Source organism: Ovis aries, chromosome 1 (assembly GCF_016772045.2).
Source record: "Ovis aries strain OAR_USU_Benz2616 breed Rambouillet chromosome 1, ARS-UI_Ramb_v3.0, whole genome shotgun sequence".
NCBI classification, from domain to species: domain Eukaryota; kingdom Metazoa; phylum Chordata; class Mammalia; order Artiodactyla; family Bovidae; genus Ovis; species Ovis aries.
This window is the reverse complement of record NC_056054.1, coordinates 245,459,172-246,570,019: the sequence shown is the minus strand read 5'-3', so window position 1 is coordinate 246,570,019 and position 1,110,848 is coordinate 245,459,172. Positions and strand designations below refer to the sequence as shown.

The following is a 1,110,848-nucleotide window of genomic DNA, read 5'->3' as shown; positions in this document are numbered from 1 at the left end:
AGGATGAGCCTCCCTGGTACCCATCAGTCTGCAGATAATCCACTTACTAGTCTCTAAATGACATAAGACATAACCATAGTATCATCATCACATTAAAAATAATTCACTGGTTCCTTTAAATTTTTTAAATTGTGATAAAATACTCATAACAAAAATCACGAGAAACAAAAAAATGCTAACCATTTTTGTGTAGTAGTGTTTGTATATTCACATTGTTGTATAACCTGTCTTCAGAACTTTTCATCTTACAAACTTAAAACTCTGTATGTATTAAACAACTTTACTCCCTTCTCCCCACACTTGGCAACCACCATTTTGCTTTCTGTTTCTGTGAGTTTGACTACTCCAGATACTGCAAATAAGTAGTCATACAGAGCTTGTCATTTTGTGCTGGCGTATTTCACTTAGCATAGTGTTCTTTCAGGTTCATCCATGTGGTAGCATGTGAGTTGGTTTTTTCAAGCCTACTTTTTCTTGAAAGTTTCTGTATTCCTTTTAAAATTAGAAAAGTTTTTTTCCCAAATGGCACATTAGCATTTTATATTTCGAGTAAAAATTGTAAAAAAGAAAGTAATACCAAGTAGATATGCTAACTACCACTTTTTTAGACATTTTTTGTGCTGTGTTCTCTTTACATGATTGATTATATGTGATATGACTTCACTTCATAATTTGGGATACAAAATACACTTTCAAAGCATATGTGAGTTTTGAGGGACTTCAGGTGGTCCATTGGTTAAGAATCCGCACTTCATTGGAGGGGGCACAGGTTCACTCCCTGGTCCGGGAGCTTAAGTTGTGTATGCTAGGCAGTGTGGTCAAAACATAAATAAAAACACATTTTAGCGTCTTAAAATGTGTGATTTTGAAGCTGTTAATGTAAATGACTATATTTGAATGCTTTTTTAGTTTCATTGCCTGGTGAAAAGGAAACTAAAATTTTGCCATTTAGTATACTCAGTGTTTAGATGTTAATTTTGCCACAAAGAGGGGAAAAAGCATTTGTTTTATCTATATATTTTTATAGTTTTTTCCCTATCCTTAGAAAACAGAGCATGAAACTTTAGAATAAAGATTTATTTTCTGACTTTTGAATGAGATGTGGCATAGCATAATCTTGGGGGAAGATGAAGAAGCTGGGCTGTGGCTTCATACTTGAATAACAGCTCTTTCCTACTACTAGCTGTGTGATCATTTGGAATCTATTTTCATCTATAAAATGGCAGTAATCTTGTCTGTTTATTGTAAGGATGAAATGACATGTAAGTCACTGGTGTGTAGTTATTATGCAGTGGTAGTTAAACTTTTAGTGTTCCTGAAAACTAATGATGGGAACATCTTTTAACTAAAACAGTAAAACTACAGTTCTATAGTGCTGGTACCTTGAAAAGACACATTCTTGTACTTGATTTGCATTTGTGCCGTGCTTAGTCACTCAGTCCTGTCTGACTCTGCCACTCCACAGACTGTAGCCCGCCAGGCTCTTCTGTCCATGGAATTTCCCAGGCGAGAATATTGGAGTGGGTTGCTATTTCCTTCTTCAGGGGAAGCTTCCCCACCCAGGGATTGAACCCGTATCCTACATTGGCAGGTGGATTCTTTACTACTACAGATGACATTTAATTCTTAATCTCCTTTGAGAAGGACATTTTCATTAAGTAGATTTTTTAAAATACTTTAAAACCTGTCATTTATTATAGAATTCCATTGACCCAAGATTTCTGAAAGGAAACTCATAATGCAAAATCCAAATGTAAACAGTTGAAATAGGGTGTATGTGAAAAGAGCCTGGGAAATAGTACAAAATAGGATGAGGTGCTGGATTCTTTGCCCAAATGCAAAGTAAAAAAAAAAATTACCAGAGCTGAGCAGCAGTGTGCAGTATTCACAGGAGTGGCCAGGGAATAGGACGAGGGAAGACTGAAAAGGTTGGTGATGTGAGGGTAATTGGACTCCTGTATTTTGTGTATGTTTGCAAGTTACAGTTTGTATTTTCAGATTATGCCAAAACAAGAAATGTACCCTAAAACTCCTTTTAGAATGGCGAGCTCAAACTATATAGAACTTGAAAAGGAAATTATACTTTAAATTCTACTCAGAATGGTACATCCTTTAATCAAATGCACCACCTCAGTTCCAGTGCACACTGGAGGGAAAAATGAGTGCAGTGAACGTAGAAAATCTTTCACTGCCAGCTCTGGCCTTCAGTATCTTCAGAGATGGACAGTGGAGAAAGGGTTTATGAGTGGAGTGAATGCAGGAAATCTTTTCTTGATAAATCCAGTCTCTGAACATTGGAGAGTTCACACTGGAGAAAGCGCCTTATGAGTGCAGTGAATGAGTTTGGCAGAGCTTGGGGTGGCAACAGTGTGGGAGGACACTGCAGTTATCAGGCATAAATGGACTATTTCTAGGAGGAATCTGAGGCGCAGAGAGGGTGTGTCTTCTAACCAGTATCTCCCAGCAATGGACGGGTATTTGGGATTCAGTGTCGGGTTGCCTGTTTCAGGACAGGGGGAGTCTGGTCCCTGTAATCCTCTTTCCCTTCCATCACAGCTTTGGGAACTCTGAGAACACCTAGTCCACCCTCTGTCTCTGCCCCGACTCCTCAAGAGCCCTGCTCATACACTGAGCTCCATGTCAATGATCATGACTATCCACTGGGAAGAAATGCTGATGGCTTTCCTGTGAATGATCCCATTATCTACCTGGTAATGCTCCGTTCCCACCACCTCTGCCACAGCATTGCACTGGATTTAGGGCAGCCAAGAGTGGAGGATACTTGTATGATGCTGTGTGATATCACTTAGGTGCAATTTAAAAACAATACAAATGAATACACATGCAAAATAGAAACAAACTCATAGATTCAGGGGCTTCACTGGTGGCTCACTGATGAAGAACCTGCCTGCCAGTGCAGGGGATGCGGGTTCAATCCCTGTGTCAGGATGATGATCTGGAGGAGGAAATGGCAACTCACTCTAATATTCTTGCCTGGAGAATCTCATGGACAGGGAAACCTGGCAGGTTACAGTTCATGGGATCGCAAAGAGTCGGACCAACTTAACAACTACACAGTAATATGTCTTCAGAACATTTGTAACAAGCTTTGGAGTTCTCAGCAGCTGCACTAACAGAGTCTAGAAGAGCAAAACTTTGATTAAAAACACTATTTGGTCCTCCTTATCACTGAAACATTGAAATCGAAAAGAGTAAGTACCTCACTATCCATTGGCTAGCTTGGTAACTAAATAGTTCTATTGAATGAGGGGCTATTAGATCATTTTTCTTCTTTCAGCATATTTTGTTTTATTGGCTGCAATAGCTATTGGGAGTGAGCAGATTGTTAAGAACATTAAGGAAGATGCTTTTCAGTTGGCTAGCCATGCTAAGGTTTTAATGGCTCAAGGGTGAAGAATCTGCCGGCCAATGCAGGTGACTTGGGTTTGATCCCTGAGTTAGGAAGATCCCCTGAAGAAGGAAATGGCAACCTGCTCCAGTATTCTTGCCTGGGAAATCCCACAGACAGAGGAAACTTTTGGGCTACAGTCCATGAGGTCTCAAAAGAGTCGAACAGGACTTAGCAACTGCTGCTGCTGCTGCTGCTGCTGCTACTGCTGCTGTTAAGTCACCTCAGTCGTGTCTGACTCTGCGACCCCATAGACAGCAGCCCACCAGGCTCTCCCGTCCCTGGGATTCTCCAGGCAAGAACACTGGAGTGGGTTGCCATTTCTTTCTCCAATGCATGAAAGTGAAGTCGTTCAGTCATATCCGACTCTGACCCCATGGACTGCAGCCTACCAGGCTCCTCCGTCCATGGGATTTTCCAGGCAAGAGTACTGGATTGGAGTGCCATTGCCTTCTCCATCTTAGCAACTGAACAACAACAAAACATTTTAATATAGGCTCTGTCAAGCTCTTCACTCACTCCTGGGAAACTTAGCTATCTGGGCCTATTATAGGCCTCCCTCACAGGGTGCAGTGCTGTGTCAAAAAACAAAAAGTGTTCTAAGGTTTTTTTAAATCTTTATAGTCTCCAATCACTATAACATTTTGCTAATGTGACTTTCAACTCTAAATTCCAAGATCACATATGTACCTTACATATTTCATAGGGTGCTTATCCTCAACTTCCCCTGATATATCCATCTTATTTTAAGAATGTATGCTCTCCAGAAAAATCTGCAGCCTGAGCCTGTCGAGGTCTGTGCCAAATACTATATATGTGTGCCACAAAACAGAAATACCACTCGAGTACTTCTCAAGAGGTTTCAACATATAAAAATACTGGTTGAATTCTGAATTGATTGCCCTAAAAGCATGCTTGCTAACATGCTAGTGAGTGAAGTCGCTCAGTCGTGTCTGACTCTTGGCGACCCCATGGACTGTAGCCTACCAGGCTCCTCTGTCCATGGGATTTTCCAGGCAAGAGTACTGGAGTCCTGACCCAGGGATTGAACCCGGGTCTCTCACATTGTAGGCAGATGCTTTACCATCTGAGCCACCAGGGAAGTCCCTGCTAACATGCTAAGTGGCTTGGTAAGTGGCTTTCAAACTGAAGCCACTCAGACCCCATGGACTGTGGCCCGCCAGGCTCCTCTGTCCATGGGAATTCCCAGGCAAGAATACCAGAGTGGTTGCTCTGCCCTCCTCCAGGGGATCTTCCTGACCCAGGGATTGAACCCATGTCTCTTATATCTCCTGCATTGGCAGGCAGGTTCTTTACCACTAGCGCCACTTAAGAAGCCCAAATACTAGGCATTTGTTAGAAAAAGTCTTTAAGCCAGGAACTATCTTTTTACCTGTTTGTTCTCTTGATTGGAACTTGTCGAAACCTCTCAGAATATTCTTTACTTGCATGTATTATGAAGTCTAATGTATTCTTTTTTCTAGTGCGTAACAGAACCATGACTAACAATGTGTGAAGAATGAGAGAAAGTTTTGGCGCTAAGATAAAGCATTACTCTGCCTGCTCATATTTTAAAACTTACAGTACCATTCACAAGTTGCAGAATTCTAGATCTGTTTCTGAGTATTTCTAGAACAGCTTCTCTTGTAATAGTCTCATGATTAACATGATTACCAATCACAGCACATACACTGATAGTGTCCTTCCGAGTGAAAAGTAGGACCTTTGCTGACATCTGTATAGTCAAAGCTATGGTTTTTCAAGTAATCATGTATGGATATGAGAGCTGGACCATAAAGAAGACTGAGTGCCAAAAAGTTGATGTCCTTGAACTGTGGTGCTGGAAAAGACTCTTGAGAGTCCCTTGGACTGCAAGGAGATCAAACCAGTCAATCCTAAAGGAAATCAGTCCTGAATATTCATTGGAAGGACTGATGCTGAAGATCAAGCTCCAATACTTTGGCCACCTGATGCAAAGAGCTGACTCACTGGAAAAGACCCTGATGCTGGGAAAGATTGAGGGCAAGAGGAGAAGAAGGTGGCAGAGGATGAGATGGTTGGATGGCATCACTGACTCAATGGACATGAGTCTGAGCAAACTCCAGGAGACAGTGAAGGACAGGGAAGCCTGGTGTGCTGCAGTCCATGGGGGTCACAAAGAGTCAGACATGACTTAGCAACTGAGCCACAACAAGTGTGAAGAGTTAAGATGATTCTCTTAGGTACCATAGCTTATCACAAAGTTCAAAGTTCTCAGCTACTCAGATTACCATAAGTGTGGCTTTCCTTGTGCTTCATATATTCTTATAAAACTTGGATTATATGGGAAAAGCCTTCAAGTTATTTTTAGTGCCTGAGTATACCAATACCTACCCACCTATCTTCGTCCTAGATTTCAGCCTTTTGTCAGTTCACCTTGATGTCCTTACATGCACCCGCTGAGAAGCCAAAAGTCCTTGAAGACCTTGCGAAGCTCCTTCTATCTACGTGGGAGATGGTGCACCTCTTCCAACAGACCCTTCTGTGGAATATAGAGGAGGATATAATGTGCTTTCAGAGAAAACAGAGGACTTGCCTGCCTGCCTTCCCTCTTCTGATTGCCTTCTAGGGCTTTTATTTCTCCCCACTTTCTCTGAAGCTTTCAGCTCTTGCAGAATGTGTTGAAGACAAGGTAAATATGTTAAAATATCTGATCTTGCCTAAAATGATATTTCTCTCTGATTAATTTGTACAGATGCTTACCTCTGACCCAAATACTGCGCAGAGCAATAAGCAAGACTGGGTGGGGGCAAAGACACAAAGTGTTAGATATAATCACTTCCATCATCTCATGTCTGAATGAGTCTAGTTGTCAGACACCTCAAGACCTTAAAGCTCTTTGGTTATTTCGGGTGGAATGTGATTTCTAAAGATGAATTTCTGACCTTGAGCATCTTCAACAAGGGCTTGACAGAAACTTCACAAAAGCTGAGTACCTCCTTGAGAACCCAGCTCTTTGTATTTTGTAGCCCAGCAGGATTTGGCCAAACCATACAACATAATCCCCGGACTGCAAAGACTTCTTTCAGCTTTGTCCTGAAGCAAACAGTCACTTCCCGGCTGTGTGGTCATGGTCACGATTTCGTTATCAGCATCAACAAATTGAGTATTTACTTTGCACCTGGCACTGTTCTAGGCACAGGGGGTGTAGGGTGATGTTAGAATAAGGTCTTTTTTATGGAATTTATATCCTAATGGGAAGAGCCAGAAAGTAAATCAAGTAAGATCATTTCCAATGGTAAAAGGTACTGAAAGACAAAAAGCAGGGAGGCGAGACAGGAAGTGGGTGAGGGGTGCTTTTAGATGCATGGTAGGTAGCCAGAAGTGGCTCAGTGGTAAAGAATCCACCTGCCAAACAGGAGACATGGATTCCATACCTGGGTCAGGGAGGAAATGGCTACCCACTCTGGTATTTTTGCATGTCAAACTCCATGAATGGAAGAGCCTAGTGGGCTACAGTCCATGGGGTTGCAAAGAGTCAGAAATGTCTTAATGACTTAACAGCGACAGCAGCAGTCAAAGAGGGCTTTGCAGAGCTGGTAAATTTGATCTGAGACCTGAGTAAGAAGGTAGCGCTGGCTAAGTGAAAATAGGGCACCAGGTGCTCCAGGCTGAGGAAGCTGCAGGAATGACTGTGTTAAGGAGGAAGCAATGTTGATCTGGTGAGGAAGGGAAAGCCGTCAACGTGGCTCCAGTGCAGTGAGGAAAGGAAGGCATGACATGAGGTGAGGTTAGGAAGAACTTGACAGTTTTAAGCAAGGGAGTGGTGTAGCTATAGAAGATCACTGGCCACTGTGCACAGCAGCAAGAGAAGAAACAGGTAACCTAGTTAGGAAGCTCTTGGCTGTGAAGATTAAATGATATCGTGTAAGTGAAGTGTCTAGCATTGCCCTGAGCACATAGCAGTTCTCTGATAAATAATTCAGCCTCTCCTCTTATCATTTTCTTGGATCTTGTGATTCCTTTCTTCCCCACAGAGGCTAAGCATTCACTTTAAGGTTAACTTCACTTGACCTCTCTTAGACAAATTGAGCCAGATCAGGATATAGCACCCCTGTTGCTTTCAGGCTGGTATATATTGTTCAGTCGCTAGGTTGTGTCTGATTCTTTGCAACCCCATGAACTGCAGCACGCCAGGCTCCTTTGTCTTCAACTGTCTCCTGGAGTTTGCTCAAATTCATGCGTTTGAGTATTGGTGATACTATAACCGTCTCATCCTCTGCCAACCCCTTCTCCTTTTGTCTTCGATCTTTCCCAGCATTGGGGTCTTTTCCAATGAGTTGGCTCTTCAAATCAGGTGGCCAAAGTAATGGAGCTTCAGTATGAGTCCTTCTGCTGAATATTCAGGGTTGATTTCCTTAAGAATTGACTGGTTTGATCCCCTTGTGGTTCAAGGAACTCAAAAGTCTTCTACAGCACCACAACTCAAAAGCATCAGTTCTTTGGTACTCAGCCTTTTTTGTGACCCAGCTCTCACAAATGTACATGACTATTAGAAAAACGGTAGCTTTGACTATACAGACTTTGCCGGCAAAGTGGCATCTCTGCTTTTTCATACTCTTTCTAGGTTTGTCATAGCTTTCCTTCTAAGGAGCAAGGGTCTTTTAATTTCATGGCTGCAGTCACCGTCTGCAGTGATTTTGGAGGCCAAAAAAATAAAATTTGTCTGTCTGGTATTTGAGGAAATTATAAGTTGAGTAGACTACACAAGCATTCCTTCATATCTGCAGTCCACTACCACCCACTGCTACTACTGCCTGACACACTTTTGGGTGTTAATGGATGCTACCTGGAGAAAGGAGTTGTGTGGTCAAAGCAGTTGAGAAACATCGGGCTACATAGGCTTCTTTACAGCAGTCCTTCTCAGAACCTTGACTATGGACTATGTATCCCCAGACAGGAGATTGACATCCTATTTCCCAAACTTATCTGATCTCCAAGGGCTAAAATTCCACTGAACAGACTTTGGAAAACACTTTCAAACTGATTGGGCAACTAAATGTTTTGGGATCTGATGATTTTATTGATGGGTTGAGTCAGAGTCCTTAGGCACAAATCATAGAGAACATCTCTTGCTAAATTAAGCCAAAAGGGATTCAGTGGAAAGCTGTGTAGACTCAGAGAGCTAACAGGGCCAGATGGAAAGCTGGATGTGGGAGTCAGGAGGCCGAGGAGGGCAGCAGGCGAGAGAGCTGAGATCACAGTGGTGGGCAGTCTGGCCAGGCCCCCCCAGGAAGGATCACAGCTCTAGCCTTGCTCAGTCTCTGTGTTCTTCTACCTGAAGTTTGGATTCCAGGAAGGGGTGGACCTTGCTTTCCAGTAATTAGTGTTTAAAAAACAAATAACTTGAATGGCTACAAACAATCATTTAGTGTGGTTTACCAAGACTCTATTATTAGAAACTTTGGTTATTTCCACTTTTTTCTAAATAATGCTGTGATGAACATCACCATGCATAACATTTTTGTTTTTATTCTTTAAAAAGAACTTTTAGATTCTTCCCAGATATGAAAAAATTGGGTCAAAGAATATAAATATCTTAATGTTCATGTGATGTCTGTTGTCAACTTTCTTTCCAAAAATGTACCACTTTAGACTTTCTCTAATGTTGAGCAGTGGATATTTCACCACATCTTTGCCAGCACTGGGAATTTGTGGCATACTATTAAAAAAATAATTCAAATTGGAAGATACTACATGCCCCCAGCTGGGAGATTTCTGGAATCTATAAAACAGACGGTGATTTTGGCAAGCTGCATAGATGAGTGAGGTAACTGGTTCAGTCATCTGAAAAAGTGTGTAGGTCTAAAGCAATTCCACTTGCAGGAGCCATACTGAGTGGCAGCCATATTACTAGGGCTGCACTAATTTTCTCTGACATCTGAGGCAAAAGGCCAAAGATGCCCGATATGAATCTCTTGTAACTCAGTTTAAAAAAAAATCACTATTTTACATTATTTTTAGAAGACAGAAATTATATAATAACTTAAGTGTAAGTCTTTGGCTTCAGCTGCTTTCAATTTTTTGTTCAGTTTTGGCAAGTGAGTTTTCCACGTGTGTATGTGTCTGAGTAGAGTTGTTATAGAAGAGAGATCAGGGGAGATAGAAAGGAAGAAATCTTTGGTAGGTACATGAGAAAAATCAAGCCAAGCAATGTTATATGTCCTGTTTTCCAGACCAGGGGCCACTTAGGCAGGTTTCCATTTTTCTACTATATCCTGGAGTGTGTTAGGAGGAAATTTCCGTTTCTCCCAGATGACTTGTGAAATACTGCAAGACCCTCCTGCACTTTGTTGTTGTGCAGCAGCTAAGTCGTGTCCGACTATTTTTGACCCCATAGACTGCAGCACGCCAGGCTTCCCTGTCCTCCACTGTCTCCCAGAATTTGCTCAAACTTGTGTCCATTGAGTCAGTGATGCCATCCAACCATCTCATCCTCTGCCACCCCCTTCTCCTCTTGCCCTCAATCTTCCCCAACATTAGGGTCTTTTCCAGTGAGTCAGCTCTTAGAATCAGGTGGCCAAAGTATTGGAGCTTGATCTTCAGCATCAGTCCTTCCAATGAATATTCAGGACTGATTTCCTTTGGGATGGACTGGTTGGGTCTCCTTGCAGTCCAAGGGACTCTCAAGAGTCTTCTACAGCACCACAGTTCAAAAGTATCAGTTTTCCAGGGCTCAGCCTTCTTTATGGTCCAACTCTCACATTTGTACCTGACTGAAAGTCAAAGTAAAGTCACTCAGTCTCCATCCATGGGATTTTTCAGGCAAGAGTACTGGAATGGGTTGCCATTTCCTTCTCCAGGGGATCTTCCTGACCCAGGGATTGAACCCAGGTCTCCCACTTTATAGGCAGACTCTTTACCATCTGAGCCACACTCATGCATGACTACTAGAATAAAAAATTGAACTTTAAGGTTATCTTCCTAATCTTGTGTTTGATTAATCTAAAGAGAAGCAATATTGAACATCAAGCATGGTAGGGAGCAAGGCGGAAGGGTGAACCATACCTCTGAAGCTTCCTACCCTGCTTGCCATTAGCGAAAATACATCCCCAGCTTCTGGGCCAGGGAGGAGCCAGTGCTTGTGATGTGGCTTTGTCTCTTTAACAACAGGGGTCAGATAGCAGTGAACTCTGCTTTAGCCTCTACCCTCATTACCAAAGGTCTAGAAGAAGTCCTCACATCTCCTGTAATCAGGAGAAAACCACACAGGCCCCTCTCTCTTTCTCTCTTCACAGCTTTTCACAACCAATTTGACCATTATTATCATTATTATTTTGATTAAAATTTTTTATTTTTGCTTGCCTTGAGTCTTCATAGCTGCATGCAGTCTTCCTCTGGTTGCACAAACAAGGGGTACTCTTCATTGTAGTGCACGGTCTTCTTGCATTGGCTTTTCTCTTATTGCAGAGCAGAGGCTGTAGGAGCTTGAGCTCTAGTAGCTATAGCCCATGGGCTCAGTAGTTGTGGCTCCCAGGGTCCAGAGTGCAGGCTCAGTAGTTGTGGTGCAGGGGCTTAGTTGCCCCAAGGCATGTGGGATCTTCCGGGATCAGGGATAGAATCTGTGTCCCCTGCACTGGTTTCTTACCCACTGTACCACCAGGGAAGTCCTTGACCATCATCATCATTATTATTCTTTTCATCCACCAAGACTGAATTTACCCAACTCTTTAGCTCAGCTTATGTTCAGTTACCATGAAGTCCCCCAGACTCCCGTGTTGCCCTTTACCTCCAACCTTCTAATTCATCTCATGATGAATATTCCCTGTTCTGTTCAGGATTCTCAGGCCAACAGAAACAAAATCCTCTACATCTTATTGCCTTTTGGTTTTCATTCAGAGAAGATGTTGCAGACACAGGAAATGTTGCTACTGTTAGACTGTAAACGCAGGAAGACAGCTGGGGAAGTTCTGAAATGTGAGTTCCTGTGCAAAATGTGGCTCAAAAGTCCCTCTCTTTTCTCATGAAGACACAGAGGTCCTTGTGGATCAGGTAGCTCCTTGAGATGATCACAAGTGCTGAAAAGTCTTAGACAACTTCTGGGGTGCCTTCTGACCACATGCATTTGGACCGGGTCAAAGCATCCTGCTGCCTAAGAGGGGAAGAATTGAGGAGCGAGGGCATTTGCATTCAAGAGGCTGCCTATTATTCTGAAAAGGATCCTGGACTGGAGTCAGGCATCTTGGGTTCTCCCATGAACTGGCTGTGTGAGCTTAGGCAAGAAATGTCCTGTCAAACCACTGTTTCCCAAACACCAGTCCTCAGACTAGCCCATCAGAATCACTGGAGAGCTCTCAGAATTCAGATTCCAGGTCCCAGCACTGAGACGCTGGTTCGGCAGGTCTGGGGTCTTTACTTTTAACGTGGAAAATTAAAATATACACAAAAGTCGAGAAAATAGTATAGTGAATCCCCTCGACTACATCACTTGATGTCAACAATTATCATTTCACAGCCTGTTTAATCTGTATAAATCCCAGATGTCATTTCAATCATACATATTTTAGTATGTTTTTTAAAAAGATACAGACTTTAAAATACCCACAGTGCATTATACACAAGAAAAGAATAAACAGTTATCCCTTAATATCATAAAAAATCCTGTCAGTGTTCACAAATCCATAATTGTCTTATTAAAAAAAAAAGTTTCCCCCTGTTTGTTTGAATTGAAATCCAAGAAAACGTCCTGTATTATGACTGGCTATTGATCTCTCGTTGTTATTTAGTCACTAAGTGTCTGACTCTTGGTGACCCCATGGAGTGTAGCCTGTCAGGCTCCTCCATCCTTGGGATTTCCCAGGCAAGAATACTGGAGTGGGCTGCCATTTTCCTTCTCCAGGGTATCTTCTTGACCCAGGGATCGAACCCACATTTCCTGCATTAGGCAGGTGGATCCCTTACCACTGAGCCACCTGGGAAGTCAATGTAACTCTTAAGTAACTTTTCATCCATTGGTGTCCTTTTTAACTTTTTTTTCCCACTTTAAAGCTTTTGTCAAAAAGCTAGGTGTGTGTCCTGAAGATTTTCCCATAGTTTGGATTTTGCTGAGTGCACCTCTTCCTTCCACCATGTTTATTTTTGGTGAAGCAATAATTTGATCTAGAGGTTTGCTTTGATGTAAGTTCAAAAGTTTTGACAATTGATGGGAGGGGAGTTAGGGGAGAATGGATACATGTAAACATATGGCTGAGTCCCTTCACTGTTCACCTGAAACTATCACATCATTGTTAATCAGCTACACCTCAACAGAAAATAAAAAGTTTAAATTAAAAAAAAAAGTTTTGGCAAGGAAATTTCATAAGAGACGGTGTGGACTTTCATTAGGGTCTGCTTGTGTCTATTTTTGTGGCATTAGCAGCTGTCGCGGAGAAGGCAATGGCAACCCACTCCAGTACTCTGGCCTGGAAAATCCCATGGATGGAGGAGCCTGGTAGGCTGCAATCCATGGGGTCGTGAAGTCGGACACGACTGAGCGACTTCACTTACTTTTCACTTTCATGCATTGGAGAAGGAAATGGCAACCCACTCCAGTACTCTTGCCTGGAAAATCCCAGGGATGGAGGAGCCTGATGGCCTGCTGTCTATGGGGTCACACAGAGTCGGACACGACTGAAGCGACTTAGCAGCAGCAGCAGCAGCAGCAGCAGCAGCAGTTGATGGTCATTGCCTGTGTCCATTAATTCATTATAGTAGTATATGGTGATCCAATCCAGTGTTCTTGCTTGGAGAATCCCAGGGATGGGGGAGCCTGGTGGGCTGCCATCTATGGGGTCCCACAGAGTCAGACACGACTGAAGTGACTTAGCAGCAGCAGCAGTATATGGTGACATCCTAAGTTTATCATTCCTTTTTCATTTGTTAGCTGGGATGATGCAAAAAACTTCCCCTCATCTATTATTTGCTTAGTCTACAGTTCAGATAGGAAAGGCAGCCTAAATGCTGGATTCTTTCCCTTTATTTTCCAGTTTTCAAAATCTTTTTTTTTTTTTTCTGGTGTTGCTACATAGCATGCAGGATCTTAGTTCCCTGACCAGGGATCAAACCCATGCCCCATACATTGGGAGCATGGAGTCTTAACCACTGGACCTCCAGGAAAGTCCCTCAAAATCGTTTTTGATGTATTACATCCTTCAAAGTGACCATTAAAGTTTTATGATTATTATTAACATTATAACCTCATAGATTTAAGATATTTGATGTGCTTTAATCCTGAGACTTTTTGACACAAGACATTGGTTTTTTCATAGCTTCCTTATTTTCTGAAATGACAAACTCTCCAGACTCATCTTATACATTTTTTTACCCTCAGACCTAAAATAGCCATTTCTCAAGCTTTCTCAACAATATGGAACTCATATTATTAAGAGACTCCTCAGGTAATTCAGTTATGAAGCCAAGTTTGGAAACCACTGGATTGGAAATGAGGTTCATTCTAACTCCAAAATGCTATTTTTTTCCTCTTGCCAATTAAAATAGCAAAAATATATTTGAAATTATTTTAAAATGTTTATAAGAAATACAAATATCTCCATGTCTGATATTCTCTTTCTTTGCTCACTGGACTTGAAATTGGGGCAACTTTTAAAAATGCGGTCTGACCACACCCTGAATATTTTCATACTCTTTGACCCAGAAATCCTGCTTTTAGAAATCTGGTTTAAGGAAATAAAAAAATGGAAACGACAGGGCCTGGGGAAAGGGGGCACCGAGCATAAGGCACAGCCTAGAGCTGGGGCAGGGACGCTACCAGGAAGTGATGGGGGAGGGGACACAAACCCCAGGCTGAAGAGAGTCAGTGGGGCGACAGTGGACGCGATGGTGCCTCCCCTTCATCTTACCTGAGCTTTGTCCATCGTGCTCACAAACAGTCCAGCTACAAGTGTGGGCCTGGGATCTTTCGAAACTTCTAGTCTCCTTGGTGGACCCTCAGGCGTTTCATCACGGGGAGGACTGCAGTTCAGCTTTCACATGAAGGACGTCACTGAATGGGGCTTGATGGCAGGGATGACTGTGCAGCCTTGCAGGCTAAAGAACTGGCTTCCCGGTAACCACGGAGGTCAATGAAAGTATGTCTAAAGTTTGCCCTTTCAATTATTTAGACTCAGAACAAGCGCCTTTGGGTTGTATTATTTATCGGTATGTGAAGCATCTTTTCTCAAACTGCTCCTCACATCCGGAAAGCACACCCCTGGCTTTCTGTCTGTCTTGTTCGGTGATGGAGCCTGAAGGGGAGGAAGCGGGTAAGCCCAGGCCAACTGCCAGCACCTGACTGTCCCGTTGACTCTGTCCCTTGACCTCTAGTCATGGGTTCTCACAGCCCCAGGTTTTCTCCCTCAATTGTGGGACTGGTTAGAAAAGCAGTTAGGAGCCACATCATAAGACTTGGAATGAGGCTGAGAATTTTGGACTTTCTTCTATAGGAAATGCAGGCGTTTTTGAGCAAAAGGGATTCTCTGACCTATAATTTAGGAAAACCTTTCGGGTAGCTGAGGAGGAAAGACTTTGGCATAAAGTAGAGTCAGGGGGAGGCCAGCCAGAGCTGGAGGCTAGGTGAGAAAGCAGCAGAAGGGGTAGCCTGGATCTCCTGCTGGAGGAAAGGCAGCTGTTATTTTCCAAATGTGATTGCCTTTTCCTCCTTTGGACCATGTGTATCAGTCCCACCGCTGCTATAACAAATGACCACAAACTTGGTGGCTTAACTCAACACAAAGGTTTTCGCTTACAGTTCTGGAATTCAGAAGCCTAAAATCCTGGTGTTGGCAGAGCTTCGTTCTTCTGGAAGCTTGTCTTTGCCTTTTCTAGCTTCTGGAGGAGCCGTCTTGGTTTGGGCTTCTTCCTGCACCTTCGAGTATGAGACTCCAACCTCTGCTTTCATCTTCATATCGCCTTTTTTTTTTTTTTCCTTTTCTTTCTTTCTTTTTTAAGTTGATTTCTTTCTTTCTCTTTTAAGTTTTTTTTTTAATGTGGACCATTTTAAAGTCTTTATTGGATCTGTTACAATATTGCCTCTGTTTTATGTTTCGGTTGTTTCTCTGAGAGGCATGTGGGCTCCCAACTCCCCAGCCAGGGATTGAACCCCTTGCCTAGGAAGGTGAGGTCTTAATCACTAGACTACAAGGTAAGTCCCTCAGATCTCCTTTTGCTGACTTTGCCTCTCTTGCCTGTCTCTTCTTAGGACACTGTAATCCATTGGGCCCACCCATATAATCCGAGACAGTCTCTCCCTCACAAGATTTTAAACTTAATCACATCTGCAAAGTCCTTTTGGCATGTCACATCCCAGGTGGTTCTAGTGGTAAAGAATCCGCCTGCCAATGCAGGAGATGAAAGAGACACAAGTTCAACCTCTGGGTCAGGAAGATCCCCTGGAGTAGGAAATGGCAACCCATTCCAGTATTCTTGCCTGGAAAATTCCCTGGACAGACTAGCCTGGTGAGCTTCAGTCCATGTGATTGCAAAGTCAGACACAACTGAGCACACACTCACACACGCATAGAACACAGGTTCTGGGGACATCTCTGGGCCCATATTGTGTCTACTGTACCACTCACCCCAGGCTCCCACATAGTTAGGTGGGGTTATGAGGTTAAATTGTGGCTACTGGGATGTGACTAGAGGAACGTGATTTCTACTTGTCCCTTCCAGGCCTGGCCCATAAAGTCTCCCTTGTAGCCCTCTACACTCTCTATCTCTGTGCTGAGAACACAAAGGAAGGAAGGGCTAGAAGATGGAGGGACCTGGGGCCCAGGATGGCCAAGGAGAAAGCCATCCACCACCGAGGAACATCCACATTAGACCTCGTTGAGTGAAAGATAAACCTCTGTGTTAAGCCATTGAGATGTGGGAGTTTGTTGTTAGCATTACTTACCCTAATACCTTTTCATACTGTTCATGGGGTTCTTGAGGCAAGAATATTGAAGTGGTTTGCCCTTTTCCAGTGGACCATGTTTTGTCAGAACTCTCCACCATGACCCGTCTGTCTTGGGTGGCCCTACACGGCATGGCTCATAGTTTCATTGAATTAGACAAGGCTGTGGTCCATGTGATCAGACTGGTTAGTTTTCTGTGATTGTGGTTTTCATTCTGTCTGCCCTCTGGTGGAGAAGGATGAGAGGCTCATGGAAGCTTCCTCATGGGAGAGACTGACTGAGGGGGAAACTGGGTCTTGTTCTGATGGGAGGGGCCATGCTCAGTACAGTTCAGTTCAGTTCAGTTGCTCAGTTGTGTCCAACTCTTTGTGACCCCATGAATCGTAGCATGCCAGACTTCCCTGTCCATCACCAACTCCCAGAGTTCACCCAAACTCATGTCCATTGAGTCAGTGATGCCATCCAGCCATCTCATCCTCTGTCTTCCCCTTGTCCTCCCGCCTTCTATCTTTTCCAGTATCAGGGTCTTTCCCAATGAGTCAGTTCTTTGCATCAGGCAGCCAAGGTATTGGAGTTTCAGCTTCAGTTCTTCCAATGAATATTCAGGACTGATCTCCTTTAGGATGGACTGGTTGGATCTCCTTGCAGTCCAAGGAACTTTCAAGAATCTTCTCCAACACCACAGTTCAAAAGCATCAATTCTTTGGTGCTCAGGTTTCTTTATAGTCCAAGTCGCACATCCATACATGACTACTGGAAAAACCATAGCTTTGGCAAGCCGACCTTTGTTGGTAAAGTAAAATTTCAGGTTTTTAATATGCTGTCTAGGTTGCTCATAACTTTTCTCCCAAGGAGCAAGCGTCTTTTAATTTCATGGCTGGAGTCACCATCTGCAGTGATTTTGGAGAGACACTTTATAATTTGCCCAGGTATTTAAGTTTTCCTCCGGAAATATATCAATACCCCTTTTTTGAGGGCAGAGTGTGGAGTCAAGGAGGTGGGACGTGGTATGGAAGGAGGGTGGGTTCTTGTGTGGAGACTTGAGATGGAGGGATGGGCAGAGAAAGAATTAGGACTCGCTGTGTGGAGGCCTGAAGACCAAGCCCTGAGAAGAAGTGCGCATGCTCGGCTTAATGCTCTATAGTCACTGAAACTGAAACCCCCCGAATAAGGGGCCCCCGTTTTAATTTTGCACTGGGCTCCACTGGGGCTTCTCTGGTGGCTCAGATGGTAAAGAATCTGCCTTCAGGGCAGGAGCCTGGGGTTTGATCCCTGGGTTGGGAAGATCCCCTGGAGAAGGGAGTGGCTATCTGTTCCAGTATGCTTGCCTGGGAAATCCCATGGACAAAGGAGCCTGGCAGGCTCCAATCCACGGAGTCTCAAAGAGTTGGACACGACTGAGCAACTAACACACACACTGGGCCCCATACATTATGTGGCTGGTCCTGGCAGAGGGGAAAACAGGGGCAGAGCCAGTGAGCACTTGTTCTCGTGGGGTCGGGGTTGCTGCATGGACATCCCTGGCCCTGAGGTCAATGTGAATAGGACTAGGGCCTGTCTGGGGATGACTGGACTCCTGAAGTGGGGGCTCGCAGTGGGCAGTGGGGACCTTAGGAGCAGCTGGATGCCTAGGAGCAGCCTAGGGGCGCCTCTCAGAGTGTGTACTCATTGGCCCCCTTCAGTTCAGTTCAGTCGCTCAGTCATGTCCGACTCTTTGTGACCCCATGAATCGCAGCACGCCAGACCTCCCTGTCCATCACCAGCTCCCGGAGTTCACTCAGACTCATGCCCATCGAGTCAGTGACGCCATCCAGCCATCTCATCCTCTGTCATCACCTTCTCCTCCTGCCCCCAATCCCTCCCAGCATCAGAGTTTTTTCCAATGAGTCAGCTCTTTGCATCAGGTGGCCAAAGTACTGGAGTTTCAGCTTTAGCATCATTCCTTCCAAAGAAATCCCAGGGCTGATCTTCTTCAGAATGGACTGGTTGGATCTCCTTGCAGTCCAAGGGACTCTCAGGAGTCTTCTCCAACACCACAGTTCAAAAGCATCAATTCTTTGGCGCTCAGCTTTCTTCACAGTCCAACTCTCACATCCATACATGACCACTGGAAAACCATAGCCTTGACCAGACGGACCTTTATTGGCTCCCTTTGAGTGTCCTAAAACAGTGAGCCATCTTGGAACCCCACTGGTTCTAGAGTGTGGTTCCCAGACCAGCAGAGGCAGCATCCTTGGTGACTGGTTAAAAATACAAACTCTCAGACTCCACCCCAGACTAACAGAACCAGAAACTCTGCTGGAGCCCAGCAATCTGTGCTCCCACCAGCCATCCTGGGTGTTCTGATGGGTGTTCAAGTATGAAAACCCCCATCTAGACCAATTCTGATCCTCAGGACGCCTGTCAGAGCCAGTTTCCAGAACAACATAAACCTTTGGGCCTATGAAAGGCTGAAGTGACCCCCAAGGAGAGAAGACGCAGGAGCCTGACTTTTTTCTCACCCAGGCTGAGGTTTCTCCCTCTTACTTCAGCCTAAAGGAAAAGCTTTGCACCATTAGAAGTCTCCTGGGGGTATTAACATGTTTTTTTCTCCCTCCCCATCGTGAACATAATATATTGGGCTAATAAAATGCTAGGCAGACTTCATTTCTGTGGTCCCCTGGTGGATCCAAAATATAATAAGTCCTCCTCACATAGGGGGATAGAGGAAAGCTAAGCGGAGGTGAATATACTAAAAGACTTATTAATGATGAGAGTTCTGCTTTGGAGAAGCTAAAAAACACGGCATTAGCTAAGAGCTTTATGATCATATTTTAGACTCCTGGAAGTTACACATATCAAAGGTAAATATCTTTGTCAGGAAAAGGACCTCTTGGGATGCACAGAATACGAGAATATTAGAATTGGAAAGGGCAGCTAGAGATGGTAATAAAGTTGTGTCTCATCTAGGAATAATGTTGGAAAATGCTAACACAAATGGTTTAAACTCTCTGAAGAGTCAGGACGGACCATATAGGATGGAAATTACAGGGATGTGTTGGGCCTAGTGTTGAATCCAAGTGGTCTGCAGGGCCCCCTCCACACCCCCATGGGCAAGGGAGAGCTGAAAGCCTTTGAACTTGTAGTGGCTGAAGCTCAGGCTGCACACATTTTGAATGTACGCAAGGGAAATGCCAATCTTTGCACTGTGCCTGAGTGAGGGGCACCACTGGCTTAGGGCAACCTGGGGTGCCCAGTATCCCCTACTCTGGGAACCAGAGCACCCCAGGCCCCTTGCACAGGCCTGGGGCTGACCTGGGGGCACCATGTTTGGCTAGTGACTTCAGAACTGCAGGGAGAGATGGGAACTGGACTTCCTCACCACGCTGTCTTCCTTTCACCTAATCCTACGCATGCCTGTGAATCTGTCTGTCTGCTGGGCATTCCTTCCAAGAGTGTGAGCCAGTGGCAAAGAATCTACCTGCGAATGCAGGGGACACGGGTTTGAGCCCTGGTCCAGGAAGATCCCACATGCCGCGGGGTAACTAAGCCGGTGAGCCACAACTATTGAGCCTGTGCTCGACAGCCCGGAAGCCACAACTATGGAAGCCGTGAGCTGCCGCTTCTAAAGCCCGTGCGCCCTACAGCCTGTGCCCTGCAACAGGAGAAGCCGCCTCAATGAGAAGCCCACGCACTACAACAAAGAGTAAGGAACCTCTGCTCTTTGTAACTAAAGAAAACCCCTCCCGAAGAAATGAAGACCCAGCACAGCCAAAAATAAATAGACAGATAAATAACATTATTAAAAAACCAACAGACTATGCTTAAATGAAGTGTGGAGGGATGAACAGCCCAGGGGTCCTCTCTCTGCCCCACCTAGGGCCCTGTTCTTTGCAGACAGCTGCAGTTCTGCGGGTCTCCCTTCTGGGGGCCCAGACCTTGACAATCTTCTGGTAGCACCTTCTAAAAGGGATCTCTGGGTTTGCCTCTGGCCAGGTGCTGCAGCAACAGGTGTGCCTTTTGCTGATGAATAGAGGGCAGACTGGTGACAGACTGATGCACAGAATTGCCCTCAGGCTGCAGGTGTGAAAAGAAGATGAGGTCAGAGCATCGTAACTCAGGGAAAAGGCTCAGTGGAATGGAGTTGACTTTCCAAGTCACTGACGCCAGCAGAAAATGTTACCTCCATTTCCCAACAGCTTGTTCTGGTCTGATGCCTCGTACTCCCTAGGGCTCCCTTTTCCCGGTGGGGTCACTGAGGGCCATCTCTTATTCCTCATCAACAACATATTTGCAGTGAGAGGGGACACGATGCCCTTGGATGGATTTGCAAATGAAAGCGTGTGATATTCTCTAAAGGTGGATACCTCGACCTTACGGGCTTTAAAAGAATGTCTTAATGAAGGAGTCTCCCAATGATCATTTCCTTTTCAATTTTCCTGGTAAGTGACCTTTTCTTTTAAGAATGGGCTTCTGACGTGAAGGGTTTCCTCACGTGTGCTGCTTTCTCTTTTCCTTCTGGGCTCGTTCTTTGTGACTTGATTACCATGTCCCCAGCCTCTACCATGGATGTGACAATTGGAGGTTACAGCTGGTGAGAGGAAAAAAGGCTTCAACAGATGAATTCTTAAGAGACTTAGTTTCCGTATTTATCTCAGCCGCTTAAAAAAGATACAGAGAAGGGAAACACAGAGATGCTGTGACATGCGGGTAGAGTTATGGCTGTGTGGGATGCTTTTCAAAGTCTTAGATGGCATCATTGGGTCTGTGAAAAAACTCTTTTTTTTTTTTTCTCCTAGGTGGCTCCATAAATTCTGAGGTGGCAGCGCAGGCTGGATTTCCACTTACGGCCTGAAGAAACTAGTGCAGCATTTCTGCACTGAGCCTTTTGCTTTCCTCTGGCTTTGAAATTTGCATTCCTTTTATTTTAGTGTTTTAAAAATTAATATATTTATTTTTGGTTGCACTGGGTCATCGTTGCTGCGTGGTCTTTCTGCAGCTGTGTGCACAGGCTTCTCACTGCGGTATTTTCTCTCATTGCGGAGCACAAACTCTAGGTGTGTCAGCTTCAGTAGTTGTGGACTACAGGCTTAAGTTGCTCCTTGGCATGTGAGATCCTCCTGGACCAGGGATCGAACCTGTGTCCCTCCCCTGAATTGGCAGGCAAATTCTTATCCACTGTACCACCAGGGAATTCTTTCATTTCTTTTAATACAATGTGCTGGTTCAAAAAACACATGTGTGTTTTGTCCATGTTACTTAATTCCAAAAATGTTTACATTTTTAAAGTTATTCTTTTCGCAAATTCAGTGAAACAAGCTGGTGTGGGTAGCTCCAAGTTTCAGGTGGGAAGTGGAGGCACATTTGTAGTCTGGCATCTTGTATGAACATAGTGTTCTCACATTCCTGATTCAAAATGAATAGCTCAGTTTTTTTTTTAATTTTAATTTTTTATTGAAATAACATTTGTTTATAATGTTACATAAGTTTCATGTGTATAACTTTATATTTCTATTTCATTATACTCTACAGCATACTCACTGCCAGAAATTTAGCTTCCATCCACGATTATACAGTCAATCCCCTTTATCCATTTCACTCTCCTCCCACTGTTCCCTCCTCTCTGGAAACCACTGCTCTGTTCTCTGTGTCTACATATTTGTTTTTGTTTGGTTTGATTTCTTCACTTATTTTGTTTGTTTTTAAGATCCCACATATGAGTGAAATCGTACAAAATTTATCTTTCTCCTTCTGACTTATTTCACTTAACATCGCACTTTCAAAGTCCATCCATATGTTGCAGATGGTAAGGTTTCGTGGTTTTTACGGCCAAGTAGTATTCCATTGTATATATGTATCACGTCTTTTTTCTCCGTTCATCTGTTAATGGGCACTTAGGTTGTTTCCACCTCTTGGCTATTGTTAATAATGCTGCGATGAACGTTGGAGTGTGTATATAATTTTTTTTAAAATTTCTTGGCTGCATTGGGTCTTTATTGATGTGCGATGGCTTTCTCTAATTGTGTCATTTGGGGACTACTCTTCACTGTGGTGCTTACGCCTCTCTTTGTGGTGGCTTCTCTCATTGCAGAGCATGGGCTCTAGGTGAGCAGGTTTCAATAGTTGCAGCTTGAGAGCTCTAGAATGCAGGCTCAGTAGTTGGGGCACACAGGCCTAGTTACACCAAAGCATGTGGAATCTTCCTGGACCAGGGACTGAACTCACGTCTCCTGAATTGGCAGGCAGATTCTTAACCACTGACCCATCAGGGAAGTCCTATCATTTTGGATTAGTGCTTTTGTGTTCTTCAGATAAATACCCAAAGTGGAATAGCTGGATCATATGGTAATTCTGTTTTGTAAGTTTTTGAGGAACCACTACACTGTTCTCTAGTGGCTGCACTAATTTGCCTTCCTACCAACAGTGTAGGGAGGGTTCCCTTTTCTCTACAACTTTGTCAAATAAGCCAAGGTGTTTAGCTGAAGGCAACAGAAACCAACTAGTGGTGACTGGGGAGACAAAGAGTTACTGAGCAGCACCTGGAATCACCAGAAAGGCGGTGAGCCAGACTCAGAGAATGGGTGGGCAAAGAGGTGCTAAGGGCACCGTCCTCTTGTCGGGCTGGAATGTCCTCTGTTCTGTGTCTGCAAGGCTACTTAGTGGAGCTGAGGTCACAGTGCTGGGCCCTCCATGCGGAGCCAGGGAGCAGGAATTTCAGCCCCCTTCTGGCTTCTCAATGGAATGGACTCATGTTGGGGAAGTTTCCAAATACGGGAGATGGATCTGGTTGCTGGCAAAGTGCCTCTTCATATCTTTTGCCCATTTCTTTAACGAGTTGATAATTCACCAAAAAATATCTTATTGAAAAGTCCTTCTTCAGCATCTGTCTTTGGGAAATTTCTGGGAAACAAGAAAAAGTTTAAGAAGCTGAGAGTGAGCTTATCTCTAAATCACACATTTATAATTAAATATATTTATTTCTCAGATTAAATTATTTATGGTTAGCAGTTTATTATAGAGGGTTATTTGGGAATGTTTGGTGTGTAGCATTGATAAGAAGCCCTGGGATGTCCTGATCTCTCATTTTTCTAGCTGTTGGGCCAAGTCTCAGAGAAGAACAAAAGAATAATTAAACAATTAGAGGACAAAAAATAATCTCATTTGCTGTGGTTTTGATTTTTAGAAAAGATAATGTTCTCAAGCCATAAACTCAGAAAGCTAAGAAAGAGTTTATTTGGAGCCTCTTCTTTGAATCTCTTAGTTTTTCTGTAATTGTAATAAAACACTTAACCTGGAGTGAATTGATCTGCTGGAATTTCATACCACTTGTTTTCAACCCCATAGTCCATTCTTCCTACCATATCTACACATATTGAACATTCAGTACAACGTATCATTAAGGAGACGTAGAAACACCAAATTTTGAAGCATTTACCAATTAGGTGAAGTGCATCCATCCCCCGAGTGAACCCTGTATTTAGCTACTACAGTTCTTGAAGGAGCAAGGCTGCTGAACCTCTCAGCCTACAGAGAAGTCAGGCAAGGACCTCACCATATGATTTATGGCTTGAGAATTTGATCAATATATTTCAGAGGCTTTTCTAAGGGTTACAACTTGGGATTTCCCTGCTTCCTGGTCCCACTTTTTCCCTCCTCCATTCCCTCCTCAGACTCTGAACACACCAGACAGCCACAGGGCAGTGACCTCTGTCAGCGTCTTGTGAGAAAAGGAAAGGAGTTTTCCAGTCCTTAGTCTCAAAAGAGCTGTCCAGCCCTAGCCCAATGCAAACAAAGGAAAGCTCGAAAAGCTCCCAGATCAAGAAACAAAATCCAAAGGTCCCCTGGGGGACTTTAGGCATCTTGATGGAGTGGCATTTTACTAGATTTAGACCAATTCTAGGGTCCAGTCTCAAGTAAGAGTTTTCACTTATTTCCATGATAGACTTTCTCATGGATATCATGTACACTTGTATCCAGGGACCCTGGGACCAATGCTGGGTGAAGAATTGATATCTATGCTCTCAAAGTCTGTGAGTTTTCAGGAACTTTCCTGATGGTCTAGTGGTTTGGGCTCTGTACTTTAATTGCAGAGGATACAAGTTCAATCCCTGGTTGGGGAACTAAGATCTTGCATGCTGTGTAGCGTGGCCAAAAAATGGAGGGAAAAAAAAGATTGTGAGTTTGCAGAACTGGTGTGTTGAAAGTGTAGAAGTCATGAGGACTCATAAGAAACCGCTTGTTCTCTCATCTTCTCCCCTACAAGCCTCTCACTTCTCCCCATAGGAGGAGAGAGAGAAATATTTCCTCATCTCTCTCATAAATTTTTTCATCTCTTAGCTTCACCCCTTTAGTACCCTCCAGGTGGCACTGAGCTAAGGATTGCAAATTTTGAGCCCCTCTTTGGCAAGACTTGTACAGGGGGAGGGGGTCGTCGAGTACCAACTTGTGAAATTCAGGCAGTATTTGACACCTATTGATTTGTTCTTTTTAAAAATTTTGTAAATTTCAGTTTTATTTGACATTTAAAAGAGCTATGTTGGGATGTCCCTGGTGGTTCAGTGGTTAGACTCTGTGCTTTCGCTGCAGGGGTTCAGGGTTTGAACTTTGGTCAGGGAACTAGGATCCCATATACTATGCAGCCAAAATTTTTTTTTAATAAATAAAAGCGCTATATTTACAAATATTACAGTTATAAATAAGCCTTCCGGTTGCAGCTGTGTCTGATGGTGTGAGTAAAGTCAGATGTTGTAAAGAACAATATTGCATACGAACCTGGCATGTTAGGTCCATGAATCAAGGTGAATTGGATGTGGTGTAACAGGAGATGGCAAGCATGAACACCAACATTTTATGAATCAGTGAACTAAAATGGACCAGAATGGACGAATTGAATTCAGATGACCATTCTACGACTGTGGGCAAGAATCCCTTAGAAGAAATGATGTAGCCCACACAGTCAACAAAAGAGTCCAAAGTGCAGTCTTCAGATATGTTTATATGATGGACCATATCAGTATAGGGTTAGTTGCTCAGTTGTGTCAGACTCTTTGCAACTGCAAGGACTGTAGCCCACCAGGCACCTCTATCTAAGGAATTCTCCAGGCAAGAATACTGGAGTGGGTTGCCATTTCCTTCTCCAAGGGATCTTCCCAACCCAGGGACTGAATCCAGGGCTCCCACATTGCAGGCAGACTCTTTACTGACTGAGTCTCCAAAATTCAGACTTGGATGCAATCTCAAAAACAACAGAATGATCTCAATTCGCTTCCAAGGCAAACCATTCACATCACAGTAATCCAAGCCTATGCCCCAAAGACTAATGCTGAAGAAGCTGAAGTTGAATTTTTCTATGAAGACCAACAAGACCTTCTAGAACTAACACTGAAAAGATGTCCTTTTCATCATAGGGGACTTAGGAATGCAAAAATACGAAGTCAAGAGATACCTGGAATAACAGGCAAGTTTGGCCTTGGAGTACAAAGTGAAGGAGGGCAAAGGCTAACAGAGTTTTGCTAAGAGAATGCACTGGTCATAGCAAACACCCTCTTTCAACAACATAAAAGATGACTCTATACATTGACATCACCAATGTTCGATACTGAAATCAAATTGATTATATTCTTTGCAGCCAAATATGGAGAAGCTCTATACAGTCAACAAAAACAAGACTGGAAGCTGACTGTGGTTCAGATTATGAACTCTTTATTGCCAAATTCAGACTTAAATTGAAGAAAGTAAAGAAAACCACATGACCATGCAGGTATGACCTAAATCAAATCCCTTACAGTGGAAGATAGATTATTCAAGGGATTAGATCTGATAGAGTGCCTGAAGAACTATTGATGGAGGTTCGTAACATTGTACAGGAGGCAGTAATCAAGACCATCTCCAAGAAAAAGAAATGCAAAAGGGCAAAATGGTTGTCTGAGGAGGCCTTACAAATAGCTGAGAAAAGAAGAGAAATGAAAGGCAAAGGAGAAAAGGAAAGATAACCCATATGAATGCAGAGTTCCAAAGAATAGCAAGGAGAGATAAGAAAGCCTTCCTAAGTGAATAATGTAAAGAAATAGAGGAAAACAACAGAATGGGAAAGACTAGAGATCTCTTGAAGAAAATCAGAGATACCAAGGGAACATTTCATGCAAAGATGGGCTCAATAAAGGACAGAAACAGTGTGGACTTAACAGAAGCAGAAGATATTAAGAAGAGGTGGCAAGAATACACAGAAGAACTGTAGAAAAAAGCTCTTAATGACCCAGATAATCACAGTGGTTGGTCACTTACCTCAAGCCAGACATTCTGGAGTGCAAAGTCAAGTGGGCCTTAGGAAGCATACGGCGAACAACACTAGTGGAGGTGATGGAATTCATGCTGAGCTATTTCAAATTCTAAAAGATGATGCTGTGAAAGTGCTGCACTCAATATGCCAGCAAATTTGGAAAACTCAGCAGTGGCCATAGGACTGGAAAAGGCCAGTTTTCATTCCAATCCCAAAGAAAGGCAATGCCAAAAAATGTTCAAACTATTGCATAATTGCACTCTTTTTACATGCTAGCAAGATAATGCTCAAAATTCTTCAAGCTAAGCTTTAATAGTATGTGAACTGAGAACTTCCAGATGTACAGCTGGATTTAGAAAAAGCAGAGGAATCAGAGGTCAAATTGCCATCTGTTGGGTCATAGAGAAAGCTAGAGAATTTCAGAAAAACATCTACTTCTGCTTCACTGACTATGCTAAATAAAGTCTTTGACTGTGTGGATCACACCAAACTGTGGAAAATTCTTAAAGAGATGGGAATACCAGACCTTACCTGTCTCATGAGAAACTTGTATGCAGGTCAAGAAGCAATAGTTAGAACCAGACATGGAACAATGGACTGGTTCAAAACTGGGAAAGGAATATGTCAAGGCTGAATATTGTCACTCACCTTGTTTATTTAACTTATATGCAGAGTACATCATGCGAAATGCCAGGCTGGATGAATCATAAACTGGAATTAAGATTGCCAGGAGAAAGATTATATACCTCGGATATGCAGATGATACCACCCTAATGGCAGAAAATAAAGACGAACTAAAGAGCCTCTTGATGAAGGTGAAAGAGGAGAGTGAAAAGGTTGGCTTAAAACTCAGCATTCAAAAAACTAAGATCATGGCATCGGGTCCCATCACTTCATGGCAAATAGATGGGGGAAAATGGCACCAGTGACAGATTTTATTTTCTTGGGCTCAAAAATCATTTTGGCTGGTGACTGCAGCCATGAAATTAAAATATGATTACTCCTTGGAAGAAAAGATACGACAAACCTAAACAGCATATTAAAAAGCAAAGATTTCACTTTGCAAACAAAAGTCTAGTCAAAGCTATGGTTTTTCCAGTAGTCATATATGGATGTGAGAGATGGACCATTAGGAAGGCTGAGCGGTGAAGAATCGATGCTTTCAGACTGTGGTTGGAGAAGACTCTTGAGAGTCCCTTGGACAGCAAGGAGATCAAACCAGTCAATCCTAAAGAAAATCAACCCTGAATATTCATTGGAAGGACTGATGATGAAGCTGAAGCTGAAGCTCCAATATTTTGGCCACCTGATGGGAAGAGCTGACTCTTTGGAAGAAGATTGGGAAAGACTGAAGGCAAAAGGAGGAGAAGGCGGCAGAAGATGCGATGTTTAGGTAGCATCACTGACTCAATGGACAAGAGTTTCAGCAAACCCAGGGAGACAGTGGACAGGAAAGCCTGGTGTGCTGCAGTTCATGGGGTTGCAAAGAGTAGGACACAACTTAGTGACTGAACAACAACGAATAAGTCTTTGGTATCTTAAGGTGTACTGTGTTCTTCAACCCGTTAATTTGTCCTTGATCTTATGGAACTTTGGGCAAAACTGAGACCAAGAGAAGCCCATCTTAACATTCTGTCATGTGTGTGTATTCCTTTTGCATCTTCATCATCACCTCCCAGCTTGTTATATACCCTCTTTATGTATCTTTACTTTTGAAGGAAGCAAGCAACATGGCATAAAAAGAAGTAGGTAGAATTTAGGAGGGAGTGATGGAAAGAAGAAAAACAAGTATGAATATATAAAAAAAGGAGTGAGGCTAAATACCAACACAGTTCCCATCAGTGGACCAAAATTTGGCTCTGAGCTTTCCCGTTAAATGAGGAGAAGCAGCTGGTCTTCAAATGTGAGACAGAAGGGATTTCTTTTGGGTCCAGGTGATCAGTAGATTGTGATGATGAGAGTACTTTTAATCTATTTAAATTGGATTTATTTAAAAAAAAAAAAACTGGACAATTGTAGTGTTGTTAATGTCCTCTCTGACCCAATCTTCCTTCTAAAAGACTCTAACATCAAACTAATTAACATAAAAATTCCCCCAAAGAACCAAGTCTGAGGAAAAGACACATAACTATTTCCATCTTTCGTGTAAAGTTGGTGAAATATTCTACCCATGCATATTTCTGCAGAGGTTATTTTAAGAGGGAAACAAGAGGGGATGGCGGTTTTTTTGGATGGTGCAACGTCCATTTTATAATTGCAACAGCTAAGAGGTGTTGAAGAACACCTCAATTTTATAATTGAACAACAGCTAAGAGGTGAGCAACGGCCCCAGGTAGGACGAATGAATTCACTCCCTGGAATTTGAACACTTTTTGATTTGACTAGAGACAGAAAATGCTTGGGGCCATTCACTCCAGCGGGGGTGTGGTTAGGTGGGGCTGGAACTCAGTTTCCTGGGCACCCTGTCTCTGACCAGACTGGCTCTGTCCTTTGGGGTCTGGGACCTCCTTCTGCCTTCCTCTCTCCTGTGACACTGCCTTCCCCCTCCCCCCAACCACCCCTATATACAGCTTTCTGATAAAATCTCCTTTCGCTGCTGATAGACTCCATTCCTATTTCTTGCATCCCAAGTATTGTGACACAGTTCTCAGTGTGGCTTCAGAGTGTGATGGAGTCAGTGGGACGATCTGAGGTGGCACACAAACAACATTTACATTTTTCAGTTACGTAATTATTTTAATGTATATTGGGGAAAACTATATATAAACAGCACATCAAGCCCACAGTGTCATGGGTATTATTGCTTAGAACAAGGATACATTTATTTAAGTCAGAAAGTGAGTCATTTTTTAAAAGAAAGCGCGAAGTGATAGTACAGGTGTCTGTGGCTATGGGAAAAGAAATCTCATGGGTGGGGGAGCGGTTTTATTTTTGCTGATACGAGTTGGAGAGTTCCCTCTGTGCCACTGGGGAGGCAGGCTGGAGAGAGGAGAGGCTGGATGTGGTCAACACGGGAAAGAAGCTTTCAGGGAGACAGCGCCAGGACCCTGCAGGAGAGATGGGGCTGAACCCCTCTGAGACCCCCACATGATCCACCATCTTCCTCTTCTTGGTGGGCAGGTGGAGAGGTCAGCTGACGTGGGTGGGAGAAAGGGTGCTTCTGGAGCCCTCCCTGGGCTTCTTGTCTCTCTCTCCTTCTCCCTGCCCCCCTTCCCTTCCTGTCTCATTCAGGGTCCCCTGACCCCCACCCCCAGCTCAGGCCTGTCTGGCTTTGCTGGCCAAGCAGCTCAGGGCAGCGGCTGTGGCAGGTCTGGGGCTCCTCAGGCCGCCTTGCCCCCAAGAAGAGGATGGATAGGGAGGATCACCCCAATTCCGCAGCCTCTCAGCTCAGCCTCAGGTCATCGAGAGGGGATCCCTTTCATGATTGCTGATGTTTCTCCCATTTGCCAAGCTCTGAGCTCAGGCTCCACGGATACAGTGGGGATTCCGCCAGCATCTGCAGACTGGCCCCTTCCCGCCCCTCACCGGCAACCCTCCCACACTAAGCTTGAGGATTCAGGGGCTTTGCCAAGTCAGAGGAGGGGAGGGGAGGGGAGGGTGAGTGTGCTGCAGTCTGCAGCTGGGACTCTGCTCCACTCGCACCTCCACCTGCACCCAGCTGGCCGCTCGCCTTCTAGGGCAGCGTGGATGCAAACCCCGCGGTGCTAGCACGGGCATTATTCTCTGCCTGGGTCAGTCGGCAAGTCACAATGGCTCTATGTTAATTTCATCTTTAAGGACATGGTGAATCACTTTACCTCTAGTTCCTTAGCTGTAAAATTAGTGGGCTGTGCTCTCTGAGCTCTGTCCCGGTTATTTATGGCTGCTGACAAACGACCCCGCACCGTAGTGGCCTCCAAGGACCGTTTCCAGTGCTGCGGGCTGACCCGGCTGTGGGCTGCAGGTCTGGCGCATGCGCACCACTCACCCGGGGCATCATTCAGGGGCTGGGCTCAGCCGGGACACCTGTGACGCTGGCCCGTCTTTCCTCGTGAGCTTTCATCCTGGAGTTCTTCTTGCCATGCGGGTCACAGGACTTGAGAGAGGAGGAGGCTGGAAATTGCATGACCTCTTAAGGCCTAGGCTCAAAGCGGCACAAGCTGCATTCTCTTGGTCAAAGCAACAGAGAAGGTCAGCCCAGACACAGAGTGGGGAGATGGAGGCCTAGATGATGGGGAGTGTCAAAGTGACACTGCAAAAAGATGTGGGCCCAGGGGATGTGAATCAGGGGACAGGGCGGGCATGGTTGTGACAGTCTACCTAAATCTTTAAAATCCCTTTTGGCACAAGCTATGATTCTCAAAACCAATTGCACTTAAAAATATTGGAGGAATAAAAGCATTGCTTTTGTAGGAAGCATAGCTTACTTGGGAAGGCAATTGCCTGGTTCAAATCTCAACTCCCTTTCTTTCTTAGCTGTGTAACTTCAAGTAACTTACTTTACCTCTCTCAGTTTTCTCATCTAAAAGATGGGGACACTAATAATGACATCAACTTTTATGAAATCATATTCAGTGGTTGTCCGTTACCTGATGTAGATTTGTTTTATTTCGTTTAATTTTGCTTCTTTCATTCTTTCCTATAAAGTTGTGCATGGTAAATCTTTCGGTACTTGTTAGACTAGAAATATTTTATTTTACTCTAATATTTAACTCAATTTGCCAGGGCATAAAATTCTCCAAAAAGTTTATTTTTCATTAGACTATAAAATATGCTTCATGATTGTCTTTTAGAATCCAGTGTTGCTTAAAGAAGCCTGATTTTTTTTCCTTTTTGGTAGTCTGATTTTTTCCTTTTTTTTTTTCCTGAAAGCTTTTAGAATTTTCTCTATCTCTGGAGTGAGAAATGTTGGTAAAGTGTCTCCAGGTTAGGGTCTTTAGGGTCTTTTTCCTTAATCTTGTTTGGTGAGAGCTTTTGATATGAAAAGTCACATCTTTCTGTTCAGTGGATCTTTTATTATTGTTTCTGATTATTTCTCTCTTCAGTAATGACCGTACACTCCTACTGGAATTACTATCAGATACACGCCAAACTGCATGAATATTGTCCTTCTCTACTTTCCTGTCCTATTTTTTAAATTTCTTTTTCTTTTTATTCTATATACTCTGGGAGATTTTGACTCTACCTCTAAAATCATCAACTTGTTCTTCAGTCTTTCCCACCATCCCTTCTGTTTTCTGTTTTTTTAATACTGGTGATCATAGATTTAATTAATCTCTCTTCTTTTGTTCTGATTGACCATTTCCCACAGCTCTCAAGAGTGGATATGAGAGATATGAGTTGGCTTTGCCGATGGGTGGCTTTGTTTTCCAGAAACAAGAGGCTGGTGCTTTCATAATAAGTGGGTGGGGCTCTTTACCAACTGAGCCACCAGGGAAGCCTGGCCATCAGGAGATCTGCATCCTGGGTGAGAGCTTCACTCTGGTCGGTTGGCCTTGGCTCTGTTTCAGTGGGCACTGCCTGTAGCCCTGACTGTCCTCAATGCTTTCTCTGCCATCCAGTGATTCACCTTGAGACAGCCCTTTGTCTTTGGCACAACTTCCCCAGGGATCCCTTAGGCAGACCTGCATCCTACACGTCTGTCTACTCTCTGGCACTGCCTTCTGCCCTGCTCTTTTTTCCTGCAGTCAAACGCTTTCCCAGGGATTCCACAAAATTTCTGCCCATTGATGCTGCCTTTCCTGGTAGCTGAGGAAGGGATGGGCGGGACCATTGTCCTTAGTCCAACATTAGGAGCCAAAAGGTTAGAAAGTTTTTATCTTGAGTTGTTCAAAATTCTGCTATTAAATGCCCCCTGCACTGAAACTTTCCCCAGAAAGAATCTATCAAGTGTATCTGTATGCTGAATTTCTAAGGTAGCTAATATGCCTTGTGTCTAAATGCCCAATTATCAGGAAGAAGATGCAGCCTCTGCACATTCTTTGGTTAATTAGATCTGCTATGAAATCATTCATTTGATGTCCACCTAATGAAGCTAATAAAAGCCTCCTCGGAAACGGGCTATTCTTCGTATCTTAAATACTGTACCTTCGCTCAGAGACGGTTGCAGCCAGGCTAACAGACTCATTATCTTCCAAATTCTGATTCTATTTTCATGCTCCGTTGATTTCATTAGATACAAACTAAAATCACTACCTATTAAAGTTGCATCAGAGTCCTAACTTAAACTGATGAAAGCTTAGAAACTTAGAGCCCAGGCTGTTGTTCAGCCTCCAGTAGATGAAAAATTCCTGCATTTTGCAGACTGAGTGGATTGGGCCTGGCTCGTACTTTATGGCCTGAATAGTCGGTGTTTCCCAAGGCTGGGTGGGGAGCCAGCAGTGCGAGCTGCCAATGAAATTACTTGGTTTTTCATCAGTCAGTGCTTCAACCATATTTTAAGGGTTTGGCGTTTTTTTCCTGGTTTCCTGAATCAAATGAGGCAAATGTGAGGATGGGAAGAGAGAAAATTTTTACATGGCCAACATGGTGCCTTCAGAAAAGATTACCCATAGAGATATTTCCACTGTTGATACTTTGGGGCCTCTCAGGTGGCTCAGTGGTAGGGAATCCGTCTGCCAATGTAGGATATGCAACAGACACAGGTTCGATCCCTGGGTCAGGAAGATCCCCTGGAGAAGGAAGTGGCGACTCACTCCAGTATTCTTGCTTGAGAAATCCCATGGACAGAGGAGCCTGGCAGGTACAATCCATGGGGTCACTCGGGATACAATCCATGGGGTCACAAAGAGTTGGAGGCACGGAAAAGCTGGTAGATTGGTTTTACTTCTACATCAATGTTACTTTTCCCAGAAATTTAAAAACAAAAATTAACCAAAACCAGCTCGGGTTCTTACAAAAATTTTGGAACGGAAGGTTAAACGGCCGCAACTTCCCAGTGTGTAACCTGACTGTATCAGGGGAGAGAGGTAGTGTGGCATCTGAATGAAGCTTGAAAGCATGCAGCTAGCTGGTGCTTGCACAGGGGAAAAGGTGTTGGCTGAGAAAAGAACCCTGTCCCTGGCTCAAATTCGGGTGAGCATGTGACCTTCAGTCAGTTACTCTGTGGACTTTAGCTTCCTCATCTGTAAAATGGGGTTGTTGCACCATATTATGCTGTTACTCTCACCAGATGACTCAGTGTGTGCATATGTAGGTATGTGCACATATCCACGTGTCTATGCGTGTAATGTTTAAAAGCTGCCTTTGGACTTCCCTGGTGGTCCAGTGGTTAGGATTCCACACTTCCAATGCAGGGTGCATGGGTTCGATCCCTGGCTGGGGAACTAAGATCCCACATGCCATAGGATGGCCAAAAAAAAAAAAGCTGCTTTCCCCAAAATTGCCCTTCCTCAAATTGAGGAACTGTTCTAACCCATCCTTCCTGCCGCTGCTAGGCAATGTCCCCTTTGGGCCCTACATGAGGAATTTTTTTCTGGTCACCTTGAAGATGCTTTGCAGTACTGCCAGCCTCTAAATCAATGTTTGGGAGGATGGGTGGCTCCTGATCACAGGTAGAAGAGGAAACTCTGCCCCTCCCCTCCCTTCTTCCTACATTTCCTCCTTCTCATCTCCATCTGGACTCTCCCAGCTGATTCCTAAAGCTGGGACTTAAAGGCAAAGACAAAAGAGATGACAGGACACTATCCTTGAGGTGCTTACTGAGATCCTAGCAGGTATAAAGCAACTCTCAGGGTACCATGATATCTGATGAAAACTGCCATGCGTTTGAGGAATATGATACAAAAACCACAAAGAAAAACTGACGACAAAGCCACTGTTTATAGACCACTTGTTATACATGAGGCGCTGTGATCAAATACTTGTATACATTGTCTTGACTCCTTACAACTCAGTGAACATTATTATCCCATCTTACAGGTGAGAACACAGAGACTCAAAGAAGTCAGGCAATTTTCCCAAGGCCTCAGAGTGCCCTAAGGGACTGGTCAAAGATTGGAGACAAGCACAGCTCCTTGCCACCTGGCCAAGGAGGAATCACGGAGCAGACTGGTTTTTTTCACACTGTGGGTTGTAAACAATTTATGGGTCATAAAGAGTATTCAGAGGTTAAGAACAGTATTAAAAAGTAGAATAGACTAGAAAATATCAAGTACTGCTTATGTTTTATGAATGGTGTACTTGTGCGCATGAGAGGGTGTGTGTGTGTGTGTGTGTGTGTGTGTGTGTGTACAGGGTTGTAAGGTAAAATTGGTTTCCTACTGTGCCTTATGATTTAAAAAAAATGCATGTGAAGCTCTGGCTTGGAGACGTTAATGAATGAGATGGAGTGAAAAGGGCTAAGTATTGGGGAGTCTAGGTTTTTCCATCCAGAAATTGACCGTTAATTAGTTGTGTCATTTCAAACACTCTCATTACAACTCTTTCTCTCCTTTTCTTATGGTTCTTTCTGCCTCTGACATTCTATGGTCTTTTGAGAAGCACAGACAATTAACTTGTGTCCTAGCAGTTCAGAGCATGGCAGGTCACTGGGCCCTGAGGAGCTATGTGTGTGTGTGTGTGTTTGGTTGCCTGAGCAGAGAGGAGGAGGAGGCTGGCTTCCCTGGGCAAGGGGAAACAAGTAGAGCCAGGGCCTGGAAGTGGGCTCCGGGAGTACATGAGTGCAGGGATGAGAATCCAGTGCTAGAATGAGGAGCTTGGGGGCAGGGAGCGAATGAAATCTGTGGAAGAGAACAGATTGATAAAAGCGCATTTAATAGGACTTTCCTGGGCGTCTAGTGGTTAAGACACTGTACTTCCACTGCAGGAGGCCTAGGTTTGACCCCTGGTTGGGGAGGTAAGATCCCCAACCAAAAAATAGAAGGGTGGGGGGGGGGAAATGCATTTAATGCTGAGACTGCAAATTTCTCAGAAGCTAGGCAGGTACCATAAATGAATAAAGTACACCAGGTGGGGGCTCTGGTGAGCTGTCCATCACTACTCGGCCCCTCTGAGGGGACAGCCACCATTCGGCTGGGTCTGGAAGATTATCTTAGGAGAATACAGTCCAAGGTCTCAAGAGCTTTTGATTTTTCAATGGAAATCTGAATTTTTATGTGAAATCTCCTGATTTGGAGATAGACAGCTGTATTAGTTATGGTAGGAAGGTAATGCTGGCGTAACAAACACATTTCGCAACATAGTGGATTTAAGAAGATGGACATTTATTTCTCTGAGATCAGGGCCCAGGCTGGAGGCCAGCTGAGCTCCGTGTGGTCATTCAGGGACCAAGGCTCCCCTCCCTCTTGTTCTGCCATCCCCTAGGGGATCGTCTTCAACTGCATGATCAAAGCTGAGTCACCAGCCTGTCTGTGGTCAGGCGGCTCTGCAGCTGCGGTGTTTCTGCCTCTGATCACTCTCATTTTCTGCCTTCCTCACTCCTTTCCTTCTCTTTCCCTCCCTCCCATCTTTTCTTCCTTCCTTCTTTCCCTTTTTTTTCTTGTCTACTTTCTTTTCTTCTCCTTTCTTTGCTGTTATCGTACAAAATACACTACATGTAAGAAAGACACATAAAATATACATTATAATGAATACTGATACAGGTAAACGCTTCTGCACCACCATCTAAGTTAAGAAATGTATTTGGTCTTTTGTTTAGCCATGTGGCATGTGGGATGTCAATTGCCCAACCAAGGATTGAACCTGAGCCCCCTGCAGTGGACGGCTAGGGAAGTCCCTAAGTTGAGAGATGTAATACCATGAGTTCCCTGAAAGCACCCCCACATGCTTCCTCAATCAACATTTGATTTCTTCTCCACAGAGGTAACCACTGCTGACTTATGCGGACAGCACATTCTTGATTAAAATGATATAATTTTGACATATACATGTCATATATACATATATATTGAATATAGTGTATAATTTTGCCTGGTCATGAATTTCATAAGAATGAGATAATACAGTGTGCTTGTTTTTCACTGAGCAATGTAAGATTCATATTTTTGCTTATACTCTAGTTCATTTCTTTTCATTTTTTATTTATTGTTTGTATAATTTGTTGGTCTATTTTGATGATTTGGATGTTATAAACAACACTGTTTTGAAGATTCTGGTCTATCTCCTGAAAAAATGCCCAGGTCCACAGATTGTCTTGCAAATATGCCCTTTGAGTAGAATTGCTGGGTCATAGGGATGAAATTTTTCAAGTTGACTAGATAATGTCAAACTCTTTTTTTTCCAAAATAGCAATAGTTTTTGATTCCCACCAGCAGTGAATGAGAGTTCCCATCCTCACCAACAGTTGGCACTGCCAGATTTTTTATGTTTTTAACAATTTGGTGGTATGTAGTAATTCACATTGTGGTCTTTAATCACATCTCCTTGATTACTAATAAGATTGAACATCTTTTTGTGTACGTAGGCAATTTCAGTTTATTCCTTTGTGAAGAGCCTGTTCAAATCTTTCGTAGTTTTTTTCTATTAGGTTACCTGCCTTTCTCTTACCAAGCTGTGGGAGTTCTTTGTGTAACATGGAATGAAGTCCTTTGAAACTTACATGTATTGCAGCACCTTCTCTCACTCCATGATTTGTATTTTCATTTCCTTTATGCTATTTTCTGATGAACAGAAGCTCTTATTTTTAGTGTAGTTAAATACATGTTTTTTTTTATGGTTAGTGCTTTAGTATGTTCAAAATGTTTTTCTCTATTGAGATCATTAAGCTATTCTCCATTGTCTTCTAAAAGCATCCGTGTTTTACCTTTCACATTGAGGTCTGTAATTTAGTTGGGATTGAGCCTTATGTATAGTATGAGATAGGTGTCCAATGTCGTCTTTTCCATATGGGCATTTAATTGTCCAAGCATCATTTATTGAGAGGTTGTCTCTGTTCTACCCTTTTGCGTTAGCTAGCAGCTTTGTCACAGCTCAGATCCGTATATGCATGAGTCTGTGATGGAACTTCCTGGTCTATATTCCAGGCCATGGCCTATTTTACCCTGCATCAGTATCACAGTTTCTTCATAATAAGAGATTTGTACTATGTCTTGATAACTACAATAGCAAGTCTTCCTGGAGCTTCCCAGGTGGCACTAGTGGTAAAGAACCCACTGCCAGTGCTGGAGAGACATAAGGGATCCAGGTTTGATCCCGGGGTTGGGAAGATCCTCTGGAAGAGGGCATGGCAACCCACTCCAGTGTTCTTGCCTGGAGAATCCCATGGACAGTAGAGCCCAGTGGGCTGCAGTCCATAGGGTTGAAGAGTCGGACACAACTGAGCATGCACGCAAATCTTCCTACTTGTTCTTCTTCGAGCTTTGCTTGGCTTTTCTTGCCTCTCTTCATTATATATCCACTGTGAATGAAACAAATCAGTAAACAAAGGGTGCTGCAGCCATCAAGCCACTACAGCCTCCCTGATGGTGAACCTTGAGGGACCTCAGGATAGTGACAAGAAGGCTGCCCACTGCCAAGCCTGGAGCCACTGAAACCACCCTCTACGGTTCATCCCCCTAGGGAAAGCACAGGATACCAGCCCCAGACAGCTAAGGTATATATTAAAGAAATGATTTCAATGATCCCAGACTCTTTGTATCTTCCCATATGCAGGCTAGTGGTAAATTCATTAACTTGAGATATCTGATTTTGTCTAAATAACAGTAATTTTTTGATGTTCAGACTACCTAGTCTTTCATTGCGAAATGCCCTACATATCCTGGCTCCTCCCTTACCTCTCCCAGACTTGAAAAGCTGTGTCCTGGGTTTAAGTCCCCAGTTTTTGTCTGCCAAATAAAACACTAATTCTCAGTTTTTAGGTTGTGCTTTTTTCAGTTGACACCATCAAATTTTATAGTAAGTGGCTACGCTGATCTGAATAACTGAGTTTGTCATTAGTGGAAGCAGTGCCTTCTGAGTAGAACACTTTTTAAGGATATGGGTATGTCACCCCATATGGCACTCGGGAAAACGTGATATCAATGTGCAACCCCAAAGTGGGTCAGAACAAGATTTAGCATGGAAAAGGGCTATTTATATTGTTTGTTATTTAATTTAGATGGTGATATCATGTTGACTTCATGTTTCTAGTAGCTGCTCAAAAATACATGCTGAATATATGAGTCTTTTGCATGAATAAAAATGCCAAGTGCAATGGCAAGCAGAATGTGTTTTCTCTTCTCCCTGTAACTGCATGCGTGGTACCCATGTGGCTCTGATGTTTGAACATAATTGATTATATACTATTTTGAAAGGAGGCCTAGATACGCTTAAAAATGAACTGAGTGTTTTTAAAAGCACTTTAAAAACTCTAAATCTTAACAACGAAAGCAAATTGTATATATAGTTCACAGAAGTGTTTCAAAGGAATTATCAGATTTGGGGTGCATGGAATTTGCTAGCATCTTTTGCAATGCTCATGAGCCTGGAATGGAAATATTCACTATGTTAATAAGGAAATAGCATGAAGAAGCTGTTCAGTGAGCTGTAGCCAGGGCTGCAGGTTGAGTGAAACTGCTTTGACCTGCACAGGCATAAACACAAACCTTCAGAAACAGAGAAGCTAGAGACTGGAGGCTTAATATGACACGTGCAATCCTAAACCAGAACCTGAACCAAAAAACCAACCAGTGGCTCCAATAATCTGTGTGGTTCATGACCTAACATAAATGAATGGGGTGATCCGGCATGCAAGATGGAAGGTGCAATAAACAAACAAACAAACAAAAAACCCACTTTGGCCTCCGTTAATGAACATTCTGGCCCTAACCAAATCACATGCAAATCAAGTGCTGTCTACTTGAATTGTGTAATTGGATCTCACCACACAGGGGAAGGAATTCATGGGGTAGAATTTGTATTATACCAGGAAGATCCTGAATTGAACTGCTAAAGGTTAATGGAGCGGTTAAATGGAGGAAAGTTACAAAATCAATTTTACAGCCAAGATGTTTGTACATTTCCTCATTCATTCACTCAAAGAATATCTGTTCAGTACCTCCATATGCAAAACACTTGTGCTAAGTCTTAAGGCAGTTTTAAAGATGTGCATGATGGTATTATAAAATGTTCAGACTGATTTCTTAAGTGGCAATCTGTCTAGTTTTGAATTGTTACATTTCCCATGAAATACAGCTCTTGTCTTTGAGAAACTTTCCATTTCTGGTGCAGTGTTTCTTAAAGACTAGGAACCCTAGCATTCGTGGCATGTCATATTGTTTGCAGGAAAATAAGGAGAAATTTTCAGTTTTAGTCTGCAGCTGGTCTGTCTTTAATATCTGCTAATATTCCCCTCCTCTTAAAAACAAAAGAGAGAGCATGTCTAAATCTTTTACAGGCTATAATCTAACTAGAATGTAATAACTTCCTTTTTTGGTTACATTTATATTTGGTTACTTTCATTTGTAAAAAATGATAATGGTTTTCCATTGTGGTAGTGATAATAAAATTTCTACTTAAATAAATATAGGTTAGCTCTGAACAGTGATTCAGATAAAAAAAATATTAAGTAAACAATAAAGCAGGTGGTCTCTGGACACGACAAGAAGGAATGAAAGTAGAAGGGGAATGAATGAAGTTTGGGAAATTGCCCAAAGAGAAGTAAGACTTGCACATATATCTTTGATAAGATAACTCAGTGGTTCAAACATGAGCCACAGACAGAGTTCTGGGCTATGGTTGTGCTTCTTCCTGTAGTAATCGTAGAAGTCTCCCTGGAAGAGCCTTTTCTGCCTGTCTATCTGTGGATGGAGACTAGCATTGGAGCCAAGAGCCTCGAAAAATGGGGAAATGACTGCGAAAGCCTGAGTGTCAAGGTATGTGCTACAGTTGACAGCAACCCCTCCACCCCCATTTAAGTGCATCAGAATCAGCTGGAGGGTTTTCCGGGACCCTGCCCTTGGAGATAATGACTGTGTGAGTTTGGGGAGAGGAGTGTTTAAACCTCACTTTGAGCAGGTACCTGGACCATTTGAGAGAGCCTGTAATCTAGAGGTTAGAACCCTGTGAGCACGGAATCAGCATCCCTCTTGCGGTCATAGACTTGCCACACCATTAGGCTGCTTCCCCTTTCCTTATCTCCACTGCAATCCCAGCTAAGGGCAGGTCCAGCACATGTATGTTTCTTTCACGTGGCCCATGAGGCTTACATGCATATTTGCTACCAGTTCAGTGGTGTTTTTGTGGGAGAGATTGAGAGGAGACTGCTTGGATGTGAGAAGATGGAGAGAGAGCTTTTCTCAGTTCTCTGTTCATGCTTTCTATATAAACCTCATGCAGGGCCAGGCATCCTTGGAGGACACCATGAAATAAGGATGCTAAAATTCTATTGGACCTAGCTATTCATGGGAGAAATTAGTGCCTCATCTCCAGTCTTCTTGAAATTTCTATCCTTCTCTGGTGGGAGGTTTTAAGGACAAGCACCTGTAAATTGCTTTGAAAGTGAACCATGATTATGAAAACAAATGGCATTATCTACCTTTTACTGACAGCAAGAATTGGTGATGTGGGGAGTCTGGTAGGTAAGTAAAGACTTTTTGAATCGGGAGGAACCATGGGAGTAGACTAAATGTGAGCCCCCAAAGCACACAGTGCATATTCAGCACTTCGACTTGAACTACCAGATGGATAATAATCAGTTAGGGGATAGTCCGAGTGGGTTATTTAAAAGGATGTAAAAGATTGCTGACCCAGGCTGGGACTGTGGGCAAGCTGTGGGCACATCTGCAGCGATTGAGCACGTATTTCTAGGGGTTTCCAGCAGAACGTAAGTAAACAATTGCCTGCCTGAGTGAGATGGGAATTTCAAAAGAGCCATAAACACCCAAGTTGATGGCCAACAGAGTTGGCCAGATCCAGCTATGTGCAGAAACAATGCCTTTCAGCCAAAACATACCAAATGGCACTCTCTCTCTTGGGTTCTTCTTCAACACAGCACAGCACACAGAAGGGCAAAACTTGAAAGATGGGTACCCAAGTGCTCTGAGGTGGTGACCCTGACAAAAATGATGCAAATTGGGCTAGTTAATGATGTGCTGGGACTTTCACGCATTATGGACCACATTCAACAGGTCAGGGATCCGCAAGCTGCCAGAACAGCACCGTGAGTGTTAATGGAGAAAAATTAACTTAGACCAGAGGGAGAGGGCTTCCTCCTGCCATTAGTGACCATTATTCCCACTTTGTTGGCACTGCCATTCTGTCTAGTGCAATGTTGTGTGCTGTGATGCTGCCTGTCAAATCTTCATTCTCCGAGTATAGAATCCAGGTGGTGGCGATGGCTGAACATTGCTTCTCTGTAATGAATATAAAGCAGTGACCCCCAGTCTCCTATGCTCTGAGCAGAGGAGATTTGGTGGGGCAAAGAAACAAAACATCCATCATTAAAATGATAATGGAAAAATAAATCTGGATGAACCCAGATGTTAGTCATAAAAATAAAAACTCATGGTACAATAAATTCCTAATTTCTTATGTTGTACTGAAATTTCATCGAGTCAATTAGATTCTGAAATAAATGACAAATGGGGCATTGGCTGGAGATGAAGAGAATGATATATTTTTGTTTGAAGACTAGGAGTTTAGACATTTATTGGATTGGAATTTGACCTGTGGCATTAAAATGTAGATTGTCTCCCAAAACTGTAAGTGGAGCATGGATTTTCAGAAGAAAATTTTCTGCATAATAAGTTGTGTCCTAACAATGAAATCTTGCATAAAAATAGACAGCTAACAAGGTGAAGGGAACGAAACAGCTCAACAAATCAACAAACAGTTTGTGCTTTTGAAATGGATGTGGCAGAAACTGAGTTTTAGCTGAAAGGTTGCTCCTTTGAAGTAAATAAAACCACATGTTATGTCGTGACTGAGAAAGAAATCTGTCGGGGGACAAGGATATATCATCTGAAAACTAATGAGACGTTACATTCTGAGACAAAAATTGCATCCAACTTTTCAGCATGTAACTAAGCAAGATCTGAGCCAGAGTATAAAGAGTTGACATAAAACTTTGGGAATTCAGAACTCAAATGCTGCCACAGAAGTTGGAGGGGGGTGGAAGACCAACTGTAGACTGACTGAGGAGACGCAAAATGAAACTATCTAGGTTGAGACCTACTTTCTTCCAATTTTTTTCCCCAGTTGGATTTTCTATCTTGTGACTGCCCAAACAATATATGCATGAAATTCTACATTCCGCTTCATTCACCCGACACACCATAGAAATTACACACTTAAGCACAGAGGTCACCTGTGGAAAATCGCTGTTTCTGCATAATAGTTTGTCTGTAAGTTACAAGAGATAACATCCCTCAGAATGGAATTTGCTTTTGTACCATGAGACTCAGGACGTGTCTGAGAAAAAACTGAGGTCACGATGTGCTGCTACCAAGGGTGTTAGTCACTCAGTTGTGTCTGACTCTTTGCGACCCTACGGACTATAGCCTGCCAGGCTCCTCTGTCCAGGCAAAAATACTGGAGTGGGTAGCCATTCCCTCCTCCAGGGGAATCTTCGCTATCCAGGGATCGAACCTGGGTCTCTGCAGGCAGGTTCTTTACCATCTGAGCCAACAAGCAAGCCTTAAGTGCAGCCATAATATCTTTTTCTTCCTAGGTAATACCAGCAAAGCAGCTATCCATGGCTTTGGTCAATACGGAAGTTGAGAGTGATGGACAAGTTCTGGAAATTTGTATTATTTTTCTTATTTTTGTGCCAAGAACAGGCCTTCATGTGGTTGTGAATGGTTGTATTCTTCACAAAGACTCTGCTCACTGCCTGCACACCCTGGCCTGGGGCTGTACCTGGAATGTGGGGAGGAACTGGTTTCTTATTAATATGTTGCTAGCAACTGATCCAGAAGGAGCTTATCCTAGCCACCTGATAATCTTATGTAATGGAAAAGGAAGTGAAACACCAGTCCATCCATCTTTAAGACCCTAAGTTCCTTATTCAGGTGTTTATGCCCATTAATACCAGAATGGCTGCTGGGCGACCCAAACTCTCCTGTGCGGACCGGTCACTCTTGGATTTGTTAAAATGCAGATTCTGATGGGAGCCCTCTGGCGCCTGAGATTCTGCATTTCTAACAAGCTCTCAGCTGACCTTGATTCAGCCCATCCACTGATCTTATTTTAAGCAGCAAAGCCTAGGGGATGTCAAGACCAATGAACTCCAAGGTCAACTCCAAGTCGTGATGGCCTCATCCTCTCTGTTAATCACTGAATCATTTTCCATTTTTCTGCCCCTACAAACCTCAACCAGAACACTTCCCACCCTGAAAAAAAGCCCTCACCAAACCAGTTCCCCAAATGTCTTTACCAAAAAGGGGCTAGGAAAGTGATATGGGGACTTCCCTGGTGGTCCAGTGGCTAAGACCTGCATTCCCAATGCAGGAGGGCTGGGTTTGATCCCTGGTCAGGGAACTAGATCCAGAATGCCACAGCTAAAAATCCCACATGCCACAACTAAGATCTCATGTGCTGCAACTAAGATCTGGTGTAACCAAATAAATAAAATAAATATTTTTCAAAAAAGTGATATGGCATGCTTCTTTCTTGCAGACTTCTGAGGTTAATTCCTCCCCTAAGAAGAAGATGCCTTCTCCCTGGGGTGTGGGCAGGAGCTTTCATGTCCTAGCCACTCTGAGGCACGCAGCGCACCTTTCTTCTGCACTCACTCTGGCTTTTTCTAGTCATTCAAGGAGATGGCTATTATGACCCCAGTATCACAGATGGGAAACTGAGGCCCAGGGAGATGACATGTCTTATCTGAGAACATGGAAACAGTAAGTAAACTTGAAGGGAACTGAATCCAGGGCCAATTTCAAATTCTGTACATGAGCTGTATATCTGGTTGCTACATCTCAAGGAACTTAATTTCTTCTGTCAATAAAGAGGTTTTCCAATTGACAGCCTTTTATCAGAGACTGTGGTACCCAAGGTAGAAGTCACATTGAAGGCATGGGGGTAGTACACTAGACAGCCCTTTATTTGTTTTAAGCAGAATTCTATAATTGCATAGCCCTGTGGATGTCCCATGGAGTTTCTACCTGTGTGATGTTATCTCTGCTTCCATGTGACAGTTGATTTTGGTGACTGGTTGATGATTCTTAAAGTACTTCTGATCATACACTAAAATGTCAATGGCAAAGCTTCTTTAAATGTTGTGTTTTTCATATAAGCAGCGAAAGTCATTGCTCCTGACTGGCTGAGACCAGGTAAGAGATGGGTCTAGAAGATCCACAGTGAGCAGATTGGCCATCTCTCAGGGGATACAGGGAGGACTAATCTCCAGGCCAACTGTCAGAGGGATGGGTAGGCTCTCCATGGATGGAACAAGTTTGCTCCAAGGAGCAATTCCTGTAAGCTGGAGCTCCAGCCTGGAGACAAACGCCAGTGGTCAGAGTAAGGTACGTTGCAAGCTCCCAGTTCTACTCCATTAGGTGTGTTCATAAACTGCAAGTTCTGGGAACCTGAAGGGGACAGCAAGGGGAAATTGAATGATTTTCCAAATGCTTCCAGACTACTTTCTAGCTGATGGCACAAGACACAGCTTTTCCTGTTGTGGGGAGATGTTTGGCATAGAGATGTGGAAACAGTTGACAGAAGCTGAGTCCCTTGTTTCCAGGCAGTCATTTCTCCAAGAAGGCTCTTTCTAGAAGGGGTTCACCCCCTGCACACATGGGCATGATACGTAGCTCCATGCAGTCTGCTGAGATGAAGCAGGAGGCCAGACACTACATGAGAGTGGTAGATGTGGTCCACACTAAACCACCTTTCCTGAGCTGAGTACTGATGTTATGACATTAGATTGCATTGACTGGGCTAATAAGAACTGGTACCTTCTGCCCCTACTCTTTACTTGTTATTATTGTAGATCATAGAGACATATTTAAGGATATAGTACACTTTCCATACTGCATAATTCCTTTTTAAGGACCCATAGTAATCACCCAACAGGTTTTTATTGAACACATATGCCAGATATGGTACTAGTATTAGGAATAAAGCAGTGAACAAGGAAATCACATGAATCAAGCTTACAATACAAAGAAGAGAAACTATTACCTTAGTTCTCTATGTTAGGCAAAGCTGTCAATCTCCTGAGCAACTTTCCTTCTTTACAATGCCTACTAGGAAGCTCAGAGTCAATTTTTGGACTTACTGCCCACAACTACATAAACTGAAAGAAAAGTGAAGTCGCTTAGTTGTGTCTGACTCTTCACGATCACATGGACTGTAGCCTTTGAGGCTCTTCCGTCCATGGGATTTTCCAGGCAAGAGTACTGGAGTGGGTTGCCATTTCCTTCTCCAGGGCATCTTCCCAACCCAGGGATCGAACCCAGGTCTCCCACATTGAAGGCAGATGCTTTTACTTTTCTGAGCTGCCAGGGAACTACATAGGACCTCATGAAATGAACTGTCGTGCAGACCATATGCCTGGCTTCATGTTATTTTCCCTTTTGATCAATTTTCTTGTGTTTATCTTTGTGAGCTACCTCACATTTCTGCTATTTTTTGAATGGGGCATTATAATTAAATAATCATAAAAGAGATCAGTGGTTATGAGTGAGTAGCCCATTCAGCGTTCAGTTCAGTTGCTCAGTCATGTCCGACTCTTTGAGACCCCATGAATCGCAGCATGCCAAGCCTCCCTGTCCATCACTAACTCCTGGAGTTCACTCAGACTCACGTCCATCGAGTCAGTGATGCCATCCAGCCATCTCATTCTCTGTTGTCCCCTTTTCCTCCTGCCCCCAATCCCTCCCAGCATCAGAGTCTTTTCCAATGAGTCAACTCTTCACATGAGGTGGCCAAAGTACTGGAGTTTCAGCTTTAGCATCAGTTCTTCCAAAGAAATCCCAGGGCTGACCTCCTTCAGAATGGACTGGTTGGATCTCCTTGCAGTCCAAGGGACTCTCAAGAGTCTTCTCCACCACCACAGTTCAAAAGCATCAATTCTTCGGTGCTCAGCCTCCTTCACAGTCCAACTCTCACATCCATACATGACCAAAGGAAAAACCGTAGCCTTGACTAGACGGACCTTAGTCGGCAAAGTTAATGTCTCTGCTTTTGAATATGCTGTCTAGGTTGGTCATAACTTTTCTTCCAAGGAGTAAGCGTCTTTTAATTTCATGGCTTCAATCACCATCTGCAGTGATTTTGGAGCCCAAAAAAATAAAGTCTGACACTGTCTCCCCATCTATTTCCCATGAAGTAATGGGACCAGATGCCATGATCTTCGTTTTCTGAATGTTGAGCTTTAAGCCAACTTTTTCACTCTCCTCTTTCACTTTCATCAAGAGGCTTTTTAGTTCCTCTTCACTTTCTGCCATAAGGGTGGTGTCGTCTGCATATCTGAGGTTATTGATATTTCTCCCAACAATCTTGATTCCAGCTTGTGCTTCTTCCAGCCCAGCGTTTCTCATGATGTACTCTGCATATAAGTTAAATAAGCAGGGTGACAATATACAGCCTTGACGTACTCCTTTTCCTATTTGAAACCAGTCTGTTGTTCCATGTCCAGTTCTAACTGCTGCTTCCTGACCTGCATACAGATTTCTCAAGAGGCAGGTCAGGTGCTCTGGGATTCCCATCTCTCTCAGAATTTAACACAGTTTATTGTGATCCACACAGTCAAAGGCTTTGGCATAGTCAGTGAAGCAGAAATAGATGTTTTTCTGGAATTCTCTTGCTTTTTCCATGATTCAGCGGATGTTGGCAATTTGATCTCTGGTTCCTCTGCCTTTTCTAAAACCAGCTTGAACGTCAGGAAGTTCACGGTTCATGTATTGCTGAAACCTGGTTTGGAGAATTTTGAGCATTACTTTACTAGCATGTGAGATGAGTGCAATTGTGCGGTAGTTTGAACATTCTTTGGCATTGCCTTTCTTTGGGATTGGAATGAAAACTGACCTTTACAGTCCTGTGGCCACTGCTGAGTTTTCCAAATTTGCTGGCATATTGAGTGCAGCACTTTCACAGCATCATCTTTCAGGATTTGAAATAGCTCAACTGGAATTCCATCACCTCCACTAGCTTTGTTCACAGTGATGCTTTCTAAGGCCCACTTGACTTTGCATTACAGGATGTCTGGCTCTAGATGAGTGATCACACCATCATGATTATCCGGGTCGTGAAGATCTTTTTTGTACAGTTTTTCTGTGTATTCTTGCCACCTCTTAATATCTTCTGCTTCTGTTAGGTCCAGACCATTTCTATCCTTTATCGAGCCCATCTTTCCATGAAATGTTCCCTTGGTATCTCTAATTTTCTTGAAGAGATCTCTAGTCTTTCCCATTCTGTTCTTTTCCTCTATTTCTTTGCATTGATCACTGAGGAAGGCTTTCTTATCTCTTCTTGCTATTCTCTGGAACTCTACATTCAGATGCTTATCTTTCCTTTTCTCCTGTTTTTCACCTCTCTTCTTTTCACAGCTATTTGTAAGGCCTCCCCAGACAGCCATTTTGCTTTTTTGCATTTCTTTCCCATGGGGATGGTCTTGATCCCCGTTTCCTGTACAATGTCACGAACCTCATTCCATAGTTCATCAGGCACTCTATCTATCAGATCTAGGCCCTTAATTCTATTTCTCCCTTCTACTGTATAATCATAAGGGAATAATAATCATATACCAATGGTGTATAATCATAACCAATCAGTGTTAGCGTGAGATAATAAGAAATATACATATATTGGCCGATGTCTCTGATTCCAGGTACAAGACTCCTGAAACCCTTGTAATTTCCTAAGTGATAAGAGTACTAGGGACTTCTCTGGTGGTCCAGTGGCTAACACTTCACCTTCCAATGCCGGGAGTGAGGGTTCCACCCCTGGTGGGGGACCTAAGATCCCACATGCCTCTGGGCCAAAAAACCAAAACATAAAAGAGAAGCAATATTGTAACAAATTTCATACAGAGTTTAAAATGGTCCAAACCAAAATTTTTAAAAAAAGTACTAGGAGCATCTTTTGTTCTGTTGAAGTGACTCTGGGTGGGCTCCTGGATGGGGGCTGGTCACCAGAAAAACCAAGTCACATTAGAAAGAATGAATTTCCCCACTAGCCTCCATCTTCCAGTGAGGCAAGAAGGGCTAGAAATGGAGTTAATTATTGGTCATGACTATCTGAGAGGCCTCCATACTTTCCAACAGTAAGGGTTTCAAAGAACCTCATGCTGGTGAACATGTGTTGGTGCTGGGAGAGGGGTGAGCCTAGAAGGGGCGTGCAAGCTCCACGCCCCTTCCCACATACCTTGCCTAGTGCATCGCTTCCATCTGGCTCTTCATCAGTATTCTTTATTGTATCCTTTTACAATAAATCAATAAAAGTAAATAAACTTTTCCAGAGTCCTGCGATCCAGTCTAGCACATTAACTGAATCCAAGAGGTCGTGGGAACCTCTTACTTGTGACCGACTGGTCAGACCCCAGGTGATAACCTGGATTGTGATTGCACATGGGGAGCAGTCTAGTGGCCCTGAGCTGTAAACCTCTGGGATCTGACACTCTCTCCAGGTAGACAGTGTCTGCATTGAGCTAATTTGCTGGACATCCAGTTGGTGTCACAGAATCCACACATTTGGTGAGCTGCAATGTCAGAAGGGAAATGAGTAGTAAAGTATTTTGCAGAGAAGAAAGACCCAGGGTGGTGGGGGAACTGTGGGCTGTTCTCATCCAGCTGGTGATAAATAAGGCTTGGTGGGGATGGGGGGTGGGACATAGGGGGTGGGAGTGGAGGTGCGTGAGTGGTGAGGTCACTGGTGTTGATGAAGAGCTAGAGTTCCTCAGGATGACTAGGGGCTACACACTAGAATTTAAAGGTGGAAACTCAAAAGAATTCCTTCATGATCATAACACTATTTAGGCTATTTCCTTTTTTGACAGATAAGGCAACCCGCCCTCCCCAACCCCCAACCTCCACTCTGGTCCCCTGCACCTTGAATTTGACCATTTTGTTTCAATTTTTAAACTAAATTAAGCAGAGCTGTTTACCTCTGGAGGCTCTTGGGCTCTATAATGGGTTCATGAGTATTCATTATACTAATTGTAAGTGAAAGAGAAGTCACTCAGTCGTGTCTGATTCTTTGCGACCCCATGGACTCCGTAGCCTACCAGGCTCCTCCATCCATGGAATTTTCTAGGCTGGAATACTGGAGTGGGTTGCCATTTCCTTCTCCAGGAGATATTCCCGACCCAGGGATTGAACCTGGGTCTCCTGCATTATAGGCAGATGCTTTACCGTCTGAGCCGCTAGGGGAGTCATTCATTTAATAGTCATACTATTTAAAACCATACAAAAAAAGAAAAGGGCGACCCTTGAACTAATGATGTCAACATGTTTTAAATCAAGGATTATGATGAATCCAACTCTGTGCACTCAAGTTCCACTGGAAATATGTATCTGCTGAAACGATGAGTGACTGAATGGATCTTGGTGCCCAGTGGTAGGTGTTCCCCAGAGGTGAAGCTGTGGGACCACAGGGACACAGACAGGCCTGGCCAGATACTGGCCAGGACCAGCCTTATGCTGTCTCCCAATTCAGACTATAGAGGAAGGTCTGGGAAGACCTCTCTGCCACATTCCACAGACTGGGCACTGGGCCTATAGCACCCCAGAATGTTAGACCTCCTCTCTGTCCAGGATTAGGTAAATGCTACAGCAAGTTTCCACAGCAGTTTCCTTTCCACATCCCAGACAGCAGAGAGTAGACTGAGGAGCTTCATGGAAAAGACTCAATTGCAGTAAATTCAACAGTGAGCTGAAATTAAGGCTAGCCCTGAAATTAAGGCTAGCCCTGACTGGCTCCTCTGGCAATGGACTTACGTGACTTCTAATTTGTCTCGGTCATTACTTTTTAAAGGGATATGTGGATTTAAAAAATTGAAAGGACTTCCTGAACCAATGTGGGAAGGGAAGGCATTATCATGTTTTTGGATATCATTAGTCCTGACAAAGTTTGGCATTAATCATGACATGGTGCAAAATGGTAAATTATTTGCAAGCAAGGAGAGGGTGGAGTTGCTGGAACCTGTAAATTGATGTCAGCTGAGCATTCCCTGTGGGGCTGTCGGCAAACTGATTTACTATTTTGCCAACTTTGGGAAAGTGTTACAGAATTGCAGACAAAATAGTTTCTATGCAAACAATGGTTTTTAAAAGGGTCCTTACATCAAATAACTGCAATTCACTGAGCTTTCTGAGTAACCACAAAGCCAGGGACAAAATTTTAAATATTAGAAATTATTTTTCTCAGAACCAAGTTGAATACTAACCTCGAAATTTCCTTGCCTTCCAACTCCCTCTCTTCCACTCTTTCCTGTGTCAGTATCATGTCAGTTTTGTGGGGAAAGAGCAGAGGGAAGAAGGGAGAGGGGTAGAGACAGCAGGGGAAGGAAGTGGGTGGGCCCAGAAATGGAGAGATGGGAAGTCATTCCATGAAACTCTCACAGTCTGTAAACAGGGCTTAAAAACCTCTGTCTAGCCTGACGTGCTCCCAGGGGAAATGCTACTCTGCTTGAGAAGGCTATGTATAAAATTCCACCTTCATGCTTCCTCCCTTCATTTCTAAAAAATCTGTCTTAGAAATGGCTCATCCTTACTCTTCATCAGAACCACGGGGAAAAAATTCTGAACTCTACCCATGGCTTTCTGGATATTTCTGTAAACGAGGCTAAATCAAATTCTTGGAACATTTTTCTACTCTGAAAATTCCTATGAATTAAGTCACTTTCTAAGACTCTTGCACTTCAGCAAGTACTAAAGTACTGATTCGTACTTCAGTAAGACTCACTGAAGAATAACGGCGCAAACAACATTTTAAATTTAGAAGTATCCTCTGGCCGAGAAAGGCTGCCCCACATAGTATAAAGATAAACGTGCAGCAATTTTGTTAAACTTATAAAAACTCCCATCAGGACAGGAAGCAGCAAAATGCCTCCAGGAGATCAGTTACCAGCGGACTTAGCCTCAAGAACCTTCGGGATTCGGAGCGATTCAGCCCAGGGCTCTCATGTGGGGATTAATCATTTGGGCATCTAACTCATCACCATTCAAATACAGGAGGCTATTATAAGTGTCCCCATTTTGTGGCTGAAAGTCAGCTATGGCTTAGCCTCTGTTGGTAAGAGAAGAGAGGGGGAAGGAGGCTGTTCCTCATTATCTTAAAAATAAAAAAGTACTTAAAGCTAAAATGATCTACTTTCAACAACTGCGTTTCTTTTAGGGTCAAATCTTTTGATCGCATCTCTAAAACCAAGAAGCAAAACAAGAATTTTTGTAAACTAAAACAAATAGTCACCCCCGACCCCCTATCACCCCAATTCCCGAGGACATCAGTCACAGCGGGCGCGTCATTAGCAGCAGAGATGCCGAGGGCGTCTGCTGGGGGCGTAATAAAACCAGAGAGGCCCTCTCCATAGTTAGAGGAAAGCGGGGAGAAGACGCCCCGCTGGCACACTCCTCAGAAAAACCGAAGTTTCTTCTTTGACCCTGGGGCCAGAAAGATTTATTACTTCCTTGGTGAGGGGGAAGCCTCAGGCCAGATGAAACGGGCGCGCCGGGAGTGGGAAGCCCGAGACCGGTGCTCGGTGTCCTCTGTGCGCTCCGAGGCGCGGGTGCGTCCTGGGTTCCTACCGGGAGCCGGCGGCGCCGACCCAGGCGGGGCAGAGCGGAGTGGGAAGCCACTGGGGGATTTCTGCCCAAACTTTGTCACCAACTCTTTCCGAGAGCAAAAATGTGCGGTTGAGCCCGGCAGCAGCACACACAAGAATCCAAGTTTTCCAGAGGTCGGGGCGCCCAAGCGCTCCGAACCCCGCACCCATACCCTGGCGCGTGGAGCTGGGATGGCTACGGCCTCAGCCGAGCGGATGGAGGCCCAAGCGACGCCGCTGTAAACCGGGCCCCGCATCTTCAACCCTCAAGGCGGCGGCGGGAGCGGGGCGCTGCGAGGGGGCGGGCGGCGCGGCGAAGGGGAGGAGCCGCAGCGACAGACGGCGGCGCGCACCAACCCGGCGCGGGCTGGCAGGAGCCGCGCAGAGGCTGGCCCGAGCGCGTTGCAGCCGCTCGGCGTAGGGAGAGGCGCGTAGCTGCATCCTCCTGGGCGCAGCTTTCGCTCGGCGGCGGCTGCGGCGGCGGGGGTTTTCTCTGCCTGGATTCCTCGTTGGCCAGAAGAGCCTGGTGCCGGGGGCGGGACGGGCAAGAGAGCGCTGCAGACCCCAGCTCCTTTGCCTAGAGCTGTGTGTATGTAAGGGGTTTCCGGGCCAGTCGGAGGCTGAGAAGCGGCGGGGGCTGCCGGCAGTGCCCTCCCGGAGGGCATCCTTCTGGTGATGGAAGAAGCGGCTCCTGCCGCCGCGGCTGCAGGGTCGCTCTGCGCCCCATCTACCACCGCCAAAGAGATGGGAGGATTCGGGGCGCGCAGACTGAGAGCAAGAGAGGCGGAGCTGCTTTGCCGGGAACCGGGTCCAGTATAAGCGCCCCCCCCCCCCATCTCCCTCGGCCAGCTTCACTCCCCAGAGCGAGGAAGGAAGCTACAGTCCCGAGAGGGCGGCGGAGACGCCGCTGGAGCCGGGCGCAGTGAACTCGGCAGAGCACAGAGCAGGGCTCCGGGCCCGGTGAAAGTTTCCCTTCCCCAGCCGCAGGGCGCCCGCTGCCCAGAAACTCTGCCCAGGGCTTGGGCTGCCAATTCGCGCGGCCCCCTCGGAGGCGCGGGGACCCCAGGCGGAAAACAGCTCTCGAGAAATCGAGGGACGAGTGAGAGCAGGACTGAACGCCGGGCCGTGCTCCTGGGCCGCCCCGGGGCGCGCCCGCGGCGCCAGGTGAGCTGGGGAGCCGGGCAGACCGGAGGGTGGGCGTTACTTAGCGGGAGGCGGCGGCTGGGGGGAGGATTGGGGCGCCCCGGCTTACTCCGCTTCCCCTCGCAGGTCCTTCTCGGAGCCGCTGCCATGGGAGAGCCAGTCTTGGGCGCCGGGGACCAGCCGCCGCTGCTGCCGCGCCCGCCTCGGAGCCGCGGCCCAAGTCCCAGCGCCCGAAGCGGGGCCGCTGAGTCCCCCTCCCGGGTTGCAGGGCCGCCTCCGCCGCGCTGCCGGCCCGGGTTGTGCCTGTGATGAGCCGCAGCCCGCCACGAGCCCTACCCGCGGGCGCGCCCCTCGGGTTGCTCCCAGCCGCGCCCGCCGCCGGGCCGCGCGCCCTGCTCCCGCCGTGGCCCCGGCGCCTGGGTCGCCGCTGGCCTGCGTCCCCACTCGGAATGAAGGTGTTCCGCAGGAAGGCGCTGGTGCTCTGCGCGGGCTACGCGCTGCTGCTGGTGCTCACCATGCTCAACCTCCTGGACTACAAGTGGCACAAGGAGCCGTTGCAGCAGTGCAGCCCCGACGGGTCGCTGGGTGCCGGGGCGGGGGCGGCTTCGGGAGGCTGGGGGCGCCCAGGACCTCCTCCAGCCGTGCCGCCCCGCGCACACACCCGCTTGGATCCCCGGACCCCGTACCGCCCGCCCGTCGCCGCAGTCCAGGCAGCTCCGGCAGTCGCGGCCGGGGCGGCGCGGGCCGCAGCCCCTCCAGGTAATGGCAGTCGGGGCGGCGGGGACAAGAGGCAGTTGGTGTACGTGTTCACCACGTGGCGCTCAGGCTCGTCCTTCTTCGGCGAGCTCTTCAACCAGAACCCCGAAGTGTTCTTCCTCTACGAGCCGGTGTGGCACGTGTGGCAGAAACTGTACCCGGGGGACGCCGTCTCCCTGCAAGGGGCGGCGCGGGACATGCTGAGCGCTCTCTACCGCTGCGACCTCTCGGTCTTCCAGCTGTACAGCCCCGCCGGCAGTGGGGGGCGCAACCTCACTACGCTGGGCATCTTCGGTGCGGCCACCAATAAGGTGGTGTGCTCCTCGCCGCTGTGCCCCGCCTACCGCAAGGAGGTTGTGGGACTGGTGGACGACCGCGTGTGCAAGAAGTGCCCGCCGCAGCGCCTGGCGCGCTTCGAGGAGGAGTGCCGCAAGTACCGCACGCTGGTTATCAAGGGCGTTCGGGTCTTCGACGTGGCGGTATTGGCGCCACTGTTGCGAGACCCGGCCCTGGACCTCAAGGTCATTCATCTGGTGCGGGACCCCCGCGCTGTGGCCAGCTCACGCATTCGCTCGCGCCACGGTCTCATCCGTGAAAGCCTGCAGGTGGTGCGCAGCCGGGACCCCCGAGCCCACCGCATGCCCTTTCTGGAGGCCCCCGGCCACAAACTGGGCGTCAAGAAGGAGAGCATGGGAGGGCCGGCAGACTACCACGCGCTTGGCGCCATGGAGGTCATCTGCAACAGCATGGCCAAGACGCTGCAGACGGCCCTGCAGCCCCCTGACTGGCTGCAGGGCCACTACCTGGTGGTGCGGTACGAGGACTTGGTGGGAGACCCCGTCAAAACCCTACGGAGGGTGTACGACTTTGTGGGGCTGTTGGTGAGCCCCGAAATGGAGCAGTTTGCACTCAACATGACTAGTGGCTCAGGCTCCTCCTCCAAGCCTTTTGTGGTGTCAGCCCGCAACGCCACACAGGCCGCCAACGCCTGGCGGACCGCCCTCACCTTCCAGCAGATTAAACAGGTGGAGGAGTTTTGCTACCAGCCCATGGCCGTGTTGGGCTACGAGCGCGTCAATAGCCCTGAGGAGGTCAAAGACCTCAGCAAGACCCTGCTCCGGAAACCCCGACTCTGAGAGGGGTTCCGGGGAGACCTGACGCCCTGTGGAGACACCCACGGAAGGATTGTGGTGTGTTTCAACGAAAACAGCCCAGATCCAAACTGAGGAAGCCCACATATTCTGTTATAGATACATAATATAAATACACAGGCACTTGCTGTCAATGTTTTGAGTCATGGAATTTCAAGAAAGAGCCACAATGCACACACATCTCAGAAAAGGCGACTTGAAAGTTCTGACCGCAGCTGCCCTTCTCTCTCTCCTCTACCTTTTCTTCCCTTTTCTTCCCCTCTTCCCTACTTGCCTTCCATTTTGAAGTGGGATGTTGATTAAATCAAGATCGGGTAACTGCAAGTCTTGTTTACAAAGTTTTCGTGGTATCTGTGAATGTGTAGAAGAGTCTTTGGATGTGGGGGGAGGGGTGGGTGGAGAAAGGGGAAGTGGTCCTGGAGTGAAAGCCCCATTGGGCATGCTAAACCAAGGAGGCATTCTTATAAAGTAGACTTTTATGTAAAAAGCAAAGGTCATACATGAGTATTAATAAAGAAGAGAATAAATAATATTCTTTTTAAAAAATATTTGCCTCCATTACTCTGGATTTACCTGTGTTCCTTGTCCTGTGCAGCTTCAGACAGAATCTGCTTCCCTTATTCCCACCCTCTTTCCCCCCATCTGCTTCCTAGAAAACAGTTAAGATGGGTGGGACTTTCCTGTCAGAGACAGCCTCTGACTCCTTGATCCCTACCTTGGAGTTGTTTTCTCCCAGGTAAATCATAGCCTGTCCAGTGCCCAGGAATGGGAACACATCTTCAGATTCTAAAGGCAAAAAACCAAGCAGGGCAGTGGAGGAAAAAGCATGGCACTGCTTTCCACTTGGGGCACAGAAAGGAAGAAGTAACCCCTTGAGGGTTTGAAGGCATTCGGTTTTGATTACCCTGGAGTTACACTGAGAAACCTTGAACCAGAGACTGATGTTTTGGTCCTAAGTTTAGTTCAGAAACAGGATTTTTTCTTAGAAGATAAGTAGATAGTTCAAAAACCGTCTGATGATGTGAACACAAACCTTAAAAATTAGTGTGAACGTTTTGTTGGCAATGGTAGTCAACAAGTTCTTTGGTTAGAAAAGTGACACAAGTATCTGAGTTTGGAATGTTTCTGCCTCTGACACAGTCCACGGAGGCATATGAAAAGGGAAGTTTTTGACCTGAGAACTGTAAGGGCGCCCATAGGCTATCCCCCTTATTCCCGGCTTCCTAGCCAAATTAATGAAAAGAGAATGTGAATTAATAATGGTTTACTGAGGATGCCTGTGGGGTACATTGCTTTTCTTTATCATGTTTCCTAAAAGTAAAATTGTGAAGTAGCTACATGTTCTGACAATATAAGGCTTCAACCAAGAGCTTCTTTTAGATGTGAAAATAAATTATGGGGAAGAGGAAATGAAAGTGAATTATGAGTTAGTAGCTGGATTTTGGGATTTGGTATTTTCTAGGGGAAAAAAACCATTGCAGTTTTCCTGTAATGGTAATGGTGTTGCTGCCGTCCTGAGCCCATTTGTACTGAAGCATTCTGCAGAATGTTGTATTATGATATAAAGTTATGAAGCTTAAATAGGAATGAGAGTGTAGTTATATATTACATTAAATACGGTACAAGTTCAAGTTCATCGTAGCTGTTTTACTGTAATTTATTGTGAGATTTGTGCAAGCCAATCTGTATAGGTTAAATGCTGAGGGTTTTATTTTAAGGAAAATAGAATGGAAAGGAATATGTACATGGGAAATACTTTAACCCAAGATGATTCTTAAGTATAATTTTCATTACAATGTGAAATCTAACTACGATGTTAATTCCGGGATGAAGCACAGAGGTTAAAAAAAGGATGTATTTAGCAGTTGATTTTATAACACATTCTAGAATGGATATTTCTTAATTTACTAAAATTGTTTATAGTGTTGTGTTTATTAAGCCAGATTACAGCTATAACACATTGATCATGGTTTCTATGATATTTTCATGGTAGCGCCTATGCTGAATTATCTTCAGCAGCAGTAGAATATTTGTAACAGCTTTAAGAATATTTTAAAAGTAAATGAACAAAATAAATATTAATGTTGGATGACTAGAGATGAAACAGGTTTAGCAGAAAATTAAAACAACATCATTAAAAAGCAACCGCTCTGAATAAAAGAACCATTTAAAAACAAATTTCATGTGGCATTAGAATCAACTCTTTTCACTTAATCACAGTAAAATTCACGCTTAGTTTTCGAGTGAAGCATTTTTAAGCAGTGGAATTCATTCTTCTCTCTGGACTTCTATTGCGTTACAGTGGAATTGCGATGTTTTTGGATCTTGCGTTTAAAAAATAAGAGATGTCACGTAGAGGCTTGGCAGCCTGCAGCACATTCGTGGTCTCTGCTCAGATGAAATTCTGAGCTGAACACCAACAGTTCTCCCCTTGCTGTGCTTGAACAGAGCTTCTGCCTGTAATTTTCTTGTTTTGTAGCAGCTGCTTTGCTCCACTCTGCCACTCCTGGCTCTGTAATTTGACAGGGTGAATTGTTGCTCCTGGAGAATTTATACCTTGCTGCATTCTAGGAAAGTGAGACAGGTGTTGTTCCCACTAACAGCCGAGATCATCGTATTAGTGACATTCACCTTCCACAGGTCTGAGAAGGAGGGAAGCAGTTTGGGGTGTTAATCAGCCTTGGTCAGTCCCTGGTGCTCGCAGACTCATGTCGCAACAGATTGCAACTAAGCCTGGGACCATTTCTGAAGCAGCAAACGTGAAAGAGGTTCTTTTCACTGTTCTCAGCTTGGCAATAAGTCCATCAGCAGGAGGAGGTATTCTTCAGAGCAGGTTATCAGAGTGATTTTTATTTTCAAATTCTGTTCAACCCATAGCACGCCTGACTTACCCCTTTGACTCTGGAATGCCTTTGCTAATGAGAAAGCTCTATTTGTAGAACGAAGTCTCCTTAGCACATTTAGCCAACAAATGTGAGTTTGGAAAAAGGCAGCAGCCCAGTCTGGGTGCTTGAGTTTCAGGGAGCTCAGAGGCACTCAAAGGCCTCATTCAGACTGACCCGTGGGTACCTTATGGGTGGGGACTGGGGCAAATCCTGTTCCCTTCAATGTCTACTATGCAGTGGGTACTTGATAGGTACTTACTGAGTGAAATATGTTACTATCCAATTTTGAAAGTGCTCAGAAGGGGAAGAATGGGAAAATGAGTTACCTGGAGAAAGTGCCAGGCTGTTCACCAAAGTTTGCTCAAGAGAGTGGATCTTAGGTTCTATTTAAATGTGAGGCATAGGTGCTAGGAACACTTGTAAGATTTCCTGGTGGTTAAGGGGCTGTAGGGGGTGGGGGAGTGTTGCTGTGTGTAGAGCAACATTTCCCTTTGATGAATTAGAATTTCTGAATGGGGAGAGATAAAAGTTTCCAAATGAGGAATTCAACTTTTATTCTTTGTTTTTCCAATGAACAAGATAAAAGGCAGGGATTAGAACATACCTGCAGAATATTTAATGCTGCCCTGATACCTTAAGGGAGGGCTGGGATGTTGTTCATGATTGCGGAAGCCTGTGGTTTTTCTTTTTTTCTTTTTAATTGGAGTATAATTGCTCGACAATGTTGTGTTAGTTTCTGCTGTACAACAATGTGAATCAGCTATCTGTATACATATATCCTCTCCCTCTTGAGGCTCCCTCCCACCACTGCCATTGCACCTCTCTAGGTCATCATAGAGCCCCGAGCTGAGCTTCCTGTGCTATTCACCAGCAAGAAGCCTGTGACATTTATTTCCGGCCTTCAGTGCTGTGAATTTCACCCAGGCAGAGAATAGTTACTTGCAGGAATTGGGTCCTATTGTAGATGCTGGATGAGACAAAGGATGCCTGTCCCCATGCAGGCCATGGCCAGTTCTGTCTAGGATTTCTGTTGTACACAGGAGAGTTGTGGCTGAATTTCCCTGTCTGAAATGAATGTAAAGCTAAGTGAGGCCATTAAGTAAATATACGCTGGGTCTGAGCAATGAAATAAAAATCATGTTTGAAACCCAGTCTCTAGAGATGACTTCAGAAAGACTAAGAGGGAAGTAAGAAGGCGTGTCTTATCTGTAGTTGTGAATAAGGACAAGGTGTCACTGTCCAGCCTCCCCTGACCTCCTTCATCTCCCTCCCAACTCATAGCACACATACCCTCCTGCACATACAAGTGTGTTTCTGCACAGTCTCAAGGTCCGGAAGAGAGCATGCTTTTATTAACATACCAGCAAATGGGCGTGTCGGGAGGGACAATTTTCTCAGGCCTCTGAGAGCGTGTGGGCGACGAATCTATCAGAGCTGGTGACAGTTCTGTGTCAGGATCCAAGGTGGACATGTAGAAAACAACAGTTGCAATCTGAGGAATGACTTGAGCTGTGTAATGGGATGTCCTGAGGTAAATGTACAGTCTATAGACCCCTTTGGTCACTCATCTTGAGAAGGACCCTTACAAATCTGTCATGGCTGAGAACACAGGCTGGTTTTCTGCACCTTCCCTTCTTTCTGGCAACCCAGCTGCTACTTTGGCAGTTCAAGTATGAGCCACCGAGCTGCTTGGGTACAGGCTCTAGTACAAGTGTTTAATAATTGAAATTACAGGGCTTGACTTTTATTACATCTGATGCAGTTCTGCACACCCTTCGTCAAATTGTGCTAAGGAAATCATTCGGTTCTGAATAACACATTAAGTTTGTAGAATGGGAAACTTTATGAACCAGTGTCGAGGGGGTGGGGTTGTTTATAAACTTGAAAGGAGCCTTAAAGAAACAGGGCCTGTCTGTGTACCTGGGAGGATGATAGAGGATGGCCAACGTCAAAGCTTAACTTTTGACCAAACCAGTTATTTGTAATCGGACGTCAGAAGTGTCTGGGGGCTGTTTGAACTTTCAGGTTGATGACAGTCACCCTGCCAAGTAAATGAGGGTGAAAGCGATCATTGTAACCAAAAGCTATACTCAGAGCCATTTGGTAATGGCTCCCATCCCGAGTGTGTAGACAAGTCTTGATAGAAACGCACCTTGAGGCAGTGAGCCCTCCAGACAGGGCCAGCCTCATAATTTGTGAGGCTCCATGCAAAATGAAAATGTGGGGTCTCTTGTTAAAAAAGGATGAAGCATTTCAGCTCTGCAGCAGCAGAGAATTAAACCAAGCCTGGGCAGTTCTGAGCATGGGGCCCACAAACTACACAGGTGGTTTGCCATGAAGTGAGTCCTGCATCCAGAGACCAAGATGAAATGTTTAATTATAGGAGGGAATTAACATTGGTGGCCTACAAGTTCCTGGAAAGTGAGTGCAGGGTATTGTGTGTAACTGTCATTAAAGCACAGACATCCTGGGGAGACAAGTGTACTCTGTATGATGAATTCAAAGGAGGCAAGTGCACACAGGACAAATAATCCTCCATGATTGCTGCCAGTGATTGACAAGGTCCTCCAAGTCATCAGTTGGACTTGAGACCACTTGGGACCAATCCTGCTCAGGATGGATGTTGCTTTATTAACTTCTGGTCTAGATTTTTCTTGCCTTGTAGCTAATTTGTTCATTCTTTTGGTTTGTTTTACTCTCTCCCCCCTACCCTCATCTTGCAGAATTCTTTCTATGAAAACTAAAATGTCAAGCTTCCGTAGGAACTGGTCCCTTTCTATTAGTTTTGTCTAGTATTCATCAAGCCCATTTGATCTGAATATTTACTTCTTTCTTAAGTTCAGGAAGTTATTTTCTATAACTTTATGTATACTTAGCCTGTGCTATTGGAGGAACCCTTCCCATAAGAACAGGTCAGACAGTCTTGCGTGAGGATGGAGAGCTTGACCTTGTCCTCAGCAGGAGGATGCTGGCAAATTCTGCTGATGACAATGTTCCCTTCCTTCTGAAACTACCATGGGACTCTCTGCATTTGCTTTGTGTATAATAGAGAGGGAGAGTCTATGTGTAGAAAAGCAGGAGGTCAAGTTACAATCAACTCAAGGAGTAAGGTGCGGGGTGTGCTGAGCCAACTGCTCTGCTTTCTCAGTGTGCCAGGTGCGGTGGCTAGGTTTATTTCCTTGTAGGTATAGTATGTGCTGCTGTCCTCTGGGGAAAGTTCTCCTTACTCTGTCCCCCTCCTGCCTCCTGTGTCTTCTCTATTTTGTGAATTCCTGCTTATTATTAAAGAGCCTGGGTCTCTTTGAAGTTTTTATTTATCAGCTGATGCAGAAGTGTCTTTCTATCCCCTATTCACTCTGGCTGCATAGATCTGTGCATAGATCTATTGGTATGTGTCCTTGCAGGTTGGTATTTTTTTTTTTTTTGTTGTTGTTGTTAATAATCTACTTCCTCTCTTAGTCATGGTCCTTTAAGAGAAAAGAAACTGGATCCTGTTTGTGTGTGTATGTCTTCCTGACATCGAAGCAGCATCTTGCATGGATGTCTTTAAAAAGTGAGTGCTGGATTTCCCTGGTGGTCCAGTGGTAAAGAATGCAGGGGACTTGGGTTTGATCCCTGGTCTGGGAAGATCACATATGCAGCAGGGCAACTAAGCCTCTGTGCCGCAACTGCTGAGCTCAGGCCTGTAGAGCCTGTGTGCCACAAGAGCAGCCACTGCAAGGAGAAACCCAGGCATTGTTACTAGAAAGTAGCCCCTGCTCGCCGCTAGAGAAAAGCCTTCATACAGCCACGAAGACCCAGCACAGCCAAAAAAATTAAAGAAATAATAAAGTGAATTAAAAAACACTAATTTAGAAGTGAGTGCTATATAAAAGGGGTCACCCAAGAAGCCAGACAGATAGTGACCAAGGGGCTTTTGAGTTAAGATGTGACATTTCCCCATGGGCTGAGCTTCATGTGTATGCTAGACAGAAGCAGAAAAAGCAAGACAAATGAATATGGACAAAAAGGAATTCCAAAAAAGATCTGTGGAAAGCCTCAAATAGGGTCCTTCATGTTAAATGTTTGAAACAGAGAAACAACAATAATTTGGAGCCCCCCTAGAAGAAAGGTAACAGCTAAATTACAGTCAAACAAAATGATACAGTTTTATTATGAGCATACTGTATATGCATTTTTTTACATATTTAAATTTTTTATACAATTTTTAAAGGTTGCTTTCCATTTACAGTTATTATAAAATATTGGCTGTGTTCCCTGTGTTGGGCAGTGCATCCTGAGGCCAGTTGACATCTGATATTTTGTTTCCCGCTTCCCCACCTCACATTCCCCTTGCCCATTCCCACTGGTTACCACTATTTCATTCTCTATATCTGTGAGTCCACTTCTTTTTTGTTATATCCACTGGTTTATTGTATTTTTTAGATTCCACGTAGAAGTGAGCTCATACACTATTTGTCTTTCTCTGTCTGACTTATTTCACTGTGTATAATGCTCACCAAGTCCATTTACAGGTTGCTGCAAATGGCAAAATTACATTCTTTTTTTTTTAATGGCTGAGTAGGTTTTCCTTGTATGTTTCCACATCTTTGCTATCCATTCATCTGTTGATTGTCACTTAGGTTTCATCCATATCTCAGCTATTGTAAATTGTGCTTCTATGAACCCTGGGGTGCATGTAGAAATGATACAATTTTAAGGGCCCACTAGGAAAACGTATTGCTATAATGTAGGCTGGGCCTGTGTATTTATTTTGACATGCATTTCTCACCACTGGTATGATTCTTTTAACTTTTTCAGGGGACTGGAAAATTTTCAAGGTACGATACGGAGGTCTGAATATTACATTTCCATTTTCAGATGTCCCAGTTACTCTGGAAAAACCTTCCTTATTCTCTCTAGGATTGAACTAGCTCCTGGGAGGAATTAAGATATTTGATGTTCTTGTATTGGTGCTCAGCATCTTTAGATGAAGGAGGGTATTATGTTATTTCTTTCTAAAAGCAAAATAGAAGTGAAACACATTTTTTTCTTTGAAAGAATGGGCATTCACATTTATAGTTTTTAGCTCTGTTTTTGAGCTGAAATAACCTTGCTGGTGAGATGAGTGTCCTTCCAGAATGTGAGCTCTGAGTGCACTTTTTTAGGTTAAGTCTTCATTTATAGTTTTACATTTCCCCAGTGACTTCGCCATGTGCTGTACTCGTTATAACTTTCTATCACCACTTTAATTTCACTTTCAAGTGTCCTAATGATGATGGTGAAAACAATATCATCATTTACCCTTTGTAGAGCATTTGGTTTTGGGCTGGCCACTATGCAAAATTCTTTGTAAGTATGATTCTGTCTGACTCTTATAACGATCCTATGGAGTAACTATTATTATTGTGCCCATTTTTCCTTCCAATTTTATTGAGGTATAATTGCAGTTGTTAAAGAATCTGCCTGCAATGCAGGAGACCCCAGTTTGATTCCTGGGTTGGGAAGATCCTCTGGAAAAGGGATAGGCTACCCACTCCAGTATTCTTGGGCTTCCCTGGTAGCTCAGCTGGTAAAGAATCTGCCTGCAATGTGGGAGACCGAGGTTTAATCTCTGGGATGGGAAGATCCCCTGGAGAAGGGAACAGCCACCCACTCCAGTACTCTGGCTTGGAGAATTCCATGGACTGTGTAGTCCACAGGGTCACAAAGAGTCGGGTGCGACTGAGTGACTTCAGAAGAAAAAAAAGTGACTTTATGTCTCAAGCACTTAAAAAAATTTGTTCATTTAGGGGTCATTACAGACATGAGCGACTTTCACTTCACTTCACTTAACAATTAACATACATCATTGTGTAAGTTTCAGGCACACAGCATAATGATTTGACTTACATATATCACTAAAGGATTGTCACATTAAGCTTAGTGAACATCCATTGTCTCATAAAGACACAAAATTAGAGAAACAGAAAATATTCTTTTGCTTGTGATGAGATGATGGAATGTCCCACTTTACACAAGGGAAATAGAGGTTTAGATGGATAATTTTCCTAAGGTCACACAGCTAGTAAATGACAAAGCCTCTTTCTTTTTGCTTGGTACAGGAGAGTTCACATGGTTTCCATAAAAAGGATACTAGCCAAATAGCAAAGCTTTTTGTTCCAGTCAAATGCTTTCTGAGAAATGCTTCCTAAATGCCGGAAGCATTATGCCTTCAGCCAGGGAACAGGTGTTATCAGTATCATTAGAGATACTTTTTTTTTTTTTAGCAGAAAGAATTTTTGGCTTAAGTGCTGTTGGTTAAAATTCCTCTTAGAATGACCTTTGTTTAGCAAAACATGTAAAAGGCCATTTTGATGGTGGGAAGAAGCTATATAAAATCTGAACAGGAAATTTGGGGATTGAGAGAGTTTGAAAGGAGAGGTGATGAGTTTCAGTTCAGTTCAGTTCAGTCGCTCAGTCGTGTCCCGACTCTTTGCGACCCCATGAATCGCAGCATGCCAGGCCTCCCTGTCCATCACCATCTCCTGGAGTTCACTGAGACTCACGTCCATCGAGTCTGTGATGCCATCCAGCCATCTCATCCTCTGACATCCCCTTCTCCTCCTGCCCCCAATCCTTCCCAGCATCAGAGTCTTTTCCAGTGAGTCAACTCTTCGCATGAGGTGGCCAAAGTACTGGAGTTTCAGCTTTAGCATCATTCCTTGCAAAGAAATCCCAGGGCTGATCTCCTTCAGAATGGACTGGTTGGATCTCCTTGCAGTCCAAGGGACTCTCAAGAGTCTTCTCCAACACCACAGTTCAAAAGCATCAATTCTTCGGGACTGAGCCTTCTTCACAGTCCAACTCTCACATCCATACATGACCACTGGAAAAACCATAGCCTTGGCTAGACGGACCTTAGTTGGCAAAGTAATGTCTCTGCTTTTGAATATAGTATCTAGGTTGGTCATAACTTTTCTTCCAAGGAGTAAGCGTCTTTTAATTTCATGGCTGCAGTCACCATCTGCAGTGATTTTGGAGCCCCCCAAAATAAAGTCTGACACTGTTTCCACTGTTTCCCCATCTATTTCCCATGAGGTGATGGGACCAGATGCTATGATCTTTGTTTTCTGAATGTTGAGTTTAAGCCAACTTTGAAGAGTTTAAGGAGGAATAATAGGAGACAAGCAACGTGAAGGGATGCTGGAGACCAAGGAGGGACCCTGGAGTGATGCTCCCTGAAGAGAAGGGATTGGCCCCGGAAGAGAAGGGAATGGCTAGCGACAGGAAGAGTCTTGTTCAGCATGGAGGTGTTTGCCCTCCTCAGCTGCAGGATGGTTACCTCTGTTACCCTAAAGTTGAAAGTGTCAGTAGCTCAGTCGTGTCTGACTCTTTGCGACCCCATGGACTGCAGTCAGGCTTCTCTTCATGGAATTCTCCAGGCAAGAATACTGCCATTTCCTTCTCCAGGGGATCTTCTCAGGGATCAAACCCAGGTCTCCCACATTGCAGGCAGATTCTTTACCATCTGAGCCACCAGGGAAGCCTCCAGTACTCCTGAACCTCTAGCAAAGGCTGCTACAGGCTCTTCATGACTGCGTGGTGATTTAAAGAGATGAGAGTAGTGCCACCCAGAATGACATGGGATGAAAAACACCAGGAGGTGAAAGGCAGGGAGGCGATTGCAAATTCAGAGGAAGCAGAACTTGAGCTAGAATTGATCTGCAGAAGTGTGGGCTTACCACAGCTGTCCCTGGAGACACTCGGCGGGGAGGAAAATTTCTCTCCAGCTGTGACACAGGGCTTCTAGGCTATCTTATTTAAAATCTCAAGGATGAGGTGGCATGAGTGCTGCTCAAGGGGTGTCTAGGAGGTGGATATATGGCTTGTACTCTATGGGCTTTGCAGGTAGGAACTTGGTGGGCAGGTGGAGACCTAGCAAAATTAGGAAATACTGGCATGTTATAAAAGCTGTGATGTGATAGACACAGCTCTGGCATCTACAAGTGTGTAAACTGAGATGTACAGAGGCTGAAAGACATTCTCTGTGTCTACAGTCAGAGAAATTACACAAACTAGAAATCATGGCTCCTGATTCCCAACCAAGGGCTCTCTGACACATCCTCACCCTAAGAATTTTTAATTTCCTTGGCTCCCACCATCTTTTGGCCACTCCAGTATTTCACAATAATGCTATAGAATGTCTGGGAATCAGAGAAGTGTCCTTTGGGATTCTGGTCAAGCTTTAGTAAGAGATGAGGTTGAAACTGAAGCATACAGCTGAGTTTTCGGGTGGTCTGCCAGTGTTATTCTCATAGGTCCCAGTTAAGGATCTTTGGTTGAAAACCTGACTCCATTACATTAAGCAAAGCAGGACATTAACTGAAAAAGATATGGGGAGGCCATGGACCTGAGGAACAGCTCAAAAACAAGACTGGATACCCTACTTTTCTCTTTTCCCCTAACCTTCCTTTCTCCCTTCCTCCCTCCTTCCCTCTCTCTCCCTTCAGTTCAGTTCAGTCACTCAGTCATGTCCAACTCTTTGCAACCCCATGAATTGCAGCACGCCAGGCCTCCCTATCCATCACCAACTCCCGGAGTTCACTCAGACTCATGTTCATCAAGTCGGTGATGCCATCCAGCCATCTCATCCTCTATCATCCCCTTCTCCTCCTGCCCCCAATCCCTCCCAGCATCAGAGTCTTTTCCAATGAGTCAACTCTTTGTATGAGGTGGCCAAAGTATTGGAGTTTCAGCTTTAGCATCAGTCCTTCCAAAGAACATCCAAGACTGATCTCCTTTAGAATGGACTGGTTGGATCTCCCTGCAGTCCAAGGGACTCTCAAGAGTCTTCTCCAACACCACAGTTCCAAAGCATCAATTTTTTGGCACTCAGCTTTCTTCACAGTCCAACTCTCACATCCATACATGACCTCTGGAAAACCATAGCCTTGACTAGATGGACCTTTGTTGGCAAAGTAATGTCTCTGCTTTTCAATATGCTATCTAGGTTGGTCATAACTTTCCTTCCAAGGAGTAAGCATCTTTTAATTTCATGGCTGCAGTCACCATCTGCAGTGATTCTAAAGCCTGAAAAAATAAAGTCTGATACTGTTTCCACTGTTTCCCCATCTATTTCCCATGAAATGATGGGACCAGATGCCATGATCTTCGTTTTCTGAATGTTGAGCTTTAAGCCAACTTTCTCACTCTCCTCTTTCACTTTCATCAAGAGGCTTTTTAGTTCCTCTTCACTTTCTGCCATAAGGGTGGTGCCATCTGCATATCTGAGGTTATTGATATTTCTCCCAACAATCTTGATTCCAGCTTGTGCTTCTTCCAGCCCAGTGTTTCTCATGATGTGTTCTGCATATAAGTTAAATAAGCAGGGTGACAATATACAGCCTTGACGTACTCCTTTTCCTATTTGGAACCAGTCTGTTGTTCCATGTCCAGTTCTAACTGTTGCTTCCTGACCTGCATATAGGTTTCTCAAGAGGCAGGTCAGGTGGTCTGTATTCCCATCTCTTTCAGAATTTTCCACAGGTTATTGTGATCCACACAGTCAAAGGCTTTGGCATAGTCAATAAAGCAGAAATAGATGTTTTTCTGGAACTCTCTTGCTTTCCCGATGATCCAGCGGATTTTGGCAATTTGATCTCTTGTTCCTCTGCCTTTTCTAAAACCAGCTTGAACATCTGGAAGTTCATGGTTCACATATTGCTGAAGCCTGGCTTGGAGAATTTTGAGCATTACTTTGGTAGCCTGTGAGATGAGTGCAATTGTGTGGTAGTTTGAATATTCTTTGGCATTGCCTTTCTTTGGGATTGGAATGAAAACTGACCTTTACAGTCCTGTGGCCACTGCTGAGTTTTCCAAATTTGCTGGCTTATTTCCCTTTCTCTTGCTTTTGTTTGCTTTGCTTCATACATTCAGAATTCAGTGTCTTGGAAGAGAGAGTTGTATTGGCTGACTTTGGAGCAGGTGTCTGTTCCTTGGCACCTGATCAGGGAACCTTGACTGACAGTCCCACTGAGGCAGGAGATGTATGGACCCCAGAATTCTGTCAGGGGCAGACAGGAGCTGAGTCCTGCCCAGATAAAAGATAAAGAGACCACAGATTTCTCATTTTTGAGGTCAAGGACACCTGCTGACTACAGAAAGTCTTGGGGGTCCAAAAGGGAAGGGCACCACTCCATAATAGGTGGTGTCAACCTTGCCACAGGCCTCTGTGCTGGAATCCATCTTGGCTAAGAGATGCACGCACACAGGGGAGGATGCTGTCATACCAAACAGGGACTCAGAACCAGGCAAACAAGAGGACTGGCCTCCGGAAACCTGGAGGAACTGCCCCGTGTAAGTGACCTAAACTGCCGCAGGTGTGCCCTCTCTCTCTGCCCTCTTGTGTCTGTCTATTCACACTTGCTCTTTCCTCCTAAGGAACACGGCACTTATTTTACCACTCCCTCTCTCTTTTTTGTTTAAATTTTGGCTGTGCTGGGTCTTCACTGCGGCACTCAGGCTCGGTTGCTCTATGGCATGTGGGATCTTAGCTCCCTGGCCAGGGATCGAACTCAAGTCCCCTTCGTTGGAAGGTGGGTTCTTAACCACTGGACCACCAGGAAATCCCCTGTATCCTTATTGAAATTTATTTCTCCAAAGCAGACAAGCCAGGGCCTTGTCACTGGCCCCTGGCCCTTGTGGTCTAGTGGTTAGGATTCAGTGCTGTCTCTGCTGCAGCCTGGATTCAGGCTCTGGTTAGGGAACTGAGATCCTGCTTCGAGCCACTGCAGGCCAAGGTCACCCAAGATCACTTGCACACATCGTGGGAAAGTAGTTTTTCACAAGAAAATCAGGGTGCAATGATCACAAGTGGGGGAATAAATGCCAGGTGGCCTTAAACCAATAAATGTTCTGCTATATTCATTTATATACTTTATTATTAACTCCTGCTACCTTGGGCTTCCCTGGTGGCGCAGATGGTAAAGAATCTGCCTGCAATACAGGAGACCTGGGTTCAATCCCTGGGTCTGGAAGATCCCCTGGAATCTCTACCTACTCCAGCATTCTTGCCTGGAAAACCCCACAGACAAAGGAGCCTGGAGGACTAGTCCATTGGGTCGAAAAGAATAAGACATTAGAGCAGCTAACACTTCCACATTTTCCTGTTACTTTGAATAACCAGGGCCCAATTTTCTTTAGGGCATACTGAAGATGTTCTGCTTTGCATTACTAGGTTAAAATACGGGCAGCCATGGACCTTATTAGTAAACTGGGCTGCCATGCTTTTTGGATGTAAATAAGAATACTCATTTATTTAAGTGATGGGAATTAATTCAAGTAATGAAATTCATAGAGATAGCATGTTTTGTGATGTACTTTTATTCAGGCTTTAATAATAATGCCATCTTACATATCTATTAATATAATACTTTATAGTTTACTAAGTATGGCAAATATTACTGTTTTCCTACCCACTATCCATTCTCTTCTTTTTTCTTACTCACAGAATCTTAATTTTGTTCAAGGAGGAAAAATGCTCAGCTAAAAATACTTCCCAGTCTCCCTCGTAGGTAGGAATGATCCTGCAACAGCCAATGAGATGCGAATGGAAATTTGCTGGGGAATTTTAGGTGTTACGTTTTTCTTCGATCGAGCTTTTTCTTGCCTGTTTCATCTTCATACCTTTCTTCTTTCCTTCCTCCCTCCTTTCTGTTGGACTGTTTGGAGTCTGGAAGGGAGGTCTCTCTGTTGTGACTGAGAGACGGTCATGAACGTAAAAGCCACTTGCAGAAAGACAGAACACAGGTATGTTGATGGGATCATGAAGTCACCATACCAGTCATGGGTCACTAGCCTTCAGAATGCCTGTGGTGTGGAAAAATAAACACCTGATTGTTTAAACTGTTGTTGTCAATTTTTTTTTTACAGTCACATAAAATCCTAATGAATACACTAAATATTCTCACTAATATTTTATTAAATCTTTGGAAACTTGCTAGCACTGGGCAGCAGTAGAATTATAATCCATCTTTTATAGATGAAGAAACTGATTCTCAGAGAGGCTCAGTGGCCCTTTCAAGATCAAAGTACAATACATGGCAGTTTGATGTCCAAATCGGTACTCTTTCCATTTAGCCATTGGTTTGCAACAGTCCCTGAAATCTACTTGGGGGCAAAATTGAGGATCAGCCTTTGGAAAACGGTGTGTGTGTATATATGAGTTTTGCCATGACATTGGCATTAGTGGGGAGCAGTGGTACTGAATGTTCTGTTGTGCATAAGACTGTCTCTGGTAATGAAGAGCTGTCCTGCTCCAAATGCCAATAGTGGTTCCGTTGAGAAATACTGAACTAAATTAAGCCAAAGAGAATTATGTGTTCACTGACTCAGAACTGACAATAAGGCTGCCTCATAATGATACTTCATAAATGTTAGGTGCTAATGATATCACCACCATCATCAACATCATCATCCTCATAACTGTTCTGGGCATTTGAGACTACAATGAATTTAAAGGTTGCCTGTTTCTCTAGCTACATTCTGCTGCTCCACACCTAAACTGTTAAGCTTAGGTGTAGAGAAGATGGCAGATTGGGTGATGGGTAATGGATAGGCAACAAGTAGGAGAGGCACTGGGTTGAAGCTTTCAACGATGACAAAGATTTGAGATCATATATATTATATAATATACATACACTATATATATATACACACACATACAGTTCTATATATACATTTCTATATATACTCTCTCTATATAGAGTGTGTATATATATGTATACACACACAGTTCTGGAAGGATAGAATGTATAACAAATGGTCAGGAATTCTTGAGACCTACATTTCTGTGATGGTGCAATTCTCAGCCAAGGGTTGGATTGAAGGTGAAGATGTTAAGAAGCTGAAATAGGCCAGGATGTCAGATGGGTTTTCACCATGGCATGGTGGTCTGGGCCACGGTGGAGGGAAGGCCATTGGCCTGAGAGTTCAAATCTTGCATTTGTCCCTGGTGTTTGAAGTTGACCCTGTTTTCTTCTACAGCTAGTTTGGTCTTTTCATGTCCCAATGCACGAGCTGGCTCATTATTTCCATCTGTGTGTTCATGTCTGTGGAAGCTTCTATCCCAGCTTACACCAATGCCTCCTTTCTTTGAGGACAAATTGGTACTCAGCTACACAGTATTTTGTACTGGCTTTAAAATATTTGATGTGTGTCATTCTGGTCTATATTCCAACTTCACTAAATTCTAACTGTAATCTTGGAAACAATTAAACCATACTTTTCATGTCTCATCTCCTGCTCTGAAGCAGTGAATGAAATATTACTAGAGGGCCTGAACCACAACATGGCTGGAGTGGAGGTAGGAGAATGTCATGTTAAAGGCCTCCAAGAAACCAATCAGTAGTCCTTTCTAGACACTGTGCACTTTGCCTATGGCTGGCGACGCACGCACACACCTGCATGTTGTCGACAGTACTTATCAGGTACCAGTGTTTTTCTCTATGCACTTTCTTCTATCACACCTCTGTATGGTGACTGTGGGCTTTTGGCTGCTCAGCATCCAACCCCCTGATTTTCTTTTGGGAATCCATGCCTCCTGCTCTCTTGGTACACGTGGTTCTGCTGGAGCTAGTTCTGTTCAGTTCAGGTCAGTCGCTCAGTCGTGTCCGACTCTTTGCGACCCCATGAATCGCAGCACGCCAGGCCCCCCTGTCCATCACCAACTCCCAGAGTTCACTCAGACTCATGTCCATCGAGTCAGTGATGCCATCCAGCCATCTCATCCTCGGTCGTCCCCTTCTCCTCCTGCCCCCAGTCCCTCCCAGCATCAGAGTCTTTTCCAATGAGTCAACTCTTTGCATGAGGTGGCCAAAGTATTGGAGTTTCAGCTTTAGCATCATTCCTTCCAAAGAAATTCCAGGGCTGATCTCCTTTAGAATGGACTAGTTGGATCTCCTTGAAGTCCAAGGGACTCTCAAGAGTCTTCTCCAACACCACAGTTCAAAAGCATCAATTCTTCAGCGCTCAGCCTTCACTCCACCCTAGATGCTAGGGTTTGCATGGTGGAAGTCTGACTTCCCCAGACACAGTGATTGGGTAAGGGGTGAACACATGACCCAGTTAGAGCCAATGAGATACCTTGAGATTTTTGCCGAGATTTCTGGGATAAGCAGGCAGTCTCCTTAAGAGGAGAAGAAATATGGACGGGTATCCATGTTACCTTCAGGAGAAGGAACCAAACCACAGGAAGCAGAGCTGAAAGAGAGAGAAACGGGGTATTGGTGGAGAAAGAGAAACTAGGTATTCGTGACATCATTTAGCCCTGAATCAGACCGGACCTGGTCGCCTTCCCTGGGCTCTGCAATTACAGGAGCCAGTTGCATTCCCTTTTCACTTGAACTGCTTTGGATGGGTTTTCTTTTTCTGTAATGCAAAGAATTCAAATGAATTCCCAGAGTGTTGTAAGCAGTCTCTCCTACGACACAAGCGTCTCTAAGTCAGTGTGCCCTGTCTTATCTTTGTGTTTCCAGCAGAAGGCACCATGCCTGGCACCTGAGATGCCTCCAAACCATGCTTATTTAATGGCAAATGTAAATGGGGTCCTCAGGTCCGCAGCATTAGCCTCTCCCTATCCTGCCGGATTGGAATCTGCATTTTAACAGGATCCCAGGTGATTGATGTTCACATTCAAGTTTGAGGCAGACCTACAGGCAATTTCATTGCGCCAACATTTAGCCTGGAGTGGTTTTGCACAAGCAGTACCCCATCAGTTAAGTGATTTTGGGTGTATGTCAGGCTTCTTTCCATGGGCATCTTGCTCACTTCTATAAATGTATAGATAAAGGTGCTCAGAAAGACAGGAGCAGCATCCACAGCTAGTCAAGGCCCACGGAGTGAGGGATGTGAAAGCTCCCCGTGGTTGCCCTATGGATGCCTGGACCCCTCCCTGGCACCACATCCTGGCCACCTGCCAAAGGACCAAACATTTGTTTGCTTATGAATATGTTAACAGCCCACCAGATTCTTCTTGATTTGGGGAGCCTGAAGAAAGCTAATTGAAACCTGAAATCTGTCACAGTCAGGGGAATACTACATGTCAAAACGAACTCTGGGCTCCCATCCTGCAGCATCCTAGCCACATGGCTGGGTCCAGAGTTTGATGTTCAGTCTTTGTGAGTGTGCATTTTTTGGATGGCCAAAAGCAAACAAGCATTGTATAAATGACAGAAAAAAAAATGACAAATTCTCTCATTTCTTAGCTTGCTTTCAGGTGATAAGAAAACTTGTCTCACCAAACCCTCTAGAGATTAGATGTTAGTTACACATGGCAATGCTCATCTTTTCTTTTTTTCCTGGCTTCTGTTCACCTCATTTAATAAAAATATAGTTCTACCATAAGAGTTTTTCACGCAATCATAACACGAATTTTGAGTAAATCTATAGCGTCTCATCTAAGGATCACATATGCATGTTCTATATGTAAGTATATGTGACAAATTATTTGCATAACTTCGTATAAGACAGGGCAGAAAGAATGAGTCATTTCTTTTCTGTAATTTGAGAGTTTGTTTAAAAACAGCTGGTTGAAGACTTCAAGCTGGGGATAGGCAAGGAACACAGTCCTGTTCTTCCTAGCTGCGGTTTGCTCTCCAGGACGAGGGAGTGATGACTGAGTCAGCATTGTCCCCAGGGGGATGTGGTCCTGGCATTGCCATTGGCAGTTGCTCTTCCAGGCTTTGTGAACCACGTGGGATAACTTCAGACCTTTGGCCTTGATTTCTTCCAGCTTCCAGGATAGAGTTGAGAGTCAGTTGTGGATCAGTCTTCTGGGTTGCAGTGATGATGCCTGATGATAATATCTAAGGACTTCCAGGAGTTCCTCCTGGCTTTGAGATGATTACCTAACTACTCTGATGAACGTGTCCCAGTGGACACCCAAGCGGTAACTTGCATTTTAATATCCAACATGTTACTCATCCTTTGCTTCTCTGTGGCAGGTTAAATGCCTGCATTTCCATAATGTTTGCCAGCCAACGTGGCTTACAGCTCCAATAAATGGCACAGAGCAAAGGCATCACAGCCTAAATGCAACATATGGTGGAACACGCTCAGCTGGCTGTAGCCTGGAAAAACACTTATGGGGCAAGACTTGACACAGCTGGTAACACAGACTCTCACTGCTGAAGGCTGAGGCCAGTCCTCAGACTGGGGGGGAAATCAAGAGCATGACAATAGATGGCTATCTATATCTCATATCCATTCATCTATCTGGATATGTACATATATGTCCTTGAGCATGTAGATGTAGTTTTAAGGAAGCTACTAACGTATTAGAACTGAGCAAAGTGGGACTAAACGATCACATTAGGCTTGAATGGACCTACCTGGTGGTACCTGGGCTTCTCAGTGGTGCCAGTGGTGAAGAATCAGCCTGGGAATGCAGGAGACATAAGAGACCCAAGTTCAATCCCTGGGTTGGGAAGATCCCCCAGAGGAGGGCATGGCAACCTACTCCAGTATTCTTGCCTGGAGAATCCCATGGACAGAGGAGACTGGCAGGCTACAATCCATGGGGTCACAAATCGCTGGACATGACTAAAGTGACTTAGTATGGACACATGTACTCGGTGGTACCTAGCCTAAGAGGTTAGGGCTTGAGTACACTATCAGCTGGCTGGCATAGACAATGCCTTCCTGGAGAAGGAAATGGCAACCCACTTCAGTATTCTTGCCTGGAAAATCCCATGGATGGAGGAACCTGGTGGGCTACAGTCCAAGGGGTCGCCAAGAGTCAGACACGACTGAGTGACTTCACTTTCACCTCCTTTGGTCCAGGAGAGGTACCAGCTCTTTTAGATTTGTCAAACTGTTGGTTGGTTCACTTTTTTATTTTTTTTAAAGAAAATCTTATGTCTTTTATTTATTTTAAACAATGTTTATTTATGTGTGTATTTGGCTACACTGGGTCTTGGTTGGAACATGTGGTGTGATCCTGACCAGGGAGAGAAACCAACCCCTTCTGCCCCTAGCCCCCTGCCCTGGCACTGCAAGTGTGAAGTTCTAGCCACTAGACCACCAGGGAAGTCCCTGGTTCACTTTTCAAATGCAACTTTGTATTGGCAGTGAATGGGCAGAAAATAGCCTCCTTCGTTTGACCTTCAGAGGATGATAATAATTTGCTGACCTTGATTGAGTGTACTCATCTGGCAACTGGGCTGTGTCTATATGTCATCCAGCCAGTGGGCCTCTTAGGATAGCCGCTTTTCTTAGCCCCATTCACAGATGAGGCTCAGAGAAGTGGAGTAACACGGCCAATAGCCAAGAGAAACAGCAGTCTCTCAGCCCACAGCCCAAGGTGTTCCCATGCAACGCTTTTTCCCAGTTAAAGAGGTTGTAGTTCTTATTTCAGATCAATTTAATGACCTTCTAAGTTGAAAACCTAGAATAGAATAAATGATTTGCTAAGAAGAGGAAAACATCACACAACTCCTTCCTTACCTGTGGGTAATTATAGAGGAATCTTTGTTTTTGGCTTTTTTTTTTTTTTTAAATAAAAGAAAACTCTGTTTCATCCAGAGACCCAATTAAGATCTAATTTCTGAACTGAATCATCATCACGTATCATCCCTCTTTTGAATCAAATGAACAGTTTCATGGAAATGTCCTATTTGGGTGCAAGAAGAAAGCAATTATTTCTATTTTGGTGCCATTTAGAATCAGCTGATGTGGAATGATTTAGGAGGACTTATTTAAGTGTTTTCTTAATCTGACATGTGAGCAGGGGACCTCAGTGACCCCCTTATTAATAAAGATGCATGTTGAAAACTTAGTCACATGTGGATGTTGGTTTTTAGAGATTGAGTCCTCAGGACATTACAAAAATATCCTGTGATGTTCATAGCAGGTTGAAAAAAACCCGCCAAACCTGTCATCTTCCACAGTATTATGTACTTAAAAATAAGGATAAAGACATTGCCTGTGCATGACAAGCGTTACTGTCTCATATCATAGCTCTGTGCTCACTGACCGGAGATGGCTGCAGAGCACAGATTTGGTTAGCCAGGGACTACACAGAAATCTCTCTGGCCTATTGGATGACTTTCCAGGTAGCTCAGTGGGTAAAGAATCCACCTGCAATGCAGGAGGCACAGGAGATGAGGGTTTGATCCCTGGGTTGGGAAGATCCCCTGGAGAAGGGAATGACAACCCATTCCAGTATTCTTGCCTGGAGAATCTCAGGGACAGAGGAGCCTGGCAGGCTTACACTCCATGGGGTCAAAAAGAGTCAGACATGACTGAGGCAACTGAGCACATCGAATGACTAGTAAGAGGCAAGAAGTTAGGTAGATTTTGATTAACAGTAGTGTTATAGGCTGGTGACATCATAGACTAGTAGCAGTCAAGGACCCAGAATGATCCATGGGCTTAACTTCCTCAAGAAAGAATTCCAGGGTTTCCCTTAACTTTCCCTGAGTATTGAAAGAAAACATTGTATCTTAGGTTTCTTTTCTAGGTGGAGGTATCAGATGAGATGACATTGTCATTTACCAGCTGAGGACTGTTCTGAACCCTGTGTTGTTATTGACTTCATAACATTGGCAAGGAAATTAAATGAGATGAAATTCTTGGTGCAGCTCAATACTTAGAGTGCTCTTTCTAATACTGAAAGAACTATTTTTCAAACGAACAAAAGCAAGTCTTCCATCAACAGTCTTGTTTAAACCTCTGATTCGGAAATAAGGGAAACGGTACTCAGTGAGGAAAGGAAAATGAACAGGGGTTGTAAGCCTGGTAGTAAAGAAAGAGGATTATTATTATTTTTTCTTTTTTTGACTGTGTTATATCTTCGCTGTGAATTGCAGGCTCAGTTGCTCGGCAGCATGTGGGATCTTCCTTCCGCTACCAGGGATCAAACCTGTGTCCACCACGTTGGAAGGTAGATTCTTAACTATTGGACCACCAGGGAAGTCCTTGAATTAGGTTTAAGGTCAGGTTTCCTTCAATAAAACATCCTCTGCAAATGACAACCTTTTTTTTTTTTTTTTTTAATTGCTCCGTGGAGGAGATAGAGCAGAGGCGTGTCGTTTCTATGCCCAAAGCAAAAGCTACAAACAGAAAGCGTGTTGAACCTGCAATCCAACGTTTTGACTGGAGGATGTCACTAGCTGTGTTCTTCTAGGACTTTCCTTTTGTTGTGCAGAAACTCACAGTCCCTATTCTGTTCAGAGAGATGCTCCAGACTGAGGAATGACCAGGCTTCCAATTTCCTTCTCCATCTTGCTTTCAAAGTATTGATTAAAGGCTGGGAGGAGTGAATGAGGAACCCTCCAGTGAAACCTTTAAGACATTTGCAAATGTTAACTTCTTATTCTTCCATCTGAGCTTAATATTTTCTCATTCCCTTTGTTGACACTTGGACAAGCAAAGCAGCCTAAAGCTGTATCCTTCACTCCCCTACCTCAAACAAACCAAAACAAACAGTGAATCCACAAACATGTATTTAAGACCCTGATTTGGAACTCACAGAAATGATACCAAGCAAGGATGTTTAGAGTTTCAGTTGAAATGCCCTTTCTCTTTGGCTCATAGTTTTGGGTACAGCTTGCAGGCACTGAAGGAATTAATCTGGAAAAAAAAATCAAAGGCTTTTTAACATTAAACAGCCTTTTCATGTTCATAAGCCATCTGTGCTGTGACTTCAACCAGCAGAGTCCTGGTATCGCCACCTGATCGCTCCTTGACCGGGAAATAAGCCTATGCTGTCCTGAGTTAGGCGTGCCCCCCAGTCTTACTGATTTCATAGAGGGAGGTGTTGATGATGGGGCTCTGTTGTGCTCTAGGTCAGCCGGATGTAAACAGGAGTTGGGAGCAGACAAACATTCCCAGGATCCTGTGGGGGCTCACGGCATCTGGATTCCTTCCTCTCTTAAGTAGCAGGTCTAATTTCACTAGTCTTTTCTCTCCTAACTGCCTGGGTCCAGCGTGGTTGTGTTTATGCCAAGAATATTCTTCCACTGGGGACAAAGCAGCAGTAGCTTGGAAATTCAAACGCAGATTCTCAAAAGTATATAAAAATAATTCAGCAGAAATTTAAAGTACTGTAATGTGCAAGGGACATAGACAGAAGTGTTCTTTGCACTCTTGGACTGTACATTGTAGTAGGAAAGACAGATTAACACTTTAGGTACAGCACCAAGTGCCATGGTGGGACAAGTTCGGGGGCAGAGACAGACTTGCATGGAGGGAGGAGGACCTAATCCCTACTGGATTGTGCTGGGGTGCTAGAAGGCTTTCAAGAGGAAGTGATGTCTCTTTAAGGGTCTGAAAAGTGAAATAGGCTTTTCTGAAAAGAGTGGAATTGAGATCAGGCTAGGGGCACCAAGGTGAAACAGTGGGTGCAAAGGCCTAGGAGAAGAGTAGTGGGGCTGGTGTCTAGAGTGGGAGAGATTGGCAGGACTGCTGGTGGCTTCCCAATAGCATCATCCTCTTCAACCTACAGTAATTGTTGTTGTTGTCAGTCACTAAGTCGTGTCTGACTCTTTGTGACCCCATGGACCGCCCTGCACCAGGCTTTCCTGTGCTTCACCATCTTCCAGAGTTTGCTTAAACTCATGTCCATTGAGTTGGTGATACCATCCAACCATCTCATCCTCTGTCACCCCCTTCTCCTCTTGCCCTCAATCTTTCCCAGCATCAGGGTCTTTTCTAGTGAGATGGCTCTTTGTATCAGGTGGCCAAAGTATTGGAGCATCAGCTTCAGCATCAGTCCTTCTGGTGAATATTCAGGGTTGATTTCCTTTAAGACTGACTGGTTTGATCATCTATAGTAATAGAACCACCAGATGCTAGCCAGGCACATGGCTTCCCAGAATGAAGACTACATGTTCCAGCTTCCCTTGCAACTGGATATTGGCCATACCTAAGTCGTGGCCAGTGAGAAGGAAACAGAAGTGAGTGTATATCCTGTTGGCTGTGCGCTTAAAGAGTGTGTCCTTCCTCCTGCCCTTTCCTGCCTGCTTCCTGTGGGCAGGAATGTGGATGAGGTCATGAGCTTTCTGGGAATGGCCCTGCCCCAACAGAAGACTAAGTCCTGTTCCTGGAAACATCTTGTAGCCATGGGCTGCTTATGCTCAGATGGATCTGTGGAAGAAAAATAAACTTCTCTTTTTATTTAAGTTACTGATAATCTGAGTGTCTTTGAAAGTAGCTATGTTTCTGTTCAAAATAATTCAAGAGGGGAAGCTGGGCCAGATGTTTCTTTCTTCCTTTTGAGTAGCATGCTAACTGAATATCTCCTCTGTGAAGGGATTGTGTGAAACTGGGGTTACTGAGGTCACCATACTGGACAGAGTACCTGCTCCCATGGAACTAGACTCCAGTGAGGCTGTTTGTAAGTCTTCACAAGCAGAATAATAATAATGATGATAATGATAGAAAAAAATATGGCAGAGCAGCCAGCATACATCGAGAACTTTCTCAGTGTCAGACTCCATGCTAAGTACTTTTCATGTTATCCTCGCAATGGGCCTAAGACTGACTTAATATTATGGCCCCATTTTATAGATGGAGAGTGAAGAGGTTAAGTACCTTGTTCAAAGCACCATTAAGGAGTTTGTTCTCCATTTGGAGAGCAGTAGGAAGCAAGGAGAGGTCTGAAGCATCTGTGGGTATATATATGTATGGTCAGAGGTGTCGGTTGGGTTAATAGGTTAGTGTAAAGTTTAAGCTTAATCCAGACCCTGCACTCAGCTCACTGCTGCCTCTTGTTGGTGGCTGGATCCTTGGCTTTCTGACAGACTACACAGTTTGGTCTCTACAAAGCTGGCTGTCCCCAGCTTGCCAACAGCAACCACAGCTGCAATGGTAGCGATTCTAAACATTTTCTTTATTTTTTGCTGATTAATTTTGAAATAATTTCAGACTTACAAAATGTTGTGAGAATACTGCAAAGACGTTTCTTATCTCCTTCACCCAGATTCACCAAATGTTAACATTTCGTATAGCCACAGTAAAATGATAAAACCCAGGAAATCTACATTAATGTCCTATTGTTATATAAGCTAGAGACCATTATCATATTTCTCCAGGTGTCCATCACATGTCTCTTTTCTGGTCCAGGCTCCAATCTGGGATAGCCTGTTGTACTTAGCTGTCATGCCTACTAGTTACCTTTAATCTGTGACAACTTGCTCCTTAGTCTTTGTCATTCATGACCTTGATGCTTTGAGAAGAGTACTGGCCAGCTATTCTGTGCAATATTCCTTAACTGGATTTGTCCAGGTTTCAAGATGGTTGAATTCAGGTTATACATTTATTTTATTCAAGTATAATTGCTTTATATGCTGTTTGTTTCTGCTATACAATGAAGTGAATCAGCGTTGTTGTTGTTCAGCTGCTAAGTCATGTCCAGCTCTTTGCGACCCCATGAATGCTAGGCTTCTCTTTCCTCCATGACTTCCTGGAGTTTGCTTAAATTCATGTCCGCTGAGTCAGTGATGCCATCTAACCATCTCATCCTCTGCCGCCTCCTTTTCCTTTTACCTTCAGTCTTTTCCAGCATCAGCATCTTTCTCCAGTCAGCTGTTCAAATCAGGTGGCCAAAGTATTAGAGCTTCAGCTTTAGCATCAGTCCTTCCAAATAATCAGGGTCGATTTCATTTAGGATTGACTGGTATGATCTCCTTGCCATCCAAGGAACTTTCAAGAGTCTTCTCCAGCCCCACAATTCAAAAGCATCAATTCTTCAGCACTCAGCCTTCTTTATGGTCCATCTTTCACATCCCTACATGACTACTGGAAAACCATAGTCTGAGTATATGGACCTTTGTTGGCAAAGTAATGTTTCTGCTTTTGAATATGCTGTCTAGGTTTGTCATAGCTTTTCTTCCAAAGAGCAAGCATCTTTTAATTCTATGGCTGCAGTCACCATCCACAGAGATTTTGGAGCACAAGAAAATAAAATCTATTACTGCTTTCACATTCCCCCCTTCTATTTGCCATGAAGTGATGGGACTGGATGCCATGATCTCAGTATTTTGAATGTTGAGTTTCAAGCCAACTTTTTCACTTGCCTCTTTCATTTTCATCAAGAGGCTTTTAAGTTCCTGCTCAATTTCTGTCACTGGAGTGGTATTATCTGGATATCTGTGGTTGTTGATATTTCCCCCAGCAATCTTGCTTCCAGCTTGTGATTCATCCAGTCTGGTGTTTCTCATGATGTCTTCTGCATATAAGTTAAATAAGCAAGGTGACAATATACAGCCTTGACGTACTGCTTTTCCTATTTGGAACCAGTCTGTTGTTCCATGTCCAGTTCTAACTGTTGCTTCCTGACCTGCATACAGGTTTCTCAGGAGGCAGGTCAGGTGGTCTGGTACTCCCATCTCTTTCAGAATTTCCAAAGTTTGTTGTGATCCACACAGTCAAAGGCTTTAAATAGTCAATGAAGCAGAAGAAGATGTTTTTCTGGAACTCCCTTGCTTTCTCCATGATCCAGCTAATCAGCTATATGTATACATATATTCCCCCTCTCTTGAGCCTCCCTGCCCCCCATCCTATCCCTCTAGGTCATCAGAGAGCACCAAATTGAGCTCCCTCTGCTATATAGCAGCTTTCCACTAGCTATCTATTTTACATATGGTAGTGCAAATATGCAGCTTCCTTGTAGCTCAGCTGGTAAAGAATCTGCCTGCAATGTGTTAGACCCTGTTTCGATTCTTGGCTTGGTAAGATCCCCTGGAGAAGGGTTAGGCTACCCACTCCAGTATTCTTGGGCTTCCCTGGTGGCTCAGATGGTAAAGAATCCATCTGCAGTGCGGGAAACCTGGGTTCCTTCCTCAGGTTGGGAAGGTTCCCTGGAGAAGGGCATGGCAATCCACTCCAATATTCTTATCTGGAGAATCCCCATGGACAGAGGAGCCCGGTGGGCTGCAGTCCATGGGTCTCAAGAGTCAGACAGGATCTAGCGACTAAACCACCACCATATCTGGAGACATTAACTTTGAAAACGTGGTTGAGGTAGTGTCTGAGACGTTTCTCCATTGTGAAATTATTTTTTTCTTCTCTGTAACTAGTCGGTTTTTAAGGGGATATGCTGAGATCATATAAACATCTTGTATCTCATACTCGTGCCTATTAATTTTAGGCATCAATAACCTATGGGTTATCCCTTTGATAACCCTTGCTGGGAACAATTATTACTGTGGTATTTGCCAAATACCACACCACCCTTATTTGACACCACCCTTATGGCAGAAAGCGAAGAACTAAAGAGCCTCTTGATGAAAGTGAAAGAGGAGAGTGAAAAAGCTGGTTTAAAGCTCAACATTCAGAAAACTAAGATCATGGCATCCGGTCCCATCACTTCATGGCATTCAGTCCCATCACTTCATGGCAAATAGATGGGGAAACAGGGGAAACAGTGGAAACAGTGGCTGACTTTATTTTGGGGGGCTCCAAAATCACTGCAGATGGTGGCTGCAGCCATGAAATTAAAAGACGCTTGCTCCTTGGAAGGAAAGTTATGACCAACCTAGACAGCATATTCAAAAGCAGAGACATTACTTTGCCAACAAAGGTCCATCTAGTTAAGGCTATGGTTTTTCCAGTGGCCATGTATGGATGTGAGAGTTGGACTATAAAGAAAGCTGAGCACCGAAGAATTGATGCTTTTGAACTGTGGTGCTGGAGAAGACTCTTGGACTGCAAGGAGATCCAACCAGTCCATTCTAAAGGAGACCAGTCCTGAATATTCATTGGAAGGACTGATGCTGAAGCTGAAACCCCAATACTTTGGCCACCTGATGTGAAGAGATGACTCATTTGAAAAGACCCTGATGCTGGGAAAGATTGAAGGCAGGAGGGGAAGGGGATGACAGAGGATGAGATGGTTGGATTGCATCACTGACTCAATGGACATGAGTTTGAGCAAGCTCCGAGAGTTGGTGATGGACAGGGAAGCCTGGCATGCTGCAGTCCATGGGGTTGCAAAGAGTCGGACATGACCGAGGGATTGAACTGAGCTGAACTGATTTGCCAAATTCTCTATTTCCATCACTCCTTCTATATTTAATTAGAATTTTACTAGAAGAAAGAGCTCTTCCTTCATTCTCATTTATTTGGTTATTCAATTTACTTATATCAGCACAGATTAGTAGCTTTTATTTTACTCTATTATTATCATTGTTTAATTTATTGCTGAAATAATCTCAGATTAAGCTACTTGTTTCCTGTGTCATTCCAATATATTTGTATCATTTTTTGAGCATTTCTTACTCTTTTTTGACACCAAAAGGTGGTCCAGGTTCATCTTTGGCTTTTCTTTCCCTGTCCTGGAATCAGCCTTTTCTCCAAGAAACCATGATTTCTTTTATTAGAGAATGTTATTTAAAAATTAAGATCTGAGGGCTAGATCTGGTAATCACTCAGAACAAAATGTAAGCCTCTCTTAAAAGCAGACTTGGTTGCACATTGCCACTTTTCATTTTTTTCTGCTCAGTTACTTCTTTATTATCAATTTAGTTTTATGCCCTATGTGATGTGGAGATATAAGTTACTGTTCTAACAGTTACAGAAATATCAGTGTGCATATTTATGCTTACTTCCTACATTTCAACAAATATTTATTGAAGATTTGCTGTTCTAATAATTCATCTTTTTATCTGTGAGCATCAAAATTTATTGCTACTAGAGCTGAAAAGAAAATAGATTATGGAAAATCTAACTCTGATGATATACATGTACGTGCTGGTGTGAATAGACTAGATCTACTTAATGCCTTATCACCTGGATGACTCAGCCCATTTGCTCAAGCTACAGGTCAATTTAGTAAAGCAAAAATCAGCTTGGCTAGTTGTTTGGCATAGTTAGATCCTGATCAACTAACTACATTTTTCATTTTTTTAGTCAGTTGTGCTGTTGTGTAGATACAGCTTTAGTCAGAAATTCAATTTCCCAGTTTGTAATACATTTGCCAAGATGGTTGAGTCATATCAAATCAGCATAGCTAATACTCCTTCCTCCAAAGTATATCATAGTTACAGGCATAGTCAACAGGTAATTTATGAACTTTAAGGCCAAATCTCCCAGTGCAAAAGCTAATCTCTTCTGTTTTGGTGAAGGATGTCTCTATTTCATTTTCTATGGGTTCTTCATCAAATTCACTCTATAGATCAAACAGGAGTGCAGTGAGGAAACCGGAAACCCCTGGAACACAATTCAATCATGCTGACTTAGCCAACAATTTTCCACATGGGTAATGCAGTTAGAGCAATCATATAGATCAAAACACCTAATTCTTCTTATCTAGAAAGTCAAAGACCTTTCTACATTGTACTTGATGCATTTGGTGACAAAAGATAAGAAGGAAAAATGAAAGATTTCAAAAGAGAAGTTTGGAGGAATTATATTCTTTAAAAAAAAGGAAAATTTTCTGTTGCTATTGTCTAGAGCCAGTTCCCCCAAAGATGAGCAGTTCCTGATATGATCAAACCTGGGCTGTGATTATAAAAGTCATTGCTGTTCAAGAGAGACATCTGTACAGGATGTATACCATACTCAACCATGTTACCCAGCTTCAAAGAGAAGGACATCCCTAACAGGCTTGGAAAAGACATCCAGGTATGTTTATTACTTCCTGTGTGCCTCACAGGACCTTTTCAGTGGAAGAGTGCTTATTATGAGTAGTTCTTCCTTTAAAATTATACTTTGAAAAAATAAGGTCCATTCAAGTTTTCCATTTTAGCCTTTTGAGACACAGTAAAATAGTTTTTTAAAAAACCTTTCTTGTTTTCTTTTTTATGGCCACACTGTGCAGCATTTGGATCTTAGTTCCCCAACCAGGGATTGAACCTGTGTCCCCTGCAATGGAAGTATGGAGTCTTAACCACTGGATTACCAGGGAAGTTGCTATGATACCTTTTTGAAGCCACTTGGGCACTTCGTTTCTTCATCCAGAGCTCCTGATGAAGGAAGTCATTTCTCACACCAGCACACAGAGACTCCTCTTCCTGTTGGCTCCTACTTCTCCAGTGGATAATCCTCAACATCAATTCTACCATGTAGATTACACTCAAGAGTGGTATTATTGCCATCATGGGAACTGCGGGGCCAGGAAAACTCGTGACTGACCCAGATCAGCCAATTTGGCAGCAGAATATGCTGTCCTTTGATAATCCGCTAAAAACTTAACAAATAATCTGGTGTTTGCCAAACATCTTCTCAGGACCACCCCCAACCCCACCTACATTTTGAGTTCATATGTTGTTTCTATTGGTAATTGCCCTAGAGGGTTCAGAGGGGGTTCTGCAAACCAGTTTTGCACCTTGAAAACAGCACTTATGTTTTCCTACTCTCCTAGGATCCTGTGCCCTTATGCTTCTTTAGCACTCCATTTACTTCTTCCAAAAGATGCTCATTTTCCGTGTTAGAAACATGCTCATATTCCACCCCAGAGAGCTAGACCATCTGCTCAAGAAATGCTGCAATGAGAAGATCTGACATGACATGGACCTGCTTTGATGGTGAAAGGAAGGGAACAAGACACATACTCACCCCAGGGCCTTTGCACTTATGGTAACTTCTTCCTGAATGCTGTTTCCTGAGTTCTCCGAGTGGCTGTTCCCTTCTGGCCATTCACGTCTCAGCTTAAATATGCCCTCCCTGGAAAGGCTTCCCTGACTGCATAGGCACTCTTCCCTGCCCAACTTTTATTTTCTTTGTAGCATTTATCATGACCTGATGAATGAATTATTTTACTGGTTGATTTGTCTACTTGACACTTCAGTTCCGTTCAGTCGCTCATTTGTGTCCAACTCTTTGCGACGCCATGGACTGCAGCATGCAAGGCCTCCCCGTCCGTCACCAACTCCCGGAGTTTACTCAAACTCATGTCCATTGAATCCGTGATGCCATCCAACCATCTCATCCTCTGTCGTCCCCTTCTCCTCCCACCTTCAATCTTTCCCAGCATCAAGGTCTTTTCAAATAAGTCAGTTCTTTGCATCAGGTGGCCAAAGTATTGGAGTTTCAGTTTCAGCATCAGTCCTTCCAGTGAAAATTCAGGACTGATTTCCTTTGGGATGGACTGGTTGGATCTCTTTGCAGTCCGAGGGACTCTCAAGAATATTCTCCAACACCACAGTTCAAAAGCATCAATTCTTCGGCACTCAGCTTTCTTTATAGTCCAACTCTCACATCCATAAATGACTACTGGAAAAACCATAGCCTTAACGAGACGGACCTTTGTTAAGGGTGGTACACTTAAGGGTGGTACACTTGACACTTGGGCAGATAGAATAGGAAGCCCTTGGGAGCAGGAGCAGGGACCTTGTCTGTTTTGGTTATAAGCACATCCCCAGGGTTTAGAACAGGAATGCTGAAATCTTAAAATGGATTCCTGACGCTTGTGTCAATTTGTACATGGACCCATCAACTTTACCTGGAAGAAACAGGTCTGTGCCTCCTACATTCGAATGCTATGGTCTTAGGTACCTCCCAAATTGTAAACCCACATGTACCTGGAATCCCCACATGGCCCTGGAACTCATTGGAAAAGACCCTGATGCTGAAAAGGTTGAAGGCAGAAGGAGAAGGGGGCAGCAGAGGATGAGATGGTCGGATGGCATCACCGAGTCAATAGACATGAACTTGGGCCAGCTCCAGGAGACAGTAAGGGACAGGGAGGCTAGGCGTGCTGCAGTCCATGGGGTTGCAAAGAGGTGGACACAACTCAGTGACTCAGTGACTGAGTTGTCAACAGCAACAAACGTCCCTGGAGCTGTCTGTCTTTTGGAATTTTATGATCATGATTATCCTCTTTGTAGAAATTAGAAAAGATAGATTTCGGTGGTAAGAGAAGAGTCATTTTCCTCTTACTTCCAAGTTTCCTTCCCTAGCTGAATATTACATAAATTAAGCAGTTGCAGTGTCCAGGCCAGCAAGCTCTCAACCGCTTGTGGAGTGCATTTCATGCTGCAAGTCAGTTCATAATTCGGGGGTGCTGATAGCATTTGCTTTACTCTGGTATCCAGGTCTGGCTGTAGCTTCTCAGGAGCCGAGGAGGGTCTGTGCCATCGGCCACCTCCCAGTGGAGCCCGCCCTGAGTTCTGCCATCTGACGTCTCTCTCCTAGCTCGTCTCACCTCACCCCAATTAATATCTCGAAAGGGCAATGTTTATGCAAAACCGCATGCAGAGTGGCCTTTCGCTCCTAATTTAAACTATTAAAATGCCATTAAGAATGGCACAGCACATTTCAGCACTGTTTTCCTTCATTATTTCTTGTTGAAGAACAGCCATGTGGAAAGGAATGCGTTTCGTTCTCTGCAAAGTGGAGCTCGGTTGTTTTTTTTTTTTTTTTCTTTTTCAGGATGGTTTATGGTGGCCATTGTTAGAATTTATAGCCCCAAATCTAGACTCCTCTACCCAGAGATGGAGTTAGTAGACACAATTTCTGTCAGTGAAAACTAAGGACAATCAATACAAACATATCGAGGCATTTATTTTAAACATTTGGCTGGATAAATCATCGCAGCCATCATGCTGGAGACAGCCTTCATTTCAACTGTGGCGTGTTTTGGAGCCTGTGATATTTCTATTCTGTTTGCTTGTTTCTTTTCAATAAAGCATCAGCCTTTACCGCACCACGGCAAATACCTCATCAGAGATGACATCTGCTTCTCTGACGCAAAGCCTGTTTTCCAAGGATCAGTTCAGATGTCATGGGAAACTCTTCACGAATATATAGTCTACCCGCCGTGCTTGTTGTTTTTGAAATTTTGGCCCACTTTACATTTTTTGGAGATTAAAACGCAGGCAGTTTGATCTCAGCTTTGACCTTTTAAGTTGCTACAAGTTAAACTTCTGCTAAAAGCCTGGAGAGCGGGAATAATTATATTTTGTGAAAGAAGCAGGTTCTGTGCACAGAGGGTGACTGCAGTTATGGTAATGTGTCTCTTAGACAACGTTTCAATGCTAGAAACGGTATCAACAAAGAAAAACAGTGTTTTTGGTGCATTTTTATTGAAAATGTGTACTTAAATTCTGGATGGCTGCTTTGCAAACAAGCTGCTTTTGGGTGTTTTCTTTGCCTCCCTTGTCTTCCTGGGAGGGACAGTGTCCCTCAGCAAACACCACCCACGCTGGCTATGGCTGGAGGCAGGGGTGCTCATCCACCCCGAGTGATTCATTCAGGGACCTCACATGGTTCGATCTGAAGTCAGGGTCCCTCTAGGCAATGTATTCCTGACCTTTGAAGGAAGAGCAATTTTTGCCTCCTCTGCCCTGTTAAGGCCCCGCAGCTGGGTGGAAGTGGCTCCCCTGGGATCCTCTGTTTCCAGCTGAAATACTGGCGAGCTTGCTCAGTGCCTATGGGGCGCTCAAGGCTCTGCATCATGAGCACATCCAACCCTCACATCCGCTCTCAGAGAGTGCACCAGTTCCCCACCTTACTGGTGGGACAGACTGAAGTTATCCACCTGGTGGGGAGCAGAGATGGGAACTGAATGCAGGGCTGTCTGACTCCAGAGCCCATGGAGAGCTCCAAGCCATTGTGACAGGTGGCCCGTCACCCATGGGATTCAGGAGGTTCTTCAATCCCACCACTTGCTAGACTGAGGAGATGAGCAGAAATCCTATTAATAGAAATCTCTAAACCCCAGTGTCCAGGGGGAATGCATTCTACCAGAGAGGACCTACTATTTTCCCCCTGTGAACAAGAACCACCAAGTCTTCATGTAATGACATCTCAGGAGTTGTCACTATATGTGACTATAATGACATCTCAGGAATTGTGAAGTAAATCAACAGCTTTTTAACACACATCTGCGTGGCATCTCCCACAGTCAAAGCCTGAGCTAGGGTGGGCTGATTCCAATGACGACACCAATGCCTGTCACATATTCCCTCTTCCTCTGTCTTCTCGACTCTATATCCCGCCCTAGACAATGAAGCGCCCCTTGGAAATGGAGAAAGAGCATGGGTTCAGTGTCCTAAGATGAGGGGTCAAGCTTGGGTTCCCCTGATGACAAAATGAATGACCTCAGGCAATGGAGTTCGCACTTCCTCCCTTGTAAATTGGAGATAATTACAACCTCGTCCTCATCTCCAGTGATGGGCCAATCTCTCCCTTTTCCTGGCTGTGTCATCTTTGGCCTGTGAGATCTTAGTTCTTTGACCAGGGATGGAACCCACAGAGTCCTAACCGTTGGACCACCAGGGAAGTCCCAACAGGCCAATCTTTATCCTTTGAAAGTGGGTTTGATTTTTGGATTAGAGCTAAAAGTCCTTTGCAGAAAGGGGCTGTGAATAAGGAGAGCTTTCTCCCCAGCAGAAGCCGGGCATATACGATGAGACCGTCGAGTCATAATGCTCCTTTCCTTGCATGATTTGTGAACTGGCTCTGTAGTTGTTTCAGAAATGTTTGCCTCTCAGCACAACCCTTGGAAGGAGAATAATACCTTTTCATTAGGGGGAAAGAGTTCTGTCTGTTAAACTCTCTTATGGATCTTGATTTCCTTTGAGTCCATGGTTGAAAGTTTACCGCCTCTCACATTTCCCTGGTGAGGCGCTCAGACTTGGGAAGGCATTTAATTCTTTCACAAGATGGTGAAACTTGCTGAATCAGAATACTGCTTCTCCACCTGCTCCTTATGACAGAACTTTAGACAATTCACTGAAACTCCTGAAGGCTCTGTTTCTCATCTCAAAAATGGAAGAATGTTGCTTTCTTTACAGGATAGTTGAAAGGATGAGAACATACAGACAGCATCCAGCACAATGTTAGCATGAAGTAGGTATTCAATAAATTACATCTGCCCTTCTTGAAACTTCCTTGAACAGAAAAGTATAACTATTTTACAGTTGGCTTTAAAAATGTAGGTTATTTCCAACAAATGATGATTCTTCCAAGCATTTAAGGACAATAATAAGTGGTTAATAAGTGTTTACTAGTGCCTATTTTGTGCCCAATTCATGAAGCATTAAAGGAGGCCTGGGGTCACGTCTAGCCATGGAGAGAAGGGAGAAAAAGATTGAGAAATAAGGATAGGGACTTCTCCGGTAGTCCAGTGGTTAAGACTTCACCTTCCAATGTGGAAGCAATACGGTTACAAATTCAATAAAGACTTTAAAAATGGTTCACATTAAAAAAAGAATTAAAAAAAAGAAGTAGGGATAACTACTGAGTTGAATGAAATCTTACGATAATATGTCGGGAAGAGTAGACGGGTACTGCTACAACACACCTAACTGTTGTGAAAACTTCTACAAGGTGGAGGCAGAATAAAGCAGTGGCTAACACCTTTGCTCTGGAGCCAGTGTCTGCCTTTGAGTCCCAGCTCTGTGTTTATTGTTCAGTTTTAATCTCTCTGAGCCTCAGTTTTCTCATCTGAAAAATGGGATGACAGCATTTACCTACAGGGTTGCTGTAAAGTTTAAGTGAATTAATATACGTAAAACATTGAGAATCATACCTGGTGATATTTGATAAATGTTTGCTTAAAAGTTATAGGGCTGACATTTATCGAACATCTTCTCTATGCCAAGCACTGGTCCAGGCACAGGAGATAGTATTGGCAGAATACTTGCTCTCAAGGAGCTTTGAGACATTTAACAGAAGCACCAGGCAGAAAAATAGAGAACAAGGAAAAACTAAACAGGTTAAGGAAGGTGGCCAGGAAAGCCTCCCTGAGCAAGAGACGTTTGATGTGACATGAATCCCAGATGGCGCTAGTGGTAAAGAACCTGCCTGCCAGTGCAGGAAACATAAGAGACACGGGTTCCATCCCTGGGTTGGAAAGATCCCCTGGAAGAGGGCATGGCAACCCACTCCAGTATTCTTGCCTGGAGAATCCCATGAACAGAGGAGCCTGGCAGGCTACAGTCCACAGGGTCTCAAAGAGTTGGACATGACTGAAGCGACTTAGCATGTATGAAGGATGCAGGGTGGGGTCTAGATCAAGGATTGGAGGTAGAGAAAGACTAACTTTTTTTGGCAGGGGAAGTATAGTTGTTTTACAATGTTGCGTTAGTTTCTGCTGCACGACGAAGTAGATCAGCTGTAAGTCTACATATATCCCCTCCCTCACATGCCCCAACCCTACCCCTCTAGATCAGAGCACTTGAGCTGAGCCCCCTGGGCTACACAGCAGCTTCCCACTGCTGCTGCTGCTGCTGCTGTGTCGCGTCAGTCGTGTCTGACCCTGTGCGACCCCATAGATGGCCGCCCACCAGGCTCCCCCGTCCCTGGGATTCTCCAGGCAAGAACACTGGAGTGGGTTGCCATTTCCTTCTCCAATGCATGAAAATGAAAAGTGAAAGTGAAGTCGCTCAGTCGTGTCCGACTCTAACTGTCCATTTTATACATGGTAGTGTATATGTGTTAATGCTACTCTTCCAATTTTTCTCAACCTCCTCTTCCCCTGCCCCATGTCCACATGCCTGTTCTCAACATCTGCACCTCTATCACTGCCCTGCAAACAGACTCATCTGTACCACCTTTCTAGATCCCATGCACGTGCATTAATATATGATATTTTTTTTTTCCTCTGAGAAAGGCTGATTTTCACGAGGGTTTCAACTGTGATGGTGACCTGTGGTCAGGAGCTCACTGAGATATTCTGGTGTTCCACAGTCACTCCTTTCACTAAAAATGCCCACCTCTCAGACTCCCTTGCAGCTAAGAGTGGCCATGGGACACCATTCTGGTTACCAAGTTGTAAGCAGAATGCTGCTAAAGGAGTTTTGGAAAAACATTCCCCTTCTGGACACAATGCTTCCTCTTTCTGTTTCTTTCTTTGCTTCCTGCCTGGAATTATATGTGATGATTTAAGATGCAGCAGCTATTTTGGAGCCCTGTGGCAACAAGCATGAGAACAGAAGCTTAAGATACAAGGCTTGCGGAACACGAAGAAGAGAAGAACCTGGAATCTGGATGCCGGTGTTGAGTTTCCAAGCTATTGTGAGACTGCAAAGCCCCAGACTGCTTCTCGCATAAAACAAATAAATCTCTACCTATTTAAGTCCCTGATAGTCAAGTTTTATTTGCATCTGCAGATATTTCTAACTGATACAAATAGCTTCCATAACAATGGGCTTGTAGACAGCAGTAAATTTCCCCTTTTGGAAATGGGCACTAGGTTTTATGTGAAAGCAGAGGGCATATGAGTGGATAATGAAAACAATATACAGTCTAGTTCTCTGCAGGAGAATTGGCCTTTCTAGCTACTGCTTTGTCTGAAATTATGGCATCTGGCCTCCTATGTCTTTCGTTCCTTAAAAAAATGTAAATTGAAGCAATCCTTTGTGAGGACGCCGACAGGCCGCTTATGTCTCCAGGACTGGCAGGGTTCTTTCTGCTCCTGCTTAGCCTGATTTCTTGCCTTGGCTCTTTTGCTCTTTGGTAACATCCCCCAGCATCTTCTTGGCTCCGTCTGCCACACAAATATTGCTCTCTCTGCATTTAATGATTTCAGAGGCAGTTCCTGTCCCTTCATTTTGACAGGGAGTGATGGCCTAAAGCCATGAGAATGGCCTGAGAGAGAGCAGCATAGTCCTGTTTATTTTTCTTGGCCCCTTAAAAAAGAAATTCAGTAACCAATACATTCCAAGGTAATTATATTATCTCAATTAGCCCCCTTGCCTTAGCTGCTGGTTTACTGGATGAGAAAGAGAAAAGTGGTTTCAGGCAAGAGGCTCCTGGGGTGTAGCTACCAGGAGCTGCACCCACTCTTCCCTGTGGCTTGATAAAAGTGAGAAAGTGCTGGAAACAGCTTATGCCTGCTCCTTCAGCTGCCAGCAAGCGAGGACTCTGATGTCTGCCAAGATGTGACCAAACCTTCAGATTTCTCTTCGCTTGTGTCCACATCTGCCCAGAGATGTCCTGGATTAAAGGAATTCACAAATTTCCTTTCCTGAATTGATGAGGATCACATGGAGAGCCTGGGGTGAAATGTGGAAATGAATATGGTTATTTACAAATTGCTCTTACACATGGGAAATAATCATCCTCCTGGCCCCTCCTTTTCCAATAAACATATAATTGTGTTCTAAATCAAGAAGTGCCAATACCTCATACCTGCAAAGGCCAAAAGTGGTAAAAAAAAAAAAAAAATTCAAATGGAATGGGCCTCTCCAAAGACATTTTGCCATCCTATGTGCTCTATTGCCCGCTGGAGGAGCATGCCTCATCTAAACTCCTGGGTGTGTGAAAGAGATTTTTTTCCTAGTCTCCAATTTCATTTTCCTTCTCCCTTTGTCCTTGTGTTATTTATGGGACAAGCCTGAGAGTGAGTTGCTGAGGCACTTCTCAGCATATGCTTCATAAGTTTTATGAACCTCAATTGAATTTGCTCTTTTGTCTCCCTAGTCTAGGCTGAATAACTCTTTTCTGGAGTATAACCCATCAGTCTGCTGAAGGCGTGGCTACAACCTGCTGGCCCCCACAGCCAGGCAGCCTATACACTTCCCAATCATCTGCTTCATTTCCTGATGCAATGGGGATCCTGACATGGGGCACATTGCTTCAACCGAATGCTGCGGGACAGGGCATCAGTCATCACTTCCGTCTCTCAGCTCCATAAATACCTGTCTCATGGATGCTGCCACCGATGCCGTCTTCAGAAGTGAGGCCACCTCCTCTCTAGGAGCCTCCTTCCCTCAAACGGTTTGTGAAGTGCTAAGCTGACTTGAAATAAACGAAAATCCAAAGCAAATGAAATCGTTCAGTTCAGTTCAGTTCAGTTCAGTTCAGTTCAGTTGCTCAGTTGTGTCTGACTCTTTGCGACCCCATGAATCGCAGCACGCCAGGCCTCCCTGTCCATCACCAACTCCCAGAGTTCACTCAGACTCACGTCCATCGAGTCCGTGATGCCATCCAGCCATCTCATCCTCGGTCATCCCCTTCTCCTCCTGCCCCCAATCCCTCCCAGCATCAGAGTCTTTTCCAATGAGTCAATTCTTCGCATGAGGTGGCCAAAGTACTGGAGTTTCAGCTTTAGCATCATTCCTTCCAAAGAAATCCCAGGGCTGATCTCCTTCAGAATGGACCAGTTGGATCTCCTTGCAGTCCAAGGGACTCTCAAGAGTCTTCTCCAACACTACAGTTCAAAAGCATCAGTTCTTCGGTGCTCAGCCTTCTTCACAGTCCAACTCTCACATTCATACATGACTACTGGAAAAACCACAGCCTTGACTACCATACCATCGGTCGCTCTTTGTGACCCCAGGGACTGTAGCCTGTCAGGTTCCTCCGTCCATGGGATTTTCCAGGCAAGAATGCTGGAATGGATTGCCATTTCCTTCTCCAGGGGATCTTCCCAACCCAGGAATCAAACTCCAGTCTCCCGCATTGCAGGCAGACACTTTACCGTCTGAGCCACCGTAGACGGACCTTAGCTGGCAAAGTAATATCTCTGCTTTTGAATATGCTATCTAGGTTGGTCATAACTTTTCTTTCAAAGAGTAAGCGTCTTTTAATTTCATGGCTGCAATCACCATCTGCAGTGATTTTGGAGCCAAAAAAAATAAAGTCTGACACTGTTTCCACTGTTTCCCCATCTATTTCCCATGAAGTGATGGGACTGGATGCCATGATCTTCGTTTTCTGAATGTTGAGCTTTAAGCCAACTTTTTCACTCTCCTCTTTCATTCATCAAGAGGATTTTTAGTTCCTCTTCACTTTCTGCCATAAGGGTGGTGTCATCTTCATATCTGAGGTTATTGATATTTCTCCCAGCAATCTTGATTCCAGCTTGAGTTTCTTCCAGTCCAGTGTTTCTCATGATGCACTCTGCATATAAGTTAAATAAGCAGGGTGACAATATGAAATCGTTAGACCAAGGCAAATGGACAGGCCAATGGGGCATCTCTTCAACAATCAAGCAAAATCTGAGTTGAACTCCCCAAATGTGGTTGACATTTGTCATTGTTTGTTTTCTCAGCACCAAAGTACCCTTCTTACTGGAGACATGTCTCTGCTTGTTGGCGCCTTGGGGATGGGCAAGGCCCGTGACTAAATCAAGGAGAGGAACAGATACCCTTCCTTACTCTTTGTTTGGTTGGTCAATAAGATGTTTCCATCAGGGCTTGAAATTTTCAGGGAGTGATGCAAGGATGCAGGGTCCATTGGAGATATGTTGTGGCAGGCAGAGGTGGGTAGTGTTGGTCCTGGTGGGGGTGACCTGACCACACTCTGCCCAGATGGGAACTTGTGTATGTTGTTGGGCTGTCTGGTTTGCCCTCTTCTGCTTTCTAAACTTACAATCTTCAGTCTTCCAATGGATTCAGAGCTCTGCTGCCAGTCATTCAAAGCATCCCTTATGCTAAAATCATATGTATTTGGCACATAAGGAAAAATGAAATCTCCATTCCTCCCTCCTCTTCCCAACTCACCAGGACAAAAGGAGAAACTGACTTGCTGCTGACTTGCAGTAATCATTTCTGCTTGAGATGGATAACAGTCCATTTCTTATATGAGAAGAATGGTACTTCTCATCTATCTCTATCATGATTCAACTTAGGATCAGCACTGTTTTCCTTATTGTATTTTAACAAGAGGTTTGGAGGAGGGGACCAATTCCTCATGTTTTTACCACACTAGTAGTATATGAATGCATGAATATTCATATATTAAACAATGCAGGAATATTCAGAGGGAAACATGACAGCAGCTCCATAGCATGCTCCCAACTATCTTTCTTTCTGAGAGACACATACTGCGAACACTGCTCTCCATTCGTTCAGTCCAAGTACTTTAAAAACACAATCATGGGATATACTGTGGGTTTTGCTTTGTGACTTGGTTTTCAATTTACAGTATGTCTGAGAGATTTTCCCATGAAGGCTCAATGTATTCTTTTAATGATTGCACAGTATTCCATATCATGCTTTATTTAACCTCTTCCACTTAGGAAGTAGACACAGTTTTTTTCACTGGTAGAAAAAATGCTCCCATGAACAATCTTGTAAATCTGTTTGTGTTTATACATAATTTTTTTTCTAGAACTGAGTTTTTCTATTTATTTATTTCCTAAATAAAATATTATATATATAATATATGTGTGTATATATATATATATATTCAACAAGGACCTAATGGTTCCAAATAGGAAAAGGAGCACGTCAAGGCTGTATATTGTCACCCTGCTTATTTAACTTATATGCAGAGTACATCATGAGAAACACTGGACTGGAAGAAACTCAAGCTGGAATCAAGACTGCCAGGAGAAATATCAATAACCTCATACATGCAGATGACACCACCCTTATGGCAAAAAGTGAAGAGGAACTAAAACGCCTCTTGATGAAAGTAAAAGAGGAGAGTGAAAAAGTTGGCTTAAAGCTCAACATTCAGAAAACGAAGATCATGGCATCCGGTCCCATCACTTCATGGGAAATAGATGGGGAAACAGTGGAAACAGTGTCAGACTTTATTTTGCTCCAAAATCACTGCAGATGGTGATTGCAGCCATGAAATTAAAAGATGCTTACTCCTTGGAAGAAAAGTTATGACCAACCTAGATAGCATATTCAAAAGCAGAGACATTACTTTGCTGACTAAGCTCCATCTAGTCAAGGCTATGGTTTTCCAGTAGTCATGTATGAATGTGAGAGTTGGACTGTGAAGAAGGCTGAGCGCTGAAGAATTGATGCTTTTGAACCGTGGTGTTGGAGAAGACTCTTGAGAGTCCCTTGGACTGCAAGGAGATCCAACCAGTCCATTCTGAAGGAGATCAGCCCTGGGATTTCTTTGGAAGGAATGATGCTAAAGCTGAAACTCCAGTACTTTGGCCACCTCATGAGAAGAGTTGACTCATTGGAAAAGACTCTGATGCTGGGAGGGATTGAGGGCAGGAGGAGAAGGGGACGACAGAGGATGAGATGGCTGGATGGCATCACGGACTCTATGGACGTGAGTCTGAGTGAACTCTGGGAGTTGGTGATGGACAGGGAGGCCTGGCGTGCTGCGATTCATGGGGTCGCAAAGAGTCAGACACAACTGAGCGACTGAACTGAACTGAACTGAATATACAGGACAGGAAACTCAACTCAGTATTCTGAAATAACCTATACAGGAAAAGAATCTGAAAAATAATTAATATATGTTTATGTATAACTGAATCACTTTGCTGTACATCTGAAGCTAACACAACACTGTAAATCAATGATATGCTAATACACAATGAAAATTTTAAAAATATATATGTACAATTTAATAGGTGCCATTCAACAGCTTTTGACAAAGATTTTACCAGTTTACATTCCTTCTAATAGGACAGCCTAGAGACCAAGTCTCCAGCCTTTTCAATGATTTTATAGACACTTAATTTTCTTTCCACTTAAAATTGCTGAATTGGTTTTTATTTCCCTGCAACAGAATCCTGCCTAATATTCCATGCTATGATCATAGGACTCCTCTGCTTAAACCACTTCTGTGGAAAAAAAAAAAAAAAGGAAACAAATCCATCAAAAAATGGGCAGAAGATCTAAATAGACATTTCTCCAAAGAAAATGTACAGATGGCCAACAGGCACATGAAGAAATGCTCTTGGGAATGATTATTAGAGAAATGCAAATCAAAACTACAATGAGGTATCACCTCAACCTGGTCAGAATGACCATCATCAAAAAGTTTACATATAATAAATGCTGTGGTGTGGAGAAAAGGAAACCTTCCTATACTGCTGGTATGTGAATTGGTACAGCCACTATGGAGAACAGTATGGATTCATTAGAAAAATAGAGCTACTGTACGATGGAGAAGACTCTTGAGATTCCCTTGGACTGCAAGGAGATCAAACCAGTCAATCCTAAAGGAAATCAATTCTGAATATTCATTGGAAGAACTGATGCTGAAGCTGAAGCTCCATTGCTTTGGCCACCTGATGCAAAGAGCCGACTCACTACAAAAGACCCTGACGCTGGGTGGATTGAAGGCAGGAGGAGAAGGGGATGACAGAGGATGAGATGGTTGGATGGCATCACTGTCTCAATGGACATGAGTTTGAGCAAGCTCCAGGAGACAGTGAAGGACAGGGAAGCCTGGCGCGCTGCTGTCCGTGGGGCCACAAAGAGTCAGACAGGACTGAGAGACTGAACACCACCAACAACAGTGTACGATGCAGTAATCCAGCTCCTGGGCACAGATCTGGAGAAAACTAATTTAAAAAATACAGGCATTCCAGTGTTCATTGCAACACTATTTCTAATAGCCAAGACATGGAAACAACTTAAATTTCCATCGACAGAAGAATGGATAAAGAAGATGTGGTACTTAGACACAATGCAGTATTACTCAGCCATAAGAAAGAATGAAATAATGCCATTTGCAGCAACACAGATTGACCTAGAGATGATCACACTAAGTGAAGTAAGCCAGACAAAGACAAATCTCATATGATGTCACCTATACGTGGTATCTAAAAAAAATAGGATACAAGTAAACTTATTTACAAAACAGAAAGAGACTCACAGACATAGAAATCAAACTGTGGTTACCATAAGGAGAAGGAGAGGGGAGGGATAAATTAGGAGTTTGGGATTAACATATGCACACTACTATATTTCAGTTCAGTTCAGTTCATTTCAGTCTCTCAGTCGTGTCCGACTCTTTTCGACCCCATGAACCGCAGCATGCCAGGCCTCCCTGTCCATCACCAACTCCCAGAGTCCACCCAAACCCATGTCCACTGAGTCGATGATGCCATCCAACCATCTCATCCTCTGTCGTCCCCTTCTCCTCCTGCCCCCGATCCCTCCCAGCATCAGGGTCTTTTCCAATGAGCTAACTCTTTGCATCAGGTGGCCAAAGTATTGGAGTTTCAGCTTCAGCATCAGTCCTTCCAATGAACACCCAGGACTGATCTCCTTTAGAATGGACTGGTTGGATCTCCTTGCAGTCCAAGGAGTCTTCTGACTCCAAGGAGTCAGTCTTGGACTGACTCTCAAGAGTCTTCTCCAACACCACAGTTCAAAAGCATCAATTCTTCGGCGCTTATTTAAAGTAAGTAAATAACAAGGATGTACTGTATAGTTCAGTTGGTAAAGAATCTGCCTGCAATGCAGGAGACCCGGGTTTGATTCCTGGATTGGGAAGAGAAGGGATAGGCTGCCTACTCCAGTGTTCTTGGCCTTCCCTTGTGGCTCAGCTGGTAAAGAATTCACCCGCAATGTGGGAGACCCAGCTTCGATCCCTGGGTCTGGAAGATCTCCTGGAGAAGGAAATGGCAACCTGCTCCAGTATTCTTGCCTGGGAAATCCCATGGACAGAGGAGCATAGCAGGCTATAGTCCTTGGGCTGCAAAACAGTTGGACACGACTTAGCAACAACAACAACAACCGCATAACACCGGGAATTATATCCAATATCTTGTAATAACCCATATGGGAAATGAGTCCGAAAAAAGAATAGATATACATATATAATTAATTTTTATTGGAGTATAGTTGCTTTAGAATATTGTGTTAGTTTCTACTGTATAGCAAAGTGAATCAGCTATGTGTGTAAATTCATCTCTTCTATTTTGAATTTTCTTCCCATTTAGGTCATCACAGAGCATTGCATAGAGTTCCCTGTGCTATACAGTAGGTTCTCATTAGTTATCTACTTTATACACAGTATCAGGTCTTAGATAGACATATATTCACTAAGAACACACACACACACACACACACAAATCACTTGGCTGTACACGTAAAACTACCATGGCATTGTAAATCAATTATATTTCGATTAAAACAAACACAATAAAACAAAAGAAACTCACTTCCATGTATCAAATACAGTTCAAATTAAACCATGCTTCCCTTGAGCCCTGCATTTCCTCACTAACCGGCCATAGTCTCTCCTGCCTCCAGCATCCAGAACAACTTGGGCTGCTTTTCAGCTCTCCAGAATTCTGCTTCCTCCTAAATTAGTCAAGAGGGTTTGTTGTTTCCTCACATTCATCCTGTGCTCCAAATGAACATCTCCCACTGGTCTTCTCGCCTTTGCCGCTTTCCCTCTCCAGAAGGGGGCTCAGTTTCACCCCAGCCCCACCCAGTCCTCGCGCTCGGACGCTAGGCTCAGGGCAGTCCCGCTGCTCTCGAAGGCGTCCGGGGGATGCTGGCTCATGGTTCTGTCTTCTCTCCTTTTGTGTGGACTGTGCTCTGGTACACACACACGGTCCTACTCTCAGGTAAATGCAGCATCTGACGGTATCAGAGTATGAAGCCATTCTTTGGTCAATATTTCACACCCGTGTACATTTTGTCCCAATCTAGATTATAAAGCCCGGACATAACAGGGAACACGTCTTGTTTTCTTTTCATATTCTAACTCGCTTAAAGCGGAAGCAAAGGAAAGGATTTTCACTATCCATTTGGCTGCGCTGGGTCTTAGTCGCATCATTCAGGGCCTTTGCTGTGGTGTCCTGACTCTCTAGCTGTGGTGCACAGGCCTAGTTTCTCCCAGGCATGAGGGATCCTGGTTTCCCCACCAGGGATTGAACCTACTTCCCCTGCACTGCAGGGCAGACTCTTAACCACTGGGCCCCCAGGGAAGTCGCTAAAATGATATTCAGAGAATACCTACTGTGGAAAAGTGCGTTCTGAAGTATTCACAGCAAATCTGGAAATGTTACATTTCAGAGATGTGGAACAACTTTTCCCTGACAAATTCCCCAGATTCAAACTCAGATCTGCCTCAGGCCAACGCCACAGTGCTTCCTAAATCCGTTGCCTCATCAACAGACCCTGAGGGCTTTAGGCTTCTGGTGGGGAAAAACGGTGAACTACTGTGAGTTCCTAATTCATGAAAAACGGGTGTTCTGTTGTTGCCTAGAAAGATCATGTCTCAGGACTCTCATAATTTTCATTCTGTGTTAATTTTGAGATAATTTTAGACTTTCAGGGAAGTTGCAGATGTAGAACAGAGAGCTTCTATAGATCCTTTATCAGGCTATCTCGAATGTTAAAATCTTACAGAAGTGTAGTATAATTATGAAAACTCAGACGTTAACATTGGCCAACTAAACCACAGACAGTTGTAGAATTTCCTGTTTTTTCTAACATCTTTTGTCTGTTCCAGAATTCAGTCCAGGATGCACTTAGGGACAATGCCTCTTTAGTCTCCTGGATCTGTGACAATCTTTCAGTCTCTCCTGTTTTTCATGACTTTGATATTTTTGAAAAATACAAGTCAGAGATTTTGTAGAAGATAACTGTGTTTGAGTTTGTCTGACATTTTCTTCTGATTAGACTGGAGTTATGGATTATTGGGATGAATACCACTGAGGTGACGTGCCCTTGTCCGTGGGTCATATTGGAGAGTGCATGATGTCATAATGACATCACTACTGATGTTAGCCTTTATCATTTGGCTTAGGTGGTTTCTCTGCTTTAAAATGACTGGATTTAACTTTGAAATGAATAAATATTCATTGGGGGAGATACTTTGAGGGAGATACTTTGGGGGAGATAGTTTGAGATTATCGAAATATCCTGTTTCTCCTTAAATTTTAACTCACTAACTTTAATAACCATCAGTGGGTTTTGCCTCCAGTGGGTACTACAGTGGAGTTCTGATAGTGATTTACTATTTCTCTAACTCCTCTTACACTTATTTATTGGAATTCTTCTGTAAGGAAGTATTGTCTTTCCTATCTATTTATTACTTATTCATTCAACCATTTATTTATTACACTATGGACTCAGAGAATATTTAATTTAATTGTTCAGTTATGATCCAATACTATTGTTATTTATCTTGTTGCACAAATTGTTCCAGCTTTTGCTCTTTCAGGTTGGCGCCTGTGCTTTTTAATATGCCCTTACAGTCTTCTTATTTTTTTGGTAAAAAACTCACTTTTTAACTTTCTGCCATTGTGAAATGCTCCAGGTTCGTTTTATATTTTTCCTGCCCCAGTCCTGGAATCAACCACTTCTCCAAGGGGCGAGAGTTCCTTTTATGGTAGCATGGTATTTGAGACCAAGAACAGGGTAGCAGTTGTGCTCACTGCTACTAGTTATTACTCTTTCTAGGATCTCTCAGAAGATAGTCTGAGCTAGGACACACGTGTGTATATTCTAACCTGTGCACACAGATGTATCTATATTTCTTTCTGTATTTTTGTAGCTGTATATGTATTACAATTAACCATGAGCCGTGCAGCAAAACCAAAGACACTACAAAACAATGAGACCCTGAGAAGTTAGAGTTTCAGTTTGGGATGATATTAAGCTCTGGAGATGGATAACGCTGATGGTTGCAAAACAACGTGAATGTAGTTAATGCCACTGAATTGTCTGTTGTGTATATTTTAACCACAAAAATTTAGCAATAAATTCATGTTGCTACCTCCCACGGTCATCTAGCATGACAGATTATTCTCACCTCCTTCTTTCCTTATTTGTAACTTCTTCCTCCAGCAGTAGGAAATTTGGTTCTTATTATTGGCAATATAATTTCTTATGGGTTCACCAACATGCACACAAAGTGGTTTTGGAATTGCTAACCCAGTACTCCTGTGAGAAGCAGAGTTACCAGCTAGAGAAACTTCTTTATGTCTTTACCCTTGTAGTATCCAGTTAAGACACTGTTTTCCAAAGTTGCTTAGCTCAGTTCCTTCCTTCCTCACTGGTCTTCAACATGGTTATGTCATTCATTTGTAATCCACTTGGATTCATTTGTTACGAGTGCCTGCTTGACGGTCAATGAGATAATGCCTGTGAAGTGCCTAATGCACTACCTGGCATGGCTCAGAGTTTTAAGAAATATGAGCTGAACCTGAATTTGTGACAGCGATTAGTGTTGTCCATCAACTTCATTACTCCAGCCTCATGAAATGTTAAAAGAACTTTGATTTGGTTTCAAGTGCCATTCTTGTCTGTGACTCAGAACTAAGGTAACCAGCCCACAAAAGTCAAGTCAGAAGTGTGGCCCTCATTAGCATCATGCTCAAGATAGCTGAGTTACTTCTCACAGGATGAAAAATATATGGGCTTAAGTGATGAGTGACCATAGAAGGTGTGAATCACACAAGGGACAGAGAATTCCAGGGGGTGAAAAACTCTGTGATTAGCAACCAAGAAAATTAGAGCCTATTCTTTCATCTTCTTGTTTCTGGAAACAGCCCCCTTTCTCCATTCATTTTTCCTATACCAGTCAGTCAGTCACTTTCTGATCTCTGCTCTAGATTTTGTTGCTGAGATTCACCATGTCAAGGGATGCCTCCTCTTGGCCAACTTGAGATTCAGTTAAGGGTTTTTGGTTGCAGGCAACAGAACAGAACCCTAGCTACCTTAGCTGAAAAGGACTGTGTTGGAGGCTGCTAACAGAATGGAAGAGAAAGCTGCTGGACCCTGATACAGAGGAATAGGAACTTAGAAGCTCTGGGAGGCCTCACAGTAGGAACCAGTGGTCACTCTATCCAGTGTGAATCAGTTCAAAAAAGAAACCTCTCTTTGCATCTCTCCAGTTCAAACTGAATTTCTGGGATTGATCTATTGGTCTAACTTGAGTCACATGCCATCACTGGGTGGTGGAAAGGCAGAACACTTTGAATAAAAACCCACAAATGGAGAGGAGGTAAACTGCCAACAGCTGGTTCCACTACTCTCTTTCATTACTCAGCTTTCTTCCATCTGCTGTGAGCTTTAAGTTAATTTATTGTTAAATTTCTTTCCCTATGTTCCCTACATGCATTCACTGTAAGTCCTAAATAGTTCTCCTCTCCCTGCCAGGGTAAGTGGGAGTCAAATGATGATACATGGTTGACATTGTTGGCCATCCTCAGGATGGTGTGTAGGTCGGGGTGCATCACTCGGATACCCATCCGGCTTCTCTTGAGATGGTCCTTTACCATGGAGCTTGGGTGTTGGTTTGAAGCCCTGGGATTTCCTGTTTTATGAAATCCTCAAAAAAATGCAAATAGAAGTTAGGCTGGGTGTGAAAATCCATTTGAGCATGGAGGCTTGAAATTAGGAGGACCAGAGCTCTATCTTCTCTAGGGCTCAGACACCTCATTTGTTAAATGTGGGGAATGTCTTGTAGTTCAAGATACAGATAACAGGATCAGACACTTGGATTGATTCCATGGTCCACACTCCCTAGCTACATGACCACAGGAACTATATTTAGTGTCTTTACATTTATTTTGTGTATTTAAATTCTTTCCTTATCTATAAAATGGGATAATAATAGTGTCTCCCTCCCACGCTTGGTCTGAGAAACAAACGAAATAATATTTGTATCAGTTACCATTGTTATTATTATCACAGGATTTTTCTTTTTTTGTCCTTGCTGTGTGGCATGTGGGATCTTAGTTTCCCGACCAGGAATTGAACCTGGGCCCCCTGCAGTGAAAGCGCGGACTCCTAGCCACTGGACTGCCAGGGAAGTCCCAATCACAGAATTTCCCGAGGTTTAAATTCCTGTATGTGAGGTGCTGAGCATAGGGCCTGCCCTACCACATTAAACCTTTAATAAAGGGTGGCTGTTGATACTACCTGACTTAATGGCTATTTGTGAATTACCTGTCCTTCTGTTCATTTGTCCGGGTAATTGAGTTCCTGTGTTTGCACATATATTTTAGCCAAATTGCCTTGTATCTGGTGAGAAAATCCATGTTGTTTCTATTTTCTTCAGAGAATAATAAAAGATTACAAAGACCTGAAGAGACATTTAGAAAAAAATGTTTAATACACTGATTTGATTCACCAATCTAACTTTCTCATGAGCTACTGAAATGGTGAGCCTTGTTGTTAACTGCAAGGTTGTATTTATAGAACTCTAAGGTAGGACTGAAGATATATTCTAATAACTTAGAGGACTAGAGCAACAGACAGTTCTTTCTTAGAAAGCCCAAATCCTTTGTTCTCTGTTTCCCAGAGATGTGCTGAATTCTCCACTTTGATTGTGGAGATAAGAATGTTTGACTGTGTCCTGATAGGAAGGGTGGTTCCTCAGACCCCTCCAAAGTGATTTTAAAGTGAAACTCCTCATTGGCTTCTATATCTGGAGTTTCTCTTCCTACTGCTTATATTTCACTTTTCGTCATGAGCTCTGCCCTTTTATTTTTAACCCCTTCTGAATTTGTGGACACTGACCTTCTGTCTTCATGATGGATCATGTCTGTGTTTCTTTAGAGATTGCCTTCCCTCTTCCCTGGAGACCTTAGCCTCTAGCTTGTGTCACCCCATGATTTCCTGCTGACAGTGTTTTGAGATGGAAATTGCTCCATCATCTCTTCTGAGGGGCAGGCCCTTTTGAAGAATTAACTTAGTAACCACATCACCCTCTGGGTGGGCTGTGGCTTCTCTGACCCCCAGACAACCTGCCCTACAAGGGTGCCACTTCTTAGCTGCTTTTCTTGGTGCCCTTTGAGCTTCCACTGTGGGCATCTGTGGCCAGCAGCTCGGCTCAATAACCTTACATCTCACAGCAGCTCAATAACCTTGGAAGTCTCCTTTCCTGACAGTGCCCCATAATTCAGGCTTCAGTCTCTTTTGTAATCTCTCTGTGTCCTAGCAGAACATACATGTTTTGTATTTATGACAGAACTACAGTTTTCTGGAGACAACTGTGTTTGAAGGGAGTTTATTACTTTCTTTTTCTTATTGAAGCATAATTGATTTACAAGAGTATATTAGCTTTAGGTGTATAACATAGTGATTCAATACTTTTACAGATTACACTCTAGTCAAAGTTATTATAAAATCTATCTTTTCCTGTGCAATGCAATATATCCTTGTTGCTTATCTATTTTATACATAGCAGTCTGTATCTCTTAATTCTCTACCCCCATATTACCCCTCTCCCCAGTGGTGATTACCAGTTTGTTATCTATATCCGTGGGTCTGTTTCTGTTTCATTATATTCACTAGCTTGTTTTATTTACAAACTCCACATATAAGCGAAAACAGAATATTTGTCTTTCTTGATCTGATATTTCACTAATCGTAATACTCTGCAGGTCCATCCATGTTGTTGCAAATGGCAGAATTTCATTCCTTTTTAACGTCTGAATAGTATTCCATTTTCCTAATCTGTAAAATGGGGAAAATACACCACAGGCTGGTGAAGATTAAATATGTAACATGGTAATTGACAGGGGTGCCAAGTTATTTCAATACTAGACAAGAAAACCTTTTCAACAAAGTATTCTGGAACAGCTGGATAGCCCTACAAGGGGAAATGAGCCTCGATTCCTACAAGTTCACATTCAAAACTAATTTGAGATGGATTTTAGACATAATATAAAATCAGAGCCATAAATCTTCTAAAAGAAACCATAGGAGAATATCTTAGTTATGCTGGGATAGGAAAGCACTAACCATAAAATTTTCTGCTCATCCAAAGATACTGTTAAGAAAATAAAAAGATTGGACATAGACTAGGAGAAAATAAGAAAATATCTGTGATACATATTTGCATGGTGTGTGTATATTAGTTGCTCAGTTGTGTCCTACTCTTTGAGACCTCATGTAGTACGCCAAGCTTCTGTGTCCATGGAATACTCCAAGCAAGAATACTGGAGTGGGTTGCCATCTCCTCGTCTGGGAACCCAGGGATCCTGGATTGCAGGCAAATTCTTTACCATCTGAGCAACCAGGGAAGCATAGATCTCACAAAGAATTTGTATCCAAAAGATACCAAGAACTCTCAAAACTCACCAATAAGAAGACAAACAGCCCCATAAAAACACGGACAAAAGATCTGAGAAGAGAAACTCATAAAGGAAGATATATTAATGAACAATAAATAGGTGAAAAGATATTCAATATCTTTGCTTATCAGGGAAAGGCAAACTAAAACCATAATGAAATACCACTGCTAAGTTACTGCTAAGTTGCTTCAGTTGTGTCCGACTCTGTGTGACCCCATAGACGGCAGCCCACCAGGCTCTGCCGTCCCTGGGATTCTCCAAGCAAGAACACTGGAGTGGGTTACCATTTCCTTCTCCAATGCGTGAAAGTGAAGTCACTGAGTTGCGTCCAACTCTCAGCTACCCCATGGATTGCAGCCTACCAGGCTCCTCTGTCCATGAGATTTTCCAGGCAAGAGTACTGGAATGGGGTGCCATTGCCTTCCCCATGAAATACCACTAGACATACATTATAATGACTAAAATTAAAACAACAGATAACAGCAAGTTGTAGAACATCTGAAACATTCATATGCTGCTGGTCGACATTTAAATGTACAATCATTATGGAGAATCGTTTTTCAATTTCTTAGGAAGTCAAGCATAATCTACCCTATAACTCTATAATTAAACTTATAGATATTTATCCAAGAGATATGAAAACCTATCCAAGAGCTATGTTCCTGAAAGATTTGTGCAACAACGTTCATGGCAGTCTCATTCTTAATAGCTAGAAACCAGAAACAATCTGCATGTCCATCAACAGGTGAGAAGATAAGCAAATCATGGTATATCCCTGTAATTGAATACAGTGCAGCAATGTGTTCAGTCCCTCAGTTGTGTCTGACTCTTTTTGATGCCATGGACTGTAGCCTGCCAGGCTCCTCTGTCTGTGGAATTTTCCAGGCAAGAATATTGGAGTAGGTTGGTATATCCATGTAATTGAATACTATAGAGCAATACAAAAGAACAAATTACTGATACGTAACATGGGTGACTGCAGCCATGAAATTAAAAGACACGTACTCCTTGGAAGAAAAGTTATGACCAAACTAGATAGCATATTGAAAAGCAGAGACATTACTTTGCTGACAAAGGTCCATCTAGTCAAGGCTATGGTTTTTCCAGTGGTCATGTATGGATGTGAGAGTTGGACTGTGAAGAAAGCTGAGCACTGAAGAATTGATGCTTTCAAACTGTGGTGTTGGCAAAGACTCTTGAGAGTCCCTTGGACTGCAAGAAGATCCAACCAGTCCATTCTAAAGGAGACCAGTCCTGAATATTCATTGGAAGGACTGATGCTGAAGCTGAAACTCCAGTACTTTGCCCACTTCATGCGAAGAGTTGACTCATTGGAAAAGACTCTGATGCTGGGAGGGATTGGGGGCAGGAGGAAGAGGGGACAACAGAGGATGAGATGGCTGGATGGCATCACTGACTCGATGGACGTGAGTCTGAGTGAACTCTGGGAGATGGTGATGGACAGGGAGGCCTGGCGTGCTGCGATTCATGGGGTCGCAAAGAGTCGGACATGACTGAGCGACTGAACTGAACATGCTGCTGCTGCTGCTAAGTCGCTTCAGTCGTGTCTGACTCTGCGGGACCCCATAGATGGCAGCCCACCAGGCTCCCCCATCCTTGGGATTCTCCAGGCAAGAACACTGGAGTGGGTTGCCATTTCCTTCTCCAATGCATGAAAGTGAAAAGTGAAAGTGAAGTTGCTCAGTTGTGTCCGACTCTTAGCGACCCCATGGACTGCAGTCCACCAGGCTCCTCCGTCCATGGGATTCTCCAGGCAAGAGTACTGCAGTGGGTTGCCATTTCCTTCTCCGAACTGAACATGAGTGAACTTCATTATGTTGAGTGAAAGAAAGCAGAGGAACAAACAGCATGATTCCATTTGTGCTAAATTCTAGGACAGAACAAAATGAATCTATAGCAATAGAAATCAAATGTTGGTTGTCTTCCTGGGAAGGAACTGACTTAAAAGTGACACAAAGTAACAAGCAACACTGGGGAGGGGAGCTCATTTCTATCTTTACAGGACTGGTGGTTACAAGAGTATGGAATTGTCAGAACTTGAGCGGAACACTTAGAACCTGTGCATTTTACTGTATGTAAATTATTCCTAAATAAAAAAGGACAGTGTGGCAAAGGGCTCAGTACAGGGTAACTTCTCAGGAATGGTGGCTGTGGGTATTACAGGCATGGACAACAATATCAGTAGTTTAAGTTTTGATCTGCTTCCTCAATAAGTTGGTAGCTCTGTTAACCATCTCTACCTAGAGGCTCCTATGGACTCATGGGGGACTTTCAGGAGAGGTTTTGATTTTATTATCGTTACTCACAATGATGCACTTGAACTCTATATGTACATATATATATTTATTAAGGCATGGTTTTTTATTAAGGTATAGTTCCAGGAGAAACTCTGGGAGATGGAAGAGGACAGAGAAGCCTGGCATGCTGTCGTTCATGGGGTCACAAAGAGTCAGATACGACAACAACAATAGTTAATTTACAATGTTGTGTTAGTTTCAAGTGTATGGCAAAGTGATTCAGATGTGTGTAAAATCTGCCTTTTTTCAGATTCTTTTCCATTATAAGTTGTTACAAGATATCGTGTATAATTCCCTGTGCTATAATAGTCTTCCTGTTTTATACATAGCAGTGTGTAGACTGAGCGACTGAACTGAACTGAACTGATACGTTAACAAAATTTTTTTTCAGTATCTGGGTTTTTTTTTTTAATTGAATTATAGTTGATTTACAATGTTGTGTTAGTCTCAGATGTGCAACAAAGTGATTCAATTATACATATATATATTGTTTTTCATTATAGATTATTATAAGATATTGAGTCTAGTTGCCTATGCTATACAGTGGGTCTTTGTTGGTTATCTATTTTATAGTAGTAGTGTGTATATTTTAATCCTAAACTCCTAATTTATTCCCCCTTCCCCCTTGGTAACCATAAATTTGTTTTCTATGTCTATGAGTCTATTTCTGTTTTGTATATAAATTCATTTGTATCATTTTTTAAGGTACATTGCCTCTGCAAGAAGGCTTGTGCACTGGCAAATCAGCAGATCAGGACTGGGGAGGGAAAGAGAATTCTGATGTCTTTGTTTCCATTTTGGTCCATTCAGCCAAGTTGAAGCAGACTCCTTTTCATTTGTCTTAAATCCAAATAAATAAATAAACCTCTCAAACCAAACACTGTGATATATTACTCCTAAGGAATAATGAATTACCTTTTTAGGTAAAGGAAAGAAAGGCCCAGAGTATCCTAGCCAAGCCTGGGGTGAGTAGAAGGAGGCAGGGAATAAATTTTGTTGACTGGGGAAATGTCTGGGTCTTGAGTTCATAAGCCAGGGTAGGGGCACTGAGCTCTGGGTGCCCAGGTTTGTGCTGTCCCCAGCAGTGGGTACATGTTAATCCCAGACTCTTAATTTTATCTCCCTCCCACCCTGCTATTCCCTCTGGTAGCCATCAGTTTGTTTTCTATGTCTGTGAGTCTCTGTTTTGCAAGTTCATTTATATATAATTTTTTAGATTCCACATAATATGTGATATGATATGATATTGGTTTTTGACTTACTTCACTTAATATGATAACCTCTAGGTTAATCATTGTTGCTGAAAATGACATTATTTCGTTATTTTTTGTGGCTAATATTCCATTGTGTGTGTGTATATATATATTATCTATATCTATATCTATATACATATCTTCTTTATCCATTCATCTGTTGGTGGACATTTAAGTTGCTTCCATGTCTTCATTATTGTAAATAGCGCTGCTATGAACATTGGGGTGCATGTATCCTTTTGAATTCAAGGTTTCTCTGGATATATGCCCAGGAGTGGGATTGCAAGAATATATTTTTAGTTTTTTAAGGATTCTCCATTCTGTTCTCCCCAGTGGCTGTACCAATTTAATTCTCACCAACTGTGAAGGAGGGTTCCCTTGTCTCCACACTCTCTCTGGCACTTCTTATTTGTAGACTTTTTAATGATGGCCATTCTGACTAGTGTGAGGTGATACCTCATTGTAGTTTGGGTTTGCATTTCTCTAATAATTAATGATATTGAGCATCTTTTAATGTGCCTGTTCACCACCTGCGAATCTTCTTTGGAGAAATGTCTATTTAGGTCTTCTGCCCATTTTTTCCGGAGAAGGCAGTGGCACCCCACTTCAGTACTCTTGCCTGGAAAATCCCATGGACGGAGGAGCCTGGTGGGCTGCAGTCCATGGGGTCGCGAAGAGTCGGACATGACTGAGCGAATTCACTTTCACTTTTAACTTTCATGCATTGGGGAAGGAGATGGCAGCTCATTCCAGTGTTCTTGCCTGGAGAATCCCAGGGACGGGGGAGCCTGGTGGGCTGCCGTCTCTGGGGTCGCACAGAGTCGGACACGACTGAAGTGACTTAGCAGCAGTAGCAGCAGCTCATTTTTTCACTGGTATTAAGCTGTATGAACTGTTTGTATATTTTGGAAATTAATCCCTTGTCAGCAGCATGGTTTGCAAATATTTTCTCCCAGTCCATAGGTTGTCTTTTCGCTTTGTTTATGGTTTCCTTTGCTATGTAAAAGCTTTTAAGTTTAATTAGGTCCCATTTGTTTATTTGCACCTGAATTCTTAACTCATACTTATCCTCTCTCTCCTCTTCTCTCTCTCCCCTGCCCTCACTCTCTCCCTCACACACACACACACACACACACACACACACACACACACTCTTTTCTTCCTTCCTTCCTATTCATTTCTCATCTTTATCCCACCTCATTCCAAAGTAAATTTAACACAGTTATAAAAATGGTCACCTACTAGATAAAGGAGAGGAGAAGGGGACGACAGAGGATGAGATGGCTGGATGGAATCACCGACTCAATGGACAGGAGTTTGAGTAAACTCCGGGAGTTGGTGATGGACAGAGAGGCCTGGTGTGCTGTGGTTCATGGGGTTGCAAAGAGTCAGACACGACTGAGCGACTGAATTGAACCAGGTAAAATGGTGTAGGAAATGAGTGTAAATTCAAAGTCACAAAGAAATAGACACCATTTGCTCCTGAACCTCAGGCAGGCTCTGAGCTTCCTAGCCACAGCAACAAAAAGGGAAACATGATTAGTCACCAAACAGCCCCTGGGGTAAATTCACAGATGCACTCAAGCAGCATCATGAGCTGGTATCTGTTATTCGGAGCCCCAGGTGTCCAATTTGTTTGCCTGAGTGGTGGATTAGTGGTGTAGAGAGAAGGAACTAAAGATGTTTTTGCTCTTGGCTTGGTTTTCCTGGCAAGGAGGCTCTGAAGGCTTCCTCCTGGAGTGGTGCCGGGCTCCCCCTGCAGTGGATATCACATTATTTGTATTCTGAATCTCTGCGGTCATCCTCTCTATGACCAGCCTGCCCTACTGCTCAGTTCATCCACAAGCTGTTTTTCTGCAGTTTCAGTTTTGATGTGGACACCTTTTCTTGAGTTATATTCTGGCAGAACCAGCTTGTTGCTGAATGGCCCACCCTAGCAGACATCTCTTTCACAGGCTGTGTTTAATTATGGTGGATTTACTTTTCCCTTCCTCTAGCAGTTATTTTTAGACTTTAAAACCTCCTCTTAGGGTTTCAGCTGAGCTATCAAGTGCATGAATGCAGGAATGTTTTAGCTGGAGAGCCCTCTCCCATTGACCCTTTTAAGAAAGAGCTTCCTAAGTGCAGGAAGTCACTGGCCTTGCAATATATTACAGATCTATCTTCCTCTTGTCCTTCCCTGAAGAATATGCTGTTTGGTAGTTGGAAATGATTTTGGGGCTGCTCACTGGAATTAAATCTTGACTTCCAAGAATAGGCAACTTGTAGAGTCAAGTACACCAGACTGGATGTTGGCAGATGCAGATTTCAGATTAACTTCCAGGGCTGACCCACCATGTCATGTTAGGCAAGTGCTGTGAAGTTCCTGGGTCTGCTTTCTTCAAAAGAGGAAGTAATCTCAGAAGGTTGTGAAAGTCAAATAAGACGTAACACTTGAAAAAGTTTGGAAAGTCTCAGTGATTTAAATTCTCAGTCTGTAATGGAGAGGGAATGAAGGAAATATATTTTCACTAGTATTGAATTTGCAGGTTGTATTCAGTACCTCAGTAGGGGGACAAAAGTGTTAGGAAACATATTTCTTATCCTGAAGAGTTTTAGGCAGAGTTTGCAGGATGCACATAAAATATAAAACATTTACTCTTGACATCCATCTGAAGTCCTTTTGTCTAAAGATTTTGGAGTCAGACTTGTGTCTTTAATCTCTCTTTTTTTACATGTTTAACTTCTTCCTCCTAACACTGATCTCTCAAAAATATCTCTTACCTCCCTTGGGTAGTAATTTTCAGATAATGATAGTTTCAGAACTCATCATGTTTCTCCTTTTGCTTTGGCTACCAGCAACCTCAAACTATAACTACTGCTTTGTTTAAATAATCATGATATTCAAGGTGCTTGAAGCATTTCCTTTTGCTTCTTCTTCCTGTCTAATGTCTGATTTTTCTTTGTATTTGAATAGCCTTATTGAATATATAAGTTGTTACAGATAATTTTTGAAAGTAGAAATTCTTTATATAAGTTAATTGAGAAGTATAAATCGTGTCAACATATAAGAACAAGGAACAAGCACTGTCCAACAGGGAAAGTGCATTCTGAGTTCTCATTTAGCATTTCTTCTGCTGTCCCAGTGGTTGAAAAGGGGGCTCTTCTGAATTATAAAGCAGCCATAGCAGTCTCCCCCTGAAGGAATTAGGTAACAGATGGGAGGCACCAGCAGCTTGAGAATTCTCTAGATTTATAGAGGAGGACAAGCTTAGGACTTGTTCTTTCTCAGTAGCTCAGAATGATCTGTTGAAACAGATTTCCTGGCCTCCATTTGTAGATACATGTATAGCCAATGCTTGGCACTCAGACCAGAATTCCTCAAACTGTAACAAGCCTGTGAGTCACCTGTGGATCTTACTAAAGTGTGGGTTTGGATTCACTGTTTGTGGGATGGGAGCTGAGAGCCTGCATTTCTAACAAGTTCCTAGGTGATGCTGCTGCTGCCGGCCTAGGACCATGCTTTCAATAATGAGGACTTAGAAGTCACTCAACCCAGTCTACTGAATGGACGAATCTGATTTGTGCATGAGTCATACTTTATGATTTTAGAACTGACTTTATCACTTGACCTATCTTTTCTTAAGAACCCTAATCCTTCATCATCTTTACTTTCTAACCATCAATTGAACATTTTTCTATGAGAAATTTATGATCTCTTCTACCTCTTGATGAGCTTTCTCTTTTCTTTCCTTCCCTCCCGACCCACATCAAATCCTGAAGTTCATTCCTAAAGGGAATATACTGTTAGCTAAAGTATCATTGGATGAATCCTGTCTGCCTAGTCTTAGAGGTAGGCTAGCTTATACTTTTCCTTAGGACCGGGAGGATTGGGGTAGGGGGAGGACGGCCCTACAGGGCTTTGTGCCTAGTGGGTACTTCTTAGATATTTGTTGCTTGATTGATTTGCCAGTGACTGTAAATTTTTTTGATAACAGACAAGAAGCTGAGAAATTAAGGAAAATTGGCCATCCTTTACCAACCTCTGCCTGCTCACAGAAGCAGAGGTTAATGGATGCAGTAGGGATGCAGTAAATCTCTGTGATGCTTAAGGCCCTAATCAGGAAAAGGACCAAAGTGTGAGAATGGGTACCGGGGTCTAAGCACTGGTGCATTTGGGTCTTTCAGGCAGTTCCTATAATGCCAGTTCACCACACATTAGACCACAGAGACCAAAGGAGTTTATAAATCAGTGGCTGGAAAATGCTACCAAGTGGACTGTGGAGGCTGCATATTTAAAACCATCAGTACTGCTTCTACGCCACATGCTTTCTGTTGTTGCTGTTCAGTTGCTCAGTCGTGTCCAACTCTGTTACACCATGGGCTGTAGTACACCAGGCTTCCCTGTCCTTCACTGTCTCTCAAATCACGTTTGCTCAAATCACGTCTGTTGAGTTGGTGATGTCATCTAACCGTCTCATTCTCTGTTGCCCACTTCTCCTCCTGCTCTCAATCTTTCCCAGCTTCAGGATCTTTTCCAGTGCTTTCTGCCATGGTCCTTTTCCACTCGTGTGATTCTCTATCACTTTCCTCCCCATCTCAGTCAGAGAGGTGAATCAGAAATGCAAGGTACAGAACTTCCCTGGTGGTCCAGTGGTTAAGACTCTGCTTCCAACACAGGGTATATGGGTTTGATCCCTACTCAGGGAACTAAGATCCCACATGCCTCAGTTTGGTAAAAATAAATACATAAATAAATGCAAGGTACAATCCTTTACCTGCCCACATGACATGTGAGTTAGCAATACCAAGGAATACCTAACACTGGCATCTTAGAACTTACGTGTCTGCCTAAATGAGCCTCTCTCTATTGAGTCCCTCACTTGAAATAAATTTATAGTTGTCCCCAGCAAGGAAAGTTTCCATTTATGTTGCAAAACATCAGTCATGAGGTGTGTCAAAACAAACTTATTAGTCATGCTTACAGCATCCAAGTTTGCTAGCAATATATTTAAAAAAATAAATTAGAGTAGATTCAGGAGTTTCTGTCTAATTATTTCATTCTCACTGACTTACATTTGGTATGGTCTCATGAATGAGTGGGAGGGAAAATTTTTTAACAATTAGTGAGTGGTAACTTGAGTACCCATCAGATGCTAAATGACTCTTCTGCTGTCTTGAAAAATTCACCTAAAGGCCCAGAGCCAATAATGAATGGGTGATAAATTCCTAGGGAGTTGCTGCTAGCAAGGTCCCTGCAGCACCTACTAAGAGGGGCCAAACCAGCCTTGTGAGCTTCAACCAACAACCACTTCCAGTCTCTACGAGGAGAAGAGAATTTCAAAGGGATCATCAATGAAATGAGCGATGTGGCTTTGGCTTTTCCTTCCAACCTGGGATGGGGGCTCCCCGGAGGCATCAACACTGCATCACAAAAGCACAGATCTGGTAGCACCTTTGTCCACTTCGCACCATCCCCCTTTCCCTGCTCTCACCCCAGAAGAGGACTGCTGGAGGTGGAGGAGGTGTGAAAGGGCAGTGGATGGCATGGGGCTGATATTTCAGCTTTGACTGGACTGGGCTTGAGAGTGAGTCTTGATGACCAAATGAGGCTCTTTCTTAGAACTGGCAATGACGGGAAAGATATAGCATCATTCAAGTATGTCAAGGGGTAGAGGAGGGCGGTCTGATCAGGCAGATCTGAGTGCAGTGGCTGGAGGAAAAAACAAAGCTGCTTTCTGTTTGAACCCTGCTTGCTTCAGGCTGTTTGATGAGCTGGTTTCTCACGTGAGCCTAGATGCACCCACGGGAGTAGGCTGTCTATGACTGTCACCTGACCTGGGTGTCTCAGGGGAAAAAAAGGTAGGGAGACTCACAGATAGACCATCTTTATCTCACAGCCTCAAGAAGACCATCTTGGTGTGGAAGCAGTGACTTGAGGACCACTTGGGGACCCTGTCCCAAGCTACATACTTTGGGGATATTCTCTCACTTGACATCTATATTTTTTGATAAGTGAACACATTTTTTTTTCCTTTAGAGAGTTTATTTAAAATTTTTTAAATTTTATTTTATGTGGAGTTTAGCTGGTTAACAATGTTGTTTTAATTTCAGGTATGTAGCAACGTGATTCAGTTTCACATGTACGTGTACCTATTCTTTTTAAAATTCTTTTCTTATTTAGGTTATTATAGAATATTAAACAGAGCTTTCTGTGCTATACAGGAGATCCAGGAAGTTTTAAACTGAAATATAAATATTTCTAGGAGGGCAGGACCTGAGGCAGTATTTATCAGTAGCTTTGGGGAATTTTTGGTGGCATCAAGTCCCCATTCCTGCTCAGATACCTTCAGCGACCCCCCAGTGCCCATGTGAACAGTCTAGGCTGGTACACAGAGGCTCCTGGAACTAGTGCCAGGCTAGTCTTCCAGACTGGAATCCTGAATTTTCCCATCCTACCCTTCACGTGGATATTATAGCTCTTCCGGAGTCCATGCATCTTCTTGAATGTGCTACTCACCTTTTCCATGGATTCCTCTCTGGCTGTCCTCCCATCACTATCTTTTTTTTTTTCCCATCACTATCTTTTAAAAGTCGATCCACTGGGCTCGGTTGGGATGCTGCCTTCTGCATAAAGTCTTCCTTGAGCCTCCCAATTCATCCCTCTCTCCCTTGGGGATTGTTCACATAGAAACCAGTCCCTACTTTGACAACAACAGACATCAGGAGTTAGAGGAAGAGAGGTAAAGTTTCAGCAGAATGAAAGCTCGTAAAAATTTTATTGGACAAACACTGAATTTTTTCCAAGTGTATCATCAGTGGCTCCCCTTCCTCCTTCCCCACCATCTCCACCTTTTTTTTTTTTTTAACAGTTCTAAGCTTTACCTTTCTCTCTCGTATGCAGTCTGATGAGATCTCCTCTCCCCTGAGTATCATCTGGGTGCCCTCCCCCTGCTGACCACAAGGCAGTTCTCAAAGTGGTTCTCTTGCAAATTCTGTGTTAACAGGCTGATGAGCACTCCCCTCCTCCCTTCCCTGCAGATCTGAGTACCTCAAGGCTTTGCAAAATTCCTGTACCTGTAGTCCCCATGTCAACATCACCTTATAACTGGTTCTGCACACAATTCTATTACCCGGTACTCCCTGCCAGCCTTAGAATTTTTTGTCTGCTCCCCTTACAAATGGTATACTTCTTGGCAGTCCCTTCATCCATCATGGGGTACACACATTCCATCCACTTCATGTGGAAGATTTTATAGGTGCTTAGTAAATATTTGGTGAATGACAACTCATGAGATCTGAATCTGCAGGGGGAAAATTCCAGAGAGAAGCTAAAAGAGGATGAGAGGAGAGCTGGTGGAGGAGGTATAGAACGAGGTTTTAGACAGCTCCATCCTGCCACCATCTTGTCTGAGATTGTCTGGAATCCGACTGCAACCTCCCTGTTAATGTAAAAGGCTGCAGATATCCCGCCTACAAGAAACTGTACACCTTTCTCCTGGCTTCACCTCTTTATGCCTTCTCAGGCACTCATGTTGGGGTACGTGTGTGTGTGTGTGTGTGAAGGGGGGTGGTCAGCTCACATGCGGGCTTGGGAATGAGGGAAGTAAGAGTTTCAACCATTTACTTCAACATGTGAGGCAGAGGGTTTGAATTTTCAGCCTGCTCTAAACACCAGGTCTGTGACACTTCCTTCTCCCCTGGCTGGTTGGCAAGGATGGAGCACACATATTATACCCAGACCAAAGAGTATGCAAGAGACACACGAGTGTTTCCAGGGTTAAATTTGCTCTTCTCCATGAAGCCTTCAGGTTTTTGCAGTCCACACACATTACTCCTTTACAGATGATCCTACAGCATTTAATACTTGATGCTTCTCCAGCCCTTGATTATAGCTATTTTTAGTTCATTTCTTTAATAACGTCTGTCTTTCATTTGCTTCAAAGCTCATTTCTTCCACTGCTCCCTCACTTCCTGTCACATGAAGCAATGTCGAGCATGTCAGTAACTACTAATTGTTTTTACTCTCTAATTAGACTCGCTATGGGGCACTTACCAGAGAGTGCTGGGTTTTAGGGGTGTAGGCAAGTAATTTGGGGGAATCATCTCCAAAGACCAAATGTGTGAATATTAACTGAGTTTGCTTCTCTGTAGTCCTCAGGGGACTTAAAGCAGATCAACAGACTTTTCAAGAAATAAACCACAAGTAGCTGAAAAATGCAAAAGTTCAAGTTGCATCCGGTGTAACCCTGTGAGAGAATTTCTACAGCAGAGGAAGTCTGTTATTCTTGACCTGAACTTCAATCTTTTGCAATAATGTGGAGGCTGCAAAAATCTTTCTAATCTCACTGACAAAGTTATATTCTTATCCACAAATCATATCTGAAATGAGAGAAACCAAATGACCGATAGCAGAGAAAAAAATATCCCCAGTGTCTGTAAACAGTATAGGTATATGTGTGTATATATTGAAATCAAAGTAGTTGGTTAATATTATGAAAACTTTATCTCGATTTTAAGTGGTGTTTTTCTTAATTTGATGTGCATTATTTTTAAAACGTGGCAGAAATGTAGTTTTTAAATCCCTAGTGCCTCTGGCATTATTCATACCGAAGCTTTCAACCAGCCGACTTGGAAAGCACTTTTAAGTACAGTTCACATCATTAGTGTTTCTGCTATGTAAGCAGAAAAAACTGGGATGCGGTGTAGCAAAAGGCTGTGGAAAACAAAATCGGAAGGGTAATAGATTTGTTTCTCAAAGTGTTTTCCTATGTAATGAGCATATTAATGATTTTCTTTCTCTTAACATAGTTTCACATATTTCAGAATGAGAAACCCAAGAATATATTGTTAGGATCACCTGTATTTCAGTGTTTGGTTTGGAGTTACTGGTCTTTATACAGCTCTTGCTCTGCCATCTTCCTCTTCTGGTCTCTCAGAGCTTGGTGTCAGCTCCTGATCTTGCTTCTGGACTCTGGACTGAACTTTTTACCTTCCTAATAAATATTTCAGAAAAGTCTTGTTGCAATTTCCAACTCAATATGCTAACAGTGACGTCATGGTATTATCCCCAAGCAACCCTTGTGTGATGTCCTCCACATGCCTGAATCAACTTTGTCTTATTTTTCTGTCTCTTACTCTCCATGGTGGCTGAGTCTTATTGATTCGGACTTTGAAGTGTCTACAGAAGATGCTCTTAGGTTTCCATTTCTACTTCCACTGCCATAGTTCTCGCTTGCCTGGGTCATGACAACAAAGAATTGTCCTAACTGGTCCCATAGGCTGTCATTGATTTCCTCTCAAAAGCACCCTCATAATGTTCCCAAGACTCTCTTCCTAAAGAATGTCTCAGATGATGCCTTACTCCTGCTGAAAACTTGTGGTGGGTCCCCCCACTTCCTATTGAATCTGTTGCCAGCAAAATTTTCCAGCCTCATTTTCTGCAACTCCCCACCACCTCCCCACACTGAAAGCCCAAAGGCAACCCACTTTGCTCAAAGAGACGCTCACTGTGCCCTTGCTTCGGTTGTTTTCACCTTTAGAGTCTCCATGAAAGCAGCTTGCAAATGTCCTGCACTTTCCCCTAGCCCCTCACGCCTACCTGCCCCAAACATTTGCCTTCTTTTTTAAAAACAACCCTTTTTGGCAGGCTTTCTGGAGATTCTGTTTTCCATTTCTGTCTCTTCTGTATGCTAGACCTGATCTCCAAGAGACAAAGGACTGTCATTTTTATTTTTCATTTTTTTCAAGATTCAACTTAGTGATAGATATATACAAATGACTCGATGAATTCTTTTGTTGGATTAATTAATAAATCAATTGTTACCTCCTTTGTGAATATCTGATCCTCTGAAGCAAAATCATTTTTTTCCTTTTATGTAATATAATATAACATAATATTTTGCATATTCCTCCAAGTTTTTTCCCTTTGAATTTGGTTTTCACAGTGTATTTTTCTTGTATTTATCCTCCTTGAAATTTGAAGGGCTACTTGAATCTGTGGCTTGATGTCTTTTGGAAAATTCTTGATTATTTTTTGTTCAAATATTGCTCTGCCTTCTTCTCACTGAGACTCTAATTCCTTATATTAGATTTTTCCTACTAGGTCCCCTATATCTCTTTCAATATTTTGCATCTTTTTTTTCCCTCTCTGTACTTCATTCTGGGTAATTTCCATTGTCCTATATTCCAAATTATTAGTGCCTTTTGCAGCTGTGTCTAATCTACTAAGTCTATTTATTGAGTTCTCAATTTCTGATATCAGTTTCAGAACTTCCATTTGATTATTTTTGTATGTTCTAATTAAAAAGCAGAGACATTACTTTGCCAACAAATGTCCATCTAGTCAAGGCTATGGTTTTTCCAGTGGTCATATACGGATGTGAGAGTTGGAGTGTGAAGAAGGCTGAGTGCCGAAGAATTGATGCTTTTGAACTGTGGTGTTGGAGAAGACTCTTGAGAGTCCCTTGGACTGCAAGGAGATCCAACCAGTCCATCCTAAAGGAGATCAGTCTTGGATGTTCTTTGGAAGGACTGATGCTAAAGCTGAAACTCCAATACTTTGGCCATCTCATGCGAAGAGTTGACTCGTTGGAAAAGACTCTGATGCTGGGAGGGATTGGGGGTAGGAGGAGAAGGTGATGACAGAGGGTGAGATGGTTGGATGGCATCACTGACTCGATGGACATGAGCTTGAGTAAACACTGGGAGTTGGCGATGAACAGGGAGGCCTGGAGTGCTGCGGTTCATGGCATGCCAAAGAGTCAGACACGACTGAGTGACTGAACTCGACTGAACTGAACTGAATTCTCTGGTGAATTTCTCAATCTTGCCATCTATTTTTATTAACCTATAAATCACAGGAATTTTTAAAGTATTCAAATAAGTCCTTGGATCGTTGAGGGGAGGGTGTCTTTTTCTGTCGTCTTTTCTGCCTCTTGGTTATCTCTCTTGGATGTCTGGTAACATTTTATTGAATGCTAGATATGTGTGTAAACAATGCAGAGATTACAAATGAATTGGCATTTTATAAAAGATAAGTGAAAGAAAATACTGTTCCTGCTAAATAATACTTTCTTCCTCCAGAGATAATTTAAAAACTCTTCCAGCACTCTGGGACCACTGAGAGCTCTGTCCAGCTTCCTATAGTCTTGGAAGCCACTACCTGCCACTCGGTAGATGCTTTGTATGAATCAGTAAATGCCTCCAGGGGAAATGCGGCTCAGATTGTTGGGTTCACCTTTTGGCTTCCCTTCTCTCCTGAATCTTGGCCCCTTAAGTCCTGGCTGTCTCGCTGGCTCTGAATTCCAATTTTTGTCTTCCCATTTCTGTGAGATGATAAAAGCGCTGCTCAGCTTCTTTGTCTCTCAACAGTTGTTTTCTGCTTGGCTTCTTAGCCCTTACACACAATGTGTATGTACCAGAAAATACCCTAAGGAGAAAAGTGGTATGGAATGTTGGGCCCATCTCAGTGAGTTTCTCCTCTTTCTGGGCTCCTGCAAATCCTGGCTTAAGAGTTTCCAATGTCTTCAAACAGGCTTTTTTTTTTCCTTCTCATTTTATCACACGTTTGTAGTTTGTTCAGTGGGCTGATTGCTCTGCTATGAGATAGTCTGCAGTAGCTGGCGGTGGGACTCTGTGTGTTCTGTTATTGCAGCATGTTCTCCTGTATAAATCTCCAGATGTGTTTCTTTGTCCCATTTATGACTTCCTTGAGAGCAGGAACAGTATTTTCTTTCACTTATCTTTTATAAGATGCCATTTCATTCATTAATTCATTTAACAATTTTGTTTTTGAGCATCTACTATAGGACGAATGTTGAGGATCTATTAGTGAATAAAATAGATAAGGTCTCAGCTGTTAGGGAGCTCATGTTCTAGGGGGGAGAAGGTACACAAACAAATAAATAACAAAAACATTACTTGCTTCTCCCAAAACCAGTGAATGATGTGCAGGATTAAATTAGAATGCTGAGGTGGCATGTGGTGGTGGTAGTCCCTTAAGTCATGTCTTACTCTTGCAACCCCATGGACTGTAGCCTTCCAGGCTCCTCTGTCCATAGAATTCTCCAAGCAAGAATTCTGGGGTGGGTATTGGTGGGAATGCAAACTAGTACAGCCACTATGGAGAACAGTGTGGAGATTCCTTAAAAACCTGAAAATACAACTCCCATATGACCCAGCAATCTCACTGCTCAGCATACACACTGAGGAAACCAGAATTGAAAGAGATATGTGTACCCCAATGTTCATCGCAACACTGGTTGTAATAGCCAGGACATGGAAGCAGCCTAGATGTCCATTGGCAGATGAATGGATAAGAAAGTTGTGGTACATATACACAATGGGATATTACTCAGCCATTAAAAATGACACATTTGAGTCAGTTCTGTTGAAGTGGATGAAACTGCAGCCTATTATGCAGAGCAAAGTAAGTCAGAAAGAAAAACATCAATACAGTGTATTAATGCATATATATGGAATTTAGAAAGATGGTAATGATGCCCCTATATGTGAGACAGCAAGGGAGACACAGATATAAAGAACAGACTTTTGAACTCTGTGGGAGAAGGCAAGGGTGGGATGATTTGAGAGAATAGCATGGAAACATACATATTACCATATGTGAAATAGATCACCAGTCCAAGTTTGGTGCATGAAATAGGGCATTCAAAGCTGGTGCACTGGGACAACCTAGAGGGAAGGGATGGGGAGGGAAGTGGGAGGGGGGTTTGGGATGGGGGGACACATGTACATCCATGGCTGACTTATATCAATGTATGGCAAAAGCTACCACAATACTGTAAAGTAATTATCCTCCAATTAAAATGAATTGACTCATTTGAAAAGACCCGGATGTTGGGAAAGATTGAAGGCAGGAGGAGAAGGGGATGACAGAGGATGAGATGGTTAGATGGCATCACTGACTCAATGGACATGAGTTTGGGTAAACTCTGGGAGGTGGTGATGGACAGGGAGGCCTGGCATGCTGCGGTTCATGAGGTCGCAAAGAGTCGGACACAAGTGAGAGACTGAACAGAATTGAAAATTAATTAATTAATTAAAAAAAAAAAAGAATACTGGAGTGGGTTACATTCCACTCTTCCTAACCCAGGGATCAAACCCAGGTCTCCTGCATTGCAGGTGGCTTCTTTACCAACTGAGCTACTGAGGCAGAAGGTGGGTCACTATCAAGTTGAGATCTAAATGATAAGTAGAAGCCAGCCATAAAGAGATCTGGAGAACTGCAGGTAGAGAGAGAAAGCAGGGGTGAGGGAGGGACCCATGTTGTTTCCTAAAGATGATAAATTTTGTGTGATTTTAAGTTAAAAGTTTCAAACTGAGCTTTTTATTTATTTTTGGAGGACATTGTACATTTTGAAACATTTTTAATTTTTGCTAAAAAACTGTCTCTGAGTTGTAAGTATATGCTATTTATGAGGTATCTTTAACTCATTTAGGAGTCAGGAATGTTACTTGAGTTTTTAAAAGTTAAGTAAATAAGTAAGTAAAGTCACTCAGTCGTGTCTGACTCTTTTGTGACCCTGTGGACTGCAGCCCACCAGGCTCCTCAGTCCATGGGATTCTCCAGGCAAGAATACTGGAGTGGGTTGCCATTTCTTTCTCCAGGGGATCTTCCTGACCCAGGGATTGAGCCCGGGTCTCCCACATTGGTGGCAGACGCTTTAACCTCTGAGCCACCAGGGAAGCCCGGTATAACTCCCTGTAGGAGGGACTCTTGCTCACCAGGGTGATAGAGCTTAATAGAAACAATAATTGTTTTTTTCTTACCTTTGAGGCTGTATGTATAAGCAAAGATACTATTTTTGTTTAATAATCACATTAAAAATTATAATTTGCAAAAAATATTATAATTTTAGTAAGACTCTGTATCAGTCAGGATCCCAGCAATAAACAGAATTCCATTCATGTAGTTCAAGAGACTTCAAAGAGGCTGCTTATAATGAAAAGGAATGAAATGATGCCATTTGCAGCAACATGGATGGGCCTAGAGATTATCATACTAAGTGAAATAAGTTAGAGAAAGACAAATATCATATAATATCACTTGTTTGTGGAACCTAAAAAATAATACAAATGAACATATTTATAAAACAGGAACAGACTCACAGTCTTAGAAAACAAACTTAAAGTTACCAAAAGGGAAAGAGGGGAGTAAGTTAGGAAGTTGGGATTATTGTACACACACTACTATTTTCAAAACAGATAACCAACAAGGACTTACTGTATACCACAGGGAACTCTACTCAATATTCTGTAACAACCTAGATGGGAAAAAAATCTGAAAAAGAAAAAAAAAAATGTATATATAAAATTGAGTCCCCTTGGTATATGCCTGAAATTAACGCAAAGCTGTAAATCAACTGTCACCTGCATACTCACTCAGTCACATCTGACTCTTCGTGACCCCATGGACTGTAGCCTGCCAGGCTCCTCTGTCCATGGAATTCTCCAGGCAAGAATGCTGGAGTGGGTTACCATTTCCTTCTCCATGGGATCTTCCCAGCCCAGGAACTGAACTCCTGTCTCCTGAATCAGCAGGCAGATTCTTTACCACTGTGCCACCTGGAAAGCCTCTGTAAATCAAATATACCTCAAAAATTTTATAACCTCGATAAACAGACAAACAAAAAAAAGATGCTGCCTACAGGGTGTGAACAGGGCTAAGGGAACAAGCACGGATGGTGAGACCCCCAGAGACAAACAGCAGAGCCATTGCTGCCCCGGGGACACAGAGCATCATGGAGTGCGTTGTCATTCCAGTGCATGTTGGGGTCAGGGAGGGCCTGGCCTTCTTTCAAGTTGCCTCTCTTGGCCAAACCCACCCAGGAGCCTGCTGGCAGCGAAGCCTGGTTGATGCAGCCCTGGGTGTTGGTCCCCAGGGCTCAGAGCTGTAACCACTGCAGACAGAAGGGTCAGGACGGACCTGGGGAAGGCAGGCAACCAACCACAACACACACAACAAGCACACGCTCACTTTTGCAAGCAATAATGAATTTAAAGGAAATTTATAGGCTCCATTTGGCGCTTCAGCCTACTAGATTTGCATAATATAAAGTGGTTATATTTGTACAATGGAATACTACTCAGCTGTAAAAAATAACTAAATAATGTAATGTGCAGACAAATAGGTGCAACTAGAGATTATCATACAAAGTGAAGTAAGTTGGAAAGAGAAGGACAAATATCACAGGATATCACTTATATGTGGTATCTGAAATATGACACAAATGAGCCCATCTACAGAACAGAAATAGACTCACAGACACAGAGAACAGACTGGTGTCTGCCAAGGGGGAGAGGGCTGGGGAGGGGCGGAGTGGGAGGCTCGGTCAGCAGATGTAAGCTTTTGTATATACAATGGATAAGAAACAAGGCCCTACCATATAGCACATGGAGCTATATTCAATATCCTGTGATAAACCACAATGGAAAAGAAAGTAAGAAAAGAATGTCCATATGTGTATCACTGAGTCACTTTGCTATACAGCAGAGGTTGGCTCAACATCGTAAAACAACTCTACTTCAATGAAAAAAAAATTTTTTTAAATACCTTTCCCAAATCAAGGATAGAGAGCCCAAAAAAGCTTTCAGTCATGTCTTTAAAAACAGAAAATTATTCTGAAGAAAGTTGAAATCAGCTTGGGAGAATATGAGTCTATGAGATTGGAGTGCTCTGTGGCATTTTGAAGGATTATTTTAATGCAGAGTCTTGCATTTGTGCTGGTGAGGGACAAGATAGGCGAGGGTAGAGAGGGCACAAAGGTTTAGACCTAAGTGAGGGAAGAAGGGGCTGGTGGTGGGACATGGATTTCTCAATGTATAATCATCAACATGCCAAGGAAACTGAGGCTAGTCATGTCCTGAAAATCTGCTTGCTCATGAAGCGTTCATGACATTGATATGACTATGGTTTCATGGCACAGTAGTTAATTTTTCAGTTCAGCAATTTAGCAGTTTCAAATACCAGAATCTTAAAAACGTTATTGCCCGGTGTATACAAAAGCACCCATACAAACTTGTCTGCACACCCGATTCCACAAAATCTCAATGGTTCCAGGCCCAAAGATCAGGTAGTAGGCTAAGTTGTGTTTAATTCAAATTTGGTATTTTTCTCTAAAATATCTCAAACTGAACAGTCTCTTATTCTACAGCTGAATACTGAATAGCTTTCCAGGCAACATTTTTTAGATGTCTAACTTCAATTTCCATTGTTTCTTGTTCATGTTGAAAATAGAATAGTTCTGGGAATTTTCTGGTGGTCCAGTGGTTAAGACTCTGAGCTTCCAGTGCAGTGGGACCCACTGCAGTTTGATCCTTCTTCATGGAACTGAGATCCTACATGCCACAACTAAGATCCAGCGCAGGCAAATAAGTAAATAAAAATAAACATATATAAGACAAGAAAATGGGACAGTTCTTAGGTGGAGAGGGGAAATGGATAAGTCTTACTGTCTCAAAGGGTACGTGTACCATTTTGTTCCTGAGAGTTTGAAATGACTGATATCACATATTACTTTTCAAAAACTTGCTGTTTACCATTCTAAGTACTCTATAAAATTTTTAACTCATTAAATTTCAAGCAGCACTGTCGGTAGATACTATTATTAGCATTGTCTTCATTATACACTTGGGGCAGGTGTGGACTGTGGCACAGAGGAGTACCTAACATGAGGCTGCACAGTTAATAAATGAGATTAAAACTGGAATTCTAATCCAGGAACTCTGCCTGCAGAGTCTGTGGCCTGAACCACTAGGCCAGGCTGTGTGTGTTCGATGGAGGCTTGAGTTTACAATAATTTCACTGCTGTGGGGTTCATATTTCCATATTCATGAATTGAAATGTTTACCAAACAATTAAAGTAAGATTTTTCAAAAGTGCCCAGTAGTTAAGTGTTCAACTCTCAAAAGACTGTTGATTAGAATTTTGCCACGAGAGAATCCATTAATGCTTCTCTGAGCCAATAAAAGGAAAAGATCGAACTAGCATTTCTTAGAATGTGTTCCTTGCATGTACGCCCTTACAGGATGTTCCCTGTAAAGAGGCTTCTGTCATCAAGTAAGTTTGGAGAACTTCACGTGCTATATCCATTATTTGAGATTCACAGAACACATATTAAAAGTACCAAAAATATGCAGGGAAGACATATTCTTAACCTTTTTCAACCTAGAATTTACAAAGTTAAATTGACCAAAGGATAATTTTTTTTTTCCACAAAATACTTAGTAACATCCTGTAAAAGCAGTGTTGTATAATTTTAATTGGGCTCCTTAAAATCAAAGCGTTGACTGAGATTTCTAGAAGGCAAGCAAATAGCGGCTGAAAAAAATGACTGAGAAATAAAACAATGATACAGAGGATTGTCTTTTAGCTTGCACTGTATAAAGTCTCCTTCTAAGGTCTCTAATAATCTCCTAAACTGACATTTCCCTTTGTGGATAACACTGTTGGATTTCTTCCCGATCTTAGTCAGCTCTAGATGTGAGCCTGGGAAGCGTGTGATGAAGCTCACTTGCCCTCCCCTAGTGTGCTGCTGATGTCTCCTCAAATGCCTCCTTTGTTTGACATTTTAGAGTGATTTCTAAATGCTCAAAAAGGGCAGATTCTAAATCCAGATCTGGTGAGAAACTCTGTTACTTATCTGAGAAGAACAGCTATGAAGTGTGCACCCGTATGTGAAAAGGAGATCTTTTTAAAACACAGACATATGAGAGAAGTGGAGGGGTACTTGATATAGAGATTTGTTATTTATTGAAGGCTCTGTAGTCATTGTATCACTTCATCCTCTAATTTGTCTGCATCTGGGGGCTGGAATTCCCAACCCCGTTGTAAGAATGCAGTTAAGAACACTGTATTCACTCTCTCTTTCATACACACACACTCTCTCTCTCTCAATACAGTCAGGTTTAAGTTCACTGCATTTTGGACACCTGGTTCTGACTATGGAATTATTGCACCCCTGGCTTTGTCTTCTCTTCTTACCCCGTCCTGGTGGTAGTCACGCCACCCCTAGTCTTTTGGTCCCAGCAGTCTCAAGAGCAGCACAGAGAACAACTCCACTTTCTCAGGGTCATTATTGCTCCTGTCTCTCTCCCTCAGCTGGGCTCCCAAAGCCCAGGACGGTGGGGACCGCTGTCTGCAGGCACTCTCAGTGATGCCTTTCCATTTTTCATTAGACTTGGCTCTGCCCAGGCAGGGAAGAAACTGCTCTCTGGAAGTGAACTTGTGACCCGTGCAAAATGAATTCACTTTTCCACGGCACCAGAGGACTATTTAGTAAATGGCTTTCATTGCACAGAATACCACCCTCTGTCCTAGAAGATGGAACTGGTGTCATAGAGGTGAGTTATTTTCTCTCTGAGCTGAAGTATTTCTACACAATGAGCTCTAGGGGACTCATGAGCCTGAGCCTTTTTTCCCCCCTTGTATGTGAGATCTTAGTTCCCTGACCAGGGATGGAACCTGAGCCCTCTGCATTGGAAGCACAGAGTCCTAACCACTGGACTTCCGGGGAAGTCCCACGCCTGTGTTTTGTAGGTGGACTAAAGGACATTTGTCTGAGGGTTGGCTGGGAAAGGGCACAGATGGGGATTGTGTTTGGCCCCCGAAGTTTCTAGAACTGGTCAGGAGGGTTTTCTGGAGACTCTCAAAATGAAATTCTTTTTAAAAACGATTTATTTTTAATTGGAGGATAAGTGCTTTGCAACATCGTGTTGGCTTCCGCCATGCATCAACATGAATCAGTCGTCGGTACACGTCTGTCCTCCTCTTGAACCTCCCTCCCACCTCACAGCCCATCCCCCACCTCTAGGTGGTCACAGAGCACCAGCTTTGAATTCCTTGCATCATACAGCAAATTCCCACTGGCTATCCATTTTATATACCATAATGTGTATGTTTCAAGACTACTCTCTGTATTCGCCCCACCCTCTGCCCCACCACCATGCCCACAATTCTGTTCTCAATGTCTGCATCTCCACTGCTGCCCTGCAAATAGGTTCATCAGTACCATCTTTCTAGATTCCACACATGTGCATTTATATATATTTAAAATGGAATTCTTGACCACAGATTGCTGTAGCAACATCACTTAGGATGACCACAATGATGGTAAAAACTCCTCATGTGACTCCTATTAAATACTGGCTCAACAGAGGATGTTTCAAGTGCATTACATCAGTCACTTTAGCAACACCAGTGTGAGATAAGTTTTGATTTCATTTTATGGATAAAGAGATTAAACTTTAGAGGGTTAAGCCACATACTTAAGTTCATGCACATAGAATACAATGGAGTGAGGGTTCAAATGTATTCATTTATTTAACAAATATTGATGTTCTAGGAATTGGTCTAAATGCCAGGAATATGGAAGGAATATAGCAGGTCTAAATGCCTGCTATAGCAGGGAACAAAATCCAAAAAGGGAATATATCTATTAGGTGACAAAAAGAGGAACGGAGAAAAACAGCAGGATGAGCATGTCGAAAGCAGTTGGGTGGATGACTGTTCTATTTCACGTGGCAAGGCATCAGGGACACTCTTTCCAACAAGGAGACATTAAGGACAAATAAAGGAAATGTGGAAGCAAGTCAGGTACATGTTTCAGAGACAAAGAGACAGTAGGTGCAAGAGGCCTGTGGTGGACGTGTGCTTGGCCTGGTCAAGGACAGAGAAGAGTAGTGTGATGGGAGCAGAAAGAGCGAGGCGGGTATGGGTCAGACAAGTTGCCAGGTCACGTAAGGGCATGTAGGACACTGTTAGGGCTTCGGTATGCACTCTGAAAGCCACTGGAGAGGTCTAGCAGAGATGATATTGAGGCCTTACATTTTATTTATTTTCATGATAGAATAAAAGTCAGTTTAGCCCAACAGTCATTTATTTCTACATTACACACTTTGAACATTTCTTTAGTTTTATAAATGTAATTTATCAATTAGCCATCAGAGATTCCCAAAAATGTAGCAGAGGAAGATAATTCATAAATTTCTGTTTCAAAACTGTGAAAAATTACTAAAACATACCAAATATATTTTGCCTAATTCTTCATATGTTTTCTTTTTCACAATAGTTGATAGTTATTATAAAACATCATAAAAGTCCTTCAGGAAAGAAATCAAAGTTACAAAGGGACTATTATATTTCTTTACAAATCGAGGATAGTATTGTCTCTGGGGTCAGAGGCCTTACATTTTAAAGAGCTGCTGTGTTGGGTATAGCCTGTAAGGAGGCAAGGACAGAAGGTGAAAGTACCACTGTGAGTTATTGTAACAATCCAAGCATTAGATGATGGTGGATGAGGCTGGACTGTGGCAATGGAGGTAAGAAGTGTTTGAAGGTTACGGGATTTGTTGGCGGCTTGGATACAGAACGTGGGAAAATCTTGGAGTCAAGGACGATGCTGAGGTGTTTGTGCTGGGAAACCAAGAGGATGCGATTGTCATATACTGAGATAGGAAGGCTGTAGGAGGAGAAGGTTGGGGAGGGTTTGGGGAGGGCAGATCAAGAACTTGGTTTGGGACAAGTTAAGTTGGAGACACCTAGCAGACATTCAAGTGGTGAGACTGAGTAGGTTGGTGTGCATGTAAATCGGGAGTTCAGGGCAGAGATATGAGTTGGAGATCACAAATCTGAGATTCTTCAGTTCAGTTCAGTTCAGTTGCTCAGTTGTGTCCAACTCTTTGCAACCCCATGAATCACAGCATGCCAGGCCTCCCTGTCCATCACCAGCTCCCGGAGTTCACTCAGACTCATGTCCATCAAGTCGGTGATGCCATCCAGCCATCTCATCCTCTATCGTCCCCTTCTCCTCCTGCCCCCCATCCCTCCCAGCATCAGAGTCTTTTCCAATGAGTCAACTCTTCACATGAGGTGGCCAAAGTACTGGAGTTTCAGCTTTAGCATCATTCCTTCCAAAGAACACCCAGGACTGATCTCCTTTAGAATGGACTGGTTGGATCTCCTTGCAGTCCAAGGGACTCTCGAGAGTCTTTGCCAACACCACAGTTCAAAAGCATCAATTCTTTGGTGCTCAGCTTTCTTCACAGTCCAACTGTCGCATCCATACATGACCACTGGAAAAACCACAGCCTTTACTATATTTTAAACCGTGAATCAGTTGAGATCACAAGGGGCTGAGTGTAAAGAGAGGAGAAAAGAGGTCTCAGGTCTGAGCCCCAAGCTAGGGACACGAGATGATCGTGAATGCAGGAGAAAGAGGAGAGCCAAGGGAGGGTGGTATGCTGGAAACCAAGGACAAACACGTGTCAAGGAAGAGACTGTGACCATCTGTGAAAAAATGCTGCTGACAGTTGTGTTAAGATGAGAACTAGGAATTGACCACTGGACTCATTCATTCAGCAACAGTCGATGTATAACTTCAGAAAAGAGGGCCTGTTTTGGTGAAGTAGAGAGGCTGAAAGTTTGGAGGAGGCTCAAGGCCATAGTCCATGGGGTTACAAAGAGTTGGACACAACTGCAGTGATTTAGCATGCCCACGAGAGGTGGCAACAAGAGGAGCTGGAGGCAGTGGCTATAAAAACAAACAATGCTTCACCCCCAAAGCCCCTAAAACTCCTTTAAGAAATTCTGCTGTGAAGCAGAGTGCTGGGATGGCATGGGGAGTTGAGTTGAAGGATTTATTATTTATTTTTAATTGGAGGGTAATTGCTTTATAATATTGTGTTGGTTTCTGCCACACATCAACATGAATTAGCCATAGCTATACATATGTCCCCTCTATCTTGACCCTTCCTCCCATCTCCCACCCCTTCCCACCCCCTCAGTTGTCACAGAGCTCTGGTTTGAGTTTTCTGAGTCATACAGCAAGTTCTCACTGGCTATTTTACAGCTGATGATGTGTATGTTTCCATGCTACTACTCTCTCAGTTAGCCCCACTGTCTCCTTCCTAAGCTGTGTCCACAAGTCTGTTCCCTATGTCTGCGTCTCCATTGCTGCCCTGCAAATACGTTCATCAGCACCATCTTTCTAGAGTCCATGTATAGGTGTTGGATTTATCTTTATGTGCTTATTTTTTTGGCTGCACCGTGCACCTTGCAGGATCTTAGATCCCTGGTCCTCAGCAGTGAGAGCACAGAGTCCTATTAAGGATTTGTTTTAAAAGATGCTTAGTATTAGGGCAAGTGTATATGCGGATACGAACACTCTAGCAAAGAAAGGGAAAAAAAAAGATGCAGAAAAGATGGAGTAAATCTTGGAGTGATATCTTTGGGAGGGCCTTAAGAAGGGAGGGGGAAGAAATCGGTTGTAGAAGCATGGATGGTTTATGCACTATGGGAGAAAAGAGGCACGAAATATTGGATCACGTGGGGTATGGTAGGAGCATGTGAAAATTCTTCCAATTGATTCTATATTCTCAGAGAAATTGGAAGTCAAGTCATTAACCAAGAGGGAGGATGGGGAGGAGATACTGGAAGTTGTAAGAGAGGAGACAGGAGAAATCTAGGAGCATGAAGGGCTGTAGATAATGATCTTGAACTTAAGATGGGACCTGAAAGCCTGGTTGCATGCTTTTGTCCAATCACATCCAGTCTTTATCCATGAGGGTGTGGGGTTTAATTGAGGCTGTGGTTTCCCTAGATGAATGAGAAGAAACAAAGAAAAGGTAAGGAAAGGTTTACAGTGGTGACTCATAGCTTCTAAGCTTTGTAGAGAGGGAAGCAAGAAAATAAGCAACGAAAATAGTAGGATCGATAGCTTTTATCCTGGTGGATCAAGGAGTTGTGGAAGTTGGGGTACCAGAGGGAGTGTATAATTGGTGGATGGGCAGCAGGAGATTTAAACTAAGATTACAAAGAGCATGTAGTTATCGACACTGACAAGATTTAGGGGGTGACTATGTGACTGGGCAGTTGAAGTAAGTCAGCAGTGGCAGAGAAGGAAAAGACCATGGGAAGAAGGGTCGGTCTAGGAATTGGGAAGCCAGAATATTGAAGGGTTCATTTACACGGATCTTGAAATCAACAAGTATTAAGATGGCCAGGTTGCTTGTGAACTTGCAGCTAAGAGTACTAAAGAATGAGGGAGGGTGATAAGGGTCTGGAGAATACCTCAACAGGAGAAGTAGTGGACATCTAGGCTGAAGGCTGGTCATGCAAAAATGGAAGATTTTTAGAAGTGAGATGTCAGTGGGGAGCAAGCAGGTCACCCAGTCCACCTCCAGGCCCTGTGACTATGACAGCCCAGGACTGTGAGAAAGAAAACAACCCACGTGCATGAGGGTTGAAGTGGGGGCAGTGTCTTCAGATGACAGGTGGTTTCAGCTGGAGCAAGGGAGGTGATAGAAATGTTCAGAAAAGATGTTGCGATGTGGGATTTTGTTGATGTGTAGTGAGTTTCAGAGGACACAGTGTGGAAGCTGCAGGAGTTAGGCAAGGGTGGGAGGGAGAATTTGAGTAGAGGATTCCTGAGATGAGGGCCGGGGTATAAGGGGTGGTCTGGAGTTACACATCTGTAGAGGCTGTTAGACGGGGATGAGAGGTATGATGGAATTAAACCAGATGGTCTTTACAGCAGATAGTGATATTGAAGCTGTGAGTGTTGGTGGTGGGAGTGGACAGGGAAGATGTATGGGGTCTTCCCAGGAGCACGCAGAGCTTTGGAGCCCTCTCTTGTCTCCTGCCAAATGAGATTAGGGGAGGGTGGACACATCCAGGGCACATGAGCTTCTGGCCTCATTTCTGTTCTTGAGGATGCAGGTGAGGAAGTCCGTGCCAGAGTTTGTGCTTAGCGTCAAGGATTGTAAGCTGGGGTTGGTGGCTCCTGTGCTAAGACTGGACTATCACATGTGGGTGTCTTGGCACGAGAAACAGTATCAGTTAGCCACTGTCTCTCTTCATTTCTGACTCTGCTCTCCTCTGAGTTGTCTTCATTTTGAGGAAGATTCTCCCCATGCCATGATAAAGTCAGTCTAACAGTTCCAGCCTTATACCCATTCATGTAACCACCCCTTAGGAAAGAAATCATTTCCTCTGGTGGTTCTCCAGACAGATACCTTGGGTTCCTCTCTATGGCCTGGATAGATTCATATGCCCATTGTGGCCAAGAAGATGTGGGACCACAGCTGGCCAGGTATACCCCCCGTCCTGGAGTTAGTTCACAAGAACAGGGAGTGTGGGAGGACAGGTCCCCAGTGGAAAAAAATTAAATATTTTGTACTACATTTATTTGGAGGAGATCTGAGTGACGAGATTGCGGGGTATAGGGACAGTGTGTCCAGCCATCCTCTGTTTTCCTGAATAATTCAACATTGGTTGAATAGTTTTGCATAGATGTTCAGCTGAACAAAAGCCCAGCAGTTCATCAGACCCATCCATCTTGGAAAGCAATTTAGGCATCATCCATTGTTAATTACCTCTTTCCAACATCAGTCAGGATAGTCTAGATTTTGTCATTGTTACAAATAACCACCCAAATCTCAATGGATTAAGCTTAATGATTGCTTGTACAAAGTCCATTGTGTGTACCAGGCAGCCATCTGTCATGTGGTTTCTCAGGGATCCAGGATGTCTTGGTCTTATGCGGTTCCACCATCTCAACAAGAGGCCTCCCCAGGAGCATTGTACCAGGATAGAAGGAGACTGGAGAATTGGTGAGAGTGGGCATGGGGGCAGATTTTTACCACCTTCGCTTGAAGTGATTTCATTTCTACTCATATTTCAGTGGCCATGACTTGTCACATATCTGACAGGAGACACAGGGACTCCTCTTTGCTTCCATAGATACCCGTGCACACTTTTGTCATAGCACCTGAATTGCAGTGTGAAACTAGATGTTTGTGTGTCTGTTCTCCCCCAAAGACCGTGGGCATCTAATTCATCTTGGCATCTTTGGTGCCTGGTACAAGCCAAATACATTATACCATTTAAAAATGTGTGAATTGAATTAGTCCACTATTCATTTGTCATAGGAGCCAAATAAGATCCCTAACTGTGCCTGGAAAAGGACAGTGATTGGCTCAAGTTTGTATAATTAGAAACAACACAGGAACCCTGTGTAGTTGACATTTAGTCAGACTCCCACCAGTGTCACAAAATATTATGTGCAGGTTGTACATTATAAAGGGGATGCCTGGCCAAGCCTGTATTAGGTTTGATGTCCTTGCCATAGGCTGTGCCTACTTGCAGGAAGCAGTGGCTTTTTCTTCCTATAAAGTACTGTGTACTGGTCAAGCCATGTACCTTGGAGGCTGCGTCTGCCAGGGGAGAATATCTTTCCCTGATTTGCATTAAGATACTGAATCGTCTATTAGTGTGGTACATGGGACTACCCTGGAGCTCAGACTGTAAAGAATCTGCCTGCAGTGCAGAGACCTGGATTCGATCCCTGGGTCAGGAAGATTCCCTTGGAGAAGTGAATGGCAACCCGCTCCAGTATTCTTGCCTGGAGAATGCCATGGACAGAGGAGCCTGGCAGGCTATAGTCCATGGGGTTGCAAAGAGTTGGACATGACCGAGTGATTAACACTTTCACTTTTCACTTGAACTAGATGCTGATGAACCTATCTGCAAGGGAGCAGTGGAGAAACAGACATAGAGAATAGACTTGTGGGCACTGTGGGGGAAGGACAAGGTGGGATGAATTGAGAGAGTGGCATGGAAACATGCGCATTACTGTATGTAAAATAGATAGCAGGAATTTGCTGTGTGACTCAGGGAGCTCAAAGCAGTGCTCTTTGACAGCCTAGAGGGGTGGGATGGGTGGGAGGTGGGGGAGGGGTTCTAGAGGATGGATACGTAAGTATATGCAGCTGATTCGTGTTGATGTATGACAGACACTAACACATTATTGTAAAACAATTATCCTCCAATTAAAAATAAATACATTTAAAAAAAGAAAGAATAAAAAAACAGATCCTGAACCATGGACAATGTCTGTGTGCCCCTAACATTCATATGTTGAAACCTAATTTCCTAATCTCTGGTTTTAGGAGGGGGCACTTTGGGAGGTGAATAGATCATGAGGGTAGAGCTCTCATGAGTGGAATTGGTGGCCTTATGGAAGAGACCTCTGAGAGCTTCCTGTGTGTTTTTTTTTGGCTATGTGAGGACATAGTGAAAAGACAGCTGGAAGTGAGCCCTCATCAGACTCTGATACTGTTGGTGCCTTGACCTTGGACTTCCCAGCCTCTAGAACTGCAAGAAATAAATTTCTGTTGTTTATAAGCCACCCAAATTATAGTATTTTGTTTTAGCAGCCCAGACAGACTGAGACATACAGTAAAGACATTAGTTCCTCTTTTGCCACAGGACATGTTAAACACCTGATACCGTTCAACCATCCAGGATCATGTGGCCTAGCCTCTATGGCCAGGAAGAGAATAATAACCCTTTGGGCTTCCAAGAATGGATCACAGATGGATGCTCTGATTGTTTGCTCTTCCCACCCGGGAGAGATGGGAAGAACACTCTCTTCACTGCCCCTCCCCCAACCCCATACCTTTAAAATCTTGCATAGAAATTGAATTGCCCAGCAGAACAGCTCTGAGGAGCCCTCGTATCCCCTAGACCCACACACCACTTTGAGCCACAAGGATGGCCAGCTGGTTCTGGATCTTTCCATACTTCTTTTTGAGAGACTTCTTGGATCAGTTCCCTGTGGGTTACAAATCTTTTTCCTTACTCCTTACTTCCCATATGATAACCCTTCACTTGCCTGCATGTTCCCTTATCCCCACACTATTCCACACATTCTAAAATCTGACCCTTCTTCCATGCCTTGGTGTCTGTCCCAATCCTTCCACCATGCCCTTTGGAGCTCTGTCTTTACCAGACATAAATTCTCATCTTTTCCCCTGAATGTTCCCTTTACCTTCTCATTCTAACTAGAACCTGGCTCCCCCTGGGGACTCTGTCTCCTTTGCAGTCCTCTCAAGGAGACACTTTGATTTCATACCCCGCGAATCTGAAAGCCTGGAAAAAGGGTAAGTCTCTTCCTTACCCCCCTTTACTGCCTCTAATTAATCATGGCTCTTGCTTCCAACTTCAAAGATCCGAGCCCCTTTGAAGCGCAGCATCAGATGTTACCACCTGCTACCCCACCTTGCTGCTGTCATTCACTGACCTCAGTCCTCGGTGCCTCCAGCACCTGCTCCGCTGTCTTTATCTCTCCTGCTGATGATAACGACAGTGACAGTATTTATCCAGGGCTCTTTTTTTCTCTTGGAACTCTTTTAAGCTCTCTGAAAGTATTCTTTTATTTAAATCCTGTAAAACTATGAGAGGAATACTATCATCATCTTCATTCTATAGATGAGTAAGCTGGGACCCAGAGAGAAATCTATTTTGCCTAAGATCACACGCAGTTAGTGACAGAGTCAGGGCTGGAAGGACAGCTGGGCTCCAGAGCAAATACCCTTACACAGTGTAGTAAGCTGTTTCCCTGTTAACATTCCCGGCAACCTTAATGTCTCTGCAGACACTCAACACTCTGGCCCTTCTGATCCTTTATCTCCTTGGTTCCCCTGTCCTACCACAGGTCCTCACTCCTGAGGTCTTTGCTGCGGTTACAACACCATTATCTCCAAATGTGGATTTCAAGTTCTTCCCTCTCTGGTGTCACCTCCTGGTTTTCCAATCCTCTATTGCATTTTTAAACATTTTCTTTCTTTATTTGGTTGCACCAGGCCTTAGTCCCAGCACTTGGAATCTTTAGTTACATCATGTGAGCTATTAGTTGTGGCTTGTGGGATCTAGTTCTCCAACCAGGGATAGAACCTGGGGCCCCTGCACCGGGAGCTTGGAGTCTTAGCTACTGGACCACCAGGGAAGTCCCTCCAACTCTCTATTGTAGTAATCCCACTTCACAAATTCCTCTGACTCATGGAAGCCTCAAATCCAACAACTTTATAGACCCTATTATTCCACTTACAGTAACATCCCTTGAAATCCTCCTTTCCTTTCAGTGGAGTTGGCAGCAAACTGGGGGAATACTTTCTGATTCTGTTAGGTAATGCCATGTAACAAATCACCCCAGAGCTTAGTGGTTCAAAACAAGCGTTTTATTTGCTCACAATCCTGAGGGTCAGAAATTTGAGCAGGGCTTGACTGAATGGTTCTTGTGCTCACTGTGGCATCAGCTGGAGTCTCTCATGAGGTTGTAGTCAAATGGTAAGTGAGATTGGAGTGTCCCTAATGGCTTCCGTCTCAAGTCTGGAACCTTGGTGGTGATGGTAGGATCATTCTCTCTGTCTCTCTCAATTCATGCTGCACTGCAGGAGTCCACCTTGGACTTCTTTACACAGCAGTTGGAATCCAAAGAGTGAATATCCTGATTAGCAAAGCTAGAAGCTGCAGAAGTCACACAGCGTCAGAAGTTACACAGCATCACTTCTGCTGCTTTCCATTACTTGAAACAAAACATACGGTGAACCCAGATCCAAAGGGAGCAGAAATAGATTGGATCTCTGAGGGGCAAGATTACACTGCAAAAGAGCAAGTGGAAAGGGCGGGGGAGGGTTGTTGAGCCATCTTTGGAAACAATTTCATTATGACACAGCATTACAGTTTCTCCTTTGAGTGGGTTTATATTGATACTTCCTGTGTCCTCTTTCCCTTTCTTCTTGCATGGTAATATTCCTGAGCTGGTCAAGCCCACCCATCAACTGACTCCATGTCTGCACCTGAGTATCTGAGTGTTTCTGAAGAAAGGTCACACAACCTTCTAACTATTCTCACTTTTTATTATTACCATGAGTTTCAAATCATCTTTGAAGACTTCTAGACATTCTCAACAGTTTCCTGATATTCACCCAAGACCATTTCACACCTCTTCTCCTTCCTTAAATCTCCAACATCATTCTATTCCTCTAGCCCATCCTGCGGTTAGCATCACCTTACAATTTTTATGTGTAATTAGATGACAAATACCTCATTTTCCTACCATCACATCCATCAGTTTATAAGAATTAGAACTCATACTCCTTGCTTTCCATTCTGTTGAAGTGGAGACAGAATCCCTGATCCCATCCAAGGCAAAGCCTTCCACTTGTGCCTCGTCCATCCTTTTTCACCTCGTTACATACTTCTTTCCTGCGTCTCTCTTTCCTCTCTCTAACATCATCAACTTCTTGATCTCTGGGGATGCCTTCTTGTCTCTATTTGTACTCTCTTTTTGGCGATCACAAATAATCTCTTGGTCTTACTACAGTCCATCCTCTGATGACTCCTAAATTCTATCTCTAGCTAGGGCTTATATATCCTGCTGCCTACTTGAGTGTCTAATAGGGGTTTCAAAATTAGCTGTACAGAACAATGGGTTTAACCCCTTCCTCCCAGTCTCATCTGCTGTTCCTCAGCTTCCCACTGGAGCAAAGGCCATCACCATTCATTCTATTTCTCATGATAAACATCCCACAGTCCTAATAGATTCCTTAATTTTCTCCATCCATTCATCTATCCATCAATCCATCCATGAGTCCTTCCACTGTACTTTCAAATATTTTGAATTTGCCTGCTTTACCATTTCCACTGCTATCACCTCAGCCGAAGCCACAACAACATCTTGTAGTTGCCCACCTTGCCTTCATTTTTCAACTTACTTTATTACTAGTTGAGTACAGGCATCACTGTGTGGTTAAAATAAAAATTTATGGCATCAGACTGCCTGGTTCAAATGACAACTTAAATAAAATGACAGGCAACTTATTAAGGAGCTTTCTGGGTGGCTCAGTGGTAAAGAATCTGCCTGCCAATGCAGGAGACGCAAGAGACACGGATTCCATCCCTGGGTGAGGAAGATGCCCTGTAGAAGGAAATGGTGATCAGCTCCAGTATTCTTGCCTGGATAAAGAATCCCGCGGACAGAGGAGCCTCGTGGGCTACAGTGCATGGGGGTCACAAAGAGTCAGACACGAATGACTGAGCAACTTATTAAGGTGAATATCAGGCCATTTCACTCTTTTTCTTAAATCCCTTTAATGACTTTGCATTGTGGTGGAACAAAATCAAATGGTTGATCATGGCTGAAAAGGCTCCTGCCAAATTTCTAAACTCAACTCCTATACTCAGCCTCCCCTTTACCCACTCATTCCAACTGGCCTTTCTAGCCTGAGAACATGCTCTTTCCAGTCCCAGCCCTTGGAATGTGATACTTCTTCAGACATCTGTGTGGCTGCTCTGAGGGCATCATTCACAACTCAGTTCAAGTCACCTCCTCCCAGAGATCTTTTTTGTTTACAGTAAATAAAGGAGATTTCACGTGGCCCCTTGTAGACTCTGTATCACATTACTCCATTTTCTTCTTAGCATCACTGTCTAAAATGTGCATATTCATCAAACTCCATGTTCACTGTTACTCTTCCTCATCAGAGTGTTAGCTTTTTGAGAGCAAGGACTTTCTCTTGTGATTATAGACAAGGCCTGACACAGAGGATGCATCTGTAAATATTTCTTAACTAACTGGAAAAAAAGTGAAAAGTGAAAGTGTTAGTTGCTCAGTTGTGTCTGACTCTTTGTGACCCCATGGATGCAGCCTGCCAGGCTCCTCTGTCCATGGAATTCTTCAAGCAAGAATACTGGAGTGGGTTCCCTTCTCCAGGGGGACCTTCCTGACCCAAGTATTGAACCCAGGTCTTCCACATTGCAGGCAGACTTTTCACGGTCTGAGCCAGCCACCAGAGCAATGGACTAGTTCTTTTTCACTTATTGAATCATACAAGTAATTCAAGCACATGAGAAAATTTTAAAATAACATCAAGGCATAAAACAAGTACAATTATCCTGCCTGCGCTCAGGACCTCCTTCCCTCTCCCCATTCCCTGTTTCTCTCACCTCTGCCCGCTCCCCATCTGGGTCTCACTCCCAAGAAGTAAGTTGGTTTTGAAGTTTGTTGTTATTGTTCAGTAGTTCAGTCATATTCAACTCTTTGCAACCCCACAGACTGCAGAATGCCAGGCTTCCCTGTCCTTCACTGTCTTCCAGAGTTGGCTTAAACTCGTGTCCATTGAATTGGTGATGCCATCCAACCATCTCATCCTCTGTCATCCTCTCCTGCCTTCAATCTTTCCTAGCATCAGGGTCTTTACAATGAGTTGGCTCTTTGCATCAGGTGTACGTAGAGTTTATCATATTACCATCACTTCTCTCCTCTTGGTCCGTTTTTAAAAGTTGCATTATTGTTTAAAATGTCTTCCTTTGGTTACCTTTTAAACCATAAATAGTGCATGTAAACTGCTACTTCTTGACTCCTCATTATGGAAGAAGAGGAATAGACACCAACACTTCCTTCCTCTTTTATCTGGCCCCTCCCCTCTCAGCTTCAGTCATTACTTTTACATGATCAAGGTTTATTACATTTATATTCTGATCTGCAGCTATAATTAAGTCTTCTGTGCTTTGACGATAGGTTAGTTTCTTAAAATCGAATACTATTAAATGGCAATTGCAAATGATGATTATGTAAATATTATTCAGTGTAGAACCAAGTAGTTTGATTAGACTTGTAGAGAAGGAAAAATAATCCCAAATCACCAAACCCGTGGCACTCAAAGGAGAAAAATCCAGTCTTCAAGGTCAAATTAATTCTGTTTTCCACTCCATACTCCTTTACTTGCTAAAGTCACCCTGTGGTTTAATTTGCATTGACATATGATTTTTTTTGACCAGTTTGTTTTTTCCTTCCCCAAATCTCTAATTGCCTCTCTTTTTTTTCTTGTTGATATGCAAATTATAACAATAAAATAAAATCTTTTTAGTGAACTTACTGAGGGCTCATGCACTAAATATTTTGCATGTATTATTTCATTAAATACCCACAACAGTCCTATGAAGTAGAAATTATTTTTATACTCATTTTTGAAGCAAAAAAACTGAACCAAAGGGAATTTAAGTAACTTCTCAAGGTCACACACATAGTTTGTAATTTGAACCAAGCAGTCTAATTTTGGAAACTGAGACTTTAATCACTTTGTGATGTCTTTGCCTGATTAGTAAGCATATGAAATTTTTTAATTGCACTGTTATTGAAGTAAATCTATTTTTTTTCTAAATTGAGGATGTTTTGTGTGAGGGTTTATGACTTCCTGATTCAATTTAAACTTTCAAGTTTATTATTGCTGCATAGCTGTCATCTTGACATTGTACTGAAATTCTGGTTTGGTCCATGTCTTCCTTTTTTATAAGTTTTTGCTGGTATTCAACCACAAGTAAGTTTTTCAGAATGGGTAACTGGAAAGCAAAATTTCTGAGTCTTTGTATATTTGAGTTCTTGCATTATATTGCCCTCACACTTGATTTTGAGTGGCTGTAAATTTAGGTTGGAAATAGCCTATGAGAACTTTGCCAGGGTTACTCTGCTATCTTCCGGCATCTAGTAGAGTTGGTGATGCCAATTCTTTTGTAGATATTTTCTCCCCTCTGGAAGTTTTTATCTTTGATGTTTCAAAATTTCCCAAGAATATGTTTAAGTGTGGGTATTTTTCCTCAGTAATTGGTTTATCCCAGACCTGTGTTTGTATACCAGGAAATTTTCTTCTATGATTTATTTGATGACTTCCTTCCTTCCTGTTTTCTTTTTCTCCCCTTTCCTTCTGGAGTTCCTGTTGGACTGGTGGTGTATTGCTTTAGTTTTTCTCTTTCTTTCCTTTATAAACCTCTCCTTCTTTCTTTCTAATCTACAGTGTAGCTTGACTTTGTCTTCTAGTCCTTCTGTGATTTTTCTTTTGACAATTATATGATTCCTTAAAGGTTGTAGCTGTCTCTGCAAGTGTTCAAGTGTCCTTTCTGATTTTGATAGATATGGTGTCTTTTTTAATCTGTCCATGCATCCTTGATAATCAGTCGCTCTGTTTGCCATAGAATTCCTCTCATGTTGTTTATTTCCTCAACTGTTTGTTGAGCTTTGACTGCTTGTTCCTATTTGTAATAAAAGGACTAGATTTTCTACTATGGGACACCAGTGCCAGTTTCTTCTGGAGCTGAGTAAATCTGTTCCTACAGCAGATCCCACCACCCTTCCCTTTCAAAAAGATGTCTGAGCTACTCATACTCCGGGGGCAGCTCACACTGCTTGCTCTTCTTATATAACCCTTTGTATTTTTATCCAAGTGAAGCCAGAATAAAGTGAGTCTTGTGGGAAGGCTTAAGGGAAAAAGACATTATAAAAAGTCAATGTGTGGCTTGCAGGATAGATGTGAAGAAGGGAAGTCTGCCTTTAAGTCGTGGTTCTGGCATGGGTTAGTATTTAATGTGGTTGATTGTGTACAAGGCCACCCTAAAGGGTTTTTGTTGTTGTTGTTGTTTCTAAAGAAAAATTTTTAGAGCAGTTCAAGGTTCATAGCAAAATCGAAGGGAAGTTACAGAGGTTTCCCATATGTCCTCTTTCTCCTTATATATGTAGCAGCCCTCCAGCCCCCACTATCCACATCTCCCACCAGACTGGTGCATTTTTTACAACTGATGAACTTACATTGACACATCATTATCACCTGAAGTCCATAGTTTACATTATGGTTTGCTCTTTGTGGTGTACAGTCTGTGGGGCTGGATAAATGTCTGGATTATTCTAACATCACATAGAGTGTTTTCTCGGCCCTAAAAACCTTCTGAGCTCCACACATTCATCTCTCCCTCTTCTCAACCTCTGGCAATGTGTGTGCACACTCAGCCGTGTCCTATTCCTTTTGACTGCATGGACGGCATCATGCCAGGCTCCTCTGTCCATGGAATTTTCCAGGTAAGAATACTGGTGTGGGTTGCCATTTCCTCCTCCAGGGGATCTTCCCAACCCACGTCTGCTGAGTCCCTGCATTGGCAAGTAGATTCTTTACCACTGAGCCCCCTGGGAAAGCTCTGGCAAGTACTGATCTTTTTATTGTGTCTGTAGGTTTGCATTTCCCAGAATGTTATATTATTGGAATCATATATCGTGGAGCCATTCCAGATTGGCTTCTTTTACTTAGTAATATACATTGAAGCTTCCATAGCTCTTCATGGCTTGACAGCCCATTCCTTTTTACGGCTGAATAATATTCCTTGTCTGCATGTACTGCAGTTTATTTATACATTCACCTATTGAAGGACATCTTGCTTTCTTCCATTTATAGGATTTTTGATGGTGGTGAGTTTTTTCTTGTCCTCTTAAAACTCAGCGGTCAGGAGAGTGGTCAGGAGATTAAAACCATCTCCTCCAATCCCTGGACATCTACAAAGTCACTGCCCAGCCACAATCATTAGCAGCACGGCAGACCTCCTGGACTCAGAATAGACAGCAATGTTTAAATCTATATTGTCTAGAGAAGGGGCTGGGTGTGCTACCTGAGACCAGCTCTGGTCTCTTCCTAACTTGGTATTTTGTATTATTTTACTAATAACATTTTTAATCTTGGGATATAAGATCACTGTGAAAAACTTGAAAAATTCAGAATTTAAAATATTAAATTATCACACAATATTTTGTCAACTCGAGAAAAGGTTACAATTTCAATGTATATCTTTCCAGTTTTTCGAGAAGAAATAGGTAGCATGCAGTGTGTATAGTTTTTATTTGTCTTTAGAAAAATTTATGGCTCATGTCTTTAAATATTCTTTAAAATATGATTCTTGATGTAGCATCATATTTATTATATGGCTACAGTACCATTTATTTGACTATTTTATACTTTTGATTTTTGGAACATTTCTAGTTTTTGTATTATAAATCATACTATGAGAAACATCCTCATTCATAAAGCTCCCCCCCCTCCTGCCCCCCATCTCTTATTCCTGGATTAATTCTTAGAAAGGCAGATAAGACCAAAGCGTTTCAATACACTTTATTTTTTATTTTTTTTTAATTTTAAAATTTTTAATTCTTACATGCGTTCCCAAATACACTTTAAAGTTTATGATACATGCTGCCAAATTGTCCATCTGTTGAGGTTGTATCAAGGAATACATTTTTTTTTTTGTTATTGTGTAAGAATTCCCTTTTGACTGAACTAACATCTGCACTTGATATTATCTTTAAAAAAAAGAGTAGGAGAAGATTTTCTATCCACGTGACAAGAGAACATGCTTTTCAATGTTTATCTTTTGCGTTTTTTATTCTTTATTCTTATGGAGACTAAGTGAAGTTGCTCAGTCATGTCTGACTCTTTGCGACCCCCTGGGCTGCAGCATACAAAGCTTCCCTATCCACCACCAACGCCCAGAGCTTGCACAAACTCATGTCCATTGAGTTGGTGATGCCATCCAACCATCTCATCCTCTGTCATTCCCTTCTCCTGCCTTCAATCTTTCCCAGCATCAGGATCTTTTCCAATGAGTCAGTTCTTCACATCAGGTAGCCAAAGTATTGGAGCTTCAGCTTTAGCATCAGTCCTTCCAATGAACATTCAGGGTTGATTTTCTCTAGGATTGAATGGTTTGATTTCCTTGCAGTCCAAGGGACTCTCAACAGTCTTCTCCAACACCACAGTTCAAAAGCATCAATTCTTTGGCGCTCAGCTTTTTTTATGGTCCAACTCTCATATCCATACATGACTACTGGAAAACCTATAGCTTTGACTAGATGGACCTTTGTCAGCAAAGTAATGTCTCTGCTTTTTAATATGCTGTCTAGGTTGGTCATAAGTTTTCTTCCAAGGAGTGCTGCTGCTGCTGCTAAGTCGCTTCAGTCGTGTCCGACACTGTGTGACCCTATAGATGGCAGCCCACCAGGCTCCCACATCCCTGGGATTCTCCAGGCAAGAACACTGGAGTGGGTTGCCATTTCCTTCTCCAATGCATGAAAGTGAAAAGTGAAAGTGAAGTTGCTCAGTCATGTCCGACTCTTAGCAACCCCATGGACTGCAGCCTACCAGGCTCCTCTGTCCATGGGATTTTCCAGTACTGAAGTGGGTCGTCATTGCCTTCTCTGCTTTCAAGGAGTAAGTGTTTTTTAATTTCATGGCTGCAGTCACCATCTGCAGTGATTTTGGAGCCCAAGAAAATAAAGTCTGTCACTGTTTCCACTGTTTCCCCATCCATTTGCCATGAAGTGATGGGACTGGATGCTATGATCTTAATTTTTTGAATGTTGAGTTTTAAGCCAGCTTTTTCACTTTCATCTAGAAGCTCTTCAGTTCCCTTTCTGCATCTGCATATCCAAGGTTATTGCTATGGAGATACGGATATTATCTGAGGTTATTGATATTAAGACTAAATATTTGTCTATCTATCCTATTTGCATGTCTTCTTTTGTAATTTTTCCTGCTCATGTCTTTTTGCCCATTTTTCTGTTGATATGTCTCTCTTTTATTATATGTGACTTTTACAATTAAGAATTCTCCTCCACGGCTTCCCTGGTAGCTAAGTGGTTAAGAATGTGCCTGCTAATGCAGGAGATACGAGTGTGACCCCTGGTCATGGAGCAGCTAAGCCCATGTGCCGAAAATATTGAGCCTGTGCTCTAGAGCTCAGGAAGCACAACTGTTGAACCCACGTTCTGCAACTGCTGAAGCCTGCACACTTCTAAGCCCCTAATATATTAAGCCTGAAAATTGATTTCAAGACAAGTAGCATCTTTTCAGGCTTCCCAGGTGGTTCAGTGGTTAAAGAATCTGCCTGCAATGCAGGAGGCACCAGTTGGATCCTTGGGTTAGGAAGATCCCCTGGAGAAGGGCGTGGCAACCCACTCCAGTATTCTTGCCTGGAGAATTCCAGGGACAGAGGAGCCTGGCAGTTTACAATCTATAGGGTCACGAAGAGTCAGACATGACTGAAAGCGATTGACTACACATACATAGCATCTTTTCACTATCCAGGCTTCTTTTTCCAACATGATTTATTTTCCTGTGTACTCAAATGGCTAACTTGCTATATATTCAGTAAAATATCTACGACATAATATCTTTGATAAACCTATAAAATCATGCAGAAGTGTGATTCGACCCAAGCAGTCCTGAACCAGCAATCAGGAAATGGATCCTTGCTCCAGCCCTGTCATCAATTGACTATATGAACTTGAATGATGAGCATTTTTAGGTCTCAGTGTTTTCACCTGTAAAGTGAGGAAGCTTTGATGAAGACTTCTCTAAGATCTCTTCAGCAACAGCAGTCTGTAACTGCATGAATCATGTTGCAAAATTTGTACAGTAAGTGGTCCCTTCCAGGAAGAGAATGTTAACTCTAGCTCCCAGCACTGGCGTCCACGGGCATGCACAGAACTGTGATTGAACGCATCCACCTACTGCTCCTTAGATGAAAGTCAGTAAGAAACAGAAGAACTGTGCACACTATGGAATTAGTTTCATTTCTTACCTTTTCTAGCTCTTAGTGCTGTGATAAAGACAAATTTAAAACCACCCCATCATGCCATTGTTGCCGTTCTGAAGCAGGGGTGAGATGTGAGCTTTCAGTGGGAGGAGGTGGGCCTTATGTTGGAGGCATGGAGCCGTGGGCACTGTTACCATTTTGCAAAGCTCCAGGGAAGCGAAACAAAAGAAACGGAGCTGCTTTGAAGGTCCCTGCCAAACTTTTCTTAAGAGCAACAGGATTAGAAGGAAAATGAGGCTTCTAAGAGCATGACCAAGCATTTAATACCTCCTTGGAACTCACAAAACAAAAACACAATCATCTTCACCTCACCATTAAAAAAAAAACACGAAGGACAGTGGCTCTGCTTGATCTCATTAATTGGATTGTAAAGCTTCGATGGAAATTCTGTTGCAAAGAAGTGACCAAAGCTTTATGGCCAGGACAAAATAAGTCAGAGCAAAGCATCGGGTCCACTCAAGACCTTTCATCCCTGGAAAAATGGGGCTTAATTTCTACATCATAAATGGTTTGAATCTGCACAACTTTTCTTATTGCTTTTGAAAGCAATTCAGTTTTAAGAACAAAGGAAGCTTGAACAGCAGTTTGGTGATGGCCATTAATAGCTCTCATTTAGATGGATATTTTGGCAAGCTTTTTTTTTTTTCCCATTGTCACACAAAAAAATGAACCGGTGATGCCTAAGCAAGCAGGAGAAGAGTTTAATATACTGGCAGATAAAAACACAGCACATACTGAAGGAATGTATTATGGACATAAGCCATAAAAATGTTTTCAATTTCTTTTGGTGCTAAGCTACATCATAAGAAACTAGTCAATTTCTGGAGAGTCACTTGAGGCAATTTGCATATAGAATGTTTATTGCAGGATGGCAGCTGTGGCTGAATAAACGCTGCCAGTCCTTGTGAATGTTGCCTCTCATCTCTGTCCAGCCTACCAGCATCTGGAAGTTGTGGCCATGCTGCATTAAGAAAAATGATTCAAGGGATTAAGATACATTGTTAAATCTTTCCCACAAAGTTTATATCATTTTGACTTAATTTGCAGCTAATTGATATAGTCCTGTTTGAGGTTTCTCTGAGTCCTCTTAAGGGACTCTTTCAACATTAAGAGAAATAAATGCTTTCTCCTAACTCCAGAACCTTCCATTTCTTTTCCTTTGTTCTGTTTTTAAAAGAATAAATTCACCCCATCTGTACACACCGAGATCCTGTCCCCTTTCATTGTGCAAAACAGCTTACTGTGAAGCCTTCTTTACAACTGGATTCTGGGGAAGCTTTTAATTAAGCACTAAGGGGAGGGGGGTTCATGTGGATGAAAGAATGATGAAAATGCTATGAAAAGTGACAAGGAGTAAAAGAGAGGATAATATGTCAAATTAGAAAAGCAAACAGACACATTTCTTTGACTTCATTCTAGATGGAAAAAAGAGGGAGTATTTACAAACCACCCTGCAAACAGAAGGCTTCTTTTCCCTGGGAGCCCTGGGAAAGGATGGGGAGGGAGAGGGCAGAGCCAGCCCACAGGTTGCAGCTCCTGTGAATCTCCTGGTCCAGATAGAGTGAGAGCAGTGGAGCAGCTCTGCTTTTGCTTCCGGTTGCCTTTGAGGTCTGGTCCTGATGCTGAGCAGCCTGAGAGCTCCGGCCTCTTTTCTGGCTGCCTTCCACAGGCCCCCAGTGTTTCTCAAGAGCAAATGTCACCAACTGAGGTTGGTCTTCCACTTCTTGCCAGTCTAAATCAGTTCTCCCAGCTGTATTTGCTCAGGGCATCCTGGGGGTGTCCTTGCTGGCTCCCATGCCGTCTATAAATATGCATTGACTTGCGTGCTTACTGGTTTTCCTGTCCTGACTGTACCTCCTTGCCAGGGCTCTGCTGTGGCTCCCCAGCACCTGGAACAAGTGCCCAGTACATCCTTGGTGACGGATTAGCGAACTTCTTGGTTTTCTGAGGAAGAATCATCGCCACTCCCATCTCTGCCTTGTCCCGGCAGAATTCTACAACAGCTTGATTTCCATCTGTCTCCATTTTACTTTCTCACTCCCTTCCTCTGTCCTTCCCTCCTTCCCCTATTCATTTGTAACAACTTTATTGGTTTCCTTGTTTTTTTCTCCCATGTTGCTCTAGAAGGAAACAGATGGGTAGAGGATTTCAGATGAATACTGAATATCACATCCCCATTGATGAGATCATTTCAGACTTTTCTAAAATTACTCTTCACGGTTGCATGGCCAGGGAGAAAATATCCCTGGGTTTTTGAGAGTGGGGGGTGCTGCTGCCAGATTTAAATTGTTATTAAAGAGACAAAGACTCACCAGGGTAAAGCTTCTGGAAAGTTTTCTTTAGCAATAGAGTATATTCAGTAAATAGCATTTACCTAGAGGTATGCTGGGTGAGAACTCCTTCTGTGTGTGTGTGTGTAATTACTTGTCATTGTGTCTAAATGTCATATCTGGGAGAAATTATCTTCCTTTAGGCATTTCCAATAGCATCTGCCTTGGGACTGCCAATAGAAGATTACTCAGCCCCAGAAAGAATATTTTAATGGCTCATATAAATAGAATTAATGGGGCTTTCTTGATGGCTCAGTGGTAAAGAACTCACCTGCCAATGCAGGAGATATGGGTTTGAGCCCTGGGTCAGGAGGATCCCCTGGAGAAGGAAAGGGCAACCCACTCCAGCATTCTTGCTTGAGAAATCCCATGCACAGAGGAGCCTGGTGGGCTACAGTCCATGGGGTTGGAAAAGAATCAGACATGATGTAGTGACTAAACAATAATTAATAGCATACGATTGTTTTCTCCTCCCTTTAAAAAATGTGGTCAAGTGTATCAGAACGGCAGTGCCATGCCTTGTGTATATGAAAGACATTCCAGGTATTATTGCCTGCCTTTTACATTTGATTATCACAATCCTTACTCTCCAGAAAATGAAGTGGATGTGGGCTTGGCTCCTTCAGAGAAGCAACCTCAACTTTGTCAGCACTAAGCCCATCTCATTGTTGAGCCCATCTCTAGCATTGATACTATGAGCTGAGTTGTTAGATTCAAAGATCAAGTGGAGCCTGCCACGGTACTTGGGAGCTAAATCCCCTCTCTTCCCAGTGATGTCTGTAGCAATTTGACTCTAGGTCAGCCATCTCTCTCTCTCACCTTCATCTCCGATTAAGAAGGGCTGCCCTGGTGCAAAACTGCAGTGAGTCTCGACATTTAAGTGCAGACAGGGAGATCTGTTGGTTACCTAGCAACGCGGCAACAGAAGCATCCTCTGCTGTTTAGTTTTTCAAGTAATGAAATGATAGTCGCAACATTTTGCATTTAAACAGCACAGTCTCCACGGATCTGACAGTCTGTTGTAAATAGAGAAAAGGAGCCACAAGAACCTGCTCTCCAGGGATGGCTAGCTCCATTTTACAGGTGGCTAGGCTAGAGCAAACACAGTAAAATGAAGTTGAGCTCATTTTACATGAGTGCAGAGCTAGCTAGGAAGCATGCAGAACTTCCAGCCAATGGAAAAGGCTAAAGAAAAGAATCTGTAAGCCAGCTCATTTTTTGTCATTAAACTTTTCAACTCCTAGGGAGTAGAGAATGTGTTCTTCACATATTTTGAAAAGTACTTGCCTGACTGATTGCTAAATTATAGATGAAGTCGGTGGGTAGGTGGTCTGTCTTGCAACCTCAAGGCTGAAAAGAAAATCCACACTAGGAGGGTTTGCAAGATGTTGTTAGTTTTCTAAAATTGCAGTTATTCTGGGATTGTTTTCTGAAAATGAAATTCATTTCTGATCCGAAGGTAGTTACTGTTACTTGTCTATGTCTTTTTTTTTTTTTTTTTTTTTTTTTTTTGCTAACAGTACTGGCTTTAAAAAATTGCCCACCATCCCCCCCCGCCCCGCTTTTTTTTTGATACTCTTTCCATTCAGAGATAGAATTTTTTTAATCTCTCCTTGAGTCTGGGTGGGCTTATTCAACCCATAGACTATCGTGGAAATTATGCTAGATGGCTTCCTAGGCTGATTCATAAAAGGTGATACAGCCTCTCCCCTGTTCATTGAAACATTCACATTGGGAGCCCAATGAAAGAAGTCCAGCTACCATGAACCCACCATGCTGTGAGGAAACCCAAGTCACCCTGTGGGGCTATGCATAGGCATTTTGGTTAACCATCCCAGCTGAGCTCAGCCTTTGAGTCATTCCCATTCAGGAACCAGATTATTTGAGTGAAGAAAACTCCAGATAATTATGCTGCTTCCCCCACCCCACTACCCCACGCATTCCCATGGTCCCATCAGAAACCCCAGACATTGCAAAACATAATAGTCATTCTTTCTGTACCTTTCTACATTATCTGTAAGAATGATGAGCAGTTTTGATACCTACCCACACCTTCAGCTGAGAGCCTTGGCTGAAGGGGTCTTTGCTTGTGTGTTTCAAAGCATTGTTGATGGCATGTGCTGCCTTGATCCTGGTTATCCCAAAGAATGCCCACTTCTCACATTTCAGCTGGCTGAGCTGGGTTGGAATTCAATCTGGCTGGCTTGCCAGGTAGCCCTTCAGTCCTGACTGAGGTCTTTGGGATGCTGCTGTCAAGTGTAGAGGAGAAAAACAAGTCACGTCTACCCAGCTGTGACTGACGGACTCCTGAGAACGGCGGTTGTGTAGACCCTGTGTCCTGAGTGATGGGCCGTGGCCACTCAGCTGTGTAGTCTCACGTCCAAAAAGGCACAGTTCAGTCCCCTCTTTGTGTGTGTGCATTTGCATCTGCTCACTGAGGCATTTCCGTGGTGCTCAGGATAGTGCATTATTTTTAAAGGGGAATTTCTGATTTCAACGCTTCTTGCAGACGTGCAGAGGAAACCTGCTGAGTCACCACAGGTGGCCAAATGCTGTGGCCAGAGCTGCCGTCTGATGGGCTTTCTGATGGAGGGGCCATTGCCAGTGGCCCCTGTGGGCATCTATGAAGGGGTGAGGAGGTCTTAGTCGGAAGGAGTGCTGCCTTCTGGGACCCTACTTGTCATCCTGGAGGTGGTTGTTTAGCCACTAACTGGCATCTGACTCTTCTGTGACCCCATGGACTATAGCCCTCCAAGTTCCTCTGTCCATGGGATTTCCCAGGCAAGACCACTGGAGTGGGTTGCCATTTCCTCCTCCAGAGGATCTTTCTGACCCGAGGATCGAACCCGAGTCTCCTGCATTGAAGGTGGATTCTGTACTGTCTGAGTCACCTTTTTTGGTTACAGAGAAAATACCTGGGCTCTTAGATAGACCTAGGTTTGAAAGCCAAACTTGCCATCTAGATACCATTTGATCTTGGGTCCCTGAGTCTGCTCTTCCCCATCCCCCCCATGGAAATGAAAATAATGCTTAAATCAGGGCTGCTGGAAGGATTAAATGAGCTCATTGCATGGCACAGGGCTCAATAAAATGTCCTCTCTGAAAATACAAGTGCCACATCAAGGATTTCTGTAATACAGTGAGTGCTTATCAGTGAGTGCTCACTCATCACTAAATGATAATTAAAGCAACGATTGGCAGGAACTAAGTGGAGAGGGTCAAAGGGGAGAGAGAGAATTTGGTAGAAAATGGGAAAGAACACCAAAGACACTGATTTTCTCACCTCACAGCTTACCCAGATGTCTGGCCTTTTATGGAAAACTAGTATATATAGAGTTGGCTAAAAAGTTTTTTTTTTTTGGTTTTTCTAGAAGATCTTAAGGAAAAATCCTAATGAAAGTTTTGACCAACCATATATGTGTGTATATATATACATGTAATATATAGAATGTGTATATCTTAAATATATATTTTAATCACTTCTAAGGTATATATACATAATATGTATAGTATATAAGTATATATACACACATATCTATAATATATACTTATATACTATACATATTGTGTATATATGTATGTATTATGTATATACATTTAATATATATTTTAAAATCAATTCTAAGGTACACTTTAAATTTAGTATCTCTGAATTTTGAATTCATTTGACAATTTATGGCCTTATAATTACAATTTTATGTGACATATGAATATGAACATATATCATAATTGTGGCATCTTAGTTCTGATGAATATAGTAATACTTTTATTAACAACAATGGTTCATTAGTATCTCTTAGAACTGTACCATCCAAAACTACAGCCAAAAATGAATTTTGAGCCTTAAAGTGTGGCTGGTACAAATGATGGTGTGCTATAGCACGAAATAATCACCAGAAGCTGGAAACTTCTTTATGAAAATAAATAATGCTAAAATATCTGCTTAATACTTTTTTGTTGATCATGTGTTGAAATGCTAATACTTTGGCTATATTGGATTAAATAGACTGTATTATTAAAGTTGATTTCATCTTTTTATTTTTCAAGGTCACTAGAAACTGTTAATTTCCACATGCAGATCACTTTTCTTTTCTCCTGGAAGTGTTGCTTTAGAACAAAGGTCTTGGAGGCCATCTGCTGTGACCACCCTGTAGAAGCTGGATACACTTCAACCCTAAATTTGGTTCAACTGTTGAGACTGATTAAGCCACATCTCAAGAGAGGATGAAAAACTTTGCTAGTCACATAATAAGGCACTCTGGGGAGAGCAGCCTTAAGTCCTGGGCGGTTCCAAAAATAGCCTGAGAGCTGAGGGATGGGAGACTCATTGCAGTTTTTATAGCCATTTGGGGGTAGAACTGGGTTCCCATGTGCTGGCAGAAGCTTGAGTGACTTGAAAGTCCTTGGAGGGAACATCTGGGATTTCTTTTCAGCTTTTCCAGATGTGGACCAGAAGTGGAAGAGGGAAAGGGAAAGTTAAAAGCTGTCAATTCCAGGACTTCCCTGGTAGCGCCGTGGGTAAGAATCCACCTGCCAATGTAGGGGACGTGAGTTCAATCCCTGATCCGGGAAGATCCCACATGCTGAGGAGCAACTAACCCCGTGTGCCGGTTACCGAAGCCTGTGCCCTAGAGCCCACATACTGCAACTACGGAGGCCCACGGGCCTATAGCCTGTGCTCCATGACAAGGGAAGCCGCCGCCGTGAGAAGCCCACGTGCCACTGTGAAGAGGAGCCCCCACGAACCACAGTGAGAGAAGCCCAGCACAGCCAAAAATAAATAAATGAATTAAAAAGATATAACGCTAAAAAAAAAAAAAAAACAACCACACCTGTCAATTCCAACTGCTGATCATAAAATAGCCGGACTTCTTATTATGTGATCTAATCTCGTGCCTTCATTTTGCCAACGAGCACCCAGACACAGAAAGGGGAGGTGACTTGCCTAAGGTCTTCAGGCAGCTAGTGGCAGTGCTAGGGCTGGGATCCAGGCCCCTGGAGGTCAGAGATTTTTCCTCTCCTTCACAGCCCTTTGGGGAAAGTTTCCTTGGAGGACAAGGAAATTCTTTCTCCAGGGGACAATAGTCTCCATGCTTTGTGGATCTGTTGGGAAGGAGTGCTGAAGGATGGAAGTCAGGCTTAGCATCAAGCACACATCCTGTGCACCACCCCCCGACTAGGGCAACTCCAGGCCAACTTGGCTGATATTTGATGACGAGCTGGTTCAGGAAAGTGACTTAAAAAGTAAATAAAACTCAACATAAAATCTAAAGGAAATCAAGAGTTGGAAACAAAACAAAAAACCCCAAAACACAAACAAATCCGTGAGAACAGAGTGGGCACTGTGTGCTCACTTGTTTGGATGTCAAAGTGGCTTTGAGTCAGGTCAGGAAGCTCTCACACCTACATGCTACATGAGGATTAAAAGCTTCCGTGAGAAGTTATGAGTCCAAGGACAGGGAGTTCCCATTGCAGGTGCAGAGCTGAAGTGCTTTACAGAGGAAAGGGAATAAGCTCATCGGGGTTTGCTTGAATACATCCAAGAGACTCATTTTAAGTACACAATGTGCATTTTGGAAACCTGAGTATTTAAGAAGACTTAGTACTTTTAAGCCAGAGTACTTAAAAACGGGGAACCGGTTTTAAAATCTGAATCTTTGCCTGGATCTTGGCTTCTCTGAAGTGTCAGTAGTTTTGGATTTTCTATTTATTGTATCATACAAAAATCATTCTGAATTTGTCTTGATTTTTCTGGGTTTCTTCCACCCTGGGGAGTCAGGCAAGCTTATCAGTGGAAATGACTTTGGATAGAGCCACCAACAGTAACCAGTTCCAGCTGACATTTTCTACGATGCTGGCACACTCTCTGCTGCCTTCCAGGAAGAGCAAAGGATGGAAGGGGTTGATTGAGAAGCAGATAAAGAGCTCCTCCTGTATCACAGCCAACCAAGAGAACTCCATCAGTGTTTGCATGTAAAGTCAGCCCACAATTGTCTGGCAAAAGGGGATGACAGACAGAAAGAGGTAGAAGTCGTGGATGATATCCAGTTACTTATATTTAGCTTTGAACTGTCTTTTGTTGGGTTGTGCTTTCTAAAATTTATTATTTTATTTATTTATTTGGCTGTGGCAGGTCTTAGTTGCAGCAAGCAGGATTTCCACTGTGGCAAGTGGTCTTAGTTGCCCCATGGCATGTGGGATCTTAGTCCCCGAACAGGGATCAATCTTGTGTTCCCTGCACTGCAAGATGGACTCAACCACTGGTTTACCAGGCATGTCCCTTGAGTGGTGTCTTTTAAATATAGAGAATGAATTTTGTGGTTACAGCAAAACCAATATGTATCAAATTATACATTCTATGGCAACCCTGGGGACGCGACTCGTTATATTGTCTCTATTGACTTTATTATTTACTATCTGAAGGGCTTTTTATGTTTGGAGAGGAATACTTGCTACTACCTATCTTTCCTTTCATGCTCAATTTATTAACTTGTTGGATTTTATAAAACAATAAGCATTATAGGTGATTAAATAATTAATATTCTAAATACGTGTGTGTGTGCATGCTTCAGTCATGTTTGACTCTTTTGTGACCCCATGGACTATAGCTCACCAGGCTCCTCTTTCCATGGAATTTTCCAGGCAAGAATCCTGGAGTGGTTTGCCATTTCCTCCTGATTCTAAACAGTTGCATGCTATTTAACATAACTAATACGTCAAAATTGATGAATTTGAGAAGATATCCCCCCTGAAACTAAGAAATTTCTTTGATTAAATGCTTTCACACAGTAAATCTTCACAGGTCCTTGTATTAGGATTCTCCTAAATGCTCTAAACATCCCAAGAGGGAGATAAAACACACAGAATATCACAATGATCGCAGTCCTATTTTTCTACTTACAGTATTGATTTCAGTGTTTTATTGATTTCAGTGTTTTCTACCCAAATCTGTATCCTCATTCTCACTTGTGTTCTTATACCTTCCCAAGGTAACAATAACTTCATCAGACCAACTTAGAGGGCAGGCTCTGGGATGCACCGTTGGTTCTTGGTCTGGATACAGGACCTGTTTTTTAGGTTCAAGATGATTTAAACCAGAATCCTGGTCAATGGCTCTGGCTGGTCCACTTTTTAATTGTTAATCTTGCTAGTCATGAGATTTCAGGTTCATGATGCTTTTAGGCTTCTGATATTTGTTGTCTTTCTCGCTGCCCTGCCATCATTGTATATTGACCAGATCTTTAAGTCTTATTAAAACATAGTTATGCTTTCCTAGAATCCCATTTTTATTAATAAGTGCATTTACAAGGTCAGGTTTGTGTAGTGAGTTCTCTTTAGGCTGTGTGGTGGATGCTTTGATATGCTTTCCAGCTTCTCCCTTAGGAACTGGGGTACACATTCCCCAGCGGGTAGGTGTGTTGCCTGTGGATGGCTCAGCAGAAACTGTCCTTGGACAAAGGGAGCTGTCCTGCCCCAATGACAGGTCGGTGCAGAGGTGCAAAGGTTGACCGCCTTGCTTCAATATTGAAAATCTTCGATATAGGAGCTATTCTAGTTCCACAGCTCCCCATGGATTGGTTTAGGTCTTCCTGCCTTGCATCACAATTCAAATACCGATCCCACCCCACCCCCTCTCTCACCCCGCACCATTCTGCTTTCCTTACTTGTTTATAGGAGTTGTTTCCAGCAAGACACCGTAATCAACCTCAATTTCAGAGTCTTTTTACAGGAAGCTCACCTACAAAGGTTGGTATCAGACATAGTCCTAGCAAGTGGAATCCAAAAGAAAGGATTCTGGGGACTTCCCTGTGGTCTAGTGGTTAAGAATCTACCTTCCGATGCAGGGGTCATGGGTTCAATCCCTGGTTGGGGAACTAAGATCCTACATGTCCTGGGGCAACAAAGCCTGTGCCCTGCAATTTCTGAGCCTGCGTGCTGGAGCCCCCATGCTCTCTGGCACTGCTGCAACAAAAGATCCCAGATGCCACAACTAAGATCAGAAATGACTAAATAAAGCTTTTAAAAAAGAACTCCCCAAAAGAAAAACATGAGTTTGAAGCTGGATCACTTGCTAGGTAGCAAGGAGGACCCCATCACTGGTAGCAGACCCCTAATATGTGGTGCAGTTGCTGGTGGGGAACTGGGATGGGATACCGGTGGAAGGGACTTCACTAGCAGTTGCAATAGCTCAGCAGTCAAGCAGTTCAGGGAAAGCAAATATTCTTTTAGGATTATGGAATTGAATGGTGGGTGGTTGGAGATATCAAGGCACTGAGAGCAGGAAAGGCTTAGGATGATTCATCACCCATTTCAAATGAAGGGTGAAAAGCAGAAGGCCTCCTTGGCAGCATATGGAAAGATTCTCACTTCCTGTAGCCAAAGGGCAGAAAGCACTCAGCATCATCAAATCTAAGACCTAATTTTAAGAGTGATGGTGAAAAAAAAAAAAAAAAAAGAGTGATGGTGATCCAGAAGAGGTTGAATTCTTAAACATGGAAGACAGTTACCTCGGGGTTCTGATGAGAAAGGTGGGACTCTGCGACTTGGAATGGGGTCACCTGGGTTGATGTAATTAAACTCTTACTCTCCAGAATCTCCTGAGTCTCTGAGCCTATAGACTCAGAGTCCTCACTATTAAAGGCTAGTGTGCCCCCTTTCTTGAAGACAAGGAGGAAGTCTCTGCCTTGAAAAGCGGCATACCCCAGCCACTCCCAGGATCTATTTCTACCTCTTCTTTAGACCAATAGCTAGTTAGGTCACAGAATCACCTGGCCAAAGAAGAGATGTGCTTGCTGGGGGAAGAGAGGGAGCGGCTGTACCTGGTCAGCACGTGGTACCCAGAGTTGGAAGAGTACGCATGGGAGGCTGAATCAAGTGGGGATGAAGGTGAGGAGGAAGTACAAGGTTGGTTAAAGGGGAGTTTATAGGTAGGGAAACACCTCACAGGATTCATGATTTAACACCTTGGCAAGGACCCTGGGGAGTGAGGCTGATGAGCCCTTAGAATGCTCTTAGAAGCTTGGAGAAAGTGATGGTCTAACGAACATGGAGTAGAAATTCCAGAACTCTGTGGCAGATGGTGGAAGGGATCAAAGGCTCAGAGAATTGAGCATGCTAGAGAGCATAAACTAAGTAAGGATTTTAAAAAAGTGCTAATGGACTACATCCCATGAGAAAGCCAGAAGAATAAAGGTTGAGCTGGTCAGAAGGACATGAACATCACTGAGAAGTTCAGTGGTGGCTGTATTCTGAAGGCCAGTGCTGATGTTAATAGAAGGTGATGCTGTTGGAGCACCTAGTTCAGCGCTAACAATGGGGCTGATGGGATCCACAGTACTTCACCATCAGAAATGCGTGCATGCTAAGTTGCTTCAGTTGCATCCGACTCTGCGATCCTGTGGACTGGACTGTAGCCCACCAGGATTCTCTGTCCATGGGATTCTCCAGGCAAGAATATTGGAGTGGGTTAGTATGCCCTCCTCCATAGGATATTCCTGACCCAGGGATCAAACCTGCCTCTCCTGCAGCTCCTGCATTGCAGGCAGATTTTTTACCTCTGAGCCACTGGGGAAGCTGGGAGAAGGGCACAAAAATCATAATTAATGGTAAGATAAAAATGGCAGTCAGAAGCCCTGACCTACTGAGAGCGATGGAGATAGTAACTTGTAGCAGAAAGTGAAGAGGAACTAAAAAGCGTCTTGGTGAAAGTGAAAGAGGAGAGTGAAAAAGTTGGCTTAAAGCTCAACATTCAGAAAACAAAGATCATGGCATCTGGTCCCATCATTTCATGGGAAATAGATGGGGAAACAGTGGAAACAGTATCAGACTTTATTTTTTGGGGCTCCAAAATTACTGCAGATGGTGATTGTAGCCACGAAATTAAAAGACGCTTACTCCTTGGAAGGAAAGTTATGACCAACCTAGACAGCATATTCAAAAGCAGAGACATTACTTTGCCAACAAAGGTCCATCTAGTCAAGGCTATGGTTTTTCCAGTGGTCATGTATGGATGTGAGAGTTGGACTGTGAAGAAAGCTGAGAGCCGAAGAACTGATGGTTTTGAACTGTGGTGTTGGAGAAGACTCTTGAGAGTCCCTTGGACTACAAGGAGATCCAACCAGTCCATCCTAAAGGAAATCAGTCCTGGGTGTTCACTGGAAGGACTGATGCTGAAGCTGCAACTCTATTACTTTTGCCACCTCATGCGAAAAGTTGACTCATTGGAAAAGAGTCTGATGCTGGGAGGGATTGGGGGCAGGAGGAAAAGGGGATGACAGAGGATGAGATGGCTGGATGGCATCACCGACTTGATGGACGTGAGTTTGGGTAAACTCTGGGAGTTGGTGATGGACAGAGAGGCCTGGCATGCTGCGATTCATGGGGTCACGAAGAGTCGGACATGACTGAGCAACTGAACTGAACTGAACTGAACTTGTAGCAACCTTGCAGGTGAAATAGATGGGCAGCCACAAAGGATTGCTCAATCCATAGGATCAAAAGAAATCAAGGCTAGATTATCAGGAGGTTGAGGGAACTAATTTAATAAAAGTTCACAATATCCCTTGTCTAGTTTCCAGGCCTGAGTCAGTTTTTTGTTTTAAAAGATATTTGTTTATTCTGCTGCTCTGGGTCTTAGTTGTGGCAAGCAAGATCTTTTGGTTTTGTCATGTGGGATCTAGTTTTCCGACCAGGGTTTGAACCAGGGCCTTCTGCATTGGGAGTGTGGTGTCTTAGCCACTGGACTTCCAGGGAAGCCCCCGAGTCAGTTTTTGGACTTGGAATTTGTCAAATGCAGGATAGACAAAGTTCCTAGGAGGAATGACCCTGCAATACCACAGCAGGGAAATATGATATAATTCCTCTGGGTAATGATTCCCCAGAGAGCCTCTAATTGTTTACTCAGTTAACTGTACACAGGATAAAGGGGAATACTCAAACATTTCTAAGACTGTTGGCACCAGAGTTGATATTAATACCTGAGGTCCCTTCCTCTTTGATAGTGTAGGTCTAACTCATAGAGTACATTGAGTTCATGGACTCATTCAGAAGTCATTTTCCTGGAACTAACACACTTGGTAGTTTGCAGAACCACCATATTTACTACTTGGCTCTAAGTTTAGAGCTCTTGTAGTGGAAAAGGCAAAGTGGAAGCCTTTGGGGCAGCTGCTGTACTCCTAATGGTCAATTGAGCAGTAGCTTTGGTGGCCCTGAATGCACCACACCTCCCAGTATTCACAGCTTTGAGTTAGTTGTCTTCTCCAACACTGAATCTGAGCTTGGGAAAATGGTGATGAGTAGGCATGATGAATGCAAAGGCTTGATATGAGTTTGCACATAGGGACTTGTCTTCTTGAAATGCTTGCTCTTGGGATCAGCTGCCATATAAAGAAGCTACATGAAGAGGAAACATGGAATGAGGGGGTCCCAGCCTGGCAGCCCTCTCTGCTAAGAAGCCAGCCGCATGAATGAAGCCATCCTGGAGATTCCAACCCCAGCTGCCATCTGGCTGCATCTGTATGAGAGAGTCCAAGCAAGATCAGCAGAGGAATGATCCAGTTAGGCCCATGTTAACTCACAGAGTTGTGCTAAGTAATAAACTAGTTGCTGTTTTAAATCCCATATTTCATGGCAACATTATTCAACAACAGATAACTTAAACATCAGTTCAGTCACTCAGTCATGTCCGACTCTTTGTGACCCCATGGACTGCAGCACGCCAGGCCTCCCTGTCCTTCACCAACTCCTGGAGCTTACTGAAACTCGTGTCCATCGACTCAGTGATTGCCATCCAACCATCTCATTCTTTGTCTTAACTTAAACATGCGTGCGTGCCAGTCGCTTCAGTCATGTCCAGCTCTTTGCAACCCCATGGACTGTAGTCTGCCAGGGTCCTCTTGTCCATGGGATTCTCCAGGCAAGAATAATGGAGTGGGTTGCCATGCACTCCTCCAGGGGATCATCCTTACTCAGGCATCATACCCATGTCTCCTGCATCTCCTGCACTGCAGATGAATTCTTTACTCACTGAGCCACCTGAAAGTGAAAAAGTATTAGTTGCTTCGGTCATATCCAACTCTTTGCGACCCCATAGACTGCAGCCTGCCAGGCCCCTCTGTCCATGGGATTCTCCAGGCAAAAATAATGGAGTGGGTTGCCATGCCCTCCTCCAGGGGATCTTCCCAACCCAAGGATCAAACCCACGTCTCTTACATCTCCTGCATTGCAAGCAGATTCTTTACCATCTGAGCCCCAAGGCTAGCCCAAATACCTTAAATACCTTAAATAACTGTAAATGAAAACTATAACATCTTGGGAGGAATGGCAGAAATCAGAATAATTGGTAAAGACTCAAACCCCTTCAAAGGCCAGAATTTTGAGTGATGCATCCGGTCTGTACTTTTATAGAAGGAGAAATGGTTCAAGGTCAGAATATGAATGGACTCCTGGGCAGTGGCAAACCACCTGACTGATTGGTCGGAGGCCCGGCAGGAGAAAGATTAGCAGACTTGGGACAAAGAAGTCTAAGAAAGAGATGCCAACTAAAAATTGGCAGCTACCATCTGTCTCTATAAGGATTAAGCCAGTGCAACCGCAGACCTTCAACACCCACTGAAAAAGAGTTTAGGGTGGAGATCAGGAATGAAGCACTCTGTGTGCTCTGGGAAAAACTGGTAGAACAAGCCAACAGAGAGTTATATATTTTCAGGAGCAGATTTTATGAGCCCAATTTTTGCATCTCCTTATATCTAGAAAAGCAAAAATGTGTGCTTGACTGCTTGTACCCCATTTCACCAAAATTACATGTATATTGACCTTTCTCCCTACCTCTTGGGAGCAGTTTCTCAAAGGCTGTCTCCTGGGCTATAGTCCTCATTTTGCCCCCAGTAAAACTTAACTCACAACTCTCACATTGTGATTTTTTCCCCAGCTGACAGAGGTATATGGATGGACCTACAGGAATGGCCACAAGGGATAGCTTATGGGTCCTAGAGAACCGTTCATTTCCCTGGTCCAGGCAGCTCCCCTCCATGCTCTGGGTGGGAAGGATCGTTCCTAAATTGGATGTCTCTGTCCTTTCTGTACTGGCTTATACCTTCCTAGAAGAAGTAGGTCATTATATGTTTAAGGTTGAAATGACTTTCCTGATGGTTGGTCTGAGTGTGGTGAGAAAACAGCAAGCCTGCCTTCCTGGAGAATGGACTAGTGTTCAGGTGATTGTGCCATCACTAATGACCTTTTTCTGATCTATAGATTTGAATGCTAAGGTTTGCACAGATTGTGGACAAGAACAAATGCATCAGTTTTATTTCGTCCTAACCATGTCATCTGACCTTTGAATCCAAGAAAGATCCAGAGATGGCCTGGATCACACTGAATTTATAGTTGTTTAAGGTAGAATATCTTGGGCTTTCCAGGCAGCGCTAGTGGTAAAGAACCTGCCTGCCATTGCAGAAGACAAAGAGATGTGGGTTCAGTTCCTGGGTTGGGAAGATCCCCTGGGGAAGGAAATGGGAACCCACTCCAGTGTTCTTTCCTGGGAAATCCCATGGACAGAGGAGCCTGACGGGCTATTGTCCGTAGGGTTGCAAAGAGTTGAACACGACGGAAGCGAGTTAGCATGCATGCACACAGAATATTTTATCTTTCCCTTACTGAAACAGCTGAATAAGTGGTTGGCTTGACCTTTAATTTGAGTCGCTACCTGGTCACCTTTCCAGCTCATGCTTCATGGAGAAGGACTCCTATCCTCACAGGGGTCTCATCCTGCCTGCCAGGTTTATTCTCCCGATGCTGCATTTCTGACCGTGGTTGACTGGAGCTAGGGTGGGCACCTGACCCACACCGCATCAACCGTATTCTTTCTCCTGGGAACTTTGAATTGAGACTCTGACCTCATCAATTTTTTCTGGTCTTTTGAAGCTAGAGGACAGAGTCTCAGAAGTTGGGGCACATTCCCCCTCTGCTCACTTAATCACAGAAAAGCATCAAAGGCTGGTCTTCAGTGGGAAAAGAGAAGCAGATTCCATAGAGCTGTCCTCTTTTTGGCTTCCAGAACCATCTTCCTTTTGCTTCCTGAATATTCTTGTATCTTTATAAGAATTCTTATATCTTATATCCTTATTCCCATGTCTTAAAAGATGAGTTAATTAATTTATTGGTTAATTGAATTAACTGCTTTGGGTCTTCATTGCTGTGCGAGGGCCTCCTCTCGCTGCAGTGAGCGGGGACCTTCTCACTGTGGTGGCTTCTCTTGTTGCAGAGCCTGAGCTTTAGGCATGTGGGCTCAGTGGTTGTGGTGCATGGGCTCAGCTGCTCCATGGCACGTGGGATCGTCCTGTACCAGGGGTTGAACTCTTGCTCCCTGTATTGGCAGATGGACTCCCAACCAATGGTCCACCAAGGAAGTCTCCTATATCTTATATCCTTACATTGACTTGAGTTATTGTCTGTGACTTAAAACCAAAAAGATTTGACTAGCAGATACCCATTTTCCCGAATGGACTTCTGGTGCCTGGATGTTGCTCCTTGATTTTTTTCCCTTCCTCCTTTCTCTCCCTCTCTTTCGTTTCCTTTTTTGTTTTTAATTTATCCCCCAAGACTGCTTTATGACCGTGTATTCAGGTTACAAAGAATCCCTGTTCTAACCTAAAGCTGTTTTCTTGCCAGGAATCCCAAAGCTACAAACTCTCAGCTTTGAAGGCTAAATTAAGTTGAAGGGTATACCTTCCAGAGTATAGCGCACAACATATTATCTGAAGAAACTAAGCAAAATCATTGTTCTTCCCTAAAGGCAGTCTCGTCTTAGTTAAGGACGTATGTCTAGTTCCATTGGCGTGATCTTCAACAGCCCTTTCCACTGAGAAGGGAATAACAAACACCTAGAGACACAGGACAACAAGAGGGCCTCTCACACGAGTTACTTCATCTTTTCTCAAGGTTCTTTAATAGAGAAGAAGAGAGACTTGACAGTCCCTCCACCTGTCAGTCCAGGAGAGGTAAGAATGAGACACGTTTGTTTAAATATATTTGATAAATTTCCACTCAAATTCAATAGTCTTGCCTGTTATGGCCAAGAGAAAACAAAAGCCTGGAAATAGGGCACATTTTCAGAAATAGGAAGATCGTTGGATAAAGTATGATCACCCACACTTTACAGAATTGAATGATTATTGAAAAGAATAGTTATTAAAAGAATGGTTAGGGACTTTCCTGGTGGTTCAGTGGCTAAGACTCTGAGCTCCTAATGCAGGTTCCATATCTGGTCAGGGAACTAGATCCCACGTGTGGCAACTAAGGCATGGCATTGCCAAAAGAAAAAAAAAAAGGTAAAAACATTGATTTTTGATATGGTTAGTGATATGCATTATAGGAAGAACAAAGGCTATGCATTACCCCACCCCTATTCCTCTGGTAAGTCTAACCCTTTCCACAATTTTTAGCTGGCCACATTGCTGCCAGGGGAAAAGACTACATTTCCCAGCTTTCCTTGCAGCAAAGTGTAGTCAACGTGACCAGATCCTAGTTAATGAAATACGAGGAAGTGAGATGGGCAACTTCTGTGCTGTGTTCTGAAATTAGAGGGGTGGGGGCATATCTTTTCTGCCTTCTTTCCTCCATCTTCTTCCTTGAACATGGCCGTGATGGCAAACTGAAGCCATGTGGAATAGCAATACTATTGCTATAGTGGACAGGATGGGTAACAAGATAGAAAACCTTGGCTGCCTGGCCAATAGTTTGGAGCAGAGGTCCACAAGGCCCCTTGACCCTCTACCCAGAAATTGTTAAATCAGACAGGAACTTCTGTCTGCTTAACATGGATCTGTGTTATCTGCAGCCAGGCTTATTAATACCTTATATAAGTAGAAAAAAATTTCGGTTGTAATGCATATAGGATGGTATGATTTTAAAGTATATGTGAAAGAATATCTGTTCTTATAAGATGGTGGAGTAGAAGGACTTGTGCTCATCTTCTCTTGTGAGAACTCCAGAACTGTGACTAACTCCTGGACAGCCATCGACAGGAGAATACTACTGGAGCCGAAGCTTTAATACTTTGGCCACCTGATGCAAAGAACTGACTCACTGGAAAAGACCCTGATGCTGGGGAAGATTGAAGGCAGGAGGAGAAGGGTAACGACAGGATGAGACGGTGGGATGGCATCACTAACTCGATGGACATGAGTTTGAGCAAGCTCTGGGAGTTGGTGATGGACAGGGAAGCCTGGAGTGCTGCAGTCCATGGGGTCAGAAATGGACATGACTGAGCGACTAAACTGACTGTGAAAGAATCTGATCTGCCTTGATAACGTTTAAATGATCATGAAGAAAGATACGAAAGTATATGGCCAAACTTCTAACTTTGATTTCTTAAGAGGTGGGGTGGAGAGGAAGTGTTCACACTTTTTAACTTATTATAACAATCAGTATTTTTTTTAATTTACAGAAAATATTACTTGAAGCTTTTCTGTAATAGGAGTAGCTAACATGAAGGTTTTACTTAAACAATGCAGTTGAAGGCTTTTAGGGTGAAAGCTCAGGAGCAGAAGCCCAGCCTGTTATTTTGCCATGGCAGGATGCTTTATCTGCCTGAGAGATTGACGTTTTGGGGCTATTCTTTTTTTTTTTTAAATCTAACTTCTTTTAAAAAAAATTATTTATGCTATTTTTTCTTCTGGCTGTACTGGGTCTTTGTTACTGCGCATGGGCTTTCTCTAGCTGAGGTGAGCAGGGGCTACTCTCGTTGCAGTGCGCGGGTTTCTTATTGCGGTGGCTTTTCTTGTTGCGGAGCACAGGCTCTAGGCACATGGGTCTCAGAAGTTGCAGCAGGTGGGCTCAGTAGTTGTGGCTCATGGGCTTAGGTGCTCTGAGGCCTGTTGGATCTTCCTGGACCAGGAATGGAACCCATGTCTCCTGCACCACAAGGCAGACTCAACCTCTGGGCTCCCAAGGAAGCCCTAACTGCCTTCTTTAGGCCCAAAGAGATCTGTTTACCACAGAGCTTTTTCTTTCTTAAAAAATACACTTTTATTTTGTTTTCTGGTTGGCTATGCAGCATGCGGAATCTTAGTTCCCCAACCAGGGATCGAACCCATGCCCCCTGCAATGGAAGCATGAGTCTCAACCACTGACCACCACAAAAGATCTTGTGGGGCTATCCTTACAAACTTGTTTCTGGATAGAACCCCTGATGTTTCTTTTATGTCATTGCATAAAGACTACTGGGAAGACTGATTATTTTGTATTGAAAAAAGAGGAAGTGTTGTGTTTTGCACAATATTATCTCTCTATTTGGGGCTTCCCAGGTGGCTCAGTGGTAAAGCATCTGTCTGCTAATGCAGGAGATGAAGGAGACTTGGGTTCCATCCTTGGGTTGGGAAGATCCCCTGGAGGAAGAAATGTCAACTCACTGGTATTCTTGTCTGGAGAATCCCATGGACAGAGGAGCCTGGTGGGCTACAGTCCATAGGGTCGCCAAGAGTTGGATACGACTAAGTAGGAACACGCATGCATCTCTCTATTTACTTCTATTATGAAGCAACTGTGGGATGAGCTGGGCAGAATGGGTTGGGGAAATAATTAAATGTGGAAAGATGCCTCCCTAGTGACTTCTGACCGGCCGACCACATGGCCAATACTCAGGGTGAGAAGAGGGGCCAGAGAGCCTTGAGTTTACTGTCCACAATGAATAGAGCAATATCAACCATGAGACACAGGGAGATGAGCACATTTGTTGATATGACCCCAACTGGAAATGAAAATTTGGGAATCTTAGACTTTAGAGTCAGTAACCAGTGGCAAACACTTTCAAATGCTTTTTTTAAGCATTCGTTGAGAAAGTATTTTTTTTAATTTTTTATTTTTTTGCTCCACTCTACCTCACTATTTCTCTAAGGAAGGATTCATACCACAAAACTATGTTTGACAACAGCTAAACACACTATTCATTGAACAGAGGAGCTAATCAAATGTTTCCACTTGACCAAGGAAAGGAAACATAAAAACTTTCTTTGGTTTTCCATCTCTGAATAAAGTAGACAAAATTCACTGAGAAAGGAAGGATGTGGCACAGACACATTTGAAAGGACATCTTTTCCAAGACCAAAATGAAGACAATCCAAAAGGTTCTAAGTAGATTCTAAACAGCATCCTTAAATTGACTTAAATGTCTGGCCCAGTACAAAGAATAAGGCACTTGGAATCAACTAACTGTGGGTTCAAATCTTGATTTTCCACTTATAGTAGTGTCATAGTATGTGGAAATAAAACATTTTTTTTATGGCTATCAGATCTGGCCTGGACTTCAAGACTTGAAATTAATACACATTACAAAATGGGGTATGACACCACCATGCAGGACTTGCAGGAAGTTTCCAGTACTATTTAGAAACCTGTATCCTCTCAGCATCAAGAATATAGAAGGGTTGAATAGAGATTAGAAGAAGTTTTTATTTGGAAAGGTGGGACATTTTTCTTTGATCTCAAGCTCAGAGAGAAGGTCTTCCAAAGGACCACCAGTGAATTTGACAATGCGTCCTGATGGATTGATGTGTGAGTCATCAAAGGGTAAGAGACCATTGTTGCTTTGCTTTATTGAGAGAGGAGTGAAAAGAAGTTGCTGCAGATGGAATGATTTCCACTCCCCAAGCTGACTGGAGCAAAGAAAGTATGTATCCTTCTGACCAGATGTTGCCCGGGAGGGCTGACTTAGATGTCAACCAGGAAGGTTGCCTGGAAGGGCAAGGTGAAGACCAGAGAGGGTGCTGTTGGCCCTGCTGGGTGAGGCTTGTGGAAGAAACCCAGTCTTGGGAGTACCCTGTGAAATACCCACAAAAGCACTCCTCAAAACAAAGTGTCAGTTGCATTGAGCTGCACATTCTAGGAAGCACTGGTGTCAACTGCATTAATGGTGGCAGTAGGGGTTGTTGTTCAGCCGATAAGTTGTGTCCTACTCTTGGTGACCCCATGGATTGCAGCATGCCAGGCTTCCCTGTCCCTCACTATCTCCTAGAGTTTGCTCAAATTTATGTCCATTGAGTTGGTGATGCTATCTATTCATCTCATCCTCTGTTGTCCCCTTCTCCTTTTGCCTTCATCCTTTGCCAACATCAAGGTCTTTTCCAATAAGTTGGCTCTTTGCGTTAGGTGGCCAAAGCACTGGAGCTTCAGCTTCAGCATCGGTCCTTCTAATAAGTATTTAGGGTTGATTTCCTTGGGATTGCTAAAGACTTGCAGGACTCACATGGTCAGCACTTAACAATCTACAGCTCACTCAGGAGAAGGATGAAACAGAACATCAGCTCTGTTTTATCCCCCACCCCCGTCCGAGCTCAGGAACCACTGATGTGTGTGCAGAATACTGCGGAACCATGGACCCCAGAGGAGAGTCTGAACCATTTCTCATACTCTGCTGGGCACATGGATATATTTTTGCTATGTAATCAGCCCTGATGGGTGAGACTTTTGGGGGCTTTCACCAAGACCAGGTGCAACTCACCAACCTCACTGTTATCAATAAACAATGCTGACAAGCTGGTACAAAACACCCTGAACTCCTCAGACACACGGTTGTGAAGTGACATTATTAATCACGCCATGGCATGTCAGTGCCATGCTGATGCATTTTGTTTTTGAGTAAAATAGTTCAGGTTTATTCCAGACTTGCTGTATGCTCCCCATGCAGCAGCTCATGATAGTATCTGTCTAGTAACATTTCTGCCCTGGCTTTTCCCTGCACTCTAAGCCTAGAAGAGGTGAACACAACCAAGAGAGTGGTGGGGAACAGAAACTCAAGATGAAACAGAAAGGAATTGACCACACCTATTTCCTTCTCAAAGCATGTCTATCAGGAAAATGATGTCATTATAAATAGAACTGAATCTTGTGACTATTCTGTAAGACTAGATATTTTAATTACTGAACTGAGACTATTTTCATGAACTATATGTAGCTGGAAAACTTTTTTAAAAAAATTGGTGATGATTGAACATAAAACCATGAGACTTGTCTTAAATTTCATCTAGTGAATGGGGAAAAATTAAGCCCCACAGGATGGGTTTGAATAGAAAATGATCAAGCCACTGATGAGTCTGATATTTTTCTTTTTTTTAAATTTTATTATTATTATTATTTTTTACTTTACAATGTTGTATTGGTTTTGCCATACATCTGTTTATAGTAGCCAGGAAATGGAATCAACCTAGATGTCCATCAGCAGATGAATGGATAAGAAAGCTGTGGTACAGATACACAATGGAGTATTTCTCAGCCATTAAAAAGAGTACATTGGAATCAGTTCTAAGGAGGTGATTCTTTTCTTAAATGGATTCCATGAGAATATCAGAGGTATAATTGGACAAGTGTTGAGAAATGTCAAAGAAAAATGAGAGATGTTAAATAAGTAAGCACAGGTGATTGAAACACTCTCTTTCCCACTTCAAACCTAACCAGAAACAAGCACCGGAATCTTTTCGCCTTCTTTTTAATTTAAAATTTAAAATTTTTATTCAAGTATAGTTGATTTATAGCATCTCAGGTGTAAAGCAGAGTGACTCAGCTATATGCTATGCGTGCGTGTGTGATAAGCTGCTTTAGTCATGTCCAACTCTTTGTGACCCCATGGACATATAGCCCACCAGGCTCCTCTGTCCAGGAGATTCTCAGGGCAAGAGTACAGGCCATTTCCTTCTTCAGGGGACCTTCCCTACTCAGGAATCAAACCCATATATCCTGCACTGGCAGGTGAATTCTTTTCTGCTGAGCCACCAGGGAAGCCCTTATGTATATTTAGCTATTCTTTTTCAGATTCTTTTCCATTATAAGTTATTACAGGATATTGAGTATAGTTCCCTGTGCTATGCAGCAGATCCTTGTTGTTTATCTATTTTCTACATATTAGCATGTATCTGTTAATCCTAAATCCCATTTTTATCCCTCCCCTTCTTTTCTCCTTTGGTAACCACAAGTCTTTTCTTAACAAAGCAAAATGTTTACTTACATCGTTTGGTTTTATGATGAAGGGAAAAGGATTAAGATACCAGTTTCATGAGTTTAAGAGCTGGTTTGCAGGATTAAGAAAGATTTTTGAACAGCTGGGAAGACTGCAGGGTTGACACATGAAACATGCTCTTCCAGTTCATTAAGGCGTGTCACCAGGCGTGGAGTGATAGCTCCTTTCCTCTGGGCCCCTTATGGCTGTTAGGTTCAGGACACCCAATGAGGGTGGAAGTGGCTTAAAAGCCAGGTGGACTCTCGGCATTACTCTTTCTCTGCTACTCTGAAGTTTACGTGAAGACAAGATGGAGAAAGTTCTCCTGACCTGTATAAGGCTTTGTGTGAGCGAGTTCAGTCAGAGAAATAGTGCATTAACTGTAGATTAAACTGTCTTCACTGATACATGGGAAAAGACCTAGGGAAAAAGGAAGGAGCAAAAACACAAAGCAGTTTTCCCCAAACAGGTCTAAACGTGAAATTAATATTTCTCTTTCATTGATATTTGTTTAAGAGAATGGGGAATAGGGAAAGAAAGAAGAAATGGCATTAAATAATTTTGCCTTGTGGTGCTATATTAAAAAAAAACTTCTAAAAAAGAATAACATAGAAATAAATTTATAAAAATGATAGAATTTTGATAGATTGAAAATATCCATGCAACTGGCACATAAATAATAATAATAAAAACTGACTCGGAGTATTACTAGGATCCTAGAAGCTCTTTTCAGGAACCTGTCAGTCCGGAGCTCAGAGAAATAGTTCTGTTCTGACTTCTAATATTGTGGCTGAACCTGTGTGGTTAAAAAAGAACCTTACTCCCAGACACCCTTAAGTTTCCTATTACCGAGAAGCTCCAAACTTCTCCAGATTTCTTAATTATTTGTTTTCATAACTAGTAGGAAAAAAAAAAAGTTAAGACAATGAGGAATTGAATGAAAATTATCTAACTGACTCTAATTCTTAGTGGATTTTATTTTAATTAACTTTAATTTTATTTCTTTGGGGTAAAATCATAAGTGTATATGCCCATAAAAATTTATAAAACTAGTTGCATGCATGCTAAGTCTCTTCAGCTGTGTTTGACTCTTTGTGACCCCATGAACTGTAGTCTTCCAGGCTCCTCTGTCCATGGGATTCCCCAGGCAAGAATATTGGAGTGGGTTGCCATACCCTTCTCCAGGAGGTCTTCCTGACTCAGGGATTGAACCCAAGTCTTCTATGGCTCCTGCACTCTGGGAGGATTCTTTACCATTGAGCCCCTGGGGAAGACCAAAACTAGTTATGTGTTACCAAAAAAACACATCTTAATACATTTTAAGAGGTAGACATTTTACAGGCAAATTGTACGGTCCTAATTCAAAACAGTTAAAAGCAAAGATTAGAAAATAATAAAAATATCACTACATGGAGAATAAAAATAAACAGAAGACACCTGGTACCATCCAAAATCAGAACTGAAGTTACAATCTATTTAAACCCATGAATATAATGCTTTACCTTAAAACCTAGTAGTCACTGCAAAAACTATTCTCATAGAAAAATTCATAGCCTTAAATATCTTTATTATTATAGCCTGGAGAAGGGAATGGCTACCCACTCCATTAGTCTTGCCTGGAGATAGAAGAACTGAAAATAACATTGCCTATCTTAGAAAAAGATACAATAACTCAAAATAATCACAAAGTGAGGATTACCATATTTTATCAATTCTAAGGACTGCTTCCCTTTTTATTTTGACATCTCTTAAATCAGAATGTGTCCTCAATTTCTGTTGACCGTGTAGCCATGTGACCTCTTATTACCTGTAAGAACTTGTTCTTTCTGGTGGCATGATTGAAATCCCTTGGGATCTCAGTCAAAAAACCATTTAAGGGCTGTTTGAAGAAGGGCTGTGAATACTGGTTGGTACCTGAAATATTTTGAATGACACTTCCAGTAAGAGAGAGCTAGTATCAGCAATTTGGAAGAAAATCTTGGAAACAGTAGTGGAACATTCTTTTAGGAAATGCTGTGTCACCAGCACGGAGGACAAAATTGTGCAGAAAATTTGGAACATTGATGACTGAGTGGATGGTGATTTAAAAGAGCTGGATTCTCAATCAGAAGACATCTTAGAAGTATGTTCAGTGATTTTATATTTTCTTTTATGGATGCATATGAGAAATATGATTAAAATTTATGCCTAATGACTCTAAAAGAGCTCTTCCCATAAGTACAAAATAAACATTCTAAGTGATAAGAAAGCCTTATGCTCCAGATAGTGTGGAAGTGTTTTGTTTCTCTTAGTGGTGTACCAAAAAATGATGAAATGTGGCAACCCAGCCAAAACGGAAAGTTATGAAATAGAAAACTGAAAGAGCAGAATGTATAAATCAATGCAAAACTAGATTTTTGCAAAGATTGGTAATGTATACATAATCTCTTCATGAGCTTGATTAAGAACAAAAGTGGGAGAGCAAAATATACAAGATTAGGAGTGAAAAAGGGCTTCCCTTGTGGCTCAGCTGGTAAAGAATCTGCCTGCAATGTGGGAGACCTGGGTTTCGATACCTGGATTGGGAAGATCCCCTGGAGAAGGGAAAGGCTACCCAGACCAGTATTCTGGCCTGGAGAATTCCAGGGACTGTATAGTCCATGGGGTCTCAAAGAGTCGGACATGACTGAGCGACTTTCACTTCACAGGAGTAAGAAAAGAGACAGAACTAACAGAGAATGTGGGTTAAAACGGTGAGTGAGGGACTTCTCTGGTGATCTAGTGATCAGGACTTTGCCTGCTAATGTGGGGAGTGCAGGTTTGATCCCTTGTCGGGGAACTAGATCCCACATGCCTCATGGATAAAAAACCAAAACATAAAGCAGAAGCAATATCGTAACAAATTCAGTGAAGAGTTTAAAAATGGTTCACACCAAAAAAGATATCTAGTAAGAGGGTATCATTATGTTGCACGTGCAACTATTCAGTAACCTATTTGAAAATCAAGAACAGGGCAAATGTTTTTGTAGAAGGCTGGGTAGTACATATTTTAGGCTCTGTGAGAGGTAAATTGAGGCTCTTATGCAGATATTAAATAACCATTTTAGTATTTATAGAGAAAGATGTGGCCAAGATGGTAGAGCAGGCAGACCTTAAGCTCACCTCCTTGCAGGGGCACACCAAAATTACAACTGTTTACAGAGCAACCATTGATGAAAATGACCTGAAAGCTAGCAGAAAAGATTTTCCACAACTTAAGATATAAAGAAGGAACCACAGAGAGATGGGTAGGCAGAGTGGAGACAGTATAGTCAAGATCCACACCCTGGGCAGGCAAACAGGAGAACTATCACAATTGGAGGTTCTCCCCGAGGAACGAGGGGTCTGAGCCCCACATTAGGCTCCCCAGCCTGGGAGCCCTGCACTGGGAAGATGAATCCCCCAAATGTCTGACTTCGAAGGCCACTGGGGCTTAAAGTGGGGAGAGGGCTGTAGGAAACGGAGACTCTGTTTTTAAAGGATGCACACAGGGATCTCCCATGCTCCAAGTCCCCGTGCAGAGGCGCTGCTTTGAAGCCTGGGTCAGACCCACTTGCTGATGTTGGAAATCCTCCTCGAGAGACAGGAGGCAAATTGGATTAAAGATGCTAGCAGCAGTCATTTTTGAGAGCTCACTCTATCCTGAGGACACTGGTGCTGACAAGTGCCATTTTGGAGTCTTCCCTTTGGCTTATTAATGCCAGGGGCTTTACCTGCCCACCAGCAGATTGGCGCCAGCCTTGGGACTCAGCCCCATACACCCATGGGCCATCCCCGGCTCCAGACACTCTGGGCTGTGCAGCCAGTTGCACTGGAACCTGACCTGGCTGACAACCACCACATGAAGCAGGACCTGGGAGCCAACTGGGCTGGGTGCCCCCTTCAGTGACCTGTGGGCCCACAAAAGTCAACCTCATCACAACAGCAAAGTCCATGCAACCTAGATAAGGGGCACCCCTAGAAGGTAAAGCTCTGGCAACCAGGGGAAAGTGTGCTGCTGGGCCCCATAGGGTGTCTCCTATATAAGGCCACTTCTCAAAGATTGCGAGATATAACTGACCTACCTAACATATACAAATAAGTACAGCAAAGTATCAAGTGAATGGTACAGTATAACCAAGGAGGAAAGGCAAGGGTGTGTGTGTGTGTGTGTGTTAGTCGCTCAGTTGTGTCCGACTCTTTGCGACCCTATGGGCTATAGCCTGTCAGGCTCCTCTGTCCATGGAATTATCCAGGCAAGAATACTGGAGTGAGTTGCTGTTTCCTTCTCCAAGGGATCTTCCTGACCCAGGGATTGAACCCAGCTCTCCTCCATTAGCAGGCAGATTCTTTAGCATCTGAGCCACCAGGGAGGCCCATTTATCAATAATTAATCATATCAGCAAAAAAGAGAAAACCCATATGATCAGAGCAATAGATATTGAAAAAAAATTGATTGAAAATAACCCCAGAAGTTATTTCTAAAAAAAAACCCTCTAAGTAAATAGCAATTAAGAAAAGCTATTTAAATATGATTAATGAATGAAGGTCAAACTTCCATTTATAAAATGAGCAAGTCCTGGGGATGTAATGTACAGCATGGTGACTATATTCAATAATACTGTATTTCCTATGTAAAAGTTGCTAAGAGAGTAGATCTTGAGTTTTCATCAAAAGAAAAAAAAGTTGTAACTATGTGTGGGGACAGATGTTAATCAGACTTCCTGTGGTGATCAGTTTTCAATATATACAAATATTAAATCATTATGTTGTGTACCTGAAATTAACATAGTTATATGTCAACTGAACCTCAATTAAAACAAAAAACTATCTTTGAAAATAAAATAGGAATCATCACTCCATGTACTGAAATGATGAAAGAAAATCAATGAAATAAAAAAGAGGTGCCAATGATCACCTTTATCACTATTTTATTTTAGAGATTCTATCATATATACAAAGACAAAATTATAAAATAGTATGTATAAACATTGGAGAAAAATAGAGGTAAATTGGTCATATGATTCTATACCTAGAAAAACAAATTCTAGTTTTAAAATTTTGTAAAATAAAAAAATTTTCATAGAGAATTAAGAGGAAATAAAAGAATTTGGTGATGTGGGACACAAGCTTTTCTTTATTCTAGAAGTAAGACATGGAAATGGGAAAACATTTCATTGATAACATCAACAAAAAATTTAAAATATAGGTAAGAATGATACAGAACCTGTAAAATAAATAATATGAGATGGAAGGATCGACATCTGAATAAATGGAAAAACATCATGCTCTTGGATGGAAGCGTTGATATCAAACAAAATCAATTATGTCACAATTAATATGTCAATGCAATTTTAATTAGAATTCCAATGAGGGCTTTTGGGGGGATAACAGATCATAATATTAAATTTCATACAGAGGAAAAAAATGCCTATGAAGAGCCAAAAAAATTGTAGGAAGAAGAATAAGGAGGCATCTGTTTAACTAAAAAGCCACTGTAATAAATCAGGATGATACAGGCAGAGGGATAGCTATCTAGATCAGATCACAGATGGACAATTCAGAAATAGGTCCCATTTTATAGGAGGATTTTTAAAAAATATCGAAGTATAGTGGATTTACAACTATGGTTCTGTTAATTTCTTCTGTACAGCAAAGTGACTCAGTTATACGTGCGTGCGTTGTGCTAAGTCGTTTTAGTTGTATCTGACTCTGTGCGACCCTATGGACTGTAGCCTGCCAGGCTCCTCTGTCCATGAGATTCTCCAGACAAGAATACTGGAGTGGGTTACCAGGCCCTCCTCCAGGGGATTTTCCCACCCCAGGGACTGAACCCAAGTCCCTTATGTCTCCTGCACTGGCAGGCGGGTTGTTTACCACTAGGGCCACCTGGGAAGCGCTTGGAATTTCCCGAGCAGGTGCTGGTTAGCGTTGGCTGCTGCTCAGCAAGGGTGTCTGAGCGAAGAAGTGTGGTTTCGGGGTTAGATAGGCCTGGGCTCGAGTCCAGAGTCACCCACTTGGGAACTAGCTGTCTGATCTGGCGTGGGGTTCACTTCCCTTGCTGTTCGTATGTGAATTAAGAGACCACACTGAGCTGCGGGCAGAGGGGTCAACCGGAAAGAATGACACAGCACTTAGCATCGTGGCACAAAGTAGGCACTTAATGTAAATTTTCTTTCTTCTCTCTGAGAAGACAAGGTGGCCTTCCACTGCAGGCATCTTGTTGGGCTTACCTGGCCCTGCCTCAGGTGGATGGGTTGGGTGTGGTGCAGTGAGATCCATCTCCGGGGACACTTGCATTTCATAGCTAGCTGTTGTTTAGTCGCTCAGACCTGTCCGACTTTTTTGAGACCCTATGGACTGTAGCCCAACAGGCTCCTCTATCATGGGAGTTCCCAGGCAAGAATGCTGGAGTGGGTTGCCATTTCCTTCTCCAGGAGATATTCCCGACCCTACGCCTTCTGTATTGGCAGGCTGATTTTTTACCGCTGAGCCACCGAGGGAACTCACCTTACATTGCTACCTGGTGCTTTATCTAACTTCTTTTCTGTTGTATTGCTTTGCCTTAGGATTGTGACTGACACATAGTAGGTGCTCACTGACTGAATGAATTTGTCTCTTTTATCCTTAAATGGCTTTGAATGAGACCCTAAAAATTCTATAATTTTCACTTGGACAATTATTCTCAAGTGGAGATCCATCTCTTTTGGTTTATAGTTTTTCACAAAGGACTGTCACATTCTAACATCAGTCCTAGGTTTCAGACTGCATTCAGACATAATGGTATTGATACACACCCAAACCTTGCATTAAAAATATATATTTTTTGCTGTAAAATAGGCCAAATATTTCTTTAGAAGTTATTGGCTCCTGGAAACTTACTTAATTGACAATTTGCTAGGATCTTTTTGCAATCCTCGTGCTTACTCAGGAGTTTTTACAAAGTGAGCAAAGCTAAGTTATAAATGTTTTTCAGCTGTAATGGGACTTTTATGAATACTAAACTGAACAATTAATGAGGTTAAACTAATGTCATATTTTGGCAATAAACATTTATTAATTTGTATTTTGTTGCTTTCTTTTCACATCTGGGAGTCAATGATTTTATATCCTGGCCTCAAACATTTTTGTAGGTCCCTGAAGAGCTCATATGACATGAGCACTGGGCTGAGAGTGCCTGATGGAGAAAACAGTTTCATAGGATGGTAGACTCAGCACATTTGTAACTTATTCTTATGCAGAGTGGGTCATGGGCTCTGTTTTTCTTTAAACTTTTAATTTTTTATTGACATATAGCTGATTAAGAATGTTGTGATAGTTTCAGGTGGACAGCAAAGGGACACAGCCACACATATACATGGATCCATTCTCTCCCAAACTTCCTTCCCATCCAGGCTGCCACCTAACATTGAGCAGAGTTCCCTGTGCTATACAGTAGGTCCTTGTTGGTTACCTATTTTAAATATCGCAGGGTGTACATTTCGATCGGGTCACGGGCTAGCTTGAAAATGGAAAAGGACATCTTAGGAGGCTGTCCTGTAGCTCTAGCCTCTTCTCCATTCACCCCTACCTACCCACTTTTGGTTTTCTCCCTCTATACTGAAATGTATTAAACCACCAAGCCCAGAGTTCCTGGCTAATCAGCCTTGCTGATCTGCATTACTAAGTTCTTGCACCAGTGGACTTATTCATTTTTGTATTTCTTTAGAGAGGAAAGTCCGTAAATGTACTAGAAGGCAAGAATAGTAGATGAAGTCTTGGCATCAACTAAAAGGCATTCTCAGGTAATGTGGCTATCTCCGGTGGCTGCTGGTGGAGGTGCTCCTACCTGGGAATCCCCTCATCCTGTATCTCTCTTTCTCATTTTGGCAGAAACCTCTGGTGTTATCCCTTTTTCAGAGAGAGGAGAATGGGATGAAGGGGGGAATGAATGCAGAATGAATATTCATCAACGTTTACTAACCACCTAGACTGCTACGCAAACTATGGTCTGAGGAAAAGTAGCATCTGTACCCCCTGGGAGCTGGTTGGAAATGCAGAATCTCAGGTTCCACCCCAGGCCTGCAGAATCAGAAGTTGCTTTTTAACACAGTCTCTGGGTGAATTTGTGTGAATATTAAGGTTTGAGAAGCCCAGTACCAGCCATCACCATCTAGATGTCCTTTAAGTATGCAGTGTCCACAGGTGTGAATCTCAACTTATCATCTGCCCCCACAAACTTGCCTGCTCCTGAGCTTCCTCTCTTCCTCTGGGTTTTTGGAGTACCTGAAATTATATTCCATCACAGGACTTGTTTATTGTCTATCATGTTTTATATATATATATATATATGTATATATATATAAAACTATTTTCTTCCAATTAGATTATAGGCTTCTTGAAAACAAGTATTAAGTCCATTTATTTTCTATCATCAACAGTGTTCGCTGAGCCTGAAACAAGTTTTGGCTTTCCTAACCTCAGTTTCCTGATCTGTAAAATGCAGAGGCTTCATTTCAAAGACTCTGTTCAGCTGTAACACTCTGTGACTCTGTGATGTGCCTGAAAGAATCAGAACTGCAAGGTTGAGAAACACCTTGGAAGTCACCTGACTCTACAGCTTCCTCCCCATCTTGCCCCATGATATCCTTGCTAAAGCAGGAGCCCCTTCAGCTACATTTACATCTAGTATCGGTCCTAAACATGGACATCTCTAGTGACAGAGAAGCTAGGTCCTCTGCAGTCAGTCTACTCCATTTGCAGAAGGCTCTACCTTTTTAGAAACTTTATATTTTTGAGGCTTCATAGCTAAAGTAAAAGAGAATGGATATTGGAACAAGATAGAGCTGGTCTTTAGTTCCTTGACAGTTACTAACTGTATGAGTTGAAGAGATTCCTTCAAGATGAGTCCTTGAGCCCTGTCTCCTGGCGTTCATGGCTTTGTGTAAGTCTCTTTCCTTGAGTATAGGTGAGTCCTGTGACTTACTTCTAACCAACAGAACATAGTAAAAGTAATGGATTGTCACAACTGTTACATGGATAATTACATTATGCTATGTAACCAAGATGATGTCACTCCCATAATTATGTAATGCCTATGATATATAAGACTCTATGTTTGTAGCAGATCATCTCTCTATCTGCAATGATGGCTTTGAAAAGTTAGGCTGTAATGAATTGTACAGCCACAAGGAAATAGATTCTGCCATCAGCCTGAGAAAGCTTAGAAGTGGAACCTTCTTCAGTCAAGCCTCCAGATGAGAACTCATCTTGGAAGAGCACCTTGATATCAGCTCTGTAGGGGACCCAGCTAAGCCATTCCTGACCTCCTGACTCTCAGAAACTATACAATAATCAATGTGTTACTTTAAGCTGCTAGTTTTATAATTTTTTACACAGCAAAGAAAATGAATAATGTATTATATAATCTTGGGCTCGGTTCTTAACTTCATTGATTTTCTGTATCTAGGGTCCTTGTAAGGACTAGGGACAATTTGCTTGCTGATAGTGGGTGCTCCATCAATGGGAGGTTTTCTCATTGTCATCATTGCTATTTTTGGCTTGTATCTCTTGAGGCTTTTCATAGCCAGCTTTATGAGTGTTTTCCTTGAAAGTCATCTCCACTTCCTTTCCTCTCATTCACTGGTCAGCCTTCTCCCATCTAGTTTTTGTCTGCATTACTCCATTGTCAAAATTACCAGCAACCTCTAGTTTATAAATTCAATGTCTCCTGTGTCATAGATTTACTGACCCCTTAGATGATTTTCTTAATAACTGACTGCTCATTCCTTCTTGAGATACATTGTTGACATCCATGATAGAATACTCTTCCGGCTCTTCTCTTAGATGCTTTTTCCCCCTACTTATTGGATAACCTACCTCTTGTTGTTGTTCAGTTGCCCAATAGAGTCCAGCTCTTTGTGACCCCATGGACTGCAGCATGCCAGGCCTCTCTGTCCCTCACCATCTCCTGAAGTTTGCCCAAGTTCATGTCCATTGCATCAGTGATGCCATCCAGCCATCTCATCCTCTGCTGCCCCCTTCTCCTTCTGCCCTCAATCTTTCCCAGCATCAGAGACTTTTCCAGTGAGTTGGCTGTTTGCATCAGATGACCAAAATACTGGTTTCAGCTTATTAGTCCTTCCAAAGAATTTTCAGGGTTGATTTCCCTTAAGATTGACTGGTTTGATCTCCTTTCAGTCCAGGGGATTCTCAGGTGTCTTCTCCAGCACCACAGTAAGCAGGCATCAATTTTTTGGTGTTTTGCCCTCTTTATGGTCCAGCTCTCACAACTGTACATGACCACTGGGAAGCCCATAGCCTTGAATAGATGGACCTTTGTTGGAGGAGTAAGGTCTCTGCGCTCAACACACTGGCTAGGTTTGTCACCTCTACCCTACCTCTATGCCATCTTTAAGTTTCATACAGCATGGTGTCAAGCCCTCCTTTTCCTTATTTTTTTTTTTTTTGGTTTTTTTTTTTTAATTTTAAAATCTTTAATTCTTACATGCGTTCCCAAACATGACCCCCCCTCCCACCTCCCTCCCCACAACATCTCTCTGGGTCATCCCCATGCACCAGCCCCAAGCATGCTGCACCCTACGTCAGACATGGACTGGCGATTCAATTCTTACATGATAGTTTACATGTTAGAATTCCCATTCTCCCAAATCATCCCACCCTCTCTCTCTCCCTCTGAGTCCAAAAGTCCGTTATACACATCTGTGTCTTATTTCCTGTCTTGCATACAGGGTCGTCATTGCCATCTTCCTAAATTCCATATATATGTGTTAGTATACTGTATTGGTGTTTTTCTTTCTGGCTTACTTCACTCTGTATAATTGGCTCCAGTTTCATCCATCTCATCAGAACTGATTCAAATGAATTCTTTTTAACAGCTGAGTAATACTCCATTGTGTATATGTACCACAGCTTTCTTATCCATTCATCTGCTGATGGACATCTAGGTTGTTTCCATGTCCTGGCTATTATAAACAGTGCTGCGATGAACATTGGGGTACATGTGTCTCTTTCAATTCTGGTTTCCTCGGTGTGTATGCCCAGAAGTGGGATTGCTGGGTCATAAGGTAGTTCTATTTGCAATTTTTAAAGGAATCTCCACACTGTTCTCCATAGTGGCTGTACTAGTTTGCATTCCCACCAACAGTGTAGGAGGGTTCCCTTTTCTCCACACCCTCTCCAGCATTTATTGCTTGCAGATTTTTGGATCGCAGCCATTCTGACTGGTGTGAAGTGGTACCTCATTGTGGTTTTGATTTGCATTTCTCTAATAATGAGTGATGTTGAGCATCTTTTCATGTGTTTGTTAGCCATCCGTATGTCTTCTTTGGAGAAATGTCTATTTAGTTCTTTGGCCCATTTTTTGATTGGGTCGTTTATTTTTCTGGAGTTGAGCTGCATAAGTTGCTTGCAACATATGGAGGTTGAACAACACACTTCTGAATAACCAACAAATCACAGAAGAAATCAAAAAAGAAATCAAAATATGCATAGAAACTAATGAAAATGAAAACACAACAACCCAAAACCTGTGGGACACTATAAAAGCAGTGCTAAGAGGAAAGTTCATAGCAATACAGGCATACCTCAAGAAACAAGAAAAAAGTCAAATAAATAACCTAACTCTACAGCTAAAGCAACTAGAAAAGGAAGAACTGGAGAACCCCAGAGTTAGTAAAAGGAAAGAAATCTTAAAAATTAGGGCAGAAATAAATGCAAAAGAAACAAAAGAGACCATAGCAAAAATCAACAAAGCCAAAAGCTGGTTCTTTGAAAGGATAAATAAAATTGACAAACCATTAGCCAGACTCATCAAGAAGCAAAGAGAGAAAAATCAAATCAATAAAATTAGAAATGAAAATGGAGAGATCACAACAGACAACAGAAATACAAAGGATCATAAGAGACTACTATCAGCAGTTGTATGCCAATAAAATGGACAACGTGGAAGAAATGGACAAATTCTTAGAAAAGTACAATTTTCCAAAACTGAACCAGGAAGAAATAGAAAATCTTAACAGACCCATCACAAGCACGGAAATTGAAACGGTAATCAGAAATCTTCCAGCAAACAAAAGCCCAGGTCCAGACGGCTTCACAGCTGAATTCTACCAAAAATTTCGAGAAGAGCTAACACCTATCCTCCTCAAACTCTTCCAGAAAATTGCAGAGGAAGGTAAACTTCCAAACTCATTCTATGAGGCCACCATCACCCTAATACCAAAACCTGACAAAGATGTCACAAAAAAAGAAAACTACAGGCCAATATCACTGATGAACATAGATGCAAAAATCCTCAACAACATTCTAGCAATCAGAATCCAACAACACATTAAAAAGATCATACACCATGACCAAGTGGGCTTTAACCCAGGGATGCAAGGATTCTTCAATATCTGCAAATCAATCAATGTAATTCACCACATTAACAAATTGAAAATAAAAACCATATGATTATCTCAATAGATGCAGAGAAGGCCTTTGACAAAATTCAACATCCATTTATGATAAAAACTCTCCAGAAAGCAGGAATAGAAGGAACATACCTCAACATAATAAAAGCTATCTATGACAAACCCACAGCAAACATTATCCTCAATGGTGAAAAATTGAAAGCATTTCCCCTAAAGTCAGGAACAAGACAAGGGTGTCCACTTTCACCGCTACTATTCAACATAGTTCTGGAAGTTTTGGCCACAGCAATCAGAACAGAAAAAGAAATAAAAGGAATCCAAATTGGAAAAGAAGAAGTAAAACTCTCACTGTTTGCAGATGACATGATCCTCTACATGGAAAACCCTAAAGACTCCACCAGAAAATTACTAGAGCTCATCAATGAATATAGTAAAGTTGCAGGATATAAAATCAACACACAGAAATCCCTTGCATTCCTATACACTAATAATGAGAAAGTAGAAAAAGAAATTAAGGAAACAATTCCATTCACCATTGCAACGAAAAGAATAAAATACTTAGGAATATATCTACCTAAAGAAACTAAAGACCTATATATAGAAAACTATAAAACACTGATGAAAGAAATCAAAGAGGACACTAATAGATAGAGAAATATATCATGTTCATGGATTGGAAGAATCAATATAGTGAAAATGAGTATACTACCCAAAGCAATTTACAAATTCAATGCAATCCCTGTCAAGCTACCAGCCACATTTTTCACAGAACTAGAACAAATAATTTCAAGATTTGTATGGAAATACAAAAAACCTCGAATAGCCAAAGCAATCTTGAGAAAGAAGAATGGAACTGGAGGAATCAACTTGCCTGACTTCAGGCTCTACTACAAAGCCAAAGTCATCAAGACAGTATGGTACTCCTTTTCCTTATATACTGCTGCCTTATATGAGTTCATCTGTCCTTCCCCCATGGTTTCCAATAGCATCTGCAGGCTCTCAAATTTGTCATTCCTTCTCCCTAGAATTCTCTGATCTCTAGACTCATACCTGCGACTGCCATCTTGACTCCTCCATTTGGCTACCTCACAGGCATCTGAGGTTAACAAGTCCCAAGCTGAATGTTTCATCTTCTTTATCCAATTATCTGTGGATGGACATTTAGGTTCCTTCTATGTCTTGGCTTTTGTAAACAGTGATGCAGTGAACATTTGGGTGCATGCGTCCTTTTGAACCATGTTTTTCTCTGTATATATGCCCAAGAGTGGTATTGCAGGATCATATGGAAGCTCTACTTCTAGTTTTTTAAGGAACCTCTATACAGTTCTTCACAGTGGCTGTGCCAATTTACATTCCCACCAACACTGTGGGAAGGTTCTTTTTTCTCCAAAGCCTCTCTAGGATTTGTTATTTGTAGACTTTCTGATGATGGCCATTCTGATTGGTGTAAGTTTTGTAGTTTTGTTTTACATTTTGTTTTACATTTCTCCAATAATTAGCAACGTTGAGTATGTTTTCATGTACCTTTTGACCATCTAATAAAGACCATGTGGTATATTTATACAATGGATTATCACTCAGTTGTAAAAAGAATGAAATAATGCCATTTGCATGGATCCAGAGATTATCATACTAAGTGAAGTGAGTCAGAGAAAGACAAATATCATATAATACCACTTATATGTGAAATCTAAAAAAAGCGATACAACAAACTTGTATACATAACATAAATAGACCCATGGACATAGAAAGCAAAGGGGAAAGATGTGGGCAGGGATAAATTAGGAAGTTGGGATTAAGATATATACACTACTACACACAGAATAGAAAACAAAGACCTACTCCATAGCACAGGGAACTGTATTCAATATTTTGTAATAACCTATAAGGGAAAAGAATCTGAAAAAAAAAAGTATAACTGAATCAGTTTGCTATACATTGAAACTAACACAACATTGTAAATCAATTATACTTTAATTTCAAACAGAAAAAAAAATTTCCCAAACCAAAACTGAATGTTCCATTCCCCACCCTCCTAGACCTATTCATCTGCCTTCTTCCTTATCCTGATAAATGGTGTCACCATCCACCAATTTGTTGCAACTAGAATGACCCTTGATTTCTTGCTTTGAGTCATTCTTCCTGCCCCTCCCCCCCCAACAGGTCCTATTTATTAGAACTAAAACTGTTTGTCTTGAATGTATCTCCCCTCTGTACTGCCAGCACTTTCTGTAAAAGCCCCCAGGAGCAACCCCTTGAACAGGGACAATATTCTCCAACTGCTCTCTGCTTTTCAAATAATTCTTCAGGCCCCAGCCAATGATCTTTTGAAAATTTCACTTAACTTAGGCCTCTCTTCTTTCAAATACCTTTAAATGGCTTTTCTTTGTATTTAACAGCAGCGGCAGCAGCAACATAAGAGTCAGACCTTTAAATGGCCTAAGCCCTATATGCTATGGGTCCTCCCATCATTTTCCTGTTCTTTCCTTCCTGTTGTTATCTCACCTTAAATATCCTTCCCTCTGCTCTCTGAATGGTCTTCCTTTCAGTGTTTTGGCTTCACTTTAAACATCATGGCCTTAGCAACATCATTTCTTACTGTTCTGTTTACTTTAGAATTCTGCTCTTCTTTTCTAATTCAGCACCTTACTTCATTTCCTTCTTTGCAAATTTTATTTTTGGAGTGATTAGTTTGCTTGTCATCCATCCGCCCCATAGACCATAAGTTTTAAGAAGGCGAGTTCTGGCTGTTGGGCAGCAACTTGGGGCATCTTTGTTGAACAAATGAATGAATGGCAATAGTGTATTCTATTCTTAAATAATGTCATCTCTTTCATATACTTTATCCCTTCAGTTCCTTGAAGACTGGCTCCTTCTTCCTCATCCCAAACAAGGCTTCTTTTCCCCAGGATAAAATATTCTCCAGCTTTCCCTTTCTCACATGATTTTGATGTTACTTCATAATCTTTGTTATTCATTTGACAAATCTATTCAATAAAATAACAAATATTAGTTACTTTCCTTTGGGCAGGCCTCAGCTCTGTTTTGTCAGGTTCTTCTTAATACGTGTTCTGCTTCTACCAATGGGCTTCCCTGATGGTTCAGTGGTAAGGAATCCGCCTGCAATGCAGGGGCTGCAGGAGACTTGGGTTTGATCCCTGGGTCCGGAATATCCCTTGGAGGAGGGCATGACAACCCACTCCAGTATTCTTGCCTGGAGAATCCCATGGACAGAGAAGCCTGGCAGGCTACAGTCCATGGGGTTGCAAAAAGTCAGACATGACTGAAGCAACTTAACATGCACACATACACACTTCCATCAATAAATTAGTATATCCGATGTTGACTGACTAGCCCAGCTTAGAGTTGAGCAGGACTGTCACCCCGCTCATTTCAGAGTCCATACTTCTCTTGGTTCATCCCAAGTGGGAGTTTTAAGAAGTCTAGAAGGGGAGGTGGCATCACCACAGTAGTGGGGAGGCAAGAGTGTATCAATTATATGACTTTGGGTGAAAGTAACAGAAAACTCAACGACTAACAATGGATTGAACAATATAGATGTTTAATATCTCACATAACCAGAAGCCAGTGTTTAGTCTTGGTTAAGAAAGTGGTTCAGTGATGTCACTAAGGACTTAGGTCTTCAGTGTGTGTCTGTGTCCTTCAGTTAGCTTTCCTCGTGCTTGCAAATTGGCTGCAGTAGCTCTAGGCATCACTAAGCCTAGAGGTAGAAAAGACACCTTTCTTTTCTTCTCATGTGTCTTTTTTTTAATCCTAGAAGTTTTCCCTACACTTCCACTCCCATCTTTTCACATCTTATTGGTCAGAACTGGGTCACACGTCACCATTAAAACAACTAATGAGAAAGAGAAGGAAACATCATGTTGGAATTGGTTTATGAAGCTTCTTTGGAGTAGGGAAGGACCAAATCTTTTCTGAAGCACAAGGCCCCTTCAACCTTGAATCAACCCTGGATTCTGCTAGCAAGGAAGATAGGGTAGGGGAAGACAACCAACAGCTTCCTCTGTAGAGAGGGTGATGCTTTTGGGTGCTCAGCCCTGACTGTGTCTCTCATCCGTCTGCAGTGGCCACTCTCCTGAACTGTGAACTTACCCTTTTCAAACTGTCACGCTCTTTAGAGGATAGTTATGTATTTTCTTGGAGGGTCAAAGTTATTCTGAACAGACTATATTTCATCATACCTAAGAAATAATGGAGTACCAGATTCACTGTTACCTTGTGAACTTCTAAGATAAAAATTTATTTTAAACTCTCACATAATGTCTTAACAGTACTGCATGGCTCTTGAGTTAGTCATACTAGCCTGGCTGCTTTGAAATCTCTTTTATCTTTTCCAGGGGATTTGTCAATTTCTCCTGCTTTCTATTGCTTTGCGAGATATGGGGCAAATAGAACTGCTTCATTTCTTGTGAATTTCATCTTTTTTGAGGTCTTCAAAGCAATTGATTGTTGCTTTGTGAAAAAGTATAAAATGGCAGTTGTTCCTGTAGCAACAAATATTTGCTTCACAAATATCAAATTTATAGCCCCCTCGTCTGTTTCTTTTGGCATCCACAATAGCTCATTGTGAAAATGCCAAAATATAGGATACTCTTTGAAGGGCATTTTAAACATCACTGAACTTCCTTACCCGTCCTTACAACCATGCTTTGAACTCAGCTGAAATGATGACAATATGAACATCTGGGACCAAGTTCATCACACAGAAACCATGAGGACTATCCCATGATTGCCTTCATTCTAAGGCACATTTTGATTTTAAAGATGTTTTGATGTAGGGGGTGGGGAACCCTGTCTTAGACAGGGTGAAGTATGGTACATTTAAATTGGTAGTCTGTGGCTTAATCAAAACTATTGATGGTTTCACATCTCTCATTATCGGTCAACTCAGGCACCTGCCCTGAGTGGGCTAAAAATGCAGGAACAGGCTGGGCAGTCGCAGCCCCAGTGGTTCTAATTAGATCAGAGAGACATTCAGCGGGGCTCTTTGCTGAGTTGGCTGTTCGACATGAATGGTCACTGCCGGTGCTTGTGATTTTCTTATTGCTAATTGGACAAACGCTTGTGTCATCTGTCACTTTCCTACATTTGTTTTCTGCTTCACTGCACTCTTCGCCAAGGCAATAAGATGTGGCTGGAAAGGAAGATGGGTGTGTGTCTGTATGTGAGAGAGAGAGGGAGAGAGAGATGTCGGGGAGATAGAGAGTGGGAGCAGGTTTGCCAGTCTTGAGTTAGTAAGGGAAACACTCACCTTAAAAAAAAATCAGATCTGGAAATGATGGGACCCAGCGTGAAATCAAAGAGGAAAACCCTGGGTGGGATTCTGCTGAAGGGGTTGATGGACACAATGGGCCTCCAGGCCTCCCTCTCTGAGACAAGATCAGGCTCCTGTTACGATTCGGCCTGGATGCTACACATTGTGGAAAGCAAAACCAGGCTTAAGATGAGACTGCCCTGTGGAGATACATTTTTCCAGGGGGAGAAAAAAAAGGAAAAAATGTGAGAACCATCTTGTCTGATGTCAAGTAAGTGAAAAGATGCTCTCACTTCAGATGCTTCGCTGAAAAAAAAAAAGTGCCCTTTCAGCCAAGCTCCACTCTGCTTGAAGTGTGTGTTTTTCATCATCTCAGTCCCTGGCCCACCCGCCCTGCATCCTGTTCTTTGTTATGTGGTGCGAAGCATCCTAACATGTCAGCATGCACTTGTCAGATTTAGAAAGGGAGGACCGGATGGAGGTCTGTTCTACACTGCTCTCTTTTTGCCCTCAGCAACAGCAGGCTGGTTGCAGAGGCAGTTTCTGTTTTAGTAAACCACGCCTTTTTTCTTGGTTCTTCTAGCCCCCAAATCATTGTTTTTTCCTTTTAACCTTTGCATTTGTAACATTTTACCTCTTGTCTTGGTAAGAAGCAGAGGGAAAAAAAATTCTTTTCTCTTTGCCAATCTGGCATTTGCTTTGCATGTGGAAGGTTTGTGCTCTGTACTCCTATGGACAGAGGAGCCTGGTGGGCTACAGTCCATGGGTTCGCAAAAGAGCTGGACATGACTTAACTGTGTGGGTTTGCTCTGATAGAACTAGGGGCAAAACCTGGCTCCTTCACTTAGAATGTATGTTGTTCAGTCGCTCCATTGTGTCCAACTCTTTGTGACGCCATAGACTGCAGCACGCCAAGCTTCCCTGTCCTTCACCATCTCCCAGAGCTTGCTCAAACTCTGTCCATTGAGTCATGATGCCATCCAACCATCTTATCCTCTGTTGCCCCCATCTCCTCCTACCCTTAGACTGTATAACCCGGAGCAAGTCCCTTCACCTCTACAGATCTAGGTTTGCTTATTGAAAAATGAGCATAAAAGTGGGAGACATGTCTCTGATTGTTTGGGAATGACATGAGATCACTCATGCACTGCCTGGAAACTGCTAAGTGTCCGTGAATGGTAGCCAGCACTGGTGAGTTATTTTTATGCATTTAAGGGGTTTTAAGTTCCTCATTAATAATTACAGGGTGCATCACTGTCAACCCTTAGGTTCTTGGAGGCAGGATTCTTGCTGGACCATATTCACATCTCATAAGCATTTTCTGCAGGGAATCACATCTCCCTCTATCCTGTACCCCTAGTTTTGTATTTCTACAGTGATCAAGCCTCTCTTCCCAATCCTGCATTGACACATTCACCTGCCAGTGGCTCAGTGGTAAAGAATCTGCCTGCCAATGCAGGAGAAGCAGGAGATATGGGTCCAATCCCTGGGTGGGGAAGATCCCCCGGAGAAGGAAATGGCAACCCACTCCAGTATTCTTGCCTGGGAAATTCGATGGACAGAGGAGCCTGGCGGGCTACAGTCCATGGGATCGCAAAGAGTTGGACATGACTAAGCAACTGAACAAGCATGCATAATGTTGACAGGGCCCAGCTTATGACTAAGACTGAAACCCAACTCACTGTCCTTTCCCCTAATGCGCTTTCTTCTGAGTTCTTTCTCACCACCATCCCCCAGTCACCCAGTACAGTACAGATCATCCCCAGCCCCTCTCTCTGACTCTCTCCTCCTCCCTCCTGTCCTCATGCCCCTTGATTTCTACCGTTTTATGCAATGAGCATTTGCAACTGGGTTCCTCATTTCCATTTTCTCCATCTTCTAATCCATCCTTCACCGTGTTGCTCTTACCCATTCATGCGTGTGTGCTAAGTCACTTCAGTCATGTCTGATTCTTTGGGACCCCATGGACTGTAGCCCGCCAGGCTCCTCTGTCCATGGGATTCTCCAGGCAAGAAAACTGGAGTAGATTGCCAGGCCTTCCTGTTTAAAATCTTTTGTGGGTCCATGTTGCCTTCTTTAAAATCCAGCCCCTAAGATCCTCAAAACCGTTTCTGGTTTGGTCCACCCCCACTGCTCATTCCATCTCTTTCCCTTCTCTTCAAATTCCTCACGCTCCGCATGTATTGGATGGCTTGAAACACACTTCTTGACCCATGGACGTCTCTTGGACTTTGCATAATCTCTTCCCTCTGCCTGGAATGCCATTTTCACTGCTTTTCTTTGGGCTATTCTTTTCATCTCAGTTGATATTCCCATAAGCCTTTCCCAACTATATGTCTCAAATCTGGCTTTGGTTCCCCCTCGTCACACGTTGCATCTTAGGGATTCCTTCATCACAACTCTTACTGAAACAGAGCACAATCCTGTGGTCCCTGTCCCCATGTCCTCAGGCTACCTTATGTTTGTGGAAATAATTTAGCCAAAGAGTAAGTTTAACCACAGAGGTGAAAAAAATGCAGAAATAGAGGAAAAGTGTCAAACAAGACTAAATAATAATAGTTTAGTCAGTAAGCACAGTCAAAGACCTTTAGTTCCTCTTCAAGGACTATAGATAATATTCAGAGCTGTATCCTGTGAGCTGTCTTATAGATGCTGAAACTCTCATCAGCTGGAAGAAGTTAACTACCTGGTGACCAGGTTATTGCCATGACATACGCCGCCACAATTCTGAGAGCTAGCCTCAAAGAAACGGAAACAAATCAACCTTAGAGCTGAAGACTAATTGTGCTTAAAATGATCAATTTGATTTAGGCCATACCAGAATGGGCTAGTGCTTTTCCCTATTTTCTTCAATTTAAGCCTGAATTTTGCAATAAGGAGCTCATGATCTGAGCCATAGTCAGCTCCCAGTCTTATTTTTGCTGACTGTATAGAACTTCTCCATCTTCAACAGCAAAGTATATAATCAATCTGATTTCAGTATTGACTAGTTGGTGCTATCCATGTGTAGAGTCATCTCTTGTGTTGTTGGAAAAGGGTGTTTGCTATGACCAGTGTGTTCTCTTGACAAAGCTCTGTTAGCCTTTGCCCTGCTTCATTTTGTACTCCAAGGCCAAACTTGCCTGTTATTCTAGGTATCTATTGACTTCTTACTTTTGCATTCCAATCCCCTACGATGAAAAGGATATCCTTTTTTTTTTTTTGACATGCATTTGAGCAAAGTGCAGGACAAAAGAGTCTGGCATGCTGCAGTCCAGGGGCTTGCAAAGAGTTGGATATGACTTAGCGACTGAACAGCAACACCAACAAAAAAATCAAGATGATGCCGACCAAACCACTGTACGACCAATTCCAAGATGACTGTCAAAGCCGACTGTGCTGTTTCTGCATATAGGCCCTCTCTCCATCTATAAAAGCTCTTACTCTCTGTCAGTGGGGTGGGGGCCAGGGGATCCACCTTTAAACAGGACTCCACTCTCCCCGACCCCTGCCACCCAGTTGCTGGTATCCAAACTAAAGCAAACTTTCCTTTTCACTAACCTTACTTCTTTAATGGCTTTTGAGCAGCAGGCAGCCAGATCCCACTTTCAGTTAGATTACCCCACTCCTTGAATGAAGGGATTTTTTTTTTTAAAAGCTCTTACTCACCATACAGAGCATTAAGTTTGGCATACCATACAAATACAATATGTTTCCTGAAAGAGTCACTAGAAGAAGGAAGGAAGAAATGAATCATTTTGATGGGAATAAATCAAGAAGGAAGATGGTTCTGCAAGATATGATGTCTGCATCTTAGTGCTTGCCACAGGGGACGACATGGTGAGACAAACTGCTGGTGTTCCATCCTGGCTGGTTGGTTATCTGCACGTGGAGAGAAACCCATTTACTTCCTGTGTGCTGCAGAATCAAATAACATTGCCCACTAGGGCCAGGACCCCGGGCATGGGAGAAATTAACCAACCTGCTTCCCAAGTTCTGTCCTATAAACATTGATCATATAAAGAGTTGAAGTCTACTTTCTCAGCTACTTGACCTCTGAGTACTGAAGACTCTGAAAGCACGAAACCCAAGATGCATGTATAAGTCAGTTCTGACTCTGGTCTTTCTCACTGGGTAGCATTTCGTTTCTGTACCAGTTTTTATTGTCAAGAGACCTTGTCATGGTTAATGGCTTTATAATATTATTGCCTGCTTCTTTGTAACAAAAAGGGAATTTTGACAAGAATTCATCTGTAGATGTGGGGTGCTCTTTGAAAGCTTGTGGGGTTTTGTGCTTTTTAAACAAATTGTGGAGACTTCTGACTCTCTGATTTACCCTGAACATATTTCAACTCTGAGTAGCTGTGATAACTTAACTTTCAAAGCATTTATCTTCAGCACACTTAGGGAGTTTTAATTTGTCCATAACCTATTTTGATACATTTCCAGTAGTTTTGTCTCTGTTTCTGTAAATAGGAAAGTAGAGTAATGGGGAGGGGACAATGGTAGCATTTACCAGGAGGACTTGCCCCACTTTCCCATTAACAACGTCTGTTTCTCATTCAGTTCAGTTCAGTTGCTCAGTTGAGTCCAACTCTTTGCGACCCCATGGACTGCAGCACGCCAGGCTTCCCTGTCCATCATCAACTCCTGGAGCTTGCTCAGATTCATGTCCATTGAGTCAGTGATGCCATCCAACCGTCTCATCCTCTGTTGTCCCCTTCTCCTCCTGCCTTCAATTTTTCCCAGCAAGGTCTTTTCCAGTGAGTCAGTTCTTTGCAAAAGGTGGCCAAAGTATTGGAGTTTTAGCTTCACTATCAGTCCTTTCAATGAATATTTAGGACTGATTTCCTTTAGGATGAACTAGTTAGATCTCCTTGCAGTCCAAGGGATTCTCAAGAGTCTTCTCTAACACCACAGTTCTAATGCATCAATTCTTTGGCACTCAGCTTTCTTTATGGTCCAACTCTCACATCCGTACATGACTACTGGAAAAACCATCGCTTTGACTAGATGGACCTTTGTTGGCAAAGTAATGTCTCTGCTTTTTAAAATGCTGTCTAGTTTGGTCATAGCTTTTGTTCTAAGGAGCAAGCGTCTTTTAATTTCATGGCTACAGTCACCATCTGCAGTGCTTTTGGAGCCCAAGAAAATAATTCAGTTCAGTTCAGTTCAGTCGCTCAGTTGTGTCCGACTCTTTGAGACCTCATGAATCGCAGCACGCCAGGCCTCCCTGTCCATCACCAACACCCGGAGTTCACTCAGACTCACATCCATTGAGTCCGTGATGCCATCCAGCCATCTCATCCTCTGTCGCCCCCTTCTCCTCCTGCCCCCAATGCCTCTCAGCATCAGAGTCTTTTCCAATGAGTCAACTCTTCGCATGAGGTGGCCGAAATACTGGAGCTTCAGCTTTAGCATCGTTACTTCCAAAGAAATCCCAGGGCTGATCTCCTTCAGAATGGACTGGTTGGATCTCCATGCAGTCCCAGGGACCCTCAAGAGTCTTCTCCAACACCACAGTTTCAAAGCATCAATTCTTCGGCACTCAGCCTTCTTCACAGTCCAACTCTCACATCCATACATGACCACAGGAAAAACCATAGCCTTGACTAGACGGACCTTAGTCGGCAAAGTAATGTCTCTGCTTTTGAATATGCTATTTAGGTTGGTCATAACTTTTCTTCATGGAGAGTGTCTTTTAATTTCATGGCTGCAGTCACTATCTGCAGTGATTTTGGAGTCCAAAAAAATAAAGTCTGACACTGTTTCTACTGTTTCCCCATCTATTTCCCATGAAGTGATGGGACCGGATGCCATGATCTTCGTTTTCTGAATGTTGAGCTTTAAGTCAACTTTTTCACTCTCCTCTTTCACTTTCATCAAGAGGCTTTTAGTTCCTCTTCACTTTCTGCCATAAGGGTGGTGTCATCTGCATATCTGAGGTTATTGATATTTCTCCTGGCAATCTTGATTCCAGCGTGTGTTTCTTCCAGTCCAGCGTTTCTCATGATGTGTTCTGCATATAAGTTAAATAAGCAGGGTGACAATATACAGCTTTGACTTACTCCTTTTCCTCTTTGGAACCAGTCTGTTGTTCCATGTCCAGTTCTAACTGTTGTTTCCTGACCTGCATACAGGTTTCTCAAGAGGCAGGTCAGGTGGTCTGGTACTCCCATCTCTTTCAGAATTTTCCACAGTTTATTGTGATCCACACAGTCAAAGGCTTTGGCATAGTCAATAAAGTAGAAATAGATGTTTTTCTGGAACTCTCTTGCTTTTTCCATGATACAGCAGATGTTGGCAATTTGATCTCTTGTTCCTCTGCCTTTTCTAAAACCAGCTTGAACATCAGGGAGTTCACAGTTCACATATTGCTGAAGTCTGGTCTACTGGAGAAGGGAATGGCAAGCCACTTCAATATTCTTGCCTTGATAACCCCATGAACAGTATGAAAAGACAAAATGATAGGATACCAAAAGAGGAACTCCCCAGGTCATTAGGTGCCCAATATGCTACTGGAGATCAGTGGAGAAATAACTCCAGAAAGAATGTAGGGATGGAGCCAAAGCAAAAACAATACCCAGTTGTGGATGTGACTGGTGATAGAAGCAAGATCCGATGCTGTAAAGAGCAATATTGCATAGGAACCTGGAATGTTAGGTCCATGAATCAAGGCAAATATGAAGTAGTCAACGAGATGGCAAGGGTGAACGTCAACATTCTAGGAATCAGCGAACTAAAACAGACTGGAATGGGTGAATTTAACTCAGATGACCATTACATCTACTACTGTGGGCAGGAATCCCTCAGAAGAAACGGAGTAGCCATCATGGTCAACAAAAGAGTTTGAAATGCAGTACTTGGATGCAATCTCAAAACGACAGAATGATCTCTGTTCATCTCCAAGGCAAACCATTCAATATCACAGTTATCCAAGTCTATGCCCCAACCAGTAACGCTGAAGAAACTGAAGTTGAATGGTTTTATGAAGACCTACGAGACCTTTTAGAAGTAACACCCCCAAAAGATGTCCTTTTCATTATAGGGGATTGGAATGCAAAAGTAGGAAGTCAAGAAACACCTGGAGTAACAGGCAAATTTGGCCTTGGAATGCGGAATGAAGCAGGGCAAAGACTAATAGTTTTGCCAAGAAAATGCACTGGTCATAGCAAATACCCTCTTCCAACAACACAAGAGAAGACTCTACACATGGACATCACCAGATGGTCAACACCGAAATCAGATTGATTATATTCTTTGCAGCCAAAGATGGAGAAGCTCTATACAGTCAACAAAAACAAGACCGGGAGCTGACTGTGGCTCAGATCATGAATTCCTTATTGCCAAATTCAGACTTAAATTGAATAAAGTAGGGAAAACCGCTAGACCATTCAGATATGACCTAAATCACTTCCCTTATGATTATACAATGGAAGTGAGAAATAGATTTAAGGGTCTAGATCTGATAGAGTGCCTGATGAGCTATGGAATGAGGTTCATGACATTGTACAGGAGGCAGGGATTAAGACCATCCCCATGGAAAAGAAATGCAAAAAAGCAAAATGGCTGTCTGGGGAGGTCTTACAAAATGGCTGTCTGGCAAAATAGCTGTGAAGAGAAGAGAGGCGAAAAGCAAAGGAGAAAAACAAAGATATAAGCATCTGAATGCAGAATTCCAAAGAATAGGAAGAAGAGATAAGAAAGCCTTCTTCAGCGATCAATGCAAAGAAATAGAGGAAAACAACAGAATGGGAAAGACTAGAGATGTCTTCAAGAAAATTAGAGATACCAAGGGAACATTTCATGCAAAGATGGGCTTGATAAAGGACAGAAATGGTCTGGACCTAACAGAAGCAGAAGATATTAAGAAGAGGTAGCAAGAATAATAGGAAGAACTGTACAAAAAAGATCTTCACAACCCAGATAATCATGATGATGTGATCACTAATCTAGAGCCAGACATCTCGGAATGTGAAGTCAAGTGTGCCTTAGAAAGGAAAGCATCACTACAAACAAAGCTAGTGGAGGTGATGGAATTCCAGTTGAGCTGTTTCAAATCCTGAAAGATGATGCTGTGAAAGTGCTGCACTCAATATGCCAGCAAGTTTGGAAAATTCAGCAGTGGCCACAGGACTGGAAAAGGTCAGTTTTCATTCTAATTCCAAAGAAAGACAATGCCAAAGAATGCTCAAACTACTGCACAATTGCACTCATCTCACATGCTAGTAAAGTAATGCTCAAAATTCTCCAAAGAAAATAATTACTATAGCTCAAAAATTATTTTTAGGTGAGAGCTAATGCCTCTTGTTTCTTTAAAGGATTTTTTAAAAGAATTTTTAATTAAGTAATTTTTGGCTGTGCTGGGTCTTTGTTGCTTTGTGCGGGCTTTTCTCTAGTTGCAGTGAGTCAGGGCTACTCTGTAGTTCTGGTTCGGGGCTTCTCACTGTTGTGGCTTCGCTTGTTGGGGAGCACAGGCTCTAGGGTGCGAGGGCTTCAGTAGCTGTGCCGTGTGAAATGTTAGTTCCCTGACCAGGGATGGAACCCATGTCCCCTGCATTGGCAGGTGGATTCTTAACCACCGGACCTCCAGGGAAGTCCCTCTTTAAAGGATCTTTAAAGGGCCAAGAAGGCCATGCCCATTCCTCAAGTGGGTGAACATGACAAGGCAGGTTAATAGATTTATCCAAGGTCATATAGCAAATAAGTGTCAGAGTCTGGGAAGAACAAGCATCCAGGCCTAGGCATGGTGTCACTCTGAGACTTTTCTGGGTCCTTTATAGCTTCATGGACAGACTTTCTTTACCGGTCATTGTCTTTCTTTGTGAATAGTTTTTTTTTTTTTTTTTCTCATATGCACAGGAGATTTGCCCTCCTTTAAAAAGGTCTTAATGACCCAGATAATCACAGTGATGTAGCCATTCCTAGAGCCAGACATCCTGGAGTGTGAAGTCAAGTGGGCCTTAGGAAGCATCAATACAAACAAAGTTAATGGAGGTGACGGAATTCCAGCTGAGCTATTTCAAATCCTAAAAGATGATGCTGTTAAAGCACTGCACTCAATATGTCAGCAAATTTGGAAAACTCAGCAGTGGCTATAGGACTGGAAAAGTCAGTTTTAATTCCAGTCCCCAAAAAGGGCAATGCCTAAAAATATTCAAATTCCCGTATAGTTATGCTCATTTCACATGCTAGTAAGGTTATCAAAATAAGCTTAAAATCCTTCAAGCTAGGTTCCAGTAGTATGTGAACCAAACACTTCCAGATGTACAAGTTGGGTTTAGAAAAACCAGAGAAATCAGAGATCAAATTGCCAAAATTTGCTGAATTCTGGAGAAAGCAAGGGAATTCCAGAAACATCTACTTTTGTTTCATTGACTATGCTAAATCTTTTGACTGTGTGGACTGCAACAAAATGTGGAAAATTCTCAAAGATATGGGAATACCAGACTACCTTACCTGTCTCCTGAGAAACCTGTATACTGGTCAAGAAGCAACAGTTAGAACTGGACATGGAATAACTGACTGGTTCAAAATTAAGAAAGGAGTATGACAAGGCTGGATATTGTCACCCTGCTTATTTAACTTCTATGCAGAGTACATCATGTGAAATGCTGGGCTGGGTGAATCACAAACTGGAATCAAGATTGCTGAGAGAAATATTAACAGCCTCAGACATGCAGATGATACCACTCTAATGGCAGAAAGTGAAGAGGAACTAAAGAACCTCTTGATCAGGGCGAAAGAGGAAAGTGAAAAAGCTGGCTTATAAATCAACATTCAGTAAAACTAAGATCATGGCATTGGGTTGCCTCAGTTCAGTTCAGTTCAGTCGCTCAGTTGTGTCTGACTCTTTGTGACCTCATGAATTGCAGCACGCCAGGCCTCCCTGTCCATCACCAACTCCCGGAGTTCACTCAGACTCACGTCCATCGAGTCAGTGATGCCATCCACTTCATGGCAAATAGGAGGTTAAAAGGTGGAAGCGGTGACAGATTTTATTTTCTTGGGCTGTAAAATCACTGCAGATGGTACCTGAAGCCGTGAAAATAAAAGACACCTGCTCCTTGGAGGGAAAGTTATGACAAACCTATATAGCATATTAAAAAGTAGAGACATCATTTTTCTGACAAAGGTCTGAATAGTCAAAGCTATGGTTTTTCCAGTAGTCCTGTACTGATGTGAGAGTTGGACCATAAAGAAGCCTGAGCACTGAAGAACTGATGCTTTCGAACTGTGGTGCTGGAGAAGACTCTTGAGAGTTCCTTTGACTCCAAGGAGGTCAAACTAGTCGATCTTAAAGGAAAATATTCGGTTCTGAATATTTGTTGGAAGGACTGATTCTGAAGCTCCAATACTTTGGCCACCTGATGTGAAACTGACTCACTGGAAAAGATCCTGATGCTGGCAGACTGAAGGCAAAAGGAGAAAGGGGCAACAGAGGATGAGATGTTAGATAGCATCACCGACTCCATGGACCTGAATTTGAGCAAACTCCGGGAGACAGTAGTGAAGGACAGGGGAGTCTGCTGTGCTGTAGTCCATGGAGTTGCAAAGAGTCAGATGTGATTTAATGACTGAGCAACAGCAACAACAAATTTATTAAAAAGTTTTATTTTATTTTATTATTGGACTATAATTGCTTTACAATGTTGCCCTGGTTTCTGCTGTACAACAAGGCGAATCAGCTCTCTGTATAACTATACCCCCTCCCTTTTGGACCTTCCTCCCACCCCTCTAGGTCATCACAGAGCATCACAGAGCACCCAGAGCTCCCTGGGTTACGCAGCAGCTTCCCACTAGCCCACTATTCTACACATGGTAGTGTATAGATGTCAATATTCCTCTTTAAATTCATCTCACCTTCTCTGTTCCCCTCTGCATCTGTGTGTGCTCTCTACGTCTGCATTCCTGCCCTGCAGATAGGTTCATCAGTACCATTTCTCTAGATCCCATATATATGCCCTCCTTTAAAGCTGACTTCAGGATCCTTTAATTCATAGGTTCATCACTCTCAGGTGCTCAAGACCCAATGAATGGGGCTCACCGCTCCTAGGACATTTGCAGGCTCTTTCCAGGTGACACCAGCTTGGGGATGAATCAGAAGTGATGACCTGGGCCCACATCTTGAGAACCCCAATGTCTTCTAAGCAGTAGTTCTTAGCTTACCTGCACATTTAAAAGAAAATCCAGAATTTAGGCCCCAACCTCAGAGATTTGTGTTTAAATGGTTTGGGGTGAGGCTTGGAGTGGTTATTTTTAAAAAATTCTCCTTAAATGATTTTATTTACAACTAGGGCAAAGGACCAATATTCTTGGCTATCTTGCCAATTTGGTATGGACCTATTTTATCCTTAAATGCAGGCTCTGTAGAGTCATGGCCAAACAGGTCAGGACCTTGCTCTATTTTTAATTTAAGCCACATTTATTGTATTCTGTGGGCTTCCCACGACATGTCTCAGTAGTAAAGAATCTGCCTGCCAATGCAGGAGACACAGGAGACATGGTTTAGATCTCTGGGTCGGGAAGATCCCCTGGAGAAGAGAATGGCAACCCACTCCAGTATTCTTGCCAGGATAATCCCATGGACAGAGGAGCTTGGCAGGCTACAGTCCATAGGGTCACAAAAGAGCTTGGCATGCTACAGTCCATAGGGTCACAAAGAGTCAGACATGACTGAAGTGACTGAGAGCCTACCGATTGTATTCTGAAGATGCATTCTTAAGAAAGAATCATCCTTGGGAATTAGAGATTTATGATATAACTTCCCTGTAATGAGGCTGAGGTGGATAAGGCAAACTGAATCACTCAAAAGTCTTCTGAAGTACCTGATTGAATGGAACAAGCTGGCATGCCTTTGGAGTGAGTAGAATTACGCCTCTTGAACCTGTCAGAAGTCCTTGAAATAAAGTCGTGGATAAAAGGGACTAGTGGCTTTAATTTATTTAGTCTTTCCAGAAGTGTTTGACAAAGTTCTTCATGAGAAGGGAATTCAGTAACAGGAGGAAAACTGCAGAACCGTGGGGGATTAGGGCTGATTAGGAGCCAGGATGCCTGAGTCAGGAACAAATGGGCATTTTTCACTGTAGCCAGCTTTAGTGGGGACCTGCACAAGGATCTGATCAACAAACTGATTTTTAAGATTGTTTTATTTTTATTACCCAACTTTAAAGCCTTGAGAGACAAGGCTTCTCAAGCAAAGGGGTTAACGACCAGCTCTCTGCCCTCCTCCTTGCCCATGACAGCTTGTCCAGGACAAGATGGCAAGGTTGAGGGGCTGTTCATCTGAATTTGACCCCAGATCTTGATTCACACTCTAAAAACGTAAGATCTTCTAGAGTGTTGTAAAGAAAATGAGTCATGGGTAGTCCAGAGACTGGTTGGAAAGACTGATGGGATGTGGTAATCCACTCAAAGGCAGACAGGGCAAGACCTGTAAGCAGAAGAGCTGCTTGGAAGTCACGAGTCTCTCCTCCCATATCTAGGGTCTGTTGTATCAGCCAGAGACCTTGTGTTGCTCAGTTAACCTAGGCCGCCGATGTTTCAGGTCCTCTGGAAAGTTCTGCTTCATCAGCATCTACTTCTGCTTCTTGTAGTCTTAGCACTGTTCTCTCTCTTTGGTAAACTACTCATTATCTACTCAATCCATGGAGCTCAACTGGGAAGTGTGAACTCACCCGCCTTCTCAGCATCCGTGCATTTTAGCACCAAGGTGGGCATGTCCCCTCGGCCCAGCCGACAGCATATTCTACCGCTTCAACCCCAGTGTCTTGTATAGGGCTGGTCACCCTAGCCAAGTTGGTGTGTGGGTGCATGCCAAGTTGCTTCAGTAATGTCTGACTCTTTGCAGCCCTATGGGCCATAGCCCGTCAGGTTTCTCTGTCCATGGGATTCTTCAGGCAAGAATACTGGAGAGGGTTGCCCTGCCTTTCTCCAGGGGACTTTTCTGACCCGGGGATTGAACCTGTGTCTCCTGTGGCTCCTGCATTACAGGCAGATTCTTCACCGCTGATCCACCAAGGTCTAGAGAATCCCATATTGGGCATTTTGTTGGAACTATTGAGAAAGGGGCTCCCCCTGTCCATTTCGCTGAGCTGGGGACTAGGGTAGAAGCAGAAGAGGGTAGTTTCTTCAGACAAGGAAACAAATGGGAAGAAAGCAAAGCCAAGAGGTGGAGCATGACTTCTCGACGACATCTTTGGAGAATCTGGGTTGAGGCATATTTACCATATACAGCCACTGGGCTTTTCTGTTATATGCGTCAACAGATTTTTCATCCTATATGTCTTTTCTTAGGCTTCTTAATGCTGTGTTTCTGCCACTCAGAGGATCCTTTAATAAGGGATCCTTAGCGAATACTTTCTTCCTGGCCTAGCCCATTAAACCTAGTCTTTCCTGTGTCCTTAGGGACAGGCTCTCCAGGCAGTACTGATGATGAGCTCATCTGAAAGGTGAATCTGTGTTGATGAGCCAACCAGCGGGTGGTCTCAGGTAAAAGATTTACAGAGTCTAAAATTTTCATTTCATTGAAGTATAGTTGGTTTACAATGTTATGTTCATTTCTTCTGTACAGCAAAGTGCTTCAGTTATATGTATATATACATTCTTTTCGTATTCTTTTATATTATGGTTTATCACAGGATATTGAATATAGTTCCCTGTGTTATCCAGAAAGACCTTGTTGTTTATCCATCCTATATTTAATAGTTTGCATCTGCTAATCTCAAAGTCCCAATTCATCCCTTCCCCCACCACTCTCCCACTTGGCAACCATGAGTCTATACTTGATGTCTGTGAGTCTGTCTTGTAGATAAGTTAGTGTCATATTTTAGATTCCACATGTAAGTGTATCATATGGTGTTGATCTTTCTCTTTCTGTCTTACTTCATTTAGTATGATAATCTCTAGGTCCAGACATGCTGCTGCAAATGGCATTATTTCATTCTTTTTTATGGCTGAGTAATATTCATTATATATATTGATATAATCATGTATACCGCATCTTCTTTATCCATTAACCTGTCGATGGACCTTTAGGGAGGTGCTATGTCTTGGCTCCTGTAAACAGTGCTGCGGTGAGCATTGGGGTGCATGTATCTTTTTGGATTCCAGTTTTGTCTGGGTATCTGCCTAGGAGTGGGATGACTGGATTATATGGTAGTTCTAGTTTTTTTTTTTTTTTTAATTTTAAAATCTTTAATTCTTACATGCGTTCCCAAACATGAATAGTTTTAGTTTTTTGAGGGACTGCCATGCTGTGTTCCATAGTGGCTGCACCAGCTTTCATTCCCGCCACAGTGTTTCCATTTGGTATAATATTTCTGGAGCCAGCAGCTGTTCTTTTCAGTAAACAGAACAAGGTGATTGTGAAGAACATGAGGAAGGAGGAGGACGTCGGGAATGAATTATCACTGAACATCTTCTGCTTCAGGTGTTAACACACGTTACCTCGTCCTTACACAGAGTGTATGCATATGATTATCCTTGTTTCACAACTCAGAAAATAATGCTAATAACAAATAGCTCCTATGTATAGAGGGTTGTATTCCCATGTTAGCTATACTTCTACTTTATTCATTACAATCACAATAACCTGCAAGGTTGAGATTACAGCCTATATATTATACATGATGAAGCCAACATTTAGAAAGGTTACATTCACCTTCATGCAGCTAAAAAGAGGAAAAATCTATATCTAGACAGACCCAGTTTGGAAGCCAAGCTTGATAGAAGCAGGTCTTCATCATAGGCTTGTGAAGATATTGGGGAGATATTTTGGGCTATGGAGGTCCTCTCAGCATGGCTGACATCAAAAAGTAAGTCACAGTCAACAAGAATAGATCAAATGTTATGTTGACCTGAGCTCAAGCCCTGGCATAGTGGCCAGCAGCTTCAGTTGGGACCTCTGGTCAGGTTATTTGCTTGACAAGATTAAAAGGAGTTTTCTCACTACGGTGGCCTGAATGGGAAGGAAGTCCAAAAGGAAAGGGATATATATATATATATAGCTGATTCATTTTGCTGTACAGCAGAAACTAACACAGCATTGCAAAGAAACTATATTCCAATGAAAGTTAATTTAAAAAAGATCTAAAGGCATCTTTACTTGTAATTTTGTAAAAGTTATGAGAAGGAATAATTAAGAACACAGTGTAGAGCACAGCTTTTCATCCAGCCTATATATTGTAAAATAAACCCACACAGACCCTAAATGTACTGGATGCTCCTTAATTTGAGCATCTAGTGTAATGAAAGTGAAAGTGAAGTTGCTCAGTTGTGTCCCACTCTTTGCGACCCCATGGACTATAGCCTACCACGCTCCTCCGTCCATGGGATTTTCCAGGCAAGAGTGCTGGAGTAATGACTAGTTAATAAATGCGGAGCTGGCTGGGGCTTGGAGTGTCTGTTGGTGGTGTTCATATTTTCTCCTAGGTTGTGCCAGTCCTGGGAGTTCTGTTGGTCTGTGCTAATGTCCTGTGGCGACTTGTGTCTCACATGGATTCATGCCAGCCCCCCTCAGACACGCACCTTCTTTCCGAATCAGAATTGCTGTTTAAGGTACAAAGAGTTCTCTGGCTTCTAGAACGCAAACCTTTGGAACTCAGTCTTTAAGGTTCATCAGTTGCATTTCAGTTGTGCCATTTACTCCTGTTCCAGCTGTTACATTAATCAAATAAGGAGGCCTTCAGACTGGCTCCAACATCTTGACAGCCTGTGTAAGCCAACCAAGACCTGAGCCCGTAAGTACCTCCTGGTTACAAAACTGAAACACTAGGGACAGTCAGTCACAAAGCACCAACCAGACTTTATGCTATAGCCAATCAAATAATCTCCTTTCTTTGCTTTTGCACCTTCTTGGTGCAAGTCTTTCCTGAGGCTCTTGTCTGCCAAGCACTCCTAACCACTTTTGGTTTAGTGCTGCCCAAATAAAAGAGATTTTTGCTCAAATAAGGGGCTTCCCCAGTGGCGCTAGTGGTAAAGAATCTGGCCTGCCAATGCAGGAGACATAAGAGAGGGAAGTTTGACCCCTGGGTCAGGAAGAGCCCCTGGAGGAGGGTATGGCAACCCATTCCAGTATTCTTGCCTGGAGAATCCCATGGATGGAGGAACCTTGCAAGCCCATAGGGTTGCAAAGAGTCAGATACGACTGAAGCAACTTAGCACTCATGCATGCTCAAATACTCTTAAAAATTTAAATATGCCTGTTTATCTTTAACATCACCCATGGCTGTGATGCTGTTTTGGTTGAAAATGGCTCCCACAGACACCCAGGCCCTCATCCCTGAAACCCATGGATGTTACCTTTCGACTCTGCAGATATGATTAAGGATTTCAAGATGGAGAGATGATCCTGGATTATCCTGCGGGCCCAATGTAATTACAAGGTCCTTCTAAGAGGAATGATCAGGAGGCTCAGAGTCAGCAGAAGAAAATAAGATCATAGAAGCAAGAGGCTGGAGTGATGCAGGGAGGGGGTGATGAACCAAGGAGCGTGGCAGTTTCAAGAAGCAGAAAATGGCAGAGACTCTCCTCCTGATCCTCCAGAAGCAATCAACTCTGCCAGCACCTTGGCTTTAGGCCAGTGAGAGTGATTTTGGACTTCTTTAGCACTATAATATGGGGCTTCCCAGGTGGTGCTAGTGGTAAAGAGCCCGCCTGCCATTGCAGGAAATATAAGAGATGTGGGTTTGATTCCTGGGTCAGGAAGACCCTCTCCAGTATTCTTGCCTGAAAAATCCCATGGACAGAAGAGGCTTGTGGGTTATATAGTCCATGGGGTCACAAAGAGTTGGACATGACTGAAATGACTTAGCATGCACGCATGCAACACTATAACAAATTTGTGTTCACTGAACTGTGGTTTTGGAGAAGACTCTTTAGAGTGCCTTGGACTGCAAGGAGATCCAACCAGTCCATTCTGAAGGAGATCAGTCCTGGGATTTCTTTGGAAGGAATGATGCTAAAGCTGAAACTCCAGTACTTTGGCCACCTCATGTGAAGAGTTGACTCACTGGGAAAGACTGTGATGCTGGGAGGGATTGGGGGCAGGAGGAGAAGGGGACGACAGAGGATGAGATGGCTGGATGGCATCACGGACTCGATGGACGTGAGTCTGAGTGAACTCCGGGAGTTGGTGATGGACAGGGAGGGAGGCCTGGTGTGCTGCGATTCATGGGGTCGCAAAGAGTCAGACACAACTGAGCAACTGAACTGAACTGAACTGAACTGAAGCAACTAAATTGGTGGTAATTTGTTACAGCAGCAATGCTCCATACTGTATATAAAAACAGATAACTAACAAGAACCTGTTGTATTAAACAGGGATATCTACTCAATACTCTGTCGTGATCTATATGGGAAAAGAATATATAAAAAAGAGTGGGTATATGTATAACTGAATCACTTTGCTATACAGTAGAAACTAACACAATATTGTAAATCAACACTCCAATAAAAATTGTTTAAAATGTGGGCTTCCCTGGTGGTCCAGTGATTAAGAATCCACCTTGCAATGCAGGGGACCTGGTTTGATCCCTGGTCCGGGAAGATACCGCATGCCATGGGGCAAGTGAGCCTGTGTACCACAACTGCTGAGCCCCTGTTCGGGAGCCCTTGAGCTGCAGCTACTGAAGGGTGGGCGCCCTAGAGCCTGTGCTCCACTGCAAGAGAAGCCACCGCAATAAGCCCACATTCTGCGGCTAGAGAGAAGCGCCCCCTTGCTGCCACTAGAGAGAACCTGTGCAGGGCTACGAGACCCAGCACAGCCAAAAAGAGATAGATAAATGTTTTAAAAACAAACAAAATTTTAAAAATGTTTGGGGAAGTCTAGTTTGTGGGCGTTATCAAGGGAGAGCCATTCTGGGTGGATCATGGATGGGGCTCCTCCCCACCTGTGGTGGCCCCCAAAGGCCCCCAGAAACCCACCGTGGCTCCTCTAGGGACAGGCCTGGTGTGTCAACCCTGTACCATAGCAGGACATGTCTCCTTGCTGATACTGGCTTTGGGATCTTTCTCATCAAGCCCGATGGGGCTGAATAAACAGCCAGTGATGGGGGCCTCCGGGCTCCCCCTCTGTGTGCTCCAGGCCAAGCACTCCCTGTATGTTCCAGAGACTGTGCTTAAACTGGGTACAATACCATTGATTAGGATTGATTTTTCTAAATTACAATTACAGTTTGGTTTTGTTTCTTGAAAATTACACTCCGGTCCCCTTGATTGGAGTTTTGAGTATTCCCAGTCTTTTCAGTCACACATTTACAGCCTCTGGGTTTCTTTCCCCAGATGGCTGAACTCATGCATTATATATGGGTTTCACAGGTGGTGTCTCAGAGGGCAAGTCTATCCTTGAATGTTTGCTGGGTCCTATGGTCACTCCTGTGTCTTATACACGTGTGGTTCTGTCTCTCCCTGGAGTGGGGCTGTCTACTCTCCTCACAGGAAACTGACCCGTGAGCACAGTCCGGGCGTCTGTGAGGGAGTCAGGATGTGTATTCATCTTCTTCCCCAAATTCCTCAACAGGGAAGGAACTGAGGTGTTGAAATTGGATCAGAACTCTCAAAAGCATAAAAATTCAGCTTCAGCACTTGAGAAACTCGAGTTGTGGTTCTCTGTGTTCTGCAGCAGCGCTAAATCCTCCTGTTTCTGAGCTATCTAGAACAGAAAAACAGAGAAACGCACGGAACACTCGGGAACAACTCGACTGGTGAAGGCACTTCAGTCCCAGCATCCCTCTCCTCTGTGTGGCTGTGTTAACTTAACTTTGTTTGGCTACGAGCTAAATCGCTTCAGCTGTGTCCGACTCTCTGCGACCCCATGGTCTGCAGCCCACCAGGCCCCTCTGTCCATGGGATTCTCCAGGCAAGAACACTGGAGTGGGCTGCCATGCCCTCTTCGAGTGGACCCAGGCTCTCTTATGTCCCCTATGTCTCCGTATTGGCTGGCGGGTTCTTTACCACTAGCAGCACCTGGGAAGCCCTTGCTTAGCCGAGCAGGCAGATTTCTTGCTCACCTTCAATCAACTGAGATTTCAGGTGCGGTTGGGTATGGCTTCTTGTAATTGTGTTTAATTAACATTTACTATGTTGAAACAACAGCACCCCCCTATACCCTCATTGACTCTGACATCCTTCAGGGGCAGGTCCTATCAGAGCTTTGGGTCTCCCTCTCCGCTATTTTCTCTCCCACCACCACCGGCTCTGCCCTCATCTCGCTCAGCATTTCTGGGAAAGGCAGAAGGGGAGGAATAACTACACGGGAGTCTGCCTGATTACGCACTCTCCTCCACCCCCACCCCGTCAATGCTTTAGTCACAGCCCATCAGGTTCGAACGATGGTCCTGTCTCCCGCGGGACCCCCCTCTCCACAGAGGGCTCGTTTTCCTCTTCAGCAGCTGTGCTACCTGCCTTCCTAGCTTGAACTTGACCTCCTAATGCTTCCCTCCAGAGGATCAGAACACTGTGGGAGATGCATCAATGGGCTAATTACATGTGCTGGAGAAAAGTTCACCCCTCAGAACAGGAGCTCTTTTGAGGTGAGAGCCACCATAAGTGCTTATGAAATGCTGACGCCTCGAGAGAGAAAGCTCCCCATTCCCTCGTCATTTCCAGGCCACGGGAGAAGGCCAAGTCTAGTGGGTGTTGGAGGCAGGAGCTCTTTCTGGAACAAGTGTGATGGCTAGAGGTCATCTCAATTGAGCTGTTAAATGGAGTTGTGTGTGTGTGTTTTCTTTTTAATGTGGATGGGTTACTGTTTATATGGCTGTACTTATTTCATCTTTCTTATAACTAGCTTGGCTTATTGGCACTGCCAGGTATTGTGGACTGAAATCATATAATTCATTAAAAAAAAAAAAAAAAAGCAAAACTATGTGAGCTCCTTTCTCCTTGACAGAGTGTTTTGATGAGTCAAAGTATAGAGGATTTACTGTTCATGCTTAACATGTCACACTGAGAAACTCTACACTTGGTGGCCACAATTTTATTTGATATGTAACTTTTTTGTTAAATCAAGATTGTGGCTTACAATACCATCTACATGCCAATGATTCTCATGAAAAGAAAATTCCAGGTCTAGCCTGCTGGTCCCAGAGAAGAATGGGAGGTACAGCAGGCTAGACCAGGGGGGCCACCACAGCTGGATCCAATCTGGATTAACAGATCTCCCCAACAATGACTCATGACACATGAGCTAAATAAATGCATACTGTTTGTATAGCTGAGATTTTTGAACTTGTTTGTTATGCAGCAACAGCTGACCAAAATACCTTATTTGTGTCATTACCTCCGTAAAGTCTGTTTTCAACACAGCAGATGGAATGGTCATTTTAGCAGCCAGATTTTGCCAGTTATGTGTTGCCCCTGCCATTGGTTCTCATTTCACTAAGGGTCAACTAGAAATTTTTATAAGAACACATATGAACTACTTCCTCTCCCTACTCATCTCCTCCCTGGCTTCAACTTCCATAAGCCTCCTCACTAGCTCTCCTCTCGCCACCCATACTTCACCGCTGTCCTTGAGCATTCTAAACAAGTCTAGAACTCTCTTCCTTCAGGTATCTCTCCATGGTCTTTGCTCAAATGCCACCTTCTCAGAGAGGCTGACTCTGAACATCCTATTTAAAACCCCAACTTCCATGCTCCTCCTCATCCTTTTCTTAAAAAATTTATTTATTTATTTGGCTGTGCCGGGTCTCAGTTGCAGGACTCAGGATCTTCGATCTTCGTTGTGGCACACAGGATCCTTAGTTGCGGCACGGGGGATCCAGTTTCCTGGCCAGGGATCAAACCTGGGTCCCCTGCACTGGGAGCATGGAGTCTTAGCCACTGGGCCACCAGGGAAGTCCCTTTGTGTTCTTGACCTCCCCTGCACTGCTCTATTTCCTCCCCATAATGATGCTATCCTTGGTCATCTTCCAGTCACTGTTAAAATTTGTCTTTTTCTGCTTGAAGGTAAGCATTAGAAGGATACGAAACTTTGCTTTGTTCACTCAGGATCCTATGCACCTGCGACAGTGCCTGACATAGTGTAGGTGCTCACTAAATACTTGTAGAATCAATGTTGGTGACCATCGAGTTTCTCTCTGAATGGTGCAGTGTGTATATGGACATTTCTATTTGCCTGGCAAAGGCCTCCCTGCCACGTAGCTGCTTTGTCAGCGTGACTCAAGCACACCTTTCCTGGTCTACCTCACCAGGTACAAAATAATCATTTCAAAATTGAGAGTCTTTTCTGTAGCAAAGGTTTTTAGTAACAAAGAGAATAAAAACATACAGGGCATTAAAAAAAAAACTTTATTTCACATAAGCATAGAGCTGATTCATATTCTTTTCATTGGTGGTATTGTCCAGCTGAAGATGCCCACTTACAAACTCAAAGATCATGTAGGCTTTTCACCTCAAGAATCACGTCCTAATGTTTACTCTTGTTGTCCCTCTAAGCAGAGTATTTATAATTAAACTGGTTTGGTTTCACGTATTTTGGTGAAAGCATAGTTTGACCCATTTTTTGCTGTGGGGCATACAACTTTGAATGGCGATTCTTATAAGAAGCTTATAACTCTTCTTCAGCTTTGGACCACACCTGTCAGTTGTGGATTCCAGTACACATATTGTACATTGTGTACAAAAAATTGCGCATTCCAGTACACATTTTGTATTGAAGTGTATTGTTTTGTTTTTTTTTTTTTAAATAGAAGGGTTTTACCATAGAAGGCAAAAGGAGTTTCCCTCTGTGCTCTGAAGTAAAGGTAAAGCTTTATGCTCTCCTCTGACAGATTGTGTAAAAGATGATGTCTTCTGAGGGAAGGGTGACCTGATAACTGAATTTCAGATGGTTTCCCTTTGCGCTGCTTACTTGCAGTTGTCATCTGATGGGCTCACCTGCCTGGTTAGCTGCTGGAACCACAGAACCAAGCTCTCGTTTGAGTCTTGTTAGCTACCTATATATATTACATTTTGAATCACAGTATTTACATAACTATTTCTATCCCTACTTTTATCCGTTTTGGGGAATATGGTGACACAGTACTGATGACAGAAATGTGTATACGACAAACATAGCTATTTTTCCCACATGAGGAGAGATGTTAGTCAAGTTGAGCTGTGCCCTCTAAACTGAGGGTTAGATAATTGAAAAGTGAAGTGAGGAGTAACTAGGAGGGAAAAAGCAATACCACCCTTCCCAGACATGGACGAACTTGAAAAATAGAATGATTTTTGTGAAAATCATAGTTAATATCCCAGTTCATATGAATCAAATTGTTCTGTCACTTTATTTCTGAAAATTGCCAAACTGCTTGCAGACCCTTTGACAGATAAAGACTGCCTGTTAACTGAGTCCCAAGCCTGAGAAACACTGCTTCGGCCCCCAGCTACTCAAAGTGTGGTCCAGGCACTGGCAGATCAGCATCAACCAGGAGCTGGCTGGAGATGTAGAAACTCAGGTCCCATCTGAGACCTTTGGAATCTGAATCTGTATTTAACCAAGTCCTCAGGGCATTCCCCTGTAGCCCAGTTGGTAAAGAATCTGCCTGCAATGCAGCAGACCTGGGTTTGATTCCTAGGTCAGGAAGATCCCCCTGGAGAAGGAAATGGCCATCCACTCCAGTATTCTTGCCTGGAGAATCCCGTGGACAGAAGAACCTGGAGGGCTACAGCCCATGGGGTCGCAAGAGTCAGACAGAACTTGGTGACTAAACCACCTCCATCAGGGCATTCAAATGTACATGAAAGTTTGAGAGGTGATGCTCTGGACACCCCTTCCTAAGATGGATGTCAGGAGGGTGTTCTTCCTCTCCTAATAAAGAACAGTAGCCTTGCAGGCCTTTAAGGGTGGCAGCCACACCAGCTGAACAGAAAATGGGGGGACAGAATGAGCCGCCCCAGAAGGTGCCACTTTGCCATGTGGATTATTTTCAGCTAAAGACAATGGGGGCCCAGCAGACTCCGGAAGGGGCGAAGGGGCTTCCCAGGTGGCACTGGCGGTGAAGAACCCGCCTGCCGATGCAGGAGACATAAGAGATGCAGTTTCAAAGCCGAGGTTGGAAAGATCCTCTGGAGGAGGAAATGGAAACTCCAATATTCTTGCCCGGAGAATCCCATGGACAGAGGAGCCTGGCAGGTTACAGTCCATGGGGTCCCACCAATTCGGACACGACTGAAGCGACTTACCATGCACACACACAGACTCAGGAAGAGCTTTTTACCTCCCCTTTAACTGCTTAAAAGACTTTAGATAGGGGCCTGTACCAGGAAGAGAGCTATTAGCAGAGAGGAATTTTATATCCAAAAGACTCATCTGCATGGTGTGGCAAAACATTTGTTCCCAAGCCTTGGTTCTTCCCATCTTCCTGAGAATTATCTTCTTCCCCTTTGAAGCCCAGGTCCCTCCTCCCTTCTCCTTAGCTCAGGAAGGTGTTTAAACCTCAATTACCTGACTGCTGGGAATCTCATATTTTTACGAGGCTCCCACTGTACAAAATTTGTTTTTCTCCTGTGTGTCTATCTTATGTCACTTTAATTATTAGGTCAGCCAGAGAGCCTAGAAGGGAAGGAAGGAAGAGTTGGCTATGCTGACTGAATAGAGTCATCTCTTCACTTCTAGCTGGCACAGATTGTGGGGGACAGTGAGGGCCGTGCTGGCTCTTGGTCAAGGTTTTACCAGCAAAAGGATGCACTTGGGGACCAAGGCCAGCTTGGATGCAGCTCGTATCTTTGGACCCAGTGTTATGAAAAGGAGACAATTTGAAATGATTTGGTGGATGACGTTGCACGGTCACAGAGGCTTGAAGGGAGCAGTTATTTTTTCTTTCTTTTGTTCAGGCAGCAGCTGTGGCTCCCAAATGTGATGCCTGCTAGGGATTTAGAACTTGATGATTCGCAGGTTTTGTGAGTTGGTGCTTTTCTAACTGGACAGTGGTCTTGGCCATGCGCGTAGTTACAGCCCGGGTTCAGAACTGGACAAAAAATGAGAGCAGTATCCCCACCACCTCCCAATTGCCTCTCAGCCAGTGTGTGCTTCCTTGTTACCCCAGTACGTGAGATGCCACGGATGGGTCCTGTGTCCCCTGCTGTCACACCTCACCCTGTTCCTCCCTTTCCCTAGACCTTCTCCCCCACATTGCCAGCTTTTACTGCCCATCTCAACCACCACTTCCCCTTTGATGATTTTCTGCAACTGGATGACATCTCTAACCACTTCCAAAGTCCCTTTCATCTAGTGGGTTGCAACCTTGGCTGCACATCAGAATCCTCTGAGAAGATTTAAGACATCCTGATGTTCAGGCTCCAGCCCAGACCAGTCAAGTCAGAATCCAGTGGGTGGATCCAGGCATTAGGAATTTGTAAAGCTCTCCTGGTCCATCCGGTGTCCAACCAGTACCATAATTCCTGTCTGGGACTTCCCTGGTGGTCCACTGATTAAGAATGTGCCTGCCCATGCAGAGGACATGGGTTCCATCCCTGGTCTGCGAAGATCCCACATGCTGAGGAGCAGCTAAACCCCTGCTCCACAAGTACTGAGTTTGCACTCTAAAGTCCTCAAGCTGCAACGACTGAGCCCACATGCTGCCTAGAGCCTGTGTTGTGCAACAAGAGAAGCTGTCACTCAACACAACTAGGAAAAGCCCATGCATAGCAATGAAGACCCACTGCAGCCAAAAATAAATAAACAAACTTAAAAAAAACCCACTAAAAATATCCTTGTCTGATCATTGTAAACTCCATGAAGCTGAGATACATCTGTTTGGTTTTCTACCCCTGATGTTGGGACATCAAGGGTTCTTAGTGTCTGTTGACAGTGCTAAGTCTGCCTGCAGCCCAGTATAATTGGGGAAGAAGTCTGGATCTTTGAAACTATAGGGTTCTGGGTTCAAAACTCCCCTCTGCCATGAGTCAACTACATGATATAAGGCCAGGACTTAACATTCCTGTTTCCCAGGTCCATGCACATCAAGTGGGGTTTAAATGTGATGCTCCCAGAGTGGTTGTAGGTTGAGATGAGATATTGTATATGGAAAAGTGAGGCCTATAGCAAAAAATCAACTAATATTTGTTTCCTTTTCTTCCTTTTGACACTTTTCCTTTTTCCCTCTAGGCATGATGCCAGGTACAACCAACCCACGACTGAATTCAGTTCAGTTCTGATAAATCAGCACTCCTGAATGCTGGCCATCTGCAAGATGGTGAGTGGACAGCGGGGTTTCAGGGAGGGTGGCCTGGTGACTTTGGTTAACCGAGGGTTCCCTGGAGACCTTCAGTTGCTGAAGGGTGAGTTCCACAGTATGACTGCATTGCTTAGGCCACATCTTGAGGTTGGGGGCATTTGAATTGGTCTCTTGCACTTGGTCCTTGCTGAGCTGTTTGCTTCCCACTGATCAGTTCCCAGGGGAGAGGAGGCAGAAAGGAGGATGCTGACATGCAGAGACGCTGACCCCTGTATGGCCCAGTTCCCTCTTTTACCTCCAGCCTGACTTGTTGGAGCTTCTCTTTCCTCCACACTCTTTGCTAAAACGAATCAATCTGCATGATGGGGTGATGCAATGGGCAAGATGTCTTTGAATTAATGTGCTTTCTGGGACTCACCATTGCTTATCTGTCCCATCTTTACTGATCCCATTAATGATGCTGACACTGGCAATTCCTAACTTTGATTATCAGCCATATATTATAAGTATCTGATAAATGTTGGTTAAACTGAATGAATGACAGGTTGATGGCCAATATTTGGGAAGCATATGGAAGCTTCCACAGGTAGGCGTCTTACTCCTGGCAACCTCCTCCACACCAAGCCTGCTGCCTGCTCTGAAGGACAAACACACTTGAAGCCTTCTTGGCTAATCACACAAGTACTTTGAGATTGCACTTCAGGACCATGCTATAAGCATCAGCTATCTTTGAACTGTGCTATGTATAGAGAAGGGGTAAGAAATCGGGGCAACATCATGCATAAATCAGAATATTGTATGGTTTCTTATAAGAAACAAATCTCTGAAGTGCTCCTTTCGAAAACATTTGAATTGATCAGGTAATCTATCTGTTTCATTTATTTTGTGAAATAAATTCCTCTTCTAGCCTTCTTTGTCCTTCTGCTTCAATCTGAAAGGAACGGGGAGGGGAAAGCGAGGGTGGAGAGACCTGGTGAGGGGGGACATAGCTTGGCAAGTAGGCTATCAGGGTACCCAGTTTGGGAGTCTCTGCTATGAGCTGACACTGGAGTCACAGGCAGAACTTCTCAGAAACCTTCTTGCCACTCGTGAGGCCTTTGACTGACTGAAGCACGCCCACCCAGATTAGCTGGCCTAGTCAACTGAAAGTGAAAGTGAAATAGCTCAGTCGTGTCCGACTCTTTGCGACCCCATGGACTGTATGTAGCCTACCAGGCTCCTCTGTCCATGAGATTTTCCAGGCAATAGTACTGGAGTGGATTGCCATTTCCTTCTCCAGGGGTTCTTCCCAACCCAGGGATCGAACCTGGGTCTCCCGCACTGTAGACAGACACTTTACGGTGAGGGCAGATGTTAATCACATCTGAAAATATGCATCCACAGCAAGATCTAGATTAATATTTGATTGAATGGGGATTATGTCCTAGCCACGTTGACATGTGAAACTGTCATAGCTGAGGAGAGGCGGGGTCATGGTACAAGACCACGAACGCAGTAGCAGTAGAAATGAATATTTGTCTGAGCTAGTTCCCTGTCCCATGGGCACGCAGAGCTTCCTGACTTCTCAGTGAGGTCTTGTCCAGGGCTCTTTTCATGGGTGCGTACTCTGTCCACCCACTGAATGGAGCACCTTTCAGCCTCTGTCTGATTACCTCTCTTCTTACTGTCAGTGGTTCTCCCCAAGGATTGAGTAAGGATCATCCATGGGGCCTTTTGAGGAAAAATCTGCTTGTCCTCTTGGAGACTCTGACACGGTCCCTTGGTGAGGAGGGCATATCAGAATCTCTTTCTTAGAGAAGGTGAGGAAGGCCGTGCGGCAGTCGAGAAACTTTTCCGTGAAGCCGCGATGCACGTCTTCTCCTTCCAAATACATACTTCCAGGCTGGACCTCTTCTTTAAACTTCAGATTCTTGTAAACCTCTGGACAGCTCCATGAAGCTCTGCCTGAGAACTTCAGACTCAGCATATCCAGCGCTGAATTCATCAGCTTTTCTTTGCTCCTCCTAAAACCCTCGGTGAATGGAGTCATCAACCTATTGTCACCTAAACCTTAAATACGGGGTCCTTTTGGGCTCCCCCAGCTTCCTCACTTTCCATATCCAGTTACCAGCTTTGTTGAGTCTAGTTCTGAAACCTGTCTAGAAGCTGTCTCCTCTCTATCCTCCTGGATTCTGCCTTAGTTAAGCCTCTCATTGTCTCTCTCCTGGGCCAGTGAAATAACAATGTCCTAACTGGGCTATTGCACCAATACCCAGTCTTCCTGGTATTCCATCTCCTCACAATGCATGTAGTTTTCTTCCCTGTTTACAATATTTCAATAGCTCCCCATTCTCAAAGGATCATGGCTCAGACTACTTCGTCTGATTTACATTTCCAGAATTATTTTTTATTCTTCCATTTTTCTGTGTTCAAACACATGAATAGTACCATGTGGAATAATGTATGGTTCCTCTAATGCTTCACACCCCTCTGCTTCACATCCCTTTGTCTCCTGCCCAGGTTCTCTCCTTTGATTGGAATGCCTTTTCCATATCCTGTTAATACTGGAAATATTAATACAGGATCCACCCCACCTCCTGCCCCACAGTTCAGCATCTATCATGTCTGCTTGGTCAAACACTCTCATCTTTCAAGACCTCCCTCAGATGTAAGTTCCTCCATGACAACTTTCTTGACCACACCTTCACCGCCTTCCCACATCTTGAAGCCAAAGCTTCAAGAACTGATTACATATGAAAATAATATCATTGTGAAAATTAAAAGTAATGCTGATAAACCAAAAGGCTCTCTTGATTCAGCTCTCCTATTCTCATTCTTCTTCTTGTTATCAGTCTGCTGGGAGTCAGTCCAGACTTTTTCACTAACAATTTATCTTGAAAATATTTCCATGTGAGTTTATGTGTATGGGTCCATTTCTACAGAGAGTATAACTGCTGCAGAATATGGGTATAATACAGTTTAGTTAACCCCTGCTATTGATGGATATTCCCCTTCTCCGCCAGTATTTTGTAATAACTGTGTCACAATGAATATAATTTTGTATACCTCCTCATGCATAAATGCCAAGCATTTCTTTTCTACAGGGAAGCATAAAAGAAGAAGTCTGGATATCTGATTCTATATACTCTTGACATATTTTTGTATTCAGAAATTTTTTTTTCTCATGCATCAGTAAGAGTTCCTTGTATAATTTGAAGAATAATCCTTAGTCACACAAACAAAGTATATGTGTAGTTTTCTCTGCTTCATTTAAAAATTTTGCTTGAACCCGGGTCTCCAGCATTCCAGGCAGATGCTTTAACCTCTGAGCCACCAGGGAAGCCCTGTTGTGTTTTTAATTATAAGAAATTTTACATTTTTGTGGAGTCAAATGTGTCATTTTCTGGTTTTGGTTTGTACCTTTCTCAGGAAGACCATCAGTATGCATATCCATATTTTATTTTATATTTTTGTTATCCTGCAGGTTTATTTTTTTCCATTTAATTCTTAAAGTTACTTGTAATTTAATTTTGTGTATGTTGAGAGTATTACCTAATTTTCTATCTTTTTCCATACTGAATGTCAAATTGGTCCATACTGTTTTTTGGTTAATAGTCTATTCATCTATTCTCCCAAGTTGAAATGACATTTTTTATGAATTAAGTTTCTAAATATAGGTCATGAATTTGTTTCTGTCCTTTGTAGCAGATTTTCTTGTTCTCTTTGCTTATTTCTGAGCCAATACTACAGTGTTTTTGTTACTATACTTTTATCATATGTCTAGATTCTTTATAGTGTCTGTCTTCTTCTAGATATTTGATGAGACTGAGTCACATATCTTTGAATTTTAAAGACCTTTTATATAGTTTGCATCCATATGTGTTGAATGATGCAAATGAATAAACCAGAAGCTCTTGGTACTATTAATGCTATACCTGGTATTCTCAAGGTCTCAAAGACTGTGTTGTAAAATAGCTTTTCCAGTCCTTACTTCCTATTTTAGCTCAGCACCTCAATGTGTTATTTCATAGGAATTTTCTTCTTCTCATTATTATTTTGAATAAATAATGCATCTACAGTGCACAAAACCCAAAAGATACAAAACTGTTAGTTCTCTCTTCAATTCTTAAGATGCAGTCATACTATCAGTTTCTTGTTTAACCTTCCAGAGCGGCAGCACACCATCTGCCCTGCACCTTGGTCTTTTTGTTTAGCAATATATCTTGGTGATCATTCCATATCAGTACATATAATGCTGTTTCATGAGATGCCTGTGCCATGTTTTATTTAACCAGGGTAGCAATTCATTTGTTTTTAATAAATATCCTTTGTACATATAAAATCCTCAAATATCTGGAATCAAAATTTTGCCCATAAAATTGGTGGGTCAAAGGGTATTTGAATTTTCAGCTTTGATTTATACCAGTAAGCTGTCCTCCAAGAAGTTTCTAGAAACTTTATGAATGAAGACCATGACAACATTTGCCACTGGGCTTCAAACTCGTTCAGACATGTGCTGAGTACCAGGCAGAAAACTACAGAGGTGTTAGCTGGGACCCTGACAGTGAGAGCTACTCTGTGTGTGTGCGCGTGTGTGTATATGTGTGACGTATATATGGTAAAAAGTTCAAAGAAGAACCATAAGCCAATTCGTTAGGGTGCTGTTTAAAGCTCTAATAATGAATGCAAGCATTAGTGGTTTGAATAAAGCTCCTTTGCCTTTATTATTCATTAGAAACTGGCAGTAAATAATAGGCTTGAATTGCATAACCCTGATGCTGCTAATCAAAGCACAGAGCATTTCTGAAGATCATAAATTATTATTCTTCATAACAGGGGAAAAAAGGGAATTTGGGGTTTATAAATTGCTCACTGGTTCACCATTTAGCCTCTGTTCTGTTCTTGGGCTGACTCAGAGGGAAAGAGGCTGGTTATTACATCTTGAAGCTAGAACTCTGTCTTATTGGGTAGGACACAGTTTACTCAAACTCCCAATATCATACCTACCTGGAGTCACTGGGGTAAGTGGTCCAGCCCAGATTAAGAAGCCCTCAATCTTCTTGTGGGGCTTCCCAGGTGGCACAGTGGTAATGAATCTGCCTGCCAATGCAGGAGACACAGGTTCAATCCCTGGGTTGGGAAGATCCCCTGGAGAAGGAAATGGCAACCCACTCCAGCATTCTTGCATGGGAAATTCCATGGTCAGAGGAGCCTGGTGGGGCTACAGTCCACGGGGTTGCAAAGATTGAGCACGCATGCACAGTCTCCTTGTGGGTAATGGTTCAGGATGTTTAGCTGGAAAAAAGAGTCTTTTTCCAAGCAGGAGAGAGCTTTGCCTGTGGCTAGGAGGCTATTTTTACTCTGCCATCTTAGCAAGTTGGTGCTGGGATAGACATGTATCTTTCCTTCTTCACCCCACCTCATTTCTATCCAGCATGTTATATTTCTCTCCCTCCTCTCCACTTCTGTCCCCACTCACATTTGTCTGTTTCAGGGGGATCTTCTCTTTCCTTGGTGTGTCTTTTTCTATGCAAAGGGAAAGAAACAAAATATGAGTTCCCGTCCCTTCCTTTCACATGATAAAGGCAGAAGTTAAGACCAACCTTTCTCTTTTTCCCTTCCTTTTGTCCTTTCTCCTCTAGTCCCTCCTCCCCTATTTTTGGAGCTCTTTTTGGTTTCTGGTCCCCTGTCCTGTGAAAGGAGGAGGTGCCCCCCTCTATCTGATCCCACCTTCCATTATGTCCTCCCAGCTCCACGCTCTCTGCATGCATCACTGACTCGGCCAGAAACTCCCATGACTCTTCCTGGCCAGAGGATGCCTGCATCTCCCTTGCATCACCTTTCACCTGGCACTTCAAGAGTAAGGGCTTAGCACTGACAATTAGCAAGGACAGTAGATGGTGGCTTAGTCACTAAGTCGTGGCCAGCTCTTGTGACCCCCATGGACTGTAGCTTGCCAGGCTCCTCTGTCCATGGGGATTCTCCAGGCAAGAATACTAGAGTGGATTTCCATTTCTTTCTCCAGGGGATGTTCCCTGGAGATCCAGGAATCGAACCTGGGTCTCCTGCATTGCAGTCGGTAAACCGAATGAGCTACAAGGGAAGCCCCAGGACAGTAAAGGACGTTTTAAAATAATGTACTAGCGAACACAATCGTACTTTATAACAAAGTTTTATTAGGATTAAGTCAAATTAGAAAACTTCATGCTCTGCCGCTTGCCATATTTATCTGGAATGACCAGGATATACTTAGCTGAGTAGAAAATAATTTGTGCCCCTGGATTCTACCGTTTGGAAAGCAAGAGGATTGCCTGGCACCTCCATGGTTCGTGTCGAAAGCCTAAAGACTTGTCAACAAAGCATATGTTACTTTCAAGCTTTGGGCCCCACGAAGACGCTCATCCGATGCAGACTCTTCAGAACCTGGGCACCTATGACTCGGGCGGCCCTTTTTGGGCTGCCCTTTTTGGGGTCTGACATGAACATCTGTTATTTCAAGAGAAGCTGGGTTTGAGGTATCTTAATGGCTTAAAGGCACAGGTCGTGCAGCTGAATTAAAAGCTGTTGTGTTGGTCTCTCCGCCACAGGCCACGAGCCACGTCTTGTGAGGAGGGTGCTGATGCTGAGTCCTTGGCGCTGCGGGGGTGGGGGTGTGGCGGGTGGGGGTGGGGTGGGGGAGCTCTGCGCATGCGCGATCCTGCTCTTCTGGTTCCCGCACCGCGCTGCTATTCTCAGGTGAGAACTATAACTGGAGAGGAGCCTGGGCTATGGGATCTCATCGCCCCACAGACAGAAGGACCTGCCACAGAGCCAGGAAGTGACTCGAAAGCAAGCAAGGATAGGAAGCTGAAACCTGGTGCGGGGAAGAGAACCCCACTGTCCCTGGAAGGGGTCCCGCCAAGGGGGGAAGCGGCACTGAGTTTAGTGCGGAGTGCTTCCCAGCTGTGAGGAACCCCTTCAAGCAGTGGCAGGAGCCGCTTGAGATGCCCAGAAGGACAGGGGTCCCCACGCACCATGCCATCAGCAGTGGTGTAGAGCACTTATCTAGACAAATAGCCCTGGATCACTAGGAGCAAGTGGGACCCTGGGTTCTAAACATGTAAAACGTGTCACTTCCTGAATAAATGGGTATTCCCTTCAGCTTAGGAGCCACGCGTTTAAGCTCAGAAACTCTTTTTAAACAGAGTTTTAAAACTCTCCCTAAAGAGGGAATAGAATCTCAAATCTGAGGGAAGCGTCAGGAGAGCTGTACACAGCAAAGAAACACCTTCAGACCCAACTGTTTCATCCTTCCAGCTAGACGCCTGTCTCCTATCCCCACACCCTTCCCACCCTCCCCAGTTCATTAATAAAAATGGCACTGTCCAAAACTTAAATCAGTCGCCTAATATAAAGGGATGATAATAAATTTTCATTTCTGTGGGCACCAGAGGATGTATGTTTTGAATCTCTCCTTTCTGCCCTTCATACACTTTCCAATCTCTTTCCATGCACTTGGCCTCATCAGCTTGGCTTGTATTCCTCAGTGAGCCCTGCATGACCTGTGATCATGTCTGTGCTGTTCACGCCCATCAGTTCAGCTGGGATTGACTAGGAGTTTTCTCAAGCTTGAGTTCATAGCTTCCCAGGCCAAGGTCCCCCTCGTAAATGTTCTCCTTGCTTGGAGTCTGGGGTGAAGCTTTCTGGTCCTCCCCAGGAGGGCTGCAGGGTGAGGTGCCTTGCTCCTGGTAATTCATGGCAAGCTCGTCCTGGTTTACGATGCATTCAACATCATCCTCTTTGAGATGTTCCTAGATTTTGGAGAGAAAGAGAGAGAGTTCACTTGATAAAAGCAGAAGACAATAGCAGTCCTGCAGTTAATTTTCCTTTTTACACTGCCCTGTCTTGACTTGGCTGAAGTTTCTGGTATGCCACATGTAACCTTTTCCATGTCTGCAGGAGTTGTGAAACATTTCTAAAATGACCTTGAAGATGGACATCATCACATAATCATAAGAAGTCTCCAAGTCTCATCAGTAAGAGACTGTGTGCCAATTGAGCACATCTGTGGGTTAAATAAAATGCTAAAGGGGAGTTAAAATAAAATGCTGTGGATCTTTTGAATGGGTATCTAACCTGGATGAGAGGAGTTTTTAGAATCGTTTGACCTCAGAGTACAGAATGATTCCCAATATTGGTTTTGGAATGCACCAGTATTGGTTTTAATATTTTACCTCAATGTCTGCTATATTTTTTCTGAAAAGTTTTAAATGGGATGAGTGTCCCAAGGCTAAAAGTGGTTCAAAGTTTCCTTGGTGGGTAATGGTGGAAACCAACTAGATTTGGCCAATAAAGTTGTCCTCCCCTTGAAGAAAAGGAATTAAAATCTCAAATTTTCTTTCATTGGCTTTGGGAAGACCTCACAGAATTCCCTGTAGAATGAGCCCTGGTTAGGTGACCTTAGGTCAGTGGTTTCGAACTTCAGCCTGTACTGGAATCACAGATACTGGGTTCCTGAGGCCAGAATTCTGAGGTGGGGCCTGAGAATCTATGTTTAAAACAAATTTCCAAGTGAGGCTGAAACTGCTGGTCCAAGGACACACTGAGAATCGCCGGCTCAGGCTGTTGTGTTCTGAGCACGTGTGAAATCTGAGATGATTTTTTCTCTGTTTAGACATGGGGTCGGCCACCTCCAAGGGTGCCATAAACTCCAAGATTCTGCTCCTCTCCCATCTCTGACACTCTGATTTACTGGGAGGGAGTCTAATTGCTTCTCATCAGTTTATTTATTCCACTCCCTTCAGCTATAAGGCACCCGGCCTGATATTCAAAGCCTCAAAACATAGCAGTTTGTGAGTTCACATTACTTCTTTTATATTCTAAATTCATTTTATGGTTAAAAATATTGGTGACAGTAAAAAATTGCATTTTTAAAAAGAAGAATGAGCCCACATCAGCAACAATGGAAAAGAAAAGAGAGAAGCTTCTTGGTGTAGTGAATTTTAAGAACTGTATGCTTCCTCCTCAAGGCGGGAAGAAATAGTCCCAAGGTTCTGGGTTTTATCAGTGTTCACCAAGCCTGTCCCTCACGAGATGTTTACTCACCCCATAGGCCTGAGGACTGGTGAGCAGTCGGGAAATTGGGCCACACCATTCAGGTAACGTCGTGGTCAGTGGAGGACCAGAATGGGTTAGAATTGGTTTCAGGTATCTGTGAGGCCTGTTAAGGAATACTTGCCAAGAGGAAGTCAGGATTGAGTTTCTCACATAGCACAAACCTTTGTATGTAGTGAAAGATAGTTACTTTTACCTTCAAATCCCCTACTCCCTCACTGAGGAAGTAATGTGGCCTGCACAAATTTGCTATTTATGTTCTTTGATCCCCACACTTCCCAGCCCTCCTGGTAGTCTTTACTCATGGGGAAATGGCACCTGGACCAGCCAATGTCAGAGAGGTGTAAATGGTCCTCTTTTCCTTGCCTCTCCCACTCAACGTCTCCTCTGCTTAGAGAATATATTCTTAATAATTATTTGAAATAATAGCATAAAAGATTGTGTTTTCCTAAAACTGCACACACAGCTTAAACCACTGGTAATTTTCATACAAAAAGCAAGAGGTATTTCATAAAACATTCCCTCATTTGAGAACTGGGTAGTGAACACATTGTTTGCCAAAATAGTTATTTTCACTATTCAACACAGTCACTTTATACTTCATACATCAATGCATTGCCATACAAAATTATGTAAATAAGCTGGAGCTAGGTTTATTCTACTGTCTAACACCTGTCTTTCTCCTCTCTTCATCCCAAGGTGCTCTAACTAGTTAAAAGAAAAACCTGTTTATCTAAAGCCTTTAGGTTTCCCTCCAATCTAGCAATAATGAAATCCCTAGAGGCTGCCGCCTCAGGTTGCCTTTTTTTTTCCCCTCCCAGAAAGGTAGTGAAATTATTTCACCATTCCATCAGAAACAACTTTCAAGCTTTGTATTATTTCCTCTGCTGGAGAATAGTTCACCTCGTCAACTTTCTGAAATGCTATAATAATAGGGAGAGGTGAAAAAAATGGAAAGCATTTAATGTTGGTTCATGAAGATGCGCACTCATCCCCAGGCACTCAAGAGAAGATCTTGGTGGAAGCTCTACTGGAACCCATCCACGGGTGGACGACACCACTCCGTCATTTTGGGATGTCCTGAGTGTATGGGACAGAGGGGCATGCAGCCGGCAGGGGCCGGGAATCTGCTGGCCTCTGGCTTTGAATCATTCACCCCCACAGTGGGGACAAAGCAGGAGAGGCTCATGAACACAGCCTAGTTATGATGCAAGGAGAGCGATTGAAGAGATACTTAAGAGGGTCTGTGATTGCAACTGTGAGCGGAAAACTTGACAACTCCTTTCAGATGCGCAGCTGTTGTGCTCAGTTAAGGATGGAGAAGATATTAAAGTTCAGAGCCTGGCATTGCCTGCAACATCTTGCAAGTCTATCTACAACTCTGGAAAGCTCTTGATGATATTCCATTAATTTTTATTACAGAGTGTTATTTCCTTCATTTTATGGATGAAGGCATTGAGGCCTAAATATACGATGATTTTAAGTAATCCAGAGGCTCCCTTTACTATCTGGATCCACAAAGATCATATGCTAGCAGAGGGAATTTCTCAGGGTGGAACTGAACATGTGACCAGTTGGTTCTTCAGGGAGAAAACCTCTCAGACCACACCCCTGCTGGTGAGCTGTGGACCCACTCAGGCAGGAGCATGCGACCTAATAGGCTTTATGGTGTGCATAGGTCAGGGGAAAAAATTATTTTTGATAGGGAGCTGAGATGGAGGATATGTATGTATGTGTGTATATATATACACACACACACACACACACACACACACACATATATACACACACACACACATATATAACTGGAGTATAAGTCAAAGAAAATTCAGCCAATTTTATTTCCAGATGGAAAAGTGACGGATTCCCAGGTGGCATTAGTAGTAAATAACCCACCTGCCAATGCAGGAGACACAAGAGACGCATGTTCGATCCCTGGGTCAGGAAGATCCCCTGGAGAAGGAAATGACAACCCATGCCAGTATTCTTGCCTGGAGAATCCCATGGGCAGAGGAGCCTGGGGTTCTACAGAGGAGCTACAGTCCATGGGGTCGCAAGAGTTGGACACGACTGAAGTGACTTAGCAAGCACAGCACATAAATCAAAGAAAATCAAGCCAATTTTATTTCCAGATGGAAAAGTGACAGCAAATAAGCAACATTTTTAGTGATGCTGTGTAAGCTAAAATGGGGTTTGTCAAGGTTTTAAGTTTAGGAGAGGCCTGGGCGACTTCCATTGTTTGAGATTCTCAATATACTGAAAAATCAAAATGCCAAAACCATGTCACAAAAGGAAAACACAAATTTAAAATTGCACAATGAACATTTTCTTCTTTTCATCCTGATGTTATTGCTCAGTGGCTCAGCCGTGTCCGACTCTTTGTGACCCCATGGACTGCGGCATGCCAGGCTTCCCCATTCTTCATTATCTCCCATTTGCTTGAACTCATGTCCATTGAGTCAGTGACACCATCCCACCATCTCTGGATCCTCTGTCATCCCCTTCTCCTCTTGCCCTCCATGAGGTATCTCTTTAACTCTCTGTGTCTTATTATGGGAGCTAACAATCACTTACTTTGTGGCTTTCTGTGAATGTGAGGCCTGGACCAAATGGGCTACCATTTGGTCCCTCTGGACAGGCTCTGGGATTCCCAACTCAGAAGACTTGTGTTCAACTGGCAACTCTGCCCCTTCACTGACTCTATGACCTATGGTCTAGCGACTGACCCCTGTGAGCCTCAAGTATTGCTGTGAATGTTAGCTGATATAATGTGGGAAAATAGTGTTGCACTCTCTCACATGCCATTCAAATGCTATTTTATAAAATAATTATTTCTTAAGTAATACTTGTTGGAGAAAGTGGTGTGTCGACTGTTGTTCACATAACAGAGGAAAAATGATGCTAGGGTAGAGATGAGAGAATGGCACTCAGCACTTGGTGTGGTATCAGGAGTCACAAGCTAGTAGTTAGTGGTTGGAAAATTTAAGCTGCTCCTGCACCAAAAATAGCTATTTGGGTTAAACATTATTGTATGGGGGGCTGGTGTCAGGTGGTAGGTGAGAGGTAGGAGAATTTGTTGTCATAAAACTCTTCTTCTAGGAAGCTCGTGATGCCATTCTGGCTGTGTCTCAGTAGCTTCAGGTCAAAGGAATAACACATATATCCTGTGGCAGTGAATGGAATGTGTAAGTATCATCCACAGACACCATGTGGAGCAGGGCCTATGTTCGCCAACATCTTAGTTTGCCCAGAGCTTGCCATATATAACGTTATGTGCTCAATGGATGTTTATTGAATTTATGGTCTAGGAAAATATTCAAGGGTGCTATGAGTGATGGAGGTAGATTCTGGGTGACTATGCCAAGGGAAGAATGAAGGGGCCAGATGACAGCCAACAGATGAGGATTTCCTGAGGATAAAAGGCTGAGGAAGGTCAAGTCGAAAAGGACTTCTTGGGACTGAGATATTAGACAAATGGGACCATGTGGCAATGGCACAAGATAAAGTGGCTAGAAAACAGTCATCGTATCTCACTTGCTTGACCATTCATTTGTTCCTTCATACACTCACATGTTTTTATTTTATGTGCAAAACTAGTGGGGTACCCACAGAAGAAAATTAACAGTTACAGTCTGGTGGCCCATATGGTGAAGAATCTGCCTACAATCCGGGAGACCCAGGTTCAATCCCTGAGTTGGGAAGGTCCCCTGGAGAAGGGAATAACAACCCATTCCAGTATTCTTGCCTGGAGAACCCCATGGACAGAGGAGCCTGGTCGGCTACAGTCCACGGGGTTGCAAAGAGTCAGACACGACTGAGCAACTATCACTGTATAGAATGCAAAGTGTTTTTGCCATATATTCTTGTCTCTAGGTGATGGTCACCTTGAGGGTAGGGCTGTCCCCTTCACCTGGTAAAGTGGTTGATACATTTCAGATGTTCAAGAAATAGTTGTTGAATTAATGAAGACAATAAGCTCAAAGAGAATAAAAGAATTATTCAGTGGAATCCAGCCAGTTAGTTATTGGAAGAACTGGCCTTGAGATCCCAGACATTTCCATCACATTGAGCATCTTCCTTCTGTTACAGAGACACTGAGTAACAGGTCTCATCTGATTGGATAACTGATTTGGAATGGGGGAATCAGTGATGTTCTGAGTTCTTCATTGCTGAGCAGGGTCTGGAAAGTGGCTAGATCGCCAGGGTTACTGGAATTATTAAAATAGTAAGAAAACTCTTTTGATCTCCAGAAAACCTCTACTGCTGATTTTGCAAACTGGGTTATTTTTCCTATCAGGTTCTAGTATATGTTTGGAGAGAGAGATATTCCCCACTGGGTATTTTTGGTACAGCTAGTTTTGCTTTTCTAATAAGTTAGAAATACATCGAGATGAAATGTTAGGCTCTAGGGGGGAAAAAAAACCCAATGACTTTTCTCATCTTTAAAGGGCATGGGTTTGGGTATAGCAGTTTGGTTCAGGAGATGTAAGTAAAAGCTGGAGCTCTACCCAGAATTTAACATGCGTGAAATAGGAAAGACAATTAACTCAGGCCAAAAGAGAAAATGCATCTGCTATCAGCAGGTCCAGACCTAAATTTAGTGCTTAACTGAACTAACTTCCAAAGTACATGGTGACATTGATTTCTCTCTTCTGTTCATTTTTGCTTTGATTATTTTATTTATTTAAAATTTTTATTGGAGTATTATTGTTTTACAATGTCCTGTTGGTTTCTGCTGTATAACAAAGCGATGAATCAGCCATATGTATACACATATCTCCTTCTTGAAGCTCTCTCCCCTCCCACTCACATCCCACCCCTCTAGGTCATCACAGAGCACAGAGCTGAGCTCTCTGTGCTATACAGCAGCTTCCCACTAGCTAGCTATTTCACACGTGGTAGAGTATGTTTGTCAATCCCAATCTTTCAATCCTTCCCACCCTCCCCTTCCTCACTGTGTTTACACATCCATTCTCTATGTCTGTGTCTCTATTCCTGCCCTGTTAACAGGCTCATCTGTAAAATGTTTAGAATATTTTAAATCATCATTTTTTGCCCATTGTCTTTGGGGTCTCAAAGAGTCAGACATGACTGAGTGACTTTCACTTTTCACCTTCATTTGCTGAGTCCCCTCATGGTTCTTTACTCAGCATCCGTGAACAGAACTAGCAGAGGACATCTCCAAATTGTACACACCCTGTCACTCTTTCATTTCAATGTACAAATCACACCCTTTATGCTTTGTTTCACAGGAAATGGGGGCTGACAAGTTGAGTGTGTTCCCCCTCTTTCCTTGGGATTTACTGGATTCTGTAATTAGACACTGTCTTGCCATCTTACCTAAGGATGTGATCAACCATTCTGCTAAGTTGTCTTTGAGGTTCAGGTTGAAGGAAGGCTTTCAGAGTCCAGCCAAAGCCCTCCTCTTTAAGTTTCATCACTCTGTTCTCTCTTGCTCGACTTCAGTTCTGCACTGGGTACTCACAGGGAACATAGGGGTGGGATCCTGTCCCAGCAACCACTCTATTTCCAGAACAGTCTATCAGGATGGCACTTTCTCTTCCTGGCTATCCATGAAATTCTGGTTTAAAATCAAGGAAAAGGTAGAAACCCACTATTCACACACATGGGTGAACATGTATTCCTTTGGTTGACAATCTTAACCTTTACCATTCTAGAGGAAATGGCCCTAGGTAACTGCTGGGGCAGAATGGAAGTCTGGATAAGCATTCTGATAAATAAGCATAACTGTCTAGAATAAGCCAGCAAGGATTGACTGTAACCCCCCCCACACCCCCCCTTCAGCTTGATCCCTGAGTTCTGCCACTCATGTGTCTATTTGGTCTCCCTTCAAGGTCAATGTGTACATACCTACCTGAGAGCGTTTATCACATTGTCTTGAAGTTAATTGTTTACATCTCTGTCTCCCTCTTTAGATTCTAAGCTCCCTGAGGGCAAGGATGTGCGTTCCTGTGTGCTCAATCCGTTCAGTCCTGTCCAACTCTTTGCAGCTCACCAGGCTCCTCTATCCATGGGATTCTCCAGACAAGAATACTGGAGTGGCTTGCCATTTCCTTCTCCAGGAAATCTTTCTGATCCAGGGATCAAACCCACCTCTCCTGAATTGCTTACCCACTGAATCACTTAGAAAGCCAGAGGGCAAGAAATTTATTATCAAATAAAATCTCTTATGGTAAAATGGAAAAAGGATACATCAAACTTCACAAGCCTAATGTATTATATCTTAATGGAAGCTTCCAGATTGCAGGAAACAGAACTATGTGGCCTAATCCTTGTAGCCCTTTCCAGGTGTCTCATTCTAAATAAAACTTCTTCCTTTCCCCAAAAGTAACTGTATCCTGACTATTATATTAATCACTTCTTTGAGTTTTTATTATAGTTTTGTCACTTAAATATGCATTCTGACCCACTACAGTTTGGTCTTGCCTATTTTTAAAATGTATTATGTCTTTTAATCTATAGATTACTCTTCCACCCTCTTCTTTATGATTTATCTGCTAAAGAACTTGGGCCATTTGACCTGTGGAGTTTCCCATAGTCTGAATTGCTGTTTGCAGACTCATGTGCAACCCATCATGTTCCTCTGCCCTTTTTATTTCCTTCAAATTGCCAGCTGGATCCAGAGATGGGATCAGACTCAGGTTCTATTCTTTCCCTTCAGCAAGACTCAAGAAGGCACAGCATATCTGGCTGTCTCTCTGTGTGATCTCAGCAGCCACTGATGAGTAATACCTATATCTATTTGCTCACTGGGATGTGCAAACAGTGAAATTCTAATTTTATCTTTTTATTCTTTTATTAGGTAGAATACTTTAATAAAGAGACATTTTTTCATTTGTCCTATTGGAATGTTCAGTGGAATAGTCAATATAGGAAAGGCAAAATAAATGTTTGATTTATTCCCTCTGTTTACTAGTTTTCCAGGTAACGATTGGTTATGACTCCCTGAAAATGACTTTTTCTTTGCTTAAATATCACCATGAAGTAATGAATTTAAATGAATTTGATTGTAATTATTATCATCATTAAAGCTCAAACTGAAGCTTTTGGTCAATGGGAATCTTCAGATTGGCTTCTGAGTCCTATTGACATAATGCTAGTATATTTGATAGCTTCCTTGTCATTGTATGACAAGTTGTAGGTTCATCTTGTACATTTCCTCTTTTGGACCTCAAACCAGCTATTTCTACAACATTCCTTGGTGTTTTTTTCAGTGAGAAATGGTATTTTAATACCGCAATCTGGGCATCAAGGGTTGCAGTATACAATGGGGTGCTGGTAAATGTTTAACAACTGACTCACTAGAAAAAAAGGGCATTTCCCAATTTCCACAGTGTAAACACTCCCACTATGGCTTATTCTGATATATCAACATGAAGTTCTTAAATGTTGATCTGGGCAAACCTAGATAGCATATTAAAAAGCAGAGACATTACTTTGCCAACAAAGGTCCGTCTAGTCAAGGCTATGGTTTTCCAGTGGTCATGTATGGATGTGAGAGTTGGACTGTGAAGAAAGCTGAGTGCCAAAGAATTGATGCTTTTGAATTGTGGTGTTGAGAAGACTCTTGACAGTCCCTTGGACTGCAAGCAGATCCAACCAGTCCATTCTAAAGGAGATCGGTCCTGGGTGTTCTTTGGAAGAACTGATGCTAAAGCTGCAACTCCAGTACTTTGGCCACCTCATGCGAAGAGTTGACTCATTGGAAAAGACTCTGATGCTGGGAGGGATTGGGGGCAGGAGGAGAAGGGGACGATAGAGGATGAGATGGCTGGATGGCATCACCAACTCGATGGACATGAGTTTGGGTAAACTCTGGGAGTTGGTGATGGACAGGGAGGCCTGGCATGCTGTGATTCATGGGGTCGCAGAGTCGGACACGACTGAGCGGCTGAACTGAACTGAACTGAACTGAAGATGTGTACAGTCTGTTCTTACCAGCTCTTGTAAACCAGCTTCACCACATCACTGGTTATATATCTCATGAGTCCCTATGGATACTTCCAATTCAGTTCAAGAATTTATGATTCTCAAGTATATAGGAAATGGATAAAATTAGAATATTCTAATGACTCACTTATTTTATCCATAGTATTATAGTAATCTCATAATATACTACCATAATAATTACAGAATATGGATATTTTATAATATTTAAACATTTTTGCTTATCCTTCTGTCATTCTGCTACTGCTGCTGCTAAGTCGCTTCAGTTGTGTCCGACTCTGTGACACCCCATAGACGGCAGCCCACCAGGCTCCCCCGTCCCTGGGATTCTCCAGGCAAGAACACTGGAGTGGGTTGCCATTTCCTTCTCCAATGCATGAAAGTGAAAAGTGAAAGGGAAGTCACTCAGTTGTGTCCAACTCTTCGCGACCTCATGGACTGCAGCCTACCAGGCTCCTCTGCCCATGGGATTTTCCAGGCAAGAGTACTGGAGTGGGGTGCCATTGCCTTCTCTGTCTGCCATTCTAGCTTATTAAATAAAAAAATCTACAGTACAGCTATACATAATTGTGCTATATTTACATAGTCAGGACATATAACCACTACATTCTATATTCTCTCTCAAACCTCATTAAATCTTAGCTCTACAGGTAACTGTATATTTAATGCTCACCTTCAGGCCTTATGTCGATGGCTTTCTAGTCATTTGGATTGTCTGAAGCTTGTTCCTTAGTAGATTCCTCAGGAAGTATTCATGGGAACGTTCTCTGAGTTTGTGCATATTGATAACAAGTGCCCTTTATATATTGAAAGTCCATTTTATAAAATAAACGGAAATAAAATTGTTGACCTATGCTTTCTTTAGTTGATTGCTTAAAGTGTTTTTATTTTCTTTTGACATAAGGAGTAGCTCCTGAAAAGTCTAATGAAAATATAATTTTCTTTCCCTTATAAACCATGTATTTTTCCTTTAGATGCCCAAAGGACTTTTTAAAAAAGTTTATTAATTTCACTAATGTTTTCCTGATATTTGTTGTTCCTAATTGATAGTCTCATGTACACTGTGTGGTCTTTCAGTGTGTAGTTCCCAGTGGGTTAAGTGTGTTGTGTTTCAAGAAGTGAAAGTCGCTCAGTCGTGTCTGACTCTTTGCAACCCCACAGACTGTACAGTCCATGGGATTCTCCAGGCCAGAATACTGGAGTGGGTAGCCTATTCCTTCTCCAGGGGATCTTCCCGACCCAGGAATCGAACCAGTGTCACCTGCATTGCAGGCAGAGTCTTTACCAGCTGAGCTATCAGGGAAACTTCTCTTGAATTAGGACTTCTCTTGTTTCCTTGCTTTGCTTTTTCAAGAATTCTTTTTTTTCTGACTGTTCAGTCTTCTTTACCTGTCTTCATTTTTTTTTCACTTTCTCTTAAAACTTTTAAATCTTTGTTCTTCATTTCCTTTTAACTTAAAACACTTTCCTTTTACCTGAAATTCCTCCTAAGGTATTATCCATTGTGTTTATTTGCTTGTGTAGCCCTTCTGATTTTGCTATTCATTTCTGATTTTTTTTTTAAACTTTTAAATTGTCTCCAGAGTTTTTTCTTATTTGTGATTAATTTTGTTCTTTCATAGCTTGTATCATTTTCTTAATGTCTTTTAACCTGTTTTAATATAGTATGTTATAGTTTTGATCTATTTATGGGTACATCTTTCTGGCATTTTTTCATTATTTGTAGAGATGTTATCCTGTTCCTTATCCCCTTTTTTTCCCTTATAATAAGTCTCTATGTGATTTGACTTCTTTTCTATTGTTCAGTTTTATGCAAAATTAGTTTTCCTGAACTTAAAGAATGAGGCAGTGCTCAGGAAAGCTGTCCTGACTTCACAGGAATCCCTCTTCTGCTGTGTGTACATAGTGGTAAACATGGCAGCTTGCATTCTGAGCTTTCCTGCCCTGTTTCCTATGTCCACTGCCTCCCCCCACACTCCCACCAGCTGATCTGGACCTTGCCTTTCCAATCGTCACTATCATCTCTATGCAGCTCAGTTTTGATGCCACGCCAAGGTCCTTTCTCCTGAATGCTGCACACTGACCTGGAAGGGAGCCCTCTGAAAAAATGCCCATGTGCTCATCATTTGTACATAATTTTAAGAACTCTCAGGGGTCTTGATTGCTCCGGAGATTGAAAGACTGCTATTGCCACCGTCTTCTTCCCAGAACCCTCCAGGACTGTATTTTATTTGATCTTAAATTGTTGGTAATTATTAATAGTATTTAGCACATTATTCGGAGAAGGCAATGGCACCCCATTCCAGTACTCTTGCCTGGGAAATCCCATGGACGGAGGAGCCGGTAGGCTACAGTCCATGGGGTCTAAGAGTCAGACACAACTGAGCGACTTCCCTTTCACTTTTCACTTTCATGCATTGGAGAAGGAAATGGCAACCCACTCCAGTGTTCTTGCCTAGAGAAACCCAGGGACGGGGGAGCCTGGTGGGCTGTTGTCTACGGGGTTGCACAGAGTCGGACATGACTGACACGACTTAGCAGCAGCAGCACATTATTAACGAATGGGGATGTGGTCTAGCTAGATCTGTAAATCTAGAGCACATTTGTACTCTGTCTGAATTGCCCAAGCTAACTGGGAATTGTCCATAATTAAAACACTGTAGCTTTGATTTACCAGAATGAACTTCCTATGTTACACCAGGTGAGCCCAATGGCACCTGGAATCAGGGTTCTTAACTTCCCCTGGTCTTGGGCTAGTGAAAAAATGCCTGTGTGCTCATCATTTGCATACAGTTTCACAGGACATTTTAGAGATACCTTAAAATGTATCCATGCTCCCCTAGAGATCCTGAGCTAGGAAACTGGCAATTAAGTATTAAGGACCAGGGCAGACTAAAGACTGAAAAAATTATGTCGGTTGCTATCCTGTTCGTATAGGGAGTTGGTTTCTATCACTGGTATCTATACAGTCTACCTATTAAATATTAATTCTATCAGCTCCAGATAGACAATCCAGGGGCAGAGAAAGGGCAGTGGAATTTGTTGGAAAGGTTAAAGGAAAGAAGACAGTTGTAGGATACCAAAGCAGCCAGTGTAAGTAGGGCAAGTGGACACAAGATAAATGGAGGGAAATATTGGAATCTTGAGGCTGGAGGAAAAGAAACCTGAGAGTTCATCTGATCCACAGCCTCGGATCTAAATACAAAAGAAAGTCTAAATCTGGAGTTTCTCCAAGTGTGGTCACCTGATATCTGTATTACACTGGCTTTTTGCTTCTTAAAATGCAGATTTCCGACCTGTTGACCCTGACCTCCTGGGTAGCCGCCTAGCAATCTGCATAATAACAACCCCTTTAAAACCACTAAATGGCCTAAGTGATGCAGAGCAGAATGACATCTTGTCTCTTGAAGGATTCTGGTTGTGGCCGGGCCACATCTATGAGCTACACTGTACAATAATAACCAGGACAATAATGTTACTTTTACTACCATTGGTTCTCCTCCTACTATTGTGTCCTGAAGATTTTTCCCTTTGGGCACAGAATGGGATCACAATTTCCAGGAATCTTTGCTGCCTATCAGATGCAGTTAAGTCCGTTTGCACCATAGAGAAGGTTACACTTGGCTCATTGTTTTGACAGAGAACAGTTGTGGAGAAGAATGCTGCTGTTACTCACACAGAGTGAATCTTGGCTTTTCCTAGCCTTCTGGTCATTAGGGGAAGTGCTGCCAAAGACCCAGACCCCTTCTGTTAGCTCATGGTGATTTCAACCAGAGGCTTTTATGGGTCACTTGCCTTGCGGTGTTTTGAAGAACTGGGCTGTGAGAAGTGACTCTGCACCAGCATTCCGAGTCTCAACTCTGGTTTGGAGTACAATTTTTATTTGATTTCTGCTCCCACCCCCCAACACTGATTGAATGTGGTCTTGAGTGCTGGAGTCTCAGCTAGCTACCGTAGAGTTCATATTTACTATGGAGTTGGCTATGCCTGCCCAAACCCTCTCTGGCTCATCCATGAGCCTGGGCCCTTTTGCTGGACATAAGAATAGAATGTATGCCTGAGGGGGACTGGTCCTCCTGTGGACATGGGCGGGAGCCCCCATGTACTCATCTTCTGCCTCGGGAAAATAGGAATAGTCACTTCCCTACTGGCAGCTTGAACGTGGACCATGGGTCAGGATGCTCAGAGCACAGAGCTAAAGAGGGAACTACCTCCAGTGCTTTCTTTCATGGGGAGGAAGGCAGCAGGCACCAAACACAGATGGCTGAGGTTCTGGCTTGTGACTGCCTCTCAGTCTGAGCAAATGTCTTCGACTCCTGGTGCCTCTATTTTCTCATTGCTAAGGAGACTCATGATGCTCTGGTAGGTCTGGTTAGGTAATTATTTAGAGACTGCAATTACCTTGTGTCTTTGATTACCAGGGCTGCATCACAAAGTACTACACACTGGGTGGCTTAAAGTAACAGAAACGTATTGCCTCACAGTTCTGGAAGCCAGGAGTCTGAGATCTAGGTACGGCAGGGCTGGTTCCTTCTGAGGCCTCTGAGAGCCAAGCTGCCCGCTGCCTCTCTCCCGGCTACTGGCCACGGCCTGAACTCCTGAGTGTTCCTTGCCTTGTAGGTACATCCCTGCATCACTATCTTCACCTTCCCCTGCTGTCTCCCTGAGTCTTCACAGGACTGTCTTTATAAGCAAACCAGTGTTATTGGATTAGGGACCCATCCCATTCCAGTATGACTTAGTCTTAATTTAAATAATTATATTTGCAAAGCACCTATTTCCAAAGAAGCTTACATTGTGAGGTATGAGGGGTTAGGACTTAAATATATCTTTAAAAGACGCTTGCTCCTTGGAAGAAAAGCTATGAAAATCCTAGACAGCATATTAAAAAGCAGAGACATCACTTTGCAGACAAAGTCATGGTTTTTCCAGTAGTTATGTACGAATGTGAGAGTTGGACCACAAAGAAGGCTGAGCACCTATGAATTGATGCTTTTAAACTGCGGTGCTAGAGAATATTCTTGAGAGTCCCTTGCACTGCAAGGAGATCAAACCAGTTAACCAATCAACCCTGAATACTCACTGGAAGGACTGATGCTGAGGTTGGTTGAAGCTTCAATACTTGGGCCACCTGATGTGAAGAGCTGACTCACTGGAAAAACCTCAGATGCTGGGAAAGATTGAGGGCAGGAGAAGAAGGGGCAGCGGAGGATGAGATGGTTAGATAGCATCACTGACTCAGCGGACATGAGTTTGAGCAAACTCTGCGAGATAGTGGAGGATGGGGAAGCCCGGTGTGCTACAGTCCATGGGGTTGCAAAGAGTTGGACATGACTTAGTGACTGAACAACGACAAATACCTTTTGGGGAGGGGGATATAATTCAGCTCATAACTTCCTGCTTCTTCTGAATAATCCCATGTCTTCAGTGTATTTTTTATTTATTTGTGGAGAGTAGTTAGACAGGTTGGGTTTGAATCACAACTCTTATTATCTGTGAGTAAGCCAATTTCTTAAGCCCTTTGAGCCTCATTTTTACCATCCATAAAATGGAAATAGCTTATAATAGTGATCTCATAGGGGAGAGGATTAAGTGAGATAAAAAAGCACAGGTCTGGGCACATAATAAGTGCTCAACAAACCTTAGTTAACATAATTATTACTGGTTTTCGCTATGTCCTTTGAGGAATTGTAGGTATTAGAGATATATTTAAAATGCCCCCCCCAGTTTGCTCTCCCCCGACATGGCCTGCTTCCTACTGTTTCTTCTGCTGGCTACTACACTGACTCCCAGAAGATTCCCTTGTGTTCTTGGAGCTGCGTCCTGCACAGAGGTGCCCAGGGAGGCTCGGCTCCCTGCTTCATGTCAGCAGGGCTTCAGATGGAGCACTTGCTTTCCGAAGCACCTGACATGGGAATGACCTGTCTCCACAGGGGTAAGACGCTTGCTCGGAAGGGAGGTGTTTTCATGTTGGGCATCGGGCTTTTAAGGTTGCCTTAGAGCAGCCGTTTCTCATCACTGTGTTCTTCTGAGCCCTGGTTGTCCTTGAGGCGAATCCCACTTTCCTATATACTCTGAAGACAGTGCCTCTTCCTGGCCATTTCGTGAACTCCTAGTAGAATGCACATCCCTTGGCTTTTGAGGAAAATAAATCTCTCTCTCTCTCTCTCTCTCTCTCTCTCTCTCTCTCTCTCTCTCTCTCTCTCTCTCTCTCACACACACACACACACACACCCCAACAATGCTGACTGCTGTAATCCACTGAGTTTTTTGCACATACGGGAATCAGAATATACAATGCTGGGTTATTTTGAGCTGTGGAATGAAGCCTGTTCAGGAGACATTAGAAAATCTTTTTCCTTTGAGAGGACACAAGAGGAGAGCCCTGTGTTATTACGGGGTCACTTGTCATAAATAATCTCACTTTCCTCTCCAGGCACATTTTTCTCTCAGATGCAGTCACTTGCAAACTTTTTTCCCCACCTCTAACCCCTACCTGGAAATGCATTTTACAATTACTTCTCAGTACATGTCCTAACATCTACAGAGTCATAAAACTAAAGATAGTGTGTGGTGCACTTGGATCTATTCCTGCTCCTATTTGTTTTATTCCTAGCCTATTCTCCCATCCGATGCTATCCCATTCCCTCTGTCCTCTATTTGCTCATCTTGGGCATTACTAGGATGTACCAGTACCCAGGTCTCCTGTCTTTCTGGTACATCAGCATTTGTGAAGAAGGTACACGGGCTTCTTTGAAGTAACTAGGGCCATATCACTAACTCTGACCAATGTGCTCTGGTCATGGGGCACACAGTGTGCTAAGTTGCTTCAGTTGTGTTCGACTTTGTACGACCCCATGGACCATAGCCCGCCAGGCTCCTCTGTCCATGGGATTCTCCAGGCAGGAATACTGGAGTGGGTTGCCATGCCCTCCTCCAGGGGATCTTCCCAACCCAAAGATCGAACCAGTATCTCTTGTCTCCTGCATTAGCACGAGGATTCTTTGCCACTGGCACCACCTGGAAAGCTCCTGGTCATGGTGACTAGTATCATTTCAGCGCTGAAACACAAGAAGCCAACATCCCTCCAGCTGACTCTCTTCCTGCTATGGTGACCCAAGGAGGCCTCAGGTTGAGACGGTGGAGTCACAGATCAAAGTTGCTTGCATCGCTGGGTGGCCACACGGAGGACTGCCACTCTAGAGTGTCATCTGCATCTTCAGCAGTCTTTAAGTAAGAGAAAAATAAAAGTGTTTGATGGGCAACTGAGATTTGGGAGGTGTTTGTTACTACAGAGTAGTCTGTCCTACTCTAATGTGGTATTCTTGCATATTTCTTTTCTTTCTTTTTCAAGAAATGTTGATCTTGAGTTATTAAAATGATTCCATGACCTACTATGGATTGCCTTGTACAGTTTGCAAATCATTTCCCCAAAGCATCTGCCACATTAACAGCCCCGAAGTTTGGATGGAGAGAGAATCCCATAGAGGAGGGTGAGCATCCACTAGAGCAGTCTCTCCTCAGGGTTTCAAGTGCCAGGGTTGGGTGACTTAAGGACTGAGTAGTTGTGTGATTTGAGACTGAAGAGATTTAGGATGCAATAATGTTGATGGGGAGGCACCACAGACTAGTTCCAAAGGTGACTGAGTAGTGTTCTGTGGGATTTTTTTTTTTTTTTTTTTTTGCTTTTTGGATGGATGTGGATCCAGATTCAGGCCTCATATATGCTACATTTTATTAATATCAATAGCTTATGTGTATTGAGAACCCACATTACCAATGTATCCCAGTTATTATTAAAAGACGTTGGAGTACAAAGGCATGGCTGCTACCACAGTGCTGTCAGGTGGTAAGATCACAGGCCTCCCATGGCTGTGTCCTGGGCCAGATACTTGAACTTCCTTATCCTCTGCTGATACCACATACCTTCTCAACTCTACTCCCCATGCTTGTGAGACACTGATTCCTGTTTATGCATCACTGAACCTCTGGGCCTTTGCATATGATGTTCCTCCCACTTGAACAGCTTATCTTTTCACCTTGGCACTTGGAAATCCTACATTCCTTCAGGTACAACTCAGCTGTCACTGTGAACCAGGATCTCTTTCATTGCAGGATTCTCCTTCATTGTGGATTATTTACCAGCTGAGCTACCGGGGAAGCCCCTCTGACATTGTTGATCATTTATTTACTTTTCTAGGACTTTCTGCTCTCTACCTTTTAATTATTAAAGTTCAATTCTCCTCCTCCATTCCCACCTTGGGCCAGAGCTGCTGTCTTTTAGCTTTTTCATCTTGGGGTCCCCCCTCAAATTCCTTCTAAATAAAGAGCTTCCTATGAATAACAATAACCATAATACATACCCCAAAGTTAGAAGATTCACTAACTTAAAAAAGCAAAGTTGGTTTACAAAGACTTGGAAGGCCTTTGTAGGCTACTCACAGTTTCCATATTTACCAAATACTATATAGATTTTTTCTTTGCATGTTCTGTTTCCTTTACCAGGAATGTCCTTCCTCACTTTGTCTTTGGAGGAGGTCCATTTATTCTTTAAAGTCCAAGTGATAGATTGCTTTTTCCCTATCCAATATCCAGTCTTCCTTTTTCCCTTACAATAGTAAGAGGTTCTATTTCCTCAGCAGATTAGGTGGCCAATGAAATGGAAGAAGTTTGTTGGGTAGAATTTCTAGACAAGCTTTGCAAAGGGCATCAAGTTTGTCCTTTCTCCCTTCTTGCCTGAGACTTGTATGTGCCGTCTGAAGCTCCAGCAGCCGTTTTGGGGCCATGAGATAAGCTTGATGATAGAAGCTGTACACCAAGGATGATAGAAGAGAAAGATAGGAGGACCACAGGAATATTGATGACATTCTAGAAGTCTGCTACCAGCTGTAAGTTGATTAATACTGGGCTTTTTTTACATGAGATGAAACCTCTATTTTGATTAAGCTATTGTTACTTGGATTTTTGTTATATGCGGCAAATCATAAAGTTCTTCTTTATCTATTCCTGTATCCTAACTAGGGATTTTTTTAAAGCTGTGGTTCCCATAGGCCTTCACTCAACTTTCTGATTATATTTATTGTAATATATAAGAACTATTTGACTTTATATCTCCTCCCCTGTTAGACTGTGAGCTCCTTGAGGGAGGAACATTGTCTCATTCCTTTCTGTATCTGCAGTGTTTAATGCTCAGTAGGCAGAATGAGTCCTCTCAATTGATGTTTGTTGAATTGAATTGAGATTTGAAACATATTTCGGATTTTCTGTTGACATGCAGATTCTTTTGGAAAGGATATTATCTGAAACCTGAACCTTATTCGGGATTTAACTGGCAAGAAATAATATCATGGGAAATGACACTGGACGGGGGCCTTTGAGAGGAGGGTGTGAGGGATGAGTAGGGCTGGACTGGCCACAGAAGGAAAGGTGGGAAAAACCACAGCCATGGGTTTCAGCCAATTTGGATCTCCCCAGGGTAGCTCTTGTTTGCCGTTATGCTTTTCCGGACACAGAACCTTGCCGCTACCTGGAAATCCCTAGAGGAGTCTGCCTGCATTGGAATGCTTTACCTCAACCCTCCTGCCTTCTGAGAGGCAAAGCTTCTCTCCCGAGACTGGGTATCACAGATAACTGGCTCCTTGGGCATAGCTGTGAGTGCCTCTCGTGCGCCCCAGCCCTGTCCCCTTGGTCCTCCCGAACCACTTTGGAAGGGTCTGTCACTCTTGAGTTGCAAGATTAAATGAATGCATCTTTGGATAAGATGCTTTTGGGCGCTAGATCAAAGTCTTGCCTGCCGGGGCTCTGGACCCCTTTCAGAGTGAGTATAAAACCTGTGCCACTCTTTCAGTGAATTACGGGGTGCAGAAGGAGAGAAATCCTGTATATTCACTGTATCTACACATCTTCTCAGGAGCAGAGCTCAGGGGGCCTCCTCGGAAACCAGCACACAGAAAGTGGAAAGATGCGCTTTCTATTAAAACCGTTCAAAAATATTATTGCCGTAGACAAATGTGATCCTTTGGCTAAATAAAACCACTGGAGAGCAAATTAAACCATGCCACATTATATGATTATTCCCTCTTTGTAAAAACAATAAAAAAAATGTGTTTGGTAGCTTTGCTCTGTGTTTGTATGTCTGTTTTAATAAAAGGCTCCAAGGTCTTTTTGTTGTGTGTGTGAGTCAAAGATCTGGACATAAGCCAAACTAGTGGCAGGAGCTGTCCCACTTGCCACAGAAAAAGGAAGAAAAAAACACCAAGTCATTATACAATTTCACTCTCCTAAATCAAACCTTCCATTTGCCACGATTATTTACCATTGCTTTGTAATTGTGAGCAGACAGCTGAGTAGGGACTGGAAGTCTATTCATTCTTTAAAGTGACATAAAGTGGCACTTGCAGTCCCAAATGATAATTGTTCTTTTCTCCTTGTTAATACCCAACCGTGCCTCGGAGTTCTGTGAAAGATTCATTTACTGCCAGCTCCAGAAATTTCTGTGGGGCTTGGCTCTTGGCCTCTTTTTGAAACCCAATCTGAAATCACCCTGAGGAATTGGTAAGGCTGAATTGGTTGTGACCTTCAGTCAGAATTCCTCTCTAAATATTTTAGCAGGATGCAGAACTTTCCCTACTCAGTAGGGGCATGGGTGAGAAATATTGGCAGCGTCTCAGAAATATGATTACTTTGAGGGCATTTCCAGCTCAACTTGAATCTTAGGAACTGGAATTTGGTAAGGAAATTAGATTTTATGGGATTTTCCCCTATTTAAGAGGAACTTGGTATTTAGACAAAAATTTTAAGTCCATGGGAACCACTCTGCAAAGAGGGAGGGTCCTTGCTCTGTGGCTGTGCTCTGAGGGGTTGCCCCACTCCCACGTGGAAGTGATCATTTAATCTGCCAAGCCTGATAAAGCCTTCTTAATGAGTGACACTGACAAACTGGGTGATAAAGATCGGCTGCATCCTTTGGCTCTGTGTGAGCTGTAGATCCCTGTTGACTTGAGATCCCTATCAGCTGATTATAAACAGGTTAGAGAAGGCAAAGATCAAAGGGTCTTCCTACTATGGGTGATTTCCTGCTACTCTTGCCCTCCAATTTCACATTCTGTGTGACACTGTCGAGTTTCTGACCTGCATTAGAATCAAAAGCAGCAAGCTCATGCTTCTTTGGCCCTCAGGCTCAGAACTGCAATATTAATGGTGCTCAGCATTTATTAAACATTAAGTATGTTGGAAGTTCTGTGTTAAGTGCTCCACATGAATGATCTCCTTTCATCTGAGGAAGTAGTTTTATCACTATCCCCATTTTATGGATGAGGAAACTGAGGCCCAGGGAGATGAAACCACATAGCTAGGAGATGATGAAGCCAGAATGCACACTAGGGCTGCTATCCAGCCAGCCTAACTGTCTCTCATCTTGACTCTGGAACTCAAAGCAGCACAAAAGAGTTGATAGAAGTGTGTCTAATATAAGACCTTCGGTTTTCTGTATTCTCTGAGGCTGCTTCTGCACCATTCACACCTGAGGCCATCAACTAATAATGACTGCAGCCCACGAACTTTGTGGTGTGATTCATGGGTTTGGGGCAGAATTATCGGTGTGAAAGGATTTGCCATGGAGGGGTCTACTAGAGACTTCCATTTGTAATGGTTGGAGTTTTAATAATTTTTCCACATATCCCTGGTTTCTTGAGGGAAAAGAAGAGGAAAGCAGAGACAGCCTGGAGGGGGAGCTGGGCTGTCTCCCCCTCCCCTTTTCTCTCAACTGCATACTGTTTGAGATTCTATTCATGAGCTGTAGAGTTTTGAGGCTTGGAGGAATTGAATGCACAGTTGAGGGAGTATAAGATGTGACTTATAACCAGAACTTGGGAGAGACTGGAATATAGAGGTTAGTAATGGGCTTCCCAGGTGGGTCAGTGGGAAAGAATCCACCTGCTGATGCAGGAAATAGGGGTCCGATCCCCGGGTGGGGAAGATCCCCTGAAGGAGGAAATGGCAACCCACTGCAGTATTCTTGCCTGGGAAATCCCACGGACAGAGGGGCCTGGTGGGCTACAGTCCATGGGGTTGCAAACAAATTGGACATGACTTAGTGACCAAACAACAACACTGACAAATTTCCTTCTCTTTCACCCAAGAAAAGGGAAGTCAAGGACCTTCAAGAGTTAGTCACTCTAGAAGTTGGGGTGTTTTCATCTTTCATGAGCCATCCACTGCTTGAACAGGAGTCATTATTTTCTCTTAACTGGGCTTGTTCATTGTGACTGATTCTGAGTGTTTTCAAAGGAAGACGAGCATGTGCTCTTGAGGTGGTAGTGGTAGGGAAGGGATGGGGTTTCGATAAACCTTCCCAGAACCTGCTGAGGGCTACAGCCAGGTGCTGGGGCTGTGAGCACAGTATTGCTGGACATAGAGATTCTGCGGTCTTCTTGAGGATTTGGAGGAGGCCAAGCCAAGCATTCTATAGCTCTTTCTGTTGGAGTCAGCAGAACCACAGGGCTCCTGACGCTGCTCAGAGCTCCTGAGCAGCGTCAGGAGCCCTTGGAGTAAATCTGACACTTGCAAAGGAGGCCAAAGCAGTCTCAGTTCAGGTGGTTCCCGGGGTCAAGCCGATTACGGAGGTTTACAGCCTGGCGACATCCCCTCCAGCCCCCACACTTGCCTTCGGCTGGGCCCTCACAGGATGTTCCTGCTCAGGCTGAGGCTGCATTGTTTCATGCAGTGGACTTACATTCTTTTTTCTTTCATTGATTCTTCCCAGTTTAGGGGTGCAGTCTGGATATAAGAGGAACTGGAAACATTCACACCAGATTTCAGTGACTTCAGATAACCAGCATATCAGCATCTCCTAGGGTTTCCCCCAGGAGGCAGATAAATCAGATTAAGTCCAAATCCTTTAGAATCAAACTTCATAGTGTCTGATAGATTGTGAAAATTGGTGCCAAGGACTTGAGTCCTTATAGCTCACGTCAGTCGTCGTGCATGCTAAGTCGCTTCAGTCATGTCCTACTCTGTGTGACCCTATGGGCCATAGCCCACCAGGCTCCTCTGTCCATGGATTCTCTAGGCAAGAATATTGGAGTGGGTTGCCATGCCCTCCTCCAGGGGATCTTCCCGACCCACAGAGTCATTAGAAGTTTTAAAGCAAAATGTGGTTCCCCTATTTATTTGTATTTATTTACTTATGGCTATGCTGGGTCTTTGTTGCTGTGCATGAGCTTACTCCAGTTGCGGTGCATCGGCTTCTCATTGCAGTGGCTTCTCTTGTTGCAGAGCACGGGTACTACTGAGCCTAGGTGCTCAGGCTCAGTAGTTGTGGCCCACTGGCTTAGTTGTTCCAAGGCACGTGGGATCTTCCCAGGCCAGAGAGTGAACCCGCGTCCCCTGCATTGGCAGAGAGATTCTTATCCACTGGGCCACCAGGGAAGTCCCACCCTGTATTTTTGGACCTCACAAAGTATGTGTCAGCAAAATTCTCCATCTCTCAGTGCCTACTCTGTTTTGGTAGCTGAGCTGGTGTAGGATGGGAGGTAATCCTGGCAAGCGGACGAGAGAGGCCACTGGAGTGACCTGGAGGAGGAGGCAAAACCGATACTTTTTGCCATATTCTGTTTGACCTTGGGCTTGGCCAGCAGTCTTCCGCTGACCATTTAGAAAAGTGCTAATAGGGCAGACTGTGAATAATTTGATGACTCAAAAAATAGCCTGTTAAGGCGCAGACATCAAAGGGTGCTATGGACCAGAGGGAAAAATTCTTTTCTCTTTTCTTTATCCTCCAGGAGCGTCTACCCCTGTGCTTGCCATTGCTAGCTCCTCTTGTGATTTCGTGTCTCATTTCTGTGATTCACAGGTGACTGAAGTGGAAAGAAGAACTGGGAGCAGATCACGCATTGGTTTGAGTTATCCTTGCAAACTCACTCTCTTTGCTGGCACAACGAAGGAGCTGAATGTGCAGCTATTCCCCCGGGGTTTGGAATAATTCCCGTAGCTGCTATTCAAGGAGGCCAGGACAATCATTTTCTCATTTTCTGCTCAGCACCTTGTCCTTCAGTGGTGATGGAATAACAGTGAGTTAGTTTATAGAATCATTGTATCTATGGACCTTCGCACTTCTTTAATTAGGAATGGTAGGCTGTGAGGAGAATTCTCATGACGTGGATACCAAGGGGGATTTTAGAGACTAAAAAATATTCAGAGGTAAACGATTTGGTTTTTCCAGAAGGCACAAAATGATGCCAAATGCTTACACTTAAGTATCACTAAGATGTTATTCTCCAGTAGATTCTGGCTTGTCACATCAAAAAATATCTACCTCAAAAAAAAAAAAACACATTTAGGCTTTTGATTGATTTGTTTTTATTCAGAAAAGCAGAAATGGAATTAATTTTAAATGTGGAGAACTGGTCATTGCTTCTACTGCTGACAGTAGGTACTACAATAGGAAAAAAAAAGGAACATTTCCCTCTGAACAGAGTTGTAGTGAACGGAGAACCAAAGCGCTTATGGAAAATGGCTTTCAAATGATTATTTTTGTTTGCTTAAATGCTTGATTATGATGATTGTAATTCCAACTATACACAGAGAGAGCATAAAAAAAAAAAAAAAAGCTAAGCCTAGACTCCTGTTATCACAAAAACTAAGGAACACATCACACTTCATAAACCCCAAATGCTCGTGGGTTTCTTGGGACTGCTAAGTAAAATGTAAATACACTGTTCAGGTTCTCCTTGTTTGCATTTTCAGGGCCAAGAATTCTTTTTAGGCTTTCTTTAAAGGGTTTAGCTTGACCCTGGGTCACTATAACAGCTTATGAAGTGAAACTTGAACTTGGAGTTTTCTTGCTTTGCATGCAAAGGTTGGCCCTCTGAATTACAATAGGAGACTTTGGGGGTGACTAACACATCTGCTGAGGGCTCAGGGCTTCAGGCAACAGGATCTTCCAGTCCCAGGACTGGCGAGTTTTTGCTGAGATAATTTTATCCCTGCTACAGCATCACTATCAAGCACAGCTCTATAGGCAGCCATGTTCCAGGAAGTAATCTTTCCTGTCCTTTCCCTGGAAAGAGTAGGACCATTACAGCCATGCAGTCACTGTAACTCATCAGCCCTTGCGCATTATCAATAAGATGAATAAACCCTGCACCAAGAACCTAAAGACAAAATGGATTGGACAGTCAAGTAGAGAACTTCGAATGGCCTTGGAAGATCCAAGAGCTGCCAGGGCAGTTTCAAGCTTTGATCTTCTCTGACCAAAAGGAAACCCAATCCCCTTGCTTCTGCCCTCATCCAACCTGTACAGTGGCCCCGGGGGTGAGGAGGAAGCAGTGGCAAGAGGACTGACAGTGTTGGTGGGTGGCTCAGGGGGCTGGCTAGTGGCTTCAAGTGCACTTTGCTGTCAGCTGTAAACCTGTCTCAGCCCGAGGAAGGGCTGAAACCACTTGGTAACTGCTGGTCTGTTCACTGGGGCTGACAGTGGTAGCACAGGCTGGATGCAGAAGGTTCTGCACTCCGGGTGGGTGGGAGGGGTGCTCACAGGGCCCTTGTCTATACCTGCTCTGTTGCAGGGCTAAACAGAGGAGCTTGGCATTAGACGCTCAATTCACTGCCTCCCAAACAACAGCAGCCAGTGACATGTTGTGCCAGTAACAAGGCTGCTCCTGTACACTTTGACTTGGCTTTTTGTTTCATTCAGTTTCAAGAATGTTTGTGAGTCACTTTTTAAAATGCCCCTTTGTCTTTACCCTTTCAGCCCTGAAGTTCTAGAAAAGGTCAAGACACAGCAAGGACACTTCACATTTGTCCTGGTCAAAATCGACCTCCTTGGCTTCATCTGCCCCAAACCTGTTCCTCCCTGTATGCTCTCTGTCTCACTGAAGAAGACTCCATCAATCAGTTTCATGCTCAAGCATGGAGTCGACCTTCAACTCTGTCTTCTTCCACCCTCACGAGAGTCAATCAGTCAATCAATCACCAGGTTCTGCCTATTCTGCCTACCAAAGATCTCCCTTTCCACCGAGCCTTCTTTCCATCCATCCATTCATCTATCCATCCATCCTTCCATGCATGCATCCATCTTTCCATCCATCCATCCATTTATTCATCCATCTATCCACCCATCCACCCATTTATCCTTTCACTTCTTTCCAGCTCACAGCTGTGGTCCTCATCCAGGCTGCCAGCACTTTTTTCCTGGGTGGCTTCAACAGCCACTTCACTGCCCTAGGGGCTCTGCTGACTGCCCCCAGCTCACTGCATCACTTCCACTCCCAGTCACAGCCAGAATGGTTCTTCTGCAATGTTGACTTGACCATGATACTTCTCTGCCTACAACCCCATCAAGTGCTTCCCATGGCCCTGAGAAGTCTCACTTTCTTAGCATGATACAACTGGGGTTCTGAGATCTGGCTCCCGCCTCCTTCAATGTAACCACATGTGCTGAATCCTATCTTTTCTCAGCCTTCACACTTGCTATTCCTTCCACCTGAGTGCTGAATCCACCACTGTCCATGGCTCCTCTTCCTCAGTTTTCAGGACTCAAGGGTCAGGTCCTCCAAGAAGCTTCCCCTGACCCTCCCTACTCTGGACTTCCACAACTTGCACCCATTGTAACTACAGGGATCTTGTGATCTAATGTCAGAACTGGGACAACTAAGGGAATGAAGAGTACTTGGACATATTCTGCATGACAACAGGTGTAAATCGGGACTGACCCAGGCAAACCCAGGTGCCCATGGTCACCCTCAGTTCAGTTCAGTTCAGTTCAGTTACTCAGTTGTGTCCAACTCTTTGTGACCCCATAGACTGCAGCACGCCAGGCCTCCCTGTCCATCACCAACCCCAGAGGTTGCTCGAACTCATATCCATCACGTCGGTGATGCCATCCAACCATCTCATCCTCTGTTGTCCCCTTCTCCTCCTGCCCTCACTCTTTCCCAGCACCAGGGGCTTTTCCAGTGACCCTAGTCATGGTATTTATCACACCTTCAAATTATTTGTCTACTGCCTGGGTCTCCCCTAGCCCAGCCCTAAGATGGTAGACTGCAAAGTCCCTGATGACAGAGAATACCCAGTTTTCAATGTAGTTGCTTCTATAGTAGGTACTCAATGCAATTAGAAATAAATTAAAAAAAGGGATGAATATGATAAAGAAATAGGAGTCTGGTCACGTGGTCTCAGACTCCAGGGTCTGATGTAAAGTCATTTGTCCCCAAACCTGCTGGTAGGTCTTGATGTCTACTGGACCTAGGTTTTCTGTTTCTCCTCTGAAGAAGTCCCCAGACATCACAATAGCACAGAAAAGTACCATATTGCCTTGCTAACACTTTGAAAATACTGAATTCCAAAACACATCTGGCTGAGATGAAATAGATGGGTCAGGTCCCGAAGTGTGTTTCCTGATGGATAAGTACCTTAGGATGTGAGGACTTGTTAATTGATAAGTGGCTACTGAGTCCAGCTGGAAATTTTGCAGATATCTTTATAGCTTAGACTCTTTTAAATACTGAGAAATAAGCAGTGTGTCTGAAACTTAGTTAGGCACACAATCTGTCCCTCTTAGTCTCTCTTATTTCCCAACTTTCATGTTCCATGAAACCTGCTCTGAGAACCAATAAAGTCGTGTTTTCCGGCATCTCTAAGTAGATGAAAGTTTTGTGTCCCTCAAGGCCAGGCCAGTACTTTACTCATCTTTCCCCATTGCCTAGACCAGTTGGCACACAGTTGACACTCAAAAAAATGTCTGTTTCATGTAGACTGGAATGCCATAAACTCAAACGGAGGACAAAAGAGCTTAGAGTTGGGGGAACCATGTCACCTTGCCACACCGGCCCTACAGGCGACCTAGGAGGAGGCTGACTTCCCTGAAAATAACATAGGAAACCACGAGGCTGGTGAAGCTTGTCTGTCACACCTGGCCACACTCCCTTTGAGCCGTGCCCACCGTGACCTCACACCCTGTTCCCATCCCACCTCCTCAGCGTCCACACCTGTGGGGTTTGGCTGTCACAGTCTGTTCACCAAAGCTCTAATTGATGAGGCTTAGTCTCACCCAGGGGTGTTTGCTTAGATGGTCCTTGCTGACTAACACCCCCTGGCTTCCAGGGAGGGCAGCTCGAGTGGTAGAAGGTTGGGCGGCAGGGCTTATTTCGAGCAGGATCTTTCTGCCTCTCTATGGTACATCATCTCTCTGTCTGCACTCACTTGTGGGACTGGCCTGGCCACGCACCAAAGTCAAATGTTCTGTCCATCACCCAAAGGGAAACTCATGGGTCAGCATTCAAAAAGGAAGAAGATGAGGCTGTTCCTGAGACATCAGGAAAGAAAAGCATACACCCAACTTAAACCACTCACTGACGGAGGAGAAAAAGAAAGATGGCACCCAAAAGTTAAGCCCTGTTCCCTTGGAGCAGGTTTCAATGTCTGCCTTGAAGAATTTTTTTGCAGTATATGTATATTTTTTCCTTCTGAGACAGTATTCCTTCTTTCAAATTAATTATTTATTATAGACTGACAAAATTTCATGAACCTACAACCTGAAACTCCTCCTTTTTCACAGCCCCTTTTCCAATCTAAAAGGGGGGAAAAAGTCAGAAAATGCCACTGTGAAGCTTTGTAGTTGAGCTAATAGGTGCTGCAAGGGAGTCGGGAGTGGGGCTGGTGCCCTGTACTGCGGCTCAAAGCCAGTGAGGGTAGGGCTAGGGGACTCTTCTAGGGAAGAGGGGGGTCCATCCTCTGGGAAATGAATTACTTTAAGTTTCTAGAACATGAATCAATCTGACTTCTCCCTGTGTGTTTCTAAAGACTGCTTTAGATGTTTAGATTTTGCTCCTAGGAATAAGAGCCTTTCTCTTGGCCCTGCTGCTGCTGCTAAGTCGCTGCAGTCATGTCCGACTCTGTGCGACCCCATAGATGGCAACCCACAAGGCTTCCCCGTCCCTGGGATTCTCCAGGCAAGAACACTGGAGTGGGTTGCCATTTTCTTCTCCAATGCATGAAAGTGAAAAGTGAAAGTGAAGTCTCTCAGTCATGTCCAACTCTTAGTGACCCCATGGACTGCAGCTTACCAGGCTCCTCTGTCCATGGGATTTTACAGGCAAGAGTACTGGAATGGGTTGCCATTGCCTTCTCCCTCTTGGCCCTAACCTGCTACTAACCAGAACAGCAGGCAGGAGCTGGGGGGACTAGAAGCATCTGCAATCTCTTCATTAAGCACACAGGATGAAGACATAGAGGCTGCCATGGGATAAAGAATGACCATATATGTAGCCTTCTTCCATCAGGCAGCTTATACCTCCAAGTAAGTTCAGTCTGGGCTGACTCTGCTACCAAATGAATTAGGAATTTTTTTTTTTCAGAGCAGTTTAGATTTCCGCACTATTGATGACAGCTTGTGGGTTGATGCTGTTATTCCATTGTACAGGGGAGCAACCTGAGGATCAGAAAGGTTAGAGATTTGATGCAGCTTCTACACTTATGATTTGAACACAAGTTGACCTAGCTCCAGAACCCATGTTCGTTCTGTTACATCCTGCCTCCTTCAGGCCACATGGAGGTCCTCTGTTTGCGCTTCCCTGCATCTATGTGGCCCAGAGTTGTAAAATCAAAGCTGTGGGCTGGATGATCTAGAAGATTCCTTCCTGACCTCTCATTCCATAACCTGAAGCAAACACACATTCCACTGTCTAAAATGGGGTTCACATCTAAGTGGATGCCTAGGAAGGGAAACCTGCCCCCTTTAGGACCTCTTTTCCCAAAATGAAGGAACCTGGTGCCTTTTGGCGTATGTGTGCTCTGTCCTGTCCGACTCTCTGTGACCCCATGGACTCTAGCCCTCCAGGCTCCTCTGTCCATGGGGTTTTCCAAGGAAGAATACTGGAGTGGATGGCCATTTCCTCCTCCAGGGGATCTTCCTGACCCAGGGATTGAACCTGTATCTCCCGCATCTCTGGCGTTGGCAGGCAGATTTTTTTTTTCTTTTTTTTTTTTTTAACACTGTGCCACCTGGGAACCCAGTGCCTTTTCGACCATGTGAGTTATGTGAATCCCTTGATCCCTCTGTGCCTAGAAGGCACTGCTCTCTCTGGCTGTAGCATGGGTGGTCTTCTCTGAGCCAGGAGCCTGAGGCTGGTCAACGCTACACTTGCGGGGGTACAAAATGGAAGATACTCAAGTGCACTGAGGCCCCAGGGCTATAATTAGAGCTCTGATTATTGTTATTCTGGATGGGATGGGGGTAGGGGTGGGAAAAGAAACCCTTTAAACTGAAGAATATGTGGTATAAACCTCTGTTCCCATCTATCTTTGTTTTGAAATGTGTTTAAGGATACATACAGTATGCATCCCTCTCCTCATATATCTGTATGCTTATACAATTCATAAATAAAATATACAGCTGCTTGGCTAAAATGTATCACTTGTCTGCAAGATTCCTCCTACAGGTTAATGTCTCCTGCCAAGGGAGCTGCCCTGGTTTGCACTGACTTTCAATGACCTACTTATATGCACTGGTTCAGGCAGAGTTTAACAAGTGTTTTGGCAGATATGTGCATCTGAACGTATTCGTCAATTTTTACACTATTTTTGTATTATTTGGCTTCACTCTGCCAAAAATCAATAGTATGTGAGTAAAGTTAGGTTGGTGATCGCACCTTTAGATAGGAACACTGTCATGAACAGATACTTTGGGGAATGGCTCAGGGGAGAGGGGAGACTAATTCATGCTGTTTATCATTCTATGGCTGTTCTGTTATTGGAATAATTGGCATTTTCCTGATAATTGCTTCAAGATCTTCAGGGCTTATGGGAGAGAAGACCTTGAGAGCAGAACCCACCTGAGGACTGCCTGTCATTGTCCAAGATCACTTTCTGTTGTTGAATGTGATCTGAGACTGAGGTTGATGGCTGTGAATTTTAGTATGTTACTGTCAATCACAGGAGCTTATCTGATATCTTCTTTGGTCTGGAATTGGAAATTCCTGAATAATGTGATACTCGAGAATTGGGTAGTCTCAAGATCAGAAGGTGGTTTAATATCCATGATCAGGTTTTAAAATATGATTCCTGCAAAATTTGCTAATACTGAAGAATCCTATCTTTGAGCACAAGTCCGTGTTTTAAATGTGTCTGAATTCTGGTAGGAGGTATTTCTTGTTAAAATCAAGTAGTTAATTAGGGACCAGAGATTAAAAAAAAAATTATAAACCTCTTTTCTTACATACATCTGTAAAAACAAAAAGAACAAATAAGGTGAGATAATGAAATGTAAATTCATATAAAATGTTGTAGAATATACTCAGCCAAGTCAAGCACTTGGTGCGTTGTGAATAACTGTTTCTTGTAAACCGAATTACAAAAAGTTGGATTAAAAAAATCAATCGACTATTATTTATGTTCCATTTAATCTAGGTGCTTTAATAATGTCTATCTGACCAAATACAATATTGATTTTTCATTGCTGTGGTATTCACTTAACCTTAAATAAAACTAAAGAAAACTAAACCCCAGTTGCCTACCCTCTCCTGTAAATGTTGGTGTTTACAGTGGAAAAGAGAGTGCTGAATTTAGGCAACTGATGCAGGAAGAGGGAAAGAGGTAGGAGCTTTGGTTTTCTGTCTGTTTTCAACTGACAAATACCTATACTAAGTGTGAGATAATAGAAACACACACACACACACACACACACACACATATATATATATATATTGGTCTTTGACCCTGGATTCTGACATAGGGCTCCTGAGTCCCTTATAAATTCCTAAGAGAGCACTGGTGGTGGTTTTGTACCTAAGTCATGTCTGACTCTTTGAGACCCCATGGACTGCCTGTCCATGGGATTTCTCAGGCAAGAATACTGAAGTGGGTTGCCAAGTTGCCATTTCCTTCTCCAGGGACCCTTCCTGACTTACAGATTGGACCCACATCTCCTGCATTGTCAGGCAGATTCTTTACCACTGAGCAACCAGGGGAGCCCCATCTTTTAGAATCTCCTTTAATAAACTGGTATGTAAGTAAGTACAGTAAGTACCCTAAATACAAATGCGTTCCATTCCAAGGGTGAGGTCATAAGTTCATTTTGTTTGTTAAGTCCAACAAAGTAAGCCAAGGTACTCAACTAACACAGCTGGCTATATAGTACTGTACTGTAATAGGTTTTTAATACTTTTTGCACAAATAATACATACAAAAAACAAAAAATAAAGAAAACATTTTAATCTTACAGTACAGTACCTTGAAAAGTATGGTAGTACCATACAACAGCTGGCATACAGGGGCTGGCATCAAGTGAAGAGGCAAGAAGAGAAACTGACCGGAAGATGGTAGAGCTGAAGGATCGTCAGCAATGGGAGACGAGAGCAAGCTGCAATTTCACTCCTACCTGATGCTAATGGGACACGTTTGCATCTTTGAAAGTTCACAACTTGAAGGTTTGTATCTAAGGGACTTATTGTATTTCCCTGGAAGTCTCTCTAGGGAGTTAATAAAGTCTGAGGAGAGAGCTGTTGGAACCACCAATCCATAGCACAGGATAAGCTGGACTTGTGGTTGGCGTCTGAAGTGGGGGGTGAGGGGAGCCGTTTTGTGGGACTGAGCCCTTACCTGTGAGATCTGAGGCTATCTCCTGGTCGACAGTGTCAGAACAGAGCTAAACTGTAGGACATCCAGCTGATGTCCAAGACCTGCCCATTGTTGCAGAGAACCCTCCCTCCACATTTGGTGACAGGAAGTATCAGAAGTGGAGAGCTCTGTGTGAGTAATAAAGGGGACTCCCAGGAAAGAAGGGCTTCCCTGGTGGCTCAGCTGGTAAAGAATCCACTGGCAAAGCAAGAGACCTGGGTTTGATCCTGGGGTTGGGAAGATCCCCAGGAGAAGGGAACGGCTACCCACTGTAGTATTCTGGCCTGGAGAATTCCATGGACTATATAGTCCAGGGGGTCATAGAGTTGGACATGATTGAGCAACTTTCACTTTCCAGGAAAGAAGTGCAGCAGAAAAGAACTGGGTCTCCCCTACTGTAGAAGGAAAAATCTGGGTTTTCCTCTAGAGTAAGGTAAGGCTCAGTGGTAAAGAATCTGCTTGCATTGCAGGAGATGGGTTGGACTGTTTGTGGCTGGGAAACCCTGTGTACAGAAAAGCCTGGTGGGCTACAGTCCATGGGATTGCAAAGAGTTGGATGTGACTTAGGAACTGGACTAAACAACTAAGTAAGACTCAAATCCTTACTGTGCATTTTCTAGTATATCCAATAAGAAGGCAAGACTCTTGCCAAACAAGGTACCCAGTAAGTGTGCGACAAGGAAGCACAGAAATCTAGTGGTGGAGCCTGCTTCAGAGAAAAGCAGAAATTCCAGTTTCCATTTTACATTAATTTTTAAAGAATGTAAGTTGTATTCTAACTAGGTTGTCCGAATGCTGAAAGAAAAGAAAATTTACAGATGAGGTAAAGTAGATGGATGAGGGTGGGCAGTGGCAACCCCTAGGGCCTTCAATTAGTTCAGTTCAGTTGTTCAGTCATGTCTGACTCTTTGTGACCCCATGGACTGCAGCACGAAGGCTTCCCTGTCCATCACCAACTCCTGGAGCTTGCTCAAACTCATGTCCATCGAGTCAGTGATGCTATCCAACTATCTCATCCTCTGTTGACCCATTCTTCTCCTGCCTTCAATCTTTCCCAGCATAAGGGTCTTTTCCAATGAGTCAGTTCCTCACACCAGGTGCCAAAGTAAAGGAGTTTCAGCTTCAGCATCAGTCCTTCCAGTGAATATTCAGGACTGATTTCCTTCAGGATTGACCAGTTTGATCTCCTTGCAGTCCAAGGGACTCTCAAGAATCTTCTCCAACACCACAGTTCAAAAGCATCAATTCTTAGGCACACAGCTTTTTTAAAGTTAAACTCTCACATCCACACATGACTACTGGAAAAACCATAGTCTTGACTAGATGGACCTTTGTTGGAAAAGTAATGTTTCTGCTTTTTAAAATTCTGTCTAGGTTGGTCATAGCTTTTCTTCCAAGGAGCAAGTGTCTTTTAATTTCATGGCTGCAGTCACCATCTGCAGTAATTTTGGAGCCCCCCAAAATAAAGTCTGCCACTGTTTTCATTGTTTCCTCATCTATTTCCCATGAAGTGATGGAACTTGACTCCATGATCTTCATTTTCTGAATGCTGAGTTTTAAGCCAACTTTTTCACTCTCCTCTTTCACTTTCATCAAGAGGCTCTTTAGTTCCTCTTCACTTTCTGCCATAAGGGTGGTATCATCTGCATACCTGAGGTTATTGATATTTCTCCCGGCAATCTTGATTCCAGCTTGTGATTCATCCAGCCCAGCGTTTCTCATGATGTACTCTGCATGTAAGTTAAATAAGCGGGGTGACAATATACAGCCTTGATGTACTCCTTTTCCTATTTGGAACCAGTCTGTTGTTCCATGTCCAGTTCTAACTGTGCTTCTTGACCTGCATACAGATTTCTCGGCAGACAGGTAAGGTGGTCTGGTATTCCCATCCCCTGAAGAATTTTCGTCTGTTGTGATCTACACAAAGGCTTTGGCATGGTCAATAAAGCAGAAATAGATGTTTTTTCTGGAAACTCTCTTGCTTTTTTTTATGATCCAGCAGATGTTGGCAATTTGACTTCTGGCTCCTCTGCCTTTTCTAAAACCAGCTTGAACATCTGGAAGTTCATATTTCAAGTACTGTTGAAGCCTGGCTTGGAGAATTTTGAGCATTACTTTACTAACGTGTGAGATGAGTGTGGTAGTTTGAACATTCATTGGCATTGCTTTTCTTTGGGATAGGAATGAAAACTGACCTTTTCCAGTCCTGTGGTCACTGCTGAGTTTTCCAAATTTGCTGACATATTGAGTGCAGCACTTTAACAGCATCATCTTTTAGGATTTGAAATAACTCAACTGGAATTCCATCACCTCCACTTGCTCTGCTTGTAGTGATGTTTCCTAAGGCCCCCTTGACTTTGCATTCCAGGATATCTGGCTCTAAGTGAGTGATCATACCTTTGTGGTTATCTGGGTCATGAAGATCTTTTTTGTATAGTTCTTCTGTGTATTCTTGCCACCTCTTCTTAATATCTTCTGCTTCTGTTAGGTCCATACCATTTCTGTCCTTTATTGTGCCCATCTCTGCATAGAATATTCCCTGGTATCATTAATTTTCTTGATGAGATCTCTAGTCTTTCCCTTTCTGTTGTTTTCCTCTATTTCTTTGCATTGATCACTGAGGAAGGCTTTCTTTGCTCTCTGCGCTAGTCTTTGGAACTCTGCATTCAAATGGTTATATCTTTCCTAGGGCCTTGCCCACACTCTTTCTGATAGGCTTTGAGTACTATAACTTCTAATAGTTGCCTTATTTAAATCTCATTTCGATTTTGTAATTCACATGCCAGTGTCTCTATTTTGCAGCTGAAGAAACTGAATACTCAGAAAGACTGAGTTACTTGCTTTAAGGTCCCACTCCTGTTGGGATGCTAACATTGATTGGACAACATGATTTTTCTATGCATACCCCATGTAGGAAATAGAGCTATGTCAAAAGCAACACTATCATGGGCATTAATATTTATAATTTCAATAAGTCTTTATCACTTATTGGAAAAATTTTCATGTACAAGACAGAAAAGCTGATCAGAAGATCATTGATTGAAGTCCTATCTGTGATAAAATTTAATTATTTGTTATTGGTCAAGAAAAAGCCAGTTACCTCTGGAAGTCCATGAACCAAAATTAGTTTGCAGCTAGGTTTTGTTTTGCCTGTTGATGGAATAGGTAAACATCTGACGTTTAAGGTTTATTTTTTGCACTAACATTAAAACAAAAACTAACAGGAAACCCTATATAACAATCTGAACAATCAGCAGATCTGGCAATTGGATCTGCTCTCCTGCAAGCTGACAGATGGTTCTGAGTACCAGCTGTTCACTTTAGGTGTTGCCTGTTATTTTCCACTTTGCTGTAGTCCTCACCAATTCCTAATGTCTCCCTGACCCTGTATCAGTTGTTTTTATTTCTTTTATTCCCCTCCAATCTGGTAGCTCCTTTTATTTGTCCAGCCCGCCTTGTCCCTGCAGGCACTTTAAGGTGGGTGTCCTGATACAGAAAGCAATAGAAGCGAAAAGAAGAGAGACTTGCATTTAAGAATCTGCCAGGCTGGGACTTCCCTGGTGGTCCAGTGGCTAAGACTCTGCACTCATAATGCAGAGGGCCCCTGTTCAAGCCCTGGTCAGGGAACTAGATCCCACATGCTACAACTAAAAAATCCTGTATGCTGCAATGAAGACTGAAGATCCCACATGTTGCAATTAAGACCTGGTGTAGCCAAATAAGTAAATAAATATTTTTAAAAAAGTCTACCATGCCACTATTCCGTTCTACGACCTCAGGCTAACCCATTAACCACTCAGAGTCTCAGATTCCTCACCTGTTACGTGGGAATGATAAATGATTTGGGGGAAGTTAAACAGTTCATGCGATTATGCTCAGTAAATGTAACTGACTCTAAGACATCTTTAAAAAATTTTGCCCCCTCAACAGTCTGTAGATGATGCTAAAACTGACAATGTACCAACAGCCTCTCATATCCATCGTTTAGCTAACCTTTCAAATCACACTTTCCTAGGCCACTTTTGTTCTCTTCTATTCAAGTAGATTTTTAATTTTGCTTCAGACCATTTCCAGCATTTCTGTAATTACACAACAACATCTTTTCATAATATGAAATGGAACAATTGATCAAAACATGCAAAAGCTCCTGCCTCCCCCCACACTTGCTCACGGCAGCCCTTCTTTGCCCGTTGAGAAATGAAGCCCCTCCAGTTTCTGGCATGTGGCTACCATTGTGGATCTTTCTATCATCACTCCTGTTTCAAGGACCTACAGTTGTTGATAATATGGTATTGCCCATCATGTCTGAATAACCTTTTCTTGACTTCAGCTGGAGAGTCAGCCTTGGTGGCGGTGTACCTACCTGGAAAGGACAATACGAAGTGGAACTTGGAGTCCAGTACTGACAAGTGAGTGGACATGAACTCCCAAGAGAAAGGAACACGTGAAGATCTTGCTAGCGAGCAGGTCTTCCCCACATCCCAGTAGGAGCTGGTGTTCATGCCATTAAGTGCAACAGGCTTGGAACTATGACCCAACATTGTCAGCTGCTCACTCATGTCTGTTTCTTTGCAACCCCATGGACTGTAGCCCACCAGGCTCTTCTCTCCATGTGGATTCTCCAGGCAAAAACACTGGAGTTCTAACCCTTGGGCTCGGAGAAGGCAATGGCACCCCACTCCAGTACCCTTGCCTGGAAAATCCCATGGACGGAGGAGCCTGGTAGGCTGCAGTCCATAGGGTCGCTAAGAGTCGGGCACGACTGAGCGACTTCACTTTCGCTTTTCACTTTCATGCATTGGAAAAGGAAATGGCAACCCACTCCAGCGTTCTTGCCTGGAGAATCCCAGAGACAGTGGGCCCCTGTCTATGGGGTCGCACAGAGTCGGACACGACTGAAGTGACTTAGCAGCAGCAGCAGCAACCCTTGGGCTGCATGCAGGTTTTCAAAGAGTCCCTAACTTAACCTCAAACAAGAGGGAAATGGCCCATGGAGGCCCTTACAGAAATAACTGACCTGCATTTTGGCAAAAGTGTGTAATTCAAAAATAAAATTACTCAGAGTGGAAAATTGCTTTCTTCTTGCGTGAATGAGAAAGGTTGAGTTGAAATTTTTGTTTTGCCTGCTGAATTCTCCAAAGAATTGATCTATTTGGACCAAGTGCTGGAAGGGCTTCCCACATCTTGGGGTTCAGGTTACCCATTGCGTGTCTAACCTGTGGATGAACCTGGTGCTTGGGAGGAGAGTGTTTTGAAGTTGTGCTGGGCAGGTGCTGGGGCAAACAATGAAGGAAGTTTGTGCTTGCATGCATGCTCACTTCAGTCATGTCTGACTCTTTGAGACCCTACTGACTGAGCCTGCCAGGCTTCTCTGTTCATGGGATCCTCCAGGCAAGAATACTGGAGGGGATTGCCATGCCCTTCTCCTGGGATCTTCCTGACCCAGGGATTGTACCCAAGTCTCTATGTCTACCTGCATTGGCAGATGGATTCTTTTTTACTAGGGCCACCAGGCAAGCCCAAATGAAGTCTGGATCCACAAACCAATGTTAACCTTTAACCAGGTGTCCACCTCATTCTGTGCTTGAATCAGCCAATTTCCTTTTTGTCTCACTTGTTGGATCATTGGGCTTTCCTGGTGGCTCAGACGGTAAACAATGAAGGAGTCCTGGGTTCAATCCCTGGATTAGGAAGATCCCTTGGAGAAGGGAATGGTAACCCACTCCAGTATTTTTGCCTGGAGAAACCACATGGAGAGAAGAGCCTGGTGGGCTACAGTCCATGGGGTTGCAAAGAAACAGACATGAGTGAGCAACTAACAATGTTGGCTCATAGTTCCGAGCCTGTTGCACTTAATGGCATGAACACCAGCTCCTACTGGGATGTGGGGAAGACCTGCTCGCTAGCAAGATCTTCACGTGTTCTTTTCTCTTGGGAGTTCATTTCCCAAGTTCTAGGTGTGGCAAAGAAGTTCCTTGGTCTTCTGAAGGGTGAAGCTCAGGCTGCTTAGCAGGGCATTGGCAACGCAGGGCCTGCTGCCTTGAAACAGACACTGCCAGTTAAGAATAGCTTTCTAAGTTTTTAGGGTGCTCAGGCGCAGCTGAATTATTTCACCGTTTGTGGCTGATCTATTCTTATGCTTTGAGAGCAGCTTCCACGGTGCAGCAAGAACACAGAACCCAGAAGAGGGTTGTTGAGCGAGGCATCCCGGGGCTCTGAGTAGGCGGATCTGTTTTGGGAGTTTGCTCTGAGAATTCTGAAATCCAGTCATTCCAGATAGTGAGTGTGCCCTAAGCTCTTTACCTCTCCTGCTGGAAAGTAAGGAACATAAAATACAGGCTGCCAGAAAAACCCTGGGGCTACCATCACCACTTTGGTTTTAGGCAAGTTACTTCAAGTCTCTGAACCTCAGTTTCTCTATTTCTCAGACAGAGATCACTCTGTTACTGACATGAGAGATGAGCAGGGTATATATGCTGTATCACTGGGTGCCTGATATCTGGCATATACGAGGTGGTCAGGAAATGGCAGTTCTTCTTTCCTTTTCTGACACCCACATGTTTGCTGCCCTAGAAGAAAGTGAGCTGAAGGCATGGAAAGAGTGCTTAATATTTTATCTGTTATCCATTATTTTCTTTCTCTTTTCTAGAGCATTATGATTCTTTCCTGAGAGGTAAAGAAGGCCCTAAGAAGATTAAATCAGCATGTAAATTTCAGCTTAGTTCCAAGCTAAGCCCCTTAAGACATCTGTATTTTGTGGAGAAGCTGCAGCCTGTAGCAGAGGCTCAAGCACAGGAGTTGTGAGGAATCACACTGGCAGGGCCACTGGGGCCGCTTGCTTAGCATGCTGGTGCTTAAAGGGGCAAACATCAGGATGGCCTGGAGGGCTTGTGGGTCCTGCTAATGCTAATAAACATTACGTATTACATTTCTCACAGTTCCCAAGTGATGCTGATCCTCCTGATCTGGAGACCATACTTGGAGAAATGCTGCTTAGTGGGAGGAGTGAAAATGAAAGTGAAGTCGCTCAGTCGTGCCCGACTCTTTACGACCCCATGGACAGTAGCTTACACCAAGCCCTCCATCCATGGGATTTTCCAGGCAAGAGTACTGAAGTGGGTTGCCATTTCCTTCTCCAGGGAATCTTCCTGACCCAGGGATAGAACCCAGGTCTCCCTCATCACAGACAGACGCTTTACTCTCTGAACCACCAGGGAAGTCTTACAGGCAATTGGGACCCCATGGCTCTGGACCCATCCTGGCTTTAGGCAAGTCACTTAAACCCTAGGAGACAGGGCTTCCACTCTGTACAACAGGGCAAAAGTATAATTTGGAAAAAGCATAATTTAGACCAGAGCTTCCTAACAATTTTTTCTGTAGTGAGTGGCCAACCCAAGCCCTGCTAGACTGATGCAGGGCTCAGGGGATCTCTGTCTTGGCACATGTGTAATCTACCCTGAGTGTTTGGTTGGGAAAGTCAGACTAAGTGGTTAAGAGCAAGTGCTTTCAAGTTATGGAAATCCTAGGGTAAGTCCTCTATCTGTTGATCTGTGTAGTCTTGCAGCTATTCACCTGGGTCTGAGCCTCAGTTTGGTCAGCTGTGAAATGGGCACAAGGCTTGTATCGATATCATGCGTGTGTGCTAAGTCTCTTCGGCCATGTCCGACTCTTTGTGACCCTATAGACTGTAGCCTGCCAGGCTCCTCTGTCCATGGGATTCTCCAGTCAAGAATACTGGAGTGGGTTACCATGCCCTCCTCCAGAGATCTTCCCAACCCAGGGATTGAACCCTCGTCTCTTATGTCTCCTGCATTGGCAGGTGGGTTTGTTACCACTAGTGCTGCCTGGGAAGCCCATGTATATCATTGGTTTGTGGTAAATATCAAACACAGTAGTACCTGTAGAGGGCCTGGCATGCAAAGTACCTAGCATAGAGTGAATGCTAATAAACATTAGGTATCATTCTTATCACTATCTATTATTATTTCCATTTCTCAAATTTTGCAGTTCATTCTTGTGTCTATTCTGGACCTTATTAGAAGAAGGAAGCAAACCTTCACTGTTTAGAAATGTAAAAACTTTTTTACCTTGTAATTAAAAAAAATTTTTTATCAGGGGCATTGCTGTAAAACAATGCTTATCAAACTCAAATGTGCATCCATATCACTGTGGACTGTTATTAAAATGCAGATTCAGACTCAATAGGTCCAGGGTAGAGCCTGAGAACTTGCATTTCTAAGCAGCACACGTGGACCGCACTCCTGGTCCAGGGACTTACGCTTTGTGTGGCAAGTCTCCTCAGCAGTTGGCTTTGAACTCAGCTGCACATTGGAATCATTTGGCGACCTCTAAGCCCAGACCATACTCCAAACCAATTAAATTCTGCTCTCTAGGGGTGGGATAAAAATATCAGTCCTAGTTGAAGTTTCGGCTCATCCCAATGTGTACAGTGTCAACAGCACTGGTGCTTAAATTTGGCTCCATCGTGGAGAGTCTTTAAAAAATAGTGATGCTTGGGTGTCACTCCCAGAGATTCTGACTTGGTCCAGGGTGAGCCCTGAGCCTAAGGTTTTCAAAACTCCCAGGTATTTTAATGGGCCGTCAGGTTTGAGAACCACTCTCTAAGGTTCACAGCACTCTTTAGTAAGACAAAGGGAGAAGCTGCATTTGATTCATATTCCAGGAGCTTAAAGCAATTAATTTCCCTTCAAATGGACCCCCTTTTCCCTAGGAGATCTGTGCTGAAACATGGCCAAAATAAGAATCTTTTTTACTCTTATTTTAAAGGCAAAAACCTGTTTAACATCTGTATTCAGGAAGCTATATTTGTACAGTAGCTCACAAATAGACTCAGGAGAGTATTCAGTTCCTAATTCCCTCCATCACCACCTTCAGTGCAACCTTGGAAAATCTTTTTCTGTTTATGTTTCCATATTTTCTCATTTTTGAAACCTGGCTAATCCTACAAAGTGACCACAGGACTGGTATATGGTCCGCTGCGCCTTCACAAACACTCGCACGCACTTCTCCTAAATTGTTCTGATTTGCTGACTCCATTTGTGCAAAATACATACTTAGTGAGTTGTGAAAACCTGTCACATTTAAACAATAGTTTTCTATCTCTCTCTCATAAGGGTACCAATTGCTTCCTGTTCTATTCATACAAAATTTAGGCTTAATACACCCCAGAGGCTCGGAGAAGTCAGCAAGAGGGTGGAAGCAGTTTTTTAAAAGCTGTGGTTTTGCAGGCTTGGCAGGGTCAGGCTTTTTCTCCACCTCCCCAGTGGAAACGTCCCACAATGTTCCAAAGGCCTACTTGGTCCCCTAGCCCTCACTTCTGGGTGATTGTCTGTACTTCAGCTTTATGAAACAGGCTCATACATCTTGGTTTCCCTAGCATTCTGCACACTGCAGGGAGCATAGTAGGTGCTTAAGAAGTGACCGTCTAACGAATGAAGTGGCAGAAACAAGTAAAATTAGAGCCAAAGGATTCCAGGAAACAGAGCAGAAATTATATTGAAGGGGAAAAGTAGGTAAAAATAAGGTATTCATGCTAATAAATATTGGAGGGAATCAGGAGATGCAGAACAGGCCAGGAGGCCTGCGTGAGGTTTATGTGGGACAAGGGGATGAGGTGGGGGTGGGGCGGGGTGGCTGAAACAGAGAAAAGGGAGGAAACGTCCAGAGAGAAAGAAATAAAAGTATGACTGACTAGAGACTGAAGGAAGTTGAAGACAGAGGAAGGGAGTAAGAGTAGGAAGAAGGAGGTGGGGGAGTGGGAGAGCCTTCGGGAGGACAGACCCTCCCACGAGCTAGGACAGTTGGTCCCCTCCCTGAGGACAGACACAGTCTGACTGGGGCAGGACTGGAGGGAAAAGTCACACCAGTGCGAGTGAAGTGGGCCACTGTCAGCATTCAGTACATTTTCTGGAATCGGATATTTTCAAATTACATAATCCTCTTTGTTTTCAATTATCCTTCTTGAGAGAGTCCAGCCCCTCCCACCTTACAAATCCACCTCCAGTTAAGCCCTTGACAGTCCCTACTAACCCCTGGGCCAATCCGTGGCAGCCTCTCCTAGGCCTCCCTTTCCAGCCACAGCATCCTGCCCCTCCCCTCAGAGCCTCCGCTGCATCCCCAGGCATTTCCCCTCTGACTTCCAGACACTTCCGGTTGGTGTGACACACAGACTCTGAAGCCGCCTTCCTGTCCCCAGGGACCCTCCAGGGCCACTGCCAGCCTATCGGCAGCCTCTGTGCATGTTGGAAAAAGGGGCCTTTGAGGTCTTGGGCAGATGAGCTGAAGAAAAGTGTTGGTGGGATAAAACAAGACGCGTGTCACAGAGTCAGAGATTCCAGGAGGAGGCTGTGTGTGTGTGTGTGTGTGTGGTGAAGAGAGGGGTGTGTGTACAGAGGTGTCTGGGGAGACCTGCTCATAAAAAGTGATATTTGAGCTGAGTTTTCAAAGATGAACAATTTTCCCTCTTCCAGATGGTTTTAGTGGGGGAAGGTGGGTGGAAGGAAGGGAGAGAACTGCTTAGGGGCAGGCATAGCGTGTGCAGAGGAGCAGAGGTGGGAAACTGATTTTCAGTATTGCTAGAGCCTTTGTGTGAAGGCAGCGAACAGGGGACCAAGCAGTGGAGATGAGGTTAGAACAGGTGGGAAGAACCAGGTCACGAAGGAAGCTGAATGCCAGGCTCAGAGGCAGATGTCACCTTACAGGAAATAATGTCCGGTGTGAAGCAGGAATGACATGTGAATTAAAAAAAAAAAAAAATATATATATATATATATATATATATATATATGAACAAACTCAGCCTCAGAGGGGTATTTATAAATGACCTGCTCCATGTCACATAGTTAATGACAGAACCGTAACTTGATTCCATTTTGTTGTGCTTACACCTCGGTCTTTTCACCTAGACCCCAGGCTTCAGTGACCTGTGAGGTTTTCCTTGCAGAACTGGCTAGGCCTCTTCACCTCCCTCTACAGCTGCAAAGGACTGGGCTCAGGTCAGTTCAGAGAATGCCCCTTTGGCCCCTAAACTGGTACTTTTAAAAAACCAGTTGCTTCATTTCTTAACAGAAGGACTTTATTTATACCAGGTTAGCCTTTAGGAGGCTAAACCAAAAAATGTTCCATTGGGCATTTATTGGCACTGATTTCCAGAAAATATTTATATTGTCAGCTGAAAAGAGGGCAACAGGGAAACCAGGGGGAGGGGACGAGGACTCAGTGATAGCTTAGATTTCCGTGGGAAGACAGCAACTAAGACAGTCAGCTCTTAGTGGCCATTGGATGGTGTAGCCACTGGTTTGGGTCTGGGACTTCAACATAACTTCATTCCAGGTCTGCTTATGAGAAGAAAATGGAATTTCTTCAACATTTTTCTCCTTTTCCTGTCTTCTGTACACAGGTGAGATTTCAACCAAACAGAGAGATGGCCTCAGGGAGGAAAGAGATGAGAAAGAGCCTTGAAAATCCACTTTCTGGGGTTAATCTTCTGAATAACTGGTGGCTGAGCCATCCAGGAAACACCTACCTTAATGGCTGTGCCTGGGAAATGCCTATATTTCTCCCCAGCAGTGAAAAACTGCATCCTGTGTCTAAGATATGAAACCAAGAGAGGAACCCAAAGTCTCTTAGTCATCTGGAGTTCTACAACAGAGGCATTTTGGGATTAGAGGGGATGTTTATGCTTCATGTTGGTGGCATTCAGGCCTCAGTCAAAAACTTGGTTTCAAGTTGATGGACTTGATAAGAGTCCAGCCAAGGCTGACTCATGAATGAGACATCCAAGGTCTATCTTCAGAGAAGCCAATAAATTAGCATTATCACTGCTGATAAGACGGAGTCTTTCTGAGATTTCTCTCAATAAAGATAATGTGAACAATAATGACTTCTCAGAATGTTTCCTCAGACATACAAAATCCATCTCCTATCAGTATTTTTTTTAAAAGTTTGGTTTAACATCTTTCCCTTTCTTCTCAAGTATTCCTATTAAAATTTCAGTCCAGTGACATAAATTCCTTTTTTTTTTTTCATACAGATTTTTTTCTAAGGGTTGACTATTTGCAAGCTCAGTGAAGAGAATTGCCAACTCTCCTACACACACACACACACACACACACACACACACACACACACAGAAACACACACACACACACACACACAGAGAAACACACACACTGGCATTCTAGCTCCTCCTGCTGGTGGCCACTCAGCTCTAAGTCAGGGCTGACTAGTTGATCTGGGTCTGTGGATCACAACTTTGAAGAATATTTTATATTTTGATATTTGATCTTGGACATGATGTCAAAATTAGATTTTGGGTATTGAGAAAAAAATTTTCCTTTGCTCAGGAAGTGAAAAGGCAATCACAGTTTTTATATCAATATCTGCTCAAGAATCCTAATGCCAACTGATATGGGTCATTTGGATAGACTGGGAAAGGGAGCTGCTGTTGCTGCTGCTGCTGCTAAGTCGCGTCAGTCTTGTCCGACTCTGTGTGACCCCATAGACGGCAGCCCACCAGGCTCCTCCGTCCCTGGGATTCTCCAGGCAAGAACACTGGAGTGGGTTGCCATTTCCTTCTCCAATGCATGAAAGAGAAAAGTGAAAGTGAAGTCGCTCAGTCATGTCCAACTCCTAGTGACCCCATGGACTGTAGCCCACCAGGCTCCTCCGTCCATGGGATTCTCCAGGCAAGAGTACTGGAGTGGGGTGCCATTGCTTTCTTCAGGGAAAGGGAGAGTTGAGGCCGATTTTTTTGAGAAACTCCATCAGGCATTTCTTCTATTGCTTCTCACCCTGTTTTAGCGGGTGACCCCTGTCTCATCTTCTAAACCTCTCACTGAATCACAATTATTTTGTTACACAGCAGTGGCTCCTGACAGTGATGGTAATAGCAATAGATATGCTGAGTGCTAAGAACTTTACATTCTTTACCTCATTTATGCTTGACAATCATATTAATGATTTTTACAGTTGGGAAACAGGTTCGGAGACATTAAGTATATTTCCCAAAGTCACACAGCTCATAAGTATTGGAGAAAAGAAATAACACCAGGTCTATCTGACCTCAAGGTCCTGAAAGCGGTTTTGTTGTTTTCACAAAAGTTCATGATTATTTGGATTCTGCTCTTGTTATGACAGGGATGCTGGGGGAGAGTGAACTGATAGGAAGAGAAAGTCTAAGGAAGAGGCTGCCAATGAAAATACGACTACTGCAGAGTGGAGTGGTCTCAAGGAAATCTTTTGGTGGATTTGATGGGTCTGGTCAATAAAGCTCAATTCTATTTAAGCCCCTTGATTCAAACTAACTGCTCATCACCCCATCAAAAAGAAATGACTGAAGATAAAAGAAATATATTTTTGATCAGAAGTGGCTTGGCGAAAAACACAGCTCAAGTCATAGAATCATCTCCTCAGCTTCTTTCCTGGCTTGTCTCAATTTCTCAGCTGTCAAGTGGTGGAGAAGAATGTTTGCTATTTGTCAGAGCCATAGTTACTTGCAAATGAGCGAAATAGTCCAACAAAACCTCCTTTGTAGTACATTCGGTAGTTTTATCAGATTATGAACATTTGTTTTATCTTCTTTGGTGTGAATGACCTGAAAAATCATAGAAGTGGAATTTCATAACATTCTAATATGAGACATTGACAAACATGGGCATTGTTTTCCTTAGTGTCCCACACTAGCCGTACTTCTTCCTGGAAGCTTCTACTGCACCCTCGGGGTGGCTGTAGGGAAGAGCAGAAGCAGGGTGCTGGACAGGATAGCAGGGGTTTGCTGGCTCCCTGTACAACCTGATCCCATTCTACCATCATGTCGGCATCCATCTGCCTTCCAGAGAAACCCAGGTACCTGCACCATGAATCACCTGCTTCCAGTTTATGACCTAATAAGTCAAGCAAGGGTATTAGGCATTGAGGGTATTTAGACCTACTCCCTAGAATTAATTGAGAATTAAATGAAACAATGTATGTAGAATATAAAGTACCATGCTTGGCAAGCAGTAAACACTCCAGAGTCCATTATTACTATATCTTTTAAAACAGTTTCTCACTTGCATGAAGGCTGGGGCAGTGTTCTCACTGGTGAATCACCAGGACCTCACACAGGTAATAGGTACATGGACAAACTCAATAAATACCAGTTAAAACAGATATATAAAGCCTGGATCAGGACACCAGCATCTTCCATCTGGGATGCTGCCCTGGTCTGTCTGGTCTCCCTGCTTGCCCTCTTGTCTTTCAACATTGACCACACAGCCTGCGTGATGGTTCTGAAATACTGTAAGTGCTATGCCCGTGCTTGCTTTAGCATGGAACCAGCCTGGGAGCCTGGTGAACAAGGCCGCTGCCCTGTCTGGTTTCTGTTCCTCCAGCCTTGTCTTTTCCTGCCTTAAGCTTTTCTCAGACATGCTTTCCTCGCTTCCTCCCTTTCTTTCCTCCTGGCCTGGCAACATGCTATTTCCTTCCCCTGGTCATGTTTATGCGTCCTCCAGGTCTCAGGAGAAATCTTCTTCAAGGAGGTCTTCCCTGCTCTCTGTCCAAAATTACATTGATCTATTCCCCCCTCTCCTTTCTCTTCTATAACACTTTCACTGTTAAGGTTTGTTCTTTCATTATAGGGGAGCTCAGTAAAGTGCTGATGTGGCTCCCTAGAGCAGATTTGGCACAAGCCAACTCTGAATTCAGTGACCTCACATTCCCACCCTGACATCAGCCTTGGTGGGAATATTTTGTTTGTTGTTGTTGTTTAGTTGCTAAGTTGTATCCAGCTCTTTTGCAACTCTGTGGACTGTAGCCCGCAAGGTTCCTCTGTCCATGGGATTTCCCAGGCAAGAACACTGGTGTGGGTTGCCATTTCCTTCTTTAGGGGATCTTCCCAACCCAGGGATCAACCCGCATCTCTTGTATTGGCAGGTGGAGTCTTTGCCTCAGAACCACCTGGGAAGCCCATTTATGGAATTAAATAAGTCTAAGTTGAGACTTTCAGGGTGACCATACTTAAATGCATACTGTATAAATCAATCTATCTATTTACCTATCTATCAATTCATCTATCTATCTATATCTGTATAGACATCTATAGATCAATCATCTTGACAATGACCTGATGAAGTTAGTAATGAGTCTCCTGTTTTTCAAATAAGGAGAGTTAGGTTCAGCAAAGTAAGTGATTTCCCCAATGTCACAGAGTGAGTAAACTGAAGATCCCCTAAGACTGTGCCTTGGGGCTTGGCTCCAGCTTGTTGCCTTCTTGTCTTGACTGTCTGCACCCATACTGGCCTTAGCTTGGCTTGGGTCTCTGAATATTGATTGAGGCCTGATTGTTCCCAAACAGACTGGTCTCTCTGGACTCGCTTGCCTGGTCCCCTGTCTCATAACGGCAGCCGGTTGGCTGCCTATCTCTGCTCGGGTTATGGTCTCCAGCCTATGCTCTGGATTAGCCTGCGTTAGAGGAGATATGTGTGGGTCAGTGGGCGTAGGACATGGCACAAGAGACAAAGTCTGGGAAGCCTCCAGAGCCCCAAGCCAGCAACTGGACAGTAGGATAACCAAGTCATCCTGGTTTGCCCTGGACTTTCCTGATTTTAGCACTGAAAGTCCCATGTCTTGGGAACCCCCTGCAGTCATAGTGCAATCTGGAATTGTTGGTCACCCTCCTCAGAGCACAGAGAGCTCTGAGCCAGCAGAGGAAGGGAAATCCCAAAGGGACTTTGAAAGCACAGCATCCACGTAGCCAGTCCTTTTGGTCACCTTCACACTGCCTGCTGACTCTGTTTGTGCCCCCATCTTCATAAATGACCAGGACCAAAAGTAAGCCATTTAATTTCTCTAAGTCTCTGTTGGTACATCCATAACATGGAGATAACGAAGGCCAGCATGTGGGGCTCAGCATGAAATGAAAATGTGGGGTCCCTTATTCAAAACTTCTTAAGAAATTCAAGATGCTACTGCATAGCACAGGGCCCTTCTGAATTGGTGGGAGAGGGGGCTCTTTTTGCAATGCCCCTGACCTCAAGCCCATGAAGCTGGTGCTGGTTATAGATAACACCATCCAGACTTGAGGGGACTTAATGACCCAAGGCGTTGACAGGACTGAGCATGGTGCTTGGCCCAGGGAAGATGTCCAGAAGGTGTGGGTGATCATTTCTGGTGTCTGACCTGGGCTCCCCCTGGCTTGCTCAGTCCTTTTCAGAACAGAGTCCTGATTTCTTACCTTGACATAATGTAAATTTGGTGATTTTTTTGAAAGTCACTTCAGTTTTTCTAGGCTCAGATTTTTCCCTCTATAAAACATGGGGATTTCAGAAAATCTCTAAAGGGCTTACCAGCTCTAAATCTGTTTTGACCAACTCCATGACATTTATATATACAGGGTCTTAGTGTTCTTTTGAAAGAACTTTCTCCCTCTCTGGGTTTGCTGAGATTCTATCTGGCCTTCAAGCTTCTTTCAAATTAACAAATCTCTCTTCCCAACCCTGAATACATAAATCAAGGGTTCTGAGCTGATTTCTAAAGATCCTCTAATTCAAAGGTCAACCCATCTTCCATGTGAGCAGTCTGAGGCTTGGGCTGGCTGGCTGCCTCGCCAGGAGCCGTAGAACGAGAGGGAGGAGGTTAGGAACAGGGCCCTGCTCCTCCAGATGATGAGACTGTTTCTCTCCTGACTAAGGACACACCAGAAGACATCTTTATAATCATACTTTGCAATGATTCTTGTTTTCAAAAGATTTTTTTTTTAAATGTGGACCATTTTTAAAGTTTTCATTGCACTTTTTACAATATTGCTTCTTGTTTCAATATTGTTGTAACAGGCAAGTTGTTATAAGAAGTTACAAGTTGTTATAAGAAGTTACAAGCTCAACAAGTATTTAACTTGTTGCAATATTGTTTTTTTTAACTTTTTTTCATTTATTAATATTTTAAAGTATACTTGCTTTACAATGTTAGTGTTAGTTTCTGCTGTACAAGAATGAATTCAGCCATCTATAGACATACATTCCCTGCCTCTTGAGCTTCCCTCACATCCCACCCCTCTAGGTCAGCACAGAGCTCCAAGCTGAGCTCCCTGGGTTGCACAGCAGCTTCCCACTAGCTGTCTATTTTACACACGGTAGTGTGGCTATGGCAATGCCACTCTCTCGATTCATCACACCCTCCATGCCCATGTTCACCTGTCTATTTCTACATCTATGTTCCTGCATTGTAAATAGGTTCATCTGTACCATTTTTCTAGATGCCATATATATGCATTAATAGTGTGGTATCTATTTTTCTCTTTCTGACTTACTTCACTCTGGATGACAGACTCTAGGTCCATACTGTTTACGTTCTGATTTATTGGCCATGGGGCAGATGGGATCCCAGCTCCCTAATCAGGGCTTGAACCTATATCCCCTGCACTGGAAGGGGATGTTTCAACCACTGCATTGCCAGGGAAATTCCTGCAATAATTCTTTTCTGAAAAAGTTCTCATAAAAACAAAAGAGTAGAAAAGCTAAAAAAAAAAAAAGGTAAATTTTCCTCCAGACTTCACTGTATGATTTTTTTCAAGTATGTTCCCATTTCTCCAACCCAGGACACCTGATGCAGGCTTAGCTTCACGGTTTCTCCAGTCATTTCTATTTAGTAAGGAAGACGGTTTCCTCTTTCCCTATTTGAGCATAGGATTCCCAGACCCTTCCTTCTCATGTTTCTGCACTCCAGGGTGAATAAACAGATGTTCCTTTAAAAGCACATCTTCTTAACCATTTGTTTCCCTCTATCTCAACTGGTCTTTGGGGGATATCTAATCATCCCCCTAAAAGAAAAGTTGGAAAGAAGGAAGGAATGTTCTCAGCCATTCCCTGAGTCTGGTCCATGTGAATTTCCACCAGACCTCACCATGGGGCATCTGGTCATGTGCCTGGTAGTTGGAAATTTTTAAACTTTTCCCAGGGGTGAGAGTTTGAGACAAAAAATACCTCTCTGTGTCTCTGGAAATCTTACTCCCTAATATCATGCCTGCCCTTATTCATGCTGGTCCTTTCATGGAGAGAGCCCTGGCTGGACAAAGGATCCAGCTTATTTTTTGAGTGATATCTTTTAAAATTTAAGGTTGTGCTTTTCACATGAACTGGTTCATGTGATCTAACATCAAACTGGCCTGATCAAACATGTATTGTTTCAGGGGGATTGAAGACTAATTTTTTAACTTTTTGTTTAATCTGCCCCTCTGTTGCTGCAGATGCCCTGAACTGACAGATGCTTCTGAGTCAACGGGAAAGGGTTTTTCGCACAGCTCTCAACATTCACTGAGATTTAGGGCAGTAGCCCCTTCTCTCCATTTTCAAGCACCTTAGAAAGGAAGCCTAGAGGCTCATATTCTAAGCAACTGTGATTTGCCAACCAGTTTGACTCAGCCTGCGAATGAGGTTTGTAAACTAAGAGCACTTCCCGGGGAACACTGTCTTCCTTTTCCATAGGCTGTGTAGTGATCTCCTTTCTAGAAGAAAGTCACAGAAATCTGGGGCTGCTATGAAATTTTCAGCTGGTATCAGGCCAACATGAGGGCTGAGAATCTTGTAGTGAAGTGTGGGGGTGGGGTGGCCTTTACAAAACAAACCCAGAATGTCTTGCACTTAAAACAAATCCCAATTTAGAATCTAGGCTGGCACCAATTTCAAAAATGGATGCTTTCGGCTTCCTGCCCCCATCCTAACACAGTGATGCTTCCTAGCTGTAGAAATTATAGGGTTGCAAGGGTAGGTATGGCTGTTTAGGTCGATGGAACATTCTCAGGGGTCCCCAACCTCCGGCATCTAATGCCTGATGATCTGAGGGGGAGCTGATGTTATAATAAGAGAAATAAAGCTAAGTGTGCTCAATTGCTTCAGTTATGTCCTCCTCTTTGTGACCCCATGGACTGTAGCTTGCCAGGTTCCTGTGTCCATGGGATTTCCCAGGCAAGAATCCCAGAGTGGGTTGCCATTCCCTTCTCCAGAGGATCTTCCCCACCCAGGGATTGAACCCACATCTCTTATATCTCCTGCATTGCTAGGCATGTACGTTACCACCAGCACCACCTGGGAAGTGCTAATAGGAATTAAGTGCACAATAAATGAAAAATGCTTGAATCATCTGGAAACCATCCCTTCCCGCCAATCCATGGAAAAATTATCTTCTGCAAAACTGGTCCATGATGCCAAAAAACGTTGGGGACCACTAGAGAGAGAAGGAAACCTAGGGGGCAACTCCTGTGTGTGCAGGAGAAGGCAGTGATGAGAATTGGTGTATCCATAAGAATTTGTCTCACGGGCTCATGTGATTCTGTAAATACAAATAAGTACAGGTGGTCATAATTTTCATGAATAAATAATCGGAAGAAGATTTAAGTTCTAGAAAAATATTCTAGGCTTAAAATCCTTCAGGCTAAGAATGTCCCACAGTCAAACTGGATTTTTATTTGGGGAGGATTTCAGCTGTCCGTAGGCATCTTATTTTAGTGATCAGGAAATGGGCAACCAGAAAGGTGGAGTTGCCCTAGGTTGTAAAAGCTCTCTGTGCAAACCGCTTGGTTTCCAGAGAACTTTTCCTGTCCAGCTCAGCCAGGGTAAAAACTGGCTCCTTACCTACCCAAAATGGTCAGGGGGAGATGGGGTCTTTTCTTTAAAAGCAAGTCTCTTGTGACTTAATTGGCCCTTGGTCAACTGCCTTGTCTAGAGTGGCTAGGACTCTTACCTGCCCTGGCCTCTCTCTCTTCTTGCAGATTTTACTGATCTGTCTTTGGCTGTGCTGGGTCTTTGTTGCAGTGCATGGGCCATTTTGGTGGCTTTTCTTGTTGCAGAGCACAGGCTCTAGGGTGCTACCAGGATTGAACCCATCGTCCCTGGCATTGGCAGAAAGATGGACCACCTGGAAAGTCCTCTCTCTTAGGAAGGTTTATTCTTAGCAATAAAGGGAAGGATGGCTCAGTGAACCCAAAAGACAGTGAAACACTACCGAGAGCCAAAAATCAATATTGGTGGCCCAGGTTTTGATAATTTGGGTACATCTAGGAAAAACCTTACATGGCTGGTGAAGTGAATGACATCTTATTTTGGTATGCATTCAGAAATATTCTACATTAATAAATAAATGTGCCTGCTTTCCCTATTGGTTATGACCTTCTCTTAGAGTTAGTTGGGAAGTGTGATGGAACAAGCCATTGAAATACCGTGCATTATTATATATTGGTACAACACTTAACAGTTAATGAGAACACAGTATTTCATCTGCTCTAAATATCTGTTTTGTGACGTATGCGTTCCCATTTTCACAGATAAGGAAATTAAAACCATAGGAAAGAATGACTTGCTCAAGGGCAGACAATTAAGTGGCAGATGTGGGGCTTGACCCAGGGACTTCTTATTCCAATTCAATTTCATCTTTAAACAATTTAGCATTTTCAGGTTATGAGAAATTCCTCTCTAGGACCCTGGCAAAAGCAGACTTCACTCCCAGGCAGGTTAGATGCTTCTACTAACAATAGCTACACTTTTTATTGGATTAACAAAAATGTTTGTTTGGGCTTTTCTGTAACACCTTATGGGAACCATGAATGAGTGTTTTGGCCAACCCAATACCTTGCAGAACTAAACAACAAGAATGGTGGTGGGAGGCAGGGGCGGGGTGGAATTAGGACAAGTAAAGTTGGAAGTGAAGCAGATGATATATCAGATCTTATTACATAAAAAAAAAATTTCGGAAAACTGTCTCTTCTAATTATGTTGACAGTGGTGGGGAGAGAATATTCTTTCGTCTCTAGCTGTTGCTCTGGCTGGCTTTGTTCCCTTGTGTACTGAAAACCAACCATGCCATGATTTACTTTCTCTGAGATTCTCCTAAGTTTAGTCTTAGTAAATGTTTTTAACATACATGACACTTCCCTAACCTTGAGGAAAAATTAAATGAGTTAGTATTTTTGAGGGATGAGAGACATTCTATACTATTTATCCACCAGAAGGTGAAACAAGCATTTAGCTTCAATCTTCATGGAGAAACAAAATCTGTATGCTGATCATTTGACTTGTTAAATCCTTTTTAAGTTACAGAGAATAAAAATACCCCAGGAAAATACTGATTGCCCGTTCTCTATGAAAGAGGATGTGGTGTAACCTACTTCTATCATCTGCTGAACAAGGATGGATGTGTGAGTGTGTGGGTGGGGGGCGGTGGTGGAAATCTGGAAATATATTGCAACAAGGCTCAACACAATATCGAGTCAAAGGAGTCATAATGAACTTTGGTGGAAACCCAGAAATGGTTGCTGAAAGGCTAACCTTCCATTGTAATGTCACCAAAGCACCACTACAGAACGTCTGGCCTTACTGGTTTTGGAAGCATGAGCATTGCTATGGAAAAAGTCTGCTCTCAACTCTTTGCTCCAACCCCCATCTGACTATCTCTGAATCCGTCCCAAAGAAGAGAAGCAGGTGAGCCATTTGGTGTCCACCAGGGGTAAGCATGGCCTTTCCAAACTAGACACTGGCTCACCAGCCTGAGGATGAGGCAGGATCCAGTGCAGTCATCTGTTCCATCATCCTGCCTTTCTGTCCAGTGGATGAAAACCTCTCCTGCTTTATATAGCTGCCCGAGAAGTGATATTCCATACCTATCTTCGGGCAACTCATTCCTTGGGGTAGCATCCCCAGCTTCCTGGAAGGTCTTCTCACTTTTGAAACTGAGTCCCTCATGTTGCGTCTTCCTTCAGTGCAGCTGGCTACTGTGTTCTAACAAAATGAGACACCTGGGACTGGTGTTGTCCCGCTCTCACCTCTGACCATTGCCTAGAGCAAGAGCAAGATGGCCTCTCAGGCCACATAACCCCTGCCTTACATTCCTGACTCAAAGAATTCTCCTGTCAATCTCCTCTCAGAGAACACGCTCTTAAATTATTTTAAATTGAAGGATAATTGGTTTAAAACATTGTGTTGGTTTCTGCTGTACAACAACGTGACCCAGCTATAAGTATACATATATCCCCTCCCTCTCGAGCTTCCCTCCCCTCCCGCACCCCTCTAGGTCACCGCAGAGCACAGAACTCAGCTCCCGGTGCTACACAGCAAGATTCCCACTAGCCGTCTGTTTTACAGATGATAGTGTGTAAATGTTAATTCTACTCTCCCAGTTTGTCCCGGAGAAGGCAATGGCACCCCACTCCAGTACTCTTGCCTGGAAAATCCCATGGATGGAGGAGCCTGGAAGGCTGTAGTCCATGGGGTCGCTGAGGGTCAGACAGGACTGAGTGACTTCACTTTCACTTTTCACTTTCATGCATTGGAGAAGCGAATGGCAACCCACTCCAGTGTTCTTGCCTGGAGAATCCCAGGGACAGGGGAGCCTGGTGGGCTGCCATCTCTGGGGTCACACAGAGTCGGACACGACTGAAGCGACTTAGCAGCAGCAGCAGTTTGTCCCACCCTCTCCTTTCCTCACCGTGTCCATAGGTCTTTTCTCTAAGTCCGTGTCTCTATTTTTGCCCAGCAAATACGTTCATCTGTACCATTTTTCTAGATTCCATATATTTTAAATTAATTAATTACATTTTTCTCATTCAGTCATAGCTGACTCTTTGTGACCCCATGGGCTATAGACCACCAGACTCTTCTGTCCTTGGGATTTTCCAGGCAAGAATACTGGAGTGGGTTGCCATTTCCTTCTCCAGAGGATCTTCCTGACTTAGGGATCAAACCCACATCGCCTGTGGCTGCCTGCATTGCAGGCTGTTTCTTTACAACTAACGCCACCTGGGAAGCCCTTAGTATATGATATTTGCAAGCTCTTGTTAAGATGATGTGTGTATGTGTCTGTCATGTCTGACTCTTTGTGACCCCATGGACTGTAACTTGCTAGGCTCCTTTGCCCATGGAATTCTACAGGCAAGAATACTGGAGTGGGTTGCCATTCCTTTCTCCATGTTAAGATGATACTTCCTCTTTCTTCAAATATCTTTCTCAGGTCATTCTCTGGGCAACAGAACTAATTAATTTATCTTGTGAGACTTTCAGGAAGCTAATAATATTAAACAAGAAACAACACGAAGAGTAAGGAGGTTAAAAGAAAAAACTTTAGAATTGATAAATTTTCTACTGTGGATCACATGGACCCTCAGAGTTAAACTTCAGGACGATTCTTCAAGGTAGGTTTGGCTGTTGGTGGTTTTGTATTTGAGGAAATGGAGCCCCAGTTCCACTGTGAGTAGAAAAGCTGCAGTTCAGTATCTTACTGATTCTAAGGCCGAACACTCAAAAGAGGACAGGGGCCCTGTGATAGGGAATGGTACCCGCCCTCCCCCCACCCCACCCCTGCCCTCCACCAGGGTTAAATCCTGTCTCTACCTCTTTTTACATTTATTGTTTTACATTTTACATTTGTTGGTCCCCTGGAAGCCATGGGAATCTAGCTCAATGTGTAATTCACAAAACACAGCCAGGGTCCAGCTGGTTGGGGATGGGCAGAGTGATCTAGGCTATAGTCTTGCTCTGTCTGAGAGCTACAATGGCCAGGAACATGGCTTATTGACTGTAGTGAGATGACCTCACACTCTTTCACCAGAACATCCATACTTCTATTTTCTCCCTGATCTTTCCCACATGTTTCCAGTGTCACTCCCAGTCTACAGATAGAGAAACCCATTTTCTTGGTCTTCAAAATCACTGTGGATGGTGACTCAGTTCAGTCCAGTCACTCAGTCATGTTCAACTCTTTGCAATCCCATGAACCACAGCACCCCAGGCCTCCCGGTCCATCACCAACTCCTGGAGTCCATCCAAACCCATGTCTATCAAGTCGGTGATGCCATCCAACCATCTCATCCTCTGTCGTCCCCTTCTCCTCCTGCCCTCAATCTTTCCCAGCATCAGGGTCTTTTCAAATGAGTCAGCTCTTAATATCAGGTGGCCAAAGTATTGGAGTTTCAGCTTCAACATCAGTCCTACCAATGAACACCCAGGACTGATCTCCTTTAGGATGGACTGGTTGGATCTCCTTGCAGTCCAAGGGACTCTCAAGAGTCTTCTCCAACACCACAGTTCAAAAGCATCAATTATTTGGCGCTCAGCTTTCTTTAGAGTCCAACTCTCACATCCATACATGACCACTGGAAAAACCATAGCCTTGACTGGATGGATCTTTGTTGACAAAGTAATGTCTCTGCTTTTTAATATACTGTCTAGGTTGGTCATAACTTTCCTTCCAAGGAGTAAGCATCTTTTAATTTCATGGCTGCAATCACCATTTGCAGTGATTTTGGAGCCCAGAAAAATAAATTCAGCCACTGTTTCCCCATCTATTTGCCATGAAATAATGGGACCAGATGTCATGATCTTCATTTTCTGAACGTTGAGCTTTAAGCCAACTTTTTCACTCTCCTCTTTCACTTTCACCAAGAGGCCCTTTGGTTCTTCACTTTCTGCCATAAACGTGGTGTGTCATCTGCATATCTGAGGTTATTGATATTTCTCCCGGCAATCTTGATTCCAGCTTGTGCTTCTTCCAGCCCAGCGTTTCTCATGATGTACTCTGTTGTGTTGTTGTTCAGTCCCCAAGTCGTGTCCGACTCTTTGTGACCCCATGGACTTCAGGCAGTACGCCAGACTTCCCTGTCCTTCACTATCTCCCAGAGTTTGCTCAAATCCATGTCCATTAAGTCAGTGATGCCATCCAACCATCTGAACCTCTGCTGCCCTCCTCTCTTCTTGCCTTCAATCTTTCCCCAGAATCAGGGTCTTTTCCAATGAGTAGACCCTTCCATCTTGGGTAGCCCTAAATGGCATGGCACATAGTTTCACTGAGTTAGACAAGGCTGTGGTTCATGTGATCAGTTTGGTTAGTTTTCTGTGATTGTGGTTTTCATTCTGTCTGCCCTTCTGATGGATAAGTATAAGAGGCTAATGGAAGCTTCCTGATGGGAGAGACTACAGGGGAAACTGGGTCTTATTCTGATGGTTGGGGCCATGCTCAGTTCAGTTCAGTCGCTCAGTCGTGTCCGACTCTTTAGGACCCTATGAATTGCAGCACACCAGGCCTCCCTGTCCATCACCATTTCCCGGAGTTCACTCAGACTCACGTCCATCGAGTCAGTGATGCCATCCAGCCATCTCATCCTCTGTCGTCCCCTTCTCCTCCTGCCCCCAATCCCTCCCAGCATCAGGGTCTTTTCCAATGAGTCAACTCTTCGCATGAGGTGGCCAAAGTACTGGAGCTTCAGCTTTAGCATCATTCCTTCCAAAGGAATCCCAGGGTTGATCTCCTTCAGAATGGACTGGTTAGATCTCCTTGCAGTCCAAGGAACTCTCAAGAGTCTTCTCCAACACCACAGTTCAAAAGCATCAATTCTTCGGCGCTCAGCCTTCTTCACATTCCAACTCTCACATCCATACATGACCACAGGAAAAACCATAGCCTTGACTAGATGGATCTTAGTCAGCAAAGTAATGTCTCTGCTTTTGAATATGCTATCTAGGTTGGTCATAACTTTTCTTCCAAGGAGTAAGCATCTTTTAATTTCATGGCTACAGTCACCATCTGCAGTGATTTTGGAGCCCCAAAAAATAAAGTCTGACACTGTTTCTACTGTTTCCCCATCTATTTCCCTCTGCATATAAGTTAAATAAGCAGGGTGACAATATTCTGCCTTGATGTACTCCTTTTCCTATTTGGAACCAGTCTGCTGTTCCATGTCCAGTTCTAACTGTTGCTTCCTGACCTGCATACAGATTTCTCAAGAGGCAGATCAGGTGGTCTGGCACTCCCATCTCTTGAAGAATTTTCCACAGTTTATTGTGACCAACACAGTCAAAGGCTTTGGCATAGTCAATAAAGCAGAAATAGATATTTTTCTGGAACTCTTGCTATTTTGATGATCCAGCGGATGCTGGCAATTTGATCTCTGGTTCCTCTGCCTTTTCTAAAGCCAGCTTGAACATCTGGAAGTTCATGATTCATGTATTGCTGAAGCCTGGCTTAGAGAATTCTGAGCATTACTTTACTAGCGTGTGAGATGAGTGCAATTGCATGGTAGTTGGAGCATTCTTTGGCATTGCCTTTCTTTGGGTTTGGAATGAAAACTGACCTTTTCCAGTCCTGTGGCCACTGCTGAGTTTTCCAAATTTGCTGACATATTGAGTGTAGCACTTTCATAGCATCATCTTTCAGGATTTGAAATAACTCAACTGGAATTCCATCACCTCCAGACTGCTGACTTGAAATTAAAAGATGCTTGCTCCTCAGGAGAAAAGCTATGAGTAACCCTGACAGTGTATTAAAAAGCAGAGATGTTACTTTGCTGACAAAAGTCCATCTAGTCAAAGCTATGGCTTTTCCAGTAGTCATGTACAGATGTGAGAACTGAACCATAAAGAAGCTTGAGTGCTGAAGTATCATGCTTTCGAACTGTGGTGTTGAAGTAGACTCTGGAGAGTCCCTTGGACTTCAAAGAGATCAAACCAGTCAATCCTAAAGGATTGAATATTCATTGGAAGGACTGATACTGAAGCTGAAGCTCCATTACCTTGGCCACCCGATGTGAAGAGCTGACTCACTGGAAAAGACCCTGGTACTAGAAAAGATTGAAAGCAGAAGGAAAAGGGAATGACGGAGGACAAGATCATTGGATGGCATCGTTTGACTCAATGAGCATGAGTTTGAGCAATCTCTGGGAGATGGTGAAGGAAAGGGAAGCCTGGTGTGCTATAGTCCACGGGGTTGTAATGAGTCATACTCGACTTAGTGCCTGAACCGAATTTGAACTGATGTCCTGAGAGCAATGAAGGAGTGCAAAGTCACAGTCTTTGACCTCCTGGCTTTTGGGGCACACTTGGGTCTCCCCGTTCTCCCCTTTTGGGTAGAGGTGAAGCAGCTCATCTGTCTTCTCCTGGATGGTCCTGGAGAATGGCCCTGGTAGGGATGCTGGCCATTACAGTGTGCTTGCCATTCACGGGAAGTGCTGGAACGCAGGGCGGGATGCAGGGAAGAGCACACTTTGCCTTGATCCCACACAGGAGTGACCATGCCAGTCCCAGGCCTGCAGCTGACCACACCGCCAGACCTGGCTCTTTGTAAGACTGAGGATGTGGGTGTGCACCGGAGAGGTGGACGGTGAGTTCAGGGAACAATCTGGAGCTCCCGTTGCCCTTACGCCACCTCCATCATGGGACCTAACTCTCTGAGTTATGACTTTCTAACCTGTCTCTCCATTGGACTATGAGCTCCTCCAGAACAGGGTTTGCATCTTCTCATGTCCGTCCCAAGCAGGCAGCACAGTTTGTTAGCATATAGTAGCTGTTCAATAAACATGTCATGGACGAGCAGGAGGAGAAGCATGGCTGCCTTTTACGCATCACCTTCCTGACTGCTGAGGTCACATGCTGCTCTATGCCACAGGTTGTCAGGATCCCCACTCCTCCTGCTCACACACCTCTTCTCCCTCTGATCTGCACCCCCAGAGGGCTGGCCCCATGGAGTGAAGTCAGGAACCTGACAGACAGAACCATAGGGGTGCGCATTGTGGGTCAGCTTGGGGGTGGGGAGAGGATGGTTTGAATTAAATTTTTTCAGGGTTTGGAGGGGCGCTGTGTGTGACACAGCAGCTACTTCCACTTAAAACTGATTAGCAAGTATCACTACAAATGAACTCAGAATTTTAAAAAAACTCCATGGAAACGAATCATTCTAAATGGATTGAAGGAAAGAAGTTTCTCCACCTGAAGACAAGCCAGGAAGATTTCTTTTAACCCTGCCTTTCCTCTACCGGCCAGCCCTTCTAGAGGCTTTGGTCCCCCACATCACAGAGATAAATTGAATCTCAATTCTTTCTGGCCGGCTGCTTATCAGGGATTTTAACTGGTCTTAAGCAAGTTCCCTGGCACTGTCTGCGAAGCTGCACGCAAAATGTTGCCCAAGACAGATGCAGCCAGGCTAGCTCGCTCCACTTTGGGGCATGAGTTACACTCTTGGAGATGAACTCCAGAGCAGCCCTAAGGATTCTATCACAACACTCGACAGTGATTCGACAGTGAGTAGCTGATAGGCAGATGGGAAGTGCCATTTCCAATAGCCCTTTAGCACCGGGGAAAGAAAGTGAAAGTGAAAGTCACTCAGTCATGACTGACTCTTTGTGACCCCATGGACTATACAGTCCACGGAATTCTCTGGGCCAAAATACTGGAGTGGGTAGCCTTTCCCTTCTCCAGGGGCTCTTCCTATCCCAGGGATCGAACCCAGGTCTTCCGCATTGCAGGCAGATTGTTTACCAGCCGAGCCACAAGGGAAGCCCTCAACACCTGGGAAATTAAACATAAAATACTGTTTGGTTTTTGAAATGCTCTTATTAGAGAATTAAAGAGTGGAATTCACAGAAACAGATAACCTCAAGGGGTGATACTCAAGGAAATTTCAGAGATTCCTGTGGTTATTAATGGCTATACCATGGGCAGTCTTCATAGAAAGCCCGATAGAGGAGGCAAATTAAATAAAGAAAATCAATTTTTGAGAATAAATTAAATTTAAAACACTGTCAGCTGTAGGGCCCCAGCACAGACAAGTTATAGTACATCTTCTGGTCATCTGACTAATGGAAGTCACATTTTATTCCCAGTATACTGGGCACATATTACCGAGCTCTGATCTCTCTAAAATTATATTTTTGCAAAGAGATAGTTGGTGCATCTTGACAGGCCTGATGGGTGGTGAGAGCCTCTAGCAGCAACACACTCCATCTGGGGTGATTCCGTTCCACTCAGCTCTATAAAGCATTCTTGGCGTTTCAAGAATTGATGTACTGCTGTGTGGTATGAGAAAACAAAACCTGGCGATCTGCTCTGTCCTCCACTGCTTAGCGCGCAGAGTAAGTACATGATAGGCCCTGAGCGACGTCCGTGTAGCCCCAAGGAGAACTGAAGGATGCCACTTATTCCCTTTCCTACCTGGTTTGTTTAAAGCCATGCGTGAGGATCATGACTCAGGAACCATAGCTAATAAAGACCCAGGGTGTTGTTTGTCCTTTGGTCAAGGAGACTTAGTAACACTTCTTGTCTGTACCAGTTTTAGGCTCTTATATTACCTTCTTTAATTGGAAGAATTCCCACTTGGGCAGAGCTAAAATAAAGCCAATGTTTAAAGCTTCCCTGGGGGTAATGCTAAAGTGCTTATTAACTGCGTGCCTGTAGAGTGAATGTGATGCCATGGCCGTGAGCTGCGGCAGGTCCTGGAGAAGACACAGAGCCTGGGAATGCGGTGGGGACTCCAATGGCAGTCAGGAAGGGCCTTTGGCTGATGAAAGAAGCCAGGTGAGGACTTCCCTGGTGGTCCAGCGGATAAGAATCTGCCTGCCAATGCAGAGGGCACAGGTCAGATCGCTGGTATGGGAAGATTCCACACGTTGAGGTGCAACTAAGCTCACGAGCTGCAACTCTTGAGGTGAACAAGAGAAGCCACTGCAATGAGAAGCTTCCTGACCATAAGAAAGTGTAGCCCCCACTGGTGGCAACTAGAGAAAGCCTATGGGCAGCAATGAAGACCCAGCACAGCCAAAAATAAATAAATTATATATATATATATATATATATATATATACACATACAAACAAGCCAGGAGGCAGCGAGGGAACATGGTGATACCTAAGTTCCCTTGCCCAAAGCTACAGCCAGAAGGTTCAGTGCTAGGTATCTGAGGTTCTGAGTAGACACTTCACCGAGGCACCCAGCACTGAGGGACGCTGGGGCTGGGGAGTCAGAGAGTTTGACACTAGAGATGAGGAGGAAATGACCCGTTGTTGAAACTGCACAAGCAAAAAAATTCCCCCGTCTTTAAACATTGAAAACCACTCGCCACTCACAGGACCACAAATTCAGTGACGTGGGGCAAGCTGCCAGCTTTATCTCGTTTTCTCCATCGAGCAACCCAACGTTTGTGAGGTGCCATGACTGCATGCTAAGTAGCCTGCTGGTCAGCGGTGATATAACCATGATTGTGGCATAGTTCTTTCCCTCAGACTCACTCCTCTTTGCGGGAGACAGAAAGGAAACGCAACTTTCTGTGTTCAGTGCTCTGAGAGGGGCTAGATGGGGATCTTTGGGAACATACAGGATGGGAAGTTATTAACTCCTGTCCAGGCAAGAGAACCTCTCCTCCATTCCCAGAAGAGCTGGCATGCAACAGAGTGCCAGGCAGACAGTGCTCTGTTCAGTGACATGATTTGGGCATTTAAGATGGCACTGATGTTGACACCATAATACTAATTAAGGAAACATTTAGTAGACTCCCTATCAGGTGTGTAAGTACAAAATACTGCACTCTTGACTTTTGATAGAACCCTGACCACCTGACATGGATGGACTGGGGGAAAATCAGCCCTGTGGGGCATCAGCTGGATGAAATGGCACACCAAGGAATGAGTAGAGAATAATGTATTGACAATATTATCAATATTTTAGGTTGCATTGTGCGGCATGTGAGACCTCAGTTCTCCAACCAGGGACTGAACCACTCACCCCCTCACTGGGAGTGCAGAGACCTAACCACTGGGCCATCAGGGAAATCTGACAATATTAACAACAAAATTTGTATTGAGCCCTTAAAGCAACTGACAAGTGTTACTGTACCTAATTTTCCTAGTGACCCTCCCATGAAAGAAGTGATTTTTATTTCCATTTCAGAGATGAGCAAGCCTGGGCTCAGAGAGGGAAAGGAGCTTGTGTGGGCACAGTATCACACAGATACTAAGTGGTGGGCATAGGAGTCAATCTTAGTTCTATCATCAGGTTGTTATGTGGACTAAATACGGGCGAAGTGCTAAGAATGAGGCCGTAAACATGGCCAGCACTCCAGTGAGGTTAACCACTGTTACCAACATGGATAAATCTCACTTGCAGATCTCTTCCAAGAGAAAAACAAATGAACTCCTCTCAAATAACCAACCTCATGCCAACTCCTCAATGATTAAAAGCACTGTTTCCCACCCCTAAAGGAGAAAGGAGGCAGGAGTTTGCCCACTCGCTCTGTCCAGCCAGGGCCAAGGAGGGGACACTCCCACCTCGTTTGTCCCTACCTTTTCTCTCAGGCTGGATGTCTTGGTGTTACTGAGATAAGACGGCTTTCTTCAGTCAAAATCCTCCCAATTCCTAATGTATATTGGAATGCATTTTTAAAGTTACTGTATGTCCCACCAACAGATTGTACCTTCTTTTTTCCCCCCATTCTGTTATATGAGGTACCTAGAATAGTCAAATTTATACAGTCAGAAAGGACATTGGTAGATGCCAGGGGCCAGTGGTGGGGAAGGGAGAAGGGGGTACTTGGTGTTTAATGGGGACAGAGTTCAATTTGGGAAGGTAAAAACTTCAGATTGATGATATCGAGAGTTGCTCAACAATGTGAATGGACTTACTGCCACTGAACCATATAGTTAAACATTGGTTAAAATAGTATGCTTTGTATTATGTGACTTTTACCACAATTAAACATTAAAAGAAATCCTGTGACTCCCACACCAACAGGAGAGTGCGAGGTGTTTGGTTGTGCAGGGAGAGGTAAAGGGGAGGGTGAGAGGGATGGCAGAGGGAGAAAGATGGGATTTAAGGAACCACACTTCCCAGCAGTGTTTTCCAAGACAGGTCCTCTGGGTACTGGAGAAAGCGGGCACATGTTTTCTCTATTTTAAAGAAAGCAATGTCTACAAAATTCATTATTTCTAGAGATTTGATATGTTATATTTCATTTCTTCCTTCTCTCTCCATCCCAATCTCTTTATGGGCTTTTGCCACCCAGTGGGATTTCTAGAAGATTGTTACAACCACTTGTGGGGCTGGATATTGATATGCGGTCATCTTTTTATTTTTACTTTTTATTAGATAATCTACTTTCAGAAACTATATCTGAGGTTGTTTTACCAACTGACTAGAAAATGCTGCTAAATGTATTTCACCCTTCTTTCAACAAGTCAAGACTGGGATTATTTCAAAGGGAAGATGAGACACAAAATTGTATTGAGAAGAAGCTGTCGTTACTGCAGTCTTTAAGAGAGCTAAGCAGCACTTTTATATTATTTCTTTGGACAACTTAAAGTAATATTCAATTAGCCCTGTGAAGTAAAGATGAGACAAATGTCACTGGGTGCCTTTTTCTCCCAAAGAAACAACACAGAGAGGAAAAGTGATACGCTTGTTCAGAACACAGTGCAGTCAAGCAGAACTTGAAGCTACATATAGACCTCACAATTAGTCAGCGAATGTAATAGTTAACCACCAGACATGTGCATTGGACCAAAGAAACCAAAACAACCTATCGGTCACAAATGGCTGCCCTTTATGGGGCATGAACCTTGGACTTGCCGGAATTCCCACCACTTCTCCCTAACATGGGATGGAGTCTCTTTTGTCATTCCTGATCCTCACTTAGACTGTGATGTCCGTTTCTGTTGCCTGTTTGAGAATCAGGCATAAGCAGTAGACACTGGTGACAGGATTGACCCCAATGATCAATATGACAGGGGAGCAAAGGGACAGGGAAGGATTATCAGCCTGTTTCAGACTGAGAAAATAGAAATGCAAAATATAGCAAGGCATTCACCCATCGTTCCTCCAGGCTCCCACTCTCTCTGCTGCCCCTTTGCCCTGATAATCTTGCAGATGTTTCCTGAAGATTTTAAATTTCAGTTGCAACAGAAATCCTCAGTGGTGTGTCATGCTCACCACTTAGCTTTCCCCCTTAGTACATCTATCTTTTAGGAATTTGTGACTTGCGACAGACTGCAAATGTCAGATGGGGGGAAAGACAAATGATAATAATATGCTGGGAGTTGCAGCCTCTTTGCTAATTCACAGAAGCTGTTTCCCGAAAAACATTGCCTGCTAATTAAACAAATCTTTTTTTTTTTTTTTTTTTTCCTTCTGACAGATGAAACCATGGGGAAGATCTTATCCTGTCAGATGGAGAGCAGCCACTGCCCTGGGAGATGGCTTCTTTTTCCAAGGGAATTGACTTCTTGGGAACAGCAGTGAAAAACTCTGATCTTCAAACCACTTGACAAACATTAATTAACCTACCTATACCCTGAACAATACCTATATCGTTCATCAGCATCACTGCTTCAAGGTCTTTGCTGTGGCATGCCCTACAAACACGAGCTGCCTATCACTGGCGGCCGCCCTCCCCCACCCCGCCCCAATTCTCTGCCCGCTGAATGGCCACTTTGGAGCAGCTGGGGTGACAGTTCTTACCACGCTCTGAAGTTCTTTGACTTGTTTACTTGTTCACACTCTGTCTCTCTTTAGAGCACGGTGAGTTCCCAGAGGGAAGGCTCCTTGTCCATCTTACTCACTATGGTATCCTCAGTGCCTGGGACTGGCCTGGTGTGTAGTCATTGTTAAATAAACATTGCTTGGATGAATTTACTGCTTATTCTCTGTAAGCTACCAGTTCAATGATGACAAGCTACTGTTTAGAAGAAGAAGATGGGTCTGTATTTGAAGTATTGAGAACTGTAGCCCCTCCAAAATACACATACATGTTCTATAATAGCCCTTAGTACCAGTGGACATGGCCTTATTTGGAAACAGGGTCTTTGCAGATATGATCAAGTTAAAATGATCAAGGTGAGCCATAAATCCAATGGCTGATGTCTCTAAAGAGGGGGATTTGTACCTAGAGACACAAATGCACAGAGAAGATGATGTGAAGATGGAGGCAGAGATTGGAGCTGCTGCTGCTGCTGCTAAGTGGCTTCAGTCGTGTCCGACTCTGTGTGACCCCATAGACGGCAGCCCACCAGGCTCCCCTGTCCCTGGGATTCTCCAGTCAAGAACACTGGAGTGGGTTGCCATTTCCTTCTCCAATGCATGAAAGTGAAAAATGAAAGTGTAAGTTGCTCAGTCGGGTCCGACTCAGCGACCCCATGGACTGGAGCCTACCAGGCTCCTCCATCCATGGGATTTTCCAGGCCAGAGTACTGGAGTGGGGTGCCATTGCCTTCTCCTGAGATTGGAGTTAGGCATCTACAAACTGAAGAATCCCAAAGATTGCCTGACAGCAACCACTAGAAGCTAGGAGAGGGGAGGAAGGATTCCTTCCAGGAAGTTTTGGAGGGAGCATTGCCTTGATGAAGCACTGATTTCAAACATCTGGGCTTCAGATCTGTGAGGGAATACATTTCTGTTGTTTTAAGCCACCCAGTTTGCGGTGCTCTGTTACAACAACTCTGGGAAACCAATACATGAAGGTTATTACAGATCAACAAGAGACCCCTCAGGGAATGAGACAGGAAGCGCTCCTCACGCTTGCTGGGAAGCTCAGTTTACTTATGGCCTCCACTGTGGAGCAAGGTAGCCTCATAGCAGCTTTGTCAGAGCGGTAAGAGACATGGATGGGAAGAAAGGGAAGAGTGTGGAATTTACTGAGGCTTTCCCTTTGTGCCAAGGAGCTCTCTGAGCTGGGTGGATCTGTCTGCTCTTCTGATATTGCCCCTGAAATCCTTCATGTTTGGGGAGGCCTTTCTCCTGGGGTTAGCTTCACTTGGCCTGTTCGTTGTCATGGATACCACTAGCTACCTATTGGCTGGCTGACCTCCATTTTGGATCTTTAAGTTCTCACTTTGTGTGGTCTATATTCTCTGTTTCCAGTGAGATTAAGGGGCCTTCTATGGACACTGCTATTGGTGTATCAGTTAGTAAAAAAAAAAAAAATTAAAACCATTTTTAATTGGAATAAAATTACTTTAAAATGTTGTGTTAGTCTCTGCTGTACAACAGTGTGAGTCAGCTATATGCAAACACATATCCTATCCCTCTGGAGCCTCCCTCACACCTCTGTTGACACACAGTTATGCTCTAGGACATTTCTCCTCAGACTAATCATAATCACCGAGGCCCAGAGAGTCAGCCGAAATAGTACATCCGTTGCTCAGAAGTACATTCCTTTTGTAACTAAGGAATGTTTAAAATGTCCAGTAATTTTGGGATGCCAAGGTCCTTGATTCTGATTTTTAGCTCCTTAGGAAGATTCTTGAGTGGTGATTCCTAGACTTGTTTCGGTGACAGACCATTTGAGCATCTGGGGATGTTATGGAATCTCTCCGGGTGGACATGTACATACATCTGGATGATGCTTTGGGTCTGGACCCTGAGTTAGGAATCCCTCCTCTGTTCCAGGTGGACCATCTTCTTCTTCATCCCGGCTTCTCACAAGGGGAAGCTGCTTGGCTCCTCCACTGACTTTTCAGAAGAGGAGTCCTGGCCTCTTGCTTTCTGGAAGACAGTGGAGGAGCCCTGACCTCTTGGTTGATCTAGTCTGACTTTTTCCTTTATTTACATAATTCACCAGCATGATGATTACTATGATGTGTCAACCTGACTGGGCTACGGGGAGCCCAGAAATTTGGTCAAACATTATTCTGGGTGTATCTATAAGAGTGTTTCTGGGTGAGATTAACATGGGAATCAGCAAACTGAGCAAAGCAGCTTGCCCTCCCCATGTATAAATATGTGTCTATATCTCCTGCTGATTCTCTTTCTCTGGAGAATCCTGACTAATATAACCAGGGAAAGAGGAATCAGGCTCTATGCCTCATTTCGCCTTTGAGCTCTTCTTCCTCAGTGGATCTAGGCCTTGTGTGTGTATACAAACTAGAAATTCCAAGGCTTACTTTTAGGGTATTAATTAGTGCAAACTAGGATGCCTACAGATTAAAAGAAAGAAGGTTTCCAGACCAGAGTGCCTCACATGGGTTTCACGCAGTTGTAATCATAAAAGATGCTTATGTTTGCTTTGTTGTCAGCATATGGCTCCACTTATCATACATATGCACCTGAGGAAACTAATATTTTTAAAAAGGATTCTTGAACCTGGCTTATGTTAGTCTTCAGTTTGGCAGCCTAAGAAAATGGTTAGCTAATCTTGCGGTTATTTAATGGGCCCTTTATACTTGATCCCAATGTATCCATTTTTCCTTGCATTATACTTGTGTGAGAACGGTCTGTTCTTGGTGGTGGAGGTAACTGGTTAGGTTGGAAGTCACTTCCTCTGCTGTTATCACCATCTCTCTCCTTTACTAGGATTAAAATGTCTGCTCCCCTGAGAAAGGGCAGAGACATGGCCAGGGGAGCAATAGCTGACTTCCTTGAACGAGACCTACGGAAGGAGTGGGAGCACCGTGGGGTCGTTGTAATAATGGCCCCGGTGAGCCTGGTCTAGGTCATCCCCTCCATTCCCACAGCCCCTCTGGGTCCTGAAAGCTCCAACCGCACAGGCGGGTGGGAAAGCGCTCTGCGGTCAGGCCAATCTGGGCTCTAACTGCGCTCAGGGCCCTCTTTGTACTAGTGTGTGACCTTGCTGGGCGAGTTCCCCCATCTCTGGAAGCAATACCTGTGTCTAGCGGGGCTGAGTGAGGACAGCGTACATGTAAAGAAAGACCCTCGAGCCCTGCTGACACAGTGTGGATGCTGAGTAAATTGTGGCTGCTTCTCCATTAATCTGCACTAATGCCCTCACGGCAGCCTCTTAAATGCTGCTTCTCCCACCTTGCACATGGCTGTCAGCTTAATCTTCTTAATGTCATCAAAAATCTTCTATGGAAAATATGCAAAAATTCCCCAAAGCCTTGCCCCGATTGGTCAGATTATGGACAACCTGTTCTTTTCCTTTTTATGTGTTTCTGTCTCTTCTCACTGACCAGGAAAAAATAATAATAAAAAAAATCATAAACGCTATTCTTCCACAGTGGTGAGAGCAGTTGTGAGCCTGCTGTTCATTGGCCCTGGTTTAATTTGTCCTCATCGGCCATGTCACCATGTCACTTCGCCTCCCACCCCAGCTTCTTCTCAGCTATAAACTACAGTGCAAAGATTGCATGGGAAAACGCATGTCAGGGACCCAGCACAGGGCTTCAGCACCGAATGTTTTGAACCCCCGGAAGTGCCTGAAATATTGCCCTTGCTAAGAGTTTGTTAACAGATCTGTAGAACATAGTCAATCACGTCTCTCTTTTCTCTCCCTCCGTAAGCCCAATTCTCGTCTTTGGCCTTGATTCAGATGAAGCTTAGGGTCAGGCTGGGCTCTGCTCTGGCCAGGTCAGCCAGGCAGTCCCTCTGGCACTCCCGTGTCTCTGACCACGGGCTACCAAGACCAGGGCCCTGCCTTATATGCCGCACATGCAAATCAGGATCAAAAGCTTGCCTTCCCGTGCTAAGAGCAAGGGGGCTGTGGGCAGGAGTAACTGAGCAACACAGGCACACCTGGAAGGCCTTGGCCAGTTCCATAGGACGAGACCTCCCCTTGGGCTCTGCGCTGTGTTTAAATCTCTGAAAGCCCATGGCTTGTGCCAATCAGGACTATCAGCAGCGGCATCAAAAGGAGACAATAATAAGCCGTTTATGGTTCCTTGTCAGTAATTGTTGACAGTGAATCCTGCAGATTCTGTCCTCAGGATGAGTGTAGGGCAGACACAGAGGGCGTGTCAGCTGCAGCTCACGCAGCTTCCGGAATGTAGAGATGTACTCTCAGTCAGTCCTGAGACATCACAGTGTCCTGGATTAATGTCCTGCTTCTGAAAGAAGGAATCTGCTCCCTTATGGCTGAGGCTCTTGGTATTGGTTTGCTCTTCTGGCACGTGACTGTTCTGCAAGCACTTCATGTGTTTGCTTGCATGTGAATATTCATAGGAAATTCAATAAAAAGTTGTTCATGATAATGGAAAGAAAAAAAAAAAACCATACAAATCTTGGATGTGCAGTGAGAGGAGATTTTGACTGTCTTTGGACCCAATTATTAGAGAAAAGAATACTTTGAAGGAGCATGGAAGGATTAGAAGAAATTTCTCTGTGTGTCCAGTTCTCTCTGTCAGCCATCCTGGATATCTCTTTTTCCCAGGAACCTATACAGTGTTAGGGTTTCACTTCACAGGGAGTTTCTAGTTCCATAGGTGCTTCTGAAGCAACTTAGTATTAACACCTGGACAGGGACATGTTGTGTGGCAGGTAAACAGGCTTCTTCTGGAGGAAGGGAAAAAAAAAGATCTTCTCTCTAGACAGTTTTGGAGAAAGTCATTCAACTGAGTTGTAGCACAAGTACAGTATACATGTGCTCAGTCTCGTCCGACTTTTAGGAGGTTGTTGTTTAGTTGCTAAGTTGTGCTCGACTCTTTTGAGATCCCCATGGATGGTGGCCCACCAGGCTTCTCTGTCTATGGAATTTTCCAGGCAAGAATACTAGAGTGGATTGCCACGCCCTCCTCCAGGGGATGTTCCTGAAGCAGGGATCGAATGCGAGTCTCTTGCATCTCCTGCATTCACAGGTGGATTCTTTACCATTGTGTCACCTGGGAAGCCCTGGGTACTTAACTGAGCTAGATGACCCTCCTGTGTTTTTGTTTTTGTTTTAAATAAGATTTGCTTTTCAGGGAACTTGCCAGTTCCCTGTCAGTCCAGTGGTTAAGACTCTGTGCTTCCATTGTACAGGACGCATGATCTACCCCTGGTCAGGGAACTAGGATCCTGCATGCTGTGCAGTTGGGCAAAAAACAAACAAAAAGATATGTTTTTCTTCCCTGAAATGACTTGCATTTCTCTCCTCTAGCTTTCTGCCCCGCCCTCATTGTCAGCTGACGACCTCACCAGGTATCCTATTGAAAATAAGAGGCTCCATCAGCTATAACAGATGGAACCACCTCCCCTTCCCATCAACTAACTCCCACCACCTGACCTGCCCTTAATTCCTCTGCTCCTTTCTTCTGAGTGTTTGTCCCATTTCCTCAGCGGCCAGATTCCTCCTGCTGGGATCAGGATTCCACCCTCTGATATCTTTTCAGGGAATGGATTTTTTATTCACTCTTCGGCACTGCTGTCTCCCTCCCTCCTGGATCATTTCCATCAGCTACAGACAAACGTGATCTGGTGTCTTCCATATTTAACTCTCCTCCACATTTTGCCCCATTTCTTTGCTTCCTTTTAGAGCCCACATACCCGGAAGAGTTGGTTTCTGCCCACTGTATGGCTTTCTTACCTTTCTTCACTCCTCATCTACTTCCACCTAGTTTTTGCTCCTGTCACTCTATTGAATTTGCTGTAGTCAATGTCAACCAGTGACCTCTATGGCACTGACTCCAGAGTACCCTTCTCTGTGTCCCTCAGCCCCCAGCACAGTGACCACCCTTCTCCACACTCAGCTGCCTGAGCTCTCAGGACCCTGTGCCCTCTTGTCTCCTTTTCTATTCAGGGGTCTCTCCTTTGAGGCCTTCTCTGCAGACTCCTGTCTTCTACTTAGGTTTTAAAACTGGTATTCTTAGAGGGTCTGTCCTGGGCCCTCCTATATTCCCCCAAACAGCATCTATCTAGGTGATCTCATCTACAGCTTTAAATAGTGTCTAGAGGTTGTTGTTGGTTAGTTTCTGACTCTTTGTGACCTCATTGATTGGAGCTGACCAGGCTCCTCTGTCCACAGGATTCTCTAGGCGAGAATACAGAAGCGGGTTGCCATTTCTTTCTCCAGGGAATCTTTCCAACCCAGGATTCAAACCTGTGTCTCCTGCACCTCCTGCATGGGCAGGCGGATTCTTTATCACTGAGCCACCTGGGAAGCTGGCCTGGTGCTTAGTAGGCACTAAGTAAATATTTGTAGAATCGATAAGGTGTTGTTTGTTTGTGCACTTAAATCAACAGTCACACATGTCCCTCTCTCAGTGGCCCATTTTCTCTTGCCTTGCGCTCATAGTTCTTACAAATGGTGATAGGGGCCACTCATCTGTCTTGCAGTGAAATAAAGTAATTTTTTTCATCAGCAGTAATGATCCCCTTGAATCTGTCAGCAGACACACGTTCAGAAATAAGTCTTTTAAGGATAATTTTAGTTGAAAAAGCTCAGAAAGGGCCCTTGTGAGTATTCTGAGAGTACAGTGGAGAGCTGGAAACATATTTCTCCAGAATTTCAACTAGAACTCTCACTCACAGAGGCTCCTTCAGACAGGAAAGAAAGAGGAAGGAAGTCTAAAGTCTCCAAAAATTGCAAATGATAAATCCAAGTGAGAGCGAAACTTCCTCTCTTAAAAAATCACTACCTCCCACAATGATAGAAAAAAAAAATCTATAAAAGTAGACTTGTGGGGGTGAGGGTAGAGTGGGGGTGAATAAACAGTAAAGGAGCTTGCCCATTAAATATGGGGAATAAAGAAGAAAACCAGCTTAGACACTGGATCAGACAGTTTGAAAAGTCCCTGAGTACAACACCATATGGAACAGCTATGAATTTTAATTCAAGAGGAGACATAGCTTTTGTCTGTTTAACTTGTTCCAGCTCCTCTTATTATTACTAGTACATTGATTCCATTTCTTGAGCCCTGAGGCTTTTCTTGTTTCCTATCATTTGAACTTGGAAGTATTTTCCTTTGTCGCCCCTCTCCCCTGCCTTCAGCTTTCTTAGTTCTTTCACAAACATCCTCCATCTACGGTCACCTACTAGAGATAGAGAAACAGCCTCTAACGTTTTTCTGTTCAATGTACTTGAGGGTAATACTCTGAATATAACACAGGATTATTAGGACATTCTGACCTCAAAATTTTGGTGGGCTGGCGCACTGTTCCAGAATGTGGTAGTAACTAGATTTTCCAAGCTATCTAGGGGAAAAATCAAGGGCATGTAGTAACTTTTATGAGGAGCAGTGCCAATTCTTCCAAATTCGTTCTAAACTCCTTGAGCACTAACTAGTCCAATTCCCAGTGTTCAGGTTCCACTAAAAGTTGCAAACCTAGATGAGCTATTTTTAGTAAGAAAAGAAAGGTTCTGCAAGGCCCCTCTCTTCCTGATTGCAATGTGTGTCAGCAGCGGGAGTTTTTCTACACAGACATTTCTGCTCTGTGTACAAGTACTATCCATTTTCCCTGTCTATGTGGGTTTTAATCAGTATTAGATAGATATCTGGGTTTCCTCAGTGGCTCAGCAGTGAAGAATCTGCCTGCAATGCAGGAGACATGGGTTCGATCCCTGGGTCAGGAAGATTCCCTGGAGGAGGGCATAGCAACCCATTGCAGTGTTCTTGCTTGGAGAATCCCATGGACGGAGGAGCCTGGCAGGCTACAGTCCATGGGGTTGCAAAGAGCTGGACACAGCTGAAGCAACTGAGCACACGTGCAGATAGATATCTATAAATCAGAGTCTGAGCTGTCTTTAGAAAAGTAAACCATTACAAGTGTTATTGTAATGGCAGACATATGTGTTTTATATTTGTAAAAACCTATAAAAGGTACAACACAAAGAGCGGACCCCATTGTAAACTATGGCCTTGGTTAATAATAATGTATCAATATATTGGCTCATCAGTTGGAACAAACATACCAGATCAATGCAAAATATTAATAATAACAGGAGAAACTACACGCAGAGAGAGATGGTGAACATGGGAACTCGATACTCTCTGCGCAGACCTAAAACTGCTCCAAAAAGTAGTCTATCAATTAAAATTATATAAAAGTAGTTGCAATTCCTCTGGTTTCCAGATCTTTGATGGTTTTAAAGATTATTTCATAGAACTGTTCTGAACAGCCTGAAAACACAGTAACAGTGAACCTCAAAGAAGCAGGTGAACTCTGCCATCTCAAAGGGGTGCTGACATCACGCTGGAGCCTAGATGTCCTGATCATGTCCCACAGAGTCCTCTTCCTCCATCTCCCTGATTCAAAATCCTACACAGTGCTCACAGCCCAGCTCCCTGTGAGCCTCTTCACCAGAACTTCTTGTTCTCTACCTGGAAGTAATTTTGTTACCATTCCTGGAATTTTCCCAGCTTCTGCGACTTGTACACTATTCCTGTTTCTGTCACCAGTTAGCTTGAGCTGTTGGAGGAATCCTGGTTGTTCCCTCTGATGAGCCTGCTTCACCCTCCATCACCCTGCTTGTCATGGACCTGAAGAATTGTTGGAATGGTACCTGGATTTTCTCTCTTTGGAACTGCTGTTCTTGCCTGTCTGCAAGCATGCATGCTCTGTGCTGTTTAGTATTCTGCACAGTTGACTTTCTTTTTGGGGAGTCGTTTCAGCAAAGCATTTATATTTATTTATTTTTAAACTTTTTATTTTGTATTGGGGTATAACTGATTAACAATGCTGTGATCGTTTCAGGTGGATAGCAAAGGGACTCAGCCATACATGTACATGTATCCATTCTCCCCCCAGATGCCCTCCCATCCAGGCTAACACATAACATTGAGCAGAGTTCCCTGTGATATACAGTAGGTCCTTGTTGGTTATCCATTTTAAATATAGCAGTGTGTACATGTTGATCCCAAACTCCCTAACTATCCCTTCCCCCATCCTCCCCCTGCCTGCGCAACGGTAAGTTCACTCTCTAAGTCTGTGAGTCTCTTCCTGTTTGTATCATTTCATTTTAGACTCTACATAGAAGGAATGGCATACGATATTTCTCCTTCTCTCTCTGACTTACTTCACTCAGTATGACAAGCTGTATGTCCATCCATGTTAATAACTAACTTTCAAGAGTCCAACCATTTAAGAGCAGGGAGCTGTTCTAAGCCTCAGTACAGCCATTACCCAAATGACACATTGCTCCATATAAACCCTAATGCAGAAGGGGTGTTTCCTATTTATGACAGCCTTTTACAGATCTGGTAATTTATTGTGCCTTGAAGGTTGTGTGTGTATATGCTTGTGTGCTTGCAGTGCAAGTGGCAGTATGGGAGGGGATGGGCAAGCAAAGAAAGAATGTGAGAAGCTGAGACAAGGGGCAGAGCAGGGTGCTCAGTAGAGCCTTGAGGAACAAGGTAGCCAAAATGAAAAATGAGTGACTTTCAGACTCTGTAAAGGAAACTCCCCCTCGTGTAGCACAGAGTCTCTATTGACATGAGATTTAAAATCATTGATTAGCAAAACAATTTTGATTTCCCATCCAGTTCTTGGGAGGAGAGTGGTTAACACCAGAGAAGAAGGGCACGCCTGTGTGTACCACCCTATGCCTCCCAGTGCCCAGGGCGCTGATCCTCTTACCTGGAAGGGTCTCAGGCTGATGGAGACATGCTCACTTGCCTCCTGGCCCAGGGAGTACCCTTCTGTTCATCTTCCAGCCTCCGGCAGCTCCCCATCAGGATGCTCAGGTCCCTTCTCCACGGGGACTGCCTGCACCCAGGTCCCCTGGGTAGGGTTCCCTTTCCCCTCGCTTTTTTCAGCACCTGTACACCCCTAGGCTTGGCTCTGTGAGTTTTTTCTTCCTAATGCAGGACAAAGGGTAATCAGGAGGAAATCCTGAGAAAGAGCTTTCAAAATACTTTTTAAAAAATGCTGGAGGCGCAGTTCATGGAAAAGTGGAATTTGCCTGGACTATGACCCACCGTGCCAGGCTTTGAGTTCTGGGAGTGAAGTCAACAGATGATGACGTGAGGACCTGTGTGCAACCTCATGAACTGGCCAGAGCTGTCGGTGAGATCAAGGTGAGCAGAGGGCGGCTCAGCTGCACTGTAAACCCTATGGACTATAGGGCAGGAGAAGAAAAGGATAAAGCACTATTGTTGGGATGTTTTGACTATTGTCAAGACATTTGTGAATGAACTGAGCTCAGTTGTTTTATTTTAAATTCAGTGTCAAGTCGGGGGGAGTGGACTTTATTAGCTTTAAGTCTCATGTTCAACACAGGGGACAGGTGTGTCATTAGAAATGGAAAGGGACAGTCTCTGGACAGTCTTTGTCCATTTCTGAGGACTGTACCCAACAGTCAACTAATCAGACCTGAACTGCAGCACCTGGACATACCTCTTTTTCATTCATTTTCATTTAAAAGTAGACAGTTAAGTGGTTTGGATATTCTTTTGAGAGTGTCTCTTGAAGCACAAATGTATTATTAATGGCTAATACTTTACGATACGGTTAGTTACATTTTCTTGGATGTCAAGCACATGCTGTTTCCTGAAGATCATAAAAGATCTTCCTTCTATTCCTAGCAGGAGTGACACATTCCATTGTCTTGTTTCCACAATGCTTAAATATGTTATAGCAAATGTCAATAGCGAACTAACTATCCCTTTGAATGTTTCAAATGTGACTTTTAATTAAGCGTATTAACCTGATGAATCATCATTTGAGCAGCAACTAAAATAAGATTATAGTCATTTTCAACTTCTGGATGCCCACAGAACATGAAAAGCACTTTATGAGGCTTGCATTAATGCATATTTCACTATAATGTAATTTTATATTAGATATTCCACTTATGCATGGAGCCAGAATAGTTTCTGCTCTGTGGCGATGCTGATTTAAATGAGTAAACCACAAGGAATCAAGAAAGCTTAACTCTTTGCGCATCTCAGCATGGTTGTGCTTGCAAAAGAATTCTCTGAGGGCAGAATTTCACCTTTAGTTAATGGAGAGAGGACAGCATTTATGTTTCAGGTGGAGGGTGTTAGAAAGGACAGATGCAATAATTTCTCCTATGCTATGCTGTGTGTGTGCTCAGTTGTTCAGTCGTGTCCGACTCTCTGTGACTCCATGGATTGTAGCCTGCCAGGCTCCTCTGTCCATGGGATTTCCCAGGCAAGAATACTGGAGTGGGTTGCCATTTCCTGCTCTAAACACTTCTGCACAATATTAACTGATTAGGGATCATCCTGAGCAAACCCTGAGCACTTTCCCTTTCCTTACCATAGACATCTGATCAGTTTGCCTGCACCGAGCAGTCAGCAAGGCCACGCTGCACACAAGAGGGGGTGTGAGGGGCTGGTGGGCTGCCTTGACCACAGGGATAAGAAGAACACGTGCAACAGAAATGCATAAAGAAACCCTGAGAACTGGATGGATGGCCCTCAGCAGGACTGTCATAAAGCATCCTGCACAATATTACTGATAGACTTTTACAATTTTTATAGCTTCCCGAGTTATTTTTGAGTCAGTGCTAGCATTCAATTATTTCCTGTTGAATAGAGAACAAAACAGGCCTAAAGACTAAAAGGAAAAGCTGTTGAGGGGAGTGATCACTCCAGATGGAAGTTTTCTGGCAGATTGTGATTTGTGACTCAGAATGAGTCCAGATCATGGTGCCATATGGATAGCAGCAGAGCCTTTAGACACTGGCTCAGTTGCTCAGCAGACTTCTGAATTCCTACTACGTGTCAGTTATTAGCTGGGCATTGGGAAACAAGATGAGTAAGCAGTGATAGTATCTGCTACCAAGGAGTCTATTCACTCATTCATCAACATTTACTGAACATTAATGATATGCTTCAAACACTGGGGGATTTGAATATGTAAACATAGAGTAAATTACCATATGGTATTATGACAAAGTCAGTTATAAAAATAGAGGAAAATGCTTCAGAAGGATAGAGGTAGAGAGAAAGAGAGAGACTATATCTGGTGTAGTCATAGGAATTTTCCCCAAAAAGGTGATATTCAGCCTGAATTTTGAAACTGGGTTAGGGGATTGAGGAGTGGTGATGGCGGGGTGGGAGGAGGGCAAGGCCCTTTCCTTTCCTAGCAAAGGAATAGTATGAGTCAAGTCATGGAGTTAAGGACTCATGCTTGGGAGGAAAATTAAGGAAATAAGAAATTGGTTGTGGATAAAGTTTGTGGCTTCATAGGGAGGAAATGGAACTAGAGAAATAACCTCTGCAGGATCTCCAATGTCATGTTGGCACTTTCACTTTATTCCATATACTGGGCAAATCCCAGCACTCCCTGTTTCTACTCTCATGGTAGATATCCCCAGTCTGTCATGAATGGTGTCCTCTTTCCTGCTGACCCCAGGCCAACCCATGGAATCCTTCTCTACACAGGGCTTTAGGAAGCTGCCTCCACCTTACTGGATTGGAACACAGGAAAAGTATATTCACTATCTTTGCTGTAGATAAAGGAAGCTATCTAAGCTTTTAGAATATAGAAATAACAGTGTCAGACTTGACTGTTGGAAAGCCTATTTCACTAGGACACTAGAGAATGGATTGGAGTGTTCAATAGTGTAAGCCATTGATTCTCAACCCTAGTTGTACACTGAAATACTTAAGGGCTTGTTAAAAATATATTATACCTAGGACACACCCTAAACCAATGAACCCAAATGATTTCATGTGTACCTAGGGGTTGAAATCCACTTGTCTGGGTATTAGTTGAGAACGTTATTAAACATAAGAGGTTTCATCTTCCTTCCTGACAATTGTGGAGAGGGGAGAAGATGGCTTGGGGAAGATGGGAAAGGATTTGCCATTGTTTGGCATTTATTCAAATAGTATAACTATTAATAATAATGGCTCCCCTTTCTTGACAACCTTCTGTGTATTTACGTGTTTGCTAACTTATATGCAAATATATAATTTCATTTGATCCCCACATTAATCCTTTAAATATATATTTATTATCCCCACTTTTACAGCTGAAGTAAACACACCTTAGAGATCTTAAGTAACTTGCCTACGATCGCAGGGTAATCTGGTCACAAGAGTTATATCCTTTTTACTCCTTCATTTTACTTTCAGGACTTTAATGTAAATCACATGTAAAACACAGGAAATTTATTAGAAGAAATAAGAGCATTTGGGGAGTGTGTTGCTACTCTTAGGTATGATCAAATTCACTTCTGAGAACTAAAACCTGAGCCTCTTGCTTTGGCAAGTAGTCTGGTCTCACCGTGTGGCCCAGAAAATGGATGATATTAAAAAAAAAAGTATTGACGTATAGCTGGTTTATGCTGCACAGCAAAGTAATTCAGTTACATATATGTGTGTGTACATACATACTCTTTCTACATTCTTTTCTATTATGGTTTATCACAGGATACTGAATATAGTTTCCTATGCTATCCTGTAGGACCTTGTTGTTTAGCCACAGTTTGCTAATCGCAAACTTCCAATTCATCCTTCCCTCACCCACCTCCCTCTTGGCAACCAGTCTGTTCTCTATGACTGTGAGTCTGTTTCATAGACAGTTTCATTTGCATCATATTTTAGATTCTACATATAAGTCATATGATATGGTTTTTGTCTTTCTCTGTCTGACTTCCTTCACTTAGTATGTTAATCTCTAAATCTGTAACTTTTACATCTGCAAATGGCATTAAGGAAATGGGTGATGTTTACGTCTACTGCGGTCTGTTTATGGAGGCCTAATGGGAACATGAATGTTTCTCTCTGGTCTGGACAAGGTAATCCCCACCTGCCAGGAACTGTGTTTTCACTTTGTGTTCTGGTTGGCCTAAATCCTCATTGTAAGCATATCATGTCATTGCCCTAACAAGGCATGTTTGCTTGGTTGTAATTTCTGTGAACCAACAGCACAATGAACCTCTAAAATTAACAGACACATTCGCTAATTTTAAATGTCCTTTTGCAAATATACATACAACTTGGATTTGTCTGTTTCACAAGTTCATTTCAAGTAAGCAGGTTTTTGTTTTGCACCCAATTAATCCAATTAATGCTATAACTTTCAGAATCATCTCAGAACTCATAAGCAGGAAACTAGTTATTCACAGGAAACACTAAATTCTTACTAGGACTTCAGTTCTCTTATCTCCCTACACAACCAAGGCAGCTGTAGTAACGAGCAGCCCTGAACGTGTTTAATTTGACAGCATTTCTCTAAGTCTAGTGGGCTGCTTCCTGGTCTGGCGAAAGACCATGAAAATAGGCCTTGAGGAGACACAAGTTACTATAGCCAGTCAAGCCCCATGACTTGCCTGGTAATAAAAGCCACCAGCACAGGAACACACAACAGACTGCAAAAGTCCCTAACTCCAAGTCTAAAGTCTAGAATTATCAGTTTTTATTAATTCCTAATGATGGAGCCAGGTAAGATGTGTTTTGTTCATTTGTTATGATTTACTCTCTTGACAAAATCTTATGCCTTTCATTAGTATCCGTTTTTATTTTATTTTTTTAATCATTGGAAGGAGACACTAGGACCTTGGCTTTCCAGCTATGTTCTGCGGGGCCCCAAGATTCCTTGGTGTGTGGAGTGGGTCTCATGGGGAGGAGAAGAAGGTCAGTGGAGAAAGGGCTGGACTCTAGGCTCTAAGATATTCATTCTTCCTTCAACCCGAGCAGCTTTGCTTTTACTAAATATATATTTGAATAAAAGAAGGCTATAATTGGTGTGAAGAGCACAGCACTAGATATAAGAAATCCCTGGGTAAGCATTTACATGTGTCAATCAACTGGACTTCTTTTAATTGTCTGGAAATCCAATTTTCACCCCATGCACGTCTGAAAAAATGGCCTGAGCACAAGCGGAAAAGAGGTGTCACAAAGCCCGTGAACTTGACTCCTGGGAGAGATCTGCATCTACCTACATGCCCTTACACCATGACCATGGACTTAAAATGGGTTTAAAAACAAGGTCTCTGATTAACAATCCTGGTTATTCCATTTCAACAGCATATATTAGCAGAGAGCTGTTGGAAGCTGACATGTGGCAAACTAGAAGCCACAGCAGAGGAAGTAAGTTGACAGTCACCCACTGCTCTTGGAGAGACTGTCCCACAGTGAGTCAAAGTGCGGACTCTGGAATTCTAACAGAGTTTGGTTCATGAGTCAGTTTGGCCCCTTCCTTGCTTTGTGACTTTGAGCCTCAGTGATCTCTTCTGTAAAATGCGTACAGCAGTCAGACCATACTGGAACCTGATAGGGCAACTCCTTCAGATGACTTCTGGAATTTCCCCAAAGTTTCCTGTTGACCTACTATAGCAGAATCCCCTGGAATACTGGTTAAATCAGAATATTCAGGGAAAGGACCAGTGATCTTACCTTTTAACCAAAGCCTTAGGGGATTCTGAGCTGCCTCCATGTTTAGAAACTACTGTTTGCTCTAGAGGCAGCTTGGCAAACCTTGATAAGGTTCTTGGGGAACTAAGTAGAGGGAAGGGGAATCTCCAGTCTTTGGAAACCCTGGCCTTGTACCCATATCCCTTCACTCCTAGACTTTCATCCTCTCTGTTGGCAGAGGAGGCTCTGTCTGGCTGCTCTGAAGGTCAGAACTCACTGCTGCTTCCGCCAGGGCCAGAGTGGAGCCAGCCATGACCTCATGAAGGAAAACCACATGTTGTTTTGCTTTTTAGTTCTTAAGAAAAGGGTAAAGGAAACAAGGAGGGATCCTTAAATGCCAGTTAAGTGACTTTTGTCTATAAGAGTTTAATATGGATGTGCTGGAGGAAGACTCTTGAGAGGCCCTTGGATAGCAAGGAGAGAAAATCAGTCAATTCTAAAGGAAATCAACCCTGAATATTCATTGGAAGGACTGAGGCTGACGCTAAAGCTCTAAAATTTGGCCATCTGATGTGAAGAGCTGACTCACTGGAAAAGACCCTGATGCTGGGAAAGACTGAAGGCAAAGGGAGAAGGGGGTAACAGAGGATGAGATGGTTAGATGGCATCACCAACTCAGTAGACATGAATTTGAATGAATTCTGGGAGATAGTGGAGGACAGACGAGCAGGGCATGCTTCAGTCAATGGGGTCACAAAGAACTGGACATGACTCAGCTACTGAATAACAACAACAATAACAATGGATCTCTTTAAATAAAAGGTTTATTAAATATATACTCATGGATTTGGGGAAGGTAAGGAATGCATGTTTTTGTGTGTGTGCCAGGCTGCAAACTGGCTACATCGTCTTAGTGGTCTTGGAAAGTTTTAAGGAAGAAAAGAGCTTTCATTTTTGACTGCAATGTCAAAGTATTATAGTTGTCTACTCAGTTGTGCCTAAATCCATTTTAAGAGGTTTCATTGTAAATAAGACTGAATCCTGTTTTGTGTAATATTTCAGCTTGCACCAAAAATGCGGCAAAGGGAAGGGCACTGTAAACATGTTTGGCCCAATTTGACCTGGGGCTTTCTGTGTCAGACTCAAACTCCTGCCAGGCAGACAGGGCAGTGTTATATTAACAAACACCTCTGTGAACCCCATAGAGAGGGAGGGAGTGGGAGCAAGTAGCAGCAGTCAGCTCTGCCTAGTCATTTATTTTTGATTTAACTCATTCCCAGCCCACAGTGTGTGTACAGAACTTGCAGCATGCATACACATATTTTTGAAAGATTCTTTCAAAACAATCACACACCTGACTGCACCCAAACCAGGTGATGGACTTACTGGTGTTTGCCTCTACTCAGAGCAGCCACTTGCTGGAGGAAAAAAAATCAGAATGATTTAGGGCAATCAATCACCTTTATGTTAAAAAAAATGACTTGCAGCAGCCTGTGGATTTTGTATAGGCTGTCAGTTCAGTTCAGTCACTCAGTGTCCGACCCTTTGTGACCACATAAACTGCAGCACGCCAGGCCTCCCTGTCCATTACCAACCCCCGGAGTTTATCCAAACTCATGTCCACTGAGTCGGTGATGCCTTCCAACCATCTCATCTTCTGTTGTCCCTATTTCCTCCCTCAATCTTTCCAGCATCAGGGTCTTTTCAAATGAGTCAGCTCTTCTCATTAGGTGGCCAAAGTATTGGAGTTTCAGCTTCAGCATCAGTCCTTCCAATGAACACTCAGGACTGATCTCCTTTAGAATGGACTGGTTGGATCTCCTTGCAGTCCAAGGGACTCTCAAGAGTCTTCTCCAACACCACAATTCAAAAACATTAATTCTTTGGTGGTCAGCTTTCTTTATAGTCCAACTCTCACATCCATACATGACCAATGGAAAAAACATAGCCTTGACTAGATGGACCTTTGTTGACAAAGTACTGTCTCTGCTCTTTAATATGCTGTCCAGGTTGGTCATAACTTTCCTTCCAAGGAGTTCAGTTCAATTCAGTTCAGTTCAGTTGCTCAGTCGTGTCCGACCCTTTGTGCTTCCATGAGCTGCAGCACGCCAGACCTCCCTGTCCATCACCAACTCCTGAGTTCACCCAAACCCATTCCATTGAGTCGGCGATGCCATCCAACCATCTCACCCTCTGTGGTCCCCTTCTCCTCCTGCCCTCAATCTTTCCCAGCATCAGGGTCTTTTCCAATAAGTCAGCTCTTTGCATCAGGTGGCCAAAGTATTGGAGTTTGAGCTTCAACATCAATCTTTCCAATGAACACCCAGGACTAATCTCCTTTAGGATGGACTGGTTGGATCTCCTCGCTGTCCAAGGGATTCACAAAGAGTCTTCTCCATCACCACAGGTCAAAAGCATAAATTGTTTGGCGCTCAGATTTCTTTATAGTCCAACTTGCACATCCATACATGACCACTGGAAAAACCATAGTCTTGACTAGATAGACCTTTGTTGGAAAAGTAATGTCTCTGCTTTTTAATATGCTGTCTAGGTTGGTTATAACTTTCCTTCCAAGGAGTAAGCGTCCTTTTAATTTCATGGCTACAATCACCATCTGCAGTGATTTTGGAGCCCAGAAAAATAGTCTGACACTGTTTCCACTGTTTCCCCATCTATTTCCCATGAAGTGATGGGACCAGATGCCATGATCTTCGTTTTCTGAATGTTGACCTTTAAGCCAACTTTTTCACTCTCCTCCTTAACTTTCATCAAGAGGCTCTTTAGTTCTTCTTCTCTTTCTGCCATAAAGGCGGTGTCATCTGCATATCTGAGGTTATTGATATATCTCCTGGAAATCTTGATTTCAGTTTTTTCCTATTTGGAACCAGTCTGTTGTTCCATGTCCAGTTCTAACTGTTGCTTCCTGACCTGCATACAGGTTTCTCAAGAGGCAGGTCAGGTGGTCTGGTGTTCCCATCTCTTTCAGAATTTTCCACAGTTTATTGTGATCCACACAGTCAAAGGCTTTGGCATAGTCAATAAAGCAGAAATAGATGTTTTTCTGGAATTCTCTCGCTTTTTCTATGATCCAGTGGATGTTGGCAATTTGATCTCTGGTTCCTCTGCCTTTTCTAAAACCAGCTTGAACATCTGGAAGTTCATGGTTCATGTATTGCTGAAGCCTGGCTTGGAGAATTTTGAGCATTACTTTGCTACTGTGTGAGATGAGTGCAATTGTGTGGTAGTTAGAGCGTTCTTTGGCATTGCCTTTCTTTGGGGTTGGAATGAAAACTGATCTTTACCGTCCTGTGGCCACTGCTGAGTTTTCCAAATTTGCTGGCATATTGAGTGCAGCACTTTCACAGCATCATCTTTCAGGATTTGAAACAGCTCAATTGGAATTCCATCACCTCCACTAGCTTCCTATGGCCCACTTGACTTCACATTCCAGGATGTCTGGCTCTAGGTGAGTGATCACTCCATTGTGATTATCTGGGTCGTGAAGCTCTTTTTTGTACAGTTCTTCTGTGTATTCTTGCCCCCTCTTCTTAATATCTTCTGCTTCTGTGAGGTCCATTCCATTTCTGTCCTTTATTGGGCCCATCTTTGCATGAAATGTTCCCTTGGTATCTCTCATTTTCTTGAAGAGACCTATAGACTTTGCCATTCTACTGTTTTCCTCTATTTCTTTGCATTGACCCCTAAGGAAGGCTTTCTTATCTCTCCTTGCTATTCTTTGGAACACTGCATTCAAGTGGGTATATCTTTCCTTTTCTCCTTTGCTTTTCGCTTCTCTTCTTTTTACAGCTATTTGTAAGGCCTCCTCAGACAGCCGTTTTGCTTTTTCGCATTTCTTTTTCTTGGGGATGGTCTTGATCCCTGTCTCCTGTACAATGTCATGAACCTCCGTATATAGTTCATCAGGCACTGTCTAGCAGATCTAGTCCCTTAAATCTATTTCTCACTTCCACTGTATAATCATAAGGGATTTGATTTAGGTCATACCTAAATGGTCTAGTGGTTTTCCCTACTTTCTTCAATTTAAGTCTGAATTTGGTAATAAGGCGTTCATGATCTGAGCCATACATAGTCAGCTCCAGTTTTTGCTGACTGTATAGAGCTTCTCCATCTTTGGGTGCAAAGAATATAATTAATTTGATTTTGGTGTTGACCATCTGGTGATGTCCATGTGTAGAGTCTTCTCTTGTGTTGTTGGAAGAGGGTGTTTGCTATGACCAGTGTGTTCTTTGGCAGAACTCTATTAGCCTTTGTCCTGCTCATTCTGTACTCCAAGGGCAAATTTTCCCATTACACCAGGTGTTTCTTGACTTCCAACTTTTGCATTTCAGTCCCCTATAATGAAAAGGACATCTTTTGGGGGATGTCAAGTTACTTGAATAATCATGAATGTGGGCATACTACTTGGTACCTTACCCTTATGACAATAGCTTCTTCCGCTTTGGAAGATTAAAAAACAGAGATTTAAAAAGTGACTTGTCCAGGTCACTCAGTTATTTCAGTTCAGTTCACTTCAGTTCAGTTGCTCAATCATGTCCGACTCTTTCCAACCCCATGAATCGCAGCACGCCAGGCCTCCCTGTCCATCACCATCTCCCGGAGTTCACTCAGACTCACATCCATTGAGTTGGTGATGCCATCCAGCCATCTCATCCTCTGTCGTCCCCTTCTCCTCCTGCCCCCAATCCCTCCCAGCATCAGAGTCTTTTCCAATGAGTCAACTCTTCTCATGAGGTGGCCAGAGTACTGGAGTTTCAGCTTTAGCATCATTCCTTCCAAAGAAATCCCAGGGTTGATCTCCTTCAGAATGGACTGGTTGGGTCTCTTTGCAGTCCAAGGGACTCTCAAGAGTCTTCTTCAACACCACAGTTCAAAGACATTAATTCTTTGGCGCTCAGCCTTCTTCACAGTCCAACTCTCACAACCATACACGACCACAGGAAAAACCATAGCCTTGACTAGATGGACCTTAGTCGGCAAAGTAATGTCTCTGCTTTTGAATATGCTATCTAGGTTGGTCATAACTTTTCTTCCAAGGAGTAAACGTCCTTTAATTTCATGGCTGCAGTCACCATCTGCAGTGATTCTGGAGCCCCAAAAAATAAAGTCTGACACTGTTTCTACTGTTTCCCATCTATTTCCCATGAAGTAATGGGACCAGATGCCATGATCTTCGTTTTCTGAATGTTGACCTTTAGGCCAACTTTTTCGCTCTCCTTTTTCACTTTCAAGAGTCTTTTTAGTTCTTCTCTTTCTGCCATAAGGGTGGTGTCATCTGCATATCTGAGGTTATTGATATTTCTCCCAGCAATCTTGATTCCAGCTTGTGTTTCTTCCAGTCCAGCGTTTCTCATGATGTACTCTGCATAGAAATTAAATAATCAGGGTGACAATATACAGCCTTGACGTACTCCTTTTCCTATTTGGAACCAGTCTGTTGTTCCATGTCCAGTTCTAACTGTTGCTTCCTGACCTGCATATAGGTTTCTCAAGAGGCAGGTTAGGTGGTCTGGTATTCCCATCTCTTTCAGAATTTTCCACAGTTTATTGTGATCCACACAGTCAAAGGCTTTGGCATAGTCAATAAAGCAGAAATAGATGTTTTTCTGGAACGCTCTTGCTTTTTCCATGATTCAGCGGATGTTGGCAATTTGATCTCTGGTTCCTCTGCCTTTTCTAAAACCAGCTTGAACGTCAGGGCATTCACGGTTCACATATTGCTGAAGCCTGGCTTGGAGAATTTTGAGCATTACTTTACTAGCATGTGAGATGAGTGCAATTGTGTGGTAGTTTGAGCATTCTTTGGCATTGCCTTTCTTTGGGATTGGAATGAAAACTGACCTTTACAGTCCTGTGGCCACTGCTGAGTTTTCCAAATTTGCTGGCATATTGAGTGCAGCACTTTCACAGCATCATCTTTCAGGATTTGAAACAGCTCAATTGGAATTCCATCACCTCCACTAGCTTTGTTCATAGTGATGCTTTCTAAGGTCCACTTGACTTCACTTTCCAGGATGTCTGGCTCTAGATGAGTGATCACATCATCATGATTATCTGGGTTGTGAAGCTCTTTTTTGTACAGTTCTTCTGTGTATTCTTGCCACCTCTTCTTAATATCTTCTGCTTCTGTAAGGTCCATACCATTTCTGTCCTTTATCGAGCCCATCTTTGCATGAATTGTCCCTTGGTATTTCTAATTTTCTTGAAGAGATCTCTAGTCTTTCCCAATCTGTTGTTTTCATCTATTTCTTTGCACTGATTGCTGTAGAAGGCTTTCTTATCTCTTCTTGCTATTCTTTGGAACTCTGCATTTAGATGCTATATCTTTCCTTTTCTCCTTTGCTTTTCACCTCTCTTCTCTTCACAGGTATTTGTAAGGCCTCCCCAGACAGCCATTTTGCTTTTTTGCATTTCTTTTCCATGGGGATGGTCTTGATCCCTGTCTCCTGTACAGTGTCATGAACCTCATTCCATAGTTCATCAGGCACTCTATCTATCAGATCTAGGCCCTTAAATCTATTTCTCACTTCCGCTGTATAATCATAAGGGATGTGATTTAGGTCATACCTGACTGGTCTAGCAGTTTTCCCTACTTTCTTCAATTTAAGTCTGAATTTGGCAATAAATAGTTCATGATCTGAGCCACAGTCAGCTCCTGGTCTTATTTTTGTTGACTGTATAGAGCTTCTCCATCTTTGGCTGCAAAGAATATAATCAATCTGATTTTGGTGTTGACCATCTGGTGATGTCCATGTGTAGAGTCTTCTCTTGTGTTGTGGAAGGGGGTGTTTGCTATGACCAGTGCATTTTCTTGGCAAAACTCTATTAGTCTTTGCCCTGCTTCATTCTGCATTCCAAGGCCAAATTTGCCTGTCACTCCAGGTGTTTCTTGACTTCCTACTTTTGCATTCCAGACCCCTACAATGAAAAGGACATCTTTTTTGGGTGTTAGTTCTAAAAGGTCTCGTAGGTCTTCATAAAACTGTTCAACTTCAGTTTCTTCAGCGTTACTGGTTGGGGCATAGACTTGGATAACTGTGATATTGAATGGTTTGCCTTGGAGACGAACAGAGATCATTCTGTCATTTTTGAGATTGCATCTAAGTACTGCATTTCAGACTCTTTTGCTGACCATGATGGCTACTCCATTTCTTCTGAGGGATTCCTGCCCGCAGTAGTAGATATAATGGCCATCTGAGTTAAATTCACCGATTCCAGTCCATTTTAGTTCGCTGATTCCTAGAATGTTGATATTCACCCTTGCCATCTCTTGTTTGACCACTTCCAATTTGCTTTGATTCATGGACCTGACATTCTAGGTTCCTATGCAATATTGTTCTTTACAGCATTGGATCTTGCTTCTATCACCAGTCACAAATATTAATCAAAAGAGACAGGGGTCTGAACACATGTGTTTTGAATCCCAAGACTTTTGAATTTCCACAAGTCATACCACCTTAACTTGTAACATGAAAGAATGCCATGCGATCTCTTCTCTATTAGGCCTTGTTGGAATTATAGCCATGGAATGGTTGAGAATGCTGGAAAACTTCAGACTCCGTAACTGAAAGCTTCCTGATGCCTCCTACACAAAGCTCTGTGTCAACTGACAGCCTGAGGGACAGAATTTTGGCTTCCCTATGCCACTATCTGCTGGTGGATGGCTTCTCTCTCAATCATCATCAGCGATTATTTGTGTGTCCCTGGAACCCCACCTTGCTCTGTCTCACAATATGCTCACTAGTGCCCCCTCCTGGTGTGGAGGCTCATCACACCTCTCCTTGGAGAGGTGTCCTCCGCTTCCTTCACTGCTAGTGTGTCTTGGCTGTCATCTTTTGCTTTTGTAATTAATTATAATTTGTTACCCCCCACCCCGGAGCTGAGCAACTGAGGGAGAAGAAATGCAGTTCCCAGCTCTCTTGCTCACCTACTGGGCTCAAGCCTTGGATGAAGATCTGCTTGGGTTGCAGGCTGCTTGATTCTTGCTCAATGCACAAATTGCCTCCCCGCGCCCCCACCCCCGCCCACCTCCCTTTATGCCACATTCCTTCCTTCTGCAGTGACACACTGCTTTGTTTCTAACACAAATAATGACTCTTCAGATCCTTCTCACTGTCATTGCTGTTCCTAAGGCTCTCTATCACATTGTATTGCCCCATCACTGAAAACCCTTGTTATGCCCAGTGAACAATAGCTGTCACTAAAAGAGCAGATTGTTGAGGTGTTCGCTGAAATTCTTAACATTCACATCTACACTGGTAATTTCCTCTTCTGTTCCAAAGCCAAGTTTGGCTGTATTCAGTTCTGATCATTAGGTTAATGTTAACAGCTGTTGCTCAATTCACTGTTTTCTTACAATTATTAATATGACTTTGGGAGTGACAACTGCTTCTGTAAAAGAATGGGTGCTGCCTGACTTATGCGGTGTGGTACATACAATTACAGCTCCCCCAAAAGGTGTTAACTGACATGGAAAAAAGCAATCAGGTCAAAGACTAACACATTGGAGAATTCTGAAAAGCATTAAAGACCCATCAGGTGAACTTGTGCATCATGACATTGTAAACAAAATAATGAGTGTCTTGGAATAATGGTTGATTTAATTCCTGTTAGAAGCCCTCAGTACTGTTATCTCATGCTTAGTCTCCTAGGCACCCTTGTGCACTATCAGCCAACAAGCTATAATTTCATGCTTGACTGGCATAATATAGACTTAGTTTCCAGATTCTGTGCACAGCCATGCTGAACTGCATTAAGTGCAAAGCAGATAAATGAATAAAGCAATGGATAGAGGTCAAAAGTCAATGCCCAACAGCAGCCTGAAATAGAGCAAGCCTTTTGATGAAATACATTTGTGTTTTTACTACTATTTTAATTGAAGGACCTTTTTGATTTTCTGCTGATTAGCCATTTACTAGAACACTTGCTTTGTGCCAGGCATGGTGGTAGGCCTAGAGGCTATCATGATGAGAAAACAGGTACTGACATGTAGCTGGAATTTCTCAGCAGAAAACCAAGCTGGGTTCCCATCACAACCACTCTATAGTAGAGTCTTTGAAGACACTTCGTCAATGAGATTTTCACGAGATTTTGGTTTGGGCTTTCCCAGCGCTCTCTGTTTACACATGCTTGAAGATTTCTTCTGGAGGGACTTCCCCGGTGGTCCAGTGGTTAAGAATCTGCCTTGCAATGCAGAGGATGCAGGTATGATCTCTGATCGGTTGGGGAACTAAGATCCCATATGCCATGGGGCTACTGAGACTGTGTGCTCCACAGGAAATATCGTGCATGATGCAGGGAAGATCCTGCATGCCACAACTAAGACCTGAGGCAGCCAAATAAATATTTTTAAAAAAGATTTCTTCTGGAAAGGAGGCACCAATCCTTTTTCAGATGCAATTCATGATAATTATTTTCCCTTGCTATATGTGTCTATATTTCAAAATGTACTCAGGAAAGGGATTCTTCTCAGATCTAATCTCTGTTTAGTAAAGAATCTCCTGAGGTCCAAACACCTGTCTGTGGGTACCCTTTCTTTCTCTCTTTCTAAGACGGCAGTACAAATGACTTGGTATGAGGAATGTAAAGAAGAGAGATAGGAATTTATTGAAATTTGTCAGTCATCAGAACCAAAGGTTTTATTCATTTCTACATATTTTGTGCAGTTAGAATCATCTGAACTTTATCACTCTTGCTGGTAGCAGAATGATAATTAAACCTGAAAAGGGTACTGAATTCCAAAAAAATTCTTTAAGAGATCCTTAACAAAATTCTTAAGACTGCCCCTCCCACTATGTTACAAGCTGAAAACTCTGCCCAAGTGCCTTCTGGCACTTACATTGAATATAATCAGTTCTTTTCTCTGAGCTTACCTCAGGATAGCGTTAATTTGGTCTGATTGGGAGGTAATTTTCTTTAATTAGGCTCTTTTTCACTGTTCTTTAGTGTTTCTTTTGTGCAGGCCCTTTGGAGAGGAGGGCTTACAGGGGCCTAGCTCCCACGAAGCTTTGGTCATGAGAACCTACAACTGAGACAGCAGCAGTTGGGGGGCCTCCAGAGCAAGTTAAGGATTTGTGGTCTGGGGCAGTTTGGGGGATCCAGAGTGAGACATAAAAATAATCATCAATTCATAACTGGATTGAGTGACAAAGGAGGGCAAATGAGTCCTTCTAGGTCGTTAGTTATACAATACAAAGTTAGACTGAAGATTGAAAGGTATTGGAAGAGATCTTGTAATAAACATAATTGAGTACCGTGAATTTAAGCACACTTTTCAAGAGTTAACAAGGTGGTACTTTCTATAGTATGAGGAATAGGAGAAGCTGTGCAAGATGGTTGGGGAGAGGTGTGGAGAGGAATAACATTAGTTTCAGGCTCCAAATTGAGGGTTACAGTTTTCAAGGAATTTTTGAACCCTGCTCAAGTAAATGGAAAACATATTCTCTTACCAAAACTACTTCAATAAAGAAATTCAGAAAATAGTGCTGAATGGGTGCTAGAGAGTGAAATCTTTCACAGTGGTGTGACAAATATTATTACAGTAAGACTGAAAACCTGGGATTTCCCTGGTGGTCCAGTGGTTAGGACTCTGCACTTCCACTGCAGGGGGCCCAAGTTTCTATCCCTGGCTGGGAAACTAAGCTCCCCAATGCTGTGTGGTGTGGCCAAAAATGAAATAAATACTTAACTTGTCATCTGCTTTGTAAGATGCTTGAAAAAGTTTTTTAAAAGACTAATACTTTGTTGTATTTTCTCTATCTTGCTTCCTCAAATGAATGGGAGTAGATCCAGATTTTGTGGAGCCTGAAGGTTACCCAGTCTGGGGGACCCTCCCTAACAGAAAAGAATCTAAACTTTGGGTATAGAATAAAGACAGATTCTTTACAAGGGGCTCCCTCAAGTGAAGGACCGTTAGAGTTAAATGTTACTGATTCTTGGTAAATACACTTCTGCACGAACAGTGTGTTCTAAGCCATGTCATGGGCAGGGCTCAGCTATCCAGCCATGTCAGTAGGAGGCAGGCAAAGGTGAATGTGGAAACTATGCTTCTAAGTTTCACTTTTCACTTAGCACATCCAGCAGCTTTGCAGAGCATGTTAGAAGGTGCTTCTTGATCCCTTAGGAAGGGAACTCTCAGTGAGACCAACACCAGACTGTATGCTTCCTTCTGACCAGCAGGCCCTGATCCAGAAATTATTGAGCTGAAAGATTCCTCATGAAACGCTTTATAAACCTCTTGGGGACACATTCCTATTTATCACTGAACTACCTTAGATTTAAAACACCCCACCCAATGCTATTATCTAGTAGCCACTAGAGCAATCAGTTCAGTTCAGTCGCTCAGTTGTGTCTGACTCTTTGCGACCCCATGGACTGCAGCACACCGGACTTCCCTGTTCATCACCAACTCCCAGAGCTTGCTCAAACTCACGTCCATAGAATCGATGATGCCATCCAACCATCTCATTGTCTGTTGTCCCCTTCTCCTCCTGCCTTTACTCTTTCCCATCATCAGGGTCTTTTCCAATGAGTCACTTCTTCACAACAGGTGGCCAAAGTATTGGAGCTTCAGCTTACAGCGTTAGTCATTTCACTAGAGCAACAGTCACAAATGAAACAATCTTCAAGGCCAAACAGCTGTCAAGGCCATCCAGCTTACACTGAATGTGTCAAGATTAACTTGAGCAAGTTGTTAAAGTCAGACAATGCTTCTAGACACACACCCCTCTGAAGACTATAACATATCTTATTTCAAAAGACCAAGTGAACTAAAAAATAGCTGCAAAAATTCCTATTGGGCAATCTATTTTATCACCCAGGTCAGGTATGGTGTACCTTGCCTGTCTTTAAGGCACATTCAGGCACACACACATGTGCATGCACACACACACAAACAGGCCTCTCTTTGTGAAAAGACCCTTCCTTCTATCTTATCTCTCTTTGAACAAATTGCCAAAACAATCCTCAAATACTAGATAGTGTAATCCTCAAAAGCTGGTAATATAAAAATGAAAAAAATGACTGTAATAATACAAGTGGTAGTGTTGCCATTCATGGCACTGACACTTTGACTGTTTCTCAAATCTGCAAGCATCCTATTTCCTAGTCTTTATTCCTTTATCCGCTGAAATGGCTGCTATGGGCAGTTTAGACACCCAGAGGAGGAGATAATGGTTTTGACCTTAATAGATGGTTTGACTGTACAGCACATTCCATAGACTTAATGCCCAAAGAGGTTATGGATGCTTTTCTCCTTGGTTCTTTTCCTCTTTATATTGGAGGGACTAATTTTGTGTGATCATGCACACACGAGCACATGTGTGACAGGAAATATTAAATTCCTTTTGATATTTCACTTTGTAGTGACAGGCATGGGAGGGCAGTCTTTTAGAATCCTTCTCTTTTTCCAGGCAAAGTGTGGGAATGAAGTGTGAGAGTAAGCCAATTTTCAGAATGAGGTGTTCTAGCAAGAGGTTAAGAGAGAAAAAAAAAAGTAAGTTTTAACTGCTAAGAGAGAACAGCCACAAGCGGTGATCAAATCAATAACATGGCTTCATAATGTGGTCCGGGATTCAGCAAAGAAGCGCTATAGAGAGAAAATGGTAGGAGTCCCCATTGGGTTCCCTCAAAATGAACAAAGGGTCTGCTGGACCTTGGAGGGCTGTGAAAGTGGTGTGACTATCACTGATTCTTTTGATGATGTCGAAGATGATTCAAGGTTATGTATAAAGGGAGGCATTTTTGTTTGCTATTTGTAAGTTAAAAATGACAGAGGATATACATTTGTTTACCCCTCGTTGCTCCCTCTGAAGCCTGGTTCTAGGTCCCTTTAAAGAGTCTCTCTTTGTGATCTGAGCTCTGAACAAGGTCCTGAGCTGACTACCTGAGCAAAATTGTATCCAAACCAAGAGCCAGGTGTAGTGATCAATGATCTGAGCAGCTTGCAAGTTATGGCTGGAAGAATGGCTTACCCATCAAACCCACATAACTCTCAGAATAATGATTTCAGCTTTGGGGCTGGAAATGATTGAAATGAAAGATTATTTAGGGAACAGCAGGGAGAAGAATCATGTAAATTAGATTCATTAAGTGGACAGATTCACTCACAGTTCATTTTGGGATAATTTATGCCAGTTTCCTCTGATGTCATGTGTTATTCAGGTTAATAATTAGTCATGCTCATTATTAACTGATGGAGGTTGCTTTGTATTTTGGCAGAGGGAGGCATATTTGGGAAAGCTCCTATCAATATTCCTATGAACACTTAGCTTTCAACAGAGGTAGAGGGTTTATCTGCAGAAATGTACCTATTATTTTTTCAAACAATTCAATATTTGGATGCATTTAGTTCCATATTCTCAGGAGGCTTTGCAGAAGAATCTATCATTCTTTACTAGTGTATAAACAGTCAGGACCAAAAGAAAACAGGGTAAATGTTCACTCTAACTTTCTAGTGCTTTCTGTTTAGAATTAAAGATAATATTTTAAAATATATTGAGACATCTCTTTTATAGGCCACATTCCAGTTCTCTTGAGAAATATGATATGATAAGGAGGCCCATTTTTAAGATTTTATGATCAGAAAATTAACTTTAAAGCTCCATTTTACAACTCCACCAAATGGAAGAAATGTATGTATCTAAGAAGATAAGACATTAATCCATTAGACCTTCTGAAATTCTTGGTGTAACTATAGTCCTTTATGTGCTCTCATTTCTGTGTAACTTAGTGAGCATGACTTTGAGAAGGTGACAAACATGATGCCCACTATTAATGTTGCTTCTCTTTAAAAAAACCAAAATATTTCCTGCCATGTAATTTTTTTTCAAAAAATATTCAATCCTGTGCAGTATTTTACATTTACATCATTTCCCACTTATAAGTCTTTCTTGTTTCACTGTGTTAGAAGAGCTTAGAGGAAAATAAAAGGTGCTAGGTAGTTCTTTTTAAAAATTTAAGTGAACAATAACAATCAGAATGTTCTAAGCTATTCTGAACGTAAATTTTGGAAGTAGTAAAACTGGTGAGAGGTGATTTACATAAGAGCTGGATCAAGGAGAGAGTCTTCATAAAAATGCTTGAACTTTTTGCTGTATAACAGAATAGAGGGGATGCGGGACACGGATTAAGTTTGGAGGGGAAATTTCTGAGTTTAAGGCATATGCGTGGGGTTATCAAGTAAGTTACATCTACGTACCTGGAATTTCACAGAGGTTTAAATTTGTGACTTTTCTCTGTTTCCCTGTTATTTTAATCCAAAAGCAATACTTCATGGCAAATAGAAGGGGAAAAAGTAGAAGCAGTGACAGATTTTATTTTCTTGGGTTCCAAAATCACTGCAGATGATGACTGCAGCCATGAAATTAAAAGATGCTTCCCCCTTGGAAGGAAAGCTATGACAAACCTAGACAGCATATTAAAAAGCAGAGATATCACTTTACTGACATAGGTCCATATAGTCAAATCTATGGGTTTTCCAGTGGTCATGTATGAATGTGAGACTGGACCATAAAGAAGTCTGAGCACCAAAGAACTGATGCTTTTGAACTGCAGTGTTGGAGAAGACTCTTGAGAAGTCCTTGGACTGCAAGGAGATCAAACCAGTCCATCCTAAAGGAAATCAGTCCTGAATATTCATTGGAAGGACTGATCCTTAGGCTCTAGTACTTTGGCGCTTGATGTGAAGCACTGACTCATTGGAAAAGACCCTGATGCTGGGACAGATTGAAAGCAGCAGAAGGGAGCAGCAGAGGATGCGATGGTTGGATGGCATCACTATCTCAATGGACATGAATGTGAGCAAACTCTGGGAGATAGTGGAGGGCAGAGGAGCCAGGTGTGCTGCAGTCCATGCGGTGGCAAAGAGTCAGACATGATATAGAGATTGAATGACAAAAACATAGATGGACACTTAGGGATAGAGAATAGGGTGAGAAGAGAAGAGGGCCTTGGAAAAAAACTTGATGAATTCCATCACTTAATGGAATAGGGAGTTGAGCCTGAAAATGACTAGCCAGAGACACAGGAGGAAATTCAGAGAGTGCTGAGTATGGGAAGACAAGAGAAAGTGCATGACAAGAAGGGAGCTATCAACAGTATCACGTGCTACTAAAAAGACATGTCAGAAAGAGGACTAAAGAAATGCCTGAATGGTTTAGAAACATGGGGGTCATTGTGGGCCTAACAAAACTGCTTTAGTAATGTGGCTGAGATGGAAGCCAGAACTGAGTGGGGCAAGGATTGAATAGAAGGAGAACAAATGGAGACCGTGACTACTGTCAATTTTTCTGAGAATTTTGACTTTAAAAGGGAAGGTAAAAGAAGATGACTGAAGAAGGTGTTGTGAGGTTACTTGAGATTGTATTTATATGAAAGTGAGAGTCGCTCAGTTGTGTCCAACCCTTTGCGAATCCATGGACCATATAGTCCATGGAATTCTCCAGGCCAGAATTCTGGAAAGGGTAGCCTTTCCCTTCCCCAGGGGATCTTCCCAACCCAGGGATTGAACCCAGGTGTCCCACATTGGAGGTGGATTCTTTACCAGCTGAGCCACAAGGGAAGCTCAAGAATACTGGAGTGAAGTATTCTTCACTCACAGAAGGAGAATCCCCTTCTCCAGGGAATCTTCCCAACCCAGGAATTGAACTGCGGTTTCCTGCATTGCAAGTGGATTCTTTACCAACTATAGTTGTAAAATAAGTAAGACTTAAGATTGGGGGTAGGGATACATTGGAAGTTTAAGATGAGCATATACACATTGCTGCATTTTAAATAGATGTTAACAAGGACCTAATGTATAATGCAGGTTACTCTGCTCAGTTCAGTTCAGTTGCTCAGTCGTGTCTGATTCTTTGTGACCCCATGGACTGTAGCACGCCAGGCCTCCCTATGCATCACCAACTCCTGAAGTTTACTCAAACTCATGTCCATTGAGTCGGTGATGCCATCCAACCATCTCATCCTCTGTAATCCCCCTTTCCTCCTACCTTCAATCTTTCCCAGCATCAGGATCTTTTCAAATGAGTCAGCTCTTCGCATCAGGTGGCCAAAGTATTGGAGTTTCAGCTTCAACATCAGTCCTTCCAATGAATATTCAGGACTGATTTCCTTTAGGATGGACTGGTTGGATCTCCTTGCAGTCCAAGGGACTCTCGAGAGTCTTCTCCAACACCACAGTTCAAAAAAATCAATTCTTCAGCACTCAGCTTTTTTTAGAGTCCAACTCTCACATCCATACATGACCACTGGAAAAACCATAGCCTTGACTAGATGGACCTTTGTTGGCAAAGTAATGTCTCTGCTCTTTAATATGTCATCTAGACTGGTCATAACTTGTCTTCCAAGGAGTAAGCATCTTTTAATTTCATGGCTGTAGTCACCATCTGCAGTAATTTTGGAGCCCCCCAAAATAAAGTCTGTCACTGTTTCCATTGTTTCCCTATCTATTTGCCATGAAGTGATGGGACTGGATGCCATGATCTTAATTTACTCTGCTTAATATGCTGTAATAATACAAATGGGAAAATAATTAGAAAAAGAATAAGTGAAAGTGAAAGTGAAGTTGCTCATCCGTATCTGACTCTTTGTGACCCCATAGACACCAGGCTCCTCCATCCATGGGATTTTCTAGGCAAGAGTATTGGAGTGGGTTGCCTAATAGATACTTGTATATGTATAACTGAATCACTTTGTCTTACACCCAAAACTAATACAGTATTTTGAATCAACTATACTCCAAAATAAAATGAAAAATTTAAAAAAGTATTTCAAAGTACTTAGTTGAGAAGGAGTGGTTGACAATATAAGAAAAGTGCAAGTATAGAAGTAGGTTGATTTTAATGTTTGACCGATAGCTGGGAGAAGTTCCCATCAAACAGCTTCTATTCTCTGTGAAGGAGGAGGGGAGAGATGACAGAGAGATGGGAAGTTGGAGAGTTGAAGTTTGAGGAGTGCAGATGTAGGCTCAAAAAAGTAAAGATAAAAATTATGCAATGTGTGAAGTAGGAGAGTTGAGCGGTATGGAGTCATGTGAGGCTGGTGATTAACAGTTTATAGGGGAACCAGTCTTCCTAGGTATATAACTCTAACTAGTCTCAGCAACTCAGGTGCAGTTTCCCCCAAAAGCAGAGGGTTGGGTTCATCAGTGCTTGGGGTTTTGCCAGATGGGTGTACCAAAAGGACAACAGATGTAGAGGAATATAGAGGGTTTGTAAGGGTGTTATTGAAATGATGGGGCATGGATTCCAATCTAGGTAAGTAGAAAACTGGGGAAAGGATAGACCTTAGTGAACTGGAATCTCCATCACCTCAAAGAAAGGTCTCATCTATGCATATACTACTCTTAATATAGCTTGTCTTCAGAAGGAGGAAAAATAATGTCTTATTTAATGTTATAAATATCTGAATAAAAAAATTTCTTTTTAATTAAACTAAAGGGCAAAAGAGAACTAAGTCCAATTTTAGCTATTCCCTCTCCCATCAAATTTGTAGGAAGGTCCAAGCATAGACTAAACAGATTTCAAAGACCAGTTCAGACTTGTATAAATCCTTATTTGAATGTAGATTTCTCCTTATATTCCAGTTAAAACTCTCTCAGCATAATAAATGTGTGTGGAAAATGTTCTCATCTTTTTATCTTGCTAAGGGTAAAGTGAAAGTGTTAGTCGATCAGTCCTGTTTGATTCTTTTGTGACCCCCATGGACTATAGCCTGCCAGGCTACACTGTCCATGCGATTTCCCAGGCAAGAATAATGGAGTGGGTTGCATTTCCTTTTCCAGGGGATCTTCCTGACCCAGGAATTGAACCCAAGTCTCTTGCATTGCAGGCTGCATTGCAGGCAGATTCTTTACCATCTGAGCCACCAGGGAAGCCCAGGAGTAAAGGATGTATACAAAGAACTGGAGACCAAACGAGGAGAAAAATGGAGAGAATGAAAAGCATAGCTTTACTCAAAGGGGAACCTCATTTAGTTTTTTCATTATTCTCAGCAAAATGAATGCTGAGCTAATTGAGAAAGAAAACTGATACTTGATGTTGTAAAAAACTTAAATGATCATGTTAAAGTCTCATTTCTTTCCCAGTACTCTGTGGCCTTTTTGTATTACATTATTTTTATTAAAACCTTTGGATAAAATGAAAAGGAAAAACACTAGCTATTAGAAAACTAGAGAAAAATCATGAGAAAGGCCATTACATACAATCTCCACAAAACTTTTCAGATGACTGTTGTCAATTTCCTTCACCAAATAATAAGTAATATCATGGCCAAGGGCAAATCTAACTTGCCTTTTTTCCAGAAAGGAAAATGCCTAGTTATTTTGGAATAGCAAATGAAAGGAAATGTAATTTCTTCTCACCAGCTAAACCTCAAATAAACAAAAAGCATCTAACAATTCAAGGACGTGAACTTGAATCTGGCAGGGGGTATACTGAAGCAATTGCTAGACTCTCAGAATGTGCCCATCTGTGAGCCTGTGAGATAATGGATAGCATTTTTCTCAGCGAGGAACATCCAAGATATATTTCATGTTTGAATTTGGCCAAGTACTGGTTCAAGAATGTTCACAAACATGGCAACTAATCATTGAGGGCTTTAATAGAGAAGCAGCTTTATGTATGGTTTAATCAGATGGTAGCTTGGGAAAAGAGCAGAAATAGTTTTGTTTGTTTGCGTTAACAAATGGATTGATGAGCCAGACAAAAGAGGAAATCAAGAAAATCACTCAAGGAAACAGATAAGTGAAAGAATAAAAGTCAAATTCAAAATTCCTCCAAAAAGAATTTGTTATAAGAAAACATAAACGTTTTCGGCTAAATCAGAAATCAAACAGTGGAAGTCCACAGAGATGAAACACTAGATAAGGAAAGGGCCCCTGGGTGGGGCTGTCCCATGTCATGGGTCTTAGTTCCACCTCTGGTGAACCTCAGTTTCTCTTTCTGTAAGAAGGGAAGAATGTCTCCTGCTCTGTGCTAGAACAGAAAAGCCACCCCTGTGGTCACTTGCCCTCTCTCATCCACAACCAGCCTTAGCAGAGAAGCTATTTCTAACTCTCTCTTGAAAAAATTATTTCAGAATCAAGTTGATGAAGATCCAGTTAGAAAAAAATATTTGAAAGGTGACAATTTAAGGAGCATCATAAAAAAGATGAGTTCATGGCTTGTCGGAAGTGATATAAGATCTGTTTCTTTGTTTCTATCACAAATAGGGTGAAATCAGTTCTTCCTGAAAGCTGATGGAAAGGTAAGCAGCTATTGACAACAGCTTATTGGACTTTATTCCATTTCTTTCCTTCATTTTCATGTATGTTTCTTGGGTTGAATCATAGGAAGTTACCATGTCAATTATTTACTTCCTGGGAGTGTAAGAAAACACCTTTATTTACTACATGCCATCCAAAGGGGATATTACATCTTGTTAAGTTTGCAAGGACAAAAATATGACAAGTGCACCCTATTCATGGAGAGTAGATTCCAAACGTACAACAGGGAGCCAGAGGTGTCTTTCCTTTCTTCACACACAACCATGGGAGAATATACACTCCTTTTCATAAAAGTGACTTTTGGGGGGACCCATTTCTTACAGAAGAATTTGTTTTGAGCACTTTTGTTGGGCAATGTGGTGTTGGTTGGAAGCATAAATAGACATGCAAGACTGAAAAATGAATTCTAGTTTCCAAGCCTATTAAAAAAATATGTGGGGGATACTGTGTGGGTATCATGGGCTGTCAAAGCCTTGGATTTCTGAACTTGCAGGAACAGTGCTCTGTGTTGGGGGAGTGTTCTTCCTGGTTAGAGAACAGGACAGAGGACTTTCCTGCATCCAGGGTTAGGATTCCATGCTTCCACTGCAGGGAGCCCAGGTCATCCTGGATCAGAGAACTCATGGTAGGCATGCTTTCACATGCCTCATGGCACAGCCAAACAAAAAAAAAAAAAAAAAACCACCAAATAAAATAAAGAACAGAAAGGGGCATTCCAGGTGCTCACAGATGAGGAGACTTGGGGCTGGAAGGGGTTGCCTCAAGCTCACATAGCCCGCAAAGTCAGGACCCCAAACCAGGACACGTGACTCATAATCTTGCTACTTTGTGATCTCTGGGGCCCAGCTGCATACTCCTTGAATATGATTTCTGGTTTAGCTGGTGAATACTTGACTTTCTCACAAGGAATACTCTATTCACTTAATTGCTTGCAAGTCATGCTTGCAATCATATTTTATGATAGAAACATAAGCATTTTATTTTCACAGCCAGATGGGATTCCCCAAGGATTCTTCTGATCATGGGGCAGGACAAGGTCAGCTGCCCCAGTGCTCAGCTGACTGCAGCCATGGGAACCCTGTCTTTCCCCAACCCCTGGATACAGGGTGACTGAAGTGGTACATACACATGGAGTGGTCCTACCTCTGTGCACGTACTCTCAGTGAGGGACACGTGGCATTTTTGAACCACTGTTGAGCTGGAACAAAGTTATTTTGTCCAAAGAGCCTGTGGGTGGGCTTAACAGATAGGAGCAGTAAAAAGTGCCTTTTTGCTCCTGCAGAAATAGGTGCTGCCAGGTCAGTACTGGAAACCCCTCTCTTTGGGCTGGCTAAGCCTCAGCCCATGGAATTAGGGAAACCTGTAGTGTGTGGTTAGGAAGGAGGGTGGAACACATCAATTCATATCCCTGAATAAGGGTAACAATAGCAGTCTTTTATTGAGGGCCTATTTTTTTCTAAGCTCTATGCTAGATATGTTTACCATTGTGAAACTTACAACAGTCCTGAGGGATAGGTAGTATTATCGTGATCATCTTCATCATTTTACAGATTAGGGAATTAAGGTTCAGAGAGTTTGAGTAAATTCTGCAGTGTCACACAGCTAGTAAGTAACAGATAACCAAACCTAGCTATTAGACTCACCCCCATGCTGCTTCAGGCTAATGAGTTTGAACTTGACTTGGCAGGATATGGTATCAGGGCTGTATTCATAACATAAGTTAACCTGAGGTTTAATTTAAGCAAAGTCTGCAAATAGAAGACAAATTGATAAGACTGAATTTTCATAAAATACTAAAAATAAGTGTTCTGCCTCTTTTTGAGTAGAATTTTAATTGTAGAGCGTCTCCTTGTAAGAGAGCAGCTCAGGGGAACAAACCAAGTTTACTCAGAGGTCAAGAGAACTATATGCCAGGCAAGACTGGCCCAGTGGCTCATTTGTCCCAAAGAACAGGTTCAACAAGAACATGGTGTAAGTTCTTATAAATAGATTTCTACCTAGGGGAGCTGGGACCAACCTCTCATCCCTTCCCCAAGAGGATCCAGTAAGTTCCTTATCTATGAAACTTTGTTTTGAACTTTCAAAGATGCAAAGGGAAAGTGTGTGCCTGCCCCTGTAGGCCAGCTGTTGTGCTGTTGTTTAATCGCTAGGCTGTGTCCAACTCTTTTGCGATCTCATGAACTGTAGTTCCCCAGGCTCCTCTGTCCATGGGATTTCCCAGGCTGGAATACGGGAGTGGGTTCCCTTCTCCAGAGCATCTTCCCGATCCAGGGATTGAACCTGCACCTTTTGCACCTCTTTCGATGGCTGGTGGTTTCTTTGCCACTGAACCACATGGGAAGCCCCCTATTGTACTGTACTAGTGTGCTTTTGAAGGTACTGTAAGATTAATAGTTTTTCTTTATTGTTTATGTTTGTTTTTATGTATTATTTGTGTGAAAAGTATTATAAACCTATTACAGTACAGTACTATATAGTCTATTCTGTTGGTTGAGTATGTAGGCTAACTCGAATGAATTGGACTTAGGCACACACTCTTGGAATGGAACTCGTTTGTATGTAGGGGAATTCCTGTAGTCTTCTTGCCTCTCATTTCTGTAACAGGCAGAAGCAGAGGGTTGGAACCCCTCCCCCCCCTCAGCTACCTGCAGGAGAAGGCAATGGCACCCCACTCCAGTACTCTGGCCTGGAAAATCCCATGGACGGAGGAGCCTGGTGTGGTGCAGTCCATGGGGTCGCTGAGAGTTGGACACGACTCAGTGACTTCACTTTCACTTTTCACTTTCATGCGTGGAGAAGGAAATGGCAACCCACTCCAGTGTTCTTGCCTGGAGAATCCCAGGGACGGCGGAGACTAGTGGGCTGCCATCTATGGGGTCGCACAGAGTCGGACATGACTGAAGCGACTTAGCAGCAGCAGCAGCAGCAGCTACCTACAGTCCCTCACCTCCTAAAAACTGCATCTCCCTGGCCCTTCCTCTCTGCAGCACTGATGCCCTCAGTAACATAGCATCAAATTCTATGGATTGGGGGCCAGGGTTTTCTAGCATCAACCTCTTTTTTTTCTAGTCCCATTGCAACTAGTTCCATTTAGGGCCTTGTTTCTTTCCCCTAATCAAAGCTGTTAGATCAGTCTTTCTAAAACAAGACTCTGTCACTCCTGTCTACAGATCATCCAATTCTCCATTAGCTGCTGAATCAAATCCAGACATTTTCACCTGATGTGATACTCAAAATCTCCACAGATTTCCCCAAGAAAAGCCTTTGAATCCCTTCCTCTCTCACGGCCAGCCGTACATGGGCCAAGCTGCTGTCTTCAGTCTGTTCCAGGCACCCACTCTTATCTTTACGTGTGACCTTTGCTTCATGCAGAAAAACTTAATAAGGACATCTTGTGTTTGTTTGATATTTCTGAGTTTTCAAAGTGGTTTCACTTACCTTATTCCATTTGAAAATCGTAGGTACTAAGTGGGGCAGATATGATTATACTCATTTTGTAGATCAGAAAACGTTGGCTCTGAACAGGCCTAGAGCCTGAGGTTCTACAGCTGAGAGGCAAGCCTACAAGCCAGATCTTCAAATTTTCAAAGATTTATGAAAAGACTGAACTAGCAAGAGAACTGTGTTCATTGTGGGTTTAAGCTGCAGTTCCTATATTTAAAATGCAGTTCCTGCATTTGCAGGAACACAAATGCCTCATACAAAGGCAAGACCAGGAAGGAAGGCCTCAGCTGGAGAGCACCAGCTTTACTTGCTGGGAGGTCAAGAACAGAGATTTTTTCCCCCAGCTTTTATTCAGGAATAGTTGACAAATAAAGATACTATATATTTTAAGGTGTACATAGTGATATTTTGATATACGTATACATTGTGAAGAATTGATACTTTTGATCTGTGGTACTGGAGAAGACTTTTGAGAGTCCCTTGGACTTCAAGTAGATCAAACCAGTCAATCCTAAAGGAAATCAACCCTGAATATTCACTGGAAGGACTGATGCTGAAGCTCCAATACTTTGGCCATCTGATGCAAAGAGCCGACTAATTAGAAAAGACCCCGCTGCTGGGAAAGATCGAAGGCAGGAGGAGAAGGGGGTGAAAGAGGATGAGATGGTTGGATGGCATCACTGATTCAATGGACATGAGTTTGAGCAAACTCTGGGAGATGGTGAAGGACAGGGAAGCCTGGCATATTGCAGTCCAAGGAATCACAAAGAATCAGACACGACTGAGCGACTGAATAACAACAATAATACACTGTGAAAGGATTATCACAAGCTGATTAGCAAATTCATCACCCCACATAGTGACCTTTTTTGGTGATGAGAACACTTAAGATGTACACTTTCAGCACATTTCAAGTACACAGTACAGAATTACAAACTGTAGTCACCATACTGTACATTAGATGCGTAGAACTTACTCATCCTGCATGACTGAAGCTTTGCCCCCTGTGACCCACATCTCTTCATTTCCCCTGGTAGCCGCCACCCTACTCTCTGCTTTTGAGTGTGACTTTTGTGGCTTTCGCTTGCACGTGAGATTGTGCAAGGACAGGCATTCTTAACAGGCTAATTGATAAGAGGAATGGGATGCATCCATTTCACAGTGGATCATCTTCAGAAGAATGGGACTGTGAGCGCCAGGGATCTGGGGAGAAAGATTTCTCAGTAAGGCCCATCTGAGGACTGAGAAGAGACTTGTGTGCTCATAATAATCCCGAATAGAGCAGGAAATCAGCTAGAATTTAAAAATAATAAAAATGTAATAAAGTTCTTTGTTTATATCTGCATAGTGAGTCTGAGGGCCTTCAGGCCTATAAAACTGTCACTGGATTTGGTATCATTTCAACTTTATGAAGCACTTGATGTTTGCAAAGTGCTTGTGCAATTACCAATTACCATAATGTTCATCTTCTGAACACTGCAGTTCAGAGAAGGCCCGAGGACTTGAGATTGAGAGTAAAAATTAAAAAAAATAATAATAATAAAGGAAAAAGAATCGGTTAAACTAAAGACTAGGCTTCTGGGCTTATGCTGTTTAAGATGTGGGGTCCCTGCTCCTGAGAGGGGTCCCCTCCTCTCATAGGGCATGCAGGCAGCCGGGCCTTTTCTTGGGAGCTGCAAGTATGACCTTTGTCTACATGAAGCAGGGGAAGGAAAAGCAAAGAGCTTGGCACCTGCAACCAAGTTCTGCTGGTGCTGAGGGATGTGTGAAGAGGTGTTTGTGGCTTCAGGAAAGGGTAGTGAGGAAGGGACACAGCAGTTACGTGTGGTCTTTCCTGTTCCAGCTATTAAACACTGTATTTGTAAGTTGGAAAGCAGCTCTGGCTATGTTTACGGGCAGCAGGTCAGCGAAACTCAGCACACTGGTGGACTTCAAGGAATTCCAAGGAAATGGCTTTAAAGAATGTCAAAGGCAATGCTTTGAGGATGTGTCTGTTTCCTCTGGAAAAAGGTTAGCTCTCTTGTGCTTCTTCCCCTACATTCGAAAGCGTCAGTTACCACTGGTAAGTGGCTGACCCCAGGGCTGAGTGTGGCCTGAGGGCTGGTGGCATTCTAGTTTATCAGTTTGGGAACAGAAAACAGCCTTTTGTTTGAAAGTGGTTTTTAATCTGACATTTTCTGTCAGAGGTGCTCCCAATTCTGACCATGGGAAGGTAATTGTAAGACAAGAAGCTAAGCTGAATTAGTTGGCTTTTGAACCAGAAAACCTCCTGGTACACCCTAAAAATTTCACCACCAGATCATTTTCCTTAATGGAAGCTAAAAAAAAAAAAAAAATCAATCTCTTAATGAAATGACACCTTTCTATTTTAACACATTTGTGTTTGGAAACATAAATATATTTAAATTTATTTTTAATTGAAGGATAATTGCTTTACAATATTGGTTAAATTTCTGCCATACATCAACATGAATTAGCCATAGGTGTACTTATGTTGAGGCTTCCCAGGTGGCATTAGCGGTAAAGAACCCACCTGCCAATGCAGGAGACGCAAGGATGCAGTTTCCATCTCTGGGTTGGGAAGATCTATGGCAACCGGCTCCAGTATTCTTGCCTGGAGAGTCCCATGCACAGCAGAGCCTGGAGGGCTACAGTCCCTGGGGTCCCAAAGAGTTGGACAAGACTGAGTAACTTAGCATGCATCCACCTATATATGTTTCCTCCCACTTGAACCTCCTTCCCAACTCCCAACCTTTCCCAGCCCTCTAGATTGTTACAGAATCCTGGTTTTGAAACACACACACACATACACACACACACACATATATATTTAAATGACCTATTTTATAGGGCTGTAGTGATAATTTATTTGTTTTTCTGGCCACACTGGCTAGGAATGTGAGCTCTTAGTTCCCCAACCAGATCATACCAGCGCCCCCTGCATTGCAAGGGCGGAATCTTAACCACTGGACCGGCAGGGAAGTCCCTGAAACAAATATCAAGGGTTCCCAAATGTTTTTCAAAGGAGAATAAGAACATTCTTGTCCTCATTTTCATCCACACAGAAAACAGGTGGGTGTTCTTGAGAGCAACTGTCCAGAATTGTCCTAAGTTTATTGTTTTCCCTGTCACCCCTCCACACAGCTGTGAGTTCTCATTATAGCAAAACGGACTGTGTGACTCTGTGCTTAAAGCGAGGCCTTGGTCTCCCACTGTCGATTAGATAAAATCCATCTTCTTGACTATGACACGTGTGGTCCAGCCCAATCTGTCCACATGAGAACTCTATAGTTTCACTCCCCACTGATCTAGCTTCACTGAAACTCTTAACATTTTCCAAACATCTCACACCCTGTTTGTGCCCCTGCCTGAGCTGTTTTATTGTCAGAATGCCCTTCACATCCTCAGTCCAGCTCCTTACAGATTCTTCCCCCCACCGCCACTTTTTCCTCCCTCTGGTTTCAAAGTGACTTCCATGTAGATTCTCTGATTCTCCAAAACTGGTGAACTGGTTACACACACCTCTGGTTTCCATAACACTTTTTGCTCATAACTTTAATACAGTTCTTAGAGTGGTGGCTGCTGTCTCTACCTCGTTATCACATTTTGAGGGCAACCGTCATTTCTTATTTATCTCTGTGGCTTCAGAAGAAGCTAGAAAGCATACTTATATATATTTTTCTCTTCTGGAAAAGAAGTATTAGAACAAAATTTAGTTAAAATGATTAAAGGTAATTTAAACAACATATTTATTTTTTCCAGGGGAAATAGTAAAATTCAAGTTAATTCTGGAAGCATTAAATGTGTAGGTACCTGATAAATGACTGTCAGCAGATGAATCAAATTTGTGCCAGAAAAGGAACTCTCAAGGTTCTTTAGCCTGTGACACATTACCCTAATGCTAGCCATCTGAATTACCAAAGGAAAAAAATTAATACCAATGAGAGGGAATTGTTTAAAGATTTTTTAAAAATGTGAACCATTTTTGAAAGTCTTTATTGAATTTGTTACAACATCACGTCTGTTTTATGGAGTTATTTTTTGTATGTTTGGCGGCAAGCCATGTGCCATCTTAGTTTCCTAACCAGGGATTGAACCAACACCCCCTGCACTGGCAGGTGAAGTCTTAACCACTGGACTACCAGGGAGGTCCCAGTGAGAGAGAATTTTGATTGCACTAGGTGTAGGGAATAAGAGTTTCCTCCTTGGCTCCATGGGCTGACCCTACAGTTCTCTGGAGACTACGTCCTATTTCATCTCCCAACTCTGTCTTTCAGGCAGCTTTACTCAGGCTTCTACGAGCTGTTGATGCCACACTTGTCATAAGACCCCCTCCACGGTATTCCCTCTGCGGAGAATACTCTTCTTCCCTTCCCATTGTTTAATTTCATGTCAGGAAATCCCAGTTCCTCCCCGGACTCTTTCCCACAGGACTAGAAGAACAGCAGTGATTTCTCCTACAGTTACTTCCCCCATTCACGACCAGCACACACACCTCTTTACCCGCTCTTACTTATGAGTTGGCGTGACCTATGCTGAGGATACGTCATCACCATCCGCCTTGTGGAGTGAACTCTCATCAGAGCAGGCCCGTGTCTGCCCGCATGCCTTGTGCTGTGTCTATGGCCGCTTCATATGCAGATCAGGGCTGAGTACCTGCCACCCGCAAAACAGACTTGGCCTCTGTCTCCCTGTCCGGTGAGAATATATGAACCATAGCAACCAAGGCTCATGCTGCTAACATGTCTCAGACAACACGTGGATTTGTCGTCAGCCTGTAAATGGCTTGTTCCTGTGACTGAGAAGGAGTGACCAAGTAGCAACGAAAGACAATTTAAACAAAATACTCTTTTTTCCCCTATGGGGATGAAATCCTGAAACTAAGTTCAAAACTGACCACATTAAGATTATATATATTTTTTGTCAACCTTAACATTTTTTCCTTCTTCTTTATTTCTAATAAAATGATTCAGTATGTACTGACCTAGAAATCTTCAAATGTAACATTGCAGTGCTAATGACAAAACATGATGGCTTCACCTACCAGGTGCCATTAAAAGATTTCCTTTATCACAAGAAGGTACAAGAGGAATAATTATCATTGAAGGCTTGTACAGCTTCCATTGTGGGCAGAAAAATTGCTGTACTTCTCTGTCAAGTCAAAATTGCTCTCTATGGTGTCATTTCCAGAAAAATAACTATGGGATGAAGTACTATAACTTAGAAAAATCGTAAATGAAACAATCACATGTGCATCATAGGGAACACAAGGAGGTGTCGAACACCCAGCTATGTCCATTGACTCAAATTGAGTCAGAAGAGTTGCATTTGATTTACAACCCGAGTGGAACCTTTTGTTTATGGATACTGAGACTTTCTTACTGTTTTAAAATGTGGCTATTGCAACTAAAAATTATTACAGGCCTACATGATCATGGATATTTTAGTCACCCAGAAATAACAAATGACAATGAATACTAATTACATTACATGATGCCTTCTTTGAAGAGAAACAGACATCAACAGGTAGTGATGACAATAATAAAGCTCACATTATTGCGTACTTTGCTGAGTGCTTTGGGTTAACTCATTTAATCCTCAAAACAAACTTATAAGGTAAGGACTTGTATTATTCTTGTCTCTCAGCTGAGAGACTGAGGCCCAGAGAGGGTAAATAACATTCCTAAAAGGACACAACTAGTAAGTGAATTCAGTTCAGTTCAGTTCAGTCGTTCAGTCATGTCCGACTCTTTGCGACCCCATGAGTGAGTAAGCTACAATAAATCCACAAACCTTGACCCTGAGCCAGACCTTCCTCTATTTGATAAAAACCAAGAGTAGAATGTTGATGTTTATCTTTCTTTACACCGTTATCATTTTCTGGAAAGACATCTGTAAATCAGAAACTTAAAAACAGAACCAGATTGGAATGTGAGCTCTGTGAGAACTTGTCAACAGCTGTATTCCTCATGCTGAATATAGTACATGACTTACAGTAGCCTCTTGATAAATATGTAATGAATACATGAATAAACAGAAGAGAGGAAAGCCTAACGTTGTGCTTTTCAATGAGAAAGTGCTCAAAAGATTTTTAAAAAAATGGACCTCTGGTTCAAGACGGCAGAGTAGAAGTACCTGTGGTCATCTCTTCCTGACAGAGCACCAAAATTGCAACTAGCTGTTGAACAACCATTGACAGAGGATGCTGGAACCGTAAAAAAAAAGATACCCCACATCCAAAGGCAAAGAAGAAGCCACAATGAGACAGATCCATCTTAAGCGTCACAGAAACCAATAAAACTAGTTGTTTTGAAAAAAAAAAGTTTTTTTAAAAAATGGATTAAAAAAATTTTTTTATGAATCTATTTTAGAAGAGGAGGAGTCACCTGATTTCCTATTTGCATAAATTCAGATTTTCATTTTGCTTACAGTGAAGATGAAATGAGAAAGCATTCTCATTTAACAGAATTATTATTAAAACTTTTACAGGGGATAAAGCAAAACAAATCAACGATGCCAAAACTCTTACAGAATCCTGAGATTATTGTAAAAAAACTCAATTATCTATCATCTTGGGATCCAAAACTTTCCACAATCACAGTAGATTATGCAACATGTTCAGGCAACAATTCACAATGTCATACTTGTAGTCACTTGTCAAGACTCCAGAAAAGTTTCAGTCCAGTTATGGAATACTTCAATGTATTTAGGCCACAGGGTCTGAAGAAAATTGCACTATTTAACTGTTTTAATCATGTTTTGGCTCTGAGAGATGGTTGAACAAACTGCCATCAGTACAAAGCTGAGTAAATAACTAGCCAACTTTTCCAATGGACTTAATCAAAACAGAGGATAGTGTTTATTATTCCCATGATATGGAAGAAGAAATTATGGAAGAGCGAAGTTATGACCTGAACAAAGACAGCTATTGGCAGGTACTGATAACATCCCCCTACTTTGGTTCTCACCAAGCAGTCAAGGAACACAAGGATCCAGGAAGCTAGTGTTTTCTTTTAGTGAATTTTAATTTAATTATACTTAAGTGCTAAATCAAAGGTTATCTACAAGATCTTTCTACATTAGCATTTGTGAGGACAAGGATGACCAAAAACCAAGCTGCATACCCAGTGGATTAACCACCTGGGTGAGAGGGCTGGCTGCACCACTGCTGAAGCTCAGCTCTTTCCTGCAGCCAGCATCCTGGGAGGGAAGCAGTTATAATGCTGTGTACATCCTCACATGGGATACCATCAGGGATGTATTTAGAGGGAGTCTTCAGAAAGCTGACTGCTTACATTTGTTTCAAATCGTTTGAAGTTTTGGGGCTTTCTGAAACCACTTATGGAGGTATCTGGTTACATTTTGCAAGTAAGGGTGACAAATTATTTTAATTTATGGCTCCCTAAAAAATTCCCCCCATTAAACTCTGCTGGTGCCAATGTCTCTCTTTCCCGCACTAAAGATCACCTGGCATTTCAAGGAGCTCTGGAGTTATGATGGATTTTAATGAGTCAAATAAGCAAGACCTCATGAGAGTCAACCTTGCCTACCTCGTTTGCTATTGGCCTCATACCTACCTAATATGTTGTCTGGCACATAGTAGGCACTCAATAAGTTCAACAAAAAGCATCTTACTTATATCCTCTGCTATCCCTCTGGATTTCTGCTTAAAGTAAAACACATCCTACTTACAGACTGGTCAAGTTTTTGATGAGCTACTCAAGAAGCTATCATGTCAAATTACCAACTGTAGGCCAGGCATACTTACAACATAGCATCACATGTATATTAACGCTCAGTGAAGGGACTCCTGGAACAGGGACCCGTGGATTCTTCGGGTGGACACAGCCCACTCTTTGTTGATTATGAATGCTGCCTCCAAGTCCTTCACTGACCTTAGAGGTGTCTTTTCCCTCGTTTGGGCTCAGTTGCCTCATTTATAAAACGGGAATCACAGAGCTAATATTCCTTGTTCCTCTGAGAGTTTTTTGCGAAGTAAACTCAAGTCATTCACAAGGCCACAGTACCAATCCAATAAATAATTCATAGATGCTCCGCTAGTCAGAGTAGAAAAAACTGCAATGCAGTGATCATCATTTAAAATGGAAATTGCTGCTCACAATATTCATACCTATGATTTAAAATAAGCATGTCTGTGTGGGATATAATGAATTCTGTCAAGTTTTAAGAGGAAACGTGTTCTTTTTCCTTCTTTTTTTCTTTTAAGACTACAATGCCATTCCAATACCTGGTTCCAAGCATCCTTTTGGATTATCCTGATGTTCACATTAGACTTTCCCTAGAAGGCAATGTCACTCTTTTGTCCAGGAGGGGGTCTGGCATCTGCCACTTTTCTTGCCAGACTTTTTAATGGAAAACTCAAATGCCACAGCATCCACACATCTGCCATGGGTTTTATATTTTGTTAGTAATATCTCAGTGCACAGTTCATTTCAAGCCAGTGATGGGAAGGAAGTCTTCATCCATGAGACTTTATGTAATTCTGTTACTGTGTCAACTTGCCAATCCATTGTTATCTTTGTGCTTTCTTTACACTATGTAAAATGTTGGCAACCACAGGATAACTCCTTATTTTTGGTGGTTGCCAGCATTCAGGAAGTGCTAAAAATGATTTTAGGCTGCCCTTTTTATTTTGGAAAAGGTCATTCTTATCCTCTGTCATTCACATTTGTAGAACAAATATATACACATACTTAAGGAGAGAGACAATAAATGATAAAACAGAGAGACAGTAGGAAGCAGACAGTCCAGCTGCATTATTAGTCACCAATGAACGGGGCAACCTACGACTCCCACACCAGCTGTAACACTGTGAATCTAAGCAAGCCGTTTTATCTGATGTCTTAAAATCTGAGTAAGGGGGCATCAATTTCTTCTCATTATAAGAGATTGTTAGTGAGGATGATAGGTAGCTCTGAAGTTCTGACTTCTGTACACAAATAAAATCAATACACAATTGGTGAGATAAGATACAGTCACTCAGACAGACAAAGGCTTCTAAGCCAGAGCCAGGCTTGCATAGACGAGATCAGGTGTGCTAATTAAACCTAAGGGAAAATGGACCAACCATAGGAAGGAGATCAGTGAGGCAACAGGGATCCAAGTGGACTGTGGTGGCTGTCCCTGCCAGGGACACTGAGGCTGAGGGGAGAGGTGGGTGTCCATGGGATGTGCTTTTTGGTGCTAAAAGGCAGCCTGGGTGAAAACAACTAGGATAACCTGCTCTGCCTTGCTCTGCTTTCATACTCACTTAGCAACCTTCAGATAATTAATTGGATTTTTCTGTTATATCAGGGTGTAGAATGAAGGTGCCCTGGATAGAAAATGTTGCTTGCTTGATTCATTCATTCATTCAACGAATATATATTGAGTGTTCACTGTGTGCTAAATACTATTCTATGCCTTGAGTACAGACTCAGATCCCTGTCCCCAGAAAGCATATATCCTGGTTGGTGAAGAATATTATAACAAATACAAAAAATACACACAGTGTCAGATGGTAATAAGCATAATGGTGAAAAACGAAGCAGGGAAGGGGTGAGGGAGCGCTTCTCTTGGGACAGCTACTTCACATATGGAACCTGGAAGGTCTCACTGCTAAGCTGGATGGAAGAGTTGAAGGAGGGAGGCATGTGAATGAGAGAAGAGTATCCCAAGTGAGAGGGCAGGAAGAGGAGCAGTGCCAATGCCCTGAAGCAGTGAGGTGCTTGGTGCATCTCAGGAAGGCCACGGGGGCTGGAGTCGAGTGAGCCAGTGAGCAAGACGAAGAGAGGGGGCCGGAGGGACATCAGGGACCAGACTGTGACTTGACCCTTCTGAAGGCTGGGAAGGACTATCCCTCCCCAGACTTCCCTGGGGGTCCAATGGTTGAGGATCTGCCTGCCAATGCAATGGACATGGGTTTGATCCCGTGTATTGATCGATCACTTATGGGGAAAATCCCATATGTCACTGGGCAATTAAGCAGCTGCACCACAGCTACTGAGTCTGTGCTCTAGAGCCTGCTGCTGCTGCTAAGTCGCTTCAGTTGTGTCTGACTCTGTGCGACCCCATAGATGGCAGCCCACCAGGCTCCCCCGTCCCTGGGATTCTCCAGGCGAGGACACTGGAGTGGGCTGCCATTGCCTTCTCCAATGCCTGGGAGCACAACTGTTGAAGCCCGCATGCCCCAGAGCCCGTGCACCACAACGAGAGAAGCCACCACAATGAGAAACCTGCACACCGCAGTGAAGGGAAGCCCCCACTCACTGCAACTAGAGAAAGCCTATGTGCAGCATCGAAGACCCAGCACAGCCAAAAATAAATTTAAAAGTAAAGAAATAAAGAAAAAAGAATTTCCCTCCCCGCCATGAGGATACCTATGATGATTTGGGAATTTGATGTTTGCTTTCTACTTGTCCCTCCTGGAGTTTGGCTAGAGTGCATCCATTTCTATGAAACTAAGCCATTCTTGGAGTCTTTGGCATATTGAACTCTCTGCCTCTGAAAAGCTGAGAACCTGATTCAGAAACTTGGAGACTCCTCAGTGGTAGTGTTCTTAGGGTGACCTACCAGGATCCCTAACCTTGTGTGGGTTCAGTCACCAAGTCGTGTCTGACTCTTTGTGACCACGTGGACTATGGCAAGCCAGGCCTCCCTGTCTCTCACCATCTTCTGAAGTTTGCCCAAGTTCATGTCCATTGAATCGGCGATGCCATCCAACCATCTCATCCTCTGTCGCCCTCTTCCCCTCCTGCTTTCAATCTTTCCCAACATCAGGGTCTTTTCTAGTGAGTCCATCTGTTTGCATCAGGTGGCCAGAGTACTGAAGCTTCAGCATCAGTCCTTCCAATGAATATTCAGGGTTGATTGACTGATTTGATCCTCTTGCTGTCCAAGGGACTCTCAAGAGTCTTCTCAAAGCATCACCCCATATATATTCAACAAATGTATGAGATGTGAGCTCTGCACGACACAATGTGAGCAGTCATAATAGTCACTGCTTTAATAGTGAATTCTGAAGGTATGGAGATGGGGTTTACATGTAAATAAGGGCTATCAAGGACACAGAGTTGTTAATGATAAAGTTCATTTAAGGGTATTTATGGGTTTTAGATTGTGATAGATCTGGGCTTGAACCATGGAACTGACACTAGGTATGGAACCTTAAGAAAGCTATTTAAGTCCTTTGAGATTTTGTTTCTTTCACCTCAAAGAGAGGCTTTGTGAGAATGAAACTGAAAGGGTGGTTATTAGGATTAAACAAAATAATGTTCTCAATGGAAAGCACTGGTGTGCAGTAACATCTTCCCCTTCTCAATTTCTGCTCTGCATCGCATGACTCAGAATTGCTGCCCACAGGGAATCATAATGAAATCTTAATTAATCATCAATTTTGGCACCATAGGCTTCCAGCAATGTTCTTGAATGAGAGAGCTCAGGCTGTTCCATCAGAGGTGGACACAATCAGTAGTCCATTTGTGTGGTATTATACCCTTAGACCCTCCCACTCGCCTACAGAGCTGTGGAGGTGACATGAAATTATAATGTAAAGTACTCAACACAGTGCTTGGCCATTGTTCAGCCTTATGGAATGCTAACTTTTATTATTTTTATTCTTCTGTAGCTTTTGGAAAATTTTTGTAGGAATACATGTGTATTAACTGGGCTTCCCTGGTCGCTCAGAGGTAAAGAATCCACATGCAGGGCAGGAGATACCTCTTGCATAGGAGACACAGATTCAATCCTTGGGTCAGGAAGATCCTCTGGAGAAGGAAATGGTAACTCCAGAATTCTTGTCTGGGAAATTCCACATACAGAGGAGCCTGGCAGGCTACAATCCATGGGGGTGGCAAAAGAGTCAGACATGATTCAGTGACTGAACAAAAACAATAGTATATATTAATTATGCTATGATAAAGTAAAAAAAGAAAACAAAACTATATGAGCAATAGTGACTTGTTTTTTATTGATACCGATGGTGAGCAGCAGCAGCAGATGGTGAGCTGAGGATCTTTCTTCCTTGAGTCTGAATATTGGACAATAGTTGAATGTGGACTGAGTACTGTGACACTTAAGATTTATGTCTTTTTTTGACTAGGCTACCTTGTTATTCAATCAAACTCTAAAACTACCGCAGGAAAATAGATGGCTAGTGGAAAGCCACTGTATATAATACAGGGAGCTCAACTTGGTGCCCTAAGATGACCTAGAGGGGTGGGAAGGAGGCTCAAGACGGAGGGCATATATGTATACTTATAGCTGATTCATGTTATTGTACAGCAGAAACTAATACAACATTGTGAAGCAATTATACTCCAATTAAAAAACAACAACACCCTAATCTAGGTGTTGCTATGGAGGGATTCTGTAGGTGTGACTAGCATCTACAGTCAGTTCACTTTAAAGAGATGATCCTCAGTAATGTAAGTGGGTCTCATCTGATCGGTTGAGTGGACTTAAGAGGAAAATGAGGTTTCCCTGCGGAAGAAGAAATTTTATCTCAAGATTACTGAATCTTAGCTCCTGCTTGAGAGTGTCTAGATTAAGAGCCTACCCTACAAATTCTGGACTTGCCACCCTTACAAACTCATAAGCCAATTCCTTGAAGTAAATCCATGTGTACGTGTATGTGTATAGGTACACGTATGTATACGTGTGTACTCCTTATTGATTCTGTTTCTCCGGAGAATGCTGACTGATAAAGGTACATACAAAGGCTCATTTATTCTTCTTTTTCTCTTGTCAGTAATTCTTTATGATGTTTCATTTGCAGGATGCAGTTTTACTAAAATGAAACTTGAGCGGCTGCAAACTGCACAGTCCATTTCTTTTGGCCTCACAATTTCTGTCTTGGCCTGAGCCAGGCAACCTGACCCTAGAAGAGGGAGATCACCTGTACACTGATCGAACCTGGCATAGCCTACCCATGAGGTCCATGGGGGTACAGCACTGGGGTTCTGGGGGGACAACAGAATGAGCATAAATGCCAAGAGAATAATTTATCTCTAAAAATACAGACAAATCAAGAGTGTACAGAGTGGAAACTGGTTGGTTTTGCTACTCTTTGGGTATGAATTCAGAGCATAACTGGGATATAAAAGCTCTGTTTTCTAAGAGAAAATATATTTATGCAGTGATGGTCGTCCTGCAACTTCTAGAATGAATGCACAGGAGGACAAATTACCATGAGAAGAGATATTACTAAGGGTGTTAAGCCTGCTTTCAGTTTTGCTAGTCTGTCCATAATCACATGGAAACAATCCCCTGGTGAAATGTGAGACAAAATCTATGACATCATCTGAATTTAGTGTCATTGCTCTGAGATAAAACTTGAGGATGGTTGCCACTTTCATTTTCTTGTCTCCCAGTTATTTTTTTCCATTTTATTTCTTTTCTTCATCGTAAAGCATTCCTTACAACACTGTCAGAATTTGAACAGAACCATCTTTTATCTAATTTCTGATTTGCCATTTTGTGATATTGTGGTTTATGATAAGAAATATCAATTTGGTCTTCATCCCTAGTTTTGTCTCAGAGCTCCTAAAACCCTTAAATTTCCTAGGTGATGATAGCAAAAAGGCATCCTTTGTTATGTTAATGGGTGACATTTGGACCCCGTCTAAGGTCAGGAGCTGGATACCAGGAGAACCAATCATGTGATTAGAGGGTTGGAACTTTCAAGCCCTGCCTTCCCCACGTCTGGGAAATAGGGAAGGGCTGGTAATGGATTTCAGTCACCAAGGGCCAATGATTCATCCATTGTGCCTATGCAATGAAGCCTCCATAAAACCTCAAAAGGATGGATTTGAGAAGAATTTAGCGGTTGGTGAACAGGTGGAGATTTGGGGAGAGTGGTGTACCCATAGAGTCCGTGGGAGTTCCATGTCCTTTCTCTTGTGCACTTCTTCCATCTGGCTTTTCCTGTTATATCCTTTTATAATAAACCAGTGATCTTGTAAGTAAAATGTTTTACTGAGTTCTGTGAAGTTTTCTAGCAAATTAATCGAATCCAAGGAGGAGGTCATGGAACCTCCAACATGTAGCCGATAGATTGGAAGCATGAGTAGCAACCTGGGCTTGTGGCTGGCATCCGAAGAGGTGAGGGCAGCAGCCTTGTGGGACCAAGCCCTTACCTGAGAGGATCTGACACTGTACCCAGGTAGGCAATGTCAGGATTGAGTCGGGCTGTAGGACACTGAGCTGGTATCCAGCACGTTGCTTGGATGGATGGGGAAGCCTCTGGTCACACAAGTCAGATATCGGGTCCAGGAACCCCAAACCATTATCTTCCAGTACATTTGTCATAACCAAGCAGCCATGATATGTACTCTTTAGCCAGATTTTTATAACTTCTTACAAATTTGGTTATTGATACCTAAGCAATGGCAGGGGAAATATATTTCTAGAAGAAACACAACCTGGAACCTAAACCTGCATAACCTGCTAAAAGCCAGGGGCCCGTGAATGGTTAATGAGGTACCAGCACCTCCTGCAGGCACTTAATGGCCAAGATGCGCCACTCTTAGGGTGGAGGCAGCCTACACTGTCCGTGAAAGCTCAAGACTGAGCAAGACAAGGTATTTGTCCATAGATAACAGGAATATGGAAAAACAAAACCATAATCTCAGAAAGCCTCTACCTTCCACATCTCTATTTCATAATTCTTGGAATGCTCTACTTTCCCAGAATTGCTTTCTAATTTTAACCTTGATTTACTTTTGATTATTCGAGTCACTCTTGTATTTTTCTACAGTCATTCCTCTAATTCGTTTTCCTTTCTGCTGTGAATTTCCTGTATTTCTCTCGCCTCCTCTTCCCTTTCCGCTTTTACCTCTTCTTCATCTTATTCTTTGACTTTCTGTTACCCGTTCTTAATTCTTCTTCCTCTCCCACTGATCTGCTGTGGCTTAAATCACTGCCAAGCTGCTTTAAAATCACCCAGTGACTGACATTTTCTCCCTGAAAGGAGAGGGATTTGTGACTGTGGAAAACTAACTACAAAGACCCAACACATTCAATTTTCAGCGCAATTCTTCCCTTTCTTCTGTGGCGCTTTTGCCTGGGATTAGAGATGGACCGCTTACTGCAACTCACAATGGCAAAGCCCTCCAGGCCTGACTTCTTGGCCCTGTGAGTCACATGGCAACGTGTATCTGAGCCACTATGTTTACACTGATTGCTAGAATTTTAAAACTGCCCTTGACTAGGAAAAAAAAAAAACACACAAAAAAACTTTAGTGTTTCCTGGAAAACAAAGTAGTATTATTTCACAGTGTGATGACCGGACTCACTCTTCTCCTTGGACCATTCCTTCTTCCTTCTCCCCCTTCCCTTTCATTTTTTACAGCATGAAACAAAAACAGATAAATGGGTTCCTAGCAGAGGGGTGAAGGAGCTTTGTCATCCTGACCGACTGCACCAGAAATAAGATATTTTTACAAAGGGATGAACAGTAAAATAGGTCCATTTTTCAAGACTCCACGATTTTGTCATCTGGCGTTAGGAAATTGTAGATTGTCACACACACACACCAAATTCAGTTGTTTCTGAGAGATTTCACGTTAGCTCTTCGCAACACGTAAGTATAAATGACATACGTTTTAATTATTTGAAATCATTCTTTCGGTTAAATTTGGTCACAAATTCACTTTACCTTTTGGCGTTTCTTGCAGAGCAGAGGCACATACCTCAGTGATGAAGTGCTCAAAGTTCATCTCTGCCATATAGAAGGATCTGGAAGATGATCATTATCAAAGGATACTTGTGGTCAAAGCCATACCACATTCTGAAGAGCCAGGCACTCTCTGATTTTGTCGTGCTTTTACCCAAATTGTTTGCTTCCTGGAGAAGGGACAGTAGAAGAAGTCATTAGAGAAATGATCAATATAAAATACTGACATATCAACATTAATATATAGTATGTATTTAGTATATTTTAACTATATATCAAATTGAACCACTTAAAAAACAACTTTCCAGGTAGAGGCATTTTTATCTAAATAGTGAAGCAGCTGCCAAGCAATTAGCTCATAGATCTTGCGATACGGATGAGACTCTTGTGGCATAATTCAACATTTACTTTTCTTAATAATCCCTGTTTTATTAAACAGCTTAGAAATGCCACTTTTTTGACACCAATAAAAATGATATTTCGGTCAGATTGCTGTTGTGGGAATTTGGCAGTTACTTCTGTCAAATTTGGATGGTATTTATTTATGATTTACCAAAAGGTCAAGACTAAAGGGCTAACAGTCTAATCATTGTTAAACTAGTTTTCATTCATTTTCTTTTCGATAGATCATTACCAAAGGCTCTGGTTAATTTTTTGATATCTTTCCCTTCAATTCTGAAGTTTTGAAATAGACATTCTTGTTAAGAAGCCTATAATAACTGAATGTGTTTATCTCCCAGCCCCCTTGCCTCCCATCTTTTTTCCAAAAGGACCACAGTGGGAGGGACAAAGAAAAGGAATTAAGAAGGACAAAAAGAAAGCATTTGGTGGGTGATTATGTAACAGTAGAGGATAAAAAAGTGAGAAAAAGGGAAAAGGTGAAAATTTTTTTGTGAGCTTTATACAGGTAGATGATAATGAACATTGCAGTGTGGTATGAAGGAGATTCAGTGACATTTTATCTTTTTCTTTGTATCCCATTTCACATATTAAGAAAAGAAAATTCCGGACTTCAATCAGTTGCAGTTATCTCCATCATTAAAAGCATTTATATATTAAAATGGATTTCATTGCTTTGTTTGGACCCTTGGTTTCCATCTCCAAATGGTTTCAAGAGTTCACAGTCCACTAGTAAGTGAACATTCTCAAGAAATCAGGATGCATGGAAGACAGTGACAAACCACTGGCTGCTCCAAAGCCAGCCTTTAGATTAATCTAAGTTAATTTGCTTCATTTAATGTATTTACTTTTTATTCCCCTCTCCAGACAGTACCACTGATGGTTAATGATAAATAACTGAACACAAAAGGCTGTATTCTGCTTCAAAACACATGTCACAGCAGGTGCTTCAGTGCCATGCCTCACAAACAAAATGGGGATGTAAGAAAGCTTAAGTGTGATCCCTTTCTAGGTAGCCATCTAAACTCTGTCTAAAATGACTGAAACAGAAACTCAGCAATAAAATGAAAACCCAAACTGGCAGGCTTTCTCATTGGTGGTTGAAGATCTCTGATTTCCAACATTGAATAGTTTCCTAAATAGCATTCCTTAGCATGCCACTGTTCTATGTGATGTTGATGGAAATTCTGTACTAATCATTCAGGAAAAGGTGGGTTTGAGCATGTTAAGCAGGACTGCTATTTACAGAAATTTTTAGAATCTTTCATTTATAAGTGAGCATTGTAAACTTTTGAGAGGGAAGCTTTTCTCAAACTTACCTAACCACATGCCCCATCCCCAGCTCCTCAGTGGGACATCCATGATCTTTCCATGGATGTTTGAGTTCCATAGATCTGTTTTCTGATACACCTGGAATGCCATGCCCTGTTATCTAGAGTTAGAATTTATTCATTACATTTCCAGTAAAAGGAAACCAGGGTGTCCAGTTCAATTTCCATTCTTCCCTGAACTTTTCTCTAGCTATTTCTACCCTGCAAAAGGTGTCAGATTTGCAAAGTTGTTGCTATACTTAGTGTTTTCTTCACCATCTTGGAACATTTGCAAGCTGTTTCTGAGTCACCATCTCTCAAACAGGTCAGCAGCTGGGGCACAGCTGGGAGAGTAAAACTGTTCTCCCTAAACTAAACTAGGTAGAAAAGCTCTGGGCCAACACTGGGGAGTTCTTGTTTGCTTTCTTCTTCTTCTTCTTTTTTTAAGAACAATAAGGAGTTACAAATTTAATCCATCAAGAGGCATAGTTAGTTTTGATAGCTAGTCTAGTCAAGGCTATGGTTTTTCCAGTAGTCATGTATGGATGTGAGAGTTGGACTGTGAAGAAGGCTGAACGCTGAAGAATTGATGCTTTTGAACCGTGGTGTTGGAGAAGACTCTTGAGAGTCCCTTGGACTGCAAGGAGATCCAACCAATTCATTCTGAAAGAGATCAGCCCTGGGATTTCTTTTGGAAGGAATGATGCTAAAGCTGAAACTCCAGTACTTTGGCCACCTCATGCGAAGAGTTGACTCATTGGAAAAGACTCTGATGCTGGGAGGGATTGTGGGCAGGAGGAGAAGGGGACGACAGAGGATGAGATGGCTGGATGGCATCACTGACTCAATGGGTGTGAGTCTGAGTGAACTCTGGGAGTTGGTGATGGACAGGGAGGCCTGGCGTGCTGTGATTCATGGGGTCACAAAAAGTCGGACACGACTGAGCAACTGAACTGAACTGAACATCCACTGATGACAAGATAGTCATTGAAGAAAACTGATAGAAAGGAGTTAAGCAAATTTCCGTTTTTTTATTTGGTTGTTTGTTTCTAAGTTAAGGTGAGCTGCACAGTGGTGAGCTTAGCTGGCAGTTAGGGGCCCAGGCTTCTAGCCCCCACTTTGCAGTAGCCCAATTGAATGACATTTGCAGTAATAGCCCTCAGCTATGGAATGCTCATTAATTCCTAGGTAGTGTGTTGGTCACATTATCCAGTCATTAACTTTTTCAGTCATTATTTTTCAGTTTTCGCAACAATCCATCAGCGTAAGTTGTGTTATACCTATTCTACAAGTGAGGATCTAGTGAGACTCAAAGAGAAGAGATGAGTCCAAAGTCACACAGCGAGCAAGCTACAGAGCTAGAATTTGAATGCATGACTCATGGATTTCAAAGATGATGTTTTAACAGAAACAGACTCACAAACTTAGAGAACAAATTTTTGGTTGCCAGGGGGAAGGAGTGGGGAAGGGATAGTTAGGAAGTTTGGGATCAACATGTACACATTGCTATATATAAAATGGATAACCAATAAGGACCTACTGTATAGCACAGGGAATTCTGCTCAATTTTACGTGGCAGCCTGGATGGGAAATAAGTTTAGGGGAGGATGGATACATGTATATGTATGACAGTATCCTTTACTCTCCATCTAAAACTATCACAACATTGTTAATAGGCCATAATCCAATACAAAATAAAAAGTTAATAAAAAACAAAGATGATATTCTTTCTGCTGGTCTCTCACTCAGCCTTTAAATGTTGAAAAGAATGTACATTGCTTGATAAGCTATTTGGGTTGCAGTCTCCTTGTCTGTAAAATGAATTGAGGAAAATAGATTGACTGGTTTCTGAGGTCCTAACCATATGGAAAATACTGTATTATCATTAATGACAACAACAATAACAGCTGACACTTCTTGAACAGATACCATGTACCAGACACTATTCAAAGTGCTGCTTATATATTATTATTCCCACTTTACAGATGAGGAAACTGAGGCAACTGTGGCACAGAGAGGTTTCCAACCACACTTGTGGCTTCTCAGCAGTAGCCAAGATTCTTATCGTGGGGTCCTGGGGTTAGTGAAGAGCAAACTAGAGCAAATGTCTCAACCCAAGGTTGAGACAGAGCAGCTGTATAAACCCCCAAACATAAATAAAATGCATGGCTGCTCTCAGGTGGCTGAACCACTGACATGTCAGAAAGTATCTGTATAGAAACGTAACTTTAGTGTTACAAATTTCTTTAGACTCCTAAATTTCAGGGGTTTCTCAGGGTCTTAGAAACCCTCCCTGCCTTTCACTCCCTTTTCCATCTCCTTTTCATTTTAGTTTATCTTCTGAGGGGAATATCAGAACTTACAAATATTCCTGAAAGAATTTATAATCTATTTCTGGCAAATCTTCCAGAACTATTTTTTTTTTTTTTTTGCCAGCTGATGAGAGCAACACATACTAGATGGTATTTTGGGAAAAAATGTTAACACTTATAATCTATTTTTCAAACTTTAATTTACTTGGGATACTGGAGATGTTAGTCATTTCACTACTTTGTGGAGAAATAAACTGGGTTCCATTAGAATAAAATATAGAACATGTGTTTCCAGGTAAGGAAAATACCACTGAGGACCCAGCGTTGACTTTTTCTGCTGATCTGAGATAAAATGTTCAGAGTATGTCTTAAATATCTGTTGGCCCAGTTCTGGATCCATTCATTTATTTCTCTGAAGTTATTGATGACTTAATAACCTGGTTATGAAAGGCCATCAATAAATGAGGAGAAATAAATGAGTTAGTCCACTATGTGCTCTGCTTGTTCACTGGGGGTTGAAGATAAATGTTCCAAGGGAAGGCCAGCCTTTGCAGCCACCCAGGAACATGAGAAGTATCTGATGAGGCAGCACAGAGGGCAAGCGCCTGGGAGGGCCCAGATGGGCAGAGGACAGCAGGTAGCATCAATTTACCTAGATTATTCTGAAGCTGAGATCCGATCACACCCCAGGACAATGGATGTGAGCAGTCATCAGAAAAATCTGGAACATGGTGATATTTTCTTTATTGCTAGTAATATATCTTCTCTCCTGAGTTCTTGGATGCCAGAAGTGGCACACATGTTGGAACAAGCAGAGGATCCAGAAACTGAAGACCAAGATTTGAGTTCTCTGACTGTCTCCCATTCAATAATAATGATACACTTTCCAACTCTGAGCCTCATGTTTCACAGCTGTAAATGGGAACTGGAGATTCAAGGGCATTGAATCTTAGCTTTTATTTGCCCTTGATACTTCTAAGAGGCACAGTGTTTGATATATGTGCAATTTCAGGTTCCTTTAATATCCTCTATTTCTGGGAAAATGCACAAATGACCGGGGGCATTTGATCTCTTTCCTTTTTCTCCTTAAACAAGGGAATAGATCGGGAAGTGGAGGAACACAGTAGGGAGTGAGTAGTTGTCTTTTAAGTGACCCCTCTAGCAACACCCTAGAGAGGAAGCAAGAGGAAAATTATGAAGGTACTCTTTGTTTTATGCTTATTTGGATCCCTGAGAGAAAACAAAAGGCTCTGGCAAGAAATCTTTGAAAACCAGACACTGAAGCAGGAGGGGATTGTTTGCTGTATTAACCTTAGTGAGAAAGAACTAAGCCAATGTAAATACATTCCTCTATCAATATTCAAACGAGGGACCTTTGCTAAGTGAACCAGATGAACCTCTGCTCTGGGCTAATCTTATGGGATTGCTCCTCACTTCATGGGGATTCAGCGGATTAAGAGAGAAGATTTTCCTTTCTATTTCTCAAGATTTCGTATTCAATACTAAAGTCAATGGAGGTTGTACAGAATGATGACAATGACAGGTAATTATCATAATAAGTCTGTAGGGTTCCTTATGGTTCCAGAGCACTTTTTCCAGTAGTAAGTGTGAATGGAATTTGATAGCAGTACTTTTGCCCTACCATCTCCCCCAGTTTGGAATGTATTCATGTGATAATTTCAAATTTATTGCCTTGATTTTATGATAATCAAGGAGAGGACTAGAGTCTGTGTCCCTAAAGGGAAAGATTTCTGGGTTCTAAAGAGGGTGGGCATATACAGTTGAGGGGAAAAAGGAAATTTTGTTTTCAAATTTATGTTTTAAAAAGTAAAATTAATTCTTAGCCTCCACATAGAAAGTATTTTATGCAAACATTTCTACCTTTCCCACACCATGATAAATTCATAAATGTTCCCAAGAAGGTATAGTCAGAAAATGCATGCTTAGGGAGAAAAAAAAATGAAGGAAACAATCAGACAAGGATGAATAAAACTGCCAGGAGGAAACTTAGACAACACAGATATATGACCAGATGGGCTAAACTCATGGTTTCACTACCACAAAAAAAGGATGGGGACTGCTTCAAAAATAATTTTGTCTGTACAAAGGATTCAAGTTAATTCAGTGAAAATGAATTGTTTGGCTCAGGTAAATATAATACTTTGGTGATTTAAAAATATATATTCACAAACTCTTTGGTACTATTCCTTTAAAAGATGGAGACTTTCTCCCTTGCAGTGTGATCAGGGGCAAGTGGCTTATTTTTCTGAAACTGTTGTATTCTCTGTGAGATGTGGATGCAATACCTACCTCATAGGGCTTCCATGAGAAGCCTTATGTAGCATAGTGCTTCACAAATTGTCCAATAAACAGTAGACATGAGTTAAAAAAAATGGAGACTAATTTCCCTTCCTATTGAGTGTGGACCATACTTAGTGACTCATTTTTAATCAATAGAATGGAGCAGACGGGATGGTGATATCCAAGAGCAGGTCATAAAAAGGCATTGTGGGTTCCTCCTTGCTGTCTGTCTTGAAGCACTGGAGGGAAGTCAGCTGCCATATCGTGAGGACACTCAAGCAGCTCTGTGGAGAGCTCTATATGGTAAGGGTCTGAGTCTCCGTGAAGAGTTAGCAAGGAACTGAGGCCTCTTGCCAACATGGCAGTGGATCCTTCAGCCCCAGGCGAGCCTTCAGATGACTAACTCTGGCTGAAATCCTGACTGCAACCTCAGGAGAGACCCTGCACCAGAAACACTCAGCTAATTTGCTCTCAAATTCCTGACCCATAGAAACTGTGAGGTAATAAATGTTTGTTATTTCAAGCAACTAATTTTTGGGACAATTTATTGTGCAGCAGTAGAAGCCTGATACAACTACATACTACTAATAGAATTATAAGTTCTACATGTAAAAGGCACTGGAGTTGAAAAGGTACTTTGGAACAAGAAGATCCTAGCTCATGCTATCCCCCAATGACAGAACTCCAAATCACAAACACCATAGCAAGGATAAGGGTCTTACATTTAGACTTGTGATTTGAGTGCTGGGAAAGATTGAAGGTAGGAAGATAAGGGGATGACAGAGGATGAGATGGTTGGATGGCATCACTGACTCTATGGACATGAGTTTGAGTAAGCTCCAGGAATTGGTGATGGACAGGGAAGCCTGTTGGACGTGACTGAGCAACTGAACTGAACTGAACAGAGTGTTATATTTTTGCCTGAAAACGAAATGAAACAGAACAATGTTTCCCTGAACAAAACTATTTTCAAAATACATAATGGCTGATAGAATAACTGGTACCATAAATATGTAATAGAGTTCAGGCAGCAAAGGACTGTGATCCTTGAAAGAAGCAAAACAAATGAAATGAGCCCTATCTTCTTCTTTTGTTCTTCCAGGAGGCCCTTTCCCAGTGGTAGGTAGTGTGAAGAGGTAGAGTCCAAGCAGAGAACAATGCAAGCTGAGAACAACAGTTTCATGAGCTGTGGAACCAGAAGCTGAGTTTGGGTATTGTTGCAGTGGCTGGAATTTTTATGTTGTCTTGGGAAAGTTGGTTTAATTCTTGGAACTCCAATTTCATCCTTTATAAAATAGGGTTTAGGACTTCCCTGGTGGTCAAGTGATTAAGAATCCATCTGCCAACACAGGGGACATAAGTTTGATCCCTGGTCCAGAAAGATCCCACATGATGTTGGGCAACTAAGCACTTGTGCCACAACTACTGAGCCCCTCTGAAGTAACTATAAAAGCCCACAGGCCCTAAAGCCCATGCTCTGCAATAAAAGAAGCCACTGCGAAGAGAAGCCTGCGCTCTGCAACTAGAGATTAGCCCCTGCTTGCCACAACTAGTGAAAGCCCATGCAGCGACAAAGATCCGGTGCAGCCATAACTAACCAAATAAAAGCTTTATTCTTAAAAAAGTGAGGTTTATCATATGTATGTTGATTGGTCAAGTTAGAGATTAATTGTGATTTTATACATGGTGCCTAATCACTAAATAGTAGCTACCATCTTCTGCTCCCTCTTCCTTGTTATTATTTTTGCTTTCTAAAGCATGAAATTATAGAATCTGCAGGTAAGACATATATGTATATACGTGGAATTTAGTCTTACTCAGTAAAAATAGTAGTGGGTAGGTTGTACTCTTTTCAGTGTATAAGCATGAGTAAGTAAAATCAAGATAAATTCAGTGTTGGCCCCAGAAAAACCCAAGATACTTACTCTGAAACAGTCATTTACCTTTTTCTCATAGAACTATTAGTTGCAATAACATTAAAAACAAATAAACAAACAAAAACTCTCATGTGGATCAGATCAATTTTAGAGGCTTCTGAAACCAGGGATCAAACCCGGGTCTCCCGCATTGTAGACAGACGCTTTACCGTCTGAGCCACCAGGGAGGTCTCCCACATTGTGGATTCTTTGTCAGCTGAGCTGCAAGGAAAGCCCAAGATTACTAGAGTGGGTAGCCTTATCCCTTCTCCAGGGATAAGGAATTGAACTGGGGTCTACTGCATTGTAGATGGATTCTTTCCCAACTGAGCTATCAGGAAAGCCCTTTTAGTTCAGTTCAGTCGCTCAGTCACGTCCGACTCTTTGAGACCCCATGAATCGCAGCACGCCAGGCCTCCCTGTCCATCACCAACTCCCAGAGTTCACCCAAACTCATGTCTACTGAGTTAGTGATGCCCTTTAGAGGCTAGCATTTTATTTCTGAAATATTCGTTGGTATGTACCATGGGATTCCCTTTCTATGAGGCCAACTCCAATAGCAAGTATGAAAAAATATTGATGATTGTTAAATCTGAGGGACATACTTGTGGGAATCTTTATTCTGTTTCCTATAAGTTTGTTAGAAATACTAGAAAATATTTACAAGGTAAAATTAAATATTACTTAATGACTAGATGACCCTACCATCTGTTAATGAATCTCTTTCCTTCCTGAACCTACTTGTATTTCCAGTCTTGTAACTCCAGATGACTCTGAGTACTAAGTGTGAATTGTGCAGAAGAACAAGTACTTTTATTCTTCTCCAAATGAGCTTTTTCAGATTTAAGGGTGTTCTAGGTTATGGTTTTCTGGGATTTGGCACACAGGTCTTTGTTCACCTGATTCACATGCTCCATATTTTTAAAGACACTTTGTTGTAGCCCTTTGTTGTGCTAGTCATTTCTGCTGGAGAAATCCTGATTCTTTTAAACTCCCTCTGCTCATTGAAGCTGCCTTTCTCTGGACTTTTCTCAGCTCTGCTTTGACTTCCTTAAGCTACAGTGACAAGAACTGATCTACCCAGGTTACACACAAGCATAAATGACAACCAAAATCAGAATTTCAATGAAGGGATTTTTCAGAAGCAAAAATAAAATTGGAAGTTAGCCTTAAGAGAGCACATAGAGGCATAAGCAGAGTGTTAAAAATAAAGTTATATTTGAAAAGAAAATTAACTTCCTTGTTAATTGTAGACAGTTAATTGTTAATCAGTTGACAGGGTTTCCTCAGTGGTAAAGTATCCACCTGCCAAAGCAGGAGTTGTGGGATCAATCCCTGGGAAGGGAAGATCCCCTGGAGAAGGGAATGGCTACCCACTCCAGTATTCTTGCCTGGGGAATCCCATGGACAGAGGGGCCTGGAGGGCTATCGTCCATGGGGTCGCGAAAGAGTCAGATAATTTAGCAACTAAATAACAACAACAGTTGGCAGAGCTGGAAATGGAAGAAAAATGAGTTTTTAAAAAAGTTGGTTTAAGTTCCAAACCTGCAAGTTTTTGCTTCCAAGACACCTAGAATGAAATGAACCCGCCACCATGGCCAGTGATCTGGCCCCTCTTGGTCTCTCCCACTCCTCCCCCGTTTGCTTCCGCCTTGCTCCCTCAGCTCCAGCCACGCGGTATGCCTGCGGTGTATGGAGCACACCGTAGCTCACTGTGACGTCATCCTGCCGTTCCCTCTGCCTGGCCCGTTTACCCAGAGCCTACGTGCACATCTCACTTCTGCACATTGTTCAGGTGTCTAACCAAAGGCCACTTCCTCAGAAAGAAAGCCAGCCATGGCCTCTCCTCTGTTGTTCTCCATCCTCTTCCCTGCTCTGTTGTTATTATTCTCTGAACTGACAGTGTATAGAGGTTTACCACTGTCTTCTCTGTGTCCCCCACTAGAGTGTAAGCTCTGTGAGGGTGAAGACTTTGAATTGGTAACTGATGCATCCTCCTCACACTTAGATGCCTGCCTGACATGGGTGGCCTGTACGAATGAATGAATGAATGAATGAATGAACAGAGGCATGCATGTCTATTAAGAGTGGAAGTTCTGGAACCAGATCACCTGGGTTTGAATTTTACCTCTTCTCACTATGTGTCCTTCAGCAAGTTATTTATATTCTCTGTGTACAGTTTCCTTATTTAAAATACAAACATAATAACAGCACCTACCCATTGGATAACCTCAGATATGCAGATGACACCACCCTTATGGTAGAAAGTGAAGAGGAACTAAAAAGCCTCTTGACGAAAGTGAAAGAGGAGAGTGAAAAAGTTGGCTTAAAGCTCAACATTCAGAAAGCTAAGATCATGGCATCTGGTCCCATCACTTCATGGGAAATAGATGGGAAACAGTGGAAACAGTGTCAGACTTTATTTTTTTGGGCTCCAAAATCACTGCAGATGGTGACTGCAGCCATGAGATGAAAAGACGCTAACTCTTTGGAAGGAAAGTTATGACCAACCTAGATAGCATATTGAAAAGCAGAGACATTACTTTGCCAACAAAGGTCCGTCTAGTCAAGACTATGGTTTTTCCAGTAGTCATGTATGGATGTGAGAGTTGGACTGTGAAGAAAGCTGAGCACTGAAGAATTGATGCTTTTGAACTGTGGTGTTGGAGAAGACTCTTGAGAGTCCCTTGGACTGCAAGGAGAGCCAACCAGTCCATTCTAAAGGAGATCGGTCCTGGGTGTTCTTTGGAAGGAGTGATGCTAAAGCTGAAACTCTAGTACTTTGACCACCTCATGCGAAGAGTTGTCTCATTGGAAAAGACCCTGATGCTGGGAGGGATTGGGGGCAGGAGGAGAAGGGGACGACAGAGGATGAGATGGCTGGATGGCATCACCGACTCGATGGACATGAGTTTGAGTGAACTCTGGGAGTTGGTGATGGACAGGGAGGCCTGGTGTGCTGCGATTCATGGGGTCACAAAGAGTCAGACACGACTGAGCAACTGAACTGAACTGATACGTTTATCTGGGTAAATGAGTTAACACAGCTGAAGTATTAATATTCAGAAGTGTTAACAACAATAGTTAGCACTCTACAAATATTAGGATGACCATGAAAGATAGCAAGCAGGAAAAAGAGAAGCAATAGTGGTGGCCCTTCTTGGGTAGCAGGAATTTTCTATTGAACTAAGATGACAGGCATGGTGCTCCAACGAGTCCCTTTCTGTAAGGCTTGTGATGCCAAGGACACAGCATCAAGTACAAGGAAAACTTCCTGTCAAGGGGGAAAGTTTGTCTGAGGGTGTTTTTATTTTTATTTTTTTACATTTAAGAGAAATAAATTTCACAGTTGCAATACCTTTCATTTCTTGAAGTGGCACATTTGCATACAGTGTATATTTAAAGTTTAATATCTGCATGTGGAACATGCTTTTTAAAACTTCTGGGTTTGTAATGGGTAAGAACGTAATACCATTCACACTTCCAAGGTGTGACAGGGCAAAAAGGAAAATCGTGACATGGGGGCGGGGGAGGGTGGGGGTGGGGTAGTCGCAGCTGCAAGTTCATGCTTTCCAAAGGCTATTTTACTCTCCAGAAACAGAGAAAGAGGAAATTCCTTCAAGGATATGTACATGTCATTACATATGCTTATTACTGATTTTGAGAGTGATCAAAATTATGATCAGTAATTGCCATAATTATCTGAAAATTTTAGCTTCTGGTAAGTTAAGAATAAGGCAAGCTTCCCTGGTGGCTCAGCGGTAAAGAATCCACCTGCCAATGCAGGAGATGCGGGTTTGTTCCCTGGGTTGGGAAAAATCCCTTGGAGAAGGAAATAGCACCCCACTCCAGTATTCTGCCCTGGGAAATCCCATGGACAGAGGAGCCTAGCGAGCTACAGTCAATGGGGTTGCAAAAGAGCTGGACATGACTGAGCAACTGAACAAAAACTAAGAATAAAGTCTTTTTTTCAGAAGTTGACCAGTGCAAAGATACCTGTTAACGCAAGGCCAATGTAATAAAATGCAAACTGAGTGGAAAAATACAGTCCTCCTGAGACTTAAGTTTACGCTCTATAGTCAGAGCAACAGATGCTGATGATAAGCAAAGAGCTGTCAGGAAAAATGAGGGCCTAGAGGTTTTTGACACATGGTTTGAAAAGTCCCCCAAATCCCCTTTGTCCAGGCTAAATGGCAGCTGCACGGGCACTGCGGTTTGTTACTTGTTGCCTGAGCCCACTGTTTCCTGTACTTGACATTGAAAATAAAAATTACTGCAAAGTGTGATGAAAACCTTTATCTGAAATGTAGTTATCTTAGTAGTCAATCAGCATGAATAAGAACAATTCCAGGACACTTCTTAAAATTAAAACTATTTTTAAGCAGCAGAAGAGCAGTAGAAACCGTGCAAATTACATGGAAATTAGACAGCTCCTTACGTGTCCTCTACAGGAAGCCTCAAGTGAGAAAATTCTTTTAAAGCATTGTGGTCTGTGAAGCTTTGTACAGCTTGGGGAGTGAGTGTAATTTTTTAAGTATAATAACTTAGTATATTGCTGATTATTACTTCCTTTCCCCCCTCTTTGTCTACCAACGAGCTTACCTGTGGCTCAACTTTAGCAAGTATATAGGACCTTATGATCTTTTATTTATGATTTTTTATTTTTTTACTTCTCTGGTTTTCATCTTCCTGCTTTTATACATTTTTTAAACTGAATTTTAAAATTCTTAAAAATATTTCACTATTATTTTATCATATGTGGTGGTATAAGCTGCTTCGTCAAATTGTTTATGAGATAAGATGGGTTTAATGAGATTAAGTTAAGTAGTCTTCATAAATATAATTTCACTTGATTGTTTTAACAACCTGGAGAAGTAGACATTATTATCATTTGCGTTATATAGATAGGAAAGTTAAGATTCAAAGATGTAAAAAGCTTTCTGAAGATCAAATACCATGTACTTTTCACTGTTGTTTAGTCGCCAAGTCATGTTTGACTCTTTTGCAACCCCATGTAGCCTGCCAGGCTCCTCTGTCCATGCAATTTCCTAGGCAAGAATACTGGAATCGATTGCCGTTTTCTTCTCCAGGGGATCTTACTGACCCAGGGATCGAACCCACGTCTTCTGCACTGGCAGTTGGATTCTTTGTCACTCAGCTACTGGGGTACAATTTTTACTGTATTATGTGGTATATCTCATTTCTCTAAGAACAACAAAAAGTACTTTCAACTGATTAAAAGTATTTCCAGGTAAGTCCAGTGGTAAGGACTCCATGCTTCCCCTGAGGGACAAGGTTTCAATCCCTGGATGGGGAACTAAGATCCTTCAGGCCTCATAGTGTGGCCAATAACTAGATAAATAAATACATAAAGGTAACACTTCAGATGATACAGATAAGTAAAACTATAAAGAAATAAGAACTGCAAGATACATCAAAGGATATGAAACAGACCCTGAATAAATGAGAAAACATGCTGTGTCTCAGCATAGCAACACTTACTCTCATAAAATGTCAATTCTTGTATGTGTTTTATCATTTCTTTTTTCAAGAATATTAATTTGTATTGGTCTGTATGTTGAGAATGAAGTAATGATAGAGGCAGAATACAGACAATAAAATTAAACAAATAAAAAAAAATAAATAAATAAAAGTATTTCCAGGTAAGAATTATTACTAAATTAATGGTGTAAATGAGCAAAAATAAAATACATTTAAATTATAAAAGATAAAATTTAAGCTAGCAGATAATCTTACCAATAATTACATGTAACTATAAAGTATTAGGCAGTTAGTTAGAAGAAGATGAAGAATTTTCTTTGATCAATTTTCTTATTGTATCACTTTTCTTTTAAAGAAAAAGATATAGGAGAAGGACAAAACTCAGATAAAAGCTTTGCTTGAAAGTAGGAGAAGGGATTAGTTGACCTGCATGAGATAAAATGCTTTGTGAAAATCCTAACCAGGAGCCCTTCCTGACGACTCATTATAGCCCACCAGTGTAAGGAGACAGTTTTGATCACCTTTCGAAGGCCAATACTCTGGCCCTAATCCCAGTGTGCCGACACCCCTGCTGGGCTCAGTCCTGCAGTTAGGTGTCTTTTCTGGGCAATAAAGTCAGTGAAAACAGCACCAGCCTGACCTTGGAACACATGTGGCAAAAGAAATTCAAAGTGCACATGAGCCGGATCATTGCCAACTTAATTTTCCAGCCCTTACTGTAGAGCATAACATCCTTCCTTCTTTGTGTGAACCAGGAAAGCGGCAGCATCTTGCCTGGCAGCACTAACCAGCTATGTCTCATTGATGTAATGGTAGGAAGAAAACACGAGATCAAAGCGATGGATTCTTTTCAAATTCAGATAGGATCAGGACACGATTCATTAAGCAGCATCACTTATTTATGATGTTATTCTACCTGTGATTTCAGGTCTGTCTACCTGCAATTTCAGCAAAAGGTGCAACATGGCTACACAGTTGTTAACTTTGGGTACTAAGTGAAAAACAACGAAAGCGAAATTGCCAATGATAGACTTTACTCTGATGTTAGATTCAAGTCCAGAGTTTGGAGACTACACTTCTCTTACTTGAGGCAACAGCATGTTGTCCTGAACTATTTTCCCTTAGGATTTTCAGGCTGTGCTTTTGCTGATTTTTAATGTTTCTGTATTTCTGTATACCTCAACCTGATAAATGAGAAGTCACGCAGGAGAAGCAGGCCCATCTGTTTTGTACAGCACATGTGTTGAATGTGCATCAAATCAATTTCACTGAAATGACCATAGCAAGCAAGCTGCTGGGCAGGGATTTGAACTCCAGGCTGCCTGATTCCAAGAGCCATGCTTTTGCTCCCATATATTGCACTTTCCAGGCTTCCTGAGGCCGCAAAGAGGGCACAAGTGTCTGCTGGTGATACAAAGCAGACTAGAGGTGATACAAAGGTTATAGATACCCTGAATTCCCACGTATTTTATAGTCATCTGATTTGTTTTATCTGAGGAAACAGCCCTCTTTAGAATGGGGCTTCCTGGCTATGAAACAGAACAGCTCAGGTTGTTGTTCTCTATGCCTCTGCTTTTTTGACTTGCCTGGTGTGAGGAGGGTTCCTCCTTCTGATCTTCATCCAGGTCTACACCAACCCTGTTAAAGAGAAGAGAGAACTGGTAAGGGTCTTGTGTAGATGAGACGAGACAGTCTCTTAGGTCAGACCACCTGAACCAAAGAGAGTACGAATCAGAGGACGGGTTTGGCAGAAAACCCTCGTACCTCTCTGTGAATCCAGGGAACATCAAATAGATTTATGGGAAAAGGAGAGCTCGCACAGCTGGGCCTCTGTACGGCTGGCGGAATGGAGCACCAACAGCTGTTCCCCACTGCTGTCTTTCCCAGCAAGAGAATCTGGGAGCGAAGCCCTCAGGGAAAGACCTCCAGGGCCCCCAAACAGGGCTCCTGGAGGGAGGGCCACCTGCCTCTCTGGCAGGACTCACTGACCACACTGCTTCGGAGATGTGGGGACCCGGGCTGCAGCAGGCTTCCAAGGACAGAAACAAACAACAAAAAAGGTTTTTTTAGTTGCTTTACAATATTGTATTTAGGGGAACATCTGATCTTTCGTCCAGATGCTCATGGAGGCTGGCAAGTAGGGAGGATCCAGGTTTGTGGGACTTATACGATTTAGGGGGCTCTCTTTACGCAAATTAATGCAAAAATACAAATACAAAATGAGGTATGAAAGTGACTCTTGACAAAGAGAAAATAAATTGTAACACAATAAATAATTTAAAAATCTGTGCAACAGACATCTTGAAATCTATAAGATGTATAATGTTCTAATTAATTTACTGTCTGATACACCTCTAAAATAACTTTTCCTCCTGAGTTTTGCCTGTATACTTTCTTACTCTGTTTACATGATATAATGACATCATATAAGAGAGAACGGGAAGATAAGGTCGTCTTTCCTCCAGCAAGACTGATGGAAATTATTAATAATTGGGAGTCATTATGGCATGCTTCCTTACACAGACACACTTGCTGTGTGCAATACCGCTAAAGATTAATACCCTGAAAAGAAAAGATTTCTGATAAATTTCCCTTCAGGCGATTCTCATCAACACTACTATCCAGTGCATTTATCAGTGTAAGTGCTGCATTACTGAATATAAGTATTCTTGAATTTCCATTCTGACGGCACATTGATGAGAACGGAATCCTCCACTTGGAATTTTACACATCTCACAACCGGAAGAGTTTTCCACAGACTAGCTCCTGGCTCAGGGCATTTCAAGCCTTGTTTTTCCTCCACTAACCGTACAGTCGCGAAGCCAGGTACCATAGAGCACGTTCCACTGGGGCTCAGCCTCGTGGCTCTGTTCCTGTGAGCGGTCCCTGCAGAAGGACCAGCAGTGACTTGCCCTTCACAGAGTGACAGCAGACCACGAAACCCCACTGAGGATAAGCTGAGTGTCCGCCCGATTCAGTTTTCCCTTGGTCAGACCCCCAGACGCCCAGGCCACACCAGAGCCATCTGACCGGGGCGAAGTGAGCCTGAGAGGAAACGGTAGTAGAAAGAAACAGCGATCCAACCCGACAGTGGTTAAACTCTATTCCTTTTGCAAACCTTACAAAAACACAGGACCCTGGGAACACAATGCTGGGGCTCTTCCCAGGGCCTTGGAAGGGCCGGAGCACGTGAGGGCCTGGAGCTTGAACTTCCTCTGCTCTGGGCAGTGGGCCTCTGCCTGTGGCAGGCAGGATGGGGTGGGGGGTGGTGGCTCAGGGCCTCAGCCACCTGCTCGAGCTCCGCCAGAGCCTTTCCTGAGAACGCCACAACCTCCAGCGCTTTGGAGTCTTTCCTTGCCCTCCTGCCCCGGGAAACTCTTCTTTGGTGCTCCAGTTGTGTTCTCTGGGTGGGGGAGGGGAGGCAGGTGGCAGGCACCAGTCCCGCAGATGTGCTAGCCTGTGAAAGGAAGGCCGCAGTGCAGAGGCGGCCGGTTTCAAACACCTCTGATTCTTCTAAGACTAGTGACCTCTGGGCCTGAAGGGCCCCTTCTTGCTAACCCAGGGTGGAAGTGGGTAGCTGTTGACTGTGTGTGGAATCTGTAGGCCTTCAGGTAACTGGAAAGAGCCTCTGGTGGCGGCTAACCTTTGATTTTCTTAGAGTAGAAAGAGCCATTTGACCTGTTTTATTGAAGTTGGGGGAGAGAAGGATGAGGGGGAGAGGGAAAGGGGGTCAGGAAGGAGAAAGGAGGGGCCTAGAGGGATGAGAAGAAGGGAGGGGGAGGCGGGGAGGTGGGAGGGGCAGGGGAGGGGGAGAGGGGGGAGGTGGAGCCGGGGAGGGGGCCGGAAGAGGATAGAGGGGGTGGGATCCTGAGGAAAGGGGGAAGGAGTAGGGGAGGCAGAATGGAGGGGAGTTGAGGCCCAGCCGTCTGAGGTGAGTCTAGGCAATGAGCCTGCGGTGCGGCTGACCTGAGCCCAGCCTCTGTGAACAGTGGGCCCCAGGCCCCCCTTCTCATGTCTCTGGTGGACCTGAGTTCTCCGCAGGAGCCTTTATTACTGAGTAAGTCTGGACCCCTCCCCAGCCCCAAGAGCTAACCAGCACCCACGCAGGCTGTGAACTGGACTGAGGGCCCTGAACTTTCCACGGCTGCATCTGTTTAGGGTCCCTTTTTTTCAGTTCTCTGTCTAGAAAACTGGAGGGAACAAAAGTCAAATTTCACAAGAAACCCAACGTTTAAAGTCAGAGGCAGCACTGAGATTTTCCACTGACATTTAGGCTTTCCTCCCCAGCAGCCATCACAGTAGACCAGGCTAGTTTCAGTTATTCCGGAAGCCAGATGGAAGAGAGGAAGGAGAGGGAACAGCTTATGTCTTTCAGTTTTATGCGGGACTCGGTGAAGAGCACCTCGAGGGGCCAAGAGATCTGCTTTCTCAGAGGAAGAACATGTCTCCTCGCCACCTCCCATTTCATGGAAGCTCAGCATCTGCTCCTGAGGCCAGGCCTACTATCTTCCTTGCCTAGAGCAGACTAAACAGCTCAAGGAACTTGGGTTTTCCCTGGTGGTTCAGTGGTTAAGAATCCACCTTCCAATGCAGGGGATGAATGTTTGATTCCTGGATGAGGAGTCAAGATCCCACATGCTGTGGGGCAACTGAGCCCGCGTCCTCTGGAGCTCCCGAGTAGCAACCAAAGTTCCTGAATGATGCAGTGTAGATCCCGACACAGCCAAATAAATAAATATTAAAAAAAAGTCTCATGAGGCTTGAGGAAACAGAACCCTATGTGAGTGTGAGTTATTTCCCTTCTGGGGCAACTAGGAGAACAGAGAAGACGTGGTTCCTGTCCTCATAGGGCATACAGTTGGGTAGATCTAATTTTAAAAAAATCTGAAAAGTTTATTATAATTTAAGGGCTATGAAGGAAAGGCACCAAAGAGTGAAGCCTTCTCTCGCTGGTGATTTTGGCTTCTTTTGATAGGAATCTTGCTAAAATATATTACCTGGCTCCCTGCCTCCTTAAACACAGTGTGATAGGGGTAACTCGGAGCTTTACTGGAGGTCTCAGGATCGCCACTGGCCCCATAAAATCTAACACTCACTGTGTTATAATGATTTCCAAGAGGCAAGTGAACCTCTTTATGCCCATATTAAATGATCCCTGGCTACTATTCTTTTTCTTTTTGAAATTCTTGTATCTGCCGATTAGATTTCCTGCCTGCAACAATATGTCAGCATATTAACTCTGTGCTCGCCTTTTTATTTTTTATATTTTTTTCATTATGGCTTATCATAGGATATTTTAAAAAATTTATTTGGGTTTCTGCCATACATCAACCGTATTAGCCATAGGTGTATATATTTAGTATGACAACCTGAGGGTCAGATTTAGTACATTTTTTCTTTTTAAGTTTATAAAACATACACATGTGTGACAATATAATATAATTGAAGCATTCTAGAAGGGCTTTCTGAGAGAATAGCTTGTCTTCTGCTACAGCCTGCACACCCACAGACCAACTGTCCACCCCCACACTCCCCCGACCCCCATATTGCCTCTGAGGGCAATTTTCTGCATTTTCTCAATTGTGATGTGTATACTGGCATCAGTGTGCATGGCACATACATACAGCATCCCCAGGGGTAAGCCAAGATGCCAGTTGCATCTGTATCTCTTACTCTCTTCTTTGAGAAAGCAAATCAGAGTGTGAAAGTAACCCCGTAAAGGGTTACCCTTGGTTCCCCTCACTTTTATGCATAAGATCACCTACATACTATGGGATTTTGAGAGATTATTAGAAGATACCACGTTACCCCGGCATGTGGCACCACCTGTGTATACAGCAGCTCCCCAGGCGAGATCACGGGTGTGTGGGATAAAGGACAACCCCTGAGGGGATATCCTAGTTTCTTCAGCACCTTTCCCACAGCCTTGAACTGCCCTTTCTGCTCTTCTGACCTGGAGGCAGTGCCTCGGGGCTGGTAACTGGATGCGTCCTTGTTTCTGAGCCTCAGTGCCCAGTGTGGCCCCTGTGCTCTGGCCCTGCCTGGATCAGTGCCTCTTCCATTGACTGAACACTCTCTGTAAACTCCAGTTGGTGGCTGGGCCATGCTGGCCATCTGTGACGCCTCGCCTCTTTTTCTGAACCTCCTCCTCCTGCCCTTCCTCTTCTGATCCCCATCGTGGACTATCCATCTTGTTGTGCTAACTTCGTTCAGATGTGCCATCACTTAAAGTTTTCACTGACTTGGATGGCAAGTAGCCGTACGTCTTCTGCTCTGTCCTCTGCTTCCTGACAGAACCCCTCCTGGGGCACCTGTGATTGTCCTGCTGGCCCACCCTCTTTTCTCCTGAGGTTAGAGCCAGCCATGCGTCTAGCCAGCGCTCTTCAGGAGACAGCAGCCTTGGCTGGAATCCCAGACTCAAGGTCACCCTGTGGCCATTGAAGGGTGAGTGGACCCAGTTGTTAAGAGTTTCTTTGCTGTGTGACCTGCATTGCTCACTGCCTAGGTTTTCTGGTTAGTACAATGGGGATAATGATGGAACTTGCTTCCTGGGGTTGCTGTGTGTGTGTGCTTAGTCATGTCTGACTCTGCGACCCCATGGACTGTAGCCCACCAGACTCCTCTGCCCATGGGATTTCCCAGGCAAGAATACTGGAGTGGGTTGCCATTTCCTTCTCCTAGGGTTATGGTGAAGATTAAATGAAAATACTTGTAAAGTGTTAGCTTAGGGCCTGGTACCTACTGAGCTCTTAAGACATGTTAGCAGCTATTGTCCATGTTATTATTATTTACAAATAATCGTTCTTTCCAGAACCTCTTTATTGTCTGCTCATTTTTATCTTTTGGCTGCACTGCCTGGCATGTGGGATCTTAGTTCCCTGACTAGGGACTGAACCTGCGTCCCCTGCACTGGCAGGGTAGAGTCTTAACCACTGGACTGCCAGGGAACTCCCTAGGTTATTATTTTTATTATTATCGGTGCTTTTTAAAATCAGCGGGGCCAGAGCTCAGTACTGCCATGCTTGCTGCTCAGCCCTTCTGGTTCCCGATTCTGCACTGGGCAAACCTCTAGTGTAAACTAACAGCTATAGTGGAGCCACAGGTAGTGGGCAGGGCACAGCAGGGATTTCCGGTTTCACAGTAAATATCAGTTCTATTTATGCAGCTTCCCACACTGGAATTCATTCACAATTTACTGGTAGACTAGGGAGGTGAGAGGGCAACAAAGAAGGAAAGGAAGGAGTTTAGAGAGCAAAGGGAAGGAAGGGAAGAATGAACAGAAAGAGAGCAAAGAGAAGGCAGGTAAAAAGGAAACAATACATTATTATAAAGAGCAGGTAATGTGCTATACGCTAAGTCACTTCAGTTGTGTCTGACTGTTTGCGACCCCGTGAACCGTAGCTCGCCAGGCTCCTCTGTCCATGGGATTCTCGAGGCAAGAATACAGGTGTAGGTTGCTCTGCCCTCCTCCAGGGGATCTTCCCTACCCAGGGGCTGAACCCACATCTCTTCCGTCTTTGGTACTGGTAGGCTAATTCTTTACCACTAGCACCACCTGGGAAGCCCAAGAATAGGTAAGCTAGCGGATAAATAACCACAAAGGTACACTCAAGTTTAGAAGGGGAAGCTGAGGGTGGATGGAGGAACTACCACAGCCCAAGAAGATGTCTAAAAATATAGAGAATTGAATACAGAGAATATGAAGAGCCAGTGAAGGATTAAAAAGCAACTAAGAAGACTGGTTAAAGTTTTATACCATGTTTTGCATTTTTGATGTAACTTTTAATTTTAAGCAAGTTGAGTGCTGCCTCTATGGTATTTAAATGAAAATGAAAATGAGCTTTGCACATATTCCCAGCTGTGCCCTGGAACATCTCACTCCAGGTTCCTCATTTACAGCAAGCATCCAGTGCTGTTTTCAGAGCCAAACACATCTCTGGGCATCCCTCCTCTCCCAGGGCACCTCCATTCTTTGGAGAGTTTTATTAGACATAGTGAAGTCTCAGGATGCTCCCATATCCAAGCACGGCAAAATGAATGCTCCAAAGTTGGGTTTTTCCTTAGAGGGGAAGCAAGGTAAGTAACTAACAAAAGGCTCACTTTTCCCATTAAAGCCAACAAAATCCATTCTGATCCTTATCACTTAGCACCTCCGGAAAGCCAGTGAAATATTACCAGGGCTTACTCTCATTGTGTGAATTCCAATAGTCTTGCTGTTCAGTTTGGTTCTTTTGAGCACCCCATCCCCCGCCCCCCCCCCCCCCCCCCACCGCCCCTGGTGGCTGACAGCGGCCAGGTGGTGGGGGAGGAGAAACCATTTCCTCTAAGAACTGTATTTGATGGCTGAATGTAAAAAAAAATGACATTTTCAGTAAGGGAAGAGCCACTGGATATTGAGCACAACAAATACGGCTGGACAATGAAGGAGTCTGAAAGACACCCGCTGAGGCTTGGAGACTATTGTGTAGCCATGGGAACATCACATGGGGCCCCAATCTGCTACTTCACCCCATCCCCACCCCATGTTATTTGAATAAATATTAGTTGGGCTTGTGTATGACCAAAATTAATATAATTAAACACTCAAATATTTTACATTGGTTTTGGGGAAATACAAAAATAGGCTAATATAATCGGAAAAATCCCAGTTCATTTTATTTTGTGCCGCACAGTAATTAGACGAGTTGGAAGTCTGTAGCCAGGCTCTATAGGTTCAAATCTCACTTCTAGGATTTATTGCATTTATAATTTTGGGACAAATTACTTATCTCTCTAAACCTCAGCTTTCTCAGTTGTAAATGGAGATAAATATATATCAATGTATGGATTATTATAAGGATAAAATGAGTTAATACATATAAAGTGTGTAAAATGTTGGCTGCCACTTAAGAAGCACTTATGAAACATTAACTTATGTTCTTGATGTTATTAGGGAGAAATTGATATACCCTAAATTGAATCGTGGGGCTTCCCTGGTGGTTCGGTGGTAAAGAATCTGCCTTCTAATGCAGGAGATGCTGGTTTGATCCCTGAGTCGAGGAGATCCCCTGGAGAAGGAAATGACAACCCACTCCAGTAGTTTTACCTGGGAAATCGCATGGACAGAGGAGCCTGGTGGACTACAGTGCTACAGAGACAGGCACGACTTAGCAACTTAACAACAACAACATATTGAATGGCAAATACAGCATAGATTAAAACCAAGAGTAGATTGTCTATAAATCATAGATGAAGTGAAGCGAAGTGAATGTCACTCATTCATGCCCGATTCTTTGCAACCCACGGACTATACAGTCCATGGAATTCTCCAGGCCAGAATACTGGAGTGGACCGACTTTCCCTTCCTCCAGGGCATCTTCCCAACCCAGGGATCAAACCCAGGTCTCCCACATTGCAGGTGATTCTTTACCAGCTGAGCCACAAGGGAAGCCCATAAATAATAGATGCTAAGATACATAAGTCAATGACAGGATTCCTGCCATCGATGACCCCAGATGTAATCGGAAAGACAGACATTGGAAGTAAAGAACTAAAGTACAGTGGGGTAGGCACTGTACACAGAATTATTGAAATTCATCAACAAAGAGTCCAGCCAAGATGGGTTGTGAAGGGCTTGGGCACATTTCAAAGTGGAGTTGGATATTGAAAAGGGAGTGTAGTGTGAGTGCCTGACATTAAGATTTTGATTGTTGAAGCATCCATTTCTAAAGACATCTATCTTCAGTAAACATATTGCCAGCTAAATGATACAGTTCCTAGCAAAACAACCAGTGAGGAATTAGGCTGCATCCACCCATTAATTTCCCTCTTTCAGAAAGTCTAGGATAACCCAGAGGACTGGACTGACTGCGTGAGTGACTCAGATTCTCTTTCCCCTGAATTCCTGCTTAATTAGCCAATAAAGAGTGAGCACCCCAAAACCCAGATACTCCATTCTCCGATCTAATAAAGGCAGAACCCCAGATCCCTATTCTCTCTCTGTCTCCCCATGACTTTGCTGTGTGGCCTCAGGAGTGCCACGTTTACCCTCTGAGAAATGAGTCTTGTTCCTTAAAGTTCCCTGATAGTCTCTGGAAGTGTGTGTCCTGCAATCATAACTGAGACCACAAGGGCTGGTCCAGCTGACACGTTGACCTAAGTAGGGGAAATGTCTGTGAGGTCTCTACGAGGGATATGGTGAGTTAGTGCCTTAGGCGTCCTGAGCTCAGAGCATCACTGTTAATAGACTGGGACCCACACCTCATGAACATTTAGTGAAAGAGAGGTTGATGGAGGGCACTCCAGACTGAGGGCACAGCATGGGCAAAAGGCTAGAAATTTAAACGAGCAAGGTAGATTTGCTGCTGCTGCTAAGTCGCGTCAGTCGTGTCCGACTCTGTGCGAGCCCATAGATGGCAACCCACCCGGCTCCCCCGTCCCTGGGATTCTCCAGGCAACAACACTAGAGTGGGTTGCCATTTCCTTCTCCAAGGCATGAAAGTGAAAAGCAAAAGTAAAGTCGTTCAGTCATGTCCGACCCTCAGCGACCCCATGGACTGCAGCCTACCAGGCTCCTCCATCCATGGGATTTTCCAGGCAAGAGTACTGGAGTGGGGTGCCATTGCCTTCTCCGAAAGTAGATTTAGGACATAGCAAATAACTGTACAAGTAGACTGTGAGAGTTATTATGTATGTTGAGGAGGGAAGAGTCACTCTGGGTGAAATCAGAAAGTAATTTGAGGCCAAATCATAAAGGATATTGAATGCTATGCTTCAGTTCAGTTTAGTCACTCAATCATGTCCAACTCTTTGTGACCCATGAACTGCAGCACACCAGGCCTCCCTGTCCATCACCAACTCCCAGAGTTAACTCATACTCATGTCCATTGATTCGGTGATGCCATCCAACCATCTCATCATCTGCCATCCCCTTCTCCTCCTGCCTTCAATTGTTCCCAGCATCAGGGTCTTTTCAAATGAGTCAGTTCTTCACATCAGGTGGCCAAAATATTGGCGTTTCAGCTTCAACATCAGTCCTTGAATCAGTCCAATGAATATTCAGGACTGATTTCCTTTAGGATGGACTGGTTGGATCTCCTTGCAGTCCAAGGGACTCTTAAGGGTCTTCTCCAACACCACAGTTCAAAAGCATCAGTTCTTAGACACTCAACTTTCTTTATAGTCCAACTCTCACATTCATACATGACTACTGGAAAAACCATAGCTTTGACTAGATGGACCTTTGTTGGCAAAATAATGTCTCTGCTTTTTAATATGCTGTCTAGGTTGGTCATAGCTTTTCTTCCATGGGGCAAATGTCTTTTAATTTCATGGCTGCAGTCACCATCTGCAGTGATTTTGGAACCCCAAATATAAAGTGTCTCACTGTTTCCATTGTTTCCCCATCTATTTGCTATGAAGTGATGGGACCGGATGCCATGATCTGGTCATCTGGTTTCCCGATATGGAACCAGCCTGTTGTTTCATGTCCAGTTTTAACTGTTGCTTCTTGACCTGCATACAGGTTTCTCAGGAGCCAGGTAAGGTGGTTTGGTATTCCCATCTCTTTCAGAATTTTCCACAGTTTGTTGTGATCCACACAGTCAAAGGCTTTGGCATAGTCAATAAAGCAGAAGTAGATATTTTTTTGGAACTCTCTTGCTTTTTTGATGACCCAGAGGATGTTGGCAATTTGGTCTCTGGTTCCTCTGGCTTTTCTAAATCCAGCTTGAACATCTCGAATGTGGAACATCTAGAATGTTGTATGTTCAAGCTATGCTATGCTTAGGAGGGTGTTTTTTGTTTTGTTTTCCTGTAGGCAGTAGGGGTTGAAGTACTCACATTCATGTTCTAGAAAACCACTTGCAAAATTGAGATATTAATAAACTAGAGGTATAGAGGTCATTTAGTAGACTACTGCAATGGTCCATGCAAGAATCAAAGTTAAGATAGCGGTAGTGGAGAAGAGATGGATTTGAGAGATTTGTATATGGAGGAGCCAGGGGTTGTGATATGTGGTGGACTGACCTGGAGGGAAGGAGAGGAATCTACTGAGAGGTTTCTGAGTTTCTACTCAGGATATCTGAATGGTTCATCCCTGCCATTAACTATACATGGGAGGAATATGTGTGGATTTTCTTTCATTAAAAAAATAATTATTGCAGTATAGTTGACTTACAGTGTTGTATTAGTTTCAGTTGTACAGAAAAGTTAATCAGTTATGTATACAAACATATATGTATATGGGAAGCCTATATATATGGGAAGACATATGTATGTATGTCTCTTACATGGCGCCGCAGTTGGTAAAGGATCCACCTTCCAATGCGGGAGATGCAAGTTCTATCCCTGGGTTGGAAAAGTCCCCTGGAGTAGGAAATGGCAACCGCCACCAGAATTCTTGCCTGGAAAATTGCATGGACAGAGGAGCCTGGCACGCTATAGTCCATGGGGTCCCAAAGAGTCAGACACAACTGAGCATGAGCATGCAAGCATGTATATATATATATATTCTTTTTCACATATAGGTTATTGCAGAAAATTGAATATAGTTCCATGTGCTATACAGTTACCTATTTTACATACAGCACTTTGTATATGTTAATCCCAATCTCCTAATTTATCACTTCCCCCATGTCTCCATTTTGGTAATGTGCCCTGAGGCATATCCTATTAGGAGGTTGGAACAGAACCTCAGCATCAGTAAGTTCTGAGCACTTCTCTTGTGAGTGAAGCAAGGTCAGCTCTCTACATTCTTATAAGCTAGAGAAAAGCAGCCCCTCCCTCTCAACAGTTTAAACTATTTGCTTCTCTGAAGTGGAGGCTGAACCATAAGAGAAAATGGGCATTTCAAGGCCAAGATCAGTGGAGTGGGAATGGTCATGGAAGCTGGAGAGGGTGTACTGCATTCAGTATCTGAAGACAGTTTGGACATCTTATTTAAGAAGGGCTACAGAGAGGCTTAGGAAGGAGGCTCTCATGGGTAATTTATCACAGTCTGAAAAGAGGTAAACATTTTCTGGATGAAGGCTGTGGCAATAGATGTAGAAAAATTGTAGTCTGGATTAATATCGATTACACGGGACAGTGCCACATGGAAGTTACTCAAATGTAGTCCATGTAAGCTCAGTATCAAGAAAAGTTACCTGCTCCACCATTTCTTGTTTGCTTTCAAGCAAAGAATGATGGATATCACAGAGGTGTGATAGCGAGTCCCCTTGATAAGTAACTGGGTAGACGGTTGACACTTCTATCAGAAGACTGGATTTAGACCTCACAGGGTAATGTGTACTCAGAAGCAACTCTGATGTTAAATTTGGGGAGTGATAAAATAATATATCTGCCACTGAAGTGAAGGGAGAAAGGGAGGTTCCATAATTTGGGGACATAAAGTATTTGATGTGACTGTGAACTCACGTGGATGAGTAAGATACTGGGAAGTCTGGGGATGCTGCTGAGAGCAGAGCTGTCCCTCTGGGTCTCCACCAGCAAATGGACACACTGTCATCCGTTGGTCTCCTGTATGCTCTGCTGGGTTACACTTTTCTATCCCTGGGACTTGTCTGATCAAGGTTTCATGTCACATTCCTGTCTTGATGTCCCGTGACTGCCCATGTGATATTTGTTTTATATGAGACTAAACAGATTTCTTGAGTCACTGTCAGGCTGATCAGACTAGAGAAGGATCTGTTCTCTCTTTAATAGTGTGTTGACACAGCGTACTGAAAGTACTAGGTAACAGCTAACAAGAGGCATATAGCATGATTATCAGGAGTTAGACACTCTGATAAGCTGGTCCCACCACTTATCTGTGTGATTATAGGCAAGAAGCTGTACCTCTCTTTCCATGAAATGAAATGTAAATAGCAACTATTGCATGGGGGTGTTGTGAGTTGATGCATGTAAGGGGCCAGCACAGGACTTCACTGAGACGGTGCTCAGAAGTGGTAGCTGCTGTTCGGTTGTGGTGGTTGTGGATGTTGTTGTCTTTGTTGCTAAGGCCTCCTGGATAAAGATTGAACTGTGATTATCTCCACAATGGAGCTGTGTTTCACCCTTTATCACCTGACCTCAAAGTCCATTTCCATGTGACTTCCTCCGGTGGAGGCTTATTTACAGTGCAAACACTGAGAAGCAGAGGCAAGCTCTGGATGTGTAGATGAGTCATGGGACTAGTGTTTATACTCTGAAAATTTAGAAGTACATTTGGGAACATAAAAGTATGCTGAAAACGTTATGTTATTTGAAAAATAAACACCAATAAACAAGTATGTGTCACAGACACAAAGGCAGCTCTACATCCTGTTCTATAAATTTGGCAAAGCTTCCCTTGAGTTTGGAGTGTTTAGTTCTACCAAGATGTAAGCTAATTTCAGGCTACAGCTAAGAGTCAGTTAGAAAGTGGATTGAGACTGAACATACAGACTAATTTCTTTTGACCTAAGCTGGAAGCTGCAAGGAGATAGAACCAGTCCATTCTGAAGGAGATCAACCCTGGGATTTCTTTGGAAGGAATGATGCTAAAGCTGAAGCTCCAGTACTTTGGCCACCTCATGTGAAGAGTTGACTCATTGGAAAAGACTCTGATGCTGGGAGGGATTGGGGGCAGGAGGAGAAGGGGACGACCCAGGATGAGATGGCTGGGTGGCATCACGGACTCAATGGACGTGAGTCTGAGTGAACTCCGGGAGATGGTGATGGACAGGGAGGCCTGGCGTGCTGCGATTCACGGGGTCGCAAAGAGTCAGACACGACTGAGCGACTGAAGTGAACTGACTGAACTGGAAGCACACTGACACACTTTGGTGGGAAGACAGATGCAATAACTTATCAAGGGATCTGCCCTTTCTTCCCTAAGGGCTTCACTCTGGGTGCCCTGCCTGGGCAATTAGGGATTTATCAGAGCCAAGTGCTCATCCCCTTTCAAGAAAAACCATCCTTTCAAGTGGATTAGCTTGTTTAAATTCTAGTGTGTTATCAGGTGGGGTGTCTTCTCAATGTCAAACTGAAGATGTTGGATGAGAAAAAAGAGAGACACTTTATTACTGAATATAAAGTGGTTGTAGCAGCCTGCTTTCAATGTGGGTGTGAAACCCAAAGTGGTTGAAAATAAATCCCAGACTGTCAGCTGTCTGAGTGAGAAGTGGAAAACTTAAAACCTGGAAACTATCGAGGTTACTTCACAGTCAAACAAATAGGCTCCCATGACAATATCGGAAGTACATCTCCTTCCCTCACTCCAAACCAGCCCACGCTGTAAGGAACTCCAGGCAGAACTGTGGCCTGAACCCTGCTCTCCAGGAAAGACCACACATGGTGTATGATGTGGGTCTGGACATCCCCTCAGAGCAAGGCTTCACACTGTTCTTTGATATGCTCAGACTTCAGTGGGAAGGACCTTGGACGGGAATATTCTCTTGATGCAAGGAATATACTCTACCCATGAGAAATCATCCACAAGAATCAAGAATGGACTTTAAAATGAGGGGGAGATATACAAAACATACATTTAGTGAACTATTAAATTTCTCTAAACACTAATCCTGGAGAGAAGTTGACCCAGCCGGAGTAAATGATGACCAAGAGACATGTATGTGGGATGATGTCCTGGAAATAATTCTAAGAGAACAATAAAGCTTTGCAAAGTTGATGGATATTTATTGATAAGACAACTGATGCAAAAGGTGTAATTCCAGTCGCTTAAAAAAAAAAAAAATTCCAGTCGCTTGTCCTGAATTCTTCATCCCAAATTGGCTTTAACTCTTGGCCCCCATGGCTTTAACTCTAGGTTTTAACTCTTGCAGGTAATCTACAAGATGTTTTGAGAAGGCTACCACCCCACATCATGACCATCTCTAACTACTAATGCCTGAACTTCCTTAGGATGAGATAAAGTGCTTCATTCCCAGCTGAAGACTAGACCTAAAGGCAAGGACTTGGTAGAGGTAATATTTGGACTTGTATTCATACAAAGTACAAGTGACTGGACCAGGCTTATTCCTGAGAATAGAAAGAGGTAAGAACAAAAGCCTAAAGGTCACCAAGGTACTGAGAGAGGGCACAATGGAGTATGGGAGTAAGGAAGAGTGCGAAAAAGCAGCTATAAGCTTAATAGCCAATATATATTGAGTGCGTATGGGCTTCCCCAGTAGCTCAGCGGTAAAGAATACACCTGCAATGCAGGAGACCCGGGAAATGTGGGTTTGATCCCTGGATCAGGAAGATTCCCTGGAAGAGGGCATGGCAGCCCACTCCACTATTTTTGCCTGGAGAATCCCGTGGACAGAGGAGTCTGGTGGGCTATAGTCCACGGGATCACAAAGAGTCAGACATGACTGAAGCAACTGAGCATGCATGCACACATTGAGTGCTAATGGAGTGCTTTGTTAGATAAAATGCATGCTTTATCTAAAGCAGATAGAGGTTGACAAGATGATCCGAAGTTATTGTAATACCATGTATCTTAATAATTAAAATTTTTAAAAAAGATTTATAACACGTTTCTTTAAGCTAGCCATTAAAAAGCACTTGGAACTGGGTTCTATAATAATTTTGCACCAGTAAATCTGTTGCTTCTGGCTATCCGTCACCAACATTCTGCAGATAGTACAGAATTATTAACCACATGGATGTAAACATGAAAAAAATAGCCAAAGGAGATTGTTTCACCAACACTAATAAATCACTAAAATTGAAATGGAAACAGCTTTGGGGTAAATAATGGCTGCCAAGACTATTACTTAAACCCCAAATTGGAAGTAGATGGTGATACATAACCTCTAAAAACACCTGAAATCTTACTCTCTTTTGGGGTGGTTAACACTTTTTAAGGCCATATGATCCTATTAGTAATTAATATTCAGCTTTGTGACATAATGTATTAATGAAAAGCTTATCTCCAGAAGAGAGTTAAGTCAGAAATACCAGTCTCAATATTGTTTTTTGCTAAAAATGAATAAATATCTTAATTTAATTGACAGGAAGAGATATTGGTTAACATAGGAAGCTGTTACTACATGACTCATCAAAAAGAAGAAAATAATGTTAGTTTCCTGCAGCAACAGATTAAAGTAAATCACTAGAAGAATTATGTTTTCTCTGGCTAAACCAGCTGCTATTAACCATGAGACTAAAATGTATGCCTGCATGCAGGACTGTGTTACAATGAAATGAAATTTTAAAACATTAAGTAAAGAATTCATGGTTAATGCTATTAATAGAATGACACTGGAAACTGCACCTTGATTTCAGATTCAGAGGGTAAAATCAGCAATGTAAGCTGAAAATTAATGAAAACGTGTTAGAAAGAGTTATCTTAGAGCAGATGATAAAGAGGAAGATGAGATGAGTGAGTGACAATTTGCTATAAAACAGTTTCAAGTTATCATGAAAACTACAGGAAGTGTATATAGCATGTATACAGAATTCGCATCAATTTGGCGGAAAATGAAATAATGAGCATTAAGTGAATACTCATGGCTAATGCAACATTCAGGCTTTTTTAGCCTATCATTCCAGAAGATCATGATGATAGCTTGCATGCAGGCATCAGTGCTAAGTCGCTTCAGTTGTGTCTGACTCTTTGCGACCCTGTGGACTATAGCCTGCCAGGTTCCTCTGTCCATGGGATTCTCCAGGCAACAATACTGGAGTGGGTCGCCATGGCCTCCTCCAGGGAATCTTCCCTACCTAGGGATTGAACCCATGTCTCTTATGTCTCCTGCATTGGCCTGAGGGTTCTTTGCCTCTAACATCACCTGGGAAGCCCGATAATAGCTTAAACTATTGTATATGAACTAATATTTTTTCCTGACACCACACTATCCAAGCCCTAAAAGGAAATATCAGCTAGGACAGGAGGACTCTTTCATTCATTACCTCCTTTGCTCAACTGTTCATTCATTCATTCATGAAATCCTGTTGAGAATACATCACAACCATTATTACATGCTAGATATGAAATCCATAGTAGATGCTCAAAGTGGTGGTGGTGGTGAAGTCACTCAGTCGTGTCCGACTCTTTGTGACCCCGTGGACTGTAGCCTACCAGGCTCCTCTGTCCATGGGATTCTCCAGGCAAGAATACTGGAGTGGGTTGCCATTTCCTTCTCCAGGGGATCTTCCCGACCCAGGGATCAAACCCAGGTCTCCAGCATTGGAGGCAGACGCTTTAACCTCTGAGCTACCAGGGAAGATGCTCAAAGTACTGACACTAAATTTCACCAAATCAAAGATGCCATTACAAGGTACACTATTACTTTGTATACTTCGGGAGCCTCGTGGGCCACAGTCCATGCGATTGCAAAAGAGTTGGAAATGCCTTAGCAACTAAACAACAAGAAGAAAAATGCTACTAACTGCACTTCTGACTCCACTGATTATAAGACAAGATTGACTTCAGCAATGATAGAATGTAAAAAAATGTGCAGTTGGAATCAATAACACAGCCACACAAAACAACAGTCCAAATCCAGTGCTTCATGCCAACATCAGGCCATTAAACACACTAGCTTCTGGACAGTTCATGTATAACTAGTGTATTATCTGCTTGGATCTCAGGGGAAAAGTCTAAAGAGAAGTTTTTAAAGTCTCTGAGGAGATAGCTTTAAAGTCTCTGAAGAGATATTTTTAAATCTTTTAACAATTTTTTTATAATTACATATCAAAAGGTAATATATCCCCTCTGCTAATTCTATTGTTCAGTTCAGTTCAGTTCAGTTCAGTTGCTCAGTCATGTCCGACTCTTTGTGACCCCATGAATTGCAGCACGCCAGGCCTCCCTGTCCATCACCAACTCCTGGAGTTCACCCAAACTCATGTCCATCGAGTTGGTGATGCCATCCAGCCATCTCATCCTCTGTCTTCCCCTTCTCCTTCTGCACCCAATCCCTCCCAGCATCAGGGTCTTTTCCAATGAGTCAACTCTTCACATGAGGTGTCCAAAGTACTGGAGTTTCAGCTTCAGCATCATTCCTTCCAAAGAAATCCTAGGGCCAGTCTATTTCAGAATGGACTGGTTGGATTTCCTTGCAGTCCAAGGGACTCTCAAGAGTCTTCTCCAACACCACAGTTCAAAAGCATCAATTCTTTGGTGCTCAGCTTTTTCACAGTCCAACTCTCACATCCATACATGACCACTGGAAAAACCATAGCCTTGACTAGATGGACCTTTGTTGGCAAAGTAATGTCTCTGCTTTTGAATATGCTATCTAGGTTGGTCATAACTTTCCTTTCAAGGAGTAAGCGTCTTTTAATTTCATGGCTGCAATCACCATCTGCAGTGATTTTGGAGCCCCCCAAAAATAAAGTCTGACATTCTATTGTAAACAACTCCAATTCTCTGGCTAAATCTGGTCTTATTTTGGTAATCAAGTCTCTGCTTGCTGGCATTAGGTGACCCCATCAGGCAAGTGCGCAACCTTAGCCTGATCCAGAGAGCGAGCATCTTCTTAAATTGTAAATCTTACCTACCTTGATTGCCTCACTGTAGTCCTGATATTGGATAAGAGAACCTCACAGTTGTTTTCGCTGTCCCCATCCCTGGATTTGGGAACTGTGTGACTTTTTCCATTTGCCCCCCATGTCCTGTCTCCCTCCTCCTCCACATTGTCTTGTGATCTGGGATGCTCACCAAGGTGAACCGCCTCAAGTGTGTTCTCTTGCCCTCTGACTCTGGATTGGTTTTGGCTGAAGGGAAGTACTCCTTCCAAGATACTGGAAGGAGGGAAGTGAATGAAGACAGGGTGTTTATTCCAGGCTCCCTCCTTGCTAGGTCACCATGGTTGACTGTGTCTCTCTCCCAAAGCCTCAGCTCCTTGCTGTCAGTCTGCTCCATGCAGCTGCTCTCTCTGGGTTCTGGCCAATACTCCCTTTCCCTGCCCTTTTAGGTACAGGTTGTAACTGCTCTCCACTGATTCTAGTCCCAGGGTGCTGCACTATCCCTTGCTGGTTTTCTTAAGTCATCTTTCTAAATATTTCCTTTATTAACTTCCTTTAAATGAATCAATTTGAATGTATCATTTGTTTCCTACCAAAACTCAGGCTAAAATAGAGTATTTCATATGTGTAAGCATGCAGATGCAGAAAGTTCTTACTTTGAACTAGGAACTTTGTAGAGACATGAAATTTCTCGAGGAACTCCTGAATATAATAAACAAATCATACACAGAGTTCTGTTTCCAGCCATAAAAACTGGAACTGCCTTTTAAACTGTTTCTCTAGGGCATCTGCATATTCATGCCCAACTTGACATAAAGGCTCCCAGCCCTAGACTGGCTCAGATTTTCACTTGGAAAATCTGCTGACTGCAGATATTAGGAGCGTAGATCATTTCACAGACCTATTAGGACCTACACAGGAGGCATAAAAGTGTTCTAGAACCAAATCCTCTTATTACATCCAAAGGCAAAATGTGCTTTATTAAATGCTCCATCTTAAACTACTGAAGTCTATAGAAAATGTTAAAAGCTCACAGAAGGCTTTCTGGAAGCTGAAGTTGTAATCTAGAGAAGCAGTGAGGTGGACCTCACCACCTCAGCAATCTGGGTCCTTCTGACTTCCTGATGGTGAGCTTGGTGAAAGCAGTTCATGTAAGGCTCAGAAGGGACTTCAGGTGGTCTCAGCCTTTGCTGTTGTTCAGTCCCTCAGTCATGTTTGACTCTTTGCAACCCCATGGACCGAAGAACCCCTGGCTTCCCTATCCTTCACTATCTCTTGGAGTTTGCTCAAACCATGGCCATTGAATCAATGATGCCATCCAACTATCTCATCCGGTCACCCTCTTCTCCTCCTGCCCTCAATCTTTCCCAGTATCAGGGTCTTTCCTAATGAGTCAGCTCTTCCCATCAAGTGGCTGAAGTATTGGAGCTTCAGTTTCAGTCCTTCCAGTGGATATTCAGGGTTGATTTTCTTTAGGATTGACTGGTTTGATCTCGTTGTTGTTCAAGGGACTCTCAAGAGTCTTCTCCAGCACCACAGTTTGAAAGCATCAGTTCTTTGGTGCTCAGCCTTCTTTATGGTCCAACTCTCACATCCGTACATTGAAAAAGCATAGCTTGCAAAGTGATGTCTCTGCTTTTTAATATGCTGTCAAGGTTTGTCATAGCTTTTCTTCCAAGGTCTCAGAGGTAATTCGGTTGTAAGTAATAGAGCCCAGATGTAAAACACTTTTAAAATTCAGGTTGTTTCCTTTCAACTTTGTATGTTGCTTACCTTGAATAAGCAGATGAACAATGATGGGGGAGATTCTAAAACCATCTTTATCCTTTGGTGAGAATGGACTTTTAGGAGAACGAAAGATTAAAATGAAGAGATTAGTTGAAGATACCTATTTCCTGTGGTGTCAGGATATAACAATACAGTGAAAGTGAAAGTGAAGTTGCTCAGTCATGTCCGACTCTTTGCAACCCCATGGACTGTAGCCCACCAGGCTCTTCAGTCCATGGAATTTTCCAGGCAAGATTACTGGAGTGGGTTGCCATTTCCTTCTCCATGAGATCTTCCCAACCCAGGGATCGAACCTGGGTCTCCCGCACGGTAGGCAGGCGCTTTACCATCTGAGCCACCAGGGAGTGAACTTGAAATCTGAAAACAATATGGCTGCCGTGTGGCATGGGGTGGTATTTCTCAAGCTGCAGTAATTCACAAAATCCCTTTCTGATTTTTTAAATTACTGAAAGCAACTTCTACCATTATTTCTTTAATATTTTTCTTTAACCTTTCTTTCTTCCATTCTATCAGTTTTGCTTCATGTATTTTGGGGCCTTGTTGTTAAGAACATGTCTTTAAAATTGTTATATTTTCCTAATAATTGACCCTTTTTTTTTAATCATTATAAAGGAATCTCTAGCAAAGTGTGATGTGTGAGACAGTCCATTTTATCCTCTATTAGTATTCAGCTCCAGATCTCTTACAGTTACTATGTCCATGGTATATCTTTTTCCATTTTTTGCCTTTTAGTCTACTTGTATCTTTGAATCTAGAAGGACTTTATCTGTCTAAAATCTACTCCAATAATTTCTGCCTTTTCATTCATTTAGTTCATCCATATTTAATTATTGCTATAGTCATATTTACCTCTGCATTTTGCTATTTTTTTCTACATGTTTCATGAGCTTCCCAGGTGGTGCTAGTGGTAAAGAACACGCCTGCCAATGCAGGAGACTTCTGAGACGTGGGTCTGATCCTTGGGTGGGGAAGGCCCCCTGGAGAAGGAAGTGGCAACCCACTCCAGTATTCTTGCCTGGAGAATCCCATGGACGGAGGAGACTGGTGGGCTATGATCCACAGGGTCACAAAGAGGTGAACATGTCTGAAGTGACTTTGTGTTTTTTTATTTCTCTGTTCTTCCATTATTGTTTTCTTTTGTATTAAATGGATACTTTCTGTGTACCATTTTAACTCTTCTAATAACTTCTAAAATGTTTTTTGAGTAATTTTCTTAGTGGTTGCTCTGGGAATTACAATATATATCATATCAGATTCTACTTCATGTTTATACTAAATTAATTCCAGTGAGATATAGAAAATTTGTTCCACTCTATTCCTTCTCACTTCTTTTATATTGTTAATACTATGTATAGATATATATCACATTTATATATCTTACAAACACAACAGTATAGTGTTATAATGTGCTTTATATAATCTCACGTCATTTTAAGAAATTAAGAAGAAAGCAAAAAATGTATTTATAAACTTTTTATATTAATCTTATTCACTGTTTCTGGTATTCTTTATTTCTTCCTGTGCACTTGAGTTATTATCTCATTTCACTACTTTGCTTTCTTTCTTTTGTATTATTGTGGTCAAACATATATCTTTATATGCTAGAGGCCCCGAGAATTAAATGTTATAGATACTGTTTACCCTACTGTCTTCTAATTAATGAAGAGAAGAAAGGAAAACAAATACATATTTATGTTGTCTTTTATACTTAATAGGTGATTTCCTCTGCCAGGACTTCTGGTTTTTCATATGGATTAAATTACAGTCTAGTGTTATTTCTTTTGAGTTTGGAGAATTCCTTTAATATTATTTGTAAGGCAGGTTTGCTAGCTACAAATTCTCTTAGTCTTTGTTTATCTTGGAATGTCTTTATGCTTTCCCCACTTTTGCAAGATAATTTTGCTAGATGTAGTGTTCTTGGCTAACGGTTTCTTTTTCTTGAAGCATTTAAAATATGTTATCAAGTGCTTTTTGGACTACTTGTTTCTGATAAGAAGTAAGCTGTAATGTCATTGGAATTTTCTTCTATGTGGTAAATCATTATTTCTCTGTTGCTTTCAAGATTTTCTCTTTGTCTTTTACTTTCAACATTTTGACTACAATATGTCTAGATATGGTTCTTTTTTCATTTTTTCTATTTGGAGTTCATTGAACCTGAAGGTTTTAGATCAATGTTTTTCATCATACCTGGAAAATTTTCACTATTATGTCTTTGAATAACTTTTCTGCCCTTCCTCTCCTTCTGGTACTCTTATTACAAGCATGTTTGTGTGCCTGATGGTGTCTCAGAGGATTTATTCACTTTTCCTCATTCTTTTCTTTAGTTTTTAAGATTGTATAATTTCTAGTTATCTACCTTCAAGTTTGCTGATTCTTTTTCCAGTTCAAATCTACAGTTGAACCCCTATAGTGAATTTTCCATTTCAACAAGTGCTGTATTTTTCAACGTCCAAATTTCTATGTTTCAATATGATTTCTATGTCCTTATTGATATTCCCTATCAGTGAGCCATGGTCATCCTGCTTTTCCTTTAATTTTTTTTAAACATGGTTTCATGGTTTTCGTTGTTTGAACATATTTATAATAGCTGCTTTGAAGTATTTGTCTCCTTCACCCAGGATCCCTCAAATGCAGTTTTTATTAGTATTATTTTTTACAATATTGTATTGGTTTTGCCATACATCAACATAAATCCACCACGGGTGTACACGTGTTCCCCATTCAAATGCAGTTTTTAATTGCTTATTTGTTGTTGTTTTCCTATTCAAGGGACACATTATCTTGTTACTTTCCATAGTTTATAATATTTTGTCAAAAATAGACATTGTAGATATATATTGTACCAATTCTGGATTCTGATTAGCCCTGTCTCCTACCCCTAGGGCATGATGATGTTGCTATTTTTTATTAGTTTGTTTAGTGAATTGCCCGGACAAATTATGTAGTTTATCTCTGTTTTGGAAGTCCTGCTCAATTGATGTCTTACAAGCTTAGTTTATCTTAAGCAGTAATATCTGTGAAATCATGGTTTGACATGCTAGCTATATATTTTATGTATCCCTTTATCCCCCGTACACCATCAACATTCATTGGATCTAATTTTAACTTATGTTTTGAGTAGCTTTATTTGTAAATATTGCTATTTAACAGCATTTTTCTTCTTATAAGTCTTCCAAAGCTCAGAGAGAAATCTGACATATTAAAAAAATAAAATAATACCACTTAAAAAAATTTATCCCAATATAGGTCTACTGGACCTTTTAAAAAGCTAAAATATGTTATAAAGTCTTAGTCATCTTATTTTTTCTGTCTTGACAATTTTGCTATTTTATCATTCTAGGAATTATGTCCTCATCACTCATTATTCCAAAAGATGCTAAAAATACTAAATTAATAGGAAAACAAGAAAACTGATGGGATTGCCTAGGTACAACAGGCAATGACAATATGTCATTATTTTATTATCCTTAATGCTCTTATTATGTTGCCTCAAGTACTGCATCATCTGTTAAAAAGTATTGCATCATCTTCTATAAAAGGTGTCTTATAGAAGACAGAAGGATTTGTAGTCATAGTCTGCTTTCTCTGGACACAACTCAGAGTTTTTTCATTTCTCACCCATAATGAGAAAAACAATAGATTTTACAGTAGAAGACATTTCACAATTATTAGACAAATGAGGAGACAAATGTAGAGACAACAAAACTCTATTCTCCAAGGATGATGGTCGAATTGATTGTATTAGCTAAATCTTAGACCATAATTCTTCCGATAACAATATCCTAGATGAATTGTTTTAAACTCCAGAATCCATGAGTGATGAATATAATTCTAAGAGAACAAAGGAAATATGGCATTCTCATCCATTTAGTCATTGAAGAGGAAGAACTTTATCATGTAATATTTTGCAACAAGAACTTGGATTATCCCATGATTCTAAAAGAATATATTCCTTATTCTTTTATCTTTTCTGATGGGAAACAGTGGAAACAGTGTCAGACTTTATTTTTCTGGGCACCAAAATCACTGCAGATGGTGACTGCAGCCATGAAATTAAAAGACGCTTACTCCTTGGAAGAAAAGTTAGACCTAGATAGCATATTCAAAAGCAGAGACATTACTTTGCCGACTAAGGTCCGTCTAGTCAAGGCTATGGTTTTTCCAGCGGTCATGTATGGATGTGAGATTTGGACTGTGAAGAAAGCTGAGTGCCGAAGAATTGATGCTTTTGAACTGTGGTGTTGGAGAAGACTCTTGAGAGTCCCTTGGACTGCAAGGAGATCCAGTCAGTCCATTCTGAAGGAGATCAGCCCTAGGTGTTCTTTGGAAGGAATGATGCTAAAGCTGAAACTCCAGTACTTTGGCCACCTCATGAGAAGAGTTGACTCATTGGAAAAGATTCTGATGCTGGGAGGGATTGAGGGCAGGAGGAGAAGGGGACGCCAGAGGATGAGATGGCTGGATGGCATCACTGACTCGATGGACGTGAGTCTGAGTGAACTCCGGGAGATGGTGATGGACAGGGAGGCCTGGCGTGCTGCGATTCATGGGATCGCAAAGAGTCGGACATGACTGAGTGACTGAACTGAACTGAACTGAGAGCCAAAATTATTTGATATGATTCATAAGTAGACAAAGGCTGAATCAGATATATATATAAAGAAAATTAAAATAATTCAATAGATATTATTACTTTAACTGGTATTGTAAATCTAAGATTGAAATGTTTTATAATGTGGAATTAAAAATATGACCTCTTCAACATAATTATGATTAATCAAAAAATTTTTTAAATATTAAAATTTCCCACTTTTGTGATGGAAATGCAGAAAGAAGGCCTATAAATAATGATGAGCTAGAACCTCTTATTGATATGTTTGAAATCTGGAGTATGTTTCAGGTGTGTGCATGATGGTTGACAAGAAATTAATTGAACTCAGAGAATGTTGCCAAGTTGAGATTTCTCTCTCTTATGTATCTAGAGAGAGGAAAAATATATAACAAAAATTGTTTTCTGTGTTTGTATTCTTTATGAAAATTTTGAATAAAGTTGTTTTTCACTATCCTTTTATTCTCCTGAAAATTATTTGTAAATATTTTAAATATAAAAAGCAAAAGCATGTTGGACCTAGATGGTAAATGATGATTTTTTTTTTCTATTATGTGTTTGGTCACTCAGCTGTGTCCAACTCTTTTGTGACTCCATAGACTGTAGCCTGCCCATCTCTCTGTTCATGGGATTTCCTGGGCAATAATACTGGAATAGGTTGCCATTTCCTTCTCCAGGGAATCTTCCTGACCCCAGGATTGAACACGCGTCTCCTGATTCACAGGTGGTCTCTTGCATTACAGGCAGGTTCTTTACTGCTTTTTCTATTATATTAGGGTTTAAACACAAATGTGTAACTTAAAAAAATAAAGTTCATCCTTGTGCCTCCTAAAATACTCCTGTATGCTTTAGGTACAGATTGTGCTACCTTGCCTGATGGTTTTGGAACCAGGATGACTTAGGTTTTAATTTTGGCCCCACTCCTTCCAGCTGTGTGACCATGGACAAGAAACATCCCTTCTATGAATACTAGTTTATTCATCTATAAAAAGAGGATAATAGGACCTGCTCTGCAGAGTTAACATCACATTCAGAGATGACGACAAGGCACCCAATGTATTTACTAGAAAACATTAGGCGCTCAACAAACACTCTCTTTTTTCTTCTTGGTACTAAGAATTTTTGTTAAGGACAATACATGATTTGATTAAGACTAGTGGAAAAACAGGACTGGCTCAAAATAAACATTAAGACTAGAGGAGTGGCACTGTGTGTGTAAGTGTGTGTGTGTTTGTGCATTCCTGCTAATAAGTCCCTTCAGTCATGTCTGACTCTTTGCGACCTATGGACCGTAGCCCACCAGGCTCCTCTGTCTATTGGATTCTCCAGGCAAGAATACTGGAGTGTGTAGCCATTCCCTCCTCCAGGGATCTTCCCGACCAGGGATTGAGCCCACGTCTCTTATGTCTTCTGCATTGGCAGGCAGGTTCTTTACCACTAGTGACACCTGGGAAGCTCATGTGTGTGTGTTTAAAGACACACAATTAAGTGAAAAATAAATAAATCTTAGTGGAGAAGTGAGATGAAGAGTGTTTCTCCATAGATGAAAGAGAAGTGGAAGGATTATATTCTGGGAGTATTATACAGACTTAGAGGCTAGATAGAGACCTTGACCTAATCTCTTAGTATTGTGAATGAAGAGCTCCTACAGCTGGGATATCTGTGCAGTGCTCCAGATATCTGTTGGAAGTATAAGGTTTTTTGTTTTATTTTTTTTACACATAGGACACCTAATTATTTTTTGGTTTTCCCTGCTGACAATTTCATTACTATACTAGAAGAAAATGAAAGCAACAAGGGGGATTTCTATTTTGCTGTCACTACTGACCAAGAAGTCAGAATGGTGATGACAAAAAAAGAATAGAAAATTTAGGGGAAGCTTGCCACATTACCCTGGACTTTATTAATGTGAGGAAAACACATGAGGGACTAAATCAGGTACAATCTCCGGCATTAGCAAGGCATTAGTTCATAGGATTCAGGAAAGATATGGTTAAACTGTCAGTGGTGTTAGAAATCACTGCAACTCTTTTGCATTGAACAGAACAAATAGGTAATACTGAAAGTCACATACTGTTTGGCCCCAAAAGCCTATTCTGGGGAATTGATTCTGAGATTAAGCTATCCAACTGGTATTTAAAATAAAATCTAAATCAAAAGCATCATCATTTTCACCACAGATTATCACCAACATTCCAAAAACTTGTCTAGAAACTATTTAGGTTTTCTTACTTGACCCCCAGTCCAATTCCCCTAGGTCTGCAGTCAGCAAAGGTATTCTGTAAGAGGCCAGTAGTGATTTAGGCCATGTGCTCAGTTCACCCTTTGTGAACCCCATGGACTATAGCCCACCAAACTCATTTGTCCACTGATTTTCCCAGCGAGAAAACTGGAGTGGATTACCATTCCCTACGCCAGGGGATCTTCCTGATGCGGGACTTGAACCCTCGACTCCAGCATCTCCAGCATTTGCAGGTGGATTCTTTACCACTGTACCACCTGGAAAGCCCTAATTTAGGCCATACTCTGTTGCAGCTACTCAGCTCTGTGGTTGTAGCATGAACCCACTCATAGACAATATAGAAAGAATAAATGGCTATGTTCCAATACTTTATTGTTAACTCTGACATTTTGTTCCCAATAATTTTCACATGTCAAGAAATAATCTTTAAGAAATGTGTCTTCAACCACTTAAACATGTAAAAATCATTATTAGCTCATAAACCATACAAGAAAAGGTGGCAAGCCTGCCCTAGGATGTTCCCACTACTGTGGTAGAAGAGAGACTTAGAGAGAGTAGAGACCTTCTTTTCCCCTACTCCAGAAATGGGTCTGGACTTTCCTGGTACCACCCTATAGTAAAGATGTATTTCTTGCTCATTTGTCATCTTAGATGCTAATTCCTATTTGTAATGTTCTTTTTTGAGAAAGAGACATTTGTCCATTAAGCATGTTTGGTCTAGCACCCTATCTCACAAAATATTATCAACACCAAGGAGGAAGGAAGGAAGAAACAAGTATTTCTTGACTTCCAATGGAAAATTATCTAGGTTTTCTGAAATGGAGTAAATGTGGTTCCAAACAATATAGCCCTGTAAACTTGATGAAACCACCCCCCTGAAGAGCAGGTGGACACCACATAAAAATAAAGGTACCTGTAGGATGGGAAGCCTTTGTTATAATCCGAAAACTGCTATTTGTTCAGTTTTGCACCATAGAATTCCTGCTGACCCTCTTATAGACTTCTCCTGAAAAGGGCATGTAACTTTCTGGGCTCACAGATGCACAGCGCTTCGTTTGTTTGTTTGCTTTTAAGGAGCACCTTTTCCACTTAACCATAGAACCAGGATTCTCTTCGCTTCAGAGATTGGTTGGCAAACTGAGGCTGGCAAAGGTCTCCTGAACCAAAAAGTCAGAGCCTAACCAAGTCTAAGGTTCATTTCAAAGTTTGTCCATGGCTTAAGTTCTTTCCATGGGAAAATGGCCTAGTGGTTTTCCCTACTTTCTTCAATTTAAGTCTGAATTTGGGAATAAGGAGTTCATGATCTGGCCACAGTCAGCTCCTGGTCCTGTTTTTGCTGACTGGATAGAACTTCTCCATCTTTGGCTTCAAAGAATATAATCAATCTGATTTCAGTGTTGACCATCTGGTGATGTCCATGGGTAGAGTCTTGTGTTGTTGGAAGAGGGTGTTTGCTATGATCAGTGCATTCTCTTGGCAAAACTCTATTAACCTTTGCCCTGCTTCATTCTGTACTCCAAGGACAAATCTGCCCATTACTCCAAGTGTTTCTTGACTTCCTACTTTTGCATTTCAGTTCCCTATAATGAAAAGGACATCTTTTTGGGGTGTTAGTTCCAGAAGGTCTTGTAGGTCTTCATAGAACCATTCATCTTTAGCTTCTTCAGCATTACTTGTCAGGGCATAGACTTGGATTATCGTGATATTGAATGGTTTGCCTTGGAAACAAACAGAGATCATTCTGTCATTTTGAGATTGCATCCAAGTACTGCATTTCGGACTCTTTTGTTGACTATGATGGCTACTCCATTTCTTCTAAGGGATTCTTGCCAACAGTAGTAGATAAGATGGTCATCTGAATTAAATTCTCCCATTCCAGTCCATTTTAGTTCACTGATTCTTAAAATGTCAATGTTCACTCTAGGCATCTCCTGTTTGACTACTTCCAATTTGATTGATTCATGGACCTAACATTCCGGGTTCCTATGCAATATTGCTCTTTACAGAATTGGACTTTACTTCCATCACCTGTCACATCCACAGCTGGGTGTTTTTGCTTTGGCTCTGTCTCATCATTCCCTCTGGAGTTATTTATCCACTGATCTCCAGTAGCATATTGGGCACCTACCGACCTGGGGAATTCATCTTTCAGTGTCCTATCTTTTGGTTTTTCATACTGTTCATGGGGTTCTCAAGGCAAGAATACTAAAGTGGTTTGCCATTCCCTTCTCCAGTGGACCACATTTTGTCAGAACTCTCCACCATGACCTGTCTGTCTTGGATGACCCTACACAGCATAGCTCATAGTTTCAGTGAGTTAGACAAGGCTGTGGTCCATGTGATCAGATTGGTTAGTTTCCTGTGATTGTGGTTTTCAGTCTGTCTGCCCTCTGATGGAGAAGGGTAAGAAGCTTGTGGAAGTTTCCTGATGGGAGAGACTGACTAGGGGGAAATTGGGTCTAGTTCTGATGGGTGGGGCCATGTTTAGGAAATCTTTAATCCAATTTTATATTAATGGGTGGGACTGTGTTCCCTCCTGTTATTTACCTGGGGCCAAACTATGGTGGAGGTAATGAAGATAATGGTGACCTCCTTCAAAAGGTCCCATGCATGAACTGCTACACTCAGTGTCCCCAGCCCTGCAGCAGGCCACCACCAATCCACGCCTCCGCCGGAGACTCCTGGACACTTACAGGCAAATCTGGATCACTTACAGTGTGGGGTCACTGCTTTCTTCTGGGTCCTGGTGCACACAAAGCTCTGTTTGTGCCCTCCAAGAGTTTCCCAGTCCTTTTATATAGTGATTATAACAGTGGAAGTGACAAATATATTCAAAGGATTAGATCTGATAGAGTGCCTGAAGAACTATGGTAGGAGGTTCCTGACATTGTACAGGAGGCAGGGATCAAGACCATCCCCAAGGAAAAGAAATGAAAAATGGCAAAATGGTTGTCTGAGGAGGTCTTACAAACAGCTGTGAATAGAAGAGAAGTGAAAGGCAAAGGAGAAAAGGAAAATATACCCATTTGAATGCAAAGTTCCAAAGAATAGCAAGGAGAGATAAGAAAGCCTTCTTCAGTGACCAGTGCAAAGAGATAGAGGAAAACAATAGAATGGAAAAGTCTAGAGATTTCTTCAAGAAAATTAGAGATACCAAGGGAAATTTTCATGCAAAGATGTACACAATAAAGGATAGAAATGGTATGGACCTAACAGAAGCATAAGATATTAAGAAGAGGTGGCAAGAATACACAGAAGAACTATATAAAAAAGATCTTCATGACTCAGATAATCATGATGGTGTGATCACCAACCTAGAGCTAGATATCCTGGAACACAAAGTCAAGTGGGCCTTAGGAAGCATCACTATGAACAAAGCTAGTGGAGGTGATGGAATTCCAGTTGAGCTATGTCAAATCCTAAAAGATGATGCTGTGAAAGTGCTATACTCAATATGCAAGCATATTTGGAAAACTCAGCAGTTGCCACAGGACTGGAAAAGGTCAGTTTTCATTCCAACCCCAAAGAAAGGCAATGCCAAATAATGTTCAAACTTCCACACAGTTTCACTCATCTCACATGCTAGTAAAGTAATGCTCAAAATTCTCCAAGCCAGCTTTAACAGTACCTGAACTGCGAACTTCCAGATATTCCACTTGCATTTAGAAAAGGCAGAGGAACCAGAGATCAAATTGTCAACATCCTTTGGATTATCAAAAAAGCAAGAGAGTTCCAGAAAAACATCTATTTCTGCTTTAATGACTATGGCAAAGCCTTTGACTGTGCAGACCACAACAAACTGTGGAAAATTCTGAAAGAGATGGGAATACCAGACCAACTGACCTGCCTCCTGAGAAATCTGTATGCAGGTCAGGAAGCAACAGTTAGAACTAGACATGGAAAAAGAGACTGGTTAAACAGAAAAAGGAGTATATCAAGGCCCTGCTTATTTAACTTATGTGCAGAGTACATCATGAGAAATGCCAGGCTGGATGAAACACAAGCTGGAATCAAGATTGCCGAGAGAAATATCAATAACCTCAGATATGCAGATGACACTACCATTATGGAAGAAAGTGAAGAAGAACTAAAGAGTCTCTTGATGAAGGTGAAAGAGGAGAGTGAAAAAGTTGGCTTAAAACTCAACATTCAGAAAACTAAGATCATGACATTCAGTCCCATCACTTCATGGGAAATAGATGGGGAAATGGTGAAAACAGTGACAGACTTTATATTCGGGGCTCCAAAATCACTGCAGATGGTGACTGCAGGCATGAAATTAAAAGACACTTCTTCCTTGGAAGAAAAGTTATGACCAACATAGACAGCATATTCAAAAGCAGAGACATTACTTTGCCAACAAAAGTCTGTCTAGTCAAAGCTATGATTTTTCCAGTAATCAAGTATGGATGTGAGAGTTGGACTATAAAGAAAGCTGAGCACTGAAGAATTGATGCTTTTGAACTGTGGTGTTGGAGAAGACTCTTGAGAGTCCCTTGGACTGCAAGGAGATCTAACCAGTCTATCCTAAAGGAAATCAGTCCTGAATATTCATTGGAAGGACTGATGCTGAAGCTGAAACTCCAATACTTTGGCCACCTATGTGAAGAGCTGACTCATTCGAAAAGACCCTGATGCAGGGAAAGATTGATAGCAGGAGGAGAAGGGGACGACAGAGGATGAGATGGTTGGATGGCATCACCGACTCAATGGACATGAGTTTGAGTAAACTCCGGGTGTTGATGATGGACAGGGAGGCCTGGCGTGCTGCAGTCCATGGGGTTGCAAAGAGCTGGGCATGACGTAACTGAACTGAACTGAGTGACATGACTGAGTAACTGAACTGAACTTATGTGAAAATGAAATAATAGGGGATAGGTTTAAATAATGTCTTTTTCAAGGTAACTAAGCAGTGTCTTTCTCATAATTTAATATGCATCTTGTAATAATGTAATCCTCATAATTTAATGAGGATCTTGTTAGAATGAAGAATTTGGGTCAGAAGAGTTTTAGTCAGCTTGGGCTGCCATGACAAAATACCATAGATTGGGCTGCTTCCACCACAGACATTTATTTCTTACAGTTTTGGAGGCTGGGATGTCCTAGATCAAAGTAATGGCTGATTTGGTTACTAGTAAGATCTATTCCTGGATTGCCCATTGTTGGGTTCTCACTATGTGCTCATGTGACCTCTTTTGTGTGTATGTGTATGTGTGTTGAGAAAGAACACAAGCTCTCCAGTGTCTCTTATAAGGAGATTAATTCTAAAGGATTGGGGCCCCACATTTATGACCTCATTTAATCTTAATCAGATTGTAAAGAATCTGCCTGCAATCCAGGAGACCCAGGTTCAATCTCTGGGTTGGGAAGATTCCCTGAAGAAGAAAATGGCTATCCACTCCAGTCCTCTTGCCTAGAGAATCCCACGGACAGAAAAGCATGGAGTTGCAGAGCCAGACACAACTGAGTGAATAACACTTCCACACTTTACCTCCTAATAGGCCCTATCTCCGAAACAGTCACACTGTGGGGAGGGGTAGTTAGCATCAACATACGAACCTGGGGTGGTTACACAGTTCCGTCCACAACAGTAGGTGTGTGTGGGGCCTGGGATTCTGAGTTTCTAACAAGCTCTTAGGAGATATGATTGCTGCTGGCCTTTGGACCACATTTTGGGTATCAGGGAACTAAAATCAAAGGTCTCATATTCTGCTTTAGGACAGAGAGAGGGTACTCAATGATTAATAGGCTGACATGCAGCTAATCATGTTAAGACTTGTTAAGAAATGATGCTGATGAGAATAATAGCACTGCATCCAATTTGTATGTAAGATGTCCTCAAAGAAAGCACAAAGATGTAAAAAGAATATCTCAATAGCAGTCAATTCTTCAACAAATGACCTTGAGGGAAACTACCTTAGTGAGTACCTTTCAGATTTCTGAACTTTTTATTAGATATGTGAAATTCTTCAGATGAAATGCTTCATGTCTCAAAATTTGTAAGCCTATGACGAAAGACCCTTTACTCTGGAGCATTATTAAAAGCTCATTTTCAGTTGATGCAAAGAGACAAAAACATTGGTACCACATGAGAAAAATAATCTTAGCACATAAAGGAGAAGAAAAATCCTGGCTAAATTTCCAAATTTATACTATTATTCACTCTTCAGAAATAGGTGCAACTTAAAAAAGATGAAGAATAAGGCCATTTTGCCATCATTTTATTTGGGCTGCTGATAAGCATCACCAGCCAGGAGAAATGAGGACCAACTTTACAAAAGAGCTGTACACAAAGAAAGGGAAAAGAAGAAGAAAAGAAAATGCCAGCCCAGATATATTTTGACAATTTCCTAAGAATGTGGGAAGTTAATTCTGGGCTCAGGAATATCATTTTTCTCTAGTGATATATCAGTGGTTCTCAGAACTACTTTGGGTATCTGTAGCTTTATTTTCCTTGAGCATGATTTGGGCTCATTTGGAATGAGGTCAGGTCACTGTGCCTGTGAACGGTAGTAATTCAAAGAAAAACTTAGGCTTCAGTTGTAAATGATGTGATGTCCTGCTATTTCTTTTGACTGAAGAGTGGTGGCTAAACACAATGATCTGATCTTCCATGGCCTGAACTTGGGAGAAAACTTTTTGGGATACTGGTCAGAAATTCTCAGACATAGGTTCATAGCTGGAACACCAACCTGAGCTCTCCATATTGTAAGCATCTCTGAGAGTCCAGACTAGTGACTTAGCCTCTCAGCAACAAAGCATAGACTCAATCAAAGTGCTAGAAAAGTGTAATTAAAATCAGCTGCCAGTATTCAACCTTTCCATTTCATTCACTAGTTAAACCTCTTCACCAAAAGACTAAATTAACATGGCATAAATTTGTGGTAGAGAGTTAAGCAAATATACTTTGCCTGAGGGCTTTCTTGGTGGCTCAGTTGGTAAAGAGACTGCCTACAATGCAGGAGGTCTGGGTTCAAGATCACTGGGTCAGGAAGATTCCCTGGAGAAGGAGATGGTCAATCCACTCCAGTATTCTTCCCTGGGAAATCCCATGGACAGAGAAGCGTGTTGGGCTACAGTCCATTGGGTCACAAAGAGTTGGACACGGCTTAGCGACTAAACCACCTACTTTGCCTGAAGCTGTTCTTCAACATTAAAGGGAAAACAAAGCTGGCCTAAGTAGAGGCATAGGACAGAAAAAATCTTTCCTGGATGCTTCACTGTCTGGCTTTTTCCCCTCCTCTCAAACAAATACTATGATTGACCTGCTGCTTTTATAGAAGTTATAAAGGAAGATTGACTTGGATGGAATCCAGAATGTTTATTACAAGATTTGTTTTTAAAAGTTATCTGAATATTATGAGATCTTGACCAATGATTCTTTTATTTGATTCCCAAGGTCTAGATTTCTCAGTGATGTGTTGCTGGGGTTCTGGGATGCGGGGGCAGGACTGAAGGACAAACATAAACTGAGCTGAAGTGCTAAAGCTGTATTTAATAGTCACTGAGCTACAACTGTGTAGCTGTGTTTAATTACTTTCGGAACAAGTCTCTTGAGAAGCTCCCTTGTTCCCTAAGTAGGACGTTAGAGCTGAATAATGAGGCCTGATTGAGGAAATGCTGACCCTGCCTGTTTCTGTCTGCCCCCGCCCTCCAGCCCCAATCTCCCAGGACAGTCCCTGCAAACAGAGTGGCAGAGGAGATGGGTGGAAAGAATAGAGCTTTCTTCTCTCTCCTTCTAGAGTTTGGCTGTACTTCTCTGGGATGAGCCTATTATATTAGACTGAGTGAATGAATACATATTATGAATATATATATATAACATATATATTATGAAATATATTATGTGAGTGAAAGTTTCTCAGTTGTGTCTCTTTGCAACCTCATGGACTGTAGCCTGCCAAGCTCCTCTGTCCATGGAATTCTCCGGGCAGGAATAACTGGATTGGGTAGCCATTCTCTTCTCCAGGGGGTCTTCCCCATCCAGGGACTGAACCCTAGTCTCCTTCATTGCAGGCAGATTCTTTACCATCTGAGTCACCAGGGAAGAAACATATTTTTGCTTACATATCACCTTGATATGCCAACTGTAGCCCTAGACTGGTGACACAGGCATATGGGTGAGCAGGGGCATGTAGAAATTTCACTAGAGTAAGTCTCAGGTTTATTGTTGCTGTTTTCCCCTCTTAACTCATCTTCTTGATCTGAAGGTCCAAGTTTAGGGAGCATTTTCTCCCATTACTTTCTTATTTCTTGTGCACTTGTTGCTTCTTAGGTTAACATGGTAGATTCTCTGGATGTGTCTTCTAGGGCTCTTTGCTTGTTCCACGTGAGTTCTACTTTGGGGACGAGCTTTCTGCGTCTTGAGATATTTCTTTCACTTGATCTCTCAGAACATGAATTCTATTCTCAGCAGTGAACATTCATTTTTTCAATTTGTCTACTGAACTTTGAAAACTCAGAAATATCCTTCTGGTTTCCAGCAGGCCTTTCTGTGCTCTAATTATATCTTGTTCTAATTACTTTTATTAATGTCCCCTCTCTCTCTTTCATTAGTTCTACTGTAAATGAAGTTGCCAGCTCTACTTGCTCAGCCATGTCTTTCTCCCTCTGGCTACAGAGTCCCCTGAAGTGGGTTGTAATTTTTCATTACTTCCTGATCTTGTGGGCTCCCCTAATACTTGTGCCAGTCAGCCAGTTGGGGAATTCTATCAGCAAAAACAGAGCAAGGGGCAGGAGGCATGCCAGTGTCCATTTTTGTGGGTTGATGGCCAGCAAGTAGGCAAATTGTTACCTTCTGTTGAGATTGGTTGGAAGCTTTGTTAGTTGCTCAGTCATGTTCAGCTCTTTTGTGACCCCATGGACTGTAGCCCACCAGGCTCCTCTGTCCATGCGATTTCCCAGGCAAGACTACTGGAGAGGGTTGCTGTTTCCTTTTCCAGGGGATCTTCCCAACTCAGGGATCGAACCCAGGTCTCCTACATTGCAGGCAGATTCTCTACTGTCTGAGCTGCCAGGGAAGCCCAACTGTCTGCTGAGATGCGGGTCAAATTCTCTCAATATAACAGAATCCAGGCCACAAGGGAGGTCCCATGTAGGTTGAAGAGGGTGAGTGTAAGTTGGTGACCTCTTTGAATTCAACATGTGTAGTCAGGAGACACATAGCCCCCTTTCAAGCAGGTCAGAAAGACATCGGCCAGATGCGGTTCTTTAGGGAGTCACAACGTTGAAGGTCCTCACGTTACAGCTCCTCCTTTGCTGTTGGTCATCAGGTCTTGCTGGCTGCTGCCAACTACAAATTGGCACTCACCACCTACCTCTACAAAGATTAAATTATGAGCCACTGCAGCTGCTGACCTTCAACAACCCTTGAAAGGAGTTCAGCGTGGGGATCAGGAACAAGACACTCTGTGCTCTGGGAAAAACTGGCAAAACAAGCCTTCAGATAGTTATTTTCAGGAGAAAAACTATGAGCTCAAATTCTTGCACCTTCTCATATCTAGAAAAGCACCAAAATCATTAATGGAGACATCTGCTTCTCGTGACTAGCAGCAACTTTCTGCCAAAAAGTACATGCTTGACTGCATGTACTCTCCCTTCACAAAAATCACATATATACTGACCTCCCCCCACCCCCTACCTCTTCAGAGCAGTTCCTCAGAGCTCTCTGAGGTGCTGTCTCTTGGGCTATAGCCTTCATTTTGCCCCTAATAAAACTTAACTCACAACTCTCACATAGGATTCTTATTTTCAGTCGACATCGCCATGGAGTCTGAAGTCCCCAGCATGCTCTCCCTTGATGCATTCTCTGAACTCTGACTCTAATTTCATTTCTATTGACTCTAGAGAAGGGACTGAGAAGGACTGGGGCCAAGTCCATGATTTCTTTCTGGCAGTCACCTTCTCAGATTCTAAGTTATCTTTCTAAAAGGTAGGCATGACAATACTAATACCGTTAAGTGGCTCCCCGTTTCCTAAGCACAACATCCAAACCCTAGGCCTTGGAGCTGTACTCTTCTTACATAGGATGCCCTGAACTTGATGTCATACCTGACTCCTCACTTTCTCCAGCCCCATGTCATGCGGCCCCCTTCTGGATCAATGTACAGTTCCCTTCATATGGACGTCTCACCCCTTTCCCTGTCTCTGACTTCTGGCATCCTCCTAGTTCTCTGATTCAGATACCACCTTTGACAGGAAGTCTCAACTGGAATTTATGTCTCCCTCCCTTGGTACTCCTATTAGTCCTGGTTGTTCCCCAGTGGCAGCACTTAATACAACCAGACTTTTCTCAAATTACTGCGTACGCCTCTGCCTCTCCCACTCCAGATCCTAAATAACATGAGGACAGGTTCTGGGTCTATTTCCTCTCTTCTCATAGCGTCTTTCATAAAATGAATGCTTAATCTTTGTAGTGTTGAACTGACAATGGAAAATGATTGAACTGGACATTGGTGGACCAATCCTGAGCTTTCTTTCTTTCTTTCTTTCTTTTTTTTAAAATTACAGGTAGCATGCTGGAGTTTAACAGAAGAACTGATGTCCTCTGCCTCAGTTTACAGACTTGCACCTTTAGAAAAGGCCTCTGAATCTCACGGGAAGGAGTTCCAATTATTTTCTACAACCCTACAGAGGTGCTATTGTAAGGAAAGGGATGAGATATGGAGTAATTGGGTTTGTGGTCAGTCATTACCACTGAATGTCATGCACAGCCTTCTCCTCAGTTGTCTGGGAGTAAGCAGCTTCATCAGGTAGAATATGGCTGGCTGAAGGCCAGAGGTTCACTTTTCATAAGACCTGTCATACATGAGTGCTTCCCAGCCAGCATTAATGGTAAAGGACCCATCAGCCAATGCAGGAGACACAAGAGATGCAGGCTCGATCCCTGGGTTGGGAAGATCCCCTGGAGGAGAGCTTGGCAACCCACTCCAGTGTTCTTGCCTGGAGAATCCTCATGACAGAGGAGCCTGGCAGCTTGTGGTACATAGGGTCATACATGAACCATTACAAGGATAAGCTGGAGGGGGATATGCCTCTGACATTTCAGGAAGCTTGAAAAATGCATCATGTTAAGAAGTAGAATGATTAGTCAAGCAAGGTTCAGTCCTACAGAATGCCCAAGAAGAGTTGGGAGATGCCTTTCCCAAGGCGGCTGACTATAATGAAGCAGGGCTCACCCTCCTCTCACCTGCCCACAGACTCCCATGTTTTAGAGAAGCTGGACTTGGCACAGGGGACCAGGAGCTGTTATGCTAAGTTACTGTGTGGAAAGAAGAGTGTCCTGTGGGGGGAAAGACCAACCAGAACCTTCTGAAGAACCCTTCACCTGTCACCAGACCTCTGTGTGACTGGGAATGAGCAAAAATAATGCTATTGGATAATCAACAGTCTAATCTTGACTGCTTTAATCATTTTCCTGCCTGAGGTCCCTTGAAGTAGCCGTTCTCACAGTGCCATTTTCTTGCTCTTGCTTAGGAAGTCATATTGAAGGTACTAAGTTATAGAGATCAGAAGCATTAACTGAGTGAGTGTGTGCATGCTTATGTGTTTATTGTGCAGATGCATTAGCAGCAGCCTTCTCTGGGTGAGAATATACTCCAGCTCTTCCTGGAAAGGAGCCTATTGCCCCCTTGAAAAATCTCATTAAGCATACTGTTGCTTTAAATGGGCCATTTGAAGGCCAGGGCAAGTGCCTCACTCAGGCCAGATACATAGCAGGTTCTGGAAAAATGTGCTGAAAATGGAACAGTCAGTACTCAGTGGAAAGGCAGAGATTCAGTCTGATCTTTTCTTTCTTTTTGGCTTTCACACCATTTGTTTTTATAATTGCATTCCAATCTCTCCTTTCCTCTTTGCAACCTCTTCGAGACTATGTGTGCATATGTGTATGTCTGTATGTGTATATGTGACTGTATGTGTTGTGTATATGTGCCTGTGTGGGTAAAGTTGTATATGCCTTTATATATGTGCATATATCTGTATACCTGTCTGTGCATATGTGAGTATATTTTCATGTGCAAGACTGTGCATGTGTACATCTGTACATATATGTGCATGTGTATATATTTGTATGTATCTACATGTGTGTATTTGTGTATGTTGGTATGTGTATATATGTGCACATGCTCACATTTAGTACAGATAATATAGATCTATATTTTATAAATACATATATGTATGTATCAGATATCTACTATAGCTTGACAATCAAGCCATTTCTTCATAAAAGCTAGACTGAACAGAGTCTAAATGATATCTTGCTCAGGTTCCTTCCCTGATTCCTGTAGCAGTGCTGCAGGAGGGCAGGGCATAGGACAACATTTGGGATGCTGGTATTAGCCCTCTGGTCGAAAGGGAGATATTGATGGTACAGAAAAGAAGGAAGGGAGGGCCAAGGGAGGGAAGATCTAAGAAGTGAGAGAGGATAGAATTCAGAGTTCAGGGGAGAGGTTGCCTTAGAGAGGGGAAGGGGCAAGTCTTCTACTTGGTTAGGAGGCTCTTTCCAAGCTGGATGACTGCTCTACTGGTCTCATGGTGGTGGCAACTATAGCAGAAAGCTCTGAAACACTCCTTGCTACGGACTGAGTTGAATCCCCAAAAATTCATATGTTGAAGCTCTGGCCCTCAATGTAATTGTGTTTGGAAATAAAGCTTTTAGGAGGTAATTTAGGTTAAATAAGGGTGAGGTCCTAATCCCATAGGATTAGTAGCCTTACAAGAAGAGGAAACAGACTCAATGGAAAAGACCCCAATGCTGGGAAAGATGGAAGGCAAAAGGAGAAGAAGGCAGCAGAGGCTGAGGTGGTTAGACAGCATCACCGACTCAGTGGACATGAATCTGAGCAAACACTAGGCGATAGTAAAGGACAGGGAAGCCTGGCGTGCTGCAGTCCATGGGGTCGCAGAGTCAGACGTGACTGAGTAACTGAACAACAATAACAATGACAAAGAAGAGGAAGAGGGAAAAAGATCTCTCTCTCCACTAGCACACACTGAAGAAAGGCCATGTGAGGACATAGTCAGAAGACAATTACCTGCAAGGCAGGAAGAGGCTGCTTACTAGGAACTGAATATGCTGGGACCTTGATCTTGGACTTCCCAGCCTCCAGAACTGTGAGAAATAAATTGTTTAAGCTCCAATTTCTGCTATTTTGATCTGGCAGCTTGAGCAGACTGAAACCCCTCAAGGGCTCTCCCCATACCTGAGGAAGAGTAGTTTCCAGGGCCCAGAGGAACTCTAACTTTGGGAAGATCACAACTTTGCTCTGTGTGATGGTCACAGAGGCTGAGATGATGGGAGACTCTCAGAGGAAGGAGTACGAGGATTCTGCAGTCTTACTCTCTAGAGCAAGGAGCTTGGTTACGCGCATTTCTTGTGTTCCTCTACGATGGCGTCCCACTTGGCTAATTCTTACTCAACCCCCAGGAAGGAAGGAGACCCAGCAGGAGGGTCTGTTCTGAGCACAGAAAGACTGACATGTGTGTGCTAAGTCGCTTCAGTTGTGTCTGACCCTGTGACTCCATGGACTGTATCCCCTCAGACTCCTCTGTCCATGGGATTCTCCAGGCAAGAATACTGGAGTGGGTTGCCATGCCCTCCTCCAGGGGATCTTCCCAACCCAGGGATTGAACCTGCGTCTCTTATGTCTCCTGCATTGGCAGGCAGGTTCTTTACCATTAGTGCCACCAATTAATAATTTATTACCTCTTCTTCCCATATCTGCCACCCATGCTTCATGGTGAGGCTATACCAGTGTAAGAATTCAGTCTCTGGAGCCAGATGTCTGGGTTCACCACTTAGTGGTATTGTGACCTAGGGCAGATTACTTAGCCTTTCTGTGCCTTTGATTTATCTGTAATGTGGGGCCCATAATACCATTCATCTTGTAGGCTTGTTGTGGTGAATCAAGAAATTTAATATATGAAAAAATCTTAGCATCTGGTAAACACTCAGTGTTGACTCTTATTGTCTTTTTCTGTTCTTCTTGCTTGAGTTTAGTAGCAGGGGACCCAGGGCAGTTCCTTGAACTGAAGCATGGGCAGTTCAGTCAGTCCTAGGCACGTGCTTCTTAAGGAAAATGCTCTTGACTGCGTTGGGAAAAGAAGATGGGAGCAAGTGAAGTTGGGTGGCAGGTCTGCTGGTGGAGGGTGAGGGATGTGTGCCTGCTGGCTTCTGTTTTCTCTGTGAAGCCCGAAACAAGATCATTAGCTGATGTGGAGTATGGAGGAGGGGCTGTGGGAGGCTGGCGAGGGCTAGAGAAGGAATGAATTAGATGTGTAAGAGAAGGGGAAAAATGACCCTTCTAGAGAAATCTAGCAAGCTTGCTGAGTAATACTGAGTGCCGATTTGAGTCTCGAGATCATGAATTTAAAGTGAAAACAAAGGCTTGATTGTGTGAATTTCTTGCAACCTCCGGCAACCCAGGGTGCTGCAGAGAGAAGGCACAGAGCTGCTTTCTGATTCCTTGCAGGGGTGTGTGTTCACGCTGCACTAATGTCTGCATTACACAATGATTGTGTTGGTTTTTCCACAATATATTATGTTAATGATGAAGTGAACTATACTAGCATCTTCTCACCTTGTTGTAGCTTCATTCTCGTTTCCTTGTCCCCTTCCCCTGAGACCACATGTGTAAATGACCAGTTTATGGTAATCTAATTTGTAGAGTACTTTGGATAAAAAGTATTTTCTTAGTTTATGTGGCTTTGGGTCCTATGTTTTCTTTTTATTACCCTATCGGGGTCTTAATCTCTTTGTACCAAAGCAACAACGGCAGAATACGACAACGAAGGCTCATACTGACATAGCACTCGCCAAGTGCCAGGCCCTTTACATATATGAACACATCCATTTTGCACAACAACCCCATTTTACAGGTAGGGCACAGGGAGCTTAAGTAACCTGCATGAGGTCACACAGTGAAGAAATATTTGACTGAAAATTCAACCAGGCTGCCTTGCCTGGACTCCATACTCTGAACCGCACCCTTGGAAAGAAGTTAGAAAGTTTGTGTCTTTAAAATATTTACTTTCTGATAAAATTTAGAATAGATCTACTTACCTCTAACTAGGCTATTTCCTTACTTCCTTATTATTGTATGTAACCCCCTCATTCCTCACATTATTAAGGATAATGATCACAAGCACCATCTATCCTGACTGCCAACATTTATCTATGAAGGGCCTGCCCTGTTTTAGCACAAATGAGATAAAGATGACCAAAACGCTCTCCTGTATCCTCAGAACTCAGTCTAGCTGGGGATCAGACAAATGGGTAGGGAAAGTACAAAAAGGATACAGGTAAACCCCCACAGACACAAGAGCCTGTGAAAAACAAGCTATGTAAGGAAAAAGAACAGGTCGATGATGCTGAATTTATTTCATTCTCAGTGGGAGCCTTTTTGGTCCCTGAGCAGATGCCAACTCTTCTAGTTGTGTGACAGAAATACTCTGGCAACAAGATGCCAAAAAACTCTAATCATTGTGCTCTTGAATTTCTGGAGCACGAGGAGTGTGGAATGCTGGAAGCTGGAGGTGATGTTCTAAATTCACTGTTAGCTATTTTGTCTCTGACTAAATGGGACATGGTCAGACTTCCACAGATCAGCCGGGCAGGGTCATGTCCTGGGTATGTTTTTCACTAGGAGTAATGTGACAGTGCCTGGATGGTCTGAAGACCCTCACACATTGGATCCAGTCTGGACCCACTCATTTACTGGCTGTGTAGCCTTAGGAAGACATTTAAGTTTTCCAAACTGCAGTTCTCTAATCTATGAAATGCCCTTCCTTGCTGGGATGTTGTAACGATTAGCAATGAGTTTGCAGCGTTCCTAATACAAGATGCATTCAATCAACCAAAGCCATCATTATTTATTATTACTCAAAGTTAAAACACGATGGTAAAATTTTCTTAAATGCACCCTTTATTGTTAGCGCAGTCATCTCTTCCTCCTAGTTTCATCATGCCTTGGAAATATTCAGAGAAGGTGAAAATGCCATAAAAATGCAACTTTTTATACTCAGTTGCTATTTTAGAAGCTTATCTCACTGGACAGTACTTAAGAGATTCCATGATCATCTTAACTTGTGTTGGACATCTTTTACTCTGTATAGCTATAATTATAGGTGTGTTATTATTATTATTACTTAATGTTATGGTGAGGAGAAAGGTGAAGGGAATAATTATTTATTAATTGTTTCTATCTACCAGGCACTCTTCCAAGCAATTTTGTATATGATAAATAGCACAACCACTTGAGAGTTTGGCGGTCACATTATTTACATTTTTAAAATGAAGTAATAAGGCTCAGAGTAGTTGAGTCATTTTCCCAAAGCCATACAGCCAGTGAGTGTCACAGCCACTCTGGCCCCAGGCCCTTTGCTCTGAATTCCACCCTCTGTGTCCTCCTGAAATAGGTATTATGGTCACAGCTATTTTCCAGACAAAGAATGACAAACCATCGCTAAGTGACTTGTTCAAGATCATACAGCTATTGAAAAGGAGACCCAGGACTCAAGCCTAGGTTTTAGTCCAATTTTCTTCCTTTTTCTTGAGTCCCCAGAGGCAAACAATAGAGTAGGATGGTTAAGAGCACAGGCTGTTAGCTTTCTTGCTGTCAGAGAAGGGAGCTACAGCTATGGAGAGGGAAAGACTAGAATGGTGTTAGACGAGCATTAAAGGCACTGGTGGGAACTCGTATATAAAGGCATATATAGCCACACACAGATTCTAAATTCTACCCAGAGGGCCAGCTTTAAAGCACCAGTATGAGCACACCAACACCACATCTTCCTTCCTAAACACCATTCTTCATTAAAAGAAACCAAGAATCTTTAGAGAAATGGTTGATGCCAAGGCTGCAGTGGGGAAGCTACAAGATGAGCCTGGAACATCATCTTGTGTCAGTTAGCAAGGAAGTGCTTTAAAAACGGTGGAAAAATTAAAAAAGATAAAGTAGACAGGTTGAAGAAACTCCTAACAGGCCAACGGAAGAAAATTGGAACATCAAAATAAATAACAATAGTAATACGTTATAACAACTGAATAAAAGCACACACCTTCACTGATATTCATAAATAAATGAATGGCTTGAAATTATCAGCTGGACTATTTATGTAACTTCAAAATATCTCCTCACAGAAAACTTATTAATTATGGAGTAACTTTACAGTGGAGAAACCTGGTTGACATCATCTTAATTTAGTGATCAGTGTGACAACTCTAAGACTTGGGTCCCTGATAGCATGAAAGAGAACTCAGCGTCATTTCTGTCATATTTCCATTAAAGGTGCAAAATCTGAATCTAATCACAAGGAAATATCAGATGCCCACCAAAGGAAGGGTCTCTACGGAAGATCTGGCCTGTAATTTTCAAAGGTATAAAGGTCATGAAACTTAAAAGATTGTGGAGCTGTTCCAGATTAAAGGTGACCAATGAGATGTGACCAAAAAATGCAACAGACATGATTTTGAACTGTCTTTGGCTTTATGGGACATTAGTGGTAAACTGGTGAAATGTGAATGGGGTGTAAGGATTAGACCAAAGAAATATTTTGAATGTTAAATTCCTAATCTTGGTGGTTGTGTTGTGGTTATGCAGGAGAGTATCTGGTTTATTGGAATTACATGCTAATTAATGTATTTAAAGGTGAAGATTTATCGGGTGAATGACTTTCAAATGGTCCAGGAAATAGAAGTTCTTTGTATTGTGTTTGCAACTATTTTTTTGCTTGCCTTTTGAGGAAAAAAAAAAAATTTGGTTGATATTTTTCAAGATAAAAAATTATCTTCCTCACAATAAAAATCTCAAAACAAAAGCAACAGTGAAAGGAACATAGATAGTGCATGCAGGGCTTACAGTAAAGTGGTTAAAGATACTTATTGGGCTCTGGATTTGGATCCCAGCTTTGTCGCTAGCTTTGTGATGCACTTGCACAGTCACTCAGTCATGTCTGACTCTTTGCGATCCCATTAGACTGTAGCCTACCAGACTCCTCCGTCCATAGGATTCTCCAGTCGAGAATACTGGAGTGGGTTGCCGTTTCTTCCTCCAGGGGATCTTCCAGACCCAGAGATCAAACCCATGTCACTTATGTCTCCTGCATGGGCAGGAGGGTTCTTTACCACATGACTTGTGGCCTAAATCATCTGCGACTTACTTTCTTGGTCTGTAAAATGGGGATAATAAAAGCACCTACATAGATTTCCTGTGAGTTAGCAACAATGAAGTACTTAATACAATCTGTTCTGAATACTACTGGTTGTTTTTCTTACTTGGTAGGCAATGACATGATTCTCTGTGATCTTTTCCCCTCAGGGCATATGCCAGGGAGAGAGATCTGGTGTATTCTTCCTGACTTGTTCAGCTAGAAATAGAATTCAGCTAGAAAACATCTGCTCTGTGGTCAGTCCTATTATTCAGGCAGACGGCTGTAGATTTCACAGACTGAGAGAGTTTAAAATAACACTGATATGTTTGTAATCTTTGGATATACACTTTTTGATGTGGGGCCCAATGGGGATTAGTTTAAAAAATATATATATATATACATATATATATATACACATAATTATCATATCAGGCCAAAATATTGTGTTAGGAATAATCTAGGCATTAATATGAAGAAAAAGTGGTTATACATTGACAAGATATTTCTAAAGCAGTTTAAAATTATATACACAGGGCCTATTATAAAGGATTAAAGTGTATCTAGTACCAAGAGTTGCTAATTCAATTAAAAATGGAAATTAAAAAATTGAAATTAAACCAATGTTCTTGTTGGGAAGGAAACACAGATAGCACTTTGATGTTGATTCTTGGAAATTATTCCTTTTCTGCCCTTTGGATAATTAATATCAAGCAGGAATAGTGCAATATGAGGAGCTGAGATTGGGGGTGGGGAGTAAGGCTAATATTTTGCTAGTTACCTCTCAAGGCATATTGTTTTGGTCCATCTCCACTAATTAAATTCAGTTTTAAGAACCCTGAGTTCTTTTTCAGTTAGCTTTGGTTGACATGAGAGCAGATGGGCTCTGACAAAGCCTCTTTGCTCTCTCATTTGGCAGTCTTTTAAAATGGTACTTTCAAACATTTTAGAGGTTCACAATGACCATTGCTAACATGACAAGATGGGCTCCACCTCACCCCATAGAAAAGAGTGAAAATCTCCAGCTGGGCTGAACTTTAACCTTGACCCTGGGATGCCTACTTGAATATGCCCCTGTTCTGAACTAAAGAGTCACACTGGCTTTTTTTTTTTTTTTTTTTCTCAAAAGGCAGAGAATTTTTGATGCACCTTCAAGATTCCATTTATATCAGTGACATAATGGTGTCAGCTCTTTGAAGGAAGAAAGAACAGGCAGCAACTGGTATTATATTGTTAAGTGCCCAAGAATCAATTACATCCTTGCTGAGACAAGAGGCAATTTTCTCATTTAAACTTCACAGATGTACGAACTGGCAAATTATTGTTGGGTTGTTTCTTCTTTTATTATAATTAACAATTAAAAAACACACGTTATAATGTAATTAGCTGTTTACTGGCTATTATTGGCTCAGGTCATAATCAGGACTTTACTTCCAAGGCTGTGAACACCTAAAAAAGTGTTTTAATCAACACGTTTAGATCCAGTCACTAGTGTGGAACCATTTTGGTCCCTCACAATCAAGCCACTATAAATTTCCAAGTTGATCCAGGTTTATGAGAAGTATCTTGTAGAAACCTATCAGTTTCCTTTCTTAAAATATCCAGCTCTGAGTTCACTGATTCTTCATTTCTGGGAAATGTAGCAGCAATTTTCTTGCCCCTTCCCCAACCTTTTACTCTTGTTCATCCTTAAATAAATTCTTTTATCTCAATATAGGCTTATAGTCTTAATGTTTTTCAAACACACACACACACAATGCAGAACATACAAAGAGCTATTTCTGCTCAAGGTCAAATAGAAATTTTATGATTACCCTTACATGGACAACCTATGCAAAAGCAGCTAATAATTTAGATAATAAGCAATGCCATGTTGGAAAATGGCAGTAGAAATGGAAATTGTTAAGTGTAACAATAGATGACTGTTCATAATCATAAGAGCTAACACTTACAGGGCACTTATTATGTGCCAGGCACTGTTTTAAGTACTGTGTATGCTGTCCATAATTTAACTCAGTTAATGACCTCACAATGACCCTCTGAGGTGGTTTCTATTATAGTTCCCAGTTTATGAAAGAGAAAAGGGAGGTGCCAAGAGGTTGAGTAATTAGGCCATAGCTATGAAACTTGTGAGTGACAGAGCTGGATTCAAACCCAGGCAACTGGCCCCAGAGCCCAGGTTTTCAGCCACTAGAGTCTACTCATATCTACAAAACATGATGACTATTGAAGTAAGGTTGCACCATTTTTGTTTGTTTGTTTTTAAACCCATAAAAATGAAGCAAAAGAGATTTAAGAAGCAACTTCTTCATATCCTGATTGACAATCCACACAGATAAGAGTCCTGGGAAATGTTCCATTTGCTTACTGCGAGCCAGGCTGAAGCACAAAGTGGGTTAAATGCCTAGAAAGTGTACCCCTAGTAATAGTGGAAAAATTATGCTCGTGTAACGTGCTTATGCACACAAAATTATGGGAGTTATCCATATCTCTCTGTGTGCTCTCATGCTCTAAGAAAAGAAGCCATCATATTTGGCTACATATTTAAAACTATTATTATTACTGAGAAATTCAGGGTACTTTTTAGGTATTTAGGGCTTCTCTGGTGGCTCAGAGGTTAAAGCATCTGTCTGCAATGTGGGATACCTGGGTTCGATCCCTGGGTCAGGAAGATCCCCTGGAGAAGGAAATGGCAACCCACTCCAGTATTCTTGCCTGGAGAATCCCATGGATGGAGGAACCTGGTAGGCTACAGTCCACGGGGTTGCAAAGAGTCGGACACAACTCAGCTACTTCACTTTCACTTTTCACTTTTAGGTATTAAAACTATTCTTGTATCTTCTTCCTAGTGCATCAGGGCATCTTGTATAAACAATCTCTAATAATTATTAAAGAAGGTACTTCTTATCCATATTCTATTCTTTTACAAAATAGAAGTTGAGGCAGCTTACAACAGAAGGTCAAGTAGTTCAACAAGCACAAATGTTCTGTTATGATGAGGGGGGTAGGGTGGGAGGAGGGGTGGGTAGAAAACGATGGTTTCAGAAAACTTAGGGCTGGACGTAGTTACTACAACCAAGCCTGGCATTATGCCTTTAACTGGCACAAAGTAACGGTGTGATATTGCTGAAATGTGTCTTGCCTCCTGGTATTTCATTTTATCCTAATTCCTTGCCTAGCTACTAGCACTTAACGCTGATATTTCTCTCAGGCATGTCTCCTGTGGCTCCTTACCCCCCAGGGTCTCTTAGCTGGCTGTCAGCTCATCTCTTAGAAGTCACAGCTTGATATTAGCTTGCGAAACTACCTCTCCCAAGAGAGGGGGGTAGACTAAATGAGAACACCGGGAAAACTTGAAAAGGTATTTACAGGTATTTATTATTAATGCAACAATCAAAGCAATAGTACCTTTAAATTATGGAACTGACTTGGGCGGTGACTTGGGCAGCTCTGTAGGCTGTGAGGATGTTTGGAGGGTGTTTGGGGTGAGAGGTCAACTTGGGACTCCTTAATAAGACTGTATGTAAGGAAGTCATTGCCTTGCATTAGGAAGAGAGCAGAGGAGAAGGCAGGTAAGGGTAGACTGCAAAGCCCGCTGGGTCTATTTGGAAGAAGAGAAATGGAGGACGAGGTTTATTCTTATTGCCTTTCTAAGCACAGTTAGGACACTTCAGCTTTACAAATGTGTCAAATGCCTATGTGTGCCAGACCTGCGGTAGATGCCACAGTTACCCTGGTGACCCAGACATGTCCCTGCCCTCAACAGGTTGATGGTCAAGTGGATTCACCAAGAGGCAGCTCCTCTCCATGGATGTCCACGCGCAGATGCCTACTTTTAGAGGAAGTCAGACAGAGGTCTTGGAGGAAGGGATGTAACTTGGCTGAAGATCAGCCCTATAGAGGAAGAGAGAGTGTGTGGGGTCCTGATCAACAGAGTGTGTAGGATGATGCTTGCATCCATGCTGACAGCTAAGTCACAGTCAAGGCCAGAGTTACAGTGTCCAGTGTTTACTACTTGGCTGTATGGGCTTTAGGGACTTCCCAGGTGGCGCTAGTGGTAAAGAACTTGCTGCCAGCGCAAGAGATGCGGGTCTGATCCTTGCCTTGGGCAGATCTCCTGGAGGAGGACATGGCAATCCACTCCAGGTATTCTTCCCTGGAGAATCCCATGGACAGAGGAGCCTGGTGGGCTACAGTCCACACGTTTGCAGAGTCAGACATGACTGAAGCAACTTAGCACACACACATGCATTGGCCTTAGAGGTCATTTCCTTCAAACTTGTTACTTTACAGATGAGATGGTTGAAGCCCACAAGATATACAGATTGACTGGACAGTGAGCAGCAGAGCTAGAAATAGAAACCAGTGATCTGATGCCCAATTCATGCCACACTTAGGCCTGAGTCATAGGGACTTGGCAGCTATTGAAATGAGGACATACCTCAGTTCAGTTCAGTTCAGTTGCTCAGTCATGTCCGACTTTTTGCGACCCCATGAATCGCAGCACGCCAGGCCTCCCTGTCCATCACCAGCTCCCGGAGTTCACTCAGACTTACGTCCATTGAGTCAGTGATGCCATCCAGCCATCTCATCCTCGGTCGTTCCCTTCTTCTCCTGCCCCCAATCCCTCCCAGCATCAAAGTCTTTTCCAATGAGTCAACTCTTCGCATGAGGTGGCCAAAGTACTGGAGTTTCAGCTTTAGCATCATTCCTTCCAAAGAAATCCCAGGGTTGAGCCCCCTCAGAATGGACTGGTTGGATCTCCTTGCAGTCCAAGGGACTCTCAAGAGTCTTCTCCAATACCACAGTTCAAAAGCATCAATTCTTTGGCGCTCAGCCTTCTTCACAGTCCAACTCTCACATCCATACATGACTACTGGAAAAACCATAGCCTTGACTAGAGGGACCTTAGTCGGCAAAGTAATGTCTCTGCTTTTGAATATACTATCTAGGTTGGTCATAACTTTTCTTCCAAGGAGTAAGCGTCTTTTAATTTCATGGCTGCAATCATCATCTGCAGTGATTTTGGAGCCCCCCAAAATAAAGTCTGACACTGTTTCCACTGTTTCTCCATCTATTTCCCATGGAGTGATGGGACTCGATGCCATGATCTTCGTTTTCTGAATGTTGAGCTTTAAGCCAACTTTTTCACTCTCCACTTTGACTTTCATCAAGAGGCTTTTAGTTCCTCTTCACTTTTTGCCATAAGGGTGGTGTCATCTGCATATCTGAGGTTATTGATATTTCTCCCAGCAATCTTGATTCCAGCTTGTGTTTCTTCCAGTCCAGCATTTCTCATGATGTACTCTGCATAGAAGTTAAATAAGCAGGGTGACAATATACAGCCTTGATGTACTCCTTTTCCTATTTGGAACCAGTCTGTTGCTCCATGTCCAGTTCTAACTATTGTTTCCTGGCCTGCATATAGGTTTCTCAAGAGGCAGGTTAGGTGGGGAGGGGATATTTTCTGTCTTATGAGTCATTTATACTTCAGGGTTAGTGACTTCGTTAGAGCCTCGAGGAAGAACAGATTTGGAAAGCAGGTGAAGAGACATGGGTGGCAGGCACCTGGGGTCTGGAAGAGCTGGTTCCGGCCACTGAGGTCAAGTTTTGCAGACTCACGATGTAGCTCAGTCAGGCACAGCCCCAGGTTGCCTCACATGGGTGCCTCCTTGCTACATCACTTAGGCTGACAGGACAGAAGCCCCTTCTGCCAAAACAAAAGCAAGCCCTGGAGTCTTAGGGAAATTCTGAGTGTTAAGTATACACATATATCGCTCTTCTCCACAGAGAGACAGATCGCAAAGGCAGCATGGGTGTCCAGCCCACTGCAGAGTTGGCGATGCTCACAGATATGCAGGAAAGGAGGACTTGGAAGCCCCAACTGGCCCTCCTGGGCCCCTCCTGGGAGGGGGTGGGGCAATGACAGCTGAGGTGGGGAGTAGGCACACCTAGGCCACTCCCCTTCCACTGAACCTGCCTCCAACATGTGGGAGGTGGTGCGGCTGCTCCTGGGTTCTGGGAAGGTATCCTCTTCACTTGCATTCGCTGCCTTAAGAGCTTGTGGCAGCACTGTTAGTCATGGACACACCTGGTCCACCAGTCTTCTGTCCAGCCACCTTCCAGGTAGGGATGGTCATGTGACCCAGCTGGGCCAAAGATACATAAGCAGAAGCTATTGGATGGAGCTTCTGGGGGATTTGCTCTCCTGGTTAAATAGAGGAGGTGCCAGATTCATGTGTTATACATGCTCTCCCCCCACTTCCTTCTGAGAACATGGATCTGTGGCAGCATCTTATAACCATGACTAACCCAACAAGGATGATGGGAAGAGCCTGGTCACCACTGTCATCATAGATTTTCTGCACTAGTTCTGGACCGATCCTCAGATTTCTTTGTATATGAGACAAATAAGACCTTGTTTTGTGTAAGTTATATAGTTGGGTATATTTATGGTATCATAACAAGTAAAACCCTTGGGATTCAAGGCCTTTTGCAATCTGATGCCACAAAACCCTTCCCAGCTCACCCGTTGCCACCTCCCTCCCTTCTCAAAACCCCTTTCTTCCAGTTCAAACTGATCGCACACGCTGCTCTAAAGTCTAGCCTTGTGCGTACCATCACCAAAACACATAAAACCGCATATTATTTGTTGATTTGCTCAGATTCTTACTTGACTCCTAGCCACCACTGCTGCCTCCCTACAGTGTATTCTCACTGTAGACAAGAGGTCCCTTTAAAACACTAGTCAGTTACATGCCTCTTCTTTGCAGAATCTGCCAGTGACTCCTCATTTTTTTCAAAGTAAAAGACAAAGTCCTTACAATGGCACACAAGGGTCTTATGATCTCCCTGCCCCATCTTTTCTCCACTGTCACCACTTAACTCTAACTCTTTGTCCACACTGGCCCACGGCTGGTTCTTCAACGTGTCAGGTACATTTTACCTACAATCTACGTAAGTGGCTCCCTCTGCCAGAAAGCTCTTCATCCTCTCCTTCTTTAAGTCTTTGCTCAAGAGACCTTCTCTTTAGACTTACCTGGACCACCTAATTCAAACTGCAGCCCATCTCCATTCCCTATAACCAGCCTTCTACTTTTCCTTACTCTCTTTTTTTTCTATAGCATTCATCACCATCTAATATAATATACAGTTTACCTATTGTGCTAATTGCTAATTGCTTATGGTTTATTTCCTCTTGCCAGGAGGAAAGCTCCCTGAGGGAAAACATTTGTCTTTTTTTTTTTTTTTTTTTTGATAGCTGACTTATTTCAAGTGCCCAGAAAAGTGCTTTGCATGTAAATATTTTTGAGTATACGAATAAACTGATTTAGATCAATATGGTACTGAGGACTTATCATGTGCCATACACTCTCAGGTCCTGGGGATGTGGTAGGAAAAAAGATATGATCCTGGTCCCTGAAGAGTCTGCAGTTAGATGAGTATTTACCATCCCAGTTACCCCACTTAAACTAGTCTCACTAGAAGGTAGAGGGTATATTTATCCTATAAAGGAAGAATTAAGAATTCAAATACTACTTTCTGGAGGGTTAATCCATTACAATCACATCAGTAATTCATACAGAAAAGGGAAACAGATAGGGTTGAGGGTTTGAGGAACTTCACATAGAAAGATGTTATTATGAGCAGGCTGTCCAGGAATCAGTATTCTTTCCCTGAGAATGGAGGCTAGCTGACTGATCTTGTCCCAACTGAAGGCACTCTCACCTTTTTGCCTATGGTAAATCAGAATCCAAGGTATGATATGATTGGACCAACAGCATCACCCAACTCCCTTGGGGATGGTGTTGCAGCCCTGGTAACTTACTTTGAACTTAACAATGAAAGTGAGAATTTAAATACAACTCTTGGGCTAGCATTTCTTTTCAATCAAATCTAACTGGACTTGGTCATAAGATTCAGTCCTGATAAGTTGGCACTTGATTTCATGGAAGGATAGACACTTTCTGAAATGGCAGTGAAGTCCTCCTTTTACTCAGATGTGTCTTGATTTTGACTTTATGGCTTTTTAAAACAGAGATGGTCACTCGGTCTTTTAGGGGGCGGGGGTTGGGGGGAATTATAGCACAAGCATCATGGAGATTTATTTACTTTTATTTAAAAATTCTGTGGTGAATAATTTTTATTGCATGTTTTGACTTCGCATATCTCTTTGATGGAAAGGTACTTTATAACTGATAGGCATTTCAGCAGATCAAGGAGATTCATTACCCTGGCGGTTTTTCATTTTCGGATAGAAATGAGTAGAAATTATCCAATTTCTCTTTTTATAATAACGTCCAATACATTTAGTGTCCAATTTCACACTGTCCCTTGATTTATAGCATTTGCCAGATTAATCAAGATCTGCTGATATTATAAAAGGTTGGTGTCTCTTAACCCTATGAACCCCAGGAGGCAGACATAGAACAGCACAAGGATTAAAACTGTTTGACTCTCACACTCACTTCAGTAAGTAACTCGTTTATCTTCTATTTACTCATGTGTTTCTGTTAATATCTTGTCTTGCTTTGCCCCAGCTCTTGAGGAAATGTGCAGATTCTTGGCGGCAGAAGGAGTCTTTCAGAAACCTTTATTAAAACCATCTGGAAAGTAAAGTAGAGGGGAGACGCCTACGAAACCTTCAAGTTTCAATGGTTTCGAAATTTAGCTAGCCTCCATTTTCTTTCTCTTTGCACATCGTTTGCCTCCAGCTGCCTCCCTACCTGACCTCTGCCTCACTGGAGGGTGATATGCTGCACCGGGCCTTTGGATCAGGCTCTCCTGACTCTGCAGCTTACTGGCTGTGTGACTTTGAACAAGTTGTTTAACCTTTCTGGGTTTTATTTACTTCTCTTTAAAAAAATTTTTAATTGGAGGATAATTATTTTACAATGTTGTCTTGGTTTGTGCTGTAATCACCGTGCATCAGCCGTAAGTAACATTTATCCCCTCCCTCCTGAGCCTTCCTCCCATCGCTCCCATCCTACCCTACTAGGTTATCACAGATCACCGAGCTGAGCTCCCTAAGCAAAACAGCAGGTTGCCACTAGCTATCTACTTGGCATACTGTACTGTATATATGTCAACACTACTCTCTCAACTTGTCCCATCCTCTCCTTCCCCCACTGAGTCCACAAGTCTATTTTCTGTGACTGTGTCTCTATTCCTTCCCTACAAATATGGGCAGGAGAATAAGATAAAAAGTCAAATAAATGCACAGAGTAGCGCTATACTATGATACTTGCCTTCCCCTCCCCAACACACACACACACGTAGTTCCTCCTAATTTATGTAACATTTCCATTTTGATTCACATTTCAGCATCTTTTTCAAGGTGGCCTTTATCATGAACTACAGTGTATGATGTTATGTTGACATGGGGATGAAGTTCTATCTCTGCAAATATATTGAGTCATCTGAGATTAGGAATGAGGTGTTAAATTTTGTTTCTTTGGTTTTTTACATAGTGTAACTGCTTTATAGATATTTAGTGACTGATGACTTAAAAAAGGACTTCCCAGGGGGGTCAGTGGTAAAGAATCCATCTGCCAATGCAGGAGAACTGCGTTTGATCCTTGGGTTGGGAAGATCCCCTGGAGAAGGAAATGGCAACCCATTCCAGTATTCTTGTGTGGGAAATTCCATGGACAGAGGAGCCTGGTGGGCTACAGTCCATGGAGTCGCAAAGAGTCAGACACAACTGAATGACTGAGCAAGCACATATGACTTTAGAAAAAATAGAGAGAGAGAGAGAGAGGCAGAAAGAAAACAGAAAGAGAAGTCTTATAAGTTATCTTTCTTGCTTACTTGGAAATCCTATGTTTAGCTTTCATTATGCTGGCATCTACCCTTGTGCCTCTGAACTGAAGAAGTTCTCATGGAAGAATATCCTGTAATTTTCCTTTCCAGCCTCTGTATTGTGCTGTAATTTTCCTTTCCAGAGTTCTACTGCAACTACTAACCTCTGCTTGCTGGCCCCATCCAATATAAGGGCACAGGTTGAAGAAAAATCCTTGTTTCTCCAGAATCTACCAATTCTGTCTCTGAGATGCCTCTTGTGTCTGCTCCCTCTCCCCATTCACATGGCTATTCCCCTAGGTCAGGTATTCATTGTATTTATTTGGATTCAGCTTCATAAATTTCCATCTCTCCTCACCCTGATCCATAACCTCTGCTTCTGGACAAGTCTGACTTGGGAAGAGCACCCATCATCTCAATGCCTCGGAAATGGTGAATGCTAAGTCACTTCAGTCATCTCTGACTCTTTGTGACCCCATGGACTATAGGCCACCAGGCTCCTCTGTCCATGGGATTACTCCAGGCAAGAATAGTGGAGTGGGTAGCCATTTCCTCCTCTAGGGGATCTTCCTGACCCAGGGACCAAAACCGAGTCTCTTAACGTCTCCTGCATCAGCAGATGGGTTCTTTACCACTAGCGCCACCTGGGAAGCCCCCAGTGCCTCTGATGATAGAATCAAATCCTTCAGCCTGGCTCCCAGCACCCTCCATCCAGAGCTGGATTCATGAACCTTACACTCATCTTTTATGTCTCTGGGCTTCATGCTAACTAACCAAGCTCATGTGGTCCATCCCATGAGCCTCCTCCTCTGACCTCTTGTCTACAGCTCATGTTAACCCCCTCCTTAATCACCCAGTATTGACCTTGATTGCAGCTCTGGACCCTGTTTCCATTCAGGCATGGCTCCCGTGTTTGCCATCAAGTTTTCCCACCCTTCAGCTGGAGTAAACACCTTCTACTGGCATCTTTAGACCTCATTAGTTCAGTTCAATTCAGTCGCTAATTTGTGTCCGACACTTTGCGACCCCATGAATCGCAGCACGCCAGGCCTCCCTGTCCATCACCAACTCCTGGAGTTCACTCAGACTCACGTCCATCGAGTCAGTGATGCCATCCAGCCATCTCATCCTCTGTTGTCCCCTTCTCCTCCTGCCCCCAATCCCTCCCAGCACCAGAGTCTTTTCCAATGAGTCAATGCTTTGCATGAGGTGGCCAAAGTACTGGAGCTTCAGCTTTAGCATCATTCCTTCCAAAGAACCTTTAAAAATATTTATCCCTGTTGATCTTGTCATATTTAGTATATTTCACATTATATTTTAAAATTCTATTTTTGGATGTCTTTTCTCTTCTAACAATTGATCTTGCAAATGTTTTGATGACAGACTGCATGACTATATCTTTGCTTCTTAAGGAGGTTTTCCCCACTATAAACCCAATGAACCTGATTCTCTGAGTTGGAAGAAAGGCATCTGGAGATAGTGAGAAAGTTGGAGTCCAATAGCCTTGTATTTTCTTGGTAAAGAGGATAGCAAAGTTAAGGTTTTAAAGTAAGAGTTTCAAGTAGTATTTTTAAAAGTAATAATAATCTGCTTTTCTCTAATAAATGCTTGGGCTACCCAGGTGGCTCAGTAGTAAAGATCCCGCCTCTCAAGGCAAGAGAGGTAAGAGATTTGGGTTCAATCCCTGGGTCAGGAAGATCCACTGCAAAAGGAAATGACAACCCGCTCTAGTATTCTTGCCTGGGAAATCCCGAGAACAGAGGAGTCTGGCAGGCTATTATAGTCCATGCAAAAGAGTCAGACCTGACTTAGAAACTCAGCAACAACAATAACTGCTTAGCTTACATAGTTCCATTTTCAATTTTAATTCTATAGCAAATCTTATTGTCCAAAACAAGTTGCAGATTCACTACTGAAAATCTGGGAAATTCAGCAGTCAGAACAAGGAAAAATGTCTTCACTTTGAGTCTAACATATTGCCTGACACATTAGATTTTTACTGAATTATCTTCAAGGAATGAATCGATGAAATCAAGCTTTCCAGGAGACAAGAGCTCTGGAATGAAAGGACCAGGGGTATGGAAGCCTAGGGCAGATTCCCAGAGCAGCCCCCGGAGTGGCAGGATTTGTGAGGTGCCTGGAAACCCCACTTAGATCTCTTCTGTGGGACTGAAGCTTGAGTGCCAGTGAGCCCAAACCGGCACATGAGGACCCATCTCTCTACCCTGCTTAGGAGACCACTAACACCCCTGGAGGACAAACACAACTATATGCAAACAGGACTGCACCTTTTAGTATTTCCTCCCTTAGAGGGACATAGTAGGGACAGAGGTGGGACCAGGAGGAACGCTGCAGGAAGACAAGTCACAGACCTTGACAACAGTCCTTCAAGACGACTGTGCCAGTTTTTATGTCACTCTAAACTAATCACCCCATGGGTGCAGCCCAGGTTCCTCCTCAGCCTCCCTCACCCTCAGGCCAGGCCTTTCCCACTTTGCCTCTAGTCTCTCTCTGCCCTTCTCTTGCTCCAGGTTCCTGGCAATCAGCCCTCACATGGTCTCCCCAGGTACAAGGGCTGTGGGGGCTTCCCCTGGCATGGGAGAAGTAGGTTCGAGTCTGCATGAGGCTCACTCTCAGCATCCATGCAGAAAGCCCTGGCTGGTGGGCACAGGGTCTGGTCTTGGTTGGCAGGTTCAGCTCATGCCTCCATCCCGGGCATGCCCCGCCCCCACCCCAACTGGCTAATAAGCCAGACTCTGGCCTGTGAACATTGATTATGAGGGCACTTAGCATTAGCATGAGACCCTGTTGCTTGTCACGCTCACAAAAGATTTTGACAGCTCTGGGTGGACAGTGCTAGAAATGCAAGACAGCCTCAGTTATATCTTGTTTGGTCTATCAGCAAATGAGAGGTGAGCTACTGTCCTGTTCTAATGAGCCACTTGTGATTTGGTCAGATGATTTGTGAAAATCAGAGCAGAAGCGCTGTCCTCTCCCTTCCTTTCCTCGTTGGATAGATGGAAGAGGTGACAGTGAGAAGTACAGCTGTCCTCATCCTTGGTCTACTGCAGTAAAATAAAATATTTCCTCTTTGTGGACAGCAGCTTGTGACTAATTAGGTATAAGTGCTTTCTGGCTGACCAGCTCCAGTCCAGAGGTTTGCAGGTGCATTTCCTAATAGAGCAGTTTCACTCCTAGAGAGAAGGTGGGTGCTTGGCACAGGAAAATGAGCATCCTCAGCCAGGGTTCTTGACCAAGTCTGTGGTAGTATCGCTCCTTTATCTGCATGGGTCTGCCTGAGTCATAGTCCTCTTGGTTAACACACCTTTTTTAAAGTCTTTATTAAATCTGTTACAATATTGCTTCTGTTTCATGCTTTGGGTTTTTGGCCACAAGGCCTGTGGGATCTTACCTCCCTGACCAGAGATCAAACCTGCACCCCCTGCATTGGAAGGCGAAGTTAAACCACTGGACCACCAGGGAAGTCCCTAAGTCATCTTTTGTGAGTTCACCCCAAAGTCACTCTTTCCTAAAGGCCTTCCTCCACTCCCTGGATTTTCTCTAGCCAGGCACCGAGCTAGATCTCCTGGCGATGTCTCATAGTCTTGTGTCTATAGCTCTAATCAGAGTATTGTCTCAAATTCGTTTCAGCCCATTCCTCCCACTAGACTCGGAACTCCGTGATGGCAGGACTGGGTCTGATTCCAACAGCTCCAGCCACAGAGGCTGCTGCTTAGCGGATGCTTAATGAAACTGAGTGAATTAATCACAGACTCTTAGCACTGGCAGGGACACTGAAACCCTCAGAGGTGACATATGGTGCCCAAAGACACAGTATCCCTTATGGCAAACATATTTTCCTGATTTCTAGTCCCACATTCTTTTCTGCATTCACTCATGACCTCCCTCCCTTCAGAATGAAATTTCTAGAGCTGTCCTGGTCCTTGGCCGCAGCTTCAGTTTCCAGTATGATCAGCAGCAGACACAGGGCGGCTGGAGGACCAGGCCACCCAGCGCGGGTCCTGTCACATTCAGCCTCCTCTACCTGCTTGCTTTGAGGTGCTGGGATACTGTATTGAGCTGAAGATCTAAGACTTTAACCCAGAAAATCGCTGATCTTTGCTAGGAGAACATTTGAGGCCCGAAGCAGCTCAACAGGCAGAAAAGTAGGTCAAGTTAAATTCTGTTCACAGGGAGATCTGTGGCTAAACGGCAGGAGGCTGTTATGATCCCACTGAGAGGGTCTTGGGGAAAGAAAGATTCTCCACCCCCCAGTCACCAACCTGGAGGTGGAAACAATGAAAGGATATTACTTACTAGAAACATGTTTTCTGTTCAGGGAAGAAAAATAGCTGTTAAGAGTGTTCAAGAAATAATTTCAGTCAAGAGCAAGGCCATAAACAGAATCACATGAATGGTATAGAAGGATGTAAAGAGCCAGGTGCATCAGGAAACACATGTCTGGAAGTTAAATGGCTGGCTTCTCGCTTATGGTCACTAGAAAATTATAGAGGGGAGCTGTTAGCTTGGCATTTCCTTTTTCAATAGTAAATCAATGGATCCTTCATTTTCACTAAATTGTTTTCCTGCCCTCCAGGGAAAATATGACACAAGCATAATGCAGATGTGGAGAGAAAGCCTGGGCTGGGATGAAACCTTTAATTAAATCTCCTTTTATAAAACAACCTTCCTTCAGCTTGACAAATGGATGAAGCAAAATGTGCTTATACAAGCAAAACAATTAACCAGGTTCATAACAGTTTAGGACTTGCATGGATCAATCGCAGGTGGTCATTCATCCCATCACTTGTCAGGCGTGTGCTGGGGAGGGGCTGGGGGCAGGAGACCAGTCTCCACAGAAAAGTGGCTTCAGTGTACCAGCGCTGCACTGCCTTCCTGGAGCAGAAGTTGATGTGGGATTGGGCAGTGCGCAAGGCTCTGTGTTTCAGGAGCAGGGCAGAGATGGACTCTCCCTAGCATCCCCCTGGCGTGTGTTTGTGTGTGTGTGCGTACGTATGTGTGTGCATGCACATGTGAGCTAGGGGCTGGGGAGGAGTAAGGTTGTTACTGTTTTTAGGTCACTCAGTCGTATCCAACTCTTTGTGACCCTGTGAACTGCCAGGCTCCCTTGGGATTTTCCAGGGAAGAATACTGGAGAGGGTTGCCATTTCCTTCTCCAGGGGATCCTCCCGACCAGGGACTGAATCTGGGTCTCCTGCATCACAGGCAGATTATTTGCCATCTGAGCCCCCAGGGAAGCCCGGGGAGGAGTGTGGTGCTATAGTACACTCCAGGGTATGGCCCGCAGCCACCTCTGCCTTCTGGTATGAGAAGTCATCTAGTCTAGCTGTTTAGAAACCTGTGTCTGAGATTTGCAAACACCTGGGGAGTTTTTTTAAGACTCTGATCCTCAGCCTCACACCAAACAGTGGAACTGGTCTCCCAGGAAACTGTAAGAACTCTAGTGTATAAGTCCTTAGCCCAGAATGGCCCACAGGGTTTGGGACCCTTTGGTCTGTCCAGTGTCTATCTTTGGCAGTTGAGGAAATCAAGGCGGGGATGGTTGGAGTCAAATGGATCTTGAACCCCTGAGTGGGGAGTGAATCCCAGTCTTCAGAGCCACACCCCTTTTCATTGGTTTCCAGGAGTGCCACTGCTGGAGGACTCAGGGGCTCATTTGATTGAGCAAGGTCAAGCCGTGTTAGCTGAACTCAGGCATCCCCGGTTCTGGGCCCAGGGCTATTGCTGCAATAAGATGCTGCTCCATCTGTCCTTCCTGGGTCCTTTCACTTGTTGGTCAGTCCTTTATGCAGCTGTTCAATTTGTATTTCATAAACTTCTATGGTTGTCCACTCTGTGCTACCTATAGCTGCAAGGAGGTGGGGATATAAAGATAAATGTGCAGTGCCTATACCCCGGGGAATCATACAGCCTAACAGGAGTGGCAGCAGTAATCATATACAACAACTATAGGAACTTATCACGTGCCAGACACCATTTGGAGTCTCTTCTGTTAATTTCGTTAATTTTTCACAACAACTCTGCACAGTAGGTGCTATTGTTCACATTCTTGCAGTTGACAAAACAGAGGCACAAAAAGCCTTGCTTTAAGTCACACAGTTAAAGAGACCTAAGGTTTAGTATCTTGGTTGTCGGCCTGCTGTCTTCCTAGCTACAGCCTTGCACTGCCTCTGGCTAAGCTTGCTGTACCTTCAGAGTCCAGTGGAGAAATGGTGAGTGAGGGGTCAATTCTCCGTGGGACCAGTCGCCACAATCAGCATCAGGTAGAAGGTGGAGTAGGAAGAAAGTGAAAGTGTTAGTCTCTCAGTCATGTCTGACTCTGCAACTGCAGCCCGCCAGGCTCCTCTGTCCACGGGTTTCTCCAAGAAAGAATACTGGAGTGGGTTGCCATGCCCTTCTCCAGGGGATCTTTCTGACCCAGGGATCAAACCCTCGTCTTTTACATCTCCTGCATTGGCAGCTGGGTTCTTTACCACTAGTGCCACCTGGGAAGCACGGGGTAGGAAGAATTAGGGCAAAAAAGGCAGCCTCAACTCTAGGGGTTTCTAGAGCAAAGGCTGGAGGAGGGACCTCACAGTGGACACGACTTAGCAACTGAACGACAACCATCACCCTAGTTTGTGGAGTCATGTGGCTTTCATGTATAAACGGTACCTCTAGTTAGGGGCCAACTTTTGGGATCATGCCTTACCTCTCTGCCCTCCACCCAGAGCACAAAAAGTCCCAGGTAATGGAAGGAGAGGGTGGGCAGAGAACATAAGGCTCTGGCTCTGGGGTGAAGAGAAGTTTGGGGCAGGTGTGGCCACAAGGACAAAGCAGAAGCAGTCATGCTGGGGGCAGAGGTGGCTCTTCTAAAGCTCTGGCACCCACATCTAGGTTTTAAAGATAAGCCCACAATGGCTTTATGCGGTCAGAAGTTCAGAGGTTATGCCAGTGCCAAACTCAGTTTGCCCCTGACTTTGTGGGCTTCCCCAGGCATCACGATTAGCCAGTGCAAGCTTTTTTGTCTTCATGCTCACTTAAGCCACCTTCAAACTGTGTTTTACAGCAGGAAAGGAACAGTTAAGATGGAGTGAATGGTGCAGGAAACAAGGAGAACCCAGGCTGATGCTGGGGGAGAGTGTATTTGACCCTGGTTTGCCACTTTCCTCTGCAGGCGAGACCCACCTAAGGATTTTATGAGCTCTGAAAACACAGTGACTTCATAATATTTCCTGTAGGAAATCCAAAGATCCTTTAAGGCATTCTAATGATTTGTTTAATCGCCACTATGCTAAAGTGGTTTGAATTCTGGGAGATGGCCCTATTGTTTATTGTTGGCAGAGTGGTGGCACAGCCCATTGGGTACATGCAGTTCTTCATGAAATAAGCCATTGGAACCTGGAGGTGCTTGCCAAGGGCCTCAGCAAGCCTTTGCTTCCCAAGGCAGGGTCTTTACAGAACATTGAGATGCTCTTTCTCTCTTTGATATGGAATTCCAGAATGATTTCAGAGAACTTTGTGGTAGAAAACCATTTGAATAGCACATCCTCCAGAGGAGCTTCGCTGGCAAAATTGAAACTGTTTAAATATGTTCATATAGAAGAGGCTTTAAAATAAGCCTGGCATAACTTCTGTGGGTTGTTATTCTACAGAGCTCAGCCCAGAACTATAAAGATGCTGTTCTTGGGAATTCTATTTACTGAATTGAGCACCCTGAGGGGGTGGCCTTGCTGGAGTGAGAAGAGGTGGGAGGGTGGAGGGGAGCCAGGCCGTAGAGGCAGACACTGGCATGCATGGCGGATGCCACCTTTTAAGTACTATATGAACCAAAATGGAGATACAGGATCATTTACACAAACAAGTTGAACAGCCCACAGAAGGGGTTCTGAAGGGACTCAGTGTGTTGTTGAGAACAGCATCTTGACGCTCCTGGATCATCATAATGGAAGGGATCCACTCTCAGCTTCCCTGTTCAGAATGCTCACCAAGCTCTCACTCACTTAACAACCTGTCACAGAGTGATCAGCTTTTGTAAGCAGCTTGCTACCCAAGCAAATTCTAACTTTTAAAAGCCACATCTTTCAAGTACACTCTGTTAAAAGGGGAAAGAGAAACAGGATTGGTGAGGCCAGTTATTAATCCTAGGCTGGATTAGGTGTGCGACAGGCTGAGAGGGCCCACGGGGTTGCATAAGGAAACTGGGTGGGTTTGCGGGGCCTGGTGGGGCAGGAGCTGGTGATGAAGGACAAGGTTTTTTCCTACTTCAGTTGGTAGAATGTTTTCTGAGGTTATGATCCTTTGATTGTTTCCAGTACTTAAGCATCATCAACTGCCATTTAAGCTGTGTAAAGTATGGCTAAGGACTCCGGTTACAGCCTCTGGGAAAGAAAGGGGTTTTTGAATTCTCCGTAACTCTTTCTGGCGGAACGGACATGTGAAGCCCAGTGTGCAGCAGACGACCCTACAGGTGAACAGAGTAGGGCAGAGGTGTGGAGGGTTGGAAAATTACATTTTGAGGTAAAATTTGGAGTAATTTTATCATCATGTGCTTCCCATGTATGATTTCTCGAAGACACTGTAGCGTTCCAGAACTGCTTGCCTGGGTGCCTACTATACTGATGAGGTGAATACTGCTGTCAGGTTTTAAGCATAATAGTGTTTTACGATGTAACCTCTTTTGCTGCTCTCTCAATTGCTGCTTTGTCATGTTTTACCTTTTTTAATTACTGTTTTCATATGCTGCTTGTAGCCCCAGGTACTTCTGTGAAGGACAGCATTTTAAGAAATGAAGAACTAGATAAAGAAATAAATGCACATAAGGATAAGACTAAGTTAGTCAAACTTGCGTCTAAGTGGGTATTTTTAGTTTGTCCAATGCTGTGTGTTAATGAGAAATAGTCTCTCTCTCAAGTGTAAGGACTGAGGTGTGATATGCAAAGTCAGACATGGAGCACAAGCAGAACTAGGGGTGGAAGGCTCTATTCCCAGGGCTCTCTCAGTTTCCCATAAGGAGAATCCGTGCTATCATGTTTAAGTCTGATCTTATGTTCTCAACAAGTCTTTAAAAGTAACAATAGTTCTAGTGAAGGCAAAAGTATTTATTTTCCACTTAACTCTAGCAGCAATTGAGTTGGAGTTCTCTCGGCCAGGAAACAAATTCCATAGACCCAGTTCTTAACCTGAATCATGTTACCCTTGGTCACACACTCAATTGCATTCCTTGGCTTAGTAAAGTAGGAAATGGATGGTCGGTTCGGAGTTTCCTGACCTGAAGTAGGTGCTGTAATGATATAATGCCCCTCCCCTCCCCCACAGACATACCAGGCTTTTTATTTCCGTATTTAAGCCCAGGCAAGGTCAAAACAATAGATGAAATTTCATAAAACAGTGGTAGCTATGCCTAAATGTTTTTACTGACTTCCTAAAAACACATTGAAATCAGCTCCCAACTGTATTTATAAACGAAAAAAGGAAGTGAAGATCAACACCCTCACTGCAAAATTCTTTGGTCCTGAATTGGCCAGATGCCTAGATTTCCTTTACGTAAACAGGGTCAAATGCAAGGGCAGCCAATTGTAAACTAAGGTTCTGGCCTCCTGGAGCCTCACAATCAAAGATGTCTGTGAAGTCGCCACAAAGTCATGATGCAACTTCTTAGTACAGAGGAAACCCAGGCAGATGGAAGCAACCAGTCAGGGGCCAAGAGCCCTTGCAGTGAACGTGGCTTATGGAGCAAGAAAGAAAACACCTCCATCAGGTCTCCCTCCCTTCCACCCAACACACACGTACACGTGTTCATGTGCATGCGTACACACACACACACACACAGGCTATGCATATACACACCTCTGCTTCAACACTTCCCTCTGTGGAACTGGTTCTGTAACTTTTTGTTACTCCCAGATAGTTTAAAAAATAGACTTTTGATCTAGATGACAATGAGTAACCATTTTGACCTCACTCTGGCCAAAATGGCCATCATTAAAAAGTCTACAAATAACAAGTGCTGGAGAGGGTGTAGAGGAAAAGGAGCCCTCCTACACTGATGGCAGGAATGTAAATTGGTGCAGCCACTATAGTATGAAGTGCCTCAATCACTAATAATCGAGTTGCCATATGATCCAGCAATCTCATCCCTGGGCATATATCCTGACAAAGCTGTAATTCAAAAACATACATGCATGTCTATGTTCATAGCAGCACTACTGACAATAGCCAAGACATGGAATCAACCTAAATGTCCATTGACAGATGAATGGATAAAGAAGAGGTGGTACATATACACCATGGAATAGTACTCAGCCATGAAAAGAATGGAAAGAGCCATTAACAGCAACATTAGTGGACCTAGAGATGATTATACCAAGTGAAATCAGAAAGAAAAGACAAATATCCTGTATATCACTAATATGCGGAATCTAAAATATGACACAAATGAACTTATCTATGAAACAGACTCACAGACATAAAGAACAGACTTGTGGTTGCCAAGTGGGGAGAATAGGTGCATGGTGAATTAGGCGTTTGGGATTAGCAGATGCAAACTATTATATATAGACTGAATAAACGACAAGGTGCTACTGTTAATGCACAGGGAACTATATTCAATATCCTGTGATAAACCATACTGGAAAAGAATATGAGAAATATATGAACCACTTTGCTGTACATGAGAAATTAACACAACATTGTAAATCAACTCTATTTGAATAAAATACACGTGTGCGCAGTATGCTATAATAGAGCAGAGCAGACTCACTTCATTATTTACCCTTTTGTACCTTTCAAATTTTGTATCTTATATATACATTTCTTATTCAAAATTAAATAATTTTAAAAAGAGTCCTTTGGTCACCTATAATCACAGAAATAGTCTCAGGTGTTAACTATGTTCAGCCGCATGTGATAATATCAGAATCTGAAGTTCATTCCAACTGAGTTCCCTTCACCAGCTCGGGTTTGCTGCAAGTGTCCATCTTTCTTTTGATCCCCCTGCTGTTTCCTAATCTACTCCCTTGCTTTCCTAGCTTCTCCAAGCTTAGGGGACAGGAGAAGGAGGAGCAGTAACTAGGCAAGAAAGGTTTCATTTGCTGGCACAACTAAAGCACCACTTCCCTTTGGCTATGATGGATGTTGGAAGCTGACTTTTGTGGGCGTTTGTGAGGGCTCTCCAGGAAACCCAGATAGCTCTCTGCTTTCTGTGGTTTCCTACATGAATTGTGCATTCTATCCACCTCTCCCCCAGCCTCTGAACATCCAGCTATATAGCCCTGACTTTCTTCTGCTGTAATCTCTGGTCTCTCCAGTTGACATTCTAGGGCCAAGTCTGTGACAACTCCATGCAATGGAATGGAGTCTATTGAATAGAAGTCTATTCCACCACACTATCAACCAATAGAAAACACACTGCTTAGATGTATTCTTGGTGGAAATGTATCAACTTCCCAGACCGTGGATCTCACTCTGTTGCAGGCTGCTTCAGCCAGCTCCTGGCCCTTCAGATTTCTCAGATGAACCAGGCTGCAGGTTTGACGCTGGAACTCTCAGTCGTCTGGGGACATTTATCAAGCTTGTTGATGGTCTTTCTGAAGCCCATCTCAGGGGCTTAAGGTGAGGGGTGAGCCTCATCTGTGTTGTTATTCCTTTCCTGTAGTCAAGGAGACTTGCAGATTTACTTTGCCCAGTGGAATGTGAGTAGATATGATCCACACCATGTCCAAGTAGCAGCTTTTAGAGACTTTCTCTTGTCATCCACCATGAGAGAACAGCGTGTTCCAGATAAGGCTGCTCTATCAGCTTGGGTCTAAGGATGAGAAAACAGGTAGGACTCCAGCCAACCTATAGCCAAGAGGAGCTGAGCAGAGCTGAGCTGCAACTAAGTAGAACCCAGTAGCATCAGGCAGACTGGTAGGTGACTCCTAGCTGTTGTGTAACTTGAACAAGAGGCATCTTTGTGGTTGCAAGTCACTGATACATTTGGTCTATTGTCCCTGCAACAAAAACTGACTAGCTGAGTAGTGGTGCAGGAGGTATTAGGAAAAGTAAAAAGAGTGTGTCCTAGAATCCAAGTGAAGAAGGAGGTTTCAAGTAAGAAGGAGGATCAATTGAATTAAATGTTGATGGTCCAATAAATTGAAAAGTGAGACTTGACCACTGGATTTAGTAATATGGAGGAGAGCATCAAAACTGGTAAGAACAGGGAATTCCTTGGTGGTCCAGTGGTTAGGACAACATGCTCCCACAAAAGGGGCTTGGGTTTGATCTCTGGCTGGGGAATTCCCACAAGCCCCCAAGTATCTGGCCAAAAAAAAAAAAAAAAAAAGGACAGGTAAGCCAGTTTGATGGAATAATGGGTGCCACTGCAAATGCTGGGCTGGATGAAGTACAAGCTGGAATCAAGATTGCCAGGAGAAATAACAATAACCTCAGATATGGAGATGACACTACCATTATGGCAGAAAGCAAAGAGGAACTAAAGAGCCTCTTGATGAAAGTGAAAGAGGAGAGTGAAAATGTTGGCTTAAAACTCAACATTCAGAAAATGAAGATCATGGCATCTGGTCCCATCACTTCATGGCAAATAGATGGGGAAATAATGGAAACAGTGACAGACTTAATTTTCTTGGGCTCCAAAGTCACTGAAAATGGTGACTGCAGCCATGAAATTAAAAGACACTTGCTCCTTGGAAGAAAAGCTATGAGAAATCTACACAGTGTATTAAAATCTATACAGCATATTAAAAATCAGAGACATTACTTTGCAACAAAGATCCATCTAAGCTATGTTTTTTCCAGTAGTCATGTATGGATGTGAAAGTTGGACCATAAAGAAGGCTGAGCACCAAAGAATTGATGCTTTTGAAGTGTGGTGCTGGAGAAGGCTCTTGAGAGTCCCTTGGACTGCAAGGAGATCAAACCAGTCAATCTTAAAGGAAATCAATCCTGAATATTCATTGGAAGAACTGATGCTGAAGTTTTAATCCTTTGGCCACCTGATGTGAAGAGCCGACTCATTGGCAAAGAGCCTTTTGCTGGGGAAGATTGAAGGCAGGAGAAGGGGAAGATAGAAAAGGAGATGTTTGGATGCCATCACTGACTCAATGGACATGAGTTTCAGCAAACTGGGAGATGGTGAAGGACAGGGAAGCCTGTGGTGCTACAGTCTATGGGGTCACAAAGAGTCAGACATGACTTTTCAAGTGAACGACAACAATATACTTGAAACTACTTCCATATTCCCCGCTAAGCCCCTCCACCCACCACCACTGCAAATACATAGGGCAGAAGACAAAATTAAGATGTTGATAGTTATTTTTATAGCATGTATTAGAAGTTATGGGACACATCAAACAATCCAACAAGAAGTTAATTATAAGATATAAACACAGGCCAGATTTTCATTTCACCTTGGTGTCCTATTGAGTTACAAAGACAGGATTTAGCTCAGTGATGGAAAAAGAAAAAAACACAGCCAAATGTTTCTGTTGAAGGATTGAAGGCAGAAATATTAAGTATCAAAACTATGCTATTTATATTCATCATACAAAATTTGCTCCTGCAGTTTTGTGTTTCTTTTGTTCTGTTGCTGGGCTGTGCTAAGTTGCTTTAGTCATGTCTGACTCTGTGTGGCCCCATGGACTGTAGCCCACCAGGCTCTTCTGTCCATGAGATTCTCCAGGCCAGAATACTGGAGTGGGTAGCTGTTCCCTTCTCCAAGGGACCATCCTGACCCAGGGACTGAATCGGATTCTTAAGTCTCCTGCACTGGCAGGTGGGTTCTTTACCACTAGAACTGCTGCTAAGTCACTTCAGTCGTGTCCGACTCTGTGCTACCCCATAGATGGCAGCCCACCAGGCTCCGCCGTCCCTGGGATTCTCCAGGCAAGAACACTGGAGTGGGTTGCCATTTCCTTCTCCAATGCGTGAAAGCAGAAAGTGAAAGTGAAGTCACTCAGTTGTGTTTGACTCTTTGTGACCGCATGGACTGCAGCCTACCAGGCTCCTCTGTCCATGAGATTTTCCAGGCAAGAGTACTGCAGTGGGTTGCCATTGCCTTCTCCAACCACTAGAACAACAACAACAAAATCTTCGAAAACAACTGCCTCAAAATTTACCTTGATAAAAAGAAATAGCACAACTGAAAGACTGTAAATGCCTTGTGTGACTGTTGAAAATGGTTTCAGTTTAGCAGTACCTAACGGTATCCCTCCTAACTTTCTACTTAAATGCTTTTGAAGATCCAGAGGAGGAGACAACTCCAATCCTATTGAAAACCTCAAATAAAGGATAGGTTAGCATTAAAATCTCCCATGAGCTTTCAATAATCATAAGTTACTGTATGAAGAGCAACCAGTGGCGTATCCCCACCCATACTCCACTTAATATTATATAGCATCCTGGCTTGTGTGCAAGACAGCTGAAACACACTTTGTCCTCAGCCCCACTACCTACACCAATTCAGAGATCTTGTATCAACCAGAAAACCCAGAGCAAAAGGTCACAGGGTGGGTGGAAGGTGGGAGTTAGAGGTGTTGTATCAGCTACACAAAGGCAGGGACTTTTGTCTCTTCTGTGCTTTATCTGGTGGCTGGCACAGAGCAGAAGCTCAATAAATATTCACTGAATGAATGCGAATGGATGAATGAAAGGATGAGGGAGAGAGGTCAGCATCTGCAATGGCACATTGCATTTTGGGAGTATAAATGTCCCATATGTAAAGTGGTAGCCAAGGATGGAGGTGGGGAGATGCTAGGAGTAGAGTGTGCAGCATTGCTCAGAGGGCCTGAAGACTGAGCAGTGAGGATGACAAAATTCTACACACACAGGGCATGGCTTCAAGATGAGTATCTGGTTGATCCTAGAGTTTTGGTTAAATTTGTTGCAGATGGATTTGCTTGCTATGACTCCCAGAAAGTAAAGTAACAAACAGCCAGACGGGTGCTGAGGGGAGCCAGGGCAATCCACACACCTGTCTGTTGGCAAATGCTGAGTCTGTTTGGAAAGCTTTCTCCATATTCAAAAACTAGCAGAGGCAAGAAAAATTGCACAGAGCTTATCAAGATGTTCTACAGAGTGAAGAAAAAGGAACATCTTCTTGATGACCTAGAATAAATGAACTTCTGAAATCAGGACAACATTTTAGAAAATGATTCAGTTCAGTTCAGTCGCTCAGTCGTGTCCGACACTTTGCGACCCCATGAATCGCAGCACGCCAGGCCTCCCTGTCCATCACCAACTCCCGGAGTTCACTCAGACTCACGTCCATCGAGTCAGTGACGCCATCCAGCCATCTCATCCTCTGTCGTCCCCTTCTCCTCCTGCCCCCAATCCCTCCCAGCATCAGAGTCTTTTCCAATGAGTCAACTCTTCGCATGAGGTGGCCAAAGTACTGGAGTTTCAGCTTTAGCATCATTCCTTCCAAAGAAATCCCAGGGCTGATCTCCTTCAGAATGGACTGGTTGGATCTGCTTGCAGTCCAAGGGACTCTCAAGAGTCTTCTCCAACACCACAGTTCAAAAGCATCAATTCTTCAGCGCTCAGCCTTCTTCACAGTCCAACTCTCACATCCACAGAAAGCAATTTGGCAAAATATATTTTGAATTGTAGAAAATATTCCACCATTGACTCCTCAATTTCATTTTTATCCCCCCCCCCCAAAAATCAGAGATATAAAAAGTTTTATGTGTGTATTATGTATGAAATAATCACAGCAAAATTTATAATTGTTTAAAATAATTCTAGGTTCATATGTTCTAACACCAATGGAAATAAATAATTTTGGCATATTCATATAATTTTGTTATTCAGTCCTTGAAAACAATATCAAAGGATAGCTAATAAAATTGGAAAGCTATCATGCTATATTTTTAAGTGAAAAAATAACAGATCTGAGTTTTGTAAAAAAAAATTTGATTACCAAAAAACCTGTAGATCTATAAATCTATAGATCTATAGAGTAATAGAGAAATGTACTATTGTTAGTAATTATCTTGGCATAAAAGGACTTCAGGTGAATTTTATTTCTTAAAATACATTTTTAGTTTTTAAAATTTTATATAATAAGCATGTATTAGTTTATACTCATAAAATTAAACACCTGCTTAAATGTCTGGTAATGGTTCATGAAAAATAGAATTAAGATTACTGTTTCAAACATTTATATTTTCTCCCTTTCTTTGAGGATCCCTTTGGCATAAGAGTGCTGTATGATAATGAGTAGATCTATGGTGACAGTAAAATAATAAAAAGAAAAGAGTGGGATTATTTTGCTGGCTAGACCAGAATAAATCACAACCCACATGGACAAAGGCTGCAGGCAGGCAGCTGCACTCTCCTGGCAGAGCCCCTTGAGGGCCAGCACGTGAGGAAATCCAGGTTGTGGTGGCCCCAGAACTGAACCAGCATTTTAGCTGGAACTTTCCAAACAAAGATGATCGTTTACTTGGTGGGGACTCATATGTGGGTGTGAGAATGAGAGACAAAGAGGCTCAAGGAGACATGTGGTGACCTTTGATGTTCACACTGAATCCTGCAGAAAATAAGAAATAAGCAGCCAATGCCCCCAAGAAGTCAATTGTTACATTCTTTCAATCCTCATCTCCAAGCATGGGGACTGCTTCATTACTGGTCAGTTACACTCTGCACTGCAAATCTAGCACTGGGACGCGGGGAACATGCTTCCCATTAAAAAAAAAAAAAAAGAAGTGCTAATTGTCTTCCCAACATCCCGTGGACTGAGTACAATGAACTCTGCGTTAAAGCATATTTTGCCTCTAATGGGCAATTCCCTGTCTTAACCAATTTCTTCGAAATGATTCTGTGTGATAGAACTCAGCACTTAGTTTTAAAAACTCAAGTTAAAATCCCATATTTGGGCTCTGCAATTGATCTTTAGGGTAAATGCAAAATGGGAGTTCTACTGCAACTCTTTGGATTTTATGCAGTAATTTTTCTTAAACCATTTCATTAAGGCTTAAAATGCATACTAGCAGGTAAAAGATGATAATAGATTAAAAAATTAGACTTTATTTTCTGAAGAGAAGTTAAGGACTTCAGGGAATGAAATGATGTTGATCAAAACACTGAAATTTACTAGCTCACTGCTTGTTTATAACCAAAATGAAATGGAGGAAGGAAGGAGTTCAGTTTTCTGTGTTGCTTTCACTCTTTATTTTAGGATGTCACATTATGATAACTAGAGAATAGAAGAGGGGAATGAACATATAAGAAGGATACAACCAATTTAAGCTTCATTTCTGGGGTAAGAAAGACATATTAGACAGTTTGAAGAGTCCCTATCATAAAGTGATATACTACACACAACACATAAGAAATACTGATTCATGAAAGACTATATAAAATTAGAATATAAGACTTTGATTACAAAAAATTCTACTGGGGAATTTAACGTATCTCTTTCCGAATCCTATATCTAGTGAAAATATAGATAAGGATGTAGGGAATTTGAGTCACATAATCAAGAAATTCAATACATATGTACAAACCTTTTTCCCTAAAAATAGCAAAAATACTTTTTTGGTGTGTGTCCATGGAATACACACCCAAATCAGTCACATGCTTGATTATAAAAATTCTTATTTTAAAAGTAGAATTGTTACTGGTAAAACATTCTTATAATTCAATGAATTAGAAATAAATGTTACTAATAAAAAAGGTAATCAAAATTGTGATCATTTGGTAAACTAAGAAACTCACAGAAAATTACCTAGCAAAGGAAATCAAAACAGTCATCTCAAATGAATCACTGAATCAGACAGATCATTGATGGATGCAAAAACAGTGGCTAAAAGAATGTTGGAAACAGGAGATTCACACAGTTCTCAAGTGTTGCCCCATAGGTTAAAAACTAATTACGGAGTTAAAACTATACTTTTACAATGGAAGTTACTACTATAACCATATGAACCAAACTTAGCATCACCAGTAGTGGGACAACTTGACTTTATGTGCTTATTGATATGAAATGTGCATTATTAATTTTTTGGGAAATACACATTATTAAGTATATAGCATTACCAGTGAATATTCGTTTTGGCTTTGGAGCTTCCCTGGTGACTCAGATGGTAAAGCATCTGTCTACAATGCAGGAGACCTGGGTTTGAGCCCTGGGTTAGGAAGATCCCCTGGAGAAGGAAATGGCAATCCACTCCAGTACTGTTGCCTGGAAAATCCCATGGACAGAGAAGCCCGGTACGCTACAGTCTATGGGGTCGCAAAGAGTCGGACACAACTGAGAGACGAGACTTAACAACAGACATTTATTTCTCACAGTTTTGGCAATCTATGATCAGGTTGACAGAATGGTTAGGTTCTGGTGAGGGCTTACGTCTTGGTTTGCAGACAGCACCATCTCCCTATGTCCTCACTGTGTTCCTCGGAGCACATGTGCAGAGAGACAGCAATCCATCTTTCTTTTTATAAGCCCACCACTCCTATCAGCTAGAACCCTACTCTCATGATCTCACTTAACCTTCATTACCTTCTAAAAACCCTGTCTCCAAATACAGTCATACTGGGTGTTAGAGCTTCAAGACATGAATTTTGAGAGGACATAGTTTACTACCCAGGATAGTATATCTCAGTTTGGGACTAACCACGTCCACATGGGGTTATCAGATACCATGTTAAATAATACAGTCCAACAGCTGTACTTGAAGCATACCCCTACTGAGTGAAAGACTTGTTCATTTGCCAGTGAAAATTCTTGCCAAAAAGGTTCAACCTGAATGTCAAGCCTTGACCTAATTTCTAGTTTACAGGAAATATAGTAGAGAAAAGAACATATTAATTGATGCTAGGAGGAAACAAACAAGTTCAGAATGTGGAATAGTGTGCAAAACAACTGACCTGTTTTGTTTTGTTTTGTTTTTCCCTAAAAATCAATGTCATGGGGGAAAAAATAAGCAGAGAAACTGATTTAAAGAGACTAAACGAAAACTGACCAAATACAATATATAACCTCTATCAGATCATGTAATTAAAAAACATCTACACATGATATATTTTTTTTGCAATAACTGGGAAAATTTGAGTGTATACTGATAAAATTATTGTTTTTAATATTTTTAGACATAGTAATGGTATTTTAGTTATCTAATAGAATGTCCTTGTTTTTCAAAGACATTCTTCAGTACTTAGATTAGAAGTGTATGATGTCTGTTTTTACATTTAAATGATTCAGTGAAAAATAAAAAAAAAACAAATAAAAACATTTAATATATGTGATATATATGTATTTATAAAAGCAAGAAAGCAAAATGGGCATATTACTAACAGTGGATAAAATGAGGTACAGGGCATACAGATATCCATCTTGACCACTTTTGAGCTAAAAAAAAAAATCACAATTTTACATCTAAATACAGCAATTACCATAGGAGACACTGGAAAAATGATTCAGTTCAGTTCAGTTCAGTCACTCAGTCGTGTCTGACTCTCTGAGACCCCATGAATCACAGCACACCAGGCCTCCCTGTCCATTACCAACTCCCGGAGTTCACTCAAACTCATGTCCATTGAGTCAGCGATGCCACCCAGCCATCTCATCCTTGGTCGTCCCCTTCTCCTCCTGCCCTCAATCCCTCCCAGCATCAGGGTCTTTTCCAATGAGTCAACTTTTCGCATGAGGTGGCCAAAGTATTGGAGTTTCAGCTTGAGCATCACTCCTTCCAATGAACACCCAGGACTGATCTCCTTTAGAATGGACTGGTTGGATCTCCTTGCAGTCCAAGGGACTCTCAAGAGTCTTCTCCAGCACCACAGTTCAAAAGCATCAATTCTTCAGTGCTCAGCTTTCTTCACAGTACAACTCTCACATCCAGAAAGGTGACTAAAGACCTACTATTAAAAGGACTCCAGGAGCCAGATGGTTTTACAGCTGACTCCTAACTTCTCTTTACAAACCTGATCATTTCTATGCTATGCTTTCATTTCATACCATGAAAAAATAGAAGTCTTTAGCTCATGCTATGAATATAGTACATCCTTACCACTATTTAAACTTTAAATAAAGAGAGCCCCCTCTCCTTCTAAAAAAAAAATTATAGACTAACCTCGGCTATTATTATAGACAGCAGAACTGTAGGGAAAAAAGTAACTATCCTGATATTGTAAAGATAATTCAATATCAAGATAGCAATCAATATACTTCATACATCGATAAACCAGATGAGAAACATGATGTGATTACCTCAATATATGTTGAAAACACTATTAAGCTTCATCTGACATTTCTAATAAAAGCTGTGAATAAAATAGTTACTAATGAGTCCTCAGTTCTGCTCAAAGGATTTTAACATGTATTTTTTAATTTAATGTTCACACGTTTAATCTTCAGAGACAGATTCTGTTATCCCCACTTTACTCTCTAGGCTAAATGTCTAGGAGAGGGAATGCTGACTCCTATAATCACTGTATGTTTAACTTTATAAGAAACTGCTAAAGTGATCTACAGATTGGCCACACTGTTTTGTATTCCCATCAGCAATGCATTCTCTCAGAGTCTGAGTGTGTAGTCTGCATTTTTATGCTCTTAGCAGTGTCTTTTGCAAAGCAAAAGAGATTCATTTTGATGAAGTCCTATTTATCATCTTTTTCTTTTGTATGTGATGCTTTTGGTATAACATTTAAGACTCCTTTGCCTAATTTAAGGCCGTGAAGATTTGTCTCTTATGTTTTCTTCTAGAAGTTTTATAGTTTACATTTTGATCTAAGATCCATACATGCCCTGCATGTGAGCCATACAGTGTATATATGGGACCTGAGTGATGCTCTCTCTTGCAGTTCATTTCTCAAACACTTTGGTGTGATATTTAGGGTCAGATATAGGCTTATGCAGCTTGGAGGTGAGCCCAAAAGTTTATACACAATTTTAACTTTCCTGTGCTCCCTCCACACCACAAATTCCTCCACATTTTCTGGCTTCCTAAAGCCCAGGGTTTTTGTTTCCCTATGCTGCTACATGTTTTCCCGTGACTTTTCAGCAATATTGGGCCTGTTTTCAAGGTCAAACAGTGATAAGATTAAGAGAGAAAATAATGCCATGGGAACTCTTCCTGAGACCTCAGGATCTTAGTTCCTCTGACTGGGAATTTGGGGTCCATCCAGCTGGCGCTGCTGCCATCATTACCGCTGCTGCCTCAGCTTTGCCTGGTATTCAAATGACAATGAAGTAAGCAATAACAACAAACCCAGGGAATTCCCCACTCCTCTAACCCATGACGGTCCTCTGTCCTGTTCCTTATGCCCAAACAGATCATTTCTGTTGCAGTTCTTTCTCTCTTCCTTATTGTGCAGTTCTGGCCTTTAAACTGCTTTGAGTTCAGGTTGAGAAGCCAGAGGAGAAAAAAAAAAAAAGGAAATTCACCACTGGTTTAATAGTACTCTGAATTTGTTTCCTCCCCCAATCCATCATTTACTCTTAAGAGTCCTTAGATAGCAGCTACAGGCATTCCGTCTAGAGATTTTAGTTGCATTCAGAGGAAGATACAGATGGGATTAAGCATGGTTACTCCATCTTGACCAAAACTGGAATCCACTCTATAGCCTTTTGGATCACAAGTTCCATCTATTGTAAATACAATTTTAAAGTATTCTTTTCAGACTTCACATATTACCTAAAGTAAAGATGCATCACTTTGCCAATAATGATCCATATAGTCAAAGCTATGGTTTTTCCAGTAGTCATGTGTGGATGTGAGAGTTGGACCATAAAGAAGGTTGAGCACTGAAGAACTGATACTTTCAGACTGTGGTGCTGGAGAAGACTCTTGAGAGTCCCTTTGACTGCAAAGAGATCAAACCAGTCAACCCTAAAGGAAATCAATCATAAATATTCATTAGAAGGGCTGGTGCTAAAGCTGAAGTGCCAATACTTCGCCACCTGATGCGAAGAGCTGACTCACTGGAAAAGACCCTGATGCCAGGAAAGATTGAAGGCAGGAGGGGAAGGGGATGACAGAGGATGAGGTGTTTGGATGGCATCACTCAATAGACATGAGTTTAAGCAAGATCTGGGAGATGGTGAAGGACAGGGAAGCCTAGCGTGTTGCAGTCCATGGGGTTGCAAAGAGATGGACACAACTCAGCGACTGAACAACAGTAACAATGATACATTTATTACTTAAAGTAAGGCACCTGTATTTGATCACATTTTACGATAGCAGGCTAATGAATACCCTTCAATAGAGCAGAATGTTCATTGTTTGGTAACCCTCACAAATGGGTGAAGTTTATTGATACTGATGTTCTCAAGAGCATGTTGAAGAAGATAAGAGCATGCCTAGTGGAGGATAGCTGGCAGATGTGAGGAGAAAGTCTATTATCTCTGGAACTGGGAAGATTCAGTACACAGAGAGAAACCATATTAAAACACCCAGATGGCACTGAAGGTAAATCCTGTAGCTGCTATCTACACCTGTTAAAAACCCAGGATAGATTTAGGTTAACAGCAGGTTACTAGAGTCATTCAATAATTTTAATAAAATATATCAAACTAAATTAATTTAAGCAATAAATATTTGGCGTTCTGAAACAATATTTAGAAAAGCCTACAGAAAATAGAACATAATTTTAAATGGGAGTTAGAGGTGGGGAATATTGAGTATAAGTTTACATTCAGAGGAGTAAACTCATTTTCCATGTTACAAGACAGAGGGTATTTCTCAGACTTGTCAGTTAATACAAATTGATACAAAATGTACAAATTGGTACAAAATCAATGCAAAATAATAAATTAATATATATCAATGAAATGGTGCAAATTAAATCTCTGAAGAGATCCAAGACAAAGATTATTTTGCTCAGAAGCAAACAGAAGCATGTTCCAGGAAGAATCTTTCTGAATTGTTAGATAAATATGCTTTTTCTGAGCATTTTTCTTTAAGAGGTTCATCATTTTGAATGCAGAAATAGGAGCTGCCTGTAAAATTGATGAATCTAGTCATTACATAAAATGAAATAAACTCCCTAGAGACTATTTCTATTTCCCATGTAAGCCATGCTTTCATAAATACAATTAATTAATAACTCTTTATGTGTATGTATGCATGTGTGTGTATATATATGTGTGTATATGTATATGTGTGTGTGTGTGTGTATATATATATATATACATATATATATATATACACATATACACCATAGGCAGAAAAAGGATGTTTAGATAAGAAAGGCTCATAGGTGGTGATTTGGGTAGGGCTGCAGCAACATTTGGTCTTCCCTGGTGGCTCAGTGGTGAAGAATCCACCTGCCAATGCAGGAGACTCGGGTTTGATCCCTGGACTGGGAAGAAACCCTAGAGAAAGAAATGGCAACCCACTCTAGTATTCTTGCCTGGGAAATCCCATGGACAGAGGAGCCTGGTGGGCTATCGTCCATGGTGTCACAAGAGAGCTGGACACGACCTAGCGACTAAACAACTACAGCACAGCATTTATTGAGCACTTACTGTGTGCCTTAAATTTATACATGCAATACTTAATCTATATAAAAATCTAAAGAGGTAGGCAGTTATTATTGTTCCAAGCTTACAAATAAGAAAACTGAAGCATAGAGAGGTCAAATTATTGCTCAAGGTCCCACAGCTAGGAGGAGAGGGAGGCAAGATTGGACCCCACATTGTCTGCCTCAGAGTGTGTGAGCTTAATTACTATGTTAACTCACCAGTGAAATAAGTTGTTAAACATGCATAAGACTCTGGATGCCAAAAAGAAAACCAAGCAGAAACCAGCTGGATATGAAGGGAATTTGATTACATGTATCTTCTATTACATTAGATTGGCATTTCCTCACCTCAGCAATAAGGGAAATCGGTATGTAAGCAGGTATATTTAACTTCATTATTGTTTAAGATTAAAAAATATTACTAAAGACAGTTCTCTCTTTACCTCTGTATGCATTCCCATGGTGACTGTTATTAAAAACTTTGTAGTCAGTAGGCACATACGATGAAAAAAATCATTCTAGGATGACATAAAATAGAAGAGGACACATACCCCAAATAAAATTTAAAGACTTAACTAAAATGATGCTAGCGGAGACACTACATTACCTAAAAGTTTTTCATTCTGCAATGGACACAGAGCAGGATATGCAATTTTCTTGTCTGATCTGTGGAAGAGGCTGATGGAGGGCTGATGGGATCCCAAATGGGGTTGGGAAATGAGCCTGAGGGTAACAAATTCCTCTAATTTCAAATTTTTATAACTGAGGTAGACAAACTTCCCTGTTTGGCTACCCGAGACCAGGGCTGGCCTTGTTTACCTTTAACTTTTCTAGGTCAAGGAGAAAATTTGTACGGAAGAATTTCTGTGCTGCATGAGCAAGTCAACCCAATCACTCATGATGGATGAAGATTTCCTGTGTTTGTTTTTAACTGGCCTGTCTTGGTTATAAAAGTACGTCTCTTTTTCCCTAGAGGATTTGTTAATCAAGGTAGATTGCTGGCATCAGGAATAAGCTCATTTATTTGCAGTGGCAGAAGAAGGAACTAGTTGGGAGTGCAGGCCCCTGGGCTCAGGCTGCCTGGCCTTGGAGTCTGACTCTGCAGCCGGACAGGGGGGTGACCCCGTGCCACTTCATCAGGCCTCACCCACTCTAGGAGGAAGCTACTACCATCATCTCCATTTCATAGATTAGAGGCAGAGTCACAAGGAAGTTTTGTACTTTACCTTGTACTTTATTTTCTAATATCTGGCACAGAATACATTGTCAATAAAAGCTAGCTATTATTCTTTGTGATATCGGAAGCAAAAATCTGGAAGTTGTAACAGTCATATTGCTGGGGGCACTTTCTCATACTGTCTGGAATACAAGTTCTGAATTGCTCTGGTAAGCTAGGCTTTCTGCACTGTGGCTGAGACGTGTTAAAGAGATGGGTCTGGCATTCCTATCTGGGAGAAGCTAGGAAAGGTTTGCACTGCGGTGTGGTCCCATCACCTCATGGCAAATAGATGGGGAAACAATGGAAACAGTGACAGACAGTATTTTCTTGGGCTCCAAAATCACTGCAGATGGTGACTGCAGCCATGAAATTAAAAGATGCTTCCTCTTTGGAAGAAAAGCTACGACAAATCTAGATAGTATATTAAAAAGCAGAGACATTACTTTGCCAACAAAGGTCTGTATAGTCAAAGCTATGGTTTTTCCAGTAGTCACGTATGGATGGGAGAGTTGGACCATGACGAAGGATGAGCACCAAAGAACTGATGCTTTTGAACTATGGTGTTGGAGAAGACTCTTGAGAGTCCCTTGGACTGCAAGGAGATCCACCCAGTCAATCTTAAAGGAAATCAACTCTGAGTATTCTTTAGAAGGACTGATGCTGAAGCTGAAGCTCCAATACTTTGGCTGCCTGATGCCAAGAGCCAACTGACTGGAAAAGATCCTGATGCTGAGAAAGACCGAGGGCAAGAGGAGAAGGGGACGACTGAGGATGAGATGGTTGGATTATATCACTGACTCAATGGACATGAGATTGAGCAAGCTCCAGGAGATGGTGAAGGACAGGGAAGCCTGGCATGCTGCAGTCCATGGTGTCGCTCACGATTGAGCAACTGAACAACAAATGGGCTCTCTAATTCCATTAACTCCATGTGACATCCTACCCTTAACTAAGAATAGGGTTACCACCCCAAGTTACTTACCACTGCCAGAAAGTTTTACTCTGTTGGTCTCTGAGCTTTCTTTGTAAACGTGTGATTATTTGGTGGATAATACTGTTTACTGGCCTCTGTAGGGCAAAACCTGACACCTTTGATCTCTTATTTCCTGGCTAACATCAGAGCTAGTCCTTGGCTACTGAGAGTTGAGTTTTCCTAACCACCAGGGAGGAGGCCTGGATTCTAATCAAGAGACCATTCTGCTTGCTTTACACGAAAACCTCCAAAATAATACTGGAGGAATCTTTTTCTCTAGAATTTTAAGAAGCAAAGGTCTCTGTGTTAAATGCTGCATTAAAATGCTGCATTAAAATTATTTTGTTATTATTAGTAAAACTCTGTCTGTGTAATTCTCCAGGCAAGAATACTGGAGTGGGTGGCCATTTCCTTCTTCATGGGCTCTTCCTGTCCCAGAAATCAAACCCAGGTCTCCTGTATTACAGGCAGATTCTTTACCCTGAGCCACCAGGGAAGTCCCAGGATAAGACTTAGCCAATGGAGAATTTGTTTCATATGCAAAGATCAATCTTTACATAGAGTTTCTCTAAGCTTAAGTCATTGCCATTTCAAGTTAATTCTATCAAAGTGAAATTCATATTAATGTTCTCAATTTTTACCTTACATAAAGCTGCATCTTACTGTGATAGTTTGCAGCTGAATGACAAATTTATAGGGACAAAAAAAAATCCTCAAGTACATACCTAATAATTAAAGGGAAAAAAAGTTGAATCTAAAAAATATATAAGAGGGAAGGCAAAGCGTATAAATAAATCACAGCCAAGTGAGGATGTTTGAGTTCATTCTATATCATGTTTGCATGCCTGCCCTTTGGGTTCCCCTATATGTGTCATTTTATGAAGCCCCAGTTTACTAACACTCTGGCATTTCACGGAAAGCATCTGACATGAAAGATGGTTAATGAGATATTTCTCTGTAAACAAGCAAAGTCTCCCTCCATACAGTGTAAATGATGGACAATGATCATTTAAAAGCTATAATGAAATTGAGGATTTCTTTGATAGCATTATAAACCATGATGGACGTAGAGCATACGATAGTACCACTATTACACAGTCACACCAAATGTGTGTTGTGCTTGTGCCTGAATACACACTAACTTATGGTCCTAGTCTTTTATGTTTATTCTAGTATTTCCTTCTTGATCAATGCACAATGAATTTTTCTCCTCAAGGTAGCCCCATTTCCACGTGGGTTTCCACACACTAACTTATGGTCCTAGTCTTTTATGTTTATTCTAGTATGTTCTATTTCCTTCTTGATCAATGCACAATGAATTTTTCTCCTCAAGGTAGCCCCATTTCCACGTGGGCTTATAAACCAGTGGTTCTCAAAATGTAGTCCCAGAACCAGCCATATCAGCATTGCCTGGAGTGTGGTTAAAATACAAATTCTTAGGCCCTGAACCAGACCTACTGGATCAGAAACTCTGAGGCTGGGGCCAGCAATCTGGAGTTTAATGAGCCCTCGAGGTGGTTCTGATGTTCATTTGAGTTTGAAAGCTTATGGTTTTAACTTTTACTCTTCTTCCCTTCTGGCTGGTGGATAAGTCTGGCATTGAATTGGTGGGCCATTTGGAGCTAGTTCTCACTGGGGCATCTCCATGACCTGGCAACTCCATACTGTGCCTCTCAGCAGGCCATAACACACTGGGCTAAGATGACCTCCGGGACTCTTACTGTGGATGCTACAGTTGATGTTACTGTCTTTCTCTATTAGGCACTGTACTATAACCTGATAAACCTTCTAACTCGCCTAAGGCCCCATTTTATATTACCCTCTCCCTGCTGATCCAGTTGTCAGGAGACTGCGTAAGCAAGATATCTATCTGAAGCCAATGGATGCCTTTCAAAAAAGTGGTAAAGAACCTGCCTGTCAATGCCAGAGATGTAAGAGATGTGGGTTCAATCCCTGGGTCCAGAAGATCCCCTGGAGGAGGGCATGGCAACCCACCCCAGTATTCTTGCCTGGCAATCCCACAGACAGAGGAGCCTGCTGGGCTACAGTCCACAGCATCGCACACAGTGGGACACGACAGAAGGAACTTAGCACGCACGCATGCATAGGAGAATCCGGTAAATATTTTAGGGTAAAACATGTTATTGCTTTGGGGACAAATCCTTCAGGGTAAAGAAACACAATAGTAGGAAGTAAGTTATATTTGAATTACTTTAAAGAAAATGTTGCCAGCACCACTTTATGTTCTGAATATTCTAATTTACCTGATAGAGCATTCAATATATTTCTCTTGTGGGGACTGGTATCCTCTCACTTCTGCTTTCCAAGTCCTAATTTTTCCATGCATGTATCCACCTACTGAATTTATTTTCCAGACACCTGAACACACTATTATCTTACTATCAGTTTACAGAGGAGCCGACACTATAGTGTTTAATGCAATATTTGCGCTCATCCAGAGGAGCCTACAAAGTAGCTACCACTGTGAAAGAAATTGCAGGTCACATTTACATGGTTAGAAAATAGTTGAACAAGCATTTCAAAACACTCTCCATTTCAACCTTTGGTCAACGCGCTTTTAAGTGTTTAGCAATATTCACAGTACTTTAAAAGGCCCCTTTCCCCTTGAATTTGGCTTGACACATAGCCACTTGGCCCAGTTTAAAGATAAGCTTTTTTATCCTAAACTCGTTAGTCCTGCTCTTGCTTCTATTTGTCAGGTGGGTAGAAATCTGTCAATAAAGGCTTAACAAAAGAAATATATGTGTGTGATTATTACACCCATCTAATTTTCATGTATCAATTATTTATTCAATTCTTCCATGTGCCAGGCGCTACACTCGTGCTGGAATAACAGAGTCCTTGTCTGAAAAAAATCTTCTTGGAAGTCCCCTTCCAGTCAGGTGGATCTTTTCCTGTCAGATGTGATGGGTATGGATTTGCCTCACAGAGAATATGTGGGGACCGGGGAGGGGCTGCAGGATCATCAAGATGTATGCCTTTGGGAAATAAAATGTGATTTACATAAAGCACTGTTACATTCTGGCATGGGAAAATGAGGACCCAGGTCAAAGAAACACTTAAATAAAGACAAGAGCATTTTACAACAGATTTGTCCCTTTACGCAGTTGCCACAAGCTATTCATTTTTCATCATATTGTCTACTACCTGCATCTTTCGGGTTCATAGCAATCACCTTCCAAGCACTGCTTATTGAATGGCCTCTGACTGAAGCCTTGACCCCATTTTCCTTTGAGAAGTTGTCTAATCTGTGTTTATAGCATCCCTCTGGCTAAACATATGGCTGAATAATCAAACACACTTCAGTATTTCCTGTGTCCTCAATTCTATCCTAAGTGCTATAGGAATTAAAAACAAAACTTCATTTTTTTCCTTCGTATCACAGCCTTTTCTGTATAAATTGCATTTTATCATAAGTATCTTGAAGACAAGACTGGTGTCTTACTCATTTTTGTCAATGCCATAGCATATCACATTGTACTCAATAAATCTGATTGAATGGAAGAACTCACAGATAAAGACAATCACTTCTAGGGACTGTAGACTGTGAACAGACATCATCCTGAGATTTCTAGAACTCTTGGTAAAGTCAGTTCTGTTGGTGATCAGTCATATTGTTTCACCTTGTCATTGAAGGTTGACTTGACCCCAGGGAAAGTAAAGGCACACCCAGGCCACTGTACTTTTGGCCAGTCAGCAACATCTGAAACAGAATAGCATAATCATACTTCATAGTGATGTCCTCTGTTAGGCAGTGTCACCCACCTGATCTGAAGCCAAGTCAGCATGGGGGTTGTTCCTCCTCCGAATATCCAGACTGTGAAGAACACGAGGAGCAGCGTGGTGGTAAACATCATTTGCTTCGGCTGAGATTCTGTGCTCCGAATAGCTAAGGCAAAGGCTATCGCTCCTCGCAAACCTTACAGGGAAACACCAAAGGAAGAAAAGTAAACATCTATACAAGTGTCATACTCATTTCATTGAATTTATATTTACCATGTACTGACAAACGCAACTTCTTTTTAAAATTAAACTTTTAATTTTGAGATAACTGTAGACTCACCTGTAGTTGTAAGAAATAATAGGGACTTACTGCATGCCTGTTCCTCATTTCCTCCCCAAAGACAACATCTTGCAAAACTCAAGTAACAACATCACAACCAGGATTTTGACACTGATACAGGCAAGATTCAGTACATTCCCATCACTGTAAAGATCCCTCATGTTACCCTTTATAAACACACCTGCTTTTCTCCCACACACTTCCTCCTTAACATCTGGCAACCACTAATCCACTCTCCTTTTCTATAATTTTGCCATTTCGAGAATGTGATATAAATGGAATTGTAAAGTAGGTAGCCTTTTGGAATTGGCTTTTTTTTTTCACCCAGCCTAATTCCCTGGATACTCATCCAGGTTGTCAAATGTATCAGTAGTTCGTTTCTTTTCACTGTTGAGTGGTAAGAATTTCCATGGTATGCATGTTCCACAGTTTGTTTGTTAAAGACTGTCTGGGTAGTTCTTGGTCTTGGCTGTTACAAAAAGGGCTGCTGTGTATGTGAACATAAGTTTTCAATTCTCTGAGATAAATTCCCAGGAACAATCACTGAGTTATATGGTATTTGCATGTTTTTAAAAGAAATTGCCAAACTTTTCCAGAAGGGCACTACCATTTTACAATCCCAGCAGCAACATATGAGCCATCCAGTTTCTCTGCATCCTTATCAGCCTTTAGTGTTGTCTCTGTTTTAAATTTTGGTCATTCTGATAGCTTACAGGGACTGTAATTTCCATTTTCTGAATGGAATTTAATATTTTATTCTTGTTTTTAATTGGAGGATGATTGCTCTACCTCATTGTGTTGGTTTCTGCCATACATCAACATGAATCAGCTATAGGTATATACATGTTCCCCACCCTACCTTGGGTATTGAATATTTTTTAATGTGCTCATTTGTTATCTGTATACCTGCTCAGGTGAAATGGCTCTTCGAGTCTTTATCTCATTTTCTCATTGAATGGTTGGATTTTTTGATTGTGAAATTTTGAGAGTTCTTTATATATTCTAGATAATAGTCCTCTGTTGGCTATACAGTTGGCAAATATTTCCTCCCACTTTGTAGCTTTCTATTGATGACCTTTAATCTGTTGATATTTCTTTTTATGAATCATCTATTTGCAGTCAAGTCTATGAACTACTAGCTCAGCAGGTAAAGAATCCACCTGCAATGCAGGAGCTGCCAGTTTGATTCCTGGGTTGGGGAAGAGCCCCTGGAGAAAGGATAGGCTGTTAAAAGATGCTTACTCCTTGGAAGGAAAGTTATGACCAACCTAGACAATATATTAAAAAGCAGAGACATTACTTTGTCAACAAAGGTCTGTCTAGTCAAGGCTATGGTTTTTCCAGTAGTCATGCATGGATGTGAGAGTTGGACTATAAAGAAAGCTGAGCGCCAAAGAACTGATGCTTTTGAATTGTAATGTTGGAGAAGACTCTTGAGAGTCCCTTGGACTGCAAGGAGATCCAACCAGTCCATCCTAAAGGAGATCAGTCCTGAGCGTTCATTGGAAGGACTGATGTTAAAGCTGAACTCCAATACTTTGGCCACATGATGCGAAGAGATGACTCATTTGAAAAGACCCTGATGCTGGGAAAGATTGAGGGCAGGGGGAGAAGGGGACGACAGAGGATGAGACGGTTGGATGGCATCACTGACTCAATGGACATGAGTTTGGGTAAACTCCAGGAGTTGGTGATGGACAGGGAGGCCTGGGGTGCTGCAGTCCATGGGGTTGCAAAGAGTCAGAGATGACTGAGCAACTGAACTGAAGTGAACCCACTCTAGTATTCTTGGTCTGCCCTGGTGGCTCAGACAGTAAAGAATCCGCCTGTAATGCGGGAGACCTGGGTTCGATCCCTGGGTTGGGAAGATCCCCTGGAGGAGGGCATGGCAATCCACTCCAGTATTCTTGGATGGAGAATCCCATGGACAGAGGAGCCTGGCAGGCTACAGTCTAGGGGGTCGCAAAGACTCAGACACGACTGAGCAACTAAGCATGGCACTGAGAACTCTATATTAGCTCTAGGTCTCAAAGATTTTCCTCTATGTTTTAAATTTTTTTCTAAAGTTACATAGCTTTACATTTTACATTTAAGTCCATGCTCATTTTAAGTTAATTTTGGCATAAGCAGTGAGTTTTAGGTTGAGAGTCTTCTTTTTTTTCTTTTCTTTCCATGGATGTTTAATTGCTCTATTGAACTGCTTTTGTACCTTTTTCAAAAATCAGTTTGGTGTATTTGTTGGCTCGATTCCTAGGTTCTCTATTTTGTGACATTGATCTGTGTGTCTATTCCTATTCTGATGGTATACTGTCATGATTATTGGAGGTATATGGTAGGACTTGATATCAGGTAGAGTGATTCTTACTTTTCATTTTCAAAATTATTTTAAATACTCTACCATACAATTAAAAAAATATTGTCTGTATTTACCAAAAAAAGTCTTTCTGGGTACACATAATTTTTGGAAAAATCAAATGTGTTAGACAACAAGGAAAACCAAGCTTATGGATCACTGAAAATGAGTAAATAATTAAATAACAGTTAAGAATTCCTCCAGACTGAGAACATACTTTTACAAAGTCTATAATCTGAACCGATGTATTAAAATCTGATTTTTTGCTTCATTTTTCCTCTTTAATAATAATATGCTAATTGAATTTTTATGAATCCACATTAAATATATTTGCAAGAGGTTAAAGAAGATTAAATGTGAACATTTCAAATAAAAATGGGATGGTAATATAAAAACAGATGTAGACTTTGAAGAGTAAATAAAAGGACAAGTAGTGAAATAAAAAATGTTAAAATGGAAAATTTGTCTTGGGTAACACAAGACTTATAAGAGATTTACAGGCTCTGTAATACCAAATAATAGGGCAAATAAACATTTATAATGACAGCAAGTATAAGTCAAAGGTAGTGATTTTGTTACTTTTATAGGAAGGTTTAAGTCACATACATAAAATTTAATGGTCTATTTTTTAAAGTATTTGTTGTATCACCTAAGTTTCTAAATTTCTAAATCTGTATTCATACATTAAAAGATTTTTAGAAATTGGATACAGGATAGGATGAGGAAAACTGTTAACTATCTTGGTTTTTATCCTTGGGTTCCCAACTAAACATAATACTCCTTTCTTATCTCCACGCTGAGTATATACAAGAGACAAGTGGCATAAGACAAGATTCAGAGAATTAGACTAGGGAGACTTAATATATTTTTGCCTGAAACAAGGAAGTCTGAGAAAGAGAGAGGAACATGTACTCTGATTATAAAATTACCTTCAAGGAACAAAATGTAATGGAAGAAGAAAATTATTCTAAATCTCCATGTAGACAAGGAAATGGCCTGAAGATAAGGAAGATAACATTTGAAGTAGACATTAATAAAAAAAAGTTCTTATACATCAGAATTCTGAACACTTATATGGCTATATTCAAGAAGAAAAGTTCCCCACCAGAGATGTTCATGCATTTAGACCCAGCTGGGAAGAAGAGAGTGAAGATCTTAATAACCCTTATTACTGGAGAATATTTCAATAATGTTCTCTCCAGGAAATACAAATGGTGTCATTAGGGAATGAGAACAGAAGGAAACAGTTTTGCAACAGCTTTCTATATCTGAGGAGAAAATGTATAGGTTAAGGTAAAGCTCCTAACAGTGTTTAATCAGGACAAGATTGGAGACAAAAGGTGGTATTTTCGTTTTCTTTCTCTCAAGCTCCTATTGCCAGAAATGTCCACAAAAAGGCATTACCCTAAATGAAGTGGTATGTGTTAGAAATATTGAAGTGATGAGAATCAAAGTATTTGTTTTCATTTTATTGAATATTTGCATATATGTATGTGTGTATTTGTTTGGGTTTTGTTCTGTTTTGGTTTTACTTTGAATTTTGTGATAAAGAAAAGAATAGAGACTAGAATACAGGTTAAAACATGCTATATCACACTTATTGTAAATGTTTCATGTTAGTTATCAAGGACAAGGAAGAACGTAATCATTTATCTTCCTAAAATTGCTATTATGTTAAACTAGCATAACTAGGCTCTTAAATCTAAATTATCTATACCTGAGCAGTTCTTGACCTAAAGATATACTCAAAATATATTATTCTGACTTCTAAAATATCTGTACTCTATACATAAAACTATATTTACATGAGATGCAATATAGAGATCTCATAAAGAGAAAAAAAATGCAGCCACTGTCTTGTATTTATACTTGTGACATACTAAGAAACAACTCCAAGATGGCTCTATAAGAGGAGGTCTTCTCCATACAATGACCACCTAAAAGGTGTGTCACACTTTGCTGTGTGTGTTGCAAATATGGCCCATCCCACATTTGAGATGGAGGCTTCTGCAGCGGCTCAGTGGTAAAGAATCCACTTCCAATGTAGGAGATGCTGGTTGGATCTCTGGTTTGGGAAGATCCCCTGGAGGAGGAAATGGCAACCCCCTCCAGTATCCTTGCCTGGGAAATCCCATGGACAGAGGAGCCTGGGGGGCTACAATCCATGGGGTCACAAGAGTCAGCCACAACTGAGTGACTAAACAACAACAACACGTGAGATGACTTGGTAGCACGGGAAGCACGGAAATGAGAAAGGTGAGGTCACTAAGTGGACAAAGTGAAGCTCATTTAGAACATTAGATGGGGACGGCTATCTATATCTCACTCATCCTTTGTGATTGCCAAAGTTACTGATCACACATTTAGAGCCTAGACAATTGTCAAATCAATGGTCACTCATTGCTTCATTCAATACATACATCTCTTAGTGTCTTCAGTTTGGTTCAGTTCAGTTCAGTCACTCAGTCGTGTCCTACTCTTTGCGACCCCATGAATCACAGCACGCCAGACCTCCCTGTCCATCACCAACTCCCGGAGCTCACCCAGACTCACGTCCATCGAGTCAGTGATGCCATCCAGCCATCTCATCCTCTGGCGTCCCCTTCTCCTGGCCCCCAATCCCTCCCAGCATCAGAGTCTTTTCCAATGAGTCAACCCTTCGCATGAGGTGGCCAAAGTACTGGAGTTTCAGCTTTAGCATCATTCCTTCCAAAGAAATCCTAGGACTGATCTCCTTCAGAATGGACTGGTTGGATCTCCTTGCAGTCCAAGGGATTCTCAAGAGTCTTCTCCAACACCACAGTTCAAACGCATCAATTCTTTGGCGCTCAGCTTTCTTCACAGTCCAACTCTCACATCCATACATGACCACAGGAAAAACCATAGCCTTGACTAGATGGATCTTAGTCGACAAAGTAATGTCTCTGCTTTTGAATATACTTAGTGTCTTAGTCTGACATAATAAAATGTCATGGTTTGGGTAGCTTCAACAATAGAAAATATTTGTCACAGTTGTGCAAACCAGGATGTCTATAATCAGGCTGCCAGCATGGCCAGGTTCTAGTAAGAGTTTTCTCTCTGGCTTGCAGAAGGCCACCTGCGTGCCATGCAAGAGCAAGCTCAGTTGTTGTGGTGTCTTTTCTTCGAAGGATCTTACTTCCATCATAGGGGCTCTACCCTCATAACCTCATCTAATTGTCTCCCAAAGCCTGTCTCCAATTAGCATCATATTGGAAGTCAGGGCTTCAATTTATGAATTTGTATGTGTGTGTATGCTCAATTGCTTCAGTTATGTCCAACTCTTTGGAACTCTATGGACTGTAGCCCACCAGGCTTCTCTGTTCATGGGATTCTCCAGGCAAGAATACTGGAGTGGATTGCCGTGCCCTCCTCCAAGGGATCTTCTGGACCCAGGGATAAACCTGCATCTCCTGCATTGGGCAGGCAGGTTCTTTACCACTAGTGCCACCTGGGAAGGAGACACATTTCAGTCCATAGCAGTATGTGTTGATTATCTGCTATTTGGAGGTTCTGGGCACACTTAACTTCTTCACACCATGGATTTGGGAAACAGAGGACTTTAGGATTGAAATAAATTACTTAGGCTACTAGCAAAATACTAGAAATTAAAGATTAGTATTCACTTAGGTGTTTCTTTTAGCTAAACACTCTTTGCAAAGAACACATGTCATTTTGCTTAGAAACCAGGAAATTCTAAACTCATTGTCAAAACCTGTTTTGTTTTGTTTTATGGGTACTTTGACTCTTTGGATTTACTTTTCTTTTTCTCTTTGTTTTGGCCGACTAATTGACATAATTCTATACTTTTGGGGGTTGATAGACTCTATCATTTTATTTTAGAAGGGTTTACTGTTCAGAGACTTGACATATTTCACATACTCAGTTGGAAAGTTAGCATCATCTTGGGAAATAAAAGAATTACCTGCAATTAAATGTGGTTTCATTTAAAATTGGCCTCTAAGGGATTCTTATGTTAATTATGTTGATGTTCTATTCATAACAATAGAAGACTATTGAACAAAGGAATGCTTTTGGGCAAGGACCCCTGCTGCAGCAAATGTGCAGCTTCCTGTTTATCTTTAAACAGCAAAAGTGAAACTTGATCTATTATAAATTTGCAGATGTGTTCTGAACAGGGTGAAGGTCATATACAGCTACATTTAAGTCACAAGAATACAAGTACCCCTGAAGGCATTTGTACTGAAAGTGCAAAGCAACAGTCTAAACCTAAATGTTTATTAAGGACTCACTCTGTGCTACATGTTACCCAAGATAGAGTAGGGGGAAGCAATGATGAGGAAGCTCAGGATCCTGTATTCCAGGGCTTGTGGTCCTACAAAAATGACTCTCTTTTAACAGGTTAACTATGACAAAGTGTATCAGATGCATACATGTATGCTCAGTCTTGTCCGACTGTTTGTGACCCCGCGGACTCTAGCCCACCAGGCTCCTCTATCCATGGAATTTTCCAGGCAAGAATACTGGAGTGGGTTGTCATTTCCTCCTTCAAGGGATCTCCCTGACCCAGGGATTGAACCCCTCATCTCTTGCATCTCCTGCATTGGCAGGCAGATACTTTACCAACTGCACCACCTGGAAAGCCCATCAGATGTATGAAAAGTATGCTTTGCATGTATACCCTGATGAAGAAAAAGATAAGACTGCTAAACTGCATGAGGGCCCAAATTATGGCATTTGCAACAAATGCGCAATGTTTAAGACACTGAATTCAATGGTGGGCTAAAAGAGATCTTTGCATACCTGATTTTCTATACTTGAATCATTTTTCTCCCATTCAGATTTTCTCTAGTTCTTTCTTCTATAACTCTCACCCAAATTTCACCTAATTCCCACTCATCTTCAGAGCTCAGCTGAGCCTCTGATTTCTCTATGAAGCCTCCTCTGAGATCTGGGCCTGGATTAGGCTAACTGACATTCCTAGTACTACTAGCTGAGATTGGTCTAGGGGATTTATGACATTACACTGTAATTGGCTAGCTGTGTGTTTATGCAGACACAGCAATGCCAAGCTCATAAAAGATCAGTTAATGGATGAATGTTCTGATTCTTCATGGTTTCAGATTACATGGAAAAGTGAAAAGTGATTGATACCTCTTAGTTTAGTGGAGTAGTTGAGTTTCTACAAGTTTGGCTTCTGCTATTTTGCTATTTATTGGCTCCTAAAGCCTCATATGGGCTTCCCTGGTGGCTCAGAGGTTAAAGCATCTGCCTCCAATGCAGGAGACCCAGGTTTGATCCCTGGGTCGGGAAGATCCCCTGGAGAAGGAAATGGTAACCCACTCCAGTATTCTTGCCTGGAGAATCCCATGGATGGAGAAGCCTGGTAGGCTACAGTCCATGGGATCGCAAAGAGTCGGACACGACTGAGCGACTTCACTTCACTTTAAAGCCTCATACTGAGAGTCAAAAGACCTGGAATTTGTTCCTAGGTTGCATGATCATAAGCAGATTGCCTTATCTGAATCTGTGCTGTCTCATCACTAAATGGAGGTTTTAAGACTAGCTTATAGTCTTTAGTCAGGAGTACACATCACAATCAGCTGTGAAACTTAAACATGTATGAGTCATTCATGTCACTGTCCTAACTCTAGAGATTTGTATCCAGCAGAGAATGAGTCCTCTGACAGCAAAGACTCCTCTTCCTCCCTCTGTATCACCTTGGTCCAAGGTCCATCACAGCACATTCTGACTGTGCCCCGACTGACTCTCTGGTCTCTTAGCCTCACATCTTTCACCCTTTCCTCCTTCTAAACTATCAATGTTCCTCTAAACAATTTCCTCAAAATCTAACTTTATGAGGTGCTAATTGTAAGGTATAGCTCGGGCCGAGGCAGAAAAGGAAAGACAACCTCAACAGAAGTAGGTTACCTTTATTCAGGCAAGGAGGGGTGACAGTTGGCCTAACCACCAGGCTGAGCGCCCAGAGGGATCAGGGAGGCTTCATATTTATAGGGAGGTTTGTGGAAGCGATAAGGGAAACTTAATCAGGCAGGATGTTTTGGGCATTCTTTAGTTGAGATGGCATTTGTAGTTGGGCAGGGGGTGATAAGTCTTCTGGGCAGGTAGGGGGTGGAAGGTTTCTGGACAGGGGGTGATAAGTCCCAGATAGATGCAACCGGCCTGGAGCATCAGGGTGGGACCTAAGGTCCTGTTTTGTTTTCTCCCAAGTTAGATGATTCAGCAAGGGCCTTTGAGACTGTTGTTTTCTTTTCTAGGCCCAAAGACTCCTTCAGTAATCTGATCCAGCGACCATAAGTGGTTTCCTACAGCCCATAGAAACCCCTCAGTCAGAATTTCAACCCCTCTTTCCTTGTCTGCCTTCTCTCTTTCACTGAGAGCTTTGCATACCAACAAGGTGGTCTTCTTTCCTTCTTTCTCCCCAGAAATAATTGTTATTCTTGCCTCTATGCCATGGGGCTTTCCAGGTGGCTTAGTGGTGAAGAACCCACCTGCCAGTGCAAGAGAAGCAGGGGATGCAGGTTCATCCCTGGGTCAGGAAGATCCCCTGGAGAAGGAAATGACAACCCACTCTAGTATTCTTGCTTGGGAAATCCCATGGTCAGAGGAGCCTGGCGGGCTACCGTCCATGGGGCCTCAAAGAGTTGAGCATGATAGGGCAACTGAGCATGCACTTTGCAATGATCCTACTGTTAAGCCCATAATTAACTTTTTTCTGCTTCTATACCAACACCATGACGTTTTTCTGGAATACTCCAGGCCATATTGCTCTCTCTTTCTAAGAAATCCTATAAAACATATTGTTCATGCCACTCATATTATTAAATGATAGTCTGAGATGAATCAGTAGTTTAATGTGATCTATTCTTTATTCTCAATTATTAATCTTTTAAAAGGTTGGGATTACAACTTCTTTACACAGCTTTATATCTCTCATAGTATTCAAACCATGAAACTCAGTGAATGCTTTTAAATTGAATGTTTGCAATGGCTTTAAACTCTGGAGGTATGAGGGGCTTTTTCATTCATTTGGGCTCCAGGGGATAACAGAAAGCAAGAGATAGTTTCTGCCTTAAAGGGGCTTCCAGATTAGTTTAAAAGAGAGGCAAAAAGTAATATGTGAAGAAAACAAAAGTATGGTAAGAAGATAAAGGATGTATTTATGTGAAGTGTGGGAATTTTTAAGGTGATTGGGAAAGCCACTTTGGTTAGGTGACATTTGAGCATAGACCCTAATGAGGGCGAGACCATGTGTGCATCTGGAAGAAAACACTTCAGGCTCCCGGAATAGTAGGTGCAAAGGCCCTGAGGCAAGGATGTGCCTGATACATTCACATAGCAACAAAGGGGCCGATGTGGCTAGAACAAGATGAATGGGGGGCAAGTTTGGGGAGAGAGTGGAAGGAGATAACATCAAAGAGGTAACTGAGCCAGATCATGCTTGGCTCTTGAGCAGCATGGCTTTTGGATTTTATTTTGAGATGGAGAACTTCAGGAAGGTTTTTGGCAGGGTCGTGATATGATCTATTCTATGCTCAAAATGATCCCTCTGGCTCTGAAAAATAGATCTTCAGATTGGAGGCAGAAGGTCAGTGAGAAGGCTGCTGCATAATCCATGTGAGAAGTAAAAGTGGATTAGAACAGAATGGTAGCATCATAAGTGCTGGAATAATGTCAAAGGCTGACGATATTTGATGATGAGTTTGTCGAGGAGTATGAAAAGATGAGAGAACTCCAAGAACTTAAGGCCTGTGCAATGGGAAGAATTGAGGAAAATTCTGTGAGAAGAGCAGATTTGGGTGTCTAGGGGAGATCAAGGGATATATTCCAGCCCTGCAAAATCCAAGATGCCTAGTAGTCATATAAGTGCAGAGGTTGAGCAGGTGGTTGGATCTAAGAGTCTGGAGTTCAGGGGAAAGGTCTTTTTACTGGAGAGAGTAAGAAGACAGGAGGAAAGTTTAGAGTGGGAAGATTAAGCTTATTTTGAGCCATGTGTTATCTTGTTTCAAGGCCTCTGTGCTGCTCCTCCCACTCGGAGGTGTGCTCCTAGGCTTTCTTCATCTCCCCTTCCTAAATTCCCCTTAGTTTCCCCTATGCCCTGCTGCTCATCATCTCAGGCCTCAGAAAGGCTGTCATGATCCTGCCATCTAAGTGCCCTCCAATTTAATCCAGGTCTTTTTTTTTTTTTTTTTTTGCCTGTCATTTATTACAGTTACACCATTTGAATTTTTATGCCCACTCCAGTATTCTTGTCTGGAGCATCCCATGGACAGAGGATCTTGGCAGGCTATATAGTCCATAGGGCCACAAAAAGTCAGATACGAGTGAAGTGACTTATCATGCAAGCAAGCATTGGATAAAAGCATGAGAGAATGGATGAGGGAAAGGTCATACTTTGCATCTGAAGCACAAGTGGAACCCAAAGGAAAATGAGTAGTTGGGCAGGGATGCAGAAATGTCCCTGAGAAACTGACCCATTCTTTAATCCAAATATCCCTGAAATGAGTTATTTTGCCACATTTCTTTCCTTTTGGGAAATTCTGTGCCATCCCCTTTTCCTCTTCACTTCAAGTACTGTGAAGGGATTGATTTCAAAGATTTAACACATTCTTATCATTAATTTGATAAATCAAACCATAGTTTGGATCTAAGATTGAATTATGCATTGCTTTTACCGTTGCTGAAGTCCCATGACCTTGCAAAGGGTAACTACTTTCAGCAAAATTGTCAGTCTGGTTTCAAAATACATTTTTCCAAGATAGTACCACCTTGTTACACAGTCCCATTTTCAGTTCAACATCATTTTATCACATGGAAGCGAAACCAACAGATTGTTTCAGTGAAAAATCCTTCTGCATTCAAAAATAAATTGAGTTTTTCTGGAAACTAAGCCTGTGTCAGACAAGCAGAACCTTCTTTCCTTCATCTCTCTACCTGAACTTGAAGCATTTAAACCTAAGGCCACTAAGGAATGCGCTGTAACTTTAGTATATTTTTGCATAAAATGAAGTTTGTTTTTGGACACCTTAGGCAGCCAGGAAGGGTAACTGTCAGAAGGATTAGCTCTGTCACAGCTCTGAGTCTACATGCTTAGATCCTCTGGCTTTGGAAGCTTATTTTTAAGTAAGAAAGGTGGATGTAGGAAACTGTGGAATAATCCTTGCCACTAGCTGAAAACTTCAATGGAGGGTTTCAAGAGAAAGGCTGACAGAGACCAGAAGAAAGTCCACCTCTGTGAGGAGTAGCACCCAACTTATGGCCAGGATGTGTTCAAGGATCAACTCATAAGTTTTCTGTTTGACCAGTGGTTCTCATCTTGGGTGATTTTGTCCCTCAGAGACTATTTGGCAATATCTAGGGACATTTATTGGAGAAGGCAATGGCACCGAATACTCCAGTACTCTTGCCTTAAAAATTCTGTGGACAGAGGAGCCTGGTAAGCTTCAGTCCATGGGGTCGCGAAGAGTTGGACATGACTGAGCGACTTCACTTTCACTTTCATGCATTAGAGGAGGAAATGGCAACCCACTCCAGTGTTCTTGCCTGGAAAATCCCAGGGATGGGGGAGCCTGGTGGGCTGCTGTCTATGGGGTCGCACAGAGTCGGACATGACTGAAGCAACTAGCAGCAGGGACGTTTATGGTTTGTCTACAACTGGAAGGTGGGAGGCACTACTGTTAGTTTAGTGGGTAGAGCCCAGGTGAAAAGTGAACGTGTTAGTTACTCAGTCATGTCTGACTCTTTGTGACCCCATGGACTTGCCAGGCTCCTCTGTCCATGGGATTTCCCAGGCAAGAATACTGAAGTGTGTTGTCATTTCTTTTTCCAGCGCATCTTCTTGACCCAGGGATTGAACCTGTGTCTCCTGCATTGCAGCTGGATTCTTTACCATCTGAGCCATCATGGAATCCCTGGGCAGAGCCTACCATGTATAAGACAGACACCAGAAAAAGCAATAATCTGTCCCCAAACTCAATATACAAAAAACAAGGATCATGTCAGCCAGTCTCATCACTTCATGGTAAATAGATGGGGAAGCAATGGAAACAGTGACAGATTTTATTTTCTTGGGCTCAGAAATCATTGCAGATGGTGATTGCAGCCACGAAATTAAAAGATGCTTGCTCCGTGGAAGATAAGCTATGACCAACCTAGACAGCATATTAAAAAGCAGAGACATTACTTTGCTAACAAAGATCCATCTACTCAAAGCTATGATTTTTTTCCAATAGTTATGTATGGATGTGAGAATTGGACCATAAAGAAGGATGAGTGCTGAAGAATTGATGCTTTTGAACTGTGGTATTGGAGAAGACTCTTAAGAGTCTCTTGGACTAATATTGATCTTATTCCTACTGCAAGGGGCTATTTTAGCAAAGATAGCTCTCTGTCCACTGGTATCCATAGTATCCAGGATATGTATCCATGTATGTCCACTGGTATCCATTGGATGCTGCTCTAACTGCATGAACTATATTTGCTAGCATCTCTTGCAGCTAGGAATAGCTATAAAACTGCTTCTCACCAGGGAAATGAGACCAGAGGTGAGGCATGTCATTTCTGGGTCAAGGCTTTTAAGAAACAGCTGTTCCTACCCTGGTCTCTCTTTCCCTTTCCACCAGCTAGTTGTAAGTTATGATAAGGCCCTATAGCAGTGGTTCCCAAACTTTAAGTACACCAGAATTACCTAGAGGACCTGTTCATTCTGAGACTGTTGGGCTCAACACCTAGAGTGTTTTATTCAGGGGGTTTGTGGTAGGGCCTGAGGATCTGCATGTCTAACAAGTTTCTGGGTGTTGCTGATATTGCTGGCCCAGGTACTACATTTTAAGAACCATTGTCTTAGGGGATTATGATGGAAGGAGCTTGGTAACATCTGAATCACCATCTGAAGGAGAGGCATCCATCCCCCACCCCTATGTTAATATTGTGGGGAACTTCTCAAAAGAAGGAGGAGGCTACACTAAAACAAGCCTTAACTCAACCACCTGCCATGAGGTTGCCATACACAGAAAAAGCCTTCCAACTTTATGTCCACAAAACAGAAGGAATAGTCTTAGGAGTGCTAACTCAAATGTTGGGACCTGAGCTCAAGCTTGTAGCTTACTTATCCAAGAGGCTTGACCCAACCACCTGAGGCTGGCCTCCCTGCCTTTGAAATCTTGCAGCTATTGCAATCCTGGTAGAAGATGCTTTAAAACTCTCTTTGGGGGGCAAACTAACTATTTTTATCAGCCACCAAGTGAAACAACTCTTAAATGGGAGAGGCCATTCATGGATGTCTGATCAAAAAATCCTCAGATATCAAGTAGTGCTGATGGAAAATCTAGGCCTCACTATATCCCCCTGTGAGGTTCTTAACCCAGCCACCCTCCTGCCTACCCCCGAGGGCTCTCTCCCCTTTCACACTTGCCTAGAAACCTTGGACCATTGGATAAAACCCCGAGAGGGATTGTCACAAGATCCTCTGACCAATCCTGAGGAAATCTGGCACATTGATGGAAGCAGCTTTGTCTTGGATGGAAAAAGAAGAGCTGGATATGAAGTAGTCTCCAATTTTGAGACCATAGAGGCTAAGCCTCTGCCACCAGGTACTTCAGCCCAATTAGCTGAGCTCATAGCCCTGACTCGAGCTTTAGAGCTGGAAAAAGGAAATAGAGTCGCCATTTACACTGACTTCAAGTATGCCTTTCTGGTGCTACATGCATATGCTGCTATTTGGAAAGAAAGAGGCCACTTGACCACCCAAGTGTCCCCAATCAAATATGGTGATCAAATCCTTAGGCTCTTGGAGGCAGTCCATCTGTCCGCTGAGGTTTCAGTCTCCCATTGTACAGGACATCAAAAAAGGAGCACAGAAGTGGCATGAGGGAAACAAGCAGCTGGTCAGGCAGCTAAGAGAGCAGCATTACAGAACAATGACCTAATAGGGGTTGCCTATTAGGTCATTAGCTCCACAGACTAATTTGCCAGGGAACCTCCAAAGAAAGTTAGTTAACTCCTTACATACCACCACTCATTTAGGGGAGAAAGCCCTCCAAAGATTAATAGAAAGGTCCTTCAGAGGAACAGGCCTCCAAATGACTAAAAGGGAAGTGGTCTCCTTTTGTCCCACTTGCCAATTAAATAACCCCCAAGGAGCTCGAAGACCCCAGCTGGCCCAGCCCGTCCAATGATGTGGTATCTACCCAGGAGAGGACTGGCAGATGGACTTCACCCAGATGCCAGTTTCTCTGGGTATAAATACCTATTAGTCATGATAGATACATTCACAGGATGGATTGAAGGCTTTCCCACCTGGACTGAGAAGGCTGGGGAGGTGGTAAAAAATTGCTCCATGAAATCATTCTGAGATTTGGTCTACCCAGGTCATTAAAAGTGACAATGGGACATTATTTATTCTAAGGTCACCCAAGGGGTCTCTAAAGCATCGGGCATTACTTATTATCTCCATTGTGCCTGGAGGCCTCAGTCTTCAGGAAAAGTAGACAGAGCCAATCAATTCTTAAAATCAGCGATAAAAAAGATAACCCAGAAGACCTCCCTGGGATGGAAGGAGGCTTTACCAATAGCTCTCCTCTGCACCGGTATTGCCCCTAAGGAACAGGTTGGTCTTAGTCCTTATGAGATACTATACGGGAGACCTTTTGTTTATGTCAATGACCTCTTCCTAGATCCAGAGGCTTAGACCCTCCAGTCTTATACCATAGCCATTGGACAATTCCAACAGGATATATGCTTGTGGGGTGTCAACTAGGACCCAAAAGATTCTAAAGCATCACCACTATATGCTCCAGGGACTCAAGTCTTATGTAAAGTCTGGAAAGATGGGTCCCCAAAGGCACAACTCCAGCCCATGTGGAAGGGCCCCTACCCTGTAATACTTTCTATGCCCACAGCAGTCAAGGTACCAGGACATGACCCCTGGATTCACTACTCACAAGTCAAGCTGTGGAAAAAAGCAGAAGACGACACTCAATACACCTGTGAGCCCCTGGGAAATCTCAGATACCTATTCAGAACTACAAATAGTGCCATTCTAATGAACACCGCAATTAAGTTTCTGGGGATAAGATTTCTCAGGACAGCTCTGAAGAGCCAACACAGCTTGGCAGGGGTTGTACTCCAAAACAGACAGGAGATAGATCTTCTGATCCCTGAACAAGGAGGGACTTGAGCCATCTTGAATGAGACGTGTTGTTTCTGGGTAAATACCTCCAGCTAAGTTAAAGAAAGTCTCACAGTCCTCAAGAAAAACATTCAGACCCCACAGGATCTCAAAGAATGAGCTGGAGGGTTCTCCAGGTGGCTAAAATCTCTCTTTGGGGATCATCCTGGAAATGGGAAATTTGGAGTTGGCTAATGCCCCTACTCGGAGAAGGCAATGGCACCCCACTCCAGTACTCTTGCCTGGAAAATCCCATGGATGGAGGAGCCTGGTAGGCTGCAGTCCATGGGGTCGCTAAGAGTTGGGCACGACTGAGCGACTTCACTTTAGTTTTTCACTTTCATGCATTGGAGAAGGAAATGGCAACCCACTCCAGTATTCTTGCCTGGAGAATCCCAGAGACAGAGGAGCCTAGTGGGCTGCCGTTTATGGGGTCATACAGAGTTGGACATGACTGAAGCGACTTAGCAGCAGCAGCATCAATGCCCCTACTAGTCCCTGTCATCACCATATTGATGCTGCTTGTGATTGCTCCACATATTATCAGTTGTCTAACCTATTTTGTCTCTGCCCAGGTCAACAAGCTACAACATGCAGTGCCAGTTCAACAGGGATATATAAAACCACAGAAAATATCACTCACCCTTAGATGGACACTGCTATAAGGACTCTGAGGCCTGAGACTCGCAAGAAGGGGAGACCTAATGCCCCTCGCTGTCCCAGTTCAGCATGAAGTAGCAGAAAGACCTTGATGCCCCTATTCCCAAATAATTGGGCCTCCCGTCTCTTGAGGGGAGAAATGTTAGGTAGTTAGAATAGGAAAAAGGAGTCCAGAATGGTGGTGGCTAAAAGACAAGGAAGGGAAAAGCCCTCAAAAATAGAACAAAGGAAGGTCCAAGGACTGGAGTGGGGACCTCAGGTAAAACAAACAGCACTCCTGGCTAGCCCAATTTATATAGGGCAGGCCCAGGGGGAGGAGAAAAAACATATTATAAGAGGAGCCTACTTTGGGCTCCTCTTTGGGCTGGGGGCCTCTCTTCTCTTCATGTCTTTTGGGTTGGCATGCCCTTATGCCTTGAGGATGTATTTTCCTTTACTTTCTAAATAAAACTGAGCTGTAACACAGAGCCGTAACACTCGTCCATCTGAGAGCTGTAACACTGGTCCGTTGCTTCAAATTTTTGTTGTGACAAGACAGAACCGAGGAAATGATATACTCCCCCAGCAATATCAACCCTGATCTGTGACTTGAATGAGAGAGGATTTACTGCAATGGTTCAAGAACTGAATTTGGGGAGACTGTGTGCTCCCAGAGTTTAGCCTACCAGAGGATTCTGTATATCTGCTTACCCCATGTCTCTCTCCCCTTATATGTCTCTGCAGAATCACAGGTGTTTTCTTAACAGATGAGGAAATATGGGTTAGGAGAGATGGAGGGGCCAAGGTTACATAGTAAATGGTATGACTAGTTATTCAATCTGCATTTCATTCTCCCGACCGAGCATGTAACCCATAACAAAGATGAAAAATCATGATTCTCTTAAGAATTTGAATTTTTAGGAAAGATGTGAAGAAGAAAATCGTCTTCCCTTTCCTAGGCAGATCAACCTGAGGCAACATTTGGAAAAAGATATTTTGCCTTTTGCTCCCTCCTCAGTTCTTTCTGTGCCTTCTTTCTCAGTCTCTGTCTCCCTTTCCCCACATCACTGCCACTGTGCTGCTCCCCGACCCCCACCTGAGCCCAAGCCACCCTATGCTAACACGATAGGTTTCTGACTTTCCAGTCAAGACCCTCATTTCCCCATGCAGCCAAAACGAGCTTCCTGCCAGGAAGAAAACAACTGGAAGGAAGAAATCTGCTGGGGAAAGGAAAGCACCCAGTTCTGAAGGGCTTGCTTTTTGAGACAGTTGTTAACATGTGTGCTTTCATGCTTACTTGTGGAATTGAAAACAGCTCCCTGAAGGTCCAGTGACGGTTTTCAAGCACTGAGGAACAGTTGGTGAGTGGGACTGAGGGTCTTGTCAAGGGTGGGCAAGGTGTTATTCACAGGCAGGGCACCTGCCCCGGTGTCTCCCTCTGCCCTCTCACGTGACCACAGGGCTTTAAAAGTTCCTAGTGTTTGGAAGAGGGTCAGTGGGAGGCCTGGCAGTGGGTCTGGAACCCATCCCTATTCACAGAGGTTTGGTCTGTCTGTGAAGAACTTGGTTGCCCAAACGGCTTTTGAAGGACCCCAGTATATTCAGAGTAAATGCTGAAAATTCCTAATTGACATAATGGCTCTATTGAAAATTTAGCACAAGGCATTTTCAAATGTAACTGCTTCTTGCTCATTTGCACATATAACTTACTTGAGTCAATCTTATTGACTTCTTCTGAACTCTATCCACAGAACCTGAGGGCGGAATTAGAGGGATTTATGCATGGCACAGACAGACTTATTTTTTGAGCTTGCTTTGTGTGTATCGATAGTTTTCTAAGGTTATGTCAACCTAATGTCAGAAACAAGCAAGCAATTAGGAAGCAAATTCAGGCAGAAAACAGGGGAAAACAATGTAGTCTATTTTTTTGCCTCAGTAGACAGTTTCACTTGATTAAAACTATCAGTCAGATATTTGTGATACCTGTGACACGACTGAGCGACTGAACTGAACTGAACTGTGACATACCTGAAAAGCTGAAATGATCATGTAAGTTTCCCAGATTAAATAAGATTATTTATTTTTCCATATGTTTGTAAGACCTTGTCTTGAGATATAGGGAGAGGTGACAAGCATTCTGGGTTGTCCCCTTTCATTACTCAGCATCTCTCAGGCTGGCATGCTCTTCTTGGCTTACTCTATATATAGCGTGGTTGGGTAATCTACAAGGTCTTGCCACGTTTTCACACTCAATAAATGCTTAAGTAGATAGTGACATTTTGCACGTGTCAACTTGTCCCAATTCAGTTCAGTTGCTCAGTCATGTCCGACTCTTTGCGACCCCATGGACTGCAACACACCAAGCTTTCCTGTCCATCACGAACTCCCAGAGTTTACTCAAACTCATATCCACTGAGTCAATGATGCCATCCAGCCATCTCATCCTCTGTTGTCCCCTTCTCCTCCCGCCTTCAATCTTTCCCAGGATCAGGGTCTTTTCAAATGAGTCAGTCCTTAGCATTAGGGGACCAAAGTATTGGAGTTCCAGCTTCAGCAACAGTCCTTCCAATGATTATTCAGGACTGATTTCCTTTAGGATTGATTGGTTGGATCTCCTTGCAGTCCAAGAGACTCTCAAGAGTCTTCTCCAACACCACAGTTCAAAAGCATCAATTGGTTGGTTCCCAGCTTTCTTTATAGTCCAACTCTCATATCCATACATGAAAAACCATAGCCTTGACTAGACGGACCTTTATTGGCAAAGTAATGTCTTTGCTTTTTAATATGCTGTCTAGGTTGGTCATAGCTTTTCTTTCAAGGAGCAAGCGTATTTTAATTTCATGGCTGCAGTTACCATCTGCAGTGATTTTGGAGCCCAAGAAAATAAGGTCTCTCACTGTTTCCATTGTTTCCCCATCTATTTGCCATGAAGTGATGGGACTGGATGCCATGATCTTAGCTTTCTGAATGTTGAGTTTTAAGCCAACTTTTTCACTCTCCTCTTTCACTTTCATCAAGAGGCTCTTTAGTTCTTCTTCACTTTCTGCCATAAGGGTGGAGTCATCTGCCATAAAGGAGACAGATTCTACCATAAGGGTAGTGTCCCAGAGAGGGTTACAATATATTTTCCTCACAAAAACTGTTACCTTGAGTTTCACTTTGAGTTTATAACGTTTCATCTCTTAGTGCCAGGAATAAGTTGCTGCTGGAACTAAAAGCAGAAGATCAGCAATTGTCCTTAAATGAAGGGATCGGGGGTTCTTGCCGTCCATGGGTATGTCAGTAGCATTAGCACAGGTAGGTCCTCAGCAGTGATCTGACAGTCATACCTTATTAGGAATAAAGACCTTCATCTCTGATAGAAGATTTTTCTGAGAACAGTTGCGGGTTTATATGAATCAAGTCTCTATGAAGCACTAATGGCTATCTTTTTCTGTGGTGGTTAAAGAAAATGATGGAAATTCCCAACTGTTGACTGTTTCCTAAGTGGCCGTCCCTGTGCCAGGCATTTTATATTCATTTTCTAGTTTGGTTTTCAACACTGACCAACTATGGTAAACACCATTTTACAGCCAAGAGAGCTGAGGTTTGGAGAGGGTTAACCACACCGCTTCCCATGGCTAAGACTGCTTTAAAGCATGAGCCCTCTGCATTTTACCAAAACAGTAGTTCCTATTTATGCCCTTGGGATTCTCTAGGCAACAATACTGGAGTGGGTTGCCATTGCCTTCTCCCTTAGAAAAATATTATTTTCTGCCAAATAGAGGAATCTAATCTTCTATTTAAAATGCAGTGGCTCATAACTTTTACTCTAAATTTATTTGGGAACTAAGTGAAGAATATGCTATTTTGACCAAATAATAGGAGATAACTATGGGACTGGCTGTAGTTTGAAGCTAGTTCTCAGATGTTCTCAGCTTGCCATATTCACACTTTTTCCCAGCATTTGAAGCTATATGAGGACTTAATGGAGAGCTTCCCTGGTGGCTCAGTGGTAAAGGACTCACTTGCCAATGTAGGAGATACAAGAGAGTTGGGTTTGATTCCTGGGTTGGGAAGATCCCCTGGAGAAGGAAATGGCAACCCACTCCTGTAGTCTTGCCTGGAGAATTCCATGGACAGAGGAGCCTGGAGGGCTACAGTCCATGCGGTGGCAAAGAGCTGGGCATGACTTAGCGACAGAGCACACATTTGGACTTAATGGAATATTCAGTTCATATGGGCCTACTGCGTTTGTCTACTTTGTCATTGCAATGTGGCACGTGGCTTTTATTAGTTAAGATGACTTTTTCTGTGACTGTGTGATAGACTGGTTAGAACATTTTCATGACTCCTCCCTCATTCCTTCCTATTTGAAGACCTCAGAAGACCTTCTCCACTTGCCCACTTGCCCACTCATGTCCGCCCCAGGCTTCAGTGAGAGAGCTGGGGACTTGGTGTGGTTCATCTTTTCTAGTGGAGAAAACAAATATCCTGAGCTTGTGCCCTGTGAACTGCTTAGTGGTCTTGTAGTGGCTGCAGTCCATGGGGTCGCTTAGTCTGACACGACTGAGTGACCTCACTTTCACTTTTCACTCATGCATTGGAGAAGGAAATGGCAACCCACTCCAGAGTTCTTGCCTGGAGAATCCCAGGGACGGGGAAGCCATCTATGGGGTTGCACAGAGTCGAACACGACTGAAGTGACTTAGCAGCAGTGGTAAGGAAGACAGTGGCCTAATTAATTGCACAAGGTACACCAAGAGCTGGAAGGAGATGTAGCTCAGGAACAGGGGAGGACATGGGTCTCTGGGGGAGGGGGCTTTGAAGAGGAAGCCTTGGCAAGGAATGCTTGATGCCATGATGATGTCATTCAGGTTGTCTTTCTCTGGAAGAATGAAAAAGGAAGAGACAAGAAGAGAAAAAGTCCTGCTGGAATTTCCCAGGCAGTCCGGTGCTTAGCACTCCATGCTTTCACTGTCTGGGCCTGGTTTGACCCCTGGTTGGGGAACTAAGATCCAGCGCACTAAGATCCAGTGCACCTCCCCTCCCCTTCAAAAAACAACGAAAACAGAGTCCTCTTGCTTAGAGAAGCCTCAGATTCTCAGACAACCCTTGCATATACGTTTACAGAAATCTTTTTTGTTTTTTGTTTTTTCCTAAGCTGAAGCTAAGCCTGATTCTTGATTCAAATCACTTGGCTCATATAAAAATCTTAGGGTTTTAAATGAGATCTAAAGTTTTTAATTGGAAACCAAAAACATCCCCCCAACACAAAGCAAGTGAAGATTTGAAAAACAGTCTCATATTAGTTACTTACAAGGAAGTAACTTTACATATTACTTACAAGGAAGTGTTAACAATGTCTACTGTTAGGAAGACTCAGTATTTTTCTTGGTGAAAAATACTTTCATTTAAAAAACAAATGGTTTTATTTGTGGATCTCTTTCCTTAAGTGTATTGTTGCTTGGCTTGCACCTGTAGAATCAGGCAAGCCTGGTCTGAGAGCTGCATATGGGGCGATTTTGGATTCCGAAGTTCCCAGTCTGATAGAACAGGAATGGAGAGTCCTTAAGTGGCATTTTTGGTGAAGTATACCATTTAAATTGTGTAGACACTGTTGTGTAGACACTGCAAGGAGATCCAACCGATCCATCCTAAAGGAAATCAGTCCTGAATATTCAATGGAAGGACTGATGCTGAAGCTGAACCTCCAAAACTTTGGCCACCTGCTGCTAAGAACTGACTCATTGGAAAAGACCCTGATGCTGCGAAAGATTGAAGGTGGGAGGAGAGGGGATGACAGAAGATGAGATGGTTGGACGGTATCACTGACTCTTTGGACATGAGTTTGAGTAAACTCTGGGTGTTGGTGATGGACAGGGAAGCCTGGCGTGCTGCAGTGCAGGGGCATGCAATGAGTCGGACATGACTGAGTGGTTGAACTGACTGAGTGACTGAGATACCGTTTTAAATTGTTCATTCATCTGCCTATTTATCTGTCACTTATTTGTAGAAGGCTACTCAGGTTCAAGTAGTGGGCTGGGTGCTGAGTGTACAGAGTGAACCCAATAGATAAGCATTTAGCTTCACAAAGCTCCCTGTCTAGAGGGGCATAGAGTGGGGTGAACCAAAAATCACAGTAGAATGAGATGGGTACTAGGAGAGGAGAAGTGTTGGGTGTTACAGAAACAGAGGTGAGGAACATCAACCCAGACAACTGGGCAAGGAGTATGTCAAGGCTGTATATTATCACTCTGCTTATTTAACTTATATGCAGAGTACATCATGCAAAAATGCCAGGCTGGATGAAGCACAAGCTGGAATCAAGATTTCCAGGAGAAATATCAACAACCTCAGATATGCAGATGACACCACCCTTATGGCAGAAAGCAAAGAGGATCTAAAGAGCCTCTTGATAAAGGTAAAAGAGGAGAGTGAAAGAGCTGGCTTAAAAAATTCAACACTCGAAAAACTAAGATCATGGCATCTGGTCCCATCACTTCATGGCAAATAGATGGGGAAATGTTGGAAACAGTGAGAGGCTTTATTTTCTTGGGCTCCAAAATCACTGCAGATGGTGACTGCAGCCATGAAATTAAAAGATGCTTGCTTCTTGGAAGACAAGCTGTGACAAACCTAGACAGCATATTAAAAAGCAGAGACATTACTTTGCCAACAAAGGTCCGTCCAGTCAAAGCTATGTTTTTCTAGTAGTCATGTACGGATGTGAGAGTTGGACCATGAAAAAGGCTGAGTATTGAAGAATTGATGTTTTTGAACTGTGGAATTGAAAAGACCCGAGTGTCCTTTGGACTGTAAGAAGATCAAACCTGTCAATCCTAAAGGAAATCAGTCCTGAATAATCATTGGAAGGACTGATGCTCAAGCTGAAACTCCAATACTTTGGCCACCTGATGCAAAAAGCTGACTCATTGGAAAAGACCCTGATGCTGGGAGGGATTGGGGGCAGGAGGAGAAGGGGACGACCAAGGATGAGATGGTTGAATGGCATCACTGACTCAATGTACATGAGTTTGAGCAAGTTCTGAGAGATGGTGAAGGACAAGGATGCCCAGCGTGCTGTAGTCCATGGGTTGCAAAGAGTCGGACTCGACTGAGTGACTGAACCACAAGAAGAGTTTTCCTACAGGAAGTGACGTCTAAGCCAAGATGTGAAGGATAAAACCAATTACTGAGTAAAAAGTGAAGGTGGTGGGTGTGGAAAGGGGTCAGGGCAAACCAAGAAACTGAGTAAATGGTGGGGGGTGGGGTTCGGGGAGTAGAGGTAGGAAAGATCTCCGCATGCTTGAGGAACTGGAGGAAATTCAGTAACTGGGTAAACATTGCTCTGCTGATAAGCCTGGCAAATGAAAAAAAAAGAAGCAAGACTGGCATCACAGAAGGGTCTAAAGCAAAAGTGAATAAGGTGGGGGGAATGTATTGAAGAGAGAGGTTCAGAACAGAAACCATGAACTGTGGTGATGTTCTGGGATGTGCTTCTCAGACCTTCACATGCACAGAAATTGCCTGGGAATCTTATCCGAAGGCAGACTTGGAATCAGCATTTCTAAAGAGATCCCCAGTGGTGTCATAGCGGCTGGTCCCAGGACCACAGCTTTGGGTTCAAAGGATCAAGAAAGCCTGGAAGTGCTCCTTTTATATGGTGGCTGGTAATTGTGTGGGACAGTCTGATGGATTAATATGGTTCCATTTATTTAGGTGGTTATAGAGAGAGAGTCTATATTTAACTTCTATGCAGAGTACATCATGAGAAACCCTGGGTTGGAAGAAGCACAAGCTGGAATCAACATTGCCAGAAAAAATATCAGTAACCTCAGATATACAGATGACACCACCCTTATGGCAGAAAGTGAAGAGGAACAAAGAAGCCTCTTGATGAAAGTGAAAGTGGAGAGTGAAAAAGTTGGCTTAAAGCTCAACATTCAGAAAAATAAGATCATGGCATCTTGTCCCATCACTTCATGGGAAATAGATGGGGAAACAGTGGAATCAGTGTCGGACTTTATTTTTTTGGGCTCCAAAATCACTGCAGATGACTGCAGCCATGAAATTAAAAGACGCTTACTCCTTAGAAGAAAAGTTATGACCAACCTAGACAGCATATCGAAAAGTAGAGACATTACTTTGCCAACAAAGCTGCTAAGCCGCTTCAGTCGTGTCCGACTCTGTGCGACCCCATAGATGACAGCCCACCAGGCTCCCCCGTCCCTGGGATTCTCCAGGCAAGAACACTGGAGTGGGTTGCCATTTCCTTCTCCAATGCATGCATGCATGCTAAGTCGCTTCAGTTGTGTCCGACTCTGTGCGACCCCATGGACAGCAGCCCTCCAGGCTCCTCTGTCCACAGGATTCTCCAGGCAAGTATACTGGAGTGGGTTGCCACTTCCTTCTCCAAGATAAAGACTGCTACTGCTGCTGCTGCTAAATCACTTCAGTCATGTCCGACTCTGTGCGACCCCATAGATGGCTAGGCACTGCTGAAACAATAACCTAGACTCTTCACTTACATATTTTTCTTTTCTGTAACTGAATGTCAAGAAGGGAAGGCCATTTTGGGGTCAAAGTCTCAGACTGGCTCTGACCACAGCCTGATCAGTAGCTCACCAAAAAGACATAGAAAAACGCTCACCAACACGTGGGCAGAGTTCTTAAGCTGTTCTATAGAACACTGGGGTTCTATACCGAGCACAGTGTTTTCCAAAACTTGAATAGTAATGGCAGTGTTTTCACTAGTAAGGGGGGAAGATAAATGCTAATGGGAAATTTTTCTTAATTTAAAGTTTTTCTTCCATGCCTTCCCCTTAGTTCTTTAGTGCCAGCAGCTATTTGGATGCTAATGAGTGCTGGTGGACAAGCAAATGAGCAACAAACAACATTAGCAGCAAAGCCGGGCCACACTTGGGGCTGTTGTCTTTATGGTTATGTAAACTCATGGATGAGGTTTTATGTTATATCCATATACTGCGATCGCATTTTCCAGGTTAAAACCCTTCCGAGTTCATGGGATAGGACACTTCAGGGTTACAGAGTCTCTTCAAAGTGCAATAGAAATGGATAAATTGGCGAATCATGTCTTCTGACACACTGCTGGGCTCTTTCAACCTGCCCGGATGACTCTGGGCTTCCCTTCTGTCCAGTTCGGCACAGCAACTCTGCATGAGCCTCCACAACCCACTAGCCTACAGTCCCTGGTGGTTCCAGTGGTTTCAGAAAGGCTGCCAGGGCTCAATTAGGCTTGGTATTTCCCCGCCTTCTAGCAATTCTTGGCTCTTATTTAGTTTTAAATTAAATAAAAATTGCAGCACACAGATTTGAATCAAAACAAGAGGCCTGATCTTTGTAATATGCACCATATCAATGGGAAAGCTAATTTGTGCAAAGCACATCTCGTCCTTTAATTTAAACCACAGAGGTTTGCATCTTCGGTTTCAAGTGAACTGAGTGCTAGGTGGGGCCGCCCACTCCAAGCATTAACTGGGGCTGTGCTGAGCACGACAGGAACAGTTTCGGGGAGAGGGGGGCAGGATGCTGAGCAGTCCTCTTAAGCCCTTTGTGCTGGGAGTCACACGATACAACAGAGCAGTGACGGACTCCTGGCCTTGAATTTAAAGAAGGTCTTAAAATGTCTCAGGGTAAACTTCCCCAGCTGACTCTGAGCTGCAACCTAGCTACCAAAAAAAAAACAACAACCAGAATTTGCATTATTAAAAGCTTCTCAAGACTGAGGAAGCAAAGAGACCACGCTCCTCCTGACCTTGAGACCGTTCCTCATTTTCAGGTTCTAAGGCTGCACGTGTGTGGACGCTGAGTCTATACAAAATAAACTGGGTAGGGACTGGGCTTCCCAAGGTGGCTCAGTGGTAAAGAACCTGCCTGCCAGTGCAGGAGATATGAGAGACACAAGTTCAATCCCTGGGTCGGGAAATCCCCTGGAAGAGGAAACGGCAAACCACTCCAGTATTCTTGCCTGGAGAATCCCATGGACAGAGGAGCCTGGTGGGCTACAGGCCAAGGGCTCGCAAAGAGTTGGACATGACTGAAGCGACTTAGCACAGGGCCTGTGCTAGGTGAGAAATTCAGCCTGGGTCCTGACAGTGGCTTTGCTCACTTTAACTGGCTCTAGAAGCCAAAGGTGGAGTATTGAGGGGAGAGGGCAGAGGGTGGTGGAGTGGTAGTATGGTCATCATCCAGGAACAATGTGAGGTTTCCCCCCAAACATTGCTGAAACCCCACCATCTACGAAGCTCCGTGCCTTACTTCAGTGCTCACTGCAGGCCCTGTGCGAAGACCATCCCCCCACCCCCCTCCCCAACCGGGAGGTAAGTAATGAGCCCAGGATCCCTCTGCAAACTCTCATCCTCAGGTGCCTCCAAAATGGACATAGGAGCTGATTCAGGTTTATGGGGCCTGAAACTTATACATTTGGGACCCTCTTTAAGAAAAAAGAGACAGAAATATCTTTAACAGATTTTATATACCATCAGAACACACTGCTAGGGCTCATCTCAGGGTCTTGGAACAGGGACCTGGGGAGCTTCAAACTGAAGCTTCTTTAACTTTACAAGTGAATCCACTTCTACTTCTAAAGCATCACCAGCCCTCTTCCTGCCCAGTGCCAAAAAGTCATGTACAAGGGGAGAGTAAAGATGATGGAGGAAAGGCTTTGTCACATAGCAGGTGTAATTGACTAAGACAGAAATTCTGGCTCTTATTTGATTGGCCTTTGAACCATCTGTGCTGCAAGGGCTTAGTGAACCTTGGCCCAAAGCCAAGTTCTCTCTCTGAAACTGCAAGCCGCTTTAAGGGCAGGGTTCTCAGCTTGGTCTCCGTTCACCCAAACACTTACCTAAGCGAGCCTGTAAGGAAATGTCTGTGAAATGAGAAGCTGGGTGATGACAGAGGGGCTGTGTAAATAAATTCACCCTTCCTGGGTCAGGAAGATACCCTGGAGAAAGAAATGGCTATCCACTCCAGTATTCTTGCCTGGAGAATCCCATGGATGGAGGAGCCTGGTAGACTACAGTCCACGTGGTCGCAAACAGTTGACACAACTGTGCGACTTCACTTTCACTTTCACCCATTTTAGATAGAGGGTTATTGTCATTTACTTTCTTCTAAGGACTCTGAAAAATGTTTTGAGCTGTGTAAAGAGAGGCTCCATTTTCATTTCTCAGTGAGGCAAGGACAACTAGGTCCCACCAGCGAGCTTCAAAGTTTCCTTCTCACTGGATGATCAAAACCCCTCTGGACATAATTAAGAACATTAAACTACATTATAATGAAAATATTCTTTAAGAGGGTCGGTTGTTTTTCTGATCTCAGCAGCTGTGGTGTCCACATACCCAGAAAAGGCTAGACTGTGTGTATTTGATCTGCTTTTTCACCTCCTCCTCTGGCTTGCATTACCTTAAGTTTACCTTTTAAATTCTTTATTTCCCAGCAAATACATTGAAAACTTTAGGTACTGAGTGAGGTGTGGAATATGAGGTATGGAATATCAGGATTTATGCAGAAAATCAAAGCCTAGTCTGGAGCATTCTCTTTTGAAGAAAACTGTTGCCCTCCACATCGTGAACTCCCTTGATCCTTCCTACATTCTGATGGGGATCAGTGGGTGCAGTGTAGAACGGAGCCTATGGCTGGGGGAAGGGGGTCACCCACATGTGTGGCTTACTGTGAACTGGATGCTGGAGTTTGCCTGGGCTAGGAAGGGCACGGCTTTGATTTAACTTCTGTTCTCATGACCTTGAGGGTAAATCTGAAGTCCTGTCAAGGCAGAGAAGGATCTAAATTCAAAGTCCGGAGGCCCAGGTTTAAGTCTCAATTTCATCTCTTAACTAGTTGCCAGGATTTGAGCAAGATACTCCAAAGTTCTCCATGTCTTTCTTTCCTTCTCTCTTTTAATCCACAGAAAGAGACCAATGCCTAGCCTATCTTGCTCTGGAGATGAGTCTCAAAACATTACCCACAAAAGGTCTTAGAAAGGTACAGAGTGACTTTAGAGTTGACCATCTATGATTCAATTACATAACCATGTAACGTAGCAATTTCCTCATTTTAAAGCTAAGAAGACAGCTTTTTAGTGGAAAAGTCAATGTTCTTAATAATAGGAACTGGCAGATGGGTATTCCCCTAATTAAACTATTAATGCCAATTCCATTAATGTGATGGAGTTATAGTTTTTCTTCTAGAGGATGAAAGTGTTTTAGAACAAGGCCAGGTAGTAGCTGTTTTCAGTTCAGTTCAGTTCAGTTCAGTTCAGTCACTCAGTCATGTCGGACTCTTTGCAACCCCATGAATCGCAGCACGCCAGGCCTCCCTGTTCATCACCATCTCCCGGAGTTCACTCAGACTCACGTCCATCGTGATGCCATCCAGCCATCTCATCCTCGGTCGTCCCCTTCTCCCAGCATCCCTCCCAGCATCAGAGTCTTTTCCAATGAGTCAACTCTTTGCATGAGGTGGCCAAAGTACTGGAGTTTCAGCTTTAGCATCATTCTTTCCAAAGAAATCCCAGGGTTGATCTCCTTCAGAGTGGACTGGTTGAGGTTTTGTAAATCATATAGTTTCTACTGCAACATACAATTCTGCCCTTGTAGAGTAAAGATGGGGCTTCCCTGATGGTGCTAGTGGTAAAGGACCTACCTGCCAATGCAGGAGACATAAAAGGTGTGGGTTGGAAGATCCCTGGAGGAGGGCAGGGCAACCCACTCCAGTATTCTTGCCTGGAGAATCCCATGGACAGAGGAGTCCTGTGGACTACAGCCCATGGGGTCACAGAGTCCAACACGACTGAAGCGACTTTGCACAGCGTGCACAGCATAAAGGCAGCCCAGGCAGTATTATATAAAGAGAGGAAGAGCTATGTTTCAACTTTATTCACAAAATTCATGCGGGCTAGATTTGGTTCAAAGGCCCTAGTTCGCTGACTCCCCACTTTAGAATATCATAAAGGTAGCATCAAGTTCTGAGCTTCCTCACATCCCCTGGCCATACATACCATACTGCTGGCCTCAGATTTTAATGCAGCTCCAATTTGACAGCTAAGCAAACACAGAAGATGCCAAATCCAGAAAACCAGCAAGCCGCGAGGTTATTTGGGCAGACATTTCACATCCCAAGACAGCTATTTAAACCTTGCACTTTTCTCAAAATCTTCTTTGTAAAATAAAGCATTGTTTAAAATATAATATCCCAGTTTTAAAAATAAACCACAATTCTCCAGAGTGAAGCTACTGATATTTTGATGGAAATGAAGGACTCCTAGAAATGCTTTACAAAAATGCACCCCAGTGCCAACGTCTTTACGTGATCCAATCTGCGTTTTGCTGTCCCAATATAAGAGTTAATCATTACCAAAGTTCATCACTGCTTTAAATTAAAGATCACCTACTGGTACACTCTGTATGACTCTCTCTCTTGGGCACGCCACACCGGCATATCTGGAAATGTAGGGAAGTACCATCAGAGGCCTACAGGAGGACATTTTTAAACTCTGGACCTCCATTTGCCTGCACTTGATTGAATGACTCATTGTCAGCCTGGGAGCTGCCACCCTTTACTGTGCGGAACAGGCTAGGAGGGAAGCGAAGGTGAAACAAGCCTTCTATTCCTAGTTGCTGTTCATTCACTAAGTTGTGTCCAGCTCTTTGTAAACCCATGGACCGTAGCCCACCAAGCTCCTCTGTCCGTGGGGTTTTCCAGGCAAGAATGCCGGAGAGAGTTGCCACTTCCTTTTCTAGGAGATCTTCCTGACCCCAAGGATTGAACCTGTGTCTCGTGAATTGCAAGCAGATTCTTTACCGCCAAGCCACCGGGGAAGCCCTTATTCCTACTTCTAAAAATGTGGATTTGTTGGGTTTTGAGGTGAAGTTTCACAGACCTTGGCTTAGGAATGATTTCATCCTCAGCCAAGTTACTTAAACTTTTTTTGAGATTCTGAACCTCATTTTTTCCATCTAGAAAATGGATTAATATCTGCTTCATAGGATTAATTTGGGCTTTCCTTGTTCAGCTGGTTAAGAATCTGCCTGCAATGCAGAAGACCTGCGTTCGATCTCTGGGTTGGGAAAATGCCCTGGAGAAGGTAAAGTCTACCTACTCCAGTATTCTGGCCTGGAGAATTCCATGGACTTATACGGCTCAGAGGTTAAAGCATCTGCCTGGAATGCTGGAGACCTGGGTTTGATCCCTGGGTCGGGAAGATCCCCTGGAGAAGGAAATGGCAACCCACTCCAGTACTCTTGCCTGGAGAATCCCATGAAGGGAGGAGCCTGGTGGGCTACAGTCCATGGGGTTGCAAAGAGTCGCACACAACTGAGCAACTTCACTTCACTTCACTTCATATAGTCCATGAGGTTGCAAAGAGTTGGACGCAACTGAGCAACTTTAACTTTCACTTCACTAGGATTGATTTATAATGAGAGGCAAAGCAAAAGGCAATGGCAACCCACACCAGTACTCTTGCCTGGAAAATCCCACGGACAGAGGAGCCTGGTAGGCTGCAGTCCATGGGGTCGCAATGAGTTGGACACGACTGAGTGACTTCATTTTGACTTTTCACTTTCATGCATTGGAGAAGGAAATGGCAACCCACTCCAGTGTTCTTGCCTGGAGAATCCCCGGGACGGGGGAGCCTGGTGGGCTGCTGTCTGTGGGGTCACACAGAGTCGGACACGACTGAAGCAACTTAGCAGCAGCAGCATATATGCAGTAAATGCTAGTTTTTCTCACCTTTTCCATATTCTCCTGTATACCCCATATTTTGTTTGCTCTATTGTGAAGCTTTGTTTTACTCTCATGTATCTTCCAGTGAACTGCCTCCGACTGTAATATAAGTGTACAAGTGCATAGAAGGCATGTAAGGGGAAAAGTCTCCAAATAAGAAAAGGCTGATGGTAGGAAAATTAATTGAACGTAAAGAAACACAGTCCCCAGAGCAGTTCAGGGTCAGCAAGTTCATTTTGTTTTCTTTGGGAAAAAGGGGACTTCAGGTTATGGTTTGAGAATAGAGACTTTGTTGGTTTCATCCACCTGTGTGTAGGACAGCTCTTGGTATTTGGTGGAATTGCTATTAACGCTTTTCTCAACTAATAGCTGATCATACTTGGATGTGATTTGCTTCTGTACTAACCATGAAAACTTCCTGGAGCTTTGCATAGGGAAGCAGCAAGGTTTCTAAGGAGAAGGAGCCATAACTTTGGACAGAAACAGCACCACTTACACACTATTTATCTGTAAGTCTGCATTTTGTGAAACAATTATGCAAATTCCTCCAACTGAAAATTGATCTGAAATAGGTCAGGAAAGGGCTTCCGTGGTGGCTCAGTTAAGGAATCTGCCTGCAGTGAAGGGGAGCTGGGTTTGATTCCTGGGTTGGAAAGATTCCCTGGGGGAGGGCATGGCAACTTACTCCAGTATTCTTGCCTGGAGAATCCCCATGGACAGAGGAGCCTGGCGGGCTGTGGTCCATGTGGTCCCAAAGAGTCGGACACAACTGAGTGAGCACAGGTCAGGGAAAAGTTCAGTGGCTATTCTAGGCCAGATTCTGGCCAGTTTCGGGCAGATATTGAAACTCGTGGCTATCTTAACCATATTCTCTTTAATTTCATTTTCTTTCTGGAAAGAAATGCCATTGTTGCACAGAATGTATGGATAGCAGCATGAAAGTAGGTACAATGGGGTAAAGAGAAGTTACGCTTCCCCAAGAAGTCTCTAAGTATAATGTATAGTGTACACGGTTTTCAAGTACAAGGAAAAAATATGAGAGAAGAGTCGCATGAACACACAAAATTCACATACCTGAAAACATCATCATGTGTTGAAAGTTCCAGGGGATCGTGTGTTTCCGGCCTAGATTCAGGAGGAAGGAGAGGGGATATATGTTGCAGGCTCTGGCTACAAAAATTGCTACCTGTGGATAAACGCAAGGAAACATTGAGGAAAATGTTGTTGCAATAAGTGTGATAGTCCTTGGGCTTTAAATATTATGTCCTTAAGCTTCTCTATATTATGACCCAGAAAATAGGAACAAACATGTAGATACATGTATGTCTAAACCGCTTCCAAAATTCATCTTTCAATGTCAGTTCCTTTCCAGAAATAATAGAGGTCTTCTTTGAACATATACTCGGTTTAAAATTGTTAATCCAATACCATTTCAATCACTGTAAATTTTCTCATCACATTTATGTGGCTGATAACTGACTCTATGCTCAATTCTGCTGCAAAATGTGAGGCAGAGACCATTCCGAGGCTGTGCCATTATCCTCTCAAGCAGCACTTGAGAAAGGATAAATGTGCTTTGGCTCACGATTATCATCTTACTTTCCATCAGTTTATACTCTCTAAATCTAGCAAGCTTCACTTATTTTTTTTTTCTTTTAGTGAATTTAATTTCGAGAGGAATTGCCTGTCTAAATGTATAAAACAACTTCTGCTTTAAGAGGCATTTCACTAAAATCCAAGCTATACAGGTTAAAAAATCTATGAAAATACTGGTGGTACTCATCTGTCCCCTTTTGACATCTTGGACATCTTCCCTGATTGTCTGTGCTAGTCTGTCCTCAAATGGTAGGAGTTACTTGGGAAAGAGGGAGCGTGCTTCTAAGACTTGGATGGAATTTGAAAATTCACTTCTCTGCTCAGTGAAAAGAGAACAAGAGGCCAGGGCTGGTGCCTAGTTGGACCAGGGCTTCCAGAGAGGAGATGGCTCTCTTGGCTGTTAGGATCGTCTACCTGTGATCCCAGAGGGCATCTTGTCCATTTTCCAACCAGGAACAAGGATAACAGCCGCTGACTATCCCTGGGAACATCCACAGTGGCTCAGTATCTTTTCTGATAGACATCCCTTTCCTCTGGGAATGCTTAGATCCCAGACCTAGAGCAAGAAAAGCCCCCTGCATTAAAAGTGAGGTCTTGACTTTACCTGTTCTTTTACTTACAGGAAAGAGGCTGTCTTATTAAACTTACATGTGCACAATGCTTAAGATAGTGAAAGCACATCCATCATGGTAATTTGACTTGATCTTTACTTTGTCTATCCTTTTTACAAAGTCTTCACTGGAAAAAAGATTTTACCATCTTTCAGTGAAAGTATTTCTAAAGTTCTATGGCCTGGCTGTTTTCTGATACATTCTAACGCAGATTAAACATAAAAAAAATGGGTTGACATAATTTTTATGTAAATGATTCATAACATATTTTAAACATATTTTGAATATTCAAAAAATGTCATCCTCTTTCAGTTTTTTTCCCTTTATTTTCCTCAGCAATTTTCAAACTTTATATCTTGAACCACAGACATTTAATAAAGGCCCCAATATTTCTTAGGATGCTTTTCTCCTCTAACTCAAATTACTTACATGTTTTGAATTTGAACTTTGCAGTAAATCTGAGGAAAATGAACAATTTAAAAGAATAATCCCTAAAGTTAAGTAGTTTGTTTTCTTCTCCCTGTGTTCAGTATTTCAAAGGATACAAAAGCTCCAAGTATGAAAAGAGCATTGAAGATGTGATTCTGGAACGTGAACAGTGCCAGGCCCATGTAACAGAAGATGACATTCTCAGCCAAGAAGTTCATAAATTCAAACAACTGGAAACAAAACAGAGAACAAAAGCCATGAATTATGACTCAGCTTTGAGTGCATTTAATTTCCTGTGGCTGTGTTTGGTGACTAGATGGTCCTCCTGTATCTGGGAAGGCCATCCTTAGGCTCAGCCTCCAGAGAGGCACAGGGGACCTGCCCATACTGGCCAGGACTCTACCCTGGCTCTCTGCCCAGGGACAGATGCCACATCCATGTCAACATCTCAGCCTCCTTTCCAACTGCAAGGCTGTCAGTGATATCCCAGGGTGAGATTTACCAGCATGATCCTCAATGGCACAATTCCTACCGGGATGATAGAACAGTCCCTCTTACAGAAAACGAAACTATGTGATTTGGTTAATGCGCCCTGTAGTGAACCATGCAAGAATGTTCTAGACCCTTCTGTACATCACCCAGAAAGTGCACTTGAGTTCTCAGACCCTGGAAGAATTAAATTAAAAAAAAAAAAAAGCTTTAGCTAAATTATCTTCCTCAGGCAGGCAAGAGAGACAAACTTGGAGAACTTAGAAACTTGTGGTAAGGATGAATGTCAACTATATTTCAGCATTAGAATGATCAGGATCAGTATCATATTTCAAACTTCAGACAATGAGACTCATTAAATTGACTGATGTAGGTATATCCATTAAATGTCTACAATTTCTAGCCGGTAAAAAGAAAATGATTAATCCCAGGGATCAGTTTATTCAGCAAGAACACAATAGATACATCAAATTACAGTCAGAGGGATAGAGTAATAACATGTTATGCTGAGGGATGCTCCCAAGAGTTATTCTTAGACCATTAACTAAACAATTTAAGTTGAACATGAAAAACATTCTCCAACTTCCAGGTTAGAAGTGAAAGGGAAATATGTCCAGGGGCTACAGCAAAGGCAGATTTGGAAGAGACATTAGTTTATGTTCCAGGCTTTTCATTTGGAAGTTTCTGAAACTTCCTTCCCAGACCTACATAAATCACCATGTGAGGTAAACGTCTCTGGAGGCATTTCTCTTGACTTTTTAAGGACTCATTATTTTTTCATGTAATGTATTTACAGCCCCACAAATAATGCCCAATACCTGTTCACTGACAGTTGACAGAAAGAAAGCAGAATCTTGTCAGACACATTATTTAAAACCAGTAATAGAAAGAATGGATTAAAAAGACACAGCTCTTTCGGTACAGGATGGTCTTTCTGCAGCAGTTCAGTTCAGTTCAGTTCAGTCACTGAGTCATGTCCGACTCTTTGCGATCCCATGAACTGCAGCACGCCAGGCCTCCCTGTCCATCACCAACTCCCAGAGTTTACTCAGACTCACGTCCATCGAGTCAGTGATGCCATCCAGCCATCTCATCCTCTGTCGTCCCCTTCTCCTGCTCCCAATCCCTCCCAGCATCAGAGTCTTTTCCAATGAGTCAACCCTTCGCATGAGGTGGCCAAAGTACTGGAGTTTCAGTTTTAGCATCATTCCTTCCAAAGAAATCCCAGGGCTGATCTCCTTCAGAATGGACTGGTTGGATCTCCTTGCAGTCCAAGGGACTCTCAAGAGTCTTCTCCAACACCACAGTTTAAAAGCATCAATTCTTCGACACTCAGCCTTCTTCACAGTCCAACTCTCACATCCATACATGACCACAGGAAAAACCATAGTCTTGACTAGACGGACCTTAGTCAGCAAAGTAATGTCTTCGCTTTTGAATATGCTATCTAGGTTGGTCGTAGTGATCATCAATTATCCTGAGCACTCACTTTACATTCTAGGCCAGCCCATCTAAACAAACACTGTAACCCAAATAGCCACAGACAATGTGAAAATACGAGGGGAAATACAGGAGATGGGGGATACTTTTCTATTTCATTATATCTTTACTTTTTCAAAAAGTGAGATTTGCCTATGTGCCATAACACGCCAGGGTGCTGTAACAAAATACTAGGGACTGGGTGATTTGAACAACAGAAATTCATTTCTCATAGTTCTGGAGGCTGGAAATTCTAAGATCCAAGTGCTGGGCAATTTGGTTCTGGTGAAGGCCCTCTTGATGGCGTGCAAACAGCAACCTACTTGCTGTGTCCTCACATGGCAGAGAGAAAGGGAGAACTTCCTTCTACTGTTTCACCTTCTGAAGGTACTCATCCCATTTATGAGCACTCCACCCTCATGACCTAATTACCTCCCAAAAGCCCACCTCTAAGTGCCATCACACTGAGGATTAGGGCTTAAACAAATGAATTTGTTAGGGGGAAGATGGGGGAAGATATTCAGTCCAGAGAGACTACCCAGTTTTTGACATTAATAATCACATTGCTGTTATTATTCAGTTGTTAAGTTGTGTACAACTCTTTGTGATCCCATGAACTGCAGCACACCAGGCTTCCCTGTCCTTCACTATCTCCCTGAGTTTGCTCAAACTCATGTCCACTGAGTTGGTGATGCTATCCAACCATCTCATCCTCTGTCACCACCTTCTCCTCCTGCCTTCAAACTTTCCCAGCATCAGGGTCTTTTCCAATGAGTAGGCTCTTTGCACCAGGTGACCAAAGTATTGGAGCTTCAACTTCAGCAACTGTCCTTCCAATGAATATTCAGAGTTGTTTTTTAGGATTGACTGGTTTGATATCCTTCTGTCCAAGGGACTCTCAAGAGTTTTCTCTAGCACGACAATTCAAAAGCATCAGTTCGTTGATGCTCAGCCTTCATTATGGTCCAACTCTCACATCCAAACATTACTACTGGAAAAACCATAGCTTTGACTATATGGACCTTTGTTGGCAAAGTGATGTCTCTACTTTTTAATGCACTGTCTAGGTTTGTCATAGCTTTAATAACCTCATATCAAGGTTAAACGCATAGGTCCTTCCCTTCTTGGGTCCCCATCCTAAATGTATTTTACTCTAGAGAGGACATTTGCCGACTAGGATCCATTCAGCCTCTTAGCGGTCGTACCCCAATTTTGTCTCTGGGGTCCACTTCTTCCCCCATTTTCAGACCAGTGTGTTTGGTTCAAAAATGTGTGTGATGAATTCAGCTGTTATTAGCTGGAGTTAGGACTTCTGAATGTGAGACATTAAAAAAAAAAGTAAGTTAAAGAAACAAAAAATATGTTTGTATATGGATGAATCCATCAAGTGTATTAACATACACATGTACACACAGCTTGTTCACTTTACAGACATTTGACGTTTGTATTAATTTTTTACTACAAACATGTTACTTTCAGAATTTAAAAAAACTGAATTAAACTACAAGAAAGAAAAACAAATATCGAAGTAATATATTAATACATATATATGGAATCTAGAAAAAATGGTATTGATGAACTTACTTGCAGGACCAGAATAGACACAGAGGAGAGACTTGTAGACACAGTGGCAGAAAGAAAGGGTGGGACACACTGAGAGTATTGACAGACATACACTGCCACGTGTAAAAGAGACAGCTAGTGGGAAGCCGCTGTGTAACACAGGGCGCTCAGTTCAGTGCTCTGTGATGACCTAGATGGGTAGACGGAAGGGGTGGGGGGGAGGCTTCAGAGGGAGGGGATATACGTATCCTTGCAGCTGATTCACGCTCTTGTATGGAAGAAACTCACACAACACTATAAAGCTATTGTCCTTCAATTAAAAATGAAAATTTAAAAAATAGAGTAGAAAAAAGGTATTTCCCCAATATTTTCTTTCTTTAGCCTTGCTTTCGCAGCAACTCTTCATCTTTTTGGTTTTAGGAAATTATTAAGCATCCTTATCTGTGTGCGTCCTCAGTCACTCAGCTGTGTCTGATTCTTTTGTGACCGTATTGACTGTAGCCCGCCAGACTCCTCTGGCTGTGGGATCCTTCAGGCAAGAATACTGGAGTGGGCAGTCCTTCCCTTCTCCAGGGGATCTTCCTGACCCAGAAATTGAACCCGTGTCTCCTGCATTGGAAGGAGGATTCTTTACACTGAGCCACCAGGGCAGTCATCATGTAAAATGCTACATAAATCTAACTGTATTTTTATATAATTTACTTTCATTAGCTCAATAGTATTTATAAGTTTCTTTCCATGGCAATAAATTTGAATCTACTAAACAATTTTTAATGGCAGCATTATCTCTTTGTATCTTCATATCAAATTTTATTTCACTGTGTCCATTATTACCCATTATTAGACATTTGGTTGTTTCAGATTTTCCCCTTAAAAACAAAACTGTACTGAGCATCTTTATACAAACCTCTCTCCTCAGCTGAGTGACTATTCCTTAGGTGAAATATCCAGATATGGGCTACTTCTGTCAAAGGACATACATTAATTTTACTTTATCAACATACTACCAGTCTGCCTATCAGAAAGATTATACCAATTTTCATCTCTAACAATGGTGTGGAGGCTGTGTTTTCCTCATATCCTTGCCAAAATTAATTTTTATCAGTTAAAAAAAAAAACCTTTGACAATCTGATAGACTCATTTTAAATTGTAGCTGGTTGTTAGAATTTTAAAAAAGATTCCCTTCAAAGCAAGGCGGTAGCACTGATTAGCACTCCTTTGTCTATTTATATCATGTAGCAAAATTCCTTTGAATGAATAGGCTTAATAATAACTTCCTTCTTGGGGCACTTAATGAAAATGTGTGGGCAAATTCAACTTTGTGTTTCACGGGCAAAACTCTCCTGAAGACATGTTTCAGAAGGAGAATCTACATTAAGTTCCACTGCAGGGGTCCCCAACCTTCGGGATCTAGAGCCTGTTGATCTAAGGTGGAGCTGATATAATACAAATAGAGATAAATTGCACAATAAATGTAATGCGCTTGAATTATCGCAAAACTATCTCCCATCCTCTGGTCCATGGAAAACTTGTCTTCCACAAAACTGGCCCTCTGTGCCAAAAAGACTGCTGGCTAAGCTGACAGAAGCAACCAATTTGGTTGTTAAACCTTCATTGCCCCAGTCTGGCCCAGAGCAGTCAATTACCCAGGAAATAGATTTATTGGTCAATTTTGAAAAAATAAAGAACAAACTCTACCCCAGAACCAATAAGAGTAGTAACAATAATAACAACAAATGTCAAAATAGTTGATACAGTATTCAATATGAATAACCTTGAATCTACTTCCTTCCCACTCAGGGTCAATGAAAAATAACTTGAATTAACATTTTATTTATCTAGTACAGTAAACAACATTTATTTTATTTCCACTAATTCACAGTTAGCATTTGGTGGAGACTCAGGTTTAAAATAATATTTGCCTGGGAAAAGCTTTTCTTCAGGAAAAAGAAGCAAGTTAATAGTGCAAACAAGACTAGGGGAATATTTAAACTGTATAAGAGGACAATCTATCTTTAAAAGCTCTAAAACTTCATGGTAACCACTCCTATGTTAATTAAGCAACATAATATGGTCAGCAAATCATGTTTTTTACAGACTTCTTTGATACTATGCTTTTCATTTGGTGTTATTTATTGTAATTACTAGAAAGTAAGAAAAAAAATCATATCTGTTTTATTTATTTATCTTGAATTGATATTGACTATATTATAGATTTTACATATGATCATTTTTCAAGTATTACTATAACCTTTTACACAAAGAATCTTCCAGAACTTGAATTCTTTTGGATCAAAAAAATCATATCAACTCTAAACATGAAAGCAAGGGAAGGAAAACCTGGTGCCATGGTGAAGCATTTCTTTTTTATTATATATCTGTTTTATAAAATATGTTTATTATTAATTCTGATTGATTCTTTCTCTGAATAGTGAAAGAATGAAACTATTATATTACTCTGGTTCATGTGCAGAAATATTACAGCAGTTCACTACACCCAGATTAACTAACACTAATTAAATTCACATAGACTCCTCAACATGGCCTCTATCTGACTTAGTAAAGTTTGGCCCAACATACTGACTTTCATCTACTTGTCCAAGTAGTGCACTGAAATTAATTTTAATTTGGATGTTAAGAACCTACAAAACTGTTAAAAAAAAAAGTGAAAGTAAAGAAAGAACTAAATGCATTCTTTTATTTCTTCCATAATTTTGTCCTGGGATTAATTTTTTTGTTTGTTAATAAAATTTGCCTTTATTTTTAACTGGGAGCCTTCTTTAGAGAATACCTCAGATTTCATTTTTTATCAGTTACTGGGTATATCTACAACTATTCTGAACAAACTGGACTGTGTGTGTGTTCAGTTGCTTCAGTGGTGTCCAACTCTTTGTAACCCTATGGACTGTAGCCCACCAGGCTCCTCTGTTCATGGGATTCTCCAGGCAAGAATACTGGAGTGGGTTGCCATACCCTCCTCCAGGGGATCTTCCCGACCTGGGGATTGAACTCACATCTGCCTGTGTCTCTTTCATTGTAGGCAGATTCTGTACCCACTGAGACGCAAGAAGCCAACTAGAGTACCAATAAACAATTTCATTACTATATTGGGGGGGTTTGCAAACAAACATTATAATATATTCTGTTAGAATTATAAACTTTTGCTCCTGGGATTATAATACTTGCTTGGTCCTAAATCCTGAGGGAATCTGTTCAAGATGAACCCAATAAATCCTATGGGGTCTAGAGGTAAGCATAGGAGATGAATTGTGCTGAAGACCTGTGGTCTTTACCACCAGGACAGAAGCTTTCTTGCCAGTCAAGATCATGGTACCCAGAGTGAAGCCTCTCCTTACGAAGCCAAAGCTTTATAAGTACAAGATTTACAAATAAGTACAAGTGCAATCTTTTGAGGTCCTTTTCTAGATTTAGGACATTGTAATAGTATCAGTGGGCTTCCCTGGTGGCTCAGTGGTAAAGAATTGCCAGTGCAGAAGACATGGGTTTGATCCCTGGGTCAGGAAGATCCTCTGGAGAAGGAAAAGGCAACCCCCTCCAGTATTCTTGCCTGGGGAAACCCACGGACAGAAGAGCTGGCAGGTTATAGTCCATGGGGTTGCAGAAGAGTTGGGCATGACATAACAACTAAATAACAACAACAAAATAGTATCAGTATTATTGTTATAAAATAGTAATAATACAAATGGGACTCACTTTTTAGGATTTGTGCTAAGGAATGTGTTAAAGGCTTTCAAAAAAATTTAACAATTCACATTATTATAATAAGAAAACTCATAAATTGATACTATTATTTCTATTTTACAGTTGGGACAACTGCGCTTGACCATATTAATGCATTTGTCCACATAAAACACAATAAAGGGAAGAACTGAGCTGTCCTGAGTTCTATCCAAAGTCCACACCCCCTCTGCCAGACTACACTGCCTCTCCACTAGACAAGATCCAGGTTCAGGGACAGAAAGATGTGTGTTAATAACAGTTAGTAATAGTATCGGTGAATACTTGTAACACATTAGAGTCTACAAAGCAGAGTTTCATACATCTTGTTTGATCATCAGGGCAGTTCTTTGTTGGTAGGGAAGATATCTGTAATTCTGATCATGTGTTTTTTGTTGTTTTTTTTTTAAGTAAAGAAACCTAAGAGGTAAATTTCTTTGTACCCAACTAGTAGAAGCAGGGGGTGACTTAAGATGGGGCATACTTTTCTCCCCACAATGTCTATTTACCATCCACTCCAATCCAATCCTTCTCTTTCCTCCTCTCAAAACACAAAAGTAAAACCAAAGGTCTTGCCATGCTCTTATAACATCAAGACAAATCTCCTTTCCTATCACCTCTTCTCCCCTTAGAGAAATTTCTGGACTGTGTCTTATATAACAATTGTACAGTTTTATAATACTGCTATACATATATTGTGTATTTTTATATCTATATCTATCTATGTCCTAAAATAAGACAAACTTCATGCAGTGTCTCTGCCCCATTTGCAGGAGGTGGGCTTCAAATCCAAGATCAGATGCTTCAAGGTCAGGGCTCTACTGGTCCTGTAGTAAAGGCTATTCACAGGGCTTGAGTGTTCAGAGAGCTGCATCTTTGTCATTTCTTTGAGAATTTTGGGGTTCCCTATGCACTCCTGGCTGCTACCCAGCCCTTTCCCATCCCCTGTATTTTTCATTGTCCTCCTTTAAACTTAATTTGACTTTTTAAAAACATGAGACTTCCAAAAGCACAGCCTATAAAAACACAGCAAAACACATCTTAAGAAGATGAATAGGCATCATTAAGTAAGTAAAGCTAATATAAGGAAAGAAATGTAGTTACAGCTACAAGGAATTGAGCTTCATTAAACTGAATAAATACTGTAGTCAGATTTTCTTGAAATCCTTGAGCTTATAACTTAAAGGGAAGGTCATTTTCTATGAGTCTGCTAAATTACGTTAGCCGGTAAACACTGATAATAGTGTTCTTATTTCTGGAGGTTTTCTACTTTTGATTCTCTCTGTTTTGGAGGCTATTAAGGGATAAGTACAGAGTTTTGTAAGGTTGCATTTGAGTTAATGTACCATTAGGTTAAGAATATCTTTTCAAGTCTGCAACTTCAAAGTGCTTATAATCATGATATTGATCAGGAATATCAGTTCCCCACATAAGACTGGCCTTAGATCTATTTCAATGAATGGAAACACACACACACACACACACACACACACACACACACACACACACACATACACACACAGCCTAAAATATAGGAACATCGATTTCAAAGTCAGAGTTACTTTGTGATGTATGTAGTCCAGACGTCTAGCCAATGCTTGATTGCTCCAACACTCTTGGTTAGGGCTCTCTGGCTTATAATTGAACATGGCCAAAGGCAGAAACCTCATCTCTTATCCAAGAAAGTAAATGGCATTTTTGGATATCTGTAACAGTTAGAGGGGCCTCCCAGGTAGCACTAGTGATAAAGAACCTGCCTGCCAATGCAGGAGACATAAGAGATGAGATTCAATCCTTGGGTTGGGAAGATCCCCTGGAGGAGGGAATGGTGACCCACTTCAGTATTCTTGCCTAGAGATGAGGCGCCTAATGATGCTACAGTTCATAGGGTCGCAAAAAGCACAACTGTTAGAAGATCTTTCTTTTCATTGAGTTGAAATTTGGTTCTCTTCTCACTTTCAACTGCTTCTCCTACTTCTACTCCTTCAGCTCATAAAAAATAAGAGTCAAGTAGGGTATCATTTTATTTCATCCTGCTTGCTCTAACAGCAGAAAGGGGATTTCTATCAGAAGAGCTGCAGTTTAGGTAATCTTACAGTTTAGACAGCAACAGCCACTTTTCATCCTACTGTCTTATTTGTCTTGAAAGTAAACATTTTGCTAGAAGCTTGTGGTTGGCACATGGGGCCTCTAGTCTAGAATATCTGCAAGGGCTGGGGGCCTACAGTGACCAGAATTATGTTCAAATAAATGTCCTCCAGAAGGATCTTCTCAGCAAATCTAATAGTATTGTCTTTCAGGGGAAAAAAAGGGAGACATGGCACAGCATAATTAATTTCTCAGTGGCCTTGCCAATAAATAAAGAAAATTAACTAGTTGAAACAATATGTTTTCTCTGAAGAAATTAAAACTATGCTTAAAAAAAACTCTTAATGAATAAACCAAGAGAAACATTGATATTGTCATGTGTTGATAAAATACACATATTATCAAAAATTTTAAAGGTTAATATCCATTTCTTCTACTTTCTACATACAGCTATTCTTAATCTCCTTTCTTATTCATCTTGTGCATCTTTTGAACTTTAGAATTAGCCTATGCTGAATTCTTTCTCGAATGGGAGTATAAAGAATGTACACAAAAAGGAAGATATCTAATGATCTCATTGCTTTAGGTAGGTCTCTGAGTTGAATACCAATACCCCAGCCCTTGCCACTGACATGAGGGACAACCATCCACAACATGACTGAAACTACACCATTCCATCCACCATGAGGGCTGTGAGGTCCTTCTACGTGAGGATTTGTCACTGGCAACAAAATGAATATTGAGTCACAACACTGTGAGCTTTATGCCGTCCCATTTCCTTAATGAAAGTGTTGCAAACTAAAATGACTAGGACTGAGGACATTATTCAGTGTTATTTTACGATCAGCTATTTCACAGTGTAATGCACAGAGTATCGGGACAACTGAAAACACTAGAGCCAAACCAATTGAGAAAGGTTTTGCCTCAATTTTGAGAAGTTGAAGTATGGTTTGGAATAACACGTAGTTGTATCATTAACTTGAAAATTTCCAGTTTCTTTGCTTCACTTTATGTTACTCCCAATAAAAATGGTCATTTTTGTTAATATATCTATCATATTTGAATCCCTTTGATAACTTTCTGAATTAGCTAATTTTGAGTACTTTGGTACAACAGTACAATGTACAATGGTACAACAGTAGCCAGAACATCTCAGAAAACAAAAAAACAGAAAACTATTTTACCATTCTTACCCCATCTTCTATTTTAGAGGGAAAATAATTTGAAGACTAATTAAACTGATTTGCTATTTAGCCTGAGCTAGCCAAACTCTTTGTTCAACTTTTCTTTTTGCTTTGAGGTCATCCTTTGTACAATACATGGAGGTAGATATTTTACAGTTTAGAATGTAAAGAGGTACAGATTGTTTTCTTGTGTATTTCAAAATGATTTTAAGTCTGATACAAGTATATAACACTATATGTAAATAGTATTATTTAATATTAAAGCTCTTAAATTTTTTTGTTTTCCAGATGGTTAAAGAATTCATTAATTTGTCTGACAAAAGAAAGAAAGAATTACAGCAAAAGGTTAAAATCATTTTTATTGTGAAGAAGAGTTTGAATTCAGTTTCTGAACTATGGCAGATTATGTAAAGGCATTCAATAGAGGGCTTGAAGCTTAGAGTAGAACGTTGATTGTGTTAAACATGATAAGAAATTGGAACATGTGAAAGAGTTTATAAATCAGAGAAATCAATGAAAATGAAGACAAAAAATATATGACATTTGAATAATGCCACTTAATTAGAAAACAGCTACCAAATGATTTTTATGAAGGCACGAATATCTATAAATCAATAGCTGATGAAAATTAAGCTTGCTTGACTTGTTTCTTTGTGAGAGTCAAAGTGTGGTGAGGGTAGATTGTCACTGCTTGTACTGAACTCCAGAAAACTCTTATTTTACACTGATTAACTTTGTCGAGCTTTCTTTTTCAGCAAGATTCATTAAGCCCCCTCCTTAAGGTCTCTTGTATTGAAGCTATTGCACATCCTTGACAATATAGGTAAAATGTCAAAAATTATGAATTATTACAGTACAAGAATGTATTTCTCTTTGTTTCCAAAGAAGGCAGTTCTATTTTCACATAAGATCCATGCATGCAAAAATCTAATCTGAATGAAAGTTTTAGCTTTGACTTACTTTGGTGCTTTAGAGCTACTTTTATTTTGTTTCCAAACTGTTAGGCACTTCAGAGTTACCCCACAAAGATCCTGCAAAAAGTTCTTTTGGGCTACATGTGTATTTTTGATGATGTCCAGAATGAGTTTGTACACAAAATAAATCATGAACATATATGAAGGGAAAGACTGTGCCAGAAAGCACAGTGACCAATGCCTTTTGCACAGCAAATGCCGATGGCATCAGATTACTCTCCAGTTGCCCAAGTCACTCCTACACCCACCGCATAAATTTTTAGGCTTAACAAGAGTCAATTCCATTACTCCCAAAGTCTTATATGTTTGCTTTAAACTGGTATTAGTAACGGTTAATTTATCTATGTAGATTAAGTGTCATTATGAAAAAGAATTGTTTTTTTTTTTTCAAAACACTAAGTTAAATGTGTAGAAAAGACATGGTAAAAATTAGTTGCATAGAAAATGCTACTAAATTAGTAGTGAGCAGGACAACTGTAAAATGTTACAAAAATACACTGAAATACAGAAGGACTCAACTCACATACTTTGCACATGTCTTTTAATTCTTGGCTCTGAATTAAAGACACAGAAATAGAAACTGGAAGTTCTGGTAGATATATTTTGAGTGTGCTTTGTGCAAGAAAGATATCCTAGAACTCTAAGATTCAGAGAAAAAGCATCAACTATCAAAAGATTGGCAAATTAAGATGCATTTATGTAAGCGAAAAAAATGTTGAAGGTATTTGTGTCATTTAAAAATGATTCCTTGCTTTAAGTGACTTTTCCGTTAATTGACTAATTCCAATTTTGTTTTGGGCCTCCCTGGTGGTTCAGATGGTAAAGAGCCTGCCTGTAATACAGGAGCCTGGGGTTCAATCCCTGGCCTGGGAAGATCCTCTGGAGAAAGGAATGGCAGCCCACTCCATTCTTGCCTGGAGAATTCCATGGAGAGAGGAGACTGGCGATCTACAGTCCACTGGGTCGCAAAGAGTCAGACAGGACTGAACAACTTTTACTTCACTTCGATTTTGTTTTAGATAAAAGTGGTATCTGTTGTTCTCTATTTTAACTTTTTTTGTGTTTAATATTTCCATTTGATTATTTTTATAACATCTTATACCTGTCCCAAATTACTAATATTCTCTAATATTTTATATTTATCTAATATCTTTATCTATCTTTAAATATCTTTATCTAATATCTATCTTTAACATTCTTTATCTCTTCAATATGCCTATTTTAAATTGTCAGCTTGCCTGTTTCAATAATTTTGCTTCTTGCGGTCTATGTCCAGATTTTAGTCTCTGTTTTTCAGTGGTGGTACTCCTTGGGCATCTGATTATTTTGGCCTGTGAGCTCATATAATTCTGGGGTCAACCCTGTCTCCAAATGTTACAAAGAAATGTTACGAGGAACACGCTCTAGAGTGTTCCTTCAGAGATTTTTAGGAGATGGGAAGGGATGTGCTCCACAGTGGAGAAAGCCTCCAGCACGATCAGATTTTAGATCACCCCCAAATTGAACTGAGCTCACTCCTCTGGCAATTCCTCTGTCAGGGACTGACCCTTAAATCCTTAGAACATAGCATCACTGGCAAGAGGCAGTCTCTCTAGGTTATTTTCCATCAGCCTGGGAATTTAGAGGCACAGGAGATGGAGAGGATGCTCAAGGGCAGGGCAACTGATCATCTTCCACCTTCATCAACTTCTTCACAACCCAGATGCTACTCCTGATATGACAATGGATGCCTGGGGTTATTGCAATGAGGTGGATGAAGGTCAGTCCAAAATAATGAGAGCAATAGTGAACACAGAAGTTCACATCTCTAACTGATCCTTTCCTTGGGTTCCTGCTTTGGCTGCTGTGCAGATGTGGCCCCTTTTCCACACCGCATCAAGACTACCTCTCACCTCTCCAGGTGTTCTTATAGTTTTTATGACTTGGTTGGTTCCATGCTTTCTCTCTATTACATAGTTTATTCATGTCTGATTTGGGAGGAAGGAGTAGCTAAAGCTAGTTTGTTCACTTGTCATTGGTGAGGGTTTTTTTGTTATTATTTTTTTATTAATAAAATTAAAGTTGCTGATTGAGAATGATAAATGCTATTGAAGGGCTCTCCTCCATAGCGGTTTCTGAGTTTAACTTCAACCAAATTACTGTAGAACCTACTCAAGGCAAAACTGGGGATATGATATGTAGCCTGTGGTTTATGTCCCCAACCTCTCTGTGTGTAAGCACTTCCTCCCTTTCCATGGGTGAGGAAATCATTTTACCAGACTTTTGGGGATGGACCTATTTTCAGATACTTTGTTCCCTTGTCCCCATCTAAGTACTATTGTGCTTTTCTACCATCCATTCAATTTTTGGTTTGGAAAACAAAGTTACTCTACCTGAAGAGATCTCATTTCTTGGACTCTATATTTCAGATATTGAAGACCCTAGAATTTTGGCTTCTGTAGAATCAAACTGAAAACTCAGAAAAATGGATAAGTCACATACAAGTAATTTCTTAAAGAAGATAGGCAGATGACCTCAAAACTAATCTGCAAGCTTCAGAAGGGCACCAAGCATATTAGTTGTGTTTGTCATTGAATACCAACTCCCAGCAGAGAGTTTAGCATATCATGATGCTCAATAGTGATATCTATTGAATAATTGAAATGAATAAAAAGGGAACTTCCTTTTTATTTTCCAAATTTATATTATTCCAAATTCCTTTGGGAATTTCCTTTCGTCACTTTAAGTTTGTACAATCTTCCTTCATGGATATTTAGGAAAATATAATACAATTTATAGGATGTTAAACCTTGGTCTAAGCAATTCTACTTCTTGGAATTTTTCCTAAGCAAACAACATTCTAAGTATACATAGATTACATCAAGATGTTCACTGCTTAAGATAAAAAGATATAGAGAAACAGCCAAAACATACATCAAAAGAAGAATACTTAAAAAATTTTAAAAAGATTAAACTTCTAAAGGTTCACCACCATGTATGATGTTTCCTATGGGTTTTTATCAGATACATTTTATCCATAAATAAAATTCTTCCCTTCTATACTTTGCCAAGAATTTAAAAAATAAATATATGCTGAATCTTTCATATTCAATGTCTTTTCTATATCTACAGAGATATTTTCTTCTCATTTGTTAAATTATACTCAGGGGCAAGCTAAGTTGCTTCAGTTTTGTTCAATTCTTTGTAACCCTATGGACTGTGTAGCCCACCAGGCTCCTCTGTCCTTGGGATTCTCCAGGCAAGAATACTGGCATGGGTTGCCATGCCCTCCTCCAGGGGTTCTTCCTGACCCAGGGATCAAAACTGTATCTCTTGCAGCTCCTGCATTGGCAGGTGGGTCCTTTACCACTAGCACCTTTACCACTATAATTTTGGGGAAGCCTAAATTATACTTACAATATGCTAATATTAGAGGATAATTAACATTCCTGGGATAAACCCAGTTCAGTCATATTATGGTTGTTTTTACATTGATTAATTTTTCTTGCTGATACTGTGTTCACAACATTTGCATCTATGTTCATAAGTGAAATCAACATGTATTTTTCACTTTTATTATAGCCATTGACTTTTATTTCAGGAGTATTATAATAACTTCATTAAATGATTTGGGGGGCATTCCTCCTTTATCTTTTTTCTGAAACAGGTTATATAAAAATCAAATGATCCGTTCTTTGAAAGTTAAATAGAGCTCACCTATGAAACAACTTGGGCTCTGTGGATTTTTTGGTGAATAGATTTTTAGCGACAGATTCAATTTCTTTAAGGTCTTATGTAGCTTTTGCCCCCTCAGACAGTTTTGATAAGTTGCATGTTTCTAGGAAATTGTCCATTCATCTAAGTTTTTAGATTTATTTACATTAGTTGTGAATGCCCTGTTCTCATCTTTGTAATTTCCACAGCACCTGTGATTATGTCCTCCTTTTCTCTTCTAACATTGTTCATTTTTGTTCTCTTTTTTGCCTTATTAAGATTGTCTATTTTGTTGGTCTTTTCAGTTTTTTTGTTTTGTTTTTGCTATTGTTCTGGTTTTTAGGCTGCATAGCATGTGTCATCTTAGTTCCTCCCCAGTGGTTGAACATGTGCCCCCTCTATTGGGAGAGCAGAGTCTATGGGACCTCCAGAGAAGTCTCCTTATTGGTCTTTTTAAGGAGACAAGTTTTAGTTTTTGTTCATCTTCTCTATTGCAGGGTTTTTTTTTTTTTTTCTATTTTTTATACTTTTATCTTTATTTTTAACTTAATTTTGTTCTTTGGACTTGTTCTGCTTGTTCCTTTTCTCACCTCTTAAGTTGATATTCTAACTCATTAAATTCGAGTTCTTTGTAGTTTTTAAGATAAACACTAATGGCTATATATGCTCTAATTTCATTTAAGTACTACATTTAATTAGCTGCAAATTTCAGTATGCAGCTTTAATTGTATTTCTATTGCAAAATAAAATATAATTAAACAAGCAATACATAAATATGCTTAAAAATAATAGAACATTACAGATAGAGACCCCTTTGACTATTCCTCCTGGCCCCATCCCATGTAGTCTATTCTACCTAGAAAGATATACTCATTAAAATATTCTTTTTGTATGTTTTCCAAAAATGGTATTATTTTGAAGATATTCTGATGGAAAAATGGTACCATTTTGAAAATTTGCTGGCTGTAATCACTAATTTAATAGATAAAACAAAATTGCCCTCTAAGTGAGTATATTTTTTTACCTTTTCATGAGCAGTTTATTAGAATATCTGTTTCCCTAAAACCTGAAAAACATCTAGTTTGATAACTTTTGAACAGCTTGCCAGCTTCATAAATATTACCATAATATTGTTTTATTTCTAGCTCTGATTTATGGTGAGTTTGGGCAACTTCTCTTGTTTCTTGACCAATGGGAATTCCTATTCAGTGAATTGTCTATCTTTTTCTTTAATCATTTTCATTAAATTTTTGTTTTAAATTAGTTTTATTATATATAAAGTAGATAATGTGGGATATTTATAACTATGAAACATAAAAATAGATAATATAACATAGGTCTATATAATTTTTCAGAGAACTAGAACAAATAATTTCATAATTTGTATGGAAATACAAAAAAACCTTGAATAGCCAAAGCAACCTTGAGAAAGAAGAATGGAACTGGAGGAATCAACCTGCCTGACTTCAGTCTCTACTACAAAACCACAGTCATCAAGACAGTATGGTACTGGCACAAAGACAGAAATATAGTTCAATGGAACAAAATAGAAAGCCCAGAGATAAATCCACACACCTATGGACACCTTATCTTTGACAAAGAAGGCAAGAATATACAATGGAGAAAAGACAATATCTTTAACAAGTGGTGCTGGGAAAACTGGTCAACCACTTGTAAAAGAATGAAACTAGAACACTTTATAACATCATACACAAAAGTAAACTCAAAATGGATTAAAGATCTAAATGTAAGACCAGAAACTATAAAACTCCTAGAGGAAAACATAGGCAAAACACTCTCCAACATAAACAACAGCAGGATCCTCTATGACCCACCTCCCAGAATATTGGAAATAAAAGCAAAAATAAACAAATGGGACCTAATTAAAATTAAAAGCTTCTGCACAACAAAGGAAACTATAAGCAACTTGAAAAGACAGCCTTCAGAATGGGAGAAAATAATAGCAAATGAAGCAACAGACAAAGAATTAATCTCAAAAATATACAAGCAGTTCCTGCAGCTCAATTCCAGAAAAATAAACAACTCAATCAAAAAGTGGGCCAAAGAACTAAACAAACATTTCTCCAAAGAAGACATAAGAAGGCTAACAAACTCTGAAAAGATGCTCAATATCACTCATTATCAGAGAAATGCAAATCAAAACCACAAAGAGGTACCATTTCATCCCAGTCAGAATGGCTGCTATCCAAGTCTACAAGCAATAAATTCTGGAGAGGGTGTGGAGAAAAGGGAGCCCTCTTACACTGTTGATGGGAATGCAAACTAGTACAGCCACTATGGAGAACAATGTGGAGATTCCTTAAAAAGCTGGAAATAGAACTGCCTTATGACCCAGCAATCCCACTGCTGGGCATACACACTGAGGAAACCAGAATTGAAAGAGACACGTGTACCCCAAAGTTCATTGCAGCACTGTTTATAATAGCTAGGACATGGAAGCAACCTAGATGTCCATCAGCAGACGAATGGATAAGAAAGCTGTGGTACATATACACAATGGAGTATTACTCAGCCATTAAAAAGAATACATTTGAATCAGTTCTAATGAGGTGGATGAAACTGGAGCCTATTATACAGAGTGAAGTAAGCCAGAGAGAAAAACACCAATATAGTATACTAACACATATATATGGAATTTAGAAATATGGTAATGATAACCCTGTATGAGAGACAACAAAAGAGAAACAGATGTATAGAACAGTCTTTTGGACTCTGGGAGAGGGCGAGGGTGGGATGATTTGGGAGAATGGCATTGAAACATGTAAATTATCATGTGTGAAATGAATCGCCAGTCCGGGTTTGATGCATGATGATACAGGGTGCTTGGGGCTGGTGCACTGGGATGACCCAGAGGGATGGGATGGGAAGGGATGTGGGAGGGGGGTTCAGGATGGGGAACACATATACACCCATGGCGGATTCATGTCAGTGTATGGCAAAACCAATACAATATTGTAAAGTAATAAATAAATAAATAAAACAAAACAAAAAGAACATGGATTTTACACTTTGGAACTACTGTCTGTCTTCTGTGATTCCATCTCTTCGTTTCTGCCACTGTGGGAATCACTATCCTAAATTTTATGTACCTTATGGCCTTGTTTTTGGTTTTGCCTGCAAATCTTACTATTTCTAAACAACATATTATTTGGTTGTTATGTTTTTCAAATTTATATAAATGAAATCACATTGAATATATTGCTCAGTATTTTGTTTTCGAGATTCATCTGTGTTGTTCTGTTATAGTCCTAATTCACTTATTTTGAAAAACAGTGGAAATGCAGTTATCCATTCTACTGTTGATGAACATTTGGGTTGTTTCCAATCCTATTCTATTACAAATGGTGGAACTTTGACTGTTCTCATACCTGTCTCCTGATGCCCATATGAAGCATTTAACTAAAGAGTATCTACCAGGACTGGAACATCTGAGTCAGAAGGGACATCCATCTTTGGCTTTACCAGTACTGTCAAGTTACTCCTCAAAGTCATTCAAATTTACACTCCTGCCAGCAACATGTAATTCTTCCAGTTGCTTCACACTCTTGCCCAAACTACGCATTCATTCATTCATTCATTTATGAATTCACTCAACAAAAAGTTATTGAGGCCTTACAATGTGCCAGCCACTATTCTAGGTGCTGAAAATGCATTAGTGAACAAAACTTAACAAAAAATCCTTGTCTTTTGGAACTTAAATTCTGTAGAGGAAACACTAAACAAGATTGTTTTTATCTGTTAGTTTCACAGCTAAAATATAGTATATTAGTGATATGAGCTAAGGTTAAAAAAAAGCAAAAAAGGAGATATCAAGTTGTTTTTTTTTTTCCCCCCCAAGGAGCTCACTTTGCTACCAGGGAGATAAGAACCACAACTGTCAGACAGCAGTCCCTGATACTCAGGCCTGAAGGAATGAACACTTGAGTTAGACCCTCCCACCCCAGGAGAGGGCAAGCCTGATGGAGAAAATCAGAGAGGGAAAGTACAGAGGTCAGAAATGATCTGATATGCTATGTAGCCAAGCTAAGTAGGAAAAAGTAGGGTTATTCAATATGTTGGCTGAACAACTTCCTTTGGCTACTAACTTTGTCCCATAAATTTCAATAGTTCCAGATTATTTTTGGTCTTTGGTTTCCCCTCATTGGAGGTTGGGAAAAAAAAATCAAAACCAAACACAAGTGATATTGAAATTTTAGACAATGCCCAGTGAAGCTATCACTGACTTAAAGATAAAGTGAAGACTTAAAAAAGAAGTAAATAAACAAGCCAGGTGGACATATGGAAGAGGAACATTCTGATCAGAGCAGGTAGCAAGGAATCCAGTGTGTCTGGAATGGAGAAGCAGAATGGAAGAAGCAGAGATCAGAGTGAGAACCAGAAACAAGGTGATCTAGGAACCTGAAGGACTTGAAGAGCGTAGGCAGAATTTTGGCTTTTACAGGGCAGGATGGGAGTGCACTGGAGGGTTTTGAGTGATAGAGTGACATGGTTCTGAATATGCCTCAACACTACCATTCTTGCTGCTATGTTGCAAATGGCCTTACAGAGATCAGTGCTGAAGTAGAAAGGCCATTCAAATGGTTATTGCGACTGTCCGCGTGAGATGTATCAGTGAATCTGGACCACAGTGGTAGTGACTGGAGTGGTGAAAAGAGAGAAAATTTTGTATATATTTTAAAAATAGAAGTGAGAGGACTTCCTGAAGGCCAAAGATGAAGTCAAAGAAAAGAAAGATTTTGGCCTAAACAAAACAATACTAATGAGGTTAATGCCTCTATAATGTAGGAAGAATTAACAGCCTCATTTTATAAATAAGGAAACCAAAGCCCAAAGAAGTGTGATAATTTGCCCAAGAGCACCTAACTAGGTATGTGGATCTGGGGTGTGAACCCAGCCAGGACAACTCCAGAGTCTGTACCCTTAATCACTATATATATTTCATTTTTTTTCAACCTGGTGGTTATAGTTTAATTTGAATTCCCTATATGACCACTGATGTTGAATATCTAGTGGTGTATTAATGGCTATTAAGGTTTCCTCTCATATGAAATATCTAAGTCTTTATCTAGTTTTCAAGTCAATAGGTAGTTTATCTTTTTCTTATTGATTGATAGGAATTATATATTCTGGATACTGATCCTTTGGTGGTTATATTTCAAATTGCAAATATTTTCTCCTTTGTAACTAGATTATTGATTGCTTTTATGTCTTATGATGAACAAAAGTTCTTTCCTTTAGTGAAGTCAAACTGATCAGTTCTTTCCTTTATATATGTTTCTGTGCTTTAGCAGTCTTTCCAAACTCTGAGATCATAAAGACTGTCTTCTGAAAGCTTTGTATTTTGCTTTACATGTATACATCTTTAAACTGGAATAAAAAGAAAATTAATCTATGCTGTTAGAGTCAAGATAGTGGTTGCTCTTTTGGGGAAGAGTAGGGAAATGACTGAAAGAGGCAAGAGAGAGAGACTTCTGAGGTGCTGGTAATATTTGTTGACCAGGTGCTATTTATACAGGTGAGTTCAGTTCACAAAAGTTACACACATTTGCCTTTGTGAATACTATACCTTGATAAAAAATTTTTAAAGTTAAATATAACAATCCCTTCCTTTTAACTTATGAGTTTAGTCCATTTATGTTTTGTTTACTATTAATGCATTTAAATTTTATTTTTACTGTCTGTTTTCCAATTACCCTGTCTTTTCTATGCTTTGGATTTTTGTTGCTGTTGTCTTTCTGCCTGCTTTTTTATTGGCTGACTTTTTTCTTCTTTATTTGTTTGCTGGATTGGAAGTGATGCATTTGACTATAACATATGTATTTTATATAAAGTGAATTTCTGTTAATATTCCCTTTTAAAAACTTAAAATTCTTTGATATGTTTGCTTCTTATTTTAATAATTTATTTTCTTTTCTCATTTTTGTTTCCATCTTTTATTTCTTTAATCATTTAAAATATATATTTTGTAACCATTATCCAATTGTTTATTATATGAAAATCTTAGAATCTAGTTTTGTTGTTTGCTATTTATACTGTTTCTCATGGTGGTTTGTTTCCTTATGTATTTTTGATTTTGGACTAGGAGCTAGTGTTGGTGGAGTTTTAGCAGAGGTGACATTTTGTGGCCCTCGTCTGGAATGTAGCCTGCCAATGATGCTTTGTTTTTGCTAGTTGTTCCAGGGCTTTCCAACTGGACCACATTTTAAATTTATTTCTAAATTTGAGTATTGTGGATATCCTAAGCAATATAAACTTAAACCATAGACTCTCATAAGGTCAAATATGAGGTCAAATTTCTCAGCAGATACATCTTTCCCACCTAGAATCCTACCAATGTTTTCTGAGTTATTGTAGGTATAATAGCTCACATTTAAGAATTATTTATGAGACAAGTCTAGTTCAGAAATTAGACTTCAAAATAGCTTTAAATCATTATTTATATTCTCTTAATTTATTTTCCATTTATTTCCAAATATTGGTTGACTGTTTATGCTAAAGCTGTACTAGCCAGTGCACATACAACAAGGAATAAATCAGTTCATATTTTCAAGGAGTTAATAGTTGAATAGAGGGATTTACAGTCTTGTTATAAAGGAATGGTCGAAACCTAGGAGAGGCACGACATGTGCTCCACTGCACTTAGTCTCTCAGTCATGTCCGACCCTTTGCGGCCCCATGGACTGGCATGGTGAGACAAATATTTAACATTAATCACAGCTTTCTTTCCCATTGATTTTGGGAACAGCTATAAACTCCACCTTTATCTTACGTTGTCAGTTCAACTTCATATATCATCTCTGTTTGTCTTTCCTGCCCTAGGAGAAAGCCCTGAAGCATCTGGTATTCCCTCCAATTATAACTAGCTTCCAAGATGAGAAAAGATTGGGCACCAGAAACAGCACAGAACCACCAGATCTAACAAGGATTTTCCTCTGCTACTTTACCACTGCCCTGGGTATCTACCTACACTACAGGAAACCTTACCACATCATGCCATTATGTTCACTACATCAGAAACTTATAAGAAAGCAGAAGGGAAAATATGCTGAAAATTTCAGCAAAACAGAGCCTAACAGATTACCCTGAAAAATAGAAAAGGGGTAATAGAAAGAAACAGAGTCTGTAAAGTTTCTCATTAGGCCCACTGCCTGCCTCTCATTACTCATACCCCTGACTCTCATTAGGCCTGCCCCAATTACATTTTATTCTTAGGTCATTGTTTATTTTTATATTGGAGCTACATAACAAGGTCTTTTCCAGTCCTAGAATTCCATGGAGAGAAAAAGAGAAAATGTCCATAATTAATGAACTTTCAGGAGACACAGTTTCAACACCTCCTGAATCAGGTAAACATTCCTATTCTACAGGTCTTAGGAGTGACCAGCAAAAGGCCAGTATTTAACTTTTCTGAATGTATTTTCATATTTTTCATGAAATAATGCTTATCTTTGCTTCCAAAGTGCATGATTTTATGAGGCAGGAGAAAAACTGATATGTAAATTGAAATGAAAAATGAGGGTAGGAGTGACTTATTTTTACTTTTTTCAAAATTCAAATTTTGTAGAACTGTATATTTTTCTTAGTTTTAGAAAAACAAATGAATAAATTAAAAAAAACCCACATAATTAATTTGATCAAAACTCAAAGCTAACCACAGCAATCACCCCTCCTCATAGTTCGTAGCTCTGAGGAGCTGTTATATATATTTAATGTTGAGTCATAAAGAGAAAGTATTGTGTTATAAAGAAACAGCTTGAATTCTAGCCCTTTGGTTACAAGCTGTGTGAACTTGAAAACTTGAAGCCTCAACATTATTCCATGTAGAACTGGAAAATTTAATCCTACTGGGCAAAGTTGTTGTTACATAAACCTCCTGGCAAACATAAGGAGCTCAGTGAGGGTAACTGTTATCATTATATTTTTCTGTAATCTCTCAAAGTCTAGCACATGGGGATTCTTAATTATTAATCATTGAAAGACAACAAATCATGTCAAGATTGTGTGTATTGTGTGTATCTTAGGTAAGAAGGTAATGAGAAACAAAAGACTGATGGTACATATGTTTATTTTTATTTCTGCCCCATAAGCTATATAAAAAGAAGAAAGAGTTGAATATGGATGTCTCCTTTACTCAAGTCAAACAATGAAATCCAACAGTAATGTTAGATTTCTTTGACATGCTCAAAGGACATGTTTTTTTTTTTTTTTTTGGCTTTCCCTCATATCTTGCAGGATCTTAGTTCCTGACTAGGGATTGAGCCCTGGGCTCAGGGCAGTGAAACAATGGGGTCTTAATCACTGGACAGCCATGGAATTCCCTGGGGTTCTTTCTGAATGCAGACTTTGATGCCTGAGCAGAGCAGAGGGAAGAGTGAGAAGACCAGAAAAGAGGAGGAAGATCAGGCGAGGACTGACTGTCTCAGAGAAACCACGGAAAGTGGTGGATTGAAGAATGCTCAGTTGTCGGTGATGAAAAGCACTGCGGAGGAGAAACAGCTAGAAGGGGTAGAGAGGCTGCAGACACAAGGGCAGAAGAAGATGACCGAGTCCCTGAGGACATCCAAGTCCTTGCCCAGAAGAGAAGGATAGAGGCTGAACCGAGATGAGGGATGGAGGCTAATAGATTCCCCATCCAACTGATAGTCTGTTGTCTCAGTCAAGCTGAAGGCAAGGGAGGCATGGGATTGAAGAACGTGCAGAAAGAGGAGAAAGTGGATCAACTGTAATAACCATGGAAGAATCAACGTGTGGCAGCCTTGTGGTTTCTTTATATGTATATAGTGGTTTTGAAAATGCTCGACTGTACTAAAAGGGGTTTATGCACACACATTTTGAAACAAGGTCCTAGAATTCTATCTACACTAATCATTTGGGTTTCCCGAGTGTGCATCATCATGATCAACTAATGAGATTAGATTTCTTGAGAATCTACATCCATAGTCAACCAAGATGAACAAAGTATACTGACTGCTATACAGATGTCAAAAAATACATTGTCAGCCTAGGCAAAATATGGACTATCTGTTTTAAAAAATGCTAGCTATAGGAGGATGCAGTTAAGGAACTGGTTCTTATATTTTTAAGGCCTTTGAAAATGTCACCTCTATTTTTTATATTGTTTACATTAACACAGATCTACTATGAAAAGATTTCACTTTGAATAGTAAGGACAGAGTTCCAACAAATATTGATTATATGCTAAAAAGTGATATATACTAGATTATGCTAAATCTCCCTAAGCAAACTCCAGGAGATAGTGAAGGATGGGAAGCCTGGCATGCTGCAGTCCATGGGGTCACAGAGTGTCGGACACGACTTAGTGATGAAACAAAAAAAAAATAGTCCTTATCTGAAGTAAGTATTATTTCTCCCATTTCCCAGATAAAGCCTCTGTGGGGAAGCTCAGTGACATATTTAAGATCATACAGCAGGTAAGTGACAAGTGAGGACCCTGACTGTCAGTTAAGTGATGCATACTTTCTCTGGAATGCTGAAGGAGCATATGAATCTCATCCTTCAAATCTCCCTCTAATCTTCTTGTTGCTCTGTGAGTGTCTTGGGGAACCATTTCTTCTTTTGTTTTAGAAATTAGCATTCAAATGTCAGTACAACCTTAGAGCATATTTCTGGGCTTATAATGAAGAACACTTTATTCCTTTGAAAGACACCTTTCACTTAGATGGTGTCAATGATTTAATTTGATACATAAATAAGAAAGCATGAAATGATAAAAATCCACAGGTTGTAGGAGAAGAAAATCCAATATTTTCTTCTATTTTTCTATTCTATTTTTTTTCTATTTAATCCAATACATGGATCTAGATACACTTATTTGGCCGGTAATGACAAAACAGAGATTTAGAATTAATGGGAGATGCATAGGTTATAACAGTCAGGTAGACAGTGCAGGATACAAAATTGTATACACACAGTTTGTTCTTGGCTAAATTAAAACAGCTAAGAAAGACTGGGAGAAAAAACTGCCAAAATATTAGTAGTTACAGTGGCTGCTTTTAGGAAGTAAGATTTTCTTTTAGTCTCATTATTCTGTTTGATATTTACTGGTAGATTACAAGAATTATGTCATTTTTATAAATAGAAAAAAATAAAGCCAAAGCCATTACCAGAACCTTTGGGAGGTGGCTTTGAACTCTGGGTCTTTTAAATCCATAAGGAGAACTACGCCAAATCCTCAAACCACAGAATCACTGCTTGTATGGGGCAGGGAGTGACAAAGCAGATGCCAGAAATACCACAAAGAAAAGTTTCTTGGATTTGTTGTCTTTTTCCAAGGAAATGACTGAATGCAGGTCTACATGGGATTGCTTCAATTCACCTGTCACAGTGGCGAGGATGTGAGCGGCCACCCAGAAATGCTTGGGAGCAGGCTACTCTGTGGGCACACAGTCAGAGAAAATAGGCAGTGATCGTCCAGCCATTCCAGCTGTCTTTCATGTAACTCCAAACTAATATACTTATTTCCTGTATTTTAGCATCTATACTGGGGGGTTTGAAGAAACAGATCTGCCAATAATTTAAGAGAACAAAGGCCCCTCTAGCCCACACGCGTCCCTCCCCAGCACTGCACCCTGCCTCCTCGCAGCAGTGTTCACCTCCAGCAATCAATTCCATTTCTAAGGAGACGGAGAACAATTTATTCAGCTTCAATTTGCTGAGAGGAGAACCTCCTATTCTCTAATATTAATTCTTGAAGCAGATTCAAAAACAATTTTTGTTCCTTGCCAAGGTTTGAGGCTTTGAAAGATATTAATGTAGACAGTCTTTGAAATATTAGGAGTTGGCAGCCATTGTAAGGATCTTGAGTTTAGCAAGAAAGTCTCAGTGCAAAGTATATGTTATCTCACATGTTGAAATATATATCAAGCTTCCTGTGGTGTGAGGGGCTTGGACACTCATGCGGAACTATGGATATGGATGTAGAAAACTGTTTCATTCATCTTAAAGCAGATCTACCCCATAATAGGGGCTTCCTTCATGTCTTAGTGGTAAAGAATTCACCTGCAATAGACGTGGGTTTGATCCCTGGGGCAGGAAGATCCCCTGGAGAAGGAAATGGCAACCCACGCCAGTATTCTTGCCTGGAGAATCCCATGGACAGAGGAGCCTGGCAGAAGGACTGTCTGACTCTCTGTGTCTATGGGGGTTGCAAAGAGTTGGACACAGTCAATTTAGTGACTGAACAACAATAACAACAACCCCATTATAGGGGTCAGGGTTGGGGGGGCAGATATTGTCTTTATTTTTTAAACTTTTTATTTTGTATTGCGGTATAGCTAACAATGTTAGGTGAACAGGGAAGGGACCCAGCCATACATATACATGTATCCATTGGGGAGCTATTTCCTCAACTTAAAGCAGGTCTTTACATTTCTTTTCCTGAAACTCCTTCCATGCAGTTCTAGGCAAATTACTTAGAATCCACAAATAAACACAGAACAGTGGTAACATAGTTTGGCAACATATTTCAGCACTCATTTCCCCTTCACAGTGTTAACATTCTCAGTTTTGTTTTTGGATTTCACCGATTTTCATAGATAGCATGAAATGTGTTCAGTCACTCCTTTTTAAGCCTTGTGGTGGTGGTTTAGATGCTAAGTCGTGTCTGTGTCCGGCTTTTGTGACTCTATGGATTGTAGCCCACCAGGCTACAGTCTGCACTGTAGATTGTCTCCTGCACTGGCAGGCAGATTCTTTACCATTGAGTCACCAGGGAAGCAAGCCCTTTTAGGGCTTAACATAAGATTAATAAACTACATTTTAACTAAATATATTAGCGATATTAGAACACAGTAGGATCCAATACAGCTGAAGTGTTTAATCAACACAACAAAACTTGACAACTTGTGTCTTCTTATTGTGAGCATTCTCTATTGGAGAGTGAAAATAGGGAACATTATCACAGGCTGATGTAACTGGATTAGGTTGATGTGTTTCATGTAATTGACTAATTGCCTTGGTTCAACACAGTATACGCTGAGCACCATTGCATCAGAGTTTGTCAGTGTTCATGTAATGAAAGCAATCTGAGAGACTCCCTGCCCAAGTTGATCTTCTGACTTATCTTTCTAAAACAGTGTGCTCATGCCACTGCTTATCAGCCTTAGCTGGCTCCTTACTGTCGATCAAGTAAAAGCCAAACTGTTCAGCATGACTTTCAAGACTCAGTACTCTCCACAACCTAGCAACCTGCCCACCTGGTGATGCTTAGCCCTCCTCCCCTTTGCTACTCAGTAGTGGGAGCAGAGCCAAGGGGAGGGGGTATGGGCCATAGATGAAGCTGTTTGTAGGGAGCAATGGTCCTAGTGGACAGAGAGTGGCTTCTCATGTTAAGAGCTGGACATGTATAGAAGAAACAGAGACAGGGACATGGAGAACAATTATATGGATATCAAGGGGGAAAGGGGAGGTGGGAAGAATTGGGAGATTGGGATTGACATACATACATCATTGATACTACATCTAAAACAGATAACTAATGAGAACCAGTGTACTGTGCAAAAGAGCACTGACTTTGGGTTTAGATTCCCTGTGCTCAGCTCCCTGCTCTACGACTTCAGGCTCCATAACCCCCATCAGGTTATTATTTCTTTGTGCCTCCTTTTACCGACTAGTGAAGTGAAGAGGAACTAAAAAGCCTCTTGATGAAAGTGAAAGAGGAGAGTGAAAAAGCTGGCTTAAAGCTCAATATTCAGAAAACGAAGATCATGGCATCTGGTCCCATCACTTCATGGGAAATAGATGGAGAAACAGTGGAAACAGTGTCAGACTTTATTTTTGGGGGCTCCAAAATCACTGCAGATGGTGATTGCAGCCATGAAATTAAAAGACAGTTACTCCTTGGAAGGAAAGTTATGACCAACCTAGATAGCATATTGAAAAGCAGAGACATTACTATGCCAAAAAGGTCTGTCTAGTCAAGGCTATGGTTTTTCCAGTGGTCATGTCTGGATGTGAAAGTTGGACTGTGAAGAAAGCTGAGTGCCAAAGAATTGATGCTTTTGAACCGTGGTGTTGGAGAAGACTCTCAAGAGTCCTTTGGACTGCAAGGAGATCCAACCAGTCCATCCTAAAGGAGCTCAGTCCTGGGTGTTCATTGGAAGGACTGATGCTGAAGCTGAAACTCCAATACTTTGGCCACCTCATGCGAAGAGCTGACTCATTTGAAAAGACCCTGATGCTGGGAGGGATTGGGGGCAGGAGGATAAGGGGATGACAGAGGATGAGATGGCTGGATGGCATCACCAACTCAATGGACATGAGTTTGAGTGAACTCCAGGAGTTGGTAATGGACAGGGAGGCCTGGCATGCTGTGATTCACGGGGTTGCAAAGAGTCGGACACGACTGAGCAACTAAACTGAACTGAAAATGGAGATTAGAAGACTTCCTTCCTCATAGAATTATTGGAAAGATTACACAGATTGACTGAGGTGTCTGCACATGGGGGGCTTTTGATAAATCTTATTGATGATTATATTGGGTTGGCCACAGTTTATTCATTTTCCACCTTATGGAAAAACCCAAATGAACTTTGTGGCCAACCCAATATTATTATGATAAATTTGGACATTTTTTTTTTCTGTACACATTTAGGAAACAGGAAAGCACAGAAAACAGAATTTCGACTGCAGTGTAATGAGTAGGGTGACCAACTAGTCCCAGTTTGCTGAGGTTTTCCTGGTGGCTCAGGTGGGAAAGAATCTGCCTGCAATACGGTAGACCCAGGTTTGATCCCTGGGTCAGGAAGATCCCCTGGAGAAGGGAAAGGCAATCCGCTCCAGTATTCTTGCCTGGAGAATCCCAAGGACAGAGGAGCCTGGTGAGTTAGTCTATGGGGACCATGGTTGGACATGACTGAGTGACTAACTCCTTCTTTTCCTGTTATAGAATTGAAATCTCATATCCTGAGAGACCCTCAGTGCTGGGTTAACCAAGACCATTGGTTGGTTACCTAGTCATGCGTGTGAGAGCTCTTTATAAACCGAATACCCAGCTGCTTAGCAGCATGGTATTAGTTGAATCATATGAAGTTGTCATTTCTGTAGGTCAGAATCATCAAATAGCCACAACTTCATACGGTCCGAACTAGTAAAATTGGCTAGTAACTAGTAACATGGCTAGGAGGGGATGAAGGGAACTTTAAAACTTTAACTTGTCCCTTTAACTCAAAAGAAAGAAAATGCTACAGATGTTTCTTGAGTATGCACTCTGTGCCAGAGTTTACACAATTTGACAAACCAGAAATTTATCTTTACTTTGGTTAATCTTCCTGATCATGGGGGAAATCAACAGCATGAAAGGATGGAAATATAAAGCCAGCAAGAGCATTAACTCTGAAGGAAAAGAAAAAAGCCTGAAGGAGAACATATGCATCTTAAAGCAGAGGAGGAGGAGGAGTCAGGGCTGCTGGGGGAGGAGACAGAGCCTCTGAACAGGGTGCGGGACCCTGGGGGAATCTAACTCTTTCAGAGACCCAGCCAAGCCTCTGGAGCAACAATCACAATATCTCACTTAGGGTGGGAAATGCCTTTCTGGAAGAAATTCCTCATTTCATGACTTAAACCACAACACTGAGATAGTTAAGAAAAACAGGTTAAACTTAAAAAAATTTTTTTTTTTTTTTTAAACACAGGAGGGAGAAAAAAATCCAAGTTCATTGGCTTTTAGAAAAGACCTAGAGGATTTCTTATTCATCTGAAGCATTTTGACCCCATTTCTATGGAAGTTTTAATTGTTTTTGATATGTAATCCTCTCAAGAGATTTGGATAAAACAAGAGCATTATGAAGTTTTGTTAGGGAATGTCATCCTGTAAAAGGATCTGTGAGTGCATTTTGGAAGGATTTTGTTTTGTTGGATAATTTTATATACTGGATGAGCTGAATACACTAGAGAAGCAATTTTTAACTCTTAAGAAAATTTGAAGTACATTTTAACAAAGATGAAAATAGAAGTCATAGATTTCAAGTCCAAGGACTCTGCGACCTATGAGTGGTTACAGGGCTTCAAGAGAGAGACTGGAAAGCCACAGCATTGTATAAAGTACTTGATGTTTACATAAAGTTATATAGTGTTTACGGGCTTCCCTGATGGCTCAGTGGTAAAGATTCCGCCTGCAGTGCAGGAGCTGCAGGAGCTGCAGGTTTGATCCTTGGGTTGGGAAGAATCCCTGGAGGAGGGCATGACGACCCACTCCAGTATCCTTGCCTAGAAAATCCCATGGACAGAAGAGCCTGGTGGGCTACAGTCCAAAGACTCTCAAAGAGTCGGACAGAACTGATGCAACTCAGCATGTACACATGCACATATAGTGTTTATGAATTATAAAGTTGTTGATTATATATTAAAAAGTTAAGAACTCAACAAATGAAGGACTAAAAAGAATTGGACCCTATATCTGATGCTGTATTTCTAGTTGATTTCACAAAAGAAAAGTCTGTCTTACTTTGGTTTGAATTCATGATGAGAGGAAGGGGTGCTACCCCCACGAGTCCAGGATGAAGAAGTTAGAATGAGAAACCTGGGGTTGTGCTTGCCCAGAGGCTAGCCTGAGTATTACGCGTTCTTAGAGACTGGAAGGCAGCTACAGCCTCATTTCAGCCTAGTGGTTGATTTCAGCCTGCATTTAGTGAGTCTGTGACATTCACTGAGCAAGCAGAAGGGACTGAAAACCTGCCTTTGAGGAAGGGAGAGGTTTGTGGCTAACAAACAAGAAGTGGCTAATATGTAAGTAAATTATCATGGTTGGAAGACTATTCAAAGTATTTTATCTGGTCAAGGTTTTTCCTTACTGACCAGGTGGAAAACTGCCCACAGATTTTCTCAAGTCTATCAGAAGTCTTCAAAACACTATTCAAATAGTTGCCACAGGTAGAAAACAGAGACAAGAATCCGGCAGCTGCCTAAAGGGTACACCTAGGCTCTTGCTGCTCTGTCAAGACGTGCTTTCTTCACTACCTGTTTTCTGGCCTAACCAGCTTCGGCTTGGTAGCTGCTCTATCTAAATTCATTGAAAAATTGTTTTAACGTGATTCAGGATTTGTCTATGTCAACCTATCTTCTTTTAGCATTTTAAATTTGACTTCATGGAATAAGATAATTCCATTACAGATCAGAAGCTTGAACTGCAAAGCTTGTGTGGAAATTCCATTACAGATCAGAAGCTTGATGTATTATGAGTCCTAATTCTAGCACTTAGAAAGCAAACAAAATAAAACAAAACAAAATAACCAAAACAAAACCTAACATGCATGTAAGTGCCACAAACACTGTGAAAACAAAACGTGTGAAAGCTTAGTTAATCCTCACAACAATTCTATTCACTTGTCAATAGCTATTTGCTGAGCACTGTTACAGATTCCGGTGCCATCAAGTATTAAAACAGAAGCTATCATTATCTGTATTCACTAATGAGCTGGATTCACCCCCTCGGGCCTGCTCTTGGGTATCCTGGCCTCATTGAGCTCTTCAGAGTTTGAATGCTGTTTTGGCAAGGAAAAGTGTTAGTTGCTCAGTCCCGTCTGACTCTTTGCCACCCCAGGGACTGTAGCTGACCAAGCTCCTCTGTCTGTGGGATTTCCCAGGCAAGAATACTGGAGTGAGCTGCCATTTCCTTTTCCAAGGGATCTTCCTGACCCAAGGATCGAACCTGGGTCTCCTGCATTGATAGGTGAGTTCTTTATCATCTGAGCCACCAAAGCAAACTGCAATCCCTGAACTTTCTCTCTCTTGAGAATTCTGCTCTGGACTTTTCAGAACCCCAGTGCATTCAGCTGAGTTTTCCTTATCTGAAGCTCTTAGAAAGAGTAGTAAGGGCAACTTTTCTTGTCCTTGGGAACTGGGAATCAGATGAGGGAAGGAAAGAACTTAAAGCTCAAGTGGTCCACAGTCCATCTTCCTGCTAGCAGAGGCACTAAACCAGGGAAGACATGATGTGTGGGAAGCTTGTCTGAAAAGAGTCAGTCTACACAAACCTTCCTTCCCTGAGTTCCTTCTCATCCTCTCTTAATAGCTTAACTCCCTATAAAATACAAAATGTGGGTGTAGATGATAAGTTGTAAGAAAAACAAGATCAAATGATTTTGTTTTGATATCCTAATGGGTACTCAGGATAATTCCACAAGCCTCATTTTAATGAAGGATATCTATACTGTGGCCTGGAACATCACCTATGGCATAGTAAGGTTTTAAAAGCTTAAAAAACAGTACAAAAGAAAATAATCTTTTGTGTAGAGGCACACCACCAGTGCATGAGCAGACTCAGACCAAGAGCCCAGGTCTCCTATATTCAGTGTTAGCTATCCCACCTTCCCTGCTTCTCAGATGCCAAGGTTGTGTGGAAATTGACTTGGAGACACACAGGATAATTCAGTGCTCATACTGTCTCATTTCTGGGAGGCACGGTGCCGGTGTTAATAATTCAAAAAGTCATGGCTCTAACGCAGCACAAGATGCTTTGAAAAGGACAAACACAATGAAATCTGGAAAAGTGCAGTAAGTGAGTTTAGATAGATAGAAACAGTCAGACATATGAGCATATTACATGCAAAACAGAGCAAAGCTGACCTTTGTTGCATTAACTGATGCGTAACCATGAAAAAAACAACCTGCATCTTTAAGTATCATATATCTTTGAATCATCTGGAGGTAGAGGTATTTTAAAAATGTATCTGAGAGAGAGAGAGAAAAAAAGAATTCCAACAGATCATTGTGGCCAACATGCCTCTGTCAGTGAAAGGTCTTTGTGACTAAAGTGAAATGGTATTTTTTTTTAAAGAGGTGAACATTGGTGAAGAGATATTATGCATATTTTTCAAAAAATAATTGCATAGATCTTCCCTGTAATGCAATAAATGTCTGGGTTTAGTCCACCTAACCTACTGTCTAAAATATAATGCAATTTTTAACATAAGCATCTATGAATAAATGGAGTCATATACTGCATGTTGGAACAATTCACAAAGCTACAGCAAAAAAGCTTTTCTTATTAAAGATTTCATATGATAAAAACTGAGTGTAATAATTATCTTGACCATATTTCTCTTTAAAAAAAAAAGCAGCTCTGCTTGTAGGAAGAGAGCCCATATTTTATGTCTTGAAAATTAAATCAGTTATCAAATGATACTTTGAAACTCAAGACCAGCTCATAATAATTAAAATATAACAACGTTTCAAGGATCAGGTAAATCTGAATGTCAGTAATACAGAAAAATGATTTCCTGGTGCTTTTAAACATTTGAAAATAAATTCTAAACTTAAATGATGTGTAGCTTCTATGCAGCAGAACCACAAATTAAATCATGTCTCTGTTCACCTAGTTCAAAGTTTGAAAGGTAAAGTGTGACTTTATGAAGTTAACTGACCACAAAATGTGATTTTTTAAAAAATGGGTTTCTCAACATGGCCACTGTGAAGTCTAATGTTCCTGTGGTCGTGGCTTTCTCCCAGAGCCACTGCATTTGGGCATGTCTTCCAGGGCCCTGAAACCATTCCCCCAGGGGCAGGTAATAATGCTTCTTGGATGCAGGTAGTGGGCATATTTTAGCAGGAGGATTGCTGATTCATGTTAAAGATCATGGGTTAATTTAAAGCCCCCACACTCTTTGGGTCCAGAGAGCTTGGGTTTATTCCCAGGACAGAGGTGAGCATCCTGGCATCCACATAAGTCTTGTGTGATGACGAGCAGAGTAGATGTAAGTGTTTCTTTATCAACCCTATTGCTTACTTGACTTGACATTTGGAAACTGGTGGAAGAATTGGGAGGCTGGACACTGGGATCAGAAAAACACATTTTGAGTAGGTAAGTTTGGCATGAGATTTTCTTTGAACTGCAACCTTAAGTTATTTAGAAACTAATGGTACAACTAACATTTTACTAAGAAAATCTTTTAAAAAGCCACTTTTGTGTTCTGTGGCATAAACTGAAGTGTCTGTTGCAATTTAAAATGAAAAAGCAATTTTTTTTTAAAAGGAATTTCTAGGTTGAGGGAGGCCTCAAAAAATGGTAGAAAAAGTAACTTTGATTGCATACATCATTAGGATATTCAGATGAACAACAGAAATGAAATCATTTCTCTTTTAAAAGCAGATTTAAAGTCTAACTTCTACAGATTATCACTTAAATCATCATAATAAATCACAACCAAGGAAAGCATTTAGGAAAGAATCCACCACCCTTATGGCAGAAAGTGAAGAGGAACTAAAAAGCCTCTTGATGAAAGTGAAAGAGGAAAGTGAAAAAGTTGGCTTAAAGCTCAACATTCAGAAAATGAAGATCATGGAGTCTGGTCCCATCACTTCACGGGAAATAGATGGGGAAACAGTGGAAATAGTGTCAGACTTTGTCTTTTTGGGCTCCCAAATCACTGCGGATGGTGATTGCAGCCACGAAATTAAAAGACGCTTACTTCTTGGAAGGAAAGTTATGGCCAACCTAGATAGCATATTCAAAAGCAGAGACATTACTTTGCCAACAAAGGTCCATCTAGTCAAGGCTATTGTTTTTCCAGTCATCATGTATGGATGTGAAATTTGGAATGTGAAGAAAGCTGAGTGCCGAAGAATTGATGCTTTTGAATTGTGGTGTTGGAGAAGACTCTTGAAAGTCCCTTGGACTGCAAGGAGATCCAACTAGTCCATCCTAAAGGAGATCAGTCCTGGGTGTTTTTTGGAAGGACTGATGCTAAAGCTGAAACTCCATTACTTTGGCCACCTCATGCGAAGAACTGACTCATTGGAAAAGACTCTGATGCTGGGAGAGATTGAGGGCAGGAAGAGAAGGGGATGACAGAGGATGAGACGGCTGGATGGCATCACTGACTCAATGGACATGAGTTTGAATGAACTCCGGGAGTTGGTGATGGACAGGGAGGCCTGGCATGCTGCAATTCATGGGGTTGCAAAGAGTCGGACATGACTGAGGAACTGACTTGAACTGAACTAAAAGTCTGGGAAGGCATAAAATATATACATTCAAGTCAAAGTAACATTAAGATATTGAAGAACATGGAGATTGGAGCAACTCTTAAGGCAGCTTAGAACATAGTAGTGTTCGGCCAAAGAAGTTTCTATATCACAGAATCCACTACTACGTATTATTTCTGAACAAAAATTCATGTTAGAACAGAAACCTGAAGTCAGGTTCAATGCTATCACCTTCTGCCAATGATACCAGGGTGTTATATTTTCATGTCCAGTTGAACATTGTCAATGAATATTTTGTTTTGCTTATCTCTGAAACTCTGGTTCCAAATAGGAAAAGGAGTGTGTCAAGGATGTATATTGTCATCCTGCTTATTTAACTTATATGCAGAGTACATCATGAGAAATACGGGGCTGGAGGAAGCACAAGCTGGAATCAAGATTTCCAGGAGAAATATCAATAATCTCAGATATGCAGATGACACCACCCTTATGGCAGAAAGTGAAGAACTAAAGAGCCTCTTGATGAAAGTGAAAGAGGAGAGTGAAAAAGTTGGCTTAAAGCTCAACATTCAGAAAATGAACATCATGGCATCTGGTCCCATCACTTCATGGGAAATTGATGGGGAAACAGTGGAAACAATGTCAGACTTTATTTTGTGGGGCTCCAAAATCACTGCAGATGGTGACTGCAGCCATGAAATTAAAAGACACTCCTTGGAAGGAAAGTTATGACCAACCTAGACAGCATATTGAAAAGCAGAGACATTACTTTGCCAACAAAGGTCCGTTTAGTCAAGGCTATGGTTTTTCCTATGGTCATATATGGATGCGAGAGTTGGACTGTGAAGAAGGCTGAGCACTGAAGAATTGACGCTTTTGAACTGTGGTGTTGGAGAAGACTCTTGAGAGTCCCTTGGACTGCAAGGAGATCCAACCAGTCCATTCTAAAGGAGATCAGCCCTGGGTTTTCTTTGGAAGGAATGATGCTGAAGCTGAAACTCCAGTACTTTGGCCACCTCATGCAAAGAGTTGACTCATTGGAAAAAACTCTGATGCTAGGAGGGATTGGGGGCAGGAGGAAAAGGAGATGACAGAGGACGAGATGGCTGGATGGCATCACTGATTCAATGGACATGAGTTTGAGTGAACTCTGGGAGCTGGTGATGTACAGACAGGTCTGGCGTGCTGCGATTCATGGGGTCGCAAAGAGTTGGACACGACTGAGCCACTGAACTGAATTGAAGTCCTAATATACACTTTGGAAACAGCATTTTTTTCTAAGTAGTTGAGTATGTTCCTTGAGGTTTCCCACTTGGTGCTAGTGGTAAAGAACCTGTGTGCCAATGCAGGAGACATAAGAAACTGGGGTTCCATCCCTGGATTGGGAAGATTCCCTGCAGGTGGAAATGGCAACCTACTCAAGTATTCCAGCCTGGAGAATCCCATGGACAGAGAATCATGGTGGGCTACAGTCCATAGAATCACAAAGAGTTGGACACAACTGAAGTGACCTAGCAGGCCATAGACAGGATTATCTTCCTTACAGTGATATGAGCTTTTAGAGTACTTTTAATTTATGACACAAATGTATTCTTTGTGGGGCAGGGATTCAGTGAGTAGGATAAGGTGGTCTAAGATGAAAGCTCTTGAGAATGTTAAAGAATCTAAAATTATAGTACATATAATTGCACATAGATTATAACTTTAAAGACACATTTGATTCTTCTTTACATGTGTCTACCCCATCCAATAGAAAACATCTCACTTTCTTTTGCACAGTTCTGAAAATTATCAGAGTGTACCTGAGCCACAGCTTTTGAGAAACAGACATGGCAATTTCTCCCAATTTATACATGGTAGAATACAATAATTAGAATCACTGTCATTTAAGAATGCAACCTCCTCAACTGATGAAATTATAGATTTGATTTCAACACTTTTAAGATTACTGACTCTAAGAAGATATTACTTACTGAGGTTTCAAATAATTTTAGGTGGAAAAAATTCTCTATTGTAAAATTGCAGATACTATTGGACAGAGGAGCCTGGTAGGCTATAGTCCATAGGGCAACAAAGAGTCAGACGTGACTGAGCAACTAACACTTTCATAGGTAATTCTAAATACTGTAGGTTAGTCTAGACTCTGTAGGTAAGACTAGATTCATATGGATCCTCCGCTTGGCAACTTTCCAAATGTATGTCATGAAATCCATCACAAGTAAATGATCCTATGGAACTAAAATTGGCAAATGAGAGTTAAACTGTGAGATACTTTAAAATCAATTAGTAGGGATGGAGAAAGGCAGCTTGGTGAGGTGGGAAAAAAAAAAAAAAACACAAAAATACTTGGGATCTGTTCTAATCCCATCCATGTTTGTTGTGTGATCCCAGGTAAATGAGTGATCTGTGTGTGTGTGTTTCCTCGTAAGTAAAATGGCTGCTACTGAGACCTAAGTCACCATTTGTTGTCAGGAAGATTAAATATACTAATTTTCACTGAACCATCTTAGACTGTGACTGGTACCTATTAGATATTCAGTAAATATTAATCAAATTTGCATTTACCTAAGTTAAAGATTAAAGTAGTGAAAACAGATACCTTTACATAGCTCATTCTAGTTGAAGTCTCATTTTTTATGTAGTGTAACACTTTTGCACGTCGTGTTTACGACAGTGAATCTGTGAATCTCAAAGTGAAACCTCCATTTGTCTGCTTAAGACAGGTGAGTAAGTCACCCTGCGAGGGGGTCAGTTGTTCTTTTCGGCTTGTCTGTTTGACTGTCTTCCCAGACCCAAGAACTGTGGAAATACTTATCTGGGTAATGTCCCCGAAACATCCTGACTGCAAATATTGATACAGAGGCATTTGTATGAACATCTAAATCTTGATAGCTCTGAGCCTCTGCCTACTCACACGGAATGTAAAATTCCTTCCAGAGTTTCCTTTCCTCTTGAATATTTGTAGGCATCTCAAAGGGCAGTCTCATAAGTGAATTTACTGTCCCACAAGTCATTGGTTCTCAAGCATCACTGTACATCAAAGCCACCCAAGGAGCTTTAAACAGCTCTGCTACCCGGGCCACCCTACCCCATGCCAATTAAATCAGAATCCCTGGGGCAGCAGCTGACACAACTCCTGGGTGATTCCGCTATGCAGCCTGGTTGGAGAGCCAGGGCCTCAAGCCCAAGGGTATGCAGTTTTCACCCCACATGAAGTCACAGGGACTGGCTGTTTTCTGTGTGCTGGATCAAAAACCCACCTGCCAAACGACAGGACCTCAGTCCTTCCCTTCCATTGTCTTTCTGGGGTCTCAACTTTGGTCAGTCATTAGAATCACTTACGTGAGTGCATGAGTGCTTAGTAACTTCAGTTATGTTCTACTCTTTGTGACCCTGTGGATTGTAGCCCACCAGGGATTCTCCAGGAAAGAATACTGGAGTGGGTTGCCATGCCCTCCTCCAAGGGGTCTTCCTCACCTGGGAAAGAACCCACCTCTCCTCTGCCTCCTGCATTGCAAGGTGGATTCTTTTCCTGCTGAGCCACCAGGGAAGCCCTAGAATTACTCAGAGTTAAAAAATACTGTAGCCCAGGCCCCACCACAGAGTAAATAAATCAGAGTTCCTGGACATAGGGCTCAGGCATCTGGGACTTGTAAAAGCTCCTCAGTGATTCTAACAGAATCTCAGTGTTGGGAATGATGCTCTAAGAGCTTCCGGGAAGAAGGAGCAGGGGTGGCAACTATGATGAGTCTAGAACTTGCTGTGTCTCAGTTCCCGCAGGCCATGTGCTCACTCTGCTCAGTCACAGCCATGCAAACCTCTCACTTTACTCCCAGCTGCTGAGCATGCTCTCCATCGGTCTGTAATGCAGCTGCCTGCCTCCTGAAATTCTAGGAAGGCTTCACTCCCGGGGGCACTGGCTATTTTTGCCACTAGCACTTTAAACTCCATTTCTGCTGCCTCCTGGTCTTTTCATTTATCTCTTGCTTCAACCAATAGGGGAGGACTTCATTTTTTTGTATCCAGTTCTTTTAGAGATGGTCCTTAGTAAAGTTATCTGGTTATTGTTGTTGTTCAGTCACTAACTCGTGTCTGACTCTTTGTGACCCCATGGAGCGCAGCACTCCAGGCTTCTCTGTCCATTACTATTTCCCAGAGTTTGCTCACACTCATGCCCATTGAGTCAGTGATGTTATCTAACCATCTCATCCTCTGCTGCCTCCTTCTCCTTTGGCCTTCAATCTTTCCTAGCATCAGGGTCTTTTCCAACCAGTTGACTCTTCACATCAGGTGGCAAAGTACTGAAACTTCAGCTTTAGCATCAATCCTTCCAATGAACATTCAGGGTTGATTTCCTTTAAGACTGACTGGTTTGATCTCCTTGCTGTCCAAGGGACTCTCAAGGGTCTTCTCCAGGACCACAATTTGAAAGCATCAATACTTCTGCATTTAGCCCTCTTTATGGTCCAACTCTCACATCCATACATGACTACTGGAAAAACATGAGCTTTGACTATAAGAACCTTTGACAGCCAAGTGATGTCTCTGTTTTTTAATATTTGGAGTTATCTGGACATCTGCTTAAATTCTTTCTAGCTTACCACCCAATATTCTTGGAAGAGAGGAGGGTTCCAGCAGGGACACAATGCTAAGCTGTATCATGAAGTTGTGTCTTCGGCTCCCCATTTTACCAATCAGTGCTCTTGTCCTAAGAAAATGTAGGCAGGCCAGTAGCTGGTGTGTTGGGAGGACCACCTCCATTCTCACACTGTCCCAAGAAAAGATGCTGACTGTCAGGCTGTAATAGATGCCTTCCCATTTATAGGAATTTCCTTCTTAGCAGTTTGGCTATTTCCCTCTGTATCTGCCATTAAACCCCTCCTCACACATATATTACTGCATATGCATGCACGCTCAGTCACAAGTTGTATCTGAATCTTCACAGCCCCAAGGAAATTAATCCATAAAGTTCCTTTGTCTGTGGTATTCTCCAGGCAAGAGTACTGGAGTGAGTTGCCATTTTCTTCTCCAGGATATCTTCCCAACCCAGGGGCCAAAGCCATGTTTTCTGCCTTGGCAGGTGAATTTTTTACTGCTGAGCCACCTGGGAAGCCCATATCACTACCTCTCTGAAGCCCAGTTAGGGATAAAATTCAGGTTCCTTCCCTTGGGTTGCCTGGACCTTGGACAAATCAGATATTAGGCTAGATGCCTGTATTCATGCCTGGGAACATTCTGGAGCTTCTAAATAGGTATATTTTCCCCTAAGGAAGACCCTCAAGGAAATTTGCTTTATTCCATAGGGTGTGTATCTAAATCCTGGCAAGAGGCCAGCTATTAACATTCAGTAGGGCCAAACAAGCCAGAAATGTTCCTTTAAAATCAGACTACTTTTCCCTGGAAGGTTAGATGGTCTCAAACTCTTCTGTCTCTAGTAAACCTGGATGAAGCTAAGGACTGCTGTAGACCACTTGCCTCAACATGGTACCATAAAAGCAAACCAAAAACCAAATAATAAAGCAGCACAAAGGGGAAGAATGGTGGTGCTTTCCCTCAGAGGGTGGTGTAAATCATTACCTTATGCCAGAACTGGGTACAGATTGTGTCGTAAAATTGAATCATTATGACACCAACCTACACAGCACCTTTGGGAACACCTACAGAAAGACATAAACCATTAAGATATAGTTCTCCTTGTGACCCTAGGAAAGACCCAGGGGCTGCTCATAGAACTTCATGGTATCAGTCCAGAAACCTGCTGTGTCAGAACTCAGCATACGGAAACTCTAGCCCTAACCCAGAGCCCCTCTCTGTTTCCAGTTGGTCGAGAGATCTTACACCTTGCTCCTCTGTTGTAGGTTCCAAAGGTATCATTAGAACAGCATCTTTAGAAAAGAAAAGCAAGTCAGAGGATGACTAGTGCTCAGGTCTGAAGTCATTGTCCTAGAAACCCCAAATAACACTTTCTCCCCAATCTGAATCCCAAACACCACATTTTTACACATCTCCGGGGAAGAGAAGAGTTGTATAAATTCACTTACTTACAATAACAGAAAAGGTTAGGCATTCTTTCCCAACTGAAGAATTCCTTTAATTTTCTATCAGGGAAAAAGTATGTTTTCAAGAATAATTTTTATTGGAACCACTAGAAAAATACATCAGGGATTGTTTTTTATCTGTATGTTTATTGGGTCCATTATAAGGGACATTCTCTTCTCTCTCAGGAATGGATTGGTCACTGCTGATGCCAATCAAGTTCTTTCTCAGTGTAACCCAGAACAACTGCATTAAGTAACTTTTCTAAAACCAAACTCTTACTCTCATTTATTAGATTTTCCTTTCAGGTACTCTGGAGTTCTATATCCTTTCTCCACTGATGAGATTCTTTGGATTTTTGAGCTATGCCTCCAGAAGCAATTCCATTTCTCTTCGGAAGGAATTGCACAAAGATTTAACATTTTACTAAATCCATTTGCTTCATCTTTCAAGACCATCAAGAAAATGGCAGCTTTAAATTTGGCAGTATTCTTTAACAAACACACACTCTGGTGCATATATTCAGCCTTGATATTTTCTGTGCTGCATCAATAAAATTTAATTAAAATGAGTAGAAAAATTACAGTAATTTCCATTTATCATCCCCCAATGCCATTATGAGACCAAAGCCCTTCATACCTGCACCTATTAAGCTGGGTGATAAAACTATAATGGACTATTCAAGGGGGTTATGCCATTGCCATTCTTAGAAATTTTGAGGTAATAATGAGCAACCATCTGTCTTGAATGTCATCAGAATGGCTAGCTGATCTCTTAAATCTTATTCAGATAAATTTTTTTCCATTAAGAAGTGAATCAGACTTATACATAGAAGGACATGAATCACACATATTTTTGTGTGTTGATACTCAAGCATTAATTTTTTTTGTTTTGTTTTCTAAAGGTGAAAGAAATGAGAGAAAAGAGAGAATGAGACAAAAGGCAACAGAGAGAGCAAGAGAAAGGGAGAGGACCATCCCTCTCTGAGACGCTAAAGCTCTACATAGTGGTACAGAACATGAAACCATTATTTGAGGGGAAATGTAGTAAACTTGAATGCAGCAAATGTAGTAAATTGCTAGAAAATGGTAAATGAGGTAAATACACTTTCTTTCTGTCACCTGATGCAAACAGCTGACTCACTGAAAAAGTTCCTGATGCTGGGAAAGACTGAGGGCAGAAGGAGAAGAGGGCATCAGCAGATGAGGTGCCTGGATGGCATCACCAATGCAATGGACATGAACTTGGGCAAAGTTTGGGAGATGGTGAGGGACAGGGAGGCCTAGTGTGCTGTAGTCCATAGGGTCGCAGAGAGTCAGATACGACTGGGCAACTGAACAACAACAACAAAACTTTCTTAGAGTTTTGGAAGATAAGACAAAAATGCAGAGAAGACTTGAAACAGTGTTGGCAAGAAATGTCATGGTGAATTAATATGGATCCTCAAAATGTTGCCTATTGGGGTAGAGACAGACAGGTCTGGCAGGTGACTCCGGTATAGAGCCCTTTATGATCAAGATGAACAACTAGAAGAAAATAACAACAATATTCAGTTACTCTTAGCTACATGGAACACTGATGAATCCTGAAGAAAGAGGAAACCAACAGTGGTAAAACGGAATAACGCATATGTCATAAGATAAAGAGGTGATTAGGATAGAAGATGTGATAGCATCAATACTTGGTGGGGAAAAAAAGTCATTCTTGGTGCTAATATTAAGGCCATCTTGGGTCAGTGTTAAGGCTGAGAAAGGAACTGAAGAGCAAAAGGAGTGTTGGCTGGCAGGGACAAGGCGACTTGGGTTTATTGTCATCTATTAAAGGGGACAGGGAGGAAGAGGAGAAGCCCAAGGAAAGGAAGAAAATGATAGTGATAAAACAATGAATTAGAGAACATGGTAGTTAAAGAGATAAATAAATCCAAGTGCTGTTTCTTAAAATGATCAGTGTAATATGCAGTTTCTAAATTAAAGGGAGAAATACATACACATCATTTTCTACAGGAAATGTCTATAATCAAGTATATGAAAAAGACATTAAAAACAATAATGGGTTATGATGCACAACTCTAGCTTTTGGGTGACCTTATTACCTTCTCTAAGGCTGGCAAAATCTAACTAGTGGTATTTTCCTCATGGATTTTTAGTGAATATTAATTGAAATAATTTATATGAAATATATACTTATAATGCCTGGTAAAGGACAGAAATGGTATGGACCTAACAGAAGCAGAAGATATTAAGAAGAGGTGGCAAGAATACACAGAAAAACTGTACAAAGAAGATCTTCACCACAAAGCTAATCAAGAAGGTATGATCACTCACTTAGAGCCAGACATACTGGAATGTGAAGTCAAGTGGGCCTTAGAAAGCATCACTACGAACAAAGCTAGTGGAGGTGATGGCATTCCAGTGGAGCTATTTCAAATCCTGAAAGATGATGCTGTCAAAGTGCTGCATTCAATATGTCAACAAATTTGGAAAACTCAGCAGTGGCCACAGGACTGGAAAAGGTCAGTTTTCATTCCAAGCCCAAAGAAAGGCAATGCCAAAGAATGCTCAAACTACCGCACAATTGCACTCATCTCACACACTAGTAAAATAATGCTCAAAATTCTCCAAGCCAGGCGTCAGCAATACATGAACCGTGAACTTCCTGATGTTCAAGCTGGTTTTAGAAAAGGCAGAGGAACCAGAAATCAAACTGCCAACATCTGCTGGATCATGGAAAAAGCAAGAGAGTTCCAGAAAAACATCTATTTCTGTTTTATTGACTATGCCAAAGCCTTTGACTGTGTGGATCACAATAAACTGTGGAAAATTCTGAAAGAGATGGGAATACCAGACCACCTCACCTGCCTCTTGAGAAACCTGTATGCAGGTCAGGAAGCAACACTTAGAACTGGACATGGAACAACAGACTGGTTCCAAATAGGAAAAGGAGTACGTCAAAGCTATATATTGTCATCCTGCTTATTTAACTTATGTGCAGAGTACATCATGAGAAACGCTGGGCTGGAAGAAGCACAAGCTGGAATCAAGATTGCTGGGACAAATCTCAATAATCTCAGATATGCAGATGACACCACCCTTATGGCAGAAAGTGAAGAGGAACTAAAAAGCCTCTTGATAAAAGTGAAAATGGAGAGTGAAAAGTTGGCTTAAAGCTCAACATTCAGAAAACAAAGATCATGGCATCCGGTCCCATCACTTCATGGGAAACAGATGGGGAAACAGTGGAAACAGTGTCAGACTTTATTTTGGGGTGCTCCAAAATCACTGCAAATGATGATTGCAGCCATAAAATTAAAAGATGCTTACTCCTTGGAAGAAAAGTTATGACCAGCTTAGATAGCATATTCAAAAGCAGAGACATTACTTTGCTGACTAAGGTCCATCTAGTCAAGGCTATGGTTTTTCCAGTAGTCATGTATGGATGTGAGATTTGGACTGTGAAGAAGGCTGAGTGCTGAAGAACTGATGCTTTTGAACTGTGGTGTTGGAGAAGACTCTTGAGAGTCCCTTGGACTGCAAGGAGATCCAACCAGTCCATTCTAAAGGAGATCAGTCCTGGGTGTTCTTTGGAAGGAATGATGCTAAAGCTGAAACTCCAGTACTTTGGCCACCTCATATGAAGAGTTGACTCATTGGAAAAGACTCTGATGCTGGGAGGGATTGGGGGCAGGAGGAAAAGGAGACAACAGAGGATGAGATGGCTGGATGATATCATCAACTCAATGGACGTGAGTTTGAGTGAACTCCGGGAGTTGGTGATGGACAGGGAGGCCTGGCGTGCTGCGATCCATGGGTTTGCAAAGAGTCGGACACAACTGAGCAACTGAACTGAGCTGAATGCCTGGTAATAGTATGTGCTCAATAATTGTTGTTATTAAAATTTTTGAAACTCTGGAGAGAACAGGTGGTTTACTAAGAAAGTAAAGTTGACTGAAGAAGTAGAAAACCTAAATATTCAATCATTTTAGAAATTGAAACCATTATCAAAAAATTACTTCCCAAAATGGCATTAGGTTCCATGGTAGGTTTAAAGTAATTTTTCACAATTTTTGATACTCCTCCTTTCAAGAGTTTATTTATTTAAATCAATAATTTATATTATTTTAAAATAATTTATTTATTTAGGGGTTTATTTCCTCCCATTAGGTGTGGACTGGTCTTAGTGACTTGCTTTTTAAAAATAGAATATGGCAGAAGTGACAGTGAGTGCCTTCAGAGACTAGTTAATAAAAGGCATTGCTCCTTTCTTCTTGCTCCCTCTCACTGGTTTCACTTGCTATGGGGGAAACTTGCTTTCACACAATGAAGACTCTCTAGCAGCCCTACGGAAGACACATGGCGAAGTGAAAGTCTCTCAGTCGTGTCTGATTCTTTGTGACTCCAGGAACTATACAGTCCAAGGAATTCTCCAAGCCAGAATACTGGAGTAGGCAGCCTTTCCCTTCTCCAGGGGATCTTCCCAATCCAGGGATTGAACCCAGGTCCCCCGCATTGAGGGCAGATTCTTTACCAGCTGATCCACAAGGGAAGACACATGGTAAAGAACTGACATTTTCTGCCAACAGCTGTATGAGTGAGCCATGTTGAAGTGGATCCTCCACACCCAGCTGAGTCTTCACACACTGTAGCCATGGCCAAGAGCTTGTCTGCAACCTTATGTGAGACCCTGAGCTAATGCTCCTAGACTTTGTTCCTCCAAAAACAGTATGAAATAGTACAAGTTTGTTGTTTTAATTGGTAAATTTGGGGGTAATTTGTTACATGGCAATAGATAACTAATACTCCAAAAGTTGCATTTTGGAGGTGGGTACTGTGTATTTTAGCATATCCCTTGAGCTTTGATCTACGTTCAGATTGGCCCCTGGGTTGAAGAACTGACTCTACCCCTCAGGTCACTGAACTTCTTTGGGCTTCAGTTTCTTCCAATATCTGGGTTTAAATGTTTATCTTTATTGTCCCACCCTTCTCTGAACTTGTTGGATTTTATGACTTAAAAATTTCTACTGCAATTATATACTATGATAAACAGACACAGATGTGTAGTTAAAAAAGTAAAAAGAACTAAAATTTAATCAAGAAGACATGGTACCATTATATCTTTATCAGAGAAAAAAATTTACATGAAACATTTTCAAGGGAAAGTGCATTTCACATCTAACTTGGCTTTATTTCTCCTTGGGCCCCAGTACCTGGCATATAGGAGACATCTACTACTGAGGGTGCCTAATGGTCATTTTTGGCCCCTACTATTATCCAAGTTGTTTGTGGCATAAGGTTTCTTAACTAGGGGTTCACAAACATTAATTCTTTCTGGGCACTGAAAGTACAGTGTGTTCTTGCCATGATGTGGGAGCTCTACTCTCATTAGCATTTAAAAGAACACTTATTAGCTGAACTACTAAATGTCCTTTATTCAATATAATGAGTTTCATTGAAAAGAATCACCAGCTTAGCTAAGGAGAAATTTAAACACTTTGCCATCATTTATGAATTCAACCCTTCTAGGATGGTATTTTTAAATGTACTTTGAATGAAGGGGAGAAGAAAAGTGGTAGAAATCTTGACAAAAGAAATGTAATTAGAGTTTTTTAAAAATGGCAATTCTATGCTTTATAAAGATATCTTTAATCTTACTTCTCAGAAGCCAGGGAGACGTGGGCATTGTTGCCCACGACTTTCTCTCTGCACTGTGCCTCAAACAGGTAACTGGGATGGGACGTGCCTGCTTTTGTTAGAAGTGATGGAGAAAAATTGCACAAAACCATAATCAAAAACCACTGTAATGCAAATCAATAAGGCAGAAGCACACTGTAGGAAACTCACACAAGCAATGGAATTATACTTGATCTTTCTTTCAATATCTCAAGATTACCTTAGACATTTGCTTTGTACATCCAACTCATAACATTTAAACTAATGCATCATATCAGGATTAAATAAACCATTAATTAACAGATATTATTTTCCCTATTTTTAATTTTGGAATATGAATGGTTATAGTTCATTCATTCAGCTATTTATTTACTCAGCAACTCTTAAGTTCATGACAAAACCAAATGGTAAATTTCCACAAACTTTTCACATAGACCACAACTTCCTAAGAGATTAGCAAGACAAAAATTTATCTAGAGCCAGAGAAGGTTAAGATAAATTTAGATGTTACATATGTAAGTATTTATCAAAAGGAAATGTGGTGAACAGGGAGACTGATGTCATAGGTTGACGTCATTTCCTCCATGGTGCTATCTTCATTATCTTTGTAATGATTATTATCATCTCTATGTCAAAAAAGTTTAAGCAAGTATAAAGATAGTTTTCCTAAATGTAGCAGAGTGAGACATTGAAATGTCCACCTGAACTCACTTTTCATTTTAATCTTGAACTCTCTCCCACACCGTTTCCTTTCCTGTTCCACAACACATACCAGCAGGCCAAACCCAACCCTGTCTACTTCCCCAAGGCAACCTGAGCCGGGGCAGAGTGTGCCATCTCTTTGCCTCTGAGACTTATCAAGCTCACTCTTAGTTTTATGATTTTGCATACTCTTTTTTACTTCCATTTCCCATGAAATCTGGATGATAATCTCCTAATTATCCTTACACCCTTCTCTAAAACATCTAACCCACAATCAGCTTTCCATGAACACCGTGCCTCCAGAAAGCAATTCAGTCCTCTGGTTCTCATGACTCATTGGTCATCCCTCTGTGTTAAAATCTGTGGTTCTTGTTTGTGCATTTGTGGGCATGTGTGTGCTTCCTGCTATATTAGGAACTCCTAAGGGTGAGAACCAGGACTTCCCTATAGCTCAGATTGTAAATATTCTGCCTGCAATGCAGGAGACCTGGGTTTGATCCCCGGGTCAGGAAGATCCCCGTGGAGAAGGAAGTGGCAACTCATTCCAGTATTCTTGCCTGGAGAACCCCATGGACAGAGGAGTCTGCGGGCTACAGTCCATGGGGTTGCAGAGTTGGACACAACTGAGTGACTAACACTACTACTATGCTTAGTCCACATCCAATCCACGCTTGAAATGGAAAGCCGAGAAGCCCTTCAGTCAGACTCAGAGACTGAGTGGTAGCAATGTAAACTCTGTCCTCTCCACCCCAAGCATGCAGGCATTCTTTGAAGAACTCATTACAATCACTCCTGTAGGAACAGAGAATTTTTCCAGGAAAACTATCTAGGCTTCAGTGAAATGTTTCACCCCAGGATAAATCAGGGACTTTGGTGTTTGATTGCTTCACCCTTGGATTCGATTTGACAACTTATTAAAATGGTTACCCAGTGACTTGTTGGCCAGAGCAATGACAGACTGATGGATTCTCTCATCGCTATGCAGTACCCTGTAATCAAGTGATTACTGCCCAATCCCAGTCTAGAAGTGGGAATCAGATGCATATTTTATGCTCTATGTCAGGTCAGAGAGTTATTAGGTTTACAGCATCATCCTTAAAACTCAGTCATAGAGTTCAGTCATTCACTTTACAAATGAGAAAACTGAAGCTCATAGGTGTTAAATTAATTATCTAAGACCCCGTCATTAGTTGTAGAGACAAGGGTAAAACTTGTCTTGTTTGTCTTGTCTAGACAAACTCTAGCTTTCTGGCCTCTTGGTTAAGTGTTCTTTTTACCATATCCTCTTGTTTTCCCCACATTCCTGTTATTTTCCTTGAATTTTCTTACAAAGTCATGCATAGCATGTCTAATTTGGCTCCCATTGTCATTTTTCTTTTAATTGGAAATTTAAATTTGGATTTGCGTTGCTACTTTTCTATTCAATTGGTGATTGAAGTATCATCTGGAGGGAGTGGAAATGAAATAAGCATCTGGAAAGAATGTGCTGTAATGAAGATGTCATTGTTTGTCCGTAAAGGCTAGGCAAAGAATCTGGCTTTTCAAAAATAAATGAACGAAAATGTCTATGTCCGTCTCAATCTGTATTTCAGTAAAAAAAAAAAAAAAAAAAAGTTGAAATGCACTGAAATTGGTAGACTTTCAAAGATGATAGAATTACATATAAGATAAATGACTAATTAGCTGAAAATATAATAAAATAGCTAAACATTCATTCATTCAGCTATCCATCCACTCAAGGGTTACTGGATAAATAATGCTAAGCCCCACAATTGCTACTAAACCTATCTACTAATCAAAGAGTATTTAGTAAGAGGCAAAAATAATTTGAATTACAAAGTCACAAAATCTAAGTTTGGGCTTCCCTGGTGGCTCAGTGGTTAAGAATTGCGGGCCAATGCAGGGGACACAGGTTCGATCCCTGATCCCGGAAGATCCCACATGCTACAGAGCAAATAAGCCCATGAGCCCCAACTACTGACCCTACTACGCACCCTAGAGCCCATGCTCCACAACAACAGAAGCCACCTCAAGGAGAAACCAGCACACCTCAATGAAGAGTAGCTCCCAGCCTCTGCAACCTGAGAGAGCCTGTGTGCAGCAATAAAGACCCAGCACAGCCAAATAAATACATCTTTAAAAAAAAAATCCAAGTTTAAAATTTGCCTCTGCCACTGATAAGTCTTGGTGAACCCTCTAACACAGGGTCTTCTACTCTGTATTATTCCCATCAGCATACAAAAATACTGTTATTTCTCCCATCTAAAAATAAAGAGAGAAGTCTTTTTTTCACTTCTCCCTTCAGTGATCACTTCTCTGTTCCCCATTTTTTGAAAAACTTGTCTATATACACAGTTTCCAATTTGTTTCTTTCCTTGCTCTCTTGAACCCATTGTTCAGGCTTTTACCTTGACACTCCACCAATATGGTTCTTTTCAATAATATCAATGATGTTCATGCTCTTCATCTCACTTGCCCTTTCAGCAGTATCTGGCATCATTCATTACGCTCTTTCTTGAGCCACTCTTCTCATTTGACGGCCAGGACACCATACTTTCTTGGTTTTCCTTCTCGGCTACTCCCTCACAGTCTCCTTTTGCTGGTTTCTGATTTCTTACCACCACTGGAGCACCTCAAGGCTTGGTTCTTGGATTTCTCCTCTGTCTTTGCCTTAGAGATCTCATCCAACCCCATGTTTTCAATATCATCTCTATCCTGGTGATTTCTACATTTCTAGCCTAGACTTCTCTCCTGAACTCCAGAATTCTATTTCCAACTATCAACATCTCTGCTTTTTGGCCTAATATTACAAAGGCCTATCTAGTCAAGGCTATGGTTTTTCCTGTGGTCATGTATGGATGTGAAATTTGGACTGTGAAGAAACCTGAGCGCCGAAGAATTGATGCTTTTGAACTGTGGTGTTGGAGAAGACTCTTGAGAGTCCCTTGGACTGCAAGGAGATCTAACCAATCCATTCTAAAGGAGATCAGTCCTGGGTGTTCTTTGGAAGGAATGATGCTGAAGCTGAAACTCCAATACTGTGGCCACCTCAGGCAAAGAGCAGACTCATTGGAAAAGACTGATGCTGGGAGGGGTTGGGGGCAGGAGGAAAAGGGTACGACAGAGGATGAGATGGCTGGACGGCATCACCGACTCGATGGACATGAGTTTGGGTGGACTCCAGGAGTTGGTGATGGACAGGGAGGCCTGGCGTGCTGCAATTCATGGGGTCGCAAAGAGTCGGACATGACTGAGCAACTAAACTGAACTGATACATCTCAAATATAACAAACCTATCCTTGATTCTCAGTTGCCCTCAAATGTTGCCACTTTGCAGCCTTCCTAGCTAACACATGGCACCTTCCTTTTTTAAAAATTTAAGTCATATCACGCCATGCTTGAACTTAAAAACCTCTGATGTTTTCTCACCTCGTTCATGCTCCCTAAGACCTGCTCTGATGTTGTCTTACATACCTGGTACACTCCACCTCTGGGTTGCCAAGTATAAAAGAGCTGAAGTCCCTTAGTTCTCCATGTTCTATTTCCTTTTGGGAATAATGAGGAACCAGTCTTTTAATCTGGAAAAGGGCATAGCAACCCACTCCAGTATTCTTGCCTGGAGAATCCCATGGACAGAGGAGCCTGGCGGGCTACAGTCCATGGGGTCACAAAGAGTTGGACACGACTGACGTGACTAACACAACCACAACGACACTCCACCTCAGCCACAGCGGTCACTCTGTCCCAGGGTGCCATTGTGTATGTGGTCCCCAGTTTTATCCACATAGTTCCCTCTTTTCTTTCTTTCAAGGATCATCTTCTTTTTGAGGCCTTCCTTGGCCACAGTGTTTAAAATAGCAACACTGCTTTCCCAGACACACAGTCCTTCCTCCCTTTCTTGCTTTATTATTGCCTTGTAACTGACCATGAATGCATTGTAAACTTTGGTTATTTATTTTGATTACTCTAAAGCTCCTCTACTGGCCGTTCTTTTTTATCCACTCTTGTATCCCAGCATCTTGAAGAGTGGCTGGCACAAAATAGGCTCTTAAAAAATATTAGGTGAATGAATGAAGGTATTCAGTGATGGTAAGAAGAGCCACCTCTTAGGTAAAGAAGTAAGTAAAAATTAAATAAGCACTTTTTTTTTTACCTGTTGGGCTTCCCAGATGGCTCAGATGGTAAAGAATCTGCTTGCAATGTAGGAGACTTAAGTTTTGATCCTTGGGTCAGGAAGATCTCCTGGAGAAGGGAATGGCTATCTACTCCAGTATTCTTGCCTAGAGAATTCCATGGAGAGGAACCTGGCAGGCTTCAACTCGTGGGGTTGCAAAGTGTCTGACAGGACTGAGCAACCAACACTTTCACTTTGTATCTGTTAAGGCATCATGTTTCTCAGTTGTGTCCAACTATTTGAGACCACATGGACTGTAGCCTGCCAGGCTCCTATGTCCATGGGATTCTCCAGGCAAGAATATCCTGGAGTGGGTTGCCATTTCCTCCTCCAAGGGATCTTCCTGACCCAGGGATCAACACTGAGTCTCCTGCATCTGCTGCATTGGCAGACAAATTCTTTACCACTGTGCCATCTGGGAAGCCCATCGATGCACCATAGATGTTAATTATTTAACTTAATATTATATGCTCATGTGTATCTGTTGGGAGTAATTTTTAGGTGAAAACTGCAGGAAGGGAAGGAGAATTTCTAGTTAAAAGGGATGGTAGACTTGTGATAAACCAGAGTGGAAAAGAATATGAAAAAGAATGTATATGTATGTATAACTGAATTAGTTTGAGCAGAAATTAACACAACGCTGTTAATCAATTATACCTGAAAAAATCCAAAACCTTATAGGAAGTTGGAGGGAAAATTAAAGGATACCCTTTAATCTGAAAAAAAAAAAAAAAAGAAGAAGTACATGGTTTTGCAAGTAAGCCTCAAGCAAGGAAGAGACAGCTGATGGAAACACCCTGGGGTCTGGCCCAGATTACCAGCCCCCAGGTCTGGTTAGTGGGTTGAGGGTATGAGAGAGGAAGAGGTTGAGAGGTAGGCTGAGACTTGTGTGAGTGGGGTCAGGGGATGTGTTGGCAGTTTTCTGGATGGTTCAGGGTGAAATCTCTCAGCTTACAGAGTGCCATGTGCTGATGTCTATATCAAATATCTCTGAAGGTTCTCAGTTTCTAGGTCAAGAGTCAGTGTGTGTCTTTAGGGCTAGATGTGCACACCCTGAAATAAGCAAACCAATCTGAGTCCAGGAAAACTGCCACCAGTGTTCATATACTCTTTCCCCAAATGCTTTGCTATGAAAAATCCTCATGGTGAGCAGCAGCACCAGAGTGTCTCTATTAAGCTGCTTTATGCCTAAACACACAGGGATGTGACATGTTCATGGACTGGAGTGAAAAGCAATTCACTGGAATCTAGATGGTCATTATCAAGTACAAAACATATTTTAATGTAAAACTGCATTTTAAAAAAGGCACTCTAATTCTTGAAGCTATAAAGGATATATTAATTCCCAAAAGTCTTTGTCTCCAGTTGTAGCTGTTTGATTAGCTGGTATAGGCACAGCCCATGAATAAAATTCCTTTGTAAATTATATTACCTAAGGATTTTATAACACAAAGTTGATTTTCAGAGGTTTCCCCTAGACTCATTAATTGACTTCCTTCACTCCCATTAAACAGTCCTGGGGATGGAGGCAAAGGGGCCACTTTACCCACTGATAATAAACACAACTCAGGGGGATGCAGAGGAAGATAATGTATTCTGTAACCATGTCATTTAATACCTTCTAAACCTTTGCCCCTTTCAGAAAGGAAACAGTGGCTACCTCTATAATATCTGCTTCAGCTTTTCTTTACAATTTGTAATTGTTTTCCCACATGGAGTTTAAACTTTGCTTGCTACGTTGGTGCAGATGTGGCCAAGAACTTCTGATCTGTGAAGTTAATTAAAGGGCTCAATCTCATTTTTTTAAAAAATGGTGACCCCAGACTCTATGTACTTGATTGGGGAATATGCGTGTAGATGCATGCGTATATATTCATGTACGAATATGTGCACATGCTACATACGCATATATTGAGAGAAAAAATAAATGGAAAGTGAGAGTTCCTGGAATAAAAGAAGTGAGAAAGGTACGAGAAGGGAGGGGAAGGGAATTAGCATTCATCAAGCTCCTACAATGAACCAGGCACCTAGGAAAGAAGGTGATGGGGGGAACAGAGATGGAGGGATGGAACTATCTGGATGTTGAAGAATGAACTTTCAAAAATCTCCTTCCCTAAAGGAAACTGCTATAAAAAAGGATGCTGGCAGCCCATCAGGGAGTGCTTGTCAAGCCACTCAGAAGAGAACAGAAGGCTGTGGGGCACTGATTTTAGCTTTGTCTCTCCTAGGTGCTGGGCTGCTGACTCGCCATGAGATGAGTTATCTTTGAAGTTCCGCTGAGCAGTGTGACTTAAAAGTGCAAGTGCCTAAACAGAGTTCAGTTGCCCAGAATACAAATGTTCAGAGAACCATATGAGGTCAGGAAAAACCAGCTCAAGAGATTGCCCTTTAAACTCTAGAGAATGCTAGTTGTCTCCATAATTAAAAGGATCCTAGATGGAAGGCTATATATTAGACATTTCTAGGTATTGGTATAATTTTTGTGTTCAATTTTAAAAATTGGGGGTCCTTAAAATTTCTGCAATTGTATCTTCTGAGTCTTCTGATGAGCAGAGAGGTAAGGGTGACCTTGTAGAGTCCCTGGGTGGGTGGGAGCTGGGTTCAGGTCCAGCTGAGCTTGGGACATGACAAAGAGAATGAAAACAATAGCCATTTTACAGAACTTGAAGTCTTTGAAAACTGGTTGGGAATTCCCAGCCAATTATACATTTATGGAGATGTCTTTTTGGCCTTTTCCACTCCCACTGCCCCAATATCATCTCAGATGTTCTCAGCATCATTAGACTTAGTATGGGAACCTCTTTACCTCCATTTGCATTTGGGGACAGATTGCAATCATTTGGTCCAATTCTATATATTTTCTATATCTATGATCCTTGTCATGTAACTTTACAGTGCTCTCCACTGTGGGCCTTTTGACCCTGGGCTCAACTATATGATTTCCTTTATCTATAGGATATTTAGGAAATGTGATGTAAGTAAAGGCTTGAAATGGTCTTGTACACTGGGGTTTGTTCTTCTGCCAGGAGAAGAATGATAGACATGTATGACTGGCTATGGTGCACCAGCCAAGCCTACTCTAGAATAGAGCCCCACAAAACTCAATGAATCCGCCCAGTTAAGACAAGTAGAGCCAACCAGATTAACCCAGTGAAAAGAGCTGAACCCTGTAAATGTAAGATAAATAAATGTGTATTGTTGAATATCACTGGGATGCTTGTTACACAGCAAAAGCTAGCTGATACAAGCGTCACTTGATCCACACTCTTCCTGCCTGTCACAGTGATATTTCTAAAATGAAACTTCAATTATCCTAAAACTACTCTACCTAAGATACGTCAATGACTTCTGTTAGTGATGTTTTCCCAAATTCACATGTTGAATTCCTAACACTCAGTACTTCCAAATATGACGATTTTGGAAATAGGGTCATTAAAAAATGTAATTGGTTAAGCCAAGATGAGGTAATACTGGAGTAGGATGGGTCCCTATTCTAATACGACTGGTATCCTTATAAAAAAACAGGGAATTTAGAGACAGACAAGCTCATAGGGAGAGTGTCATGTGAACAGGAAGGCAGAGATTAGGATGACGTCTCTACAGGCCAAAGAACACTAAAGTTTGTCAGAAAATCACCAGGAGGTCAAAACTGAGGCCTAGAACAGGTTCTTCCTCACGAACTTTAGAAGGAACTGATCCTGCCTATGCTTTCATCTCAGACTTCTAGCCTCCAGAGCCATGTGCTGTGTGCTAAGTCACTTTAGTCATGTCTGACTCTTTGTGACGCTATGGACCATAGATTGCCCGGCTCCTCTGTCCATGGGATTCTACAGGCAAGAATACTGGAGTGGGTTGCCATGCCCTCCTCCAAGGGAGCTTCCCAACCCAGGGATGGAACCCGTGTCTCTTATGTCTCCTGTATTGGAAGGTGGGTTCTTTACCATCAGTGCCACCTGGGATGTAAGAATAAATTTCTGTTGTTTAAGCCACTCCTCATTACCTTTAGGATAAAATCTAAACTTCTTCATAAGGTATGAAAGTCCTTCCATAAGCTGGTCTCTGGCTCTGTCTGTGGTCTCTACCATACTATGTTCCACTATAACTTCAGCCCTTCCCCATTCACCAGGCACTTGGAACTATTTAAAGTGCTCAATCAACTGTTTCAGAACTTTTGTCCATGATATTAATACAACCTCGGCCTCAAATGCCCTTCTTACTACCTTCTCATCCCTCACCATTGCAAGCTCCAGATCAGGCTTATCATCTCTGGAAACTTTCTCTTCACTGTCCCAGTCCTAACCGTGGGAGGAGGCCCTACTGAATTTTCCTCAAACAACCTTTACAGATATTTCTATCACAGTACTTACCACACTGTGGATCATTAATTGCTCATTGCACATCTTGATCCTCCTCAACAGACTTGAAAATGAACCACTTTAGGCTGGGTCATGTATTATCTGCCCTTTTATTCCTAGTACTTAGCACAGTGCTTGGCACAGAGTGGTTATGCAGCAAATGTTGGTGGAAGGAATCTTTGAGTGTTTATGTGCAAATATTGAAACAGATGTGTTCCTGGCATATGGGAGATACATTCTGCTTGTGCGACAACTGGCAGTTGAGTTTACTTGGAAGCAAAAGCACCCAATTAAAGACCAAACATTCCTGTCTTTCTTCTTCTTCATTTCCTTCTCTCTATATAACTACCCAATCTCACATGCTTTACAATGCTTTTAGATGTAAGTGACTGTGAATTATTACTGACTGTGGGCCTTTCATCTTCAAGACTGACAGTCTATGTTCCACATTTCTCAGGAGGGAAAGAGTATTATAACTATATTTTTGCTTACCAAGAGAATTGTTAATAGTTATCCTGAAGGAAGAAAAAAAATCTATAAATATCCAACCTATAATGAAGCCTTAAGCTTACTTTCTTCCCTTGCTAATGAAATTCTTTCTAAGTGCACTGCCAGAAATGCTCCGTAATCATTACACTGAGAAGAGAGACAAAGCCTGTAGTGAGTTTCTTCTTTTACCTGTTTAGTCCTCATTTTGGAATCCGATGACAGGTTGTTGTAGGTATAATGTGCCTGCGTGACTCCACAGAAGAGAACAGCAACTATCCCTGAAATTTAAAAACATACCAGTCAAAACCAATTTTCTTTCCCATCTAAGTCAAAGGGCAGGGCTATCCCAGTTAGAAAATGGACTTGGTGTCAGGAGAATTAAAACTGCTAATAATTACAATGATGAAACCTGGGTAAACCTTGCTCCTGCTTTAAACATGGGACTTACAGGATTAAAGCTTACCAAAAAAAAAAAAGTATTAATAAGTAGATTCTTCCTGGGGATAAATTATTTTCTGGTCATGAGTTAGGAAAGTTATACTTGGAAACCCATGAACAAAAGACTGTGTAGTCAGTTCCAGGCCTCTCACAGCAAGTGCCAACTACTTTGCTGCATTTTAAATGCTGGCATATTTGTTGAGAACTTTGCTTTCCACTGTGTACCTTGGGGAGCCTGAGAAGTTCCTATCATACCGCAATTCAGTATTAACAACCATGAGTCATAAACCTAAGATGTCTACAAGGGTTCAGTTGCCTCTGCCAATGCTCCTCCTTGCCAAGCACAGAAAGAGGTCCTTGTTTGCCTCTGTGTCTCCTTGGCAAAGCCGGGGGCTTTGTCCTTCCACTGCTGGGTAATTTCATGAACACATTCAAGGCACACAATCCTTGAGGCAAGCTGGTCTGTTCTTGTGTGCTCCCTGTCCACAGTGGGCCCTCAGCTGCTTTTTGGCTGGTTGTAGGATTTATTTCAAAAGCCGTCATTATACCCAGCTTCCAATGCTACATGAAGCCACACATAGTCAGAAGCCATACGTACACTGTTCCCGGGGAACAGAGGAGCAGCAACCACGGGACAAATGTGTTATTTGTCCCTGGGCTCTGCTGTTCTCTGTTATTGCCCCTAAGCTGGCATGGGGAAGGCAGATGGGGGCTGCATCCTACCTTGGATTAAAGATTTGATTAATTATGGGAAATTGGGAGGGCTCTATAGGAGGGCTTTGGGAAAAACACAAGATGTAAGTATTCCTCAACTCAAACTAAGGGGATTGAACTGAATTTTAAACAGCAGAATCTTTCCCACTAAAAACACTCATAAATTAAATGCTGATGATTCTTAAGAGTATAGAGATATGTGAACTGAATACTGACATTTCAAATGAATCTGCAGTAAAGAATTTTAAAGAACCAAGCATATTTTTTTGTATGTTGACTGTATGCTTCTATTTATATGTTTGTTATTTGAGGGGTTGGCTTTTGATAAAATATTGCTGAGACATATTTGTCTAATACATTTGCATCACTTATTTCCTTTTAATATTATGCTTCAAAATTTTAGACAAAAACAACTAGGAAATTTTGCCAAGAGATTTATATGCAGTAAGCATTTATATAGTTTTTTTTGGGTAACTTCAGTTTTCTAGTCTCTCTTCAGAAATTCAAAGAAAAATGCCTATGAAATATTACATTTCACTCTTCACAGAATTTCTATTAAAAAACAAGCAGTGCCAGAGAAACTTTTAGGTACTGAAGTATTTCAAGGACTTTGAGGAACTAGGAGGATTGCCATGCATGTTGTTTTGGCATCAGATATTTTTCTTTCTTTATTTGAAAATGAAATGTATCTATCTCTGCTGATTCTGCAGTCTGTCGGAAGTTTTTCTGGGTGAGGTTTAGCTGACCTCTGCCTGTCATGGAAATGTTTTGACTGTATATTAATCTACAGAGAAGTAGTGAGTAAAAAGGGAAAAGTGTGTGGATAGTTCACAAATGCATTCTGAAAACATAAATAGGTAACAAAGAATAAAAGATAAGGGGGCTAAGATTGGCCAAACCTTATTGTAAGCAAGGAACACATTAGTTTTATCATCTTATTTATTTCATTGATTTATTATTTCATAACAGACTTCTCATGATTTACCATCTCTTCCATCTCTCTTTCCCTTCTCAGTAACATCCTCATTCTTCCTGCTGCCCAGACTCTGAGAACAACCTTTGTTTCTCCTCTCTCTGTATATCAGCAATGTTGTTGACTTGTCCTTCCAAAGTTACCCATAATGCAATCACTTCTCAACATCTCCACCTAACACCCACTACCAAGCCACCATCATTTTCTGCCTAGATGACAGCAACAACTTTCTACATGGCCCCCTGTCTCCCTTGCTGCCTCTGCCACAGTCTGTCTTCAACCCACTGAATTTGCTAAGCAGGCTCCATTGCAGGACTCTGGCAAGTCTAGTTCCTGCTCTTTGTAAAGTTCTTCTCCAGACCTTGACATGCCTCCCTCCTTTCCTTAAGATGTTACATCATTGGACAGGTCTTTGCTGTGCACTCTGTAAAAATATCCCTCTTGTCATTCTCTACTTGCCTACTTTTATCTATTTTTTTTAATATTATTTACTGCCACCTAACATTTTATATATTTATTGGTTTATTTCCTGCCTTCCTGCATGGCAATGGAAAGCTCATTGAGTGCAGAGGGATTCATTGGTCCCCAACCATTAGAGCAATGGCAGGCACATGGTAGGTACTCCATGTATTTGTTGAATAACTAAATGAACATTGTTATCACCAGGTAACAAGAAAACAAACTGATTTACTCAAGATCACCTTGAAAGTGGCAGAGCTGAGATTCAAAATTTCACAGAGCCCCTGTACTTTTCTGCCTGTGTTTAGACCATCTGTGAATATTTTAAGGTAATCTTAAGCAATCTAAAAATATAATTTCTGATGCCCCAGGGAAATAGAGATCTGATGATGAAGATTATATATCTGAGCTGGCTGGATATTCTCATTTTTTTGTTCCCTTCACTTCCAGACCAGCCTCCTGGGACTCGCCCCTAGCCGAGAGGAAGGAGGGGCAACAGCCAGGCAGTGTCCTCCGAGGGCTGGGTCCCAGCTCCATGACACTTTCTTAGGAGTTTCTAGATTCTCTTCCCTTTGCTCCTCCTGTCTGAGGCGTTATACTTGCTTCCTGCAGTGACTACCTGTGCGTTGCTTCAGTGACCCTCTTTTCACTTTTGCAGCTCTCTATCCTCTGTGTATCCAATTTCCTGCATTAAACTCTGTTAATAGCCAGCTGATTCCTCTTTTCCTGACTGAACCCCAACCAGGACTCTCTTATGGGTTCCTTCTATTCTAAACTTTGATGGTTCTCTGAAGGTGTGTCATCTGGAAATAAGATTCAGCCTCTATTCTCTTATTATAACTGGGACAATGGGAGATGCCAGCAGCATATGAGATCCTGTGCCAAGTCCCTGGGGACTGGGCTCAGGCCTATTTCAATCTGACCTGTGATTGGAATTTTTTTTTCTAGTTTGAGCCCCTAGATTGGAGCAAGTGGTTTGGGGATAGGAGTAAGTTAACTTGGACTAATATGTTTTCTGATTCTCTATCACATGATTTTTCAAAATATGAGAACTGTCCTACAATGGAGTGACTGCCTTGAAGTGTGACAAGTTCCCTATTATTTGAAATGTGTGAGATGAATGATCATCTGCCAGAGCTGTTATAGAAAGAATTTTTTACATAAAGTGTTGTAGAAATTTGGATATCCTACATTTCTGTGTATCTGTCATTTTCTTATAAACTATTTTATTAATTCAGTAGGATTAATACCTCAATTAATTTTTTTGTTTGTTTTTAAGTTCTGGTCAAGACAATAACACTGGTTCTAAAGGAAATATTTAGATACTTTGAATACAGGCAGCCTGACTTTCTCAAAAAGTAAAGACAAGATAAACTTAGAGACTTTCAAATATTCTTCCAAATTTAGACAGACAGCTACTCTAAAATAAAATTTTAAAACATATCACTAGCATATCTTCAAATCATAAAAACCTAAATTTTTTCAAGTAAGCTATGAAGTTTAAAGATGAACTCAGGATGTCTCCTCTGTGTAGAAAATGTTTCTAAATCTCTAGAACACAAACTTTCAGGTCAGAGAGCTCCGAAAAGGGCGAACCCCAGTGGCTGCGTCTAAGCGACACACACAGCTCACTTCAGAGGAACCCGCTTCCTTTCCTTCCTCTTACCTCTGCTCCTCACCCCTCTGTGTTGCTTGTCGCTCTCAGATAAGCTTAATTCACAGCTTATCCTGCTCGCCACCAGGCACATCAGAAGCCACTTGACCCCACCTGGCTGTGGGGTCAACTGTGGTCCAAGAGTCCGCATTAGGCAAGAGAATTTCAGAACTTTACCCTAATGCCACTGGACTATTAATGAACATTCAGATTATCTGGGAACCTTGTTAAATACAGATTCTACTTCCCTAGGTTTGGAGTGAAGATTCAGAATCTCAAAGCCCAGGATTCTGCATTTATATGACCATTCATTGTATAAATCGGCTGTCCATGCTACTGGTCTTTTATCATCCCACTTTGAGACAAATCTCTGCTGACCAACAATTTGGTATTAGTATCAACTCTCCTTTGCTGCGCTTTGGCCTGGAATGTGTATGGTCCTTAAAAGGGAGACTTGCGCCTGATATTGCCCTTTTAACACCTTGGAATAATTAGAAGGTCGCTCCAAAGAAGAAATACGTTTTTTAATTGCCTTTTTATTTTTCATTTTTCATTTACAAAGTTTGTAAATGACTTTTGCTAGCTATAAAAACATGTTTTTAAATTATATTTTTACATCTTATTCCCCATTTTTTTTCTGTGACTTTATATTAATAGTGTTAACAGGATTCTATGAAGTAATTTTCGCTTCATGGAACAATTGTCCATTAAGAACATTTAAGAGATCATAATTTCTCAGCAACACTGGGATGTAAAATAAATTACTCACATGGAATAAAACTGATGATATATTTTACTACCAAATAGCTCAATAAATTCTTTACCACTCCAAAACAAATAAACAAACAAAGCATATCCATTGACCACAATGCTATAAAACTGGAAATTAACAAAAAGCATAGTTGCATATATGTATCCATTAGGGATTTTTAATTGTATTCTTAAACAAAATTGGATTTGAGGATGAAGTCAAAGTTGAATTTTTAGCTTATGTAAAAATAAGTGTAAGGTAAACATTTTTTTTTCCCCCAGAATCAATGGGATAAAACCAAAGGGTTATTCAGAGGAAACATTATAGTCTTATATGCATCCTATTTAGAAAACAAAAATTGAAAAAAATGGACTCTTTACCTCAAGAATCTAGACAAAAGACATAAAATGGACCCAAAGATAGAGAATTAAAAACTTAATTAAAAAAATGAAAAAATATAGCCAAAGAGAACATTCTAAAAATAATAGATTTGGTTAGTACATGAAGAGTTATAAAGTGACAGTGTGGCCCATGCCTCTCAGACCCTCACGTGTCCATCCACTCCAGAATGCTGTTCTCTGACCAACCCATGTACAGTGGGTGATGTTGGCCAAGGGCTTCAGCCATCCAAGACAATTTTCACATTTGGATAGTACCTGCCCACCTGTCTCACAGGTCTCTTCTGAGTATAAAGTAATATGATGGATTTTAAAATGATTTGTAGCCTAAATACCAATACTTAATCATAAGGTTTTGCTCCAATTACTATAAGTAGGTGAAAGGAAGATGACACGAAAAGGAGAAATAACTCAGAAGAACACATGCCACAATATTTCCTATTCAGCCAGTGGCTAGGGGAAGAAACAGAAGGCATCTAGTACATCTCACACATTTTATGTCCTTAATCATTGCCTGTTGCCTTCTCTTCCGCATTATCTCCTGCATCAAGAAGCAGGTGGAAATGTACTCCTCACTCCTAGTAACCCAGTCAGTTCAGTTCAGTCGCTCACTCATGTCCGACTCTGCAACCCCATGGACTGCAGCACGCCAGGCCTGCCTGTCCATCACCAACTAGCGGAGTTCACCCAAACTCATGTCCATTGAGTCGGTGATGCCATCCAACCATCTCATCCTCTGTTGTCCCCTTCTCCTCTCACCTTCAATCTTTCCCAGCATCAGGGTCTTTTCAAATGAGTCAATTCTTCGCATCAGGTGGCCAAAGTATTGGAGTTTCAGCTTCAGCATCAGTCCTTCCAATGAATATTCAGGACTGATTTCCTTTAGGATGGACTGGTTGGATTTCCTCCCAGTTCAAGGGACTCTCAAGAGTCTTCTCCAACACCACAGTTGGAGAAGAGCATCAATTCTTCAGCACTCAGCTTTCTTTATAGTCCAACTCTCACATCCATACATGATTACTGGAAAAACCACAGCTTTGACTAGACAGACCTTGGTTGGCAAAGTAATTTCTCTGCTCTTTAATATGCTGTCTAGGTTGGTCATAACTTTTCTTCCAAGGAGTAAGCGTCTTTTAATTTCATGGTTGCAGTCACCATCTGCAGTGATTTTGGAGCCCAAAACAATAAAGTCTGTCACTGCACTGTTTCCGCATCTATCTGCCATGAAGTGATGGGACCAGAAGCCGTGATCTTAGTTTTCTGAATGTTGAGCTTTAACTTTTTCACTCTCCTCTTTCACTTTCATCAAAAGGCTCTATAGTTCTTCTTGGCTTTCTGCTATAAGGTTGGTGTCATCTGCATATCTGAGGTTATAGATATTTCTCCCAGCAACCTTTATTTAAGCTTGTGCTTCATCCAGCCCAGTGTTTCTCATGATGTACTCTGTATATAAGTTAAATAAGCAGGATGACAATATATAGCCTCATGTACTCCTTTCCCTAGTTGGAACCAGTCTGTTGTTCCATGTCCAGTACTAACTGTTGCTTCTTGATCTACATACATATTTCTCAGGAGACAAGTCAGGTGGTCTGGTATTTTCATCTCTTGAAGAATCTTCCAGTTTGTAGTGATCCACACAGTCAAAGACTTTGGCATAGTCACTAAAGCAGAAATAGATGTCTTTCTGGAACCAGTTCATGTATTTCCAAATCCAGCTTGAACATCTGGAAGTTCATGGTTCGTGTATTGTTGAAGCCTGGCTTGGAGAATTTTGACCATTACTTTACTAGTGTGTGAGATGACTGTAATTGTGCAATAATTTGAGCATTCTTTAGCATTACCTTTCTTTGGGATTGGAATGAAAACTGACCTTTTCCAGTCCTGTGGCCACTGCTGAGTTTTCCAAATTTGCTGGCATATTGAGTGCAGCACTTTCACAGCAGCATCTTTTAGGATTTGAAATAGCTCAACTGGAATTCCATCACCTCCACTAGCTTTGTTCGTAATGATGCTTCCTAAGACCCACTTGACTTTGCATTCCAGAATGTCTGGCTCTAGGTAAGTGATCATACCATTGTGATTATCTGGGTTGTGAAGATCTTTTTGTATAGTTCTTCTGTGTATTCTTGCCACCTCTTCTTAATATCTTCTGCTTCTGTTAGGCCCATACCATTTCTGTCGTTTATTGGGCCCATCTTTCATGAAATGTTCCCTTGGTATCTCTAATTTTCTTGAAGAGATCTCTAGTCTAGTAATCCAAATTTAGACAATTCTCAGTAGCACTACAGTTAAGGTACTGGATTTTTGCAAGTTAACTTGTCATTGTTTACTCGCTAAGTTGTATCTGACTCTTTTGTAATCCCATGTCCATGGCATTTCCCAGGCAAGAATACTGGAGTGGGCAGCCATTTCCTTCTCCAGGGATCTTCCTGACCCAGGGATGGAACCTGCATCACGTACACTGGAGGACAGATTCTATACCACTGAGATACCAGGGAAGCCCACAAGTTGGCTTGGGTACTTGCTATCCATCCATTCAAATGCTATCCATCTGTTGGGAAATGCCAGAATGAATTAACCCACTCCTAGATCTCAAGTAGCTTTATGTCTCCTAGCAGAGACATCATGTACACAGAAACATCTAATAGCAGGTAGAATGCAGTAGGTGATAATAAAATAGGAATTCTGGGAGGCAGTGACTTCTTTTGGACTGGGGAAGGTAGAAGAGAGATGAAGAAAGTTTTCCTAAAGGATGGACAGGCATTTAGGTCTTGAATAAGAAAACCTGGGAGGGTGTAGGATCACAGGTAGGGAATTCAATGTGAGGGCAGAGAGCTAGGAGACTGTGTAGCTTATACATGAACAGGCAGCTTACTTGCACACTTTGGGTTTGACTCTGTTATAGGTTAGGCAATAAATACACATTGAATTAATTCATCATAGTTTCTCTAAATACAAAATTTAGAAGAAACAATTAATATGTTCTGTGTTTAACATGGTCAAGGGAGGGACTTCCCTGGTGGTCGGTCCAGTGGTTAAGAATTTGCCTTGCAGTACAGGGAACATGAGTACAGTTCCTGGTCAATGAACTAGGATCCCACATGCTGCGGAAAAGCGAGGCCTGTGCACCACGACTAGAGTCTGTGCGCCACAGCAGAGGATCCCCGTGCTAAAACTAAGACCTGACACAGTCAAGTAAATAAATACTTTTTAAAAATGGTCAAGCTAATTATCATAAGTATGAAAGCATTTCTCTATGTTTTATTAGTGCTAGTATTCACAAAATAGAATTATGAAGCATCGAATATGACAATCTTCTGTTGGCAAAACATTACTTCATTTTCTTTCCCAGCAGATGTAAAATCTGATCATTCTGTTTCCATCTTTTCTGAAAAACAAGTGGTCCTTAATGCAACTGCTGCGTTGCATGTCTAAAGTCTTGGTTTCACCTTGTATTTATGGGATCCCGTGGCAATGACAAATAGAACTAAGCACATACATCCAGGTCCATGGGGAGTGGATCATACTCAAAAATATCTGAGAACTAAAATAAGGCGGTCTGAAAGAAATCAAGAAATGACTTAGAGAAAATAATGATAAGAGTTTCTGACTCATGCGTGTGCTCAAAATTGCCTTTCAGTTTGCATAGTGAGCTTTCAGTGGTGGGCAAGATCCCTGAAGAGCTGTCTGCAAGGACTCATTTCTGCAATTTTGAGCAAGGACTAGAACCAATACTTTATGACAGTAACTAAAAGAGCTGTTTGAGAAACCACAAAGAGGTACACAGTTAAATTCAAATTATTGGCAAGCAAAGAAGTTTAGGAAACAGCAGGAGGAGGTCCATAATTCTTTGGGAAGAATGATGATTCTGCTGGCAAGTAAGTTCTTTCTCGAGAGATCAGTTTTGAGAGGACAATTAATTCCTTTTGGTTAACAGAACACCGTTTACACTGTTTTCTATGATTCTCTCTTTTGGACTCTCTCAGGGAGCATTAGTGTTATATACATACACACACACGTATGTACAAACATGTTTACATGAGATGAAGGTTCATTGTGTCATTGCAAATTATATCAGAGAAAATGTACTACAATTGGTGCCAGGAGACCTGGGATCTACTTGGCATAGTCCAGATACCTAACTAGCTGAATGACTAGAGCAATTCAAATTCATTGCCTAGTCCATTGTTTTCGCTTCAGTGAATTAAAAAAAGATGGTCTGCATTTGGGTATACAAGAAACCCACAGAAGGTTAGAAGAAAATATAACTTCATAACTACTAATTAGAACGTCTGTGTATTGCATTTTTTAAAATTAATTTATTTATTTTAATTAGAGGCTAATTACTTTACAATATTGTAGTGGTTTCTGCCATACATTGACATGAATCAGCCACGGATGTACATGTGTTCCCCATCCGGAACCCCCCTCCCACGTCTGTGTATTTTAAACTATATAAGTGGACAAAAATATGCTGTGCAGATAAGTGCATGATAAAACTATTTTGTTTTTCCAATAAGGATCAAGAAAGTAAATGAAAGTGAAAGTCGCTCATTTGTGTCCAACTCCTTGTGACCATGGAATTCTCCAGGCCAGAACACTGGAGTGGGTAGGATCAAGAAATTCTGTAAATTCTGCTCTAGATGATCTCTAAGCACTTTCCCATCTTAAATGTCTATGACTTGAGTTGTTTTTACATTTGCTTCAAGGACTGCATACTGAAATTCCCAAACACAAATTAGTCCCCTTGTGAGAGTGCATTCATAAGCCCAGTTTGTTCATAAGTCCAAAGAAGTCAGCCTAGGTACCCAACTAATACAACTGGCTGTATAATATTGTACTGTAATAAGTTTCTAATACTTTCCACACAAATAATACATAAGCAAGCACAAAAAATAAAGCAAACATTTTTAATCTTAAAGTACAGTACCCTGAAAAGCCCAGTAGTACCAGCTATGTCATTGCTGCTTTTATACTTGCTTCTGGACATCATGGGCTTGAAATAAAGACATGGTACCATTGTACCCTATATAGTACCAGACAGAAAAGCACAAGGATGCGTACATGTGACAATGCGTGCCAGGTGCCTGAACTAACTTACATGATTGGACATATGAACATGTTTGCATCTTTGAAAGCTTGAAACTTGAAGGTCTGTATGTAGGGGACTTACTGTATATGGAACTGAAGAATTACATGGGGCCACCACAGCTTCCAATGGACTTCCTGACAACTAAATTACCAGTGTCCCTTCTTGACCTAGACCTCCTCAAAGGCTGGGTCTATCATGTCCCTCTTTGCATTGCCCCAACCCTATAACAGTACCCAGCAGACATCAGGCACTCAAAGGCAGGTCTGTCAAAGGAATAAATCTCTATTTCAAGAAATATTTATCTGCTCTACAAAGAGAAAGCAGGAGAAATTATTTTTGATCCTCACATACAAATAGACATTTATCTGGATTTATTAGTGGCAGAGTCTATTTTCTTCTAATATTTAAATCTTCTTATTCAAGACTATTGTCACCCATATAGTCTCTGCTGCTGCTAACATTATTCAGTAGTTCTTTTCTCATTAAAAGTTGATGAAGCCTTCAGATACAGAAGCTGAAAAATAAACATCTGTCACATGGAGCATGATTTTCTTTGACATTAAATGAAGACTTGAGGGGTTTCTAAGACTGGAGAATATTGCGTTTTTGGACAGGAAATATTGATTATATCATCAGAACACAGAAAGAGAACAAGTGAGAAAGAAAAAACTCTGACTTGCTCTCAGATGGCACTCTGAGGGGTTTTAAGGTTGATGGGCTATTTTTCCATGCCATGCTTTTATTTAGTCTTGATTTAGTAAAAAGAGACATTTCTGACAGTTTTCCTACACCACTGCTGAACATGAACTTGGAACTGAAAAGTCAAAGATTTAACAAGATGGAAATCTCCTTTAGGGAATATGAAGGATTCCAAGTTTGCCAAGAGTACAATTTACGGTCTAATTCACCATATTGGGCAATGCTACCATTGGCAGATGAAACATGAGTCTATGGGATATGAGAATATCAATATAGAAAACAGCACAAATCTACGTTCTTATTTCTAGATCCTCCAATGCATTCAAGATTACTTTCTGTCCATGTTGCAAGGTTTATAAATTTCCATTTAAAACAAACAAAAATTCCTTCAACAATGTAGTAGTGAGTACTTAGGCAAATTAATTTGAGGTCCAGAGTGAAGAAAAACACTCTTTTACTTAGATCCCTGACTTTCCACCTTAAATGCAGTGTTGTCAGGCTTACTGCTTTTTAGATTTCATTTCCTTGGAGTCAGCTAATACATGTACATGCCACTGTCACCTAAGGCTCCAGTAAGCAGCCTTGTTCCAGGTGTCCACACTCAGTGGCCTTTACGTGCGGAGGTTCCACACTTGCATAGAGTCCAGATTTTTGAATGAACTAATTTTTGTGTCTCCCTCTACAACATGTATTCATTCATGTATATACCCCATTTTGCTGAAATGAGCCATTGATCCGTTTGATATAATTCCCAGTATCCTTGACTCCTCTTTCTCCTTTACCTGTATGTTAATTATTTGTGCCATCTATCTTCAGACAAATTTCTACATGCTTGGGCAGAACATGGGCAACAGAGAAAGAGGTTTCTCTTTTCCCTATGCCTGCTGGCATCATGAGGAGATGTTAAATAATGACGGAAAATATTTACAGTGGAGAAAACAGAGGTAAATTTGTTCACTATTCAAGTTACATGTGCAAGGTCGTTGGCATATTGAAACCAGGAACTATTTGGTTCAAGAAAGTGCAGGTGTGAGTTAATGAGTTATTATGCGAGGAGATATACTTCACACCTGTGTTTATTGAGATGGTGCCATTGAGTGTTCACCCTCAGTTCAGCGAGCTGGTTAACAAACCCCCTTGAGAAATTTGGGTGTCTTTTGCTGCAGCTTGAATGCCTAAAAATAAATAGTTTGAGCCTCTGGCTTTATTTTTTGGCTTGGAAAACACTCAATGCACCTCATTTATTGTTGAATTGTTGGCTAATAAGTTGGACTCATATGGTCTTGTCAATATTGAAATTTGAAAGCAAGAACAGTTTGAAGCTGAGGTGTCAGCCAATGACATGTATTTAGAAGCTAAAACTGGCCAGACTTGATTTGAGAAACAAGGCAAACTAAGTTGTCTCCCGGGGATTTATTTACTGAGATCTAGAAATGTATTTCCCATCCAGTCATGCAATGTGTTCAGTGGCAGGACAAATGGAACACGTTCACCTCTGAACTAGGAGCCTTCTTGAGAGTTTCAGACAAGCTTTTGCCAAACTGAGAGATGATGGAGATGAGACGTAATGAGCCAGCTTACTTACTCAGATCAAGTAAAGCTGCAACATGCCCAGTAATAGTCATTTCATTTGGAAATCTTCCCTCCTTGTCTATTACAAAAAAAAAAAAAAGACTTTCCCAGGTTCCGCTTTTCCTGACTACTTACTCTACAAAAGCTTTTCAAGAGCTGACCTAACAGATAAGCAGGACCTGACTGTCAGCTTTTCCTTATCACGACAATGTAATTAGGCCCTTGTCATTTGAAACCAATGGGAGAACAAACCTCGGTGATGGGATTGGAATGAATTAACTTTTTCTGTTGTCTCTGATGCTTGTGTGTGCTGAGTTCTCTCTTGCAGACATCTTGGTCAGTTCCTTAGTGAATGGGCCAGGGTGTCACTTGTTTTTACCCTTCTATGTTCAAAAAAAATTTTTTAGAGTCTTTTACTCTCTAGAACAAGACTATGAAGCCCAATAGCAATGGTTAGTAATCAGGGCTGTTTTTTCTTTCTTTCAGATTTTTATATGTTTATTTTCTTAGATGGAAACCATCCTAAACTGAGTAAATAATGGGTTATACTGTTTAAATTTCTATACGAGAAAGTGAGGAATGCCAACCGCCTCCCTCCTCCCTCTTCACTTCCAGCAGACATAAAATATGCCCCAGGAACCTAAAAATGGAAGCTGCCTTTATTACAGCAGTGCCTGGAAGCAGAGAAATCATTAGACGCAGTGTCAATGTTGCCATTAGAAATCTTACCCTTCGACTGTTTAATGACAGTCCCTGAAAGTTTGCTTCTGGCAAAAACCTGACCCCCAAAGTCTCAGCTGGGAAACAGATTGTAAAAATGAATTTTCAAACAACCCGTCCAGCTGTGCTTTTTGGTTATCTTTATAAACTGAAAAGTGGCTTCTATGACAGGATTCAATTCCACCGGAGATTATGCTATAAATAACACTGCTGAATTATTTCCAATATTCAATTTAAAATAATGACTCAGTAACCTAACGACTTTTAAAAACTTGGCCGAGAAAAATTCTACTTGATCAGAATTTAGGTATGCATATGTACCAGGTACCTCATAGAGAGGGTACCATGGGTCCTGTATTTACACAAAAGCCACATTCTGTGTGTGTGTGTGCAATGTCCTTCCACTACAAAATGATAAAATCCTTTTACCTCTGCAATAAAGAAAACTGAGACACCAATTAATAGGGTGACTTCTTCCAGTCCTTCAGGAAACTAGCAGAAGAGTTAGAAATCTGAGACCCCTCAGTGGCTGATTTTGTAATCAGGGCAGACACTCGTACATATGTTCTCTTCCTTCTTTGCTGTCCCAGCTTGTGGCTTGTGAGGACTCCTTAAATTCCATTTCTATCCACACACCCTCATTGTCTAGAAAGACTTCTCACTAGCATTTGACACTCTGCCTAGTCTTCCTACATAAAACTTTTCTCAGACTGCGCTTGTATATTTCCAATAGCAGAGTATCAGACCTCTGGGTAATAGAAATGCCAACCTTCATTTGCATGTCTAAAAGCTACTTGTTTCCATAAAACTAAGTTCTTCTATGTGACGAATGAACATTTGCAGGTGCAATTTCCAAGAGACTGAGATGAGGCGGCTGCAAATGTGGCCCTTGAAGCAAAAGATGATCAAAACAAATCAAATGATCATCATCAAATTAATAACAACTGAAAGTGAAAGCAGAAAATTGTGGTAATGAGCGAGCTCCACCCCCACTGAAGTGTTCATAATGAATCTTACAAGGAGATGAATTCAAAAAGAATAATGGACACTGTGAAAACTGTCTTTGTGAGCTTGATTTCTTTTGTTTGTGTATCAGCATGCACCTGGCATAAGATAGTCCAAGCACCTAAGCCTAGAGGCTGCGCTGTCCTTGAGGCTCTTTCCCCTTCTGAACTGTCACCAAGTTACACAGCTTTTGTTGAAATACCCTCATGGATTATTCCTTCCCTTGTACTATTTAGATTTCTCTATTTGCAAGCAGTGAAAACTCATTCTGGCAACTGTGATCACAGGGAATTTATTGGAGGGGAGAAGCATAAAGGCAGCTCCAGGGATCTGTGGCAGGAATTGAGGTTCCCAACAAGGTTTTGCAGCTGGAAAGTCCAGGTGCCAACAGTTACACATCCTTCTAACTTCCTCCTAAAGGTCTGCACCCCCAGGAAGGAGTGTCTGGGTGACCTTGCTTCGGATGCACCTTTTCTCTTTGACAGGTGAGAATGGGGTACCTTGGTTAACAAGATGGTATCTGATGGAGAAAGGGTAGTTCCCTCAGTAACATCAGGATGCTACTACCAGTGAAAGTGAGGATGGGTACTGGGTAGCCAAAGCCAACATATGCCCACCATATTCTTGTAGACTAGGCTCTTGTTTCCCTGGGTCTGCATGCCTCCATTTTCAGTTAAGAGTTAGAGAAATGAAATTGCAGCTTAATGTAATTTATGATACACCCTTTAGTTGATGTATAAAACTGCTCTGAAATACCTTGACCAGTGGTCATAAAGAATCCATAAGAATGTTATTAGGGACTTCCCTGGTTGTAGAGTGGATAAGAATCGGCCTGCCAACGTAGTGGACACGAGTTTGATCCCTGGTCTGGGAAGATTCCAGATGTTGTGAAGCAACTAGGCCCACGTGCTATAGCTACTGAGCCCGTGCTCTAGACCTCATGGGCCACAACTACTGAAGCTCGTGCACCCAGAGAAACGAGAAACCTGTGCACTGCAACAGAGAGAAGCCCTTGTTCCCCACAACTAGAGAAAGCTGTGTGCAGCAATGCACCCAGGGCAGCCATAAATAAATAATATAGAAAAAGAAAAGACTATTATCAGGGATAAGGCCGTCCCTAACTTAGACACAGCCTGTTATTCATATTTTAGAAATTTTTCCTTCTGTTGGCCTAAAATCATTCATTCCATTGCTCAAAAGATATTGACTGCCTAGAATGCTTCAGCCACACTGCTGGTGCTGATATAGCTCTCGTGAACCTGATAGTCTAATATAACTTTGGCCCATCAATCCTAATTCTGCACATCAGCTCTGGTTCTATATTTCAGAACTGCAGATAGTAAATCAAATAGCAGAGTGAGGTCTAGATGCACATGAACAAACGATAGCCATGCAGAAACTATCACAGAAGTTTCCATTCATCATAGTATGCCAAAATATACAATAGCTTAAAAAGTACTTAACAAGGAATTTGTAGGTCTAATGCGAAGACAACTATAAAAATTTACTAAGGGCCATAAAAGATGACTTGAATAAATGGAGAGACATAACGTATTCCTCTGTGGGAAGACTCAACATTGTAAAAACATCACTCCTCCTCAAATTAAACTAAAAATTTAATACAACCCTAACCATAGTCCTAAAGTTATTTTCTGCTTGAAACACAATGTTATTTTCAAGTGATTCTGGAATATAAACATGTGAGTATAGCAAAGAAGCTCTTAAAAATGGGGGAGGGGAATGAGAAATGGATCTATTAGCCATTAAAAGGAACCATGGAGCTGAAATGATGAACGCAGTGAAGACTAAAAGCTCAGTGGAATAACAGAAAGCCAGAACATATATACACATATATGTACCTGTATACACGGACATTATGTTAGAATCTCATAGGTTAAGGTTGATAGGTATTAGGATGAGTGAATAACAATCTAGGAAGAAAATCAAATCCTTGCTGTATCTCACATCTCATATTCCTCACATCAAAACAAATTCCAGTTTGGATTCTAATGCGAAAAAACCCAAAACACATATTAAAATAAAGTAAAAAATTATTATTAATAATATTGGGCTTTTTAAGCAGAAATTATATCTCTAGTGGCTCAGTGGTACAGAATTTGCCTGCCAATGCAGGAGATGCAGGTTGAATCCCTGGATCAGGAAGATCCCCTGGAGAAGGAAATGGCAACCCACTCCAGCATTCTTGCCTGGAGAATTTCATGGACAGAGAAGCCTGGAGGGCTACAGTCCATGGGGTTGCAAAAGAGTCAGACACAGCTTAGCGACTAAACAATAACAAAGAGCAGAAATTAATAAAACTTGGAACTTTCTAAAGAAAGAAAAAATTAACCATATGAACCTTCAAAATGTCTAAACCAAACTTTTCCCTTATGTAAACAAACAACATACAATATATTTAAAAGACAAAACCATGAATGGAGAGCATTGGTAGTCTACAAGATAGCCAACAGTTATATTTTTGAATCAATAAAGAGCATTTAAAATTTAATGTGACAAAGATAAACACTTCAGTAGAAAAAAAAAGGACAAAGGGCATAAACAGGTAGTTCACCAAGGGAGGAATATAAATTGCCAATGATGACATATAATTAAAATCCTTTCCTCAGTAAAAATATATAAATTTAAATCAGAATGAAATGGAGGTTGATTATCAAATTAGCAGGAGGGAATATGAGTTCAGGGGGTGAAGATGTGAGTGAATGAGCTCTCTCTTACATTGTTGGTGGAAGTATAAAGGAATACAAATTTTCTGAAGGATAACTTGGATGTATTTTTCTAAGACATTAAAATTTCAGCATTTTCATTAACCCAGGATTTTTATTTTTAGGTAGTTATAGAAATAGAAGTTTATATATCAAGCTGAAAGGATGATCACAGCAATCATAATAATGTTGAAAACTATAAATGATCAAGAGGTTAATATAATAAATTATAGCAAGTTAATATGTTATAGTGGGGCTTCCATGGTGGGTCAGAAGGTAAAAAAATCTGCCTGCAATGCAGGAGAGCCAGGTTTAAGTTTGGGAAGATCCCCTGGAAAAAAGAATGGCTACCCACTCCAGTATTTTTGTCTGGAGAATTCCATGGACTGAGGAGCCTGATGGGTACAGTGTATGGGGTCCTAAAGAGTCAGACACAACTGAGTGACTAACACTTTCAGTATGATACTAGGCAGCCATAAACAATAATATAGAAGAATATTTGAAACTATTCACTATAAAATTGTCAAGTGAAAAAAATTAACCCGTGGTGGATTCATGTCAATATATGGCAAAACCAATACAGAATTGTAAAGTAAAATAAAGTAAAACTAAAAATTAATTAAAAAAATAAAATAAATAAAGTCTCAACAATAAAAAAAAATTAAAAAAAATAAAATAAAAATATAGTTACATACACATATTGTGTGTATGCTCAGTTGTGTCCAAGTCTTTGTGACTCCAGGGACTGTAGCCCACCAGGATCCTCTGTCCATGGGATTTCCCAGGCAAGAATACTGGAGTGGGTTGCTATTTCCTTCACCAGGGGCTCTTCCTGAGCCAGGGATGGAACCCATGTCTCCTGCATTGGCAGGTGGATTCTTTATCACTGACCCACCAGGGAAGCCCTTGCATATATTTAATTATGTATATATGCTAATATTTGCATATAATTAGATGAATTCAGACAGATACTAACAATAGTTATTAATAGGCAGTGAGAATACAGGTAACTCTAATTTTATTTCCTTCAGTAAATCTATATTTTCCAAATTTTCTACAAGGAAAATGCCTTATCTTGGTAGTAAGAAAAAATTTTTTAAAAATATTATTCTGTTTAAAGCAACAGAAATCCTTTTTTTCCCCCAAATAAAATCTTAGATGAAAACTCAATCTGTGGAACCAATAAAAGGGGTGATGTGGGGGTGCTCACTTGGTAGGCATCTTCTAGCCCCCACCTAGCAATGTCAGGGCTGGGGGAATTCTGCTGAGAAACTATCGTGTGTAAGCACCATTTCAAGGACACACATGAGGTATTCTTAGGGAACCCGTACACAGCCCCAGGATGGTTGGTTACTACTGCAGAAACTCATACACTCTTTATATCTTATTCCATTTCATTCACTATATTCATCATCATATGTTTATTCATTAAGCACTTTTTGAAAAATTTTCTATATTTTTAGCTTTGTATTATATTAGTTTACTTGTAAACTAGATTAGATTAGAACTGAAAGGGTTTTCTTATTACATGAAATATCCCCAGGGAATTGTAATTTAATACCACACTGTCAGATTTTACTGAAGGTTGATATGAGAAATGACTACATAAAGAACAGATCTCCATCTTTCCTAAAACAATACATTGTCTGTTATGGTGCTCAAAGGCCCTTATATAAAGATGTGTGTGATAAATTCACCTAAAATTTTAGAAAAAAAAAAGCGTACTCATTTTTATAAATAATTGTGACTTCCTTTTATAATACTGTGTTATTCCTGTACCACTCATGTTTCTCTTTTGGCTTTGGCTGCCAGAAAGCTCAGAGCCATATTTATTGCCAAACCACAGCAATGAACAGCTGTCTCATTTTGCAGAACGACTCTATCCCAAAGCACTTGAGTGTCTAGCCTCAACTAAATGGTCCCATGATATGCATGGCTCATGTTATGAGTTGCCTCTAAGCCAATTTAGAAAGAGGCAGGGATCAAATAATAAACAAATGCATAAGTAATATGGACTAAGCAGGCTTGGTCTTTAGCAGTACAAAATGCTCACACTTAAAAAGTTTGATTTGTATCAAACACCTGTCCAACTTGTTGCTTAACCTGAAGTCCTGTCCTGGTTAAGCGCTCCCCTGGGTACAGCTGTGGGCATTTGGGTCTTTCTGCTACTAAAGCCCATGCATGCATCCACTCAACTCATGACACTGGCTCTTTAGATGAGGTCTGCATGGTATCCAATAAGGATATCAGGTCCAAAGTGTAGCAAAAGAGCAAGGCGCAGATAAACCAATAATTTATACATGGACCATAATCTTAAAATGAGTTAAGAAAACATGATCTTGCTGAATTGGATCACGAAATAGTAAGACAATTTCCACACACAAAACGATCTTAGGCATTGGGATATGTGTGTATATGTTTGTGTGTTCTATTACAATGTTAAACTGTAGACTAAAAAATATCAGGTGAGTTAAGATACTTTACCTTTTCAGAAGGTCAAATATGTATTCTTATTGTTAACATTGCTTGCATTATTTTACACCATGTTAAATGCTGAAAAAGGCATAGAATGCGGAGGAAAGGGAACAACAACTTTTCGAATGACCTATGTAAACTTTTCACTCCATTATTTCATTTAAAAGACACTAAGTATCCATTTTCTTTGCAATGCATAAGCTCTTTAGCAACCTTTCTAATAACAAGGCAAAGAAAGCTCCAATACGATGGATGTGGTGTTAGAATGGTTTGGAATGATACATGGTCCGGTTGGGTGTACTCTGGTAATGTAGTCTTGATTATAGTGTCATAAAGGCTGGCAGGTGGCTGTTTGTATCAGCAACAAATACTCTCAAAGCCTGTGGAAACAGCTGGTTCACTGTGGCTATGAGGTAAGGTGGGTCAGACGCCTGGAGCAACAGATTATCATTACAAAAAAAGATCTGCCATGGTTTTCACAGGAAAGCCCAAACCAGCCTAGAAGCAAGGGGACCAGGCAGGCCCCTGGGACCCCAAATATCTTCTTCCTCTTGAAGGCCTGCCTCATATTCCAAAGATATAATTTCATTCAAGGTAGCAGTGCTTGGTGCCCATGAGCCCAGGCTCTGGAATTAGATCTAGTCTGAAATCCCAGCGCCTCCACTGGCTCTTGGCCAAGTAAACCGGTCCCTAATGTTGGGTCTTTCTGTAAATTAATGTGAACATCCATGAAAGGCAGTTAGCCAGCACCTGGCTCATTGTAAGCTTTCTCTATATCAACTTTTATTATTATTTACCCTTAAAGTACCACCTATTAAAATTCGAGTACCCCTGGAGGCATACCTTATTCCCAGTTAGCGCTTTCGGGGGTGGGGTCTCACCACCTGATCAATTTAGATGTAGCAACAGCGAGGGATCCAGGACTCAAACCCGGGAGAAGGAGGGGACTAGGCCAAAGGAAAGAAATAGCTCTGACATTTTGCTCAGAGCCACGGTGATTCTTCTACATGGAAAAGCACCCAATCGTTGCAGCTACCCAAGCGTAAACCCTCGCTATTGCAGAAAGGCAATCTAATTGCAGAATTCAGATACGGGATGCAAGCTGTGGGCCCCCGCCCGCGGGCCTCCCCACTCCCCCGGGGGACCTTAGGGACTGCCTCTTTCTCCATCGACTGTTCCATCTCAGAGGACTCTACATATAGACCTTCTACGATAAGAGACACTGAACCGAAACCACCGCGTCAGCTCCTTATTTTCTTTGCCCGAACGTAGGCAGAGATTTTTAAATACCGTTGGGTGTGGCGAGGCGTACACCCAAAGAGACCGCCTACGTGGGCGTCGCTGTTAACAGCCGATGGAAAGGCAGCACTCATTCCCACAAAGCAGCCGTGCGTCCCTTCACACTCTGAGAAGACTGCAACGTGTCAAACCAACCATCCGTACATCTGTCATTCGCAGATTTCAACGTCCCCTTCCTGACCAGCAAGGAGAGAAGAGGAATCGGCACTTGGGAGACTTCCGATTGATTGTCACATAATGGATGCATTTTTTTTTTTTTTCCCCCTCCCAGGAGAGGCTGATTCTGACACAATCCATTTCACCTCCTGCAGGGTCAGGGAGCGGAGCTTGGTGAGGGGCGGGAAACACAGGTATTCACACATCCAGTGGGCTGCCCAGGACGAAGCACTGACCTGTTAGACCAGCGGCCTCTGCAGACAGAAAGGCGCTCCAAGACAGGAGGAAAAACAGGCCCGTTTCCAGCATGGGGAACTCGCACAGTTTGGTAAATTTGGTCAAGTGACAGAGGCGTTAAGGGAAACAACAACTGCTTTTATGAATGAATCTCCCTCTTGGCTGAGAAAAACTCTGGTGGTGATAGTTTTAGAGGAGAGAACCGATTCTCAGACCTGACTGTTTCTCTCGCTGAGACTCCCTTTGAAGGCCTGCATGAGTCATGCTTCTTTGGGGGCTGAACACGGCTGTAAAAACGCAAAGTGGTCTTGAGATGAAAAAAGATGTCTTATTAAGAGGATGAAGTCAGCTAAGTGGAGACACAAAACCCCTTAAATTTGGCCTCAACCCTTTGGGTGTGCCCTTCAGGAGACTGGCAGATCTGGGAAAATAGTCAAGGAACATGTCTCGTGGAGATACTGCCAGCCAGGCCACACTCCCAGGAGTGGCCTCCCAGGCCACTGCTCCCCAGGAATGCTGGTCTATGGACAGATCACCTGAAGAGCCTTTTCTCTTCAGGATGGAAACTGGATCAGGAGGAGCATTTTTGTTCAGTGATGGGGAAGCTGCCCAGGCTCTCTTTGCATAAGTAGGATAGAGGAAAATGTGTATTATCTCTAAGTCAAGCAAGATGCCCTTTGGCAGGCAATTGTTCATTTTGGCCAAGATGACACTTGGCCAATCATCTATAAATTGCAAATAGAACAAAGGCACAGTGATTTGAGCCTTGCAGAGAATGGGCTATGGGGAGATGATTAGGAGTATGTGATGGATGGTAAAGGGCTACAACTGCAGCTGTATCCACCTTTAGGCAGAAAATGCCCTGACAGACAAGGAAATATGACATTGTGATTTTGTTTCTGGAAAAAGAATCTAAGGGAGATTCCACCTTAAGAGATGTTTAGCAGCCAGCTGCTGCTGCTATGTCAGTTCAGTCGCGTCCGAGACTCTGTGCGACCCCATAGATGGCAGCCCACTAGGCTCCTCTGTCCCTGAGATTCTCCAGGCAAGAATACTGGAGTGGGTTGCCATTTCCTTCTCCAATGCATGAAAGTGAAAAGTGAAAATGAAGTCGCTCAGTTGTGTTGGACTCTTAGCGACCCCATGGACTGCAGCCTATCAGGCTCCTCCATCCATGGGATTTTCCAGGCAAGGGTACTGGAGTGGGTTGCCAGCAAAAAGCATGACCTCTGGAGTGCAAGATCTGTGTTTGAGTCCCGGCTTTGCCAGTCACTGGCTGTGTGATTTCTGAGCAGTATGATAACCTCTCTGAGCCTTATTTGTATCCAAGGTGAACTGGGATAAGAATAATACCTCTCCCCACAGTGTGAAGAGTAACATGAGATGACAGTATTAAAAATGTTTTGTAAAGTCTTAGAAAGCACACAATACCAGGATTATATCATGGTTGGGAGCGTGACCTCTAGAAGGCAACTCTAGCTTGGCTCATATTCATTGTATCAGCTTAGATGTGTACCTTGGCCACACTGTGCTTTGGTTCCCATATCTGAAAATGGGCACAAATAGTACAACCTACCTTCTAGGTATATAGAAGAGTGCCTGGCATGTGACAAGGGATGTGAAGTTTTTAAATTAGTGTAATTTAAGTGAATCTGTTTTGTGAAACCTCTTTTCTGGAAAGAGATTCAGTAAGGATGTGGAAGCAATTCTTTATCAGGAGGAGGACCCCTTTCCCCAGATCTGATCCAATGTCAGGGCAGACTTCCAGTCTTGAGGAATTTTTTCCCTTCTCTTATCAAAATCTGCTCACTTATGTGTTCATACATTTCCTGCACATCAGGCAGAGAAAAGTTCCAATCTCAGCTCTTCTGCTTCATGCCATCCCTGGGGATGAAAGCCTGGGTCTAAGTCCTGGCCCTAAAATGTCCTAGCTATATGGCCTTGGACAAGTTGTCTAAAATTATGCATCAGTTTCTTCAGCTGAAAATTGAGAGAATAATAGTATCTCCTTGCCAAGATTCTTATAAAGACTCTCTGAGATAATCTATGCAAAATATAAAAGATAATGGGTGGCACTTGGTAAGATTCTCAAGATATATAAGATGATATTAATATCATGCCCTTTATGACTGACATGTGACTCAGAGTGAGCTATGAATACTTAATTTCCGTATGTATAAAACAGGAATAATAATAATCTGTCTTATAGGGTAAATTCAAATGAGGAGATATATATAAAGACACATGCTAGACATTCACAAAATGTTGTGATCATTACTATTGTTCAGTTGCTAAGTTTTGTCTCACTCCCTGCAACCCCACGGACTTCAGCATGCCAAGCTTCCCTGTCCTTTACTATCTCCCGAAGTTTGCTCGGACTCACATCCGTTGAGTTGGTGATGCTACCTAACTATCTCACTATTATTCAGTTCAGTTCAGTCGCTCAGTCGTGTCCGACCCTTTGCGAACGCATGGACTGCAGCACATCAGGCTTCCCTGTCCATCACCAACTCCCAGAGCTTGCTCAAACTCAAGTGCATCAAGTCAGTGATGCCATCTAACCATCTCATCCTTTCATCCCCTTCTTCTCCTGCCTTCAGTCTTTCCCAACATCAGGGTCTTTTCCATTGAGTCAGTTCTTTGCATCAGGTGGCCAAAGTATTGGAGCTTAAACTTCAGCATCAGTTCTTCCAATGAATATTCAGGACTGATTTCCTTTAGGATTGACTGGTTTGATCTCCTTGCAGTCCAAGGGACTCTCAAGACTCTTCTCCAACACTACAGTTCAAAAGCATCAGTTCTTTGGCACTCAGCCTACTTTATGGTCCAGCTCTCAAATCCATCATGACTACTGGAAAAACCATAACTTTGACTAGATGGATCTTTGTTGGCAAAGCAATGTCTCTTTTTTTTTGCTGTTTAGGTTGGTCATAGCTTTTATTCCAAGGAGCAAGCATCTTTTAATTTCATGGCTGCAGTCACCATCTGCAGTGATTTTGGAGCCCCAAAAATAAAGTCTGTCACCGTTTCCAGTTTCCCCATCCATTTGCCATGATGGGACTGGATGCCATGATCTTTGTTTTCTGAATGCTGAGTTTTAAGCCAGCTTTTTCACGCTCTTCTTTCCCTTTCATCAAGAGGCTCTTTAGTTCCTCATTATCATTACTATCATCATTAGTATTTCTCTACTCCAAACAACATGTGACCTCCATTCTAATTCCCCTTAATGATTATGAGGCAAAAAAAGAGAGGAGTAGTGATCAAGAGTGTGGTCTGGGCATGGTCTGTCTCTTGGTTTCATTCCCTGGGTTTGACCTTGGCTCTACTTCCTAGTTGCATGACCTTGGGCTTATGCTGTCTAAGCTTTTTTTTTTCCCCCAGGAAAAATAGCATCTGTGTGATATGACCAATGTGAAGATTAAATGAGGTATTACATGTAAAACAAGTAGGAGGGGGCCTGATGTATCACCAGTACTGGGTAGATTGTTAATCATTGCTTTTTTTTTGTTGGAAATCAACCCTACCTATTCTGACTTATTTTTGTCAATGGAGTTGACATTCTCCAGGGTTTCCAGGACAAAACTTTGGGGTCGTCTTTTGATTTTCTCCTCTTGTTTATCTCATAGAACCAACCAATCACTGAGTCCTAGAGGGTCTTCTACGTTGACCTCCTTTCTGACTTTCTCCTACAGGTCATTACCACAGTTTTCTTTGATTTCACTCTTCCTCTTCTCATTCATTCTTCAGACCAGTTCCTTATTTATGTTTTAAACACAAGACCTTCAGTGTGTCATGATCCTTGGAGAAAACTTCAGTCGCATACTGTGGACTATAGAGAGTGGCCCTCCAAGGTACTCCACACGCTGACTCCTCTGCACTTGTGTCTGCTCATTTTGCACTGCACACCAGCCCGAGCTCTAAGGCTCTCTCTGAGACAACTGCTATAGGTCATGTCAGTGCCCCCCACGGCCCCCCACTCCTGACCTTTGTGAATGCTGATCTTCTCGTGAATCACCTATGTGGTCTTTGCCTGCATCTTACCTATCTTTCAGGTCAAGCCTAAGTCCCACCCTGCATGTAAATACGGCTTTTCAGGTTATTTTCCAGAATCATCAGATTGGCCAAGAGTCTACTGGACTTTTCCAGATACGGTGGCGTCATCCTTATATTTTTATAACCATAATAAGGTGGCTGCAGCTTTAGCACTCACTTTCTATCCAACTCTTTCTGTAGAGCTTGTCTTTCCAAGCCTGTTTTATTCATATTCTGACTTACCTGAGAAAGCTTTAGTAGAACCTAGGCTTTTAGCAGTTGCTCAGTGAACTGTTGGGTCAGTCCTCATGGAAAAAGAGTCCAACATTTTGCTTTCTTTGCCTTGATCCCTGACCCCTCTTCCACCATTCTCCTTTAGTCCTTCCCTTTTCCCCAAGATCTCTAATCCTTTGCCCTGCCTCCTCTCTCTGGACTCTGTTAAGCCCACATACTTGACATTAGCCTTCTGGTTCCTCCTAGAATCTGACATTTTTGTCCCATGTAACTGCTGTGAGTGAGGAGACCACCAGACAAGCTTCTTTCCCTGACTCAAGTTCTCTAGGAACTCTACCCATCCTCCCACCTCTCTATTGAAAAAGAGGGAGTAGGATGACACAATTGCCTGGATATGGCAAGCATCATTTCTAAGTTGCTTGCTGTTCTTCCATAAAATAGCTATGGATGCTCGTTTAAACACACAGTGATTCTTGACTCAGCCAACCCTCTGAACTAGTGATTGATACGAGTTTAAAAAGGATGCAGAGAATACTTAGTAAGTCACTCTTGAGTCAATCCTATTTCATTCTTGACATTGGATATTCACTTCTTCCTCTTGATCTTAATATAGCCAAGCCTGATATCCCCCTGGCCACCTGTATTCTTAGGAATTTTTAAAGACTCTTGATATCCTGGGATCAGACAGTATGAGCAGTGCTAGAATTGGCAGGAAAAGAGCCTGGGCTGCTCTTCCACTGGTATCCGCCTATGCTTCAGAATCAAGATGGCCCCAGTGGTGCTGTGCTATGCTTGGACAAGACTGTCTAGCCATTTCCTGGTCTGGAGTTTGTTAGTTCTCAGAAACATCCCAAGGATATTGCCTGCTCTTAACAGTCCCCAGCTTCCCACACACAGACAAAGGATATCAGTGCCGTGACAACAGCATATGCAGACCCCATGGCAAATGAGCCGGCGAAGATGCCCAGGAAATTCCCCACGGACTGGAAAAATGCTGCGGCATCAAATGTGTTTGGATTCTCCTTGGGACTGTAAATGGATATAGAACTGAAAAGAGAAAAGGATGAAGGTTAGTCAGGGACTCCCGTCTCAAGGCCCAAACACCAGAAGTCAGAATTTAGCACCCAATTTTGGGAAAGACACCTTCTCCTATGAGGTTAGGTGCTGGTTGGAAGCATTCAGTGGCAACAGATGAGGACAAGGAGAGGCGGAGAAGGCAGAAAGCTTTCCCCTTCCTTACAGCCCAATCCCCTGGTATCCATATATTGTTGCCAGTCAGTAAACATTTTTATATTGGAAGGGTCGTAAAGAATATTGTTTCTGAGCAAACTAGGCATTAAAACATGGTAGGTATAGATAGAATCTGCTGAGGAGATAGATAACTGTGAATTATTTAGTGGCCATATGTCTTCGGTGCTGTTATATATTCACAAATGTTCCTGATAAAAAGTGCACTTTTATGGCCTGTGCACAAATGGGCAATACAAATCACAGCATGCACAAAATATTCTGCTGTGATCTTGTCATAAACCACAAAGCATTGCTCCTCTCCAGTGTAACCCTTCAGAAACAGAGCCCAGACGACATTCAGAGCATCACAGGATTAACCTCTGGGGAGAGACAAAACCCTCATTTTCCCACCGAAACAAATGGCAGCAGCTGCCTGAGGTCATCTTTTATGCCCCGATTCTGGGGGCTGACAACAGATTTATATCCACAGAGAAGAATCAATCCACCAATAGGTGGTTTGTTCACTGAAATATTTTTGAAGACGTCATGTTTGCTGTTTTTTTTCAGCCAGGGCCTCACATCCTACAGTGTTAATGTAAAGGACAAGGTGTGACCTACTTTAGGAAACATGAGCTCCATCCTGTAGCATTAACACGACAGATGTGCTAGAACCAGCAGTGTTGGGGAGACTAGTAAAGTCCCTTTTCAGGTTTTTTAATTTTTATTTTAATACAAGTTCTTTAAAACTAATCAGACAAAAGCAAGAGTTTCTCAGCAGCTTCTGGAAGGAACTTTGTAGCCCTGTAGAGAGCAAAGAGGATACCAGACACACTGGCTTGAGATTAGACAGGTGTTTACAGAGATGTAACTGAATCTTTTATGGCTTGGACAATTAAAGTATCTTAACTCTCTGACCTGACTTTTTGTGTCTGGAGACTAAGAGAGTTAAGAGAGAGCAGGGAGAGTGGATTCCAGTTCTCCTCCAGGAAAATGTGTGGCATAAAAAAAGGTAGTTTTAAATGTTTCTAGTTTTTCCCTGGATGTCTTTAAACCCCCAAAGTAGGCCAAACACTTCTGCTTTGATCACGTAATTGGATAAGGAAGATAAATGTGGATCTCAAATGGAGCCCTGAAATGTATGCGAGAAAGGGATTGCCTTTGAAGTGTTTTTCTTTTTGTAAAGTGTTGTGCTTTGCAGGAATAAAGGAAACGCAAACCCACATTTGGGTCCTTTGTGGCTGACAGTCCTGGGAAAGGGTGTAAAACCTATGGGAATTCTGATATTCAGTGTCCACAGCTGTGTGTGTGTGAGTTGATATGAACATATTTCTTCATTTCAATGAAGAAATGATAGTGGCGAGAAAACATTTCAGTTGCAGTCTGCCTTTGAAACCCAGGTTTTTGCACAGTCACACTCTTTTGTAAATAATTCTATTAATTCCTAAGGTTGCTCCCAGCAAATCTGATCCTTAGAACAAGCATCTCTTCACCCCCATCTTCACCTTCACACTCCCCAGAAGTGTTTTCTCTGTCTTGATGCTTCCCCAGCTTGAAGTAGCACCATCACATTTTTTGGCCATATTCTGTATGATTATTTATGTAATGTTTGTTTTTAAACCAACTCATTTTTATTCAAATGCAAAACTGAAGTGTTAGTTGCTCAGTCATGTCTGACTTTTGCAACCCCATGGATTACAGCCTGCCATGCTGGTCTGTCCATGGGATTTCCCGGGCAAGACTACTGGAGTGGGTTGCCATTCCCACTGGAGTGGTAGCAAAGACAAGGAGTCAGAGAATTGAGGGTGTGTAAAGGTAGAATCCCAGGTGGCTCAGATGGCAAAGAATCTGCCCATCAATACAGGAGATGCAGGTTCGATCCCTGGGTCTGGAAGATCTCCTGGAGGAGGAAATGGCAGCCCATTCCAGTATTCTTGCCTGGGAAATCACATGGACAGAGGAGCCTGGTGGGCTACACAGTACATGGGATTGCAAAAGAAGCAAAAAGTGACTACAAGAAAGGTAGAAGCGTAGGGTTATGGCAGGAGACTGGGAGCACGTGTATGAGCCCTGGTGGAGGGTAAAGGCAGGTAGATGGCATCACTCAAAACTTTAAACCCCACGTTAAGAATATACACAAAGCCCTCACATTTACATAATGCTTAGTCCTCTTATGCCTGCCTCATAACTGTGCTTGATCTGATAACTGCTCTGCCAGGTAATTAGGGCGCGTATGTTTATCTCTCCTCCCCTTGCCTTTTTTAAAAATAAAATACAGAAACTAAGAGTCAGGGAAATAAAGATCTATAGTCACTAAGTTCCAAATGTAGATTTCTTCTTTCTACCTTGAGAAAGTGATTTGTTAGGAGGAAACCTAAACCCGCGTCAGCATAGCTGAGTGTGGCTGTGATATAAGAGCAACTGGAGTTCAGGTATCAGAGCCTTACATTTCATGCCTGGATGGGACTCGGGCAGCGCCCTCACAAATACAGGCAGAGTGCAGAACATGCTGTGTGTTGTGTGGGGCAACAGCACCCTCTCTCCCATTCTACGAGCAAGCAAGAGACGGGGCTTCTCCTGGCAACCTGCTTTCGTGTCTGGCTTCTGCTTCAGCACTTAAGCTTTGTGGGGTCTGGCCTGGGTCTTGTTCTTTGTATGCCTAGGATGCAGGCCCATGGCAGACTATATAAAGTCTGAGGAAATGAGGGTAGGCTGACTGGAAGTCAGAGGGGAAAAAGGAAGAAATGCAGGAAGAGAGTTTTGCCAAAATGAGTTATCTTTAAAATAAATCATCATCTACAGATTTTTATTAGGCATTGACAATATGTAGATATAATGAAAATAGTGAAGGACCAGGGAGCCTGGTATGCTGCAGTCCATGGGGTTGCAAAGAGTCGGACATGACTGAGCGACTGAACAGCAACAATATGTTGTCCTGTTGTGGTTACTTTTAAGGTCATCAATTCAAGCCTGAAGGGGACACTTGAGATTCTTGAGCTTCAAAGATCTGATCCTTCTTGGCTGTATGGCCTTGGGTGAGTTACTTCATCACTCAGGTTCTGTTTCAAAGTCTATGAAATGGACATAGTAGTACTTATGCTCCAGAAATGTGTGAGGATATGAGGTATATTTAAACACCTATATATATATGGACTTCCCTAGGGTACCCAGTGGGTAGGACTCTGCACTTCCACTGCAGAGGGCACAGGTTCGATCTCTGGTCAGGGAACTAAGAGCCCACGTGCTACAAGACCAAGAATAAATAAATAAATAAATAAATAAATAAATGAGATGGAAAAAAACCCCCAAACTCCTATATATTTATCTTATGGGTTGTAGGGCCATTCACTGAGTGCTGATAGTGTGCACAAAAAATAAGACTCTCAAAGAATGTTGCCCATCATCTTCGTGCTAAGACCTTCCGCAGGCTCACAATGACAGACAGCAGACTGAGGAGGCTGAACCAGGCCTCGGTTCCAGGTATGGGCTGATGGGGTGTGGCTCCCCTCCATGCACACAGTGCTGCAGAGGACCTAGTCACTTCTGCATGGGAATGGAAGGGTCTCGAGGGCGGAAATGGCCATAGAAGTGATGCTAGTTGGTTTTGTGTGGAGCTCTTGGTTCCATGGATGAAGGAGGAGAGGAGCATCCTCAGCAGCCTGGACAACGATGTGCTCCAGGACAAGGACAGGCCAGTACACCGAGCTTGAGTCACATCTCCCCAGGTTTCACCGAGGACAATCTTCAGGCAAAACTCTTTGGCTTCTGGTGAGAGACGAGGCCAAGAAAGAAGGGGCCTTATAACCCAGGGATGTTGAATTTCTTCTGACTGCCCGGGTTTTAGGAAATTATTCCTCCAGATTCGACGCCCTGGCAAAGGAGGCATCTTTCTGGGCTCCAGTTTTCAGCTGTAACACAAAGCCTCTAGATTACGGAGCAGCAGCTACAGAGGGTGTTTTCAGAAACAACCAAGGGTTTGGGTAGTGTGTGCAGTTTTCCAACCTCAGTCTGACAAAGGAAGGACGATCACGTTCCAGCCAGCCCTACTGCTGGTTTCAGCACTTTGAACTTAAAAAGTAAATCCCTCCTCCCGTGCACCAAGGGAGCCATTTGAACCATTAGTGGGTGCAAATACCAGACTGGGAAGATGTGGGGAAGAAGAACTGGACTTTGTGGTGCTTGCTGTATGGGACACCACTCTGAAGATGCACTGTTTATAGCATAATCTGGTGAAGGTAGATCTGTGATATGCAGATTTCTGGAAAAGAATATTTGAGTTGGATACAACCAATATCCTTGAAAATAATATGACCAGAACTACACAGTGGTGTTTAAATATTCATCTTATAAATTGGAAATAAGGCCAGGTTATTGATTCATTCTGTTCAGGAACAGATTATTCAGCAAAAACTAGTTTGATGATCGTGTATTGCATCCAGTCTCAGAAATAAATGTGCGTATCTTTTATTCAAAATTTTTGAAATGGATGAAATAGCCTACATTCCTTTGAAGAGAGCAACATGAATAAGGATCACAGTGCTCACTGTATCATTTAAGGTTCACAGACATGACTGAAACTCCAGCGTTCTCAACAACCCATCTTTTCATCTTTCCGACATTCGTACAGGGAACCCTCTGGCAGCTTAGGTAGTGTTAAGAGCATCGTACCTGAATCTGAGAGCTGGGTGCGAATCTCGACTTTGCCACTTACTGGCTGTGTGACCTTGACCAAATTACTTAGACTATATGCCCTTCAGTTTCCTATGATGATGATTAAAAATGATAATAAAATGATGGTAATAATAAATATACCTATCACATAAGGTTGCTATGAGAATTCAATCAATTAATGTTTATAAAGCATTTGAAATGGTACCTGGCACAAAGTCAAAACTAGATAAGCATTTCTTAGGTAAGTCATCCTTCTTCAAATAACCCCTCCTCCTCCTCTTTTTACTTTGTCCTCTTCTTTCCCTGCATCCTCTTCCTCCTTTTGCTTCTTCTTGTCCTTCTTCATCGTCTGTTCTTTCCCTCTGTCTCTTTCTATTGAACTGAGAGATTGGTTTAGTTCTAAAAGAAGTATCCCAAACTAGATGTCCAATCAGTACTACCTCGAGCAAATTAGAACTGAGATGCCATTAACTGTCTCACACTGACTAGTCCCTGGTCTAGAATCTCTGGGTATCAGGTATCATTTGATCTTACAAACTGTCTTGTATATAATGGAATGTGGTGCACGTTCTCAATAAATGCCAGTGATGAGGAAGAAAGAGAAAGAGGTAAGGAGGAGAAGAAAGAAGAAGAGGAAGCAGGGGGAAAAGTGTTGCAATCAAGCTGAGAGTGACGATGAGATCAAGTGGAACCACCATCCCTGCTGCCAATGACCCCTTCCAAAATGCGGTGCATCTTCCAACTCTGGATCCTACTGAGTCATCCCTCCTGTTTCTTACAATTTTTTCAAGACCACCCAGTCTCCATCACCACCCCCTCCTGTTACTCGTCACTGCTACTGCTAAATTATTTCCCCCATAATTACAGACACTACTCAAGAACCTCAAGCTCCCAGGCAGCCATTCTTTCATAAAGATGCTATCCCTCTGATTGGTCCTCCCAGCTCCCACAAGCCACTCACGGTCCTGAGTGCCTGATTGCAACAATCTACTTCTGTGTCTCCCAGTTCAGTCTCACTTCTCCTGTTAACATGAATCAATGCCACTTTAAAACTGTAAAAGGAAAGTTTTAAGCAAATAGATTGCATTCCTTTTAGAATTTCTATGAAAGTCATCAAGAAAAAAATGGGAAGATGATTACCATACCCAAAGATGTACGAAATGCACTTCCGTTTTCCCTGCCAAGTCTTTAATCCCTCACAGAAAATATTTAAACCACTGGCCCAAGTTTATTACAGAGTTCTTGATTAGTTGGGACACATATAGGATTTTTTTTTTTTTTTCTAATCACTACTTCCAATTGTACCATATCAAATCCTTCTTTGTGCTGGATATATAGTTCTATTAATGACATCTTGGTCAAATTCCATTATTCAGTTCCTTTCAGTTATCTAAACTAGAGCTGTCTAGCTTAAAACCGAAATCTTCAAAGCAAGATTCTTCTCCCTGCAGAATATTCTAAAGCAGAGAGCAGGATGATTTGAAAGGGAGGAGAGACGGAGATGTCCCTTTACTCCCTCTTGGGCACCAGCGCCCCCTGGTGTCAGAGACATGGAGGAAGGACAGGGAGCCAAGCTGTCCACCTTTTGCTTGGCCACCATGGACAGGGTCCCTGATCCCACTCTTGTTCCTGCTTGGTCCCTTTCTTGGAGGTCCCTGCTCTCATGGTGACACCTCCATTTTATTAAGAATCCCACCACCACCCCCCCCCCCCCCCCCCCCCCCCCCCATAGGGGCCACTCAATTTTCCTTCTGCCCCACCAGCTATACACACTCCCAGCCCTTTTCTATGGCTTGGATTAGGGGCCACTTGGGCAGATCAGTGACTCTCACCTTTCTCTTGATCTGTAGTCCTCCTATTTGGGGCAGCACCGAACTCCCTCCATGGACCATGGACCACTGCTCTGGGTGGGCTCACCTTGCCCACTCCCCAGACACATCAAACCAGGCAGCCGTGCTGACACAGAGGGTTCCAGCTGATTCCTTCAGCAATCTGTAGGCCAGTCCCTGTGTTTGGCATCCCCACGCCAAGAAGCCACACCCAAGATCTCCCTTCCCTGCTCAGTTTTGAGAGGGCCTCAGGCCCTCTGCAGCTTCCTCCGCTGGGGATAAGCTGGAAGTCTTCTTCTTGCAGGCAGCCCTCATCTGTTTGGGTGATTCTAATGGGGTTCCTTCCACTTGACTTAGGGGAGAGGAAGCTCCCTCATGGGGAGGGCTAACAGCTTCCCACCTCAAATACTGCCCTCTCTCCAAGGAGGCCCCCTTTCATACAGTTATTTGAGACCAAGAAGATTGGGTAGGAATTGGAGGAAACAAGGCCAATTCTTTTGCCAGTGAAGCCCGTTGAGAGGTATATGCGTCTTACTGCTGGGGAGCCCTGCTAGTCCTTTTAGTATGGATGCATTTAGCTGCTTCTGTTTTCAGTTCTGCTCCTTACACCCAATTTGGAAAACAGGAAAAAGCCCATAGGCTGACACATTTTGTGACCTTCATTCTGGGTGCTTCTAGTTTCTTTCCTCCCTAGCTATCTAGAGTTGCCTTGTTATTATACCCTGAAGGATACATTTTAGGGAGAAACACAACAGGGAGGGGTGATGGAAATTTGTAAAACTGCTCTGTCTGGTTGGCCCTGAGTGTCACAGGTAAGAGACAATGTAGAAGAAAAACTAATTACAGTGCTATTTTGCGTTTAAAAATTTTCTCTTCCCCCTAAAAAGAAACAAGTGGATCCTTATCTATTATTTATCTTTTAATAACTGTACCAACCTGCCCTTTCTCAAGAAGTTGCTTAATAATGAATAAGGAATTGATTTTTATGGGGCCAAGAATTGTGTGTACACATCAGAATTCATCCTGGCATCTGCTCGCCCATTATTCTGGCTTATGTTCTGCCAAAGGCCGCTGAAACTCTGTCAAGAGAACCTGCTGTAAAACATAATGACTTCAGGAATTGGGGGCATTCCAGGCACCCTGGGAGGTTAGAAGAGCTGCCTCTTAATAATAAGAGGTTCTGGCCAGAAGTGTGCTGAGCTTGAGTTAGAACCAGGGTTTTACCTTCCCCAGGGCTAAAGACCCTGTAGGGCAAAGAGCTGTGTTTGGGGATGCACATTAATTAACTCTTTCAGCTTCTAAGGGATTGTTTGGTTAATGACTGCTGCCTAAGAATCCAAATTCACTCCAAAGAGTGATTTTCCAAATCCTTGCTTGACAAATACCATTTTGATATCTGGCACAACAGAAAAAAAGACAAAGAGAATTCCGTGGGACGTATGAGTTCGTATATCATGGCTGCCCTCAGAATAATACAATCTCAGACTGAATTAGCAGATTCTTCCCACCAACAAATATTTCTCGAGCACCTACTATGTGCAGACTTTGTTCTAGACGCTAAAGATACAGCAGGAAATACAGCAAAGCTTCTGACCTCATGTTCCTGACATTCAAGGGAAGAAAACAACATAATAAATAGCTCAGCAAATAGATATTTGATTTAGGACAGAGACAGAAAAGGGAAGGAAGAAGCATGAGAGCACGGAAGAGGCAGTGATGAGGGTGCTGGTTTAGTTAGCGTGTTCAGGAAAGCCTCTGAAAAGCACTATTGAATGGAGTCCTATATGAAAACGATGGGAGGGCTTTCTAGTCTCTGAAGCAGAGGCGGTGGCTAGAGGGAAATGGGCAGCGGAAGAGTGGTAGGAGACAGGCTGAGATGGGGCTGGGACCAGGTCATGTGGAAGCTTCCAGGACATTGTTAGGACTTAGATTTTCCTCTAATGGTGAAAGGGCATCTAACGGAGGGTTCAGGGTAGGGGAGCATGTTTTAGAACAGTCCAGGTGAAGGCTGCATCAGTAAGAGTAGAGAAAGCTGGACAGGAGTGGACGTGACCTCGTTGTACTCTCCCGTGGCTGCAGCAGACCAGGCCTTTCTTCACTGGAGTGGATACCACCATCTGAATGAAAGCTGAAAAACCACAACAGCTCACAGGAGGAAGAGCAGGATGCTGGGAGGAAGATGTAAGGGAGGAGGAGAGTTTAAATGATAGATGATGAATTTAGCAGAAACAGGTACAGTGAGCTGGCCTCAATCTTTATGTTTCCAGAAGGATAGATAAAGTCCACAAGTAAAACATCAGAGGATTTCAGCTTTATATTCTATTTCAGAAATTTCCTAACTCTTAGATCTGATGGAAAATGAAATGGGATCTTCAAAAGGCAAGTTCTCTGTCACTGGAGATGCTTAAGCACAGAATGAAAGCATTACCTGTCAGGGTGCTATGGAGAATATTCTTGCACTAGACTGTGTTGAATAACATGGCCTGAGGAACCTCCCGCCCCCAAAATCACTGACTCTCTGTTTTCAGCATTTTCCAAAACTCTCAGGTGAGGGATAGGGGACTTGGTTTTCTGTGCTACTCAGATCCTGCCACTGGAAACGGCTGAGCATTCAGCAAGCAAAGGGCAGTACTTCAGTGGAGATGCAGAGAAGACGCCAATGATTTAGGTTGGAGCCAGGTTGATCATGACATCAAGAACAGTTACAAATTTCAGAAGGGAATAAAGTCTTTGACAGATTCCTAAGTGGCTCTGGTCCATTAAGTTCCAACTCTAAAGTGACAAAGAGAGCTCTGAGCTTAAAATTGGTTAAAAGGGAAGAAGAGTTAAAGGAGGTTTGTTATGAATTATATGTGCATTTTCTTTGAAAGGAGATCTTAAATTACTTTGCAATTTAGCCTGAAAAGTCTTGTCAGAATTGAATTAGTCTGCAGGCTTTGAGAAATTTTTTCTTATACCTAATATTGGGAGGAAAGTGAATTTGAGATAGTTTTAAAGATAAAAGTCACTTGCAAATATTCTCATTTCATTTTCTTTCTTCCTTTACTAAAGCAGAAACAAGAATTTGAATCCCACTACTGTGAGCCTATTTAAAAGAGAGAGAGAGAGAGAGAGGGACTAATTCTCATGATCTGATATGAACTTCAACCTGTTTCCAACTTTTAGTTGCTTTAATCCTTACTAATGAAACCTTAGCTCCAAAGAGTACTGCGATGTATGAAACTTTTAGTCATAATAGATAGAAAAAGATGGAAAAGTAGGTTAATAGTCACTAAAGATGGAAAGCTAGCTAAAATTAAGTATAATCATTAATATGCACAAGAAAGACCAAATTTTAATCCTCAAGGCTGAAATGGAGAAGGGGGTCAGGTGTTCCAACACTGACTGAACACTCAAAATACTTATTATTCCCTGCCTTTTTTTTTTTTTTTCACTATGGAGCATTCACTACGTGTCAAGTGCTGGTTAAACATTTTAATAAACATTGTCTCACTTAACACTCACTGTGACCCCCTGAAGTTGGTGCTATTCTGATTTACATTTTATAGATGAGGAAACTATGGCTTAGAGAAATTGTGGTGGTGGTTTAGTCATTAAGTCATGTCTGACTCTTGCGACCCCATGGACTATAGCCTGCCAGGCTCTTCTGTCCATGGGATTCTCCAGGCAAGAATACTGGAGTGGGTTGCTGTGACCTCCAGGAGATCTTTCAACCTAGGGATTGAATCCGGGTCTCCTGCACTGTAGGCAGATTCTTTACCAACTGAGCTACAAGGGAAGCCCCTTAGAGAAATTAAGTAACTGTGTACTTCACCTCATTTAATCCTTCTAACAATCTAATGAAGCATATATTTGCATTTTGGACATAAACAGACTCAGGGATGGTAAATTATTTGCCCCAGGTAACTCTTACTGGAATGGTAGGCACTCAACTCAGGTCTCACTAGTAGGCACTCAACTCAGGTCTCACTAGTGAAAGCCCATTTACAATACAATAGAAAGTAGGAGCACTTAGATTCATTGCCTGAGTGTGTGCACGGATAAATAACTCAACAAACATTTCACCTTCATAAGATGGAGGCAAGGACTACTCTTCGAAGATTTTAGGACTTTAGTGCTGGAAGGCTGCAGTCCATGGGGTCGCTGAGGGTCGAAAACGACTGAGCGACTTCCCTTTCACTTTTCACTTTCCTGCATTGGAGAAGGAAACGGCAACCCACTCCAGTGTTTTTGCCTGGAGAATCCCAGGGACGGGGGAGCCTGGTGGGCTGCCGTCTATGGGGTCGCACAGAGTCGGACACGACTGATGCGACTTAGGAGCAGCAGTGTTTCCCTGGTGGCTCAGCTGGTATAGAACCCACCTGCCAATGCAGAAGACGTGAGACACGCGGGTTTGATCCTGGGGTCGGCCAAATCCCCTGGAGAAGGATATGGCAACCCACTCCAGTATTCTTGCCTGGACAATTCATGGACAGAGGAGCCCGGTGGGCGACGGTCCACGGGGTCGCAAAGAGTCGGACAGGACTGAGCACATATGCACACACGGTGTGGTGCTAATTTATAATAAAAAAATTGCATTAGTGAACATAATCATTTTGATATGAGCAGTTTTGCTGACTGCCATGCTGCTTACAGGCCAGGACTCCTTCGTGGAGGCCTCTTTTGCTTATGGAAATGAGCTTGTTATGAAACTACATACACGTTGTGCCTTTTGGTGGCCATACCAGCACCAGTTCAAGCTTCACATCATCTCCTACAGTTGTTCACCCTGTGTGACTACTGTCTCTTTATAGTAATTATCTGTGTTACAGTGTCTTCATCTAAAAAGTGGTGATAACAATTGTGCCTCCTTCACAGAGTGGAGATTCATTGGGTTAATATACATATAGTGCTTCCACTTGGAACATAGAAAGCACTCCATAAATGATAGCTGTTATTAACCGTTGTTACTGTTATTTGTATTAATTATTGTTAGAGTGATTACTGTGTTTTTCACCATTTTCTCAAAAGAAGTCAATAAAAACTGAACTTTATTTCTAAAAATATAGCACATTTAGAATTCCAATTAATGTGTCAGAACATTTCAAGAATCTTTTGAGGTGGAATGAGTAATACATTTAGAGTTAGATCAAATGCTGAATTCATCTTTTTCTTAATGAGGCTTGTAAAGCAGAAGATTTCTGGGATAGTATCAAAGAAGGAGATGCATGCAGATTGCTAACAATAGTTAAGACCAAAAGATCCATGGTTGTCTTGCAAACCCAACAGAGCCGAGCTTCTAGTAACCTTGCTGGAGTAGGGGACATCGAGGCAGACATAGCACAGAAATCTCGTTGCTAAGTCTGTCAGTCACTCGGTTGTGTCCAAAACTTTGTGACCCATGGACTGTAGCCCATCAGGCTCCTCTGTCCATAGAATTTTCCTGGCAAGAATACCTGAGTGAGTTGCCATTTCCTCCTCCAGGGGATCGTCCCAACCCAGGGATTGAACCTGTGCTTCCTGTATTGAAGGCAGATTTTTTAACTTATCGCTATATCTAAAGCCAAAAAAAAGAAAAGAAAAGAAAAAACCATGAATAGAAATTGTCTAATAAAGTTGTGTGGAATTGCTGATCAGCAACAATCAAGAAAAAGTCATGAAACCTATGGCACTTGCTTTCATGGCAATCATCAGTCCACAGCTCACTGCAAGCCACATAGAGATGAAAAGAATTCAAAAACAGGCACTTGCTTGCATCGGAGCCTGCAGTGCTTCATAAATGTTGTGTGCTGAGGACAGAGATGAGGGGCTGAAAGAAATGCTAGCTGCCTCTGGTTGGGTTAAAGGACTTTTCATAGATAAGGTCCTATGAAAAGCTTTCCTAATCTGGGCACCTTTCATTCCTGTGTTAAACAAACTCACTCGGATTATAAAGAGCTTTCTGAGAGGGTCTGATGGAGTTTCACCTGGTGACAAGCCCACTCCTAGAAAATACTTGCACTGATCAACTCATATCCCCAGATCCTTCTCCTGTTCTTCTATTTATTAGCAATTAAGTGAGCATCTGCCTCCCAAATCACAACTTAATTGAGAATCTGCATCCATCTTTTTAGAGTTGCAGATAATTTCACTTGAGCCCAAGTTTATCTTTGGGGGCAAAGCACACAGTTATCTTCTTAAACTAATGCATTTTACCAAAGCAGTTGCCTCTCCTCTACAGATTTTGACTTTGTGTTTGAGGCATGGAAGCTGTGGACCAATAAATCTTACCAAAGAGGGTTTTCCTTTCACATAATGCCTTTAAATTACATTTTATGTGCGTAGCAGTTGCTATAAAGTATATATGTTGCAGAATGCAATGTTCCACAGTAGAGCCATCTCTGATGCTGCATCTTCAGGACACAGCTTTGTCTGGGACAAGAATGTATACTTGACAGTATATTTGAATCTCTAAGCCAATACAGCTTGTACAAATTGAGAGATTTCTAACTCAGGTAATTAATAGGCCTAGCCCACCCATGTAATAAAGGTAGTTACTAAGACTTGGAGTCGGATGCCAAGCACCAGGATGAACACTTCATTTACCAAGGTCATTGATCAGCTGTGAAGCTCCCAGGGCTAGGACCTGGGACCCTGAAACAGTCTGAAGATTCAAGAAGATGGTTTTTGCACATGTTGGAAGATAACTGGGGCTTCCCTGGTAGCTCAGACAGTGAAGAATCTGCCTGCAGTGTGGGAGACTTGGGTTTGATTGCTGGGTTGGGAAGATTCCCTGGACAAGGAAATGGCAACCCACCCCAATATTGTTGTCTGGAGAATTCCATGGACAGAGGAACCTGGAGGGCTACAGTCCATGGGGTCGCAAAGAGTCAGACACGACTGAGCAACATACACTTTTACTTTCACTTCAAGCAGACAAAAGCTCAGAAGCTGGGGGAAATGTAGGCTGGAAGACCCAGTTGAGGATTGGGGTGGAGACAGGTCAGTGCAATGCTTCAAGTTAGAAACAGGTGAGCAAGCCACAGTGAATATATAAACAACAATCAACACAGCCAGGGGATTAATGATCGAAGGAGTCCAGGGATGGCTGTGAAGCCACATAAATGCACGCTTGCATTTTTCTGGAAGGAGAGTCGTTAACGTTCATACATCTTCTCCATTTAGTCCATGACCTCAAAAAAGTTGCACATCACTGCTGTGAGGATACGCAAATATTAATGGCAGAACGAGGAAGGATGGTCAGAAACTGAGGCCAACAATAACTGCAGAAGGTAAGATAAGAGAATCAGCTAACCGGAGCAAGGCACAGGGAACAGGAGTGGGATCATGGGGGAAACCCTATGTTTAAGCCATGGCCTTTCACACGCTCTCTGCTCGGGTAGGGATCTTACATAGCTGCTGTGGGCTAGCAGGCAATGGGAGAACATGAGTAAATAATGACATCTAAGTATCTCTGCAGAGAGAGGTGAGGTTTGGAGAGTTGTATTTACAGGGGACTAAATGACAGAGGAAGTATAGCAGATAACACTGTGAAGCATAAATTAACCGTGGCTTGAAACAATCCTCTCTGTTCATGGTCTAGCTTATGTCAACTTCATTGATTCGAAACATCCAAAGTCACATGCCTGAACTTTCTATCACCACCACCACCAGGGCTTGACTCTCCACAGGTCTATCAGAATGTGTGAGACACAACAGCTCCCAGGCTTTGTTTACTGCACCCAGGGCAAGATCTCCAAAAGACCCGATGTCTTTATTTATATGTCATGAGAACACATGGGAGAAACAGGGAATTGGGAGAGAAATGTACCTTGATGGCTTAGCTGTGAAATAAGTAACATGTTGGTAACAAAATGCATTTGGGTTGCAGATGTCTGTTTCTGAGATGGGTTCAAAACTAGTGAATTGTTCATAGTGTTTGTAAGGGAAGAAACTGGTAGCCAGTGTGGGTCAGAAGGAGGAAGCGGGTACAAGGTGCAGGAGGTGGGGCTCCTCCTAATTTGAAGGGCAAGTGACAGGTGGTGAAGGCTGCTTTTGAATAATTCCCACTTGCTCCTTTTATGGTAGGGAGCTCGTTCTTTCTCTGTCTGTCTCTTTCTCCAGTTTTTTGTTGTCATTGTTGTATTTCTTCGGTCAGGTCCCTTGCATTATCATTCTACCCACCACTTACTGAGTATGCTACCAGCTAGTGTTGAACTTTACTTAAGTGGGACTAAGGGGATATAGAAATCACAAAGTCTTTGAGAAAAAGGGCAGAATTATACCTCACTATCTCCTCTGGATTAAATCTATTCACTAGATTTTTATTTAAACCTATCCCCACCTTCTTGGAAAATCCAATTTTTAAAAAAAATGCGTCAGGGCCATTATTAGAAAGCATCCAAATGGAAACAGAAATGAGTGAGTGATAGGAGAGGAGAATGCCATTTAGATGAAAACAATAGAGGAGTGTGTAGCAGTCATATCCATCGTGTGTGTGTGTGTGTTAGAGAGAGAAAGAGACTTAAAAATTTTATTCTGAGAAATAGCAAAATCCATGCTTTTGTATGTTAAAAACCTGCTTTATCACTTAATGCTAATAAAACATTATCAGGAGGAGGTCATTGCATAATTAGAGATTATAGCACCATGGATGCATACGGGATGTGATAGTGAGGCCCCAGGTAGCCTCATTGCAGGAAAAGTATGATAATCCCCTCCAGCCTAATGCCAGAATTTGGGGACTGTAATGAAATGGAAAGTCTCAGGGAACTGGACAAGTGCCTCTGCCATCTTCTTCCCTGGAATTGCCTGACAGTTTAGGCCTTGGCACTAACCAGTCTGTGTAGGGGACAGTGGACAGGAAAGAGAACATTGCTTCTATTAAACCATTTACTTTTAAAACGTCCTGCCTTCAAACTTCTGGATTTAAAAAAAGAACTCAATAAATTACCAAAATGATGACAGAGAAAAAAAATAGTAACTTCTTTCTCTTCCAACCATAATAAAATAAACCAGCAAGATACCCAAAGGCAGTTTGTTGGTCAGTTGAGTGATCAGTCCGTGCAAAGCCAACATAATTTTAGAGTCTTAAATACTGGATTTAGAAAGCATGGATGGTCTGCTCCTGCAAAGTGTTCCGTGTTAAAATTCTATTGGACTTTGGGCTTTCCGCATTGCAATACTAATAGCTGCCGTTTATTGAAGGCCTCTTGCGAGCCAGAACTGTGATAAACATTTCGTATATGTTATTTATAATTGTTATAATATCCCCAAGAGTTTGAGCAAACTTGGGGAGATAGTGAAGGACAGAGAAGCCTGGCGTGCTGCAGTCCATGAGGTTGCGAAGAGTTGGACATGACTTAGGACCAGACAACGACAATAGTCCCACAGGAGAGATAATGTTATCTGCATATTACAAGGAGAAATTGCGGACATTGCAGAAAGTTAAGCTATGTAGCCTTACACATGGCTAGTAAGTGGTAGGACCTGCATTAGAACCTGTTTCTAAACCTCCTGGGTTGCCCCCTCTCTCCTCCTAGTAAACTGTAGGCAAATTTGTGCATCACTAAAAGGCTAGTTTAATGTGGTGATCCCAATAGGTAAGTTCTTCCCTTAAGTAATCTTTATAGGTAAAGTGAGATCTTTAAAGCATCTATCTGTATATTTCTTTAATTCTTTTTTTGTATCTCTACTTAATAGCAAACCAGCAAAATAAATTAAAAAAAGCCCAAAGGGATATTGAAACTGAAGAACTTACACAGTCAACTGTCCTCCAGTCCTTTCCAAAGGCTTAAGAAAATGTTTGTGTTTGAAGGGTAGACTGTTTTGCCTGTTATCTGGCAGGAAGTAGCATATCTGTCCTTGGCTGCTACTAAATTTTCTGGATAATCAGAACGTTATTTTTCTATCAGAATGGAATGTCATACCAAATGGAGACTTTTCTGGGTGCAAAATGAAGGACGCCGACCTACCAAGGCAAACTTGAAAACAGATGTCATCCAGAAACGTGAGCCTTGATGAGTTCTCTTTGAACACATGACTTGTGCTTTAAAACACACAAGAACTGGGGCAGTGGTTTCTTATGACCTAAGCACACGAAAAAGGTAGACCTGATCCTTTTGCAGACCCAAGGATCTCCCAATAGTATCTTATATTTTTAGCTTCAGAAGTGGTTCAACAAAATTCAATACATTTATTAATGAGAAATTAATTATACTCAGATGCATTTCATGCCAAATGGTGATTCCTTCTCCACTGACAACTGTTATCAAATTATCTGCCTGAGGCTACCAAATCCAGGAAGAAGTACTGACTTCTTGTGAAGAAAATGATTATCTCCATTCTTTGTTGCTGCATTCTTTTTAAGTTCCCTTTCCTGCATCAGGATTTGAATCAGCATGTCCTTCCTTTTTGCCTAGTTTAATGAAAATTAAGTTGTTAGGGTTACCTTCCTTTTGAGACTCTCAAGTAAGATATAATGCAATGTCATGAATAAGCTGATTAGGTTGGTTTAGATGAAGCGTAGAAATGTCAGTGAGTTCAGTCGCTCAGTCGCTCATTCGTGTCCGACTCTTTGTGACCCCGTGGACTGCAGCATGCCAGGTCTCCCTGTCCATCACCAACTCCCAGAGCTTACTCAAACTCATGTCAATCAAGTCAGTGATGCCATCCAACCATGTCATCCTCTGTCATCCCTTCCTCCTCCCGCCTTCAATCTTTCCCAGCACCAGGGTCTTTTAAATGAGTCAGTTCTTTGCATCAGGGGGCCAAAGTTTTGGAGCTTCAGCTTCAGCTCCAGTCCTTGATTTCCTTTAGAATTTCCTGTTTTGATCTCCTTGCAGTCCAAGGGACTCTCATGAGTCTTCTCCAACATCACAATTCAAAAGCATCAATCTTTCAGTGCTCAGCTTTCTTTAGAGTCCAACTCTCACATCCATACATGACTACTGGAGAAACCATAGCTTTGACTAGACTGACATTTGTTGGCAAAGTAACATCTCTGTTTTTTAATGTGCTGTCTAGGTTGGTCATAGGTTTTCTTCTAAGGAGCAAGCATCTTTTAATTTCATGGCTGCAGTTACCATCTGCAGTGATTTGGGAACCCAAGAAAATAAAGTCTGTCATTGCTTCCATTGTTTCTCCATCTTATTTGCCATGAAGTGATGGGACCAGATGCCATGGTCCTTGTTTTCTGAATGTTGATCTTTAAGCCAACTTTTTCACTCTCTTCTTTCACTTTCATCAAGAGGCTCTTTAGTTCTTCTTCACTTTCTGCCATAAGGGTGGTGTCATCTGAATATCTGAGGTTATTGATATTTCTCCCAGCAATCTTGATTCCAGCTTGTGCTTCATCCAGCCCAGCATTTCACATGATATAGTCTGCATATAAGTTAAATAAGCAGAGTGACAGTATACAGCCTTGATGTACTCCTTTCCCAATTTGGAATCAGTCTGTTGTTCCATGTCTAGTTCTAACTGTTGCTTCTTGACCTGCATACAAATTTCTCAAGAGGCAGGTCAGGTGGTCTGGTATTCCCATCTCTTTCAGAATTTTCCACAGTTTCTTGTGACCCATAGAGTCAAAGGCTTTGGCATAGTTAATAAAGCAGAAGTAGACGTTTTTCTGGAATTCTCTTGCTTTTTCGATGATCCAGTGGATGTTGGCAATTTGATCTCTGGTTCCTCTGCCTTTCCTAAATCCAGCTTGAACATCTAGAAGTTCATGGTTCACATACTATTGAAGTCTGGCTTGGAGAATTTTGAGCATTACTTTATAGCATGTGAGATGAGTGCAATTGTATGGTAGTTTGAGCATGCTTTGGAATTGCCATTCTTTGGGATTGGAATGAAAACTGACCTTTTCCAGTCCTGTGGCCACTGCTGAGTTTTCCACATTTGCTGGTACATTGAGTGTACCACTTTAACAGCATTATCTTTTAGGATTTGAAATAGCTCAACTGGAATTCCATCACCTCCATTAGCTTTGTTTCTGATGATGCTTCCTAAGGCCCAGTTTCCAGGATGTCTGGCTCTAGGTGAGTGATCATACCATCATGATTATCTGGGTCATGAAGATCTTTTTTGTATAGTTCTTCTGTGTATTCTTGCCACCTCTTCTTAATATCTTCTGCTTCTGTTAGGTCCATACCATTTCTGTCCTTTACTGTGCCCATCTTTGCATGAAATGTCCCCTTGGTATCTCTAATATTCTTGAAGCTATCTCTAGTCTTTCCCATTGTATTGTTTTCCTCTATTTCTTTGCACTGATCACTGAGGAGGGCTTTCTTATCTGTCCTTGCTATTATTTGGAACTCTGCATTCAAATGGGTATATCTTTTCTTTTCTCCTTTGCTTTTTGCTTCTGTTGTTTTCACAGCTATTTGTAAGGCCTCTTCCCACAGCCATTTTGCCTTTCTTTTTCTTGGGGATGGTCTTGATCACTGTCTCCTATACAATGTCACGAACCTCTGTCCATAGTTCTTCAGGCACTCTGTCTATCAGATCTAATCCCTTGAATCTACTTGTTACTTCCACTGTATAATCATAAGGGATTTGATTTAGGTCATACCTGAATGGCCTAGTGGTTTTCCTTACTTTCTTCAATTCAAGTCTCAATTTGGCAGTAAGAGTTTCATGATCTGAGCCACAGTCAGCTTCCAGTCTTATTTTTGTTGACTGTATAGAGCTTCTTCATCTTTGGCTGCAAAGAATATAATCAATTTGATTTTGGTATTGACCGTTTGGTGATGTCCATTTCTCTTGTGTTGTTGGAAGACGTGTTTGCTATGACCAGTACATTCTCTTGGCAAAACTTTATTAGCCTTTGTCCTGCTTCATTCTATACCCCAAAGGCCAAATTTGCCTGTTACTCCAGGTATCTCTTGACTTCCTACTTTTGCATTCCAGTAATGAAAAGGACATCTGTTTTGGGTATTAGTTCTATAAGGTCTTATATGTCTTCATAGAACTGTTCAACTTCAGCTTCTTCAGCATTGCTGGTCAGGGAATAGACTTGGATTACTGAGATATTGAATGGCTTACCTTGGAAATGAACAGAGATCATTTTGTCATTTTTGAGATTGCCTCCAAGTACTGCATTTCAGATTCTTTTGTTGACTATGATGGCTACTCCCTTTATTCTAAGGGATTCTTGCTCACAGTAGTAGATATAATGGTCATCTGAGTTAAATTCACCCATTCCTGTCCATTTTAGTTTGCTAATTCCTAAAACATCGATGTTCGCTCTTGCCACCTCCCATTTGATCACTTCCAATTTGTCTTGATTGAAAGAGTGGTGCTGCAGCTGTGTGGCACTGGAGCAGTGGCTGCCTGGTGCTGGAGGTATTGTGAGGGGATACCCCACATCCAAGGGCAGAGAAGCCCCAGCAAGATGGTAGGCACTGGAGTGGTGGCTGTGTGGCGCTGGAACGACTTTGAGGAGATACCCCACATCCAAGTGCAAAGGAGAAGCCCCAGCAAGATGGTAGGAGGGGTGAAATCAGGACCCAGAGACTCTACAGAGGCTGAGACAACTGTGTTTGAGTGTATCCTGAAGAGGTATGGGTCAGCAGTGGACTGCTGCGGGGGTGAGGCTCTGGGGGCAGTAGACCCTGGTATGGCATAAGCCCTCTTGGAGGACGTTGCCATTAACCCCACCATAGAGCTGCCAGAACTTACACAGGACTGGGGAAACAGGCTCTGGAGAGCAGAGACAGAACCTTGTGTGTACCAGGACGCTGGAGAAAGGAGCAGTGACCCCACAAGAGACTGTCCCAAACTTGGCCGTGAGTGTCCAGGAGTCTCCGGTGGAGGCGTGGGTTGGCGGTGGCCTGCTGCAGGGCTGGGCACTGAGTGCAGCAGTGCATGCGACCCTTTGAAGGAGGTCGCCATTATCTTCATTACCTCCACCATAGTTTGGCCTCAAGTCAAATAACAGGGAGGGAATACAGCCCCGCCCATTGACAGAAAATTGGATTAAAGATTTTCTGAGCATGCCCTGGGCTTCCCTGGTAGCTCAGAGGTTAAAGTGTCCACCTGCAATGCAGGAGACCTGGGTTCGAGAACAGGATCCAGTTTCCCCCTCAGTCAGTCTCTCCCATCCGGAAGCTTCCATAAGCCTCTTATCCTTCTCCATCAGAGGGCAGACAGACTGAAAACCATAATCACAGGAAACTAACCAATCTGATTACATGGACCACAGCCTTGTCTAACTCAGTGAAACTATGAGCCATGCCGTGTAGGGACACCCAAGATGGACAGGTCATGGTGGAGAGTTCTGACAAAACGGCCACTGGAGAAGGGAATGGCAAACCACTTCAGTATTCTTGCCTTGAGAACCTCATGAACAGTATGAGAACCCCAAAAAGATAGGACACTGAAAGATGAATTCCCCAGGTTGGTAGGTGCCCAGTATGCTACTGGAGATCAGTGGAGAAATAACACCAGAAAGAATGAAGGGATGGAGCCAAAGCAAAAACAACACCTAGTTGTGGATGTAGAAATGAGGGGGATGTAAATCATAAGCACTAAAGAGTTTTCTGGAGAGACTCTATCCAATCATTTTCTAATCCCAAATTCTGGCTTATTTTGTGTAACAGTTGCTTGGTTGACTTGAATGGGAAACAAAGTTGGCAGCAGAAAGGAGAGAGATAGACATACTGCTTGCTGCTCAGTGGATTCTAATATGCTTCCTTGCCTTCTAATAAAAATGAAACAATCCTTTGTGTCCTTTGTGACTGGGCTTAAAGGGGGAAAGGTTTATGTTTTGCAGTCATTTCCAGGAATAGGATGAGATGGAGCCTTTTTGCAATATGTTTCTGATAGCCCAGAGCAAAAATCTTTCTCCTTGGGCTTCTCTGCTTCTTCTGAGTGATGGGAGAAAACAAACCATTGCACAACATAGTTTAACCAAGTTTAGATGAAATATAATTTTGGTAGTGAAATATACAACTAAAACTTTAGGGCCCAACAGCCAACAAATATATGGAATAACTTTTCTTTAAGGGATTTGAACACTATGAGAGATGAAGCAAATAATATGTCGTATTTTCTTTTCATCCCACATGCACACTCAGAGACATAAGTAACCACACACTCCTGCCCGCCCAGCCTACTTGCACACCTGAAACATCTCATCAGATGTTAGAGTTTTTTGGAGTGAGTGAAGGATTTCGTTTTTGAAGGATGTTTGTGCTGTGCTCAAAGCTCCTTTATCTGTAGTCTTAGAGACCTCAGCTTTTGAGGTTTTATTTTCCATAAATTACCCACAGTTGGTATCACTCTTCTCTTTCCTTATAGTTAAATGCTTCCTGTTGAATTATCTGATTGCGTCCATCAAGAACACGGTCTATGTTACTGATCACTAAATAATGTGACATCATGCTTAGGGAATATGAAAATCTCACTCAAAACTCAGCACACAGATGCTCCCTCATAATAAACAGTCTTGAAAATATGTCAAGGCATATCTTTCTTTGTTAGCTTCCTCTTCACTCTCCTTCTTAATGCTTAGCAAACAGAAATTGCCAGAAAATTAAGCACGAGCCTATGAAAGATGTTATTAATTTCAGAACTGAGTTGAAAGAAAACCAAACTTAAATTATTTTATACTTTTGGCTGAGATGAGAGCACATCAGTTCCTACAGTCCCCAATTTGGAGAAGGCAATGGCACCCCACTCCAGTACTCTGGCCTGGAAAATCCCATGGACGGAGGAGCCAGGTGGGCTGCAGTCCATGGGGTCATGAAGAGTCGGACATGACTGAGAGACTTCACTTTCACTTTTCACTTTCATGCATTGGAGAAGGAAATGGAAACCCACTCCAGTGTTCTCGCCTGGAGAATCCCAGGGATGGCGGAGCCTGGTGGGCTGCCGTCTCTGGGGTCGCACAGAGTCGGACACGACTGAAGCGACTTAGCATCAGCAGCAGCAATGCTTTAAGGAAGGTGTGGTGCTAAAAGCAGCAGAAAACTGCTTCATTTAATCCTAGTCATCACCATCATTAAACAATTCTATTTAGAGTGCCATATTAGGTAACAGGGAGTCAAAAACAAATAATAAGCACTGCTCTCCCTAGAACCCCAGTGTTGATAGCTAATAGCAGATGGTTTGATTTTAACTTAGGGGCCACGATAAAAGGCTCCATTCTTGCTTACCAATTCCCTGAACTCTCCAGTTCCCTGGTAAATTTCTTTCACTCACACTCTTACACTTTTTTATTTTTTTTTTAAATGGTAATGTTTGCAGGAAAAATCCACTCCATTGTAAGGGGGCACATTATTCTGAGAGCATAGATTTCCTCACAAATACCAGCATCACTTCCACTGCTCTGTAATAAGTGACTGCAGCTGTTGCCATGGCGATTTTCATTTTAAAAAATACTGTATCCACACAAAGACAGGCAACACAGCTGTTTCCAGGAGGCATCCTAAAACATGCCCAGATGGAATGATGCTACTGCCTTTTGCCAGAATGAGAGGGACATGTGTATAAGTCCAAGAAGAACTAAAGATGGGGCTGTGGCTGTGCCCCAATAAGGGTTTATTGGAGGGTGACTTAGAACTGTGAGAGTTCAACTTACCCCCAGTTTCCCCAGCTAGATACTTACCACCAGGTTGTTGTTATTAAAGTAATTCTCTCCAGTAGCTGCCTTAAAAAAGACATTCTCATCCCCCAAATCTCAATGCTACTCCCAGAACATTCCAGAAGCAAGCTCTACTGACAGCACTCACTCAGGACTTACTTATCTGAAGTTCCATGGACCACACCAATGTGCTATTAAAATGCTGCAAAGGAGTCAATGCAATGTATTTTAAATCATTCCCCAGTTTCCATTTGGGGAGACAGTGCAGCCTGTTGCTGTCCTGGTCTTTCAAAAGGGAAAACAGTTTGGTTTTCTCTGTGTGGGGTGCAGTAGGCATCAATGAAGACAAATATAAAAAAAAAATTGATACTTGGGGAGTTGCCATTTTCTTTAACAATGACATTATGGTTCTCAAGGAGCAGGACACTTTTGTTTGTTGTTTTGTTGCCTTGATTTGCATGGCAAACCAGATGCTGAGAATGATGGGCTGTGCTTAGTTGCTCAGTCATGTCTGACTCTTTGTGGTACCATGGACAGAAGCCCATCAGACTCCTTTGTCCATGGGGATTCTCCAGGGAAGAATACTGGAGTGAGTTGCCATTTCCTCCTCTATGGGATCTTCCCAACCCAGAGACTGAATCCAGTTCTCCCACATTGCAGGCTGATTCTTTACTGACTGAGGCACCAGGGAATGATGTGAGTAGCTTCAATATGTTGGTGGCCTTGGGACTTCCCTGGTTCCAGTGGTTGAGAATCCTCCTTGCAATGCAAGGGATTTGGGTGCGATCCCGGGTCAGAGTAACTAAGATCCCACATGCCCCTGAACAACTAAGCCTGCGTGCCACAAGTACTGAGCCCATGAGCCACAACTAGAGAGTCCATGCATTGCAACGAAAGATCCCGAAGGATGCAACTAAGATCCAACACAGCCGAATAAGTAAATACATTTTTTAAATGTTGGCAGCCTCAATCCCTTATTCTAAACAAAATTCAAACTAGTTCTCCCTTTGTAAAGCTGAAGGGATAGTTCTTGCTGTCACACAAGACAGGAGTGGGATTGAGCAGCAAAGTGGGAAAAGAAAGTCTACCATATGCCTCATGGGAAGAGGGTCTGAAAAGAAATTATGTTCCCAGCCTCATACTTTGACTTATCTCGTAAAAACATAGTTATGTTTCTGGAATTCTCTGTATTTTATCAAACAATCAGTTACAGCTATTTTCTTATTATTAAGATCATTGAATTATAAGTATTATTATATGGTATAAGTAACCAAATATCCAGAATCTAATAATAAAAGGATTTTACTTGGAAAGCACAAGTGGTCTTTTTATTCTGTGAGGAGAGCCTTTATTTGCAAAGAAATAATGGCTGTGCTTAACATCTGAGTAATCAGCAATCTTTGCGGTGGTAGTGGTTATTAAACATAAGGTTGAGATGTGACCCACAAATAATCCGCGGGAAGCTCTGGGGCTTTATGAGCTAAACAATTGCCTGTGTTTGGTCCTGACTTGGCACTGATACTCTCCGTGACCTAGCAAAATACCACTTCTTTCCTTTGTGCTACCGCAATGCAAATGATGCTGAGGCTGACCACAGACTAGGCTTGGAGGCAAAAGAAAAGTTACTTCGCTGCTGCTGCTAAGTCGCTTCAGTCGAGTTCGACTCTGTGCGACCCCACAGATGGCAGCCCACCAGGCTCCACCATCCCCGGGATTCTTCAGGCAAGAACACTGGAGTGGGTTGCCATTTCCTTCTCCAATGCATGAAAGTGAAAAGTGAAAGTGAAGTTGCTCAGTAAGTGTCTGACTCTTCGTGACCCCATGGACTACAGCCCACCAGGCTCCTCTGTCCATGGGATTTTCCAGGCAAGAGTACTGGAGTGGGGTGCCATTGCCTTCTCCGCAGTGCCCTGAAATATTCAATGTCATCCATAATAAAATACATAATAAAATGGAAATAAAACAAACAAACTCCTATGGTTCCTTGAGACCTGTAAGAAATCAAAATATTTCATTTGTCTTCTCATCATGTTGCAAAGTAGGAAATCAGTGGCTCTCTTCATTCTTTCCTTTTTAAAAATACTCAGAAATCAAAAGAAATATGGAGAATGAAGTTACTCATCCAGAGTTTAGCAAGTAATCAATAACTGTTCCAACTATGGTTTTCTTGGCTTCTTACCTATATTCCTAGTCCTGCTTGCAGATATTTTGCTGCTCTGAAAAGTAACTAAAACTGAGACGTTTCCTCTAGACAGATTAGAATTCTTTAAGCATGCAAAAAATAAACAAAAGTAGAACTCATTAATTTATCAGATTTAAATATTAACATTGGTAAGTCAATCCTTAATGCTAATAAATGTTATTAGCTTTTTAATATCAATGAGGTACAGAGGTTGGTGACATTCTTGTTCCTCAGTGGATTTGAGAGGACTGTCCCGAAACTCAACTCCCAGTAAATCAGAAAAACTGATCAGTATGAAATCACTCATGTTGACCAGCAACCATGGATAAGGAAAGAATCCGGAAATTATTTCATAGTCATTGTGAGGAGCTAAGGTAATGAAATATGGGTGATACAGAATGTTAAATAGACCAGAAGGGTGACATATATTTTTTCTTTCTTTCTTTTCTTTTTTTTTTTTTTTACAAATGCTTTCAAATACTTCAAATCCTCTTTTTTCACTGTGCCCAGGGCTGAGAGAAGAGACCCACTGTGCTGTCTTTCTAGCTCTTGGCAGGGCTTGTTGAAGATCAGAAAACAATATGGGGAGGAAGCTCTGTGTGATTTATCTTAACTGGGTATAAGAAAGTGACGATTGGAGATGTAAGTGGAAATGATGCAAGTGTATTTAACCACACATTTCATTCCCCTTAGACCTGGGAAGCTAGAGGGAGACAGTCTAAATAATTATAGTAGGAAGGTTATCTTTCAAAACTTCTTCTCTTTAATTAAATTCCAATATGATTATTTCTATTGGTTTTCATGCTTATTCATTCAGCGAATATTTGCTGAGTGCCTACTAAGTGCCTGGCAATATTGTAGATGATGGTGATATGCCAGTGAATAAGCGAGAGGGGCGGCGTGGGGAAGCAAAGAGACAATAAATATGAAAACCAACAATCAATCTTTTGAGATGGGAAATGATCTGTTACCCTCCCCAAACAGATTTGAAATAATTCAAAATTTAAAATTATAAAGTGACTTCAGAGACAATATCTTATATGAGTTTCTTCGTATTCCAATGAAATGTTTTGTCATGAAAGCTCCATTTTGTAGATTTAGGGGTTGAAATTAAGCAAAGTTAAGTGACTCAGCCGAATTCTTTTAAACAGTGAATATTGCTGGGGAAGGGGATGGGGGTGGGAGGTGAGGGCAAGAATAGGTTGGAAGCCTGGGATTGACATGTACACATTGCTATATTAAAAAGAGATTACCAACAAGGATCTCAGTATTTTGAAGTAACCTAAATGGGAAAATGACAAATCTAAACAGTGTATTAAAAAGCAGAGATATCACTTTGCCTGAAAATGTCTGTAGAGTTAAAGCTATGGTTTTTCCAGTAGTCATGCACGAATGTGAGAGTCGGACCATAAAGAAGGCTGAGTGCTGAAGAACTGATGCTTTTGAATTGTGGTACTGGAGAAGACTCTTGAAAGTCCCTAGGACTACAAGGAGATCAAACCAGTAAATCCTAAAGGAAGTCAAGGACTGATGCTGAAGCTGAAGCTCCAAAACTTTGGCCACCTGATGTGAAAGGCCAACTCTTTGGAAAAGACCCTGATCCTGGGAAAAATTAAAGGCAAAAGGAGAAGAGGGTGACAGAGGATGAGATGGTTTGATGGCATCACTGACTCAATGGACATGAGTTTGAGCGAGCTCAGGGAGATGGTGAAAGAGACGGAAGGATGGTGTGCTGTAGTCCATGAGGTTGCAAAGAGGCAGACATGGCTTAGTGACTAAACAACAGCAAACGGGGAAAGAATTGAAAAGAACAGATACATGTGTGTATAGCTGAATCACTTTGCTGTGTACCTTAAACTAACACAACACTGTTAGTCAACTACGCTCCAGTATAACAGAAAATTTTTAAATAAAGAAATAAAATGATCAAACAACAAACAAACAAACAAAAAGAGTGAACAGGGAAGCCAGGGTTTAAATTCAGAACATCTTCTTAACAGCCTAGGTAGCTCAGCTGGTACAGCATCAGGCTTTTAATCTGAGGGTCCAGGGTTCATGTCCCTATCCAGGCACCAAAAAATAAATAAACAAAATAAATTCAGAACATCTTTCTTTAAAACTTCTGCTCTTTTACTGTATCATAGCACTTCCAGGATTAATTTAACATTTTGTGTACCTATGTACAGCCTGGCATGCTACAGTCCATGGACTGGCAAAGAGTCGGACACGACTGAGTGACTGAACTGAACTGAACTATACAGTTTTCAAAGTGAAAGTGGAAGTCACTCAGTCGTTTCTGACTTTGAGACCCCATGGACTGTACAGTCCATGGAATCCTCCAGGCCAGAATACTGGAGTGGGTAGCCTTTCCCTTCTCCAGGGAATCTTCCCAACCCAGGGATCAGACATTGCAGGAGGATTCTTTACCAGCTGAACCACAAGGGAAGCCCAGGAATACTGGAGTGGGTAGTCTATCCCTTCTCCAGGGAATTTTCCTGACCCAGAAATCGAACTGGGGTCTCCTGCATTGCAGGTGGATTCTTTACCAACTGAGCTAGCAACAATTCTCCAAAGTCATGTATTTAACCTTTCCACTCTGTATTGCTAATTTACAGCATGGTGGATTAACCACTGCTTTCAAATTTCACTGTGAAGGGAGCAGGGTTATTGCCAGACCCTCTGGGTTTGACAGTAACTTTTGCTACCCTAGAGGCAGTGATTTAATTAAGTACAATAGCTTACAGGACTGGTGTCCTTACAGTGAATTTGCTGGGGATGGCGGGTGGGGGATGTGGGGGTGGGGATAAGAGGCCGTGCGTGGCACACACAACACCATGGTTACATATGACACCCTGGGGAGTCACTGATGCTTTTCTTTGCCTTTGTCGCCTCACTTGTAAAAAAGGGATGATAATTACATTAGTTTACCTTACTTATCTTAGGGTTGTCATAAGAATCATATTGTACAATAGATGTAGGAAGACTTCGTGAATGGTGAAGTGTAATTATCACAAAAAGAATCCTCTAAATCAGCTGTCTGATGGATGACATGTAGCTAGACTAGGCTTCTCACTGTTTCCACTCAAGAGGACCTAAGTGTTCTGCTGGAATTTGGAGCCAGTGCCATGGTGTGAGCAAAACTCCAGCTAAAAGACCAGGTGTTCTAATTCCAGGTTCTCAAGCCCAGAGGCCTGCAAAGCACACCTTTATTGAGCCTGTTATCTAGCTGTCATTTAAAGTCATCCAGAAGGAAGGCCGGTTCTGCATATTTTGAAAAGCGGCTGAACTCGATGGAAGGTGTCCATGTGTTTGCACAAAAGCACTGTTCCCCCTGCAGACTTTTCTGGGGGATCTGCAGATTCTTCTGGCAGAATCCCCACTGGTTTCAAGACCCTCCCCCGACATCCCCACTGCTCCCACATTCATCCCCACCCCCAGCATCCCAGAACCTCTATTACCATCCCTCTGACCCCTCACCTTGCCCTGACTAAGACTTGAGGCCCTGCTGGGGAAATTTTCTGGAGAACTTCTCCTTTATTACATTTCCAACCTATAGAAAACAGTTTTCTCATGTTCTCTTTCTTATTTATTTAAAAAATTTTCCACAATACCTTTCTTCAATTTTTAAAAACTTATTACTCCTGCAGGTTTTATTTGTCCTTAATGCTATCATATAAAAAAATTAAATTTGCTGTTGTATTATTTGATGTTTCAAAGTGGCTGAGAGTTGGGGAGGCCTGTTGGACGAGCTTGCTTTGAAAACTCACTGGTTTACTCATTATGAGACCAGCAGCACGTAGCCGGCCCTGCAGCCACAGGCCTCCTTCCTGTGCGTGCCCCTGATCCTGCTAGAGGCCCTGGCTCAGACCCAAGGGCTCTAGGTCAACACCTCTCAAGATCACAACGGTGAGATCTTAGCTACAGTCTGCCCCTTGAGAAGTTTTTCTTGGTGACGAAAGCACCAGGTCAGTTGTTCCAAACATTCATTAGCTCCCTTTAAAGGGAATTTAAGCAATTTTTTTATCCTTTAGAAATTCTTAATACTTAAGTACATTAACTTTAACTCTATTTAATACTAGCATTTGTGTGTCTTTTAATTAATATTTCATTCATTTTTAATGGCTTAATAAATCCTTTTAAAAGGCTAAAGGAAATATAGGCACAGGTGGGGCAATTCTGCATGTAGTCTAAAGTAAGAGAGCCTAATCTCTTTTTTCCTGGCTGAATATAACCGATGCTTAGCTCTGTAATATTGTGTAAATTACTTAATCTTTCTGTATAATAGGGATGGTAAGAGTACCTGGCTTTCTCCAAAGAAGTCCCTTTCACAGTTTAAGATGGTTCCCTTCTTTAGCTCTCTCCCCAGGGACCATTTAAGATGCAGTCCTACTAAAAATCGAGCATGTGAAATAGCATTTCTAAGACTTGAGGCTGAGAATGCTCGTGACCGCACATGAGCTTAAGGGTTTTAAAGCCAAGAGTTTTCTTCCATATTTTATGAGCAGAAACCTATGTGCAGCTCTTGTAAGTCATTAAACATAATCGGCTATCTTTCATGGAAACTGTTGGTCTTATCACTGCAAGGGTGGGAAAGAAGACTCACATCAGGTCTATACATTTCTACCCTGTACAAGGTGCATTTGTCTCCTGGGACTGGAAGTATACACACGTGTGCGTGCTCAGTTGTGTCCTAGTCTTTGTGACCCCAGGGACTGTAGCCCACCAGGCTCCTCTGTCCATGGGATTTCCCAGACAAGAATACTGGAGTGGGCTTCCATTCCCATCTCCAGGGGATCTTCCCAACCCAGGGATAAAACCTGTGTCTCCTGCTTTGGCAGGCAAATTCTTCACCACTGAGCCACCTGAGAAGCCCAAAGAAGTATATATGTCTCTCATTAATCAACAAATCAATATTGACTTGCAACCACAGGAGTCAACTTTGAATGGTCTTCATTCACTACTTACAAGTGATCACATCTGAGATGCGAGAAGGACCATCTAAAGTACACGAGAACCAAACATCCTTGGTTGCCGTGGCAGCCATCCTTTGAGCCATCCTTGACCCTTGGTACCGACACGCTTGTGTAGTCCCCTCTCACACCGTACCAACACTGGTCTGTGTGATCAATAGAAGAGATAGTCCCCTCTCATGCTGTACCAATGCTGGTCTGTGTGATCAACAGAAGTGATAGTACATCCTGTCTGAGATTAGATTTAAACAGTTACCACGGCCTCCATTTTGGTTGCTTTTTCTTTCTCTCGCACGCATTATGTCATAATCTTTCAGTCTTTCTCTTAGATTGCTCTATCAAGGGGAAGTTAAGTCATGACCAGCCCTATGGAGGAGAACGTGTGGCGTGGAAGTTAAACAGCTATGTGAGTGAGCTTTAAGTGGATCCTTTAGTCCTAGTTGAGTCCTCAGAGACTTCTGTGCTGGCCAACAGCTTAACTGCAAAGTCATGAAACCTTGAACCAGAGAGTCTCAGTGGACCCTCAGGGACAGTGAGATGAATGTTTGCCATATCAAGCAACAAAGTTGTTGGGTAATTTGCTACCCAGCAATGGATAATTGATAGCTACTTAAGGTCTAACTTGGTTTCACATCAGACCATCAGGAAACAACTTTAAAGAACTATTATATAGCAGTGGCTTTATTTAGTTAGGGATTACTGCTTTACTTTCAGCTTTTGTAGTTGGCAGATTTTTAAAAGGTCAATTTGAAGGATAATTTTGTGTCTTTCATAAGACTACAGTCAAGAACATTGTCTATTATGTCACCCTATGCCCTACTTTTCACATTTCAGTAACAATACTGGCAGATAATTTGTGTATTTTCTTTAGCTAGCTTGGAGAACTGTGTAAACTGACATACTTCCCTTTTCACTTTGTTGCCAGGAGGCTCTGAACAAAGTTTAGTGCCAAATTAAGCATCTAAATATGGGCTCCCCAGGTGGTGCGGTGGTAAAGAATCCTCCTGCCAATGCAGGAGATGCAGGTTTGATCCCTGGACTGGGAAGATACCCTGGAGAAGGGAATGGCAACCCACTCCAGTATTCTTGCCTGGGAAATCCCATAGACAGATAAGCCTGGTGAGCTACAGTCCTTGGGGTCGCAAAAAGTCGGACATGACTAAGCATGCATGCACTAAGTATCTAATTGGTGCCAGATACTCATCTTGTTTAAGAGATGTCTTATCTTTTACTTATTACCCTTTTTGAAAGTAAATGTTCCTTAGTCCCACAAACTAACTCAAGTCCTTTGTGGATATAATTAAGGCTAATTCAAGATACTATGAGTTTGTTGAGTAATCGTTAGGTGCAAAGCAGGGTAGCAGGCCCTAGAAATACAAAGATGAACAAGACAAGAGGTAAAGCTTCCTTTTAAGGAGCTCAAAATCTAGTATTGAACAATTACACGGAGAGCCAGTCATAAAACCAGCTGACAGTCCCGTTCATCGCAGGGTGGATAAGGCAGGATGAAAGTGTTAGGGAGAGAAAAATGATCCCTGACTTGGGACAGAACCAAAACTGGACCCAACGAAGAGGGAGAGGCTGGCACTACTACTCAGGGAAAACAAGAATCATCTAGGGTTTCCCTCGTGGTCCAGTGGCCTATGCAGGGGGCATGAATTTGATCCCTGGTCCAGGAGATTCCACACGCTGAGGAGGCAACTAAGGCTCTGAGCTGCCATCACTGAGCCCAGGCCCTTTAGCCTGAGCTCCATCACAAGAGAAACCACTGCTTTGAGGAGCTTGAGCATCACAACTAGAGAGTAACCCCCATGCCCCACAGCTGGAGAGTCGCGCCCGCTCACCACTAGACAAAGCCTGTGCACAGCAATGAAGACCCAGGGTGGCCAAAAATAAATAAATCAATAAAAGAATTATTTAAACAAGAGTCATCTTGGTTATGGTGAGAAGCTTAGTGTGGCTCAAGTAGGGGTGAAATGAAAGTGGAGGTGTATGGGGTACAAGCGAAAACAAGTAATATGCTTCTGACTACCTGGGAACACAGTTTACAGGGAAGAGATGGCAACACAATAAAGGCCATTTTTTCCACATGAGTGCTGATCAAATTAATAAATAGCTAACCTAGAAGGGAATAATAAAGCTATTTAATAACAGTTTACAGCACTCCCACTCAGCTGTAATAATGCTGCATTCTTGCACAACTAGAAAGAAAGAATAATTTAAAATTAGAAACATGTCCAATTCTTATTAATTATCCACAGATTCTGTCACGTTTCCAAAAAGGGGCCTGCTGGTTGAAACAAGAGTTAGAGAGAATTCTGGAGGCCTTGCTTCCAGTAAAACCACGAAACCTCACAAAGATACAAATGCACCAATACAAAGCAAAAATGAAAGCCTTTTCTGCTCTTTTCTGTTGGTCTAATCCACATTGGAACCCACTGTGTTTACATTTATTACAATCAGTAGTATGTTTTCTTTACAAGACCTCGGATTACTCCCCCAAATAAATATGCTTCCCTTAGACTGAGTCAAAAGAGCAGATTGTCATCCTGACCTTAGTGAGTCAAAGTGCCTAAATGCTAAAGCATTCACCAACTAACCAGATTAATCAGCCCTTTGCATATTTATTAGGAGCTGAATGGTAAGTTATTTGATGGCACTCCACAAATTTTTGTACTTCTTTAGACCAGAAGCTACAAGCTTAGGTCCCAGCAAGGCCATAACGTAAAGGACCTAGCTGTCTGTGGAAATGAGGGCCAGGGATGAGAACTCCCTGTTTTCAGTTGTGGCACAGGCATGCTTTTCTGGTTATTTTTAATTGTCTGTAAGAGACACTGAAAATCTTAACCATTATGTAAAATTGGCTAATTTTTAAATGTTAGAAATGAAAACAAAATTTTGAACACTGTGTGGACTGAACAAAATGTGTCTGTGGACTGAACAAAACCCATAACACATGGGTTATGACCAGTAGAACATATGTTTGTAACTTCAGGGTTAGGAAATCATATTAGCAGATGTTATCTTTGGCACATATTAAGAAATTGTTCAGAAACCACTTTTAAGAAGTGCATTTGTTTTCAATGACTTTATGACATCGCCTAGTGCTGACAGGAGGACACAGCAGTGTTAAGGAAGTTAAGTGTCCTCAGAAAGTTGTTAATAGGTGGTTCATGCATCCAGCAGAATGAAACTTATATAGAGTCCCTTCCTGTATTAGTGCATATAAGTTTATACGTGAATTATAACAGCTTCTTGAACTCATGGCTGAATGCAAAATAAAAAAATGGAAATTTCCAAGAGTAAGAAACAAAAGGAAAACTGAACGCAAGAATAAGCCCCACTTGATGCCACTAAAAAAAACCAACAAAACAAAACCCTCACCAAAGACAAATTTGTGTGCTTCATTTAACTGACCTGAAAGAGAATTCAAACCAATATCCTTCACTTTTCATTCTAACTTTGTTTAATAAAACGACTTAAAAATATATACATAGTTTAGAAAGAGCAACCACTGTGAAGGAGAAGCAGGAAAAAAAATTAAAAAGGGGGAACTTGAACCAAAAGAAACAGAAACAGCAGCACAGTCCGAAATATCCTCTTAAACAGCTACATTTAAAATAATTAATAATACATTAATATATACAACATAATGAAAATACATAGCCAATTTTAAAAAGAAACAAACCAAAATCTACAAAGTAAATGCTAACTGCTCAGTCATTTCCTACTCTTTGTGACACCACTGACTGTAACCCACCAGACTCCTCTGTCCATGGGATTTTCTAGGCAAGAATACTGGAGAGGGTTGCCATTTCCTTCTCCAGGGGATCTTCCTGACCCAGGGACTGAACCCAGGTCTTCCCCAATGCAGGCAGATTCGATACTGTCTGAGCCACTATGGCTAGGTCGCTTCAGTCATGTCTGACTCTGTGCAACCCCATAGACGGCAGCCCACTAGGTTCCTCTGTCCCTGGGATTCTCCAGGCAAGAATACTGGCAAAACTCAGCTGATACAGTTCAAAATAGAATTAGAGAACAGGATCTGAGTCAATCATTCAAATAATATAAAAAGGGAAAAAAATAAATAATAAGACAAAATAATAAGACACATGCAGAATAAACTGAAAAGATCCAACAGATATCTAATAACAGTTTTAAAAGAAAGAAAAGAGACAAGGGAGAGACTACATTATAGGAGATTTTTTATAAAACTGGATAATCATATTAAGTTCTGAGTGGAATAAACTAAAATTAATGCACACATTCAGAAAACTAAGATCATGGCATCTGGTCCCATTACTTCATGGCAAATAAATGGGGAAACACTGGAAACAGTGAGAGACCTTATTTTGGGGGGCTCCAAAATCACTGCAGATGCTGATTGCAGCCATGAAATTAAAAGACGCTTGCTCCTTGGAAGAAAAGCTATGACCAACCTAGAGAGCATATTAAAAAGCAGAGACATTACTTTGCTAACAAAGGTCCATCTAGTCAAAGCTATGATTTTTCCAGTAGTCGTGTATGGATGTGAGAGTTGGACTATAAAGAAAGCTGAGGGCCGAAGAACTAATGCTTTTGAACTGTGGTGTTGGAGAAGACTCTTGAGAGTCCTTTGGACAGCAAGGAGATCAAACCAGTCAATCTTAAAGGAAATTGATCCTGAATATTCATTGAAAGGACTGATGCTGAAGCTGAAACTCCAATACTTTGGCCACCTGATGGGAAGAACTGACTCACTGGAAAAGCCCCTGATGCTGGGAAAGATTGAAGGCAGGAGGAGAAAGGGACGACAGAGAATGAGATGGTTGGATGGCATCACTGACTCGATGGACATGAGTTTGAGCAAGCTCTGGGCGTTGGTGATGGACAGGGAAGCTTGGCATGCTGCAGTCCATGGAGTTGCAAAGAATCAGACATGACTGAGCGACTGAACTGTACTGAATGCACACTTAGATATGCTGTAGTGAAACGGCACAATTACAATACATAGAAAGAAAACCAAAATCAACCAGAAAGAAAAGACAGGTTAGCTTTAAAAATGATAATGGTTGCAGAGTATATTTTCAATCAATAGCAACAAAGTTCAAAATAGAGTTTTCTAATATGTCCAAAGTTCTGAGGGAAAATATTTGTCAACTTTGAATTTTATGGCTAGATAAACTATACTTCAAAAGTGAGAACAAAGTAAAGAAAAATTTAAGCCAAAGACTAATAATTTACTGGTAAATTACCACTACTGAGATAATTTACCAAAAATCTCATGCCTTTAGTAAAATAATCATTACATGAAAAGTTTTAGAAAAAAGAAAGCTGGACACAGAAGAAAGAGCAGGTTTGTGAAGCAATGTTAATTAAAGAAACTATTAAATATAAGATAAACCAAAATAAACATTAATTGTAACAACAATAATTATTTGGTTAAAAATGAGGTGGAATTAAAATAATAATTAATCACATGAATGATGGAAGGAGTAAGAAGAGTTAAAGCATTTTCATTTTTGGGGTGTTATCTAGGATGTTGCTAGAGATATTTATTTGTTTTGGACTTTGTTAATTACAGATGCTATGTGAACTATATATTTAAAATTTAAGGATAATGACAAAGGCAACAAAAGAAACTGAAATGAGTCACTTCACACAGTAGAATAAAAATATAAAAGAGACATAGGTCATTCAATAATCCAAATGAAAGCAGAAAAGGAGAAAATAGGAAGTATTGAAAAGTGTTTACATCAAAAGTACAAAGTAAGGTATATGTGTACGTGCACCTGTGTGTACAAACAGAGATGAAAATGACATGCTCTATTAGCCTATTTCACCATGTAGATATATATGTATATTTTGTATGTAATAATATGTAGTAAACTGTATATCACATAATGTGTAATATATGTATTATATATTACATTAATATTATACATATAATTCTCACATGAGTACAAAGATACACACACACAAATATTTTAATTTTGTAATGGCAAAAAGATGGCAACAACTTAAAGGTCCTTTAATAGGAAAATACAAAAATTTTAATATATTTATATCATGAACTATTACTGAGTAGTTAATATGAGTGGATTATACCTAGAATTATGAATATGGATAAATCATAAAAAAAAGATGATGGCAAGTGGAAAGAGCAAGTTTTAAGAGAATAACATAGCAGACATCATGATTAGCCACTCAAGAGTTAACAGTCCCCCTCTTTCCCAGTGACTTTTTCTAAGGAAGTTGAGAAGCTAAAATATTCGATACTTTGCCTTCTCTGGCAGCAAAAGGTATATCAGCTCTAGCAAATGAGATGAATGAAATTCTCTCTGGGTGTTTTTTCTTTCCTAAATAAAATGACAAGGGTTAGAAAGAAAAAGGTTTTGAGTGTGCCTTTCCTCTTTGTTCCCCCTGGAATATGAACTGAGGTTTCACAGACAACTAGCCAGCAGGTGAAGAGTTCCCCAGGGACGGTGCAGAGTATGACACATAACGTCACTATCCTCTCTGATGACGCCACTGAGCCACTGGATCAGAACAGGACCCCTTTTCCTTAGATTTCTTGTTTTGTGAGACAAATAACACTCAATTCTTTAGTATCCTATAGCATATTTTTCTGTTACTTGCTGCTGAACACAACCTAATTGAAATAAATAAGTACAGTAAAATACTATTTTTGTAAATTTTTACATAAAATGTACAGAAATGTGTTATATAATGTATACAGATACATACAGACATAGGACATAATTAAGAGATGGTTGAGAAGGACAAGCAATGACTTTAGGGTAGCAGCTACCTTCAGGGAGAAGGTAAATGGGGAAGGAAGAGAACTGGAAGGAAAAGGACTAAATAGTAGTTATATTTTTTATTCCTTAAAAAAGAGTCTCAAGGTAAAATCAATCTTTTGGAAAAATATCTGAGTAACGGGTACATTTTTTTCTGTATACGTCTATGTAGTTGAATTACTTTAAATATTTTTCTCTAAAACAAATGTGAAATCCTGCCCATTTTCTAGTAATCTATGATGGAACATGTTCTGTTATGTCTGTTGTATGTGGTGTTATATAACTTCCTTATCCAACCTATTTCCACACTCCCATGAGTTAAAGTAAGGATGAAGATAAGTCTGTTTTCAATCAATCTGTTCAGGTTCCGATTTGCTCCAACTGTAGTAAATGACCTAAGAGAACAGATATCTGGGAAACTTTTATGCTGCAACCGACTGGGTAAATAAAAATTGTGGAGAGTGTTCCAAGAAGTAAGAAAGCATGATGACTGGCAGCTGGAGTCAGTGTAAGCAAAAATATAGGATAATCACAAGCCTGAAGAAATCTCAGATCATGGGCCAATTTGCTATAGGGCAAGCCAGCTTAGAATCAATATTTTTTCAATTACATTTAAACACTGTTTCACAATCTAGTATTTGGACAGTAAGTTAGCAGTGTTATAGTTATTAATTTTTAACAAAATTTTGGCTGTATGAAATATGTATTCTCATAGGGAAAAAATGAAAAAAAAAATTCAGAGTGCAGAGGGTATAAAATAAAAAGTGAAAGACTCCCTCTCCAGGCTCTTAATTCACACTCCCAGAAGTACTATTAATATTTCTTCTGCTTCTAGAACTTTTATGCATGGATTAGTAAATATATAACTCTCATTTTTTAGAATAAATATGAAATAATATCATATGTATTATTCAGTAAATTGCTTTTTAACTTAAAGTAATATATTGAATATCTTCCAAATTAGCTCATATATAACTATCTCATTCTTTTGGACAGTGGCAAATATTCTATGAAGTTATCACATCTATTAAAGCAATTGTATATTGGTAGACATTTAGGTTTTTTAATTATTTGTTTTTACAAATAATGTTGTATAAGTATCCTCTTTTCCCTACAGATATGCCACTTTTATCATATCCAAAATTCCTACAAATGTTTGTGTGGATTTTTCTAACTCTAGGCTTCCATAAAGCTGCCAGCTTTTTCCTTCACACCACCAAACATTGATGGCTAGAGTCTCATAATACATTTAGTATCTGGTAGAACTTATACCTGAGTGTTACCCAGGACTTTCAGAATTTTCCTTGAATGTTTATTTTTCCAGATAAGATTTAGCGTCATTCTACTAAGTTTAGTCTGTTTCTCTGAGCAGTCAGCCATTATCACACACTCCACCTGTAGGGGATTTACTGAGGAAACTGAGGCAGGGAGCTTCTGGACTGGGGACAGTAGGCACAGAGGAGGAAGAGTGGGATACAGAACTGAATAGAGGTGGGGTAAATAGAAGCCATATGATAAACTGTGAGAGCCCTTAGATCCTTTACCATGAGGTACTCCCAGCATGATGGTAATCTACTTATACCTCTGATTAGAGGGACTATTGGAGAAGGCAGTGGCAGCCCACTCAGTACTCTTGCCTGGAAAATCCCATGGACAGAGGAGCCTGGTGGGCTGCAGTTCATGGGGTCGCTAAGTGTCAGACACGACCGAGCAACTTCACTTTCACTTTTCACTTTCATGCATTGGAGAAGGAAATGACAAGCCACTCCAGTGTTCTTGCCTGGAGAATCCCAGGGACGGCGGAGCCTGGTGGGCTGCTGTCAATGGGGTCGCACAGAGTCGGACACGACTGAAGTGACTTAGCAGCAGCAGAGGGACTATTTGTAGATGCTCACTAATTCACAGGTACTTAGATTTGGAGCTGCCCCCAAATAAAGGCCAGATTCCCAATTACCCTACAATAAGACACCAGTTGACAGTCTAGACTTGTTTCTAGCCCATATCCTGGGCCTTAATCTTCCAAAACCTATTATTAGTATTCTGAGGCAAGTGAAAATATTGCATTCATGAAACAAGAATAGGACCCTAGAAAAAGAAACAATCAAAAACAAGAAAGGGCTTTTAGAAAGAAAAATTCAAGAGCCAAAATGAAAATTCCAAAATTGGAGCATAAAGTTGAGCAAATCTCTTTGGATAAACGCAAGTGGAGAGAGTCCTAAAAGAGTATGCTTAAACAGGTTTTGATGCTTCAGAGAAGAAGGCCAAATTCTTGTAAAGTACAGCTTGGATAGAACCAAAAGGAAAGGTGAGGCAGGCTTGTTGAGTCAGTGGGATGGAAGTCAGTTTACAGGGGTTAAGGAGGGCTTTGAGAAAGTAGAGTAGTACAAACCATGTGCTCGTGTTGGTGTTGCAAGGAAGAGGAAAAATACATTCATAGTAAAAGTACATAGAGACAAGCAAAAGTACTGCTCAAGGAAGGGGAAATAAGGGCATAGGTTAAAGAAAATAATAAAGGAGATGATACAGAATGAGTGATAAACAAAATAGAGGAAGATATGAGCTTAGAGATAAAGTCTTAAAATGGACACAAAGGGATGAGAATCCAAGTGAAGACAGTTACTCTAGCAAGCAGGGTGGTTTATCTGATACTAACGAAAAGATTAAGAAGACTTTGGGATTGACATGGGGTCGCAAAGAGTCGGACACGACTGAGCAACTGAACTGAACTGAACTGAACTGAACACTGTTGATACTATGTATAAAATAACTAATGGGAACCTACTGTGTAGCACAGCGAACTCTACTCAGTGCTTTGTGGTGACCTAAATGGGAAGACAATCCAAAAAAGAGGGGATGTATGTATATATAGAAAGCTTCCCAGGCGGTGCAGTGGTAAAGAATCTGTCTGCCAACGAAGGAGACAGGAGAGACGCTGGTTAGGTCCCTGGGTTGGGAAGATCCCCTAGAGGAGACACGGCAACCCTCTCCAGTATCCTTGTCTGGAAAATCCCAAGGACAGAGGAGCCTGGCAGGCTACAGTCCATGGGGTTGCAAAGAGTTGAACATAACTGAGAACACACATATGCATATGTATAGCTGATTCACTTTGCTGTACAGCAGAAACAAACGCAACATTATAAACCAACTATACTCCAAAATTCTTTTTTAAAAAGGTATTGCCAATTTCAAAGAGCAGGGAAAAAAAATTTAATAAAAAGAAAGTTAGGAAAGATGGTATGTTAAAGTCTGGTTGATTGTGTAAAAGTCAACTTATAAGCAATGACTTGGGTATTACTATCAGTCAATTCCTGAAGAAATTCAGAAGGAGGGGGAAAGAATCAGAGGCTTAAGGAGCATAGAATAGATCTGGAACATGTTAAATGGCAGAACACTTGGGGCTCAGGATGAATCACTCTCTGAATCCTCATGAGAGACAGACACTTGCAGCGAAACTTTAATGGGACCCAATAAAGGTGACTGGACATAGTTCACAAGAAATTTGTTACATAAGATAGTTCAGTCAAAGGAATGAATTGCTGAAAATAATAATCAAAAACACATGATTTTAGCCACAAATAGGTAACCTGGGTGCTCCTTCAGCTTATTTTATCATGTTTTGTTTTTAAATATTTTTGTCAATTTCCAGAATATTTTTTCTTTTTCCTTAAGTTTTCAGTATCTATTTTTAGCATTATTATTGTACCTATTTGTAATAGAAAAATTTAGCAAAACACACACACTCACAAATAAAGCTAATGGCCAACAATAGACGACTGGTTAAACATTCTCAAACACTAAGTATGGTATAATATCATTTCTGAATAAGGTATATATGTATATGTTTTGCATCTATATGAGAAAAGAAATGGTATATTTACGATAGGGGTTGTCTCTAAGTAGGTTGGATCATGGTGGGGGTTCTGATGCATATCTTTTTGTTTCTCTGCAATTTATGATCTGTATCTACGGTACATAAATTATTTTTATCTATAGATGAAAAGAAATAAAAACACAAAAAAGGAAAAGTACTAAAGTCTTTTAGACTGCCTTTTAGGTACTTTCCTTTAATTTATAAAATTGGAGTTAATTCTTAGTCAAGTGTATCTACTCAGCATGAGGCCTGTTCTGTGGTTTCCTTATATACTGCCTCATGCCTTTTATACAAAAAGCTATAAAGTCATGATAGACTGAAGGGAAATATTCTTTTTCCTTTTTTTACCCTCAATCCATTAAAAACTTTTTCAAACAATTATGGCAGGCATAACCCCCAACTATTGAATTTTTAGGTTCTTTTTCAATGTAATATATATATTTTAACATTTAGTTCCCCCGTATTCTGGGAGATGGGGTGGTGTGGGAGTGAAGAAAGGTGGAAGAAACAGCAAAAAATAAAAAGAAATAATCAGAGGAGAACAAAGGACTGTAAAACTGATCTAGGGCACTTCAAAAATCAAGCTGCTACAATAAAAAAAAAGGAATATTCATTTATGGAAAAATATTGTATTCAAAAGATCAGCTTATTTCTAGCCAGTTGGTCTTTAAAGTAGTTTTAAATTGGATCCTGTCTTGCAAGATGACAAGGAAGTGTCCTAGGGCTGGGAGCATAAGTAAATACTGACTGGGTTGATTCAGAGTGGATCTGGGTTGGAAAAAGCAAGAGGTTAAGGACAACAATATTACAGAGGTCGACATGAACCAATTGGAGATAAGCAGGGAATACTTTTAAGTGAAAGCTTCCAGTTGATCATCAGTGTTGCATGCCGGCTAAGTTGCTAGTCGTGTTCTACTCTTTGCCATCCTAAGGACTGTAGACCACCAGGCTCCTCTGTCTATGGGATTCTCCAGGCAAAAATACTGGAGTGGTTGCCGTGCCGTGCCCTCCTCCAGGGGATCTTTTTGACCCAGGGATTGAACCTTAGTCTGTCTCCTGTATTAGCAGTCTGGTTCTCTACCACTAGTACCACATGGGAAGCCCATCAATGTTAGAAGTATCTAAAAGACAGGTAATGAGTGCTGGACTCCACCCCAAACAGCATCCCAGCCTGCCCCATGTGGGGTGCATCGCTGCAGAGTTACACTGGCATTCTCTCTAGGCACAGATAGTGATGGCCACTGGTAGCGCAAGTTTGAAGAGAGGTGGGTAGCACTGTGTATAGCAGCATAGCTGTTAAACTTTGCATTTTCAGCCTGTTTCAAGGTCTCAAACCCTGAACCCTCGTGAATATGCATGAGTGCAGTGCAGTTAGACAGAATATTGGCTGCAAGGTAGAAGCAAATCCTATGCAATCCTATTGCCTTCAGACAGTCTCTCTCACTCATGGGCTAATCTTATATAAATGAGCAAGGATCTGGCCTGGCTTGCAATCACACTGACCTTCAGGGTGGAGCCCTTGTACTCTGACAGGTTTGCAAGAGAAACCCCGGGGTTAGGATGCCAGATTGCCAGTACAGAAGCAGAATTGAAAACAGAGGTAAATAATTGTTTCTTTGAGGCGATTTCAAGGTTCTCCAACAGAACTGTCTGTTTATCAAACCTCCATTTCATAGTATCCTTTTGTTTATAGAAAAGCAGACCAAAATACCTACAACTAGTCTGAGCAAATTTTAAATGACATGCACAGGAATCCCCAGCTAATTTGCACCTAGTTATAGTTTCATACATGCCTGAGGGCAAACTCCATGACACTTCTCGCTGAAATATTCCAGCCTGCCACTTAGAGAGGAACACTGTGATTTCAATTTGAATATTACATGTAAACAAAAGGAGCTTCTTTAATAGCAACTTACTTAAAGAACTGCCTTAGAAACCTAAAGCACTTTAAGAAAGCTAAATCAGACCAATATGGACTTTTTTTTCCCCCTAATGTAGGAAAAAAAAGAAAGGAAAAAACTCAGCAGGGGCTGAAATATGTGACAAACAATTTGGAAGCCGCTGTGCTGATTGCGATAGTCTCCCAATAACATACTGCTTGTATTTTCTTCTCAGTTTGATTCCTTGACTCCAGGAAGTATTGAAAAGATACAAAACATTTTCTTATGGCAAGGTGCTTTTACTGTGATCAATTACCTTCTGTACCTCCTTCTGTAAGCTCTGCTGTGGTTAGTCACAGGATTGATGTCTAAGAAGGAAGAGGGGCCAGGGCCCTGAGATGCCTGTCTTTTTCTTTTTTCTCTTCTTTTCAAAATGCACCTTCAAATTGAAAAGTGTGTAAAAGGAATTCCAAATATCAATAGCAATGATTAATTTTCTGGCAGTTATGGATAATAAGTTACTAACAAGAAAATTAAATATAGAACCGTAAAGAATTTATGAAAGTTACTGTAATTTTAATATGTTTGAAGCCTTGGCAACCAGTCTTCAGAGTATATTAAAACCTCTCAAATTTTGCAATTAAATCTTATGACCACAAGATCTACCACAAATATTTATTAAGTGCTACTAGGTGGTATTAAGTTGTAGTAAACTCAGTATTTCTGGTGATTTTATGTACGTTTTTTAAAGTGTCATCTGGAATTTGCTTTTGTGTAAGGTGTGATAGTAGAGTTGTAATATTTTCTTCCTGTCTTTTCATAATTAGCCAGCAAATGTCCCAACTTCATCTTCTTCATTTTTCACTGAATTGTTACTTTAAACATATGACACTTGTGCATGCATGTCCACAGATACATCCGTTTATTTCTGGGTGTTCTATTTTGTTTATTTGACCTATCTGTCCCTGTACTAGGCTTCCCTGGTGGCTCAGAGGTTAAAGCATCTGGCTCCAATGCAGGAGACTCGGGTTCGATCCCTGGGTCGGGAAGATCCCCTGGAGAAGGAAACGGTAACCCACTCCAGTATTCTTGCCTGGAGAATCCGGTGAACTGAAGTGAAGTCGCTCAGTCGTGTCCGACTCTTTGCGACCCCATGGACTGGAGAATCTGGTTCTGTATTGCAATAATTATAACTGTATCATCTCATAATGCTTCATTTTTCAGGACTACTTTAGATATTATTGAAACTCATTTATTCTCCTATATAACTCATTTATTCTCCAGTTTTAGAAAAAGATTGCTTTTGAGAATTGCACTACATTTTAAACTTAATTTGGGGAGAATTAACATTTTTAATAATGAATTTTCCTATGTAATAGTGTTTCTCTCTCCTCTTCAGATTTTATAATTCTCCTCCTATAGTTTCTGAGTACTACCTCTGCTTATGTTTTCCATTGCCCATTGGCTCTAGGGCAGCATCCAATAGTTTGAATGAGTCTGGGTTATTCCTTTGTTTCCTTTGGGGGAGTCTTCAACGAGCCATGTGATGAGTACACCATCTCTGAGGGTTAAGCCTAGTGTTTCCAAGGCTCAGTTTCTGTCTGAACAAGTCTTTTTACTTGTGGTAAGCTTGTATCAATTTCTGATCCCCTTCTACCCAACCACCACTCTTGCTGCGCATCATTTGGTAAGCTATATATTTAGTCCTTTGATCAGTCTTTCTGGCTCTCAATCATTTCTTACTCTCTTTTCTAATGAGCCACAAAGCGTATTTAGAGATCCTTTAGCTTAGGAGAAAACAGACTATGCAGAGCTCTCTTCTGATTCCAGGCACTTTAATTCATAGACCTCCAACAGACAATAGGAGGACAATCTTACTGACTGCCTAATAAAATCAGGAGAAACTGCTCTCTGAATGTGTTATGACTGGATCATGTCTTTGCTCACATGGCATGTAATAGAGATCCAGGACGATTTAAGGTGGTTTCCTCTTTTTTGGGTCTCTTTATTAGTATAGGAAAAATAAAAACCATAGTTAGGACATTGAAGATGTTTCACTCTCATAATGGGTGGTAGAACTATCAATTCAGATTCCACATTTATGGGATCCTTTTATGTGTCAGGTGGGGTACTTGTTGTGCTCTCAGATACTACCTAATTTTATGACAGTCTCAGGTTTTCAAAAGGCAGCTGAGAACCCAGATATCTGAAATTAAAAAAAAAAAAATGGCTATGAAAGCTTAAGTTCATGTATCAGTATTAAAACAACCACAGGAAGTAAGTCAGAGCCAATAATAATGGTAAAATAAATGCAGTAGGCAGTATTTGTTGAGTTTTTATTATATATTGGATGCTATAAATAATTTATTATCATTGTCATTACAACAATTGCATGGCGTATGTAAAACTATACAAAAAAAAGATCTTAATTAACCTGATTACCACAATGGTGTGATCACTCACCTAGGGCCAGACATCCTGGAGAGTGAAGTCAAGTGGGCCTTAGGAAGCATTGCTATGAACAAAGCTAGTGGAGGTGATAGAACTTCAGCTGAGCTATTTTAAATCCTAAAAGATGATGCTGTTAAAGTGCTGCACTCAATATGCCAGCAAATTTCAGAAACTCAGCAGTGGCCACAAGATTGGAAAAGGAATCTTGTATTTGTATACATCCCACTTGCATTTATTCAATCATTCCAGTCCCAAAGAAAGGCAATGCCAAAGAGTGTTCAAACTATTGCATTATTGCACTTATCTCACATGCTAACAAAGTAATGCTCAAAATTCTCCAAGCTGGGCTTCCACAGTACATGAACCAAGAATCTCCAGATGTTTAAGCTGGAATTAGAAAAGGCAGAGGAACCAGAGATCAAATTGCCAACATTTGTTGGAGCATAGAGAAAGCAAGAGAATTCCAGAGAAACATCTACTTCTGCTTCATAGACTACGCTAAAGCTTTTGACTATGTGGATCACAACAAACTATGGAAAATTCTTAAAGAGATAGGAATACCGGACCTCCTTGCCTGCCTCCTGAGAAATCTGTATGCAGGTCAAGAAACAACAGTTATAACCAGACATGGAACAGTGCACTGGTTCCAAATTGGGAAAGGAGTACGTCAAGGCTATATATTGTCATGCTGCTTATTTAACTTAAATGCAGAGTACATCATGTGAAATGTCAGGCTGGATGAATCACAAGCTGGAATCAAGACTGCTGGGAGAAATATCAATAACTTCAGATATGCAGATGACACCAAGCTTATGGCAGAAAGCAAAGAGGAACTAACGAGCCTCTTGATGAAAGTGAAAGAGGAGCGTGAAAAAGCTGGCTTAAAACTTAACATTCAAAAAATAAAGGTCATGGCATCTCGTTCCATCAGTTTAGTTCAGTTCAGTTCAGTTCAGTCATCAGTCGTGTCCAGCCATTTGCGACCCCATGAATTGCAGCACGCCAGGCCTCCCTGTCCATCACCATCTCCCAGAGTTCACTCAGACTCACGTCCATCAAGTCGGTGATGCCATCCAGCCATCTCATCCTCTGTCGTCCCCTTCTCCTCTTGCCCTCAATCCCTCCCAGCATCAGTCTTTTCCAATGAGTCAACTCTTCGCATGAGGTGGCCAAAGTACTGGAGTTTCAGCTTTAGCATCATTCCTTCCAAAGAACATCCAGGGCTGATCTCCTTTAGAATGGACTGGTTGGATCTCCTTGTTGGTCCCATCACTTCATGGCAAATAAGATGGGGAAACAGTGACAGACTTTATTTTCTTGGGCACCAAAATCACTGTAGATGGTGTCTGCAGCCATGAAATTAAAAGACACTTGCTCTTTGGAAGAAAAGCTATGACTAACCTAGATAGCATATTGAAAAGTAGAGACATTACTTTGCTGACAAAGACCCATCTAGTCGAAGCTATGGTTTTTCCAGTAGTCACGTATGCATGTGAGAGTTGGACCGTAAAGAAAGCTGAGTGCCACACAATCGATGCTTTTGAACTATGGCATTGGAGAAGACTCTTGAGAGTCTCTTGGACTGCAAGGAGATCTAACCAGTCAGTCCTAAAGGAAATCAATCCTGAATATTCATTGGAAGAATTGACACTGAAGCTCCAATACTTTGACTACCTGATGCGAGGAACTGACTCACTGGAAAAGACCCTGATGCTGTGAAAGGCTGAAGGCAGGAGGAGAAGGGGATGACAGAGGGTGAGATGGTTGGATGGTATCACCAACTTGATGGACATGAGTTTGAGCAAGCTCCAGGAGTTGGTGATGGACAGGGAAGCCTAGCAGTCCACAGGGTCACAAATAGCTGGACACGGCTGAGCAACTGAACTGACTGGTGTAAAATTAGCCTCATTCCATAGAGGAGGAAAACATCTCAGAGAGATTAGGTACTGGACTGACAAAAGCTAACCACTAGAATGGTTTGGGGAAGAGTGTTAACACTGACCATTTTTTTGAAATCCCACTTGGGGATTCTCAAGATTCCTAAAATCAATAAAGCATAGAGCTTGCTTTCTGTGGTTGATTGACCAGCCTTGGGTCAAGACAGCTAATGCATCAGGAGTGTTGGGGATGTCAGGTGTTGAGGTGGGGCAGAGAAGCCCTTTGGAAGAGACTGTAAAAATTATCTGGGGCCAGTGGCTTTCCATTACAGGTAGGGGTAGAACATGAATGTAGTCAAAGGGACAAATGGAGTTGCTAGAGTCTCAGGGTCCAATGTACAATCCCAGATTTGGAAAGTCTGGTAGATATAGATAGATATGGAGACCTTACAAGGGCTCAGAGATAGTACTGAATCCATGTGCCTGTTTCCTAATTCTGTCATCAGAAACCAAAGGTGGTTTCTGATGGTGAGAGAGTGCCTGCCTCAGGACCAAGCTAGGACAATAAACGGAGCTCACCATTCTTCTCTACTCGGGCTTCCATAGTGGCTCAGATGGTAAAGAATCTGCCTGTAATTCAGGAGACCTGAGTTCCATCCCTGGGTTGGGAAGATCCCCTGGAGAAGCGAATGGCAACCCTCCCCAGTATAATGGCCTGGATAATCCATGGACAGAAGGGCCTGGCAGGCTATAGTACATAGGGTTGCAAAGAGTTGAAAACAACTCAGTGACTAACACACCATTCCTCTCAGCCTCCTTAGATGCATAGCAAACAAGTCACTTTTTGCTTGCTCGTGGAAAGACCCTCATGAGCTTTCCAATAAAGGTTTACTCCTACCTAATATTTAGGTTGGTGAAAAAGTAATTGCGGTTTTGGACTCTTACTCTTAAATTATTATAACTAGACTCAAATGCATCTTTATTAATCAAATCGGAACCATTACAATCAACACATTTTTGCCGATGAGAAATAAGTTTGTTTATTCCTATAGTGTAAAAATCCATGCTTTGGGATTTGATGAACTCTTGGAAAGCATTTTCTGTCTCCTGTTAGTTGTGGAAGGATCTTCCTTGCAAAAAGTTGTCGAAATGCTTGAAGAAGTGCAAGTCAGTTGGCAAGAGTCAGGTGAATACGGCAGATGAGGCAAAACTTCGTAGCCAAATTCCTTCACCTTCTGAAGCGCTGCTTCTGCAACGTGCAGTCAGGCATTGTCATGGAGAAGAACTGGGCCCTTTCTGTTGACTAACGCTGGCTGCAGGAGCTGCACTTTTTGGTGCATCTCATTGATTTGCTGAACAGACTTCTCATATGTAATGGTTTTGCTGGAATTCAGAAAGCTGCAGTGGGTCAGACCACCAGCAAATCTCCAAACAGTGACCATGTCCTTTTTTTTTTTTTTTTTTGGTGCAAGTTTGGCTTTGGGAAGTGCTTTGGAGCTTCTTCTCCATCCAACCACTGAGCTGGTCTTCACAGCTTGTCCTATAAAATCCACTTCTCATCACACGTCACGATCTGATTGAAAAATGGTTCACTATGTTTACACAGAAGAGAAGATGACACTTCAAAGCAGTGACTTTTTTGATTTGTCGTTGGCTCATGAGGCACCTACTTGTTGATCTTTTCCACCTTTCCAATTTGCTCTAAATGCCGAATGACCATAGAGTGGTCCACACTGAGTTCTTCAGCAACCTCTTGTGTAGCTGTAAGAGGATCAGTTTTGATGATCCTCTCAGTTGATCTTTGTTAACTTTTAATGGCCGGCCATTGCACTCCTCATCTTCAAGGCTCTCATCTCCTTGCAAAACTTCTTGAACCACCACTGACTGCCCTGTATGTTCATTAGCAGTCCCTGAGCCAAAGGCATTGCTGATGTTGTAAGTTGTCTCCACTGCTTTATGATCCATTTTGAACTTGAGTAAGAAAATTGCTCAAATTTGCTTTTTGTCTAACATCACTTCCATAGTCTAAAATAAATATAAAATAAATAGCAAGCAAAAAGTTATCAGCAAAATGAAAGTGAGAAATGTACATTAAAATGGAACATAGCATAACCATTTTTATTTAAGAATGCATTCTCATGTCAAACAGCAAAGTTCAACAATGCAAAACCACAATTATTTTGCACCAACCCATGAACTTGCAGATGTTCAAGTTGGTTTTGGAAAAGGCAGAGGAACCAGAGATCAAATTGCCAACATCCGCTGGATCATGGAAAAAGCAAGAGAGTTCCAGAAAAACATCTACTTCTGCTTTATTGAGTATGCCAAAGCCTTTGACTGTGTGGATCACAATAAACTGTGGAAAATTCTGAGAGAGATGGGAATACAGACCACCTGACCTGCCTCTTGAGAAACCTATATGCAGGTCAGGAAGCAACAGTTAAAACTGGTCATGGAACAACAGACTGGTTCCAAATAGGAAAAGGAGTATGTCAAGGCTGTATATTGTCACCCTGCTTATTTAACTTCTATGCAGAGTACATCATGAGAAACGCAGGGCTGAAATCAAGCACAAGCTGGAATCAAGATTGCTGGGAAAAATATCAATAACTTCAGATATGCAGATGACACCACCCTTATGGCAGAAAGTGAAGAGGAACTAAAAGCCTCTTGATGAAAGTGAAAGAAGAGAGTGAAAAAGTTGGCTTAAAGCTCAACATTCAGAAAATGAAGATCGTGGCATCTGGTCCCATCATTTCATGAGAAATAGATGGGGAAACAGTAGAAACAGTGTCAGACTTTATTTTGGGGGGCTCCAAAATCACTGCAGATGGTGATTGCAGCCATGAAATTAAAAGACGCTTACTCCTTGGAAGGAAAATTATGACCAACCTAGACAGCATATTCAAAAACAGAGACATTACTCTGCCAACAAAGGTCAGTCTAATCAAGGCTATGGTTTTTCCTGTGGTCATGTATGGATGTGAGAGTTGGACTGTGAAGAAAGCTGAGCACCGAAGAATTGATGCTTTTGAACTGTGGTGTTGGAGAAGACTCTTGAGAGTCCCTTGGACTGCAAGGAGATCCAACCAGTCCATTGTAAAGGAGATCAGTCCTGGGTGTTCTTTGGAAGGACTGATGCTAAAGCTGAAACTCCAATACTTTGGCCACCTCATGGGAAGAGTTGACTCACTGGAAGACACTTTGATGCTGGGAGGGATTGGGGGCAGCAGGAGAAGGGGATGACAGAGGATGAGATGGCTGGATGGCATCACTGACTCGATGGACATGAGTTTGGGTGAACTCCGAGAGTTGGGGATGGACAGGGAGGCCTGGATTCACAGGGTCGCAGAGTCGGACGCAACTTGAGCGACTGAACTGAACTGAACTGAAATAGGAAGGAGGATTGAAATTCTACTTTCACTTGTAGCATGGAGAGATAATCTCAAAATAGGATTCATTTGAAGAAAACAACAACAACCAAGCAAGTAATCAGTAAGATTTTATGAAGATTTTGACCAAATGGAGAATGAAAGACACAGAGCGTTTAGGTAATTTCTCTGTGGAAAGAAGAAATGGCAGTTTCCATGAAGCATCACATCGAAAGAAGTCAAGCCATAGCATCCTGAATTTTGAAAGTTGTGTATCTTCCCCAATCAAGTTCATCATGACAGTGAACTGAATCTTACCGAGGAGAAAGGATTTTTCCTCAACAAGCCACACGTCTGTATCAAATTTATTTAGAAGAGTAGCTGAGGCAATTTTCTAAGCCCTATACTTTGTCAATATTATAGAGATATGTGGAAGAAAGTCCACAGGAGTAACTGGAAGACAGAGGGGAAAGCAAAGAGGTTAAAAAGGAAACCTAGAAAATGTTGTCACTGTAAAGATTACAGTTTCTGAAGCAAAATCTCAGACAATGCTCGCTGTTTGAGAGAACTTGTGATAACTGCTCTAAGCAGAGTAATTTTGTTTGTGTATGGAGGAAAAAGAAAGAAAACATTTCCACACAGTAACTAATATTTAGAAAGGAAGCTTACTTGAAGCAAACCAGAACCATTATGCTTGTCTAATAAAAATGGGATTTTCAAATTTGCAAACATTTGCATTTTATACATAATGTACTCCTATTTTCCATGCATAGCATTCAAATATTAAAATCTTTACAGAACCTTTTATTTAGGGGAAGGCATGTGTGTAACATTTTGCATTGCCCCAGATAAAAATTCATCTGCTACTGTCATGCTGTGTCAATCCTGAGGAAAGGCATACAAATCCTCATTTTACCAGGACAATAGCTTTGAGTAAGACGATAAACTAGTCCTCCTTAATCTCCACTATCCCCCAGCTGACTCTGGAGGGCCACCCACATGGCCAGAGATTTGGGGAAGAACTGAGGAGAAGCACTTCTAAGGACGGCCTTTTCTTTTCCAGTATCTCAACAACTTCTGGACCCATTCAAAGAAGCCAAATAATAAATACCATTTTCATGGTGTTTTATACTTAACAAGGAGCCAGGTTGATTAAGTTTTCATAAAAGTTGCAGGTATATTTTGTCGACAGCAATGCAGGTCAAGTAGGTTGCATAACATTTTTAGGATCATTAGGAAATAGTAGAGGTGGGGATTCAACCCAGGATTCAACCCAGGCAATCTTTGGGGTGTCCAGCTGTGCCTTGGCCAAGGAACAGAAGCAAGACTAGGAGAACTTTTTCTCTCAGTGGTTCTGAAGCAGGAGGTAGACGCCTCCCTCACCACCGCACCCCCCCCACCCCCCGCCAACCCAACCCCCAGAATAAGCAACTGGAGATTCATTCCCTGTGGACCAATACTTTAAGATAAGAATAGCAGGACAACCAAAAGAGGAGGCTGCCCAGATAAGACATACGAGACCACATATTTTTCCTTCCCACAGTCAAGGAAATTCTCCTGACTAGAAAGCTTCTTGTAGGTCAAAAGAGGGCTGATGCTAAGTCTACCTACCCATTGGCTTCTCTGGCGGAATCCATCTTGGCTGAGAGATTTGTGTGTACACACGGGAGGATTCTGAGTTATACCAAATATGGACTCAGAACCAGGAAAATCAAAATGACTGGCCAAAGGTAAACTGGAACAAATGCCCCATTAAAGTGACTTAAACTACCACCAGGGTGTGACTCTCTCTGAGTTCACCTGTGTCTGTACACATACTGTACTCTTTTCCTCCTGGTAAACACTTTGTTTCACTCGATTCCATCTTCATGGGAATTCTTTTTTTGTAAAACCAAAGGCCCAGGGCCTTATCACTGACCACTGGTCTCAGTTCAGTTCAGTTCAGTTCAGTCACTCAGTCGTATCTGACTCTTTGCAATCCCATGAATTGCAGCACGCCAGGACTCTGATCATCACCAACTCCCGGAGTTCACTCAAACTCACGTCCATCGAGTCAGTGATGCCATCCAGCAATCTCATCCTCTGTCGTCCCCTTCTCCTCCTGCCCCCAGTCCCTCCCAGCATCAAAGTCTTTTCCAATGAGTCAACTCTTCACATGAGGTGGCCAAAGTACTGGAGTTTCAGCTTTAGCATCATTCCTTCCAAAGAAATCCCAGAGTTGATCTCCTTTACAATGGACTGGTTGGATCTCCTTGCAGTCCAAGGGACTCTCAAGAGTCTTCTCCAACACCACAGTTCAAAAGCATTAATTCTTCGGCGCTCAGCCTTCTTCACAGTCCAAATCTCACATCCATACATGACTACTGGAAAAACCATAGCCTTGACTAGACGGACCTTAGTCGGCAAAGTAATGTCTCTGCTTTTGAATATGCTATCTAGGTTGGTCATAACTTTTCTTCCAAGGAGTAAGCGTCTTTTAATTTCATGGCTACAGTCACCATCTGCAGTGATTTTGGAGCCCCAAAAATAAAGTCTGACACTATTTCCACTGTTTCCCCATCTATTTTCCATGAAGTGATGGGACCGGATGCCATAATCTTCGTTTTCTGAATGTTGAGCTTTAAGCCAACTTTTTCACTCTCCTCTTTCACTTTCATCAAGAGGCTTTTTAGTTCCTCTTTGCTTTCTGCCATAAGGGTGGTGTCATCTGCATATCTGAGGTTACTGAGATTTCTCCCAGCAATCTTGATTCCAGCTTGTGTTTCTTCCAGTCCAGCGTTTCTCATGATGTACTCTGCATAGAAGTTAAATAAGCAGGGTGACAATATACAGCCTTAACGTACTCCTTTTCCTATTTGGAACCAGTCTGTTGTTCCATGTCCAGTTCTAACTGTTGCTTCCTAACCTGCATACAGGTCTAGTGGCTATGAATTAGTGCTTTTACTTCTGCAACCCAACCTCAATCTCTGGCCAGGAGCCAAAGCCTTCAAACCACCACAGGCCAAGGCCACCCAAGATCAGTTCCTGTGTCTGGGAGTCAAGACACGACCCTTTGGTTCATTTGCAGGAAGTGTCTTCTTGCAGAGCCCTGTTCTTTTGACATTTATCCTGTTTATGTCACTCCAAATTATACCAATTATGTGTGTAGTGGATCTATTACCTAAGGTCTGCCACTTTCTAACCAAGGAGTTTTCAGTTCAGTTCAGTTCAGTTCAGTCGCTCAGTTGTGTCCAACTCTTTGAGACCCCATGAATCGCAGCACGCCAGGCCTCCCTGTCCATCACCAACTCCGGGAGTTCACCCAAACTCATGTGCTTCGAGTCGGTGATGCCATCCAGCCATCTCATCCTCTGTTGTCCCCTTTTCCTCCTGCCCCCAATCCCTCCCAGCATCAGGGTCTTTTCCAGTGAGTCCACTCTTTGCATGAGGTGGCCAAAGTATTGGAGTTTTAGGCAAGTAATTTAACATCCCTACATGTAGGTTTATTTCATTTATTAAACGAGGATAGAAGCATCTATCATATAGCATTGGGAGGATTAAATGTGATGGCATATGCAAATCAATTATCAATACAAAATACATACTAAACACTAAATAGATAAGAAAAAACTTTTTAAAATTAGCAGGGAGTTGGTAATATACAAGTTCAGAGGTGAACATTTCCATCTCCAGTTAAACTGTGAGGTGTCAGGAGGACAGGCCATCACTGATTTAATGTATCTGTATTTAATGTGTTTTATTTATTTAATTTAATGTAGTCTGCATTCTACCCTGGGCCTCTCCCTAAGGATATGTTAATCCCTTCTACTCACTCTTAGGAAAACAATACTTTCTCACTTCTTAGAAGGAACATGGTCTTGTTTAGAATGTGAGAGCTTAGGGAGCTGAAGCTAATTGTCTGAGGGATAAATCGATTAGGATGGAGGGATAGAAGGGTGAGTGGAGAGAGTGAGTAACATAATAGCTCACCCTTTAATATTCCTGATTAGTAAAATGGAATACAGAGACCTATTTGAGTCATTCAAATTGAAAATTTTTGTTAGAACAATCATTTTCTGACCTATGAAGTTATCTTCCAAACTATACTTTGGGATATCAGAGTTTCACTACATAAAATAAGAGGCATTTAATCAACACTTATGTTATAGATGATGTAAATCAGGCCCAGAGAGTATGTTCAAATGTATCTCTGAAATGTTGTCATTAAACCATCCTATTTTCTCCAAGATCAATGCATTTGAAATTTCTTGTGCAAAATAATTAAAAATAAAATAGAAAATTTAAATTTAGCTTAGTTAAGTGTTTTTCTTTTGCTAAAAAGATTAAAACAGACATAAATACCATCATTAGTGGAGCTGCAATGTCAATGGTATACTAATCAAAATTTCTTTGGGGTAAATTTCTGTTTCCTCTGGGTCATCTGCACTTAGAGAGGTCAACTTTTTGGTGATGTCATCAAAGGAAAAAGGTAATATTCTTTAAATGTAACTGACTGCAATCAGTCACCTGTGCTGGGGGGAAGCACTAAGCAATAAATTCTTTTTCTGCTCAACACATCAATCAGAAAAATCATTTATTAAGCTTGATAGCTCACCTGATCTCCAATCTACTCATTCAACAAATATGTTCTGAACATCTACCAGTGCCAAGAACCATGTTGAGTGATAATGCCATGTTGGTAAGGAAAATAGACATGGTCTCTGCTCTCATGGAATTTACAACATAGTAGGAAATAATAGATAATAGCCAATAAATGAGTAAATGAATATATAATTGTAAATCATGAAAAGAGTTATGATCAGGGTACCATGTTTAGGATTGTCAGTATTAAACTTACATATATTAAAAGCAGTCATTATCTGAAGTTCAAATTTCACTGGGGTCCTACACGTTTATTTGTTAAATCTGGCTATTCTACCATGTAAAAAATGTGCGTGTGTGTGTGTGTGTGAGTCAGAGGAGAGATATACTAGATTGGATAGTCAAGCAAAGCTCACTCTAGACACTGTATTTAATTTGAGATGGACAGAAAAAAGGAGCAATCCAGGAAAGGAAGAGGATCACATGATGGGATGTTGTTGTAGGTATGGGAGGGGTAAAGTGTTTATTCCCCTCCAAAAAAGAATAGCGTGTTCAAAGACCCTAAGATGTTCATCCAGTCAGTAAGTATTCACTGAGTGTCTATTATGAGTCAGGCACTGGGGATACAGTGGTGAGTAGGACCAAAGCATTCTCCACTCTCATGGACCAACCAATCTAAAGAACCAATTGAGGATGACAGGGCATAGCAGAAATGAAATCATACTTAGCAAGGGGATGGAAGATAATTCAAGTATACCATTTTTATTCCCTTAGTGCTAATATAAGTGTCAATGAAAAAAACAAAAATATGTATTTTTGTTGAATTCAACAACCATTTATCCTCATCTTGTCCAGGGGAAAAAAAGAACAAAAAATTTGACAGACAACCTTTTGTTATCCTTTACAATAACTGTCTTTGTGTTACTCATCAATAAAATGTCTCAAAATCAATGGGAAGTAAAATGAATTCTCTAGAGAAAATTCAGATGCATTTAAATAACTCCCTAAACCAATTAATACCAGTGGAGGAAAAAGGTCCAAAGACACAAACACAAAACAACCAGTTGTTTAATCCAGTGTGTCTCAAGAATCTTCTCAAGACACTTCTCAAGACACTTCTCAAGAATCTTCTCAAGAATCTTCTTGAGACACACATGATTATCTGGGTCATGAAGATCTTTTTTGTACAGTTCTTCCATGTATTCTTGAAAAATATATATATATATGTGTGTGTGTATGTATGTATTTTTGTTAAATTCAACAACCATTTATCCTCATCTTGTCCAGGGGGGAAAAAAAAAGAAAAAGAAAATTGACAGACAACCTTTTGTTATTTTTTACAAATAACAAAATCTAGATCACTAATCTAGAGCCAGACATCGAGGAATGTGAAGTCAAGTGGGCCTTAGAAAGCATCACTATGAAAAAAAGCTAGTGGAGGTGATGGAATTCCAGTGGAGCTGTTTCAAATCCTGAAAGATGATGCTGTGAAAGTGCTGCACTCACTATGCCAGCAAATTTGGAAAACTCAGCAGTGGCCACAGGACTGGAAAAGGTCAGTTTTCATTCCAATTCCAAAGAAAGGCAATGCCAAAGAATGCTCAAACTACCGCACAATTGCACTCATCTCACATGCTAGTAAAGTAATGCTCAAAATTCTCCAAGCCAGGCTTCGGCAATACATGAACCATGAACTTCCTGATGTTCAAGCTGGTTTTAGGAAAGGCAGAGGAACCGGAGATCAAATTGCCAACATCCGCTGGATCATTGAAAAGGCAAGAGAGTTCCAGAAAAACATCTATTTCTGCTTTATTGACTATGCCACGCCTTTGACTGTGTGGATCACAATAAAATGTGGAAAATTCTGAAAGAGATGGGAATACCAGACCACCTAACCTGCCTCTTGAGAAATCTGTATGCAGGTCAGGAAGCAACAGTTAGCACTGGATATGGAACAACAGACTGGTTCCAAATAGGAAAAGGAGTACGTCAAGGCTGTATATTGTCACCCTGCTTATTTAACGTCTATGCAGAGTACATCATGAGAAACGCTGGACTGGAAGAATCACAAGCTGGAATCAAGATTGCCGGGAGAAATCTCAGTAACCTCAGATATGCAGATGACACCACCCTTATGGCAGAAAGCAAAGAGGAACTAAAAAGCCTCTTGATGAAAGTGAAAGAGGAGAGTGAAAAAGTTGGCTTAAAGCTCAACATTCAGAAAACGAAGATCATGGCATCCGGTCCCATCACTTCATGGAAAATAGATGGGGAAACAGTGGAAATAGTGTCAGACTTTATTTTTTTTGGGCTCCAAGATCACTGCAGATGATGACTGCGGCCATGAAATTAAAAGATGCTTACTCCTTGGAAGAAAAGTTATGACCAACCTAGATAGCATATTCAAAAGCAGAGACATTACTTTGCCGACTAAGGTCCATCTAGTAAAGGCTATGGTTTTTCCTGTGGTCATGTATGGATGTGAGAGTTGGACTGTGAAGAAGGCTGAACGCTGAAGAATTGATGCTTTTGAACTGTGGTGTTGGAGAAGACTCTTGATGGTCCCTTGGACTGCAAGGAGATCCAACCAGTCCATTCTGAAGGAGATCAACCCTCGGATTTCTTTGGAAGGAATGATGCTAAAGCTGAAACTCCAGTACTTTGGCCACCTCATGTGAAGAGTTGACTCATTGGAAAAGACTCTGATGCTGGGAGAGATTGGGGGCAGGAGAAGGAGGGGACGACAGAGGATGAGATGGCTGGATGGCATCACTGACTCGATGAACGTGAGTCTGAGTGAACTCCGGGAGATGGTGATGGACAGGGAGGCCTGGCGTGCTGCTATTCATGGGGTCGCAAAGAGTCAGACACAACTGAACGACTGAACTGAACTGAACTGAACTGAACTCTAGATGAGAGGAAGGACCCCCCTAAAAAGGGTAAATTCTAGAAATGTAGTCATCTGGGAACTTCCAGGATAACCACAAATACCTTATACTCAAGTGAACCATCCTTTTGCTCTGAAGATCAGTTCATTTGGGGGAAAGAAGTGACTCTTGTGATAAGAGCACAGAATCATTCTTCTCATCTTAGAAGCCAAGGCACATTCTTTCTACTTTGACAATTATCTGAGACTTTAAAAATAATATCTACTGTATTAATGGTAATGCAGTTCATGGGGGAAATGATCAGAGATTAGTTTTCAGGCCAAGAGTTGAGTTCATTATGTGAAAATCTAGGGGGAAGAAATGGAATTCTTATTTAAAGCTCAATTTTCAACTTGCTTATTTGAACAAATAAAAAATGAATTCATACCCATATGTGTTTTCTGAATATTATGGACTTTGCTTAACGTATGTTTCTTTCGAAATGCTCTTACCTAGGTTTTTCATCAATTAATAGCCAAAACAAATCAATCTGATAGGATGATTCAGTTCAGTTCAGTTGCTCAGTCATGTCCAACTTTTTGCGACCCCATGGACTGCAGCATGGCTTCCCTGTCCATCACCAAATTCTGGAGTTTATTCAAACTCATGTCCATTGAGTCGGTGATGCCATCTAACCATGTTATCCTCCAAGAAGATCCAACCAGTCAATCTTAAAAGAAATCAGACCTGAATATTCACTGGAAGGACTGATGCTGAAGCTGAAACTCCAATACTTGGCCACCTGATGCGAAGAACTGACTCATTGGAAAAGACCCTGATGCTGGGGAAGATTGAAGGTGGGAGGAGAAGCAGACAACAGAGGATGAGATGGATGAGACAGGATGATTATGGTGTGATAATTAATCATCCAGAGACTAATTATGTCAAGGTATTAATAATCTTAAGTACATGTGGTAGTCTATTTCTCCAGCCTGTTATTATCTCCTGTAATCTCAACATAGTACTCTGTATATTTGCTATACCTCTTAGATTAATATCAATTGCAAATCTGACAAGCCTGCAATCTGTTCCTCCATCTCAATCACTGAGAAAAACATTGAACAGAAAAAGTCCCTAAAACTCTGCCAAGCTACTAGAAATATTGACTTTTATTGCTACTTAAATCAATACCCAATTACTTAATTTTCCTTCTTACTAACTGTAACTTCTCCATATTATTCCATGAGATTCTGATGAGAGGACAAGCACCTTGCATAAATCTAAACAAAATTCAGTAGGGATTAAAAATAAACCCTTGAATTTGGGTCAACAATTCGAATGCACGGTTAAAAACAGCAGCAAACTCGTTCACAGTACAGCAACTAGGATGATGAATGAAATCAGAATTATGTTTTATGTTGAACAGAAATAGGGATCTGCAGAGGAGAAAACAATGAATTCTTTTCGATAGTCTTACTTTTTCTCATATATTAATGTGGACTTCCTTATAACTCAGATGGACAAGAATCTGTCTGTGATGCAGGAGATCTGAGTTGGATCCCTGGGTCAGGAAGATCCCCTGGAGAAGGAAATGGCAATCCATTCCAGTATTCTTTCCTGGAGAATCCTATGGAAAGAGGAGCCTGGTGGCTACAGTCCAGGGGGACACAGAGAGTCAGACTCGACTAACTGACTAACACACACAATATATAAATAGCTTTCATACGAAAGAGAAGGTGTTCAATACTAAGGTGGCAAATTCAAAGTTCCACAGTTTGGGCAGGTAATATGAATGAGGGAGGAGAGACTTATCTTCCTTTTCCTTCTTTGATAAAGACAGAAACACAAGAAATAATGCCTTTCCTCTTATCTCTCCTGTACAAAGCTACTGTGCCTACTCACTAGCCAATGGCAGCAGATGATTCCTGGGCTCAATTTAGAGGCCACATGGGGTGGTGGGAACTGTTACTAACTGAAGTGTTGTGCTAGGTTAAAGGGAAAGTTTCCTCATGTCAGCTAATTTTTGTCAGGGGAAATGTTAGCTATGCTGTCTCAGTCTTAGTACAGCTAACAGCTTTTTTAAAAGTAGTCAGAAATCTGGGTTTTTATGCTAATTCTCTTGATTTTTAAACCTGGGCAATAAATTCACATCAACACACACACACACACACACACACACACACACACACACACACACTTTGGCAATCAACACTGGGAAAATCCGACAAAACCAGGCTGCTGGTTACCATAGGATTTCCAGGGGTGAGACCAGGACCCCAGGAAAGAATTTGAAGGTACAGGGAATCAGGCAGAAGATGAGTTGTTCCTCAGAGTTGCCCTGCTTTCCCTCCATCACCAGTTCTGGGTGGCATGACCTCCTGCTGGTCACTTTGGAAGGCAGTCTTACCTGAGACTAGATTGACCTTTAATGCCCTGTTTCACTCTGAGAGGCTATGGTTCCAAATAAAGCTTTCCCTGGGGGTTCAGAGAAAGGAATCTAGGGCTGATGGTTCTTGATCATGTTTGTTGGAGCTGGAAGGTGTGATCTAAGCTTTACAAAACAATAACAATTTGGAGACAGAACATTGGGAGGAAATTCCTAACTGATAAAAGGACAGGTGCAAAAGAATTAAGGTAGAAATGAGGATGGCCCAAATGGAGGTGACAATGAGAAGATTCTAATGGAAGTGAATGCTTTTCATCAATTAAACCCAGGATCTCAAACTGGTCACCTCCAGTTATGCTTGGTTATAACCAAGTTTAGAATTAAAATTGAATCTCAAGTAATTTTGGAAGCATGTACCTTCCACTGAATCACTGATCACTGGCCCCACCACCACTTTTTGTTGTCTTGTGCCCTGCTGCTGCTGCTAAGTCACTTCAGTCGTGTCCGACTCTGTGCAACCCCACAGACGGCAGCCCACCAGGCTCCACTGTCCCTGGGATTCTCCAGGCAAGAACACTGGAGTGGGTTGCCATTTCCTTCTCCAAGGCATGAAAGTGAAAAGTGAAAGTGAAGTCGTTCAGTCGTGTCCTACTCTTCACGACCCCATGGACTGCAGCCCACCAGGCTCCTCCATCCATGGGATTTTCCAGACAAGAATACTGGAGTGGGGTGCCATTGCCTTCTCTGTATCTTGTACCCTAGACCATCACAAATTCATATTATCTGCTTTGCTCACAAACTACTTAGAAATGCATTGTCACTAATATGAAGGGGAAAAAATTGATTTTATGTAAATATATACTCATGGGTCAAGTTCATGATGGATACATCCAATACACCTTAAACATTTTTATGTGGTTAGGGATTTGGAACTTCAAAACTGATCTAAATGGATTGGCCAAAGATTTCAATTTTCAATCAACTGTTCTGGAATCATAGTCACACATTTCTAGGGTTTCACTCTTTTAACGTACAATCAATTTTTCTGTCACACAAATACCTGTGCTTATACAAGCCTTTTACAACCACCCTCCCATTGATTGACATCAAATCCCTGTTCACTCATTCATTAAACAGAGGCCTACTAACAACAGATGGTCAACTATTATGCCATTTGTAGGTGCTTGGAATGTAGCAGTAAACACAACTGAAAACCTCTACTAGGCAACAGGTGCGGAGAAGGCGATGGTACCCCACTCCAGTATTCTTGCCTGGAAAATCCTGTGGATGGAGGAGCCTGGAAGGCTGCAGTCCATGGAGTTGCGAAGAATAGGACACGACTGAGTGACTTCACTTTCACTTTTCACTTTCATGCGTTGGAGAAGGAAATGGCAACCCACTCCACTGTTCTTGCCTGGAGAATCCCAGGGACGGGGGAGCCTGGTGGGCTGCCATCTATGGGGTCGCACAGAGTTGGACATGACTGAAGTGACTTAGCAGCAGCAGGCAATAGGCAAGAATGAAACAGAAATATACTCTCTGTATTAAAGATTAAGGCAATGCAAAAGTATATAGAGTAAAATGTGAAAGTCTTTCTCTTACATTTCTCTCATACGCACTTGCACACAAATGTCAGGCTTCCCAGGCAGTGCTAGTGGTAAAGAGCCCGCCTGCAAATGCAGGAGGCATAGGAGATATGGATTTGATCCCTGGGTCAGGAAGATCCCCTGGAGGAGGGTATGGCAATCCACTCCACTAGTCTTGCCTGGAGAATCCTATGGACAGAGGAGCCTGGCAGGCTAGAGTCCATAGGGTCACCAAGAGTTGGAAACGACTGAAGAGACTTTGTATACATGCACATACAAATATCACTTTTGCATAAATGCTATCATAAATATGTATTTTCCAGAAATGTTATTTTGTAACTAAAAATGCCTTAGAGATTTTTCCGTCATCTACTTTTTTAGAGGTTCCGACTTGTTCCCTAGTTTGTATGTAGCACAAAATACTTAATTTCTTCCTTATGAAAAGCCATTATTGACTGTTTACATCTTTGTTGTCATTAGACTGATGACTATAACGGTATCTTTGTCTGCATAAGAAAACACTTCTTGAGTTATGTTACTGGAGGTAGTTTTACTGGGTGCATTTAAAATGTTGGGTGGTACTGGCAAAAGTATATAATAACACCTGATTCTCTTCATTCTTGACAACACTGAAGTAAACACAAAAAACACTTTTTAATTCTTGCCAGATTGATGGATGTAAAATGTCTCATTTGAATTTGTATTTTCTCCATTTTTAAATACACATCATTTTACTTGACTATAAGTATGTATATGTATTAATACATGTATATACACATATATAGAGAGAGATTATTATTTGTTTGCACATTATTAATTATTTGCACATTATTTGTTTATGTTTTTTATTCAACTTTCTATTGTATTACCTTTTCCACATTAATTTGTAGCTGTTCTTTGGGCATTTAAAATATTAAGACTGTCAAGATGTTGCAAATATGTCCTTCTAGTCTGTCAACTGTCTCCTATCTATGTTGTTATTTACTTTTTAAAATTTGTGTATCAAGTCAGTTGATTTTTTATTTTACTGTTTTTAAGTTTTGAGTCTAATTTATAAAGACTCAAATGTTTATCAACATTTCAAAATTATAGAATTAATTTTTGAATTTTCTCCTAGTATTTTCATACTTTTTTCTTAACATTTTGCTTGGTTCAGTTCAATTCAGTCACTCAGTCATGTCCGACTCTTTGCAACCCCATGAATCGCAGCACACCAGGCTCCCTGTCCATCACCAACTCCTGGAGTTCACTCAGACTCACGTCCATCGAGTCAGTTATGCCATCCAGCCATCTGATCCTCTGTCATCCCCTTCTCCTCCTGCCCCCAATCCCTCCCAGCATCAGAGTCTTTTCCAATGAGTCAGCTCTTCACATAAGGTGGCCAAAGTACTGGAGTTTCAGCTTCAGCATCATTCCTTCCAAAGAAATCCTAGGGCCAGTCTCTTTCAGAATGGACTGGTTGGATTTCCTTGCAGCCCAAGGGACTCTCAAGAGTCTTCGCCAACACCACAGTTCAAAAGCATCAATTCTTCGGTGCTCAACCTTCTTCACAGTCCAACTCTCACATCCATACATGACCACAGGAAAAACCATAGCCTTGACTAGACGGACCTTAGTCGGCAAAGTAATGTCTCTGCTTTTGAATATACTATCTAGGTTGGTCATAACTTTTCTTCCAAGGAGTAAGCGTCTTTTAATTTCATGGTTGCAATCACCATCTGCAGTGATTTTGGAGCCCCCAAAAATAAAGTCTGACACTGTTTCCCATCTATTTCCCATGAAGTGATGGAACCAGACGCCATGATCTTCGTTTTCTGAATGTTGAGCTTTAAGCCAACTTTTTCACTCTCCTCTTTCACTTTCATCAAGAGGCTTTTTAGTTCCTCTTCACTTTCTGCCATAAGGGTGGTGTCATCTGCATATCTGAGGTTACTGAGATTTCTCCCGGCAATCTTGATTCCAGCTTGTGATTCTTCCAGTCCAGCGTTTCTCATGATGTACTCTGCATAGAAGTTACATAAGCAGGGTGACAATATACAGCCTTGACGTACTCCTTTTCCTATTTGGAAGCAGTCTGTTGTTCCATGTCCAGTTCTAACTGTTGCTTCCTGACCTGCATACAGATTTCTCAAGAGGCAGGTCAGGTGATCTGGCATTCCCATCTCTTTCAGAATTTCCCACAGTTTATTGTGATCCACACAGTCAAAGGCTTTGGCATAGTTAATAAAGCAGAAGTAGATGTTTTTCTGGAACTCTCTTGCTTTTTCGATGATTCAGCGGATGATGGCAATTTGATCTCTGGTTCCTCTGCCTTCTGTAAAACCAGCTTGAACATCAGGAATTTCACGGTACTCCTCTAGAATTACTTTTTAGGAACGATGTGAATTAGGTATTTAACTTTTTCTCCCAAAGGAACAGCTCATTGGCCCACACTATTTATTAAAACACCTAATCTGTTGCATTTATATTGGAAGAACAATTTGGCTTGAGTTTCACATTCTGTCCCTCAGAAGTGAAAATGTGCGGCCTTTCCATCTTCTGAAATTGAATGTCACTGTAGTCAAGTCCAAGGCCAACCTCATTATTTCTGTTTTTGTAGGTGACTTGAATTGTCTGCCTAGATGTCCCCATAATTCTTTCTTTAAACTTGAAATTCAATAACTTTGCCAGATTATCTCATCATCATGATGATTCCAAATGAAATTTTCCTGGCATTCAGTGGGTCCTTCAAGTCTTTCAATCCACTTACTACATCATTGCATTGTAGAATATTGTAGAATATTGTTTATTGTGTTTTTAACTAATTTCCATGTGTTTTCTTCTTCAAAATCACTCAACTACCTACCATCCATTTCTACTATATTTCCTATAGTCATTGTCATACCCAGGTTCTTTCCTGCTTTGCTTTTTATTATTTCCTCAGACCCATCTTCTATGTCCCTGACAGTGTTTTCAGAGAAGTTCATTGTCTTTTTGTTGCTTCCAAAGTTTAATCTTTTAAGTAATCGTATTTATCACTCTAGGTTCCTCCTGAGTCCTGCCAGTCCACTTTCAATCTCCTTTGGTTATTTTATGTCTCTTCTAGGAAACCTTGAATCACATATGTATACCTACATCTAGAGAGGAAAAGTTGATGTTTTCTTTCATAATAATGGAGAACGCTTTGTCTAAAATTTTCTAGGATATTTTGGTAAATTTGACTGCGGGGGATGGCGGTTGTGGGTTCTTTTGGGCTTCCCAAGTGGCACTAGCATGAAGAACCTCCGTGCCAGTGCAGGAGACATGAGAAATGCAGGTTTGATCCCTGGGTCAGGAAGATCCCATGGAGGATGGCATGGCAACCTACTCCAGGATTCTTGCCTGGAGAATCCCATAGACAGATGAGCCTGGCAGGCTATAGTCCATAGAGTTGCAAAGAGTCTGAAATGACTTATCATGCGTGCAAGGGTTTTTCTTTGGCTTAAAGTTTTAAAACTTTTGCAGTTTTGATGAACATGTCCCACTTCCTCCTTTTTGATTATTACTAATTTTAAGAGACTGGCCATTTATTAAAGAAAATTGTAGTTCAGTGTTATGGGGGGATGCGTAGAATAGAGTTGAGTAAGAAGAAGCCAATTACAGTGTTAATTTGGGTTTGTTCTGCTTATCTATTGTTGCACCGAAAACCACCCCAGAACTTAGTGGTTTAAAACAACAGTCAGTTGCTGGGTTTACAGATCTGCAGACTGGGCAGAGCTCAGCAGATTCGGGGACTTTCCAGGTGGCACTAGTGGTAAAGAATTTGACTGCCAGTCCAGGAGATGTAACAGATGTGGGTTGGATACTTAGGTCAGGAAAATCCCCTGGAGAAATGAACGACAACCTACTCCAGTATTCTTGCCTGTAAAATCCCATGGACAGAGGAGCCTTGTGGACTACAGTCCATGTAGTCACAAAGAGCTGGACACTACTCAGCGACAGTGTGCATACATAGCAGGTTCAGTGGTATCAGTTGGGGCAGCTCTAAAGAAGTTGGAGGATCAATCCAATACAAGGGTAGCAGAAAAACTATGTTTTGGTTTGAAAATTGTTGCCTCCCTCTCTCCATGCAAATAGCCTCCTGCAAAGCCCTAGCTGAGAAACTAGAATGTAGGTCAGCATGATTTCTACTCATCTTACATTTTGAAGGGTCAGATTATTCCCCCCCCCCCCCCCCACCGCATTTCTCCCTTGGCCCATCCAACCTGATTTAATCTGTGTTCTCAACAAAGGAATATTAGCTGGTTTTTTCAGTGATGTGATGTGCTGTCAGTTCTGAGAGGAACTGACTTGGCTCAGTAACTTTCCATCTCTTGTTCAAGTTTTTATATTATTTGGCAGCAATACTTCATATGTAAATATTTCATAGCTTGTGGTTTAGAGTTGTGACTATTTCTCTGTTTCATGCGTTATGAAAATTCCCTCTCTATTTTTCAGTGTTTTTCATAGTGTTAGTTTGTTTTGAGAGAGCTTAGTAGAATAAAATATTTTATTCTGCTGTCTTCAGCAGAAGCTCCATATGAACTTTAGAATTACCTTAAAAAAAAGCTGTTGGTATTTGAGGAGGGAGATTATTCTGAAGGTACAGTTTACTTGGGGGGAGAGTTGACTATTTTACAATATTGAATCTTCCCAACCTATTTCATAGAAAAGTTCCAGATTTATTAAGGTTGTCTTCTTTTGTCCTTCACTAAATTTAAGAGTTTTATTCTTATATATCTTGTAGGTTTATTATTTAGAGCTATTCTAATTATTTTAGATTTTAAAATGCTATTGTGAACAAAATAATTTTCCCATGGCATTTTATCATCAGTTGTTACTGAAGTCTGAAAAATCTATTGATTTTTGTGTGTCAGTCTTCTCTCCAGCCAGATTTTTGAGCTCTCTAAATTTTTCCATTTGAGTCTCTTGTATTCTTACCTAGACAGTCATATCAGCTTATAGCTTATTTTACCATTTATATTTTAAATTTCTTTAATTTTACTTTAAAATCTCAAATTACCTTTATATTGGGGAGATATATATATATATATATATATAGCCTTTTCTCCTATCTTAGTAAATAGTTATGTTTTGGGCTTTTGTTTTCTCTAATTTTGTTTTCCCATGGTGTTGATCCTATCTGCTTTTATAATCTATGTCCTCAACTTTACTTCTAAAATCCTTACATATTTTTATATTTTAAATTGGAATAGACGTGTAAACTGATGTGTACACCTTGATGACATTAATAAGCAGACTTGAAGAGGCTGACTGTCTTGCTTAGTGGAATAAAGCTAGTAAATGATAGAGTCATCATTCAGACTCTCAGATCAGCCTTCAGTTTTTCATGGAGAAACCAAAACACATGATCCACACATGAAGTATGTTTGAAGGTTAAAATTCTTCCACCAAAACTTTTATCAGAACTCCAAATAAAATTGAGTGCCCACATGTATATATATTTTACTTTTTATAACTTGTCCTTAAAAACCTGCTAATGAAAAGGCTAAAAGCAGATTCTGCTATTAGAATAATAAGCAATGTCTGAAAATCTGCATGTTCAACAGTCACATATTAAAAATTGATTCCACTTAGAAGATATTCTGATGTCCATAAAAACAAAGTAGGCAGATGCGGGTGGGTATGTGGTAAAAGATAAAAAAAGGATAAACTCCCAATGTATTAGGGTTAGGATTTAATTTAATGGGGCTTTCCTGGTGGCTCAGATGGTAAAGAGTCTTCCTGCAATATAGGAAACCTGGATTCTATCCCTGGGTGGGGAAGATCCCCTGGAGAAGGGAATGGCTACCCACTTCAGCATTCTTGCCTGGAGAATTTCATGGACAGAGGACCCTGGTGGGCTGCAGTCCATGGAGTTGCAAAGAGTCCAACATGACCGAGAGACTAATACTTTCACTTTCATTTTAATTTAGTGGCATCAGGTATAGTATGCTCACATCAATGGCATTAGATCAGATTTAACCATTTAACGGCCATTCTGAAAATAAGCAACATGGCACAGGCTTCAAGGTGGATCACAACAAACTGTGGAAAATTCCTAAAGAGATGGGAATACCAGACCACCTTACCTGCCTCTGAGAAATCTGTATGCAGGTCAGCAAGCAAAAGTTAGAAGCAGATGTGGAACAATGAACTGGTTCAAAACCAGGAAAGCAGTACATCAAGGCCATATATTGTCACCCTGCTTATTGAACTTATATGTAGAGTATGTCATATGAACTGCCGGGTTGGATGAAGCTCAAGCTGGAATCAAGATTGCCGGGAAAAACATCAATAACCTCAGATATGCAGATGATACTACCTTAATGGCAGAAAACTAAGAGGAACTAAAGAGCCTCTTGATGAAAGTGAAAGAGGAGAGTGAAAAAGTTGGCTTAAAACTCAATATTCAAAAAATGAAGAATATGGCATCCAGTCCTATCACTTCATGGCAAATAGATGAAGAAACAATGCAAACAGTGACAGACTTTATATTCTCGGCTCCAAAAGCACTGTGGACAATAACTGCAGCCATAAAATTAAAAGGCACTTGCTCCTTAGAAGAAAAGCTGTGACAAACCTAGACAGCATATTAAAAATCAGAGACATCACTTTGCTGACAAATGCGCATATAGTCAATGCTACAGCTTTTCCAGTAGTCATGTACTGATATGAGAGTTGGACCATAAAGAAGGCTGAGCACCAAAGAATTGATGCTTTCAAGCTGTGGTGTTGGAGAAGACTCTTGAGAGTCCCTTGGACAGTGAGGAGATCCAATCAGTCAATCCTAAAGGAAGGCATATTCACTGGAAGGACTGATATTCACTGGAAGGACATATTCACTGGAAGAAGCTGAAGCGCCAATATCTTGGCCACCTGAGGAGCTGACTCAATGGAAACGACCTGATGCTGGGAAAGATTGAGGAGGAAAAGAGGATGACACAGGATGAGATGGCTGGATGGCATCATCGACTCGACGGAGATGATGAGTTTAAGCAAACTCAGGGAGATAGTGAAGGACAGGGAAGCCTGGTGTGCTGCAGTCCACAGGGCCGTAAAGAGTCGGACACAACTGAGCAACTGAACAACAACAACACAGGCTTCAGAATTTGACTTTCACATGTTCAGTTGAATTAAGCAGCTTCAGAAAAATCAGATGAAATTACATCATGATTCTGGTCCTATAGGATAATACCAGCAATCACATGGTCTGAGTTTTATGTGTTTTGTTTTATGTAAGAATTCACTGGGCACTCACTCCACTATCTTTTGAAATGAGAAACTTCTTGCCATTAACCAACGAAGAGTAAACTAAATGCTGGGAAGAATTTCTTCCTTTTCCCTTAAACACTGCCTGTCATTCTAGCAATGAAAAAAATGATGTATTTGAGGACCCCTGGGACAGGAAAATTGGTAAGAGCTCTCAACTTCTTTCCCATAAACAACTGATCTTTTAAAGCTGTTAACGCAGGAGCTCGGCATTAAATACAGTTAATTTATCATCCAATAGCTGGCAAGGGTGTCAGGCGTTAGAGTCATGCTCTGAAAAACAGGCCCTGAGTTCACCTTCTATGGTTGAACAGCTGCTCCTTCCCCAAATTTTAATCAGACTCCCTGAGCATCACATGCCCCAGCAAGGCAGAGCCCACATAAAACCTGCAATAAGCCTGCCATGTAAATTCATTATAGAGCCCAAGTAATATGAACAGATTATATTCTCTGGGCTGAAAGAGAGCTTTTAATTTAGACCAAAATTTCGACTGCATACTGATTTGACCCCTTGTTCTCTGGAAATGTTTCTCTTGGAAAAAAATATTCAGAATCGATCCCTTAAAATAAAAGGCATTTTCTTGGTTGTTCAAAATGAGAATTCAAGCTTACAATGCACCGGAAATAAATATGCCTTAGGATAAAAACATCTTAACCACGAGTTCCTGAAGTTCAGATACATGCCCCCTTCTCTGAGATGACAACCATAGCTTTCTTCAGATTCTAAAAGACTTTGTAACCTCTTCCCCAAAAGTTGAACGGGCAGTGTTTCAGATCATGTTATGAACAGAAGCCAGTTTGACAGTGCTGGAAATTTTATTTCACGTCATGGTTGGTTCTTCTCATAGATGTCCTAGATACCTAGTGATGAACTGTCCCCCATCATTAGTCCACTGTCTTGTGAACGTATGTCACAAGTTACAACACAGAGGAGGGAGAATCTCTATCAATTCCCCTCTCAGGTATTCAAGGACATTAAATAGAGATAAGGCATTCATATGTAGTGACAAATATGCAACCTATCAATCTGAAGAAGGACTGATTAGTCACAGAGGAATCACATAAACTCTGTGAGTGACAGTCCCAGCTTTATATAGTGGGGAGAGAGTAAGGTTTAGTTATGCTAACGTACTTTGAATTGTTTTAAATTATCCTAAAAGTTGGTAATGGGTTTGGGGAGTGGTTGCCTACTACTTCCGGTTGGGGGAAAAAAGTACTTATTGTGTGAAAGATGCAGATGAACTAATGATTCATCAATCTGCTCTTCTTCATCTGTCCCCATGCTGATCATACAACCCTCTAGATATTTATCTTTTTATGCAGGTCAGCCTACAGGAAGACTGCTTTTGTCATATGATCTTTGGGGTACTTGAAATCCTAGTGACAGTAATTTCCTGTGGTAGATAATAAGCTGGATGCTGATTATGATTCAGCTTCCTACATAACTTGACTATAGAAAGAAAATGAACCGATCAAGCGAATGTGAATAGGCTAGGCCATAGATCAGTAATTTCTTGGTGCCTATTTTATATCAATGCCCTGCCATCTGCCTCTGCCTCATACATACTTTGCTTAGCACAAATCATTATCTTAGTACATGGCTGGTCATCCCAGGCCTGGACTAGAGATCACCAGGTTCTTTTATGTAGAGAGAACCAAAATTTCAAACAGAGGCAAAAATGAATAAGGAGCTACATACATTGTTCATTGTGATTTAGTGAACAATGTACATCAGAAGACAAAACTGTCCCTTCCAGTGTTCTCTCAAAACTGGTTTGTTGCCTAGAACGTTAGCTCAAAGTTACTTGAGTATATAAATGACAATATTTTAAAGAATCTCCACCACACAGCATATCAAGAACGGATGCGGCAGAAAACATCCCTGCTTTCCACCCAGGGAGGTAACCGCTTTCCACCCAGGGAGGTAACCTCTTCCCAGGACTTGGTAAGAACTGAATAGATGAATTCCTAGTGTGCATCATAAAATCTGACAATAAGGAACGTGAGGCAATCAGAACCAAGAATGAAGAAAACTAGGAAGACAATGAGAAAGATGAAGGACCGCATCCAGAGAAAGCCTGAGAAGTCCCACACTTGAGACAGTAGAGGTACAAAGGAGAGAGCTTATAATCTTGAACAGAAAAATGAAAGGATCCCAAGAAAGACACTTTACTAGCTTTCTAACTTGAAGAAATACTTCGTATAGTTTGAAATTATTAAAGACTATCTAACATTTCATCGCACTTTTTAACTGATTTCAGCATTTCTAAACCAAACTGAAAAGGATTATCTGTTGTCATACTCTTCGGCCATTTTGAGAAATATTTTGATGAACACGGCTGCTTGAGTGAAAATTGGATTGCTTTAAAACAGCTCTTTTGCTGTGTTTCTACTTTCTGAACTCAGCATCCTCTCTCAGTCCAATCACATTCAATGTCCACCATCTCTGAATATTGCAGTGAATAATAGGGTGCTAGTTCTCACATAATTTACTCCACTAATCATCGTGATTATTGCCATGGTCATTCCTTATTAGATTTATGATTATTTCACCGACTTCGTTGCTCACCACTCCTGTCTCCAACTCCTATTTAGTTCAGTTTCTTATTTCTATCACTGATTAGCCATGAGTGGTAAACTCTTTTAATCTGTAAATGTCTTTATTTCATTCTTTCCCTAGAATGGTAACCTTGTTTGCAGGCTATTTAGAACCTTGTGTATAGATTCTTTTCCCTCAGTACTTTGTACGTATTATTCTGCTGTCCTCAGGCAACTACTAATGCTAATAAGAAAACTGCTGCCTTCTAAATTGTTTTCCACTGTCAGCAATTCATCTTTCCTCTCTGGTTGCTTTTCAGATTTCCACTTTGTCTTTGATGATCTCACACTTCACTATAATATATTTGGATGTGAGATAATTTTAATTTATCCAGTTCTGGACATAATGTGATGTCTTAATTTTTCTCTTCAATTCTGGAAAATTACCATCCATTATTTCTTCAAATAGTGCCACAAATTAACTCTGTTCTGCATCCTGGTTCATTTGCAAATTTTATCTTTTGATTAACCATCTGCATTTAATAGGACATTTCTCTCATCCGTTTAGTTTTTAATGTCAATATATGCATTTTTCATTTTGGAACAGTCTTTTGCTTCTTCTTTTATTATTCTTTCCTAACTTGTTTTCTGCTCCTCCACTTATCTCTTTAGTTTAATATGCTCATTTTTTATAATATATCTCAATATTTTATATTTTTTGTTTAGTTCCTTAGAGTGCTTGTTCTGATCTACTTTTGGTTATCTCCTGGCTTTTCTTCATAGTGGAGTCATTTCCTTCCGTGGCTTGTAAATTTTTACTGTGAATTTATTTTCAGGAAGTGTTGTTTTTTTACTGTGGGATTTCCATGTTTCTGAGTTGAGATAGTATCACTTCAGAGAAATTTAACATATTTAGAAATAAGGGAAGGAAAATAAGGCAGGGGCAGGAGTTTCAATAGTCCTGAAAACTTGTAATCTTAATTCATTGGCTTGTATTTCTTGTACACAACTTCCTGGACCAGGGATTTTGATGCAAAATCCAAAAGGCAAGTGTCCTCACCATTTCTTAAGGCTGATGGACAGAGTCTGTGATGGAGAGAGCACGTTGAGACTTCAGGCTTTATTCAAAGAGCTTTTGCACAAGTATATTATCATGAATGAGCTTGTAAGACAGGGCTCTGATTTCCACAGGGAGAAGGGACTCCAGCTCCCAAACCTCTGGGTCTGTATCCTACACACAATCATGTGGCTGCTGACAGTGGCAGCTTCCCACTCACTGTTGCCTTGCTTTCTCTCTTGTTTCTTACACTTAGGGAATTTCCTTTCCTCTTCTTCAAATCAATTCTACATTTAGAAGATATCTTTTTGCCTTTTTAGATAAAGCATTTTCTTTTAAAGTTTGTAAAGGCATGGGGCCTGTCTGCTTCATTTCAGTTCATTATGTCCTGAACATTCCATTATTGTGAAATTGGTAGTTGTTATTCTGGGATTAAACTTGTCTTTTCAATCACTTTCTTCTAATGGCAGATTCCATGCCACAGGCCACAAGGATGAGGATATCATTCATATCTGGCCAGTCACCATGTTTAATTTCCATGGAGTGCTATGTGATTGGTCTAGAGGTGATCTTCTGATGCAAGCAGAGCCAACAGGAGCCCTTCTCTGTGGCTGATATGCAAATATTGGGAGAATTAAGTGTTATTTTGAGCTAGAACAATATAAGCCTGGAGATAGCATTAGTTACCCTTTCCTGCAGATAGATAGTCTGTATAGATATACATATAAAATTTTATTGTGCATAGATATATACATATATGTCTGTGCAGTCTATCTGCAGTAGGAAAGAATGATGTTAGCACTCAGAGGGAATCAGAGCCAAGAAAGAAGACAATCATATTTGAACCCCTAAATCCTGGTATGTCCAGAGCCAGCTCAACTCCTGTTAAATAGGCCAGTGAATTCCTTTGCTTAAGCTAATTTGAATTGGGTTTCTGTCACTTACATCTGACTTACGTGCCAATAAATTAACGTATAGTGGGATTAAAATAAGACACCATCAACATGGATTTCTTTTATTTATTTATTCTTGGTAGGTCAGTTTGTAGGGCATGGTTTGACATGAAGCAAAGCCAGTTCTGAGTTTCGGATAAATAGTGAGTAAATGTCAGATCTAATCTGAGAGACAAGGAATGGAGTCCCAGGATGAAGCCAAGGTCAATTCCTGTCATCTGAACAGGGACATTAAGAGGCAGGTTAGGGGAGGTTCCAGAGTCATAGCCAGGAAACAGGAACCAGGGATCAGGAATGAGAAAAAACAAACAAGCCTGCAGCAGCAGGCACGGGTGTGGCAGCAAACACTGGGCTTTCTGACTGAAGCTGGAGGTCAGCTGAGCTCTGCCTCCCAGTTGCTTCTTAAAGATACCAGGACGCCTTTCCAGTCCTACCAGGTGCCGCCACCTGGTGTCCAAAAGATGAAGTTGGCATGGAACTGACTGCCAGGACAAGGAGCCTTAAGCCAAGAGGGCCATAACTTTTTTTTTCTTTTTTTCAATTATGTATACCAGCAGTATCCAGACAGGCATCAAAATAAATGCATTTCATGCTGATTATTAGTTTCCAAGGCAAATATCAAAGTGATTTATCCTCAGAAAGATATGTCAAGATATAAGAAATTTGTTTTTAAGTTAAGCAGATTTATGAGAAATATTGTACTTTTTGGCTGGAATAACAGTTTTGGCTCAAGCTCATCAAAAGGAGACATCTTCTTATCATCTCTTTGTTTACAGCTATGGGTCAAATGGGAGAAGTAGAGCTAATGAGGATAACAAATAAGGCTTTTCATATATTTAGAAGAAGCAATATGAAGAATATTAAACATCCATCCTCTGGAATGAATTTTAATTTTAATAATTAGTAAAATGTCCCCATCTTCCAGATAATTAGCTTCATGTTGTGGGTGATGAAGAACCACCTATTTGCCTTCGAGGAGCTTGTAATCTACATAGCGATGCTGGTACCAAGAAGAAGAATAGATTTCCTTAGCACTGTATGTTCAGAACCCATCTCTACAGAGCTATTTTCTGGGATAATTTTTAGAGCAAGTTTCTGTTACACATATAAAATCCTGTGTTAGCCATCATTTGCCTGTTTCACTGAGGAGTTAAGTTGAGAGCACGCATAGGTGGCTGTGCCCATCCTTCCACATCACCAGGGCTCAGCACAATGTCTGGCGCTTATAGGTCCTCAGTCCATTTTTGCTGAAAGACTGGATGACATCTCAAGGTTCCTGTTAGTTGCATGGTACTTGGAGTCTCACAGTCATCCCATTAATCTCCATTTTAAATTTCTCTTAAGATGCATGCGCTATAAGAAATGTGCTCTTTCAAAATGTCACTCACACTAAGTGCTAAGCATTCACCAGTATCACACTTTAAATGACATTTTCTAGTAAGAACCTCTAAGTAGCGTAACACTCTTATTTAAAAAAAGAAAATGGTGCTCCATTTCCCACACTCTTTTAATAATCTACATTGAATATCCTTGTAAGCATTTGCTTACTAGAAAATGAAGGAACCTAGCATGTATTTATTATCATCCAACAGCCAGCTGTTTAATGAGGTTCTGATTTTATCTCTAAGAAAATCTGGAAGCATTTGTACACTGTGTAATTATTTCACAAGAAGATATTTCAGTACAATACTGGCAGTACTTCAGTTTTGCAGATAAATGACTGAAAACACTCATCGTCCTCTTTCTTCTCTTTCATGGGTAGAAAAATGTCAGATTTAAAGCTCTCTAGAATCTACATTTAAATGAAGATTCCCAATTATCAAGTATGTTAATGGGGAATTCATTGGACCAAAGCTGATCATTGTATATATTTATATCCAAGCAAAAAAGAATATAAAAATCACCTGTGATCCCACCCAACACTTTGATTTTGCATATAAATTATAATGTATTATAATTATACACACATAAATTTGGCTGTGGTTTTTTTAACCAAAAAATATTAATAGATCTTATAGTATACACCATTTAAATTTTTTTTCAGGACTTCCCTGGTGGTCCAGCTATTGAGACTTCATTCTCCCAATGCAGGGAACCTGGGTTCAATCCCTGGTCAGGGAACTAGATTCCACATGCCTCAAGCAAGAGCCCATATGTGGCAACTAAAACCCAGTGCAGCCAAATAAATGAATAAAAATAAATATTTGAAAATATATAAAAGTAATATTTTCCTATTTTACCTAAAAATATATTCTGAATATATTTTAATATCAATACTTTTTCTATCATTTTTTAAATGTCTGCATAGAATTTCATGATTTTAATATAATTTACTCAACCAACTAGTAATTTAAGTACAACTCTTTTTGTTCAAAGCAATGCACTCATCCTCATGAAGAAATTTTTACACATACCCTTAATTGCTTCAGACAAATTTCTAGAAATGAAGTAAATGGGTGAAAGCATTCACAAATTCTAATGACTATAAATATTGCCAAACTGCCTTTATAAAAGTTCTATTCCTTTTTTCTTTTTTTCTCAGTAATGTGGGAGGGTTCCCATTTCCCCAAACTCTGATTTACCCCAAGCACGACTGTTCTCTCTTGAGTTCTGAAAATTTGAAGATTTGCTAGGCAAAAAATAATATTTAATTTGTTTCATTACTAGTGAAGCTGATCTTATTTAGCAGAATATTGGCCGTTTATGTTTCTTCTCTTGTTCATTATCTACTTACACCTTTTGTCCACTTTTCTATCATGCTTACTTTTTCTTTATTGGTCTTTTATAACAGGAGTTATATTAGAAGCTAATATCTAGTGTTTACTGAGTGTTATAAGTCAGGCCCTATTCCAGGAGTTCTTTGTTTAATCCTACCCAATGAGGTAAGTGCTATTAATATCACCATCTCTGTTTCATAAAGGACACATCTGGTGCAAAGAGAGGTTAAGTAATTTACCTCAGGTAACATAACTAGTACTCTTGGTATACTAAAAAGACTGACAATCATAATACATATTTGAAAGACTATCAATATGTCTGTTGAAGCTACTTTCCCTGGTCTATCTTTCATCATTTAATTTTGTTTGTAGTGATTTTTGCCTGCTAGGACTGACTGACTCTATTCTCATCAAATAAATTGGCTTTTCTTTTATTTTGATCACCAGAAGAATAGTTTAAATACATTAATTCAAATGCATACAAACATTCAGATAGTATGAAAGGATACAAAATAGAGTTAAATTATCTTTTCACTTTTATCATTGTCGTACATAGCAAAAGTATCTCTTTTTAACCATATATGTCTTTATTTCTTCGGATAGCTGCCCTGTGACTCTGCATGCATGTCTGACTCTTTGTGATCCCATAGACTGTAGCCCACCAACCTCCTCTGTCCATTGGATTCTCCAGGCAAGAATACTGGAGTAGATTGTCATTCCCTTCTCCAGGGGATCTTCCCGACCCAGGGAACCCACGTCTCCTGCAGTTCCTGCGTTCTTTACCACTGAGCCACCTGGGAAGCCCAATATTTATTTATTTGGCTGTGTCAGGTCTTAGTTGCTCCACAGCATGTAGGATCTTTGTTCCCCCACCAGGCATCAAACCCGTGGCCCTTGCATTGCAACTCAGATTTTTAAATAATATGTGTGTGTATATATATACACATATATATGCTGCTGCTGCTGCTGCTAAGTCACTTCAGTCGTGTCCGACTCTGTGCGACCCCAGAGATGGCAGCCCACCAGTATATATATATATAAGTATGCACTTTCATTTCTTGATTTATCAACTCCATATGTAAAAATTGATTTCTTACTGTGAGAGACATGGTATTTCAGGTAACATAGCCTGCTTTTCTCTCTCCTCCTCCAATTAGCTTTCACAAGTAATATCAACTTTGGTTGCGAGAACCTGCTGCTGCTGCTAAGTCGCTTCAGTCATATCCGACTCTGTGCGACCCCATAGACAGCAGCCCATCAGGCTCTTCCGTCCCTGGGATTCTCCAGGCAAGAATACTGGAGTGTGAGAACCTATATAATGTTAAATAATATACTTCAACTTCTAGTTCTTGATTTTAGACTGTGTGCTTTAACTAAGTCATTCATTCCTAATGGGGGAAATCACATGTAAAAATGGTTATTCTCTCTATTCCTTGGTTCATAAAATGTCATATTTATGAAGGAATGCTTCACTAGAAGCTGGTCTTTCTTTAGTCATTTCACTGAAACCAGAGATATGTATAAGTAGAATGAAAGATATTGATATCAGTGACTATATAAATTATAATAAGTATATATATACTTATAAGCATGGATTATGTAGATTATATAGATTATAGAGCCTTTCCAACTATATTGCTTTATTTATTACCCAGAATAATTTTGTAATGTATACAGGACAAGTATTCTTACCTAATATAGGTAAGGAAACAAGTGTGAAAAGTTATGGTCATATAAAGTCACCATCATGTTTTTTTCAGTTTTATTTTGTTTCTGACCAGCCTCTGTTCTTCTTTTTTAATTTTATTTTTTGAAAAATTTTGGCTGTATGGGGTCTTAGTTGCCACACACAGCAACAAACATCCACTTGCCTTTTTTAATTTTTTAAATTAAATTAAAAAAAAATTTGGCTGCATGGTATCTTTGTTGTAATGCACAGACTCTTTAGCTTTAGCAGTGTGAGCTCAGTTATCCTTCGGCATGAGGGATCTCAGTTCTTCGACCAGGGATAGAACTCGTGTCCTCTGCATTGCAATGTGAATTCTTAACCACTGGAAAACCAGGGAAGTCCCCACTCTTCCTTTTTTTGCGGCAGTATTACTCTGAGCAATAATCCCACCTTGCCCCAGTCTCAGTTCATGTGCTTTCAATTAAAACCAATTACTGCCTTAAGTTCATGAATAGTGTGACTTAGACTTGAGACAGTAAATTCAGCGCATCTCCCTGGCCTCGAATGAGTCTGGAATGGCATCAGAGTCTGCAAGATGAACCAAGATTATTTCTGGGAATAATGGGACAAAGATTCTGGCCCCACTCTCCTGATTTAAGATACAGCCCTGGGAGATGCTGGCAGCCATCTTGTGACCAGGCGTGTGAGGTAATCCTGAAGAAGCTGAGTGAGGACAGTTGTGTTTGTGTCACTGGGCCCTTTCCTGAACCATGTATACTGCTGCTGTCCAGCTACCTCAGTTCACACAGATTCCCCTTGTGTTTACTCCAGTTGGGGTTGATTCCATGTCGACTGTAATAACTGCACAGTTAATTCGAGACAATCCTGACACCGGCTTTTTGACTTAAATCTAAGGCTCTTTCTACCCTACCATGTTGCCTTTTTGTTCAGGATTCAAAAACACACACCTTTTAAGATGTCTTCATTATATCTTTTGTCTTCCTTCATAGTCGCATTCTTGGAAATGCCAAGCCATCACATGGAACTCACTCATGAGTCATTATGCATACATGTTTGGGCATGACATTCCCTATATACTTGGAACAATCATACGGAGCAGAGAAAAGCTAATTCCAAAACTTTTTGTTAAATAAAATTACTTTTATCTTAAGGTAACTCTGGATCATTTTAAGCCTTAGGGACACCACCCACCATGCACTACTATGTTCAGGAGTTGTAGTCATCAAATTCAGTTATACATTACAGTAGTTGTTTGAAATTCAGAGCACATTTAGCCTAAGAAAAAGTATTTTAACTGGTTACTTAGATTAGCACAGAGAAGCTAATTTAAACTATGGCGTTAACTGGACGGAGAAGGCAGTGGCAACCCACTCCAGTACTCTTGCCGGGAAGGTCCCATGGATGGAGGAGCCTGGTAGGCTGCAGTCCACGGGATCGCTAGGAGTCGGACACGACTTCACTTTCATTTTCACGCATTGGAGAAGGAAATGGCAACCCACTCCAGTATTCTTGCCTGGAGAATCCCAGGGACGGGAGAGCTCGGTAGGCTGCCGTCTATGGGGTCGCACAGAGTCGGACATGACTGAAGAGACTTAGCAGCAGTAGCAGCATGGTGTGCACGCATGCTCAGTTGTGTCCAACTCTTTGCAGCCCTATGCAGCCCACCAGAGGAGAAGGCAATGGCAGCCCACTCCAGTACTCTCGCCTGGGGAATCTCATGGGCGGAGGAGCCTGGTAGGCTGCAGCCCATGGGGTTGCGAAGAGTCCGACATGACTGAGGACTCCCCTTTCACTTTTCACTTTCACGCACTGGAGAAGGAAATGGCAACCCACTCCAGTGTTCTTGCCTGGAGAATCCCAGGGACCGGGGAGTCTGATGGGCTGCCATCTATGGGGTCACACAGAGTCAGACACGACTGAAGCAACTTAGCAGCAGCAGCAGCCCACCAGGCTCCTCTGTCCATCAGATTTTTCATGAAAGAACACTGGAATGGGTTGTCATTTCCTTTTCCAGGAGATCTTCCCGACTCAGGGATTGAACCCATCTCCTGTGTCTCCTGCAATGCAGGCAGATTCTTTAACACTGAGTCACCAGGCAAGCCCAATTTAAATTAAAATATGGCTAAATTACTCTGTATTTGAATGAGAAATGCCAGAACAGAATATTGTGACAAAACTAACAATGAAACTTTTTTAAACATTAAGAGGATGATACTTAAACAAGGAGATTTGCTGTTGGAAGATGAAAAGGTAAATGAAAGTGTATGACCATTCCAAACAGGCTCCAGAGTCACTGCAAAGGCCATCGTGGTAGATGATTTAGGTCCTTTACAATACTTGATTTCACATCAAAATGTGTCTTTTCTTTTCCATGATACAATAAAAAAACTCTCTCTCTCTTCTTAAACTTCAAAACCACACAAAGATGGAACTGAGAAAGGGAAAATACAAAAGAGATTTTCATTTTCTCTTTTTATGTATGTTTCAAGCGCAGAGACTCCATCCTCAGACGTTTCTATCTAGAGAAGCAAATATACATGCAAACCTGAGTGCCCTGCTGAGCTGGCAGAGAATTAGAGGCACACAGAAAGGAAGGGTAGGGTCTTAGCGTGTGGGCTAGTGGTTCCCAGAGGAGGAGCCTGAGGTATGTGGTCAAAGACCTGACAAGCCAAAAACAGGAGCTGTGTGCCAGTAAAGAAAAGCATAGGTTACAAGTCAGAGACTTGACTGGGCACTATGTGAAGTTTAGAGTGAAGGAAAAGAAAAATGGAGAGACAAATGTTTGAACTTCTGGTCTGAAGGTCATGGAAAACTTTTTAGTAGTGTTCTTGCAAGGTAAATAGAAGATAGTTGGAAGAGAGAGGGTGGGGATGCAGCATTAAAAGGAGAGGGAATGTGTGGGTAAGTAGATGTATAAAATGAGACTGTCATATGGGCTGTAAACTAAGTTTAAGACGCATGTGAGAAAAGTGAAGAGTGAAACACATGGAGAATTGTGCAAGGTGAGAGAGGAAGTAATTAATAGACAGCAGAGGTGGACAGAGTCCAGACCCAGCATAACCTAAGTACAAGTGGCCCGCTGAATTCGCAGGTTCCTCATCGAACAATCTGAGGTTAGTTAGCTGACTCTGCAGACAGGGAACTGGCGGGTGGAAAGCGTTGGCTGTACTATGCCATTTCATATAAGGAACTTGAGCACCCGTGGATTTTGGTATCCACAGGCGGCCTGGAACCAGTCCCTTGTCGATGCAGGGGAACAGCTGTGCATTAATGCTCAGAAGAGCTCCCGCGAGGGGCCGATGGAATCCGCTCGCACTGGGTGGAAGAAAAAGCCTGCAGATTTCAATGTGTGGCAGTGTCCATGTCAAGAACTCCTAATTTAGAATTAGCTTCATTTAAAAGTTAAATAAAGTTAAAATGTGTGTATTCCTGGGGTCACTCTGTACAATACCTGAAATGTCAAAGCTGGGAAGCACAAGATTTTGGTTAGAATGGCAAGTGTGTGGTGCCTAGAAAGGAAGGGATCCTGATATGGTGAGAAACACATTTTATTATGACATGCAATGCACAGGTAGGGGAGTAGAAAATGCACTGCCAGTTAATAACCACCTATTGACCCGAGGCAATATTAAATGGATTGTTCCGAATGTCCTCCAGGCTTGTGCTCAGCAGCATCAACATTCATCCTTGGAGTCTGCATTTTTAATGGAAAACTACTGTGAATGGTCGTGCTGAAAGCAGAAAGGCCAAACCTTTCCTTGGTTGTAGCTGCACAATTCTTTCCCAAGCTCATTTGTACTTTAGTGATTTCGCTTTGCTTGGCCTTTTACAACTTGGCAGTTCAGGAAGTGAAGATGAGAGACTCAGCAGATTTTAAACAAGTTTTACTCCAAATGTTCCCTTAATACTAGTATTTCTTGGACAGAGATTCCTGATGTTTTAATGAACTGTTCTTGGTGTTTCTTTAAAAGCATCCTTTGGCATTTGTGAATGTCCCATGGCTTTTGCTCTTAATTTGGACTCACTGATAGTTTCCTTAAAAGCAGGAAAAGCACTTCTTGGGAGCCAGGTGAAATATAAGGGTTTTTTTGACTCTTTTCTGAACGTTGCTGAATGCAGTGGTAACTTTGGGGTGGCAGTCTTGAGAAATGTCAGCTGGCAGAAAAAAAGAGAGGTGCAGCTCTGCTGTTTCCTAGACTGCTCTGTGAGGTCTGACTTTGAAAAATTCTTTGTTAGTTTGCAATATATATTCAAATGCATTCGAAGTAATTAGCACCCTGGATTGAATCTTGTTGTCACAGTTAATTATTAGATGGCTACTTTCCTTTAGAGTATTTGACAGTTGCCCAAAATGTTAGTCTTAATCTAAAACCAAGAAGAGACCTCTGACATAGTGAAAGCCACCAAAATGGCATTTATTAAATATAAATGGTGAGTGCCTGAAGGGGAGGTGAGGAGAGCACTAATTCTTATCCTGAAATGAAAATTCCTCCAGTATGAAAGGAAAATTAGATTACCTCTTAGCAGAAGCTTCATCAGTTTTACTTATCACATGGATGATTTTAGAATGTGTGTATTCCTATAATGGGTGACATTTGAATTGATAAATAGAGATTTATGACTCTCAACTTCTATCTCTGATTTGCCAAAATTCTTATAAATACAATGGTTTCTATTAGTCTATTATCTGGAAAATGACTTGAAAAAATTAAATGATACTGATTTAAAATGAAGAAAGCTTATTTATGTGCATCTTAGGAACCCTAAGCGAATCAGGTAAATATATACACCAAGAAACAAAAGTGTTACCCTCTGAGTAGTTTTTTATCATAGACTGGAAACATGAAACTTATTAATAGCGTTAGAAATTAAATGTACAATGAAATGTACACATTATTGGAGCTCTTCATTGGTAATTATTCCTTAAAAGCTAGAAATTGCCTTTATCTCTACGACAAAAGAGAAAAGATACTATTAAAGCCCCTAGGAATTATCACCATATTTGAAGCATCTTTCACTTGGTCAAAGAAACACAGGCCAAGCTCTGGTACTTACTATGTAAGGACTATGGCGACTGCATCGTTCAACACACTCTCCCCAAACAAGAGTGTGTACAGGTCAGGGTCGACATGCAGTTCATGGAAAATGGCCAACACCGTCACTAGGGGAGACACACACAAATATGCAAAGTTAGCTGGGATGCGGCCATAGACTTGTCCTTGGCTATGGTCACCTGTATAAAGCACTCATTAAATGTTCATCTTCTCAAATCCATTGATATATACATACTGAACCTTTAACCAAAATCAACCTCATCTGTCACTCCCCTGCTTAAGATTTCTCTGGGCTCCCCACTGCTTACAGAGAAAGCTTGAGCTCCTTGGTACGAGCCTTCTATAATCTGTGCACTGTTTGCCTTCCAGCATCTCTGTCTGCACTCCCTGCCCCCGCTCTCTAGCCGCACTGATGGAGAAGGCGATGGCACCCCACTCCAGTACCCTAGCCTGGAAAATCCCATGGGCGGAGGAGCCTGGTGGGCTGCAGTCCATGGGGTTGCCAAGAGTCGGACGCGACTGAGCGACTTCCCTTTCACTTTTCACTTTCATGCATTGGAGAAGGAAATGGCAACCCACTCCAGTGTTCTTGCCTGGAGAATCCCAGGGACCGGGGAGCCTGGTGGGCTGCCATCTATGGGGTCACACAGAGTCGGACACGACTGAAGTGACTTAGCAGCAGCAGCAGCCACACTGAACTTGTCAGAAATTCCTGAACACAGTGTGTCATTTTCTAATTACCTTGGCATGTGGGTTCACTTTAGCAGGGCAGCTATCTGTTTCTCATCCAGATGCTACCATTCTCCTTCCTTAAGTACACACACACACACACACACACACACACACACACACACACACACACACACACACTTTTTGCTACAAAAAAACCCCAAACCTTTATTCAATCTTTAAAAGCTTCTCAAGTTTTCCCCCAGCCCTCTGATCCCTCAGTAAAGACCTGGGTCACTCCTTTTTGATCCCAGAATTCGGGATCACAGAACATATCATGGAAAAGATTGTGAGCTCTTGGCACATGCTCAAGAAGTGTTTGATATGTGAACGACTGAGAAAGTGAATGAATGAAGGTTGTTGCAGTGGCTTATTCCTGTGAAGGGAGAGGTGGTTGGCACCTGGCTCTCATTCTCTCAAGATCACACTCAGCTATACAGATGGACCCAATGTTCCTAAGAGTGGGGCCTAAGGGTTCATTTTCAGCAGTCTGCTTCATGGCTCCTATATACTGTATAGTTGTACAGAGCCTCTGGGCATATACCTGGGCAGTGAATAATCACACACTGATTAACTGCGTTCATCAAAACTATTCAGTATTTTGATATTTGAAACAGTCATGCAAAGTGTGAACAGCTATCATTAGGAGAATGATCCACTGAGTGGACTGCCAAAGGGGAAAAGAGGGTGGTTGAAAATGATGCTGATGGTAAATTTTTAAGGCAGAATGGGCATTTTCACTTCTGTTCTTTCCTTTCCTATTTCATGCACTGTGAGGTTAATAACTGTGTTGTCTAAAAGAGTGCTGGGGAGAAAAAAAAAAAAATGCTCAGTTGGACTGTTTTGTAAGTAGGGTCAATAAGTTTGGCCCTTGTCCTGCCATAATGGGAGGGTTTTAGTGACAGAGTGACACAGCTTGATTTAAACCCTGGAAATAGAGTTTAGGCAGCAGGGTAGAGGACAGAGCGGACATGCGACTGGAAGCTTTCCTGAATGTTCTGGCAAGAGATGAGTTGTATCAAGACTGGAAGAGTTCTAGGTTCAGGCTCCTCAACTCTTGCACATCCTGCTCTTCCCTGAACATCCACCACCGTGGGCTCTCATAGGTCAGTGACCACAGGGCTTTGTATTTTACTTACTCATTGGTTCTCACCTTCCCTCTGGGTCACTAACCCCTAGCATGTTGCTAGACCGTGGTAAGCTTTAGTGAGTGAAAAGATAATGTCAGGGAGGACAGAGCAGAGGAGATAATACCCAGGATATATTTGGGATGAAGAACTGGTAGATCTCGGTGCTTGAGAGACAGCAAGATCTGGGTCTCAGCCCTGGGCAGGCAGTAAATGGGCTGCATGAGAGAAATTTGTAGACAGGGAATTTTGCAAGTTTGGTTTTTGATATGTTGACTTAAGTAGGCAGATGGAATTTCAAATGGAAATTTCAATAAGAAAACTGGAAGTAAAAGGCTATCGCTAGAGGCTTCCCTGGTGGCTCAGTGGTAAAGAATCCATCTGCCAATGGACGGGACATGGGTTTCATTCCTGGTCTGGGAAGTTCCCACATGCCGCTAAGCAACTGCGCCCCTGTGCCACAGTTCACGGAGCTTGCACTCCAGAGTCTGGAGTCACAGCTCCTAAAGCCCAAGTGCCCTAGAGCCTGTGCTCCCCAAGAGAAGTCACCATGGTGAGAAGCCTTCGCACCACAACTAGAGAGTAACCTGTGTAGCAATGAAGACCCAGCACAGCAAAAGATAAATTAAAAAAAAATTTAAAGGTTGTAACCATACAGAGTTAAAGCAGAAGAAAGAATTTAAGGGTAATAAGCATGTAGGTAGAACATAAAGCCACAGGAGTGGCTGAGATTGCCTGGGTGAAGTATATAGTAACAGAAGAGAGTTCATGAGAGATCCTTGGGAGATACTCACAGAAGGGATACCTGGAGAAAAAGAAACATGAAATATACATGTAGGATATTTGCAAAACCTGATCCTAAGCATGAGCAAGTTGGCTGAAAACCACATCCATCATGAATAGATTTTTATTTACTAAAGATTATCCTAGGGGAAGGAGTATTGAACTCAACAACTAGCTTTAGGGTAAAGAGACAACAAATACAAAATGCCATGAGTCAGCATGACAATTAGCCAGATTCCATTTTACTAGGCATAGAGTCGATTTCATTATTCTAGATGAATAGATCCTTAATCATGATAGAACAGCAGAGATGTACCGTCTACTAGAGTGTAGCTGTTCACATTTGTACCACCTCTGAGCCTTTGCAGGTGGTGGTGGGAGGGGACAGACGATTATCTCTGCTAAGTAACCTCTTTCTCCTGATAGGATAGAGTCAAGATCCTGAATTGAGTCAAAACCAAAAGGCCTCAGTTGGGAGTTTTATTTTTCTGTTTTTCGGCACACCATAGGCATGTGGGGGTCTTGGTTTCCTGACAAGGGATTGAACTGTGCCCCCTGCCTTGGAAGTAAAGGGTTGTAGCAACTGGACAACCAGGGAAGTCCACAATTGGGAGCTTGAATTACCAACATTTTCCTTTCACCAGAATTTTATGCGGAATAAAAGTAAAACTATAATTTTTATTGGAATATAATTGCTTTATAATGTTGGGTTAGTTTCTGCTGAACAGCAATGTGAATCAGCCATATGTATACATATACCCCCCCTCTTTAGCTTCCCTCCCACCCCACCCCCACCCTACCCCTCAAGTCATCACAGAGCACTGAGCTGAGCTCCCTGTGCCGCAGAGCAGCTTCCCACTGTCTATTTATACATGGTAGTGTATATATGTTAATCTACTATCTCAATTCATCCCACCCTCTCCTTCCCGTTGTGTCTACAAGTCTGTTCTCTATGTCTGTATCTCTATTTCTGACCTGAAAATAGATTCATCAGTACCGTTTTACTAGATTCCATATATATGTGTTAATATATGAAATTTGTTTTTCTCTTTCTAACTTACTTCACTCTGTATCACAGGCTCTAGGTTCACCCACACACTAAAATTGACTCAATTTCATTCCTTTTTATGGCTGAGCAATATATATTTCTTCTTTATTGACTATGCCAAAGCCTTTGACTGTATGGATCACAATAAACTGTGGGAAATTCTGAAAGAGATGGGAATACCAGACCACCTCACCTGCCTCTTGAGAAATCTGTATGCAGGTCAGGAAGCAACAGTTAGAACTTGACATGGAACAACAGACTGGTTCCAAATAGGAAAAGGAGTACGTCAAGGCTGTATATTGTCACCCTGCTTATTTAACTTATATGCAGAGTACATCATGAGAAACGCTGGACTGGAAGAAGCACAAGCTGGAATCAAGATTGCTGGGAGAAATATCAATCACCTCAGATATGCAGATGACACCACCCTTATGGCAGAAAGTGAAGAGGAACTAAAAGCCTCTTGATGAAAGTGAAAGAGGAGAGTGAAAAGTTGGCTTAAAGCTCAACATTCAGAAAACAAAGATCATGGCATCTGGTCCCATCACTTCATGGGAAATAGATGGAGAAACAGTGGAAATAGTGTCAGACTTTATTTTGGGGGCTCCAAAATCACTGCAGATGGTGATTGCAGCCATGAAATTAAAAGACGCTTACTCCTTGGAAGAAAAGTTATGACCAACCTAAATAGTATATTCAAAAGCAGAGACATTACTTTGCCAACAAAGGTCCATCTAATCAAGTCTATGGTTTTTCCTGTGGTCATGTATGGATGTGAGAGTTGGACTGTGAAGAAAGCTGAGCACAGAAGAATTGATGCTTTTGAACTGTGGTGTTGGAGAAGACTCTTGAGAATCCCTTGGACTGCAAGGAGATACAACCAGTCCATTCTGAAGGAGATCAGCCCTGGGATTTCTTTGGAAGGAATGATGCTAAAGCTGAAACTCCAGTACTTTGGCCACCTCATGCAAAGAGTTGACTCATTGAAAAAGACTCTGATGCTGGGAGGGATTGGGGGTAGGAGGAGAAGGGGACGACAGAGGATGAGATGGCTGGATGGCATCACCGACTCAATGGACGTGAGTCTGAGTGAACTCCAGGAGTTGCTGATGGACAGGGAGGCCTGGCGTGCTGCAATTCATGGGGTTACAAAGAGTCTGACAAGACTGAGCGACTGAACTGAACTGAATATTCCATTGTATACAGTTACCACATCTTCTTTATCCATTCATCTGTCGATGGGCATCTAAGTTGCTTCCATGTCCTGACTATTGTAAATAATGCTGCAATGAACATTGGAGTATGTGTGTCTTTTGAGTTGTGGTTCTCTCAGGGTATATGCCCAGTAGTATGATTGCTGGGGTATACGGTAGTTCTATGTCTAGTTTTTTGTCGTTGTTGTTACCTGTTAAGTTTTTTAAGGAACCTTCATACTGATCTCCACAGTGGCTGTATCAATTAATCTCCAAAATATACAAATAGCACATGGAGCTCAGTATCAAAAAACCCAACAACCCAATAAAAAGAATGAGCAAAAGACCTATATAAACATTTCTCCAGAAAAGACAGATGGCCAACAGGTACATGAAAAGATGCTCAACATAACTAATTATTAGAGAAATGCCAATCAAAACTACAATGGGGTATCACCTCATGCTGGTCAGAGTGGCTATCATCGAAAAATCTAACAGTAAGTGCAGGTGAGGGTGTAAAGAAAAGGGAAACTTCTTACACTGTTGGTGGAAAGTTACTCTTAAGTTAAAAATTTCTATCATGGAAGTTCTACTAATATGGACTTTAGTCTCTGTAGCTCCTTATTTGTATTTCCAAGTTTTGAAGATGACTTGCAGCTTGTCTGCACTCCCAGGCACATGAGTTTCCTGGGCTCACAAATAGGGAGGTAAAGCCCTGGGTTTCTTTCCCCACCTCCCCACTTATGAAGTCTACCATATGCTAGGATGGACTCTAAATCTCTCCAGTGAGAGCTTTGGGCCTTTGGAGGGACAGGCTTTTAACTAAATATCCAGTTTTGTACAAAACTGTTCTGACATTCCCACAATTCCTTTTGCACAAAGAACTGAACTCCACTGCATAAATGCTGTCCCACACAAAGAGAAAGCTATTACTTTGGGCATTCCTATCTACCTTGTGAAGAAATGGAACAGCTTTGAAATAAAACAAGGTGGTGTGTCCTACAAGAGGGAGTATTTGCTGGGACCACAAATGAGTTGAATAGGTGAGTCAGGAAATTAGCCACCCACTCTCACTGCTGAGATGAGAGCTTTGAAAAATGCATGTAATTAGCTCGCTGGCAGGGCTGTCTCACACACAATGTCCAAGACTCTCATGGTGCCTCTTCCCAAGAGAGAACCTCTTGGAACAGCTGTAGACATGCTCACACTGGCTCTGTTCGCACCTTGCTGGGTTTTAAAGACAACCCAGGTCCGAGGCTCGGCTGAAGAGCCATGCATAGTTTGATCAGACTGCTTGGGATAGTCGGGGGAGAACATTCCAGACACCATGTGGAGAGGAAGAGGAGAAGACACAATCTGATTTCTTTAACCTCTGATTTTACCAAGGAATTGTATCATGCTTGCCTTTGTCATACTTTAGTTCTCATCACTTAGTGGTGAGTTTCAACGCTCAGCTTGGGGTTTGGGGTTCCTTCCTCATACTTGACTTTTTAGCTAGAGAAAAATCTGTTTTGTCTCCTGAATGGGTAGTAAGGAATGCAAGCATATATAATCTTATGCTCAAATATGCACACACAGACACCCAGACACACACATACACCTACTCCCATGTAAGAGCAGTGGATGGTTGAGACATGCCATTAAATTATTAGAGATAATAGTGGTTCAGTGAATGACAATAATGATTCAACTATTTTCTGAGAATATGTTACAGTTTCAGTAGTCAAACAGGGAGGGGTCTTGGGAGAACGAATGAGGCAGTGGTGTGGATGGTGCTTCTGAGAAGCTGGTGATAAAGGGGAGCCTGTGGAGTAGAAAGCCAATGGAGGCTTTCTCTTCAATTTCTAATTTAATACAGATTGAACAGAATAAGCAGAAAGAAAAGTTGAAAATAAAGGAAAAAGAAGAGAACCCTATTACAGCATCAGAACTCATATTTTCTCGTCCCAACTGCAATAACCATAACTAGAGATAAAAATTCAGATAATGACTACCTTACCCCATTTGGTACTTCAGTGTATTGACTTAAATAATGTCTTACTTCTTTTTTATTACTATCTTTTGAACTAACCTCTTTCCTAACGTTCTTTCAGTCACTTCTAAGTCTTCAGGGTGATTTAGTGACAGTTCCTTCGCTAGAGCTCCATTAACAGCTCTCTGACCCATATTTTCTTGGTGTTTTACAAGGAATTTAAATTTCAAATGCTATTTTAATACAGGGACTCTCAGCAACCTGCACAAGCTCTGCCTGGGTCTGTGGACAGCATCACACAATAGTTCTTACCCCGTTGCTCTAAGTCATCACTCAGCCTTGTCAAAATGCTGCCTCTCCCTGGAGAGAGCTCTCCATGGTTTTCTGTGCAAATCAGTATGTATGACACTTGTCCCTGACACGTGGAGAATCAAAAAGTCTCTGGCTTGTGCAGTGGAACCTTGTCAGGCTGACAGGTGGAGAACCCTGGTAGCCTCATAAACAAGGCAGAAATTTCTATTTACAAAAGTGATTACTGGGAAAATGTGGGATTTTTTCCCCCTCCTATAATTCGTATATAAGAAATTCTCCTATAACTCTTGCCACTTTTCTGAAATATTGTACATAGTGAGATTACAAGGAGAGGCTCCAAAATAGCTGAGATATTCTAGTATGCTGGAATACTGAAATTAGTTTGAGCTTCAATCTTCTCAGTGAAGGCTTGGCAGAGAATCAGTGTACTAGTTTTGCCGATCAAGCTTTGCCAGTCATATCCTAGAAATACAACTAGAAATCCTAACCCTTCTGAAATAGGTCAGAGAAACAATGCCAGATCTAGAAAGTTAACCACTAGATGTTATTTCATTGAGGTAATTTGGCTCTGCGGTAAAAGAATCTTCCTGAAGTGCAGGAGTGAAGGTTCAATCCCTGGATAGGGAAGATCCCTTCGAGAAGGAAATAGCAACCCAATCCAGTATTCTCGCCTGGGAAATCCCATGGACAGAGGAGCCTGGTGGGCTATAGGCCCATGGTGTCACAAAAGAGTTGGACACGTCTTAGCAACTAAACAACAATATTGTAAATTAGAAGTTACACAGACCATCATGAATGATTTAGCCCTAAAACATTTCAATTTTATTTTGGCCATCAATATGATATGTTATTTTGGAACTGAGTTTGTGGTAGAGAAAATACCACATGTTAGCACATCATTACAGCCCTTTCCCCTTGAGATACTTGGGAGAAATAAGCCCCAGTGCCCCAGGGCAATAGTTTCAAAGTCTGGTCCAGGGACACCTGCAAGTTCCTGAGACTTATTCAAGACGATTCCCAAGGTCAAAACTATCTCAGAATACTATGACAGAGTTACTTGCATTTTTCATTCTTGTTATTTTATCTGTGTAGAGTGGAACTTAGAGGTTATATGATGTGTTAGTGCAGCTGAATTCAGAAACCAGTGTGAGAATCCAGCTGTCTTCTGTCACACCACACAGGAAGGGGACTTGCAAAGATGTGCCATTCTCCCCAGTAAATTTTGTTTTGAAAATACATTCAGTTTTTATAACAAATGTCATTTAGCATATAAATTGTTCATGATTATTATTTTAAATAGACCAATGAAATTACATTAAAAAATTTAAATTCTAACATGGTAAATGATGATAGATATAACACCCACAAACAAAAGACTCCTTGAGGTCCTTCCTAATTCTGAAGAATTTTAAAAGGGTTGTGACACCAAAAAGCTTGACAACCATTGTCCAAAGACATTTGTTGTGTGTAATGAATCCATTTACATCCTGTGCAGCCAGAATGATACTTATGAAGCATCGTCTCTGAGAGAAATGAGAAAATAGTTCCTCAAATCATTTTCAGTGGAATTTAATTCCCTTGTTGGATTCCTGTTGAGGAAGGCTCCCTAGCTCTAAATAACTTTTGCCACACAATAACCAGCTGATTCTTTTGGAATGTATGTAGAGGATTTCTAATAACTATTACATGAGGGAAAATTATTCTTTTCAGATTAATTAAAACAGCACATTCTGGAATCACATTTCTGTCATAAGTATTTGCAGTGGAAACAGTGTCAGACTTTATTTTTTGGGCTCCAAAATCACTGCAGATGGTGACTGCAGCCATGAAATTAAAAGACGCTTACTCCTTGGAAGAAACGTTATGACCAACCTAGATAGTATATTCAAAAGCAGAGACATTACTTTGCCAACAAAGGTCCGTCTAGTCAAGGCTATGGTTTTTCCTGTAGTCATGTACGGATGTGAGAGTTGGACTATGAAGAAGGCTGAGCGCCGAAGAATTGAGAACTGATGCTTTTGAACTGTGGTGTTGGAGAAGACTCTTGAGAGTCCCTTGGACTACGAGGAGATCCAACCAGTCCATTCTGAAGGAGATCAGCCCTGGGATTTCTTTGGAAGGAATGATGCTAAAGCTGAAACTCCAGTACTTTGGCCACCTCATGCGAAGAGTTGACCATTGGAAAAGACCCTGATGGTGGGAGGGATTGGGGACAGGAGGAGAAGGGGACAACAGAGGATGAGATGGCTGGATGGCATCATGCACTCGATGGATGTGAGTCTGAGTGAACTCCAGGAGTTGGTGAGGACAGGGAGGCCTGGCGTGCTGCAATTCATGGGGTCGCAAAGAGTCGGACATGACTGAGCGACTGAACTGAACTGAAGTGAAGTCCTTTTTTGGAATGTAAGTGCTTTGTGGACAGAGGTTATTTCTTCAACATACGGATGCATATTAAAAACACTGACAATCATGTCGTCCTTTCCTTGATTTCAAACATGGTCAAACATAGTTCCAGATAATCTATTCCCTCTTTTGCTCTAAAACCTGAAGTACAGTCCTTATCAGTTACTGAGAATATAGAAAAGTAATCAGAATATCACAAGGTTTGATATTAAGGAAAGAAAAACAAATAAGGAATATAAAGATTAGCAAGATAGAAACCTGAGAACAAACACTGGGGTGGGGAGATATTTTCCAGATCCTCTGTTTGGGAACTATGGGGTGATATCTTTCAGCACTTTAGCTGGTGCTTTAGAATTTTTCCCAAAGGTACCTACAACAGAAATATTCTAAATTTAACATTAGCACAGAACATAAACATTTAACAAAGACCCAATTTTCTCACCAATGGGGTTTAATGAGCCATGGTGCAGTTTAATGGGGAATCTTTGCAGTCTGTTCAATATCTGAGTGAAGATGACTTACCCTGTCATACAAGCATACTCCAATCAGGATTATGACTTAACCATTTTGCCATTTTAAAAATGAACGTGGTAAGCAAGGGTTTGCCTACAAATTATGAAATAAATTCAGAGAAAAGCTCAGTGGAGCCATAAAGCAGACAAAGCCTGAATGGGTCAAAAATGGGAGGTAAAAATAACAGTGTGACCCATTACACATAACAAAAATTGTAGGAAAAATATGATAATGTGAGTCATGATCATGGTACACATTTATATAAGCAGGTTTCACAACTAAATTTTTATCTTGCTACAAAAAGACATGAAACAAGCAGGTATTCCATCATTGCCCAATCTGTGGATAATGACCCCAAGAGACATTACAGAAAGATTTCAAAGTAGAGGGTGCCTATTTCTAATTTCTGATTAGAGAAGCTGCTTAGGGTGAACAAGAGTAATATTAAGAGGCTACACTGGGTCTGTGTGACACAGCAGGGTGGGGAAGATAGGAGGAGAGGGATCATATCATGAGTCCAATCATTTCTGCCATCACTCTGTGAGGTAGGCTGAATAATGCCCCTCCCACCCCTGCAGAGACGTTACTTTGTCCACAAAGGTCCATGTAGTCAAAGCCATGATTTTTCTAGTAGTCATGTATGGATGTAAGAGTTGGACCATAAAGGAGAATTGATGCTTTTGAACTGTGTTGTTGGAGAAGACTTTTCAGAGTCCCTTGGACTGCAAAGAGATCAAACCAATCAATCCTAAAGGAAAATCATTCCTGAATATTCATTGGAAGGACTGATGCTGAAGCTGAAGCTCTAATACTTTGGCTACCTGATGCGAAGAGCCGACTCATCAGAGAAGACCCTGATGCTGGGAAAGATTGCAGGAGGGAGGAGAAGGGGATGACAGAGGACGAGATATTTTGATGGCATCACTGACTCGATTGACATGAGTTTGAGCAAGCTCTGGGAGATGATGGACAGGGGAGGCTGGTGTGCTGCAGTCCATGGAGTCGCAAAGTCAGACATGACTGAGCGACTGAACAACAACCCCTCCCCCACCTCCCCCTGAAAGGCCTCCATGCACAAATCTGCAGAGGCTGTGCATGTATAACTTCACATGGCAAAAGGGACTTTATGGATATAATTAAAGTTTGCTTAAAATGGGCAAATTATGTTGGATCCACCCATATGGCAGAAAGTGAAGAAGAACTAAAGAGCCTCCTGATGAAAGCGAAAGAGAAGAGTTAAAAAATTGACTTAAAGCTCAACATTCAGAAAACTAAGATCATGGCATCCGGTCCTATCACCTCATAGCAAATAGATGAGGAAACAGTGGAAACAGTGGCTGACTTTATTTTTCTGGGCTCCAAAATCACTGCAGATGGTGATAGCAGCCATGAAATTAAAAGACGCTTACTCCTTGGAAGAAAAGTTATGACCAATCTACTTCAAGTTCAGTCACTCAGTCATGTCTGACTCTTTTCAACACCATGAATTGCAGCATGCCAGGCCTCCCTGTCCATCACCAACTCCCGGAGTTCACTCGGACTCACGTCCATCGAGTCTGTGATGCCATCCAGCCATCTCATCCTCTGTTGTCCCCTTCTCCTCCTGCCCCCAATCCCTCCCAGCATTAGAGTCTATTTCAATGAGTCAACTCTTTGCATGAGGTGGCCAAAGTACTGAATTTCAGCTTCAGCATCATTCCCTCCAAAGAAATCCCAGGGCTGATCTCCTTCAGAATGGACTGGTTGGATCTCCTTGCAGTCCAAGGGACTCGCAAGAGTCTTCTCCAACACCACAGTTCAAAAGCATCAATTCTTCGGTGCTCAGCCTTCTTCATAGTCCAACTCTCACATCCATACATGACCACAGGAAAAACCATAGCCTTAACTAGATGGACCTTTGTTGGCAAAGTAATGTCTCTGCTTTTCAATATGCTATGTAGGTTGGTCATAACTTTTCCTCCAAGGAGTAAGCGTCTTTTAATTTCATGGCTGCAATCACCATCTGCAGTGATTCTGGAGCCCCAAAAATAAAGTCTGACACTGTTTCCACTGTTTCCCCATCTATTTCCCGTGAAGTGATGGGACTGGATGCCATGATCTTCGTTTTCTGAATGTTGAGCTTTAAGCCAAGTTTTTCACTCTCCACTTTTACTTTCATCAAGAGGCTTTTTAGTTCCTCTTCACTTTCTGCCATAAGGGTGGTGTCATCTGCATATCTGAGGTTATTGATATTTCTCCTGGCAATCTTGATTCCAGCCTGTGCTTCTACCAGTCCATAGTTTCTCATGATGCATTCTGCACAGAAGTTAATAAGCTGCTGCTGTTGCTGCTGCTGCTGAGTCATTTCAGTCGTGTCCGACTCTGTGTGACCCCACAGTCAGCAGCCCACCAGGCACGCCCGTCTCTGGGATTCTCCAGGCAAGAGTACTGGAGTGGGTTGCCATTTCCTTCTCCAGTGCATGGAAGTGAAAAGTGAAACTGAAGTCACTCAGTCGTGTCTGACTCTTAGCTACCCCATGGACTGTAGCCCACCAGGCTCCTCAATCCATGGGGTTTTCCAGGCAAGAGAACTAGAGTGGAGTGCCATTGCCTTCTCTGAGTTAATAAGCAGGGTGACAATATACAGCCTGATGTACTCCTTTTCCTATTTGGAACCAGTCTGTTGTTCCATGTCCAGTGCTAACTTTTGCTTCCTGACCTGCATACAGATTTCTCAAGAGGTAGGTTAGGTGGTCTGGTATTCCCATCTCTTTCAGAATTTTCCACAGTTTATTGTGATCCACACAGTCAAAGGCTTTGGCACAGTCAATAAAGCAGAAGTAGATGTTTTTCTGGAACTCTCTTGCTTTTTCTATGATCGAGCGGATGTTGGCAATTTAATCTCTGGTTCCTCTGCCTTTTCTAAAACCAGCTTGAACATCTGGAAGTTCATGGTTCATGTATTGCTGAAGCCTGGCTTGGAGAATTTTGAGCATTACTTTACTAGCATGTGAGATGTATGCAATTGTGTGGTAGTTTGAGCATTCTTTGTTATTGCCTTTCTTTGGGATTGGAGTGAAAACTGACCTTTTCCAGTCCTGTGGCCACTGCTGAGTTTTCCCAATTTGCTGGCATATTGAGTGCAGCACTTTGACAGCGTCATCTTTCAGGATTTGAAATAGCTCAACTGGAATTCCATCACCTCTACTAGCTTTGTTCATAGTGATGTTTTCTAAGGCCCACTTGACTTCGCATTCCAGGATGTCTGGCTCTAGGTGAGTGATCACACCATCGTGATTATCTTGGTCATGAAGATCTTTTTTGTACAGTTCTTCTGTGTATTCTTGCCACCTCTTCTTAATATCTTCTGCTTCTGTTAGGTCCATACCATTTCTTTCCTTTATTGAGCCCATCTTTGGATGAAATATTCCCTTGGTATCTCTAATTTTCTTGAAGAGATCTCGTCTTTCCCATTCTGTTGTTTTCCTCTATTTCTTTGCATGGATTGCTGAGGAAAGTTTTCTTATCTCTTCTTGCTATTCTTTGGAACTCTGCATTTAGACGCTTATATCTTTCCTTTTCTCCTTTGCTTTTCGCTTCTCTTCTTTTCATGGCTATTTGTAAGGCCTCCTCAGACAGCCATTTTGCTTTTTGTATTTCTTTTCCATGGGGATGGTCTTGATCCCTGTCTCCTGTACCATGTCATGAACCTCCGCCCATAGTTCATCAGGCACTCTATTTATCAGATCTAGTCCCTTAATCTATTTCTCACTTCTAGTGTATAATCATAAGGGATTTAATTTAGGTCATACCTGAATGGTCTAGCGGTTTTCCCTACTTTCTTCAATTGAAGTCTGAATTTGGCAATAAGGAGTTCATGATCTGAGCCACAGTCATCTCCTGGTCTTGTTTTTGTTGACTGTATACAGCTTCTCCATCTTTGGCTGCAAAGAATATCATCAATCTGATTTCGGTGTTGACCATCTGGTGATGTCCATGTGTAGAGTCTTCTCTTGTGTTGTTGGAAAAGGGTGTTTGCTATGACCAGTGCATTTTCTTGGCAAAACTCTATTAGTCTTTGCCCTGCTTCATTCCGCATTCCAAGGCCAAATTTGCCTGTTACTCCAGGTATTTCTTGACTTCCTACTTTTGCATTCCAGTCCCCTATAATGAAAAGGACATCTTTTTTGGGAGTTACTTCTAACTCCCAAAAAAGTTACTTCTAAGATCTTGTAGGTCTTCATAGAACCGTTCAACGTCAGCTTCTTCAGCGTTACTGATTGGGGCATAGACTTGGATTACTGTGATATTGAATGGTTTGCCTTGGAGACAAACAGAGATCATTCTGTCATTTTGAGATTGCATCCAAGTACTGCATTTCGGAGTCTTTTGTTGACCATGATGGCTACTCCATTTCTCCTGAGGGATTCCTGCCCACAGTAGTAGATATAATAGTCATCTGAGTTAAATTCAGTCATTCCAGTCCATTTTAGTTTGCTGATTCCTAGAATGTCGACGTTCACTCTTGCCATCTCCTGTTTGACCACTTCCAATTTGCCTTGATTCATGGACCTGACTTTCCAGGTTCCTATGCAATACTGCTCTTTACAGCTTCGGACCTTGCTTCTATCACCAGTCACATCCACAGCTGGGTATTGTTTTTGCTTTGGCTCCATCCCTTCATTCTTTCTGGAGTTATTTCTCCACTGATCTCCAGTAGCATATTGGGCACCTACTGACCTGGAGAGTTCCTCTTTCAGTATCCTATCATTTTGCCTTTTCATACTGTTCATGGGGTTCTCAAGGCAAGAATACTGAAGTGGTTTGCCATTCCCTTCTCTAGTGGACCACACTGCGTCAGACGTTTCCACCATGCCCACCCATCTTGGGTAGCCCCATAGGGCATAACTCAGTTTCATTGAGTTAGCCAAGGCTGTGGTCCCAGTGTGATTAGATTGACTAGTCAGCATATTAAAAAGCAGCTCTATTACTTTGCCAACAAAGGTCCATCTAGTCAAGGCTATGGTTTTTCCAGTGGTCATGTATGGATGAGAGAGTTGTACTATAAAGAAAGCTGAGTGCTGAAGAATTGATGCTTTTGAACTGTGGTATTGGAGAAGACTCTTGAGAGTCCCTTGGACTGCGAGGAGATCCAACCAGTCCATCCTAAAGGAGATAAGTCCTGGGTGTTCATTGGAAGGACTGATGCTCAAGCTGAAACTCCAATACTTTGGCCACCTGATGCGAAGAGCTGACTCACTAGAAAAGACCCTGAGGCTGGGAAAGATTGAGGGCAGGAGGAGAAGGGGACGACAGATGATGAGATGGTTGGATGGCATCACTGACTTGATGGACATGGGTTTAGGTGGACTCCGGGAGTTGGTGATGGACAGGGAGGCCTGACATGCTGTGATTCATAGGGTCGCAAAGAGTCAGACATGACTGAGCGACTGAACTGAACTGAACCTATTTGGGTGGGTCCAACCTAATTACCCAAGCTCTTGAAAAAGCAGAGACGTTTCTTTCCTTGGAATCAGAGATGTAGCTGAAAAGAAGGCAGAAGAGAGACTAAAAAAGGGTGGTGGGGGGTAGGGGGACAGCAGTCATGAAGATTCCAAGTGTGAGAAGTAGTCCACATGCCATTATTAACTCTGAGCTGCAGGGGCTCACTTGCAAGGGTCAGGGAGAGATCTCTTTGAGCCAAGATAAGAAAGCAGGAAAATCAGTCCTATAACTACAAGGGAATGGATTCGGTCAACAAATGGAATGAACCTAGAGCTTCGCCATGAGAGCCCCACTAGTCAGCACCTTGATTTTGGCCTTGCGAGAGTGTAGTAGAGATCCTAGTTGAGCCAACCTAGGGCAACTAGCCAACCTACAGAACTGTACAATAATAAATCTGTGTTGCTTTAAGCTGCAACATTTCTGGTAATTTGCTCAGCAGTCCTAATAAATGAATACACTCTGATCCCCTCTCACCAGAGGAACTACAAATGATGGGCAGCCTAAACTCCCAGGCATTTGACTTTTCAATATATGAGTTACTGAGGAGAAGGGCCCTTCAGTCCTCTCTTCTCCTACCTCCCTGCCCAGTGGACAAGAAGTCACATAGACAAATCCATCTTTTAGCTCATACTTTAGCAAGGACAAAACCTGAACCGATGAGAAGGCTGTGGATTTGCAAATGTTTCTGCCATGAGGCCCTCTGTGCTGATTAATTATCTATGTGTGTCTCCCTTGGTGTGATCATCGGATTGATCATTTACTCAGAATGTATTATTTTATAGCTCATCAAATCACTTTATTTTCCAGTGTTTATTTTATCTGAGCTACACTGTGAAGAACTAGTGCTGAGGTGGGAATGATGAAGCCCAAACCAGGGTGGAATGTTAGCACAGTCAGACCAGCCAAGACTGAGAAGAGCAAGCCAAAAGTCCTAAAGCCACTCTCATGAGAAAAGCAAGCAGTGGCCATTTTTATTTTTCTTCTCTGAACTTTTGTTTCTTTTTTATATTTTATAATTTTTCTACAATAAGCATGAATAAAAAAGGATAAAAAGCCATCTTGAAAGTTGGCCAAACTTAATAAAGAGATAAACCATGCAACTCGGAGTCTCTTCCCACGGCCCAGGATGCCATATGTGAGCACTCCTCTCCCCTCCCTTTCTCCCAGAACTTCCCCCTCCCGCCCCGCAGGCTTCCAGACTGTTGAGCCCTCTATGTGACATGCCACTGTGGACCCTTCTTATCTCCCTGAGCGCTCTCTTTTGTGTTGGGGAGACTAACTTCTAGTTTCTCTTTGACCCCTCCAGCCCCTCTCTCTCTCCTTGGCAAACCCACCCCTTTGACACAAATGCTGCCCAAGAATTCCTCAGTTCCCTCCTCATTCCACCAAGTCTCTGTGGGCAATCTCCTCCATATTCACTTGCCTCAGTCTCCAGCCCATCCCTTCTCCTCCTCACCTGCAGACTCCCATATCTAGCCACTGGCAAGACAACTCCACCTGGATTTCTTCTACTGGAACAAATACTTATTAAGCATCACTGTGTGCCTGACACTGGGTGTGGAGGTGCTGTAGATTCCCTGTCATCTAACCAGCCTTCATCAATCTGTTGCTTTTCCTCTTGAATTACCAAATTCAAGAAATGGCATCATCACCTAGCCAGAAACTTATGTTTGTATTGAAAAAAAAAAAAAAAAGTAACGTATCTTAGCATCAACTTATAGACACTCTCAGGTGTAAAGTGAATAGCTTTTTAGAAAGTTGCTCTGAAGCACAAGGAGCCCAGCCTGGTGCTCTGTGATGACTTGGAGGGATGGGGTTGGGGGGAGGGAGGGAGGGAGTATATGTATGATTATGGCTGATTTGTGTTGTGATATGGTAGAAACCAACACAACATTGTAAAAATTAAAAAATATATATATTTAAATAAAGTGTATCCTAAAAAATGTAACTTATTTACAATGGAAAACTCTCTGGCATTATAGGGTATAATTTGAAGAGACAAGCCACACTTTGGAATTAAGTGGTTTACAAAGTCAGTCAAGGAAAGAAAAGGAAACCAGTTTCAGTGGTGATCTGTTACATCAGATACTGCATTATGAACTAGCTTTGTCATGTCTGAAATTTTAGCCGTCTACAGAAATCCATTCTGGATTGGAAAATAATAAAAACGCAGAAGTTCGGTTGCAGATAAATGCTTTTCCTTATGTGAAAGCAGTATTTAAAAAAAATAAAACACCAAAACTCCCCAAAAAGTAGACTGCAAGCATTTTAGCTTTTCTTTGAATTGGTCTTCTTGGATAAAGAGTTGTTCATCACTGATATTGGTTGTTCATCTATATATTTGTTGATGTTTTCAATAGTTTCTGGCAAGCATCAGGCAAATCTGTTGATTAAATAAGTGAATGAATGAAACTTGAAGGTCATGTTCCACGTATCTGACTCCTTGAGGATCAGACCAGCTCCTGCCTCTCTTGTGTTCTCCCACTGTGATCAGGGACGTCTTCGACCACTCACTGACCTGATAGCACTTGTTATGAAAAGCTGTGTCCATTTCAGCCCAAAATAATACATCGACCACTACAATGTCTCTTATCTATAAAACCCAGGTAAAAGGCCAGTCCCTATCATTTCTTGGCCGTGTTGTAGGAGGAAAATCACTTTTCAAGGAATCCTAACCCCTGGGGCCCCTGAGAAATTTTGTAGAACAAGGGATCTCAGCCTTGTTTATGGTGCCCTCCTGGCTCCCTGGGCATCTTACCCTCAGGAGGTGCCCACTTTTAGTTTGTGGAGGTGCTGACTGTGCTCTTTTCTGACTCTGAGAGTGAGTGACGCCTTCAATATGACTCACCAGTTGCCTCACTGCCCCATGAGTTTGACCTCATTCAGCCAAGCCGAGCCCTAAAGGGAGCCAGACAGCCTACTGTCCAAGGAAACAGTCTTAAAACTTTCTAAATCCTATTCACCACAATATGCAATGTCTTCTTTAACACATAAATGGAAAGTCTGGGCTGGACACTGACTTTCCAAACTTCTGTTCTGCAGGTCTGTCTTTGAGCACTGCTGAGAATGAGCTGCTTTCATTTAAACAGAGCAATTCTGTCCCCTAAAGCAGCGAGCCAGAGAGGTCTGTCAGCCACAGCTGTTTTCCAGCTGTCCATGGAGCTGCTGAATTGCTTCAAATGGTTTTTCAGTGTGTTCTTGAAATTCCACCCTCAGAACACCTGGAGTCTTGCTTTATCCACTTTCAATATCCCGAGGCATGTATATAGTTGGTTGTCACCCATTATATTCTCTAATTCTGTTCTGGAAATAACTAGGCTTCCAATTTCTGAAGCAAGACCTTTGTGCCAAGACCTTGCTATTCACAACTCTGTCCCGAAGTAGAAGTAGAGATAATGGTTGGGAACTTGACTCTGATGTCAAACCAACCTATGTTCAGGTCCCAACTGTAAAGCAAATGAACTTGGTGATCTTGAGTCGGTTACTTAACCTCACTAAGCTTTCAGGAAGCATCACTGGCAAAAAGAAGATAAAAATATTCTCTCCCTCATAGGCTTTTGGAGAATGATTAAGTGAGCTAATTTATGTAAAGTGTCTGGCATATTGTAGCTCAATTAATGGTGGTTACTATTAATGCTATTACTCATGTCATCAAAACCATCAAGAGGGTTTGTCCATTATAAAATGGAATGACACCTTCTACTTGTGTGTTTCACCTTTGATACTCAAAAATGCCTTTAAGAGAGATAAATAGATATCATCAAGTAGAGAAGTCATGAAGACTCTTCTCTGCCTCCCTCCCTTTCTCCCAAATTACTGCTTGAATCTCTGCATTTGGGAAGGACACCTACTCCTACATTTACTTTCTGCTTCTTTCCAAAAATATTTTTTTCTATTTTGATGCCTCCGTTTTTAAAGTCTTTATTGAAGCTGTTACAATGTTGCTCCATTTTTAAAGTCTTTATTGAAGCTGTTACAATGTTGCTGTTACAATGTTGCTGTTACAATGTTGCTTCTGTTTTACCTTTTGGTTCTTTGGCCATAAGGCATGTGGGATCTTAGCTCTCTGACCAGGGATCGATCCTGCACCCTGTGCATTGGAAGGTGAAGACTTAACCACTGGACTGCCACAGAAGTCCTTATTTTACCTTTCTGAGTCTCAAGATCCCTGTCCAAAAATGAGACTGAGAGAGGTTTTCTTTAAGGTCCTCCCAAAGCTAAAATTCTGTGGCTCTCAGACCTAAATTCCAAACTGTAGATCCCAGTTGTGGAGAGTGTCTATTTTGCTAATGATGCTGGAACCTGGGTGCAGCGCTGCAGAGCAACAGGCGCAGAATAGTATCAAGGACAGATGATCATGTGCTCGACTCTTCTGCATAAGGGAGAAGAGAGCTGATATAACAGCAATTGTGTGTGCTCTCTATTTGACCCTGACCCCCAGGATTGTGAAGGCAGGACACCCCCAAAGGGGGTCTGAGCCTAGGAAGATCTTGCTAATATTCAGCAAGTTATGTCATCTGTGGCCTGAATGGCAATTTAAAGAACCCTACTCATAGAGCCATCTCTTATAGGAGGGAAACATGTTTTGTGGTTCCTCTGACTAACATGTCATCTTTTTCAATCAAGCAAAATATTATTTTGAAATGAAGGAGACCCTCAGGTCTTCCCAGAACTCTCTCCCTGCCCCTGCAGACTGATGCAGGAGTTCATGGAGTCCTTCCTTCGAGCTTAAAAAGCTGCCTGACTACCTCTGTCTTATCTTTTAAACTCACTGCCAGCTATTGCATTTACATCTGCCTTTAGACAAGAGTTTCTCGAATGTAGGATCTGTGTTTTGCTTCTCCCTTCCCCAGTCACTCCTACAGTATCTAGTGCATCAGTTCAGTTCAGTCGCTCAGTCGTGTTCGACTCTTTGTGACCCCATGAATCGCAGCATGCCAGGCCTTCCTGTCCATCACCAACTCCCGGAGTTCACTCAAACTCACATCCATCCAGTCGGTGATGCCATCCAGCCATCTTATCCTCTGTCGTCCCCTTCTCCTCCTGCCCCCAATCTCTCCCAGCATCAGAGTCTTTTCCAATGAGTCAACCCTTCACATGAGGTGGCCAAAGTATTGGAGTTTCAGCTTTAGCATCATTCCTTCCAAAGAAATCCCAGGGCTGATCTCCTTAAGAATGGACTGGTTGGATCCCCTTGAAGTCCAAGGGACTCTCAAGAGTCTTCTCCAACACCACAGTTCAAAAGCATCAATTCTTCAGCGTTCAGCCTTCTTCACAGTCCAACTCTCACATCCATACATGACTATAGGAAAAACCATAGCCTTGACTAGACGAACCTTTGTTGGCAAAGTAATGTCTCTGCTTTTTAACATGCTGTCTAGGTTGGTCATAACTTTCCTTCCAAGGAGTAAGTGTTTTTTAATTTCATGGCTGCAATCACCATCTGCAGTGATTTTGGAGCCCCCAAAACTAAAGTCTGACACTGTGATCTAGTGCATAGTAGGTGCTGAATAAATGTTTGTTAAATGAAATCAATAAGAAGTGAGATCTTGACTATAGGGTTTCATTTTGTGCTAAGTTTGACTGTCACTTTACTTTTATATTTTGAGAAATAACAGTGGTATAGGACAAAGAATGGGCTTCCCAAGTGATACTAGTGGTAAAGAACACACCTGCCAATGCAGGAGATAATTAGAGATGTGGGTTGGATCCCTGGGTGGGGAAGATCCCCTGGAGAAGGGCATGGCAACCCACTCCAGTATTCTTGCCTGGAGAAACCCATGGACAGAGAAGCCTGGCGGGCTACAGTTCACAGGGTTGCAAAGTGTTGAACACAACTGAAGAGACTTAGCATGCATGCATGGACATACATATTTGGTAGAGACAATACTTCTCTACCAAATATTAAATATTAAAGAATATTGAATATACTTTATCTCCCATCTCTGCCACTTATGGGCTTAGTACTTAGAATCTTAAGTTTCTTAAAATGTAGATAATTGACCGGCTGTGGTAATAATCAAATTAGATGATATATGCGTACACTGTTAATGGTTATCACTAACTGACAAACTCTCCAGGTAGAAACATTCAGATAGAGTTTTTCATTTGTTACCACTTGGTAGCTTTGGATTCTAAATATTGACTCAAGTGCACAGATGCTTTAATGGTTAAAATAAGGACATTTTAGAGCTGGCCGCATGTTAGCTGAAGTCAATAATTTATTTTGATCATCCAGATGTTAGTGTCTTGCAAAAAACATAGTGTAGTCATCTAAGAAAACAGAAGTCCTGGCTTTGGTGTCAATCTTTCATCGACTTACTACAAAATCTTAAGAAAAACCCAACATTTCTCTGTGCCTCAATTATTTCACCTAAGAAATGGATCCTCTCTACCCAAGAAAGCATGTGAAAATAATTGAAATACTGCATGTGAAAGCTATTTGAGTTTGTTGAAAGAGATACGTAATATAAGTTCAAGCTGCTCTTTTTATTTCTGGGTAAATCTGCTCAAGAATAGAATCTAGGTTTATATGATGGCATTTTATAGACCTAGGTTTATATAGAGACTTTTTATACTGATGCTTTCATAACATGGAATTGGACAGATACAGAAAATGCAGCCAAATACTACTAAATGACACTGTATGCAGGTTTGAAGCAAAGATTGCCTGGTAAAAATGGCTGGTCTGTCTGCAGTCTCTGGAAGACTGCGGCCTTCAATGGGAAGAATGCTGATCTAATAACCTCAGATACCCTCAGAGGTGTAATTTTTTCCCCTTGGAATGTAATGAAAGCATATGAAAAGACCTCAAATGATCTCTCACTGCTAGCCTTCTTCCACAGCAATATGGATACAATACTTCTCTACCAAATATTAAATAATAAAAGTAGACTCATACAAGTTTCTCTACCAATAACTAAGCAAATGATTTAGGGACACGAACCGTATACTCTATGTGAGTATTTTTTTTTAATAATATAAGCATAAAACCACCTCAATCTCTTTCTATGCTGCTTAGCAGATATTAAATGAATGTTGTCTTTGTTCTCAAAGCCATCCCTGGTGCTGAAGGGATTGCTTTGTAAATTACATCTTTTTTTTTTTTTTTTTTTGGTCTGAGGAGAGAAAGTTATTCAGCTTTCTCTTGAATTTCTGTGCAGAATGCTGATAATGCCAGTGATGAGAAACCACAAACTTGGTGTATCCTGAAACTGAAATGGAGAGACAGAGAGGGCCGGAGAAGAAAAAGAACTATATATATATATATATATATATATATATATATATATATATATATATATATATAATATAACAAAAGAAATAAATGAAGACCACAATTAAATATTGAGAAACAACAGTGAAGGAAGTGTGTGGTCAAAGGGATCTAAGAAAAACAAAACTAAAAAATGAAAAGCCTTCTGATTATGACAATGTTAATAGTCGTTCCTCCCATATATAAAAAAAATCAAAATTTTAACCAGAGAGTTCAATGACAAATGAAAAATATGAGACACAGCCCAATTAAGTCACCCTTATTGGAGAGGCTTTTCTCTAAAAATAACAGTTCTGTTTTTAATTATAGGTTCTTGGGTCTATTAATCAGCCATCTTCCTCAAGGCTAAGCTTGGTGCAAATAACAGAGATGGATTCAGCAAAATGCCCTGTTTAATTAAAAAGAATTTAATTAAAAATATTTTTATACACATGACCAACCACCATTATTTACGCAGAGTTTCCTTCATGCTTCTCTGGTCAGGCTTTTTTTCTTTCTTCTCCTCCCCCCACCCTCTTTTTAATATGCTGTTCTTCTGCAAGAACTACTGTGAAATGAGAAGCACTATGACTGGTAGTTAATACCTATTTTTATCAAAACAGCAGTGTAGCTCACACATCACCCATGCAGCTGTAACCATAGTAACCCCAAATGGAAAGGGTCTTCGGATTATCAACACGATCAAAGGTAAGATAGTTCACGTGCCTCTGGAATAGTTACACTGTAGCAAACTTTAAAGAATAAAGGTGGCTTTTCTCCTCCTACAACTTAAATGTTAAATGAAAATAGTGACTCGCAAGTATGGTGTGCAAAAATGCCTTTCATTTTGGAAGATTCTTATTTTGCCAAAGTGTTAATAATAGAAAAGATGAAAACTCGATGCTACTCATTTGTCCAGTGCTTCTGGTTATGCTGAGGAGACAACAATAATCATTTTGCCAAGTTTGAAAATCTGTTAAAGGGAAAAACCCTACCTTTGGGTGCCCTGTAGGATGAGAAGTAATATTTTGTGCCTATGAACGCAGAGGGTAGCTATGGTCAATGGTGACTGTAGATACACATTACGTGGGATGAGCTATAGTCGGTAACTTAAGGTGTGGCCCTGAGTAAAATTACAAAGAAAAGAAGCCTTTAATTAGAGAAGCAGAACTGGCTTGAAAAAGCAGGTAAGCACCAATCCATGAATTTGGCTTTATAATTCATGATAGGCTTAGAATGGGTTGAAGAGGGGTGGGTAAGCAGGTAATAAAAGGCTAGAGCACTCATACTCAATTATTCCATGATCTATATACTCCAAAACAGAAGCTAGTATTCAAGCCTTTATACTACATTTTGAAATGCCTGATATGACTCCAGGAGCAGCATTTGGAAGCACAGGGAAACTACTCTGAATTTTAAATATTTAAATAATGTACACAAGGAAACCATGAACAGAATAAAAACACAATCTACAGAATAGGAGAAAATATTTGCAAATGATGTGACCAACACAAAGGCTTAATTTCCAAAACATACAAACATCTCATAACTCAACAACCAGAAAACAAACAACCTAACCCAAAATGTATAGAAGACCTAAATAGACATGCCTCCAAAGACAAAATATAGGAAAAGAAATGTAAAAAAGCAAAACGGCTGTCTGAGGAGGCCTTACAAATAGCTGTGAAAAGGAGAGAAGCGAAAAGCAAAGGAGAAAAGGAAAGACATAAGCGTCTAAATGCAGAGTTCCAAAGAATAGCAAGAAGAGATAAGAAAGCTTTCCTCAACAATCAATGCAAAGAAAGAGGAAAACAACAGAATGGGAAAGACTAGAGATCTCTTCAAGAAAATTAGAGATATCACGGGAACATTTCATGCAAAGATGCGCTTGATAAAGGATAGAAATGGCATGGACCTAACAGAAGCAGAAAATATTAAGAAGAGGTGGCAAGAATACACAGAAGAACTGTACAAAAAAGATCTTCACGACCTGGATAATCACGATGGTGTAATCACTCATCTAGAGCCAGACATCCTGGAATGCGAAGTCAAGTGAGCCTTAGAAAGCATCACTACGAACAAAGCTAGTGGAGGTGATGGAATTCTAGTTGAGCTACTTCAAATCCTGAAAGATGATGCTGTCAAAGTGCTGCACTCAATAGGCCAGCAATTTTGGAAAACTCAGCAGTGGCCTGGACTGGAAAAGGTCAGTTTTCACTCCAATCCCAAAGAAAGGCAATAACAAAGAATGCTCAAACTACCGCACAATTGCACTCATCTCACACGCTAGTAAAGTAATGCTCAAAATTCTCCAAGCCATGCTTCAGCAATACATGAACCATGAACTTCCTTATGTTCAAGCTGGTTTTAGAAAAGGCAGAGGAACCAGAGATCAAATTGCCAACATCTGCTGGATCATGGAAAAAGCAAGAGAGTTCCAGAAAAACATCTATTTCTGCTTTATTGACTATGCCAAAGCCTTTGACTGTGTGGATCACAATAAACTGTGGAAAATTTTGAGAGAGATTGGAATACCAGACCACCTGACCTGCCTCTTGAGAAATCTGTTTGCAGGTCAGAAAGCAACAGTTAGAACTGGACATGGAACAACAGACTGGTTCCAAATAGGAAAAGGAGTACGTCAAGGCTGTATATTGTCACCCTGCTTATTTAACTTCTATGCAGAGTACATCATGAGAAATGCTGGACTGGAAGAAACACAAGCTGGAGTCAAGATTGCTGGGAGAAATATCAATCACCTCAGATATGCAGATGACACCACCCTTATGGCAGAAAGTGAAGAGGAACTAAAAGCCTCTTGATGAAAGTGAAAGAGGAGAGTGAAAAAGTTGGCTTAAAGCTCAACATTCAGAAAACGAAGATCATGGCATCCGGTCCCATCACTTCATGGGAAATAGATGGGGAAACAGTGGAAACAGTGTCAGACTTTATTTCGGGGGGCTCCAAAATCACTGCAGATGGTGATTGCAGCCATGAAATTAAAAGACGCTTACTCCTTGGAAGGAAAGCTATGATCAACCTAGATTGCATATTCAAAAGCAGAGACATTACTTTGCCGACTAAGGTCTGTCTATTCAAGGCTATGGTTTTTCCAGTAGTCATGTGTGGATGTGAGAGTTGGACTGTGAAGAAGGCTGAGCGCTGAAGAATTGATGCTTTTGAACTGTGGTGTTGGAGAAGACTCTTGATGGTCCCTTGGACTGCAAGGAGATCCAACCAGTCCATTCTGAAGGGGATCAGCCCTGGGATTTCTTTGGAAGGAATGATGCTAAAGTTGAAACTCCAGTACTTTGGCCACCTCATGCGAAGAGTTGACTCATTGGGAAAGACTTTGATGCTGGGAGGGATTGGGGGCAGGAGGAGAAGGGGACGACAGAGGATGAGATGGCTGGATGGCATCACTGACTCGATGGACGTGAATCTGAGTGAACTCCGGGAGTTGGTGATGGACAGGGAGGCCTGGCATACTGCGATTCATGGGGTCGCAAAGAGTCGGACACGACTGAGCGACTGAACTGAACTGAACTGAATAGGCACGTGGAGAAGATACTCAACATCTCTAACTGCTAGAGAAATGCAAACCAAACCTTGGGCTTCTCAGTTGGCTCAGTGATAAAGAATCTGCCTGCCAATGTAGCAGACATGGATTTGATCCCTGAGTTGGCAAGATCCCCTGGAGAAGGAAATGGCAACCCACTACAGTATTCTTGCCTGGAGAATCCCATGGACAGAGGAGCCTGGCAGGCTATAGTTCACAGGATTGCAAAGAGTCAGACATAACTTGGCAACTAAACAACAGACAAACCAAAACTACAACGAACCACCTCACACCAGTCAAAATGGCAATCATCAAAGAATCTACAAATAACAAATGCTGGAACCAGTGTGGAGAAAAGGTAACCCTCCTAGATGTTGATGGGAATATAAGTTGGTGCAGCCACTATGGGAAGCTGTATGGAGGTGTCTCAGAAAACGAAAAATATGATTCAGCAATTCCACTGCTGGGCATCTATAGGACAAAACCATAATTCAGAGAGATACATGCATGCTTATGTTCATATCAATACTATTTACCATAGCCAAGACATGGAAACAACCTAACTATCCATTGACAGATGACTGGATAAAGAGGATGTCGTACGTACATATAGTGCAGTACTACTCAGCCGTAAAAAGACAGAATCACGCCATTTGCAGCAACATGGGTGCAACTAGAGATCATCACACTGAGTGAAGGAATTCGGAAAGAGAAAGACAAATACCACATGACATTATTCATATACGGAACCTGAAATGTGACCCAAATGAACTCATCTGTGAAACAGAATCATGAACAGAGAGAACAGACTGATGTTTGCCAAGCGGGAAGGGTTTGAGGAAGGGATGTAGTGGGAGGTTGTGGTGAGCAGACGGAAGATTCCACAAATAGAGTGGGTGAACAACAAGGTCCTACTCTAGCACAGAGAACTGTTTTCAATATTCTTTGATAAACCATAATGGAAAAGAACATTTAGAAAGGATTATTTATATATATATATATATATATATATATATATATATATATATATATAACTGAATCAGTTTGTTGTACAGCAGTAATTAACACAACATTGTAAATCTATTATTCTTCAATAAACATAAATAAATAAGGTACACTAGACGCTATTAGGGCTTCCCTCATAGCTCAGTTGGTAAAGAATCCGCCAGCAATGCAGGAGACCCTGGTTCAATTCCTGGGTCAGGAAGACCTGCTGGAGATGGGATAGGCTATCCACTCTAGAAGTTACAGAAAGATATGTACAATTTGATTATTTCTTTTTAAACTTTTTATATCTAGCATTTACCATGACAGAGGGTGGAGAGGTAATGGAATATCACAAGAAAACAATTGCTTCATCTTGGTTATTTAAGAAAAGAATGGATATCTGGCGATTTCATGTTAAATTGTAAACAAATAAGAATGCTACGACAGTGTCATCTAAATGGTCAATAAAGTGACTCAGAAGAACTCATTGTTAGTAAAAATTTGTTTAATAATACCTATCAATTTACAGATAACATTACATTTGATCTCACAAGAATCATGTGAAGAAATTGAAGGTACTTGATGTTTTGTTGTTGCAGTATCTATTTTAAGGACATGGAAAATGAAGTTCAAAGAAGCTAAATCACTAAAGTGTGGTGCTCCATTCATCCATCACACTGATCCTATCTTAATGAACAGATGCTTGCAATATCCACAATAATCTAGCCACTGGAAGCCCCTATACTGACCTCATTTTTAGATAACTCTCCTATACCATCTGGGTTTAGAAAAGGCAGAGGAACCAGAGATCAAAGTGCCGACATCCACTGGATCAAAAAAAGCAAGAGAATTAAAAAAAAAAATCTACTTCTATTTCATTGACTATGCTAAAGACTTTGACTGTGTGGCTCACAACAAACTGGAAAATTCTTAAAGAGATGGGAATACCAGACCACCTCACTCACCTCCTGAGAAATCTGTATGCAGGTCAGGAAGCAACAGTTAGAACTAGACATAGCACAACGGACTGGTTCCAAATTGGGAAAGGAGTACACCAGGGCTGTATATTGTCACCCTTCTTATTTAACTTCTTTGCAGAGTATATCATGCGAAATGCCAGGATGAATGAAGCACAAGCTGGAATCAAGATTGCCAGGAGAAATATCAATAACCTCAGAAGTACAGATGACACCACCCTTATGATAGAAAGCAAAGAGGAACTAAAGGGTCTCCTGATAAAGGTGAAAGAGGAGAGTGAAAAAAAAACTTGCTTAAACCTCAACATTTAAAAACTAACATCATGGCATCTGGGACTGTCACTTCATGGCAAATAGATGGGGAAACAATGGAAACAGTAACAGACTTTATTTTTGTGGGCTGCAAAATCACTGTGGATGGTGACTATAGCCATGAAATTAAAAGATGCTTGCTCCTTGGAAGAAAAGTTATGATAAACCAAGACAGCATATTAAAAAACAGATATTACTTTGCCAACAAAGGTCCGTCTAGTCAAAGCTATGGTTTTTCCAGTAGTCATTTATGGAGAGTTGGACCATAAGAAGGCTGAACACCGAAGAATTGATGCTTTTGAACTGTGGTGTTGGAGAAGACTCTTGAGAGTCCCTTGGATTGCAAGGAGATCAAACCAGTCAATCCTAAAGGAAATCAATCCTGAATGTTCATTAGAAGGACTGATGCTGAAGCTGAAGCTCCAATACTCTGGCCACCTGATATGAAGAGCTGACTCGTTGGAAAAGACCCTGATGCTGGGAAAGATTGAAGGCAGGAGGAGAAGGGGACGACAGAGGATAAGATGGCTGGATGGCAGCACTGACTCGACATGAGTTGAGCAAACTCCAGGAGATGGTGAAGGACAGGGAAGCCTGGTGCTCTGCAGTCCATGGGGTCACACAGAGTTGGACACACCTGAGAAATTGAACAACAACCTACACCATCATGTACCTGTTTTATTTTTAGTGACAGTTCCTCTTGGAATTAAAAGTCTATGATCCATCCCAAGCTGTGATCCTTTCATGTGGAGAATTTCCAAGGTGCTCTGTTAAATGCTTTAACCCACAAACATAGGAGCTGGTAATGTATTCCCCAGTACCCTGGCTCACACCGCTACCCCTTAGACCAACACTCCCCAGAGTTAGAGTGACACCTAGCTGCAACTTTAGGTAGCACATGCAGGGAAAGCAGGGTAATGGAAACTGCCAGGAGAAAGGAAGGTCAACAGAGGTGGAAGCTTCAGAGGTTTTCTAGCAGCAATGTAGTGTAGTGTAGTGTAGAGGCTTTCTACACTTATGTGATCTCCTGGGAGCTAGGACTGCTACAGTTCACATTCTCTGAGGAGGGAACATATATTGCAGTGAATATTTGTCTTTACTACAATTACACTATAAAGTAAGTTTTGCCACCCTTGGAATTACACAACTGTCCTACAACTGTGTGTACTGATATCTACCTCAGCCTAAAAACATCAGATGGTGCCTGAACCAGCAAAATTAAAAGATGCTTGCTCCTTGGAAGAAAAGCTATGACCAACCTAGACAGCATATTAAAAAGCAGAGACATTACTTTACCAACAAATATCCTTCTAGTCAAAGCTATGGTTTTTCCAGTGGTCATGTATGGATCTGAGAGTTGGAGTATAAAGAAAGCTGAGTGCTGAAGAATTGATGCTTTTCAACTGTGGTGTTGGAGAAGACTCTTGAGAGTTCCTTGGACTGCAAGGAGATCCAACCAGCCCATCCTAAAGGAAGTCAGTCCTGAATATTCACTGGAAGGACTGATGCTGAAGCTGAAACTCCAGTACTTTGGCCACGTGATGCAAAGAGCTGACTCCTTGGAAAAGACCCTGATGCTGGGAAAGATTGAGGGCAGGAGGAGAAGGGGACGGCAGAGGATGAGATGGTTGAATGGCATCACTGACACGATTGGACATGAATTTGAGTTGGCTCCAGGAGTTGGTGATGGACAGGGAAGCCTGGCGTGCTGCAGTCCATGGGGCTGCAAGGAGTCAGACACGACTGAGCAACTGAACTGAACTGAAAAACATCAGTACCGAGCCTACTTCACTCTCTCTGATTCACCAGGTATACTCTGAAATGCAAATGTTTCATTCATCAATTCTGATACTCATAGGCTTCTGGATTAGGATCATCAGTATCACTGGACATTTGTTAGAATTGTAGCTCTGGTTCCGAACTGGACATACTGAATCAGAATCTCTGAAAGTAGAGCCCGGCAACATGCATTTTACATAGGAGTTTTATCTATGCTCAAGTTGGAGGATCACTAATGGAAAACAGAAAGTGAGTGACCTCAGCAATCTTCTAATTCCTCTCAGCAAATATATATGAAGAAACTAAGCCCAGAAAGGTTAAGTGGGCACCTGAATTTGCCCTGTAAGTTAGTAGCAGGATCTGAACTAGACCTTAGATCTGCTGCTGCTGCTGCTGCTGCTGCTAAGTTGCTTCAGTTGTGTCTGACTCTGTGTGACTCCATAGACGGCAGCCCACCAGCCTCCCTGTCCCTGGGATTCTCCAGGCAGGAACACTGGAGTGGGTTGCCATTTCCTTCTCCTAGTGCCCCACAATATAAATACCATGGTGCTCCAACACTTATCAAGTAGGAGTTAGTTGGGCTTGATATTAGTAAAGCAGAGACTTTGTATCTACATTCCTCCTGGCTTCTAATTTCAATAAATGAATTATCATCCATGCATTTAATTTGGGCTTCAGACAGGATAATGCCAGAATGAATATTGTAAATTCAATTAACATGAGCCAGCAGTCTCCTTGTGAAAACGAAAACCCAGTGCTAAGGGCTTCATCAGGCACCTGGGATTCTTAGCACACTTCAGTTGCTGGAGCAAGTCAAGATATGTGGCTTACATAATGTGTACGCAGTCACTGCATTTTTTTAAATTCATGGTATACATAATATATTGAGTTTGAAGATATGCCTTTAAAATCTTCTCAGTACACATCATAGTAATTTACTAACAATATATTAAAAATCCTTTATCCCATTTCTATGAAAATTTGAAATTTTCTTGTTTACATACATAGGTGTGCTTCCATATGGGTGCATCCATATAGAAATGTCACGTTGTAAATATTCTTGTTTATTTGTTTGCTTTGAGTTTTAAAAATTTTCTTTCTTCATTTTATTTTTGACTGCTCTGGATCTTCATCGCTGCGCAGGCTCTTTTCCAGTGGTGGCTACTTTTTTTGAGTGGGGGCATCTCTCTGCTTGAGTTGCTCCAGCCGCTCACTGCAGTGGCCCCTCTTGCTGTGACTCCTGGGGTCTAGAGAACAGGCTCAGTAGTTGTGGTACGTGGGCTTGGTTGCTCTGAGGCATGTGGGATTTTCCCAGACCAGATAGCAAACTCTTGTCTCCTGCATGGGCAGGGGAATTCATCACCCCACCAGGAAAGCCCTGTTTGCTTTGTTTTAATAGCTTTTTTTTTTTTTTTTCCTGCTTTGGCATGACTCCCTTTCCCCATCTCTTCCTTTCCTTTCCAAATAATCCAACTCTACAATCTAGTATATGTCCCAACAATATCTCTTCATACGAGAAGTCTGTTTATAATAATCACATACATATGCATTTATAACAGATTAAATCTGAAATTTAAACTGAAAGCAAAGAAACCATATTCTCACATTTTCCACAGTGAGATGCACAATTTTAAAGTACTTATCCAAAAACCAGTTACATGACTCCTTTAAACTTCTCGCCTACCTTAAGAAGGTGAAAGGGTCTCTAGACTTTAGCCTAGCAGGCTAAAGATTTGTGAATGGTGTTCTACCACTTGTGAATTGTGAATCTCACACTTCAGTAAGAGGAGAGCTGGGGGTGCTTGACCTTATCGTGATCCAATGAAAAGTGTCTTTGTCTCGACAATCAGACAGCTTCAGGTGTGACCCCTGGAGTCTGCAAATACAGTGGAATACTGGTTGACTCTCACCTGAGAAGTCTAATGGGCTGTGGCTGTCCAGCTGCTCTAATGGTGGCTTGCGCGTGCTACGTGTGTACCTGCTGTCGTTTCAGTCGTGTCTGACTCTTTGGGACCCCGTGGAGAGCAGCCCACCAGGCTTCTCTGTCAATGAGATTCCCCAGGCAGGAACACTGGAGTGGGCCGCTATGCCCTCCTCCAGGAGATCTTCCCAACCCAGGGATTGAACCTGTGCCTCTTACATCTCCTGCAGTGACAGGTGGGTTCTTTGCCACTAAGTGCCACCTGGGAAGCCCAGTGGTGGCTTATCATTAATTAAATAAAAGATTTCCTTATCTCATCTCTACTCTCATCTTGTAGAAGTCAGGACAGCATCTAGCAAGGGGTAGATGAGGTATGTGAGAAAGAAGACCCCAACCATATCTGCTTTCAATTGGCTAGGAAAGGTAGGGCAAAGTCTTAAATTAAACTGAAAATTTGTAATATTACATGATATTGGACATGTTCATTGGTAAATTGACCTTCTGATGGCAATTTAAAAGCCAAAAGTTTTTGAGCAGGTAAGAAAGGAGTAGCCCTTTAAAAGAATACTTTTAAAGGAGCAATGGGCAAAGAAAAGCAGCTTCTATGGTTATACCTCCTGAGTCCTGCTGTATATATATATGTAAATATATATGTGTAAATATGTATTTACATATTTTTTAATGTAAGTAAATGAATTTATAAGTATACATAAATATGTATATATGTAAATACTAATATAGGCATGGGGGTTAGTTTTCTATACATAAATATATGGGGATGATTGTTTAAAAAATTTGAATCATAAATAATACATACTTTTCCGTATTTTGCTTTACATAGTCAACAATGTCTCCCGGAAAACTCTCAAGTCAGCTTGAAGGGCGCTAATTTATCTTTTTAATGGCTACACAACATTGGGTAGATCACCTTATTGACAGGATTCATTACGCTTCTTTTTTAAACCCACTCCCCACTTAAAAAAATGTTGCAATAAACATCCCTGTCCATATATCCTTAAGAACTAGTCTTTTTACTTGTGTGGGGCAGGCTCCCAGGAGTCAGATCACTGGGAGAAGAGGCTACGTATTTTAAATTCTAATAGCTGTTGCCAAATTGCTTTCCAAAAGTCTGTTCATGATTTAAATTTCCACTGGAAATGTGTAAGAGTGCACTTTTTTCTGCCTCCCTGCCAGCAATGACTGTTTCCTGGCCTTATAATTGCTGCCAAACTGCTAGGGGTAACGCGATATGCTGTTACTTTATTTTACATTTCCATGATTTCTGATGAGTTTGAATAACTTTTCACATTTGTGGCCCAAGACGATTTCCACTTCTAGGAATCACTTCTTTATTGTCTTTGCCCATTTTTCTTTTACTTATTGCCAAGACTGTCACTTTTTAAGTGCTTTAATATAATAGACATAGGAATACGCTGTCCTCTGTATTTAGATGCTTTCTTCCCCAAGCTATTGCCTGTCTATTGTCTTTGTTTATGGTATCTTTTCTCATTTAAAACAATTTTATGAAGTCAAATATGTCTATTCTTTATTTATAGATTCTGGATTTTCATTCTTTGTTAAGTAGAAATTCCTTATCAACATCTGCAAATATAAATGTACAAATTTATTTCAGGAGTTCATTTATTTTTTCATTTACATTTTAATTCTGCTGGGTATATTTTTGCAAATGGTTAGATAAGGATCCAATTTTAAAATCTTCTAAATGGGTATTTTTCTGAAAAGGATACCAAATTGCTATGATTTATTCAGTAATCCTGGATAAATACTTTGGTATTATGTAGGAACTTGGATGATCCTTTCAGTTTTATTCAGTACTGTTATTTTTTAGCGATCATGTACATTTCAGATCATCAGCAGTAATGTAGCAGATAGGTGAATTTCTGTTTTAGAGAGGATTGCCAGATATTATACTCTCACAGGTTCTTAGGAAATTTTGTGGAATGTTTAAGAGTTACTGAAATTCATTCATGGGATATTTTCATGGAGAAGGAAAGGGCAACCCACTCCAGTGTTCTTGCCTGGAGAATACCAGGGACGGGGGAGCCTGGTGGGCTGCTGTCTATGGGGTCGCACAGAGTCGGACATGACTGAAGTGACTTAGCTTAAATGGATAGCCAGCCATTTGTGCAAGTACCATTTGTTAAATATAAAATCCTCTCCCCACTGAACTAAAACGCGATTCCTCAAATTCTCATTTATACCAAGACTTGTTTCTAGATCCTCTATTTTTTTCCAACTGCTCTCCCTATTCCTAGGCCAGCACCACATTAATTTTATTATAATAGCTTTGTCGTATATTCTTACATCTGGTTAGGCAGTTGCCCTCATGCTTTTATTCTAATTTATAAACTTTAAGATAATTTTATCCCGTTCCAATTTTTAAAATGTTAGATTTTCATGAGAATTGCATTAAATTTTGATATTATTTTAGGCAAAAGTGGCATAGTTATCGTACATCCTTCCTATCACCAAGATGATAAGCTAGTGTAAACTACTGGTTTCTTCCCCTAAATCACTGATAGAGAAATTATACAAAGAAAATGGAATTGTAACAAACAGATAATAATAATAATACCAACAAAAACCATGAGAAGTGCTCAGGAAGAAATAAGGTGGTTTTGAACTGTAGCTTGTGGAAGGGAGGTGAGGGAGGTGGGAGGGGTCCATCAGATTCCAGAAAAGGCAGCTGGACACAACAGTGAAAAGACAAATTAGGAAATATATATATATATAAGCCCCACCCTTTTGGCTCATTTGTTTTTCGTGGAGTAATTATTGCCCAGGTCCTTGTCACACAAAGCATACACAGTTAGCTAAACACTAGGACAGGTGTTCACGACAGTAATATCAGACCAGTACAAAAGATCTGGGGTGATGAGTTAAGGTGTTCTCTTTCCATACAAATCCTGAAGCTGGCAGATTACCAATGCTGTCTCTCCCCAAGGGTCTAAACCCTGACCCAAGAAATTAGCTAATGTGGGTTTCTCAGTTTTCGAACTATTGACATTTAGGGCCAGATAATTGTCTGTTGTGAAGGGAAAGTCTTAACTGTATCATCCTTTAATTTATCTATCCAGTTGTTTACTCTGAAAAATCATGAATTTTATCCACACCCCCCCCTTGCCCCCCAATCCTCTTAACTTTTCTCATAAGAATGTTATTCAAATTGTCTTCTGGCTGCTTTGGAAATTTAGCGTGCTCTGTTTTGGCTGATCTTCCTCCCTCAGGCTGCTAAAAAGCCATGTTGTGTTTTTATTTTTCTTTGTTGGGTTATTGGAGCTTAAGACTGTTGGACTACCCTACAAATAGCAGTCCTGTAAGTGTAGAAAGTGGGCTTCCCTGGTGGCTCAGATGGTAAAGAATCTGCCTGCAATTCAGGAGACCTGTGTTCGATCCCTGAGTTGGGAAGATCCCGTGGGGGAGGCCATGGTAACCCACTCCAGTATTCTTGCCTGGAAAATCCTCTTGGACAGAGGAGCCTGGTGGGCCATAGTCCATGGGATTGCAGAGTCGGACATGACTGAGCAACTAAGCACAGCACAGCACAAGTGGCAGAAAGTCGGCCAGTGGTGTAGAAGCAGGTGGGCTACCCTCAGGCACTTGTGAGGAGGCTACCCCCTTGCCCAGCAATCGAGGAGACTAAGTTCACTCACACAGGAGCGAGCTGTTCAACCTCTTCCTCCTTTTTCATCACCAAGACCCACAGAGTTCTGCAAACCCAAACCTTTGGTGAATATTCATAGCTTTCCGTTGGCCAACTGAAGCATCTGTGAAGATGGCACCTAGATGCTCATTCTCCTCATGGTAGAGAAAGTTCAGTGCTTGTTACCTCACCTGTGCTGAGCTCACGGCTTCACCAGCCCTCGGTTGCATATAGGCATCTATTTGATTTTAGCCAAATCAAGTATGTTGGTGTGTGTAACTAAAGCAAAGAAGTCAAGTTAAGGCCATCACTTTCCCAGAACTCACTGCAGACCTTCATAAATGTTTTGGAGTGATTATAATGTTGTTTTGACATGACTGTCTTAGGATCAAGTCATTCACCTCTAAACCTTAGTTTGGTCTTTTGTAAAGTTAAGAGTGTTACATTAAATGATTTCTAAAGCCTCTTTCTGCAAAAATATCCTACACTTTTATTATTTCAAATTATTCATTACGTCATCTAAAAGGAATTCCTTATATCATCTAAAAGGAATGTGGAGATATTGTCTTGATATTTGGTCCAAGAGAGAAGCTATAAAAAGTTTCATGAGATAATTCAAGATATTTAAATCTAGATATATATTTCATAACACTTAAAAATTAGTTTTCTATTGTTGCTATAACAAACTATCACAAACTCAGTGGCTTAAAACAACATAAATGGATTCTCTCATGGTTCTGGATGTCAGAAGTCTAACATGAGTCTCCATGGGATTAAGTTAAGGTGTCAGCAGGACTTTCTGGAGGTTCTGAAGAATTGGTTTCCTTGTCCTTTTTGGCTTCTAGAGACCACTCTCCATGTCCGTTGGTCAGTAACCCCTTTTCTTTATCTTCAAAATCAGAAAATTGTTCACTCTATGTGTCTTCCATAGTCACATCTATCCCTGATCATAGCCAGGAAAGGTTCTCTAGCTTTTAGAGACCGTGTGATGGGGCTTCCCAGGTGGCTCAGTGGCAGAAGAATCCTCCTGCTAATGCAGGAGATGCAGAAGACAAAGGTTCAATCTCTGGGTCAGGAAGATCCCTTGGATGAGGAAATAGCAACCCACTCCATATTGTTGCCTGGAAAATTCTATGGACAGGGGCGCCTGGCAGCCTACTGCCCACAGAGCTGCAAAGAGTCAGACAAGCCTGAGCATGCTTGCAGGTGAGAAGCTTGAGGCAACCCAGATAATTCAGGGTAATATCCACACTATAAGTCTTTAATCACATGGAATCGGGTTATGACCACTTGAACCCAACTGGTCACTAAAAGTCAACACCAGAGAATGTATAACTTTTGATGTGATGCAACATAAGCTATACAGAACCCCCTATGTAGTATTTTTGGAAAAACTGGTGAACCTGAATCTAATGAAGATTTTTTTGAACTAACTCTCAAAATAGAAATATGGGAAAAATAAAACGACACTTGTGGTAAGGTAATATACAAATCTAGATTGTGGGACATCCTATACAGCTGACCAACATCCTCAATAACTCAATAGCACAAAAAGTGGTGGCATGAAAGAGGGAAACACAGATATACAATACCTAGAAGTCAAATGTGAAGCTCTGATTGAAGAAAGACCCTGATGCTGGGAAAGATAGAAGGCAGGAGGAGAAGGGGATAACGGAGGATGAGATGGTCGGATGGCATCACCATTTTGATGGACATGAGTTTGAGCAAGTTCCAATGAGTCAGCTCTTTGCATCAGGTGGCCAAAATATTGGAGTCTCAGCCTCAGCATCAGTCCTTCCAATGAATATTCAGGACTGATTTCCTTTAAGATGGACTGGTTGGATCTCCTTGCAGTCCAAGAGACTCTCAAGAGTCTTCTCCAGCACCACAGTTCAAAAGCATCAATTCTTCGGTGCTTAGCTTTCTTTATAGTCCAGTTCTCAGATCCATACATGACTACTGGAAAAACCATAGCTTTGACTATATGGACCTTTGTCAGCAAAGTAATGTCTGATTTTTAATATGCTGTCTAGTTTGGTCATAGCTTTTCTTCCAAGGAACAAGAATCTTTTAATTTCATGGTTACAATCACCATCTGCAGTGATTTTGGAGCCCAAGAAAATAAAGTCTCTCACTGTTTCCATTGTTTTCCCAACTATTTGCCATGAAGTGATGGGACCAGATGCTATGATCTTTGTTTTCTAAATGTTGAGTTTTAAGACAGCTTTTTCACTCTCCTCTTTCACTTTCATTAAGAGGCTCTTTAGTTCTTCTTTGCTTTCTGCTAAAAGGGTAGTGTCATTTGCATATCTGAGGTTATTGATATTTCTCCTAGCAATCTTGATTCCAGCTTGTGGTTCATCCAGCCTGGCATTTCACATGATGTACTCTGCACATAAGTTAAATAAGCAGGGTGACAATATACATCCCTGACGTACTCCTCTCCCTATTTGGAACCAGTCTGTTGTTCCATTTCCAGTTCTAACTGTTGCTTGTTGACCTGCCTACAGATTTCTCAGGAGGCAGGTCAGGTGGTCTGTTATTCCCATCTCTCTGAGAATTTTCCAGTTTGTTGTGATGCACACAATCAAAGGCTTTGGTGTAGTCAATAAAGCAGAGTAGATGTTTTTCTGAAATTCTCTTGCTTTCTTGATGATCCAACGGATGTTGGCAATTTGATCTCTAGTTCTTCTGCCTTTTCTAAATCCTACTTGAACATCTGGAAGTTCATAGTTCACATACTGTTGAAGCCTCATTTGGAGAATTTTGAACATTACTTTGCTAGCATGTGAGATGAATGCTATGTGGTAGTTTGAGCATTCTTTGGCATTGCCTTACTTTGGGTTTGGAATGAAAACTGGCCTTTTCTAGTCCTGTGGCCACTGCTGAGTTGTCCAAATTTGCTGGCATTTTGAGTGCAGCACTTGCACATTATCATCTTTTAGGATTTGAAATAGCTCAACTGGAATTCCATTAACTCCACTAGCTTTGTTCATAATGATGCTTGCTAAGGCCCACTTGACTTCATATTCCAGGATGTCTGGCTCTAGTCCAGTGATCACATCATCGTGATTATCTGGATCATGAAGATCTTTTTTGCATAGTTCTTCTGTGTATTCTTGCCACCTGTTCTTAATGTCTTCTACTTCTGTTAGGTCCATACCATTTTTATCTTTTATTGTGCCCATATTTGTGTTTGATCCAAAGCAAAATAGTCATATTATATATAGTACATTCCCAACTCATGAACAAATGAGTCAGTCAAGGGAAGTAACTAAATAAGTATGCAGATTTATGGAAACCCATTACTATTACTAGGTACATAAGCAAAAATATGCATGTTTTGCTTGCTGATGGTAAAATAGCAGCCTTAGCTTAGAATGGCATAAAAATGACAACGGTTTTAAAATTGTCATCTCATTTAATTCTTATAAAGAACCTTTAAAATAAGTCTTATTATTATCATTAACTGGGGCTCAAATGGGTCAGGCAGAATGGGGATTTAAACATGCCATGGACAGTGTTTCTAACCAATATTCAATGACCATCACATTTATTCAATAAATATTTATTGTACACTGTGCAAAACTCACTAGACCTTCTGTACTTTGACACATCTGTAGATGCTTTCTTAGTTCTAGTCATTAAATATTATTTAAAAAGAAATGAAAGTGAAAGTCACTCAGTATTGTCTGACTCTATATGACCCTATGGATGCTGGCCTGTCAGATTCTCTGTCCATGGAATTCTCTAGCAAGAATACTGGAGCGGGTTGCCATTCCCTTCTCCAGGGGATCTTCCTGGCCCAGGGACTAAACCTGAGTTTCCTGTATTGCAGGTAGACTCTTTGCCATCCGAGCCACTGCTGCTGCTAAGTCTCTTCAGTCATGTCCGACTCTGTGCAACCCCATAGACGGCAGCCCAGTAGACTCCCCCATCCCTGGGATTCTCCAGGCAAGAACACTGGAGTGGGTTGCCATTTCCTTCTCCAGTGCATGAAAGTGAAAAGTGAAAGTGAAGTCGCTCAGTTGTGCCTGACTCTTAGCGACCCCATGGACTGCAGCCTACCAGGCTCCTCCATCCATGGGATTTTCCAGGCAAGAGTACTGGAGTGGGGTGCCATTGCCTTCTCCGATCCGAGCCACTAGGAAAGTCAACAAAGAAATGGATTCTCAGGTACTCCCTGATAGTCCAGTAGTTAGGATTCTGTGCTTCTACTGCAGGGGGCCCAGGTTTCATCCTTGGTTAGGGAAACTATGATCCCACAAGCCACATGGCATGGGCAAAACAAAACAAAAAAAGAAAAACCAATGGATTCTATTAAGCACTATGTTTATTTTGACCTTAATTGGAGTACTGAACTAATAATATACATCAACCTGATTTTTAAATTTAATAAAAAGAATAACAACTGTATTTTACCAATTGGCTACACAGGTAGCCTCTTTATTACTTTGGGATAAATATTTATTCCTGATATTGAGTCCCACCAATTTAGGGACATTAAATGCATCAAATTACTTTGAAACAGAGCTAACAAAATAAATGTCAAGTTTCCTGAGTTTCTGACAAGCTACATAAAGCAAAACAGTAATGGGCATTAAAAAAGCAACTCAGATTGTCAGACTTTGAGAACTTATTATTTATGTCCTACTAAGGGAAAGGAACACAATTGAGACATTTGGACAGGAATTTATTTAATCTGCTTCTCTCAAGTCAGAGGTTGTTGTGTGATATTTAGAATCAGACAGATATTTACTTGTATTTCTTTTTGCTTTGCTTCTGAAACATGGGTGGGAACTAGTTTATGGGTTATTACATGTTGGAGAAGAAAAATAAGACCAAGAAAAGAGACTTTACAAAGAAAATTTCAGACATGTTAGTTCAATCTTGTAAAAATAAAGTGCCTGTATTTCACCAAAAGTCATAATTTGTGCAGTGTGTTTACATGTGCTTAATTTTTCTGCTCAATTTTAAATTGTGGCGTTTCTATTAAGGAACACATTTTGTGTGAAATGGAAAAAAGCTGAACTCATAGAAACAGAGAGTAGAATGGTGGTTGCCAGGGTCTGGAAAAGGGGAGATGAGGTATAAATATTCAATGATAAGATGAATAAGTTCTAGGAGTCTAAGATACAACACAGTGAATATAGTTAACAATACTATATTATAATCTTGAGTACTGTTAAGAAAGTAGATCTTGAATGATACCCTCCCCCCCACACATACACATACGGTAATTATGTGAGGGGATAGAGGTGTTAACTAAACATATTGTGGTAATCATTTCATGATACATATGAATATCAAATCATCATCCTGTGCACTTTAAATGTACATATGCTATATGTCAATAATATCTCAACAAACCTGGGAAAAATCATACTTTAGTCTTAAAACAGTTCCCTATCTATATTGCTCTATAGCAGTGCTGTTTGATAAAAATATAATGTAAGCCACATGTGTAATTCAGAATTATATAGTGACCACCTTAAAAAAGTAAAAAGAAATGGGCAAAATTAATTCTAATAGCACAACCTAGAATCAAGAGTGCTGGGAGAAATATCAGTAACCTCAGATATGCAGATAACACTACCCTTATGGCAGAAAGCAAAGGAGAACTAAAGAGCCTCTTGATGAAAGTTAAAGAGGAGAGTGAAAAAGCTGTCTTAAAACTCAACATTCAGAAAACGAAGATCATGGCATCTAGTCCCATCACTTCATTGCAAATAGATGGGGAAACAATGGAAACAGTGACAGACTATTTTGGGGGGGGCTCCAAAATCACTGCAGATGGTGTCTGCAACCATGAAATTAAAAGATGCTTGTTCCTTGGAAGAGAGGGCCCCCCTGGTGGCTCAGATGGTAAAACATCTGCCTGCAATGTGGGAGACCCGGGTTCAGTCCTTGGGTTGGGAATATCCCCTGGAGAAGGAAATGGCAACCCACTGCAATACTCTTGCCTTGAAAATACCATGGACTGAGGAGCCTGGTAGGCTATAGTCCATGGGATCACAAAGAGTCAGACACGACTGAGCGACTTCACTTTCTTTCTTTCCACTTTCCTCGGAAGAAAAGCTATGACCAACCTAGACAGCATATTAAAAAGCAGAGACATTACTTTGTCAACAAAGGTCCATATAGTCAGAGGTATAGTTCTTCCAGTGGCCACGTATGGATGTGAGAGTTGGACTATTAAGAAAGCTGAGCACCAAAGAATTGATGCTTCTGAGGAGATCAACCAGTCCATTCTAAAGGAAACCAGTCCTGAATATTCATTGGAAGGACTGATGCTAACGCTGAAACTCCAATACTTTGGCCACCTGATGAGAAGAACTGACTCACTGGAAAAGACCCTTTTTCTGGGAAAGATAGAAGGCAGGAGGAGAAGGGGACAACAGAGGATGAGATGGTTGGATGGAATTACCGACTCTACAGACATGAGTTTGAACAACCTCTGGGAGTTGATGATGGACAGGGAAGCCTGGCGTGCTGCGGTCCTTGGGGTTGCAAAGAGTTGGTCACCACTGAGCAACCACTATATGTTATTTAACTCAATATTCAATTAATGTTATAATTTCAAAATATAATCACTATAAAAATTATCAGTGACATATTTTACTTTTTTCACATTACGTTTTTGAAATCTAGGGTGTATTTTATATATACAGCCTGTCAGTTTTGACCAGTGTCATTTCAAGTAGCCCCGTGTGGCTTCTGGCCACCCTGTTAGACACAGGAACACTCGAGTAGGCCCTATCTGAGGTTACCTAAATCAGGACAACCTGGATTAACTTTATTAAGACAAAATAGGACTACTCTACAAAGTAAGAATTCTTTTCTAGTTTTAAATACTGGACTAACACTTGTGGAATTCAGAACAGCACAGCTGTATTTGAATCTCAATGCAGCTGCATCAGCATCATATAAAATGAAGACATTTTAGTCCAAATAGGAAACAGGAAAATTGATGAAGTGAAATAATGCACAGTCCACGTGTGCCTGAACAAATGGCTTCCTGCAGACCTTGGAAGAAATGTTAGTCCTGTAAATACCAGGATGAGTTTCTGGCATCTTCTGGGTGATTAATATTTAAGGTATTATGCTGAGTTCTTCCTTTTCCTGAAGGAAGCTCCTATTTTGGACCTCTTCTGACTGAAAAAAAAAAAATCCACACTATTATAACTGCTTCTGCAAGTCGACAACCTATGGCTTGGTGCTTTCTGGAAAGTGTTAAACCACTGACCAACAATGAAAAAGGGGAAATAAATACTGGCTGTATGGTTGAACAAGAATAAAGACACATATTTTTGTTTTAGTTGAATCTCTCTCTCTCTCTCTCTCTCTTTTTTTTTTAAGGACAAAAATTAATATTTCCATGCAGCTTGTACTTGAAGTTCAGCTATGTGCTAGGAATTTGACCTTCATTTTGAGTCACTGTACCTCCTGGGGCCATGAGACTCCTTATCTCCAACAGTGAGCTGGGATATTCAACTGCTTCACATTTCATATTTGAGAAGAGATACCCTTTCAAGCTCCACACTTTAGCAGTTTCTTCCACAAATTTATTAAGTCATCAATTTAATGAACATTTATTGGAAACCTACTATTCTAAATACTAGAAATAGAAGAGTGAAAATAACAGAAAAAAATAGAAAAAAAGCTTCTCTTTCAAAGGGGACACAAAATAAGGAAATAAAATAAATAGTGGATCAATAGTGATTAGTGCTGTATAAGAATATAAGTCAAGGAAAACGTGGGGAAACACAATGATCTGGGGTCAACTGTGTTGGGGGGAATGAAGGGTGTGATTTTTGATAGGATGTTTAGAGAAGATCTCATTGAGGTGATATTTGAGCAAAGACCTGAAGAAATTGAGGAGAAAGAGACAACAAATGCAGATGCCCAGAGGCAGCAGCCAGACTGTGCCTCTGGTGTGTCCCAGATACCATCATACTCAAAGGTGAAAAGCTTAAAGTGTTTCCTTCAACATCAGGAAAAAGACAGGATGTCCACTCTCACCACTTCTATTTAACCCAGTATTGAAAGTCCTAGCCATAGTAACCAGATGAGAAAAATAATTAAAGTCATCCAGATTGGAAAGGAAAGAGTGTAATCGTCACTATTTGCAGATGACATGTTACTCTATCATGAGAAATCTTACTCTATCAGAAAATCCTAAAGCCTCCAAATTATTAGAACTAATATATGAATTTAGTAGAGTTATAAGATTAATATGCAGAAATGTGTTACTTTTCTATATATCAATAATGAATTATCAAAAAAGAGAGGGCAAGAAAATAATACTGTTTAAAATCACATCAAAAAGAATAAAATATCTAGGAATAAACTAAATCAGGTGGTAAAATATCTATACCCTGTAAACTATAAAACACTGGTGAAAGAATTTGAAAATGATACAAGTAAATGGAAAGGTATCTCATACTCTTTGATTAGAAGAAGTAATATTGTTAAAATAGCCATACTATCTGAAGCAGTGATTTAATGCAATCCCTATTAATAAACCCATGATATTTTTACTAGAACAAATAACTGTAAATTTCATATGGAACCACAAAGATCCAGAATTGTCAAAGCAATCTTGAGAAAAAAGAACAAAACTAGAGGTATCACACTCTCTGACTTCAGACTACAAAAAACTATAGTAATCAAAATAGCATAGTACCGGCACATAAACAGACTCATAGATCAATGGAAAAGAATAGAGAGTTCAGAAATAAACCCATACATTTAGAGCCAATCAATTTATGATAAAGGAGGCACCCTGGTGGCTCAGATGGTAAAGTGTCTGCCTGCAATGCAGGAGACCCAGGTTCGATCCCTGGATTGGGAAGATTCCCTGGAGGAGGAAATGGCAACCCACTCCAGTACTGTTGCCTGGAAAATCCAATGGACAGAAGAGCCCTATAGGCTACAGTCCATGGGTTCGAAGAGAGTCGGACACTTCGGAATTGAGTCGGAGACTTCAATTCAAAGGAGGAAAAAGTATATAATTGGTCAAAGATAGTGTCTTCAGTAAGTGGTGCTGGAAAAAAACTGGACAGTTACAAGGAAGGCAATGAGATTAGAACATTTCCTCAGACCATATACAAAAACAGACTCAAAGTGAATTAAAGATTTAAATATAAGGATGTAAACCATGAAAATTCTAGAAAAGAATATAGGTAGAACACTCTTTGACATAAATCTTAGCAACATTTTCTTGGATTGTTTTCTAAGGCCAAACAAATAAAAGCAAAAATAAACAAGTGGGACCTAATTAAACTTAACAGCTTTCAACAGTAAACGCTGACAAAAAGAAAACCATCTACTGAATGGGAGAAATATTTGCAAATGATATGGTCAATAAGGGGTTAATATTTAAAATAAATAAATAGTTCCTATAACTCAATATCAAAAAGCAAACAACCTGATTAAAAAATGAGCAGAAGACCCAAATAGACATTTTTTTCCAAGAAGATATACAGATGGCCAATAGGTACATGAAAAAAATGCTCAACATTGCTAATCACCAGAGAAATGCAAATCAAAATTACAATGAGATATCATCTCACACCTGCCAAAATGGCTATCATCAAAAACTCTGCAAATAACAACTGTTGGCAAGGATGTGAAAAGGGAACGCTAGTATCCTGCTGGTGGAATTGTAAATTGTTGCAGCCACTATGGAAAACAGTATAGAAGATTATTCCAAAACTGAAAGTAGAACTATATATGATCCAGCAATCCCACTGCTGGGTAAATATCCAAGGAAAATGAAAACACTAATTCCAAAAGATACATGTATCTCAATATCTATAACACAGTTATTCACAATAGCCAAGTTATGGAAACAACCTAAGTAGCCAGCTATGGACAAATGGTTAAAGAAGATGTGGTTTATATACACAACAGATTATTACTTGGCCATCAGAAATTTTCTGCCACTTACAGCAATGTGGATGGACCTACAGGGTATCCTGCTTAGAGAAATTAGTCAGAGAAAGACAGATACACTATGTTATCCATTATGTGATTAGTCGCTCAGTCATGTCTGACTCTTTCGGATCCCATGGAATAGCCAGTCAGGCTCCTCTGTCCATGGGGATTCTCCAGGTCATATTACTGGAGTGGGTTGCCATGCCCCTCTCCAGAGGATTGTCGCAACCCAGGGATCAAACCCAGGTCTCCTGCATTGCAGGCAGATTCTTTACTGTCTGAGCCACTGGGTAAGCCCATATTATCACTTATAGGTACAGTCTAAAAAATAAAACAGGTGAATGTATATAACAAAACAGAGAAAAACTTGCAGATATAGAGAACAAACTAGTATTTACCAGTGAGGAAAAAGGGAGGAAGGGCGAGATACAAGTATGGTATTAAGAGATACAAACTAATATGTATAAAATAACAGCAAGGATATATTATACAGCACAGGGAAAGATAACTGCTATTTTGCAGTAACTTTAAATGGAGTATAATATATAAAATATTGAATCACTTTGTTGTACATCTGAAACTAACATAATATTGTAAATTGACTAGTCATTAATAAAAAATAAGACTGACATGTTCAAAGAATAGCATACAGGTACATTGTGATTCCCAAGTATCTTTACATACACTGATGACCTCTCTGTCTCACCCACTCCATATAAAGGGATTTTTCAAACTTAATAATAGAAATCATTATCTTGGATAATCTAAATTTACCAAACTGGAACCCAAGTCAATAAGGAAAGAGACAGGAAGATAATATTAGGCCAGAGGGTTTCCTGATAGGCTTTGACCATTTGTAAAGTAAAGGATATTAACTATGGCATCTATTTCCAGCTGCTGAGAATTTTACCCTACAATATTGCCATGTTATGAGTTGTCTCTCTTCCCTTTCCCATCCTCCTGTTATTATTGTCTAAATAAACCTGGGGCTTTCCAGGTGGGCTCAGTCGTAAAGAATTCACCAGCTAATGCAAGAGACACAGGAGATGCAGCTTTGATCCCTGGATGGGGAAAATCTCCTATAGGAGGAAAGAGTAACCTACTGCAGTATTCTTGCCTGGGAAATTCCATGGACAGAGGAGCCTGGGGGACTATAGTCCATGGGGTGACAAAGAGTCAGACATGACCTAGTAACTGAGCACACACATATGGGACACAACTGAAGATGAGCTAGTTCAGTGACCAAGCCCTCTAAGTATTTCTCTCTTCTTCTACCCTGCAATTTCTTATACACAGTCTCTTTGGGGCCTCTGCCTTTATTTATCCACTCTTTCTGTTAAGGGATGCTGATGACCTTTACATCATTAGTAAGACCTTCATCAGAGAGGAAAGGAGGAAGTTAAATCAATCAAATAACAGCCAAATCATCCTAACTGGAGGTAAACCAAAAATTGGCTGAAGAGAGTCGGAAACACGGAGGAAGAATTAGATTTAAGTCTAAATATGTATCTATAAAAGAAAAATATGGATAGTTAATAACACCTAGCTAAGATTTAGCTAAGGCTAAATGGGAAAGAATTAATTTAAAGAAGGCCAAGAAAAATCAGACCTGGAGAGCAAGCATAGGTTCTCATTAGTGAGTCACAATAATTTAGGCAATAAATGTGTAATTGTGGGATAAGATTAACTAGGTGTTTAAAGGTTGTTGAAGATCTTAAATTGTACCAATTTAGCAGAGAGTATACTCAGTATGTTTTAATATAACAATTAATTCCCAGAATAGAAGGGAGCTTAAGTATTTCTGTTCATCTGTGGGTCTCTGCTATATGAAAGTAAAGTGAAAGCGAAGTGTCTCAGTCGTGTCTGACTCTTTGCGACCCCATGGACTGTAGCCTACCAGGATCCTTCATCCATGGGATTTTCCAGGCAAGAGTACTAGAGCGGGTTGCCATTTCCTTCTCCAGGGGATCTTCCTGACCCAGGGATTGAACCTGGGTCTTCTGCTTTGTAGGCAGACACTTTACCATCTGAGCCAAGATCTTCTCTAACATTTGCTGAGTTGGGGTTAGAACCCCAAAATGTCTGGGTAAAGGGCTTTAGCTTCACTTTGAACTACTACTAAAAACAAAAACAAAAAATTTATTTTAAAATAAAAAAAAACTCACAGAAATTCTTAAGAATCACAAAATGTTAGAGCTGCAAAAGGCTCTAGTCAAAATTTTTCATTTTACAGATGAAAAGTCAGTTTCTTCATCTGTAAAATGAAGTGGCTGGAAAAGATGAGATCGAATATCTTCCACTTCCAGGAACCCATAAAATCTAGAGAGGTAAAGTGGTGCCCAAAGTTACACAGCTGGTCTGTGCCAGGTTTGAAAAGTGGACTTGGTTTCCAAGATTCTCTTTATGGCTGTGAGTCAATTTTGTATTTTAAAAAAGTCAGTCTGTTCAGCTGTTTGATACGATACAGATTAATAGCCATCTTACTGAGCCAGATATTTTTTTTCTATTTCAATCACTTCTCCTGTGTCATGTAAACATAACCTCAGGAATGATCACTAGTCACAGGAGGAACAAAGCTTGTGCTTGGAGCTGGCTGAGTCATTCCATAGACTGCAACAACTTGGCCATGAGCACTGGAACTAAGAAACAATGGATACAATGCTTTTTCAACATGCAGATTTGTTCAAAGGTGACCTAAAGTGGGACTTGACCATGAAAAACAAAGTATCCAACAACCCTAACAAACTAGAAGTCACTGATGGGTTCAAAACACTTTATCTGCAGGCCTTGCTTCCATGGATGCCAAAGGACTTCTACATTTCCCTGACACTGGGAGACAGTAGCCGGAAATGGTCCAGCAATGACTTCATGGCCAGTCGTGTCCAGGCCTGGAGACGAAGTGGTCTGTCCCGATACTCCACTCTGCAGCTATGATCCTCTAACCAATACCTCAGGTTCCAAATCTGAGACATACTTTCATTTCACCTTCTTCCAGAAAACAGGTCAACATCAGGCATTAATAAGTCCTTTTTACTCCCACATCCCATAAGCAAAATAATACATTAGAAAAAACTGCAAAAAAGTATTTGTAACTTAAATGATAGACAATATATTAAGGGCTTCCGAAATATGAAAAATAAATATATCAACAACCCTACCAGGAAAAGGGCAACTTAAAAGCATTTGGTTTGCGGCAAGAAAAATGCATATGTACCCTAAACATATGAGCAAATGTTCAATCTTACTCATAATGAGAAAAGCAATAAGTCGAACCACAGAGAAATAAAAACCCTCACCTATTGTGTGGGTAAAAATTAAAAATTGTAACAGAATTCTGCATTGGCAAGGCCGTGCAGAACACATAATGTCATACATTGCTAGTTTGAATGCAAAATGGTACAAACTTCATGGGGAGGAATTTGGCATCCAGGAAAATTACAAATACTTTTTAACCTATTTCTAGAAATCTGTCCCAAAGAAACAGTGGCAAAATGCAAAAAGCTATTAAAGTTATTAATTGTTACACCATTAATAATTACAAAAGACAAAAAAAATCCCTCAAATGTCCATCAACAGACAACTGGTTGAATAAATTACAGAGTGCTCTGCAGCTATAAAAGAAAATGAAAAAGCTCTTTATATGTTGCTGTGGATTACTCTTCAAAATACTGCTAATTAAAGAACAGCAAGGTGATGGACCATGTGTGCCTGGTTGGGTGTATTCATGCTTGTTTGCTTAGATTTAAAGCAGAAGAGTAAACTAAAAACCAGCCAAAATGGTTGAAAAATCGGAGTAGAGAGGACAGGGATAAAAGCTAGCTTTCTCTTCTTTTCTATCGTTTTCATTTTGGGATTCTGTAGATATTTAATCTAATTTTAAAACAGAAATTAAAAGCAAAGTGAAGCACATGAACATTATTGTATATTTGACTTGTGGCATAACTACATAGAGGATTATTTTAAGACCTCTTAAAACAGTAATTTTTAGCTATTCATCCTAGTGGCATATATGTAAAGTTTAAAAAGAACTGCAATGAAACCTAAGCAGTTTTCAATAATCATATTTTTAGTGATAATGGATATTGTAACCTTGAAAAAATATATTTAAAGCACATAAGAAATTATATTAATGTAACAGAAAGATGAAAAGTAGCAGAAGAAAAATGTAAAGTAAATTCAAGGCAGTTAAGTAAATGTAAATGGAAACTAACAATATTCATATGAACTTGTGATATTACTTCTCCTTCAAAACAAATAAAAATATCTAAGAAACAATGACCAATACAATAGCAATGAAAACATGTAGTGCCCACATTTTAAGCTCTAAATAAATTTCCCTCTTATAAAGAACCAAGATTTCTTAGAGAAATGTTTGTTTTCACGTCAGGGTACAGGAAACATACAAGATAAGGTTGGAACATCTGGTCCTGCACCAAAATAAGGAATCTCTGAAAGACTTCGGTTTATGGCAAAAGGATGCAAAAGAAATCTGAAGAGTCCCCTGGTTGTCAAAAATGGAATATTTTGACCATCAAAAAGTGTAATTACTGTAGTAGCTGGGAACATATCAGCTATGTTTAAATCCATATATTGATATGATACTTTAACACTGAAACATGTATATTACCATATGTGAAATAGATCGCCAGTCTAGGTTCAAAGCATGAGACAGGCGCTCAGGGCCAGTGCACTGGGAGAGATGAGATGGGGAAGGAGGTGGGAGGGGGGCTTCAGAATGGGGGACACATGTACACCCATGGCTGATTCATGTCAAAGTATGGCAAAAACCACTACAATATTGTAAAGTTATTAGCCTCCAATTAAAATAAATAATTTTTTAAAAAGCAAAAAAAAAAGTAAGAAAAGAAAAAATATACCTCCTTGATCATATGTGGGAGATGCTAGAGAAACAATTCATTATTTTGAAAATTAGCAAATACAAAGATCAATAAGTTATCCTGATTTTTTTGTTTAAATAATATCACAGGCACTCAAATGGTTGATCTGAAAAACAACTTCTTTGGGGAGAGTACCGGCTAATACATGCAAAAAGGTAGGATAGAATTAACACAGCACTAGTTTGTAACCCCTAATACATACTAGACCAAGCATAACCCCTGATGGGTACTAAGGTCATTAGCTAAAATTTGTTGCTGTTCACTCACTCCGTGGTGTCTGACTCTGCAACCCCATGGACTGCAGCACACCAGGCTTCCCTGTCCATCACCAACTCCCAGAGCTTATTCAAACTTGCGTCCATAGAACCAGTGATGCCATCCAACAATCTCATCCTCTGTCATCCCCTTCTTCTCCTGCCTTCAATCTTTCCCAACATCAGGGTCTTTTTCAATGAGTCAACTGTTTGCATTAGTGGCCAAAGCATTGGAGCTTCAGGTTCAGCATCAGTCCTTCCAATGAATATTCAGAGTTGATTTCCTTTAGGATTGACTAGTTTGATCTCCTTGCTGTCCAAGGCACTCTTAAGAGGCTTCTCCAACAACACAGTTCAAAAGCATCAATTCTTGGACATTCAGTCTTCTTTATGATCCAACTCTCACATCTGTACATGACTACTGGAAAAACAACAGCTTTGACAATGTGGGTCTTTGTCGGCAAAGTGATATCTTTGCTTTTTAATAAGATGTTTAGATTTATCACAGCTTTTCTTCCAAAGAGCAAGCGTCTTTTAATTTCATGGCTGCAGTCACCATCTGCAGTGATTTTGGAGCCCAAGAAAATAAAGTCTCTCACTGTTTCCATTATTTCCCCATCTATTTCCCATGAAGTGATGGGACTAGATGCCATGACCTTAGTTTTTTAAATGTTGAGTTTTAAGCCAACTTTTTAACTCTCTTCTTTCACTGTCATCAAGAGGCTCTTCAGTTCCTCTTAGCTTTCTGCCATAAGGGTGGTATCATCTACCTATCTGAGGTTATTGATATTTCTCCTGGCAACCTTGATTCCAGCTTGAGCCTCTCACATGATGTATTCTGCATATGGGTTAAATAAGTCAGGTGACAATATACAACCTTGATGTACTCCTTTCCTGATTTTGAACCAGTCCGTTGTTCCATGTCCAGTTCTAACTGTTATTTCTTGACAAGCATATGGATTTCTCAGGAGGCAGGTAAATTGGTCTGGTTGAAGGTCATTGGGATTTGATTACAGAACTTCCCCATGACTGGGATTTGATTTGACTAGCTAAATTTCAAAATTTAGTGTGCCTATAAACCACTTGGGGCTTCCCAGGTGGCTCAGTGGGTAAAGAATCCACCTGCAATGCAGGTGGCGCAAGAGATGTGGGTTCAAACCCTGGGCTGGGAAAATCCCCTGGAGGAGGGCATGGCAACCCACTCCAGTGTTCTTGCCTGGAGAATCCATGGACAGAGGAGCCTGGTAGGCAGCAGTCCACAGGGTCGCAAAGAGCTGGACACAACTGAAGTGACTGAGCACGCAAGCATGCATGCACTCATAAACCACTTGAGGATGCTGTGAAATTTTAGAAGCTGATTCAGCAGCTCTGGTGCTGTATTTAAAACAAGGTGCCACATGGTGCCAGTGCTGCTGGGCTGTTCTAAGAAAGAGAAGAGCAGGCCCTGGTATGCGGGAGCTGGCCTGTTCCTATCAGCTGGGCCTTGTGTTTCTCTTGTTGAGTGTAAACAATTTCACAAGAAACATCAGAAAAGTTCACTCTGTGACCATAAAGAATCAAGACAAAAACAAGACTATTGGGTAATCACATTTAAACACAAATAATGAACACTGTCCAAACCACAGCATCCCTATCCTGGCTGTTATGAGTGATGCTGTTTCTTTACCAATTATAGGCTTAGGCTCTATTCAGTCTTTCCTCCTGCTAGAGAAGATTTACTAAAATGTCCAATCATTCGTGCTTTCTGACAGCATCTAATCCCGAGCAAAACCCCGATTCCTTAAGCTCTCCCTAAAATCACCAACCATTAGCCCACATCCTATAACAACTCATTTCTAACACCCTCTGAGAGGTCCCAGTGTTCCTCTGGTGAGCAGTTTCTTCCTTATAACATGTAATAAACATGTCTTATTCAACTACAGGTGTGTTCTGGTGGTCTTTGCTGGAGCAGAAATTCAGCAGTGTGATGGATCAGACTGACAGCTGGGTCACCAAACACTCTGTGCTTCCTGATGTGACTCTGTAGAGACTCAGAGCAAGCAAGTAATCTTGCCAACACAATGAACCCTGATCTGATTCAATTTCTAGATTTAACCATCAGTTTACAAGAAATCCTGAGGCTAGGGGAACATTTTAAGCAATCATATTTAATTCAAACACAAGACAATTTGCCTTTCTTTTTGCAATAAATAAGTGACAAGAAAAATAGAAGATACAAGGGTAACATATAGATTAAAAAAATACTAGATGCCATATCCATCAATTGTAATGTGTAGCCTTTAATTGGGTTCTAATTTGTACAAACTACTACATGAACTAATAATGATAATGACAAAAAGAAAATTCTGCCTTTTTGAACAGAGGATAGCACTTTGATAATATTAAGATTGTTAATATTTTTAGGTTTCATAATGACAACTGTCATTTTTCAAAACATTTGCAAATAAAATGATACGATGTCTGAGACTTGTTTTTAATATAATTCAGTCATAGTCACGGATGTGTATAACGGACTTTTGGACTCAGAGGGAGAGGGAGAGGGTGGGATGATTTGGGAGAATGACATTCTAACATGTATACTATCATGTAAGAATTGAATCGCCAGTCTATGTCTGATGCAGGATACAGCATGCTTGGGGCTGGTGCATGGGGATGACCCAGAGAGATGTTATGGGGAGGGGAGGTGGGAGGGGGGTTCATGTTTGGGAACGCATGTAAGAATTAAAGATTTTAAAATTTAAAAAAAAAAGAAAAAAAAATAAACTGGGAATTAAAGCCAAAAAAAAAAAAAATATTCAGTCATAGTGAGAAGGAATGTAGGAGGATACTGATAAAACACTTTGGCCAAATTTGATTATTATCATAATTTGATAATATGAAGGGTATATGACAATTCTTTTTACTATTTTCCCTATTCTTAATATGCTTGAAACATTATATAGTAATCAATTTTCAAAATTATCTTTTACCATTTAATTCAATAGAGCAAGGGTCCCCAACCCCTGGGCCATAGACCAGTACCAGCCCATGGCGTGTTAGGCACTGGCCTGCACAGGAGGAGGTGAGCAGTGGTTGAATGAATGAAGCTTCATCTGTATTTGCAGCCCCTACCCATTGCTTGAATTACGACCTGAGCTCTACCTCCTGTCAGATCAGTGGTGGCATTAATAGATGTAATATGCTTGAATCAACCCCAAACTATTCACCCCCCGCCACCCAGCAATCTGCTGGTACATGGATAAATTGTCTTCTTCAAAACTGGTCCCTGGTGCCAAAAAGGTTGGTGACCACAGCAATGGAGCATTTTTGAAAGAAGACAAGTTGAATAGAGAAGAATTAAGAGCCATAAGTCAAGATGGCTACATGTTCTAGGGAAACAAACAGTGGAGAATTTTAAAGAGTCTTCCCCATTACTTTATTTATTTATTTATTTATTTTTAGTTTTTTATTTTTTAAATTTTAAAATCTTTAATTCTTACATGCATTCCCAAACATGAACCCCCCTCCCACCTCCCTCCCCATAACATCTTTCTGGGTCATCCCCATGCACCAGCCCCAAGCATGCTGCATCCTGCGTCAGACATAGACTGGCGATTCAATTCACATGATAGTATACATGTTAGAATGTCGTTCTCCCAAATCATCCCACCCTCTCCCTCTCCCTCTGAGTCCAAAAGTCCGTTATACACATCTGTGTCTCTTTCCCTGTCTTGCATACAGGGTCGTCATTGCCATCTTCCTAAATTCCATATATATGTGTTAGTATACTGTATTGGTGTTTTTCTTTCTGGCTTACTTCACTCTGTATAATCGGCTTTAAATTGCTTTGAGAACCATTTTTTGAGAGCTGTTAGAATATTCACCTGCTTTTTAAAATCACTAACAGATACGTCAACTGCAAGTGAAAAGGAATAAGGAATTATTATGTTGACTTGGGTGATGCTCTTTAGAGAAAAATTCAATTTAAACGTTTGACCCTCAGAAAGAAGAAAACATATTATTTGGACAATTACCTGGATCTGTAGCAGACATCAGCGAACCAAAAAACAAACAGTCAGTGAAATGAAAGTCTCCATTTTTCAGCTGGTCAGCATATACCATAGCCTTCACAAAGCCATACATAATTAACCTGTTGAAGAGAAAAATAGGATCTTCAAACATCAAGTTGAATTCTGTGTAAACCCATGCCATCAGAGTTAACACTCTAATGGGCTTCCTAAATAAGCACGATGCACAAATTACCACTATTCTGCTAATTTGTAGCCATGCTAATTCTCAGGACACTGCCTACCAAATATCACAATTCATTCCCCTGGCAAAAGATAGCAAAATGTTTTACAGTGTGCTTCAATGAAAACAAGTATCTCAGGGTATAAAAAATTATCCATGAAACATGGCATAGCAAATCATGACCACAAATACAGAGGTGCACAGACATTTTAAATGATTACTTATCAGTTTTATTGTTTTGTCTGCTAGGATATCTGAAAAGGGTTCAAATTTCAAGTCTGTTACTGTGATGAGAAGACACTAGGTCAACCAGTTACTTTACAATGGATGAGTCTCTACAACTGCTGATGTCAGGGCACTTCTACACCCACAGAATCACTGTTGGGTTAGAGTGCCTGTAACTTCAACACACTGCTGAAAATGAATCCTGAAATCATTACATTTTGATCTTCAAGGATAGCTGTTCTTTTTGTGAGATTATAATATGTTTACCAAACCAGCACCATGGAATGCAAATTATCTGTTTTGGTCATCTTTTGTCACCTTATAGTTTTTAAATTATGTTTAACTATTTAATTGACTGAATTTTTCTAAGTCTTAGTAAAGGAAATACAGAGACACGTAAACTGGACCACAGTTGAATCAAAAAGTGACTGTGAGAGTCTTTAAAAATTATAGACCCTCAGACCCCTAGATGGTTGCTTAGATATTCACATTCATTTAAAGCTAGTTTCTTGAAAAATGTTCTAGGATTGTAAGCATGACTAAAAATACTAGAAATTGGATATTAGAAACTGTAATGTCAGTGAGAATGTAGATATTTTAATTCTCTTAAAAATTTCTCCATGAGAGAATATTTCATACATATCTACATTTAAATCCAGTTTCTATCACTCACTAGCTATGTGATTTTAGAGCATTACTAAAACCTTTTGAACCTCAATATCCTTATTCATGAGTTATGAATAACAATAATGGTCAGTCTACAGAGTTGTTTTAAAGACTATCTGAAGTAATATAAATTTGGGTTTTGACACATAGTAAATTCTTAATACAAGTATTACAGATATAGTAATAATATTCACTTACTACTTCTACTTCTTCATCTGTTTTAACTCATTTCACCCACACATTGATTCTATAATGTAGGTACTAGCTGCATTTTACAGATGAGAAAACTGAACACTGTGTGATTAAGTAACTTGCTGAAGTTGATAGAACTATTATTAAATTGTGGAATCCAGGTTTTAACTGAGGAAATTTGACTCTGGGTCTTGGGTTTTTAACCACCACAGCATATTGCTTAGATGAACAGTTCTGTATTTCTTATTATATGTTATATCATATAATATTCTCTCAACTAGTCCATAAAGTGGCAGTTCTACATAGTACTAAGGGGCAGCAATGAAAGCGTCCCTAAGAACTTGGAAATAATACTCCTCTTGAGTCAAACTATTAACACAACCAACATGAGTTCAAGTAGAAAGACCCAATATTTCTGTGAAGTATGTGAATTCTAGAAGGGGAGGCTAGATCTTAACCAGTCCGCTGGTATTAACACATCTGAGAAAGACTGTGTAATGGGACATAGCGATGGTTTCTGGAAAGAAGTCCCAGTCATGGCAGCGCATCTACAGTTATCCTGGGGAGGGCATTCTGCTGGTTACCAGAGGGTGAAGCCTCTGGAAAGGTATAGGGTAGCTTTATTCAGTTTATTTGCTTATTCAATAGATATTTATTACTGAAACTTTACTACACGTCAGGCTCTGTGTTGGGTGTTTAAAATACATCAATAAATAAGACAAAGATCTCTGTCCTTATGCAGCATGCATTTTAAAGCAAAGCAGATGGCAATAAAATAAAATAGATTTTAATTATATATGTTATGCACATCCCCCTCTGAATTAGAATATGCATGTCTGGTGAACATTGATAAACACTGAGACATTCTGAGCAGTCATGACAGCACTAGGGAAATGCTCGCTGACAATCATCCCCTCAGCCTCATCTGGTGTTAACTCGACTTCACTATAGTCTTTTCTCATTTGAGCTACACTTCCAATATGGAGCACAGAGAAGGTCTGGAATCAACATCAACTTTAAAACCTATGACTGTATTTCTGAATTCTCTTCTCATTAGTTAATTTTACAGGTTAGGAATCTGAGGCTCAGAATTAAAACAACTTGCCCCATATTGCCCAATAGAAGTCAATAGATTGGGTGAGATAAGATATATGCACGCATATATATTATACTGGCTTGGCAAGGTTACATGGAAACTAGAAATGTCATATACTATTGAAAATACAATTAAAATTTTTATAAAAGCCAATTTGCCAACTTATTTAAAAGTATTAAATGTTTTATATCTATAGCTTATTAAATGATTTTCTATAAATTGCCAAGAAATTAATCTGAATACAACCCAAAAGGTAATTAGATTATTTCACATTACTGGTATTCATGAGTGAAAAATTCACAGCAATCTAAACGTCCAATGAATAAATTACAGAACACACATATAATGAACTAATATGAAACTCAATACAAGATACAAGAGTGTATATTAGGCAAAGAAAAGTAACCTTATAAAGTGATATATAATAATTTCTAATTTTACAAAAACTGAACATAGGCATATCTATAAACAGAAAAAGACCTGAAGCATATAGTCTGGGATGTTACCAATGGTTATAAAAATGGAATTGTATGTGACTATTTTCTTTTTTCCTTTTCTGTATTTTCCAGTTCTTTTAAAATAACAGTAATAGGTTTTTCCTGTGGTCATGTATGGACGTGAGAGTTGGCCTGTGAAGAAGGCTGAGCACAGAAGAATTGATGCTTGTGAACTGTGGTGTTGGAGAAGACTCTTGAGAGTCCCTTGGACTGCAAAGAGATCCAACCAGTCCATTCTGAAGGAGATCAGTCCTGGGATTTCTTTGGACGGAATGATGCTAAAGCTGAAACTCCAGTACTTTGGCCACTAATGGGAGGAGTTGACTCGTTGGAAAAGACTCTGATGCTGGGGAGGGATTGGGGGCAGGAGGAGAAGGGGACAACAGAGAATGAGATGGCTGGATGGCATCACTGACTCGATGGACGTGAGTCTGAGTGAACTCCGGGAGTTGGTGATGGACAGGGAGGCCTGGCGTGCTGCGATTCGTGGGGTTGCAAAGAGTCGGACACGACTGAGCGACTGAACTGAACTGAACTGAACTGAATAATAAAAAGAAAAGCAATGTACACTGGTGAGTGCTATTGTATGACCCAGTAGACACTCATTATGTCATTTAATCTTCACAAGACTATGAGCTAGATACTATAATTATTCCTTTCTACAAAGCTGAAAGTGCTATTCTTAAAAAAGAGAGGTTAAGTAAATTGCCAAAGATCACAGAAGTTAGCTTGTGACAAAGCTGGATTTGAACCCAGGCCCTGGAGGAGAGCATGGCAACCTCCTCCAGTATTCTTGATTGGAGAATCCCCATGAATAGGGGAGCCTGGTGGAGGCTCCAGTCCATGGGGTCGCAAAGAGTCAGACATGATTCAGTGACTAAGCACAAGCGCAGCTAGATGCCAAAACCTGCACACATAGCTGCCATTCTACAAAGCTCTGGAATTGCTTTGAAATGAAGAGAAACACATGTGAATGTACACACACACTCACACACCCACACACACACCCACACACACACCCCTGTATACACAGTTTGTATGCTTTTAAAAAGAAATTAAGTGACTTGTAACTCCAAATCAACTCCCTGACCCAAAATAACTATAATTCCAATATCTTCTTTGAGATAGGCAAGAGAACAAAGGCCCGGTGCAGTATAAGCTCCATATGATCATTTTGCTATTATTAATAACAATGGACATTGTCACTGGTGATTACAATGTCAATAATTAGTGTGTATCTGTTATGTGCCAGACACTTTTTAAATAAATGGCAACTATTGCTATTGTTGCTACATTATGGTAACCAACTAGTTATAACTATATTAACTGGGAGAATTAAAAAGTAAACCCATTAGCAACCGCCCACATTCTCATAGAGTAGCATGTGCTATCAACACTTCACTGAAAGCATCTCAGATGGCTCAGGATACAGGAAAGATGTGGACAGATGGGGAGAGGGGAGCCAGTTAGGTCCAGTGCATGCAAAGCTGTGAAGATGGTAGATGAAACTAAGTGAGATATCCTTCTGGGGTCAGTCTGTGTGGGACATCCCAGGTCACAGAAAAGGCTTCCCTGGTGGCTCAGCTGGTAAAGAATCTGCCTGCAATGAGGGTGACCTGGGTTCAACCCCTGGGTTAGGAAGATCCCCTGGAGAAGGAAACGGCTACTCATTCCAGTATTCAGGTCTGGAGAATTCCATGGATTATACAGTCCATGGCATCATAAAGAGTCAAACATGACTGAGTGACTGTCACAGGCCACAGAAAAGGGCAGAAGTAGAACTTCCATATACGCAAAATTGCTGATAACACTGATTTCAACAAATAGCCACTTAGAGTTATTTTTTAAAAAGCAGAGGGCTTATGCTATGGAGGATACAAAGGTGAAAATCCATGACCTGCCTTCAAAGAGCAGAGTATAACAGGATGGCAGTCATATCACTTATGCCAACAGAAGGCATTGGATAAAAAAGAATTTGGGGAAATGCTCTACACAAAGCTCCAGATACTTGAGTGTTTGTGACACACGTACTGATTTTAAATTCCATGAGCTTGTTTCACACTATTAAAACTCCACACCTAAAGACATGCTGCAAAAATGTTTCAAAACAAAAAGTTCCAGAAGGTTCAATTGCTTGGATGATTTTCAAGTGTGCCATCTTAGTCTCTCTCAGGAATTTTTTTTTTTTTTTTTTTGAGAATACATCTTCTTTTTAAAAAACAGTCTTGATCAAGCTATGAATAGATCCACTGGAAAAGGCAGTTTTTTGAATTGCTAGAGATAAGCAAGGGGACTTGCTGTTAGTCTGGAGACAGCTGTATGGACCAGGCCTGTTAACTGTCAGAAGAGACACATCCTTGCCTGTGAAGGCACGTGAAACAGACCATTACATGGACCTCACTCGGCAGTGGGAAAGTACAGCACCAACAGGATCTGAAGGCAATACAAAGATTATAATCTGCACCTAGATTTCTTATTTCTACACTCAAAACATTTCCTCTAGATAAGTTCTTTCTCCATTTATTTGTTCACATTTTAGAGAGTTTCAATCTCACAGTTTATTTTTTTCTGCCACACATTCAAGGGCAACATCCCACTGGAAAAATCAGAAATTCTTTTTCTTTATAGCTTTATTGAGATATAATTCACATATAACATTATGTCAGTTTAAGGTGTACAATATGATGATCTGATATATATATAGCAAAATGATTACAATAGGGTTCATTAACATATCCATCACCTCACAGTCATAGTCTGTTTTTTTAGGTGGTGAGAACTTCAAAGAATTTTTATGATTTACTCTCTTAGCAACTTTCAAATGCACAAGAAAGTGTTATTAACTATAGTTGCCATATATATTACATCCCCAGATCTTATTCATTTTACAACTGGAAGTTTGCATCTTATACCATCTTCATTCACTTTTCCCACCTCCCCCTTGCCCTCTGCTCCTGCAACAATCAATCTGTTCTGTTTCTATGAGAGAATTCATAATTAATCAATACTGGGATGGGTGGGATTGCCAAGGTCTTCTAGCTTGTAGGGCATTCGGAGTTGCACTGCATGAAGGTTTGCTTAAAAGCAAATTGGAGAGAACTGTGTGGTATGTGTTATTGCAGCCTTGGGTGTGGATGAAAGTGTGAAGAGAACATAAAGTGGACGAGGACCCATGACCGAGGTCTGGGAACTCCAGCATTTGAAGATGAAGTAGAGATGATGAGGAGCAGAGGATATCAAGAATCAGTCAACAGAGGCATGAGTGGAAATCTGGTAGAGTGTCAGAGGAGTCAGAAGAAGAGGGCTTCAGGGAGGAATGATGCATAGAGCCGAGTGCTGAGAAGAGGGCCCTTTTACTCGGGGTCATTTGGAATGCGGGAACTAAAGTGAGATTAGAAAATCAGGAAATTGAGACAGGCAACACATCCATCCACGGTTTTGAGGGGAGTCAGGTCTTTCTCTATTAGGAAGATTGGGATGAGAATTGAGTTGATATAAAAGACATGAGGAAGAAGTCGTGAAGAGGTTCACATCTCACAGATGCTCACAGATGCTCACAAATGTCTGTGACACACACAAAAAGAGTTACAAAATAAGAATTCCGCATTCTCAAGATTAGTGGCACCAAGTTGCGAATTGAACTGTGGTGTTGGAGAAGACTCTTGAGAGTCCCTTGGACTGCAAAGAAATCCAACCAGTCCATTCTGAAGGAGATCAGTCCTGGGATTTCTTTGGAAGGAATGATGCTAAAGCTGTAACGCCAGTACTTTGGCCACCTCATGCAAAGAGTTGACTCATTGGAAAAGACTCTGATGCTGGGAGGGATTGGGGGCAGGAGAAGGGGACGATCGAGGATGAGATGGCTGGATGGCATCATGGACTTGATGGACATGAATCTGGGTGAACTCTGGGAGTTGGTGATGGACGGGGAGGCCTGGCATGCTGCGATTCATGGGGTCGCAAAGAGTCAGACACGACTGAGCGACTGAACTGATATGGACCTTAGAGGGTCTCTAGGACCATGGCGACTCCTACAGGTGTCATAGAGATGATTCTCCTCTTTGTCATTGTTCCTCACTGTGTATGTATGCATGTGTGTGTGTATATATATATGATAGTAAATGCTCTCTCTCTATATATATATGTGTGTATACATACATATGTACATATACAATATTTCCTGTCATAAAAGTCTTTACTAAAGCCTATGAGAAATGCAAAAATAAGCTAGCCATGACTTCCATCCTCAGGAGGGAGAGACAAGTCACCTACAAAGCAGAGTGAAAGTGAAAGTGAAGTCGCTCAATCATGTCCGACTCTTTGCGACCCCGTGGACTGTAGCCCATCAGGCTCTTCCATCCATGGGGTTCTCCAGGCAAGAATACTGGAGTGGGTTGCTATTTCCTTCTCCAGGGGATCTTCCCGGCCCAGGGATAGAACCCAGGTCTCCCGCATTGCAGGCAGACGCTTTAACCTCTGAGCCACAGAAAGTGCTAAGTGTTGCAGGAGAGGTGCACATCAAGGGCATTCAATTCCCAGAAGAGAAGCAGCTCCCTTGGGGACACAGGAAAGACTTTGAGAAGAAGGTAGCATATTTGCTGAATGTGAAATACACATTCAAGTAAGGAGACTGCCTGTAATGCCCTACCTATATATGATATGCCCAAACTACTTATTTTTTTCCCCTTAGAATGCAAAACCTTTCCTACTAAGAAAAGTGAAAGTGAAGTTGCTCGGTCATGTCTGACTCTTTGTGAACCTATGGGCTATAGCCAACCAGTCTCCTCTGTTCATGGGATTTTTCAGGCAAGAATCCTGGAGTGGGTTGCAATTTTCTTATCCAGGGGATCTTGCTGATCCAGGGATCAAACTTGGGCCTCTTGCATTGTAGGCAGACTCTTTACCATCTGAACCACCAGGGAATCCCTTTCCTACTAAAGGTAGTTTCTTTTTGGAACAGTACACAATCCAACGGACAAAGAAATGCAACCTCTGCTTTAGCAATCTGGAGAACCATCTGCCATCTATTGCCCACAGCAGAGGTGATGGGGAAAGGCTTGTCCTGTCTCCTTTGTGGTTCTATTTATGGCCTTTACCTCAGCAACCAGTATGGGTCGTTCTACCCCAAGAAACCCATGAAGTCTGTGGGCCCTACTGTAGCTAAACCAAGTACTAAGACCTCACAAACTAGATGACCTCTTTGGCCCGTTCTACTTTTCCCACCAGTCCCAAGATTTTGCTTCTCCTTCTGTTTTATTGAAAAGTGGGGAGAATAAGAGGGTGAAGGAATAAGAGGGTGGGTGGCTTGTGGGCAACTTGAAAGAAAATAGGGGATCAAGTAGGCTCACGCAGCTTTGCCATGGTGACAAGCGAGCCCCTGTCCAGTTCTTGGACAAGGAACTAGGAAGACTGCAGACTGCCTTCCCATGATCCTTTTTCCTCTGAAAGGGTTAGAGGGAGACAGGTATGAGATGAAGGGAACGGTTGCATCCAACTTTTCTGTCCTTATGTGGAAAGAGGAGTCTGATAAGGGCATGGGATGGGGGTAGGAGGAAGAGGAGGGTTGAGGGGAGGGTTCATTGTCAACCGCAGAAGTGTGTACTGAGGTTGGGAAATTCTATGCCAGGACACTTGACCAATCAAAAATGTTTGCAACAGTCATCATAAAGACAACTGTAGAACCACAGTCTTGTCCATGGCTTCTGCTCCCCTACTCTCTTGCCTTTCCTGGCAGCTCAGAGGGTAAAGAATCTGCCTGCCAATGTGGGAGAACCGGGTTCAAACCCTGGGTCAGGAAGATCCCCTGGAGAAGGGAATAGCAACCCACTCCAGTATTCTTGCCTAGAGAATTCCATGGACAGAGGAACATGGAAGACTACAGTTCATGGGATTACAAACTTTAGTTCTTCTTAAGGCACTTATCTGTCATTGGGTAGATGGCTCTCTGGCCCCAAGATTTTAAGAAGGAATGAAAATAATAGAAATAAAAATGGGTGAAGGAAGAAGAGAGTGAACATATGAGCATATGTTGAGTTCTTACTCTGTAGAGCTACCATGTTAGTGCATTTTCTATTTTTTATATCCTCTCTTTCTCTCTCACACACACATACCAGTTAAGCAGCCATCAGGAATCTTATATTACAGATATTACAGACAAGAAAATCCAGCAAAGGATAGAAATGAGACTTAGACATATGTTCCTTTCTACTCTTTAGTATTTAGTACTACTATTTAGCATTTAGTATTATGTAGAAAATGTAAGATATCTTTGCCCTGACTTCTCAAATTCAAAAAGTCAATTACTACATTCTTTGTTTCTGGTAGAATTTTTTTTTTAATGATGAAAATATTTGTTATCTTTATTGTGTGAAAAGTGAAAGTGTTAGTTGCTCAGTCATGTCCAACTCTTTACAAACCCATGGACTGTAGCCCACCAGGCTCCTCTGACCATGGAATTCTCCAGGCAAGAATACTGGAGTAGGTAGCCAGTTCTCTTCTCCAAGGCATCTTCCCAACTCAGGGATCCAACCCGAGTCTCCTGCGTTGTAGGCAGATTGTTTACCACCTGAGTCACCAGGGAAGCCCATTAACACCTATAATTCCAATCTAATACTACAGATTTTTCCTCTTTTGCCCATTCTTTCTTTGTATCACATTCCTCCACAATGATTTTCTCCAACAAGTTCTCAACCTCCCTGGTTCTCAACAATACCAATATATTTACTCTTTTGCTCATTGCTGTAATACATGCAAATAATTTCAAAATTATTATATTCACATCAATACCAAAAAAAATACTGTTAGAAAGTTTCAAAATTTCTTCACAGTTATTTTTAGAATATGTCTCATTGAGAAGTATAGTCCAATTACTAACACCAAAAATTATTTATATTAGATTTTTTCCTTCTGTATAGTTATCTTACCAATTTAATATGTGGATGGGTTTATTTCTTTCTGTTTATATTTAATTTTAGGATCTTTATGCATATTTGATGATTTAATTTTATTTTTTGTATGGTGAAATGTTTCAGTTCAGTTCAGTCGCTCAGTTGTGTCCGACTCTTTGAGACCCCATGAATTGCAGCACGCCAGGCCTCCCTGTCCATCACCAACTCCCGGAGTTCACTTAGACTCACGTCCATCGAGTCAGTGATGCCATCCAGCCACCTCATCCTCTGTCATCCCCTTCTCCTCCTGCCCCCAATCCCTCCCAGCATCAGAGTCTTTTCCAATGAGTCAACTCTTCGCATGAGGTGGCCAAAGTACTGGAGTTACAGCTTTAGCATCATTCCCTCCAAAGAAATCCCAAGGCTGATCTCCTTCAGAATGGACTGGTTGGATCTCCTTGCAGTCCAAGGGACTCTCAAGAGTCTTCTCCAACACCACAGTTCAAAAGCATCAATTCTGTGCTCAGCCTTCTTCACAGTCCAACTCTCACATTCATACATGACCACTGAAATACTTACATGGGTCAAAAAATCAAAACTATAAAAACAGTATGTTTAGAGACATCTCTGTCTCTTTGGTGGTGTTTCTTCTTTATTTCAACTCATCCCCTTCAGATGATCAGTTTCATTCACTTCTGATTTATCCTTCCTATGTTTCTTTCACAAAAATGGTTATGTATTCTTATTTCACATACTTTCTTACAAAAATATAGCATATTACTATATGCTATATATGTGTCTTCTACTTAAAATACTCTGAAAATCACTTCATATCAATTTATAGAGATATTTTTCATTTTTACAGCTGCATATTATGCCATTGCATGGACATATAGTGGCTTATTCTATCAATCTGCTCTGCATATATGCGTGTAGATTGCTCTCAATATTTTGCTATTATAAATAATACTACAATGAATAAACTTGTGCATATTTTGTTTCATATTTTTGAAGACGAATCTTCAAAGTAAATTGATAGAAATAGGATTATTGAGTGAAAAGTTACATTCATATTCAGTCATGTGAGATACTACCAATCCTTATTGTACAATTGTACTATTTTGGTAGAATGTTTTTGACATGATACACAATGGGACCAGCTTTATAAGAGTTAGGAATGGCCTAGAAGACCTTGCATTTCAGCATCAAATCTGACTGTAAGAGGATATGGAAAGCACCAGGCCTTTCATGATTTTCCTTTAAGTCAGTTTTATATCAGGCTTCCTATGGGCCTAGAAAAAAATCATGGTCACTATGATTTGCAAGAATGGAAAGACTGCAGAGAGGCAGTTGTGATGAAATACATTTGTCTTTAACCATAGCTGGGGTATAAGGCTTTGGGATCTTGAGACCCTTGGAACAGAGTTAAGTGAGTCCATTTTTCTATACTCTACTGCCCACTTGCCTGTCAACTTGTCACTTTCTTGGGTCTTCCCTGGAAGCCCAACAGCAATCTACATAGTTGCCTGCAGGGAAACAAGCTTCCTTCCTACTAAGTGTTTCACAGTTCTTGGAGGAAATATGATACAAATTTCAAGCATGCATATAGATTGGATGTAAGTTGCAATGCTGAAATGCATAAGAAGCTGAGATCTACTGAAAGGTGAACTATACACAGCTGAGAACTTGACCAGGCATTCTGACTGCATGTCTACTCAAATCCGCTTTCTGGGAGCGTGCTGGCTCATTTGGGCCTGAAAGAAGATTGCTTCTGAGAAGACTGAGGGGAATGATGAAGGTAGTGTGGGACACAGTCACACTAAAGGCATCATGGACCCTAAATGACAACCTCCCTTGCAGAGCTGGTCAGCCTGTGTCAGGACCTGGGGTGGCCTGGCCCTTAAAGTGCGCTGAGGAACCTCAGCTCTTCATCTCTCTCTACAACCTGGGCCTCCTGCCTTGTCCTTTCAGAGAACCACACCTAATGCTTACTGGATGCCATCGTTCTCTCTTGCTGCCATCCTTCTTTCAACTTGTATCTGCATTATCTGTCCCTTTATGTGGTTAACAAATCTCCCTTCTTTCATTCAGATTCTTAATTCCACTCTTGCGTCCTTTGTGTACCTACCTTACTTGACTAATTTGAAGAGAATCAGCGCATCTCTTCTATTCTGCCTTCTGCTTTCTCTTTTCCTGTCTCCAATCTATTCACACATTACCCAGCTTTCTAGACACTAAGGGTTACAAAGATGACTCTGATAACAGCTTCTGCCCTCTGGGAGAAGCTTAGGAAAAGGGACAAACTACGTGTGTAAATAATTGGACTACTAAGTGAAAAATAACACGTTTGGTAAGAAAGCTAAAGTCATACAGGGTTTGGGGGAGGAAAGGAGAACCATGGTCTGGGGGAAGAAAGCATCGGAGATGAATATTTCTTGAAGGACTGGTAGAGTCAGACATGAATTGTGGTCATGGAAAGGGGTGGTCACTATGGAAAAGTTAACCTGGCCCCCAAAGCAGTGGATGTGAACACATGAAGTGTGGACAATGAAAGTTGGGTAATTCAGGGTTGAGTACCCAATAGATTCTTCCACTATGAATTACTATATAGTCTAATTCAATGGCTCTTAAATTTTGGTGCATACATAGGATATTAGAATCATATAGGGAGTTTTGAAAAATCATGATGCCCAGGCTACACCCCAGACCAAGCATGTTAGAATCTCTGTAGGTGGGACCCAGTCATCAATATTTTTTTAAGTTCTTACATTGCTTGACTATGCAGCCAGATCTAGAACAAATCTTCTAAATCAGTGGTCTCCAACCTCCAGGCCACAGATCAGTACCTCCTGTCAGATCAGCGGCAGTGTTAGATTAGAAAATAAAGTGCACAATGAATGCAATGCACTCGAATCATCCCCAAACCAACCCCTTACCCATGGTCCATGGAAAAATTGTCTTCTGTGAAATTAGTCCTTGATACCAAAAAGTTTGGGAACTACTGTTTTAAATCAACACATCATGTCTCTAGTATCCAGACCAACGAGCTAAGGGATGAGCTGGTGGAGTGGGGCCTGAGATTCTGCCTTTCTAATATCTTGCAGGTGCTGATGCTGTTTGTCCCAGGCCACACTTTGAGTCGGAGACTATAAATGAGGAAGCCGCTAACTAAGCAAAATCACTCAGACACTTTACATTCTGGATCTAACTGTGTACTCTTTAAGGAGGACGCACTTTGTAGTCACAAATGGAGCCTGCCTGACATGCAGTTAATACAGGCTCACCTACAGTTAAGCACCTAATACCCACTGCATGGTGACTTGGTCTCCCTGCTGATTTGTGGATGAGTGATGAGAATTATTGAATAGTGTTTTAGGAATCAAGGTACCGTTACATCTCAGTTTCAATTTAGAGTTCTTTGTAGAAGAAAATGAAAAGGAGTGGGGAAGAGGGAGTGAAAGAATTTCTTCCCAGTAAAATGTAAAAGTTAACAGACTTCTGCTATGCCTTTGATCTATAGGTCCATGGACACTTCTGTCCTAGGTACAAAGACCTGCCCTTCACTGACACAGGATGACTGCTTTGGTCTCATCACATCTGAGGCTGGTCACTGCAATGTTCTACCATTTTCAAAAGTGGTAAAGTGAATCTTCAAATTTTTCTTTTAAATTTTTAAAAAATTTTAGCAGCAATTTGCATGTTGTTCATGGAATTCTGCAGGCAAGAATACTGGAGTGGGTAGACATTTCCTTCTAGGGGATCTTCCTGACCCAGGGATCAAACTCAGATCTTCTGCATTGTAGGCAGATTCTCTACCATCTGAGCCACCAAGGAAGCCCATTAAAGGAATACTGTGCTTGTTTTTTTAAACAGCAACTGGTTTCTTTGTTTTCAGCTGAACTACTTCAATTTAGAAGCTCTGATGGCAGTACAAATATGTGTATGTATACCAGTCCATTCTGAAGGAGGTCAGCCCTGGGATTTCTTTGGAAGGAATTTTGCTAAAGCTGAAACTCCAGTACTTTGGTCACCTCATGAGAAGAGTTGACTCATTGGAAAAGACTTTGATGTTGGGAGGGATTGGGGGCAGGAGGAGAAAGGGATGACAGAAGATGAGATGGCTGGATGGCATCACTGACTCGATGGATGTGAGTGTGAGTGAACTCCGGGAGTTGGTGATGGATAGGGAGGCCTGGCGTGCTGCGATTCATGGGGTCGCAGAGAGTCGGACACGACTCAGCGACTGAACTGAACTGAACTAATACATATATATACATAGAATTTTTGATTACCAACAAGTAAACTTGTAAAAAGCAGAGACATTACTTTGCCAATAAAGGTCCATCTAGTTAAGGCTATGGTTTTTCCAGTAGTCATGTACAGATATGAGAGCTGGACTATAAAGAAAGCTGAGCGCCAAAGAATTGATGCTTTTGAACTGTGGTGTTAGAGAAGACTTCTGAGAGTCCCTTGGACTGCAAGGAAATCAAATCAGTTAATCCTAAAGGAAATGAGTTTTGAATATTCATTGGAAGGACTGATGCTGAAGCTGAAGCTCGAATACTTTGGCCATCTGATGGGAAGAGTTGACTCACTGGAAAAGACCCTGTTGCTGGAAAAGATTGAAGGCAGGAGGAGAAAGGGACAACAGAAGATAAGATGGCTCAATGGCATCACCGACTCGATGGATATGAGTTTGAGCAAGCTCCAGGAGCTGGTGATGAACAGGGAGGCCTGGCGTGCTGCAGTCCATGGGGTCGCAAAGAGTCAGACACAACTGAGCAGCTGAACTGAACTGAAACTTGTAAGACATATCTACAACTATGAAATTCATCCAGCCTAAAGCAGCAAGAGAGAAGCCTGCTACCCTGTACAGCTGGGCCCTTGACCATTACTCTTCATCAACAAAAAACACATGCACAGGGACTTTCTTGGTGGTCCAGTGACTAAGCCTGCACAATCCCAGTACAGGGGGCCCAGGTCTGACCCCTGCTTGGGGAACTAGATCCCATTCCCATATGCAGCAACTACGACCCAGAACAGCTAAATAAATAAATAAAGCTATCAAAAGGAAAAACACATGCATAACTGCTGCCTCACTTGCTCTTGCCCTTGCCCTTCTTGCTCTCCCTGGGAGATGGGTAAAGTCAAGCTCCATTATCTTACTTTCAGAGGAAGTAACTGTCACAAGGACCTGAGCAACCTATTCACCACTTCACAGTCTTTATTCTACCACTTTCTTCTGGTTTGAAAGTGAAACACTTTGGAACAGTTATTTAGATCCAGAAAAAAAAAAATTCAATTCAGAATCCTTATTAAAGATATAAAACCATGGCCCACCTAGGCTAAGATCTTGGTCAAAGTCACACTTAACTCAGTTGATAGAGGAGCCAAAACTGGATGCCCAGTTTTTTCCTAAAAAGATTTTACCAGAACTGGCAGTTTACATAAATGCTCTGTTGCTTAGGAGAGCATCTCTAATCCCTTTCAGCAAAGGGATTAGAATCTGTGATCTGAATATAACTTGCCTTATCTAGTATTCCTAGAAAACTTTCCATCCTTTTTCATATTCCCTAAAGCATATTTATGTTTTTCAGCTGTACCATTTGGAACCCTAAAGCCAACTGCTGGTGGCAACAGAAGGTAAATAACAAGAAAATGCAACTCTCCGGATTTTCTCCAATCAGATCAACTTTCTAGCAAGTTCATAAATAATGTAGATTTTTAAAAACATATTTAGCTCAAAGTAAGATGTTATACTATTTACTGTTTGATTGATGGCTTTAAAATATATTATCATTATTGGTAATAAGATAGACTGAACAATTTATCTTGTGAGTGATGAAAATCAAATGTTCATTTCTTGCCCTGATTCTTCTTTTTCAACCACCTCAACATATTTTTAAAAACTTTTTGATCTAGAATGAAGAATTTCAGATAGCCTGTTTTGCTTATGATGCATGTAATACGAGCTTTTACTTGAAATCTCTTCATAGTTGTAAAGTGTATTTCTTTGCAATATTTCAAATCACTTTTTAGAGCCTAGAGACAGGTTGTCCTCATGGGCTTCTCTGCTAATAACAGAGTTTACCAACTAATCAAACATAGAAGAAATCACGAAAATGATTTAGAAAACATTTAGAAAATGATAAAATATTTAGATCCATAAGGAAATTATGTATTCCCTTATCGATCCTGAGCTTGGATCACTGCTGCTGCTTCCCATCACCCCAGCAACACACACATTTTCTAAAGAAGACCATTTGGTTTGCTGAATCCTGTTATTCCCAAGTTTCTCTGCTGTAATATTAAATGACCAGACCCCATGGCTAGATCTACACGGGGCCAGCCTGACCAATCTATGGGAACATTTCTGACAATTATCCACCATTACATAGCACCAGATAATTGATATAACTCACTTTTTTAAAAAACAATTTTTTAAAATTTAATATGGCTGACAAAGGTCCATACAGTCAAAGCTACAGTTTCTTCAGTAGTCATGTACAGATGTGAGAGCTGGACTATACAGAAGGCTGAGAGCTGAAGAATTGATGCTTCTAGTCTACTACAGAAGACTCTCGAGAGTCCCTTGGGCAACAAAGGAGATCAAACCAGTCAATCCTAAAGGAAATCAACCCTGACTATTCACTGGAAGGACTGATGCTGAAGCTGAAGCTTCAATACGTTGGCCACCTGGTATGAAGTGCCAACTTATTGGAAAAGACCAGATACTGGGAAAGATTGAGATCAAGAGGAAAAGGGGACAACAGAGGATAAGATGGTTGGATGGCATCAGTGACTCAATGGACATAAGTCTGAGAAAACTCTGAGAGATACTGAAGGACAGGGAAACCTGGCTTGCTGCAGTCCGTGGGGTTGCAGAGTCAGACATGACCAAGCAAATGAACAACATAATGTGATAGTTTCAGGTGGACAGAAAAGGGACTCATGCATACATATAATGTACCCATTCTCCTCCAAAGTCCCCTCCCATCCAGACTGCCACAAAACATTGAGCAGAGTTCCCTGTGTTATGTAAGGGGTCCTTGTTGGTTATCCATTTTAAATATAACAGTGTGTACATGTTCATCCCCAACTCCCTAACTATCCCTTCTACCCATCCTTCTCCCTAGTAACCATGAATTTGGATATAACTTACTCTTCACGTATGCCCCTACCCATTGTTTACTAAACCCCATCCACATGATATATGGACTGGCTTTACTCTGCTGCTGCTGCTGCTAAGTCGCTTGTCGTGTCCGACTCTGTGCGACCCCATAGATGGCTTTACCAGGCATTAAGCTGAGATGTAGACAGCTGGGCATGCTCCCATGTGACTGGAGTTGAATGGGCATTTAATTCTGCTGTAAGACAGACGTGGTATGATCCATATGGAGATGACTCACCCAAGTTAATGGCCAATAGCTCATGATTTGATTTCTTAATAACTCATTCCTCTTGAGAGGAATTGCACTTGATATTATTAAGCATAAAATATAATGTAGATGGAATAAGCATCTTCTTTATAAAAATGAGGCTCAGAGGGAGAGGTAAGAATCAAATTTAAATATCAAGCCATACAATACATTTTTAACTGAATGCCAACTGTATACCCACATACATTTGAACTGTGGTGTTGGAGAAGACTCTTGAGAGTCCTTTGGACTGCAAGGAGATCAAGCCAGTCAATCCTAAGGGAAATCAACTCTAATATTCATTGCAAGGGCTGATGCTGAAGCTGAAGCTTCAGTACTTTGGCCACCTGATGCAAAGAACCAACTCATCAGAAAAGACCCTGATGTTGGGAAAGATTGAAGGCAGGAGGAGAAGGGGACGACAGAGGATGAAATGGATGTATGGCATCACCGACTTGATAGACATGAGTTTGAGCAAGCTCTAGGAGTTGGTGATGGACAGGGAAGCCTGGCGTGCTGCAGTCCATGGGGCTGCAAAGAGTCGAACATGACAGAGCAACTGAAAAACAACAAATATATACCCAGAACCCTGCTAGGTGCTGAGCATAAAATGGAAAGAAAAATAAAAGATAATGAGCAATCTACTTGGGTCTGCAGAGAAATAAACAGATTGTTAATATCTATTAAGTAAATGTTTCTGCCACTTTCAGGCTCTTTGACACTAGGCAATTTACTTATCTCAACTTTTCCTCAATTTCCTTATCCATAAAATAGGTATAAAAATTCATCCTTTCGTATTATTACCAGAGAACCACTGCTGAATGACCCAAGGGTATATTTAGTTCTGTCAGCTATTTTGTCTAGAAACACAAAAGGCCATTTAGCATCAACATCTCCCTCTGAGAATCAGCAAATTGAGAAAGACTTAGATTTGGAGCTATCAAAAGAAGCCTTTAATAGATTGTTTTCAACATAATAGCAACATACGTTCTCATCTAATTTCACTATAGGAATTTGCCAAGACCTCACTGGCAAAGATACTACTTCTTTAAATGATTCTTAAACTGGATCTAGAGTCATTGCCACAGCACGCATCAGAAAGACCACCCCTCCTGACCCCATCACATCCAATTTTGGGTCTCCCTGAAGAAAGTAAGCAAGTCGCCAAGCTTAAGATGGTGAAGAGCAGCTTGCCGGGAGGTCTCAAAAAGATTAATAGGGTTTAGTCATCCACATAATGAAGATATTCAAACAAATATCACAAAAATCCCAAGCCTAGTGATATGATAAGAGAAAAGAAGGCAGATCTATGGCAAAAGTAGTTGAGGGAAAAGATACTTATATCAATGGAGGTATATTTGTGCAGACCTTGATACATACTAATTCCACTGTATTAAACATTGGTTAAATCTTAGCTAAAATATTTTATTATTCAAAATACCCTATTAAAAAATGCCACTTAAACTATTGAAGGGTTAGAGGCATGTTAGATGGTCAAGAAATGCAGAGCTGGATTTGCTACCTAGAGAAGACCAAGAAGCAATATGCGGTCCAGAGTTTGCAATGGGAGGGTGGTCGTAAGAAGAGAGAAAGAGAATCTAACCTGTGTTCCTCCAGAAAGCTAGAGGGAAAGCAGCGAGGGAGAGAGGTGGACATTACAGAGTCAGATCAACCTATTGAAAAACTGTCCAAAGTGCGGTAGGAATGCAGTATTGCGGGAGAGAAGGAGTTTCCTTCCCTGGAGGAGCTTTACCATCCCTTAAGTATTCTATGCATAAATGATATCAGTCTATTATATAAAAAGGATACAGGTGTACTTGAGGGAGGGAATTTAGGACGTGAAACTAAATGAATTTTAAGATAATTTCTAACTCTAGAACTTAATGATTTTATAAAAATCTCAAGAAAAAAAATGAAAGCAAAGACCAAGAGAGGAAGATTGGGAAACTTTGTAATTGACAATATTTTCTAGCATTTAGTCAGTTATCAAAGTACAGATTAAGACAAGTTTGATGGGACCTAAAATCTGACACCAGGAACTGATTTGATTAACCAGTACTCTCTTCCTAACCCGACAGTAGCTTTTCCACAGATGTTTAGTTTGGGATTAGAATGAAAAGAGATGAAGTTATCCTTGTCTGTGTCAAATGCCTCAGCCCTCCCAGCAGATGGGAGGAGACATCCACAAAAGTCATTTAATTCCTTAGGTCTGGGGAACCAATCATTTTTGTTTCCTAGATGACTCTGAACAGGATGTCTAGCAGTTTCTCTACCTTATCTAATACCCAGGCTCCTGTTCTGGCTTCTGGGAGGACCTGTGGGCATCTCAATCACTAACTCTGAGTCTAAACTAGGATTTTATCCAGAACACTGGGGTTATTACAGTGTCTCCCTTTTTTTTTTTTCCAGCAAAGGCAGCAACTTCTACCCAGAAGACTGGAGGTCATCTTAGACACATCTCTAGCTTTCTCTTCCCCTTGCCCTTCCCCACAGGCAATCCATTGCTAAACTGTTGTTTATCTCTTGAATTGGTTTCAGATACATCCATTGTCTAGCCTAGACCACATCTCCTCCAGCTATCTCTATGCCTGCTGAAATTGTCTTCCTTTATCCCCTCACTTCCCAACAATGTGTAGCCAGAATCATTATAAAACACAAATCTGACCATGTATTTCTATGTTCAAATCATTTTCATGACTTCCGATTGCTTGCAGATTAAAGGCCAAAATACTTGTGGTGGTTGTTACTTTCCAGGTCCATTCTTCATCCTTTCCACCCTGTTCTGTATCCCAAGAGGCTGATATGTATGGGTTCCATCAATGGGCTCCTCTTAATCTCTGGATTTTGTTTAGATTTGACCAACAGGTCAAATCAGGTAGAGGGACACAGGCAGGAGACCAGGGAGGGAGACAAGAGTAAGATTGGGATATTTATTCTTTACCTTTTCAGTTCTCTCCCTTCAGGGTCTGCATGCGCTCTTAGTCCTTCAAAAAAGGTTACATCTCCTTTCAGCTGGTCCTGTCTACACAGATCTCTTCAGGTTCTAGCATGGTTTCATCACTTTCCTCCTCAGATAATGGTGCCCCCGCTATTACTAGCCCTGGGAACCTGGTCTACCCTTTACGTTTTTTTGTTGCCCTCCACACATCTTTTAAATAGTCCTCAAACATCACTCTTTCATGGAAACTCTTCTGGACCCTTCTGCAAGAGTCAGATCTGCCTATTAGAAGCTTCTGTAATGCTATACTTCTTCAAAGCACTCACCATAGAATTAAATGGTTAATTGGGTAACAGACTGTCTAATATCTGTCTTTCTTGCTAGGATGAGGATAGGAACCATGCCTGTACTAGCCACTTCCCAATCCCTGGAACACTTACACATATGTGTTAGTCACTCAGTTGTGTCCAACTCTTTGTGACCACATTGACTGTAGCCTGCCAGGTTCCTTTGTCCATGGGATTTTCCAGGCAAGAAGACTGGAGTGGATTGTCATTTCCTTCTCCAGGGGATCTTCCCAACCCAGGAATTGTACCCAGGTCTCCCCCACTGTAGGCAGATTCTTTACTGTCTGTAACACCAGGGCTCACACACAGGTGCTCAATAATCATTTATCAAATAAGAGGGTTGGTGAGAGCGGGGTAGAAGGGGAGGTAGAGAGAAAGGCCAAGGCAGGAGTGACAGATCCCCAGTCAGAGTGATTGGAACCATCACAAGCCACAGATTATCCTCTCACTGTCATAGATAAGTTGGAGGAGGTATGACATTAAAACAACAACAATCTTTGGTAAGATACTTTTCACAATAGATTATTTGTCAATTGAAGAGAATATCTTCAATTAGATGGATTTTAAAAATATGAGGTTTATACCCCCAAAGAGTAAGTCATTTTCTGTTACCGCACACCAAGCCACCACAAGAAACTTGTCTGGATTTGACATAGGTATTACTTTGAGTTATTTTCAAAAGAGAAATGGAGTTTTTTTTTACTTCAAATTTCATATTTCTCAGAGAAAAAACACATACTTAGTGTCTTATTAAGCATTACCAGTTAATTATCAGTTCACATCAAAGAACAAATTAATCAAAGCGCTTCATTCCAGACTCCTGACAAATAGAGAAGCGTGGTCACCATTAACCCTGTGCTGAACTCAGGCATGTCTCTCCTGCTCTGTGGCTGTGAAAGGAGGAAGGACGCACAGGGAAACATCCCAAGGGAATACAAGGTCAAGTTTAGAAAATCAGTCCAGCATGGGGTTGTCATTTCAAATGCTGATGAACAAAGGCTGACACAAAACAAAATAAAATCAAACAACCAAACAAAAAATAAGCAAGATGATGGAGGACCAAGGGGAAGTTGGTAAGTAAGGGAATATACAGAGACAGGGGAAAGATGGCGGAGGAATAGGACGGGAAGACCACTTTCTCCCTCACAAATTCCTCAAAAGAGCATTTCAACACCGAGCAAACTCCACAAAACAACTTCTGTAGGCTGGCAGAGGACATCAGGCAACCAGAAAAGCAGACCATTGTCTTCAAAAACAGATTTTTAATCTTTGCTCTTAAGTTTTTGTTGTCAATTTTGTACATTTAAAAACCCAAAAATCACTACCCAAGTTTACCTGAGAGCGAGATTACTGGCTTGACCACTCTCTCCTCCTCTGGACTCTCCTTTTTCTCCACCAGGTGGCCTCTGTCTCTTTTCTCCCCTATCTCTTCTCTATCCAACTCTGTGAATCTCTGTGTGTTCCAGACGGTGGAGAACACCTAAGGAACTGGTTACTGGCAGGATTTGTCTCTCTCCTTCTCATTCCTCGCTCTTATCCTCCTGGTCACCTCTGTCTACTTCCTCCCTCTCCTCTTCCCCGTATAACTCTGTAAATACCTCTGAGCAGTCCAGACTATAGAGCACACTTAAGGAAGTGACTACTGGCTAGCTTGCTCTCTCCTCTTTTGATCTCACCGCATCTCATTCCAGTTACCTCTAACTACCCCCTCCATCTTCTCTTCTCCTTGTAACTCAGTGAACCACGCTGAGTGTCCCTCAATGTGGAGAAACTTTTCATCTTTAACCTAGATGTTTTATCATCGGTGCTGTATAGATGGAGAAGTCTAGAGGCTACTGTAAAAATAAAACTGAAAACCAGAAGCAGGAGGCTTAAATCCAAAGCCTGAAAACATTAGAGAACTCTTGAATTCAGGGAACATTAAGCAATAGGAGCTCATCAAATGCCTTCATACCTACACTGAAACCAAGCTCCACCCAAGGGCCAACAAGTTCCAAAACAAGACATACCACGCAAATTCTCCAGCAACACAGGAACACTCCCCTGAGCTTCAATATACAGGCAGCTCAAAATTATCCCAAAACCTTTGATGTCTCATAACCCATTACGGGTCACTCCACTGCACTCCAGACAGAAGAAACCCAGCTCCACCCACCAAAACTCCAACACAAGCCTCCCTAACCAGGAAACCTTGACAAGCCACTGATAGAACCCCACCCAAAGTGAGGAAGCTCCATAATAAAGAGAACTCCACAAATTACCAGAATATAAAAAGGCCACCCCAAACGCAGCAATATAACCAAGATGAAGAGACAGAGGAATACTCAGCAGGCAAAGGAACAGGAGAGTTGCCCACCAAACCAAACAAAAGAGGAAGAAGTAGGGAATCTACCGGAGAAGGAACTCCGAATATTGATAGTGAAAATGATCCAAAATCTTGAAATCAAAATGGGAATGTACAGCAGACAAAGGGAAAAAGGGAGAGATAATTACAGAGTGAAAGTAGAGGAGGTTGCTAAAGCCTTTGTGTGGCTCTTTTCCTGTTGACTTGGATGTCTGGGACATCTATGCATGTTAAGTTGCTACAATCCTCTCCGATTCTTTGTGACCCTATTGACTGTAGCCTGTCAGGCTCCTCTGTCCCTGGGATTCTCCAGGCAAGAATACTGGAGTAGGTTGCCATGCTCCTCTCCAAGGGATCTTCCCAACCCAGGGATCAAACCAGTATCTCTTATGTCTCCTGCACTGGCAATCAGGTTCTTTACCACTAGGACCACTTGGGAAGCCCTGTGGGACATCTATGGGGAGCAACAAAAATGTTTTCTCCAACCACAACTGGTGAGTCCAGGGATGGGGCAAAGGAGGATGGGCAAGAGGTGAGAGAGAGAGAACTGCAAATGAATCACAGCCTTTAGCTGCTTTACAGTCTGTAGCTCCTAGAACTTAACCAAGCTTCCTTGATGCCTTCCAGGATGGGAGAACAAGGTGAAGACACTTCCAGAACATCAAAGTTGTCATTACACTAATCATCATCTTAACACAGATATCAATGCTTCTCAAACTCTAATGTGCAGACCAAACACTAAGACCTTGTTAAAATGTAGACTCTGGTTCAGTAGAGATGGGGTCTGAGATTCTGAATTCTGATACATTCAGATTTGAATACAGGTGATATGAATACTGCTGGTCAATGGACCACAATGCAAGGAGCAAGAACCCAAACTATACACAAGGTCAGTATTTTTCAGTGAATGGCACTATCCCAGCGTGGCATGTCTATTTCATTTCTCACCTACCACGGTGACTTTAAGCTGGCTGTTGAGTGGCCGTTGAATGCCTTGAAAATTGCTAGGATTAGTGGCTAACAGTAAAAGACCACACATAAAAATTCAGACTACAATGACATGGCTGGGGGTGGTGGGGGAGGAGAGGGTGGGATGTATGGAGAGTAACATGGAAATATACATTACCATATGTAAAATAGATAGCCAAAGGGAAATTGTTGTATGACTCAGGGAACTCAAATCGGAGCTCAGTAACAACCTAGAGGGGTGGGATGGAAAAGGAGGTGGGAGGGATGTTCAAGTGGGAGGGTACATGGGTGAACCTATGACTAATTTATGTTGATGTTTGGTAGAAACCAACACAACACTATAAAAGAATTATCCTTTAATTAAAAATAAATAAATTAAAAAAATTCAGATGACGAGCTTCTCTTGGAAAATAAGATCCAGCAATGTTAGACCGTTGCTCCCTCATGGAAGAGGCCATTGGAACTGAATGGTGGCTTCCTGCTTCCCTATTTTGCCATAGTCTGAATTACTTTTACATCTAGGCAGCTTCCATCATTACAGCCCCTGCCTAATCCCCCTCTGCATTTGCGTCTAAATTCAGATATGCTAGTTGGAACAGAGATCCATTCTCTTTTTGAAAGACAATTTTGCTTCCAGAAAGTCTTTTTCCGTTATCAACACAATTTTCCATTTTAGAAAGCTATGTCCCTGTTAAAAAGGATGCAAGCAAGTCCAGAAAGAACACATTTTCTCTGGCAAGGTGGCTTTATCCTTTTGCAGAAAAAGAGAGAAAAAATGATTCGTTGAATAAACAGTGGCGGGGTTAGTAGGTTCACACATCACGATGTGGATGTAACATTCTCAAGGGGTAAGAATCAAGCAGCTAATCAAGTTCAATGACAACTGAAAGATCCTGTTGGTGAAGGAAATTCAAGCCTCAGAAGCTGAAGATTAAATAGGTTATGGGGAGTTAAACAGGGGAGAAAGGAAGACTGAAGCCAAGAAGAGGAAAAAAGACAGCGTACCCCACCGAAGCCATTTCATAGAAATTGGCAAGTTTACAAGCCTCTGACTTGAAAACATCAAAAACAAAAAAGAAACATTCAGAGAGAACAACATAAGGCTGAAATCAGTCCTTTCTCCTCTTTCAATCTTGGGATGTTCTAGCTGTGCTAGCTCGCCTACTGGTTTGATTTGCACTGTTTACTTACATTTTTCTGTTCCTCTTACATATTTCTCTCCCCCACACATACAATTTTGAGAAGAAACTCAGGGGAAAATGTTTTCCTTTCATAATCCTTTCTTGTTTTTGTTGAAGCGGTATCCAGCAGAGTCCCTGCAGAATGAACATTTCTGCCCTTGCTATGGAATTAAGAGCTTTCAGGCAGCAAAGTGAGTGAGACTGGAGCAGGCTGTCATGCCCCTGCTGTGCCAGCACATCTCACCTGGAGCTGAACGCCTCCCAGGGTGAAATGCCTGGGCTTCAGGCCTTCTCAGCCCATTCCCACCTACTGCCTGGACAGACAGGTTCTGCTATTGCCCTGACCCTTCATGAGTTTCCCTAGTGACTCAGACAATGAAGAATCTGCCTGCAATGCAGGAGACCCAGGTTCAGTCCCTGGGTGGGGAAGATCTCCTGGAGAAAGGAATGGGTACCCACTCCAGTACTCCTGCCTAGAGAATCCCATGGACAGAGGAGCCTAGCAGGCTACATTGCATGGGGTTGCAAAGAGTCGGACATGACTGAACGACTGCCACAAGTGGCCCAGCCCTGTAGCAGCTCACCTGGGTCAGCCCACCCAGGTGGTATCTCATGCATTGAAAGTTTCCTTATTGTTTCTCCTATAAAAATTATTTAATCATGAATTCCATTTCTGAGGACCTTGCTTTCTGAGTTTCAAGGTGAGAACTGAGTATTGAGGAAGAATAGTTGACCTATAGTCAGAAACTCTGGGTTCAACTCCAAACACCGCTATTTAGTAGCTGCTTGAATGAGGACAGTTTGGCCTCTCAGAAAGCCAGTCTCCTCTGTAAGATGAGGATAACAAAACCGACCTGGGAGGTTGTTACACAGCAGGTAGCCAAACAAATGGCTGTTGAATCTTAAACAGATTTTTAAAAATCCACGCTAATGTGCTCTGGACATTAATTTCTTAATGTGTTCTTTCCATTCATGTTTGCTTCTTTATAGAACATAATGCACACTACTGAGAGGTTTCTAACTGTGGGAATTTGTATTCCATGAATACAAATCTGAGCAGACAAAGGGCTCAGATTTTCCTCCTGCAGACAGGTGACTTGCCATCTTCTAATTTAGAAGATCTCTGGGCAGGACTCACAGCTCCCTCAAGGCACCTCCGTTCCTATGGGGAGGCATGTGGGCTGCTGCAGCCCAGGGGCCCCAAATGCACAGGCATGATGCTAGATGATGATAAAGTCAGTTGTGAATTTACAATCTGTTTTCACTTGGGAAAAAGTCTCTTTTTTGTGTCTTTAATAAAAACACAAGCAACCAAAGTATATTCTTTAGATTTCAAATAAGCCCTTTCGGGAATGGAAGAAATTCATTTAAAAGACAGAGTTTTTGGATCTTCAGCTTTTAATTATCTTTGCCTTAATTAATCTAGTTACTATTTTATTTGAGTATTTGCTTATTTTTCCTAATAAGGAGATGGTAAGAGTCTTAACGATGTGGAAGGTGGTGATACTAGAGAAATACAAGGGTCCATATTTTACTTGAAAATAAAGTATTTTCAAATATGTATGTGATGTTCTTTGCTGAACAACATGTACAGCTGATAAAATAGCACCTTGGTACTTGCTGTTTCCTTCACATGGAATACCTTCCACCTCCACCACTCCCACCCTTGAACAGCCCTTGAAATAATCTTTGTTGTTATTGTTCAGTGGGTAAATCATGTCTGACTCTTTGCAACCCTATGGACAGCAGCATGCCAGGCTTTCTCGTCCTTCACTATTTCCAGGAGTTCACTCAAATTCATTTCCATTGAGTCAGTGATGCTATCAAGCTATCTCATCTTCTGCCACCCTCTTCTCCTTTTGCTTTCAATCTTTCCCAGCATCAGGGTCTTTTCCAAAGACTCGGCTCTTTGCATCAGGTGGCTAAAGTATAGGAGCTTCAGCAATCAGTCCTTCCAATGAATATTCCTTTAGGATTGACTGGTGTGATCTCTGCTGTCCAAGGGACTTTCAAGAGTCTGCTCTAGCACTACAGTTTGAAAGCATCAGTTCTTTGGTGCTCATTCTCTAAGTTTCAATTCAGTGGCCACTATCTTTGGGAAGCCATCAGGACTTATCCACCATTCACACTGGGTCTTCCAAAGTAGTGTTTTCTCCTTCCATTTCCCATCCATGATTCCCTGGTGTGTGCTTACTCAGTCCTGTCAAAATCTTTGGGACCCCTGGTAGATGTAGCTTATCTCATTGTTTTGTAACATTTGTTTACTTGCTGTAACTAGGCTGTGGATACCCTTGGCCGGCACCATATTTAATTCTCTTATTTTCGTACCTAGCACAGTTCCTGGCACTTAAGAGGTGCTGAATAATTGCTTGTTGAAAACATTTATGATAAGGGAGTCAGGAGCAAAAGCAGGGTACTGCACATGCCCCCTGCAAGCAACACTACCTAAGGGGTGGGCAAAATACCTAAGCCACCCCTCCAGCCTGACCCCTGGCCACAACCCTACCCTCACCGTGTAGAAAGAACCAGCTCACTATCCCCCTTAGAGAACAGGTAAATAATGCTTATTTTTGCTCCCTACAGTAAAGCACTGCTTGAAAAAAAATTATGAAATGAAAAAAAGCCATACCCTGGTAGCAATATTGAACTCTCCCCAATCCTAGTTCTGTGTCTGCCCTCTTGTCATTCTGGGATATCACTCTCCATTTTTCACTCATCCACTCATACGTATGCCGGTAAAAAATGGTAATACTTTCAATCAGAGAATCAGAAACCCTCTTACATGGAGACTCCTTGAAGTTTCATCTTGAAAAACTGCTGGACTATTGTTCCTACTACGGTGTAGATACCCAATATTTACATGACTAAACAATTAATCTATTTTTTTTTTTTTTTCGTGCTTGCCTGTTAATTCCTAACCCTAAATATCTGGCAGTCTTTTTAAAAGGTTTCCAAATAAGTGTCCTAAATTAAACTCAACTGCTATCTGTAAACATTCTGATATGCAGGTATACACACACACACACACACGCCGCACCTGGGTTCTCCACTGCAAGGGTCTACAACCTTCGGGATCTAATGCCTGATGATCTGAGGTGCAGCTGATGTCATAATATTAGAAATAAAGTGCACAATACATGTAACGAGCTTGAAACATCTCGAAACCACCCCCACTCCAATCTGTGAAAAAACCGTCTTCCATAAAATCGATTCCCTTGCGTCAAAAAGGTAGGGTATGGCTGCTCTACTGGAAGTATAAGGCAGATATTCCAAAGGCTCTATCCATATAGCTATACACATAATTAATAGTTTGAAAAAAGCAAGAGAGATTTCTATTCAGACCTAGAGTTTTTCTTTGCTGTTCTTTGCCTGGCAATTGAAGTCAGGACTTACAGTAAGACTGGAGGCCACCCGAGGAGAATGGCTTTGGCTGCCAATGCCTCGGGCCTCACTTGCTGAGGAAAGAGCAAATGAGCAGGTGCAGAGTTTTCCTTTTTTTTTTTTTTTTAATGCAACCCATACACACAGAGATGTCAGGAAGCCTCCTCAAAATGCCTCCTGGTCCCACGGGTGTCCTGTCACACCCTTCATAACTGCAGCGTATCCTGTTCCACCTCCACCTTCTGTTGCTTCCAGCAGTCTCATCTCCTCCCTCCTGTCCACCCCACCCACCTGTCCCTGAGCCTTCAACAGGAAAATGGGCAAAGTGTTGCAAAGTACCTCCTTAGGTTCATCTCTTTTCTAGGTTCAGTCTAGGCAGGCAGAAGAATGGGGAAATGAACATGTTAGCTGTTTAGGTCCAGGGAGGGCTGACTTAATATTCTGCCACTATAACCCATGTATATTTCAGTCCTTAAGTATTTTCCTTAAGCTTTATCTTTGTTATAATTTTTGTACCTAAAAGGTACAATCAGATCATCAGGTATAATTTTTGTACCTTCAAAAGTCCCAACAATACCTGTTAAAAATTCTCCCTTATGTCTCCCATCTGCCACCACATATTACACCCTCAGAGCTTGTGGGAGGGAGCTACAGGAGAGGACCAAGTCAGAACCTCCTCGTGTGGGCAGATATAGGGAGAAGAAATGCTAGCAACTTCCACTGATGTATCTTTTTAATGTAATGGTATAAAGAAACACTTAGAAGTGGTGAGTGTCCACTCTCTGAATCTGAGGATGCCTGTGAAGGTGTAGAAAGGGAGTCTCTGGAGAAGGACGTGGTTAATAAAGAGAGTCGAAGGGGAGCACTGCCTCAGTGATCCATCCTAGGTCCTGGGGAGAGGCTTTGTTACAGTGGCTCTGAGGCGGGTAACTCCCCTCTAACCCCATCCCCTTAACTTTTCCCCAGTAACTTTATAGAGTCCCTCACACCAGCCTTGGGAAGAAGTGAGGCACTGAATCACTGGTGGTTGTGGTTGTAAGGCTCAGCAGTGGTGGAGACGGAGGAGAGGGGGAGGAAGGAGAGAAATCCCCACACAGTAGCAGCCCAGTACAAGGAGAGAAAGTGGGGAGCCATTTCTGAGGTGACCTTAACGCCGAGGGTTGGATGGAAGTCAGACAAAGACATATGAAGAAGAGCCTAAGAAAAACAAGTCAATTTTTCAACAGAAGATTTGCTTTTCATCTCAGCATTCTGACTAGTCAGTGTCCAAAACAAAAGCATTACTGAAAACATGGCCTTTTCAAAAATTTTTGTAAGCCAAAACTATTTTTTTAAGTGAATGAGGAAAGGCAGTATTGTGTTAAGTTTTAAAGAATTTAATGGGTTAATATGGGGAAATAAAGTGAAGTTGTGTCAGATGTAAATCTGGTAACACTCTCCTTCCTCCTAAATTCATCAGTTTTCTGCAGGTTAAAATGAGTCATAGTCATCAATAAAATTGATGGCAAACCCCAGGGCGAAGCCAGTGTCCCAAAGGTCTGGCTTCCTGAAGTCCCATATAAACTGTAGAATCACATAGAATGTAGGCTTCCTTCTCTCTCTGCCTGATCCAAAGTTTTCTGGCCTTAATTTTCTTTTCCTTTTGTTGGCTTCCTTGGGAAAAGGACATTTTCTTTTCACTCCCCAACTCCTTCCCAATGTCCTTTTCATTTTGGTCAATTTTGTCTTCAGTGGGCAGTAATTTGTATTATGTTTTCCAAGACTATTTTCTATTTATTTACTCATTCTCTTAGGAATACCTTAGAAATAAGTTAGAAATACCCAAGGACCAATTATTTTTGAAAATTTGTATTTTAATATTTGCTGAGTACAAACAGGGCTCAGGACACCAATAACATGACTGTCTCCTAACTTTTTCCCTGGCCTCCTGACTATAGTTTGATGATTACTGTCCACTTCACTCCTCACTAGTCACAGGCTGATTGAGTTCTGGTACACCTACAGATAAATAAGTCCAACAACATATAAACCTGCTCTGAGTTGCAGTATCTGCCTTCTTTAGGTGATAAAAATAATATGTCTCCCTGGTAAGTGATTGATGGAACAAAGATTGCTTTTAGAAATCAACAAACCAATAAACAGAAGGGGAAAAAAAAACAAACCAAAAATCTTGTGTTCCTGAAAACCACAGTCAGGACAAAAATTTGATCAGACTCCTGCACACAGAGAGTTAGAAACTAAACGCTAAAAACAAGTATCCTGGGTAGAGGGATCCACATATGCCATTGCCTCACGTTTAAGTCCATCAGAAAGCCAGGATGGTAATGGATGAGGCCTCTATTTCCTGAATACAAGTTTTAGGGCAGGAGAGAATTTTCCTATTTTTCATGTTAATCCAAAGGATGAAACACTTTCTGACCAAAAGGTTAAACTAGTGGGTTGGTTGCCCAATGGAAAAATGTATATTTCAATGACATTTTCAGAGGGCTGACTCTATAGAAGACTGAACTTCTAGGAAGCATGTTTCCTGAATAATTTGACATTTCCAAACTATGCACCTTGAATAACATATGTAACTTGGAGTTATAACTTGGACTCAGTCGATCAGTTATCCAGAAAAGGTAACCCATCTGACATCTCACCACTCCAGTCACCTGTCCAAGTCCTTGACCCAGGAGCATCCACACCACCCAGGAGTGTGTTAGAAATGCAGCATCTCAGACCCCTCCCCAGACTTGCTGACTTGGAACCTGCATTTTAACAAGATTCCCAGGTGATCAGAATTTGAGAAGTTTAACTCATGGAAGTCTAAGAAGCCTATTGAAGAAAAACAAAACACCCCTATCGGTCAGAGAAGCTATAACAATGTTTAAATAATTGCCCAATTATTTATTCACTTTTTGGGATGGAAGTTTTACCCTTGCTAGAAGTGAAGACCACTGTGGAGATCTCTTTTCCTCTTCCTTCACTCCCTATCTCATTTCCTGTCTGAGTTGTAACTTCTGGAGATTTAACTTTGTGGAGAGCCACCTCTGAGTAAAGGAGACCGGCCAGCAGGGGAGATGATGGGGAATTAAGGCCATCTCTAGCAGCTATATCCTGGCTGAAAATGAAAGTGAAAGTCACTCAGTCATGTCCGACTCTTTGCGACCCCATGGACTATAGAGTCCACGGAATTCTCCAGGCCAGAATACTGGAGTTGGTAGCCTTTCCCTTCTCCAGGGGAGCTTCTCAACCCAGGGATTGAACCTAGGTCTCTTGCACTGCAGGCAGATTCTTTACCAGCTGAGCCATAAGGGAAGCCCAAGAATACCAGAGTGGGTAGCCTATCCCTTCACCAGTGGATCTTCCAGACCCAGGAATCGAACCAGGGTCTCCTCCATTGCAGGCGGATTCTTTACCAACTGAGCTATGAGGGAAGCCAGTATCCTGGCTAGGAAACATCAATTAACATATTTCTCAACCTGAACCAAAAAGTTGCTCCTTCAGTTATTTCAAATTATGTAAACAGACCAAATAAAACTCCATTGATTGCTTCTGATGAGAAGAGCCTAATATACTAAACATTAACAAAAAACTTTTATGAAAATGTATTTGGCAAGTGAAGTCAGACTTTTTTACCTGTCAGAGAGTAATTACAGACTTCCACACCCATGGCAGTCCCAGGGACTCAAGCATTCCCTCCTCGTAAGTGAAATATAAAGGTGGGACGCTAGAAGGGCCTCTAGAGGTCAGGTAGTTCATGTTTCTCAGGTTATAAGTAGAAAACTGAGACAGTGGGTTAGAAATAGAGTTTGTACAAGAAAGAACCCAAGCCTTGTATTGCTTAGTCTAGGCCTCCCCCCAGCCCAGCTCTGCCTGCTCCCCGCCCCCATGAATTCTTGAGTATATTACTATCTTGCTATTGAATTTCTTTGGTGTCCATTATTTCCATTGTTCTATAAGACTTATAAGGCAGGAGATATTTCTTTTCTCTCTCTCTCTTTTTAAATTGGAGTATAGTTGCTTTTCAGGCTTCCCTGATAGCTCAGTTGATAAAGAATCTGCCTGCAATGCACTAGACCCTGGTTCAATTCCTGGGTCGCGAAGATGCCCTGGAGAAGGGATAGGCTACCCACTCCAGTATTCCTGGGCTTCCCTTGTGGCTCAGCTGGTAAAGAATCTGCCTGCAATGCGGGAGACCTGGGTTTGATCCCTGGGTGGGGAAGAGCCCTTGGAGAAGGGAAAGGCTACCCACTCCAGTATTCTGGCCTGAAAATCCCACAGACTGTATTGTCCATGGGCTTGCAAAATGTCGGACACGACTGAGCAACTTTCACTTCCATAGTTTCTTTACAATGTTGAGTTAGTTTCTGCTATAAAATGAAGTGAATCAGCTGCATGTGTACATATATCCCCTCCCTCTTGGACCTCTCTTTCCATACCATTCCATCTATGTAGGCCATCACAGAGCTTCAAGCTGTAGATGGACCTAGGGTCTGTCACGCAGAATGAAGTCAGGAAAAGAAAAACAAACATCGAATATTAACACATGGGAATCTAGAAAAATGGTATGAATGAACATATTTCCAGAGTAGGAATAGAGACACAGATGTAGAGAGGATGTGTCTTGTCCTTTATTCTGCCCAGTGATTAGAATAATAGAAATACAGCTCTAATCAATGTTGCCTATGGTGAGGTTGAGGGTGGCTGACTACAGAGGGACACCAAGAAAACTTTTGGGATGATGCAAACATCCTTCATACTGATTGAGATGGTGTTTAAATGGACACACATTTGTTAAAACTCATCTGACTCTACACATAAAATGAGTGCCTTTTATTGTATGAAGATTATACATGATAAAGTTCATTTTAAAAGGTGAAAGAAAAGATAATGACATATATTGTTAATCTTCTGTCTCATCATTATGATATTTGTGTTTGCCCCTGACTGAATACAGCCTTTGACGTGTCTCTTCAGTGGATAAGCTACTTGCTCATGAATAAACTGTAAGTATGTTGAGAAAGAGGCAGGGAGAAGTGAATGTATACTTTTGTAGTCAGTGTTTTAAAAAAGTATCGAGCCAGATTAAATAATGCCTTCAAAGGCTGAGGAAAAAAAAAGTACCTCCTTTCTGAAATGCTTGAGGGAAATTCTCTAGAAGAATGTGGTTGACTGGAAATACAATAGTGAAGATAGTAGTTATCTTTACTTAATTCTCAAGGAATCCATCATTCCAGCAGAAATAAAGGTCTTATCCCAGTGCTTGAAGACTGGACTTCCTGCATCTGTGGGACTCTTTAGTAATCACTAGAGTTTTGAGATAAATTCTAGAAGATTTTAGACATGAGGCCCCATACCCCTACAAAAAGTCCTGAGTAATTGTAAAAACAAAACCATGAATAGCAAGAAAAGAAATCACCTTCCTAATTACAGGGCAAACAATGACAAAGGCCTAGATTTTTAACATGACAAAGGAGAAACAAATTTTAATTAATACTGTCTGGCACATGGCAGATATTCAATAAATACTTATTGTCTGATAAGCAGGGATAAAAATTTTTTTCTGAGTACTGTGAGAAGAGGATACAACTGTCTAAAATCTTATCTTTGTTTCTAACCAAGACAGCTCAAACACAGACTGTACACCCAAATATCAAAGGTGAAGAGTAAAGAAAATCTGCATTATTAAACACTCTGTCTGTAAATCCTACTTGGGGCATCAAGGGAACTGTCGCTACATTTTCAAATCCAACTCCAATGACCTGGTGTGTTATGCTGTCTGAAATATAAAATTTAGAATTAAAATATACCCCCATCCATGCATTAGCCTACAAGAACCAAAGACTCTCTGGACACTCTTTAGGCTTGACACTTGTTTCTCTCACTGTATTAGATTACTTTTAGTGAACTGTATTCTATTTACAACCAAGGGGAAAGAGTTATTCCTCTCTCCTGCCAAAATGATATGGCCAGCAGGGCTCATCTTCCATAACAAATTATATCTTGGCTTCAGATTTGTATATTGGAAAAAAAAAAAAAAAAAAGATGGCCGAAAAAATAAAACATTAATTCACTGAGTACTTTCCCGTCACAGATGAAGAAAATTGCTTTTGACAGTAACTCACCTTAGGCTAGAGGAGGACACGCAACCCAGGCCCATATTCTTATCTGGAAAATCCCATGGACAGAGGAGCCTGGTGGGCTCTAGTCCACAGGGTTACAGAGTCAGATATGACTGAAGTGACTGATCGTGCATGCATGCACAACTCGGGCTGTTACTTTTCCTTGTCACTGTGAGGTCTGTTAGAACAGGATTACTCATCTATGTCAATAGAGTCAATCATTTAACTAACGTTAATTGATTTAACCAATATTTATTGATGGCTGTTTTGTGCCAGGCACTGTCCAGAGCAGTCACTCTCCCCATGCATTCTAAATTGAATTTATCATTATGCTTCCCTATATTTCCTACACAAATTTTATTTCTTCTCCATATTCTTCTATATCTCATACTGTTTCTTAAAGTTGTTTTAAGTCTCCAGTTGTTAGTTGGTGGAGCTGCCATTGAACAATGGAAGACAGCCATACGTCTAAGGACTGTGACTATTCTGGGCTAGGTATTCAGGGTAGAATGAACAAAATAACAAACTTCTGTCATTTTGCAAGTTTAGAGAGCAACAGAAGAGACACATTTAATAAGAAAAATATATGGTGACTGCATGTGGCGAGAATGCTAAGAGAATCACAATATTCAATAATGGAGAAGAAATCAAAGTGGGATGGAGGAAAATGGAAGGATGCATCAACCAAAGCATTGTTTAAGCTGGAATCGGAAGGATGGCAAGGAGGAAGTCATGTAAAGATCTGGAAGGTGATCCTTGCAGGCAGGAATCCAGCATGGACAAAGGCCTCAAGACAAGGGGTAGCGAGTATTCTAAAGTCTTTAAGGAAGAAGAGAAAAATGGATGAAAGAGACAGAGGGGTGAGGTAAGCTTGGAAAGGAAAGCAGAGCTTTGCCAGTCATAGTAAGGTATTTGGGTTTCATGTGAAATATAAGAGAAGCCACAGAAGGATTTCAAGCAGGGATGAGGAGGTAGGTGGTCTGAGTTGTATTTTTAGAAAGTTGCTGTGGTTGTTGAGCAGAAGTGCAAGGTCACAGAGAAGGCTCTCTCTGTATCCAGGTGAAGACTGATTTGCTTGGACTTAGGAAGTGGCAGTGAGGATGGAGTGGGGAGAAGATTAGAAATATATTTAGAAGGGAGAAATGATCTCACTTAACTCTTGATTCATTAGCTAAGGGGATTGGGGTATGGAAAAATCAAGGATGACTATAAAAGTCTAGTTTTAACAACCAGGTACATAATGGTTTCAATAACTAGTATAGTGGAGATATCTTGCAGGCAGCCAATGATGGTGAAATGGTTGAAAAAGAAATGTTTTTTGCTCATGTTAGAATAGACAACATCCTCTCCTTATAATATACAGGTCATCCATAATCTGGCTGCTGCTTACATATTTAGACTCATCTCCTTTCCCTCTTGCCTCATAATATATGTGATACCAACACCTAATTCGCTCTAACACCAGATAGTTCCCTACATTCATACCTTCACATCCCTGCCTATGCTCTTCCCTCTGCCTGGAATGTCCTCCCTTCATCACCTAGCCAAGTGCTTCTAATTTTTAAAACTTAGCTTACACATCATCTCCGTAAGGAAGCCTTCCTTTGATCCTCAGCCTGAGTTAAGTACCACTCTATTGAGCTTCCAAAAGTGAAAGTGAAAGTTGCTTAATCGTGTCTGACTCTTTGCGACCCCCTGGACTTCATTGTGTTGACCTTGGAATCCAACAGACCTGAGTCTGAATCTAGACTGTCTGTTGTTTTAGCTGTGAGGTCTTGGAAAATTTATTTGACCATGATTTACCTCAGTTCCTTGTCTGTAAAACCAGAATAATAGTATCTACTTCATGGTACATTGTGATGCAAACATCATATAGTGTGTGGCACAAGAGTGTGGCACCAGGTCAAGGCTCTTCAAACACTGACTCACCTTACTGCTGTTTATATGTCTCACTCCTCCATTGGTCCAGGTCTCCTTGAGAGTATGGACTAAGACTTGTCTTTGTATCTGTGGATCCTAAAATTCCCAGGCACATGGGAGACACCTGACATATATAAAAATCAATGAAATGAAGACTCCTCAAAAATATATACAGTATCTTCACTGGTCTGTAAGCTCTTTCTCATCTTGTCACCTCTCATCCACTCAATTCAATCAATCAATCAGTTCAGTTGCTCAGTCGTATCCGACTCTTTGCAATCCCATGAACCGCACGCCAGGCCTCTGTCCGTCACCAACTCCCGGAGTCCACCCAAATCCATGTCCATTGAGTTGGTGATGCCATCCAACCATCTCATCCTCTGTTGTCCCCTTCTCTTCCTGCCCTCAACCTTTCTCAGCATCAGGGTCTTTTCAAATGAGTCAGCCCTTTGCATCAGGTGGCCAAAGGATTGGAGTTTCAGCTTCAACATCAGTCCTTCCAATGAACACCCAGGAGTGATCTCCTTTAGGATGGACTGGTTGGATCTTCTTGCAGACCAAGGGACTCTCAAGAGTCTTCTCCAACACCACAGTTCAAAAGCATCAATTCTTCGGTGCTCAGCTTTCTTTATAGTCCAACTCTCACATCCACACATGACCACTGGAAAAACCATAGCCTTGACTAGACGGACCTTTGTTGGCAAAGTAATGTCTCTGCTTTTTAATATGCTGTCTAGGTTGGTCATAATTTTCCTTCCAAGGAGTAAGTGTCTTTTAATTTCATGGCTACAATCACCATCTGCAGTGATTTTGGAGCCCAGAAAAATAAAGTCAGCCACTGTGTCCAATGTTTCCCCATCTATTTGCCATGCAGTGATGGGACTGGATGCCATGATCTTAGTTTTCTGAATGTTGAGCTTTAAGCCAACTTTTTTACTCTTCTTTTTCACTTTCATCAAGAGGCTTTTTCATTCTTCTTCACTTTCTGCCATAAAGGTGGTATCACCTGCATATCTGAGGTTATTGATATTTCTCCCAGCAATCTTGATTCCAGCTTGTGCTTCTTCCAGCCCAGCATTTCTCATGATGTAATCTGCCCATCCACTCCTCTGTGCTAACTCCATCCAGTTCACCTCACTGTAACTTCTTGTCCCCTAGAAGATTATCTTCTCACTTTAAATGTCCTCTTCTTATGGGCTTCATTTTTTTGTTGTTGGTGTTTTTATCTGAAAGTTCCTTCCCAACTTAGAAACTCTTACCATTACTTATCATTCAGGACCAACAGAAATATAATCTATTCTCTGTACCTGGTCAATCTCTCTCCATTGTATCCCTCAAGGATCTCACCTATGCACATACTTTTATTTTAATTGCTTTCAATTTTATGATAGGTGTGTGTTATGTATGTGTTTTCTTTTCAATCCTGTGAGTTGCTTGGGTACAAATCCTGGTATTTGTATCTTGTTTTTCAAATTATATCATATATAGCAAGCAGTTGACTACATAAATGCTTTTGGAACTGAAGTGCACATGTTAAGGCCAAGGGAAGTGACCTTATATAATTCTGACAATTAGAAGCAGAAAGGAGGTCACAAAGGCTTCATGAAGCATATTCACTTGTTGGATCACCTTTGAAAGGGGGGTATTTGGGAGACTTTGGTGTGACTGTGTAACTCAAGAGCGAGGATTAGTCTTATAAAACATCCCTCATACTTTCTTAAACCTACCTTCTTCCTCTTGCACCATCTAAATAAGTAAACTGACTATTTTGTTCACCATTTTCTTGGCCTCCCTTAAGATGCAGACAGTCCACTTCTATATGGCCTGCCTTTCTGCATGGATTTATATCTTGGAGTGAAGTGATTGGGCTTTCCTTATTACCTCTATTCACTTCTTCAGTTTCTACCCCCTGAAACATACTTTCTGCTGGGCAAGTTTTAATCAATCTCTGTCCTACTCTACATCTAATCTGGAGATTAGAGCTCATCACTCCCCACTCTGGACTACCAAGCCATTTTGTACATTCCTATCTTACAAGACGCATCAGACCATCTGATGATAAAGGACTATGTGCGCTGCAAGGGCAGGGCTATTTCCAATTTATCTTCATATCTTCAATAATCATCTAAATGTCTGGCATATTGCAAGCACATAATAAGTGACAGATGGATGGATGAGCAGAGCAGAAGACAGAGCTTTCAAACAAAGCCAGCTTCCCTCCTCTAGACTTCTACTAAACTTTCAGAAAAGTTAACCTGACTTAAAAAAAAAAATCTAGAACTTAAGATGCTATAGGTACAGTGACCAAAACACCCTTGACTCATATTGGTAATTTTCCAGCTCAGCCATTTTCACCTGATCAACATATGCTGGTTCTTTTGTGGTCACAAGATGGTTGAAATAAGGTGTTTCAACCCTTACGTGCACATGTGTGCTAAGTCGCTTCAGTTGCGTCCAACTCTTTGCAACCCTATGGATCATAGTCTGCCAGGCTCCTCTGTCCATGGGATTTTTCAGGCAATAATACTGGAGTGGGTTGCCATGCCCTCATGAAGGGGATCTTCCCATCACAAGGATCGAACCAACATCTCTTATGCCTCCTGCATTAGCAGGCAGGTTCTTTATCACTAGCACCACTTGGGAAGCCCCTCCAACTCTTAAATATAGATGAAAGGGCTATCTCCCCTTAGGAGAGAGGAAACCTTTCCAAAGAAGCCTCTCAGAGATTTCCCCCATAAGTTTCAGCAGCTAGAACTAGTTCACAATCCCAGTCTCTGGCAAGGGGTCTAGTCACATCTACAGAGATTCACTCTTGAACTAGGGAGGAGATCACCATCCTCAGAGCCATGTGGGTAATGGGTAGCTGCCTAAACAGAGTAGAGGTTCTGGTAGCAGCGGGGAGGAAGAGAGGATGCTGGGCAGTCACAATTCCCAACTGACTCCCGTATACAATACGCATCCCCAGTTCTACTGCTCCCACCGGGGCCTACGCAGTGTCCATCACGGGATGAGGACAGTGCTCCTGTTTCACTGTCTTCCCTCTGTCTTGGTTCTCCTGCTCCACAATTTGTCCTCACTCATCCTCCCACCTGCAGGCTCAACCTCATAACATGTTCTCAACCATACTTCTGAGCCAGGAAGTGCTTGACTACACCTGTCCTCTGATAACATCAAATATTCTTACAGTTAAGATGATTTGGGATGCAGTGCCCCACAGCGAACATGAGACTCTTGAGATGTGAAAAAGTCACCCTTGCTATACTTCTGACCTTGGATTGGTCCTTGGTGTCCAAGTTGCAGTCACCTCTCCATACCCATTGCCCTTTTCTGAGGAGATCTACTGTGTCTTTTGGCCAGGTCATCTTTGAATGAAATCATTCCTTTCCAAGTGATAATATATCCCCATGATCTGCTTGCTTCTATCACTCTCCAGCCATCAGAGGATGTGAGACATCACTTGAAATTGTGCTCCAGTGGCTCCTTTAAGCACTCCTCTTGCCTGCCATCTGCTCAGCTATAGCAATCTGTCCAGGAATTTCCTTGATGTCTTAGTCTCGTTCGCTCTCAGTGCATGACCTGCCCAACAGAGTTTATTTACATGGCTTCTGTTCTTGAGGATTGGATTCGCTCCAGGAACCCTGTGTTGGTTAGTGGCTAGGAGCTGTCACTTGATGTTTATTGGAGCATGTGTCACTGATTCAGAGGATGAACTTGACGACAACAGAAGGCCCAAATCTCACACTTCAAAAGATAAGCATGCTGTGCTATGAATTTAAAATGTTTCACTTTGTCTGAAACTTGGTGGCAGTTTATGCCTCTGTGAAAATCCATAAGCCTCTTACTTTGGCCTTCTAAATTCTATTCTGTATTTTGTCTGTAAATGTCTTAATTTGTGTCTAATCTGTTATCCAATCATGGACAATATAGAGAGTTTACAAAGAAGAGTGGGGCAGCTCTTCACCCTTCTCTCTTTATGTGACTGATACCCCACACGTACCATTAATAACCCTTTTCTTACAAATGAAAGCATGAGTTTATCATGTTAGAGCCTGAAAGAAAGAGCTTTATGCAACACTGCCTTCAGCTGTGTGTGTGAATGTCTCAGAGAGACCCATGGGAATTGTGAATGGGGATTTGAGGACAGCCTCTGACCACTTTGACTTTAATTTCTCATTAACAAAGCCATCCTTAAATGTTTAATGTCCAGCTTTACAACAGATAAATCCATGCTTCAATGGAATCCATCTAAATACTTCATTAACCTCCTCCCTGGCCACACCTCCTGGGAATTCAAGGCACTGCTGAGCTATCTTCTCTAAAGGAGCTTTTCTTACTCATGGAAAATAACAATGACCAGTTTGTGAACTTCAGAGAAATGAAATTTGGATCAGAGATAAGAGAAGTAGTCAAATATGGCATGACTATCCCTGGAACAAATTCAGTCAGAACACATGGCAGTCTTAGACTGAATAAACTGAGTGGTAACTAGCACCTGGAATGGTGAAACAAGGATTAAAAAGTTGTCACAACCATCAGTTGACCCATGAGTAAGTAAAGACTACATTTTGTCTTCTTTTCTATATCAACTGGATATTTGATTTTTTTTTCCCCCAAATAGTCTGTCCCATGAACTATTATTAATTATTTTTGGTCTCACTTTGGCTCAGCTTTTGGCTTTATAATTCTCAGATTTTGAACTTTAAAATAGACAAAGGCTGGGGAGAAAATGGCTTTTGAGTTTTTCTCAGAAGCTGAGGTTTTGAATGACCAAAGCAAGTCCTTGAAAGATTCAGTCATAATGCATAGTTGTGGGAGGGTGTCATCTCAGCCACAGGCAGGTTTTTTCCAGTCTCTATATCCCAGCACCAAATCCAGATCAGAGACAGGGCCTGGAAGGAGAGAAGAGATGGGGATGGGAGGAGGGTGAAGAAAAGATTTTATACCTGGGTTTGTCCCTGGCTGCAGGGTAGGAGTAGGGATGGGAAGAGAGATGCCACTCTTCAGATAGACTTGGGGCAATCCGAGAGCACAGGCTGTATGGACTGTTTTCCAACTAGGCCCTAGTGAAGCATCCACATCTCTGTGGTCATTGGTGGAACCTGCCTTGAGAGGTGTCAGGTAGAAATAGGGGCATGAGGTACCTATCTAACTTAGCAACTTTTGCTAGGTACTCTGGTGTGATTCTTGGTAAACAAACAGGAAGATCACCAACAGACCTAAGAGGTCTTAGTGTAAAAACAATGAAGACATAGTGCTCATCTATTTGAACCAAAGATGAGAAACTACCCAATGTTCAGACCTAGTCATGGGCTGTGGACAGAAAACAATGAAATACCCGTGACTTGACTTTCCATTTCTCTCCTAAATTCCAGGAGTCCAACACCATGACTCTTGGAATTTAGAGAATCCTCAAGCAAATAGAGAGAGAATATTTTGAACTGACTGAGGATAACTTGGATTGGCTAATTGAAACCTTGAATTAGTTGAGATTAATGTAACTAGTCAAAATTTTGTTTTTGCACCCAGGTTTAACATTGATTTAAATTATGGAAAATAAAGTTACATAGCTTTTATACATGAGTTTTTCGACAGATTATATGTATATATAATACATGTATATGTATACATGGGAATGTATAGAATGTATGTATAGAAATACCAGACTACCTTGCCTGCCTTCTGAGAAATATGTATTCAGGACAAGAAGCAACAGTGAGACCTTGACATGGAAAAATGGACTGGTTCAAAATTGGGAAAGAAGCGTGTCAAGGCAGTATATTGTCACCCTGCTTATTTAACTTATACACAAAGTACATCATATGAAATACTGGGATGGATGACTCACAAGCTGGAATCAAGATTGCTGGAAAAAATACTGACAACCTCAAATATGCAGATGATACCACTTTAATCCCTGGAGCAGGAAATGGCAATCCACTCCAGTATTCTTGCCTGGAGAATTTCATGCACAGAGGAGCCTTGTAGGCTACAGCCTTGGGGTCACAGACAGTTGGACATGACTGAGCAACTGAGCACACCACTTTAATGGCAGAAAGTGAAGATGAACTAAAGAGCCTTTTGATGAAGGTGAAAGAAAAGAGTGAAAAAGCTGACTTTAAACTCAACATTCAAAAAAAACTAAGATCATGGCATCCAGTCCTATCATTTAATGGTAAATAGATGGGGAAAAATTGGAAATGGTTGTGTAAGATTTCATTTTCTTGGGCTCCAAAATCAATGCGGATGGTGACCACAGCCACGAAATTAAAAGACACATGTTCCTTGGAAGAAAAGCTATCACAAATCTAGACAGTGTATTATAAAGCAGAGACATCACTTTGCCAACAGAGGTCTGTATAGTCAAAGCTATGGTTTTTCCAGTAGTCATCTATGGATGTGAGATTTGGACCATACAGAAGGCTGAGCTCTGAAGAATTGATGCTTTTGAAATGTGGTGCTGGAGAAGACTCTTGAGAGTAACTTTGATAGCAAGGAGATCAAACCAGTCAATCCTAAAGGGAATCAACCCTGAATATTCATTGGAAGGACTGATGCTAAAGATGAAGTTCTAATACTTTGGCCACTTTGGCCACCTGATGCGAAGAGATGACTCATTGGAAAAGACCCCAATGCTGGGAAAGATTGAGGGCAAGAAGAGAAAGGGATGACAGAGGATGAGATGGTTGGATGGCATCACTGACTCAATGGACATGAGTTTGGGCAAGCTCCAGGAGAGAGTGAATGACATGGAAGCCCGGGTGCTGCAGTCCATGGGGTGGCAAAGAGTCAGACACGACTTAGCGAGTGAACCATGAGCAGCAACATGTATACACACATATACGTGATGCAAAGAGAAAAGAAACAAACAACATAAACCCTGGGATAGCATAATTGTGTCTTATTTTTATTTCTACTTTATGTTTTATTTTAAACATTTTTCAAGAGGCATGTGGACTTTAATATTGGAAATAAAACCATTAATTACAAAAGAAAGAGGAATTTGGTATAAGTAACCCATTTGTGAGCTTCAGAGAAATGAAACATCACTAAGAGAGGTTTTATCTAAGCCTTTCCCACTCTGCAGGCTGTTTAGAGACCCCATGAGCACTCTGTCCCAGGATGTAGCAGGATGTGGTTACTCCCTTAGGCTCTTTCCTTTTCATTTTCTTGCCAGCAGATCCCTGAGTTTGTTCAAGTCACCTTTCTCAGTACACTCAGGATGAGAGATGTCATGCCATGCCCAGGGGTGAAGCCATACAATCTAAGCCAATGAAGCATGAGGGGAAATCTCCTGGGGGTGGGTGAGTACTGTGGAAAATTTCCCTTAGCTCCTCAAAGGAGACTCATGATGGGGCACTCCCTCTTTCAGCTTCTGGATATCTGTGAGTGGGAAGTAACTGCATGGACTGTTTCAGCTATTGTCCAACCTCACAGCTATTGTGAGGTGAAGGGAGTTAGCTTGGTGGGAAGAGACTGGAGATGGTGGAGCAAAAAGATGGGAGGAAGCTGGCCTGGATTTAAGTTGCTCAGTTAACCAACTGTGAGAACTCTAGATGTCTGGTTATTTGAGAGAGTAAATCCACTTACTGTTAAAGCATTTTGAACTTTTTTTAAAAAATGGGAGTATCCTTGATTTTCCCTTCCAAATCACAGCCTTGTCATGGCAAAGGGGCTTGCATAATTCAATGAAGCTATAAGCCATGTTGTGTAGGGTCACCCAAGATGGACAGGTCATAGCGAAGAGTTCTGATAAAATGTGGCCCAATGGAGGAGGAAATGGCAACCCAGTTCAGGATTCTTGCCTGGAGAACCCCATGAACAGTATGAGAAGGCAAAAAGATATGGTACCAGATGATCCCTTCAGGCTGGAAGGTGTCTAATATGCTACTGGGGAACAGTGGAGAACAATTACTAACTCCAGAAAGAATAAAATGGCTGAGCCAACAGGGAAATGATGCTCAGTTGAGGATATGTCTAGTGGTGAAATTAAAGTCCAATGCTGTAAAGCTGAGAGATAGTAGGGGAGAGTAGAGCCTAGCAGGCTTCAGTCCATGGGGTTGCAAAGAGTTGGAGATGACTTAGTGGCTGAACAGCAAAATAGTTGATTTATAATACTGTGTTAGTTTCTGCTATATAACACACTGAATCAGCTATATGTATACATATATCTCCTCCCTCTGGAGCTGCCCTCCTACTCCCCATTCTATCCCTCTCAGTCATCACAGAGCACCAAGCTGAACTCCTGGTGCTATACAGCAGCTTCCCACTAGTTGTCAATTTTACATATGGTAGTGTATGTATGGGGGGCTTTCCTAGTGGCTCAGATGGTAAAGAATCTGCCTGCAGTGCAGGAGACCTGGGTTCAATCCCAGGGTCAGGAAGATCCCCTGGAGAAAGAAATGGCTACCCACTCCAGTATCCTTGCCTGGAGAATCTCATGGATGGAGGAGCCTGGCATGTCAGTCCCAGTCTCCCCACTCGTTTCCCCTTTCCTCCCCACCGCCATGTCCACATGCCCATTCTCTGCCTCGGTGTCTTTATTCCTGCTCTGCATTCTTGTTCGTGAGGTTTTACTTGTAGCGCTGCTACGTGGTGTACATACTTAGTACATGGTACAATCAATAACGACTGTTTCACTTGTCCACTTTGCATGAATCCTTCCCTTATCATGCATTGCCTCATGACCATCTTGAGAGCAGAGACTATGTGTTGTTTATTGTCTTTGTATAGCTGATTCAGGGCTATAAAATTGTTGGTGCTTAATGGATTTATTAAAAAAAAATTATTCAGTCATAAAAAGGAGTGAAGTTCTAACATGTGCCAGTTGGTGGTTTAGTCACTAAGCTGTGTCCTACTGTTTGCAAACCTATGGACTCTAGTCCACCAGGCTCCTTTGTCCATGGGGTTTCCAAGACAAGAATACTGGAGTGAGTCGCCATCTTCTTCTCCATTTAACATGCACTACCATATACCCATATGGTAGTCCTGACAGCATTACACTAAATGAAATAAGCCAGGCACCAAAGAACAAATATTGTGTGATTCCACTTACATGAAATATCTCTCATAGAACAGGTAAATTCATAGAGACCCTGATGCTGGAAAGATTGAAGGCAGGTGGAGAAGGGGACGACAGAGGATGAGATGGTTGGGTGACATCACTGACTCAATGGACATGAGCTTGAGTAGGCTCCAGGAGTTGGTGATGGACAGGGAAGCCTGCCATGCTGCAGTCCATGGGGTCACCGAGTGCAGGACGCTACTGAGCCACTGAACTGAAGTTCATAGAGACAGAAAATAGATTAGAGGTTATCAGGTGCTTGGAGATGGGGAGAATGGAGAGTTATTACTTCATGATTAAGAAGCTTCTATTAGGTATTTTGGAAAGTTTTGAAAATAAATAGTGATCATGGTTGTACAACATTGGACATGCAATTAATGCCACTGAATTGTATACTCACAGTGTTTAAAATGACAGGTTTTATGTTACATATATGTTTTTTTACAATTAAAAAAAAAAATGAAGGAACACTGTCCCTACTGCCTACCACTTATGGGTCTTATACTCAAGATAGCCACAAAGAGGATGTTGACAGGCATCAGGGGAGAAAGAAGAGCAAGCTAATGGTCACAAGTTAGGGGTTCACAACTCAGAGGAAGGAAGAACAGGGATAACTGGTCTCCTTTTGGTCCTCCATTTGTAAGGGTCCAGGATACACAACAACTGCTTGTAACTTACAGGCATTTTGATCACTGACCAGACTATTCCAAAAGGTACTCTGGGAGAAAGACCAAATTGGAGCCAAAGCTGTAAGCAACTGCCCAGTGTAAACAAAAGGAGGAAAGTCTGTCTACTTGAGCCAATAGTACTCATAACTGTTAACTGATCATATTTCTCTATAATTTTATTTTTAGCATTTGGAAAGATGCCCTATTTTCATTCACTTGACACTTAACTACCTCTGAGCACTAGTTTAAATTTTTCCTAACTTGATAGAAAAACACATAGAATCCTGATGATAGTTGTCATCACTGCAGACCAATGAGATGCCAAGAGGAGAGCATGAGGTCACATCCGCTCATGTTCTGTGCTCAGAGCTAGCCTGGCTTCTCCTGGGAAACACCTCAGGAGTTGTGAGCTGTCTCCAGCAGAATGCTTTTGCTTCCTGCTTTACAGCAGTCTCCATCCTGGGGCAGAGACCACAAGAACAGCGGAACAATGTGTATCTGTGGCCCAGGCCGTGCATGCTGAATCCTGGACAGCTGGATCAGAATATTCCACAGGTGCTGCCAAAAGGAGCACTTTGGTATCCTTTTCTCCCGTTATTCCTTCTCATCACTAAGCTTCATTGCCAAAAGACCTCTATCCTGTGTTGTTGTTCCGTCACTCAGTCGTGTCCAGCTCTTTGCGACCCCATGAACTATAGCACACCAGGCTTCCCTGTCATTCACTATCTCCCAGAGCTTGCTCAAACTCATGTCTATTGAGTCAGTGATGCCATCCAATGATCTCACCCTCTCCTTCTCACCCTCTCCCCTTCTCCTCCTGCCCTCAATCTTTCCCAGCATCAGGGTCTTTTCCAAAGAGAAAAAGCTCTTTGCATCAGGTGGCCAAAGTACTGGAGAGTGAGATACCTGAATCTATAATAATATTTTATTTCTAAATTTATTATGCAACATTTAACATATTAAAAAATAATGAATAAATCAATATACAATTATAGTGAATACATATGCACACAGCTCAAATAATGTTTTCAAGACAATTGATGGCCTCTATTTAATCACATTTCTGATCTCTTTATTTCACCAGATAGAAGAGTTCCTTAACCCCTCTCAGTAATAATCTATGTTCAAGAAACATTAGTGCTAGAAAATTATTCTAAATTTGCTCATTAGTTCATGTAAGTTTTCATTCAACTAGTGTATCAAGTGGAGAAGGCAATGGCAGCCCACTCCAGTACTCTTGCCTAGAGAACCCCATGGATGGAGCCTGGTGGGCTGCAGTCCATGGGGTTGCACAGAGTCAGACACGACTGAAGTGACTTAGCAGCAGTGTATCAAGACTCTAGGGCGTGCAAACATTGTGGGAACAGTTCACCTGACCTCTAGTCCCCATTCTATACTGTAGACTCCAAATTTCCTACTTTTTATTCATTTAAATAGCAAACAGCTGATAGCTGTCTTTAGGATAATAACACTTCATACTGCTCAACACCTCAAAGACAATGAATTATCTTTCTCCTTCTTGTCTATAACATCACAAGCCTCAGTCTCCCTAGTCTTCCATTCCAAAGCTCATTCTTCAACCTTCAAATTAATCTTGTGGTTCTTCTCTAACCCTTTTTCAATGTTCTCATGTTTTCCCATGTATATGTGCTACCACCCTAATGAGTTCCCAGATAATAATATCAGCACTTAGCACTCACTAACTACAGATTATGTTCTGGTTACTTTACATGCAGGCACTGTCTCTAATCTTCATAAATACTCTGCTGGGAGGTTTGTGAGTGAGCAGACTCTATCATGGAGAGATTCAATAACATTTCAAGGACACAGAGGTGACAGAGTTAGGAGATAAACAAAGGTGGAATAACACGACCATACTCTGCTCTACTTTCCCTCTCTAAATGGCTAAAGAAAATCCCAGGTAAAATATCTGTGGCTAAATCATAATAAAGATGATCATTGTAAATTGCATTGTCATCTGCACTTTGGTAAAGATGCATCGATTTAATCTGGCTATAGCTCAATCAGATCCATTTAACAAATGACAATAATTAGTGTACTCAGAGTCACACACTTCTTTTGCGTAGAAGGAAGGGCCTGTTTGCTAGGATACAGAATGCAATTCCTGACAAAATTAACATTAACGCATTTGAGAGCCATATCTCTTGCCCTGCTGGTAATATAAGGATGAAAATAAGCTCTCTTCTTTCTCCCCATTCCTCAATGAGAAAGCAATCACCGGAATGACTTTTGAGGACCAACTACCTAAATGAAAATCTTAATAATGATTAAAGCTTCTGCAATCAATACTGTGAAGCAGCAAAGTAGACATTAGACCCCAAAGGCCTCAAATAAAAGAACTCCTGCCCTTTGGGGAACTCCAAGAATTACTCAATTTATATTTCGTTCAACCTTGGAATTGTAGATTTAAAAGATATGCTATCTGCCAAATTAGATTTGCATTAACACTCCAGTGAGCCTGATAAAGTAAAGTTGGAAATTAAGACTCTTCTCATTGTCTGCTGCATAAAGGCCAGGACAAGGAATGCTATGAGCCAGTGTTCAACGGCATCTGGCGTACATGAGCTAGGGACTGCTGACTGAAAGAATGAAGCAATGAACCTGTGGAGAGCTAATATGAAAGTAGGATTCTAGAAAACATTCAAACAGTAGGCTTCCTTTAGGAAAAAAAAACACACACATTTCATACTCAGGAAATAAGGCTTTGAATAACTAATTTGATTTCTCAGGCATATAGTAATTCAAGGAAAAAATGAACTAAGCGGATGCCTCACAGATGCTGTCAAGCGTTAGTAAGATCATGGGTTGGAGAGTAACTGTCGTTCAGTCACTAAGTCATGTCCAGCTCTCGTGACCCCATGGACTGGAGCATGCCAAACTTCCCTGTAATTCACTATCCCTCAGAGTTAGCTCAAACTCATGTCTACTGAGTTGGTGATGCCATCCAACCATCTCATTCTCTATGCCCCCTTCTCCTGCCCTCAATCTTTCTGAGCATCAAGGTCTTTTCCAATGAGTCAGCTCATCTTATCAGGTGGCCAAAGTACTAGAGCTTCAGCTTCAGCATCAGTCCTTCCAATGAATATTAAGGGTTGATTTCCTTTAGAATTGACTGGTTTGATTTGCTTGCAGTCCAAGTCACTCTTAAGAATCTTCTCTACCACCACAATTTGAAAACATCAATTCTTTGGCATTTAGCCTTCTTTATGGTCCAACTCTCACATCAGTACATGGCTACTGGAAAAACCATAACTTTGACTATAGGGACCTTTGTCAGCAAAGGTCAGAGTTAGAGAGATGAGTTCAAATTCCTGATCTCCCATTTGCTATCTGTCTAACACTGAGCAAGTTACTTAGTTTCTCTAAACTTTAGCTTCTTCAAAAATGATTTTAATGTGCCATTTTCAGATTCCCCTTACAACTTATTTGTTCTTTCTCCAGATCTTATCATTTCTCTTTTTGAAAATCATAACCATGAAACCTCAAAACAGTGTGGGTTATACTGATAATTTCCCTTGAGATATTTCTAACAGATGATTTTTGCCAGGAAACCATATCTTTATATATGTTGTCTTCTTTCCCTGGAACCTTCCATTTGGCTTGTGGACTTCCTAACAATTATTTAAAATCTATGCATCCTCATCCCTGGAAAGTTTGCTCTGTCCCTACCCCAAACACCTCCTCCTGACACCAAGTTTAGTCTCTCCCTGACTCACAGGACTAGGAGTAGCCCTCATAGTCAACAAAAGAGTCTGAAATGCAGTACTTGGATGTAATCTCAAAAACGACAGAATGATCTCTGTTCATTTCCAAAGCAAACCATTCAGTATCACAGTAATCCAAGTCTACACTCCAACCAACAATGTTGAAAAAGCTGAAGTTGAATGGTTCTATGAAGACCTACAAGACCTTCTAGAACCAACACGCAAAAAAGATGTCCTTTTCATCATAAGGGACTGGAATGCAAAAGTAGGAAGTCAAGAGATACCTGGAGTAATAGGCAAGTTGGGCCTTGGAGTACAAAATGAAGCAGGGCAAAGGATAACAGAGTTTTACTAAGAGAACACACTGGTCATAGCAAACACCCTCTTCCAGCAACGCAAAAGAAGACTCTACACATGGACATCACCAGACAGTCAATACCAAAATCAGATTGATCATATCCTTTGCAACCAAAGATGAAGAAGCTCTATACAGTCAGCAAAAACAAGGCTGGGAGCTGACTGCAGCTCAGATCATGAACTCCTTATTGCCAAATTCAGACTTAAATTGAAGGGAAAACCACTAGACCACTCAGGTATGACCTAAATCACATCCCTTACAATTATACTGTGGAAGTGACAAACAGATTCAAGGGATTAGATCTGATAAAGTACCTGAAGAACTATGGACAGAGGCTCATGACATTGTACAGGAGGCAATGATCAAGGCCATCTCTAAGAAAAGAAAGGAAAAATGGGTGTCTGAGGAGGTCTTATAAATAGCTGAGAAAAGAAGAGAAGTGAAAGGGAAAGGAGAAAAGGAAAGATATACCCATTTGAATGCAGAGTTCCAAAGAATAGCAAGGAGAGACAAGACAGCCTTCCTCAGCGATCAACGCAAAGACAGAGAGGAAAAACATAGACTGGAAAAGACTAGAGAGCTCTTCAAGAAAATGAGAGATACCAAGGGAACATTTTATGCAAAGATGGGCACAATAAAGGACAGAAATGGTATGGACCTTACAGAAGCAGAAACTATTAAGAAGAGATGGCAAAGAATACACAGGAGAACTATACAAAAAAGACCTTCATGAAACAGATAATCATGATGGTGTGATCAGTCACCTTGAACTAGACATCCTGGAATGCGAAGTCAAGTGGGCCTTAGGAAGTATCACTATGAACAAGGCTAGTAGAGGTGATGGAATTCCAGTTGCGCTATTTCAAACCCGAAAAGATGATGCTGTGAAAGTGCTGCACTCAGTATGGCAGCAAATTTGGAAAACTCAGCAGTGGTCACAGGACTGGAAAAGGTCAGTTTTCATTCCAATCCTATTGAAAGGCAATGCCAAAGCAAGTTCAAACTACCACACAACTGTACTCATCTCATATGCTAGCAAAGTAATGCTCAAAATTTTCCAAGCCAGGTTTCAACAGTTTGTGAACTGTGAACTTCCAGATGTTCAAGCTGGATTTAGAAAAGGCAGAGGAACCAGAGATCAAATTGCCAACATCCATTGGGTCATCAAGAAAGCAAGAGAGTGTCAAAAAGAAGTCTACTTCTGCTTTAGACTACGCCAAAGCCTTTGAATGTGTGAATCACAACAAACTGTGGAAAATTCTTCAAGAGATGGGAATACCAGACCATCTGACCTGCCTCCTGAGAAATCTGTATGCAGATAAAGGAGCAACAGTTAGAACTGGATATGGAACAACAGACTAGTTCCAAATAGGGAAAGGAGTATGACAAGGTTGCATATTGTCACCCTGCTTATTTAACTTATATGTAGAGTACATCCTGCAAAATGCCAGGCTGGATGAAACACAAGCTGAAATCAAGATTGTCAGGAGAAATATCAATAACCTCAGATATTCAGATGGCACCACGCTTATGGCAGAAAGCAAAGAAGAACTAAAGAGCCTCTTGATGAAAGTGAAAGAGGAGAGTGAAAAAGTTGGCTTAAAACTCAACATTTGGAAAACTAAGATCATGACATCTGGTCCTATCACTTCATGGCAAATAGATGGGGAAACAATGGAAACAGTGAGAGACTTTATTTTGGGGGGCTCCAAAATCACTGCAGATGGTGACTGCAGCCATGAAATTAAAAGACACTTGCTCCTTGGAAGAAAAGCTATGATCAACTTAGACAGCATATTAAAAAGCAAATACATTACTTTGCCAACAAAAATCCGTCTAGTCAAAGCCAAGGTTTTTCCAGTGGTCATGTATGGATGTGAGAGTTGGACCATAAAGAAAGATGAGTGCCAAAGAACTGATGCTTTTGAACTGTGGTGTTGGAGAAGACTCTTGGGAGTCCCTTGGACTGCAAGGAGATCCAACCACTGAGTCCTAAAGGAAATCAGTCCTGAATATTCTTTGGAAGGACTGATGCTGAAGCTGAAATTCCAATACTTTGGCCACCTGATGGGAAGAACTGACTCACTGGAAAAGACCCTGATGCTGGGAAAGATTGAAGGCAGGAGGAGAAGGGGACGACAGAGGATAAGATGTTTGGATGGTTTCACCGATTTGATGAACATAAATTTGAGCAAGCCGCAGGAGTTGGTGATGGACAGGGAAGCCTGGCGTGCTACAGTTCATGGGGTCGCAAAAAGTCAGACACTGAGCAATTGAACTGAACTGAACTGACTCACAATCTTCCTTGCTCCTGTCTTATTATAATTTGTCACCTACTACCTTATATTTAAGTAAATTCATGTGTTTCTCTTCTAATTATTTTTGCCTTTTACATTAGCATCATGTCCAGTGTTAACTTACTCATTCAACAGATGTTTATTGAGCATCTATTATATGGCAGGCAAAGTTCTCAGCATGTGGATTCCAAGGTAATCAGGATAAACCCTACCCTCTTAGAAGCAATATTTTAGTGGAAGTGAATATTCAATAGATGTTGAACAGACATGAGCATACTCTAAACAGGGGGCTCTGTGGAAATAACTATTTACTCCCTGTTTCGAGTTTTATCTAAATTTTGGGGGGTTTGTTTTAACCGATAGCAAGAAGGTCTAAGACTGAGATATCTCCCTCCTTTTTGTTCTTAGTTCTCATGACATGCAAAATAAATGATGATGGTAGGTGACATCTGTAAAAGATGAACACACTACAATGCTATGCTCCTGTACACTAAGGAGAGGATAGTTAATTAGCTCACTAATCAGTTTTTGAGCAAAGGGCTAACAGGATAATGGGCCAGTAATGAGATGACTCTTCTGAGCCAGGCTGCCAGCTAATCACATCTGGTTTGTAAAGTATTAATCAGCTCTGAGTCAGTGGATAGGGAACATTAGAATGCGGTTACTTCCTAAATAAATTATTTTCCACTTACTCTGACAATCATAATTGGTGTATTTGAAAGAATTATCTTAATGCACTAAGTAGAGCAAAGCTCAGATATTGAGTCATTCTAATAATACTCTTTGATTAAAATGCCAGGTTATAATATTTTATATTATTAAAGATTTATGATAATAATAACTCAGTAGACTTCACACGACATTATAAATGTCAAGGCAGAATGTCGTATTTTAAGATTTGCCCTGGAAGCACCATTCTTTCTAAGTCTTGACATCATTTCATCATGAAAACAACATTTTCTGTCCCAGTATTTTAATTAGTCCTTTAACTGGAATTGTCTCCCTGGGTTCACTGAAAAATTAGCTTTTTTCATGTTCCTATTACTCTTTATGTTCCAAGTACATTTGATGTTCTTCCTGTTAGTCATTTGCCTTTTCCTATTTTTACCAAGATGTTCTTACAAGAATTGGATGCACTTTTATTTTTGGAAGACAGCAGGTAGAATAATTAAGTTTGAATCACAGAATTAAAGGCCTGATTCAGAGTTCACTCAATACCTAAAATAAGATCCCTACTAAAGAGAGTTTTAAAACTCCCATGCATGACAAAGCCAGTAAAGATTGTGCTGATGGCATGTTTCAATCTCAAGTTTCAAGTATGCTCAGGAGTGAAGGTCAGTGTATTTGGTTTGTGTAGAAAATATACTTTGCTTATGAATTTATATATACTTCTAATATGGTACTCTACACTAATATTTTATATATACCTACAGAAAATATGATTTCCTAGCATTTATGCTGGTTTTATTTAGTTTTCTTCTAAATATATAATAAGTTTTTACTATAGAAAATGTGAAAGTATGGGAAAAATATAGAGCAAGAGATTATCTGTCATCTCCCTCACCTCCTAATCATTACCATTATCAAGAATGTTTACACTAACTTAATACTTAAAATGTGCTCGCATACTCTTCATGCTAATACTTTGCATGAATTTCTTTAAATTTAGTCCCCCCAAAACCCTCTGAGGTAATATGCTGGATTTTTACTATTTTAAGTGATTAGCTTATAATATGCCCATGGATCTTTGTGCTTATCCCTTTATCTGAGGGGTTGGAAGACCAAGAACTATGTGTCCTAGACTCCATTATCACTTGGGTTCTACATGTAATTCACATTTTGCAATTTAGTGAAATACTCTAGCACTAGATTTTGGAGATAAGAGGGAGTCAGAATTCATTCTTCTTCCTCCTTCCGTGGCAGATATGTGAGCCTTGGGAGAAATTGATCTTTCAATGGCTTCTGAATCCCCTTCCAGTCACATGCCATAGGACATATGCGAAACTGGATAATAGCAAGGTTTCCACCCAGTCCCTCACCACTGGGTGGGATCTCTGGGACACAGTTGTAAAATCTAGTGGCCACCCTCTTGACTTCCCTCTATGGCCCTTCGAACAGTTTCGTAAACCCCAAATATTATTACATCTTTTCTGCTTGAAATATCTAGAGTGGATCTGTTTTCTTAAATGAACTGCTAGTGTTATAGCTAAATAATAATATGACTCCTGGGGTATTTTACAAGGTCAATAACCAGTCCTCCAATTATCTGGCCACAAATTAGATGATCAACAACTCAATTCAATTCTAACACTATCAACCTGGAGTTAGCATCATATTCCACAAGTTAAAGGGCTCAGTTCCACAAGACACTCCTCAATTCAAATACCAGTCACAAGTCCTGAGTCACTTTTAGTTCTGACCCACCAGCTATACATCACGAGTTTCCACAGCCCCCTCTCAGTTTAATAACATACTAGAATAGCTCAGAGAACACATTAAAAACTTTTTACTTACTAATACTGATTTATTATAAAAGACGCAACTTGGGAACTGCCAAATGGAGGAGATGTACAAGGCAAGGAATAGTGGCAGTGGGGTATAATGGCAATGAGGTGGCAGAGGATAGGGGCTGGGGTGAAAAGATATGGAGTTTCCAAGCCGTCTCCAGGCACAGCACCCTGCAGTACCTTGATGTGTTCACCAACCTGGAACACATATTTGAAACCCATCATTTAAGGCTTGTAAGGAGGTTCTATTACAAAGACTTTGTTGATTAAATTATTGGCCTTTGGTGGCTGACTTTATCTCTAGCCCTTCTCGCTTCCCTGGAGGTTGTGCGGCAGAGCTGAAAGTCCAGGCTTCTGATCATGCCTTGATCTTTCTGTCAATCAACCCTCATCCTGAAACTATCTAGAGGACTGCAAGAGTTACCTCATAAGCACAAACACAGGTACAGTTGAAATGAGCTTGTTATAAATAATGAAAGACACACCTATCACTCTAAACCTTCTAAAGGTTTCAGAAGCTGTGTGCCAGAAACTGAGGACAAAGATCAAATATATATTTCCCATTGTGCCATTTCATGGTGGAGAACAAAAAGACTAACAACCTCATTCAAGTCCACGTGGCTAGCAAGTGTTAGAGCTAGGTTTATGCACATACAGTCTGCATCCAGAGGCATCACTTTAAGCCCTATGAAAATTGTATATAACTTTAATACATTTTATACCAATATAATTTTTACATATTTTAACCCATTTGTGACCCATGTGTCATCATGCTGTGCTAAACGGATTCAGCTGTGTTTGACTCTTTGTCACCCCATTTATTGTATACCACCAGGCTCCTCTGTCTATGGGATTCTCCAGGCAGGAATACTGGAGTGGGTTGCTGTTTTCTTCTCCAGGGGATCCCACCAAGGGATGGAACCAGAGGCTCTTACATCTCCTGCACTGGCAGGTGAGTTCTTTACCACTATTGGCACCCCACTCCAGTATTCTTGCCTGGAAAATCCCATGGATGGAGGAGCCTGGCAGGCTGCAGTCCATGGGGTCACTAAGAGTCAGATACGACTAAGCGACTTCACTTTCACTTTTCACTTTCATGCATTGGAGAAGGAAATGGCAACCCACTCCAGTGTTCTTGCCTGGAGAATCCCAGGGACGAGGGAGCCCAGTGGGCTGCCATCTATGGGGTTGCACAGAGTCAGACATGACTGAAGTGACTTAGCAGCAGCAGCACCACCTGGATAGCCTCTTTGTGACTCATACTATTTACAAAATGTTGCAAATTACTATTTTTCATATGGTATATGATTTTCTTTATTTATACCTTAACTTATAAGAGTCACAGGACATTTCATTTTATTTAACATATTTAAACATTCCTTTAATGTTGGACATTGAGATAAATTCCATTTTTTACTCTTAAATAATGCTCCCAAACTTTACCTGCATTTTGTACTATACCATAAAAAGAGATTCCTAAAAATTAGGTTACTATATTTCAGACAAAAAATTTCTTTGATATTTAACTTATATTTTAAAAGTCTTCAAATGAGAAAATGAAGCAAATTTGAAGTATGTTTTCAAACTAAACAAAATTTTTAAAAATGAAAAAAAAATTTCTTATTGCCTAAACCACTTGCTCTTATTAATCAACCCACTTGAAAAATGCAACAAAATATCCCTAATTTTAAAAAGGTCAGACCCAAATAGAATAACTATCCAATACTTACTTAAAATCTGTCATGAAAGGAAGCAAAGATGATGATGCTGATAACTGTCACATTTATTAAATTTATAGGTTAATTTTTTCTTATAACCTTACTGGTGTTGAGATCAATGGCCACAATAAAATTAAGGAAATTCCAAATTCAAGTTTAATTTCATTTAGATACTTAAAATTGTATTTGCTTCAAGCAGTTATATTTTCTATAATAACATAGAAGAGAAGGAAATAGCAACCCATTCCAATATTCATGCCTGGAGAATCCCATGGACAGAGGAACCTGGTAGACTACAGTCCTGGGGTTGCAAGGAGTCAGATATGACTGAAGCAACTTAGCACATAATAACATATAAAAGGCTAATCTGTTCCTTTGCTTCCATTAAGCCACTGCTTGAACACCTGAACCAATGGTTCTCACAGTGTGGTTCCTGTAACCCAGACTTCAGTATCTCCTGGAAATTTGTTAAAAATGCAAATTCTTGGGGCCCACTTATATCTACTGAATTAGAAACTTTGGAGTGGGACCTGCTGCTGCTGCTGCTATGTCGCTTCAGTCGTGTCCGACTTTGTGTGACCCCATAGACGGCAGCCCACCAGGCTCCCCCGTCCCTGGGATTCTCCAGGCAAGAACACTGGAGTGGGTTGCCATTTCCTTCTCTGATGCATGAAAGTGAAAAGTGAAAGTGAAGTCGCTCAGCCGTGTCCGACTCTTTGTGACCCCATGGACTGCAGCCTACCAGGCTCGTCCGCCCATGGGATTTTCCAGGCAAGAGTACTAGAGTGGATTGCCATTGCCTTCTCTGGGAGTGGGACCTAGAAATCTGTGTTTAATAAATCCTCTAAGACTTTTTTGCTTAGTTTTCACATCTCTACCCCTATTCATGTCAAGGTATCTTGGTCCTATTGATGCTTCAATGAGATGCTATTTCTCTCAATTGGGTTTCCATAAGGTAAGTTAGAGAGCTAGTGTTGTCAATCAGGACTGTCTTCTTTAAGAGGTAGATGAAATCCAGCTTCTTCCACCTCAATATCCTGGAGTTCTATAGGTTATACAATTTGAAGAAGTTGTGAACTTAGTGAGAAGTTGGCCAGAGTTATGAGTTGAGAGCTGCCTCATGTGTCATAAGATTATATGAGACTAGATCAGAGAGCAGAGAAGGCAATGGCACCCCACTCCAGTACTCTTGCCTGGAAAATCCCATGGATGGAGGAGCCTCGTAGGCTGCAGTCCATGTGGTCTCAAAGAGTTAGACACGACTTCACTTTCACTTTTCACTTTCATCCATTGGAGAAGGAGATGGCATCCCATTCCAGTACCCCATGGATGGAGGAGCCTGGTAGGCTGCAGTCCATGGGGTCACAAAGAGTCAGACATGGCTGAGTGACTTCCCTTTCACTTTTCACTTTCATGCATTGGAGAAGGAAATGGTAACCCACTCCAGTGTTCTTGCCTGGAGAATCCCAGGGATGCGGGAGCCTGGTGGGCTGCTGTCTATGGGGTCGCACAGAGTCAGACACAACTGAAGCGACTTAGCAGCAGCAGCAGCAGATCAGAGAGGGCAACATCACTAATTGAGATAAAACAGAAAGATATAGAATGTGTAACAGATCATTATTATCTGCACACCAGATTATTGTTTTGAACTGTCGAGAATGTTATAGGTTGTTATAGGTTGAGAAGCTGAAGCTGAAGTAGGATTCTTAATTGGCTGTGGTATGATAGCGATGGGCCTGGCGAATAAATTACTTCAGTTTTTCCCCAACTTAGGCCTTTCCCTGTCACTGCTATTTTTCATTAATATGACCCAGTCTGAAAATTAAATACCTTTACCTTTGTTCTAATCAATAATAGTCATGAAATCATAGCTTTGATAGGCTAAATACTTTTTTCTAGTATAAATTAAAATAAATGCATAGCTATTAAAATAAAAAGGTCTATTTAAAAATCATCTTGCATACCACCAGTGATATGCTTGGTAAACATGAGATTAATTAATTTGTTAAATTCTCACATCTCTTCATTAAAGAATCTCGGGAAAAAAATGCAGACTGAGACAAGAGTATCTAGCTGTATCACAAACATATGAAACAAGTCACTCAAAAAAGAAGGGGGAAAAGGCTGACCTAAAACTAAAGGCAAAAGGAACTGTGCATAAATACTTTACTCTGGCTGACAAAATTGTTTTCATGGACATATGAATTAAAAACTCTGATACTGCTGTACATATTTTGGAATTAATTAAGCAAATGGTTCTCCCTTTTGGAGAGAAAATTAGTTAATAGCAATATATCAATATTGCTGTTTTGGTTCATTGTTGTTGTTCAGTTGCTAAGTCATGTCCAACTCTCTGGGATCCCATGAACTGGAGCCCACCAAGCTCCTCTGTCCATGGAATTTTCCAGGCAAGAATACTGGAGTGGGTTGCCATTTCCTACTCCAGAGGATCTTCATGACGCAGAGATAAAACCCATGTCTCTTGTGTCTCCTGAACTGACAGGTGGATTCTTTACCACTGTGCCACCTGGAAAGCCTGTAACAAATGTACCAGACTGTTAAAAAGGAAACAACTGGCCCCAAATGGAGTCACTTGTGGCAAGCCTCACATCGGTGCATAAAGACATAATACCTACCCTAATTGCAGCTACAACCTTTCCCAGGAATGTAGTCTCAACCAATCAGTCTGGAATTTTCTAGTGAGAACCAATGAAGTGATGTGCCACGTGTCCCCTTCCATCCCCCACAGGTAGGTACCTAAGCCTGAAATCTCCTCCTCTTCACCCTCTGCCTAGAAAAGCCTTCCATTTTGTACAGCTCCTCAGAGTCCTTTCTATTTGCTAGAGGGGTTGCTGCCTGACTCATAACTCATTCAATAAAGTCAATCTGATCTTTAAAATTTACTCAGTTGAATTGTTGTTTTTTAACAAAACTAATGCTAAGACGTTAATTATAAGGGAAACTGCGAAGTGGTGAGGATAACAGGAGATATAATGGGAACACTCTGTACTGTCGCTCATTTTTTCTGTTAACTCTGCAACTATTCTAAAATATAGCCTATTATTTAAAAAATGAAAATAAATATATCACAGCTCTCTAAGAGAGCCTGCTGCCTGTTCCCAGGAGGTTCTCTTCATCTCATTCCAATTTATACCAGTTTAGGAGGGTGAGTCAAGGCTGAAACCCAACTCCCACTCTGCCTACACAGTCCATGGCCAAGGTAAGAGGCTGCACCCCTTCACAGGGGTCAGCTCTGTTTAATTTGTAGAAAGGCGTTCGTACGTGCTGGTTCCTGTGTCCGTTTCCTGTGGCATTCCTAACTGTTTCGAGACAGAGCGCATGAGGGTGAGGAAAATATATTTTTTCAGCTGTATAATTCTTTAGACATGAATGCAAGTGAGACGTTTAACTTTAATATATTCTGACACTTTTAAGCCCCTAAAGGCAGAGGTTTGATGGACCAGATGACCATCTAGGCTTTCTGATTCTGTGGATGCAGGTGGTGAGTAGCTAATATGATTAATAGCAATAATAATAGCAACATCAATTAAATACTTAACCAAGTCCCAGGCACCAGCAATATAGAATTCAAGGTAATTTTTGACAAGTTCAGAGTCTTTCATGCCTCCAAGTTAATGCCAGTTCTCAATTTTGCTTCAGAGCAACCCAGAGTCCCAGCTGCGCTCTAGGCTCTGGTGCTCCCAGACGCCCGCTCGGCTGGTAGAAAGCTGCTGCTGCCCCATCCTCTTTAGGAACGTTGGCAATGGCTACTTCACACCTGTCAAAGACATCCCTCGTGGCACCTATTGCCTGGGGAGACCAACTCTTCCAGGCCCTGAATGTGTCTCCCTCATCGCAGGACTCCAGGCTGAGCTAATCAAAAATGACAGTTACCTGCACACAGTCATTCCCACACAGGCATCCCAACTCAAAACCCCTGCAGAGCTCAGCCACAAGAATAGAAAATGGCTCCTCTCTCCCCAGGACCCCACTCACGCCCCAGCTTGCCCAGGCCCCGCATGTGTTCCTCTGCCATTAAAAAGAACTTCCTGTTTCTTTTTTTCCTCTGTTTTATTAGATAATAATTAGAATTCACCATTTTATGCTCTAAAGGTTTTAACAGGTTTAAAAAAAAAAAAAAACTCCACTGGTCTTGTAGCTTTTTTAGTCAAAATGATTAAGAGAAAAACAGCTTTAAATGTTTCCTGAATTAGGCAAATGAATAATGATTAAGTCTGATTAAGTGGAGAAGCAGAAGCAAGGGGGATGAACCAGGGGTAGCTTTTTATGCCAGGTATTTACTGTGCCAATATCCAGAGGAAGTTTTTAATGAGAAAGGAATTAGATGATATTTATCTGAAGTGAGCCTGCTAAGGGGAACTACCTTAGAGTTGGATACCCAGAATGCAGAGTTAGGCATTCATTTTTAAAAAATCGGTCCAAGTCTAACAGCCAATTAAGCCCCATTTGTTCAGCTTTGCCATCCTCTTTTGTTGTTTACTGCTTTAGCTTTGAATGCCAGAGCTTTTTAAAGAGAGCTTGACCTTTACACAAAGGAGCTTTTTCATTTTAACCTCCAATTTAATATAACTGGCATACAAAATATACTAGTTTGATGCTCAGGCAATAACTCAGAGGAGAGAGAGATGGAGCTTTCAGACAAAGCACGGCATAGAGACTGATAAATGAAAACTACTGACCAGTGAGCATTTTCAAGTAACCGAGATATGTTTTTATAATAAGCTTCTCTGATTGTAAAGCATTTACAGATATTTTTATTGTTGCAGATAAAAGCCTCCAGAGAAAGAAAACAAGGAGATTTTCAAATAATGAGTTCAAATTGTCACAATTTTATCTCCTGGACTATTCTCATTTTAAAGTGATCCTATATTTTTTTAAGTCCATTTTTACTTTTGTGTCATAATTCTAGCCCAATGACTAGCCTAGAAGTCTGGAAAGAAACCGAAAATCATCTTTCATGAAAACTTTACAGCTGTGCCATGCAGCCTTTATGGAATTAACTCTTAAGCCTACTTAAAGGATCAGAATAATAATGTCACCAATACCTAGAACACTGGAGTTTGCTGTATATTTTTCTGGCAATTCTTGTCAAGGCCTGGATTTTGGGCAGTATAGATTTACAGTTTTCATATCATATGTGAATGTTATGTGAAGTTGCTCAGTCGTGTCCGACTCTTTGTGACCCCATGGACTATAGCCTACCAGGCTCCTCAGTCCATGGGATTTTCCAGGCAAAAATACTGAAGTGGGTTGCCATTTCCTTCTCCATTTCATATCATGGCAGGGGTCAAAGTTTACATCTATCTTGTGACAAACAATGGGGAAAAATATGTTGTATAAGATTAACAAGGTCCTGCCTCATGGAAATTGCATTTCAATTGAAAAGAAAAGAAAGAAAATAAATAAACACAGGAAATCACTTTGGAAACCGATACTATGGGTGATCAGACAAATTCCTCTATCAGGGAATAGAGAATACCTGAGCAGAGACTGGTTAAACAGAAGCAAAGATAGAACAAAGGAAACCTCAAGAAGCAAAGGCTCTGAGGCAGGAATAAGTTAAGAGTTTCCAGCAAGAGAAAGAAGGCTGGTGTGGCTGGAGGAAGGGGAACAGAAGCAACAATCAGAAGGTAGGCAGGGCTAAACTATGTTGCTCAGACCACGGCAAATAGATGGAATCTTATTCTCAATTTGGTGAGAAAAAATTAGAGGGTTTAAGCAAAGAAGCCACGGATTTCTGGCATGGAGAATAGATCTGGTAGACTAATTTGGAAGGCATTAGAGTGGTTCAGGCAAGAGATGATGGTAACTTAAACTCAGAGCTGGTGGAGGAGGTGTTAGGAAGGACATAGCAGTGGCCCAATCATTCAGATATTATTGAGTGCTCCTTGTATATGCGATAGTTTCCTGGGTTCTCTTGTTTCTCCTCTTGAACCTTTAGCCTCAGCACTTCAATCATTCCTCTCATAGCACATAACACATTGTATTTTCATTTTCTTAATTGTTTCTGTGCCTCTCACACATACTAAATTGTGAGCTCTTGGAGGACATGTATGGGATATAATTTATCTTTCTCTTTCCAAAGCCCAGCGCCTGGCATCTAGTGGTGTCTCAAATGTTTTTGGTTTAATTAAAATGTTGAATGGAATTCAAGACTCCTATCTCAAATTCTCAGGGAAAAAGCTTGCCATCAAGCCCTGCCTATTTGAGTACATTCACCATTTTTTAAAGTGTTAGAATAATTTCTTTCCAGTGTGGTGGAAATAGACAGGTTTTTCACCTGCCTATCCTAAATAAAAATAGTGCTGATTAATACGAAAGAAACTGGAAAACAATTGGCTAGAAATCTTTGTTTTCTTGGTCATCTGCTATCAGTTACCATCCCTAACCATGGAAAAAGACGACCAAATAGAAAACTTTTGTCTTCCCTGGTGATGGTCTTGACAATATTCAAAATGAAAATATTTATCTCTCTATATTAAATCCCCTGGAGAAGGGAATATCTATCCACTCCAGTATTCTTGCCTGGAGAATTCCATGGACAGAGGAGTCTGGTGGGCTATAATCCATGGGATCACAAAGAATTAGACATGGCTGAACAACTAACACAACATTAAATTATGTGACCAATCTAATTGCTTTTTACCTCAAAATTAATACTTTTTAATTCTTTTTGACCAGTATTATAACTTGAACCATCAGACAAAGACAGTGCTGTGGTAGGCTGAATCATGGGCCTAGATCAGGTCCTAATGACCAGAACCTGGAAACTTTACCTTATATGAACACAGGAACTTTGCAGTTATGATTAAGTTAAAAATCTCAAAGTGGGGAGATTATTCTAGACTATTCATATGGGTCTTAAATGCAATTACATATATCCTTATAAGACAAAGGAAGAGAGAGATGTTAACACAGATAGAAGGAGATGTGAAAATGGAGAAGAGAGACTTGAAGATGTTGGCCTTGACTATCAGAGTGATGCAGCCACAGGAAGCTGGAATGCCAGCTGCTACCACAACCAGAAACTGGAGGAAGGAAAGGATTGATTCCCCATTACAACTCCTAGCAGAAAAGCAGGCCTGCTGAGACCTTGATTTTAGCTCAGGGAAACTGATTTCCAGATTTGATCTCTAGAACTGTGAGAGAATACATTTCTGTTATTTTATGCTTCCAAGTTTGTAGAAATTCATACAGCAGTCATCAGAAAATAATATAGAAATGTGCTTTGAGTTAGGGCTTCCCAGGTGATGCTTGTGATAAAGAACCCACCAGGAAATGCAGGAGACACAAGAGACCTGGGTTCTATCCCTGGGTTGGGAAGATCCCCTGGAGGAGGGCATGGCAACCCACTGCGGTATTCTTGCTTGGAGAATCCCATGGACAGGGGAGCCTGGTGGGCTATAGTCCATAGGGTTGCAAAGAGTTGGACATGAATGAGATGACTTAGCAGCAGAAGCATGCTTTGAGTTACATTTTTAAAGAATTATTTTGGGGGGTTTAGTCTGCTTTCTGTCTTCCATAGCTTCCCACTTCACCTCTAGGCTCACTGGGCAGGTAGCACTGCTCTCAGATCTGGTAAAATGATCCTCTGGCCAAGGAAGGTCTTGTGATCTAGAGCCCCCGCTATTGACCTTGTTTCTTCTCCTTTCACACAGTGACAGGCTCACAGGCCAAGGAGATGTGACCACCCTGAACACATAGCCCCATGTCTAGGGTGCACACTGGCTCTGACTCCCGGGATCCCCTGCCAGTAATGGTGTCAAGCCAGCTCCTGGGATTCTGTGGGTCCTTTTCCTGAGTCTAAGGTGGACCTAAAGTAGGCTGGCAGTCACAGGTCAGAGACTCACACTCTCACTGCCCCTATATTCTGGCACTGAAATTGGCATCTTGAGAACTGCAAATTGGAACAGATCTTCTAGGTCATTATAAAGGTATATTTGTCAAGGTTTAAGTGTGAACGTGTATTTAGCAGTTTTCTAGCCTCCCTTCTAGCTTTACTAATTTTATTTTTAACCACCATTCCTCTTTTTTTTTTTCTTTTTTTACTACACTGCACAGCTTGCAGGATCTTAGTTCTTTGTTATTTTTTAAAAATTTTATTTATTTATTTAAATTTAAAAATCTTTAATTCTCACATGCGTTCCCAAACATGAACCCCCCTCCCTCCTCCCTCCCCATAACATCTCTCTGGGTCATCCCCATGCACCAGTCCCAAGCATGCTGCATCCTGTGTCAGACATAGACTGGCGATTGGATTCTTACATGATAGTATACATGTTAGAATGCCATTCTCCCAAATCCTCCCACCCTCTCCCTCTCCCTCTGAGTCCAAAAGTCCGTTATACATAACTGTGTCTTTTTTGCTGTCTTGCATACAGGGTCGTCATTGCCATCTTTCTAAATTCCATATATATGTGTTAGTATACTGTATTGGTGTTTTTCTTTCTGGCTTACTTCACTCTGTATAATCGGCTCCAATTTCATCCATCTCATCAGAACTGATTCAAATGAATTCTTTTCAATGGCTGAGTAATACTCCATTGTGTATATGTACCACAGCTTTCTTATCCATTCATCTGCTGATGGACATCTAGGTTGTTTCCATGTCCTGGCTATTATAAACAGTGCTGCGATGAACATTGGGGTACATGTGTCTCTTTCCATTCTGGTTTCCTCGGTGTGTATGCCCAGCAGTGGGATTGCTGGGTCATAAGGTAGTTCTATTTGCAATTTTTTAAGGAATCTCCACACTGTTCTCCATAGTGGCTGTACTAGTTTGCATTCCCACCACCAGTGTAGGAGGGTTCCCTTTTCTCCACATCTTCTCCAGCATTTACTGCTTGCATATTTTTGGATCGCAGCCATTCTGACTGGTGTGAAGTGGTACCTCATTGTGGTTTTGATTTGCATTTCTTTAATAATGAGTGATGTTGAGCATCTTTTCATGTGTTTGTTAGCCATCCTTATGTCTTCTTTGGAGAAATGTCTATTTAGTTCTTTGGCCCATTTTTTGATTGGGTCATTTCTTTTTCTGGAATTGAGCTGCATAAGTTGCTTGTATATTTTTGAGATTAGTTGTTTGTCAGTTGCTTCATTTGCTATTATTTCTCCCATTCCGAAGGCTGTCTTTTCACCTTGCTTATATTTTCCTTTGTTGTGCAGAAGCTTTTAATTTTAATTAGATCCCATTTGTTTATTTTTGCTTTTATTTCCAGAATTCTGGGAGGTGGATCATAGAGGATCCTGCTGTGATTTATGTCGGAGAGTGTTTTGCCTATGTTCTCCTCTAGGAGTTTTATAGTTTCTGGTCTTACATTTAGATCTTTAATCCATTTTGAGTTTATTTTTGTGTGCGGTGTTAGAAAGTGATCTAGTTTCATTGTTTTACAAGTGGTTAACCAGTTTTCCCAGCACCACTTGTTAAAGAGATTGTCTTTACTCCATTGTATATTCTTGCCTCCTTTGTCAAAGATAAGGTGTCCATATGTGTGTGGATTTATCTCTGGGCTTTCTATTTTGTTCCATTGATCTATATGTCTGTCTTTGTGCCAGTACCATACTGTTTTGATGACTGTGGCTTTGTAGTAGAGCCTGAAGTCAGGCAAGTTGATTCCTCCAGTTCCATTCTTATTTCTCAAGATTGCTTTGGCAATTCAAGGTTTTTTGTATTTCCATACAAATCTTGAAATTATTTGTTCTAGTTCTGTGAAAAATGTGGCTGGTAGCTTGATAGGGATTGCACTGAATTTGTAAATTGCTTTGGGTAGTATACTCATTTTCACTATATTGATTCTTCCGATCCATGAACATGGTATATTTCTCCATCTATTAGTGTCCTCTTTGATTTCTTTCATCAGTGTTTTATAGTTTTCTATATATAGGTCTTTAGTTTCTTTAGGTAGATATATTCCTAAGTATTTTATTCTTTTCGTTGCAATGGTGAATGGAATTGTTTCCTTAATTTCTTTTTCTACTTTCTCATTCCAAGCATCTTTTCTGACCATAATGCATTAAGATTAGATCTCAGTTACAGGAGAAAAACTATTAAAAATTCCAACATATGGAGGTTGAACAACACACTTCTGAATAACCAACAAATCACAGAAGAAATAAAAAAAGAAATCAAAATATGCATAGAAACTAATGAAAATGAAAACACAACAACCCAAAACCTGTGGGACACTATAAAAGCAGTGCTAAGAGGAAAGTTCATAGCAATACAGGCATACCTCAAGAAATAAGAAAAAAGTCAAATAAATAACCTAACTCTACAGCTACAGCAACTAGAAAAGGAAGAACTGGAGAACCCCAGAGTTAGTAAAAGGAAAGACATCTTAAAAATTAGGGCAGAAATAAATGCAAAAGAAACAAAAGAGACCATAGCAAAAATCAACAAACCCAAAAGCTGGTTCTTTGAAAGGATAAATAAAATTGACAAACCATTAGCCAGACTCATCAAGAAGCAAAGAGAGAAAAATCAAATCAATAAAATTAGAAATGAAAAGGGAGAGATCACAACAGACAACCATAAGAGACTACTATCAGCAGTTGTATGCCAATAAAATGGACAACGTGGAAGAAATGGACAAATTCTTAGAAAAGTACAATTTTCCAAAACTGAACCAGGAAGAAATAGAAAATCTTAACAGACCCATCACAAGCAAGGAAATTGAAACTGTAATCAGAAATCTTCCAGCAAACAAAAGCCCAGATCTTAGTTCTTTGACCAGGGATTGAATCTACACCCTTGGTAGTGAAAGCATGGAGTCCCAATCATTGGACCCCAGGGAATTTCCTTGCCTTTTAACTTTAAATATTTAAGCACATGATATGTGAGTGTCTCTTCATGCTCTTGTCCTGGGCCCCACAAATGTTAGAGACCCAGGAATAGGTCTGGGACTTCCTCTGGCTTGCACAAGTCCTAGTGTTGGATAGCCAGTTTAAAAAGCATTCTATGTTCTTGAACTCTCTGATCAGAGTTCTTGTACAAGTTCCTGGCACATTACTACAACCAACAGGGGAGAGGATCCAATAAGAGAAGAACTGGGGCTTTGGAGTCAGACTTGGCATCAAATCTGTGCTCCACCACTGGTAGCACATCCTGTAAGTTCATGAAGCCTCACCTGCCTGTCACCTCCCCACTGTAGTGACCTCAGAGTCTCTACTCTAGACCCACCTTCCTTCCTTTGTTCCTTGAAGACTCTCTGTTCATTTCCATTTTGGGGGCCTTTGTATTTGCATAGAATGTTCTTCCCTCACATTGCCTCAGGCCTAGACCCCTTCTTCCAAGCAGTTCCCAGCTCAACTATCATTTCCTGAGTGTCCCTCCCAGGTTCATCCTATCACATGTTCACAATTGGTTTCCTTATTGACTGTTTCTCCTAATGAAGTGGAAGCCCTATGCGGAAAGAGATTTGCTGTTTCCCAGCTGTATTCTCAGTGCCTAGCATAGCATTGTGCTCATAACTATATCCTGAATGAACACTTAACATAGGCTTGCTCTGAGGGTGCAATGAGCCTGTCAGTCATCTCACATGAGATTTTTAATAAATGCCCGTCTTCTTCACCCTCATCCCTTTGACAAGATATGTGATTGATGACTCTCTGGGCTCACTACCTCTTCCTTGCTTCGGGAATGTTCATGCCTTAACTGGTACCCTGGTGCTTCTCTTTCCCATCATAAACAGAAAAAACCTATTCCTCCAATGGACCTCTGAGACTTGACTATTATACTTTTGCTGCTTTGGATTTTGCTGCCTTGATAACAGAGAGGACCTTTCTAATGGGGAGTTCCTATTCTTCCTTCAGGCCTGCTGCTGCTGCTAAGTTGCTTCAGTCGTGTCTGACTCTGTGTGACACCATAAATGGCAGCCCACCAGGCTTTGCCATCCCTGGGATTCTCCAGAACACTGGAGTGGGTTGCCATTTCCTTCTCCAATTCCTTCAGGCCTAAGCACAAGTATTTCCAGAACTTATCTCATTGAAGGGCTTCCCGTGTAGCTCAGCTGATAAAAGAATCCGCCTGCAATGCAGGAGACCTGGGTTTGATCCCTGGGTCGGGAAGATCCCCTGGAGAAGGGAAAGGCTACCCACTCGAGCATTCTGGCCTGGAGAATTCCAGGGACTATACAGTCCATGGGGTCACAAAGAGTTGGACATGACTGAGTGACTTTCACTATCTCATGGAACAGTGAGTGTATAGCTTGTATACTATTCTGTCTTTTCCTATGACTATGAGCTGCCTGAAAGCAAGTGTCACACCTTATCAATCATTTTTCTCCTGTTAGTGAGAAGCACATCCAATAAACCCAAGAATATATATGTTAATTACATACATGTAATACATATGAAATCTAAGAACAGCCTTTCTTCTTGATTGCATTAATTTATTTACCAAAGTATAGCTGTGTAAGAGATGCAGGGCCATGTATACATATATATACACACATATGTATATATACATACATATATGTATATACATATATGTATGTATATGTATGTATATACATATATATATATATAAACATAGAAAAAAATATATATATGTGTGTGTGTTTAGGGAAAGATCCTGATGCTGGGAAAGATTGAGGGCAAGAGGAGAAGTGGGCAATAAGAGGAAAAGATGGTTAGATGGTATCAATGAATCAATGGACATGAGTTCATGCAAACTCTGGGAGATAGTGATGGACAAGGAAGCCTGGTGTGCTGAAGTCCAGGGCATTGCAAAGAGTCAGACATGCCTTAGCAACTAAACAACAAAAATAGTTTAAGGTGTCTTTGTTTATTTACTTGCTTGCTTGGTGCCACTATCCTCCTTCCCAAATATACCCACACGCACACAAACATGTACACACTTTCTTCATAAAAAAGTTTTCAGAAGTCTTAAAGGGGTAATGTAAAATATGAGAGATTTATTTCAACTATATAAAATAATTGAAAGAGCAGTAAAAGAAGATATTTTAAAAAAGGAAGGTACTAACTGAAGACAGGAATAAAACTAAAATTGTAGAGCAAAAAAACCCAAACATAAAGATAAAGATGTACCTAGTAGCATTACACAAGCATGTAAATAATAGAAGTGTCATTTTTATAAAAAAGTTAAATATGGTATATATATTTTCTAACTGAACTTAATTTTGGTTTCCTTCTAGACTTTCATGTGGTTCTCAAAGACAAGTACAGACTATTTAAAAATTTAAAGCATTTTATTACTGTAAATATTGTGCACATATGGTTTCATGTATTTGCTTGTTATTTTAAATTGATATCCATAAATGCCACATAAATCTCTTTGCCCTGTTTTAGAAGAACTGAAACTTTTTAGATGTTAAAAACAGATAGCTATGGTGTCATTCTTTATCAAACACAATCAAGATGTTTTCTTCCTCTATTCTTTGATTCTTCCTTTTAAAAAAATGTATCCACAGTTAGAGTTAAGAAGAAAATTAACTGCAAAATCACATTTCAGAAACACTACAGTACTTTCAAAGACAACCCACAGCATTAAAGAACTAGGCTAAGAATTCTACTTCTGGAGACTTAGCTGGAATTCCTTTTCTCCCACTCAGGGAAACATTCCTAGATGCCAGAGATTAAGCATGCTCCTTTATGGGTCTAACATTTAATGTTCTCCACTTCATTCAAAAGCGAAAAGCAAATCATTCATAAGGCTCCTTTATCAGAAGCCTACTATTTGTGTTACATTTGAAAGCTAGAGTTGAGGAGAATAGCTAGTTAGTTGGGACAACACTTTTGATCTTTAGTTCATGTTAAGGCCCAAGTGGCTAAATTGTTGATGTGCTTCTTATTATAATTCTCAACCAAAATTGCCCTTGAACGCCTGTTAATTGGTCCATGAGGTACAACTATCCTAGTTTCAAGAACATACTTCTGTAATCTTTGAGCATACCATTAATGTTTCAGAAATACTGGTCAGACTAAATAAGGAACAAAGGGAAACCTATGCAGATGCTTAGGCATCAAAATTACTCTGCCCTTCAGATATGATTAAATCCTAGTGGTGAGAACTGGGAGAAATCTAAACTACGCAGACTCCTCTGCAGGGCTTACTCCATTGTTTGGTAAGACTACGCCTCTGCGATCTTGATATTTGTTAGTAGATTTATCATTGTAAGGATAAAAGTTCCTAGCCAACAGAAAGAGGGAGAGAGAGACTCAAGTCAGCTTTTTGGTTAAGTGCATAATACTGTATTGTCTTGATACTGTAGTCAAAATACTGCAGTCAAAACTGGCCCTAAATTCAAATAGAAGACAACTGATGTATCTAAGAGGTCTTGCTTATAATCCTATCTTCAGTTAAATCTGTTTATTTTGAACTTTGTTCTAAGCCTTTGATGGCTTAGCAAATGACAATGTGTTTGAATTTTCACTGACATTTTCTATTTTCACAAGCTTTACATTTCTTCAAAGCGCCCCAAACTCAGTGCCATATTTTTTGTGATACCTGTAATCAAGGCCTTCACCCAGGTCCTAAGCAAATCTAACAAATAATTATCCTTCACAATAGAGCTAAAAACAGGAATCTAATTAATTAAAGCACTAATTGAACTTCCCCATTACTGATACATTAGTTCCTGCTCTGACATAAACATTAATCAAAGTCATTGAATAATTCAGCTCTCCACTTTCCCCACCTGTGTAGACAAATCTATCTGCTACCCTGTAATGACAGCAGAGAAGAAAATGTTTCATAATACTGTTTGGTAACGTCTTTGTTAAGTGCCAATAACTGATAACCATTCTATAGTAAAGTGGGAAGAAGGTACAGAGTAAAAGCAAAACATAATCATATACATATGGCATGCAAAATATATACTTAAATAAAAAATGTATTCTTTTAAATATATTGGTTTGTTTCCTCTTTTAAAAAAGTAAGTCCATGAAGGGAAGAGCATTTTCAGGAAATATTTTAAAGTAATTCACAAAACTTTTGCATTTTAATGAAGTGGGCTATTTAGATAGCAACTGTACAGGAACAGTGGATTTTCTTTAATTATGTGATTAGATAAATATTTATATTTTTTTCTCTTTGTTGAAATCCAAGCTTCCTGTTGAGTCTAGCTGTTGGCTCTCTCCTCTGCAGCTGGCAGAACCGGTTTCCAGGGCTGCTGGAGGAGATGCACAGCAGATGCTACTTCAATAAAATAGGAAGTCATCATTATGGACAATTCTGTGTTGGAAGCCAGGCTAGCTGGGACCTCAGTGTGACACTGTAGGGTGTATCGAGGTTGCCCTTCTTGGCAGTGCTCAATCAGGTTCCCGCTATATGAACAGGAGGATGCATGCTATTGGAGGGCATCCTTCTTTCTAAGTACCTGTCACCTTTAAATCACTAGTAGGATGCTTCTGGCAGGCCCACTTAATGGTTTAACGTGGAGACCTTAGTAGATGTGAGGCATGGCCTCATATCCCTTCAAGAACGCAGGACTTATTTTCCTGCTGCTGTCAGGCCCCTAAGGGGATCGCCTTGGTTGAAGAGACTCACCTTTTGCAAGGGCATACTTCCTTCCAGGGGCAGCTTGCATTTAATGATATAAAGAGGATAAAGGCCTGGCTTCCTTGTGTCAGTTTGGGACAACTCTGAAGGGCCATCCTGGCTCCAGGGCCTCCCATCCCCTAAGGTAAGGTGAGACCTTTCTTGGAACTGTGTTGTAGCTCAGCTTTTCCCTCCACCTCATCCTTTCTCCTTCTACAGGCCTGCATCACAAGAACACTATGACCTCTTCGGCAGAGTTGGCTTCCTGAGAAACTGGCCTATGACAGAGATGACAGAAAGTTCCTTTCCAGAAGAAGTAAATGGCATGACACTGATCAAAGGCAGATTAACAAAGTGGGTATGGCATCAATAAGCACATGTTGATGGATATGAGAGAAAGTAGTTGGAAGCATGGGAGAGAAGGAGGCCACACTGAAGACCAAAATGAGGTAGGCAATGTTTTCCTCTCCCCTCAGACTGAGTTGAGTCAAGTGGATTCTGGACTAGAGCCAGGGGCATCCTCAATGAGTCTGACTATTGAAAAATCTATTCTCACCAATGTGGCCTGCTGTTGAGAGGAAAGGACAACTCAGGTTGGGAGGAAAGGCTATTCCTCCATCCACAGTCTTTTTAATCACCTCTCAGACACTCATCAAACTCTTCAGAAACAACTTTAGAGTGACTTCAAAGAAGCCTTACTTCAAAGAGAAGTTCAGAGATTTTAAAATAAACTCCGGCATTCTCAGAAATCTCAGCAGCAGCAGCAGCAGAAAGGGCGCCTCTCCTGCCCTTACCTGAGCAGGGAAACGGCACTCCAGAGGTCTGTCTCGTTAGCAGAGAGAACAGAAATCCAGGTTCAGCAAGGCTGGTATGGAAACCAACTGTTCACAGAACTCCAGCAGAATCTGGCCACCACCCTGCCTGTTATGAATTCTTTTTATCACCTTCCCCACAGGTGGTCTAGTGGGTCTCCAGATGACACTGTGGGTTTTAGACACCATTACTCGATGAATCCCATGGACTGAGGAGCCTGGCAGGTTATAGTCCATGGGGTCGCAAGGAGTCAGACATGACTGAGCAACTCACTTTCACTTCAACTTAAAGGTGAGACATGATTTAAAACAGGAGATCCTCACCTCACCAGGCTTGACTGACCAGTGTGCAAAGAAAAAGCATCATCAAATCTGCCAGCATGGGCCTACCCACTTACGGGGAGTGAGGGTGGGCACTGGAGGAAAAGCAGAAGGTAGAGACAAGAAGATGGTGACAACTTTAAAGAAGAGTAAACGTAGACTTCGGAGAAGGCACTGGCACCTCACTCCAGTACTGTTGCCTGGAAAATCCCATGGATAGAGGAGCCTGGTAGGCTGCAGTTCATGGGGTCGTGAAGAGTCGGATACGACTAAGCGACTTCACTTTCACTTTCATGCTTTGGAGAAGGAAATGGCAACCCACTCCAGTGTTCTTGCCCAGAGAATCCCAGGGATGGGGGAGCCTGGTGGGCTGCTGTCTATGGGGTTGCACAGAGTCGGACACAACTGAAGCGACTCAGCAGCAGCAAACGTAGACTTAATTCTTGGTGTTGCCTTTGTCCCCAAAGGCCACCTCAGGCCTGCTGTCTGCACACAGCCATATCTCTTGAAAGGGCACCAGGAAGGCTATGTGAAAAGATTCCTTTTTTTTTTTTTTTTTTCAAGTTATCTGTTAGATGCTCTGAAAAGAGCTTTTTGTACTGAGCTTAAGGCAGCTCAGTTTAACTAGCAGTAGGCAGAGCATTGTTAAAATGGATAAAAATGGGAGATAAGCTTTGCTCCCACAACCTGCTTCCAATGGATACAGAAAAGAAAAGAAGTGGCTCCTTGGAGGCACACTGTTGCTATACTTCGTAGGCTCAAAGGCCTTCCTCTGAAATTAATATTTACCACCTATTACAGTTGCCTGAGGTAAGGAGTCCCCACTGATGATCCTGTTCTGAAAAGCTTTGATTTGTTGAAGGGGTAGGCAAATCCAGTCACTTAGGCACCCCCTCACAGAAAGCGGCCAACAAAGAGATTAAAATCAGAGTAGGAGGAATGTTTTATTTACATTTCTTTGAAGTTTGGGCCTTCATTCCTTCTCTTTCCCCACTCCCTTGAGCAGAATGGCTCCAAGAAGGTTTGTTCTGCTTTTAGAAAGCTCACATCCGTCCCTTGGTTGTAGTTTCGCTTTGTATTTTGCCATATTTGGAAGGTTTTTCTGTCTCCTTGAAATTAGGATTTGGTCTATGTGGGGGAAAAAAAAAAAACATGGATCTTTTACTTTACTGACTCCACATGCATGCAAGTTAGGAAGTAAGACTGTGGAACTGTGCAGAGACACCAAATATCGATTGAAAATTTTACTGTCCCCACACCCCCAACATGCACACCATTTTCTGTTCATTGTAACCATACAGAGCTCCAGCCCCTTCTTTGGATGGGTGGGAAAATAAGGTGGAATTTTTCCTCCAAGAGAGGAAGAGAGAGGAAGCTGATGGAGGCTCTCCCCTGGGCCTGGTGCAGCACTGGTCTTTGTTCTTTCCTGGTTCTCTTTAGGACCCTAAGAGGTTATTACAGTTGCATTTCAGAAGAGTGAGCACCCACAGCAACATTAGAGGATTTCCAGGAATGGCGCTCCACTGTGGCGGTCCCTAGAGCTTTTCAAACCCCGGTGGCCGCTCACTGCACAGGGGCACTGCTGATGGGGGAGGGGACTCAGTCTCTCAGGCCTTCAGGCTTGTTGATCCTCAGGCTTGCTGGCATTGCCTGCATACCAGTGCTTCCCAGAAAGGTGTGCAATAATAACAGATATAAGAAAAGATCATGAAACAATTTTTTTTCTTTTAGGAGTTGATCTTTTTAAAAATTTCATTGAAGTATAGTTGATTTACAATACTGTGTTAATTTCTTCTGTAAAGTGACTCACTCATATGTATATATTCTTTCTCATATTATTTTCCATTATGGTTTATCACAGGATATTGAATATAGTACCCTGTGTTATTACAGTAGAACCTTGTTTATTCATCCTATATGTAATCTTTTGCCTCTGCTCGCCCAAACTCCCACTCTTTCCCTCCCTTAAACCACCCCGCCCTTGGCAACCACGTCTGTTCTCTATATTGGTAAGTCTGTTTTTGTTTCACAAGTATGTCGATCTGTATGGTATTTTAGATTTCACATATTAGTAAATACATATGGTATTTGTATTTCTCTTTCTGACTTATTTCACTTAGTATGAGCGTCTCTAGGTCCATGCATGTTTCTGCCAATGACCTTCTTTCTTTCTTATGGCTGAGTAGTGTTCCACTGGGTATATGTACAACATTCATTGTTCTGTCAATCGATATTTAGGTCATTTCCATGTCTTGGCTATTGTGAATAGTGCTGCTGTGAACATAGGGGTGCATGTATCTTCCTGAATTACAGTTTTGTCTAAGTATATGCTCTAATTCTTTATAGAGAGTGAGGAAGGAAAAGGGGTTACTGATTTTTTATAAAGAGAAAAAGCAAATAACTCACAAGACCTTGCCTGCCAACAGGGAACAGACCAACACAAGTGCTGAATATTCCCCTATAATCAAGCATGTCTGGATATCTCAGGATCTCTCTTTCTCTTCCTAGGAGCCATGAGAAGGGCTTGAAGCCCAACCATCCTCCACAGTTTTGGACAGACCTTTCAGAAATCATCTCTGCAAAACTCAAGATAAAAGTATGGAAAAGAGATGACCAGCTCTCAGGATTAGTCACCTGAATCCACAATAGTGGAAAAGTGAGATCAAGGAAATAGAAAATACAGAAAAACATAGCCACTGAGCTGGTGAAATAAAGTGTTCTTGCAGCCACCCTCTCTCATTAAAAGCTAATTCCAATATGGCAACCCCAGTGTCAGGCTGTGATGCTTTGGGGTGTTTTCCTGCTCTTATCCCTCTGAACAGGAGTAAGGTCTATTGCCAGGAAACTCCTGCCAATGAATATTTTCTATTCTTCCTTTGTCAGGGTTTTCCTTTTCAAGCTCCCAACAAGATCATTTTGCCAGGGGAGTGTTTTCTTGTGTGTGAAGGGTTTTGGGGATTGTTTGTTCTGAAAAGCATCTGCAGACAATAATTGGGAAATGTGTTAAACCTGCCATCAATTTGCCTTATTGATGTGGAAGCTTCAGTGGGTCCCTGAGCAGAATAGACTTTTCCCCATGTGGTCGAGTGACTGAAAAGGCTGAGCCACTGAAAAGGACAAGTCAGACAGAGGCAGGCACCGGAGAGCAAAGTGACAAGCGGAAAACAGAGGGGTGGAAACTGAGCCAGAAATCCTGAGACAAAGCTTGTGGTGAACGCAAAAGCTTCTTGAGATGTTCAAAAGAGAGCTGGTTATCACAGAAGCGCCTCCAAAAAAAGGAATTTTCAGGGATTAAGACAAGGGTGGAAAGAGGAAAAGTGAGGCAATATGTCTAGCAAAAGAACCTCATCTGGGCGGCACACTTCTTGTCTTGTTAGGCTGTTTAGTTTTTAGAAAAGCTTTCTCCCCCACTACACATTATCATTACAACATAGGATAATATTTAGTTCTGCCATGGAGAAACCAGGGTCTTTTGACGTTTATGGCACCTAGACAAACGGTAATTATCAGCCTGTATTTCCCTTGAGGGGAATTGATGTTTCTATAAATTACAAGAGCTGAGCTTGAGTGGTTTACAACACCATCAAAACCTTGCTGTGGACATAGAATCTTATAACCACATCTTGCCAGTGAATAGGTGTTTGTACAATGGGTGATTTAGGAGCTTCCAGCCTTTCTCAGGGAGCACTAGGAGCCTGTGGGCTCTTTCCAGCTGCCCCCAGGCCACTCTTGAATGAATTGAAGACACATCCCCTCTCGGTAGATTGCCAAGGCTCTCTGCATTGGCTTCTCAAGGTGAATACATTTATATCCACACTCGTATACACATCTATGAGATTTGTTGATTCTTCCAAAAGAGTACTCCTTGAAATAACTACAAGTGTATTCTCAAGCATTTAACATATTCACAGGCATCTCTGAGCAAAGAGGAGCTTTACAGATTAGTCAAGGACACAGGAAAAGAGGGACTGCCTAAATTAGTATGCAACCTAGGTCATGGTAATTTAATAGTAAAATTTTGGAGAAGGAAATGGCAACCCACTCCAGTATTCTTGCCTGGAAAAGTCCATGGACAGAGGAGCCTGGTGGGCTGCAGTCCACAGGGTTACATGGCTGAGCATGCAGGCATGAGGGTGGAGGGAGATGGGTTGGTAACAATAAACTGGTAGAACTAAAAAAAAAAAGTAAAATTTATAAGACCTGTTTTGAAACTGTGTTAGAGTCCTATTAGAAGCAATAGGGTTCAAGAAATCTAAGACATATTTATTGTGAGCCTCCTAGGTGGCCACATGTTAAACAGTCCTGTTAAACAGTCAGGTGGGAGACAGAAATATGGCAGGATCTCTAAAATGTACTAAAAAATCATAATTTATTATTATCTAATGTATTTACTGATTTTCAAAAATAGCTTGAGGTCACTTAGAATATAATGTAAAATCTTTATTATGCCAAATATATCTATTATATATGTGCAAATATGCATGAATGCATGTATGTGTATGTAATTTTTAAATGTATTTAAGAATGAGCAAGAGAGAATTGCGTTGGCTATTAAGATGTAAGTTAAAGTAATTTGGCTGTAAATTTCTCTTTGCAAGAAAAAGACAAAGGCGGGCGGGGGGTGGAGACAAAAGGAAACTTTTGGGGGAACTGAGAAACCTGCTCAGTGGCATGTCTTTGGTGATGCAGTGGTGACTCCAGGGACCATGTTTCCAAATCACCATTTGTTACCAATCGGGGCCTCTTCCTAATCTCTGCACCCAAAGTCAAACAAATCACTTTTCATCCATCACACTGTCTCATAAAGAGAAAATATATGCAGGCCTTTCTGTACCTATGGATACAAAACATGAAGGCCACAATCCCATAATTAGACCTGAGTATTCAGGAAAGGAAAGCTCTTCTTCACAGAACAGTGGCAGTATCCAAGTTTTATAAATCCCTGGAATAAACCAATTAAAGCCATTGACTCACCAGGCAAGGGCTTTACAAGAAAAGAGATTTACAGCTGTCATTCTCATACACTATCTCATTCTAGTACCGTGTATTTAGTGTTCTTTCTTAAAAATATCTATGCTTCAGTTGCCTAACAAATTTTAGAACAAACATCCATTTACCTTATAATCATTACCCTATGTATGTTAAGCAGGATAAGATTTTTAAAAGTACTTACTTTCAAAACCATTCATTGGTCCTCCACAGTTTTGAACATAAGAAACCAAGGCACTCTGGGGACAGTGTTGGTTTATTGAATGGATAATCTGTTTTTGTAATAATAAATAGAGACAGGCTGAAAATATTCATAGGAATTATCACATTGTAAGAATTTGTGCGATAACATATTTGCAGACTTCAATATCAGCTCAAGAGGTCTGTCTCTCCAAACAAAGGTGCTTGCTTCCCTTAACTGGGTAAGAGAATTCTATAATCTATTCTTTGATTAATCCAAAGCACAGAGTTAAATTAAATGTCTGACTCAAGTAACAGATTAATCCTAGTAGTTCTCCTTTTAATTGATCTCTTAAATGGTCCTATTTCGGTTTTTATCTTGCTACTGTAAGCTGACCCAAAGTCATTTTTAAAAGATATAAATAATGTATAAGCAAATGTAATAAAACACAAATGCTTTCTACAGGGATTTAGGTAAGATGCAGAATGAACCAGGAGATCCGTATCAGGGCACAGGACAAGCGAGAGAATAAAGGCTCCTGTGATATCCCAAAAATTGTCTCCAGGAACAATGTCAGGTCCACAGGGCCAAACAGTTTATGATGCTGGAGAAGGAAAATCAAAATAGTAACTGGGAGAACTTGGGGTTCTCTCTTCTTTTCAAAAATACAGATTTGTGACACCTAAGCCAAAATCGCCAAGCAAATTCAAGTTGTAAGTGGGTGCTATTAATGAAGTGGTAAAAAACCACAGCAGGTGGGGGTAGAGGGTGGGTCTCATGGGGAAATGAAAAATATGCATTCCCACCATTCACATTTAATTTTTTTATAAAACAAGCCTCAAGGCAGACAAAATATACCTGTTGACCACGGTTGTTGGCTCAATAGCTATATTGTGACCCCTGCTCTAAATAATCAACCTATTTCACTCCACTAAAGTTGCTCAGCAGTGGAACTGCTGGCACTTGCAGTGGTTTTTACTGTGCAGGATTTTGCTGTGTGTTGCAAGTCTACAGACATCCAGGTCTCTCAGGAATCAAAAGCTATAGCAGCATTTAGGCAAATGAAAGTGTTCCCCTCAACACCCCAAATTTCAAACATGCATTTCCCACCCCACCCCAAAAGTGAGAACCAGGGTCTGGTTCTATGGCTAAACTATTCTGCCTCTCATATTTTTCCTTATTCACAAGATGATTTCCAGGATTTAAGGAGGACACTACAATAGCAGATCATTTGCTTTGTCTTACTCTAAAGGGGTTGGCAGGAAATATGAAGATAATGAGGGGAGGAGGAGGAGAAACTGATCAAAGGACAAGTCAATGCAGTCACTAGGCAAAGGAAACAGCAGGGAAAGTATGTGGGGAGGGAGGCTGGACTAGTGATTTTTATTATTTCTACCACCGCACAGTTTTTCAAAGCTGCTCCCTTTCATCCTCTTCCATCACCTTGGAACTTTCCCAGAATGCCCAATTTGAGAAACTTTGCATTCATATCTTAGGTCCTTAAACTAAGTTAGAATCCTGTCTTAATGACTACCATTTATAACACCCAGTTTTACATAATGAGGCCATTGCCAACTCATGGTCAACAACCCTCAGTAACCCAAGGTTGCTGTTATGGATATAATTAGCTTCCTTAAATGAAAAACTCATGTAAGACAGAGTTTTGTATTCCCAAATCATTGTTCATTTACCAGTCAACCTAGTTAACACATCTGTTGATATAATGTTTCATTCAGAAATAGAAACTACTTTTGAATGATCGCATGTTATAATATCCTGTGTGAATCTGGCATCAATTCTCAAAGTACAGTTTTTTGTTTTCTCTGAGTGGAGAATGTTGTCGCCTATAAGGACTTAATGACTGTTGAGAGTCTCCCTGTTGGAGTAATGACCCTCACATCTTTGAAGTGAATTGAAGTGAAGTGAAAGTTGCTCAGTCGTGTCTGACTCTTTGCAACCCCATGGACTTTAGCGTGCCAGGCTCCTCTGCCCATGGAATTCTCCAAAATACTGGAGTGGGTAGCCATTGCCTTCTTCAGGGGATCTTCCCAACCCAGGGACTGAACCCAGGTCTCCCTTATTGCAGGTGGATTCTTTACCATCTGAGCCACCAGAGAAACTCATATCTTTAAAAAAAGATTTAAAAAAAAAAAGGGTCTCAGGGATATGCAGATTTGAAGATGTTTGGAATAAAATTGTTAACAGAAAATAGGAAATGAACCAAGGCAGGGGTGGGAATATAGGTGTCAGACAATTTTAAAAGTTCAAAGTAGAAGAGTGTCAGATATTGGTAATGCCAGGTAGAAGAACCAGGACAGTGAAAGGTCAGGAGGTATAACTGATACTAAGCTTGGTTCTAGCAGAGAAGCAAAGACTAGTAGACTGGATATGCATTGCAAGGGAGAGAGGGGACATAGAGAGGGTGGGAGAGGGGGAAGGAAGGAACCCTCTAAGCCTTGTTATAAAGATGGGCTTTTAAAAGTAATATCCTTGCTTATTGACAAAGAAGGGAGGATTGCAAAATAAGAGGTCACTAACAGCTTCAGAACTGATTCAAAATAACTCTGGATGTGTTTTTAAGACATCTGTACCTTTTAATAATAATGATAATATCAACAACTAATATTTATTAGTTACGTTGTAGGCAATGTTATATCATGAATAGATGAATTAACTTTTTTCATCTCAACACTACAGGCATCCTCATTTGACAGCTGAAGAAACTAAGGCAGAGAAGGTTAAATAGCTTGTTCAACTCAGACATGGGTATGAATGGGAATCTGAAGGCTGGGAATCTGGTTCCAAAGTCCCGCTTTTAACCGTCAAGTGACCCTGCCTCATTTCACATCTCACATTGTTACTCCCAGGATGACAGACCCCTTGAGAATTATCCCTACCCCCTGCCAAGAGTGGACACCCCAGAAGCCTTGTGTACAACTAGCCCCTCCCCAGGACAGAATTGTTCAAACCAAGGTGGGCACCTGGCCCCCAGTTATCCATTCAGATTCTTCCCCTGCCCCAATCATTTGGAATTCAGATGGAAATAACCAGTCAGTTTGGATCAGTCTTAAGTGCAGGGACTACCAGGTGTCTGCCTTCTTCCCTTCAGGTCTACTTAGAGGCAGAAGATGGTGAATGACTGGAAGGACACGGAAAAGAGATAGAAAGGGAGCATTTCCTAGGTCCTTAGTATGTGTCCATTCCCCTTTTCCAGACCAGCTCCTTTCTGCCATCAGATTTGATGAGATACCTTCTGTTCTCATAAGAAGCACCAACATTTTGCCAAACCTGCCCTGAACTGGTTTCTGTCACTTACAACCAAAGAGATATAACTAAAACAACAAAGAGATCTCCAGTCTGTAGTTTCGATCTCCTCTTATGTATTTTACTGCCTTAAGCATTGATCCCTTTCATCAACATTTTCTGTCTTCTTTCAGATGAGGAACACTTTCCTAAATCCCTCTGAGATTTAGTCTTAGGACAATAATAATATCACAGACATTAGCAGACTTCCACCTCCTACTAGAAATACTGGGAACAGGATGTACAGTACACTTTTGCTTTATAGAAATGGCTTTTAAAATGATAACAATAGTCATCACCACTATCACATCTAATACCATAAATATCCTTTTTATTTGTAGAGTGGACTTTAATTTTAGTGGTATTTGGGCTATTTTGATAGTCTACCAATTTCATTAAAATGGAATTCTACTGTAATCCTTGATAAATAATTAAAACAACCAGATAGAAGCTTGACTTTTATACCCCCAAATAAAACTGCAATGGTTTGCTTAAATAGTGTGATGATCTCCAAGGCAACTTTCCCACATGAACTATGTTGCTATGATGGAAGCAAGGATACTGACTATGGTTATTTTCTCAAATTGACCTGAACTTGCCTGAGCAATTAATATATCTGTGAATAAACACAGATAGAACAAAGAGACTTTCTCCCCATCGTCCTCATTTTACAGATGAGGATGCTGAGGCCTAAAGAGCAAGGTCACACAATTTAGGGGCATGGTTAGCACTGGATCCTGAGTTAGCTGATATTCCTGATTTAAAGGTCTTTACATTTCACTTCTTTGAAGAGGCTTTGTGGCTTTTACAAGTTTCATAACATTAAGAGGTAACCTATGGTTGAGAAACTCAAATCAATTCACATGAGAAGCAGCCAGTAGAATGGCCGTTTACAGAGCTCTGTTTTGGGGTTCCATTTGAAAAAAAGGAAAGGAGATAAAACTAGTCCTAAAGGTTTCTGGATATTTTGTAGAGTCCTCAGATGGCTCTGCACTTCCCAGGTGGCGCTAGTGGTAAGAACCCACCTGCCAATGCAGGACACGTAAGAGATGCAGGTTTGATCCCTGGGTCAGGAAGATCCCCTGGAGGAGGGTATGGCTATCCAACCCACAGTATTCTTGCCCGGAGAATCCCATGGAAGGAGGAGCCTCACAGGCTACAGTCCATAGGGTCACAAAGAGTTGAACACTACTGAAGAGATTTAGAATAGCACAGCACAGATGCTTCTAGAAGACCTAGCTAGCCTTTCACTGGGGCTCTAGGTGGCAGCTTCTCTACTGGCTTCCTATACAGTGGGCAGAAATGGAAATTCATTTTTTCTTCTTGTGAGCCATGGGAGTTCCCCACCCTCTTCCTTCAGAACCTGGATAATATGATGGGATACAACCCACAATGACATTCAGATAGCTGTGTCAGTTACCAAAGTGAGCCTTTAGTTCACAAGCTTTGGAAATTTACACCCATCTGCTTTTTTTTTCATCTTGCTTTCATCTTACTAGACTCTGGACAGAGAAATTTTGGGTTAAAAAAAAAAAAAAAAAAACACCCTTAATCTGATTTAAGGTGAATGTCTTTATAAACAGAGAAGTTCAAATAGTAGGTGTGTGATTTGGTCACTGTGGTTCCAAAACAAAGAACAAACACCCGTCTTCTTTTTCACAAAAAAAATACCATCATGGTATTTTCATACTTCTAGTTTCTGGTATCAATTCAACCTCGTGTGATAGGTGTTACTAAAATCTTTGGAGAGCTTGTTGGTACATGCCAGATGTTCTTTAATACAGCAACCAATAAATAGTTGTATTCTGCAATCTTTCAAAAGGAAAAAGCCATGAAAAATGAAGTAAAAAGCAAAATAAAATATTTTTCATGATTCTTCATTTTTGCCATAAAGCATGGAATATGGCTCAGGATCTCCACCTAGTGGGATGTTTAAGAAGATAACTCTGTTGTAAAACCTCTAAAACAGAAGAAACTGGAGAAAATGGGGCCATCCAATCAGATGAGTGATTTTTTTTTTTTCTACACAGAATATACTTATTGAGAGTCTGATATGATAAGTTAATATTTCTTCTTTTTAACTCAGAGAGTTCACATTTCCCAAGTTACTATTAAGAGATCTTTTTCTACGAAGATCTCTAACCTCTGAAAACCATTCTTTGTCATAGACTAAGCAAGATAGCTGGGTTCTTTCTTCCCTTTGCCAAGTTTATATTGGAAGACATGGCTTAAAAAAAAATCCACTTTGAATGGTTAGGGAAAGAGAAGGGGACTGTTGCCCAGGAAAGGTCATTTTTCTCCCAGTCATTAATTCTCATCAAAAGTTTGATGGAGAAAGTTGCTAATATGGTATCTAAGAGGTGATGTGAGTATTCTAGATAGATTAAGGAAACATAATAAGTCATGGGCTCTCATCTACTTCTCAGGATGAAGACAAGACTGTTTCTGTGCAGCCGACTGAAGAAATTTCAATGATAGCATGTCATTTTCCAGAGAGACCACTTATGATCTTTTTTCCCTTTAAAGGTAAAACATATGCAATGCAAATTAAACTTCTACAAGCAGAGCTAAATGCTGCCTTCGGAGTAACTTCCAGAAAACCTTCAGGTGTACAGTCTACTGCCTCATGTGGCCACCCCAGGGTTATGGAAAGACTAAGACTTCTTTGCTGAATTTCCTATTTTCTCTTCATGTCTGGTATTTCATTTCTGGCACTTGTGTTCATTACCAATGATCCCTGAGAGTTCATTGAACCAAGAGGGCTCCCTCTTTTTAATGCCTTGAGTTTAGATCCTATGAGTCTGTCACACTATCCATCTGGGGTTCAGTAGGGGATCTTGTTTCAGAGAAGGCAATGGCACCCCACTCCAGTACTCTTGCCTGGAAAATCCCATGGATGGAGGAGCCTGGTAGGCTGCAGTCCATGGGGTCGCTAAGAGTCGGGCACGACTGAGCGACTTCACTTTCACTTTTCACTTTGATGCATTGGAGAAGGAAATGGCAACCCACTCCAGTATTCTTGCCTGGAGAATCCCAGAGACAGAGGAGCCTGGTGCGCTGCTGTCTATGGGGTCGCACAGAGTCGGACACGACTGAAGCGACTTAGCAGCAGCAGCAGTAGGGATCTTGTTTTAAGTATGTTGTTCAACAGATTAGCCATTTATTCAAGACCAACACATCATATTTGGTAAATAATGCTTATTAAATAAATTGGCATTCAATTCATATAATAATAGTTTTTTTTTACTCCAAAACCAAAAAGCATTAGTGAGCAGTTGGTAAAGAGACTGCTATCTATGAAAGATATAACTCTGTGATTGCTCATATAAATCATTGACATAAATTTGTGCTTCATAGTCACCCTGAGCTCTGTGTAGCCAAATTCAATATTACTTTCCTGTCATATTATGGTGTAATGATTACATTACTGGCCTTACTTCCTCACCCTCCCATCTGTTCGCCACGTCACTTTGTAGTGCCCTCCAGTCTTCCTGTAGCCTCAGCCCTGTGACTTGTTTGCCAATAGAATGTTAGTAGACTTGGCTCACACAGAAGCCTGACAAGGTACTTGCACAATTCTGCTCTCTCACATCACGGCCATCATCATGAAAAGATATTTCAGGCAAGTCTGCTAAAAGATGAGAGGTAAGTGGCCCAATCACTCTTGTCACCGTGGCTGAATATCAGATGTATGTTTGAGACCAAGAAGAACCAGCCAACAGAGCAAAGCCTGAAGCACTGACCTATAGATTCTTGAGCTACTAGTACCTTAAGCCACTGGTTTTTGTAGTAATTCATTACGCAGCATTAATGAGGCCATGGGTAACTGATAGAGGATACACACTAAGTTTTGAGACGGTTTAGGGGTTAACCAGAGGAAGTTCTTATTGAAAAATGGTCTCCCGAGGGCAAAGAACTGTAGCATGGGAGTCTGAAAACTGAGAACTAGAGGGGACAAAAGCGAGGAAATCCTCCATGCTGAAGCTAAGCTGACATTTAAGAAAGTTGAAAAGGATATAGTATCAGGCCACAAGATCAGAATCAATAAAGCCATTATCAGCTAACATAAAACCATTATTAGCTAACATGTATGGAAGGGAGGGATTCTGCCGGAAGAGAATGGCTACCAAACAGGATTTCCCTCTCATCACAGTTAAAAATAGTGGGATGATTGCTAATATTAAGGAATTGTAAATTGCATTTCTACAAGCAAGTATTGGGATTTTTTGGCTGTAAGTGGAGAGATAGGCTAGAGGAGTCTATCCACATGTCCCATAACTGTCATTTCAGTATACCAATTGCTTTGAGAAACTATGCATGGCAGTCATGCCCACAGCTGCTATGTGCAATTAGAAAGTCATATCTGTAGCATTTAACACTACCATGATCTGAGTGTGTCTGAGCTGAAGAATACTTCATGAAAATTATGCTAATCACATGGCTAGGGTGTTGAAAGCATATGTCCCATTCAGGAGGTATGCCCCTTGATCAGATCTCTCAATGTTTTTGCAGGGGACAGAAGGAAAGAATTGATGTTTAACCAGAATAACTTGATCAAACATCATGCATGTTATTCATGCCAGGATATCTTCAGACAAGACCGAGCAATGAGACCTTTGACGATGTGGATGATCCTCCAGCTAGCTGTAATTTCCGATGCTGAGTAAAACTATTTACTCCTTCCCCACTGTATACACACATGAGCTGGCACTGCCCTTCATATGATTCTACTACTGAAACAGAAAGAGAGCAAGAATGTGCAAAAACAAATTGACTTCAAGGGCTACCTTAACTGACTATCAAGTTTTGGGGGGGAAGGATAGTTACATAAACAAATATCTCATTAACCTCCGTTAGAAAGCTCCCTATGGCCAGGAACTCATCTTAACTCTTAAATACCTGTAGCATTTGAGCCCATTGGAATGAACATCATGGATGTTCATGGATGTTCTCAACAAATATGTTCCATGGTTTCTCTTCTTTCATAGCAGGGGACTTTTAGTGCAGCCTTGTTTACACATCCATGAAAGGTTTAGAATTTTTTCAACAGTAAGTATGAATCTTCCTTCATCCTTCACAGCATGATTTAAAAAAAAAAAATTCATTGACTGTTTAAAAATAACAGCCTATTTCCTTAATGAAATGGCCATTTAGATGGCTGGTTTCCCAATCATCTTTATCACTTCATGCATTTCTGTGACACCTCTCTATCTTATAACTAAATGATTATAAACGGGAAGCTTAATGGTTTAGAATTAACTACACAGACAGTAATTATATCTTTCAAGCCTCTCACTCCCTCAGAATTTTTTAATGACCAATATATATTCTCTTGAAGAGAGCTGGTATAAATTCTCATGCTTGCTCTGTTGCAAAGTTTCTGGCAGGCAATTAAAGGTAAATAGATGGCAGCTGTACAGATCCTCTCTATAACTACCCTGCTTGCTACCCCTCCTCCAGCTAGACTTTCCCACATTTCTTACCATTTCCTTCTCCTTCTTATTCTTCAAACCATGCCCTCTTCTTGCATTCATACAACATTCACCCATTAACTGTCTAACCTGGCTAGACACTAAGGTTACACACCTGAAGGGCTGCTCTCTCTCAGTGACTCTTAGTCAAGAGGAAAAAAACAGATAAACATTTCTACTTATAAATAACAGTGATGGCCATGTTAATAAGCAATCAGAACACTACTCTCTGAGGGGACAAAATGAGTTTCACATAATGCTAAGAACTACATATATACTAATTCATTTAATCTTGACAACAAACTGCTCTGTATTTTGTCCCCAAATTAGAGATGTTGAAGAAAATTTGTTCCTTTTTTTTTTTTTTTAAGAGAATGAAGAATTGTTCTCTTGGAATCAGATGCAACACATTCCTCTGAGCATATGAACCTAGTAACAGAACACTACTTAATGATGTGTTGAAAGTGGATGGAGTGTATCTCATCTAACAAAACACAGGAGGAACTGTGTTTCAGATACCAAAGGGCAATTTCAAGGGAAATAACTCCTACTCGTGCATATGAATGGAGAAGGAAATGGCAACCCACTCCAGTATTCTTGCTGGGAAAATTTCATGGCCAGAGGAACCTGGCAGGCTACAGTGCATCGGGTTGCAAAGAACCGGACACAACTGATCACATAAATACACATTCATACACATAGACACAGATTCATTACAGTGAGGCTACTGAGATACCCAGTGCTATATACATGATGAAAAAAAGTGAAAATGTAAGTCACTCAGTGGTGTCCGACTCTTTGAGACCACAAGCACTGTAGTCCACCAGGCTTCTCTGTCCATAGAATTTTCCAGGCAAGAATACTGGAGTGGGTAGCCATTCCCTTCTCTAGAGGATCCTTCCCAACCAGGGATCAAACCCAGGTCTCTGGCACTGCAGGCAGATTCTTTACTGTCTGAAACACCAGGGAAAACCTGTATAAATGCTTTAAAAGTCACTGCTGAATAAATGGCATGGCATATTGATACTCCATGAATGCCTTCATTCAGTAAAATAAGGGAAATAAAGGGAAATGGGATGTCTTGGTAAAGTTTCCAATTCCAAAGTACTAATGCTATTTAAAATGAGATTATATACCTCCATGTAACATTTAGTACAAATGTTTATTTTTTGGTACTTTGTGTAAATATTTCAAATTAAAATATAAATAGTTTAAAATAATAAGCTGGTTTACTCTGTTATAAAAGGTCAAGCATGGATTAGTGGTTAAGAGTTCAAGTATTCACTCAAGTTTCCCCATTTACTGTCTGTGTGACTTTGACTACATTACTTAACTTTTTTAAGCCTGGATTTCCTCATCTTCAGAGTGGGAAGAAACAACAGGATAGAGTTATCAGATTAAAGGAGAAAATAGATAAGAAATATTGTTACTAGTAGTAATTAAAGGTGAACCAAGGAGCTGTAAAAGTTAATGAAAATAAAATTGTATTTATAATCTTAAAAATAGAGAATAGCTCTTCAGCTGTTACTATTATGTGAATCAGTGCATTTATACCATCCTTATCCATGTTAATGTTAGTGAAAACAAGCCCATACCGAATTCAGTTGCTGCTACTAGCCTAGTCTTTTTAATGTTTCATTCTTCATTCCCTAAGTTCAGTTCAGTTCAGTTCAGTCGCTCAGTCATGTCCGACTCTTTACTCCTCTCAAACAAAAGCAAAACTGGGCAAAAACATTAGAAGCTATGAGAACCATTTCTTTTCCACACCATTAAAAATGTTGTCTTTTGCTATCTTCTAAAAGTAGCCTTGTAGCTGCCAAATTTCCAAGAAGCTATGCTAACTTGAAATTCCACGTGAGCTAATAAATAAAAAGCACAAACATGCAAAAACATAAAAATACAGCGGCTAGTTAGGACAATGCTGATCTGAAAAAGGTAGTACTCAAGGAAAAGTTCAAGAAAAAGGTCAAGAAAGCACAGCAACCTGTGTTAGATAAGTCAGAGCATATGCTCCGGCTAAAATTCAGAACTTTTTTCTCCCCACTGTGACAGAAGGATGGATGATGCTTACATGCAGAATACACACTCTTGTGTACAGAGATAAGAGATGTCAAGAGGTGTGTGGACCTCCTAGGGAGCTAGCTGAGATTGTGGTCTCTTTTTCCCCAACTCAAGAAAAGAGGTGTCTGCGTGCAAGTAAGCGTGAGTGCTTATGGGTAGCCTGAAATTCATTCTAACTACATAAAGATAGAAATTATTTCCTCTTATTTATACTTTACTATTCATACTAAATTATTGATACTTGCAATATATCATATGTCTTGAAGATGAGGACTAGACCTAATATGTAAATTTTCCACAAGTTAATTTATCAATTTAATGCAATCCGAGTAAGAACAGGTGGGATTCTAGATGAATTTGATTGAAGATCATACAGGTGATTCATAAGTTAATATTGAAAATAAGCAAACAAGAATAGTCAAAAAAATTTGGGGAAAAATAGGAAAAGACATTAACCTTAACATATATTAAAACATATTTTACAGCCATAATAATTAAGATAGTGAGGTACTGGTTCTTAGAGAAAAAACAACAAATAAAACAGAGTATACTATTCAGGATTAAACCCAAATAAATGAGCAAATTTGGTATCTAATAAAAAGAATACTTAAAATGAGTGGGCAAAAGATGAGTTGTTCAACAAATGCCAATGAAATAAATGAGTAACTATATTGTGTGTGTGTTTGGCGGGGAGTCGGATAGAGGGTGGATAAAGTTAGAGCCTTACATCACAACTTTTATTCCAGAAATTGAAGATAGGCCAAATAATTACTACAAATACAAATAAACAGACATGAAAACACTTAAAGAAAACAAAGAAAGAAATGAAATAAAATGTAGACCGGGAAAGGCCTTTGTAAGAATGACCTAAACCCACAAAATAAAGTATTGATAACATTAGTCACAGGAAAAAAAAAAAAAAAGATTTTCCTGGAAAAGAAAGCCCTATTACAAACAGATGATAAGCTGGAAAAATTATTTGCTGCTCACATCACTGAAGATGGTCTTGTTGATGTATAAAGAGCTCCTGAAAATGTTAGGCCCTCAGTTGTGTCCAACTCTTTGCCACCCCATGGATTGTAGCCGCCTCAGGCTCCTCTGTGCATGGAATTCTCCAGGCAAGAATACTGGAGTGGGTAGCCATTCCCTTCTCCAGGAGATCTCCCTGACCCAGGGATCAAACTCAGATCTCCTGCATTGCAAGCAGACTCTATGCCATCTGAGCCACCAGGGAAGCTCATAAAAAGCTCCTACAACTTAATAAAAGACAAACTTTATCTATTTTTTTTAAAACTTAAAAAAATAGATAAAGATTATGAAGATGGTTCACTAAAAGGAAATATAAACAATTCTTAAACAAATGTAAAAATACTCAGCCTTACTCACAGTAAGAGATATAAATGAAAACTAAGTTGTTATTTTTCACCTATCAAAATATCAACGATCAGATCAAAAAGTTTATAGAGGGAAAATGCTTCCCCTATTATGTTTCACTTGCAGACCTGATTCCAAGCACACATTATATAATCTTCTAGCTTGGCTGCTATAACAGAATACCATATACTGGGTGGCTTAGGCAATAGACATTTATTTCTCATAGTTCTGGAGGTTGGGAAGTCCACAATCAAGGTCTTAGCAGATTCCATTCCCGGTGAAAGACCTCTTCCAGGCTTGCAGACAGTTGCTTTCTCAAAGCTCTAATCTCTCTTCTTCTTCTTATAAAAACATGAATTGCATCATTGGAGCCTACCTTTATGCCCTCATCTAAATTTAATTACCTCCCAAAGACCCCACCTCCAAATTCCATCACTTTGGGGCATTAGGGTTTCAACATATCAATTTTAGGAGGGGGACATAAATACTCTGTTCATACAACACAACAATGCAAAGAAGCAAAGAGATCTCAGAACAGGCCTGAACTATAATGGCTGATGAGAGCATCTCTAGGGAACTGGAAAAGGAATATTTTCTATATAGAACCAATGCTTATTGAATGTCAGTCAGGTTAAGGAGGAGATATTTTTTATGATATATATTTTCTTCTTATGACATGTTGGGTGGGATTCTGATTCAACTGCATGTAGTATGTGGTGTGTACCAAAGAAGGGAAGTGATGGAGTGATTAGACTGAATAAAGCTTGTTTGTTTGTTTTTTTTTAAATACAAATAGAGTTGTGGCTCAGAGGTTAAAGCATCTGCCTGCAATGCAGGAGACCTGGGTTCAATCCCTGGGTCAGGAAGATCCCCTGGAGAAGAAAATGGCAACCCACTCCAGTATCCTTGTCTGGAGAATCCCATGGACAGAGGAGCCTGGTGGACTACAGTCCACGGGGTCGCAAAGAGTTGGACACAACTGAGCAACTTCACTACTATACTACTATGGTTGCTATTAGTCACACACACATACACATAGACAGACACACTGACCTTGCAGACAGTAGTGCCATGGGGGAAAGGCTGAGATCTCAAGCTCAAGAATTATGACACTGAATGGAAATTTATCCTCTACATTGAACTGTCCCATTTCAGGCTAACGTGTCATTGAAAACCCAGGAAACTCCTCAGTTATAATTGAGGAATTTTACTGACATTGGAGTGGACTCAGTTAATAAGACATTATGATTTCCTCTCTATTTTTGTTGTCATTCCTTATCATGTTTTGGCTGTGAAAGTAGTGGAAACTACTCAGACTCTTTTTGCCTCTTATCATCACTTGGAGAACTGACCACATTTGTTTCTGAATTGACAGAGAGGAAGAACCAGCTTCCTTTCCAGACTAGCCTCCATCCTGGGCAGCAGAAATGGAAGAGGAAGTGCTAGTGGATGGCCAGATGGTCTGCGAAACCATAGCTAGGCTTCCAACCTGGTCATATGGGTCCAAGGGAGCCTCAGAAGAGCCCTAGAATGTGTATGTGTGTCTGTGTGTGTCTGTGTGTTGGGGATGAGGGCAGCAGAATGTTTTTCATGGGTTCCAGGGTGGCACACACATGACTCAGATTGCAGGCTTCTTGGTGAGACTTTGCTGCTAGGATAGGGAGAGTATACAAGTGAAATGTGTAGACCAATGCCTGAAGTCCAGCCTATGGTGTCTCTGTGAAAGCTAGTATGCCTAGAGAATGCTCTCCCACCCATGATAACTTAGGGCTCCAAAGTCTCCTGGTATTGGACATGATCATAGGGAAGAGATTTAGTTTCAGCCATCCAGACAGGATAGTAAAACCTCAAAATAGAAACTAATTTTAGTTATAGAGAAAAAGTAAAGAAAATTTCTTGGAGGTGGGTCGAAGAGGATCTTGCTGTGATTTATGTCAAAGAGTGCACTGCCTATATTCTCCAGTAAGAGTTTTATATATAGTTTCTGGCCTTTCTGGTTTTAGGAAGTGTTATAGTTTCATTCTTTTACTTGCAGCTGCCTGGTTTTCCCAGTAGCACTTATTGAAGAGACTGGCATTTCTCCATTATTATTCTTGTCTCCTTTGTCAAAGATAAGGTGCTCATAGGTGGTCTTATCCCCTGGGCTTTCTAAATTGTTCCACTGGTGTATATTTTTGTTTCTGTGTTGGTACCATGCTCTTTTGATGACTGTAGCTTTGTAGTACAGTCTGAAGTCAGAAAGTCAGACTGATTCCTCCAGCTCTGTTTTCCTTTCTCAAGATTGCTTTGGTTATTCAGGGTCTTTTGTGTTTCCACACAAACTGAAATATTTTGTTCTAGTTCTATAAAATATACCATTGGTAGTTTGATAGGGGTTGCATTGAATCTGTAGATTGCTTTGGGAAGTATAGTCATTTTCACAATATCGATTCTTCCAATCCAAGAACTTGATATATCTCTCCATCTGTTTGTGTCATCCTCGATTTCCTTCATTAGTGTATTATAGTTTTCTGAATACAAGTCTTTTGTCTTTTTGTTGCTGCTTTTGGTTATTGCTGTTAGTCATTGAGTTGTGTATGACTCTTTGCGAACCCATGAACTTTAACTCACAAGTCTCCTCTATCCATGGAATTCTCCAGGCAAGAATACTGGAGTGGGTAGCCATTCCCTTCTCCAGGGGATCTTCCAGACCCAGGGATCGAACCCAGATCTCCCACACTGCATGCAGATTCTTTACTGTACTGTCTGACTCACCAGGAAAGGTAGGTAGGTTTATTCCTAGGTATTTTATTCTTTTTGTTGTGGTGGTGAATGAGATTGTTTCCTTAATTTCTCTTTCTGATTTTTCATTGTTAGTGTATAGCAATGCAAGGGATTTCTGTGTGTTAATTTTATATTCCTTTGTCTTAACTATATGAAGAGCTCTAGTAATTTTCTGGTAGCATCTTTGGGGTAATGGAAATAAAAACAAAAATAAACAAATGGGACATAATTAAATTTAAAAACATTTACACAGCAAAGGGAACAATAAACAAGATTAAAAGACAATCCTCTGAATGGGAGAAAATAATTGCAAATGAAGCAACTGACAAAGGACTAATCTCCAAAATATAAAAGCAGCTTATACAGCTTGATATCAGAAAAACAGTCTAATAAAAAAAAAAAAAACTGGGCAAAAGATCTAAACAGACATTTTTCTAAAGAAGACAAACAGATGGCCAATAACCACATAAAAAATATTCAACATCACTCATTATTAGAGAAATGCAAATCAAAACTACAATGAGGGAACACCTCACACCAGTCAGAATGGCCATCACCTGTTGATTCTTAATGTAACTCCACAGTGATAGGAGAAAATACTCCATGTGATTTAGATACCATGAAATTTTTGCACCTTGTTTTACATCCCTGGATATGTTCCAGTGTCCCCTGGCTTATAGTCTACAGGAACTTGAATAGAATTTGTATTCTGCTGTTGGGTGAAAACTGTATAAATCTTAAGATTTGTGTCGAATTGGTTCATAGAGCTTTTCAGGTATACTGTATCCTTCTGCTTTTCTGTCTATTCATTCTAGAATTAATAGAGAGTTTGACATTGCAACTCCAACTAAAAATCTTAATTTATCCACTTAAAAATAATTGTAACATATAGTGGAACTAAATGTAACTTTTTTCAGTATTTTCCAAGTCTCCTGTAATGTGTTATCATACTTTCATAACTTAATTTAAAATTTTTTTAAAGAATTATTAAACAAAAAAGAATGGCCATTATAAAAATATACATATATAAACAATAAATGCTTAAGAGGATGTGGAGAAAAGGGAATCCTACTGCACACTGGTGTGAATGTAAATTGGTATAGCCACTATGGAGGATAGTATGGAGGTTCCTTTACAAACTAGGAATAAAATTACCATATGACCCACTATCCCACCGCTGGGCATATACCCTGAGAAAACTACTTTCAGAAACATACATGCACCCCAATGTTCATTGCAGCACTATTTATAATAGCCAGGACATGGAAGCAACCTAGATGTTCATTGACAGATGAATGGATAAAGAAGTTTTGGTATATATATATATATATATATATATATATATATATGAATACTACTCAGCCATACAAATTGAATTTGAGTCAGTTCTAGTGAGGTGCATGATCCTAGAGCCTGTTACACAGAGTGAAGTAAGTCAGAAAGAGAAAAGCAAATATCATGTATTAATGCATATATATGGAACCTAGAAAAATAGTACTGAAGAACGTATTTACAGAGAAGAGATGGAGACACAGATATAGAGAATGGTCTGGTGGGCACAGCAAGGGAAGGAGAGGGTGAGACAAACTGAGAAAGCAGCATTGACATTCAACCTGCTGTATAACACAGGGAGGCAAGCCTGGTGTTCTATGAGTACCTTAAAGGTGTGGGATGAGGCAGACGGGAGGCCCAAGGAGGAGGGGATATATTTATAATTGTGACTGATTTGTGTTGATGTACGGCAGAGATCACCAGAAGACTGTAATGCAATGATCCTCCAATGGAAAGAAACACACACACACCCCAGAGAAAAATTGGGGCCAAAAGTAAAGCAACCAAAGTCCATGGAAGAAAAGTTTCCTTTTGGTACATTAAAGCTTGTGGATTAAGGACAGTCAGTATAATTGAATATAGATATTTAAGAAGGAAAGTTCTAGTTAGAAGGGCCTCAAATTCCAGATTGGTCATGAGCAGTTTATCCTGTAAACTCGCAGACTGTGTGGATGTTTGCGGGCATTCTCTCTGCCGGGTGTAACCTGAAGGGAAAACAAGTTCTGGAAGGAACTGTAGCACTTAACCCCTATTGTTTCTAGTTAAATCCTTCAGAAAGTCTTTTCACTTCAAAACAAGAGCTGTGATCACTGTTGTGAAGTGCTAATTAGCAAGCTCTTTAATTGCTCCAAAGTCCAGTTTGTGGAAAACTGTGATTGGAGCTGTGACTAGAAATGTTTACAGAGACAACACTGCCCTTCAGAGGTCCTGCCCAACAGATTTCAATTTTGGAAGCATGGCATCAGTTCTGTATTTCCAACTTTAAATTCCAGAGAAATATGGAAATGAAGTTGATTTTAACTATGTTAAAAGGTAACAGTGTAAAATTATCATTGTTGGAGACCATGGTGGATTTTGGTGTTTAATTTATTCAGCTGTTTTCCTTTCTTTTTTAATATTGAGTGTGTGTAGGTGGCTCAGGTGGTAAAAATCTGCCTTCGATGCAGGAGACATGGGTTTGATGCCTGGGTGGGGAAGATCCCCTGGAGAAGGGAATGGCTACTCACTCCAGTATTCTTGCCTGGAGAATCCCCATGGACAGAGGAGCCTGGTGGGTTACAGTCCATGGGGTCACAAAGAGTCGCACACAACTGAGTGACTAACACTAACATTGCTCAAATAACTAGTTATATTAGATCTCTACTTTTTTTAGTAGAGCTTGTATATTAATCTTCACTGTATTTGATGGTATGCTGCTAAAAGTGGAAAAAGTAGCCCTTTGAGAAGAAAAGCCCTGGTTTACAGCATTTGATGGTTTCTATGACATAAACACACAATGGTGAATTTCAAGCAACTAATGTAACATTTCTGAAGTAGAGTAGGGAAAAAATGCACAATTGCTAGCACACTCTTTCCACCATACAATTCTAAGTAACCTCAAGGGCATGCATAATAAAAATGTAGCAAAAGATTAGAAACTGACAAGTTTTGCCATTTATTAGCTTTGTTTTATTATAATTTATATATTTGTATATTCATATAATTTAATTTTTGATAATGGATATACTTGGCAACTGACTCACAAAAGTTCTGAATCGTTAACAGTTGGCTTTTGGGAACTAGTACAAGCCACTAGAGTGCACTGCTAATTGTTGCCCTGTCCTTTGCATGATCATTGCCACCTAGTAGGTGTTATACATGGAGAAGGCAATGGCACCCCACTCCAGTACTCTTGCCTGGAAAATCCCATGGATGGAGGAGCCTGGTAGGCTGCAGTCCATGGGGTCGCTGAGTCGGACACGACTGAGCGACTTCACTTTCACTTTTCACTTCCATGCATTGGAGAAGGAAATGGCAACCCACTCCAGTGTTCTTGCCTGGAGAATCCCAGGGACGGGGGAGGCTGGTGGGCTGCTGTCTATGGGGTCGCACAGAGTTGGACACGACTGAAGTGACAGCAGCAGTAGCAGCAGGTTTTATACATATGCTTGGTGAATTAACTGGTTCACTAGTTAGTGAGTAACTATCTGAGTTTAGAAGTCTTCCAAATGCAAATACAGTAAGATTCAGGTCTGTTTAAAATCAAGTAAGCGGTGGATGATGACCCCCACAAATAAGGCAGTTCAGTTCAGTTCAGTTCAGTCATTCAATCCTGTTTGACTCTTTGTGACCCCATGGACTGCAGCACGCCAGGCCTCCCTGTCCATCACCAACTCCCAGAGTTTACTCAAATTCATGTCCACTGAGTCGGTGATGCCATCCAACCATCTCATCCTCTATCATCCCCTTCTCCTCCCTCCTTCAATTTTTCCCAGCATGAAGATCTTTTCAAACAAGTCACTTCTTCGCATCAGGTGGCTAAAGTATTGGAGCTTCAGCTTCAACATCACTCCTTCCAATGAATATTCAAGACTGATTTTTTAAAGGATGAACTGGTTGGATCTCCTTGTAGTCCAAGGGACTCTCAAGAGTCTTCTCCAACACCACAGTTCAAAAGCATCAATTCTTCAGCACTCAGCTTTCTTTATACTCCAACTCTCACATCCATATGTTACCATTGGAAAAACCATACCCTTGACTAGATGGACCTCTGTTGACAAAGTAATGTCTCTGCTTTTAATATGCTATCTAGGTTGGTCAAAACTTTTCTTCCAAGGAATATGTCTTTTAATTCCATGGTTTTGCAGTCACCTGCAGTGATTTTGGAGCTGAAAAAATAATGTCTGACACTGTTTCCCATCTATTTGCCATGAAGTGATGGGACTGGATGCCATGATCTTAGTTTTCTGAATGTAGAGCTTTAAGCCAGCTTTTTCACTCTTCTCTTTCACTTTCATCAAGGGATCTTTAGTTCTTCTTTACTTTCTGCTATAAGGGTGTCATCTGCATATCTGAGGTTATTGATATTTTTCTCGGCAATCTTGATCCCAGCTTGTGCTTCATCCAGCCCAGCGTTCCTCATGATGTACTCTGCATATAAGTTAAATAAGCAAGATGACAATATACAGCCTTGACGTACTCTTTCCTATTTGGAACTAGTCTGTTGTTCCATATTGAGTTCTAACTGTTGCTTCCTGATCTACAGTGGTCTGGTATTCCTGTCTCTTTGAGAAGTTTCCACAGTTTGCGGTGATCTATACAGTCAAAGGCTTTGGCATAGTCAATAAAGCAGAAATAGATGATTTTCTGGAATTCTCTTGCTTTTTTGATGATACAGCGGATGTTGGCAATTTGATCTCTGGTTCCTCTGCCTTTTCTTAATCCAGCTTGAACATCTAGAATTTCACGGTTCACTTATTGTTAAAGCCTGCCTTGGAGAATTTTGAGCATTACTTTACTAGTATGTGAAATGGGTGCAATTGTGTGGTAGTTTGAGCATTCTTTTGCATTGCCTTTCTTTGGGATTAGAATGAAAACTGACCTTTTCCAGTCCTGTGGCCACTGCTGAATTTTCCAAATTTGCTGGCATATTGAGTGCAGCACTTTCACGGCATCATCTTTAAGGATTTGAAATAGCTCAACTGGAATTCCATTACCTCCACTAGCTTTGTTCGCAGTGATGCTTCCTAAGGCCCACTTGACTTTGCATTTCAGGATGTCTGGCTCTAGGTGAGTGATCACACCATCATGATTATTTGGGTTCTGAAAATCTTTTTTGTACAGTTCCTCTGTGTATTCTTGCCACCTCTTCTTAATATCTTCTGCTTCTGTTAGGTCCATACCATTTCTGTCCTTTATCGAGCCCATTTTTACATGAAATGTTCCCTTGGTATCTCTAATTTTCTTGAAGAGATCTCTAGTTTTTCCATTCTATTGTTTTTCTCTATTTTTTTGCACTGGTCACTGAGGAAGGCTTTCTTATCTCTCCTTGCTATTCTTTGGAACTCTGCATTTATACGGGTATAGCTTTCCTTTTCTCCTTTGCTTTTTACTTCTCTTCTTTCCACAGCTATTTGTAAGGCCTCTTCAAACAGCCATTTTACTTTTTTGCATTTCTATTTTTGGGGATGGTCTTGCTCCCTGTCTCCTGTACAATGTAACGATCCTCCATCCATAGTTCATCAGGCACTCTGTCTATCAGATCTAGTCCTTTAAATCTATTTCTCACTTCCACTGTATAATTGTAAGAGATTTGATTTAGATCATAGCTGAATGGTCTAGTGGTTTTTGCTACTTTCTTCAATTTAAGTCTGAATTTGGTAATAAGGATTTCATGATCTGAGCCACAGTCAGCTCCTGGTTTTATTTTTGCTGACTATATAGAGCTTCTCTATCTTTGGCTGCAAAGAAGATAATCAATATGATTTTGATATTGGCCATCTATCTGGTGATGTCCATTTGTAGAATCTTCCCTTGTGTTGTTGGAGGAGGGTGTTTGTTATGACCAGTGTGTTCTCTTGGCAAAACTCTGTTAGTCTTTGCCCTGCTTCATTCTGTACTCCAAGGCCAAATTTGCCTATTACTCCAGGTGTTTCTTGAATTTCTACTTTTGCATTCCAGTCCCCTATAATGAAAAGGACATCTTTTTTGGGTGTTACTTCCATAAGGTCTTGTATATCTTCATAGAACCATTCAACTTCAGCTTCTTCAGCATTACTGGTCAGGGCATAGACTTGGATTACCATGATATTGAATGGTTTTCCTTGGAAACGGACAGAGATCATCTTGTCGTTTTTGAGATTGCATACAAGTATTGCATTTCGGACTCTTTTTGACTATGAGGGCTACTCCATTTCTTCTAAGGGATTCCTGCCCACAGTAGTAGATATAATGGTTATCTGAGTTAAATTCACCCATTCCAGTCCATTTTAGTTAACTGATTCCTAAAATGTCAATGTTCACCCTTGCCATTTCCTGTTTGACCACTTCCAATTTGCCTTGATTCATGGACCTGACATTCCAGGTTCTTATGCAATATTGCTCTTTACAGCATCGGACCTTGCTTCCATCACCAGTCTCATCCACAACTGGGTATTGTTTTTGCTTTGGCTCTGTCTCTTCATTCTTTCTGCAGTTATTTCTCCACTGATCTCCAGAAGCATTTTAGGCACCTACCGACCTAAGGAATTCATCTTTCAGTGTCCTATTTTTTGCCTTGTCATTCTGTTCATGGGGTTCTCAAGGCAAGAATACTGAAGTGGTTTGCCATTCCCTTCTCCAGGCAGAAAGGCATGTAAGACAAAAATTCTGTTTTCTTGGCTTCAGTAAATAATAAATCAACTAGTAAACTTCTACTTTTGCTACTAGGTAGCATCCATATAAACTCAACAGCTGAGTTTTAAACTCAGTAAGATACAATAACCAGTTGTGGGACAGTCACTTAGTCGTTCTGAGAAAAGCATCTTCACTGGTTGGGGCCTTCCCTGCTACCAGTGATGCCATCCATTTTTAAAGTTGAACCAAGGTTTATAGGTGATTTGTTATTATGCTTCATAATTTCATGTAGGCATGGCATATTTGTTAGGAGCATAGGTTGAAGCCAGCTGGCCTGAGTTTGAGCCTTAGCTCTTCACAAGTATTGTCCATGTGATGTCCATCATGGGCTGGGCTATGATCTATTCATTGGCAAACTGAGGACAACAATGGCATCCACTCCATGAGATGTATATGAGGACTGAATGGGTTATGATATATGAAAGACTTGGAATAAAATACATGCACAAAAGATGGCCTATAAGGTTAGCTATTATATTATTATTATGTATATATGTATCATATTACATAGGAAAAAAAGACAATTTTTAAAAATCTAAATGTTGAACTACATATTGTTGCAACATTTTCTAGTTCTAAAAATGTTCATAGTATATACACATTGGCCAACTCTGAGCCTTCCAAATTGACCTACACATGTGGACAAACCCAGTGATAGGTAAAAATGCCCCATTTTATTCCCGTGACCCCCTCCCCGATCCCTGGACACTATCAGCCTCCTCTCAGCTGCCTGCTCAGCTTTCTCAGCTCACAAGCCTCACTGTGGGCCACTGCCATGGACTTTTGTCCATACATGGCCCAGGATAAGTGATTGGAGTTGGATTTCCCAGTCCCACTGCTAATTTGTGTGAAGGATGCCAGGTCTCTGGCTTCTAGTCTCATTAGCCAAAAAGAGTAGCACCTCCTGGGACCTATTCCTGCTCTGCTGGTCTTACCCCTCCTTGGTCCCTCTCTGAAAGGGGAAAAGAAAGAAATAACATTTAAAACTTGTATTGGCAAATATGAATAGACTGGAGGTGATGTTTTAGCACAGGAAAGATCTTAAGGTAATAGGGAAATGTATTGGGCTAAGTTCAGCATTAATGAAGTTAAATGAAATGATGCTTATATAGTGTCTGGCACTTAAAGGGTATTCAGTAATTAATACTTTCCTGGGACACAGGAGACCTAAATAATAAACAGTTTTTTAAAATTTTTTTTTAAGCTTGATTAAATTATTTATTATCTCCAGGTAAAACTGGGAGGTTGGATTAGTTGATACTTAAGGAGATCCAACCAGTTCATTCTCAAGGAGATCAGCCCTGGGATTTCTTTGGAAGGAATGATGCTAAAGCTGAAACTCCAATACTTTGGCCATTCATGACTTTTAGTCAACTCATGCGAAGAGTTGACTCATTGGAAAAGACTCTGATGCTGGGAGGGACTGGGGGCAGGAGGAGAAGGGGACGACAGAAGATGAGATGCCTGGATGGCATCACTGACTCGATGGATGTGAATCTGAGTGAGCTCTGGGTGTTGGTGACGGACAGGGAGGCCTGGAGTGCTACGATTCATGGGGTCACAAAGAGTCAGACATGACTGAGCGACTGAACTGAACTGAAGGCAACTCTGCCTCAAAAAAATCATCATGTAATCTCCCTTAAGCTAAAGTTTGATTATACATAAAGCTCAGAAATAAGAAACAATAAACATGTTTTCTCAGTTCATAACTGCTAAAATTGTGATTTATATATTTTCCCACCAGAGGGCACAATATAAAAGCAATGACTGTGGAGCTCCAGCTGGTGTATCATTTACCATATATAATTATTTCATTCTGTTGGTTTTGGAATGGAGTTTCAGCTTCCTAGGTGGTGACAGTTGCCCCCTCCTGTTTAACATCCATTCTAATATAATCCACACTCCATTCTTCTCATGTTTAAGGTTTGCCTGAGTCTGAAATCTGCAAATAAATTTACCAAAACGGCTTTTCACATCTGCTTATTGAAACAGACCTTTTTGAAGTTCCAGTTCTTCTTTCCGATAGGCAAAAGATTATAACTTTGAGATGAATTTGAAATTCAAACTTACAATAACACACTGTGTTGCCTTTAAACACTGCTAAAATCTGGCTTCAACTCAGCGTGGGTGTTTGGTTAAAAAGCAAAGGATAAATAAAGCTTTATCAATTTGTTTTGTGCTGTGAATCTAGTTTATATGTAAATTCTTAGGACACTGAAAAAATACACATCCTTATCATGTTCTAAATAAAATCTAACCTTCAAAATTCAAATGTATGTTCTTTAAATATAAAACATCACAGTTTAAAAAAACTAATTTTCTGCTTTCTCAAAACATGTGTATATTTAATATAGTTTGAAAGGGTTTTTAACATATATAATAATAAGCTATATATTAATCCTATCCTTCAAAACGAACAGGTATAAAGATCATCATTAGATCTTTTATGTATCTCTTTGTGCCAATTGTATGATTTTTTCCATCTCTTCAAATCAAATTTTGTTAAAAGGTTTTTTCCCCGAGATCAGTCCTTAGTGTTCATTGGTAGGACTGATGTTGAAGCTGAAACTCCAGTACTTTGGCCACCTGATGTGAAGAGCTGACTCATTTGGAAAGACCCTGATGCCGGGCAAGATTGAGGGCAGGAGGAGAAGGGGATGATAGAGGATGAGATAGTTGGATGGCATCACCGACTCGATGGACATGGGTTTGAATGGACTCTGGGAGTTGGTGATGGACAGGGAGGCCTGGTGTGCTGCGGTTCATGGGGTCACAAAGAGTTGGACATGACTGAGTGACTGAACTGAACTCTCGTGTCTGACTCTTTGAGACCCCATGGACTGCAGCATGCCAGGCCTCCCTGTCCATCACCAACTCCCAGAGTTTCACCTAGTATTGAAATGTTTTTCAAAGTGATTTAATGGACTTATCCAGTGAAGTTGTAAACTAATAAGAAAACATCTGAACACCTGAAACAATCTGAACAGCTAGGCTGGTGATGAAAACAAATTATAAAGAATTATAAAATCAACTCTTCCATTCTAAGGAATGCAATTTGTAGTTTTCTCCTCTCTTTCTCAAAAGGACAGAGTAGGGATAATGCCATTTAAAATAAAAGCTATTTCCCATAATTATAACTTCTCCTAGAGACTTTGAAGAAAAAAAGACTGAAATTCATAGTAATAAAACAAAAAGTCTCATAAATATCATTAGATGTTGAAATATAAAAGATTGAGAGGGGATAATTTTCTAGATCAGATTTCTTTTTTAATTATAAGTAATATTTCAATCCATTCTGAAGGAGATCAGCCCTGGGTGTTCTTTCGAAGGAATGATGCTAAAGCTGAAACTCCAGTACTTTGGCCACCTCATGAGAAGAGTTGACTCATTGGAAAAGACTCTGATGCTGGGAGGGACTGGGGGCAGGAGGAGAAGGGGACGACAGAAGATGAGATGGCTGGATGGCATCACTGACTCGATGGACGTGAGTCTGAGTGAACTCCGGAAGTTGGTGATGGACAGGGAGGCCTGGAGAGCTGCGATTCATGTGGTTGCAGAGAGTTGGACATGACTGAGCGACTGAACTGAACTGAATGTTCTAAAGCAATATTTTATTTCCCCTTCAATATGAATGAATTTCACACCTTGGTAGGATTGTTGCTTCTACTGAGAAAAAAACCATCCCTTAGTATGTTTGTCATTTTAGAAAAATTGAAAATTTTGAACACTTTTCATCCTAAGAATTTTGTAAACTCACTTAAGAGAGAGCTAAGATATATTCACAATATAAAGTTTTTCTTTTGGGGGAAGCAATTCACAACATTCAGGAACTGAGTATCTACCTGGTGAACGGTGTGTTTGTTTAGTTCTTTGGGGTACCAAGGAGGTTACTAAAGAGCATTAAGAAAAATAATTTTATTTTGTTTATTTCCTTATTTAGGTTGCAGTGAGTCTTCCTTGTGGCACATGTGCTTAGTTGCAGCCTGTGGGATCCTAGTTTCCTGACCAGGGATCCAACCCTGGCCCCCTGAATTGGGAGCACAGAATCTTAACCTGTGGACAATCAGATAAGTCTCTAAAGGGCATTTTTGTCACCTCTTCCTTGGCCCCATTCTGTCTTTCTTAAACATCTAGACTGTTGTTGGTGTACCCATCAGAGATCATGCCTAGAGCTCAGTTCTACTGGGCCCTTCCTGGAAAGCATCCATTTTCAGTAAAAACTGGATAGCCAGAATTACATGAAGCAAGCCCAGTTGCCTCAAAGAAACTTACTCAATATGGGAAGCTTGTGTCAGGAGGAAATATACTTAAGTTAGATTTCAGGTATTCAGCAAAACTGACTTTCCTCCCTGACTCTGATAAAAGAAAATTTGAAGCAAAGTTTATCTGAATTATATATATATAATTGAAAACCTCCTATAAAAATAAATGCCATCTCTTAAAAATGGTTAAGTAATTTTCTTATAAACTTTAATAGAATTAAGATTTGTTCTGAGGAACTAGTTATCCACCTAGTGAACTTTGGTGGTGGCTTAGTCACCAAGTCGTGTCCAATTCTCGCCACCCCATGGGCTGTAGCCTATTGGGCTCCTCTGTCCATAGGATTTTCCAGGCAAGAACATTGAGTGGGTTGCTATTTCCTTCTCCAAGGGATCCTTCTGACCCAGGGATTGAATGCATGTCTCCTTCACTACAGGCAGATTCTTTACTGATTGAGCTACTAGGGAAGCCCAGTGAACTTTAACCAAACTTCTTTTTAACCATAACCTAGAAATCATTTTCTAACCACTTTCTTTTCCTATATGAAATACCCCTACCATAAGGACATCTTTGAATTGACCTTCCTGAGCACTACTTCTTAAACTATGGTAAATGAGTATTAATTAATTAGCTTATTACTTATTTCTAAGTTATTGCTACTGATTTTATAAAATACAATAAAAATTAGATGCTCCATAAATTGTATTTTTACACTGCACAAAATGCAAGTCCAGATATTTTATTATTAAATTCAACAGATATCAAAGGCCTGTTAATGTTCCTATAAGCTTAGTCTCACTTTTTGCAATTATTACTCCCAATCCAGTAGCACTCAGCTCACAGATTACTGTGGGTCTGCAGACAACACTTTCAGTAGAATTTTGCTCATGGTCTTTCTTCTTATAGCAAAGTTATAAAAAAATTGATATGTTCTCATAACTACATTGTTTGAAGAATACTAACACTGCTCAAAATATGTTTCAAAGTATCTAAATAGCTATGAATGATTCAAGGTTTAAGTAAAGTCCCTTTCATCTTGTAAATTTTAAAAGAAAAACCCCATAACTTGCTGAATGCTGAAATTATTCAATATGGGAGGAATGGAGTCAGAGAACGGCTTTTGGAACTGAATATCAATGCCTAACTAAGTATGTCCCTTGTAAACATATCCATCTGGGAGGCAGGGAGGAAGAGAAAAAAGAGGGTTGGAAATCATCTGGCAACTCTTTACTTTTTAAAGAAAATATCTTTAAAAAAGCTGTATTTTCCCTAATCTGATTTATGGAAAGTTAGTTAAATTTAGAAGGAAAAAGAGAAAAACCTTTGGGGAAACTTCTGTATTTTTTTCCAACAGGAAAATCAATTTGCTTACAAAGAGTTATTCATTAGAAATAGCCAAACTAAACTGTACATCAGTGGAAGTAATAGAACAGTTGAGTCTAAGTAAAGATTAGAGGCACAGCTCCTGAAAAGTATAATTTGGGCAGCAGTTGGGTGAATTAATGGTGGTTGACTTGTATGCTCTGTGTAGGTAGTTTCCTCCAGAGATTAATTAAATACAGTTCTCCAAACCTCTGTGAACACAGGACTATTTCTAATGTAGGACTCTTGCAATGACATGAAATTACACCTCCAATGTTCTAAACAATTTCACTGGATTTATATTCATTTCCAGATCTGGCTTAGGGATGTCTTTGGTGAGAAATCTTACATCCCAGCTGGCTTGATGGGAAGTTAAAAAAAAAAAAATTAAAAGTTGAATGTGGTGTGTATATGTGTGTGTCTGTGTGTATGTGTGTGTATAAGTATGTATAATATGCATATATATGTGCATATATACATAGAGTATATGTAATATACTATTATTATTTATCATGTTTGTTCTAAATCTCAAACTTTCCTTGCTATATTGAATGATCAACAAGAGAGTAGGTTTCAAAACTGGGATAGACCTTAACCAAGGATGAAGAGCATTTGAAGAGATCTAGGAGCCTGGTGGGCTGCCATCTCTGGGGTCGCACAGAGTCGGACACAACTGAAGCAACTTAGCAGCAGCAGCAGGAATTACAAAAAATAGGTATCATTACCAGTTTTGACAAATACCAATGAAAATGTATTTTAGAAAGTAGTTTTCCACTAAATTTAATTTTCTTATCCATAAAGTAGGATAATTTCTGTCCCTGCCTGTCTGGTGTGGTTGTTATAAAATCCAATGAATACATTTTGTGAGGAGGGAACTATGAAAACAGTAAATTTTGTCCATATTTTTAACATATCAGTCCTATGAAAACAGGTCATTTTAAAGTAAAATGCTTTCCTAAAGTGTGTGCCATCCATAATAACCACTAACATTTTTCCAAATGAGTCTCCATTTACTTTCCACTCTTAGAGGATACTGTTCACCTTTTCCTATACTCTTAGTTTCTCTCTGCTGGAATAAGGCTGTAACTGTATTTATCCCTGTGAAGCACCGTAGATAAGTTATCAATAATCAGGTTACTGATTCCAGTAGAAGCCTTAAATTCACAACCTAGTATAGATACATTTTTGCTGCAAATTAAAAGCAATGCTTTCACAATCATGTAAGGGATTTATCTATATATGTTAGAAGTCTTAGGTTACCTGAATAGAGGAGAGCCCAATAACAGAAGCCAAGTGGTACAAATCAACAGGAAAAATTAAATACATGAGTAAACTTTGAAACAGAAAGCACTCATTACGCAGAGAGAGAGAGAATCAATTAGGAACAGATGATTAAATTATGGTTACTATTTTGGATGGAAGAAAACATTGGCACATTATATGCAACCAAAAAACATAATGAAGATATTATGATCATAGCCATGGAGAAAATGACCTTGAGAAATGGGATTAGTGAATCACAGTCAGTCAGGGACTGATGATACATTATGATCACTCCCATGAAAAACTTGTATTCAGTCATGACTTTGTCAGCAGTGCAGTTTGGACACTTAAAGAGAAGTAAGAAGAGACAGAGTTGTGGACGCAGCGTGGGGAGGCGACGAGAGGGTAGGACAAACCGAGAAAGTAGAGCTGATATATACACACGATTACATGTAAAACGAATAGCTAGTGGGAGGCTGCTGCATATCACAAGAAGCTCAGCTCAGTGCTCTGTGATCACCCAGAGAAGCGGGATGGGAGAGCGATGCTCAAGGGGGAGGGGACATAGGTATATTTATTGCTGATCTACATTGTTGTAGAGCAGAAACCAATACAACATTGTAAAGCAATTATCTTCCAGTTAAGAAATAATTCAAAAATGTGAAAAATAAAACAAAAATAATAGAAGAAATATGATTTAACTTGGGCAATTAAGAAAGCATCATCCTCATAGTACTATTCTAAGGGATTGGGAAGGTGGCCACCATATAATGGAGACTTACCAGAGGAAAAGTTTCCCAGTAGCCATAAAGAACTCAGCTTTTAGTGCTATTCTTAGGACCCCTGATACTGTAATAGAGATGAAGCGTAGTAGGGCCACTGCCAAACTGGTAAACCAAGATGGTACCATTAAAACAGGCTGAGTGGGCTTTTAAAGTCCAGGAGCCAAAAAGAGTTAGAGTTCTAGGTTCAGAGAAGGATAAGAACCTCTAGTTTTCATCCAACATCGAACCACTGGGGCCTTGGGAAATATTTGGTATATTTTATGTGTTATAAAAGAAAGAGATTGTATAAGAGATTAATAATGTGGATGTTTTAAAAATTAATAGGTTTTATTTTTTGAGTGGCTTACAAAAACATTGAGTAGAAAGTATTAAAAAAAAATCTCAAAATATGTGCCCATATACCCCTTAACTCTCCTCCAGTTTCCAGTACTATAAGTCAATATTGATACATTAGTATTAAAGTCTAGTCTATAATAGATTTCATTCTTTTCATCCTTGAGGACTTTCTTCCTTAAGAACCCTAAGTTTCTACTGTATATTAGCAAAAGTTCAGCAAAAGTCTATTCTATAAATAAGAATATTTATAAAGTATTGTGCTAAACTTCTTAACATCCTAAGGAAAAATTAAAATTGTTTTAATAAAGAATATAAAAACAAATATATATTCTTGTGGTGAGAAAAATCTTTAAATGGGGGATTAGAGTAATGAATAAGTTTAATGTGTGTAGAGTGCATTTCAGTAGCTGGCACAAAGTACATATTCAGTGAGGTGCTCAAGTTGTATCTGATTCTCTCTAACCTTATGGACTATAACCGACCAGGCTCCTCTGTCCATGAGGATTCTCCAGGCAAAAATACTGGAATGGGTTGCAATGCACTTCTCCAGGGAATCTTCCCAACCCAGGGACAGAACTCGCTTAATACAAGCAGTTATCATCACTACAATTGATAGTTCTCATAGTTGTAAACCTTATTCAAAGAAGGGGACCAAATGATATGGTATCCTAGAGAAATTAAAAGAAAAGATTGAGTAATCCACTTCACGAAACACTAGAACAGAGGCTTCAAGAAAAATCCAGTCAAAAGCAGGTCAAATTCATATAGATGCTGAAATCACGTGGAGGAAGGAAGTGTAACCACAGGGCAAATAGTCAAGAATTGTGTCAAAATAAATCATAGGTACCCATCATCCAGTAGCAGTGACCTTCAAGTTTAAAATAGCTCATTGAAGCTAAAACAATGATGTCATCATTCATATTCATGATTCTGTTGATAATGTAGCTTGCCTATTGGAAACCTTTATAGGTACCTCTCACACAGTGAGACTTAGTAAGTAAGGATGAGATAGAGCAATAAAGCATCTCAGAACTGTAGTTAAGATTGACTTCTATTCCTTTTATTGGAGCCATTTCATTTTAATGACATCAGAGGGTAATTGCTAAATCAGCTTGAGTACCTCCCACACTGAAACTCTTAGACCAGAACATTGAGCGTTTCTCACTGAAATGGCTCTGTGTGCCCAACTAACAGTAATCTACCAATTATACTCTACATACCACACATACAATATTTGCCCTGAACACGTACACTGACATAGATAGCTATATAAATTTTGAGGACATAAATTATGAAATTAAAATTAATTTGCTTTAGTTTCAATGACACCTGGGTAAGATGGATTAAGCATAAGTTAAAATCATCTTGATTCCTATAGCCTATTCTTACTAAATCCCTAAGATATTAAATCTCACTACTGGTTTGGAAGTGAGGTATAACAAATTTACTCAGGGCTGTCATTAATATTGGGCTTCCCTGGTGGGTCAACTGGTAAAGAATCCACCCGCAGTGTAGGAGATCTGGGTTCAATCCCAGGTTGGGAAGATCCCCTGGAGAAGGGAATGCCACTCCAGTATTCTGGCCTGGAGAATTCCATGGACTGTATAGTCCATGGAGTCACAAAGAGTCGGACACGACTGGGCAACTTTCACATTACTTCATTAATATACGTACAGATTGAAAGTCAAAGTATTAGTTGCTCAGTCATCTTTGACTCTTTCCAAGCCCATGGACTATAGCCCGCCAGATTCCTCTATCCATGGAATTCTCCAAGCAAGAATACCGGAGTGGGTTGCCATTCCCTTCTCCAGGGGATCTCCCCAACCCAGGGATCGAACTTGTATCTCCAGCATTGCAAGCATATTCTTTACTGTCTGAGCCACCAGGGAAGCTCAATATATAGATTATGATTCAGAAAGTCTGGCATGAGGCCCCAGACTCTGCATTTCTAACAAGCTCCAGGTGCTACTGCAGGTTCAAAGATGAAACTTAAGTTACAAGGATGAGTTTAGCATACAAGCACTGGAGTCAGTCACACCTTGGAACAGTTACTTAAGCTATGTGAGCTGCAAGCTTCTCACTTACAAAAAGGGAACAATAGGAATTAACCATCTCTGCTATTTGCTGTGAAGATTAAATGAGATAATAAATGCAGAATGGTCAGTTCAAGGTCAGAAACAACAACAGAAAATGCACCAAAAGCTATCTTTTGTTGTAACTTCTGTCATTTCTATGACTCCTTTGTCAGCCAAACGATATACATTTTTCAAATCTTTTCATTAATTTACTTGGCAATATAGTTATTGACTTTTACTAAAAGTAAGGGCATAATAACCAAGAGTTTAATTCTACCAGGGAACATAAAATAAGGTTGGAAGGGGATAGCACTCATTTGGACATGAGGTACAAATTGTGTTAGGTTTGACAAGTTCAGAGTGAGCTTAAGGTTGAAGCCAGAAAATTGACAGTTACCACGATGGCCGTTATGTCTCTAAATCTGGCAATAGCCATGTACTATCAATTTCATCTCCCAAGCAGCTCTCACATCCAACCAAGTAGTCTCCAGGTTTAAAGTAGCATCACCTCCTAACTGTCCTCCTGCTTCCCATCTTGACCTTCTCTCACCCATTTTCATATTCCAGTTTGAGTGAAAATATACAAGGGCATATCTCCTGTAGTTCTCTACAGCCTATAGAGTTATGTCCAACCTCCAGAACAAGGTCTCAAGTCCCTGTGATAAATTCCCTGTTTATCTCCTACTGCTTCCTATCCATACTCTGGCCTCCCACATAACATCCTCTCTGCCTGGCATGCCTTCTCCCAGATCTTTTCCTGGTTTCCTCTGGGATAAATGTAAGATCTCAGGTTATAGGTCATTTTTCCAAAAGCCTCTCTTGGTCCCCTTAGTGGGCTCCCACAGCCCCCTTACCTCTCACATCACAGTCATATCACTCCTGACCCAACGCTCAAGCAGATCCTCCAAGTCTCTGATCTCTTTGCACCCTTCACTTCTCCTTGCTCACACACATGGCAGTTGTGCTCTTCCATGTGTGTGTGACTCTCTCATGAATGTCTGCCTCCCTCACAGACTGTTAGCTCCAGGCCAGCTGGGACCAGGCCATTTTCTTGCTCATCAAGACTGCTAAACTGTAACACTAAGAAAATAAAATGTTGAAAATAAAACAATTTATAATATTCCTAGGAATACATTTTGTAAAATTTATGCAAGACTCTTATTGGAAGACTTAAAAAAGAAAACCTAAGTAAAAAGAGATCAAAATTTAAGAATAGAGAAACAGATAACAAATACATCAATTTTTATAGATCTAAACTGATCTATAGATTTGATATAATTCTAATCAAAATGTTGATACAGTGAGTCAAAGAATTTGATGAGATGGTTCTAAAATGTTTACAGTAAAAAAGATCCAAATAGCTATCACAACACTGCGGAAGAATATTGCAGGGTGTGTGTGGTGGGGAGTGGGGCAGATTATTCCTATTAAATATCAAGAGTTAATTAGTAGAAGGCAGTGATAATTAAAATAGTGTGATATTGTCACAGGGCTGGACAAATTGATCATGAAGTCTGACAAGACTAAGCTTTGGTGAGCGTGTTGTGCAATGGAAACATTTATACCATCTGGTAGGAATCAGTTCAGTTTAATTCAGTCACTCAGTCATGTCCGACCCTTTGTGACCCCATGGACTGACTGCAGCAAGCCAGGTTTCCCTGTCCATCACCAACTCCTGGAGCTTACTCAAACTCATGTCCATCGAGTCGGTGATGTCATCCAACCATCTCATCCTCGGTCATCCCTTCTCCTCCCACCTTCAATCTTTCCCAGTATCAGGGTCTTTTCAATGAGTCAGTTCTTTGTATCAGGTAGCCAAAGGATTGGAGTTTCAGCTTCAGCATCAGTCCTTCCAATGAATATTCAGAACTGATTTCCTTTAGAATGGACTGGTTGGATCCTTGCAGTCCAAGGGACTCTCAAGAGTCTTCTCTAACACCACAGTTCAAAAGCATCAATTCTTCAGTGCTCAGCTTTCTTTATAGTCCAACTCTCACATCCATACATGACCACTGGAAAAAAACATAACTTTAACTAGATGCACCTTTATTGGCAAAGTAATGTCTCTGCTTTTTAATATGTTGTCTACGTTGTTCACAGCTTTCCTTCCAAGCGTCTTTTAATTCATGGTTGCAGTCACCATCTGCAGAGATTTTTGAGTGCAAGAAAATAAAGTCTCTCACTGTTTCCATTGTTTCCCCATCTATTTGCCATGAAGTAATGGGACCAGCTGGAGTAGGAATACTACTTTGGAAAAAGAATTTGGTATTGCCCATATCACTCGAAGTTCATTGTTTAAAGAGTCTTTTACAAGGGCCCCAGGTGATTTGTATAGGAGAAGGCAATGGCACCCCACTCCAGTGCTCTTGCCTGGAAAATCCCATGGATGGAGGAGCCTCGTAGGCTGCAGTCCATGGGGTCGCTAGGAGTCGGACATGACTGAGCAACTTCCCTTTCACTTTTCACTTTCATGCATTGGAGAAGGAAATGGCAACCCACTCCAGTGCTCTTGCCTGGAGAATCCCGGGGTCGGGGGAGCCTGGTGGGCTTCTGTCTATGGGGTCGCACAGAGTCAGACATGACTGAAGTGACTTAGCAGCAGGTGATTTGTATAAGAACACTCATAGATGAAAGTAACTCCATTAATAAGAGAATAAGTAAAGCATGAAATATTCCCACTTTTGCATATTACCAATGACAGTGAATGAACTACAGCTGAAAACCATAACATGGATGAATCTTAGAAAAATCATGAGTGGGCAAAAAAAGAAGAAATGGCTTGATGACATAAAGTATGATACAGTTCTCATAAATTTTGAAAGCATATAGAAAAACTATAAATAAAAATTCAGTATAAGATTTACCTCTGGGGATGCGGGGAAAGGACCATGGGGAGGAGCACGTAGGAAAGTTGGACAGTTTTGGCAATGGAGCTTATAGTCAGTAAAGAATTCATGCGTTTTCATTTTAAGGTAATTTTCAAGGCCTTGAAAAAGTGCAATGAAGGCCATGTGGTATAACTCCTTGACCTATTTTTTCTTAAGCTGTTCAAGAAAAATGAATAAGCTGCCAAGATGGAGCTTTAGTCATCTCCAAAGCTCCACCCTTTCCCAAAGCACCATGACCAGCCAGACAAACATGGATACAAACCAGGCTTGACATGACAGCCTTTCACAAGGATGTGCAGTCATGAGAGAAACCGCCTCAGCAGAGACTGCCGCCTTTGCAGATAACACGGCCACATCTTTGCCTCCACATTTTCTGCATCACTTGTGGGAAAAGGAGAAACTGAAATTCTCAAGTTAAATAATAATTTTCCATACTTCCCCACTCTAGCTGAGGAAAGCTCAATTTTCCATGAATGCCATTTTTTTGGTATCCTAAAATCTTAGTGAGCCATGTTCTTTGCTTTATTTTCTTTGAACTTTATGTATATTTTTCCATAGACATTTTATGCACAAACCAAGAACATTATAAGATGCTTCTTCGTAAGTCACTCAGATCATCAGGGTACATATTCATTGCTACTGGTTTCAGGCTATCAGGAAGCCTAACAGAGGAGGCTGATGAGTTAACCCTTGTAAGGTCAACTCAATTCACCACCATGTTTTCATTTCATAGCCATAGGTTTCATAACAAATTTTCAGTCCCATTTTTTAAACTTTTTTTATTTTGTATTGTGGTATAGCCAGTTAACAATGTGATAGTTTCAGGTAAATAGCAATGGGTTGAGCCCCATTTTTTAATACAAGCTCTTATCTTGAAGATATTTTAGAGCTCCTTCCTGTGGCAGATTATTCACAAAAATGACCACAATAATTTTCCCATCCTTGTGTATAATATCCCTTTGTAATGTGACTTTATCACATATTGCATCAAGAGCCTACTTCCCCTTGCTTTGAATCTTGGCTGCTCTTATAATAATTTGACCAAGATGAAGGACTTCTGGTCTTGAGCCTTAAGAGTCTTACACTTCAGTTCCTGCCATCTTGGAATACTGCCCTGAGACCACCATGGGAAAAAGCCATGGCTAGCCTACTGGGAGGCAGACATTAGACCACCCTTTCCCTGTCAAATCCCAGATGACTGGTCACATGAATGACCTCAGATGAGTATCTGAGAACTGCCCAACCGATTCCAACCTAAATGGCTGAGCCACGTAACTATGAACTAATGGGCTTCCCCAGTGGGTCAGTGGTAAAAGAATCCACCTGCACTGCAGGAGATGTGGGTTCAATCCCTGGGTTGGGAAGATCCTGTGGAGGAGGAAATGGCAACACTCTCCAGTATTCTTGTCTGGAAAATCCTTGGACAGAGGAGCCTGGTGGGATATGGTCCATGGCGTCAGAAAGAGCTGGATGCAACTGCAGTGACTGAGCACGCATACAGAGAAGAGTTGCTGTCTTAAGCCACTAAGTTTGGAGAGTGGTTTGTTGTATAAGCAATAGGTAACTGATACAGTTCCCTTAGCTTTTTGTTTTTTTTTTAACCTTTTTCTGCATGTGATGTGGAGTATGTGTATGTGTGCCTCATTTACGGTAGCTCTTCCATCAGATTTTGGTCAAATTGAAAAAAATGTTTGACATTGTACCTGAGGGTCCTGGAGATGAAGATAAACTAGATAATTCAAAGAATTAAATATTTCATTTAAAAGGAATCCCATAGTTAGGATCTTTAGAATGAGTTATTTAATAATGAGACTTATCAGGTAAATTCTTTTTCAGAATAGAGTATGTTTGAATTATTTTTATACTTTCTTATTATAAGACATTTCTCTTCTTTCATGTCAACAGTCTCACATATCTTTCTGTTCCTTCCACATGACTTTCCACATTTCTCTTCCTTTTGGAATCTATTTATTCTCTCTGTCCTGTGCTGTCATTCTTATTGCCCACAACTTCAGGTTTGTGATAGAAGGATTAAATGGACTAATGCATATGGCTATAAGACATCACCTTCTATACCTCCAAACTACATCTCTGATTTCTCCAGAGTCCCCTCTATTCTGCCTTGTGTTTCTTTTCCTAATAAATTTCACTATTCTCTTTGCTCCCAGAAATACAGCCCATGCCTGCTGTGATATAGATATGAGAAACCACACTGCTAAGCAGCTCAGGCTGTACTTGACAGATTAGAGATTTTTTTTTTTTCTTATTTGGCTGTGTCAGGGCAGCAGCATTATTTATTTTTCTCTCCGACAGCAGTGACAGCTATTACTGTACCAGTTCCACATCCAGAGAGTAAATGAACGCACTGAAAAGGCATGGGGCCTCCTAGTCACACTCACCACAGCCTCCTGAGCTCTGCTGGGCTGCAGCTTCCTGAAAATGGAGTCTCAGAGAGCAGCAGCCCAGAGTCTCGGGGGACAGTGAGAAAAACATGGTTGGGAAGGAGGGGGAGAGAGCAGGGAGAAACAAGAGAGAAGGTGGAGATAGATAAGACAGAGGGAAAATAGAGAGCTTTGTAGTTGGTAAGAATTAACCAGGGGATACTGGCAAATACACTCTTGGCACCTCTGCATCTCTGCTAGTGCCTGCCAACCAGAGTTCTTCTTATTAAAACACACACAAGGAGGAACAATAGAAGAATCAGAGTTTCCCAGAAATGAAGTGAGCAGTGTAATCAAGCTGCTTATATTCATAAACCTATTAGATAGCCCCTTCAACTTGTTTTCCCTTTTATTTCCTTTTCAATACAATTGACACATGCAGGAGAATATATAGAAGATATATGCAAATTACAAATTATAATAGTATACTGACTACTGAGAAACCCACTTCAAGCCATGAGACAGAATATTACCAATAACTTATTTCCTCTGTGTGTTTCTTTCCATCCCATGCTCTTCCCTCTTCCCCAGAAATCACCACTTTGCTGAATTTTGTGATCTTAATTCCCTATCTGCTACAGATACACATATATGCATTCTCACCTATATGCATGTATGCTTATAAAATATTGTTTAATCTTGGTCATTTTGGTCACTTATGAACTTTATAGAAAGGTAACATGGGACTTGATTTATTGATCTTACATTGTTTTCAAGGTTCACCTACATGGGCATCATCAGTTTTATTTATTTCATTGTTTTCAGTGCTGTATAATATTATATATATATACATTTATTCTCCTTTTTTCATGAAATATGAGTTGTCTACAAGTATTTGCTATTATGAATAATGTTGATACAAACATTTTTATACATGGTGAATGTGTACAAGAGGGTCCCTAAGGAAAATACCCAGAAATATAAGATATACAAATGTGTACAAAGTATGTAAGAATGTATTTATGAATTTTAAAATTATTTACTCATAAATGTAAACATTGGAACACATTTATGTTCTACAGTAAAGAAATAATAATAGACAAGGTACTCATGAAGAAGGGTACCCATTTAAGATATAAAGACTAATTATTAAGTCATCATAATTAGGACAGTGTGGTACTGGTGCAGGGATAGATTAGAGATCAATTAGAAAGAATTAATGGCCCCTAACAGAAACCACAACACATAGTACAGGAGGCACTGTAGATCTTGGGGGAAAGTGGGACAGGACAATAAATGAATAATTAGTTAGAATAATTAGTTGTCACTTTGAGAAAGAAAAATTAATTAGATGTCTACTGCATATTCCACACAAAAATCTATTTCAGAAAAAAATCTATTTTCAGAAAATGGACTTACTGCACAAGGTAAAGCTTTAATACACTTTAGAAGAAAATATCTTTCTGATTTGGGGGCAAGGAAGGATTTAGTCAATAAAATTTTAAAATGCTAGCCGTAAAAGAAAAAAAATATAAGTTTAACTATATTAAAATTTTAAAATTCTGTTTATTAAGAGAATCATGAAAAAAGTAAAAGCAAAAGACACAAACTGGAAGAAAATGTTTGTGGCATCTGTAACTAAGTATAGATTACCATGTAGAATATATAAAGAAATTATGCAAAATAATGAAAATATAAAACAACAATAAAAATATGATAAAACAACTCATTAGAAAAATGGATAAAAAATTTGGTCAGGTAGCATATGAAAATATAATCTATTTCATTAACAATCAGGAAAATAAAAGTAAAAACTACAGTAGAATTTTATATCGTTGCTATTAAATTGCCAAAAATTATAAGGAACAATTGCTTTGGAGATGATTTTTCATTTGTAAAAACAAATATCATTTTGTAGACCCTACCACCGGCCCTTCCAGTCTTAGGCATGGATACAGAATGGCCACCAAGTCTGGGAACACAGGCAAATACCTAATAGTTGGTTTATTGTTATTACTCTATGCTGCTACTGCTGCTAAGTAACTTCAGTTGTGTCTGACTCTGTGGGACCCCATAGACGGCAGCCCACCAGACTCCCACGTCCCTGGGATTCTCCAGGCAAGAACACTGCAGTAGGTTGCCATTTCCTTCTCCAATGCATGAAAGTGAAAAGTGAAAGTGAAGTCGCTCAGTCGTGTCTGACTCTTAGCGACCCCACGGACTGCAGCCTTCCAGGCTCCTCCGCCCATGGGATTTTCCAGGCAAGAGTACTGGAGTGGGGTGCCATTGCCTTCTCTTATTACTCTGTAGTACAGATAAAATACTCTATAGTACAGATAAAATAATAGCACGCATATTTTTGGACTTTAGAGCTACCCTGAATGCAGTCTAGAGAATTCTTCAGTTCTAATTAAATATGGAGATGTGTAAAATCCTTCCTTTCCCAGCTTTCTCTTTGCTTAGGTTCTTGAAAAACATGTTTTTTGGGAACTGCAACTCCCTAGCAAAGCTGATGAAACAGTGAAATCTATATAGTCTCTCTCTCATAAAAAATTCATGGATGATTTAAGGGGGTTGACTGCCTTGCTGAAGTCCTTCTATGCACATCTAATGGTCTGTGTTTCCTGGATTAAGAACTGGATTAGTAACTAAGAACTGCTCTAAATCATTCTCTTTATAGTGTTAGAGCTTAAGGCACTGACATATTGGCTCCCATCCATGAACTATACTTCAAGTTTTGATTCTAGACTGTTGTTCCTTCTTCTAGGTTTAGGAGTCAGCCTTTTGAGACTGCTGAACATCAACAAACCTTATCCCTTTCAAGGACAGAGAAACACTGATTCCAGAACTAGCTCCATGGGTGCTCAGGCCTACAGGCCCCAGCTCAGCGGGCACGATCACACAAGAGGGTAGTGTCAGGTACGCTTCTGTGGTGTATTAGAGAGTCCAGCAGGTAAAACAACATTCCTGAAGAATGTTGACATGAATAATATAAAAACCTCACACCTGAATCCAGGTTTTCCAGAGTGAGTTACTCCAAATCCAGCAATTCTAAGGAAGTAAAATGAAGTCATACCATCCCTCCATCTCCAGTAAGAAAGGACAGGTTCAATTTCTACACTGCAGTTATATTCATAGCTCATTATCAAACATTCATATTTTTCATAATTGCTAGGATGGGATGGTGGGATGGCATCACTGCCTCATGGACATGAGTTCGAGCAACTCTGGGAGACAGTGAAGGACAGGGAAGCCTGGTATGCTGCAGTTCATGGGGTTGCAAAGAGTCAGACATGACTGAGTGACTAAAGAGCAACAATGATAGATGTGAAAATATGAAATTACTGAGGGCTTGGTTTGTCTTGCATATATAATTATTAATTGCAAAACACTATAGGAAATATAATGCATCATCTTAGGAGGAGGACAAAGAGACTCTAAGAGTATTGTTCTCAAGTCAGACAGGCTGTGCCATTTATTACCGTTTACTTACTGTGTAACCTTGAGTAAGTCTCAACTTCAGCATCCTTGCATGTAAAAGAAAGATGATAATAGTACCTGTCTCATAGGGGCACTATGAGAATAAGATGAGATAATACTTGTAAAAAGCATAGGTCAATGTCTGGCACATGGAATGCAATTTAAAAAGCGAGCTTTTCTTAAAATTAACAGCCCATTCTTTATCATTTAGATCTATACCCCCTTTTTCAAAAAATTTTTTTAAACTGTGGTATTTGTTTTAATTTGTCCTTAACAGAGAAGCGGAAAGGATATCATTTTCAGTTCTCTTAAAGAAGTGTTTCACGGACACTGATCAGTTCTTAGGACAAAAATGTACGCGATGCCAGTAAACAGTAGGTAGATTGGCATTGTGATGACCCACCTATGGGACCATGAAAGTAGAGACACTGAGTCAATAGTAAAGGAAGAGCTCTCAGAGATGGAGGAAATGAAGAGCAAAATAATTCAAATACGTGGATTGTATTTAAAAGCAGAGACATATTTTAAATATTTCTTAAGTGGTAAAATGGGGGAGACAACTAGCAAAGATGAACAAGTTAATCTTAAAAAAATGTTTAAAGATTTCTTCGACTTTATTTCCGGGGGGATATTGTTAAGCTTCCCCATGTACATTGAAAGATGACTTACCTCTAATTTTTTAAATGAAATGAAGTTAATAAAACTTAAGAACTTTTTCATTTACTGGACCCAACAATCTCAAATCCTATAGAACACCTGAGTCCAGCTCTAGCGCTAACCTATAGTTTGATCACAGGGTTTACTAGCAGAAGATCATGGCCCACAAGCTGAGTTTTCACGTATATTCCATGATCACTCTACATGATCTTCACATCCTCATGCATTTCTGATCCTGAGATTCACGGGCATCTGTCAGCTGACTCTCCAGCACTCCAGTTCCCGCATTCTCTTACATCACTCTGTGAGACTGACTCTCCAACACGGAAAATTGCACAATATTCTTAATACCCACCAGGACTAATACACTTGATAGTATGTAAAATCCAACTTCTTCATCCCTCTTCACAAAATCACTACCCAGGATCTACCCGCTTTTTAAAATTATTCTCAACCTCCATTCTAACTGATTGTCCTCAGTCCCTCCTCTGGCCTATTTTATCCAAAGATGAATATATCTGCATAAACTCATGTATTCCTTCTTCCCCGTAAAAACGTGGATTTCTTTTTAGATGGGATTCCTGATAAAAATCTCTCATGTCTATGAGAACTTTTAAAGGGATAAATAAAGAAACATGTGGCATGTTAGTAAATATTTATTCTACCATTTTATTTTTTAGTTTAATATTTTAAATGTTTTTGTGCTAATAAAAATATAAGTAAAGCAATTTTTTGGCATGAAGAATATGACTCAGAAGCCAAACTATTTGGTTACTAATATCAGCCCTACTACTTACACTGTGCTATTCTCTCTGAACCTCAGCTGTCTCAACTGTTAAATGAGGTTAATAATAGTATCTACTTAATAGGATTATTTGGAGGATTAAATGAAATAATCCATGTAAAGCACTTTTTAAAAGGGCATGGTACATATCAAGCTTTCAATAAATGTTTGTTGTATTGTTCTTGTCACTATTAATTTATCAGAAGAATAGAACTGGTTGTTTTCTAAGATTTAAGTTTAAATTTGAGTGATTCACAAAAGGGGAGTTACCAAATTATGAAAGTATCATTTTGGTCTGAATTTAAGTGTGTGCCTTTCCTTCACTGGACTGCCCTGGTGGCTCAGTTGGCAAAGAATCCGCCTGCAGTGCAGGAGACCACCTGTAATACAGTAGACTTGGGTTCAGTCCCTGGGTTGGGAAGATCCCCTAAAGAAGGAAATGGGGGATTTCTTTATCTAAGAGACCCATATTGTTTGTCATGGGATTTATTATGTAATTTAGTTGCTTTAAGCATAAATGAAATTTATCTTAGGTGCTGCTTATGGACTGTTTTGAGCATACCTATAAATTAAGCTGGAGCTTGCCAGGTGGCTCAGTTTTAAAGAATGTGCTTGCCAATGCAGGAGATGTGAGTTTGATCCCTGGGTCAGAAAGTTCCCCTGGAGAAGGAAATGGCAACCCACTCCAGTATTCTTGCCTAGATAACCCCATGGATAGAGGAGCCTGGTGGGCTACAGTCCATATGGTCACAAGAGTTGGACATAACTTAATGACTAAACCACCACTAACTTCACTTCAAAATTTTTGAAATTGTATCTGGAGAGCAGCATAAAGCAATGATTGATTTTCATCATACAGTTCCCTAAGCAATTGAACCTGCCAATGTTCTTCCTCTATTTCTGCCCACAGCATAAGTGTGGAGTCACCCATCATTTCCCAGGGATTGAATCCAACGGATATCTACGTCTGTCCCACTTGACCACTCCTGTGTTAGACACTTCCACCCTCCATCTACCTTTTTCTTTGTTTTCCAGACACATTCCCTGCTGGTTTGCTTCCTGTTTATTTGGCCCAGTACTTCTTAGTCTTCTGTGGGCACCTCTCCCCTTCTTCAGATGGTGCTGTTGCCCAGATACCTACCTTTCTCACTCCACATACTTGCTCTACATGACCTCATTCTCTCAGAATTTCAACAAACTGATGACTCGATATCCTTCTTTACTGCCATTGCCTGATACTAAGCCCTCATCATTTCCAACCTAGCTTGGAAATTGTCTCAAGAAATAGTCCCCTTGCTGCCTTTTTCTTACTTCACATGGCCACCAAAATGACCTTCCAAAGTGTAAATCTGATCTTGTCACTCTCGAGTTAAAGCTCTTTAAGGGTTTCCCTTCCTTGCATAAGATCCTAAAATCTTTAATTTATCTATCCCTTCCAAATTTTAATCTAATCCACATTAGGAAGGCACCCTGTAAGTTTTTGTTGTTCAAGCAAAGAACATGGTTCTAAAGGTTTTTCCAGGGCTGCACATCTTACTCAAATCACTTTCCATTATAAATGGTTAACTGCAGCCTCCAAAATCAATTAGAAGAGTTTCTCAGCTCCAATAAATACATATTACTGGATCTCTTAAACTGAAATTTTTAAGAACAAGTCAATTACATACAATGCATGCATGTTAGTATACGCACATACACACACACACACTATATATTGTGCTTTAAAAAATAGATGTATAGAGTTTTAATAATAGCAAAAGCATGTTATGTAAATATATAAACAAGTATACTTGAAGTTAGTTATGCAAGGAAACAGAGTAATAATGAAACTGCTTATGCCATAATTTGATAATACTGTCTACAAGTTTAGAATTTAGATCTATTATAAATTTCAGATTTCCATATTATAGAATTGCTAAAAATCAATGTTTGCTATAAACTGGTAAGTATCTGTTGAAAGTTCATACATCTCAGAGTCTTGAGTCAATGTATAGGAACAATGATTAGGGATGTGTAGGAATTAAAGATAAATTGTTAAATAAAGAGAGGGTGATAGCAAGAGCTGCTGGATCAAGAGCAGCAGTTTTTAATTTTGTCCTGACCAAGGTCCTACTTCTTATAGATGGTGAGACTGAAACAATTAATTAGCCTTTTAAGATGCTACATTTCTCATCTTCAGAAGGAAGAGTTTAATCACACAGATATCTGAGGCCCTTGCCAGCTTCAAAGTTTGAATATTTAGCTATGGCATACACACAGAACAGAAAAGCCCTCCCTTGAACAAGCTTCCAGAAAGATCCAATGCACTGTGACTCTCAATCACAAACAGTTGATAGACCCCTTAGTTGTCCAGACTTTATGAGGCTCCCCAGTCTATATCTCTGCAAGCCTCCAGCTTCAGTTGTTAAAATCTTCAGCTTCCTCACTAACTTAACCATGCTGGACATTTTCATATAATGTAGCTTGAGTTGTTCTAGGCTTGAACCAATAAAAATTTAAGAGCGATTTCAACATAACCCCCTCTACTCCCCATTTTCAGGTCCAAGTAATGATAGCTCCTTAGCCTTGCAGTGACACACACTAAACACTTCATAAGGAAAGGGCTGGCTGAGTGACTAATGTGTGCTTTTAGCCTCAGTTTCTTGTTTTAGGGATCTAACAGCTGTATGCAGTAAAATTTCAGGGTAGAACTGGCTGTATTAGACAATCTAAGACATCCACACCATCATAGTCAGAGCAGCTGGATATGTTTTCTACAGTGGAGATTTAATGTACTGGGTAGAATTAGAAGTGAATCGGATTGGCTTCACCATTTTGTGCCACATTCTGCTTTATGATGAGCTGCAAGCCAGAGTCTGGGGCTCACAGCATAACCAATAAAATATAATGAGAAAAAAACAGGTCTGCACTCTACAGCGTATCGACCAAAAAGCCATCCCAGCATTAAACAACTCTGCTGATATTTAAAAATGTCTGTCTCAGACTGCTCTCTTGTTAACTTTCCCTTAGAAAGAAAACCCCTGACATATATTACTATTGTACTCCTGTCAAATACATGTAAGATCCTGCAAAGAAGATGGAAAAAGAATACAGTGTGTGCTTATCTGCATTATTTAAGCCAAAAAACAGGCAATGTGCTTCACATAATTCAAACCAAATTAGCCACATTGTCTAAGTCAGAAGTTCAAAACTCAGAGAAAATCCAGCAATCTAATTCTAGTTTGCTTTGATTTGAAGTCTTGTGTTTCTCAGAAGACATGCAAGCCTTGGAACTGAGTCAGAAAAAAGTGTCAAGATGTGATATACTGAAAAAAAAAAAAATTCACCCACATAGTGTGAGGCCAGGAAATGTGAGATTGGCCCCACAGCCTTCTGGAACTTAAGCTCCAAATGTCACTTACCCTATGACGATGCAGGAGATGGCCGTTCCCAAGAAGGCATATGTTAAAATAGATCCCAAGTTTTGAAAAAAGTGTCTCTGTGGAGGAAAAGATAGATTTCATATAGTATATCAGATTTTTTCTTCTAAGCATAACAAGAAATAAAAACAAATGCATGTGTTTTCACAGCGTCTCCCTTTCCTCACTGTTAAGGCCGATTTTGTTTTTGGAGCCTCAGTTGCTGGCCTTATTGTACAAAGATAACTGATTTACACCGTAAAGGACAGAGGTTTCCAACAAATAGGGAAAAGATACATCTGGAAAGTGACAGGCCAGAACTGGCTGGCCCTGAGAGAGGAGGAAGGGATTGAGGCAATGGTCATGCAGGACTCTGGAATGATTAAAGGAAGACAGAGTTTTTAAGAAGTTTTGTTGTCACTGAAACCCCTTTAGCACTTAAAATATACTGTTCTAAAAGATTTAAGTTGCTGTTTGACTTTTATTGGATCTCTGATTTACTGTTTTTCTGAAAGTGATGAAACCGAACCTTAATCACCTACAACAGTTTATTTTAATGAATCACACAAAATGATGCTTAGTCTTGGGGCTGGGATGAAGAAGGATGAGCGGAATAAATCCAGCTTTCTAAATCTTTTCAAATGCTTGCTTGGAAAAACTCCCTTCCAGTTCTGTAAGCGGTAGCTAAGTAGCCAGAACTGACAGCAAGAGGGAGCCCAAAGTACACAAGAAAATCAAGTCTGTACTGAACAAGCAAAGGCTGCTAAAGCCCACAGGCCAAAGGGAGGAGAGCCCTAGGAATCTCTGGAGTCAGGGGTGGGCAGCAGGAAAGCAACCATATTAACTCTGCATCTCAAAACTCATTCAGGCTGGAGCCTCGATCTTTGGCCCTGGGGAGGCCAGCATGTAGACTTTGGTGTGAATTACTAATTTAGGAAATGTACATGTTCAGGCTACACATAAGTCATGTTTTGCAAGTGCAAAAAATGCGAGGGTGAACTTTCTCCCATAAACTCAATGTTAATTAACAGTAAACTCTTTGGTTATAATCATCTAGATTAATATTGCCCATTAGAAATATAATATAAACCATATATGTCATTTAAAATGACATATATAAAAAATAAAAAGACATATGTACTTTTCTAGCAGTCATATTAAAATAAGTTTTTAAAAAGTAAAATGAACATTGATAATATAATGTATTCAAAAATTATCATTTCTACATGAAATAAATATAAAATATTGTAGAAATAGTTTACATTCTTTTTTTATACTGAGCCTTTAAAACCCAGCACATATTGTACACTTAAAGCACATCTTCATTCAGACTAGTCAAGTTTCAAGGGCTGAATAGCTGCACGTGACTATCAATCAGTATACTGGACAGAGCAAGTTTAGAATTCTAAGCATGTCAGATTTGAATCTGTATCACATAATCTAAGATAATGATATTTTTACCAAATAGGTAAACAAGTAAAATAAAACGATGCTTTTTTTATTAGTGCTGGCAAGATTCTCTATTTAATGATAAAAGAAGAAAACAATCACTGTATATTTACCTTCTTTAGACTATATCCAGCATGAAATATAATTGGTGGCAGTAAAACATTGAAGAAGATTTCTGGATCAAATGTCATCTGCCAAAAAAGACAAATATGTAGTTAGGAAGATGCTCTTTTGGGCTAATAAAAATAAATTTTTAAAAAGTTATAGTTACCTTTGCTAAAGTTATATGAGACATAGCAACATGCTATTAAATCAATAGCGATGAAAATAAGAGAAAATGCAAACTTAGAAATTTATGATTGAGTGTAACTTATAAAGTAATATCTTAAAAGTAAAACTTATGTTCCATTCTGTAGCTAATATGAGCAACATAAAATCTGAATGAAACCTTTCTAGGCAAAGAAAATTTTTTGCTTTTATTTTGATCAGCTATTCATTCTTCATATTTTAAATGCTTTTATTCTATTTTATTTTTTTCTAGTTGAGGGGATTGGTAGTATTCAAACATTTTAGCTTCTGACAGGATTTATTTAAAATTTTCCCAAATCAAACATTTTTAGAAATTTAGTCTTAGTTTTCCCTACTTTATCCTATTCCAAAGTTCAAAATATTTTCCAGACTCTGGAAAACACATTTGAAAGAGAAACAGGATTTTTCTAGTATTTGTTTATTGGCTTTTACTTAAATGCTAAAATAAACTTGGCAAAAATTCCTTGGTGTGAAGTATGATGAAATGAGATGTAGAAATTCTTGAATCCAATACATGCTCTGTGCTGAGTAGTCTGAAAATGAAAACTAATTTAATCTTTAAAACCTTCCTTAGATTCATCTTCTTCTTCTCTACTTCTCTCACACTCCGTCTCTCACTCTCATACGCACGCACACACACACGCACACACATACACTGCCATTCAGTATTTCTCCACTAAGGCCTTCTTACCATTACAACACTCATCAAAACCTTTCAGACGTACAGGTCTCACAACTAGACTTTCTATACTTTTTTGCCTGAATTCTTACTCATTCTGAAGCTGATTCTCAAAAACTACTTCTCTCTGAAGCATGCTGATTTCCCCAGTCAAAACCGACTGTACTTTCTTCTGTGCTCTTTCAGCATTCTGTACCCTCCCTTGTAGCATATGTTTCCTAACATAGTTTATCAGTTTCTGTTTGACTGCTTTCTCCATTAGACTGGGAAGCCATCAAGGATCACAATGATACCTTGGTCAATTCTGTGTTGCTTTCATCCCTCCCAGGGCTAGCTTATTGCTCGATATATTTTTCTCAATTGGGAAAAAATTAATTGCCTTTGAAAGTCAAATCTATTAAAATAGAGTGAATTATGAAAAAGTGAATACGTTAGTCACTCAATTGTGTCTGACTCTTGCGACCCTGTGGACTGTAGCCTACCAGACTCCTCTACCCATGGAATTCTCCAGGCAAGAACACTGGTTGCCATTCCCTTCTCCAGGGGATTTTCCCCAACTACGGATCAAACCCAGGTCTCCCACGTTGCAAGCAGATTCTTTACCATCTGAGCTACCAGGGAATTAATTATATATATATATATATATATATATATATATATATCCCTAAAAACCTTACATATCACAGGTAAGAATTACTTAAGTAAAAATTAAGAAAAGCTTTTCTTAACTCCACTATTTACTTTAGGCCTAATTGAGCATGGCCAGAGTCCCTCTTCTCCCTTCCCCACACCGGCTCCTTGACTCTACTCATCTAATATTTGGGAGGCGGTAGGCTGGGGAAGTAGGAGCCATGTAACTCAGTTGGGAGCCTACTTATAAACCTAGTTATTCTCTCATTGATGCCACAACCTCTTGGACCAGTGAGCATTCAGGTAGATTAGCTTGGCCCATCCATAGCTTTCTTGTGCCTCTCATGTTTCTTCATCTTTAAGATGAATACAAAAATTTTATACCTAATTTCTAAGGTGGTCGGAAAAATTAAGTGAATTAACACTTGTAAAGCTCTTGCAGCATTGCCTAACATCTAGTAAGCACTTTTAAGAATTCATTACTAAAGAAAATGAAATATTTGAAATAATATTTAAAGTTATATGATTTGAAGAAACTGCCCCATTGTCAGAGAAGGCAATGGCAACCCACTCCAGTACTCTTGCCTGGAAAATCCCATGGACGGAGGAGCCTGGTGGGCTGAAGTCTATAGGGTCGCTAAGGGTCGGGCACAATGGAGTGACTTCACTTTCACTTTTCACTTTCATGCCTTGGAGAAGGAAATGGCAACCCACTCCAGTGTTCTTGCCTGGAGAATCCCAGAGACGGGGGAGCCTGATGGGCTGCCGTCTGTGGGGTCTCACAGAGTCGGACACGACTGAAGTGACTTAGCAGCAGCAGCAGCAGCCCCATTGTCAGGAACTCTTAAGTGTTACAACTGTGCAATATTTGGGCAAAGAGATTACTTCTCCTTCTAAGTTTATTCTTTTTTCTAAGATTATATAAAACACCATTATTGATCTATTTTTGAGGCCTCTTCAAGAGTCTATCAATTGCATATTTGAAAGCTTTTGCAAAGAGATGTATTTCTGTGTTCTGGAGGAGTGAAACCACATAGCTGTGATCTGTGATCATCTGGAAGAGAGGATTACAGTGGCACAACATCTTGGGCAGAAAATCCCTCGCCTCTGCAGTTTTTCTGCAAAAATCAGGTTAATCACTCAACCAGAACATTTCAATAATCAGAGTGCCCCATTCCCTGCATGCAGGTTAACTAATGTGCTATTGAATTATATTTTCTGGAGCAGCCAGATGAAACTGGCAGGCTGAGAATGGCATGCAGAGTACGAGGATTTATTTGTATATACAAAACAGATTTGTGTTCCTTTCAGACTTGCTATAAGCTTAGGAACTGCTAAATCAGAGTTCTGGGAGTAACTCCAAACCCAGATAATTTCTCAGAAGGGGCTGGATCTGCCACTGCACCAGCCTCCAGATGGCGGTTCCACATGTCATTTTCCTCAAACTTTGTGTTCAAATCATGGCCTTGGAGGTGAGACTGGTTTAAAAGCCCCAACAATTAAAATTTTTCCTTATAGTATGAGGGGGAAAAAATCTAAGACAGGTGTGAACTGGAAGGACAGAAAGTTAAACATCTTTCAGCCAAATACACTAGTCTTAAAATACAAGTTTTAGAGACCAGCACCATCCAACAGAACTTTATGTGATGGTGGAAGTATTCTATTACTGTCCTGCCCAGTAGAGTAGTCATGGGTCATATGATCTATTGAGCAATTGAACTGGAGACTACTGGAACAGAGGGACTGAAATTTTTATTTTTCTGTGGCTAGTAACTATGGGACAGTATATTTACAGACAGGTACTAGAATTTAAAACTTCACACCCATTCGGTTTTTAGATGGTTTATCGCCCTACATAAGGAATGATTAATTTGGAGCAACAGACCTGCAACTCAAATGGTAGAATTATGAATGCTTCATGAAAACTGAGATTTAAAAATATTGGGATTCAATTCTTAAAATACCAGATAGTATGAGACAGAAAAATACCAATATGTTCAACTACTACAAGGATGCGGTAGCTTTATCTATTATCTCTGATATGCACGAGTGTTTGGCTAGGAATGGCCCAGACTTACTTTCAGAGAGATAATCAACTTGAAAACTTCCAAGAGTAGAAAGGAAAGCTACCAAGTTCAGCTCTCAAGTTCATCAGAAGGTTATAGATACAAAATTCTGTTTGGGCCTAAGTATTAAGGCATCCAGTGACTCAACATGAATTACCTGGGAAAAAGTATGTGTTCTATGCAACTACTAACTAAATAAGCACTAAAATAGCCACTTTAATGGGGGACTGTGATTTATGTGGCATATTACTTCCAAAGAGGCCTTTTAAAAACATTGTTTCATCAACTCTGACAGCATTCCTGCGTGGTAGCTGGCAGATGCAATTATGCCCTTTTTCCAGAGACAGGAGAAGAAATGAAAGGCATGCCCAGTGTCAATCAATGTGACAGGGATATCACTGGGAACAGGGTGTGTATGCCTGGGCAAACTAAATGTGTGCTTTTCAGTTGAGAACCAGGCTAATATAATTGCTTAAACCAAGATCTAGGAGTGTTTAAGAGAGGTTGGCACAGAAATAGGCTTCATTATTTTGGCAATTCCCAACTCCTTTGGAAAAATAAAAGTAGTTAACACAATAATGTGTTTGCTTATCTGCAATGATTTGTCCATTAGAAATCTAGTGAGCCCCTTCTCTGCTGCAATCCAGAGTTCTTTAGAAGACAGATAGCACTCTGGGCTTGCTGACCCTGCAGGGAGCCTTGATCTTGAAGCAGCACATGAGCTGGGTTTTGAAGGATGAATAGAAGCCTCTCCATGGGGCACCAACATACAAAACCATGCTCCTTTGTCTGCCCGGGGAGCACTGGGCCAGGGTTCACCAAGCCACAGGGGAAACTGGCAGCTTCCTGAAGTTTCAGTTATACTTCAGAGCAAGTAGTTTGAAATATTTTGAATATTTTAAGCATGCAGATATATTTAGAAGTGAAAATCAAAACTTGCATGCATTTTTAATATATATAAAAGACTTCAAAGAAAGCTTGCTCAGGGAAGGCAGCTCTAGACAACATAAGAATGAACATTTCCTTCCCTCTGCCCTAGATTATGCTTTGGCGTGAGAAGTACCAGAGGGGGTAAAAGATGAATAATTTCAGAATATATAATGAAAATATACCACCTACAAATTAGATGAGCTTAGTCTACTTACTTAATCTCTCTGAGCCTCAGTTTCCTCATTTGTAATTTGCCTACTTCCTACACTTGCTTTTCATGATTAGATGTAAAAGATGTAAAGGGGTCTACTTGGTACCCAACACTGATTGTTTCTCAAGAAATGGTCACTGTACCTGAAATGAAATGAAAGAAACTATTGATGCAATGGATTGAGGATTGGGGACCCAAGGCACAGAAATATTCATTCAAACACAGAGAAAAGTAGAAATGTCTTACGCAGCAGGATTGAACAATAAAATGGCTATTGAGAGTACAAATTTGTGTAACTTTTTAGTATGGTAATTTAGCAACAGCTATCAAAATGTCAAATATCCATACTATTTGATTCAGCAACACCTAATTTGAGAATTTATCCTGCAGATATGCTTGCACATGTGTGGAATGCCATAAGGATGAGAGTATTCACTGCAGATGAATGAATGGGGGGAAAAAAAAAAACATTGAGGATGACTGAGCACAGACTGGTGAAATAAATCACAGTATACAGCCGACCCTTGATCAAAGTAGGGGAGTTTCGACTCCCTGTGCTCGAAAATCTGGGTATAACTCACGGTTGGCCCTCTGTATACGAGATTCTTCTCTTTCTGCAATTCCTACTTATCTATGGTGCTGCCTCTGCAGATTCCCCCAACTGTGGATCATGTAGGACTGTGGTATTTGCTATCGAAAAAAATCTGCACATAAGTGGACCCACACAGTTCAAACCTGTGTTGTTCAAAGGTCAACTACAATCTGTAAAACTGAATACTATGCAACTGTTAGAAAGGCTGAGGAAACTGTCTAGGAACTGATACGGCTGCTTTCTAAAATTCGTTGTGAAGCTGAAACAGCAAGGTGTAAAACAGTCCATCTGGCATGTGTAATAAATCTTGCTGTGTCCTCACCACACTCCTTTTCTTTTCTGTCCTCGCCAGATACCTAGACTACATTTCCTTGTCATCACGTGTGACGTATGGCAAAGGTCTGACCAGTTGAATATGGATAACAGTAATATAAGTAATTTCCAACCCTGGTCTCTAAAATCCCCTAGACCTCCTATGTTCTCTGTCTTTCTGCCATTGTTAGTTCCCACGGAACATCTGGCAGAGGTCCCAAATACTAGGGAGTGGCAGAGCCACTAGTTTAAAGGAAGCTGGGGATGATTACTGGCCCCTGGAGAAGACTGCAAAGGCCACAGTGGATTTGAACACAAGCAATAAATAAACTTTAGTGTACTAAGTTGTTGAGATCTGGGCTTCCCTAATAGCTCAGCTGGTAAAGAATCTGCCTGCAATGCAGGAGACACTGGGTTTGATTCCTGGGTTGGGAAGATCCACTGGAGAAGGGATAGGCTACCCACTCCAGTATTCTTGGGCTTCCTTGTGTCTCAGCTAGTAAAGAATCTGCCTGCAATGTGGGAGACCTGGATTCGATCCCTGGGTTCAGAAGATCCCCAGGAGAAGGGAAAGGCTACCCAATCCAGTATTCTAGCCTGGAGAATTCCATAGACTGTATAGTCCATGGGGTTGCAAAGAGTCGGATATGACTGAGTGACTTTCACTGCACCTCACATTGAGATCTGGGGGTAGTCTGTTAAAGTTTTGGCCTGTTCCAAGATTTGTGTGGAAAAGGAGGAAGTGTAGAATATTTACTTGCATATTATATATTTGTGTGTGTGTGTGTGCATACACATACTATTGTAAATTGTATATATTGTAAATTGTATATATACCATCATATATGTTATATAGTGGGCTTCCCTGGTGACTCAGATGGTAAAGAATTCACGGGCAATGCAGACCTGGGTTTGATCCCTGGGTCGGAAAGATCCCCCGGAGAAGGAAATGGCAACCCACTCTAGTATTCTTGCCTGGAGAATTCCACAGACACAGGAGCCTACTGGGCTATATAGTCCATGGGGTCACAAGAGTCAAACGCAACTTAGTAACTAAACCACCATTGTTACCATGTTATATATATATATACAATCAGTTGCCTCTGGGGAGACCAGGGATTAGAACTTGGTGGCAGGAAGGGGGGTGGCTTGGAGAAGGCTTTTTTGCATTTACTTAGTGAAGGATGACTCTCTTTGCCCTGGCTATTATCTAGAGATACAGAGATGACTGCTGCTTAGCGCAGTGCATCCAGGATTTTTGCCATCAATACAGACACACAGAAAGTGATTATATTTGGTCAGTGGAGGAAACTGCAGGGAAATTAGGGTCCTGGTAAAACAATTCAGGGCTAAAAGGATGAGACTGGGACTCTGACCATCCTCAGCCCAAGGATGAAGGGATTTAAAGCCTGTGGAGCAGCTGTAATCCATTAGCACATCAGCTGGGGAGCACCGTGCAGGATTCAATACTCCTGGCCCTCATTTCATCTTTCACTCATCCTCCCCAGGACACAGACAGTGACCAATCTAAGTTGGAGAAAAGAAATTGAGAGCGTGCATCTCAGCCTCCTCTCTCTCCATGTTGAAATCAGCCTATTTGCTCAAAGTGGATGCCCCTAGCTCCTCCCGAACATAGGGAAGGTTTTCTGTCCAGCTGGATCTGTGGCTGGTTTGATAAGTCTTTCTAATTCTGGGGCTAAAGATGAGCAAGCCAGCTTACAAACAGCCTCATTATTTTAGCTAGCTTTTGATCTCCATCTTTCTTATTGTTGTATCTATGTCTCAACTAGTTATAAAATCAGATGGGCAACTCTACCTCAGCAACAACAAAAATTTTAATAAATACTATCTACTAAAAACTCAGATGGGCAAAAGAGATGATACTGAATAACTTCTTTAAGATTTCAACATACCCTTTTGTACCTTTTGAATGTGAGCCACATGAATGCATTACCTAGTCAAAAAATAAATTGAAGTAATTCACCCCAGAAAAAGATGTCTCAGGTAGATTGGTTTGAAGGGCCCTCAGTGTTGGCCTGGATGAAGGGAAACCATTATTGAGCCACAGTTGCCAGACTGAGCACAACATAACAACAATGCGAATGAAGGTGGTTATCACAGAATGGAAAGAAAGAAACAAACCCAGGAGACATCCATTCATTCAACAATATTTACTGAGAATAAGCCAGGCATATGGCAAGGAGAAGCAGCAGAGCTTGCAGGTAAAATAGAGAGGCAAAAATAATAATTAAAAGAAAAACAGAAGGAACCCATATTTTTTCACTTAGGAGTATGGCTGAATAAAAAATGATTGAAGAGGAGCTGACCTGGCAGAGGTAAGAGGAGTCAGAAAAGCTCAGGACTAATTGAAGTCTTGGTTCCCTGAGTCTGAGATGTCTGTGAAACACTTGGAAATACATGCTTGGGGACAGGTGGGCCAAGGAGAAATGACTCAAAATCATCAGCAGAGAGGAAAGGATTTGTCAAGTATAGGCGGGATCTTTGAAGGAGTAAGTACTATAGGAAAGAGAAGAAAATCAAGAACAGACCCCGGGGTGGGAAGAGGTGGTACTATCATGGGAAAGGACAATGAGTGAGCAATCATGAGACAAGCAGGATGAGGGTCAGGGCCACAGAAAACTAAGGGGGAGTGTGGTATAAGAAGGAGGTGCTGTTCCCTGGACAAGACTGTCAGACTTGGGTAAAAATACACCCAGTTTAATGGGAGCTTCAGTTCAGTTCAGTCACTCAGTCGTGTTCGACTCTTTGCAACCCCATGAATCGCAGCACGCCAGGCCTCCCTGTCCATCACCATCTAAGCAATAATTTTTCAAAACAGTTTCTTAGCACTGCATTTGGGATATGCTTTGCTCCATTATTTTTTACTTACCTGAAACTCAATAAACAGAGAAGCAAAAATAGAAAGGGGCTTCCCTGGTGGTTTAGCAGTAAAGAATCTGCCTGCAATGCAGATGTGGGTTCAATCCCTAGGTCAGGAAGATCCCTTGGAGAAGGAAATGGCAACCTGCTTCAGTATTCCTGCCTGGAAAATCTCATGGAGAGGGGAGTCTAGAGGGCTACAGTCCATGAGGTCACAAAAGAGTCAGACAGAACTGATCAACTGAAAACAACAAAAAATAGAAAATCAAAAGTGAACCTGTGTTTTTGCATCTGGTTGACTGAGGAGATGAATAACCAAGGAGCCACTGACTCTTCAGCCCAATATCGATGACTAAGAAAAGAATTTCAAGGACTGAGAAGAATCCTTTGAATTTCATAATTAGGAAGTGGTTGTCAATCCTTTTCAATTGATTCCAATCAAGAAATGGATACAGGGAGTAAAGGAAAAAGTGAGTGATGGAATGTAGAAGCAGTGGGTTTAGAACCTTCATTTGGGAGGTTGAGTGTCAAGCACTTTCAGGAGTCCAATAACTGGCTCTAGGATGAGATGAAGGAAAAACAAAAGGATAAAGGCTAAGAAAGAAGGAAGCAGGGGAGCAGATCAGGACAAAGAATGGTGAAGGCTTAAGTTTAGGGAGGTAAGGAAGTGGGGTGTGTCTGTGTGTGTGTGTGTGTGTGTGTGCTAGTCACTCAGTTGTATCTGACTCTTTGAGACGCTATAGATTGTAGCCTGAACCAGGCTCCTCTGTCCACAGAATTCTCCAGATAAGAATACTAGTGGGTAGCCATTCCCTTCTTCAGGGAATCTTCCCAAACCAGGGATTGAACTGGGTCTCCAGCACTGCAGAAGTTTGAGCAACCAGGGAAGCCCCAAGGAAGCAAGATAAGCAGCAAAAAGATAATGAATTAATTTTAAAAAAATATGGAAAGAAATCTTTCTCTCAAACTCCAAATTTGTGGAGCAGCCAGGTTCAGTTCAGTTCAGTTGCTCAGTCGTGTCCGACTCTTTGCGACCCCATGAATCACAGCACGCCAGGCCTCCCTGTCCATCACCAACTCCCGGAGTTCACTCAGACTCACGTCCATCGAGTTAGTGATGCCATCCAGCCATCTCATCCTCGGTCGTCCCCTTCTCCTCCTGCCCCCAATCCCTCCCAGCATCAGAGTCTTTTCCATTGAGTCAACTCTTCACATGAGGTGGCCAAAGTACTGGAGTTTCAGCTTTAGCATCATTCCTTCCAAAGAAATCCTAGGGCTGATCTTCTTCAGAATGGACTTAGGAGATAGTTATGCACAGTGAAAAGCATTCTTCTGTTCCTCCAGATGGTTTTCTGCTGGGCCCTTTTATGTGGCAGGGATTCCTCAGTGAAACAGGCTCTACCTCATGCAGGCTGTTTATTAAGAAATACATAGTGCCACAGGCAGTCAGAGGGAGAAGCTGCCTGAGAGGTCACCTGTCTTCAGTTCAGTTCAGTTCAGTCGCTCAGTCGTGTCCGTCTGCAAACTGATCTCTGTCAATTCCTGGGCCCTGCAGAGGGTGTGGTGGTGATGGGATGTGGGAACAAGAGTGCTGGTCTCCACCCTGGCTCTGCCCTCCGGTTCTGCCTGAGCAATTTTGATTTTATTTGTTTTATACATTGAGAAGGCTTTTCAGATTTTCTTTGAATGAAGCATTCCTCTGCTTTATTCAGGGTCTGAAGCAGACCCTGACCTAATATTGTCCCCTAGAAAGTTCAAGGAACATGTGAAATGTCAAGGTTTCACTCAGAGGCACCACTGAACTTAAAAAGTCTAGACCGGAGCTCTTCCTCTTTTTATTATAGTATGTTCTTTGCTTTAAACAAGTTTCAAATGATATGTCAGAGTTAAAGACCCTTCTTTCCCCCTTCCCTAGAAGTGACCAATACCCTGAAGTTAGAGAGTGTTCTTTTCTTCCATGACTGTGTTCTTATACTTCATTTACAGGTATCCACAGCAATGATTACTATTATTTGTGCATCTTTAAGTTTTACAGAAATTTAGCTATAAATAGCCTTTTGTATGATATTCTTTGGTGGTTTAGTGGTAAAGAATCTGCCTGCAATGCAGGAAGCGTAGGTTGTCTCCCTGGGTCAGGAAGATCCCTGGAGAAAGAAATGGGCATCCCACTCCAGTATTCTTGCCTGGGAAATCCCATGGACAGGGGAGCCTGGTGAGCTACAGTCCAAGGGGTCACAAAAGAGTTGGACATGGCTTAAATTGACTAAACACACAACACCAACCTTTTATATCCTGCTTTTTACATTTAGAATTTTTTTTAACAACTTACCTATATTAATACAAGTGGATCTGGTCCATGTGCTGAAACTGTAGTATAGCCTTCTGTCGGATGACTATATCATGATTGTTTTTTCCCTTCTCTAACAAGAGAATCAGGGCAATCAGGTTGTTTCCTATTTTTCACTATGTCTAGAAATAATGCAGTAGATATTCCTGCACTTAAGCCTTTGCATATAATGTGTGTGAAGTTCTCTAGAAGTGGAAAATACTAAAGGTAGATTGCGGGATGCCGAATCTTCAACTTTACTAGACTGAAGTTACTTTAAAGTGGTCACACCAATTTACACTCTATGGAAGAGTATAGGAGCATTCTCCCACATTCTAACCAATGCTTAGTATTAATAAATTTCCAATTTTTACCAATCAGGGCTGTTTAATATTACTGTTTTCTTTGCATTTCCCATTACTAATGAAATAAGCATATTTTGTGTGTGTTTTGGTCTTTTGCGATATCTCTTTAATGAGTTTTTGGATCATATCTTTTATCCAGTATGACTTTTTCTTGTTTATTAATTCTTCATACAATAGTTACTATTCAGTTTTGGTTATTTACATTTCAAACATCTTCTGCTATTCTCTTACCTTCTTAAACTTTTTAACATATTTTTAACTTTGTCACTGGTGTCTTTTTCATTTTAATGTAGTAAAATTTATTCCATTTTTCACTTCGATTCAGCTTTTGGTAACTTCTTTAAAAAATCTTTCCTTATCCTGATGTCATAAATACATTTTCTCCTAAAGTTTTATAATTGGCTGTCTACCCTAAATTTTAAAAGCCTGAGGAAAGGTTAGGGTTTGAATATAAATAAAGCAAGTTACAAAGTTTTAGAGACCACCTGAGTTAAATCACATACGGAAAATATGTAAAATGAATGTAAATATTTTTCCTTGTAATGATAATCATGAATTATTTATATCACTGAGAAATTGTGAGACTCTCATACCACAAAACCATGATGACTTTTCAAGTAGTTGAAATTCCAGAAGTTAGAAATACACTATTGTGAAATTTATACATGCAAAAATGACAGATATAAACATTGGTATTTCATTGGAGGTAGGTGATGTCTATGTGTGTGCATGCATGCTAAGTTGCTTTAGTCCTGTCCAGCTCTGTGTGACCCTATGGACTGTAGCCCGCCAGGCTTCCCTGTTCATCGGATTTTCCAGGCAAGAATACTGCAGTGGGTTGCCAGGGGATCTTCCCAACCCAGGGATCAAATCCGTATCTCTTACGGCAGGTGGATTCTTTACTACTAGCGCTACCTGGGAAGCCCAGGTAATGTCTACAAACCCAGGCAAACTTAAGTGGAGAATTTAGAATAGAACATTTAGATAATTCTAAATATTTAGGTTGGCAGCATGGAGTTGTGGAAAGTACACTGAACTCAGAATCAGAAGACCTTGTCCTAAGACCAGTTCTGCCACAGACCAATCATGACCAAGTCACATAAGTTTTCAGAGCCTCAGTTTCTGAAACATGGAGGTGATACCTGTTCACCTCATAGAAAAATGGTGAGGCTAAAATGGAAATAACAATAATCTTTGAAAAGGGAATGCATATTTATTGTAATTTAAGCAGGGCTGAAGTTCAGGGTCTATCTTCCTCACTAATAGACTGCTATTACCACTTGTCAATTAATCATAACAGTAAGTAATAATTTTTTTTTTTTAAAAAAGCACCTTCCTACATAGACTCTCATATTTTTCTTTGCAACAACTGTTTGAGGTAAGTATTGTGAACATGCCACTTTTATGGAGGTGAAATCAAGGCTCAGAATTACATGACTTTTACAGTTACAAACCTTGTAAGTATCCAGACTTGCACTCATATCTTAGCTTCTAATTGTGAATCCATTGTTTTGTTGATAACAATAATGATAAAACTAACAGTATATTTTGAACATTTACTATGAGCTAGGCACTACTCTAAGTGCTTTACAAGTTTTTCTCATTTGCAACTCACAATTATCCTACCAAGTAGTTAGGAATATCCTATTTTACAAACAGATAATTGAAGCACAGAGAAACCAACCATCTTACCCAATATCACTTAGCTGGTAAGGAGCACCCGAACCAAGTAATATGGCTCCAGGGACTAGCTTCTTAACTAAAATAGTCCATCTTCCACCCACCTGTGGGTTCCGGTTACCCACTCCACTACTGGATGTGTCCTCATTAGCTGCAAATACATAAAGACCACCTACATTTTCCAAATCATTGCTACAGCATCTAGACACCAATGGACAGAGTCTCCTATGTTTCTGAACAAGATTCTTGACACGTGAACTCACCTCTGTTACCTTTGTGACCCTTTACTAGGGTAACTATACCTTCCAGCTTAACCAGAACAGTCCCAGGTAGTAGCTGTTGTCCTGACTTAATTAATACTCACATCCCTCATTCACACACAAGAGTTATAGCTTGAAAAATCAAATGATATGGTTTTCTACTGCTAACTCTAGACAGACTCTTGGCCTTTATTTCCTTATACATAGCTTGGATTGGCTGCTGGTCCCCTATAGGCCTGCCCTTTGCTGTGAGAATTGGTATAGAATTGAAAGGCTCAAGAGACAGTTTTCTATGACAGTTAACCTGGGGTATCCTCTAATGCACATTAATGAAGTCTCCTTTATGTATAGTTGGGAAGGTCCCCTGGAGGAGGAAATGGCAACCCACTCCAGTATTTTTGCCTAGAGAATCCCATGGACAGAGGAGCCTGGCGGGCTACAGTCCATGGGGTGGCAAAAAGTTGGACACGACTGAGCAACTAATATTTATAATATTGCTGTGAGTTGCCCACCTCCCATCACCCCACTAGCAGTGGTATTAACATGACAAGGGGACTTCCTGGCTTCATATCAGCAAGGGAAGAAAAAATAACAGGTGGATATGAGAAGGGCTTGGTTCTTCATCTCACCAAGAGTATTTATTCCTCAATACCTGGGTGAGGATTGCAAAAGGAAAGACAAGCCTGTGCATGAAGAATGATTCCCTCTCCATCTGGAATTGATATTCATCTTGGCCAGTCTTAATATTATAAAGCAAAAGAAACTGCTTTCTGACCTTCATGATATATAGGAATATCACAGTCGCACAGAGTTTCTTTTTGCCTTACAATTTTCTGAGTTTCCATTATCTTTTTCAGTCCTTAGCTTTGAATTGTGCGTGCAGCTTCCCCATCATAAGGCCTCAGCAGGGAGCCACTGGCTTGGGGAAGCTGGACAGGGAAGGGCTGAATCAGCAAGGACCAGTCACAGCAGGCATGCTTGAGGGGATTTGGGGGAAGCAGAGGGGATGAGCTGAAATCAGCAGAAAATAGATGCCAAACAGCTTGATTTAAAATTAAAATGATGTGTTTTTCACACAGTGCTTTCACCTTAAAAATGATGCATTAAAAAAACAATTTCAAACTTCCTTCAACATAACTGCTTCAAACTTTGTCCCAAGGGGGAAATCCATGCTTGCCAAGGGCAGATGTTAAGGAAGAAGAGTAATATTTACAGCACTTCTAACAATTTTTTCTCATTCATTTTGTAAAGTGGGTATGACCGATCCCTGTTTTATAAAGAAAAATATGAGAGGTTAACTTCTCCAAGGTCTCAGTGCTAGAAGTGGCAGAGACAGGATTCAGCCCAAGGTGTAACTGCAGAACTGCAATGGACTGAATATTTGTGTCTCGTCAAAATTCATATGTTGAAATCTAACCCCTAAGATGATGGTCTTAGGAGGTGGGGCCTTTGGGAAGTGATTAGGTCATGAGGATAGAACGCTCATACAGGGGATTAATGTCCTTATAAAAGAAAACTGAGAGGGCTCTCATTCTTTCTGCCACGTAAGGACACAGCAGGAAGACAGCCATCTATGAATCAGGAAGTTAGCTCCCGCCAGACTCCAAATATGCTGATGACTTGATCTTGAACTTCCCAGCTTCTAAAACTGTGAGAAATAAGTGTTTGTTGTTTAAGTCACTCAGGATATGGTATTTTTGTTACAGGTGACAAAAAGGACTAAGACAAATCCTTATGCTTTTCTCTGTATCACCCTAGAAGCAGTTGGTTCAAGCTGAAGATAGGAATCTCTAACAGTGGAATTTTAAGACAAGCCTCATGTGAGAAAAAAACTTTTTTGTGAGATGAAACAAGAGGTGTGTGGATATTTCCAGTTCTCCTAGAAATGCAAAGAGTAGGCATATATTCAGTGGTATGCTAGTAAATCATCTCTCTGGGGAGAGAAAAAAGCCTAAAAGCCTGGATTTGCAACAGTTGATGGTTTCTAAATGCTCCCACCATGACCCATTTCAAGCTGCCAATGTTTGATCAACTGGCTTATAAGATTCTGGGTATTAAATAAACAATCAGCTCTCAGAGAACAGACAAGCCTGTTCTAGTACTCCACTGCGTTCTTTTACTTCAGCTGTGTGTTAACTCATCATTTGGGTACTCTTCTTGAGCACATGACCTACGTAAACATATAAAGCTTCTCGCACTATGGAAGGTATAGGAGACCAGAATCTATTACATAACCTCCCCCAAAAAACTTGCCTTTTAGACATAGAATTATTTTGAACTGATTATTTTGAGAAAGAGTGGACAAAGGAGATGCTCTGAAAACAGACCAGAAATTACTCTTTTGTAAGGTGAAGGAGGAAAGTGAAAGAACCGGCTTAAGACTAAATATTAAACTAAGATCATGACATCTAGCCCCATTATTGCATGGCAAATAGAAGGGGAAAAGGTGGAATAGTGACAGATTTCCTCTTCTTGGGCTCCAAAATCACTGCGGACAGTGACTGCAACCATGAAATCAGAAGATGATTGCTTCTTGCAAGGAAAACGATGACAAACCTGGACAGTGTGTTGAAAAGCAGAGACATTGCCCTGCTGACAAAGGTTGGTAGAGTCAAGGCTATGGTCTCTCCAGTGGTCACGTACAGTGGTGAGAGCTGGACTGTAAAGAAGCAGAATGCCAAAGAATTGATGCCTTGGAACTGTGGTGCATAAGAAGACTCCTGAAAGTCTCTTGGACTGCAAGGAGACCAAACCAGTCAATCGTAAAGGAGATTAACCCTGAATATTCACTAGAAGGACTTGTTAGGTAGTTAGAATAGGAAACAGGAGACCAGAATGGCGGTGGCTAAAAGACAAGGAAGAGAAAACCCTGTGAAAATAGAACAAAGGAAGGTCCGAGGACCCGAGTGAGGACCTCAGGTAGAACAAACACTCCTGGCCAGCCCGATTTATATAGGGCAGGCCCAGAGGAGAAAAAAACATACAAAAAGAGGAGCCAAAGGGCCAGGGGTCTCCCTCTCAGGCACGCTGGTGCTCTCTTCTCTTCACCTCTTTGGGTTGATATGCCCTCACGCCTCGAGGATGGATTTCCCTGCTATTTTCTAACTAAAATAGAGCTGTAACACTGATTTGTCTGTTCGAGACCTGAGAGCTATAACATGGTCTGTCCAAGACCCGAGAGCTGTGACACACCGAGGGCTTTAATGTCCGTCACTCCAAATCTTTGTTGACATGAGACAGAACTGAGGAGGATACACTCGCCTGACAGACTGATGCTGAAGGTGAAGCTCCAGGATTTTGGTCATCTGATGCAAACAGATGGCTCATTGGATGAGACTCTGATGCTGGAGAAGATCGAGGGCAGAAGGAGAAGAGGGTGTCAGAGGATGTGATGGCTGGACAGCATCACCGATGCAATGAACATGAACTTTGGCAAACTCTGGGAGATGGTGGGGGACAGGGAGGCCTGGCATGCTGCAGTCCATGGGGTCGCAAACAGCTGGATACAACCAGACAACAACAACAGTGAGGGAAATTTACATACAGGAAACCTCTATTTATAAGGGTGTCTCCTGCTTGATACCAGGAAGAGAAAAATAAGTTTAAATCATATGAAATATATCAATAAAAAAGGCAAAGACTTAAATCTGCACAACAGTTTTACCCTTGTTCACCAGACATTTCCATGTCACCTTCCTAAAACTTGCCTCCCCTATACACTTTTCTTTATCTTAGCTGAGGATGGTATTGAAGCCTGAATTCTAAGCCATCTCTTTGGATTGCTCATTCTCTAGATTTCTCTCAGGCCTATATGAAATAAACTTCTGTGTGTCTTTCTCTTGTTAATCTGTCTTTTGTGACAAGGGCCCTAAGGCAAAAACCTAGACAGGTAGAAAGAAAGATTTTCCTCCCCCATTAGGGTTACAATATGTTACAATATGTTAGATCCTGGGCTTTTCCTCCACTGAAGGCCTTGTCACCTCTGCTGCTTAGAATGTCAGTCCCTTCAGAGACTGGTAAGACTGAAAAGAACCGCCTCACACAAAGTCCCTTTCCAGAGAGGCCCACATCCAAAGACAAAATGATTTGGTGTTTTAGAGTCCAGGCCATCTCAGTCCAATGGCAGAGGACTCTGAAGAGCCATTCTAGCTTCAGAACTTGCCAAGCAGTTAGAAAAAATTGTCAAGCCTGCATCATAGCTTAGCCTCTCCCTTGGTCCTCTCTAGTTTCCTTCCTCTTCCATTCATAAGATATTGATCTCAGGCTCACTTAACCATCCTGCTCACTAAACTCTACCTATGAGTGCTCTAGGAGCTCAATAGTCAGAAAGAATGGTATAGAGGGGAGTTCCCTGGTGGTCCAGTGATTAGTACTGCTTCAACTGCAGGGGGCGCAGCTTTGATCCCTGGTTGGCGAGCTAAGACCCTGTATGCCATGTGACACAAACAAACAGCAACAACAGTAAAAGAAACCGAATTTGTGAGACATCCTCATTCAACACACCTCCACCTGAGGCAGAACTCTGCAAATCAGACCATGTCCAGTTAGCCTTATACAGTAAGTCACCTACATAGAACTGAGTCCTGTTCTGAGAGCATGTTCATAAGTATATAAAGTTACTTAGGTACCCAACTACCTGGAGAAGGAAATGGAAACCCACTCCAGTATTCTTGCCTGGAGAATCCCATGGACAGAGGAGCCTGGTGGGCTACGGTCCATGAGGTCGCAAGGAGTCAGATATGACTGAGCACACAGCACTTACATACCCAACTACCACAGCCAGCTGTATAGTACTCTACCATAATAGATTTATTATACTATTCACCCAAATAATATAAACAAACAAGCACAAAAGATCAAACATTTTTAATCTTACAGTATAGTATCCTAAAAAGCACAGTAGTACCAGATACGTCACTGCTGTTTTTACGCTTGCTTACAGACATCCTGGGCTTGACATAAAGATACTGTCCTACTATGATACTCTCCACAGTATTATACAAAAGCACAATCTCTGGCAGAGGATGTACACACGTGAACTAACTTACATGACTGGACACACAAAGGCACATACACATCTTTGAAAGCTCACAACTTGAAGGTTCGTCTGTAGGAGACTTAGTGTAACTAAAAATGGATGTGAGAGGAGCAGCTGGGAGACCCCTAACACAAGACAGGCTTAAATAGCATCAGGAGACAAGCCAGATAAATGCACAGCTTCTTCAAGGTCCTCACTCCTTCTGATTGTTCTCAGCCCTCTGTGCCACTTCTGTTTACCCTGCCTTCGGGCTGTGTAAGCTACTAATGAGGAGCTTCTTAATGACCTTAGAGAAGAACCAGGAAACGCAGTTGGATGGAACCTTATATAATTACTCGTGAGAGACCAGCAATGATAAATGTGCAGTCTTGCCTAAGTTTAATGGTTTAGAAGGAATAAAGCAAACAGGAAAGGAACTGAAAGATCCATTTTAAGTTGTATGCACTCATACTATAAGTCTTCACGAGGAATCTCTTTTTCTCCCTCCCTTTTTCCCTCCGTCTCTGTTTGTCTCTCCTGTGCCCAGCTCCTTGTCTCCCTCTCCCTCTATCCTTGATCAATTATTTGGAGATAAGGCTACCGTCTAGAAGGAATGAAATCAGGTCATTTGTAGAGATACGGAGGGACCTAGAGTCTGTCATACAGAGTGATGTAAGTCAGGAAAGAGAAAAATATCATATATTAACACATATATATGGGATCTAGACAAAAATGGTACAGAGGAACCCATTTGCGGGGCAGCAATAGAGACACAGATGCAGAGAACAGATGAGTGGACATGGAGGGTTGGGACTGGGTATAAACTCGGAGATGGGGATTGACACATATACAATATTGTGCGTAAAGCAGATAGCTAGTGGGATCCTGCTGTACAGCACTGAGCTCAGCTCAGTGCTCTGCGGTGACCTAGAGGGGTGATATGGGGGAGGAGATAAGGGAGGCTCAAGAGGGAGGTGACTATGTATACATATGGCTGATTCACTTCGTTGTACAGCAGAAAGCAACACAACATTGTTAAGCAATCATAACACAATAATGAATAAACAACCACACACACACACACACACACACACACACAAAGACTGCCAACAATTCAACTGTCTGAGTAGCAAAACAACCATCACAGAGCCCTGGTACTTCACCCTGAGGAGAAATCTGTGACAGATGCTTGGGAATAAAATGGCCAACAGCAAAGACAGGACAGAGCGGCAGGGAGAAGTAGCAACTGACAAGCAGAGATGGATACTTCATTATATCATCCACTCACTTGCCAGGGGCCACAGAGTATCAGCCAGGTGCCAGGCACACTGCTGTGAGCTGGGAACACAATGGACTATGGACAGAGCTCGTCCCTGCCCTCCTGAAGTCTAGTGAGAAGACAGACAGTAACCCAACATCATAGACATAAATATTAATTTACAGCTGAGCTAAGATATAGTGGGAGAACATCAGCTGGAGCCTTAAGATGCTAGAACTAGATACTGAAGTATAGTAATGTGGGGTCTCCTGGGGTGGGTCTGAATGTTTCCACAAAGCTAACAACCCCTAAAAGCATCCCTGCCTCAGGCCTAGAGCCTATGTGCATATCGGTGCTGCTGAGACTCAGAATACAGTGAGATTTTTTCAGAAAAGAGCAAAATGTTTCAAGAAAAATATCAAAAATAAAGTAAAAATAAAATTTTAATAAAATATGACCTGTTTATTGCTCTTTAAGTTGAGGTGTACATATGTTATGAAGTGAACCAGATGATCCACTTAAGTGTGCAAAAAACTTTTTATATTTTTTCTCATCCTTTGAAAAATTGTAGTTTGATTCTCTTTTCTCATAGCAATATTACCTGAGCTTCCTAGGTGGTGCTAATGGTAAAGAATCTGACTGTAGTACAGGAGATGGGGTTCAGTCCCTGAGTTGGGAAGATTGCCTGGAGAAGGAAATGGCTACCCACTCCAGTATGCTTGCCTGGAGAATTCCACGGACAGAGGAGCCTGGTGGGCTACAGACCATGTACTCATAAAGAGTCAGACACGACTGAGTGACTCACACTTTCACTTTATAATAGACACAATACATTGTACAATAGCACTCGCATGTCATTTACAAATAAATGGGCAAATATAAGGTACACATTCTCAATAGTTTAACTGATGCACATATCAAAGTTTGGAAATCAGTGTTTTAAATTACTTGGCAAGTACCTGATGCTCAATAATAGCAAGTAATATTTACTGAGGATTTATTAATGCTAAAGCACATTAGCTGGTTATATGAATTATTTCACTTAGTTCTCATAATAACTTTTTGAGGTTGGTACTAGTACTGCCTCATTTGACAAAACAAAGGCATCAAGGATTAAGTCAGATGCTGAAGATCACCCAGCAGCTTAAAGGTAGACCAGAGGTTTAAACCCAAGTATTTTGATTGCAGAATGGGGCTCTTACCATATTATGCTGTCTCATACATGCCAGTTTCTATCATGTATGTGTTGATATTTATAAGAATAATATTTTGGGGCTCTTTGGAAAGGTCACTTATGAGGAATATTTTGTTCTGAGATAGTGAGTGAGTGAGTGAAATCGCTCAGTGTGTCCGACTCTTTGCGACCCCATGGACTGTAGCCTACCAGGCTCCTCTGTCGGGGATTTTCCAGGCAATAGCCCTGGAATGGATTGCCATTTCATTCTCCAGGGGATCTTCCCAACCCAGGGATCGAACCCGGGTCTCCCGCATTGTAGACAGATGCTTTACTATCTGAGCCACGAGGGAAGTAACACACAATAAATATAAAACATTAGTAAATACAGAAAATATTATCAAATAACAAGTTTTAAGTCAGTTTTTAAAGATTGCCTCTCACGGAACATGTTTCACCATGATCTTGAACTGAGTAGGACAAGGAAATAGAATAGCTTTAGAGCCCCCAGTCACCCACAACCCCCTAAAATAGCTTTGAAAACCTATCCTTTGAATGGGTAGCCATTCCCTTCTTCAGGGGATCCTCCTGACCCAGGGATCAAATCTGGTCTCCTGCACTACAGGCAGATTCTTTACCATCTGAGCTACCAGGGAACTTTGATATCTAAGTGGATGCCTACTCAACATCCCAAAATGCTAGTCCATGTTGTGGTCCGCCATGCTGGCTCCTGTCATTCCTAAAAAGGTGTCTGTGATGCCACTAATTCCTTTCTGGAGCTAGGCAAATGGATGACCTGAGATGGTCCAAAACCAGGCATCAGTCGGGAGGAAGGAGTGATTGGGAGATGGGTGGGCATATCAGTTGCTTCTCCCCATGGTGGTCAGGGATACCTTCTTGGGCTCAAAGTCCAGAACCTGAGACACTTTCCCTTTACTCCATAGCCACTCTCCTCTTCTCAAGTTTTGTCACATTAGGAAGTGCACCAATGCCAGTGTTCATCCTACTCATACACTTTCACATGACTCATTGTCTTTGCTAACCAAGAGTGAGTGTGAGAGACATCAGTACAATCTGTGCTCTGATCACATGACATCCAAGAGATCACTGCCACCAGCAGCTTTTACATTATTTGAACAGCTAGGTTTTTTGTTAAGAAATAAAATTAGACATCTGGTTGGAATTCAATCATGCCACAAATAAATGTCCCAGTAGTCAGCTTCCTTAGAACACTGAGTGATGATGTGTGATGATCTGTGAAGAAGAAGAAAGGAAGTCAGGAGGATTTTTGAGTGCTGCGTCCATACCACTGTGTGAAAAAGCCAAGCTGCATTCCAGGTGGCAAAGACTTAATCCAAACTCTGTCTAACAGAGCTGTCTAGGGTTATTCTTGGGCTTCCCTGGTGGCTCAATGGTAAAGAACCTACCTGCTAATGCAGGAGATATGGGTTTATCCCCTGGAGAAGGAAATAGCAACCCACTCCGGTATTCTTGCTTGGGAAATCCCATGGACAGAGAAGCCTGGTGGGCTACAGTCCATGAGGTCACAAAAGAGTCAGACTCGACTTAGCAACTAAACAACAACAAGGGTAATTACCAATCTCACATTTGGAGTGCTCCAGGTTACAACTAAACTGTCACAAAACAACCCCTTCATATCTGGACTATGCATTCTGAAGGCAAGACTGCAAAAGTGGCCTGGATGTTAGGTCAAGACCGCCAGCCTTTGGGGCATGACGTTCCTGTTATTTCTGCATTTTCTGTATTTTCACTGCCCATTCCAAGCTGACATCTCTCTACTTCTCCTCCACCTTTCTCAGTCACAATGACTAGAATTTTTCCGGAACTTCTATTATAGACAAAATGATCTTGGATATTCATGAAAAATACAGCAAAGAACTGGCAAAGGGAAAAACTGACCTCAAGAAAGTAAAGACATCTTCTATTATTTAGTTTGGTTCTCTTCTTTCTGATCTCTGTGTGGCTTACTCCCAAATTCATTCAGATCTAGACTCCAACTTCACCTTTTCAATGAGGGCTTCCCTGCAAAGCATATCTAAATACACTTCTCTTGCCATCTTCTCATGTTGTTAACCTGGCTTCATAGAGCATGTCTTCTCCTGACATTAGATTATAAATACTTATACTGAACTGTACCTTGTCTAGCTCCCCCTTAGGATCTAAGGGCCATGAGAGTGAGGGCTTTGTCTTGTTCACTATTGTATCTGCATCACTTAAAACGAGTACTTAGCATATGAATAGTGTCCAATAAATAGTTGTTGAATGACTAAATGAATACAGAAAATGTTTGTTCAATGATTAAATCAAGGAAATGCAAGTCAGAAGCACAAAGAAATAGGAGATATCATCTTTCAGTTGTTAAAATGCCTGTCATAGAAAAGACAAAAGGTAACAGGTGTGGAATAGAAAAAGGAACACTTGCACATTGTTTATGGGAAAGTAAATTGGTGCAGCCAGCAAGGAAAACAGTATGGTGGTTTCTCAAAAAAACTGAAAAGTAGGACTACATTATGATCTGGCAATCCCACTTCTGAGAATATATCCCCCCAAGTTGAAATTACAATCTTGTAGCGATAACTGCAATCCTATGTTCACTGCCTCATTATTTACAATAACCAGGACATGGAAATAACCGATGTCCATTGATGGATAATTGGATTAACATGCAATAGAATTATTCAGCCATGCAAAAGCAGGAAACTCTGCCATGTGCAACAACATGGATGGAACTTGAGAACATCATGCTAAGTGAAATAAGATAGAGAAAGGCAAAACTACATCATCTCACTTACTTGGAGTCTAAAAAGAACTATAGAAACAGAGAGCAGACTGATTGTTGCCAGAGGTGAGAGAAGAGGGATGAAAAAATGGTTGAAGGTGGTCAAAAGATAGAAATTCCCAGTTTTAAAATAAATAAATCCTGAGGATATAATGTACAGCATGGTGACTATAGTTAATAACATTGTATTGTATATTCAAAAGTTGCTAAGAACTTAAAAGTTCTCAAGACAAAAAATCTGTAATTACATGAATTGATGAAGGTTAACTAAACTTACTGTGATAATCATTTGCATTTGACCATACATAGATATATATGCATGCGTGCGTGCATGCTAAGTCCCTCCAGTTGTGTGCGAATCTTTGTGACCCTGTGGACTGTAACCCCCCAGGCTCCTCTGTCCATGGCATTTCCCAGGCAAGAATGTTGGAGTGGGTTGCCATTTCCTTCTCCAGGGGATTGAACTTCTGTCTCTTAGATCTCCTGCATTGGCAGATGAGTTCTTTACCACTAGCACCACCCAGGAAGCCCTATAGATATCTATGTAGCTATATAAAATCATTATGTTAAACTAACATAATCTTATACGTTAATTTATCTCAATAGAACTGGAAAAAGTTAAACGGAATACTGAGTCTTCAGGCCAAAATTCTACAAAGAAAGTTGAACAAAGGTGGAAGAAAATAGATAAAACGAATTAAAAATGTTAGGTTTCTTTGTTAACAATAGATCTCTTAAGGAAGGTTTGCAATAAAAGTATCTAAGTCTATCCAAAGAGACTCATCCCATGCACTGCCAAACTTGAGATTCCCTGAGACCATCTCATGTGTAAGAATCAAAACTGGTCATGACAGAGAAACATAGATCATGAATCCCTGATCTCTACAGAGTGAAGAAATAATTGATAGTATTCTACAAGTGTTTCCCCAAACCCCAGGTGCTGATTTATCGTGACACTTGCTTCTCTCATTGTGGCCAGAACAGTTTTAGACATTCCTTTCCTGTCTTTTCTTTATCCTCCCCCAAAGTGTCCCAGCACTAAGTGCACATATTATCTCATGGTCTAAAGATTCTTTCTGATCAAGCTGTTCCTGTTAGAAGAAGAGTTTTGCCTTCTAGATTCTTCAGCCAGAATAGCCAAGTAAAAAGAAAGACTGAAAAGAACAGAAATAGTTTACAAATAAATATGTGAGAATAATGACTCTGAACCACAAACGGTCAAAACGATCTTCAGAAAAAGTTGGACAGTGAGAAAAAAATCAGACAATGATGTTTTAATACTACACATACAAAGTTATTTTTTAAAGTCATATAATTACTGTTATAAGGTCATATAATTTTATAAGGTTATATAATTTCTGTTATGTTACTGCTATAAGGACTTCCTTAAAATATCTCAAAAATAGACAGTACTATCAACACCATTGATAATAGATAGCTTCAGTGTGACCTATTTGCCTGACAATTCTCTTTATTGAAACAATAGACAAGACAGATTGCTTGGTAGTTTAACTTGCCCTAAAATAACTTTCTTTACCAAATGATAGTGTCATTTGTCACGCAGGAAGTGAAGGCTTGGCAAACTTTTCACTGGGGTTTCCTTTGACTTTTCACACTGCAGTCAACTGATTCATAAATTATAGGAAGTATAAATTTAACTGTGCTGACAACTTTTTGAAAATCTACTAGGTCTGCAAGACTTTTCTAGCCAAACGGTCTGCTGACCTTTCCAACTCAATGTAGAAAAACATAATGTGTTAAATCAATGAAACATAAATAAATGAGATTGATTGATTCATTCATCATAGTTTTAAACCATATTTGTGATTTTTCACTATAAAACAGCTCCTTCCTTTAACTTCTAAGGTACCCACTTCTGTCCTGCAACTTTCTATGAACCCACAAGACACAGCAGCAGAATTAGCTCTTCATCCTTCCTCCTCATGCCCAACTGATCTAAACTTTACAGTGTCTTCCTTCCTCGTTTCTCTTCTATCTGCCCCTCGGTTACCATTTGATCTTAAAACTTAGCTGTTCCTCTGCTTTCACTCTCTACCTTGTACACAGCAGCCTAACTATCTCTTTGCTTTTGTCAACACTGCACTCTTCCACTGACTACAAATACAGTGGCATTATTCAGCCTGGAATTTAAGTGATTCTGCAGCCAGACTCTGCCCTTGTCCCACCCTATGTTTCATTGATCTTCCATACTTCAACAACTTAGAAATGACTTTCTTTCTCAGAATATTCTCTACTCCTTTCTCTACCCATGCTTGGAATGACTCTCCAACCTCCAAACACTACATATATCACTATCAGAGTCAATCAGCTATCTTTCCTCAAAATCATTCCTCTCACCCTTTGTTGTTGTTCGGTCACTCAGTCATGTCTGACTCTGTGACACCATGGATTGCAGCACACCAGGCTTCCCTATCCTTCACCATCTCCCAGAGCTTGCTCAAACTCATGTCCATTGCATCAGTAATGTCATCCAACCATCTCATCCTCCGTCATCCCCTTCTCTTCCTGCCTTCAATCTTTCCCAGCATCAGGGTCTTTTCTAATGAGTTAGCTCTTCGCATCAGGTGGCCAAAGTATTGGAGCTTCAGCTTCAGCATCAGCATCCAATGAATATTCAGGGTTAATTTCCTTTAGGATTGACTGGGTTGATCTCCTTGCTGTCCAAGGGACTCTCAAGAGTCTTCTTCAACACCACAGTTCAAAAGTATAAATTCTTCGGTGCTTAGGCTATCACCCTAACAAGAAATAATGTCACCCCCTCTGAACGTCTATGGTATTTGACCCACTCCTTTGATAGCTAGCTGTCTTGTGTCTTGTCATACGCTGCATTTCCCCCAGATTTACTAATAAACTCCTTGAGATCATTCCTATTTAGAATCAAAACGGAGGGAAATCAGTTCATTTGTGTTGAAGGAATGAATGACAGAGAAAGTTCTTTTTTCAAAAACAAATTTTAACTTCCTATGGATATTAAATTCAGAAAATACTTAGTAGACATTTTTGTATTCCTAAATATTCTGTAACAAATTAATCTCTGTAAAGATATTATGTAATAGAATATAGGCCCCACTCAGTTAAAATTACTAAAGGATATTAGTGGATCCACAGAACAATTTGACAAATAGTTCTGGAAATGTCAACCGAATAGATATAAATCAACATAATTCTAGTTTTAGTCTCTCCGAAGGTTGTTTTGAGATCATCAGCTGCTCGTAATATATAGGAAAATACTGTTCTCACACATCTTTAAGTGAAAATATTTTTTCTTCTCTACACTTTTATCTGTATTGAGCATGAACAAAAGAAGCTTGGCATATGGTAATTCTTAAAAATTTTATATGTTTACAATGTGGTATGAAGGCACAGTACACTGCTGCTTATATAGATGCCAACAGCTCTCCTGTTTTCCAGTTTTATACCATATTATTGGAAGAAACCCAGGGAGCCATCAAGCCCAGTGCTGTTTCCAAGCACGTCAAGGCCCAACCATCCCAGAAATACATGTGCTTTTATTGGTATTCCAAGAGATGATTATATAGCACAGGAATTTATTCCAGCCTCTTCAAATCCTGAAGTCAGAAATTTCATCCAAGCCCCTAAACTGCATTCTGAGAGTAAAACTCATTTCCTCATCCTGTAACTTTTAGAAACAAAGGCCAAGTACTCCTTTTAATCTGTACCACAAAGAAAAAGGACCCAGTGGAGCCACGCCAATGGCTTCTGTGACACCCTGGTGCTGGACCTATTTCTGCAATTCTGTAAATCTGCCCTTTCCAGGACTGGTCCTCATCTCCCCCCACGCATCTCAATGTCAGATTGTTCAGGCCTCAGCCCTTCTCTGTCCACAAGGCCACTCTGGAGCCTGTCCAGTGGTATGCAATTTGATAAACTACTCAGTACTCAGAGTAAAGTCCTATGGACCTCACTTCTGCCTCTGACCAGTAATATATTTACTGGGACCCTGGGCCCACCATGTAATTTCTCTGTATATGAATTTATATCTATACGAACACAACTAGGATTATATAATATCTTAGTCTCTTCAACCATTAAGTGTCTAGGACATTCTCCTACCAACTCCAAGATGATATCTTCCAAATATTCCAGCTATATATACTCTACCAAGCACTCAGATTCCTCCATCCATTCATTCATTCACAAACTATTTATTTAGCAGCAGTATGCACTAGGCTCTATGGTAGGCTTTGGGGACACACTGGTCAATAAAAAAAGGCATGGACCCTGCTTTGTGAAGTATACAGTCTAGTGGACATCAAATGATGTAAGAATTATAATTAATAAGCAAGAAAATACATATAAAATTTCAGTTGGTACTAAAAGTACTTTGAAACATAAGAGAGGGCAAGAGAGAGAGAGGGGATGCAATGTGAGAAAATCACAGGACAAGCCCTCTCTGAAGAGATGGCATTTCAAGATTCCAGGAATAGGAAGTAGCCTGACATCCAAAGAGCAGAAGACCAATTTAGACAACATATGCTAAGAGCAACATGTGTAGAAGTCCTGACGTGAGAAAAGTGCTGTTAGATCTGCAGCAGTGGAAGTGAGAAGAAGCAGAAACGTGGCATTTATTTCCTCTCTATATTCACCCAAACATAACATAGAACCTAAATACGGGGTTCCAAAACTTGCCTGTGCATTAGACTCATCTGGTGATCTTCCAAAATTTCCAGTGCTCAGGCTACACCCCAAACCAGTAAAATCACCAACTCCAGGGACAGAATACAAGCACCAGAATTTTTTGAAGCTTCCAGTGATTCCAAATTTCAGACAAATTTGAAAATCACCGAGTAAAGCACTAAATCAAATTTAGTGCTCAAGTTCATTTACTTATCTGTTAAATGATGGAGTTCAACATAAGGAAATCAGGTCTTTTTCCTGCTCTGAATTAGATGATCTCTCTCTAATTGCAGATCCGTAGGTCATTTTCACCCACCCTCTTCCACAAATCTTTCTCTCCCTTCCCACTATCCTGGGACCCTCATATTCTCCCAGCCGGGCCTGAAACCCTGGAATCTTAGATTCTTCTCTTCACACTCTTCCTATAAATCAAGCAGATTCTATTGACCCAAAGAATCCACGAGGCCCTCTTCCCTTCTCACCTAGTGAACCACTTCCTGCAGCCTCATCCTCCAATCCTGCCCAGATCTTTCTGAACTCTATCCTGCTGCCTATCCAAGCCACCCCCACCTTTGAAAACCCTCTCAAGTGCCACCTCCTCCAGGAAGCCTCCGTAACAAGCTTAAATATCTATGACAACTAATCTGTAAAGTTTTAAGAAACTCATAGTCTATATAATTTAGAACTGAAACATATACTAACATATATTATATGTTGGTATTATCTCCCCCAAAGATATTAAATAAATAAGGAAGAAACATATATTCCGTTAATCGCTAGAATACATTAAGCATTCAAATACTATCTAGAAGTAGCAATGGTAGCACTGGTCTTAAGGTCATGCAGTGGTGATGGTATTGGTGGTGGAATTAGAAGTATAACAAGGCAGTGAGAGCCACGCGGTATAAAAGGCCTATGGCAGTCAGGCACTTTCTATACATCATCTCACTTAAACATTGAAACAACCTACAAAATAGTTCTAATCTACCCACCTTACAAATAAGAAAGTTGGAGCTTAGGAAGTTCAAAGAACTTACTAAAGATAGATGACAGGTCTTTCTGGTCCTGAATTTTTTTCCCCATTATTCCATGCTACCTCTGTAACTCCATGTTAAACCTTTCAAAAATTGGACTCATTTTGCAATTCTTTTGCATCTGACATAGACTGAGTAATTTCTTGATTCATATGAATAATTGCATGCAGTGGAGAATTCTCAGTAAGGAAGACAGACTACGAGCATTTCATTTTCACAGACTAAGTAGGGTCCCCCAACATTGGCACATAAGCAACAAATGTGTGCTGAAATATACTCTGGCCATTTATTAAAAACATCGTTTCTACTTAAAGTTGTCTAGTAAGTTAAGTGTATCAGTAGATGCTCCTTGTTCCACCAGCAAGGGACTTGGGGATCTACCCTGGGTATTGAGCTGCCCAGGGCCAGCCTGGAATGTCCAGAGGAACAAATGCTAATTGTGATTCAATAAGTCACATGCTTTAGAAGTTAGTCTATAAAATACTTGAACCATTCAAAGTCAATCCAACATTTCATGTGAGAATTCAAAATCCAACCAACAGGAAAAACCAAGAAGGCTCCATATTTTTCTCCATCTCTTGCCTTAATTTTTAAAAAGCAAACACTGTAATTGGCTGTTGATAAAAATCAATATGTCAGTAACACCATAACAGAATTTCTGAACAGGTGCTCGCAGGCAGTCCTGTTGGAAAACAAATTGCTATAATGACAGAGATAATTATCAGCACCTTTGTGGGGGGTGGAACTCAAACCCCTTTGAAGAAATAGTGCTGCTTAGAAATGCAGATAAAAACAGATAAGAGAGTGAGAAGGGAAATAAGTTAAATTCTGGTACTAAGAAAATTAAACAGACAAGGGTGTTTAAATCCTATGCTGCTAACAAGGTCACTTAAAAAATTTTTTTATTTCAAGATAGATTCAGTTCAGTTCAGTGGCTCAGTCGTGTCCAACTCTTTGCGACTCCATGAATCGCAACACCCCAGGCCTCCCTGTCCATCACCAACTCCCGGAGTTCACTCAGACTCACGTCCATCGAGTCAGTGACACCATCCAGCCATCTTATCCTTGGTTGTCCCCTTCTCCTCCTGTCCCCAATCCCTCCCAGCATCAAAGTCTTCTCCAATGAGTCAACTCTTTGCATGAGGTGGCCAAAGTACTGGAGCCTCAGCTTTAGCATCATTCCTTCCAAAGCAATCCCTGGGTTGATCTCCTTCAGAATGGACTGGTTGGATCTCCTTGCAGTCCAAGGGACTCTCAAGAGTCTTCTCCAACACCACAGTTCAAAAGCATCAATTCTTCGGCACTCAGCCTTCTTCACAGTCCAACTCTCACATCCATACATGACCACAGGAAAAACCATAGCCTTGACTAGACGGATTACTTTCCATTATTCACGAGAATAGAAAGAATCTCACAGAAGAGATCACTCAAGAAAGTCAAAGATCTAGAAGTTGCTCCTGTTTACTTCAGAAACATTATTTAATTTTCTTTCTTGTGCTTCGCTTCACTTCCCTAAGCATGATTTAGGCTAGTATTATAATCAGTTTGACTTTCCAGAGCCCTTACCAAGTGCTAGGAGGAAGTTAATCTAGAAATTTGCTAGTTGGGAGATAGTGTGAAAAAAAATACTAAAAATTACTCTTCTTGAATGAGGAAAAACGGCAGGTCATGTATCTCCCCTCCTGCCCCAGATCTCTCAAAATGGAGGGGGGGAAAAGTGTATTTTAAAAGAAAACTAAATCTGTATGGAATAAAAGTGATAAAATGCACTTCCATAATTTCAAGGAAGTTCTCAGTTCTGACACAAAAGAAGCTAGAAGAAGTCACGCAAGATCCTGATTCTTAGCATGCGTATGTGTTGTTAAACACAAATTTACTTATTACAAAGACTGATCCACACACAAAGCAGCAAAAAGGTCACCTTACTTGTTTTCTAACCCAGAGTCCTGAGAGCAAAAGAAATTTTCTCTTCCAATAACCGAAGCAGTTCACACATTTGCAAAAATAAAACCATTTTTAGAAGGTGAATAACTTCACAATTTTTCTTTTTTTCAATCTAAGATTCTCTAACTAAACAGATGGAGTTGAGATCTCTTAAGAAGGACTGAGTGTCAGTGCGTGTATAAACAGCAAAGAGGCCAGTGTTTTATGTCGGCAGCTAAAAGTCAGCCATTCTAGATCAAGGTTTGCAAGTGCAAATGCCTTCATTCTTCATTTTCCCTTTGGCTTAAGGGAGATTTAAACTTAGTAGCCAGCTGGTAACATATACAACAACCACTATATATATATATATGCAATGACACTTAAAACACACGTGTGAAAACTTGAATCAAGTATCATTAAAGGTAGAGTCAGCTGAATTATTATCTTTTTCCCTAATGTAACTGTGGTTTGCAAAACAGTTATAGTAAGAAGCACTCTTTCTCAGTTTCTAGAAGAAATATACGGATAACTGAGCTTACAATAAGAGCATATCAAGACATTAACCCCTTAGTAAATGAAATTGCCCCATGAGTATGGTGTTTAAGGGGGCATATGCATGTGTGTGAATGCACTCTCTATGGTGGCTTATATATGACACAGTTATTTACACTGGAAAACAAAAATATGTGACCAGATAGAAAGTGTCCTTACCTTTTCAAGTATAGCATTGCCTTGGTGAGGATTGATGTTGTGTTGGCTTATTTCTCTCTTGTATTTATATTCATAAACTTGATCAGTGATATTAATCAGAAGAGTTGATGGGCTGAAGACCAGTTTTCCACAATCATATACGGTTCCACTTTCAATATCAGTTGGTGCTGTAGCATATCGTAAAATTAATCCCATTATGAGGCCTAAAATAAAGAATAAATAAGTGTACTGGAGGAACATAATCTAAAATATTTATTACTCCATGTTTTCAAATATATGATTTGGAACTTATATAGGTGGCAAGAGAAAGGATCATTACCTGGCTTAGAAAATTGTTTACCCTTCCACTGGCACCAATTCACTAGATTTTTGTTGTTCAGTCACTAAGTCATGCCTGACTCTTTGTGAGTCGATAAGATTGGACTCTTACAATATTTGAGTGGACACTTCGTACCTCTCCTTCTTTCCTTCCTAATGGACCCACAGATTTTGGAAAGAAGAGCTACCCACCTCTTTTTTTCCATCCAATTGCTTCAAGAAAACCTTGGCTCTGTGACAGATACTGAGTAATCTAATCAGTCAGGAGATGGAATTGCCCTGGAGAAAGTTTCTGGTCCACAAATCAGCACATATCTAAGAGAGCCCCATCAGACTAGTAGGCAGCACTTATGTACTATGGTTAGGGGACAAGTCTTATTCTCTCTCACCCTCAGGACATGATCAAGGCAATATATTTCTCCACATTTTGCTGGCAGGTATCTTGTCACCTTAAGGGGACACAGAACACTCAGGATGGTGGGACTGAGATATAGACAGAAACTAGGTCCTGAATAACTTCACTGTGCCCTGGATCAACCTATCTCGGAGCCTAATCTGTGTGTGTGTTCAGGCGCTCAGTCATGTCCAACTCTTTGAGACCCTATGGACTGTAGCTCACTAGGCTTCTCTGTTCATGGGATTTCCCAGACAAGAATACTAGTGGGGGTTGCCATTTCCTACTCCAGGGGATCTTTCCCACCCAGGGATTGAACCCGTGTCTCCTGCATTGGCTGAAGGATTTTTTACCCTTGTGCCACTTGGGAAGCCCTACCCTAATTCTAGACTTCTTATTATGTGACATAACACATTTTCTAATTTTTTTCAAACTATTTAAAATGAAGTTTATCCTTACCTGCAGCCAAACACATTTTAACGACACAATATTCCTTTAGCAAAGAGTTGGACTCAAGTGACAGTCTTTGACTTTTAAGTTTACAAACTGTTCAGATGCTCACGGTAATCTGATAAATGTGAATTCTCTTAATATTATGGATTTATTAACAAAAAAAAGCAAAGAAACTTTAGAGGTGTATACATTCCTCAGTTTAAAATTAGAACTGATGTATTTGTTTCAGGACAAATCCACAGTTTACTCTTTAAAAAAATCAAATGCTGGGGGTTTTGCCATTCTTCTCTGAATCGAGTCATCTAATTGCCTTTCATTTAACTAATAACACATAAAATGAATGAGCATATTTGGGTGCATATTTTGTGCCAGACATTTATAGATTTAAAATAAAAATACAGTTCGCAGTCCTACAGGAGCTGAAGTTTGTGAAATCAAGATCCATAAGCAAACAATTATAATACAACATGACATGTGCTATGACAGCTGGTAAGGATTCTGCACTATATGAGTATAGAGGGGAGACATTCCAAAGCCCTTTGAATGATGCAAAGCTTTAGATGAATCTTAAAAGGTCACATAAGATTTGTCCAGATGAGCTGAATCAGGGAATGAGGTGGGATCCAGGCCGCACATGTGGGGAGCAGCACGTGAGTAACAGCAGAGACAACTAAATGTCCCCTAGGATTTTGATTCACCAGTGCACAGAATAGTCATCAGGAAGTGGCTGCTCACCCAGAGATTGTGTTTCTGGCTGTCTTGAGTTTGGATGGGTTCTCACCGATGGATTATAAGCAAAATTGATGTGTGCCACAGAAGTGTTGAAGAAGTAGGCGAGCTTTCTCCCTTCTCTTTAGCCATCTATCAGATGGACGTGGAGGGGAAAAAACAGTACTACAGTTAGACAGAGTCACGACACTGAAGAAGCCTGAGTCCCTGAGACAGCAGGTGTGGGAAAGCCATCCACGAGCCAGGAAAACCTGCACCAGACCATTATGTGAGCGAAAAGTGAACTTCTCTTGTGCACTCACTGAAATGTGAGTGCTTCTGTGTCAACAGTCACTAGGATGACCTAACAATATACCATATATATACAAAGGAACTTAAGAAATCTGATGGATTTCGGAAATCAGCAGTGGAGTAAGAAGAGAATAAGTGGAAGAGAGGGAGAGAGAGAGAAAGAGAGAGAAACTAGACTACAGGGGCCAGGTTATAAAGAGGCTCCTCTGTCCTGCTAAGGAGTTCTTATTTCTAACCCAATGGTAATATGAAACTGTTGTAAGATTTTAGGCAGGACAGTAAAACAGTCAGATTTTCATGTAAGAGCCATTGCTCTGGCGATAAAGTGAGAATGAAAGCAGATTTCTGTCAAGAATATTTTTATCTTACTTATTCCTGCTTCGCTATTTGGTCCACTCCCCCATAATAGTGAGAAACATTTAATGCTAACTTTCGTTAGAAAGGAAAAAATAAGTGATGGATTTGTAACCACCACGAGCACTTGACCTATCACAGAGCAGTGGGCAGCCTTCCACGTGCAGTGTCAAATGCCTGTAATAAAACTAGTCAGGAAAGAGGAGGGAAGACACACCATATGCACTGCACAGGGCTTAGGATGCCTGCGTAAGAATATCACTTTTCCAACACTCTAGTGAAATCTTGGGGAGAATTTATTCTCTAAATGTTACTTGGCAAGTATCGTGAATGATACTATGACCTCTTCAGCTTTCTGCTTAGTGGGAAATAAAGAAGGGAAACAAGATACTCTCTGCACTTGAATAGAGAGAAACTATATTGTTGATAATGTCTGAAATTCCCAAAGGGTGAGTCATTTTATTTTTGCAATGTGCTTTCAGTGCAATAACAGGGAGTAAACATGAAGTGTCCATCATTCTTTCCTAAGCAGGGAAAACAAGAATTTGTCATAAAAACAAGTGCTCAGGACCTGGGTTTCTGTGGTTAGATTCATACAGTGAATCAAAACCTAAATGGCCGTGCCTGGCCCTCTGTGCCATCATTGGTTCCAGCCTTTGAGAAGAGGCACACTGCAGGAACTTAAGAAATCAGCCAAATGACTGATCTCATCAGGGGCACTAAGCAGGCCTCTGAAGGGCCACCATGGCTCAAAGACTCTGTAACAGCCTTGTCAAACCTTTTTTAAAACTGCACTGCAGCTTAAATCTTCTCCTCCCCAGCCTCCTGTCCTTCGTTCTCGCCATAGGAGTTGGTTGGGGCTGCACCAAGGCCTGACAGCTGGCCCAGCATCCTCAGTCTCCTTCCCCCCTTTTCCTCAAAAGAATTTTCCCTAATAAATCTTTTGCACAACTAATCTCTTTCTAGCATCTGCCTCTTGGAAGACTCAAATTAACACACTAGACAAAAGGCCCTGACCCTTCTTCTCCCCTACCCCAAGGGTTGAGAGGAGTCATCTTAGCCTAGGATAAGGATCAGTGGAGGAGCTGCAGCTTCCCTATGAACTTGGTTAAACACATCCACCCATCTGTGTGCAGTAGCAGCAACTAGAAAATCCTTAATGTTGGAGGCCAGACTACTTGCTCACAGAGCTTCACAATTTTAGCTTTAGCTAAATCACTCACAGCTTTAGCTGTATGTTGACACAAATGTGGAGTCTTGAGTGAATGTACTCCTACCCAGTATTATAAGAGAGTAGGTGACAGATAAAGAAGGACTGCTTATAGGAAGAAAATGCTAATGAAAAGGGATCATTTTTACACCCCCACAAAGATACAGGATAGACAGTTATCAGCCACTTGTATGCAGAAGAAGGAAAGAGGAGACTATCTACCATGATTTATAGATACAAACCAGCACTCTCTTTGGTAAGTCATGAAGCCGACCCCACTTGCCCAAGGAGAAAGGAAGGCAGCCTCTCCCAGCAAAGCAATATCACCATCACATGTGCACACAGCCCTGGTCCCAGGTTTATCCTCACAAGTATGACACTTTGCTGAGTTCTGTCACCTGGCTGGCTGGTGGCATTACCTTCTTCAAGCAGAAACTCTAGTCCAAATGTATCCCCTGAGTCTACAAGTCTGAGCTTCTCAGTAACTAGTGTGACAGCAGTGGGAACCTGTTCTCAAGTGAGTCCTGGCCTCGCTCCAGCAGCATACAAACCCCCAAGTCAGAGCTGGACAACAGTCCTCATCCCTAAAGTACTCACAGTCCAACAAAGAGCATCCCAAGTCCCAGCAGGGATACCTGGGCTCTGATGCGGCCTGTACTAAGTTCCCTAATCTTTGAATACTTACAGTTTGAACCACACCCTTTTGGGCCCAATTTTATATAAAGACATATATTGTTCAGCATTGCTATGTAGACTTTGGCTTTGTCACCACTAGACAAGGAGACAGTTTAGGGCAGAAGCTGTGCTATTTCTCATCTCTTTTTTTTTCGTCTTGAAATGCCAAACACTTTAGGCAGTTACAGCCCAACTTTCTCCAAGTTCACAAACGCCCTTGGATTCAAGAAGAAAAGGATCCTCTGAGTTTATATATTCAGTCAGGGACCAGCATTTTAAAATGTCACATGTGAGGAGCATCACACCAAATGCTATGATGTTCCCATCCTTACAGAGCTTGCTTGTGGTATAATTCTCATAGCAGATGCCTGACACACAGTGGACATGGTGATATTTGTGGGAGAAGAACAGAGGGAAGGAGAAAAAAGAGCCTCACAAGCACTCAAAATGAGAAGCATTTAGAAACGTGAGCCTCATCTCTCTGAGCTGACTCTCCGCTCTTCACATTGAAAATATGGAACAAAAAAAAAAACTTCCCTTCTTCCCTCCTTCTGCTTTCATGCTATAGACAAGACAGGCATTGCTCTAGGACTTGTAGGAGTTATAAAAATGAACAAAATATGGCCCTGATCATACAATATTAAACTATTTTAATCCTATCTTCTGCCCAGTCCTGTGATCCTAATTTCTGGTAAGAAGAAGGTACAACAGGTTTTTCCTAAGTGTCTTCTTATATTGAGCCTGCATTTCATAAACAGTCCCCCTGCATCTTACTGACAGTCATTCTACATGATGCTGAAATGTCCTCCTAAAGGGTGTTTTCTAAGAGAAATATGGGTGGGGATTTACTTTGACATATAATGGTTATATTTATGTATAATGAAATGGATTACAGAATGGTTTTGAAAACATCACAGGTTGAAACCTCTTTGGCTATGTTCAGACCAACAGTTGTGTTCACACACTGTCACACACACTGTCACCCACATGGCACACACAGCAGGTTCCCTTCAGAGTCTTGTTCTGTATGGGTAGTACTTCTCTGGAGTAACATAAAGCAATAAGCTCAACTATACATATGTATCTGATAATCAGATAACTACACAGGTATATTTCTTTTTTTAAATTTAAATTTATTTATTTTAATTGGAGGCTAATTACTTTACAATATTGTATTGGTTTTGCCATACCTCAACATGAATCTACCCCGGGTGTACACGTGTTCCCCATCCTGAACCTCCCTCCCACCTCCCTCCCCGTACCATCCCTCTGGGTCATCCCAGTGCAGCAGCCCCAAGCATCCTGTATCCTGCATTGAACCTGGACTGGTGATCTGTTTCTTATATGATATTATACATATTTCAATGCCATTCTCCCAAATCATCCCACCCTCACCCTCTCCCACAGAGTCCAAAAGACTGTTCTAGACATCTGTGTCTCTTTTGCTGTCTCACATACAGCGTTAACATTACCATCTTTCTAAATTCCATATATATGCATTAGTATACTGTATTGGTGTTTTTCTTTCTGGCTTACTTCACTCTGTATGCTCCAGTTTCATCCACCTCATTAGAACTGATTCAAATGTATCCTTTTTAATGGCTGAGTAATACTCCATTGTGTATCTGTACCACAGCTTTCTTATCCATTCATCTGCTGATGGACATCTAGGTTGCTTACATGTCCTGGCTATTATAAACAGTGCTGTGATGAACACTGGGGTACACGTGTCTCTTTCAGTTCTGGTTTCCTTGGTGTGTATGCCCAGCAGTGGGATTAAGAATCAATATAGTGAAAATGAGTATACTACCTAAAGCAATCTATAGATTCAATGCAATCCCTATCAGGCTACCAATGGTATTTTTCACAGAGCTAGAACAAATAATTTCACAATTTCTATGGAAATACAAAAAACCTCGAATAGCCAAAGCAATCTTGAGAAAGAAGAAGGGAACAGGAGGAATCAACCTGCCTGACTTCAGGCCCCACTACAAAGCCACAGTCATCAAGACAGTATGGTACTGGCACAGAGACAGAAATACAGATCAGTGGAACAAAATAGAAAGCCCAGAGATAAATGCACACACCTATGGACACCTTATCTTTGACAAAGGAGGCAAGAATATACAATGGAGAAAGAACAATCTCTTTAACAAGTGGTGCTGGGAAAACTGGTCAACCACTTGTAAAAGAATGAAACTAGAACACTTTCTAACACCATACACAAAAATAAACTCAAAATGGATTAAAGATCTAAACGTAAGACCAGAAACTATAAAACTCCCAGAGGAGAACATAGGCAAAACCATCTCCGACATAAGTCACAGCAGGATCCTCTATGACCCACCTCCCAGAATATTGGAAATAAAAGCAAAAATAAACAAATGGGACCTAATTAAAATTAAAAGCTTCTGCACAACAAAGGAAACTCTAAGCAAGGTGAAAAGACAGCCTTCAGAATGGGAGAAAATAATAGCAAATGAATCAACTGACAAACAACTAATCTCAAAAATATACAAGCAACTCCTACAGCTCAATTCCAAAAAAAATAAATGACCCAATCAAAAAATGGGCAAAAGAACTAAGCAAACATTTCTCCAAAGAAGACATACAGATGGCTAACAAACACATGAAAAGATGCTCAACATCACTATCAGAGAAATGCAAATCAAAACCACAATGAAGTACCATTTCACGCCAGTCAGAATGGCTGCTATCCAAAAGTCTACAAGCAATAATTGCTAGAGAGGGTGTGGAGAAAAGGGAACCCTCTTAGATTGTTGGTGGGAATGCAAACTAGTACAGCCACTATGAAGAAAAGTGTGGCAATTTCTTAAAAAACTGGAAATAGAACTGCCTTACACAGGTATATTTCAATGCCACAAGATATTGGAGAGAATTTAGGAGCCTAAATAAAATGCAGGTAATACATGAAGGCTAGAGAAGAATCGAGTTTTATGTTTCTTTCACTCTATGCACTGAGTGGCTTCTAAGAATAATCTAGATAAAAGAAGTATTGTCCCCTACAAGAAAAGATGAATCTTTAAGGTGTATAATATATTTCAACTTGATAAGGGTATCAGATATTGTTGACTGACAACTCATATCCATCTCCCCTTTATCCCAACACATGCTCAGGGTAAGCTGACCTCTCTGTCAGTTCCATGGGTGTTTCCATTCAATATGTGTTCAGTTGCTCAGTTGTGTCCAGCTTTTTGTGACTCTATGGATTGTAGCCTGCCATATTCCTCTGGCCATGGAATTTACCCAGCAAGAATACTAGATTGCCATTTCCTCCTCTGGGGGATCTTTCCAACCCAGGGATCAGACCTACATTTTCTGCACTGCTGGCAGATTCTTTACTGCTGAGCCACCATGAAAACTGTGTTAGTAGCTCAGTCATGTCTGAGTCTTTGCAACCCCATGGACAATCCCCTCAGGATCCTCTGTCCATGGGATTCTCCAGGCAAGAATACTGGAGTGAGTGGGTAGACATTTCCTTCTCTAGAGGAGCTTCCTGACCCAGGGATTGAACCTGGAGATTGCCTGCATTGCAGCGGGATACTTGTCCATCTGAGCCACTGGTACTAGAAGGCATGTGACTCTATTTCAGTCAGTAAGATGTGAAGGGAAGCTCGCTAGGAGGCCTCCTAGAAAAGCTTTGTCATCCTAAGAGAGAGGCAGAAGAGAGATGTGTTGTCTTCTTCCTCAGACTATAATTGGGCCTGGTTAGGACAGTAGAAACTGCCATGTCCACCTCACCCTCACTCTGACATTGAAGTCAGCACTAGGAATAGCAGAGTAAAGGAAAGAACCTGGGTCCTTGAAAACAATAGCAGGCTGCTGAGTCAACCAGCTCTGAAGATTACTCTCCTCTAGACTTCAGCTATGTAAGATAATAAATGACCACACTGCTTAAGTGTGTTTGAGTCAGGGTTTCTGTGACTACACAGCTGAATACATGCTAACAGACATAATTTTTAAGTGAATATAAAAGTTCCCAGGAACCCCATGAAAGCATTAAGGAAGGCCTTACAGAAAAGGTTCTTAAGGATGCATAGGGTTTGCCAAGTAGAGAAGAGGGTGTAGACATTTTTAGGGAGAAACCCATGGAAATCAACGAGCAGGGTCCTAATCAGGACCCTGGAGCAGCTGGGGTGGCCCACTAAGGCACCTGAGACCAAGGGCCCCAGCACAACTGAGAAACAGAGGTTGTTCAAGAAGGAGAGACGGTTGCCAAGAAGATCCTGAGGAAAGGCAGGGTAACCCCCTTTGAGGGAGGCAGATTTGCTCTGTTTTGGAGCAAGGGAAAGAGCATTTGGAGACAATCATCTGAACAGAGAAAAGAGAAATGAGATACAGTGGGCAACTGCAGAGAAAGTTAACATCAGAAGTAGTGTATATTTATGCGAAAAGAATTTAGCAAAGGAATTTGAGTAGAGGAATTTCAAGATGACAGGAATAAAATAAAGCCCAAAGAAGAAAGAATGTTCTTTACCAATCTTAAGACTTTTTACAGCAGGAGACTCTTTAAGGCAGGGAATATAAGATGTTATTTTAATCACTCAGATTAAAACAAATACATCTGAACTAGGGATCTAAATGTGGAGATGAAGAAGGAAAGGATGTGATCAATATTTTAAGGCAGTCAAATCAGTGGATACCATTTAACTGTAAGATACTATTCACAAATATTAGACATTACATGGCATCTCCACAATTTTTAACTGTTTATTTGGTATTTATCCACCTCTACCATCTTATCAGTTTAAATGTATATAAACACTGAATGCTCTGTGGTATGATTTCTACAGGTAAACAGGCAAAAATGTACACTGATGGGCAGCCCTTCCAGGGCCACTAAATCCCTGACCCAGGAAGGCAGCCTTCTTGGAGCCCAGGTTCTTTGTTTCTGCACCGCACCAATACTGCTCACGTGGGTGACACCAGGCCACTGCTAGGACAGTGATATTAGGGAAGTGGTATTACACTTGTCAGGAAGATCCCCTGGAGAAGGAAATGGCAATCCACCCCAGCACTCTTGCCTGGAAAATCCCATGGACGGAGGAGCCTGATAGGCTACAGTCCATGGGGTCGCAAAGAGTCGGACATGACTGAGCGACTTCACTCACTCACTTGCCATCTTATCAAAGTCTTTGTCAGAACACTGATTTAGAGAGATGATGTGGGTTTGAGTTTCAAATGCTAAATGCATTCCCTAACATTTTCCTCTAGCAGTTTAATTTTACACTGCTAGATTAGTCAGGGATAGGACCAAAAGTAAAAATACACAGTGCATTCTGTTATTTAGGGCTTTTGTTCTCTCTCTGCCCTCCTACCAACCTCCTAAATTCAAAGGACTAAACGAAAGTGTGGGTGTTGCTAAAAGGGACATAATTTATTGCTTTGTGCTGGCTCATTATCAACTTGTTTTGTTGAAGAAAAGCAGCCCATAGGATTTCAGAACAGGTCTGTCTGGGGCATCTGCCAGCAACAGTATCCCATGATATCCCAAGGTGGGAAAGTGGTCTCCATGAAGCTGTTCCACCTTGGGACCTTGGGATGCCTCATCCATTCAAAGTTCTATCTCCTCACAGGTTAGAGTCATATGGGAAATGACAGAACCCCAACCATGAGATCTTCTACCATGGTAGGCTGTTCAACGCATACTTCCTTCCTTGGTGTATATCAAACACACTCATGCACACAACATACACATACACACACACATGCAAGCACACAAACACATAACACACACATTTCACAGCACTCTGGATTCCTAACACAGCACTATAGGTAACTTTTCTCTAGAAACTATCTCAGACACCAGCTTATACAGAGCTAACATGCTTCCATGGAATCAGCTTTGCAAGGTTACAGAACAAATATAAAAATAGAGATATCAAACTAGATACATACTGACTAAAACAAACTAATTTTTTACTTTATAATGTTTACACAAAAACAGTCTCTTTTTTCCCCTCAGACCACAAGTGGAAATTTCACAAAGTATTATAAATAGTGAAAGAGGAAGGGGCTCTCCAATACATAGAGATTGTCTCCCAAAATCCCCTTTTTGTCACAATAGGGTAATGAAGTGAGAAAAACAAAATATAAAAGAAAAAAAAAAGAAACAAAACTAGGAGCTACATGAAGTAGTTATACTTTGGCGTGTCAGAACCCTCTAGAAGGTCTGTTGAAAAACTGCTTTGCTGGATTCTGCCCCAAATTTTTGACCTAATAAGTCTGGGCCGGGGCCCACATATAAGCATTTCTAATGGGTTTTCAGATAATGCTGATGCTGCTGGTCCTGGGACCCTACTGTGACAAACACTGTCCTGTAAGACAACAGTTTCTACCGGTATGATTGACATCACAGTCATAGAACTCTATCAATATCCATGTCACCTCAGGTTCATGCACATAGGTTTCACCAAGCTTGGAGAGTCCAGAGGTATAATCAATTTTATCTTCAGTCTCTTCCAAACATTTACTCAATTAACCTAACATTATGAAAGCCTACTTTGCCCGCTCCACATAAATAAGGCATTTGCAGGACCTTCCCCACACATTCCAACAACCATTTAAAACCAGAGTAACTGTGGACTTGAAACACCACCTACCTGATGCTGGGGCAGGTGTTTCTTGGTGAGCCTTATCACTCTCGCTGGGACATTGCAACCCAGCTACTTGGCATAATGCACTTTCCCAGTGTTGCTCCCACTGTCTTTCCCATGCTAGGGGTAAAGAACTCAACTCCCAATGCAGGAGAAGAAAGAGACATGGGTTAAACCCCTGGGCTGATCCCCTGAAGGAGGGCATGGCAACCCACTCCAGTATTCTTGCCTGGAGAATCCCACAGACAGAGGAGTCTGGTGGGCTACAGTTCATAGGGTGACAAAGAGTCGGACATGACTGAAGTGATTTATCCCCAGTTTCCCATCCTGGACTTTTTGCTATGGACAGTATACTGTTTCTGGGGCCTCAAGGTAAAAAAGAAAACTTTAATATCTTCCTTCCCCTACCTCTCCCTACTCCTGACTTCATGGGACAGTTAAATATCAGCAGAAGACTTTGATGAGTAGTCAACTATGGCCAGAATTTGAGAGCACTAGCTTCCAAAAATAGTGTTCTTGCCAATTATTGTGGGAAACCTTGCCCATGGTTGTAAATTTTGAGTATATGTTTCCTAACATACAAACTGAAGGTCCTCAGGCCTATTTTGCATGGATACAGTGATGATTAGCAATGATGGTTAGTATAAAGTTAGATCTCTCATTCTCTGTCTTACTTCTATAAACTTTCTAAGGTACTATCACCTGGCACAGAGTAGACATTTAACTGAATAACAGCAACCTCAGTAGGATTAAATGTGTGATACAGGAAAAAGAACATGGGTTTTATGGTCCTGGGTTTGAAGTTCAGCCCTGGTGGTTACCAGCAAGTCACAGCATGTCTCCAAATATTGGTTTCAGCATCTGTAACTTAAAAAAATGATAATATCTCTCCCTGTAACACACACACACACAAATATACCCATGTTTGTGATACCCTGTGGTCTCATGGAGCCAAACTGCCAAGGCTTGAGTCCCAGCTGTGGCATCTAGTAGATGTGTGACATTGGGCAAGTTACTTAATTTGGGGTGCCTCAGTTTCCCCCTCTAAAAAATGGTGATTTTGAGAGTTAAATAAGTTAATATATGTTTAAGTACTTATGAGAGCATAGTTCCCACTGCAAATGCCATTTGTCATTGCTATTATTGTCATTTGTTGTATTTTTTTTACTATATGTTAAGCAAGAGAGTTCCAGATAAACATCTATTTCTGCGTTACTGACTATGTCAAAGCCTTTGACTGTGTGGATCACAATAAACTGTGGAAAATTCTGAAAGAGATGGGAATAACAGACCACTTGACCTGCTTCTTGAGAAACCTGTATGCAGGTCAGGAAGAAACAGCTAGAACTGGACATGGAACAACAGTCTGGTTCCAAATAGGAAACAGAGTACATCAAGGCTGTATACTGTCACCCTGCTTATTAAACTTCTATGCAGAATACATCATGAGAAATGCTGGGCTCGAAGAAGCACAAGCTGGAATCAAGATTGCCGGGAGAAATATCAATAACCTCAGATATGCAAATGACACCACCCTTATGACAGAAAGTGAAGAACTAAAGAGCCTCTTGATGAAAGTGTAAGAGGAGAGTGAAAAAGCTGGCTTAAAGCTCAACATTCAGAAAATGAAGATCATGGCATCCGGTCCTATCACTTCATGGCAAATAGATGGGGAAACAGTGGAAACAGTGTCAGACTTTATTTTGGGGGGCTCCAAAATCACTGCAGATGGTGACTGCAGCCATGAAATTAAAAGACACTCCTTGGAAGGAAAGTTATGACCAGTCTAGACAGCATATTCAAAAGCAGAGACATTACTTTGTCAGCAAAGGTCTATCTAGCAAAGGTTATGGTTTTTCCAGTGGTTATGTATGAATGTGAGAGCTGGACTGTGAATAAAGCTGAGCGCCAAAGAACTGACGCTCCTTGGACTTCAAGGAGATCCAACCAGTCCATCCTAAAGGAGATCAGTCCTGGGTGTTCATTGGAAGGACTGATGCTAAAGCTGAAACTCCAATACTTTGGCCACTTCATGCGAAGAGGTGACTCATTGGAAAAGACTCTGATGCTGGGAGGGATTGGGGGCAGGAGGAAAAGGGGACGACAGAGGATGAGATGGCTGGGTGGCATCACTGACTCAATGGATATGGGTTTGGGTGGACTCTGAGAGTTGGTGATGGACAGGGAGGCCTGGTGTGCTGTAGTTCATGAGGTCACAAAGAGTCGGACACGACTGAGTGACTGAACTGACTGATTTTATAATAAATCCTAACAAATGTTTGTTCTTCATGTCCCTACTTGCTGACCATATAATTTTAATTCAATTTAGACTACATATAATATCTCCATAAACTGTTTAAATCATAAATTCATTTTCTTAATGTGCTTGTTCATTAGCCTTTAGCACCTGAGACAAGACCATTTGAGGCAACACAATTTGCTCTCAGGGCTTTTTCTGTAGCTCCCTGCTGATTCAGGAGCAAAGCAGAATACATAGGAGGTTATTTTCTTAAAATCAACTTTCAGAAACCTACATAGAGCAATTTGCCTTTGATTTTTTCCACTTTTTCAAACTTTCTCTGGCTAAGGCTTTACAGCATGGATAACCTTGCCCTGATCTCTGGTGTCCTTAAAACCAACCTTTTTTTTTTTAAACCAAAGGGGAAAGCAAGTTTCCTTCCTCAGGCTCTTAACCATAATTTCCTTTCCTGCAGACCCCTTTAGATTAAACCAGAGCCACTCTGACTTTCATAGGACATGCATTCACAGACCCCCAGATCCACAGCCAGCCCTCACTGTTCTGACAGGATAACTTTCTCTCTTTAACTTTCTAACAGGAATTCAACAGGATTTATTGAGCACGAAATACAAAATCAGAGAGGGATTGGAAGAACTAAGAATGGCAATATAACAGTAACTAAAATTCTGTCTGGGAGAAGGACCTGGATGTCACTATAGGCTGGTTCTGGGAAGAAAGGTGTTGGTTTGAATTGGAGTAACTGAAATGCCTGATGGCAAAAGTCAGCCTTGACCTGAATCTTGAAGGACTTTTGCAGCTGGAAGGAAAGTTAGTGATAACCACTTCTTCCTCTTTTTATAGATAGGAAAAGTAAGGCTAGAAATTAAGTCACTTGCCCAAGTAATGCATTTAGCTACTGAAAAAAAAGAAAGAAAGAAAGAAGGAAAATCATAAGGATTTAAAAACTCAAATCCACAAGAGAGCATCCAATGCTTTGTTCATAAAGCATGCCACATTTGAATAAGGAAAAAGCCTCAGACAGGGCTTCCAGGCAGGGAGAAGGGTACAAAGTGGCAGTCAACATCTCCTATGGGCCTGGAGGTCAAGGAGGCAGGGCTGGACCGAAGCAGAGTAAAATGGATCAGTAGGGAACAGCCACACCATGTCCAACAACCCAGTCTTATCCTGAGGAACCTCCAAGCAGTGCCAGGATAAAATGAATGCCTTGTGATTTTTGAAGAAAGATAGGGTTAGTGATTGACTATGAACTATATTTCCTTTAAATCTTGAAAAACAGGATGTTGAGTGAACTCAATGGGACCTATTAAACTGGTAAATATCTTTTTAGAGGAACATAGGTCAGTAGTTTAATATGTTGCTGTTGTTTAGTCGCTCAGTTGTGTCCAATTCTTTGCAACCCCATGAATTGTAGCCTGCCAGGCTCCTCTGCCCATGGGGTTCTCCAGGCAAGAATATGGAGTGGGCTGCCATCTCCCTCTCCAGGGGATCTTCCCAACTCAGGGATGGGCTGTGTCTCTTGTTTCACAGGTGGGTTCTTTACCACTGAGCCACCGGAGAAGCCCAATAGTTTAACATACTTTAATGAATTCAAAATCTAAATTTTGTAGCTTAATTTTTCCCTTCAGCCCACTAAACAAGATTTCCATGTGCATTTAGAAACTGTTTCTTATATTGTAAGGCCATGAAATCAAAGGCAGAATTCTAAGAGGTTTAAACTATTTTGTTCCTAAGTTCAGATCCCACCCCTCAAATGCATAGTATTAGGAACGTCCTACAAAGTAAGGGAGCTGCCAGTGATGTATAATGGAATTGTTAATGCTATCAGAGAACAAGAAGCAATTTTTCTTTTATGAACAATGAGAAGGGGATACAGGGCCCTAAGTGAGCAGCACTAAGTGCACATTCTGCTGCCAATCAATATTTGACCATTAACAGTCTTCTAAGCTTTTAGTCCAATTTAAATGAATACCATCATGGCTTATACGTTAAACCAATTATGGATTTTAACCCTTCAATTTTGAAATAATGAGAACTGTAGAATGTCATGAGACACAATTACCAACCACTCTTATCAGTGAAGCAAAAATATTGTTAAAATGTTACCACTCATTTTTAAAAGCATCCTAGGACCCTTGAACAGTTAGAACTGGACATGGAACAACAGACTGTTTCCAAATAGGAAAAGGAGTACGTCAAGGCTGTATATTGTCACCCTGCTTATTTAACTTCTATGCAGAGTACATCATGAGAAATGCTGGGCTGGAAGAAGCACAAGGTGGGATGAAGATTGCTGGAAGAAATATCAATAACCTCAGATATGCAGATGACACCACCCTCATGACAGAAAGTGAAGAAGAACTAAACAGCTTCTTGATGAAAGTGAAAGAGGAGAGTGAGAAAGTTGGCTTAAAGCTCAACATTCAGAAAATGAAGATCATGGCATCCGGTCCCATCACTTCATGGGAAATAGATGGGAAACAGTGGAAACAGTGTCAGACTTTATTTTGGGGGGCTCCAAAATCACTGCAGATGGTGACTGCAGCCATGAAGTTAAAAGATGCATGCTCCTTGGAAGGAAAGTTATGACCAGTCTAGATAGCATATTAAAAGGCAGAGACATTACTTTGCCAACAAAGGTCCATCTAGTCAAGGCTATGGTTTTTCCAGTAGTCATGTATGGATGTGAAAGTTGGACTATAAAGAAACCTGAGCGCCAAAGAATTTATACCTTTGAACTGTGGTGTTGGAGAAGACTCTTGAGAGTCCCTTGGACTGCAAGGAGACCCAACCAGTCCATCCTAAAGGAAATCAGTCCTGAATATTCATTGAAAGGACTGATGCTGAAGTTGAAACTCCAACACTTTAGCCACCTGATGCGAAGAGCTGACTCATTTCCTGATGCTCAGGAAGACTGAGGGCAGGAGGAGAAGGGAAAGACAGAGGATGAGATGGTTGGATGGCATCACTGACTCAATGGACTTGACCTTTAGCAAACTCCAGGAGATAGTGAAGGATAAGCAAGCCTGGCATGCTACAGTCCATGGGGTTACAAAGAGTCAGACACAACTGGGCAACTGAGCAACAATATACAGATAAAATGAATCAACATCTATTGTATTTTCTAAAAGATAACAGATACATATCAGTGGAATGTCAGCAGAAAGGTAACATGCTGGCTGGGCTTAAGTATTACAGGAAATCCAGTGCCTTAGAAAATATTTATGATTCTTGACACAGAGGAAAATGGCGCATTATACAGATAGTTGATGGGAGTAAGAGCACTACTCAGTCCAGTAGGGGACTGGTCAAATTCATTGATAAGCATCAGATACAGGACCAAGCAATCTTAGATGTTTCATTACAAGTATATCTGTCTGAAAGATGGAGATGACTAAAGTACAGTTTACTCTCAAGTGTTCATCTAAGACAAAAAAAAAACCCTTTAAAAGTTCAGTGTGGGGACTTCCCTTGTGGTCCAGTAGTTAAGAGTTTGCCTGCCAATGCAAGGGACACAGATTCGATCCCTGGTCCAGGCAGATCCCATATGCTGTGGGACAACTAACTCTGTGTCACAACTTTCGAAACTCATACACTCTAGAGTCTGGGCTCTGCAACAAGAGCAGCCACCACAGTGAGAAGCCCTCATACTAGAGTGGCCCCTGCTTGCTGCAACTAGAGAAAACCCGCATGCAACAGGAGCCTCAAGACTCAGAAAAGCCAAAAAAAAACAGTTCAAAGTTGATTTCAACCATAGTTTTGTTGCTTTTCTCCCACATTGATTATCACCATTCCTCTGACAGGACTCTAGCAAGAACCATGGTCTCCATACTCTGATGATGAGGGCTTATATGGTCTTACTCTGAAATTTCATTCTCTTGGGACTTCCTGGAAAATAGAATCTCTCTGACTAATGTTGAAAGCATAAAGAATGTGAGGATGCATCTGGAGCTCACAGATACATCCTCTCTCTAGGACAATCATTGAAAGAATTTATGTTAAAGCATCTTCAGCATCTCTTAAAAAAAATAGAGGCCTATCAGCTCAGTTACATGAATATGTAACCAAGTCATAGGTTGGTTACAACTACAGGTGTATTGGCTACGTAAGTCTTCATTTCCTCATCTATGAGATGAAGATACTGAACTTACAATCTCTGACTTCTTCCCAGTAAATGAATTTCAAATTCATTTGTAGCTACTGGGAGATTCATTCACTTGGTATCGCCTTTCCCCTTACAATTTAAAAAAGTTTATCAGAATGTCCCATCTTGTTTCTCTGTTGTAGATTCAAATGATTTTATTACATCATTGAGAGAAACTGCCTATGAATTATTTTACCTATAACATTTATATCATCGCTGAAAAAGAACACTGAGATATCACCAAATATACGGACTATCCATATGGACTATTTTGGGGGATTATCAGTGAAAGCTTTTTTGAGTAAGTGAAAGTGCAAGGATGCTGTTATGAGGGGCTATTCAGTTTGGGGGAAGTTCACGTCTTTGAAATTTAGCTTATTCCTCTGCATAATGAGGTGGCTAGAAAAAATAACCTCTAAGATCTCCTTAAATTCCAACAATTATAATTCTATGTCAACAACAAAAAAATTAAGCAACACTAAAATAAGTCTTTTCATTGATTTATACAGTTCAAGATAACTCAAGGATACTAAAATTTCTAGTAATGGGATAGTTATACATATATGTGCATGTCTCCATAATTTTTATAATCCTTATACATTGCACTGTTTCAGAACTTGCTTTTAATAACTTTTGTATAAAAAAATTTATGAAAGAAGGACAGAAATCAGACAGTTCAACTTAATCCCACACAAACCTTAAGCTTAAACTGCCTTAGGAATAGCAATTAAGAGACATGTTATCTCAGCTAATGTTCAAGTGCTATTTTTCTTTTTATTAAACCATACCTGATTTGAAATATTGGTAGTTTCAGATGTACAGCAAAGTAATTTGTATATATACTCTTTTTTTTTCAATTCTTTTCCAGGATAGCATATTAAAAGATATTGAATATAGCTCCCTGTGCTATGCAGTAAATGTGCTAATATTTTATGAGTTTAACCATAACTTAAAAGTACTTCATGGAGCTGTTTAAGTATTAAAGTTAACCTGGGAATTTTCATGTTCCAAAGTAAAAGTTACATTTATGTGTTGTGAGTACAAAGTATGTTGAATTTTAATAGGTCACCAAAATTTAATCAAAACTTTTACAAAACAGTATATCCATCAGAGATAAACTTTAATTGGTAAATGAGTCATGGTCACTCAAATTCAGGGCTGTGAAGAAATCCTTCCCTCTAATAAAGGTTTGTTATTTTAAAACCTGTGTTGTTTTTCTAAACTATAAATTGCCCTATAATTTAATGCTAGGAATTACATTGTTTCCAACTTCTCAGATTACATCCCACATCCTCATTGATTATTTATTAGACAAGTCAGGAGAAAGCTTGGTCCAGTGATGATGGAGGAGGGCAGTGACTGGCACCCAGGGCTTTACATCTAGTGGTATCACTTTCTTTGACTAGTCTCTTAAACCTGATTGTGAGTTTTTCTCCTCAAATGAGAGTTTGTGTGTGCTTTAAGACTCTCGATGGAAAGAACCTAACTGTTCTCTGAATGGACCAGCACATCAGTCTCCTGAAAGCAATTACTCTGCTTAGCCTAAAACTACTTAGCTCAAATATCTCACAGTTGGATCCAGTTAAGGCATAGGGTTTCTCATGGTCTCAAATCATGACTGTATATTGTTATTATCAGGACATCACGTTGTTAGCATATAAAATGTGCACTGATCCTGTTCCCTGAAACTCAGGAGTGTAAAAGGCTTCAGAACTTCCAAAATAAGGGAAGTGAAATATAAAAGTATTTTCTTTTATGAATTATAACAATACCTCAGCCATTTTCATGTGTTCAAATTTTCTATCCATTATCAGGCAGAGATAAGAGTGGTATAGAAAACTATTTCATAAACCAAATCAGTTTTAAAACTACCAGTGTCTTACACTTTACTTCAAAAGATGAGAATACAGACTGGATAATCTCTGTCACGTTTTAATAAACTTTCTGAAAGGAATGATATGGTAAATTGCACAGAAAGAGCAATACCTCGGGAGTTTAAAGGTTAAATGTTTTTCCACATCTTATCTGTACCTCCAAAAAAAAGAAGAAGATACTTAGCAAATAATACTAATAATTGTTGATCAGAAAGTATGAAATCAGGCTAAGAAATGAAGAGCACTGCATAAAGAAACTCTTGGTATTTTAAGAAAATAAAACACACTCATATAATTTAAGTAGATTTGAACAAAATTGCTTCACTAGGAGGGGAAGGAATACGTACATTTCTTCAAGTTTTCTTCTTGAAACTCGGTGCTGTAAGATTTTCTCAATACATGTTTAAGTGATGTTATTTCTAGAACTTTATAATGCTCATCAGCCCCTCCAGAGAGTGATGACTGCGGAGCCATCGCTTCCAAATATCTATCATTACAAAAACAAACAACTAGCCCGGTTTGACTTCCCACATGACAATGGACCGCATCTGTCAACAGACTCGCATTATGTGCCTCGTGAGAACAAGACCGTGGCATTTACTTTTGTGACAAGGCAAATTTCAGCAGCTCATCTGGAAAGAGATGAGCATTCATTATGCTGCAGCACCTTTCATCAAGCTAATGACATTTCAATCAGCACATTTTCTCCAGTTTTGGTACTTTGCCATCTGAGCACGTCTCTAATTACGCCCAAGCAACAAGTTTCACATCAATCCTACAATTTCTGCACTCACCGTACACCATCGCTCCCCCGGTTTCATGCAAGAAGCGAAATCGATGATTTTTAAATAGCCAGATTGTCAAAATGGTAAGGATGAGCAAAAAATTAAAGACAAGCAGCTCCACCGCTCCCTGATGTTGAAACTGATACTCATCCTTCTCTGACATGAATCTTTGCTTTCTCTCCATTCTTCAGTCTTCTCAGGATTCCTTAGATAAAAACCTGGACAAGGACTATTTTATCAAGATTTGCCTAAGACGGTCTGGCTGCCTGAGGATTTCAGGATAAACACTGCCACTTAAGTTGCTACTTCGTGAGCATTCTGCCTTGGCTTAGTATTCAGATGGCTTCTAGTTACAACTTCCTGTTTCTCTCTTAAAGCAGCCCCGTCTCTTTTCAAACTCCAGAGAGTGGTTTCATCATCGACTCTTACTGTCTTTAAATGATTTATTCCAAGAAATTAACTTTCATATTGGACAAACCTGCTAGCAGTTGTTCTGGGATATTGAATCATGATCTTATCATTTAGAACAAGTCTTCTTTAGCTGCATAACTGGTGAATCGTAGATTAATAATAGAACAGATCATCTTACATCAGCAACATTTTCTAAGTTCAATAAGCCAATTCCTGAATCATAACCTCATTCATATGCAAGATTTTTCCTTTCCAACCAAAGCCTAGCAATGTGATGGGGACTGAAAATGATTTCATAAGGATTTTTTTTTTAATTGAGAAGAAGGAAATAATTTTGTATATGACTCTCTCTCTCTCTGTTTGGTTTTATATAACTGGTAGTCACCACAACAGTATTTAAACTCTGAATCTGTTGTTTTTCTTTTAACAGGAATAAATGAAAACATAAGACAAAAAGAATTTTGTCCTCCTCTCTCCAGCTGTGATGTTTTTATGTATTGAGTCAAAAAAGAAGAAAAGAAACATATCTCTGAAGGAAGAAACCATGCAGCCGTTCCTAGTAATGCCACATTAGTGGATTTCTCTTTATAAAATTCCTGATCCAGACATTCAGGACTCACAGAATCTGCCACAGATCACAAACCTCCTCTGTCTTATGGCAAAACAATGTGGCTCACTGAGGAATAGTCTGCCACTAACACTGAAGTTTCTAGGATTCCAGGACACAGACAGTGATGATTCTTCACATCATCTTGCATTTGGCAGGTTAGTTCTGTTTGAATTAAAACTTTATGCTTTTTGAAAAAGTTCAAGACTCTAGGCTCTGCTGTTTTCTTAATAATTGTGATGATACGTTTGCCTTATTGGTTCTTCAGTACAATTAAATGCAGTTAAGTGAAATTTTTCATCATTTCATAAAATTATTGTAATTCAGGAGTTTAATAGTCATCTAACATCCCCTGACTCAACAGAATTAGTATTCAGTTTATACCGTGTAAGTGATTCACTGAGTAGGATAAGTCCAAGTAGAGCTTCAGAATATGTTGTCACCGAAAGCCAAAGTTTAAACAGTTTAAAGCTTGCTGGTCGCCCCCCCCCTCCCCCGCCCAACAGTTTTACTCACACAGAAAGTCTATCAACCACTTAGTAGAAAATTCTGCCACTTCAGCTTCTTTGCCTCCTGCAACTTTTGAAGCTGATTTCCTGAGTTTAACTCAGCAGGGGGTATTTATGTGGGCTGCAGATGTTTTACACTACCCTTTTTGGCAGACATATCCGTGATGACTAATATTCAAACTGTTTTGAAATCTGTCAGATAATGCTTGCAAGCATTTTACCAAGCTTTGCTAGCAGGTTCAACCTTTACAATTTTGCACACCCACAGAGTTAGTCTTGAGTTGTTAGATTTACAAGATACCCAAATTTAAAACTTGATAATTTCATAATTTTTTTTTCTTTTCTGTCATCATTTAATTGCTTTGGCTACTTTTAATAATGATGATTATTCCATCTGGGCAGAATTAACTTTCTTTGGTTGTCTTATTACAACATCCAGTTTCACTCTCTTACTCAATGAAGCAACTCAGTGAGAGGATTAAAGGCTTATGGAATGTTTTGATTGGCTAATACACTGTTTTAGAAAATCCTAAACTTAATGTCAACATATGTAAAAATGTATGTTTCACATAAAAAAAGTCAAACATATAGTTTCTCTAGGAAAAAACTGGTAGGATCTGTCACACTGGCCTCTCCTTCTCATGTGGCCACAATCCGGGCTGAGGGGTGCCTGTTTGCCACAGTCTCATTCATCCTATTTCACTCATTTTTATGTTCCCTGCATGGCCTCCATAGTCACTTGAATAGTGGCCCCTGGTTTATTCCAGTAATGGAATGCATTCACTATTCCATTGTCTAATCCTGATACTATTTAATGTTAGGAAAATTTCTTTTCATTAAACTGAAAAGTGGACTTAAGAATCTTTTCCAATTCTTCAATTCAGAAAAATATTTCAATTCCTCCTATATTGTGTTTTCCTCACAGAATATCACTTAATATTCTTCTGTGCCAAGAAAAATAAGAAAATGAAATAGGAGCACATATTAATTTGGTATCTACTATGAACCTGGCTTCCCTGGTGGCTCAGACTGAAAAGAATCCACCTGCAATGTGGGAGACCTGGGTTTGAACCCTGGGTTGGGAAGATCTCATGGAGAAGGGAACAGCTACCCACTCCAGTATTCTTGCCTGGAGAATTCCATGGACAGAGGAGCCTGGCAGGCTATAGTCCATGGGGTCACAAAGAGTCCACATGGTTGAGCAACTTTCGCACACATATTCATGAACCAGGAAGAGCTTCCCAGGTGGTGCTAGTGGTAAAGAACCATCCTCCCAAAGCAGGAGATGTTAGAGATGCAGGTTCAATCCCTGGGTTGAGAAGATCCCCTGGAGGAGGGCCTGGCAATGCACTCCAGCATTCTTGCCTGGAGAATCCCACGGACAGAGGAGCCTGGCGGGTTACAGTCCATAGGGTTGCAAAGAGTCGGACACATCTGAAACAACTTGGCATGCAGACACACATGAACCAGGAAATATGCTGGGAAATTTAATTTAGTTTGATATAATATTTACAGAAAACCTATATGTGAAGCGCTTAAGGCTCAGAGAGGGTTGGTGTTATATCCAAGTTCTCACAGCCTGTAAGAATTAAATTTACACGTTGGGTTTAATGGTATTAAAATGGCATTTCACAGCTGTAATCCACAGCCGTGACTCAAGAGAGTGAGGAAAACTTGCTGTAAAATTCGAGGAAATCTTTCTTGAGACCAAAAAGAAAACAAACAAACAAACAAATGTTGATGTGTTAGAGCTAAACATTTATGTTCAAATTTTTGTGCTTTTTATTTTTTCATGTTATAACATATACATAAAAGACATATATTAGAAAATATAAAATATTTTGTGTTGTTATTATGCGTAGCCTCCTAGTTGATAATTGACTATTTGATAAGCACGTTTCCTTCCTTTACATCTTGCTCTCCTGAAGTAGAGGTCTAATGAAGTTTGGGAAAAAAAGATGGAATTTCAGCTAGAGTGATTAATGCATCTTAGCTCGTCAGAAACTTTCTTGGTTTTAGTACTAGAAGTGCTGCATCCCAGGAAACTCCTTAGACACAGGCAAACCAGGACAATAGGTCAACCTTAAGATTCCCCAAATTTACAAATCTGGTACCATCAAAAATGACTGTTGTTCATGAGATTCCTGAGGGAGATATTCAGAAAAAAAAAAATCAGTTAAAAATTAAGGCACTATTTTATTAGCTGGTGACATAAATTTTATTAGCTGGTGACATAAACCTTAGTACTAGGTCTCTAATGAAGTTGGGATCGAACTCAAACATAAGGCTCAAAGAAGAATTGTTGATTGTCTCTTACAGATCTTAACAACTGTTGGCCACTAAGTCAAAGGTTCTTGCTGCAAGATGCGACATGCTGGTAACAGGAAGAAAGTAAAGAGAAAAGCAGGATGGTCCAGTTTATGCAGTGAATATGCCCTGCCTCAGCTTGTCCATCCAGTTGCATGGAAGGAAAAACTTGACGAGGCCTCCAAGCCAATAACCTTGTGTAGCAGAGTAACCTCACCTATTAGTGAATCCAACCGGTTAGAACCCAGAGACTGTGTTCCACAATCTAGCCAATCGCTTGAGGGTTCCTTTGCTTAGAGAGGACAATGGAGACTGTGGGCTCAGAGGATCAAGAAGGGATGCTTTCCTAGTGTAAGAGCTGCTGAGAGTCCCTCTTCCCTGCTCCCTAGAGCCCTACCTACTATTCTTAGTACCCTCTCAACCACTGGGCTTAACAGAAAATACTCAAGTCAACCCAGGCCCCGAGTTTGAGGAAAATACCATTTCCTCACTCTTCCCTGTCCTCTTCCCTGATACTTAACCCTCTCTGAGACCAGTGAGAGGGGAGTTTCATATCTTGCCCCCAAAGGTTATAAAATAGACTAGGACAGGACTGAAATTAAGTTTACTTGAAAGCCACACAATACACCCAACCAAAGTTCTATTTTCAAACTTGCCATGAATCCCTGTTAAAGTGATTTTGCAGTGTTAAGTCACTTCACTCATGTCCAACTCTGTATGACTCTATGGACTGTAGCCCTCCAGGCTCTTCTGTCCATGGGATTCTCCAGAGAAGAACACAGGAGTGGGTTGCCATTTCCTCCTCCAGAGGATGGATCTTCCTGACCCAGGGATCAAACCTGCATCTTTTATGTCTCCTGCATTGGCAGACAGATTCTTTACCACTAGCACCACCTGGGAAGACTTAAAGTGATTAAATGAGGCACTATTAGACCGGGGTAACTCTAATGTCTTGGTTACCTATGCATGCAAAACAAACCTAAGCCAGAGTCAATGAGCTCAAATCTGAGGAATTTAAGAACAACCAATCACAAATGGCCAATGGAGATTTCCCAAACAAGGCAATCAGGTAATCTATAGCAAATCAAATAGTGTCTTTGCTTGTTTCCCCATCTTTTCTATAAAAACTTTCCTCTAAGCTTCCATTGGTGGAATATTCCTAATCATTGTCAGTTTGGTGCTGCCCAAGTTCAAATGCTGACTGTATAGAGCTTCTCATGTTTGGCTGCAAAGAATATAATCAATCTGATTTCAGTGTTGACCACCTGGTGATGTCTATGTGTAGAGCCTTCTCTTGTGTTGTTGGAAGAGGGTGTTTGCTATGACCAGTGCATTCTCCTGGCAGAACTCTATTAGCCTTTGCCTTGCTTCATTCTGTACTTCAAGGCCAAATTTGCCTGTTACTCCAGGTGTTTCTTGACTTCCTACTTTTGCATTCAAGTCCCCTATAATGAAAAGGACATCTTTTTGGGGTGTTACTTCTAAAAGTTCTTGTAGGTCTTCATAGAACTGTTCAACTTCAGCTTCTTCAGTGTTACTGGTCGGGGCATAGGCTTGGATTACTGTGATATTGAATGGTTTGCCTTGGAAACAAACAGAGATCATTCTGTCGTTTTTGAAATTGCATCCAAGTACTGCATTTTGGACTCTTTTGTTGACCATGATGGCTACTCCATTTCTTCTAAGGGATTCCTGCCCACAGTAGTAGATATAATGGTCGTCTGAGTTAAATTCACCTATTCCAGTCCATCTTAGTTTGCTGATTCCTAGATTGCCGATGTTCACTCTTGCCATCTCCTGTTTGACCACTTCCAATTTGCCTTGATTCATGGACCTGACATTCCAGGTTCCTATGCAATATTGCTCTTCACAGCATTGGACCTTGCTTCTATCACCAGTCCCACCCACAGCCGGGTGTTGTTTTTGCTTTGGCTCCATCCCTTCATTCTTTCTGGAGTTATTTCTCCACTGATCTCCAATAGCATATTGGGCACCTACTGACCTGGGGAGTTCCTCTTTCAGTGTCCTGTCTTTTTGCCTTTTCATACTGTTCATGGGATTCTCAAGGCAAGAATACTGAAGTGGTTTGCCAATCCCGTCTTCAGTGCACCACATTCTGGCAGACCTCTCCACCATGACCTGTCCATCTTGGGTGGCCCCACACAGCATGGCTTAGTTTCACTGAGTTATACAAGGCTGTCTAAAACAAGACTGGGAGCTGACTGTGGCTCAGATCATGAACTCCTTATTGCCAAATTCAGAATGAAATTGAAGAAAGTGGAGAAAACCACTAGACCATCTAGGTATGATCTAAATCAAAACCCTTATGACTATACAGTGGAAGTGAGAAATAAATTTAAGGGACTAGAACTGATAGATAGAGTGCCTGATGAACTATGGATGGAGGTTAGTGACATTGTACAGGAAACAGGATTCAAGACCATCCTCAAGAAAAAGAAATGAAAAAAAGCAAAATGGCTGTCTGAGAAGGGAGGCCTTACAAATAGCTGTGAAAAGAAGCGCAGCAAAAAACAAAGGAGAAAAGGAAAGATATACCCATTTGAATTCAGAGTTCCAAAGAATAGCAAGAAGAGATAAGAAAGCCTTCTTCAGCGATCAGTGCAAAGAAATAGAAGAAAACAATAGAATGGGAAAGACTAGAGATCTCTTCATGAAAATTAGAGACACCAAGGGAACATTTCATGCAAAGATGGACTCAATAAAGGACAGAAATGGTAGGGACCTAACAGAAGCAGAAGATATTAAGACGAGGTGGCAAGCATACATGGAAGAACTGTACAAAAAAGATATTCATGACCCAGATAATCACGATGGTATGATCACTCACCCAGAGCCAGAGATCCTGAAATGTGAAGTCAAATGGGCCTTAGGAAGCATCACTACAAACAAAGCTAATGGAGGTGGGTGATGGAATTCCAGTAGAGCTATTTCAAATCCTGAAAGATGATGCTTTCAAAGTGCTGCGCTCAATATGCCAGCAAATTTGGAAAACTCAGCAGTGGCCACAGGACTGGAAAAGCTCAGTTTTCATTCCAATACCAAAGAAAAGCAATGCAAAGAATGCTACAACTACTGCACAATCTCACTCATCTCACATGCTAGTAAAGTGATGCTTAAAATTCTCCAAGTCAGGCTTCAGCAATATGTGAATCATGAGCTTTCAGATGTTCAAGCTTGTTTTAGGAAAGGCAGAGGAACCAGAGATCAAATTGCCAACATCTGCTGGATCATTGAAAAAGCAAGAGAGTTCCAGAAAAACATCTATTTCTGCTTTATTGACTATGCCAAAGCCTTTGACTGTGTGGATCACAATAAACTATGGAAAATTCTGAAAGAGATGGGAATACCAGACTACTTGACCTGCCTCTTGAGAAGCCTGTATGCGTTTCAGGAAGAAACAGTTAGAACTGGAACCAGAACAGCAGTCTGGTTCCAAATAGGAAAAGGAGTACATCAAGGCTGTATACTGTTACCTGCTTATTTAACTTATATGCAGAGTACATCATCAGAAACAATGGGCTGGAAGAAGCACAAGTTGGAATCAAGATTGCTGGGAGAAATATCAATAACCTCAGATATGCAGATGACACCACCCTTATGGCAGAAAGTGAAGAACTAAAGAGCCTCTTGATGCAAGTGAAAGAGGAGAGTGAAAAAGTTGACTTAAAGATCAAGATTCAGAAAATTAAGATCATGGCACCTGGTCCCATCACTTCATGGCAAATAGATGGGGAAACACTAGAAACAGTGGCTGACTTTATTTTTCTGGGCTCCAAAATCACTGCAGATGGTAATTGCAGCCATGAAATTAAAAGACACTTGCTCCTTAGAAGGAAAGTTATGACCAACCTAGACAGCATATTATAAAGCGGAGGCATTACTTTGACAACAAAGGTCTGTCTAGTCAAGGGTATGATTTTTCCAGTGGTCATGTATGGATGTGAATGTTGGACTATAAAAAAGCTGAGCACCAAAGAACTGATGCTTTTGAACTGTGGTTTTGGAGAAGACTCTTGAGAGTCCCTTGGACTGCAAGGAGATCCAACCAGTCCATCCTAAAGGAGATCAGTCCTGGGTGTTCATTGGAGGGACTAATGTTGAAGCTGAAACTCCAATACTTTGGCCACCTGATGCGAAGAGCTGCCTCATTTGACAGGACCCTGATGTTGGGAAAGATTGAGGGCAGGAGGAGAAGGGGACGGCAGAGGATAAGATGGTTGGATGGCATCACCAACTCAATGGACATGGGTTTGGGTGGACTCTGGAGTTGGTGATGTACAGAGAGGCCTGGCGTGCTGCGGTTCATGGGGTCGCAAAGAGTCGGACAGGACTGAGCGACTGAACTGAAGTTGACATGCATGTGTGCAGATACATTCTTGAAAATGTTAACATGCCTTAGTTTATCTTTTACCACATCTTAGCTTTCCCTACTCCCCAGAAGTCACATGTTAGCATAAGAATGCCACTAATTTGAACAATATGAACCACTCCCATCAGTAGATTTCTCCAGAGAAATGAAGCTTCAAAAATTTCACAGAAAGTTAAATTCCATGATAAATGCTTGGACAATAGTAAGTCCCAAAGAAATTCACTAATACCTGGTTTTCCTCTTCAGACTCTGAAGAGTCCAAATCTATGGGGCTAAGAACCATGAACCTAGGACATCACTCCCAAGTGGATGTTCTTTCCACTGTCCTTCATTCTGCTGGCAAGGTGAAATAAAGAACGCTGAAAACAAGTGAAAACGAGAGGACTTGTATAATTTTATAAAACAACTCATATATAGCAATGTATGTATAAATGAAGAGCTCTTCCTTTTTCTACCCTATCAGGTTCCAGCTGTTCTCTGGGGTACAGAGCTTACTGCTTTCCCAGGTGAGGCCTTATCTCTGGAGTTTTCATGCTAGATGTGTGTGTATACATAACAAGGTCCCCCAGCCAGTGACGACCAGAGAAGAGGGCAATCCCCTTGCACTCACACTAGATGCACTTGTTGGCTTTGTGCCAGCAAAGACACACTAGTTCCCACTTGTTATTTAAGATGTTTTTTAATATAAGTTTATTTATTTTAATTGTAGGTTAATTACTTTACAATATTGTATTGGTTTTGCCATACATTGACATGAATCCGCCATGGGTGTACACGGATCCTCATCCTGAGCCCCCCCCCCACCTCCCTCCCCATCCCATCCCTCTGGGTCTAAGTATTGTTTATCAGAGAGTCTCAAAGCTGTCTAGAGCTGCTGGGAGGCAAGTCTTGCATTTTGCCTGTGATCTAGCTGCATCATCTCTGCGTCATCAAAGGGCCATGGCCTCACAGCTAAAGCCTCAGAGGAGGGTCCCACCTGAATATCCCTTGATTTCTCATTCTGTCTCTCCTCTTCCTTTGTCCCTAGATGTCTATCCATGGCATATCATCCCCTTTTCTTTTGTAGAGAGAAACTTTTTTAAGAAATGATAAAGGTTACATGCTAATTAAATCTCAGTTTTTAAAATGTTTTTTAAAAAAGAAATGTTTCTGTCCATTGGTCCCCACTTCTGTCTTGAACATATTGACAGGTCAGTTGTGCAAAAAATATTAAAAAAAAAAAAAACAGTCACCCATTGGCTTTTTATTGTGTTCGGTCTCTGTCAGCTCTCTACAAGGCAGAGTAAATGCAGGCCAGCCACAGTGGCTAAAACCTCCCCTACAACCCAGGATGGAGGCTTCAGAGTTGGGAAGAAGAATGAGCTCTGAAGCCAAGGACGCGAGAACAAGACGGAGAACTGACAGTCCAAGCTGCAGCTTGCTTTAATGCAAACTGCCTGCAATCAAAGACCCGAAAAACGCATTTCTTTGATCTCCTAAGCATCCACGCGATACATTCACTATCTTCTTAGGAAGTAACTTCTATTCTATGTCTTACAAATGAATAACTCTGACCTGATTAGCTAAAAGATAGTTTGCCCTATCATTCCTTTATTAAATTATAAAAGATTTTATATGAACTAACAAAGGAAGGCACCATGCCCCTCACCTTTCCCTACATCTACTTATTTCTCCAGTGAAATGTACAGAGAAGACTGACTTCCCAACAAGGTGTTGTTGTGTAAGCTTGGAAATATTTTTCTGAAATGAAGTACATAAATGCCGAGCAGATTGTGACAGAAAGTTCTTTCAGTCCCTCCTAAATCTAATTTAAAAAGCAGTCTTTAAAACAGCCTTTGTTGGAGGACATCTCAATGTGGGTTCCCTAAAAAAAGTAGAGCCTGAGACAAGGACCCAGATACAGAAGATTTAGTCAGGAGATGCCCAAAAAAATCCCAACTGAGGAAGATTGCATAAAGACTAGGAAATACCATTTTTCAGAAATAAAATTGTAAGCCTCATTGTAACCTAACCCATTCCGCATTTCATCCATATCTTCATAGGGTCTATGTACTTTGAAACTTTAATACCATAACTTATGCTGCTGCTGCTGTTTAATTCCTAAGTTGTATCCAACTTGCCTGCAGTTCCATGGAGTATAACCTGCCAGACTCCTGTGCCCATGGAATTTTCCAGGCAAGAATGATGGAGTAGGTTGCCATTCCTTCTCCAAGGGAGCTTCTTAACCCAGGGATCAAAACTGCATCTCCTGCATCGGCAAGTGCATTCTTTACCACTTAGCCACCTGGGAAACCCCACCTTATGTATGTGGTCAAAACATCCCATAAGCAGCACCTAAGTTAAATTTTATTTATGCATAAAGCAACAAAATTACATGATAAATTCCATGACAAACAATATAGGTCTCTTAGATAAGAAGGCAAATCATGCCCAGTGGCTGGCAGAATTAAAGTCTCATATCACCTGTGGAAAGGAAATTTAGTTTGCTTTGAAATGTCACTTTGTGGTGGATATGTCATATCTAAAGTTTAAATTTTAAACTAAAAGTTTAAAACTACTCTGGGACTCATTGAAGGCTATGTAATTTGGCATATGCACATACTAAAATGCACTTCACTGAAACTCTATCATGGTCTTCCTCCAAATAAATTTTAAATGAACAATAGGTGGTTACATATTCATTTTAATCCAGTCTAACAGTTTTAAGAAATGTTGTAGGACCATGTGATTTTATTTCTGTAAAAATAACCTGCATTGCTGTGGAAAAAGAACAATTCACAAAGAATGATGGAGGTTATAATTGTAATTTTGCTGTTACATCATATGCAGATGCAAGAATGTTTGTTACCTGGGCTAAGTATGGATACATAAATAATTAAATTATTCAATAAGATCCAAATACCTAAATCATCCATTTTCATTTCTAAGCTCTAGCTGGATGTTTGTATTCTCTCCCCTCCAAAATTCATGTGTTGAAACCTGTCCCCATTCTGATGACATTTGGAGGTGGGATCTTTGGGAAATGATTGGGTCATGGAGGCAGAACTCTCACAAATGGGAGGATTAGTGCCCTTACAAAAGAGACCTTAGAGTGTTCCCTTGCCCCCTCCACCGTGTAAAGACCCAGCTGGAAGACAGCTGCCATCTGTAAACCAGGGAGTGGGGCTTCACCAGACACCACATCTGCTGGCACCTTGATTGTGCAGTTCCCAACCTCCAGAACTGTGAAAAATAAATGCTGTGTAAGCCACCTAGTTTATGGTATTTTTGTGATAGCAGCCTAGATAGACTAAGACCCGAGGTGGGGGAAAGAACTGTTCCTCAAAACATTATCAGGGGTTATAAATCTCAATTAAGCTCAACAGAGAACATTGTGTTATAGCAGCTCTTTCAGGTTGCCAGGTTCCTCAACAAAATTACTAAAAAAAAAAAGAGATAATTTTGAATATTTACTCACTCTTAGTATCCTGCTAAAAGACGAATTTTTCTTCAGCATATTTGAACTTCAAAACTGAGGAACTATAAACAATTAGTTTTGAAATGTTAAATGAAGAATCTTTATTTTTTAAAGCGAAAAGTCTAACTCTACTTTGAACTTATATAAACCTTGTCTGTTAAGGCACTATAATTAAGAAATATTGAATTTGGAAAAAGCAAAGTCAATTGCTTGTCAGACTGAAATATTATTGTATTCCACCAAAATCTACTATAATAGCTAGATTCATCTCCATGTGAAAAACGGTACTGTTCTGTTGGAGCTCCTCCCTGCCACCACCTTAACCAAAAGAGAATACAGGCAAAACAAACAGCTGAACAACATAGTCACATACCAAACGCAAGATTTTTGGTGAACTATGTTTGAACAAGTGACTTAGACCTCAGGTCTCTCACCTCATCCCAAATCTACAAAGAGGCTGAGAGAACACTCAAAGACACACCTGCTGATATAAGATCTTTCCTGCAAAGCAGAATTCACATCCATGTACTCAGCCTGTTTCAAGAAGGGAGGTCTCCTGCAGCAACACAGCGGAAAAAGAAAGAAAGAATGTTGGAGCTTCAATCACCCCTTAACCTCACTTTGTCAGTATAAATCAAAGAAAGGAACAGTTCAAACTTCTTTGCTCCTGAGCCCAGGAAACTCCTCTAATAAGATGTGACCCAGCCAATGTGATGTCTGGATCACCCACTGACCATTCTCATTCCAAGTGATCAAGAGTGAGGCGGAAGCTCCTTCATGGCACTTGCAAAAGTTCAGAAGCATAGGTGGGCATTTCCTCCTGTATGGACCAGTGTGGGAATGTGAGGATAGGAACAGAATGTCCCCCGTGAACTCTTCCCAGGTGTTTGTTGGGCTTTGCTCCCAGGCTTACGGTCAACCAGAGCAGATGAACCCACTTCAGAATGGAAATCAGCATTTTGTCTGAGCAATGCTGCTCCTGTGTTCATGAGGATGCTTCTTTTGCATCCTCCAGGGACAGTGTGTTGAGTGGTCTAACTTTTGCCCCTGAAGCCTAGAGGAAGGATAAGAACTCTTTAAATTTGCCTCAACTCCACCCAACACCAAAGGATAGAAACTCATTCCTATTCAATTCTTTTCTTAGTAAGTTGTTTTGATCCACATTGTGCAAATCACAGCTCAAAAATGTATACAAGCTCCACATGCCAGCATAAAACTACTCAAAAAACACCATACAAACAACATTCAAATACCCCAAATTTGAATATTAATTATTTGTTAAAGTAAGAGAGTACTAATAGTCTAAATCAAATTCCCCTTCCCCTTGTAAACTAAATTCAATATTTTTTCTGTCTTTTTCTGGTTTTAATGGATTTATCAAACTGTGATGGAGCCAGATTTCTTTTAGCAGCTGCAGTGTTTTGTGCCATCTTTGAAGCACTAGAATAATTATAGTTTCTTCAGCAGCTACAAAGTTGAATTTACCCAATTCCAAATTACTCATGCATTCTGCAGTGCCTGAGAATTACTGCACCAAACTTATTATAACAAACTTTACAAAATACAGGCAAGCAATTCCTTTGCCGCTAAAGCCTTGTCCCAAGCAAAATTATTTGTTCCCAGTTTTGTGAACTGTACAGTCTAGGTCTATATCTTTGTTATCTGCAGGAATATTACTGAGTTGTATCCTAGGGAAAGACAGGCACACGAAGAAAGCACAATTATAGATGAAATATTTTGTTTTCAGGCTAACCAACACGGACATCAGTCTGGGTGTGTGGTGGAGAAATCCTTTCCAACAAATTTAAACCCACATTGGAGAAATTGCCCATTAATGGTCATACTACATTTCCTGTAACAATGGGGAAATTCATTTGGAAATTCATTTCACCATTAGAGAGAAGAACTGAAAGTGCTATCTCCTTATAGAAAAAGAATTTGATAAAATCAACATCCATTTATGATAAAAACTTTTACCACAATGGGTATAGAGAGAATGCTGCTGCTGCTGCTGCTGCTAAGCCGCTTCAGTCGTGTCCAACTCTGTGCGACTCCATAGACGGCAGCCCACCAGGCTCCCCCATCCCTGGGATTCTCCAGGCAAGAACACTGGAGTGGGCTGCCATTTCCTTCTCCAATGCATGAAAGTGAAAAGTGAAAGTGAAGTCATTCAGTCGTGTCTGACTCTTAGTGACCCCATGGACTGCAGCCTACCAGGCTCCTCCGTCCATGGGATTTTCCAGGTGAGAGTACTGGAGTGGGGTGCCAATCTCAATAAAAGCCATCTATGACAAATCCACAGCCAATATAATATCCAATGGCATTCTACAGATTTAATAAAACTGAAAGCCTTCCCACTAAACTCTTGAACAAGCCAAGGATACCCACTCTTACCACTACTATTCAAAATCAAAGTCCTAGCCATAGCAATCAGACAAGATTAATAAGAAGTATTCAAATTGGAAGAGAAGAATTAAAATTATATACAGATGGCATGATACTTTATATAGAAAACCCTAAAGAACTCACACAAAAACTATTAGAACTAATAAATGAATTCAGCAGGGTAACAGGATACAAGATTAATCTATAGAAATCTGTTGCATTTCTTTACACTAACAATGAAATATCAGAAAAAGAAAGTAAAAGACAACCCTGTTTAAAATTAGGTGTTAAAAAAAAAAGAATCTAGGAATAAACTTAACCAAGGAGGTGAAAGACCTATATGATGAGAACTATAAACATGATAAGAGAAACTGAAGATGACTCAGAGAAATGAAAAGATACCCTATGCTCTTGGATTGGAAGGATTAATATTAGTATTGTTAAAATGGCAATTTTATCCAAAGCATTCTACAGATTTAATGCAATCCCTATCAATCTACCCAATGACATTTTTTTCTAGAACTAGAACAAATAACCCTAAAACTCATATGAATCTGCAAAAGACCCAAAATTGCCAAAACAATCCTGACGAAAAAACAAAGCTGGAGACATAATCCTCCCTGACTTCAGACAATACTTCAAAGCTAAAGTAATCAAAACAGCATGGACACTGGTATAAAAGCAGACATATAGATCAATGGAATAAAATAGAGAACCCAGAAATAAACCTACACACCCATGGTCAATTAATCTTCAACAAAGGAGGCAAGAATATACAATGGAAGAAACACAGTCTCTTCAGCAATTGGTGTTGGGAAAGATGGACAGCCTCATGTAAATCAATGTAGTTAGAACCCTCCCTCACACATACACAAAAATAAGCTCAAAATGGCTTAAAAACTTATATAAGACATGACACCATGACTCCTAGAAGAAAACATAGACAAAATGTTTTCTGACATAAATCATAGCAATATTTTCTTAGCTCAGTCTCCCAAGGCAAAAGAAATGAAAGTAAACATAAACAAATGGGACCTAATCAAACTTACAATGTTTTGCACAGCAAAGGCAACCATAAACAAACAAAAGAAGAGGACAACCTGGGAGAAAATACTTGCGAACAATGTAATTTGGCTTAATTTCCAAAACACACAAACAGTTCACACAGCTCAATATGAAAAAAAACAAACAAACAAAAAAAAAACCACACACACAACAAGCAGCCCAATCAGAAAAGGGGCAGAAGGCCTAAATAGTCATTTCTTTAAAGAAGATATATAGATGGCCAACAGACACATGAAGAGATGCTCAAAATTGCCAAATATTAAAGAAATAGTAAATCAAAACTACAATGAGGTATCACCTCATATTAGTCAGAATGGCCATCTTCAAAAAAGTCTACAAATAATAAATATTGGAGAGGATCAACAGAAAAGGGAACCCTCCTACACTGTTGGTGGGAATGTAAATGGTACAGCTACTATGGAAAACAGTATCGAGGGTCATTTGAAAAACTAAAGCTAGAGTTTCCATATGACCCAGCAATATCACTCCTAGATATATATCCAGAAAAGATAAAAACTCTAATTCAAAAAGATATATGCACGCCAATGTTCATAACAGAACTATTTACAGCACTCAAGACATGGAAGCAACCTGACTGTCTATCAAGAGAAGAATAAATAAAGAAAATGTGATATATATAAAACGCATGTGCACATGTGTGCTCAGTTGTGTACAATACTTGTGACCCCATGGACTGTAACCCGTCAGGTTCCTCTGTCCATGGAATTTTCCAGGCAGGTATTCTGGAGTGAGTTGCCATTTTCTACTCCAGGGAATCTTCCCAACCCAGGGAACAAACCTGGATCTCCTTCACTGACAGGTGAATTCTTTACCACTGGGCCACCTATGATGTCTATATCTAGAGCTATATCTATCCATGTACGGGAAAGCTTGGCACGCTCCAGTCCACGGGGTTGCAAATAGTCAGACACAACTGAGCAACTGAACAACAACAACAATATATGTAATGGAATATGTGTGGCCCATAAAAAGAATGACATGTTGTCATTTATAGCAACATGGATGGACCTAGAGATTATCATACTAAGTGAAGTAAGTCAGATATCACTTGTATGTGGAATCTAAAAAAATAATACACATAAATCACAGCAGGCTCCTCTATGATCCACCTCCCAGAATTCTGGAAATAAAAGCAAAAATAAACAAATGGGATCTAATTAAAATTAAAAGCTTCTGCACAACAAAGGAAAATATAAGCAAGGTGAAAAGACAGCCTTCTGAATGGGAGAAAATAATAGCAAATGAAGCAACTGACAAACAACTAATCTCAAAAATATACAAGCAGCTTATGCAGCTCAATTCCAGAAAAATAAATGACCCAATCAAAAATGGGCCAAAGAACTAAATAGACATTTCTCCAAAGAAGACATACAGATGGCTAACAAACACATGAAAAGATGCTCAACATCACTCATTATTAGAGAAATGCAAATCAAAACCACAATGAGGTACCACTTCACACCAGTCAGAATGGCTGCGATCCAAAAATCTGCAAGCAATAAATGCTGGAGAGGGTGTGGAGAAAAGGGAACCCTCCTACACTGTTGGTGGGAATGCAAACTAGTACAGCCACTATGGAGAACAGTGTGGAGATTCCTTAAAAAATTGCAAATATGTTTGTTAGCCATCCGTATGTCTTCTTTGGAGAAATGTCTATTTAGTTCTTTGGCCCATTTTATGATTGGGTCGTTTATTTTTCTGGAATTGAGCTGCAGAAGTTGCTTGTATATTTTTGAGATTAGTTGTTTGTCAGTTGCTTCATTTGCTATTATTTCTCCCATTCCGAAGGCTGTCTTTTCACCTTGCTTATATTTTCCTTTGTTGTGCAGAAGCTTTAATTTTAATTAGATCCCATTTGTTTATTTTGCTTTTATTTCCAGAATTCTGGGAGGTGGATCATAGAGGATCCTGCTGTGATTTATGTCTGCTGCTGGGCATACACATCAAGGAAACCAGAATTGAAAGAGACACATGTACCCCAATGTTCATCGCAGCACTGTTTATAATAGCCAGGACATGGAAACAACCTAGATGTCCATCAGCAGATGAATGGATAAGGAAGCTGTGGTACATATACATAATGGAGTATTACTCAGCCGTTAAAAAGAATTCATTTGAATCAGTTCTGATGAGATGGATGAAACTGGAGCCGATTATACAGAGTGAAGTAAGCCAGAAAGAAAAACACCAATACAGTATACTAACACATATATATGGAATTTAGAAAGATGGCAATGACGACCCTGTACGCAAGACAGCGAAAAAGACAGAGATATGTATAACAGACTTTTGGACTCAGAGGGAGAGGGAGAGGGTGGGATGATTTGGGAGAATGGCATTCTAACATGTGTACTATCATGTAAGAATCGAATCGCCAGTCTATGTCTGACGCAGGATGCAGCATGCTTGGGGCTGGTGCATGGGGATGACCCAGAGAGATGTTATGGGGAGGGAGGAGGGAGGGGGGTTCATGTTTGGGAATGCATGTAAGAATTAAAGATTTTAAAATTAAAAATAATAATAATAATAATACAAATGAACTTCTTTACAAAACAGAAACAGACTCACAGATGTAGAAAACAAACTTACGGTTACTAAAGGGGAAAGAGTTACGAGGGATAAATTGAGAATTTGGCAATAACAGATATACACTACTATATATAAATATTAATGGATAATCAATAATTATTTCTTATATACAATAGGGAACTAATATCTGGGAATAACCTATAATGGAAATATATTTGAAAAAAATATATATATATACATATGTATGTGTGTGTGTGTATATATATATATTTCTGAAGCACTTTGCTGTATACCTGAAACTAACACAATATTGTAAATCAACTATAGTTGTATTAAAACATTAAAAAATAAAATACTATCTTCTTCTGTTACTTTGAAATGTGCAAGGGTGACACCCCTAGTCCACTCCTCTGCATTAACCTAAGGCTTCATTGGTCTGCTCTGTATCTGTCCTATATGGTGAAACTTTTCTAATTATTCATTAATTAAATGATAAACATCTGGACCTTTAACATACTCCACCATAAAATCATGTGAAGGGATCGTCAAAATAAGAATGACAACAATTTTATGACTGTTGGGGCTGCATGATGGGAATGATATATTATTCTATTTTTATGTATAATTCAAAAATTTTAACTATATTTTTATTTCCTTCTTGATTGCTGCTTTTGGAGTATCCAGTTCCTCTCAGAGCTTGAACTCTGCCTAGTGATGTAGCCTTCATCTCCTTCTAAGTACACTCATGACCTCCATTCTATATAATCTTAATGAATTTCCCTTCTCTATTTCTCCATCCACAGTAGAAACTCAAGAGGGTTTTAGCCTGTACTGGAAAAGATTTGGTGCTGGAATTCCTCTAATCTTAATCTAAGGAGCCATTTATTACAGATGCAGTTCCCTCCTACCACCCTGATGAACTCATTTAAAGAATAATCCTCAAAATAAAAATAATATTAATAAAGAATGAGCCTCAGTAAACCCCTAGCTGTGGATAGTTCTAGGTGAGGATCACTGTGTTCTTTTTCACATGCTTTCCCCCAAAACCTTTCCTTTCCTTGGCTTTTGGACTTTTCGGACCCTGAACATCTCTTTTCCCACATCATTAGTAGTAGGGCTATTCCTCTAGCTACCTCTTTTCCTACAGCAGTTTGATATCCCTTGTTGTTCCATTTTCTTTTCTTCCATGAATTCTGCAGGCTCAGCAAAGCTTTGAATTTTCTTTCCTCCTAGGTAACACTTATTGCTAGGTCAGAGTTCCTGACCTCATTTTTTTTTTCCCCCAAACCAGACAGTTGTTCTGGGATCCCTTGCATGAAATCAATGAGTTCTGGCTCAGCCAAACGTGTTCACTGTTCAAACATATCCAGTCACCCTCACTGTCCCAAGCTTGATAATTCTACCCCAAGTGCCTTCCATCAGCCCAGCACCTGACTCTGGTTCGGAATTGACCACTTTTTAATCTCCAGGGCTCCCCTTTACTGTACCTCATCTTCCCTAAATCTTTGCTGAGAATCCTAACACTATGATTTCCCTGAACATCTCCCAAACAATGGCCACAAGAATTATTTCACCACACTGGAAGTTTTACAATATAGTGATTCACAATTTTAAAGGTTATACTCCATTTATGAAGTGAAGTGAAGTGAAGTCGCTCAGTCGTGTCCAACTCTTTGTGACCCCATGGACTGTAGCCCACCAGGCTCCTCCGTCCATGGGATTCTCCAGGCAAGAATACTGGAGTGGGTTGCCATTTCCTTCTCCAAGGGATCTTCCCGACCCAGGGATTGAACCCAGGTCTCCCAGACTGCAGGCAGATGCTTTAACCTCTGAGCCACCAGGGAAGCAAATATTGGCTGTATTCCCCATGTTGTACAATACCAAGCCATCTTGATTAATGTAGCTTTACAGGTAGTGTTGAAGTTGAGTAGTTTCAGTTCTCCAACTTTGTTCCTCTCTTTCAATACCATTTTGGCTATTCTGGGTCTTTTGTCCTCTCCACATTAACTTTAGAATGAGTATGTAAACTTAGCCCTTAAATAACTTGCTGGAATTTTGATTAAATCTACAGATCAAGTTGGGAAGAACTATCTTGACAATATTGAATCTTTTCACTCATGAACATGGAATATATCTCCATTTATTTAGTTCTTTGATTAACTTTAGAATGAGTATGTTAACTTATTCCTTAAATAACTTGCTGGAATTTTGATTAAATCTACAGATCAAGTTGGGAAGAACTATCTTGGCAATATTGAGTCTTCTCACTCATGAACATGGAATATATCTCCATTTATTTAGTTCTTTGATTTCATTCACCAGATTTTTAAGGTTTTCTTCATAGGTCTTGTACATATCTTTTAGATTTACTGCTAAGTAGTTCTTTGAGGTGAGTCTGTCAATGTTAATGATATCATTTTTTTTTTCCCCACCACGTCATGCAGCATGCAGGATCTTAGTTCCCCAACTGAGGATATAACGTGCACCCCTGCAGTGGAAACAGGGAGTCTTAACCACTGGACCCTACCAGGGAATTCCCAATGATACTGCATTTTTTATTTCAGATTCCACTTGCTTATTGTTTGTAAGTAGGATAACAACTGACTTTTTGTGTGTTTAACATTGTATGCTGGAACTTTGGTATAATAGCTTAATAACTCCTAGAGTCATTATTAATATTTTTAGATGTGAAAAGATCTTGCAGCTAAATTTTGCCTTATTTCAGGACTTCCCCAGTGGTCCAGTGGTTAAGACTCCGCCTTCCAATAATAAGGATGTGGGTTAGATCCCTAGTTGAGGAACTAAGGTCCCGCATGCTGTGCAGTACAGCCAAAAAGTTTTTTAAAATCCTTATTTCTTTAAGACAATACAGATGAAATCATATGGTGTCTGAAATTAACTTTGAAATAATCTAGCAGGTAATGAGGGGCTGGGGAGGAATGGAGAGGTATGGATGAAATGAGAAGGGCCATATGTTGGTAACTGGTAGAGTTGAAAGATGAACATATTGAAGAGAATGGAATGCATTCACTCTTTTGTGTATGCTAGAAAATTGCTGTAGTTAAAATACTTTTAAAAACAAGAAAGAGGAGGAGAAAAGAAAGGGAAGGAAAAGGAAAGGAAGAGAAGGGAAGGGATAGGGAGGATAGGAGAGAAGAGAAGAGAGGAGAGGAAAAGGAAGGGAAAGTTTCTCTCTCAAAAATGTCCATTGACAGGTGAATGGATAAAGAAGATATGGTACATATACAAAGGAATATTAGTCATAAAAAAGAGCAAAATAATGCCATCTGTAGCAACATGAATGGACCTAGAGATTGTCATAGTGGGTGAAGTAAGTCAGATAGAGAGACAGATATATGATATTGCTTATATGTGGAATCTAAAAAAGATGGGTACAAATGAACTTATTTACAAGATAGAAGTAGAATCACAGATGTAGAAAACAAATTTATGGTTACCTGGGGGTGAAGAGTATGTTAATTGGGAGATTGGGATTGACATGTACACACTACTATATATAAAATAGATAACTAATAAAAACCTGCTATATGGCCTGCGGAACTCTACTCAATACTCTGTAATGACCTATATAGGGAAAGAATCTTTTAAAAAAGTGGATATATGCATAGGCATGGGAATTCCCTGCAGTCTCAGAAGGCAAAGAATGCAGGAGACCCAGGTTCGATCCCTGGATGGGGAAAATCTCCTGAGGAAGGAAATGTCACCCCACTGCAGTATTCTTGCCTGGAGAATTCCATGGACAAAGGAGCTTGGTAGGTTATAATCCATGAGGTCATGAAGAGTTAGATGTGACTGAGTGATTAAAACACACACACATACATGTATATGTATAACCAATTCACTTTGCTATACAGAAGAAAACTAACACAACATTTTAAATCAACTATATTCCAATAATAATTTAAGTCAACAGTATTCTCTACCAGGACTCTTACTGGGAGAATTAATCCAGTTAGCTCTCTCAATCTCATTTCCTTTATTTGCCTTTGTGAGCTCCCCAAACTCCCTGACTGAAGAATAGCTAAAATATTTCCCTTTTCCCTAGTAATATCTACTTTCAAGAATTCAATCTTTCATCAAAGATAAAAGTTCATTCTCTATTCTATTGCCTGTCTCAATGCGTATGCCTTCATTTTTGTTTTTACTTTTTCTCATTGATGTTTTGATTGCAAGATCAAACCTCTTTCCAGTTTTCTCTCTTCAGTATGTTACTTGGCAAGCCAAATTCTAAATGACAGAGTGTCCTGAAAAAAAATCTTGAAATTGATCCTCCTAGCCATTGGCTCATAGTGAGGATGGTTTTCTTCTGAACTCTACTCCAGATTAAAAATGTGACATAGCTCCTTTGGAGAAATTCCACATCCCACTTTCCCTGTTGTACTGCCCTTCCATGGTTGACGTTATAGCTGGGATATAGCTGGGATATAGCTATAGCTGACGCTACACCCATGAGGAGAATTTCTAACATACCCATTTCAGAGCTAATTTGCAACACAAAGGCAGAGATTGTGTATTTCCAGAATCCTATAATGGAGCCTCAAGAGTCCAAAAGACTGTTTGACTTTTGATGTAATTTAAAATAAGGTAAAGAAGTCAGATTTGGAACTGATTTAGAGCTGTTACTCAGGCCTGATCCTAACAAACTGGAGGTCAGAATGAACACATTAGTGTCCTGTGCCCCCAAGCACTCTATGGAGAAAAAAGACACCGTGAAAGTAGCAATCATGTTTTCCGCAAATGTCTAAAAAAGCCTTACAAGTGAAGACCACATATTTTGAGGAGGCACTTAATCAGAACACTGCTTTTGAGCATCCCATGCCTGATGTTGCAGCTATGGCTGTAGTATAAACCGCTGTGAGCTGCCCGGCCAAATCTTTCCAGTGAGTCCTACATTGAGATATTTGCTCTCCTTAGGTTGCCTTTTATTGCCCACATGCCCATCTTATGTGTGTACTTGTTTCCCAGCCTATATTTTAAAGGCCTTTTGGATCTAAAATTCTATTCTGCTCCCCTTCAGAGAGTTGACTGATAAAGCATTTACAGAACAGTCAATTGTACTAAAGGTTTAGCAGGGCTCCTGTTAAAGTATGTTGGAGTGTGCAGCTTAGACCTGAAGTTATCTTAGATCTAAGATCTGCACATTCACCCTGGGGCTGAGGCCAGGTTGCAGAAGGACCCTACATCCACTTACCCAGTCAACTGCAAGATGAGTCTGCATTTGTGCAGACTGATGTCTACAGAAGAGTGCTGCCCAGGTGGGCTTAGTGCTTGGCTACAGACGTGCAGGTAAGCCTGTTGGCACCTGAGAGTTCAGGGAGTCACAGACACAAAGGTGGCCCCCTCCTCTTTTTGTAGGCACAGTCCTCACACAGCAACATGGCCCAGTGAGTATCACACTCCGTCCAGCTCAGGTAGATGCAGGAGAGCAAGCTTCCTCACCGGGACTATTCTGGGAGGACAGAGTTATTGGTGAATGTGTCCTCTATCTGGGCCAAGATGCAGTCATGTGAAGAAGAGGGGAAATTTTTATTTGCAAATTTTTTTTAATTGAAGTATAGTTGATTTACAATGTTGTGTTAGTTGCAGGTATATTTCCTTCACAACTCTTAAGTTTGAGGTTTTAAAATTGAAGAAACTACAGTGGTAAGGCCAGAACCTCAAATAAGTCATGTAATCAGAGAAACTCACAAATTCAGAAGTTTCCTGAAAAAATTCATAAAACTCTTTGATTTTTACTATTGATATAATAGCAAACCAACAATTTGGTGTAGTAATGCTTCTAACGTTTTCTATACTCTAAGAATTCCATCCTTGGAAATACAATCTTGTGTTTTAATATCTCTGCAGTAACAGAATTTGCATCCAGTAGGAACACTGTGGCTGCTGCTAAGCTGCTTCAGTCGAGTCCGACTCTGTGTGACCCCATAGACGGCAGCCTACCAGGCTCCTCCATCCCTGGGATTCTCCAGGCAAGAATACTGGAGTGGGTTGCCATTTCCTCCTCTAGTAGGAACACTATTATTTGTCAAATATTGTGGTTCTCAAAGCAAGGTCTCTACCAGCAGCATCAGCATGGCCTGGAAACGTGTTAGAAATGAAAACTCTTCCACTCCAGACCACATAATACACAAGAAATGCTGACAGGGTAGAGCCCAGAAATCTGTGTTTAACTAGCCCTCCAGATGGTTCTAATGCTCATTAAAATTTGAGAATGACTGGTCCAAGAGATAACTTGATAAATGTATGGATAGAGCAATAAATGACATATCATAAAATAAAAGGAGCACATATACAAAGGAGCCAAAGCCTGATTTAAAAAAACAATAAATAACTAGTATGCAACATCACATGTAAATAAAACAGCATATGCCAAATACTCAAGGTGGCAACTCAGTCTTAGATAAAACAGATGCCAATACGTTCTTCTATAAGAAAGAGTTGTGTGTAGCCAGTGCTATAATTATTCGCTTTTCTTAAACTGTGCAGAGAGATAGTAAACATCCTGCTCATTTTCACAGGCATTGCATCACTTTCATTCTCAAGGGTTCAACATCTCCCTGTGGTGTCTCACAGTACTGGCTTCCTATCTCTTCATCATTGATCCAGTTTCTCTTCCCCTTTATACACTCCGCCTCACCAAAAGTCATCATTATTTTGAAATAGTATCAGATGTGGTTCTGCCCACAATGTCACTAAGAGCTTTGACACAATAGATTTAAAGATTATTATTGATGCAGACATCTGGGATAACAGTAGTGTGTTCTTTCTTCCTCTGACCTCCTTTTATCCTACCTCTTCTGCTCTCAGGAAGCCCCTCCTGACACAGTGTCTCCTCCCTCCTTCCCTGTATCCAGCGCTAGCTCAACACTCTGGTCCAAGCTTCCTGGTGACATCTTTGTGATTCCGTGCTTGTCTCAGTGGCATGCTTTCTTCTCTTTCTTCCCCATATTTTTTCTCAGTTTCTCCTTTCTTTTCCTTTCTCTTTCCCTTCTTCTTAATGTTCCCTCCCTTCTCTGTATCCTTCATTGCTCCCCCCCTTTTTCATTGTTGTCTCTTCTTCCTCATCCTTCTTTCATCTTATTTCCCCTTTCAGTCCACTTACTCAGGAGAGACTGAGCTACACGGCAGGCAGACAGGAAACACTAGAGGTGCTCTTGGGACCTTGCAGACACTTGGTGAAGAGTCTTGCCCTGTGCTGGGTGCTCCTGGAAGTAACAAAACTTAGAAGCCAAGACTGGCCTGACATTTATGGTAGGCGCGTTTGTTTTCCTGGAGTTTACCCAGTTTCATTCTACCAGTTTCAAGCACTTGCCTTCTCTGGCTGCATTTTCCTCTCTCTCCCCCAATGCAATTACACTCCATCCTAAACATATCTGCTATATGAAACAGGCAAGATACTTCACTCCTCTATTCTCATTATTATGAGACTGTGCAGAAGACGTTGTTTACAGGGACTTCCCTGGTGGTCCTGTGGGTAGGACTCTGCACTTCCACAGCAAGATCTACAATCAGGGGACTACAATCCCGCATGCCTCACAGTGTGGCCAAAATAATAATAATAATAATTATTATTATTATTATTATAAATTTAAAACCTAATTTGTTAAAAAAAAAAGGAAGCAGTTAATATAAAATGTGCATATATAGCAGCCTTTAAAACACCAGGCACAAGGATTTAAACATCTTACAGAATTCTCACTCTCCCAGGGTGTGTGCTATTCCCCCATAAGTTCGTAAGCTTCACCAAGAATCCAGAGGGCTAATCATCGTTCTACTATTCAGGCTTTCTGGAAGCACATTTCTGAGAAGCCATCTGCTCCTTGTTGTGACCAATAATAATCCCTTTATAATTTTTGGTAATTTTCTCCATTTACAGTGGATTTCTGCTCAGGAACATCCCTGTTTCCTGCTGAGCACCACCTTTTTGATTCCTCAAATTCAACTGTGTCCTCTTCAATCCAGTGGCCATTGTTGCCCTTGGAAATAGCAGAGCTGGATCTAAGTGTGCTGTTTGTCATCTCTCAACAATCTACCCTTCAGTATTTTACAAAATGTGTTGGACACAGGTCCTGCAGCTTTGTAGTGTGTGTTGTAGGTATCCCTGACTTCGATGTGCCTATTATTTCCTGGTTTTTACAGAGAACAGTAATAGCTAACATTACTGTTACAACATCATTTCATGCAATCCTCTTAACCACCCAGGGAAGTAGGCGCTATCATTATGTTTATTTACTATTTGAGGAAATTAAACACGGAGGGAGTCATTTGCCTGAAGTCCCACAGCTAGGAAGTAGTAGAATTGGGACAGGAAACTCCTATATCATCCATTTCTGGATGTGAAAATAAAGATCGTAATAATATAGACTTATTAAGACCTTTTTGCATTTCTTTTTGGACTCTTTTTTCCTTTTCCTTTCTTTGATCTCATGTCATGTAAGCTTCACTAAGTTAGAATTAGGATAAAAGGATTTGAAATGCATAAATTTGTTCTTGAAAATACCACCATTAATTAAAGACCAAGTTGCCTTTCATCGAACAAAACATGATTAAAATTACCAGAACATTTTCTTGGCTTGAAGGTGGAGGGACATTCACAGCAGCAAAATCCTGAAAGAAGTTTTGATCACTGATGATTTTTCTTTACTTGCTTTTAAAAGTATGAATCCACTTCCTATTGAGGCAGTTAGACATTTCTCCTTGTTTTGCCCATTTAAATAGGGGCAAAATAGTGTCAAAGGAATCACCTTCTTACTGCTTATAACAATGTACATTAAGAAAATAATAAAGTAATATGATCGAATCTCTTATGCCATTGTAGGATGATGCTTTCAGTGTGTGCCTTAGTTTGGGCAGCTATAACAAATTGTAGACTGGGTGATTTATGAACAACAGAAATTTATTTCTCAGAGCTCTGGAGGCTAGAAAGCCTAAGGTCAAGGCACCAGCAGATTCAATATTTAAGGAGACCACTTTTTGTTTCAAAAACTGCCATCTTTCTGTATTCACATGATAGAAGGGATTAAAGAGCCCTCTGGGGTCTCTTTTCTGGGGTATTAATCCCATCCATGAAGGCTTCACCATCATGACCTAATCATCTCCCAAATGCTCCATATCACACTGGGGATTAGGTTCAACATATGAATTGGAGTGGGGAGGGGCACACATAACTGTTACATGTATAGAGCACTGTGTAAATAGACTTTAAGTTCAGTACTGGTGGAGGATGCTATTTCCTTGCCCTCTTCTAATGTTGCTCATAAAGACATTTATTCACAAGGATAAAGAGTATAAAGTATGTGGTTAGCTGGACTTTAGCTTGAATATACATATACTTTGAAATTTTAAATGCTTTGGCCTTAGGGCTTCCGTAGGCTGTGTCATTTCCTGCATATCAAACTTATATGAGGAAGCCAATTACACATCAGACTGTTAGATTCTTTGATTTTTAATTCTGAGTCTGCCACAGGCATATGGGTCTCTGAGAAAGTCTTTGAAAAACCTTGCTTTCACTTTTACCCTTGTAAAATGAGATTTTGCAATCTGCTAGGGAAATTCTGAGGATTAAATATCAAATGATAGCAAAGCACTTTGAAAGTACTAAATGGGGTTATTAATAATTTAAGAAAGAAGCAAGCCTTCATCTGAGTTGTTGAAAGAAATGTGTGGCATATTTATTTCAATCATTTATCATTTCACTGAAACTTCCTCTACCTTGAGCTACTAGGAAAACATTTGATTCCCTTTAAAATAGGACTTTAAAATTAGTTCTCTTTTTATAGATTTTCAAAGTACTCTCATACCAGTTATCTTGCTAGATCCCACAAAATCCCTAAGAGGTATAAATAACAAATATATAGAAATGAGACTCAAGGAATAGAATACCCTACAAATACTTGTTAAACAAATAGAAATTTATTATTCTCACTTAAGGAAAAGCCCAGGGGGTAAGAAATTCATGGCAAATGTAGAGATTCTATGGTGTCATCAATGGTCTTAACTCCTGTTTTTTCCCCCTCTATCGTCTTTGGTAAATTGGCTTGTCACCTCATGTTCACAAAATGGGTGCTATGACTCCAGATAGTATACTTATGTTTTTAAGTTAGGAGAGAAGGGAGGAAGAAACTCTGATGACCTTTTTTTTTCTTTTTTTAAGGAAAACAAAAGCTTTTCTATTAACTACTCCAGGGAGAGTTTCACTAGAATTGGATCATATGACTCCTGCTAGGGCAAGAGAAGAGAGGGCAGTAGTATATAAATTTCTATGCTCTGTGGAGACAGGGGCAAGGAAGAAAGCAGCTGGGAACATTTGGGGAACCCAGTACTAGTGTTGATGAAAAAGGACAGGCATTAAAAAGTTAAGTTTTTCAAGGTGGCACAGCTGAGATTAAAACAGATCTGAATCACTCTGCTCGAGTGGAAAGATCTAACAATAACTTGTAGAATCAACTGAAATTCTTTCGGGGGTGATCACTGTTCACACTGGGGACACTCCAGACGCTTTCACTACATGACCCCATTGTACCGCCATAACAGTGCTGCAGCAGAGAAGTGGCTTTCCCCATTGTTGTACGTGATAAACTTGTTTATTTTTTGAGGAATCATCCTTTATCAGCAATCCAGCTCCTCAGCCCACACCCTCCTTTTCCTGTTCATCTCCATTTTATAGAGAAGCTTGGCAAGGTCACATGGAATAATTTGGAAAAATTAGCCACTTGACAGAGGATAGTCAAGGAGAGATAACATCTGCGTCTCCCCATCTGAATCAGTCAGTTTGGTTGTAAGAAAAGGAGCTAAAAGGGTACAGTGTTAGAAACTGGGTGTTTATGTAAGTGTTGTAGGGGCTGGAGAAATCACTCCCAAACAACATCATATAACAGGCTAGCCAAAAGAGCTGTTACTTCTGATATGTTCAGAAATGTGGGGCTTTCGGAGATTATGTTTGGGTTGTGGTATGCTGTGCTTAGTCACTTAGTCATGTCTGACTCTTTGCAACCCCATGGACTGCAGCCCGCCAGGTTCCTCAGTCCATGGGGATTCTCTAGGCAAGAATAGTTGAGTGGGTTGCCATGCCCTCCTCCAGGGGATCTTCCTGACCCAGGGATCCAACTCGGGTCTCCTGCATTGCTGGCAGATTCTGTACCAGCTGAGTAGGCTTGTATTGGTTGATCTCAAAACCCACTGCCACCTACTGTGACCTGGACTCAGGGAACTGCAGCCACTGGCCTCCCCTCACAGCTGCCTCTCAGTACACACAGAAATAGTGAGGGACACTGGACTTCTCCACAAAAACTCAAAACTCTCACAATCGCATTTGCCAGTAGAAGGATTCAAAGCAACAGGAAGATGGCACCCATCTAATATCCACTTTAAAGGCTTTGCATAAATGCATCTGACTAAAGAGTCTAATCAGCACCCAGAACACCAGCTATGTAGAAGTTTACGAAAGTAGGTTTTATTACATCAGTATCTGCAAGACTCTAAACATATGCGGGAGAGGCTGGAACTGATGCTGAGAGGCAATCTACCATGTCTATAACACCTCTCCACTCCAAAATATGGACGGAGACAGGGAACAAAGGGCAATAGAAAGCAATTTCCCTTTAGCAACTAAGTTTTGGCTAGGACTTGCTCACCCTTTATAAATTTAACTGGATTATAAGTTCTAATGACAAAGACAATTAAGGATAAATTCTACAGGTATCATATCTGATGTCTGGAATGTAAAAGCAAGAGTCATTATTTATTGAGGACTCATTTTTGTGCCAAAGAGTAATATTAAGGCTTACCATATGATTTATTAAAACCCATAATAATACTGTATGGCATGAATGTTATTAGAGCCAATGTTCAGATGAGAAAATTGAGGCACACAGATTCAGTTCAGTTCAGTTCAGTTCAGTTCAGTCATTCAGTCGTGTCTGACTCTTTGCGACCCCATGAATCGCAGCATGCCAGACCTCCCTGTCCATCACCAACTCCCGGAGTCCATCCAAACTCTTGTGTGATGCCATACAGCCATCTTATCCTCTGTCGTCCCCTTCTCCTCCTGCCCCCAATCTCTCCCAGCATCAGAGTCTTTTCCAGTGAGTCAACTCTTTGCATGAGGTGGCCAAAGTACTGGGGTTTCAGCTTTAGCATCATTCCCTCCAAAGAAATCCCGGGGCTGATCTCCTTCAGAATGGACAGGTTGGATCTCCTTGCAGTCCAAGGGACTTTCAAGAGTCTTCTCCAACATCACAGTTCAAAAGCATCAATTCTTCAGTGCTCAGCTTTCTCTACAGTCCAACTCTCACATCCATACATGACCACTGGAAAAACCACAGCCTTGACTAGACGGACCTTTGTTGGCAAAGTAATATCTCTGCTTTTGAATATGCTATTTAGGTTGGTCATAACTTTCCTTCCAAGGAGTAAGCATCTTTTAATTTCATGGCTGCAGTCACCATCTGCAGTGATTTTGGAGCCCCCCAAAATAAAATCAGACACTGTTTCCACTATTTCCACATCTATTTCCCATGAAGTGATGGGATCAGATGCCATGATCTTCGTTTTAGAAATGTTGAGCTTTAGGCCAACTTTTTCACTCTCCTCTTTCACTTTCATTAAGAGGCTTTTTAGTTCCTCTTCACTTTCTGCCATAAGGGTGGTGTCATCCGCATATCAGAGATAATTGATATTTCTCCCGGCAATCTTGATTCCAGCTTGTGCTTCTTCCTGCCCAGCATTTCTCATGATGTACTCTGCATAGAAGTTACATAAGCAGGGTGACAACATACAGCCTTGACGTACTCCTTTTCCTATTTGGAACCAGTCTGTTGTTCCATGTCCAGTTCTAACTGTTGCTTCCTGACCTGCATACAGATTTCTCAAGAGGCAGGTCAGGTGATCTGTATTCCCATCTCTTTCAGAATTTTCCACAGTTTATTGTGATCCACACAGTCAAAGGCTTTGGCATAGTGAATAAAGCAGAAATAGATGTTTTTCTGGAACTCTCTTGCTTTTTCCATGATCCAGCGGATGTTGGCAATTTGATCTCTTGTTCCTCTGCCTTTTCTAAAACCAGCTTGAACATCTGGAAGTTCATGGTTCATGTATTGCTGAAGCCTGGCTTGGAGAATTTTGAGCATTACTTAGCATATAATTTATTAAAACCGATAATAATGCTGTCTGGCAGGAATGCTATTAGAGCCAATGTTCAGACGAGAACATTGAGGCACACAGATTACTTGCTAAATGTCATGAAGACAACCAGTGTTGGAGCCACACTGAGTGGAGCCATCCGGCTCCAGGGCCCAGGTCTCTAACAGCTATAATGTATTGCTGTTGCATAGAATTAGTTAACACATAAAGCCACACTGGATAAATCTGCCCTTCCCAATCTCCCTTTACATTTCCCATTAACATCCTGAAGGCTCCCTAATTAGTTGATCTTGATGATTTTATAGAAGTGTCCAAGATGGTACCATTAGAAGAATTCCTGTTCAGCTAATTTTATGTGCCACTGATTTTTATCATAAAATTCAAGCTTCATTTCGCTTGAGACTCTGGGATTTAAACTCACACAGAAAGCAATTTATTATTTCCCTAAATAATTGCCCAAATTCAAAAGTGAGGGCTACTCATTTTGCAGTTTTCTCTTCTCAAAAAATAACCCCAACTCTCCAGCAAACCCCTAGGCCAAATGTTATAAGACTTTCCCTATAGGTACATTTGATTGGTCCAAAGTTGTTTATAGCATACTAAAACCTGTAGCAAGGAAAAGAGGTTTAGTTCTTCTTAAAGGGCCAAGTTGGGAATTGGAGATTGGGAAAGTGTGCTGTGAAATCAAATGACCTAAGAAAATAATATGCAGGAAAAGAGAAGCAGCAGTGACCAGCAGATGGGAGGAAACTGATAGAGGGGAAACTGTGGAAGTGACCAGTCTGGTTCTAGCTGTGCCCAACCTCAAGCTTCACCATTCCTTTATTTCATGAAAGTGCCCAGAGGTCTACTCAAAGCCTTCCAGCAACTTATCTTCTGTTCTAGTTTTTCATTCATTGCTGTGTAACAGTAAACCATCCAAAATTTAGTAGTCTAAAACAATGTATCATCTATTTTGCTTATAAGTCTACAGTTTGGGTAGAGCTGGGAGGGGACAGTTTGGCTCTGCTCTACTCAGCACCAGTTGAGATGGCTAGAAGGTTGGGGACTGACTCTCTTAACCCCAAGTCTGGCAGTTGATACTGGCTGCCATCTGGACCTCAGTTGGGGCTGGGGTGGAAACAACTTCACAGAACTTTTCTAAAGGGCTACTTGACTTCCTCATAACAGTGTAGCTGGATTCCAGGAGCAAACTTCCCTAGCAAGGAAGAGTCTGGGGCAGCTATTTCATCTTTTATGACCTTACCTTGAAGATCAAATAGTCACTTCCACGTGGTTCCAGGCCCATCCAGATTCAAGGGGAGTGTCAGCATCATATTATAAGACGAGCTTGTGAGGTGTGATACATTGATATAGCTACCTTTGGAAAATATAATCTGCCACATCCTCTGTAAAGTGATATTGTGTTACTGCGATACAACAAATATATGTTTTGCCTTTGTATGTGGTTCCACATACAACTCCTAAAACCCTTAGACTCTCTGGAGCCATAGAGTGTCTCTTGTATGCTAGTGAGATGACTGCTGACTGAGGGGCCCCAGGTAGCTTCAGGATGGGGGCTGGTTGCAAAAAAGACCAAGGCATGACTAGAGGGTTAGAACTTTTGGCACCATTGCCTAACCTACAGGAAAGGAACAGAAGCCCTTGAGTTAATTCCTGAGTTGTTCCCTTTATAATAAACCAGTGTGTGCATGCATGCTCGGTCATTTCAGTCATGTCCAACTCAGAGATCTTATGAACTGTATGTAGCCCGCCAGGCTCCCCTGTCCATGGGATTCTCCAGGCAAGAATACTGGAGAGCATAGCCATCTCTTCTCCAGGGGATCTTCCCGACCCAGGGATCGAACCTGAGTCTCTAATGTCTCCTGCATTGGCAGGCACGTTCTTTACCACTAGCACCACTGAGAAGCCCATAATAAACCAGTGTTCGTAAGTAAAGTGTTTCTTAAGTTTTCTGAGCTGTACTAGTAGATTATCAACCCGAGGAGGGAATCATGGGAACAGCCGCTTTATAACTGGTTGATCAGAAGTAGGGTGGTCTGGGACCTGCAATCGATGTTTGAGGTAGGGTCAGTACTACCTGAGAATGAGCCCTTAGTCAATGGGTTCTGTGCTTACTCTAGGTAGTTAGTGTTAGAATTAAATTAAATTACAGAATACCCAGTTGATGGTTGAACAGTTGGAGGATTTGTTGATGCTGGAAAAACCATGCATTTTATGTCAGAAATGTTATGAGTAGAAACAGCTCAGTTCAGTTCAGTTCAGTCGCTCAGTTGTGTCCGACTCTTTGCAACCTCATGGACTGCAACATGCCAGGCCTCCCCGTCCACCACCAATTCCTGGAGTTTAGTCAAACCATGTCCACTGAGTCGGGGATGCCATCCAACCATCTCATCCTCTGTTGACCCCTTCTCCTCCTGCTTTCAATCTTTCCCAGCATCAGGGTCTTTTCAAATGAGTCAGTTCTTCACATCAGGGGGCCAAAGTATTGGAATTTCAGCTTCAGCATCAGTTCTTTCAATGAATATTCAGGACTGATTTCCTTTAGGATGGACTGGTTGGATCTGCTTGCTGTCCAAGGGATTCTCAAGAGTCTTCTCCAACACCACAGTTCAAAAGCATCAATTCTTCAGTGCTCAGTGTTCTTTATAGTCCAACTCTCACATCCACACATGACTACTGGAAAAACCATAGCTTTGACTAGAAAGATCTTTGTTGGCAAAATAATGTCTCTGCTTTTTAATATGCTAAGTTGGTCATAACTTTCCTTCCAAGGAGTAAAGCGTCTTTCAATTTCATGGCTGCAGTCACCATCTGCAGTGATTTTGGAGCCCTCCAAAATAAAGTCAGCCACTGTTTTCACTGTTTCCCCATCTATTTGCTATGAAGTGATGGGACCGGATGCCATGATCTTTGTTTTCTGAATGTTGAGCTTTAAGCCAACTTTTTAACTCTCCTCTTTCACTTTCATCAAGAGGCTCTTTAGTTCTTCTTTGCTTTCTGCCTTAAGGGTGGTGTCATCTGCATATCTGAGGTTGTTGATATCCCTCCTAGCAATCTTGATTCCAGCCTGTGCTTCATCCAGCCCAGCATTTCTCATGATCTACTCTGCATATAAGTTAAGTAAGGAGGGTGACAATATACAGCCTTGACAAGAAACAGCTCACAGTTACTTAAAAAGTAAGTGTTTGCTATTTATACAGAAAAGTGTGTGTGTTTTAGATAGATAATGTATTTGTGTGGCCCAAATTCAAACACAAATAATTTGTGTTTTTGTTTGCATCTATATAGATAGAAATATAGTGGAAATATAGGATAGATAGAAATATAGGGGAAAATTTCACTCCCTTTCCACTCCTGAGACCTTTGGGTCCCCTCTGAGGGGACATGTGACATCAGTTTCCTGAGCTATTTCTTGCCACTATAAGAAAATGCACATATACAAAGAGCTCCCTTGCAACTATTTTATACAAATGATACCCCCTGTCCAGTACTCTGCTCTTTAACTCATATTTAGATATCATTATGTATCTATGTCGGAGAAGGCAATGGCACCCCACTCCAGTACTCTTGCCTGGAAAATCCCATGGAGGGAGGAGCCTGGTGGGCTGCAGTCCATGGGGTCGCTAAGAGTTGGGCACAACTGAGCGACTTCATTTTCGCTTTTCACTTTCATGTGTTGGAGAATGTAATGGCAACCCACTCCAGTGTTCTTGCCTGGAGAATCCCAGGGGTGGGGGAGCCTGGTGGGCTGCAGTCTCTGGGGTCACACAGAGTCAGACATGACTGACGCAACTTAGCAGCAGTAGCAGCATGTATCTATGTATCTTTCTCAGTCTTTTTAAAGCTGCTTAGTCCAATGTAAGGATGCAACATCCAACCTGTGACCTATTTATAAACATGTGTCGACTAAAAGAATGTGCAAGGTGAGAGTTGCGAGTTAAGTTTTATGTCAGTCAAAATGAGAACTGCGGCCTAGGAGACAGCCCCTCAGATAGCTCTGAGAGACTGCTCCAAAGAGGCAGTGGAGGGTGGTCAATATATAAACTTTGGGCGAAGGAGGAGTTCAATGCAATCAATCTCTTTATTTAACAAAAGGTTTTTCACTAGTCATGAAGATAGCAAGAAGAGATAAGAAAGCTTTCAGCGATCAATGCAAAGAAATAGAGGAAAAGAACAGAATGGGAAAGACTAGAGATCTCTTCAAGAAAATTAGAGATACCAAGGGAACATTTCATGCAAAGATGGGCTCGATAAAGGACAGAAATGGTATGGACCTAACAGAAGCAGAATATATTTGGAAGAGATGGCAAGAATACACAGAAGAACTGTACAGAAAAGATTTTCATGACCCAGATAATCACGATGGTGTGATCACTCATCTAGAGCCAGACATCCTAAAATGTGAAGTCAAGTGGGCCTTAGAAAGCATCACTACGAACAAAGCTAGTGGAGGTGATGGAATTTCAGTTGAGCTGTTTCAAATTCAGAAAGACGATGCTGTGAAAGTGCTGCAAATTTGGAAGACTCAGCAGTGGCCACAGGACTGGAAAAGATCAGTTTTCATCCCAATCCCAAAGAAAGGCAATGCAAAAGAATGCTCAAACTACCCCACAATTGCACTCATCTCACATGCTAGTAAAGTAATGCTCAAAATTCTCTAAGCCAGGCTTCAGCAATACGTGAATCGTGAACTTCCTGATGTTCAAGCTGGTTTTAGAAAAGGCAGAGGAACCAGAGATCAAATTGCCAACACCTGCTGGATCATGGAAAAAGCAAGAGAGTTCCCAAAAAACATCTATTTCTGCTTCATTGACTATGCCAAAGCCTTTGACTGTGTGGATCACAATAAACTGTGGAAAATTCTGAAAGAGATGGGAATATCGGACCACCTGACCTGCCTCTTGAGAAATCTGTATGCAGGCCAGGAAGCAACAGTTAGAACTGGACATGGAACAACAGACTGGTTCCAAATAGGAAAAGAAGTACGTCAAGGCTGTATATTGTCACCCCGCTTATTTAACTTGCATGCAGAGTACATCATGAGAAATGCTGGACTGGAAGAAACACAAGCTGGAATCAAGATTGCCGGGAGAAATATCAATAACCTCAGATATGCAGATGACACCACCCTTATGGCAGAAAGTGAAGAGGAACTAAAGAGCCTCTTGATGCAAGTGAAAGAGGAGAGTGAAAAAGCCGGCTTAAAGCTCAACATTCAGAAAACGAAGATCATGGCATCTGGTCCCATCACTCCATGGGAAGTAGACAGAGAAACAGTGGAAACAGTGTCAGACTTTATTTTTTGGGGCTCCAAAATCATTGCAGATGGTGACTGCAGCCATGAAATTAAAAGACTCTTACTCCTTGGAAGAAAAAGTTATGACCAACTAGATAGCATATTCAAAAGCAGAGACATTACTTTGCCGACTAAGGTCCGTCTAGTCAAGGCTATGGTTTTTCCTGTGGTCATGTATGGATGTGAGAGTTGGACTGTGAAGAAGGCTGAATGCTGAAGAATTGATGCTTTTGAACTGTGTTGTTGGAGAAGACTCTTGAGAGTCCCTTGGACTGCAAGGAGATCCAACCAGTCCATTCTGAAGGAGATCAGTCCTGGGATTCCTTTGGAAGGAATGATGCTAAAGCTGAAACTCCAGTACTTTGGCCACCTCATGAGAAGAGTTGACTCATTGGAAAAGACTCTGATGCTGGGAGGGATTGGGGGCAGGAGGAGAAGGGGACGACAGAGGATGAGATGGCTGGATGGCATCACTGACTCAATGGACGTGAGTCTGAGTGAACTCTGGGAGTTGGTGATGGACAGGGAGGCCTGGTGTGCTGCAATTCATGGGGTTGCAAAGAACTGAACTGAACTGAACTGAGGAGCTGATGTCACCATGAAGGGATTTAGTGATTTTTTAGATAAGAGAGATGCAGATAAGATAAGGATTGGGATCTTAAAATGGATTCTTGAAAATATCTGTCTAAAGACCTATTCCACAAGTTTCCCTGGAGCAGAGTGTCTCACTCTCCACCCTGAATTCCCCTCAGAGGGTGTTGCAGGTCAGCAGCTGCAGCACAGGGTTCGGTCTCCACAGAGGCAGATGGCCAATGCCCTTATTGTACTTGTTCAATTGCTGGCAATGCTCTTGGGAAGTGCCAATTTGTAGCTGACACATTTAAGATGGTTTCCAATAAAAAAGTTTAAAAACAACTCTGCAGTAAACTTTTATGTCTCTTTGCATGTGTCTGAGTATATTTATAGGGTAAATCTACTGGAATGAAGCTTTTGGGTCAACAACTATATACCTTGGCAATTGTGCTAGATCTTGCCAAATCTCAGCACTAATTTTGAGAGTATTGGTTCTGTTTTCCAAAATGTTCTCTAATCATGTTATCAGACTTGCTGATCTTTGTCAATCTAGTGGGTGAAAACTGGTATATCTGAGTAATAAGCATTTCTCTCATTATGAATGGTGCTAAGCCTCTGTGCAATCACATTTCCTTTCCTTTGAATTTCTGCTCAGACTGTTGGTCCTCCAAAGAGTGAAGCAAAAACTTCATCATCATCATCATGATCATTATTATTATCTTGCTTCTCTGCAATGAAACCGCTCTCACCCACTGGCAACCAGTGCTTTCAAAGCCTCTCCGAGTGCGGAGGTCAGAGGTGCAGACAGAGACAGAGACAGTTCCTTCCTATAAGGCAGGAACCTTATAATAATGGACATCAGAGAAGAAATGTCTTCTTGATGTGTTTGCTTTTTTAAAAATTTCATGATTCAAACGTTACAATGCCTCTAAGCTAGCCAATGATAAGAGGAGAGTTTTCTTTATTTTTAGTAACTTGAAAGTGCTGCACTCAATATGCCAGCAAGTTTGGAAAACTCAGCAGTGGCCACAGGACTGGAAAAGGTCAGTTTTCATTCCAATCCCAAAGAAAGTCAATGCAAAAGCATGCTCAAACTACCCCACAATTGCACTCATCTCACATGCTAGTAAAGTAATACTCAAAATTCTCCAAGCCAGGCTTCAGCAATAAATGAACTGTGAACTCCCTGATGTTCAAGCTGGTTTTAGAAAAGGCAGAGGAACCAGAGATTAAATTGCCAACACCTGCTGGATCATGGAAAAAGCAAGAGAGTTCCCGAAAAACATCTATTTCTGCTTTATTGACTATGCCAAAGCCTTTGACTGTGTGGATCACAATAAACTGTGGAAAATTCTGAGAGAGATAGGAATCCCAGACCACCTGACCTGCCTCTTGAGAAATCTGTATGCAGGCCAGGAAGCAACAGTTAGAACTGGACATGGAACAACAGACTGGTTCCAAATAGGAAAAGGAGTACATCAAGGCTGTATATTGTCACCCTGTTTATTTAACTTATATGCAGAGCACATCATGAGAAATGCTGGACTGGAAGAAACACAAGCTGGAATCAAGATTGCCGGGAGAAATATCAATAACCTCAGATATGCAAATGACACCACCCTTATGGCAGAAAGTGGAGCTAAAAAGCCTCTTGATGCAAGTGAAAGAGGAGAGTGAAAAAGCTGGCTTAAAGCTCAACATTCAGAAAACGAAGATCATGGCATCTGGTCCCATCACTTCATGGGAAATAGATGGGGAAACAGTGGAAACAGTGTCAGACTTCATTTTTGGGGGCTCCAAAATCACTGCAGATGGTGACTGCAGCCATGAAATTAAAAGACGCTTAGTCCTTGGAAGAAAATTATGACCAACCTAGATAGTATATTCAAAAGCAGAGACATTACTTTGCTGACTAAGGTCCGCCTAGTCAAGGCTATGATTTTTTCTGTGGTCATGTATGGATGTGAGAGTTGGACTGTGAAGAAGCCTGAGCGCCGAAGAATTGATGCTTTTGAACTTTGGTGTTGAAGAAGACTCTTGAAGGTCCCTTGGACTGCAAGGATATCCAACCAGTCCATTCAGAAGGAGATCAGTCCTGGGATTTCTTTGGAAGGAATGATGCTAAAGCTGAAACTCCAGTACTTTGGCCACCTCATGAGAAGAGTTGACTCATTGGAAAAGACTCTGATGCTGGGAGAGATTGGGGGCAGGAGGAGAAGGGGACGACAGAGGATGAGATGGCTGGATGGCATCATGGACTCGATGGACGTGAGTCTGAGTGATTTCTGGGAGATGGTGATGGACAGGGAGGCCTGGCATGCTGTGATTCATGGGGTTGCAAAGAGTCAGACACGACTGAGCGACTGAACTGAACTGAACTGAAGGAATCATGTACATGACAATATTTAAAGAATGAAGAAAGAGGAAAACTGTTAAATGCTAACTTAGAACTTTTCTCTAGGGCAGGATGAGATTTCTTGAAGAGTAGTAGTTCCTCTACTTAGCTGAGCCCTTGAAAGCAGGAAAGATTCAAATTTCACAGGAGTGTGGACTGTCTGTTGACTCAACTTTGAGGCAAAACTGTTTTGATTAAAATTATTACAGTAAAGGTATTAAAAGCATGCAGGGCCCTGAGGTCAGTTCCTTCTGCCTATAAAAGCCTTTCTGTGTCCCTGTTTCTTGTTGGCAAGAAAAAGCCTTCAGCCTCCTAGACCTTCCCTGAGCTCCAAATGGCAGATACAGTTACTGATTAGGGAAGTGAGAGAATTCAGAAACAAAGGAAAAGCAGTCAAGGAACAATCGTGCAGCAATAAAGCAGTGCCCTGGTCCTCCTCAAGGGATATACATAACAATCGGATGCCTATCTTTGAGTTCTTCCACTGGAATGAAAGTCCCCACCCAAGAGGAGAATGTTTACTCCAGGCTGAGTACCAGCACTGGATGCAGACTGGTTAGAAACAGAAGGCTGAGGACTGAGGTTCCTGGAACACCACCTGTTACCTTACCACCAACAAATGAGAAGAAAGTCACATACCCTGCAGCAGCCCTCTCCCCAGATTTTACCTTTAAATATGCTTCCCTGAAAACCACTGAGAAGTTTGGGTCTTTTGAACATGAGCCACATGTATACTCCTTGAGTGGCACCTGCAATAAACACTGTACTTTCCCTCACCACAAAGAGGTGTCAGTAGACTGGCTTTGCTGGGTGGTGGATAAGAGGACCCAAGTTTGGTTTTGTAACACTATCTAAGAATTGTGAAAAGTGATTCTTCTGGTTATTTTCTTCTACTGTAAACATAGTCTATGGGTTTTACATGCCTGTTTGTTTGCTTTTATTCACCTTAGAAAGTTCCCAAGCTGGAGAATATATATCTAAATATAGAATATGTTTGAACAAAGTGTATAATGTGAGTCTAAACACATTATATGAAAAGAGAATATTGATTATTTCTCCTGCATGAGTAAAACATAACCGGGAACCCGGATACATGGACAAAATGAAAGATAACTAAGATTTGTTAGTATTAATCAGGTACATTAAACTGCAACTGTATTTCTGAACTCACTATGCCAGCAAATTTGGAAAAATCAGCAGAGGCCATAGGATTGGAAAAGGTCAGTTTTCATTTCAATCCCAAAGAAAGGCAATGCCAAAGTATGTTCAAACTACCATACAACTGCACTCATTTCTCATGCTAGCAAGTAAAAGTCACTCAGTCGTGCCCAGCTCTTTGCAACCCCCTGGGCTATACAGTCCATAGGATTCTCTAGGCCAGAATGCTGGGGTGGGTAACTTCCCTTCTCCAGGGGATCTTCACAACCCAGGGATTGAACCCAGGTCTCCTGCATTGCAGGTGAATTCGTTACCAGCTGAGCCACCAGGGAAGCCCCACATGCTAGCAAAGTAATCCCCCAAATCCTCCAAGCTAGGTTTCAACAGTATGTGAATCAAGAACTCCCAGATGTTCAAACTAGATTTAGAAAAGGCAGAGACACCAGAGATCAAATTGTCAACACATGTTGGATCATAGAAAAAGCAAGAGAATTCCAGAAAAACATCTATTTCTGCTTCATTGATTACACTAAAGCCTTTGACTGTGTGGATCACAACGAACTGTGGACAATTCCAGACCATGTTACCTGCCTCCTGCGAAACCTGAGTGCAGGTCAAGAAGCAACAGTTAGAACAGGACATGGAACAAGGGACTGGTTCAAAATTGGGAAAGGAGTATGCCAAGGCTGTATATTGTCACCCTGCTTATTCAATTTACATGCAGAGTACATCATTTGAAATTCCAAGGTGGATGAAGCACAAGTTGGAATCAAGGCTGCCAGGAGAAATATCAATAATCTCAGATATGCAGATGACACCACCGTTATGGCAGAAAGTGAAGTGGAACTAAAGAGCCTCTTGATGAACGTGAAAGAGGAGAGTGAAAAAACTGGCTTAAAACTCAGCATTCAAAAAACGAAGATCATGACATCCAGTCCCATCACTTCATGGCAGATAGATGGAGAAACAGTGGAAACAGTAACAGATTATATTCTTGGGCTCCAAAATCACTGCAGATAGTGACTGCAACCATGAAATTAAAAGATGCATGCTCTTTGGAAGAAAAGCTATGACAAATCTAGACAGTGTATTAAAAAGCAGAGATGTTACTTTGCCAGCAAAGGTACTTAGAGTCAAAGCTATGGTTTTTCAAGTAGTCATGTATGGATGTGAGAGTTGGACCATTAAGAAGGCTGAGCGCCAAAGTGAGCTAGTGCTGTAGTCTATGGGATGGTAAAGAGTCAGACAAGACTAAGCAACTGAACAACAACAAATATTTCTGCTCAGGTAGCACAGTGCTCCCTCTGTGCAATGAGAGCATTCATACTCGGGAGAAGAGGGTCTTCTGGGCAACATTCTGATGGTCTCACTGGCCCTCTATGGGCTCCCTCTCTGAGATCTTTTTCTCACCTTCGCTCATAACACAGAAGTGAGCTGCGGCTAAGATGTCAGCATTTGATGCTTAAGATTTTACTTTCACCAGTGTGGAGTTCAAATAAGGGTCCTTTGAAACCCAAGAGCCTTCCAAATGCTATCATGAGTGGCAAAATGTAGATATTAATAGCTACTGAGTGTGCAATGGCAGGATGGGAAAGGCAGGACCACTGACCGAAACAGGAAAAAGTGCTTCCCGATAGGGACAGACAGGATAGCATGGACCTTCAGGGCTGAAGATAATGTTTTCAAATATCAGCCATGTCCTTCCTTATGTAATTCAGATTTTTTTTTTTTTTTTTTTTCCTCTTCAACTCTTCATCACAAAGACAAAGCCAGAAAAGCAACAAACTGCAGGTAGGAAGACTTGTTTGATCTCTTTTTCTAGTAAGACTTTTTCTCATACTAATAACCTTTTTAATGATTTTATCACATATCCCACACCTGGGTATCACTCATCAAGTTCTAAAGTTTGAAGATCAGACAAGGAAGAAAAAGGAGAAAGCTCACAAAGGAGAAAGCTTGTCCAGAAGCTAGAAAAACAGACTGGGGAGAAAGTGAGTCTCTGGGAAGTTCTTGGGAAAGCAGGCTCTGGAAAACTGAAGACAACAAGACAAATTCCCTACTTTCCCTGAGAGAATCCTGAGAAAACTGCCAGTCTGTCATTATAGACTCCAACACAACCTGGGCAAGGCAAGGTAGTGCAGTAATACTTGGGGAACAGGTATAGACCTGTACCTAAGTATGAGCACAGTCTCATAGCACCCAATTTCTCCTGTGGAGAAGCAGTCAAGGGTTCCTGAAACTTTAAGGAAAGGGTCCCAAGGAGATCCAGGGTCAAATGAGAAGGCCACAGTAAGAGGGGACCTGACAACCGAGGGCAATAACAAAGTCCGACATTCTGACTTTGACACGTGATAGACCATGGGCAAAGTACCTACCTTTTCTGAGCCACAGTTTCCTTAGCTGTATTTGTCTCACAGAGCTGGCTGCTATGAGAACTGCACAAGCGAGTGCCCCTCAAGTTGTTAGAACACATGATCTTGCACGTGACATATGTTCAATAAAACTTCGTTGTTATAAGCATCAGTTGCAAGCACTGCCCCGAACACCAGATGAGACCACCCTCCCTCTCACAATTGATGGGATAGGACCCCAATCACTGAGGGGTCAAGAGACACTGAGGTAGATGTGGCAAGTGGTCAAATGTAGTGAAATACTGTAACCAGGTCCAGCAAGGATGAAATGACACATCTCTAGAGCAAACCTATAAACCATGACCCCCAAATTTACATCAACCAGAGAAGGAAGAGATGGAATAGCAAGGAGTAATTACCACTTCAAACTGTATGAGATGGAGACAACCTCACCTGACAAATTGAGTAATTTCTATCATAAGCATGAGAAAATGTAGAATAAAATGGAGGAAGTTCCTTTTTATGCATATCTGAGCCATAGGCATGAGCTGAAATCTTCTTATAAGGTTCTCTGGCCTTGTTTTGTTGGAAATTAATTTAATTTTATGCACATTTGCTTCACAATCATCAAATCACTGGTCCACATCTGTCTGTGGAAATATTAAAGACTGCAAGCATTCATTGATCAGTAGTTTCTCTATCAATTATAATTATTTTAAAAGTAAGTTTTGTAGTCTTTTCTGATTCTAAACATAACAAAATTTGAAATTTAAACAAAGTATAATGAAGAAAATTTAAATCACTACCTATCGCACCAACAAAATTAATCAATGGTAACATTAACGATTTGCTCAAATTTTTAATTTACACATATGTATTTTAGTTATAATCATACAATACATTAAATTTTGTATTTTGTTCTTTTACTAAGCAATGAATCTGAAGCAAAAATTTGTTTGGAAATCATGGTAATACCTATACAACTTTTCATCATGTGAATAAGCACACATGTATTAAACTTTTCTGCTATTGTTGGGCTTTTAGATTGTTTCCAATTTTTTACTATGATTAATAATGTTATAATAAGCTTCTTTTACCAAAATCAATAGGTGTGTATATTCTGAATTTCTAGAATTGAAATTTCTAAATCTTAAAATTATATGAACTTCATACACTTTACATCCTTATTTCCAAATTGTTTCCCCCAAAATAGTCTAAAAATACATGTCCTCAAGCAGTATGTGTCAGTTCAGTCACTCAGTCGTGTCTGACTCTTTGCGACCCCATGAACCGCAGCATGCCAAGCTTCCCTGTTCATCACTAGCTCCTAGAGCTTGCTCAAACTCATGTCCATAGAGTCAGTGATGCCATCCAACCATCTCATCCTCTGATATACCCTTCTCTGTCAGCCTTCTTTTCCAGCATCGGGGTCTTTTCTAAAGAGTCAGTTCTTCACATCAGGTGGCCAAAGTGTTGGAGCTTCAGCATCAGTCCTTCCAGTGAATATTCAGGATTGATTTCCTTTAGGATTGATTGGTTTGATCTCCTTGCAGTCCAAGGGACTCTCAAGAGTCTTCTCCAACAGCAGTGCTCAAAAGCATCAATTCTTCAGCACTCAGCTTTCTTTATGGCCCAACTCTCACATCCATACATGACTACTGGAAAAACCATAGCTTTGACTAGATGGACCTTTGTCGGCAAAGTAATGTCTCTGCTTTATAATGTGCAGTCTAGGTTTTTCATAGCTTTTCTTCCAAGGAGCAAGTGTTTTTAATTTCATGGCTTCAGTCACCATCTGCAGTGATTTTGGAGCCCAAGAAACTAAAGTATGTCACTGTTTCCATTGTTTTTCCATCTATTTGCGGAGTGATGAGACTGCGTGTCATGACCTTTGTTTTTTGAACATTGAGTTTTAAGCCTTTTTTCACTCTCCTCTTTCACTTTCATCAAGAGGCTCTTCACTTTCTGCCATAAGGGTAATGTCATCTGCATATCTGTGATTATTGATGTGTCTCCAGGCAATGTTGATTCCAGCTTGTGCTCTTAACTAATGATGTATAGTATTCTTTCTTTTAGGAAACTCCTCATAGTTCATTGATCTTTTTTTCTTACAGTCATCCATCCATTCATTTATTCATTCAAAAGATATTTAGTGGTGCTCTGCTCTGTGCTAGGCACTGTTCTCAGTGATAGCATTTTGTGATATTGGACAAAGAGATAACTGATAAAGTTCCTGCTCTCACAGAGGGCTAGGGTATGAATAAGGTCAGAGATGTAGCCAGCATCAGATAGCATGAGGCCTTCTGCACTGTGGCATGTAAGGACTTTGGATTTCATTTTTAAATGTAAGAAAAGCCATAAAGAAAATTTAGATAGAACTATGACAGGATCTTGTTTACAATTTTAAAAGATTATTCAGACTATTGGTACTGAATAGAACATAAGGAGATAAGAGAGGTATTCATTATCCTAAATCGCTATGCTTTTAGGGCAGAAAACTGGAGTGATTTGGGAAGGGGAGGTAGGGGTACAGGTGGTGAGATGTGGACTCTATTACCTGTAAAAGTGTTTTGTTTACATAATTATGTATATTAGCTTCTTATTTGTTACTTTGTTGGAGATACATTCCTGGTTGTCATTTAGCTTTTAAATTTGTATACAATTTTTGATGTACAGATACTTAACAATTCTATGTATCAAGTCAATTATTTTCAAACTTCATTATCCTCTCTTGCCCTGAAATTTTCCTTTCTCTCTCTCTCTCTCTCTCTTTTTTTTTTTTTTTGCATAAAGGGTTTATGAAACATGATATTAAAACTCTAATCCATCTTGCCACAGTTTTTTTCTGAGGCTTAAAAATCTCGCGACCAAAAATGTGCATGGCAGGTGCTCCCACATGCTAAAGTGGGATGGCTAAACTTTACTGCCTCAACAGCACTGCAAAAGCACAACAAACACCAGTGTGTGGCCCTGAGCCAGCAGTAGAGAAAGCCCCTACAAGGACTGTCAGTGAAAAAAGCCAAAGGCGGGCGGCAGCTTTCTTTAGAGAGAGGTGTCTGCGCAGGTTCCACACCTACTCTGAAGGCGGGAATTGGTAGCTCTCTTTCCTTTCACCTCAAGCCCTGTTAGAGGCTTCTAGAAGGCCACTCTGAGAGCTTGATGTATAGTTGCCTGGCATTTGGGGACGCAATGGACCAGAGTAAGACGGAAATCTCTTATGAACAGTGATCCATGGACTCAGAAAGCTGCATTTAGGATGTAATAGTGGACCAGAAGTGGTCATTGCTCAGGAGCGAGAGGTAGACAGGCACGGTTGTGCAGAGGTATTCAAAAGGGAACTTTTGACAGTGACCAATCCTCCTGGTTTGTTCAGGGCTGTTGAAGTTTTGGTGCTGAAAGTCTCATATCCTGGGAAACTCCTTAGTCCCAGCCTAACCAAGGTGGTTGGTCACCTTGCACAACTGCTCAAGAAGTTATGAGAAAAGAGGCAAAGCAGCCCTCAGAAGAGGCTGAGGTAGAAGACAAGAACCAAGTCAGGAGACACTCTGCCTCTCCTGGGATCTGCTGCAAAAGCGATCCAGCAGAAGTATTTTAGGGTAAACCCCTCCTCACCTCCGGAAAACTTTTGCATGATAAGGATCCAACTTTAAACATATTCAACAGCCCTGGGGGAATGAATAGCAGAGGAGCTCTCCCTGTCAAAACTTCCTGCCCCTTTTCACTCTTACTATTATGACTGATGTGACTAGAGAGACTTATTATCTAAATATGGTAGGACCTATCTGCCCAGGGCAGTTCTCAAGTGCATAGAGAGAAAAAAAAAAAAAAAAGAAAGAAAGAAAGAAAGAAACGGGGCTGATGTGCAGGTTTGCCAGGATGGCATGAGAAAGTATGAAAGTGATGTTGCCTCCCCTCTTGTGATGTCACAGTCACCGTGAGTCACAGGGAGAGGAGGGTCTCATTGCATTCTTCTCCAGAAGCCAGTTGTTCAAGGGTGCGTTTGTCACTTTCTAGCTCCTGCCGTCTGTGGGGTCGCACAGAGTCAGACACGACTGAAGCAACTTAGCAGCAGCAGCAGCAGCTCTTCTTTCCTGGTTTGTATACTAAGCTCTGTTTAGAGTTATCTTTGATTCTTTGCTGATTTCTGTGGAAATATGCTGTTTCAGTTACTGGAGTTTCATTGTATGTATTCACATACACATGTACTTACATGTAGGCTTTAAGAAGCTCTTTAGAAAAATTCTTACAAATTGTCAATACCCAGCCCATTGGGATTCTAACAGATTGTATTAAAATACATTAACCTGAGGAGACTTTACATTTTAAGAAGTGCAGTCTTTCCAGACTGTCTGGGTTTGAATGATGACTTTGCCACTTGTAAGTTATGTGGCCACCAGCAGGCTAACTACTCAAGGCTGTTTCCTCATTTACAAGATAGGGCTACTAATCATCCCTACCTCAGAGAGTTGTGGTGAGAGTTAAAATGAGTTAATAAACGTAAAAAACTTAGAAAAGTGTGTACCATGTAGTTAATGTCGTATTTGCTATGTCATCATCATCAAGAGACAAAGTATGTATGGTTGCTTTATGCAGTGTCACCTTAGCTAAGCTGGAACTGTGCTTTGGGCTTCCCAAGTGACTCAGTGGGTAAAGAATCTGCCTGCAATGCAGGAGACACAAGAGACTTGGATTTGATCCCTAGGTTGCGAAGATCCCCTGGAGGAGGGCATGGCAACCCGCTCCAGTATTCTTGCCTGGAGAATCCCATGGACAGAGGAGCCTGGTGGGCTACAGACCATAGGATTGCAAAGAGTTGGGCACGACTGAAGTGACTTAGCACAGCACTTTGATTCTCTTAAGAGAAATATCTGAAGGGAAGAAATGAAGCAGCATCCGGACCTAAGTTCCACCAGTTAACGCTAGATCTCCTCCTCCAGCTCTCAGAATCAGCTTCATGTGCCAGGGTCACCACGGTGAAGGGTCCCAGTTACCCTCTAGATCACCCATGTCACTGAGGCTGGAGGTGATAAGAGAAAGAAAAAAACAGCAATTTCCCGTCTATCCCTGTTCTCCCCACCTTAGACCATCTTTCTTTCCCATTTGCCAACTCTGCTGACATGAGGTCAGAACCAGATGCAGAATTCTACATTGATTTCTCAATTGGTTACCACAGTCGTGTAAGGTCTAGTCTTTGAAAAAAAAATCCCTTCCTCTCATTACTCGTAATGGTTCTGCCCCACTGCCAGAAAACCAAATGGTAAAATCTCTCTCCATTTATTCAATTTTTTAAAATACTTCTCAGTAAAATATTATAGTTTTCATTATGCACACTTTACACATTTATTGGTAGGCTTATTCTTAGCTACTGTATGTCTTTTGTTGACACTGAGAATGGGATCCTTTGTTTTCCATATCCTGTCTTCCAATAGGTAAACTTAGAGAAATTAATGAATTTTTTAATATTTTATGTGGTATCTAGGCACTTTCACAAACTCTTATCAGTTCTAGAAGTTTATTCAGGTACTCTTTACACCACTTAGGAAAAGAGAAAGTACTGAAAGTATGATAACTATACCCTTCACCCTCAGGCACATTTCAGCCTGCTCCACAATAACCCCTTTTTGTTCCTTTCCCATTCTTCTTTTTCAACCTGGCAGGAAGCATTTCTCTCTCCCTGGTTCTTCACCAAAAATCTCAAGTTTTTCTCAGTTGTTCTTTGGAAATTAGTGTTTATAAAACTCTCCCATGATATCCCCCTGCTGAGAAATAAAAAGCAAGTACTCTCCAGACTTCCCAGTTTTTCTGTGTTTTACCCAGCCCTTGGAATGGGTTATCCAGTTCAGCCCACATTAAAAGGCCCTTGGTGTTTCTTTTCAGTCAGTGATAATCAGATCAAATTGCAGACTTGAAATGTAAATGACCCCAAATCTGAATGAACTTACCCCTGGTGAAATTTCAGACCTACAGAAAATTGAGTCTGCTTCACTTGGAATATCCAGTGCTGAGCCAAAAGCCAAGAAAACTGAAAAGGGGACAAAGATTAAATAAGCAAATCATAAACACTTAAGAAAAGGAATAAGTTTCCTCAGTCTATGAGTCTGTTAAAAATTCAGTTCTTAATGACCAGAACACAACAGCACTGCTTACATAAAAAGGGCTATTCTTCATCCACAGCTCTTCTTAGCTGAATCACTGAATCACACAACACAAATCATACATTAAAATGCTGCAAGCAAAAAAAAAAAAAAAAAAAAAGAATAAATGGTTTTGCTGAATGAAAATACTGTGCTTCCTTTAAAAAAGAAGGAAAAGTCTGTCTATTCACTGGGATCATTGTGTCCAAATCAGGCCCACAACCTCTTGTTGTATGGTTGCAGGCTAGAATTGGTTTTCCATTTATATTTTTTAATTGTTGAAATAGAAAAAAAATCAAATGAAGAATCGTATTTTATGACATGTGAAAATTATATGAAATTCAGATATTGATATTATTATAAGATAAGCTGATTCATATTAAAAATTCTAAGAGTTTATTTGGGAGTAAAAATTGATTTAAATGGGGCATTGCCAAACCAGAAGTGGGTAGGACAGCTCTGCTGACAGGAACTCAGGAGAGATTTTTATAGAGCAATGCGGAAGCAAAGAAAGGAAATTATTGATTGGTACAGCTTGAAGCCTAGTTGGCTGCTTGTGGTTGGTTGGCTTTAGGTTTCAATTTCCTATGTTTGTGGCGTTTATAGGCTTAGATTTTGGTTTGCTTATGTAGGCAGTCCCAGCATTAGACCTACCTCAGCCTAATGGCCTCCTTGCTTAATTAATTTAACAGTGTCCATAAATACAATTTTATTGGAACACAGCTGCCCATTTATTTACACATTGCCCATGGCTAGTTTCAAATTACAACCAGAGTTGAGTTGTTAAAACAGAGTGTGACCTAAAATGCTTATTATCTGGTCCTTTACAGAAGCAGTTTTCTGACCCCTGATTAGACTAGTTTCAAAACCTCAGCACTATTGATATTTTGAACCACTCCTTAACCACCCCTCCATCCTTTATCAAAAAACATCTCTCGACATCACCAAATGTCCACAGAGGGGCAAAAATCCTTCCTGGTTGAAAACTGTCATGGGCGAAGCTCACTGGGGACTGGGGTGAAGGGAATAAGATGGAATCTAGGTGACAAAGTCTTGTACCTACCTCGTGGATTAGAGCTCCCAGCACAGAACCACCACACCCCAACTTGGCAGATTGTGTGCAGAAGTACTGCCCACAGCCCTGCAATTCAAGATGGCAATAGCACACTGTGTACAGAGAGGCTACGCCCAGGGTTTCAGGTTGAAGCACTGTGGCCAACACAACTACAAGGACCCATAAGCACTCCATCCATAGTGGAGAATCTCCCTCTGTGGTGGAGGACCCTATGTAGAAGCCCCTCCAAAATCTGGTAAGGGACAGAATGTACTCCAGAGCCAAGTCCGTACCTCTCCATTCTTTTCCTTAAATTGAAGCCTAATTGCTGTACAGAATTTTGTTGTTTTCTGCCAAATATCAACATGAATCAGACATAGCTTTCCTTTGCTTCTGAAAGGAGCTTGGTCTCATTCTATTTTCTCTATTGACACTGGGCCAAAGAACCCTTGTTGGGGTCTAACGCAAACCCAGATAGGTCAGTAACAGAACCACTGCTTTAAATGATGAAAACACCAGCCCAGGAATCACCACAAGCCTAAAAGGAAGGTTGTGAAATGACAAGAAGGAGGAAGGGAAGGGAAAGAAAAAAGCAGATGTTACTTTATCCCTTGCTGAGCTTTTAAAATACTATTTTACATGCGTTCCCAAACATGAACCCCCCTCCCACCTCCCTCTACATGGGAATGCATGTACGCCCGTGGTGGATTCATGTCAATGTATGGCAAAACCAATACAGTATTGTAAAGTAAAATAAAGTAAAAATAAAAATTTAAAAATAAATAAATAAATACATTGTGAAAAGTACCTAGAAAAAAAATACTATTTTAAAAATAATTTTATTCATTTATTTATTCTTGGCTGTGTTGGGTCTTTGTTCTTGTGTTGGCTTTTCTCGGTTGATTGGAGTTGGGGCAACTCTCTAGTTGTGGTGCCCAGGCTTCTCTTGGCAAGGCTTTTCCTGTTTTGGAACACAGGTTCTACAATGCATGGGCTTCAGCAGTTGTGGAGCATGAGCTCAGTAGTTGTGGGTCCCAAGCTCTAGAGCACAGGCTCAACAGTTGTGGCACACAGTCTTATTTGCTCCTCAGCATGTGGGATCTCCCTGGACCAGGGATCAAACCCACGTCTACTGCATTGGCAGGTAGATTCTTTAGCACTGAGCCACCAGGGAAGCCCTCAATACTATTTTTAATTTTAAGACTTTTCAAGCAGAAAAATGTATAATAGTATTTAAAAATACAACTTATATGGATTCTAGGTATGCAGGGATTGTCAAGATATCAGCCTTCCTTTAGCAGCCCCATTATACCACATAATGCAGCATTTCCTACTGGAAAAGATTATTTGCATGTTAATCTTCTGATAAACTTTCAGTTGCATACTGAAGATGCTGCACATTTATTTTACTATAGGCCCTGGGCCTTATTTCTTTAGGTTCCAGAAAGTTCTATGATGAAAGAGAATTTCTTTGGTCCCCTCAGTGAAAATTCACTCTGTGGAGAACCTTTTTCCTCAGAATTATTTTTGGTTTAACCTTGTTGAAACTTTCATGACTTTAGCCTCTGGACTTTACCCTTGCTGTGACCTCAAAGACTAGCTTATCACCTTGCCCTAAAAGTCCCAGATTGAATTTAGCCTGGCATTTCTGGAAAGCATCCAGTGGGCTCAGTAGCAACCTGTTTCCCTGATGGCTAAGAGCCTCCTGAGGGGGAACTCATGCTGAGGAAAATAGGTGTCAGACACAGGGGGCTTAGCCAGGAACACCAGAAAGAACAGAAGACTGTGAACCCAGAAAGCTGTCTGCCACGTACATTTGTTTCTGAGTCCAGTCCCCACTTGACTTGTGTCCATAAAACACACCTGGAAGAGCTACTGCCCTAAATCATCATAAAGCACTGGGCATTTGTCTAACTAAATAACAAATTGTGACACCTGAAAAGGGTTAAGTTTTCTATTGTAACTTTCAAAAAGCTAGAAGCATAACTCATGCCAATATAATGAGCATGTGTCAAATTTTTAATTCAATTATGAAGGAACTAACATCCATTTGCAAAAGCTGTTTCAAAATAGAACATTAGAAACTAATAGAGTAGATCCTCACTACTCACAGATTCCATAGTTGCAAATTTGTCTGCTCACTAAAATTGATTTGTAATCCCCAAATCAATCCTTGCACCACTTTTGTCATCATTTGCTGAGCGTTCAAAGACATACAGAGGTCTTGTTAGGGGAGGCAAAAAATTCCAGCCTCCCAACACATAAGTTCCCAGCCAAGGTCAAACAAATACATGCTCTGCCTTCTTGTTTCAGTTCTCATATTGTAAACAAATGTCTTTTTTGAGGTCTATTTATTGCCACATTTTTTGCATTTTTGTATTTTTCTTGGTGACTTTATTGTTCAGAATAAGTCCCGCATATATTGTTAGGATTCTATCTATTACTTCTAAACTCAAGAAAGCTGTGATATACCTCACAGAGAAATTTTGTTTGTTACATAAATTTTGATGGGGCATGAGTTGTAGTGCTGTTGAGTGTGAGTTCAATGCTAAAGAATCAAGAGCATACATTAAATAAGTTGCCTTTAAATAGAAACACTTTTATACAAATCAAGATTAAATATTGATTAATTGATTAAATGTGACCAAAAGCTTGAAGGAACCTAATCATATATTTCCTCTAGGAGCAATGGTTCAGTATTCACTAACTCAGAATTCACAGTGACTTTATAGAATATAAGTACTACAAACAATGAGCATAAACAGTATATGTATACTCAGAAAAAAAGAATGCTGGAATAAACTGAAAAGTTAGATTTTAAAAACTGGTCAGTGACTACCAGGGCAATAAAACTTTTTTACTAGACAGAAATCATTGGCAGTTTATCAATCTTCTATATGTTAACATCCAACTTTACATTGTCTAAGACTTAATCAATAGTAAAAAGAAAATAAAGTTATAGTCCCTTGAGCACCAGGTGACCCTTAATCAGGCTTGGTAGACAATAGTCTAGAGTACAGGGTTTCTCAGTCTCAGCACAGTTGACACGTTGGGCCAGAAAATGTGGATAAGTGTTGTGGGTGTGTATTCTGTAGGCTGTATGATGTTCTGAAGAACTTTTGCCTTTACCCTCTGGACACCAATAGCACCTCCCCTCCCAATCATCAGTTCAGTTCAGTTGCTCAGTCATGCCTGACTCTTTGTGACCCCATGGACTGCAGCATGCCAGGCCTCCCTGTCCATCACCAACTCCTGGAGTTTACTCAAGCTCATGACCATTGAGTTGGTGATGCCATCCAACCATTTCATCCTCTGTCGTCCCCTTCTCCTCCTGCCTTTAATCTTTCCCAGCCTTGGGGTCTTTTCAAATGAGTCAGTTCTTTGCAAAAGATGGCCAAAGTATTGGAGTTCCAGCTTCAGCATCAGTCCTTCCAATGAATATTCAGGGCTGATTTCCTTTAGGATGGATTGGTTGGATCTCCTTGCTGTCCAAGGGACTCTCAAGAGTCTCTTCTCCAACACCGCAGTTCAAAAGCATTAATTCTTTGATGCTCAGTCATCTTTATAATCCAACTCTCACATCCATACTTGACTACTGGAAAAATCATAGCTTTGACTAGATGGACCTTTGTTGGCAAAGTGATGTCTCTGCTTTTTAATATGCTGTTGTCGGACATGACTGAGTGACTTCACTTTCACTTTTTACTTTCATGCATTGGAGAAGGAAATGGCAACCCACTACAGTGATCTTGCCTGGAGAATCCCAAGGATGGGGGAGTCTGGTGGGCTGCAGTCTATGGGGTCACACAGAGTCGGACATGACTAAAGCAACTTAGCAACAGCAGCAGCAGGTTGGTTATAGCTTTTCTTTCAAGGAACAAGCATCTTTTAATCTACATGGCTGAAGTCACCATCTGCAGTAATTTTGGAGGCCAAAAAAATAAAGTCTCTCACTGTTTCCACTGTTTCCACATCTATTTGCCATGAAATGATGGGACCAGATGCCATGATCTTAGTTTTCTGAATGCTGAGTTTTAAGCCAATTTTTTCACTCTCCTCTTTCACTTTCATCAAGAGGCTCTTTAGTTCTTCTAAAATTAAAAGTGTTTCCAGATATTGCCAAATGACCTTTGGGGACAAAATTTCCATGGTTGAGAATCACGTCTAGTATGATTTTAAAAGAGTACACAGTTATGTTTTTGCCTTTATTTCTAAGTTTTAGATTTTTTTCTTTATACATTCATAAAAAGAGACAGAAAGATATACTTTTTCCTTGAAAAACATGGGTTTGAAACCTTCAAGCATGTATCAAAATTTGTAGTCACATATATAATACTTCACTAGTTATATGCTGTTTCACCCATGGTGGTAAATGAAGCACAGTGTCAAGAACACAGAAGACATTCAATAAACATTTCCAGTGGGAAGTCTGAAATTTGAAGATTCCAGGATCTCAGCCTGAGGTGAAGCATAGTATTTGCGGTTGGAGAGGACAGGTACCTGTGGAGAGACAGTCTTACTGAAGTTAATTATTATTGCCCACAGGAGATATATGACTGTCATTTCCTGAAAAGACAGGAGGGCTGCAATCTGAAAAGGGATGAGCTCCTGAATAAGCTGAAAAGTCCAGTTGGAACTGCAACTTCATTTACAGAAACAAGTTGTTAAGGCCTGGGAGATTAGGTCCCAGGGATGGCTCTATGAAGGTCTTATGGTCTTCCAGGGATCAGAATTTGGAGACACAATGGGTATAATTCCTCGCTCCTCCACTGATTGACTAAGCCTCTCAGTGCTTGATTTCTCCATGTATGAAATGGAAATAATAATAGTACTGCTATGAGCTGAATTGTTTCCTCCAAAAGTTATATGTGATTGTGTTAGAAGATAAGGCCTTTAGGAGATACTTAGAAGATAAGGCCTTTAGGAGATACTTAGGCTTAGATGATGTCATAAGGGTGAGGCCCTTATGACTGGATTAGTGCCCTTAAAGAAGAGATACCAGAGAACTCGCTTGTCCTCCCTATCCAAATGCACCAAAGAAAGGTGAAGTGAGGACAGAGGGAGAAGGTAGCTGTCTGCAACCTAAGGAGAGAGCTCTCATCAGACAACAACCCTGATAGCACCTTGAGTCGGTACTCACAGCATCTAGAACTGTGAGAGATATTTTCTTGTTGTTTAAAGCACCCAGTCTATTGTATTTTGTTATGGCAGTCTGTGTTAAAACAAGTGTCAACATCATAGAGTTATTGTAAGGATTAAATGAGAAATATATGCACATTTCCTAGCACAGTATCTAAGAATTCTCTATAGCTTATTCAAATGGCAAATATAAGAGCTCTCTACATTTTAACCAAAAAAGAGAGCTTAAAATGACAGTGGATAGAGATTGACTTGGAATTGGCCTCTATACACAATATCTCTTTCCTGTTTTGGATCCAATGATACATTTACAATAGCAGAAGTTGATATTTTTTACTAATTTACTTTGAAATTTGAACTGTGAAGCAATACAGGTCCCAATGAGCAATTTGTTTATTTTTATAGTTACCAATTTCTGCAACTACCAAAAACATATCAGGCCCAATCTATCAGTTCAGTTCAGTCGCTCAGTCGTGTCTGACTCTTTGTGACCCCATGAATTGGAGCATGCCAGGCTTCCCCGTCCATCACCAACTCCCGAAGTTCACTCAGACATGAAAAGAAAAGAAGCGAAAAGCAAAAGAGAAAAGGAAAGATATAAGCATCTGAATGCAGAGTTCCAAAGAATAGCAAAAAGAGATAAGAAAGCCTTCCTCAGCGATCAATGCAAAGAAATAGAGGAAAACAACAGAATGGAAAAGACTACAGATCTCTTCAAGAAAATTAGAGACACCAAGGGAACTTTCATGCAAAGATGGGCCCAATCTATAACAATATATAAATAATAATCCATTGTTGCCTTTTTGAAGGGGTGCTGCATGTTGTATTCCATTTATGCCACATCCAATAAAGTACTAAATAGAGCCATATATTATACAACTTGACAGAGTTCACCTTTGTGCAGAAAGTGAGGAGTTAGGGCCTCTGTGCAAACAATGTAGAGTTTGAAAGTGAAAAGCGAAAGTGTTAGTCACTCAGTTGTATCTGACTCTTTGCAACCCCATGGATTGTTGCCAGCCAGGTTTCTCTGCCCATGGGGTTCTCCAGGCAAGAATACTGGAGTAGGTTGTCATGCCCTCCTCTAGGGGATCTTCCCGACCCAGGGATTAAACCCCAGTATCCTGTATTACAGGCAGATTCTTTACTGTATGAACCATTGAGCCATACTCAAATCCCAAAAATCTGAGACTAAACTTGGCAAGTTTTGTGTCAAATAGTTGTGTGATTTATACATAGCAGGATATGGATTAATGATCCAGTGTGAACATCATGTTTTTACAATAGGGACATTTTCTGCTTTCTTTCATGGTGGTTTATCTCACTGTCAATACCTGATAAATATTTAAGCCTTATTTATTTCATCTGCTCTTTCTACTCTCAGGTCCTTTAAGTATAATGACAATCTCCTTCCATGTTTCTGTGAAAATGGCCAGAAAATAATTCAGAAAACAAATATTATTCTTGGCTATGATTAGAACTTCAGCCAATAAAGAACAGGCTAAAGTTAAAATGAAGGATAATTTTGAATGGACAGGGAAAAGCATTGTAAGAAATATTCCAGATATTTTGAAGATTTCGCTGATTAGAAGCTCAGAAGAAACTTGGTCCCAGTAAACACTTTGTTTGGGTAAGTGTATGAAAAAAAAAGTTCCTTTGTTTATAATGTCTGGATAGTAAACATTTCTGATTTAGAACATTAAGACAAATGTTTAAACATCTTGGTGTATACAAAATGGCCTTTTGTTTGGGATAATTGGGGAACTGTAATAATTTTTGCAAAACATTTCCAGTGTTACTTTAATGAGAAAGAGTTTATAGAAGTGTAGCAGTAGAGTGTAGCCCTGAGGTCTAGATAAAATGAAGGTCAACTAACCTGGGGTTCCAGGTCTCCTCCCTCTTAACCTCAGAATACTTGTGCTGGCTGTGCTGGATGGACAGAGGATCATGGTCGTGGACATGAGCTTGGGAAGTTTTCTCTTGCCCTTTTCTCTTCCAGAGCTAAGTCACAGAGCTTATAAGTGACCTTCTGAAGTACTCTCCTTGTGGCCTTGGAAAGATGTACAGGGACAAAGAGAAAAGTTAGTCCCTTAAGCCAATAGCAACTTAGTCAATGAAGCATGTAGGAATTTTACCCTATAGCCCAAGATGTGCAAGAATGGCATTTTATTTATTAAAATTCAATCTCTGTCTTGATGGATCAGAGCTATTGGGAAATTCAGTGTCAGGATTATTAGGCCCACTCGCCAGGGTCATGGGAAGGTCTTGGGGATCTTGCACAGTGAAGAACATTTCAAAGGATGAGAAGTAGTCAGAAGTTCAGCCCTTCTTCATTATGTGCGTTAGTAAAGCCCACATTTCCTTTGAAGTCAGGGGCACTGCTTCTCTTTGGGAGAAGAATCTCCTCAGGACACCTAGTAGGCCTCAGGTCCCCGGGACCTCTGAGCCCTTCTCAGCCTGAGGAAATTGCTTTCCTTTCTTATGCTGTTTCTGAAGTACTCGTGGGCCACTCTCTTCCCCACCTTACCTCTCTTCCTGGGTTCTCTGTGATCTTAAGATCAGCAGCAGCAGTACTAAAGGCAGATTGTCAGATATGTAAATTATTAGAGTCTTGATGTAGAGGCCCCGAGAGAAGTGTTTTAACAAATCCTCCACGTGACTCTGATTCTAGGCTACATTTTAAGAATGACTGACCGTAGCACAATGCATTCAATAACTCAAAGTTTTGAAAGCAAGAACTTAGGTAATTTCTGTTTTTAGCCTTCAAAAATAGCAATACACCCCAACTTGAGGCCAAGGAAGCAAGAAGCCTGGATGTAATAAAAAAAAAATAAACACTTAACGCAACACATAAGCCTCTTGCACAGCAAAGGATCCGAACAGACATTTTTCCAAAGAAGGCATACAGATGGCCAACTGCTAAGTCACTTCAGTCATGTCCGACTCTGTGCGACCCCATAGATGGCAGCCCACCAGGCTCCCCCATCCCTGGGATTCTCCAGGCAAGAACGCTGGAGTGGGTTGCCATTTCCTTCTCCAATGCATCAAAGTGAAAAGTGAAAGTGAAGTCGCTCAGTCGTATCCGACTCTTAGCGACCCCATGGACTGCAGCCTACCAGGCTCCTCCATCCATGGGATTTTCCAGGCAAGAGTACTGGAGTGGGGTGCCATTGCCTTCTCCAACATATGAAACAGACACATGAAAATGATGGTCAACATTACAAATCATCAGGGAACACAAATCAAAGCCACAGTAAGACTTCACCTCACTCTTATTAAAATGACTATTACTAAAAAGACAAAAGGTAACAAGTGTTGGCAAGGTTGTGGAAAAGAGGGAATCTTTGTGCACTCTTGGTAGGATGTAAATTAATGCAGCCACTATGGGAAACAGTATGGAGGTCTCTCAAAAAATTAGAAATAGAACTACCATCAGTTCAGTTCAGTTCAGTCACTCAGTCATGTCCGACTCTTTGTGACCCCTTGAATCACAGCACGCCAGGCCTCCCTGTCCATCACCAACTCCCGGAGTTCACTCAAATTCATGTCCATTGAGTCGGTGATGCCATCCAGCCATCTCATCCTCTGTCGTTTCCTTCTCCTCCTGCCCCCAATTCCTCCCAGCATCAGGGTCTTTTCCAATGAGTTAACTCTTTGCATGAGGTGGCCAAAGTACTGGAGTTTCAGCTTTAGCATCATTCCTTCCAAAGAAATCCCAGGGCTGATCTCCTTCAGAATGGACTGGTTGGATCTCCTTGCAGTCCAAGGGACTCTCAAGAGTTCTCCAACACCACAGTTCAAAAGCATCAATTCTTCGGTGCTCAGCTCTCTTCACAGCCCAACTCTCACATCCATACATGACCACTGGAAAAACTATAGCCTTGACTAGACGGACCTTTGTTGGTAAAGTAATGTCTCTGCTTTTGAATATGCTATCTAGGTTAGTCATGACTTTCCTTCCAAGGAGTAAGCGTCTTTTAATTTCATGGCTACAGTCACCATCTGCAGTGATTACCATACGATCCAGCAATTCCACTTCTGGCTATTTATCTAAAAAAATTGAAAATACTAACTCAGAGAAATATATGCACCCCCCCCCATTCATTGCAGCATTATTTATACTAGCCAAGATATAAAAGCAAACTGTTCATCCATCAGTGGATGAATGGATAAAAAAAAGTGTGGTATATATTAAAAAAAGAATAGTATTCAAGCATAAAAAAGAATAAAATCTTACACTGAGGGCATTATATTAAGTAAAATAAGTCAGACAAAGACAAATACTGTATAATCTCACTTGTATGTGGAATCTTAAAAAAAAAAATGAGCACATACCTACAGGTTTCAAATTGATGGTTACCAGATGTAGGGGATGGGAAGTGGGCAAAATTGGTGAAGGGAGTTAAAAGGTACAAGCTTCCAATTATAAAATTAGAAAGTCATGGCTATGTAACATCAACTATGGTAACTATAGTTAGATATACGGTTTTACATATTTGAAAGTTGTTAAGAGAGTTAATCAAAAGTTCTCATCACAAGGTACAAAAAACCTTTGTAACAATGTATGTATGGTAAAGGAAGTGAACTAGACTAATTATGGTGATCATTTTATAATATCTACCAATATTGAATAGTGCCATACATCTAAAACTAAAATAATATTCTGTATCAATTGTATCTCAATTAAATAAACAGGTGTGCAATAAATATTTAAAGAATAAAAAACATAAGCATCTCTCTGATTTTTCTGAAAACAGAAAATAAAGACACCAATTAATATCTCAGTAGGTATTTTGATAAATTACCTGGCCACAAGAATTAACTTTAACAATAACAGATTTCTGAGCAAGCAAGTTCCATGAACAATGAGATATGGTAGAGGTGGGGTGATCTGGGGTCAGGAATGAATCTAGGAAAGCGAGATAATAAATGAAGGGCAGGTGCTGCCTCAAAACTGGGAAGAAAAATGTCATTTTCCTGGACCAGCATAAAATTCTAGAGAAGTTGGCCATCAAAACCTTTATTTCCAAAAGTGAGGTCTCAGAATGGCTCTGTAATGGTGATTATAAAAAGGGAGTGACTGAAGCTGCTCAGAAAAAAATCAGCTGTAAAACATAAGAAGCCCCAAATGTCCTATGTCTATGACAGACAAATTTGCACTTTCCCTTTCTGCACATGAGCACAGTTGTACCTACATATGTGGTCACTTAGCTAGGGACTACTATGTGCCAGGCCTCTTTGCATCCAGGTGTGACCAGGCCGTGTGAACAGAAGTGATGTGCATCACTCCAGGCCCGAGCCTTTTTATATAGCCTCCTTCCCACTTTTCCCTCCTGTGGAATGGAACAGGTTGGTGCTTAGACCCATCTCTGACCACATGAATGGGGGTGACAACCTCCAGTGGAAGCCAGAGAGAAGGAAACTGGATCCCTGAATAGCTGTGTGAGCACAGCAACTCACCAACCCACCCTGGACCACTACTAGATGAGAGAAATAATCTTCCTTAATCCCCTGGCTTATTGGGCTCCTTGGCACAGCAATTTAGACTAGAAAAATCAAGGTCCCCATGAAAAATCAAATTAATGTTTAGAATCCATTTGAGCCAATAGTACCAAAGCCCTCACAGCAGCTGCTTCATAAATAGTCACTAAGTGAACAAATGTGGCACCATCAGGAGCCGTTGGGGCAAGAGATGCCTGTCTGTCTCATAAAATATTCTGCCTGAAAGTAAATCTAAGTAGTGGCTTGCAATCTATAAACAGAAGAGCATAGCACACAAATAGCAACAATGGGTTAAAATCAAATGAGACTCTGTGTGTGTACAATGTAGAAATGATTGCTAATTATACAGCAGTCATTTAAGTGATTTGCAGGTAGTAATCACAGTCACTGTCATTTTCCAAAACAAAAGATTTATACATGCACAGACATCTACAGACAGGTAAATTTCTTTTAACAAGTTTGATGAGACATCAATTGCTATGCTGATCATGGTCCATAAGAAAATGTAAATCCATTGCTACAATATGGAGAGTGAAAACAAAGTAGCTTTTTATGTACTCTGTAAAGGTAGTTTTTTTAGTATATGGCATATAAGTCCAACTCCATTTGCTGAATGTTTTGAAGGCCTACTATGTTAGAAGTATTGCAAAGAATTCAAAGATATCAGCAAAAACATTAATAAAGATATCCAAGGAGGCGAGTGTTCTATAAAACAGAGGTTTACATTTCTAAGAAATGGTAATTAAGGACTGCCTGAGCCACTTCATGTTGAAACTTTCTGTGGGGTCTTGGTTTATGCCTATCACAAAAGTTGTTCTGATACTTAAATAAAATAACATACATAATGTATATAGTGAATTGAATGAGACCCCAGCAAATGGTAATTCCTTTCTTCATACTCTGTAATATAGTATCTCACAAACTTGAAATAATTTCCAAAATACTTCACTGGTGATTTGTTCTAGAGCCATAAAAACAGTTTTGCCTGTCTCAAGCCCAACATATATGTTAATGTTCACACACACACTCCATCCAGAGTAAGTAGAGAGTGAAGCATTTAGCAAACCAAAGGGTAAATGGCCATGATGGATATCTGGGGATTCTGATGTAAGCAAGAAAGGTCCACTTTGGTTATTTATGCTGACAGTTGATTTATTGGAATGAAATTTAGTAGCTAAAGCAACCACAGAAAACTAAAAAAATGATTGCTCGTTTACATTTTTCCGTAGTCATGGGGACAGTTGTTGCTGCTAAGTCGCTTCAGTCGTGTCCAACTCTGTACGACCCCATAGACGGCCGCCCACCAGGCTCCCCCGTCCCTGGGATTCTCCAGGCAAGAACACTGGAGTGGGTTGCCATTTCCTTCTCCAGTGCATGAAAGTGAAAAGTGAAAGTGAAGTCGCTCAGTCGTATCCGACTCTTAGCGACCCCATGGTCTGCAGCCTACCAGGCTCCTCCATCCTACCATATCACTGTTGGCATGGCCATCTTGAGACACTAGATGCGTCCTTAAATAATCTTCACTGGTTTCCTTGACATCTCCTGGTGCCGCCCCAGGGCTACTGAGCCCTACGGCCTGAGCCACTTGCCTGGCTTGCTAGACAGCTCCAAAGAGGGCTTATGCTCTTTCTGTGGTGCTAAACACTTTGTTGCAAATGTCAACCCATCTCTACTACCATCTACTTTATCAGTCTCCCTGGAGATGGGGTTAGGTTTTGCATAGCCAAAGCAGGTCCAGGGCTCCTCCGATCTGTCCACAAATACTGAGATTTTCCCAGAGTTGCTCCTGAGAGCAGATTAACACAGCCTAAAGTGCAGGAGAGTTAATATCCAAATGAGGAGGACTTTGGTAATTCTTCCTCTTCTCTGCCCCTGCTGGGCTGTTCTGAGACTGACCTCTGCGCACATATCATGGTTGTGTCTCACATAACGAAGCTACCAATGGTGTCTTCTTGAGAAGCTGTGGCCAGATCTGTAATGCACCACTTTGTATTTTCTTTCCTCCTGCTCTGCTCCACTTCTTCTTTTCTCCTCACTCTTGTTTCCCTGGCAAATTAAAAACAAAACAAAACAAAAAAAACTTGGCATCTAAGATTTTCTTCTAGGCCCTTTTGTCTAGGGAACCAGTGCTATGTCAGTGTCATGTCCTTAACTTTCACATTTCCAGGCTGGAGCAGTCAGATGGCTGATATTGGGCTGCACTGCTCATGTCCCACGTCAGTAAGCTGGAAGGGTGCCACTGCCTCATTAATGATCCTCTGGTGAGAAGGGGAGTCCTGTCTCTCATCTATTTGGAATTAACCTCAGCGAGGAAAAGTGGTGGATTCTGGGGACTTCCCTGGTGATCCGATGGTTAAGACTCTGCTTCCAGTGCAGGGGCCAGGGTTCAATCCCTGATCAGGGAACTAGAGCCCATGTGCCGCAGTTAGGATGTGGAGCAGCCAAATGAATTTTTTAAAATGCTGTTTGGATTCTGAACAATCACAGAGGTGACAAATTTCCCCTCTGAACCAGCTTAACCGTAGTAGTACTTCCCTCCTCTCCCTTGGGTTTCTCCATGTGGGTTGTCGTCTCTTGCAGCATCAACCCAAGGTATCTTCTCCACTTTCACCTCCTGACCCTGCCAAATCAGTTTTCATCTGTTCTAGACTCTCTGCTTCTCATATGCTTGTTGTTCCTATTTTCCCCATGAGACCATATATTCCATATCAATCCAATCTTACTAGCTACGCCCATTCGCCAAAGCAGAATTCATTTCTCTTTACATTTCATAGTCCACAGGCCAACCAGCCAGCTCTCACATCTAGCCCTGGCATTGGTCACCTCAGTTAGCATTCCAATTCTTTGCTGCCTGAAAAGTAAGAATAGATGATTTCAGGAATAAACAGAAAATGCTAGACATCTTATATCTTTTAGGACAGAGGAAGATTAAGCCAGAGTCAACAAAGATCCAGTTCTTTGGATTTGAACAAGGTAACCAGATATCTCGGTCTTTCTTTTTTAAAGAAGTGTCTGGGGAAAAGTCTTAGACTGTCTTCACAGGGGACTTTCTGATGACTGTAGATGCACTGAACTATAGCATCTATGTAGTCATCGATATTAATGCCTAGTTTGGTGAAAATGTACATTCCGTGTGACTGTTTAAAAACATCATTCATGCATGCAAACAAAAGTAGTAATGTTTTCTTTAGCCAGTCCTAACTTACTTTCATTAGCGATTTCTCACACTCAAATACTTCTGGGGATTTCCAAGGCACGCTAACATATTGCATCTTTTTCTCATGACCATAGATGCTGTATAGCATTATGCAGGTCTGCAGTCCTTAGGGGAACCACATATAAAGGGGCATCATTCCCACTGCAGACATCCTAGAGTTATTGCAACACTTTTTTCTGGCAGATAGAAGAAATGTGTTTTGTTTCAACAAAATAAGGTATTGAGAGTTTAGCTAAGCTGCTCTATAGTACTGTTGCTTCCGCATCCATTTTGTTCACCCAAGAAGCCTGCAGTAACTTTAAATGGACGCTAGATCTGCCATACGAGTATTTGCCCCAGACAGCAGACAATAGAATCAGAAGCAAAAGACAGGTCCTCACATGACTTCCCCAGCAGCTCTTGTGATCAAGTTTCCCCTGCCTCCCAGAGCCTGTTAGCCTTATGTGCCCCTCAGGTAAGACCCTCATCAGTTCAGCTCAGTCGCTCAGTCATGTCTGACTCTTTGTGACCCCATGAATCGCAGCACTCCAGGCCTCCCTGTCCATCACCAACTCCCAGAGTTCACTCAGACTCACGTCCATCAAGTTAGTGATGCCATCCAGCCATCTCATCCTCTGTCGTCCCCTTCTCCTCCTGCCCCCAATCCTTCCCAGCATCAGAGTCTTTTCCAATGAGTCAGCTCTTCGCATGAGGTGGCCAAAGTACTGGAGTTTCAGCTTCAGCATCATTCCCTCTAAAGAAATCCCAGGGCTGATATCTTTTAGAATGGACTGGTTGGATCTCCTTGCAGTCCAAGGGACTCTCAAGAGTCTTCTCCAACACCACAGTTCAAAAGCATCAATTCTTTGGCGCTCAGCCTTCTTCACAGTCCAACTCTCACATCTATAACATGACCACTGGAAAAGGCATAGCCTTGACTAGACGGACCTTTGTTGGCAGAGTAATGTCTCTTCTTTTGAATATGCTATCTAGGTTGGTCATAACTTTTCTTCCAAGGAGTAAGTGTCTTTTAGTTTCTTGGCTGCAATCACCATCTGCAGTGATTTTGGAGCCCCAAAAAATAAAGTCTGACACTGTTTCCACTCTTTCCCCATCTATTTCCCATGAAGTGATGGGACCAGATGCCATGATCTTCATTTTCTGAATGTTGAGCTTTAAGCCAACTTATTCACTCTCCTCTTTCACTTTCATCAGGAGGCTTTTAAGTTCCTCTCCACTTTCTGCCATAAGGGTGGTGTCATCTGCATATCTGAGGTTATTGATATTTCTCTCGGCAATCTTGATTCCAGCTTGTGCTTCTTCCAGCCCAGCATTTCTCATGATGTTCTCTGCATATAAGTTAAATAATTTAAATAACTGACATAATGTGGTCCACTGGAGAAGGGAATGGCAAACCACTTCAGTATTCTTGCCTTGAGAACCCCATGAACAGTATGAAAAGGCAAGACCCTCATGGGACCTACCCAAATCCAGTTCTTTTGGTTTGAATTAGTCAATCTAGCCCTTGTTTGGAAATCCCAAAGCACTTTACCAGTCCTTAATCAAGGTATGCGCCAAAATCTTGCTCTTTGACTTGACCCTTGTATGTGGCCCGTAGAGATGTACTGGGCATTTCCTCCAGGTTTTGTGAACAATAACTTCTTTATTTCAGTTTCTCTTGGATCTATTGCTGAACTGTGGCTCACCGTTCAGTACTCTGGGCTGCTCTTAACAAATGTTAATTTGTTAACATAAGTATAGTAAATCAATCTCCTGGCAGAGATAAGTAAGGGTACTGAAAAATGGGCACCTTCTAATTTTTACAAAGGTGCTGTAAGAACTAGTGGCAACTCTCTTTTTTCCCCCCCCACATAATTTCCTTGGGTTGGATCAGACATTATCTTTAAAAACATTGTTCCAGCAGGGGTCTCTCTCTGCACATGGTACAATAAATTCTTAGAAGATGGAATAGAATATTTTCATTTTGCTTATCCATCTTACAATGTAAATGGATGTGGTTTTAAAATATGTCAAAATTCTTTTCTGACACAATCAGAAAACCACTAGAAAAGCATAATGTTTCATAGCATGATTTGGGTGATTAAACAGGTATGTTCACTATGTGATAATTCATCAAACAATGCATTTATGATTTTTAGGTAATTTGTGCTTATATATTATACCTCACAAAAAATGTTTCTTTTTTTAAGTTATAATCCATAATTTGACTTCTGTTTGCATGCTATCTCACTTTTGTTTCATTTCTTAAGTATCTGGAATAATAAAAATTGGCTATTTTATTTATGCATTGCATAAAACTTTATACATTTTCTGTAAATGGTGATGCTTGGTGTATGCGTTGTTAGAAAAATAGGGGAAATTTAAAACATAACTGTAATATTCAAAAGAAAAATAAACTTTGTTTAAAGTGTGTATCATCCAGTAAAAATTTTGCGTTGGTTTTCTAATCATGAACTTTGACAAAAAGGCATTATCACTGTTGTCATCCAAGCTTTGCGGAAGGATCTGAGAGACCAGATGGGTATCTCTCCTATGATCTGCTCAGGAGCTTGGTCTGTACTTCCAGTGGGAACAGATCAATGGGGGCCAATGGCTACTAAAATGTGGGCCTTCCTGATGAGGTTTGCTCCTCTCTAGTGTTAAGCAGCTGACATTTTGATGAGCAGAAGAGAAATGGCCACAAACCACTTCTTGTCAAGTTAGCAAATGACACATGAAATACAGGTGCTTGAAAGAAATAGTTGTTGTTAAAGTAAAAATCAGAAAAAATTAAAATCCTATTAAAATTCTTAGTTAGAAAGCATCACTAACTCAATGGACATGAATCTGAGCAAACTCTGGGAGATGGTGAAGGAAAGAGAAGCCTGGTGAGCTGTAATCCATGGGTCACAAAGAGTCAGACATGACTCAGCAACTGAACAACAGCAGCAAAAATTCTTGAGAACAGAGTTCTGCAAAGCACCAAGACTGCTGATTTTTTCTCTATGTTTTAATCTCAAGCTTTTGTTATTTTTCTTTTGCTTTATTCCTTTATGATTACACCATCTCACATCTTTTCCTGTCTCTATTTTTGTTTTCTTTAATCTCATTTCTCAAAATCATCTCTTAATTCTAAAAAAAAAAAAAGTATCAACATTTAGTGACACGTTTTCATAAAGTAGATCTTTTTCCCTTTACAAAAATTAATATTGGGCCATGAAAAACTTCAATGTCTGAGCGCCAATAAAATAGAAAATATTAAGTGAAAAATATTTTATTCCCAATGACATTACCACTTACTTTTTAATAGTATTAGAGTAATTATCTTAATTCGCTCTTGGAAAACAACATCCATTTAGATCCTCTAATGAAGGAAATATATATTTGTAATGGACCAAATGGCAATATGCCCTTGTCTGAAGCAATCTCATTGTCCAATAAAGAACGAAGCACATTTAAGTGCGGTGCCTCTGAACATCAAGTATTACAAGAATTCCTAGTCAGCAGGATGCTATGCCAAAAGTACTCCATAAATCGGTTTATCCTTTCTTAACTATCTTGTGGCCTCAGTCTAAATATTTCTTTAATAGTAATAGTGACATCATGTTGATGTTTGACAGAAAATAACAAAATTCTGTAAAACAATTATCCTTCAATTAAAAATAAATGCATGAAAAAATAGTAATAGTAACATACTGGATAGTTCCAACAACATAGACCTTACTATCCTATGTTTATTAACTCAATAAATATTACAAATCCTTCACTGGGGACCACTTTTCACCATTTTATGTGAATATGGGTTTTGCTGCCTTGCCTCTTATGTGAGCCATGTCTCTGCCCTCTGTTTTGCTTATTGTTTCCTTTCTCTCTTGTTTGTTCAGCTTCTGTACAATCATTTCTCTTTGCTCTGCCCCTTGCTCCAGCCTCGTGTTCATTTCAGCCTCCACCTTTTTTCCTTCACAGACCTCTTTGATTCCAGTTGACAGTTTAAGGTTTTTTCTTTTTTTTTTTTTTCCTCTTTCTTTCCAGAGACTCCTGTTGCCATAGTGATACTTGATGATGAAGACCACGACTGCCTCCATTGGTACTCCGGTTGCTATAACAATGCCAGTTAACAGAGAATTCTGTGGAAACTTGCTAGAAGGATGCTAGCTTACACCTTTGTGTGGGACAGACTGCCAGGAAATGTTTCTTACAGCTATTGGCTGCTTGTAGCAGTAAAACTTAAGGCCATAAACTTAACGGCAGCTCATTCAGGAGCTGAAAAGACCAAGACACCAACATTTATATCTTCACACCCTGAAAAATTTCTCTCCCTTCCGTCTTTTTTTGCCCTCCCTTCCTATTCTATTTATGAGAGTAAAAGTACAAGTCACTCAGTCATGTCCGACTCTTTGCAACCCCATGGACTATACAGTCCATGGAATTCTCCAGGACAGAATACTGGAGTGGGTAGCCTTTCCCTTCTCCAGGGGATCTTCCCGACCCAGGAGTCGAACTGGGGTCTCCTGTATTGCAGATGGATTTTTTACCAGCTGAACTACCTGGGAACATACCTGCTATGGATTGAATTGTGTTCCCACAGAATTCATAGAATTGAGCATTAATCGGCAATGTGACTGTACTTAGAGACAGAGATTTTAGGAGGTAACCAAGACTAAATGAGGTTGTAGGACTAAGGTTCTAATCCAATAGGATTGGTAGTCCTATAAGAAGAGGAAGCTAGATCCTTCTTTGTCTGTCTCTCTACCATGTGAGGGCACAGCAAGAAGGCAGCTGCCTGCAGTCCAGGAAGCCATAACCAGGGGCTGACTGTACCTGCGCCTTGTCCTTGGACTTCCCAACCTGCAGAATGTGAGAAGTTAATTTCTGTTGTTTAAGCCATCCAGTCTCTGGTATTTGTTACGGCAGTCAGAACTAGTACAATACTTCAATATTAATGTTTGTAGATCTTGTTAAAAGCTTTTGATTTTAGAGACGTCAATTTCTGGAAACACATCCTAATAAGTTATAGAATATCACAATATGCATTATCAGTATTTTATTTTTGAATACTAGATGAACCAGAAGAAAAAGATAACAACATTGACTGCCATTTTTGTGATCTTTTTGTTATTGTTACAGCTTTTTTATTCTCAACAAAATATTTTAAAATGTGTAATTATCTTTATCTTTATATATACTATAACCCACTCATGAGAACCTGGAGGAAATATTTCTTTTATTTTGGTTTTTGCAGTTGTGTTACCTTCGTTGGCTGTAAAACTAAGCAGCTTACAACCAACCACAGTGATCTTCTCATCTGTGCCAACTTGTGTGGAGTAAGGAAACAACTATAGCATCAAAGCTTCCTCAGGACTGATGTCAAAAGAACTAAAACTGCTTAAAAAAATAAGGTCTATTAAAAAAATATATTTCTAGTGACAGGTGTTCTAGTACAAAAAATGCCAGAAAAATATCAAAAAGTGACCATACACAACCCAAAAGGAAGAAGAAAATTTTGGCACATTACAAAATGTGTTAAAGGAAAGGACATCAAAACAGAAATTTTGCTAATAAAGAGGTTATGGATCAGCTTATTCACTGGCTCCTACATTTGCTTGTACAGAAGGTGTCAGTCAATATAACATTACTTTATTTGTGCAGAAATGAGGCACTATTATGTTGAAAAAAAGCTGTGTCAATATGCTGTATTATCAATACATAATTTTACAGAAAATTTTGGAGTGTAAATACTCAGGAACTATTTGAGAATTCTTAGGGATTTCGAGGAAAATAGAGGTGGTGCTTGTAGAACGATATGGAAAGTAATTTCTAATTAAAATTGTTCTACTTGTGCTATAAAACCAGTTGATTTTTTTATTATCATGGTTGAGCAATAGTTTCTGTGTCAGTATCATTAATAACAATAACAATAGCTTTCTCTAATATGCCAGTCACTATACTTAGTGATTCACATCAATGATCTCTATTTCTCACTACAAACTTGAAAGATGAGAAACTAATAGATGGGGAACAGGTTGGTCTCACTTGCATTATTTCCCTTTAAGGCTCAAGAATTTAAACTGACAATACAGTCCAAAGCACTATCAATCCAAGGAGCATACCACAAACTGTAAGGTGGGCCTTATATTCAGTTGCATAAATTCTGGAATCACAAAAACTGAATCTAATTAGTTGAACAATTACTACAGATGCATATTACCTTTAATTCAACTTGTTGGTTTATTTCTAGGACCATTTGAATATTAATCTCAAGCAATTTCCTTACCACTCCATCTTGATGAGCCAGGTAAGATGCGTCTTGAAAAAAGCAAATGAAATTTATGGAAATTTATGTGATTTCACACTAGTTTTAACTATTCAAGAGAACTTCTAACCTGAAAATGTAGAGACTTTGATCTCCAAGCTCCTGCAGCTTTGAGTGACTGAAATGCTCTGTTTGTGTGTGCAAGTGTGTGTGTAGAGAGAAAAAAAATGAGTAAGTGAACCAGAATGGAAACAGTCAAGAAGAATCATGTTTGTTGTTGTTACATTTTGTAATATGCAATTTGTCATTGTCATCATATGAGTAACAGATTAGAAGTTATGGCAGTATATCTGTTGTTGCTATTTAGTCTCTAAGTCGTTTCCAACTCTTTTGTGACCCCATGGACTGTAGCCTGCCAGGTTCCTCTGCCTATGGGATTTCCCAGGCAAGAATACTGGAGTGGGTTGCCATTTCCTTCTCCAGAGGATTTTCCCAACCCATGGATCAAACTCCTGTCTCCTGTATTGGTATGCAGATTCTTTACCACTGAGTGGCCAGGGAATTCCCATTGCAGTATACAACTATAACCAATTTTGGGACATCTACATATTGCTAATTGACATATAATATAAATAAACTGACCTTCTGAGTATTGTGATTTTGCACTGTTTTTGGTCCCTGGAAACGCTAAAGTATGAATAATTCCATCTAATATCTGGGCTTTTCAAATTAAACCTTTTATTTCTTAGGGGGGAAAATCCCATCAATAAAATGTTCTTCAAAGAACTGTCTTTTCTTTGAAAATGCTTATATCATATGGAGCTTCTCCACAGAAATATGAGGCATCTCATATTTCTCAGAGGTGCTTCCATTGAAAGGTGGAGAGAATGGAATTTTAGGTATAGATTGGAGGAAGGTGAGACTAACCCAGCAGGCAATGAAGCAAAGGCCTGTGAACTTCTGGACTGTTTAACACCTGATGACTCAATGCTCTGTGGTTCCCAACTCCTTTCATGTGCTAATCCCAGGTAATAGAGTCTTCCTAGTTCTAAAGTCTTGGGTAGTCCAGAGTATTTCCCTCAGGTTAGTATTTACATGGAATGAGAAGCACTGACTCTTCTTTATTGATCCCTAAAAATTAGCAGATCAGTAAGTGACATCGATATTGGTGTGGTAAGGGAAACACTGCGTGAAGAATCAAGAGATCTGCCACCTTATCCAAGCTTTCTCACTCTCTAAATAACTTTATTTCTGGACTTCAACTTTTTTCTCAAAAACATTTCTGGGGTGTTATAAAGAAGGAACAAGTGATGTGCCACAGTAGTTTCCAGCTGGGAAATCCAACAGAAGGAGGCTTTGTTAACATACAGAATTATATGTTAACATATAGAATCGTAATGCTGGTTGCAGTCTCAGGATTATAATTCACTATCTTTGCATCTGTGCATTTGATAAGAGCTTCAGGTGCTTTTGATATCAGGTCTGTGGACTCAATAAAGATGATGCTGAATTTTAAAGATTGTTTTTTCAATGTATTCTTCAATGGAGGCAGATGGCAAAACAACAAAACCCAATTTTAACTAAAAGCAATTTATGATGACTAAAGAATACAATATGAGTACACAGTTCTCTGAGGTTTATGTTTGATCCTATGTTAAAATTTAAAACGTCAAGAGGAATTCAAAAGTAAGCAACTGTCTACTGTGTTTCCCTTTATAGCAAAAAGAGATGGATCCCAAACAACCACACTGTTAGATAGACAGGCGCACAGAGAGAGTCCAGAAGCATGTGCAAAACTGTCTCTTGGGTTCAAGTTGATTATTGCGATCTCTACATGACTCACAGAAGCACTGAGATTCACAGTTGACTTCTTCACTTTTGTCTGTATTTCCTTAAAGACTTGAAGCCCCAAATTAAAAATGCCAAGGCATATCCACGTGGTCATTCCTCTGAAGCTGGACATTGCAGGATGACCAGGAAACTTTGCCCCTTTTGATTTTATCTTTCCTGTCCCTCTCCTTTTTCCCACTCCTTGGTCATTTTAACTCTAGGTTTGCCTTGCCTTCCTTTTTCAAAAACAATTTTATTGGAATATAAATTATAAACCATATAATATACTTCTATGGTTTTTAGTATATTCACAGATTTGTGCAACCATCACAAAAATCAATTTTAGGACATATTCATCACTCCCTCCAAAAACCACACTCCTTAGCTGTGGCCCTTTTCCCACAGACCCTGACTATCATAATCTATTTTTTGTCACTATAGATTTGCCTATTCTGGACATTGCACACAGATGGGATCATGCAATATTTTCTTTACTTTCTTTCAGAGTCCACTCTCGTCTGCCTTTGGTTTTACCTCTTGAGTTAGATTGTTCCTAGCTAGACAGAGCTAGGGACGGAAAGAGATTCTAATCCTGTATTAGGAGGTAATTGGAAGGTAAACACTACCTGGTAAAGATCTTTTTAGCAGCTCTTTTAGTCAGCTTTACTAAAAGGCCTTCTCCATTATTCTCACCTTGGGAAATGGCTGGATCTGATGAGGCTGTTGGAAACAAAGGGGGGAAAAAAGAAAATCTCTGTACAAATAAATTTCTTAATTAATAAACTCCTTTTTTAGAGCAATTTTAGATTCATAGCAAAATTGAGTGGAAAGTACAGAGAGCTCTCATATACCTCCTATTCTAACACACGTACTACCACATCCATTATGAACCTCCCACACTAGAGAGGTACGTTATTTACAAACGATGAACCTACACTGGCATATGCCTGCATGCATACTCAAATACATCCAAATTTTTGCAACCCCATGGACTGTAGACAGCCAGGCTCCTCTATCCATGAGATTTTCCAGACAAGAGTATTGGAGTGGGTAGCTATTTCCTTCTCCAGGGGAACCTCCCAACCCACAGATTGAACCAGCATCTCCCGCAGGTCCTTCATTGTAGGCAAATTCATTACCATTGAGCCACCAGGGATTGTCACTCAAAGTCTGTAGTTTACATTGTTTCATTTTTGGTGGTGTATAGTCTATGAATTTTGACAAATGTATAACATCTATCCACCATTGTGGTATCACACAGAATCATTGCTCTATCCTAAAAATCCTCTGGGCTCTGCCTATTCACCCCACCCCACTACCGCCAATCCCTGGCAATCACTGATCTTTTACTGTTTCCATAGTTTTGCCTTATTCAGAGTGTCATACTGTTCGAATCATGTAGCTTTCAGTTTGCCTTCTTTCAATTACTAATATGTATTTAAGGTTTTTCTATGTCTTTCTGTGGCTTAGTATCTTATTTCTTTTTAGCACTGAATAATATTGTGTTGTCTAGATGTACCACAGTTTATTTATCCATTCACTTACTGAAGGATATCCTAGTTCCTTGAAAGTCTTGGCAATTATGAGTAAAGCTGTTTTATTTTTTTATTATTTATTATTATTTTTTTTGTTTAAGGGACTTGACAGTAGTTTTATTTATTTAATTTTTTTTCTTTTTAATTTTAAAATCTTTAATTCTTACATGCGTTCTCAAACATGAACCCCCCTCCCACCTCCCTCCCCACAACATCTCCCTGGGCCATCCCCATGCACCAGCCCCAAGCATGCTGCATGCTGCATCAGACATAGACTGGCGAATCGATTCTTACATGATAGTATACATGTTAGAATGCCATTCACCCAAATCATCCCACCCTCTCCCTCTCCCTCTGAGTCCAAAAGTCCGTTATACACATCTGTGTCTTTTTTGCTATCTTGCATACAGGGTCGTCATTGCCATCTTTCTATATTCCATATATATGTGTTAGTATACTGTATTGGTGTTTTTCTTTCTGGCTTACTTCACTCTGTATAATCGGCTCCAGTTTCATCCATCTCATCAGAACTGATTCAAATGAATTCCTGTTAATGGCTGAGGAATACTCCATTGTGTATATGTACCACTGCTTTCTTATCCATTCATCTGCTGATGGACATCTAGGTTGTTTCCATGTCCTGGCTATTATAAACAGTGCTGCGATGAACATTGGGGTACATGTGTCTCTTTCAATTCTGGTTTCCTCGGTGTGTATGCCCAGCAGTGGGATTGCTGGGTCATAAGGTAGTTCTATTTGCAATTTTTAAGGAATCTCCACACTGTTCTCCATAGTGGCTGTACTAGTTTGCATTCCCACCAACAGTGTAGGAGGGTTCCCTTTTCTCCACACCCTCTCCAGCATTTATTGCTTGCAGATTTTTGGATCACAGCCATTCTGACTGGTGTGAAGTGGTACCTCATTGTGGTTTTGATTTGCATTTCTCTAATAATGAGTGATGTTGAGCATCTTTTCATGTGTTTGTTAGCCATCCGTATGTCTTCTTTGGAGAAATGTCTATTTAGTTCTTTGGCCCATTTTTTGATTGGGTTGTTTATTTTTCTGGAATTGAGCTGCATAAGTTGCTTGTATATTTTTGAGATTAGTTGTTTGTCAGTTGCTTCATTTGCTATTATTTTCTCCCATTCAGAAGGCTGTCTTTTCACCTTGCTTATATTTTCCTTTGTTGTGCTGAAGCTTTTAATTTTAATTAGATCCCATTTGTTTATTTTTGCTTTTATTTCCAGAATTCTGGGAGGTGGATCATAGAGGATCCTGCTGTGATTTACGTCGGAGAGTGTTTTGCCTATGTTCTCCTCTAGGAGTTTTATAGTTTCTGATCTTACATTTAGATCTTTAATCCATTTTGAGTTTATTTTTGTGTGCGGTGTTAGAAAATGATCTAGTTTCATTCTTTTACAGGTGGTTGATCAGTTTTCCCAGCACCACTTGTTAAAGAGATAGTCTTTACTCCATTGTATATTCTTGCCTCCTTTGTCAAAGATAAGGTGTCCATATGTGTGTGGATTTATCTCTGGGCTTTCTATTTTGTTCCATTGCTCTATATGTCTGTCTTTGTGCCAGTACCATACTGTCTTGATGACTGTGGCTTTGTAGTAGAGCCTGAAGTCAGGCAAGTTGATTCCTCCAGTTCCATTCTTCTTTCTCAAGATTGCTTTGGCTATTCGAGGTTTTTCGTATTTCCATACAAATCTTGAAATTATTTGTTCTAGTTCTGTGAAAAATATGGCTGGTAGCTTGATAGGGATTGCATTGAATTTGTAAATTGCTTTGGGTAGTGTACTCATTTTCACTATATCGATTCTTCCAATCCATGAACATGGTATATTTCTCCATCTATTAGTGTCCTCTTTGATTTCTTTCATCAGTGTTTTATAGTTTTCTATAGATAGGTCTTTAGGTAGATATATTCCTAAGTATTTTATTCTTTTCGTTGCAATGGTGAATGGAATTGTTTCCTTAATTTCTTTTTCTACTTTCTCATTATTCGTGTATAGGAATGCAAGGGATTTCTGTGTGTTGATTTTATATCCTGCAACTTTACTATATTCATTGATGAGCTCTAGTAATTTTCTGGTGGAGTCTTTAGGGTTTTCTATGTAGAGGATCATGTCATCTGCAAACAGTGAGAGTTTTACTTCTTCTTTTCCAATTTGGATTCCTTTTATTTCTTTTTCTGCTCTGATTGCTGTGGCCAAAACTTCCAGAACTATGTTGAATAGTAGCGGTGAAAGTGGGCACCCTTGTCTTGTTCCTGACTTTAGGGAAATGCTTTCAATTTTTCACCATTGAGGAAAATGTTTGCTGTGGGTTTGTCATGTATAGCTTTTATTATGTTGAGGTATGTTCCTTCTATTCCTGCTTTCTGGAGAGTTTTTATCATAAATGGATGTTGAATTTTGTCAAAGGCCTTCTCTGCATCTATTGAGATAATCATATGGTTTTTATTTTTCAATTTGTTAACGTGGTGAATTACATTGATTGATTTGCGGATATTGAAGAATCCTTGCATCCCTGGGATAAAGCCCACTTGGTCATGGTGTATGATCTTTTTAATGTGTTGTTGGATTCTGATTGCTAGAATTTTGTTGAGGATTTTTGCATCTATGTTCATCAGTGATATTGGCCTGTAGTTTTCATTTTTTGTGACATCTTTGTCAGGTTTTGGTATTAGGGTGATGGTGGCCTCATAGAATGAGTTTGGAAGTTTACCTTCCTCTGCAATTTTCTGGAAGAGTTTGAGGAGGATAGGTGTTAGCTCTTCTCGAAATTTTTGGTAGAATTCAGCTGTGAAGCCATCTGGACCTGGGCTTTTGTTTGCTGGAAGATTTCTGGTTACAGTTTCAATTTCCATGCTTGTGATGGGTCTGTTAAGATTTTCTATTTCTTCCTGGTTCAGTTTTGGAAAATTGTACTTTTCTAATAATTTGTCCATTTCTTCCATGTTGTCCATTTTATTGGCATACAACTGCTGATAGTAGTCTCTTATGATCCTTTGTATTTCTGTGTTGTCTGTTGTGATCTCTCCATTTTCATTTCTAATTTTATTGATTTGATTTTTCTCTTTTTGCTTCTTGATGAGTCTGGCTAATGGTTTGTCAATTTTATTTATCCTTTCAAAGAACCAGTTTTTGGCTTTGTTGATTTTTGCTATGGTCTCTTTTGTTTCTTTTGCATTTATTTCTGCCCTAATTTTTAAGATTTCTTTCCTTCTACTAACTCTGGGGTTCTCCAATTCTTCCTTTTCTAGTTGCTTTAGTTGTAGAGTTAGGTTATTTATTTGACTTTTTTCTTGTTTCTTGAGGTATGCCTGTATTGCTATGAACTTTCCTCTTAGCACTGCTTTTATAGTGTCCCACAGGTTTTGGGTTGTTGTGTTTTCATTTTCATTAGTTTCTATGCATATTTTGATTTCTTCTGTGATTTGTTGGTTATTCAAAAGTGTGTTGTTCAACCTCCATGTGTTGGAATTTTTAATAGTTTTTCTCCTGTAATTGAGATCTAATCTTAATGCATTATGGTCAGAAAAGATGCTTGGAATGATTTTGATTTTTTTTAATTTATCAAGTTTAGATTTATGGCCCAGGATGTGATCTATCCTAGAGAAGGTTCCATGAGCACTTGAAAAAAAGGTAAAATTCATTGTTTTGGGGTGAAATGTCCTATAGATATCAATTAGGTCTAACTGGTCTAATGTATCATTTAAAGTTTGTGTTTCTTTGTTAATTTTCTGTTTAGTTGATCTGTCCATAGGTGTGAGTGGGGTATTAAAGTCTCCCACTATTATTGTGTTATTGTTGATTTCCCCTTTCATACTTGTTAGCGTTTGTCTTACATATTGCGGTGCTCCTATATTGGGTGCATATATATTTATAATTGTTATATCTTCTTCTTGGATTGATCCTTTGATCATTATGTAGTGGCCTTGTTTGTCTCTTTTCACAGCCTTTGTTTTAAAGTCTATTTTATCAGATATGAGTATTGCCACTCCTGCTTTCTTTTGGTCTCTATTTGCGTGGTATATCTTTTTCCAGCCCTTCACTTTCAGTCTGTATGTGTCCCTTGTTTTGAGGTGGGTCTCTTGTAAGCAGCATATAGAGGGGTCTTGTTTTTGTATCCAATCGGCCAGTCTTTGCCTTTTGGTTGGGGCATTCAACCCATTTACGTTTAAGGTAATTACTGATAAGTATGATCCCATTACCATTTACTTTATTGTATTGGGTTCGGGTTTATACACCCTTTTGTGTTTCCTGTCTAGAGAATATCCTTTAGAATTTGTTGGAGAGCTGGTTTGGTGGTGCTGAATTCTCTCAGCTTTTGCTTGTCTGTAAAGCTTTTGATTTCTCCTTCGTATTTGAATGAGATCCTTGCTGGGTACAGTAATCTGGGCTGTAGGTTATTGTCTTTCATCACTTTAAGTATGTCTTGCCATTCCCTCCTGGCCTGAAGAGTTTCTATTGAAAGATCAGCTGTTATCCTTATGGGAATCCCCTTGTGTGTTATTTGTTGTTTTTCCCTTGTTGCTTTTAATATTTGTTCTTTGTGTTTGATCTTTGTTAATTTGATTAATATGTGTCTTGGGGTGTTTTACCTTGGGTTTATCCTATTTGGAACTCTCTGTGTTTCTTGGACTTGGGTGATTATTTCCCTCCCCATTTTAGGGAAGTTTTCAACTATTATCTCCTCAAGGATTTTCTCACGATCTTTCTTTCTGTCTTCTTCTTCTGGGACTCCTATAATTCGAATGTTGGAGCGTTTCATATTGTCCTGGAGGTCTCTGAGATTGTCCTCATTTCTTTTAATTCATTTTTCTTGTTTCCTCTCTGATTCATTTATTTCTACCATTCTATCTTCTATTTCACTAATCCTGTCTTCTGCCTCTGCTATTCTACTATTTGTTGCCTCCAGAGTGTTTCTGATCTCATTTATTGCATTATTCATTATATTTTGACTCTTTTTTATTTCTTCTAAGTCCTTGTTAAACCTTTCTTGCATCTTCTTAATCCTTGTCTCTAGGCTATTTGTCTGTGATTCCAGTTTGATTTCAAGATTTTGGATCATTTTCACTATCAATATTCGGAATTCTTTCTCAGGTAGATTCCCTACCTCTTCCTCTTTTGTTTGGTTTGGTGGGCAACTCTCCTGTTCCTTTACCTGCTGAGTATTCCTCTGTCTCTTCATCTTGGTTATATTGCTGCGTTTGGGGTGGCCTTTTTATATTCTGGTAATTTGTGGAGTTCTCTTTATTATGGAGCTTCCTCACTGTGGGTGGGGTTCTATCAGTGGCTTGTCAAGGTTTCCTGGTTAGGGAGGCTTGTGTTGGAGTTCTGGTGGGTGGAGCTGGGTTTCTTCTCTCTGGAGTGCAGTGGAGTGACCAGTAATGGGTTATGAGACATCAAAGGTTTTGGAATAACTTTGAGTTGCCTGTATATTGAAGCTCAGGGAAGTGTTTCTGTGTTGCTGGAGAATTTACGTGGTATGTCTTGTTTTGGAACTTGTTGGCCCTTGGGTGGAGCTTGGTTTCAGTGTAGGTATGAAGGCATTTGATGAGCTCCTATTGCTTAATGTTCCCTGAATTCAAGAGTTCTCTAATGTTTTCAGGCTTTGGATTTAAGCCTCCTGCTTCTGGTTTTCAGTTTTATTTTTTGACAGTAGCCTCTAGACTTCTCCATCTATACAGCACCAGTGATAAAACATCTAGGTTAAAGATGAAAAGTTTCTCCACATTGAGGGACACTCAGAGCGGTTCACTGAGTTACAAGGAGAAGAGAAGATGGAGGGGGTAGTTAGAGGTAACTGGAATGAGATGCGGTGAGATCAAAAGAGGAGAGAGCAAGCTAGCCAGTAGTCACTTCCTTATGTGCGTTCCATAGTCTGGACTGCTCAGAGGTATTTACGGAGTTATACGGGGAAGAGGAGAGGGAGGAAGTAGACAGAGGTGGCCAGGAGGATAAGAGAGAGGAATGAGAAGGAGAGAGACAAATCCTGCTAGTAACCAGTTCCTTAGGTGTTCTCCACCGTCTGGAACACACAGAGATTCACAGAGTTGGATAGAGAAGAGATGGGGGAGAAAAGAGACAGAGGCCACCTGGTGGAGAAAAAGGAGAGTCCAAAGGAGGAGAGAGTGGTCAAGCCAGTAATCTCGCTCTCAGGTAAACTTGGGTAGTGAAGTTTGGGTTTTTAAATGTACAAAATTGACAACAAAAACCTAAGAGCAAAGATAAAAAATCTAGAGTAGAGGTTGGATTTTCAAAGATACAATATTAAAGAAAAGAAGCAGAAGGAAAAAGGAAGAAATAAAAAAAAAGAGGAAAAAAAAAGAAAACAAAAACAAACAAAAAAAACCAAGAATTATTAAAAAAAAAAAAAACAAAAACCACCCACCAACAACCACCCATAGACTATATATGGTGTTTGCCTTAAAAAAAAAAAAAAAAGTCTTTTTTTTAAAAAATAGTAATAGTAGGTTATAGAAATAAAAATTAGAGGAGAAATAGAAGACTTAACAATTTAAAAAAAAAGTTAGAAAAAAAGAAAAAAAAAGGAATGATTTTAAAAATAGTTAAAATATCTGGCCCTTCTCTGATGTTGTGGGCCGTGTGGGATCACTTCCAAGGAAGTTCCCTCTGTTTAACTTCTTCTGTTTGCTGGTTTTTTAGGCTCACTAGTTCAGTCACGCTGTGGGGAGGGGGGATGCTGCAAACAAATAGCACTGTCGTGTGCACTCAGTGTCTCAGCCCCACTTGACCTGTCCCTTCTTGCGGCGCACAAACCACTCCGGCTCTACGATGCTCAGCCGGGAACCGTCTGAGGCCGGTCCTAGGCTGCGTGCACTTCCCTGGTCTAAGCCGCTCAGGCTCGGCACTCAGGCAGCCCTCAGAGGCACAGATTCAGTTGGGACTGCATTTTGTGCCCTTCCCAGGTCCGAGTAGCTCAGGAGTTTGGCGAGCTCGATCGCTGCGACTTGTCGCCTTTTCTGCCGCTGCTGCTCAGTTTTCTGGGTGGACCGCTGGCGCCCCTTGTGAGGCAGATGGTGACTGCCCAGCACCCCCAGAAGTCTTAGCAAAGGAGCCTGCTTGCAGTTAGGTAAGTAAAGTCTCTCCGGGTCTGCAATTGCCCCTTTCCAGTCCTTACGGCTCTGGCTGCCTGTCCCCAGCGGGGGATGGTCTGCAGCCGGCTTTTTCCGTTCCGTCCTTTGTTCTGTGCTCGGTCCTGGCGGTGTCTTACGTTCGAGCTATTCGTGCGGTAGCTATCCCACAGTCTGGTTTGCTAGCCCAAGTTAGATCGTTCTGGTTGCGCCCGATTCTTACAAAGCACTGCAGCCCGTGCCTCCCGCGCTTGCCTGCCCTGCCCCCACTAGTTTATGGCGGATGCAGGCGTCTGTGCTGCTTTTCCGCTGGGGGAGTTACTGTTGGGCTTGTAATCTGTTGGTTTTAATTATTTATTTATTTTTCCCTTCCTGTTATGTTGCCCTCTGTGTTTCCAAGGCTCGCCACAGACTCGGCCGGGAGAGTGTTTCCTGGTGTTTGGAAACCTCTCTTCTTAAAATTCCCTTCCCGGGATGGAGCTCCCTCCCCACCTCTTTTGTCTCCTTTTTCGTCTTTTGTATTTTTTCCTACCTGTTTTTGAAGACAATGGTCTGCTTTTCTGGTTGCCTGATGTCCTCTGCCAGCCTACAGAAGTTGTTTTGTGGAGTTTGCTCAGCGTTGAAATGTTCTTTTGAGGAATATGTGAGGGAGAAAGTGGTCTTCCCATCCTATTCCTCTGCCATCTTTCCGGCAACTCTAAAGCTGTTTTAAAAACATCTATAAGCAGGTTTTTGTGTGGACATAAGCTACAATCCATAGGGTTGCAGAAAAGCTGGACACAGCTTATCAAGTAAACAACAAAAATGTGTTCAATAAATACCAAGGCGTATGATTATGGTAAGAGTATGTACAGTTTTGTAAGAAACTACTGAACTGTCTTCCAAAGTGGCTGTACACATTTTGCATTCCCACCAGCAATGAGTGAGAGTTTCTCTTACTCCATATCCTCACAGGCAGTTGGTGTTGTCAGTGCTTTAAATTCTGGCCTTTATAATAGGTCTATAGGGATATCTCATCGCTGCTTTAATTTCAATTTCCTGGTAACATATGATGTGGAACACATTCTGCATACTTATTGTCATCTGTATATTTTCTTTGGTGAAGATACATTTACAATAAGTCCAAATCCACTTTCAAATAACACTGTAGCAATTCACAGGTAGTGTATGACCTTATAATAATAAAATATTTCTAATTTCTCCTTCCAATTCATGTATCATTGCCATAATTCATAAAATCTATATGTAAACTAAGATCATGGCATCTGGTCCCATCACTTCATGGAAAATAGATGGGGAAACAGTGGAAACGGTGGCTGACTTTATTTTTCTGGGCTCCAAAATCATTGCAGATGGTGATTGCAGCCATGAAATTAAAAGATGCTTACTCCTTGGAAGGAAAGTTATGACCAACCTGCTGCTGCGACCCCATAGACGGCAGCCCATCGGGCTTCCCCATCCCTGGGATTCTCCAGGCAAGAACACTGGAATGGGTTGCCATTTCCTTCTCCAATGCTTGAAAGTGAAAAGTGAAAGTGAAGTCGCTTAGTCGTGTCTGACTCTTTGCAACCCCATGGACTGCAACCCATTAGGCTCCTCCATCCATGGGATTTTCCAGGCAAGAATACTGGAGTGGGGGTGCCATCACCTTCTCTGATGACCAACCTAGACAGCATATTAAAAAGCAGAGATATTACTTTGTCAACAAAGATCCAGCTAGTGAAGGCCATGGTTTTTCCAGTGGCTATGTATGGATGTGAGAGTTGGACTATAAAGAAAGCTGAGTGCTAAAGAATTTATCCTTTTAAACTGTGGTGTTGGAGAAGACTCTTGAGAGTCCCTTGGACTGCAAGAAGATCCAACCAGTCCATCTTAAAGGAGATCAGTCCTGGGTGTTCATTGAAAGGATTGATGCTGAAGCTGAAACTCCAATACTTTGGCCACCTGATGCAAAGGGCTGACTCACTGGAAAAGACCCTGGTGCTGGGAAAGATTGAGGGCAGGAGAAGGGAACGACCGAGGATGAGATGGTTGGATGGCATCACAGACTCAATGGACATGGGTTTGGGTGGACTCTGGGTGTCGGTGATGGACAGGGAGGCCTGGCATGCTGAGGTTCATGGAGTTGCAGAGTTGGACATGACTGAGTGACTGAACTGACTGATATGTAAACAATTATAATTCAATACATTGTTGTTTTTATTATTTTGAACAAATGGTTAAAAATAAAAGTGAAATTATTTTATCTTCACAAATTCATTCTTCAATGGTCTTCCTTTATGCAAATCTGAGTTTCTGATCTATATCCTTTTCCTTCTCTCTAAAGAACTTCTTGTAATATTTCATGCAAGGTAGGTCTACTGGAAACAAATTCCTTTAACTTTTGTTTGTGTGAGAAAGTATTTCTCCTGTATTTGAAGCCGCATTTTCCAGTGTACAGAATTCTGGGTAGTGCTTTCATTGTGTTTTTGTCTCTAGACGTCAAATGTTTTACTCCATGCTCTTCTTCCTTGCATGGTTTCTTTGCTCCTCTAAAGGTAAGGTGTTTTTTGCTTCTGGCTTCTCTCAAGATTTTTCTTGCTCTTTCATTTTCTGAAACTTGAGTATGCTATGTCTAAGTGTAGGTATTTTTGATATTTATTCTGTTTCATGTTCTTTATGCTTATTGAGTCTGGTTTGGTGTTTGCCAATAATTATGGGAATTCTCTGCCATAACTTCTTCAATATTCTCTTCTGTTTCTTTTTCTCTCCCTAATCTTTCTAGATGTTGCATTTTGTAATTGTCTCACAGTTCTTGGCTATTCAGCTCTGGTTTTTCTTTTTCCTTTTAAATCTCACAACTATTATTTCCATTTTTATTGGAGTTTAGTTGACTTACAAAGTAACATTCGTTTCTGTTATACTAGTAATTCAACACTTTTATAAATTATGAAGTAATCACGATTATGAGTATGGTTCCCATCTGTCACTGTAAAAGTTATCACAATACTATTCTTTGTGCTGTATATTACATCCTCATGACTTTTTTATTCTATAACTAGAAGTTGTACTTCTTAAGCCCTTTCACCTATTTTGCTTATTTATCCCACTTCCCTGCCCTCTGACAACTAGTTTTTCTTTATTGGTGTAGATGTTTCTGTTTTTTGTGTGTGTTTGTTCATTTGTTTTGTTAGATTTCATATCTAAGTGACATTTCACATAGCAGAATACCCTCTAGGTTCATCCATATTGATGCTAATGGTAAGATTTCATTCTTTTTTTTATGTTGAGTAATATTCCATTATAGATATATACACCATACCTTCTTTATCTATTCAACAATTTATGAACACTTAGGCCATATCCATGTCTTAACTTTTGTAAAGAATGCTGCGGTGAACATAGGAGTGCATATATCTTTTCAAGTTAGTGGTTTGTTTTCTTTCAGAAAAATACGAAGGAGTAGAACTGCTGGATTGTATGGTATTTTTAATATTTTGAAAAATCTATACATTTTTTCCATAGTGATTGTGCCAATTTACGTTTCTATCTACAGTGCATGTGGGTTTTCTTTGCCCTATAGCCTCACCAATACTTGTTATTGATTACATTTTTGATAATAACTATTCTGACAGGTGTAGTGGTATCTCATTGTGGTTTTGATTTGCATTTCTCTGATGATTAGCAATGTTCAGCATCTTTTCGTGTGTCTGTTGGCCATCTGTGTTTTTTTGGAAAGATATCTATTCAGATCTTTTGCCTATTTTTTAATTAGGTTTCATTTTGGATATTGCATTATGTGAGTTATTTGTATATTTTGCATATTATAAATGGATTGTATAATCTCTTATCAGATATGTTATTTGCAAGTATCTTCTTCCATTCAGAAGGCTGCTTTCTTGACAGTTTCTTTTGTTATGCAAAGACTTTTTAGTTTGAGGTAGTCCCATCCTTTTGTTTCCCCTGCCTTTGGGAAAAAACCCTTGAAACTATTGGTAAAACTAATGTCAAAGAGCATACCGCCTGTTTACTTCCAGAAGTTTTATGGTTGTGGGTCTTATGTTTAAATTGTTAATTGATTTTGAGTTTATTTTTGTGTATAGTGTGAGAAGGTAGTCTGATTTGATTCTTTTGCATGTAATTTTCCCAGCACTGTTTATTCAAGAGCCTAATTTTTCCCTTATTACATACTCTTGCCTCTTTTGTCATAGATTAATTAGTCATATAAGTGTGGGTTTATTTCTGGCTCTCTATTTTGTTCCACTGGTTTTTGTGTCTGTTTTTGTGCCAGTACTATTATGCTTTGATTACTATAATTTTGTAGTATAGTTTGAAATCAAGGAATGTGATACCTCCATCTTTGTTCTTAAGTTTACTTTGGATATTTGGGGTCTTTTGCAGTTCCATACAAATTTTGGAATTACTTGTTCTAGTTTTGTGAAAGATATTAATTTAAAAATTGCATTGAATCTATAGATTGCTTTTGGTAGTATGGACATTTTTAACAACATTAGTTCTTCCAGTCCATGAGCATGATATATTCTTCCATTTATTTGTGTCACTATCAGTTTCTTTCATCGATGTCTTACAGTTTTCAGGGTACAGGTCTTTCACCTCTCAGTTAAATTTGTTCCTAGGTACTTCACTCTTTTTAGTAAAATTGTAAATGGGATTGTTTTCTTAATTTATTTTTCTGATAGCTTGTTATGAGTGCTTAGAATGCAAGAGATTTCTATATATTAACTTTATCTTGCAACTTTACTGAATTCATTTATTAGTTCTAATAGTTTTTTGATATCTTTATGATTATTTATATAGCATATCATGTTGTCTGCAAATAGTTATATTTCTACAGTGAAACTTCTCCCCTTCCAATCTGGATGCTCTTATTTCTTTTCTTTTCCTTGCTTATTTCTGTAGCTAAGACTTTGAACATTGATCTTCCTGCCTCAGTGAGATCATATTCTCATCCTATTCCTGATCTTAGAGGAAAAGCTTTCATTTTTTCATCATTGAGTATTATGTTAGCTGTGGATTTGTTGTATATAACTGTTGCTATGTTGAGATGTTTCCTCTACACACACTTTGTTAAGAGTTTTTGTTGTAAATGGATGTTGGATTTTGTCAAATGCTTTTTAAGCATCTATGGAAGTTACCATGTGAGTTCCATCCTTCATTTCATTAATGTTGTGCATCAGGTTGATTGATTTGTGTGCATTGAAGCATCCTTACATCCTTGAAATATATTCCACATGATCATGGCATATGATCTTTTTAATGTATTGTTGAATCTGGTTTGCTAATATTTTGGGGGATTTTGCATCTATGCTTATCAGAGACATTGACCTATAAGTTTTTGTTCTTTTTGGAGTGTTTTGTTGGATTTTGGTATCACGGTAACACTAGCCTCATAGAATAAGCTTGGAAGTGTTCCTTAACTTTGAATTTTCAGAATATTTGAGAAGAATAGGTATCAACTCTTCTTTAAATGTTTGGTGAAGTTTACCTGGGAAGTCATATGTTCCTGTTTCTCCCACATGGAAGGCTAAATCAGTAGGATTTCGTTATTTCCCTTCCTTCAAGTAGACTAAGCTCTGGCAAAATCCCAGCAAGTTAGGTTCTGGTAAAATAATTTCTTCTGAGGGCAAAATTGATTAGGAAGAGAATGCTCTCCAAGGGGAAAAGGTGGGAGGGAAGGGTAGATTGGGAGATTGGGATTAACAGATATACACTGCTATATATAAAATAGATAACAAATAAGAACCTACTGTATAGCACAAGGAACTCCACCCAATACTCTCTAGTGACCTATATGGGAATAGAATCTTAAAAAGAGTTGATATATGTATAACTGATTCACCTTGCTGTACAACAGAAACTAATTGTAAATCAACTATACTCCAATAAAACTTAAAATAAAAAAAAGAACTGAATGCTCTGGTGTATTTGAAAATACAGAAAAATCCATTTCCCCTCCCACTGTTGGAAGCATGAGGAGATTTTTCTCTGATATTCACTATGAGGGCTTGGAAACTCCTGGAGGTAAATCTCATAATACTGTGGGTCTTCTCTATGATTGGGTCTCTTTGGAGTTTTTAATTCTCAAATTTGTCCACACTAAGCCACTGACAATTCATCAGTTATAGCTTAAATTTTCCAACCTTGGCACAGGCTCTCATGGGTTGCTGATCTAGCTAGTTTTGATTCTCTGTGTCTATCTGTCTCTCCAATTGAGATAGTTACATTTATGTATCAACTTGTCTAGCCACAGAATACCTGATGAATGAATAAATATTACTTCCAGGTAAATTTGACAGAGTTTCTGAATGAGATTTGCACTTGAATCCGTGGGTTTAGTAAAGTAGATTGCCTTCTCCAATGTTGGCGGGCATCATCCAATCCAGTGAAGGCCTGGATAGAATAAAAGGCAGAGGAAGGAGTACAGTTATGTTCTGACATATTAGAGGTTAGGACCTAAATATACATAAATTTTGGAGGGGACAAAATTCAGCACACAGCTGTCATTTATTGACTATGTGACCTTGGGAAAATTCTTCAATTTTTCTAAGTCTCAGTTTCTATAGCTGTAGAGAAGGTTTTTTTGAGAGAAATGAAGTTATCATGAGAATTAAACATATACTATATGTAAATAGTAAAAATTATCCTTGGCATAGGGTAGATCAGATACCCTAGGGTACCAACTTGATTACTGTGGGGTGGCTGAATGTGATTAACAGCTCTGCTTGTTATTGAGTCCAGGCTCATGCTGCTCACCCCATGATAGGCCGATAGATCTGAGAGATGAGTTATTGAGGCAAGGAATGTGATTTTATTTGAAAAGCTGGCTGACCAAGAAGACAGCAGACTAACGTCTCAAAATAACCATCTTGTTGGGGCCTGGATGCCAGGTTCTTTTATGGATCAGAGATGAGGGGAGGTGAAACAAAGTAAAAAGACTATTTAATTCTTGCAAATATCTCCTAAAATGGCAAGGCTCAGGTAGGGGAATGTGCTAGTTTCACTTCCTGATAGCCATTTCACAGGTCGTGTGAAATGGAATATCTCTTGCCATATTAACAAATACAGATGCCACAGCTATCTGTGATTCTGGCCCCCAAAATGTGAGTTTCTGAGCCATGCCTGAATGTCACAGTCCTTCACAGGTGGGCAGGGTCAGGTTATCTCCCTGTGAGCTAAACAAAGGCACTTTAGTTTAAGGGTCAGGCAGAGGGGGGCAGAGTTCCCTGAGGTAGATCATTATATTTGCTATAATTACAAAAGCGGCAAAACAAGGGTTAAACTTACAGACACAGATCCAATATGGGATCAAAATTAACCCTTCCCAGCTACATGCTAACTCAAATCACGCATACAGTGGTGTCTGTGTGTATGTGAAAGTGGGTAGGAAACACAAGACTTCTAGAAAACCATTCACGCATATGCCTTTCTAATGTCTGACACAAGTATTCACAATTTAGTTTGAAGAAATAGCCTTATGCAATTCGAGAAATGAAAGTTATAATCAAAATCAGGTCTTAGAAAATGATGAAGGCCTGTTTTCATTTTGATACAGTTTTTTTTCTTTTTTTAATCTTTCGACACTTTAACTTTGCTATAAAGAAATTCAAATTATGTTCCCTAATGGTCTTTGGTGTGCATTTTACAAATTGAAGAAACAGAATGAAACAGAAGAAAGAATCTACCATTGGTAAAATGGGTTTCATTTTTCTTCTTTTTTAATATATTGGTTTTGAAGTAGATTCCCATAGGAGTAGAATTTCCTTCATGAAAGTTGAAACTGAAGAGTTCTTTCCACAGAGAAAGGCATATGATAAAGCAAAATATGCTTTCCATTCATCTCCATAATGAGGTTGAATTTTCAGTGAGATCACTGAGACATGTGGGCATCAAGGCTGGAATTATCAGATAGGGCAAGGTCCATCTTGGGATAAAGCCACAATAACAAAGAGAAAATGATCAACAAGAGAATTTGCTTGTCCTTAGTGCTCTTTGCCATGCACAGCTGGTAATTCCCAGAAGATCTGGTCAGAGGCTTGTCTGGCGACAAGGCTGAGCTGAGTCCATTCTAATGCAGGTCTTCAGAACAGCTTAGGAGAAGTGGTCTAGGCCCAAAGGGTCCCTGCAGCCTGATTTAGAGGGCTGGGTGTTTGGGTCCAAGGAAGAGTGCTTCACTGTATGGGCATAAGCGCACAGGTGAGGCAGGGGAAGGGGGCCTCTGCTGTTACTTTGATATCTTTGTCTAAACAGTCAGGGGGTATTTTCAGACATCTTGAACTCATGTTTTGAAAGTCTTTTCCCATTTTATCCAGCGAGAGTTCTGTTGCCCTGGCAGCTAGTCTGAGATGTGCAGATAGCTTTCCAAATGCCCTTATGCTTTCTATTCACTCTTCCCATCTCCCTGACTGTTCCAGGCCCAGGCCTCCTCACCAGTCTCCCCAGCCTTTCCCAAATCCATGTTTCAAGCTGCAATCAAATTATCCTGTAGATAATGCTCCAAATCCTTTCTAGATTGTGTAGCAACGCCAGATAAAATAACGGATGCCTAGTTAAATTTTGGATAAATAATAAGTAGTTTTTCAATACTTGGGACATACTTATACTATAATGTTACTTGGTATTTATCTGAAATTAAAGCTTACCCAAGCATTCTGTAGTTTTACATGCTAAATTGGTAAATTAGGGCCCTGTATACTCTGGCCAAACCATCCTTAAACCTCTTTGGATATTACAAATTTTTTCTGTTGTCCACCCGCTTGCAACTCACTCACTCAATAAGGCTGTATAGTCTGGAATCCCCAGAGCAGGCCATGTGACAAGGGCTAGAGGGAAAACATTTTGAAAAGTAGGGAAAACACTGGTAGGGAGCTGAGAAACAGCACAGGAAAAGGAAGCCAGACCCACAAGGGGGATTGGAGCTAAATCCCTGGGGAAATTCTGGGAAACTTAAAACACACTCAGAATTATCCCACTTGAAGGAGATAGGAGGAGAAGGAACCAGGGTGTTTTCATATTAACTGCACTACTCTGTCATTGGTTCAGGGCTGCTATTGGAGATGTCAGTCCTCTCAAGTTTTTTTTACCAGCATTTCCCAAAAGAGGGAAGAATGGCCTTCCGCTGTCCTGAGGGAAAAGTCTCAAGTGGAGATGCAGGTACAGACGGGTGGAAGTGCCCTGGGAACAAGGACATTTTCAAGCCAAGGGACATAGTTAGGGCAATGACAGGCCTGCTCTACAGATAACGTTTTCCCTCTTCTAGGTTTCTTGCCTTTACTACTCTTAGACTCCTCTTATCTCCCCACCGCACTTTGTTCTATTCACTGTGCAGTATTTAATTTAGATGCCACTTCTGGAGAAATTTACCCCACCCCCAACCTCACCCACTCTTACCACCAAAACTCAAATGCTTCCCCTTGTGCTTTTATTATAATGCTTAGTAATTTTCTTTCTATCTTTTTTTAACTGAAGTATAGCTGATTTACAATATTGTGTTAGTTTCAGATATACAGCATAATGATTCAGTATTTTTGTAGATTATACGCCATTATAGGTTATTATAAGAGAATGGCTATAATTTCCTGTGCTATATGGTATATCCTTGTTGCTTACCTATTTCACACATAGTAGTTTGGATCTGTCAGTACCATACCTCTAATTTGTCTCTCTCTCCTTTTGTAACCCTAGGGTTTGGGTTTTTTTTCTTTGAAAGATTTTTTAGTTAATGAATTAATTTCATTTTTGGTTACAGTCAGTCTTTGTTACTGCACATGGGCTTTCTCTAGCTGCAGTGCATGGGCTTCACAGCGTGGTGGCTTCTCTTGTTATGGAGCACAGGCTCTAAGTTCTGGGGCTTCAGTAGTGTCAGCACACAGGCCCAGTGGTTTTGGCTTGTGGGCTCTAGAGCCCACAAGTGGGCTCAGTAGTTAAACGGTGCATGTTGCTCCACAGTACGTAGAATCTTTCCAAACCAGTGACCTAACCCTTGCCCCCTGCATTGGCAGGTGGATTCCTATCCACAGCACCACCAGGGAAGTCCACAAGTTTGCTTTCTATATCTGTGAGTCTGGTTCCATTTGTATTATTTTTAGATTCCTCATAAAAGTGGTATTATGTAATATTTATTTTTCTCTGTCTAACTCATTTAGTAAGCACAGTATTCTCCAGATTCATCCACATTGCTGCAAAGGGCAATATTTCACTCTTGTTTATGTTTGGGTAATATTTCATTGTGCATATACACCACATCGTCTTCATCCAGTTATCTGTTGAGGGCCACCTGGTGCTGCTTTTCAGCCAGTTTAGTTATGAACATGTGTCAAAGTCTCATTACAACTTCGTTGTGAGGAAAAGGCCTATGAATATGCTAGTTAAAGATTCTTTCTTGGTGAGAGATCTTATAGTCAAAAGAATGATTAGATAGTCATCGTTGAATCAGAGCAAGAAGGAAAGAATATTTGGTAGAAGTTCATCAGACTTTCAACTGAGAGTCATCTGGATGGTGAGTTACTTGATTCCTCACGGCAACATTTTAGCTATTAAAATTTGTAGGGAAATTATTTAAAAGTTAATCAGAAGTAATCATTTCTCCCAAAAGGACAATACAACGTATATCACTCAAAGCATGTTCTTTTTCACATCAGGTTTGGAACAATCTTTTTCTTTTTTGAAATGTTATTACATGTTTTTCCTATCTTGCTTGCCTCTAACTTTTTGAGGATGATAATTGTATCTGGTTCCTGTTATATTCCCAGTAGCTAGTACAGTTTTATAGCCTTAATACACAACTTAGTGGGGACTAAATAAATACATCTTGAATAAATATTTAATATGTGCTTTGGATACTACTAATCTGATACTAACCTGGTAATATAACCTTGACTTTTGCTTCTCAGCCCTAATCAAAAATGTGTTTCTGAAAAATAATTTCAGCAGGAACTTCTGGTATCCAGCCCAGCGTGAAAGGATCCTAGAAGTCATCGCTCTTTTCTAATAAAAAGTAAGAACTTGAACAAATCAAGGACTCGATCTGTCACAGCAGCAAGGATTATTACTGTGTATTATAGAGTAAAACACTGCCCCCCAAATCAATGTCTCAAAGGTCAGTTTTGGCTCCTATACCAAAATTATTATAAACTGTGTGACTTAAACAAACAAACATTTATTTCTAACAATTCTAGAGATAGACCAAGATCACAGCACCAGCAGATTCATTGTCTGGTGAGAGTCTGCCACCTGGTTCATAGATGGCTGTCTTCTTGCTAAGTCCATACACAGTAAGAAAGGGCAGGAGAGCTCTCTGAGTTCTCATTTGTAAATTCAACAATCTTATGAGCCTAATAACCTTCCAAAGCCCCCACCTTGAATACCATCATATTAGGAACTAGGATTCAACATACGAGTTTTGAGAAAACACAAATATTAAGTAGGTCACTTTCTATTCCTGAGCTCCCCAAATTCATGTTCTTCTTGTGTGCAAAATACATGTGTTTCATCCCAACAACTTCAAATGTCTTAATTTGTTGCAGTATCAACACTGAAGTCTAAATCCAAAGTCTTATCTAAATATATATCATCTAAATCAGATATGGATGAGACAGAAGGTAAAATTTATCCTGAAAAGTAAATTCCTCTATAACTTTAAACCTCTCAAATCAAACAAGGTGTGTGCTTCCAAAATATAATGGTAGGGTGAACAAAGGCTATACATTGCCATTCCAAAAGGGAGAAGTAAGAAAGAAAAATGGACTTTTTGTTGTTCAGTTGCATCTGACTCTTTGTAACCCCACGGACTGCAGCAAGCCAGGCTTCCCTGTTCTTCACTATCTCCCAGATTTTGCTCAAACACATGTCCACTGAGTCGGTGACGCCATCCAACTATCTCATTCTCTGACATCCGCTTCTCCTCCTGCCTTCAATCTTTCCCAGAATCAGGGTCTTTTCCAATGAGTCAGCTGTTTGTTATCAGGAGGCCAAAGTATTAAAGTCTCAGCTTCAGCATCAGTCCTTCCAGTGAATATTCAGGATTGACTTCCTAAGTACGATTGACTGGTTTGATCTCTCTGCTGTCCAAGGGACTCTCAAGAGTCTTCTCCAGCATCACAGTTGAAAACATCAATCATTTGACACTCAGCCTTCTTTATGGTCCAACTTCCACATTTTACATGACTACTGGCAAAACCATAGCTTTGACTACATGGACCTTAAGGACTGCTGCTAAGTCACTTCAGTCGTGTTCGACTCTGTGCGACCCCATAGATAGCAGCCCACTAGGCTCCTCTGTCCCTGAGATTCTCCAGGCAAGAATACTGGAGTGGGTTGCCATTTCCTTCTCCAATGCATGAGAGTGAAAAGTGAAAGCGAAGTCGCTCAGTAGTGTCCGACCCTTAGCGACCCCATGGACTGCAGCCTACCAGGCTTCTCCATCCACGGGATTTTCCAGTCAAGAATATTGGAGTGGGTTGCCATAAGGACTAGTGGTTTCAAATCAAAACCTAACCTGGCAATAACATTAAGGCTTGAGGCTCAGGAATAATCCTCTTTGGCTCAAGGTTCTGCCCTCTGGTCCCACTGTGGTAGCCTCTTGATGACTCAGTGGGGTGTTGTTCATGCCATGCTGTCTGCAGTGGCCCTACCCCTGCGGCAGCTCTGCTGGGGCCCTATCATAGAGGCTCTGGACAAGGATATGCTAGACCATCTGAACTGGAGAGGCAGACTCACCTTTGGAAACCATTCTGCCCCGCAGCCCCTTTCACTCTGGGACTGCGGTGGAAGTGACAATCCTGATGATATCTGCATCACTTTGGGAAGACAGGGTATCATTCTTCCCCTGTCTTGGACAATAATGTCTGGCTTCTGCTGAGATGGTCCTTTAGGTCCATGATTCATATCCACATTAATTTGCTTATCAAATTATCGCTTGACTGTGTCCTTAATGTTCTCTTTAGAATATACGTTCTCATTTTTGCAGCATTGATAGGTTGATAATTTTCCAAGTCTTTAAGTTCCAGTTCTTTTTTGCTTAACAATTCTATTTTTTAAATAAAAGATTTATCTCTTGTCACATCTTACTGTAAGGAGACGGAAAGAACCTTCGACATTTTCCTTAGAGATCTCCTCAGCAAAATATCAAGTTTCACTGTTCACAAGTTCTATCTTCTATAAAACACTACAACATGAATACAAATCAGTCAGGTTCTTTGCCGTTTTATAATAAGGATCATCTTTTCTCCAGTTTCTAATAACACGTTCTTCGTGTCCATTTGATATCTCATCAGAATGGTCTTTACCATCCATGTCTCTGCCAATATTTTGTTAAGCATTACTCAGGTATTCTCTAAGAGAACTGAAGCTTTCTTTACAGCTCTATTCTTTCCTTTCTAAGCTCTCACCAAAATCACCTTTAGTGATCCATTCAAAATGTAGCCATTACCTAACAAGAACTTCAAAACTCTTTCAGCCTGTACCCACTATGCAGTTCCAATGCTGCTTCCATGCTTTTGGGTATTTGTAACACTAAAAAGCCTCTTGATGAAAGTGAAAGAGGAGAGTGAAAAAGTTGGCCTAAAGCTCAACATTCAGAAAGCTAAGATCATGGCATTCAGTCCCATCACTTCATGGGAAATAGACGGGGAAACAGTGGAAACAGTGTCAGACTTTATTTTTTGGGGCTCCAAAATCACTGCTGATGGTGATTGCAGCCATGAAATTAAAAGACGCTTACTCCTTGGAAGGAAAGTTATGACCAACCTAGATAGCATGTTCAAAAGCAGAGATATTACTATGCCAACAAAGGTCCATCTAGTTAAGGCTATGGTTTTTCCAGTAGTCATGTATGGATGTGAGAGTTGGACTGTGAAGAAAGCTGAGTGCCAAAGAATTGATGCTTTTGAACTGTGGTATTGGAGAAGACTCTTGAGAGTCCCTTGGACTGCAAGAAGATCCAACCAGTTCATTCTAAAGGAGGTCAGTCCTGCGTGTTCTTTGGAAGGAATGATACTAAAGCTGAAACTCCAGTACTTTGGCCACCTCATGTGAAGAGCTGACTCATTGGAAAAGACTCTGATGCTGGGAGAGATTGGGGGCAGGAGGAGAAGGGGACAACAAGAGGATGAGATGGCTGGATGGCATCACCGACTCGATGCACATGAGTTTGGGTGAACTCCAGGAGTTGGTGATGGACAGGGAGGCCTGGCGTGCTGCAATTCATGTGGTCGCAGAGTCGGACACGACTGAGCGACTGAACTGAACTCTGATTTCATAGAATCAATTTTCAATATATACCAATATATATATTTCCTATATATATATACACACACACAGAGATTTATTAAGAGGAATTGGCTCATGTGATTATAGAGGATGAGAAATCCCACAGTCTGCTGTTCGAAAGCTAGAGACCTAAGCTGGCAGTATAGTTTAGTCTGAGTCTTAAGTCTGAAGACTTAAAAAGCAGGGAAGTCAATGGTATAAATCTCAATCTGAGGGCAAGAGATGAAATGAGATGTCCCAGCTTAAATAGTGAGGCAGAAAAAAAAGTAATTTAAAGAAGTAATTAAGTGAAAATTAAATCACTGGGGTGGATGTTAACCAATATGACTGCTGTCTTTGTAAGAGAAGAGGTATGTGTGCCCACAGAGGAAAGACATTGTGAGAAGACAGTCACCTGCCAGTCAGAGAGAGAGGGCTCAGGCAAAAAGTCAACCCTGCCAATTCCTTTAACTTGAAATTTTAGCCTCCAAAATTGTGAGAAAATAAATTTCTCTTTTTAAAGCTACCCAGTCTGTGGCATTTTGCTATGGCAGCCCTAGAAAATGACCCACAGTGACTAACCCACAGTTTCTGAAATCTTTTTTCACATGGCCTGAAATCTTTTTTTTACTGGGGAATCAGGCCTAGAAGGAAATAGGATTAAGGGAGAATTGATTTTGCTTAATATCCAACATCCCAAGGCAAACTGGGGATTAGCTCAGGCTGTTATCCAAGATAGTTATGCTGCTGATGTTGAGACAGTGAGTTTTCTTGGGAGGAAGGGCATTGCCATAGAAGTCCCTAGGCAGTAACAACTCAAACCCAGAAGACCAGGCAGTTGCATTGTTCTTCCAGTTAGTCAGTTTATTGAGTCAGACTCCAGACCATGACCTGATTCTCAGAAGCAGAATTCAATCCCCATCATGTTACCCAGCACAAGGGCCTGGCAAAAGTGTAGTGTATGGCCCATGTTCTTTTCCAAGGCACCTCCTCTCCCACTGGAATCCCAGGTAATGCCTTGAAGCCTTGATGGCTAAAGGATAAAGCCTGTCTCCTGGTCAAGCACAGATTAGCTGGGGTGAGGCAGGGCAGGGCAGAAACTGAGCCTTAGCACAGTGATACAGAAAAAATCCCCAGAATATTGAAGGGAGTATGTTCTCCTCCCTCAAGTGAACTTTTTCCTTTGTAGAATTTTTAACATTTCTCAAAGAAGAAGAAGGGAGTACTATTATCTTTGGAATGCAGTTTGCATAGGTGTCACTTTGAATAAATAGTGGCCAACTTCAAATAAGAGCAACTACTCCCTCTCCCTGCTCCCCCAGGGCAGAGGCTGTGATCTTATTCTACCCACCCCTTCCCACCCTCACCATCACAGTCACAAATGAGGGTTCTCAGCCCTGCATCTTCTGGGCTGGATGAATGCCCAGTTCAGTTCATAAATTCCTCTCTTATAATTCCCATTTGTTCCATCATCACCAAGCATCCAAAATAACATTCTCATAATCTTTGCAATTTGATATTTCTGATACGCAGGCTATCCAAAGTTCAAGGCTCAGGACGGGGGCCCTTTCTGCTTAGGTTTAAGGGCTGTACTAGAGTAAATAATTCTCTAGAGAATTGGAATGCTGGACAGAAAATTGAGGCAGAAGAAGCAGACTGACCAGAACCTCACTGCAGGGACTGATCAGCATGGGAGACCAGTGCTTTCAATACATGGAGGCCCAAGACTTGCTGAATACTGAACCGAAAACTACGTCTATTCCCCTCTGCCCACCACAGGCAAGATGAAACTTCCTAATGCCCCTGTTCAGCCCTAAGGTTGTCAGAATCAGCCAGAGTGGGTCTCCCCAGATCCATCAGTGTGGGCCTCTTTGCCTCACAGGACTGGGACTTGGGGTGAGCAGGACTTGCCATAGTTAATATAATCACTGGGGATCTTCTCATTTCCAGAAGAGCCTAAGCTTGGAGTGGGGGACTTTCTAGAAAAGAACTCCCAAGTACTGAGAGATTGAAACTACTACCTAAAAGCTCCTGGTGGGTCAGATAGACAGTGGCAGTATAACATCCATGTCCTTGATGTATTAAGTGGAATATAATTCTCTTACAGTTGTTACAGAATTACAAATGTAGAGCCATTTCCATTAATACATGCAACTTCCTCCCTCACACATACATTCCTGACAGGTGAGGTCTCCAGGTGGATAGCTGCATTGGTCCATTGGTTGCCTTGTAGGTATGTAAGCTTCCTCTCTCCCAGGAAACTGTCTGGGCTGCTGTTAGAGAGAAAATTGCATTGTGAGAGTCAAGTGGAATCCAAATCTCTGGCTAGAGCCTCAACTTTTAAGTGTGGAGAAAAGAGAGCAATGGCTCCCTGCTGTGGGAACAAGGCCATCCAGCCATGGAAGCCTGGGGTTCTGCCCTCTGTAGTGAAGTGCTCCTATTCTATGACTATTTCACCAGAATGTATTGTTCTTCACACTCTTGGTATTACTGGATATATGCAGATTAGCCTGACCAAATATGGGCTGGAAAGCTAAGGTGGCTCTTACTGACAGTAGATAGCTTTTGAGTGTTAGTACTGATATATTTCTGTGGCCAGAACTGTCACTAACCTTGGAGTGGGGGACTTTGCTTTTAAACCAGTGCAGGTAACATCTGACTATTACTTCACCATTTTTTTCAGTAGACGAATATCAGTAACCTCAGATATTCAGATGACACCACACTTGTGGCAGAACTCAAAGAGACACTATAGAGCCTCTTGATGAAAGTGAAAGAAGAGAGTGAAAAAGTTGGCATAAAACTCAACATTCAGAAAACTAAGATCATGGCCTCTGGTCCCATCACTTCATGGCAAATAGATAGGGAAAGAGTGGAAACAACGCAGAATTTATTCTTTTTGGCTCCAGAATCACTGCAGATGGTGACTGCAGCCATGTAATTGAAAGATGCTTGCTCCTTGGAAGAAAAGTTGTAGCCAACCTGGACAGCATATTAAAAAGCAGAGACATTACTTTAAAAGCAGAGATACTACATAGCTAGTCAAGGCTATGGTTTTTCCAGTGGTCATGTATAGATGTGAGAGTTGGATTGTAAAGAGAGCTGAGCACTGAAGAAGTGATGCTTTTGAACTGTGGTGTTGGAGAAGACTCTTGAGAGTCCCTTGGACATCAAGGAAATCCAACCAGCCCATCCTAAAGGAAATTAGTCCTGAATATTCATTGGAAGGACTGATGCTGAAGCTGAAACTCCAATACTTTGGCCACCTAATTCGAAGAACTGACTTATTTGAAAAGACCTTGATGCTGGGAAAGATTGAAGGCGGGAGGAAAAGGGGATGACAGAGGATGAGATGGTTGGATGGCATCACCGACTCAATGGACATGAGTTTGAGTAAGTTCCAGGAGTTGGTGATGGACAGGGAGGCCTGGCGGACTGCAGTCCATGGGATCTCAAAGAGTCGGGCATGACCGAGTGACTGAACTGAACTGAACTTTGTGAAAAAAGGAAAGTTCCATGTTTTTAGTGAGTCAGGCCTATCACTGAGTCAGTCTGAATCCTCCTCACTTCATCTTTACATGAAATGTGACTGCTTTTGCTAGAGTCACATAGTTGCTCAATTTTTCTGTATATAATTGTATAATTTAGTTATTAACTTTATTTTACAAAGAACCATGTTAGAAGTCAATTTTATTATTTATGTTACTAGAGAGGTTTTCTAAGAAACATAAATATTAAAAGAAGCAAACATCTCGCCCATAGCTCAGATGATATCTTTAGAAAAATCACTTTAAAATTGGAAAAAACTTTAGCTTTAAGAATCATAACTTTTTAAAAGTTAGTAATACTGAATTAAAACATATTCTAATTTTATTCTCGTGATCTTTATATGTTTCTTATTTCCATAGCAATAAAAACTTCCATAATTCTTATAAATGCAAGTGGCATTTTCTAAGCTTCTATAAGGAAAGCAGTTATATGAAGTTATTTCTGTTAGTAAATATTGCTAAATTGGTCAGTCTCTTTTGAGCTATTTAACTTCTTAAATCATTTTAAGCATGTATCTGTTTTGAAAGCAGATATCTATCTTATGCTTGAAAAACAATTAAGTTAAAAACTAAATATGCTTTGCTGTTTACTGTCCTGTGTAGTAAGGACTTATTTTTGTGGTTTAAGATGGAGGAGTGGGGAAGGACAGTATGCCACATTCTTAGTCACAAAGGATTTTTACTCTGATCCTTTTTTTTCTTGTTATCTTGGATCTATTTCTGTATAACTTGTAGCTTTACAAAACTCATAGCTATTTTCTAAAAAAAGAATTTGAGGCCTAACTGCTGGTATGTAATTATAGCAGTATTATTATGTCTCTTGGTGTAATCCACTATAATCAAAGTTGTATACTCCCTGATTATATATCCAGTTGTTCTACCAACCGTGAAACAGTTGCTAGGAATGTTCTCGAGAACAAATTTTGCTTCTCCTTATCAATCCTTCTGCATTTACTGTAAAATCTTGAAGACCTTATCCTTCAGATACTCATTATCTTCCACAGACCTAAAGCTTCATGTGAGGAATATATTTTAGAGTTTAGTTTTGAGGTTCCAACTTTCCATACTGACAGAGAATAAGAGGTCAGAGAGAGGCAACCAGAGAGAAGCAACTCAAAGCAGAATTTTTAAAAAATGTCTTTGGCTAACCTTGTTTATATTTTCGTTCTTCCCACTGGAAAACTCTTTTGTTCGACCAAGAGGACCCCATATTGTTCTCAGGGTTGGAGTAGCATTTGTCATCCTGAGTTCGTGTTGCACACCCCACTTCCTGTGCCTGTAGCTGGCATTGTTAATTTTGGTTTTCTTTCCTAATCTGACCTCAGAATCCTTGTCAATACACAGGATTGGCAGCCCCTCCCAAACGATCATAGTTGGCTTGTAAGAAGAAATTCATATGTCATCTTTAGTTTAGAAGGTATGTCTAACAATTGCCCTTTAAATACTTTTATTGATTTTGCATGAAGATATTAAAACCTTCTTATTAGATTTTCAGATGATATCATGGTGTGAAGACTGGCTGTTATGAGAGAAGTTTAGGGTTTTACAAGGAGCAGTGGTCTGGGTTCAAGTTCAAACATCTGAACTTACACATACAGAGAGAGGAACCACAAGTCAGAACAATCTGGAATGTCAAGCCCCTACACTGGGGAGAGGTATCCGTTCTGGAGAGTTCCCCAAGCTATAATGGACTTTGTAGGAACAATAAATTAATTTTTGTTATGTTAAACCACACACACACACACACACAATCACCCCCTGTGTCACACTGCACAAATCACCTTCCTTCTTCTTTCTGCTTTCCCATTTTGTAAAAATGACTATCATAATGTATCAGTTAAGTCTTCACTTAGAATCTAATGTTATACTGGTTGTGATGACCTTTGCAAAATGTCTGATGATATGTGCATGGAAGTCAATGTTATTTTTATGTTTTCTTTGGAAAACTGAAACAGGCATATGTTTTGCCCTTTTGTGTCTTAGTTGGGTAGGGCTTCCATTAACTAAGCACAACAGACCTTATAAAGTAGAGTTGTAGTCAAGCGGGCCACTCATCTCTAACAGGCAACTGAACGAGTTTAGTCCATTAGTTCCAAAGAACTGGAAAATTCCACCACCCCCCTCCAATTTTTTATTCCCCACCCTTTCTTTTCTCTGTCCCTTCTTCTTCTTTCTATTCTCTTTCTCCACTTTCCTTCTCTGCCCCAACTTCTTCTCTTTCCTCTAGAATCTCTTAAGGTGATATTTAGCTAAAGATTAGGGAAGAGTCCCTTCTCTGTGCCAAGGTCTCAAATAATAAACTCTTTTTAATAGCAATAGATAAAAGTCTGAAATACCAAGAGACAGTCATCAATCAAGGTTTTGAATAAAGTTGCTTCATTCAGTTCAGTTCAGTCACTCAGTCATGTCCAACTCTTTGTGACCCCATGGACTGCAGTACGTCAGGCCTCCCTGTCCATCACCAACTCCTGGAGCCTACTCAGACTCGTGTCCATTGAGTCGGTGATGCCATCCAACCATCTCATCCTCTGTTATCTCCGTCTCCTCCTGCCTTCTACCTTTCCCAGCATCAGGGTCTTTTCAAATGAGTTAGTTCTTCAAATCAGGTGGCCAAAATATTGGAGTTTCAGCTTCAGCATCAATCCTTCCAATGAATATTAAGGACTGATTTCCTTTAGGATTGATTGGTTGGATTTCCTTGCAGTCCAAGGGACTCATAAGAGTCTTCTCCAATACCACATTTAAGAAGGCATCAATTCTTTGGTGCTCAGCTTTCTTTATGGTCCAAAACTCACATCCATACATGACTACTGAAAAAACCATAGCTTTGACTAGATGGACCTTTGTTGGCAAAGTAATGTCTCTGCTTTTTAATATGCTCTCTGTTTGCAATAGCTTTTCTTCCAAGGAGCAAGCATCTTTAAATTTCATGGCTGCAGTCACCATCTGCAGTGATTTTGGAGTCCCCCAAAATAGAGTCTCTCACTGTTTCCATTGTTTCTCCATCTACTTGCCATGAAGTGATGGGACCAGATGCCAGGATCTTAGTTTTCAAAATGTTGAGTTTTAAGCCAAGTTTTTCATTCTCCTCTTTCACTTTCATCAAGAGGCTCTTTAGTTCTTCTCTGCTTTCTGCCATATGGGTAGTGTCATCTGCATATCTGAGTTTATTGATATTTCTCCCAGCAAACTTGATTCCACCTTGTGTTTCATCCAGCTGGGCATTTCACGTGATATACTCTGCATATAAGTTAAATAAGCAGGGTGACAGTAAACAGCCTTAACATACTCCTTTACTGATTTGGAACCAGTCTGTTGTTCCATGTCCAGTTCTGTTACTCCTTGACCTGCATACAGATTTCTCAGGAGGCAGGTCAAGTGGTCTGGTATTCCCATCTCTTGAAGAATTTTCCACACTTTGTTGTGATCCACACAGTCAAAGGCTTTTGTGTAGTCAATAAAGCAGAAATAGATGTTTTTCTGGAACTCTCTTGCTTTTTGATGATCCAACAGATGTTGGCAATTTGATCTCTGGTTCTTCTGCCTTTTCTAAACCCAGCTTGAATATCTGGAAGTTCACGGCTCATGTACTGTTGAAGCCTGGCTTGGGGAATTTTGAGTATTACTTTGCTACCACGTGAGATGAGTGCAGCTTTATGGTACTCCGAACATTCTTTGGGATTGGAATGAAAACTGACCTTTTCTAGTCCTGTGGCCACTTCTGAGTTTTCCAAATTTGCTTGCATATTAAGTGTAGCACTTTCACAGCGTCATCTTTTAGAATTTGAAATAGCTCAACTAGAATTCCCTTATCTCCACTGGCTTTGTTTGTAATGATGCTCCCTAAGGCCCACTTGACTTTGCATTCCAGAATGTCTGGCTCTAGATAAGCAATCACACCATCACGGTTTTCTGGGTCATGAAGATCTTTTTTTGTATAGTTCTTCTGCTTATTTTGCCACCTCTTCTTAATATCTTCTGCTTCTGTTAGGTCCATAATTTATTTCATAAAGTACATATTTCCAAATTAATAATTACTCAAATATTCTTTTAAAAAAATAGGGCTCAAATGAGATAAGATAAAATTAATATGAGTTATAAAATTACACAAAGCTCTGAAACATTGTTTTTAAGTCAGAGTAGGACATATAACATATTTAACATATTACACTGTATTTTTTTTTAATTGCAGGATAATTGCTTTGCCCTGCTGTGTTGGTTTCTGCTATGCTGCTGCTGCTGCTGCTGCTGCGTCGCTTCAGTCGTGTCCGACTCTGTGCGACCCTGTAGACGTCAGCCCACCAGGCTCCCCCGTCCCTGGGATTCTCCAGGCAAGAACATTGGAGTGGGTTGCCATTTCCTTCTCCAATGCATGAAAGTGAAAAGTGAAAGTGATGTCGCTCAGTCGTGTCCGACTCTTCACGACCCCATGGACTGCAGCCCACCAGGCTCCTCCGTCCATGGGATTTTCCAGGCAAGAGTACTGGAGTGGGGTGCCATTGCCTTCTCCAAAACAATGCAAATAAGCCATATATATATATCTCCTCCCTCTAGACCCTCCCTCCCACCTCCACCCCATCACAGCCCTCTAGCACATCACAGAGCACAGGGCTCCTTCTGTTATATAGCAACTTCCCATTGGCTATCTATTTTATACACGATGGTGTATATATGTCCGTGCTACTCTCTCGATTCATCCCACCATCTCCTACCCCTGCTGTGTTCACAAGAGTTTCTTCCACATCTGTGTCTATTCCTGCCCTGCCAATAGGTTCATCAGTACCATTTTTCTAGGTTCCAGATATATGGAACCTGTTAATATTAACAGATTAATAGTCTGTTAATAGTGTTAATATATGATATTTATTGTTCTCGTTCTTACTTCATTCTGTATAATAAGTTCTAGGTTCACCCACTTCATTTCAACTGACTCAAATTTTTCCTTTTTTATGGCTGAGTAATTACAAGTTACTAGGTAGAAGGCAATAGTAATTACATTAGATAATAATATGCTCTTAACTTTACGAAGTGAATTAGTGTTGCCAACTCTCATGCTCATGGCCCACATATCATCTGGGCCCCCTTCCCATGGAGGCTGGGAGAGACTGACCTGACTTCAGCTTGTGAAATCTCTGAGCCTTCCTCAAGTTTTACACAAGTACAAGGTGAGGACAGAGAATATTCTGTATTCTTAAGGTCAGTTTCCACTGATTCCCCCATCTATTTCCCATGGAGTGATGGGACCGGATGCCATGATTTTTGTTTTCTGAATGTTGAGCTTTAAGCCAACTTTTTCACTCTCCTCTTTTACTTTCATCAAGAAGCTTTTTAGTTCTTCTTCACTTTCTGCCATAAGGGTGGTGTCATCTACATATCTGAGGTTATTGATATTTCTCCCGGCAATCTTGATTCCAGCCTGTGTTTCTTCCAGTCCAGAGTTTCTAATGATGTACTCTGCATAGAAGTTAAATAAGCAGGGTGACAATATACAGCCTTGCTGCTGCTGCTGCTGCTGCTAAGTCGCTTCAGTCATGTCCGACTCTGTGCGACCCCATAGACGGCAGCCCACTAGGCTCCTCTGTCTCTGGGATTCTCCAGGCAAGAATACTGCTCCTTTTCCTATTTGGAACCAGTCTGTTGTTCCATGTCCAGTTCTAACTGTTGCTTCCTGACCTGCATACAGATTTCTCAAGAGGCAGGTTAGGTGGTCTGGTATTCCCATCTCTTTCAGAATTTTCCACAGTTTATTGTGATCTACACAGTCAAAGGCTTTGGCATAGTCAATAAAGCAGGAATAGAGTTTTTCTGGAACTCTCTTGCTTTTTCCATGATCCAGTGGATGTTGGAAATTTGATCTCTGGTTCCTCTGCCTTTTCTAAAACCAGCTTGAACATCAGGAAGTTCACAGTTCACGTATTGCTGAAGCCTGGGTTGGAGAATTTTGAGCATGGGAAATAGATGAGGAAACAGTGGAAACAGTGTCAGACTTTATTTTTGGGGGCTCCAAAATCACTGCAGATGGTGATTGCAGCCATGAAATTAAAAGACGCTTACTCCTTGGAAGAAAAGCTATGGCCAACCTAGATAGCATATTGAAAAGCAGAGACATTACTTTGCCGACTAAGGTCCGTCTAGTCAAGGCTATGGTTTTTCCAGTAGTCATGTATGGATGTAAGAGTTGGACTGTGAAGAAGGCTGAGCGCTGCAGAATTAATGCTTTTGAACTGTGGTGTTGGAGAAGACTCTTGAGAGTCCCTTGGACTGCAAGGAGATCCAACTAGTCCATTCTAAAGGAAATCAACCCAAGGATTTCTTTGGAAGGAATGATGCTGAAGCTGAAACTCCAGTACTTTGGCCACCTCATGCGAAGAGTTGGCTCATTGGAGAAGACTTTGATGCTGGGAGGGATTGGGGGCAGGAGGAGAAGGGGATGACCGAGGATGAGATGGCTGGATGGCATCACTGACTCGATGGACGTGACTCTGAGTGAACTCCAGGTGTTGGTGATGGACAGGGAGGCCTGGCGTGCTGCGATTCATGGGGTTGCAAAGAGTTGGACACGACTGAGCAACTGAACTGAACTGAACTGAAAGTCAGTTTGGCCACCAGGCTCCTCCTGACCTAGTTCCAGTGTTATCTCAGATGTAAAACATCCCCCTTCTTGAGTTCCCCAGAAAATTCTGCTCTCCCAAAGCTTGTGCAAGTGTACAGAATTTTTTGAAGATTATGTCTGACGGAAGATTTGGAAGGGCTTATCTTTCAGCACACAGGTAATTTCAGATGAACATATTCCTCTCTGCTTTTTCCCTCTCCTTCAGTCTCTCCATCATGGGGAATGTGCTCTGGACCTTCTCTCCATGGAGATTCTTGCCCCATGCTTTCAGAAGGTTCTATCTTCCTGCCTCCCTCTCTCTACCTGCCTCAGGGGTAAACAAATTGTCTCTCCATCTCTAGAGTCACAAGTTCTCCAACAAGATGCTCATCAATATACTAAATATGCCTGAATATAAGAGACCAAGAATGTATTTTCCAAAAGAGAAGATCCTCTTTAAGAAGTTTTACCCAACTTAAACATGTATATAAATTATTGATATAGAATAAGTAGTCAGATGTCTACTTACAGTATTGAGCTTATCAATTTAATCACACAATCATACTTCAAAGAATCCATTATCGAAGACCTACACTGCTTTTTAAAATTGGAGTATAGTTGATTTACAGTGTTGTGTTAGTTTCAGGTGTACAGCAAAGTGACTCAGTTATACATGTACCTATATTCATCCTTTTTTAGACTATTTTCTAATATAGCTTATCACATAATATTTAGTAGAATGCCCTGTGCTACACAGTTGGTCCTTGTTGGTTATCTGTCTTATATACAGTAGCGTATATGTTCATTCCAAGCTTCTGATTTATCCCTCCCACCAGTGTTTCCCCTTTCATAACCATGCTTGGTTTTGATATCTGCAAATCTATTTCTGTTCTGTAAATAAACTTGTTTTTTTTTAAATTAGATTTTACATATGAGTAATAACATGATATTTGTCTTTCTCTAACTTACTTCACTTAGTATGATAATTTCTAGGTCTATCCATGTTTCTGCAAAGGACATCATTTCATTCTTTTTATGGCTGAGCAATATTCCACAGCATCTATGTTCCACACCTTCTTCATCCATTCATCTGTCAATGGACATTTACATTGCTTCCATGTCCTGGTTATTGTAAATAATGCTGCAATGAACATTGGGGTGCATGTAGTTTTTCAAAGTATGGTTCTCTCCGGATATATGCCCAGCTAGATCATATGGTAGTTCTATTTTTTTTTTTTTTTTTTTTAGGAATCTCCATACTGTTCTCCATTGTGGTTGAACCAATTAACATTTGGTCCAATCATGTAGGAGGGTTCTCTTTTTTTCTCCATATCTTCTCCAGCATTTCTTGTTTGTGGACTTTTTGATGATGGCCATTCTGACCAGTGTGAGTTGATATGTCTTTGCAACTTTGATTTGCATTCTCTGATAATTAGTGCTGGGCATCTTTTAATGTGCTTTATGGCTATCTGTATGTCCTCTTTGGAGAAATATCTATTTAGATCTTCTTCCTATTTTTTGGTTGACCTTTACTTTTTTTTTTTTTTTTTGTTGACGTAGATCTGCATGAGCTGTTTCTATATTTTGGAGATTAATCCCTTGTCATTTGTTTCATTTGCACATATTTTCTCCCATCCTGTGTGCCATCTTTTCATTTTGTTTATGGCTTCCTTTGCTGTGCAGGAGCTTTTAAGTTTAATTAGGTTCCTCTTATTTATTTTTGCTTTTATTTTTATTACTCTAGGAGGTGGATCCAAAAAGATATTGCTAGGATTTATGTTGAAGACTGTTCTGCCTATGTTTTCCTCTAAGGTTTATAGTACCCAGCCTTATATTTAGGTCTTTGATCCATTTCAAGTATATTTTTGTGTATGGTGTTAGGGGTTGTTCTAATTTCATCCTTTTACATGTAACTGTACAGTTTTCTTGGCACCACTTATTGAACAGATTTCAGAGTTTCTCCCACCAAAGTGAGAGTTCCGAGACTGTGAGGTTCCCCAGCCTGAAGGTCTGGCATCAGGAGGAGGAATCCCCAAAGCAGTTGGCTTTGAAGGCCCATGGGACTTAAGTACAGGAGCTCCAATGGACTCGGGGAGAAAAATTCTTCATATTTGACATGGTGTCTTTGCCACCAATAGAACCACCTAACACAGCTTTCTAAAACCCATTAAGTTCATTTCTTTCTAACTAATTTGAAGGACACAGGGTGCAAAGAGTTGGACACAACTGAGCGGCCAACACGCACACACATACTTAACCCAGTCAGCCTGCTTGCACTGAAATTTTATCCCAAATCATAAGAATCAACCTGTTATTTGTGTTCTCCATAATGTAACCATTTAATTTATTGCTTTTTAAAGTGACCTTTAAGTTTTATTCACAATGACATTCAACACTTGCAATTGAGAGATTGTACTGGAAAATAATGATTACAGCTGGGTTAAATTGCTTTGCTTTCTTTTGGTAACTGAGTCTCTTGAGTGACCTTTATAAACAACTGAAATTAACATTGATTGAAGCAGTTTCAGGCAGGTCTTCCCCAAACAATTGTTAGTTCTCCAGCATGAAACTTCTGAAATAATGTCTCATGAGATTTGAATTTAAGGTTGCTATCTCTACGGGAGGGATGAAGTGAAGTGAAGTGAAGTGAGGTGAAGTCGCTCAGTCGTGTCCGACTCTTTGCGACCCCATGGACTGTAGCCTACCAGGCTCCTCCCTCCATGGGATTCTCCAGGCAAGAGTACTGGAGTGGGTTGCCATTTCCTTCTCCAGGGGATCTTCCTGACCCAGGGATTGAAGCTGGGTCTCCTGCATTCCAGGCAAACGCTTAACCTCTGAGCCACCAGGGAAGCCCAAACAGTCTCAAAGGCAAAAAAACCCCAAACTGTCACCTTATGTTCTAGCATATATACAATTGTCCCCTAACTTTCTCCCTAGGAAGGACCACGGTGCCAGTTGTTAAAATCTTCCTCAGTACACAGATATTTATAATATAATTTAATCTTGTAGCAGGGCAAATATTAATTCTACATTACAGATGAAGAAAATTAAGTTCAAAGAAAAGTAACATCACATGGCTTGATATAGGGCCAAGTCTAGCCAAGTGATTTTCCTTAAAATACAACATACAAGGACCTTTAAAAATCTTCCTGCAATGCAGGAGACCTGAATTCAGTTCCTGGGTCAGGAAGATCCCCTGGAGAAGAGAATAACTACCCATTCCAAAATTCTTGCCTAGAGAATTTCATGGACAGAGGAGCCTGGTGGGCTACAGTCTGTGGGTTTGCAAAAGGTTAGACACAACTGAGTGATTAACGCTTTCAATTTTCTTTCAAGGGAGTAAATCTCAAATATTCTCACTACAAAAAAAGAAGTAGTAATTATGTAATGTGATGGTGTTAGCTAATGCTATGGGACAATAATTTTGCAATATATATACATGTATCAAATCAATACAGATGTCAATCATATCTCAATAAAGCTGGGGAAAAAAGAAATCCATACAATGCATTTATAGTATGGTTATAATAACAGAAAAATAAAAGACCACCAATTTATTTTTTTTTTAATGCAGTAACTTGGTTAATAGTTTGAGATTATGAGGAAGGTTTTTCTAGCAATTGGCTCTGTAATATTAAAAATAAATGCATTTCTTTTATTTCTTCATTAGTAGATACTTTCAAATATTCCTTGGAATTCTTTTCAAAGCCCTTCATTTTATAGCTGTGATAAAGTCATTTATTACCTAATTCAAAGGTCTGAGTAATCATTTTCTCTCAATATGCTATTTTCATATTTTTAAAGAATTTATGCCTATGCTAAAATAAGAAATCATCCTTTATTTTGGGGGGAGGGCAAACCAGATGTCAAGCAGGATTTTGAAGGGGTCTAGGCAGAGAACTAAGGGCAGGGTATGTGGGTGATAGAGAGAACTACTTGCAAAGAGAAGGTATGGGGAAAGACTCATTTTTAAATAGCTGCTCAACAGTGAAAGCCTGGAGAAGAAGAGCTGCTAATAAATGTGTCTTTGTGTTGGGGGGAGGGATGTTGGGGGGTAGGGAGGGTTGTTTGCCGTATGCTGAATAGTGAAAAATTACCATGCAGCCGTTTTAAGAAAATTCATAAAAAATGTCCAAGTTATTCAATAATTCTATTTTTGTAGTGTCTTTGTTCTCTTACACAGAAGTGAAAGGACTCTGTGCTTTGTGTTCAAATTCCTTTCTGGGTACAGGAGAGAGAACACAGAAGTAGCCGCCAAACTAAGTTCTTTAAGCAAAGGCTAATTCATTGGACTGCCAATGATTCAGGCCATTTTGCAATGCCAATTACTTCACTTTTATCCTCATCAAGAATGATAAGACCTGGGCAAGGTTCATGGTTCCTAAGGTGAATCTGAACTAGAAGAAAACATCAGTTCATTCATGACAAGAACTCTCATAGATTGGAGTGCCAGCCTCTTCAGCATGGTCACTTGCTCAGCTTGGACCCCAAACATCATCAGAAACCACTTAATTGGTTCACTTTAAGAAACCAGTCACAAGAATCAGGAAAAAACCAAATTCATATATATCATCAGTATATTTTTCTCCTTGTAGGTGAGCCCTTGTGAGCAGCCAAATCAGAAAAAGGCCGTTTGTTCAGAGGGCCCTTTGTTGGGATGAAACCAGATCAAGCAGAAACACTAACTTGAACTTCAGAAGGGAGATGGTCTTGCTTTAAAAAACAAAAGCAAAAAAAACCCTTTAAAGTTCACTGATATCATTCCCTGCATCCATAACTACACCAAGACTCACTGGAGATCAAATACTATAAAGTCCAGCTACTAGGTAAGCAGGTGCTCGTTGACTGAGTATCCCCCACCTTATTGGTAAGTCTTCCTTTGGACATGGTAATTCATGCAGCCAAGACTCTTATCTTTCTAGTTACTTTGCATAATAGTTTGCTTTGTTCTCCAAGTTTAACTGTACAAAACAATCTTATTTTCTTCCTTTCCTACACCTTGCTGAGGCCCACACTGCAGGTGCCTGAGAAAATACTACTATTCCCTCCTAAACAATAGGGCTATCATTTCTGTATGAGAAGCTAAGCACTTTTTCCTTTTTAAAAAGAATCCTCTCCTAAATGTCTGTTTCTCCTTAATACTTAATTATAAAGACTCTAAGAAACCTATATAAACTTAGAGATATAAATACATAACAAATTTAAATCATATTCCTTCTTAAAGTTTAGGCTTTGAACATTAGCAGAAGTTATGGCTTTGTAAGTATCTGTGTCAGTACCTCATTTTGCTCCCATTCCATATTGTTAGAGTCGATAGTAAATTCTCCCCTAATCCCCTCTTCATTAAGTTCAAATGGATTTCTAGCCTATCAGTACTCTTGCCTGGAAAATCCCACGGACAGAGGAGCCTGGTAGGCTGCAGTCCATGGGGTCGCTGAGGGTCGGACGCGACTGAGTGACTTCTCTTTCACTTTTCACTTTCATGCATTGGAGAAGGAAATGGCAACCCACCCCAGTGTTCTTGCCTGGAGAATCCCAGGGATGGGGGAGCCTGGTGGGCTGCCATCTATGGGGTTGCACAGAGTCAGACACAACTGAAGCGACTTAGCAGCAGCAGCAGCTAGCCTATCAACCACTTATGTTTATTTGCTTTTGTTCTAATTCTACAGAAAGTTAAAAAAGATGGGAGAGATGTATTTCAGAAGGCTCTGTGCTTTCTGGAACAATCCAGTATCACAGCAACCACTAAGTCTCTGTGTCCTAAAAAAAGTCTGGAAAACATTTACTCTGCCTATTTATATATTGGACCTGTTTCCATGGCATTCCCAGGTTTAAATAATGCATGGAGCTATTCTCTACCCATTCTGATTAATTATTCATTTACAAATGTTTACTGAGCATCTCTACTCTGTGTCAAGCACTATATGAGGTATGAGCCATACAAAAGAGAACAATAATGTTTATATCTAGAGTCAGCTTCTACAAAATTTTTAAGCTGGGCAATACTATTAGGAAAAAAAGAAGCGCTACATCTATTATTTATTTATACATAACATACATGTGTTCCTGTACAAATATTATATATAATAATTCATAAAAATAACCATTTTAAATGGATCAGATTTTCAAAAGTTAACAAGAATGTATGTTCTAACATTTTCTTCCCTCACACCACTGGGTCAATTTGCATAGTGATTAAGGTGTGGAGGTGCCCTACTCTGAAGACCACTGAACCTGTTGACCAATGTTTAATGTATCTGTCACTGATACTGCAATAGAGAATTTGTAAAATGCAAGTGTATTTTTGAACTATTTTACAGATGAATAAATCTCTTTCAAAATGTAATAAGAATTTAAGAATCATATGTCAATGTAGGAAAACAACTGAAAAAGAAATACATTTTTCTTCAAACCTCTGCAGTTTCCCAGACATAAAATTATGTTATGTTATGATTTCAGATTGGAAACTTAAATAATATATGGCATGCAATGAATGTCTCAACTTGGAATTCAGACAAAAAATATAAATATTTTATTTTATAGTTCTACTTCTTTACCTTTATGTTAATCAATATGAATTAAATTTAGTGACATCCCAGTGCAATATACAATACAATCATTAAATGGCATGTTTTAAACAAATAAAAGATTAATTGATTTATAATTATGATTCTTTATTAAATTTTTCTTTAATAAATAATGTAAGTATTTCTTATTGTCATAATTCATCTTGTTGGTACACTAATAATGCTTTTTAAAAGCATTATGACTAAAAAAGGTAATAGCCATAGACCTAATTGTTAAAGAGGTGTTGGGTAAAAGAAAACATCTTGTCACTTTTAAATATACTAAAGTCTTTTTTTTTTCATATAGAATGGGTTTATCTCTTTATTGTTAAAATTTAAAGTTTTATGTACATTTGCATACTAGTAAGTATGAGTGGTATCTCATTGTGGGTTTTTTTTAAATTTAATTTAATTTATTTATTTTTTAATTTTATTTTTTAACTTTACAATACTGTATTGGTTTTGCCATACATTGACATGAATCCACCACAGGTGTACATGAGTTCCCAACCCTGAACCTGCCTCCTACCACCCTCCCCATATCCTCTCTGGGTCATCCCAGTGCAGCAGCCCCAAGCATCCTGTATCCTGTATCGAACCTAGACTAGCGATTCATTTCTTACATGATAATATACATGTTTCAATGCCATTCTCCCAAATCATCCCACCCTCCCCCTCTCCCACAGAGTCCAAAAGTCTACACTAAAATCTTATGATTTCAAAACATATACATATTTGTAAATAAATATATGCGTATATTTGTATCTACAAACCATAGGATTTGAAAAGGGAAAAGAAGTGATGTTACATGGGAAATCCCCCTAGTAGGAAAGTAAATTTTTGATACTAGTTATGAAAACAAAATATTAGACGTCAATAGTGTAAAAACAAGCTACTTGGGAAACTTCAGTAATCAATAACCAAAGCTTTTAACAGTCTCCCTTTAGATTTAATGTGGAATCAGAATATTTTAAATGGGAAAAAAAAGTTACTTAATATGAAAACTTTTAGCTGGACTATTAAAGAAGAAGGATGCTATCTATGTTTGAGATCTCCTGATCTCAAGGAAACCGAAATTCACGTTACTACGTGAAAGAAGCTCTAAAAGGGCTTACATAGTGTATGATGCCAGTTATATGACATTCTGGAAAAGGCAAAAGTATGTAGACAGTAAAAAGATCACTGGCTGCCAGTAGTAGGAGGTTGGTAGAGATGAACAAGAGGAGCTTAAAGGATTTTTAGGGCAGTGGGACTATTCTGTTTGATACTGTAATAGTAGATACTTGTCATTACACATATGTTGAAACCCACAGAGTGTACAACACCAAGAGTAAATCTTAATATAAACTATGGACTTTGGGTGCCTATGATGTGCCAAATGCAGATTAATCAACTGTAACAAATACACCACTTTGGTGGGGGATATTGATAAAGACGGAGGCTATGCACTTGTGGGAGAAAGGGGTATATGGGAACTCTGTACTTTCCTCTCAAATTTGCTGTTAATCTACAAGTACTCTAAAAAATATATAATCTTAAAAAATAAAGTCCACTTTAAATCTTTGTAAGCTCTCGGATGCTGCCATTTTTTAAAAGGAAGTAAATGTTTTTCAAGTAAAATTGTAATATTGTTTCCTCAGGTTTTAACTAAAACATTCCACTATTGAAATTTTAAAATGAAGTTATATGACTAAAAGGAGCCCCTTACACACAGATGGCCCAGAGCATAAAAAATATTGACAAGTTTTGGTTGGTTGATGTACCTTTTTATTAATGCCATTAACTTTTCCTGTACTCTTATTTGAACAAATAAAAGCAATGATTAATGCAAAAAAATTTTAGTGTTGTATGCGCTCAGCAAGAAAACTCAAAATATTCAATAAAAGACCATTCTGGACTCTGTACTTTGAAATAAAGCAAAAGACTGAATGAAAAGCAGATAATGGATCAGGTTAGAGGAAATTGTGAGACAATGGATCAAATAAAAATTATTGGACATCCCCAAGAACCTTCTAATAGCTTAAGTGTGCCCTCAAATAATTTCATAAAATTGTAATTTTCATCCTTAAGGCAAGATCTAAGGGGGGAAAATGCTTTGCCTTTTATGTTTCTGTAATATTTACCTTGTTACATAAAAATGTTAACATGAATTTTTCATGCTATGATAATGATGTCTCAGAACTTTTCAAAAATTAATTCATTTATTTTTGGCTCCACTGACTCTTTACTGCTGCACATGGACTTTCGTGTGGTGAGCAGGAGCTCTTCACTGCAGGGAGCGGGTTCGCATTGTGGTGGCTTCACTTGTGGAGCACGGGCTCTAGGCGCACAGGCTTCAGCAGCTGTGGCTTGTGGGCTCTACTGCAAGGGCTCAGTGGTTATGGCACACAGGCTTAGTGACCCCATGACATATGGGATCTTCCCAGATCAGGGATGGAACCCATGTGCATTGGCAGGTGGATTCCTATCCACTGTACTGCCAGGGAAGTCCGTGATCTCTCAGAACTTTTGATGTAATAACAGAAAATTAAAGGTAAATTGTGTGACATACTGCTAGTTGTCTCCTAAATATATTTCCCCCTTCTTTGTTAGTAATCAAGTTCTAGCTAGGCAGGCAGCTAGAGACTATATTGCCCAGTCTGCTTTGCAGTTTGGTAGGGCCAAGTGATTAAATTTAGACCAATAATATGTGAATAGAAATAATGTTTGCCATTTCTAGGCTTTGGCCTTAAAAACACTGGGGATGTGTTTCTCCAGCTTCTCCTTCACCTCTTCATATAAGGTGGGGTTTAGACAGGGCATTGACCCAGCTTCAGCTATCCCCCCCCCAAATAATGTAATGCTAGTGATAGCAAAGGAATAGATGGGGAGTTCTTTCTTGGTCCTTAAATAGCCTCATGGAACAGAACAGCTTCGTCAGCCTTAGGTGGTGAAATCAAAATATAACACAAGAAAGAAATAAACTACCATCCTATTTTAGCAACAAATTTTTGTGGGGTTTTTTTTTTGGTATCTTTATTATAGTGGCTTTACTCTAAGACAGAACAAATTTAAAAATAAAAGGGATGTGTTGATTAATGTAACTAGACAGTCTACGGTTTCTGCGGGCTTCAAGATTGGTTTGATCAAGGAGTCATTCGTTTCTAGGTCTCCATCTTCTATGCACTAGCCTAATACTGAGTCTAGCTCTCCCATGGTGATACAATCATCAACCAATCACTGAAATCCAAGCAAGAGAATATAAAATCTACTTTGAACCTGAACTTCATGCCTCTCCCTAGAGCCAGGGGTGTATGAAGTATTGTAGTTGTCTCTACCAAAATAAAGATCCAGATAGGTTTTTAAGAAAAGAAAAATGCAGGCTGGAAAGAAAGTCACACAACTATATTCATTACATGTGACTCTCAAAATTCTTATTCACTGTGAATTAAAAAAAAAAAAAAGAAAAGAAAAATATCTGCCTATTCTCTGTAATCCCTGCCTCTCTGAGAACCCCTTTCTAATAGATTGTGAACTTCTTATCTGTTGTGACTTCCCTAGGACTTAGGATAGTGCCAGGAACACAGTAGAACTCAAGAAGAATTTGCTTAATCGAATTCATTTAAATTAGTTTGAAAAGAATAATTAGGAGAAAAGGGAAATCATATTTAGGCAAAATTTCAGGTTACATTTTCTAGCTTCAATTTTATGTTTTGGATATTGGGGGACTAGGCTAAATCAAATATCTTTGAAAGAAAACAGGAGTCTCTTGGATAGATTAATAATTAAAAGTAATTAGAGGGAAGAAACAGATATCATTATCATTTCTTTCTTTCATGAGGCTTTCGTTAAACTCTACTAGGGGAATGGTTGGGTGGGATGCTGATTGCCAATAGCAATAGGCAGTATGGAATATTTGACGAAGGGATTAAAGTTACAGAGGGTATAGTCCACCTCTGGCCCAGACCCCAGATGACAATTACAGACAAAACTGTGGTTTTGAGAGTTGGAGAGCAGGCCAGGAAAGCAGCTCCATCAGCATGCTGTCTTGAGGAACTTATTCCATTCACATTCTGTCCCTTCTCAAAAGCAACTTGGAAAGCAAGAAAACCCTAGACCATACAAAGTGTAATTATTATCTTTCCAGACTCTGAAGTCCATCTTGCCTGTGCAGATACATTACAGAAAATCACACCCTTCAGGCTTTTCCCAGAAACCATCTGTTCAGGGAATACAATGTTCCACTTGAGCAAGAGCACGTGGCTTGGTGGCTACAGCCTTGTGGCCCACCGTCAAAGGAAACATCATTCATTTTCTTTTGACTAGACTGAGCTAACCATAGGGGAAGTGTTGTAGAGATCCAGATTCAATCCTAGGCTGGCCTTAAACATACTACTTAGGAGAGAAAGCCTGATAAAGCAAACAGTGATGAATGGTGAAAGGTGTGTAAGTTCTACAGACATTAGATTCTAAATATCTTGACAAAAGTATCTGTCTAATTTGGTCTCTTGGTCCTCTAACAATGAGCTCAGAGAATATAAAGTTTCTTTTTATTAAAAAGTTCTTCATGCAGAACAGCTATGCTGTTCAGGTGAACTCTGGGCAAAGAGTAAATATTATCATAATAACTAACTCACAAGTCCTGAGGTGTTCCTAAAGTGTTGGAAGATATTTTTAAAATCACTTTAAGAAATCATTGCTAGATGCCTGAAAGTGATATTTAATCACTATTATTATTATCAAATATATAATCACTACTACTACTGCTAAGTCACTTCAGTCGTGTCCGACTCTGTGCGACCCCATAGACAGCAGCCCACCAGGCTCCCCCATCCCTGGGATTCTCCAGGCAAGAACACTGGAGTGGGTTGCCATTTCCTTCTCCAATGCATGAAAGTGAAATGTGAAAGTAAAGTCACTCAGTTGTGTCCGACTCTTAGCGACCCCATGGACTGCAGCCCACCAGGCTCCTCCATCCATGGGATTTTCCAGGCAAGAGTACTGGAGGGGGGTGCCATTGCCTTTACTGTTTTTATATTCCTTTGCCTCAAACTAGTCCCCAAACGGCAATCACTCCATTTTATATATTTGTTAACAACAACAAAAATAGACAAAGAAATGTCTTTAACAGGCAAAATTAATATGTGGTGGTAGAAATCAGAATAATAACATGAGAAGGATGGGTAACAACAGGAAAGGAGCAGAAGAGAAATTTCTGGCAGGGTAGAAATGTCTATACCGTGATCTGGTGATGGTTACAGAGATTTATATGTTTTTAAAAGTTCATCAAGCTTTCCCTTTAAGATTTCTGTATTTTACTGCATGTAAGAGATACCTTAATTTAAAATATTTTAAAAATACATATTTTGCTTAGGTGAAATCCTAGATGTAGATGCTTTTGGTTTCAAAAATTTATTTTATTTGTAACAGCATAAGCATGAGCACTACATGGTACATTTTGGAGGCAGCATTTTCTTCACACATGGTCAAAACTTACATTGAAATTCTCATCACATTCTACACAGTAAATTAATTCATGAGGTTGATTAATATCCCTGGAAAGTAATAGTCTTTTAAGGTAAGCTTTCTTTTTTTTTAATGGAAATCTAAGGAAATTCTGCAACTCCAGCTAATTTTGCTGCAGTTTTGTGGCAGTTAAAATATGTTTTTGTCTGCAGTCCAAACACCATAAAATCTTACATCCCTAAGATTATAATCTTGTGGCTATGATTATGTCACTGGTTTTAATATAATGCTTTCAATATATTTAGATTTTGAGAATAAATCTAAAATTAGAAGAGAAAAATAATATATGCTACACCCAAAATTTTAAACACAAAATTCAGTGTTAGGATCAACTCAAAACAGTATTTCAATTTTTTTTTTTTCATTCACTCTTGATCCCATCCTCCCCCACGCCAAATTTACTCAAAACACAAAATCTTAGGACATCAACCCCTCCACATACAGTTATTTATTCAGTGCTAGTAAGTTCCTAGGCACTGGGGCAATAAAGGAAAAGAAAGTAATAGCACTTTCCCCAGAGAATTTGCAATCTAAATGAGGAGATAGAACAGCTCATTTAAAAAATATTACTATCAAAAACATTTAAAATTTATTTTATCATTATTAAATTATCATTTACCAAAAAATTATAAAAATATATCATATATAGTGGTGTGCTGGTAAATGTTTAGCAACTGGCTGTCCAGAAAAATAAAAAAAGCCTTCATCTGCAGCTTTTGCCAATTTCTATGCTGTAAATATTCTCACCATGGCCTGATATCAAGGTATTAATGTGAAATCAACTGGCTGGCAATATTCCTCCAATTTTGACCATCTGCTGTCATGAACTGGTATACACCAGTTCTGGTATAAGACTGCTTCAGTATCTAGTGAGAATGCAAATTATTTCTGTAGGAGCTTCAAACCTTGTAGAATTGTCAAATAAACTCACTGAATTAAATATCTACTAAAAAATCAAGATGACTAATTATAGTCTTTGCCCTCAAGGATTTTATAATCCATGGGAGTGGAGTTACATAAGTAAACCACTGGCTATGAGCACATACAATGATTAAATATTATGGTAAGGGAAATTGTAAAGCAGGGAGCAAGCAATTGGATCATGGGCCAGAAATGCTTCCAAGTGGAGGTAATACTTGAGTCAAATGTTGGTTTTAGGCAGGAAGTACTTATTTTCAAGCACTACTGGTGACCTGATCTCAGCAGGTCCAACAGTTTGAGGTGGGCAAAAGTTATTTACCAGATTATTTGGGGAAAGGCCTTTTTAATTTTTCCTTATAAATCTGCCCAAAGGTAAGAATTTTTAATAAATATTCATATCAACAGATAGATGCCAAAAATGATCAAGTTCACTTGATAGTAGCAATTTTCCTAGTGATTGAAACCAAATATTTTAATACTTTTTACCAGCACTTCCTAAAGTAAGTTCCACGGAGTGTTAATAAATCATGTTCAAAATAAAATTTCATGATTAAGTAAACTTGGGAAAATTTAATGCAGGAAGTTAAGCTGGTTAGTTATTGCAGTACTTCCCAGTGGCTTTAATCTGCTTCTGTACATTGTGATCCTTTAGGAGCAGGTTAAAATATAACTCCTCTCTCCAGGGGATCTTCCCAACCCAGGGGTTTAACTCAGATCTCCTGCATTGCAGGTAGATTATCACCTGAACCACCAGGGAAGCACCCCCCACACATAGTATGACTCTTTTATTGAGATTCACATGATTAGTGTTCCAAAAACTCTCCTACAAATGACACATTAAAAGAGTTTTAAAGGGATTTTTTTTTTCAACAACAGATCCTTTGTAGACACATAGCTATTCAAGCTAGTGATATCTTGAATTGTCATTAAGATGGCATGAAAAAAATCACTGCTTTAGTTCTACTTCACCATCTCACAATTATATATTGGGTAGTATAACACCTGACAGCTGAGAGCAATTTAAAATATTTCTAGAATAGTAGTAACTGTGGTATCAAGCATGAACAAACACAATACCACTTGTTAAGCCCTAATGGCATTTGGTGAGGTAATATAACAAACCTGTGGCTTTAAATCTTGGTCCATTGCCAGTATCAAGGTTGAACTTATGAATAATGAATTTTTTCTATGGTAGGAATTTTCATAATGGTTCTTTTACTCTCATTTTCCATGGGGCAGCTTTTGGTATCATCTTTATAAATTCCTTCCTTATTTACTTTTTAAGGTATTTCTTGAAAGTGAAAGTTAGTCATTTAGTCGTGTCGAACTCTTTGTGACGCCTTGGACTGTAGCCCACCAGGCTGTACTGTTCATGGAATTCTCCAGGCAAGAATACTGGAGTGGGTTGCCATTTCCTTCTCCAAGGGATCTTCCTGACCCAGGGATCAAACCCAGGTCTCCCGCATTGCAGGCGGCCTCTTTACTGACCAAGCGTTCAGGAAAGCCACTTGGAGTCCTCTAATAAAAAGTCCACCATCCACCCATCTCCAGGGTTACTCAACCCATAGCAGACGTATCAGCTGTTTTCTCAGTGAAAATCAGCAGGAAGTTGTCTTGAGAGAATATATAGAGAAGCAAGACACTTGTGTTTGGAGAAGAGGGGAAAAGATCTGTGCAGTTTGGATTTCCCTCAGAACAGAGCAGTCCAGGTTTGGTAGGCAGTGACTTATCTGTGTCTGTGTGAGACACTCAGAAGAATTTCTCCCTCCTCCTAGCTTCTTATCTCCTTACTGGTGTTACCCAAATGTCCAGTGATGATGCAGTCTGTTAAGATCAGCCTCCCAGGGGACAGAGAATGGAGAACAAGGAAGTGAGGGCACACGAAGAATAATCAGCACACTTTCAAGGCCAACCAAACAGTGACAGATGCTGCCATTTTGAAATTCCTTCTCCCTAATTTATGTTGACAGATATTTATGTATTACCCAAAACAGAATACATCTAGTATCTTCAGAGTGTGTAGACCTAGGCCAAACAAATGCAGCACACTGTTGCGTGCTTTGGCAAATAAAGCTTTACTGGAATCCAACCACGCATACCAACTCTACAAAGGCAGAGTTAAGTGTTTTCAGGAGGGACTTGAGGCTAGGAAAGCCTAAAATATTTACTATCTGGCCTTTGATAGAAAAAGTTTGCCAATCCCTGGTATAGACAGTCCTTTTACTTTTCAAATTTTCAACAATGTTTCCAAAGTGACTTTAAGTTTATATTTTTAAAATCAGATTTTCTCTGTGAAAAGATTCAGGTTATTTTATACTAAAAAGCAAATTATAGTTAAGTCTGTGTAATAGCTAGGCTAGCACATGCAGCTGAAAAGTGGGAAAATAAAATGTTTGTTTTGAAAATATCCCTTTTTAAGATCAAAACATCTGGATATTTCCCAAGACATCTGGAACACCATCTGATTGGCTCATTTATATTTAGCCAGGTGCATTTTTTAAACACTACTAGGAAAAAATAAACATTACAGGTAAAAATAATAATTTTATGCAACATTTTTGTACAAAATACTTCATATCAGCTTTCTTGTTTTCTTAAAATGCACCAAGACGTATGAAGCCTATAAATCTGCCAGAGACTTTGGAGTATTTAAAGAACATGATATTGTCTTTTTTATTCGATCATAGATTCTCTATAATCTCACTGTCTGAATGATAGAAGATATCATCATGATGTTTTTTAAAAGGCCTCAAAACTTAAACAATGCATTTTTCAGTAACTATGTAGTAGAATATCAGCAAAAGGTATGAGAAATTTCCTTTCTCTGAACATTTAAACTGAAATAAAACTTGTTCCTTGCTTGCTCAGTGTCAGCTCTTTTGATGTCAGAATTGCTACTGGTTAGAGCCAAATGGATTGTCATTAAAGGGTCTGGGGCTTTGGAGCCAGACTGGGGTTTTATTGCTGGCTCAAATTCCTTTTAGGCTGTTTGGGCCTAAGTTTCTACTTAAAAAAATGAGGATAAAAATTTTATTGATGAAATAGTATATATGGTGCCTGAAAAAGAATAAAAATAACAATAAAACAGTGGCTCCCATTTATTGACTTAATATGTGCAGGTCACTCAACTCAGTATGTCATATACTTTACATCACGTAATCCTTACAAATGCCATAAATGTAAGTACTATTATTATCTGTCATTCAGAGATGAGTTAACTGAAGTATTAACTTCTAATTTTCAAATTTTACCCTTAGAGGAATAGTTACCAAACATTTACTGCCTGGAGACTTGACATTTGTCTTCTCTCAAGGTTTGGGGCTTCCCTGGTGGCTCAGATGGTAAAGCATCTGCCCGCAATGCAGGAGACCTGGGTTCGATTCCTGGGTTGGGAAGATCCCCTGGAGAAGGAAATGGCAATCCACTCCAGCACTCTTGCCTGGAAAATCCCATGGAGGGAGGAGCCTGAAAGGACACAGTCCATAGAGTCGCAAAGAGTCGGACACGACTGAGCGAATTTATTTTACTTTACTTTACTTTACTTTAAGGTTCAGAGGGGCTTACCTAGTGGCTCAGAGATAAAGAATCTGCCTGGAGTGCAGGAGAGGTGAATTCAATCGCTGGGTGGGGAAGATCCCCTGGGGGAGGGCATGGCAACCCACTCTAGTAATCTTGCCCAGAGAATTCAATGAAGAGAAGACTGGCAGCCAGGTTAAATGTATGTAAAGTGACACACCTGATAAGGGGCAGAGCTGGGGTCAGAGACTAGGAATAATCCCCCACTACTGCCCAGGGCCATTGACTTTAACCTTCACCATACTACCTCAGCAGGTCACGAAGCAACTGTTAGAACTGGACATGGAACAACAGACTGGTTCCAAATAGGAAAAGGAGTACATCAAGGCTGTATATTGTCACCCTGCTTGTTTAACTTCTATGCAGAGTACATCATGAGAAACGCTGGGCTGGAAGAAGCACAAGCTGAAATTAAGATTCCCGGGAGAAATTTCAATAACCTCAGATATGCAGATGACACCACTCTTATGGCAGAAAGTGAAGAGGAACTAAAAAGCCTCTTGATGAAAGTGAAAGAGGAGAGTGAAAAAGTTGGCTTAAAGCTCAACATTCAGAAAATGAAGATCATGGCATCTGGTCCCATCACTTCATGGGAAATAGATGGGGAAACCGTGGAAACAGTATCAGACTTTATTTTTTTGGGCTCCAAAATCACTGCAGATGGTCACTGCAGCCATGAAATTAAAAGACGCTTACTCCTTGGAAGAAAAGTTATGGCCAACCCAGATAGCATGTTCAAAAGCAGAGATATTACTTTGCCAACAAAGGTCCATCTAGTCAAGGCTATGGTTTTTCCAGTGGTCATGTATGGATGTGAGAGTTGGACTCTGAAGAAAGCTGAGCTCAGAAGAATTGAGGCTTTTGAACTGTGGTGTTGGAGAAGACTCATGCGAGTCCCTTGGACTGCAAGGGGATCCAACCAGTCCATCCTAAAGGAGACCAGTCCTGAGTATTCATTGGAAGGACTGATGCTGAGGCTGAAAGTCCAATACTTTGGCCACCTCATGCGAAAAGCTGACTCATTGGAAAAGACCCTGAAGCTGGGAGGGATTGAGGCAGGAGGAGAAGGGGATGACTGAGGATGAGATAGCTGGATGGCATCACCAACTCGATGCACATGAGTTCAGGTGACTCCAGGAGTTGGTGATGGACAGGGAGGCCTGGTGTGCTGCAATTCATGGGGTCGCAAAGAGTCAGACAGGACTGAGCGATTGAACTGAACTGAACTGAAACAATCTCAGACTTAAGGGGTAAATGGATTAAAACTCCTATCTGAATAGACCTTTTGTCCTCCTACTTTTCTTGTTTGTTTTTAATCCATCATCAGATTTAGGGAAGGTTTGAATTTCTGCATATAACCAAAAAAATAACAACAAGCAAACAAACTGCTGCAAAAGTTTGGTTTTTATTACAACATTTGGACCAGTTTTGAAGAAGATGTCTTCAAACAGTTTAAAAGATAGTGTTCCAATAAAATCAAAATTTTCGACCACCAACTCTCAACAAGCTATTTCCTGCAAATTCTGCATAGAAACCGTTCCATACTCTGCACTTCAGCTGGGGACAGAAAACGTTAGAAACGTGAACAGCTTCTTCAGTTTTGTCTTTTCATCATTCCATTTTTTCCACTTATGTTTAACCTCGAATTCGATCCTTCTTTGGGTTACTCACTCACTGGAGAATTTCTGAACAAATGAGTATGCCACCTGGTGGTGAAAGGTGTTTATCAGCCATTTACAAAGAACTGGAACTTTCCTGGATCCTTGAGGAAAAAGGCAGTGCCTTTGATATTTCTGCTTGCATGACCAATTATTCAACTGATTTGTTTCAATTAGAATTAAAGTCAAGTATTGTTCCTTACTATTATTTAATCTTAGTTTTAGCTTGTCAGTATAATGAGCAGAAAATTGTTGTTCAGTTGTGTCCGACTCTTTGCGACCCCATGGACTGCAAAATGCCAGGCTTCCCTGTCCTTCACTATCTCCAGGAGTTTGCTCAAACTCCGTCCCATTGAGTTGGTACAGCCATTCAACCATCTCATCCTCTGTCTCCCCCTAGCAGAAAATAGCTAGAGAGAAATGAAGGTCTAGAGTCTGAAGGATTCCTGTCTTTCTCCACTTTAGGGACCTGTGGAGAACTCAAGATACAGCACCCTAGTGTAGCCACTTATTCAAAAGTCAAGTTGAGAATGTACTTCATAGGCAAAAAACAGTCTGAATTTTGCTTTTCTTACTCTTGGTACAAGATTTGATAGCTTAAAAATAGATACTGCTGCTGCTGCTGCTAAGTCGCATCAGTAGTGTCCAACTCTGTGCGACCCCAGAGACAGCAGCCCACCAGGGTCGCCCGTCCCTGGGATTCTCTGGGGAAGAACACTGGAGTGGGTTGCCATTTCCTTCTCCAATGCATGAAGTGAAAAGTGAAAGTGAAGTCGCTCAGTTGTGTCTGATTCTTCACGACCCCATGGACTGTAGCCTACCAGGCCCCTCCGACCATGGGGTTTTCCAGGCAAGAGTATTGGAGTGCAGTGCCATTGCCTTCTCCGAAAAATAGATAGTGAAGAATTTAAATTCTAAGTTCGTTTGGAAAATCTATAATGCACAATAACACCTAATTTTTACGATTACTAATAGCTTAAAATGCAAAATTAAATTTATTCTTAAGGATAATAGACTGTTTTATGGTAGCTTTTAACAGCTGATGATAGAAGATATTAAATTACCACTTTAACAGTGAATTGTTTTAAATATTTTAATAACATGCTGATTTTTACAAGAGAACCTTAACTACTCCCTAATCAGTAGATAGGTTGCAACATAAAATACAGGATGCCAGTTAAACTTCAATTTCAGGCATATAATAAATACATTTTTTAGTATAAGTATGTCCCCTACAATATTTGGGACATGGATTACTGAAAAAAAAAGCTCCTGTTTATTTAAATCTTATAATTAAGTGGGAATCCTGTATTTTATTTGCTAAATCTAGCTTTGAATGATTTTCAAGAATTCAGTTGACTATCAATACCCTTTACATTCACCCATTCATTCATTCTGGAGAAGGCAATGGCAACCCACTCCAGTACTCTTGCCTGGAAAATCCCATGGACATGGACAGAGGTCCCTGGTAGGCTACAGTCTGTGGGGTTGCAAAGAATTGGACAGGACTGAGCAACTTCACTTTCACTTTTCACTTTCTTGCAGTGGAGAAGGAAATGGTGACCCACTCCAGTAGTCTTACCTGGAGAATCCCAGGGACACAGTGGGCTGTCATCTATAAGGTCGCACAGAGTTGGACATGACTGATGCAACTTAGCAGCAGCAGCATTCATTCATTCACTCACTCATCAATTCATTTAATAAATATTTGAGTACTTCCTATACTATTGTCAACATGACGAATAGTTTTGCAAACATCCCCTAACTTATACATCAGTGGTTCTCATTCGTAGTTGTCATTGTAATTAGCTGGGGAGCTTTTTCAAATATGTTAATAGAGACCTGGATACAAACCTCTAAGATTTTGAATTACTTGTTCTGGGGTATGACCTGAATATTAAACTTTTGTCACCTTCCCAGGTGATTCTAATGTATGGCCAAGGTTGAGAATCACTGCTATCAGTTCAGTTCAGTCGCTCAGTCGTGTCCGACTCTTTGCGACCCCATGAATTGCAGTACGCCAGGCCTCCCTGTCCATCACCAACTCCCAGAGTTCACTCAGACTCATGTCCATCGAGTTGGTGATGCCATCCAGCCATCTCATCCTCTGTTGTCCCCTTCTCCTCCTGCCCTCAATCCCTCCCAGCATCAGAGTCTTTTCCAATGAGTCAACTCTTCTCATGAGGTGGCCAAAGTACTGGAGTTTCAGCTTTAGCATTATTCCTTCCAAAGAAAACCCAGGACTGATCTCCTTTAGAAGAGACTGGTTGGATCCCCTTGCAGTCCAAGGGACTCTCAGAGTCTTCTCCAACAACACAGTTCAAAAGCATCAATTCTTCAGCACTCAGCTTTCTTCAGAGTCCAACTCTCACAACCATACATGACTACTAGAAAAACCATAGCCTTGACTAGACGAATCACTGTTCTAGATGGAGACAAATTGTTTTCTTAGTCTTCATTTTTGCAACGCCTACATCTGCCACCAGGTGTGCCCATTAATGCTTGATTCACTCAGCATATCAACTCTCTTCATAGATGCAAACTGCATTGAATTTTAACTAATTGAGATTTTTCTAAAGCAAGATAACTTTTAAAGAAAGCATTATGTGTTTTTCTATTAAACTATTTGCCTCGATTATAAAACTATGAATATTTAAATAAATACATCTATGCATTCATTCAAAAATAATTATTTCTGTCTAAGCATTGGGCATTGTACAAGGCATGGGGAATGGAGTCATGAAAAAAACAAAGCTTTTCTTGCAGGAGGACAGACAATATGAAAACAAAAAATAAATACTTTCTATGAAGAAAAAGAGACAAAGAATCAAAAAAATATTAAGTATGGAAAAGGATAACATTATAGATAGAGCAGTCATGAAAACCTTCCTTGGGGACATTTGATGAGATGAAGGGCTGAATCTGCAAAGATATCCAGTGATTGGTGAAAGAAATAGCATGTAGGAAGGCCCTGCTGTTGCCAAGTCACTTCAGTCGTATCCAACTCTGTGCAACCCCATAGACGGCAGCCCACCAGCCTCCCCTCTCCCTGGGATTCTCCAGGCAAGAACACTGGAGTGGGTTGCCATTTCCTTCTCCAATAGGAAGGCCCTGAAGCCAGAGCAAACTTGGTGTATTTTTAGGAAGAGTTGGAAGGAGAGTGTGGCTGGAGAAAAGGTAGTGGGGTGAGTGATATAAGATGAGACTAGACAAGGGTAGGTAGGTCCTTAGGCCAAGGTAAAGATCCTGGGCCATATTCTGGGCTGTGGGGCAACATACACAGTCTAATTTACATTGAAACAATATCACCATGGCTTCCATGTAGAGACTGGATGGTAGGATAATGGTCTGGTAGAAGTAGGCAGACATTTAGGAGACTATGATGGTGACTTAGACCAGGGTGGCAGTTGTAGAGGTTTCAAGACTTAGTTGGATTCAGTATGTATTTTGAAAGTAATCAAACAGCTCTTGCAGATAGGTTAGATGTAAGGAGTAAAGGAAAGAGGAGATAAGAATGTCTGAGATTTTAGCCATCTACTAAGATGGGGCTGAAAGACTGACACAAGAGTTCTGTTAGGACCAGGCTAAGTTTAAGGTACCTAAAGGTCATCCCAATGGATAGGTAATAATGGCATATATGTGTATTTGGAGCTTAGAAGAACAATCAAGGCTGCAGATATAAATGAGATCATCACTAGTACATGGAATGTACATTTTTTCCCCTCAAGTTTAACTGTTTTTAAACAAAGTGGTCTGGTTTTTTCCTTTCCTACTTTCTTTAGGAGTTATACCTTGACCTTCTCAACCACACTGGCACCTGATGACTTGTAATCTTTTACTACAGAAAATGTGTATAAAAGGAAATGTTGCCCCCGCAACTTTTAAAATTTCCCTGGGATGAACACAAGAGGTAATTGTGCAAATTATATTGGATGATGCATGAGGCCATTTTAGAGTATGACTAAAAAAATTTTCTGATGACTAAGAAGTGAAAATTTTCAGCTGTAATTGCCTTTTTTCTTAAAATTGTTTTTCATATATTTTAATATTCAAACAATCCAGAAGAATCTTTAAATAGTAAGTAAATTATAAACAAAAATTAGATGTTTTATATAATTATATATTTTAGAAAGAATTTCATATAAGTAACATTATTTTTTGATAGGTTAAAAGGAGAATTGTAATATATCAACTAATCTTTATTATAATATTTACTAGGGGATATTCAGTTAGCTAAGTTATTAGAAAGCTGAGTTATATTAGAAAAGAAAGGATTATGAGCTTCATATTTGCCAGTAAACTAGTTATATGACTGAATACAAGTTGTTTAGCTGCCTGGGAACTTTGTTTCCACATTTGAAGAAGCCTACTTCTAAATCTATTTCTAAAGTCATTTGATTAAATGAAATAGTGTATGTAAAAATATTTTATACATATAAAATTGTACATGAAAGAAATTATAAATAAATCATGGGCTACTGTCCACTTTCTTGTCTATTAGCAGACATGATATATATCTAGTACTTAAAAACTAAAGGCAGATGGCAATGATAACCTTGTTATGATAAATCAGTCACAAAGTATTTTAAACTCAAAAATTAAAAGTCTAAAATTTTTACTTTTTTTAAACTTGCTTCTCTGATGGTATTAGTTTATTTCTTTCCCTTGGGTTGTTAAGGTGACTGAGTTTATCTTTTTTTCCCCTCTATTCTTGATAAGGATAAATGAGGTATTTCAGATGGTGAGATTAAGGAGTAATCACTGATAGATGGGAAAAGAAAAGAACCAGAAAGAATTCAGATAAGGCACATAATAAACTGCAACTCAGCTCTCCTTCAAAATTTACAGTATAAGTATTATACAAGTATGTGTTTACATTAGTGATTATTGTTGTTGTTAAGTTGCTAAGTAGTGTCTGACTCTTTGAGACCCCATGGACTGTAGTATGCCAGGTTCCTCTGTCCTCCACTGTCTCCTAGACTTGATCATATTCATGTCCATTGAGTCAGTCATCTTATCCTCTACCACCCTTTTCTCCTTTTGCCTTCAATCTTTCCTGTCATCAGGATCTTTTCCAATGAATCAGCTGTTCGCATCAGGTGGCCAAAGTACTGAAGGTTCAGCTCCAGCAACAGTCCTTACCAATGAATATTCAGGGTTGATTTCCTTTAGGATTGACTGGTTTGATCTTGCAGTTCAAGGGACTCTCAAGCGTCTTCTCTGGCCCTGCAATTCAAAAGCATCAACTCTCCCAGTGCTCAGCCTTCTTCATCTCACATCCATCCATGACTACTGGAAAAACCATAGCTTTGACTCTACAGACCTTTATCGGCAAAGTGATATCTCTGCTTTTTAATATGCTGTCTAGGTTTGTCATAGCTTTCCTTCCAAGGAGCAAGTGTCTTTTAGTATCATGGCTGCAGTCACCATCTGCAGTGGTTTCAGAGCAAAGGAAAATAAAATCTGTCACTGTTTCTTTCCACTTTCTCTATTTGCCATGAAGTGATGGGACTAGGTGCCATGGTCTTTGTTTTTTGAATGTTGAGTTTCAAGCGAGGTTTTCACTCTCCCCTTTCAGCCTCATCAAGAGTCTCTTTAGTTCCTCTTCACTTTTTGCCACAGGAGTGGTATCACCTGCATATCTGCAATTGTTGCTGTTTCTCCCACCAGTCTTGATTCCAGCTTGTGATTTATCCAGCCTGGCATTTCTCATGATGTACTCTGCATAGAAGTTAAATAAGCAGGGTGACAATATACAGCCTTGATGTACTCCTTTCCCAGTTTTACCCAGTCCGTTGTTCCCTGTTCGGTTCTAGCTGTTGCTTCTTGACTCTCGTACAGGTTTCTCAGGAGGCAGGTCAGGTGGTCTGGTACTCCCGTCACTTTAAGAGTTTTCCACAATTTGTTGTGATTCGCAATAGTCAAAGGCTGGAGTGGAGCCAATGAAGCAGAAGTAGATGTTTTTTTCTGAAATATATTACTAAAAGCTTTTTAAAGGAAGTTAATTTTAATTCATCATCAAAAAACTATTATTATTTAGCTTTTAGGGTATGGAAATAGTCATATTAAATAGCAATAGGATTCATTCCCATTTATACCCCAGATACCTGGACCTATGAATACTGGCTATGGAAGAAACAATATCGTATATTGGATGCTGATTTAGACATAAACAGTCTCCTGAACAATATGGAAGTGGCACCATTTATTATTACTCCTATTGATCCACTAGCAAAATTTTTGTTCCCTGTACCTACAACCTTATCTTCTAATCTACAGGTCTGAGTTTTAAATGGAGGAATGCTTCCCCCAGGAGACACAGTTAGAACACTACATGAAGACAGAGAACGGGAGTAACACATCCACAAGCCAAAGAATGCCAAACACTGCTGCAAACTACCAGGAGCTAGAAGGAAGCCAGGTGGGGATCCCCCTGTATGTTTCAGAGAGAGTACAGCCCTGAAGACACCTTGATTTTGGGCTTCTAGCCTCTCGAGCTGTGATCCAATAGATTTTGGGGGTAATTTTTTTAAGCCACCTAGTTTGTGGTACTTTATTATGGCAACCTTGGAAAAGTAAGACAGCCACTTTTTATAAATCTTGTAGATTTAACAAGGCACAGCACTTGTTTAGAAAGATTTACTATTTTCTAGGAACTATTGGCTAAGGGGTTGTGTCTCCTATCTTTCAGAAGCAGTTAAGAAGGAACAAGAAGGTAAATTGAATCCGGTAGTACAACACTTAAGTGAAAAAGAAAAAGTTTATGCTCTCCACAATAAAGCACGCTTTGTGTTTTTCACTTTAAGACAACATTAGGAGATTCTAGATACTGCCAAGTAGACTTGGAGAATATGAGCCAGCTTTATAAGTAACAGAGGATGATTTAACATCCAATGATGTACTTTTAAACTTTATGCAAGCCGAGGGTCAAAAGACAGGAGAGGTCATTTATGCTGCCTAAACTCCTAGAGCAATATTTGATTCGGGCTGAAGAATACAGACACTTCAGAGAGATGGGGGGAGGAGGACAAGAAAACTTTAAATAACACCATAAGGAAACTTTTAAAGGAGTATGACATCCATCATTTTGTCAACAGTGATTTGGTTAAGACTGAGAATGTAGAACAGTTCAACAGGACTTTGAAATCTAAAATGTGGTGTTACTTTATTGCTAAAAACACACTTAATACATTGATATAATTCAACACTTTATCACTAGTTACAACCACCAGAAAAATCTACCAAAAAAAATCTATAAATGTCACAGTCAGAGATTCTTTAGAACTTTAAGAGGAAAAAACAGGAAATTCCATTTTGTGAGAAGGAAAATGTATCTGGTTAAAAGATCTGAAAAGTGGTTCCAGGAGATAGTAACAAGAAAGATAAATTCAGTCACAAAAATGGTAATCAGAAGTTAGCAACTAATTTTTAGTGAAAAAGATTATAATTAGGTAGAAATAAGCTGCAGGAAGAACCAAAAATCATAATCGAATGTCAAGAGTAAGTACACAACATAAAAAAAGAAATTAGACAAAGGGATATGCTGAGGATTAGATCATTCTCATGAAAGTTTTGGGCTGCCTTGAAAATATTGATAGTCGGAGAAGGCTTTGATGATTCAGAACTTTACATGGTGGAAAATAGGTGAGTAAAATGCCTTTTATACATATGGGGAAACAGCAGGGGGAAGGGATGCATTGGGAATTTGGGATTAAGAGATGCACACTATTACATATAAAACAGGTAAACAATGGCCTACTGTGTCACAGGGATCTATATTCAGTATTTGGTAGTAACATATAATGGGAAAAATCTGAAAAAAGTATATATATTATATATGTGTGTGTGTGTGTGTTAGTTGTCCAGTCATGTCTGACTTTTTGTGACCCTATGGACTGTAGCTCACCAGGCTCCTCTGTCCATAGGATTCTCCAGGCAAGAATATTGGAGTGGGTTGCTATTTCTTTTCTCCAATTATATATGTATATGTAATATGTATACATATATATGTATAACTGACTCACTTCATTATATGCCTGAAACATTGTAAATCAACCATACTTCCATTAAAACAAAAACAATGGTTTTTATATTACACTACTGAGCAATATTTCAATGTTACTTTCCCCTGAAGCTTAAGGATGTCTGATAGTTGGGATTTGAGCAGATCAAGACCCCAAAACTAGGAAATCACCTCCAAAGATGCTATCTTCTGGTGTGGAAGACCATGTTTCCTAGAGGAATAAGTATAAACTATCTTCTAGAAATACTTATATTTAGAAAATAGTAAATTAATTCAGGGCATCTTCCATGAACCTCTCAGAATTTTATGCTGGATCTTTTGCTTTTAGCTAGCCAAGAGAAAAAGTGAGAAGACCACATGAAACATATTACTGTCAACCCTGGAAGAGGACGTATCTCATCTATCACACTACATTGTCTAGAATCCAGTCACAAGACCGTATTCATATTGCAGTTTGGGCCAGGAAATTTAGTCTTCCTATGTGGAAAGAGAGAAGTGGGATTGATTAGCACCTAACAATTTCTACAAAAAAATAAAACTAACACATACAAACATGCAAAAATATCACCTATTTTTGTTGTGTTGGCATCTACAGGTGTGTCTGTGCCTAGCTATTAATTTTCAGCCTTTCTGGATTAGACCGATTTTAGATGAATTTCTGGAATCTACAGTTTATATGTGGATTTAGCTCTATGATTTGATGTAAGAGATTCCTCTTTCAATAAATGAGTTTATTCTATCTAAATTTATTGATCTGATAGATATGTTTGTTCTTTGTTTTGTCAAATTGTTTTGTTTTCTTATTTTAACTTTTTACTGTTTATTCTAAGGTTTTGTTTTGTCTTTGGTTTAGTTTTAAGCTTATTTTCTTCCTAATGATTTCAGTGGCTTTCTTTCTAATGTTAATATAATTTATCCTCTGATTTTTATAGGCTTGAAAACTATCTGTTGGCTTTAAATATACATAATAATTTGATTTTGTGTTAACTTCTTCTGATGTTCTTTCTTTTCCTGAGAAAAATGTAAATAATATTGCATCACCTTCTAGCACTGATTGTAACTGGGATGAATTTCTATATAATGTTTCTTTATTTTTGGAATAAGATACATTTTTAGGCTGTTTATTGACATTGTATTTTTTTGCAAAAATGTGTTCTACAACAAGATGTTGTTTAAATTGCTAAATGCTTTTCTAAAGTTTGTACTGTGTCACAATCTCTAGCAATGTATGAGTTTCTGTTGTTTCACATGCATACCATTTCTTGTTATTTCTAGTTATTTTAATCTTAGCCATATGAAAACATGTGTAGTAGTAACTCATTTGGATTTCAGTTTGTATTTTTCTGACAACTTTTGATACTAAACATTCTTTCATGTGTTTAATGACTACTCATATTTTACATATTATGTATATACATATAGTTTTATATAAAATATATTTATAATACAAATATGTATATTATATGTGTATAATTATATGCACATACACGCATATATATATATACATATGAAATTTAATAACATTTTCTCCCAATGTATGGCTTGCCTTTTCATTGTCCTAATGGTGTGTATTAAACAGCAGAAGTTATTCTGAGAAAGAATAATAAAGTGGGAGGTATCACTTCCTGGTTTCAAGCTGTGTTATAAAGCTAAAGTAAGTAAAATAGTATGATACTGGCATAAAAATGACACACTGAACAGAGGAACAGAATTGAGAGACCAGAAATAAATCTGTGCATATATGGTCAAAAAATATTTGACAAGGGAGTCAAGAATACTCAATGGAGAAGACAGTCTTTTCAATAAAAGGTGCTGGGAAAATTGGATATTCACAAGTAAAAAGAATTAAATTAGACCCCTCTCTTACAGCTCACAAAAATTATCTCAAAATGGACCAAAGACTTCAATATAAGACCAGAATCCATATAATTTATAGAAAAAAAAAACATAAAAAAATTCTGACATAGATCCTTGGCAATAATTTTTTGGATGTGACATGTCAAGCCTGCTCATGCATGCTCAGTCATGTCCGACCCTTGGCAATCCCATGGATTGCAGCCCATGAGGCTCTTCTGTCCAAGGAATTTTCCAGGCGATAATATTAGAGTGGGTTGCCATTTCCTACTCTAGGGGATCTTCCCGCCCCAGGGATTGAAACTGTCTCCTGCGTCTTCTGCATTAGCAGGTAAGATTCTTTACCACTGCACTACCTGAGAAGTATCTAAAGCACAAGCAACAAAGTCAAGGATAAATAACAGGGTACATCACTAAAAAACTTCTGTGTGGTAATAGAAATTATCAAAAAAGTGCAAGGACAACCTATAGAATGGGGAGAAATATTTGCAAATTGGATATTTGATAAGGGGCTAATATCCAAAATATTTAAAGAACTCATACAATTTAATTTAAAAAAAGCAAATAATCCAATAAAAAATAGTCAACAGATCAGAATAGACATTTTTCCAAAGAAGATTTACAAATGACCAACAGGTACATGTGAAGGTGCTCAGCATCACTAATTATTAGGGAAATGCAAATCAAAACCAAAAATGAGATAATACCTCAGGCCTGTTAGAACGACTATCAAAAAAGATAACAAATGCTGGTAAGGACGCAGAGAAAAAGAAACCCATGTGCACTACTGGAGGGATAGTAAACTGGTACAGCCACTATGGAAAACAGTATAGCAGTTCCTTCAAAAATTAAAAACAGTATAGCACTATCATATGATCTTTCCAAGGGGATGGTATTGATCCCTGTCTCCTGTACAATGTCACGAACCTCAGTCCATAGTTCATCAGGTATTCTATCTATCAGATCTGGTCCCTTAAATCTATTTCTCACTTCCACTGTATAATCATAAGGGATTTGATTTAGGTCATACCTAAATGGTCTAGTGGTTTTCCCTACTTTCTTCAATTTAAGTCTGAATTTGGCAATAAGGAGTTCATGATCTGAGCCACAGTCAGCTCCCGGTCTTGTTTTTGCTGACTGTATAGAGCTTCTCCAACTTTGGCTGCAAAGAATATAATCAGTCTGATTTCGGTGTTGACCATCTGGTGATGTCCATGTGTAGAGTCTTCTCTTGTGTTGTTGGAAGAGGGTGTTTGCTATGACCAGTGCGTTCTCTTGTTAAAATTCTATTAGCCTTTGCCCTGCTTCATTCCGCATTCCAAGGCCAAATTTGCCTGTTACTCCAGGTGTTTCTTGACTTCCTACTTTTGCATTCCAGTCCCCTATAATGAAAAGGACATCTTTTTGGGGGTGTTAGTTGTAAAAGGTCTTGTAGGTCTTCATAGAACCATTCAACTTCAGCTTCTTCAGCATTACTGGTTGGGGCATAGGCTTGGATTACTGTGATATTGAATGGTTTGCCTTGGAAATGAACAGAGATCATTCTGTCATTTTTGAGATGCATCCAAGTACTGCATTTCAGACTCTTTTGTTGACCATGATGGCTACTCCATTTCTTCTAAGGGATTCTTGCCCACAGTAGTAGATATAATGGTCACCTAAGTTAAATTCACCCATTCTAGTCCATTTTAGTTCGCTGATTCCTAGAATGTCGACATTCACTCTTGCCATCTCCTGTTTGACCACTTCCAATTAGCCTTGATTCATCGACCTGACATTCCAGGTTCCTATGCAATATTGCTCTTTACAGCATCGGACCTTGCTTCTATCACCAGTCCTATCCACAGCTGGGTATTGTTTTTGCTTTGGCTCCATCCCTTCATTCTTTCTGGAGTTATTTCTCCACTGATCTCTAGTAGCATATTGGGCACCTACCGACCTGGGAGTTCCTCTTTCAGTATCCTATCATTTTGCCTTTTCATACTGTTCATACTGTTTTTTGGGGGGCTCCAAAATCACCACAGATGGTGATTGCAGCCATGAAATTAAAAGACGCTTATTCCTTGGAAGGAAAGTTATGACCAAGCTAGATAGCATATTCAAAAGCAGAGACATTACTTTGCCAACTAAGGTCCGTCTAGTCAAGGCTATGGTTTTTCCAGTGGTCATGTATGGATGCGAGAGTTGGACTGTGAAGAAAGCTGAGCGCTGAAGAATTAAGGATTTTGAACTGTGGTGTTAGAGAAGACTCCTGAGAGTCCCTTGGACTGCAAGGAGATCCAACCAGTCCATTCTGAAGGAGATCAGTCCTGGGTGTTCTTTGGAAGAAATGATGCTGAAGCTGGAACTCCAGTACTTTGGCCACCTCATGCAAAGAGTTGACTCATTGGAAAAGACTCTGATGCTGGGAGGGATTGGGGGCAGGAGGAGAAGGGGACGACAGAGGATGAGATGGCTGGATGGCCTCACTGACTCGATGATTGTGAGTTTGAGTGTACTCCGGGAGTTGGTGATGGACAGGGAGGCCTGGCGTGCTGCGATTCATGGGGTCACAAAGAGTCAGACATGACTGAGCGACTGCACTGAACTGAACTGATCATATGATCTAGTGGTTCCACTTCTGGAAATACATCCAAAGGAAATGAAAATGTTAATTCTAAAAGATATATGCACCCTGATGTTCAGAGAAACATTATTTACAATAGCTAAGACATGATAGGGGTTTCCCTGGTGGCTCAGATGTTAAAATATCTGTCTGCAATGGGAAACACAGTTTTGATCCCTGGGTCAAGAAGATCCCCTGGAGAGGGGTATGGCTACCTACTCCAATAGTCTTGCCTGGAGAATTCCATGCACAGAGGATCCTGGCGATCTACAGTCCATAGGGTCACAAAGAGTCAGCATGATAACAACCAAAGAGTCCACTGACAGATGAATGGATACAGAAGTTATGAAGTTATATATATAAATAAATAAATATATATATCTTATGTATGTATGTTCATGATGGAATATTTATTCACCCATTAAAAAAAGGAAATCCTGCCATTTGCAGCAATATGGATGGACCTTGAGAGCATTTATGCTAAGTAAAATAATTCAGACAGAGAAAGACAAATGCTGTACGATCTTATTTATATGTAGAACCAAAAACAAAAACCAAATTCATGGTAAGAGAGATCAAATCTGTGGTTACCAAAGCAGGGTGTGGTGGGGGGTAATTGGATGTTAGCGGTCAAGGTACAAACTTTCAGTTATAAGATAGTTAAGTACTAGGGACATAATAGGACAGTTGCACTCATCTCCCATGCTAGTAAGGTCATGGTTAAGATCTTGCATGCTTGGGTTCAGCATTATATGAACCAAGAACTTCCAGATATCCAAGCAAGCTAGGTTTAGAAAAGGAAGAGGAACCAGAGATCAAACTGCCAGCATTCACTGGATCATAGAGAAAGCAAGGATATTTCAGAAAAATATCTACCTCTATTTCACTGACTTCTCTAAAGCCTTTGACTGTGTGGATCATAATAAACTGTGGAAAGCTCTTAAAGAAATGGGCATACCAGACCATCTCACCTGTCTCCTGAGAAACTTGTGGGTCAATAAGCAACAGTTAGAACCCTGCATGGAACAACTGATTGGCTCAAGACTGAGAGAGGAGTACAACAGGGCTGTCTGCTCTCACCCTGTTTGTTTAACCTATGTGTGGAACATATCATGAGAAAAGCCAGGCTGGATGAGTTACAAGCTGGAATCAAGATAAGCAGGAGAAATATCAACAACCTCAGATACATGGATGATACTATGCTAATGGAAGAAAGCTAAGAGGAACTAAAGAGCCTCTTGATAAAGGTGAGGGTGAAGGAGGAGAGTGAAAGAGCTGGCTTCAAACTCAAAAAAAAAAAAAAAAAAAAAAAGATCACGGCATCCAGCCCCATTACTTCATGGCAAATAGAGGGGGATAAGGTGGAAATAGTGACAGATTTACTCTCTTGGGCTCTAAGATCACTGCAGATGGTGACTGCGGCCATGAAATCAAGAGACGATTACTTTTTGGTAGGAAAGCTATGACAAACGTAGACAGCGTGTTGACAAAGAGACATTGCCAACAAAGGTTTGTATAGTCAAGGCTATGGTCTTCCCAGTGGTCACGTATGATTGTGAGAGCTGGACCGTAAAGAAGGTAGAATGCCAAAGAATCAATGCCTTCGAACAGACTCCTGAAAGTCCCTTGTACAGCAAGGAGATCAAACCAGTCAATCTTAAGGGAAATCAACCCTGAATACTCATTGGAAGCACTGATGCTGAAGCTCCAGTATTTTGGTCATCTGATGTGAAAAGTCTCTGATGCTGGGAAAGATTGAGGGCAGAAGGAGAAGGTGTCAGAGGATGAGATGACTGGATGGCATCATTGATGCAATGGACACGACATGAATCTGCACAAACTTCAGGAGATGGTGAGGGACAGAGAGGCCTGGTGTGCTTCAGTCCATGGGGTGGCAAAACAGCTGGACACGACTGGGCCACCGAACAACAAGGGATGTAATATGCAATATGATGACTATAGTTAACATTGCTATATGGCACATTTGAAGGTTGTTGAGAGAGTAAATCCTAAGAATTTTTGTCACACAAATGCACACAGTTTTTTTCCTTTTTTGTATCTATACAAGTTGATGAATGTTAACTAAATTCAGTATTATAATCATTTCACAAATATTAAGTCAAACATTACACTGTATACCTTAAACTTATACAGTGCTGTATGTCAATTATATATCAATAAATTGGAAAAAAGATATGCTTGCAAAACCTAAAAACAATAATAACTCATTTATTAAAACCACTCCAAAAGAAACCAAGACTATGACTGTGTCATAATAAAAAACATTGCAATACAAGTTTATACCTAGAAAATGGATAATAAAACAATTCTGAGTGGGAAGCTCAGAAGAAAAGAAAAGGGGCAGTTATCACCATAAGATTTTTGAGTACCTCTACAGCTGCTTCAAGCAAGAAAAAAACATCAAGCAAGGAAACAAGTAAGTAAGGATAAACTGGGTGAGCATTGTAAACCAACAGCTAGTAATTTAGAAGAAACTGGAAAAGAGAAAATGAGTAGGAAAGTCAGAATCAGAAAATAAAGGTAAAAAAAATTAGTAGATTTCAAAGTAGTTTAAGACATATAGCTTGCTCTCATATTCTACCTTGGGATGATACCCTGCCAAATAGAGTTTTAAAAGCTGCAGTAATTTCCTGGCATTGAGCATTACCTCAAGCTGTTAATGGAATCAGGATGTTCTCCTCATTCATACCTGCAATTTATCTTCAAAAAACTATACTTCAGAACCCACATGCCCACTTTCAATAACCTTTGTGTCCAGTTCCCCAGTTTCTTGAATTGCTTACCTCATAAAATATTTTTATATTTTATTAGATAATTTATTAAACTATAAAATTTATAATAAAAGCATTTTTAAAAGAAAAAAGTTAATTTTGATAAAATAATCTTTTTTTTTTTTTTTTTCCTTTTTGGCCACACAGCGTGAGAGAGCTTAGTTCCCTGACTAGGGATTGAACCCAGGGCCACAGCAGTGCAAGCGTCCAATCCTAATAACTGGACTACCAGGGAATTCCCCAAACTTATCAATTTTTAAAATTTGATACCATGGTGAGAACTTCTGTTGTTTTAGCTCAAAAACTTTTTTCTACTTCAACTCTATGGAGATTTTCTCCTAGGTTTTTTTCCAGAAGTTCTGTGATGCTTAAACTGTTATGGTAGATCAATGACCCATATAAAATTAAATATCTATAGTTTTTGAAAATTAAATTAATTTTGTACTTCTAGAATAAATTCCACTTAGTAATGATGTATTATTTTTGTATATTGCTGGATTTGATAAAAATTTTTGCATCTATGTTCTAAGGGATATTGGTCTGTAGTTCTATTTACTTCTAATGTTTCTATCTGGGTTTTGGGTATTAGGATAGCATTGGCATCATACAATGAATTGGAAGTGTTTATTACCACTATTTTCTGCAGAAGTCTGTATATGATTAGTGATGTTCTCCTTTTAATATTTGTTTGGATATACCAGTCCAACAGCATGGGACTGGTATTTTCTTTGTGTAAAGTTTAAAATAATCAATTTCATGATTTTAAAATGGGAGACTGACATTTTTTTCCCCGGTGCTAATCTTGTTAATTTAGCCTTTCAGGAGGAAATTTTCTATTGATATTTTATATAAATAGTCATAGATTTCAACAAAACATGTCTTTATTACTCTTTTAATGTATGTAAGCCCCATAGCGTTTTTCATTCGTGTCTTTGGCAATTTTTGTTTACCTTCATTTTTTCTGATAAGTCTGGAAAGAAGTTTATCAATTTTATTGATCTTTTCAAAGAACCAGTTCTTTGTTCAATGGATTTTCTCTATTGTGTATTTTCTCTTTATTATTCCAGTCCTTATTTCATTCCTCCTACTTCTGTTGGGTTTAATTTCTTTAACTTTTTAACATAGAAGCTTTGATCATTGGTTTTTAAATGTTTCCTCTTTTCTAACATTAGCACTTAATGGTACAGATTTCCCTCTAAGTTATTTTAGGTGCACCCTACAAATTTTGATGTGATTTTTTTTTTATAGTTCAAAGATAATTTCATTTCATTCAGCTCAACATTTTTTTAAATTTACCATGTTATTTATTCATCAGATCATGGTTTACGTAGAACAATGTAATTTAATTCTCAAATATTTAGGAATTTATTTCCAGATACATTTTGTCTGCTTTCTAAATTAATTTAGTTGTGGCCATAAATTACATGCCATATGACTTTGATTATTTTATATTTATTGGAACTTCTTTTGTGACTCAACATATGACCTATCTTGAGGAACATTTCTTGTGCATTCAAAAATAAGATGTATCTTATGTTGGGCATAATTTTCTATAATTTTAGTTAGGACAATCAGGGTGATATTGTTATTCACATCTTCTATAATCTTAGATAAATTTTCTGTCAAATTATTTGATCAATTAGTAAATTGTGTTCAAATCTTCAGCAACATTTATGGATTAATTTATTTTTCCTTTCTGTTCTCTTAGCTTTTGCTTTCTACCTTTTGAAGCTCTGTTATTAGACACATATATATTTAAAACTATGTTCTCTTAATTAAATGATTCTTTAATTATTTTGAGATGGCATCATTTACTTCAATAATATTGTTTGACCTGAAGTTTATTTTGTCCTTTATTAATACGGCCATTTTATCTTTTTTATGACTAAAGATCTATCACTGTCTTTAAACGGTTATTGAGGAAACTATAAAGTTTGGCCTTGCTTTTTCATCTAGTCTGAAAATCTCTGCATTTTGATGGATTGTTAGAATATTTGTGTAGACCCAGATTTCCACCTGGTATTATTTTTGGTGGAGGGGAGCTTCCTGGGTGGCTCAGTGGGAAAGAATCCAACTACTAATGCAGAATACACAGGAGACTTGGCTTCAATTCCTGGTCAGGAAGATCCCCGGGGAAGGAAATGGCAACCCACTCTAGTATTCTTGCCTGGAAAATCGAATGAACAAAGGAGCCCGATGGGCTATATAGTCCATAGGGTTGCAAAGAGTCAGACACAACTTAGCAACTGAACAGCAGAACAGAAGCATTATTACTATATAGCCAATAATTTGGCCAATAGCCAAAATAATTTCATTTATCATTGTAGTGCTTCACTGTTAATGGCAAATTTTCTTAGTTTTGTCTGAAAATGTCTTTATTTTGCCTTTATATTTGAAGGATATTTTAGCTAGATATGGAATTTGATTAATAGCTTCCTTTTTTTTTCTTTCAGTCCTTTGAAGATGTGTTTCCATCACCCTCAAGCTGACAGTGTTTTTAAAGAGAAACCAATTCTAATTCATCTCATTAATTCCAAAGTATACAACATGCCTTTTTTCCCCTTTGGTTAATTAAAATTTTTCTCTTTATCACTGATTTTCAACAGTTTGATTTTATGTCCCTTGTTATAGTTTTCCTGAGCTTGCTCTACTTGGGACTTACTGAGCTTTGTGGGGTTGTGAGTTTATAATTTCCTTGAAGTTTGAAAAATATTTGACCATTATTTTATCAAAAATATTTCTGCTCCCCTCCTTTGAAACACCATTTGTACTTAAGTTGGATCACTTGGTATTGTCTCATAGCTCACAGGGTGAATGTTTTCATTTATATTCAAACCTTTTGCTTTCTATATTTTAGCTTGAACAATTGTTAATTGCCATATCTTTAAGTTCACCGATCCTTTATTTTAAAATGTACACTCTGCCATTAAGTTCTTTTATTTTTTGCATTTTTATTTTTTTGCATTTTGGACCTATTTTTCAGGTCTAGATATTCCTTATAGTTCTTCTTTTGTATCTTTCTTTCCTCTCTTTAAAATTCCTTAAAGTATGTCTAATTACTATTTTAAAGAATGTGTCTGCTAATATTATTATTTCATGGGTTTATTTCTATTAATTAATTGCATTTCTAGTAATATTTTATTTTCATGTTATTGGGAGTTTTAGTTTTCCTCTAAAGAATGTCGGCTTTTTGTGTGTGGCAAATTATTCATCCATTTAAGTAGTTTTGTTTATGAGATACTAGTCTAGCCTGAGGGCTTGCCAGGTGGCTCAGTGGTAAAGAACCTGCTTACAATGCAGGAGACACCAGAGATATGGGTTCAATTCCTGGGTCGGGCAGATCCCCTGGAGGAGGGCATGGCAACCCACTCTAATATTCTCACCTGGAGAATCCCATGGACAGAGGGAGTCTGGTGGGCTACAGTCTATAGGTTGCAGAGTCAGACATGATTGAGCACAGCACAGCACAGAGTAGCCTTAATACGGACATAATTTAGCCTGTTACTAAGGGAGCATCCTTCTGGGGTCTCTGCTGAATGCCTTGACTGTTTACTAATGTTTCTACCTTTGGCTGGTCTGATCTCAAATATATCCCAGGCCTATCCATGCTCTCCCTTCTTGCTTTTCATTCTGAAAAATGCCTCCAGTTAAAAACATAGAATGATTGCAAGACTCACTTAAGTGCTTTCCCTGCTCTTTAGGATCACAGCTTCGTGCTGCCAAAGTCTGAAAATAATTGTTCCTATATATTCTCCAATTTTTTAATTGTTTATGGTGTGCCAGTCTGAAATAAAACTTGCTTTATTTCTGTCTTTTTGTTGTAAAATAAAATAAAGTTACAGAAAAAAAATGAAGCTTATGAATTATACTACTATAAGGTTAAACAACTATTATGGTTTCAAGTTTTGTGTACCCACCAAAATTTATATGTTGAAATTCTAACCCCTAAAGGTGATGGTATTAGTAAGCAGTGTCTTTCAGAGGTACTTTAGTCAGGAGGGTGGAACCTTCACAAATGGGATTTGATTAGTGCCTTATACAGGAGGCAACAGAGAGCTCCCTAGCCCTTTCTGCCTACTGAGAATACAAGGAAAAGTTTGTGACCTGGAAGAAGGCCCTCACCCAGCTATGTCAGCACTGTGATCATGGACTTGAGCCTCCAATACAGTGAAAAATAAGGTTCTATTGTTTATAAGCTACCCACTTGTGGTATTATGTTACAGCAGACCTAACAGTCCAAGACAATACTTTTGTAACCACCACCCTGGCCAAGAAACAGAAATCGGCTAGCCATTCTCAAAGTCCTTCTGTGTGCTCTTTCCTTCTCACAGCCCCCTCCCACCCATATCTAGTATCCCAACTTTTATAATATTTGTATCCTTGGAATTATTATGGTTTTTCAGTCACCAAAGTGGGCACCCGTAAATACTCATCCATTTTTGTTAACTTGAATTGTCTCTTTTTATACACAGGTTTTTCATTCATTGCTTTCTTTTCTTTACTACTTACCTGCTGGAAAGCCGAGCTGTTTGTCCTGTCCAGTTTCTCACTGACTGAATTTTGCTGATTATGTATTCATGGTATAATTCAAATGTTCTATTTTTTCTATTTCTTGCAAATTCTCTTCAGGATACAGAAGTTGATAAAACTATCTTTTTATCCCTTTGGTAAGACTATAATTTTAATCTGAAGGCCCTTATAGCTGTTTTCATTCAGTTTTTATATTGGCAGCCATTTGTGCTCGTCTGAATTCACTAATTCATTCGTTTGCAAAATAGTGATATCCTAATGTTTTTATTAACTGAAATAAGTTTATAAGAAGACGCAATCTCATTACTATTTACCAAGTGGTATGGTTCATTTCCCTGATGGCTCAGAGGTTAAAGCATCTGCCTCCAATGTGGGAGACCCAGGTTCGATCCCTGGGTCGGGAAAATCCCCTGGAGAAGGAAATGGTACCCCACTCCAGTATTCTTGCCTGGAGAATCCCAAGGACAGAGAAGCCTGGTAGGTTACAGTCCATGGCGTCACAAAGAGTCAGACACGACTGAGCGACTTCTCTTTCACTTTTCACTTTCATGGTTCATTTAGACAGGGTGACATGAATGCTGCTTTCCTTTCATCTGCTTTTAAGACAGTGATTTGGGACTATAATAGTTTCCTATGGCTGCTGTAACAAATCACCACAAACCTGATGCTTTAAAACATGTATTTATCCTCTTACAATGCTGGAGGCCAGAAGGCTGAAATGAGTCTTCTGGGACTAAAATCAAGGTTTCAGCAGGGTTTCACATTCACTTCAAAGGCTCTCGGTGAAAATCCCCTGTCCAGGTCCTACCTCCATCTTCTCTCACTGAGAATGTTTCCATCACATGGCTTTCTTATTTCTCTCTGTAGTCAAATCTTCCTCTGCTTTCCATAAGCTAATACTTATGATAAGTTTAAGACCCACCTGGATAACTGAGGATAATCTCCTCATCCCACTATTCTTTGTTACATCTACAAAGATCCTTTTTCCACATACAGTTAAAAACTGTATATCTTTGGAGGTTTACCACAGTGACAGTAATATCTTTTAAAAATGTAATTTAATATTACTATGAACTTGTAAGTTTAAACATACTTGATTGGCTTCAATTCATTGTAATTTTTCTACAAACTATGGCCAATTAGAGCCTCAACTAGATTTCTGAATTCTTGTGACATGACCCTTGTAGTGTTTTTATTGTTTCTCTGTTATAAATACTTCAAGATATTCTAGCATATTTTCTACTGTATACCTGGGATCAGTCATATCTTAAAAAATTTTTATGGTTTCCTTTAAAAGAAAATAGTATTTCTAAAGAATAGTCTGGAAGCTAGGGTTGCTATTTGCACTGGTGATTTCTTTTCTCCTGGGATTTTTCAAATTCAGGACAACAGGGTTTTTACTTAACCTTTTTTATTTTACATCTTTCCACACTGAGAATCTTCATTCTCAAGGTCACAAGTGATGATAGATTTAGATTATATCATAATTGTTCATTTGTTTTATCCTACTTATTTAATCCCACATCTTATATATGTTGTTCCATGTCTTCCTGTATAAAGCATTTTTGTTAAAAAATCTGATGATAATTTTGATGCCCTTATGAAATACATGTTCTTTTGGTTAGAGTCCCAGTGATTTCTTTATGTTTGTTTGTTTAAGTCCAATACCTTTACAAGAATACTTCTTGGTCTAGTTGCTTTGAGTTGATATTCTCAGGTAACAGGGTATTCTTTTAATGTATATTTCACAGTAATATTTTTTAGCAAGCTTTTAATATTTGTTCTATTCCCTAGATCTTTTTGCTTTCCCTTTTTAGGTATTCCTGTAACTGTATGATATATCTTCTTTTTATAACTTTAATATTTGTCACTATCCTTCAAATCCTTTTTATTTCTTCATTTATTTTTAAAGATTTCCTCCCTTGGATCTATTTCCTGTAAGGCATTACTTGTATTTGGTTTTGTGTGTGTGCATGTGTTACGTCTTTTTTCTTCTAATTTATTCTTCAGTTCTGAAATATTTTTTCTTTTCTGAGTTCTATTTGCTAGTTTCTGAGTTTTTCTAATTTTTACTGTTTTTTCATATCTTGTTCTTTTCATTATGCAACATTGTCTCAACTCATTTTGAAATGTTACATTTCAATTCGCATAAAAGGTGAGCATGTCTTTCTAGTGTTTTCTTTGACTGCAGGGTTATTCTGCTTCTTACTGTCATCTTATAGTTACTTGTATGTTATTTGACATAAATAGCTTTCCAGTGCTCATTTTTGCATGGATTTAATTTGCATGACTTCTTGGATTTGGTCCAGATAGCTTTTCTAACTTCTCACAAGCTCCCTTTTCTATGCTTTTCTATAGCAGTAAAACTATAATTGCTTTCTTGGTGTAGTTGGCAGCTCTTTTTCCTTCTCTATTTTATCTGGATCTTTTTTTTCCTTTGTCCTAGTTCCCATGCTGAACAATTTTTTTTTCAGTTCAGCAGTTTCTCTTCAGTATGAGACATGCACTTGAAGGGAACCCTAGTGTCAGTTATGAGAATTTATGAAAATGGGCCAGCTCTAAGACTTAGCTCTGATTACTGGAACATGCTAGACCTCTCCCAGTTTAAGTTGCTGTTCTCAAATTGAACTGCCATGATTCCGAGTGAATAAGTTTAAGTGGAGTTTTTCTCCTCAGGTCCATCAGATGCCCCATGGCTTCACACTGCTTCCCCCTACATAGGTACTGATCAGACACAGGTCTTGCGGCTACTGATGGCTTTTCTCACCTGCTTGTATTCTCAGGTTTGTGAGGATAGTCTGTTATCTTTTTTGCAAATATTGTTTTTAGCTTTGTTAATCTAGCTGCAGTGTTTTTTAATGTGGGAATTCAAAAGATCTCAAACATGTTACATCTCCACTACCATTTTCTCAGAATCCTACAGTTATTTAAGTGAGATTCCTTAATATAAAAAGCTCACTAAAGTACCAAAAGGCATTAAAAAAAGTCTTGACTATTACAGAGCTAGAAACTGTAGAAAGTAACTGCTGCTGCTGCTGCTAAGTTGCTTCAATCGTGTAGGAAGTAACTACCATATCTAGATCTGGAAAACTAAAGAAGTGTTTAGTACTTGGCTGGTGCTGGCATTTCTGAGTTCAAATGAATGGACTCTTGGAATTGGGATCCAGCCCTAAGAGAAGCCAGAGCTACAGTGGTGTTGGATCCCCTGAGTGGGCATATTCAGCATGGTAGCTGAAAGGCTGCAAAACTACAGTCAACTGCTGCTGTGATGAGGAAATGTTACTACCAGGTGAAGCTTTATTGTGCTTCTGCTTACTCGCTCAGTCATGTCTGACTTTTTACCACCCCATGGACATAGCCCATCATGCTCCTCTGTCCATGGGGATTCTCCAGGCAAGAATACTGGAGTGGGTTGCCATGTCCTCCTCCAGGGGATCTTCCCAACCCAGGCATCAAATCCAGGTTTCCCATATTGCAGGTGGATTCTTTACCATCTGAGCCACCAAGGAAGCCTATGAATACTGGAGTGAGTAGCCTATCCCTTTTCCAGTGGATCTTCCTGACCCAGGGACTGAACTAGGGTTTCCTGCATTGCAGGTAGATTCTTTACCAGCTGAGCTTCCAGAGAAGCCCCGAAGCTTTATTCAGTTCAGTTCAGTCGCTCAGTTGTGTCCGACTCTTTGCGACCCCATGAACTGCAGCATGCCAGGCCTCCCTGTCCATCACCAACTCTCGGAGTTCACTCAAACTCATGTCCATCGAGTTGGTGATGCCATCCAGACATCTTATCCTCTCTCCTCCCCTTCTCCTCCTGCCCCCAATCCCTCCCAGCATCAGAGTCTTTTCCAATGAGTCAGCTCTTTGCATGAGGTGGCCAAAGTATTGGAGTTTCAGCTTCAGCATCAGTCCTTCCAGTGAACACCCAGGACTGATCTCCTTGAAGTCCAAGGGACTCTCAAGAGTCTTCTCCAACTCCACAGCTCAGAAGCATCAATTCTTCGGTGCTCAGCTTTCCTCACAGTCCAACTTTCACATCCATATATGACCACTGGAAAAACCACAGCCCTGACTAAAAGGACCTTTGTTGGCAAAGTAATGTCTCTTCTTTTCAATATGCTATCTAGGTTGGTCATAACTTTTCTACTCTGAAGGAGTAAGTGTCTTTTAATTTCATGGCTGCAATCACCATCTGCAGTGATTTTGGAGCCCCCCAAAATAAAGTCCGACACTGTTTCCACTGTTTCCCCATCTATTTTCCATGATGTGATGGGACCAGATGCGATGATCTTCATTTTCTGTATGTTGAGCTTTAAGCCAACTTTTTCACTTTTCTCTTTCGCAAGAGGGTTTTTAGTTCCTCTTCACTTTCTGCCATAAGGGTGGTGTCATCTGCAGCTTTATTAAAGTGATGCTAATAGGAACAAGAAGCAAATGGTATGAGAAAAAAGAGTTTCTTTTCTCCTTCTCTGTCTTGTGATCACCCTTTATTTCCCCTATTGCCAGAGCTTAACGGGGCAAGTTGACAAATCAGAAATGCAATTTCCAGAGCTCTAGTTCTAACATCACAAAACAAAATATATAAGTGTAAATATGAAGCTGAGATAGTATCTTAAAAACTGGCTTATAATTGTTATATTTTCTTTGTAAACTGAGCCTTTTATCATTGAATAATTTTATCTTAATACTTTTTTATTTTATCTGCTATTAATGTTGCCTTTCCTCCATTTGTATGCAGTTTCTTTTCTCTTATCCTATTTCTTATTTCAAACATTTCTTCATTGCTTTGCTTAAATGTGTGTGTGTATGTGTTTAGGAATACATGGGTAGATTTGTTTTTATCAACTCAATCTGAGATTCTGTTTTTTTTTTTTTTTGAGATTCTGTTTTATATGTTGCAGAATTTAATCATTTGTGTCATTTATTGCTTTCACCTTACCTTGTTTGCATTTGTAAACATTTTGCTTGAAAGTGAAAGTGAAGTTACTCAGTCGTGTCCGACTCTTTGTGACTCCATGGACTGTAGCCCACCAGGCTCCTCCATCCATGGAATTTTCTAGGCAAGAGTACTGGAGTGGGTTGCCATTTCCTTCTCCAGGGGAATCTTCCCAACCCAGGGATCAAACCCAGGTCTCCAGCATTGTGGGCAGACACTTATTTCCCTTATTAGTTTTCCTGTCTGATCATTACCATTACTTATCTTTTCCCTCTTTTTAATTGGGAAATTTTACTATACTTTTCCATTCAACTGGTGATTATCATTTTCATTTACTCAAAATGAAATCCATATGAAAGTAAGGGCTTTATGAAAAACAAACAAACAACAATTAATTCTCTTTTTAGGTGCTCAGTTCCTTCACTGGGTGAACCATTTAAAACACTTTTATTTTTCCTCTCCTCATCTCCAAACTCCTAGGATTTATTGCCCTATTTTAATTACCTTTAGCTAGAGTCTTATCTTCCCTGGCTCAGACAATAAAGAATCTGCCTGCAATGCAGGAGACCTGGGTTCAGTCCTTGGGTCAGGAAGATCCTCTGGAGAAGGGAATGGCTACCGATTCCAGTATTCTTGCCTGGAGAATTCCTCAGACAGAAGAGACTGGTGGGCTCCAGTGCATGGGATTGCAAAGAGTTAGACATGACTGAGACAAACCCTGGGCTGGAAGAAGCACAAGCTGGAATCAAGATTGCCGGGAGAAATATCAATAACCTCAGATATGCAGATGACATCACCCTTATGGCAGAAAGTGAAGACGAGCTAAAAAGCCTCTTGATGAAAGTGAAAAGAGGAGAGTGAAAAAGTTGGCTTAAAAACTCAACATTCGGAAAATGAAGATCATGGCATCTGGTCTCATCACTTCATGGGAAATAGATGGGGAAACAGTGGAAACAGTGTCAGACTTTATTTTTTGGGCTCCAAAATCACTGCAGATGGTGAGTGCAGCCATGAAATTAAAAGATGCTTACTCCTTGGAAGAAAAGTTATGACCAACCTAGAGAGCATATTGAAAAGAAGAGACATTACTTTGCCAACAACGGTCCGTCTAGTCAAGGCTATGGTTTTTCCAGTGGTCATGTATGGATGTGAGAGTTGGACTGTGAAGAAAGCTGAGTACCGAAGAATTGATGCATCTGAACTGTGGAGTTGGAGAAGACTCTTGAGTCCCTTGGACTGCAAGGAGATCCAACCAGTCCATTCTGAAGGAGATCAGCCCTGGGATTTCTTTGGAGGGAATGATGCTGAAGCTGAAACTCCAGTACTTTGGCCACCTCATGCAAAGAGTTGATTCACTGGAAAAGACTCTGATGCTGGGAGGGATTGGGGGCAGGAGGAGAAGGGGACAACAGAGGATGAGATGGCTGGATGGCATCACTGACTCGACAGATGTGAGTCTGAGTGAACTCCGGGAGTTGGTGGTGGACCGGGAGGCCTGGTTTGCGATTCATGGGGTCGCAAAGAGTTGGACATGACTGAGTAACTGAACTGAACTTAGTGATTAACACTTTCACTTTTCACTTTCAGAGTCTATTATCAGTGTAGTCTTGCAGTATGCCACATCTATTTCAAGAGCTGACCATGAGGACTCGTATTATACATACCCAGCCTGCATTTCTGTTTAGAGTTCTCTTCAGGTTACAGACATATTAGAGCTCATCACTCTTTCATTTAGTCCATCTTCCTGTTCTGAGATCTATATTTTTTTATTTGTTTGTTGCTTATTTACAGTCCTTTCCTTTACTGTTTCTTTAATTGTACTATTGATATATTCTATCAGTCTTCATGTATTTCCAAACAACTTTCTTTGAAATTGACAATTAAATGATATCTTAGTTATTTGATCAGTCATTTTTCTCCAAATAAATGATACTTAATTTTTCTCTTGCTTCTAATGGTGTAAGTAAAAGGTGATCTGATTCTTTAGCCTTCAAGATTTATTCTTTCTCCAAAGAAGGCAGACTTTTTTCTTTATCCTTGGACCTTAGAAATTTAACTAGATTTTTTCTAATATGTCCATAACAAGATACTATTAAAAGTCAGAATGTAAAGAAAGTTGAAATTTCAACAAAATGATAGATCCTTAAGATATTAATGAGCAGATTCTATGATCCTTCCTAATTGTACGGTATTGGCACATTTTTCAGGGAGACATTTTGTTTGCTAACTTCTCACTGGCAATGTTTCCTTTCTCAGGGTCAGTGAAGTCCTCTCATCCCTTTTGCCTGTAATGCACTTCCTGGAATTGGGCTTTCATTGTGCTACTGTTTAAAGTAAACCATGATAATTTTATGTATTAAGAAATTAGTTATGATTGCTTTGCTATAGTTGATGGGAACGCCTCTCCTTTTCTGCAATGTCATTCTTAGTAAATAACAAAGTCTTATTTAAAATTTTAAGTCTATAGTCTAATTTTCTACAACAAAGTCTTCCTTCATCAGTCATGGCTGAGTGGGACCTTTTATTCTGCAGATCTTTCTCTAGTTCAGGAATTTTTTATTTTTTTATACAAAATTTCTTTATATGAAGTACTACTCCATCTTTTTGCTTCCTCCCTTTGGAACTCCTGTTACTCACTGTTGGGTCGTCTGTGTCTTTCAGTTTTCTGATCTTGTCTTTTACACTTTCTATCCACTTGTATTTTTGTTCTGTGCTCAATTTTCCTCCATTTGACATTTTATACTACTAATTCTGATACATGCTTTACGTGCTGAGGTTTTTTTTTTGTTTGTTTGTCTGTCTTTTTTATGTACTGAGCTTTAAAGTTTGAAAATCACAATCCAAATCTTTATGCTGGGATACAGTGAGACAGGGATACTAGTTAATGTGCTCTTACAATTTTCTGGCTGAAGACGCAGGCCTGAAATGAGCATATGTCAATAGAAATGAAGAAGGAATCATAAACTGTGTTAGTTTTCTGGGACTGCCATAACAAAATACCACAGACTGGGTGGCTTAAACAATAGACATTTATTTTCTCAAAGTTCTGGAGGCTGGATGTTTAAGATCAAGGTGCCAGCAGTGCTGATTTCCTCGGAGGCCTATCTCCTTGGTTTGAAGATGGCAGAACTCTCACTGCCTCTCCACATGGTCTTGTCTCTGTGTGCACACTCCCGGTGTCAGTTCTTGTGTCCAAATTTCTTCTTCTATAAGAGTAAACTGGATGCGAGTCTTGGTGAACTCCGGGAGTTGCTGATGAACAGGGAGGCCTGGCGTGCTGCGATTCATGGGGTCGCAGAGTCGGACACAACTGAGAGACTGAACTGAACTGAAACTGAACTGATAAGAGTAAATGACTTAGGCCCCAAATGGCATCTCTTATGTCCAGAAAATCATGCCTGGAAAATCATGTTCTCTTTCTCCAGGGAACCCCTACCCTAACTGCTTCACTTTGTCAGAACCACTCCCAGAATACCAGTCAAATTAGCTTAGGACCATGCTAATGCCTCATTTTAAGTTAATTATTGCTTTAAAGACCTTATTTCTAACTATGATTATACTTTGAGGTCCTGGGGATTAGGATTTCAACATATAAACTTCTGGGAAACACAATTCAGCCCATAACAACTATCATTGTAAAAGTAGATATTTGTTGTTTATTCACATCAACTAACTCTTGTATCACCTATATTTCCAATAATTCAATTCTGATACCAACTCCCAGAGTTAGCATCAGAATCTACAAGTGTCTCATTTCCACAAGAGATACCCCCTCTTGAAATTCTGGCCAAAAATGTTGTGCAAAAGCTACTCATATCTCTGCTCAGCAGACTAAATATCAAGGGTTACCTCAACCCTCTCCATAGGTTTGGTAGCTCACCAGAACAACTCACAGAATCAAAAAAAAAAAAAAGGCATTTACTTATGACTACTGGTTTATTGAAAAGCAGAGACATTACTTTGCCAACAAAGGTCCGTCTAGTCAAGGCTATGGCTTTTCCAGTGGTCATGTATGGATGTGAGAGTTGGACTGTGAAGAAAGCTGAGTGCCGAAGAATTGATGCTTTTGAACTATGGTGTTGGAGAAGACTCCTGAGAGTCCCTTGGACTGCAAGGAGAGCCAACCAGTCCATTCTGAAGGAGATCAGCCCTGGGTGTTCTTTGGAGGGAATGATGCTAAAACTGAAACTCCAGTACTTTGGACACCTCATGCGAAGAGTTGACTCACTGGAAAGACTCTGATGCTGGGATGGATTGGGGGCAGGAGGAAAAGGGGACGACAGAGGAGATGGCTGGATGGCATCACCGACTCGATGGACGTAAGCTTGAGTGAACTCCAGGAGTTGGTGATGGACGGGGAGGCCTGGAGTGCTGCAAGTCATGGGGTCGCAAAGAGTTGGACACGACTGAGCGACTGAACTGAACTGAACTGAACTGGTCTATTATAGAAGATATAATTCAGCAACAGTCAAATGGAAGAGGTATGCAGGGCAACGTATGGTGGCAGTGATGTGAAACTTCAGTGCCTTTTTGGATGCACTAACCCCAGCACCTCAATAAGTTTATCAAATGAAAAACTCTCCAGATTCCATCCATTAGGGGTTTTTAAGGAGGTATCATTATATGGGCATGATGATTAAGTTACTGAAAATTTGTAAATACCCAGTCACCAGCCCCTCTCCCCTTCCTGAAGGTTGGAGGGTAGGACTGAAAGTGTAAGCGGATAGTGTAAGGGGTCCCAGCGAAAGAGAACCAGGCATGGCTTTGTAAACATGTGAGGAGCCGTTTTTGTCCTAAGTCATTTTGTGATCTAAGCCTGGCCACAATACTTGCTCTTGACAAGGTCTGTTGCAGGAAGGGAGACCCTTTCCAGGCCCCAAACGGGACTCTTGCCTAACACTTGGAAATGAATCATCTGAGGAGATACAGTGCTGACAAAGCAAGAGAGGTTTTTGGGAAGGGGACCCCAGGCAAAGAGCAGTAGGGTAAGGGAACCCAGGAGAACTGCTTTGTCACCTGGCTCCCAGTCTCGGGTTCTATGGTAATAGGATTAGCTTCCAGGTTGTCTCTGACCAATCATTTTCACTCAAGAGTCCTTCCTGGTGGTACACGCATTGCTCAGCGAAGATGGATGGCAGCGAGGAGGATTCTGGGAGGTGGTCAGACACACGGTGTCTCCTTTGGACTTTTCCTGAACTCTACCAGTTGGTGGTAGCTTATTAGTTCCTGTTCCTTACCAGGACCTCCAGTTATAAAACAACCCTTGCAAATAGTTACTACCGTGTCTGGCGAGCGTGGACAGTTTTAGTCAGTGTGTTTCTGCTAACAGGTCTCAGTAATTAATAATCTTAAAAGAAGTGAGGAAATGTAGGAACAAAGCAAAACAGTCAAGGAGCAACAGTTCAGTGATAAAACAGATTCATAGTTCCTCCTCAAGGGATATACATAACACTCTGATACGAATCTTTTTCACAGGAACTATCCATTCAGGTGAAGGACAGTGAACTACCTACATGCTGAGATGTCAGAGTAGTGGAACCTAAGGAAAGATGATGCTGACCTTTCCTGATCTTTGTGACTTTTAATCAACTAAATCCTGGACCTGGTCAACCTCTGCCGCAATACAGTGTGAAATTCTCCTCTGCTTAAGCCCCTTCAGGAATATGCATACACTACTCAAGCCACTTCATGAATATGAATATACTCTTAGCTTAAAACTTCCTCAATTTTGCTGTATGGGGAGAAAACGCTTTGGGAGAAACCCCTGTTGTTCTGCTGCAAGGAATAAACCCTTCCTCTGCTCTTTGGCTTGGTTATGTCTTTTGCACTCACCAAGAGGCAACAAAACTTCCAAGCTTCTAATCATGGTGTTAGATAGTTAGAATAGGAAAAAGGAATCCAAAATAGCAGGGGCTAAAAGACAAAGACAGGTAAAAGTCCATGAAAATGGAACAAAAGAAAATCCAGGCACCTGAGTGAGAACTTCAGGTCAAACAAACACACCCCTCCTTGGCTAGCCCAATTTACATAGGGCTGGTGCGGGGGAGGAGACAAAACTTATAAAAAGAGGAAGCCAAGATGGATTGAAGCCTCTCCTTTTGGGTCAGCCCACTTTCGTGCCTCAAGGATGTACTATCCTTTGCTTGCCAAATAAAGCTGAGCTGTAACCAAGCTGTAATACTGGTCTGCCATTTCAAATCTTTGCTGATGTGAGACAGAACCAAGGAAATTACAAACTCGACAAATCTGACGACAGATTGGCCTTTCTGGTGACCAGACCCCCATTCTGAAGTGATCTAAAGGCCTGCTTATCACTGAAGAAGTTCAAGAAATTTTAGTTCTGTGTGAGGAACTAGAGACAAAGATCAAATATTTGTCTATTTCACTACATTTATGCAAAAAGGTGACAAACTGGACTACAAGATGCTTCTGAATCACTGATGAATACAAACTGGGGAAAATGCCATCTAAATATTATATTATGTCTACCTTTTAAGAGGTTAAATATACCTTTAGATTATTTCTTTGCTCTAAGAAAGACACAAAGTGGCCTGTAAAGCAAATGTAAATCAAGTCATCAATCTATTGTTCCTGGGAAAACCTCAAGAATCTTGAATGTAAATATTTTAGAGCAGCTCAGTTTTGTTTTGTGAAGCAAGAGTACCTAGGTATCAGGTTTCTACAGGTTTTTTGGCTTCTTTGGGGAAAACGTCCTTTGCTGTTTGGATTTGGATTGCCCTGTGTATTAATTTTGTCCTTTTTTCTAAGTATAGGAAGCTGACTGGAAAGGTGACACTAGAAATCAGTGCAAACTCAGACAACTTTAGGGACCAAGCAAGTGACATAAATGTGTGTGAAACTGTTCATTCTAAAACTGTATTTAGTGGTAAATAATTTAGTAGTAAAGCTGGAAAGTTTGTGCCTTCTCCAGGAATGTAATTTCAAAAAAAGTTGTTTTAAATACTCTGAAGTTTAGTTTCCAGCTATGGTGGAATAAGAGGAACCAGATTTTAACCTCCTACCATAAAAAATAGGGCTTCCCAGGTGGCTCAGTGATAAAGAATCCATCTGCTAATGCAGGAAACGCAGGTTTGATCCCCGATTGGGAAGATCCTCTGGAGGAGAAAATGGCAACCCACTCCAGTATTCTTGCCAAGATAATCCCATGGGCAGAGAAGCCTGGCGGGCTACACTCCATGGAGTCAGAAAGAGTCAGACATGACTGAGCAACTGAGCACATGCATGCATAACGAATAGAAAACTGGACAAAATATATGAACCAACTGTTTCAGATTATGTACAATGTCAGCACAGGACGATGATCAATGTCCCTGTTAAAAAGAAAATATGGACAATAATCCCTATCTTGCCCAAGCTTATTTCTGGAGTTTCCAGGCTGCATCATATGAAAGGGTAACGAAACAGCAACTAGCAGTCACTCAAAGTGAGGAAACAGAGTTTGGTGTTTAAGGATGTCAAGTATTCTATAATTTGCAAGATATAATGATGCTGAGGAGAAATAATAATGAACAGAAAGCACTTCAGAGATCTCCAGAAAGCTGACCTACAGTCTTCCTGAGGATTAACCTGCATATTAGGCTGTGACTTTTAAAAACATCTGTGGAATTTGAAAGCAATTTTTAAGATAATTTTTTTCTTAGCATTTTCTCTGAAATTTTCTTTGCAATCACTTCAAGTTTTAAGAGAAAATAATGTAAAAACAATTGCAATTCATTGGTAGTAATTTTGGAAGAAACAAACATTCCCAACAATTAATAAATGATTATTCATGTTATGATTTAATGATTTTTAAGGGAAAATGTTTACTATTTACCATTGTCATTGCTTTAAGACTAACAGTGAGCTAGTTTTTCTCTTCTAATATTGGAGATTACTGTTTTCTAAATTAGTTTTCATTATTTATAGTTCCATACTAAGTGCTAGTGTCTTAAACATTTGGGAATCAAACCCTTACCCAAAAAGAGTTAAAATCTGCCCTTGGCAATTTCCTGACTGTCTAATGGTTAGACTGGAGGCTTTCACTCCTAAGGTCTGGGTTTGATCTCTGATGTGGGAACTAAGATCCTGCAAGCCATGCAGCACAGCCAAAAATAAAATAAAATAAAATCTGTCCTTACATAGAGTTTAAAGCTTCTTTTAAAATAAATTCTGGAATTTCAATTACTGTATTTACCACTAGGTCTGCAAAATGATAGCTGTAATTAAGTGCTAACTTATGGTAGAACGGGCATCCATGGTGGCTCAGATGGTAAAGAATCCGCCTGCAATGTGGAAGTCCTTGGTTCGATCCCTGGGTTGGGAAGAACCCCTGAGGAAGGGAATGGGTACCCACTCCAGTATTCTTGCCTGGAAAATTCTATGGAAGAGGAGCCTGGCAGTCCATAGTCCATGGGGTTACAAAGAGTCAGACATGACTGAGTGACTTTCACTTTCACTTATGTTCAGTTCAGTTCAGTCGCTCAGTCGTGTCCAACTCTTTGTGACCCCATGAATCGCAGCACGCCAGGCCTCCCTGTCCATCACCAACTCCTGGAGTTCACTCAGACTTGCGTCCATTGAGTCAGTGATGCCATCCAGCCATCTCATCCTCTGTCGTCCCCTTCTTCTCCTGCCCCCAATCCCTCCCAGCATCAAAGTCTTCTCCAATGAGTCAACTCTTCACATGAGGTGGCCTAAGTACTGGAGTTTTAGCTTCAGCATCATTCCTTCCAAAGAAATCCCAGGGATGATCTCCTTGAAGTGCAAGGGACTCTCAAGAGTCTTCTCCAACACCACAGTTTAAAAGCATCAATTCTTCGGCGCTCAGCTTTCTTCACAGTCCAACTCTCAAATCCATACATGACTACTGGAAAAACCATAGCCTTGACTAGACGGACCTTAGTCGGCAAAGTAATGTCTCTGCTTTTCAATATGCTATCTAGATTGGTCATAACTTTTCTTCCAAGGAGTAAGCGTCTTTTAATTTCATGGCTGCAGTCACCATCTGCAGTGATTTTGGAGCCCCAAAAAATAAAGTCTGACACTGTTTCCACGGTTTCCCCATCTATTTCCCATGAAGTAATGGGATCGGATGCCATGATCTTCATTTTCTGAATGTTGAGCTTTAAGCCAACTTTTTCACTCTCCTCTTTCACTTTCATCAAGAGGCTTTTTAGTTCCTCTTCACTTTCTGCCATAAGGGTGGTGTCATCTGCATATCTGAGGTTATTGATATTTCTCCCAGCAATCTTGATTCCAGCTTGTGCTTCTTCCAGTCCAGCGTTTCTCATGATGTACTCTGCATAGAAGTTAAATAAGCAGGGTGACAATATACAGCCTTGACACACTCCTTTTCCTATTTGGAACCAGTCTGTTGTTCCATGTCCAGTTCTAACTGTTGCTTCCTGACCTGCATATAGGTTTCTCAAGAGGCAGGTCAGGTGGTCTGGTATTCCCATCTCTTTCAGAATTTTCCACAGTTTATTGTTCCCTTGGTATCTCTAATTTTCTTGAAGAGATGTCTAGTCTTTCCCATTCTGCTGTTTTCCTCTATTTCTTTGCACTGATCGCTGAAGAAGGCTTTCTTATCTCTTCTTGCTATTCTTTGGAAGTCTGCATTCAGATGCTTATATCTTTCCTTTTCTCCTTTGCTTTTCGCTTCTCTTCTTTTCACAGCTATTTGTAAGGCCTCCCCAGACAGCCATTTTGCTTTTTTGCATTTCTTTAATATGGTCCACTGGAGAAGGGAATGGCAAACCACTTCAGTATTCTTGCCTTGAGAACCCCATGAACAGTATGAAAAGGCAAAATGACAGGATACTGAATGAGGAACTCCCCAGGTCAGTAGGTGTCCGATATGCTACTGGAGATCATTGGAGAAATAACTTCAGAAAGAAAGAAGGGATGGAGCCAAAGCAAAAACAATACCCAGCTGTGGATGTGACTGGTGATAGAAACAAAGTCTGATGCTGTAAAGAGCAATATTGCATAGGAACCTGGAATGTCAGGTCCATGAATCAAGGCAAATTGGAAGTGGTCAAACAAGAGATGGCAAGAGTGAACGTCAACATTCTAGGAATCAGCAAACTAAAATGGACGGCAATGGGTGAATTTTACTCAGATGACCATTATGTCTACTACTGTGGGCAGAAATCCCTCAGAAGAAATGGAGTAGCCATCATGGTCAGCAAAAGAGTCCGAAATGCAGTACTTGGATGCAATCTCAAAAACGACAGAATGATCTTTGTTTGTTTCCAAGGCAAACCATTCAATATCACTGTAATCCAAGTCTATGCCCCAACCAGTAATGCTGAAGAAGCTGAAGTTGAACGGTTCTATGAAGACCTACAAGACCTTGTAGAACTAACACCCCAGAAAGATGTCCTTTTCATTATAGAGGACTGGAATGCAAAAGTAGGAAGTCGAGAAACATCTGAAGTAACACGCAAATTTGGCCTTGGAATTCGGAATGATGCAGGGTAAAGACTAAGAGTTTTGCCAAGAAAATGCACTGGTCATAGCAAACACCCTCTTCCAAACACCCTCTTGCCAAGCCTCTACACATGGACATCACCAGATGGCCAACACCGAAATCAGATTGATTATATTCTTTGCAGCCAAAGATGGAGAAGCTCTATACAGTCAGCAAAAACAAGACCGGGAGCTGACTGTGGCTCAGATCATGAACTCCTTATTGCCAAATTCAGACTTAAATTGAAGAAAGTAGAGAAAACTGCTAGCCCATTTAGGTATGACCTAAATCAAATCCCTTATGATTATACAGATGGTCAATAAGTTCTAGCAATCCTGTTATCATTAATTAGATCACATTTTTTTACAATATATTTTACTTATCTACAATTATTAAACTTGTATTTTCTAAGATGCAGGCAAATCTTCAAGGAAGCTTATTTATAATAAAGGAATATGTAATATTTCTAATCCCTTCGATGTGATTTAAAATTTTAATTCTTGACTCTGAAATTGAGCTGGATCCTGCTGGGCCCTCCTGGGTACAAAAGCCCCTCCATGTCTCCTGTTTCTTGTTTGCAGAAAAAGGTTTAATCTCCTAGGCCTTCCCTGAGTTCTAAAGAGCAGGGTCAAATAGTTACTAATTAGGGAAGTGGGAGAATACAGAAACAAAGGAAAAGCAGTAAAGCAATAAAAGTAATGATAGTGGAAAAAAAAGAGACCTAGTTTTTCCTCAAGAGATACACCTAACAATCTGATGAATATCTCCCTGTTGATCTACAGAAGTTAAGATCCCCCTACCCAAATGGAAGAAGGTGACTACATACTGACCACAAGCACATAGACCCCTGACTGGTTGGAACCAGAAAGCTGATGGTTGAGATTCCTGAAAGGTCATGCTGTTACCTCACCACTAACCAATTAGAAGAAAGTCCATGAGTTGAAACCCTCATCCCAAATGTTGCCTTTAAAAACCCTTCCATGAAAGCCACTGAGGGGTTGGGTCTTTTGAACACAAACAGCCCTTTTTCCTTACTTGTGTCAGTTGCCTGCTCAGTCATGTTTCACTCTTTGCGACCCCACGGACTGTAGCCTGCCAGGCTCCTCTGTCCACAGGATTTTTCAGGCAAGAATACTGGAGTGGGTTGCCATTTTCCTCCTTTGGGGATCTTCCCAACACAGGGATTAAACCCATGTCTCTTGTGTCTCCTGCATTGCAGGAGGATTCTTTACCTGCTGAGCCATCAGGGAAGCCCTTCTCCTTGCTTGTTAGTTGCTCAGTCATGTCCGACTCTTTGCAACCCCATGGAATGTAGCCCTGCCAGGCTCGTCTGTCCATGGAATTCTCTAGGCAAGAATACTGGAGTGGGTTGCCATTCCCTTCTCCAGGGGATCTTCCCAACCCAGGGATCGAACCCAGGTCTCCCACATTGCAGGCAGATTCTTTACTGTGTGAGCCATGGGGGTTGGGGCCCTGCAAATAAATACTGTATTTTCCTTTACCACAACCTAGTGCCAGTACGGTTGGCTTTGCTACAAGGCAGGCAAGTGGACCTAAATTCGGTTCAGTAACAACTTCTCAAAAAATAACTAGAGCTTTACTATTTCCTAGAAGACAAGAGAAAGAAAAAAGCCCTCAATCTGTCAAATTGGACAGACAGGTCAATCAGTTATATTTCTATTCTGAACTCATAGTTCTACTGGCCATACTATACAATTAGATAATACTGGATGATAAGACATCTCTTCAGTTAGTTTCTGTGATATAGAGTTTTTATTTTTATTTTTATTTTATATGGAAGTACAGCCAATTAAGAATGTTGTGATAGTTTCAGGTGGACAGCAAAGGGACTCGGCCATATATATACATGCATTCATTCTCCCCCAAACTCCCCTCCCATCCAGGCTGCCACATAACATTGAGCAGAGTTCCCTGTAGGACAGCAGTCCTGTTGGTTATCCATTTTAATTATAACAGTATGTACATCTCCATCCCAAACTCTGTAACTATCCCTGTCCCCCATCCTTCCCCTGGGCAACTGTAAGTTTGTGAGTCTGTTTCTGTTAAATAAATAAGTTCATTTGTGTCATTTCTTTTTAGATTCCGCATATAAGAGACATCATAGGACATAATAAGAAATACATATTTGGCCTTTGGTTCCTGGCCCAAAGTTCTAAACACTTGGAATTTCCTGAGCAGACAGCAACGTGTGCACCTTTTGTTATAATACTTGATCTCTTGTCCTCAATTCCTTAAATCACTCTAGAGCCATCAAGGTGAGGATATCTTACTCATAACAAGCCCCCTTCTCCTATAGCTGGTTGTATGTTAATAAGATGACTTTTGCAGAGCATCTAAGGATGCTGCTGGTTGCCAGCGGAACCAATTCAAACAGAGAATTAGAACTTTCAGTCCCACTCTGTCCTAGATGAGCGGAAAGAAAAAAGGGACTGGATGTTGAATCAATCACCTATGGCCAAGCAAAAGTTTAATCAACTGTGCCTATGTAATGAAGTCTCCACAAAATTTTAACAGGATGGTTCAGAGAACTCCTAGGTTGGTGAACAGATAGAGAGTTAAGACAGTGGCACACTCGGAGAGGGCATGAAAACTTTGAGTCCTTTTCTGATACCTTGCCCTATGCATCTCTTCTATTTTGCAGTTCCTGAGTAATACCCATTTATAATAAAACAGTAATCTATTACATAAAATGCTTCTCTGAGTTTTTTGAGCCACTTTAGCAAATTAACCAAATCTAAGGATGGCACATGATGAGAAGCACAGGTAATAACCTAGACTTATAATTGGCTTCTGAAGTGGTACTGGGAGTCTTGTAGGACTGACTCCTTAACCTATAACCCAAGGAGTGGGTCCTAGGAACCTTTGATTTGTAGCTGGTCATCAGAAGCACAGGTAATAGGGTGGGCCTGTGGGACTGAGTCCTTAACCTGTGGAATTTAATTCTGTCTCCAGATACATAATAGAATTGAGTCAAATTGTAGGACACCCAGCTGATGTCAGAGAATTGCTGATGTGGGGAATGCCCTCCCACAAACATACACTCCACACACAGGAATTAGTGACAGAATCTTTAGGTCCCCAAAATGGGACTTCTTAATTATTTGCCTAAAGGGTTTATAAACCCTTTTATAAGGAAAACATAACAAAAACATATATCAACCACATAATTTTGAATACTACATACACACTATGATACTCAAACACAAGACATAAATAGGCTTCCTCAGCTGTGGCTGATCTTTGTATAATGGGCACAGCAATTAGGCTGGAGACTACTCAGATATTTTACCTATATGTGCGGTTTCCATGAAGAGATCTTTACTTAGAAGTCCAAGCATTAGCTACCCAGAAGATGCTGTTGTTCTGAAAAGGGCAGCTGTGGTTCTCCCAGCTTTCTGGCTTGCTTGCTTAAGAGCGAGCATTGGGCTGCAGTTGTCATCACCCAGCAGAGATGGCAGGAACATCATCAGCAGGTTCAGGGAGGTAGGAGACACAGAATGTGAGGCTTATGAGGAAAACAGATTATGAAGGAAAAAAGAAGCAAAATTATATTAGTGAACTCTCCTAAAAGGAGTGCTATCAATGGAAAGATAATGTCTAGCTATAGCTATAGGAATTTCTTGTTTATGATCCTTTAATATTTGCTTACATCACATTTCTCAATATCTGTCTCTCCACAGGACTCTAAGAATCCAAAACCTCAGAATCTTGTACTTGGTGAAATTAGATAAGGAGTACTTCCAGTATGTATGCCAACTCCTAAAAATAGAAAATAATATTAATTTACATAGGTTTTGGTTTAATTTTTCAACAAATCTTAATATAGGGTAGTAAGTGATCTCTCATTGAAATGCTGTTAATTTTTTTGTCTTTGCGTATCTTACTTTCTCTGCTGAAACAAACTGGGGGAGTAAAAACCAGAAGTAATAAAACTTTACTAAGAGAAAATGTGCCTCTCTGGATTAGGCTAGTCAAGGCAGAAAACACTTATGTAATATTGCAGGTTAATCAGAATTAATATAAATCAAGAATTATGCATTACAGTTGCACTTGAGCTAATCTGAACTATTCTGACCATGTCAGAAAAACTATGATTCAATGTTCTCAAGCAAAATCATGGTTTTGTTGTTTATGAGTTTGAGAAGTCTATTTTTATCCAACAGAGCCAACTGTTTGATATTAAACCCATCCTAAAAAATACCTGTGTATAATGTCATTGATTTAAAATATAGTAAAATGAGATTAAGGAGAAGGCAATGGAACTCCACTCCAGTACTCTTGCCTGGAAAATCCCATGGACGGAGGAGCCTGGTAGGCTGCAGTCCATGGGGTTGCTAAGAGTCGGACATGACTGAGTGACTTTCACTTTTCACTTTTATGCATTGGAGAAGGAAATGGCAACCCTTGTTCTTGCCTAGAGAATCCCAGGGACAGGGGAGCCTGGTGGGCTGCCGTCTACGGGGTCACACAGAGTCAGACACGACTGAAGTGACTTAGTAGCAGCAGCAAAATGAGATTAAAACGTTACTGAAACACTGAACAGCTTTTAACAATATATATAAATCAGATAATTAACATTAGTTAGTGGAAGAGTTATAGTTAACATTATCAAGCATTTCAATTCTAGGTGTCAGAATTGAAAACAGGGAAAAGACCCCATCATTTTGTGATGACACAGGTCTTTCAATTAGACTAAAAGTAATAATTATTCATACATTGATAGATAACTGCATGTTTCAATAGCTAAATTAAGCTTAGAAACACAAACGTGGCACTGAAGTAAATGGACATGGAAAATTTTACTTGTATTGAATTGGCCAAAAAGCTTGCTCAGGTTTTTCTTTTTGTATTTATTTTTAACTGGAAGACATTCAGGTTTTTCCACAAGATGTTAAGAGAAAAACCCAAACAAACTTTTTGGCCAATGCAGTATCTGTCTCATTCTTTTCCTCTCAACCTTCTTCACCTCAGTAAAATGCTAACTCTTCTACTAGTTTAGGACAAAAAAAACTATGCATTGATAGCTGATGCTGCTCCTACTTTCATCCAAACCTTGAGTAAATTCTTTTAGATCTGTCTTTGGAATATATTCAGAATATTCTCATCAACTTTAACCTGGGTCTCCCACATTGCAGGCAGACTTGTCTGAGCCACAAGGGAATAGCTATCAGCCACAAGCTGATAGCTTCTTTGCTATCAGCTATCAGCTGTCATTTCCAGCTTTGGACTATTACAATACTATTTAATCCTAAAGTGTTAATTACTTCAATTGTTCATCCATCCACCTATACAACAACTACTAATAAACAATCACTTAAATCAGACACTATTAATTGTCTCTTTGGCCTTTCCAAAAGGTATGCCTCTTACTCATCCTAAATTTATTATGATACATTGTTTCAGGCCATAACAATCAGGGGACTAAACAGTCAATAATGAGAAAATTAGTAACTCAGTAAAGAATCATTTTCTAAATCAAGATTATAATTGCTTCTAAACTGGAAAACCTAATTGATATGTCCAACAGCATGCTTGGGGCTGGTGCAGGGGGATGAGCCAGAGAGATGTTATGGGGAGGCAGGTGGGAGGGGGGTTCATGTTTGGGAACGCATGTACACCCGTGGTGGATTCATGTCAATGTATGGCAAAACCAATTCAGTATTGTAAAGTAAAATAAAAGTTAAAAAAAAAAAGTTCTGATAAACCACTGTAAGTAAAGATTTTTGGCATATAACATTGAAGGAATAAAAATTATTAAAGGACATTTTTAATGTGTAACATTTTTTAACTGTTCTCAAATAAACAAGACATTTTGGCCTTTACATCTCTTAAGTTGAAAAAGAGAAAAAGAATTATGTTGAACTCTGTCAGATAACAGCAATACTCATCCATGAAAACTTTACCTAAATAATAAAAAATTCAATCTCTTAAGAAATGTATTTCAATAAAGTATTATTTTTATAATACTCAAAATTGTGACATTTATACTTTGAGCAGATGTATACTAGTAACAACTGTAATGATACAAACTTTCTTTGAATTGACAATGTTCATAACATTATAATCACAAGATATGCAATAAGTGTAAATACACACACTTTTCATGCTGCAGAAAAGAATGCTAAACAATAAAATTTTCATACCTAAAACCTTACTACCTAATAGTGGAATTTTGTAGGTCAGAATTTCTCAATGACACATCACTATTGACATTTGGGGCTGGTTAATTCTTTGTTGCTGGGAATTGCCTTGTACAGTGTAGGATGTTTTGCAATATTCCTGGCCTCTTCCCACTAGATACCAGTCCCTACTCCTTGGTTATGACACAAAAATTGAAACTGAAAGATGAGTTCCCAGGTCAGAAGGTGTACAATATGCTAATGGGGAAGTGTAGAGGGCAATTACTAATAGCTTCAGAAAGAATGAAGAGGTTGGGCCAAAGCAGAAACGATGCTCAGTTGGGGATGTATCTGATGCTGAAACCAAAGTCCGATGCTGTAAAGAACAATATTGCATAGGAACCTGGAATGTTAGGTACTCAATGGACATCAATTTGAGCAAACTGCGAGACAGTGGGCTTCCCTTGTGGCTCAGCTGGTAAAGAATCTGCCTGCAATGTGGGAGACCTGGATTCGATCCTTGGGTTGGGAAGATCCCCTGGAGAAAGGAAGGCTATCCACTCCAGTATTCTGGCTTAGAGAACTCCATGGACTATATAGTCCATGGGGTTGCTAAGAGTCAGCCACAACAGAGAAACTTTCACTACCAGGAGATAGTGGAAGACAGAGGAAACCCAGTGTACTGCAGTCCATGAGGTTGTAGAAGCAGCCACAACTTAGTGACTGAACAATTACAACAACGGCTATAGGGGATATAATAACGACATAATGTAAAACTGTAATTTTCTAAGAGCAAGTTCACTTTAAAAAAAATATATGATGGGTATTCCATTCTATTGTTTTCCTCTATTTCTTTACATTGATCACTGAGGAAGGCTTTCTTATCTCTCCCTGCTATTCTGTGGAACTACACATTCAAATGGGTGTATCTTTCCTTTTCTCCTTTGCCTTAAGCTTCTTTTAAACAACAGAAAACAATAGAATCGAAACACTAGAGATCTCTTCAAGAAAATGAGAGATACCAAGGGAACATTTCACGCAAAGATGGGCACCATAAAAGACAGAAATAGAATGGACCTAACAGAAGCAGCAGATATTAAGAGGGGGCAAGAATATACAGAAGAACTGTACAAAAAAGAGCTTCATGACCCAGATAGCTGCAACGGTATGATCACTCACTTAGAGCCAGATGTCCTGGCACACAAAGTCAAGTGGGCCTTAGGAAGCATCACTATGAATGAAGCTAGTGGAAGTGATGGAAATCCAGCTGAGCTATTTCAAATCCTAAAAGATGATGCTGTGAAAGTGCTGCACTCAATATGTCAGCAAATTTGCACAATGCAGCAGTGGCCACAGGACTGAAAAAGGTGAGTTTTCATTATAATCCCAAAGAAGGGCAATGCCAAAGAAGGTTCAAACTACTGCACAATTGCACTCATCTCACACGCTAGCAACGTAATGCTCAAAATTCTCCAAGTCAGGCTTCAATAGTACATGAACTGTGAACTTCCAGATGTTCAAGCTGGTTTTAGAAAAGGCAGAGGAACCAGAGGTCAAATTGCCAACATCCACATAATCAAAAAAGCAAGAGAGTTCCAGAAAAAAAAAATCTACTTCTGTTTTATTGATTATGCCAAAGTCTTTGTGTTCCATTCAGTTCAGTTCAGTCGCTCAGTCGTGTCTGACTCTTTGCGACCCCATGAATTACAGCATGCCAGGCCTCCCTGTCCATCACCAATTCCCGGAGTTCACTCAACTCACGTCCATCGAGTCGGTGATGCCACCCAGCCATCTCATCCTATGTCGTCCCCTTTTCCTCCTGCCCCCAATCCCTCCCAGCATGAGTCTTTGCCAATGAGTCAACTCTTCTCATGAGGTGGCCAAAGTACTGGAGTTTCAGCTTTAGCATCATTGCTTGCAAAGAATACCCAGGGCTGATCTCTTTTAGAATGGATTGGTTGGATCTCCTTGCAGTCCAAGGGACTCTCAAGAGTCTTCTCCAACATCACAGTTCAAAAACATTAATTCTTCGGTGCTCAGCTTTCTTCACAGTCCAACTCTCAAATCCATATATGACCACAGGAAAAACCATAGCCTTGACTAGACAGACCTTTGTTGGCAAAGTAATGTCTCTGCTTTTGAATATGCTATCTAGGTTGGTCATAACTTTCCTTCCAAGGAGTAAGCGTCTTTTAATTTCATGGCTGCAATCACCATCTGCAGTGATTTTGGAACGCCCAAAATAAAGTCTGACACTGTTTCCTCATCTATTTCCCATGAAGTGATGGGACCAGATGCCATGGTCTTCATTTTCTGAATGTTGAGTTTTAAACCAACTTTTTCACTCTCCTCTTTCACTTTCATCAAGAGGCTTCTTAGTTCCTCTTCACTTTCTGCCATAAGGGTGGTATCATCTGCATATCTGAGGTTACTGATATTTCTCCTGACAATCTTGATTCCAGCCTGAGCTTCTTCCAGTCCAGCGTTTCTCATGATGTACTCTGCATGCAAGTTAAATAAGCAGGGTGACAATATACAGCCTTGACGCACTCCTTTTCCTATTTGGAACCAGTCTGTTGTTCCATGTCCAGTTTAACTGTTGCTTCCTGACCTGGATATAGGTTTCTCAAGAGGCAGGTCAGGTGGTCTGGGAGTCCCATCTCTTTCAGAATTTTCCACAGTTTATTGTGGAAAGTCAAAGTCAAAGTCAAAGTCAAAGGCTTTGGCATAGTCAATAAAGCAGAAATAGATGTTTTTCTGGAACGCTCTTGCTTTTCCATGATCCAGCGGATGTTGGCAATTTGATCTCTGGTTCCTCTGCCTTTTCTAAAACCAGCTTGAACATCTGGAAGTTCACGGTTCACATACTGTTGAAGCCTGGCTTGGTGAATTTTGAGCATTACTTTACTAGCATGTGAGATGAGCGCAATTGTGCGGTAGTTTGAGCATTCTTTGGCATTGCCTTTCTTTGGGATTGGAATGAAAACTGACCTTTTCCAGTCCTGTGGCCACTGCTGAGTTTTCCAAATTTGCTGGCATATTGAGTGTGTAGATTACAACAAATTGTGGGAAATTCTTTAAGAGTTGGGAATACCAGACCACCTTACCTGCCTCCTGAGAAATCTGTATTCAGGTCAAGAAGCAACAGTTAGAACCGGATATGGGACAACAGACTGGTTCCAAATTGGGAAAAGAGTACGTCCAAGCTGTATATTGTTACCATGCTTATTTAATTTTATGCAAATTACATATTACGAGATTCCAGGCTGGATGAAGCACAAGCTAGAATCAAGATTTCTGGGAAAAATATCAATAACCTCAGATATGCAGATGACACTACCCTTTTGGCAGAAAGTAAAGAAGAACTAAAGAGGCTCTTGATGAAAATGAAAGAGGAGAGTGAAAAAGTTTGCTTAAAACTCAACATTCAAGAAACAAAGATCATAGTATCTGGTCTCATTGCCTCATGGCAAATAGATGGGGAAACACTAGAAACAGTGAGAGCTTTTATATTTTGGGGCTCCAAAATTACTGCAGATGGTGACTGCAGCCATGAAATTAAAAGATGCTTGCTCCTTGAAAAAAGAGCCATGACCCACCTAGACAGTATATTAAAAAGCAGAGACATTACTTTGCCAACAAAGGTCCGTCTAGTCCAAGCTACGATTTTTCCAGTAGTTGTGTATGGTTGTGAGAGTTGGACTATACAGAAAGCTGAGTGCTGAAGAAATGATGCTTTTGAACTGTGGTGTTGGAGAAGACTCTTGAGAGTCCCTTGGACTGCAAGGAGATCCAATCAGTCCATTCTAAAGAAAATCAGTCCTGAATATTCATTGGAAGGAATGATGCTGAAGCTGAAACTCCACATTTTGGCCACCTGATGCAAAGAACTGACTCATTTGAAAACACCCTGAAGCTCGGAAAGACTCAAGGCATGAGAAGGGGATGACAGAGGATGAGATATTTGGATGGCATTACCAACTCCATGGACATAAGTTTGAGTAAGCTCTGGGAGTTGGCGATGGACAGGGAAGCCTGGTGTGCTGCTGTCCATGGGATCTTAAAGAGTTGGACAAGACTGAGCGACTGAACTGAACATGGGTATCAAAATACTATGATAAGCTGTGGTACATATACACAATGGAGTATTACTCAGCCGTAAAAAAAGAATTCATTTGAATCAGTTCTGATGAGATGGATGAAACTGGAGCCGATTATACAGAGTGAAGTAAGCCAGAAAGAAAAACACCAATACAGTATACTAACACATATATATGGAATTTAGGAAGATGGCAATGACGACCCTATATGCAAGACAGGGAAAGAGACACAGATGTGTATAACGGACTTTTTGGACTCAGAGGGAGAGGGAGAGGGTGGGATGATTTGGGAGAATGACATTCTAACATGTATACTATCATGTAAGAATTGAATCGCCAGTCTATGTCTGACGCAGGATGCAGCATGCTTGGGGCTGGTGCATGGGGATGACCCAGAGAGATGTTATGGGGAGGGAGGTGGGAGGGGGGTTCATGTTTGGGAACGCGTGTAAGAATTAAAGATTTTAAAATTTAAAAAATAAAAAACTAAAAAAAATAAAAAAAACTATGATGTTTACACCCATTGCATACATTTAAAAGAGTGAATTACTATAAAGTTACATTTATAATGTATTGGAAATTACATTACTTTTTAATTACTTAAACTTATGGGGAAGAACTTTGGATGTTAACTCACAATCCATTAGCCAAAAACATTCAGTAGTTTACAGGACAAGTAGGTAATGTACATTCAGTTCAGTCGCTCAGTTGTGTCTAACTCTTTGTGAACCCATAGGCTGCAGCATGCCAGGCTTCCCTGGCCATCAAATTAACATTCATTTACTGATTTTTTTTCCCAAACCCTAACATGGCACTTCAAAACACTCTGAGTGTATCTCATATAGCTCTATTAAAAAAGCCTTTTTCCTTCCCCCTTGAGAAATGTATTAAGTTCTAGAAGACTTCCTTTCTTTGTAAAAGTCTAGAAAATGTAACTGAAAAAAGTATCAGGGTTTTTAAATAAATGTAAAATATTTAATACAAAGCAAGTGTTTTTCAAAATTCAACATATACAGCCTAGTAACAATTTTTTACTTCCACTCTACAAATGATGCCTATACAATTTCCAAAGACATGGAGCTGAAAATGGTCTAAGAACTCCAAAGATCTTTTCTATACATAAAAACAGTACTTCCTTTATCCCTGATGAAGTATGGATGGAGGTTCCTTACACTGTACAGGAGACAGGGAGCAAGACCATCCGCATGGAAAAGAAACGCAAAAAAGCAAAATGGCTGACTGGGGAGGCCTTACAAATAGCTGTGAAAAGAAGAGAAGCGAAAAGCAAAGGAGAAAAGGAAAGATATAAGCATCTGAATGCAGAGTTCAAAGAATAGCAAGGAGAGATGAGAAAGCCTTCTTCAGCGATCAGTGCAAAGAAACAGGAAAACAACAGAATGGGAAAGACTAGAGAGCTCTTCAAGAAAATCAGAGATACCAAGGGAACATTTCATGCAAAGATGGGTTTGATAAAGGACAGAAATAGTATGAACCTAACAGAAGCAGAAGATATTAAGAAGAGGTGGCAAGAATACACTGCTGCTGCTAAGTTGCTTCAGTCATGTCCGACTCTGTGCAAGCCCATAGACGGCAGCTCACCAGGCTCCCTCATCCCTGGGATTCTCCAGGCAAGAACACTGGAGTGGGGTGCCACTGCCTTCTCCAAGAATACGCAGAAGAACTGTACAAAAAAGATCTTCACGACCCAGATAATCATGATGGTGTGATCCCTCACCTAGAGCCAGACATCCTGGAATGTGAAGTCAAGTGGGCCTTAGAAAGCATCACTACAAACAAAGCTAGTGGAGGTGATGGAATTCCAGTTGAGCTACTTCAAATCCTGAAAGATGATGCTGTGAAAGTGCTGCACTCAATATGCCAGCAAATTTGGAAAACTCAGCAGTGGCCAAAGAAATGGAAAAAGTCAGTTTTTATTCCAACCCGAAAGAAAGGCAATGCCAAAGAATGCTCAAATTACCGCACAGTTGTACCCTTCTCACACGCTAGTAAAGTAATGCTCAAAATTTTCCAAGCCAGGCTTCAGCAATACATGAACCATGAACTTCCAGATGTTCAAGCTGGTTTTAGAAAAGGCAGAGGAACCAGAGATCAAATTGCCAACATCCGCTGGATCATGGAAAAAGCAAGAGCGTTCCAGAAAAACATCTATTTCTGCTTTATTGACTATGCCAAAGCCTTTGACTATGTAGATCACAATAAACTGTGGAAAATTCTGAAAGAGATGGGACTCCCAGACCACCTGACCTGCCTCTTGAGAAACCTATATCCAGGTCAGGAAGCAACAGTTAAACTGGACATGGAACAACAGACTGGTTCCAAATAGGAAAAGGAGTGCGTCAAGGCTGTATATTGTCACCCTGCTTATTTAACTTGCATGCAGAGTACATCATGAGAAACGTTGGACTGGAAAAAGCACAAGCTGGAATCAAGATTGCTGGGAGAAATATCAATAACCTCAAATATGCAGACGACACCACCCTTATGGCAGAAGGTGAAGAGGAACTAAAAAGCCTCTTGATGAAAGTGAAAGAGGAGAGTGAAAAAGTTGGCTTAAAAGTCAACATTCAGAAAACGAAGATCATGGCATCTGGTCCCATCACTTCATGGGAAATAGATGGGGAAACAGTGGAAACTGTCAGACTTTATTTTTGGGGTTCCAAAATCACTGCAGATGGTGATTGCAGCCATGAAATTAAAAGACGCTCACTCCTTGGAAGGAAAGTTATGACCAACCTAGAGAGCATACTGAAAAGCAGAGACATTATTCTGCCAACAAAGGTCCGTCTAGTCAAGGCTATGGTTTTTCCTGTGGTCATGTATGGATTTGAGAGTTGGACTGTGAAGAAAGCTGAGCGCTGAAGAATTGATGCTTTTGAACTGTGGTGTTGGAGAAGACTCTTGAGAGTCCCTTGGACTGCAAGGAGATCCAATCAGTCCATTCTAAAGAAAATCAGTCCTGGGTGTTCATTGGAAGGAGTGATGCTGAAACTGAAACTCCTATATTTTGGCCACCTCATGAGAAGAGTTGACTCACTGGAAAAGACTCTGATGCTGGGAGGGATTGGGGGCAGGAAGAGAAGGGGACGACAGAGGATGAGATGGCTGGATGGCATCACTGACTCGATGGACATGAGTCTGAGTGAACTCCGGGAGTTGGTGATGAACCGGGAGGCCTGGCGTGTTGCAATTCATGGGGTCGCAAAGAGTAGGACACGACTGAGCGAGTGAGCTGGGCTGAATCCTCTAGATAAGTCTTGGGTGCCTGCTCAGTTGCTTCAGTCATGTCTGACTTTTGTGACCCTGTGGACTGTGCTGCACCAGGCTCTTCTGTCCATGGGATTCTCCTGGCAAGAATAGTGGCATGGGTTTCCACTCCCTCCTCCAGGAATAGTCTTGCATTATACCTCAGTTCTCTCAGTTTAATCACTGGCAATAATTCCAATGGAATCATTCACTCTAAATAAAAATATAAAATATATGTAGTGTTTTTATTGTTTTAAAGCAATTCCACATATATCCTCTAGTATTAATTGAATTCTACATTTCATGAAGTTATGGGATGCTCTGAAAGTAAGTTAAGTTACTGCCAAAGGCTTCAAAAAATCCTTAGCGTTATCAAACTTCCTCAGCAGTCACTTTGCACAAACTGGAAGAACTAAAACCGCCCAATTTGTCTGGAATCAGTGTAACATCATTTAATAGTCACTTCTACGCTGAATATATTTATTAATTGTACAAGTATGTTTTTTCCCCCAAAGTTTGAATTCTTGTATCAGGAAGGTCAAAACACTGACTACAACAGTACTTCTGGAATATAGCTCTTCCTTTTACAAGTAAACAGTGTTGAGAACACCACAAAGAAAGCAGTAGACTTTTCTCTTTAAGCCTGGAGAATCCCAGGGACAGGGGAGCCTGGTGGGCTGCTGTCTATGGGGTCACACAGAGTCGGACACGACTGAAGCGACTTAGCTTCAGTCTTAGCAGAGTTGATTTCTATATGCCAATGAATGGGTCTCCTAAACATCACTGTTCAATCCCTATCATTAACTCGGCTAAAACCCAGATGTTTTAACACTGCATAAGGAATCACTTGTCCATCAGAAAAACTACTCATTTTAATTACTTTAGCGCTATAACTGAAAAGCAGTATAACTGCATATTTCAGCTACTGTAGAGTCTGGGTTCCCTTAAACTTCTACCAAAATCAGGTGCTGGAGCTAGATTTCCGAGTTATTTTTGCAGTCGTGGCATGAAGCTGAGCCAAGGTGCAGGTGTGGAGCACCAGGCAGCTCGGGTCCCCATGGCTACTGTCACAGCAACGCGTCGCGGCTCTTGGGGCAGGCCTGAGTCCGAGGGGGGAAGCGAGGGCCCGCCCGCGCCTCAAGGGAGGCCCTGGGACAGACTCCCCGGAGTTGAAGAAAACGCCTTCAGTGGAAGGAAACCGGCTGGGGAAGCTGGCGGGAGCAAATTAGCTGCTAGTCCCAGCTCTTTCGCAGTGGCTAGGGCAGATTTCCTGGAGACGCCAGGCCGCGTCTGTTCTCTCTTCATCCTATTTTGCCATTTTTTATGACGCTGCCTCGCAGACTTCTCTTTTCTGGTTACCACTCAGCTTTAATTTAAGATGCTGTCACAGACGCGACAGATGCCGAAGGTGAAGCCCCTAAACAGTCCCGCCACAACTCACGCCTTCTCCCACGTTTTCCTCGCAGGCCCGCCCCCGGAGTGAGCGGCGCGCGGGACCGGGGGAAGGCGAGCTCCCGCCGCGGCCTCGCCTCGCCCCGCCCCGCCCCCGGGCGCGCGCCCCCACCCATATAAGGCCCGGAGAGCCAGCCGCCCCGCCTACTCGGCCTCCACCCCGGGCGCGCCGTGCGGAGGGCAGGGGCTTGCAATAGGCTTCTGCGCGTCCTTTATTTTTTTCCCCTTAGGTGACTTTCCACAACGGCGAAAAACAGGTCCCAGGAAAAAGGCAACAATCTCAAAAGAGTAACTGTTACTAAAAGTATTAAATAATTTCACTACAGGAGCTCGCGAGTTTACCCCGCCTCCAAAAGCTCGAGCTCCGCCCCGTGGAGCAACCCTCCCCCCACCACAAAGCTGCCCCCGGGAGCCCACGCCGACGCGCTCTCGGCGGCGCGCTAGCTCCGCCCCCAGCCCCGCCCCCCTGCCCCCTCGCTCTCCCTCTGGAGAGTCAGCGCGCACGAACCGGGGCGTGAGGCGTCAGGGACGCGCGGGCACCTCATCCTTCCCACCTTCCTACACTGTTGCTACTTTTCGGTGTGAGTCATTCCAGCTTCTCTTCCCCTTCCGTGAGTCCCTCCTTTTCTCAGAGACCCTGCTCGTCCCGCAGGCGGCCACCTCCGCAGCAGCTCTCGCGCCCCCAGCGAGTGGTGCGCGTGCGCGCACGGCGGAAGCGGGCGCGCGGCCGTCGAGTCCCCGCGCTCCCTCCCTCCTCCCGTTGCTGTATAACTTGACTGGCTTGGAGGAGGCGCCGCCGGAGTCGGAGGGCGGGGAGCTCGGAGGAGGGAGCTCGAGAGTTGTGGAGACTAGTGACTGGGAGAAGTCGCAGCCTGCTCGGGCCGGCTGCTTCCCGCTCTCCGTCTCTCTTACACACCTACTCCGCTTCCCGCCCCAGCCCGCGCGCCTTGCTCCTTCTTTCGCTCGGGGGCCCCTGCCGGTCGCTCTCCGGGTTTCGGCGCGGCGGGGGCGCCCCGGGGGTGCCCTCGCCCTCCGGGTGCTGGCGGACGGGCGGCGGGCGGGATGTGGCGCCTGGTGCCCCCGAAGCTGGGCCGCCTGTCCCGCTCGCTGAAGCTGGCGGCGCTGGGCAGCCTGTTGGTGCTGATGGTGCTGCACTCGCCGTCGCTGCTCGCCTCCTGGCAGCGCAACGAGCTGGCCGACCGGCGCTTCCTGCAGCTCAATAAGTGCCCGGCGTGTTTCGGAACTAGCTGGTGCCGCCGCTTCCTCAACGGGCAGGTGGTGTTCGAGGCGTGGGGCCGCCTGCGCCTGCTGGACTTCCTCAACGTGAAGAACGTCTACTTCGCGCAGTACGGCGAGCCCCGCGAGGGCGGCCGCCGCCGAGTGGTGCTCAAGCGCCTCGGCTCGCAGCGCGAGCTGGCGCAGCTCGACCAGAGCATCTGCAAGCGGGCCACCGGCCGGCCCCGCTGCGACCTGCTCCAGGCCATGCCCCGCACCGAGTTCGCGCGCCTCAACGGCGACGTGCGGCTGCTCACGCCGGAGGCGGTGGAGGGCTGGTCCGACCTGGTGCACTGCCCCTCGCAGCGCCTGCTCGACCGCCTGGTGCGCCGCTATGCCGAGACCAAGGACTCGGGCAGCTTCCTGCTCCGCAACCTCAAGGACTCGGAGCGCATGCAGCTGCTGCTGACCCTGGCCTTCAACCCCGAGCCGCTGGTGCTACAGGTAGGCGCGGGGTTCCGGTTGGGAGTGTCCTGCCGGGAGGGCCGCACGGGGAACGGGAGTCGGGAGAAGCGGCCCCGCCCGCGCCGGTCGCCCTGTCTGGACCCGGCGCGGCGCGGCGGCGGGCGTGGGAAGAAGGCGGCGCAGGGGGACCCCGGGCGCAGTGCGGGGTCGCGAAGGGCGACCCGCCTAAGGGTGAGTCGGCTCCGGTCAGCTGGACGCGGGCGCATCTCCTCTCCGACTGCGGATCCCTCAACGCCAGAGGGAGCGAGTCTCTCGTTCGCTCCCCAAATGTCTATTTGGCCAGTTTCCTGGGGCTCTTCTCCCTCCCTGCCTTTCTGCTTTGATCCGCCCGGGCTTGCGCTTCCGCGGCGCAGTCTGCTCACGAGCCATTGGACCTTTTTCTTAGTTCTCAAGTGTTTCTTGCTCTCTAGTACCCCGCGCCGGCTGCCCTAACTTCGGCCCCGAAGTCTGTCTTTGTTTTATTCCTTAGCTCATTCACCTGGCACATCATCAGGGCAGCCAGACTGGGAGGATGAGGTTGGAAAATGGGGACCATGGTCGGGGTGGGGTTCATTCTTGAGTCGTGTGCTTTGGTTGGGATTAGAAAGAAAAAAAAATAAGGCACGTTGGAGTTGAGACTGCGAGGGTGCCAGGACGGACATTTTCATGCTGATCCGGTTGGTGACCTTCTCTGCTCGTTTGGTAATTTGGCCGCAGGGAGGAGATGAAGTGTTAGGCCAGGGCAAGAAACGGGGAAAGAAGAGTCACCTCTCTCCTAGTTGACGTATTGGCTCTCTCGTGACTTAGAGATAGGCTGTGATCTTTTTACTGGCGGTGAAGCCAAAAAAGAAAACAGAATTCCTCAAAACTGTGTTTACCTTGGGGAAAGTGACTGAGTTTATACACACTCCCATTCGCCTTTAGTGCGGTGTCCTTGGACAGTGGTTGCAACTGTGGGGGTGTGATCTCTCTTAACCGCAGGGAAAGTTAACCTTGCTCCTTCCCCACACCAATTGTGCTGTATTTCAGATACAAAGGGTGGGGGCAGGGGGAACATGACATAAAACTATTCCCAAGTAATTTTAATATATTTCACGCCCTCTCTGCGCTGCTAAGAATGTCACCAATGGCTAGGAGGTTTGTACAGGGTTGCATTTATTTTTAAATCTAAAGTGCATGTATAGAAATGTCCAGTATTCATTTATATGGCTTATTTTTCTCAAGTTTTTCGCTGCCCAACTTAGCCAAAAGAAACCAGCATCGTTTGATTAGTGTAGCCAAATAATTTTAACACAAAATAAGTATTTGCCTCAAACAAAACTGTAGTAAATTTTAAGGAGTCATAGGATGTATGTAATGGGTCATTTGAAGTACAGATTGTATGTTAAATGGTGCTCTCTTATCAGTGAATAGGATATAAAACTGGTTAAACTTCTCTTGAAGAAATTATTTGGTAGTTACAAAATTAGTCAGCCTCTAAAGTCTAAGCCCATATTTAATGCGTACATTTTGATTTAAAACTTTTTCCGTTTAAGCTGCCTTTTCTCTTTGAGCAATAGATGTTTATGTTAGCAAATTTGGTCTCTGGAGACAGCTCTAGCAATATAGTTGGCTGAGTAGTCTGTCAAATTCTCTGTGATCCAAAAATTTAGTAAAGATCTACCTTAATAATACACATTTTCTGCACCTATAATAATAGCTTCATATTCAAAGGTTTTTATCAGATGCTTCTGCTAATGTGAGAACACTCTAAGAATGTGGTATATGCAGTTCTATAAATGTATGTCATTTTAATATGAGAAATATTGACATTTGGTTTGTACTGAGATAAATGCTTTATTTAGGAAACACATGTTTTTGAAGCTTGAAGTTGTCTTGCCATTTTCTATTTACTTTACAGTTGAGATTGTCAAATATGTTTCCTGATTACTCTTCCCTTAAACTTTTTCTTCTCTTTTCATCTTTAGTGATAGACAACTTGGAAAAAAAAAAAAAAAGATCAGTTATATTTTTGTAATTTAAACTTACTGACACAATCACTTGACCATGTGGCTAGGTGGATTATAGGATAAGAGTTTGTTTTTAGCATATGAGGAAATGCATATATCGGCATTATTGACAGCTGCTTGTAAATTGAAATGTTAATTTAGTTTTATAGCTAGTTACATGCTGTGTGAAATACAGATTTGAGGCCTTTAGTACCAGTCAATCATAGGAATGTTTATTTTTTTGACTCTTATTTATATATATTTTGGGGTTCGTGTGTTTTTAAAAAATATTTTTTAAAGTACAAGTTTGTGCTTTACAGCTTAACGGAAAACTCCTTTTTTTTTCCTTTCTCTGTTTCCAGGAGAGGGAGCTACTTATTGAGTTTCTGGACAGTTGGTGAAAAACTAGATTTTTTTTTTTATATTGCCCCAAAATTAACTACTTGGGAGAAAAAGTATTTTAAACTGAATTCATCAAGCTGTTCTTAACAATAGTTTCCGTGTAGTAAACATGCTTCCAAAAATAAACATTTAAAAATCTCTTGATAAGGTATTAAAGAACTGAAAAGTATGTGTGAATTTAGCCCATTCAATTCGCCTCTTCAGATTTTAAGAAACAGTAAAAAACCTAAGTTTCTATTATGCCTTGAAAGGAGACATGAATGGTATTAAATGTCTGCAAGGTATGATATGGACCTAATTTATCTGTGTAAGGCTGTACAGATTTGTAGTATAAATTTCCCAATGTGGACTGATACAGAAGTATGACTCTTTTCCCATTGTTGGATAGTTTTACTAGCTTACAGCAGCTTATCTAGCTCTAAGGAAAAATTATAAGCATCAACAGGATAATGCTAAAACCTTTATCTTCTACTCTGATACCTTCTTTTCCTCTTCACAGTTTTACTTTACCTAGAGGTATATTTCATAACAAGTTTGCCATAATCTTATGGGGGAAAAATGCAGAGAGGGACTTTGTAATACAATGTATAGCAGCATTCTTGGAATAGTTAAAAATGAGAGGTTGAAGTATTTCGCAAGATAGCAAAATGTTTTCTGTTACTGATAAAATTTTTACCAGTATTTGTGCTTAACCTATTCTTGAATTTATAAACATTGTGAGTGTGTGAGGGAGAAAAATGCTGTCTGGATTTCCTGAAGCTCAAAATGTTCTCTCTGACTTTATAACTCAGAGATAGTGAAGATGGTCTTATTTATAGAAATAAGAAAGCTGTTTTTTGTTTAAGGGCAAGGATGTGGGAATTTGTCTTATTTGCCTAATTTTGTCTTAAGTTTTCTAAATCATGTTTTTAATAGGATTTCTTTAATTTTTAAAGTATGTAACTATCATTGTTTAAGCTATAGATTTTAAACCTTCAGTTCTTGTAAATGACATAGTACATGGAAAGCATTTTATATAGTGCTTGATGCATAGTAAGCACTCAATAATTAGAAAGTGTTTAGATATTAAATAAGTAAAAGTAACTTTATTATCTAATGCATTTGGTTAAGTTTTGAAGCTTGTCTGAAATCTGGATCACCTTAAAAATAGTTATGTTTTTGAATATCAACCATACCTTTACTTCACTAATTTAGTCCATTCCTACATTACAAGGTGAATTTTTACAATTAAACTTGGAGTGAATGTTGTGTCTGCCTTTAAAAATAATTTTTGTAGGTGAAGAATATATCGTTAAGAAGTACTAAGATGCCCTTTTTGACGTAAACAGATTATGACCATTTAGCTGATTTTTTTACTTTGGACTGTTGGTAAACTTTTTGTGGGACTCCCTTATCTATAAAATGAGGCTATTGGATTAGATCCTTTCCTTTTCAGCCTCAACACCTTGTGACTCTTACCCTTCAACCTGAAGTTGTCACTCTGCTTCTGAACTTGAGTTTAACTGGTGGGTTTAAGCTCTTCTAGAAGGGAGTCAGAGGTTTGTTACTTGATTCATGCTAGCCTATATGGGTCAGAGGCCAGATTAGCTAGTCCTGTTTTAAGCTTGTCTTCCTCGCCCCAATTTTTACACAGATGAAATCAGGTTAAAACAAATCAAAATTCGAGACTACCTTTAAAGGATGATAGTCTGGAGCTAAGGGTAGCTAAGGTTCTTGTGGGGCAGTGGCACCTAGAAAGGATGTTCCAGACTTTGTCTCAGGAGTTTCTTTTCAAACCAGACTTTAAGGGGCCACCTACTTCTCTACCAATGATTGCTGCTGTGGTAGCCACACTCTCAGATTTAGGCTTCAGAGATGTTCCTGACTAGGTAGTACTGAATAGGTTACTTTTTAATCTAATAAATGAATAAGCTTATATCTAGAGATTTTTTTTTTCCGTTCTGTTTTTCTTCTTTTTAACAGAGGTTTTATTGACAGTTGATTGAGCTTAATGACAGAGCAAACAAAAAAATAACATCTGTGTGTAACCCAGGTCTCAAAAAGGAGACTTTTATTTTAGAAAGATTGTAGAAACAGATGATCATCCATAGGAAATTCCTCCATTAATCTACTTCCTGATCAATGGAGCAAAATCATTTGATACCCTGGCCTATTTTCTGTTTATATTCATATCTTTTGGCCATTATTCTGAAAGTACAGAAATATTTTTTTCATCTAATATTTGAACTATTTTCCCTCGTATTTCCATTGCATGGGTCAGCACATATTCCTCTCATACGTTAATAGGGAGTCAATTTTTCAGGGAATCATCAGACTGGTTTTTATTCTGATTTTCTGGCCTCTGGTCTCTGGCTCCTTCCTATATTGCTGTTATTGCTGCTTATTCTTCACAGAATGCTGGCATGTTTTCTTTCTTTACTTTTCACACTGAAACTAATATGTCCTTAGAATATAAGCCCTGTACATACTGAACTTTAGTAAATGATTGTAAACTGCCTTAAAACAGTAAATTCTTGGCATAAAATTAGGATATTCACCCTGATCATAGACTTTGAAAGATTTTAAATTATGTAATCAAATTTTTTTATCCACATTTTATGTCTTTTTTATAGATTGCAGGAGTTTATCTGTGAAGCAGCTGGAAGCTCTTTGGACTTATAGCCCTGGACGTAGAACTGAATTTTGTTTGTTTGCTTGTTTGGTAAATAGTCTATTAGAAGGCATTTGGATTGAATAGGCCTTTCTAGGCAGCAAGTAGCTTAGCTGTGTGTAGCTGCCAGGTATATAAATGACTAATTAAAATCAGTATAGCATAATTAGCCCTACCAATAAAGATACTATGCACCCTGTCAGATGACTCATTTAGGGAGGGACATCTAAGTGTACCTTCATAGGTGTAGATATCAGGGAGGATTTCACAGAGGAACTGAGTTCTGAGGATAAATGGAGTTACGCCCACGGGGACCAGGAGGTGTGGTGATGGCAGTATTGAAATAGCATTCTAGACCACCACAAAGTTGTAGGGTGGCAATGAGCAAGTCACTTGATGGTTCAGACCCTGAGTTTTTAAATGGGTAAAATGGGAATGTTAATACTTATCAATGAATTGTTTTAAAGGAGAGAATTATTTAGATAATATATAAAATATCGTTAATTGTAAAGTTTTTACAGTATATTATTACTTTGCAAATCAGCTTATTCCACTTTTAGAGTGAAGTTCCTTAGTACACCATGACATCTGTCTTAGAAATATATAAATTTTACTCTTCCTATGGCAAATGTTTAAATGTCATTGTCTTTACATATACATACATACATATATCATAAATACCTATGTAGATGCTGCTTCAGGCTGTGGTTTTTTTGGAATAGTAATTAAAAGGGCATTAAGGATTTGACCCATATGATGATGACTATTGTATAAACATAGTTTTCATAAGGATTCAGTAATATAAACCAAATAGTTTAATTTTTCTCAGTAAGTCATAAAGTTAATAATCCTATTTAGTAATTAGTAAATAATAGTTTTAAAAATAGAGGTTAAGTCAAGGTTTTTCTTGGCATTCTTAGACTGTGAGATGGAATCTTAAAAGATGTATCATCTGAGGGAGATCTGACAGGAGTTGTGTGGACTGACAAGTAGTACTGGGAACTGACCTCTATACCCTTGGGGTATGGTAAAGATGACAGGCCAGGGCACAATTGTGGATTCTTTGCTTTCTGGGGCATTAGATATAAGCAGCAAACAAATAAAGAGCAAGGTAATCTTAGATTTTACATACTATGAAAAGAACAAAGCAGATTCCTATAATGGAGAATTGGATTAGAGATATAATTTTAAATTCAGTGGTCAGAAGTTAAGAGTGACATTTTAGCTGAGATGTGAATGATGAGAAAAAGCCAGTGGTACACAATTCTGAGGGCAAATTCGGAAGTTCCAAAGCAGGATCAAGCATGGGGGTAGAAAAGCCTGGTAGAACTCAGGATCACAGAAGTAGGCAAGGTCCATGTTGTGGGTGACCTTGTAAACAGGCTTCTTGAGTTTAGAATTTTGTTTTCAGAGCAGTGGGAAACAATAAATGTGTTTTTAGCAGTGCGTGCTTTGTGGAGAATGGTTTAAGGAATCAAAGGCTTTTGCCCTGGTTTGTGGGAGAAAGCTTGGTATATATTAAGGTGGTTGCAGTGGAGGTTATGAAAAGCAGTTAGACGTGGTATGTTTGGAGAAATACCCAATAGGACTTGATGATGGGAGTGGGTTACTGTATGAGAGAAAGAAACATAAAGGATATCACCAGGGTTTTTGGTCTAAGCAACTACTGCTGAGGAAGCCCAGAGAAGGAATGGCTTTGGGGGAGGGAGAACCAAGAGTTTTGTTTTGGTCATATTAAATTTAAGACAAAGGAATACACATTCAAAACCAGGCACCAGGTATTTAATGCGGAGAGATACTATGCTCCTAGCAGATACTGTGTTATACTTCTGAAGGGCGGTGTTAATTCAGTTTGTGTTTTAAAGGGAAGAGAGGAAGTTAGTAGTATTCTATTGACAGATTATTTAAAGAAATCAGATCTTGACTAAAGAAAGTAGCATTCTTAGGTTATTGGGTCTAAAAGAAGCTGCTATACCTTCCCCTCCCCCCATTATTTGATAGTTTATTAGAAATAAATATTTGAGTATAGCGTTTCTAGGTATATCTTTCAACTTAAAAACATGGATCACAGTTGCTAGTTCTCATGAGTTCAGTTGAGACTAGTAAATACATATTTAAAATTTGTGGCCAAGCAATTTTGGTTTCTTTCTTTCTTTTTTTTTTTTTGGTGGCATGGAAGAATATTTCTTAAGATATTTATTCTAAAAGATGAGTTGTTTCTATTAAACTTGGTAGGTTTTTTTGTTATTGATGTGTTTTGACATTAGTTTCCTATTTTAGATACAGCTAGCTGTTGGACACGATATTAGGTGAAATAACACAACCTTGCTATTTTCAAGACATTGCTTAATATTGTTGGAATTCTAGGTGGGTGGAATTGGCATTCAGAAAACTACTTAGTGAAACAAATGGAACATATCCTGTGACTTGAAAATCTTGAGATTATTAAGATTCTACAGTCTTTGCAATGGATTTTGGCTACTATTTGGCAGTATAAATTAAGAAGCTGAGGTCTTAAAGAAATTTTAGCAAAAATTAGGTAACCATTAAATCATTCCAGTAATTTTACTGTATTCCCCCTCTAGACAGTTCACAAAACTGTGAACACATTAGTCTGTCACCAGAACATTTGACTAATCTCTATGAACAGCTGTTATAACATGCGTTACTACAATGGGATTTTGTTCAAATTTTGGCTCTTAAAAATAATTTTGAAGCTCAGATTGAACCTCTAAGCATTTTGTATGCTTTTGGTAATTTACTCTCTAGAAATGATCTCAAGTTTAAATTGTGTGTATGAGTAGACACGCCAGTTCTTTAGAAAACCTGTAACTAGATTTTTAGACTATATGTTTGATGGTTTATGAGTTTTTTTTTCAAGTCATTATCATTTTACTAGGAATTTTCTCCTTTAAAAAAAAATCAGTCTTGCAGTCGTGTAACACATTTCCTTTTTAGGCAAACTGCAAAGTTATGTTCTTTTTAATGGCATGTTATGAGATAATAAATGGCTATAAAATATTTTATATTTTTTGTATTAAAGGAATTATGATCTTTTAAACTTAGTATGCAAACCCCACTTTTGGTCATGTAAAGAGAGTAAAAGATAATAGAACATGAACATTTTAGAGTTGACTTTAGGTTTTTCTGTCAGTTTTACTTACACATCCCATGTCTCCTTTTTTCAGGACTGTATTCTTATGTAATAGAATAAAATGATCTAATTAATATGGTAGGACCGTGGCTGTTGATTAAAGGTTATATACCGCAGGATATTGATTAACTCCAGGAAGTAATATGTTTCTGAATGTTCAAGATTTGACACCTTTGGTATTTTCATGGCATGTAGACTGTGTTGGGGAGTTTGTGTTTTATTCTGTAATTCCCAACATGATCGTGATCTGATCTCTACCTCCCTCTGCAGACCCCATTACCTCAAGCCATTCCCTCCTCATTTCACTGCAGCTTCTTTGGCCTTTTTTTTTTTTTTTTCTTTCAGTTCTGAAAAGGCAGTTTCTGGCTCTAACATATTCCTGCAACATTCTTCCTGCCTCATCCCCAATCTGTGTAATATTATGCTCAGCATTTAGAGCTCTCCCTCAGTAGCACTTCCTTAGAGAGGCTGTCTTTTACTACACAATTTAAAATAGGTCCCTGTTTTTCTTTCTCAACATCTTCTGTACTTTTCTGTGATTTGTAACAAATTCCAGAATTTATCATTTATATATGTTTATAATCATCTTCCCAACTCAGGCTAAAAAGCCTTGCTAAGAACAGGATTATGTTTTGTTTGCAACTCTTAACATTTCTGATGGAGTTAGGCTTGATATAGGATTTTTTAAATTCAAGATTTTCATTCCACAGTAACTCTCATTGCCTTTTACTCCAGCTTCTTGTAGTAGTCAGTGAAATGTGAGTTGACCTTATCTGCAATTCCAAATTTAAAAAGTGAAGAAAAATAGGCCTTGTCAAGTTGAAAAACAAATGTGAAAACACATGAGGTAATTCATGTGCTTTATCCAACTTGGGATGAATAAGCTTATGGTATTTTTGCAGTGAAATGTTTTCTTGTGAGGTGCTATCCTGAAGTCCTTGAAGCATTGCATAATATGAGTGTGAAACATACGTACTGTCACCTTTCCAAAATTTGAAAGCTTCTGAAACAGGGATGTTGGGATTGAGGGATTATATCAGCCTGACTTCACCTCTTAATACTTGCGTGTGTGTATGTACGCATGCTCAGTCATGTCCAACTCTTTGTGACCTCACAGAGTGTAGCCTGCCAGGCTTCTCTGTCCATGGGATTATCCCAGCAAGAATCCTGGAGTGGGTTACCATTTCCTCCTCTGGGGGTTCTTCCTGACCCAGGGATCAAACTCGCGGCTCCCCATGTGTTCTGTGGCTCCTGCGTTGGCAGGATGATTCTTTAGCGCTGAGCCACTATGGAAGCCCCACTACCTTTGTGACTTGAGGCAACTCACTTAAGGTATATGCTGATAAAGTTGAGCTGTATTTAAAACTTGAGTACCCTCCAACTCTAGAATTTTTAGATTGCACATCCCATTTGGTCACATGAATGGTCCACAAAGCATTGTGACTTTTGGTTTTGATCAACAGATGTGATAGATATGTCAGCGTTTAGAATTTACTTTGTGGTACTTACTTATTATAAATGAAAACTGAATTACAGTGCTGTGTTTATGTATATACATATTACCAAGTTTTAGACCTTCTGTGCATTTATTGTTTGTAGATGCACTAGACATCTCTCATAGCACCAAGCCTTTTTACAGTTCAGCATTTCATACTTTTTCCCCTTTGATGGCCCTGATGAATCTGGGGCAAGTATTATTCCAGTTTCACAGAGAAGAGACTAAAGCACTAAAAAATTTTGACTTTGCCACCATCACACAGCTAGTGAGATGCGGAGGTAAAGGTGAAACTTAGAAGCGAGACTAGTGATTTCAAGTCCACTTTCTGCTTACATACTGTTTTACCCTTTAAATATAGAATGTTCATAAAAGATTATGTATCTTTAAGAATATTAAATATCTGAATTGTCTCTTTACTATATTTATTGTATATATTTTATTTTCTCATAAAATGAAGATGATCCTAGTAGTTTCTGAAACCTTGATTTTAAGCTAAAAGATACCTAGACATGATGATATATTGTAGGTTTCATATTCAAAATACTATGTCAGTTAACAGTGAAAGCATTTAATGTTGCTTTAAATCTTAGAGTTAAGCATTTTTGACTTGATACTTAAATTTCCATTTTAAATTATTACACTGGTGGTAATACTCGGACTTTTTCTTGGAGTGGTCACCCACTTAATGTAAAAAAAAGCAGTAATAGAGTAATACATATTTTTTTTAACCGTTTTGTGCCTTTGTGTAATCTTAAACTAATACTTAGTTGTAACTTTGCATACTGTATGACATATTCAAACTTGATAAAAAACCCTGAACAATTAATTGGAGTGCCTCCAATCCAGTTAGAAGTTAAACCATTCCAAGTTTAAAGACTCTCTTTCAGATGAAAAGAATTTAAATGCATTTTTCACTAGTAAATAAGCCTGTAAAATACACACATTTTCTCAGACAGCTCAACAAACAACCCCATCAAAAAATAGACAGAAGATCTAAGCAGACATTTCTCCAAAGAAGACATACAGATCGCCAAAAGGCACATGAAAAGATGCTCAGCACCATCGCTAGAAAAATCAAATCACAACTGTAATGACTTACCACCTCACACTGGTCAGAATGACTGTCATCAAATAGTCCACAAATAATAAATGCTGGAGAGTATGAGAAGAATAGGGAACCCTCCTACACTGTTGGTGGGAATATAAATTGGTGCAGCCACTATGGAGGACAGTATGGGAGGTTCCTTAAAAAACTAAAATAGAGTTGCCATGAAAGAAAGTAAAAGAAAGCTCAGTCATGTCTGATTCTTTGAGACCCCATGGACTCTAGCCCACCAGGCTCTTCTGTCTGTGGAATCCTCCAGGCAAGAACACTGGAATGGGTTGCCATTCCTTTTTCCAAGGGATCTTCCTGACCCAGAGACCAAGCCCGGGTCTCCTGCATTGCAGGCAGATTCTCTTCTGGCTGAGCCACCAGGGAAGCCTATACGGGAAGCTGCCAGGGAAGAGTTACCACATGGTTCTGCAGTCCTGCTCCGAGGCATGTATCCAGAGAACACCATAATTCCAAAATATGCGTGTATCCTGTGGTTCCTTGCAGCACTATTTAGAATAACCAAGACATGGAAGCAACCTAAATATCCACCTACAGATGAATGGATCAAGAAGATGTGGAATATATAACAATGTGATATTACTCAGCCATAAAAAGAGTGAAGTAATGGCATTTGCAGGGACATGGGTGGACCCAGAGATTATCATACTAAGTGAACTAAGCAAGACAAAGCCAAATATCATATTGATATTGCTGTTTATATGTGGAATCTTAAAAAAAAACAAGGATACAAATGAACTTAGTTCAAAAACAGAGACTTGTACACTTTTGAAAACATATTTATGATTACCAAAAGAGAAGTGGGTGAAGGATAAATTAGGAGGTTGAGATTAACGTAAACTCACTACTATATATAAAATAGATAACTAACAAGAATCTACTCTGGCATAGGAAACTATACTCAATAGTTTGGAATAACCTATAAGGGAAAAGAATAAAAACTCAATCGCTGTGCTGTACAATAGAAACTAACATAATATTGTAAATCACCTATACATCAATAAAAAGTAAAGTAAAAATAGAAGTAAAAAATGAAACACACATTTTATTTCAAGTTACTTGAAATTGTGTGCCTGTTGTGTTAGGCAGTTTGAAAATCTGCCCAGCACAATGGGCAGATTTTTTAAGATTTTGTTTAAAGAAAAAAAAATGTGACCCTCAACAGTATACTTCTTATCCTAGCTACTGTGTTTGATGCACTGTGGGAGTTTGGCAATCAGGAAGTAAGATGTTTTGTTTCTTATTGCTTGGTATACTTAATAAATCCAAGTGGTAACATCTTAAAATTTTTGTTTCTCAAACTCTGCTTGATCATGGTACATTTGGTTCTAAGCCAGAATTGTTTTAAATACAAATTATAAATATTTTGGCTTCCTTGGAGCATTTTCAATAGAACGCTGAGTGGAATTCTGTTCTTATTAATGAAGTATGACTTTTGATTATTCAATGAAAAATTGTTTTCATATGAGCAAGTGATGTGAATTCATTTGTTAAAGTTCTTCTAAAAGATTTGGTAGCAAATTATATGAAGGAATTGTGCTCTTCTTAAAATGAGGCATAACATGATTTCAGCTAACATTGTCAGAAATTGCTATATGAATATAAAGTTGCTCAATATGACATTTGTTCATATATTTTATTCTCTTCCATGAGGGACTTGAGTAATGAGGTATATATTTGACTGTCGTTCACTTGGAAAGGCTCCAAAAACAAGGAGGCATTTGTACATGTGCAGATGTTGGCAGGGTTCCCCGTTCTCCTGTTGTCAAAGACCATTTTAGTTTCACAAAGATATGTTTGTATCTGTTTGACAATATGGCATGTGAATAATATGCCAATAGTGTATGTGGAGGAGTTCTTTATTTTTTGCACTGCAAAACTGTATAATCTCACACACTTAGTTATTTTCAGTGTTTTTGTTTTATATATCAGATTTTATACATGAATACTTCTGAGAAATAGTTAAATCTTTTGTAATCATTTTGCCTATAAATTTTCAAGATTATGGAGGTATTTTAAGTTGGGAGGAAAAGCTGAAAATAACGTGTGGTTAGCAGTTTTTGCATGTCACATTGGAAGTGAGCAATCTGTCACTTTCCCCAGTGCCCACAAGAAGTTTTAAAATCTCAGATAAGATTAAAAATGTACTTTCCTCTAATTACTAAAGCATCAGTAGATATTGTCTGTGAACAAAATTGAATTAATTCATTTACTATATTTAAAGATTCATACTAACATATCTAAATTTTTAATTTACACAATTAGTGTTATATCACAAAACTGCAGATATTGAAATTTAAACAGAAAAGGTGTATATACAAAGAACAAATACAGTTATTGTACATTTGATAGAGTTAAAAGGAAGCACAAATGAAAATAGGCAATTACGGATGAAGTATGACTATAAATCTTTTAAAGTTGATAAAAGTTTTAAAGTAAGAGTGTTACTGAGTTTTGTCAATTTTATAAAAGCTCAGAGTAAAATTAATATCACCCACCTGCTTTCTTGAGTTCCCAGAAGAGCCTCGTCTCTGGCCCTTATGCAGATTGTTCACTTTTTAGCAATAGAAGTAGGCTGTGTTTATATTCTGTAGTGTTTTGCTTTGTTTCCCCTGCAATCAGTGTACATATCATCTGCCTCTAATTTAAGGAAAAGGGACTATACTGAAAGGGCTTACCTAGTGGCTCAGCTGGTAAAGAATCTGCCTGCAATGCAGGAGACCTCAGTTCCAACCCTGGGTTGAGAAGATCCCCTGGAGAAGGAAACAGCTACCCACTCCAGTGTTCTGGCCAGGAGGATTCCGTGGACTTGTATAGTCCATGGGAGTGACAAAGAATTGGACATGACTGAGTGACTTTCACTTCACTATTCTGAAAAATAGCTCTTTAAAAACACCTCTGGTCACGTGATCTTCCAAGAGTTGTTCAAAGCATTACTTCCCACGCTTTTGCTCTTTTTTCAACCTGTAGCTGGGTGTTACAGTACTGCAGAGTACTTTAGAATAAGCCTGCCAGTTTACTTAGGTTGAAAATAACTTGTTCATAATCCTGAAAGACTTGTTTTAGGATGTTAATCTTCCTAGTAGTTAAAAAATCCATTAGAAAATCTTGGCCAGATCAGGAGAATAAGTAATTTTGAAGTTGGATTTAAGGTGAATAGACAATGTGGTGACATCGGAAAGGGAAGCAAAGCTAGCTTGGCATCAGAGATACTTGGAGTGGAGGTTGCGTTGTAGGTTATCAGACTGCTCTTTACCAACCTGTGGGTACAGATTGGAAGACATTTCTCAAGAATCTTTCTCTGCATTCCTCTCTTGCCTGCTTCTGGACTAGATGAGGCCCCTGTTAAAGACTCTTAGAACCAGAACCATTTTTTAGTAACTAATACTTAATTATACTCATAGTTATTTGTTTGGTATTTGTCTTCTAAAATTTTTATTTTAGAGGCAGTGTAGTTCACTCTTACTGCCAGCATAACAGAGTGCCTGATGCTTGGTAACACTTGCTGGCTAATAGGTGTGCAGTCCTGTTCATTCAAAAGAAAGCTTTGGTTGATTGTACATACATGAGTCAAAAAGATAAAGGAAAACATCTCTACTTTTAGATCTGGTAATAAAGACGGTGTCTTGTGTTTTGTTGATCTATTTGATTCTGAGATTTCGATAAGCAAGACTTATTTTAGCTTTATAATGTGAGGTAATCTATTAAAAAGTTTCAAGTCCATAGTAATGGTATGAGTTAAAAAAAGAAGTAAAGTTACTCACAGACCTAGAGAACAGACTTGTGTTTGCCAAAGGGAAGGGGAAGGGTGAGGGAGGGGTGAACTTGGACTTAGCAGATGCAAACTATTACGTATAGAATTGGATAAATAACAGATCCGACTGTGTAGCACAGAGAACTGTATTCAGTATCCTGAGATAAACCATAATGGAAAAGAATATTCTTTTAAAAGAATGTATATATACATATAACTGAATCACTTTGCTGTATAACAGAAATTAACATCACATCTTAAATTATTATTAATAATTATTAGGCTTATTAATTAATAATTATTAATAATTAATAATTTTAATCAATTAAAACCCGGTTATCTCTTTTGAACTACTGAATATAACAAAATCCAAGCTCATGCCTAGCAGGAATCTCTACTGCGAGGATCTGGGGACAGACCTAGGATATGCTCATCAGAATGTCTTGTAATAAAGATAATTCTTTCGTAGAGTTTTCCATCTGATGAAGGTTGGCCATTTGCAAAATATCTTGGAGCTTGTGGAAGAATGGTGGCTGTTAATTATGTTGGAGAAGAACTGTGGAGTTACTTTAATGCACCATGGGAGAAACGAGTTGACCTCGCTTGGCAATTAATGGAAATAGCAGAGCAACTCACAAACAATGACTTTGAATTTGCACTCTACCTCCTGGACGTCAGCTTTGACAATTTTGCAGTTGGTCCTAGAGATGGGAAGGTAATCATTGTGGACGCTGAAAATGTTTTGGTTGCTGACAAAAGGTTAATCAGACAAAGTAAGTATATAACTTGTAGGGTTTTTTTTTTTTTTTTTTTTTCTGTGTCAATGTTTACATTTATATGATGCAGATTTTTAAAACTTCCTCCTTAGAAAGCAACCTTGAATCTTTCTTTGTTTTATTTGACCGGTAAACAAATACTGATTTATTAGAGTTGTACTCTTAGTCACAGTTTGTCCATATATAGTAAAATATACTTCAGGTTCAAATGGACCTAGATATACTGTGTGTGGGGGGTGTGTGTGTGTACACGTCTTTTCCATACTGCCTGCTTTGTGCTGTGGTTTAGGATTCTAATGCAGTATTAAGTTTTTATTTAGTTAAAGGCTACCAGAGAGACTATACTGCTTTTGTAGAGTCTGTTTTTCTGTGGATTCTCTTACAGTGATATTCTGTGTTTCATTTTTCTGTGAGGTCCCTCCAGTGATTCTTTTTTTCCTTTGTAACCATGTAGATGACTCCTAGCACTGCAGATCTCTAACTTTGGTTTGACATTAAACTTTGCTTGCATTTATTTATGAGCTCTTCACTGAATAGGTGGGCAGAATGTCTAAAGTGTTTTGAAAATTAAGTGTCATAGGAATTTTAGTTTCAAGGACAAAGCCTGTGGTTCTATAACTAAGGTACTTAGTAAAAGAAACTGAAGGGTTGTTGTTCCATGGTAAAAGCCTTGTATTTTTAATCCCCTCCTGTCATGTGGGTCTGTTGATGAAGAGACCAAAAGTTTGTGGCACCTGTGGAATGCAGTGACTGTAACAGCAATGTATTAGGTTGACACTTTTTACATTATCTCAGCTTATCTTGTTAAATACTTGATTTTTCTCAGTGCCTTGTTCCAATTCCATACTCACAAAACTACTTTCTGATTCTTTCTTATCTGCCATGCCGATCCTTTCACAGGGAGTGGATGCCCTGCTCTGGAGTACATCATTCCCCACTTAACCCCTTTATATATTTGTGGAAGTTAAAGCAGCTTAAATTGTGTTTTTTTTCAAGTGTTCAGTTTTTTTAAATATATATGTTCACAGAGTTGTGCAACTTGCCTAAACTCTACAACATTATTATTCCAGTATTGTAAAAATAATTTTTTTGTAAATTTTTTTTTAATTTAACTTAAAAAAAAGAAAAAAAAATTTTTTTTTTTTAACATGGACATTCCTGGAATACAATTTTGTACCAACTAATTCCTGACCTTGAGTGAATACAATATAGTTGCTGTATTTTTGCATTTCATACGATGAGCATTGCTCCAGTGCTTTTTTAGCTCTGGCTAATTCTTTTCAAATGTCTCATGGTAGAGCTGGCTAAATAGACACTTTGCAAAAGGCTGTATTTCTTTATTTACCCTCTTTTCTTAACTCTTTCTAGTAAATGACCTTTACAGGGAAGTTGTGGTTTTGTTGTAGCAACTCCCTTAATGTCCTTCCCTTTATCATCTAAACTAGTAAAAGCAATACACATTTTTTTTTTCTTCAGAAAAATAGATCCTTCATTGAGAACTTGTTGCATCAGTTAGTTTCTTCAATTTCCCACCCTCCTCCTTAAAATCTAGGTTTTCTTACTTTCCCATAAACAAGTATGCATAAGATTCTTTCCCGCCTTCCCTCTATTTTTAAAAGTTGTTTACTCCCTTTCTCTACTCCTCAGCATCCATTCATTTCTCAGCCCATTAAACCTGACTTAGAAGATCACGTTACTCTTTGCAGTCACCCAATTGGCAAATTTGTGAAGTGACTGATTAGTAACAGCTTCTGAAATTATTTCTTCCTTTGGTTTCCTTCTACTCAGGTAGTTCCTTTTTCAAAACATAAATCTGATCTTAGCACTCCCTTCCTTAATGCTCGTAATGACTTCCAGTGGTTTGTCAAGTAAAATTCGTGCACTTTCCCAGAGAATAATCTATGTGACTGGCCCTGTTCCGCTTCATTTTTAACATAACTCCAGTGCCATTAATGCTTCAGCTACAGTGGCCTTTTAGTTTCTTGAATGAATCCTTCTACTGAACACTTTACAGCTACTGTATATTATTCTGTATGTATAAAATATTAGTATTATCTTAATAGTGTCTACTTTGTCTTCCAATTAGAACCTCAGACTTTACTGTTAATCTTTGTGTCAAGTGTTTCTACAATCTGACTTTTTCCTGGACCTTCTTTAGTTGTTGTCATCGTCCTAGCTCCTGCAGGCTTCAGCCCAGAGTTAGTTTCATTAGGCAGATCACGGTCATGACCACAGGAGATGCAGCCTACTTCTCTGCATTGTCTGTGCCTCCTCCCCAGTCACCTGTCTCGTGCTCTGGCGACAGTGAGTTTATTTCCTGGGCCAGCTGTGCCAACCCCTTAGATCCATGCCTTTGTACACACTGTACCCTGGGTCTAGCGTGCTGTTTTCCCTCTTTTCAGACTTGTTTATCTTTCAAAACCTAAATCAGTTGTTCCCTGTGCAGCTTTCTGCAGTCTCGGGCACAGGTACTGCTCCCTCTGTACTCATGTAGCACTGTGTCAGACTTGCACATGGCACTTTCTCTGTATCATGGAGAGTTTCACTCTAAGCTGAGCTCTTTGGCCTTTAGTATGGAGGGACTTTGTCTGATCCTTCTCCCCTGCCTTGGTGGGCTCCTTATAAATGTCTGTGTAGAAATTAATATATTTAAATGTTTAATGTAATATAGTTTTAAGAACCAACATTACTGTGTGCATTAGTCAAATGTTACATTTTGGGAAACAATGAAAAGCCTTCTAAAATGTATTTTTCTTTCTCCGTTTTTCCCTTTTCACAGATAAGCCTGAAAATTGGGATGTATGGTATGAAAGCAAATTTGATGACTGTGATAAGGAGGCTTGCTTATCATTTTCAAAAGAAATTCTTTGTGCTCGTGCCACTGTGGACCACAATTATTATGCTGTTTGTCAGAACCTCTTATCCAGACACGCCACGTGGCGTGGCACTTCTGGAGGACTCCTCCATGATCCACCAAGCGAAATTGCCAAAGATGGCCGCCTCGAGGCCTTGCTGGATGAGTGCGCCAACCCAAAGAAGCGCTACGGCAGATTCCAGGCTGCGAAAGAACTGCGTGAATACCTAGCACAATTAAGTAACAACGTGAGGTAGTCTACGGTGAACTTGTCTTTGCTTTTCTTCATTTACATAGCACTGGCTAAAATGAAAACTTCCAAAAACTATCTGGAAAAATGAAATTTGGAAGACCTATTTCCAAATGCCTGATAAACTTGCACTGACAGAGCTTACGGCAACATCCGCCAAAATAAGACATGATTTCAAAAATCACACGATGCTTCTGCAGATAAGTTTGTTCTTAAACTTTGGAGGCTTGAGCTCTGGTTGACCGCTTCAGCCCCTGAATGCCTGACTGGATTAATGAGTATTGTTAAGCTATTGGAAATGAGTCTGATAGTTACATTGGCTTGTGTATCAAAGGGTACTTGGTACTTGACTTAGTTTGCATTACTGTCATGATTTTGTGAATCTCTTTTATTTACTTTGAATATCAAGTTAGATTGGCCTGTTTTATAGGCTACTTTTTCATTCTGATGTGTAGGGTTTTTTTTTTTTTTTTCTCTTCCATTTTTATGTTTTTTATTAAATTTTACTCATTCAGGTTACTATAGGTGTTCATTTACAGTTGGGCTAGTTTTCATTCAGTGCTATGCGGTACATATTTACTGTTAGGATTCCCAGGTTTACTGTGTTTTTCCGAAAAAACAGAATTCAGTTTTCAGAAAACTGAATATTTTGTTGTGTAAATACTTACATTTCTTTCCACTTTCTGTGGTTTCACCATTGCATGAGATCACTTAAGGTTATTTAAGAGTTACATCCCTCTATGCCAATAAATTATAACTGTACATTAAATATGAACTTTGGCATATGTTGCAAAATGTCATCTTTGTCCCTTAAAATGCTTTAAGAGTATACTAGCAATCTATACCTTGATGTTAATTTGAGAGGAAAAAAATAATAAAACAGTATTTTTTAAATGCTAACTTGTCCAGGATAGTAATGCATATGCCAAAGAAATATTAGACCTAGTCTTAGATTTTAAAATTGGTCACCTACTTATTCTTACTATCCTACTTCCAGTACTTTGAGTCTGTCATTATTAAATTCATATCTTCCTGGTTATTCTTTAATGTTGAAAAATTGTGCTACTACTTCCAAATATATGTAACTTCAGTTACATTTCTGTAACTTCAGTGTGGTAGTTTCGCAAAAATCAGCGTGGTAGTCACTGTTTGAGTTTAATCTGGCATCATAACTTTTTAAATTTATTGATGGACTAGTAATTCTAACTATAAATAAAGCAGACAGGTTTAGCCAGTCTGTCCAACTTGGTCTCCGTTACCCAACTGTTAACCATCAACAACATCAAATTTAAGTATGTGGATAAAAATTAACAAATGTGTGAAATTTCTCTCAGCTGTTTTTTAAAGTTAAAATATATGTACATATAAATTGGCTAAAGCTAACGTAGGTGATATTTTTCTGTTTGAAATCGTAACTTTTGTTTACAGCAAAGTTTGATGTAGCGTGCAGTATTTAGTTCTAGACTGATCTTATTCTAATCAGAACGTGATTAAAGTATGCACAACCAAAGCCAAGTTTTTCTTTTTCATTCATTCAGCAACTATTTATTGAGCATCAACTCTGTGCCAGGTACATTACTAGCTGCTACACACTGTCTGAACATGACATATGGTTAAGTAACTTTACAATGATTCTCAAAGACTTTAATGTGGATATTTCTTAAGTTGAAGTAGCATTCATTAGGATGTTGCTTTCATGTTCTTTTATTGTTGTGATGGATGTTCTACCTGTACTATCTATAACGGTTGCTAAAGAAAGAGCAGGAGGAAATCAATAAAGTTAATCCCAGTTTAAAAACTGGAAGAAGGGTAAGATCTCTTCCTTATAAAATACATTGCATTATGTTAGTTTTATACATTACATATGCCGACTAGCCCTCAAAGAGATATTGAAGTGTTGGAAATTTTACTAAGCTGACTTTTTACGGCTTTGGAAAACTTTTGAGGAGAGTAGGTAAAATTACTTGTCAGACATTTGCCTCTTGCCCAAAACTTCGAATAAAATACGCATTTCAAAATGGAGCACCTTTTATATTTGTATAAGTATTCATTATAAACCTTAGAATGCCAGTCATTAGAGCAGTTATCTTACTGTTTAGCAAACATCTATCTTACTTTTTGGAAGGGTGACTGTGATTGCAGAACAGGAAGTGAGAAAACACTGCCAGCAGTGATTGCTTCTTGAGGTAGCTTTTGATAACTACCATTTCCCCCATGAGATTATGTGGAATTTCTTTTATCTTTGGAAAAGTTGAGAAGATAATAAAAGAATTAGGAATTTTAAATTACAGGGAAAAATATATATGTGAAAAGCAATAAATATTTTGTTCACTTTGCTATCGAGATGTTCACTATCAGATATTTATTATACAGTAGCAATTTATATTTTTAATCATTGCCCATTAATAGACACAGTAAAATATTTTTGAATCAGACATTTGGGGTTTGTATGTGCATTAAAATTGTCTTTTGTACTGTAAGTTACTGTTTAATTTGAATATTTTATCAGAACTGTCTCCCTGTGCCTTTATAATATAAAGTTGTTTCTACAACTTTTAATAATCTTAATAAAGAATACTTTAAGAACCACACTTTTCAGACTATCTCTTAACTTCAGATATACAACTTTTTCTTGAATGTAAAGTGAGATAATATAGATAAGTTTTTTTTTTTTTTCTCTTGCATGTACTTTGATATCATTTTGAGAAGCTATCTGGCTGGGTGTGAGCTAGACTTAGGATATGTTTGTCTTCTGTTTTTCTGTAATAGTTGGTGACTTTTTACAGTTTTACTAGTAAAATGAAATTAAAAACTTCATTATGGAATTTTTCAAATGTATACAAGAGGATGATACAAGGAACAATAATAAACTGTGCTTATACTAATTTCAGAAGTTAGCAATGGGTAGCCAAACTTGTTTTATCTATACTCCAGCCTCCTTGCCCCAGCTTATTTTGAGAGAGATCATTCGATTCATACATGCACGTTAGGCACTTTCTCCTTCCAACAAAAATTTCACATTGAAAAAGTTAATACCTAAGTATTGCCAAAGCAAGAGAGCTTTCCGAAACTTGAAGATGTTTTCTCAGAAGCCCAAGATCCAGTGAGGGATTCTAAACAACTAGTGATATATGTGGAGTACTTCGATGTTCATTAATAACTGAAATGAAATGAAATGCATTGAATATGTAACTTATGCATTCAAAATGATAAAAGAGGGCAAAAACAAAACAAACCCAACTCAGTTACCTTTGGAAAGATGTTGAGGAATTATTCTGAAAATTGGAAATCTGAAGAGAAAGAAGAATTTATCCTGCCTTATCCCAGGATAATCAAATAATTGAGGGGAAGAATTATAGAATTATTGTAGTTAATATATGGAGAATAAGTGTTAGAATATCACCATTTTAAAATTCCAAATAAATTGACAAGAGCTAGGCAGTGCTTATCAGTGGCTGCTGAAGCTATTAATTGAAAAGCTGGTGACGAACTTTGGATGAAATGGCAGCACCTGATGAACTCATTGGTTAATCTTCATGATGTGCCGTATAATACAATTCAATTGAAAGTGCCCAGCACCATCTGTGACTTCCCTGGTGGCTCAGACAGTAAAGTGTCTGTCTACAGTGCGGGAGACCCGGGTTCTATCCCTGGGTTGGGAAGATCCCTAGGAGAAGGAAATGGCAATCCACTCCAGTACTCTTGCCTGGAAAATCCCATGGACAGAGGAGCCTGGTGGGCTACGGTCCATGGGGTCTCAAAGAGTTGGACATGACTGAGCCACTTCACTTCAGCACCATCTATGAGGTGTCTTGACGGGGGCAGGGGGCTGGGGACCTCGAATCTGATCAAGCCTCTAGATCTGTCCATTAATAGGAAATGAACAGCACAAAGGGACATGTTGCAGAACACCATAGGAATACAATCAACAAAATCCAGAATAGGGATAATTCTACAGGATAAATGTCTTGGCCTTGTTAACAAATTGCAAGAAAAGGGAGAGGGACCGTTTAACTTAAAAGAGACTTAAGTGACACAAAGTAAATACAGATAGCACCTTTGTATCCTGATTTGAACAAATCTACTTTAAAACCAAGTGGAAACATAAATTTGAACAACTGAACAGTAAGATGGATGTCTTGAGTAATCTCATCCACTTTTAATTTTGTGCTTGCTTTATTATGTGGAAAAACCATGAAACTATGCTGCTGCTGCTAAATCGCTTCAGTCATGTCCTACTCTGTGCGACCCCATAGACAGCAGCCCACCAGGCTCCCCCTTCCCTGGGATTCTCCAGGCAAGAACACGAGTGGGTTGCCATTTCCTTCTCCAGTGCGTGAAGGTGAAGACGCTTAGTCGTGTCTGACTCTTAGCGATCCCATGGACTGCAGCCTACCAGGCTCCTCCATCCATGGGATTTTCCAGGCAAGAGTACTGGAGTGGGGTGCCATTGCCTTTTCCGAAACTATGCTAAGTGAGCTATATATCTAAATTTTGAATAAAGACATTTTAGTTCTCTTTCTTTTGAAGTTATTTGCCACTGGTCACAAGAATAGTGGCAGATCTAGGGCTCACTGTTGATTTTCTGGTTGACTTCAGCATTCTCTCTGCAATGTGTGTGCTCATTTGCTTGGTGGTGTCTGACTTGTGACCCGTGGACCACAGCCCACTAGGCTCCTCTGCTCATGGACTTTTCCAGGCAAATTGTTTCCATGTTTGGTTTTTCAGTCATGTCTGACTTTGTGACCCTATGGACCATAGCCTGCTAGGCTCCTCTGTCCATGGGGATTCTCCAGGCAAGATTACTCAAGTCGATTGCCATGTCCTTCTCTAGGGGATCTTCCCAATCCAGGGATTGAACCTAGGTCTTCCACATTGCAGGTGGATTCTTCACCATATGAGTTACCAAGGAAGCCCATAAATACTGGAGTGGGTAGCCAGCCTATCCCTTCTCCAGGGGATGTTCCCAACTCAGGAATCAAACTGGGGTCTCCTGCATTGCAGGCAGATTCTTTTACCAGCTGAGCTACCAGGGAAGTCTAGGCAAACTGTTAGTGGGCTGCTGTTTTCCAGGGGATCTCCCTGGCCCAGGGATCAAACCTGCATCTCTGGCATCTCTTTTCATTGGCAGGTGGGTTGTTTACCACTGAGCCACCTGGGAATCCCTTCTATACCATGTTGCAACTTTTAAGAACCAGAAAGGTATAGTTGAAGATGACCATATAAATATAATTGCATAGAACATTTACATGCATTCTCAATTTTTAATAAATCAGTGGAGGGAAAGTTTTGTGAGGGCAAGGAGAAGTAGAGAAATCCAAGTTAAGATGCAAGGTTAAAAAAGTTAGGGTTAGGAGAGAGACTTAGAAGAGTAGAAAGAGAAAAGGGTAAGATCTTTTTTGCTTTGACCTTGAATTGTTAGACCTCTCATAGATCTATATAGATTACTTAGATTACTCTTGCCAACAAGAGTGTACTAATATATTGTCAACTATAAACTGGCACTTGCCATCTACCTCTACAAGGATTAAATCATGTGCTTCTGCAACTGCTGATTTTCAACAACCCCTGAAAGGAGTTCAGAGTGGAGAGCAGAAATGAGGCACTCTGTGCTGAGGAGAAAACTGTCAGGACAGGTCTTCAGATATTTTCAGGAGCCCATTTTATGAGCCTAATTCTTATATCACCTCATATCTAGAAAAGCACTGAAGTCCTTCGTGATGACAGTTGTCCATCGTGACTGACAGAAACCCGAAAAAAATATGTGCTCTATTGATGTATTTCTGCTTCAGCAAATCAACCTATATACTGACCTCCTCCCTGCCTCTTTGGCGCAGTTTCTCAGAGCTATCTGAAATGCAGTCTCCTGGCATATAGACTCCACTTTACCCCAAATAAAACAACTTGCAACTCTCTTGTGCTTTTTATTTTTTTAGCCAACAACATTCTGTCTCTGGGACCTACCTCAGCCTTTCAAGGTTATTTATTTTTTCCACTTTTATTTATCCTATAGATAACTTGAAACTGTACATCATGTCTTACACTCCAGGTTCTAAGAATACATAAGGTCTGCCTTGTAAGGTGACAAACCATTAAAGTAAGCTCAACCTTGTGCAGTCAGGCCTGGGAGTTAATTTTAGCTTTCCTTTTAGAAGTTTATCTCAGGTGTTTAGGTAACAAAATCCTGAGGGGTCACCTATAGGCTTTTAGATGAAGATAGAACAAGCAGAAGCAATACTCTGCTTGCTGCTGCTGCTGCTGCGTCGCTTGTTGTGTCTGACTGTGCACCCCCATAGACGGCAACCCACCAGCTCCCCCATCTCTGGGATTCTCCAGGCAAGAACACGAGTGGGTTGCCATTTCCTTCTCCAGTGCGTGAAAGTGAAGTCACTGAGTCGTGTCCTACTCTTAGCGACCCCATGGACTTCAGCCCACCAGGCTCCTCCATCCACGGGATTTTCCAGGCAAGAGTACTGGAGTGGGGTGCCTTTGCCTTCTCCAGTACTCTGCTTGTTTCTCTTTAATCCTGGAACAAAGTCAGTGGCCCTTCAATGACATTGAGTGATCTCACTGTTTTTACATTTTTAAAATTTTATACTTAAAGACATTGATTATTGGTTTTAGTTTTTTTGTAAAATGTATTCTTTTTTTTTTTTTCCTTTTTTTTTAGCTACCCAGATGACTTAATTATACTTACAGTCTTCTAAAGACGTACCATGTAGGTTATCTACATTTTTTAAAACAATCACTTGGTAACTTTGAAAGGGGTGTTTTCATTTGTCTCATCAATTCTAAAAGTCAATCTTTTAGAATTTTTTTAAATCAATGCCAATATTTTTGAGTTACTTTGATTTTTTCCTACTATTACTGGGACCGTATATTACTGTGTTCCTTTTATATGATATTTTTCAGACATAAATTATTTTCAAATACTGGGGAAGTAGAATAAGGTAGCAATTAGGAGAAGTTACAGGCAGATTTTGGTCTTAAACTAGTTAACGATATGAGTGTACTCTTAGATGTAATGAAGGTTTGAGTATAATTCTTTCCTGTCTTCCTCTGTAACTAATATTCTCATTTAAAAAGTCATTTGCTGTTGCTAAAGCCACAAATAGAAATCTCAAACACTTAACACATGTCTCCCGTGGAAAAATAATTTCTCTGGTGTCATCTGAGAAAAGGCCATGAAAAAGAGAGAGAGACATCTTTGAACTGCTAAAAATGTATACTTAGATGTTTCTCAGAGAGTCTGAATATCTTCCTTGACACTTTGCCAGTTGTTCTCCTGGACAGATTATTTTACATCCACGAGATAGCGTTCACATTAAAGAAACACAGAATGTCCTCTCCGACTCTTTCTATAAGTTTACTGGCCAGATGCAGTAATTTATGGGAAAACACTTTGTAAGCTGTAAAGTTCTATACAAGTGCATGGTAATAACAAGCATTGATGGTTTGCCCAGAGAGAAAGACGAGGCTTCATTCAAGGATTAAATAATCGGCTTCTTGCTAGCTTTTAATGCACAGGCACCCATGCCTTTCACCTCTTTATAATGTAAGGCTTTTTTTCCCCATGATCCAGCAGATGTTGCCAATTTGATCTCTGGTTCTTCTGCCTTTTCTAAAACCAGCTTGAATATCAGGAAGTTCATGGTTCACGTATTGCTGAAGCCTGGCTTGGTTGAGCATTACTTTACTAGCATGTGAGATGAGTGCAATTGTGCGGTAGTTTGAGCATTCTTTGGCATTGCCTTTCTTTGGGATTGGAAGGAAAACTGACCTTTTTCAGTCCCATGGCCACTGCTGAGTTTTCCAAATTTGCTGGCATATTGAGTGCAGCACTTTCACAGCATCATCTTTCAGGATTTGAAATGGCTCAACTGGAATTCCATTACCTCCACTAGTTTTGTTCATAGTGATGCTTTCTAAGGCCCACTTGACTTCTCATTCCAGGATGTCTGGCTCTAGATGGACTGCAAGGAGATCCAACCAGTCCATTCTAAAGGAGATTAGCCCTGGGATTTCTTTGGAAGGAATGATGCTAAAGCTGAAACTCCAGTACTTTGGCCACCTCATGCGAAGAGTTGACTCATTGGAAAAATTCTGATGCTGGGAGGGATTGAGGGCAGGAGGAGAAGGGGACGACAGAGGATGAGATGGCTGGATGGCATCACTGACTCGATGGATGTGAGTCTGAGTGAACTCCGGGAGTTGGTGATGGACAGGGAGGCCTGGTGTGCTGCGATTCATGGGGTCTCAAGGAGTCAGACACTACTGAGCAACTGAACTGAACTGAACTGAATGTAAGGCTCTAAACCAGTTTTAGCAGGGGGAGAGGAAGCAGCTATTTTTAGAAAACATCCTGTGGTTTAGATGAAATTGCCAAAGATATGATTCAGCATGAGAAATTTGAGTTTCCAGGTTCTTATGCTTCACGTGTGTGTGTCCTTGGTTACTCAGTCATGTCCGACTGTTTGCGACCCCATGGACCATAGCCTGTCAGGCTCCTCTGTCCATGGGGTTTTTTAGGCAAGGGTCCTGGAGTGGGTTGCCATTTCCTCCTCCAGGGGATCTTCCCAAGGCAGGGATCAAACTTGAGTCTCTTGCATTTGCAAGTGGATTCTTTACCACTGATCTACCTGGGAAACCCTCTTATGCTTCATAGGATAATTATAATCAAAAGGGAAAGAAAAATCACCAACTCTCTTGGGGGGAGGGGAATTGTTTCAAGACTGTTAAATTATCACTTTTAAAGCTTAATTTTTGCATCTTTCCTTGAAATAGCTAAAGAAAAATGTCAATTAAATAAATCTCAGTTATAGAAAAAAAAGATACTTAAGGTATAGCCACTTGTTTTCAGCTCATGGTTTTACTTAGAATTTTCTTTATCTGATCAAAATTAAATGAAACCAGTATAGTATATATAACTTAAGCCTTACAGTTTTCAAAAGAAATACAGTGGTGCTGATATGAAAAAATATGCAAATTTACTACTAATAAATAATGGATACTTCATCTCTATAGTACCGGTAAAAATGGGACAGAATCAGATGAGTTTTTCTACTTGGCTTGGCACAACATGAGTCTAGAGCAAGGATTTAGTAAAGGGATAGGCATGCTGGAAGGCAAAGAGAAATTGCTTGACAGATCCAGACATTTTCTTTACCCTTTTGGATGCCTATGTAAGAATTTCCAAAAGTAATACAAGAATATATGCCCATTGAAGTCACCCCTCTCCCCCACCTCAGCTCTTTGTTCCTTCAAATAAGCAACGGCTTTTTTTGCTACCTGTGTTGAATTGCATTGATGTAACCATACATACAGATTTTTATATAATGAAGATCATACTATGTAATAGGCATTATACTAGTCTTCAACTGGATTGTGTGTGTGTGTGTGTGTGTGTGTGTGTGTGTGTGTGTGTGTGAATCAGAACCATCAGTCTAAATCTACTTCATTTTTCTAAATCAGAGGTTGGTAAGCATTTTCTGTGATACTTTGTAGTCCATGTGGTCTTTGTTGCAATTTCTGAACTCTATCCTATAGCACAAAAGCAGCTGTAGACAATACAAAAACTCCTGATGGTTGTGTTCAATAAAGCTTTATTTGCAAAAACAGGCCAAGTTTGGCCCATGGGAGGAGTTTGCCAACCTCTGTTCTAAATTGTTATATAGTACTTCTGCTAAAAATAACATTCTTCTGAAATCATACCCAGTTTTTCTCTATTAAACACAACTGATTTGAATATCTTTATACAAAGAACACTACATATTTAAGTATTTCTGTAGAAGGTGAATACCAGCTCAAAGATATTTGTATTTAAATATGAAAACATAGCTTCCAAACTCTCCAAAGACTTACCAACTTACATTCCCCAAAATTGTATGAGAATGGGCTTCGTACTGCCTGCCAACACTGATTTTTTCTTTTTTATTTATGTATATTTTTGGCTGTACCCCACAGTTTGCAGTATCTTAGCTCCCCAACCAGCGATCAGACCCGGGCCCCAGCTGTGAAAGTGCTGAGTCCTAACTATTGGACTGCCAGGGAATTCCTAGAGTCCACTGTTTAAAATTATCATCCTAGCCCTCAACATTATCACTTTTATCTGACCTACCCTAAATTATTTGTGAATATGTCTATACATATCCATGGAAATAAGTTTAATATAAGGAAGGAAAAAAAATGTATCATGGGCCCAAGAGCAGGACCTGATCTCATAACACCCAGGAATAATTTGTAAGTATAACGTACCAAGTTCATTGTCCAGAGCTCTTTATTCTCATCTGGAAAAAGAAAAATGAAAGAAATTATGTTCATGTCACTATATTCCATTTCATAAAACACTGTTGCAAATGCTATAAGGAGTGATGGGCCAAGATAACATCGTAGTTTACCTCTGTGCCTTCAAGGTTGGAGAGCCCCACTTTGTGGCTCAGATGGCAAAGATTCTGCCTGCAAGGCAGGAGACAGGTTTGATCACTAGGTCAGGAAAATTCCCTAGAGAAAAGAAAGGCTACCCACTCCAGTATTCTTGCCTGGAGAAATCCATGGACAGAGGAGCCTGAAGGGCTACAGTCTATGGGATCGCAGAGTGGGACACAGCTGAATGAATAACGCTTTCACTTTTCAAAGGAGGTTAATGGTTTATTTTTATTTTTATGAGTATTATGTGCAAAATACTATTTCCCTTACTACTGATACTTAGCTGATGAAGCTTGAGAGAGCTAATAATACCCTTTTACCTTCCTACCTTATTTAGAGTAAATTGAGAGACAGATGCTGCAATCAAAAAGATAGAGAATATTGCCTATGCTATTGAGAAAGCTGTTGGACAGCATGACCTATATCCCTCATAACAACAGCTTTCTGAATGCTATATCCTATAATGAATCTTTCCCACTTTTAGCAGAGTTGGAAAATGACAGACCTTCTGCCATTGGTAGTCTCTCCTTGGAAAACATCTCAGAGAGTTTGTGATTCATAAGATAGTCATATCCCATAAGGAAGGAGAAAGAGAAAGTGTCTGAACCACACATATCCAGTTCCCTTTCCTAACTCACCAGTTAGATGAGTCACTGGGGAAGTGGAGAAGACCGGCCAGGAGTGTCCCTCTCAGTCAGTCCTTCCACTTGGAAATGAGTCAGTCAATGTCTTGCTCCAACACTATAGCTCTAGCCCTTGCATTTTTGATGGCCATGTAATTGTTTTGTGAACTGCTTACTGTTATCCTTTGACCATTTTTAAAAAGCTGGTTCATATTTTTCTGTTGATTTATAGGAGTGTCTCATCTTATTAAGGATATTAATCTTTGGCTATTAGCCACAATGACTGCATTTATCAAATCTAAGCTGCCATTGCTTGTAAGATGCCTTTATTTTATATATTCATAAAGGGAGGGAGGTTAAAAAAATATTGCTGATGAAGCTGTGTCACAGTGAATATTATCACTTAGAATTTTTTTTTATGTATTGAAAGAGCTTGTTTAGATGTTTTGAGTGTGTACTTAAAAGGGAAAATATGAGCAAAATTGATTGGCTAAGGGGATTGCCAAACATTTTATAGTCAATATTCATCTACTGTCTTGACTTACGTTTCTCTACAGTACCCTCTCTGTATGTGTTTTTCCACACTCTATGTCATCCTTTGTGTCATCAAGTACATTGGTACAGCCACATTTCTCCAAAGAGTGCTTTGGTGCTGGGTCCAGAATTTTTTTCCAAGTCATAGCCACCAATTCTTTAGGTTTTGATACTGGAACTTTGTTGAGCTTACCAGTAGAAGTAACGGGATTTCAGACAAAAAAGAAAAACACTCATATTTTTCTCCTTAAATGGTTCTTGAATAGTGTGTCAACCGAAGTGTTAGCAGATTGCGCCTTTTCAATGATAAGGGGAGTATCAACCACATTTGAACACGTGCAGGCAGTGGCTCCACTTCACAACCACCGCCTGGTAGACAGCAAATGTAAGACACAGAGATGGTAAAACGAATGCTGATTCAGATATATCAAAATTTAAAGACATGCTTGTGTTCTAACTGGTGAATTAGAGTGCTTTTTTCCAATGTGTCATGACTTTTTTTTTTCTTTCTGTGGTAAAATATATAAAACATTTGTCATTTAAGTATTTTAAGTGTGCAATTCAGTGGCTATTAATTACAGTCACAATATTGTGCAGCCATCGCCAGATTTCAAAAATGTTACATCATCTCAAGCAAAACTCTGTACATAATTAAAGCAACAGCTGCACATTATCCCTTTCCCCAACCCCAGGCTTCTAATTTACTTCCTATCTCTATGAATTTGTCTATTCTAGATATCTCATGTAAGTGGAGTCATACAACATTTGTCATTTTGTGTCTGGCTTCCTTAGCTTGGCATAATATTTTTAAGGCTCACTCGTGTGGTAGTGTATGCTGCTGCTGCTGCTGCTAAGTCGCTTCAGTCGTGTCTGACTTTGTGCGACCCCATAGATGGTAGCCCAACAAGCTCCTCTGTCCCTGGGATTATCCAGGCAAGAATACTGGAGTGGGTTGTAGTGTATAGCAGACTTTTATTCCTTATTATGAATGAATAACATTCTAGTGTGTGTCTCTGCAACATCATCTGTATATGTTGATGAATGCTCGGATAATTTCCATCTCTTGGCTACTGTAAATAATCCTGAATGGAACGTTGGCCTATAGGTGACTGATTGAGTCCCTGTTTTCAATTTTGGAGGTTATATACAGGAGTAGAGTTGCTGGGTAACGTGGGATTTTTATTTTTAACTTGCTCAGAGATCTCCAAACTGTCACACATCTTTTAATTCTTATATCTCGTTGGCACTAAGGAGATGAACAGAAAGTTGTTCATTGTTGTCCCAGAGTTGGTAAGGGTGCAGCAATTGCTGTGAGAACACCAGGAGCAGCGTCAACAGTGTCCACAGAGGTGTATGTCTTACTAAGTGCAAGAGTGCCCAGAGGTTCCTTCTTAATTATATCTTTAGAAACAAAGGGATTAGCCATTGTAAATAAATCTAAGGAATAAGCCTATACCCAGAGTTACTGAAGAATTCATCTCTTGAAAATTTGGAGCAGCAGGTGAAGAGCTAAATGACTCTGCCTAAAAAAAGAGAGAGACAGAAACCACAGAGATGACCTGGAGCTTGCTGAGAGAAGCTACCAGAAGGAAAGAGGGAGAGAGAAGAAAGAATTGATTTAAGTCTGTTAACATCATTTTAAATGCGGGTCCCCAGAGCACATACTAAGTGATAGGATTTGTGCTTAGCACTTTAAATCAAATCTTTGAGGCAAGACAGGTAGGCTGTTTCCTTTTTACATACTGGAAACTATGGCCTTAGAAGTTAAGTGCCTGCCCAAGGCCACAGAGCTGCTGCCAAGTCGCTTCAGTCATGTCTGACTCTGTGCAGCCCCAGAGACAGCAGCCCACCAGGGTCTTCTGTCCCTGGGATTCTCCAGGCAAGAACACTAGAGTGGGTTGCCATTTCCTTCTCCAATGCATGAGAGTGAAAAGTGAAAGTGAAGTTGCTCAGTCATGTCTGACTTCGTGATCCCATGGACTGCAGCCCACCAGGCTCCTCCATCCATAGGATTTTCCAAGCAAGAGTACTGGAGTGGGGTGCCCTTGCCTTCTCCGAGGCCACAGAGCAAGTGAACTGCAAAAATGGGGTTTGTCCCTCTCCCGCAGCCCTTTTCACTCTGCCACTCTGGGCCTATAAGTTCCATGTTTGAGAGTCTTTCTTTCACAGCCACTCTTCCCTACCTACCGTTGTCAGAAAGGACAAGGCCTCTTGTCCTTGCCTTGCCCTTCCCAGGACTTGCCGGCGTTCTGCGGTGATCCTGCCTGGAGCTGTGTGGCTCCTTCCAGTGTGTCTAGCGTCTGGTTGTGTGCTGTGTGTTTGCTCAGTGTGTCTGACTCTCTGCGACCCCATGGTCTGTAGCCTGCCAAGCTCCTCTGTCCATGGAATCCCCCAGGCAAGAATACTGGAGTGGGTTGTCATGTCCTACTCCAGGGGATCTTTCTAACCGAGGGATCAAACCCACATCTCCTGCATTGGCAGGAGGACTCTTTGCCGCTGAGTAGCCACCAGGGAAGCCCCTGGTGTCTGGTTAGTGACATATAAAGCTTCATTCCTAAACTCTTAAACCATCCCTTGTGCTGCAGGTGTGAATTTGCTTTATTTTTAACTTCCTCTGTCGACTTTTGTGCATACTTCAAAGTCCTATCTCTTCCTGCATGTTGGGGCCACCCATTTTCACAGGAGAAAAGATAATTTATGCACTACCCTTCTAAAGTGTACCTACCCACATATTCTATCCCTGCCCTCTCAGGAGACCCTCTATTTCCTATTTATTTATTTATATTTCAAAGACTGTCTCTCCTAAGAGCCATATTAAGGGATCCTATGTCCCTGGGGTCATATCTGCTACTTCAGGGGGGTCTCAGATCTGTCATACTTTCTTTTCCCTGTTACTCTGAGCATTACATTTACAAAGCACAGACATGCTATACTAATTTGGTGATTAAATGATTGTCATAATAATATTCTCCAAAACACAACTTCCTCTCACTGATTTCCTCCTCAAGTGATTTAGTCACTAACTCATGTCCTGCTTTATGGACTGTAGCCCACCAGGCTCTCTGTCCATGGGATTCTCCAGGCAAGAATATTGGAGTGGGTTGCCATTTCCTTCTCCAGAGGATCTTTCCGACCCAGGGATCAAACCCATATCTCCTGCATTGGCAGGCAGATTCTTTACCATCTGAGCCACCAGGGAATCCTCCTCAAGAATTTGCACTTATTTTCTGTTTTCCAAAATTTCATCCCAGTTCTCTGTTCAAGACCTATAGGGGACAGGAGCACCAAGAGCAGGGGTCCTAGCTAGGAACCTTAATTTACTGTGGGGCTTCAGGGCATAGAGGAAGCTGATTAGAGGTCCTAACTCAACACCCAAGCGCAAGTACTGGGTGATATTGTAAAGAATTTAGAAAAGCTAGACATCTCTTTAAGGGATTAATTGAAAAAAGGATGGTCCATCTATGCAGTCAAATACTGATACCTTCTGGCACTTAAAATGATAATGCAGAGATACATTTATTCACATGGAAATGGGTGAATCCAGATATGTAGGGCCTGAAGTTTACAGAATTTCTTTAAGAAGATAGATTCGGATACCTATAAAAGGGGTCTATGCTTATGGGAACTTTAAAGCTTAAGTTTCATAAATATACTTTGGGAAAAAAAATGGGTTTCTGAATAGCATCTAAAACTTTGCTCTTATTTCAGAAAAGCCTAATTGGCAACGTAGAGGGTTGCTAGCAGTCATTATCTGTTGTATTTTTACTTTTAGTATATTTTCATTTTGTATACTTGTAATGTGATATATATACTTGTAATATATATATGAATTCCCTGGCTATCCAATGATTAGAACTCTGTGCTTCCACTGCACGGGTCCTGGATTTTATCCCTGGTTGGGTAACAAAGATCCCACTTGCTGCGTGGAGTGGCCAAAACAAACAAACAAATAAAAACAAAACAAATATATTGTTTTTCACTTGAAGACCATGAGTCATCCAGACTTCTTTAGTCCAAAGGGCTAGGCAAATTGAGAGACTCTAGGTCCTAGATAGTAGGATAGAAGGTTGGGAAAGCAGATGTAAGTAAGGTTTAAGCCAGAGAGTAGGAGCCAGAGGAATTCTCCAAGAATTGGTTGCCAGGTATGTTTTTATTTATTTATTTTTAAATTGAAGGGTAATTGCTTTATAGAATTGTTTGGGTTTCTGCAAAACATCAGTAAGCTTTATTAAGCTTTCTAGAGTTACAGAAAAGTTGCAAAGATAGTACAAGATAGTTCCTGTATAACTCTCATCTGCTTTCCCCTATCATCAGCATTTTTCATCTCAGCGGTAATTTTGTCAGAACTAAAGACCCAATAGGTGCCCACTAGGTGCTAGGTGCTCAGTCGTGTCCAGCTCTTTGCAACCCCATGGACTGTAGCCCTCCAAGCTCCTCTGTCCACGGAATTTTCTAAGCAAGAATACTGGAGTGGGTTTCCATCTCTCCTACAGGGAATCTTCCTGACCCAGGAATTGAAACCGTGTCTCCTGCATTGGCAGGCGGATTATTTACCACCGAGCCATCTGGGAAGCCCAAGGACCCAATGTTGGTATATTGTTAACTTGGTTCCATACTCTATTTAGATTTCACTAGTTTTTGCTTAATGTCCCATTTCTGTTCCAGAATGTCACATTACTTTTAGTCCTCATCTCCCCAACCTCCTCTCGTCTATGACAATTTCTCAAACTTCCCTTGATCGTAATGTCCTTGGCAATTTTGAAGGGTACTGTCTGATGTTTTCCTCATGGTTAGACCAGGGTTATGGGATTTGGGGAGAATGACCAGACAGGTGTCGTACCATTCTTGTCCCATTCGGGTTGATGTTCATACCAAGAGTTCATGTTACCAGCATGACTTATCACTGATGAATGTCAACCTCGATCACCTCTTTTAGGTAGTTTTTACCAGGTTTTTCCACTATAAAGTTACTTTTTTTTCATTTTCCTATTCTATTCTTTGAAAGCAGGTCACTAAGTACAGACTATACTGGAGCGGCAGGGAGTTAGGCTGTATCTTTTAGAGGAGAAGTATCTTCATAAATTATTTGGAATTCTATCATATGATAGATTTGTCTCTTCTCCCCCATTTGTTTACTTATTTAATCATTTATTTATATCAGTACAGACTTCTGGGTATTTATTTTATATTTTAGTGACAACCCAATACTGTATTATTTATTGTATTGTTTAAATTGTTTTAGCTTTGGCCATTGAGAGCTCTTCAGATGGGCTCCTGTGTCTTTTTGACATGATTGGATCATTTGTTTTTTGAGCATTCCTTACCTGGCACTACAAAGCCCTCCAGATTCATCTCTTGTATTCCCTGCCCCAGCCCTAGAATCAGCCATTTTTCCAAAGACCACTGGTTCCTTAATTGGAGAATGATACAGAAAGCAACATGTGGGCCCTCAGTAGGACTGTTGCTACTAGAGTGTCATTGCTTCTAAGCCTTTCAGTGCACAGAGCTAGGAAATATATGCACGTTTATTAACATACATGTGTTGTTGTTTAGTTTCTAAGTCATATCCGTGTTTTTGTGACCCCGATGGACTGTAGCCTGCCAGGCTTCTTTGTCCATGCGATTTCCCAGGCAAGCATACTGGAGTGGGTTGCCATGCCCTCCTCCAAAGGATAGCATCTCTTATGTTTCCTGTATTGGCAGGTGGGTTCTTTACCACTAGCACCACCTGGGAAGCCCAGCCTTTGGGAGAGGCTGTGTTAATTTCTTTCTTCCTGCCATCCACAGGTGGACACGGTCCTGAACAAAGGCATTTTGGTTTAATATTCAGACAGAGGGGCAGGGGTCCCTGAGGCAGGCCATTATGTGTGGACAGTATCCTTTCCATGAACAGAAACAGCGGGAAGGAAAGGTTAAAGGAAAAGAAACAGATCCAACATGGAGTCAGAATTGCCTCTTCCCTGCAACACTGCCTTGGTTTGGGTCTTGTTTCATGACATAGGCCTTGGCTTTCCAGGTGGCTCAGTGGCAAAGACTGCCTGCTGATGCAGGAGACGTGGGATATGTCAGTTTGATCCTTGGGTCAGAAAAATCCTTTGGAGGAGGATAGAGGAGGAAATGCAACCCATTCCAGTATTCTTGCCTGGGAAATTCCATGGATGGAGCCTGGTGGGTCACAGTCCATGTGGTCTTAAAGAGTCGGACATGACTGAGTGACTAAGCACCTTGGCCCCTGAAATTCATATCCTCCTTGTTTGATCTGCTCCCACCCAATAAACTTCCATAATTTAAGTCCACATCACCAATATTTGAGGGTCTCCTACTCATATTATTCTGTTAAGATATGTCTAAAATGGATTTGCTTTTGATGCACATAGTGCTAGGATGATGAATATTAAAAAGGAGTAGAAAATAAAGGCATGAGGCAATGCTTTTTTAAAAAAGATTTATCTCATTTTTTATGGTAGCCACAATAAAAATTTAAGGTAGAAAGATATAGAAGCATCATTACATTTCTCTCTCAATTTTAATTTTTTTCTTGTGATGTATACTTTTTCAAGTACAGGTATTTCACTCTGATTTTGAGAAAATAATCTGTTCACTCTTCAGTTCAGTTCAGTTCAGTCGCTCAGTCGTGTCCGACTCTTTGCGACACCATGAATCGCAGCACGCCAGGCCTCCCTGTCCACCACCAACTCCCGGAGTTCACTCAGATTCACGTCCATTGAGTCAGTGATGCCATCCAGCCATCTCATCCTCGGTTGTCCCCTTTTCCTCCTGCCCCCAATCCCTCCCAACATCAAAGTCTTTTCCAATGAGTCAACTCTTCGCATGAGGTGGCCAAAGTACTGGAGTTTCAGCTTTAGCATCATTCTTTCCAAAGAAATCCCAGGGTTGATCTCCTTCAGAATGGACTGCTTGGATCTCCTTGCAGTCCAAGGGCCTCTCAAGAGTCTTCTCCAACACCACAGTTCAAAAGCATCAGTTCTTCAGTGCTCAGCCTTCTTCACAGTCCAACTCTCACATCCATACATGACTTCTGGAAAAACCATAGCCTTGACTAGACGAACCTTAGTTGGCAAAGTAATGTCTCTGTTCACTCTTAATTGGATTCATAAAGCTAAGTTCTCACTTTTAAGTATGCTGTTACCATCTCTAAAATCTAGATGAATCTTGGCAATTATGGGGAATATAGTTAATCTCTCTAGATCTTTAGCAATACTTTTGTTATTCTGACAAGCTATCCAGATAGTCAAAAACATACCTAGGTGATTCAGTCCCTGAAGAAAAATGTATTTATGTCATACTTTTGGATGAATAAATTCCTTAAGAAAACATCATAGTATTTTGGGTCCTTTTAGAAATTCCTAGCAATTCTTTCCCCGTAAGTGTTTTTACTAATTAAGAAGCATTTACTTACTATCTTTTTGGTGTGGCTGGATGGCATCACTGACTCGATGGACATGAGTCTGGGTGAACTCCGGGAGTTGGTGATGGACAGGGAGGCCTGGCGTGCTGCAATTCATGGGGTCGCAAAGAGTCGGACATGACTGAGCGACTGAACTGAACTGAACTGAGAGGTATAAAGGGAGAAAGAAATGGCACCCCATTCCAGTACTCCTGCCTGGAGAATCCCATGGGCGGAGGAGCCTGGTAGGCTGCGGTCCATGGGGTCTCTAAGAGTCAGACAGGACTGAGTGACTTTGCATTGATTTTTCACTTTCATGCATTGGAGAAGGAAATGGCAACCCACTCCAGTGTTCTTGCCTGGAGAATCCCAGGGATGGGGAGCCTAGTGGGCTGCCGTCTATGGGGTCGCACAGAGTCAGACACAACTGAAGTGACTTAGCAGCTGCAGCAGCAGCAGCAGAGGGATAAAGAGTGATTAAAAAACTATGAATTCAAGTCATTCGTTTTTTATTTACCCTGCCTGCCTGGTTTTAATAAAAATTCTGAGTTTTGGCCACTGCTACAAAGTAATGTTCATATCTGTTTTGTGTTTCCTTTTAAAATACTTTCAAGTCACATGTTAGGAAATAACCCATCAGTTGAGATTAGCTTTTGAGTTTACATGCCACCTCAGATTATATTTAGTGCTACTGGCAAACGATTTTATGGGTCTGCGGATCTTTCAACTTTGTTCAAGTTTTTGGCAACATTTTTTTCTGTGTGTGATATTTGTTTCCTCTTGGCAAGTTTCTGACAACTTGATACCTTTAAAAATATATCTCTGTGATGTGATCTTCAATACTTGCCTTGCACCATTTTATATTTTGACACTAAAAAGTTAGTTTGTACCAGCCTTGAGCTCAACAAAATATATGCTCATATGTGTTGCCACATTTTAAGAGGTTGTCCTTTCTGTGGAGGGCATTTCTGTTTGTGGATGAATGTGCAGAGAGTTACATATATGAGAAACTGGGAAAAAGGAGAAGAGTTGTGGACCAGGGAACTCATCCTTCACCTAACCACCACCTGTCTTCAACAAGACCAGAAAGCAATGATGAAACAGTTTTCAGCCTGTTTCCAAAGAGAAGGCTGTTGAAAAATCATTCCTAAAGGCAGGAAAAGTTTAATCTGAAGAAGTAGGCCACATTCTTTTTTTTTTTTTTTTCCTGTCTGTTTACATTTGAAATCTTTAGAAGAGCAAGTTCATCTTTACCACTTTCAAGTGATTTAAAAGGACATCAGAATGGGCTGTCTCATCATAGTAAACCATTAGTACCTTAGTTTACTGGGTTTCCCAGGTGGCGCAGTGGTATACCACCTGCCTACCAATGCAGAGATGCAAGAGATGCTAGTTCCATTTTCTCTGGGTCGGGAAGATCCCTTGGAGCAGGACAGAAAATGGCAACCCACTCCAGTATTCTTGCCTCGAAAATAAAATGGACACAGGAGCATGGTGGGCTACAGTCCATGGAGTCACAAAGAGTTGGACACGGTTGAGCTCTCACACACACACACCTTAGTTTACTGTAAGTTGACGTTTTTGGAAAATGTTGAGTTTCCCCTTTTCCCTCTGAGCAGCTGCCTTGTATATATGCATGCCTGGGCAACAGTGATGCTGGTGGAAGGAAAGAGAATGTTCAGACATTTTTTTGCTCTCTACTGAGGAAAACCAAAATTCAATTGTGTGCTTTACTCTGTAGGATGCCAGGAGGCAGTCCTTGACAAAACCTCCAATGTAATTTCCATAGGGAAGCTGTGACCCTACAAGAACTCTCTTATAATGTTCCAGATTTGAATTCCATCTGTACCCACTTTTTACTTTTTTTTTTTCTGTCACCCCAGAGCTGAGACACTGTGAATAATCTCTTCATCTCTGAGGTTAGGTCAGACCTGGAGGATGACATAACAAAATGCCTCATCCTTAAGGTTGAATTAGCTCTTGGCTTTGAGAACAGATGTTCTTTGCTGAGAGCTACTACAATGTCTACCTGAATGTCTTCATCTTAGACAGTGTGGCATCAAGATCAGGATGGCTGCAACCTCAGGGTGAAGGCTGTTTTTATTTCTGTTAAACATCATTTGGCAGAGAAGACTTGAATGCTGCTGTTTAGCTATGACAAAGCTAGTGACGTCTATGGGTAAATTTAAGGATATACATTCTCAGAGCATACTTAAGCATTTTAAGGATACTTTGTCCAATTCTTTAAAAAATGCAGTTTGTCTCTTGAATTGTAATAGTTCAGAATATTAAATTTTAAAATTGAGAGCATTTGCTGAGCTTTTGAGAAAAAAGATTTAGATGCCTGAATATTTATGAGTGAGGCCTCTCTTTACCACTACTGAGCTGAATAATCATGGGAAAATCACTTCTCATTGATTTTCATATTTTTCCTCTTACAAGGAAATAGGATTAAATTATTCCTAGAGATATTTGCAGCTGCAGTTTTTTGTAATTTCAAGTTCTTATGAGTTGACTGTGGTCTTTATGATACACTTAAGTATCATATCTTAAGAATTCTCTAGAAATCCTGTTTTAAACATAGTAACTACTCTGTGTTCAGAAATAATATCTACTATATCATTGGATAAGTCATATTGAACAAGTTACTAAAAGGTTGTTAAATATTTTAAAATACTCTTCTGATAAACATTACAACTTTAAGGAACTGGAAGTCTATCAGCACGATGTGAAGTAAACACGCATAACTAGAATATGAGTTAAAATGGTTGTATTAAAAGGTTCCTGGAGAATTAGATGTGTTTTGTAAACTTCAGTGGGTCATAGCAGACTTCCTGTGAGAAACAGGTTGGTGCAGAAAGATGAGACCAAGGGATAAAGTTCTTCTCAGATCTATTTTTCCATGTTTTCCTGTGAGTAATTTTACTAACTTAATAAAATATATTTGCTTTCATAGACATTCATGTGTGTGTGATGTGCGCTTTGTTGAAGGAGGTGTGGTGTTGATGGAGACGAATGTGGATGATCTCATTGCTAAATAAATGCGATTCCCTATAATTTGGTAAAGCTTTTTTTTTTTATCTATAGGAACTGTTTTTAAATTTGTATTTATTTTTAATTGGAGGATAATTGCATTATAATGTGGTGGTGGTTTCTGCTGTACAACAGCGTGAATCATCCGTAAATATATATATATTCCCTCCCTTCTTGAGTCTCCCTCCCACCCACTTCCCATCCCACCCTTCTAGGTCATCACAGAGCACCAAGCTGAGCTCCCTGGGCTATACAGCAACTTCCCACTAGCTATCTACTTTACACATAACAGTGTATGTGATCATATCAGTGATACTCTCTCAATTTGTCCCGTACAGGAACTGTTTTAAAGCATTATAACATTGTGTTTCTTTTACACATTTTTTAAGTCTCTAAATAGCTGTGTGTTTTATTAGATCCTAAATATTAAAAGTCTCATCAGATTTCTCTCAAATATTTATAAAATAAAATCATACTCATATTTAAAATAGAACATGAATGTTCCCCTGTGGAAAAGATGCATTAAATATGACTGAGCCCCTTCCTTGGTTTATTTTTCTTGATGACACTTTTTATAAGTAGTATATATTTTAGTTGCTTATTTTCTTATTTTCCCTTGCAAAACTGGCTGCCAGCATCTCAGCCCAGTGTGTCAGGGGGCATCTCAAAGAGAATGGGGTAAATGAGCTGGTCTGATGCTTTGAAAATACGTATATCTGGATGAAATTGCCTATTTACTAGACTATTCTATTATACACCATCTATGGGCTTTAAATACCAAAATATGAACACATTACATCTCCAATATCTCCTTTTAGAGTTTCCATTAAACATCACTTATCTGTGATTTATCTTTTAATTAAAATATTTATTGGCATAATTAAATAAACTGTAGATGGATTACTAAAATCATCTTAGAAATAGTACCTAAGGATCATTTGTTTATACTAAGAAGAAAGTGACTTAAATGGGTGAATCTTTCCAATAATTGTTTTTTTCCAACAATTCTTCTATTGAAATTATTCCTTATAAGTAAAAGGGATGATGGCTACTAAAAAGCAGAATTTGTATTCTCAGGAAAACTTTTTCTTATTAGGAACAAATTCCAAATTATTATCATAATTTTTTTTTTGTGAAATAGTTTCTAATGCTTCTTGCCCTGTAAAGTTTAGCATCTATTCCTGATTTGGCTTTTATCATGTATTTGTGCTGTGCTGTGCTTAGCTGCTCAATCTTGTCCGGCTCTTAGTGAACCCGTGACTGCAGCCCACCAGGCTCCTCTGTCCATGGGGATTCTCCAGGCAAGAACACTGGAGTGGATTGCCATGCCCTCCTCCAGGGGATCTTCCCAACTCAGGGATCAAACCCAGGTCTCCTACACTGCAGGCAGATTCTTTATCATCTGAGCCACCAGGGAAGCCCAAGAATACTGGAGTGGGTAGCCTATTCCTTCTCCAGAGGATCTTCCCAACCCGGAAATCGAACTGGGGTCTATGTGAGATTAAAATTGATACAGTCTCTGTGCTCAGTCATGTTCAACTCTTTGTGACCCCATGGACTGTAGCCTGTCAGGCTCCTCTGTCCATGGGGATTCTCCAGGCAAGGATACTGAGTGGGTTGCCATGCCCTCCTCCAGGGGATCTTTCCAACCCAGGGATTGAACCCAGGTCTCCTGCATTGCTGGCGGATTCTTTACCATCTAAGCCACCAGGGAAACCCTTAGATCCCCGAAATACTGAACTAAATTAACAAGTGAGAAGGAAAATGTGACATTTCTTTTACACATAATTACTGATTGAAGAATAGAGCATTGGTATTTTGCTCCAACAGAACCTGTTTCAAAACTTTCAGTGCTATCCAGGCAAACATAATAAGATTTGTTAAAATATTTATAGGAAAGAAATGACTCTAATGTCAAAATGAACATTAAGAAAAACATGTAAACATGACAGAATCAGGAAAATGACACATTATTATCAAAGTGCATAGCCATCAGATGAAAGATATGAAATAAACAGCAGCTGGGAAATTTGAAGGCTAAATGTTTCCAGTATTATATTTGGAAAATAGTACAAACCACCAGCATCTAAGAAATGACAGACTGTCTAGTGAAACTTCTCTACCACCAGGAAGAAAATACATGAATGAGAAAGTGTGGTCACACGCCATTATGTTAAATCACTAGGTGCAGAGTTCAGAACTGGCATTAAATAGAAATTCTTGCCTGCCAGAGGGAAAAGTGGAGGGGATATTATGGTTAATATCCTTTGATTGTAAGTAATTCAACCTAGCTTGTGTGTGTTTTTTTAAAGTATTGATTATAAGTGGCTCATTTGCTGATGGCATGACTGTGGCTAGGCTTCAGAAAGGAAGTAACTCCAGGAACTGGGAAACATCAGTTTCTCCCCATTTCTTGTCTCTCCTTCTTCCTTTAAGTGTGCTGTGAGCGCAGATCTAATTCTGGCTAGGAGGACATTCAAAGACTATGTATACATAAACTGATAGGATAAAGCTAATGTGGTTCTTGTAGTGTTGATCATGAACAGGTTGGACCTGGGATGGTGACTCTTTGAACAAATTTGAGAATCCTTCAGGCTTATGATCAATGTGAAGGGAACCTGGGGTTAGAGCTAGTGTGTCATAGTAGGGCAGATTAGAAAGTAAATGTTCATGAGATCTGATATCTGGGAGGTGGAGGCTCTAGAAAAGGACCAGGGGCTTGGCTTGTCCTTCTTGTCCTTTTAATTGAGAGAAGATTCTTCCCTGGACTCCTCGCATGGCTTGCCTCCTTCTGCCTCAGTACAAATGTCACCTACTCAGAGAGGACTTCCCTGTTCATTCTATTTAATGAAACCCCTATACACATTTATGATACTCTTCCATAATTACTGTGTTCTTCTCCTTTAAAGCTTTATTTTTTTGAAATTGTCATATTTGTTCACTCATCTTTTGTCTGTTTTCATCTTCTTCCTCTCTTTGTGACATCTGAGACCTTTTCTGAGTTGTTCTCCTTAGTATCTCTATCATCTAGCATGATGCCTAGCACATAACAGGTGCACAATAGACATCTGTTGCATAAATGACTAGGAGCATATTTGCTGCTCTAGAACTGGAGCTAGAAGTAGTGTGTGGTACTAGGAGCTGGGGATGTATAGTATCTTGATTCTGTAGCAGAGTGAAGCTTTCTCTGGTCCAATCAGAGGAGAGTCTGCCCTTACAAGTTATTGGGGCCTAAAAGGACTTATTTATTATATCTATGCTTTAGCATCGTTGGGAAATCAAGACTTATCAGCTAAGCTGGGGCTCAGTCATAGTGTAGGAGAGGACATTATGTGCTCAGAGTGTAAAGGGGCCTTAAGTACATCAGACACCTCTGTGCTTTATCTCCAAGATTCAAGGAAAGAGAAATGCTGGTTTGGAGAAAGAAAGAAGTGCTTGGGGCTATTACACTGAATTTCTAATAGAGAGCTTGGAGGGTGTTAATGAAGCAAGAATTTATTTCAAGTCACATCTATACATTTGAAATACTTGATTAGAGTCTATAAGAAGGTAGGATATCTGCAGGTGAGCTTGAATTTTGGTGTTAGGATGCCATGGTTTTCCTCATAAAGTTTATCAATGTCTTTAACATCATAGGACTCAAACAAGGTAACATAATTGTACAGTTTTCTTCTTTTAGTCTTCCTTTGGATTGTCTTTCTGAGGAAGGCATTTCATGAAAGGATAAGATGCATGTCCATTTAAAGAAGAGGATATTCCCTGAGAGGGAAGCTGGAGTGAAATTTGGACGAAGGTAGGGAAGTTGGTCACTCTCAAGGATTATCTTTTTCACTAGAGTTCAGTTCAGTTCAGTCGCTCAGTCATGTTGACTCTTTGCGACCCCATGAATCGCAGCACGCCAGGCCTCCCTGTCCATCACCAACTCCCGGAGTTCACTCAAACTCATGTCCATCGAGTCAGTGATGCCATTCAGCCATCTCATCCTCTGTCGTCCCCTTCTCCTCCTGCCCCCAGTCCCTCCCAGCATCAGAGTCTTTTCCAATGAGTCAACTCTTTGCATGAGGTGGCCAAAGTATTGGAGTTTCAGCTTTAGCATCAGTCTTTCCAAAGAACACCCAGGATTGATCTCCTTTAGAATGGACTGATTGGATCTCCTTGCAGTCCAAGGGACTCTCAAGAGTCTTCTCCAATACCACAGTTCAAAAGCATCAATTCTTCGGCGCTTAGCTTTGTTCACAGTCCAACTCTCACATCCATACATGACCACTGGAAAGACCATAGCCTTGACTAGACAGACCTTGACTAGACAGGCAAAGTAATGTCTCTGCTTTTGAATATGCTGTCTAGATTGGTCATAACTTTCCTTCCAAGGAGTAAGTGTCTTTTAATTTCATGGCTGCAGTAACCATCTGCAGTGATTTTGGAGCCCCAAAAATAAAGTCTAACACTGTTTCCACTATTTCCCATCTATTTCCCATGAAGTGATGGGACCAGATGCCATGATCTTCGTTTTCTGAATGTTGACCTTTAAGCCAACTTTTTTACTCTCCTCTTTCACTTTCATCAAGAGGCTTTTTAGTTCCTCTTCACTTTCTGCCATAAGGGTGGTGTCATCTGCATATCTGAGGTTATTGATATTTCTCCCAGCAATCTTGATTCCAGCTTGTGCTTCTTCCAGCCCAGCGTTTCTCGTGATGTACTCTGCATAGAAGTTAAATAAGCAGGGTGACAATATACAGCTTTGATGTACTCCTTTTCCTATTTGGAACCAGTCTGTTGTTCCATGTCCAGTTCTAACTGTTGCTTCCTGACCTGCATATAGGTTTCTCAAGAGGCAGGTCAGATGGTCTGGAATTCCCATCTCTTTCAGAATTTTCCACAGTTTATTGTGATCCACACAGTCAAAGGCTTTGGCATAGTCAATAAAGCAGAAATAGATGTTTTTCTGGAACGCTCTTGCTTTTTCCATGATCCAGCGGATGTTGGCAATTTGATCTCCGGTTTCTCTGCCTTTTCTAAAACCAACTTGAACATCTGGAAGTTCATGGTTCATATATTGCTGAAGCCTGGCTTGGAGAATTTTGAGCATTACTTTATAGCGTGTGAGATGAGTGCAATTATTCGGTAGTTTGAGCATTCTTTGGCATTGCCTTTCTTTGGGATTGGAATGAAAACTGACCTTTTCCAGTCCCATGGCCACCGCTGAGTTTTCCAAATTCGCTGGCATATTGAGTGCAATATTTTCACAGCATCATCTTTCAGAATTTGAAATAGCTCAACTGGAATTCCATCACTTCCACTAGCTTTGTTCATAGTGATGCTTTCTAAGGCCCACTTGACTTCTCATTCCAGGATGTCTGGCTCTAGGTGAATGATCACACCATCATGATTATCTTGGTTTTGAGATCTTTTTTGTACAGTTCTTCTGTGTATTCCTGTCACCTCTTCTTAATATCTTCTGCTTCTGTTAGGTCCATACCATTTCTGTCCTTTATTGAGCCCAACTAGAACTTTGACTCAAATGGCAGATTTTGGTAACATTGCATTGAAAATATGTTGCAAGTTTGTCTATATTATAGCCTGAACATCTATTTTAAAAATCTTTTTTATATACTGGTCACTACTTTAATTGTTTCCGTCTAAGAATAAACTTGTTTATGTACCACCAGGAAACTATGTTCCCCGAATGCCAATTTCAGCAATCTCAGACTAAACAAATGAGTCTAACTTTAGTAACTCGTGGCTTTTACCACAGTCTCTTCTCCCTATATTTATGAATCTCTGATTTATATTCTTTCTGGAGGAAATTAAGTAAGACAGTTAAGATTTGCTTATTCTAGAATGTGTTAGAAAAAGTGATATTTTAGCTTAATCTCTCCTGAATTCTCCCCTTAGAGGAATTCGCACCTTTAGATCATCTGTGCTTCTCAGGGTTGGTGTGAAAACACATTCAAGAACTTCAGGCCTTCACAGGTTACATGCCATGTCTTAATCTTAACTCTGCATCCTCTGTTCCAAGTTCTGGTGAAACTGCTGAGTGAATCTCCACTGGCTTTTCAGGAAAACCCAGCTGCTATACAGAGGAGTAGGACCTAGGTCCAGTATGTGCGCCTTTCCTAAGAGCACATTTCCCTTAGGCTGAGGTATTCTAAGAACTGGTGAAGGTGGGGTCCAGGGAGACAAGAAAACGTAGTTAATGGTGACTATCAGAATGCCAGATCCCACTGAAGGGTAGACTGGAGTAGGCAGATATAGGGTCTTTTCTCTTCTGTCTGTACAATTTCCAAATCTAGTTTCTTTCAAGATCTTTTCACCAGACTTCTGCTTCTAGTCAAGAGAGAATACAGAGATTGAATTTAATCTTCTGCTTTAAACAAACAAGAAAACAAGACAAAAATATATGAAAAATAGTTTTCCAGACACTGACATAAGCAAAGACAGATAAGCAAAGATCTTTGAAAGATGTGAAGCATGTGAAGTTAGCCATAGCTGTACTTTTATTCCCTGAGAGAGTTTCTAGGCCTTGGTGAAGAAAAAGGACACTGAGGCAGAGAACAGTGGACTCTCTGAGTTAAGGAGATGCTGCCCAGAGTCCAGAGAGATTATGGTAGGTAGGGTTAACAGGAAGAGTTCACAGTATTGAAAGGAGAGAATTGCATAGAGCAAGAGTCTCTGAAATCGGCAGAATTCTCTGGTATTTGAGAGTACTAATCAGCACATACTGAGGTCATGGAACAAATGTGTGTGCTGTGTTCAGTCATGTCCAGCTCCTTTCAACTTCATGAACTGTAGTGCACCAGGCTCCTCTGTCCATGGAATTTTCCAGGCAAGAATACTGGAGTGGATTGCCATTTCCTGCTCAAGGGTATCTTCCTAATCCAGGGATGAAACCCACATCTCCTTTGTCTCCTGCTTTGCAGGCAGATACTTTACCACTAAGCCATCCAAGAAGTTCAGGAAAGAACTATTAAAAAAAAAAGATTAAAGGTGATAGAACCTGTTATTCACACACTGCTAAGAAGAGGGCCTGATTTTACTAGCCACACTCAATAAAATCTCACAATTCAGGGCACTGACTTATGGAGAGTAATTAATCGGCCCTAAACTAAATGTTACTCTAGTTCTACTTAACATATCTTAAAAGCAAAGTCTAAAAATATCAAAATTTCCCCAAATAACTGCATTGAAGAAGAAAATTTGAGAACATACAAAAAACATGCAGCCTTCAATGGTATAAAAATCACAATGTCTGGCATCGAATCAAAGATTATCAGGCACTTAATGAAGCAGAAATACATGACCCATTATGATGTGAAAAATCCATCAGCTGAAGCTGACCCAGAACTGGATTAAGATAAGGACATTAAACCATATTCAAAAAGCTAAATAGAATATCTTTAAAAGACTCAAACTTCTGGAGATGAAAGCCACAAGGACTGAGATTTTAAATATGATGAATAGAATGAACAACAGATAAGACATTACAAGAAAGAAAAAGATTCGTATACTGGAGACATAACAATAAAATGTATCTAAAATGAACCATTGAGAGACAAAAGGACAGAAAAGGAAAGTGCATTAGTGAGCTTTGGGACAACTTCAGGCAGCCTAATATGATTGTCTTTGGAGTTTCTGGAGAAAGGGAGTGGGGCATAGAAAAATATTTAAATAAGTAACGGCTGAATAGTTTTCACAGTTGTTGAAATTTTAAACCCGCAGATCCTAGAGCTCAATGAATCCCATTCATGAGAAACATAAAGAAACTATACCGTCATATCAAGATTGAATTATTTAGAAGGAGTGATGAAAAGGAAATTTTAAAAACAGCTAAAGGAGAAAAGAAAAAAAATACTATAGATGAATAAAGGTAAGATTGATGACAGATTTATCAGAAACGATGCAAGACAAAGATGTCCACACTGGTATTGAGGTTTTTGCTCCCTGCTTTCCTTGACACCGTCACAGAGAGGGTTTGGGGCATCGCATTATAGCCTTGCAAGGCTGGGTCCCTTGTTTAGCCTGCCCACTCCACTTTTGAAAGTTTGTGTCACCCCTATGTTGTGAGCAAGTTTCTCTGTGCCATTTTTCCAACAGTGTTATTTCTTAATTAACGTATATACATTTTTTTAGACATAATGTTATTGGACACTTACTGGACTATAGTGTAAACTCAGTTTTATATGCACTAGGAAACCAAAAAATTTGTGTGACTTGTTACAGTATTCACTTTATTGCAGTGGTCTGCAACCAAACTCACAATATCCTTAAGATGTGTCTGTATACTTAAAAAAATAATAATCTAAAATAATGTGAACTTTATCAATAAAATTTTATATGTGTTAAACATGATTAGTCAGATTCATATTAAACTCCTAAAATTGTCCTGAAAATGTAATTTATTTTATGTGTCCTTGTTTTAAAATGATTTTTTTGGCCCATATTGGACATTAACCCTCAATGAGATTTATGATTTGGAATTAATTATATTGCCCTCTAGTGCTTACAGACATCACATGATTTGGCTTTCCCATGGAAGCACAAGACATAAAGCCTCTGAGGACAAGGTTCTTGTGTTTGCTTGCATAGCCTTCTCTTTTTTCTTTATATGTTCACTCAAAAATATGTGCCAAGGAGGGATGGAATAGTAATTCCTGGAAAATAATTCCTCTTTGTCTTTTTCCTTTGGCATTGTGACTTTCATTTCTACCGACTGGAGAACAGTAAAAACTAATCTTTATTAATAATATTCTTCAAATTGCATTTTTACAATATTTCAGGAGTGTCATTTGTATTAAGAAGTCCATATTAAGCATTTTTATAATTTTAAATATAAACTCTCATAAAGTATCCTTAATTGCTCATCTGTGTTTCTGAAACATTTTCTTTTGGATTTAGAGACTTCTTTATGTCCCTGAGAAACTCCACTCAGAGGACAAATCTGCAGGTAATTTTTGTGACAATTGGTATAATTTAAATGGATTTGTTGGGATTGGGAGTGACTGAAAATTGTTGGTGGGATTGATAGCATATCACATGAAAAGTTGCATACAGACGTTTATAGCAGCTTTATTCATATCTGTCCAAGCTTGGAAGCAACTAAGGATGTCCTTCAGTAGATGAATGAATGAATAAACTGTGGTACCACCAGATAATGGAATATTACTTACTGCTGAAAAGAAATGAACTATCAAGTCATTAAAAAAATGGGATAAGCTTGAATGCATATTACTAAGTAAAAGAAGACAATCCAAAGAGGCTATATACTGTATGATCCCAACTGTATGACACTTTGGAAAAAGGCGAAACTATTTGGAGACAATAAAAATAACAGTGGTTGCCATGGGTACAAGGGTGCAGTAACGAATAGGTAAAGCACAGAGGATTTCTAGGGCAGTGAAACTATTCTGCATGCTATAGTGGTGTGTACTTGAATTGCATGTGTGCATGTGTGCTAAGTCCCTTCAGTCAGTCCGACTCTTGGCGACGCTATCGACCGTGGCCCACCAGGCTCCTCTGTCCATGAGATTCTCCAGGCAAGAATATTGGAGTGGGTTGCTGTGCTGTCCTCCAGGGGATCTTCTGGACCCAGCGATGGAACCCACTCTCTTAAGTCTCCCTCATTGGCAGGCAGGTTCTTTACCACTAGCACCACCTGGGGAGCCCCGTGCTTGAACTGCATGTATATCAAAACACATGAAATGTATAGCATCAAGAGTGAACGGAGGGCTTCCCTGGTGGTGCAATGGTTAAGAATCCGCCAGCCAAAGCAGAGGATGCAGGTATGACCCTTGGTCTGGGAGGGATCAACTAAGCACTCTGGGCCACGAATCCTGAGCCTGCACGCCTAGAGCCCAGGCTTCGAAACAAGAGAAGCCACCACAATGAGAAGCCTGTGTTTTGCAATGAAGAGTAGCCCTGCTTGCTGCAAGTAAAGAAAGTCTGTGTGCATCAGGAAAAACTTAGTGCAGCCAAAACCAATAAATAAATAATTTTTAAAAAGAGTGAATCGATAGAAAGAAACATACTGCTCTGATGGGGAATGTTGATAGTCGGGGAGGCTATGCATATGAGGGGACAGAGAGTATACAAGAGCTCTGTACTTTTAGTCAGTTTCTATTCGGTTTCACTGTGAATCTAAAATTGTTCTTTTTTAAAATAAACTAACAAACTTTTAGTTTAAAAAATTGTTGGTGGGCATTTGGAACTGAGATTCCAATTGATGCAATGAAAAAATAACATGAAGGCCCTTGAATCTGGCAAGCATTATTTGAAATTTTATGATCATTAGTCTGAAAACTTTGTGAAGTTTAACTGCTCTAGGACTCAGTTTTCTTGAGAATAAGTTAAGTGAATAATATTTATCATGTAGAATTTATATGAGGAGGAACTTAGATAACTCTCTACATGCTCAATAAATAGTAGCTATCATTTGTAATATAATATATTTCAGATTCAGGGCCAAGGGGACTCATCCTTCATTCCAGTGGGAGAATAAGAAAGGCAATAGATAAAACTACACCTTTTCAGAAGCAGTTTATGGGAGACAGAGAAAAGATTAAATTTGACCAGGCTCAAGTATATTGTATTTAAATTTTTTCCCTTTTTACTCTAGCAGTGATAATGTGAAATCTCTTTTGATAAGTTGTTTGTATCTTAAAAAATATCATGCATACTCCCCCTAGAAAAGGTATTCAAATGATCTAGTATTGAAAACGGTGCATAGAAAGCCATTATTTCTTGATGAATTTGCCCTCCAAATATTAGAAATGACTAATATTTCTAAAAAATTATTGTTGTTTAGTCGCTCAGTCATGTCTGACTCTTTGCAGCCCCATCGACTGTAGCCTGACGGGCTCCTCTGTCCATGGGATTTCCCAGGCAGTGCTGGAGAGGGTTGCCATTTCCTTCTCCAGGGCATCTTCTTGACCCAGGGATCGAACCCAAGTCTCCTGCATTAGTAGTCGAATTCTTTACCACTGAACCACCAGGGAAGCCCCATTTCTAAAAATAGAAGAAAGGAAAATACATACCTGAAAAAAATTGCTAGGAAGGAGTAGTAACAGTATACTGTATCCTAGTCAGTAATCTTACTGAGAAATTAAACTTGCAGTGGGGCTGATAAATGGGGAGTAATGACAGGACAAATATCTTGAAAAAATAAAAAAGGAAAACTGAAGGCAGTTAGGAGAAGTAGATAACTAACTATAACTGTCAGATAGCTTCGTTTTCATTTTCTGTTTTATCCTACACCAAAAATCCTCACTTAAGAAAACAAAATTATGTCCGGTGGCACAGCATCCATTCCTCCCTTTTTTCTTCCTTACAATCCCCTACCCCTCCTTTTTGTTAACATCTCCCCTTTGTCCCTTGAAGCCCATAGGCTTCAGGTAAGAAAACTTTCCCTGGTTCTAGGGACTGGGATCACTGACTACTCATAATCCCTCGTCTTTGTCAGTGATTGCTGCAGAAATGAGCATGTGATGTGGCCCAGTTTGTGCCAATGAGATGTAAAGAAAGGTTTGCTAAGTGCTTCAGGGAAAGACATTTTCTTGCTCTTAAGAAAGAGCCGCTCAAAAGGGTTATTCCCCCTTTCTCTGGTCATCACAGAGGTGCAGATAAAAAGCTCAGAACCGCCACAGCCCTTTTTCCACCATGCAAAAGCTAATCTAAGGGTGAAATGAATTCGCAGTGGAGGACTTAGTGAATTACAGAGAAGTAGGGCTGGAGTTACTGGCTTGTTCCAGACCTACACTATGCCTTCCTCTGGAATTCTGGGTATGAACCTATACATATTCTTATCCGAGATAGCTTATAGTTTAATTTGCAGCTGAAAGCATCCCAGCTAATATCTGCTGACTAATGAACTATTAGAAATGGTTATTTCTGACGTGTTGGTTTTTATTAACATTGTACACAAAAATGTTAACAAAGATATGGTAAGACTTTAGGTCAAGGCATAGGATAAAGAAGTTTCCCAGGTGGCACAGTGGTAAAGAATTCACCTGAAAGTTAGGAGACGCGTGTTCGATCCCTGGGTTGGGAAGATCCCCTGGAGCAGGAAATGACAACCCACTCCAGTATTCTTGTTTGGAAAATCCCCATGGACAGAGAAGCCTGGCAAACTACAGTCCATGGAGTTGCAAGAGTCTGACATGACAGAGCATACACACACACACACACACACACACACACACACACACACACAAAATAAAGAAAATCAGGAATTTGATACCCTAGGAAAAGAGTTCTGAAAAGGCGTTTGATTTGACTATCTGGAGCTACCACACCACTCATTTTTTAATGATTAAGCTCTTATGCTAATATCCTTTTGATTCACTTTGTTTTTTGACAATTTTATGAATTATATGACCTCATACCTATCTGGGTTACAGACAGCAGAAACATCATGAATATCTGTGTAACAGAATTGGAATAGATTCATGGGACTTAATCATACCGTGAATAAGGGAAGCTGAGTAATACTAACAGTTATAGAAAAGATGATGGCAAGGGATTTTTTTGTAACTGGATTTAATATAACTGTAACTTCAGATGTAATAGCCTTTTAAGACTAGGTTTGCTAACAGGTCTAAAGGATGAATGTGTTATCAGATTGTGGAGATAGAATCACACTGATGCTTTCTATGATATAAAAATAACCTGTCTTGATTTTTCAATATACAAGTAATTAGCCACATATAGGAGGACAGCACATTTTCCCTAGTTATCTTGGACTGACTTTCATGTACTTTGCATTTCACTTGTAAATCTTCTTGATGGGAATGGAATTAGAATGCCACTGGTGACGAGTAAATGTAGTATGTCATTCATGATGAAAATAAATGTGTATTTGTTAAATCAATCAATGAATGAAGACTTTTTCACCTTTGTTTTAGTTACCACTTAAGCACATGGCTTGTAGAATAATCCTATATAGTTAAGATGCTGGATGCTACAAACCACTCATGAAACTCTTCACATTGCTTTATTGTTAGATATTTTTTGTTCTAGATCCAGGTTCATCTTTCCAGGTGCCTATAGAACATTTTCATATGCATGTTCTACTATCAGCTCAAACTTTATATCTTATCTGGATCTTCTTCTCATCTCCCCACCCCTCTTTTCAATTGGTGACTTGCCTGTCTCCCCGTCACTAAGGGATACGTCTACAAGGCACCATTCACTTTTTTCTCTCCATTATCTCTCTTATTTAATTAGTCATGGAGCCTTGTTTACTCTTCCTTTGGAATGTCCCTTTCTTCCCAGTCCCATGGCTATAGCCCTTCACTGACTCATTGTTGTTATAGGCATGTCACTCTTTCCTAGCCTCTATTTACCTCCAAGTCAAATCACACCACACATTTTGGCCAGGTTAATCTAACTAAAACATTGCTTTCATTGTAGCTTTCTTTGTCTTGAGAACTCACAGCAACTGTATGTGACTTAAAGTTTGAAATCCAATTGAACTTGACTGTCATTCAAGGTCTTTTACTATCAGTGTAATATTACTGATAGCAATTGCCTTTTAAATCTCCTCAGACTAAACTCTCTGCTGTAGGTTGGTTTCTGGCACAAACTTGGCACAACCCCACAACATTACTTATGTTGTTTCTGCCAGAAATGCCCATTTTGAAATCCTTATCCAATTCAATCCCTTCCCTTGCTTTTTTGCCTTCATACCTGACTCTCAATTCAAATATCTATGCCATGCTTTCTTCAAGTTGAGCTAAATCTTACTTCTATTAAGTTTGTGTGATATACTCAGTTGCTAAGTCATATCTGACTCTGCAATCCCAGGGACTGTAGCCCACCACACTCCTCTGTCCATAGGATTTTCCAGGCAAGAATATTGGAGTGGGCTGCCATTTTCTTCTCTAGGGGATCTTCCTGACCCAGGGGTCGAACCTGTGTCTCCTGCATTGGCAGGAATTCTTGACCAGAGTCACCTGAGAAATGTTTGTGACTATCTCAGTTCAGTTACTCCTTCCTGAATGAGCATATCCCCAAGACTAAATTGCCTCAAGTTGTTTAAAGTTATAAAATTGGATTGTCAGTACTATGCAACTTTGAATGGAGGCCTCCCAGGTGGCACTAGTGGTGAAGAACCCTGCTTGCCAATGCAGAAGGCATAAGAGACCTGGGTTCAATCCCTGGGTTGGGAAGATCCCTAAGAGGAGGGCATAGCAGCCCACTCCAGTATGCTTGCCTGGAGAATCCCACTGGACAAAGAGCCTGGCAGGCTCCAGTCCATATGGTCACACAGAGTCATTCATGACTGAATCAACTTAACACACACACACACACACACACACACACACGCAGCCAAGCCTCTGCTCCATTTCTGGCTGGATGTAGGGAGTGACAAGCCCTGGAGCCATGATTCCAGTCATAATATAGTTTGGTGGTTATCTACTAACTGTGGTTTTCCTCTTTGTGGCTTCCTTAATAGGAATTTCTCCAATGGAAAAGATAATTAAATGTTGACTTTAAAAATTCTTTCCTTATGCACAGGTATACTGTAGTTATAAAATCTACCCTGTGTTGGGAGAATGCTTTAAAATGATTTAAAATAATATTTAGGAAAAAAAAAACCCCTAATGATTGGACTTGTACCAATATATGTAAAAAAGTATAATAAAAAATTGGTTATATTTTTATCTTAGTATATCAAAATTTATGTACTCTAAAAAAGACTGGAATATTATTATTAGCAGTGGTTATTTTGGATGATGGTTATTGAATGACTTGCTATCTTTTAAAATACTTTATTTTTTAAACTTGTGTTTCAGAGAAGTACAATAATGCATAGTTCAAGTAGTCTATAGAAGATACTGTTTAAGAAGGTAAAGTCCAGATATGTGCTGCATTTTTTGAAAAGCATTAAGGAGTATGAATAAATAGAAGGTCAAAAATTATTTATTCAGGCTTACAGGACACAAAGATAGTTAAATGCAATATAGTAACTATTTTGCTTTGAATTTCTAAAATTAAGAAAGTAAAAGACGTTACTTTAACACTAATTTTTGTTCTGTTTGTATTTTTTATTATTATTAAAAATTTAAAACACACTGAAAAGTATAGAGAACACTATATATAAACACCTGTATATCTCCTACTGGGTTTTTACAATTATTGAAACTTTTGCTGTATTTCTAAAATAAATTATAAGCATCCTAACATTTTATCCCTAAATAGTTCAGAATGAATTTCTTAGAAAATGATTATGATTTTATACATAATTACAGTTCTAGTATCACAACTAAAAATAGAATAATGATTGCCTGATGCTACCTTGTATTGAGCCAATATTCCAATTTTCTGTCTTGTCCCTAACATGTCTTTTCTAGCTAGTTACTGAACCCAAGATCCTAACCAGGAACACACAGTGTATTGGCTGTGATCTGTGATGTTTCTTATTTGTTTTTATTTACAACATCCACGTTGCCTTCCTTCCCTCCCTCCCTTCCTTCCCTCTCCATGGTATTAACTTGTGGATGAGCTGCTGCTGCTGCTGCTGCTGAGTCGCTTCAGTCGTGCCGAACTCTGTGCAACCCCATAGACGGCAGCCCACTAGGCTCCGCTCTCCTTGGGATTCTCCAGGCAAGAACACTGGAGTGGGTGGCCATTTCCTTCTCCAATGCATGAAAGTGAAAAGTGAAAGTGAAGTCACTCAGCCGTGTCAGACTCTTTGCAACCGCATGGACTGCGGCCTACCAGGCTCCTCCACCCATGGGATTTTTCCAGGCAAGAGTACTGGAGTGGGTTGCCATTGCCTTCTGTGGATGAGCTAGTTGTCTTGTAAAAACCCCTGCTTTTTGAATTTGTTTAATTGCTTCCTGGTGATGCTGCTTTAACTTGTTCTTCCAGCTCCTGTTTTTCTATAAACCAGAAGTTTGATCTTTAGGAGTGCTTCCGTTCAAGTACATTTCGACACAAATACTTTATTAGTAATGTTAACTAGTTCCTAAGGCATCCAACTCTCTTCCACCATTGTGCTGACACTAATCCCCGAGTCCGAGAGGCCCCAGCCAGATCTTTTCCCACAAAGCCGCATTCCTCTCCTCCAGCCAGGTCTCTCCAGTGATGCCTCAGCATCAATTTAAGATTGATTAGTTTTCTGAAAATGAAATCCTCTAATTAAGTAGTTAACATTTAAATATACTTAAATTTTAAACAGTAAAATTGTCTAAATTGTCTGTCTACAATGCGAGAGACCTGGGTTCAATTCCTGGGTTGGGAAGATCCCCTGGAGAAGGAAATGGCAATCCACTCTGGCACTATTGCCTGGAAAATCCCATGGACAAAGGAGCCTGGTAAACTACACTCCATGGGGTTGCAAAGAGTCGGAGACGACTGAGCAACAGAGCTAAATTTTAGAAATCTCTTGGAGTATGTGAAAAATATCTTTGACTCTGAAATATGGTCTTCCAAATATAAATACTGTATTAAAGCAAATGACTTAGTGGGTTAATTCATTTTTCTTCAAGTGTTCAGTTCAGTTCAGTCTCTCAGTCATGTCTAACTCTTTGTGACCCCATGAATTGCAGCACGTCAGGCCTCCCTGTCCATCACCAACTCCCGGAGTTCACTCAAACTCATGTCCATCGAGTCAGTGATGCCATCCAGCCATCTCATCCTCTGTCGTCCCCTTTTCCTCCTGTCCCCAATCCTTCCCTGAATCAGAGTCTTTTCCAATGAGTCAACTCTTCGCATGAGGTGGCCACAGTATTAGAGTTTCAGCATTAGCATCAGTCCATCCAAAGAATACTCAGGACTGATCTCCTTTAGGATGGACTGGTTGGATCTCCTTGCAGTCCAAGGGACTCTCAAGAGTCTTCTCCAACACCACAGTTCAAAAGCATCAATTCTTCAGTGCTCAGCTTTCTTCACAGTCCAACTCTTACATCCATACATGACTACTGGAAAAACCATAGCCTTGACTAGATGGACCTTTGTTGGCAAACTAATGTCTCTGCAAGTGTTAGCTCAATTCTTTTAAAACTCTCTTTCACATTTTGCTAAATAAACATCGATATGTGTCATGCATGCTGCAGAATGGTTGGCTTCTGCTGTGTAGGCATCCCAGGGCCCTTACGCTGCCTCTTTTCTGGGGCTCACAGGAGCCGGAACACAAGTGCCCTTGTGTATGCTTTGCTGTGCTTCCCAAGGCACGCCTTCTGCCAGTCAAAACTGGCTGTTCCCACTGTTCCAACCTCTCACGTCGGTCCCTGGGCTTTTGCCAGTTTTTAAGCTTGGCATGAGAACTTGTGCTGCAAAAGTTTGTGTTACTACATTTACAGCTCACTTTAAATTCTAGGCAAAAATATAACTCCCCAGTGTTTCTTTGGGAGAGTACTTAAATACCCCTTTTGAACTTTGGGCACTCGGCACATGCACTTGTGTGAAAGGTGCTAAATACTTATGCAATTTAAATAAAAATTTAAATGAAAGCCTGTAACCATAATCGACTGTGTATATTTGCTGTGGTTATTATAGGGCATCATTTACCTAATTAATGGAATATACACTTGATTCATTGACATTTCTGAATGGCATCTAAGATGTGGCCACAAACTTGCTCATGCACTTCATAATATTCTTAGTGACATTATCATTGGAAGCTATGTGCTCAAAACAAGTGGAGGAGTGAATTGATTACTAACTTGGTCTTTAATCGAGCAGATTTATATCTCAAGATGCTTTGTCCTTGTGTTATTTTTAGATTACAGAAAAAAACACCCCTTTAAATATGGATTGTTGGGAAAAAGTATAAGTTAGAAATATGAGAAAGGTAGATGAAGAAATAGATAGAAATAGAAACATTTATTTTTTTCACAGTTATAAATAATCTGCTTTCCACTTGAGAAATGCCTTTGACTGGAAAGGATTATATAGTATATGTTCTTCAAGCTATTATGTAAAATTTTATTTCTCCATGAGTTCCTAAGCTAGAAGCCAAAACAATGTTTTTTTGGGCCTAAGTGCGTTGCTTGATCTTGCAGAGCCTATTTCATGGTCTGCTAGATCCTAATGGAGACGGCTGGTAATGAGAAAATATTTATTTATATATAAAATAAATTTACAACAGAGTGCAAAAAGTGTGTAAGCAAGCAGTACCAGATTTAAAAAATTCATAGTGAGACCATACGAACGTTTCTAGTTTTTTCCAAGGGAACCATCTCTCTACACACGCAGTTTAGCTGCCTTGTGTTCGTGTGTGTGTGTGTGTGTGTGTGTGTGTGTGTGTGTGTGTATTAGTTGCTCAGTCCCGTCCAACTCTTTGCAACCCCATGGACTGTAGCCCACCAGGCTGCTCTGTCCATGGAGAATCCCATGAATAATATTGAAGTGGTTAGCCATTCCTTTCTACAGGGGATTTTCCCAACCCAGGTTATCTACATTGCAGGCAGATTCTTTACCATCTGAACCATCAGGGAAGCCTCTGTGTGTGTGTGTGTGTGTGTGTGTATTCCTCTTACTCAGTGGTACGTGAGTACCTTGGGGTATCATAGTGGATGACTCTTGCTGTATAACTTAAGCTCTAGGATTCTTACTATCCTAAGAACTATTTATCAGATTGCTGCTTTCCTGAAAATTGATTAATAGCAAATGTTGAGTTAATTTGTTTGAGGCAAGTTCTGTGCCCCAGTTAAGTGATTTATATATTTCACCATCTAAGAACTGTAAAAGAAACTTCTATAGGGTCTTTCAGTGACCTTAGTAGCTGATGTGTTAATAACATTTCAGACTGACGATTTGTGGCAGGCTTCTTGCCCAAAGCTCTGTAGTGAATTATTGCTGCATTGCAGATTACAGTTTAATTCCTTAAAAAAAAAAAAAAAAAAGCCTCATTGATGTTTGGGCTGCAGGATCCAAAACCATACTCAGTCTGCTACATCTTGGAAAAACTCATCTGTTTAGATGGAACTCATGAGATTCATAAATACACTTTGTGCCAAAAAGCATAATGTGATACCTTGATTAGTGAAAGCTCTAGGAACTGGTCTCCTTTATGATGAAACTGGCAGTATTAAAACTGGGGGAAGTAAAAGTTTGTATGTGGTTAACTGGCTTGACAAATGGCACTGCACGGCTTCCACTTGTCCCATCTAAATACAGGAGGCCAAGGCTACGAGGAACAAAATGGTGAGGCTATCAAAATATGCCTCACCCTGTGAAACCAATGCCCTCCTATGCTCTTTACTCTCAACTTTCCCAGAAGAAGAAAGCCTAGTAACTCTCACTTCCATTAGCTTTCCTTGTTGACTGAATGCCTCTTGATGAGCAAATTATAAAATGGCAGTCTATATCCTGAGTTTGGCATGAAACTTTTGTTTGCCCCAGAGTGTTTTGTTTTGTTTGCGGGAATGAGTTAGTTGTCAATGTTCTGAAAATACAAACATTTTACATAAAAGTAGGGGTCAGCATCTGTCTTGAAATACCAGAAGCTCTTGTAAACTGGGGGGTGTCTGGCCTGTGCAGATGGAGTGTGCCCTTTATGGGAAACTCATCATTGCCCCTCCTCAGTTGCTTCACTCATCTATGTCTCCTGCTTGCCCTTGTGGACATTTTATTTTTATGTTTTTGTTGTTGAATACTTATTCATTTACTTGACTGTGTCAGGTCTTAACTGTGGCCCATGAGAGCTTCGTTGCAAATGTAGGATCTTCCTCTAGTTGCTGTGTATTGCCTTGGTTGCCCTGTGGCATGTAGGATCTTAGTTCCCTGGCCAGGGATTGAACCCACATGTCCTGCATTGGAACACAGGTTCCTAACCACTGGACCACCAAAGAAGTCCCTGGACATTTGTTTGGATTCTTGTATTTCATGACTGTTTTACCCTCAACGGAATTCCCAGGTGATACAGTGGTGAAGAATTCGCTTGCCAAGGCAAGAAACACAGGTTCAATCCCTGGGTTAGGAAAAATCCCCTGGAGTAGGAAATAGCAATCCACTTCACTATTCTTGCCTGGGAAATGCCATGGACAGAGGAGCCTGGCCGGCTACAGTCCATGGGGTTGCAAAGAGTCGGACATGACTGAGCACACGCTCATGCGTGCCTACCCTCAATAGCACTTAATGTTTTACAAACTTAAGTTTTATACCTAAACATTCAAATTATGAAGGGGAATATTTGGTTTCCTCTTAAAAGAGTATTAGACCTTGGGAAGCAGGTATATAAGAGACTCAAGTCATATGGTCTGTAGACCATGAAAGTAAAGTTGTCATTCCTATTAAAGATAGCACGCTGGGTGTGGGTGGAGGAAAGAAATAGATGAAGGAGATTAAAAGGTACAAACTTCCCCTAGCAAAATAAACAAGTTTTGGGTATGAAGTGTACCATATGGGGACTGTAGTATGTAATATCTTTGTGTGACATGTCACACATGTCAACTAGACATATTGTGTATAAATATTGAATCACTATATTGTGTAATGGGCTTCCCTTGTGGCTCCGCTGGTAAAGAATCCACCTATAATGCAGGAGACCTGGGTTCTTTCCCTGGGTTGGGAAGATCCCCTGGAGAAGGGAAAGGCTACCCACTCTAGTATTTTGGCCTGAAGAATTCCATGGACCATAGAGTCCATGGGGTTGCAAAGAGCTGGACACAACTGAGTGACTTTCGCTTTCGCTTTCATATTGTGTAACTGGAGCTAACATAGTCTAGAAGGTCAATTATACTTCAAAAACAAACAAAGCCATAGAAACAGAGATCAGATTTGTTGTTATCAGAAATGAAGGCGTCAGAGGAAGGGGAACTGGATGAAGACAGTCAAAAGGTACAAACTCCTTGTTATAGATAAATAGAAACTAGGGATATAATGTACAACATGACAAATTAACACTGCTGAATGTTACATATGAAAGGTGTTGCTGCTGCTGCTACTACTGCTGCTAAGTCACTTCAGTCGTGTCCAACTCTGTGCAACCCCATAAGAGCAACCCACCAGGCTCCCCCATCCCTGGGATTCTCTAGGCAAGAGTACTGGAGTGGGTTGCCATTTCCTTCTCCAATGCATGAAAGTGAAAAGTGAAAGTGAAGTCACTTAGTCGTGTCTGACTCTTCGCTACCCCATGGACTGCAGCCCACCAGACTCCTCCGTCCATGGGATTTTCCAGGCAAGAGTATTGGAGTGGGGTGCCATTGCCTTCTCCAATGAAAGTTGTTAACTCTTAGCAAATACTAATAGGTCTCATCACAGAAAAAGTATTTTTTTTCCTGTTTCTTTAATTTTGTATCTATATGAGATGATGGATTCTCACTAAACTTATTATGACAGTTCTTTAATGATTTGTGTAATTCAGATCATTATGCTGGACACCTTAAATGTATATAGTTGTCGTAGTTATGTGCTCAATCATGTCTGACTCTTTGTGACCTCATGGACTGTAGCCTGCCAGGCTCCTCTGTCCATGGGATGTTCCAGGCAAGAATACTGGAGTGGGTTGCCCTGTCCTTTTCCAGGGGATCATCCCAACCCAGGGATTGAACCCACGTCTCTTGCATCTCTTACACTGGCAGGTGGGTTCTTTACCATTGCATCACCTGCTGCTGCTGCTGCTGTTGCTGCTGCTGCTGCTAAGTTGCTTCAGTCATGTCCAACTCTGTGCGACGCCATAGACGGCACCACCTGGGACACCCTTAAATGTATATAGTGCTGTATGTCAATTATATCTGAATAAAACTCATTAAAAAATGAAAAAAATTCAAATGAAGGGGGAAGAATGATACTTCATTGTTTTCCCTAGACTACTCTTCCCTGTCTCTCCTCCTCCTCTATTCTTCTGGGTCAGCACTGGTACTTACTGGGATATCTGGAGTTGGATGAAGATGTTTCCTTTGCTGCAGGGTCTTACTGAAACCTGGACTGTCTTGCCCTTTAACACGTTACCTGGTGAATCTTTTCCAATCAACTTTCCCCCAAACCTTCTGCTTTTAACTACAGGGTTAATACTAGGTTTCTTTCTTAAACTCCTTTAACATGACTTCTCATCATTTACTTGAACACTGACTTGTAGGAGGACTATTTTATGTTTTTCAGCAGATTTGATGCTATTTTCTTTAGTATTTTGTCATATTTCTATATTATATGTCATATTTTTACCTTCCAACTTGAAGGTTTGAAGCTAACACCTAGATCTTTTGATTTTTTTTTTCTGTCTTGCTTATGAAATAGTTGATGAATAAGTGTGTCATTGAAACGCATTCTCTTCACTAATAGAGGTATTACTGCAAGCCTGTGTTAATGTCCCACTGGAAATAAGCCTGCAGGAATGCTCATATTTTCAACAGGTTTTATTTGCTGAATTTCTCCCTGGTGGATTCTTTCAGAGTAAAGTAAGAAAAATGCATTTTTATGCCTGGCATTTGGATTTTATTTTAAAATTGCCCATTGTTTTTACACACAGTTGTATATACTGCTGCCTAAGGGTGCTTTGTAAAATTGCTTGTTCTTGAAACCTGTTGATCATAAAGTTAGCACTTGGGGCTTTTCTGTTCTGTCCCAAGTTGGATTTGCTGGGGAGCAATGAATTCAGACTGAGCCGAGAGCATTCCTTCAGTCTACCCAGGATAGGATCATGTACAAAGATGCTTTTGTTTCTATCCATTGGGATGTATGGTAACGGGATTTTACTAACCTAATATTTGTCCGGGGCATTGATGGTATAAAAATAATGTCCTGAGAGGGAGAATACTTCTTTCTCATATGAGCTTAGAGACAAAGACTTAGTTTGGAAGCATGTAAGAATATGGTGTGTTCAGAGTCAGGCTTGGCCTTTTGTGCCCAGTGATGGTACAGATCCCAGGGTATATGCGGGAATGTGAACCTGAAGGTCAAGGGAAACCAAGTGGGAGACCAGGGAGAACACATGTGATGGGGACAGAAGTTTTTTCTTTTTCTAAGACCCCAAGCTTGCCAACTTATTTCTCTTTTTAAAATATTAATTATTTATTTACTTTTGGCTGCATCAGGCCTTAGTTGCAGCAGGCAGGATCTTAGGTGTGGCTGTGGGCTTCTTTCCAGTTGCAGAGCAAGGACTTAGTTGCCCTGTGGCATGTGGGATACTAGTTCCCTGACCAAGGATCAAACCCGAGTCCCCTGCACTGGAAGGTAAATTCTTAACCA

The 1,110,848-nt window shown here is 41.1% G+C and overlaps 3 protein-coding genes, 1 long non-coding RNA gene and 2 other non-coding genes across 8 annotated transcripts; 3 read left to right on the top strand and 3 right to left on the bottom strand.

The window, feature by feature from the left end:
- Positions 1 to 52,558: 52,558 nt before the first annotated feature.
- On the top strand, positions 52,559 to 57,403 carry CHST2 (carbohydrate sulfotransferase 2). The gene is made up of 2 exons (XM_027959615.2): positions 52,559 to 53,339; positions 53,445 to 57,403. The coding sequence occupies exon 2, from the start codon at positions 53,627 to 53,629 to the stop codon at positions 55,208 to 55,210; it is 1,584 nt and encodes a 527-aa protein (XP_027815416.1). The 5' UTR covers positions 52,559 to 53,339; positions 53,445 to 53,626; the 3' UTR covers positions 55,211 to 57,403.
- Positions 57,404 to 145,037: 87,634 nt separating this feature from the next.
- LOC121817220 (uncharacterized) lies at positions 145,038 to 152,173 on the bottom strand. Its single transcript, XR_006057028.2, has 2 exons — positions 151,911 to 152,173; positions 145,038 to 149,654 (listed from the first exon to the last, which is right to left on the bottom strand). It is a non-coding gene; the product is annotated as an uncharacterized LOC121817220 (long non-coding RNA).
- Positions 152,174 to 219,812: 67,639 nt separating this feature from the next.
- Positions 219,813 to 872,726, bottom strand: SLC9A9 (solute carrier family 9 member A9). Of its 2 annotated transcripts, none has more exons than XM_004003282.5 (16): positions 872,406 to 872,726; positions 852,296 to 852,498; positions 820,593 to 820,670; positions 819,034 to 819,110; positions 695,143 to 695,258; positions 640,022 to 640,127; positions 556,580 to 556,718; positions 551,405 to 551,510; positions 530,230 to 530,318; positions 473,564 to 473,677; positions 471,886 to 471,997; positions 439,624 to 439,777; positions 355,763 to 355,814; positions 340,527 to 340,606; positions 222,741 to 222,846; positions 219,813 to 221,446 (listed from the first exon to the last, which is right to left on the bottom strand). In XM_004003282.5, exons 1-16 carry the CDS (start codon positions 872,578 to 872,580, stop codon positions 221,228 to 221,230), a joined length of 1,926 nt encoding a protein of 641 aa, XP_004003331.2. In that variant the 5' UTR covers positions 872,581 to 872,726; the 3' UTR covers positions 219,813 to 221,227. The 2 variants fall into 2 exon arrangements, with proteins under 2 accessions (XP_004003331.2, XP_042091860.2); XM_042235926.2 differs by having other exon boundaries at positions 871,959 to 872,420.
- Positions 256,886 to 256,958, top strand: TRNAM-CAU (transfer RNA methionine (anticodon CAU)). The gene has a single exon. It is a non-coding gene; the product is annotated as a tRNA-Met (tRNA).
- TRNAG-ACC (transfer RNA glycine (anticodon ACC)) lies at positions 375,653 to 375,724 on the bottom strand. Its single transcript has one exon. It is a non-coding gene; the product is annotated as a tRNA-Gly (tRNA).
- A 173,608-nt stretch (positions 872,727 to 1,046,334) lies between the features above and the next one.
- DIPK2A (divergent protein kinase domain 2A) lies at positions 1,046,335 to 1,068,286 on the top strand. Of its 2 annotated transcripts, none has more exons than XM_027959602.2 (3): positions 1,046,335 to 1,047,255; positions 1,062,285 to 1,062,588; positions 1,065,371 to 1,068,286. In XM_027959602.2, the coding sequence occupies exons 1-3, from the start codon at positions 1,046,599 to 1,046,601 to the stop codon at positions 1,065,700 to 1,065,702; spliced, it is 1,293 nt and encodes a 430-aa protein (XP_027815403.1). In that variant the 5' UTR covers positions 1,046,335 to 1,046,598; the 3' UTR covers positions 1,065,703 to 1,068,286. The 2 variants fall into 2 exon arrangements, with proteins under 2 accessions (XP_027815403.1, XP_042091858.1); XM_042235924.1 differs by lacking the exon at positions 1,046,335 to 1,047,255 and adding an exon at positions 1,047,350 to 1,047,447.
- Positions 1,068,287 to 1,110,848: the final 42,562 nt, after the last annotated feature.

Bases quoted from the DNA above. Each gene is read 5' to 3' on its own strand.
- DIPK2A (XM_027959602.2), top strand. From the start codon at position 1,046,599: ATGTGGCGCCTGGTGCCCCCGAAGCTGGGCCGCCTGTCCCGCTCGCTG. The intron at 1,047,256-1,062,284 runs GTAGGCGCGGGG...ATTCTTTCGTAG, and splicing joins CCGAGCCGCTGGTGCTACAG to AGTTTTCCATCTGATGAAGG. The intron at 1,062,589-1,065,370 runs GTAAGTATATAA...CCCTTTTCACAG, and splicing joins CAAAAGGTTAATCAGACAAA to ATAAGCCTGAAAATTGGGAT.
- SLC9A9 (XM_042235926.2), bottom strand. From the start codon at position 872,208: ATGCCACGGTCTTGTTCTCACGAGGCACATAATGCGAGTCTGTTGACA. The intron at 530,319-551,404 runs GTCAGTGCTTCG...TTTAAATTTCAG, and splicing joins AGAGGCCGCTGGTCTAACAG to GGATAGTTGCTGTTCTCTTC. The intron at 355,815-439,623 runs GTGGGTGACACT...TCTCTTTAACAG, and splicing joins CTGACTTGGCTTCAGATCAG to GGTTGGTGTAGACCTGGATG.
- CHST2 (XM_027959615.2), top strand. From the start codon at position 53,627: ATGAGCCGCAGCCCGCCACGAGCCCTACCCGCGGGCGCGCCCCTCGGG.